The following is a 1,153,433-nucleotide window of genomic DNA, read 5'->3' on the forward strand; positions in this document are numbered from 1 at the left end:
TTTGATGACAACCATAAAATAAGCCAATAGTATGATGTGGCTGTTAGGAAAATAGACTAGCACAATCTTAGGTTGCATTAGTGAAATATTGTGTCTAGCACAATGGAAGCAGTAGAAAAGAACATTTCACCAAATTCTATTCTAGTAAGCTGAGTTATGGAATAAAGTGTCAAATTCCTTGCATTATATTTTAGGACTTCTCTAACTGAAATGTGTTTGGAGGAAGGCACACAGAATTCTGAAAAAAAATTATCTTTTCAGGCAAATCTGTATACAAACCATTATTTTCCTACAGGAGAAAAGATCAAACAGATATTTTCAGGGTGCCTTTGTTGGTGTTTAAGAAATCAGAGAGGGTTCATCTAGACTATAAGTTTGAAGTTAGAATGAGATACTTACCCTAACATGAAGAAAAAAGTAGTGTTTGCCAACACATGGCTAACATGTGAGAGGGGATCCCTTGTACTAAAATCTTTTAGTCCAAAAGATTCATCCAGAGTGAAAATTCAGATCAATTAGCTTATAATTTTTCTATCCTACATTAAAAAATTGCTCTGAAATTTCTAGGGTTAAAACATTTTTATTTTGCTCATGCTTTTATGGCTCAGGACCTCAGATTATTTTTTCATTTTGGCAGTAATATACCTAATGGAGCTAGACCCACATGAAGAATTTACTGGGTTGGATGCCTTATGTGGCTCTCTTACCTGACTTAAAGGTTTTTCTGGCAGTTGGCTGAGAGCTTAGTTAGTGTTGCCAACTAAGGCATGTACCTGTAGCCTCTTTCTTTGCCCTCAAATACTTTATAGCATGTTTGCTTCAGAGTAGCTGGGATTCTTGTATGGCAGCTCAGAGATTTAAAATCATGTGTCTCAGTGCACCTGGCAGAAGCTGTGTTATCCTAATGGTATAGTCTTAGAACCCATGCTACTCATTTCCTCTATATTATTGCTTTTCCAAGTGAATCAGTGTCCATATAGATGCTTAGGGGAGGCATATCCATTTTGATAGAAGGAATGTCCAAAATTTCTGGACATTTATAAAAACTACCACAGATGACTTCTTAAGTAACTTCCAACTTGAAGTCTCTGATTTTATGAAATTTACTTATTTTTAATTTTTTTAGTTATACATGGGCACAATATCTTTATTTTGTTTATTTATTTTTATGTGGTGCTGAGGATCGAACTCAGGGTCTCACACGTGTGAGGCGGGCTCTCTACCGCTGAGCCACAACCCCAGCCCTGATTTTATGAAATTTATTGGCTAGGAATTTGCTGCATTCTAAACATTTGATATTTATAACTGGAGTTTCTTGAAATTATTTATTGACACTATCATAAAGGATTTTTAGTTTGACTTACACACAAACACATATTTGATATTGTGAGAAATACACAATTAAAATTGAGTTCTGTCAAGTAATTTAATGAAAATTATGACTATAAATGCATAAATAAGACTCTAAAGCATTTTGACAAATCAGAAGAATTCATCTGGTGTAGGCCAGGAGAGAGGCCATGATTCGATTTGCATACAGTTGACAGGTGTAGACAATCTTGGATGTCTACACTTGTCTTGTTGGATAGAAATATCTTCTGAATATTAAATTTGACTACTGTGTTAGGTAACAGATTAAACTTGGAGTGTTGTGCCTTATAGGCATATGAAGTTATGCTCATCTCGACAGAGACTTAACCCTCAGAAGAATCTCTATTCTAGAAACTACTAAAACAGAGTATATGAGCTGGCTCTTGTTACTCATCTTTTTCTTAATTTCTAAAGGACTTGATCTAGGTTTAACTATTGCTTTCATTAGTCCACTAGAATTTATCTTGCCCTTTGGGTCCTCCTGATATCTGACCCTGGGCATGACTTCTGCTTCTATAACTAGTTTTTAGCATTTTTTCCTATTTTCTAATGGTATCCGACCCTTGACCCAACCTGGATTTGTTTTTGCTTTCCAAGAAGGTGCTGACAGGTCTACCCACCCTCATCATATTGCTTAGATCCACCTATCATAAATTATCCTTCCAAAATTTTAGTGTGGGGCTTTGCTTCTCATAGCTTTTTTCCCCCCTGGAGAAAAGCATGTATGTTTTCATTGAACAATCCTTAAGGAACCAAATTCTGATGGAATTAGACCTGAATCTTTTCTTGATGTTTCCCATTTCTTTTACTCCTTTCCTATGAATAATAGAAACTAACAACTTGTCTTTTCCAGTATTTATTTTCCCCACTTGATTCTAAAAATTCGTTATCTTCTTTCTCATCTATTAGTGCTTTTAAAAGATATTTGCAGAATATTATGCAGAATTCCTGATTGTTGTTCCCAAAGGGAACTCAGACATAACTTTCAAAGAAAATTTCCTTTAAAACATGTAATCTGCTGCCTGTTCAGTAAACAGTCTTCATGTTTTCACATTTTGACCTCACTTTCATTTCAGATTCTACTTCTATTCACTGAACCAAAATAGGAGACCTTCATGAAGCACTGACTGCAGCAACATTAAAAAACAAAATTCAGAACAAATCATTTCCCATAAAATATTAGCTCAATCAAGACTGCCCATTGGTATCTCAAGGGCTGTGAAGAGTCATGAGAGTACAAAGTGGAAACTATCAATAAATGGTAACATGGATAAACAAAATAATGGTTTTCTGATTTTGTAATGAGACTCATATCTCATTCCTCATTCTTTTCTCCTCTTTAAACAACATCAAAAAAATTCACTCACAAAATGCTACACAACAATGCCTGCAAGAAGTACAAATCCACTTCTTCACCCATGTTCTTCCCTGTGGAGGATTTCCACCCCAGACTGATTTTTAACTTTTCCAGGCCTTTCACATAAGGCCCAGTTTGCAGTAACCCAATTGTGTCAGATGTATCAATCCATCCAGGTATTAGCCCAGAGTTAAAAGGCCAACATTTGGCCAATTTGCAAAGTCCAAACAGATTATTTATTTTGTTGGAAGCTGAAGCAGGGCTGAAATAAGGTTTGAGTTTTTGTGCCATTTTTTTTTTAAATCGGAGACTTTTCTGTTGTCAAATGTTCAGTGATGAAGGAAGAAAGCAAAATAAGGTCGTCTTATTTTACAGCCAAAAGTATACTCTTAGGATAGCATCAATGATACATTATTGCATGATTCTTGACTTATTACTACTAGTTATGACCATTCTGCCACCATAGCCAAGGGGATGTCAAAAGAAGATGCAGAGCAGAGTCTCATGGATCATTCTAGCTCCATAAGTTTGGGGTGCTTAACTAGACTATAGAATTTCCACCTGAAAAATATTTGCTCACTTTGGTCTTGACCAAAGCTTGTCATTTCATTGCCTCAGGGAAGCCAGTTATGGATTTAGATCTGAGTCATGGGGTTGCTCATGACAAGAAGTAACTTTAAAAGATGAAAACAGTGTGTCAATAACTTTTGTGCACTTTACAGAAGATTGCAAAAAAACGTAGCCATGTTTATTACGAAAAAATAAAGAAAAATGTTAATTTTCAAGTGGTGGCAAAGTCTTGGTCAATTAAAAAATGTTTTGCTAATAGGGTGTACTTATTTTTTTCCAGAAAATAAAACACACGAATAAAGCACACAATAAATAACATAGCAACAATAGTAAAAGTTAAAAAAAAAAAAAGAAGAAAAACATGGTCCTGGATTAAATTCTGATAAAATATATCTGTATCTATTTCTAAGAGTTTTAATGTAAGTATAATAAATATATACTACTTAAAAAAGTTAAATGGATCTCATTTTATACTGTATCTAATATGCATTTTTCTACCTATCTATTTTTCATGTTACAATTTTCTAAGCACATTATTTCTATTAGTTATATGATATTTCATTTTAAATATTCAGTGACTACATTTTAAGCTAGAATGTATTATTAAATACTTAGATTTTTTCTACCATTTTAAAAAATTAATGGATAGTTCCTTGTTAAACAAGGTCATACATTGAGCTTTAAGTAACTACAGGATTTCCCATTGCCTATAGGGTTGTTTTCACTATAGCTCATAATTCCCCCAATGTCTCAGCTGAGTAGTCAATCTGTTATTTCAGCTTTCTTCCATCTGGACACCTTGTAGGAGTATAGTTCCTGGGCCTCCTTTTTGAGGTCATGTGACTGGTTTTGACCTTTTACCCTGTTTTGCTTACCATGATAATTGTTAACCTTCAGATAGTTGACTGCTTTACCTAAACTGTCTTTCAGAGTAAGAAGAATAGCAGTAGAACGATCTGGAGCAAAATCAACTCAAATGTCTATGAAGTGTGAGGCAGCAATAACTCAGTGGTTTAAACCTTTGAGATATTAGAATTACTTGTTACTGTAGCATAGCATAGCCTGTCCTGACTGATGCACTGTCCTTTATTTTCTACATTCCTTTTCTTTATTATGTTATCTGTACACATCATTACACTTCTCGGTCTTTTTTGCTTTTTTTTTATTTCCCCCTTGTAAATGTTTACTTACTCAATTGCTTAGGGCTCAGTGCAACCTAAGAAGTTTTGCCAAAATTTTGTTACAATTCAGCTTACTCCTACAGGCATTTAAACTCTATATAAATAACTTCTGGTGCTTACTAAAATTATAGTTTTACATTTGTTTTAGTCAGCTTTTTTGACACAGTGACCAAAAGACCTGACAAGAAAGATTTTAAAGGAAGAAAAGTTTATTTGGTGCTTACTATTTCAGAGATCTCAGTCCTTAGATAGCCAACTTCATTGTTCTGGGCTCAAGATTAGGCAAAACATTATGGTGGAAGGGTGTGGAGGAAGAAAGTGCTCAGGACACGGCAATCAGGAAGCAGAGAGATTTCTATTCATCAGGGACAAAATATAAACCCCAAAGGCACATACCCAGTGACCTACCTCCTCCATTCACACTCTATATTCCTATAGTTATAAATCAGTTAATCCATATCAGAGGATTAATCCACTGATTAGGTTATAACTCTCTTAACTGAATCATTTCACTTTTGAGAATTAATGTATTGACTCACACATGAGATTTGGGGGGATAACTCATACCTAAAATTATAACAACATTGTTTATTAGTCTGCCTATTTTTTGGTCTTCTAGGTAAAAAATACTTGTATCTTGTCTTATAGATCGTAACTACTGTGAGAGGGACATCTGTAAAGTGCTTCATACATAACAGGCACTCAATAAATTGTTTAGTGAATGAAAAAATGTAGAGGCATATTTTCTATTTTTTTTTTTTTTGCTACACTGATCTCTGAAAAAGCCTGCTACCATATTGCATCAAAGTGGCTGTTATGGTTTGGATATGAGGTGAACCCAAAAGGTCCTGTTATTCTAGGAGTTTTCAGAGGTAAATAATCAAATTATAAATTTCTGTAATTAATCAGAGGATTAAGCCATTTAATAGATTAATAAGTAGAATGGACTATCTGGCTTGTAACTATAGGCAGTTGGGTTGTGGCTGGAGGAAGTATGCCACTGGGGTGTGCCCTTGGATTTGTATTTTCTCAGTGGTTCCATGTTCTCCCTGCCCCACCCCCCTCTCTTTCTCAGTTTTCTAGATACTATGCTCTGAGCAGCTTTCCTCCATTACTCTTTTCCGCCATGATATTCTGCCTCCATTCAGGCCAAAAGCAATGGATTCCACCAACCATGGACTAAACTTCTGAACCACGAGTCAAAAGAAACTTTTCCTCCTTTAAGTTGCTCTTGTTGGATGTTTTGGTCACAGTGATGACACAGTGGCCATTCTTCTTTATCAATAGCTTGCACATTTTAGAGACAAAAATATCCCATTGCTCATTGTTTTGCTTTTAACTTCTTCTAAAAGGATAAAATATTTATATTGTCTTATTTAACATTTGTATCTCTAGTGGCTTATTCATATTCTTTGCTCAATTTGCATTGTGTTTCTACTACGTATAATCAAAAAGTACTGAGTGATTTAAGACAGTGGGTAAATGAAGGTTTGTCCTTCCCTGTAGACATTGTGTTTTCCCTCTGGATTTCTGTCTTTTTCTGATAATCTCTAGAACATTCTCAGAATGGCAACATCACTGAACTTCAGAATATTAAAGTTATTTAATGTAGTAATAAGGTAACTACAGAATATTAAAGTTATTTAATGTAGTAATAAGGTTGACTCCTACTCTGCTAATTTTTCTTCTGTATCATGTCTTCAGAAATCCCTGAAAAGATCCATGTGACTGACAGGACAATATTTGGACATTGCATGGTTTATGGTTGAGCAAAATAATTAAGTCACTAATTTCTTAGAACCCTGATACAAGCATCTTGTCTAGCTGTGGTTTAACCAAACTAACTAAACTCAGTCATGTAAGCACAAACCAAAGCAATGGAAAGAATGGCCCCATCTTGTGCTATGATATCTATGATATGACATTCCAAGAACTGGTCTTATTTGTTTTCTACATTCTGGACTCAAACAATTCACAATGTGAAAAAACTCATTTATCCATGCTCCATGGTTCCCATATCTCATCAATTTATATTCTGGCTTTCTATCGGGCGTCTTCTGAAATATTCACAAAAGATAATCTTCAGCCTTATAAAATATATTCTGTTCTCTTTGGATAGATAATGAATGTTAATTTCAGGTATATTTGATTTCTTAATGAAAAAAGCTGTTTTTTTTTCTTTTATGATCACAAAATGTGTATGCACATACCTTTCTAATTTGATTATGACATCTACCTAACAGTCCCAGTGGAACAATCTTGGCAGTATTGAACCTCATTGCAGTCTTGCTCTCCATACAAAAGGAAATATTATTCTTTTCTCTGATACTTGTGATGTTTTCCCTCCAAAATTTGGTTTTGTTCAATTCATTACTCTATGTCAGTTAACTGCATTTTCAGATTTAGACCATTCTTTCTGTTATAGAGGTATGTTGAAGGAATTATTAATAAATGTCTCTCATATATATTATATATTGTGTCAGAAAGCAGATACCTGGGGAGAGGACCAAGACCAGTGTTCAGCAGATTCATTTCACTGTCTTGGTGTATGCCTGAGTTCACCTGCCTTGTCACAATTACAGTATCGTTTGCTTCATGTCGGGCTGGTCCACAATATATTACTGTTCCATGTACCACACATATGTGCCACAGATGGCCATTTTTAATTTCAGAACTCAACTGTAATAAATTCAGCACATTAATATTTGGCTAAGATGAAGTGCTGGGAGACTATCATGGGAAACCCATCACTCAAGTTCATCTCTAACCAGGCAGTGGGGATTCCATTGCGACAAAATCAACCTTTGTGTTGCCTTCTCCTCAGCCCCACAGCCCTTTCTCTTTCTTTGTGGGTAAGATGTAAATCTAGTCCACATGCTAACATTTGCTTACAAGCTGTGCAAAAGAAGTCAGGGTTTTGGTATTTGGTTAAAATAGATCCTTTGGGGAGTCATGCTAATAGCTGTATAAGTCAGAGTGGAATTTGGCTTTCTTTTTGCTTTTTATTAGGACTCAGTATTTATTTGACTTATTTTATTTTTTTATTGGTCAGTGGAAAGCAGTCCAATCAGCAGTATCATTTCTAGTGAAATCACTTCTTGAAGACATAATACCATGTTTGGTGGGAAATATGACAAGAGAGAAGACAATGTCCTCAGATGGGGTCATGGTAGGAAGATGTCAAATAAAATTGGGCAAAGCGATTATGAAATACATGCATTAAGATTGATATATGATTGGTGGATATGTGACTGAGTGAGAGAAGGTAACTAAGGACTAAGGTAGATAGGAAAAAGAACAGGAAGACGGGCTCTTAGGAACAGTGAGAAGAACATTACTTTGTTAGGGAAGGACAATCTCCATAAAGTTTCTTTCACTTTTTTAAAAAACTTGCCTTGGATGTAACCCAGAATCCTCAGAGAGCATCTCTTTTCCTGGAATCTTCCAATGCCAGGAAAGTCTCTTCTCAGGCCCTGTGTATCTCAGAGTTGGGAGTTGGTAGTGGTGTCCATCTTGCTACTTCCAAAAGAATTTGGCAACTGGCCTGACACATCGTCTTCATCACAATTCCTGCTCTGATTTTATGCCTCAGCATCATCCACATCTTTTCTTCCAAATTGCCTTAGCTGCCCCTCCCTGCAGTCACCCTTTGGATGTTGCCAAACCTAGAACAACTATGATTTCTTTTCCTCTCAGTTATGCAGTAAAGCATAATGTTGTCCAGTTTCAGATTTTTTTTTGTTCAACCTGAAGCATGACTCACTGTCATTATTCTCTATCTTCCTAGACTTCTGTCTATTCTTTTTTTTATAATCCCACCGATTTTTTCTTTATCTCTTCCCATTTACAGTTTATATTTTCATGTTTATTATTACAATTTTTTCTTGCATATAGCCAATCTACTTGTTCTTCTGTTATTCAGACTTACCTGGTAATATCTCAGTTCTTGCTAAGCCCTCTTCCTTACCTTTTTTGTGCTTACATCAAGATAGCATTGCAGATACGTCATCTCTTAAGTTTTACATTTCTGATCACCAGTCTCAATAGTTTCTGTTTCAGTTTATAATCTGCTCAGAGTTATATTATTCATGATCATCATTTAAATACATGTCCACTATTCTCCAGTGTCTAAGCTCTCCTCATCCTTAGTATCAAATGGTCTACCTTCCAAGTAGTCCCATACTTCCACCTGTCTTTTGTATCTTAATCCTTCTTTTCATCTCACTAACATTTAATTTTTGGTCCTTTCTCCCTTGAATATTTATTGTGGCTCTTCCCCATTGTCCTTAAGTAGACTTGAATTTTCTGTGTTAAATATTAATTAAGTAATCCACTATCCTCTAGCTGTAACCCTATCACTTTCTTTCCCTTTCCTGTTTCCAAGAGTTGATTTTATGGGTTAACGTGGCTAGGGTACACTAATTAGTTGTTTGATTAAACATTAGCATAGATGTTGCTATAAAAGCATTTTGTAGATGTGATTAAGATTGACAATCAACTGACTTTATGTGTGGCACATTACCCTCCATAAAGTAGATTCCAGTTCATGGTCAGCTAGTGGTCCCATGGTCTTACTTTTTATGATGACCATTTAAAATCATCTCCACTCTTCTCAAGGACTAACCTCTCTTCCTCCTTAGTATCAGACAATGTCACTTCTAATGAGTGATCATTAAGGAGGAGGATGGAGGTTTCCCCAGGAAGAAGGAAAGTTGTTTATAGCCTGAAGTAGCAATTCTGCCTGAGTTTCCAGCCGACTCAGTTGCTTAATGGATTTACCAACCATCAGACTTATCAACATCTTAATCATGTCATCATGTCAGCCAATTTCTTAAAAGAAATTTCCAAGAGATTGGGAGGGATGGAGAGAGAGAGAGAGAGAGAGAGAGAGAGAGAGAGAGAGAGAGAGAGCACACTGATAGGTTCTATTGATTCTGTTTCTCTAGAAAACCCTAGTAGAGTATCAAACTTTCAGAAATATCCCATGACCGATATCAGACAAAATAGGAGAATACACAAAGAGACATAGAGGAAAGCTATATGAAGACAAAAGGACAGACTGCAATGAACATCAAAGATTGCTATGACTACCAGAAACTCAGAAATTTGAGAATGGATGCTACCTCAGAAATTCTAGAAGGAGCCAAACCCTGTTGACATCTTACTTTTAGACTTCTGGCTTCCAGAACTGTGAGAGAAGTTTCTGTTGCTTTAACCCACCAAGTTTTGGTAATCTGTTATAGCAGTCCTGAGATTGCAAAAATAATCTTCATATAAATGTGTAGTCACATTTACATATTCAAAAAGCACTGTGATATATTGGCATCAATATTAGGTTATTATGTATTTCTCTATCTCCCTGTCCCTCTCTCTCGATTTTTAAATTTTCAGTGCTGGGGATTGAACTCAGAGCCTATAGCATGCTAGGTTAACACTCTACCACTGAACAACATCTCCAGCACTGATGATGTATTTCTTTTAAGTAGTAACTTGTACTACTAATCAAATTTTATAAAATTACTTAAAATTTAAATCTTTAGTAATCCTCATATGCAATGTATAATAGGCTACCATTTAAACTAGAAACATTTTATTTATAAAAGGTGAATTAAAGAATTGTAAAATAAAAAATATTGTTATAAAATTATGAGAGGAGAAAACATAATTTGTTGATAGATGGGAAGTGGCATGGGATGGGAAGTCATGGTTTATTAGAAAATAAATGTTCATTAGAACAGATTCTGAAATTTATGTTGCTTATTATAAAACTACTTTTGTGATCTGATGATTAGAATATTACCATTTTGGATTAGAAATCAGGTGGTCTGTTTTTCTAAAAGTTGTATTTATTTCTAAAAGGTATACAGAATGACAGTTGGATTGGCATTCCATTTTCAAACCAAGAACACTTCTATAATTTCTTCATTCATGTTACATTAAAAGATACATTATATATAGACACTGTTGTATTACCTCTTTACAATAACTTATTTCTCAAGAGCTAACGTTATTACATTATTCTGCTTTAGTCTTCAAGTATTTTAGTTAGAAGATTTCAATATCCCAATTTGGTGATGATCATGTTGAGAAAGGTTTATATAATTAATAAAATTTGTGTGATCTTCTTATTATAAATGATATATATATATATATATATATATATTTTTTTTTTTTCTCTCTCTCTTGACTTCAACCAACCATCGTTTTGGTGAATTAGTTAAAAATATACTCAGAGTGAGGTAAGTTATTTTTTAGAAATTATTTATTCTGCCATCCCCATCCTCTACCTGAGATAGTTTCCTATCATCTTTGGCTTAGTTTCATCATGTTCTGGCGTGGTGGTAAGTGGATTGATTTGCACTGGCCTTTGGGTTGTTAGGAGACAGGACAGCACAAAGACTTGGGTTTTTGCACTCCTGCTTTTCTCCTTCAGAAAGAAAAATAAATGCCACAGGATGAGTCTTTTCCATGGAGATGAAGCAAGAAATAAATACTTCCTGGATAAGAATTAGGTTGGGTCAGGACTATTAAATTGGGGCTGCTGATGAAGCATCTGAGGAAAGTCCACAGTGTACCCTAGATTTTATTGGTTTATATCTCACACTGCATTGTAGAAAACTTGAAGAAAGGGACTATATAATTCCTCACATATGATGGCTGCTTAGAGAAAGCAAACGAGATGAATGAATAAATGAATGAACTGTATCAGGCTAGGTTGTCTGTCCTGATAATAAAATGATAACAATAAAATGATAACAATAAAATGATAACAATACATATCTCTATTATGAGCAAAAGTATATTTCTGTGTGCTATAGGAAACTTACTTGTTTACTTCCTAGTCTTTCTATAATAGGGGCTATACATATTCACTTATCTATCTCCTGACCATCCATAAAAGATCCTAAACCTATGTGATAATCTAGAATCTTGCTATTCAATATGTGGTTTAGCAAAGAGCTACTAAATTATCACCTGGAAGCTTATTAAAATTGAAAAATCTTGGGTCCACACCAAGAATTTGCATTTGAACAAGATCCTGAATATAATTAGTTGGATAGTGTTAAAGAAAATTTCAGTCATTTAGAATAATAATTATAATATTTAACCTTGTTTGACAAAGTTGAGATTATATTCTATTGAACTAGAACCCTTGGATTATTAGGACATTGCTTTGTTAGAAATTGCAAAAACAAAACAAAACAAAACAAACAAACAAAAAACAAACCCCAAAACTTACAATCAGTAACATTCCTAATTGTAATGTAAAAGAGAACTCAAGAGTTGAAATATCACACAAGTGATCAGACCATACTTTACAATTATTTGGGAATGATGGGCAGGCCTAGATAAAGTTGGGGAATGATAGCTGTCGTATTATATAATTATATTGTGTGCCTTCGTGAATATACAAACATGAATCCCACCATTATGTTCACCTACAATATGCAAATTAAAATATGGGAAAAATAAAAATAAAAAAAATATGGGAAGAAAAATAACATGACATATGGTATAGTCAATAAGTGTTTATTATGAATGAATGAAATAAAGAATTAAAGAGATATTACAGAATAAATAGAATCACTTTGAGTTTCATAAATGAAGAACTTGAACTGATATATTGAGTTTACTGAATGTGACTTTGTGAAAAATAAAAGAAAAGGTTTGGGGATATAGCTCAGTTGGGAGAGTGCTTGCCTCACAATCACAAGGCCCTGGGTTTGGTCCCTAGCACCACACACACACACAGGAGAAGGAGAAGGAGAAGGAAAAAGAAAAATATAGTTGTAAGTAGAAAAGCCCCCAAATTAGTGGGTAATTTGTGAATGTGTAATCTTTTTTATTCATTTTCAAATAATTGTCGAGGACCTAGTATATTCCCGACCACTTGCTAATTGAATAGATTGGCAAGTTAATAAGTTCTAAGTTTCATTTTCCTCATTTCCGTAAATAGCGATAATTGACTTCCTAGGACTCTTCATCTTGTCTCCTAAAGTTTTCACCTGATCATTTTGTTTCCTGGCTCTCCTCATCTTCTTATTTTTTGAGGGGTGGTGGTGGGTGCTGGGGATTAAACTCAGAGGCACTCGACCACTGAGCCACATCCCAGCCCTATTTTGTCTTTTATTTACAGGGTCTCACTGAGTTGCTTAGAGCCTCACCAAACTGCTGAGGCTGGCTTTGAACTTTTGATACTTCTGTCTCAGCCTCCAGAGAGAGCCACTGGAATTATAGGTATGTGCCACCACACCTGGCTCTCATCTGTTTATTAAATCACTGTAACAAAAGATTTACCTTTGAGATTCATATCTCTAATAAATGCATTTGTAGGAGCTTTCCCTCTATTGATTATTTACTGTCATTCTAATGTGCTGTGTTAGTGTTTTGCAGGATAACACTTTGAAAAAATTGAAGTTGGACCCACTCTCATGGAAGTTGTAGTTTAGTGGAGAGGGAGGATTATGTAAAATAATTCTGAACAATTTAATGTTGAATGTGAAGAACAAGTTAGGTAATATGATATGCACATAACTTGTTTAGAATTGAGTGGAAGAGACTATTTCCATTAATGTAATTTGAGCATACCTTTGCATTTTAACTACTTTATCACTGTTGTGTGTATGGCCATTTAAGTCCCAAATTTTTATCAAATAAGTGGATCTTAGGGCAGTAATTCACTTTTTAATTAATTTTTAAATACCACCAAGTTTTTATGTTATTGCTTATAATATTTCAATTCTAGTGCATTTGTTTTTGCATAACATTTATTACTAAATACTGCTTATGAGTACATATCAAGGTTAATTACATATTTTTGTTCAGTATAAAAAACATACAAAGAGAAAAGTAATAAAATGATTCAAGTATGCCAATATGAAGAAAATATCAACTGTATTAACAGTGACTATTTTGATTTTTTTGAATTAAGTGTGATCCTTTTTTTTTTTTTTTTTGGCAGTACTGGGGATTGAACTCAGGGTAGCTTTATCATCATGTTACATCCCCAGCCCTTTTTATTTTATGAGAGGGTCTCACTAAGTTCCCTAGGCTCACCTTGAACTTGTGATCCTCCTGCCTCAGCCTCTCCAGTTACTGGGATTAGATGTGTCGGCTCCTGTTCCTGATCATCAGGTGTCATCTTAATGGCAGTAATGCCAGCAGGTGAATTGAAGGAACCCTGAGATATCAATTATCTTCATGTGATGTGAGGATATTTTGATGTCAAAATAAGTCCTACTGCAATACTGAATATAGACTGTGAATGTGAATATGTATTCCTTCATACAATTAAAAGAAGGGAATTAAAGACTCACTTGCAAAGTTTTTACATAGCTTAGTGTTTGTATAGTAAAGTGTTTCCAAGGAGTGTGGACCATACATCATACTTTGAGAATTCCCACAGATGATTTGTGAGCATGTCCAGTGCTCACATGGAGCACTGGAAAAATTAACAGCTATGGGTTTGTATCCAGTCTGGACAATGCTAGGCACTTGTCACAATCTTGGCCCCAAATGCAGTTTCTGGGAGGTACAGATTCAGGAAACATTACTGAGTTTTTCCAGTGTCCATGGACCGCTGTCTGCTTTACTGAGTCAGAGTTCTGGAGGAGCTGGGCATCAGCTAGTGAATCCTGGTTTTCCACTGCAGAGTGGGGCCACATCTCTCTGGTCAGCTGAAAGAAGAAGAGAACCATGCCTGTTTTGAGACCTCTCTGGGGAATATTTCACAAACTCATCATTCATTCTTGTGTCAAGAGTCTTGCCCTCATTAAGGAATTCTTTCTTGTGTCTATTCCCTGAGGTTTTAGGCTAAGCCTGCTTTCACTGTTACCTTCCAGTAAAGATGAGCAAAAACTAATTATCAAATAATCATGGCCATTTAGCCCCTTTAACTTTTTCCCCCTCTGGTTTACAAAATAGCCTCAGGTGCTTTCATATTCTTGAGATTATCAATCTATCTCAGAGATATATTGTATATGTGTATTATATACATATACACATGTGTGTATATATGTGTGCATATATAGTCATGTGTATATATGTGTGTGTATATATAAGATATATATACATGTATATATGTGTGTGTATATATATAAATGTGTGTATGTATATATCAGAAATCTTGAACATATTACAGTTTTGTAAGACAAAGCTTTAGTATTGAAAAAGGAGTTTAATTGGAGGCCAAATACCCATGAGAATTTAGATGTCTTTATGCACAAGCTGATGTTCTTTCTTTCTCACCTCTATAAACTCCCCCTTGGACCTCTAGCACAACTCCTAGCATTTCTAAAATGCAAACTTTAGAAAGGTCAGGGTTTAGAGAAGTGTGGTTATTTGGAGAAAGAGGGCAGTTAGGAGAAAAGCAAATTATTTTATTATTTTTAAGCCTTCAGAGTGAGAATGAAAACTAGGCAGTGTTTCCCATGCCACTCAGGAGGGCATGCGCTACACCGCCTGTCCTTCCGTAAGCAGGAGTATAAACATAGTTGAGTTTGTGGTCACTCCTGGTCTTGTCTCAGGGGTTTTGGTCATGCAAACACTAATCATTATGGTGATCCACTGTTAGTACCAGCACAAAATATTAACAGTGATAAAATCTGCTGGCTCTGATGTGTGAACCCTTCAAATGTGGTCAAAGACAACACTCCTCACCTCCTTAAACACCCTCTCTGTGCCTTTATTTATAAAACTAGCAGAGTCGGCTCCGCTGGGAGATTCTAATGTGAAGTGAATTTTGCAAAGGGCCTTATATAAATCACATAATTTAAATCTCTCAACAATGTTAACAGGTGGGTCTTGTTCTCCCATACATTTTAATGATGAGAACATTGAGACATAGAAAATAAGGTAACTTTCCCATTGTCAATACCTAAATATTCACAAGGCTGTGGGTTTTTAAAAAATTATTTATTTATTTATTCTAATTAGGTATATATGACAGCAGAATACATTTTGATTCCTTGTACAAAATTGCAGCACAACTTTTCATTTCTCTGGTTGTGTGCAATGTAGCGTCATACCATATGTGTAGTCATACATGTACCTAGGGTAATGATGTCCATCTCTTTACACCATGTTTCTTGACAAAGCTGTGTTTTTAATCCATATAATAAGTGCATTGCCTTCTCTTTTTTTCTGTTTGTTGAAATCTTTCCTGTTTGTGGTAGATTCATTGTAAAAAAAAAAAATGTTGTATCTCTAGCAATTAGAGAAATGCAAATCAAAACTACGCTAAGATTTCATTTCACTCCAGTCAGAATGGCAATTACCAAGAATACAAACAACAATAAGTGTTGGCGAGGATGTGGAGGGAAAGGCACACTCATACATAGCTGGTGGCACTGCAAATTGGTGCAACTAATCTGGAAAGCAGTATGGAGATTCTTTAGAAAGCTTGGAATGAAACCACCATTCAACACAGCTATCCCAAGCCTTGGTCTATCAGAATACCATGACACAGCCACATCAATATTTATAGCAGCTTAATTCCCAGTACATAAACTGTGAAACCAACCTAGATGTCCTTCAATAGATGAATGGATAAAGAAACTGTGGTATATATATATACACAATGAAATATTACTCAGCATTAAAAGAGAATAAAATTATGGCATTTGAAAGCAAATGGATGGAGTTGGAGAATATTGTGCTAAGCGAAGTAAGCCAATCCCAAGACACCAAATGCTGAATGTTCTCCCTGATAAGTAGATGCTGATCCATAATGGGGGGAGGGAGCATGGGAAGAATGGATGAATTTTGGATTGGGCAAAGTGGGGGGAGAGGAGGGGCCATGAGGGTAAGTAAGATGGTAGGATGAGATGGACTTCATTATCCTAGGTACATGTATGATTGCAAAAATGATGTGATTCTACATGGTGTTCAACCAGAGAAATGAAAAGTTGTGCTCCATTTGTGTACAATGAAACAAAATGCATTCTACTGTCATGTATGACAAATTAGAAAAAATTTAAAAAATGTTAATATAAAAAATTGTTGCAATTTTTACTCTTATCTATATTCAGATCATTTGAAATGTTATACTATAGATTTTTCTCTTCAACAGATGGGATTCGATCCTCTATTCCTCCAGCCTTGTTATTGCTTTTTTGTCCAATAGAATGGAGCAGAATCCACATGTGGCAGTTTCAAGCCCAGGGTTTCAGAGGTATTGGGCTTTTCTGCTATTTCCCTCAGAATTGTGTTGCTGTGTGAACAAGCCCCAGTTAGCCAGCTGGAGACTGTGATAACTGGTGGGAGGAATCCCAGCTGTCTCATCCAAGGGTTTCCTAGCTCAGCCTACAGCTCTCCATGGGAGAACCCAGCCTAGATCAGTAGAGCCTTACTAATCTGCAGGTGACAACAGGTGCATGAGTGAGCCTGCAAGAGACCACAAGAATTGTCTCCAAACAACTTGAGGACATTAATGAGTCATTATTGTTTTAAACCATTGAGTTTTGGAGAATTTTCTTGTATAACCCAGTGAATGGTACATCATTTTTGAAATCAAGTCAGATGCTTAACCTCCCATGTAATTTTTCTCTATCCCTCCACATAGAAGTGATCCTGCCCGCCATGTCTTTTTTCCTTTAATTTTTATTACTAACTTGTTTTTCTGCAATTTGTCATTTCATAAATTATTATTGATGTTCAAGGATTTAAAACTTCAGTTATTTGAAGTAGTGTAAGCTCAAGGCAATGCCGTTATTTTTATTCCTATAAAACTTCTTGCAGGACTGCAGCTCAGTGGTATAGTATTTGTCTAGCATGCCTGAGGCCCTGGGTTTGATCCTAAGTACTACAAAATTACAGTTGGGCATTACATAAAATTATTTATATTAAGTATACTAATACTACACTGAATCAAAACTGTAGGGCTGGGTTTAAATCCAGCAGATCTCTGTAATCCAAATCTCAAGGAAGACCTTCATGAAATTACTGATCTTTCAAATGCCTTGAATTGTATACATTTGAATGTCATATTTATTATTTATATCTCTTATCTTTGTTAGAATGAAAGTTTTTGGAGGCTAAATTCTTTATCTTCATCCTCTGTGCATTGCTGATGTACTAAATATTTAAATTGTTTATTTCATTATACTGAAGTAGTGAACAAGACTCTTCATAAAAATTATGTCTTTATGACTGATTTAGATAAAGTTGATGGATTATTTGCTTCTAGCTTTATAATAATATCAAATGTGTTACTCTTACATGATCTATTTGGTCCTTATGTTATAACAGAAATAGAAACTAAAAATTTGGAGAAGTGAATTTTTCAGGAGTTGCAATGTGTGCTTCTCCATTCCTACCAAAATAGGAAAACAGTGGTTACATTGGGCTCCTTAAAAGCAGAGCCTGAGATAGAAATTACTTTTGAAAATAACATATTGAGGAAGAACATTTGGGGGATATAAATAAGGAAAGCACAACAAGACATAGGAAGAAGCTAAGCAAATATGTTATCTGGTTCAACATGAATTTCTGCCTGATCTTATGGGAAGCTCCAGATCATGAATTGTACCACACTGTTGGTTCCACTTTGAGGCAAATGACTTGTCTACCCTATGCAGGTGTCCATGGGAGTGAGTGGGGTGTGTGTGTCTGTGTGTTAGTGTGTGTGTGTGTGTGTGTGTGTGTGTGTGTGTGTGTGGCTTTTAACCTTTAGCAGAAGAAGGAGCTTTAAGTCCTTAACTCTTAGATTAAGGGATTGATACATTGGCCCACTGAAGGGCATCTGGCATGGCACCTTGAGCTTTTTCTAAAGTTTATTTGGGAAAAAAATTAAATCACACATTTTCCTTGTCCAGGAACTCACAAACTTAAGAAAGTTAGCCACATCCACATAGTCTATGGAACAAGAAAGAATAATCAATAACAAAGAGAATATGTTTGTATTTATCCATAAATATATATATATATATATATATATATATATATATATATGAGAAATAAGAGGATGTATAATATAAAACATATATCTGTACACAAATGCATGCATGTATATAATACATACATACACATATAGATCCACATACATAAATATTGATAAACAATATCTATACACACACACATATATTCCATATTATATACACATAATAAAATCTGTAAGATGTACCAAAATATATATTGTGATTATCAAAGATTTATGGTATTAAAGATATTTTTGTTTCCTTCATACTTTTTCAATTTTCAAAACTTCCTTAGTTGAGCATGTGTAGATGCAATAATTACAAAGAATAAGACAACTGTGGGAGAGAATAATGTTGATTATTTTTTATTTTTGTTCCATTACATGTACCATGAGTAGGTTGGACAAGTATTTCAGAATTTCTCCAGATCGTAGTTTTTGTGGATTTTGAGTCAATATGAATTCCATGATATAACGTGTCTAAAAATACCTAGAGGGATAAGAGTTATAGGTGAAGAATAAATAAGAAGCTTCTCTTTAACCATCAAGAGGCAGATCAGGAACAAAGAGTCCCAAGGGTTGCTCCATTTACAGTAAGAGGAAAACTTTTCAGTTTTTACTGAAAACTGCACTTAGTGGTTTTTATTATTGTTTGCAATGGGGTTTTTCCACTCTAGTTAAAAACACCTAAAATGAGAAGAGCCTGCATGACTACTTCCTGGTCAACTTGAAAGGACAAGTGGAAATTTTCAGAAGACACTGCTCTGTAGAGGAGAGGAAACCAGGAGGTAAATGGGTGGAGCTCAACCAGGTTTGAGGTGTTCATGATCCAAAATCTTAGAATCAAATGGAAAACCCTAGGCACAGAGATGGCTTCAGAAAGACATATCTACCTTGTCTCCCAGAATTTAATCCTATCTAGAGGCTTCAGACCATATATTTCTTATAAATCTGAGATGCAAACACTGAATTATTTATTTAGCCACCCCACTTGGATGTCTTATGAGACAGCTAAAGCTTAATGTGGTCAAAACAGAACCCTTAGTTTCTCCCTTTATGCCTGGCTCTCCTCAGCCTTTTCCATCTCTGCAAATGGCACTACCATCGACCTAGTTACCACATCCAGAAGCCTGAGAGTCATTCTTGACTTCTTCTTTTCCCTCATATTCCACATCCAATTCATCAGCAGATCCTGTCAATTCTCTCTCCAACATGTACCTCATGCCCATTTATTTTTTCTTTATTTTGAGAACCCCTGTTCTATCTAAATCATGACCGTGTTTACCTGGACTTCTGGAAAACTCTCCAGATTGTTTCTTTCATTTCCTACAATAGCTCCTACTGTTTTTTCCAGAGTGCTGCCACAGGGAGTTTTAAAAAATTCAAATGAAGTTTATGTTGCTTCTCCATTTACACTCACTGTTGGTATAATGTTATAGCTTGGACAAATGTTCTCCAAAGGCTCATGTAGTAAAGGCTTGTCCCCGGTGCATGGTGCTACTGGGAGCTGGTAGAACCTTTAGGAAGTGGGACATAGGGGGGAGGTCTTTTGATTGGTAGGTCAATGCTCTTAGAGGAGATATCACGACCTGGACCTTTTTTTCTTCCTTTTTATGTTTCCTGGTCACATGGGGTGAGGGGCTTGCTTTCCCAAATTACTATCATGATGCACTGCCTCCTACAGTCTCAAAAATGAGAGAGCCAATTGAACATGGCTCGAAACTGTGAGCCCCCCAAGCTCCTTTGTCCTCATAAATTGTTGATCTCAGGTGTTTGTTATAGTAATGGGAAGCTAACTAGCACATAGATTTCAAACCATGCTTCTACCTGTGGATCACATTTGCTTACATACTCTGACTTATTCTCCTCTTCATCTCCAGCTACCATTTTGTTTTAATTCCTAGGATGTCCAATTTCTTTGTAAGTCTCAAAACATACTCACTTAGGCCACAAGGATTTTCTCTACTCTTTCTTTACCTCGAATGTTTTTCCATGGATCCACTCTCTTCTATCAGTCTACTGATTTAAGTTTCACTCCATCAGTATGACCTGTCTATCATCTGCCTACTGGAAACTGGACCTTACTGTCATTCTGTATCATAATACCCTGTGTTTCTTGAGCTCTGTGTCATGTTATTATATATTAGTTTATCACGAAGAGCCTGTTTCCTCCACTTGAGAAAAAGCTATCAGAAGACAAGAATTTTGTCTTCTTTGTGGGATATACAGTCTCTCTACAAATACCTGGCTCATGGTAATTATTTGATAAGTCTTTGTTCAAGACACAAATAAATATGTGTGGGCTTGGGCCTCAACATATCAGACATCTAAATATATTATTGACCATGACAAGAGGAGAATATATTCAGAAATGACTACTTTGAACATCATTCTCAATTGTATATGTTCTCTAAATTTTTGGAGAGTTTAGCTGACAAAAAAACATTTAAAGAGACTATTATCAGTTCTCTACCATATAGCATCTGCTGATTGAAATAGATTATAGATCAATTGTGACAGGCAAATCCTGCTGATATTACAGCAATAAGATGTGGGCCTTTAAGAGGTGGATAGACCATGAGAGGCTGACCTCAGGGGTGGGAGTAGTGATTTTATAAAATGATGAGTTGATCTCCTTTCTCTCTCTCTCAAACTCTCACATTCTCCATGTGATCATATGGCATGAAGTCTTCTCCAGTTGCTGGTGCATTGATTGGACTTTCTAGCCTCTAGGACTGTAAGCCAATAAATTTCTGTGCATTGTTAGTTACCCAGTCTCAGGTATTCTGTTACAACAGCACAAAATGAATAAGATCATACCTAGAATTTAAAGTTTAAAAAATATAATTAAATATAGTATTTATTTGTGTATCTCTAGTAGTAATTTTTCTTTTAACCCATAGTATAATAGAAAAATATGTTTTAAAAGTCAAATACTTGGGTTCAAATCCCAGCTCTTTCAAATCCAAGTTGGGGGGATTGGAATAAATTTTACTTCTTTCTTATATTCTTAGGGTTTTTCCTTGCCTGGCATTGAGCAACTCATTGCCTGCCACCCTTCTTTTCTTAATCCCACCACACCTACTGGGAAAAAATAAAATATTCAAAAAGAACAAGAGGATTCATCAAAACCTTAATGTGAAAAGCAACAATTGTAATCGTAAAATTCTAGATAGTCATTCTGGCTATTTACAAGAGGATCTTATTCAAGTGATTAACATGTAGTGGGGTTGCACTTGTCATATTTAATGACAAGGGGGATAGTTTTCACAAATAAATGCAGAATAGACATGAGAATTACTCTGTGGCTCATTTTTGATTGACTATTTCTCTCTGCTGGATATTTATGATGCAAACAAGCCTAACACCTAATACATTCACATGTCACTGAAATACAGGAATGTGTACTGAGAAATGCGTTATTAACAAATATCATATAGCGTACTCAAAGATGGCTTTGAGATCCTTAGGTGATATATGATCCTATATATCCCACTGTTGACTGAAATGTAAAGATGTAGTTCACGACTACTTAGCCAATTGGTTAGCATCCTTAAAGCTCCAATGTGTTTTCTGAAGGTCTTGTCTTCATTTGAGCCTGGTGAATGATCTTAACCTCATTTTGCAGATTCTATACAAAGCATCAGCTGGGTTTCTAAGTACTCATTGCTAAACTCCCTTCGAATTTGATGTTTGCATTCTTTAAAAAGAATTCAACTTTTATTTTGTTCATTTGTTTTTACGTGGTGCTGAGGATTGAACCTAGCACCTTCACCTGTGCTAGGCAAGTGCTCTACCACTGAGCTACAGCCTCAGCCCCTGATGTTTGAATTTTATCTGGGATAATCCATTACTGAATCTATGCTGAGTGCTCTTTATCAATGATGTGGTCTGTAAGGATGGAAGAAACTTTCTCATTCTATCTAGCTTCAGCCCCCACCCCCGCCCTAAACAGAATTATATTACAGCAGTATTTCCCTGGACCCACAAGGTGTAGGTGATTTCCCCCTGAGATTTATTGTTCCCATGCTTGTAAATAAGTACTCCTTCTAACGCATAGTCAAACAAGGCTGCTTTTTTGTTATTACTCATCCTTTTCTCAATTCTCACAGCAAACTGGTGTCTGAATCTCAACCTAATTGCCAAAATCTTGGCCCCATTAGGATTTTCTGTCTGGTAAGTCCCATTCATCAGAGTCAACTGAATTTCAAAGTCCTTCTAAATGATCTCTGGAAGGAAACAGCTCCTGGCAATTAAAAAAAAAAAACAAAACAATAATTTATAATCATCATATATTGACTAAGGTTGGTCATAATATTTATAAATAACCATAGAAACACATGACTAACAGGATCTACACAGTTGCTTCCAAACCTCCTTCCAGCACCAACAGAATCACATAACACTAACAATCTGAAATGCCAGGTGATGGAAATATTGCTTACATAAAGATAAACCTGCTGCACTGATTTCTTCATGGGTTACTTCACAGGCAGTACAGCCTGTTTTGAATTTCAGGGTTCTGTATCCTTACAGCCTCCAGATGACTGCTGATTGATGAAACCATAGTTCAACCATGCCTGCTTAGTTCAGAAAAGAGATTCAGAAATGAGAAATATTTAACATATAATTATTTTGTGTTCCGTCCTAGAAGATAATAGAGGCAAACTTTACAACTAAAATAGTAGTCTTTCATTCAGGAGCAAAAGGAATGCAGTCAATTCTCACATAAAGAATTAAACAAAGCCTGAATGCTACCAGAGTGCTGTGGAGGCAAGTGTCGAGGGTGGGGGGCAGGTGCTATTTCTGCCTAATTAAACTTGACCTATGAAATCATGTTGGGAAGTGCTTTGTTCCTACATCATTTACCCAAGGATGACTTCAGGAGGCAGGAAATAAGAATTGACTGGCTCTGGACTGTAATAAGTGCAAACTGACTTTCTATGATCAGAAACATTAATCCTCTTGCCTGTTTAGATGCCCTAACGAGATGTCCCTTGTTCCAATCTTCACATATATACTCAATGTGTTTATCTCAAGGTTTTTATATTCTGCCTTCTAAGTTAAGTATTGAGGATATGACAACCAACACAAAAGATGGGCATGACTTGAAAATGAAGATGGTGTCTATAAGTTAAATAATTGGCCTAGTGACAAAAACACTGTAAGCTTTAGTTAGTAAAATGTTAAGAATCATTGAAAAATAATATACTTATGAGTAAAATGGCCATATTAGAATTCTTTGTTATTTTATCATTTTGGTCTTTTACTATAAGGTAGTTAATCCTACTCGAGTTTTATAGCATCATATAGCTTTGGACACAACCTGTGTGTTTCATAGTCATAGTCAATCAAGATTAAGACAATATAGATATATAGATGTCTAGAGACAGAGATATTTGTCAAGGCTAGAAGTTTTGAATTTCAGGGTTCTGTATCCTTTTAGACTTCTAATATGATACTGGAAGGTGCTGAATAAATAGTAAATAAAGTGGATCTTTAAAGATGACTTCTCTGACTCTGTTTTTTAATTTTTCACTTTTAACATGTAAGTTGAAGGCTAAGTGTTACTCTTCCTATTTTAGGATTCTTAAAAGACAAAGGAGATAGATACCATGACCCCCTTCCCCCACCATGAGTGTGCGCGTAGTGTGTGTGAGAGTTAATGTACATGTTTATTTTCTGAAATGTTTGTAAGTTGTAGACATGATTTTGTCTCACTTCTAAACATTTCACTGTGTTTCCTAAAACAAGAACATTCTGTTATAGGGTTACAATATAATGAGCCAAATCTGGGAAATCAATATTTCCACAAGATTATGTAATCCACAGACTTCTCCAGTTCTTGCCAATTGCCCCTGGTGTTATTTTTCTAGCCTAGGATCCAGTTCAGGATCCTATACTAGCATATTGCTGTGCTGACAGCTTTTTTCTGGGATTATTTCAAGTTCTTCCTAGTCTTCCGTGACTCTGATGTCTCAGAAGAGCACAGAGTGGTCACCTTGCAAAGTGCCTGCAGCTCAGGTATGCGGTCTCATCATGAGATCCAGTCTGTGTGTTCATGCCAGGAATACAAAGAAGTGATGCTGAGTTCCTCTCATGGCATCATTGCAGGAGAATGGGTTTTGAAATAAGAAATGTAAATATCAGGCAGTGTGATCCAGACAAAATTGTAAAGCACTGAATTTCAGTTTTCTTATCTATAAAGTATGAACATTAACATGAACCTTATACTGTTCCATTTGTATGATAATGGAAAACTGTATATTAAGGTAAATTGCTTAGTCCAAAATGTGGCCCATATGAATTACTCCACAAATGTGAGTTGGTACTGCCTTAGTCTTAGAAGTTGTACATAAGTAGTAGGCCTTTAGAAATTTTAGTAACTGATACTGTGGTTCACAAAGGAAGCAGCTATTTAGGGCAAAATACTTGGGAGGAGGAAGAGGTGGGTCCAATGACTGTTTTATGTGAGGTTTAGGATGAACTGAATCATTTAGTTCTGCAGACTAATTCTGTCCATGATAACTCATGGAAACCTGGGCTTTAAGTCATAATCCAGCCATACAGTCAGTCAATGTGAGATTCCTCTTGCACCCAGCACCAGCAAGCTCAATTTGGATGAAGGAAAAATGGCAGAACTGGGGGAATTGACTGACTATCTGAGAGAAAAGCTGAAAGACCTGACCTCCAACCATACTTGTCTTACCCAGTGGCACTTTGTTTTCTAAGGGCTGAATTCTCTCTTAAAATGAAGGTCATCTTGGTTTGTCTTTTTGAAAGATGCATTTTATTTTTCAGAGCAGTTTTAGATTCACAGCAAAATTGAGCAGATGGTACAAAGAGTTTCTACACATTTGCTGCCCTGACGTAGGCAAAGCCTCTCTCACACTGGAGTGGTACATTTGTTATAACACATGAACCTACGTGGACACATTATTATCACCCAAAGTCTGTATTTACATTAGGTTTCACTCATGATGTTTCACATTCTATCGACAAATGCGTAGTGGTTTGTGTTCAATATTACAGTCTCCTGCAGAATAATTTCACTGTCTTAAAACTACTCTAAGCTCTGCCCACTAATCACTTCTTCTCCCCAAATCAACTACTCCTAATTTTGCTGTCCATAGACATGCCTATTCCAGAATGTCAAATGATTGGAACCACAGAGCATGTGGCCTTTCAGATTGGCTTCTTTCGCTTATCCATATACATTTCAGTTTAATAGCTTGGTTATTTTTAAGGCTGAATACTCTCTCATTGTCTGAATATACCACAGTTAATTTATTCATCCATCTACAATAGTGCATCTTGGTTGCTTCCAAGTTTGGGCAATTATGTCAAAAACTGATATACATGCATGTGAAAGTTTTGTGTGAGAGCATGTTTTTAACTCATTTGGGAGATACTAAGGAGTGAAATTGCTGCATCATATGGCAAAAGTTCATTGAGTTTTGTAAGAAACTGTCAAATTATTTCCTAAAGTGTTTATACCATTTTTGCATTACCCAAAGTGAATAAGAAATCCTATTTTCCACATCCTCACCAGCATTCAGTGTTATCAGCATTTTGGACCTTGGCCATTCTAACTGGTGTACAGTGGTAGCCCACTGACACATTGTTTCACAGTTTCCTGATCATGTGTTATTGAATGTCTTTTTATATGCTATTGTTTGTGCATTTCCTTGGTTAAGATGTCTGTTCAGTTCATTTACCTATTTTCTAATTGCTGAGTTTCAAGATTTTCTTATGTTAAACAGCTGTCCTATATCTGATATGCCTTTTGCAAATATTTTACCCCAGTCTGTTTTGTTTTTCTTCTCATTTTCTTGACAGTGACTTTGTAGAGCAGAAGTTTTCAGTTTCAATGAAGTCCAGCTTATCAATTTTTTCTTTCATGAATTGTCCCCTTGGTGTCCTCCAGGAAGTCATTATCTTGCCTGACTTCATGTAGGTGTTCTTCTATGTTATCATCTGGGAGAGTTATGATTTCCCATTTAGGTCAATGATCTATTTTGAGTTAATTCTTGTGAAGGGTATAAATCTATGTCATCCTCCCCTCCTCTTCGTCCTCCTCCTCTGGCTTGTTCAATTCAGTCACTTCAGCACCATTTGTTGAAAATGTTGTTCCTGCTCTACTCTGTCATCTTTGCTCCTTTGGAAAAAAATCAGCTGACAGTGTTCACAAGAGTTTTTGTCTGAGCTTTCTATTCTGTTCCATTGATCTATTTATCTATCTTTTTTCCAATACAGTGCTATTTTGATTACTGTAGCTTTGAGTAGGTCTCAAAATCCACCTTCCAGTTTGTTCTTCTCCTTTAATAAATGTTGGCTATTCAGTGTCATTCATGTCTATACATAACTTTAGAATCAGTTTGTCAATATCCACAAAATAGCATGCTAAGACTTTGTGATTGAAGTGAATCTGTACATTAGAATGGGAATAAATGATATCAGGATAATATTGTGTATCCCAAAACATGCAATACTTCTCCATTTATTTAGTCCTTCTTCAATTTATTTCATCAGTTTTGTGGCTTTCCTCACACTGACATTGTGAATATATTGAGATTTATACTGAAGTATTTCATTTTTAATGTGTTAATATAATTTATATTGTGTCATTAATTATATAATTTTCTATTAACTTGCATCCTGAAACTTTACTTATAATTCCTTATTAACTTCAGAAATCATTTGCTAATTCTTTCAGCTTTTCTACATAACTCATCATGTCACAGGTGAGCAAAATGTTTTATTTCTTCCTAATTAATACTCCTTTAATTTTTTTTTGCATTGTTTTCTATAGGACTTTTAGTTCTACATTGAAAAGGAGAGGCAAGAGAGGTCATCTTTGCTTTTAGTTATCTTGGTGGGAAAGTTTCTAGTTTGTCACTGTTAAGAATAATGTCAGTTGAAAATTTTTTTATAGATGTTATTTATCAAGTTGAGGAATATTTTTTCTTTTACCATGAATAGACCTTGGATTTTGTCAAAGATTTTCTGTATCTGTTGATATAATCATATTACTTTTTCTTTGGCCTGTTGATGTGATGGATTACATTGACTAACTTTTGAATACCATACTTGTACATATCTGGATTAAATCACAGTTGGTTGTCATGTGTAATTCTTTTCATGTATTTCTGGATTTCTTTTGACATATTTTTTAAAGGATTTTAAAAATCTATGTCATGAGAGATATTATTCTGTAGTTTTCTTTTCTTATAATGTATTTTTTTTCTGATTTTTGATTTACCAGAGTAAACCTAACCTTACAGAATGATTTAGAATGTATTTCCTCTGCTTCTAACTTCTGGAGAGATATAGAAAAGTAGTTTAGTTTCTTCCTTAAATGTTTGGTAGAATTCACCAGTATACCCATCTGGGGTTGGTACTTTCTATTTAAGAAAGCTATTAATTATTGATTCAGTTTCTTTAATAAATATAGATATAATATTTTAATTATTTCTACCTATTTGGGCAGATTGTGTGTTTTAAGAAATTAGTCCCTTGAATCTAGATTAGCCAACTGATGGTCATAGAATTGTTTATAATATTCCTTTATTGTCATTTTTATGGCCATGGTGTCTGTTACAAGGTCTTCACTTTTATTTCTGATGTTAATAAGATGTTTTCTTTCTTTTGTTTTAGGCAACTTGGCTAGATGCTGCCTGAATTTACTGATCTTTTCCAAGAATGAGATTTTTTAAAAAAATTCTCTACCAATTTCCTGTTTTCAATTTCATTGAATTCTGCTCATTTTTTTTCTTTCCTTTACTTTTTTTTTTAAGCTTGGAATTAATTTACTCCCCTCCTCCAGTTTCCTAAAATAAAAGCTTGCATCATTGATTTCAGATCTTTCTTTTTTAATGTATGCATTAACTTTACGTTATAAATTTCCTATTAAGCACTGACTTAGCTACATTTTATAAATTTTGCTATTGTATTATTTTTTAATTTAGTTCAAAATATTTAAAATTTTCTCTTGATATTTTTTCTTTGACCTCAGGTGTACTTTAAGTGTGTATTGTTTAATTTCCAAGTATTTGGGAGGTTTTCCAGGTATCCTCCTTGTATGATTTGTAGCTTAATTCCATTGCATTCTGAGAACAGATATTGAGTGATTTTCCTTTCTTTTCAGTTTGGTAGTATTTTATGGTACAGAACGTGTTCTATCTTGGCAAATGTTCCACTTGAGCTTCAGAAGAATGTGCACTCTTCTCCTGTTGGATGGAACTGTCTACAGATTCATTATGTTCAGTTGATTGTTCATTTTGTTGAATTCAACCATGCCCTTACTGATTTTCTGCTTGCTGGTTATTTCTTTTATGAAAGAAGGAAGTGGAAGCCTCCAACTATAATAGAGAATTGAATTATTTCTCTTTGTATTTCTACAAATTTTTACATCAGGTATTTTGATGTTCCCTGGTTAGGCATGTGTTCCTTAAGGTTGTTGTGTACTTTTGGAGAAATTATCTTTCATTATTATTTAATTCCCTGCTCAATCCCTAATAACATTTCTTGCAAGTTGGCTTTGCATGTAATATAGCTACTATGGATTTCTGTTGATTAAAGTTACTATGGTATAACTTTGTCCATTTGTTTTCTTTTAATCTTTATGCATTTTTATATTTGAAGTGGATTTTCCATAAAACTACATAAGTGAATCTTGTTTTTTGACCCATTTTATAATCTCTTTTAAACACTTTGATTTAATTGTTGTATTTGGACCATTGACTTTTAGAGTGATTATGGATAGAGGTGAATAAACGTCTGTTTTTTATTCATTGCTTTTGTTCTAATTTTTGTTTCCACTCCTGTTATGCCTTTTATATTTTTAATAGAATATTTTATATTATTCTATTGCCTCTCTTCTTTCTTAGTATAACAGCAATATTAAATTTTCTGCTGATTTTTACTTTGTTAAGTAGTTACCCTGTTATTTGTCAGATACATTTACAACAAATCAAAATCCACTTTCAAAAACAAGTACACCACCTCACAGGGAGTACAAATACTTTATAGTGAGAAAATAATTACAGTTCCTCTCCTTGTCCCTTGTATCATTTCTGCCATTCATTTCCCTTCACACACACACACACAAAAAAAAACACCAGGGAATATATAATTAAATACATTTTTATTGTTATTATTTTGAAAATAGTATTATTAATTAGTTTCATTAAGAATGAGAAAAAGGTTTTCTTTTTTCATTAGCACTATCCTTCTTTGTTTCCCTTTCTTTATGTAGATCTAAATTTCTAACCTCAATCATACTCCTTTTCTCCAAATAACTCATTTCTTGCAAAGCAAGTTTATTGTTAAGAAATCACCTCAACTTTTGTAATGACTCTATTTCTTTATTTTGCCTTTGGTTTTAAGGATGATTTCCAATAGAATTCTATGTTTATGATTATTGCCCCTCTCTCAGCACTTTAAGAGCTTTCTCCATTCTCTTTTTGTTTGCCTTGATTTTTGGGATATATCTGATGTAATTCTGACTCCTCTGTAGGTAAGTAATTTTCCCTCTATAGCTTTTTTCCAAGATCTTTTTTCTTATCTTTAATTTTCTACAGTTTGAATATACTATTCCTCCATGTACAGTTTTTTTGTTTTTAAAATGTATCCTGACTGATGTCTTTTGAATATCTTGTATTTGTAGTTCAGTGCCTGAATTAAATATAGAAGAAATTCTCACTCATTATTATTTCAACAATGTCTTCTGTTCCTTTATCTTTCTCTTTTCCTTCTAATATTCCTGTCATACATATGTTATACCTTATGTGGTTATCCCACTATTCTACGATATTCTAGTTTTTTTACCTTTTCTCCTTCTAATTTTCAGCTTTAGACTAGACACTATTATAGTATTTTTGTTATCTACCATTTCTTTTTGACTTTTAGAATGTCCATTTCTGTGTTTATATGGCCCATCTCTTCTTACATGCTGTTTACTTTCTCCACTAGAGTCCTTAGAATATTAATTGTAGCTTCCTTTGTGTGCTTTCAAACCTTCCCAGTTTGATTTAAATATTCCTGCCTTATCTGAGTCTAGTTCTGAAGCTTGCTCTGCTGCTTGAATCTGGATTTTCTCCTCTCTTTATTGTGCCTTGTAATTCTTATTGGACATGAGATACTGTGTAGAAGCAACTGTGGCCAACAGGGATTTAATAATATGGTGGTAGATTTGGAATGACACAAGAATGCATGATGAGTTTGTGAAATATTCCCCAGAGAGGTCTCAAAACAGGCATGGTTCTCTTCCTCTTACAGTTATCTGTATTTCTATGATTATATCTTAGTCTTTTAGTAAAACTGTGTCTCTTGACTATAAACTATTCTTAGTGCTTCTTACCTCTCTCTGGTCCCACATCTTAGGGAGACAGGATGACTAGAGTGGTCTGAAGGTGTGGTTTTCCTTCCTCCCATGTGAAAGTCGGCAGGGACCACAATCGTCTCTTTCCCTTCTCCAGGTTGGTGAGCTCTAAATAAATAAATAAATACACACTAATCATTTAAGATCTAGTAAAAATATTTTCTCTTGAAGATTGGCCTTGATTAAATCAGGATGGTCTGGAATATTTCAAAATGGTTACTTTTCCTTTCCCCTCTCTGGAAACACAGCAAGGTATATCTCCAGTGTTCATGGTGATAATGTGGTCAAGTCCCTGGAGCAAAAACTCACAAATTTGGGAGGAATCCCTATGTTGGGTCACCATGGAACTCTTTACTCCCAGAATTGTTCACATTGAGTCTACAAAAGTTCATCTATTACATTTTAAGTTCTCTATTCTGGTTCTCACTGGTTACTGCAAATTATTTCTGCTTGTGGGCTACTGCCCTAGTAACTTATGGTCTTCTGTGTTTGTCTGTCTCTTCAATTTTGGGGGCTACTATTTGCCTTTTACCTCACTTTTCTGATGAATCTAAGAAGATGGTCATTAAGATGGAGTGATAGTTAGGATGATGACTCTCAAATGCTTACATGCTGGGCTGTAAAACTTCCTGAAATGATTTTTTAAGCTTTTAAAACTTTGATTTTGAAAAGCCCTGTGAGAATTATTTTTATTAAGTTGGTAGAATCAGACAGATTATTCACAAAATAAAATGCACTTGGCAAATTTACTATTCATTGTTCATTTGATAGGACATTTGTAGTTTTGTTTTTCATAGTAGAGAGGGAAACCAACTCTTAGGGAATGCTAATTTGCCAGTAAAAATGAAAATAACCTTGCATTTTTATCTACAAATTTGTACTTTTGTAAATAACTTGCAATTAATAAAATACTTTTCATATTAGAAATTATCTTTACAAATTTCATTCTTGATTCTACACTATTTCTCTTCTTCCTCTTTGAGAAACATTTCTCAAAATCATTGCTAGCAGCTATCATCTCTTCTTTCCTACTCATTCTATTCTTCCCATTCCCTTGAAACAATCCTTATCTAGGTCACCAGTAACTTCACCTATCAAATGCCATGGTTATGTTTATTTGATCTTATTCAGTTCTTAGCTGTCTTTGACCTAATGAATGTATTTCTCTTAACCAATTTTCTCTTTTAACATTTTGTGTTTGTGAATAAAGAGCAGCTCTTACAGTTCTGGGACTCCAAGCCCAGTGAGAGTAAAATTTTGAACAGTCTTTATTTCCAAAATGGAGAATAGTACCTAGCATACCCATGCTTAATAAATATCAAATGCATTGATTTTACAGAATACTGTGGCAGAAATTATTATATTATTTGCTGATGTGGCTTTATTTCACATAGTAAATCTTTGCTTTTGATAATGATGCTAAATCATTTTCTTTTGCTGAGAAAGTCTGAGATCACACACAACTTACCTAGGGGATGAAATGAAAGCTAACGTAATTTGGGTTACTGGTTTTGTTCTGAGTGTGTCACATGTAAAATAATTTTCTCTATATTCATGGAAGATTGTTAAAAGTTTAGTTATTTTTAAGGTTAAATTATTTATTTTATTCATATAACCCACTCTGTAAGCAGGTGATACCATATTTAAATATGTATCTGAATAACTGTCCCTGAACACTTTTTAATTAGAGAATGAACAGGAACATTGTGTTATCTTTTAGGGTAAATGTCAAGAAACTTTCTCTGGAAAGAGCATGTTGTCAGTATTTTGGTCTTGATGGTATACATGATCTATAGAGCAACTACTAAGTAATTCTGCCACAGAATTTCAGTAGCTTTGACATGAAAGTACTCCAATTAAACTTTATTTATTAAAATCAGATATAACTTTCCTATGTTCCTATATGAAGACACCACCACCAAAACTCCAAATCATGTACAACCAAAAGAATGGAGTCCTGCTGGGTGTGGTGGCTCTTGCCTATAATCCCAGAGGCTTGAGAGGCTGAGGCAGGAGGATCATAAGATCAAAGCCAGACTTAGCAACCTTGGGAGGCCCTAAGAAACTCAGTGAGACCATGACTCTAATTAAAACACAAAAAAGAGCTGGGGATGTGGCTTATTGGTTAAGTCCCCCTGATTTCAATCCCTGGTACAAAAAAAAAAAAAAACCCACAAAGAAATGGAATTCTAATTAGAATAAGTTATACTTGATTATAATACACTCCTCTGTCATGAATATCTAAGAAAAACAAATAAAAAATGGTAAATGGTTGCACAGCTTAAAAAAAGATAACAAAGTATAGTTTGAAGGACTGTGCTTTAAAATGAAATTCTTCATTTTTATCAAAACATCACCACTTGGAGTGGACTACCAAGTAAGCACATGCCATAGGCTGTTCAGGAAATGAGGCTGCAAAAACCTAGATGATGTGTTGAAGTTGTGTGTTTTGAAGAACTGAGTTCTCTAAACATTATGCTTTGTGCTTTTGCCTATGAATTGAATCTATTTTTGGCTTTTGTTCTTGTGTTTTTTAATTTAACATTTTTTTCTTGTGATTTTTAAAAATTCTACTGAATATTGAAGTTTAGTGACTAACTTATGGACAAATGTAAATAAATTAATAAAGGAATAACTTAGAAACATAATTTAAAACAACTGAAATACTGATACTGCAAAATTGTGATAGGGGAAAATCGTGATGGGGAGATACAAGAAGACTATACCCCCCTCAGGATATAGTCTTGACATGTTATGGAGATGTTTTGAAAAATTTTCAGGGGGAACAACTTCACCAAATGAGTAAGATCTGAGAAACAGGTTGTATTCTTGCTTTGCATTAAGTGTTAGGAACATAAGAGAAGTCAGGTCTACTACCAGATGGAACACATGAATGCTTTGCAATGAGGCTCGTTAGAAACATGAAGAGCCTCTGCAAAAGCCTCATTGGAAACAAAAAAATGGGGTTAAAAATGCAAAGTCAAGCATCTGCAGACTGTCAGTGAGTGATACTAAAAAAAAAAGTGAAAAAACATCTTACTGCCTGGAAACCCAGGAGCAACATTCGTGATGTTTCCCAGCTCTACTGCTTTCTTTACTGTATAACTTATTCTATTATTTCGTTAAGTTTTGAAATACTGAAAAGCATCCATTCAGTTCCTTTTTGACTGCTCCCATGCCTCTAGAAAAAAATTAAGATCTATTCCACAGTGACAACAACAAATTTGCTTTTTGATATTCTATTCTACCTGGGGGTAAGTTAAAGGGGAAAGTTTTCCTTGGCAATATGTTTCAACTTTGCCTTACCTTTTTGACTTGAGAGCTATTTGATAACAAACAAACAATATTAATAAGAAAAAAATCTTCACTTTTTTCAGGGGAGTTTAATTGTCTTTTTAATCATCCATAATATTCAATTAACTTTTTCTATAGATATTTCAAGATCCATGCCCAGAACATTAAAAAAAAATGGCTTCATTGTTTTTCAAGTTAACCATAACAACTCTGATTGGACTGTTTGAACATGATCAAGTTTGCATATTATAGTAATGCACCTTCCGTAAAACTTATTTTCTTGGTCAAATATATTAGGAAATATACTCAGTCCTTTTAGGCAAGGGATAGGTAGATTTTAATGTTTCCATAATTATTAATGTAATTTCTACTTGATGGAAAATGCTTTAAAAAAAACATTATTTTGTGTTGCTTTCAGGAAGATGGAGTAGGCATGATATTCCCTATTTCTTTTGCTGAGTGCAACTAAAAACTGTGGACATAATACACAAAAAAACCCAAAATAGTACTCTGAAAGATGGAGAGAAGGCAGTGTGGTTTGGCATGTCAGAATCTGAGGAAGGACATGGTGCTGAGTCTCTTGGGTTTCATTTTTTTTCCTCATATTTCTAAGACTTAGTGCTGAAAAACCTGGCAACCTCAATTTATAACAAGGACCAACAGAGGAAACCCTCAGAAAATTCTTCTCTATATTCAAAGGATCAGGCAGAAGTTCAACTATCCAGACAGAAGATTTCAGGCAATTACCATCCTATTTGGGCCAAACACTCTAGAAATAAAGTGGCTCTCCCCATGGCTACCTAACAAAGGTTGCCTAGGTTGCCTAAAATTCAAACCTCATGAGGTTGAAAAAAGGTGCTCCCTAACCAGAGTGATGGTAGAGAAAGATGAGAGTGAAGCTGGGATTTCCATCACCAGCAGCTGATAATGAGGCACCCTCCCTTCTCCTTGGATATAAATAGAGACCATGTGCAGAGCTTAAATTTCCACCCTCGTCTGGCAGTAGTAAGAGGCTTGTTTCCCTCTCCACTAGTGGGGGTGCCATTGGAGACCGAATACAGGTTCAGGTCTTTTCCCTTGGTTTGGTGGTTATGAGGCCATTCCTAGAGTAGTGTCAATGGACACCTGGTGGTGAGCCAGAACTACCACTTCAGTGTAACACTTTTTCCTCCTGCGCATCATGATAAAGACTGATGCTTTCTTCCCAACTCCAATAATGAGACTAGGATGTCCACTGATCACCAGTAGTAATAATAAACATCACTCATCCCTCATTTATCAATGTAGACTGACTAGGAAACTTGTATTTCTTCTTTCACCCAATGGCAAGAAATGGTACCTTCTCTGTTGGAATAACGTCAGTGGAAGCCAATTAAAACAGAAGGTTTCAATAAAAATCAAGCTTCACCTAAAATATTAATTTTCAGTTTTCAGTTAAAAAAGAAATAATTTGTTATGTCAAAACCATAGGGGGCTGGGATTGTGGCTCAGTTGTAGAGTGATTGCCTAGCTTGTGTGAGGCACTGGGTTCAATCCTCAGAACCACATAAAAATAAATAAAATAAAGGTATTGTGTTCATCTACAACAACAACAAATATATATATATATATATATATATATATATATATATATATATATATATATATTAAAGTGGGATCTCAAACTGATGGAAACAAAAAAATCTAGAGATACCAACAATGAGTTGACAAGACATACCGGGATTAATGATCAAACATTTAAAAGCATACATCAAAAGTGGTTAAGCAATCAATTATGAACATGATTGAAACAAAAGAAAAAAAGGGAACGTTTAAGAGAATAAATGAAAAGTCTCAGCAAAGAAATATAAGGAATAAAGAAAGAACAAATGAGCAAATAAGAACTGGAAAACACAATAGTCCAAACAAAAACTCAATGCTTGGTTCAATAGCATGAAGAAGGGATCAAAGAATCAGAAAAATGGAAGAAAGAACAATAGTCATCACCCAATCTGAATAATAGGGGAAAAAATAACATGGGAAATAAACGGAAAGAACTCATAGACCTATGGGGCTATGGCCAAAATCTAAAATTTGTGTCATGCAATTCCCAAAAGGAGAAATGGGAGAGGGTAGGAAAGATCTATAGATTCAAGAAATGTAATGCATTCCAAATAGATAATTATAAATAAATTTGTGCCAAGGCATAGCTTAATTAAACTTCTGGAAACTAAAGATGAAGGAAAGGAAAACAAAACAAAACAGAAACCCCAAAATTAAAAGCAACCAGAGATAAAATTTTTCTGGTAAGGGAAAAAGAATCTTGATGACGGCAGAAATCTCAACAGCAAGTACATAGAGTTTGAAATTCAAAACATTCTCAGATAAAGAAAAACTAAGATTTGTCACTGGAAGATCTTTCTCAAAAGAAGGTATTTCTTTAAATAGGAGATGGTCAAGGAAGCAATCCTGCAGCTGTAGGAGTGAAGGAAGAACACTGTGAGCAAAACAGTGAGCAAGTATACTAGGTTTTCATTCTTCTCTGAGGTTTTCTAAATTATGACTTAGAGTTGAACACTTACATCATTGTTTATACAGTTCTGAATACATGTATAGGATATATTTTCAAGTATGCTATTAATGGTAAAGGATAAGTGATGTAAAGAAAGATAAGTTGTCTATGCTAATGTAAACTGTCAAAATGAGAATAACAATAGAATATGACACAAAAATGGCTATATCGAAAGAGAAATATACTCAAAAGCACAATAGATGAATCAAGTTAGAATTTCAGTAAATGATCTAGCATCTCATAGGGTAAATCAGAAAAATGGAAAAGAGAAAATAAACAAAAAAAAGTGACAAACTTTAACTCTATTATATCAACACTTACACTAACTGCAATATATTTAAATATAAATTAAAGGACAAAGATTGACACATTAGATAAAAGAAAGACTAATTAAATGCTCTCTAAATTAAACTCATTTCCAATAAAACTGTATAGACTGACTGAAGGTAAAAGAACAAAAATGATAAATGATGCAAACATTATTCCCAAAGGAAAGAAAGAATAGCTGTATCAATATCAGATTAAGTCTACCTTAGGGCAAATAGTAATAGAGACAGAAAGGAGCATCTAATATGATAAAAAGTCAGTGAACCAAAATAGCATAGCAATTCTAAATATACATACACTAAACAAGAAAACTGCAAAATATGTGAAGTTAAAAAAAAGAAAAGGAATGAAAAGGAGAAATCATCAAACCTACAATTATAGTAGAAGTTTTCAACATCTACCCCTCCAGAATTCAGAGAACTATGGGGCTGGGGTTGTGGCTCAGTGCTAGAGCACTTGCCTAGCATGTACGAGGCCCTGGGTTTGCTCCTCAGCACCACATAAAAGTAAATAAAATAAAGGTATTGTGTCCAACTACAACTAAAGATAAATATCTAAAAAAAAAAGAATTTAGAGAACTAATTACAGAGAACTAAGAAAGGATAAAGAAGAACTAAATATCACTAAGTGGTATATAATTGACATTCATAGGACATTTTATTCAAAATATATGTTTTTTTAAAGAGATCATAGGATATAAACCCAGATAGACTATATCTAGGAGCAAAAACAACAACAAAGAAAACATACCTGAACAAATTTGAAATCATAGTCACCAATTACAGTGAATAAAGTTACAGATCAATAACAGTAATTTTTCTTGAAAGTAAACTTGCATGCCTTTCAAAATAACCTAGGTCAAAGAAGAAGTTCCAAGGGACAAAAAAATTTCAATGTAATAAAAAGTAAAGTAGACCTATCAAAATGTGAGGGTGATAGCTAAAGCAGTTTGAGAAGGAAATTTATAGCACTAAATGCATACTTTAGAAAAGGGTAAAATCTTCAAATCCGTCACCTAAGCTCCCATCTCAATAACCTATGAAAATAACTAAAAAAAAAAAAACCCCAAACAAGAGACAAAAGGAAATTAAGAATGGAAATCAATGAATTATAAACCATAAATAATGGAAAAGCACACACTGAGAAAAGACAAGATGGTTTTTAACAAGAATAATAAAATAGACACATTTTAAACAACACAGCAATAAAAAATAGAAATTAGTCATGAGTTACAATAAGAGGCCAGGAAATGGTTATCATTGCAGTCATTGAAGAAATCAAAGGCATAATTAGGGAACAAATGTTATTATGGTTTGAATATGCGGTGACCCCAAAGTTCATGTATGAGACAATGAAGAATGCTCAGAGGTGAAATGATTAGATTGTGAAGACTGTAACCCAGTCCGTAGATTAATCCATTTCATTAATTAATCCATTTGATGGATTAATGATTCAAATAGATTAATAAGCAGTAACTGTAGGTGGGGAGGGCATGGCTGAAGGAAGTGATCACTGTGGGTATACCCTTAGGGATTTATAATTTCCCTAGATCCTTGCACTCAAGCTGTCTGTTATTTCCTGACTCTCATGTCATGTGCTGCTTTCCTCTGCCATGACCTTCCTCATCTTGGACCCAGAGCAACACAGTTTGCTAACTGTGGACTGAACCTCTGAAATCATGAGTCAAAATAAACTTTTCCTTCTCTAAGTTGTTCTTGTCAGGTTTTTTTGGTCACAGTGATGAAATTCTGACTAACACAGAAATTAGTACCGAGAAGTGGAGTTGTTTCTGTGACTAACCTGATCGTGTGGTTCAAAAGAAGCATTTGGAACTGGTTTGTGAGAAGAGTTTGAAGTTTGGAGATGCAGGCTGGAGTGGCCTTAGAATTCTGTAAGCAGAGCTTAATAATTAATTCTTTTGGGAGCCCCAAAGATCAGATTGCAGGTAGAAATGTGGACAGTAGACTGTGCTCATGAGATTTCAGGTGGAAAGAGGACTCTGTTGGGAATCAGACTAGAGGATATTTGCATTACACTGTGGAAACACACTTGTCTAAATTTTGGCCATGTCATGAGACTGTGTGAAGCTGAATGTAGAGGTGATGGACTAATCTGGGGGAGGAAATGTCAAGGTGCATGGCATTTACATGGTGGCATGGATATTGTTGGTGGCTTTTAGCCAAATTTGCTATGATAATCAAGAACAGAAAGTAGAGTGGAAAGATTTTTAAAACTTTCAATTTGGCCAATAAAAGGATGTTAAGTACATTACAAAGGGACAATTGGAAATATGGCTTGTGGGCGTCTCAGAAATAGGCAGGACCACACCCATCAGAGGATCAAGGGTGTAAAAGTAAAAATTCTTTTGAGATGAGGCTATTGGGGCACCTATCTTACACAGGGAGGTTAGGAAGTATTTTTTTTTTGTTGTTGTTGTTGTTGTTTTAATACTACAGTGGTCCTGGGAGGGCTGGATAGTGCTCAAGTTGGTGGCAGAATTTGGTATCATTCTTGGGGTGCTGACTCTACAGGAATATTGGATGCTGCAGTGAGGAGGTCATGAAGGCTTCCAACAACATGTCAAAAAAAGACCCGGGAGGCCAGGCAGAGTGTAGTAGGGATAGAATCCCTCTAGGCATCCCCGGAGAAGGCAATGTGTGAAGATGTGAGAATGAAGCTGAAGCAGCAGTAGAAACCCAAGCAATTAAAAGTTGCCAGTAATGTGGAACATCTGCAGAGGAAAGTCATAGGAATCAAGCAGAAACAAGCCAAGAGAGAGAGAGGCCATGTGAGCTGTAATCAGTGAGTTCCCAGGGGCAGAGCTACACAAGCCCTTTGGAGAGAACATCACAATGCCATGTTCCCCAGGTGCTGGAGCTATAGGACTTATTTACCCAGCTGGATTTCAGTCTTGTTTGGGTCCTATGACTTCCTTCTATGACCCAATTTTTTCCTTTTGGAATAGAAATATTTACTCTGTGCCATTCTATATTGTATATATGTCCTTTGCTTTTAATCTTTATGGCTCACAGCCATGAGTTTTCCTTGAATCTCAGAAGAGATTTTGAACTTGGACTTTTGGGCGATACTAGAACTGTTAAGACTAGGGAACTCTTGGAAATGGACTAAATGCATTTTGCATTGTGAGATGCGCATGAGCTTTTGGGGGCCAGGGGTCTAATGTTACAGTTTGAATATGAAGTGTTTCCCAAAAGCTTATCTGTGAGAACAGGAAGCAATGCTCAGAGGTCAAATGATTAGATTATGAGAGTTATACTTAATTAGTGGATTAATCGATTTGATGTTTTAATAATTTAAATGGATTATGGGTAGTAACTATAGGCAGATAGGGCATGTCTGGAGGAATTAGGACATTGGGGGGCATGGCCTTGGGAATTATATTATCCCTGGCTCCTTGCACTCAAGTTCTCTGCTGCTTCCTGACTGTCATTTAGTGATGGCTTTCCTCGGCCATGCCCTTCCACCATGGTGTTCTGCCTCACCTTGGTCCAGAGCAATGGAGTCTGCCAGGCATGAATTGAACCTCTGAAATCATAAGCCAAAATAAACTCTTCTTCCTTAAAGTTGTTCTTGTCACAATGACAAAACACTAACCAATACAACCGTGCACATACATATTTGATAATTAGATAATTATTACTCAGGATATAGAAACTACCCTAAATATCTCATTATAAAACTCATAATTTAAAGAGCCCTATAACTTTTAAGGAAATTACATTTGTAATTTAAACTTCCCCCAAGAGAAATGTTTCAGGTGTGGATATCTTCAATGGAAGATTTTACCAAAATGAGTATCAATTCTATGTAATATTTTTCAAGAAAATAAAAAGAGTAAGAATACTTTATAGTTCTCTTTATGAAACTAATCTTATCCTAATTAAAAAAGACAGACTAGGAAAGATTTAAATCAGAAAAAGTAAATCAATAATAATCATCAATATAGGTGCAAAAGTCGTTAACAAAGCATTACCTAGCAGAATCCAGCAACAAATGAAAAAATATATATACTCCATGACTAAGTGGGATTTATGTCAGGGATGCAGAACTGTTTCAAAATTTAGAAATCAGTGTATCAACTGTATTAACAGACTAAGTTACTCACTTATGATTTTTTTAAAAAAGAACCCTCTCAAAAAGATAAAAAGAGGTGGGAAATTTCTCAGTTTGATAAAGAATGTCTATGAAAAATCTACAGTAACATTATACTTAAAGGTAAAAAGACTGAATTCTTTAACACAACATTAGGATCAAGGTAAGCTGTTCCACTTTTATCCACTCCAATTAAATATAGTGATAGAAGTGTTTCCCAGTGGAGCAGAGCAAGAAGAGATAATAAAATATATCCAGATTGGAAAGGAATGGGCTCCCTTTTGAAGATGGCTCAATTATATTTTGTGGAGAACCCCAAGAAATCTCCAAAAAATTTCTAGAGTTAATATGTACAGAAATTTAACAGAATATAAGAAAAACAAAAATCAATTACATGTTTGTATATTAGTTCTGAAAACACAGACAGTAAAATTAAAAATATTGCACTTTTAATCTCTCTAAAAAGAAATATATTTATAATCCAACCAAATCATAGGCAAAATATAACATATGATGTTTCATCAAAGAAAATAAACAGATGACAAATAGTCACATGAAAAGGTGTTTACCATCATTAGGCACCAGAGAAATGCAAACTATAGGCAGGTAGCCTCAATAAGATTTCATTAAACACCTATTAGATTGGCTAAAATTGAAAATAGGGATAATATAGAGTCCTGGATTCACTCCCAGACTGCTAGCAGGGATACAAAATAGTACTGCCACTCTGGGAAACAGTTTGGCAGTTCCTTAAAGCATCAAACTTGTAGCTACAATGTGGCCTCACAATTGTACTCTTAGGCCTTAATCCCAAAGAAATAAAAACTTACATTTACACAGAAACTTGTATTCAGATGAGAAGTTTTATCCACAATTACCTCAAACTTTAAACAACCCAGATGTGTGAATGGTTAACTGTGGTACATCTTTACCACGGAATAGCACTCAGAAAAAAAAAAAAAAAAAAAGGTACAAAACATTGATATATGCAACTAAATGAATCTCCAGAGAATTAAGCTGAGTGGAAAAATACAGATGCCAAACCCAAAGGTTATGTATTATATTATTCAAATTTATATAAGTTACTTGAAATGACAAAATGTTAGTAATGAAGAATGGGCCACTGGTTGTGTAGGTTATGGAGACAGAGGGGTAGGAGTGTTTGTCTGAATTCAAATAAAAGGACAGGACAAGGCACACTCCCTTTCCAGGCAGAGGAGCTAGCCAAATTCTGAGTCAAAGGTCATGGATAGAGAAAGGGGTGAAGAACTGAGATAATCTGCAAATCTCAAGATTCTCCTTCTCTAGACTTCCTGTTTATGTTTATGAAAGACTTTGATATGATCACAATGTCTTTTTTTTTTTGGGGGGGGGGTTGTTTACAATTCTGTCCATGCAGCCTGTCTCCTGGCAATGTTGAGTTATTTTTGCACTTCTAAACATGCACTATGATTGTCCATACTGTTCCACTTAGGGTGCTCTTTTCGCCTATCCCCACTAATCCTTTAATGTCTGGCTGAAATATTAACAAGTACATGGAACTTTCACTGTGTAGGATATTTTTGTAATTGGTTGCAATAACCCACACTAAACAATAAATCAAAAGCAGAATCAGTGTCTTTTTCATATTGTTAGAACCCACTTGTGCTTTGGACAAATAGAATCTTGAACATAGCATGGATCGTTTTATGAATAGACAGCTCCGCCAAGAAGTTTTATGAGTTAAAAGAAAAAAAAAATCTGGAAAAAGAAAAAAATTTGTGTGCTTAGGGTCTGGATCACAATCCATATAACATGGGGTGCAAGGGTGAGAGTATCATACTTTGGAAGTCATCACAACTTTTCTTTAAATGCCGATAATTTCACTTTAATTTTTGTGTAAACCTAGGCAAGTTATTGACATCCTAAGGACTTCATTTTCCTCCTTTTTTCATGCATTGATTGTGAGAGTCAAATGAGACATTTAATTATATACATAAATGATATAAATTTTATGTTAAATATATGCCAATATATAAATTTGTAGAGGAACTGACATGATAGGTATTCAGAAATATCAATTTATGATTTATTTTCTCCCAACAAGAGAAGAAAAAAAGTATAAAACAACTTGTAATAATTCAGTCTTCTCTTTAGAAATTTCACATAGACTGTTTTACACTTTCAAGTTAGTTTTCTGTTTTCCTTCCTCTGATAGCAGATCAATGATGTGTCCTTTGCCACACACATAAGGAAGAATAAGGCACATCAAACTCTGACCACCAGTGATTTGTGATCACACTGATCAGCTTGTATAACATCTTCTGTCTTCGAGCTCAAATGGTTGGCAAAACATAATCTGAAAACCCTCTGCAAAGCTTTCTGTGACATCTGGAGATGTGCTGATGTTTGATGTCCCAATCCAATCCATCAAAGACCTGTGGAGTGACCGTACATCTGTGCTATCATCTGCATAGAATTTAAATGCATAGCTCTTGGGCCAAAAACAATTTGGCAGTTTCAGGAGCAAGAAAGAAGAAAAATGATGGTGATTCCAAAGTGACCCTGAATCCTCGCTGTACCTTGTTCTGACATTGCTCAGCTACTCAGAGGCTTATTGCTAGTTTTTTAGGGACTCAAAACAACCCTTACTTGTTTTACAAAAGTGATTTATGTGCAGTGCAGGAATATCACAATACCAGTTCTGTGGCCCCAAAGAAGTGAATTGCTAACCTTGGTGTGTTGGGCTTTGGTTTGTCAATTATGTAAAGAAGCTCTGAACACTGTGCTTGTCCCTCAAATATTAAACACCTGGCACTCTGCCATATCCTGTGGAGCCGAGTTCTTGCTTTTGATTTGAAAAGCAGCATCATGGTTGGGTTTCCACTTAAGTGACTTTCAGCTGCTTTTGAATTGTCTGAAATTGAATGAAAGCATGTTTTACCAGGTGTTTTTCAAGCAAGGTTGCTTAGAAATCTGCCAGAGGAATTGGAAACTGATTTGTTCTTATGGATAATCGTGATTGGACTCTCTCTAATCTCTAAAGACACATAATAAAAATAGAAAGACATAGAAAATTGATAGTTTTTAATATTTTTATGAGGACAGGTTACGTTTTTATTGAGTCTTGAGAGAAGCAAAGAAATGTTCATTCAATTAGGCCATACAAAATAATGAAAGACGAGGAAGCAGACACTTATAGAAAACTAGGTCAACTCTTTCTGCTGGAATAAAAAAGATAAGAAGCAACTTCTTGTGTGGGCTCATGCATGAGGCAGTTTGATAAAGTGGAAGAAATAGATAAGGAGACATGGTTCTTAATTTTCTGAGATACAGATTAGCATGTAGGACCCATTATTTAGGGATGTTTTCATTATATTAGTCAGCTTTTCATCACTGTGACCCAAAGACCTGACAAGAACAATTTAGAGCAGGAAAAGTTTATTTTGGGGCTCATGATTTCACAGGTTCAGCCCATGATTGGCTGACTCCATCACTCTGGGCCCAAAGTGAAGTAGAACATTTTGGCAGAAGGACGTGGGTGGAGGAGAGCTTCTTACCTCATGGGAGCAAAGAAACAGAGAGACAGAAAGAAGAAGGAGACAGGGCACACCTCCAGTGGCCCACCTCCTCCAAGCATACCCCTCCTGCGGACAGTTACCACCCGCTAATCCATTTTAATTATTAATATGTCAAGTGGGTAATCCACTGGTTAGGTTAAATTTCTCATGATAAAATAATTTCACCTCCTGTGTTAACATATACACTTTATTGGGGGGCACCTCATATCTAAATCATAACACTTATGATGAAGATTTGGAAATGAGAGGAAAAGAACAGGATATTGTTCAGAGCCCTCCATGAGTTGTGTGTGGACTGTTGCCCATTGAAGCCTAATGAATGGGGAAATCTGGTGTCTGAGAACTTCCAGTGGACATTTCCTCTGTGTAAGACTGCTCAGACACATTGTGAGCCCTATTTAAGCTCTTCCAAAGGTCCCACACAGCACCAGAGGCCTACAGCCCCTCTGAGATGGGTGTGACCTGCCAAGATGCCAATCAACCTGCTGACTGTAAGACATCAGGAAGCAAGACTCCATCCTTGAAACCTTACCCCTGCCTTTGATGTACCCCCTTAAATAAACCACAGGAACTGTGTTCTGATTGTCTAGCTCCCACTCCTATGACAACGAGATCTATCAGGGGCTCCATCTTTAAAACTATCCTTTCTGACTCTTTGTCTTTTGTTCTTCGAGACTTTAAATTTCTCCGGAGTCTCATTCCTCAGAGCAGGCAAGAATTCTCTGGCGAGGTAGTGGCCAATGCATGATAGGATATGGTAGAGGGAGAATATACTTCCAATAAAGCAGTAAACACTGGGGCTAGGATGGCCCTTTAGAGTTGGCCCAGGAGGATGAGGAGGAAGAGTCTTTATAATCTCCTTTGGATCAGTCATTGGCTGCAGGGTGGTTTGGAAGGGGGCAGGATCTTGAACCAGGCCGTTTCTTTAGCAAAGGAATTCCCAAGGAGGTTTGCTGGTCGAAATCATATTCTAGAATCACTGCCAGCAAATGGAGGAATGTCCAATCCATTATTTGGATATCCACTAGCTCATCTCTTCATTTATTTATTTTTTCTTATAACTTGAATCTTCAACCCATAAGGATTGCATCTGTCACTGCATGCTTTAAAGCATTAAGCAATAATCAAAAGTGATTATTCACAGATGTTTGCTCTTTTTATTTTTACAAAATAAAACTTTTTGCTTTCTATTAATTGTTTATGTATTTATCCAAGTCAGCAAATATGAGAAGCACTAGGAACACTTTGGTGAACAGAATGAAGTCCCTGTCCACAAGGAGCTTACAAAAGCATTTGGGATTAATGCAGTCAAATACAAGAGACAGACATCACATTTTAAAGGAAGTTTATGTATCTGCTGCTGTATACCTTCTATGTGAAAACCTCAACCCCTACCAAGTTAATCTCATGGATTTGTCTTTGCCTCTGAGTAATAACTAGCATCATCTTCCCAATTGAATCGGATGGTTTGTGTTTAAATTCCCCATCAGTTCCTCTCCACTGCCTCCACAAACCTTCAAAAGCTCTGGTCTAATACATGGCATTACTTGGGATAATATTTTAAAATGTGAATGTTACCAAGAAACTACATAGTAATAATGAAGACCTATTTTAACCTATTAATGCTTTTCTGCAAGAAGTTAAATAGTAAATAACGGTGATATTTTGTTTTGCTTTTTTTCTAATTACTGATTCAGATTTTATTTTAGTAATTTGTTTCGTTAGATCATTGTACATCAAACATTTCCCAGATAAGATGCACAAGAGACCACTTTCTATACATTTTTAGAAACTCAGCCACTTTCCCCCAATTAAAACTGAATTGGAGAATCTCAGTGGATTATAACTTACACAAGGGTAAAATATTGAAAATACATAAGGCAGTACTTCCCATTCTTAGATCCAACCTATGAAATATAATCTTTGTAGAATGGCTTGTGATTTGGGACTGCAACAGAATAAAAAAAAGAAACTTTGAAAAGCAATGCATTTTTCTAGTTTTCAACATCAGATTACTCTGATTAGGTCAATTATGTATCATGAACATATTTGTACTTTATAATAAAAACACAAATCCAATGGTATATTTTATATTAAATTTGTGATATATTAGACACAGCTTCATTTTGAACATTATATATCTATAAACTTGTTCACCCACCATCAAATACTTTGTATCCTACTACATTTCCCCATTTCCTCTGCCTTCTTTCTTGCTCCTGACAATCATTATTTTTTTTTCTATCTCTCTATATTTGATGTTTTTGTCTTTTTTTTTTTTTAGATACGTTATACAAGTGAGATCATGTAATATATTTCTTTCTGTGTTTGGCTTCAAAGAATAAGACCTTGTCATTTGGCACAATAAGGATGAGTCTGAAGGTCTTTTTTAAACAGATATACATACATATGTATATAGATATATATTCTAATTAGTTATATATGACAATAGAATGCATTTTGATGTATCATATGTACATGGAGTATAAATTCTTATTCGTCTAATTGTATATGATGTAGAGTTACACCGATCGATCATATAATCATATATACATAGAAGGTAATAATGTCCAATTTATTATATTACCATTCCTACCCCCACACCTTCTCCCCTTACTTCACTCCCCTCTATCTAGTCCAAAATATTCTATTTTTCCCCTCCTCCATTGTGAATTATCTTTTGCATAACAGAGAAAACATTTGGCCTTTGACTCTTTGGGATTGGCTTATTTTGCTTAGCATAATATTCTCAACTCCATCCTTTTACCTGCAAATGTCATAATTTTATTCTCTTTTAATGCTGAGTGATATTCCATTGTGTGTATATACCACAATTTCTTTATCCATTCATCTGTTGAAGAGTACCTATGCTGGTTATATAGTTTAGCTCTTATAAATTATGCTGCTATAAACATTGATGTGGCTACATCATTGTAGTGTGCTGATTTTAAGTCCTTTTGGTATAAAACTAGCAGTGGGATGACTGGGTCAAATGGTGGTTCCATTCCAAGTTTTCTTAGGAATCTCCATAGTGCTTTCCATAGTGGTTGTACAAATTTGCAGTCCCACCAGCAATGTATGAGTGTATCTTTTCCCCCACATATTCACCAACAGTTATTGTTGCTTGTATTCTTGATGATTGCCATTTTGACTGGAGTGACATGGAATCTGAGTATTGTTTTAATTTGCATTTCTCTAATTGCTAGAGATGTTGAATATGTTTGCATGTATTTGTTGATCAATTGTATTTATTCTTTTGTGGAATGTCTGTTTAGTTGGGTTATTTGTTTTTTGGTGGTAAGTTTTTTGAGTTCTTTATATATCCTGAAGATTAGTGCTCTATCTGAGGGGCGGGTGATAAAGATTCTCTCCCATTCTGTAGGCTCTCTCTTTGTTATTGATTGCTTCTTTTGCTGCAAAGAAGCATTTTTGTATGATTCCATCCCATTTATTGGTTCTTAATTTCACTTATTGTGCTTTAGGAGTCTTGTAGAGGAAGTCAGTTCCTAAGCTGACATGGTGAAGATTTGGGCCAAGGACCTCAACAGACAAGATCTCTGTTCTGGTGCCTAAGTCTTTGATCCACTTTGAGTCAAGTTTTCTGCAGGCTGAGAGATAGGGGTTTAATTTTATTTTGTTACATGTGGATTTCCAATTTTCCCAGCATCATTTGTTGAATCTTTTCTCCAATGAATGTTTTTTGGCACCTTTGTCTAGTATGAGATAACTGTATTTATGTAGGTTTGTATTTGTGTCCTCTATTCTGTGCCATTGGTCTACATGTTTGTTTTGATGCCCACACCATGATGATTTTGTTACTATGGCTGTGAGGTATAAGTTAAGGTCTGGTAATGTGGTGGAGTCTGGAGTTCTTTATGAAACCAAACAATTACATACTTTTAAATTAGTTTGAAAGTCTCCATGTAGTGACTAATTAGTTGTTTATTTTTAATTTTAATTTTTTTTATTATAGGTGGACATAATGCTTTTATTTTATTTATTTATTTTTATGTGGTACAGAGGATTGAACCTAATGCCTTCTATGTGCAAGGCAAGGGTTCTGCCATTGAGGCACAATCCCAGCTCCAGTTTTGTTTTTATGATTTTATTCACTTTTTTTTGGTAGTATATTGAGAAATTTCTGTGATGGGAAAAGTTTTATTTTTTTTTTTTAATGAAGAGAAAGGGTACTAAAGAAGTTAAGTCAAATGGGAGGGTTTTGAAAAATAGATAATTATTAATGGGGAGGTAGCCAGTGCCCTTTTAGGGGGTTCATCTTGCCAAGGGTTCATGTTAGCCACCTAAAAAAATTAAAGTCTAGAATAATTAGTAGAGAACAAAAGACAAAGTTGGAATGATAGTTTCAAAAAGTTGGAGCCCCTGTTAGGTCCAGTCCACACAGGATCTGGAGCTGGACAATTAGAAAATGGCTCCTGTAGTTTATTTAAGGGGGTACATAAAAGGCAGGGATAAGGTTTCGGGGTGAAGTCTTGCTTCATAATGTCTTGCAGTCATCAGGTTGATTGGCCTCTTGGAATGTCACACCCATCTCAGAGGGGCAGTGTGGCTGTGGGGTTGTAGCAGATCACCCCATCTCTGGTGCTATGTGGGACCAGGCAGAGCGGAATAGTGCTCACAATGTTTCTAGGCAGTCTTACACAGAGGAAATGTCCCCTGAAATTCCCAGGCAGCAGATTATCCTATTCTCTAGGCTGTGATGCACAATATAGTCCAAACTTGCCAAGGATGGCTCTTGATAATTGTGCCATTCTTATATTGTTTAACTTAAATATTCAATTATCCTAGTTTACTTAATTGCTTAATTCAATTGTAACTTTGATAGGGATAGATGAGGAAAAGGTTTGCAATTATGGGTCAGACATCCTTTCTTCTAAGAAGCATGACAGAGTGGCTGCTCTGTCATTGTGAGTCCATGCTGGGGGATTATTGTTCTGAGGACTAGTGCTATAAAACAAGCTGCTCCAATACTTTGTGACTTAGAACAAGTACTTATATAATGTTCATAATTTTCTTGGTTGAAAATTCAGACCGGATTTAGCAGGGGAGGCTTATTTCTATTGTCTAGGGATGATTTGACAACTGGAAATTAATATTTCACAAGCAAAATTATTCTCATGTCTGGTGCATGGCTGGGATGACTCGAGGACTGTTGATTGTATTCCTTATCAGTACCTTCTTCACTGCCATGCCTAGGGGTAATTAATTCTCTAATGACGTTGTTCAGGACTCCTAGCATGTGTATTCCAGGGATATCTGTTAGGTCTTGGCTTATAGTGTTGTTCAATTATTCTATTTTCTTTTCTGAATTTTTGCCAAGTTCTTCTATTTGAAAATGGGACATTTAAGTCTCAAATTATCATTGCTGAATTATTTATTTCTCAGGTTTTTCTGTTTCGTCAGTTTTTACTTTGTGTTTTTTGAGACTCTGTTATTAAGATTATATATGTTTAAAAATGTTATATTTGCCTGATTTATGATTATAAAATGTCCTTCTTTGTGCCTGATAACAGTATTAACCTTAGTTTTATTTTTTTTTTCAATTATTAGAATAGGCCACATAGCTCTCTTACATGTTATACTATTTTTCATACTTTCAACTTCTTTATGTCATGTAATTTAATGTGTGGGACTTATAGACATTATGTAGTTACCACATATTAATCATGTATGGAAAAAATCTTTTCTTGACAGGTAAAGTGGTGCATTCCTGTAATCCCAGAAACTCAGGAAGCTGAGACAGTAGAATTACAAATTTAAGTTAAGCTTCAGTATCTTAACAAGTAATAAAGTAACTTAGACTCTGTCTCAAAATAAAAATTAAAAGGACTGATGATATATGTCAATTGTAAAAGCTTTCGTGGGTTAAATCCCTAGTATCAAAATAAATAGATAAATAAATGTAAGAAAAAAACTTTCCTCCTAATCTCTGTATTTGATTGGAGTATTTAATCTATTTACTTTGACTGTAATTATGGATACATAGGATTTGCATTTGCAGTTTGCTATTGTTATGTGTTATATATTTTTACTTTTTGTATTGGTACATTATTATCTTTTTGTTTGTTGACTATATGTGTTATAGTATATCAGTTTAATTCCTATACTGCTATTTTATTAATAATATTTGTATGTCCTTAATGATGCTCCTGGGATTAAAATTAGCATTTTAAGATGATTTAGTTCTTTATACAAACAATTTTAATATCATATAAAATTTTGTTCTAATACAGTCACATTCCTTCTGATCTCTGTTGACCTATTATCATATAAATAACATTTTCCCATAATTTCATTAACACAATTTTATATTATTGCTTCATATGTTTTTTTAAGTTAGATAAGGGAAGAAAAGATTTATGAACAAATATATTATCTTCTATATTAATGTAGTTAACTTCTCTGGTGTTCTTCATCTCTTCAGGTAGGTGGATTTCAGGTATCAACAATGAGGTCTAGAAAATAATACCTCCAAAGTATGCCACTTAGATATGCTGAGTACTTAAACTGAAGGGTATTGGAAGGATTGCAGAAGCCAAACCTTTCTTTGACATTTCCTGTCCTTTCCCCTGCTCCTCTTTCTCCCCAAAAGTTAGCCATAGAAACTAGAATTGCTCTTCCAAAGCCACAATAATTAGAATAATACCCTAAACTTCCTCTGCCTATCTGTGTAGCCATAAGTCAAGTCACTGACTTACCTTGTCAAATAGAATAGCACATCATAAGATGTCCATCCCACACCAGACCCTTCCCTAAACTGAGGAGGAAATGATGCTACACCAGGAAAACAAACAAACAAACAAACAAACAAAACAAAACAAACAAAAAGCCCAGACAGACATGCCTTGCTGGATCTTCTTTGGCAGTCATACCTTTTGTCCAATCACTTTTCTGCATGACTTTTCACTATTTATCTAGTCTAAGATGAAAATAGATCATTTCCCCTGGGTCATTGGGTTTTCATTTTTGAAGTCTCCCATAGCATGTAAAACTTTAATTAAGAAAACCTTTTACGCTTTTCTCTTGTTAATATGTTTCTTTTTTATAGAGATGTTAGCCACGACCATTAGGATATTAGAGGGAAGGTATCTTTCACAACTTTCTGCCCTTACTGTGATTTATTACAATTTGAAGATCTCTTTGTAGCATTTAATTTAAGGTGCATCTGCTAGCAAGTTTACTCAGCTTTAATTTATCTTGGAATATCCAAAATTTTCATTCATTGCTGAATGAGAATTTTGCTGGGTGTATAAAATTATTGTTGACGATATTTTCTCTTTAGCACTTGGAAGATGTCATTTCAGGAGTTTCTGTTCTCCACAGTTTAAATTAATTGTTAATTGTATTGAGTATTTTTTTGTATGTGATAAGTCACATTTTTCTTATGGCTTCCTTTCTCTTAGATTTTGCCTTTTGTCTAGGAGTTTATTGAGCTTCTTGGATATTGAGATTAATGTTTTCATTAAATTTGGCAAAATTCCTACATTATTTCTTCTTTTTATTTTTTGATTAATTATTTATTTTTCCTATTTTTAATTGGTACATTATAGTTGTGAATAAAAGTGGAATTCATTGTGATATTTTCTTACAAGCACATGATATGTAGTTCAGTTAATTTCATACTGTTGTTCCTCCTTTTCCCATTGCTCCTCCCTCCCACTCATCCCCCTTCTCTACTGCGCTGTTCTTCTGTTTTCATGAGATATCCTCTGCTTTTAAAATTTCCTATTTCTCGTTAGCTTCTGTATATAAGAGAAAACACTTGACCTTATACTTTCTCAGTCTGACTTATTTCACTCAGTATGATGATCTATTCCATCCATTTACTAGCAAATGTCATGATTTTATTTTTCTTTATGGCTGAGTTGTGTGTGTTGTGTGTGTGTGTGTACTTATATGTGATATATATATATATATATATATATATATATACACATACATATATATGTATAACATATATACATAATTATAAAACATATATACTTATATATAAAACATATAAATACACACATATATATATATATATATCACTTTCTTTATCTAATTGTGTACTATATGTATATTGTGAGTTGTGCTGCTGTAACTACATGTGTGTGTGTACTACCACAGTATGCTGATTTTAGTTCTTTGGGATAAGTACCAATGAGTGGGAAAGCTAGGTCATATTTTGGGTCCATTTCTAGTCTTTTGAGGAATCTCCATTCTGCATTCCAAAGTGGTTGTACTAATTTAAATTCCACCAACAATGTGTAAGTGCACCTTTCCCCCTACATATGTGCCAGCACTTATTGTTATTTGTATTTTTAATGATTGGAATTCTGATTGGAATAAGATAAAAATCTCAGTGTTATTTGATTTGTATTTCCATGATTATTAAGTAAATTGAATATTTTTTCATGTTTGTTGACCATTTGTACTTCTTTTTTTGAAAAATATTTAACTCATTTGCCCATTGATTAATTGGGTTATTTGTGTGTGTGTGTGTGTGTGTGTGTGTGTGTATTAAATTTTTTGAGTTCTATACATACTTTATATATTAATCTCCTCTTGGAAGAGTAACTGGCAAATATTTTCTCCCATTGTAATCTTTCTCTTCTGAATATGCACACATAGAAGAATAGAATACCTATTGCCCACACTGCACACAAATCCACTCAATGTGGATCAAAGACTTATGAATTAGACCAGAAGCATAGCAACTGCTGTTAGAAAACTCAGTGTCAAGTGTCCAACATATTAGCACAGGCACCAAATTCCTTAATAAGATTCCTGAAGCCCAGGGGGGGAAAAACAAATCGGAATGTTTCTATAGAGCAAAAAAAAAAAAAAAAAAAAAAAAAAAAATCAGGAGTGTGAAGAGAATTTTTCTGGGAATCCATTATATGAATATTAGTATACTTCATTATTCCCCAGGGAATTTCTATCCCTTTTTCTGTATTCTTTTTTATTCTCCAGACTAGATAATTTATGTTGCTTTATATCCAAACTTACTGATATTTTTCTGATCCTCAATGAGTTCTTGAGACTTAATTAAATTTTTCCATTTCATTGATTTTTTTTTATTACATAATTTCTATTTGGCCTCATTACGTTTTCTCTGACAAGATACTGTTGTTGTATTTCCTTTCAATTCTTTATATATTTTTTCTTTGTATTTCACATTTATTTCTATTTCTTTGTATACATCATTATTTGTTGAAAAGTGAACATTTTAAATGATATATTTGTATAAATGGAATCATACACCTTAACCACCCCCCTTCCCCCCGCCATTAGGCTTATAGATATTATTGCTATTCTGTTTTGCTACTATTGCTGTGTTGAGAATGCCTTATGTATTCTGTATTATTTACAGTATAAGAACATTGACTCTTTCACTAGCTTTATTGTTTTAAGGGTCTTTGTTTTAATTTTTACTTCTTAAGTTTGGGATTATCATTTGTTCTGTGTAAATTAGAAGAATCCCAAGTTTGGTCAAAATATTTTCTTAAGTACCTCTCATTTATTTTTCTTAATCCTTTGCTAAGGGGATTGATGTGTGAAATTCCATATTGAAGTTTCAGGAAGTTTATAAGGACTGCTTTAGGTTGTACTTCCTACTTGTGCAAGTCTCAAGTTCAGCCAGAGGTGAAGACTGAACTTTTATATTTTCCCAGGTTTTTCCTATTGGCAACACCATGCATGCAAAACCTTTTTAGATCCCCAGCAATGTGTTGGAGCTTTTCAAAGTTTCCTTTGGTTCTATAGTTCTCCAGGACTTCCTTTTAAATTTTTGTCCAGGATCTAGCTTCCCCTAACTTAAACCACAGCCTTGGGCATCTGCAATGCTCCTAGCAGATTGCTATTGTTTTCACTAATCCCTAAGGATAGTTTTTTTTTTTTTTTCTATTCTTTCCCAGAGCTAAACCCTGAGTCAGATAAATAGAAATTAAAAGTCACTCAGTTCTAGAAATGGAAATTTTCTAGAAAGCTACTAATCTGGACAGAATATTGACTGTGCTTTGAGGATGGGGCTCTAATGGTGGTCAGTAGATGCTGGCTATCTCTATTGTGAGGCTGCTGGAATTTTATGCCACTGAGCTGTGAAGGAGAGCATGGTGGGAACAGCCTCAAATGTCACACAATCTCCTGTCTCACTGTTTCCCTCATTTGCCTCCAACAAATACTTTGGTGTGTTTCATGGTTTTGTTTTATGTCAAGAGTTCTGAAGGGATTGTTTTCAATTGCGTTACCAGTATTTTCATGAGGGAGTAGATTCACAGACGACCTCACTCACTCCAACATTCCATAAACCTATCTAATCCTGGGTTCTTCTACTTAGTGATACTGTGCATTGTTGTGGTCCTTTTGTTTTATATTTTTATTCTTTATTGTCTTGGGATTTTTCAAGTAAGAAACAAATGTCTGTTACTTTAGTAACATATCTCATATGATTTTATTTTCTTTAATTTTTTAGTTTTGGTACTGGAGATTGAGCCCAGAGTTCTTTACCTCTTAGCTACACCCCCAGCCCTTTTTATTTTGAAACAGGGTCTTCCTAAATTGCTGTGCTGGGCCTGGAACTTGTGGTCTTTCTGTCTCAGCCTCTCATATCACTGGGAACACAGGTATCTGCCACAACCCCCAGATTTCACATGATTTTTTTTAAAATTGTTTTAGTTGTCAATGAAACTTTATTTTATTTATTTATATGTGGTTCTAAGAATCAAAATCTTTCCTCACACATGCTAGGCAAGCCCTCTACCACTGAGCAACAACCCCTGCCCACATATGCTTTTAAAAAATACTTTCCTCTTGTGTCTTCTCCCTTTTCTCTCTATCTGCAATGTCCACTTATATTAATTTCCCAAGCATATCATTATTTGTCTCATAATTACCTACTTTCTGGGTGTTTCTGAATATTATCTTCTGAAACATCATTCACATTTCTTAATATCTAAAAATTAAAAATTATATTTAATTGCACACTATTATTTTTAAATATTCTAATAAAACATGATATTCTTGTTTTATAAATACAATCATTTATTATTTTTATAGTGTAACTCAATTCACATTTTTTAATAAAATTTTGTTTGATGCTTTCTAAGTCTAAGCTTTCCAAAATGTTTTCTCCTCCAATTTATTTGGTTCTCCTTCCTATAAATTGGGAGCATATTACCCTAATATCTGGTGGTCCTTGGTTTTCTATTTCATATTAAGAGCAAAGCACTAACACTTATTGAAAATGGTTTTATTCAGCTTTTGAATTGCTCTGACCAAAATGTATGCAACAAGAACCATTTAGTTAAGGAAAGTTTATTTTGGCTCTCAGTTTCAGAGGCTCTGTCCATGGTTGGCCAGCTCCACAGCTCTGGGCCAAAGGTGAGGCAGAACATCATGGTGGAAAGGTGTGGCAGAGGAAAGCAGATCAGGACATGGCAGCCAGGAATCATAGACAGAGTTTTGCTCACTGAGGAAAAAATATAAACCCCACAGCTACATCTTCCTCCAGCCACATCCTACCTGCCCACAGTTACCACTCAGTTAATTCTTATCAGTGGATTAATTCACTGCTTAGGCTACAATCCTCATAATATAATCATTTCACCTCAGAACATTCTTGTATTGGCTCATACCTGAGCTTTGGAGGGGACTCCTATAACTAGGTCATAACAGGAATTTTATATGCTATGGTGGGACTTTTAAATGGGTGAATTTTCCCACAAACAAGAACATCATGAATCTTAAGAAACCAGGATTTAGAGGTTAATTAAATGGAGTGAGGATATCTGTGAATCTACTCCCTCACAGAAATAATGAAAATACTGAAAAGACTGAATAGAACCATTTACCCCGAGGAATAATGTGCTAGTGCACACAAAAAAATATTATTTCCTAGAGTCACTCTATTTCTTCAGAAAGGAAACGTTTTACAATTTACCAGGGATTTGATCGCTATCATTCTGCATACAGACTTTTGTTGATAACCACCTTCTATTTTTCAACTTCACATCTTGCCTATTCTGTCCACTTTAACCTCCATATTGCTTATCTCTGTGTATCATATCTTTCTAGAGCTCTCTTGGAAAAATGATCTCTCTCATTTTCCCTCTTTTATGATGATTTATGCTGTATTTCAATGCATCTGTGAACTCAGTTACCATCTTTCATCTGATTTCTGCCCTTCAAAACTTGTTGAAATCTTATGACTGTAGGTGAAGCTTCTGTTCTTTCCTATTCTCTTTGTTCTTAATTTGCAACATTTTATACTGTACACTTAATTTAGTGGGACCTTAAAAGAAGAGGAAATAGATACTTTGAGGGGGAAGTCTTTTGTTTTTTTTTATATATAATTTATTTTATTTTTTACACAAATGGTGGAAATATTTATTAGTGAATTATAGTTATACACAGTAGTTGGGTTAATTTTGACATAATTATATATGCATAGAATGTAATTCACTCAATTTCAATCCCTAATACTGCCATTTTTCCTCCTCTTCTTCCTTTCCCTATTTCCCTCCCTTTATTCTCCTAGTCTAGATGAAACATTTTTCCATTGAATTTTATTAGTAAAACTTTTGGGCTATTTTCTGTATTAGCTTGTGATTAAAAATTACTAAATTTAAGTGTAGGCAGGTTTGAATTTGGATATGAGGAACATTTGGCAAAAAGTAATTCATCATACTAATGAAATTTTGAGAGTAAAATTATTGATTGGATTATACTATGGAAAGTGTACAAACCATAAGCTTTATTAGTATTTATATAAACAGAATCTACTTTACCACTCAGAATGAGATGTAGCCTTGTCTAGCGCTACAGATGACCCTGCTGTGTTTCCCTTGCAGTCAATATATCTCTCAAAGACAACCCCTCCTCTCAAGTTTATGTTGTACTTGTTCTTTGGCTTCATATAAAAGGAGCCACATAAAATGGAATCTTTTCTCTATGACTTCTTTGAGTTGGTATTTCATCATGCTTTTTGTGTGTTGCACTTTGTATTGCTGTGTGGTGCTTAAGTGTTTGTGTGTGTGTATGCACACACACACATACATATATATCCACATAATGATATATGCTCTTATTTATTATTCTATTGATGATAAAAATTGTTTTCTACTGGATATCCACATATAGAAGAATGAAACTAGATCCCTCTCTCTGACCCTGCATGGAAGTAACAAAGTGGATAAAAGACCTAGAAATTAGACCAAAATATTCACAACTGCCAGAATAAAACATAGGGTCAACACTCCATCATATTGGGGCAGGCACTTTCTTCCTCAGCCAGACTTTTAAAGCTCAAGAAATCAAATGAAGAATCAATAATTGGAATGCCATTAAATTAAAAATCTTCTGCACAGCAAAGGAAATGATTAAGAATGTGAAGAGACAGCCTACAGAATAGGGGCAGATCTTTGCCAGCTATTTCTCTGACAGAGGATTGATATATAGAATACATAAAGAACTCAAAAAACTTAACAAAAACAAACAACAAGTAGACTAATCAGTGAATGTGCAAAAGATCTAAACAGATGTTTCTCAAAACAATAAATACAAAGGGCCAACAATTATCTGAAAAATGTTCAAAATCTTTAGCTATCGTGGAAATACAAATCAAAACTACATTGAGATTTCATCTCACTCTCGTCAGAAGATCAATTATCAAAAACACAAATGATAATACCCATTGGCAAGAATGTAGAAAAATGTTTCATTTATACATTATTGGTGTGACTGGAATTAGTACAACTTCTCTGGAAAGTAATATAGAGATTCCTAAAACAAACAAACAAACAAACAAACAAAACAACAACAACCAAGGAATGGAACCACCACCTGACCTAGCTCTAGCTCTCTCTCTTTGGAATATATATAAAAGAACTAATATCAGCACACCATAGCAATACAGTTACAACGTTGTTTATAACAGTGCAACTCACAATAGCTAAACCATGGAACAATTCCAGGTGCCCATCAATAGATGAATGGATTAGAAAAATGTCATAATCCCCCCCACACACACACAATGAAGTTTTACACAGTCATAAATAAGAATGAAATTATGCCAATTGCTGGAATATTGATGGAACTGGAGGATATCGTGTTAAGTAAAATAAGCCAAACTCAGAAAGTCAAGGTTGAATGTTTTCTCATACGCATAAACTAGAACAAAGTAAGAGGGGAAAAAAGGGTGTCATGTATCGTAAAGATAGAGGGGAGAACAGTGAAGTAGAAGAAAGAGAGAGACTGAGGAGGGCAGAGAAAGGGGGGGAAATGTGGAATGAATTTGACAAAATCACATCATCTGCATGTCTAAATATACCAACACAAATTCCAGTTTTATGTATATTCATAAAGTGCCAATTAAAAATAAATTAATAAAAGGAAGCCCAGAAGACTGAAAGAAGGAAAATGGAAGGAAAAGAGGATAGAAAGAGGAGGCAGTAGAGCCTGAAATGGAGAAAATTACATTTCATGCATATAGTAATAAAAACATAAATTTTTTTCTCTTCCACGTAAAATTGATATGATCATCTTCCTACAACTTTGAAAAAATATATTTTAAGGGCATTAATATATACATAACTAGTTAGAAAAAATTAAAACTCCAAAAAGGGAGAAACGGATTTGATTAAGTGATACCAAGACCTATGTTCATCACATGAGGATATGAATATGATGTACCCCAACTGGAATGGAGATTTTCAGAGCTTTGGAAGGAAGCTGTTTCCTAGGGATGGAAGAAAAAAAAACCTAGTTAAATATTTTGAATTGCTGCCTTCTAGCTAATCAAGGTGTGATTATGCAATTCTGTTCCTCTGATGCTGCAGCTGCTCAAATTTTCAAGCAAACTTGCTGAAATGAAACAGAGACTTCATGAAATTGATTTTAATCTGTGCCACTTTACAAGGGTTACGGTTTTACCTAAGTACCACATAAGTGGTTTGTTTAAACATCTCAGTTATATTTTATGAGTTGGATTTCTTGTATAACTGAAAGGGCAGTGAAACCATTAAGACGTGCTCTTTGGCACTGTCACTGGTATTTCCATTAGTTTGTCAAATTAAAGATTATATAATGCTGTTAAAAATGGATACTTGTATTAAACCAATTTCTCTAAAATGTAAACATGTATAATGTTATTATTTCTTTTGCTTAAAATGTCAGATCACATATTTATGTAAGAGATTTGTTCTCGAAGTATCGTCTTTGTACTGCAAGTGCTAGCTCCAGCTTCACTTGAGAGCTTGTTAGAAAGTCAAATTTGGGGCTTGACCCAAGATCTACAGAATCAGAAACACTGTGGGGGGCCTCAGCAAACTATTTTAGCATGTCCTGCAGGTGATTCTGAGACACGTTGATGTTTGAGAATGACTGGTTTAAGGTGTTTTTTTCAATCCTGGCTGTGCATTGGAGTCACAAGTAGGAGTCAGAAAATAAGGAGTCATCAAATACAGAGGCTGAGTTCCACCCCAGGATTCCTGTTGAAATGGTCTGAAGAGGGATTTGGGGGATTTTTGAAATCTCCCAAAGTGATTCATATGTGGGTTCAAGGTTAAGAGACATTCTTTCAGCAGCATCGAAGGAAAGAGCATCCCAAGTTTGCTAATAGTTGGACACTGGATAAGAGCTAGAAACCACAGTTTCGCATTTTGAGATAGGTCTTTGATACCATTTCTTTCTTTATCTGAGTCTAGGTACCAAAACATAGTCCCTCCCGAAAGCAAGAGACCATTGATTATGAAAAGTGGCTCTTTTATTCCAGCTCAGTAGAAAACCTTTCAGTCAAGAAAATAGAAACAGTTCAGTGAAATGTGTGAGGAGCTGTTTGACTTGATAAGGAGCATCAGTTGGAATGGAGAATCAATTCTGGGTCCTGCTAGGTGTGGGAAGTTTGCAGGGGGTGCTACTTAGCTGAGGGCTGAGAGTGACCATAAACTAACTCTTAAGGTTGTGATGTAGGCTAATCAGAGGAATAGTATTTGTAGTTTCACATCTCACTCTTCAAAGTGAAACCATGCTGAAGAACTTATTTCCTCAAATTCCTGATTTATTCCAAGACTCAAGCCATAACAACTTGTGTTTCCTTTGCTTTAGAAAGTTTTGTTTCTCATAACCCTTTTGCTTTATAGATACTATTTATTTGTGGCGCCTCAAGAGATAGGAAACACACCTACTCCGAAAACATGCAGGAATACTTTGGGATGCGGAGGAAGGCCCATTTTATGTTCATGGATTGATACTCAAGTCACAAAACACTAAGAGTTCACAATATGGTAAAAACTTCGATCTAAGACCTACTGATTTAAGGCAAATTTGCAAAACCCTGTTTATCCTTACCCTGACAACATCTCTTGTTATGATGGGGAAGAGAAAAGATTGTGAACAAAAGTGATTGGAAGACACTGTTTCACAATTTACATGAGGTGTATTCAGAGATGTCTGCTGAGATAATTTTGGGGCATCATTATCATCCACAGAAAGCAAGGAGCAATTAATTCTACTAATATTTTTCAAGAAAAGCAGTTTGGCAACTGGGTCATAACTGCAATTCAGTTTCCTAAGACTCTCAATGCCTAACTTTTAGCTTCTCCACGCCCAATGGTCATAAGCTGATTCTTAGCTTAATGATATGGGAGAAAAAGAATGCCATTACCCTGCCCTTTGCAGGATGCCTCAGTCTTGAATCTCAGGGAGCTAGTTGAATCTGGATCAAAATGATCACTTTGCAAACATCTTGAGGACTTGTGTCTTCTGAGTGTGGAATGAATTTTGTTAATGGTGAAAATCTAATGTGACAGGAGAGGTGTCATCATCAATTTTCAGCTGTAATTTATCTGGGCAAAGTTGTTTTTGCAGACCACATATTCTTACAGGCATTCAGTGAATGTTTTAAACATTTACAATCATAAAAGTGGTGGTGATGGGGTTATTTATGTAAGCAGATATTGTTTGGCTGTGATTGTTCCAGATTTCAGAGATGTACATCCTTATTCCTGAGTTATAAAGAGAAATTAGTGTACAGATTCAGAAATTTTACAATGTATTAGCAGTTATTCAAATATGAAATGACAATTAGCCAGAAAAAAATTTACCATAATCTCAGTTTACTACAACTAAATTCATATAGATCTCCAACTGGACTCACCCAGGAATTGGGCTTTAATTCCACTTTGTGCTCAAGTTTTCCAATGATTCTGAGTTTTATAATAAGCTCTCACAGTGAAGGCATAGAAGTTGACATGGTTCACATCAAGTCAGATGTATTTTTTATAAGTATCTAAAATTGTAAATATTTGTAGGATTTCCTGGAAGTAATCAAATTTGGAAGGAGATGTTTTAGGTGGCACAGCTGAAATGCTGAATTTGGAGCAGTTTTTGTGATAAATGGGGCTCTGAGGAAGAGATCTGAATTCTCCTTGAAGTTCTAACTGGAAGGTAGTTGACTCAGGCTTTATTTTACTTGGGACTGAGTAATATATTTAGCAATTAGGGTAGCTGCTGATTCAAAGTATCTCATAGAGAAAACCTAACCAATTGTCTGCACGCCTTCTTCAGATATACTAACATTCATTTTGTAAGAGTCAGGGTACAATTTATTTTAAATGTGAATGTTCTAACATACAATTCTTTCTTCACATCACCAGCACAGCAAAATATGGATCCTGAAAAGGGTTGTTTCTTTCTTCTTACCAGCAGCTGGGTGATCCATCTTAGACCATTTGGTAAATATTATTGAAGGCTATTAAGTGAAGATAAACACATCTTGGAAGGAGCATGGATCAGGAAGTTGAAGCAGTTATACCCTATGAGTGAAAATAGATGGAAATATCTTCATTTAAAATAGCTTGTTATGAATCAGACATAACTTTCATATGTTCATATATGAATACACCACCAGTGAAATTCCACACCATGTACAACCACAAGAATGGGATCCTAGTTATATCTCATGTAATTACATCAAAATGCAGTCTACTGTCATGTATATCTAGGAAAAATAAATTTTAAAGATTACAAAAATAGCTTGTTTTTGATGATCCTATGAAGCATAAAAGATGTGTCTATCAGAGGATGCCATCATTTCTGAAAAATAACATCTTTCCTCTGGTTTTGTTTATTATTATTATTTGCCCCAAATTCTTGTCCCTCCAGGTGCTCTCAGATTGCTCATGTAGGGAGGTACATGGCTTTAGGTGGTACACATGTTTTACTAATTGTAACACAGCAGAACCTGGAGTCCTAGGTCTCTCGGGACAGAAATTATGCTTTTCATCCTCTTCTTTGAGATGAACCCCTGAATGTCTCTCCATCTTGTGTTCCTCTAATGAAATGAGAGAGCCAATGAGTCTAAAATGTCTCAGAGATGAAATAAATGAAGGTAATATGTGAAGAAGAGAGAGTTTTTATAATTTTCCTTTTGTTTTTGTACTGGGGATTGAACTCAGTGTCACTTAACCACTGAGCCACACCTCCAGCCCTTTTTATTTTTTATTTTGAGATAGAATCTTGCTAAGTTGCTGAGACTGGCCTTGAACTTACAATCCTTCTGCCTCAGCCTCCTGAGTCCCTGGGATCATAGGCATGTGCCAAGACAGCTTTTTAAAGAAAGGCTCTTTGTAAACATCAGATAACAGTAAGAAATTTAAAAATATCAAGGCTCTTCAGTCTGGGGGAAAAATAATTGATAAAACTACATCTAATAGAAATTTATCAAATGCTGTTTCCTGCACTATGTTATTCTTTGATGAATTCAATACAGACTAACATTATACATGTGCTGCATGTCTTTGCAGTGGACTTGGAAGTTAAGGTTAGGGTAGGTGAAAGGATGTGGTTTTTATGCCCCACCTCATGGAAATGAATGGTAGCAAAGGAACCAATTATGGTCTTCTCCCTTTTCTTATAATAACTAACTTAATGGGAGCCTGCCCATATCAGAGACAGTATATATTGTTGTGTCTATTATAGCATTATAATTATTTGTGGTCATGTCATTCTCACTTGTTGACAGTCAGTTCATCATGGTAATTTCAGCATGTAGACAAATGTGTGGCTCAGAGAAGGTACTCAAGATGGGTTTGACAAATGAAAATTAATGTTGGATTCCATTGAGGAGCCTAAGATTGGGGATGTAGATCAATGGTAGAACATTTGCCTTTCATGAGAGAGGTCCTGGGTTTGACCATCAGCATGGAAAAAAAAAAAGACAAATTATTTGTTAATTCCATTTCTAGACACTTTTACATTTGATAGTATATATAAGCCCCATTATAGCCATAGGTACACACCAATCTGCAGGACAGATAAAACAGGAAGATTATGGAGGAACACTTTATTCTCAAATAACCCAGAGAAGTTTTAGGGAACACAGATCTCAGACTCCCATTATCTCATATCTTTCACATGGCCAATAGCTATATAAAAACAACCCCTTTTTCCATATCAATGGTCTCAAAATATATCTCAGATCAACTCAGTATCACTTGAAAACATGCTAGAAATGCAAATTCTTGAGCCACAGTCAGACTGAAATTCTAGGGATAGGACCCACAAATCTGTTTTATCAAGTCTTCTGACTGGTCTAGGCACACCAAAGTGTGAAAAGCAATTATTCTACATAACTGTGGTGGAAATAGGGATTAGGGGAGAATATGCAAGGGACATCTAGGAGATTATGAATCTTAGAAGCTCCCTGCTGTGGGAAATGGCTGTGTGAGTGGTAGATAGGATGACGCCAGAGGTGAGACTAGTCTGCTTGTCCACTGAGATAAGTGAGAGCTGCTGAGCCCGCTTTCTGCTAGGAGATGAATATCTATGCCCATCTTCATCAATCCCTCATCAGCTATGTCCTACTAACCTGGCTCTATAAAAGGGGAAAGTGAAGTGTAGGTAAGATGAGCAACTGGCCCAAAGTGTTCAAGTCCTGAGTGTGGAGCCCCATTTCCAATCTTTGCAATCTCAGTGGTTCTCAGACTTGAGTGTCAGAACCACGTGGAGGACTTGGCAAACAAAATCATCCAGGTCTTATCCTACTTCAAGTTATTTGGGTCTCTATTCCCTATGCTTTCTCCAGATGATTCTGAAACATCCCAAAGTTTGAGAACACTTTTCAATAGCATTAGTTCTTAACTCTGGCAAGAACATGGAAGGAACATAAAGGCTCAGGTTCTATCCCAGACCAATTGCTTTATAAACCCTTTTCCCGGAGCCATGACATAAGAATATATCAAAGCTCCCAGTTGATCTCAGGTGTACCTAGGGCTCAGGACTGCTAATCCAGAATCCATACTCCTACTAAATAAAGGACAGGGGCTGCAGCTGACTCCTAGTGGAGGTCATTATTCCAAATTACCTGAACCTATGCTGGGAGATAGTTACACTTGATTACAGTTTAATCTGGAATTTTCTTATTTTCCTTTATTTCCCAAACTGTTATTATTTTTAAAATGATCTTTGGCAATGTCTTGTAGTTGGGAGGTTTGTTCTTAGCAACTGCTTTTCTTACCTTTCTTTTGGATCTATCCTATGTACTGTAATGGCCATTTTGAATTGTCAGATTGATTGGATTAAGAGGTGCCTAGGATTGAAAGGCTTATGGGTGTGTCGATGAGGGTGTACCTAGGAATGATTGGCATGTGGGTTAGCTAACTGAAATAAAGATGCTTCCTAAGCGTGGGCAGCACCATCCAATAGGATGATGGCTTGGATGGTATAAAAGTTGAAAGAACAAGGAAGCAGCAGTAGATGCAAGCTCAACTCTTTTGAAGGGGATCTTGATTACCGCTGGAATTGTCTGAGGATATTGACTTTCACTTCTTCATTCTTCCAAAGCGGACTCTACCAGTGATTCCCTAGAAACCTTCCTTCTCAGACTAGGGTAGTACTGTTGATCCTTCTTATTCTGGGGCTTCAGCCTCTTGGAATGCACAGCTACTGGTTCTTCTAGTTCTCCAGCCTGTAGACAGCCATTGTGGACTATCCAGCTTCTGGTCATGTAAGCCAACCTAATAAGTCTCCCTTTTTATAATTATACTTCCTGTGGATTCTGTTCCTCTAGAGAAACCTGACTAATATACTTAGAGAATATCTTGCTCTTAAGTCCAACCTCTCATTCCTGTTCTTTGTAGCTTCTTTACTTCAGCCAGAAACCCCTGCCTCAGGTCTTTTGTAAATATAGCCTCCTCTATATTATGATAACTTCAATAGAATCCTTGTATTAATTTTATTTGGCTTCTCTGTGTGTTGTCTTTATACCAACTTGTATAAAAGATGCCTTTGCTGAGGTTGATCAAATTATGGTGTATGCATGTATTAATATGGCATAATAAATCCCACTATCATGTCTGATTACAAGGCACCAGTTAAAAAAGGACTTCAAAAAAATCAGATTCTTGACTCCTCTATGGTTCTTGTTAATTAGAATATTTAGACTTGTATCTCAAAGATTTTATAATAAAGTTTTGTTTTATTTTAAGAGGATTTTAATAAGAGTTTAAAGTGATCCTTTTTGGTTTTTTTTTTCACACTTAGGTTTGAGATTGATTCCTCTTAACCAAGCACAATGTTACAGAGACCATAGGTTTGCATGGACATATGCTGAACAGACCAGAAAGAGCAGCTTATTCTGTATCTGAAGTAATGACTCCTAAAGTGTTAATGGCTAGTTAGGGCAGGTGTGTGACTTTTACAAGAGTCCTTTCCACTTAACCAAAACTAATTAGGGCTATCAGCCCTGATTGTTTACCACTGGAGACCACTGTGCATGTATTTAAGGAAAGGTCTCCCAATATCGCTCTGTAATCACATTTTTAAATCACTATCAACTCCCCATATTTGTACTACAGCAGGCCCTGTTGTCCTCCTTTCCCACCCATTAAAGGGTATTCAAGGACACAGCAGGTGTCTAACTTTTCCTGGCAATTGTGTGCCTCCACCTGTAGCCCAGACAACCTGGATCTGGCATTTGTAAATGTTTATGGAGTATTCTTCTTAGTTTCTGGGATGGCATAATACAGATGGCTTGCCTTGTATTTGGAATTGATGGTTTTCAAAGACTCTACTTCCAAATCAAATACCTAAATTGGCACCCAATTCCCAATTTCCCATTGATTCTCTAAATATCCCATGAACTCCACCAAATGGAAACGGGAAATGAACTAAAACACACCAACTGCCGACTGCACAGATGCTATTTGAAGGAGTGGTTTTAAAATTTCACTTTGGTTTTAAAGATATGCTACCTGGAAGAAACTGTATTTGGGACTATTTTATTTTGATGGGAAAATAATTGTAGAGTATTAGTGTTTTTCAAGAGAGTTTATTGTACTGAATCTTTATGCTTGTATTTTTTCCCCCTCAAATCTGGACAATCATTTCTGTGCTTGACGAGTATAATTTGAGGATCACTATTCCATTTTAAGCATTTCCCATAATTTATGGGATCCATAGGTCTTAAGCCCTCAATTCTTATTACATATTAGAATCAGCTGGGAACATTTAAAATTATTTTATCCCAAGTTCCATTCCAAGAACTTAAGGTCAAATTGGTCTTTGGTGAAAGCTAGTCACATGTACTTAAAATAAAAAGAATCTTCCCAGGTGAATCCAAACAACAGGCTAGGCAGAAAACGCTAGATCAGAGATGAAATATTTGAAATGAATTACTCAGGATAATAGTCAAAATGATGAACTTTTCTCTGTGTTTTATATTGCTCACTTTGGGGAAAATAGCAGGGGATTCTTTACATTTTCTTCTACTGCCTTAATTTTCTATGTTAACCTTAAGAAATTTTAAGTTATTTTTTGGAACAAGATGGGCATAACTAATATTTAGGGTAGAAACAAATACATTTGAAAGCATTCTGCTTTCTAATGAAATTAAGACAGTGAAAGTAAACTATACAAGGCCAATGAGGGTTAGAAATTTATTTTAATTTAACAAAAATTTACTGAGGGTGCTAAATACTAGAGATTGTGTTTTGGTTATTGGGGATTAAAAGATGTGATAATCCTGTGTTTGGCTTCTTTGGTTGCACACAATTCAATTCTGCTAACTCTGGCAGAAAGGAAATTTATTAGAAGAGATTTGAGAGTAAATGTGGAAAGTATGGCACTTTGAGGAAAGTTAGAAGAAAAGTCGTAAAGGAGAAAACCAAATAATCCTGGGATTTCAGTGAGAGCAACTATACAACTCTTGTTGGTTTCAATGTTAGAATGAACATGCTCAATATTTTTTTCTGAAACTTTTCATTACAAGGTACAAAGTCCCAAGACAGAAAGCTCAATTTTTCCAACTTAAATAAAATGCCTACAAGTTTGACGAGGGAGGTCAGACACTTTGATTTGTAGTCTCACAAAGACTGGACCTCATGAGAGGAAATAATTTCCCATAAAACTGTTACCAAAAGAAGGATGCAGAGCAACCCAAATCATCCTCGTGGGTGCTCTTGTTAAATAACTAACGAAAAGACAGAATCAGATGTACAAGATGTAATAATTTCATGGAAATGATACTTTTATTTTTTTCAATAATGCTGGGATCAAACAATTGAATTCAGGGTCTTGTGAATGCTAGGCAAGCATTCTACAACTGAGCTACACCTCAGTCCCCAGAAATCATTTTTTATATGATCTAATTTTAGTAATTCATAACTCAAATAGCTTGGAAAGAAACTTTTTAACTTTTAAAAAGTATTGTGGGAACTAAAATCGAGTCACTTGGTTGGCAAAGATCACAGTGGTAACAAATGGTAATGCTGGGGTAAACCCACAAACCATCAGAATGTCACCATATAAATTCTTTTGTTTTTTTAAAATTTGTTTTAATTAGTTATACATGACAGTAGAATGCACTTATAGGTAGATGGAAGTGAAAGGAGGGGAAGTCAGGGTATGCGGGGATAAGAAAAATAGAATGAAACAGACCATAAACATTCTTGTCTACTAATTCCTAAGAATGTTGAGAATGTTAATATGAAAGAGAAAACTGGGAGAGGTGATAGGTGTCTAAGGTGGAAAAATTCTCTTTTGTTGGGACGGGGAAGACCTTCACCATGGTTGGGAGCTATGCAAACAGTACTTCAAAAGGACTATAATAAATTGTGTTTCAGGGGAAGAAAAAAGAGCCAATGAGGACTTAAAAAGAGCTGGAATGAAGCAGAGATGGAAGTGTTGGTATGTGAGTTAGATGAGGTCTTGGGTTGGATGTTATTTGCCTGGTAATAGAAAACAGCACTTTCTGATTAGGGGTAGGGAGGGGAGACATAAGGAAATCTGTGTTTAAGAAAACTAGTCTGAAGTAGAGCGGAACCGGTAAAGACCTCAGGCATTTATATTGGTGAATTGTCTTATTTTACAAATATAAAGATGGTGTTCCGTGGTTCAATGACTGGAAGAGGGAGTTGTAGGTGGTGGCATTAGGAATCTACATCAGGACACAGAAATCTTATGGGAAACATGTGGATCTGTCTGATAAATAAAGGGGTGGGGCCTCATAGGTCACAGTTGCCTGTCTCGCTCCCTAGGTCTTTGTGCTAGTTGTCATTGGTATTGAATATAAATGTTGGTGTGTCTGCCTCAAATCAAATTGTCAATGTTCAGTGTTCAGAAAGATAAAAATATGGTCCTCATATCAATATAGAATATTTTAGCATACATGTATATAATACAAAGGTGGAATACTTACATATTCAATATAAAGATAGAATTAAAAATAGTTCACTTTTATAATTCACTCACCTAGAAAAATGGCAAACCTGGTTCAAAGAGCCTTTGAGGATTAAGTGTATATAATCCATCAGGAAGGGAATAAGGAAAAACATTTTACTTTGTAAATTAAAGCCCCAACAGATTAAAGACCTACTGTGCAATAATATGATAACCTTTGGGGTTGTCTATTCTATATGAAAAAAATAATTTTCAACTCTATAGATTCAGTATCTTAACTATATTAACTGGCAAACTCACTGAGGGTGGGCCCACAACAAGTGCAAATAGATAATCAAATAAGGTTCATTTATTCTAGAGAAGAGTGAAGGTTGCTAAATTACAGTGGACCAAAATCCACTGACTATTTGCTTTTTGTAAGCAAAGTTTCTTGTAAGCAAAGCAGTATCCACTTGCTTTTGTGTTGCCTGTGGCTGCTTTTGTGCTACAAAAAGCTGAATCATTATGACAGCAGTATGTGGTCCCCAAGGCCTAAAATATGTACCATCTGACCGATTGAAAACGTTTTTTGTCTCTGGTCTAAAGAATGAAATAATCATTGGGTGAATTATTAAATACAGAACGTGAAACCCTCTTTTTGTCCATTTGCATATTTTGGTGAATTTCTCTGAACAACAGAATAATCTTTCTTAGTGTGCAGTTAAGTTTTAACTTATGATAAATCCAAATATTTAACCAATTTCCTCAATTATCTTGAAAAATATTTCATAGTGTATTTTTTTAAATATCAGTGTCTTATTTTTAGGTCTATTCATAAGTTAATAGGGTATTGATTTATTTTATATTGTAACATGTGATGGATTGAGCACCATTAATTCTCTTCTTTTTTTTCTTAGAAAGTTTATCTTTTCATTTACCTGTATCCCTAAATAAATACAGAATTGTCTCAATTTCATTAAAATATTGCTTGATAGTTATTACACTTGCATTTAGGCTGGGAAGGTGGTATTCATAATCAGGAAGGTGAGATTTTTTTGCTTTATATAATCTTGATAAAAATGACATATTTTCATCTAGTACATTAGTAACTTACTTTCTCATATATTAATTACGTCGCTACATATTTTATTTATTCTATATTGATGTTTTTTTTCTTATTTAAGTAACATTCTATGTGAATATGCATTTTGGACTTAATACCTCATTGGTCATATGCATTGTAATTACTTCTCTGAATCTTTGGTGTGACTATTCTTAGTGTTTTTATCACATGAAAGTTTTAAATTGTAAGGTATCAAGTTTATCTTAGCACTGGAAATAATTCTTTTTTGTTTTATATGTCTTGTTTAATAAATCCTTCCTTTAAGATTGTATATACATAGCCTCATATGTATTGTTTAGAATGCTTTGAATTTTATTATGTAAGTATGATACTAGTTTGTGAGGTACAAACCTGATTTTATTTTTCTCCAACTGTATGATCAATTGTGTGTGCATGATTTATTTAATAAGTTGTATATCACTTACTATTTTACCTTCTTCTTGAATAGCATGCTACCAAAGTGTCTGCTTCAAGATTCTCCTATGGTCTGTTGGTCAATTTGTCTCCGTGGCTATATCCCATCATTTTGATGTCCATGTTTTGTTATATCTCAGGAGTCATCCTTTTGAAGATGATCAATTATTTTGAATATCAGAAAGAAAGAAAAATGCTGTGAATTAAACAAAGCCTAAAAATTATAATAGAAAATATTGATTTTAGAGATATTAAAATATGACTAAATTGCTAAGAGATGTCTTGTTGATTGAAGACTACAAAGGTATAAATCTTGCTCCAAAACTTATGTTGTCTTACAACTAATAGAAGAAAGAATAAAAGTTAAGAGGTATCCTGAATATATTATATATAGAGAAAAACCTTGTTTCCAAAAGAGGAAAATATTGGTATTTATTCTATCAACATCCCCTCAGAAATTATTATTCTTGTCATCTATTGTGTAAGATACTGCAGAAATTTAATATGTCTAAAATTAAGTTTTTTTGAGGCAGATCAATTTTTTTACTTGAATTAGTCATAAATGAAAGTAGAATTCTTTATATTTTGACATTATACACATAAAATGGAGTACAATTTCTCATTCTTCTGGTTGTACATGATTTAGAATTACACCAGTCATATAATCATATATGCACATAGGGTATTAATATCTGATTCATTTCATTGTCTTTCCCATCCCCATAACCTCTCCCCTATCTTCACTCCCTTCTGTCTCATCAAAAGTACCTCTATTCTTCCATTGACCCCCACCCATTATTGTAAATTAGCATTTGCATATCAGAGAAAACATTCAATCTTTGGTTCTTAGGGGATTGGCTTATTTTGCTTGGCATGCTATTCTTCAGCTCCATACATTTATGGAAAATGCCATAATTTCATCTTCTTTAAGGCCGAGTAATATTTCATTATATATATATATATATAATAGGATGGCAATTTTGTAGGATGGCAATTTTGACAATGTTCATTAATGCTGCCTATATATATATATATATATATATATATATCACAGCTTCTTTATCCATTCATCTGTTGAAGGGCACCTTGGTTGGTTCCATTTAGCTATTGTGAATTGAGTTGCTATAAACATTGATATGGCTGCATCCCTGTAGTATGTAGTATTTAATCCCTGTAGTATTTAAGTCCTTTGAGTATAAACCGAGAGTATGATAACATGGTCAAACAGTGGTTCCATTCCAAGATTCTGAGGAATCTCCGTATTGCTTTCTAGAGTGGTTGCACCAATTTGTACTCACCAGCAATGTCTGAGTGTACCTTTCCTCCCACATCCTCACCAACACTTATTGTTGCTTGTATTCTTGATGATTGCCATTCCGACTGGGTTGACATGGAATCTCAGTGTAGCTTTGATTTGCATTTCTCTAATTGCTAGAGATGTTGACAGTGTTTCATATATTTGTACATAAATTGTATTACTTCTATGAAGTGTCTGATTAGTTCCTTAGCCCATTTATTGATTGGGCAATTTGGTTTTTTTTTGGTTTTAAGTTTTTTGATTTCTTTATATATCCTGGATATGAAAGCTCTATCAGAGGTGCATATGGTAAAGATTTTTTTCCATTCTGTAGGCTCTCTCCTTATGTTATTGTTTCTTTTGCTGAGAAGAAGCATTTTAGTTTGATTTAATTACATTTATTGATTATTGATTTTACTTCTTGTACTTTAGGCATCTTGTTAACTCAACATGGTGAAGATTTGGGCCTGCTTTTTCTTCTATTAGCTGCAGGCTCTCTGTTCTGGTGCTTAAGTCTTTGATCCACTTTGAGTTGGGTTTCATGTAGGGTGAGAGATAGGGCTTTAAATTCATTTTGCTACATATGGATTTTCAATTTTTCCAACACCATTTGTTGAAGAGACTATCTTTTCTCCAATGTATGTTTTGGGCACCTTTGTCTAGTATGAGATAACTGTATTTATATAGGTTTGCCTCTGTGTCCTCTATTCTGTACCATTGGTCTACACATCTGTTTTGGTGCCAATACCATGATTTTTTTTTTTACTATGGCTTTGTAGCATAAATTAAAGTCTGGTAGTATTGTAATGCTTCCTGCTTCACTTTTCTTGCTAAGAATTGCTTTGGCTATTCTGGGTCTCTTATTTATCCCAATGAAATTCATGATTGCTTTTTCTAACTCTATGAAGAATGCCATTGGTATTTTAATAGGAATTTCATTAAATCTGTATAAAGCTTTTTGTAGGATGGCAGTTTTGACAATGTTCATTAACGCTGCCTATTCAAGAGCTTGGGAGATCTTTCCATCTTCTAATGACATCTTCAATTTCTTTGAGTTCTGTAATTGTCCTTGTAGAGGTTTTTCAGCTCTTTTGTTAGATTGATTTCCAAATATTTTTTGAGGCTATTTTGAAATTTTTCTAATTTCCCTTTCACTTGGTTCATCACTGATGTATAGGAACACATTTGATTCATGGGTATTGATTTTATATCCTGCTACTTTGCTGAATTCATTTATTAGTTCTAGAAGTTTTCTGGTGGAATTTTTGGATCTTCTAAATATAGAATCATGTTATCTCTAAATAGTGATAGTTTGAGTTCTTCTTTTCCTATTCATATCCTTTTAATTTCTTTCTCTTCTCTAATTGCTCTAGCTAGAGTTTCAAGGACAATGTTGAATAAAAGTTGTGAAAGAGGACATACTTGTCTTTTTCCAGTTCTCAGAGGGACTGCTTTCATTTTTTTTCTCTATTTAGAATGATTTTTGGCCTTGGGTTTACATATATAGCTATTTTACTCGGCTTTTTCTCTGTTGTGAGCCAACCAGCAGAATTGTAGAGGAGGAGAAGTTTATTCAGGGCTCTTGGTTTCGAGGTCTTAATCTATAGACAGTAGGATCTATTCCTTAAGGCTCAAGGTGAGGCAGGAAATTATGGTGGAAGAGTTTGGCAGAGGGAAGCAGCTCTCATGATGAAAAGTAAGCAGAGAGAGACTCCAAGATATAAAATATATACCCCAAAGCCATGCCTCAGTGTCCTACCACCTCCAGCCATACCCTACCAGCCTTCAGTTACCACTCAGATAATCCCTTGCAGGGGGTTGAATCACTTATTGGGTTAAGGCTCTCAAAACCCAATCATTTCTTCTCTGAACCTTCTTGCAATGTCTCACACATGGGCTTTTGGGGAACCTTACATCTAAATAGTAACAATATCTTTTATAGTGTTTATGTTTCTACTAACCCTAATTTTTCTAGAGTTCTAAAAAAATTGAGCATGAAAAGATGCTATATTTTGTCAAATGCTTTTTCTGCATCTATTGAGATGATCATATCATTTTTGCCTTTAAGTTTATTGATGTGATGAATTATGTTTATACATTTCTGTATATGGTAAACCATCCTTGTATTTCTTTCATTGATGTATTTTCTTTCATTGATGTATCTTTGTCTGGTTTTGTTTTCAAGGTGATACTAGCTTCATATAATGAGTTCAGAAGGGTCCCCTCCTTTTCTATTTCATGGAGTAATTTGAAGAGTATTGGTGTTAATTCTTATATGAAGGTCAGCTGAGAATCCATCTGGTCCTGGGCTTTTCTTAATTGGTAGGCTTTTGATGGAGTCTTCTATTTCATTATTTGAAATTGATTTGTTTAAATCATATATGGCTTCCCTGATTCAGTTTGGGTAAGTAATGTATCTCTAAAAATTTGTCAATGTCTTCAGAATTTTCTATTTTGTTAGAATATAAATTTTCAAAATGTTTTCTGATCCTCTTATGTATTTCAGTAGTGTCTGTCATGATATTTCCTTTTATATCATGAAGTTAAATAATTTGAATTTTCTTTCTCTTCATTAGTGTAGCTAAGGTTTTATGAATTTTATTTATATTTTTCAAATGAACAACTTTTGTCAATTTTTTCAATTGTTTCTTTTGTTTCAATTTTATTGATTCATCTCTGATTTTAATGATTTCCTGTCTTCTACTGGTATTGGTGTTGATTTGTTCTTCTTTTTCTAGGGTTTTGAGATATAATATTAGGTAATTTATTCATTGACATTCTGTTCTTTTAATGAGTGAGATCAATGTAATGAAGTTTCCTCTTAGCACTACTCTCATAGTGTCCAAGAGATTTTGATGTGATTTATAGCCATTTTCATTTATCTCTATTTATTTCATCCCCAATTTCTTCTATTTGTTGTTCAGCAGTGTTTTATTTAGTCAACAAATGACAGAGAAGCTTCTATTTCTTTGTCTATAATTTCTTATTGCATTTCATTATCATCTGATAGAATGCAGGGTACTATATCTAATTTTTTTGTATTTGCTAAGAGTTGCTTTGTGGAATAAGATATGATCTATTTTAGAGAAGAATCCATGTGCTGCTTAGAAGAAAGAGTATTTGCTTGTTGATAGATGAAATATTCTATATAGGTCTAAATCATTGATTGTATTATTTAATTCTATATCTTCTTAATTTCTATATCTGCTTAATTTTTTTTGAAAATCTACCCAATAGTGAGAGAGGTGTGTTAGTAATCCACTATTATTGTACTTTGGTCTATTTGATTCTTGAAATTGAGAAGGATTTGTTTGATGTACATAGATGCTCCATTTTGGGGTGCATAAATATTTCTGATTGTTATGTCTTGTTGATGAATAATTCCCTTAAGCAGTAGGAAATGTCCTTTGTCCTCTTTGATTAACTTTGGCTTGAAGTCCACTTTACCAGGTATGAGGATAGAAAGCCCTGCTTGTTTAGGTGATCCATATGAGTGATTTGTTTTTTTCCCATCCTTTCACCTTCAGTCTGTGGATGTCTTTGCCAATGAGGTAAGTCTCTTGGAGACAGCATATTATTGGGTCCTTTTTTTAAAAAAAAATCCAATCTACTAGTCTATGTCTTCTCATTGATGAGTTTAGGCCATGAACATTCAAGGTTATATTGAGATATGATTAGTCTTCCCAGTCATTTTGGTTTATTTTGGTTTTTAATTTTACTTAGTTTCTCCTTTGATTATTCCTTTAGTGTAGTTCCTCCCTTTGCTTGTTTTCACTCTTTGGTTTTCATTTAATCTTCATGGAATATTTTGTAGAAAATGTTCTGTAGTGCAGGTCTTCTTTTTGTGAATTCTTTTGATAGTCATAGAATATTTTTATTTCATCTTCAAATCTGAAGCTTAATTTTACTGGATATAAGACTTGTGGTTGGCATTCATTTGCTTTCAGAGCTTGGTATATATTATTCTAGCACCTCCTAGGTTTGAGGGTCTGGGCTGAAAAATCAGCTGAGATTTAAATTGATTTCCCTCTATACATAGTCTGATATTTTTCTCTTGGAGGCTTTAAAATTCTATCCTTATTCTTTATGTTAGGCATTTTCATTATAATGTTCCTTGATGTGAGTCTTATAATTTTGAACATTTGGATTCCTGTAAGCCTTTTGTACTTGATTTTTCATTTCATTCTTTTTGTTGGAAAATTTTCTGATATTATTTCATTGAAAAGTTTGTGCATTCCTTTGGTTTGTATCTCCACACCTTCATCTATCCAGATAAATCTTAAATTTGGTTTTTTTTATGTTATTCCATACTTCTTAAAAGTTCTGTTCATGGTTTCTTAACATCTCTTTTAACTTTATTTTCAGATTATATATATTGTCTCATTGCCTGAGGGTCTGTCTTCCAAGTTGTCTAGTCCGTTGGTGGTGCTTTCTTTTGAATTTTTAATTTGGTATATTGGTTCCTTCATTTTGAGAATTGCTGCTTAATTTCTTTTCAGAACCTCTATCTCTTTATTAAAATTCAGGAGGTAAAATATCACTTTATCTCTGATTTCACTCCTTACATTATCATTTACCTCACAGATCAGTTTAACTACATACATTCTGAACTCCTTCTCTGGCATTTTTTTCCACCATGGTGACATTGGATTTTATTATTGGCACATCTTGGTTTGTTTGGAGTGTTTGTTCTCTTGTATTTTCATACTGTTTGTGTTTCTACCAGGTGGATCTGAGGCAATACATTTTCTACCATGTAGACTTATAGTGTCCTTGAAAGTTTCCAGTATTTTGCCTTTAAGGGAAAGATAAATAATAATAGCAACAAATGCAAACAATATATAGCCTTAAATCAAACAGCCTCTACTATGACCTCTACAGTTTTGTCTCAGTAAACAGAAATGATGTGTTCAGATATTGCCTACAATAAAAACAGTATTTTGAAAAAGGGTTTATAATTTTAGGTGGTAGACAAAGAACATAAGTGTTGTAGGATATAATGTTTATGAAGAAGGAGGAGAGTAGATAGAAGTAAAAAATTATAGAAAGAGTGAAAGAGGGAATTATCAAGATTGGTTATTAGGAGAAAAGAAAGAGAATCAATTTAACATAAATGCTCATATATATATTATATATGTTATAATGTGTATATATTATGATAAAATTTTAAAAATTAAAAATAGGAAGAAAAGGTATAAATAAAAGAATGTAAAACATGGCTAAATATACTATTTGGATATCCAAGTCCTCAATAAACTGATGCATGAAAAACAGTTGGTTTCAAAAATGGTAAAAATGTGAGGTTAAAAAAAAAAGTTCTCGATGAAAAATTGAAAATATTTTCTTCTGTTGGAGTTCAAAAGTTCCTTAGTTTCCCTTCTCATTAATTAGGTGGGATTATCTGGAGTTTTATGTTTGTTCTACCCTCAGGGTGAGTGAGGTTGTTAGGGTGAGAGTCTTAATCCTGGAAGTAGAATTGCTGGAGATGGATTGTAGACTTGGGCATGTTCCAGTCCTTTGATGAATGCCAATTGTTCTGTAGATTTTGTCAGTAAACCTTCAAGGCCCAGGAATTCCTGGTCTATGTTGGAAGATTGAACCCCAGGAATTACCTTTAGGTTCCACTGATGTGGTGTAGGAGCCTGTTCTTAGTCCACTATATCACTTGTGAACCTCACGATTTCTGGTCTCTGATTCAGTTTTCTAACTCAAATCTCTCCAGCCTCTGCCCTTTCCAATTTGTGGGTAGGCAATTCTCTCCCAGCTGGTACTGAGGGCTGGGGGCTGGGACCTGTTAGTTGGTCCCAAGTCTGTGTAATGAACTGGGCAGGTCCAGTGGATGAGCTGCTTGTGGTGTCAGTTGGGGCCTGGCTACATCTGGGGTCCAGCTGTTCTGCCTGGGGAGAATGAAAGCTGGGCACCAGAACATGCAGGTGGGCACCTGGACCTGCAGTCAGCAACAAAACTGTGCACTTGACTGGTGGGTCCAGCAGCTATTTGGAGTGTGGAGCAATTTAGATCACCATACAATGGGGACCCTGTTGTTTCATGCTGAGTGGATCAAGGCTGGGCACCGTGTAGTGCATGCTGGATGCGAAGCTATGAGCAGTGGGCAGGGACAAGGCTAGGGAGGTGTTGGGAGACTGGGAAGTAAGAGTACTCCACTGGATGTCAGACTGATGATGGACTTAGTGGGACTTGAGAACTGATAGATGCCAAACTGAGGGGGAGAAGGTCAGAGACCAGGCTGGTGCCAGGACAGGAACCCAGTGGGTGCTGGAAAGGTGGCTGGGAAAGCAAAATGCCCTCAATACTCTTCCAACCTTCTGAATCCTACCCATGGTCACCAGTCCCATCAGATCCTGCAAAGCCTCTGGGCTCATGGAGCTGGGGAGAGCACAGCTCTCTCCAGCCTTTCTAACCTGTGTAATCCTGGGTGAAAACTCATGGATATGAGTGTCCAGTTTCCTTAGGCTCTGCCAAGCTCAGTCCCCAAATGGCTCCTGAATCATGGATGATTGATAAACGCCATGGAGAGGTTTTTGTTTTTTTCTTATCTGATTAATGAGTTAAACAATCTCTGTTTTAGCTAGGCTCAGGAGTTTTACTCTCAACCTGGGGAAGACATGGTATTTCCACTGTTTGAGTTCCTGGTAGCTAAGCTAAGAGAAATGCTGTCTCAAGCTAATCCGCAACCATTCCTGTATTTGTAAATCAATTTTTTTAAAAAAATTTTTCCTTCTATAGCTAGACTTTTTTCTTCCATATGAGTACAAGGGTCCACCTAAAAATCCCACCCACCAAAAATTCAGTTAGAATTTGAATATGAATTGTATTAATTTTGAGTGGAATTGCCTTATTTGTGATATCAAGTCTCTCAGTCCAGGAAATTGCAGTATTTTTATGTTAATAAAGCACTTAAAAAAGTTGTTTGATAGAACTTTATAAATATTTCAGGTTTTTACACATTTGTTATAATGGTTCATATACATTTTATATTTTGTTGGTATTGGGATAATATGTTTTTAAGTTATATTTTCTAAATGTTGGCAAGGCATTGATTTCTGTCAATCTTTTTCACTAGTTATAGTTTGATAATAAATTATCTGAAGTTTTCATATAGGCCATACTTGATGAGTTTTATTTTATCAGTTCTAACTCTCTTACCTTCTATTTCTTTTTATTTTCTTCCTGAAGTGCCTGAGGTCTTCAAAACAATGTCTGGTAGGATTGATGGTAGCCTGAATCTTTGTCTTGTTTTTATTTTCTGAGGAATGGTTTTAATGTTTTATTATTACCTGTGATCAGTTTTATTGTTTATCTCATTAAGGAAAGTGACTGTTGAAACTTAATACCATTGTATTGGTATTGGGGGGAACATTTTTGAAGCAATGAAATCATGTGGGCTCATCCTCATGAATGGATTAGTGCCTTGTAAAAGACTGGGTTAGGCTCTTCCCTTCACCCCAATATGTGAGGACTCAATGTTCAAGCACCATCATGGACTAGAGACTCACCAGACACTAAACTTGCTGGTGTTTGGTCTTGAACTTTCTAGTCTCCAGAAGTATGAGACATAAATGTTGGCTCTTTATAAATTATGTAATTTAAGGTATTTTGTTGTAGTAACATAAACATATGAAGATAACTGGGTATTAATATAATTATATGCATAATATGAGTATATGGAGAATATTTCAATATTTCATCATTAATTATTTTGTGAATGAGGTAAACAATATTTTTAAAGTTAATGTTAAAGTAGTAAAATTGATTTAAAAAGTAATTTAGTGATCATGTATTGGATTTTTTTTTTAATATTTATTTTTTAGTTCTCGGCGGACACAACATCTTTGTATATGGTGCTGAGGATTGAACCCGGGCCGCACGCATGCCAGGCAAGCGTGCTACTGCTTGAGCCACATCCCCAGCCCCATCTATTGGATTTGAATAACAAATTAGTTAATTAATTAATTGGATCAATTTTTATTTTTTTTAGATATACATGATAGTTGAGTGTATTTTGACAAATTTTTTGGATAATATTTTATTATGATTTTGCATTTGGACTCATAAGTAATAATTGACCTGTATTTTTCCTTCCTCATAATTTATTTTATGCTTTGAACATCAGTGTTATAATAAAAAAAAAGTGGTGTATAGTCTCTCATTTTCTGTTTTTTAAGGCAAGGTAGGTTAAATTTGTTGTAAACTCTCTGAGAAGGTGTTTATTTTTGTGGTTTCTTTTAAACAACTGTTTCATTTACTTTAATGGTTATAGATCTATTTAGATTTACTTTTGAGTCAGTTTTGGTAAGTTCTAATTTTGCTATGTTTTATGTGTTTGTACTTTAAAAATCATCAGCATAAAAATTGATAAATAAAGGAACTTGGAAAAATATAAAAGTAACACAAGGGACACATTTTGATGACAAATAGTAAGATGCAAATTTAAAGTACATTAGATATTACAATATTAATATCCTAAATGCTCCCACTTAAATATAAATATGGCTCTTAGAAAAGGACAAATATTAAATATAAAATGCATAAAAGATAAAACCTCTGGAAAAATGTATATCATACATTTAAATAAAATGTAGTTAGTATAGATATAGTAGGATTAGATAAGGCAAGAAGCTTTAATACAAATAAAGGGAGATATTTAATAGTGACTAGTGAGGTCACTTGTAATAAACCACATACTAATTTAAAGTTTATAACTACAAAGTATCATATTATTGGTATAGTTTGCATTTGAAATATCCTCCAGAGGTCACGTGTTGAAGGCTTGGTCTCTAGAGAACAGTCATGTTTAGAGCTAGAATTTTTGGGAAATGATTAGATCATGAGGTCTCTGACCTCATCAATGGATTAATTCTTTGATAGCGGAATGGACAACTGGGAGGTGGTGAAGACTGTAGAAACCAGTTGAAGGTTGTAGGTCCTTCAGGGTGTTCCCTTGGGTACTACATTTTGTTCCTGGTTCCTTCCTCTCTCTGTCTTTGCTTCCCAGTTGCCATGAAGTGAGCAGTTCATCTGTATTACACACTGCAGTCATTATTTTCTGCCCAACCTCAAGCCCAAAGGAATGACCATGTACTAAAAGCTCTTAAACCATAACCAAAATAAATCTTTCTTCCTTTAAGTTGTTTATATCAGGTATTTTGGTCACAGCAGTGAAAAATAACACATGTATCAAACTATCTAATGCAAAAATGGATAGAACTGGTAGAAATAATAGAAACATACATAAATATAATTGCAGATTTTACCACTTGTCTCTCAGAGTAACAAAGGAAAACAATTGAGTAAAGATATATCCACACAATTAATTAACCCTAATGTCAACTAAATCAATATAGAATACCATATTACCAATTGATAGATGGACATGTTTCTCACTCATGTTGAAAATTCACCAATTAAGTCAAACACTGATCATTAAACAAGTCTCAAAACATTTCAAATAATGCAATCATAGAGTATATTCTCTCACCACAGCATGATTTAACCAAAAACTAATCAAATATTAGAAAACATTCCTTAACTAACCCATGTGTTAAAAATAATTCCAATGAAATTTGGAAAATATTTTTAACTCAATGATATTGAAAACATCACAAACATGTGAGATCCAGCTAAAACAAACAGAAATTTATATTCATTTGTTAGATGTGATGAAACACTTGAGCAGAATCTAAGAACATGATAGGGGAAAAAAAAGAACAATTAAACCCAATATAAAAAAAACTATTAAAATACAACAATGAAAGGAATACTTGAGCTAAAATAAATGGAATAAAATTTTAATGTAAGATATCAGTAAAGCAAAATGTCATTTTCAGTGAAGACAAATAAAACGATGCCCAAATGGCAAGACCAGTAAAGACCAGTGCAAAAGCAAACACCACAGCATCAGGGTTGAATGGAAGCATTATCATGGGTCTCGCAGACATTGGGAAGAGAAAATTGGTATTATGAACAACACTATGCAAAAGTATGTAAAATGAAAAAATTATGAAAAAATGTGCAAAATTGATACAGAAGGAATAGAAAATTTGAAAGTTCCCCTACCTATAAAGGAATTGAATATGCAACTCAATACCATTGGAGAGATAGGGGACAACTCCAAAACACAGATGTTTTCCCTAGTGAATTTTAAAAAATATATTGTTATTATAGACATACAGGAAATTGCAAAAACATCATAGAATCCTGTGTATCATTTACCAAGCTTTCTCAAGTAGTGAAATATCATTAGTGAGTTTTTACCTAATAGTTAATGATAAAAATAACAGTAACCTTAGATAAACTTCCAGAGAATATAAAACATGTCTTACTTCTCAGCTTTCTTCCTGAGGCCAGCATCCTCTCGTTACCAAGAGTTGATAAGGAAAATGCACATAAGGATACCACTGGCCAATCTCTCTGATTCAAAAATCCTAAATTAAATATTAAAAATAATCATTCAGTGTTTTAGAACAATGAAAAGACATCATGTCCAAATTGGGTTAATTGCAATAATACACAAGTGATTTAAGATTTTAAAAAAATCAATCAATGCAATTCACCACATTAACAGAATAAAAAAGAAAAACCATATGAGACTTTGATAAAACATGTGAATAAGTTCAAAATCTTACATAAAACTCTTAGCCAATTAGGAATAAAAGGGAATTCCTTTAATCTGATAAAAGTGTATCTCTCAAAATCCAGTAGCAAACATGCTGTAACAAAATGTTGAAAGCTTTCCCTCTAAGGTCAGAAACAGTGGAAAATCTTGTGTTTTATATTCTAATAATGCTACCTCAAAAAGAAAGGACTATTTTAGGGTAGTTGGGCACTTTTCCCTTTAGGGAAGATCCAAAAACCAGTGGGCAGTATTCAAAAGTAGGCCTGCCAACAGGAGTTTCCTATGAAGAAATCCATTGTCTTCAAAGGAAAGGGTTTGACCAAAAAATGCAGTGACCTAATCCAACTATTTTAAATGGCTTGCTGGTGTGTTTTGCTCTGTTTGGATTGGAAGGTAACTATGAAATTAAAGATTATGCATTTGTTCATGTCGAAATCTGGCTAGGCTATGATTAATGAGAAGCCTCATTCTAGTCACATTGATTGCCTTGATCATTGTCCATCCCTTTTTTCATACACTAATTACAACATAAATTCATTTATTTTTCAGTAGGCTGATATTTTCTTATTTTATTGGTGCATTATAATTGTACATAATAGCTTTATCCATTATGCTATGTTTGTACATACACATACATAATTTGATCAATCTCATTCCCCTTTCCCTTTCTTTTCCTGCCCCTCCTCGATCCATCTAGCCTGATTGCCCATTCTGCTGATCTCTTTTATTATTGTTGTTGTTATTATTATTGTAACTGGTACATTATTATTATAACATGTGAGATGAGATCCACAGTGGTATATTTTTACATGGACCTAGCATAGTTTGTTAGATTGTATTCACTGCTATTTTCCCATGCCCTCACCCTTTTCCTCTCTCTGGGGCCCCTTCCTTTAATCTATTGGTTTCCCTTTTAGACTAACATTTCCTGCCCAAGGGAATACATATAAGTTATATTAGTTGTTAAGAAATTTGACTTTTGGGAACCCTCTAATATTTCTTATCTATCTTCATAAAATGATACCAGTGAATAAAAATAATTGAAAAGGTCAATTTTCTATTTGGCATTAAGGTAAAATGTAGAAATGTTTTTGTATGAGCAATAGATAATTTCCCCACATTTTATATGACTACAGTAGTTCTCTTTTGTCTATTTAGCTTTATTGCAATAATGTAATTTTGATGTGACAGATTTTAGAGTTAAATCATCAATTCGTCTGTCTTTTGTAAAATAACATTGCTTGAAAGAAATCCATTATTTTACTGGATCTGCTTTCGATTGTGTAATAGCTAACAGTTGGGAAATTCTTCATTTTTTTTCCTCAAAAGATTCAGGTGAATTTATGGATTATTTATGCTTTCCTTTCTTCCCTCTCACCTTGTCACACTGTTCTACTTTCAATCTTCAGCACTACATTTTGATTCCAAATGTTCTATTTTATTTTCCTGTTCACTTATTTTATTTGTTATAGTATTCTTCATCTTTTCTAATAATCCAAAGCTCTCAGTGCTGCCTCTCCCCCACTGTCAACTCTGATGGGTAAGAATAATCAACTCTCCCAGGCAGTTATATATCTGAAACACACATTAAAGAATACTGTTGCAGAGAATCTTTTGAAATATTTCTTTTTTAGATGATGACAATAGACCCACACTTTTGTATTTCTCTTCTACTGATTTTAATACATAAAATAATATAAAAAATTATCCTTCCACTTATGGCTTTTTATATAATAACAATCAATACAAGAAAATGTTATCATCAAGAATTTTACCTCTAGGATCTAAAATTATACTACAGAATTAGAGTACAAAAACAGCATGGTATTGGCACAAAAAAGTCACTAAGACCAAAGGAATATAATAGTTAGAGACATAGCCACATAAATACAGCTACCTTATACTAAACAAAGGTGCTGAAATCACATTGGAAAATACCTTTTTAACAAATGGTCCTGAGAAAACTGGAAATACATATGTCATAGAATGAAATTTAACCCCTAACTGTTACCCTGCACAAAACTCAAGTCAAAGTGGATCAAAAATCTAGGAATTTGACCAGAAGCCCTGCAACTGCTAGAAGAAAATACAGGCCCAAGATTCCAATATGTCAGTTCAGGAACAAGACTCTCAACAAACCCCTAAAGTGCAATAAGTAAAATAAATATTAATAGGTGGGTGGAATCAAATTAAAAATCTTCTTTACAGCAAAGAAAATAACTAAGAATTGAAGAGAGAATAAAGTAGGAGAAAATCCTATTCCTCAGATAGGGCATTAGGATATACAAATAATTTTCTAAAAAACACCAAATAAACAACAACAAAAAAAAACCCAATAAATAAATCGGCAAAAGAACTGAACAGACACTTGTCAAATGAAAAAATACAGATGGTCAACAATATATGAAAATATGTTCATCATCTCTAGCAATTACTCTAATTTCAATCTCCATTTTTTTTTAAGATTCCATCTCACTCCAGTCAAAATGGCAATTACCAAGAATACAAGAAACAATGTTGGTGAGGATATGGGGGAAAAGGTACATTCATATGTAGTTGGTGGGACTACAAGTTAGTGCAACCACTCTGGAAAGCAGTATGGAGATTCTTCAAAAATCTAGGAATGGAAAAGCAATATTACCCATCTATTCTACTCCTTGATATATATTCAAAAGATTTAAAATCAGCATACTACAGACACAGCCACATCAATGTTTATAGCGGCACAATTCACTATAGCCATGCTATGGGGCCAACTGAGGTGTCTTTCAACAGATGAGTGGATAAAGAAAATGTGGGGTGTGTGTGTGTGTGTGTGTGTGTACACACCCACACACAATGGGGTTTTACTCATCCATAAATAATGACTTTATGACATTTGCCTGTAAATGAATGAAACTGGAGACTATCATGCTAAGTGACATAAGCCAGTCCCAAAAGATCAAAGTTTGAATGTTTTCTGATATGTGGAAGCTAATCCAAAATAAGGGAGTAGGGGATAAACAAAAAATAATAGAAGTAAAATCAGTGTACTAGACCAAGGAGGAAAGAAGGGAAAGCAAGAAGGATGGGATAGGAAAGATAGTGGAATGAATCTGACCCAAATTTACTGTGTACATATATGAATATAGCACAGTGAATCTCACCATTGTGTACATACACAAGACACTGAAAAAACAAAACAGAAGTAAATAGCAGAAAGATCAGGAGAGTAGAGAGAAGGAAACAGGGGGAGGGAGAAAGGGAGGGAAAGGGTTCCCGTACTGGAGACTGAATTAGAACAAATTATATTCCATGCTTTTATAATTATGTCAAAATGAATCCTATTGTTATTGTGTACCTAAAAAGAACCAATTAAAAGGTAAAAATTGAATTTTGCTTCCCCTACAAAAAAAAGAATGTCACCTCCAAGAAAGCAGGGACCAACAAAATAATAATAATAATAATAATAATAATATAAGTGTGTGTGTGTGTGTGTGTGTGAGAGAGAGAGAGAGAGAGAGAGAGAGAGAGAGAGAGAGAGAGATTGATTCATTTAATGAGAGCTCAAGGCATTTGCATGCAATGGGATCATGAAGGCATCCTCTAGAACATAATCATGCCAGCACCCACAAGTGTCATTCACCAGTCATAGATCAGCCAGGATAGTGGTAGTCAAGTAAGCCCATTCTCTGTCAATTTCCCTCTTCTTAGCCATCCTCCCTTAAGCCTTTATAAGGCTTCTTGGCTGAAGTGGTTGGAGAACAGCCATCACTCACTGCTATGCCACCTCCTACCTCTGGCTCTAAGTCAACTCTTGGTCTTTCGGGTTGCTGCTCCATGCAGAGGGTTGACTGGCACAGGTTCAAGGCAGTGAAAAGTGATATTTGCTTCTTAATATTATGACCCAGTTTTTGTCATTCTGCTTTTGGAAAACATGCAATAGATCAGTTCTCAAATGATCTGTTTGAATTATTGATTAATTTCATCTTAAGAATAGAAATTTTATTGATCATTGATCAGAATGGAAAGAAAGCCAAGAATTATGTGCGCAAATATGTAAAGTGTCTTCCATCAACCACATGGAAAGGTAAAAAGAAATGGAAAGACTTTAAATTTTTTAGACATTTATTCAAGAAGTAACTAAGAGATCAGGCCGAGCAGTCTGCTGAGGGGCGGAACCGGCCCCTCCCCCAGTGCCTGCAAGCTAGGCGAACCTGCAACCCACGGGCGGGTCAGGTCCAGCAACCAGCGGAGTCACAGAACAGCTACAGGCGCCTGCAGGGAACGCGGGCAGGACCCACCAGTAGGACAGGGCTGGCGGCCCGCTGAGGGGCAGGCCCGTCCCCTCCCCCAGTGTCTGCAAGGTAGGAGGGACTGTGACCACCCGCAGATCGGGCCGAGCGGCCTGCTGAGGGGCGGAACCGGCCCCTCCCCCAGTGCCTGCAAGCTAGGCGAACCTGCGACCCATTGGGAGTTTAGGCCCAGCAACCTGCGGAGTGACAGAGGTGCCCCTAGTGCCTGCTGGGTAGGCGGACCTTTGACCGACCGGCAGAGCAGACCTAGGGCCTGCCAGCGTGGTAGACGGATCACACCAATTGGAGGAGGATCACAGCCACTACCTGCCCTGCAAGGGTGATTTTTCAACTATACAAGAGCAATATAAATAAATAGAGGGAAAGTTTCAAAAACACAACAGATTCACCAAGCAGAAAGAAACGCCAGCAGTATGAAAAGACAAGGAAAAAAAGGACCACAGGCAATGCAGGTCAACTCAACTTTAGAAGAGGTAATAGGTGCAACAGATGGAATGTCAGATAGAGAGGTCAGGATATACATGCTTCAGATGATCTGGAGTCTCAAGGAAGACATGAGACAGCAAAATCAGACAATGAAAGATCACATTGACAAACAAATCCAGGAAGTAAAAGATCAATTTCACAGGGAGATAGAGGTAATAAAAAACAAACAAATAGAAATCCTAGAAATGCAGGAAACAATAAACCAACTTAAAAACTCAATTGAGAATACTACCAGAAGAGTAGATCACCTAGAAGAGAGAACATCAGACAATGAAGACAAAGTATTTCAACTGGAAAAGAACATAGACAGCTCAGCAAGTCTGCTAAGAAACCATGAGCAGAACATCCAAGAATTATGGGACAACATCAAAAGACCAAATTTAAGAGTCATTGGGATACAGGAAGGCACAGAGCTCCATACCAAAGGAATAAACAGTCTATTCAGTGAAATAATATGAGAAAACTTCCCAGACTTGAAGAAGGAGACAGAATCCCAAATCCTAGAAGCCTAAAGGACGCCGAATGTGCAAAATCATAAGAGATCCCCACCTAGGCACATTATAATGAAGATGTCCAACATACAGAATAAGGAGAGAATTTTAAAAGCTGCAAGAGAAAGAAAGCAGATTACATTTAGGGGTAAACCAATCAGGATAACAGCTGATCTCTCAACACAGACTCTGAATGCTAGAAGATCCTGGAATAACATATTTCAAACACTGAAAGAAAATGGGTTCCAACCAAGAATCGTGTATCCGGCGAAATTAAGCTTCAGGATAGAAGATGAAATTAAAACCTTCCACGATAAACAAAAGTTAAAAGTATTTGCAGCTAGAAAACCATCTCTTCAAAAAATCCTTGGCAAAACACTACAGGAAGAGGAAATGGAAAATAACATTGAAAATCAACAATGGGAGGTAGGACAGTAAAGGGGGGAAAGTAGTCAAAGAGGATAACAAAGCAGGTTTAGTAACATCAATAAACAAATATGGCTAGAAGAACAAACCATATCTCAATAATAACACTAAATGTTAATGGCTTAAACTCACCAATTAAGAGACACAGGCTAGTAGAATGGATCAAAAAACAAGACCCAACAATATGCTGCCTACAGGAGACACATCTGATAGGAAAAGATATTCATAGACTGAAGGTGAAAGGTTGGGAAAAATCATACCACTCATATGGACTGCGGAAACAAGCAGGAGTGTCCATACTCATATCTAATAAAATAGATTTCAAGCCAAAGCTAATCAAAAGGGATAAAGAAGGACACTTCATACTGCTCAAGGGAACCATACACCAACAAGACATAACAATCATAAATATATATGCCCCAAATAATGGTGCAGCTGTGTTCATCAAGCAAACTCTTCTCAAGTTCAAGAGTCTAATAGACCACCATACAATAATCATGGGAGACTTCAACACACCTCTCTCACCACTGGACAGATCTACCAAACAAAAGTTAAATAAGGAAACTATAGAACTCAATAACACAATTAACAACCTAGACTTAATTGACATATATAGACTATACCACCCAACATCAAGTAGTTACACTTTTTTCTCAGCAGCACATGGAACCTTCTCAAAAATAGACCATATATTATGTCACAGGGCAACTCTTAAACAATATAAAGGGGTAGAGATAATGCCATGCATCTTATCTGATCATAATGGAATGAAACTGAAAATCAATGATAAAAGAAGGAAGGAAAAATCAAGCATCACTTGGAGAATGAACAATAGGTTGCTGAATGATCAATGGGTTTTAGAAGACATCAAGGAGGAAATTAAAACTTCCTAGAGTTAAATGAAAACACAGACACAACATATCAGAATCCATGGGACACATTGAAAGCAGTTCTAAGAGGAAAATTCATTGCTTGGAGTTCATTCCTCAAAAAAAGAAAAAACCAACAAATAAATGATCTCATACTTCATCTCAAAATCCTAGAAAAAGAAGAGCAAAACAACAGCAAAAGAAGTAGAAGGCAAGAAATAATTAAAATCAGAGCTGAAATTAATGAAATTGAAACAAAAGAAACAATTGAAAAAATTGACAAAACTAAAAGTTGGTTCTTTGAAAAAATTAATAAAATTGACAGACCCTTAGCCATGCTAACAAAGAGAAGAAGAGAGAGAACCCAAATTACTAGCATACAAGATGAAAAAGGCAATATCACAACAGACACTTCAGAAATACAGAAGATAATCAGAAATTATTTTGAATCCTTATACTCCAATAAAATAGAAGATAGTGAAGGCATAGATAAATTCCTTAAGTCTTATGATCTGCCCAGATTGAGTCAGGAGGATATAGACAACCTAAACACACCAATAACAATAGAGGAAATAGAAGAAACCATCAAAAAATTACCAACTAAGAAAAGCCCAGGACCGGATGGGTATACAGCAGAGTTTTACAAAACCTTTAAAGAGGAACTAAGACCAATACTTTTCAAGCTATTTCAGGAAATAGAAAAAGAGGGAGAACTTCCAAATTCATTCTACGAGGCCAACATCACCCTGATACTGAAACGAGACAAAGACACTTCAAAGAAAGAAAACTACAGACCAATATCTCTAATGAACCTTGAGGCAAAAATCCTCAATAAAATTCTGGTGAATTGGATTCAAATACATATCAAAAAAATTATACACCATGATCAAGTAGGATTCATCCATGGGATGCAAGGCTGGTTCAATATACGGAAATCAATAAATGTTATTCACTACATCAATAGACTTAAAAATAAGAACCATATGATCATCTTGATAGATGCAGAAAAAGCATTCGACAAAGTACAGCATCCCTTTATGTTCAAAACTCTAGAAAAATTAGGGATAACTGGATCATACCTCAACATTGTAAAAGCAATCTATGATAAGCCACAGGCCAGCATCATTCTGAATGGAGAAAAATTGAAGGCATTCCCTCTAAGATCTGGTACAAGACAGGGATGCCCTCTCTCATCACTTCTGTTCAACATAGTCCTCGAAACACTGGCCAGAGCAATTAGACGAAAGAAATTAAAGGCATAAAAATTGGAAAAGAAGAACTTAAATTATCACTATTTGCAGATGATATGATTCTATACCTAGCAGACCCAAAAGGGTCTACAGAGAAGCTATTAGAGCTAATAAATGAATTCAGCAAAGTGGCAGGATATAAGATCAACACGCATAAATCAAAGGCATTCCTGTATATCAGCGACAAACCCTCTGAAACGGAAATGAGGACAACTACTCCATTCACAATATCCCCCCAAAAAATAAAATACTTGGGAATCAACCTAACAAAAGAGGTGAAAGATTTATACAATGAAAATTACAGAACCCTAAAGAAAGATATAGAAGAAGACCTTAGAAGATGGAAAAATATACCCTGCTCATGGATAGGCAGAACTAACATCATCAAAATGGCGATATTACCAAAAGTTCTCTATAAGTTCAATGCAATGCCAATCAAAATCCCAACAGCATTTCTTGTAGAAATAGGTAAAAGAATCATGAAATTCATATGGAATAATAAAAGACCCAGAATAGCAAAAACAATACTAAGCAGGAAGTGTGAATCAGGCGGTATAGCAGATACCAGACTTCAAACTATACTACAGAGCAATAGTAACAAAAGCAGCATGGTACTGGTACCAAAACAGGCGGGTGGACCAATGGTACAGAATAGAGGACACAGTAACCAATCCACAAAACTACAACTATCTTATATTTGATAAAGGGGCTAAAAGCATGCAATGGAGGAAGGATGGCATCTTTAACAAATGGTGCTGGGAAAACTGGAAATCCATCTGCATCAAAATGAATCTGAATCCCTATCTCTAGCCATGCACAAAAGTTAACTCAAAATGGATCAAGGAGCTTGATATTAAATCAGAGACACGGCATCTGATAGAAGAAAAAGTTGGTTATGATCTACATACTGTGGGATCAGGCTCCAAATTCCTCAATAGGACACCCATAGCGCAAGAGTTAACAACTAGAATCAACAAATGGGACTTAGTCAAACTAAAAAGCTTTTTCTCAACAAAAGAAACAATAAGAGAGATAAACAGGGAGCCTACATCCTGGGAACAAATCTTTACTCCACACACTTCAGATAGAGCCCTAATAACCAGAATATATAAAGAACTCAAAAAATTAGACAATAAGATAACAAATAACCCAATCAATAAATGGGCCAAGGACCTGAACAGACACTTCTCAGAGGAGGACATACAATCAATCAATAAGTACATGAAAAAATGCTCACCATCTCTAGCAGTCAGAGAAATGCAAATCAAAACTACCCTAAGATACCATCTCACTCCAGTAAGATTGGCAGCCATTAGGAAGTCAAACAACAATACGTGCTGGAGAGGATGCGGGGAAAAGGGCACTCTTGTACATTGTTGGTGGGACTGCAAACTGGTGCAGCCAATTTGGAAAGCAGTATGGAGATTTCTTGGAAAGCTGGGAATGGAACCACCATTTGACCCAGCTATTCCCCTTCTCGGTCTATTCCCTAAAGACCTAATAAGAGCATGCTACAGGGACACTGCTACATCGATGTTCATAGCAGCACAATTCACGATAGCAAGATTGTGGAATCAGCCTAGATGCCCTTCAATAGATAAATGGATAAAAAAATGTGGCATTTATACACAATGGAGTATTACTCTGCACTAAAAAATGACAAAATCATAGAATTTGGAGGGAAATGGATGGCATTAGAGCAGATTATGCTAAGTGAAGCTAGTCAGTCTTTAAAAAACAAATACCAAATGAATCCTTTGATATAAGGGGAGGAAACAAGGACAGGGTAGGGACGAAGAGCTTGAGAAGAAGATTTACATTAACAGGGTTGAGAGGTGGGAGGGAAAGGAAGTGAGAAGGGAAATCGCATGGAAATGGAAGGCGATCCTCAGGGTTATACAAAATGACATATAAGAGGAAAGGAGGGGTAAGACAAGAGAATACAAATGGAAGACATGATTTACAGTAGAAGGGGTAGAGAGAGAAAAGGGGAGGGGAGGGGAGGGGAGGGGAAGGGAGGGGGGATAGTGGAGAATTGGACAGACAGCAGAATACATCAGACACTAGAAAGGCAATATGTCAATTAATGGAAGGGAAACTGATGTGATACAGCAATCTGTATACGGGGTAAAATTGGGAGTTCATGACCCACTTGAATCAAACTGTGAAATATGATGTATGAGGAACTATGTAATGTTTTGAACGACCAACAATAAAAAAAAATAAATAAAAAGAAAGCTGACAGAAAAAAAAAGAAGTAACTCAGTCAAGAGATTAATATTTCTATAAAATAGAGTGAGAATAGGTATGATAATCTCTGTTACTCAAACCAAAGAAATACTATGTATGATTTAATTAACAACCAAATCAAGACTCATTCTTAACACTGGTCTTTTTTGAATGTCTCTGTTTTGAAGTTCGTACCAATGACAGGTTTGCCATCACATTTAAAAGTTTAAGAATATCAACTTGTAGAAATGTTTCTTTCCAGCTTTCAAAAATGCCTATATGGATGTCTGAAGGCATGCTACTAATGCATTAAACTATATATAAGAATTACATATAAGATCAAAATGAAGCAAAATAAAATACATAATAACCGAGTATAGGTAGATGATAATGCACAGTTAAATGGTGGATATATAGACAGGGAAAGTTTCAACAAATACAATTTATTCCAGTGCATATTCTCTAATGGCAAGTTTTCAAGAGAGAATACAGTTATCCCTTGATATCAAGAGGGATTGATTCCCAGGTAATTCCTTGTTCCCATTCTGCAAATACCTTATTTGCTCAAGTACCTTATTTACAAATGATGTAGTATATGCATATAACCTATGAATATCCCTTTGTATATTTAAATTATTTCTAGATTACTCATAGAACCTTTTACAGTATATATGGAAATAGTTGTTGGGCTGTATTGTTGGGCTGTATTGAAAATGGCAAGGACAATGTCTATACTTGTTTAATATAGGAGTAATTTGTCATCTTTCTATTCTTCTCCTTTTTTTCTCTAATATTTTGATCATCAGTTGGTTGAATTTGAGGATCTCTGAATTCTTAACCCATGGAATTGAAGGGCTGAAAGGACTGCATTGATAAGGAAAGAATGCATCTTTTTTTAAAGCAGTGGAAATACTCTTTATGATACCATAATGATGAATATATGTTATATATTTGACCAAGCCTGCAGAACCTACAATGCTGAGAATAAATTCTAAGGTAAATTATGGAGGTTGCATGATAAAGATGTGTCAATGAACTGAATGTACCAATGTGGATCCATCAATTGTAACAATTGTGCCTTTCTTAGTAGAGGTGAGAAGTTATTCAGGGATACATGGGAAATTTCTGTAGCTGCCAAAATATATGCAGAAAAGTCTTAAAAAGGGTTACTCAATCAACAAATAAAATTATTCTCCACTCAATTTCTATTCTTCTCACTACATGCCACCACTCCTTTGCGTTTGATGACCAAACACAAGCTGTTGGAACCTGAGATATCACTTAGTAACACTTTTATCCATTTTAATGCTGACAAATATATTAATAACTCAGGGAAAATGTATATATTTCTTTTATTTCCATTTATCTTATATTAACCATTACTGACCTGTTTTTGTACATTATTATTACCATTAAAAAAAAATCTCAATTCCCCCCCTTTACCAGATAAATTCCATGGTCAACCAGTGTATGTTATCATTCACCTTTGACTTCCTTGACCTCTTTCTTTGTTATTCAAAACCCCAATTTGTGTTAAATCCACCTTGTCCCACATCACACACCTGTGTGCCTATGCACATGAATGCTGAAAAAAAAATACTCAACCTATGCCTATGGGTTTTGTTCATGTTCATGGCCACTGGCTTCAAATGGGTCTTAATTTTGCTCAACAGTTACTTTGCATTTTCATTTACTCTCTCACTCTCTTGGCTCTCTTCTTGCAATTTTTCCTTTATTTTCAGACTCTATACACATTCAACTGACAATCTTTGCTTTCTATTTCCTTGTAGGAACAGAACTGATTACATGGGAAATTTCAGAATTTCCCGCTTTCATAAATACCCACCTATCAACATCAGTGCCTTTTTATTCTCCCATTTCTAATAATTTTCCTTCTGTGCATCCAAAGCAAACCTTTAATATATTGTATTCTCTTTCAACCTCTAAAAGAAGAATTCCAGTTTTCCTTCGATCTCCAACATTAATTTTCCCTCTAAAATACATACGTGCTCTAATTTCTCTCATTTAAAAAAATCCCCTAGGGATTCCAAACACCCTCCAGCTAGTGTAACATCACTTGCTCTTCATTACAGCAAAATCTGTAGCAATGGTTGTCAACCTATTGTTTGTTCTTCCTTCTGTCTTGCATTTTCTCTAATCAAGGCTTTGATTTCACTACTGACATTCTCTTGTTGAAGTCACTGTGACTTCTATCTAATCTTATAAAATTCAGCCGTTGGTACTAAGCGCTCAGCTCACTTGACCTAACACCAGCCTAGACATTCTTTTCTTGAATCACTTCTTAACTTGGCTCCCACATCTCTGATTTCTCCTGAGAGTTCGTCTAATTCACTGGCCTCTCTTTCTCCATGGCCTCTGCTTGTTTTTTTTTACTTATTTCCTTGAACTTTTAGTATTGAATTGCTGCAGGGATCCATCCTCAAAATACCTTTACTAACACCTGCTCCCCTGGAATTCTCATCCAAAGTTAAGTGCACCCTCATTTGACTGATTTCTACAAGTGCATTTCCAGTCTGGACCTCTGCATTGAAATCTGGTCTCTTATACCTAGTTTCTGACACAGTATTTCTATTTGAATACTTAATAAAAATTTTGACATCTTAAATAAACATCTCAAACATCTTGTCCAAAACTGAACTCCTCATATTTTCTCTCAAATCCATTCCTCTCATCTTCTTTACCATAAAAGTAAACTCCCATCTTTTCAAATAATCAAGCCAAACTCTGTGGAGTCATCCCCAATTCCTCTTGTTCATTCTCATACTCTATATGCAATCTGTTGGTAAATTCTGTTGACTCTACCGTAATATCTTGCATTGAAATATTCTCACTGTCACCACTGTCGATATCGCAAACTCTTACCTGAATTATTAAACTCTCACTTGGCCTGAGTGCTTGACCCTAATAGTCTGCATTCCATAGAGCGGACAGGGTGATCCTGTTAAATAAAAGTCAGATCATGCAAATCTGCTGCAAACTTTCTGATTGCTTCCCATTTTACTCAAAGTCAAAAGTTTTACAATATCCTACAGGAGCATTATTTCTTCTTGGACTCCATCTTTCATTACTTGAACCTCTTGTCTACTAGCAGTTCCTGAGCATATGAGGTTTATCTGTCTTGTTTCTACTTGTTAGTTGTTATGCTCCATGTGTTCTTTTCCCAGTGATCTGAATGCCTCCTCTCCTCACTGCCTTAGGTCTTTGCTCAAATGTTATTTCTCAATGATGCCTACCTGACCAACCTTTTTAAAACTACAATTCCTTTCCAAATGTTTGATTGTCTTACTTTTCTCCATAATATGAACTTATTGATTAGTGTTTTTTTTTAAATTGATTCAAGTTTTCAGTAAGTATGTGCCACAGATTTGTTGTTGTGCTTGTGATATTGTTTTGTTTGGTGGTACTGGGGATTGAACCCAGAGGTGCTTTACAACTGAGCTACATCCCCAGCTCTTTTAATTTTTTTTTTATTTTGAGATAGCATCTCACTAAGTTGCTGATGCTCTTGCTAAATTAATAAGGCTGGCCTTAAACTGGTGCTTCTCCTGCCTCAGCCTCCAGAGATGCTGGGATTACGGGTGTTCGCCAGTACATTTCTGTAGGATGAGCAAATGAATGAGTGACTGAATCAGACAAAGCAACTATTTGTAATACATAAGCTTTCAAAAATTACAAAGAAGTTAGCTAACAATAAAAAAAATTTTTCAAGCAATCTGAATAGAAGTTAAAGTGAAAAGAAATTCGCCTAGTTAGGGTTTTATATTTTAAGTTCATTGTTTTCTCATCAGATTTTCAAAATCAAAACTATAATACTTAGGGCTAGTAAAAAGTGTTATGATAGTTTGGAGAAGCAATTTGACATAGTATATAATTTAGACTGCAGTCTACTAGAGAACTGTTAGGGTAGGGTACTATTGTTATTGTCATTTCATAAATGAGGATTGAAGTATAGAGAAATTATTTGTCTTAGACCCCACAAAATATAAATAAGAAAGAATAGCATTAAAATTTGCCATTTTTGCATCAGAGTGCCTATATTTAATCACTGTTTATTGACTTTTGTTTTATAGATAAAGACACAGAATTTCTGGTGTCAAGAAATGTATTCAAAGTTACACAGGAGGGGATCTGAACCCAGGCAGCTAGATTCCAGTTTTCTGACCTGTTGTGCTGTATTGTGATCTAGTAGTGGAAAGATTCTAACATACTTTGAAGTCATAAATAACACTAATGCAACAAAGGTGCATAATCATTGGGTTGAACTCAAAATTATGTATTAAATCCCAAGTATGAGAAGCATAGTCAGTGCAATATATGTCATTCAGATGTAAAAGTAGATCCCAGTCACGAACTGACTGCTTGATTTTGAATCAACTCAGGGAGAGGCAAATGGAACATGTCCTAACTAGAAATCAACGGAATATATGGCTTTCTCTGGGACAAGACTAGGAGGCATCTCCCTCCTTTCAGCCTATTCCTTAGAGTATACCCCCCTACCTTTCTGCTCTTAGTTAACCCTGATTCATTTCTAGTAGTACAGTATTTCTCAAGGGATTCTATTGGTATTCCAGGAGAAAAAAAAAAAACTTATTTTTTTAACCATTGCAAAGGAAACACAATTGAGGAATTAAATCAGAAAGTATAAGTCAATAAATAATGTTTAAAAATGCAATTTTTCCAGGTACAGTGGCACATGCCTGTAATCCCAGTGGCTCTGGAGACTGAGGCAGGAGGATCATGAGTTCAAAGCCAGCCTTAGCAAAAGTGAGTTAATCAGCAACTCGGTGAGACCCTGTTGCTAAATAAAATACAAAATAGAGCTGGGGATGTGGCTCAGTGGTGGAGTGCTCCTGAGTTCAATCCCCAGTACCAAAACAACAACAACAACAACAACAACAACAAAAATGCAATTTAGCTTGTCTTGAACTGAGTTTAGACCTTGAGTGAATCTATGATTAGCACTATCACATAGTAGAATCACATGTCCAATTTAGTTTTTTGGGAGGATTAATAAAAAAGTCTTGTGTGTGACATAATCCCACATTTTGGTGCCTTTGATTCAATTTCCAGGTTTCACTAAAATCCCATGAAGGCTTCTATTTTGACTTCATGCTTAATAGAAGACAGATTCTGCTGTCATTCAGAAAGTAGCTTGTTGATCACTTTCGAAAACCATCAAGCTTTTAAAAGTGTAGCTCTACAAAACCCTTTAAGAAATTCCAGGACAGTGGGAGTGACCAGTATCCCTTCCTCTGGCAGTGTTCTTGGGTTAGGCATGGACATGAGTGGCACAGCAAAGGACAGGAGTGAGTCAGCCTGGTATTCAGTACATCCCGCATTGAACCAGGACTGACCACCCTTTTATTAAAAATACATTAAAGTATTCCACCCATCTATTATTATCTGTGAGGAGTAATAATGATAATATCACTTTTAGGAAATGTGACACAATCGTTTTTGTTTCATAAAATCAATTCTGTGGACTCGGGGTCTATTGTTTGTGTTCTCCAAGAATATCTTGGAAAGTTATCTAGGAATAGCTGCAGTATTATCTTCTGTCCTTTAGTTTCCACTCCACAGATCTGTTTGGAATACTATGTCTTGCAGTATTTCAATTGTGCTCTCCAATTTTAGAGACAGGGAATAAAAAATATTTAATGAAGAAGGCAAAAGTCCTAAGCAAACATATATCTTGCTGTGCCCTATGAAAATGTTGATTTTCTTTTCCTGGGGCTGTGGGTCTGGATTTATTTGGGGCCAGTATTTAGGGTGCCTGGAGGTCACAAGCAGGCAAGGTGCAATCTCATAGCAAAACAAATCTAATCCAGAGTGAATCCTGAAATAAAGGATTTGACTCAAAATGATAACTGACATTTCTAAGTGTTTATGTGTTTAGAACGTCACCTACTTCTATTGCTTGGGAAGGGTTTTTTAAAAAAGTTTTTTAGTTGTTGATAGACCTTTATTTTTTAATTTATGTATTTATATGTGGTGCTGAAAATCGAACCCAGACCCTCACACATGCTGGGCAAGTGCACTACTGCTGAGCCGAAGCCCCTGCTTGAGAAGTTTTGAATGTACAATCTGAGGTTCAAGTATGAAGTTCAAGGAAGTTCATCAAAATGAGTCAAATTCCCAAAGTGCCTTCACTTACCCTTAAAAATATATTTTCCTCTGCTGTCTGCAGTAGTTCTATGAGCTTGAGCAGGAACTTGTGGCAAAGGGAATGGAGGGAGAAGAGAGAAAACAGGGAAAAGTTATGTTCCATTCTGCCATAAATTCAAGAGGAAGAAGAAATGGGGGCCAGAACACATCCAAACTTCTGCCTGAGGACTCACATGACCAACAGGTTATGCTGCAAATCACAGCTCTTACCCCTTTTCTATTTGGATCAATGCATGCTTAATGAGGGATTTTTACTTTTTTATTTTTATTTTTACTTGCTTTCCCATCATGGAGTGGAGGGCGGTGTACTTGGGGTAGAGAAGGAAAAAACATAATTTGCCAGCATTTATTTACAGAAAATTAAAATATCTCAGTATAACTATCTCTGTCCTGAACTAAGGAAAGTACTCTTTAAGGGAGCACTCTGGATAGGGAAAGTAATAACTGGTCTCATCACAAAAGTGCCATTTACTGAACTTTCAGTCTATGGCAGGTGCTCCTGTGCACCTGTTCCTTCCTATTTTATTCCATTGAATAGGCCTTTTCCTAACCCAGGAATGTGCTTCACTCCCATCCTGGACTTTCTTAAAATTCTATTAACTGGGAATCTCTCTGAAAATCTTTGTAAATCCCTCCATGGCATGGTGAACTGCATCTTGCAGGATTTATGTGATTAATATACTATTCATGAACTATTGCACCTAGGACATGACCTCCACCAATATTTAAGCACTTCCTATTTTTTCTTCAATAATTTACAATGTGCCATTTATTCCCCCACTCTGTAATAAGTATAAACATACATTTTATGTATTTTGTATCAAGTAAATATCATTTTTAATGCTTAATTATGTTATTAATATAGACCATTACTATATTAATGTATTTGTATGAAATAAATATGGAGAGATTATATAATCTATCCATATGTATAAATAATTGAATTGCTCTTTCAGTAATTTTTAATGCCCTCCCACTGGGAACATTCTGAAGTCTTGTTACTCCCCATGATATTTATTTTTGTTCTTGTTTTCACTTGTTTTTGTTTTTTATTCTGTCACTTTATTTCACTGGTAGTATCAATTTTCATTTAAGTATACATGGAAACATGGAAGATTTATCCATCAAATGAATTTTGCATTCCTCTTTTGCAGAACATGAAGATGATATTCCATATATTAGCAACATGTTCATTTAGCAGCAAGTTTCTTTGGCCTGATTAAGTGGAAGTAAGCATGCATAAGATGATAATGAAATAATGATCTATTTATCATATATTCTTATAAATATTTTATGAATCAGCAATGGTTCACCTAATAAGGATTCCACACCTTTTCCCTGAAAGTCATAACCTGTAATCAGATACCTGAATGCTTTACTCCTCTTTTCTGAGAGGTGAAGGTCACCAACACTCACTGTGAGTGTGAATCCCTTTGTTATCCTTAAACAACTCTTTACTTGTCCTTTGCTTACTGACACATCTTGCAATTCTTTCTGTAACCAATTTAAAGTACCCAAATGATTCTATGTGAAGGTATGCCTCTCTTATGGGATCCTTGGATCCTTGGACAAGGTCACACAAGCATACAAACTTTGTTCAGAAAATCAGAGTATAGCAAATTGTAGCTTCTGACCAAGAAGCAGAGTACTGAAGAGTACTGTTAAGAAAAACTTCCTAATACATTTCAAATTCATATCTAGTCTTCACCAAGTTCTTATTCTGTTTATCTTTGATCTAATATTTTTGGTTCCCATTAGTTATTTTTAGAGATTTTCAACAAGAGATTATATCTCTCATAAATGACACTGAGAGACGAATATTTCCCTACCATCATGTTTCTTCCTACTCATTTTAAAAAATAAAGCTAAAGAATTTTTAAAAACAAATCATACAAGATAATTAATTTGGTATACCTACCAAGCAGCAATTTTCTTTGTTCCATCCATCCACCCATCCATTCATCCATCCATTCATCTATAATGAGGCAGTTGTATATTTCATTACTAGCACATAGAATGGTGGAATTGTGTGCTTGGAGCCAGCTTGAATCATATAACAAGAGCTGATTGTGTGCATCTTTTATTCTATATTCAGTGGCCCCAAGGTGGTAGCCTAAAATTGGATTTGGTGAGTCTGTTTACATCACAGAAAGTAGCAAATGCTAAAAGTCAGCATCTCCACCTCTGCCTTCCATCTCAGTTAGTGCTGGGCAAGTAAGTATTAAACATACAGCTATCATACCACAGATTCCATTTAGGGCTAGTTTAAGCATTAAATATGGTGCAAAATAAAATGGTGAGTCGAAGAATAATAGGTAGTCAACTAAAGTAAGTTGCAAATTAAGAGCAAAAAGTGAAAGAGGAATTTGATTTAAAAGTCATAAATCTACAGATTTGAAGGAAAGAAATAAAAATATTTCCTTGCAACTGAACTGAAAAAGAACCACATTATTTGTTTTTAGTATTTGAAAGCCACTGTTGAAATGCCTGCTTCCTCTTTGACTGATTACCTATAAAGGCTTAGGTTTTAAAACATTGTAACTTATCACTATATATTCTGTAGTTTATTATTTTTTCAAGATTATATAAGTACTGCATTTTGTGGTATCAAATTTTCATTTTCTAGTTTCTCAAATACTTTCTTACTTTAATACTAGCTATCATTAAAATATTGTTTCCTACTGAATTTAGATTTAGAAAATTTACACTAAGTTTTAGATGTACTTCATAATATTCTTCCTTCTTCACTTGAGTTATACCTTTATCATGATCACTATTTTCTAAATATTCTCAAGTTTTGACTCTGATTTTTATTTTTCCAGATAGTACTTAGAAAAACTTTATTCATGTTGCAATTAGTTTTTTAAGTGTCATTTATTTGTTATTATGTTCTAGTTTCATTTCAATATGATCAGAGCATGTGGCTTAAGTTCTGCATTTCCAACTATAACAATAAATGATTTTAACTAAAGTAGAATTGGTGTTTATATATGTTCCATGAACATGTGTATGGTATGTGCATATATAGCATATAATCAATTCATTTTTTAAAGTATTCAATTTGTATGACTTTCCTGTGTAATTTTGGCCTTCTATAGCTACCAACTGTGCCAAATCTCTTAATTGTATTCATTTCAATGCAATTTTAGTATTACTTAAACATATAACCTTTTAGTCTTAACATGTTTTGAATGTTATACAATGCTTAATAGTTTGTCTACTAACTTCTTCACTTGAATTATATCTTTTTCAATATAAAATGTTTCTCTTTATCCAATTTTAATAATTTGAACTAGAATTCTACTTATGCTTATATTCCTAATCACAGCCTTCCCTTTTGTCTATAGTTTCTTGACAGTTTGTTTATCCACGTGTCTTTTTGAATTTGTGTCATTGCATTTCATCTGTATATATATTATATAGACACAAATATAAAAAATATACAGATATGTTATATATATAACACTCTATATTCCTTTCTTTAAATGAATGCTAAATCTATAAAAGTTTACCAAGGTTACTAATTTTATTTCTATGATTTTTGTATACATTAGTTCCTTGTGGTTTCATATCTTTATTTCTACTATAGCACCAGCCTTATTTTTAAAATAGTGCCTAAATTTTTTAACCTTTTTCTCCCTCTGGTAATTTTAACTTACGTATGCAGTCATGAGTCACTTTAGGTGGGTCATATTCTGAGAAACTTGACAATAGATGATTTTGTCATTGTGTGAACATCACAGGATGTATTTGCACAAACCTAGATGATCTAGGTCAATCCCTGGAGGTGGCCTCCTGACGTAATCCAGAGATGTTGCAAAAGTGAGATGCAAGAGACTATTGCCAGAGAAACGCAGGACAGTGACTTACACTGACCATTTTACAAGTTGAAGATACTCTAAAATAGTAAGTTGAAGCTTATCTTAGTAGGTATATAAACCAGTAACATAGTCGTTTATAATCATTATCAACTATTATGTACTGTTCATAATTACATACAGTACAGTATTGACATCATCATCACCACAAACTTGTAACACATGTGCTATGATGCATGATGGCTACAGGGACAGAACTTTTTTAGCCCTCTTTATGATCTTGTGGGATCACCTTTACATGTGTGGTCTGTTATTGATCATAATGTCACTATGTCGTGCATGAGGGTATTAGATTTACTCCCTTTATTTCCACATTTTAAAAAATCGTAGCTGTCCATCAATGCATGAATGGATAAAGAAAATGTGATATATACCCACAATGGAGTTTTATTCAGCTATAAAGAAGAATAAAATTGTGTTATTTGCAAGAAAGTGCATGGGGCTTGAGAACATTTTGTTAAGTGAAATAAGACATACTCAGAAAATTAAGGGTCTTGTGCTTTCTCTACTGTGTAGGAGCTAAAGAGATAAAAGGGGAAAAATGGTGTGTTTGTCACTGAGAGGATCTCATGAAAATCAAAGAAAGATCAGTAAAGGGACTGGGGGGTTGGGGAAAGAAAATGGGAAATACTGGGGAATAATATTGGTCAAATTAAACTGTTATATTGTTTGCATGTATAAATATGTAACAACAAATCTCACCATTATGCATAACTACAATGCACTGATAAAAATATTTAAAAAAGTCTATGCTACTAATGAGATTGTCCACACAGTGATGTAAGGACTCAGTCCTGTCCTTTTACTCTGCCATACCAGCATTGAGCTAGATTTTTGCACTGTGAAGATGCCAAACAACTATTTTCTAAATTTCTAAATGGGAAAATTAATCAATAAACATTATTTATGAAAGAAAATTGATTTACTATATCTGAAAAAACTAGAGAAGCTTAGAATACCTTCATTTCTTTCCCTTTCCTCAGTTCTGATAAAGGAACTAGGCTGCTTTCATTAATATAAAACTGGATAGTACCATTAGTTAATTTTTAAGCAGTATGTTTTCTTCCATCCAAGCATGACTTTGGGGCATTGGTCAAGTTTATAATTGTGCTTATAACAATTATTACTCAGACTCCAGTTCTACATAGTTTATTACTCACTTTTCTTTTAAACCACACATACCCTCTAATTGAGTTAGTTTCTTGGTTTTGATTCATTTATTGGTTGAGTGAAGCACCTTCTTGAGTAATTCTTTCAAGACAGATAAGTGGGTCACATACTTCCTGAGTCATTTTGTGTCTGAGAAGGTCCTGCTGCCCTCACTAGCCAATGTTGACTTGGCAGAGGTTAGAATTCTTGGGTCACACACTTTCCCCTGGAAGGTCTGAAAGTGTTTCTTCAATGTTCCATTCCATGCAGTGCTGAGGAAAGAAAGCTCTTAGCATCTTATAGCTCTCACTTCACTGTCCCATATAGAAGCATTTACAATGTTATCTTTATAGTTAGAGTAATAGAAAATAAGTCATCATTGTTTTCTAATCATTGACTGATTTTTATTACTATAAGCCACTGAAGTAAATATTCAAATTTTTCTCACCTTGAAAATGCTTAAAATTAATTTGATTATTGCATCTCATTGTTGCTATAGTCCTGTTCATATTTATTCAATCTCTTGCTTCTTTATGCCTTGCTTTTCCTATTTTTGATGATTCTTTCTCCCCAAAGCCCTTTATCTCAGAGTTTTGGATAACTTTTAAAATCCATGCTCTAAATCTCTCTTTCAGCTTTCTTTGGGACATGAGTACTACTTAAATTATTGATTTAAAAATCGGGTGGTAATGGTTTTTACCTGTAAAAATCATTGCTAAAAGCAGGCTTCCTTTTTCATATTTTTTTTAGATTGTATTAAGAATGGGGATAAGAGACGTTTAGAGAGAAAAAATATTTCATAGATAATTTATGTACTAATTCATGCCTTTGATGAATATTTTGGGTTGAATTGGGGTTTTTTGTTTTTACATATCATTGCATTTTCTGTAGACACGTGATCAGAGTGGAATCTGTGGTAATGAACTGCAAGTGGGAATGCAGATCCTACTTGAGTCATTAAAAACCCAAAAATAATCTCAAAGAGAAAAAAAAAGTTTGTTTTCTATATATTGCTTCCAAAACAGTCTTAGGATTTGACAGGTGACATGAAATAGCAAAAAGTTTCTTGAAATCTCATGTGTTAACCTGGGTACCAGTGGAAGGAGTTCCCAAAGCTGTTCATGAAGGTTTTGTGCCTATGTTGAGCAAAGGTTGTCTGTATTTAAATCCATCTGCTAGGCATAATTTTAAAATTACATCATCTGTGACAGAAATATGATTAAGTGACAAAAATTTCAAGAAACCCCCAGTAACTTCAATGAATACATTTCTATTCTTCCTTTCACTGTTGAATGAACACATGGTCCATGAGGACATAATAGTGTATTTTGAGAAAGGGTAAGATCAGGCACCCAATTATGAGAGTGAATGAAGGAAAACCAGAGGTCTCCATAAAGAAATTGAAGGCTAGACAGCTTCAAGGACCAATTTGACAGTAACACTTGACTAATTGCTGAGCAGCTCTCTCCTAGATGAAACTATTTTATCATCATCATGCACACATGTAGAAGCCATATTGGATATTGTAGTGATCCAGAATGCAGGTCCTGAGGTTTTGATAGATTGGGGTCTGCATCCTTTTTTTAAAAATTTATATATGACAGTGAATGCATTACAATTCTTATTATACATATAGAGCACAATTTTACATATCTCTGGTTGTACACAAGTTATATTCACACCAATTCGTGTCTTCATGCATGTACTTTGGATAATAATGATCATCACTTTCCACCATTATTTCTAACCCCATGACCTCTCTCCTTTCCCCTTCAACCCTCTGCCCTATCTAGAGTTTGTCTATTCCTCCCATGCTCCCCCTCCCTATCCCACTATGCATCAGCCTCCTTATATCAAAGACAATATTTGGCATTTGATTAATTGGGATTGACTAACTTCACTTACATTATCTTCTGTAACTCTATCCATTTACCTGCAAATGCCATGATTTTATTCTCTTTTATTGCTGAGTAATGTTCCATTGTGTTTATATGCCCCATCTTGTCTTTGTCACTTATGGAGCCTCAGCAAGCATTGTCACCTCTCTGTTTCATCTCTCTCTCCTCTTAAGGGCTACATGGAGTCTTATAGAATTATGAACACATGCAAAAAGATATGTAAAGCCAAACCTGCCACAGAGGAGGTGAGAAGGTGTTCAATGAATTTAGACACTGTGTTCATTATATGTAATGGCAATACTTTTAGGGATTAAGGTGATCCCTCAAACAGAAGAAAAAATATGTATGTCCTTCTTATGAAAGCATGGCATTGAGAAAAGTAGTCAATTTTTATATTGTTATGATTAATAACGTTGATATTCAGAATTCCAACAATTTCTAAGATCTTCCATATAAAAGAATGCATAGTTCTTGCTTGTCACCAAGGGGGTCTTCAAATTTGTGTTCACATTTAAATCACTTAAAGATTGCTTAATAATTCCAAAGCCCAAATTATATTGTAGACCAAATAAAGTACTATTATGTGGTTAGCACTGAGGCATAAGTATTTTAAAAGCACTCCAAATAATTCCAATGAGTTGGTGAGTTTGGAAACCACTGTTCTTATGTATGTATTTCTCTAACATCGTTTCCTTATTTACATGGATGTAATAACACACCTACAAAAAGGTGAAATTTCAGATGGAATGAGAAAAGTGAAAACAAATTTCTTAATATCACACAACTATGGATTCAACAAAAAATAGTTTAAATCTAAAAACTTAATGTCTTCTAAGGGATACTTTAATGATTTGAAATCATTTAGACAGGTCTGTGTTCTGTAGCTACTCAGGACACAATATTTTATATCCTTCTTTTAAATTCATCAATGAATGAGAAATGTTAAATCCCATAATCATATTGAAAATCCTGATTTTTAAAATTGTCTTCACATTTCCTTTGTTACAAAAACAGCAAAAATGTTGATCGATTCTGACTGTGGAGTGAGCAATACGTGGGATGCTCCTCACAAGAGAAATATCTCATCACCAGCGTACCGTACTTTATTGACGTCAATGTTCTGAAACAGTTTGTTAAATGTCTCGCCAAATCAGTGACAGTAAAAGTCTCAAGAATTTTTGAAAAAAATGTGGTTTGTGGCTAGTAACAAAACCACATAAAATCCCCAAATGTCTAGAATTGTAGTTGTATTTTAAAAATGATCTGCCCACAGATAGGTAAAAGGATATTTACAAAATGTCAGGCACCATAATTTTCAAGATGGGGGCATCCATCACCTTTGTTTTCTTAGCACTATAAATTACAATGTGTTGTATCTACTTTTATGACACATAATCCATTCAAGAGTGTCAAGAGAGGGATATAGAACACCTGGGTCCACTGACACTGGATTGCAGATAATATCAACCATTGACAATATAACATGTTTAAAAATGCTTTTAGGCTTTTGAAAGATAACAGCCTATGATCAAATAACATCTCTGGAAGTAATTTGTTAAATTATTGACCTAACTCCATGTATCATTTATTTTTATATTTTCATTTAACTATATGGAACTGATTTGTGTTCAACTAGAATCAACTGAGACTACCCTCAAATATTATGTCTACTAAAACTTTGAAGAAAAAAAGTACAGAGTTATACTATTTTGTTGATATGGGACAAGTTAAAATAAACATCCTTTCACTAAATATCGTCAAATGTGTTAAAGGCAAGGAGGAATTGGAAACACTGGAAATAACTATTTTATATTTGACAAGATAAATAAGCTACAAATTTGGGCTAAAGTAAGACTAAAAATTCCAAGATGACAAAAAAAAAGTTAAGTATGCGGCAAATTCCAAGAAGACATACTTTTATCAGTTTCTCATAGATGTAATATGCACAAGTTATAAAATTCTCAACCTGTATATAAAATATGCAAATTTGATAGAGAAATTTAGATTCCATTAACGGTGGGTATTTATTTTATAGACTTGACCTTTTCCTTCGTCAGAATAAAATTATTTAAAATGCAATTAGATCTGGGCGTGGGGGTACACACCTGTAATACCTGTGGATTAGGAGGGTAAGGCGGGAGGATTGCAAGTTCAAAGCCAGCCTAGATAATTTAGAGAGGCTCTAAGCAACTTAGCAAGACCCTGCCTTTAAATAAAACATAGAGTCCTGGGGATGTGCATCAGTGGTTAAGCACCCCTAAGTTCAATCCCCATTACCATAAATAAGTAAAGCAAGAAAGCAGGAATTAGGCTTTCTCTCATGGTTGGAGGCTGCTTTTAAGGCAGTGATCCAGGACTTAGAAAGTTATTCCTGGTACAAGATTTTTCCCTGCTCGTTAATATTAACTTCAACTCCCAGCAAGATAGGATATTACAAATATGTCATGCTTCAAAATCCAGAAAGAAAACAAAAAGATGGTAAAAAATATTCTCTTGTCTCTAAACACTTCTCTTGTAAAGACCTACAATAATTTTTATTATTGCAAAGTCTCCTTTGAAAGTAATATTTTGTCATCCTAAGGGGGGGAAAATAAAAATATGCCCCATCCTTCTGGGACAACAATTATCTAAGAATGGTGCACTGCAGGAAATGGAGTCAGGTGTGTTGGGAATAAAGGAGCTGGAATGTAAGATCGGCAGAAATTCCCCTAGAATAGAGGCATGCAGAAAAATCTGCTTTCTCACTTAAATGTTTTCTCCTCTTTTATTTAATAGTGGACGTTCTCAGACCAGGTTATTCTTTACATTCTCATCTCATTGCACAGTGTAAAGCCATGGTGGGGCTCAGTTTTCAGACAATGTGGAATGATGTTCAAGACTCAACACATAATCAACAGGAAGACCAATGCTCTGGCCAACCCAGTGGAAATACTCACTTTGAAAAGACATATTATAAATCAGAGCATGAGAATCGCATTAAAGCACGTGTCAATAAAACACAACCTCTATCCAAAAAGCTGACACTTGACCTGTGATTCTTCCATATGAAAAAATATTTTCTGCTGCCCAAATGTGCGTTTCAGAAAGAAAGCTTTTCATAGATGATGGGTAGAATTTCAGAACATCATCCTCTCTCAGTTCAGTCTTATTTACTCTCATCTGTAAAGCTGAAGAACTAGAATTCTGGGGCTAACAGGAATAGAATAACACCTGCCCTGTGACATTTATTTTCATGTGAGAGAGTTGGCTTCTGTAATTTTCCTTGCCTTCAGATGTGCTGTCATATCAAACCCCTTTCATCTTCCACTATTTTCCTTAATTGATCTTTATTACTCATCACCTAAAATCTATTAAATGTTAATACACTGGTGAAGAAACATGCCTTTTATTTTAGCCTATTTCTTCTTTTTAAATCATCATTCAGAATTCTGTTAGTGTTTAGAATTAGATGGACTGCAATAAACAATGGGGAACTCTTTTTTTTTCCCCCCATCTGAATTCTGAAGCCAATTGTATTAAGTTTTAATCAAGTTTGTAGACGCTCTTGTTATTTCACCATGTCTGTGTCACCATGGTATTGTTCTGACGAAACTGTGGAAACAGATGCCTTGGATTTGAATTGTAGGTGATTGCTCTTTAGACATACCATCCTGAAAATTTTCTACACCTCAGTAATTCCCAATATTCTAGTGTGCAAAATGTAACTAATAACAATTGCTTATTGGAAAGCATTGCTGAAACAATCATATGTCATTGAAACTTCAGTACTCATTACAAATGAGGAGAGGTACTCTTTTATAAATGTGAAAGAATGGGAAGAATCCTTCAAGAATGGGGGAATAAATTCTGATTTCTGATGTTCCTCATGCTGCTCTGTATGCAGAAAGGAGTGTACAAGGATACATCTGTGGAATGCAGTGGATAATGGGAGCCACCTGCCAGTGGGGACAGCTGGATGGTCAGAACTTTGTCTAGGATAGAGTTGACAGGGAGGTTCTGTGCTGTGGAGACACAGGCTGCTAAGCAACTATGATGGGCAGCTGCCTGGCAGGTGAGAAGGAAGTGATCCTGATACCAGGTGAAGTCTTTAGGCTTTCGGCCAGTTTGTGGACTGGCTTGGAGCTGCACTTGAGCGTTTGCTGATGGCTTCAAGTGTTTTCAATAAAATGAACACACAAATTCTGCAGCTTTCTGATGTCACTAATGGAAACTTCAGAGTCCTGAATTAAAATAATTCATTCTAAAATGTGAATCAGAATATATCATAAGGGAAAAACTGTACAAATTATATAAAAATTCCCAATATCACTAATCATTGTAGAAACACAAAACTGCAATGAAATATCTCATACCTGATAGAATGGCTATCATCCAAAAGGTAAAGGATAATAAATGTTGGCAAGGATGTGGAGAAAATTGGACATTTGCATTCTGTGGATGGAAATGTAGATGATTGCAGCCATTTTGGTAAACAGTGAGCAGGGTTTCTCAAAATATTAAAAATAAAGCCACCATATGATCCAGCAATGCCACCTCTGGGTATATATGGTCAAGGGAAATGAAATCAGTAAGCTGAAGACACTTTTGCACTTCCATGTTCACTGCAGCATTATTTACAATAACCAAACAAGAAATCAAGTTAAGGGTACATCAAGGGTGAAGAAGCAAAGAAAAGGTGGTTTGTATACAAAATAGAATAGTATTTAGCCTTCACAAAAGGAACTCCTCTCATTTGTGACCGCTTGGAAGGACCTGGAGGGCATGCTAAGACCTGGAGGGCATAATAAGATAAGTACCAAAAGACAAATAATAATCTAAAAAAGTTGATCTCACAGAAGTAGAAAAATAGAATGGTGACCACAGAGGCTGGGGCTGTAGTTGGGGAGGGGATCAGGGAGAAGCTGGTCAAAAGATAAATGTTCAGGCAAATAGGAGGAATAAACTGAAGAGATCTGTTGTACAACACTTTGACTAATGTCAATAACACTGTATTTTCTTGAAAATGCTGAGAATAGATTGAGTTCTCTCACTGCAAAAATTTCAACTGTACTAGATATTAATTACCTATTAATTAGCTTCATTTAGCCATTACACAATTTATATATATTCCAAAAGTTCAGTACATGATAAATGTATTTAATTTTATCTGTCAATTTAAAAGAAAAGAAAGGAAAATCTGTTTAAAAGATTTCTACCAAGTTCTCACGCAAGATAGTATGTAGAGACGTTTGGAACAGATAAAGTGTAAATTCTAGCAGTTCATCCTCTGGGAGCCTGAGTAAGACAGTTTCTTGTTAACTATGCAAATGAGAGCCAATGTCTCTCTTCTTCACGGTGTTTCTACATGTTGAATTTGTATGGGAAAACGATCTGCTCAACTTTGAGGATAATGCAATCCACTCTCCCAGCCCTTGCCCCAGAAATCTCCAGATACCTGAAACAAAATAACAAAATTGCTTCCTATTTTTCTATTTTGTGTGAACAATGACCTCATTCTCAACTTTGTTTTGCATGTGTTGACAAAGTCCTTGTGCTCTGAGTCCTTGTCCATGATCAGCTGCACCAATTAAGAGACTCCCTCCCCCAGCTTAGTAGTCAGAGATGCTGGGGAGATTCGAAATGAGCCCTTGGGGAAGGACTCACATGTTCAAATGAAATTATAGTAGTATCAATAGAGAGGATACCTGTTGGGTTTTTTCTTTTCTTTTTTTTTTTTCCTAGAGCAAAAGAGACCTTAGGGGAACTGAACACCTGGTGAAATGTTTTGCTCAAATTCATTTAGCAATTTTTTTTATTCCTGTAGGGGAATTAGCAGAGTGCTAAAGGTTTTAAAGAATTCAGATGAAAAGCCATCTGTTCCCTGGGCTTTGTTCAGTTGCAATTTAAGGATGGCTTTGGAGATTTCCTATTCCCTAATTAATTCTTCTAGATGAGCTTGTGGGGTTGGCTCAATTTATTTTTTGAAAGATGGAAAAAAAATGCTCCCATCAATTAGTCCTTTGTTATGTTGTGACTGAGATGGAAATAGCTTTTTGCCAAATGGAGCGAGGACCTGAGAGATGCTTGTGTTTGCCACGGCCAGGTGTCCTTTATCATTAGCCCAGGCTTTGATGTAAGTACCATTCTCTGGGCCTTTCAGTTAATTGGTGAGAAAGCAACCAACCTCAAAGAAATATGAGTAATATTTAACCTGAAGCAAAAAGACAGGGAAACCAAGCATGGGTTAGAAATCATATTTTAGAGAGGATAATTCTAATGATTTTTTTGCATTATCAGATGTAATTTATTTTAGCTGAAGACTTCTAGAACCAGGTGTTTGGTGTGGACAGGTATTAGGTGGCCAGCTAGAGGGTGAAGTAAGATAGGAGGGAAGAAAAGGGAACAGAATGAGAGAGAAAGAGGAAAAAAAAAGAAGAGATAAAGAGGGAGAACTTCTTTTATAAATGGGCTGCTGACCCCTGCCAGAGAGGAGCTCTTAAAGATTCTTTCCCTTGGGGCACTGAGGACTCACTTAGCTTCTAGTCATGTCTATTAACCCTTGGAAAAATAGTCTTTAAATACATAAAGTAAGCAAAGAGAATCAAATATTTATATGCACATATATGAATACATAACATACATGTGTGTGAATATATATATGTGTGTGTGAAAATACTAGAAGTAATAATGTTTAGTCTATGCACTTCTTTTTTAAATATTTTAAATACCAAAATGGTATGTTAAATAACTTCTGTAATTTTGAAATGATGATAAGCATAAAGGGTATTTAGATCTATCTTTAATAATTGTGAGGTGATATGAAAGTATCTATGATTTATGTTTTGCAATCATAGATACTTTTAAAGCTTCTGTGGTTTGTTGTCCACACTCATTGTGTAAGGAAATGCCAAGTTTCAGTTAGTTATTGAAAATAAAAATATTTTTTTCCCATTCCAAGTTCACTGATGCTAGGTGAAGAATGCCTGATGCTTCTTCTACCTGTTTCTTTCCAACTGTGGAAATCTGTACAAAACTCTTTTTCTCTTTCTCCTTGACATATGAAACCAGCTTTTTGTTTTTATATTTTCAGCCTCCAGAGTACCTAGGATTACAGGTATGTACCACCATAACCTTACTATATTGCACTTCTGGCAATATTTTAGGAATAAATTATGTTCTTCAAGTATTGAGATTCTTTAGATTGTATCCATATTCTCTTTTCTATGGCATAGCCAGATTAGAGCCCAGAATGTCACTCTTATCTCACTGGCCCCCTGTCCAGGAAATGTCCATATTTCTGAGCATGCCATTTCCATGCCACTGCATGCAGTCTACCCATTTAGACATGGAACTCATAGCATCCATTCTTCTGTCTTCATTCTTCCTGCTGGTCTGCAAACCAGCTCCTCCTGCAAAAATTAGCCTAGGGAACCAAATCATCTATCTGATAATTTAATGTACATGATTGTTCCTGTCCTTGTTTCTCCCATATTCTAAATCAAGATTCCTGAAGAAATCTAGGTCTAAAATTCTGATTCTACCACTTAGTAACTTGATGATCATCAGCAAATTTGTAATTTACTTAATTGTCTGTAATTCCCATCCCTAAGCTTTGGATACACACCTACCCCTCGTCTCGTATCTGTATATGAAATGAAAAAAAAAATGCATAAATGTCTCCTAGCCTGAGGATATATAAACATTTATACTTACATGTTTTTCTGTAATACCTGAGCCCTCTCCTTGAAAATTTCTATATCTCATCTAGTACACAGTATACCACAATGATTGAAAAGAAAATATCAGCCAGGCGTGGCAGTGCACGCCTATAATCCCAGTGGCTCAGGAAGCTGAGGCAGGAGAATCATAAGTGCAAAGTCAACCTCAGCAAAAGAGAGGCACTAAGGAACTCAGTGAGACCCTGTCTCTAAATAAAATACAAAATAGGGCTGGGGATGTGGCTCAGTGGTCGAGTGCCCCTGAGTTCAATCCCTGGTACCGCCCCCCACCTCAAAAAAAAACAGCTCTTCATTTACATATTTAATCATCCTCAAGACATGGCTATATTACTATAATCAATATGGTTTGTATAAAATAACTGTATTAACAAAATAATAATTCAACAATGATTAAAATATTGTATCATCCTGGCTGCATTAATATACTCAATACAGTTTGTGTGAACGTGTTAAATGTTTTCAGGACTTTCTTTTTCTTTGCACAACTTCTATTTCTCAGGGATAGAGAAAGGTTTATCAAACAAAATGAAAACTGGAAAAAGAAGTAAGGCATGAAGAGAGGCAGACAGGGAGAGAAGAAGTAAGAGAGAGCAATATAGGCAACATAATAAGCAGGAAGAATGTGTGTATTTGCTGTTGGAAGGTATGGATGTAGCCCAGAGTAAACAGTAATCAGAGGGAAGGTATATTTCCTGATGTGTCTGGGATAGAGGAGTGTCCTGGATGTGGGACATTCTGTGCTATGCATGACACCTTGATCACCTTAGTTGGCATGGAAATGCATGTAGGCCAGATTCAATAACAAGAAACTGAATCAGAAGGCAATGGGCTAGTTATTTTGGAGCTTGGATTCAGAAACTCAAACCTCTAGTTATTAAATATTTCTTAATACCAAAAGGAAAAATGAGGATGAATTCTTTAAGAAGTGAAACTAAAATCATTTTCTATGAAAGGAGACCTGAAGGTGAAAAGGGGTACTCTCCCCAACTTCTGGTCAAAGGGAAGCTCTTACCTGAGTATAAGGGTTGGGACCTGAGCCACTGAGCCACCTGCAAGTCAACCCCAGGGACCAGGTACAAACCAGGAAGACATGTTGGTGAGGTCTTGGGTGATATGCATCCTCATGGCTATGGGTGTCATCAAATTAGTAAGTGTTGACCTTCCCTGTAACTGTCAATCAGACTTCTTGATTTACACAGAGCATTATCATTATATCAGACTGTGCCCCATATGTTAATTTCTTAATACAAAATTGGTATGGATATAATGGGAAAAGTCTCTGGAGAAGCATGTTGATAGTGGCATCTTATGAACCTGAAGTCAGAGTTTAAAAAATCCTCAAATCCATTGAAAAAAGATAATTTTCAGCTCTGTTTATTTTTTTTCCATGAATGTTATGGTAATTTTTAAAAGGATTTTCAAAGTATGCAGTGATATCATCAAGTGAACAATCTGGAAAGCCTGACATTAAAAGCCCACTGAATGGTCTTGAATTATCATTAGTGCTAGAGGCAGGCCTCCAATCTGCTTGAACCGCTCTCATTCTTTACCAGTTCCAATACACATTTTAGTTTATTTTTTCAATATCAAGGAGCTGATAGACCCTACCTGGGAAAATCCAGATTCCTTTCTCTAAGTCACTGGCCTCCTGACAAGCTATATTAGACATGCCCTTGTGGTGAGGGGATTAAAATATTACTAGCTTTGTTTTGAAACTGACACAGAGTGTGTTTTTGGAATCTTTCTGAGGTGGTTTGGGCCCTCAGCTTGCCTGGTAACCACAGCTTCTGGACTAATTCTACTCACAGCTTGGGATTTTCCAAAGTGACTATTAACAGCGGGGCCTTGATTTAGGTAACACTGTCTATGGCAGTTCATGTCTTGCCTTGTAACAGGTGAGCAGGGCTTCTTTCTTTCTTTCTTTCTTTCTTTCTTTCTTTCTTTCTTTCTTTCTTTCTTTCTTTCTTTCTTCTTTCTTTCTTTCCTTCCTTCCTTCCTTCCTTCCTTCCTTCCTTCTCCTTTCCTTTCCTTTCCTTTCCTTTCCTTTCCTTTCCTTTCCTTTCCTTTCCTTTCCTTTCCTTTCCTTTCCTTTCCTTTCCTTTCCTTTCCTTTCCTTTCCTTTCCTTTCCTTTCCTTTCCTTTCCTTTCCTTTCCTTTCCTTTCCTTTCCTTTCCTTTCCTTTCCTTCCTTTCTTTCTTCACATGTGGGAGAAATCATTATACCCACCCCCAGTAGACTTGGAGGGAATCTCATGTGTCGGAGTTTCTTCAACATTAATGGGCATAAAGATCACAGAGTCTTCTGGAAAGTTTACTGACTAGTTAAATCTAGAGTGAAGTGTTTCCAACCAAGTGACACTGCTGCTACTGGTCTATAAACCACGCACTGCGTGGTAGGACTTCCGAGAAAAATAGTGTGCTTGTGGCATTATGGTACCCTGTTCCTTCAGGACACTCAGGACGCATGAGTCTAATTTGTTCTTGGGGACCACTGTAGCAATGTCAAATAGAGCAAATGTCCTCAGCTGTAATAAATTTGCCAGGATTGATGTATTATGCAAACCCTGCTGTAGGTAATTGTCTTCGTGACATTTAGGGTTCCCTGTTAGAGCCTGGGTGTATCTCTTCTCTGTTGCTTAATAGGATTGGGAAGTTTTGCATATTTAATTTCTTTAGCTACTCATTGTCCTTACTTATTGCTACTAAAAGGTGTTGGGAATTCATACCAAAACTCAATACCGGGGCTGAGATGACACCTGGGAAGGAGGGGGAGACCCAAAGCTCAATGCATGTCTGGGTGAAATGAAACAGATGTCTCTTGTTCAAAGAGACTCTTATTCAAAAGAAATGAAAACTTAAGTGTAGTTATCACTGTGAAGAGAAAACAAAATGAAAAAGAGTGAAAAACATAGATTTCATGATGAAACTGAGGACATGAACGGGTGGCATTATTTCCCCTTTACTTTAGGGGGCCTCTTAGAGTGCAGGGTCACAGGGAGCTGCCTCCCTGACACCAGCCACAGAGTAGGAAAGCAGAGGAATTGGGTGGAAATACTTTTGGATCCAAATCAGGGGACTTTAGTTGCTAAGAATTAAAATTTATACACTTTATCCTGTGTGGGCAGGGTTTGTTTCTGAGAGCTGAATGTGGACTGAACTGGGTCCAGTTTCTTTAAAACACATGACCATTTGGAAATCATTTCTCCTTTTTCAAGAATCTAATTCACAGTTAGTCCCAACAATTGGGACCTGACAAATGTTCCTGAATTTAAAAGAATCTTTTCCTTCCAGCCTTCTCCCTTTTCTAATTCACTGGGTGGTCAGTAGCAGGTTTTCAGATCTGCACTTTTTCCCTCAGTGTGTAATTGGATGGAAAGCAGCTTCCTCACAGAACTTATTGCTACATTTCTGTGAAGTTGTTAATCAGAGGACAAATGGACACTCACCAAGGGCCTTCTGTTTGCACATAAAATAAAAGGCTTGTGGTCGCTTGTGCTTTGGAGCTTGCCGAAATTGGAATCCAGTGGAACAGAGAGCACAGGAATTGTTGGATGGTACATGGTTACATGATAAACCTAGGTGAATGCCTGTTGACCTCACATCCATTGTTATATCTTCACACAAAGTTGATCAATTTCAGCTTTTTAAAGTTTTGGTCATCCACTCCTCAGCCATTTCTCCCTTTTCCATGACTCCAACTTCTAGCTGAACAACAGAAGAGTTGAATCATAAAAGAAGAGTCCAAAAAACCTTTTATTTGTTTGAAGGAAATTCTTTCCATGTGTCCCTGCTCCTTCCTTTGCTAATTTGGGTCATGTGCTTTGCTTTAGTCATCTGTCCCAGGCAGAGAATGGCCAGGGTCCTCCTCCCCTCACCACAGAGAGGTCTGGAGGTCTACAAGTGGTAACTGAAGACAGCCGGACTAACCACATCCTACAAAAACTGTAATAGCTGCTTTAGGCTGAGAGGTTCCACTGGAATTTGAGGCTAAGAGCACAAAACAAGCCAAATACTAAAAGGTCTGCAAGGCAGGGTGTGAGTGGATTGAAGAAAGAAAGTAAGAGAGGAGGGGGGAAAAAGAAAGAACTGATATGCAAAGAAGAGAGAATGGGTGAGGAGGAAGCAAGAAAGTTCTACATTTGAATAATAGTCTATGTACTGCACACCTGGTGAAAAAGAAATAACTTCATATGAAGGATAGACGTCAAGTTATCCATTCGTATTGCTGCTCTTGAAGATAAAATGGTGTCTGTGTTAGATAAAAAGAAACAATGCTCTCTAAGAGTTCAGTATTTACCTAGGTTTGTACCTAACTGGCATATCATCTATGCATTTAATGTTTGGAGGAAATTCTGGGTTCTTCTACTTCTCCTTTAGAGAAATTGAAGCCATTCTTATTTCTCCTCAATAATTTCTCCATGTAGACTAACTCAGTTTTTTTGGTCTCTGTTACCAAAATACTGGCAAAAACAACTTAGAGGAAGAACATTTTGAGGCTCAGAGTTTCAGGGGTTCAGTCATGGTTGGACAGCACCATAGTTTTAGACACAAGGTGGGGCAGAACATCATGGCAGAAGGGCATGGTGGAGGAAAGCTGCTCAGGACTTGGCTATCAGGAAGCAGGGACAAAGAGTTATGCTCACTAGAGACAAAAAAAAAAAAAAAAAAGAATCCCAAATAAATGACCTCAGTGACCTACTTCCTCCAGCCACACCCCACTTGCCTACAGTTACCACCCAGTTAATCCATTTAAGTGTATTAATCCACTTAGGTTACACATCTCATAATTGAGTCTCTTTACTTCTAAGCATTTTTGCATTGACACAGGAGCTTTGTTTGGGGAGAGACCATACATTCAAACCTTAAAGCAGACCTTGGAAACATTCATTGACTGTGCTACTTGTTTGGTAATGATTCAAAGTGCTTCATGATGTACTTTGCTGTATTGTTGGTTTCTGGTTTTGCTTTGGTCCTTGCATTCTTGAATTCTGTTGTAGTTTATTTATTTTAGTTTTCTGTGCACCTAGGAGAGTTTGCTTTTGAGACGTGGCTATGCATTCTTTCCTCATTTGGAGCTGGCCTACAGGCTCCCTTCCATTAAGCCTGGGTGGCCTTGTGACTACTTCCATCTACAGAGTACATACAGCAAAACATGATGCAAAACCATGGTGCTGTAAAACCAAACTCACTTCTACATATATGTCATGAAACCTCTTGTAGACTCATTCTTGCTTACTGTTTCTATTCACTCTTGGATCCCTGAGATAGCATGTCTGAAATATGACAAACTTGAAACCACAGTGGTGTAATGTCACATGGAGGTATTTCAGTGGAAAGTCACTGCCGCGTTTATCCTTGTCTATCCCAAGACAGGCACAGACATATGCAGGAAGATGTTATATTGGAAGCATATCCTCTACTCCCAACCTATGAAGTTATCTTAGTAGAAGTTCCATGCACCAGAGACTAGAGACAAGCCATAGCTACTACACCTCTCTGTGAGTATAATGCAGTGACTGGGGCTTAACAGCACTGTGTATGTGGGTAGTTCATTATGCAGAAATAGATAACTAGAATGCAAGAGAAAAACTCCTAAAAATTATATTTTACATTGATGAAAAGCTAATTTCAGCTAATAAGAATCATTCCTGGTAGATTCCAGGGTGAGAGTGGGAGGAAAATAAATAAATAAATAAATAAATGAAAATTATAATAAATATATAATACATATAATAAATATATAATGCATATGATACATTCATATAAATAAATATATGTATTTATATATGTGTGTGTGTAATATATATATAATCTTTGTGCTTTATCCTGTGTCTTTCTGTCTCATTTATGGTTCCACTTCTTGCCAGGTCGTCATTGAAATGGTGTGAGTAACTATCTGGAGGTGCCAGCTCCTGTCTTAGAAAATAGTCTCATTTCTTTGACCTTCTGATTCCAAGTGTGATGGTAGTTTTCTGTTATTGTTAATTTGGGAGTTGCTCTCTGTCCCCTGGTTTACCTTTCAACTTTTCTTTTTGAACTGCTTCCAATATTACATTCCTTCTGTCAAAATGCTTATTTGCTTGACTGGGCTCTGGTTGATACAGGCTGCAATTTATTTTTTTATGTGCTCAATTGGATACAGGAAATATGAAATAGATATTAGTTGCTTATTAAATACAATCTGTAGAAAATTCACCTTAATGAGGTAGGATTATTCTTTGTAGCATCAAGTTGACTCTTCATAATCATTCTGAAAGTCTACTATCACATACACCATTAGATGGAACTTGCACTTGGTATAATTTTTAAGGAACTCTTAAGCATTTGGTCAGTTCCTTTGTACATTATAATAGTAGATTGTGGGCTGGGGCTGTGACTCAGTGGTACAGTGCCTGCCTTGTAAGTGTAAGGCACTGGGTTCGATTCTCAGCACCACATAAAAATAAATAAAGGTATTACATCCATCTACAACCAAAAAAATATTTTAAAAAAGAAGAATAGATTGTCAAAAGTTTTAATAAGGCACTTTCTCATTTGGAAAAAGTTTATATAGTCACTACTCTCAGATGAGTATTTCCAGTTTAACACATTTTAAGAACATTTGCTTTCAATGGAAAATTTATTAGATAGCAATGCAAAGCATTGTTAATCTGCTTGAGCCAATAGTTCTAATTCATTTTACTAGTATCTTTGTTTTTTAAAAAAATTTCAGACCTTGTATAAAGAAAATTTATCCCAATATCTCTATCACATAAAATTGGGGTAAGGCTCACTCATCAGATCATTTCAGCTTGAATATTCTGTATCATTCACTTTAAATGCCAGTATCCAAGTTTTTCCATGGCTTTTTCTTTTTTTCTTGTCACTGTTTTTTAACCATTGTGAAATCATTGCTTCCTAATACACACGAAGGGCTGAGACTCAATGAGGAAAAAAAATGTTGAATTATAAGTCTCTTTGTAATGGCCATATCCCCCCACATCAATTGTACCTAAAATTGGCACGAGAGTAAATGATGGAGTGAGTAGAGCACCCCGAAAGATGGTACCCTTCCTTACCTGCAGCATTTCAGGTTAGAATTGGAGCCTCATATAAGGTGAAGATCATAGCCAGTCTTTCTCATAAATATATACTGATTATTAAGAACATTATTTGTTCAGGAACTTTCCACCCAAATTCACTGTAGTAGTGGTAAATATATCAGGTGATAAAATTTTAGCCCCAGGTGAACTTGGAGTTCAGAGGCAAAGCCTTCAAAAGACTCTACTGGGAGACTCCTGTTTGGAAATAGCTTTGAAGTAACTCTCTTATGTACACAGACCAATGTATTGTATAGCATGTAAGACATTCAGGAGACCATGTTGTAAAACCATAACATTTTATAGTTAAGCACTTAAAAGGCCTATTACGTATTAGTGACATAGTTTATTCATGGTAGCAGACTTGGGTTCCAATCCAGCTTTTGTCAGGTACACAACCTTGAACTTTTCTGAACCAAGATTTTTCACAGAACAAGGATATTATCCCAAATCAGGCAATGTAGTTATTATCTCTATTTTACATTGCATGTGATGAAGATTTTATGTTTTTCCTACCTGAATACCCCCTACTACATGACACATAAACTGATCCAGATGCATTCCTGTGTAATGAATACTGGCATGGTCATGATAGCACTTGTTCACAACAACTCCTTACCTCCCACCCTATGTGTGGTATCTACATAATAGATAGTAGATACCATCATATCTGCCTGAGAATTCAAGTGAGTAAGGATGATTAAATAAGGGTATTTTGATCAGATAAGGATCAAGGTTGGTATAACTTCAAGTCTGGTGCTAATATGCACAGATGTAATACTTTCTGAAAGTCTAAGGCACTATTGCATCTTTTTGGCAGTAAGGAAATTACTTTGAGGTGAAGATTCCATGCAGTGACTACAGGAAAAGCCCTTATTCTAAAGTTCAGTAATATTTTGGTAAAATAATAGAGTCAATGACCAAGCTTTCCCCAAGTATGAGCTGCTAGTTCTGTGATTGACTAGATTTCTGTTCTTTACATCAAAGCTGCGTCTAACTAGTGACAATTCTGAATACTTACATTTATGCCGAGAAAACCCCCAAAGAGTAAAAGAGGATTCTTTATACATTTAATGCAAAACATTTAGACTATGTGGAGAGCCATGACAAATAGTGGAGAAAAAGTCAGGTTTTAACAAATGTGAATAATTAATCCCTTTGTTTTTTTGAATAAAATAATTAGTGTATTAAAGTTTCTCTTTCTCTCTCCCAACTCCTTTTCTCAGGAGTAACCACTATATTGAATTCCACATAAATTTTTCCTGTTTTTGAATTCATATTTTTCCTATTTTAGAAATTTTCATAGTTTAGAAGTAATATATGGTACTAATATTCATTTTAAAATATGCATTCTTGTTATCATCCTCCATAATCATTTTGAGACTACATTTTTTCAGTACTGTCTCTGAGTTCTCTTTAAGTTAATGAATATGTATCATATATATGTCTATAATAAATAAACACAGACATCCCTCACTATCTATGGATTCCATATTAATAGATTCAACTGCCTTGGATGAAAAATATTTTAAAATTTGTATCTTTACAGTAGATATACATACCATTTTTTTCAAATCATTATTTCTTAAACAATACAGGATAGCAACCACATACATAGTGTTTATATTCTATTATGTATCATAAGTAATCTAGACATGACTTAAAGATTATATGAGGATCTGCCTAGGTTATATGATTATCACACTATTTTATAAGGAACTTGAGCATCCATGAGTGTCTTTGAGAAGTCCTGGAACAAATCTCCTGAGATTACTAAAGTTTAGCTGTACCTAATATTTCATTTATTTTAAGTATTGTGTAATAATGTGTTATGTAACACTATATTTTTAGCCATTCCATTTTGATGGACATTTGCTTTCAATTTTATTTGTTACACACAATCACAATGTCACACTGTCTAACACTAACATGTCTTTCTCAATTTTGAACTTATAGAAAATCCAATTTACTTTTCGTCCTTTTAGTCATTCTATAAAGAATCCTAACATGTTTTAAGAAACAAAACATAAAGTAGGAAAATTTTGTCTCTAAATGAACTAACTGGGAAGATAATGGAAGAATGTTAACATTTGAAGGAAAAATAAAAAGACTAGGTGAGAACTCCATGTTTTCCTGAGTGAGATGCAAAATGCTAATTGTCTGTGGACAAGAAATGATCATAGTAAAAGATGTTCTCAAGTAATCATTTAAATTATTTTACGTGAATCAATGTAACTACAACAGTGTGTTTTTTCTTAATTCTCTTTCAAAAAGCCAGTGTTTCAGTAAGAAGAGAAAAAATACTCTCCAAATTTTCTCAATTCATGGACAGTTCTAAAATGATATTTCAAAACTGTTCCTCTTCTTGTTATAAAACTACCAATTTACATGTCTTGACATGAACACCAATGTAAATTCCCATGCAGAAATGTAGCTTTCTAGCAAAAGAAAATATATCTCACATAATGGCCTGCACTTATAATCCCAGTGACTTGGGAGGCTGAGACAGGAGGATTGAAAGTTTAAGGAGGCAATCTGGGTGATTTAGGGAGAACTTGTCTCAAAATAAAAACTAAACCAACAACAACAAAACAAAAATAAAAACAAAAAACAGGACTGGGGATGAAGCACAGTATTAGACTGTTCCCAATTTTAATCCTTAGCACCACAAGAAAAAAATTTAAAAAAAAAAGAAAAAGAAAAAGAAAACTGTTTCTTTTATGCTCTTTTATTTGGGCATATAGCCTTAAATATTTGGTTTCACATTATGCTATTACAAGTTTATTAACTAAAAAAATTAACCGATCTAGTACCTGGATATATCTTTTCATTAATGTGAAGTATAAACATTATACAAGATGATACAGAATACTTACATTCAAACCCCATATCTGAAACTTGGATAGGAAATGCTATAAATTGACAGTTATGTAATCGTAAGAGTCCATACCACATAAGCCTTTTGGTTAAATTTGCAATAGCTGCTTCATGGTTAAGACGGGAGAAAAATCTCTTCACATTTTAGAGGGAAATGGCATGCATATTTACACTTCTCAGAAACTATTCTGCCATGATTCCTATATGAATACACCTCTCTTAACATTATTGTAGTTTTTCTGTTTTAAGGTTCATTTCACATATATTCACCCAACCCCCCAGGAGAGAAGGAGACAGGAAAAAAACATAAAAATATAATCATTCTGGAAATTTTTAATTTTTAAAGTGAAAATTTACCTGAATGAGATTTCTTTAAAAGGTTTTCTTCCCCCCAAATAAATTCTTCTCAAGTTCAAGAGTCAAATTGACCACAACACAATAATCTTGGGTGACTTTAATACACCTCTCTCACCGCTAGAGAGATCTTCCAAACAAAAAGTGAATAAAGAAACTATAGAACTGAATAATACAATCAATAACTTAGACTTAACTGACATATATAGAATATTTCATCTTGCATCAAGCAGACACACTTTCTTCTCAGCAGTACATAGATCCTTCTCTAAAATAGATCATATAATATGCCACAAAGCAACTCTTAGCAAATACAAAAAAGTAGAGATACTACCATGCATTTTATCAGATCATTATGGAATGAAATTGGAAATCAATGACAAAATAAAAACTAAAAATTACTCCTACACCTGGAGATTAAACAATATGCTACTGAATGAACATTGGGTTGCAGAAGATGACAAAGAGGAATTTAAAAAATTCTTAGAGGTAAATGAGAACATAGACACAACATATCGAAATCTCTGGGACACCATGAAAGCAGTTCTAAGAGGAAAGTTCATTGCATGGAGTTCATTACTTAAAAGAAGAAAAAGTCAACAAATAAATGATCTCACATTACATCTCAAAACCTAGAAAAAGAAGAACAAATCAACAAAAGCAATAGAAGGCAAGAAATAATTAAAATTAGAGCTGAAATCAATGAAATTGAAACAAAAGAATTGACCAAAAAAAGTTGGTTCTTTGAAAAAATAAATAAAATTGACGACACTTAGCTACACTAAAGAGAAGGAGAGAGAACTCAAATTACCAGCATACATGATGAAAAAGGTAATATCACAACAGACACTACAGAAATAGAGGATAATTAGAAATTATTTTGAAAACTTATACTCCAATAAAATAGAAGATATTGAAGGCATTGAAAAATTTCTTAAGTCATACGATTTGCCCAGATTGAATCAGGAAGAAATACACAATTTAAGCAGACCAGTATCAAGTGATGAAATAGAAGATGCCATCAGAAGCCTACCAACCAAGGAAAGCCCAGGACCGGATGGATACACTGCCAAGTTCTACAAGACCTTTAAAGAAGAACTAATACCAATACTCTTCAATTTATTTCAGGAAATAGAAAAAGAAGGAGTTCTTCCAAACTAATTCTATGATGCCACTATCACCCTGATTCCAAAACCAGGCAAAGACACATCAAAGAAAGAAAACTTTAGACCAATATCTCTAATGAACATAGATGCAAAAATTCTCAATAAAATTCTGGCAAATCAAATACGATAACAAATCAAACAATTGTGCACCATGATCAAGTGAGTCATCCCAGGGATGCAAGGTTGGTTCAACATATGGAAATCAATAAATGTAATTCATCACATCAATAGACTCAAAGATAAGAATCATATGATGATTTCAATAGATACAAAAAAAAAGCATTTGACAAAATACAGCACCTTTCATGTTCAAAACACTAGAAAAACTAGGGATAACAGGAACATATCTCAACATTGGAAAGGCTATCTATGCTAAGCCCCAGGCCAACATCATTCTAAATGGAGAAAAATTGAAGGCATTCCCTCTAAAAACTGGAACAAGACATGGATGCCCTCTTTCACCACTTCTATTTAACATAGTGTTTTTGTTTTGTTTTGTTTTTCTGATAACAAGGGTCATATAGAACTCATTACATGTCAGGCACTGTTTTAAGCACTATATATCACTATATACACATAATGCAATTTACTCCTTATAGTATCTCTATGGCATCCTCATTTAAACTGTATACAGCTAAGGCACACAGAGAGAAAATAACTTTCCAAGGATCATATGAGTTTGAAAATGGGAGAGCTGAGACTTTAACATAGACAGCTTCCAGTCTCCATCCCATATCATGCTGGTTAATAACACACCTGAACACAGCTGAGGGAAATTACAATTCACACAAGAGTTGAGCAATCCAGATGGTGCATTGGAGAAGGTGTGCTGGATTTGGATAGTTAGGCAACTACTCTCTTGCAATTTCTGCAAATAAGAAAATATGAAATGAGAGAAAATGTTCAAAATTCCCTTAAGAGCGATTTTGTTAAGTTGAATATAGCATTTCCTAGAAATTACAGTCATTATCAGAGATGGCAAAACTTCTTTCCATTAGATTTGACTGGTCTTGAATGTAGGAGATGGATCAGATGCTTCACTGATACTAATTTCAACTTTAGGGATTTTAAGTTGACTTTCTCTTGGTGTGTTCCAATTTGGGCCTGGGTTTCTACTATTTTTTCCTAAATATTTGCATCTACTTTGACTTTTGAATTACAAATATTACTCTAAATATTTCCCAGAGATATTTTTATTTTAATGAAATATACACACATACACACACACACACACACATGTATAATTTTATTTTTAAAAGGACTGAGCTTAGTTTGAATGTCTTTTCCTAATTTTGTGTTTCTGAACTAAACTCCCTCAGATTCTTTTTGACTCCCCTGTACTAAAGTTATTTTCTATTTCCTCCAAATATCTTTATTTTCATTAAATAACATCTATATAATTATATATGTGGGTACTCAAACACACACACACACAGAAAACACATGTGAATAATTTGTTGATGGGCTCCATTTCTCAACATGACATAGTTCCTGACAAAATAATATGGTTCTCAGGATCGAACTTCATTTGTGGCCATGTCTGTTCATTGTAAAATAATTGAACTGCAATTGGTAGCAGTAGTTTTGTCAGCCTTTGTAATAATAAATTTGGGCTATATCACATCTGGCTAAAATGCAAGCTGCTGGTTGGTGACTGCGTGGCTTTTGCTATTTTGGGAGGCAATTTGTCATAGACACATGCTTACCAGTTGATTAAAAGGAAAACTTATGCAATTCAAAACTTAAAAATTGATAAAATGCTTCCAAATGATATTATAGACATATATTAATTAAATGAATGGAAATCATTGTTTAAAATTAATTTCATCCAATCAAGTATTTATTTTATGAGATTTATTTTAATGGTTGCTTATTTTATTAGATTTGTTTAAAAATTGCCTCTTTACTAGATAGCAGAAAAATATATTCTGTTTTATTGTAATTTTTTTCCAATGTTTTGAAACATTATGGTCTTTTTTCATGAATGTTCTATACACTTTTTTAAAAAATACCTTTATTTTATTTATTTTTATGTGGTGCCTGAGGATCAAACCTAGGGCCTTGCACGTTCTAGGCGAGCGCTCTACTGCTGAGCCACAACTTCAGCCCCAATGTGCTATATTCTTGAGAAGAACATGCATTTTCTCATCATTAAAAGAATTGTTTTTGTAATAGTGAGCTGGCCACACCACATTGCAAACATTCCTATCAGTAGTCTTCTGACTGATTTACTGTATCTTGTTTCTGATAATCACCAATATTTGTTGACTGGTTTTGTTTTCTTTTCTTTTTTTTTTTTTTGGTCCTTCAATTCACTTTATGCATTTTGGAACTTGGTAATTGGATGCATGAACTTTAGAATATTGTATATTATTGATAAATTAATCATTTAATCATTATGAAATGTTCCTTTTATCAATGATAACATTCCCTGTTCTGAAGTATATTTAATCTTATGTTAAAACAGTACCCTACCTTTTATCCATGAGGGGATATAGTCCAAGACCCCCAACATGATTTACATGTATACTCTCTCTACATACTTGTATATACATTCTATACTTTCTGTAACTCTGTTTGCTTATGGTTAATGCTTGCATTATACGCACACACACAATCCTTTTAACCTATGTATGTCTTTTTAATTTGAGTAACCTAATTGTAGTTAGCTGCTGTGTCACTTTTCCAGTCTGAAACTTCTGCCTTTTAAACTAATAGGACATCTCTATTCATTATAATTATAGATATGGATGTGATTTAAATCTGTCATCTTGCTTTATGACTTTCAACTGTCCACCTATTCTTTGTTTCTCTTTTCATCTTGCCTTATTTTCATTAATGAAAAAGTTCTATATTTTGTTTCAAGTCTGTTTTTAACTTATTTGCTATCTGTCTTTGTTCTATTTTTTTAACATTTAAAAAAAATTTACATACATGACAATAATGGAATTGTTCTATTTTTGAGTGATGGGTTTCTAGGGTGTATAATATAAATCTTTATTTGCAGTGTACCTCCAAATGATATTATACAATGCCAAGTGTAATGTATGAACTTTGCAAATAAAATATGTCCATTTCTCTCTGCCGTTGGTGTGAACTGTCTTACTCTTTATTTCTATATTTGTTGTAAACTCTAAAATTGATTACTATTACTTTTCTTTAAATAAAAATTCTGTAATTCTTTTCTATCAAAAATAAATGATTTAGGCAGCACTATCTTTTTCCAAACCACTGAACTCTGCCATTGTAGTGGGAAAGTCATCATAGATGATATTTAAACAAATGGGTGTAGATATGTTCTTATAAAACTTTATTTACAAAAAGAGGAAGTCTATCAGCCATAGTTTACTGACTCCTGCTTTAAACAAACAATTCTTTTTGGTTGACATTAGAGCAAAAAGTAAAAGAAAAAGAAAACATATTTACCACGTTTGGCTTTTTTCACATCCTTAATGGAGTTAACTTCGTATCTGACATAACTATCCTTCTGCCTGAATGATTTTCTGTAACATTTTTGTCATGCAATTTCTCTGCAAAAATACCTATGACACATCCTCAAATACAAGTAAAATCCTGTATTTGTATACCAAAAATTATTTTTTATTTTTAAGCAATATTTATAAGAGGCAAAGATTTTCAATAGTAGCAAGTATTTTTTCTTTCAATATTTCAAAGAAAAAGTATTTGTAATAGCTCTTTTAAAGTCCTTGTCTATTAATAACATCATATTTATTTCTACTATTTCTATTTGCAGATTTTTTTTCTTTTGAGATAGTTTCTTGCTTTTTTATATCTCACTAGTTTTGATTAGGTAACCAGTTATTTTAGTCAGGTTTGTGTCAATGTAACGAATATGCTGACAAAAACAACCTAGAGGAAGAGAAGTTTATTTGGCTCAAGGTTTCAGAGTTCAGTTCATGGTCGAAAGACTCCACAGCTTTGTGCCCACAGGGAGGCAGAACATCATGGTAGAAAGGCTGGTGGAGGAAAGTTGCTCAGCTCATCTCAGCACACCCCTAGTGACCTACTTCCTCTAGCTTCATCCTTCCTGTCTACAGTTACCACTCACTTAATCCATTCAAATTGATCAATCCACTGATTAGGTTAAGGTATCATGATCTAATCATTTAATCTCTGAACATTTTTGCATTGTCTCACATATAAGCTTTTGGTGGATACTTCATATCCAAACAAAACACCAATATTACATCTTTTTGAAACTCTAAATTTTGCTATTTACTTTTAAAACATGATAACTTTGTTTCTGCAGAAAGTTAAGACACTTGAAAACCAGTTCAGGTCTTCCCATGACTGTTTGTTAGATTTCTTTAGGCATGTCTATTCTATCCTCTGTCATACGGTTGTTTAGCCTTACTACTGAGGTCAACTCTTACAAGTTCTCTACTGAATAATCCATGAATTCATTGAGACCACAGGACACCTGCTAGATAGAACACAAATATCCCCCAGCCTTGTCTACACTCTTGGAATTGTTCAAGTTAAATCTTTCTGTGAAATCCGTACAAAGCCTCAGGAAATTTCATTCTATTTTTGTGAGTCTTGGATTTTAAAAGCAAGCTTGTAGTCACTCCTCTGCTGAGTTTTAGAATTCTTTGTCTATGAAGTTTCTTTGTCTATGGTTCTGTCCTACAAATTAAGCTATATCCATCTCTATAAATATTACCTCTACCTTATCTTTGATAGCCCCTTCCAGCTCTACTTGGTCTTTCTCTTATTGTGTCAAAGCCTATGAGATGACTCCAAGGTAAACAGCTGGTATATTAAAAAAAAAATCATTTCATATGTTTCATCTTCTGTGGTGTGTCACAATCCTACATCATTCCAATGTCTGAAAACCACTCATTCGCCTGTGTTGTCCAAACTTCTAGTTGTTTCCATTGGGAAGGCAAGTTCATATCTATTTACTATAACATGGAAAGTGAGGGAAATCATTGTATTCTAACTAGAGACTTTTTTTCCCAGAAGAATTTGGATTACCTAAGATTAATTACTAATTGTATCATAATGAGTAAATTTCTTAATGTTTCTATTTTCCAAAATCAATGTGAGTTTTATAAGAATGTCTGTATCTTTTCTTTTTATATTAGCAAAGATGTTCAATTTTGTCTCAATATTTGCCATTAAATTCATTTATAAATTTACAGCTCAAACATTTGAAGATAGAAAATTGCCAATAATATCATGTTTTATGCTTTGTTTTAGTTATGGGTTTATCTTTGGTAAGAGGGAGATTTTTTTTTTTTGTGAAGGTGAGGAAGAATAAATCTTTTCTGGTGTTATGCAAATTCATGGTCATTTAATGAAAAAAATTTTCCCCAAAGACAGGTTCATTTCCCCTAATTCACTTCTTCCTTCTTATAAAAAATATTTTAAGCCTGGTATTTCTATTCCACTCTTCTTATGTAAATAAGTCTCTTTTGAGGTCCACATTGGCTCTGTCTGAGCATAGCATACTTATTTTTCTAGTCACTGAGTGCTTTGTTGGTTGATCTTGGTCCCAATTTTCTTCATGACCTGTAAAATTGTCTTTTCCAAATTTTTGGCAGCAGCTGCTTGCAGCCTTGATGATGTTTCATGTGGCCTGCCCCTTGCCTTTGCTAAGCTCAGATCATATGTCTATCATCGGAAGTATATGAAATGTGGTCTGACCACGGAAGAGACTTCCAAGACAAAATCATAAATAGAGATGCCTTAGTTGAGAATGCCAAAATATCTGTACCATCTGTGAATACAGAATTTGCCAAAGGAAAATAAGTGGGAAATAGATGGTTTTCCTTTTGAACTTCCCTATTAAAATGAGCTCAATGTTGAGATTATTTAGCCACAGAATACATTTTAAAAAGCTTTAATTATAGTTATACTGGTTTTCCATATACTATTTCCTCCATGAGTATAACATAAACATTTCTGTGTATTTATTTTGTATACAGTAATAAAAAAAGATTCTTAAAGGATCTTCTAGCAAAAAAAAATAGTAAAAATAGGCATTAGAATGATGATCATTTACTCTGCCCATCCTTTTTATGTATTCTCTTTATTTAATGGTCAGAATATTGGGGGACTGATAATATAACCAGCACATCACATTAGTGCCAGTAAGAATTATCAGAACTTAATCAGCCTTTAAAAAAAATTATGGCATGAAGGATAACATACTGGTTGGATTAAGTTAAGAAGTGATTGACATGAACTTAGGTAGGAAGAAGGAGAACCTGAAATTACCAGAAATCCCACCATATACTATTCAAATCTGACCAATGGGACATAGTTATTATGGAAAATATTGATCTCTTTAGCTATCAGTTTTTATGTACATTTTACAATTTGAAACATATCTTAAAAATAAATTGATGTAATGACTGATTAGTCATTTGGGATTGAGTAAAGCAATGTACTTTATTAAGTATATTATATCGCATTTCCAATTTCTTACAATAGAGAAAAATGTAAATGAATCAGTGCTTAGGAAAGAAAACCTTTCCTGGCAGTTTTGACTCCCAAGTTAAAACAGTTTGGCCAATGGTACACTGGATCTCATTCATATTTCAGTTTAATTCATTAGGAAAAGAATGGACATGATACAAAGCCATATAAAATGAAAATGTAATTCTGTCTCTAGTAATTAATACTAGTTGCTAAAACAAACATAGTCAATGTTATAACTTTCTTACACCCTAGTCTAATGTAGGGCATGTAGTTTTTCTGGGTGGTCTTTCTCCAAGTGCTAATTCACCCATCCAGGCTTATGTCTCTCCTAGGCTTCCTTAGAATTCAGGTCAGACTTGTTGCATTCAGCTGGATCAATGAGCAGAGAGGAGATGGAGAAGGCTTGCAGGGCTCTTAACCACTTTGATCTGAAACTGATACAGGATATGCTTGTACATCCTAGCTAGAACTTGTCACATGTCCTAAGTCTAAGTGAAGAAAGAGAGAGAAGTGCCTTTCTCTATGTAAAAGAAGTTGAACAGTTTTGATGAGCATCTAAACAATTTCTGGCATGTTCTTTCTTCTCAGTTCCCAGTTTACCAGGCCCATTGTCCCTCTCCTTTACATAAAATGTGTTTACCTTTGTGTATGCATGTATATGTTTATATTGATCTTTACTTTTAAAAAAAGGAATACCCTCATATACTCTTTGTTCCACATTTCCTTTGATCATTTATTTGATAATTATTTGACATATCAATCATTGTCTCTTTTTATACATACATACACACATATATGAAAATATGTGAAAATATAACACGAATGAAAACATAACACACATGTTCATTTCTTATTTTTTCACTGTGTTGCATTGAAGAAATATTCTCTGCCATATTTAGCTATTGAACCACTTGTAGACATTTGGATCATTTTAACATTAACTAATAATTTTAAATAAAATATTTTTCAAGTGCCAGATACTGAACCAAGTGCTTCTCATTATTTATCTTGTTTATTTTTAATACTGTGATGGATTTATACTATCCCCATTTTCATGGTGGGTAATACTGAAATTTAGAGATTCTTTGTAAGTAGTCCAACAAAATCAGAGCAAATAGATGGTATAATTGCTATAGATATCCCCCAAAATTTTATTTAGAGTTAGCAATCATAACTGCTGTACCACAGTGTCCCTCAAACTATATATAAACTGAAGTTTTATAACAATTGCTGGAGGATGAATTGCAATTTTATTTTATATCCATATTTTAAGGTAAAAGTCTCCATTAGAATACTTATGGAAAATAATTTCACACTAAAGTGTCATCTAATACCTTCATCCCCATTCACTCAACCAGCTATTTCAGAGCATTGTTCGGTATATGTGTCTCCTCACATGGACTACAAAGCTAACCCTCAGCTTCTATCCTCCAGGATGTCCCATGCTGTCCAGTAGGCCTATATGTCTCATAAAATTATGATAAGTCAACACATAGTGGCACAGCAGACTGTAAAAATAAATATCGTATTTTATTATATGAAGTTCTAGCTGCAAGGTAGCCTAAAAATAGACTATTAAACATTGCCTTATGGCTAAGTGGTCAAGCAAAATTCTGGATATATATATATATATATATATATATATATATATATATATATACACACACACATATATATACACACATACACACACACACACACACACACACACACACACATACCCCAAATTGCTAGTTGCGATTCATGTATATACCAAATTGCTAACAGCAAATTTGGGGCTTTGAGAACTACTAATGTGCTCTAAGTTTTCAAAAAGAAATGCTTCTCTTTAAATGTCCTATAGAAAAACTAAGAGCCTAGAAGGCAACCAAGTGAAAGAAGTTTTCAGGGATTTTTCTTGAAGTATATAGACTCAAAGTACTGAGAAATTTATTCTCCCATGACGTAAATTTTAGATTAATCAAAAAATCAGACTATATTTTTCTTATTTGACTATTAACTGTCTGGAAAAATCATAATGAAATTTAAAATAAAATCTGAAATCATGTTGTTGGGACATTCAGCATCTAGCAGTAGCAGGAGCTATTATCACTGAGAGAGTTAGAGTCAAGTGGGACAGGGAAGTGTGGAGTGAGGTGTCAGAGGCAGGAGTAGAGGAGGTAGCTAGTGCTGAAGATGTGTTACTGATGGTGGGATGAAGAAAGGAAGGAGTAACAGACAAGTGCCGACGTTGGCCAAACCCAATCATAGGCCTAAATATAAAGGATCTCAGATAGAAAACTCTGCAGCTGAGGTGGCCCCAGGAGGGCAAAGAATAGATATTGAGATAGGGAGAAAACAGCAGAGTGTTACCATTACACAGGGCTAAGATTTTAAGGTAAAGGACATTTCTGAGTATCAAAATATAGAAAAAGTCCTACCTCATCTAAATAGGATGAAAGGGCTGTGATAGTTTTGTAAGCAGACTTTGTTCAAGACACCAGTGTCGCTGTATTTTTCAGGGTTGCATCTAAATGTGTTGTGACAGGCAGGATATGGGATTTGGCAAAAAAGTTATTGTAGGAATGAGATGTAAAACTTGGTGGTCTAGTTCTTGCCTATCCTGCCTGAGACCCTGGGTTTGATCTACAGCACCACTAAAAGGATAGAAGGAAAGTTGTTTTAACTACTAAAATTCTGTAGTAGATTGAAGATGGTAATAAGAAAGTATTTGCTGTTCCTTCTGTTGAGAGGTGGAATCCGTTTTCACTCTTGAATCTCTGATGGACTTAGCAGACTGCTAGACCACTTGCAGAAGTGATGTATAGGGCTTGGAGGCCTAGGTATCAGAGGCCTTTCATCTGAGTCTCTGGGAATATTTGCTCTCAGGACTTTCCATATATAACAGTCATGCTTTGAGAAAACCATGCCATGGGTACAGCCCCTATCTAGCTCCCTAGTCAGGCTCCTCAGCAGTCCTGAGCCCAACTCAACCCTCAGCCTTGTGATTTCACCAACTTGGGCATCTAATCATTGGGCATCTAATCAAATGACACTGCTGTCATTTGACTGTCACAGACATGGAGATCTCAGATAACAATTTCCAAGTTGAACCCCATGAACCCACAGAATCACAAAAGACAATAATAAATTGCATTTCTAAGCTGCTAAGTTTTAAGGTGGCTTTGAACCAGGAATGGATAGGTTGCAAAACCTCAAGAAAATAGTTTCATAATTTTCTGAAAAGCCTGAGGAAATCAACCAGTGATCATTTATCCTATCACTGATACATACTAACAACTTTAGGATTTGTTTTTTAAATAGAGAATTTTTTTACCCCAAACTCAGAAAATTCTTTTTAATTGTAAGTTTATGGACTTTCCAAACCAAGGCACTTATTTTCAAATGATTCTGTGGCCATTTTTCTTATGAAATTCTTATCAGATCTTTATGCGAATTATAGTTGGCCCTTCATATCTATGGGTTATATATTCAGGGATTCAATCAACCATGGATTGAAAATAAAATTGTAAATGTACTAGACATGTACAGACTACCTTTTTTCTCCAGGTCATTATTCCCTAAATACTATAGTATAGCACCTAATTTCATAGCATTTAAAATATATTAGGCTTTATAAGTAATCTAGAAATAATTTAAAGTATACAGGAAGATGTGCATAGGTTATATGTAAGTATTGTTCCATTTTACAGAAGGAAAATGAGCATCTACATACTTGATATTAAAGGGATCCTGGAAGCAATCTGTAGATATGGAGGAATGACTACACTGTGTTTTCCTGTTCCTTGCCCTCTGAAGATGGACTTTGATGGCTACTGAGCACAATGTTTCATACATAGCAAGAAATACTCTGAGACTGTGCAGTTTGACCATATTTGCACCTATTCTCAACAGCAGCTCTAATGTTTTGTGCTTCTCAAGCTTCAATATGCATATTCATCACCTGGAGATCTTGTGTAAATGCAGATTCTGAATTGTACATCTGAAGTAGTTACTGAAAATCAACACTTCCAGGTGACATGGATGCTGATAGCATGGGTCCACTTTGAGGAAGATTGGCCTAGAGGCACCGAGCTTGAAGAAAAGCAGAAATTTAATTTGAAGAGATGAATCTTACTCTTGGAGGAAAAGCAACTCACTAACAAATAAATGATCATTATGAGTCAGATTTGATTATATGAAATTGTCCATTCCCAGTCATCATTATAGCATTGCAGGTTTCTGTGCTTCCCAAACTTGGTATGTTCCTTAAATATCATGGCTTATTATCATATCATACTAAAAAGGATATTTTGACCCTCTGAGTCAGCCTCTGGTTGAGCTTGAAGATTATGTTAAATTTGTGTATTACATTTTGGCTCTTTCCTCTCTAGTGTGCTCATATTCTTGAGTACCCTCTGTTCTTCAACAGAGAGGTTATAAAAACAAGGAACATGAGATTTGCTTAATGTTTATAAGTTGCCTGGATGATTTGTAGAAAAGTAGAGTACTGCTTTTCATGTTAATCTCTCCATATGCACAAACCACTGAAAGTAGAACTAACATGGTTAATGATTATGAATTAGGCAGGAATAGTTGGTAACATTGATGGTCTATTTATGATATAAAGTAACCAAATGAAAAATGCAAACTGAGTATACCCTGGTAGAATTTCATCCCAAATTGTATTATTGGTTTCCTTGAGTATCCATCTCTGTACCACTCTGCCTAAACAAATTTCCATTTTATTTTTCATCTATCAAAATGGAAAATGTTTCTTTTAAGTGATGGTTAAGAAATCTTGAAGAAATTAGCATTTTTAAACATTACTAATGGAAATTTGAATATGCTCAGTAATTATTTGGAGGAAACACAGAAATCTTTATCAAGATTTTTGATGTTTAAGTTTCTAAGTCTTTATGAAAATTTTGGGTATATGCAAAGATTTATTCAAAAGCACCATCATAACCTCATTTAGAAAAGTCATACATTTGAAAATCAGCATATTGTAATGATACATGAATACCAATGTTTGTAGCAGTACAATTCACAATAGTCAACTTGTGGAATCAGCCTAGGTGTTCCTCAACAGATGATTGAATAAAATACACACACACACACATACACACTCAGCCATAAAGAAGAATGACATTACGTCATTTGCTGGTAAATAGATGGAACTGGAGAACATTGTGCTGTTATTGAGAAATAAGCCAGACTCAGAATGTTAAGGGTTGAAGTTTTCTCTCATATGTAGGAGCAGTGGAAAAATTTTAAAATACAGAAAGTGAAGGGATCTCATGAAAATAGAAGACCAACCAAGTAGTAAGAGGAAGGGAGGATAAGAAAGCATAGGGAAGTACTGGGGAATGAAATCTCGCAAATTATGCTGTCTGTGTACAAATATAACACAGTTAGCCATGTATGTATATGCATATATTAAATACTAATCAATAATTAAAATAATAGCAATAATAGAAAGGAGATATGTAGAGTAATACTATGTGGGGGAGAGGGGAGGGAAAAGAAGGTACTGGGATATAAGATTGATCAAATTATATTATCTGCACATGTTAATGTGGCAGAATGAATCCCACTATTATGTATAAATAAAACATCAATAAAAATTAATTAAAAATTCAAACATTTGCAATAATTTAAAAATTTGTCTAGAGGAAATTGCTTAAAAATTATGGTGTAATCATGTACAATGGTACAACAAGAAGTCAATTGGCAGGATTCACAGAAGACTATTCAATGACCACAAAATATTGCATTGTAAGGAGATAATATCAGTAAGCATATAAACTATTTGCTGCCTGTTTACAAACATTTCTATGTAAGGTCATAGAAAAATACCAAAGTATATTCAATATGCCCAAGTATTTACAGAATTAGAATTTAATAGAGGCAACTATGGATGACTTTATTTTCTTCATTGTTCTTTGTGTAGAATCTCAAACATTTTTAATGAGTGGACTTTTTTCCCAGTAATTATATTTACACTTGGACTTAACCACAAGGCTGAGAGCAATATCCAATTATACTTAAATTTTTTAAGCATCTCTAAAAGACTATTTTTAAAAATATTTTTTTCAGTTATAAGTGGACACAATATGTTTATTTTATTTGTTTATTTATTTATTTGTTTGTGGTGCTGAGGCTGAAACCCAGTGCCTCACACATGCTAAGCAAGTGCTCTACCACTGAGATACAAACCCAGCCCTGAAAGACTATTTTAACATTAAAACCTTTTGTTCACTTGAATTTCTATTTTCCTTCTTTTTTCTTTAACAAATGTGCTCTGAAAAGAAAACTCTGTATTCTAATTGCATCTTAATCACTTTTAATATCTTATCTTCAAATAATGGTAATGTACTTATCTCTGCTCTTTTACCTTTACTTTAATTGTTGTGTTTTTATTTTCTAAATGTTTGTGATCCTCTTATCCATTAATCATTCATTAAATGCACATTTATTTGAAAACCACCTTTGTGTCAGCAGCAGATCTGTCATCACTGTTCTGTTTTATTTTCCGCCTTCACCAAGTGAGTCATCTCTTCTTATCAATTCACTTATCCCACAAGTGTTCATTCCAAATCTACTGGGCACCATGAAATATTCTAAGTTCTAGGGACAAACTAGTCCTGGCTGAACTGGTGGAAAAGCCTGTAATCATAGAGTCATATTCTCACAGGTGGAGGGAAAAAATAAATCAAAGAATAGATAAGTACTTAGTATATTGGAATAAAATAAGATGAAGCATTTGAATTGATAGAGACTGGGATGGGATGAAATGATAACATAAAAACAGGAGACACCAAAGAAAGCCTCTCTTAGAATGCGTGATTTGAAAACAGCCCTGAGGGAGCCTAATGGAGCAAAGGACAAAGGGAATGAAAGAAGCCATCAGATGCTTATGTTGTTAAGGGATTTACAATAATTCCAGAATTTCAAAATAATTAGATATCCATTTTAATTTTTTAATTAATTCATAGAAAAATATTATTTTGAGAAAAAACATCGTCAAATTTTCATTATCTTTCACAAGAAAGATAACACTTCTGCACACTAAAAGAATCCAGAGGCCTAAAGAAAGAAAGAAAGCACATGTCCAAGGCAGATATCCTTTCTCAAAGGACTGCCATCTTGACAGTACTTCAAACTCTTTGAGAGGCATAATAAAACAGGACACTAAGCCAAATAATGAACTAAGTCACTAAAATTGGTGAAAAAAAAGTTGAAAAAAAATAAGAGGTTCTTTATAAAACCTCTCCTTCCCAAAATTTATTACCAAGAGATGGGAGATCATTTTTATGGCATCTCTCTTTAATAGATTATTAAGGAGAAAGTGTCTTCCATGGCTCAAAGTCCAGATGGGCTTCTGCTAAAATCCCCTACTGTGCCTTCATTACTGTAGATGGCTTCCTGTCAGAAAACTGTAAATTAGTGTCTTGATGTTCGAAGACTGGGTTAAGTGGTGTGTTTCAGACAGGGAAGAATTTATGGCACAAGAATGTAAATGCTTAAGTAAGCATAACAGTATTCCATTTTCTGAAGCTAATTCTGCATTAACACTTGGCTTATCGTATAGCTTATCATGTCTTCCCTTGCAATCAGAAAAGCATGTGTTCTTTATCACAGCAAAGCACGGGCAGTTTGTAATCTTTTTTTCATGAAAAGAATCTTGTAATAAGATGGGGAAGGAGGTTAAGAAAACAATAGAAGTGTAAATGTCATTGGAGGGTATACATCTGTAAACCATTGCCTTCTGAAATGTTGGAAAGATCGCAATATAAATACTACTCCATCACATGTTTTCCTTTTGTCTAGCTCTTCTGTTGTCTGGAGTCTCGTGAGATGAAATGCACACCCCGAAACAGCATCTCTTATGAACCACAGTGGGAGGATATTACGCTATTTTGTGGCCCTGCTTGCTCTATTTTAGACCCTGGTATTTTCTTCTGCAGGTGCCAGGTCTGGTTCGGGGATGAAGCTCAAAGTTAAAACCAAATCAATTGCATACACAGGTGGTTAGACTAGTATGTGAATCTGAAAACCGGAGAAATGCTTTACATTAGAATGCTTCCAGAAGTAGTAGGAAAAAATCTGCAGGGTGACATGATGCCAGCATAAACAATTGTGGGCTGCTTCAAACACCATTGACCCTTTCACAGTTCTTCATTTCGGCACATCTACTTTGTTGTTTTTCATTTTGGGTACAAAGTAGAAAAAAAGGGGGGGGGGGTTATTTTGAGTACAAATGAAGGTCAGTTATACTGTCTAGGCATAACAATAAAAAAGGCAGTGCTTAATTCTATGTAGAAATTGATATATGCATATATACACACACATGTACATATATATATGCATATATATGTGTCTCACACACACATGTGTAACATACCTTGGCATCTGCAGAGGATTTGTGCCAAGACTTCTCAGAGATACCGCAATCTGACAATGCTCAAGTCCCTCATATAAAGTGGCATAGTACTTGCACAATCTAAGCACATCCTTCTGTATACTTTGAATTGTCTCTAGTTATTTAGAATACCAAATATAATGCAAGTGCTTTGTAAATAGTTGCTCTTCTTACTGGTTACGGAATAAGAACAAGGAAAAAGCTCTCTGTGTTGAGTACAGATACTTTTTTTAAAAAAAATAATTATTCACGGTTGGTTGAATCAATGGAGGTTGGACCTGTGGACACAAACTAGTGTGTTCACCACAATCAGGAGTGGTATAGTCAGTCACTGGCATTATTCAAAAGTTCACACCTTACCAAAATAGGTCAGCTACAAATTTGGTAGTTTTATGAGTCTATGAGCTCAGTCTAGGCAGATCTTTTTAGAATAAAAATCTGATTTTGTGGGTGTGTGTACTTACGTGTGTGTGTCTCTATGTACAACTAAATGTGATTTTCTAGTTTAATTTGACTCTCAGGCAGCCAGACTGATGTCATATACCTATGAGTGTATTAAAAGCCATTTGTGTCTCTTAAAAGTCTCTGTGTCTCACCCACAAGCTCCTTACTGAGATGAATGGGCAAGCATGAACTGAGTTGCATCACCTGGATTTATAGTTTCTTAGTTTTTTTCTATAAAGACATAAATAGTTATTTTAATAGAAATAGTATTTTATTAGCAATGTTTATATATAATTAATTATATATTTCCCAAACATAGAGGCTTTATAAAAAATACTTTTTTTCCTGTAACCTTGCTATCCGAGATTCAGAAATTTTCTCCTGAAGGTGCACTAAAATCTATTAATATACCCTAAAATGAAAACTCAGAGTACAGTTTGGCAGCAATTTTCAATCATTTGTGTTAATCTTTAAGATGATAGCAAATATTCTTTATTTCAAAAGAATGTAATCAAACAAGCTACCAATGATTTAGTGGGTGAGTGAAATCTAAGAATTACAAACCAAAGAGGCTTGCTAATTCAGAATAGGATACTAATAAGCTCATGAACAGAACTGAAAACTGAAGGACCCACCAATGCAGTTCCAGAAAGTAGACTGATGGGCCATTAGGATTGTGTTCAGGAGGCTGAGATATAGTGACAGAACCAAATGGTAGAGCAGTTCATTCTGGGGATCTGACTCATTTCTAATACTGCTACTTATTCAATGGCTTAGTTTTTTTGCTCTTAATTTTAACTGATAGAAAGTCTGCATCACACTTCTTTAGATCTTGAGAGCTTTGTGACACTTAGATCATTATTGAATTATGTTTTAAAAGGCTGCTATTTTAATTGAAGAATAACTCAAAGATGATTCATAAGAGGAGTTGGATGAGGTTTCTTTACTATCATGTTTAGAATCAGTGCAAAAATTTTTATTCTTATTTGACCCAGGGACTAGTTGCTACTTAGGTAGTATTTTATTCTCTGTATGCAGCCTCTGAAGGAAGTGCCTATGCTAATTTCTCTGCCTAAACACAATGCATTTTACTCCTGCAGAACTTGAAGCTATTTTGGCAATCCTTTATTTGGTAGAATGTTTCCTGACATTCATTCAGAGGTCACCAAGAATATGTACATGAATGGAATAAATAATTGGCACATATGGAGAAGGGAAAAGATAACTAGCAGAAATTCAAGACTATTTTCCATTTGGAAAGAACAACTTCTGCCATCAAATAGATTTGGTCACATACTTCTGGTTGGTTCCTGCTGACTTTTCTTTGTTTATGTTTAAGGAAATATGGGAAGAGTTACTAAATTAGCTAGAAGACCACTGGGCATGGGCCTCAGATTTCTACTATCTATAAATATTTATCAAGCACATGCTATATTTTAAGAATGAGTAGAGAATGTAGCTATGATGTGAAATACTGACATTGCACTCTGAAAGTTGCTCTAAATTTATAGTAGGGGAGGTGGAGGCAGCTTGTACCAAGTTCACCCAGGATAAAATGGCTACAGATCTTTAGCAATTGTAAAGTTAGAAATTTCAAAAAGTACTGGACAGACTTCATGATGGAGGTAAATGTCTTTGGAGTTGACTGGGAAGAAAAATGGAGTGAACCACTGGGGAAGCACTAGCATACCGAGCAATACGTCTCAGACTGTAGAACAGCTTGATGGTGCCTCTCTTGGTTGAAAGTCTATAGAACCCCCTGTAGATATTCCTTCTCCTTTCCTCAGGGTCACATCCACACATGATAACAGTCACAGTGTACCATTCTTTCATAACATAAGGCCAATTCTCTTTTCATAAGTGGATGTGTCATTGCAGAATCTTGCTGAGATAAACATCAAAGGCATTCTTGATGTGGAGTAGGAATGGGGATCACAGATGTATGTCACATGAAGCCTGGAGTATGTGTGTGGGGTGGGGAGAATGTTTTCGTAGTTTGGTAGCCAATGCTTGCTGCCATTTTTCTCCCTGGGAACTCTACGTTCTGATTATAAGTGCAATGACTTCCAACATTTGGGGGAATTAGCTACTTTAAATGATAATCCCAGGGTTTAGATAAATGTTCCCCTGTGTTATTGGGTGTGTAACTTGTGAAAAACGCTTAACCTCTTCAGGACTCATGTCAAAGAATGACTCAAAAAATTTTATTATCTACTGGCAAATACACTCATAAGAGAGAACAGTTAGCAGAGATGGTTATCAGTGGAAAATGGGGGTGGGGGGAAGAGGGATCAAAAGAGAAAGAGGAGTAAGGAGAAAAGTTTTGGACAATCTGGTTAACAATAAATCTTGCTTTAACAAGTTTATTGTCATTATAGTGTTTGCCAGCTAGCAAAGAGTCCACCTGGTCATGACCAGCATGTCTTTGAACAGACTGACTAGGGCCATCAATAACCAGAATTTCAATTGTTGTTTTCTGAATCTCCCTTCCTCTCTCAATAACTTGAACCTAGAGTAAACATTTAAAGAGAATTCTTTGAGAACACCAATCTTTGCAATGAATAGTTATGACAGATGCTTTTCCTTCTTTGGGCACCATTCAAGGTTTAATTTACCCTGCTGATTGTAGTGGACTCTGCTGCTTATTTCATTTAGAGAAAAGTCAAACAAAAGGAATTTTGTCTGATCTTCAGTTCTGCTTATCTGACAGTACTCTGACAGTGCATAGGACATGTGGGGGATACATAGAAATCTGTTTCCCTTCTTCCCTGGTTGTATCATTGGATGAATAGGATTCATTCAGTTCCAGAAACACACAGAAAAATGCTGAAATGCACATAAGAATGCATAGTTAACATGCATTAAACACTGATCATCCCCCTGGCAACATGTAATAATTTTATGTGCATTAACCAGTTTAAAACTAATACCAGCCTCATTTTACATATTAGAAATTGTACACCTAGAAGATTTCAATATATTTTTGGGTAACAAATCTATAAGTCTGTACTCCTCAGCTGTTTGTATATGACTTGTGTTCTTTTAAAGGTGACAATATGGTTATCACTTGAACATTAGAAGTATGATTTATTTGGAGAAAAACTTGATTCAAATGTATATTTTAAAAATTTATTCTAATTAGTTTTAAATGACAATATAGATTTGGGGTGTTTGGATCTCAAGCTCTTTATTAGAAATTTTACAGTTACTGAATAAAGTTGGAAAGATCATTGAGGCTTTAGGCATCCCCTGTAGGACTGGATAAATCTTGTCATATCTTTTGGATTTCTTTGTCTTTAATGAGTAAAGCCTTATTCACTAATTTGCACCAGCCAAGATACCTCTATTTCTTCACGAGAATTTAATTGTTTTGATCTCATTCTGCATTTCTTGATTTCCATTTTATTCACTTTCTCATTGCATCTTATTGGCCTAAAATTTTAGACCATAGGGAAAACACCAATCTATCATAAAGAAATCCCATGTAACCCCTGTTTTGTTGTATCTAATATTCTGAACTGTGGGCAAATCACAGGGACTCAGCTTACACCTGTTAATTGGACATGGTATCTCCTATTCCACTGGCTTCACAGGATGATGGTGAGAATTTGACGTTCCAAACCATATGCTTGGGCAGATGTACAGAGGACTTCACAGCACCATGATTTTACTTCATTTGGGAGTCTTTTGGGAGGTCTTCAATGGTTTTCATTTACTCAGGCTATCCATTGCTTTCCAGATAGACCCAAGAGAGACAGCACTATTTAATACCACTTAAAAACATATTTTCTCCATTCAAAGTTGCCCAAAGAAACACTATCTCAAATCCACAACAGAAACTAAAGGATAAGATGTATAAAGAGGTTTATTACCTGTTTTGTGAAAACTAACAGGAGAATACTTGGCATAGGGCTATAGTAGCTATTGAAAAAACTGGGAGTGGCAAAAAGAAAAAAAATAAATCTTATTTGTCAAAACAGTCAATAATGTTTAGATTTTAGAACATAGTATAAATAAATATGGGCATTAAAAAACCTAGAGGAAGTTGACATTGTTTGCAGCTGTATCTTATATTATTCTCTGTGTATGCTGAATGCAAGCTCTAGAACTTCAAGTTTTAGAGTTCTTAATGCCAGACTGAAGGTTTTAACATGATGCACTATGAAGTATAGAGCAGTTGAATATTAAAATAATTAGAGTCAAGGAAGAGAAATGTAGCAATAAATAGTACAGTAGACTCGAGGAGAGAGAACTTAAGATGTATTTGGCAATCTATATGAGCTTGGCAAATGACTGATGTCTTATATGATTTTTTTTGCCCTTTGATGATTGAAGACAGACATATTAATGTATGATGTTGCATAAGCCATGTACAGAAATGGCCCAATAAATCCCAAGCAATAAAATGTATTACAAAAGAGAGAGCTCATGAGTTGTAAATATAATATATTTTTTCATTATTTGCAATATATCTGTGGCCCTAATGTTTTAGATGTAACAAGCAACATGTTAAATAATATAGCAAATGGTTCTTTTCTTTATACATGTGAACATACTTTGCCTTTGTGTGTGTGAATACCCATACATATATATGTGTATATATACACACATATATATTATTTTAATATATATTATGTCCTATGACATAACATAACATAATATAATAATAATATAATTATATTATTCCAAATATAAAGAGACCAGAACCCAGCAATCTTAACCCAGACATACTGTGTCCCAAGAAATAAACTTTGTCCTGAGCTGATGAGGATGAATAAATTAAACTTGCAGCTCTGTGGGTTGAATGTGGAAGCTTATTCCCCAAAGGTAGCATTACCAGTTCCACTGCTGTGGATGTCGCCTAACCTCTCGAATTCCTGATGAAGGGTTTTTTTCTATATTGGGTTTTCTTCCAACACCTTAAACTTAAGCATGCAAAAAACAGTATTGTTCTTTCTTTTTCCATGTCTTTGTTGCCAAATATAAATAAAGATGGAAATCCAGCAATGTGTCAGGTGCTGTGTTCTGATGATAGAGCTATGAGTTATTGCAGTTCCTGCTGAGAGTAATATAAGAAAATGTGTCAGGGTCAGGTGAACTAGGTTTGAATTTCCCTAACACTTCCTAGTATGACCATGCCCTTCTCTCTCCCTCTCTCAGAACACTCTGCCTTCAACTCCTTAGTTAAAAGTGGAAGCTATTATCTATATTATCAGGAGGCTTATAATCTAGATTATAAAAAAATACAAATAACTATAACATGAGGTTTTAATGATGCTATAAGAGATTACAAAGAAGTAAGGAAATCAGGAAAGCAACATAGATTTCTCTGTTGGCAAGGGATTGGATTAAGAGGAGTTTTATTAAAGGGGATTATTTTAGCACTGATGAACAAGAATGTGGAAAAGATGAGACAGTTTCTGACAGGTCAATATAATATAGCAGGAAATTCTAAGTTAACTGATAAGTTCAGTAAAGTTTGAAAGGAATAAAAAAAATAGATGTCATTTTAGTAAATAAAGTCCTATATTATGGAAATAAGAAATTGCTACTCCAAGTATGGTCCATGGACCAGAAACATCAAGGTAACCTGAGAGTGTGTTAGAAAAACAGAATTTCCAGCTTCACTCCAGTTCCACTAAATCAGCATCTGCATTTTAACTAGATTCCTAGATGATATATAGAGTGAATATTGAGAAATACTGATTTAGGGTACATGAAGAGTATCTTCAGAGACAAAGTCAAGGAAAATGCAAAATTCTTAGTTAGAATGGTGTTTAGGAATTTATGTCTAGTTTGAGGCCTAGCTGAGAAAACTAGTTAGTAAGTGGCTATGTTTTATGGTCTTAAACTTTTTCTTTCTAACATCAGAGCAGATCTTTATTTTACAGCATCATATGAGTATCCTACAATGTAGGGAACAGTTGAATGTTTCTGATTGTATGAGTAAGAGGAAAATAATTGGAATTTAGGAAGATAAATCTGTGGTAAAATACAGAATAAACTGAAGGAGAACCCACATAAGATAAGAAGATATTTAAGTAGCCTTTTAGAATTTCAAAAGAAGAAAGAGAGGTAGAGAGAGAAATAAGCACGTGGAAGGCAACAAATCTCTAGTTACTATTTTATGTTAAAGCTTATGCATATATTTGGCTGTCCTTTGACTCCCCTTACTGCAACCTATTATGCAGAAGGCACCATGTTATTTTCCAAACAGAAATTCCACAAAATCTCTTTTCCCTCAAAATATTTAATGGCTTCCTATAGCCTCTAACAGTCAACCCACCTGCTGTGCTTTAATTTCAATTTACTGATAGCTACCTATATGACATTATCTCCCTCAGGAACCTCCCTGTTTTTGTCTACTATTTAGATAATTCAAACCATTCATTCTTTCACTGTTTTAATAATATATTTTATCACATATATTTAATCTATTTCATTGTCTGCATGGTCCTCTTTTATGACAGGCAATATCACAGATGAACTTGTCCTCGTAGAACAATCAGCTTAGCAGTTATTAAGATTCTGCTATTTGTTGAACATACAGCTAGATGTGCAAGGCAAATGAGATATAGTACCTATCTTTAAGCAGGCTCATGGTCTTGTAAAGATAGTGTATGCAGTAATCCAAGATCCAGTCTTTACTGACACTGCAAATTATTTTTTTGTGTGTGTATGCATGTGCATTTTGTTAACTTGCTACTGTTTACATATAAAAGTTTAATAAATTGATGATGGATATTGTTCTCCTTATTCATAGAAACAAGCCCTGTTCAAAGAGAAACTGTGATCATGTAGATTTAAAACCAATGTCAAGGTTCATCAACTTTGAAGGGTAGATTGGGTAACAGAAGTGCAAGATAAATTCTGCAATTATGTTAAAAATCATATATTCCATTGGAAGACAAATAAGACTGTAAGACTTCTAATTTAGCATTACTATTATTATTTATTATAATTTGAAGTTAATATCATTTTTCTTTTCATAAGAACACTCATCAAAGTAGACCTTGATTCATTCTTACCCTTTATTTGAAGTGGGAGTACTTGCTGTGGATATTGAAGAACTGTAATTATTAATGTGCATGGGAATAGAGCTCAAACTATTATTTACCAATAGCAGGAAGATAATATAAAAATGGAAAAGTGTTTTCATATTGACTTATTACTACAGTTCTCCTAACTTGTCCCAAGTTGTTCTGTGTGCCCTTGTTTTATCTCATTCTCTTAGGAATTGAGGAATTTCTTGTTTGCAGGTGATAAAACATGGTGAAACCTGGAGATGTAAATTCATGACCATCTTCTAAGGAACAAACTTAGTTCTCTAACTTGCTATTCTGCTAAGTGGTAGGAAACCCTCTGAAGATTTACACTTGAGTAGAAGGATTTATTTAATTGTAGAAAATGAATTAGTAGAGGGAAGCATTCATTTCTCTCTTTGTTCCAAAGGAATTTTGTTGAAACTTGGCAAACATTGAGTGACTAAGTTAGATCAATTTCAAAGTCTCATTAAAGGACATCCTATTCCCCTGGGCTTAATGTTAGTCCTTGCTATTGGAATAATAAATGATATTTTTGGATGTTTTAATTTGGGCAGAACTGGATATCTCTTTCAAGTTCAAGAATTTCCATATTATGCTTTGACCTTTTTGGGATGAAGAATAATGAAGAACTGCATACACTAGACTACACCCAAATCTGCAAATTACTTTAGAAACAGAGAAGAATGGCTATGGGGCATGACCTCCAGGACTGGATGTATGTGATAAGAAATGTCTCAGTGTGAAATCCTCTGGGCGTGTCCAGAGGGACAGAAGAATGCTGTTATGCGGAATGGGGGAGTGATGCACATTATTAGAACTATTCTCTCATTTCAATACCTTATACTTACTGAAGAACATTGTCAGTCTGATGACTGATTTCTGTAGTACTTGATTTCTTCTTTAAACTCTTTCCCTAGAAAAGGCTGAATTCTCCTCCAAGTTGATTTACTCCTTTTATTCTTTTTGAACTTCCACTATTTAAATAGTACTGCTAGATGATAATCTGTTTTTTCTTAAGAATATTGTACATCATGGTTCTCAGAGAATGTGATCCTGAAATATGAGAAAATATTAGGGGAAGAGACAAAATAGTGAGTGATAATTATGTGTTTTGAAAGAATTTTATCTTTCCAAATGAAAGAAATAAAAGTAAGACATATTCTTTTAAAAATGTTTCTGTTTCCATGAATTGTCTCTTCTTTAGAGGAAGCAAAATTTTCTCTACCAGTTTTATTAAATAAAATGAAAGACATCACCAAGCAAACACAAAAACAAATCCTACAAAGCATGCTTCCTTCCTCTGTTTTGGACAGCAGAAGCTGACCAACTGCTTATACAGGCCATAGCAACCTGATGCGGGCTGGCAAAGTTTTCTCTGAAAAGAAACAGTAATACCAGAGTAAACATAGACTATTTTATTTGTTTTGTTTTGTTTTTTGTTTGTTTGTTTGTTTTGTTTTTGGTACTGGGGATTGAACCCAGGGGCACTTTAACACTGAGCTACATTCTCAGTCCTTGTTTTATTTTGAACTGGGGATTGAACTCTGGGGAACTTAACCACTGATCCACATCCCCAGCCCTATTTTGTATTTTATTTAGAGACAGGGTCTCTCTGAATTGCTTAGCAACTCATCATTGCTGAGGCTGACTTTGAACTCCAGATCCTCCTGCCTCCAGAGCCACTGAGATTATAGTCATGTACCATCTTGTCTTGCTGTCCCCAATCTTTCTTATTGTTTGAGACAGATCTTACCAAATTGCTGACGCTGACCTCAAACTTAGGATCCTCATGCCTCAGCCTCCCTAATGGCTAAGATTACAGAACACAGAACATTTTAAAGCAGAAGAAAAACTCAAAGAAGGCAGTTTACAAAAGGACTCTAGCTTCTGGTAGGAAGTGGTCAAAACCCTCATATGGGAGGGGACAATGAATGGTTTTATGTTGACAAATTCATTGATTGCTAAAAGCTCATCTATGACCCACTATGGCGGTTTCTCCAATCTACTTGGAGGCATTTTTAACAAATGATTATATGGCCTTTCTTTTTTTTTCACATTTGAGATATTTATTTTATTTTATTGTATTGTTTTATTTATTTATTTATTATTAGTTGTTCAAAACATTACAAAGTGGATGCGTAACCGATGTGAATCTGCAATATGTATACAGGGCAAAAATGGGAGTTCATAATCTGCTTGAATCAAATGTATAAAATATGATATGTCAAGAGCTTTATATGGCCTTTCATAGTAGAAAAGTTACTAAAATTCAAGAACTTTCTTTATTGTGATAATATCTTACGAGTTAAGTTTTCTTTCCTTCAGAAAATGACTCTAATAATTAATGTCTGGCAGGAAGTTTATATGTATCTGTGTATTTGTGTTTGCCAACCAGGATATTATACATACACAGATACTCGTACACTGCATTGCACAAAACACAGTAGTCCTTGTAATAAAAAAAATGAGGAAACTCTATTATATTTTTCTCAATGATAAGGTCTATTAAAATAATTCTTAACAATATATTTCTATAAATTTTATGTCCTGGAATCAGAAAAGAAAACTGGTACTTAGGAAATTAATTAACATGTAAATAATTTGAATAATTTCTCTTTTCATGTCTATTTCTTTTTCAGGGCAGTTACCAGGGATTGAACCTAGGGACACTCAGCCACTGAGCCACATCCTCAGCTCTATTTTATATTTTATTTAGAGACAGGGTCTCCCAGAGCTGCTTAGTGACTTGCTTTTGCTGAGGCTGATTTTGAACTCACAATCTTCCCTCCTCAGCCTCCCGAGCCACTGGAATTTTATAGGCTATGCCACCATGCCAAACTTTTTACTTCTATTTTGGAAATAGTTGAACTGACTCAGAAAAACTGGAGAAAAGTTCAGATTTTGTAATTATGGAATTTTAAAAATCTACAATTTGGAGAAAGTTTATTGATTTTGAGATTTTAAAGTCAGAAAATAAAAATCTTTCATTAATATGAAAAAGGTACAAAATTCTGTCAATTCTAAGTTTGCTACAAACAATAATACCAGCAGTAATGATTGTAGGCTCCCCTTCACTTAGGAAGATGGGAGGCTTTCTTAGAGTCATTATATTCAAGTTCCAAGCAGATTTAGGGATGGATAAATCAAGGAACAAATCAAGGTTGAGATGATTGAAAAGACTCACCCTGGTCTCAGAGTAGAGTTGGGTCATCTGAGGTAGAGTTCAATTCCTATCTCTTTTGCTAACATCATGAGGTAATTCTACCCACTCAATAAGAACCAACAGAGGAGAGCTATGAATATTATTTCTTTTTTATTTATATTTACTCTAATTTGTTATACATGACAGCAGAATGCATTTAAATCCATAGTGCACATATAGAGCACAATTTTTCATGTCTCTGATTGTTCACAAAGTAGAGTCACACCATTGGTGTCTTCATACATGTACTTAAGGTAATGATGTCTATCTCTTTCCACCATCATTTCTATCCCCATAACCCCTCTCTTTCCCTCCCTCCGCTTTGTCCTATCTAAAGTTCCTCCATTCTTCCCACGCTCCCCCTACCCCCATCCCCATTATGGATCAGCATCCACATATCAGAGAAAACATTCAGCCTTTGTTTTTTTGGGATGGGCTTACTTCACTTAACATAATATTCTACAAATCCATCCATTTACCTGCAAATGCCATAATTTTATTCTCTTTTAATGCTGAGTAATATTCCATTATATGTACATACCAGCTTCCTTATCCATCCATCTACTGAAGGGCATCTAGGTTGGTTCCACAGTTTAGCTATTGTGAATTGTGCTGCTATAAACATTGATGTGGCTGTGTCCCTGTAGTATGCTGTTTTTAAGTCTTTTGGGTTTAAACCAAAGAGTGGGATAGCTGGGTTAAATGGTGGTTCCATTCCAAGTTTTCCAAGGAATCTCCATACTGCTTTCCATATTGGTTTCACGATGGATATTATTTCAATCTTTGCTTTCCTGATATTCTTAAGATTTTGTCAAACTCATTCATTCATCCTGTCATGGAAATTTATGTATTTCCATTCATTGTGTCATGGCAATTAATACAATAACACATTTTCAGCTCTTTGGCTCTTTCACTTTAAACATTCTCCTTTAACTATGTGTTTAACCTCAAGACAAGGGGTTTTGGAATGAAATCAGCTGTGGATTGTTTGGAATGAAAACATAGCTGTGGAAGTTATTATATATGACCTTGGATAGATTACCCTCTGACCCTCAGCTCTCTCTTTTATGAATTTTAAAGTAATTACATGAAAAAACACCTTCGATAGCAACCTGCCCATAATAGGTGTTCAATAAATGTGGTGCCCATTATTATCATCATTGATAGTATAATATAAGGCAACCTCAGAAATGCAGGTCAGAGTGGGTAGAAGAGGAAGAGAGACAAATCAAATGTTTTCTTCTTTAATTAGAAAAAAATGAGCTGATGGAGAAAACAAGCCCTTATTTGGAGAAACTGAACATGGGAAATAAAATAAATCAGGAAAGTTAAGAATTTCAACTCCAGAGCCAATATTTATCTATAAACCCAGGATTTTAACCACTATAGTCCATAGCACAAAATTCAGAGGCAGGAATTTTGGCTAAATTGAAAGAGTACTAGAAAAATTCTTTTCTATATCCCAATTTCACTTTAAATTTCCTCTGTGACCACGGACCCCTTCATATCTGGCCCCAGGTACCCTTCTTCATTTACCCTTCTTCAAATACCATCTTCTTCCTCTTCAAAAAATTTCCTCTGATTTTTCTTGCTGTAATAAAAATGAGCATCAATGGTGTCATCCACCAGATGACAAGATTTCAAAATAAACTCTTCAGATGTAAGATTTCATTATCTAAAATAAGTACTTTTTTGAAAAACTTAAAATCTACAGAAAGGTTTCACAAGAGGCAAAGTGCATCCTCATACTTCATGCTGACATTCACCAATAAGATTTTACCTGATTTATGTCTGACAGTCCATTTTTTCGTGTTAAAAATAGTTACTGGATGCTGATCATAAATAAATCATGATTATCTGTTCATTCATTTATTCAATTTATACATCCTGCAGAAGATTTGAAAATTAAGAACATTCCTCACCTCCCCTACCCCATGCCAATTCCCTGGACTTGCTGGCATTTAAAAAGTTAAGAATGAAATGACTGAAAATATCACTGAAGCACTTCATACTAAAATGTTTTAGAGTCTAACTACCTGAGGGAATATTTGCACTTAACAAAATGGGGTTGTTAAAACACTTAGATCTGTAATTGAGGATAAAGTGTGGGTATGCTAGATGATATATTTGATTAACAAAGTTATCTTTGCCTCCTCCTGTCCAAAATTACTTCTTCTGGGTCTTCCTTGCATGGAATATGCATTTTTAACTACATATGAATGTTCCCTGTATCACTAAAAAGTGGTTCTATGGTCCACATGTAGCAAATCAAAAATGGGGCAAAGACTTAAAAGTAAGAAATGTCCCAGGAAATTCATTTTGTGTGTGGTTCTTGCATCTGAATGTCTAAGTCACATAGTCATTTCTTTGGGATAAATTATGGTTTGGAAAGATAGGCAAATATTTGCAACCACAAATCGCTAATCTAGGTATGAGGAGAGCCCTGTGTATTTTACAAAGCAAGCATGCCCATGTTCCCGTTCCCACAAGCATATTGACTGAGCAGACCCGCATGTGGATTAGGTCTCAGTCTTCCTCACAGACATGCTGACCTGGGCCTTCCAGCACAGCTGCAGGCTTCTAAGGAGGCTGCACTACAGAGTGAGCCTACATATCTGATGAACCACAGGATGTCAACAAGACACACCCATTGTCCCACATTTGGCAGACTCTAAAAAAAGAATGTAGCAACCCACTTGTAGCAAGCCAAACCAACCCTGACCAGGGCAATCGACTCTTCCAAATGGGTGCGGCCAAGTGGATCATCACAGTGAAAAAGAACAGGCCTTAGGATAAATCTGTATGAAAAAAAAGCAAAACAGGGCTTAACTGTCACAAAGAATGAAAAAGGAGCTATGGACACTTTCATCCTTAAGGGTTGAGAGGGTGTTGACTGAATGATAATGTTTCAGCCTTGAGCTTTTTCCTTGAATTGAAAACCTTAAGACTGAGAAGAAGGTGGTTTAGACTCTTGGTGGCCATACCACACAACAAAGCGCAGGAGAGGGCGAGGTTCTTCAGTTGGAGCTTGATGAGAAAAGCACAACTTTCCATTTAAGTGTAGAATAAAGAAAACGTCATTTTCCATAACTGCTATTCATTTTAATAGACAAAGCAAAGAGGAGTATACTTTGCTCCTCTTTGAAAAGTATATCATCTGTTTATCCCTTTGACACACACGTAGCCCACATATTCTTCCAACATGCAGGATGGTGTGATGCTATGTAAGGAGCTATGTAAGGTGATACAAGAGTTATAGAGACAAGTGAATACACAGATAAAGATGTTACCATTTCATGTCACACATGCAGGGCCAAGAAGGAGTACGTACTACATGGCAACTGACAAAATAATTTGTTCTTAAACAAACTCTATAATCTGAATGTGGTTCACAAGTAGGAAGATGTTGTGCATATACCCATGGTCTTGTAGAGTTTTCTGAACCAGCAGAAAACATTTGGATTTTTCTTGTACAGTTTGAATTCTAGGTTCAATTTCTTCTGTCTGAAAGCTTAAAATTGATTAGTCCAAATGAGTATGTCTGAAAAATCCCGCAAAATTCCCCATCCCTCTCTATAATCTCACCATGCTACTTCTCATGCCCAACCTACACCATAGTCTTGGGTTCTTTCCTAGGTCATATTTTCCATGCAGTTAGTTAGGGAGTGTTTTGTTTTATTGGTGCTACAATTATTTATTTTTATTTTCTACTTCATACTTCTGTTTTCTATAAATTTTCAATTATGAACATGCATTATTTTATAACCAGAAAAAAATACAGTAGGAACACATGGATGATAATATGTAAATAATTTTCTCCCTACCAATATACCACATTGGAAATATTGTGAAGTTCAAATGAAATAATGCATAAAATAACTGATTCTATTTCTATATTTCTTCCAAAATACATAGTACAAAAAATAACACTGCTGCTGAGCCAAAAAGAAAGAACTAAAAAGGGACTTTTAATCCTTCCACTCATTCATTATTTACCTCTTTCCAAGGGGTGGTGGTGGTGCTGATGGTTAGTGATAATCTGATTAGTGAATAAAGGGAAGCCATTGACAGTCATTTGCATAGTTTATCTATTTGTTGAGGGTCTAGTTTTCTTCTGTCTCCTGACTAAATGTGGACATTTCCAGTTCCTTCTGTATATTAAAATCACATGTGAAATTCTTTAAAAAAAAATACTTTTGCCCCAGTTCCAGTGATTCAAACTCAATTTTTCTTGGGTGAGTTCTGGGCAATATTATTTGTAAATATATTTTGTAAATATATTTTTATTTTTAATTGACACAGAATCATACATATTTGTGGGGCACAGTGTGACATTCAATGCATGTATACAATGTGTAATGATCAGATCAGAGTAATTTGCATTCCTTAGTTCTTGTATTAGGAACATTCAAAATTCTCTCTACTAGATATTTTGAAATATCATAAAAATATTATAAAATAAAAATATTATAATATTATATTTATATTTATATTATTATATATTGAAATGTTTTAACTATAATAAAAGTATAATTATTGCCAACTGGTGTTATTCTACTGTGCTATAGACCATTGGAAATTATTCTCTTTATTGAACTGTACTGATGTACTTATTATCAACATTCTCTTCATCCCTTCTTTCAGTTAGTGAGCTTGATACATTTACTTTCAAATTTTCTTGTAGTCATTCTTCTTTCCATTTTCATCCCCATTGGCCAGCTCACACACTTATAAGGTCAATCTTTGACAGAGCATTTTCTTGTGTCCATTTCTCAGAGTCTGAATTTTAAATCCTTTACTCATTTTTCACACTATAATACTGATGTTTATTCCACTGGATTTGAACATGTTAATCCTCTATTAAGAGCTTATTTTTATTAGCTATTTTATATGACACCTAGTTCAACATCCTTGGCCTGAGTGTCAAAGCCCCAACACAGACCTCCACCTAAGATGCAGTTCTCCCCCTCCCCCCATTTTCTAATAAGTACAATCCACCCTGGTGTTATTTGTGTTTATTCAACCACTCATAGACATGAAATACTCATTTCTGGTCAACATGATCAACAACCTACCTATGCTGTCTTTTTTTTTTTTTTTTTTTTGCAACAAAATGCAATCTCCCTGCTTTTCTGAATCCATGTTATCCTTGTTAGGTGTTTTTTTGTTGTTGTTGTTTGTATGAACCCAGGTGTGCTTGACCATTGATCCATGCCCCAGGCCTTTTTTATTTTTATATTTTATTGTGAGACAGGGTCTCATTGAGTTGCTTAGGGCCTCCTTAAATTGTTGAGGCTGGCTTTAAACTTAAGATCCTCCAGAGCCACTGGGATTACAGGAGGATGCCACTGCACCAGGCTGTCCTTGTTAGTTTTTAAACCCAGCTAAACACTCATAGCTCTGTAAAGCCTGTTAGGACTCTAGTTGCAGTCATTCATGTGCTATTCTTCTGGACTTTTCGTCAATGATAGTCTCAAACACATTACACTGTATACACATTGCCTTCAATGTTCATTGTAGTTTCAGATAGATTGAGTAACTAGAGATGGCAAATTCTTTTAGGGAAGAGACCATAAAATATAAATATATCTCCCCATAAATATTCTAAAATAACTGGCATAATACCATATATAGCACATGGTATTTAGCTAAAGCTCATTTTTAAATCAATTGAAATTGACTCTTAATATTTATTAAAAAATCACATTAACCAAATCATCTCAAACTCAGATTTACTCGGGGAAAATAGAGTGTTGATCTGTATATACAATAATACTTAAAAATCATATAATTTTCACTTAAATTGGAGTTTACTAACAGTTTTCCAACACGTACAAGGTAAATTTTATCATCATGTTACAGAAGGGGGAACATTGTAAAAATTCAATTGGCTAAAGATCACACTATAACTGTAACATAACTCTTATCCTACCCTTAACATTGTTTGCAGTAAAACCCAAGTTCAATTCATAGAACCAAGCTTAAATCTCACCTTCACCTAATTCTGGGTCTAGCTCTAGATTTAACTTAGATTCTAGCTTTAACCCTAAACCCACTCCTAGTTCTAGCCTTACCCTTTAGTTCTACTCTTAGTCCTAATCCTAATCATAGTCCTAAATAGAGTTCTAACCCCTAATTGTAGTGCTAATAATCCAAATCCTAGCTAGCCCTAACACTAGTCATATATCTAACACTTAAATTCATATAACTGACATAATTGAAAACCAGAAAGTCTGAAAAAAGGGGAAGAGACAGGTAGAATAAATAAAAACATATATGTGTGTATATGCATATATACACACACATATGTATATATGAATATGTATATATTCATAGTTACAGAGATATCTGAAAAATAATCATCATTCTTTTCTTTGTCAATAAATACTTTTCAATAAGAGAGAAACTCAAGTGGAAGATTTTTTTTTCATGAATAAATATGTTTACAGGTTTTCTCATTAGGTTTCTTGAATCCTTGACAAACAAAATAAAACCATTTTTTTCTCATATTCTAGGGGTCTGAGGGTGGGCTGCAGCTACATTGGGTGAGATGTGTTTGGTCTCAATAACTCCTACTTGCTATTGAAAAAGTTAATGAAAAATTGATAATACAATTATAAAAATTGATAATGGGTTGAATGATTACCCCTCCACATATGTGTCCATATCAAAATCTGCAACCATGAATGTTGACTTATTTTGAAAAAGAGTCTTTATAGATGTAACTAAAGATCTCAAGGTGCTATCATCCTAAATCCAATGACATTTGTCCTATAAGAGGAAGAAAAGACAGAAGAAAGGGGAGGAGGTTGTTTAACCATGGAAACAGAGATTGAAGTCCCTGGACTGTAAGAGGCACAATGCAGAATCTTCCCTTAGAGCCTCCACAGTAAGTGCAGTGACACCTTGATTTTGAACTTTTGGCCTCCAAAATTTTAAGAAAATAAATTTCAGTTGATTATTAAGCCATGGAATTTGTGGTGATGTGTAATTGCCTCCCTAGAAAACTGAGACATGCCCTGATGTGATCAACTCTTTAAAAACTGACCTGGTAATGATAGTGAAATCTTCTGGGATACAGTTCCTGCCACAAACCACCAGACAAATAAAGCTTAATCACGTAGAATCAAAAAGAGCCTTGTTGGTGATGAAACTTAGGGTTGACCCTCTTAAGGATTTCACAGACCAGAACTGACATGGGCTAATGAATGTACAAATTGATGAATTCTCAGTTAATAGTATAGGCAAATAAGTAGCTAACTCCGGCAACTTCATCTACTAGACCAGAGGACAGGGAAGGGAGGGAATTGAGAAAGCAGAATGTCACCAGCCAGTTAATTCCTCAAAAGATGGCATTGATTGGAAATGTATAAAATTTTAATTTGGCATCTTATTTTTTTTAATTTATGAAATTGAGTTGATTAATCTTGAAGGCATATTTGTCTTTTATTACCCCCCATTTGATGTCAGTATTTTATATTGTTAATCATTCCATTTAAAGAAAAAAAAAATTTTTTTTTTCTAAGGGTGATTGTTCTTTCACATTGAGTCTTACGGGGTTAGGTAAAGTAAGTTACAACTCTGGCTCCATTTTAGAATTTCAGAACAGATCTCACACTGTAGCTTGAGTGGTTTTCCAAAATTTCACATCTGATCAGGAAATGCTACTGGCACAATAATTTGCCTATGATGTGGCTTCAATCATACTATGTACCTATGACTGTCACATGTTCCCATGTACTATGCAACAACAGACTAGTGGACTAGTGTTCAAGGGTCTCTTCCATCTGAAGTCTTTTAAGTTTTTTCATAGTTCTTAACAGGCTTCTGCTTGGATCAGCTTATGTATTTTTCATCATTTTGTTGTTTTTCCTGTTTGCATAGATTCCTTAAATTTTTTATAGAATTTTACCTGACCCTTAGGAAATAATTTGTGAATTTAATCTCAAAATCACCCTCCCTCTATCTCTCCCATTCTTTCTTTCTTTCTTTAACATTTTTTTTAATACTTTGCCATTGGCCAGATACTGAGCTAAAAGCCAGGATATGGGATGCCTCAATCCAACGCCCCACCACCATCAGATGAGCTATATGTCTTTATATCTAATGGACATTTTTTATCTTTGTAAGCAATCTTTATTTCTCCCACTAGAAAACTAGCAAATAAATTTCCTTAATGACAGGATGAATTTTTCTTTTGTTCATAATGGTTTCTCCTTTTCATGTGCTGGGCATACTATAAGTATTCAGTAAATTTGAATAAATGATTAAGCATGGAGATTGATATTTACATTAACAATAAAGAACATTATGTTCTCTTTTCTTGAGAAAAGAGCCATTTATTAGAATTTTCAGACTTGTGTAAAGACTTGGAAATAACTGAGCAAAAGATAAACTATATTTAGGGGATGGTTTTCTCTTCTTCTTTCCAAGGAACTGATGTTCTTCTAAGCAGACTACATTTGGGAAAGATAACTTGAATCATTCAAAGAGAAATGGAGTTGTTAAGATTTAAAACTCAAGAGCAATTTATCTTATTCTTTCCTGGATGTAAGGACTAGAAATCAGAAAGTTATTGCTCATGTTAGACAATAGGAAAACAGTATCTTTAATTTATTTTTAGAGTGATGCAGCATTGTTCTTGTGTGTGTGTGTGTGTGTGTGTGTGTGTGTCTGTGTGTATGTATTTGGATAGAAAATGGCAGCTATGGATTAACTAAATTGAAGACTTTAAATCTTATTTTAGTCATACAACTTTTCTTAATTGGAATCTTTCATATATAGATATACAAAACAAATCAATGCTATATGTGAAGTCAACTTGGAGCAGCCTAGTGGTCTTGGGTGATCCTTAGTCCTTTTGTTGGCATTCTCTTGTCTCAATCAAAACCACAATCTTCATCACATTCAGCTTAAAGACCCCTTGGTAGCTTATAAGAAAGAGAGATGAGAAAATATTAATGCTTTAAATCAAGGAACACTTTAAATATATGTGACAGAACAAAAAGTATTTGTGGTTTGCTGTGTTCTCAGAAATGTTATGAAAATAAAGAGAAGTGGAAAATGGAAGATCATGAACCCTCCAAACTATCACAAAGTAAACATTCATTGTGGGAAACAAAGAAACACACAACTCATAAAGTTCAAAACACAAATGAAGAATTAAAAACAGAAATGAGAACATAAAATATGATGGTCAAACTAAGAAAATGCATTAATCTTAATGAACACGTATAGAATAGACACAATTGTTAAAAAAAAAGTTTCTCACACTAGAATCAACCCCTCTTTCAATGTTATGCATTTAAAATAATGACATAGGTTAAAAGTAATGTGATAGTGGAAAACACAGTATAAAAAGGCAAAGAAAAGCAAAGGCAGGCGGATGGTATTCAAGAGGTAGAATTCAGCTGATTAGGATGACCATTACAAAATAAAAATGGTAGAAATCACAATGAAGGTTTCATAATTTTTTTAAGTCAAATAATATAGCCTCAAAAACTTGAAGGCTAACCAAAATTAAACATAGGAGAAAAAAAATTTGTTTAAATAATGGCAGGAATTTTTACCTATCTCATTCAAAACAAAACATATCAAATATGCAAAACAAAAAATATAGAATATACAAGTATAAAAATACCATGTTTAATAAAGAATATGTCATATAATCATGAAATCAAACAATCACCTTCTTTTCACAGGATCATGAATTATTTACAAAATTCTACCTTATATTAGGTTGTAAAATATATTAGAATTACACTCAGTGCTTATAAATAATAAATGCAGAAGTGCATAACAAAAGAGAAAACAACTTTAACACAAAGATGTTAAAGCAATTTTGTCAATAATTTCTCAGTCAAAAGTAGTATCAAAAATTAAGAATTAAGTATCCTTTCTTCTAAGAAACTGATTTAGAAACATGTACAGCAGAAATCTTTGCATCAAAAAAAGGGAATATAGTTAAAGCAGTCCTCCAAGGAAAAAAATCCCTATTTTTAATAAGTACTATTTAGTGTTTACTTAGCTCACTAAGCCAGAAAGAGTGAAAAAGAAGTCAACAACTCAGCAACCTACCCAAGAAATTTTTTAAAATAAAGACAGATTTTCCAACATGAATAAACCTAACATTTATAAGTATTTCAAAATTTTTGACAGAACTAGTAAGCTAGATAAACAGCTAAAAGAATCAGAGAAAATTATAAACATATAAAACTTGGAAGAAATGGAGAAATGTCTATGGATGTAGAAAAAAATCACAAGTGTTCCTGATAATTCTTCTCTCAACTTTATGCAAATATGTTTGAGAACCTAGAAGAAAAACACGATTCCTTAAAACAAATAGACAAAATAACCTACAGGAAAAAATAGTCCTATTTTATGGAATAAACTGATTTAATTAACAAAATCCTATTATTCACCCTCTCTTGAGTTCCTCTCAAAAGTACTTGAAAAATATGATTTTACTTAAAAACAAATGAATCATATGAATTCTCTTATGCCTTGCAGAAACAGAGAACTTCAAGTTTAATGAAATGCTTTGACCTTAGAAAGAAAGATTCCAAACTACTATTATGACACCAATATAACATAGTAAAAGCTAACAGCATCGCATTAAAGAAACTGGAAACTGTGGACAATTTATGACTAGATATCAATGCTTACATACTAATACACTATTAGCAAGAAAAATCTAGCAGCTCTTTCAAAGAATAATAAAATATATTTTCTAGTAACAGCTAAGATGTCCACTAGAAACCAAATTATTCTGAATCCTAGATTTTCTACTTCTCCCCTATTTCACTACACTTCCCCTACCATTTCTAATATAATCTTTATTGTTTGGTAAACTTTGCCCTATATTTGTCTCCGTGGTCTGCCTTTAACCTGGAGGGAAGGGAGACAGGGAGGAAATGAAGTCTTTTCTTAAAAAATATTCCTTACTAAACACAGGAACTGCCCCAAATTGCCTAGGAAGCCAGACTCTGCATGAATTCAGGCTCTATTTTTGAAAGTCAAAAGGATTCCAGGCAGGCAGGTTTGGTTAAGATAAGCATCCGGATTTGAGGATGGTTATCTGTAGCCCTGCCTGTCATTACCTTTCACAGCAATGAAAGAATATCTACCATTAGGTTCTAAATCAATGAAGAAGTTTCAATGAATGTCTCCCCTTGTTTTCTCGCCCAAGTCATTGTAATATTTCCCAGATTTGCACTTTCTCTGGTGGAGAGTGTGGATATCAGTGGCCTTCAGTACTTCCCATCCTGTTTGCAGATATATTACTTCCGACCCAGGCAAGTGCCTCTTAACTGATCCTTAAAATAGAGGTCAGGATGAAGAGTGTCCTTGCTGCTTTTCATAAAGGGCATTTTAACAGTAAGAGTTCCAGATACTGGGGACACTAAAATAACAAAGGGGGTTTATTTGGAAAAGAAGGTGAGAACCTTTTTATCAAGAATTATCATTGCAAGACTGGCATATCACTTAAACTGAAGGCTAATTATCAGGAAAGGCATACAAAGATAATAGGGCAGTTAGAATAAAAATAGAAAAAATCAGCAACCCATAGAAATGCTTTCTAAAATTAATTCCAGTTTTAGCTGTGCCCTGTTTCAAAACAGGTCTAACTATTATCATAAAATTAGGCTTAGAGAAAATACAGGTGAAAGTTCAACGTCTTAATCTGGGAAAGGTTATGCAGGTATGCACAGAGATAATTCATTGAGTTTAATGTTTGACTATTATATGTTAATAAAAAATAAATTAAAACCCATTACCTATTTATCTGGGACAAGTATAGGAAGTTATCACTAGCCTTCTCAAAATAATGGCCCATTACACATCCCACTCAATGCCTGCTTCCCTTTTGGGTCCCTTAACATTCTCCCCCTAAATTGGTTTTAGGAGTATTCTCTGTGTAGTGAGTATTCATAGAATTATTACAAGATATTTTGGGGGAAAATGAGTAAAGGAAGAAAATTGAGTCATGGGGCATTGTTAGACTCCATTGCTGCATACTGAGGATCCAGAAGATGATTCCAAATGGAATAAGTATGAAAATAATTATAGATTGTGTTTGTCTTTAGTGGCTGCTTGCTGTGCTGGTAAGGACTGATATAATCTCTTGTGTTGGAAGGGTGGTGATGTTACCATTCTTGGTGGACAGGATGTGGACAGCTGTAGAAAAATACACAGCAGGAGATAAAATCTAGAAAAATCTTTTCATTTCTTCTCAAGTCCATTTACCCACCCCATGTGTCCCTTGAGATAATAAGTCCATTGGACTTCTCATCATGAGTTGTGACTCACTTCTTTCCACTGTTGTCTGTACTGTATTGGTAACACAGATCTATGTCTTACTTCGTCACTGGCTTTGTTTTCTTTCTTTCTTTTTTTTCCCCCAGGCTCTGATCTCCATTCCCCTGCTAATGTTCATGTGTCAAATGAAATGAAAATTACTCCTCACTGGCCTAGATTCCTCCAGAGGCAGGTGTATCAACCCGTAGCATTCATGGGCAGCTGAGGAGACAGCTTTCAAATTAAGGTTTCCCTCTTGTTCAGATAATTACCCTCTATCCAACTATGATGTTTTGGTAACAAGGATGGAATAGCCAGCCCAAGGCTGATGACCACTGACATGGATTACTACAAGGCTGGCTGCTCCAATACTTAACGGAGGCACCAAGTCTATGGTGCATGTCATACTACAGAGCTTCCCTGGGGATCATGCTGAAATCTCAACCCCAGTTGAGACCACTTCTCCTATCTCACCAGTTTCCCTCATTCTTCTTTTCCTGAGAGCACTTGAATTCCTGTATCAAGCACTATTTTTATAGAACCCAATCCAAATGCATGACCCACATTCTTAAATCCCTAAGCTAATTAACTCTGTTATCTGTCTCATAGAGTTGATGGTCTAATTGGAATCATTTTGGGGGATCATTAACTTCAAATCAGTTCTATGATTAGAATGAAAAATTTAATTATAATACTCTTAAATATTTTCTTGGCCTATTTATTTAGAAATAGAAATAACATTTTGGACTTATGTAAGACTATTTTTTTTTATAAAATATGGGTGACAATTTATATGATGACAAACTCTTATGAAAGTAACTTATTTGACTTTTCAAGTTAACCAGAAGTGAAATTATGATCTATCTACCCTGTGTCTGTCATATTTACTACTTGACCTTCTTTCTCTCTTCCATTTTCCATTTATACAAATATTTCAAGACATGTTTGTGTATGAGAGTTCAACTTTCAAATCTGTAGAGCTAGCTTGTTTCTGGGAAAGCACTCAAATTTTGAAGACAGGAAAATTATCTTGGCATCCTCACAACATGGCTCATTCTTTAAGTGTGATATAACTTCATAGATGAATAGCCTATGTTAATAAAAATAAACAAAGCCTGCTACTTATTTACTGGGGACAATTCATACATTCCCAACAAGCAATGTATTTCTAATTATTTGTTTATGTGGCAATGGCACTTGACTATAATAAAATAGCTAACATTTTATGAGTTTTTAAAATATGACAGGTGCCATGCAAGCATTATTTTATTGAAGGATGAAAACATTCCTATGAAGTGAGTAAGAGCATCTCTCTGTCTACAAATGAGAAACTTCGATAAACTAATGAACTTGTTTATGTTCATGTGACAAATGAAACAAAATTTATAACATCATCTGACATTCTAGACAATTATATTTTAAAGTAAGGAAGGGCAACGCCCCTCAGTTGAAAGAAGTTTTCATATTTCACAGAACATAGTAAAGGATCGATACCAGTAGTCACTGATAAGTAATGTAACACAGAGAGAAATCATTGAAAAATCACACAAAATAAAATCCACTATAATTAAATTGTGAAATCTTAAAAAAAGGTTCAAATAAAAGGAAGGCAAGAAAAGATAAACAGAGAACCATAACCAGAGGTAACCAGAAAACAAAACTATAGATTTAAGTTTGACATTAAATATGTGGTATTAATTCAATGATCAAAATGTAGAAATTAGCAAATTAGATAAAATGTGACCTCACTAAATGGTACTATAATAATATTGATTAGTGAGTACTGGCTATGTTAATATGAGGTAGATTTTTAAGCAAAAAAAAAAAGTTGCAAACCCATAACCTAATCCTACCTCTGAAACTAGAAAGAGTAAAGTAAATGCAAAGAAGGATTAAGCAAAGAAATAGGAAGCAGAGCTCAAAGAAAGTGAAAGCAAAACAAAAACACATAGAAAACAATGAGACAAAAGGTAGATTCTTTGGAAAATAAAATCAAGAAAATTGGTAAACTTCAATAATACTGACAAAAATAAAGAGAGATGACATAAATCATCCAAATCAGGAATAAAACAGGAGATAATCTGTGTGTTATTATGAACCTCACACTCCAACTCAACAACTTAGAAAAAAATGGACAAAGCCTTCAAAAACCACAAATTACAAAAACCTCACCTAAGAAGAATTAATTGGAATGGCCATATAACCATTCAAAATGTGAATTCCTAATTAAAAATCTCTTGAATAAAATCTCCCTACCTACATAGTTTCACTGGAGAATTCTAGTCATTTTGGGGGATCATTAACTTCAAATTAGGTTAGGGTTAGGGTTAGGGTTAGTACAAGAATTAGAACAAGTCACACATAACCTTTTCCAGAAAACTGAACATTCCCCATCTCATTTTACAAAGCCGGTATTACTTTGACATGAGAACTGGAAAGTGATAGTACCTAAGGTTTACTGGAGGAAAGAAAGAAAGTGACAGCTTATTGTCTCATGAAATTAGATTTTTTAAAAAACCAACCATATATTGGCAAATTAAATGTAACAATACATAAAAGAATATTATATACTATGACCAAGTAGAATTTATTCAAGGTATATAAGATTGATTTAATATTTGATATTTAACCACTGTAATCCATCATATCCACAGGTTAATTTTTTTAAACAATCACATGATCATAATAATTGAGGTAGAAGAAATATTTGATTACATCCTAAAACTCCTTCATATTAAAAACTCTCAGAACATTAGGAAAAGAGACCTACTTCAACTTGATTAAAAATAAATAAATAAATGAAAATAACTGATGACAGTAAGTATGCTACCATAGAAAGACTGAGTACTTTCCCTCTCAGATAAGAACAAATCATCCACTTATGTGAAATTGTACTGGAAGTTGTAGTTCCTGCAATTAGGCAAAAAGAAAACAGATGCAGAAATGAAATAAATAATGAAGACAAATGGCATAGGTATCTACTAAGAAAAATCCCAAAGACAATAAATAAGTAAATAACAAAATGTAAAAGGAGTAAATGAGTTTTGCAAGGTTACAGGATTTAAGATCAACAAACAAAAAGTCAAGTGCACTTATATGTACTAATAAAGAACTTGAACATGTGGAAACAAAAACTAAAAATACAATAGCATTTACAGTGGTTCCAGAGAATATGAAAGGTTTAAGTATAAACAGCACAAGACATGTGTTATGAATATTTGTATAACATTTGTTATAAACATAACAAAATATTTGTTAGGATTTGTATGCTGAAAAATACAAAATATTGATGATGGAAATGAAAGAAGACCTCATAAATGGTGAGTCATTCTACAGTCACATATTTAAAGACTCAACAAAGTAAATATGTCATGGATTTCCAAATTATTTATAGTTTTTCCCTCCCTTCTGTTGCTGTGTCTCATACACACTGCCTAGAATATGCTGAGCATGTGCTATACCACTGAGTTACATATTTAGTCAAATATGTAATAGGTTTAATGTGATCCCTAAAATACTACCAGGGATTGTGTTTGTTTTGGTAGAAATATATGACCTATTCTAAAATTTATATGGAAAGATATCAGGTCAAATAATAGCTAAGTCATCTTTAAAACAGAATAATGTGGAAGGAATCACTCTACCAATGTTAACGTCTACCAGATAAGCATAGTACTCAACATGATATTCTATCAGTGAAGAGACACTTTAACAAGTTGAAAGAGACCCAGAAATACACTCACATAAATATGCCAAACTGGAAAAAAACAAAAATTTTTTTCCCAACAAATTGTACTGTAGCAATTGAACATACATAGTCAAAAAAAAAAAAAAAAGAAAGAAAGAAAAAGAAAAAAAAACAAATAAAAATAAAACAGAAAGTCCTTAATTTATTTGAACCTTATGCTTTCTAAAACTATCAAAAATAAATGTAGAACAAATTTATCAAAGAATTAAATGTAAAACCAAAACTATAAAACTTTGGGTGGAGGGAACAAAACAGAGAAACTCTTCGAGATTAAGAGCTTAGATACAGAGCTCTTCTGACAACCAAAGGATGATGCTTAAAAGAAAAAATTGATGGATTGGATTCCATTATAATTAAAACATCATATCTGTGAATGACCATCTTCAGATAATTGAAAGATAAATTAGAGACTAGGAGAAAATATTTATACATAGTCAGTGAAGGGCTACTATCCAGAATATATAACAAACTTTCAAAATTCTGCTTTAAAAACAATAATTCTAAATAGGTGTTTCACAAAGAAATATGCAGAATGCAAATAAACACAAGAAAATATTTAACATCATTAACCACTAAAGAAATGATGAGTAGTTATTATTACACACTTAACAGAATGGATAAAATAAAATACAGTTGTTATGGTTTGGCTATGAAGTGTCCCCCCAAAAGCTCATGTGTGAGACAATGCAAGGTTTGGAGGAGAAAGTATTGGGTTATAGCCTTAACATAATCAGTGAATTAATCCATTATGGGTCTAACTGAGTGGAGACAGGTGGGGAGTGGCTGGAGGAAGGGGTTCATTGGAGTAGAGTGTGGCTATGGACATACTGGTGAGTGGAGTCTATCTCTGCTTCTTGAGCACCAGGTGAGTTGCTTCCCTCTGCCATATACTTTCATTATATTGTTCCTGTCTCACTAGGAGCCCTGAGGAATGGAGCCAGCTGTCTAAGGATTGAGACCTCTGAAACTGTGAGCCCCTAAATTAACCTTTCCTCCTTTACAACTATGCTGGTTGGGCCCTTTAGTCACAGCAGTGAAAAAGCTGACTAAAACAATAATGATAATACCAAAAGCTGGAGAGGAGTCAGAGAAACTAGATCACTCATATTATTACTGGCAGGAATGTAAAGCATTATGAATTTTCTTCAAAACAGTAGAACAGTAGCTTAACAACTGTACATTCACTTATCAATAAATCTAGCAATTGTACACTTGAGCATTTTGCTCAGAGAAATTAATACTTACGTTGATACAAAGACATGTATGTAAATATTCATTGCTGCTTAATTCATAGTAGCTCAAAGTGGAAAATATACATGTTTTTTTTTTTACCTAGTGAATGGTTGAATAAACTGTGGTGCCTACACAGCATGCAATATTACTCAACAACTGATACACATAACAGCTTGGATAGATTACCAGTGAATCAGGCTGCAAGAAAAAGTCACTCTCAAAAGGCTATGGTACTATATGATTTCATTCATATAACATTCTTAAATGACAAAATTGCAGAGAGAAGAACACATTAGTGACTGCCTGGGCCTATGGATACGGCAACTGATGAGAGGATATCACTCTCAAAGGGCAATAAGAGGAATTCTTGTAGTGTTGGACTTTCTTTCCCTCTGTGCTGCATCAATGCTAATATCTTGGTTGTAAAATTATATCAATAGCTTTTCAAGAAAAGGGAAAGTGAGAAAAAAGTACATAAGATCTTTGTATCATTTCTTGCAACTATGTGTTAATCTAAACTAAAATAATAAACTTAAAAAAGGTTAAAAAGTTAAATGCATAAATTTATATAAATATATAATTAATTTTGTCAAGTATTTTATTTAACTAATTATAATTAATTAAGGAGTCAGAAGATACTAGATTGGTTTAAAGAAGAATCTAAAGAATGTTCGCAAATGTGCACGCGCACACACACACACACACATTCATGAATGATGAAATAAATTTTCTAAGAGATGCAAAACTGGCTATAAAGAAATTATAAAAAATCAATCATAAAATTCATTTGGAAAAATAAGAGACCCAGAATAACCAAAGCAATCCTTAGCAAGAAAAATGAAGCATGAAGCATCACAAAACCAGACTTTAAATTATACTACAGAGCCATACTAACAAAAAAAGAATGGAACTGGCACCAAAACTGATACATAGACCAATGGTACAGAATAAAAGACACACAGAGTAACCCAAGTAAATACAATTATTTCATACTAGACATAGGTGCCAAAAACATATATTGGAGAAAAGATAGCTTCTTCAACAAATGGTGCTGAGAAAACTGATAATCCATATGCAGAAAATTGAAAATAAACCCTTGTCTCTCCCCCTGCACAAAAATCCACTCAAAGTGGATCAAAGACTTAGGTACTAGAACAGAGACCCTGTGCCTAATAGAAGAAAAATTAGGGCCAAACCTTACCATGTCAGCTTAGAAACTTGACTTCTTTATAAGACTCCTCAAGTGCAAGAAATAAAATCAAGAATCAATAAATGGGATGTAACTAAACTAAAAATCTTCCTCACAGCAAAGGAAATAATTAATAACTGGAGGAGAGAGCCTATAGAATGGAAAAAAAAAAAACCTTTACAACTCATGTCTCAGATAGAACATTAATCTCCAGAATGAATAAAGAACTCAAAGAAATTAACACCAAATTAAAAAAAAAAACAAAGCAAACAAATAACCCAATAATAAATGGACAAAGGAACTGAACAGACACTTCACAAAGAAATACACTCAATCAACAAACATATGAAAAAATATTCAACATGTCTAGTAATTAGAGAAATGCAAATTAAAACTACACTGAGATTCCATCTCACTCCAGTCAGAATAGCTATTATGAAGCATACAAGGAACAATAAATGTTGGCAAAGATGTGAGGGAAAAGGTACACTCATACATTGCTGGTGGTACTGCAAATTGGTGCAATTACTTTGGAAAACAGTATGGAGATTCCTAAGAAAACTTGGAATGGAATCACCATTTGACCTTGTCATCCCATTCCTAAGTTTATACCCAAAGGACTTAAATCAGTATAATGCAGTGACACAGCCACCTCAATGTTTATAGCACCTCAATTTATAATAGCTAAATTATGGAAACAAACTAGATGCCCTTCAATAGATGAATGGATAAAGAATCTGTGGTACATATACACAATGGAATATTACTCAGCTTTAAAGAAGAATAAAATTATGGCATTTTCCAGTAAATGAATAAAACTGGAGAATATTATGCTAAGTGAAATAAGCCAATCCCTAAGAACCAAAGGCCAAATATTTTCTCTGATATTCAGATGCTAATTCACAATAAGTGGAGTGGTGGGTGAATAGTGGTATTTTGGACTAAACAAAAGGGAGTGAAGGGGCGGGTAAGGGGGTAGGAATGATAGTAGAATGAACCAGACATTATTATCCTATGTGCATATATGATTACATGACCTGTGTAACTCTACATTATGTACAACCAGACAAATGAGAAGTTATGCTCCATTTATATATGATGTGTCAAAATGCATTCTAGTTTCATGTATAACTAATTAGAACAAATTAAAAACAAAAAACTGGCTATAAAATGAACAGGACAATAAAATGTATAGTATAGTCCTTACCATGGGACAGAAGCCCAGAAATTAATTGCATCTCAATTCTCAAAGAGAAAAATTCATTTGCATTGGTATGCTTGAGAATAATGTATTTTCTAATTATTTTTCTACCAATTCATCTACTCCTTCATTGATGTAAAATATTTGGATCCATACTTAAAGAATCAGAGTACATCCAGAGAGTTTGCTAGGCCACACCTAGCATTGTACTAAAAGAATATCCAATAATTTATTTAGCCTTTTTTCAAATTTTGGAAAAACTTTTCTTACACATTTATTGAGCATTTGTGGTGTGTTTTTGAAGGAAGAGTCATAAATATGAAATGGCTTTTGGGAACCAGAAGAGATGCTTTCAGTCTTAAGGTTTCTTTGGTAATTATTTCATTTCTTTCTTTCAAAAAATATTTTTTAGTTGTCAATGGGTCTTTTATTTGATTTATTTACTTATATGTGGTGCTGGGGATTGAACCCAGGGCCTCACACATACCAGGCAAGTGCTCTACCGCTGAGCCACAATCCCAGCCCTTCATTTCTTTTGATTTTAGATATTATAGAAGATATTATAGAAGAGGAATGCAGCTTCTAATGGAGTTACTCAAAAGACAGCAGGTCTTTGCCTCTAAGCTAGGTAAGAGAATAAAGAAATGACAAAAGAATGCTAAGATACTCTATCTCAAAGTGTTTTTAATTTTTTTTAAGTTGTAGGCAGACACAATAACATTATTTTTATTTATTTCTTTTTATATTGTGCTGAGATCGAACCCAGTGCCTTACCCATGCTAGGTGAACGAACGCTCTAGCTGAGCCACAACCCCAGCCCTTCAAAGTGGTTTTGATGATTTTTATTAGAAGGGAAATGTCATAAAACCAGTTTAGGTGGTTCATCAGGACCCTGCAAGGGATCTAAGAAAGTAATAGGAAAAGAACATTTACTATTTACTTTTATAAGAACTCTTCTGAATGTTTCGAATTTATTAAGCCTCATGCCAGTTGAATTAGAGGCTTTGATCAACCTCTTTCAAATTAGGGCACTAAGACCTCCAGATACTATGTACTGGTCTAAGGTCACATAGTTAGTGTGTGGTGAAGTGGGAATTTGAATCTGGGTAGTTTGAATCTGTTCATAAACACTAAGCTACGGTTCCTGTCCTTAAAAAAATCATGCCTCATTTTTCTCTTCTAATTCAAGCAAAATTTTTTTAAAACAGAGAAATCACAAGTGTGCTCTGGTCATAACCCTCAAAATACATTTATTCAGTTAATTGTCCATGAATATATTAAACTGGTATTTAAGTATCTTGATATGAAAGGACAACTTAAAAGTGTTAACGTGAGACAGAGTACATAAAAACCTTTAGTTTGTCATTTTCCTTTTCTTCTAAACAATGTATATTGCATTTAAGAACACTAACGATTTTTAAGAAATTTCAGATTTCTCAAAGTAAGGAGTGAATGAAATGTAAACCAGAAAACATTACCTACCTGAAAATTAAAATCAAATGCTTTTTTGGCACTTAATGAGCATTAATTAGCAGTGGTAGTAATTTCCGTACATTATTTCAAATCACAGAACATGTTCATGGAATATTGGCTTCCTGCCCTCATTGTCTTTGGAATGTGGAAATGGTTAGAAATTATTGCTTGTGCAAGGAAAGCCTACCATGAATTTCAGGAGGCAGTGAATAATGCAGATTGTGTAAGGAAATGAATAACCAGTGGTCCCCCTTTCTATTTTTTTTTTCTTAGTGTGAAGTCGTACACTTGACATTTTATCATCCTCATGGCATTTTTTTTTAAATTAAAAACGATTTACTTAGTATTCGCAGGCAAATAGGAGAATACTCATAATTGTTATTTCTTGCTGAAAGAATATATACAGCTGCTATAACTTAGAGATATCTTAATGAAAGGCTAATTCTCAAAAGACTCATCTGATGAATTCATCTTTTGAAGTCCAATGTAACTCATAGCGGATGCTAAAGGATGCAAGGGGTGTCACACATGTTCCCAAGAGTAATCTCTGAGGATTCTCAGCAGAACCTAAGAGTAGATAAGAACAAGGACATTTTCTTTCTTTTTTGTTACCAGGGATTGAACCCAGGGGGTTCAATCTACTACTGAGCCACATTACCATCCCTTTTAAAAAAATTTATTTTGGACAGGGTCTCGCTAAGTTGCTGAATTGCTGAGGCTAGCTTTGAACTCATGGTCCTTTTGACTCAGCCTCCTGAGATGCTGGGATTACAGATGTGCACCAGTGCACCAGGCTACAAGGTCAATTTTGACCAACTTTGTCTTAAACACCTGGCAGGAGAGTATGACCAAGCACAATCACACACAGACATTTAAAAGGAAAGACAATGTATTTTTTTTTTCCTTTACTAAATGACAACTTTATTTCTCAAAAACTCTGAAGATTTTGGTTTTTTTCTCCATAATACTAAAAGGTTTTAATGACAGGCAAAATATAACAGTGACTTTTAAAATGCTCAAAATAAAATACTGCCTAATTTAAGATGTACACTTGCCTAACAAAAGTAAGTGAAGATGGAGGCTATAAAAGAAGGGTTCTTATGTTCTTAGATGTGCCTAATAATAATGATCACAAAGAACTCTAGAGTCACAAGTTTATCCTGAGTCAATTTGAGCCTGAACTCAAAGACCTACAAATCTTCCTAATCTCCTATACAGGTAAATTCCATCTGTTTCTCACTGGTATGATTATGAGTTACTGTCTTTATGGTTTTCAGAAACTGGATGAAATACTAATTGCTTTTGATTACAAAAGTGAAATACTATCTTTATTGTTGTCCGAGCTTGATCCTTGCCCTGTGTATTCCTTGTCTAGTCACCCACCAACTGCCTCCATGGACCTCTGGACTGTCCTGATGCTGAGTATCCTTAACTGTCCATGTTCCACCTGATGGAGAACAAGGACTTCAGATAGCCTCCCCCCAACTTTGCCCTCTCTCAGCAGGAAGCAGCTTAGAGATGTTGTCACCCAGTAGACCACAGAAACAGAATGTAGACATTGACAGTGGAGAAATGTAACAGTGTAACATTATGCTTTGAATAGCCTTTGCTGCTCTGTCGCTAAAACTTATTTTTAAAATGGACATGTTTCTTTTCTCTTCCTCTCTCCCTGCTCCTTCCTAATCTCCCCATTTCCTATTCTCGGGGGAAACAGGATTACCTATCTTTCTCATGCTAGGCAGAGTTATTGGTCCTGGAGCACACACCCACCACAGGAAAGAAGTAATTTACACGTGGGGATGGCACAAAAAAATATATCAGAAATGACAGTCTCCCAAATTAACAAGTGAATTACAACTCCAACTCTGGACAGAGAACACATGGAATGTAGCCTTTGAATCACCTCTTTAAAAGCCCCGGTCCCCCCACACCCAGGAACAGAATCACAGCCTCTGGGATTGGAATCCCCTATGTTTCTCCTTTGCTAACAAAGAGATAAAACTTCTTTTTCCTTTTTCTCAAAAAAAAAAAAAAAAAAAGGGTGGGGTGGGATGGAATGGGGCTGGGAGAGCATAGACTATCATTCAAAATGCTTTCATGTGGCTCAACCAAATAGTAACTTCTGATTATATCAAGTCATGAAACTGAGATGAACTGGAAATGAATTTATAACTGCCATGTTTTGATTTGAATTCGTCCCCCAGAGTACAGGTATACAGAATGTGAAAATTAATCCCCAGTGCAATGATGCTTGGAGGCATGACCTTTGATAGGTGATTACATCACTAATCCAGTATCATTTGAATTGATGTCACTATCACGAGAGTGGGTTTGTTACAAAAGCAAACTAAGCCCCAGCTTGCCTGTGTGTGCTTTCTTGACATTTTAGCTTCTACCATGAGAAGAAAAATCCCTCCCTGGAAGCAGGGTTTCTTAACATTAGAGTTTCCCAGCCTCTAGAACTGTAAGACATTATCTCTCTCTTTATAATTTTCCCACTCTCTGTCTTTATGAATTTCCCAGCCTGTTATGGTAGCACAAATGGATATAGCCCAACAAATAGGGCTCAGACTTCTCTATTCTTCAAAAGAGTTCAGTCTTTGCGTGTCCTAAGCTGAGGTTGGGCATTGAAGTATAGCCTACCTTGCCTTAGTAGGTGGCCACATCATAGCTGATTCTATAGTTGCTACATAAATCCTTTCTACCTTTATAAGCATAATCCCAGTTATTTCTGGTAAACATCAAATACAGGAAAGCCAAAAAGATGGAGATTCAGGAGTGAGTATATTTTAAAAAATGTATCTAAGTATTGGTAATTCTGAACATGGAGCAAAACCCAAAGAAAAGAACCAAACACTTGGCTCCATTAATTCTGGATTTTTCTTGCCTTGCAGTGACACAAAGATGAACTGTACTTCAGTAGATGTTCTTGGTGACCTCTTAAGATTCCACTTACCTTCCAGGACACCCAGATCCCAGCTGCTCTGAGAGTTGCTTCTCATGGCTCACAGCTGCCTTCTCTTCTCCAAATTTCCTCTTGGCCAGTGGGAGCCATCCTGCCCAGTGATGCACAGAGTGACAATCCCACTGGAGATAATGGCCAATGACTGATGAGAGGGCACAGAAGCTCTGCCCCTTGTAATAACCAACCCTGTGGTGCCATTCACATTCCTAAGCTCCCATGGGATCAGACAGAGGCTAGACTTTATCCATAACACCAGTCTGCAAAGTTGCTTCTTCTTTCTTGTATTTTCCTCATTTCCTTATAGGTTACTCCTGAGAGCACTCCGTTAGTAAATCACTTTCCTTTATGCAAGGGCTCACACGCACATGGACATAGACAAACATGACTGCATTGGACTCTGATATATTCTTCTAGGGAACCTAACCAAAATAAACACTCACTGAGAGTCACTAGGGAATTGTAGTAGAGGAGGATAAATCTCCAAATAGAAAGAAATAGTTAAGGAAAAGCAAAGAACTTATATTTAACATACAAAGGGATAAAAGAAAGCTACTTTTTATACAGTGCACTGAAGCCAGAATGCTTGGATATTTTAAACTAATTTGTTTAATTTCCTGAAATGGGAAATTAAATGCCTATGTTAATATATTGTTTCTGGAAATAGAAAGAGCATTTTAAAATTTGTGAGCAACAACATAGTTTAGAAAAATAGAAACCTTTTAAAAGTAAACACCATGGTTGTGCATGGAAAGGAAGAAGACAAAAGATTCTTTACTGGTATCTTTAAGACACACCTAAGGACTAAATATCATTCCCTTTGTACAGATTCTGAGAGGATAGCATTTATAATGGATTCAACTATTCAGTTCAGTGATAAATCTCAGTCTGAAAATTCTTCATTTTGACCTAATGCAATTGCTTTTCATCCAGTTTAAATTACCTTCATTTCTTATGTTCTGAGTAAACTTGGGAAATTGCTAAATTACAACAATGACTTTATTTTCACAGAATTGTTCTTTTCTTTTTTGAGCAGGAATTAAATATGAGTCCCTATTGGTATTCTCTAATATAATGCCAGTGCTCTATTAGACCTCCTTCTGTTTACAAGGAGATAGTCTCTATAGACTGTTCTAATATCTGAGCTTGAATGGTAGAAAAAATTAAAGCTCTAGAAATACAAAAGAAATTAAAGTTAGGATGTTCAAAAAAGAAATAAAAAAGGAAGTGGATAATTGGGGAGCCCAGGCAGTTCCACATTTTTGGATTTAGAAGTAGGGATGTAAAGCTGTCAGGAACTCCACTGAATTGGGAGAACTGAGCTGCCAGGTCTCAGGGTAGAACGTTAAAACAACAAACCAACAATGAGAGTTTAAGCTCCAATTACTTTGCAAGATGGTATAAGTAACAGACTAAAAAGCCAATGCTCAATCCCCTATTCAGTTTTCTCCCATGGAAAGGAATTTCTCACCATGGATGGTGTCTGAACAAAACGCTGCACACCTGTTATGAGCCTGAGGTTTGGGGGAGGGAAAAGGAATGTCTAGAAGTGGGAAAGTCCCAGGTACAGAGTCAGAGAGGGGAGAGTGTGTTCAGAGATTTTCCTACTTCCCCTATAAAGAGTCCTCAGTAGGGCTCCCGAAGACCTCAGTCCAGATCTCAGATAAAGACAGGAATGAAAGTGTGGGGCTAAGAATGCAAGTAAGTGAGGAGTGTGGCTATCCAGGGTACCCAGACTTCAATTCCTGCAGAGATTGCCATGGACTGGTCCTGCCACAAGTCTGCTGGGCCCCTGAGACCACCAGGAAAAGCTTTTGCAAAGGCCGCCTACAAAACCAACCAAGAGGCAGACTTTTCAAAGGCTACAAGGACAGATAATCTGTTCTTGTGCTTTTTTTTAGAAGGCATTCCAATAGAACTAATCTTTTTGCATTAAGCTAATACCCTAGAAGGGCTTTCTCTTTTAAAGAAGAATAAACTTTTCCCACCAGTCCACAGAAGGGGAAAAAAAAAAAACAAAACAAAAAAAAAAAAACTTCTTTTTTTGTCCAGACCTCTATATGAAACAAAACTTCACATGAAAAGTGCAGAACCCAGGGCTATCCATTCCCCTCTGTAGGTTCAGAGGCCAGTCTCTATTAAATACATGATGAGAGAATCCCCCAAATCACTTAGGGTATGACTAGTGAAAGAGTTAATTAATATACATTTTCTTCCAATTCTCACCTCTTTTTGAGAGTTATCAGACTTGCATTTTTTTATCCTATCTTAATTTTTCTAAGATAGATGACTATGCAAATCTTGATATAGTGCCAGGTCTTAATTAAGAAGCTCATAGGGGCTTTGTAGCTACCTTTCCAGAGCAAAGAAGACACAGCAAAGAAGACATTTAATGTTTTAGATAAAACATTAAATGACCATTTTGAAATGAGAATCAAATATGATAATTAGAAATGACTGAAAGAAACAGCCCACTATGAGAGTTAGTTATGTGAATAGATACATATATCACGAGTATGACACACAAGAGCGAAACCGCAAAACATAGCAGACAAACAAAAAAAATCTTATAATATTTCAAAGGAATAAGCAGCTTTTCTAGGAAGAAATTATAATTGAACAGCAATTTTTTATCGAGTATAATAGGATCCAAGAAACAGAAAAAATTATGTAGAATAAATGTTTAAAGATAACTGATGGAAAAGAAGAAAGCAACCTATAAGTTTTTAAGGCAGTAACCAAGTTAGCTGAAAACTAAAATATTAAGATGTTTTCTTTCAGAAAATAAGATAAATATCATTTTTATACATCAATCCAAGGCAAAGAGAAAAAGTAACATATTTTATAACAATTCCTTCATCATTGGAATAAAAACTGGAAGTTGAAAGAGTAAAACAATTTTTGAAGAAAATTACTAAATTTTATTATGTCATTACAAATTTTTTATACACTGAGGAAGATACAATGTTCCTGGATGAAATTAATTCATCAATTTCTACCAAATAATCCATACATATTATACATTTCCAAGGAAACCCCCAAAATATGTTATTTATTTTTCCTCACATAAATAATGAACAGATCTAAAATCTTATAAAATAAAATAGTTTTATGACTCTTAAAAATTTTTTGAAAAAAGGAGCAGTAGAAGGTATTTATCTTGGCAGGTATGAACCATAGTTATGTTCAGGCCAGGGGGATATTGATATAAACAATAGATAAATGTGGTGCAGATGTGCATGTTGGACTAAAGAAAGAATGAGGAGCTTGGAAACGAACAAGCCTACATGTTTATGGCTATGTTCTCTATAACAGAGGTGGTATCACAAAATCATTGTGAACAGGATGAACTGAAAAATAAAATTATATTGTTACACAGGTTATACAAGACTAAATTTCAGACTGTAAAATTCTAAATGTGAAGAACAAAAACTTTAAGAACTATTAGAACGTCCTACCAGATAATCCCTTGATGGCCACAAAGCAAAGTGGAATTTCATAAACATGACAAAACACACTATCCATAAAGGAAATGAATGATAAATTGACTGTACCAAGATGAATAAAATCTGTGGAAAAAGATTACACCCTGACCAAAGTTAAAATCCACAGCACAGACTGGCATAAAAGATATTAACAACAGCATAGCTATTCTCAAAAGCCAAATACATAAGGCCCTCCTCCAAAATAATGAGAAAAAAATAATCTGATGAGAAATTGGGCAAGAGATGAATGGGCGAGTGTTAAGAAGGAGAAAACCAAATGCCAATAAACATGGAAAATGCTTCTTCATCTCATAGTACAGAGAGATACAAATTGGCATGCTATCAAGATTTGCATAGTCATCTATCTTAGAAAATTAAAATAGAATAAAAAATGCAAGTCTGATAACTTCAAAAAAGATGGGGATGTAAGAATATACATATTAATTAAGATAACAGGGAACAAATTCAATTGAAACAGAAACTCATAATTGCTGTGTCTTACTGCAATAAAGGTTTATTTATTGTTCATATTCCTATCCAGGGGGCACATTCTTGGCTATCAAATCTCTAAGGAGGTCATTGAGGAAGCCCAGTTCCTCACATCTTAAAGTTTAGTTCTTTCAAGGTCCTCAGAGCACTCTGCATTGATCTGGTAAGTGGGGGAAGAGACCCTGAGGAAGATACAGCCCTGGCTCACAGTGACTGAAGGACCACACTTTTCTTCTGCTCACATGTCACCAGGACTGTCCTTGGCAACACACAACTGCAGGGAAGAAAAAATGGAGTCAAGCCTTACGCTTGGGGGTGGGGGTGGGGATGAAATGGGACTTAGCAAACATTTCATAATATCTTCCCACATAATAAAACCTGTATATATCATGTGAGACTACACATTAATATAACCACTCTGGGGGGCAATTTTGTGTAAAGTGTAGTTAAAATGCATTTTAAAAATTAAATGTATCAGTGTGGATGTATTGAAGTCAAAATTAATATAAATTACTAAGATTACAAAATCATGCTTGTAATATTCAACAAAATAGTTCCCATTGCTCATGAATATGTGCCTATACAATAGTATAAAAATGTGCTGGAATGATATGTAAAACCTCAAATATATTCTAGAGATGAAATTATGAGAAAGTGCCAGTAGATGATTTGATTTCATAGAAGAGGGAAAAAACAGGATAAAATATCACCATGTGTTAAATCTCAATTTTGTGTAGTTATCTGTTTTATATATATGTATATATATATATATATATGATGTATAAATTAATAAAATTATTCTAAAAATAAAATTTAAAAACATGTAAACTGTGATTTATCACTGACCAGTCAGATACCAACCCTGAATTATGTTAAAACTTAACATGTTTTTATTCCTGTAACAGTGGGTAAATTAAACCAAAACAAATTGAAATGGAAAAGCACATGATTTAAGATCTTGAAATTCTATTAATTATACTATTTTGATAAAGACAGACACTTTCCTTGATTAATTGCTCTTTCACTCTCCCTAAAACATAAAATTTAGAAGCATAAACTATGAATGAAGAAAAGTTTATGTGTTTATAAAGTTGCAATGAAATAGTCAATCTCTTTAATGCTTGAATTTTATGCTGTCATTTATAAGTTTTGGTGTCTAATATGACAGCTTCTGGTTATTTACAGACTATGTAAATAGTGAAGGTCTGGTTATTCTCAAAAGCCCAGTAACTCTGACATGGTGGGTAGATGCTCCTTAGAGACATAATTCCTTAATTTTAGTTTGTTTCAGCTTCTTCTATTTCTTGAAAATATTCAGATCCTTTTACATTTCCTCAATGTTGTGAGTTCTAATAATGTGTTCTCTACTATATGAATTAATACTTCTTTAACTTAACTTTCTGTGGTTTAAATTTTGTGGTACTCAAAGTAATTAAGCACCTGTAATGGTTAACCTGAATTGTCAATTTGAATTGAGGCTTATGGGCATGTCAATGAGAGTGTGTCTTAGAATGATTGGCATGTGGGATGGACGAAATGGAGACCCTCCCTAAGCATGGCAGCACCATCTGATGGCTCAGATGGAATTTAAAAGTTGGAAGAACAAGAAAGCAGCAGCAGATGGAAGCTCAATTCTTGAACAGGTTATTGATTGCTGGTGTGATCCTCTAAGGATATCAAACTCTTTCTTTTTCACTCTTCCAAAGCAGATTTTGTCAATGATTCTCCAGAAACCTTCAGTCTCATACTAGTGTAGCACCATTGATCTCTCTTGTTCTGGGGCTTCAGCCTCTTGGACTGTGCAGCTACTGGTTCTTCCAGCTCTCCAGCCTTCAGACAGCCATTATGGACTATCCAGCTTCTGACTGTGTAATCCAACATAATAAATCCCCTTTTTAAAATTATAATTTTTGTTGATTCTGTTCCTCTAGAGAATCATAACATAATAAATCCCTTTTTAAAATTATAATTTTTGTTGATTCTGTCCCTCTAGAGAATCCTGACTAATACAACACCAGAAAAATTTTACTAAGATAGCAGAGTAGAATGGTTAAGAGCTTCCAAAAGAGTCATCTCCCATTGAGGAATATCATAGTGTCATGGTAAGAAGAAAGGACTACGGAAGGATTCTGCCTTGAGTTAGATAAGTTCAATGAATGTCTAGTGTGTCTGTTAATTTTAATGAAGAGATAATATATAGATATGGATAGAATGAACATATTGTTAATACTAACATGAAGTTGATGCTAATACTACTCAAGAAACTTATCAGGACTTATAATGACATAGTATATGTAAAGTGTTCAGAAGAATTCCTGACACATTGTAAGTCTTTTTTAAGGGTTTATTAAGTACATTCAGTCTCAAATTTTGCAAAGCCTAATTTCTCTTGGGCTGGAACCATAGTCATGGTTGTGGAGTTTGGAACCTTCCAATCTTGATACAATGTCAAGTTGTCTTAAAATGTTTTGTGAAGATCAACCCAGTGGGCATATTTGTTGTTGTACTTATTATCAAACACAAGCAAATCCAACCTCTCACTTGAAGATGACTTGAACAACCAGAAATTATGGATTGGAAAAGAAGCTTATGTCATTGCCATATGTAGGATTATTATCAGTTTGGTAATAATAACAGACCTTTTCTTCATGTCCCAAAGCCTATAGTGGTGGTCTGATGTCAAAATTTAGAACTACAAGAATGGATTTTTAACTTTAATTATTTTTTATTTTGTTATTTTATCACTTTTAAATTTAATTAAATTTAAAATTTTAGGATATTAGTAGATAGATGGAAAAGTTTTAAGTATATTACAAAGCTCCTGAACACAATGTATTCAGTTTCCCCCTATATTAACATTATTATATCTGTGAGAATTATTGACAGTATTACTATATCATTTTTATCTAAAGTACATACTTTATTGGAAGTTTCCCTAGTTTTGTCTAGTGTCCTATCTTTGTTCCAGGATCCTATCCAGAAAATCATCGTGCATTTAACCATCATGACTCCTTAGGCTCCTCTACCCTGTCGTGGATTCTCAGACTTTCCTTGTTTGGGGTGATGCTTACAATATTGTGAGTACTGGCTGGGAATTTTTGCGCAATGTCCTTCAATTTGGGTTTGTCTGATATTATCTCATTTCTGGATTTGGGATGTGGGATTTTGCAGGAGCGGGGGTGGGGGGAGCCACAGGGTAATGTGCCATCCTCCTTATATATCCAGTGTATATACCATCAACATGGTTTGCCATTGAAGATATTAAGTTTGATCCCAGTAATGAGGCAGTGTTTGTTAGTTTTCTCCACTGCAAAGTTATTCTTTATTTTCCATTTTTCATATCATATTCACTGGAACAAGCTGCTGTGCATGAGCTACACTTAAGGAAGGAGGAGATATAAATTACTTATAAATGATCTATATGAGAGAGTTGTCTGTTTTCCCATTTATTCTATCATCTATTAATATCACTAGGGACTCATAGATAATTATTCTATGCTTTGGGTTCTAGTTCAATACTGTATTGCTTATTCTGTTGCTAAAGTTGCTTTAGCTTTGGTTATTAGGTGCCCTTTCAGTGAGTTGCTTTGTAATTTTGATCTATCACATTATTGTGGGTTTTGAGCAATTCCTTAATTTCTACCATTATAAGACACTCCAGGATCATTTGGTGAATTTTGACTTGGAATCAATAATTTTCAAAGAAGTCCTCTTTCCTGTTACTGGGAATTATATTGTAAACCAATATAATTGATTTGTGGTCCTGATTATGCTCATTGCCCCTGAGTCTCATTACTTTTAGACCATTAATTGGAAAGAGCTAAAAAGTACATGTGTGTATACTCATCTGTATATATGTGGTCATAATTGTATGTATGTTCATGTGTACCTATTTTAAGATAAATCAAAATTGATTGTGATACTTTTATCTCCCATCCAGGACCAAATGATCTATTCTAGTCTTCTCCCCTTGCTTATCTGTAACTTTTCTCTCCAAGAATGAGAAGCTCATTACTTACCAACAAATTATTTACTTGTGCAATTCTAGTAATATGTACAGTGTTTTCAGAATGTTTAATCTGTTCCCTGGTAAGAAACAACATTACCTATTTTACTACCATGATTATGTAGTTTCTTTTGCTTTAGTCTTGCAGTCCCCCCTCATTTTCAAAGTTACTTATGTCAGCCCTTTCCCTTAAGTCCTTTGTGAGGTTTTACTATACATTTTTAATATTCTTTGATTTTTTACCACCTTCATTTTATCCTGTTTCCCAGGTGTTGTAATTGATTGTATAAATCTGTATATAATAAGATTCACTTCTTGTGTTGTATATCTATGGGTTTTGACAAATGCATAGTATTATGTACCCACCACTACAGTATGACAAAAAAAGTTTCATTAACATAAAAAATTGACTTGTTGTCTATGTAATTTCGTTTTCCAAATTTTTATTAGTGCATTATAGTTATACATATTATTGAGGTTTATTCTGAAATAATATTGCAAAGATGGAATATAATTTTCTACAATTAAATCCCTATACTTCCTCTGTCTCTTCCATCCTTCTTTCCCCTGTTCCCATTCCTCTACTGGTCTTTCTTCTATTAATTAATCTCTGATTTGTTTTATCTCTATAGTTTTACCTCTAACAAAACTTATATAAATACAATAGCAAAATATAGTCTTCTCAGATTGTCCTCTTTTTACATACCAATACACTTTTAAGATCTGAATTATAATTTATAATTTATATTGCTGAACAGTATTTCATAGTATGGATGAACCACTATTTGTTTCTCCATTCACCTATTTGATGATATCTTAGTCACACCCAGATTTTGGTTATCATGAATACAGCTGATATCAATGTGTATGTTCAGTTTTTTGCATGAAGGTAAGTTTACAAATCAATTAAATGAATTATTAGGTGTATAATTGTTAGACTGCTTGGTAACTTTATATCTATTTTTATATGAAACTGTCAAACTCTCTTTCAAAGGACTTGTTTCATTTTGCATTCTGCCTATACATGAATGTGAATCCTTGCCATTTGACTTCCTTATCTGTGTTGGGCATTGTTAATTTCCCCCCTTCATTAATTTTAATAATTCTCATAAGTGTGAAATGATATCTCATTGTTTAAATTTGCAATTCCCTTGTAGCATAATAATATTGAGCATATTTTCATAAGTTATTCACCACCTGCATATTTTGTAATAAAGTATCTGTTCAAGAACTTTTGGCCATTTTAAAAATGAAGTTGTTTATATTTTATTGCTGAGAATGAATGTCATTTATGTTTCTTCATAAACTGTGGTTTGACCTTTCAATGATTAAACATGGACATTCACAGTGCAAGAGTTTTCATTTTAATGATGTCTAACATAATTGTTTTTTGTTTATGGATAGTGTTTTGTTGTATATAGAACTCATCACCAAAAAATTACATAAATTTTCTCCTCTTTTTCTTCTTGCAGTTTTATCATTTTTTATTTTATATGTATATTGTTCTGGCTCCTCCTCCATAAAGTCAGAGAATATGATACCTCTTTCCTTCAAAAAGTATTCACCATGGGGCTTTGGATGTGGCTCATGCGGTAGCGAGCTCGCCTGGCATGCGTGCGGCCCGGGTTCAATCCTCAGCACCACATACAAACAAAGATGTTGTGTCCGCCAAAACTGAAAAAATAAATATTAAAAAAAAATTATCTCTCTCTCTCTTTAAATGAGAAGTCACTCATTATTTCTTAAAAAAAAAAAAAAGTATTCACCATGATTTTAAATCCACAATTAGCCAAGGCTCTTCTAATCAGTCCAGGACTGCCCAAGCTGTTGCCATCCAGCATTCAGCACCATGGCCAGAGCATAAAGGTAAAAAGCAAAAAAAAAAAAAAAAAAAAGAAAAAGAAAAAGTCTAAGACTATTCACTGGGGCCATATGCAAAATTTTTACTTTCTTCTACTTAAGGCCAACTTTCTAAAATGCAAATATGACCCAGATTATTTAAATGTAGCTGACTGATTGTGATATCAGATTCTCCATGCTTAAACACAAGTGGTTTAGCAAGTTTCCATCTTCTCTCTTTTGGCACATGCAATTGTTCTTACTATTTACTTGTAAATATATATATATATATATATATATATATATATATATATATATATATATATATATATATATATATATATATATATATATATATATATGTTGTTTCCTTTTCCCATAGTAAGCCTGTCTTGTATGTTTAATGGATTATCCTGCTCTTTGTTCTGATTCCTATGGATAGCCCACATTTCACAAAGTAGAATTTCTGACTAGTTAGGGAAATGCATCTTGTCTGATTTATGTAGGTCAAATTGATAAAGATTCATATAAGTTAGGTGATATGAAACTAGTGCTGGTTTACTAATTCAAATGTTATGTGTGTTCACCAAAAAACTATTCATTTCTTTACTGTATAACTCCAGATCTCATTCAGATATTACAAAAGTCTTCACATGAGATGAATTACATCATAGTATAAATACTGCTTATTTTTCACTGCCAATATCTTTTCTAAAAGAAAGGAAGAGAAAGGCCATCTGTTACTTTAGGAGAATCAATCATCTTTCACTTTCTAATTCTCTGGTCCATCAAGGACTCCCCTTTTCACTCATTTCTGGGGAACATAGGCCTAGCCAACCAATCATGATCATGGGCATGAGATCCAAGAAGGATATATACTTCAACTTCATGATTTTTAAGTATATCTTGACTAAGGGAATATTTTCTTCAGTGATCATGAGTACCATAATAATATTATATTGTAATTCTAAGACCCATTTTTATATAACACAGAGGACTTACTTGTGGTTGAAGATACAAAAGCAAGTTAAAAGAATATATATGCGAATTGAAATTATGATCTAACTGCTACCAATTTATTCATATTCTTTTAATTAATTAAGCCAATAAATTTCCTGTTGGAGTGGTATGCAGGCAAGGATTTCTTCCCTTGCAAGAGAAATATTCTCAGTCAACAGAAACAGAAAAGTAAAGAGATTTTTCCAAGTTCCCTGATTATTTGTAACTGATTATTTGTAGTAAAAATATAAAGACTGACACTTGCACTTTGAATTAGCATTTGTTACAATACAATTCATTTCCTTCCAATATTCAATGTATTTTTATGCTATCAAAGGGACTCAAACAGATAAACTTTTCTGAACATTAATGCATTGTGTTATGATTCTGGAAGCAAATCAGGCCACCAACTATAATAGTTGATCTTCTGTATCAATCATTATGATGGCAATGATTCTGAAGTAGTTTTGTTATTGGGAAGTCATGTGTTATTTACTATTCTCATACTTCTGGACAGGCATTATAGTTATTACCTTCATTGTAATTCAGCAATACTTATGATATTGTTATAATAATTTTATCACTACGTCAACTATAATCATGGTTGGTTGAATCCATAAATACAGAACCCATGGACATGGAGGAATAACTGTAATTTTTTGTGCCAGTAAGACTAGGGATAAAGGGTCTAAGACCTTATGTGACATATAGTACAGTCTTTTAAAATAACATGTAGTAATACCTGAATAATAATAAGTATATAATTTCTAATGGAATATATAAAATTAAAGATTTATCTCAACTTATCATTTTTATCAAACAAGTAAAAAGTAATTTGATGATATTCACATTGACTTCTTTGAATGATATGAGTTGTTCAGCCATATGGATTCTGACAGGTACAGGGAAAACACACTGCAGCTCTCTCTTAATTTGGAACAATCTTAATTTCTTTGCTACCATTTTCTACCTGATCACTAATACAAATTCCTTCCTCTTCCATCTAAAATGCATGGAGACAATGGAAAGAAATTAGATCCATAACATTTCAAGAAATAAGAATCATTTTCTAGTTTAGGATTGAAAAATTCGTGTTCATACTAAATTTGCCAAGGGCTTTTATGGTATTCCATACCTAATTTCACCCTGTTATATCTTTAGAAAATAATTAATTATCAGATACTAAAATAAGAAAAAAGGTTAGAAAGGTCCTAGAAAACACCTAGATTTTTCCATTTTGACATAAACTGGCAAGCATTCATGTTTTTTCACCTTCTATATGTCTCACCTAAATTCATGTAGCATTTAATGTCCCTACCTTCCTTCCCTCCTTTCTTTCTGGTAAGGGAGAATATACCCAGGGTGCTTAACTACTGATCCATATCTCTAGCCCCTTTTTGTACTTTATTTAGAGACAAGATCTCACTGAGTTGCTTAGGACCTCACTAAGTTGATGAGGCTGGCTTTGAACTTGTGATCCTCCTGCCTCAGCCTCGGTAGCCACTGGAATTATAGGCATGTGCCACCACTGTTTAATACCCATTTAAATACTGTATACATTTTGTTACGAATCCATGTGACAAAGCAGTTGATTAAACTGAAACCCACATATTTCATTTTGCTTATCTTCTCAGGACTCCCTGAGGTGTGCATTTTACATCTTATCTTTCTACAATTCCTCATGGATACTTTGTCTCACCCAATATTTTTAATTATTTGAGTCTTCATATCTTTCTTATTATATGTATTTAATTCTTTACTTGAATATTCTGTTTTAAATTATAAACATTTCATTTAGTTTTAAAGTTCAAATTCTTGACAGTTTAATCTCATTTTGATATCATCCAAAATAGTAAGCATAGTAAACACAGCTTGGAAAAAAAATCTGTGCCTCACAATAGCTAAATTGTGGAACCATCCCAGATGCCCTTCAGTAGATGAATGGATAGGAAAACTTTGATGTGTGTATACACACACACACACACACACACACACACACACACAAATACAATGGAATATTATTTAGCATTAAAAGAGAATAAAATCATGGCATGTGCCGGTAAATGGATGGAGTTGGAGAATATAATGCTAAGTGAAGTAAGCCAATCCCCAAACTCCAAAGGCCAAATGTTTTATTTGATATGAGGATGCTGACTCATAATGGCAATGGGTCGGGGGAGCATGGGAGGAATGAAGAAACTTTAGATAGGGCAAAGGGGAGGGGGAAGGAATGAGAAGGTCAGGGGATAAGAAGGGTGGTGGAATGAGTTAGACATCATTACCCTAAGTACATGTATGAAGACATGAATGGTGTGAAAATACTGTGTGTACATTCAGTGACTTGAAAAAATAAGCTCTATCTATGTAATATGAAATGAATTGCATTCTGCCGTCATGTATAACAAATTACAATAAATAAATAATAAAAAATCTGTGCCTAATAATTGTAAAATCTGGAGCCTAGGTGGTTCTTTTCATTTTTGTCTGTTAGTCTTCTTCTTCCATATTATCTTATTTCTTTCTATGATTAGCTTTTTGTTGTGAGGAGAATATTTATTTTCAAATTTGTTTGAAAATAATTTGAGAACTTATATGATAGATGATATTTATTTCCTTTAGACAGCATTTGAGTTGTTCATTGTTCTTGTTTTTGATTTCCTGCTAGGTTCCTAAAGGCATTAGTCTCAAGGATTACCTTAACCAAGTTTCAGAGGCTAAGATTATCTTAAATGAACTATAGTCATTATGAGGACTTATCAGCCCTAGATATTTAGATTGCAAGGTTTGGGGATTTGTATCAACCAGCATGCAATCAGGAAAGCAAAACTACTATGGGTAACGGGATAAGAGTGTTATGAAAAGAATTGTACCTTATGCACTTGAGGAGCTAAAGATTTGAAAGGTTGAAGGGAAGAATTTTAGTATTACTGAATCAACAGCATTCCATCTGGTAAACCAAGCTCCTCTAGCCCTTGTGTGCTATCTTGGAAAAGAAGCTTGTTGAGAAGTCTACCAATAACTGTTGCTTTTGGGGGTCTGAGAGTAAGAATTTTTTGATGGGCCCAGAAAGCTGTTAATTAGTAGGAAATATAGCAGTGAAGGAAGGAGGGGCATGGAGCAAGCAGATTGAGGATGAGCTGGAATTATCAGGTATTTCTTTATCACTCATCCAAACTAATCATAACCATCTCACAGATGAATGATAAATGCTTCAGTTTCATCTCTCAAATCAGCCTGCTCCTCCTTTGGCAAACTTCAGGAAGGATGTTCTGGCAAATATGTTTTTTATCATAACCAATTTAACAATAGAATTTTTCTACACAAGATCTTTAAGCAAATCAGGAATTTTCAGGATTATCCTCTTATCTTGAAAATGTTACCAGTGTGTAAATTAATTACTTATTGATCTGTTGGTGGTCTTTCTTGGCTAAAGCTTTAATGTTTAGGGAAATTCCTTTCTATCGTTATCTTTACTTATTTCAGGTCTATTGGAAAATAATTTCCCATGCATTTGTCACTTTTATGAACATCTTGTAAGAAGAGGCATTGACTGCTAATTTGTCAAAAGTTAGTTCTAGACTAGCTTTCAAAATAATGACTGTACAACAAGCTGCCTAGGAATACAAAGACAGTGTCTCTACCCAGAGCAAAAAGCAAATTTGCCTGTAGCCTGGAGAAGTGGAGATGGTCTCTCCCTCCAGCAGAAAAGGCCTGCATATTTATTGCCCTTATAAAGGATTTAGGTTCTAACCTCAACAGTCTCTTCTGTAATTCAGCCTATTTTATGAACAAGCATTCATTCAAGCCCATCAGGTCACCCTACAAGACTTGGGGAAAGGGAAGCTGATAGCAACAGAAAGGTGTTCATGCTGTTTTCTGTATACAACTATGTCAGGCTGACTTTTTAGTTTGAAGAAAATCCAAGATACATACATTTTGACATCGCTTTCTACTATTTTTACTGTTTTCTTCTATTTTGTTTCCTTCTCAAATGCCTAATATATGGATCTATTTTCTACTTTTTTTTCTTGCAATGCTGGAAATTGAACCCAGGGTTTCATGCATGCTAGTCAAGCACTTTGCCACTGAGTTACATCCCCAGCCCAACTGAACTATACCCACAGCCCCTATATATGGATACGATATCTAGGTGTGCATATTTTCAAGTTGTATTAAGCTTTCTCTCCTATGTGCTAACTAGCTACCTTACTGACTTTCATTCTAACAATGGTCACTTAAGTGACCTATCTTCTAAATCATGAATTATCTTTTTATATGACCAATTATATTATTTAGCTTTTTTTATTAAATTTACTAACAACATTTTAAAATAAATTCTCATTTATTCTTTGATTGAGACTCTAACTATCTTCATTATCAAGGCTCATGTGAGCCATTTCCAGGTAGACTTTACATTTTTAAAGGATATATCACTTGGGACTTTGATCAGGAGTAAGAGATCAATTGCAGCCATTCTGAATATGTAGGGAATAAAAGGAATTTAGACCTTGCTGAGAATTATTGTTAGTGAGAATTTTATCCAGAGAAGCAAACAAAAGTGTTCATTCAATCATTCTTGACACCAAATTACTAGAAAACTTTTGCACTTATCTCTCCAGTAACAAATGTGGTTTACAGAAAAAAAAAATTGAAGAAGAAAAAACATATTCAAAATATACTGTGAATTCCAGGCTGGTGGTTTTCAATCTTTTCCCTTCTCCTTCTCATTTATTTGTTTAACACATAAACAGCATAGTTTGGGAGAGAAATTGGTCCATGTAAACAGGCTGGACTCTATATCAATAAATCATACCATCCTATTTCCTCAGAGTAGTGTAATAAGGTTTATTTTTCAAATAAAGAAAGAGAATAGGAAGAAAAAGGAGGAAAGAATTACAAACTAACTAAACTGAAAGCTATGGCTGAGGCTTCAGTCTGTCTCTTCTTCAATCGCTTCAGCAGACAGAGGTGCAAGCTCTTTCAAGCTAGAGAACTCTCTGTGCACTTAGCAGGGGTGTACTTCAGTTTATGATCCAGACGGAACTGCAGTGGCAAGCCGTAATTGTCCAAGTGGTTTCATAACTTGTCTACTGTTTTGGAATCAGTTGTACCTCACATCTCTGCTTTGGGTCCAGCCCCAAAACTTCCCTTGGTAGGAATCCTGCAAATGGATCATTTTATTTTAATTTTTTGCCTTTCTCTAATAATTCAGTCAGGTTTTACTAGACCAGACAAGCAGGAGATGAGTTTTCCATAACCCTTTATTCTTGCCAGGAAATCTCTGGGCTTGGTTACATTTCTGTCTTTTGGTGCTAATTCTGTAGCTTCTGTTTTTTATTTCAACTGGATGGATTCCTTCAATGTCAGGTCTATGACCTCAGTGAGCTCATGGATCTCTCCCAAATATGACCAGGACACAGGTTTGTAACTTGCTCTTTGCATTATTTCCAAAATACCCATGTCCAAGCTTCCATGTTCCCTTAGGTATAAGCCACTGTGAGGAAACCTACCATCCAAATTCTCAGATTGTTTACGAATCCATTATTCTCCAAATGTACTTACCATTCAGTGGACCTGCTAGGAAATCCAATATTACAGGGTAAAATAACAGGCGTTAATGCCAGACTTTCTGAGTTTGAAACTTGACTGTACCATCTATTAATAAAGTGATGCTGGGGAAAATATTTAATATTTTCTACAACACTTAATGAATCAAAACTCTGTAAGTGTTCCTAACTCCTATCAATAAGAGTATAAATGCTTCAGTCTCAATTTCAAAACAATTTGAAATATGACACCTTCAGTTAATTCCTCAGCGACAGCTGGCTTCCTCCCCGTATTTCAAATTCCACACAATTACACCACCTGTGACTTCTAAAAAGTCATTCCTTCTCCTTTCTATACATCTACATCTCATCCTAAGTTCCATACAAACTATACTTCCTTAATACAGTCCTTCAGGGTTATTGAATTTCATATTTACATATTTTTTCTATAACTTTGAGGATCTAAATTTAATACTTCATTATATTATCTAGCATAAAATTTCCAAAAATCACTGTTTTCATTTTAATCTAATGTTCTAGAAGTGAAAAATACTGATGCATAATTAAATTGGGTAATACTGGACTAAATATAGTTTAAAATGATGCTTTTAATTGCAGGAGTTTTTGCAAAATATTCTTATTTTATTTGTTGTTTTTAGATAACATGACAGTAGGGTGTATTTTGATACACTTCACCTACATGGAGTGAGTAACCCATTCCAATTTTGATCCCATACTTGTGGTTGGTCTTAATGTGGAGTTACACAATTGTGTGTTCATATATGAGCATAGGAAAGTTTTGTCCAATTCATTTTATTGTCTTTACTATTCCCACCTGCCTCCCTTAAATATTCTTAATGTATAAATTATTTTCAAAATGGAACTATAGTATACAATTCCCCAAATTATTATTAGATAGTATGCTTTTAAAGTATCATTATTGGTCAGTGGAGTGCTTTTTAGAATTGGCTATTCAAGCTTACTTGGATATTTCCAGCATTGTTTTCTCAGTTTCTTATAAGAATTGTAAATTTTTTGAGAGTCTAATATATCTACATAATGCTTTGAAAGCCAAATGACTATTGCTACCTAGGTATTATAGGCAAACAGAAATCATTTGCTTATTTCTTATCTTTTCATTTCTTTGTTTTGTAATTTTCCTCTTTCATCTTCTTTATAGTCTCCACCAGGATTTAATCTCCATTTCCTCACTTTAGTCATTAGCATCGATACGTCAAGTATGTATCAGAAGAGTCAGATAAGGAGAGAAGAACCTTATGAGCAATATGGAGTGAAGCATTTATTAAGCATTCAATCTCACACAATTATACAATCTGGTGAAAAAAACTCTAAGACAGGCTGTTGCTCTTGCATCTGATAGTGGCTCTTTAGTTGTTATAAATCGGGGGCGGGGGGGGGGGAGATACCTGGACAGGTAGTAGGAAAGAGTGAAGGTAAATTGGAACCAGAGGAGAAGAGTCCAAAGCTAGGGCTGTGCAAACTAGAGAACAAATTAGAACCCTCAAGGATAAACTGGAAGCATACAGCTGTCTACTAGTATCTCAATCCTTGACAGTGAAAAAGCCAGAACCATTTGCCACTGCTCTGGTTCAAATATGGGTAGTAGTCCCCAAAAATCCATATTCAGAGGCTTAGTTCCCAGGGTGGCAATATTAACAGGTACCATGGGCCTTTAAGAGGTGTGACCTACTGGGAGGTTCTTAAGTCCTTGGAGGCATGACCTTCAAGAGGATTGTAGGACCTAGGTCTCTGTTTGCTTTGTTTAGCTATATGTGCATTCTTCTCAGACACAGGTTCCCTTCCACTGTTATCTTTGTCATGAAGTGACATACTCAAAGAATGGCCCTTGCCAAACCTGTGCAATGCCATGCCATTTGGACTTTGAAATTCCAAATCTATGCATTAAGTAAACCTTTCTTTTCTTTATCAAGTTAGCATCTTAGGTAGTAGTAATGAAAGCTAACTAATACAGCCACAGGGTTGCACAGTTTCTGACTCAGAACTCTCAAGAGACCTGAAATAGGGGATCCAGTGGGTGTGGGGAAGCTGCTGACTCCCACCAGCAAATCAAATGCAATTTTTTAAATGTCCAAACCTAACTTGTAAATATCTAGGGCAAGGAATTTTAGAAAATGAAGTTCCTACTTAGCTGTTTATTGTTGAAAAAATACCACACCATGAAGTCACAAGAATTGAAAATGATATTAAAGCAATTATCTTAATCTTTCCAACATACAGAGACTGAAATAGAAACTCAGGAGGTTGTATCTTATTTAAGATTCATAGTTAGCTACAGGCAGAATGGAATAATGAATTTGTAGTTCTGATTCTCAACTCATCTCCTGTTTTTATTCTCCCTTAGGAAATGCAAACACGGTGGTTTAGAATGGATTTCATGCCTTATTAGGTGCCTAACCTTTCTGGAAAATTTACCTATGGGGACACATTTTTATATGCTAGAGCCACCCAAGTTCTTTTTTCTGGCCATCACCTTCATCATCTTCATCATCTTCATCAGCAAACACATATGAATTACACATGACTAGTCTGGGGGATCTTAGTTTTATTTCTTAGGTGATGATTCCTACTGATGCTAAACTCTAGTCCAGGGCTTCTCACACTGGGCATTCTTGTTTTGGAGCTGACTAAAGCTCTGCCATGTTTGTGGTGGGGCCCCAGGAATGTCCTGTACAATGTGAGATGTTCAGCAACACCCCTGGCTCTCCCCACCAAATACCAGTAGTACTTTCTAGCTGCAATAATCAAAAATATCTGCAGATGTTGCCAGATAGCTCCTTGTAGCAGTGGCAGGAACAATTTGTCCCTGGGTAAGAATCACTGGTGTAGCAAGCAGTTATTTTATTTAGATAAACACAAACAAATTTCTTTTCAAGGTCTGTCCATATAGTAGGAATATTAACATATTATTCCTCAAGTTACAACAAGAATAAAATTCTATTTTGTTCCATGTAATTGATCACAAAATAAAAGCCTAATTATTAAAAAACAGAGTGGTTAAAATGAGGTCGAAAGTCATTAACCTCAACTACCAAGGGCATTTGTGTTCAAGGGAGAAATCTAGTTTCAAGATTATCTTAAATAAACCAAGCTACTAAACCAAGGTAAGGATGCTAAGAAGAGCATGAAGAACAGTGTTAATCCTGACTGTTATGCCTAATGGTTGAAACTTTACTTGCAATTGAAGTTCTTAAGCTGTTTTGTACAAGAGGCAAGCCCTTTTTTTCTATCCTGCTGTATTTAAGCTCACCTATGTTAAATCTTCCCGTACTAGACACACCAATGGCAGAATCCACTCTCACTTCAATCCATCCTCCACTTCAAAACCAAAAGAAGGACAGCATTACCTGAGATCTGCCATTTCTTTCTTTATGACTGACACAGGTAGTAAAAGAGGGGTAATTTAAACTTAGGAAAAAATCAGAAATTTGTAAATGCACAAAACATAAGGGATCATTTTAATCCTTTCCAGTGCTTATTCTGTGATGATACAGGGTACAGGTATTAACAAGTCATTTACTGATCCCCAGATTCCCAGATCCCCAGACTAAAACCCTAACAAAGATGTCCTAGTTCCAGGGCAAGATCAGAGGGGATCTCTGCAGGTAGGTGTTGGCCCCTTAAAGGGTTCCTCTCTGTGGGATACAGTCCACCCTGGTAAAGCCATCCTTACCATCATCTCAATTGTTTACACTTTTTACACTCTTTTCCCTGTTCATATTCTGGAACTAAAGTCTATAGATGTATATTTCAAACTTTCATTTCTACTTTTTCATTGTGAGACAGTAAGCCTCTTACTTAACTGAGACAATTCTCATTTTCCTGAATTTTAAATTGAAATTTGTTTTAAGAATTATATTAAAGAAACATAAATGATGAGTTTTGTGTATAGTTGACTTCTTTTTACCCATCTATATTATTATATAAGTATTCCTCTTATTATACAATTCCCTAAATCAGCTGCTCATTTATTCTTTCTTTTTAAACACTTATGTGGTTATATATGCAAGTGAGAGTGAAAAAGTACTCTGTAAAGCCAAACATATCTTGTTTCTTATAAATTTACATCTCTCTCTCTCTCTCTCTCTCTCTCTCTCTCTCTCTCTCTCTCTCGTGCACACAGCCTCATTTTCACTTATGTGTGTATGTGTGTGTGTGTGTGTGTGTGTGTGTGTGTGTGTCTACTTTAAAAATAAATTCAAGAGATTCTTGTAGCTAGCACTCATTTTGTTACACTTACTGTCCTACCTGATCCAATGACACTTCTAGAAGTGGATTTAATCTGGCAAAACAGTGGCAAATTCAAATGTAACTTTTTAGTTCTCAAAGACTCCTGCTAAGTAAATTTCTCAATTGGTAAATTAAGATTGTCAATGTTGTGAAAGAAGTTTGATATTTATTGTTGCCCATTTTGGAAAATAAGAAATTATTATTTTTTTACTGCCACTTTCATCAAAATCATGGACACTTTTGGAGTTTGAGATGGATACTGTTCTTATCCTTTGAAGGAAATACAGAGTGTACTTTACATAAAGTCTGTTGCTTCAATCCTCATCCTCTGCTTTTGGCCAAGAAATGAAGTAGTTTGCCATTGAGGGACTTGGGGACTATATAAATGTAACATATGAACTGGGTTCCATAATAAAATATTTAAATTTGTAAGAGAAGTTTAGAACAAATATACAAAAATAACCCTACAAATGGTAAAAATTTAAAGGTATTTGCAGTCAATTCTAAGATATTATTTTTCTGTTAATTACAATTCTCTACTAGTATCATGAATAATTTGTATACTACATATACCAAGAACTATATGGATGTATGAAACACCCTCTGGCCAATATTTGATGCTAAATGATGATGTAATATACATTATAATTTCAATTTTATGGTCTCACAGAAAGAATACCTGTTTAGTGGGCCATTGAATCTTTTGTTTGATTTTTTTCTGAAACAGCTTAGGGACTGAGCAGAGCAAACAAATGAAGAAATTACAGAGTTTCTTAAAGACCGTCCGCTTAAATCATATATGGAAAGAATAATTCTTGATTAGTCTTCACTTAAATCATATATGGAAAGAATAATTCTTGATTAGTCTTTAAGGAATAGTAAAGGATTACAGGAAAAAACTAAGAGGGCCACTGGACCAGTATCTCCACATGCCAACGTTGCAAATTGTTGTTTGCTGATACTCCATGATGCATACAATCCTTGTTTAATGACTCTTGCCTACTGGATTTCTGGCTCCAGAGATTTCAGAAGGGATCACTTCCAGTTATAAACAGTTCAATAAATTACAGATTTCTCTATTTCTCCAGTTGAAAACAAAAGACATTTGCTCATACTTTCTTCATTCAGTGAGAGAATTAGAGTGTGATATGAATGTTTTACAAATGAAACAGCTGTTACTACTTATGACAAATTATTAGTGATTCTCTTGCTCATGAACTTTAGTCTTTTACTCAACTGGTACCCTCCCTGGAGGTGCACGTGGGTGACTCCACCTTGCTCAGTGTTTTACTTGGCTGTTCAATCCTCTAGCACTTTGGTTGTGAGAAGATTCTTCCCTGTGATGGAAACAGAGTGTTCCAGATCAGTGCAAGTGCCCTTTCTGGTATACTGTGGCCACAGCCCCTCCGTTATGTTAAGGATCAATGGAACCTGACACACTGTTTCTCAATCTCAGGAGAGTCATATTGCCAAAGAGTTGAAGGGTATAAGGAATGGCTGTGTAGAAGAAAAGAATGGAGTGGCTGTTTAGTCAAACAGTGATTCTTAGGTGTCTGTTCCTCTTGGGCTCCTAAAAGCTGTTTCTCTGTGGTCTTGTTATTTAATGTGAATTTGGGTCATGGAAGCAATGCCATCTTCCATTCACACAGCTTGAAGTTAAAGTCCAGTTTCTTGTTTGTCTTCCATACAAGCAGGACGAATTGCTTTCTCTGCGTGGTCTAATTTCAATGAAACATTATATTCCGTTAAGTAAAGTACTCCTATTTTTCCTTCCTATTCATTCAGCAAGCACTTCCCATTACTTTTGGAACCATCTGGTAATAGGTAGTATAGGGGAAATGAATTAAGTAATAAAAATGACTTACATTTATTCAGAGCTTATTATGGTCCAGGAATTTCTAAGTTCTTGACATGTATTAATTCATTTAATATCCCTAAGAGGTAGGTATACCATTATCCCTATTTTATAGATGAGAATGGTTGGACAGAAAGGACTTAGCTATTGGTAAAGCCAAGAATTGAATGTTTACTCTTACCCTACATCTTTCATCAATAACCACTGAGTGGATATTTGCTTTAATTCTAGGAGTTAATAGTCTATCTTCTTCAAGCATCAGGAAAATGACAATTAAAATTATAGCAACATTTCTTAATCCGACTGCTGGCTAGAGCACTATGGGATTTGTAGAGATTCAAAGAGTAGTGTGCTATGACAAGTGCACTTTTAAGTACAGATTCCATGCACAGTTTTAAACAGAATCATCACAGATGCAAGGCTGTGACAATGTAGAACAAACTGTGTGCATGAATGATGTGAGCAAATCTTTAAAATGAAGAGATTTAACCAAAGATGTTTGCATGCATGTTCCCAACCAGTGCTATATCACTTTTGAAACCAGATATGCTTGGAAATATTTCCAGTTAAAATATATTAGTGATGATTACTGATTACCATGATGTCATTTTTGGTAGAAAGAAGTAAAAGAAGGTTTACATTAACTATACAGATGCCCCTCTATTTATGATGGGGTTCCTCCCTGGTAGGTGCATAATAAGTTGAAAATAACGCAAATTAAAACTGTATTTAATACATTGACACACTGAACAACATAGCTTAGTAACACACTATACCGTAAAGAATTTGTCCTTTACCATTGTGATCATGTTACTGACTGGAGACTGTGGCTTGCAAGAGAGTATCATACTGCAAGCATATTGCTATGTCAAAATTCAAAGTATTATTCCTACCGAATGCATATTGCTCCCATGGCATTATAAATTTGAAAAGTTGTTAAATGAATCATCTGTACTAATAAACTAAATCAGATGATGTGCTGTAGGTTTAAAAATTGATGTAATTCTTACTTCGATACAGATATCTCTCTCCAATATTAACCATGCTCTATTGAAATGTCTTTGTTTAAAAGTAGTGAGGATGATACAATATGGCTTAAACTAACCCTAAAAATTAGTAGATAAAAGGAATCATTGACAAGTATAAGACCTTACTCCTAAGGAGAATCTAGTATGAGCATAGCCTTTTAAAAATAATTCTTTTTCTTATTTCCCAAAATCTGATTAAATACTGGTCAATCTCTAGGCTCCATGTTGTAATTCCTGGACCAAAACTTAATACATTTTCAACCTTGTAATTAATAGTAATAACTAATGCTGACAATGACTAAGTCTGTTATACCATATTTTATGCGAGGGCTTAATTCAGTATTTGCAGCCATCTACTAATTTAATCTTCATATAAACTCTATGGGTGAATATTTGTCATGTTTAATTCTATGTGCTAACCTGACTAAGCAATGGGTTGCTTAGATATTTGGCCAAACATCATTTTGGGTGTCTATAAAGGTGTTTTTGTATGAGGTTAATCATCAAATCAGTAGACTGAACAATGTACACTGATCTTTTAATATGGATGCCCCTCATATGATATCATCAAAAGTTTTTGGCAAACTAATGAATATAATAAAGTTGGCTGGTTGCTCCCAACATCACTGGACATAGTGTGTGTGTGGCGGGGGGGTTGTTAGCTCAGGGAACTGAATTACCAGCTCAAGTGCTACATAAATGATATCATAGCTCCTTTGTGTACTCTGATAGAAAATATTATCTCCTTCTTGTAGCTGGATGGTTCTGACTGCTGAAATAAATGCCAGAATCTCATCTTGAATTGCAGTGCAAATTGAACTTTTAGACTCATAGCATGTCCACTAATGAAATGAAGATGTTAATTGGGAAAGAATGACATTCATTGGGAAGAATGGGGATATATGGGAGGAATCTGATGAAGCTTGGGGCCCTGAACTTCTAAATTCTAATGATTCTCTTTTGCCAGTGAAAAAGAAATGCACAACCCCTTTGGAAGTGGCCTCTCCACTCTTATCCCAATAGTGCCTGAAGAAACGACAATGTTTCTATATAGCAAATGCTAATTCTCCACAGAAGTCACCCTCACCACCTCCTGCACCTATACTAGACTTAAGTTTGAGCAAGACCCTAGCAGTAAGGCAAAGTGTGACCCATGAGAAGGTACGCTGCATTTAAAAGAACTAGATTTTCTAAAACTACAGACAGACATCCAGGTAACATGCAAGGGAACAAATACCAAGGGTATAGAATGTTGACAGAAAGAACATAAAGTTGAAACTGATCAAATCACTTCAAAAGGGTGCATTAAATACAGGTTCGGCATTTAAAATTGAAAATCAGGGAGGTAAAGAGAGGGGTCTCACAGTGTGTTTGATTGGTTGGCTGAAACACAAAAGGTGCCTGTAAATTATGAAAGATCTGACTTGGTTTACTGTAAGAAAAGGTTTCAAAATCTAGGGAGATTATAAATTTAGAGTGATTTTGCCATTTAAAACCAACTTACCTACTGGGAGGATGAAATTTATGTGAAACACAAGTTTTCAAGGGCAAACCTGACATCCTTAGAGAGATCTGTGATTGGTCTTCCAAGAAGGCAAGACTTTGCTGTGAGCACTGCTTCTACTGAATTGGTAAACTCAAATGGAAGGGACGTAAATGGATAATGGAGTTGCATGGACCAAGTAGTAGCACTACGCTTCCAAAGATTAAGTTGGGCGTGATTACCAAAATGGACAAAATAATTCACAAAGTAATCCAAATAGTCTGATTTGTGCAGACTTATAGAGTTGGTTTGTTGATTATGGTGTTGCTATAATTCAATTCAATTCCCTGGTAATTCAGTTCCCTGAGCTAACAACCCCTACCCCCCCACACCCACTTTGTCCAGTTATGTTGGGAGAAACCAGCCAACTTTATTATATTAATTAGTTTGCCAATATATAGGATTCTTATTAAATTCCTACTTGATCTGCATAAGGTGGAATGTTCTAGATTAAATGGATAGAAGTCTAACTTGAGTCATAATTACAGAAAATCACACTATATTATGGTTTAGATATTAGGTGTCCTCTAAAACCTCATGTATGAACCAATGCAAGAAAGTTCAGAGATGAAATGATTGGGTTATGAGAGCCTTAACCTAATTAGTGCATTAATTCACTTGCATGGATTCTCTAATTGATAACCTCAGGCAAGTAGTGTAAGGCTGGAGGAGGTGGGTCACTGGGTGTGTGCCTTTGGGGCTTGTATTTTGTCTGTGTTGAGCTTCCTGATTCCCATTTCCTGAGTTGCTTTTCTCCACCTTACCCTTCCACCATGATGTTCCGCCTTAGTCTGGACACAGAGCAATGAAGTAAAATATATATGGACTGAGATCTCTAAAACCATGAGCCAAATAATCTTTTACTCCTCTATAATTGTTCTTGTCAGGTCTTTTGTCATAGCAGTGAACATGCTAACTAAAATACAACCCTTTGATCAATTTGCAGACTTGAGTCAGTTTACAGACCCAGAACCTCTTGAATAAAGGGGGTACCATGTCAACTTGAGGAAATATCTTGTTACACTGCCAAAGTTTATATTGCTACAATTTCTCATAGTCTTTGCCAAAGTTGTCTAAGACTGTTTGGTAGGGCTACTGTATATTGAAGAAAAGAAAATAATTGGATTTCTCAGGAATTATAGACACTGGTTCCGAACTAACACTAATTCAATAGACCTCAAAATTCATTGTGGTTCTCCAGTCAGAATAAAGGCTTAGAGAGGTCAGTAGAGCTTCACTTTGGTTCTATCTCATAGTGGGTTCACTGGGTCCCTAAATCTATTATGTGGCAATTTCTTAAGTTACAGAATATATAATTGATAGATATAGTTGTCAGAATCCACACAATATTTCCCTTAACTGTGGAGCGAGGGCTATTATGATATGAAAGTCCAATTAAAAGCCATTAGAACTACCTGTAATTAGAAAAATAACAAACTGATAGCAATATTGCATTCCTGGAAGATTGCAAAGAGTAGTGCTATCATCAGAAACTTGAGCATAAAATCACATTTGATACAGCAGCTGCAATTTCAGTTACCACCTAGTCAAGCTGCTGGAGGAAATGTGACTTTGTGGCTTGAGAATATTTTTATGTTCTCTGGTCCCTGGCATAGATCTATTGATCTGACAAATTCTTTTTCTCAAGCTCTGTCAATAAGAACCACTAGAAATAATTTACTTTCAGAAGGCAAGGTCAGCAACATAACTTCACTCTTCTGTTCAACAATCTAGTTCTATGTTATAATTTTGTTTCCAGGGATCTTGATTGCCTTACCTTTTCACAAGTTATCACACTGATCCATTGCAATGATGAAATCACAGTATTGAACTTAACAAGAAATAGGAAATATTCTAGTATTTTTTGGAAATAAATTTGCATGTCAGTAGATGAGGGTGGAGGGGAGGGTACCAGAGGCAGTGGCAACCACCTGTGCATGGCTGCATCTGAAGAATTACAAGATGCTTGACTACACAGGAGGCCATCCTGGAGAACCCACTGTGGGGTCACAAGCTGTGCTCGGCCTCCTTCTGGCTCTGCTGCAAGAGGCCTACTTGCCTTACCTCCCTTGTCTTCATCTGTTTGGCTCAATTCCTGGACTCCACTAGAGGCATTATTCAGATGTGAACCAAGATTTGGCCTTTTCACAAAGAGAAAAGGGAAGGCTCATGGGCACAAAGTGCTGAGATAGCGGGCACACATACTGTGGTTGGACCCAGGGGCCTCATGCATGCCTGGCAAGCACTCTACCACTGAGCTACTTCTTCATCTCAGTAAATTAGTTTTAAACAGATGGAAAAAAATAAATTAGTTAATTAATTAATTTACATGGCATAGGGAGGGGAATCAATGTAATAAAAGTTCAGGGGAAAACTCAGAGAAATTTCTAAGGGTCTACTAATGTGTGCCATGTGAAGAAATCTCATCTAAGTTGAAGGACAAATTGTTGAATTAGGCTCCTTCTATAATTCCCAAAGAGGCACAATGCCTATGAGGTTTCTTTGTAATGAAGAGGCAAGTCTTCATTTATTTGGATTTGTTATTCTAGATCATTTGCTGTATGGCCCAAAATGTTAGTTTTGAGTAAAGCCCAGAAAAAGAAAAGGATTTGCTACAGGATCCAGACACCATGCAAAGAGTTCTGTGACCTGGACTTTAAAAACCAGCAAATGCAATTATTCTTGAGATGTCAGTAGCAGATAGGGAGGGATACTGGAGATTTTTGCAGGATCCTATAATGAATCATAGCACAGGTCCTTATGTTTTAAAAAAAGCACTATTGTTCTCCACAAATAAGTCCTTTCCTTTTGAGAAACATTTCTTCAGTTTCATAGAGCATGAATGCTTGTTCAGAGGCCACTAGGTTACAATGCAACTTGAGATGCTCATCACAAACTGGGTGGTATTTGACCCTACCAGTCAATAAAGTTGGGTATGCATAGCAGCTCTCCTTCACCAAATGTAACTGTCATGTATGAGGTGAGATTTGAGGAGGTCCTGAAAGCTAAAGGGAGTTGCCTAAAGAAGTGGCTCAGATGCTCATGGTTTGCACTTTTGCTACATTACTTTACCAGCCTATACCTGTGAGATTATGTGGAATTTCCATTCATCAGTCCACAGTAGAAGAGAGGACTCAGAACCAATGTACATAAGATTTTCCACTATATGAAGGAGCTATCCTGCAACATTTTAGCCACTTTCAGTTATATCTCTGAGGGACACTGGTAAAGATAAATCCTCTCAAGGTGCATAAATACAGAATTGCATTTGGTTGTTCACTTTTCTGGAAGGAGAAATGGTCTGATATGTAATTACATACTAATTCATGGTCTGTGGCCCATGGTGCTTAGGTGATCAATGAACTTGGAAAAAAAATATATTGGAAAATTGATGACAGGTAAATTTGGCTAAGAGGTACGCCGACAGACTTTTGGAATACAAGGAACAAGCAAACAAGGAAGCAAAAAATCCAACAAACCAACCATGGAGGATTTGTGCCCTATGTGAATCCTCCAAAGTGTGACATCAGAAGATGAGTGTTTAAATGAATATAATGACCCATTCTGTGCATGCAGCCAGCTTCTTTTCCCAGGCCCCTGACATCACCCAATGAGCTCACAAAAACAGTGCTCATGGTGAGAGAGATAAAGGCAATTTCTGGTCTCAGCAAACTTGACTTGAACTTAGTCAAAGCCAAACTGTTTACAGACCCCAGGGAGTACTAACTCATTACAGACCAACATTGAGACCTCAATATGGCACTGTTCCCCAGGGTGATCAGCCAACTACCTCATGACAAGGTGGTTATCTTAGAATGCTCCCATCATGGAGGGTCAAGGTTTTATTCTTGTTGGGACAAACAATTTATATACAGATTTGTTTTCCCTACAAGCAATATTTCTGCCCAAACTGCCATCCAAGGATCTATAGAATACCTTATACGCTGGAATGGTATTCCACACAGCACTGCTTCTGATTAAGGAACTCATAGCAAATTAAGTGCACCAATAAGCCCATCCTCAAGGAATTCACTGTTTTCACCATGGTTCTTAACACCTTGAAGCAACCACTGAATAGAACTTTGAAGCTACCTTTCAAAGATGCAGTTAGTGTCAGCTAGGTAGCAATACCTTGTTGTTCTTGGAGAAGTTTCTCCAGAGCTTGTATGCAGTCTTGTATAAGTATCCAGCATATAGTACTAGTTCTCTCATAGCAATTCATGGGTCCCTGGATAAATGGAAATGGGGAATCATTCATTATTACAAATGAGTGACCCACTTTAAAAATGTTTGCTTCCAGTCCCCCTGACTTTATGCTCTGCCATTCTAGACATCTTTGTGTCAAAAGGAGGGATTGTTTCTACCAGAAGACTCATTGATTCCATTGAACTGGAACTTAATTCTACCTGTGGGCTCCTTTTGCTTCTGAATCAATAGACAAAAGAAGGGAGTGAGTCTACTGACTGAGGTGATTGATCTTGACCAAGGGGACACTGGGCTACTTCTTCACAGTGTAGTTAAGGAAGAACATGGATTGGGTATAGCAGATTCTTTTGGGTGTCTATTTGTATTATTATATCTTAGGATTTAGGTCAATGGACTACTACAACTTCACTAACCAGTGGGACTATCTATTTCCCAGACCTTCAGAAATAAAGATTTGAATCATCTCTCCTGATAAAGAAGGGAATACAGAATGACAAATAATATCTATGATCATGTGAACAGGTACAGAAGAAACTACAATCCTTACATGTATATTTTCCTTATTTTATTATGAATACATGCTATATATTCTGCCCTTATTTCATTACCATATAACATAAGATATATTGAGTTTACACATAGAATTAAAATGTTAGATACATAGTATTTTAAAATATTTTACATCTCAGTATTACATAAGATATTAAAGAGAAGATTAAGTATCACTCAATACTCTGTATCCACTTCTGGGTAGGGGTGAGTGTGTTTGGCTTTATGAAGGATAGTTGTATTGGGTGGAATCATAACATTTATTGTCTTTATTCAGAGATTAAGTATAGTCTAAGAAGATGAAAAGAGGTGTCCAGTTAAAATGGATGGATGTGAGATGGTTAGTTTTTCTTCTACTTTTATTAAAATATAAATTTCAAATAAAATTTTCCCATATTTAAATTATATGGTGTATTATTTTGGTACATGCATATATTATGAAACTAATACTACAATCTAATTAATATATCTACAACTTTACATAGTCAAATTTGGGGAGATGAGAAAATTTAAGATCTACTCTTTTAGAAAATTTCAAATAGTGTAAAAGTTTTCCTTTTCCTCCACATCCTCTCCAACATCTATTACTGTTTGTATTGATGGTTGCCTTTCAGACTAGTGTAAGATGAAACCTCAGAAGTAGTGTTGATTTGTTTTTCCCTAATTACTAGTGACACTGAATTTTTTTATTTGTTGGTTATTTGTATTTCTCCTTTTGAGAAGTATCTGTTTAGTCATTTGCCCATTTATTGATTAATTTTGGTGTTAAGTTTTTTTTATTTCTTCATGCATTCTGGGTATTAATTCTCTGTCAGAATGTAGCTAAAAAAAGATTTTCTTACATTCTGTAGGTTCTGTACTCACATTCTTAATTATTTCCTTTTCTGTACAGAAGATTTTTAATTTGATGACATGCATACCCATGTTTATAGCAGCACAATAGCCACACAAAGGAACCAGCCTAGGTGCCCATCCATGGATGAATGGATAATGAATATGTGGTATATACACACAGTGGCCTTTTATTCGACCATGAAGAGAAATTAAATTATATTATTTTCAGAATAAAATGGATGGAATTTGAGAACATTATGTAAAATGAAATGAGTCAAACTGTGAAAGTCAAGAGTCAATGTTTTTTCTTATATGTGGAAGATAGAGAGATAAAAAGAAAATAAAGGTGGGGAAATCTTAGGAAAATAGAAGGGAAAGCAGTGGAGTCAAGGAAGGAGAGCACAGTCTGGGAGGAGGAAAAGGAAAGGAGAAATAATGGAAAATGATAGTAGCCAAATTATATTGTTAGGTCGTGTGCATGAATGAATATGTAACAGCAAGTCCCAACATTATGTATAGCTATAATGCACCAATAAAAGCCTGGGTAAAACAGTAGAAAAAAAGGAGAGAAAATTCTAAATATTAAGCACAGTATTATTACCTATAGTTAACTCTATTAGATCTCCAGAATTGAATCATCCTACACAACTGAAAGTTTTTATCCCATGACCAACATATGTCCATTTTCCCACTCCAGATGCTAGTCACCACTCTTATACTTCTGCATCTATGACTGACTTATTCCACATATAAGTGAAATTATTCCATAATTGTCTTTCTGTGCTGGTTTATTTCACTTAGAACAATGTCCTATGTCCTCCAGGCTCATACATATTATCACAAATTACAGGATTCTCCTCTTTAAAATAAAATACACACACACAAACATATACACACACATACATATACATATATATAATCTTTAATCCTTTTGGGGTTGATAGCTGTATATGATGTGAGATAAGGATCCAATTTTATTCTTATGAATGTGAGTATTCAGTTTTCCTAATCTTGCTTATTTAAGAGACTATTCTTTCCTTTTGTGTGTTCTTGATACCACTCTAAAAGAATACTTTAAATTCATGAGTGTGTTTCTAGGCTATTTATTCTATTCTATTGGTTCATATGTATGTTTTTCTACCGGTCCCATATTGTTCTGATTATTATATATTTGCAGTATATTTTACATCAGGCAATATGATGTCTCTAGTTTTGCTCTTCTTTTTCAAAAATGCTTTGACAATTCTAGGATTTTTTCTTGTTCCATATTATAAGCTTTTTTAAAAAAAATTCTGTGAGAAAAAAATGACATTGCAATGTTTGATACAGATTGCACTGGCTCTGTTGTTACTTTCAGTGGGATATACATTTTATCAACATTAATTCTCCCAGTTCCAGAACATGGGTTATTGTTTCATTTATTTGTATCATTTTCAGTAAAGTGGTGGTTGTCAGTGTACAATTCAACTGGGTTGAACTTCCAAGGTGGTTCAATAGCATGACTGTTGGTTGATGTTGGATATCAATGCAGAGGTTGACTAGACTGTCAATAAGTGTACCTACATATAGATGGTCTGACATGGTGCTCTCAGAGCAGGCAGATGTTTTTCAAGGTGGCTACTCCTTTCAGAATGAGCAGACCATATAAACCAGGCAGAAACCAGATGTCATTTTCTGCCTAATCACAAAACCCACATAATATCACTTCAGCCTTTGCCTATTGATTAAAACTGCATTGCTGAGTTAGGAGCAGATTCAAGGGGAGAAAAGGAAGGAGAGTCAAAGACTCTGTGGTTATTTGTGTGTGTATACACACACACACACACACACACACACACACATACACATACATGCATGCATTTATATATACATAATTTTTTATTTTATTATTTTTTTTAAACAGCATGCATTATGATCCCAGGACCCGGGTATCTTAAGGTGCTATAAGTTTAAAACAAACACTTTGAAATGAGATCATGATTTGAACCTTCTGTCATACCTGATTATTTTATAACCTAGAAAAAAAATAATTAAAATGTTAGGATGTTTTTTTGGGGAAAGAGAGAGAAGTTGACATCTATTACACAGTTGAAAAAAGTACATATACAAGTTTCCAATTATAGTACCTACTACTCAATGATATAATGAGAGTTTCACATCTCCTTGTCCAAGTCACCAATTTCTATTATTTACTTAGGTATAATTCAAAGTCACATTAGAATCTAATGTATAGTTTGAGTTTTTTCATTATGCCATAGTAGATGCACTTCAAATTTAATAATTATATATTAATTCAAAAAGAAAATTAACTCTCGTCCTCAAAATGGGCATTGCTTCATAATAATTATCATACATTTCTGTTTTGTCTCTCTTTCCTGTGTCTGCTACCCGTTAAGCACATATTTAAAGACAAGTGCAGTCACAGAAACTCTCAGGTCAAATCAGAATTTGTGAATGTTCTCTTCTGATGAAATTTTTTCTTTCCTCTCTGGTTGAGATCTGGTTGAGAGCTATTTAATCAAAAGCTTTATTGTGTTGAGATCCAAAGGAATCTATCATTTGAAATCCACACACACACACACAAAGAGTTTAACCAAATGAACAAATCTAATTTAGGGAGCAATTGCATGTAAAAGACGAAAGCCAGGGATTCGCATGGAATAACACAAAAATCCTCCATGTGGAAGTCATTTAGGCTTGGATTTTTCACATGGTGGGGATGAAAACACTCTTCTGCTGTGGAGCTTCGTAAGGGATGTCAGGCATCTTCTTGCTCTAGCCTTTACACATCTGTCAGTTGGAGAAGTTAACCTCTCTGCTGTTTTGATGAGACAAAGATAAAAATCAAAGTCCTCACCAGGACTTTATAAGAGTGCTGGCTGCTTGTTTCTTTGGCTATATCTTCCACCTTGGTGTGAAGAGTATTCTTGATTCAAAGCAGATGCTGTCCCCTTGACACACCCCACTAAATACCACATTGCTTATAGAACCATGGTTCATAAGGTACCCTCTCGGAGCTACAACACTACCCAGGGGCAGTTTTTTTCCTGCCCAGCATTAATCTGGACAGACACCTGATGATTTCTCAAGACTTTGACATCCAGGAGTCTAACTGAACAGACAAAAGAATCACAATTTACCCTGAGAGGTTGTGCATCCCTCACTGTACCTTCCACCTTCACTGTCCTTTTAAATTATAAATCACAATTACTACAGCATTGACATTTGTTCCTAACCTTCCCTTAGAAGTTTAAGAGGTGGTCACCTTTGCAAAATATAAATTTCCATCTTTTAGTTACCTATGTGTCAGTTGAAAGACCAATAATCATTTTTTAAAAAAACTCTGAATGTGCCTTGGGTTATTTTCAGAGCAGATGGAATTCTGCCTTGAGAACTGGGAAGAAGTGTTCTTATTTGCATGTGGGGAAGAATGGGGGGAGTTGTTGGAGCAGTGCATTTAAGCAAGTAAGTTTTTTAGAGTAACCAAGGACTTATTCAGTTTCCATTAAGAATATCTAATTATAAATAATTACCCTAAACTAATTTAATTCCATCCTCTTGAGCTTTATTATAGCAACAAAATTAACCACATGCATTTTGTTAAATAGACCATTGCACTGTCAAGGGGGGAAAACACTTAACGAGATTGATATGACTTGTATGGGAAAGGAGGGGATTAACAATAATTGAGAATTTTCTGCAGTATCCTTTCCCATTCCATTAGTGGTGAAATGTAAGTAGGTGTTTTTTAAAAATGAGTTCACAGTAAAGAATTTAAGGAGATTAGTTCAATTTTAATGGATGGTCCTTGCCCTATTTAAGAGTTAATGCCTGCAATGGGCAAATAATTTGTTTTAGTATTAGGCTAAATTTTTAAATATGTAAGAAATTAAAATACGAAGGCCAAATGCTGACAACTGATTAAAGTAATAAGAATTGATATGAATTTTCTTTTCCAGTATCCTAGAGTGTTTGAAGATTTAAAGTAGGCCTTTTTCTGAAGATGAAAAATGGACTACATAATCTTGGAGAGTGATTATTCTTGAAACGATATTAAGTAGATTTTGAAAAAGCAAAAAACTACTTTGTTGTTCTGCCTATGAAAGCAATATACTTACAATGCAATAATGCCTAGGGAACAAAATGTAGGTAGAAAATATAGAAATCACTTATCAAACTCACCACAGAAATAGCATAACTATTGACATATTGTTACATTTTTCTTCAGACATTTTTGATGCATGAGGATATTTATGTAAATATTAAAGCTTAGCACACATGTAGAAAGTGAACAAGTTAAGTATTCTAGAGGCAGAGCATGTTAAAACTTTAGCCAGAATTGCTCTCAACACTACTCCTCTCCATCAACATTAGTTTTCTTATTTCTGATTTCATATAAGTAGAATCACATATTATGTACTCTTTAATGTTGACTTATTTTGCATAATCATAAGATTGTAAGACACACTCATATTGTTATATGGCGTAATTTGCTCATTTTCATGAATGTGTATAATTACATTATATAAATGTTCCACACTTTTTTTTTACAATTGTGTCTTTCAGTTGCTTTAGACTTAGGGCTACTAGAAATATTGTTACTATGAAATTCTCATGCATACCTTATGGTGGGATTAATAGATGTGTTTATTTAGTGTATACATAGAAATAGAATTGGTGATCTCCATGGGTATGCATGCAGTAACATTTTAATATCCTCTGTCAAAGAAACTTCCAAAATGACTAATAATTCATGCTTTCCCTGGCAATAAGAGTTCTAGTTGCTTTACCTCTTGCCAACACTTGGTATCAAATAATTTTTAATTTAAAATAAAGTAAATAATATTCTATTTCTTTTTGTTAGCCTACCTAACCATCCATTCTGAGCATTTTTATATGTTAATAATTAAAAAGAACATCGTCATTATAAATTGATGTGTAGTTATCTTTTGGACTCTGTATCTAAGTGCCTATAATCAATTCTTTGTTGATGAATATTTCTACAGATTAAAAAAACTTCTTTTTATAAACAAGGATTATATAATCAGGTAAATAATAATCAAATATAATTCTTGTCAACTAATTAAATCAGTTTTATCTTCTGTATTGTTCATCATCCTCAAGTCTGAGAAATCCAATACTACCTAACCCCACTATCTTATTTTTCATCCTTTTTAGTTGTAGATGAAATATAATAGTGAAAAAAAAATCACATGACTATATTAGTCAGGGTTCTCTACAGGGACAGAATCAACAAGAAGTGTAATTATAAAGGGGGGACTTATTAGTTTGGCTTGTGTGACTACAGCTGGAGAGCTGGAAGAACCAGTAGCTGCACAGTCCAAGAGACTGAAGCCCCAGAAGAGGGCTCATTGGTGCTACCCTAGTCTGAGACCAAAAGTTTCTGGTAAATCCCCTTTGGAAGAGTGAAGAAGGGAGAGTCAATATCCTCAGATTATAGCAGCAATAATTAAGAACCCATTCAAGAATAATCCAGCTTGCATCCGTGGCTGTTTCCTTGTTCTTCCAACTTTTATTCCATCCAATCCGTCATCCTATTGGTTGCTGCTGCCCACACTTAGGGAGGGTCTGCATTTCAGTTGGCTCTCCCACATGCCATTCATCCCTAGACACACCCTCACACCCTCAGAGCCGCAGCCACAACCCTCTCAATTTTAGTCATCCCTTAATCCAATCAAGTTGAAGATTCAGATTGACCATTACACATGATTAAGAAATTAAGTTCATTAAAATTTCATGATCAATTAACTTATGTGGACTCTTAAAGTTTTCTGTTTGGTCATATTTTCCCCTCTACAAATGGACTATTTTAAACTCATTGAACTTTAATCCTCATTGAACTTTCAAGTTTTTCCCAACTTCTCTCAATACTCTCAGCAAAGACTGTTGCTTAAACTTGGTAGAAAATACTATAGCCATCAGAAGATAATTCCCCAGAGCGATTTCCACTGCCAAGCAGAAGCTTTACCCATGCCTGTGCCTTGACTATCTCCTGTGAATATAGAGGCTGATCTCCAATATTTTTCTGCTTTCCTTCCTTTCAAAGATCAGCGAAGTGAAGAAATGCTAAATGATGAGACTGAGTAAGATCTGCCACGGATAAAGAAATAAAATTAAGAGTGAGCGGATTTCTAGAATCCAAGTTCAAAAAGTGACTCAAATGATCAACTGATCTGATATTGATAAGTAGAATGAGGAGAGATAAGAGACCATTAGACACAGGTTTTTGAAGGTAAGAAATGACACAGCTCTGAGAGTGTTGTTTAAGTGAAAAGCTGGAGGAGACAATTGAGTAGACTGATAAGGGAGGAAATCAGAACTAGGGGGTAGAAGAAACGGAAGGTAAAAATCGGAATGGGTGTTTGTTGGCCTTTTAAATTGACAGCAGTGGCAACACTTTGTTCTGAGAGAAAAAAAATTCAGTAAAGAGGAAAAATCTGATTTAACTTAAAGACGGGAGAAATAGTTATTAGAGGAAACAAAAGAGATGGAATCTGCAGTACAGGTAGAAGGCTAGACCTTTGTTAAAATGTGGGTAGTGTGGGTAGGGGCAGGTCCTATGAAAGTCCTTTCAGTGACAAGTAAAATTATTATTGAGGCATAAAGATCAGTATTAAAATTAAAGAGAAAAAAAGGTATGAAATAGTTACCTAGGAAATTTTGAGAGCCATTGAACACTTCTGGTACTGGTGTGTTTACTTAATGGTGCTAGAATTATGCTTTAAAATCTCCAATCTGATTATTCTACTTTTATGCTAAGGAAATATTATATTGGTTTCTCCTTAACCACAGTTAAGTACAGGACACAACACAAACTTCTTAGCATGTTAAACAATGTCCTATAATCTCCCCCAAATCCACCTCCACAGACTCATCTCTTAACCTATTTCCATGACTCCACACAATACATATTCTGGGGGAATCTAGCTTCTAGCACATCTTCTGACACAGTATATACACTCTCAAATCCTAGCTTTTCCCTTTCCTGGGATGCTTTTCCTGCCTCCCTGTTCATAAAATGCTACTCATGCTCCATCTGTGGTACTATTCCTCTTAAAGATAAGAGTTGATTATTTTCTTCTCTGTTACCACTAACCTTTGCTTAGCACTTGGCTTTGTCATGTTGTATTATTGTATGACATGTGTGTTCTGCTTTAGACCAGATGTTTGTGAAGCTTAGGAATAGCATCTTATTGTGTACATGTCTTATTTACATTGTAGAAACCATCATTTATTTCATTTCCTTAGCTTTACAATTAGTTCTGGATATTTAGGCTTACATTTTGAGATCACCTCTTTTCCCCAGAACAACTATATATGTTGTTCATCTAACAACAGCCACAAAATCCCAACACTAGCATTGAGTCCTGACAATAATGTTAGATACTAAATTATAATTAGATGAAGAACATGTAATCCATATTGGATATAGTTCAGCATTTCTCTCACATTGGAATGTTAAATGGAAAATAAATAAAGAAATTGGACTGAACTTGTGGAATATTAAGCTTCAAAGATTTGTTTTTATTGTAATTTAGCTTATTTCTAGTAAGATTTTCTGTACTTATGTTTGTGTCTCTAGTTTAGCTGACCCTTGTCTCATAAGGAGCATTACAAGTCAATTAAGATAATCAAGTGCCTTATTCTGAGAGCTAAAAATGAACAGCAGGAACACATAATTAACAAGCTTACTCCTTTCAGTATTGTTTCCTCAGAAGTAAATTTTCTTTCCTAGTCTCTAGTGAATAGAGGGGTCGGGGGAAAGCTTGTTTGGGAGATCCCCAGACTGGTGTTTTGCTGTGAAACTTTAAGGAGAGGAAATATTTGACTGAATGAAGTCAGTTGTGGTTTATCATCTTCAGAGGGATAGGTGTACACTGAGGAGGTATGGAGAGGACATTTGGGTGGAATGAGTAGGAATTGATTATAAATTTGCTGGAGATATTTTTAGTTGTTCATCTATGGAAAAATAGTACCACAAGTCTTAAGACTTGGCTTAAAATAAAAATCAATTATTATCTATCAGATTTTTCTGGGTTAACTGGATTCTGTTAAACAGTTGGTTCATAGGATCTTATGCAGTATATACAGTCAGATGTCAACAAGGCCTCAACTGGACTAAATAATTGACATGACTATTTCAGAGAGCTGGCAGTTATTGCTAACTATCAGGATTTTTAGCTGAGATTATCACTAGGAGTGCTCTTGTGAACTCTTCTGTTTGACCTGGAATTTTGACATGGATGGAGATTGAGGTTCTGAGAGGTACTGTTTCCTGAGCAACCACTTCAGGAAAACCCAGGCAAAGTCCAGAAGGCTTTTGATGATGCAAACTTGGAAGTTGAAGAAATCACTTCCACTATATTCTTTCTTTTTAAAATTTTTTTAATTAACTTTATTTTATTTACTTACATGTGGTGCTGAGGATCGAACCTAGGGCTTTGCACGTGTGAGGCGAACACTCTACCGCTGAGCCATGACCCCAGCCCACTTCCACTATATTCTATTGGTCAAGTAGGTCATTGACACCAACCTGGATGAAACTGAAGGGAAAATAGACTGCTTCATTATGAGAAAAGGGTGAGTCCATATTGAAAGAACATGAGTCATTGGACCTGTGGTTTCAGCCTTCCATGGAAAATATATACTGCCACTAGGGCCATGAGAAATATTTCTAACCAGTATGATGTCTAAAATGACGACTTTCACAGAGACCACTTCCTTCTTAAGACCACCTCCATGGTGGCCTAGTCAAGCAATCCTTCCAGTTCATCTTCACCCCAATCTACTTTTGCTTCCATGGTTAGGTTCTATCTCCTTGAAATTAAAGCATGCCACTTCCACACTTAAAGCCCATAACTATCTTCCCATTGCATTTATAATGACTCAGTTTGAGATCTTTCCTGTACCTTTGTTTCTGTCCAAGGCCTTCTCCACATCAATTGCAAAGGACTTCTTTTACTTTTAAACTTTGTTATACTTGATCTTTCTTCAGATGCTCAGAAACTCCAAGTTTTTGGAGAAACTCCAAGTATTGTCTATTTACATTCTAGATCATAGTTTGAATGTCACAAGGCATGGAAAGTAGATCTTCCTGGTGTTTTTGTAATACCTCTGGCAAACTCCCCTCCGTGCAGATGTCTAATGGTTTGATTTCTTAATAATTCCTTCAAGCATATTATAAGATCCACACATCTTCCATCTTACCTAAGTTTCTTTCAATGATATGTCCTTCACTCTCTGTTACTATATATTAAAACATTCCATAAATATGCTAGTTATTGATGTATCATGTCTTCTGCTGCCTTTTACAATGTGTGTAGACTTACAGATATATTTACATGTAGTTACATATGCATTATATTTATAGAATACTTTATTCAGAAACAGTATTATATACACTCCTATCAAGCTCACATGTGTCATTCGTGAACATAGACCATGTAATTCTGGGTTATAAGTAAACCACAACAAATTTTTAAAAAGATAAAAATCATATAATGTCCTTTTGGCCTATAATTGAATTAAATTAGTAATCAGTAACAGAAAGATAGCTGGAAAATCCTAAAATACTTCACGATTAAACATCACACTTCTGTGGGCATGGTGATGCCCACCTCTAATCCTAACAGCTCCAGAGGCTGAGGCAGGAGGATCACAAGTTCAAAGCCAGCCTCAACAACTTAGTGAGGCCTTAAGCAACTTAGTAAGACGTTGTCTCTAAATAAAATATAAAAAGGGCTGGAGATGTGACTCAGTGGTTAAGCACCTCTGAGTTTAGTCCCTGGTACCAAAATAATAATAATAATAATAATAATAATAATAATAACAACAATAAATACATAGATCAAAGCAGTTTCAAGAAAACTAAAAACTTTCAACTACATAAAAAAGAATGCATACTATCAGAATTTATGGGATATAGTGAAAGCAGAGTTATGAAGGAAATTATAGAATAAATGTACTTTATTAGAAGAGAAAAAATATCTAAAACCAATAATCTATGTTTCCAATATAAAAATAAAGGAGAAAAAATACTGAAAATCACTGCAGCAATCAATGAAAGTAAAACAAAGGTAACAACAGAGAAAATGAGCAAGACTAAAACCTTTTTTTTTTTTTTAAAGACAAAATTGTCAGGCTTCTATACAATCTCAGAAAAAAAGTCTACAAATTGTTAATATGAAAAAATAAAAGAGCCATCATAATTGATTCCACAGATATAAAGAAGGGTGAAAATGGAATATTATAGGTATCCATATGCCCACAAATTTGATAATCTGAATGAAATGGTCTAATTCTTTGAAAAGCACAATTTACCCAAATTCATAAAAGTAGAAATAACAGTTCAAATAGACCCCTGCTTATTAAAATTTGAATCAGTAATAATAACCTTCTAAAACAGAAATTGCCAGGTCTAGATGGATTCACTGGTGAATTTCATCCCAAATTTTAAGGAATAAATTATATTAATTCCCGGAAAGCAGAAACAGAGGAAACTCTTCTTAACATACTTATGAGGCCAGTATTAACTTGAGATCAAAACCAAAGAAAGGCATTGTAAGTATCAGTGTTTATTGTTAGTACAGATTCTCAACAAAATACTGGAAAATTGAACCTAACAGTGTGTAAATATAATTATATGCTATGAGCAACAAGACTTATCCAGTTGCACAATATTAGAAAATCAGTGAGTGAACTCCTTCACATCAATAGGCTAAGGAAGGAAATAGATGATCATCAATAGATGATACAATCTCAATCGATGCAGAAAAGGTATTTGACAAAACCCAACATCCATTCATGATAAAAACTCTCAGCCATCAATGAATAGGGAGATACTCCTATGCTGGATAGAAACATTTGCAAAAACCTGACAACTAACATACTTGCTGATGGAAAATCAATTGTTTTACTTCGACTATAAGCTAGGCAGTGATGTTCCCTCTTACCTCCCCTAACAATATTCAAAAAAATTCTAGCTAATGTACTAAACAAGGAAATGGAATTAATTTATATGCAGATCTGGATGAAAGAAATAAGATAATTTTTGTTTGAAAATGACATGACTGTTTATATAGACCCCCAATCAATAAAATTACTGATATTAATAAATTATTATAGCCAAGTAAGAAGGTACAAGGTAAACACACAAAAGTCAATTGCCTTTAAAAAGATGAATGTATAACAAACTGTGGTATATGAACAGGTTGGAATGTTGTTCAATGAGAAAAATAAGTTCTCAAGCCACAGAGAGGAGTGGAAAAACTGAAATTCATACTGTTAAATTAAAAAAGCCATGCTGAAAGGCTATATACTAGATGATTCTACCAATATGACATTTTGTAAAAGGCAGAGCGAGTTAGGATTGTAGCCCGGATGGTAGAGCACTTCCTTAGTAGTGCTGAGGCCTGACTTTGATTCTCAGTACCTGGAAAAATAAAATCTATGAGACCTTAGCCCAGGGTAATGGTACATACCTATAATCCCAACAACTCAGGAGGCTGAGGCAGGAGGATTACAAGTTCAAGGACAGAAAAATAGCAAGGCCCTAAGCAACTTAGTGAGACCCTGTCTCAAAATAAAACATAAAAAGGGCTGGGCATGTGGCTCAGTGGTAAATCTCTCCTGGGTTCAATCCTCAGTACCAAACAAACAAACAAACAAACAAACAGAAAAACCCAGTAAAAAGGAAAAAAAAAATAAAGAAACTAGAGAGAGAATAAGACCAGAAGATCAGCAGTTACCAGGGGACAGGAGGAGACGGGGGCGGGGGGGGGGGGAAACAGTCATAGAACAGAGGGTATTAAAGGGACTGACACTTTTCTAGAAGAACATCTCAAATTTAATTCACCAATGTGAACTGGATAGGATAGTTCTCTACTAGCTAATCTTTCATTTGTGGTTCTCACATCCATCCATTGCCTGACAAAGCTCACCAGACAAGCCCTGCTCCCCCACCTCCAGAGAGAGGCACCCCACAGAAGAATTGATTTCATTGTCCCTGGTTTGGGGCCCAGGCCAAATAATATTATTTTTAGAAATTCTCAGGTGATTTTAAAATGTATCTAGAGTTAAGAATAAATTTTTAAAAAATTACTCATAAACTCTGCCAAGTCAGATCTATGAGAGGGTCTCTGTAGAGGGTTAGCACTTGTTATGGTTTAGATACCAAGTGTCCCCCAAAAGCTCATATGTAAAACAACGTAATAATTTTCAGAGAGGAAGTTATTAAATTATGAGAGGTATAACCTGATTAATCATGTTTCTTCCCTCCCTTCTTTCTTCCTGTCTCTCTCTCTCTCTCTCTCTCTCTCTCTCTCTCTCTCTCTCTCTCCCTTCATTCTCTTGTGTGGCCTCCATCAAAACACGTAAGGGGTAACTCTGTCAAGATTGCATTATGATGGCGTAATGGTACACCTGAATAGGTCCTGCCTCTGTGAAAGGGCGACTCAAGTCTTCATTTTCCTTAGGACTTTTATCTTCTTATTTTTCATTTTTTGTTATGCAGATTAGTGGGATTTACTATGATATCGCAATATATGCATACATGATGAATTGATCATACCCACCTATCTTTCTACCTGGCCCCAATCCCCTACCCATCCAACTCCCTATAAATTACTCTTCTATTTTCAGGTTACCTTTATTTTCCTTTTAGTTTCCACATGAGAAAGAACAAGCAATATTTGTCTTGTCCGTGTCTGACATTTTACTTAACATGATGTCCTCCTTGTTCCATTCATTTGGCTGCAAATGACAGTTAATTTTTTTTTTTTTTGTAACAGAGTAATACTCCATTGTGTGTGTGTGTGTATGTGTGTGTGTGTGTGTGTGTGTGTGTTTCTTTATCTATTCATCTGTTGATAGGCAACTAGGCTGATTCTCATCTTAGCTATCCAGAATAGCACTGCTGTGAAGATGGGCATGTGGATATCTCCTTCGTATGCTGACTTCATTTTTTTTTTTAAATAGACTCTGGAGGGGGGAAGCTGGATCATCTGGCAGTTCTATTTTCAATTATTTGAGGACATTCCATACTGTTTTTCAAAGTGGGTGTACTAGTTTACATTGATGGGAACACACAGGGCCTCTGATGTCTTGAGCAGTCAGATAATAGGTCCTTTCTCAAGATGACTCCTGGCCATAGGAAAGTTCACTGCTAGTCCATTATGCAGATGTGCAGAACCCAAGCCTCATATCTGTTTAGGCTACAGGCCTGAAAGGGGCAAGCATCTGCACTGACAGAGCTTGCCAGCACTCTCTCTATACCATTTACTCCCATGGAGGGGAGATCTACTCCTTTGGCCATGGAGCTATTAACAGATGCTGGGTATATTATTTCTCTTGCTATGATGGTATAAAGGCCTTGGGATTTCACCAGGGTTTCACCTTCCACTTTTGTATTGCATTGAACTCCCCCAGTCATTTACTTTCGTATGCAGTACACAACTATTGCTTTGTTTCTTCATCATGGAGGAGCAGGAGAGTGCTGGGAACCGCCATTCTGCCATCTTGCCCCTCTCCACCTGTAATCATCTGTGTTGATGAGCTTTCTGTTAATGTAAAAAAAAAAAATACCCCAGAAAAGCAACTTACAGGATAAATAGCTTATTTTGGTTCATATTTTCAGAGATTTCATTCCATGGTCATCTCCCTCCATTGCTTTGAGCCCAAAGCTCAAATGGTGGGGGGTGGGTGGAACAAAACTGCTCAACTCATGGTGGCCAGGAAGCCGATGGAGTGGTGTAAGGGACAGTACAACCCCTTCAAGGATATACCCCTAGTGACCCACTTTTTCTAATTAACCTCCCCTCATAAAAATCTGCCACCCTGTAGGGCATCACCAGATGGGGACACAATCTTCAACATCTGAGCCTTTGAGTGACACCCCATACCAAAACTATCACATCTTCTTAACTACAACCCATTCATATATTACTACTAATAGAGGTTCTGATCCTTGATCCATGAGCCTCTTCTCGAACCTTTTGCCATTCATCTCCATGACAAGATTATACATGGAGAAAAACCCCTAAAGAGTAAACAATTAATTACAATGTCACAAATATGTAGACAACCATTATAATAACAAAAATTATCTTAGTTTTAGGAGATAGCAATTGTCTTAATGACAGTAATAACACTGGAATAAATAAAATTAAAAGATTGTGCAACTTTGTGCAGGCTAGGATTGTGGGATCGTGAGATTTAGGGATAGGGAAAAAGAAATAGAAAGTAGTAAAAAAATAACCCTGGCATTCTCAGTCTGGGTAATTGAAAGGGTGTAGACATCTTAAATAAGCACATAGATATAGAGATAAATCATTTTATTTATCTTTATGAACAATAAATAATATATTCATGATGAGGATGGTTAATTCTACTTTGGAATTGAGTTTTTTTTGTTTGTTTTGTTTTTTTATTGGTTGTTCAAAACCTTACAAGGCTCTTGACATATCATATTTCAGACATTAGTTTCAAGTGAGTTATGAACTCCCATTTTTAGTGGCACATTCAGGTAAAATGTTGTACATGACTTTAAAATTCTATTTAATATCCCATTATTATTGAAATTGTTAAATATAAAATATAATATACTACTACAAATAGGATGTTATTATGTTTTTCTCACCTAGGTATTATAGGAACTTTGGCTGTCATTTTATGTCATGCATATTTATAATACTCTGAGTAAAACACTCTTCAATTTTTCACATTTTTAAAAATTTCTCTTAAATTTGTTCTAATTAGTAACACTTTATATGTTTAAGGCAAGAATCCTGCAGAGAGGAATCCATGAAATCTATTCTTCTGACCCCAGCCTTCCTTTTAGTTCTATACCTTAAAAGTATTGCTTCACATCAGTCTTAATCCTTCAAACCCCAAATATGAACAGAATATCAGTAACTTTCAGAAATGTGTTTCAAATTATAACAGAAGAAAGATTCAAGTCAGGTTGAAATGAGCGACTAATGGACTTCATTTTCAATTCAGAAAGAAGTTTTGCTTCACCTATCATCAATGCAAGTTACAGAGTTAAATGGCACTATGTACTTTTATCTAATGAAAGCAAGTCCTTTGATGACTAAACAAGGCCTCTGGGGTCTAATCCATATCAGCAGGCATTATTTTTCAAATCCCAAGGGAGAAGAATCCCTGAGAAATTGCAAGGCAGCCTCTGCCTTCTGAAGAGATTACTTAGAGATCTCAACATGGCCCAGAGCTGCCAAGCACAGATCAGTTACAAACAAGGGCAATTTATTTGTTCTGTGTAAAGTGAGGACTCTTCCTCCCTCCCTCCCTCCTTCCTTCCTTCCTCTCTTTTTTTTTTCTCTTTTCTTTTCCTTTCTTTTTTTGGGTACCAGTGATAGAACCCAAGGGCACTTACCCACTGAGCCACATCCCCAGCCCTTTATTATTATTATTATTATTATTATTATTATTATTATTATTTAAGTTTAAGACACAGTATTGCTAGGTTGCTTACAGTCTTGCTAAGTTGCTGAGGCTGTCTTTGAACCCGTGATCCTCCTACCTCAGCCTCCTGAGCGACTGGGATTTCAGCTGTGTATCATCATGCCCAACTGAAATCTTTTTTTTTTTTTTTTTTTTTTTGCAAAGGGGGTATTTTGTAAAAACTTTCATAACTAATGTGTTTCTAGGGATCTAGAATCAGAGTGACTATTGTGGCAAAGTAAGAGTATTTTCAACCAATACATATATTTGAACACACATAGAATATGTATACATTGTGTTATATTTCAAATTTTCATGGTAAAAATATCTATGTTCTCAAACAATTATCATTTATTATGGTAAAAACATTCAAAATTATTTCTTCAGGTTGAAATGAGTGACTAATGGACTTCATTTTCAAATTTTCATGGTAAAATTTTGCAAAATATGCAGTACATTATCTACTGTGCAATATACAACACCAGAACTTTTTTCTGTTATCTACCTATAAGCTAGTGCCTATCAATCAACCTATATTCTATCATCTGCCTATTGCTCTCCAAGTCTCTGATAACTACCATCTACACTCACTTTCCATGTGATCAATGTTTTTAGACTTTAATTTTAGATTTCATTATAGAGATCCTTGACCACTTTAAAAATTTATATTTATTTACTTATTGGTACTGGGGATTAAACACAGGGGTTTTAACCAATGAGCCACATCCCTAGTCCTTTTTATTTTTTGTTTTGAGACAGGGTCTCACCAAGTTATTGAGGGCCTTGCTAAGTTGCTGAAGCTGGCCTGGAACTTTCAATCCTCCTGTGTCAGTCTGTCAAGTCTCATGAACCACTACATCTGTTTGCATACATACTTAGAAGTAGGATTGCTGAATCATCCTACTCTTTTTCACAATTTATTTATGTGAATTAATAATAGTTTATATTAATTAATTATGCTATACTCCCCAGTACAATGTATCAGCATTCTTTATGCCGCACATCCTCACTAGCAGTTCTTATCATTTTATAATGATTATTATTATAGTCATTCTAATTGGAGTGAGGTGATACCTCAATGTTATTTCTACTTGCACTTCCCTGATGATTAGTGATGCTAAGTTGTTTTTGTTTTTTTTTTCCATGAATCAGTAGGGCATTTGTACATCTTCCTTTGAAAAATTGTATGTTTAGATCTACTGCTCACTTTTTAGTTTGATGATGATGATGATTTTTCTCTTGAGTTCTTTGAGGTTCCTTAACAATCTTTGTTGGATGTATAATTTGTAAATATTTTCTCCCACTCTGCAATTTGTCTCATCACTGTGTTGCTTGTTTTCTTTGCTATGCAGAAGTCTTTTGAGAAAATTTTATTTGTCTACTTTCAATTTTGTTTCCTGCATTCTTTTTTTTTTTAATGTGTGTTCTTACCAAAAACTCCTTGCTTATTCTTATGTCTTAAAGTATATATCCTAGGTATTTTCTTAATGGTGTAATCATTTAGTATGTTACATTTAGATCATTCATTTGTTTTGAGTTGGTTTTTGTGTATGGCAAGAGACAGGGGTCTAGTTTCATTCTTCTGCATGTGAATGTCCAATTTTCCCACACCATATATTGAAAAGACTCCTTTGTTCAATGTATCTTCTTGATGACTCTGTGTCTATTTTTATGGTAGTACCATGCTTTTTGGTTACTAGAGCTTCACAGTATGTAGCATAGACATTGTGAGGTCTCCAGCTTTGTTTTTGCTAAGAATGTGTTGGCTTCTTGGGTGTTTTTTGTTTGTTTTGTTTCACACAAATTTTGAAAGTGTTTTTTTCTATTTCCATGAAGAATGTTATAGGTATTTTGGTAAGAATTGTCTTGAATCTGTAGATTGCTTGGGCAGTATGGCCATTTTAAAAATATTGAAATTTCTAATCCATGAACGTGGGAAGTCTTTCAATTACTTTATGTTCTTTTCAATTTATTTCATTAATATTTCATAATTTTCATTATAGAGATAGTTGTCCACTTTTAAAAAATATATTTATTTACTTATTGGTACTGGGGATTAAGCACAGGGGTTCTTAACCAATGAGCCACATGCCCAGTCCTTTTTATTTTTTGTTTTGAGATAGGGTCTCACCAAGTTGCTGAGGGCCTTGCTAAGTTGCTGAAGCTGGCCTGGAACTTGCAATCTTCCTGTATGTGTGTATGTGTGTGTACACACACACACACACACACACACACAATTTATATATATATATATATATATATATATATATATATATATACACACACACATACATATAATTGTGGTAAGGACAACTAGCAATATTTACCTAGTTAGTAGATTTTTAAGGGCACAATGTAGTATTTTTATCTATTGGCACAATATTACATAGAAGAACTCTAGAACTTATTCATCATATATAATTGGAAATTTATACTCACTGATTATCAACTCCTATCATATCCCTGGCAACCACTATGCTATTCTTTGCTTCTGTGATTTCACTATTTTATATAAATTCATGTAAGCAGTAGATTGCAATGTCTGTTCTCTGACTAGATTAACATAATGTCCTAATCAGTTATGTCTATAATGTTCATAATCCATGATTTCCCAATGGTTAACATAAAAATTCTTACATGTTGTCATAATGGCAGAATATCCTTTTTAAGGCTCAATAATATTCCATTACATGTATGTGACACATTTAAAATTCAATCTTCTGTTTATTGACATTTATGTTCTTCTTACATCTCAGATGCTTTGAATACCAAACAGGTGTGCTAGTATCTCCTTGAGGTCTTGATATCAATTTTTTAGATAATTATTTAGAATTGGGTCTCTTGGATCATCTGGTGATTCTGTTTTTAATTTACTGAGGAATTTTCATGCTGCTTTTCACTAACAGTGTAAAGCACTAACAGTGCAAGGGTTCTAATTTCTTCTTGTGTTTTCCAATATAGGTTGTGTTGTGTTTGGTTTTGTTTAATAGCCATCCTAACAAGTGTGAGGCCCTCTATAATTGTGGTTTTGATTTTTTTCCCATGATGACTTGTGGCTTTTATAAAAATAAGTAGAGAAAAAGCTTCATGCATTTGTCTTGACCATGATTTTATAGACATCAAAAATGGTAGGCAACAAAAGCAAAATCATAAAAATAAGACATTAAGAAAAACCCTTCTTGACTGCAAAGGAAGTAATTGGCAGAGTAAAAAGAAAACCTATGTCATTAGAGAAAGTATTTGCATAGTGTATGCTATGGTTTGAACTGTGAATGTCTCACAAAACCCATGAGGTAAAGACTGTCCCTAGGTTGACAATAATAAAAGTGTGAAGTCTTCAGATGGTGAGGCCTAGTGGTAGGTCCACAGGACATGGAAACATGCCCCAGAGTGGTGTTGGGGGACCTCAGTTTGCTTCCTGGCCTTGAGATAGTGGTTTTTGCTCCACCATGCGCTCCTACCATGATGTGCTGACTTGCCACAGGCCCAAAACAATGGGGTGACATCATCGTGAACTGGAAACTCTAAACCCATGAACCAAAATAAACATTGTTTTTTCTTTATAAGTTAATTACTGCAGATGACTAGGAAATGACTAGGAGGAGAGGCTCTTGTGAATGTAATGAATTCTGTTTTAGTGGAATACATACAGGAAATGGCAGGAGATACATCATAAAGAAAATTTGAAATCATGTTACCAAAGATTTGGGGAGTCAGACTCATAAATTCAGACATTTTATATACTTTGAAAGTTCATTTAAGCTTTTGTATAGAATTTCTGCAAGATGAACATGAGAGTGTGTTAGCCAGCTTTTTCACTGTGGTGACCAAAACACCTGAAAAGAACAATTTTAGAGGAGGGAAAGCTTATTTGTCACAGTTTCAGAGGTCTGGGTCCTTCAATAGCTGACTCTATTGCTTTGGGCTTGAGGTGGCAGAAAGGTGTGGAAGAGGAAAGCAGCTCAGGATATTGAACAATGACCTTCATCTCAGATAACCTATGGAATTAAAATTTTGAGAAATTATATAGAATCTATTTTAACTATCATGAGGAAATATCTACACTGTTGAACTGTTGCAATTTTAAACATTTTGTGTTTCTATTGGTACAAGTGGTAATGAACATGGGGGGAAGGATGATGAGTGTCAATCTGAAATAAAATGGAAACAGAAACTATCAAGAAAATAGCCTGATGTGGTTAGGTATGACTTCTAGACATCAAACTTCCTACTCCAAATAGTTAACATACATATTTACTTCTTAATACATTTTTTGTAATGGCAAAAAAAAAATTTAACTCAGGGTCTAGAGATTAGAGTCTTTGAGAATAATGACTTAGGATCACAATTTTTAAATTCTATATTATAAAATCTTAAAGCACTAACGTGGCTCAAGTTACTGCGGAAATCTTACCAAAATCTCCAAATCCCATTTCAATGACAAATTAGAAGTGATCAAAATGGAACAAATCCACAATATCACAAGCACTCAAGCAAAGGAATAAATGAATGGAACCCCAAAGAGACACAAAGAGGAGGAGAGGCTCATAGTGAATATAATGAATTCTGTTTTGATGGAATACATATATGACCAGATGGATGTGATGTAGGTATGCTAAAAACAAAGGCTGTTAAATCCAAGCAAGTTAACTATTCTTTAATTCCTTCTAGAAGAACCGAGAAAAAAGATGCATAAACTTGCCTCTAATTCCAGGAGCTTGGGAGGCTGAGAAAAGAGGATTAAGAGTTCAAAGCCAGCCTCAGCAAAAGCGAGGCAGTAAGCAACTCAGTGAGACTCCACTATCTCTAAATAAAATACAAAAAATAAGGCCAGGAATGTGGCTCAGTGATCAAGTGCCCCTGAGTTCAATCCCTGATAACCGTCCCCACCGCCACCCCCCCCCCCAAATGCACAAACTTGAAAGTGCAGGGAAAGTTCTACTTTGAGGAACAGTGTTTCATGTCTGATTTTAAGAAGATAGTTTTATGATGTTACTTTAGGCCAGCATTTCTTATTGTGTAAAAAATAATTTTTTTTTGTATTTGTGAGTGATTGAGACACAGGAAAATTAGTGAATTAAGGCACAGCTTCTAGAGTCAGACACTATGTATGTGAATAACACCAGGTACTAGCAGTGTAGGTTAAGTAGCCTCTGTACCTCTGTCATGATGTAGTAAATGAGGATAATAAAAATAATATGGTAACATAGGATTATGGTACAGAATAAATGAGTTCAGATACATAAAGCACATAGACTAGTGTTTGACAAGTGCTTTTTAGCACTAAATTATATTACATTTCATTCTTGTTGTTAGATTTATCTGAGCTTCAAATTCCTAAACATAGCTGACCTCTGGACATCTTTACTTTTATAATCTGAAAGCATCTCAAACTGAATATGTCCCTAAGGAAATTAATGATTGTCTTCTCAAAGGTAGTATTTCAATGTTTTCTCTCTCAGTGAATTAAATCCCCAGACTCCTGTTTCTACTAGTCAGAAATCTGGGACTTATCTTTGGCACCTCCATCAACCTCACCCCTACATACAATGTATCAGTAAATCCTGCCAATGTTACCTCCCTGGTGAATTGCTAACCCCTTCATTTTTATTTCTACCATATCCTCATTTTTTGTATATTGCTCTTTAACATTTGCTCAGAGAAGTTCTTTATGATATCCCTCTGTGAAGCCTCTCTTATGTAAACACATAGCAACATGAGGTTTACTCTACTATTATTTATTATAGTTTCTTGTTCATTCAACTTATTACTTTTAAATTCCCGTTTCTATCTCACTATATTCTATCATCTATCACTACCTATCATCAGTCATCCATCGATATCTTATTTCATTGGTTAATCCCCTTAATAGAGAATGAAAATAATAGTAATAGTAGTAACTTTAGTTTCAAATTAGACAAAATTATCTCACTCATGTTTAATGAGCCCTATCTGTGAGTAACTTTTATCAAATTAAGAAAATCTCTTTTATTCCTTAATTTTAAGGGATTATTTCAATTTATAAATTAGTGGTTGTATTTTACAAATGTTTCCTTTGCATCTGCAGAAATAAAATGATTTCCCTTTTAGAAATAAATTGGCAATAAAATCATTTGATTTTTGAATGTAAACTACATATTACTTCTAAATGTTAATGCTCATGTGATCACGATTACTATAGTATGTATCATATACAGAACACATGCACAAGTGTGCGCATGCACACACACACACACACACACACACACACACACACACCTAGATTTAGTATCCCAATATTTATATCTATATCTTGCATATCTTGTCTAGCAATGCTTATGAGATACAATCATTTGTAATTTTTCATTCTTATAATGTCTTTGCCAGGCTTGAGCATCAAGATTATTCTAGTCTCTTAGAGTAATTTGGGATGGATTTCCTTTTCTTTTCTTTATTCTGAAAACACTTAAAAAGACTTATATTATTTCTTCCTTAAATGTTTGGCAGAATTCACCAGTCAGTATATCTGGACCTGAAATCGCTCTGTATAAGATTTTGGATAAAATATTCTATTTTAAAATAGTTATAGGCACATTCCAGATTGTTTTACCTTTCAATGTTTTTTTTTTCTTTTTTGTATCTCTCCTTCATCTCTTTGCCATAAATAAATAACACTCTCTTCTTACTCTTTGGAGTACGCACTTCCTTGATGGGCTGTAGGTGAAAGCAATTGCCTTCTGGAAGTAGATTACAGTCATCCTAGCAATCTCTTGCTGCATTTGAAGTATGGATATTTAAACTAACCACCTTCATCTTTGTAGGAAAGAAAATTGCTTCAATTGCTTTTTCTCCCTTGCTCAATTGTTCCAACATCTTAAAATACCCCTAATTTCTTTAGTCCCCTGAAACTCTTTGTATTGCAGTCCTGTGTGAGGAACACATAATTCAAAGGTAGAGAGTCTATGTTTCAGTATCCACTCCTATGCTTTCAGACAACTTATTAAATCTTTCTGAATCTCAATTTACTTATTCATAAAATTTAGGTTAACAAGGAGTTGATGTGAAAATTGAATGCACTAGAGGTAATATTTTATATAAAGTAAACTATATTTTTGTGTATACTTCCTCCCCAACCCTACCTCCAGCTCCAGCTCTCATTTCTCTGAAGTGGGTAATAATGTCCAAATTTCAAAATGTAACATTTTAATTCTATTATCATTTACTATGGGCTTTTCTTTGCTATCTTGTGCTGTTTGATGTAATAGAAACTTAATTTTCACTTTCCTAATCTTTACTGAGTTTTTTCATCATTCCTTCATTTCCTTTTCTCTTAAAATCCACTAGAGATAGTCCTGAATAATTATTAACCATCATAAGTATGTGCCTGAATCACAGGGCATAAGAATTCCGATCTTATTTGGTCCTCCCAATGGTCAGCCCCCTACCACTGTGTCTGTTGATATGTACACATTTAATCTACTTCTTTTGTTATAGTTGAAGGGATATTCTTTAGGAAAGCATACAGTGGGGTCATGTTTCTTCTTTTTTAATCCACTCTATCAATCCACATCTTTTAATTGGTGTTTTCAGACCATTGATATGTATTTATAATTATCAATATAATCCAAGTCTGCTAGTTCATTTTTTTTTTGTCTGTGAGAGCTCTCTGGTTTTTTTGTTAGTTTGTTTGTTTGTTGTTGTTATTGTTGTTTTCCTTCCAGTAGATTTTTAAAAAAATAAAACCTATGGCTTTTCCGGGGAAACACTTTAGAATTTCCTTCTGATTAATCTGTAATGCTTTTGAATATATCATTTTGGGTACTTTTTATGATAGTTTCTGTAGCTACTACATTATATGTTGCTAATCACTACAGTTTATTACTGTAGTTTGAATGATGAGTGAAGGACTTATTTCCATTTACTTCTCTTTGCTTTCTCCCATGTATGATATAATTAACTAACTTTTTTTTCAAAGTTCAGAACATTAGACAGTATTATAATTTTATCTTAAACTTTTTAATGTAATTTTGGAAAACAAGAGAAAAGTGTAATTTATGTACCCTTATTTTTATATATCATTGTTATTTTCTCCTAATATTTCCATATATCTTTATTTTTTATCATTTTCTTCTTCTTTAGAAGATGTCCCTAGACACATCTTAGGGTAGGTTTCCTAATCACAAATTCTCTTTGTTTTCTACATCTGTGTATATCTTGATTGGTTCTCCTTGCTGAAGGACACTTCAATGGATTAAGATTATGGGTAGAAAACTCTTTTTCTTTCAGTAATTGATAAAAAGGTGTGTCACTTACTTTTGGATTCCATATTTTTTGTTGAGAAATTTCTGTCATTTGAAATGATTTAAATTGTAGGTAAGAAGTCATTTCTCTCTCAATAGTTTCAAAAACATTTTTTTGTGTTTAATTTTCAGAAGTTTGACCATAGTTATTTTATTGTGGATCTCTAGATATCTAATCTATTTGTTTTGTACTCAATTTCTTAATCTGTGTATCTTATGTCTTTTGCCAAATTTGGGAAATTTTTAGCCACTATTTTTTAGAGTATGTTTTTTTCATCATCAATGCTGTCTTCTGGGATCCCAATGAAATAAATATTACATCTTTAGCTATAGTCACACAGGTTTCTGGGGATCTATTATTTTCTTCTTTTTTATCTGTTGCTTAGATATTTGTTAATTTTGTTTTCTGTCTTTCTATTTTGTTTTCCCTGAACCCTACAGTTGCGTCAAATCACAGATCTCATTTCAACTTTTGTTTCAGTAAGTGTGCAAATTCCCACTAAGATCTTTTTCATTCTCCTTGTCTTTGCTGACACTTTTTGAAAAAAGTTGTTTCAAGTGTGTTTCTATTTTTTTCTTGAAAGTGTTTTTATCATGGCTGCTTTAAATATTTGATAGATAGTTATAACATCTCAGCCATCTTGATGTTGGTTGAGGTTTTAGCTTTTCATTTATTTGGGGGGGGTATTCTTGGTTCTTTGTATGATAAGTACTTTTGCACTGATATTTGAGAGTATAAGACTTGAATGTCATTTAAACATTTTACTTTAAGACAATGGGGCACCACTTCATTATCACCAGGTGGAAGCAGAAGTTCAGAATTCTTCTTAAGTTTCCACTGATAGCTGAAGGAGGAACCACCCATTATTGCTGGGTCAATATGGAAGTTTTGGCTCCCAAAGAGTAATCCACTGATTCTTTCTTGGCTTGAGGCAGGAGGAGAGCATCATTACTGCTTTTCATGTGGATTCATTCACTACTGATTGGTGCTGGTGAAATTTTCTCCACTGCAATTCTTTCAACAACAACTCAGCAAAAGGAGAGAGGGTGCACCTGTTATTATCAGGGAAGAATGGAATTTTTGGTTCCCCATTTGGTCTTCATTAACACTGTGGCAAAAGACTATTTGTAATCACTACACTGGGATGAATGATTTGGCTTCCTACTTGATATTCTCTAAGTAGAGTTTTTGGGTTCCTTGTTAAAACCTAAGGGGATTGGATATTTGAATTGCTTTTATTGGCATAAGTTTGTGTGGTGCCACATTATTTCTTCTGTGGTGCATAGCTGTGAAGACCAGTTATTGTCAGAAATTTTATTTTATTATCATTATTATTTTGCCTCAGTAGGCATCACTTTCCTTTGCCTATCAAGAGCAGGGAATATTGTGGTTCCTTTTGCCTACATAGATTGGAGTTTCTAAGCTGCTAGAAGCTTCATCAGCTCGAAATTTGAGATATACGAGGCAAACAGAAAACCCACGGAATTCACTATCATTTAATTTATTATACCCTGAGTTTTATAGTTTACTTTCTTCTTTCCAGTTTTCAGCATCTTGATGCATGTACATCTATCATTTATCCTACCATTTATCTATGTATCTATCCATCCATTTATCCATCTATGTATCTATTATCTATCTATACTATTCAGCCTTCAAAACTGTACTTAGGAATAGGAAGCAATATGTAACTCCATATTCTCAGAATCTGCATTTCAAACTACACTTTTAGAAGAAGTGCAGAACTTAAAGTCAGGTATGTTGTTTTAGTCTGCACTTGTCTCTCCTGAAAAATTATATGTGCTAATCTCTGTCCAAGAAATTTATTCTCTCCAAATCACAACAACTGTGCATATATGCCTATGGTCTCTCACTGGGTTCAGTCATGGAATGCATCTGCAAAAGACCAGAATTTCATAGGAGATAGACATTAGGGAAATTATTATTTCTATTTTTGTTCCCTCTGAGCCATACCATATTCCAAGTGTCCTAAAACTACAATACCTAGGTTCTGGTTACTCCCCCTTCCCCTTTGCTGCTCTTGTTGTGGAAGTAACAAGCCTTTGGCCTATAAGGCTGTCTCATAGTTACTTCCAATGATTTAACACCTTTGTTGGATTTTTCTTTTAATCATACCACGAATTAGTTCCATCATAAAACTCTCTTCAAATATATATATATTTGAAGAGAGTTTGATATTTGATATATTTGAAGACACACATACAAACACAAACACAAACACACACACACACACACACACACACACACACATATACATTTTTCCTTCTGGGAACCTGACTGACTTACCAAGAGATGTTTTGTTGTTGTTATTTTCGTTTGTTTGATTGGTTTTTTGGCTTTTTTTTTCTGTCTTACTTTTGGGCAATTGAATATTATGTCCAGAAACTAAAGTTTGTATTCGTCATATGCAAACAGGAAGTGAGGAAAAGCAAGTAATTAATAACCCCCAATAAATCTGTCAGTGTATAACATGCTTAAGTCTCTTTTTTTCAAGGTTCAGCCAGTTCCCATGTGATCGTTGACTTAGTTAATCATGAGAAGATCATCCAGATCGTGGGAGAAATATAGTAAACCATTCCCGGTTAAACCATAGGGAAACATTGCTCAAATTAGCTTTATTGAAATGACCCTAATTTTTTGAAACTGTAAAGATTAACATAATTATCAATACAGATGTAGAAGTAGATATTGAAGATGTAGATATATTTATTATCCATCAAAACCAGAATTGTTTGTCTTTGTTTAAGCTCTCTAGATATTCTAATGAATCTCCTTCTCCATTCTTCTATTTTCCCCAAGAAAGAAGTTTCCAGTGTTCCTTCCTTTGATAGAATGCTTTAAAAAACATAATTTTATAGACTTGTCACTTCTCTAGTCCTCTTTTCTGTAGACTACATCGGGTCACTAACGTTTCCTATTCTTCTGCAAAATCTATTTTCTTTTTATCCCGGAGATCAAGCTACTTTGCTGAATAAGGTAATGGGCGACTTGTAAGGGGATTTTAATGTGTACATTGGCTCTAGTTCATCTAAATGGTCTGCTGAAAATACAGCTGATTTTCAACTTAAGTAATGATGAGATTTTCATATTCAGTTACTATGGGAACTGAACCATACTGCAATATTAAAGAGAAAGACTGATAATAACCACTTTGGCCAAATCAGTAAAACTGAAGAAACCTCTATCCATTTGTAATCTGTCTATACACGTAGGCTCTGTTCAAACAGGAAACACTGGTGTAGCATCAATAGAATGCATAAAGGAAAATATACCCATTGGGATTCAAAACTGTCTTTGTAACTCTGTGAAAAAAGGACTTATGAAAGTAAGTTTAGGAAGTTGGGAAGAGCAGAACAGAAAAACACAAGTCTTGGATGCCTATTTCCCTTAAAACTTGGTGGCTCAGTCTCTAAAACTTTCAATCTCAGATCCTTTCTCTGAAAAGTACTCCTTACTCATATCTATCTCAACTTTTATAAAGAAAATATTCAGTAGCTAATGTTTGATCATCTTAACATTATCCCAAAAGAGTGAGTGATTATATTTATATTTAAACTCTTCATTTTATAGAATGTTTAGACTTCTTATATGTATTCTACCCACAGAAGCCATTCATAACACTAACCAATTCATTTGTATCCTTTGTCAAACTAATGATTTTCTTAATATTGTGATGAAGTGATTAGAGGATGTACAGATATAAAAGGAAAAAAAATATTATGTATGGAGACTTAGTTTTAATTTAAATATAGATAAAAGAAAAAAATGAAACAAATGATTATAACAAATACTAACTCTTCCTAGGACTGGAGTGGTTCAATAAGAATTCCTAGGAAATGCATACATTTGAATAGAGAAAGAGAATGAGGGAGGATACATCAGGCCCATGTGGTATTTGAATAATTGCAGGGAGAACCATTTAGAGGAACTAACACTGGCAAATGAAGCTGTAAAGGAATACAGAGGCATATTGTAGGGCTCTGCATAGCCCACATGAACCAGATCCATAAAGAGCACCCAAATCAAAGATAGGAAACAATTCTGGGCCTGTGTCCTTCACCAAACATGCACATTGCTTGAAATGATTGACTTAGCCTCTTTGGGCATCAGTGTCATTATTTTGTTAAAACCACAGGAGGTAAAATTAGATATATACTAAGATATTTTATAAGACTGAAAATATATTATTTACAGTCATTCACCAGGACTACACAGAGAGATATTTAAGAGTTTTGAGTTAAGATGTAATGAGATGCAAATGACATTTCAAGGAAAGAAGTGTTGCTTCCTTTACTGGGTGTAGGAGCAATGCAGCCTGATGCAAAGGAGTAATGAATGACTCAGAACCCAACCATATTTATTGCCTTAGCCATTGTGAAGAGAAATTAAGACATTTTCTCTGAAGTCACTCCTATCACATTTCGAAATAGAGGATACCAAAGCAGTCCTGTATCTTGCACATTTTTCTTTTGTTTGCCATTAATTCTTTAAATAATGGCCTATAATGCTTGGAAGAATGAAGTCCCATTAACACAAAGAGACTTTTTAAGACACATTTGTTTCAGTGGAGGCTAGATGAACTATCTACGCATTTCATCAGATTGCCTCAGCAAGTAAAGGTCTGTGAGCATTGCATTGTGAGTACTTGGTGAAAATCTGAAGTTCACAAGAGAACTTCAAAAAGGGGTCCAATCCAAGTAAATGCCAGGAATGGAACAAGAAGGTCTGATCCAAAGATATTAGTGTGGTCAATTCTTGTCCTGAAAGTCTTTCTATATTATCAGTTGTTTTTTGTATTTCTAATACTTTTTATTGTTTCCCAGAACAGTTTCTGCTTTGGTTGGAACACAGAGGGGATTGAAAGAACACATCGTAAGCATATAGACTCATCTTCTTTGTCACGTTGTGGGATTTCTTGACCCTCTGTTGCTTCTAACAGGGTAACAGGAGGAAATGAGCACGTAGATGACCACAAGAACACAGATAGAACTTGAAATTGTCCTTTCTAAGGTACTGTCTCCTGAAGTAAATTGCCATTAAATTGTTTGGCCATCCTGCTGGTGTATATATGCTTACTATGTGATTTTTGACTCTAGCTCTAGGAAGATACTATTTGTAAATGTAATGTCAGGCTGAACTTCATAAATTAAAGCTTTTACCTGATTGTCCTTTCCATGGAGAGGTGGGTTAAAGAGTTACTATGAAGGCAAAGAATCTTCTTTATGGTCTTATTTCCTCTGCTTCTGATGAGCATGCTGCTAAACGGATGTCTCTGTATGTGCAGGTTCATGGGCCCCTGACTTTGAACTATTGTAAAGAAGGCCTGATCCTCACCACCATCGATGGTCTGCCGAGTGTTGCTGTTCAAAGTCTGAGAGCTCACATATTGAAATTATCACTGATGACCATTTTTCCATCTGTGTTTTGGTTCCTTCCTCAGTTTCTTGATTTTATTCTTCAATTCCACACTGGAAATGCCAATATGGTATGGATGATTTCACTGAAAAGTGATCTTTCTCTTCATCTATCTCTATCTCAGGTAAGTTCAGATTTCTCCTTTTGTTTTCTCATTCAATAATATAATCCCCTCCTAAACTGGTTGGTTGTTAGGAACTTGGTGGCTTATCTGCTCAATTCAGCTATATTTCCTTGCTGAGCAGACGAAGGTAGGCTATTCTTGTAAACCAAGAATTGGGGCTGCTAGACAACTGATAAATATTTTCCTATCAGACATTCTCCCTAGAATTTACACTTTTGCCTCTTGCTCTGCTGCTGAGGTCACAGCCAATGACTTCCTAATAGTGGCAATATCCCCCTAGAGTCAATAACATGGTTTCTCTCTTTTATATAGATGATTTTTCCATTTTCTAACTTCCCAATAATCAAGAGTTTGTTATTATGGAAACACTTTGTTGCTGTGATTCTATAACTTCAAAGATCTTCAATTCTTTTTAGGTGGTAAAATTAATAAAGCTGTGTGTTTAGATAGTATTGTTATTGAATTAACTTCAATAGTTATTATATTAAATACAGGTCTATCAATATAGTTTAATTGATGAATGAAAAAAAATCTACAAAGAGATATATTGATTTTAATCCCTATCCTATATCCTGCTTTGAGATCTGAGTTAGAACACAAAAAATGATACTGAGAAAATTGGATAATACCACAAAAGGAGTAATTATGGACTCTTATGCAACTATCTACATAAAAAGTAACTCAAGCTGGATGTGGTGGCACATACCTGTACTTTCAGTGAATTGGAAGGCTGAAATAGGAGGATCACAAGTTCAAAGCAATTCTGAGCAAATCACTAAGGCTCTAAGCAACTTATTGAGACCCTGTTTCAAAATAAAAAAATAAATATGACGCAGTGGTTAAGTATCCTTGGCTTCAGTTTCTAGGATCAAAACAATAAAACAAAAAACACACCAACACCAACAACAAAACCTCAAAAAAGATCAACCTGTATATAAGAGCTAAAGTCACAAAACTCTCAGAACAATGTAGGAAGACATTTTTTATGACTTTGGGTTTGGTGATGAATTCTTATAATGACCCCAAAAGAATGAACAACAGAAAGAAAAAAAACAGATGCATTGAACTTTAACAAAAATTAAATTTTTTTGTCCATCAAAGTACACTATCAAGAGAGTAATACAACAACCTAAAGCAAAGGATAAAACATTTGCAAATCACATTATCTGAAAGTTTCACTATCCAGTATATATTCATGAGTCATATAACTTAATAACAAAAATTAAACAGCCCAATTTAATAAAGATAGACAAAGTGCTTAAATAGATTTTAAAATCAAAGTGCTTAAATATAATTTCCAAGAAATTATATGCAATAAACATATGAAAGATGCTCAACCTTATTAGTGATTTGGGCAATGAAAATTAAATCCACAGTAAAATACTACTTAGTGTCTACTAGGATGGTGATAATAATAAAGGAAAATCACAAGTACCTGTGAGGATGTGTACAAATGAGAGATCTTGTACATTTATGATGGGAGCCCAAAATGGTACAGTTGATGTGGAAAGCAGTTTGGAAGTTTCTCAAAAATTTAAACATATAATTACCAGTAGTTGATTCCAGTAAAAGAATGGAAATCAGGGACTAAAACAGATACTTGTATGCCAAGATTATATCAGAGTTATTCATAGTATCCAAAGATAGAAACCACCCAAGTATCCACCAAAAGATAGATGGATAAACAAAATGTAGTGTATACATAAAATGGAAACTTATTCATTTATAAGAAGGAATGAGATTCTGATACATGCTACATCAAAGCTTGAAGATATGATGCTAAGTGAAATAAGCCAGAGATAAAGTATGGATACTGTATGATTCCACTTATATAAAATATAAACAGTAAGAAATTTCATACAGAAAGAAAGTATATTAGAAGTTACCTAGATACTGAGGAAGTGGAAAATGGGAACTCATGGTTTAATAGGTATATATTTTCTGTTTGGAATGATGGAAAAGTCTTAAAAATAATGGTGTTGGCTGCAAAACACTGTGAATACAATTACCACTGAATTGTACACTTAAAATGATTAAAATGGCACATTTTATAATACACATATTTTACTGCAATAAATTTTAAGAATTAAAAAAATGTACTTTCAGCACAAACTCAGAGATTTCCATCAGCATTTCACTTAAAAAGAAATGACCCAAGCACTATTGTGTATAATCATTCTCCCATTTGAGGTTTCTGGATAGTTTGCTATCTTAATGACCTGCACTAACAGAAGCAGCTAACGTCAATGCTGAGAAGCAGTGCCAGATTAAAGGTGGGAACGTGCATCTGGAGATAAACCCATCAGGGTAGGGTTTTCGTATTTACCACAACTGGTTCTCCCATTTGTTCTTTATGTGATCTTAGGCAAACAATTTAATTTTTTTTCTAGGCTTCAGTGCCCTCATTTGTAAAGTCTATAATAATATTTTTCCTGTGTTTTTGATGTTTTGAAGAGTAAACATGCTAAGAATATAAAATCAATCACCACGTTGCCAATTGAGTGATCTGTATTCATTATTTTTTACGTGTAATGTGTTTGATTTGGTTTCTCTATTAGCTCTCTCCCGTCTAGCTACTCTTTAGGCAAGGTAGTAAACTTATTTGGGGATGGATCAGTCATTTATTTATTATTTATTTTGCAGATTTTATCTTTATAATAATTAATGAAAAAAAAACACTAAGATAAAAAAAATGTTCTGAGTTTTCTTGAATGACTAAGGAAGAATCATAATGCCTACCTTTTGCCCTGGTGCCTCAGCATTATGCCATCCTATACAGAAATACCTTTTTCATGTCTTCCTTACTGGATTCTCACAGAGCGTAAAGGTGCTCAGCTGTGAGCAGGGCACCTGAGGAACTCACAGGAGGAAGGGTGCAAAAACCATGGCATTGAAATTACCTTCTTCAGTAATTATCCTGCTCCAGTTTCCTGGAGTCCAGCTGCTACTTTGAGTTCTAGTCCTCATTCAATCCCCCAAAATGAACTATAAACTCTTGGCAGGGAAGTTGGAATAAGGCCCTCCTAGGTCTAAACCCATTTATATACTCTTTGCTCTAGCATTTTAAGAGTTGAAAGGAGAGAGTTAGAAACTGTGGCTATTTTGCTGAAATCTTAGCCAGGACACTTGATGGAAATTTAGTTTCCTTTACATTTATTATAGCCTCCTAACGCAAAATCATCTTAGCACTTGGCACGTTTCTACAAGTTGAGACTGAGATGCAGCACAAATACAGAATTAATTAATTATAATCAGTGATATGACAATGGATTCCATATGGGGTGGAGGTTTTTAGCAGAAATGGGGTGAGTTGCAGTTCTTCATGGCACTTATAGATTAGTTGTCAAACAATATAACCTGTGTTGGTACTCTAAGTTCCCTCTCTTGCGGTTTCTAGCAATTCCAAAGGGGAAAATTATAGAGTAATAGTGTAGCTAAAAGGAACTTGAACCAACCGAGGCTAGATATGTTGTGTCTTATTTTCCTGCACCCTGTCTTTATCTAGAAATTTCAGCTCAAGGAATATAGAAGGTACACGAGATGCTTTCCACCAGTTTGTCCAAATTCTGAAGATAAAAAATTTCCCCTTTGGAACTGAGGCTCTCAGAAGGAGTCGCTCCTTTGTTGCTTCTCTGCACACTTGTTGAATTACTTCTTATCTTCTGATCCCCAGCATGCATTATCTAGGAGATCAAATGGGCATGCCAAAGATGCTAGACAAATGCCAAGTGCACATGTTTGCATAATCTTCATTACCTTTACCATAGTTCAATGTAATTTCCCCAAATGTTTCACTGATTTTATTTCAGAGATTGTGACAGTTAGGATTTTGAAGTACAAGCCTGCATCTGCAATCCATTTATGAACTCTCTCCAGTGCAATTGTGGAGGGGAGGGAGAGAGAGAGGAGAGAGAGAAAAAGAGAGAGGAGAGAGGTTGCAGGGAGGAATTATTTGGAGTTTTTTAAAAAAATTGAAAAACAAGCAGAGGGAGTAAGAGCACATCTGTTTTCGTAAGAAATCATGGAACCTGGCCCCTTTTCAGTGGTGTATTTTACTACCACATGGCTTTAATCCTACATCTGGGCCTGTTGTTTTATGAAATATTTCCCACAGATGATGTCAATTATAATTTTTGTCCCGGTCGTCAATTTACGGACTCTTGGAATAAGACAAAATGAAACAACCAGAAAAAGAACAACTTATGTGGTCTACTCTCTGACAAAATTATAGCTGTGTGATACACATCTAAAATCAATAACTCTGCTAATGATTAGCAGAACACATTGCTTGGTTTATGAGCAGAGATGGGGCCCACTCTGTGCACATGTTTGGCTCTGGATTGCATTTTTTGTTTGCTGTGTATTTACCAGCAGATGTCCAGCGTTTATTTAATGCTTCTTCTATGAGCCAGTAGTAGGCCCGTGTCAGCGTCTGTGTGACATTTATAAGTCATCTGCCAGCAATACAGGTGGAATGCTTTCATGAAGTCTTTTTTTTCGTTCTTTCTTTAGTGATGATCTATCAGAGAAATCAGGGATAATTCTTTATAGAGTTATATGGCTATTAAGATGTGGAGCTCTGATCTTGTGTGTAAAGTTTAAGAAATTTAGATTCCAACATATGGTTTTTTCAGAATTACTTTGAAAGAAAGGTTTGTGGTGTTCAACTTTAGCAGCTGGTCTGAGGGCGAAAGGTTTTTCCCAAGAAACAAAGAAACACCATGAGGCCCAAAGTAGACTCAAAGTTTTGACAGGAAACACAGTTTCTCTCTTTAAGTATAAGGATTCTTTTAATACAGGGAGATAAACTGGCTCATTTTAAAATTACTTCTTCACTACAATATTTTGTAAGTACTAAGAAGATAATTTAGGAATTTAACATTTTTGGAGGGTGGACTTGTGCTAAAGGGATTTTTTCCTCTTTTGGTCATCCAAGAGAGGGGCTAGCCTTTTAGAAGTAGTTAGCATTCTTGCCATTGAAGATTTTAAAAATAAGAAAGGGAAAGAAGAAAGAGTTCTAGAATATTCTAAGACTCTTGATTTGTCTGCATTTGTGTGCGTGTGTGTGTGTGTGTGTGTGTTTGCTATAGTTATTTAAATTTAATTTTGGAAATTCAGTGTTTAGTTTAAAGGCCCAAAGATTAATGAGCACTTAATAGCATTTAACATTGATGAATGACTGCAAACACAAATTATTTCATTTCTTAACACAATACTTCTATTTTTCTCATGAGTTTCACCATGGCCTATGTGTTGATGATTCCTGCTCTTCTGGGTTTTCTCATGGAATTCCTAATTTTATCCACAATTGTCTTAGGTTGAAAGTTCTAGAAGTACAGCAGCCTGGGATAGGGTTCCAGGTGCATGTGATTTATTTAAGGAGTGCACTCAGGGAAGGAGGGAGGCAGGCCAGGCCTGGGAGGGGAGCTGTCCTCCTGTGAATACTGGCCTTAGCGTGATCCCCAAGGCAGCTTTGGAGAGTCAACTGCTTCATGGACCTGGTTCAACTTGGGGCAAGAGACCTGGCCAGACATGCATAAGATCTTCCTCACAAAGAGGTTCCTTTTCAGCCAGGAATGACCCTCTAGAGAAAAGGCACCTTTAGCAGCTAATGCAGACAGCAGCTGGAGAGAGGGTGTAGGATTTCTAAAGAGGATTCAGACAGGGCACCACAATGTCCTCTTTAGTGACTCTACATATTTTTTACAAAAGAAAAAACTAGTGCAACCATAGAAACTTTGCCTTTGGTGCCCAAGTCTGGAAGCATTTAATTAGTATTGTACAGATATGTTACCACTGAATAAGTAATAAATGTTAACTTATCAGCTTCCACCCTTTCCAACATGCCCCTAGTACTGACAACTGTGAAATGGTCTAATCCTATGTCATCCCCGGGAGTCATAGATGGAGTCACCCTAAGACTTAAGAAGACAAATCTAATGTCCACACACCAATAAATCGCACTCTGATTGAATATTAAATTGTTCTGGTTTACAGCATGAGTTCTCCTAAATTGGCAGCACCCCTTCACTTGAAGCCAGGTTGGGGTTTCTGATGTACTTGAGAAAAAGAGTATGAGATAATGGCCTCAAGTAATTTTTCATAAAGACAGCTTGAGAATAGCCTATTGAGAGTTTTCTGGTTGACAGGACTTCAAGAGAAGCCTGAGATGTGGACCCCTTTGAGTAAATTGTTGTGAGCCAACATTTATAGAATGGCAGACACAGCTTTTAAGGTGATAATCATTACAACTGGATACAACATGCAGAAGGCAGAAGTTAAATTCAGAAGTTTCTTCTATGGGCTTTCTTCCACAGGAATTTGGTGTAGCAAAGCCATGTAAGTCGATTTGTTTTGGAGTTGACGACTCTGATCTTCCCTCCTTTCTTCCATCTTTTCTTTTTTTTGCAGTACTGGGAATAGAACCCAAAGCCTTACACACGCTAGGCAAACACACTGCCACTGAACTAAATCCTCATCCCTTTCTGACATCTTCTTTGTAGAGTTGAGTGGGAGTTCAGCAAACTTCAAAAGTTTCATTGGACACAAGTACACCCATTCATTTAAAGACTGCTGTTAGTGATCTCTCACTACAGGGACAGAGTTGAATACAAGCAGCGGAGACCTTCGGCTGTCAAAGCTGAAATCCTTCCTTCCTTCCTTCCTTCCTTCCTTCCTTCCTTCCTTCCTTCCTTCCTTCCTTCCTTCCTTCCTCCCTTTCTTTCTCTTTCTTTCTTTCTTTTTTTTTCTTTCTTTTCTTTCCTTTCCTTTTCTTTCTCTCTTTATTTTTTTTTTTTTGCCATTTTACCAAAAAGTTTGTGGAGCCCTGCACAAGAGATAGGAGATTTTGTGTTTCTCGGGTACCTGTCAGAAGGCTTCCACCCAAGCTGAGGATATGGGGTAGGGGGAAGGCTGAGCCAAGATCAAGGTAAGTTGCCAGATCAGGGAGATGCTGCCATGGTGGAATTTAACTTTTCTGCTGACTGACTGGATATGATGGTGAGTGAATAAGAAGACATAGATTTGGATCTCTTTGGGTTTCCTGTGTTATGTTAGTACTCTCTGGCTGAGCAATGCTATACATTTATCTTCTATAATATTTCATACTTTATTTAATTGTAGCCTGGCTAAATTAAATTGCATTTTTCAGCTAGGAAGCTGGTTCTCACATTTTACTATCAACTGTTAACACATCATTGAATACACTGCCTGTCAAATGTCTACAGAAAGAATGTTCACCCAGGAATGATCTCACCCATTCTCAAAGCTGCTATCCTCAGCTTTAATTATAATAACAATGTCAATGCTTTACAAGTGTCTCTCTCCAGCCAGACTCCATCTCTGTGTGACACCTGTCGTTTTTTCATGGCCTCAAACTTTGGAACACCCCTCTCCTTTCCATTGTAACTCTTCTTTGTTTTTGCAACTCTGCCTTCTCCAGGTGGAATTCCAAACCAATGTTTCCCATGCTCCTATGCTGCTGGGATACAGATGTGCGGCTGGCTTCCTGCAAGTAGCCCTTTTCTTCTAGTGTTTGGGTATGTTTTTTAGGTTGTGTAATTCTTCTAGTAAATAAGGTGGAGATGTGCTTGCTTTGGGGTATCATTGCAATAGAGGTTTTGGTTTTTATCGTCAGTGGTAGAAACCATGGTGTTTTCTCTGAAATACCATGGCTGAGTTTTAATTAAACGTGTAGCATTCCAGACACATAATTCTGCATCTCCCCAAATGCTTGTACCCAATTAAAGACCATGTAATACGTCTCTTCTTTTTCTGCCAATTAGAATTTGTAATGAGTCTTCACTGATCTAAAACCCAAATTTCATCTTCAGCCATTTTTAGCTAGTTACTAATGAAAATGCCAAAATTTTTCTTGATGGGGTGTGCTTCAGCAACATTTAATTTCTTAAGTTCTCTCAACCTTCTTAGTTTAGCCCAGGATCTTTGTCCATGCTAGCTCCTACATCATGAATGCTATTCTCAATTCTCACCATCCATTCCCAAGCTTTGCCTATAGTAACATACCTCATCTCAGCCATTACTTGTACTAAGATGGATCTGATCTCCTTGACTCCATCAAATGTTTCTATGAAGGTCTTTCAAGTACTGATGTTACTTACATTCATTGCAATCTGCATTTATTTATATGGTGATTGGGTTAAGTTTTTCCATTGTCCATGCTGTAAGTTCTATGGGAATAATAATTGCAAATTTATCTTCAAAATTTGAAATTATCCTGGTGTGTGAACATTAGTTGTTTTGAAAATTGGTAAAGATTTTTAAGGAATTCAAACAATTGTTTTTTGTTTGTTTGTTTGTTTGTTTGAGCATTGGGAATCGAAGCCTGGGCACTTTACTCCTGCAATATTTAATTTTTTTTTAAGACAGCATCGTGCTAAATTGCTGAGGCTAGCCTCAACCTTGCCATCCTACCAAGTTGCTGGTATCACATGCATGTGCCAATGTGCCTGGTGAACAATTTTTATTGGTACAAGTTTCTGAAACTTTAATCTTAGGAGAGCATTTAAAAACTCTTTATTTCTGTTTTCAAATAAATTAGTGTATGTGCATGTATGTGTATGCACCCTCATGCATGCATATATAAAAATATACATCTTTTATTTCCAGTCAAGATACAAAGCTAAAGAATTTGAAATTATAGAGAGTTAAAAATTTTATTAGTACATATGTTCTTACTACAAAATTATGCTTCAGAAAATTATAATCACACCTTTATATATTTTGATAAATATAAATTGTATGTACTTATGGCACAAACATGAGATTTTTGTTATATGAACACATTAAGAAATTAATAAATCAAGCTAGTTACTAGTTAAAATATCTATCAACTTGCATAGTTATTATTGTGAGTGTCTGTGTGTGTGTGTGTGTGTGTGTGTGTGTGTGATGTGAAAGATTTATCTATACCAATTGAGAAGAGTTAATAGTGGTAACTTATATAGCCTAGTGGAGAGAGGATGTAAATTAAAAAGAGAAAAGACAGTGATTGAAGTTTAGGCCACTAGATAATAGATTATTAGTACCAAAACGAGGGAAAAACATAAGAATCAGAACATTTTTATTTTACTTTGTAGGTGAAGATATCGCTTTTTTTTTAGTAGAAAATGAGAATCACAAAAATCATAATTTTTCCAAGGATGTACAGATAGAACTAACAGAATCTGGATATGAATTCAAGATCTCTGATCCTAAATTTACATCCTTCCTATTGTTGCATGTGCCTTAAAAGAATAAGATAGTTTAAGAGAAAGAAGTAGTGCTAATGTGGGGGTAAATGCAAGGGGTTTTGTTTTATATATGAGTTTGAATTGAGAAAACATAGCATATACAGATGAGAAGTTTTTCTTGAACATTTAGGAAAAATATCATTTATGAAGATATATTTTGGAGGAAGCCTCATGTGAGTTAATTCAATTTTTAAGGAACTATGTACTACAAATAATCACCCTCACCTTTCTCTGCCTGGAAATCTCCATAGTTTAACCTGTGCAACTGCATCTACATTGTTAAAGCAGATGTTTTGCTGCAACTCTTTTACCTCTTAAAATTATATTTAATAATTGGTGTCCTCTCTAGTTGGTAGCTGGATGGATGGATAAGATGTAGATTTGGATCTCTTTGGGTTTCCTGTGTTGTGTTAGTGCTCTCTGGCTGAGCAGTCTGTACAGAATCCCACGTCTTACCCTACATTACTTGGGAAGAACATCCTGAATACATCCAGCGGTGTTTGGGCTCTACTACACTCTTGGCCTAGGAGAGTCTCTGCAGGAAGAGGAGACAGTGACTCCTTGGGATTTAGCACTAGGAGATCCAGTTCCTCCTTCCACTTTGCTCCTTGGGTGTAATGAAACTCCCCAGAAGAGTGACCTAGGTTTGAAGCTGGACAGATGCTCAAATCACTCTATAAATTTAGAAAAAAGTGGGAGAAAATGACTTTTCAACCACTTCGAACTGTCTCAAGAGGTCAGGAGATATGAAGTGCGTTTCAATGTAATCAGTCAACCATTAGCCAGGGATGTTTAATTATTCCTGAATAATTAAACAGAAGAAGTGACCCTGAATATTGTTTTTTAAAGAAAAATATTACATTTTATTCTAAGTTATATTTACTAAATCATTCTTGTGATTAATAATGTCATTAAGGTAGGCTTAATGTAACCAAAAGGTCCAAAGTTAGAGAAGTAGGGATTTTTGTGTCTATTACAAGAAAATAGTACAAAGTAAAGCTTATAAAAGGGCTGTACACATCCTCTTTATTAAGGAAGGGCCAATTTGGTCATAATTGGGATTTGTCATTTGTCTTGAACTATTTACCAAATGCCTTGGAGTTGGCAAACACAAAACCTAGTTTGGTTGAGTGTTTTTCCCTTAATTTTTAAGCCCAAGTGATTCCTAGGGAAATTTAATCCATATGTTTCAAAATCGTTTACACTTAGCTCATCAAAATGTTTTGTAAGAGCTATTTGATGTCCAAGATGTCTTTTTAAGCCACTTCTCTTAGAAACAGGAAATTGTTCTTTGTTTTTCTATTTTTTGTTTGTTTGTTTGTGTTTCTTTCTTAAGAGTAAACAGCTTAGGAACCCGGAAAGAATGGGGGAAACTTAAAAAATTCTAACAATTAAAATTCTAACAATGCTAAACAGATCCTGCATACACAGAAGAGCACATCCTTACAGCTATAATTTTAGCACAACTTACTGATTTAGAATTCTGGGGCCCAGGATTCTTGTTTGTTGAGATTAACAACAAAGGTGTTGGGTAATCCTTCCAGGAAATACAAAGGGTAGAATAGTTGTTAGGTTATTACTGATGTACTATAAAAGCAATGAAAATATAGAGTCAATCAAGATTTCCTGATAATGGTACCATGACTTATTGGTTTGTTAGAATTTCAATGAGCCCTAAATAAAGATGGGCAAAATATTTTCAAACAATTCACAGAAGAGTAAATAGTCATGACTAATAAGTATATAGAAGGGTCTTCAAGTATGTTTACATTCTGTAGTAGCTTTTTGCATACTACTGGTAACTATCTGGAGCTATAGGAAGTGCTGTGCATTGGTGGAATGACTGTAAATTGGTAAAGACTTTATTAAAATAAGTTTGGTGTTAGTAAATTTAAAAGCAATATGCAGGTCCTTTGTTTTATCAGTTTCACCTCTGGCTGTACAACCTAAAGGAATTTCTGTAAGCATAAAAATTTTCCAAAAGTAATCCTGGCAACATTTGCAATAGTGCAATAAAGGATTTTTGTTTTACACTTATCATAAAGGCAGTGGAAACAAAATTGTTGAGGAGATGAAACCAATAGTGGTTGGGAAAACCAGGAAGGCAAAGATTTCTCTAAGGAAGTTGTGGGAAGAAGTCTATCAGCAGAGATTTTTTTATCATGATGTGTTTAGAAAAGAGATTTCTGATCATACAAAAGCTTACTCTAAGTTGGCAACTTCTGAGAGGGACTCCAGCTCCCTACAGAAACCTGGCTAAGGCCATATTGCACATAGTGATTCCAAGGAGAGGCCTATTTACAAACAGGGCTCCTAAATGACTAGCTCTTGTCATCTCCTAGAGAGTGGCTCACATATCAAAAACACATTTCTATTTTCTTCTCAGAGTCTATGCAAACTTTTCTCAGAAGAACAAATAATAAAAATCATTTGCTCTCTCTGTTGGATCTTCTAGGAGAGGGACCACCTCTTAAGTAGCATCAGACACCTGCAAATGTAATAGCAGTGCTTTGAAGCAAGGACCACTGAAGCTTTACCAATATCTTTCAACTACCTAGATTTAATATTTGATCAAGAATTAATCCATTTACAGATATTTTTTCCTGGGGTCATAAACCTTGTCAATGACTACCAAAAAGCATCTTACTCCCCAATATAAACTGTGGTGGTCTAAACCTGATAAATTAGCACGTATCCTGAGGAAGCTGAAGAAAGGTAATTTGGTTTACAAGAAATAGGTCTTTTAATCTCTTTCAAACGGGCTACCTGTCTGTCAGCATGGAATCAATACAAATCTATTGCAGGAGAGGAAAAGACAAGGTAGAGGTAAATATTTGGGGAGATTTTTATAAATTAAAATAATTATCCCTCTTAGAGGAGTTGCTCTTGCTAATTGTGGTCTAGCAACAGTGACCTTGACCAAACCCAAAACAGTGGACTTCTCTTAGGTCTGGAGGTAGTATAGGGTATCATTGCAGAATATTGAAGCTTGAACCAGCCTGTGGAGGTTCAGTGTTAGCTCCAACACTCACATACTGTGCTGAGCAAGTCACCTAGTGAGCTTAGTTCACCTCCTTTGTAACAGAGTGGATGTTCTCACCTCAGAACCATAGTAAAAATAATAGGAGACAATAAACAGCCTTTAGAGAGTATGTGGTGTGTGGTAGGGAGCAGCCAAGGACTGTTTCTACCATTTACAGTGCTCGGCCCTGAGATGGTAGCATCTTACTCTCCATGACATCATCCATGTCCTGCTCAAGGTCATCTCTACACAAAGATACCCCTGAACCCTCTATTCCAAATAACTCCACAATCTGGCAGCATTGGTTGTATAATGGTGAGCATAGCTGCCTTCCAAATAACTTCTCAAATTCTGTAGATCCCTATTCTCTGGCCCAGCTCTAATAACTTCAAGGCAATGATCATTATTAGAAATTATATTATGTGATTGTTTATTATCTGTTTCCTACTTCCTCCAAAATAAACCCTTAAGGGTAGACTTTTGTTTTTGTATTTTCATCATCTAGAACAGTGCCTGGTGTTTACTACATGTGCAATAAATTATTTCATAGCGATTGAACAAAGGAAAGAACAGTAGATTTTTGCTACAAAATGCTGGTTAAAAGTTCAAAGGAACAAGGTACATTTGTAATTCCTGATGTGAAAATGTCTCTAAGACATACTTTAAATATAAAATGGAAAATTTAAGGAGATATTAAACTCGTGATATGTAGAGCATCTCACAAAACAAAATAATATGATCATAGATAAGAAGGTTAAAAGTCTTAGAAAAAGTCTGAAAGGAAGCAGGAGAATAACACATTTTTTTCCCAGATTTTCATTGGTACATTAGAGCTGTACATAACAATGTGATGATTTTGTTACATATTCACACATACCCAAAACATAATGATGTAATTTGGTCAATATTACTCTCTAACACTTCCTCCCTCCCTTCCTCCACCCAGATCTCTTTCCTCTATTGATCTTTCTTTGATTTTCAGGAGCTCCCTACCCTCCCACACACATACACACACAATTTTCTTTTCCTTTTTCCTCTCTTTCTTCCACACCTGAAGGGGGGGGAAACATACAATTGTTGATCTTCTGAGTTTAGTTTATTTTGCTTAAAATAATGGTCTCAAGTTCCATCCATTTTCCTGCAAATGACATAATTTCATTTTTCTTTATGGCCTAATAAAATTTCATTTTGTATATATACCACACTTTCTTTATGCATTCATCCATTGATAGACATCTAAGCTGGTTTCACAGTTTGGATATTGTAAATTGTGTTGCTATAAACAAGGTATGCATGCATCACTGTAGTATGATAACTTTAATGCTTTAGGATAAACAATGAGGAGTCGTATGGCTGGGTCATATGGTGGTTCCATGCTTAGTCCTTTGTGGATCATTCATGCTGATTTCCATAGTGGTTGTACAATCCCACCAACAGTGTTCCTTTTTTTCCTCCACATCCTCTCCAGAAGATGTTTTTATTTTTGATGACTGGCATTCTCACTGTGGTCAATGAAATTTCAGGGCAGTTTTGCTTTGCATTTCCCTAATTACTAATGAACACCTTTTCATATATCTGTTGGCCATTTGTATTTCTTCTTTTGATAAGCGTCTATTTAAATGACTTGCCCATTTGTTAATTAGGGTATTTGGGTTTTATGGTGTTAAGTTTGAGTTCCTTATATATCCTAACTATTAATCCTCTGTCAGAAGAGTAGCTAGAAATTTTTTTCTCCCATTCTTTGGGTTCTCTCTTCACATTCCTAATTGTCTCCTTTGTTTCTGTGCAGAAGCTTTTTAATTTGATATCATCCCATTTATTAGCTCTTGATATTATTTCCTGAGCTTTAGGGGTCCTATTGAGAATGTTGCTGTGTGTGCCTATATGTTGCAGGGTTGACTCTTATGTTTCCCTTTCGGAGTTGCATAGTTCTAGTCTAATTCCAAGATCTTTTATTTTGAGTTGATTTTTATGCAGGATGAGAGATAAGGGTCTAGTCTCATTCTTCCACAGATGATAGCCAGTTGTCCCAGCACCAGTTGTAAAAAAGGCTATCTTTTCTCCAGTGTATGTTTTTAGTACCTTTATCAAGTATCAGATGCCTATAAATGTGTGGGTTTGTCTTTGTGTCTTCTATTCTGTACCATTGGTCTATGCGTCTATACTTCTGCCAGTACCTGAGATTTTTGTTACTATAGCACTGTAGTTTAGTTTGAAATCAGATATTGTACTGCCTCCAGCATTGCTTATTTGACATAGAATTGTTTTAGCTATTCTGGGTCTAACACTGGCTATTTTTGAGTAGGAGGTGTAATGCATAGGGGTAAAATACATAAGATATTACAATTGCAAATAACATAGTATCATTTGGTATCAAATACAAGTGGAAGTGAATACAGTAGTTTTTTCTTGTCTGTGGCAGAAATGTTCTAAGATCCTCAGTGCATGCCTGTAGCTGCAGATAGTACCAAGTTCTGTATACACTATGCTTTTTTTCCTATCCATACACACTCATGATAAAGTTTCATTTATGAATTTTGGCACACTAAGAGAATAACAACAATAATAAAACAATTAGTATAAATATATTGTAATAAAAGTTATGTGATTGTGAACTCTTGTTTTCTTAAAATGTTGTATTGCAGTCACCCATCTTGTGATGCTGTGAAGATGATACAATGCCTCAGTGATGAGCTGAAGTGAGATGAATGATGTAGGCACAATGACACAGCATGAGGGTATCATGTCAGGGTTATGTAAACACGGCCCTGAAATACTGCAACAGTCAATCTGATAACTGAGATAACTACTAACAGGCAGAGGGTATATACAGTTGAGATACTCTGGACAAAGGAATGATTCATGTCCTTGGCAGAAGGAATTCAGAGACCTCATCATGCTCCTTGGAACAGCATTTAAAACTTTTGATCTACTCAGATGATAACTGATCACTGGTAACTGAAATCATGGAGAGTGAAACTGAATTAAGAGGGGACTACTCTAGGAGCTGGGGATGTGGCTCAAGCGGTAGTGTGCTCGCCAGGCATGCGAGCGGCCTGGGTTCGATCCTCAGCACCACATACAAAGATGTTGTGTCCGCTGAGAACTAAAAAATAAATTCTCTCTATCCCTCTCTCTCTCACTCTGTCTAAAAAAAAAAAAAAAAAAAAAAAAAAGAGGGGACTACTCTACTCTAATTGAGTGTATATCCCAGACAACTTAACTATGTTGTTAAAATTGTAACTGATCTTGTAAATTTCAATCTGTTATTTAAATTGCAGCAATATAAGATTGTAATTTGCCTTCCACCTGATCCTTACTTTTGATATTTCTCCCCATCAGAAATGATTTCTCTCAAAAAAGTAAAGTTCATAACTCTGCTCTTCCTTCTGCATTCATCCATGTTTCTGTACAATAAAATGATCTTCCAAATGATCTGGCTGCCTATTTTCTCATTTTATTTTTATGGGGTAAAACTCTAATTGTCAGGATGTCAATAATGCCTACTCTTAACTCTAAACTGCTAGCAATTATTGATCTGGAAACCTTAGCTAGTAGTCATTCATTTACTCATTTTCTGAGCATATGCAAATATACCAAGCAATAAATTTCTTGCTCTTAAATATTCCAATTCTATACTTTTCCAATTGACTTTTTACCCAAACTTTTGAGCTGCTCAGAATTTACCATGATAATAAAAATTTTGAATGATGCTTTTATATTCAATCAGAGTAAATAAAGAAGGCAATATGATTTCACAGAGGATCACATTAAAACTCAGGGAGGTTGTGATTTGCTAATAACTGAACAGCTGCTTGACAAAGAGCTTAAACATGAACTCAGATCTCATCAGGAGAATTGGCCTAATTGCCTGAGTCTGTGTAAGATAATGGGGTTGATCAAAGTTATTTTAAAGATCTTGTTCTATTACAACACCTGAGTAATGATGGATGAGTGACAATATAAAACCTTAGTGGCATATTCTGTTCACATCTATAATGAGAGCTGAGCATAGCATGGTGATGCTGACCTTGGCCAGGCTCACTCATGTCTGGGCATCAGCTGTCTATCAACTGGTCTAGGCTACTTTTCCAAGAGGGCATTAAGGGGACCCAGCTCTGTCCTTTATTTTTGTCTCTCATTGTTAAGCAGATTAGTCTCCACATTTTATTAGGGTGAAGAGAGAGATAAAAGAGAAAGAGCAAGCCATGTTTCTCAAGTGCTTTTCCACCATGTTCTTGGGCAGTGATTGTTAACATCCATCAAATAAAGTCACATGGCTGTCCCTAGATGTGAAGTACAAGGGCCTGATAAGGTTGCTTAACAAAAGTGTGATTACAAAGGGGGTTGGACAGGGGCCATTTATCAACCTTCCTTAGATATCTTCAAGTGTTGGGAGACTATGATTAGACTAATATTTAATTGAATAACACATTTTTCTACTTTCTCTTTTTCCTGTTACCTACCACAAGCAATGGGCGAAGAAACGTCCTACAATTTTAGACTATTCTCAAATTCTATGTTTTTATCATTTAGTTGTATAGCATTTTTATCAAATTATGCACATGAAAGCAATATTTTCCTTGGAAATCCACTGTTTTTAATGTTGTTGTCCAATATTAGTGCAATTGTCGATGATTTATGTAATGATTGTATCATTCGGTAGCTGGAATTCCAATTGTTTTTAAATGTTCTCTCTTAATTATGTCATTGCTTGTTTTATTAACATACTTAGAAGAGAAGGAATGAAAAGGAAATGAGACTTAGGGAACATAAAAATGGACTTAATTGAGGATAAAAATCAACGGGGAACTGAATGATATAAAATGGACTTTTATCTCTCTGTATTGTAATTCCTACAGATATTACCAGTAAAAGCTACTGAAGCATACATAGGCACATGCACGTAGCATGTAACAGCAAGCTTCCCTTTGCATCAGCTTGACCAACTAGGTAACCTGTTACATAATAGACTTGATTGCATTAGTTATGCAAAGAGATACAAATACAGTGTTCTCTACTTGGAATGATCTCCTCCTTTAGTCGTCCTTTATGATCCATATCAATTGTCTCATCTGGCATTTCACAAAGCTCATTCTATTAAGCAATAACTCTACCTCTTTTTAAATATATTTGGAATAAGCTGCAAATTATATCTACCACTTGGAATTTCACAACAACCTTTACCAAAATAAAAATTCTAAAACTCCTTATAATAAAGAATCCAAGTTAGTTTTGTTTAACCCAGCTTCATAATTTTAAAAGTGTCTCTGATATGCATGCATTTTGCAAAGAATAACTATTGCCATGTCATAAGAGAGTATTTTTCCATGGAATGCAGTGTGGAAAATGTTACCCTCTAAAAATCAGAGTTTTTATTCACTTAATCAAAAATGTTCAGGGAAGTAAAATGATTAAAATCCAGCTTTAACTTAGGGTTTTTTCATGCTATAGATCTTTTTCTGATGTAAATTAGTGGGAAAAGCAAAATTTCTATAGGTCAGGCAAGATTCTATCAGTGAGTAAGATGCCCTTTGTCTGAATTTGTATTTGATCTCAGAATATTCAATAACAGAAGAGCTTCCTACCAGGCTAAGACTATATGCTGTTGAATTCCTTTGATTGCTTTGGATTGCTAGGAAAAAAAATCTAAAATTACATTGTAAGAATTCTTTACATAGGTGCAACTGTAGAGAACAATTGATAACATCTAATTTATTGTGGATAAGGTAGTCAAAAAATATGCTTTATGTAATCTGACATGACTCATGTTCATGTCCTCTTTCATTTGGGACAAGCATCTGTCAAATTTTAGACCCATTTGGTTTTCTATTTATTTGTTTTTAAATTAACAAATAATAATTGTACATATTTATGGGGTTCAACATATATTCAGATATCTATGTATATTTTTTTCTATGTATATTTTTAATGATAAAATTAGGGTGGTCAGCATAAACATCACTTCAAACATTTATCATTTCTTTGCGGTGAGAACATTTGAAATCTCCTTTCCTAGTTATTTGGGAGTGTATCCTACCTCATTATTAACTGCGTCCTTCACCCTACCTTGCAATAGAACACTAAGCTTATTAACTGGGCTGCTTTCTTTGGAGCCTTGAGCTGCCACTTAGGAAGGCTGACTGTCCTACACCCAGCATGCTGGGAGGAAGCCCACCCCACATGGAGAGGTTATGTGAGTTCTTCCAGCTGACGACCCCAGTAGACCTCCAGATGACAGGCAGTATCTACTTCCAGATGTGTGAGAGACGTTGCCTCCAGGGAATTGTAGCCCCAGCTTTTGAGTCATCCCAAGCAACCTAGTGTCCTTAGATAAAGCTTCTGAAACTATGGGACAGAAAGAAACCACCCACCCGTGTTGTATTGCCTCAATTCCCGACCTTCAGGAGTTGTAAGCATAATAAAATGATTAGCTCATATGACTAGGTAATGGTACTTTATTAGCCAGCAACAGTAACCAGAAAAGTGACCACATAAGCTTCAGTTTTTGACACTTTTAGTGATATTACTAGTCAATATTTTACTGAGCACCTGTCAGAGGCCATATAATTGATGTGTACTTTACTCATCTAATTCCGACACAAATCCTAGGAATTGAATGCAATAGCATTCTTTCCTTCTAACAATGAAGACATAAAGGTTAAGAGAAATAAAGTAGCTTTGTTCAGTGTCCCTAGTTGCAGTACAAGCTCTACATGTCCAGGTGATGTCAACTAGAGTGTTATGAAGAGGAATGGGGATGGAAATAGAGAAATTATGTCAGGTGATTTTTTTTTGTGTGTGAGAGGATTACCAGAGATTCAAGCTAGGGGCACTTAACCACTGAGGTACATCCTCACATCCTCACCCCCTCTCTTTTTTTTACTTTATTTTGAGACAGGGTCTCACTAAGTTGCTTATAGCCTTGCTAAATTGCTGATGCTGTCCTTGAACTTTTGATACTCCTGCTTCAGCCTCCTGAATTGCTGAGATTATAGGTGTGCACCACCGTGCCTAGCCAGAGTTGGCCTTATGAACTTCACATGCCTTTCAGTTGTTCAAATGATTCAAGGTCCACCCAAAATATTGAAGTCAGAAACATCATCACTGGAATTATGATCTCCCTGTTTTGCTAAGATCATTTTGATTCCTCTTTCTGGTAGATTTATTCTTTTTCTAGTATTCAGAGCCATTGCTTTTAATTTAATTCCAAGAAACACCCTGGCATGTCAATCTATAATACATTACAGATCTGCATCATTTCTGAATTCTTTGACTGCATCATGGCTGAGCCGTCCATATTTTCCAATGATTCCAACATGGATTTCTGCATTTTTGTTTCTTGGCGAAACTATGCACATACCATTTTTTCTGTTATTAGTACTGAAATAGTAACAATAATTAAATCATATAGCAGATACTTCATGTCCTGCTCAGATCTCCTTGGATTCCTTTAGCCAGATGTATAAGCCTACCTCCCAGCTTCTATTTCTCAATCTTCAGTTGTTTTTCCCTTAGGCAATAGAATTGCCTCATCTTCTTGGAGAACTTTAAGTACCTGTGGTGTTGTTTACACTCCAAAATTTCCAAAAGTCTCAAGCTATGTCTGAAATATCAGGCACTTTTTCTCCAGTTCCTCGCTGAGTCCCTCAGTCCTCAACTGCTTTTTCCAGGGAGGTTTTCTTGTTTTTGTTTTGGTACCAGGGATTGAACCCAGGGGCCCTTAACCACTGAGCCACATCCCCAGCCCCTTTTATATTTTATTTTTAGATAAGGTCTCCTAAGTTACTTAGGGTCTCACTAAGTTGCTGAGGTTAGCTGTGAACTTATGATTCTTCTGCCTCAGCCTCCTGAGGCACTAAAATTACAGGTATGTGCCAAGGCACCTGGCTTTCCTAATAAATTGCACCTAAAACCTCAGCTTCGACTCTGTCTTGGAAAATACAAATGAGGATGAAATATCATCATGGAAATTTAAAATGTTGAATAATATGTCAAGAGGCTCCCATAAGAGGATTTTTCACTGACAACCAATGAGTACATTTGTTCATATTGCACAATAGTTTATCTCCAATGTTTTGGTGCAATTACTGAGGAGTGAATAACAAGCATCACTGACAAGAAACATGGCTGATAGAAGTCCTAGGAAATGTATAGCTGAGGTGGGGCTTAAGGTATTTCTTATTGAACATATAATCTAATGGAATAATAATAATAATATAGTAAGCTATTGCTTACTATAGATTCTAGATGGGTCATCTTAGAATTGTGGTGTTGAAGTTTACATTTTCTCCATTCTCCTTCAACCTGTGTGGCTCATCCTGAAATGATTTAATGCCAAAATTAATTATAAAATATGGAAAAGATTGGGGGATTGGGGTTGTTGCTCAGTGGTAATGTGCTTGCCTGCTTGCCTAGCAAGTTCAAGACCCTGGGTTCAATTTCCAGCTCCCCAAATTGCTATGTATAAAATATCTCATAGGTATATACTCATATGTATATACCCATACGTATATACACATGGGAGGCAGCCAGTGCCTCATTAGGGGTGTCTTCTTCCAGCTCAGGAGGACGGACGTAAGCCACCCCAAAATATTAAAGTCTAGAATAATTAGTGAAGAACAAAAGACAAAGTCAGAAAGATATCTTCAACAGTTGGAGCCCCTGATAGGTCCAGTCCTCACAGAAGTTGGAGCTATACAATTAGAAAATGGCTCCTGTGGTTTCTTTAAGGGGGTACATCAAAGGAAGGTAAAAGGTTTCAGGGGCCGAGTCTTGAGTTGTCTTACAGTCAGCAGCTTGATTGGCATCTTGACAGGTCACACCCATTTCAATATGGCTACACAGCTGTAGCAGTTCACCCCATCTCCAGTTGCTGTGTGGGACCTGGCAGAACTGAATAGGGCTCACAATATGTCTGGGTGGTCAACTAGAGGAAATGTCCACTGTGCACACACAGCCAATATTGTGCACACACAGCACATATATGAAAATGGGATTCTAACTTCCAATGTACCTTTAATCTGCAAATAAGAACAATGATGAGAAGAAGTGAGCACATGACCAATGGGACCTCCTAGCCTTTCTTCACAGGGACACCTAGGGATGTTCACCTAGATAATTAGTGCCTCAAGCTTTGATGTTATCACTAAATACACCACATTTAATGGAAGAGGGTATATCCGAGGAAATTCCTTTACCCAATGGTAAATTCAGGATTTAAATAACAGGTGGTTCCTGGATCATCTGTTTCCAGGGAATGAACTTGAGGAGCCGAGGCCATACGGAGCAGCACATACAAAATGCTCTGGAACCCAGGAGCAGGACCCTGTCTTCTGAGAAGAGTCATCCAAAACCACTTGAAAGTTAATCTGAACACGAATCTTACCATGGATCAACACTCAAGTAAAAGTCTAAAATGATTTAGGCCCAGATATTTCCTTCACATTTACTTATTTCCTGAAGTCTGTTCTATTTTGTTTCCCCAGTCAATCATGGATTTTTTGTTATTGTTCTTGTTCACACAGATTTAATTAAATAGATGCCTAAAAATTAAAATAAATTTTGCACATGTCAGAGGGGGACTGTATTGAACACTTGGGAACAGCTATCTGACTCATTAATGGAAGGAAGATTAACAATATCAAAAAGCTAAAAATAAGGATTTAAAAGACACTCACTCAGGTGCTTTCCTCCAGAAGATTTACCTACCTCAAACTGAATAAAAGGAAATCTGTTTTGTTTTGTTTTTTGTTTTTTTAAGAAAATAAAGAATGCATTATAACTATATCCAATATTTTGGGCAAATCTCACAAATACAATATTGAGCAAAAGAGAATATAAAATTATATTTTTAAGGACTCCATTGTACAAAGTTCAGAAAAGGGTTAAAGGATGTGGTTCAGTGGCCAAGTGCCTCTGAGTTCAATCCCCAGTAGCTCCCCCCACAAAAAAAAGCTCATGTGCTGAATGATGGGGTCCCCAATGCAGCAATAGCCATATGTGGAGCTTTTGGGATGTGACTGGATCATGAGGACTCTGACCTCAGTGGATTGATCCACTGACTGCTGACTGAACTACTAGGAGATGGTAGGAACTAAAAAAAGATGAGGCATGGCTGGAGGAAGTAGATCACTGGGGTTATGTCCTTGGGAACTGTATCTTGTTACCAGCTCTTTCTTCTCTCTCTACTACTTGGCTGCTGTGAGCTGAGCAGCTTTCCCCCTCTGGTGCCTTTCTTTCCCACCTCCTCCTGTGCCTTTCTGCCACAATTCCCTGCCTCAGCTCACCCAGAAAAATGGAGTCAGATGACCATGGAGTAAAACCTCTGAAACCATGAACCAAAATAAATCTTTCCTCCCACAAGCCATTTGTGTCAGGTATTTTGGTCACAGCAATTAAAAGCTAACTAACACACAGGTCACTTTTCAAAACAAACAAACAGAAAATGAGGCGATTCCTGTCAACCTGAGTTAGTGCAATTCAGAAGCCCCCTCTGTTTTGACCTTATAAGAAAAGTAATTTTGAAATAACCAATCTAATCGTTCTGCATCTCAGCTTTCTTCCGCCCTTTGATGTCTATAGAGCCAAACCTTCTTCATCAGATCATCAGAATATGCATTCTATTTTATGTATTAAGGTACTGCCTGCCTGTAGAATCATGAATTAAAGCAACTTTGATAATTTCAGGTAAATTTGTTGTGATTTTGTCTTCTGACATGTTTGCTCTGAATTGTTCAAATCCTTATTGTAGGGAGTAGTGTTCATTTGCTCCATTTGCAACAGGGTCACGTTGGCTGCTTATTAGCACAGATTCTTAGTTCCACAACAAATTAGTTGAACCAGATTCTCTAAGATGAGCTCTACAAACACAAATCATTAACCACCTCCTAGGGAAATTCCAGACACTCAAGTATGAGAACCAGTGGTACTGATTCAGTTGACCTGCCCCATGGCTTGTCTTTGGTCATCTTCAGCAACTGTTTAACACTTGACCTGTTTAAGGCTACATAGTCCCCCTCCTGGACTGTGTCCCTCTCTCTATACCTCTCAGAACTGCTATCTGGGTGTTAGCAGAGTCAGGTACCACACTCTCCTCTCTTCCACCAGGTCCTTCCCCCAGTGGAGTGGGATATTTACAAATCTTCATTTAATCATGTTTATAGTATCATTTATAAGGTAACTGCTTCCCTGAATGAGAAAAGTAGTCAATTAAATAAAAATCTAATCCCTATAATATCCTGCCTGGCATTTTAAGTAGGTGCTCAAAGGGTAAGGAGGGTAAGCCACTGGCTTTAATAAGACAGCTGAGCAAAAAAGAAAAAAAGAAAAAAAAGGAGGAAAGGATACCCAGGGCCTCTGGTATTTTGAAGTGAGGAGCAAAGGGTAGAGTTGATAAGAAGAGGCCCTGTCTTTGTTCTGCCACCTTCCAAGCATTGCATCACTGTCTCCAGAAGTTTCTGCCATGTCTGTGCCAGATGATAATTTGGGCATGGGCACAAATCAATACCAGGAATGGGTGTGCTGGGAGCGTGCACTGTAAGTACTGTGAGTATAAATAGAGTTGGAAGAATAACCTTTTTGTGAACTACTGTGTGGTAATCCTCGGGAAGCCAGGAAACTGGTATGACTTCAATGGCCCTTTTATAACATTACATGCTACCCCCTCCGCTGCCTTTCTCCACACACAGGGACTCCTTGCTTAAGTTACCGTTTTTAATGCAAATCATCATAATGGCTTGATAATTATTTCAACTGGCATTTATGAAGCCATTCAGTAAAAGAACAGCAAGGGCAAAAAACCCTCGCTAATCTTCCCATCTTTCATATCCTCTGGTTTGAGGTGGAATAACACAAGAAAGCCCCCAAACCAGAGGGTTTTTGAAGTTGATTCTTAATGGACCCAAGTCTCCCTCCCCGTTACTCTATAAAGTGAATTCAGCCCAAGTTAAACAAAATAGCAAGAGCATAATATTTGTGGTGACTTGAAAGAAGAGGAGGCAATGACAAGCATCCCCTTCCTCCTCGGCTTAGCTTTCAGATTGGTTGGACAGGATTTTAACAAGTTGTTGTTATTATGGAGGAAAAAAATAATAAACATTTATTGAGTGCTATGATATGGTGAGTAACTGTTCTAAAAATGTTTTGTCTGAGAGGATCTTTTTCACAAACATCTATTTAGGTTTTTTTCTTTTCCATACAGAGTGAGTCTTATTTTTTTTTTCTTTTAACTCTTTTATGGGTCCTTAAGTAAGTGTATGATCTATTTGTATGGTGCAGAGGCAAAATATAAAGTGCTGATCTGCCAGGTCTCTCCATTTTTTTTTTTTTTTTAATCTTTTCCCCACTCTGTCATGATTAGAGTCAGACAGAAACTCAGAAAGGAAAAAGCAAAGACGTGGCTGATACCAGAGGGGAAGCAAAACTGAACAGAATGACAAGCTGCAATTCCTGTTTGGAATGGGGTTTCTCCCAAATCAGACAGAGTCCGAGTGCACATTGACATGACTTTACTGTGTGTCTATAAAGCACAACGCTGGCTGAAGGTTGTCAGGTCTTGCACAGCCCAGCCTGCCTGCTGGACTGATGTGTCAGTTCTGAGTTCTACACTTATTTGGTGAACCCATCAGAGTGAGAGGATCTGTCAGCTTCTTTGCTGCTGTGACCAAGAGACCTGAAAAGAACAATTTTAGAGGAGGAAAGTTTACTTGGGGCTTCACAGTTCATTCATGGCTGACTCCATTCCTCAGGACCTGAACTGAGGCAGGACATCATGGTGGAAGAGTACATGGTGCAAGAGCATCTGGGAACATGGCACCAGGAAGCAGACAGAAAAATCCACTCATAAAGGACAAAATCAATACCCCAAAGGCATACCCCCAATGACCCACCTCCTCCAACCTGCATCCTACCTGCCTTCAATTACCCTTAAGTCAGCCCTATCAGGGGATTAGTGCACCAATTAGATTAAGATTCTTGTAGCCCAGACATGTCACATATAAACTTATTTGCATTATTTCACATCTAAGATTTTTGAAGCACCCCTAATATCTTCCATACAGTGAGCCCCATTTCCAAAGCTGTTTTCTGACTGTTAATTTGAGAACAACACAATAGCTAGTTCAATGGGAGGAAGACCAACAAGCAAACTCGGAAAATAGCAAGTTGAAGTAGTTTCTTATCTTTGTCTAAGTAGATAATGGAATTGATAATGTTATCATTTCAAACTGTCTTACTATATTCACTTATTCCTTTGCATGGCTCAATGAATGGAGCTGTTTTTACAAACATACCCACACTAGTCTTGTCACCAACACAATCTGTTTGCTTTTTATAAAATTAATCTAAGCCTTAATATTCTTAATCCAAGGTCCACATACTTCCAAAGGGTCTATTAATAGAATTCAAGAGCTTATGGATATGAATAGAAAAATATTTAATCATACTCTAAGTAAAATTTAGCATTTCCTCTCATTTTTAATATAGGCAGCAAATCACATGCCAACAGGACCCCTATTCAGTCATTCTTTTACATATTGTTGCAAATAACTCAGAATATAATTAAGCACATCCATACTTGAAAATTATTATAGTTATTATGTAATATATTTAAAATGATACATACAATTATCATGCATCACAAATTTAAAATGATTACAGCCACTGTATTAATAAATAGGCATATATATGACATTAATATATCACATTTTGATATTTTGATGTCTGTATTTCAGTATGATTTCTAGCTTTATACATCTTTGTATTTTATCTTATGTATTTAGAAATGTTATTCTGAGATATGTCCATAGACTATACCCAATGACATGGGTCCCTGGCACACACAAAAAATGTAAGAGCTCTTAGTAAGTTCTATTGTGGATACTAATGAGGAAATTCAATTTATTTTGCATGACCTATGGTAATGTCAAAGCAAAAAATGGCCCCAAGCCATGGAAAATTCTAACAATTAAGAAAAACAGATCAGGATAAATTCAAATAAACCAATTTAAGTAGCAGTTCTTTTGCTTCCTCAACTTGCATTGTGCAATTTCAAGACTGGCCCGGATGTCAGGGTGACAGGAACACCCAGATACAATGAACAGACATAGAGCCAGATGGTTTTTGGAAAACAAATGACAGCCAAATTGCTATTGTTGCTTTTATGCTTAATTGGGGAGCCATTATTCAGGAACAGAAAGCAATATTTGGTAATATGGTTTACACAGTAAAATCTGGCCCATTTTTTTGATATAAATTTGTCTGTCTTTGGATCATCCACTGATTTCAAATGGAACTCCCAGCTCTGATTACTTCAGAGCTGAACTAAATGTAAGTGTTAGTAAAACAAACAAGAAACAAAGGTCAATAATTGATACAAATATGTCTTTCTTTTTGTTCGTGGGCTATGTAGATTGGTGAGCAGTACTGGAATAGTCTATGTAGGTCTTCATGGGACTATGCTGGTATCTTCTGTGGATTCCTTAGAAGTGCAGTTCTGTCCACAATGTAAACTTGAAATTATCATGCATCACAAATCATTGTGGCCTGAATTGTTTTTTTTGACAAAATAAATACTACTAGGGGTCTGGCAGGAAATAGAACTGAATTTGAGCAGAGTAAAACCATTGGTGGGGGTGGGGGGGTCCTGAGGCTACAGCCTCATCTGTAACACAGCATGACTCCAATATTTCTTGGGTTGCTCCATCAGGAATGTAGGCTTGCTGAGGTCAATTCTGCTACCATACAAAGAAGGGTTGGAAATGAGAGTGTTGTATGAAGCCACCTAACATACAGAGTAATTGGTTAAGTTGAAATTCTTTTAAAACATGATTTGAAATAAGCAATGTTTGTAATGGTGAAACTTTACTTTGCTCCTGAACTCTACTTTGAAGAATCTGTTAGAACATACAACGGGGCCATCAATCAAAAGGATAGATTTTTTTTTTTGTACTTTCTATTCAACATTTTCATCTGTGTATTCCTTGAGTATATTAGGGTCAAAATTGCTGAAGATATTGATACTAGGAAGAAAGGTTTTTGGGTAAAAAATTCTTGAAAGTAAAAGGAGAATGATAGGGTGGGGGAGACATTGGGATCCCTTATTGTGAGAGTAGTCAGCAGTGTTTCCAAGAAGGTACAGTGAGTGTGGCGGTTAATTCGAAGAATTATATATGGGTGATGAAATTCAAATCATTTTAACATGATTTGGCTACAAATTAATTTTGGAGGATTATTTGAACCTACCTTTGCTGTGAACTTACAAGTGTGGTAATTAGAAGAATTAAAGAGATAAGATTATGGTAGATAGGCATTAAAGAGATAAGATGAGGATGTTTCTGGATGTGAGAACTTGTCTGGTTTTTATAGGCAAAGGTCTGGCAACCCTGAACTGGACTTAGCCTAGTTAAAATATTGAATTTGTTCAAATCAATTCTCTTCTTGGGGAGCTTGAGTGCTTGATCAATGAGTTGCTGTCACCTTTTCAGCTTGTATCATGCAACTGAATCGAAGCCTCTATTCATTATTAACATCCTTGGATTTTTAGCTAGAGATTCTCTTGCTTTCTTCCTTTTCAACAGGTCTGTTGGTCTCATTATATCCTCATCAAAATGCAATTGAGCTGTACTAAAGAGGGCTAGAGGACAGAAAGAATGCATGTAACAGAATTTCTCGCTTAAATTCATGTGAACCTTGTTCCATGAACACACTCAGAACTCATTATTTTTCTTTAAAAGCCAGAGTGCCCTGCTCTGGTTAATAGAAACAGGCTTATTTTTCCACAAAACTGTGAATAATAATGAAAGCAAAATTAGCCCATGCACTTATTAATGACATGTCTTACCTGCATTTCGTCAACAGCTTTATGATTATCTTTTCTGACTCATACAATCAAAGTACCTCAATCAATCCCTTGCCTTCCTCCTTTGTCAGTTTTCATATTTTTTTCTTGTCTATTCTCCTCAGAATTATACACCTGCTAGCCTTAAGAGACTCTTTCCTTCCATACCCAGCTTTGTAACATGTGAAAAACCCTTCCCCAGGAAAATGGTTGATCCCAAACTTAATTAAATTTTCTATTACACTTCCAGCCTGACTTTCAAAATGATAAAGTTTATTACAATTCAAGTGTTCTAAGTGGTTTCTCTGTGAAAGTGGTTGTCACAAAGACTTGATCATGGCTGTTGTTGCTCTTTCAGACTTATTCTTCCCTTCTCTGGGATGCTGACCCAAGTTGACAGTATATACCAGGCTCCTTTGCCCTTGGTTCTCAGTTGGAGGTGGACTATGGATAACACAGAGTGAGTAAATAAATCCCCAATTGGAAGGAGAGATTACACCTTGGTGGTGATGTCATTTCTTTATCAAGGATACAGTGTTTCAGGGGGATGCTCCTTATATCTGGCGGCTCTTGCTGGGTATTAAAACTGCGTTCCAATCTCGCTCCTTCAGATCTAAGGGTTTTTAAGTATTCTCTGCTATTTCAGACTCCTGGATGCCTCATTGTCCAGTGGTTTCCTTTGGCCACATTTTATACTTTCCAAGAGTCCACTTACTACATTCCATTTACTTACCTGTGCTTGAGCACACCATGAGTTTTTGCCATGACCCAGAAAACAGGGCAGGGAGATATTGTTAGTGTGTGGTAGATAAATACTATAAATAAGTGATCCTGATCTAGATATGAGTTCTAATTCCATCTTTTCTTACTATGAAAGCTTTATTTTAGCTGTTGTAAAGTGAGGATAAAGAGTGCCACCTCTGGTAATTAGAAGAATTGAAGAGATAAGAGTATGGTAGTGAAGCGAGCTTTGTTTACCCTATAAATCCTTATGTATGTTAATTTTGTTCACCCAGAATCTAAGTGTTGCACAATTCCTGAATATTATTTATTTCAGAAAACCGAAGTTCCAAAAGCGTAAATCTTTTTTTCTACTATAGCAAATGAACAACAAAAAAGTTCCCTTGATTATGTAGTATGTTCTGTGTAAATGTTTGTTTTGTAAAATTACAAGACTCCCAACTAATGTTTGTATATCCACAAATGCAAATGATTCTTTGCCTAAATAGGTTTATACAACATGTAAATGGGGAAAATATTGAGAAAGTACAAATATCATTATGATTTCCTTAATATCAAGTAACATAGGACTCTATTTATATGTATGTGTGGGTGAGCATTCATATAAACCCACTTCATATAATTATTTAAAGATATAATGTGATGCTCATGGTTTTTACTTATTTATTCCATTATTTTATGTTGTTGTTGTTATTATTACTATTATTTGTAGTAGTGGGGATTGAACCCTGTGGTACTCTCTCACTAAGCTACATCCCCCACCCTTTTTAGTTTTTATTTCGATCCAGGGTCTTACTGAGTTAGTTAGGATGCCCTGGCACTTGTGATCCTGCTACCTCAGCCTCTGGAGTGTCTGGAATTATAGGCTGCTGCCACCATGTCAGGCTTGTATTCACAGTTAAAAGTAAAATCTCTGTGATAAACGTAATTAGTGTGTAGGACTGCAACTGGTAGATGATTTCAAATTCCTATGAGTCAATAAGTAAAATAGTACCTTCTTTCCATTAACTACAACATAATGATTCAGTCTGTTTTCAAGAATGGCTCTCATCAGGAGACTTGAGAGTTCAGTAGAAATGTTATCTCAACTATTATCTCAAGTATTATTAGAACTAAGAGTCAAGGTAGGTCGACAATCTAACTCTTTCAGTTCTACTCATTGCTCATGCTGAGCACTGCACAGTTCTGGAAATTCAGTTATCCAGTCAGCTTGTGTGTTACAGATTCTTTCTTTTTTTCCCATTTTTTAAATTTGTTCTAATTAGTTATACATGACAGTAGAGTACATTTTGACACATCATACATAGAGTATAACTTCTCATTCTTCTGATTGTACTTGATGTAGAGTTACACCATTTGCTTAACAATGTATGCACATAGGGTAATAATGTCTGATTCATCCTACTATCATTCCTACCCTCATAACCCCTCCCTTCACTCCACTCTGTCTAATCCAAAGTATTTCTATTCTTCCTTAGCCCACCCCCATTGTGAATTAGCATCCACATAGTATAGAAAACATTCGGCCTTTGGTTTTTTGGGATTGGATTATTTCACTTAGTATGATATTTTCTAGTTCCATTCATTTACCAGAAAATGCCTTAATTTCATTCTTCTTTAAGGCTGAGTAATATTCCATTGTGTGTGTATATATCACAATTTATTTATCCATTCATATGTTGAAATGCACCTAGCTTGGTTCCATAGTTTGGTTATTGTGAGTCGAGCTGCTAATAAACATTGATGTGGCTGCATCTCTGTAGTATGGAGGTTTTACAGAGGCTTTCTTAACTCATGGTTCCTAAGTAAACCACAGCTCTGTAGAAGTGACATGTGAAGAAGTTATAACCCTAGACCACCATGTTATATTTTGAACTGGAAGTGAGAAATATCACTTCTGCTCATAGATTATTGGCAAGAACTAGTCACATGGTCGCATAGGAGAGCAAGTAGGTTGTGAAATGTAAAGAAGCTCATGGATATTTGAGGAACAATAGTAAACATTACTGCCATAGCTCAGGTCATTGCAAGGTATCTTAACCATGATGATTATCATGAGACAGGCTCAAGTGCCTACATGGATAACTATAATTTTTATTTTGAAACCAAATTTATGCAGCAAATTTAGTGAATTTGAAGGTAGATCTGAGAAATGATCATAAGGTAAACTATACCTTTTGGGAGATGCAAGATTTTCTAGCCATTACTACCTGAACTCTTCATTTCAGATAGTGGATTTCTCAATCTGATACCTTTTAAAATATGGCAGTTTCTATAAGCAGGATTTCTTTTCTTCCCTTTAATTCACTTCTCTAACAGAAACAAGTTAAAGGAAACTTCCAGAAGTTGAATTGCAATTTGCAGGTAATTAGAAAAACGTATTAACAATTGTTAAGTTTTCAGGTGAGCAGTTACCCCAAAATCCTAGAGGAGTCAAAGACAGATTACAAAGGAAAAAATCAAATTTATTAATTTCCCGCTAAGGATTCATCTACTTTGTTCATTTTAATTTATTTAGCCCTCCCAACAACAGTATAAGATGGGTGATATTTTTTGTATTTCACAGAGAAGGAAAGAGTACCAGGGGTATTTTGACCTATTCAGAACTCCGCAGATGATAGGCAAAATTTCTTTGTGATGAATTTGTTCTTGTCATGGAAGAAAGCACAGCATATTGGGATTCGTTAAAGTAAGGACCTCTCTTAAAATCAATATAAAACACATTTAAATGATGTCAGGGAGAAAATGATGTTTCAATAAAGATTTTTATAGAAGAGATTACACACTTCCCCGTAATAATTCACCCTGAAATTGAACAAGTTGAAGATCAGTCAATTTCTCACAGCAGTTTACAATGTTTTCCTTTGGTTTTGGTCTCAGGGTAAATGAACCACGGTTGCTCTCTCTTCTTGCTTGAATTTTTTTTCTCCATCTTTGTTTTATTTCTTTTATTCTTGTGTATCACATTACTTAGTTACCCTTGTTTTTTTTTTTTTTTTTTTTTTCTCATCCATGATGAACAATCCTGGTCCTTTAAATATTTCCTCCTAGATTTAAATTCTCAGGCTTCACTTATCCCTGTGGCTCTTTTTTTCTAACCCCATCCAACTCTCTCATTTTTCTATTTCATGGTAGAATCTAGATTTTGCACAACACAGCAGGAATGAGCAAGATATTATTTTCCAGTATAAATACATTAAATAACCACACCTATAAGCATCCTTCACATATGTATCAGGACACAATTATTTACAGGCCTGCAGAATTCACTTGGGAAGTTAATTCTACACAACTAGATTAAGTTTATTGTTATTTAATTTTAGGCTTGCTTTTGTTTTGTTTTCCAGAATCTTTTGGACCTGTCAGATGAATGACCTTGACAGAGTAAGTGAAATATTTTTGGCAAAGAGTAGAAAGAGCAATCTCATGGGAAAGTAAATTCTCACATGAGTGTCAGCTGAATTTTGGATGATGATGAAATTCAGATCCTTTGGATAAGCTCTGGATGAACAGATAACATTCTGGAGGATCATCTGAACTAACTCTGAACTCCAAAGCAGGCATGGTTCATCTGTCATTGGGTATCCATGAGGCTAATGCAACTATCTATCCTAATTTCATAGAATATCTTGTTGCATTTGATTCAAACAATTGTAGTTTTCAATGTGGACTTCAAAGTCCCCACAAATCTTATAGTATGGTAAGAGTGAACTACACTGAAAACTGTTCAGTGGATTCTATCCTATTTCAAAGCTGTATTTTTAACTGTTGTATTGCCCATCTCAGAGTATGCTATTCGCCTGATCCTTAGCTCAGAGTTGAGGTCATGCTAAGGGAAGTATCAAAGCAACTAATTGAGTGCAAATCTAGTATAACTAAGGAGGAATAGAAATTTGACCTAGCCTGGTTCTCCAAGAATTCATTTAGAGCGCTGTCCCCAAGTGTTTGAGAAGTATAGATCAGTATAGTTCAGAACCTAGATTGGGTTTAAAAGATTTTTAACTAGGGAGAAATTGTACCAATCTGGCAGCTCAAGATGTCAGAGGTGCTCAAGTGAACATCTGAGAAAACATAAAAAGTACACAAGGCCCTGGGCTTCTATATCTAGCTCCATTTATGTGACTTTAAACAAGGTCACAAAAATCTTTCCTCTCTTGCATTACTTGTAATGAGTTAGAGGGATACCTGTCTTGTTTATATCACACCAGAGTGTGAGGCACATATGATATCATTAATTTTCTTGCAATAAAGTCTTCAGGCAGTCTGTTGGAAATGTTACTCAGAAAATAATTTTAAAAACTACATACACACACAAACATGCACAATATGTGAATTTAAAAAATACAGTTTTGAAAGTTATATAAATATAAAAATATACATCTGTGATAAAGTAATATGTATAATATTAAAAGACATCTGCAATACATGTAACATAATAGGAAAATACTTTTGTTTTCTATAGGTGGCTAGCAATTTCTGTCAATACTACTATGACATTATTATCTACATTCCTAATCAGAGAAAATGTTACATTTTAATTATATTTTAATATAAAATATACATATTTCATATGTGTCTCCAGATGAAAGTTTCCCTAGACTCTCAGCCATAAAATACTGGTCATTCGACTATTGGAAACTATGTCTCTTTCATTTTTTTTTTTTAAATGATGAAAGACTCATAGTACATTTGCAATGTCAGACAGGTAGGTAGAGACTGAAGCCCTCCTTCAGTGCATTTCTCAGGTAGCTTATCACCACACAGACCTTGAGTAACTTCCTGTCCCTCCAGGGGCTCTTTTTTTATTTACTTCATTTACTCTTCTTTCTGCTTTTGAACATCGGGCCCAGTTCCATTTACACTATTTTTTTTTTTTTTTTGCCTTGCAAAAATTCCATTGAAAAACTCTTCCCAATAGAAACATTGTTGGGATATTAAAAAGTCTACCAATTAATGTAGGTGGCAATTCTCAAATTTTATCATGCATCAAATTTACCTGCTGGGCATATTGAAATACAGGATATTCGGTCTTCATGTCTCTTCTGTTTCTTAATGCTGCTATAACCATGAATTTAGTAATTGAAAAAAAAAAACAGGAAAACAAAACTTATCTCACCATTATAGAGGTAGAAAGTCTAAAGCTTGTCTGCAAGTCTACATTTCTTCTGGATGAGCCAGGGTCCAATCCAGTTTCTTCCAGAAACTACATGTATTATTTGCATAATTCCATAGTGTTTTTCTGTCATCACAGCTCTTCTAACTATGGTCATCTGTCTACCTCTTATAGGACTATGGTAATTACATTCAGTCAAACCAGGTAACCCAGGATGGTCTTCCCATCTAAAGACCCTTAACTCAATCACACTTTCAAAGTCCCTTTCCCATGGAAGGTAACAAATTCACGAGTTCAAGGGATTAATATGGAGGCATTTTTATGGGTCTCTTAGTATGTCCATCATAGTACAGGATCAAGCAAACTCCAAGGTGCTACTGCTGCTGCTGGGAGGGGGCCACACATTGAGAACTAGTTGAAGGGAGTGAGTGCTAAAATAGGTATAGAGTTATATGTTTAAATCAGATCCACTGCTAAGTGATGGAATGAACTTGAAGATACCAGGTGATCTCTCTGATGTTTAGTTACCATATCTGTAAAGACAGCAGCCAAATAATTGTTTTACCGGTACAATGGTTTATTAGAAGAAAAATGTTCGGTTTATGATGCTACCTAAAAGCAAACATCTACCACCACTAATAATAGGAAGAGTGCCCTTTGATACCCTGTGAGGGATGATGAAGACAATTGGCAGAGAACAGAATGGATCAGGCCTGGAATGGAAGGGAGGCACGTGCTTCCTTTCCTATTATCACACACTTAAGGCTCAAAGCCAAACAGATGAGTTTAGGCATGATAAAAATAAACCTTAGACAAAACAGTTAAGTGACAGAGAATTTGTGCATCACCCTCTTCCTTCCAGGTGTAAAGAAAAAAATAATAAGGTGGGGCTGAGTCACTGGATATCTTCAGGCCTTATTACTTAGTAACTCTTGGGTGTGGATCACAAAGGCCACAAAAGGAAAACCCTGTGTGTGTGTGTCTATCAAGCATTTTGTGATTAGACATCAAGATAATCATAAAAATCTGTGATTGTCCACACATCATGATTGCACTGCTTTCCTCTCCTTTCCTTTGCCATGTTTTCCTTTTTTAAAATTTTTTAAACATAATTCACCCCAACTTATTTTTAGAAAACACACTGCAAGAATTAATCTCAATTAATGTCATTCTTGTGAAACAAAAGAATACTGATTAGTTGCAGAGCACCATGTTTATTTTATCCTGGGGGTGGGAGGGGGGGCAACACATCTGTCAATGACATTTAAATAAACTTGTTTACACTTTGGAGAGAATGGGAAGCTATAAACTATATTCTTCTATGTTCAAAACCATTTTAAATTGAAAATGATCCAATCCTGTGCTTACTAAATTTAATGAAATAATGGCTACCATTTCTTCTTTAAAATTCTACAAGTTACCTTTGATCTATAAAGTCGAATAGTTTTGACCCATCATAAGTCTTAATGTAATACACTGAATAATGTTGTGAAGAGTGTAGGGAGATCAAGCTCCATTATTGCAGACTTACAGAAGAGAAAGTGAAGTTATATAGGAGAAAGGGCACTATAAGTGATAGAACTGGGAATATGTAGATTCTGTTTTGATTTAACTTTGGCATGGGGCATATCTAAATTTCTGATTGGTTTTAATTTTTGTTATTTTTCTTAAAGTAGAAAATTATTTTCTAAAGATGCTTGGTAAGAGCTCTTGATGATGGATATTTTTCAAAATGATTGCCATTATGCACTTTGAGTTCTAGTTTTCCTTCTGAAAAATGAGGATTTTTTTTTACAATTGATCAAATTTTATTATTTGCATGTATGAATATTCCACAAAGAAACCCACTATCCTGTATAACTAATATGAACTAGTAAAGATTTTTTTTTTAATTCTACAGTAATTACATGGGGTTCTGAGCATCAGTGTTTTATTTTATTTTATTTTTTAATTAATTAATTAATTAATTTTTGCATTACAATTCTTAATACACCTTTATACCACGATTCATCATATCTCTGATTGTATATAAGGTATGTTGACATCAAATTCACATCTTCATACATGTATTTTGTATAATGAGGGTCTCCTTTCACCATCCATGCTATTAAAATGAGAATGTTAAAGAACATAACATCTATGTAGGTGCACATTTTTTTTTTAATCCAGGAGGCATCCTGTCTGTTCAATCTTAGATCACAAGCACCTAGGCTTTTCTGGCCTATAGGTGGTGCACATTAATTATTTGCTTAATTGAACTGAAGCAAGTTCTTCTTTCCAACTCCAATTCCTTTATCCCTGGTGATTTTAAAACAGAGGAGTCTTTTGACTGATGGTACATGTTTACTAAGCCCCTGAGGCAACAGAAAGGAAAATCACTCCAAAGATGAAGCAATGCTTCTCTTTGACATGAAGTGGGGTAGCCAAAGTATTAGAGAAATTTGTGAATTGGAGTCCCATGATGTTATCTGAGATTTACTGACTTCTCCAAGAAAACAAAACCAGGGCATTCTAGTAAACAACCTAAAGTAAAATGGGGCCAAAATCTCCAGCAGGGATTAATCCTGTCTCTGGAAGACTGACAATGTCTCAGGAGGTTTACAGGAATCACATTCAAGGTGGGGCCACTGGGCTTTTGTCTGGGAGTCTCTAGGGAAATACTCTTGTGCTTTTCTTTATTTGGCTTGATGGGGTGAGGGGGGAAATTTTGATGGTGCCCTAGAACATTTGGCTTCCCAAAGGAGGCAAATTTCAGTGTCTTCCCAATCATGCAAATGGTTTGTTCATAGTTAATTTCTTCTCCTAACTTCTATTTTTAAGTTTAGATAGTGCAAATTACCTTGGAAATGTCTTCTTTAGGTTTTGGTTGTGTTATGGTTTGGATATGAAGTGTCACCCAGAAGCTCATATGTGAGACAATGCAAGAATTTTCAGAGTCGAGATGATCAGATTAAGAGAGTTGTAACCTCATCAGTTATTAGTCCTCTTGAATGGATTAACTGAGTGGAAACTGTAGGAAGACAGTTTGTGGCTGGAAGAAAGAGGCCTCTTTGGGTATGTATGCCTTTGGGGTTTATATTTGTCCATGGTGAGTGGAACTCTCTCTCTAATTCCTGTTGCCATATTTCTGAGATGCTTTCTTCCACCGCACTCTTCTACCTCACCTCAGTCCCAGAGTTATGGAGTTGGCAATTTATGGACTGAGGCCTCTTTAACCATGAGATCCAAATAAGCTTTTTCTCCTCTAAAAATGTTCTCATCAGGTCTTTTGGTCACAGTGGCTTTCAGTAGCTTCCTATCATTTCTCAAAATCCTCCCCATAACATTGGCTAAATCATGACACAGTTTATGCTATAAATATTAATAAAGTTAAAATTATTTTCTCTGAGTCCTTTAGGAAATAGCACATAGAAATTTTATAGAAATCTTACTTCTTTAATCTAGCTGGTAAAACTCGAATAGTCTAAACATTATTTTTGTTTACTTTAGAATCAGGAATGTCAGTAGTTACTACCACCATCAAAAAGATGATTACTGTTATAATTTGAGAGACCTATTAGATTTTACCATTACCGCTGTAGTTTAACCACAGCTGTTGGTCATTTGTAAATAGTACCAATGACATAACAGCGGTATCAAATGTAATTTCAATTTTTAAATTTTTTCTCTCTTAGCTAAGGATCTTAATGTCACATATATATATATATATATATATATATATACATATATATATATATATATATGTATATATACATATATATAAATATTCTTGTATTTATGTATATATACATCTATATGTGTATACATTATATACATAATGTATATCATTTTATTTTTTTGGTCTATTTTCTTGTAATTACTTTCTGTGGCCTAAATTCCAGCATGTATGGTGACTCTTTTAGTTGATATATAGTCAAAGCCTCACCTGTGAAGATGTGACTAATGCCCCTTTTACCAAAAACACTGCCTAATTGTGTTAGTTGGTCTTCTTTGTATTTCCCCCTAATTCCAAAATATAATTTCCATAAGAATTGACAATTTTTATAAAATACCTGATGCCAAGAATAGCATTTTCTTGATATATATCAGATGAATTTTTTTTCAAATGTTCTACTTTTCTCTACAAATTACCTTAATAATAAGATAAAACCAAAGGAAGGCTAACATTTAAGTCATTTGGAAGAGGAAAAAGCAAATATACTAGCTTTCAAATTTCATATCTCACTTATTGAAAAGAAGACCTCTTATATATTCCCCCACAAGAAGGAAAAATAGGCCGGGTGAGGTGGCACATGCCTGTAATCCCAGAGACTCGGGAGGCTGAGATAGGAGGATTGCCAATTTAAAGTCAGCTTCAGCAACAGTGAGGTGCTAAGCAACTCAGTGAGACCCTGTCTCTAAATGAAATACAAAATAAAACTGGGGATGTGTCCCAGTGGTCTAGTGCCCCTGGTTTCAATCCTTGGTAACCCTCACACCCCACAAAAAAAGAAAAAGAAAAGAAAAAGGAAAACTAGAACATGTTCTTTGGACTTGATTTCGCTCTTTCTATCTATGATCTTGAACAGTCTTGGAGCAGATGCCCCCATTACATTGTTTTCAAGTTTACATTGTGGCATTTTTTGGACCAGTCTTCATACTCATGAAAGACTGTCGCAATTTGCAAATTTGTTTTTGCAAATCACTTGTTCAGTTCATGATCCTTTTCAAACTAGACCAGCTGTCTTGTAAACTTTTCCTTAATGAAACAGAAATGAAATAACTTATAAAATTTGATATCAGCGATGGTCATCAAATCAAAGAGAAAAACATTTATTTATCTATTCTCCAGATGAATGAACTGCTACTTTGAATGAATCACGAAGCCAGTATTAGAGAAAATCTTCTCATGTCCTCATAGATAGCTTCACTACCATAACAAATTTTACTGAAGGGTACATGATACAAAAGAATGAAGTATGTTACACTATAACCTCATTTAGATATTTTAACAATAATTTGCTGCAATAATATGTCCCTAAGCTATCTTGTCCATTTAGTGTTATTGCACAACACCTCATGTTCTTGTTCACATCTTCCTGTTAGTAATTCACACATCTATTCTCACAGTAGCTGTCTCTTATCTGATGGGACAAGGTATAATAACCTGTCACTGAAACATGAAGAGAATATTTGTGTGACAGCTAATATTAAGCCCAAGGTGTTTTATATTCTTTGGGAGGATATAGTCCAGACACCATAAAATTATAAGCAGAAGCTGGAAATCTGCTTTGATAGATATATTCCTGGTATTTCCACGGAAACAAGAAGAATGTCAGTGGAAAGCCTTCAGGCTCCAATAAGCTTAATAAGTCACGGATTCTACATGAATGTTTCAAATGTGGGTAATGGTATGTTTCATAGTTTAACATCCTTAAACAAAGAGGGACAGTAAAACACCATGTCCCTTTTCTGTTCCCCAAAACCTGGCTGAGTTAAGGAAACAATGAGAGCAAGCCTGGGCCAGAATGTCCAGATACATATCATCTTGAAGAACACTAGCTTTCTCTTATGCACACTGGGAACTAGGGTAAATCAGTATTGTCAGTAGAGAGCGACTTTGTTTGTATGTCTAGAAACATTGCTCCTTGGGATGCTGGTGACCCAAGCAAATTAGCCAAGTTCATGCTGATGATATTGCTGCTTCTGCAGCCTACCATATAAGTCCCAGTAGTGGGCACTGTAGAAAGGATATGTGACACTCATCCAGTGGGCCTCTCCTGGATGCAATGTCATGAGGGAGAGGAGGCACTGCTTAGAGAAGCACCTTGAGGGAGGTAGGTTCTGTCTCTTCAGCTGTCACCACTGAACCCTTCTTGCAGCACTCACTGATCTCTTTTAAGGGTTCCCCAATACATTATATGTCTCACACGCCATTACTGGCACTTTCTTTGGCCTTTCTGCAACCTATCCTACTCTTCTGGCACAACTGGATTGTGGATGTTACACATAGTTAAAAGGACACCTCCAGAAGTGTATGTCCCATGCCAAGGATGGTGCATAAGCACTCACTCTTTTATCTGTCTTTCTAAAACTCTCCTCATGACCTTTCCTTCTGGAGGTGGAAGTAACTTCTGCTTGCCAGGCTTTTTAGTCTCAATGTCTTTTTCTTCTCTCACTGTGAGATTGAAAACTCCAGCTGGTCTGTTCCACATATGACAACCTGTGGAGTCTTGTATTTTATACTTCACAGTAATTGCAATCACATACACACATCTCTTACTACTTAAAAGTTATTTTAAGTATGTAATAAATACCAATTTTTCTATTTTTCACAACATCCCCAGGCAGTTAAGTACCATTATTTGTATTCCTATTTAAGAAATCTTTGCATTCCTGATTTAAGAAACTAACAGCCATAAGTTGACACATTAGTACTTTTTGCCGAATCACCTACATGCATTTTTACAGATTTAAATCATAAATGGTTACGTATTTTTTAAATCAGACTTTGGAATACTAGGTTATGACAAATAACTTTGATGAACCTGAGAAACACCCACAATTTTATCCAGAAAACAAACTAAAGTGAATAACACACATAAATCTACATGTTGGACATGGATCAGAAGAAAGAACTAAAATACGAGTCCCTGTCAAAGAGAATCTCAGCAAGAAGGGATGGGAATAGTTGGAAGACAGAGGGAATAAATACTACAAAGGAATTGGACAGGTGGGTTAGTTGCAAGAGCAGCTTTGGGAGAAAGGTTTGGGCAGAAATCCCAAAGGCTCTAAGCAACACTATTTGCCTCTCCCACTTGTCTGAACAAGTCCCTTGAAAATATAAAAAAAAAAATGCATTTTAGCTCCTCTCTCCAATACCTCATATGGACTCCAAGGACTGTGTACTTATGAAATCTCTCTCTCTCTCTCTCTCTCTCTCTCTCTCTCTCTCTCTCTCTCTCTCTCACACACACACACACACACACACACACACAGAGTACATTTGTAATGCCATTCTAAATGCTTAATGTGATCACAGCCACTAGTTTGCAGCAATTTCTGTTGGTTTTAAATGTGTAATATGCTGAAGACCATGACCAGCAGAGAATAAGTGGCAATGGTATTATCTTGATTTTGTAGTGAATTTCCTCCAAATTGATAGAATTTTCATTCATAGTGGGTCCTTTGCTCTACGCAAAGCATATGGATCCAAAGATAAGAAGGATCCTAGTAAAAGGAAAGTGATGTGGTGTTGACAGAATGGGCATGGTATGGTTCACTGCATGATGGTTGCCACCACGTTCATGTATACTCACAAATACTCTGTACATCCTAGTCTGGGAATAAAAACAGTTAAGTAAGAAAACATTTTACAATAGTACCAGCACAATTTTTTAGATGAAAATTTCATATGATGGTTGTATGCTACGTTTTAACAAAAACAAATGGCATTAAATTGGCAACAATTATAAGGTGAGACATGGTGTTTCATGTTCCTTCCCCTGTGTATCAATGTGGTTTTGCTCTTCACTCTTTAAAATGTTTGTTTATAAATACTTAGAATGCACATCTCTGGCATACTCAAGACCTCGTCGACCAAAATTTGTTTTTTAACAAGGTTCTCAAATGACTCCTATGGACATAAAAGTTAAGAAAAATTAATAAGGAGAAACCAAATTTGGAGAACCATTCGGTTAAAATTCTCTTGGAAAGAGAAGACACCAGCTAAGTGATTATACACTTGTAAGTAGCAACAGTAGGAAATGGCTACAGACTAGTATTCTAGAACAGTGATTTTGCTTCTCAATCTCAAGTGGGCATGCAGATCATCAAGGGGTCTTGTGCACATATCAGATCATGATTTTCCATGCCCGGTTGGAGCCTAAGATTTTGTGTTTTCTCTAAGTTCCAGTTAACCCCCATGCTGCTGATCCTTTGACCATCCTTTGCATAGAAAGGCTATGGTAGAGCAATGGATCTCCAAGTGGGATCCCTAGAAGCAATGTGGTGATTTAGATGCACCCTTCAGGTTTGAGAACCTCTGTTCTAAATGGTACATGTATTTATATCATCAATACACTGATCTCAATGTTCAGCTTTCACTAGAAATGATGTTCGCATTTAATGACTAGATATTCATCTTTCATGAAAACAAACATCAGGTCTATATGCTTCAGTAGTAGTTATTTTAGGGGGATAAGGAAGAAGTCAGTTTTTCTTACTGAAGGGCCTCTTCTTGAAGTAACTTTAATTCCATTATGGAGAAGGGTTGCTATTCTCACTTCTTGGTATATGTGTGCATGTGTAGGCACGTTCATGTGTGTGTGTATGTGTGTAAATTGAGACTGCCTTATTGTAGCACGATATGTTCTGCTGTAAATACAGGACCCTTCCTTCTGAAGGATATGTTGTTTTGAAGCATATACACATGATTCCCAAGATGCACATTAAATATTATAGAGTGCCACTTAATGGAAGAAAAGCCAATGTATACTGTGTATTTATAAATACTATATTTACATATAATATATTACAAGTACTATATATAAATATAAAATAATATAGTATAATATAATATATAAAGTGCCTGGTGCATTAGTTATGCTTTTTTATGAACAATCCACTGAGGGTTTCTTTTTCCTCAAAAGCCTTGGTGGAAAATTGCAAAATTGGCAAAAGTTTCTTAAAAAATATTCTTGAGGCAGTTTACTTAGACTGCAATCCAAAAACAACAGAGAGATAGGTTTGTGCAGGGCCGGAATGCAGGTAGCTCCTTCAATTAACCCATTGTCTCATCTCCAAGGTTGCTGAAAGAGGAGAGGGCAACTCAGGAAAGGGGCCCAACTCACTACTGCACCTTGATTTTAGTAAAGTTCACAGGAAGGTGAGGAACTTAAAAATCATTAGCAATGTTGAGAAACAGACAGAGATGCAAATGCGCTCAAAGCCAGTCTCCAGGAGTCCGAGGTTTAAAGTTTTCAGTATTTGGGGGTGTTCAAGAGTTCTTTTTCTTCTCCTTTCTTTTTTTCTATAAGGAAGAGACAGGTATCAAAACTGTTACCTTCTGTTGGATAATGTGTCCAGTTTCTATGAAATACCCAGCTTATCAGATAAGGGTATAGATGGGACTTGTTTCTAGTTTCATAACCAGTTGGATCATAAAATATTTTTCCTTCAACTGTTATCAGCAGTTAGTCAAAACAATTTTCAATATGACTTCTTCATGTTAAATATGTTTTTCTGCTAGCCAAGACCCATGGTGAAGTAGATGTGTCAGAAGTGCAGAAATTATGAAGGGTTTCCATTTTTTAACCATGGAAGTAAGTAAACTTCCTCTTTTCTCTACTCAAAACAATGTTTTCTTTTCTTGCATCAATATTCTTTCTCCAGGGACTGGGTTTGTGGCTCAGAGGTAGAGCACTCACCTAGCATGCTTGAGGCACTAGGTTTGATTCTCAGCACCACATAAAAAAATAAAATTAAGATATTGTGTCCACCTATAACTAAAAAAAAAACTATTTTAAAAAAAGTTTCTTTCTCCAACTAGGTGCAGTGGTACATGCCTGTAATCCCAGTGACTTGGCAGACTAAGGCAGAAAAATCTGAAGTTCAAGGTCATCCTGGGAAAATCTGAGAGACACTATCTCAAAGTAAAAAAAAAAAAAAAAAAGAAAAAAGGTCTGGGGATGGGGCTGTTGGGGTTCCATCCTTCAATCCTTCAATCCTGCATCTAGTGCATATCTTGTAAAATCTTAACTATGCTCTTCAAAGCAAATTAAATCTTCGAAGTAAGGATGTCATCTTCAGAGTGAAACCTGCTGTACAAGAATAAGGAAGTTCTAGCCTTCTATGAAGAGAGATAAACCACCCAGTTGGCAGAAGCCCATCTGACTCAGAGAAGTCAGAAGGTTCATTGACAGATTGTATTTTTGCAAAAATAACTGCAAGATGTTTCCCATCTCACATATTCCTGCAGCATAAATTGAACATTCCTGTTATTGGTAGGTGGAATTCTATGTTCTCTGCCCTTGAATGTGTATGGCTTGTGACTTTGACCAAAATAAAGCCACGTGATTTCCAGTACTAGTTCATAGATGGTGATATAGCTTCTGATTTGTTCTTTTGGGGACACATATTTTGGGAACACAGTGTCCATCCTGTGGGAAGGCCCAAGCAGGCCATGAAGATTGCCTGCATGGGTACTCCAACAAAAACCACAGATGAGAGCCCACCAATGGTATTAGACAGCAGAATGGTAAGTAAATAAGGGTACAGATAATTCAAGCTTTCAACCATCAATTCACCCTCCAACTTTGAAGATTTCCAGCCAAGCAGATATCAAAGAGCTGAAACAAAACATCCCTGAAATGCTTTCTCCACATTCCCAAATCACAAATTCCATGAACATAATAATATTTGTTTTTATTTTATTATATGATGTGTTATGCAGGAAACCTAGCTGGAAGAGTTATTTTTTGAGACATATATACACACACACACACACACATAAACATGTTTACAGGAAGATGGTTAGTAATTTTTGTAAAGATTCCCTTTCTCCTTACAATTTACATTTGTGGGAAACAAAGCTATTTCAAAGATTATACATTACCCCATTTCTTTGATTTCTTGTTAATTTTATGATTTGATCAGATAATATGGTGTCTGCAATGTCAGTGTATCCAAAGAAAATGTAAAGATTACAAATGCTAAGGTTTATTTTATCTTCAATATGTGTTAGACCCCAATCATACTAATAATATGATATAATAATATGATCTCTCCTCTATGCAGAGGTCAAAAATACATTTACAAATCACTATATGCTTTCTCTCTTTAGCTCAGATTCATTGCAAGGCCAGACTCACTCTTGAATGCAAGTTGAATGGCTTGGGTCCAGGTTAAGGGGTGGGCTATGCTCTGACATAGCACAGAATACTCATGGTCTGTTTTCCCTCCTACTCGTTATCCAGGACAATGACTGCCAGATAGGCCATCAGGATTCGTTCACTGCCTGATGTCCACATGTTAAATCCAGATCCAACTTGTCATGTGATTGGAAGGAGATGTTATAAAGCATAAATTTTGTATTTACTTTTAGTTCCATATGGACCAGCATGGAGATTTCCCTGGCATAACTTGCTTTTTTACATCTGTAGAGCATCAGTGAGTTGATTGTGTCTTCTCTGGAGATCAAGACTGGTGAAGATGTTTGGATAAAAATCAAAAGACCATGTTAGACACCAAAGACTTGAAAAACATTTAGGAGTATCCTCTCTGCACTAATACAAACTTTGAAGAAAATGCAGTAGGATACAGAAAGGTTTTGAAATGTCTTCTTGGGAAACAACGATGATAGTTATTGGAATTAATCACTGATAAATTCTCTCCACACAAAGGCCCCTTGGATGGTTCTGGCTAATGTCAGGCAGAAGTGGGTTTCATAAAAAGTACCAGGAAGGACTATAAGTAAAAATGTGCAAGGAGAATAGAAAGACTGGTGCATTGTATATGACATAAAACCATGCTATCTAAAACACGAAAGGAATCTTGGTGTGTAATGGGAGAGGATTTGCCGCATCTGGTTACATCTAAGTATGATGATGAGACTTTCCTTTCACATTAGTATCAATACTTCCATGCTTCAAGACCCTATTCTCTCCTTTCAGGTATCTAGAGCTAATTTATATCCTTAAAAACAGTGGGTTTCCAAGGGACTGGTTACATGGGTTTAGCAAAATTTTAAAACAGGGCCACGTACTTTTACTGAAAGACATTTATACCCGCAGTTGACAATTTTTTTTTTTTAAACAGAGACAGAGAGAGAGAGAGTTTTTAATATTTATTTATTTATTTATTTATTTTTAGTTTTCGGCAGACACAACATCTTTGTATGTGGTGCTGAGGATAGAACCCGGGCCACACGCATGCCAGGCGAGCGCGCTACTGCTTGAGCCACATCCCCAGCCCCAAGCAGTTGGCAATTTTGATGGGCCCCTGCTGGAAGGGACCAAGAGGACACCTTCTCTGGCCAGATGATATAATTCATATTTGATTGGTTGTGAGATAATCTGCATGCATAGGTTGCATTTCCATGTAGCTTCCAGAGCTAACCATAAGAAAATCTTCAAGTAGAAGTTTGGTTTATCAAATCCTCTTGTACCATTCCCCCATCTTCTAATTCACTGGTTCTCAGGGAGTGTTCTGCAGGTTAGTAGCATCAGCAGCAAATGGGAACAAATTAGAAATACCAAGTCCTAAATCCCCCCAACACCAAGACTTCAATGAATCTGGAGGGTGCTCTGAACTCTCTGTTTTACCAAGTCATCCAGGAAATTCTAAAACAGGCCTCCGTTGGAATACCACCTTTCTAAATTTATGTGCTACTTCCATTGGCCCAGGAAATCCCTTTGTATTAGTTTTGAGAGGAGGGGAGGGAAAGTTTACCGGACTCTCTTTTTCCTCTACTAGTTCTATACTGAATTCCTCCAGAGCCTTCTCTCTGTAAGCTTAGGAGCTCAGACTCGAAGTTAAAACCTCTTTTATCTTTGTTCTTTCATCTCAGCTATCCTAATTCTCCTTTAGATATAGTATCATCTGACAGCTATGGGGGTGGAGATTCAGTCAAATGGAAGTTCAAAAAAGAAAAATATATATATATAAAACTATGATATCATTGAATATTGAAATATTGGGTTATGTAGTCTAATTTCACAACTTTTTATTTTTAGCACATCTCTTTTTATAGTTTTTTTTTATTATTAAAAGTTGTACTCTTTCTGGGTACAGTGATAACATACTTATAGTTTCAGCAACTTGAGACCCTGAGGCAGGAGGACTGATTGAGACCAGGAGTTACAGACTGATCTAAGCAGCTTAGCATGACTCCATCTCAAAAAAAAAAAAAAAGCCACATATATATATATTTACTTGTTCTCAACAAATCAAATGTTGAATCATTTGTTCTAATGTTTCTATAACTTTATAATATATAAAAATATAAGAAGTGACTCTCATAACGATGAACTCAAAATAATACAACATTTCAGATCATCAAAACTATTTTGGTATCTGTGATTCAACCTCTAAGTTAAGCTCCAACCACAAAAATAAAATTATCATAATTTCTGCTTATAGTTTGACTTAAGTTGCCACCTCCTTTTAGAGATCTGTCAATGCTTCCTCAGAATTTATATGTAAATACAGTGAATTTTGATTCAAATGCTTATTTTATATTTTTGTCTTATAAGGAAGAAAAAGGGGACTGTATGCTTGTGTTCCTTTGTGTATGTGTGCCTTCAATTTATTTTTCTCTGTCATCTTAATCCTTCCCTTCTTTAACAGGTTTATGTCACCTCCAACCTATTAAAATAAGATACCTCTCTCTTGAAATACTGTCCTAAGATGTCTAATCTATCTATATTTTTACCTAAAAAAGATGAGTATGAGCTACTTTGTCTGACTAAAGCCTTCTTAAAAATCTCTTTGATTCTAAATAATACTCTATTAACTAAGGTTGCAAATTTTGTGTTCATTCTTAAAATATCAGTTTCAACTGTCAAAGCCTATTTTTATTAATGAAGATATTTTGTGAAAAATTCAATCATTTGGACTTGTTAATAGATATAGCTATCCAATTAACGCAGGTTCTCTACATTAAATATTCTCAATAATTCACCTTATTAAATTAATGTCTTTAATCACTTTAGATAGCAATCAGTCCTCAAATATATTTAATTTTATTAAGAACTTCTAATGTATATTGGGAAATATATGCTTGCTGACATAAAGGAAAATCATTCTAAGTTCTGAAGCAACTTTTTATAATCAACATAAATATGGAGAATTCAATTTCCTTAAACGGTCTGCTATTATTTACAACTTAATTCTATTATACCTTTACATTTAGAATAATTCTTGTAGCAATTATTTATTTCAAGTTGCAAACATAAGTGAATTTGTCAAGTACTCCAATATTCCAGATTCTCTTAAAATTACAAAGCCCTTTATAATACATATAGGACATATCAAAATATATCAAGAAACATCTTAAGGGTCTGATTTATTTCTTCATCTTGTAATTTAATTTAAAAACATCTGAATGATTATAAAATAATGTAATCAAAGAGTTAAGGAGCATAATTTTATTCTCTCTGAGCTTGCTGAATTGAATACTAGGACTGTGATACAGTGATAAGTTGGTGAGAGATTCCAGAGCAGGAGAGAGAATCCAGGGATTATACATCTTCAGGATGAATCAGCAGGAATCATAAGCAAACATATGGTTCCACAGGCATTCTTCTGCTCAAGTTTCTTTGCTCCTGTTGGAGCTTAGAAAATGATACCCCAATGTATGGGTATTTGCCATACTGAGTGCCACAGGAGAAACAAAGTCTCTCTGATGTTCTTCTATCTTCTTCTTCTCATCATCTTTTTTTTTCCCCTGAAGTGTGGAGAAGGACTTTTTCTGAAGTTTCATTTCTGACTACAGATGGATCCTCCAAAAAGGAAGCCAAATGCCATGAAACCCCTCTCAGGATTCTCATCAACTGGGTTAAGTTTTCTCACAGAGAGGAGATACCATACCTAGCCAGAGTTTCGCAGATTGCCACCTGTTCTGATGGCCTCCTCCAAGAAAGCTTTTATTACCTAAGAAATCTTACTTTCATCTCAAGACAGCATTTATTCACCCAAACATCTCCTCCCTTCAGCTCCCCATAACTTGTCACCCCCTCCCCCCAAATCCCCAATCTCCTATTCTTTCTGTCGCTCAGGATGCTCTAAAAGCTCCAATCATATGGTCCTTCCTTGAGTCTCTTATTTCATGGGACTCCAGTGTGTATGCTCATCATTAAAATGGTTTTTTTATCCTGTTAATCTGTCTACTGGCAGTTTATTTCAAAGAGTTGGTTTTGGAAACTTTAGAAGCTATGGAGAGAAAGTTTTCCTATCCTTACAGTTTGTGTAAGCTAACCAGGAGACCAAATCACTCCGCCAGCTCTGGGAGCTGCAGCTGAGAGATCACAGGACCTGACAAAGAGGAAAAGTTCTTTTCTCATGTCTTTCTCCTGGAGCTCTGCCCGTGGAGTCTGGTCAAGCAAGGGTAGTAAAAATTTCTATTTTTCCCTTGCTGAATATGAAATAATAGGAAGATGCATCTGTGTGAACGAGTTTGGGGGTCTAATGAGCCTACTGTTATCTTTGATACTCTTGTTTTCTGATACCGTTTCATCCCAGAAATGCCTTTTATTTTCCTGTATCTCTGTATGTTGTGTGTTGTAAAGAGGGGAATCAGGGCAGAATACTCACGTAGGCCTTTCTATGTCTGTTGTTTGAGTTGGCCTCAAGGACTGTGAGTTCACGGTTCTTCCTTGATTGGCATCTGTTCAAACTATCTTTGTTGTGGGTCCCCAAGTAAAAATGAGGACAACCAAACACTGGATGAGCTTTTTATTTCATTTTCTTTTATATCCTAAGAGTTTTCCTTGAACTCTGTCTGGTCTCTACCATCTGGAGCAGGATGGAGGGCACAGATGTTGTCCTGTGTCAAGCAGCCAGTACTAGGCTGGGAACCTGAGACACAAAGTGGCAAGCAGCATTCTCCTTGACAGATCATGCCAGCATTCAGGGGAGGTTGTTCTTCTAAGAAAGTCCCCACAAGGGACTTTTGATGTTTACAGGATTGCTGACTGCTTAGTGCAATACCATCTCAGTATTGCCTGGGTCTGTGGCTGAAGACACCCCACATTTCCATACACCATATATCATGTTGTACATGAGCTGTACAACACTATCCTTTTCCACCTGCAACAACAAGAGTTCCCTGATTTTTAGTCTATTTCTGGGGGTAAATATTTGGGAGATTTTATTTTAGCACCCACTTCTGAGATGCCTTTTGTATGAAGATATATTCCAAGCCTAGAATGTTCCCTCCTGAACTTTCCTTTAAAAGGCTTATAAGGCTGGGTAAAATGGTGCACCTGTAATCCCAGCTACTTGGAAGGTTGATTCAGGAGGATCACAAGTTTGAGGTCAGCCTAGATAATTTAGCAAGACCATTTCTCAAAGTAATATAAAGATTAAAAGGGCTGGTGACATATCTCAGTGCTAAAATGCCCTTTAGTTCAATCTCCACACTGAAAAGAGAGAGAGAGAGAGAGAGAGAGAGAGAGAGAGAGAGAGAGAGAAGGGGAGGAGGGAGGAGAAGGAGGAGGGAGGAGAAGGAGGAGGAGGAGAAGGAGGAGGAGGAGGAGAAGGAGGGGGAGGGGGAGGAAAAAAAAGGCTTATAAGTTGCCTTTGGAATAAATATCTAACAAAGATCATAATATTCAATGACTAGGTGATAGATCCTTTAAATTGAACTGACTTCTATATTTGAAAAAAAATTTAAGAGAGTTCTAATCTTAAACAAATGTCCTTTGGTACCTATGGAAAGATCAAATTGAAAAGGGAACATTGATAATTTTGATGTCTAGTTATAGGGATTATTTTAGAAAGATTAAAAAGCATAAATCAGACTTAGAACAAAGTTAAAGCCCTTGACAAACCCTTTATAAATTGCCACTACATCTCCTCCAGATCTAATTCCTTTTCCTCGGGAAATTCCTTTAGCTCAAGAAACATTTGTAAATTAGTTTGAATTATGACTTTTGACTTTGGGGTATACAATTGCTAATGATGCTTTCCCTCCAACAGGAAAAGCTTCTGTTTCCCTGTTTGTCTTTTTATTCATTTTTTTTCTTTTTACTTACCATCTTTTGGGGACATGTGAATTCTTAGATCTGAGACAAAAATGAGGGTTGTAATTCATTTGCAGCAAGCATTCAAATAACTGCCAGCTCTCCAGGCACTGTCTAAACCTTTTTTTCCTTTGGCTGTCTTTGGAAGGGTCTGTGGACCTTGGAAGGCTGCATCTTCTTCTTCTCTTCAGGAGCCTTGCTTTAAGCCGATTACTTTTGGTCTTGAGTCATTTTTTAGATATACCTTTGGCTTGGAACTTTGGTTTTATATTTAGAGCACGACAGGAAATTTTTGGTTGTTCTTGACCTTCTTTCCTAAGCTTAATGGAAGAATATGGGAAAGAAGGGAGGGAGGAAGAGAGGGAGGAAGGAAGGAAGGAAGGATGGATGGATGGACAAGCAAGACTGGGGATTTCTCTTTATAGGACACAGCTCATGCCCATGTCTTTTCTTTCATTTGCCCATGGCACCCTGTACTCCTCTGAAGTCAAACTGTTCTCTTCTTTCCAGGAGAAAATTCCCTCTCTTGCCTTACTCTCATTATCACTCTGTCTATTCTTCTTGCAACAGTTTCCTCTCCAACTCTCTGCCTAGTAAATTTTACTCTTGTTCAAATATTCAGCATGATTTTTCCACTTCTATGGTGCCATCTAACTCTTCCTTTCCTCAAACATCACCCACTTATTCCACAGAAAATTAAGGATTTCCTTCTCTCTGCCTTTTTAGAACCATAAAAATACTTCTATTTTGGCATGAACCCTTCTTGATAACTTGGTTTTACTTGATATTTTCTCAACTAGACTCTAAGATGGTAGAGCCCAGAGGTTGGGTGTTACACAATTATTATATCCTCATCTCCTGAAGCAGAGGTTTATATCCATTCTGGTATGGTTGCTTTAATGCTTGACTGGTTTTGGAAAAATATTGCCAAGATTATGTGACCATGTTAAACATTTCAGATTTCCTTTAATGCTTGCATTTCACTTGACAAAGATTTATATTATTCCACATGGGATTTTAGATATTTTTGTATATCTGCTGACTCAGAATTGCCCAGAAATATTTGACAAACCTAATAAAGCCGTAGCATATTCTAGTTGAGAAAAACTAAATATTGAAGCTTCTTTAATCATCAGGAAATAAAATTTAAACCATGACAACCACTAAAATAAAAACAGGAAATAAAAACACAAAAATTTAGGCTAGGATAGAGAATAATTAGAACTATTACACATAGTTGCTGAGAATGCAATTGGTACAGCTTAGATAGGACTGAAAATCTTTTGGCTTTTACTAAAACTGAACAGGAGCATACCTTCGAGCAACTATATTCCTAAGTATGCATGGAATATAAATAAATATATATATATATATATATTCATGTAGTGAGTGAATGTATGTATTAAAATGATCATGATAGCTATTCATATTACTTAAAAATAGAATACTACCTGCTATGATTTAAAAAAGTGTCCCCCAAAAGCACATGTGTTTAAGGCTTGGTGGTCAGCCTTTGGCATTATTGGGAAGTGATGGAATCTTTGAGAGGTTAAACCTAGTTGGAAAAAGTTAGATCACTGGAAGTCTGATGTTCAAGTCACCAAGAGGTGAATAGTTTTCTCTGACATTTAATACCTGTCATGATACCCTATTTTATCATAGGCCCAAAGCAATAAGGCCAACTGATCACGGACTACAACTTTCTGGAACTGTGAGGGAAAATCAACCTTTCTTCTTTTCAAGTATCTCAGGCATCTTGTTATAGTAATGGAAACTGACTAACACACTACCCCAAACTCAATAATACCAAATTATCTTCCATAAATATATACAATTATTATATGTTGACAAAAATACTGAAGTGTGATTCCTAATCTCAGGGGGCATAGAAGTCTTATAACAACATAGAAATTCCACTTGAAGTTTTGTCACTAACTTTACAACTTTTCTTTGCATGTTTTAGCACCAATGAAGAAACAATTGCACAATCTAGTAAACTTGATGGATTCTTTGTGGCTTAACTATAATCACTACTAAAGAGAAATTAAAAGTTGATAGAATCCATAAAGATATCTTCTCTAGTTTCTCTAGTGTGGTTTAAATAGCCCAGGGAATTTAATATCAGAGAAATATTATTATCAAATAAACATTAAATGGGCAAAAATTCTCAGAGACTCTTAGAGAATTCTTGTACACACAATTTCACTTTGATTTCTCACTTGTCACTGTTGTTAATTGCAATTGTTCATGTATCACCATCAAATGATGTATACAGGAAAGTCTTGAAAGTATGAGCAAGTGTTATTGAAAAATAACCACCAATCTGTAAATATTATTATAATGAATAGTTCAAATCTTAAACAAGAATTATGGTATTTCAAACAATGGAATGTTACATGAGAGTGACAGTGAGCTCTCTACAATTACATACAATGGTATGGTTGAATCTCACAAACTGGATGTTGTCTGAATAAAATAAGCCACAGTGCTTATCACTATATGTTTACATTTATTTAAAGTAAAAAAGAATGAGAAGAACCAACCCATGAGTTAATTTTTGTCAAGCACAGTGACTAGAAAGAGAAACAAGGTAACTTCTGGGCTCTGGTGAAGTTTTGTTTCTCAATACAGGCACTGGTTCAGTTTGTAAAAACTCATCAAATTCAAACATCTTCTTTGTTGGATGTATGCTGTTTCCCAATTAAAAACAAATTATATCTGTGGAGTAATGCACACGTATAAGACCAGATCCTGGTCTCTTATCATATACATCTGTGATTCCAGTGGAAGCACATTTTATACATTGAATGACTTATTTGGTTTTCTAAGCTCATTAATTTAGCACCCTCAGCAAGAACTTAATATTTTTGAAAATTTTTTTGCAATGATAAGTACAAGGTATTGAAGAGTCTTCTGTATAAGGACAATTAGGGAGTCCATAGAAAATATAGACAAGTGCAGTATTTCCCTTATGCCTTTGATAACAACTTTAAATTTTCTCTCCTCCATTATCTGCACATAATTCTAAGTATCCAGTAGTCTGGGTGGAGCATCAGTGTACAGTATGCTGCAAACAATCTAAGGACATCAGTGTTACAGAGGAACCACATTTAATTCTCAGTCAGGGGCCAAAGGAACTGTGTGTCTATTTCATTTCTTCTTGTTCTGAGCCTGGATAGAATGATTAGCTTCTTTCTAGGACATTGCTATGCGTGTGGCCAAGCAAATGATGAGAAATAATGGAATCACACAATGGCTCTTCACCCTCCTGCTTAGAAGTGCTGCGTTTGAACAACATGTCATGGGCCAAAGCAAGTCATGTTGCCACACCTAACTCCAGTGGGGTGAGGGGGTTTAACCTCCCCAGTGGAAAGGATACTGCAAAATTACATGGCTACAGCAGCTGTCAGGAATGGAAAAGGGACAAGAGATGGAATGCTCTCATAGAGAGGCATGGCAAATACTTGAGGGTAATAACAGGTTACTGCTAGTATTTTCAGTGTAATTTAACTTTTCCTGTGTGAAGAAAATAATTCATTTCACTATGAATCAATGGAATAAAATCTGTGTCATTTTGCACTTTACTATTAAAATCAGCACTTACAAACAATTCCTTATAGGTATTTGAAAGAGTTGCTCTGAGACACCTAGAAATGCAATCACTTAGTATAGTTTCATATGTATCTCCCAGTCCAGTGTATCTTGCCAACATTTCTCTTAAAATGTTATACAAATGTACTTTCTTACCAGCAATGCATAGGAGTTCCAGACTCTCTGCATACTGTTATTCTATATAGTAATGAGATTCTATACATGCCTTTATCAAGTTTCTTCAGGGGAAAAAAAATGTCATGGAAAGTTAAGTCCAGATGACAGTGACATGCATATTCCTTATACCTGTCCTTTCATTTGTTGAGATATTTCTATTACTGATAAATTAATTTAACTAGTATGTAATGAGGGCATTTTTCAAACTAAAAGAAAATGAAAGGAGTTCGATAGAAGCAATGTGAGGAATTGGAGTTTCTCCTCATTACTTTCTGAAACCATAGAAAGTTTTTTTCCACATGTTGACACATGTTCTTCTATTATTTCCTACTGTATTTGCTAAGCATTTCTTCAACTGCAAATTACTATAGTAACATCAACAATATTTTTTTCTGCTGATTTTTCTCTGTTTACACTAATACTAAATAAAGAAGAAATCATTGTATGTTCCCTCACCCAGTGAGCTCCTTGAGGTTGTAAAAATTCCACCATGTGCTCATTTTTGTTTTCCTTTAATATGTCCATTTGTGCCTGAAAGCTGTCTCTGGATTCAGGACCATGCTTGGCCCTCAGTGGCAGAGTAGAATCTCCAGGACATTAACGTCGTCAAGGGCTATCCTCAATCAACAAGGATCATATCTCTGAGGCTTTTCAGGGACTGTGTTCTACAGTCTCTCAGTGGTTCTCAGAGGGGCTGAACCCCCCCCCCCAGTTTGCCTAAGATATTTACCTGCCCATTGATGATCCTATTTATCTTTCTCCCTGGCCATCTTACTGTGGCCCTCTATTCACTGTGGCTTCTGGGATCACCCTGAAATAATCAACTTGCACATGAATGCCTCAAGTGCTTGGGGTTGACTAATAATGCACAGAAATGTAGGTTTTACTGGAACTGATGAGCCAGGGCCCAGCATCAGGCCGTTAGGTCCTCCAGCATTTCAGAATCATTCTTTCTTCTAATATTCGAATAGACGTCTCTGAGGATTTCCAAGGGAGAGGGAAGGAAGCAGCAGTCTGGTGGGTCAAGACTCCAGCAGCCCACCTCCCTGTCACTTGCACCCATAGCACATTTGCATGCTCTGTCCTTGGGTCCCTTCTCACCAGCCTACCTTACCCCAAAGCTCAACACCCCAGGAGTTTAGCTCCCCCAAAGTCATAAGACCATTTACATTTATCAGTTTTTTTCCTGCAATTTCGAGTTCATGCAGTGAACGAGAGAAAAGTACAAGAAATTCCTTAAAATTGAACATTGGATCTCCTTTCACTAAAATGCTATTCATATTTTACCAATCACAAGAGGCTTCTTGTGAGTGATATTTATCTTAATTTTCTAAATCCTCACTCTAGACTCTTTTTCTCTGCTTGATTCCAACACCAAATTCCCTCTAATTATTTTGGTAGTTTGTTCAACTTCACCTCAACTGAACTCTTGAGTTATCCTTGGGTAGCAAAAACTGTAAAGTCTTCTTCCGAATGAAAAGATCTAATCATGGTATTTGCACTTGAACCCCACAGACGATAGCTAGAACTTTCAAATACTTTTTTTTTCTTTTTTTTCCTTAAATATTTTCTTTAGCTACACATGACAGTAGAGTATATTTTGACACACTTATACAAACATGGACTATATCTTATTCTAATTAGGATCCCAGTCTTGTGATTGTACGTGATGAGGAGATTCACTGTGGTGTATTCTTATTTGTGCACAGGAAAGTTGTGTCAGAATCATTCCACTGTCTTTTCTATTCCTATCATCTCTCCCTTCCCTTCATTCCCATTTGTCTTGTTTTCCTTAACGAGGTTAAAATCCTTCTTCCCATGCGACCTTTGACTAGGGAATACCAAATATTTATGCGTAGTCTAAATACCAATTCTTATTTTAACCCATAGCTTGAGGGTTGGCCTTTGTATTTTATTTTTATTTTAGTTACACTTAATTGCACCAACATGGAGAACTCTTTTAAATAAAATGTTTCAGTATTTCATATCTATACAATCTTGATGACTTGGGTAATTTTCAATGTAACTGGTAGACATCAAACCCAAAGTGCCTTAAAGGAGGAAAACTGTACACTATAAGCTTGTATAACGGCAAAGCCCCAGCATGGACATCAGCTATTCTAGATCCAAAGGATTGTGTAACTTTCAGACACAGTGGCTCTCAGCCTCTGCCTCTCATTCTCTTGCACTGATGGTGTGTTGGCTTTATTTCCATGGAGGTACGTCCAGTGTTTTGGCAGGATAACAATGAGCTTACCTCCTGCCAGCTTGGCAGTCCCAGAAGAAAGACAGTCCCTTTCTGAATGCTTCCATAAATTGTTCTAGCATTTTCTCCAATTATTCAAAAGGAATCATGCATTCATTTAAGAATCAATCACTGTGAAGAGAGAGTCAACCAATTCCCACTTGTGGAAGTATTTAGAAGAAAGAGGATGTGTTGTTTCCTTTTGGTGTTATTGTCCCCATAGCTGAGGGACGAATATTTCACAAGAAGATGCAACTCACACAGAAGCTAAGTCTGTTTTTTTTTTGTTTGTTGGTTTGTTTTTATACTTTGACAAAAAGACCTAACAAGAAGAATTTTAGAGTAGAAAAAGTTTATTTGGAGGCCCACAGTTTCAGAGGTCTCAGTCCATGGACAGCCAATTCCACTGCTCTGGGCCCAAGCTGAGGCAGGATACCACGGCAGAAGGGCAGGGAGAAGGAAAACAGCTCAGAACATGGCCACTATGAAGCAAAGATGTCCCCCAAAGGCACACTTTTAGTGGCCTGTCCTCTGCAGTCATCGCATGCCTGCTCATAGTTACCGCCCAATTGATCCATGCCAGTGAACTAATGCACTGATAAGGTAAAGCTCTCTCTCATAACCAAATAATCTCACCTCTAAATTTTCTTGAATTGTCTTACACATGAGCTTTGGGGGAACACCTCATTTCTAAGCCACAGCAATAAGGTTTTCAAGGCTTATCTGAAAATACAGTTAAATTTTCTTGTTATTTCTTCAGTGGAAGAAAAAAAAACAGGTTGTTACTTTTAAAATAGTAAGAAAAAATGAATTTGTTTGTGAATATTTAGAACTGTAGTTGCTTTTAGTTGGAGATTAATTATCAAAACTTAAATGTTGATTTAAAGGGCCATGGGGGATATGCATGTAGTTCTTTGAATATAGGGATCAACATCCTATTGCTCAGAGATCTTTGGCATTATTATTATTTCTTATTTTTTAATTTTAGAATATCTTTTTTAATTAATTAATTTATTCTAATTATGTATATATGACAGCAGAATGCATTTCGATTCATCGATCATATTTATTTCTAACAGAATATTCTATTTGGATTATGTCAAAAATTAAGAAGAAATATTCTTTTCACTTTTTTTTGTCTAGTCCTGTGTGAAAAAGAAGTATCCCTGAGGCCTTCATCTAGAGGGGAATTACTTGAAAATAATGAGAAAGATTGTATTTGAAAAACATTTTGCAGAGTAAAATGTGAAGAACTCAGAAAAATTACTGTGGATAAGAGAAGTTAGAAAGGATTTACTGGAAAAAGACAAGATTATGAATTCTGTTGATAAGAGTAAGTAAGTTGTGCTGGGCTGGGTGGTGCACACCTATAATCTCAGCAGCTCTGAAGGCTGAGGTATGAGGATTACAAATTCAAACCCAGCCTCAGCAATTTAGTGAGGCCCTAAGCTATCAAGACTCTGTCTCTAATTTTTTTTTACAAATAAGGGATGGGGATATGGTTTATTGGTTAAGTGCCTCTGGGTTCAATCCTCAGTACCAAAAAACAAACAAAACAGTAAGTAAGATGCCTGATGTAGTGGTACACACCTGTAATCCCAGCAATTTTGGAGGCTGAGGCAGGAGGATCACAAGTTTGAAGATAGCTTCAGCACCTTAGGGAGACTCTGTCTCAAAATGAAAAGGAATGGGAATGTAATTCAGTTCATTCAATCTCCAGTACAAAAAAAAAAAAAAAAAAAAGAATGAATAGGATTTTAAAAGTGGAGAGAAACAATATGGATTGGAGGTTAAACTAGATGATTTTCAAGCAACTAACTTAAGATCTGAATGCAACTTTAGAAGAAGAATTTTATTTTTTGGGGGGATATTGTGAATGGAGTAGTTGTCCTCATTTCCGTTTCAGAGGATTTGTCGCTGATATACAGGAATGCCTTTGATTTATGCGTGTTGATCTTATATCCTGCCAATTTGCTGAATTCATTTATTAGCTCTAATAGCTTCTTTGTAGACCCTTTTGGGTCTGCTAGGTATAGAATCATATCATCTGCAAATAGTGATAATTTAAGTTCTTCTTTTACTATTTTTATGCCTTTAATTTCTTTTGACTGTCTAATTGCTCTGGCCAGTGTTTCGAGGACTATGTTGAACAGAAGTGGTGAGAGAGGGCATCCCTGTCTTGTACCAGATCTTAGAGGGAATGCCTTCAATTTTTCTCCATTCAGAATGATGCTGGCCTGTGGCTTATCATAGATTGCTTTTACAATGTTGAGGTATAATCCTGTTATCCCTAATTTTTCTAGCGTTTTGAACATAAAGGGATGCTGTACTTTGTCGAATGCTTTTTCTGCATCTATTGAGACTTGGGAATCAACCTAACAAAAGAGGTGAAAGATTTATACAATGAAAATTACAGAACCCTAAAGAAAGACATAGAAGAAGACCTTAGAAGATGGAAAAACATACCCTGCTCATGGATAGGCAGAACTAACATCATCAAAATGGCGATATTACCAAAAGTTCTCTATAAGTTCAATGCAATGCCAATCAAAATCCCAACAGCATATCTTATAGAAATAGATAAAAGAATCATGAAATTCATATGGAATAATAAAAGACCCAGAATAGCAAAAACAATACTAAGCAGGAAGTGTGAATCAGGCGGTATAGCGATACCAGACTTCAAACTATACTACAGAGCAATAGTAACAAAAACAGCATGGTACTGGTACCAAAACAGGCGGGTGGACCAATGGTACAGAATAGAGGACACAGTAACCAATCCACAAAACTACAACTATCTTATTTTTGATAAAGGGGCTAAAAGCATGCAATGGAGGAAGGATAGCATCTTCAACAAATGGTGCTGGGAAAACTGGAAATCCATTTGCACCAAAATGAATCTGAATCCCTATCTCTCGCTGTGCACAAAAGTTAACTCAAAATGGATCAAGGAGCTTGATATTAAATCAGAGACACGGCATCTGATAGAAGAAAAAGTTGGTTATGATCTACACGCTGTGGGATCGGGCTCCAAATTCCTCAATAGGACACCCATAGCACTAGAGTTAACAAATAGAATCAACAAATGGGACTTACTCAAACTAAAAAGTTTTTTCTCAGCAAAAGAAACAATAAGAGAGATAAATAGGGAGCCTACATCCTGGGAACAAATCTTTACTCCACACACTTCAGATAGAGCCCTAATAACCAGAATATACAAAGAACTCAAAAAATTAGACAATAAGATAACAAATAACCCAATCAATAAATGGGCCAAGGACCTTAACAGACACTTCTCAGAGGAGGACATACAATCAATCAACAAGTACATGAAAAAATGCTCACCATCGCTAGCAGTCAGAGAAATGCAAATCAAAACTACCCTAAGATACCATCTCACTCCAGTAAGACTGGCAGCCATTAGGAAGTCAAACAACAATAAGTGCTGGAGAGGATGCGGGGAAAAGGGCACTCTTGTTCATTGCTGGTGGGACTGCAAATTGGTGCAGCCAATTTGGAAAGCAGTATGGAGATTTCTCGGAAAGCTGGGAATGGAACCACCATTTGACCCAGCTATTCCCCTTCTCGGTCTATTCCCTAAAGCCCTAACAAGAGCATGCTACAGGGACACTGCTACATCGATGTTCATAGCAGCTCAATTCACGATAGCAAGACTGTGGAACCAGCCTAGATGCCCTTCAATAGATGAATGGATAAAAAAAATGTGGCATTTATACACTATGGAGTATTACTCTGCATTAAAAAATGACAAAATCATAGAATTTGGAGGGAAATGGATGGCATTAGAGCAGATTATGCTAAGTGAAGCTAGTCAATCTTTAAAAAACAAATACCAAATGACTCCTTTGATATAAGGGGTGTAAACAAGGACAGGGTAGGGACGAAGAGCTTGAGAAGAATATTTACAGTAAACAGGGATGAGAGGTGGGAGGGAAAGGGAGTGAGAAGGGAAATTGCATGGAAATGGAAGGCGATCCTCAGGGTTATACAAAATGTCATATAAGAGGTAAGGAAGGGTAAGTCAAGAGAATACAAATGGAAGACATGATTTACAGTAGAAGGGGTAGAGAGAGAAAAGGGGAGGGGAGGGGAGGGGAGGGGAGGGGAGGGGAGGGGAGGGGAGGGGGGATAGTAGACAATAAGACAGACAGCAGAATACATCAGACACTAGAAAGGCAATATGTCAATCAATGGAAGGGTAACTGATGTGATACAGCAATTTGTATACGGGGTAAAAGCGGGAGTTCATAATCCACTTGAATCAAACCGTGTAATATGATGTATTAAGAACTATGTAATGTTATGAACGACCAATAAAAAAAAAATAGAAGAAGAATTTTAAAGCAATCATAGCAAACTTTTTAATATGAGTATGAGTGGTATGATATTTCTTTATTATTTTACACAACTATTTAACAGAACAAAATTCATTAAAAAGAAAAGTTTATGCAAATTGTTAGGCTGCATTATTTTGTTGGTGACTAAAGAGTAAAAGTTGTTTTCCAACTATTTAGTATTTGGAGAGCTTATCGAGTGACTCAGTGGATTCACATCTGTAGAATTTGGTACTCAAAATGTCTTTATCCTAGATCTTTTTTTTTAACATTTTGTCCTTGAAAATGGCCATTATTCCTTGTCTGGTTTCTTGGTTCTTAGCAAATTTTAGAACACAAAGTGAAAAGTAATGAAGTGACTGAATAAAACCCATCACTAAATTAGTTGTAGGGCTGAATAATATGCCATAAGTCATGAAAGGAGATAGACATATTAGCCACTGGATTAAACTATCCATGAAAGGAGATAGACATATTAGCCACTGGATTAAACTATCTACTATCCAGTATCAGGCTTACAAATGGCCAAATTCTAGCAAAATCGAAATGATCATGTTGATAAATCAAAAGATGTGACCTCTTTCTCAAATATTTCTAATTTCCCTTAAAACCCTTTGATGGGACCCTCATCCTTGATTTTGTCTAAATATTTATTTCCAGAATCCTGATTTCAGAAATGCTACCAAAAACAACTTACTCCATAGAAATCCCATAGGGAAATTGGGTAGGATGCATGCCATCCTAGGAGATGAATGGATCTAAGAAGGTGACCCATGAAGATAGATTAACATCACAAGATTTGAGTACTTCTCTGAATAGTATCCAAACCTCTCTGGCCTGGAAGTCACATAAGATCACTCTTCTGCAGGGACTCTCATACTTCCTAATCACTTCTAGCCATAAACAACAAGGTCACAGGCTCTTTTCACTTTCTATGGATAGCCCTGCTTCTGTCCCTGGTTGAAACTACTGCATGCCAAGGCATACAATTAACAAGCTCAAACTGAACTTATTTGAACCTTAAAAAATGTGTAGATGCAGATTTCAAATAATTTTCAGGCTGGTTATAATATTTAGTAGAGCTTTCTTGGGGCCAAAGTCCATGAACTAAAAACCTTAATGCTGAGAAAATAGTAAAAACTGAAAAATATAAAAATATAAAAAGATAATAAAAACAAAAACGAAACTAAAATTAAAATAAAAATTAGTACAATTCAGGAATTATCTTGTAAATCACAAGCTATTGATTATTTGTTCTTCTAAAACTTGCAAATGAAGCTGTGGATCAATAATATCCTTGGCCTCTAATCTTTGGTTCATGGCAGTGTGGGCCTATGACTAAACAGGAGAAATGTTGAGGAGATTGACTTTGCTTTTCCTAACTTTTGGGCCAGATAGAATATGGGATTAAGCAAAAAAGGGCATTTGTAGTTAAAATGAACCCCGTTGATCCTTCGTTTTTCCTATCATTGAATCCAAATATCTTCTTTCTTTTTATTCTTCTATTTCATTATAATGAAAAATATTCTGGAAAATCCAGGATGAATTTTACACTTCTGGCCCTGTAACATATATTTTACCTTATTACTCAAAAACTTTTGCTCAAACAGTTATATTTGCCCATGTAGTATATTTGCTTCTTTCTTTCTTTCTTTCTTTCTTTCTTTCTTTCTTTCTTTCTTTCTTTCTTTCTTTCTTTCTTTCTTTCTTTCTTTCTTTCTTTCTTTTTCTTTCTTCCTTCCTTCCTTCCTTCCTTCCTTCCTTCCTTCCTTCCTTCCTTCCTTCCTTCCTTCCTTCCTTCTTTCCTTTCTTCCTTTCTTTCTTTCACTGGGTATTGAACTCAGGGGCACTCAACCAGTGAGCCACATCCCCAGCCCTATTTTGTATTTTATTGAGAGATATGGTCTCACTAAATTGCTTAGTGCCTCCCTTTTGCTGAGGCTGACTTTGAACTCAAGATCCTCCCGCCTCAGCTTCCTGTGCTGATGGGATTACAGGTATGAGCTACCATACACAGCTGAAATTTATTTTTAAGTGCAGTTCAAAGAACAGATATTATTTACCCCATGGGTAAAAGCAATCGTCCAATAAGTACTAAGGACTTTATTTGGATACCACCTTTGTTCCAACATTCTGTTTGTGTAAATGTGTACCAATAATTGTTATTTCAATTATTATTTTTAAATGCATACATTATTAGTCAGGTCTCCTATTGTGTATGTGAGTCAAATAAAATTTCCCTCCTCTAAGTTGTTCTTGGGTATTTTGGTCACAGCTATAAAAAGCTAACACAGGGACTTAAACTCTTCACTTTTACCTAATCTCTGACTCCATTTTGCATTTTCCTCCTTTACACTGAATTACCTCTGATTCCAGAAACAATAGGTCTGATTGATAAACACCTTGTGATGAGTCAAAACTACCCACAGGCAACAGCAATTTAACAATTTCTTATCACCAACAAGTCACACCTGAGAGTCCTAAGATAATAATGCCTGATGATGATCACCTGCTTTGGTAACTGTGCAAACCCTTCAGCTGTGCTATCCCCCACCCTTGAAGTCATTCCTTTACCTATAAAACTTCAAATTCATTGGTCCCTTGGAAGACAGGGCTAAGAATGGGCTGCCTCTTGTCTTCCCAGTGTAGCTACACTGATTCAAGCTCCTTTCCTGCTTTTCATCATTACCTTTTCCATTTGTTCTTTGTGGTAAGTGGCCAGAACTACTTTGTTGAATCCCCAGAATCAGGTCTCTGGCCTGGCGTTTTGGTAACATTCATAAGCTTATTTGAGTGAAAATTGCAAATGCATAATATGCATTTTTTTGTATCTTGAAACAAAAGTTTTTACATTAACTTGTGTGTTTTTTTCATATCAGTTACAAATTTCTGTTTGAATAACTACTAGTAATTCAAGTATCCATTACCATTGTAATTTCTTATTGCACTTTTTCTGATCATTTTTGCCTACTAGGAAAGCTATTTGTATGTCGTGTTTATGTCTGGTCACTTTACTGAAGTACTTATTAGTTCTGGTAATTTACAAGTGGTTCCCTTTGGATACATACCATTTATTTTGATTTTTTATTAAATCATTTATTTATTCTCATTTACTATACACAATGGCAGAAGCAATTCATTTCATATTACACACATAGAACACAATTTTTTGAGTCACTGATTGTACACAAAGTATTTTTACACCATTCGTGTCTTCATACATGTACTTGGGTAATGATGTCTAACTCATTCCACCATCATTCCTACCCCCTTGTCCCCTCCTTTCACCTCCCTCCCCTTTGCCCTATTTAAAGTTCCCCCATTCCTCCCATGCTCTCCCTCCATGTCATTATGAGTCAGCATCCTCATATTAAAGAAAACATTTGGCCTTTGGTTTTCAGGGATTGGCTTACTTCACTTAGCATTATATTCTTCAATTTCATCCATTTACCTGCAAATGCATGATTTTATTCTCTTTTAATGCTGAGTAATGTTCTATTGTGTATATATATACCAAAGTTTCCCTATGCATTCATCTACTGAGGAGCATCTGGTTTGGTTCCACAATTTAGCTACTGTAAATTGTGCTGCTATAAACATTGATATAGCTGTGTCTTGTAGTATACTGTTTTTCAATCCTTTGGGTATAAACCAAGCAGTGGGATAAGCTGGGTCAAATGGTGGTTCCATTTCAAGTTTACCAAGGAACGTACATACTGCTTTCTAGATTGGCTGCACTGATGTGCAGTTCCCACCAGCAATGTATGAGTATGCCTTTTTCCCCACATTCTCGCCAACACTTAGTATTTATATTCATGACAGATAAAATTTTAAACATTAAAATTAATGAAAAGTTATACTAAAATTTTCTATTAATCAGCCTCATAAAAATCTTAATGATTTATCCTCCTCCTCCTCCTTCTTCTTCTTCTTCTTCTTTTTAGAAAATATATTGAAGCCCCATGCATTTCAAAATTAAATTCTATCATTTTGTCAGTAGAATCCACTATCAAGGAATTTGGGTTTATGTTTTTATGCATTTTTCCTCAATTATAAAATTGTAAATGTAAAATTGTCTTATATATTGTGACATTCTATATAAATGATATCATGTTGTATACATTACACAATTTTAATGGAATGAATTTTATGACTCATGTCACTGTTTGTACATTTATCTAGTGTCTAATCATGTTGGTGTTCTTTAAATGTACCAAAATGCATTCATCTAGTCTCCTCTTGAGGGACCAGTATTTTGGTACCACACCTGCAGCAGCAATGGACATCCTTATGCAAGTCTCTGTATCTCTTTGGTAACTTTTGAAATTCCTTCTGGGTTTTATTCATATTTCCTATTCCTTATAAGTACATTTGAATAACATATTTATCCCAAAGTCATTATCAATATTTTCAAAGTTTTAGCTTAGGATTCTATGTATTAATTTGTGGCAAAAAAAGAGTCAGTTTCCTTTTTATCTGATATCATCCTTAACTAGTTTAATAAATTTACTTTGAATTATCTTCTTACCATTATTAATTTTTGTGTTTCTAGATTGGCAAGATAAAAAAGCTTACTTTATTATATATCTCATATACATATAGGAGATCCCCAAGAATGAGCGACTCTCAAAGGATGTTCAAAAAAAGAATATATTTTTAAGGAAGTAACAGGACAAAAAAAAATGGATCTTGAGTCTTTAGGGCAGTAAAGTATGGGAAGAAAAAAAAAATGAAACTCATGGTCAACAGAGCTGGTTAGTAAGGTTGTTATGTATCTCTGTTGAAGTCTCCAGGATGTTGAAAGTCTAATCAGTCTTCTTTGGTCAACCTTTGTTCTTCTGGTAGGAAGGAAAGAGAGATTTTTGCAAATTTATGTCCTGCTCCCAGAAAAGGGAAGGGGGAAAGAGGGGGTTTGTTATTGTTTTTTCTTTCTTTCTTTCTTTCTTTCTTTCTTTCTTTCTTTCTTTCTTTCTTTCTTTCTTTCTTTCTTTCTTTCCTTCCTTCTTTCGGTATTTGCTTCTGCTCAATTGCCTTCAGCTCAAAGTATGCCTATGTGTCACATTTTGGGGTGGCATATTCTACTACCCTTCCTATGTTTGTAGTGGTGTTTAACTTTCACATAGTCAGAGTTCTGTCCTTGTCAGGTTAAACCCATATGTTTATCGCCATTACTGACATGTCTTGTGTTTTGTATTGATTCAAAATTATATGGGGCTGCTAAGAATAAATGGCTTATACAAATTAGGTGTCTATTTTTTTTTTCATCTAAGTTACTGAAGTAGGATGGTTTGAGGTCAGGGTCTTACCCTGATCATTCTGTTTTGTTTTGATAGACCCTCATAATTATAAGATTTAATATGTGGATATGTTTCTTTAGCTCTTGGCAATTTTTTCCCATTAAAAATAACAACTTTACTCTGGGCTATTCTTTCTTTCATTTTGAAACTTCTGGGGAACAGATGTTGGATGATGTTATCCTTCACATCTATTAGTTTTACCTTATACATTCCACATTTTAAATTCCATCCTTCATCTCTTAAAAATATCTCTCCTGACCAGTTCACTATCATTTCTACAACTCATTCCATATTTTTTGGGGGGGTTATGTATACATAAATCACTTGTGTGTTTATAATTTGTAACAATGCAAAATAGCTTATTTCTTTATTGTGAATCATGTGTTCTTAGGTGCAATGATCTTTTCCATAATTTTGGAAGCTCATTCGCAGAGAATTTATTTGAAAATGAAGACTGACAATAATCATTTCACTCTAATTGTTCAGTGATTTTTGCATAATAGATTAAGTATCTGTTTGAAGATCAAAATTAAACCATGCTATAGTTTGGATCTGGGATGGCCCCCAAAGGCCCATTTATTAAAGAGTTAGTCTCCAGTCCTAAGCACTATTGGGTAAAGGATGAAACATTTAGGAAGTAGGCCCTAGTGGAAGGGGTTATTGGTATCATATATAGCCCTTGTGTGTTTCTCTCTTTCACTCTACAGCTGACAGAACTTGAGAGCTTCCTCTGCCACAGGCTCTCTCCTGATGTGCTGATTCACCACAGACCCAAAAGCAGCAGGCCACCTAATCATGGATTGAATCCTCCCAAACCATAGACACAATAAAACTTTTTTGTTAATAAATTGAACTATCTCAAGTATTTGTTATGGTGAAAAAAAGTTGACTAACATAAAGAGGTAGCTGGGTTCTTGATTCTTAATACAATGAATGTTCCTCAGGTTCTCTCTACATTTTAATACATTATTAAAATGTATTGGTTCTTTTTAGTTATACAAGACAGTAGAATCCATTTTGGCATAATAATAAAAGCATGGAATATATCTTGCTCTAATTCAGTACCCAGTACTTCTCCTTCCCCTCCCCAACCCCTACTCCCATCCTTCTACTGATCTTTTTGCCATTTACTGAGTTATTTCTTAAAATTAATTTCTTGTGGATATAACACTATGGTGAGATTCACTGTGGTTTATTTATGTATGTACATAGATAGGAAGGTTACCTCAGATTCATTTTACTGTCTTTTTTTCCCACCCCCACCCCCACCCCCTTTCCTGCATTCATCTTTGTCTACTCCACTAAGCTGAGAAAAAAAATATAAAGTACTTGTTTTAATAGGGCTCCCATGGCAGAAAGAAGGGTACAGTACAGGAAGCTTTATTTCTAGGTGTGAGAGGTCTAGATCTGTGGCTATATGTGAACTGCTCTTTAGCTTAATACTCATTCTGTAGGTCTTCTGGGTCAGATCAATAGAGTGGTACTAAGCATTTTATTTTGAAAGACAAGCAATCTGAAGGTGATTTAGACTCTTCTCAGTATCTCAGTCCCAAAACTCTTGAGAAAGGTGTATCGTAGGCTGATTCTTATCCTTGTTTAGAAGGGACTTTGTGCAGAGGGGATTTGGGCTGCTCCTGAACACTCACTGAGTGTCATTATATGAGAGACATCTCTTTCAAAGTCAGACTTTGAAGAACTCTCCTGATTGCTTATCCCTGAGCTAATATGGATCCTGTTGAAATTTAAGGGGGATCTTCTAAGGCTTTGTTAGAAAGTACTCACCACTTCTATAATCTGCTGGTCTCCATATTCTGTGCTAGCCTTCCTGTTTGGTTAATTCCTGGATTTTTTTTTTCAAGTCGTTTTCCACGTACTGAAAATTTTTCAAAAATTTCAAACTTAACGAAGAAAACTTTTGAGAACTGTTTAGTTCCTTTGTCCATTTATTGATTGGGTAATTTTTTGTAGGGGGGGGTCTTAAGCTTTTTGAGTTCTTTGTATAGAGGAATATGAATTCCCTGAGGAGCAATAGATATGGGTAAGTGGCAGAAAGAGAAGGGAGCAGGGGGTGCAGAGAGGTACTGGGGACTGAATTAGAACAAGACATATTCCATGCTTTTCTAATTATATCAAAATGGATTCTAATGACATGTATAAATAAAAAGAACTCATAAAAATAAGAAAACTTTTTTTCTCCCATGCCAATTATTGATTTATTTTCTCTCTTACATTTTTTCCTGTCGTTTCAATTGCATGAGGAGAGTGTGAGGGGACACAATTTATCATCTAGATCCAAATAAATCCCCTGTTTTTAGAAACTCTTAAGTTCCTTTGAAATTGAAAACTTTGACATATCCAAAATTCTTTTTCTCTAGGCACCTGCTACGTGGGCTTTGCCAAAATGCATTTCATAGTTGTGAATACCCTACTCTGTTTAGTGAGTTCCTGCAGTCTATTGGCTATTCTATGTGCAGTAGATTATTAACTAAAGTGACATAATATATGTAGATCTAATTAATGGTAATAATTTTAACATGTGTCAGATACTTAATAGATGTCAAGGATTTTGCTAGTTATTTTATATGCTTAGTTTTATATAATGCACATGAAATATGAACCTTCAAAATCTTTATTTTACAAATGCAGAAAACAAAGCTGCCGAAGGATAAGCCTAGGATATCTAGGTTTATGAGTGCTAGAAATAGGATTGCATACAGGACCAAGATTCCGGAAGGGCACATATAAAAACTCTGCTATATTGCTGTTTGTTTGCATGTATAATTATTTACCCCAGAAGTAGTTAGAAACTCATATTCTCTCAGGTATTAAAAAATGTATAAAAACATAAAGACTCTTGGAGAATTCTCCACTGCATAGCTGTATGTCAAGTGGCAAAATGAATTGCCTGTGGGAAAAATTCCAGACCCGTAGGATTAAGAATAAATTGCAAATTGCCACATGAATATTTACCATAGTGTTTAATGAGAGGGATGATTTTCAAATGATTTTTATAGGAAAAAAAAAACCCTGTATCCTCCCTTTCTATTATTTTTTGAGTCAACCTTTGATATTATGTCTGGATCCAAGCAAATGCTTTTCCTCTTTTAACATCAGGAATATGCCTGAAGGTGTGCATATCTCTTTGAACTCCAGTCTCAAGGGCCCCTTATAAGTTATTTTGTCAGCCTGAATCTCTGAGGCAGTCTTTCTAGGCCACTAACTTAAAAAGTTAATAACAGTCTATTCATTTCTATTTCAAATTTAATCTAAACTCACCTTTAACCATTGTTTTCTGTGACAAAGTCTTGACAAAATGATTGGTTTTTTAATTCAGTCAAAGCAAACCAAAACCAACAAATAAGCTAAATGCTTAGAAAAATTGGCCTACCAGCAGAATCTTGTCTAAATCTTACATTTATCACTCATAGTTCCCTGAGTCGGTTACTTCTTATCGCTGAGCTGTTTCCTTAATTTTTCAAAATAAGGATTAATATATTTAGAATTCTACAAAACTAGGTAAAAAAATATTTATAAATTTTACACTAGAAACATGTTTCAAATCTAAGAAGAATGATTCCCCGTTGAGATAAATATTATTTATAAATGTTTTTTTGTAAATTTAAGTATGATACACATGTACTCGGTTAGAAGAAAACATAGACTTTGAAAACAGCCTCTCACCCAAATAGGTTAATAAATGTTGTCACATACTGGATAAGTCTCTTAATTTTCTTAAAATTTTATTTAATTAGCCATAATTTGGTGTAATGGAATTATTTAAAAATATAGATGGTGAATAAAATGTGATTGAATGTGAAGATGCTAATTCATATTGAATATTCCTTGAATCCTTGTATCTGCCTTTGCTTAAATATTTTATATTACATTCATCCAACTGGAAAAAAAGTGTACATATATACATAAATCACATTATTTTTGTATTGGTACTACATATACTGAGAAAAATAATTAAAAATGAAGTGAAGATGTGGAGAATTTGTAAATTTTACATTTGCCATTTTTGTATATTTTCCCTATAGGCACTTAAAAATAATAACTATTTGTAGGGCTGGGGATGTGGCTCAAGCGGTAGCACGCTCGCCTGGCATGCTCGTGGCCCGGGTTCAATCTTTAGCACCACATACAAACAAAGATGTTGTGTCTGCCGAAAACTAAAAAATAAATATTAAAAAAAATTCTCTCTCTCTACCTCTCTCTCTCTCTCTCTCTCACGCTCTCAAATAATAATAACTATTTGAAAAGCAGTGTGGCAATTTCTAATACATATAAAGATATTTCCAGCCACTGACATAGTACTTTCATTTTGAGTTATGTGTTGTAGAAAATTTTTGAACACTTACTCAGTAAGACCTGTCTAAAGAGATGCATTGTATCATTTAAAAGTTGAACAAATTTTCAACAACTTCAATGCCCATCAGTAAGTCAATGGATAAAAAATCGTGCAGTTAATAGAATGGAATATCATGAGGCAATCATACTTTGAGTTAATAAATTGACTTTTTTTAAAAAGAGAGAGAGGGGGGAGAGAGAATTTTTAAATTTTTTTTTTCAGTTTTTGGTGGACACAACATTTTATTTTATTTTTATGTGGTGCTGTGGATCGAACCTAGTGCCCCGCACATGCCAGGCGAATGCGTTACCGCTTGAGCCACATCCCCAGCCCCAATAAATTGACTTTATATACACACATACTATATATGCACATACATAAGTGTGTATATATACATGTATACATACATATATATGTATATACATATATAGTGTGTGTATATATGTATGTATATATATATATGTTTGAATAAAAAACAAATGGAAAAATCATGTCAGCAATAATTAACAAAGTTGGAAAAAATTATTTTCTATTCATTATAATGGCCTCAACAGGACTGTGGCTCAGGCACAGAATTGTCTCAAGTGGGTTCTCATTACTACCTGCAGTTGAAAGTAAACATATGGCACCTCTTTTAATGTTTTCTTTGTTTCCAGATTCCCACCAACCCTCCTTGCATTTTTGAATTGGTGAAACTATGTTCTATTTGCTTCTTGAGCTTTTTATTACTTTTTTTTCATTATGGAAAATAAGGTGACTGCACATATCCTGGGAATAAAAATTCAAGGAAATAATCTCATCTAAGTTATTTCTGATGTCAAATCACACAATCCAAAAGTCAAGCCAGAGTAAAACATAAAAAGAATAAGCTTTATTAAAAGCCACTCTAAGTTACAGGAAATTGCAATTAGGTGGGTGTATTACTAGACATTTCATAAGACATTTCCATGAGATATAAAGGTAGATTTCCGGCCTTTTTATGACTCAATTACACTCTGAATACACTATATCTTAGTTAACAGATTCAAAGTTAAAACATGTTAATAACAAATATTATTAAAGTGTGTCCAGCCTGGTTTCATGGAAAATGGTGAAGCAAAGCAGAGAAGAATAAAATCATGGGTCTGACTTAGCCAATAATTGGAGAAAAATGAATCGTGATACAAAAGGAAAGTTGAGGCAAACATCTGTCAATAAAATCTGTTGAATGAATTATACATCTATACAATGTCAAGGATAAGTTTCAGAATATCTCAATTAATGGAGCATTGCCTTTTGTAAACATTCAAAGTGATTCTCAAGAAAATTGTTTTGAGGAGATTGATGGCAGGGACACAATTTTTGTACATATGATCTGAATGTGGGAATGTTACTTAAATATAGATGAAGATGTAGAGTGTGTGCACATCTTTGTCCATACATTTATCACATCCTTTCTACAATCACAATAGATGTATAGTAAATACAAACATGTTCCCCCCATCTATATATCCACTGTACAGAAAGCACTTAAGCCAACTAAAGGTTTATTCATGGTCTAATTTTAAATGGTTTATATGTATGTTTCATGACCATGCCAATAAATAGAGAAATGCAGAGACCTATATTGTTAGCATCCTGTAGTTATCACTCAGATTCAATAAATGATGTTCATATTCGGATATATTTGTTTTCATATCATTTTCTTTTTAAATAAATACAATGTGTCAGACACAGTAGATACCACTTTTTTTTCCTCTCCATTTCGTTCCAGAAATTATTTCAATACTGAAATTCGTGGATATCTAGAATTTTTATTGCCCATTTATCATCATGAAGAAATAAATAAATGAGAATAAATAAGTAATGTTTCTATTAATATTTTATATCTGAGAAGCTGTGGGCTGATATTTAACTTAGACAATGTCAACAAAATAACAATAGCTAAGAGTTAATATTCATTGTATTCACATAAAATGGATTTTTAAAAAAATCGACTAACATAATTTTAAGCAGTATAAGATTTCCAAATATTTCCTTTTTAAATGAAATATTTTTTGACCACATCAGCCTCTGTTCATGTCTTTCTTTTTGAAGATATTTTGTCATTATACCTGTGGATATTTATCAACATTTCTATTTTTATTTTTTGGAGAAAATTGTGTCTTCTAACACTTTTCATATGTAAAAATGAAGAAAGCTGGACTTGATTCCCACTTTTGCAGTGCCACACTGGTCAGATTTAGTTAATCTACAGTGTCTGTGGTCGGTGACCTATTACCTGGATCAGTTATTTTTTTTTTTTTTCTCTCGGTAGTGCTGTGTAGCAAATCACCTTCTAAAAGTAGTGACTTAAACCAGGAATCATTTATGTCTAACAAGTTCTTGGATCAGCTGGATGGTTTGTGGATCTAAGCCAGATTTGGCTGAGCTTGTCTGGGGTCCCTTTGCTTCTGTAATCAAATGGAAGTTTGACTACGACTATGTTTCTTAATCTTAAACAACCAGAATTGTGCTCACTCATATGACATTGGCCCAGAGGTCCAGAGGGGAAGGGAACTGCAAGATATAGAGAATGGGATAGAGAAAAGCCAGCAATTAAAATCTACTTAAATCTATTATACTATAGAGAATTAAACTCAATATTGGAAATGTTTAGACTGGGGGAAAATGACCTGGGAGAAAGTTGATATTCATCTTTAAATGATGAAATATAATAAAGGATTAAATTAAACTACCAGACAGGAGAAAAAGAGAACAGCAAATATTTTTGAGTTCTAAACATGTGGTAGGTATTTAATATACATCCTCATATCACACCTTTATAATAATCTTTTTTTTATTGGTTGTTCAAAACCTTACAAAGCTCTTGACATATCACATTTCAAACATTAGTTTCAAGTGAGTTACGAACTCCCATTTTTTCCTCAAATACAGATTGCAGAATCACATTGGTTACACATTCACCTTTTTACATAATGCCATACTAGTAACTGTTGTATTCTGCTACCTTTCCTATCCTCTACTATTCCCCTCCCCTGCCCCATCTTCTCTTTCTATCCCATCTACTGTAATTCATTTCTCTCCTTGTTTTTCCTTCCAATTCCCCTCACAACCTATTTTATGTAGTTTTTTATAACAATGAAGGTCTCTTTCCATTTCCATGCAATTCCCCTTTTCTCTCTCTTTCCCTCCCATCTCGTGTCTCTGTTTAATATCAATCTTTTCTTCCTGCTCTTCCTCCCTGCTCTATTCTTAGTTGCTCTCATTATATCAAAGAAGACATTTGGTATTTGTTTTTTAGGGATTGGCTGGCTTCACTAAGCATAATCTGCTCTAGTGCCATCCATTTCCCTGCAAATTCCATGATTTTGTCATTTTTTAGTGCTGCGTAATACTCCATGGTGTATAACTGCCACATTTTTTAATCCATTCATCCATTGAAGGGCATCTGGGTTGGTTCCACAATCTAGCTATTGTGAATTGTGCTGCTGTGAACATCGACGTGGCAGTATCCCTGTAGTACGCTCTCTTAAGGTCTTCAGGGATTAGACCAAGAAGGGCAATAACTGGGTCAAATGGTGGTTCCATTCCCAGCTTTCCCAGGAATCTCCATACTGCTTTCCAAATTGGCTGAACCAACACCTTTATAATAATCTTATGAGATAATTGTTTTCTTATTTTATAGATGAGTCTCTTGTGGGTCAAAGATGCTACAAAATTTTTGCAAGTTCCCATGAATAAAGGTCATAGATCTAGGGTTCCAAATCAGAGCACCAACAAAGTTTTTTCTACAAAACAGCAGAAATTAAGGGAATTAGAACTTATTAAGGCTAATCTCCTGGGAAATTGAGAATTTTATTACATGTATTTATTAAGACCTTATTAATTATGTTATTTATTTAAATTTTATGTCTTCATCTGTAGAACAAAAACACTACAAAGATTATCAAACTAAGCAAAGAGAGAGTTGTATAATGAATAATTCATAGATAACAGATGATTTGGGACATCTTTAGAGCAGTATTATATGAGTCTTATTTCAGCTTTCTTTTTAAGTTACTTGTGATCCTCGTCAAGTCTTCTTACCTACCTTGAACTGAAATATTCTACTGATGAACAACTTGCAACTTGACACTTTTTAAGGAGTTTTCAATTGCATGGTTCCATGCTGATTTTACATATTTCTATTATCTGAGTCAGCTCCATAGTCACTATAGTTTCCTCAAAAACATTAAAACTTATTTTAAAGATGATAGAAATCTCAATAGAAAAATATAATAACATTTAATATCATTAAAACTCTAGAAAAACAATTATGAACTCCATAATCAATGGAATGTCATATAAGTAACAGGAAACCAACTACAGTGATTGAAACAAAGAGAGTTTATTTTTCATCAAAAAAAAGAAATGCAGAAAGGTGGGATGTTGGGCATGACAGCAGGATGTTTTCAGGATGGAATTCCATGCAGTTCTCTTGACCTTTGTCTTTTGATCTTAAGTTGGGTGCTCCAGATTACCTAGCTGTCCATAGAGGAAAGAAGCAGGAAGCGGATCCCTTTTAACAGAAAATCAAAAGATTTCCCAAACATTTGCAAACTTCATGGTAAGTCTGTTAAATGTTAATCCTAAAAGAAAATTAGACTAGTAGATGAGAAAAATGAAAAATAATTGGCTGAGGCTAAACATGGTCCATTGGCAGGGAAGCACAGTCTTGATCCATTAAAAAAAAAAAAAAAGTGTTCTGGGTCTTGGGTAAGAAATTCAAAAGACCACCAGAACCTTTCTCCCTATTAAGAATTAGAGTTGCTTTGGAGACTCCAGCCAACATAATACACAAGAAATGACTAGAACATAGACCTTTGATGTGAAGAAAAGGTTAGATTTTTACTGCTTCCAGGTCACTTAATTAATCCACTCAGATATTGTGAGAGAAACAACTAGAAAGTGAGAGAACAATTAGGATAGGTTAGAAAGTTGAGTTGAATGTCCTGAAAAAAAAATAAGAATATAAATATAAATGTCAAAATACTCCATGTCTAGGAAAGATGGTGGAATGAGATGAACATCATTACCCTATGTACAGGTATGAAAACTCAAATGGTATGACTCTACTTTGTGTACAACCAGAGATATGAAAAATTGTGCTTTATCTGTGTAATATGAATTGTAATGCATTCTGCTATCATATATAGCAAATTAAAATTTAAAAATAAAAAAGATTAAAGAAACTCCACATCTAATCATAAGACCCTAAATATCTCAAAATAAATGAAACAAAAGTTGTAGCAGATCATTTTTAATAAGAAAATGAAGTTACATGATCATTTATGCTTTCGTTTGTATTTTATTTAAATCTCAATAATGAAGAAACCATGTTGAAGGTAACAGCTTTACTTTCCAAACTTAAAATATAAAATTCATATAGAATTATCCCTGGTATTGAATAATAGAAATGAGGAAGGAAAATCAAGAGGAAAAATAACAGCATAACTAATTCAAAAGTGTGAATAAAGCATCCATTTCTCAATCTTTATCTATGCTAAACTTGTGTCAAGAAAAAAACATAATAAATTGTATTATTATATTTTTATTTGCCTATAAAACCAAAAGAGGAGCAAGAAGTTGTTTTTTTTTCTTTTTTTTTTCTTTTTTAGATATTGGGAGTTTATGCAACCATCACACATCAGTATTCATACAATTACAGGGTGATAAAAAACAACTCTATGCTGTCAATGACCAAAAAGAAAAACAAAGTAAAACAAAATGTAAAGTAAAAAAATAAGATGTTCCTGTGGTTTCTTTAAAGTAAGCTAATGCAAAACAATAGCTCAGCATCTAAGTAGCATATATATTCATTTCCAATGCCAATACTGTTACACAGAAATGAGTCTAGCTTTTAATTAGAAAAAAAAACTTAGTTGTAAGCTTATTTGGGATTTGTTCTAGTCTTCAGTTTGCCCTGTCCTGTTTACTTTGTTGGTTGCACATAATTACTATGGATGCAGGAATACATTAAAGGAGAAAGAATTAACAGGTTTTTCAATAATCCATGATATAAACTTCCCACCCATGGCACTGGTAAAAGTAACATCCTGTCTAAGGCAGCCACTGAACAGCATTGTCCAGAGCCCTTCAAGGATTCAGAAAGCAGTACTTCATCTTTAAACTGAGTAAAAAGGGACCACATTTCCCTTCATCTTCAAACAAACTGGAGAGAAGATTACATACCTGCAGTTAGGTTAATTTTGATTTATTATTTCTGCCCCCTCCCAAAAAATATGGACAGAAAATAAGAAGAATGCTGGTGTGTTCATTTGAAAATGAAGATGTTTCATTTTTAGATGAATTATATCTCCAAAAGAAGGAGAACAGGAAGAGAATCATCCTGTTGAGCACAGGGAGATACTTTCCAAGATCTTTTAAAGAATTTTACACAATGGCTTTCCCCCTCTCCTCCTGAACCAACTTTAAGCACATACTTACATATTTTTAGATTATGAGTACCAACATGCTTCTCAATAGATAACCTCTTTTAAGATAACCTGGAGGCAAAGATGAGCAGTCAAATGATCAGTGCATTATTTGAAATTTCTGAAGAGCCTATGAAATGAACATAATTATAATTCTTGATAATTTAATTAAAATGCATAATAATTTGGTGAATGAATGTTTGTGTGTGTGTGTTCCAAATGTGAGAACATGATTGAGGACTCACTGGATTTAAATTGAATCTACAGAGGTTCCTGTTATGCTTTAGACGTGAGGCATCCCCAAAAAGCTCATATGTGAGACAATGCAAGAAATTTCAGAGATGAAATGATTAGATCGTGAAAGGTATGACCTAATCAGTGGATTAATACACTGATATTGATTAAACAGCAGTAACTGTAAACAGGTAGGTTGTGAGCGGAGGTAGTACGTCACTGGCAGTTTGCTCTTGGAGTTTGATTTTTGTCCTTGATGAGCTGAACTCTTTGCTTCCTGGTTAACATGTCTTGAGCTGCTTTTCTTTATCATGCCTTTATACCATGATGTCCTGCCTTACCTTATGCCAAAGCTATGGAGTCAGCCCATCAAGGATTCTGAAATTATGACCCAAAATATATATTTTCTCCCTGAGTTGTTCTCATCACGTCTTTTGTTTACAGTGATACAAAACTGGCTAAGGTCAGTTCCTTACTTTTTTTTTTCTTCTAGATTTTGTCCTTTATCCCTTCAAACTTCAGTGTCTGATGCAGATCACCTGAGCCAAAGAAAAATGTTTTTTTTCTCTGGGAAGACCATTTATCCTGAACTTTGAACCAAAATTATCTTTGTTAGATGTAAGTAGCTGGTAGTTAAGTTTCAGCTCTAAGACATATAAAAAGACAAGATTTAAATGTCTAACTATTTTACTTAAGCAAGTTCAGTTATTTTATGTAGAGCCTATTTAAGAAAATAAATTGTTTTGCCAGCATCAACTAAAAAAAAATAAACTATTATAGAGATATTCCTTTGAAGGTGCGAAGATTGTCCAGGGACTTACTGGGGCAAAAGTTTTTCTATTTTATAAGTCAAACAAACTTTCAAAAGAATGTAATAATTCTAAGTTATTATTACTAGAGAAAAGATCATCAAATATCATCTTTGTAATTCCTCAAACCAGAACCATAACAATAATGGTCCTACAGAACATTATTTAGCCCCTGATGGTTTATGCAAGCAGGCAATATTTATTTACTCATTTCAACAATGACTTAGTAAACACATGCCCTATTTTATTCTATGTGCATGTGTATAATGAGTGCTTACTTCTGCAAGCATGGGAACAGCTATGAAGTTCATTCATTACTCCACCCATTCATCCTTTCAGTTTTCAGCATAATTACCGAGTGTCTACTACATGAAAGTTTGATACATTTTTCTCAGAGGATTTAAAATAAGAAATTATCTAAAAATAGGTGTATTAAACTTTATAAAATGTGGGTTGAGTTATCAAGTATAAGCTGTCTCATAAAACATAAAATCATTTATTTTTAAAAGGGTATGTTTTCTGATCTGAGTAAAACAATAGCAAGCTTAATATTGGTATCAAGCTAAAAGTCGGTGGGAAAGTAAAACATGCAAGATATTCTAGGACACTTTTATACTACAAAGCTATAGTAACAAAAACGGCATGGTATTGATACCAAAATTTTAGACATGTAGACCAATGGTACAGAATAGAAGACACAGAGACAAATTCACATAAATACAGTTATCTGGGGCAAAAATTTGTCTATTTTTTTAAGTCAAACAAACTTTTAAAGGAATGTAATAATTCTAAGTTATTATTACTAGATTAATGACCATCAAATATCATCTATGTAATTCCTCAAACCAGAACCATAACAATAATTGTCCTACAGAATGTTATTTAGCCCCTGATGGTTTATGCAAGCAGGAGATATAGACAAAGGTGCCTAAAACACACATTGGAGAAAAGATAGCCTCTTCAACAAATGGGAAAACTGGAAATTCATATATAGCAAAATGAAACTAAAACATGCACAAAACTCAACTCAAACTGGATCAAGGACCTAGGAATTAGACCAGAAAACCTGTGCCTAAAGGAAAAAGTAGGCCCAAATCTTCATCACATCAGATTAGGCCACGACTTCCTTAACAAGACTCCTAAGGTGCAAGAAATAAAATCAAGAATCTATAAATGGGGTGAATTTAAACTGAAAAAACTTCTTCTCAGCAAAAGAAACAATCAGTGAGGTGAAGAGAGAGTCTACATTTTAGAAACAAATATTTGCCACACACATATCAGATAGAGCACAAATCTCCAGGATATATAAAGAACTCAAAAAAACTTAACACCAAACAAACAAACAATCCAATCAATAAATGGGCTAGGGGGCTGGACAGGCCCTTCTTAGAAGAAGATATTCAATTGATCAAAAAATATATGAAAAAGTGTTCAATGTTCAATGTCTCTAGTAATTAGAGAAATGCAATCAAAACTACTCTAGGAGCCAGGGGATATGGCTCAAGCGGTAGCGTGCTCACCTGGCATGCGTGCAGCTCGGGTTTGATCCTCAGCACCACATACAAAGATGTTGTAAAAGGCACTGGGACTGCAAATTGGTGCAGCCAATCTGGAAAGCAGTATGAAGATTCCTTGGAAAACTTGGAATGGAATCCCCATTTGACCCGGCTATCCCACTCTTCAATTTATGCCCCAAAGGACTTAAAATCAGCATACTACAGCCATTTTAATGTTTATGGCCACACAATTCACAATAGCTGAACTATGGAACCAACCTAGATGTCCTTCAATAGACCAATGGATTAAAAAAAACTGTGGTATATATACACAATGGAATATTGTTCAGTATTATTAAAAGAGAATAAAATTATTGTATTTGCAAGTAAATGGATGGAGTTGGAGAATATCATGTTAAACAAGTAAGCCAATCCCCCAAAACAAAAGACCAAATGTTCTCTCTGATATGTGGATGCTCATCCATAATGGTGTGTGTGTGTGTGTGTGTGTGTGTGTGTGTGGAGGGAACAGAGGAACTTTGATTTTTTTTTTTATTGGGCTAAAGGGAGGGCAGGAACGATGGTGGAATAAGATGAACATCATTACCCTAGGCATATGTACAACTGCACATGCAATGTGACTCTGCATTGTATATAACCAGAGAAATGAAAAGTTGTGTTCCATTTGCATACAATGAATCTAAAACTTTTGGCTGTCATGTATAACTGATTAGAACTAATAAAAAATAAATTTAAAAAATATTTTATGGGCTAGTTTAAATAATTTACATTCAGAACTATTGGACACTGAACAATGATGGAACATAATAAAATTGCTATTTGAATTTTAGAGAGCTTTATTATACCAGCAGTATAATGTGAACAGAGGGAGAAAGTTTGGAAATCAAGGCAGGTTAAGTATTTTGGAGACAACATGAATAGATAAGGTAAATGGGAGTAGGGATGAGGGCTAATTGATAAAAAGGAAAAGAAAAATATCACTGTTATAAGGAAGGAAACAGGATATCTCTATGTATTGGGCAGCCATTAAAAACAATCAAGGGCTGGGGATGTGGCTCAAGCGGTAGTGCGCTTGCCTGGCACCACATAACCTCGAACCTCAGCACCACATAAAAATAAAAAATAAAGATTTGTGTCCACCGAAAACTAAAAAATAAATATTAAAAATTTCTCTCTTTTTCTCTCTCTCTGTCTTTAAAAAACAATCAATTAAAATGGATAAAATAAAAATATAATTATAAAGCTATATGTTGGCAAAAATGCTCAGAAATGGTAATTTGTGGTGGGAATACAAAATAACTTAGCTTGTCTTAAAAAGAGTATGGCTTTTTATAATAGAATTAAATAAGCATTTACTATTTAAGCCAGCAATCATATTCTTGGGCTTTTATCTCAGGGAAAAAAAAAATTTATATTCACATAAATACTGTGCATGAATGTTCCTAGCAAATTTATTCTTGATAGTCCCAAGCTAGAAATAACCCAAATGCTGTTCAACAGATAAATGATAAAATAAACTGTCACAGTCATACTATGATATACTACTAAAAAGTAATAAAAAGGAACAAGTTGGTATTCCATGACACAACTCAGATGAATCATCAGGGAATTTTGCTGTGTGAAAAGAGCAGATCTCAGGTTACTGTATACTGTCTGACTCCATTTATATAGCATTCTTGAAATAACAAAATTATAATGGTGAAGAACATACTAATGATTCTCAGGGGTTACAAAGAAGGGGAGGGAGGGAATTGATCATTGATATAAAAGTATATCATGAGGGATCTTTAGTTAGAACTGTGATATTGTTACACCAATCTCGCATGTAATCAAGATGTGTGCATGTGAGTACATCTAAATTAGTGAAATTGAATAAAGTTAATGATTTATGTCAATATTATATTCTTGGTTGCAACATTTTTCTAGAGCAGTGCTTTGGGGAAAATTGGGCGAAAGTTATACAGAATGAGTCTGTATTATTTCTGAAAACAGCATGTGTATCTCCAATCATTGTACAAAATATACATACAATAGAATATTATTCATCCTTAAAAAGGAACAAAATTCTGATACAAACCATAACATAGATGAGTCTTGAAAACATTATGCCAAGTGAAATGAGCCAGACATATATGGACAAATATTAGTCCAAGTCCCCTTATATGAGTTATATAGAATACTCAAAAGTAATACAAACAGAGAATACAATAGTGGTTACCAGGAGTTAGGAAGAGCAGATAATAAACAGTCATTAGTTAATGGGTATAGAGTTTTAGTTGGAATGGTAAAAATCTTCTGAGATAGACTGCAGTGATGATTGCATAACACTGTGAATATACTAAATGCCATTGAATGTTGTGCTTTAGAATAGTTGAAAAATTAAATTTGCACATATCTGTAATCCAAAAGCAACTCAGGAGGCTGAGGAAAAAGGATCATGACTTTGAGGTCAGCCTCAGCAGTTTAGTAAGATCCTGTATCAAAATAAAAAAAAATTAATAATGAAATAAAATAAGAACTGTGTATGTAGATCAGTGGTAAAGCACCCTAGCATTCAATACCCAGTTTCAACAACAACAACAAATTTGTTAGTATATTTTGCCTCAATAAAAAGATACAATTTCGTCACAATAAAAAGATTTAAAAAGGTATGTGAATCAGGATGAAGCAAGGTGAAGACATTTAAAAAATGGCAGAGACAATTAGCTTAAAGCATTGAAAATTTGTTTATATATAGGTTTGTATGAAGAAGTATAAGACCTGTGAAGACTGTCTCCTAGGCCCAAGGCAAGTATGGAATTGATAAAAGCAAAAGCTACTCAAAATCACCAGAAAAAGATGGCCAGTTTATTTATTGATTGATTTATAATATTTGTATCATGATCACTTAGTTGTGGCAAAGCTTAATACTTAACATTGAGTCCTAAGTCTGTTGTGTTGTAGGAACCACGTTGACAATAGTTTGAGCCTAAAATGATCTACTGGAGTCCTGGACTTCAGATACTTCTCCACTGGTATGTTTTTATACCTATGATGATCCAATCTTTTTAAAGAAGTGGTTGCTCTTGTTAAGTTTTTCCGCAAGCTTGGAAGTTAGTTTACATGGTCCCCAAACTCAAGGTGAAGTGCCTTAACTCAGGATCGAGGCTTAGTAGAAATATCCTTTATTATGGCCTTTAGGCATTAAAGTTGGTTTGGGGAAGATTCTCTGTAAGTAGTTTCCCTTAGCTAAACAGTAAGGTTTAGGATAGCTAAGGGGAGCATTAAAAACACTGGAGATTGGCTCACCTCCCAAGTTTCTTATTTTATTGGTTTGGGGTATGGCCTAGATCTTGGGAAGGATGTATGTGTGGATAAATTGATTTTGTGGTTCTGGGAATTGAACCCAGGAATGCTCTACCACTGGGCTATAGCATCAACCCTTTTTAGTTTTTATTTTGAGACAGGTCCCATCAAATTGCTGAATCTGACCATGAACTTTTGATCCCCTTGCCTAATTGCTGAGATGACAGGTGTGTATCATTGCACCCATCTAGGATGTTGGGATTTCTAAGAGCCCCCTAAAGGATTCTATTTTGTCCCTATGCATTCTTTGAGAATTAGGAATGTAGAAAGAAAGAATTAAATCTGAAGTTGGTTGTGTAGGGGAAGGAATATAACTTTTTGTCCAATACTTCAGCAAAAAATGGCATTTTTCTCGCCTGGTAATAGCTTCCCATATCCCTCACCAATCCATTTCAAATACTATGAAGCCTCCTTGAAAGGCAAATCTTTGCTGTTAGGAAATGAATGACCTCATACTGGAGGTAACGTTTTTTACCTTACTGGACATTCTGAGTACTTGGCAACCATCCTTCTTCCCTCAACCATTAGACAAAAATAAGAGCATAATTCTATGTATGTGTATGAGGCTGAGTAAAAATATACAGAGGAAGCTGGCAGAATTTCTTTCCTAATCAACAAATTTATTAATTTGTTTAAACTCCCAGAAGTCTGATCCCTTCACAGGAGCAGAGTTAATTGCATTTTCATGTTCAAACGGCATCCATTGTGGGGCACAGCCCAGGGTAGAGACTTTTTAATATCCTGTGGTGTGGTTGTGGAAGGAGGTGGTTAAATGGAGGGAATTCTTACTAAAACAATCAAATGCAGGGTTTTTTAAGTGATGTCTTGGAACCATGGCAACTTCTCTATAGGTAAACTGCCCAGATTACTGAGTTGCTTAGTCCCATGGACTTCAAGGTAAACCCATGTATCCATGCATCTGAGAGCTGGAGTTGTATAGTCCCAGCTATACAACTGGTACTGTTTTTCTCAGGCACATTGATGAGCTCAGGGTTTTTTTATTCAGCTTAATTACATCTGCCTGCAAAGTAAGGCGTTATTTCTTCATTTAGTTCAGGAAGAAAATTAACCATAACTGTATATTTATCTTTCAGGAAATGAATATTTACCGAGTTTCTCTAAACTGTTAGGCACCATGCAAGATCCTGGAATTAAAACAAGACTGGCAAAGGATTAATGTAGTGTGTAGAGAATCTACAGTTCAGAGCCTGAGGTCTAGAGCTAGCCTCCCTGGTTCCACAGCCATGGTCTTCTACAAGCTAAGTGTAATTTCTCTGGGACCCACATATTTTTAGTATAAAACTGGGAAAATAATAGGGGGCTTCTTGCATTTCCAGAGTTTATTTATAAGGAGGAATAATACATGTGAAGTGTTTGGCAATGCGCTTAGTACTTTGTTGCCTATTATTTCTATTGTTGCTATTATTACTATTTATCACACCACAAACAAAAGAACTTTGATTTTTTCATTGTTAATGTGTTTTTTTTTAATTTTTAAGAGAAAAGGGGACATTTCTCATTTCTTGCATGTTACCATCAAAATGAAGGAAACAGGAAAAAAAATATTTGTGAGTGTTTCATGGAGTTTTGCACAAAGTGGACATTTGTCAAATAACTCGGATTTGGATTCTCTGAGAAGAGATATGTTTAACTGAATGGGGCTTAATCCCACATAGGGAAGGTAGATTTATGCTGTTTCTTGCCTTTGTTTAATTTTATGTTATCTTTCATAACTGCAGCTATGTGTGTGGAAAATGATACATTTTCAAAGAAAGCAGACATGAATAGACATCTCTCCACAGATGCACTGAGAGTTCAGTGCCCATGAAGATTTTTTTCTTATGTTGAGATGTCGGAAGACATGAGGTAGCTCACTTTTTGTCATCCATTCACTGAGACACAGGAAGGATAGGAGTTTGGTAGGTGGAAAGAGAAAGAAGTGGAATTGTGCTTATAGACAAGAGAACAATGGGAGAACAATGGGTACTAGTCCCAGCTATACAACTGATTATGTCAAGTAAGGCAGGTAATTTGGTATATTTAGACCTCACTGTTTTAATCTATTAAAATAAGAGAGTAGACTTCTCTTTATCTAATAGAAGCATAAATCTTCTATTTAGCAGTCTGTGATTCATTTAGAAATTGTAATATAATTTGATGAGACATTAAACAATCACTTGAATAAGAGAAGAATTGTATACCAGGCATAAAACCAAACCCTGGGCAAGGATTAAAATAAAACTACATTGCAGCAAAGGCAAGTCTTCCAAGCCACATCACTTAAGGTTTTTAGTAAGGAGGATTTTAGGAAAAGCCAAATCAGGTAAAAAAAAAGTTTAATAATTGTCCCATACACAAATATATACTTTGTGACATTGCTTATCATTTCCATAGAACAAATAAAACTTTAAGCAAATCTGTGCTAATTATTAGTAAAAGTTTTGAAGTAAATGTTCAGCTTCAAGTTCATCAAAGATCTATATTATCTATCCATAATTATCACATGCACTGAGTAAAGGAATCGTGTCTTCTCATTGCAGTTTTCCAAACTGCATTCTTCATGAAGTAATTTCATTGAGTAGTTTATAGTTATTTTATTTTGTCACATTGAACTTCTGCAATAATAAAAATTTTCATGACATGGGTGCATGCCTTTCTATCACTGTTTTTTTTTTTACAGATAAATAATGGTCTTAAAAAAAGAATGGTCTTCTATCAAAAATCTGCCTCACATACTGAGACTTTTCACACCACACATGCACAAAATGATATGAAAATATTTATTACTTACTTGTGAGACTCTGTAGAGATTGCAGAGTTCCCAAGCAAGTTCAAAATAATTTGAGAAAGCAAGGGAGGAAGACAGATGTTTAATGAATGGGTATTTCTAAAAGCAAACTGTACATATATTTTCTGCTCTTAAAATCACTTTCAGATATTAATCCCAATTAATGATACCCGACCACCTCATTACTAATTATATGTACTTTGCATGCTGCTATTTTCTTCATTTTGCCAAATCCTATCTTCCTAATACATTACAATCTCCTTGAAAATATTTGCCACAAATACAATAGTGTCAGGAATACCTTATGTTTTCCTCATTCCTTTGAAATTTCATTAGTCACATCCATTACCTCACTTCATTACCAATTTTTGTTGTCGTTTTATGCTGATAACACTTAATATTTAAGTTCTATTCTGTTAGAAAATTTCCAGTACACAATGCAGTATTCCTAACTGTGGTTCTCCTAGTATTCTTCTGACCTGGGTAGACACTGCTTCACATTGCCCATGCTGATCTTCACCAATCTGGATGCTGGAGTTCTCCAGGACTCACTTTTCTTCAACGCACTATGAAGATCACGTCCAAATAGACTGGAATCATGGACCTGAAATCCTCTGATGTCCATTAGTATTCAAAACTGAATAGTTGAGCACATTATTAAAGGGCAGGAGTGAAATGCTCATATACCAGGGTTGTCTCTCCAACATTATCTCTGGCTGCTTGCAACTCTTGGCTGTTCTACTCCAGTAACATTGACCCTCTCACTGTTCCTCTTTCAAGTAAAATGCCTTTCTGCCTCACCTTTGTTACTCCCTCCATGTTTTGTAGCAACCTGCTATTTTCCTGCCCCTACATATCACCATTTTTATTAATATTCTATTTAGTCTTCCAATGAGTGAGTAGATTAATAATTAATATATAGGTGGGCTACTAATTTCTCACATAAATTACCCGAAATTTATTAATTTATTCATTATTTGTATCCCTAACTAAAGTATAGGTTTCAGGAAATTTTTTCTTTTTCAAGTTTTGTATCCCCAGGAACAACAGATTTCCTGGTATTCAGTAATATCTCAAGAAAATATTTTCTGAACAAGCTGATTGTGCTAGGAAAAAACTATGGCAGGCATTGTTAAAATTGGATAATACTGTATGGATAGGGAGACAAGCAATAAAGAGACAAAGCATATGCATTGTATGTGCCTTCATCATTAGTTTAGATTTCTGAATTTTTTTTTAATGTGTTGATAGCTAACAACAATTCTGGTTTCCCACTATTAAATGTGTAGCAGCACATGCCAATGTTGTCCTACAAGATGTATCCAAATTGTCTTTCTTCTATACTTACAAAACCCATATGATATCCATATTTCTATTTCCTTTGTTGATAAAAATTGAAACCTTAAATAGATTAAGGCTGTGATTATCACTCACAATTACATCACATAGTGATAAAACCTGGCTTTGAACTCAGGTCTCCTAGCTATTGTACTCTTGTTCTTTAAACTCTATAATCTAAAATTTCACGAAGAGATTTTATTATTTGAGGAATGCCATGTAAAGTTCAATAAGGCAGTGCCTAGTATAAATACAATGTGAGATATATATATATATATATATATATATATATATATATATATATATATATATAATACTATGGAATATTAAATTTTCAACCTTCAGACTGCGGAAACTGAGAGGAGTCACTGTTACACATGGAAAAATCTAAGGAGTCATGAAATATAAATATAATGTGGGATTCTGAACTGTATACCAAATGAATACAGGGAAATGACATTAGTATAAAATGAATATAATTCTAAAAAGTTGTTATTTTTATTAGTACTGCAACAATGTTATTTCTTAATTTCTTTGCTGTACTATCTTAAAATTATTTTTTCAAAGGTGAAGATTTGAACAATTAATTTCTCAGTTCTCCTCCCATCAGTCATCTTATATTTTGTCAATGCCTCTCCATCACTGTAAAAAGCTATTCAATGGAATTAATTAATCAGCTAAGTATGTGATAATTATGTGCAGGTAAAATAACCTATTAACTGAATCTTTTGCTTTTCAACTAGTTCTTTAAAACTGCTTAGTCTAAACTGAAAGAGTATTCTTTTTTTTTTCTTAAATTTTTTTTATTTTTTATTTTATATGACAACAGAATTATTATACTTCTTATTACACATATAGAGCCCAATTTTTCATATCTCTAGTTGTATACAAAGTATATTCACACCAATTCATGTCTTCATACAAGTACTTTACATAATAATGCTGAAAGAGTATTCTTAGGAAGTTGGTAATTCTATTTCCAAATATTTGTCAACAAATGCAACTGTCATCCAACTGCAATCCTCCTGGTCTGATCTCACTTGTTACAATGATGTATAATATCATGAGCTATCTCACCTTATTATTCATTATATTTACTTGAGCTTCCCATGGAAGAATGACTTTTCTATATATAAAATAAAATGTTAACAAAGTAGTTTTGAGGAAAGAGTGAGCCTTATTTAAAAAGGGCTAGTGTTGCTCAATGTTAGAAGAATGGAATTGAAAAATCTGTCACCACCATTGGTAGGGTGGAGGAAGCAAATCTATTCCACTTTATTTCCTTTATATATATGCACAGGTAAAAAGGCTTCCAATTTTTTTTTAAAGCACGATGCTTTTACACAATGACATTCCATTTCTAGGAGCATGTAAGTGTCATAAAGAAGGCTGATCTATGGAACTCTTTTTTATTATTAATATTTTTAGTTGTAGATGGACACAATACCTTTATTTTGTTTATTTTATTTATTTATGTTTTTATGCAGTGTAGGGGATCAAATCCAGTGCCTCACACATGCTGGGCAACCACTCCACCCCTGAGCCACAACCCCAGCCCATCCAGTGAATTCTTAACAATATTAATGTCACTTAGTTGATAAAGCACTGAAGCCCACTCAGAAGATTAGGGCAACCTGTGCTTCCTCTCTACATCAGAATCTTTTCAGGATGAAATTATGTTGTCAATTCTACAAAATGATTACCTCTCTGTGGCATCAGACATGTTTGCATTAGGCTGTATGGTGTGAGTAATGGGGATTGAAAATGCATTTCAGCATGGGGCCTGCATCCAAGGGACTCCCAGTCCATCCTGGAAAGCCTATATATGCAGACTGTAAAATTAGCTGGCCTGCCTTAATTTATAATCTAGCCACAAAGTACCTGATTTGAAAAGGAGTATCAGGCTGGAACTTTAAGATTGAACATGAGCAAAGACCAAGTTTAAATGATCTTTTGTTCTATTTTTTTTTCACATAAGTGTAAATGAGCTCTTTATAGAAGTCATAGTAAATGCACCATTTTAGAGTTTAGAGAGAATGTTTATTTAAAATATTTAAACAACTCAGTCTACAGGGTTGGACTTTCCTTGCAAAATAAACACCTGCCCGTTTGATAGCCATTAGTGCATAGAGAGTCTTAGAGAGTGAGGACTCACATGAAGCAAGGTAAAGCACATCTTTTAAGTATGCAACAGAATGATGCAGTGGTTGTTCCTCAGTTCTGAATTATTTGGACTGACTTGATCCCTTTCTTTTTGTTGTTTGAAATACTTAAAGATGATGATTCTAATTTGTTAATTGTTTTTTTTTCTTTTGACAAAGTTAATGCTAAGGAGAGAAGAGATGCAGTTTATCTGACTTCATATATAGTGCTGAACGCTATCAATGTTGTTCATTGGTTGAAATCCATAGCTAAGTAAACAGAATACAATGAAATGTTGAGAAATGTGGTGATTCTCTGAATACAGAAGACCAATAAGGATTATTTGAGTTCAATCATCCTCGTCTCAAGCATAACATTTTAAAAATATTATTTCTCACTCAATTATCTTCCCTGAATAATTGTATTAGCCTTTGTTTTTTTCTGTGGAGCACGTAGAGAAGGTGCTAAAATACTGTGGAGAGATTGCATGACATTGGGAGTTTGGTGAGCTCTTTGTGTGACATATTAAGAAACAAAGCAAACACTGCTTTGAATCTTTTTTTTTCTTCTGTCAAAAGAATGGAAAATAATGTTGACCACATGTTTTAAGGATTAAATAATAAACCATGTATAAAGTGATTTAGTCAATACTAGACATGGACCAAGGTATTAAAAAATGGTTGCCATTACTATTACATAATTATTGAATTATGAAACAGCTGAATTAACATAAACTTACTCTTTATGTATGTAAGCATGTGTTGATATTAGTATATGTAATCATATTATGTGTTAAAAGCAGTGGGTCATAGACTATGAATTCACAATAGCCTCAAATATATTTGGGATTCAATATAACAAAAGAAGTGAAAGATCTCTACAAAAAAACTACAGAACTCTAATGGAAGAAATTAGAGAAGACCTGAGAAAATGGAAAGATCTCCCATGTTCTTGGATAGGCACAATTAATATTGTCAAAGTGGTCATACTACCAAAAGTACTATGTCAATTTAATGCAATGCCTATTAAAGGTCTGATGACATTCTTCATAGAAATAGAAAAAGCAGTCATGAAATTCACTTAGAAAATTAAGAGGCCCAGAATAGCCAAAGCAATCCTCAGCAAGAAAAGTGAAGCATGAGGCAGACCATAAATTATACTATAGAGCTGTAATAACAAAAATGGTCTGGTATTAGCTCCAAATAGACATGAAGATCAATAGTACAGAATAGTAGATACACAGACAATAATTAATATTCACACAGCAGGCAAGGAGTTAACATTTGTCATACAAAAAATGTACAATCATAAATATAAACAGGGATACATAAGAAAAAATATGTGAAATATGTAAAATGTTAATTCATAAAATAAGATAATGAAAAGGGCTAATCAATATATTTTAAGAGTATAATCTAACAGATAATTGAGAAAATGAAAATTATAGACAACATTGAAATATCAAAAATTGGCTGGGGCTGGGGATGTGGCTCAATTGGTAGCACGCTCACCTGGCATGTGCGGTGAGCTAGGTTCGATCCTCAGCACCACATAAAAATAACATAAAGACGTGTGTCCACCAAAAACTAAAAAATAAATATTAAAAAAATTCTCTCTCTTTTTCTCTCTCTCTCTCTCTCTCTTTAAAAAAATGGCAATAAATAATGGAGATAAAAAAAATGAAGAAAAATGGGCTTTTACTCTACTTGTAGAGAAATGTACTTCTACATAGGATTAGACTGATAACACTACATACTTTAAAAGCGTTAGTTGTCTTTGATCAGCAGTATCTGAAGAATTTAAGGGAATATTTTGTAATTATAAAATTACCAGAATTTGTACCAACTCTTTTTTTTAAATATATTTAAAAATTGCTAATTACCTTTAGCAATTAGAAATAGCTGGGTATATATAGTATATAACTTTAGTTATTAAGTTTAATGGAGTAGACTTACATCAAATGACAAGAAAGTTTGAATAAGATTTTCTCAAGATAAAGTAGGTAATGCAAAGTTTTATAGAAAGTATTTCCTTACATAAAATTTTATGATATGAAGTAAGAAAAAAAGAAGATTAAGACTAATATTTATTGAATATTAACATACAATGGGTATTGTGCTAAGTACTTCTGATGCTGTATGCCATTTAATTACAAAGACAATCCTGTATGGTAAACACTATACATAGTCTTCTTTTACAGGAAAGAAATTTAAGGGTTAAGAGAGTTTTATTTATTTTGGAGTTTTTATACTTCAAACCTTTGTTCTATGTATGTGTTTGGGGGTCTATGGTAAGTCTGTTCAACTGATTACTTAGGAATAGTGCTTAGAGAAACTTATTTTTTGTTTGTTTGTTTTTGGTAGCACAGATTTAACCCAGAGGTACTTAAATGCTGACACACATGTCTAGTTTTTTTATATTTTTATTTTTATTTTGAGGAATGGTCTCACTAAGTGGCTGAGGGCCTCACTAAATTCCTGAGGCTGGCCTTGAATTTGTGATCTTCCTTTCTCAGTCTCCTAAGCTCCTGGGATTATAGGCATGTCTCATCATACCTGGCAAATGGACCTATTTTTTGTTTGTTTGTTTCAGAAATATATGGGATTAATCTAATTATATGGAGATTAAAAAGTTAAATAACCAAATGTAATTTTGATTTACTTTGTTTCTTGTATTTTGATCTCCTGTTACCTTAGAAAGTTCTAGAGATAGGCAGGCATAATTTCAGATGCCATTTTATTGTTATACTCAATAGACAACTCATATCCTATACCATTACTAAAGTAAAATCTTAATGTTTTAGTTTAACATAAATGGCATCTAATTTTAAAATGAGTTATTATTCTAATCATTTGGCCACCATGGTATTAACTAACTTGCCATTTTGGGGGGACTGCTTGGCTATAGCCCATTGATCATTATAACAAACAATTTTTGGAATTAATTTTCTTCATTTTTTTATGTATCGGCAAGAATCCTCATATATGACCAATGGCAAATTTATTCTGGTTAATAGTTCTCCCTGAAAATACTTGTTGGAATTTCCAATATCTCCACCAAGATAGAGAATATGGCTCCCAAAATATTTCAGCTCATCAATTTTTCTGAAGTGTCCATCATCTTATCAATCAGAATAGAAGTAAAGGAAACAAGTTATTATTTTTTCTTCCACTACAGAACAGCAAAAGCCAAGGACAACAGGTTCTCTCTAAGGACAGACTTGTCTCACTGAATATGGATCACTCAGATCATGACTTCATTATAATGGCTCTTACGTGGTTTCAGGTCAAATCACACTCACTTTCTTGGCACAACAGTCAGAAGGCATCACATGGAATGAATTAGAACTCTATGCCATGTTCAGATCAACATGGAAACTTTTGCTATGCATGCTTATACTAAGAGGAAGTAATGAAAAGGTATCATCTTCTAAAACTCTTCAGGCTACTGTATGAATGTCTTATTTTTTTTACATACTATGCATCTTTTTATTTTTTTCCAAATCTATTGATGGAGATAAAACTTCTGACCATTCTTTAAAATCCATCTTAAACAGTTTTATCTTCTTGTCTTTTTTTAAACTGTATGTACATGTATTTTGTATTACAATGAGGGTCTCCTTCCAGAATGTCTTATTGTCATGCATTTTTGAACTCTTTAATATTTTGCACTTATTATGGCTAAAGATGTTCTTCTGTGCTTTAATTTTATTTTAAAATTAAATTTGAATGTAAAAGAATCATGAGCCTCAGGAAGGTTTCAATATCAGTGAAAAAAAATGCTCCAACAAGCATGGACCTTCCAAAGAGACACCACCTTCAAACCTACCTGTCAATAACCACTACTCACTATCAAACCTTCTGTGAATACTTTGGTGAGAACAATAAACCATATTTCATTCAATGTTATGTGCTTTGAAATTCAATTCTGTGCTTTGAAATTGCTATTTATTTCTTATGTAAACTTATTTTCCCTGTTCATTCACTATGCTTTTATCCACATTGAATTTACACATTTGGGGTTAGAAGAGAACACATAACAATTTTTTCTTTAAAATCAATTAGCTTTAATTTAATGTGTTAGCACTCACAGTAATGATCCTCAGGGAGAAGTGAAAGTCATTAAGTGAGAAATAGGTAAACCAAATAGAAAGAAAGAGAGTGTAGGGGAAAGATATCAAGGTAGCCCATTTTCTTCAAGTATATCCATCCAGGTGCTGAAGGGGGTGCAGCACATTTCTCTCTCTCTCTCTCTCTCTCTCTCTCTCTCTCTCTCTCTCTCTCTCTCTCTCTCTCTCTCTCCCACACACACAAACACTTCCTGGCTATAAAAAAATGTTTGAACTATAGCATAGCAAACCCAGTTTTTAATGCTTATGAAGTGCCTGCCTTCTGGAAGAACATTTTTGGAGTCCTTGGCAAGCATAACCATCTGATGTTAAACATAGCATAGAGGTGATGAAGAATAAATTTGTACAGAAGCTGACAATTTTGTTGATAGGCTCCCAGCTCTTGCACCCGTGCTATAGGTCTGAAATTAAAGTTGTAGTGGGTGATATTATTACTGAGTTGTTCTGAAAGGCATCACTTACTCTTTATAATTGAAACAGAGTGTCTCCCTGCAAACATTAGCATGTCATAAATCATATGGGTTTTGGAAAACTACTGGCTTTCAACAGGGTTTTATTTAATGAAAATTAGCACAATAAAATGTCTTCATTGCAGTAATCATGCTGCAAAGGGAACCCACTCGAAACACATGGCTTTCATTTTTTTTCTTGAAAGACTAAAACATCTTGCCAAAGAAAGATAGGCAAAAAGGCAAAAAAAAATAGTTTGATTATTTAATATTCCGTGATGTGTAATGGATGGAGCATTAGAGAATAACAGTGATGAATACCAGAATTGATTTCATGTCACCAAGTCAGGACTTTATTTTTGGTAGCATATTACAGTGACATGTGGTAAAAGTTGCCAAAGTGTTATAGCAAAATGAGGGGCAAGGGAAAAATTCAATTTTATTCCATAAGAATGGTGAATTGGGAACAGTCTTAAAAAATGTTAGTTCAGCTGAGACTTTCTGAGGAGTAGGAAGGTGTGAGCAATTTGCTTAGGAAAGGACTCATTTGAAATTTGCTAGCTATTTGTTTGGAAGCTAACCAGAGCAGGTAAAATGCAACATACCTTTAGAGAGAATAAATTAAAGCAGTTTCTTCCAAAATGACATCTTTGCTCAACCAAATTCCCGGTGGACAATGAGCACTTGTGTACATTTATATTCTGCAGGTTTAGGTGGAAAATATGCTAAATGAGACATTAGCAAGATCTTCAGAAAATTAATTTATACTGAACTTGGCAATGACAACAAGAGAGGGAATGTTCTCATAGATTTTTGGCATGCTCACACATTAGACATGACGTTTGTGGAAATGTAATTAAATGCATAAAATGTACTTTATAATAGTAGAGTTGGCAGGAAAGGGAAAAAGTCTTTGTAAAACAGAGAGAAAGTATCTAAGGTAATATGAGCTGTTCCATGTGAGCACCTTGAACTTTGCCATTCATTCTTATTGAGAGGATATTACTTTTATAGCCTGAGCAACTAAGAGATCTTTTTCATCCAAAAACATGCTTATATTGTTTAGCCTGTAATTATTCCTATGATCATTTGTATGATTTTTAAAATTAGCTGACGCAAACCAGGCCGATATTCATAGGTTATGCACAATATTTGACAACGAAACACTAGATCAGTTACTAATTACTCACTCAGCTAACATTTTGACTTATCACCATTGTCTTCTGGAATAGCAGGTGGATGATGGCAACATGTCCAGGTGCTGCAGAGGAGACAACACTTCCTCCCACCCGTACCTTGAAGTCATATTCTCAGGTGCATTAAGAGAGAAATCCTGGTGGGGAAGCCATCAGTCTAATTAAATGCATAAGAAATGCCCTGAGAAGGAAGAAGACTGTGCCTCCTTTGAACAAAAAAAGGGTTTGGTATGTCTGGGGAGCTCAGTTTGATTGTTCTTAGGTGAAAGGTAGAATATTTGTGCTTGATTTTTTACTATACCTGCAAACTATTAAATACACCTATAACTATACCTGTTGCAAACTTATTTGGGTTATTTTTGAATTCCAATAGCTGTGTGCACCAAATGCATATAGAGTAGAGTGTTTGCCTGATAGTTTTGATCCCAGGTTCCAAGATACATGCATGTCTTCTTAATTAGGGCACTTTAGCATTACACCTGGCAATGAGGAGGAATTAACTTGAATCTTCAAGGTCTCAAGTCTCTGGGAGAGCATTGCATGGGCTGCTGCCTACTTGTGCACATCCACAGATTTCAGGCACAATTCCAGGAGCAAAATTGGCTGCAAGATCTATAATCTAATATTGGTAATCAGACTCAATGTCACTTTATAGTCAAATGATGGCTTCATTCTCTATTTTGAATTATTGGATTATATCCTTGTTTCTGATATTCACACTGTATTCCACATTTATCACTTTGATATTATATAATAAAATTCCACAATTGAGTAGTTTAGACATTAGGCATTTTGTTAGTTCAAGATTCAGAGGGCAGACTTTTTTTCTGGTCTCCAGTGCACTGTGTGAGGACAACGCAGTACTGGTAACTCTGGGCTGTCCACAGAGGGACTGGCTCCTTTGTATTTCATGTTGTCCCTCACCCTTCAAAAGGTGGCTATGGGCTTATTCCCAGGGTGAGTTGGCAGTGTTCTGAGACAGAACTGGAAACATGCAAGGCTTCCTGAGGCTTGCATCCAGAACTGCCACATTGTCATCTCTACTACATGTTTTTGCTCAAATCAAGCCACAGACCAGTACAGGTTCAGGAGGTGGGGAAGGAGACTCTAATGCTTGATGGAAATGACATCATAGTTGTGTTATAAAGAGGAGAGATGCTGGGCAAAGAAGGTAGTCTTGTGTGCAAATAATTTGGTCCAGCAACTGAATCTCAATTATATTTACTATTAACTGGGTTTTACCACAGGTTGAAAAAAACTAAGAGAGACTATCATAAAATTTTGTAACCTGGAAGAAAAAACATTTTAGATGGACAGAGGAAGAGAAACTGGAAGGGTGGGGAAGGGATGGGAGAGAAATGATTATATTAAAGGATCTAAAATGATACCTATTGTCTCAGCAATAACAGTGGAGATTACAAAACAATGGGTACCAGCACTAAACTTTAGGAGAGAATTACTTTCAACTGAGAGATCTATTTTCAAAATTTCCATCATGTATGGAAGTATAATAGACACATATTCAAAATTACAGTTTCTTACATATTTTCCTTCCATGCATCAATTTTTTTCCCACATAAATGCTGCAGAATGTGGCCCTATAGAACAAGAAAATTAATTTAAAGAAGATAATAGGATACCCAGGAAGAAGGATGTACCACCAGGACAGTTGAGATTTGATACCTGCTTTGATAGTAAAGGAAAATCTTTGTAAATAATAACATAACATAATAACAATAGCTTTGTAAATAATAACATATAAAACATGTTTATAATATTGCATAAGCCAACATTTAAACAAATTGCTTACAATACTCTACAACTGTGTCATGTGATTTAAATTATCAGAAAGTTCCTGTAATACTGAGAAGAGAAAAATGTTATGATTTTTAAATTTAATCACAAAGAAATTCACATTAAAAATTAAGATTAGTTGATACTCAGCAGGCACAAAGTTTCAATTATGAAAATGATTAAGACCTAGAGATCTACTGTGTAACACATGTACAGATAGCAATGTTGTGCTGTGGATATAAACATCTGTTAAGAGGCTAGATGTCACATTAAATGTTTCTACTACATGTAACTAAAAGAAGAAATAAGGTGAGCTACAAGCAAGTGATGTCAATAAAAAAGGGAGTAAAAGGACCACTCAAAATTCATCACTTCATAAAACCAATAAAACAACTGGTAAAAAACCTGTCAAATCCATTTTTCAGAATTCTAGAATCCAGGAGGCATTTAAACAAAACAGCTGAATATTGGAAAGACAGGAGAGCTTTGTGGTGTCTTAACTTACCCTTGTTCCCTCTATCACTGTACTTCTTAGCACTAGGTTTGAAAAAAAAAAAAAAATTCCTAATACTGATGAGAGAAGAACAGAGCTTTAGATCTTCCAAATTCTAGCGGGGTGCAGTGGCACACACCTATAATCCCAGAGGTTTGGGAGGCTGAGGCAGGAGGACCATGAGTTCAAAGCTAACCTCAGCAAAATCGAGGCACTAAGCAACTCAGTGAGACACTGTCTCTAAATAAAATGCAAAATAGGTCTGGAGAGGTGATTCAGTAGTTGAGTGCCCCTGAGTTCAATGCCCACTACCAAAAAAGAAGAACTTCCAAATTCTTATTCCCCAATAATTAATGGCCATTGTTTGACCTGTCTGAGAGCTCCCTGAAAGACCCCACTTCAGAGTATTGTCTTCATTTGACCTGGTGCAATGTTCTTCTATTAATTAAAGCCCCTCTTTGGGTGAGTAGTGGTCCAGAACATTTACAAGCAAATGTTTTAATGTCCTGGCTGCATGAGAAAACAGATAGCATTTGAGGCAAAACCATATACTAATGAATAAGATGTTCGTGGGGCTTTGAGAAACATTACAGAATCCTGGGCATGTAGAAGGCCACATACCTAAGTTTGTGTTGATGCTCAGAAAAGAAATGAAAGTAGACATAAATAAATGGAAAGATTTCTTTCCCATGTTGATGGATTGGAAGACTTAAAATTGTTAAGATAATAAAAGCCTTCAAATTGAGCTACAGATTTAAGGCCATTCCTGTCAACATTTTTAAAGCCTTTAAACAAAAACAGATATTGATACTAAATTTTATATGGAAATACAAATGACACAAAATAGCCAAAAGTTATGTTGAAAGAAAAACAGACATTTCCCCCAAAGAAGAGGTACAAAGGCCAACAAACATATGAAAATGTATTCAGCATCATTAGTCATTAGGGACATGCAAATCAAAACCACAATGTGAGACCACAATACAACCTCTAGGATGATTATAATAATAATAAAAAAGTAGATAACAACAAGTATTGCTGAAGATGTGGAGAAATTGGGACTTTTGTACATTACTGATGGGAACATAATATGGTGCAGCTGTGGGAAAAAAAATTGGCAGTTCCTCAAAAAGTTAAACATAGAGCTACCATATAAACCATCAATTTCACTCCTAGGTATACCCAAGATAATTGAAAACATATGTTTACTGAAAATTTTGAACTCCAATCTTCATAGTACATTATTTACAAGCAGCCAAAATATAGAAACCACCTCAAAACCCAGCTGCTAATGAATGGATAATTACTATACTACACAATGGAATATCATTCAGACATAAAAGGGAATAAATACTGTTACATGCTACAACATGGATAAACCTTTAAGACATTGTTGTCTTAATCAGCTTTTTCATCATTGTGACCAAAAGACCTGACAAGAACTATCAGAGGAAAAAAAAAAGTTTATTTGGCTCACAGTTTCAGAGGTGTCAGTTCATAAAACGACCAGCTCCTTAGATCTGGGCACAAGGTGAGTCACTGTCATAGCAGAAAGACACAGTGGAGGGAAGCAGCTCAGGTATGACCACCAAGAAGGAGAGAGAGAGAGAGAGAGAGAGAGAGAGAGAGAGCAGTTCAGCAGAGACAAAATATAAACCCCAAAGGCATACTCCCAATAACCTACTTCTTCCATATACTTCTACCTGCCTAGATTTAATTCATACCAATGGAATAATGTACGTATTAGATCAAGACTCTCATAACCTAATCAGTTCACCTCCAAACTCTCTTGCACTATCTCAAACATTAGATTTTGGGGGAGACTACATATCTAAATTATAATAATTGTAAAGAGCCAGATACAGAGAACTCCATATCATCAAATTCCATTTTTTTGAAGCATCCAGGATAGCCACATCCATAGAGACAATTAGGAGATTACTGGTTACCAGGGGCTCCAAGGAGAATATGGAGAGTGCCTATTGGTGGATAAAAGGATTTTTTTTAATATGGTAAAAAAATATAGATTAGATAATTGCAATGATTGTATAGTCTTGAGGATAAACTAAGAAACACTGAAATTTATACTTTAAAAGAATGAATTATATTTCAATTAAAAATAGTTTAAGGCAAAAACAAAACAAAAAAAACACTAGAAATACAATATATAATTTGAAACTAGTGGAAGGCTGCATGTAGTAGCATGATCCACCTGAAGTCAGTAAAGACGAAAAAATGAGATTTTCTAAATAGAAGAAAAAAAGAAGAAAATTTGCCACCCTAAACTAAATGCATTAGCAATAACATTATATGCAAATTAGAGGTTGGCAAAGTGTGGCCCGGGTCAGAGCCTTGTAGTTTGTTCTTTACAGCCTGGGAACTAAGAATGGGATTTCCAGGGGTTTTTGTGTGTGTTTTTAAAAATTTAATTAGATATATATGACAGCAGAATGCATTTTGATTCATTGTACACAATTGCAGCACAACTTTACATTCCTATAATTGTACACAATGTAGCGTCACACCATATGTATAGTCACACATGTACTGATGTGCATCTCATTCCACCATTCTTTCCTGCCCTCATGAACCACCCCCTACCCTGCCTCCTCTTTGCCCAAAGTTCCTCCATTTTTCCCATGTAGCCCCCCCCCTTCCTGTTAAGGATCAGCATTCACTTATCAGCCTTTGGATTTGGGGGATTGGTTTACTTTGCATAGCATGATATTCTCTAACTCCATCCATTTATCTGAAAATGCCATAATTTTATTCTCTTTTAATGCTGAGTAATATTTCATTGTGTATATATACCACAGTTTCTTTATCCATTCATCTATTGAAGGGCATCTAGGTTGCTTCCACAGTTTATCTAATGTGAATTGAGCTACTATGAATATTGATGTGGCTGCATCCCTGTAGTATGCTGATTTTAAGTTCTTTGGGTATAGACTGAGGAGAGGGATAGCTGAGTCAAATGGTGGTTCCATTCCAAGTTTTCTAAGGAATCTCCATACTGCTTTCCAGATTGGCTGCACCAATTTGCAGTCCCACCAACAATGTATGAGTGTGCATTTTCCCCCACAACCTCACCAACATTTATTATTGTTTGTATTCTTGATAGCTGCCATTCTGACTGGTGTGAGATGAAATCTTAGGGTAGTTTTAATTTGCATTTCTCTAATTACTAGAGATGTTGAATATTTATTCATATATTTATTTATCGAAGTTGAGTATATATCTTCTCCTGAGAAGTATCTGTTCACTCCTTAGTCTATTTATTGATTGGGTATTTTCATTGTTGTTGTTGTTGTTTTGGTGTTAAGTTTTTTTTGAGTTCTTTATATATCCTGGAGATTAGTGCTCTATTTGATGTGTGTGTGTGGCAAATAATTTGCTCCCAAAATATAGCCTCTCTATTCACCTCATTGATTGTTTCTTTTGCTGAGAAGAAGCTTTTTAGTTTGAGTCCATCCCATTTATTAAGTCTTGATTTTATTTCTTGTGCTTTAGGAGTCTTGTTAAGAAAGTTGGGGCCTAATTCGACATGATGAAGATTTGGGCCTACTTTTTCCTTTATTAGGTGCAGTGTCTCTGTTCTAATTCCTAGGTCCTCAATCCAGTTTGAGTTGAGTTTTGTACATGGTGAGAGATAGGGTTTTATTTTCATTTTGCTACATATAGATTTTCAGTTCTCCAAGCACCATTTGTTGAAGAGGTTTCCAGAGCAATTAGACAGACAAGAGAAATTACAGGAATACAGATATGAAGAGAAGAACTCAAACTATCATAATTTGCTGACAGTATGATTCTATACTTAGAGGATCAAAAAAAAAAACTCCATCAGAAAACTTCTAGAATTAATTAGTGAATTCAGCAAAGAAGCAGGATATAAAATCAATAACCATAAATCAAATGCACTTCTATACATCAGTGATGAATCTTCTGAAAGAGAAATTAGTAAAACTACCCCATTCACAATAGCCTCAAAAAAATAAAATAAAATACTTGGGAACAAACTTAACAAAAGAGATGAAAGATCTCTACAATGGAAACTACAGAACACTAAAGAAAGAAATTGAAGAAAACCTTAGAAGATGGAAAGACCCCCCATGCTCTTGGATAGGAAAACTTAATATTGTCTAATGGCTATACTACCCAACGTGCTAAAGAGATTCAGTGCGATTCCAATTAAAGTCCCAACATCAATTGTTATAGAAAAAGAAAAGAGCTTTCTAATCTTTTTTTTCTTTTTTTTTTTTAATTTTAATTTGTTATATATGACAGCAGAATACATTACAATTCATATTACACATATTGAGCACAATTTTTCATATCTCTGGTGTACACAAAGTAGGGTTATACCATTTGTGTCTTCATGTATATACCTTGGGGAATGATGTCCATCTCATTCCACTGTCTTTCCTACCCCAACCCCCTCCCTTCACCTCCTTCCCCTTTTCCCTATCTAGAGTTCATCTAATTATCCCATACCCCTCTCCAACCACATAATGAATAATTATCCTTAAGTCAGAGAAAACATTTTTGGGGGAATTGGTTAACTTCACTTAGCATTACATTATCCAAATTCATCCATTTACCTGCAAATGTCATGATTTTATTCTCTTTTAATGCTGAATAATATTTCTTTTTTTTTTTTTTTTTTTTTTTATTTTATTAAATATTTATTTTTTAGTTTTAGGTGGACACAGTATCTTCATTTTATTTTTACGTGGTGCTGAGGATCGAACCCAGTGCCTCATGCGTGCTAGGTGAGTACTCAACCACTGAGCCACAACCCCAGCCCTCATTTTACATTTTTCCCCTTATTTTACTTTTTATTAGAGTTTTATAGTTACACATAGTAGTTGGGTTCACCCTAACAAACTCATCCATGTATGGAATTCAATTTCAATTCATCATCTCCTGCTTTTCCCTCCCATCCTCCCTTCCCTCCCATATTCTCCTTCCTCTACTATACTAAGTATCCTTCTGCTCACCATTTTTTTTTAAATATTTGGTTGTTTTTACTTAAACATAAAGATGAAATTCCCTGTGGTATATTTATATATACACATAACATGATTTTAAAGAGTTCATTTTGTATTGCCTCCCCTTACCCATCCTTCCACTCTGCCTCTTGGTCTCCTTCTTTATTACTGATATTCCCTTTGTCATTATAATATCATAACCTTCTCTCCTTTCCTTTTTTTTTCTACTCTAGCTTCCACATATGAGAGAAAACATTTGATCTTTGAGTTTCTAAATTTAACTTACTTCGCTTGGCATGATATTCTCCATTTCCATCCACTTACCAGCAAATGCCATAATTTTATTTTTTTAAAGGCTGAATAGAATTCCAATTTCTTAATCCACTCATCTATTGACAGGTTCCTTGTTTGATTCCATAGCTATTGTGAATTGTGCTCCTAAAACATTGAAGTGGTTACATTGCTATAGTATACCAAGTTCAGATCTTCTGCAAAAATCTCAAGTAGTGGAAGAGCCGGGCCATATAGTGTTTCCATTCATAGTTTTTGAGGAATCTCCATATTGCTTTCCAGAGAATAAGAGACCCAGAATAGCTAAAGCAATACTAAGTGAGAGAAGCAAAATACGAAGCATCACAATATCTGACCTGAAATTATACAATAGAGCTGTAGTAACAGAAACAGCATGATATTGGCTTCAAAATAGATATGAAGACCAATGGAACAGAATAGAAGACATAGAGACAAAACCATATACCTACAGCCATCTGATACTTGACAAAGGTGCCAAAAATATATTTTGGAGAAAAGGCAACCTTTCTAACAAATGGTGCTGGAAACTGGATAGCTCTATGTAGAAAAATGAAACTAGACCCATATCTCACCTTGAACAAAATTCAAATAAAAATGGATCAAAGACTTTTGAACTAGACTAGAACTCTTGGAACTGCTAGAGGAAAATATAGGGTCAAAACTCCAAAATATAGGTGCTGGCACTCACTGCCTTAACAATACCCTCAAAGCACAAGAAATAAAACCAAGAATCAATAAGTGGGGTACCATAAAACTAAAATGTTTCTAAACACAAAGGAAATGACTAAGAGCATGAAGAGAAAGCTCACACAATGGGAGAAAATCTTTGTCAGTCACTCCTTTGGTAGGGAATTAATATTCTGAATGCATAAAGAATTCAAAAAACATAAAAAATCTAATAATCCAATCAATAAGCAGACAAAAGAACTAAATAGAAACTTCTCAAAAAAGGAAACAAAAATGGCCAACAGATATATGAAAAAATTTTCAATATCTCTAAGCAATCATGGAAATACAAATCAAGATTTCATCTTACTCCAGTCAGAATGGCAACAATCAAGAATACCAACAATAATAAATGTGTTGAGGTTGTGGGGATAAAGGTACACTTGTACATTGTGGAAGTGAATAATATTTCATTGTGTATATATACCACAGTTTCTTTATTCATTCATCTATTGAAAAGCATCTAGGTTGGTTCCACAGTTTAGCTATTGTGAATTGTGCTACTATAAACATTAATGTGGTCTTGTCGCTGTAGTATGCTATTTTTTAGTCCTTTGGGTATAAACCATGGAGTGGGATACTTAGGTCAAATGGTGGTTCCATTTCTAGTTTTCAAAGGAATCTCCATACTGCTTTCAGTATTGGCTGTATTAATTTTCAGTCCCACCAACAATGTATAAGTGAGGCTTTTTCCCTACATCCTTGCCAGCACTTATTGTTATTTGTATTCTTAAGAGCTGCCATTCTGACTGGCATGAAATGAAATCTTAGAGTACTTTTGATTTGCATTTCTCTAATTCCTAGAGATGTTGAACATTTTTTTTTCATATATTTGTAGATTGACCCTATATCTTCTTCTGAGAAGTATCTGTCCAGTTCCTTAGCCCATTTATTAATTGGGTTATTTTTTATTTTTCGGTGATAAGTTTTTTGAGTTTTTTATATTTCCTAGACATTAGTGCTCTATCTGATGTACAAGTGGTAAAAATTTGTTCCCAAATTGTAGGCTCTCTATTCACCTCATTGAATGTTTCTTTTGCTGAGAAGAAGCTTTTTAGTTTGAGTCCATCCTATTATTGATTCTTGATATTAATTCTTGTGCTATAGGAGTCTTATTAAAGAAATTGAAGCCTAATCCGACATGATGGAGATTTGGGCCTACTTTTTCTTCTAACAGATGCATTGTTCTGGTTTAATTTCTAGGTCCTTCATCCACTTTGAGTTGAGTTTTGTGCATGGTGAGAGACAAGGGTTGAATTTCATTTTGTTGCATATGGATTTCCAGTTTTCCCAGCACCATTTGTTGAAGAGGCTATCTGTTCTCCAATATACATTTTTGGTGCCTTTGTCTAATATAAAATAACTGTAATTATGTGGGTTAGTCTCTGTGTCCTCTATTCTGTACCATTGGCTGCAAGTCTATTTTGACATCAATACCATGCTGTTTTTATTACTATTGTTCTGTAGTATAGTTTAAGGTCTGGCGTAGTGATGCCACCTGCTTTATTCTTCTTGCTAAGGATTGTTTTAGCTATTCTAGGTCTCTTATTTTTCCAAATAAACTTCATGAATGCTTTTTCCATTTCTATGAGAAATGTCATTAGGATTTTGATTGGAATTGCATTAAATCTGTATAGTGCTTTTGGTAGTATGGTTGTTCTGGCAATATTAATTCTGTCTACCCAAGGACAAGGTAGATCTTTCTATCTTCTAAGGTCTTCTTTAATTTCTTTCTTGAGGATTCTGTAGTTTCATTGCAGAGGTCTTTCACCTCTTTTGTTGATTCATAAGCATTTTATATTATTTTATTGAGGCTATTGTAAATGGGGTGGTTTTCTTCATTTTCCTTTCAGAGGATTTGTCACTGATATACAGAAATGTCTTTTATATATGGATGTTGATTTTACATCTTTCTACTTTACTGAATTCATTTACTAATTCTAGAAGTTTTCTGGTGGATTGTTTGTGTCTTCTAGGTATAGAATCATATCATTGGCAAAGAGTGCTAATCTTTTCCAATCTGGATATTTTCAATTTCTTTCATATGTCTAATTGCTCTGGCCAGTGTTTCAAGGGCTATGTTAAATAGAAGTGGTGAAAGAGGGCATCCCTGTCTTGTTCCAGATTTTAGAGAAAATTCTTTCAATTTTTCTCTATTTAGAATGATGTTGGCCTGGGGCTTAGCATAGATAGCCTTTATGATGTTGAGATATGTTCCTGTTATCCCTAGTTTTTCTAGTGTTTTGAACATAAAGGGGTGCTGTATTTTCTCAAATGCTTTTTTTAAAAAACTTTATTTATTTATTTATTTTTTAGTTGTTGATGGACCTTTATTTTATTTTTTTTATTTACTTGTAACTGGTGCTGAGAATCTAATCCAGTGCCTCACACATGCTAGGCCAACACATTACCACTGAGCCACAATTCCAATCCCTCAAATGCTTTTTCTTAGTCTATTGAGATGATCATATGTTTTTTATCTTTAACTCAATTGATGTGATGAATTACATTATTGATTTCCATATGTTGAACCAACCTTGCATCCCTGAGATGAACCCCACTGATTGTGGTGTCCTATCATTTTGATATGTTTTTTGTTTGATTTGACAGAACTTTATTGAGAATTTTGGCATCTATGTTCAATAGAGATATTGGTTTGAATCTTTTAAGTGTCTTTGCCTGATTTTGGAATCAGGGTGATATTGGCCTCACAGAATGAGTTTGGAAATGTTCCCTCTTTTTCTGTTTCCTGAAATAAATTGAAGAGTGTTGGTATTAGTTCTTCTTTAAGGGTCTTATAGAACTTGGCTGTGTATCCATCTGGTCCTGGGATTTTCTTGACTGGTAGGCTTCTAATGGCATTTTCTATTTCATCACTTGAAATTGATCTGTTTAAATCGTGTATATCATCCTGATTCAATTTGGGCAAATCATATGACTAGAAATTTGTCAATGGCTTTGATATTTTCTATTTTAATGGAGTACAGGTTTTCAAAATAATTTCTAATTATCTTCTGTATTTCTGTAGTGTCTGTTATAATATTTCCTTTTCCATCATGTATGTTAGTAATTTGAGTTTTCTTTCTCCTTCTCTTCATTAGCATGGCTAAGGGTTTGTCAATTTTATATATTTTTTCAAAAATCAACTTTTTGTTTTGTCATTTTTTTTCAGTTGTTTCTTTTGTTTTAATTTCATTTATTTTAGCTCTGATTTTAATTATTTTCTGTCTTCTACTGCAGTTGGTGTTGATTTGTTCTTCTTTTTCTAGGGCTTCACGATGTAATGTTAACTAATTTACTTGTTGATTTTTTTCTTCTTTTAAGGAATGAACTCCATGCAAAGAACTTTCCTCAAACTACTGACTTCATAGTGTCCCAGAGATTTTGATATATTGTATCTATATTCTCATTCACCTCTAAGAATTTTTTAATCTCCCCCTTGATGTCTTTTGCAACCCATTGTTCATTCAGTAGCATATTATTTAGTCTCCAGATGTTGGAGTAGCTTTTATTTTTTATTTTATCATTGATCTATAATTTCATTTCATTATGATCTGATAGAATGCAGGGTAATATCTCTGCTTTTTTATATTTGCTAAGAGTTGCTTTGTGCCATAATCATAATATATGGTCTATTTTAGAGAAGGATCCATGTGCTGCTGAGAAGAAAGTGTATTTTCTCATTGAAGGGTCAAATATTCTATATATGTCAGTTAAGTCTAAGTTATTGATGGTATTATTGAGTTCTATAGTTTGTTTGGAAGATCTATCCAGCGGTGACAGAGGTGTGTTAAAGTCACCCAGTATTATGTGTTGTGGTCTATTTGACTCTTGAACTTAAGAAGAGTTTGTTTGATGAATGTAGATGCTACATTGTTTGGGGCATATATATTTATAATTGTTAGGTCTTGTTGGTGTATGGTTCCCTTGAGCAGTATGTAGTGTCCTTCTTTATCCCTTTTGATTAATCTTAGCTTGAAATCTACTTTATTTTATATGAAGATGGAAACCCCTGCTTGCTGCTGCAGTCCATGTGAGTAGTATAATTTTTCCCAACCTTTTACCTTCAGTCTGTGGATGTCTTTTCCTATGAGATGAATGTGTTGGAGGCAGCATATTGTTGTTGTTTTTTTTTTATCCAATCTTCTCGTCTATGTATTTTTATTGGTGAGTTTAGGTCATTAACATTCAGGGTAATTATTGAGACATGATTTGTATTCCCAGCCATTTTTGTTTATTTTTAGTATTCAACTTGACTTGGTTTCTTCTTTGATTAGTTTTTTTTTTCTTTAGTCTAATATCTCCCTCTACTGAATTCCATTGTTGTTTTTCTTTTACTCTTCATGGAATATTTTGCCAAGGATGTCTCATAATGCAGGCTTTCGAGTTGTAAATTCTTTTAACTTTTGTTTATCACAGAAGGTTTTTATTTCATAAAAAAATCTAAAGCTTAATTTTGCTGGATATAAGATTCTTGGTTGGCTTCCATTTTCTTTCAGAGCTTGGTATACATTGTTCCATGAACTCCTGGATTTGAGAGTCCGGGTTAAAAAAAATCTCTGAGATATTAGTTGGTCTCCCCCTATATGTGATCTGATTTCTCTCTCTTGTGAACTTTAAAATTCTATCCTTATTCAGTATGCTAGGCATTTTCATTATAATGTGCCTTGGTATAGATATGTTGTAATTTTGTATACTTGGTGTCCTGTAAGCCTCTTGTATTTGGTTTTACAATTCATTCTTCATGTTTGGGAAATTTTCTGATATTATCTCATTTAAGAGATTGTGCATTCATTTGGTTTGAAACTGTCTGCCTTCCTCTATCCCAGTAACTCTTAGATTTGGCCTTTTGATGCTATTCCATAATTCTTAGATGTTCTGCTCATGTTTTTTTTTTTTACCATCTTCACTGTATGGTCAACTTTATTTTCCATACTTTGCCTTCATTATCTGATGTTCTGTCTTCCAAATAATTTTGCCTTCATTATATGATGTTCTATCTTCCAAATAATTTTGTCTGTTGGTGATGCTTTCTATTCAGTTTTTTTACTTGGTTTATTGTTTACATCATTTCAAGGATTTATGATTTTTTTCAGAATCCCTATCTCTTTCTTGAAGTAATCTTTTGCTACCTGTACTTGCTCCCTTATTTCTTTGTTGGTGTGATCAATGGTTGCCTATATTTGCTGTCTTATCTCTTTGTTGGAGTGATCAATTTTTGCCTATATTTGCTCATTTATGTTATTCTTTAATTCACAGATCATTTTAATTATGAACATTTTGAACTTCTTCTTTGACATTTAATCAATTGTGCTGTCCATGGGTTCTGTTATTGAAGTATCCTGGTTTGTTTGGGGCACTTTCCTCCCTTGTTTTTTTCATGTTATCTATGTAGATCTGAGGTATTCCAGTTTCTACCCTATAATCATGTAGTATTTGTGCAGATTATCTGTATCTCACCTTAGTGTTGGTCTTCCAGACCTGCAGGTGTACCAGGATGGATGCTACTGTAACTATAGGTGGTGGTGGAAATAACAGGAGTTAACTTGAGATAGCAGTGGAGGTGCCCCAAGATGAATGCAATGTCTTTCAGAGATGGGGCTGAAAGGGTGGGCCTTACACTGGCTTTGGGATACTTGCTCCAAGATGCAGCTGCTTCTAGGCCCTGCCTATTGTCCCAAGGTAGAGGCTACTACATGGGGAAGGCTACAGGGATGGCTGCAATGCCTCAAGATGGAAGTGGGTTAGACCTGGGCTCCCAGGTGGTGATAGGGAGGCATGGACCCAGGGCCCTGGGCCCTGGCTCCTGCTCAGGTCACTGAGGTGGATCTGGGCTAGGCCTGAGCTCTGGCAGTGTTCTGCCAGAGGCAGGATGGACTCAGGCGTACCCTGGGCCTGAGCTCCTGAGCAGGTCAGTGAGGCAGGTCTGGGCAGGGCCTGAGCTCCAGCCAAGCTTTCCAGTTTTTAATGTTGCTCAAAAGAAAGAGGAAGGATTACCCCTACTCTTAGAGTAGTCACTAAAACCATGGCCCTCAAAGCTTAAAATTTCTATATTGAACCCTCACTGTTGGGTTCAAAATGGAAAAAGTTTGCTAAGCTCTGATAGTCTAAACTCTCACTTTCAGATGTTTTTATATGCTGAATGTAAAGTCTAATGAAACAAACAACAACAACAACAACAAAAACCCTAAAATTTCCCTAGTCAAATATCATTTGCCATTTTCAGAAGAGCTGCTGAGATCTATCTTTCTGAGAATGTTCCTCGGTGTCTGACCTGGTGTGAAAGGTAGAATGAGTGAAATTGGCAGAAGGGAGTTCAGTTTTCTCATCAGCATAAGCCTTCTCAGGAACCTCTGTCTTCCATGGAGAATAGGTGGGAGCTTTACCAGAGACTCTCAAGAACTGTAGTCATTCACAGTGGACTTTGGGGGACAGCCCTCCTTGTGCTATGGCTGAGGTTCCCAGTGGTTCCCTTTTGTCTAATAGTCCTGCTGCATCTCAACCTTCACTCTTCCATGCCATTGCAGATATACAAAAACTCTTCAAGTTTAGGCCAGAAGTTACTGTCATCTCTGAGACATCTTGTTTATCTAGTGAATCAAGGGGGTGGAACATTCGTTTTGTGAATGTCTAACAGGAGCAATGAGTTTTCATGAAAAAGATACAACCCGATGATGCCAACCACACCAAAAATGTGCAGTTGAAATAGAACAAATGTTCCAACTTCCTTCTTTTCTCTTTTCACTTCTTGACACGCTTTCTTGCTTAGTAGTAAACCTCATTCTTATAGATCAGCCATAATAAGATGAGCTTTTCTAGTAGAGAACAAGGTGGAGAAAGGTAGAGAATAGACCCAGAAAAGAAATAGAAAACAACTGGTTCAACTATTAATTGAGGAAGGAATTTTATTAATGTAAGTAAAAATGAAAACATAAACATATGGAAGTATAAATAAATATGTTACTAACCAGAAGACATAAATATAGTAAACACATCAATGAGAAACATATATATGAGAGAAAAATGAACAAAGGTCATGACCAAACATTTCATTGGAAAAGAGTCTTTAGTTGAAAATCCATATATTGAAAGAAGCACATTACTGGTAATTAAAGAAATCTATGTCAAAACAATAATTTATCAGTACAGATTCTTCTAAAATTAGCAACAATAATAAAGTTAATTATAATAAATTTGATCATTTGAAATGTTTACAAAGGTGAAGTAAAATAGGAATGCAATTTAACAGTTGGTTTGAGTTCTATTTAGTAAATTAGCAATATTCACCCACATATTCAGATGTGGTCATACACACCTGTAATCCCAGCAGCTCATGAAGCTGAGGCAAGAGGATCAAGGGTTCAAAGCAAGCCTCAGCAACTTAGCAAGGCCCTAAGCAACTCAGCAAGACCCTATCTCTAAAACTAAAAATAATAATAATAAATTATCCATATATATTGTGACTCAGCAATTCTCATCTTGGGCATCAAATATAAAGACAGATTTCAATGCATTTGCAATGGACCTATATAGGATTGCTCAATGCTTACAATACCAAAAAAAAAAAAAAAAAGAAAGAAAGAAAATCAGCATTTATCAGTCCCTTCGAAGAGGAGTGGATTATAAACTCTTTTTAAATTGAACAATTAGTAATAACTAGAAGAAATAAACCAACATTTCAAATACCAACAATGACAAGTCTCTCAAAAATATAAAAAAAAAACATTTAAGTGAAGGAAGCAAGGTGCTAAATCATGTACAATAGGTATCATACAATTGATAAAATATACGTAAATTTAAAAACCACATCCTCTATAAGCAGAAACTAAGACAGGGATGTTGGTGTACATGATTTGTCAGAGGGCAGCTCTTAGGAGAAGGGGAGTAAAGGAAGCAGAATAAATAGGGAGGATAAGGAGAGAGGTGTGGTCTAGGCTGCAATCTTCTCTTGAGGAGAGGTGAACCACCACACTGGTCTCATCTTGAAGCAAAGGGGCCATCATTTTAGCTGCCCCCTGACATACTTCTCAATCCCTGGCTTCAGGCTGATCTGTGGGAAGCATCCTCCCAGGGAAAAGCTCCCATTTAAGCCATGGCAATCGTTCAGAGAACATGGCAGTTAAAACCATTGGTAGCTAAATTCCACTAGCAGCGGGCGTCCAGATGCAACAACAGTGAAAGAGCACAATACTGACACACTGGCACTAAGAAGAAGTGGAAAAGCTCAGTTTCACACTATGCACAGGAAACAACTCTTCATATAACAGATGTTCACAACTCATTATTTAGCACTACCTTAACCATTGAAGATACAAAAAAAAAAAACAGATTTAAAAAATTATCTGCATGATATCTTTGACATTACTGTGGATTGTGACTGCACAACTATAGAAAAATCATGAACATTTGTAAGGAACTAGAAAACAACACTTATGTCTATTTTTGTAGTTTTCTCTACAATGGGAGAAAAGAAGAAAAGGCAAGTTATTCCAATGTTGGACTTAAGCTATACTTGTAACATTGTATGTCTTTAAAAAGGATTTGAGTAACAAAGCACAATTTTAATATCTAAATCTCGGTGGAGTTACATGGGTATTTTAAAAGCTTAAAACTTAAAATAATATGTAGAGAGCCAGGCATGGTGGAACACACCAGTAATCCCAGTGGCTCAGGAGGATCACAAGTTCAAAGCGAGCCTCAGCAACTTACCAAGGCCCTGAGCAATTTACCCAAATTCTGTCTCAAAACTAAAACTAAAATGAGCTAAGAATGTGACTCAGTGGTTAAGCACCTCTGGGTTCAATCCCTGGCACCAAGAATATATATATAAATAAATAACTACTCAAAGAAAAAATGAATACTATGATGTGAAAATTTAAAAAGTAATCAAGGTTCTCATAATATTTTAACTTAATGTTAGAGGGATCAGTTAGGAACCAATACCATCAATGGTGAAAAACACATCATTTCTAAATTACATATAAAACTGGAAATTTTTGTTTCACTTGATTTCTATTCTTTTAATTCGATTTATCAAAACCATGATTTTAATTATAAGATGATTTAAGTTGCATAATATTTTTCTTCCTAGTTTATCCACCCAAAATTAATATTTTGCTTGAAGATATGTGTGAAGAAGAGAAGGAGAGAGGGGGAAGAACAAACAGGGACAGAGAGTGAGAGAAACAGAGAAAAGAGAAAGTGGAATTGGTTTAGAAATTTATTCTTTATAAGTTTATGAATTGCTTCCATTTTTTATAATGACCATAGTCTAATTTTTACAGAAACGAAGTCATTTCTCATAAATAACGAAAAATGTACATCTCTCCCATAATAAAACCATTACAAATTTAACAACTCCCGGGTATTATTTTACGCTTGATATATTTGCCAAAAATAAATAAAATAAATATTTAAAATTGGCAAGGTTTTCAAAACCTAGTACAATGATATATTGCTAATGGCCATATAAATCATTATAATTTTATTAGAAAAAATAAAATCTGGCAAAATGTCTTGAGTAGCAAATAGATGTTTATATCCTTGTCTCCATATACTCACTTCCTACAATTTATTCCATGGGAACATTACAGTAAAATAAATATTGTCTGCATGAGTGGTAATCATTAGCTTTGAAATAACCTACCTTGGCTAAGAAAATCATGAAATACTACTTTAGTGGAGCACTACATTTGATTAAAATATGAAAAATGTGAATAAGGAAAGATATTAATAGTTCCTGGGCAACTAGTTTGTACTTAGCTCAGATGACTGAGCACTCATATCTCTCAAAATTCGTGTGTTTAATATGATTAAAATACCATTACAAGGGGAAGGGTTCAAATTCGCCCACAGTCTCCTGGCATGCGAATAAACAGCAGTATTAACATTCTAGTCAAATTATAAGTCCAAATCATAAATTCTTTTCACTAATGCACTTTCTTTAACTGTAGAATCAATTTCGAATTTTGTTTTTAAGCAGAACTCTCTTAATTTCAAATAAAAGGAGTGGCAATTACTAAGCTATCTAGATTGATGTGCCAGAATTTAGGTAATCCTGAACTTAATCCAAATCACTGGTTTCAACAGAATTCTAGACTACCACAAAAACTAGTTTTAAAATTACTACACTATATCATTTTGCATCTGAAAAGTCTATATATATCGTTTGATTTAATGTTAAATTTGAGAAGATAGTAATCTAAAAATATTGTCAATTACAATACTTTCAGTTGAATAGAAAGACTTCAAAAGATACATTAGGAATGCAGATCTAGCCAAAATATGTAAAAATAAGAACTGAAGCTATTTTATTAAGAAGGTGGCTTATACAGTCAAGCTATGTATCCCTAGCCTGATACCGTGGTTTTGTCACCCACTGCAATTTGGATTCATTTATTTTTGCATTAATTCAAACCTAGTTATTAATGAAATATTCTGAAAAGTGTACGTTGTTTGTGAATATGGGTACAAGTTCAGGTGGGAGAGATGATAAAACTCGCATAGAGATGTTGAGGACCAAAACATATATTTTGGTGATTTTATGGTGTAACTGGCAATTTCCCCTCCTCTTTCCTTCTTGCCAGTTAGGAAGCTTCTGTTCTTATCATCTTCTTCACTTCCACCTAGTTCTACCCTAGTAAAATCTGAAGATAGGTGCAACTAACTTTACCAACCTCCTTTGCAGCTATCATGAGGACGTGTGAGCCACTCTTGGCCAAATAGGTTTCAGAGAGGAAATCTGATGGCTCAAGGAAAGATTGTTCTCTGTATCAAGAAAAGGGAGATAGGTTGAGAGTAGGTCTATCACCCTTCACAGTTTCTGAAGTTCTCCTGTGTGGATATGACACTGTAGTTACAACAGCCATCCTGAAAATTAGGGTTAGAATCAAGAGTTCCAGTAAAGCTGACAATAACTTCCCACATGATTTTTGGTACATGATAAAGTAACTTTTAATTATTAAGTCCCAAATTGTATTGAGTTGTCTATAATTTGCAGCAGAGAGTAACCTAGTCTAAATTGTAAAAATCAGCCAGACATCTAAAATTCTCCACTAGTCATGTCAATTAGAAAGCATCAAGGGAAACATTCTGGTTTTTTTTGCATATATAAATAAAATGTAGCTACTTTAAATATGAGCTTTTTTGATAGTCATGAAGAATTCCTAGTATTTTCCATCTTTTTGTTTTTGCAAGTGCCTATGTCATAATTTGTGAATTTTATCTGAAGCCTGATTGTTTCTGATTACTGTCACTTCCTCCCAATTTTTGTAAGTGAAGTTGCTGAATTCAGACTGCCAGAAAAAAAGTTCTGGCAGTGTTCCAAGGAACATGGCTACTAAGCTCCCCCTCACCCCCAAAATGAAGAATTAATTCTCTCCTTTCCTTTCCTTTCCCTCCAGTTCTTTCTGTGCTAAGGCCAAACTTTTGAAATAGCTTCAAATCTGCTGGTGTTATAAATTTCCTCATACCCCACCGCAAAGATCAAGTAATGTACATGGAAAAATGCTACACAGGGAAAAGAACATTTAGTGAAAGTCTGGAGCTGACATTATTATTGCCACATCTTAAAGAATAGGATAATGATGGTAGAGTCTGACCAGATTATTTTCACAAATGAAACTGAATTTTCTCCTAAAATTGAGATGATGTCTTGAGTGTCTTCTCAACCTTGATTTAGAGTAAACACTGATCTTTCCTTGTTTTTGTTTAGTGAGTACATTTACAATAGTGGCTTAACTGGAGGTTCATATCAGGCATTATTCAACATACTTTAAAAATAGTAACTCTTTAATCCTAATTATAACTTTTGAGGGAGATACTTTTATTATTCTCGTTTTACAAATGAGGAAACTGAGACATGAGTGTGAGTGACTTTGCCAGAGTCACTCAGCTAGTCACACATTGGAAGAGTAATGATTTAATTTCATGAATGCAAAATGAATGTGTGACCTTACTAAACATAACAAAATGTGAATAGGAGCACTTCATGCTTATTTTTCTTCATAGGAAAGTTTGAAAGGAAGTAAAGAGGGAAGAGAGAGAAAAATCTAGTTGGGATTAATTCATTTTCCATTGATTTATCTTCTATTATGTATTTTTTTCCTTTTCTTTTTCTTCTTTTTTTGGGGTAGGATAGTGAGCCTCTGTCTGTAAATAACTTCATTAACCTGCACATAAGATGAATGAAATTTTAAACAAAGAAACTAAAACAATCACATTGTAAAGACTAAAAAATCTTGACATAAGCTGAAAGGATTCATTATTGAAATTGTTTAATAATAACAACCATGTACCACAATAAATATGGCATCCAGATCTCCCACTGGCATTTCTGTTGTATCTGAATGCATTTGTAGCAGGAATATATTTATCTTTCTTTTCAGTTTTTGCTTTAAATGGTTGATTACTAAAATAGACTACTAATTTTTTTCTTGAATTTACATTTTTTTCATTCCTTTGGTTGTGTTTTCTTTTTTTGTTGTTATTGTTTCAACTTGCTGCTCCTTCCATCAAGAGCTGAGTTTTTATTTCTCTATTTTTTATCTAGATTTAGTCATGTGACAAATATTATTTAACAGAACATTAGAAAAACTGATATCAAACAGAGACTTGAAAAGTGCTATAGTGCTAGGATTTTTCTTCTCCCGCTACTTGTAATTACAAGGTGAATGCGCTTTGGCAGGCCTGCTAGGATATGAGAGATAGATGCTCTGATTACTTCCCTTGACCTTGCAATCATCTGTGGAACTGCCAAGTATGTGAATGAAACCCCATCCACCTGCTGACCACAAACAATTGGTGAACTCCGTTAATCCCAGATGGAGCAGAAACAAGCAGTCCTACTTAAGCCCAGCCCAAAGTGCCAAATTACAGTATATCTAAGTCAATCCTGGTTCCTATAATAGAAATACTGAAGACCATGTGGATTAATCAACAAGTTCTTATTTCTATGGTTGTAAAAGCTGAGACATTTGAGATCAGCTGTCAGTAAGTTCTATGTCTGGTGAGGGCTTACTTCCTGATCCCAGATAATCGCTTTCTCACTGCATCCTCACATGGTAAAAGCGGCAAGGAACTTTGTCTGCCCTCTTTAATAAAAGCACCAATCCTTATCATGGGGACTGCACTCTTGTGACCTCACAACCTTCCAAAGCTTCACCTCCTACTACCATGGCATTGGAAATAAAGCTTCCGCGTAAGTATTCTGGAGCTACACATTTAGTCCATCATACAGTAACATCAATACCAACAGAAAATTAAAGGTAGCTAGTTTAAGCCTTTCATTTTAGTATGACTTATTACACAGCGAAAGCTAACTGTTCTTGAGCTGGGAATGTAGCTTAATGGTTTCATCCTCAGTACACCCCCCCCCTCCCACACACGTATACTAACACATACAAAAACCAAAAACAACCTCAAATCCCCTGCTCTATCTTGAAAGAGAATAGCATCTGATTCACTTTAAAAGGAATAGAAATGTCATGTAAGATATATGAATAGGGAATAGAAGTCTTACCAACATGTGGAAAAAATGCAGAAGTAATGGCCCTAGGAGAAATCAAAATTCTGATAAAAATACTGAAAACTGAAGCACGTTGAATCAAACCTGTCTGTAAATCTCTATAGGATTCCCATTAACCACAGGGAAATATCCATCAACCAAAGAACTGTGTGAAGTTGCCTCAAGGGACAAGATGTACTGTAAGCAAATGACCCCATGCAGCCTCTATTTACTCTTCCCTATGCTTAACCACCTTTAGAAGCAGAGCATGTAATGGCTGTGTGCTTTACCATCTCACATGCATTTTAGTACTTGGGAGCAGTCTTGATTCTTTTAGAATGTGTATAATTTCATTGCAAAAGCAATGCATTGGGCAAATAAGATTTAGTCTCCTTGGCTGTGTTTCCTTTCCTTCCCACCCTGGAGCCCTTGCCACTACACAGCACCTTTCATTTCCAAAAGATGCCTAAGCACTTCATAAACTTAGCCGGTGGACTTATAAACTTTATGGGCAAGGAATCAGTCCACCTCTGAAAGGTAACCTGCTTCTGGTGTGAAAAGTAGCAATTGTTTACATATGGTTAACCTGAAGGCATAAGGAGGCCAAGCAATAGGTTTTAAACCCTCCAGTTCCTTGGGGCAGGTCCTGGTAGGATTTCCTTTCTTTTATTAAGTTCTCTTCTGCACTAGATTTAGTTGACTGAGTCCAAAGGAAGTATATCCAATGAATGAACTGAACCCATGACCCTAACCACCTGGTTAGAATTGGCTTTTGTGTAATGACCTGAGACAACCTCCCAACTTCACATGTAGAGAGGTCAATGGGAAAATGAACCCTTAGGTATAAAATTCTTCAAATTCAAATAACTTTAAAAGGTCACCAATTCATGTATTATTATTTATCCATTTCTGTATCTGATACATAGATTTTCTCACATTTTATATTGTGTATTATTTATAAACCAGTTCCTCCCATTATAGGTTAGATCTTTTAATAAGCTATGCCAGGAATACATAGGAAAGGAAGTATTTCCTGTCTACCTCTTGGTTCACCACTACCAAAAGTATGAGAAAGACCTACTAATCATAGTGCTGAGTTCAGAACATTCACTAGACCAGAGTGATGAACACCAGGGTGATAGTGGGTTAAATAGAAACTCTCTTAAGAAATAACTCCTGAAGTCCAGGGAGCTTGCTGTCTACACACTCCATATATTCACACTATGTTGGTTGCATCAAGTAGCCAACTGGTAGTTCTTGAAATCTGAGATTAGAGGTGCATGTCGGGAGACTCAGTGTTTTCCAAAACTGTTTGCTCGTAGTTTCAGGAACTGAGTTAAGCAGAATGTGTTTCTATTTTTCCATTGGTTATTGACCAATGTGTGTTTACTTCTCTTGATGACCTCAAAAATTAAGGAAAATAAGTGATAGACAAGGATAGGTTGGATATACCTGGGCCTGATATTTCAAATACAATGAGATCCTTTCTCCAAGAAGACTAGTTTGAAGTTAGAGGTGCTATAATAATTAATTTATTAATTAACTGCTTCTTTATTCTCCCCAAATTCTTTTATATAAAAAGCATTCTCTTCCAGCTCAAGCCATACTTTACTAGCTATTCCTATAATATTTTGGGACCATTGATTCAAACCAATTAAAGCAACTTTATTCTATATTAAAGTGATTCCACAAATATTAGAATCTATTCATTGCTTCTAGATGGCCAATATCAGAAATGTCCATGTCAATAGATCTATTTACAAAAACTGCCTTACGTTTAAGCTGGGCTCAGTGATGCACACCTGTAATCTCAGTGGCTCAGGAGGCTGAGACAGGAGGATTGTGAGTTCAAAGTCAACCTCAGCAATGGTGAGGCACTTAGCAATTCAGTAAGACCCTGTCTGGAAATAAAGTACAAACAGATAGGGCTGGCAATGTGACTCAGTGGTTGAGTGCCACTGAATTCAATCCTGGGTACTAAAACAAACTGTCATATATTCAAATCAAGAAACTCATGTCATGAATTTTGTTTTTTTCTTCTCCTTTGTACTTTTCTTTGTTATGATGGAGAAAGGTTAAATAATATCCTCTTGTTTTCTCTAAGTGGAATATTATTTTTTGTGTTTCAATAATTACTTCACAACTGACTGCTCAACTTTAAAAGTAGGAAGTGGTCTAAGCATGTTGAAAGAACAGAACAGCCTGAAATGATTCAGAAGAAAAAAAAATATTTGTACCAAACTTGTAAAAATAAAGAGATAAGTAGGGCTTCCTGTAAGCTATGCCCATGATCCAGTTAAGTAGCTAAGTCAGAAATGCGAATATAACAACATGAATAGTCAAGGATGACATATCTACATCAACAGCACTCCAAGGTCTCAGTTCCTAACTTAAAGTCCATAACTGTTCAGGCTGAAGAATCTGAAAGTGCCATAATGGAGCAGCCACTGCTGGTGCCCTGCCATCCTACTGCCCCACAGCAGCCCTTCCACAGCTGTGTCTCCATCAGTTCACCTGAAGACCAGTGACCAGACTCTCCTGTGTCTTGGCAAACTGGTTTAATTATCTAGGGAGCAGTCCTCAACTACTGGCTGATGTTAATGCATAAAAACAACCATTTCCTTGCTCCACAGATGGGATGACTCCTGCGTTCCAGGATCCAGAGGGCCTCTGGCAGTTCCCCATTAGAGCTGAGCTCCAGCTGTTCACAGTGGTAACTTGCTTGAAAATACACCTCATAGAGCTTCCCTTCATTTCCTTGAATCACCCCCAACACTCTCCCAAATAGACTATGTGTATTCACACTCCAGCCTCAACGTATATTTTCAGAGAACTCAAACTCAGGCCACTGACTTTACCTTAATTATTTTTTTTATAGAAACCAATCCTATAAATCCTTATAAAGTTTAAGTTGTTTTAGGTACCAATTTCTCATCTCAGATTAAATCAGAAGACATTTGTCCACCTGTGTTCAATTTAAAATATAAAATTCATATAAAGTATTGGCTCCTTTAAATAGGGTTGGAACCACAGATACTTTTGTCTCTTCCAGATCATTAATTTTTTTTTATTTTTTAAAATTTTAATTTTAATTTGTTATATATGACAGCAGAATGCATTACAATTCATATTACACATATAGAGCACATTTTTTCACATCTCTGGTTGTACACAAAATAGAGTCATACCATTCGAGTCTTCATACAGGTACTTAGGGTAATGATGTCCATCTCATTCCACCATCTTTTTTACCCCCTTGTCCCCTCCCTTCCCTTTCCTTCCCTTTGCCCTATCTAGAGTTTGTCTAATCTTCCCATGCTCCCCCTCCCAACCTCACTATGAATCAGCCTCCTTATATCAGAGAAAACACTCAGCATTTGTTTTTTGGGATTGGTTAACTTTATTTAGCATTATATTCTCCAACTCCATCCATTTACCTGCAAATGCCATGATTTTATTCTCTTTTATTGCTGAATAATATTCCATTGTGTATATATACCACATTTTATTTATTAATTCATCTACTGAAGAGCATCTAGTTGTTTCCACAGCTTAACTATTGTGAATTGTGCTGCAATAAACATTGATGTGCTGTGTCCCTGTAGTATACACTCAAATGTTACAATGGGTGGATGAATCTATTCACTGTGGATAAAGGAAAGGTTTGGAGAAAAATTTGAAGACACAGCAAAAAAAAAAAAAAAAAATTCAAAGCCAAATTCAACTTCATCCACTCACTTAGAGGTATAAGGATATCTTCATAGATTATTGTGAAGCCATATTTTCTGTAAGAAAATATAGAGACACACATAGGCACGCACACACACACACACACACACACACACACACACTCCATTGCTCTATGGAAATTAGTGACTGTCTTTGGGTTTCATGCATTTTCAATTTGACTGGCTCCGTCACTGGGATATGAACAAATGAGAAACATCAGAGGAGAAAAGAATACAGAGCTGCAGCAATGGGCAAGCAGAAACTGTTCCATTATATGCTGTCAGGCTCAAGTGTGAATAGGGCTGCACCTGGAGGAAGGGAAAAAGAGGAAGCATTCATCCATTGCTCCTCACATGGGGAGCCAGATAGGGCAAGGGGGCTGTCCTGTCAAAAGAATGATTCAGGAGTCCTTTCTCACTAAAGATTAATCATATGAAAGGGCAGGAGTAAAGAATACCCTGCTCTATTTGCTTCCAATCTCTCCCCTCTGCCTGGGTCCCAAATGACTCTATTTTCATATGCCGAGATATTGGTAGGGCAGAGCTGCTGAAAGGTTTGAGACATCTGGGAGATGAATCACTCCATGCAGAAATGGAACAATTAGCTGCCTTTAGTTCAGCACAAAGGCTTTGAGAGGTGTCTAATTGAGTGGCCCGCAACGGAGCCAGGAAACAATGTGGATTTGAAAAGAATCCCACAATTAATTTCTGCATTGACCTAATGGGACATAATTTGTTAATGTGTACAGAGCCCAGAGCAGGCCTTTTCCATGATGCTCACGGATTTAGGGCGTATGGCATTCCCCTGTGTTTGTGCACGCTTGGATGAGTGCTTGAAAAGCAAAGGATGTAGTTAAACGCAAGCTCTTTTTTTTTTTTTGCAGCCCATTATTAAATCTGTGACTATTTAAACATAAAACGAGACATTCCGGCTTGGTTAGGGCCACACATTTCCCCAGAACATCAGATTTAGAATGAAGCATTGGCAGTCAAATGATTCTGGACCACTAGGCCTTTAACAAATATTGCATTGCCTTTGGACAATTTTAGTAATAACAAAAAAGGTAAAAGTGTTAAAAATCCAACCAATTTTTTTTCAAAACGTGGAAGCAGATTATGTTATACAGACTCTTTTGTTTAAGAAAAAAATAAACTCACTTCCTTATAGATGCTAAAAAATAAATGAACTACACATGCAAATTGCCAATTATGTTCTACTCTCCTTTTCCCATGGTTCCCAAAGAATTAGTAGTACTTTTGTTAATTTTAATATTTCAAAGAAGAAATTACAGTTATTTTCCCAAGTAAATAATTGAAGGGGATCTAGGAAGGCATGACTTTTTAGAATAATAATAATTTATCATTGTAATTTAAACTTCCATTTCATAATAACAAATTAGATTCCAGATGAGTTATACTTAGATTTTTATCACTAATTTTTAAAAATTTTTAATTTGTTTTAGTTAGTTAAATATGACCAAATGGTTTCCAAGTAAGCCCTGTGTGAACAAAAGACACTTAAACACTTGGTAACTGAATATTTTTAAACATAAAAATTATAGGAGTAAAAGGAAATGATGCCCAGGAACCTTTCTATGCTAACTTTTTTTTTTTTTTAAAGAGAGAGTGAGAGAGAGAGAGAATATTTTAATATTTATTTTTTAGTTCTCGGCGGACACAACATCTTTGTTGGTATGTGGTGCTGAGGATTGAACCCGGGCCGCATGCATGGCAGGCGAGCGCACTACTGCTTGAGCCACATCTCCAGCCCATCTATGCTAACTTTTGTTGATACCAGAATTCCCAAATGCAGTATTGGTATGAAGACATGAAACTCATTAAACTACATAAAAGTCTCCCTTCCTTCTAATGCCTGTCAAGGAAGTAATCTCCTTTAGAACTGTGTACCCACGGTTCTCCATTGTCAGGCTCACAGATCTTACACGTAACAAAGCAGAAAGTGGTACCTGGGATTTTTGTATTGTAGGTTACATCTCTTTAGTGGGGGCTGGTTCTATAGGAGAATAGATTATGAATGAAAAGCAACAGACATGTATATTTAAAAGAGAAGAACATTTCTTCTATCATGATATGGAAGATGACAAAATGACAAAAAAAATGGGCAGGAGAGAAAATGACTAGGCATATGGTCTGCATGTCTCTTTTGGCACCTGACCATACCTCATGGATCCAACAGTATGCTTAAGATATGGTAGCATTCAATAAATGTGAGGTAAACAAATGTGGGCTTCTGTGCCCACATTTACTTCTATCTAAAGTAGAAGTAAAATTTAAATAGTCCAGAAAAAGGCAATAAAATGAGTGTCATTTGGCTGAGGAGAATTGTATGTGAGTTGAGAACTGCTAACAGAGTTTACATTTACAAGCGGTCATCCAACTTCTACATTAGTTTTCCAGTGATGTCAAACAAATAAGCAATCAATTCAAGAAAACAGTACAAGACAAATAGATTGATTCATTGTGTTGACTGGAAGTTCTGACTTTCGTCACTGGTTTTGGGCATACATGGAATATTTAGTAAAATAGTTTTTCAAAAGTAATGAATAGAGAATATTAGGGATCCAATGTTTCATTACATTCTTGATCAAGAATTATTTTGTGAAGCTAATGGAAGCAAAACTTAAAACTACTAGCAGTCAGAATAATTTCTTTATAGATACATAACCTGATAGTGTGAGGAGATATTCATTCACTTTTTCATAAATCGATGAGATATGAAAACTCTATTAGTATTCATTCATATTTGTTGCTCAACAACCAAATCATAGTCCCAAGCACAAATCTCTGAAAGAGATCTTTGGAGCTGAAAATTCTGGAAAGAAATACATATTTTAAAATATTTTTTATCCGGCTGAGGTTGTGGCTCAGTGGTAGAGCTCTTGTCTAGCACATGCAAGGCCTTGGGTTCAATCCTCAGCACCACATAAAAATAAATAAATAAAATAAAGGTATTGTGTCCAACTACCACTAAAAATTAAATATTTTAAAAATATATATTTTATCTTTAATTGTACATATTTACAGGGTACATGTAATATTTTAATATATGTATATAATATGTAGTGATCATATCAGAGTAATTGGCATACCAATTACCTCAAACATTTATCATTTTTTGGTGTTAGGAGCATTCAAAATTCTACTAACTATTTTAAAATACACAACTAAATGCTGTCAACCATAGTGTTTTTACTGTGCTACATAGGACATTAGAAGTTATTCTTCCCATCCAACTGTACCCTGATGCTTGCTAACCATCCTTTCTTTATCCATCTTCCCCCTCATCCTTCTCAGTCTCTGGTAAGCACTATTCTACTTTCTACTACTATGAGATCAACTCTTTTAGCCTCCACATGTGAGTGCAAACATGTGGTATTTATCTTTCTATGTCTGGTTTATTTCAATTAACATAATGTCCTCCAGTTTCATCTGCAAATAGCAGGATTTCATTCTCTTTGTGGTTGAATAGCATTCCGTTGTGTGTGTATATACCACAGTTTCTTTATTCATTAATCCATTGATGGATGCCTAGCTTGATTTCATGTTTTGATTGTAAATAATGCTGCAACAAACATAGTAGTGTAGCTATCTTTTCCACATAATAATTTTCTTTACATAAATAATTAGTAGTGGAATTGCTGAAGTATATGGTACTTATAGTTCCAGTTTTTAAAGAACCTTCATTCTCCATAATGACTGTACTAATTTACATGTTCACTGACAGTATTTGAGTTCCCCTTTCTCCAAATCCATATCAGCCTTTGCTATGTTTTGCCTATTTGATAATAACCATTCTAACTAGAGTGAGATGATTTATCATCATGGTTTTGAACTTCATTTCCTTCATGATCAGTGATAATGAGTATTTTTCTTGTACTTGTTGGTCATTTGTATGGCCTTTGGAGAAAGGTATACTCCTATTATTTGCCCATCTTTTAATCAGATTAGTTTTACCATGTTAAATCATTTGTGTTCCTTATGTCGTCTGGGTATTAATCCCTTAACAAATGAATAGTCTGCAAATATTTTCTTATTCTGAAGATCATCTCTTAACTCTGCTGATTATGTCCTTTTCTGTGAAGGATTTTTTTTTTAAATTTTTATGTAATTCCATTAGAAATCAAAAAGGAAATCAAGAAAACAATCCAATTTACAATAGCCACAAAAATAAAATTCCCTCAAATAAATAAGGAGGTGGAAGAAATCTACCATGAAAATTATAAAGCACAAGTGAAAGGACACCAAAAAATGCAACAATGTCCCATATTCATGGATTGGAAGAATTAATAACTTTAAACTCTCCTTCCTACCTGTGTCACTCAGCTTTTTGTCACTGTAACCAAAACGCCTGACAAGAACAACTTACGGGAGGAAAGATTTATTTTGGCTTCCACAGTTGGCCAGCTCCATTTTTCCAGTCTGAGGTAAGGCAGAACGCCATGGCAGAAGGGCATAGGGGAAGAAAGTTGCGCACCTCATAGCAAACAGAAAGCAGAGATAGTGGAAGGTGGAAGGGACCAGGGAAAGGTCCAACCTTTCCAGAGCCCATCCCTAGTGACTTTAGTTCCTTCAACTTGATCCCACTCCAAGTCACCTATTGATGGGTAAATCCATTGGTTCAATGGATTACTCCAACAGATGAATAATCCACTGATAAGCTCAGAGCCCTCATGATACAATCATTACCTAAAAACCCCACCATTGAAACTTATTTAATGGGGGGAACCATGTTTTCAACATGAGTTTTGTAGGTGGGGGTTAGAGGTGTCATTCCAGATCCAAACCATATAACACCATCCAAGATGATCTACAGATTCAGTGCAATCTCCAACAAAGTACTAATGACATCTATACACAGAAGTAGGAAATGAAGTACTAAAATTTGTCTGGAATGACAAAGTCCCCCCCCCAATTATTGAAATGAATGCTAAGCAGGGAGAAAATAAAAACTAGTTGCATCATAATACCTGACTTTAAAACATACCAGTTATAGAAGCATAGCAACAATGTACTGGCATAAAAACAGACACTTAGACCAACGGAACAGAATAGAGAACCCAGAAATAAATCCACATGTTTACAGTCAACTGTTTTCCTACAAAGTCACCAAGAACATACTTTGGAGAAAGGATAGTCTCTTTGATGAATATTCATTTTGGGAATGCTAAATATCCATATGTGGAGGAATAAAAGTAGACTCATATCTCTGATATTATAAGAAATCTATGTGGAATAAATAAAAACTTAAATGTAAGATTCCAAACTATTGAACTACTTAAAAAAAAAAAACAGTAGGGAAAATATTTGAGGAAATTGGACTGTGCAGACTTTTGGATATGATGCCAAAAACACAGTCAACAAAAGCAAAAAAATGAGAAATGTGTATTTTTTTAAAGTTGTTTTCCTTATAATAGAGGAAGAATGCCATCCTTGGTAGACCACTGTTGGATGTGATAAACCAGTTGACTAATTGATGCCATATGGAAAACCTTATGTTAAGAGACTTCAAAATGATTTCAAATAAACAGGCATATCCTTAGCGTTTTCTTGATCCTTATGTGATAGCATAATGTAGCTTCCAACATTTGCTCCTGATATTACAAATGCATCCTTAGTCCTTGACCCTTAGTTAGCAAAGTTCCTCCCTGGAATTCTGAAGAATTGTGCGTAGGCTTTGAAATCCAAGCCAAATGACCATCCCTCATGGCTGCAGGGGAAATAGGGAATGGTTCTCCTTACTATAAAAGCATCTTTATGACATCTTCTCACAGTTATTAGTGAACTGAAGACTCCCACATCCTTTTCATCAGAGGCACCTCCTGCCTTGATTCCTCATTCCCATATGTCCCTCCAGTGGAGGAGCCCTTTCCTGTAGAGTTTGGCTTCTGGGGACTCACATGGCTCTTGATTAGGCTTAGTTTATTGTTCTTTTTCACAGTGTGCCCCCATTGGTTTCCAGATGTCTTTTCATGTTAGAATCTATGATCTAGGTAGTTCTATAACACCAGCATTTTTCATTGGCTATAAACAACCATACAAATAAATGTATTACTATTTATGTTTGTCTCTGAAAATCATGTTTGGTTTAGTAGATTCATATGCCAGCAAGGCCTGAACCTGGGAGGTAATTTCTTTACTTGAAATATGAGTGCATCCAAATTGGAGAGCGGGAATTAACAAAATCCTAAAATCGATGAACAAAGATTATAATTCTGTAAAGTTCAAGAACATAATATAATTGTTGTGCCGTTTCCTCCTCATTTGGCTTGGTGGGGCTGTGTTGTTGAAGGAAGCTCCTTCCATGACATAAGACATAAAACTCAACAGGCTTCCTCATGAGGGTTACAAAATAAATGGTAGACATGAAAATATATACAGTTCATCAATCATATGAAGGGCTTCTAAGTTAGCCTAATATTGTCTTTTGAATTGAGAAGTTATCTTATGGGCTAACCTCCTTTTAATTACAAAAATATGAACTATTGATTTACCCATGATGATTTTGCATGTGACTTATGAGTCATCAGGTCTTTGACAACATGATCCACGTATAATATTAATGGAAAGTGAAGGAAAAAGGAAGGTAGACATTTAACAAATTGGTCCCAATATAATATGGAAGGATCCTGAAGGGCAGGTGGCAATTCTTTCTTTAGTTTAACTCCTTCCAAAACACTTATTATTACATTTTGAAGATGTCCTAAAACAGCACATCTTTTTTTGCAATATATTATTTTATTAGTCTTCTAAATAATACTGTGTATTTTCTAAATGGAATAAACTGAGGTGGGGCATGAGAAAAGCAGACCCATGTGCTTTGTGATTCACATCATATACTCTCTTTTCAAAATCAGGTTCAAACAAATGTGCTATGATTACTTCCATCCTGATATCAAGACATCCCATTCCCATCTCTTGCTTTCCATTTATTTGTGGTGACACAAAATCTCTTTAGGATCACTTGGGGTAAATCCATACAGATCATGTCTGCCCTGATATCGGATATTTCTTCCTGTGCTTTTCAGCAAGCAAACATTTATCACATACTCCATATAGGAGGTGTGAGTGTGCAAAGACCCAAGTATTTGGGAAAAGGGAGAACTAATTTTCAGGTAAAGGGAAGAGCATAATACAATGTCACCATGACATGAATGGATAAACAGTGAAGAAAATAAAGGGAAATTTGGTATGGTTGAAATGGAGTTGATATGGGAGGTTGGTTGGTGTGACTGGTGTGGCATGAGAAAAAAAGGATGGACTCCTATTATGAACATCTTGAAATTATGCCAGGCAAGATTTGAAATTTAACACTTAGGCTTCAGTGAAGTTCAGGGTTAAACTTGTTAAGACGATGACTAACAATGACTAGGTACAGACATTTCTAATGACAATTGTGAACCAAACTAATTATCTAGGTAAGCTTAAAATTTTAGTGTTCAAATAATGTTAGTACTAAATCAAATTGATAAAATATTCACAAGACAGGAAACAAACAATTAGGAACTAAATGAATGGCCATATGGGAAGGGTGTAGTAAAGGAAGTATCAAGTTGACTCTGAGGTACTTGTTTTGTTTGCTTCTTTGGCACCCATGGAAAACGAATTCATCTCTAACCTCCTTGCTATCCCACATTCCAAGAGCCTTTCGTAGCATCCACTGTCTATTTAGTAAAGTCCAAATTCTCTGATTTATTCCAGAAAATGGTGTTGGTGTTTTATTCATTCTCCCTGAAGTCTGACATATCAGAGTATGCAAACCTGAGTAGTGAATGCTAGTCAGTGTGTCTTCTATCCGAGAGCCACCTGTGCCTTCTCTCCTTGTCCACATTGGAAAGCATAAATGCTGAGGAATTAGCATTTACTGTAGAAGAAGCTCTCAATGAATAACTGTGGGTTGGTTCATAAAATTTACTAGTTCCTTTACCTCTCAGGAGCATGTTCAACTCTCATTCTGGCTCCTCAGAGAGAGCAAGCCTCAGTTGCTTAGACTGGAAATGTACCCTTTAGTAACTACCTCTTTCTCACTGACTCATTTCTCCGATCTGCCATTGCAGTGTATAGATATTTTCTAAATAAGTCAGTTGAATTATTATAATATTCTGTGAAGAGCTACACCAACTGTCTTGTAAAGATTATATTAGGCGGAAAACTTTGTGATTTTCACAGTATTTAACTATGTATCTTCTCCAAAGATGGTGGCCTCATTGACCATGGGAGCTATATCATAGCACATCAAGCTTCATAAATTCAATACAGTGCCTGGTATATAGAAGACAATGTGATAATTTTATGTTTCAAATTGAGAAAGCCATTATGTTCTCAGATAATTGGCAAACTATTACTCTGGATGTGTCTATGATAGTGCTTCTGGGTATGTATAACACTTGGATCAGTAGACCCAGTGAAGTAGACTCCCCTCCCTAATGTAGGTGGACCTCATCCAGTAGGTTAAAAGTTGCAAAAGAATAAAGAGGCTGACCCTCCTTCTAGTGAGTGGGAAATCCTCCTGACTCACTGCTGTGTAGCTGGGACATTCAGTTAATTTCTGACCTCAGAATTGCCTAAGAGCATTTGAACTAGAACCACACCATTAGCTCTTCTGTATCTCCAGATTTCCACTATAGATCCTAGGATATCAAGAAAATTGCTCACAATTATAGAACTACTGATTTTTCTTGATTCTGTTTTTTTAATAACTCTTAAGAACCTTAATTCAGATCTTGGAACAGAAAATGGTTTTTGAGGAACAGAATTTTAAAAATGAGTTTTATGAATTGGTTCTATAATCTGGTTAAATGCAAATAGTCTAGTGGACACAGTACTGATAGAAAGTAGGTATAACTTGACAATAGAAATACACAAAAATCACCATTTGATACTCCTAATCAATTACTTATGAGAAGGAAGTATCTGGGCCACTGTGTATGTGATACTTTTGGAAATATTAGTCAAATTAATGAATATAATGATATTGGGTGATTGCTCCTACTGTTTCTGGATAAAATGAAAAAACTATGAGCACAGAATTAAAATTATTAGCTCAAGAATGGCATGATCTAAAAGTTTCTATATGTGTCCTGAAGGAGAACTTTATCACTTGTACCTATAGGATAGATTGCTTAAAACCAGACCCAGAATCTCATTCTGTAACTGGATGAATTGCAAGGTAAGTTGAACTACTCTGTAAAGTGCCTAATGTTTAAGTATGAAAATTGATTGGCAAAGAATGTGATCCTAAAGATGAATGAGATTATGGGGGACAACCTGAAGAAACTGAGGATATCAAAACACCTTAAGTTATAATGACTTTCTCTCCCAGTGGATGTTACCTCCTCTCCACCCCCACTTACCTGCTTTCCTAAGAAACCATACAGGTTTCCTTAGAGGTAGTTTTCTATATGAGAGACAATAATGGTTCTCTTCAGGTACCACTGCCATTACCCTGTAACTAGACTCAAGTCTCATCAGTCACAGTTTGAGATACCAATTGGGACTTATGAAGAGATGAACTATATGATGAAAGAAGTACTTGGAATTTCTCATTTATACAGACAAAACTTTAAAAAAATCTAACTGAGAAATGATATTAAGGAAAGAAAATAATGAATGATTTTATTGATAGGGACTCACTAAGCAGAGAATCTGTTGTAGCTTGGGGTAAATTAGAAAAGATTGTCTTTGTTTAGCAAATTGAAATATGAAACAAAAGGTGGCCCATAGTCAGCAAGTTGAAAATGCCAGGCTTGCCTTGGTTTAATTTAGAGAGAGGAAATCAAAGGCTAAGAGATATTTAAATGTTAAGAGTGTATTTGTTATTTAGGCCTACTCATTCACTCTGAGAGGGTTCAGAAGACATACCTTTAAACACAGCTGTGAGAAATAAACTTATAAGAGGAATCCTGGCATCCTTGAAGAGCTCTGTGTTGGTCTTTTCTGTAAGCCAGATCTTACAGTGGAAACCGCAGTCACTGAAATGAGAAATGTAGTTCAAGGGGATTAACTGGATCTCAGAGTAATCAAAGCCAAATGGTGCCACTCAATCACCCAAGGCAAGGTGGGAGAGGTAACCATAATGGAGAATAGAGTCAAAGCAAACGTTATGAGGTGTCCCCCAAAAGTTCATGTGTGAGACAATGCAAGGGGATTTAGAGGTGAAATGATTGGGCTATGAGAGCCTAAACCCTAATCTGTATGTTAATTCCCTAATAGGGATTAACTAGATGATAACTGTAGACAGGCAGGGCAGGGCGTGGCTAGAGGAGATGGATCATTGGAGGAATGTCTTTGGGATATATATTTTGTCTGTGGTGAGGACAGGATCTCTCTCTCTCTCTCTCTCTCTCTCTCTCTCTCTCTCTCTCTCTCTCTCTCTCTCTCTCTCCTTTCTATTACCATATCCTCAGCAACTTTCCTCTGTGACACACTTTCTCATTTCAAACCCCAAGGAATGGATTAAGCCATCAATGGACTGAGACCTCTGAAACTGTGAGATTGCAAATGAACCTTTTTGGTTTATTTTTGTCAGGTTATTTCATGACAGTATCCCCCCCCAAAAAAAATAAAAAAAATAAAAGAACAAAAATATCAACAATTAGAATTGTCTAACTTGCTCAGACTTATGGTGTCAGCTTATTGTTCATTGTGACCCTAGAAGTGAAATAGGAAACCTAACAAAATCTTATTTGATCTCTATAAGCAGAAAAGTTATAGTTCATTGAAAGAAAATATAATTAGAGATGCTGACCCTCAAGCAATTTCCAGACAGGACAAGTTTATAGTACAGAACCCACTGAATGAAGAGGAGACCAGTTATTCTAGAAAAAAAGACCCTGATACACATCCCAAAACTTACATTGTTGATCTTTCTCCCAAAATTTCCCAGGATAACTGTGTCCTTTCACTAGGGTCACCGTATGTTGTGAAAAAGGATACACAGTCATACTCTTTTGGAACCACTGGACACTAGCTCTGGACTCAGGTAATTCCTGGAGATTAAATCATCACTGTGGTTTACTAGTCAGAGTAGCAATTTATGGAAGTAGGATGAACAATGGAGTTTCAGTTAAGATCATTTTTTATAATTTGAGCAATATGTTCCCAAACCCATCCTGTGATCATTTTTTTTAAGATCCAGTATATGTAATTGGAATAGATATATTTGGCAATTAAAACAATCTCAATATTTATTCTCCAACCTGTGATACCAGGGTAATTATTTGTGGGAGTGGCCAACTAGAAACATAGGACTATCACTTCCTAGGAAAATAATAAGCAAAAAGTGATGCCACATTTCTGGAGGGATTGTAGGACTAATGTCAGGACCTGGTACGTAATAGATGCACCCTCATTCAACTTATCTGTGTAGAAGACAAATGGATCTGGGCCAATGACAGGCTTACTGTAAAATTAAGGTGGTGACTCCATTCGCATCTGCTATGTCATGTGTAGTTTTACTGCTTGAGAAAATTAACAATCTCTTTAAAACTTATATGAATCTATTGTTCTGGAATTTTTTGGGGGGAAGGTTATCCTTGTCAATAAGCACCACTGGAATTAGTTTGCTTCTAGCTTGCAAGGCCAGCAACAAAATTTCATTGCTTCATCTCTGTAGTATATAAACTCCCCATCCCTATCATTTAGTTTGCAGGGATTGCCATTCCCTTGCACAGGACATTGATCCATGGTATTCATGACACAATGCTGATTGGATCTAGTGATCAATGATAAACAACTACTTTAGACATATAAGTAAGATATTTATGTGTCAGAGAGTAGAAAGTAAATTCAACAAGAGTTCAGAGGAATTCTACCTGTTTTATTACCTATGATCCTAGTGGGATGAGGCACATTAAGGAAGTCATTTTCAAGGTAAAGAATAATTTGTTGTATCTGGTCCCTCTCGAAACCAATAAAGAGATGCAGCTCAGAGTGGGCTTTTTGGATTTGAGTAATAGCAAATTCTTCATTTAGGTATTTACTCCTGTCCATGGGTTAAATGATACAAAATCTAATAGTTTTTCTTGGGGCTCAGAACAAGAAATAACTGCAATCCATTCTGATGCTATGCAACATGGTCTGTCATTTGACCCTCATGTTCCAACACATCCAATGGTATGTGAAGTGGCCATGGCAGATAGAGATATTAATGGCAGCCTTTGGCAGACCCCTACAGTTTAATCACAGCAGAGGTCCTTAGGACATTGAAATAAAACCCTAGGCCTTCTCATGCCATCCTCAGTGGATAACTACTCATTTTATGTGTGTGTGTGTAGGAGAGGGGAAACAGTTCTTGGCCTTCTGTTGTGCCTTTTTTGAAGGTTGAATGATGGGTCATCAAGTTACGATGTGACTTGAGCAGAGCAGCCCTTTAGGACTGGTTCGTATTTGACCCACCAGTCCATAAAGTTGGGTGTGCAAAGCAAATTTCCATTATCAAATGAAAGTAGCAAATATACAATTGGCCCAGTAGACTCTGAAGACAGAAGACTCATCTAAGTTACATGAGAATGTGGCCAAAATTCCCATGTTCCCAACTGATGCTGCTTCCCTGTCTCTCTCCCCGCTTCATCCAATGGCTTCATGAGAAATTTCCTGAGATAAGTGGACAAAAGAGAAGAATTGTTGTCTGAGTCCATCTGTACTGCTACAACTAATACTCAAGATGGGTAATTTATAAAGAATTGAAATGTGCTTCTTGGTGAGTGCATTCATATCATTCTGGAGACTGGACGTCTAAGATCAGGGTGTTGGCAGATCTAGTGTCTGAGGAGGGCACAGTTTCTGCTTTCAAGGTGGTGACTTGTTGGTGCATCCTCCAGAGGAACAAATGGTGTTAAGTTTTTGAGTTCTTTATATATCCTGGAAATTAATGCTCTAAGATGTAGTTGACAAACATTTTCTCCCATTCTGTAGACTCTCTCATCATATTCTTGATTGTTTCATTTGCTGTGAAGAAGTTTTTTAGTTTGATATGATTCCATTTATTGATTTGATTTTACTTCTTGTGCTTTAGAAGTCTTGTTGAGGAAGTTATTTCCTAAACTAATATGATGAAAAATTGAACCTACATTTCCTTCTAGTAGGCACAGGGTCTCTGGTATAGGGCATAGGTCCTTGATCTACTTTGAGTTGAGTTTTGTGCACAGTGAGAGATAGGGGTTAAATTTCATTTTTCTATTACCTATTGATTTTCAGTTTTCCCAGATCTATTTGTTAATGAGGCTCTCTTTTATCCAATATATGTTTATGGTGCCTTTGTCTAGTAGGAGATGATTCTGTTTATGTGGATTTATCTCTGTGTCTTCTATTCTGTTGCCCTGGTCTTCATGCCTGTTTGGATGCCAATACCATGCTAGGTTTTCTTTTCTTTTGTTGTTTACTCTAGCTCTGTTGTATATAATTAAAGGTCTGGTATTGTGATGCCTCCTGCTTCACTTTTCTCATTAAGGGTTACATTATTACTCTTATTTTTCCAAATGAGTTTCATAATTCCTTTTTCTATTTCTATGAATGACATCATTGGAATTTTAATAGGAATCACATTAAATTTTATATAACTTTTTATTAGTATGGCCATTTTGATAATATTTATTCTGTTTATCCAAGAACATGGGAGATGTTTCTATCCTCTAAGGTCTTCTTTAATTTCTTTCTTTAGTGTTCTGTATTTTTGTTGTAGAGGTCTTTCATCTTTTTTGTTAGATTGATTCCCAAGCATTTTATTTTTATGAGGCTATTGCGAATGGGGTAGTTTTCCTAATTTCTTTTTCAGCTGATTCATTATCGGTATATAGGATAAGCAATTGATTCATGGGTGTTAATTTTATTAACTGCTACTTTACTGAGTTCCTTTATGAGTTCTAGAAGTTTTCTGGCCTGGATCTTTGAGTCTTCTTAATATAGAATCATGCTGCCATTAAATAAGGATAGTTTGATAATTTGAGCTCTTTTTTAAAAAACTGGTATCCCTTTAATTTCTTTCTTTTGCTTAACTGCTTTATGTTGAACAAGAGGGCATCCCTGTCTTGTTCCAGTTTTTAGAGGGAATGCTGTCATTTTTTCTTCTTTTAGAATAATGTTGGCCTTGAGTTTAATGTATTTAGCTTTTAAAATGTTGAGGTATGTTCCTACTATCCCTAGTTTTTCTAGTGTTTTGAATATGAATGGATGCTCTATTTTGTCCAATGCCTTTTCTGTATCTATTGAGATCTTGTCTTTAAATCTGCTGATGTGATGAATTATGCTTATTGATTTCCATATGTTAAACCAACCTTTCATCCTTGGGATGAACCCCACTTTAACATGATACACTGTCTTTTTAATATGTTTTTGTATGCAATTTGCCAGTATTGTATTAAAAATTTTTGCATCATATTCATCAGGGATATTGGTCTGAAATTTTCTTTCCTTGATGTGTCTTTGTCTGGTTTTGGTGTCAGGCTGATACTAACTTCATAGAATGAGTTTGAAAGGGTTCTATCCTTATCTATTTCATGAAATAATTTGTGTAGGATGGGTGTTAGTTCTTCAATGAAGGTCTGGTAAAACTGTTCTAAACATCTTTCTGGTTCTGGGCTTTTCTTTGTTGGTAGGCATTTGATGGAGTCTTCAATATAATTACTTGAAAGTGATGTTTAAATTTTCTATGTTCTGCTTCAAATTAGGTAGGTCATGTGTCTCTAGAAATTTATCAATGTCTTCACAATTTTCTGTTTTATTGTAGGATAAATTTTCAAAATAATTTCTGATTATCATCTGTAGTTCAGTCTTGGTGATACTTCCTTTTTTCACTACAAATTTAGTAATTTAGTAAGCATTGCTAAGGGTTTATCAATTTTAAATTCTTTTTCAAAAAACCAACTTTTTGTTTGGTAGATATGTTGAATTGAATTTTGTTTCGATTTTATTGATTTTGGCTCTAATTTTAAGTAGTTCCTGTCTTCTATTGATTTTTGGTGTTGATTTGTCTTTTTTTTCCTAGGAATTTGAGATGTAATATTTGGCAACTCTCTTTTCTTTTTATGAATAAACTCAATACTATGAACTTTCCTCAAAGAACTGCCTTTCCAGTGTCTCAGAGATTTTGATATGTTTTATTGCTATTCTCATTGACTTCTAAGTATTTTTTATTTAAGCCCTGATTTTTTCAACTATCCATTGGTCATTCAATAGTGTATTATTTAGTTTCCAGGTGTTAGAGTAACTTCTGTTTTTATTTTATCATTTATTTCTAATTTCATTCCACTATGGTCGATAGAATGCAAGGTATTATATCTATCTATTTATTTATTTATTATTTATTTATTTGTATTTGTTAACAATAGCTTTGTGACCCAAGATATGGTCTATTTTATAGAATGATCCAGTGCTGCTGAGAAGAAAGTTTATTTAGTCATTGATGAATGAAATAGTCTATCTATGTTTGTTAAGTCTATATTTTTAGTTGTATTTTTTTTTTAGTTCTATAGTTTCTTTATATAGTTTTTCTTTGGAAGATCTATCCGTGATGAGACAGGTGGGTTAAAGCCATGTAGTATTGTAGTGTTGTGGTCTATTTGATTCTTAATTTTGAGAAGGGTTTGTTTGATGTAGGTAAATGCTCCACTGTTTGGAGCATAAATATTTATAATTATTATGGCTTATTGATATATAAGTTCCTTAAGCACTATGAAATGACCTTCTTTTTCCCTTTTGATAAACTTTGGCTTGAAGTCCACTTCATCTAGTATGAGGATAGAAACCCCTGCTTGTTTATGAGATCTATCAATTTACCTTCAGTCTGTGGATAACTTAACCTATGTGGTGAGTCTCCTGGAAACAGCATATTGTTGGCTCTTCTTTTTTAATCCAATCTGCCAGTCTATGTCTCTTGATTGATGAGTTTTTATTATTATATTCAATGTTATTATAGAAAAATGATTTTTATTACCTTTCATTAAGAGTTATTTGTGGGTTTTAATTTGAATTAGTTACTCCTTTGATTGACTATTTTTCTAATGCAGTTTCTCCATTTCTCAGCTTTTAAATTTATTTTTTATTTCTTCTTTATGAAATATTTTACACAGTATGTTTTGCAGTACTGGATTTCTAGTTGTGGATTCTTTTAACTTTTGTTTATCATGGAAAGTTTTTATTTGTCATTAATTATTGATTTCCATATGTTAAACCAACTTTTCATCCATATGTTAAACAGAGTGATGTAGAAGCTTAATTTTGCTTCCATTTTCTTTCAGACCTTGGTATATATTATTCCAAGAGCTCCTAGTATTTAAAGTTTGGGTTAAGAAATCAGCTGAGATACAAATTGGTTTCTTTCTAAATGTGACCTGATTTTCTCTGGTAGCCTTAAAAAGTCTATCCTTACTCTGTATGTTAGGCATTTTCATAATAATGTGACTTGGTGTGAGTCTGCTGTAATTTTGTATATTCTGTAAACCTCCTATATTTGATTCTCTATTTCATTCTTAAGGTTTGGGTAATTTTCTGATATTATGTCATTGAAAATATTGTGCATTCCTTTGCTTTGTATGTACAAGCCTTCATCTATCCTTATAAATCTTAAGTTCCATCTTTTCAGTTATCCCATATTTCTTGGAAATTCTGTTCATGGTATCTTATTATCTTTTCTCCACAGTCAACTGTATTTTTAAGATTGCATATTTTGTTTTTATTGTCTGAAATTATCTTCTGTCTTTGGTGATGCTTTTTTTTATAATAGGGATTGAACTTGGGGTACCTGACCACTGAGCCACATTCCCAGAATTATTTTGTATTTTATTTGAAGACAAGAGTCTCACTGAGTTGCTTAGTGCACTTTTGCTGAGGCTGGCTTTGAACTCCTGATCCTCCTGCCTCAATCTCCCCAGCTGCTGGGATTATAGGCATGCACCACTATGCCTTGTTTGGTGATGCTTTTCACTGAACTTTTTATTTAACTTATTGATTCTTTCATTTCAAGAATTTTTACTTGATTTTTTCAGTATCTCTATCTCTTGAAGTGATCTTTTACTTCCTGTATTTTATCTCCAATTTCATTTCTTATTCTGCTCTTTACTTCACAGATCAGTTTATGAACATGTTAAACTCCTTCTTTGACATTTTTTCCACTGTGGTGTCAATAGATTCTCTTATTAAAATATCTACATTTGTTTGGGACAATTTGTTCCCTTACCTTTTCATATTGTTTGTGTATCTACTGGTATAACAGTATGGATATGAGGCAGTAGAACTTCTACCCTATGGACTTATAATGACTCTTAATATTTCCAGTAATTCACCTTTTAGAGGGAGACAGATCATAACAATAACCAGTGCAAACAGTATACAGCATTAAACCACATAGCTCCTGCTATGACATCTACAATATTAATTATCACAATAAACATAAATGATATGATCAATTATTGCCCACAGTAAAACAGTAAGTTTGCATAAGGGTTTTCAATTTTGAATGGTGAACAGGGAGAGAACAGAGTGATGTAGGATGTGATGATTATAAAGGAGGAAGAGAGAAAATAGAAGTAAAGGAAGAGTGAAAGAAAAATAGAGTCTGGCTGTTAGCAGAAGAAAAGAGAGAAAGAGAATCAAGGAAAACAGATAAGTGAGAGAAAAATATTAAGATAAAATTTAAAAAATAAAAACAATAAAATTCAAAACAAAACTGAAATATACTAATCAAATATCCTAGTCCTCAAAGTAGTGACCTATGAAAAATGACTGCCTTCAAAAAATTCTAGAAATGAGAAAGAAATAACAAATATGTATGAATGAGATTTTTTCTTATTATATTATATCCAACCTCCTGAATCCTCAATCTGCTTTGAATGCCCAGTATTAATTCCTAGTAATCCCTCTCCCTTTTTCATCAACCTTGCTGAGAAGGTACCTATCTGCCTTGTCGGTTTGATTCCAAACCACAGCCAGTAAACCAGCCTCCTCTATTCTATCATATTAGAAAAAAAAAAAACAGAATTCATTCATGATTGAGAAATTGTTGATGAAGCAAATTTAAGAGATCAACCTCATGTCATGTGAATACATCTCTCATTCACAGATAAATCTTAAGAATTTGAATATATTTTTGTCCTATATGAAAGCTTAAAAAAATCTCAGCAGAGCAGGATTTAAATGATCAAGTGGATATGATGATCTGTTTTGTAGAGATCTGGGCCATAATCTCAAAAGACACTAAATTCCATAGTCTTGAATGTGATCCTCCTGCCTCCCAAGTGGCTGAGATTATAGATATCTACCAATGTGCCTGACATTTAAAATCTTACAAAATATGATAAACAGCTTCATTTTTCTTTTAGGGCATAATTCTCCTAGGAAAACATGTTCACATTTATTTTCTATGTGGCACAGCTCCTTTTGAAATTCTGCCATAATTGGATATGCACCAACATGAGCTTTCCCTGTTATATGTTTTCATTTTATATATGAGCCATTATTCTAGGTTGTTTGGGGCATATGAGAAACCAATGCACATGCCTTTATATATTTACTATAAATTTGGAGGTAACATGACTGGCCAAAAAGCAATACTGTCACATAAGTATCTTCATCTCCTAATGTGTTAATAATCATTATTTTTTAAAATTTTCAGTACCATAACAGTAAATGCAGCTTTAATTCAATTAAAGCCCCCAGATTACATCATATGCTAATACTGACAAATGACACTAGTTTAAATTGTAGTTTTCATTGTTGCTATTTCACACGGCGAAAACCTTTCCTAGGACATGAGTTTTACTTCTTATAGAACCCTTTCAAAAAATATATCAATAGTGTTTCCTTAGGATTTTGGCTTCAGGATTTCAACATCTGGGATTGTAGAATTTTAATTATTTTGTGATTGTGATTCTCAGGCTTTTACACTTTGGGGATTTTAGATTTTAAGTATTTGGACTTCAGGATTATGGCATTGAAGATTGTTATCTTTTGGAATTAAGATCAACACCTGCTCTGTGAATTCTTGTCAGACTCTTTGCCCAGCCACCCCTTTAATTCTTCAATGGGCTCATGAAAAAAGTGGCTGTGGTAGCAGGCATGCAGGTTATATAAGGGCAACATGGACCTCTGGTTAACAGGCATGGCCTGGCTATGACCACTGCTGATTACCAATCTGTCAACAGCAGAGACTAATATTGAGCACTTAATATTGGACCATTACTGTGATGATCAGCCAGCTACATGGTGACATTCTGGTCATACTGGACCCTTTCCATCGGGGAAGGGGCAATATTTTGTTCTTTTGGGGATAGACACTTACTTTGGATATATTTTTTTTTCTGCATGCAATGACTTTGTACATAATGCCTTATCCACCATCATGATATTTCATATAGAATTGCTTTGGATCACTGGGTATGATCGTGCATGCCTGTAATCCCAGTGACAAGGGAAGCTAAACCAGGAGGATTGTGATTTCATAGCCAGCCTCAGCAACAATGAGGCACTAAGCAATTCAGTGAGACCCTATCTCTAAACAAAATACAAAATAGGGCTGGGGATGTGGCTCAGTGGTTGAGTCCCCTGAGTTCAATCCCCAGTACCCAACGGAAGAAAAAAATGAAAAATCGCTTCAGATCAAGGAACTAGCATCACAAAACATGACATAAGGCAATTGTCCACACTCATAGACTTCACTGGTCTTACCATGTTGCCTTGCATTTTTGATCTACTGGCTTTTTGGAACAGTAGAATATCCTTTAAAAGGCTTAGTTTTATTATGAGCCATGTGGTCAAACTTTGCAGGGCTTGGAAAGGTTCACCAAAAAACCTGTGTCCTTGGAATTGACATCCAATATCCCATTGTTGTGATTCATGAGTCCAGTAGTAAAGGGAAGGATATGGGAGTGGTACTGCTACCTATTTCCCACTAGGAACAGTTTTGGATTTTTCCCCATACCCTCTCTTGGCCTACAAGTCTGAGATCAAGAGGGTGGGAACATCTATTAAGAGAGGTAAAAAATATTCCATTGAACTGAAAGTTAAGACTGACTGCTACATGGAAAGTTGGGCTTTTTCCTGCCTCTGATTCAACTGGCAAAGAAGGAAGTTTCTATGCTGATGAAGGAGACTGACTACTGAGGGGTAATTGGTAGTCATTCCTACCTTACAATAGTGGTGAGGAATTGAACATTTGGAATACAGAATATCCCCAAGGGTTCCTCAGGATTATCAGGCCCCGTTTGTGGAAATCTACAATCTGTGGAAAACTACAACTCAATCCAGACTCCTCAGGAATGAAGATTTGAGTCATCCCATCAGGTTAACCAAAAACAGACAGCTGAGGTGCTTGCTGACAGCAGAGGGATTACATGATGGGTAGTGAAGCCAAGGTAGTTACAAAAACTACAACTGGAGACAGTAATTGTCAGGAGTATATCCTATTTATAATGTTAGAAATATGTTAGTGTGTGTATAAGAAAACAAAGCCTTATAGACGTTATCCATCTCTTATTCTATCATGTGATACAGATACATGGATTTCATATCAGAGCATTTCAGTATTGTTTATTTTAGGTCATAGCATTTGAGTTTTGGAGCATCCAGGAGAGTAAACATCATTCAAGGGCTTTACCTCCTCTTCTAGGGAAGGTGTTCGTGCATTGCTGCTGTGCGGAGAAGAGTTGTATTATGTTTGAGGAGTTATTACCTTGTCATCTTTACTTGGAGATTAAGTATGATTGAAGGAGATAGGTGTATTGTAAAGGTAACAATAACCAGAGCTATGAAGGTTAATACTATGTAGCAACTTCACTAGACCACACAGTGTCCAGATTTCAGGAGTCACCTGATTATGCATATGCCTCTGAGGGTGATTCTGGATGACATTAACACTTAAATCTAGAAACTAAGTAGAAGTTTGCCCTCCCTAATGTGGGCTGGCCTCTTCCAATCATCTGAAGACCCAGATAGATCAAAAAGTTTGACCGCCCTGCAAGTCAGAGGGAATTGCTCCTGCCTGACTGCCTTCAAGCTGGGATTTTAAATTTTTTTATGTGTTTTTCCCCCCTGCTTTTAGATTCACATTGAAACAACCGCTCTTGCTGTGCCTTGAGCCTACAGGCCTTTGGACTGAAATTATGATACCCAGGCTCTTCGGTCTTTGGTTTGTCAAAGTGCCAATGTTAGCAACTGTGAGCCTCCATAATTGCATGAATCAATTTCTTATAAATCTCTTTATGCATATATGTCTGTCTATCCAGCTAGCTATCATCCATCTATATCTATACACACAAATTTTTATGTACCATTGACTCTGTTATTTTGGAGACCCATTAGTAATACAGATTTTAAAATTATCTTTGAATTTAAATTGGATGGATTTGAGTTCTTTAGTTAGGATTTTTGTAGAGAAGACTCTAGAAGAATTGAGAAGCATCTTTAGCTTTTTCTTCTGGAATTTAAAAAAAAATGGATTTCAATGATTTTGTACCCTCAGATGTACTGGAGCTTGATATGGGATCTCATGCCTGCATTTGGTTTGTGAAGCCTGGATCCTAATTATGTTTCAAGAATGAGGATGAAAATATAGTTAGAAAAGCATCATTTAATAAACATATACTAAGTGCCAACTTTGTGTTGGGTTCTTAAAGGTTCATATTAAGTAAAACTGATCTCATAGAGCATGACACCTAGTGGGAAAGGTAGTCTGCACATCTATTCACAAGCAAGTTCATAATCACATGTCCTGATCCTATTTTAAGGGATAGAGTCAATTTTCCAAGAGTATATGTACAGAAACCTTTAGCCTAGATCTAGTCTAAGGGATCAGAGGAAGCTTATTGAGGAGGTGAGAAGTATAGTTTGAAAGATGAGGAAAGAAACCAAATGAAGAGGATAAGTAAGGTTATTGCTAAATAACAGAAACCCTGAGGAACAACCCTGAGGCAAACGTGGAGGACACAAAGGTCATCTAGCCAATTCAAAGATGGATCCTGTTGTGGTGATTCTTTGTAAACCACCTCTCTCAGATTGCTTGGCAAGCTGTTTTTGGCTATTGTAACCAGTGGGATACAGACCAGGTGAAGGGAGGAAAGCAGAAAAGAGCCTAACAAGGTGTTTGTGCCATTTCCTTCATCTATCTGGATCTCTGTCACAGTTGTGCACCCTGAATGGCTCCAGGCCACATCTGACCAATCCTTTGAACACGATTCTGATAGGTCTGATGGTCTTTTCTCCCTCCAACTGTTTCTGACTTGGGTTCCAGCATCATCTTCTCTGCCTATTGAACTTTCAGGCTTAAGTGTGATAGTTTTCCTGTTTTTCTCATTTTTTTGAGAACTCAGGTCCTCCTTTTGGCTTAAATTTATATTCCCCAGGACAAGTAAAGCCCTGTATTAAAATCTCTCTAAGGAAAAATACCTGGAATGTTATCCATTGCCTGATACATTCTCTTGATCAATGTAGACAACAATTAAGAGGTAGCATATGGATTTGATCCCAGTGTTCCACAGGCTGTGCCTCTATAATATTATATTATCTAATATCTAATAGCCAAATCAATAATTATCCAACTGGAAACTGGTAACTTTTGTGTTGTTCTTGATATCCACCCATTCAAAGTTTACCGAGAAATATCATGCTAAGGATATCAATTTGATCATCTAAATCACAAATTAAGCTCAGCAGCTTAATTTAAAAATAAGAAAGTACATTTCTTTTTTGTCTACAATTTAGTCTTATTTTATTATTTTAAATGATTATAAGAAATGTTAACATTTTACATTGACAAAAGTAATAATGAAGGATTCTGTAAAACAAGATTACAACATATATTTCTGACTGTTCGAACCTTATTTTACAAAGGATTCAGAATTATAATACATATGCACAACACAATAAATACAGGAGTATATGTTGCCTAAATCTTTATTTTACCTGGTCATTGAAACATCAAATTCAGTGAATGTAATGTAATGTAAACTTGCCTATTAAATGTTTACTACATGCCAGAGATTATTCTAGTTATTGGGGATGCATTAGGAAGAGAAAAAATTCAAAGAGCTTACTTTCTAATAGAAAAATATGCATAATTGACACATAAATTAATATATTGAGACTACATGGGAATCACTTTACATAAAGAATAGGAGTCTAGTTAATAATATAGAGACTGGTAATAATATAACATGTAAATTACATTTAAGATTATTACTGTTATTGCTATAAAGAAGAAAATACCTTTATCACTAGATAATAAATGACATTTAAACCTCCAGAGAACTCTCTCAGAGAGTCTATTAGTTGTATCTTCAGTTTATGTAATTTGGAATACATAAGTACACACACACACACACACACATACACATAAAGTAACATGTAAGTTATACAAGTGGTTAATTACAATTACTCTAAAAGGTGACACAATTGTTCAACTGTGTGTATATATAATAGTTGTAATTATTTATATAAGTACTTGTAAATCCCAAGAATAATTATGCTTCCTATTTTTTTCATTGAAACAACAAGTTTATTTAATTAATTTTTAGGAAATGTCTGCTAAAACTCCAAGTTTGAATAACTATAATATATGCAATAACAAAAGCATCTTCATTCAGCTCATAGATCAAACAATTGCACACTTTCTTATCTCCAAGAATGCCTAGCTATTTGTGTAAACAGAAAATTGTACACAGTTCTTTTTTGGGGGGGTATTTTTATTAACATGTATTAATTATACACAGTAATGAGTTTCAGTGGATATACTGTAACATTTTTGCCTCTAATAATCAATTATCCTTTAATGAAATTTAAATTAGAAATAAGATTTCTATTTCTAAGCTCTTATTTTCCATTTCTGGCACTCCTTATTCCTTTTATGTACACACATAAAAAATTTCTTCTGGTATTATTTTCCTTGCTTATTATCAAGAATACATTACTGAGATTAAAAAAGAAGAAGAAATGTGCTATCCAAACTGCTCTTGATCTCACCTAATATGCTTCCTATTTTAAATATCTTTACTGGCAATACCTGAATGTACCACCAGATGGTGATGTTTCTCCTGAAAGCATGATACTTCCTGTTTTTTAAAAAATGGTAATTCATTCAAAATTTAATGATGACTTTGTCTGCTAATTCTACGAAATTGCACATTTCAGGTAGATTTGGAATTACTATTTTATTTCCTTATAATGGGTTGTATCTTCCTTTTTATGTGCCTGTAATTGTTGATTAGATATCAGACATTGAGAATTGTGACTTCTTGTGTGCTAAATATATATATATATATATATATATATATATATATATATATATATATAAATTTTTGTTTAGGAATATAAATAAATTACTTGGAAAACTTTTAAATCCTCTCAATTATTGGGCTTAATACTTGTGAAATGGGCCTAGAGCACATTTAGCCTGGAACTAGGTATTTGCTGCTACTAAGGAAAGATCTTCCCCTGTACTCTACACAATATCCCCTGAGTATTGAGGATTTGTAGTCTGTCTTAGAGGAACAGGTACTATTTGCAGTGCCTTGTGAATCCAGGTAGAAATGACAGTGTCTAATTGTTTCAGGTAGTTCTTTTCTAAACACAGGGATCCTCCAGAGATCCCCAGAGTTCTGTTTGAATCTATTTATTACAAGGTACTCTGTCCTTCAAATTTAGATACATTCTCAGCAGACTCTCAGCTCTGTCTGCTCTCAGTGAAGAATTTGATGGCCTTTTTTTGGATACCCATATTAGGCTGTGGTCTAGAAACTATTGCAAGACAGTCATCTAGGGCTATGAAAAACCTCAACTCATTTGTTTACCATATCTCAGGGACCACTCTCCTTGGTTGCCCAGGTTCAATGTCTTACAAACTGTTTTTCATTTATTTTGTGATTTTCAGTTGTTCCATCCATGCTAGAAGTAAAAGACACCTCTTTTTTTGTTGTTTTTTTTTTTAACAAAGGTTTCTAACTTTCTTTGGTCATGTTGTTCTTGATACTCACCCATTCAAATTTTATCATACCATTGCTATGAACTACAATAATGCTATGAATAACAACTTGCTCCTCTAATGCAACAAATTAAGTCCAACAATGTTTAGAAATAAAAAGATAGATTTTTTTGCAGATAATTTTGTTTTATTTTATTAGCTTATTTTAAGTAATTATAGAAATATGAGTACATTGACAAAAGTGATGATGCCATGAAATGAAAGGTTGATCTAGAATAAGGATTGCGTTGTGTATTTCTTCAGTTCAGAAGGGTGAGGTGAAACTATTGAGTATTATAGACTAGTATTTCTCAAATTTCAAGAGGCATATGAATCATGATCTTGTATAAGTGTAAATTCTGGTTCAAGAGGTCTGGGGGGCTGGGGCTGTAGCTTAGTGGTAGAGTGGGAGGCACTGGCTTTTATCCTTGGCACCATATAAAAATAAATTAATAAAATTAAGATATTGTGTTCATCTGTAACCAAAAATATTTTTTAAAGAAAGAAATATGAGGACCAGGGTGAGGCTACAGATGCTGCATTGGTAATAGGCTCCCAGGGGATATTCCGAAGTGATATGTTCAATTTGCTGAATAAGAGTCATCTGTGGACTATAATGGTTTAGCTACACTTTGTACCCCCATGGTTCATGTGCTGAGGCTTGGAACCCAGTATGGTGATGTTAGCAGGTGGTGGAACTACTCAGAAGTAAAAGTTATTGGGAGATTGTTAGATCATTGGGTTGGTACCCTCAGAAGGGATTAATGCAGTTTATAGTGTCCTCATTAGTTCCCATAAGCATGGTTATAATAAAAGAGCAAGCTTCACTTCCTATTTTCCATGTGATCTTCTACATGTGGCTGTTTCCCTCTGCTATGCTGTGCCTCATCAGAAGCTGAATGAATGGGGCTACTCAATATTTTCAGCCTCTAAAACTGTGAGTTAAACAAACCTTTTTTTCTGCATAGAGCACCCAGATATTTTGCTATAGCAACAAAAATTAACTAGTTTATATGAAAATTTTAGTAAAATTAGGCATGGGAATCTGATTATGATGAGCCGTTATGTCCGGTGCTGTAGTTGGGAGTCATAAAGCTATGGAACAGTAACCTTCAAGACAAAGTGTGTATTATCCACCAGTGCATTTCAAGAGCCTTGGGGCTTGCTGACTTATAGAAAGTTTTTAATACATTTTTATTGAAATAAACTAGATGGAACATTAAGACAGTAAGATTTTCTCAGAGAAATTAAGTTTCATGATTCCTATTTTTAAAAATTTCATCTTGTAGAAATCAGCAAAAAAAAAAACATCCCACATTCTGATTAGCATCAAATTTTTAGCCAAATTAAGGCCTCTGTGCACCTCCTAAAGTCCTTTCATGAGTCATCTAGTTATCTTAAATCTCTGGTTTGTTCTACATATTGATTCTGTTAATGAACAGAAAACTTAAGTTCTTGCCCCTGGTCCTAGAGCTGATAAGTGGGAATTTGTTTTTTTTCATCTCCTGACTCTGGTTAACTTTTGATAACTTTCTCCCTTTCTATTATACTTCCCCCACCCTCTATCTTTCCTCCTCTCTCTCTCTCTCTCTCTCTCTCTCTCTCTCTCTCTCTCTCTCTCTCTCTCTCTCTCTCTCTCTTTCCAACAGAGAGACTAAATGAGCTGACCACCAGAAGCTATAGTTTTGTCTGGGTTTACCAACCTGGGAATCTCCATGCTGCTCCCTAGGGGAATGGCTTCAGTGCAACTAGGTTCACCTGTTGCTAAATGTTCCTTGAGCAGCTCTCAGCACCAAAGGGGATATGATTGTTGTCAAAGTGAAGTTATCGCCTGCCAAAGTGAGGTGGGGAGTTTAGACTTTGTCCAGATGACATTAGCATTTAAGAGTTTTGCGCTCTAAGATATCAAAAGAATTGATGACCTTCCCTGTGTGCGCACCCATGCCTATGCGTGAGTGTGAGCCTGCTCAAGCACACGAATGCAGGGGTTACACATCTGTAGCAATTGCCTCTAGGCCATAAAAAATAAATATTCTGGATCTTGGGCTTTTAAACTGTTGTGGTCTTTAATGTCTTTTGACAGGTGAGATCTGGCTCTGTACCACCAAGGCATACAAGTCCTCAACAATCTGTTGCTTCTTTATTAAGAACTTGATTTGATTCTCCATTTATTTAAGAAGTCCCCAAGTTAATCCATTGTTTCACCTAAACTTTTCCTGCTAGCCTTGAACTGGGTCATCTGAATAACTCCTAATGTTTAAGTAGAGTATTTAAAAGTAAATAGACATGTGAGAATGGCATAATTGGTTGTGAAGGCATTTCCACAGTGGATAGGCGAAAGGTGGCCAAACAAGTCCTACTGTGCATGTTGTCTGTGAGACCTGACTCACTCAACAGTTCTTGAAGACAACTAAAGACTTCCTATAGCTTCAGGCATTAATTTGTCCAAAGACTGTTGTAAGACTTTGGCCACAGAAAACCAGAAAGCCTATGAAAACATGGCTCACTAATAACACATCCCAGCTGTTTGCTCCCTGTTAAAAAGTAGAGAATGGCATGTTCTGGAACAGCTTAAGTGCTCTGCTGGGTATGTTTTTAGGACTGTACATAGTCTTAACAGCATGAGCCCTGTTCATTTTAATCAGAGTTGTATCGTTTAAACTTGTCCCAGAACCCAGCTTTTTGCTGGTGATATGTCATACATGGTATATCAGTCTCTGGAATTAGGTTATTGCTAAATTCCTATTGTGTTTCTCGTCATCATGATCCCTTGGATTTTCTTACTCATGTAACTCAAGTAGGAAGATATCTTTATATCTCATGTAAGACTCTAGCCTCTTTGAAGACAGTATATTACTCATCTTTGTCCTACCCAGAGCAATAATCCTCAAATCATTGCATGCAAAAAAGCAATATAATAATGTCCTGGAAGGCTTTTGAAATCATAAATCACTGGAATGCACCTAAGAGATTGAGATTCTGTTGGTCTAGCATGAAGTCTGAAAATCTACATTTCTACCAAACTCTTTGTTGCTAGTTCTGACATTACTCTGGGTAGCATTGCCTGGAAGCCCTTGTCCATAGCCCAATCAGTCCCAAAGGCATCTAATTATATCTGAGATTTTCATAACACAGTCATTTTTTATAGTAAAACGAAATTCATAAATAATATAAACCACCTGGGCACTTCTTTTAAAGTCAATATATTGTTCAAATGGTACTATAAAAGTAAACTGGCAAAGAAATTAACAGAAAAATAATTTATGTTAAAGCAGTATTTCTACATGTAGCTTTTTGACCATAACTATATTAGTAGATATAATTAAATTGTCAGCATTCATATCCATGCATAGGATCACCTTGAAAGTCAGTTGCAAATGCATCTGTGGTGTGTTGCCACCCAACCACAATGAGTGATGTGTTTTGTGATGTGCTTCTCCGAAATACCGAACAATTCTTGATAAAGTGCCAAGTGTTTTCTGAATGTTTCCAGTAGTTGCTATTAACACAGTATGAAAAGAATACTTTGTATGTATATGTGAAGTGGGGTTAAGTTTTAGATTTAGGCATCTATAAGCTTATTTTCACCTAAGTAAGTGTTAGATGAGACATGAGGCATTTCCTTATCATGTGAGACAGATCAGAACACTGTAGGACACCTGCGATTCGATCCCCATTCAAGAAAATGTACCCCATCATGGTGACAACCAAAATGCCCTCCAAATTCCTCTAATGCCTAAGAATACATCTAAATTAGAATATTTAAATAATACCTTGAAGAAAGAGGCAATTGATTTTTTTTTTTTAATGAGGGAGAAACTTTCTCCAATGCAGAGTGGAGAGGCTGGATATTAATACATTTTTACTTAGATGTACTGAATCGAGTAACTGTTCCTTTAAAAATGAAACTCAACAGTAATAATCATAATTTTTCTTTACCCTAGTTATTTTAACTTAAAATGGGCATTAGACATCTTCATCATTGTGCACTTACATCATTATTTCAATCAGCTTGTAAATCAGCTGACAGCAGAGAGCAACCTTTAGGTCATATTCAGCAGCTGGGGTGGGAAAATGGCATGCATCCAATTGCATCCAGCTGTGGTCTATACCTTGGGTGACAGTGTGCCCTGGTTTGCCTTGGACAGTTCTGGTTTACACCTGTGGTTCTGGTGTAATTATAAATAATTACATTCATTCTCAAATGTGTCTCTATTTAGACGATAAATCATATTGTCACCCTAGTTATACCTCACTAATAAAACCAGGTGCTGAAGACCCTGTATTTTTCTTCTTTGTGTAACATAAGAAAAAGTTTCCAGATACAAACACTATGGCAAGATTTTCTACACTCAAACAAGGCTGGGCAATCCTTGGCATTCTGAGATTTCAATAAATTACTTTATATAAAGAGTAATGTACTATAAACGGGATCGGACAAGGTAATTTTAGTAGCATCTTGAATAACATTGCTCAAAACTGCTTTGTGTCCTTTCTGCAGTCCCGTGACTTTCTTCTTCTGATTGTACCATCCTATTTCAGAACACCGAATCGGTGTCATTGTCTTCCTCTGGGACTTCATGGCTAAGTTCAGATTCACTAAAAGAAATACAGTGGTTGCAGATTTTTCTTTTGCCCAATGCTTTGAGAATATCAGTCCACAACAAAACAAAACAACAACAAAAAAAAATTGTAGGCTCCAGAATCCCTGCATCTGTATGCTGGATCTAATCTGGTTTTGGAAGGAAACTAGAACCCTAATCTGATCATTTGCTGATTTCAACATCCTCTTGCTGCCCTAATGCTTATTTCTGGGGTGAGCCTGGAAACCCACAAATCTCTTAAGTGCAGCCTTTGTACTTTCCTGGATCTGGTCATTGAAGTTCTGCTCTTTCCCCGCAACCCCTCTGAGTCTGCACCAACTGTTCCTATTAAATCTCAGCCTCTTTGGTGAGACTTCAGTTACTCTTCACTTTCTCTTCTTTTCTAGGAGACATGGTCATTATTCTTTTCCCTATATTCCCTAGCCTCTGGTATAGTCTATTGGTTAATTCTGTGTGTGTAGTCATCTCATTAACAGTGGATTCCAGTCAAAAACCCAAACCAAAGACAAACACAAACACCCATAAAAACAAAAGGAAGCATTGCCTTAGATTCAAATATATTCACTGAATAATGATCTTAGATTAATTATTATTCACTCTAAACTACATTTTTCTCAAATTAATTAATCTGCAGATAGTTCTTATCATCTAAAGTTAGAATCAAACAAAATAATATGTGTAAAGTGCTTAGCATAGAGTGGGGCAAAATGTTAACATTCATCAGGACAAATATCTGTAGTAACAGTTTATTCTTTCATAGTAAGTGAATTTTCTAGGTCCAAATTTTAGGACAATCCTAAAGTAGAGAAGAGTTTCACAGCATTATTTTTTAAAACATCATGTTTTCTATGTACAAGTACTATGTCCACTAAGTCCAACATCTCTTCAATACCAAAATAACCTGGATTATTGCTGTCCAATAGAAATCATGGCAATGATGAAAATATTCCAGATCCGTGCCCTGTAATACAGTAGCCACTAGCCACATGTGGTTTTGCACACTTGAAATGTGGCTAATGTGGCTAAGAACCTGAATTTCTAACTTTAACTCCATTAAATTTAAATTTAAATAGTTGCATATGGCTAGTGGCTATGATATTGAACAGCATAGCTCTAGAGGGATCGTCTTGAATAGCAGATGGCTGCACACAATAATCTGTCCCCTATTTCCTGCATACTTATTTGGTTGCATATTGAAATTTTATTATCCCCCAATCCTTGTTGTCCCTTCATAAAGCTGATACACTTGTCCATTTTTAACCAGCTGTCTGCTGCAGACAATTCTTGGAGTAATTAACCATATAAAATGGAACTTACTTTTGACCCTTAATTGCAGTTCTAAAATTGGTACTCTTGGGAGAAATTATCCCCAAAATATGAACAGAGATATTCCATCAGTTTCCATGAGAACTGTGGATGCTTGATACAGTGGCACACCAAAGGAAGCAAACACTAGGTCTTGTAGCCTCCTGCCAGGGTTATGTGCTGGTTACACTGACCCAGCCAGAAAGCTACAAAGACCATGGCAAATAACCTTATTGAAGTCGTAGCATTAAGAAATTGGCCCACCTTTTGATAATAAAGAATTCTTCTATGGCTCAGTAATAAGTGTTTATGTGTTTCTAGAGCCTTCAAAATGGCAAATGATTTCCTTAACATCCATAAACACAACCTCTGCTATACTGGTTAAGGTCAAATATTCTGCTGGAAAAGATCTAGTCTTGAACAATGGATACAATGTTCTGGAAATACGGATCCTCTTGATAGTCACAACTATGATAACAAATACCTTTTTAGCCCAATATGTGGATGGGCCTTTTGCCAAAAATCAGGAAAAATTCACATGTTTAAGGAATAAGATGGTACTACTGTATTTATTTGCTTAAAGACCATATGTTTATATTATGGAATCAAAGGATTCCTTGTATAATTTATATATTGATTGTTATTTGAGCTTTCTCAGTAAGTCTTTTTTATTTTATGTTCTCATCACATAAATAGTAGTGAGGTTTATACTGGTAAAATCCAATTAATCATCAAGTTTAATTAACTGAAGGGAAGCTAATTGTAAACTTTTGAAGACAGAATAAATTCAAGAAGCAGATTTTTTTAATAAAATTAAAAAATAGTATCTTGAGTCCCAAACAAATTTTATAATATAAACATTGAATTTTCTAAGTCCTATTTGATTTCCTTCAGAGCAATCAAGTAAATTCAATATCAAAGAATTTTTTTAAAAAATAAGTTAAATAGGATGAAATCACATTATATTATTTAATAAATACTTCAACTCCCTGGTAGCCATTCCTACCTAAATGGTAATAGAACCTGAAAATTGGTTATAGATTATGAGACACATTGCGATTATCTTTCAGTCGCTATACTGGGTATTCTCAAACTCTGAGATCATACTAGTAGATTAGACTATCAACCAGGAAATAGTCAGTTCCTCCTTACCCTCATTCATTGAAAGAGCATACTGTCCCATCTTATGATTTGGGACTTTTTTGGTTATAGCCAATGGAAACATTTGATTTGCTACTTGCAGTTTTATCACACTGCAAGTAGAAAGGTAGTAGCCTACAATAGTAGGATTTCTATAGTTTGGAGAAGGCACAGTTCCCTTAAACACCTGCTACTAAAAATGTAAGTTGATACTTTGTGCCTCTGACTATGACCAGAAATTTCCATTGCTAAATTGCACATCCCCACAGAAGAAAATATGGGGAGCCTTTCCAAATGAATTGTATTGCTTCATGATAAAGGACAGTATTTTCAGATGGAGGGGAGCAAAGATTTGTAAATTCCTGATTAATATTATATGTCTAGAATATAAATAAAGTGAGACCTGAGAGCCAGGCTTTGCACTGGGCATTGGAATGGGAGTAGAGATGCTGGAGTTAGACAAGGGTCAAGCAAAAAGAGAATATAAAATGCATATTGCTGAGATGAAATGGCTTTACAACTCCAGGTCTTACTTTTCTTTTTCCCTTCTTCGGAAAGAGAATGCGGCCCCTTTTAATCCCCCATTTCCTTTGGCAGCTTCAGCATTAGCTTCTCCTGTTCTATCACACATCAGGTGTGTGATTTCCTACATATGTTAATCTGGGGAGCCTTGTGATTTCTGAGTTTTCATCCTGTCAACTTATCTTAGCCTCAGTTGGATCTCATCAGACTGTGGGGCTTATAGCAACCCCACCAAACTCTGGGTAAAATCCATCTAAGGTTCACCCAGTGCCCTGAAGTTCTGCACATGTGCAAGACCCACAGGAAGCACCAGGATCAAAGGGAGCTGAGAGAGCCTCAACAGGACTGCAGGAACATCGTGTAATTTACCCAAACCATCTGTGAGTGACATAAATACCAGCCGCTCAGAACACCTGCACCAGATGACTCAGCATCACGTTGGGAAGCCAGCATGGGGTTGGAATAAAAGAAAACAAAAACTTCAGTGACTGGAGCAAAACAAATCTTCACATTTTGGCACCAGCTGCACTGGAAAAAAAAAGAAGGGGGGGACGAAAAAAATGAAAATGAGTTGGCAATTTTTAGTGAACTTCCAGTCAAGGGGTTCTGCCAGCTGGAAGTGTCAAAGTTAGGGGTAGGAGCAAAGAAAAGGGTTAAAAAAGAAGAAGAAGAAGAAATATTAAAGCCCAGAAATTTCCAATAAACATTTCAGGATTCTGGATTACTTGATAAAGAGCAGCTGCTGCTGAACTTAAGACACACTGTGTTGATCTTGACCTTGAAGGGATGGAGAAAGAGGGGCCTTTTGATAGAATGAAGAGAGGGAGAGCAGGTGTGGAGTCTGCTGTGGAGTGCCACCACCAGTCAGCCCAGGAGATCTGGTTGGGCCAACTCCTATCAACTGTGAACACAGTTGTTTATTTAGATACAATCCTTCAAAAGCTATCACAAAGTCTTCCTGCATCCCCGGCTAAGTTGAATAAGATCAATCAATTTCAAGACTTGAATATACCTTCAATAAGAAAAGAAAACCCTGATTGCTTGTAAGCTATTCTAATGAGGCAGCTTCTGGAATTTCAATTACTCTGGGATGCCTACTGTTTATAACATTGACCTTGTAATTTTTTTTTAAATTTTATTTTATTTTTGGTAGAGAGGAGGGATGTGATGAATGGCAGGCATACCACTTGCTGCCTGATCCACCAGATGAATGGCCACAGATATTCTTGGCATCTGCAGTGGCCCAGGTGGTCCCTCTGGCCTGATTTTCTTGGCCAGTTTTTGTTTCTCATCTGGGAATTTTGACCCTCTGGTTTCCAACTAATTGTATCATATTATCTCCTTTTTGTTTAAGATGGTTCTCTCAGCAAAAGGTTGCAAAACCTCAGCCTGTTGGGATGGAAATTCTCAATTAACCTCTAACCTTGTTCCAGTGCCTGTGGCTTGGGTTATTCCTTACACCTAATCATGGGTCCATTAATAAGTTGTCTAAAAACAAAACAAAATTAAAAAGAAAAAAAAGACAACTGTTTTGACCAGGCTGTAATTGCTGCTAAGTGACACTTAACAATGGCTCCCTTGTAGCACTGCTGAATGGACAGTGTGGGCCACTTGCTGAATCCCAGGCAGTGAGATTGATTTGCGATAAGGGCCTTCCTGTATCTCTTTAAGTGCTTTGTCCAGCAACTCCCCTGATTGAAGGGTGGTCATTTTTTGGATTGCCAAAACTGACAACGTGGCACAAAGCATGAAGGACAACTCCCACGGAGGACTATGAAAGCCTTCCTCCCCTCCTGCTGCAAATATAATTAGTTTATGTTAGCTGGAAAAGGTCAGAGGTTGTGGAAGGGTAGCACAGTCTTTGTTTTTAGGCAAGATAGTGGAATAATTGCTTGATGCTCAGATCGGCAGGTGTTGCAAAGAGCTCATTTGGGTTTGGCAGCCTGCAGGGAAAGCTGATTTCCTCTGGAAAACCACGGAATTCCTCCTGACAGAGTCTATTTGCTGTGACAGGAGTGATTATCCATTCATGGCCTCAGTATGGTACCTGCCACACTCTGCCCTCACCTTACCCCAGTTTCACACACTCAGGGCATTGAGCCCCCCTCCTCCCTTTCCTTATGAGAACAGGGACAGGGGAAGCATGAGCAGACAGACTGACCTGGCTGGTTTTATGTAGGAGACTATCCAGAGTATGTTGGAAGTGGAGGGAGACAAGGGGGGAAATGCAGGGGGGGTGGCGCGGCAAGGTCATGGACCAGTTCATTCAAGATAAAGGAGAAATTGAATACAGGCATTTTGTCATGAGAAACAGTTCTATGTCCCCCACATAGGCTTTAGGTGGAAGGCAAAGAGTAAAAAAGGAAGAGGTTTACTTGAAAACCAACTCCCTTTTATCCTATGCTTCATTTTTTCTTCTTTCAGGTTTTATGTAATTACTTAATGCACAAAATTTTACAGGAGTTCTTGGAACTTTACAAGAAAGAACAGGACTCGCTAGATTTAAAAGGTCTTGTGAATGAAACCAACAATTTAAAAAAACCAAAATGAAAAAGAAGAAAACTACTCTAAAACCTCTTTAACCAAAACTTACTGGAGTCAGAGAGGAGCTTAATTAGGTGAAGTTCTAATTAAACTTAAAGAAAAATGCTTAAATTCTCCTTGAAATGCAAATGTGTTTCCTTCAAGGATAAAAAGTATTTTGAATTCATCAAAAAAAAAAGTGTGACCTCTTAGAGATCCTAGGAATGTATGTGATATAACTGAAAAGATTGATAACTTATGTCAACTGATAAATGGGTGCTTTCTAAAGTGAACTTTAAAACTGTTTTAAGTATTTCAAATGCGCTTCCTTCCATACTATTAATTTGTTTCAGCAAACCCTTCAGCTTAATCCATGATCTTCAACTCCAGATGTCACCACTTCATTCTGTGCTTCTTACCTGGCTCATGAAATAGTCACAGGTTGCAATTAGGTACCTAATTAAAATGGATGGCAGTATCTTTAAAAGCAAAGGTAAGTTCTCTGTGGACTTGCTTTGGCTGATGAGATCTTTTTTTAGCTAATCTATGCATGTTTGACATAAATGACAAAGTTATGCTTTGAGCCTTCGGTTGAAGAAGCAAAGGAAAGTGATTCTAGAGCCAGGGTCTGGATTCTCTTGGGCTATTTGTGTGAACTTGAGCCAGACACTTAACATCTTTGCTTTTTATACTGTTGAATTTCTTCCACTGTACAATAAAGATAATAATTCCTTATTGTATTTCTTGATCCACTGATAGTGTATTTTACAGTTACCCTTCCCTTTCTACCACTCAACTTACTTTTGATAAATCTAATGAGAATTTTGCTTTTAGCATGTTTTTCAAATCCTTGTTGCTGGTGCTGTCTAGGTCCCATCATCTCCATGGTAAAAATCTAGACCCTGGGGATTCCCACTAAACCCTGTGCTGGGAAATTGAAGGGTAACACTTGGTAGCCAGGGTGCATTACTCTTGGACAGTCCACCTAATAACACTCACACCATTTCCTTTCTACTTTCCAGTTTTCTGCTTTAACCTGGAATCTCTGTCATCTTTATCATCCTGGCCTTTCCTTGGCCTCTGCATAAATTATTCAGACAGTGAGATCTGAATTAATGCAATATTTAACAAATATATAAATGAGATCAATACTAAGAGTAGTACCCCCCAATTACCCATATTTTGACCAGTAATGCAGCTAATGTGACTAATTTATATAGGCTTATAGCTTCGTGGTGGCACTTTTGAACAAAAAGAACACCATCGTCTTTGATGTTTCAGCAGGCCGTGCCTTTAATGTGTTTTGACATCTGTTTTGAGGGGTGTGCACAAGTAATGCCTAAAGTATTGCTGGCTGCGGGCTGTGGAGAGTAAATCTGAAATCTAATTAATTGTGATGAAAAGGGGTTTTAGCCCCTTTCTTCCCAACAAGTCATATTCTTTATATCTAAAGAAATTTTTAAAAAGAAAAGGAAAAAAAAAAAAAAAAAAAAAAAGAAAGAAAGATGGGAGTGTAGCTCAACAGTAGACTACATGCTTGGCATGAGTGAATCCTTGGGTTCAGTTCCCAGCAGGAAAAACGAGAGAAAGAGAGAGAGTGAGGGAAGGAGAAAGGGAGAGAGAGAGAAGAAAAAAAGGAGGGAAAGAGGAAAACAGGGAAGAGAAGGAGGTAGAGAAGGAGAAAGGAAACAAAGAAGAGGGGAGAAGTAGAAGGAAAGCACTGGTAGGTGATACCCAGCCAGCAACAAGAATAAATTTCAGTATATCAGGACTCTGGGAAATCAGCCATGTGGATTCATAACTGGGTAGATCTACGATAATGAATCAGTGAACCAAGAATCAAAACTATTGATGCGGGTCTAATTTCTGCACAGCTTTGAATCAGTCTCTTTCCAATTACAGAACAAATATCCTTTCCTTAAAATTTCCTCCTCTGGTATTATTCTGCATTAAAAAATGACAAAATCATAGAGGTTGGAGGGAAATGGATGGCATTAGAGCAGATTATGCTAAGTGAAGCTAGTCAATCTTTAAAAAACAAATACCAAATGACTCCTTTGATATAAGGGGAGTAAACAAGGACAGGGTAGGGACGAAGAGCTTGAGAAGAAGATTTACATTAAACAGGGATAAGAGGTGGGAGGGAAAGGGAGTGAGAAGGGAAATTGCATGGAAATGGAAGGCGATCCTCAGGGTTATACAAAATGTCATATAAGAGGAAAGGAGGGGTAAGACAAGATAATACAAATGGAAGAAAGGATGTACAGTAGAAGGGGTAGAGAGAGAAAAGGGGAGGGGAGGGGAGGGGAGGGGAGGGGAGGGGGGACAGTAGAGAATAGGACAGACAGCAGAATACATCAGGCACTAGAAAGGCAATATGTCAATTAATGGAAGGGAAACTGGTGTGATACAGCAATCTGTATATGGGGTAAAAGCGGGAGTTCATAATCCACTTGAATCAAACCGTGTAATATGATGTATTAAGAACCATGTAGTGTTATGAACGACCAATAAAAAAAAAAAAATAAAAAAAAAAAAAAAAAAAAAAAAATTTCCTCCTCTGACTAGACAATCAGGAGGTAATGCTCAAACATGGAGATCTGAAATGGGAAATGATGAAAGTTAGAAGGTTCAGTTGGGAAAGAATGCTAGAATGATGTTTTTCCAAAGTCTGGAACACCACCTGGTCGGGGTGACTAAGGAAGGCTAGTATGTAGTCTCTGAATAGACAGGAAGTCGGGGTAGGGGGGGAGAATGGGGAAGGGGATGGGGAGGTAGATGAATCACTGTTCTTCCCTCTCTTCTATGTGTGTCCTTCATCTTATTATGTGCAGTGCCTTCTTGCCCTGGGCAGTGATCTGTCCTATCCTTTTATTCTTACTTTGGCCATTTGTTATCAAATATACTGTCAACAGAGGCAGAAAAAAATTCAGCAGAATTCCAAAAAGGTCCTCAACTGTTTCTTCTTCTTAAGGTACTGTTCTAAATTTGCCCTGAGAAAATGCTCAAAGGATAAGACATGTAGGGCAGAGAGCTGTCCCAAGTTTCCAGTGGAGGTCCTCCTCGACAAGCTGATCCTCATTGTATCCCAGGTACAGGAAAGATACCAGCAGAGTCCCTAGCTCCTCCAGAGCACACTGCAGATACAGGAATGAACCTACTCAAGAGTCTCTCAAGTCAACCTGCAAACTCATGACATGGAAATACTTAATCTTTTAAGCTATAAATTTTGGAGTGATTTGTTTTGCAGTATTCCCATGTGAATGAGCAACGAATACATTGGTCCTGTATATAAATAAATATAGTCTCCAACTGGAAGACAAATTCTTCCATTCTTGATGCCGTATCTGTTGGAAATCATCTTAATGTAGATAAGCAAGCACTGGTGTAAAGAGGAAGAAAACTCCCAAAGTTGTGTTCCTCATATAATGGTAAACCAAACTGAGAAAACAATATCATCAATTTATTCACAGTTAAAACAGTGTTCCTGAAATCACTTGAAACTGAGGCAAAACATTGTACTGATTTGAATTCTCCTAATTAAGTGCCTTGAGTCATCACGTTATATGAGATTGCAGCACACTTTTGAAATATTAACATTTCACTTTGTGCACTACAAAGATTTTTTTTAAGAAAGGCAGAGTATTTTTATTGTTTTAAGAACCATTTTATTATGAAACATGTATCATTCACATACAATTTGTATAGATAAATATGACTTTTGAACATAATAGAAAAACATACCACCAGATTATTCAAAATTATAGTATAGATTAAAGTAACTTTGAAGATGATCCTTCAGTGACCACACATAACCCCATCTGTCTTCGCCTCTCAGAAGAAAGGACTGCAAACCTATATTTATTTATTTATATGTTTTAATTTTTCTTTTTTTTTTCTTTTTTTGTATCAGGGATTGAACCCAAGGGCCCACTACCCCAGCTCTTTTTATTTTTTAGTTTGAGAAAGGGTGTCATTAAGTTGCTCAGGGCCTCACAAATTTGCTCAGGCTGATCTTGAACCTGCAATCCTCTTGCCTCACCTCCCTCCGGAGTTGCTGGGATTATAGGCATGAGCCACTGTGCCTGGTTATATTTTTGTTTTTAATAAAAATTTTATACTTTTTAATATTAAAATTTTAAATTTAAATTTATATTGATTTTTTAAAGACTGTGCTTATGACTCTCAAATATGTAGGACCAACTATGAGGTCTCTCTTAGCTGCACTATCCTATTTCTAATTACAGACAACTCTACATATGTAGACTTTAAGCTCAGTACTTTGCTGTCACTTCACAAATAAAAACTACTAATTTACCACTGCCCTAGAAAATCTAGCTTCCTTTCCAAAACGTTCCAGGTCTGCCAATGCCCACACCCTGTCTCAGAAGCCCAGTGGTCATAAGATTTAACACAGGAGGAATCATAGACCAGTGGGCACCAATCCTTCATCACTGCAGAGAATGTCCTATGGATCAATGACAGCCTCTTGGCATCATGGAATTCACATGTAAATACAAACATATAGGGAATCCCTACATTTTTTAATTCATCTAATTGAATAAAGACTTAAAATTTGCCTGTCTACCTCTATATTATGATTTCTGTGACTATTCACCTTCATTATTTTTATGGATATTATATGATTTCTATAAGTTACCAATACAAAAAGTTTGCAAATTAATATTTTGGCTTATCACAGGTAGCTCAAAGTCTTCAAGACATATGTAATATGAAAATGTATGCATTTGGACAATATAGAAGGTTTAAATTCTCACAAGGAAAATTCACTGTTAAATATGCAACCAGCTCTCCATTTTCTCTATGAATACCTGTATGTTCACACTGTGTAAGGCACTCTGATACAGTGTGCATACAAATAAAGAATTATGATTATTGACATAGAAAGGTCAAAGAAGGGAGAAAATGATGGACACACACACAAAAAATACAGTACCAAGTAGGACATGATTGTTTTATATCATCAAGGTTTATTTGTAGCCTCTGAAGCTGGTGAAATCCCTTTGAATGATAGTGGTTGAGGGGGATTTACAGCTATCATGAAATTTGACCCAGAACCATCTAAAGGCACAGATACAGATAGAGGGAGAAGAATTTAAATTTGAAAAGATTAATTAAAAAAGTAAAAGTGTGCAAGCAGTTCATTTATTCCTCTTCTTGTCTATAAATATCAGTTGGATAACAGAACATTAATGTTAAAGAGAGAGCACTGCTACTTCACATAGTTTATATTCTATTGTAAGGGATGAATACTGGGAAAACTAAATAATCAGTATATAATTAAGTTTTCAGAAAGTGATGAAATATGACAACCTGTTGGAGCTCAACTTGAGTAGATGGCACATGAAATAGGACAGTCCAGGAAAACTAATTGCAGATATCACTTTTGTCCTAAAACTGAATGATGAGAAGCTCTCACATGTGATTTTATTAATGCATTTTAATAAAATGGAATAATAGGCTTCACTGTGGCACAATCATACAAGGCATATGACTATGCTATTAAGCTATGTGATTTCCCCTCCCCCATCTCCTTCTTTTTAGTAGCTTCCCCTTACTTTTATGCCATCCCTTTTCACCCTAGAATTCACATATGAGGGGAAACATGCTATAATTATCTTTCAGAGTCCAGCATATTTCATTTAACATGAAGATCTCCAGTTCCAACCATTTTCCTTGAAAGAGCATGATTTTGTTCTTTAGGACTAATACTCCATTATGTGTATATATACCATATTTTCTCTATCATTCATCCATTTACAGGCACCTAGGCTGATTCTATAGCTTGCTTATTATTAATTGTACTACAATAAACATAGATATTCAAGTATCTCTATAATATGATGACTTTAATTTAGTTTTTTGAGGAAATTCATACTGATTTTCATAGTGCTGCCACATAAAATGTAATAGAAAACATGCATCCACTTGTGAAGTACATGATATTGTCACATACAGGGAAAGGGGGTAGTATCATAAATTTTATTTATTAAAGTCATACAATAGGTAATTCCTAGGTAACAGTGCTGCTGTCAAGGTACCTTGGAAGTGCTGTTATTTAGCACACTTTCAATTCCCTTGTGTTCATTTAACTAACTGCATCATCCTCCTATTTGCTTTTGGTTTTCTGTCTTAAAATCTTGTAAACTTAATACAAAGGTCATTTATTTCATAAATGTTCAGAGCAATAATGAGCCACTTAAACTCTCCTATGTGGCCCTCTGTGATAAAACAGGGTACATACATCTAAACATTTTTTAAATGGTATTATCTACAATAGATTTTTATTCACCTTCATCTTTTTGGTTTGTAAGTTTCTGAGAATCTACTTAATTCATGACATGTAAAGATGTGAGATGTAACGGGAAAACATAAAAGTACAACAGATTTAGCCATGGTTGACTCTAGTGGCTCCAACAATGGTATCAGACTGCAATCTGTTGCTGCCTTTCAGGTCTTCTATACCAAGATAACTCTTGGGGAGGTTTTCCCTATATATTGCCTCATAGCTTCTTAGAGACTTTTACTTCCCCTTAGTGTCATGAGTGTCTCTGATTTGAATTTCAATTGCCTGCCTAAAGTCATATGCCCAGCATTGAACTGCTGATTGTGACTAAGGTAATAATGTACATTGACTGGATTAAGAGTGCAGAAAGGAACTTTCACACAAGAAAATCAAGGTTTAATTCAAAATTATGGTGAAATGTATTCTAGGAAGTTACAAAAAACAGACCCACACTATAGCAATGACTGTCAAAGTGTTGTTCCCAGACAAGGAGCAACAACATCACTGTTAGAAATACAAATTCTTAGTCCCACCCTGGAAGTACTGGATCATGGCCTCTATATGGGTGGTGGGCATGCAATACGTGCTTTAGTGAATCATCCAGGGATTCTGATGCACACAGGGATTTGAGATTCATTGCTGTAAACTATGGTACTTAGAACAACACACATGCTCCTTTATAAGATCTACAGGCATAGAGGACATGGTCTTCTTCTACCTCTCCAATCTCATCTTACATCTTCTCCACTTTCCTCATTTCCTCTTCTTTCTATTTCTCCACATTCTAAATAATGTCATCTCCTGGCACTTGTACACACTGTTCCCACTGCCTAAAATGCTCTTCAGGTGTCCAACCATTCTCATAACTACAGGTTCTTTTCAAACACCGTCTCTCAGGTGGTAAACCACCCTAAAACCCTCTGCTCTCAAACTAAACACCTCTATTGCATTTCTTTTTCTCTATTTTTATTATATCATCTAAATTAACCTACATATTCATTGATTTATGTATTCATTTAGACAAATATTAAGACAGATAATTGACTTTCTGTTTCTCTGTCCAGTATCCCTAGCATGTAAGCATTGCGTGGGCAGGAGTAAATATTTGGCTAGTGACTACAATATCCTTAGGGCATAAAACACTTCCTGCATACAGAAGGTGCTCACTAAATATTTATAGAATGATTTAGTAAATAAGTCTTTGAATATCCTGTGGTGGTTTCTGCTGCTTTATTGTCTAAGTCAGACATCAAATAAAGGACAGCAGAGCTAAGTTGTTCATGGAAGGGAGCAGAAAATGTCTCGGAGGGAAGGAATTAGGAAAACCACAGCATAGTGTCTAATGACTCAAACTGATGGGGCCCCGGTTCCTCAAATAAAACCATTCTGCCCTTCCAGTCATGGAGACCACATCCTTTCTGATGCTTGGATTAAAGGAAAAGAGGGAGCAATTATGCTGTCAGGTAATAAGGCAGAATATTTAAATACAAGGCTTTCCCTCATTTACAATGCCTTTTCATAGTTTATGAAACAACACTAGCCCGGAGAGAGAAGGAGGGGAGGCGAAATTATTTTAAATACATTAAAATTAAGGAATTTGATTCCAAGGTTAGGGGGGAAGAATGTGATACAAGGAAGTAGTTTTAAAAAATGAAATTGGGAATATGAGAAATATCCTCATGTGGGTGAAAAGAAATGAATTTCCAAATAAATGTCAGGGAATAAACATAATAAGTTGCCTTAAAATAGCAAAATTAATTTATGCCAAGAGTTCCACAAATATTGTGATGACCCTTTTAACTGTGGGCTATGCTTGGGTATGGTTCCCTATAAATAGATTCAGCAATTCCTGAAGAGTGGCAGAAAGAGTCTGTTGACTGTCAAAATTTATTTCCCCATCTATTTATCATTGTTAATGATCTCACATTTCTGACATTACCGAGACCTAGGTAGATAGTCATCGCTCTCATCTCTAGTGCATGTCACAGCTTAATCTTGACTAATTCTAGATGTAGAGCAAAAAGATGAAGGAAATCTCATGGATAACTTTTAAACACCTTTTCCCCAATAAGGCCAACATCCTCTACAACAATAACTTATATGATTAATATTGAAGAGGCAGAATGGAATGGTACGAACCTAAGTTTGGTGCATTTCTCTTCTCTTGGGAGAGAACATTTAAAAATCTATCACCACTGTGGATGTGAAGAAAAAAATACAGCATGAAGTAGACTGAGATGCTATGGATGTAGGTGCAAAATTAGCTCAACAAGAGGACTAAGTCCTGCTTTTTCTAGTGCCCAGTAAGGAGACAGTAGTTAACATCACATTTTCAAATAAGTAGAAGATTTTAAATGTTCCCAACATGAGGACATACAAGTATTGGAGGTAATAGATCTACCAAATAACCTGCTTTGATCATTATACATTGCACCCATCTATGGGTGATATCTCACATCTTATCCCATAAATATGGACAATCCATATGTGTCAATTTAAAACAAAATAAAGCTAAACATATTTTCAGTGTTGCCAAATCAACAAATTAAAATGTAAAAAGTTAAAAGAATGAGGACATCAAAACCTGCTGTAAATAAGCCACAAGCATACATTCGCATAATGAAGTACTTCCCATACCTTCCTTCTTTGTGATGTGCTTTGCCCTTTCTTTCTGTTACAACTTTAAGACCACAGTCACCATTTCCAAAGATTTTGTGTATTACTGGTTATTTTGAAAGGAATACCAGGTACACATGTGGGAGACCTTTCTTATAATAAAAATTGGATTGGAAAAAGCAAAACTATGAATGTTTAGCAAAAACAAACTTTGAAAGGAAACTCAACTTTTTTTTTTTTTTTTTAATGTTTCCTTGGGCATTTTTCTAAAATCGGCCTTGTTTCTGCATAATATTTTTCTTGGTTGGGCAAAGGCTGGTTAAAATATTCATTATTTTTTTAATGTACTATGCTGCTATTTGCAGCTTCAGGTAGTTAATATTTGTGTTTAAACTTTGCAGTTCAAATGGGAAAATCCACCCTAAACAGCATTGCTGAACAGCATGAAGGAATCCTTCGAAACAGGAGGTCCCTTTCCTGAATACCAATCAGTGTGGCTTTCCTCTGTGGCTGGGAGAGGAAGCGCTGACCAATGTTTGCACTCCACCATGTCCTGCATGTCACAAGCTTAATTTCTAACACTGGCCGCCTTGTCGGCAGAGTTTCCGGATGGCAGAATGAATTGAACCTCTGAAGACTGAGGGCGCGCTACTGTGTCTCCAGATGACGTCAATGTCTTCTGGGACAACAGCCTGAAAAAGTGAAATGTAATCAGAAAGGTCCGGGCACAGGATTACCTCAGAGAGCGTATGTGTGTGTGAATGTGATAGGGCAACTGTAGAAGAAAAATCATGGATGTTTATTTATGTATAAAAGCTTGGATTAAAATCCAAGTGTGAGTGGAAGACAGCAAAAGACCCATGAATAGTGACTGGACGGGACATAATCACCCCTTAACTTCACATAAGAAAATTGAGATTCTAATGAACATTTGCTAACAACGACTGTATGCCAACTCCATAGATCCCATCTCATTTAACCCTGATAACAGCTTGAATAGAAATTGTTAATCAGGAAAAGAGAAAAGTGAAAACTGAGATTCAGAACAGTTTTAAGTATACGTTCCCCAAAGGACCAATGATTTATTCATGTTTTTTCAAATACATTAATTAAGCATTTAGTGTGCACCAGAATCTATACCTTAAGAATGAGGACACAAGGATGGTTTCTGTCAAGGATGGTTTCTGTCCTTCCTGAAGTAGAAAAGAGGTTATTTTCAGAGAGCATTGATTTCTTTCCTATTAACTCCTGAGATGATGTGGAGGGACGATAATGTTGCTCTGTGACTTTCTCCTGCCTTTTTCCTGAGCTCATTCTCTTCCCAACTTTATAATTCTCTGCATATTCTGGAACAGTCATACCCAGGTCAAACTGGGTTTAGGTAATTTAGTCAACTGCTTCGATGGAATCTTTATCCAATATGGCAACACTACTAACTCCCAAACAGAATGTACTCTCTACAGAGAAAGTCTGTAGTCTGTCTGGTCCTGCCTACAACCCATGTTGCTACTTTTTTAGGTGTTGTTAGTTGATTTGGTTTTCATTGGGATCCGTATGTTTCAAAGTGGAGAGAAAACCTGGACAGCATCTTTGCCTCCAAGTGTGGCATCTGGTCCATTTCACCCTTCTTGCCAGTATCAATAGCAACAATGTCATGTGGACCACAAAATACAACCATTGCCTCCTCGGGTGCCATTTGGTTATAGTTTCTCCCTTTCCTCAAGCTTTCATTTTCTAACTTATTATCATCTCTTCTGCTGTGTCCAGCATAAGTCACTGGGTTATATTTTCATATTTTTTTCCTACAAGAAATGTCCAAACATTTCTATCCTGCACCTATTTCATTTTCTCCTCTTTCTCCTAGTCTTTTCCTCAGTTCCTTACTCACACCACCACTCTGTGGAAACTGTCACCTTAAGTAACTGGTCTGTCTACCTCAAAAACTTAAGCATCCTCTTTCTGATTTCAACCTCCTTGTTGTCACTATTTTGATTTAAAATATTTTCATGATGGCTCACTTATTTTCACAATGTTTTCTGTCGCCATTCTCCCACCCCTTCATATCCCTTGTCATCCAGATAATATCTTAAGATATTTAATATTTATATCAAAAATTACCTTATACTTTAAAAATGTTCTCACTTCTCTGTCCTTTTGCATTTTCACCTCTAGAATTTCACACATGTAGTTAAATTTTTCTTTTGGTACACTACATAACAAGGAAATAATTATTAATGAGAAATTCACGCAATGGTTTTGTTGGATCATATTACTAAGTGATGATAATGATTAAGAATGGACTCTCAATACTACTGGAGATTTGCATATTGATTGCATTAGGGATCCCAATTCTTTTCACCTTCTCCATATCCCCTTGCTATGTGACTTTATAGATTCTTCCATTAAAGAAGAATCCTTTCCGCCTACTCTTTGATCCTGACTAATGAGGCACTCACAGATGGCATGTATTATTGTCTGCATCCAAATTGTCCCCCAAAGACTCATGTGTTAAGAGCTTGGTTTCTAATAAAGTAACATTCAGAGATGGGACTTTGGAGGAGCAAGGAGGTCATGAGAGCTCTTTCCTCATCAATGGATTTATCTGTTGATGAGTTAATAATTTGATAACGTTAGTGGGAGGTAGTGGAAACTCTAGGAGGTGAGACCTAGTTGGAGAAAACAGGTCACTGGGAGTTTGTCCTAGAAGGGTATGTCTTGTCCTGAGCCCCGTTCTCTCTTTCTTGCTGCTTCCTGGCTACCATGAGGAGGGCAGCTTCTTCCACCATGTCCCCCGCTACAGTGTTCTGCCTTGACTCTGGCCCAAAATAATGGAGGTAGTGGAATATGAACTAAAATCTTTCAAAATGTGATTCAAAATAAATCTTTTCTCCTCTAAGTTGTTTTTCTCAGGTATTTGTCACAGCAATGAAAAAAAAAAAAAACAACTTACACAGAACTATAGAGGCTTGAGAACAGGCATGGGTATTTCCACTCCTTCTACTGTACATTTGCCTTCACCATGAGAACTTCCTGTTCTGACTTGTTGTAAATTAGGGATGCATGGAGAAGGACATCCATCCAAGTGACCCTATTGAGGACATCTTAGATCAGTGACAGTGAGTGGCCCACAAAATATATGCTCATGATCAGATACTCCAGAAAAATAGGAGTTAATCCACAGACTCTAAGCTCAATGAAAGTCCATAGTTTTAAGTCACTGTCTTTGGATCACTTTGCTACACAGCACTGCTGTGGCAATAGGAATCTAACACAAAGCTCCTGTTACAAGTTTTACCACTCGAGCTGGGGAAATTCTTCAGTTGGTAGAGTGCTTTCCTTGCATACACAAATCTCTGGATTCCATCCCCAGCACCACCAAAAACTATATATATATATTTTTTTTTTCTTTTTTTCACTGTTCTACTTGTGGTCTGATTCAAAGCAGTTTATTTTTTTTACTTACTCTCAAGAAATAACCAAATATTTTAAGACATAATGGAGAATATCTAATGCCAATTCCCTCAACTTACTACTATGAAATCTCAAGCTTTCTAGCATCCACCTCACCTTAGCCTTTGTGTTCCAAATCTTAAACAGGGGGTTGACCCTTTTGCTGCTTTGAGAACCTATACTTTGAACTCTGTCCCTTCCCATCATTATCTCTTCCATCTCAAATATGTCCTCATGTGTGTTCAGGTGTGTTTTCTTTTCAACATGATACATTCACACCTCAACTCTTTAGTCCCTTTCATCCATGTGAAAAATCAACATCTTGGGTCACCAGTAACCTCTGAATCAATATTTATCAATTTTCTCCTTGGTTTACCTGTCAGATGTCTGGACAGTATAGAACACTCCTTAAAATGTTCTCTTCTTAGTTCTATGACACAGGGCTGTTTTGTTTTGCCATGACATCTTGGTTTACTTCTCTTTCATCACCACTTCAGACTTAAGCTCATTTAACTGGCCAAGGAACATTATTTTCCAAGGCTTGTTTCTAGGCCATCTTCTTATAATCCACAAACAAAGAGATCCCTTCAGACCCAATGGGTTCAATCATTGCCTCACTACAGATGACTACAAATTACTGTCTCTATCACCGTCCTCACCTCTGAGCCTCAAACTCACCTCTCCACCTGACTCCCTGACATCTCATTACATATCACTAAGGCACCTCAAATTCCATATTTTCAAAATAATGTTTATTGTCCTCCTCCTTGAACACAGAACCTTTCAGTGAATGACATGGTCTTCCATGTGTCAATATAAATCAGAAACCTAGACGATGCCCTTCAAACCTGCTATCCAATGCAGCCAATGACATATCCTTTGGATTTGATCTTCTCCGTGTCATGCAAAGCTGGCAATTATCACTGGCTTTTCATTATTACCTTTTACTTTGTTGCCTAACCTAGACTCACTGCTGCAGAAGTACACTTGCAACCTTCAAAAACTACTCTTTTTATCTTCCTTTATTTTTTTACCTGCCCCCCACACACATATGCACTGGGTTGTTCAAAACACATCTAAGTTTTTATATAACAGGGGATAAACAAGACAGTTCTTACAATGATATGCAAGGCAATGTGTACCACCATCTAGTTGTAGAACATCATTTCCTACATGTGCCCTGCTCTCTGCCTTCTAGCCACTCTGATCTTTCCATATATATATATATATATATATATATATATATATATATATGGAAAATGGAAGATATATATATATTCATGATGTATCCTCTAACCATAAGCAGACCTACCTCCTGATGAATTGCAGCTGTAGATTCTCCAAGAATGTGCTCTATCTCTGAACAGGACATCATCTCTAATGTACCATAACACCTTCCAGAAGTCAAAAAGCCCACCCCGTTTGGACCATTCAGTTCCTGCTATTGAAATTTCTTCCAAATGCACATCTTAACCCCATTTTATCTTCTTAGTTTTTATAAATCAGCTAGTCCCAATTTATTATTACTGTGCCCTTATTTTGACACACATTTATGATTATGGAATACTTTAACTTCTCTATATTCTTGTCTAAAATCTGCAGGACTATCCTATACATCTAAGCATGGAGGAGTGCCAAAAGCATCCTTCTTGCAATCCTTCCTCTCCCTCTAGGTAAGTTCTACGATTACAATGTTGGGGATGCATCTGCCTCATCATTGATGCCTTCCTGTCCATACAGCAGGGCATGGCACAGATTAAGCATCAGTAAACATTTGTTGGATGAAGGAAAAGGGAAGAGAATGAGGTAAGATAAGAGGAAGAGATGAGCAGAAAAGAAAAAAGAAAGGAAGGAAAGAAGGGAGGAAATCACATGGAATAAATGACATTGCCATTTCAGGATCAGAATTCACTTGTCAATAAATATAAACTAATCCTGCTCCCTTTCTTTATAATTACCAAAGCAGTCTTTTTTTTTTTAAGTGAAATCTGCTGAACTTTTGCCCAATCCTTAATATGCAGTGTCTATTTTTTCATTTAAGAAAAGTACAGATGTATACTTTTGATGTAGCCCTGGCAATGCAAAGTCTGAAATGGCCTCATAAATCTCCAGAAAACGAGGGTGAGTGCAAACCTTCAAAGGCTCTCTCCCAGGCTGTGCAACATGCCTCCACAAGCTCCCCATCCAGCCGGCAACCACTGTGGAATGTAGCTGATCTCATGGAAACAACTCGGTACTTACAGGCTGAGCGTTTCTTCTTTGACCTCTCACTTGCCCTCTCTTTGGATCACCTATGTCACCCTGACATGTATAATAGATACATTTCTGTTTCCTGGCCTGATTCAACAAACACCTAAGCTGTTGCCATGGTGGTGTTTTGGTTGTAGTTCACAGTCAACTCTCTGAGAAGTGAGGTCTGGAACCCCAGGCAAGTTCTATGTTCTTTGTCATGACAATTTTATGTGTGTGTTTGGTTCTCTACAGAGTTCAGATTTTCAACGAATGCTTCCAGCACATTCAATTCAACCCTTTAACTAATAAATACTGTGGTGGGAAGGAAACTGAGGAATGAAGGAAGTTTTTCAACTACATCTGAAGTTAAGGCGTGCTCAATTAAGAATCAGTGGGGTGATGGACAAGCAGAGATATTAACAAGAAAGGGCAAAGAGATTGCTATCTCTCTATTACCCCAGGTCAGAGGTAATCCATTCCAGGTTTGGCTCAGCCAGACAAAAGAGGGCAGGTTCATCTTTTATACCTTCCCAAATTTTATTTCCTAGTTTATAATATGAATATATTTTGAAGCTCTTTCTTTTTTTTCACTTTCTAGTTATTTATCTATGATATGGTTACATACACACACATATTCTTATCTGTTTGCATATTTAATAAACTTGATTCTCTTGTCATCTGGCCAAAAGCCCTCCCATATCTCTTTAACCACAGGATCCAGGTCTAAATATAGGATCTGATTCTAAGATTCTGACGCAAAAGGCATTGAAAGAAGAGGCAATGGCATGTCATCCATCCCAACCCATTGCCTGGGATGGGTCTTGGTGTCGGTCCAGTTGGCTTGGATTCTGACTTCCAACTCTACTACTGTATGGCTCTGGGCAGGGCAGGTTATATAACACTTCTAAGTCTTTGTCTTCTCATCACTCAAAATGAGCTAATGATAAATACCAGCTTTCATGAGAATTAATGCCCCAGTAGTCCAGACAACAGCAGGTTCTTACAGATGCTGGATTCTTGCCCACTGTTCTTGAAGAACATAAGTCCTATGGCACCATAAAAAGTAGTAAGATTTTTATCCTGATTCATGAAGACCTATTTAAACAGAACTTTTACTTTCTGAGCTGTCCAGTGAAAAATTCTGACCCCCAAATTACCTTTTCTAATTATCTTTAAAATATTATTTTTTGTACTCTAGTACTTCTAGTGGTTGGAAGGTTAAGGTAACTTAAAATTAATTATGCGTATTAAAATGAACAAAAACCTATCTGCATTGGAAGACTTATACACACATCTTAGTGTGTGTATATATACAATACTAACGAAAGTACTGAGGAAGGTTGACAGAAAATTACTACTTTTCAGGTACTTCATTCATTCATTAACACTATGCTTTTCAAGAAATATTAAATTTTGATGGGTGAAGAAAGATGTTCTAGGCAAAGAGAATGGAAAAAGAAGACAGAGGAATATTAAAAATCTAGTATATTGAAGATCTCACCAGTCTGGTGAGAGGTTGGGTAAAAGGTAAGAACAAGTGAGGAAGAAGTTTTACAAAGTAGGCTGAAATCAGGCAAGTGACAGTCTGGCAATTCACATTCAATAGATTTATTATCAATTAATTAATTGATAGAAAATGTAGGCATATCAAGTATTTCTGAAAGGAGTACATTGTTTCTGTCTCTGGATATATTCCCACAACAGAACATAAATGACAAGGGAGAGTGTTTTAGTTGTTTAGGATGCTATTTAAAAAAATCCTATAGACTAGGTAGTTTAAATTCCAAAGGTTGATTTTTTTTTCATACTTCTAGATACCAGACAGAAGTCCAACATCAAGGAACTGGCATATTTGGCACCTATGAAGGAACAAGTTTTTGCTTTCTAGACAGCATCCTCCCTCATAGACAAAAAGTAGCAGCAGAGCTCCATGGGTCTCTTTGATCATGTCACTAATACTATCCCTAGGAGTCATAAGGACTCTTCCCTTATGAACTAAACACCTCTCAAAGGTCCCACCTCATGATACCATCACATGGTGATTTAAAGTGAATTTTGTGGGAACACAACGAAGTTCAGTTCATAAATTTAGGAAGAAACTGATGTCAAGGAGAAAAGGAATGGGGGATTTTACATTAGTCCAGCAAGATGCAAGAAGACCTTGAATAATGTGTCAGTAGCAGGCAGGAGGGAGGACACCATCACATTTAGAGTCAGTGAAACAGTAAATTTACACTTGATCTATTTTTCTATACTTGTTATAGATCAGTAGGGTATTGAAGAATGTTTGAAGCAATGCATTCTTTCCTCATGATACTGTAATCTTCATGAACTATATAATAGTACTTTAGGTTGTTTCCTGTAATAGGCACTGAATAACAAATGCTAGCTTTTTTCTTTAACTTTCTGTGGGAAAACCATGTTTTAAAAATCACCATTTATTATACATATGTCATGAATATTTTTCATCATATTTACACTACTGTAACAAAATATCTGAGGTAAAGTAGTTTAAAAAGAAAAAAAAATCACATTGGCTCACAGTTTTGGAGATTTCCGTCCATGGTCAGTTGGCCCCATTACTTTGGGGCCTGTGACAAGGCAGCACATCATGGGTGGGAACACATGGCAGACAGGCAGCTCACCTCATGTCAGCTGAAGAAAAGAGAGAGGGTAGTGAAGAGAGGGAGAAGAGACTGGGTACATACACCCTAGTGACCTAAAGCATCTCACAAAGCTCCATCTCTTAAAGGTCCTACCAGTTTCCAATAGTGCCAAGCTGAGGACCAAGCCATAAACACATTGGACTTTGGGAGACATTTTAACAATATTTAATGGAAAATGGATCAGGCATTTTCCTTGTCTTTGTGAAAATTATAGTTACTCTACTAAGGGACTATTTGATTTTCCAAACAGAAATAAAATTCTCCAGTTCTCCCAAACCAACTTGATATCCAAAATTCAAATCCGTTCTGATGTTAACTGCCCAGAGTTAAACACACATCTCACAAGTTAGGGGCTCAGATCCATAAGCCTTCCCCTTTCAGATACCAGCTAGAAATGAGAACCTCAAACTACCTGTAAGAAAGCTGACAACAAATTAAAGGTTTCCGTGACCTCTCAGGTTTGAAAATTCCCTCAAACAATTCAGCAAAATGCTAACTTTACCATAAGAGCTTCCTTTTAAAGAATACAACTCAGGAAGAGCCAAAGGGGAAAGATGCAAAGGGGAAAGTGTGGGATTCGGGAGAGAGAGCAGGACCTCAGTACTCTCTCCAAGTGCTGCTACCTGGTCAGCCCATCCATGTGTTCACCAATCTGGACACAGCCCTTTTTCCTGTTCAACAAAAGTTTTTATCTACATTTCATGACATAAATCTAAACCTTTAGCCATTGGTGATTACACTTCATCTCGACCCCTCTTCCCTCTCCTAGAGATTGGAGCATCATCTTTCAGTTGAAGAGCTTCCATTCTGAAGATATCTTGGGCTCCTTTCCCCACCTTGTCATGAATCACCTCTTCAGCATAAATTGAGTTATGATGGAAAGGGGGGACTTTATGAATAACAAAAGACACTCCTATCAGGAAATTCCAAGAGTTTTAGGACCTCTGTGCCAGCAAATGGAGGCAAATATCATTTTTCATTATACAGAGGGACACCTTTAAGCAACCAGGAAATTAATTATAAAGATCTGTTTACTCTGAAATTGCCTCTAATTAACCCGACTCACAACACCTCTACTATCATCTGTGAACACTCCACATCTCTCCCATCAGAGCTTTTCTCAACTTTGTGTGGCATCCAGTGTCAGGATCTCATATATTCATCAGGCATTTGTCATGTGTATTAGGGAATGAAACACCAGATAGAATTCTAGAAAGCACATGAATCACAGAAAATGAGGATGAGACACTCAGCAACCAACAACACTGGAGATCCATTGCTTCCTCAGGTTTTGAGAACAGTAAGGTGGGATGTGACATTGCAAACTGGTGAGAGCTGGGGATGAGCACACGTAAGAACTTCTCTTCTTGAGGGACACCACCACTATCAGGAACCCTAGCAGAAAAACAGGAGTCGATGAAGAAGGAAATAACCCAATATCTCTCTTCTCCACCCTTTAGACTCCTGTCAGTTCTTCACATAGATCAAATGAGCCTGAGAAGTATAGTCATCCACCCAACGACATCATGACACAGAGCAGGGAAGAGAACAGAGGAAAATTCATTAGGGCAAGGCCATCATATTTTATGCTCAAGTTGATGTCTTTTCAATGATCTGTGACCACAGCACATTGGCCCAGTCTGAAATATTTTCAAAATTCATTTTAATGGGAAGTGTAGATTCAGATGTAATCAGTTGCAATTTTGTGTATAAGCATGGTTGTCAATTACTTTTTATATTTACTGTCCTTCGAGTAGCTTTGGTTAAAAATATTATTTGATAATCAAAATAGCTGCTGCATATTTAGCCTTCTAATTTGGGATATCTCATCATTTCAGCTCTATTAGTATTTTGGGCTGGGTAATTATTTCTCATGAAGGGTATCTTGTGCAATGTAGGATACTTAACATACCTAGCCTCAACCCAAGAGACACCTATAGTTCTCCCATATAAACACCTTTCTGTGACAATAGAAAATGGCTCCAGATATTGCTAAATATTTCCTGGAGGAGGCAGATAACTAGTAGTTAGTTGAAAATTACTAATCTTTAAGATTCTGTGGACATTAAATAATAGAAAATGAAATTAGATTGCTGAGTTCTTTTGTCAATTCAGTTATCATGGATGTTGGACCACCAAAAGCTGAAACCCACTCATTCTTGCTCTTTGGTATCCACTCCCTGTGAAGTTTCATGGCATATTTAGTGAGGATCGGATATAGGAAAAGTTTTGGTATGACACTTCTAGATTAAACTATCAAAAAGACTCACCTTGTACAACTTGCTCTGCAAGACGCCAACTTCTATGTGACAAGGACACTCAGACAACACGCAAAGGAAAGAACTGAATTCTACAGTCCAACCAGGAGAGAACTGAAATCTTCCACCACTATGTTAGTGAATACAGAAGTCAAATGACTTCAGTCCTGGCCAATGGCTTGTGGGACCTTATGACAGACCCTAAGCCAGAAGAACATACACAAGCTCTTCTCATATTACTAACACTCAGAAAAAAAAATATGAGATGACAATATTTTTAAATTATGTGGACAAAAGATATCATGAATATAAAAATAAGTGATACACTGGAAGATATCTGTGAAATATTAAATTGATTGGCAACTGACAACTAAAAAACAAAATGGTACTTAAAACCAGTAATTTAAAACATGGATACAGGTTGTAAACAGCAAAAGAAATTTACTGACCAATATGAATAGATGCTGTAACTCATAAGTAATCAGAGAAATAACAAAGCTATAGTAAGAAACTACTTCTACCCATTAAATGGGCCAAACTTAACAAAGTCCAACAAAAATAACCTGACAGAAAAAAAAAATGATCTCATTTTAGAGATTGGTTTAGAAGTATCATGCTTTAAAAAAAATCTAACCTGACAGAAAAAAAAAATTGATCTCATTTTAGAGATTGGTTTAGAAGTATCATGCTTTAAAAAAATCTTAATTTTAAGTACGTACCATAGAAGATTTTAACTTACACTTGTGCGTAAGTAAAAATTTACAAAGAAATGAATCCATTAACTAATTTAATAAGTACTAATTAGCTAATTTAATAAGTACTGAGTGCCTATTATAAGTTATATACCATTCTAAATTCTGGGAATTTATCAATATCAGCTAGACAAAATACTTTCTCTGTGGATCTTATATTTTAACTTTGGGAAGACATACTAAGAAAATATAGATTAAACAAGAGCTAGTATAGAAAACGTGGCAAGGAATGACCCATTTGATATGGAAACTGTTAAGCATAGATTTAAAAATGTGAGGAGGCAGATATTTGTGCGAGTGGGGTGAGGGCGAATGATCTAAGCTAAGTGTCATTCTACACATGTAGAGGAGGACAGTAACACTGGGGCGGAATGGTTCATAGAAATGCCACAAGGTCAGAATGGTTGTTGAAGAAGCTTGTAAACTGTGATAATGACTTCACATTTCATTCTGAATGGTGTGGAATATTAGAAGAAAACATTTAGTAGGAAAGTAGCATGTTTAATCTTTATGTCATATTCACTGCTGTGAGTCAAAAAGATTTTGGGAGGCATGAGCAGAAGCAGGGAGATGACTTAACCAGAGGCTCAGGAAATCAGTTCAGGTGAGAGAGATGATGGTAGCTTTGATTACTGTAAATGCATTCTGAAGATAGAGACAGAAGAATTTACCAAGGGTTGATCATTGGAGTAAATGAAAAGAGAATAGTTGAAGATAGAAAGACAGGAGTCAACGATGGCTTCTACATTCTTGTCCTAGTTTTAATATTTATAAAACATTGAAAATTGCCAAGAGCCCATGTGGCTATCAATAGGGGGGAATGAATAAGAAAGTCGTACATATTGTACATTACATTATTGCATTAATGTTGAATGATGGGATTTGATCTTTATATATCAATTTGAATGATCTGGAAATCACACATTGAAGTCGGAAAATGATGTATACAGTATCATTTATTCTCTTATAAGTGACAAATACAAGGATACTATAAATAAATAACTTATTTATAAATAATAAATAAGTTACTATAACTTATTTATAGTATTCTTTATATATTCCATAAAGAATACTTATTTATAGTTAAATAGTAAGTATAATATTATTCATAGAAGTTTTTAGATTTTAAATATATAAAGCAACAATATATTTGTTATGTTTGTGTGTGTGTGTGTGTGTGTGTGTGTGTGTGTATATAATCATGTGTAGAAGGGTGTGGTAGTTTCACTGGAGCCAACGTAGGTGGCCAGGAGTGGAAAAGAGAAGTGACAAGCCATCTTCTATTGGCAAATGCAGTCCCTTTAAACAAAATTTTAAAAGGTAAACCAAGTCCTTGAAGTAGGTAGATTCAATGCACTTGCTTCCTTGTCTACATTGCTAAGAAGTGAAAGAAGAGAACAGCAAAGTCTAAAGAATATTGATCTATATCTATATTACTTTATTTTCTTAAAATAGAAGACAACAAGTTTTCAGGACAATATTTCAAATGTTAGTGTATGGCCACTCTTGGTGGCCAAGGGATGAGCAAGTGCTACATTGATCACCACACATTTTTGTACATTAGAAATATTTTATTTTTGAAAGCATCAAGTCTGTAAAAGCTACCATGTGTTGAAGATCATTGTATCAGTTCTTTCTGTTTATTTTTTCATCTGAAGAATTAAGGGTTTTTTTCCCTAAGTATTTTATTGGTGCATTAAAATTATATCTCACGGAGGAACTTATTATTACATATGCAGAGATGCACATGGTAAAACAATATAATTTGACTGCATTAATTCTTTCACACAGCCTATGGATCTTCTTGGAATTAGATCAGTTTTTAGTTTCTAAGACTCCATTTCTTTAACTGCAAAATGGGGTAATAAAAATATCTGCCCCACACGGGTACCAAAGACTACCTAAACAAAACATGTGAGGAAGGTGTGATTGATTCTATTTCCAATAAGAATAAGCATAAAGAAGTTAAATAAATCAGATACTTTAGCTCTTACAATAAGATAGAAGGTTAGAATTCTAATTTATATCTGTTTGATGAAAAAATATGTGATTTTATACTCACACATACACCTATACGGCATTAATTGAATGTTTTGTGCATTCAATTAACATAAACATCACTAGGAAGAGTAGTAGTCCTATAATATTGTAAGCCCTGAGTAGAATGGCTAAATGCAAGAAGACAAATTCACAGTATTTTGTCTTCCAATAGAAAAGAAAGCACCCAATTAATCATACAGGTGTCTCCAGGCCAGGGCCAGGAAATCAACTTCTCTAGGGGGTAAATGTCTAATTCCTATAACAGTGTCCAGTGTGTTTTCTGAGTTCTTTATCACAAAGTGTGGAAAAATGTGATGGACAGAAATAATGTCACTACATTCAGAGTAGGTATTCCAAAATGAAAAACCAATGCACAATTTAGCTTAAATCTGTAGTTTTAAACATCAAGGCCTTTGACAATTAAAATTTCTTTCAGGACCTTTAGTCTAAATAAGAAAAGAACCTCTCTAAGTCTTACACTTCTACATCTTGCACCCACAGTATTTCACACAGTAAAAATTTACTGAAATTATGAACATATTTCATGAAGCTTTACATGTTCAGCCCAGGTGAGTTAAATGCACAGTTTCTGTTTTATAATGAATGGTTTGCAGACGAAGAGCATGTGTTCTAAACATTAGCACCTGTAGATTCCTTGCTGGCAGGTTCTTTTATTCCCATAACCTAAAGTCATATTCAGATTGTACTATATTTTGTTAAATGAATTACCAGAAAGCTTATTGAAGAGAATTTTTTTTAAAAAAGCAATTCCTCACTGACACCAAATAATATGGCTGATGAACTTCCTGTGAGCCTTAAAAGTTCAAAAGGGGCTTTTTCTGTTAAAATGATTCAATTGGCTGTCTCTTCATACACAGTTTTAAAGTGTCTGATACTGTCTACTGCAGTAACTATTAGCCACATTCAGTCATTTAAAATAATTAGAGTGAAGTAAAATTAATGAGTTTGTGAATCACAGTAGTCAAATTTCAAGAGCTCAAAATCTACATTGGGAATATTGGTCACAATTGGAAAGTGAATATTATAAAACTTCCTATATTTCTATGATTGCAGATAGTTTTATTGTATAACACTACTACAAGGAGAGATACAGCAAAATATCAAAACTCATCATCTCTCTTTTTAAGATGTAAAGTGTAATCCCTTAAAAATAAGGATATACATGTAATCAACATTCTGTGCTGCATTAGGTAAGTGGAAAAATATCAATTTTAAAATTCTATAACCTTTATGTTTTACATATAAGAAAATACTTCAAAAAAGGGATAAAAATAAACCAAATATAAAAAATATTTATCAGGTATATATTAATGGATAAAGAAACTTCAGACTAAAACATTAAAATACAAACCATAAAAAGGTGCTACTATTGTTTTTAATTAAAAGGTGTATATTTCTTCTAGGATTACCTGGTTGTCCTGGAATGTCAAGTGCCTACAAATCGTTACATTAATCAGTGCAAAATAACTATAAAACATAACAACAGGCTCACATGAAACTTCTCAATCTATAGAACCCAAGATGTGGAAGTCAAATCTCTTTTCCTTACTAGTTCCTTTCATTCAGATGTTTAAAAAATTATAATTCAAAAAAAAGAGAATTAAACCCTAAGCAATTTCATAGTAGATTTTTTTAGTTACTTAAACTAGAAGAATTTCTACCTGTGAAAGGAAATCCATCCATTGGAAATTTCTAACAAAGTTCAAGTAAACACCTGCTTTTGATATTCAGAAGGAAAATGTTTCATCCATCTAAATAGAACAGGAAAGTTCGTGTATATGAGCCATAACTAGAGTAGGATGGGAGAGAGAATCCCCACATAAGATAATTTTCAGATCTATGCCTCTGACTGGTAAGCCTGTGGGCTAGAAAAACTACCATTAGACTCATACAATAAAGGTGTCAATAACTTTCTTGACCTTCCCAGTCACCTTAAGGAGTTTGCCTACAAGTGTCAAGTTTGAGTAAAAACCCCTGATCTATTACTGGAGAGCCAGCTCATTGACAAGATGCAAAACGGAGAGGGAACTAGAAAAGGGAACCCTTTTGGATTATCAAGCAGAGAAGAACTTAGTCTCTTTTCCTGGACAAATGGCACATTACATCCATCTTTCTAATTGGGCAACTACCCCCTCTGATGCACTAAATTAGGCCTAAGAAGCATTTATTTTTATTCCAAAGAACATAGATGTTTAGGTTTTCCAAAGTCTGCCACAAGATCGATTGGGTTTGGAAAGCTTTTCTTTATCTTTGTAGTGCATGCAGATTTGCGGGAACTTTGTCTCTGTTCTCTCACTTAGGAGAAGGTCTCAGGGATGTGAGCATGTACATGTGTCCTGCAGTATGTGTCCATATCGTGGTTATACATCTTAGTTTCCATATTATTTCTTTCATCCAAAAAAAGGTTTAGTGAGTCATTGAATCCCTAAATACTCTCTTCAAATGCAATTTTATTGGCTTGAAGTACATATATCCTTTAAAAGTATATACTTCAGAAATGCTACCTCCTACTTGAGCTGTGGCTATGACTCTTAGTGAAGTCAAGTATTCAGGTTATAAACTCAGCAAGAAAAAGGAACTGCTGTTAGAAACCCCAAATCACACTGCTGGGAAGCTGCAGAATTATGTTAGAATCCAGGTAATCTGACTACAGTTCCTGTGTTCTGTAGCGCTTTAATTTACTACGTCTAAATACTGGAGGAAAAGCATTTGAAAGAGAGAGAGAGTGTGTGTGTGTGTGTGTGTGTGTGTGTGTGTGCGTGTTTGTGTGTTATGTGTGTGTAGTTGTTAATGATACGTACAACACATTCTGTTATGAACTATGAAGTCTCAGTCCCAGGGGTGTATTACAGCATGGTCTCTAATGTTTCCCAGACTCTCGACTATGGATATGGAAAGTGTTGATGGCAGAACTGTTCCTAGATCAGCTCTCTAGGTACATACAGTATTCAATATACTAAGATTTTAAGGTGCCAAATGGGGTAAATGCCAGAATATTTCTTTCATCCATCATTCCATTTGAATACGTTCTAAGATCCCTCTCTGTCAAACCACATCAAACTGGACTTACTATGTTTCAAATCAAACCTGCTCTGATGTCTCTTCTTGGTAAATGCATCGTCCCTTTGTCAGTTCCCCAAGCCAGAAACCTGGGAGTCATTCTTGGATATTCCTTTCCTCTAATCCTCTGTGTAAACACTAACTCCTGGCTCTTGTGTGCCCATGTTCCAAATATAGCCTTGCTGCTACTTCCTGGGTCCTACTGCCATTCACCCAGTTCAGGCCACACTATATCTTTCTGCCTGAACAACTGGGACAGTGTCTTGTGCAGTCAGGCTCTTCTCTAGAGTTTTATTCTGTACATCACTTTTAGAGTGAACCTTCCAATTACATGTCAGATTATTTCTTTACTCTGTTCAATCCTTCATCCCCCCAACCTTCTGCACGTTGCTTTTCAGATGAACTACAAATTCTACTGTGTTGGAATCCTTACTAAGCTGTACCTTCTAACAATCCATATGAATGTCATTTTGAACTACATGAATATTCCAACATGTGTTCCTTGTACTTGTTCCAAACAACTTCTATTCAGTCTTAGGAATCAGTTTAAATGTCTCTTCTGTCCCAACAGGATATCACAGGGGCGGATTTTACCAGCCCTCCTCAGATTCCTGTATGGTACCTATTATACTATGCTAGGAACTTATGGGTATGGCAGAGGAGATGTGTGCACAAGCTTCCTTTGATACTGTACTTATTGATGCATTAGACAAGAGAGATAAACTAAAAGGTGATGTTCAATTTTCTAGAATTTAGGAGAAATACAGAAGGGCCAGGAATTGGTGGAAAATAAAATAATATCCTCATCTTCAGTGGTTCCAGCAGACAAAAGATGACCAAATCAAGAGATGTTTTCAGGATAAATATAAAACTGAAGGTACAGATGTTTGTAAGACCATTCGTTATGATCCATGAAACATTTAAGTTGGTACCTAGTAAAAACTCTCAGTGACACACACAAAAAAATCTTTTGGGAACTTAAGAGAATACACATAAACTGTATTCCAAAGTGTCTCTGAAAAGGTCTAAGATGCCACATAGGGCCCAGGGTATAACTCAGTGTTAGGGTGCTAGCTTAGCATGGTCATAGCCCTGGATTCAATCCCCAGAAATGAGAAAAGAAAAAAAAATAAAAGAAAGAAAGAAGACAAATAATTGTTTTTTAATGGAGTAGACTATAATCTTATATGTAGGAAAGTCAAAGCAATTTTCACTTTTTAATTAAAGTAAAACTATTAGTTTCTGATCTATAAGTGATATAGTACAAAATAAGAATATATCTCAGGGTCCTCAATTTTCAGCAAGTCAGGAACAAAATATAGGGCTGGAAAGAGAGAGAGAGAGAGAGAGAGAGAGAAAGAGAGAGAGAGAGAGAGAGAGAGAGAGAGAGAGAGAGAGAGAGAGAGAGAGAGAGAGAGAGAGAGGAGAGAGAGAGAGAGAGAGAAACAGGATGAGAAACCTTCTTGGATAGAAATACAGGACTTTTCTTTGTGAGAAAGACAGAGCTTTATGAGTAAACTTAGGAGAGGTCAGCCCTGTCCAATCTGCCAACCAAAAGTATCATGAGCAAATAAAATGACTATAGTCATGGCATTTTAAACAATTTGTTATACAGCAATAGATTTTTAATAAAGAGATGATTTACTATGTAGCCCTATTTAAGTGCCTTAAATCTCATCAGTGAGCTATGTATTTGATGTGATATCACAAACTTCTGCTCATATTGCACCAAGTCAATAAAAGAGGAACAAGGAATGATTCCTGTAAGTCACTTTGAGAAACTGCCTTCCAGACTGATATCTGCTCATTAATAAGCAGATTTTGGATGTGATCAACATCCCCTTCTCACCCATGAAGGAATTTAGCACATATTTTTGTAGAGCTCTAAAGAGTTTTATATTGATTTAATCTGCTTCTACTTTTTATTTAAGTAGCACTATAAAGTAGGACCATATAACAGTAGTTTTTATTAATCCTTTGCAACTTGTTTGTATCTGAGAAGTTTAAATGGATAATTTTGGAACTTTCTAACTGGAGGAAGTATTAGAAGGCTGTGCTATAACATTACCATGATTATTTCATTAACTTATATGCACAGTTTCTATATGTATCTGAGAAAAAACTACCACAGACCCAGACATACCTCAGAACTTAACTTGGCTGTCTTTCCTGAGCTTGACAGAATAATGTTAAGAGACTCATTTGTCTATTACTGCTAAATATTTAAATTTCTCTCTCCAGGCAAAATTAAACCTTATACTTCTGTTCATCAGAAGAAAGCACCAAGGAACCAATGTGAATTCTGAGCTTTTGATACTAATCTTTGGCATTTTGGAACATTGATTTAAATAATTGGGCCCCAATTTTTAAACTCACACCCAAAATGGGAAGCAAGATGTGTAAACGTTTTCCAGAATCATTTGCAAGGTGCCATGATTGTCTATTTATAGGAGCATGATTGTCTATTTATAGGAGCAATTGCCATGATTGTCTATTTATTGGAGCAATTGATTCAGATTCAGAAATGTTAATGAATGCTCCATTGTTATTTGTTGTATTTTTCATGTCTTTTGTGTTTCAATTTAAATTTATGTTTTATTGTAGACTTAAAGGAAGGGAAAACATTCTCAGTCTATGTTTTCTTCTTTCATTTTCTCTACTCTGGCAATCTATTAGAAACAGTTGCCAGGTAGAAAAGAATTCAGATTAAATTTTAATTTCACAACTATTATTGGGCAGTTACTACTTTTGCATTTTCACAATAGCACTTCTCCTACGGAAGTCCTGCAACATTTTTTGTGTACCAGCATTCAGTGTAATTTATATACATTAAAATTCTCAAATCTTAGCCGGGCTCGGTGGCGCTCGCCTGTAATTCCAGCAGTTCTGGAGGCTGAGGCAGGAGCATGTGTTCAAAGCCAGCCTCAGCAACAGCGAGGCAATAGCAACTCAGTGAGACCCTGTCTCTAAATAACATACAAAATAGGACAGAGAATGTGGCTTAGTGGTTGAGTGTCCCTGATATGCCTCCCCACCCCCTCCCAAAATGCTCAAATCTTGCCAGGTATAGTGACACACACATGTAATCCCAATGACTCAGAAAGCTGAGGCAGAAGGACAGAGAGTTCAAAGTCAGCCTCAGCAACTTAGTTAGTGAGGCCCTAAGCAACTAAGCGAGACCCTATCTCTAAATAAATTATTTAAAATGGCTGGGGACAAGGCTTATGTTTAAGCACCCCTGGGTTCAATCCCTGGTACCCCCCCACCAAAACCAAACAAACAAATGCTCAAATATTAAATATCAGATCTAGAACCTTTGGTAAATATATACAACCATATAGCCATCTTTCAGATGAAAATATAGAATATTATTTTTGCTTTAGAAAATTGGCTTGCATTTCTTTCCAATCAATATTCTCCACAATAATCACTATGCTGACTTCTACCATCATATGCTAATTTTGCTATTTCTTGGATTTTGTACAAATTGAATCATATTATATTCCTTTATGTCTGTTTTGGTTTTTCAATGTAAAGTTTTGAGATTCAATTATGTTTGTGCATACCAATAGTCTTAATTGCTGTGTAGCATCTCATTATAGTAGTTCCATATATCTATAGAAGACATGCCAAGACCTGCATTGGATACCTGAAACTGTGGATAGTATAAAACCCCATAGATGCTATGGTTTCTAACTATTCAAACATAACTGATAAAAATTAGTGCAGTAAGAAGTTAATGACTAACAATTAAAATTAATTACAATATGCTATAATAAAAGTTATGTGAGTGTGCTATCACTCTCTCAAAACATCTTATTGTACTGTTCTTATCCTTCTTTTTGTTATGATATAAAATGATACTGTACTTTCAGGAAGCACATTATAGCTTTATCTTTGGCATTCTGACCTGCCAGCATCACTACTCTTACACACTGAGACAAATATTAATAAAAAGAGGAGGTTAGTTGAACACAAGCACTGTGATACTACAACAACTAATGTGATAACCAAGATAGCTACTAAGTGACTAACAGGAAAGTGTGTACAATGTGGATACTTTGGAAAAAGGGATAATTCATATCTGAAATGGGATAGCCTGAGATTTCTCCATGCAACTTACAATGATGTATAATTATGATTTATTAATTGTTTATTCTTGGAATTTTTCATTTAGTATTTTCAAACGCTGGTTGGCCACCAATAATTAAAAACACAGAAACGAAACTGTAGACAAGGGAGCCAATTGGATTAAAGTATACCAAGGTGAGTTTGGCCATTCCTCTCTTGATGGACATTTAGATTATTTTCAGTTTCTAGCTATTGTACATAAGGCTGATATAGGCATGTCTTTCTATGGATATAAAAATTCATTTCTCTTGTACAGAAATGAAGTGAAATTGCTTAGTCATAAGAGATATATGCTTTTAACCTAATAGAAATTTCCAAACATTTTTTCATACCTGTTTTATTTAAAATGTTTTGATGTTTCTATTTTGTCTTAATTGCCTCTCAGTACACATCTAGACATGACTAATATATTTTGTTATTTTGTATGTTTGCAAAATTTATATAGACATTGTCATAATGTATAAAAATTTGATTTGATAACATGTTTTTTATTCAATAGAAACATTAAAACGTTTTCATGCATTCCCCTATCGCAAACAGATGTTTCCACATTTTTCTTTCCATCATCAGCTTCCACTGCATGTGTCCTGATGTAGATGGATGAGGGTTTCTCTCTGTAGTCTGTGGCGTGCTTTCATTACCAAAGAGCATGAACCCTTCCAATTTATGAGATACTGATAATTTTTCCTAATTTAGGGAACTGTTATACTAAATTTGATTCCTAAATATAGGATAGAAGAGTTTCTAATTAACCTTCAAAAAATGTGTGTGTGGGGGGGATGTTCTAGAACAAATCATTATTTTTTATTTTTTTGGTTCTTCTTTGTTATACATAACAGTAGAGTCCATTTTCATAAATTTTTACAAGCATAGGTTATATCTTATTCTCATGAAAGACAAATCATTCTTATAAAACATTTGTATTTTTTGAATTTGTCATCTTAAATAGAACCTGGTTGTATCTTTATGAAGAGAACTTGAGAAAGACTTTTACTAAGACTAACAAACTGCTTATCATACTTATTCCTGGGCTGGGGTTGTGGCTCAGTGGTAGATCATTTGCCCAGCACATGTGAAGCACTGGGTTCAATCCTCGGCACCACATAATAAATAAAATAAAGATTATATATATAAAGCTTATTTCCTTTTCTTCCTGAGGACACAGTGAGATACCATCCTCTGGCCTCCTCTGGCCTCCTTAGTAATTAAATATGGTCATTTGACTGAGTTCTAGTTGATTACGTTATTTGCTATTCCCAGGTCTGGATAACAAACACCCACACCAAAGGAGACCATGGCACAAGATGGAAGGATTGCCTGTGTGATTTCTCCATCAGAAACAACAACAACAAGAAAGCCTTTGAAAAAACTCAGTATAAACAATCCACCAAATTGTCAAATTACGTGTGGGAGACACATCTGCAAGCAAATAAAACCATCAGAATCTGGAAGAACTTGACACTGTGATAGCCTCCCAGGTGCTGTTAGTATCTTAGACTCTTGGACTTCACTAAATCCCCAAAACTAGAAATCATAGCCAAAGCAGCATGAGTTATCCTCTTATACGAATGATCTAGGATAATGCTGATCATTTAACAATATAAAGAAAAGTCCTTGACCATACGGCAAAACATCAGTGAAGGAAAGTACATATGTATTTTTTAAGTTAAAATACAGTGTTGATTTGAATACACGGTTTTATTAATCCCACTCTTTGTCTTTTTTGATTGTGATTACATTTATCCAGTCAACTACTAGTTCCAATTGTAGGAAATGATATAGCTTCCCCTGAAATTACCCTATCTGGGACATGCAATGTAGTATTAGAATAAAAAAAAAAAAACATAATGATGGGGGAAAGACCAGTTGCTTATGAATATTAATAGGTTAATTAGAGAAGCTCTTTCTGAAGAATTAGCATAAAAACAAAGATCTGGAATTTGAGAAGGTGATTGATAAAATCAGAGGAAGATGTCCAGATAGAACAGCCAGAGCAGAGTGGGGAAAGCGCTCTTCGAAGGAACGAAGGTAGGCCAAGCTGAGGCCTGAACATGCTGGTGTTTCCCTGTGGAGATATTTGCATGTTATTGTAAGTGCACACAGAAGCCATTGCAGACTTAGACTATAGGGCTGGGTATGTTATTTTTAGGCTTTAAATTTTTTACTTTGATTGTTCTCTTTAAATAATATGTTGAAAAAGACGACAACAGGGTAATCTACAAACAAAATTCTGTTTTACAACAATCTAGAGAATTGGGAAAAGCTTCTTATTCTGGGGTCATAGAAGTGGTGACATAAATCAGTGTGCACATCCAAGACAAATCTGAAGATGAAACTGTTTGGAAGTGGACTGAAGGTGAGAACAAAGTAAGAGGGGATGGTCCAGGAAACTGAACACTCTGCTCCTCTCCTCTCTCTCTCTCTCTCAATCTCTCTTTCTCTCTTACTTTTTTCTTAAAGGAAACTCCTTAACTAATAAAGCCATTTACACAGAGGTTCATAACTAAGGAAAGAACTAAAAAATCATATTTTAACTTTACCTTTAATACTTACTACACATTCAAATGGAAATAGTGACCACTTAGTTCAATATATGAGGATCTATGAATGTGCTAATGATACTTAAAACCTCAAGACTTTTTTATCATAAAAAAAATTATCCAGAGGTAAACTTGAAGGAGTTAATGTAGAGAAGGCAGTAAGTAGTGTGCTTTGTAAATAAGTCTTTGCATGGCTTCAACATAAGGAACCTAAATCATGAATTTGAGGTAGTTCATTTCGTGCTTGTGAATTCAACATACCCCACTCAAGAAGATTCATGCAGAACATACATAATTTTATAATAAAATTCAATTTGTCTCCCAGGGCAACTGTTGATAATTCTTGTTATGATGAAATGAAAACAAAATTTGTTTCAATTTTTTTCTAAAGAGACTTCTGTTACAATGAGTTTTGATGCTTGTTTTGCTAGTTTTTGTTCTATTTTAACAGGCTTTATTTTTCTTAAGCTGTATAAAAAAAATAAAAGGAAGGAATATATTTAACTAAGCCAATTTTTATTGAGTGACCAATAGATGCTAGTTCTTGTTAATAATAGGATTAAAACTCTTTCTTCTCACAATATAAATATTTTCCTTTTGCACCATTAAAAATGGTTCAAAGACAACTGAAGACTTGAAATTTGAATGAATAGTAATTAAGTTCAAGACACTGACAAAAATATTTTGAACCACTTCTGGGCAAAGCACCAGGGTCAGATAACAAGGGTGCACATGTGCATGCTTCCAGCCGTCCACCAGCATATTTCAAGAAAAATTCTGATGTAAGACATGAAATGTAGAATAAAAGAATAATCCATCCCCAATTATCTTGTCTCCTGCAGAGATGTGAAGTATGTTTCTTCATGTCCACCTAATATTAAATTAATTGCAAAAATCCTGTTGGCAGTCTGAGTAGAAAAGAGTAGAAAATTCCATCATGAAGAAAACTCACATGTTACCCACCTGTCTAATTTCCAAATATTTTTTTTTCCAGAAGGATTGGAGAGTGAGATGGGAAGAGACATTATTTTTTGACCTTACAGGGTCAAGCTGTTTAAATAACATCTAAATTCTTAACCCCCTAAGGATTCTCATATAGATCAGATGGTTGGTGTTCAGCACATGTAATGTGCACTGACAGTGGTTTCTGGAGAGTGTCCATGAATCTGCAGGAAAGAGGGATCACAATTCAGGCACCACCAGGCAGGTGCTGTAGAAGATGAGGCCTCACACCCATGACCTTAGAATCCATCATTCGTTCCACTAGAAGGAAATTTAGATATGATTTTATTCAATGCACATTTTGAAAATATGAAGTACTCTGTCACAAACACTATAATACACTGTCTAAATAAAAAGTAAAAGTAAGAATTACTAGAGGTGTGTGGGGGGAGTGAGAGAGAGGAAGGAATGAGACATAGCTATATTGAATCAATCTTTGGGGAAAAAATATCAATTTTCTGACACACCTGATGCTAAGATTAGAAGTGAGGGATTGTTCCTTAATCATAATTAAGTGGGTGAGGGCATCATGAATGCCATTCATTTGCTGGAATCTTCTGGGAAGTTTGGAGATCCTCTTGTTGAGGATGGATCAGCTGCTTAAAGAGTAAGCATTTGCCACTTGGCAGTGGCATAGTGAGGCACTTGCAGCATGGGGTAGATACAGGATATGAAGAACCACAGATGATACAGCACTGTGGAAATGTGGCAGAAACTTGCAGACAAGTCTTTAAGCCTGATTGGGAAAGGCCTTGAGTGTCAGTGTAAAAAGTTGTAGAGAATGCCTGGAAAAAGGTTGAAATGACCAAATTTGTATTGTAGAAACGGGACATTGATGTTTATGTCACTCCACAGATGAACTGGAAGATGGAGGTCTGGAATCAGAGCTAATGGTTCCATAAATTCTGGTACAGAGGATGAGATTTGAATAAAGTACAGAAGTTTTGATGAAGAAAAAGTGATATATAGGATAGTTGATCAATTTCATTCCACTAGTTCTACTTCTTTTACCTCCCTCCTCCCTCCACCTCAATCCCCTTGCTCTACTCCAATGACTATGTATATATGAATATACCACAGTGAGGATCACCTTTATGTATAGTTATATTTACTTTTATATTTATGTGTAAAAATGTATGTATTTATATTTATGCATATTTGTAAATTTATGTATATTTTTTAAAACTATAAAAAATAAAAGAAAAACTATTAGAGTAAAGGGACAGAGAGAGTAAGAGAGGGAAAATGGAAGTACTGGAAACTGAATTGAAGCAAATTATATTCCATGCAGGTAGGATGATGTCAAAATACACTCCAATATTATGCGTAACTATAATACACTAATACAAGAAAAAGTTATATATATACATATATAAATGTACATATATATGTATTTTGGGAGGTATTTAGTTGTAAGACTCAATTAATTTAATGATCATTTGTAAAGAAAAAATATTTAGCTGTTCTTTTATCTCTGAGATCCCAGCTAAGTTACATGTCCCGGCCTTTTTGTATTACACTGAGGACATGTGCCTGAGTTCTCACCAGTGGAATAGGACAAACAGGGAGTGTATTATTTCTGAAGGAAAGGGCATCCTTTCTGTCTTCTTTCTCCTTTTGCTGGCTAATCCATTGATAATGAGACCCTATGATATGGATGAACCATTAAATGCAAAGAACCTTGGTCCTTGAACGGTTGTATAAATATAGGCACTGATGATTCCAGTATAAAACCCACACTTTTACACCATTAAATAGTCAAAAGAATAGCCTTGTATTTTAACCCAAGTTTGGGAGTCATGATATATTTTATACCAAACTAAGATAACATAGTAGGGTTATCACAAATCAGGGCCTTGATCTTGGTCTTTCCAGCCTGCAGAACTGTGAGAAGTAAATTTCTGTTGTTTATAAGTTACTCATTCTATGGTATTTTTCCTAAAGCAATCTGAATACACTAGGGCAGTAGCTAGAATTATTTAAATTTTGAAGAGCTTGAGAGTGAAGAAACACAGCAGCATAATAATTTCAGAACCCTGTTTTGTTCAGAACTCTTCAGTGACCTCCACTGCATTCAGAGTTAAGGACAAAGTCATCACAACAGTTTCTGTGGGCCTGCAGGACATAACCTGTACTGCCTCTCTGATTTCTACTCATTTTCTCACTCACAAGGTCCAGGATCACACCTGCCTCACAACCTCTGCTTTGCATTCCCTCTGCCTTTAATGTCCCACTCAGATATGCAAGGCTGAACTCCTATATGTCCACCAAATCTTTGCTGAAATAAACCTTCAAGTCAAAGCCAACCCTAGGAACTCTACAAGGTGCAAGTTGCAGGATCTTTCCAAAAATGTCTGATTACTTCAGCCTAAGGTGAATTTTTTGGCATAACATTGATGTAAAATAACAGAGTAAACACATAACACTTACAGTAAAATGTTTAATTTCTTACTTATTGTGCAAGTAATTTGAAGTAATTTATTGTGTGTCTGTCACCCCCCCACACACACACCACCACACATACACACACACAAGATGCAACCTTCATAAGAGTAAGAAGCTCTATTTGTTAATTGAAATATGTCAAGCAAAGTTGTGACTTATTCATTTTTTCAAATGAATAAGGGAATGAGTGGGTTTGAGTCATATATCTTGGGGAATACAGAAGGAATTATCTCAAGGTATCTAAAAGGCATTTGAAAATGTGGATCTAAAACCCAGAATATTAATCTAATGAGTTTGAAGTCATCTCTTGCACTCAGCCAATGAGAATGGATGGAGGCTGAAACTAAGATAAAGACAGGAAGAGAGCATCTAATATCACAATACTTGAAGCTACATGAAGGAGAAAGAAACAGAAATAGAAATGGCAAAGGAGTATGAGTGGAAGAAGAAAAACTGGAAGAGATATGGTGAAGTTTTAATTGTTTTGAATATAAGAAGCTGAGGACTTAGTACTACCTTGTGATTGTGTTGGTCTCAGGTGCAAAGTCCTAACACAGAGACATACTATTCAGACTGCTCAGGAGTTTTAAATTGGAACTTCTGGATCTTAATCACATGGAAATGAAAGAAGAGAGAGGAGGAAGGAGAGAGAAAGGGAAAATACAGTCAAAGTCTAAATCTAGCTTTATGAATGAGTATAGTATTGATTCTTTTTATTTAAAAATGTCTTTCTTTGTTCCTTTCTTCAAATAATGCATTCATAAGAATCTATAACTTTTTTGAAAAAATCTATTTCATGTTTAACATGTGTTATTAATTTCAGTGAAAAGTTATACTACAGTGATGCCTCAAGGTCAAAATTTATATGGATATAAACCAAGCATAAGATTAAAATTTCCTAAGCACTCATAGTTCTGAATTTATTGAGTTTGTTGTACAAACTCAATAAATTACACATTCAAATTACATATTGATAAACAAGAATTATTTATTCATAAGCAAGAATATATTCATCATATAATTCTAAGTATCATGTTCTCTATATTTATATTTATGTTCTCTATATTTATTACTATACTATCTATATTTCTTAGGAAAACAGGATACAAGTGTGATTTCATTTTGCTTGTACTGGTGAATACTGGCTAGCTATTCTCCTCAAGGATGCTATTTTAAACACAAAACTTTTTTTTGTAAATAGTGATTTAGACTGAATATTGTTGTGAAACTTGCCACTAGATTGTATAAATTTAGTAGCAAAGCTGCAAGAACATATGTAGTGGCTATCAATTTTGATTAGTATTTAGTTTGTACAACTACAGATTAATACCCACACAATATTTCCTTTATTCACTTAATTTTGTGAATTATTATCATAAAGAAAAATTACAAGCTAGAGGAAGAGGGAAATAATTGCATTTGCAAATCTGAAGTAGATTTAGAATTTCAAAAATTGCTCTGGAAATGATTCTTGTTTTTAACAAAGATATCATAAGTTAATAAGCTTGCTTTATTACCTCAATATGCTTTATCAAATAAATTCATCTCAAGTTAAAAATTGTGTATCTAGCAATGTGAAGAGAAGATTATAAACTCAAGTTAGGTTAAAAATACCAACAAGAAGAATTTAATTTTAAATTATTAAATTTAAATTACTTAAATTTAAATTCTTTGAAAACAGAAATAGATTTCAGTTTGGAGTCCTAACAGATCTTGAAGATATCATTTTAGCAATTCTGTTAATTGCTCAGAAATATTAGATAATAATAAAGCCGACAATAGTCTAGAGCATAATAAATAATTACTACTTTTAGGTTAACTTTTTAAATTCATTTATATATAAGGAGAATATACAGATTTGCCTTTTTGTGTCTGGCCTATTTCATTTAACAGAATGTCCTCCAGTTCCAATCACTGTGCTGCAAATGGCAGGGTTTCATTCTTCTTTATCACTGAATAATACTCCACTGTGTACGTATGTAACAATTTCTTTATCCATTCATCATGTTGATGGACACTTAGGCTGATTCCATATCAGCTATGGTGAATAATGCTACAATAATTATTGGTATTCAGGGTTTTTTTGGTATATTGATTTATTTCCTTTAGATGCATACCTATGAGTGGGGTAGCTGAATCATATGACAGATCCAGATTTGGACTTTAAAAAACATCCATATTGTTCTCCATAATGTGTGTACTAATGTGAATTTCCACATATAGTGTTCCTTTTTCGCCACATCCTTGCCATCATTTTTTCTTTTTTGTCTTTTTGATAACCATTCTAACTGGGGTAGATCATATCTCACTGTAGCTTTGATTTGCATTTCCCTGATGATTAATCACATTGAACATTTATTTGTTCAGATATTTGTTGGTTGTTTCTATTTTTTACTTGAGAAACATCTGTTCAAATTATTGGTCCACATTTTAAATGGAATCTGAATTTTAAATGATACTACTACAAAGGCACCCCAAATTAAACTGCTTATTAATAAATTCCACACAGAGATGGATCACATAATGATGCTTTGGTCAACAATGGGCCCCACCATGCACAACAATGGTCCCATAAGATCACATCATCTAGGATATTGTATTGTGTAAGTATTGCGTAAGTATTCACACAATGGCTAAGGACAAGAATTGATTCACAAATCTTCTGAGGTTAAATTTCATAGAAAGTATTTTCATTGCTAAGCAATGCATGACTACTTACACAGATCCATGTTCAGAAATCTATAAAACACTGATGAAGGAAATCAAAGAAAAGTTAAATAAATGATTATGTTCATGGGTTGGAAGACTCATTTCAATTAATCTCAGGTAAAATATTACTAATCAATTTTGAGATATTATTTCCCTTGTTTGTACTATAGATTCAACATAATCTTAATCAAAGTTCTAGTAAAAAAATTGTAAATAACAATAAAAAATCCATATTAAAAAATCACAGAAAGTGAATAGGCAGATCAATTTTGAAAAAAAAAAAGAGTGAAGGTAGGTACTAACACATAAGTGAGGACTAAATAACCCAAGATCATCTCAAATCTGAAACACACAGCAGAAGAAAGGTTCACCACCACCACCTTCCAAGAAATAGAAGAAATGCAGTCAGTTCCCTGTGATGGTGGGAAGAAGTAACATCAGTTCATCAACAGCAAGTCAGCACTATGGGGAATATTAAAGTAGTAGGCAGAAAAACATAAGGCTAGATAAAAATATGAATCTACCCAAGAAGAGCACCATAAATAGTAACTACATGGGAAAACACCTAATATAAGATATTTTTCTTATTCTTTAAATCTTTTTGAAGATATTGTCTGTCTAAACAAAAATAATATGCATTGTGGCATTTATAACATTTATAACTTATTGTGGTATAAGGAATATATGTGCCGATAATAGCACAAAACATGGTGGGGGGGGAAGTAGAAGTAAATCATCATAATATTATTATACAAATGTGAATTAGTATAAAATTATATGAAATATTAGTGTAAACCCTAAAGAAACCACTATAATAACAAAAAAGAGTTATAGGCAAAAGACAAAAAAGAGGTTAAAATAATGAAAGTCTATCAAAATAAAATTCTAGGAAATGCCAGGTAAGGTATAGATATAGGAAAATAAAAAGATCACTGGTTGTTTTGCATGAGTGTGCAGAGTTTGGAGAGAATTGGAAGGAGGGATTATCAAGTAGACACATTTTTACAGGTGAAGAATATGTTCAATGTGTTGCTTGTTGTGTGGTTTCATGGATGTATCAAATAACACTTTGGAAGTCAAACAATGGTAGAGTTTAGCTTATCCAATTATGATTTTTTTTAATTTTTTCACTTTATTTTATATTAACTATTTATTTTGTGGTACCAGTGATTGTAACCCGGGTGCTTAACTAATAAGCCAAATCCCTGATCCTTTTAGTTTTTTTGTTTTTTTTTTTTTTGAGACAAGTCCTCGTCAAGTTGCTTAGGGCCTCACTAAGTAGTTGAGGCTGGCTTTGAACGTGTGATCCTCCTGCCTCAGTCTCCTGAGCTGCTGGGATTATAGGCATGCACCACCAAAACTGCCAATGATGTGTTTTTGACCACAAAATACAAACATGTGCAGTACACTTTCATTTTTGGTATAGATTACTTCCTTTGCAACTCTTCGAAGTAGCACCTATACTTCTTAATGAATAATAGTCCATTTTGATGGACATCAGAAAAACAGGAATTCTTTTGCAGAATAAGTAGGACAAAGCTAGATTCCCAGAAAGTATTCTATAAAGGCTTTTATGATTTCATATAGACTGTTTTTCTGTAATTCAAATCACACCAATGAAATGCAATGTTGCCACAGCCATCTGAAATTTCCTTCGGACTAAAGCTCTTCCAGGTTGTGTTTGGAAGAAACTCTTGAGCTTTGCTAAATTTAAATAATAAGATAGTATTGACTTCATTATCACGAAAGTGTAAAACAGTGCCCTAACAGTATAGATGAAAACAAATATGCATCCTTCACAGAGCTTGAAATGGGAAAAATACTAACCAATTCATCTCAGTAAAAAAGATGGCTAGTTTTCCCAAAGACTAGAATAAATGCCATTGGGAAGAATTGTGTTTTGCTCAATAGAAGCATAGTCTTAACCTTTAGCTTTTGGGAGATGTAGATGTGCTGATATGGTTTGCATGCAGGTATATTTTGTAAGAGAAAAGATAATAGTGCTCAATTCCCTGACATTTAGGAATGAATGACACAGGAGGAATCAAAGACTCCCAAGTTTATGATTTTAAGAGAACAATACACTCCTTCCTCAAAGAATGGTACCTAGGTGTGCCCAAGATGCTATGCCCCATATGTTCATAAGCAACATTTTGATTTGCAGAAAACTGAACTTCTCCAAGTCACTGTTTCTTTATCTATAACATGAACTATTGACCTAGATCAAGTTCTCAGTGATAGGATAGGGCAAGACACAGGTGTGCGTGTAGCAAGAGTAAAACTCTCCCCATGATTGTGGAAACCACTGGATGTGTGCTAGAGTTTGGATAAGCATCTCTCAAAGACCTATTTGACAACTGCCCAAAAGACAAATGATATGAAAAATGTTGGTAAATTGGTATGAATTGAGGCTCGGGATGAGCCTCAAAATTCATCTATGGGTTGACTCCAACATTTCCTCTTAATAGTTTTAGAGGATAACTGTCTAAACAGAGAGAGAGAGAGAGTGTGTGTGTGTGTGTGTGTGTGTGTATCACATAGCATCTTGTGCATTTATATAATATATTCATGCATTCTATTTGTCTACCCATCTATCATATCCACATAATGGATCTCACTTCTCTTTTCTGCCATTTGCAACTAGAGATCTTGATTTTCCAAATGATGACATCATGATACTGTTAAAGTTGCTAGAGAAAGATGAACTTTCAGAAAGGCCTAGACAATGTTCACCTAGAATTCATCAAGCCTGAATAATGGATAGCTGTGCAATTGTTATCAGCTCAGATACATTTCTATCTATGTCACCTCATCAACACTCAGGAAAGTGGAAATTTTCTGTAGATTTCTCAAACCTGTCCTGGCCTCACCCTTCTTTTTGACCTGTTGTCTGTATCACAAGGTCTTGAGGAGGCAACACCAGATCCCAGTGACAGCACAACCAAGAAAGGAGCCTGGGTAGCTCTGGGTTTGCCCTTTGTGCTACATTCTACCACACGGCCTGCGCAATGGTTTCATTAATGAGGTTCTAGGCATAAAGTTAGTTAGAAGAGATCGAAATAAAACACACAGACTCAGTTACCTTATTTCTATTGCTAGGTCCGAGACGGCTCCCCTCTCTGGTTCGCTCCTCTAACCGGCCAGCAGGGCAGCAAGGATACTCAGGGCTAGCAGGAGAGAGAGAGAGTGAACACGCCTGGAGTAGCCTTTTATTGGGGAACAAGAGATTCAGAGGAGAATTCCATCCAATGAAGGTTGAGGGGGGGCTGCACTCCAAGGTCAGGGTCAGTGATTGGGTCCCCGGGGTCAGTGGTCAGGCACACCCCCACACGGATGGGCTCTCTCATCAGGAAAGGGCCGGGAAAGCTTCGACACAGCCAAAGCGCCCCAGACCCTTAACGGGAGTCACCCAATCACGTGTTAGAATGGCTTCCCACACTACATCATGTGGGTTTCCTTCCTTCTCCCTGTGACAGGGCTAATGTAGAAGATGACTGAAACAGACCAGTTTCACAAAACAAACACTTAGATATCTCCCAACGTGGCCATTTGATGGAAGAGTAAACTGAGGCCCAGAAGGTCTAAATCACATTAAGAGAGAAAATAAAGCAAGGCTTGAGAGAGGTATTTCTCATTTGACCTTCCAGATGTGACCTAGTGCTATGGATATTACTGAAAAATATGAAAATGCAATGACATTCCAGTGAATAAAGAAATGTGCCCAGCTGAAAGAGTGGTGAGGCGTGACTCGTCTCCATCCCTCGAGATTGCTCCACGACCCTTTTACATGACAACCTTTAGCACTGAAGGAAGACAAATAGTGAACAGTTGTAAGTATACTTAGAGCAACTCTGAGCAGATGTTTGAATCAAGGACTCTCAAGTTCATCCAGCGCATATTTTCTCCTATATTGACAACTATTATGAAAAAAAAATCTTTATTCATATTTCCAGACCTATCATTGGTGAAATTTATATACCATGAAATTCAACACAGATAGGTTAATAAATGGCTAGCCATGAATTTTAACTTTTATTCATATGTTTTCATTTTTCTTTTAGTGTTCCAGCCCTGCTTATAAACTTAAATTTTAATTAAAAAAATTACTGTGTAACAGATTGCTGAGACACCCAGGAAAGAGATATTTTGTTTATGGACTCTTTTCCTTCTTAATTTCTTTTTAAATCAACAAGCAATGAGGCAGGCTATCGCTAGAATAAAAGAAGAGGCTTCTGGGAGTTCCCTGGAGCACACTCAGTCCTTTAGACTGAGGACAGTAGCTGGGAATGCAGACCACCACAGGGAGGCATGGCTATTCACACGCTATAGATGGTGACATGTGGTCTCTCTGCAGGATTGTGGTCAAGGGCCATGATACCAGACAGTGAAGATATCATTTTGATTGCTGTAAAAATTCAATAACACCATTCCTGACATTGCTGTCATTTTAGATAGAAGATGCCAATTCCCAGGAGAACAAATTTACATAGTTAAGTAGGGAAAAAGGAAAGATGATAAAAGACCATTGGAATATGGAACGCAAATACTCCTATCATCTAGTGGCATGGTATTCATAGTGACTTGCAGTGCAACAAGTTACTTATGTTTTTGTGATGCCCCTGTGAACAAACCCACTATGTTTTAGGAATGTATAGCACATATAATTATGTATACAACATAATACTTGATAATGATAACAAAAGACTGTGTTAATGGTTTATGGATTTTGTATATTATATTTTTATCTCTTTTTTGGAGTACATTAACAAAATAATAGTTTACCATAAAATAGTTATGTGGGCCAACTATGGTAGCAGATGCCTCTAATCCCAGTGACTCCAGAAGCTGAGGCAGGTGGATAGAAATTTGAGGCTAGCTTTGGCAACTTAGCAAAACTCTGTCTCAAAATTTCAAAAATGAAAAGGGACTGGAGATGTAGTTCAGTGGTAGAGTACCCCTGGGTTCAATTACTAGTATCCACCTTCCACAAAAAACACAAACAAACAAACAAACAAACAACAAAAAAAAATGTTATGTGGCATTATGCCACCAACAGCCTCATTTATCTTGTGGGTAGGTATCCTCTATGAAGTTTGCACAGAGATGAAAGTGCCTAAGGAGGCATGTCTCAGAACATATCCCCATTGTTAAGTGACACATGACCATATGTACAGTAATAGACACAGAGAGGGACAGTTAGGAAATAAATGGTGGTCTATTTCATGACCTTGAAATTTAACCTAGATGCAGGCCAGGTGATACACAAATGTAATCTGAGCTACTCAGGAGGCTGAGGCAGGAAGATTACAAATTCAAGGCCAGCCTTGGCAACTTAGCAATGTCTCTTTTAAAATAAATTTTAAAAGAGCTAGAGATGTAATTCAGTGATAAAGCACCCCTGAGGTCAATCTCTAGCAACAGAAAAACAAGCATTAACCTACGGATTTTCCTGCTGCTTCATGTAACCTGTATGAGACAGATCGCCCATCCGGACAGAAAAATTCTTATTTGCCTTTGGCAGTGGTACATTCTGTAGGTCTGAGACTCTCACACAGCTTTGCCTTTTCTTATTTACCTGTCATTCAAGATAAATCTGGCAACTGATACCTACCTTCAGGCTTTAAAACTGTAGAAAACTTTACAGGTTTTCTCTTTCTGTTTCTTTTTTCACTTTTCTTCCTAAAACCACGCCTGGAAATCATGGGTTTTGCCATCATTAGAAGAGGCACCAGGAGACGATGTTTAATTCATGACTGTGGAGGTACAGGTCCCCTGGACAGACAGTATGTGTTTGTTAAATAACACTGTGAAACCCAGACATTTTCCTGTTTCGTCCTGTTTTGAATTTTTCAAAAATGATTTTTCCAGGTTTTGCCCATCCATTACTTTTAATAATGACTTTATTGGGATACCAATTATTTTCTTTGGGCCAGGGGAGAAGTGTTAAGCTGTATTTCTCCTGTAATTTAAGAATTCTTTTTATGGATCTTAAGTATGTCATTCTGTGTAAAGGATAAAATCCAAAAACTCGCAGTGGAGAGGTGAGAATGCTAAATTTTGTGACAAGTGGGAGGTTCTTCCCTGTTTAATTTCTACAGAGAAGAAGCCAGTGTTGATTGCAGTGTTGAGAGATTTCCATTTTATAATGCTTACATTAAGATGGCAAGAAATGCGTTGGAGAACACAAACGTACCTGAGGTATGTGTGCTGACAAGCTGTGTTTTAAACATTAAATTCTGGCTTGATCTTGTACCAGTACGTTCAAGAATCTCATTTCTGTCATGTTGGCCAGCCAATTCTTATGGCCTCTTCCTTCCTAACCTGCTGACTTACACTATTTTAAACATATCTGAAACACTCCAAGAATTTCAAAGAATTTTCAGTTTAACTGGCTGCAGGAAGACTTTTGAATAGATGGAGTTGATGTCTGCCTGGTGGTACAAATTTGAGGATGGAAAGCGTTGTGCCAACCCACAAGTACCTCCCGGTCTCTCCTCTGATGTCTGCCTTTCCAGAAGGGGTTTGCTAAGCCATTTAGTTCACTTAAATGTCCACTGGGTTCAGAGAAAGCAACACACAGGTTATTAGGGAAAGTTTGCACTCGGATAAAAAAAGAGAAAAAAAAATTTTTAATTGTTTTGAGAAGTGAAAGGAAAAGTGGAGAGACAAGGGAGACAGAAGAGGGGAGAAGCACAGGTGAAGAGAGGAAGAGGACAGAAAACTCAAGAGTAGAGAAGATAAACAAAAGATGAGGTGGGAGACAGAAGAAAGAGAAGGACGAGGAAGGCAGGTGGGAACCTGTTGGTAAAGAAAAAATGTGTTCACCAGGTGCAGGGTTGCACACCTGTAATCCCAGCTATTCAGGAAGTTGGGGCAGGAGGATTTCAAATTTGAGGCTAGCAAGGACAATTTAGCAAGATCCTGTTTTAAAATTAAAAGGACCAGGAACTTCACTTCTAAGTTCAATCTGCAGTAGAGGAAGGAAGGAAGGAAGGAAGGAAGGAAGGAAGGAGGGAAGGAAGGAAGGAAGGAAGGAAGGAAGGAAGGAAGGAAGGAAGGAAGGAAGGAAGGAAGGAAGGAAGGAAGGAAGGAAGAGACCAAACCTGTTCAGTACATGGCACCTACAGATCTATAGATGGTTAAAGAAAAGCTTCAACTCAAACATGACAGGTCACCATGATTTTCTCCATTTTAGATAAGCAGTAGAGCATCCTCACAGGAACCAGAAGGTTCACCTTCCAGGAGTTAAAATATTAATTCTGGCTTTGCTCTGCAGAGATTTTCCCCAATTCTTCCCTTTCATTACTTCTTCCAGGTGGATGGTTCAGAGACTAGTGTAGGGGGTGAGGTTATAGCTGCTTGCTTGGTCTGCTGTAATAAAATGCCACAGACTTAAATAACAGAAATTTGTTTTCCCACAGTTCTGAATGTTGGAAATCCAAGATCCAGGTATTGGCAGGGTTGTTTTCCTATAGGGCTATAAGGAGAGGATCTGTGTTCACATCTTTCTTCTCGGCTTTTTATGCAAATGGCCACCTTTTTTGCTGCCAGTTCATCGTGGTTCTCCTTCTGTGCATGGACACCTGGTTTTTTACTTTTATTATAATGACACCAGTAATATTGGATTAGGACTTCATTTTAATGCACCCGGTTAATTCACTCATCCCTATTAGGATCTTATTTTTAAATACCGTTGCATTCTGAGATAGTGTAGGTTGAGAATTTAAACTCTGAATTTGGAGGGAGTGGTTCACAATTCAGTCCATAACACAGGTAGAGGGGGAATCAGACTCATCTAGAGAGAAGATCATCTATCTGTCTGCACTCAGTTCCAATTTTTTCCCAAGTCAGAATAACAAAGTGTCTCTGCAGATCTCAGGCAGCACATACTTTTTTATCCCATACCTCAAACATCTTCCAAGAGAGTATAGTGTGACAGAAAACACACCGAGTGCAAAGGGGAAATTTTAGCCCTGGATCTATAGCTTATTAGCCATGCTCCCTTATATTACCTAATTCACTTCTTGAATCTAATGTTTCTTCCTGGGTAAACTAATTGATTATCAATTGTTTGCTACAAAAGCAATGAATGGGTTGGTCTGGTTGAGTCTTAAATGAGAGAATATCCTTAACATAATTTGAAAATACCCTGGAAGGCCTTTGTGCACCATCAGGGTTTGAACAAGTAGAAGGGATTATTATAATCATCACTGTGTATTTTATTTTAAGTGGCTGCCCACTTAAAATGCCTGGAGATTTAAGTAGGCCAAGTTTAAACAGGTCACCATTAATGACATTCTCTCTGCATATGAGTTTCTCCAGGGGACATGGTAATTAACCACTAGTTCAATATTGATTAGTACTTGCATTTAGAGTACTTTCTATCAGTCACAAATCTTGCTAGAACCTTTAATTTGGCAAAATATTAAAGGAAAGTCAAACTTGTACAGATCTCAGTGCTGATTTTTTTTTTCTTTGTGGAAACTATAAGAATCCTGAACCAGGAACAATCTCCCCCATTTTCCTATTAGCATATTTTAAGTGTTTCTAAATTACAAATAGCACAAGTTCTTCACAGATTATCATAAAATGACCCTGTTGGGGCACTCACAAATAGGTGGCCCTCTTAAAAAAATGAAAGCAATTTAATAAAGTTTCCTTTTTAGGAGAAGGCAATCCTAGTGATTATATCTGCAATGCTGGAATGGTAGGATTCCAAGTTCCATGGTGGAAGACAGGGGAGACAGAACAGCAAGACCTTCTAGGAACCTGGGAATGACTTCATCAGACTAGTACTGCTCTCCTGAGGAGGAGGCTTAAAAGTATCATCAATAATTTTCTACTTTAATTTATTTCAATTGACAAAAAATATCTGTACATCTTTAACTTAAAACCCCAATGAGATATCACTTTGCACCCATTAGAATGACTTTACCAAAAAAAGCAAACCATAATACCTGCTGGGAAGGATGTTCCAGACAGGAAAACCTTGTACATTGATGGTGGGAATGTAAATTAATACCACCATTATGGAAAACAGAATGCAAAGTCATACTTAAAAATTATAATAGAAAAATTAAGAATGAAACTGTCATATGCTCCAGCAATCCCATGACTGTGTGTATATCAAGAGGAAATGAAATGAGTATATTTCCCATGTCCATTGCAATAGCCAAGATGTGGAATCAACCTTATTATCTCACAGTGGACAAATGGATAGAGAAAATGTAGTTACAACAGTCGAAAGAAAGAAAGAAAGAAAGATCCTGTTATTTATGACAACATGAGTAAAATGGAAAGACAATGTTAAGTGAAATAATTATCAATTTTTAGTACCTTTGTAGTTAACATACCACATTAAAAGTAAAAGTTAATGTTAATTATCACCCCCATTAAAAAAATGCATTTAAAGAAAAGAATTGCTTCTATATCTGAGATTCATTCCCAAGTCTATAGTTTCTACTTTTTAACATGTTGAAGAAATTCAATAAACTTTCCATTATCCAGTGACATCTGTTTTTTCAATGAGTCATTACAGTAATATTATTGATAATATTACTAGTGATAATCTGGTAGGATAGAGACATGAGTAATGAAACAAAGTAAACTATCTATCTATCTATCTATCTATATATATATATATATTATATATTTTATATATATATATATATATATATTATATATATATATATATATGTTGAGGGCTGCAACCAAGTCAAGATGGCGCCTGGCAGTTTGCCAGGAGGAGTGGTTTGTAAGGCAACACCACCAAGCCATTAAGTTGATGGGGATTCCTTATTGGCTGATTGCTGTAACTGGATGATGCTAATTGAGTCAAGCTGTGTGTAATCAGCCCCGCAGTAAAGCAGTTCCCGCTTGAACCTTCAAGTTGCTTGTCACCTCCTGGTTATTTGCCCAGCTAGACTGCATCATATATGTATGTATTATAATACATAATAAAGTATGTATTATAATATTGCACATACAAAATATTACATATTTATATAAATACATCTGCATAGAGATATTTTACATTTCAACAATTTGCTAATGATAATGTAATTGATACATATTTAAAAGTTTCATGTATACCTTAAATATAAGTACTTTAGATTTTAAATAACTTCATATATAAATATAAATACTTAATATATTATTTATATTTTAAGCATTGTGTGTCATGCATATTTAATATAACATTTAATTTAAAAGCATGACATATTTATACTTAATATAATATTAATACAACATATCTTCATTTACTAGTAAATATGAATTATACTAATATTTGTATTACAGATTTGTTTAAATTTTCAAGAAATGAAAATATTGTATATGCCTTATATTCAGCGATTGTAATTTTCTACTCTAAAAATTATGTGACTATTAATCATGTAATTTAAATTCAGGCACTATAATATAGTACAATAACTATCTTTCTTTTTACTTCTGTGAATGATGCTGCATACATTGTATCCCCAGGTGTTTCTGACTGGAGTAGCTATTTTTATTAAGCAGTTTTGTGGATGCCAGTACTCTCTATTGCTCTTCACAGTAAGCACAGAAAGGTTAAGTACTTGCCGATATCCACATACAAAATAATGGACACTCTTAGCATTTGATCTGTAGCATCTGTCCCCAGAAACACTGACCTAGAACCCTAAGTGTACATTTCCCATGGGAAAATGCCTACTCTGTTGTACTAGCTTGGGCAGGTTCGACCCACTCAGCTTCTTCTTGAGAACCTCTTGAATATAACTGATTTTTTTTTTTTTAATTTGAAGGCAATGTTGGAGCTGAGGTTGGGGCTAGGGTGGAGAAGTGAAGAATCACTGGTTCTAATACAAAGTGAAGATGAAAATCTCTGGCACAAGGTAATCCTGATGGTGGAGTGGTCCTAGAAAAATAAACATGGGTGAATATTGTTTCAGTTAATTAGAGCAATGGTTCTCAAATGCAATCCCCAGACCCAGCATCAACATTCCCTGGGAAATTGTACAAATAGATTTTTACACACCACACGAGACACATGGAGGCAGAAACTCAGCATCAGGTTCATAGATCTATTTTGACAAGGATTCCAGGTAATGATTCACCACTGAGAACCACTGAATTAAAGAAAGACAGGAGACACAAGGTGGTGCATTCTTTCATTGTTTTGGTCAGTGGGGAAATATTTTGATTCCATGTGTCACCCATTGAGTCAGAGAGAGGACTAACCCGCCAGGTGCTTTAATGTCTCCCAATTGATGGGTGACCCTATGCCATTGCTGTGTTCTATAAAATCTGTTTCCAAGCACAAGTCCCTCTCTTCTTCCCCATCTTCTGCTTAATAAACTGCTGCCTTATAAAGTACTGTGAAAAACAAAAGGGAATATGTAATATTTTCAGGAATTAAGTCCAAGGACCACTTCTTTCCATAAAGTCTTTGTGCACTTGCCTCATTTCCTGCTGACTTGACTTTCTCTTGAGAATAGGAACCAGGAAATCTCTGAGGCAGGTGCAGTTACAACAGATGTTCTAAAGTCCAAGACAGCTCACTATTTCCTCTGTTTGTCCTGAACTGAACAGTTTGTCCATGCAGAAATCACCTTAGTTGCTCACAGAGAAATGCCTCTTTTCCAGTAAGATGGTGTATTTCCCCAAGGCACTATGCATTCTCTGTTGCCTATGAACTGTCAGGAACATTAATGTCGGTTTAGATTTTGCTTCCACCTCTTATAATCTGACCTTGCCAGGTACTTCTTTAGCCTCCCAGACATAAAATTTTGATTACCCAGAAACAGAGCATATCTTGTAGGAACCGTTTACTAACCAGATGTTTTTCCTTTCAGTTGAATATAAACTAAAGAGACAAAAGAAGAGGAAAACTTTTCTGGAATTTATATTTTTAGAAGGCACAATAAGAGTTGATAATGCAGAAGGAAAGAAGGTAGAATAGAATCATTGTAAGGCACAGGCTTCAGAGCCAGCCAGTCTCAGCTACCTAATGGCTTAGTGAACTTCGGAAAGTTCCTTAACTTCTTTTGATCCATGAGGAGTGGGTAATAGCTGCTAGCTCATGGACTCTGTCGAAAGGATTAAATTGTTAACTTATAGAAAGTTCTTATGATACTGTGTGGAAAGTATTACGTACTTTATAAGTGGCTATTGTCATATTATTATTATTAATATTATTGACCTAATACATCATATGAAACTATATCAAAAGAATGGTCCAACTACATTCACCATTTTATATTTAGTAGAGTGAGCAAACAAGCTTCTATGGAATATGGTAAGCAAACCTTTGACAGCTGCCCTTAAGAGGCAAGCATTCACCTTTTTATGCTGCCTCATCAACTCTCCTGTTAATTTAATCTTCAGTCACATTTGCCTTTACTATACACCTGAATTTGCTGATCCTTGAGAGCAGGTGCTCTGCCTTGATTCTCTTTGTACAAACCAGAATACTAAGGAAAGCCTCTTTCATATTATAGTAGATTTAATTTTCAGAAAAACAATTTGCAGTGAACCAGAAAGAATAATTACCATTAAATCCGCTAAATCATTAAGGTTTTACTTTGTATTTGGCTATTTCTCAGGGTACACCCATGGTGCCATGAAAGCTACTTGTTTTCCACAAGGCTTACTTCTGTGCGGTGATCTTCAAAGTTATTTCCAACTTGAACAACTAGGGAATAAAAGTCGTAAGGCCACATCTAGATGAGGGAGGCATTGTGGGGAATTCTAAAGTATCCCTGGAATATTCTTTGCTGCCCGACTATTACTACTGAACTACCAGATTTAAACATTCGGAAGAGACTTCTGTAATAATAAAGTACCTCATCCAGTGTGAAGGTGTTATGATGTTTAGAAAAGGAGAGCTTAAAGCAGGTGGCCACTGCTCGAAAAGACTCCATGAGAGACTTGGAAACGGACAATCAACACTCAGGAAGCTGGAGTTCCCCCACCTGTCAAAGGAGCTGAGTCACATCACATAGCACAACTAGTCCAAGTTGCACTGGTTACAATGAGCACTCTAAAAGGAAAAAAGAATTCAGAAAAGGCTTCCTGTGACAATGGCCTTGTCATGTAGTATTAAATGCTTTAAATGGTCCTTAATTAAATAAATCCAGTAAGTACATGGAGCTTTAATGCCATGTTCCTCTCACCAGACCATGCCATTTCAACAGAGCATAAGAGGGATTTCTTCTTTATGAAGCCTTAAATTAAGGCTTCTGCGTTAATTTTTTTAAACTGTTATAATTTATGGTAAGCCAGGTATTCTATTATACTGGTTGGTATATTGCCTATAAAGCTGTGTGTTAATCAACTTATGAGATACCTAAGTCTGCTATAAACTGTTTTGATTCTAAACCATTAATTTAACTGCTTCAAGACCTGGTTCTCTATCTCATTTATTATCACTCCAGCCAGGCATCATACGAAGAGCTTTATAAATGTGTAGTAAATGAATTATGTTCTGTTTGGATTTATTTTGTGTGTTCTATTATATTCTGTTTTTAAAAGCTATTCAAACTTCATATAATATTTTTGATTTTCCCTATAACCCATGATACCTGAGTATAAATCATAAAAGGTAACAAGAACATCTTCATTTAAAATTATTTGTTACATAAAAATTATAGTTTTATGGGTTATAATGTAATACTTTAATACATATACACACTGTATAATGTTCAAATCAGGGTAAGTATAACCTCCTCATACATCATTTCTTTGTGGAGACAAGAGCATCTTGATAAGAAATGTCCCATCTCTCCAGACAATAATGATCATGATGACGACGATGTTGGTGATTCCACCAGTCTGGAGGTCAGCCTGCCATTTGAAAACGTCTGAGTATTTTACCACCTGTCTCAGGATCCCCAATGACAAGATCAGATGTACTTTGGTTTCTGTTAACTTCAGATATTTCCCCCCATTTATAGTATTAATCTACCAGAAACACAAACTTTGGAATAACCATCATGGTTTTCTTATAGTGTGTGTGTGTTCTGTCTTAAAATAATAACTCAGAGTTTTTCATGCAAAGGATAGCTTTAAAAATCATAACCACTTTGGACCCCTACCCACACATGACTAAAATAAAATCTCTAATAATTGAGCTGGCAGGTAAAACATATCATCCATTAAATTTGAATTTCAGATAAATAGTAAATAAAGTACTAGTATAAGTATTTCTCATGACATTTGGTGATTCTTCTTACACTAAACATTTTTTCATTGTTTTTATGAAATTCAAATTTATCTGGGCATCTCGGGTTTTTAGTTATTTTATTTTCCTTTTCCTCTTTAATATATCTAAGAACCGCCAGGTGTGATGGTGCACGCCTATAATCCCAATGGCTCTGGAGGCTAGCCAGCCTCAGCAGAAGTGAGGTGCTAAGCAACTCAGTGATACACTGTCTCTAAATAAAATACAAAATAGGGCTGGGGATGTGGCATAATGGTTTAGTGCCCCTGGGCTCAATCCCCAGTGTGTGTGTGTGTGTGTGTGTGTGTGTGTGTGTGTATGTGTGTGTGTGTGTGTGTGTGTGTGTGTGTGTGTGTGTATACATATGGTGGCTCATATATATGGCAGATGGTTCATGCAAAGGACAGCTTTAAAAATTTTAACCATTTTGGACCCCCTACCCACACATGACTAAAATGAAATCTCCAATAATTAATCTGGCAGGTAAAACATATCATTCAATTAAATTTGAATTTCAGATAAATAGTAAGTAAAGTATTAGTACAAATATATATATTTGTATATATATATATATATATATATATATATATATATATATATATATATTCTGCAATGGAAGGAAAAAAATATATATATATATGAACCATCTACCATATATAAAAAAAGGAACCTGAATTTTTAGTGGTTCCCAAGTTATTTCTCTTAAAACTAGTTTTTATTTTACTCTCCAAGTTTTCTTATTTTAAAGTTTTTTTTTTCAAATCAACATTTCAGACTTAGAGCATAGAACTATCATGTAACATATTTTTCTAAGTAGAGAAATTAAAAATTTCTTTTTTATTAGTGCACTATAGTTATATATAATATTGGGGTTCATTTTGACATAATCATATGGGTATGGAGTATAATTTGTTTCAGTTCAATCCCCAGTACTTTCCCTTTGCCTATTTTCCTCCTTCCTCTGTTCCTTTTCCTCTAATCTACAGATATTCCTTTGACTTATTTATAAAAAATCAGTGCTTTATAGATGTACATAAAGGTGAAATTTACTGTGGGATTTGCATCTATGCACATACTTAACTTCAGGAGGTCATTTCCATCATTTCATTTTTATTAAAAACATTTCCACATTATATTTATTATTACATGAAAGCCATGGTCATCCAGTTTGGGTTCTTTACATGGTAATAAACTCCTAGCCAAAAAAAAATAAGATAAAGACATGGGATGTGGGAAGGGGGTGGCTTCCACCAAGATAATGAAGTTCTGCACGTTCTCTAATGGAAGAAGCACAGATCAGAAAACTTTCTTACAAGGATTTAAAATGTAAAAGTGACAACTAGTAGTTCTTTTAAGATTACTCTAAAGGGAGAAAAATAGCAGAGAAAAACAAATAGCCTATTAAAGCAAATGCAGTCAGATATCGGGGAGAAATTCCTGAATCTGCAACCTATAATGAGGTTTGGATCCAGAGTGTGAAAATGTCAGAGTAGCATCCAGAAATCCTAGAAAGACTCAGTGGAAACAGAAGTTGGGCCGTGTTGGAGTTGTTTCTGGGAAGCTGGGATCTGGGAAACGCCATACATTCCAGCATAAATCCCTGGGCCCAGGTACCATGGGAACAGCTGATCCTCCACAAACATGCACTGAAGTAGGGAGATGAGATGGGCCCTGACTTGCCCTCTAGATATTGTGAGCAAGGTGAAGGGTAACCAAGGGGACCAGGCCAACAGCATGGAGCTGCATAAATCCCAGCTGTGAACTCAAAAGAGATGCCTGGGCTTGAAGATTCCTCCTGCCCTCCCAGCTAATATGTGTACTGACCTTTGCTTAAAAAGCTTGGGAGTGTTTCTGAGTAATTTTGTTCCCATAAATGGCATGTCCTCTTCAGGTGTTGTGTGAGGAAGAACAAAAATAATTAGTGTAAATTGTCCTCAGGCCTCCCACCATCTGGTAGGTAAGGAAAAATAAAAGAAATAAAGGGAAGGAAGAAAAAAATAAATAAAAAGAAGTGGTGGGGAAGGGTAAGCTCTGATCATTGGTGCATTAAAAAAAAGGAAAAAAAAAGAAATGTTAATAAAAGTTATTTACTGGGAAAATCTGGTAGAAAGTTTACCCGGAAAAGTTTCTATAAATTGAACTGTTCAGATACATCCCTTATTTTTAATTAAGACATGTAGCACATAACTAGTAAGTTCCTTTTATAAGATCTCTAAGTATTTGCTGAGGACATGTTGTAATCTTTTTTGACCTACCTGGCTTTCAACATGGCAAAAAAAAAAAAAAAAAAAACATTAAAAAAAAGATAAATTCGGTAGCATTTACAACATGCTTCTAAGTCCTTTTTGGCTTCTGAATTCTGAAATCCTATGAGGGGTAAATTTCATTTTTATTTGGCAAAGACAGCCTTGGTTAAGGTAAAACGGGGCAAAAAGAATGAACAAACAAAACCAGACTTTTTTTTTGAGTGTTGACTTGGGAAACTCTGGATTTTGAAAAATACTTGGGATTTATTAGGATTTATTAATTTCTTTGATATCTTCTTAGTATTTTATGAAGTATATACATAAGGCAGAAATAGGAATGTATGAAGAAAATCAAGAAGCCAGGTGCAGTGGCACACACCTGTAATCCCAGCAGCTCTGAAGTCTGAGACAAGAGGATGGTAAGTTTAAAGCCAGTCTCAGCAACTTAGTGAATACCTAGGCAACTTTTTGAGACCCAGTCTCAAAATAAAAAGGGTTGGGGGTGTGGTTCAGTGATTAAGTGCCCCCCCCTCAATTCAATCCCTAGTACCAAAGAAGAAGAAGAACAAGTAATACACAGTCAGGGGTCCACATGGGTTATCTTAGTCATAGAACTTGGATCCAAAATACTTCAGGAAATAGCACTGAAGGAAAAAAAATCATGTCCGTATTTCAGGGACAGAAGTTGACCACAATAACACAAAGATTAACAAAGAATACTGACTTTTGATATATCTAGAAATCTGTTTTGGGATGTGGAATCGGACACACATCTAGATGTCCATCACAAATGTTGCCCGAGCTCAGTAAGAAATTCAGGGCCAAATGTTTCCTGTTCTTCCTTTCCTTTTTCTTTTTGGGTCCAATATCCTACCTGACCAAATACTTTAAAAAGGTGTTATATTTTCCTCTCAAGTAAAAGCAGACATGAATGTGGCAATATTACTACGAAATCTATCCAAACAAAAGAAATTACAGGAGTGTGGCATGAACAACCGTGTCCCCACAAATTAGGCAACATCCATAAAGTATACAAATTCTAGAAACATACCAAGACTAAATCACATAAAAGCAGAAAATCAGAATAGATCAAAGCTACTATGAAAATTGAATCAGTAAGCAAAAAACTTTTCAAGAAAGAAAATGCATGGACCTGATGGTTTCTCTGGTAAATTCTACAAAACATGCATAGAAAAACTAACACTAATTATTTTTAAGCTCTTCCTAAATATCAAATAAGAGAGAACATTTCTTAACTCATTCTTGAGGCTAACATTGTCCTAATATTAACGTCAAACAAAGATGCCCAAAGAAAATAAAACCACAGATGAAAATAGCTTAAAACATTCATTTAAAAATATTTAACACAATTCTAGAAAACTGAATTCAGCAGCATTTCAAAGTGATCCTACAACACAAGTGAGATTTATTCCTGGGATGCAATAATGGCTCACCATTCATAGGAAAATGAATCAATGTAATGTGTCATGTTAACAGAATGAAATACAAAAATGATCATCTGAATGTATACCGAAAAATCATTTTACAGACTCCACCATCCTCTGATGACAAAAACACTCAACAAACTAGAAACTAAAGAAAACAACTGTAACATAATAAAGATTGCCTCAGAAAACCCCACAGATGGTATCATTCTCAATGTTAAAAGGCTGAAAGCTTTACCTCTAGTATTGAGAACAAGACAAGGATGCCTGCTTTTACATTTGTAGTCAACATAGCATTTGGAGTTCTAGCCAGAGCAATTAGTCAAGAAAAAAAAAAAAAAGAAAGACATTTAAATGAAAAAGAAGAAAATAATCTTTGTTCACAGTTTCATGATAGTCTTTGTAGAAGATCCTAAAGAGTCCACAAATGAACTGTTAAAAGTAGTAAATTCAAAAGGGTAGCAAGCAAACCAACAAAACAAAAATCTGTTGCATTTTTATAAATTAATAATAAATAATCAGGAAAAATTAAGAACACAATCCAATTTACAATAGCATTAAAAATGATAATAATATCTAAGAGTTTAGCTCAATCAATGAAGTGAAAATCTTTTACACAGGAAGTATAATACATTTCTGAAAAAAATGAAAGAAAATAGTAAGTGAAAAGACATCCTGTTTTTATGGGCTGAAAGACTTAATATTCTTAAGATGTCAATAGTACTCAAGGTAATCTGCAGACTCAATGAAATCCCATAAAAATACTCAAGGCATTTTAGCATAGTAGGGAAACCAAACCTAAAATTCACATGGCATATTATTAGCCAAAATAATCTTGAAAATTTAGAACAAAGATAAAGACTTATATCCTCTATTTTCAAAATTGACTACAAAGCCATAGTAATCTAAACAATATGGATACTTGCATAAAGACAGCATATAGATGCACAGAACTGAATAGAGAGTCTAGAAATAGGTTCTTGCAGTTATAGTCAAATGTTTTTTGACAGTGTGCCAAGACCATTTAATGAAGTAAGGCCATATTTTTTTTTCAAAAACAGTGCCGGGAAAACCAGGTGTTCATATGCCAAAAATGAAGTTGGACCCTTTCCTTATACCACACAAAACAATTAACTAAGTATGATCAAAGACCTACAACATAACAGCTTAAATGTTGAAGAACTTAGATAAAAACATAAGGAAAACCTTCACGACATTGGACTTGGTGATGATTTCTTGACATGACACCAAACAAGGGACAGGAAATATAGGAAAAAAAAATGAATTAGGCTTTATCAAAATTAAAAAGTGTTACACTAGAAGACACCCAAAACAGATTTAAACAAAACCTTGTGGAATAAAAGAAAATATTTGCAAACCACATATTTGATTAAAAGATTAATATCTAGAATATCTAAAGAACTTCTAATATTCAATGATAATAAAAACTAACTCAATCAAAAAATTTGGGTAGTTTGGATAGACATTTCTCAGGGGTTCAGAGGTTACAGCCGATAATTCATGGCCCTGTCATTTGGGGCCTATGGTGAGACAGAACATCATGGCAGGGAACATGTTTTAAAGCAAAGTTGCTCACCTCATCGTGGCCAGGATGCAGAAAAAAACAAGAAAGTGAACAGGTTCCTAATATCCCCTTCAAGGACACATCCCCAATGATCTAACTTCCTTCTATGAGACCCCAACTCCTAAAGGGTTCACTACTACCCATTAGTGCCACAGATTGCTGAGCAACCCTTCAATGCATGGGCCTTTGGGGGATATTTAAGATCCAAATCATAATACATATTGGTGACATTATGCATAATGGCCCCAAAATGCAAACTACCCATATACACATCAACAGATGTATATATAAACAAATTGTGTTATGTGTTCACAGTGGAGAATGATTCAATCTTAAAAAGAAATGAAATTATGATACATGCTACAACATGAATGAAATGTGAGGACATTGTGTTAAATGGAATATCAACTGTGATATGATTCTATATACAGGCATACTCAAATTCATAGAGAGAGGGTATCAGGACCTATGGGAGGGGGGGAAATGGGAGATGATGAAAATGATTTGGAAATGATGGTGGGAATGGTTAATAACAATGTGAATGTCCTTAATATCAGTGAAGGCTACACTTAAGAATGCTTAAAATGGTAAATTTTATGTGATGAATATTTTCTCACAATTAAAATAATCCTTAAAAAAAGTGAAAGGGTAGATAATGTACAGAAAAAGAATGAGTGGGGAGGTTACAGAAGATCTTTTGACATAGAAGCCAGAGGTGGATAGGCACACTCTCCTTACTGGAACAGAAAATAATTGTATTTTAAAAATCCTTTACAAGCAGGGAAACAGCAAAGATTGCAAAAACTGTAAGAACCAGGAAAGAACTAGAAGGAAACTAGAAAAGAATGCTGTAGGGAGTGAAATTAGAAAAACAGTTTGGAGCCAGCTTCTGAAAAGCATTGAATGCCAATGCTAAGAATTTGGGTATTTATCCTTTAGGTGGGGAAGAGCTGAAGGTTTGTGAGTGTAAGAATAGCCTGATGAGACCAATGTCAGGGATAAAAGTCTTATGAAGATGTCTAGTATCTGTAGGAAAGCAATTATACAGCAAGAGAAGGGAAATATAAATTTATAAATGTGCAGTAAAATGTACTTATAGAAATTGATTTTCTCAAAAAAAAAACTCTAGTGAGTTATTTTTTTTTCTTAAACACAGAGAAAAATATACCTACAAATATGAGGTTTATGCCTTAAGCATGATCTCTGTTTGTTATCATTGCTCACAGAGGTATGGTCATTCCATAATAAAGCCATGATTTTGCTCCATAGAAACCATTCTGATCTTAGCAAAGATCAAAAAGAAAGCAAAGATGCCTGATCTTACCCCAAGTAAAATATAGAGTCTTAAACTGATTTTACACAAATTATAAGAAGAAAAACAATAAATATCCACAACATATAAAATATATCCCTTAAATTTTTTGCAAAATGTATTATGAGATCTGTGATAATTATTTTAAGTGGCAAACAAGATGCTCAAGGAAAGATATGGCTTAAGTCCCTTGAAATATTCTGATGGTTCCTTTGATTTTTCACTTCTTGCATTTCCAGATTACTGCCTACCCCAAACATTCTCTTATTCAACCTGGAAAGATTTACTTTTCCTGAGATGATGGATGGACACAACCTCTCGGGTGACTTTGGGGTTCCTAACATCATGACAACATTGGTAGGTTCCTAACATCATGACAACATTGGTAGGTCTATAGAAGTAGTTCCTTGTCATTGAAGAGAGTTCTTGAATTACACAGTGCTGGGTGGATAGTCATTTACTCCCATAGCCTTTCTGAAACTACTGTGCAAGTCCAGTTCAGGCTACTGTAACAAAATGTATTCCTTATAGTTCTGAAAGCTGGCAAGATTTCCCCAACACCTGCCATCACTTAGCAAAGAGAAGTTGGTCCTTTCTGATTTCTATAACACTGCCACAGAGGCCTGGCAGCTTCTGTAATCTTGACCAATTCTGTCCAGAGTCAAGTGACAACTTGCCAGGTTTTGAGAGGCTGCTGCTCTGCCCTTATGCTTCCAAACTCAGTGAGATATCAGCTGGTCTCAGTTTTGTCACATATATCTTTTCTCCATTTATGAGAAATAAAGTCACTCAAGAAGGAAAACCTAGTAAAACTTACTAAATTCTGTAGAAAAGAAATTTGTTCTTTCTGATATATGTGCATTCTGATACTACTGTGCAAGTCCTGTAGGAATTCACAGTAAAAGCAACCATGGCATTTAGAACTTTAAAACAAAATTTATTAGGAAAAAAAAAAGGCAGACTCAGATTAAGCAGAAAATAGAGAAAGCAACAGGGAGAGTTGAGAGGACTTATAAGCAGAATCCAGAGCAGGAGTAAAATCCCACGACAACTTTGGAGCACCTTTGACCATGATATTGTCTGAATTTCAAAAATCTTATGTTGAGAGAAAGAAACTTCATTTACCTGCAGTTATATGGTCAGAAAAAATCATAAAAGTGATTACTATTAGAGAACTCCCTGGGATGGATGATGGTCAATTTCTCAGTTTTGTTGAAATTTGGGTTACATGGAAATATACATTTATCAAATTCAGCAAAACATAATTATCGTTTTGTTCCATTTCATTTAATGCAGGTTTTGTCTTTAAAAGAAATATTAAAATGTAGTAAATGGTATACTTGTTAAAGTATTTAGTACAAAGCCCTCTGATGTCTGCAATTTACTTTGGAAAGGCACAACATTGACATGGATGAACTGAAGAATGGATAGGTAAGTGGATACATTTGTGAGAAAGCAATACAACAAAATGGCAATGGAAGAATATAGCTGATGGATACACAGGTGTTTACTATGAGATTCATTTAATTTGACTACCTGTCTGAAATTTCCTTAAATAAAATGTTGGGAGAAAAGTCTAAAATCAAATCTTTGATTTTTTTTTTTTGAGAGAGATAGAGAAAGAGAGAATTTTTTAATATTTATTTTTTTAGTTTTCGGTGGACACAACATCTTCATTTTTTTTTATTTTTATGTGGTGCTGAGGATTGAACCCAGTGCCCTGTGCATTCCAGGTGAGCATGCTACCACTTGAGCCATATCCCCAGCCCAAACCTTTGATTTTTTAACAAATATAAATCCATTTGTTTTAAGGACCCTTTCCTTCTTATAATGTTGATCATTTTAGAAAATAATTGGCATCAAATTCATCAGCAGATGTCCTAGACAATTCAGGCTGCTGTAACAAAATGTATTCCTTATAGTTCTGAAAGCTGGCAAGTCCATGATCAAGGCCCCAGGAGAGCTGTTACCTGCTAAGGAGAGTCCACTTCCTAGTCCATCAACAGCAACTTCTGGCTGTATCCTCACGTGGTAGAAAAGGCAAGGCGGCTTTCGGGGGTCTCTTGTCCATTAATTCCACTCATAGGGCTCCACTTGATAATCTAATCACCTCCCTAAACTCCCTACCTCCATCACTACAGTGATAGCTTTCAACATTTTGATTTTGAGGGTAGACGCATATTTAGACCATGGCAACAAACTTACATTGAATTCCTCTCTATTTTGTCTCATAATATCTACTCAAGATGAGACGACTAGAACCAGACAAGGAGAATTGAATTGCTTTTGATGAAGGTGGTAATGGGGAAGGTGGTGGTGGCAGTGTGGATGGAAATGAACCACATAGTTAAATAACTTGGACATTAGGGAAAGGTTTTAAAAAAAAACTATATATCAACTCTATAAAATATAAAAGGGAGAGCAGAAGGCATGATGGAAAGATATCATAAATCCATTTCACCCATTAAAAATATGCCTTTGTTTGGTTCTAATGAGGGAAGAGATAGAGATGGCAATAGAGAGAGATATAGATATATAGAGAGAGAAGCAAAAGAGAATGGGAAGGAGGAAAGGAAAGGGAAGAGATGGAAGGAAAGTACAGGGAAAGGAGCTTAGTAAAGGTTTGAAAATTAAAGGAGGAAAATTACTGCATTTTTCATTCCTTTCAAGTAGAAATTCACTAAATATTGCAGATTGTTGAAGGGTGAGTGGATGAATGGTGAGTAGACCCAATAATTAGTGAAAACAAGAGCTATCCACTAAAATGATGGTTTTACTATGGAAATCAGTATGGATATTCCTCACAAGACTAGGCATGAGACTGCTGTATCACCCAGCTGTACCAACTCGCTATTTATCATGAAGAATTAGTCATCTTGCTACAGTGATACAGTCATACTCATGTTTATACATTACAATTCACCATAGTCCAACTATGGAACCAGAAAAAATAACATTTTTAGCTATATTCTGATTTTGTATGTTCATTCTCTCTCCCCCTCCCAACAACATACATGATATATGTATCAATTTTTATCTATATCTGGTTATATCAATAGGCATATTGCTAAAAAAAATAAGTAGACAGGTAATAAGAGGAACAGATAGACCAATACAGCATCACAAGGCCAGGAGTAAGATGAGGTGAAGTGAGTCCCCCAAGGAACTGAGTTTATGAAGTGTCCTCAGAGTATATGAAGGGATTAAGTCCTATCCTCATCTCTCTCTCTCTCTCTCTCTCTCTCTCTCTCTCTCTCTCTCTCTATATATATATATATATATATATATATATATATATATTTTTTTTTTTTTTTTTTCTGCCTGTGTCCATCAGATCCACCATTTTCTAGGTACATTTTTTCACTACTAGGCAAGGCACATAGCCACTCTGTATGCTCAAGGGCAATAGTACTTAGCTCACAGTATTATGATGAGCATTAAATGAACAATGACACATACCCAAAACATTGTCTAATACAGTTCTAAAAAAGTCATTATTGTTTTTAATAATTATTATTACAATAACATCATGTTTGATTTACTTAAATGTGCAAAGTTTTAAGTTAAATCACCCCCAGAATTCTGTGGTCCAAAGTTAGGAAGTTTAGAAATTAAGATTTTTTTTTTCATGTAAGTGTGTTTATGACACTTCTGTCCTTGAATTACACACATTTTGCATACAGAGAAAATAAACTGGGTTCAAAAATAAAATGCTTTACTTTTACAATGTAAAATCAAACTGGAAAATCCTAAATAGTCCCATCTGCACTTATTTCCACAATTATTTGTAATATATGCTATAGATTTTTTTCCACAGCAATCAAGTATTTCAAGACCTCACAAGAGCTTAAGTGCTGAACTTTAATTTAAAATCTGGTACTTTTTTCATGAATATGGGAAGAACTGGGCAGAGAAATGAACCTCCAGCTCTAAGGAGGGCAGTGGGGTCCACTCACTTTATTTTCACTATTAAAACCTATATAAAAATAACATTATTATGACACAGTGAAATCCCCCACAATATGTTGAAATGACTAAGAAAAGAAAATAAAAGTAGGAAAACTTTAAGTGGGTTTGATTTTGAAAGCCAAATATTTTTAGGAAAATGTAATGAAACCTGCTTATAACTTTCTTACTTTCAACATTTCCCTACATCAAATGTTTATCTTTCAAAGGCCTGGCTTAGAGCACACACACACACACACACACACACACACACGTGCACGATATCTCTCTCTCTCTCTCTCTCTCTCTCTCTCTCTCTCTCTCTCTCTCTCTTTCTCTCTCAGCACTTCTTCACGAAAACACATAAATGCATTACCAATGGGGGAAAAATAGTATATGTCTTTAAGAATTTGATCTAACCAAAATTGGACCTTTGTTCTGGGAGACCCATTTCAGCAGGAAATGGCTCATGCTAGAATTTAAGAATATCACGCACAAACTGGGGTGTGTGTGTGTGGGGGGGGGGGGGGTTGGTGGCTCCTGTTATTGAGCCTAAAGGAAAATCACTAATGAATGAATTTCCCCATAGTCCCCCTGTCACCAGACTTCTAGAATATTCTCCATAAACCATTAAGGGGCAAAAGTGCAGTGGTTTGTTCAATAGTTCTGTTCTTGGTACTCCAAGTGCTAAGCTTTCATGGATCTTGAATGAGCTTCTGTAGGTAAAGTTGTCTACCCAAAGATTCAGCCACTTCACTCAAAGAAGTTCATTTTTAACTAACAAAGACTCCCACCAGTTCATGCTGGCTCATCTCATCCAATGAGCTAAAGGAACCTTTGTTGGTTGGGGTAGGGTTTTATGGGGAAAGAAAGTTAATTAACCTTACTCAAGATTCCTGCATTCCCAGACTCAATGCAATGAGCTCCAGTAAGCTATGTCCTGGGTAATCAGCAGATGGCGCTGTTCTCTGAGGCTATGAGTTTCCAGACTAGTTGGGTGTTTCAATACTGGACTGCACATCAGAGGGCGTAAAGGTAGAGAGCATAGGAGGCTAGACATCGTTTCCAAAACACCAGAAAACCCAGATATATTTGCCACGAAGAACACACCACGCCGTTTTGTTAACAGAAGACAAAGAATCGTCCTGATAAATCTATGCTACGGAAAACAGGTCTGTGTTAAAAACAGGTTTTCTATCTCAACCTATATTTTGCATATTGTCCCAAATATAAATTTTACTTTACAGCCAGTCTGTGCTTCCATGCAGTCTGGAGCTACTCCCAGAGGAAAGGCAAACCAAACTAAATTCACCAAGGGACTGTGAGGACCAGACTTCTGTTGTAACACACATATGGGAGAAGACTTTTGACTCGGTGCTGACACTTCTCGCTAATGGAAGAACAGAGCTTTCAGAATTTTTTTTTTTTTAAACCACCTATTCCAGAATGTGAGGCAGGATGTGATCCAATTTCCGAACAGAAACACTTAGGATACTATTTTTAAATGAAAGATTTCCAAGCCTTAGCTCAAACCTGCTGCATTCAAATCTCTGGGGGTGTGACTCTGGAACCCATAAGGTACACGTGTATGTGTGTGTGTTAATCTCCTCACGTCCACTGTGATGCAGCTGGGCCATTATCCGACAAATGATAACTTCCAAACAATGTCACTAATTCCTAGTTCCAGTGATGTATTTAAGAATACTATGTTCAAAAAAAAAATCGCAAGAACCATGAGTCACTTGGCTTTTAGAAACTCAAAGTACAGTATCATCCCTGGGACCATCTCTTGAGAACTTATTTTTATAAGCATGATGTTCATGCCAAAAAGCCATTTATCTAAATAAAGTCTAGGAAATCTTTCACTTTCATAAAAGAAAGTTGTAAATAAAAAATTATGGTGTTGGTCTGTTCTTTTCTACACCATTTTTTTTTCAGTTTTCCATTCAATATTTATTGATCACTTACTGCATGTCAGGTATTCCAGATAATGAACACAAGTTCCCATCCTTAAAGAGCATCTCCGGGGAAGATTGGACAAGAAAAGAATTCTGTCAACAAGAAAGTGAAACATGGGCCATACATAACTGAACGAGATGGAGAAACACAATAATGGAACTGTGAGAGGTAAAAACAATGATGAATTCTGATGGAGGGCAATTTTGAGTTTCCTTCTAGCATAGGTGAGATTTTCTTCCATATTTTTATTTTTATAATTTTTATAATTATACAAAATAGTGGGATTTAGTTGTTACATATTTATACATGCACGTGATATGACAATATAATTTGACCAATATCATGAAGTGAGATATTAAATAAGAATTGTGAATGAAATATGATGTGCTTTTAAAAAAAGTTTTTTTCTTTTTTATGAACTTCATTTTCCTTGAAAGATACATGAAAAATAGTGAACCATTAGGAAATTTAAATGAGCCCCTTTCTACATGGTGCTCCTCTTTGGAATTAGGAAGAAGTACACCATATCAGTTTATAGTCATCGCTTTCCATATATTAGAGCTTATTTATTTATTTATGTTCAAGTTTGATAGGCCATTTCAAATCTACAGATGATTCAACAAATTGGAACTTGCATATGTATCCACAGTTGCTGGTAATGCACTTAGGAAATACCAGTTTTTGCAGGGTCTGATGAAGTTTCTGTCCTTTACCCTTTTGTTGATTGGATCTTTTTGTTTTCTCATTTAATAAATAAGCCTGGGTATTATATGTTAGAGTCTCTTGGAGGATTTATTCTTTTTGATTCTGAAATGCTCAAGATTAAGCTTTGGTTTGAATTGTCATTCCAGTGTGGTCAGTAGAGAAGAGCTACATGAAAATGTCAAACACTAGTTGGTAGAACTGTATCCCAGGGTGTATGGATGAAAATCTTTGAAACAACATTATGTGTATACTGGAATTAAACAATTAACTGTATGGGAGGTGGTAGGAATTGGATTTCTCACTGTAAGAATGGGAGGTTACACTGAAGCCAGATCAAGAGAAGTCTAAAATGATCCATGTAATACTAGATAAGAATTGGAGACATTAGCTCATATTTAGCTTAATATAGATACCGATGGATATACATATAAATAAGTATAGATATGTTTATTATATGGGTTTACACACACACACATTTCCTTGCTATGTCAACAAAGAGAACCTAAAAACAACGACATTCAAAAAACTAATAAGCACACACAATGCCCAGATATTAATGTCTAATGAAATTTTCCAATAAACAGAAACAGGGCTCCTTGGTGAAATGAATGACTGTGTAGCATGAAGAGAGAATACATAAGATGACCCTGGAGCACCTTGTAGTGCCAGAAGTAAGGAAGCACCAAAAAAGATACATACATATACAAAACAAGAATAACAATGAAACAAAGATGGGGAAATACCAAAGGGGCAAGGTCACCAACCCGAAAAGCCCAATCTGGCATGATTTCAGCAAAGACAATAACATGATATTGATAACATAGGTATTTTATAAGTAAGGTATAAAATAAGTATGCTAAAGTCCATAATGATCTAAATATATCAATAAATGGTAGAACAGACTTATTTTCGTGCAAAGGAATTTCAGATAACTGATATAAATAACTAGCCCTCCAGGGGTTGGAGCATAATGCCCAATGTGATCTTCGCATAATGACTTTTCCCTAAAACACACCATACAGCCAGAGTGGGCACGAAAGTGAATTTAAGCAGAGAATCCTGACAAGTACAAGTTCATCTGGGTGATCAAGGATGACATCAACAAAAGAAGTCTGTTGGATATGAGGAAAATCTCACTTTTCCTTATGTTCTCCTTCCCACCAAATCAAAAACTCCAGTCTAATCATTAGAAGAACATGAGGCAAATCCCAATTGAGAAACATTCTACAAAATGCCAGGTGGTACTCCTCAAAACTTTCAGCTTCATCAAAAACAAGAAATTCTGGGAAACTGTCACAATCTAATGAAGCCAAAGGAGACATGACAACTAGATGTAATGAGGTTCTCTGGATAGGATTCAAGAACAAAAAAAAAAAAAAAAAAGACATGGGGTAAAAGCTATGATAAATGAATAAAGTATGAAATCTCCTTAATAATAAGGCGTCTATATGGAGTTGTTGATTGTGACATGTACAGTACTCATTTAAGATGTTACAAACACAGGTGTGTATGGGATATAATGTGAACTCTTTTTTATCTATCTTGCTAACATTTGACAAAATTTAAAAACTCTTCTCAAATAAAACATTTATTAAAAAAATACCAGATGTAACAGGGTTTCCTGGAAGATTTGTTCATCTAGATTATGAAATGTTCTGTATTAAATTTTGTTTTATTTGGGCTTTCTACTATTACACAATAAATAGAACAGAGCTAAATGAGAATATCAAACTGCATTCAAGTCCCATATTTCATCATAAGATTCTTCAATAAAACATAGTTGTTCTCAAAACTCAAAATGCATCAGAGTCACCAGTCTGGATTGTTAAAGCAGATGGCTGCCATCCCTTCTCTATGCCCAGTTTCTAATTAAGTAGATTTGGAGGTAGCATTTGAGATTTTGTTTCCCTCAGACCCCCAGGTGAAGCTGATGAGGTTTGTTCAGGGATCACATTTTAAGAGTTACTGGGGGATAGTTCAGTAATAGATCACTTGCTTAGCATGTGTGAGGCCCTACGTTCAATTTCCAGTGTTATGGTCTAGATATGGTGTCCCCAGAAGCTTTGTTCTGAGGAAGTGCAAGAAGATTTAGATGTGAAGTGATTGGGTTATGAGAGTATTAATCTAATCAGTGTTAATCCCCATCAGGGGGATTAACTGAATGGTCACTGTATCTGAAGAAGGGGGTGTATCTTTGGAGTGTATATTTTGTGAGCTGAATTCTCTCTCTCTCTCTCTCTCTCTCTCTCTCTCTCTCTCTCTCTCTCTCTCTCCTGGTGCCATGTCCCCAGCTGCTTATCTCTGCCACATTCTTCCACCATGATATTCTGCCTCATCTCAGACCTGGAGGAATGGAGTTGGTCATCTATGACTAAGACCTCTGAAACTTTTCCTGCTCTAACTGTCCATATCAGGGGTTTGGGTCACAGCAGCAAAAAAGCTGACTATAACACCCAAAATTGCAAAACAAACAAACAAACAAAAAACCTTAACAGATTCCTGATGAGGTATTGTAAGTTACTGAAATAAATATCTGCTTTCACTTACATTTTCCTAAATTCTTGACAAAGTTTAGATAGCAGATGGAGGAAATAAATGTTAAGAGATAATATGAATAGAAGGGTTTCAATGAGATTATCTAATATTTTATAGCCATATTGCTTAGTTTTCATCCATTCAATCACCTGTTTATCCAAGATTGACTGTGTTGCATTTAGTGGGTTATAGACTTATAATGAAGGATGCAAGTAACAGAGCCAAAGATGAGAAGGGGAGACTTATAAGAAGACATTTTGATTTGAAGTATGTTTTAATTGGTAGATAAGAAGCAACCAGAAAAATGGATGGCACTGGAGAAGGTAATGCTTTGTGAAGTTAGCCAATCCCCAAAATAAACAATTGCCGAATGTTTTCTCTGATATAAGGAGATTGACTCATAGTGGGGTATGGAGGGAGAGCATGGGGAAGAATAGATAAATTCTAGATAGGGAAGAGGAGTGGGAGGGAAAGGGAGGGGTAGGGAATTAGCAAGGAGGGTGGAATGTGATAGACATCATTATCCAAAGTTCATGTATGAAGACTTGAATTGGGTGTCAACATACTTTATATACAACCAGAGATACAAAAATTGTGGTATATATATGTATTAAGAATTGTAATGAAAAAACAACAACAAAGTACATGTATAAAGGCACAAATTGGCATGAACATACTTTATATAAAGTGATATGAAAATTGTGCCCTAAAAAATAATAAAACATGTATTGCTGTTTTTAAGGTAAATAAAATTCAGTATTTTTAAAAAAAAAAGAAATGAGCTATCAAGTCATGGAAAAACATGGAAGAAACCTAAATGCATATTACTAAGTAGAGGAAGCCAATCTGAAAAGGCTACATAAAACTATATGATATTCTGGAAAACAGAAAACTATGGAGACAGTAAGAAAAATCAGTTGTTGTGGGGCAGGTGGGGGGTTGAGAAAAAGGAAGGTGAATGAGTAGAGCACACAGGATTGTTAGGTCAGTGAAAGGATTCTATTTTACAGTGGTAGATATATGTCTATGCATTTATCAAAACCCATACAATATGTCACACCAGTAGAGAGCCCTTATTTAAATGATGGACTCTGGGTGATAATGATGTGTTAATCTATGTTCATAACTATAACACATGTACCACTTCTGGTGAGGATATTAATAGAGGGGAGGAGGTCTGTATATGAGGGGAGGACAGGAGGTATATAGGAACTCTCTGTACTTTCCACTCCATTTTGCTGTGAACCTAAAGCTGCTTTAAAAAATAAAGGTTTTTTTTTTTTTTTTAAATGCAATGTGGGATCCTTGACTGGATCCTCTGAATCAGGAAAAGAACAAAGGGGGAAAGCCTGGAGTTAATTTCCCCAATTCAATAATTAAAACTAACATATAAATTGTTACCATTCCAGAAAGCTAAAAGAATATATGTGAACTCCGTACTTTCTTATAACCAACCAAACATTGTGTAAGTCTAAAGTCATTTCAAATAAAAAAGCTTTAAAATTAAAAGGAGAAGAAGAAGAAGCAACCAAAAAGGGAGAGCAGAAGAATGACCAAGCAACACAAGCCATTTATGAAGATTCACAAAGCAAAAGAGAATAATAGTAGAGTTCAATAATGGCATGGAATTAACTAGACTAACGAAACAGGCACAGAGGTTCACAAAAACTGGGATCAGACTTAAGATTTCTCTTGTCAACAAATATGGTTTTGAGGGAGACCCACCTATAAAACCTTCTGTCTTGTCTTTACCTGAATTCTGCTTCTTGGTTTTTTTTGTATTTTTTAAAAATTTATTTATTTTTTATTTTAATTAGGTGTATATGACAGCAGAATGCATTTTGATTCATTGTACACAACTGCAGCACAACTTTACACTTCTATGATTGTACACAATGTAGCATCCCATTCTATATGCAATCATACATATATCTAGAGTAATAATGTCCATCTCATTCCACCATTTTTCTGCCCCACTACACCCTCCCTCCCTCCCCTTTGCCCAATCAAAGTTCTTCATTTTTCCCATGCCTCCCTCATTCCCTTTATGGATCAGCATCCACTTATCAGAGAGAACATTTGGCCTTTGGTTTTTTGGAATTGGCTTACTTCACTTAAATTCTGCTGGTTCATTATGAACCAAATTTAATTTTATCTAATCCAAATCCCTTTAGTAGCATCTCATTCCAAAGTAGCCTGTTGTTTCTACTGCTGTGTTCAGCTCACATTTTCTTTCATCACAAGTTAGATCATCACAACTTGTGTTTATGCATCATTTTCCATAATTCTTTGTACCTTCAAGTCTCACCTAGGTCAATATCTTCAAGGGCTGAGGGTGTAGATAAGTGGTAGACTGTTTGTCTAGCATGCACAAGGCCCTCAGTTCAATTCCTGGAGGGGGGGACAACAAGAGAGCCCAATGTCTTTAATTTTGTAGAATTGCCAAAGATATTTGTTCATTTACACTCATTTATCACTTTTACATTAGAAAAATTATGCTATTTATACCAATAATAAAGTTTTTCCATGTATAAATAAAAGGTACCCTATCAATTCCAGAAGCAAAATGATCATGTGTAATGTTGAAGGACTATGACATCACAGATGTCATAAATTTTAAGTGTTCATTTTTGCACTTATATTACTATAGTTCCTATAATCCTAAATTTTACAATGCTAAGAAAAAGTCAACATAATATATTATCAGTAAAGAAAACTGATTATCTAGGCAAAACTAAATGAATGACTGAATAAATCAATCAATAAAAATTCAGTTCTAGCAATAGAAGATTGAAAGAAAACCAAAAACAGCTTTAAGGTCTACTTGAAAATAGGGAAATTTCTAACAACAAGTTCTCCAACTTAGTTTGTAAGGGTAAAATGACACAAAGGAATTTCAGATGGTGAAAATGAAAAGTATAAAATTGGAGGTAAAGTAGGATGCAAAAAGAGACTAGCAGCAAATGTATGGATAAATAAAACATGGTGTATGGATGTCAGGGAATGTTATTTTATGATAGAAAGGAATTAAATACTTATACATGTTATATTATGGATGATTCTTAAAAACCTCATCCCACGTAAGACAAGGATCACCTATTGGATAATTCCATTTGTCTGAAGTGCCCATGAGAGGAAAATCTATAAAAAGAGACAAAAAATCAACTAATGAATTTATATGCCTGGGGTAAAATAGGGGAAACTGACCCATGGGACTAAATGTACTGGGCCCTATGTACTAAAGGATGTGGAGCTTCTTTTGGAAATGATGAGAATGTTCTAAATTGATTCTGAAGATGGTTGCACAACTCTCTCTTTATATTAAAGCCTCTGAATTGTATACTCTACAAGGGTGAATTACATGGAATGTGAATAATATATTATTAAGTTTCTACAAACTAAAAATAAAGGAGATGTGAATTGCACTGAATCTCTTGGTCACTTTCGGTAATATGGTTATTTAGACCATTTTAATTCTGCCTATCCAAGAACATGGTAGATCTTTCCTTCTTCTAAGCATTACTTCATTTTTTTCCCTCAGTAGTCTATATATTTTTCATTATACAGGTCTTCACCTCCTTGGTTTGATTTATTCCTGGATGGGGTTTTATTTATTTATTTTTTTGAGGATTTTAAGAATGGAAATTTTACTGATTTCATTTTCATAGGGTTCATTGTTATGTATAGAAAAGCTATTGATCTTGTTGAATTTGCATATCAGATCTAGGAGTCTTCTAGTACACTTTTTGGGGGGTGGCACCTTAAGTATAGAGTCACCTCATCTGCAAACAGCAACAATTTGACTTCTTTATTTATCAAACTACCAATGACATTTTTCACAGTATTAGAAAATAACTGTCTTAAAATTCATATGGAATGATTAAAGACCCAGAATAGCCAAAGCAATTCTGAACAAGTTTGGAGGCATTATATTACCCAATCTCAAATTATACTATAGAACTATAGTAAAAAAAACAGCATTGTGCTAGCAGAAATATAGATATAAAGAACAATGGAATAGAACAGAAGACAGAGAGATACAGTCATTTTTTACAAAATTGCCAAAAACATAGGTGGAGAAGAGACTGCCTTTAAAATAATTGGTGCTAGGAAACCAGATAGCCATTGGTAGAAGAATAAAACTTGACTCCTATCTATTACCCTGCACTTAAGTCAACACAAAGTGGATCAAAGACCTATGAATTAGACCAGAAATTATAAAACAAATAGAAGAAAACATAGAGTCAACACTCCAACATATAAGTGTGGGTATTGACTTCCTTAATAAGACCCCCAAAGTGCAAGAAATTAAACAAAGTTCAATAAGTAGGATAGCATTAAATTAAAAAGTTTCTTATAGCAAAGAAAGCTATTAAGAACATGGAAATAGAGCATTCCAAAATTCACAATATACAAGTTATGGAACCAACATTGGTGCCCATGAAGAGATAAATATAGAAATGTTTTATGTGTACCCAACGGAGTTCTTCTACTTAGCCACAAAGAACAAAACTATGTCATTTGCTGGAAAATAAATGAAACTGGGGAACATCATGCTAAGTGATAAAGGGTAAAAAAATGGATTTTAAAAGGGGGGAAAATGAAAGGAAAATGGAAAGGAAATTGGAGAAGAGAGGTAGGAGATTAAGGGGAAAAAAGGAAAGAAGGAAAAGGGGGAAAACAGGGATATATATAAACAGGGATATATATATATTTTCAACCAAATTATAAAATTATGCTATATTCATGTATGAATAAATCACAATGAATTTCACTTTTATTTAAAATTATAATTCACTAATGGAATAGTGTGTGTGTGTGTGTGTGTGTGTGTGTGTGTGTGTGAGTGCATGTGAGAGAGAGAAAGAGAGAGGAGGCTGAAGAGGGAAGAGGGAAGGGAAAAGGAAAGTACTGGGGAATGTATTGGAGCAAATTATGTTACATGCCTATATGTCACAATGAACCACACTACTATGTGTAATTATAATTCACTAATAAAAGCTTTAATAAATGAAGATGATATGTGCAAGAGAGTATTGGCTAAAGACTTTACTCTTTAGAGACCGAGTTGAGAAAGCAATGACAAATGCAGATGAACATTTTAGAAAGATAACTTTGGTAGCATTGTACCATGTGTTGTAGGAGCAGGGTCATGGGACACTAAAACTATAATCAAGCCAGTACTATGACTGGGACAGAAACATGAGAGTTGCATAATGATCATTATAGGAAGTAAAACCACAGAATATTTGTAATGGTTAATTTGAATTGTCAACTTAATGGGGTTAATAAATGCCTGAGATTAAGAGGCTCCTGGATGGGGTGTGTCAATGTCTAAGAATGATTAGCATGTGTGATAGTGAACTGAAGTGGTGACCCTCCCTAAATTTGAGTAGCTCCATCCAATATGTTGGAGGCTTGGATGGAATAAAAGTTGGAAGAACAAGGAAGCAGCAGAAGGTGCAGGCTCACTTCTTCTTGAGAAGACTCTTGATTGCTACTGTGATCACCTGGGGACATCATGCTCCAGCTCCTTCACTCTTTCAAGGTGAACTCTGCCAATGATTCTCTAGGGAGTTTCCAGAAACCTCTGTCCTGGAATGGGTTAACATCATTGATCCTTACTGTTTTAAATCTTCAGCATCTTGGACTGCACAGCTACTGGTTCCTCCAGCTCTCTAGCCTAGACATCCTTTGTGGGATTGTGGGATTATTCAACATCTGCTTATGTAAGCCAATCTAATAAATCCACTTTTTATAATCATATATATATACAGTATATATATATACTGGTTCTGTTCCTGTAGTGAACCCAGACTAATACACTATTATTGAGTGTGTATGTGTGTGTGTGTGTGTGTGTGTGTGTGTGTGTGTATTTGTTTGCATGAGGTGGGAGGGAGAGAAAGCTCAAATTATTTTAGTGGTACATGGTCATTGTAATGACAAAAATAGGTCATATAGGGGAGGAGTGACAAAAAGGTAAAAGAATTGATACTCCAAGTGGCTGTTTAAACTGGCTCCAGGAAAAAAGGAGGGTAAAACTCTTTAAAGATGATGCAGAAAAACTAAAAGAGATTGCAGACTTCCAGAAAGTCCCCATATTTAAGATTGTTTGAGATAGGGACAAAAAAGTAGATTGAAAAATAAAGTGTTTTTTAAAAGGAGGAAAATAAAGAGGAAGTGTTTATATAAATGCCACAGGATGTGAGGTTCATGAAAGGGGTATTGTTGGGCACCAGCAAGAGCAATGTTCTATAAAGCTGCTGATGAAGTTTTGAGGAAATTTTGAGGAAGTTTTGAGGAAATTCTACAGAAACCTCAAGGAAAAATGAAACAGAGATGAAGTCCAGGTACCAGTGGTTCTTCAAAGATCATGCACTTTACATAGAAGCACACAAGGAATAATGCAAAGGGAAAAGAACGCTAAAACACAGAGATGTTTATTTGGTAGCTAATCAAAGTCAGTATCGGCTTGGTGTAGCTATAGAACAGGAAAAAACAGGGCCAGGAAATCTCTAGAGTTTCCTCATTTATCTTTCCTTATTCATTTTGCTGCCATAGATATTTCATCTCTAAGATGTGCCAAATCACTCCAGCAGATTTGCACCATCATTTGTAATTAATTTTACTAGAAAAAAAAGTTTTGAATTTAAAATGGTTGCTTTTGTTACACCTAATTGACTAAGCATCAAAATATTCATTTCATTCAAAACTCTTTGCTTAGCACCTGCTATTACTAAGTAAATCAGTACTTACTCAAGCTATGATGAACAAAACCAGACATGGACTTTTTGTTATGTAATTAACAATCTGATAGTGGGTTATTGACATTAATCAAATAATCACAAAAATAAGCCTAAAATTACTATGGTAAGTATTACTTCTGATGTTCCAGATTATAGTGAATACTTTGTCTATATTCTACTATTATCCAATGTCACAATGCTTTCTATTCCTTAGCTATTTATGGCATACAAAGAATTGTAGTACACCTTATGGAATTCTCATACCACAAGGTGTAATTCTAAAATCTGGTACAATATATCAAAGGTCATTCAAGCACAATGTTTTAAAATGAAATCCTAAGACCAGTCATAAGCCTTGCAGAATTTTGGTATCTTATTTATTCATATGTCTTTGAATATAAAAATAGTTTCCACATAATCCATGTGAAGTCTGATGAAGATTATTAAACAAGAGAAATTGTGATATATACAGGGAAAGAATTTCCTATGTTTTCTTGGCACTGATATTTTCCTGGAATGTTCTTTGGAAATACATTATTAAAATTTACATCATTTGGGGAAAGTATTAAAATGATATGTCCAGAACCTTGAGATACATGACATATTTGAAGAGTTAAGTTAGAAATTTAGAAGAGCAAACAATAGCCTGGTACTTATCATTTTGATTTGGCAAAAATGTTTAGACAACATCTGATAACATTTGATAATTAGTAACTTTTATTAATATTGGAGTTGCAGGTTGAAGACATTATAAACTTGGGTCATAATAAAAATCACAAGTTGAGACTAGGCAGTGAGCAGCAGAGGTTAAATCAGACATAAAGAACTCACGTAGGTGTATATAGTCCATCAGCTCAGTAGAAGTGGGTCTACTTTGTCCAGGGACAAAGTCTAGTTTCCAATAGCCATGCTCACACGAGAAGATTTATCAATATAACTCAGAAAAAAATGTTGGCATCTGATCTAGGAAAAAAAAAATGGATAATGTCATTTATCAAGTTCTTGCATGTGATATTGGTATAAATGTCTCTCCATCTTGGTTTCCAGTCATTTCCTAGCTCTTCATTCACACTCCCACATTCACTGGATGTCTTTCTCACTCCAGACCCAACTGGACTCACCATTTACTCTCTCCAGCCAGATGCTATCTCAAGTTCCTCAAGCAAATTGCACTACTTCCCAAGTAATTTCATACTGAAGCCTAAGGATTCTCTCTGACTCTTCTGCCTCCTGCGTTGGCCACTCATTTGCCAAATCCTCATGCTCCTACTTGAATCTTAACCCTGAGATGCACCACATCCTTTCCATAAGCATGATGTTTGGCTTGATCAAACTTTCACTAAAAATTAATGAGATGATCCCAGCAACTTGGGAGCCTGAGGCAGGAGAATTGTGAGTTCAAAGCCAGCCTCATCAAAGGTGAGGCGCTAAGAAACTCAATGAGACCCTGTCTCTAAATAAAATACAAAAAATAGGGCTGGTGATGTGGCTCAGTGGCTGAGGGTCCCTGAGTTCAATCTCTAGTACTGAAAAAAAAAAAACAATAAATTAATTTAAAAAATAAAAACTGAAAAATAAATAAATAAATATTTTTAAAAAGAAAAATAATAATAATAATAATAATGATATGAGTTTTTAACGGGTTAGTTTCTCACTTTAACTTTTCCTTCGAATGTATTTCATCATCTATTATGAATTTAATCTTGAGAAAAGGTTACAATTATTCACACTTCTGAGCAAAACTCCATATATACCCATTTGCATAAAATAAGACCCAAGCTATCAGTTTAAAAATCAAAAACACCTAACTGTTGGCCTTGATAATTTGTCCAAAATTATCTCCTAGTCCTTCTTCAGTTCAAATACTCAATGTTACCTACTCAGGACTGCTATGAACCTTGCTCTTCTTGCCATGACACCTTCTCAAGGTGTTACCTCTTCTTATAATGCCTTCCATCCAGTGGATTTCTGTACATCACAATGGAATATATTGTTAATTCCACTTTCATGAAGCCTTCCAAAGCATGCAGGTAATCCATATTACCCCCTATTTCTTACTAACTCTCATGGCCCTTGATATTATTTTTAAAATTGACTTTAGTATGTGTCTTAAGTTCCCTCCTGAATTTTGCTATTCTCAAGGGTGTATTTGGTCCATACCAAACTTAGAAAGAAGTTATTTGCCTATGTACATGTGTTGTACAAGACAAGGCATTGGTATTCTGAACGAGTGAGCACTTTACAGATGTAAATACCAAATTCTGTGGGAGCCACACAGCATGCCCAAGGTCACACAGCTGTGAGGGAAGCATCTGAGTTCCAAATCTTCTGACTTGTCCCTCTCAGCCTTTGCCTTACACCAGCTGCCTCAAGTTAACCTCCAGGTCTCAACACATCCCATGAGTCTCTTATTACTTTTCAACCAATGAATAAATGTGTTTTCTCCCAGACTTTAGTAGAAAACACAAATGCCTGCTCTTTTTTTATTTTTTATTTTTTTTTTTTCTGTTTCACATAATGATGTTTTCTGCCCTCTAGGATCTCAGTTCTACTGAAAACAACACTATGGGTGTTTTCCTTGGACGCCAACCTGAAACTGAGCTGAACTTCTCCTAACCCCTGGGATCTTGGACCTTGGGCTACGAGGCACTTGTGCTTCCCAGTTGCCTCACAAGGACTTTCTGGTTTCAACCCGGTTGGAAATATTGAGACAAGAGTCTCTCTCAGAGAGAGTGTAGTGTTTGATCACTTTTACTTTTTTGAGTTGGAGAGAAGTAAAGTTTTTCAAAACAAATAAACAACAGTTAATCAAGCTTTTGATCCTCCTCAAAAGTTTGAACTCCGTTCCAGTTTGAGGCAAAAAATTTAGGTCAGCTCTCGTTTTATTTATTTGTTTCAAAATTTTCAAGGGAGTCCTTCACCTAGAACGCCCCAGGGCACAAACACAGTCACATACAGACACAGGCACACAGACTCACATACAATTGCCATGTTATTTTCAAATCCATCCACATCTCCATAAAAGCACAGCAATTCCCAAATAGCTAAAAATAGCGATAACAATAACAAAGCAACTCCAAAACCAACAATATTTTATCAGCTCATCTTTCAGTGGGACTCGCCCCAATTGCCTTTGCAGTATGGTTTGAATGATGATGCTGAAAGTTTTCTCTATACCTCAAATAGCCCTAAAATCATCCTGTTATCCTATTTGAAGGCTTTATCATTGGAGATTCCATTCTTTGGATGGGAACATCCTTCTCAAAAACTCCTTTCATGTCCTAGGAGAGGAGTCATGGTGCCATTGACACCTCATTGTGAATTAGTTTATAGGAGATTAGTGAGTCACTGTTAAAACATGGAGTACCTCGCCACAAATTTAGAAACTTGAACACTAGCCCCCAAACTTTTCTCTGCCTATTCCAAGTTTATTCATTGCTGTTTACTCATGGAGAATGCCAACCTTTGCAACTACATGGAAATTGTTGAATAATTTAAGGCTTCTCTCAAATTTCTCTTCCTCCTTAAGTACCAGGATGGAATGTCTATGATGTGCCCAACAGTGCATTATTCTGCATGGCTTATTTACCTTTTTGGTGACTGTGTATTGGGACAAATGTAGGAGAAATATATATCATGTATCTTTTGTGTCCAACTAATAGAGAGTTCTGTGTGTTCCTCAGGGGTAAGGTTGTACTGTATGCATATTTACAAAACTTAGTTTACAATGTTAATGACCAATAAGAGTTGCCAAATGGAGGGCCTTTCCCTCTCATGACTACTCCAGTTTGGTCCACAATCAAAGCAGAGTCAGGAGCAGCCTTTCGAAACTATGTTTTGATTTGCCAACGAGATATTCAAGTGGACATATCCAAAAAGAGACTAAAGGTCAAAACCTAGAATCATCCTGAGCTACAGTTCAATATAAATTAGGAATGCAATCAAAAATCCTTAGGAAGTAAATACATATAGTATCAAGGATATAAAGGAATAATAAGCATTGTGCAATACAGAAAATAAATGTATACAGAAACAGGTAATGTAGGGGTGGGAAAGGTCAGAAAACTGGTGAAAAACCCTAACATGTTCCCATAAAAAGGCTACAAATTGATGTTCTTTGAATACAGTATAAGTAAGGTATAATTGGGGGGGGGAGGGCAGGAAAAATAGTTTTGGAATCACTTCCAAAGGCGTGGAAAAGGAAGTTGTCCATGGAGAAGCAAATTATTGGCATGCAATATCAACGGCTCAGCTTGGCATGACACACACATTTGCAGCGGTGCCACAGAGCTGCATTAAAGGGCAGCAAGGCAGCATTTACCATGATAATTAATTTTCCCTGGTTCAACTCTATTTTGTGTATATAAGACATGAGGGAAGACTAAAGGCACTGGCTTCTTTTCATCAAACAGAATTGCGAGTCTTCGAAGTAGTGATCTTTCTTTATAAACCGAGGATTTAGGAACTGTAAGAGATGTCCTACTGTAGATTTCCTCCCTACTGCCTCCGTAATAGCAAAGTAGGAGAAAATATAACGCAGAATGAGACAAGAAATTTACAGCTGAGGAGCTCTACAAAGGCTCCTGAGAATGAGGGTCCAATGAGCAAGTAGTTGGAATCTATGTTCCTGAAATGGAATAAAATGGAGATTGTACCACTGAATTGTGGGGCCAAAGAATTTAAGGACTAAAAAAGAACTTATAGGTCCTTTAGCCAGTAAGACTCAACCAAGGCTACATACTAGAATCTCATAAAACTTTAGATAAAAATACCATGTAAAAGCCTTGACCCAGAGTTTCTGATTTGAGTAATCTGTGTTAAGTGGGAAATAATACTTTTTTTTTTCAAAAATATCCCTGGTGATTCTAATGTGTAATCAGGATGCAGAAAGTTCCAATTTCTTCATTATATAGGTAAGGAAATTGAAATCCAAAGATGCCAGTGATTTGGCCCTTAGCTAGTGGCAACAGAAGAAAGGAAACCCTTCTCATCTGCAAAGATTCAGAAGGAAATCAAAACAAGGCATTTATCTCCTGTAACACAAATGCTACCTACCTTGCAAGTTTGCTTTCAAAACATATGGAAATATAACAAAGAAATGCCACTCTGTACCTATTAAAATGGCCCAAATCCAAACACTGATAGCACCAAGTGCTGGCAAAGATGTGTACCTACAGGAACTTTCACTCATTGCTGGGGAGAATACAAAGTGGCACAAACAATTTGGAAGACAGTTCCTTACAAGGCCAAGTGTATTATCCACACATTATCATCCATCAATCATATCAGATGTCCATAGCAACTTTATTTATAACTGCCCAAATTTGCAAACAGCCAAGATCTCCTTCAATAAGTGAATGAATAAATAAATCCTGGTATATGCTGACCATGGAATATTATTCAGCAACAAAAATCATTTATCCATCAAGCCACAAAAGCACTGAGGAAACTTTAATGTATATCATGAAGTGGGGGAAAAAAGCAATCTGAAAATGCTACATATTATATAATTCCCACTCTATGAAATTCTGCAAAAAAAAAAAAACTAGGAGACAGTAGAAGAATCAGTAGTTGAAGAAGTTAGTGGAGAGGAAGAGGTAAATAGATGAAGAACAGGATTTTGGGGGGGCAGTGAAACTACTATATATGACATTATAATGATAGATACAAGTCATCATATATTTGTCAAAACCCATAGAAGGTACAACACCACAAATATATCCTAACATAAACTATGGACTTTTGATGGTATATCAATGTAGATTCATTGCTTGGAACAAATGTACTAGTTTGGTAAGGGATGTTGATAATGCAGGGACCTGTGCATGCAGGGGACAGAATCTATATGAAAATTCTCTGTTCTGACCTCTTGATCTTCTTGAGAACCTTAAACTGCTCTAAGTGATCCAGTCCATTTCAAACATACTATAATGAAAACTCCTGATTCCAGAGGGAACACTTATTGGGGTTCTCTTAGATGCCCAAGGCCTGGTTTAGTTACCTTCTCACCATGTGTTGCCTTACTTCCCAGAGCCTCTCATTTCTGCCCCTGTGGTTGGGACTCTGTCATTCATAGACAAATTTGAGAAGGTATGCAAATGGTTAAGAAGCGAGCCAGGGTGAACTTTCCTTCAACCATCAAGGGAAGACAAGGGTTTTCAGTGATTGAAAATAAATTCATGAAATAGACAGTGATTTTTTAAACACTAAAAGATGTCAAAATATAAGTTAATGATATTGATAATCACTGCTGTTGATCCTGTCTGGGCAGGATCGGGTAGAGCTTATTTTTTATTGCATAAGACAAGAAGAGATTGAAGGAGAGTGAACAGATAGAAGATATAGATACAGAACAGAAAGTGAACGGAGGACACTAACTGTATACTAAACTTTTAATGCTTTCCATGCCAAATCATTGCCTCAAGACACCCTGGTCATTAATGCCCACCTTGCAGCATACCTCCAGGCCACCATTTGCATAGATGATCTAGTTGCTGTCACATGTGGGTCATACCTTCCCTCTACAACCATGTCAAATCCAAACTTTAGAAACAGAGCAACAGTAAACTACCTGAACCTTCCACTGGGTTTTGGTCCTTCTCCAATGGCACAATAAGTGGTTACCAAAAACAAACACAAACACACACAAAGTCACATCGCTCCGTGGTCTTGACCTTTAAGAATATCACTAATGCAATTCAGCAAATTGAAAAAGATTAGTAACTGCGACTTCTAAGAAATAATGATGAACAAATAATGATGAACACTATGGTGTTTTAGAGGCAACCAGAAATGGATTTGTGAGCAAGCTAAGGAGGTTTACTCTCCAAGGCTCTCAACTTGTGTAATTCTTTCAAGGTTCTGAGAAGGGACCCAACAATGAACTTACAAGGTTATGTGTTTTCTTTTTTTTATTTAAAAAAATAAAATATTTAATCAAAATTGATTTAATAAGCTTCTTCCTTTGAAATTTGATTTTTTCCTATTTTGTACAAGTTGTTTTTAACTTGATTTTTGTTGTATATTAAAGACGTTAAAATATGTAAAATGTATATTGTGAAGCATAATAAAAATTAGTATTTTGTCATTTATTTGTTTTGAATAATGTATATGGTATAAATATTTCTAATAGGATCAAAGCCCTTGACTTTTTAGTCTTGTCTCTGCCTCTTTAATTTTTTCTCCATTAGAAAATTCAATTTAATGAAAGTTTCAATTTTTCCTACAATAACATCCTCAGCCTTCTCTACTTCAAGAGAGATGTTTATGTGGTCAAGTGAGGTACAATATACAAGGACAATGCAAGTTCTTTTGGGCAGAATGAGATTTTCTTTTAGCCTATGTCTTTTTTCTTTTCTTTTTTTTTTTTTTTTTAACCTTACTGGGAAGAGGTCTTTCTGCAAAATGGATGCTCTATCTGGAAAGGAAGTCACATTAGCAAGAGAAAATGTATCTGCCTAAAAGGTAACTCAGTCTTCAGATCCTGAAAGACCTACTTCTGATTCCTTGGAGGATGGTACAAACTAAGGTTGGCCCCATAACGTAGATTTAGGAATAATGATGCTTTAGTCATGACCTTACAACATTCCACCAGATGGAGCCAGAGATTTTGCAGACACTAAACAAGACAGAAAAAAAGACCACTACCCCTCAGTATCCAGTAGACTTCTATCTGGGCTCAAAAACAACTTGGTGTTTAGAGTGAATTTATGCTTGCTTGCCAAATAGAATGCTTGCTGATTATAGATAATGTTTGCACATCCTTCCGGATACTGCAGAGCAGACATAAAAGTGATATGATATAAAGATAACAAACTGGGAAGATCTTCTATAAACTTTAAGGTAGTTGACAAATGGAAGTTACTATAAACAATTGTAATATTTTGAGGAATTTTACTCATAGCCCTGTATCTGAAAAGCAATAAGCTTAGAAATCTTCCCACCATCATCTACTGCACATAAAACAACAAGACATGAAGATTTATAGAGGAAAGATATAACTCTTATTTTTATAGAAAGGTATAGCTCTTATTTTTAAAACTATATTTTATATAGGTTTAAAAGACATGTCTTGTAACCCATATAATTCAGGCATGCCAATGGCTCACCCTTACCTTAGGTTCTCATTTATAAAATGCAATATACTGTTCAAACTTGATTTAAAAGCAGTTGTTTCCTTAAAGGATGACTGATTGATTTTGACAAGAGTAAGTTCGAGAAAACAATCCAACTGATCCTTTTCTACAATTTTCTTATCTCTCAGAAGCTATCCCTCATCTTTTTTTTTTTTCTTTTTCCAGTGCTAGAGATCCCATTGCTTAGATGATTTCTAAGTTTTCAGTGCTAAGGGTCTTGTGCAAGCTAGGCAAGTACTCTAACACTAAGCTATATCTCAAGCCCTCCTCACATGTTCTAGTAGTTCTTTTTCTCAACTATCTTTTTAAAATCCCTCTCTTGATATTTTTGGTCCAACACAGATAACTATGTTACTCATACTGAGCCACTCTAGCCATAGATTTAGCAGGAACATAAATCCAGTCTTTAATAGACTTATAAATAAGTCTATAGGCTCTTTGAAGAAGTCTTTCTCTGACAATTTCCTTCACCCCAACCCCAAAAGACATCAGTAGAGAATTTCTAAAGAATAAAATCAACACATTATTGAATTTCTAGAATAAAAGGTTGATCTCATATAAGGAGGAACCCTCATAAAAATTGCTGTAGTTTTTCATCTGCTTTCACACCTTTTTTATTTTGTTATTCTTATTTTAGTGGCAGAACCAAAATGTTATCAACAATTTTTGTGCATGGATATTTTTTTGTAAATAGAAACCAGGTGAAAATTCTCATATGGAAAATAGATTTTTAAAAACATTGTTGATGCAGAGGGCTACCAATGAATAGTCCATACCTAAACACACTCCCAGTACATAAACTTTTGTTACTGACTTTACCGGCTTCTAGAGTAGTTTGGTATGTTATCTTCTCAAGATCAAAGAACAAAGCCTCTAGAAGACATTTTATTGGTCTCAAATGTGATACAAATGATTTCTAAGTTTCTCATCAAAGTTTCCCTTCTAATGTCCTAGAAATACAAAGATCTTTCAAGTGGCTTAAAAGTTGTCCCAGTATCTGAATGTAGCTTACATTATTTACATTTCGAATATGAGATTTAAAAGGAAGTTGAATCCAATTATGGAGAAAACCAAACATGACCACTTTTAAACTTATTTTCTCCATCATGGTCAACGATTTGATTTTAACTTTATCATTTTTCTCAGTATCTTCTCCCATTCTGAACAAGAAAATAAATTCAGCATCCTAAAAAGAATGATTATCAAATAGCAATTATTCTTAGTTTCATGTTACCTAGGAATATGATCAACAGCTATGAAATAGGGAAGAATCAAAATGGGTAATTATAAAATTTAGAATGAACCTGAATGGCAGAATATCAATATTGATCTGTCTTGGAACAATGTGAGTTAGTTTTCTGGAACAACGTGAGTTAGTTCAGCAAAATGACAAAACTCTTTTTCTAAGTAACCAAAATCTTTAGCCCTCCCATCTGCGTCTTGGTATTTAAGATTCATGCATGATTCAAGTTATCTGTGATGGAAAAGTTCACCTGATTTCTTTCTTCATCTTCTCTTCTCTCACCTGACTTCTCTCATCAGGATTTCTCTGTTCCCAGTTCTTTTGCCTAAATTTCTGAAGTCTGAAATTGGGAAGGGAAGAAGAAAGGAAGGAAGGAAGGGACAAGAAAAAAAAAAGAAAAAATGAGCTAGAGGGGGGAGGAAATAAGGGAGAAAAAAGGGTTAGATAAAACAGGAAGCAAAGAAATAAATAAGTAAAATAAGGCAGCCTATGATCTAGGTTAGGTGAAATGAAAAGTACACTTTTTAAAGAGAGGGAACAAGTCACTTATTCTTCTAGAGAGATTCTACCTTCCTTTTCTTCACCACTCTACACTGTGAGAAGAAATTCTCTCTTTTTTTTTTTCCCCCAGAAACCAGAAAAGGTAAACTCTCTCCTCCTTTTACAATGTTTCTGCAATGAGAGATGCCAACTGGTCAGTGCTTTTAAGGATTTCTCTAGTTTTGTAACAGGTCAGTTTAGCAAAAAAGATGATTACAAATGCAAAAGCTGAAACTGGAATAATTATAAACCACCATCACATTCCACCATAATCAATGATGAGATCTATTTTTTTAGGGTTGCCGAAGTCTTAAATCCCATGGGTGATCATTCAGCAAAAAGTAAAACAGGCTAGAAACCAGGCTTGTCATTTAAATTTACTTTTGTCTTAAAATATCTATATATGTAAATCTCTGTACATATGTATATGTCTATACCCATGTCTATATCTGTGGACTTATACACACATGCATTCATATATATATATATAATTTTGAAATTTTCATAAAATTGTTTTCTCCTTCCCTCAAGAAGGTTTCCTTGGGTTTGCTCATGATTTTCCAGAATTATGTAAATAAATTATATCACACCAGGCAATATGTTCAAGGAGTTACTACTAAGTAAGCAAATGTCATATAAAACGCGCATAAACAAAGTCCCTCATTGAGGTTCCTTTGAAACGTGTTTATTCTTGGGAACTCAATTCACTCTTCAAACCTTCTTACCTTTAAACTGCTTCCAAGCTCAAAGGGCCCCCGGAAGGAATTCATTAGCCTGAAGCTAAACCACCCTGAAAAGATCCCCTCCTTAAATTTTACAATTGTCAGGTGGAGATAGGGGAGTAGGGGGAAGGGGGGAGCTGTGAGCCACAAGGGGATGTGTGCCACACCTGCTCCTCAGAGCAGTTACAGCGCTCTGCGCTCATCCCAGGCCTGCATCAGGCAGGCATTCAGACTCAGAATCTGAAGACTGTTGCTCATTTAAATATATAGTAAAACAAAACCCCCAAATCTTTCAGCATAGCATAATTGAGAGAAGGGATGTTGATCTTACCTGGGCTGAACTGATTCTTGGAATGTTATAATCTGCTTATGTTTATTTCATCTTCAGGTGGATCTGAACAAAGACTTGTCTTCACATTTGGTCTCAAGTTGTGGTTCCTCCCAGACCCATTGGATGGCTGATCAGCTTGATTGCAGAAGCAAGTGGCTCTCTTAAAGACCCTCAGCTGAGCATAATGGTGTGCTCAGTAGGCCACATTCATGAGCATCTTGTATCAGATTGTTTTCCCTATTTCAGAAGGCAGAGGTGGAAAGGATAAGCCACTTCTGAAAGATCTTAACAGTATTTGTCTTTCCATGAATAATTAGTTAGTCTGATTTTAATACATTTGCTGAATACTATATGACATAATTTACTTTTCAAAGCAAGGCCCACCATTTAATTGAGGAGAAATATTACAAAGTGCAATTTCCATCAAGACCAATAAGGTCCTGGTGATATGAAGCTTCATCTATTTCAGAAATGTGACACTCTATTTAGACCATGACAAATAACCTCATGTCACTGTGGAGGAAAAATAAGAGCAAAACCTAAGGAAAATCCTCATCTCCTTATAAGAAAGTGACAGACACCCTACTTAAGATCTCCTGGAAAACACGTCAGTGCCAAGTTGATGTGCAAGAAATGTTCAATTTCTTTATTTTTTCTTTAAAAATAAATTAAGTCTTTCTCTGAGTTGCCATCTGGTCCAGCTGGTGGAAACCATGTATTAGTCATTATAGGAGGGTCTTCCTCCTGTTCAGTATTGCTCAAAGGCCAGAAGACATTTTTGCTATTTGGATCATGGAAGCCAGGGTACATCTCTATCAGTCCATTATAATAAATAGTCAAATCTATCTTGTGAGGGTTGCCAGATAAAACACAGGGCACCTGGTTCTTTGATTTGAAAGATGGTCTCCATCTCAAAATTCCCATTGAAATTTAATCCCCAATGCATTTGTATTGAGAGGTGGAGCCCTTGGGAAGTGATAGACCCATGAGCACTTATTCCTCCTAAGTGGAATTAGCATCCTTATAAAAAGACTTAAGGTTGAACAGAGAGTTCTCTTGATCTTCTATCCCTTTTTCCATGTGAGGACACAGAATTCCTCCCCTCTAGAGGATGTTTTAATTGGCAACATCTTGGAAGCAGAGAGCAGTCCTCATGGGACAAAATTCTTAAAGTGTCTTGGTTTTGGACTTTCAAACTCCTGAAGTCATGAGAAATAAAATTTTATATACATATATAAAATTTCATATATATATATATATATATATATATATATATATCCCAGTCTGTAGTATTTTGTTATTTTAGCACAGACTAAGTAAGACACCTGCTAATTTGGGGTTTCATATAATCAATGATTTTTTAGTATGAATATATCACAAATATTGCATGGAGCCTACCTATGTTAATAGTAGTTCAATATGTACCTGAAATTCAAATTTATTAGGATGTCCGCTAAATCTTTAAGCTATTCCTTATCCAAACTTGCAAATCCCTGTTGATTCTAAACTCTGAGTATTATTCTACCCCAAACACAACTTTGGTAAATTCTGGGAGAAACGATGCCGGTTGGGTTCTAGCCTTCTGGGCACAACATAGAAAAAAATTCCTTTGGTTTTATCTTTTTCACTGGTCACCTCATACCCAGGACACCTGTCTGGGAGTGTCTATATCTTAACCTTCATTGACTCCAAGACTTTTGGAAAATACAAGCTTCAAAGTCAGTAGTTTAAAAATAACTTTCACTTTACCCTCGTCATATAAACTTCCCTGAGGCAACGAAGTGTTTGAAGATTAGAAAAGAGGAATCAAAACATAAATTAATATCTCAAAAAAGCTTTCTGATGAAAAAGAAATCTTCTATTAAATGAAGATGGACACCTTTCCTTTTCACTTTTCTCTGTAGATATACATCATCATACTTCAATTTGGTGACAATTACAACAATCATGCATAAACTACCGTGGAATCACTATACATCTTTATAAGGTGATTCTAAAGACTTGCAGATGGGTTGAACTTGAGGGGTGATGGTCTTGCCTTGTACTGAGTCAATAAATCTTTCCATCTGTCTAGGCTAGTCTTCATTGATTTGGAAGGGAATGAATCAAAGTTTATCCGATTTAAATAATAAAACCCGATCCATACAACAAAATCATCTTGGAGTAGGTCTGCCTTACTTGTGAAGAACATTTGGATTGCAAGTTGGGAAATATGGGTTGGACAATTTGATGACCCTTCAGTCATGCAACCTAGTTATCTAAAGCTAAATAAATTCACCTAAATTGGAGAGATATAATGAGGGTGGTTTAATATCTCATAACCAGGCAAATTAATAAGTACTCTAGTTACTTACTACTCCCTGATAAGTGGAAAGACTCTGTTTACCTACAGAAAAATCCTTAATGACTTTCACAAGTGTGATAAATCATGCTTTGCCATGTTGAGAATTCAGAGGATCCCTTCTGTCTATGTGAAATAGTATTGATTCATTCATGGGTTTTTCAGGGTACCTTTCAAATTCTTGAAGGAGAAAACAGAAAAAAAGCAGAAGGTCTGACTGTTTATTGTTCTAGCTCCTGCCAAAATACTTTGCCTGAGAAATCTCTCTTCCTCACGAAAGGCCTGATGTGCAGCTGTTTCTGAAGTAGGAACCTGCTCTCCTTTCTTCTGATGAGTGGGGAAAAGAGCAAGATCACAGGAAAGGAAGAGGGTGAGAGGGGTTTTCCTAGCACCTTGAAACTACTAGTCAGAGCTCAGATGAACCAAGCCGGCTTCCCCACCCCCCACCAAGGACCTCTCTCTCTCTTTTATTATTACTCTGTAAAAGCACTATGTACCCTTCATTTTGCCAGAGAAACAGGATATCCTAGGACCAGTGGAAATACATACAAGTCTCATATAGGTATTTTAAGATGTTGGAATTTAAGGAAACTATGTGTTTTTTAATTAGAACTGATTCAAATGCTTTGACAAGTCTTGAAAGAATAACATATGAGGCATTCCAGGTTTACCCTGCTGTCAAGCTCAGTGTTTCCAGTCTTTGAAGTTGCTAATTTACACACATCTGTGATGGGTTCAGCTGGACCCACCGCTTACAGAAAGAGTAAGCTTTAGAGTCTCAGGCCCCAGCTCCTCTGCATTTGAAGAGGCTGATAAAACAGTACTATTCATCCATGCCTGCGTTTTCAAATCACTCAGGAAATTTTCAAAAGAAACAAAAAAAACAACAACAACAAAATTTCTGATGCCCAAGCTGCACCCCAGACCAATTAAATCAACATCTCTAAGGGTGTCATGCAAACACCAGTGTTTTTTAAAGCACCCAGGCGTCGGGGTTAAGAACAAGGAAAAATAAATTTTAAAGTATTCATGAATTAAGATTCATAAAGGGCAAATTTCAAAATGTATTTTGAGTACTTAGTCAGAGTAAGGACTGTAGGGTAAAAGGGAATGAAGTATATTGGGAGAGATGACCCTTAACCTCTGGCATCTAGCAAAAAATGGAGTTTTGGAAGCAGGCCACCCTTTACATTTCTAGGAAAAGAGTGTGTTTTATACTGTTTTACCACTTGAAATAGAGACAGTATAGGGCAAAGGGTGACTGAAAACCCTAAATTTTAATCCCTGTTTTACCACTAGCCATTCCATATGATCCCATGGGTTTCAGTTTCCTTGTCTGTTTAATTAAGGGTAAGGTTTGACCAGTAGCCCTTGGCCATGTCTGCACATTAGAATTACCTTGAGAATTTTCTAAGAGCCCTATGCCCAAGATATACCCCAGACCAATTAAATTAAAATATCAGGACTAAGAACTCAGACTTTGGCATTTTAAAAGGTTTCTCACAGAGGGCTGCCAGGTCTGATGGAGGATGCCAACATTTTTGAATTTTTGATCAACCAGAAGTATCCTTCTCAAAGTACGCATAGGACCCAAATATTTGCACAAAGCATACTTATATTTTTTAAAATATTATTTGTTGCTTACCTAAAATTAAATTTGACTGTGTGTCCTGCATTTTTATAAGTTAAATCTGGAAACCCTACCCACATAATTAAAATGTACAGTTAGAATTACTGGTCTCCTTGCTTCTCATAATGTGATCTCCAGATCAGGAGGTTTAGCTTCACCTAGTAGAAACACACAACTTTGGGACAAACTCCACAATTACTGAATCAGAAACTTCAACAAAATCCTCAAATATTCGTGTATACATTGACATTTGAAAAGCACTAGCCTAGATGATCCACCACAAAGTTTCCACGAATCTTCCACCATCCCAGCCAAAATCAGCAAATTCAGAGGTTGCTACACTAATTAAAATGAGCCCCAAGTCCTTAGAAGCTTCAGAAATTATTTTGGTTCCATTTATGGCAATGAAATTGGTTGGTTCTATTTTTTACCCCAACTCGAAGCTAAAGTGCTCTCACTCCTGTTGAACCACATGAGTTTGAGTTCAAGGTATGCTTCTGCTCACAACTTGCTCTCTCCATGCCAGTTCCTCCCTCCACATAGACTAGGCCTGCATTTTGACCCTTACTTTGCTCAACTCAGGAGAACACTAATCTGGGCTGACTTCATGGGCTTGCCAGCAACCCAAAAATGGTGACTCAGACCTAACCTGCCTTTGCAAATATACTCTCACCTGCAGGGGAGGAGCTCCTTACTTTAGTTCTTTACATGGGCCTTTGCTCACTTGCAATGCTTCATATATGTGTGTGTGTATTCTATATTACACACATTGTTTCTATTGAAATAAATTCATTTTCACTCTTTTGAATTAAAATTTTCAGCATTTCAGAAGCTCTATAAGATGCTTAAGCCTGCCTTTATATTATTAATCCTAAGCCATAACTTCTCAAACACCATTAGCTACCCACTCTCTAACCTCAAGGAAAATCCAGCAGTCGAAATAAACATGCAGCATTTTGAAATATCCACGCTATACATCACAAATATATTTGTCTGAAAACACATGACTCCCACATCAATTTTAGTTTTCTTAATTAAATACACCGCTTAATACAATTTTGAGGGTTTTGATAAAAGCCTAAGTATACATCAACCTCCTCCTCCTTCCACCATCCATGAGAATATTTTATATTGAAGGGCAAATTCAATCACTGTGTTAACAATTTATTTATATTGAACATCAAGTAACATCAAGAGATGTTTTCCATACAAAAAAAAAAAAAAACTGCCTTCTTCCAGCCTATAAATTTGTTAGGTTAAGGGTAACTAAAACTAATCTAAAAAGCAGCTGTATAGTTTAAAAGTTAGTTCACTGTAAGTTCAAAAGCATTCCAAATAAATGAAGATGTTCTTCAATTCTCAGAATCTTATATCTGGAAATGTCCTTAAAGATCTTTCATTTTACAGATGGGAAAAAAAAAACTGGAAAGTGTAAGATGACTGAAGGTCTGAGTTGGACTCTGGATCCTCTGACTCTGGTGAGTTATCCTAGGAAACCTCCATCAAATAATTTAGTGGCAAACACAATTCTTAAGTTGACTGAATTGTATTGTTATATTGTGTGTCTGTACAAATACATAACATCAAACCCCACTGGTATGTATAATTATAATGCATGAATGAAAATTTTAAATATGTAACTGTTATTCCACTAATTATTCTAAATCAGAACAATATCCATAACCAAACTTACCTTAGTATTAACTAAGGTTAATACAGATATTCTAAAGTGGCTTCACAATTAAAAGAAAAATTACTAGTGCTATTTTACAGCCAGAAATTTTCTCCTCTTGATTGGGACCAAGTTGATGACCTGACTTACATTATTTTTCCCTTTCAATTTAGCATAGTTGAGGGTGAACTCAGCTCTTCCCTGCAGATCATGCCTTTGGCCATGGAATTCCTGACGGATGTCAGCTGGCCCTCCAACTTGCCCTCCCAGCTTGCTGAGGTGACAGGACCTTTTTGCCCCATGGGGACTAGAGCCATTCAAGTCAACACCCACACAGGGCGGGACTGAGTCTCCTTAGACATAAATCTGCCAGATTGTCATCAGCAAGATCATCCCCCTACAAGGGCAGAGCAAGCTGAATCATAGCTTACTTCACAGCTTATAGGTAATAAAATAACAGACTCAAAGGTTAATGTGACTATTTTCCTATGCTCAAGACCATATAATGAGACAATTGGTTGAAAAGTAAATTTAAAAAAATATTTATAGGAAGAGTGATATTGAAGATTCTCAGTGATTTTCCAAAACTTAGGTTAACGTGTGAATAATATTCTAAATAAAATATTTCAAGGAAATAAATTGTACCTTTAGAAAACCCTTAATATACTTACTAAAAATGAAGATATTTATTCTAAAATATACTAGATCATACAAAATGGACAACGTTATTTTTTTTGTAGCTATTTCAAATGAACACTGAGATTTCTCAGTGGTCATTCACAGTATTCACGTAGACTTCTGACACTTCCACCTCCTTCCTTCTCTTATTTTACTCCAAAGATCAACATGAACATTTTAGAAAGAAGGGTGTCTTGAATTGGGGTCAAAAGGTAATGATTAGCCTGGATATGAAATATTTTGTAGATTAAAAAATACAATGTTTCTCCCATGAAAGAATCAGAGATGCTTAATTGAAAATAGAAAATACTGCCATCATGCCTATGTGTCTTTTTGATGTTGAAGAAGATACTTTGAAAAAAAAATGTAGAAGGCTGCCAGTTTTTCTCCCATTAAAATACCATTGTGTGCTTTATCTGTATGAACTGTAGTTAGAATCATCATTTGAAATGCTGAGGAGAATTGGACATCATCTTGATTCAGGGATGGCAAGACTCTAGAACAATATATAGCACAGGAGATACTATGGCCTTCTTTCAAAAATCTGCCACAGATACTCATGGAATTAATTAAATTAGATAGCTAAATGGATAGAGTCCTTTTAAATACATCACAGCAATTGAAGATTTTATGAAGTTATTTCTTTGTATTAAGCCTACACTAGGGTGGATACCACCCTGTCCTCAATTCAACAGGAAAAATTGGCATAAGGGAGTAGATGGAGTTTAATTACAGTGCCAAAAATATTTATTGGTAGACCAGAAAAAGCTTAGGAAATGAACCCTACATGCATAACTAGAGCAGCTTAGGGCCACAGCAACTTAATTAAGCAGAAAATCATGTCTCTCTCGATCCTTCCCTCTTTTTAGAGTTGACAATATTTTAAAATTGTTCTTTTATGTTATACATGACAGTAGAATCAGTTTTGACATATTTATGCAAATATAGAGCATATCTTACTCTAATTAGGATCCCAGGCTTGTGAATGTACATGATGTGGAGATTCACTGTGATGTACTCATATATGTACATATGAAAGTTATGTCATATTTCCTATTCACATCACCCTCCTTTCTCCTCCTTCCCCTTAGCCTAATCCACTGAGTGTCTATTTTTCCCCTCACCCTCCATTGTTGTGTGTTAGCATCTACAAATCAGAGGGAATATTTGACCTTTAATTTTTTGGGATTAGTTTATTTCACTTAGCATGATAGTTTCCACATCGATTCATTTACCAGTAAATGTCAAGAAATAATTCTTCCTTATTGGTGAGTAATATTCCATTATGCATATATACCACATTTTCTTCATCTATTCATTTATTGTATGGTATCTAGTTGGGTCCACAACTTAGCTATTGTAAATTGAACTGCAACAAACATTGATGTGGCTGCATCACTGTAGTATGCTAATTTTAACTCCGTTGGATATATACTGATCCAGTTATACCACTTCTTGGTATATATCCAAAGGAATTAAAATAAACATGTTCATGTCTCTTTTTATATGACCTATAACATGCTATTTGTATATACATCCATGTATATTCAAACGTCACATCTCTGCTATTTGTTCTTTCATTCCATTGAGTTTGCTTTCTTTTCCCTATTCACCCAGGTTTACCTCAAAAAATTCAACTCCAAATGAAGAACTACAAATTCAAAGAGAAATAAATATTTTCATTTCCATCCTGTGTCTCCAATGCCCTAATTTTTATCTTCTTCAACTTTAAAGATTATGACACCTCACTATTTGCTATGGTTTGGATACAAGTTCATGTAATAGACAATGCAGGAATAGTTACAGGTGAAAATGATTAGGTTATGAGACCTGTGACCTAATCAGTGAATTAATCCATTTGGTGGATTAATAATTTGAATGACTTACTAGGTGATAACAGTAGGCAGGTGGGGTGTGGGTGGCTAGAGGAAATGTGTCACCAGGGGAGTATTTTAAGGATTATGTATATTTTGTTCTTTGCGTGCATGCTTGTGCATTCTCTCTCTCTCTCTCTCTCTCTCCCCCCCCCTCTCTCTCTCTCTCTCTCTCTCTCTCTCTCTCTTTCTCTCTCTCTCTCTCTCCCCCCACTCCCTCTCTCCCTCTCCCTCTTTCCTGGCTGCCATGAGCTAAACAATGTTCCTTCACCATGACCTTCCACCTCACCTTGAGACCAAAGTGATGGGGTCAGATGACCATTAACTAAATTTCGGAAACCAAATAAACTTTTCCTCCTTTAAGTTATTTGTATTGGGTATTTTGGTGACAAAAATGAAGAGCTGACTAATACAATGTTATTCTGGTTTTCTTTAAAAAAAAAAAGAAAAAGAAAAGAAAAAAATACTTTAGAATTCAACTTATTTCTCTAAGTTTTGAATGAATTGAATAGCAGAGTTATTTCTCCCTTAGAAGTTTGAAAGTATATACTTAATAGTAACATTCTCCTGGCCTGAACTTTTTAAGAGGATGTTTTTGCTACATTTCCTATTTTCTAAATTGTCCATTTATTCAAACAAAACAAATAGCCAACTATTTCTATAAAAGTTTGACATTCTGCTAAGTACATATGATGCGATTACAGATAATTAGTGGCTTTTTAATGCCAAGATTCTTCTTCTTTTGGATTTCTAATATTCTTCACAGAAACATTTTAAGATACACATATTTCTCTGGTGTGAATTTTTTTTAAGTGGGAAGGAAACTGTAAAGTTTATTTTGAACTAGTTGGTTCGGAGTAAAAATAGATTTTTGCCTTTGGATTGTCCCTGTTGGTCATCTGAGTATCAGGGAAATGAGGCAGGCCAGGCTGTTGAACATGGCTTTGGTAGCATGGAACCCAGAACACAGAGTTCCCCTTGATAGGACTGTTGGGGGGACCAATATTGTTTCAAATATTTAGATAGAAAAGGATTTAGAGAAGCCACATCTGAACACCCACAAGCTTGAGTATTATACAGGGTACGGATTCTGTTTTTGCCTTTGATAAAGGCCTCGGAGAGAGAAATTCAATTGACTCCTGTCATGTTAATGTTAATTAATTGCCTGTGGGGTCTGTTCCTCAGTTGTGAATGTAGAAACCTGCTAGTTCACTTACCACCAAGGCTGGACTTAGCAGATGGGGAAAATATTATTTTGGCATGTTTTTAATGGCCACACAGTTTATTTTTATCTTGTTCTCTTTGGTGCATATGAAAAGAGACTGCCACCTGTGCTTTGTGGATGAGTGTCAACGATTTGGACAGATTAATTTATGGCTTAGTAGACAGCCACTGAAGATTGCTGTGGTAGAACTCACCTCTTGGCCAGCACTGACATGAACTCAAATTTTACCCCATTTTCCAAGGCCTGGATGATGGTATTTAGGTAATGTTATGCCAAGTAGAATATAAGCTGTACTTTCTCTTAATCATGGAAAGTACAAATAAATATATGGATGTGTTTCCATCTGTGTGTGTATGTGCTATATAAATCTGACTCACCTAAGTTATGACACTTGTAACTACCTTTTCAAAGACTAGAAACACAAGACATCTCGAATGATGCTGAAGCACATTCACATCTTCAGGAATAATTTTTTAACCATAGAACATCATTAAAAAAAATTGAAAAGCAGATGATTATTAGCATTGTGTTTTATGTGCTACTTGCTCCTGGAGACTTGACCTAGAATACCAATCGTGAAAATGGCATAGTGCTAATTTTTTTTCCCTGAATTATTCCACACAAATTATACTTTGCAGGGAGCAGGTTGAAATTAAATATAAATCACTAGGACTTTTTGTTTGCTCTTTCAAAGGGCTGTTTGTTGCATTACCCATTGCTCTTTTGTTGCCTCATACTTGAAATAATTAAGATCATTTGCAGGACCTGGTTTGCTCATTTTGTCTAGTTACATTGCTGCTATGGTCCATTATGACTACAGGGGAGCACCATTATTTAATCTGAACATCTGGAATCCATCACATGAAGTGAAAGACAAGACGTATTCTCCATTGTAAGCCAACTTCATGATAAAACTAAGGGAGAGAACCAATATGTATGGGAGAAGAAGATTAATATTTGAGAGTTGTACTTTGCTAATAGAACATCACAAGAGGATTTTGTTCCATCTCGTTTTCTACTTCATTTTATTTTTGCTATATTTTCTTTGGTTTATGGCATAACAACTGGAATCTGATTGAGGGCAAACTCATCCTATGTGGGCCAGAGTGTGGGCTTTGAAATGAAGTAGGAACTGACATTTCTCAATTATCTCCTGTTGGAGATCTCTCTTTGCTGTCACTCTGGAGAGGCCCTGATAGTCCTGGTACTAGCTGAAAAGGAAGTGCACTAAGTATTATGGTCCACATCACTCTTATACCCCCGCCTTCCCTCTGATTTCTGCAAGAAAGTGAACTTTTGTTGAAGTCAAAGGTTCAAGTTGGTTTATTTTTTTTTAAAGTATATGAAACCTGGAGCACAGAAACTTCATTTTTACAAACACAAATCACCCCCCTGTTTATATGCTTTCTTTGGTCCTTAATCATTTTTTTTTTCTTTCTAATTTTAAGAACATCTGTTTCTACTGTAGCATCTCTCTCATCAGGAAATCCAATTACAAAGATAGAGAAGAGTATAGCAGGTGAAGCAAGACCCACCAGCTCCACCTCTTAACACTGGATCCTCAAATGACTCCCAGATGAACAGCTGGATCTCTCTATGCCTAAAAACTAGCTCACCTGGTGCTGTGGAGAAAGAGGCAGTTTGATGGATCAAAGAAGTAGTAGAGGTTACAGGATTTGTGATGTGGGTATGAAATACATTAAGGAGCCTAAACCTGAAATTTGGCCAGGACTTATTTCTAGCTTATGAATTAATGAACAGACATAGGGGAAAAAAAGTTATCCAAAAAACAAAACTCCTTTTGGCAAGTTTAATTTTTGCTTCTGTCCTTTTTCTTCTAATCTGCTACCCAGATATGTACTTAAAATAGGAATGCGGGCCTACTGGGGCATGAAATATTTGAGATCTATTCAACAATGAGGAGAATGAGAGAAATCTCTTTAGAAGGACTTTTTGGAATGTAAGTCAGTTGAACCTGAATAGCCAGAGATCATTGAACCTGACCCCTAAAACCATTAGGAGAATTTTTATTACAAGCACACAGCTCTACATTCACGATGTCATCCTTCTTAGAAACTGGTAACTATAGAAGTTATCCTATGTGGTTTAAGAAGGACTGTTGTTCCATGTTTAGAAGAGATTAGGGTGGATCAGAACCAGGTGAGGAATAGGAAGCCTGAACTATTTCTTTCTCCGTCTTCTCAGACCCAGGCTGTGTATGGAAGCCACATTTCTCCTGCTTCCCCATCTTTCTCAGATGGTAACTAAGGAACAAATGAAAAGCCATATGAAATACTGAGGCAGTTATATGTATTTTTTTCTATTATCTCATTCCTGAAATTCAAAGAGCCAAGAATGGTGTCCAACTTATACTTTTAGTCCTGTCTCACTGATTTCCAAAATTCATCTAGATCTTTCCAGAGGAACATCTCTATTAACACATGATTGTGAATAATCACTTGCCTCTTTTGCTTTTTCCTAACATATGCTATTAAGCATCAACTTGTACAAAAGCAATTTCTGGATCAACTTTGTATGTCCTGAGCAGCTCACTGTCTGTAACTTTAATTAGTAGTTGCAATAACTTTGTTAGCCATTATTTTAAAGAGTTATAGCCATGAGCTCTAACTCATTTTATGAATCTGGGATTAATAGCATCTTGAACACATTTCTCAATTTAAAATTTTAAACTTCCATGTTTAATCTGACATTGAATCACTGCCAGATGCAGTGGTATATGCCCATAATCCCAGAGCTTGGGGAAACTGAGACAGGAGGATCTCAAGTTTAAAGGCATCCTTGGCAACTTATTGTCTCAAAAAATAAAAAAAGTTCTGAGGAGGTAGCTCAATGGCAAAGCATCTCTGGGTTCAATCCTCAGAACCATGCAAATAAATAAATAAATAAATAAATAAATAAATAAATAAATAAATAAAACAGATTGCCAAACAATATTCTCTTTGATTCACTTTATAAATTGCTTACTATCTTCATTTGAAAAACACATTTTGACACAGGGGGAAAAAAGTGGAAGCTTTGGACATGACAATATCAGGTCCAGGAATCACAGAAAACAAGGAAGAAACATCAGCACCAAATGTCCAGGGCTCCAGAAATTTCCAAGTATATTGCAGAGCTTTGGGAATACCCGCAAATGATCAGTGTGTGTGTGTTTCCTTAATCTGAGCATGTTTTGTACATACTGCCTTTTCTGGTAACTGCATTAAGTCTGCATAATTATAGTTTGCTTCAACCTTAGACTGCATCAGTCTTCATTATTATCTATTTGGTACATTGTAGCAGCATAAATATAACTAAATTACTAGGGTCAAACCATAATGGGCGCTGTTGTGATGGTAATTAGAGGAGAAATGTAGTCTTTTTTGGTGAAACTTGCAGAAATGTAACATAGGGTGTGTGCTTATAGGGTGCACTTAAAGTCAGGTTGTGGATTCAAGGTGGTAAAATGATAGATAATGAAGACACACCATTAATCACAGTATAATGTCTTCTGTACCAATTCTCTTCTTGCTTAAAGGCAGCTCTGAGTTGATGGTAAGACAGAAGCCACAGAGGACTTGAAGGCAATGTGCAAATTTACATGCCATCACTAATACTCAACAGTTCTCAATTGAAACTATTTAAAAGAAATAAAGGAGCTAGTAGAAATCATAACCCCCTGCCCAGCATCTCATTGTGGTTACTGAAAGCATCAAATTCTAACTCAGTGGAACAGTTCTTGGAATCTGTATGTCTTTACTCAGATAAGGCAAATCTCTCACACATCTATAGAATGTGCTTTATTTCCGAGAGTAATTACTCTTACAATCTTTGCACACAGTTATGGACTTGAAAAGCATAACAGAAGTCCATTCTGAGCACTTTTACTTACCAGACTTTCTAAGTGTAGTGAGTCTAGACTGAAATTGAAGTGCGTGGAAACACTTCAAAAGAGTGCAAAGCCTTGCCTGGCTTGGAGGTGTTGTAATTATAATCCCAACTACTCTGGAGGCTGAAGCAGGAGGATCACAAGTTTGAGACCAGCCTCAGAAACTTAGCATGACCTTAGCACTGAGCAAGACCCTGTCTCCAAATAAAAAATAAAATTAAAGGAGGGGCTGAGGATGTAGCTTAGTGGTAGAGCACCCAATGTTCAATCCCTAATACCACCTACCACTCCCAAAACACACACACAAAGAGGCCTCAATGTCACCAAGTACCTGTTGACTGTCTTCACTAGAAGGAAGAAATGGAAGGAATCCCACACTAGTGAAATAGTGCATTAAAAACACAAGGAAAATTTACTATTGTACCCACCCTGTAAGAAACACCTGTTCTTTAAGCAATGCAATTAAAGTCTATCTGGGACCACTCGTTTTGCTCTCATTCAGTATTCTCCTAGGTATTTGTTGATGTCTTCATGGAATGTACTCAGGGTTGTACGTAACCTTTTCCTGAAATTTTTGCCTTTCATGACTTTGAAGAATTTAAGAGATCAGTTATTTTATATGCTCAAATAATGGAGGTTTCCAATTTGGATAGCTGTTTTATAGCCATGGTTTCTTCAATAACCAGCAAGAAGCCTGGCATGCAGTAGTAACTGATAATTTTTTTTCTTTGAAAGAATGAGTTAATTGCTGGACTGTGCAAGAACCCAATCAAATATATGATTATTAAACTAAAAAATGAAAAAAAAAAAACAATTGCACTCAAACTTTGATAACTACATAGATAACTAGTCCATTTCTTCCATTTCTTTTGATTTTGCAGAACATACAATTAAAAAAAATCTCATTTACCATGGAATGTAAAGGTTCAGAATGGTGAATAGTTGATTCAATATATTATTCATGATCATGGTTTGTCTATTTTTTCACAGTATAACTCACCTTTGAATGATTTCCCAATTAATCACTGATAAGATTATTTGAGCTTTCCCTTTTTTAATTTTTTCATGAGCAACATTCAATTTAGTCAATTGTATACTTTTTGTATAATTATTCAAGTTGAAGATTACTAAAGATGACAGATTATATTTATGTGTTCATTTTTTTAAAAAAATTAAAACAATAAGCCAAAATAACAACTGTGGTAGATTGAATCAATTTTGGAAAATATTTGCTTTTTTCCCTCCATTCCCATGTCTTGACTTTTGACTTGGTCTTCGTTCAATGGGCTTTTAGTGGATGTGACTAAAGCAGAGGCTTGAAATGTGCCTAAACCTTCAGGCTTTCTCTCCTGATGCACTGTCTTTTGCTATGGGAAGAATGTGTTAGTTGCCACTGGCTGGGACAAGGCAGATGAGAAAAAGCTCCAGCAAACCTGCACACAGCCTGTAGCTCTTCGAGAACAGGTGTTTTGTCCTCCTTTCTTAGAGAAGTAAAATGCTCAGTACACAGTAGGCATTCCCAAAATGTAGATTGAATGAATAAGCACAGTTAAATCTTGAGAACTTAGCTTTTTGGAAGAGAGAAGAACAGAAATGTGGGCTGGGTCTATAGCTCAGCAGTAGAGTGCTTGCCTAGCACATGTGAGGCCCTGGGTTGGATCCTCAGCACCACATACAAATGAACAAATAGAATAAATGTATTTTAAAAAAATAACAAAAAAAGAACAGAAATGTAATCATTTACAAAAAGGGTTGAAAGAATTAATTCTTGGTCCCAAGAGAGCATGTCTTGGTTATATATGAGTTAGGGCAAGCAAACTAGAAAAAAGAAAAAGAGATGTTCCATAGAAAAGACAAAAAGAATAGAGATAGAATATCTCCTTTTATTTAGTTGTAATACATTTCCTCATTCCTTGAATCCTCACACCATTCTATCAGCAGGAATTAAGTATCTATCACACGTTTTTCCTTATCTGAATAAATACACTACTGAAATGGTGGTGTCACAGTATTAGGTTAATGAAATTAAATGCATTCACTTACAAAAATCAATGCAGAATGTTTCCACCATCACATTCACTTCAAAGCTGGTTTTCTTCCCCTTTGCCCATTGCCTACCTACTTGGAGAGAGAGTCTGTGGATAAGACCATTATTTCCAGCCAGGACTCTCCCAAGACAACTATTCTAACAGCAATTTCATCTTTACAAGGGGATTTCATGCCCTCTTCATACACCACCATACATGAAGACTAAAGTAAGTTTCTGCGTCTCATAATCACTGACTTTTTATATTATACAAGATACTGATTCCATATGCACAGCTTACATTTGAAAGAAGAGTCCCACAAAGGCATCATTTGCCCCCAAAGGCTTAGTTAATTTGCTGCAGTCCTACATCCAGGTTGGAATGAAGTGAGGAACAGAAATCATTCTCTTTGGAGATATGTTTCAGTGACTTCATGTTAAAATAAGTAGAGCTAATATTGTCCATTTAAAATAGTGCTACTAAATTTTTAAAATTGGACATTAAATGAGAAAATAAATGTATTAAAATAAAGAAGCCTTCAAGGAATCAAGGAAATACTAGTGTCCCCTTTCTATCTTCTTTATGTCAATCTTCCATGCATTTTATCTAACCTGAGGTTGGATATTGGTAACCAACATTAATTCACTTGACAAAGCTTTGGCATTCAATACCTTCCATAGAGAAATTACAGTAATTTGAGTGAGATATTTTGGGTTTGGATATGAGTTCTGAGATGCTCAGAAAATGTATTTACTCTCCCTGGCCTTACTTTCCTTTGAGATAAGAGTAATGATAGGGGCTGGGGTTGTGGTAAAGTACTTGCCTAGTACATGTGAGGCACTAAGGTCAATTCTTAGCACCACATAAAAATAAATAAATAAATAAATAAATAAATAAATGTGCTGTGTCCATCTATAATTAAAAATATAAAGAAAGTATAATGATAGTTTTTACCTGATGAAATTATCAAAATTCAAATGATCTTAGACCTGTTTCAGTAATGGAAACAATAGCTACACATAGAATGGTCAATTTATATTTGTTATTTCCACATGTCTATAAAAATTCAGTTTTGAGTTTCATTTCATCTCATTTTCAGATAAAAATGGAAAAAGGAAACTCGTGTGTGTGTGTGTGTGTGTGTGTGATGTTTATGTGTGTAAACAGCACTAAATTAAAAAGAAATATAAGGTGCCTAAACCATGGAAAGTTTCTATTCCATCCTGAAGTGTAAAACATGCCTGGTTCTTAATTTAGTGGAGTCCTTTCAGTCCTTAAGTATTCAGGTAAGGTCACCAAAGTATTGGCCATGGTAGACAGTGCTTTGTGGAGGCATTACCTGTCTATTAAGAAAAAAGCGAAGAGCATAGCTTTGTTATACATTATTTTCACAATGTATTACTTGTCGATGCCCTGATCTGTATTTGAACTGGCATTCTTGAAAAGAAAGACTCTTTTACAAATCCCTTAAGCTCTAATGCAGTCATTTTAATTCACAACAGACTAGAACCTTATATAATTGTTCTCAGCTCAATACAATTCTTAACAGCTTTGGATTTACATATTGGACAGCTGTTTTGAATAAGAAGTTGTCTATCATGGATCCTTTTGTCATCTGTCCAAGGAATGTGTTTATAAATGGTTCCAATTAGAGTAATGAAGGATTCATGTGAGAACACTGATCAATAGCCAACCTTAGGAACAATATAAGTCAAAGACAGATGTAAAATGTGACCGGGCTTAACAGTGTCAAGTTATCTATGGGGAATGTGCACAATTGTTTTTGGAAAACAAATGGAAAATTTCAAGTCTTTGACCATTGGACAGAGTTTGATTCCATGACACAGAAGCACTTAGATTCTGTGTTAAATAAATCATTGACCCATATGACTGAAACTATGCAGATTAATGTGAACAACAGCAGCCAGGGAAAAGACAGTTCAAGGAAGCCAAGGAGACCAGGTCTTTACTGTGAGTATGGAGGCACCCCCTGTTAGCCTTAGGAACAGATGTCCATTACTATAAGAACGGGCCATATTGATAGCAAAGTTTCTGTGCAAACACGTTTTATACTATGTCAGACACATCTGGTCAAGGGCTTTGTAATAGCTTTATTTATTTCTTGCCTGAACTGGAACGTCAGAAGCATGCACTCCACATTAAGCCAAGAGTTCCCTTTGTTCCACAGGGCTGCCACAGCTGGAACCCTTTGTTGGTTGACACAGCCAGATCTTCTGTAGAGACCATTATATTCTTTGGCGTATTCAGTGAGTTTGCATCTTTTAATCCACCTCAGCAAGCAGTGGGGAATTTGTAAGGGCCATACACAGGACCTTCTATTAAAATTATACAGGGACACCAGCTGGGAATGCAAAATTGATAGCATCGAGGTGGCCTGCTACCAAGTTGGCCTTGGTGAGATGTGCTGTTTGCCATATCCCTGTTTGCTTAGATCATTTAGGAAAAAAAAAAAAGCATCAAAACAGAAGGAGCTTTTCATTCTTATGTGCTGAGGTTGCTCATAGGTTACTATCTCCAGCCAAAAAAAAAAGAAAAAAAAAAAGAAATTTTGTCATGGACTACAAAAATTGTGTATGATGCAGTTTCGGGAGGGTTAATAGAGAAACATCTGGCCTGCAAAAGTTGAAGAAGGGACCAGTTAAAACAAAGTTCTGCCTAGATTTCTAATATAATTAAGGCTGTTTTTTTTTTTCTTTCTTTCTCTTTAACCACATCAATTGAAAGCCCAATTTCAATGTACTATAGCCTTGAGGAGTCATAAGTTAAAGGGCGGTGGAGACTGAAAAACATAAGTAGATATTCACAAATGTGCACCTAGTATAGTCTTTAAACACATGCGGAATTGATTGTATCTGTCCTGGTTCAGAGAAGTTCAGCGTCTGGTTCTAGTTTTCAGGAACACACTGTCTCAAACATGAGAGTCACTAAACTCCAGCCCTGGAGCAAGCATCCTCTGCACTCACTCACTCCCTCTGCTATGTCCTCCCCAGGATGGATCCCCAATTGAAACAGAAGCAGCTCAAGCCTTCCCAGTCCCATGGGTTTGTCTTGATGGTGACCCACTTGACCAGTGCTTCAGCTACAATTTCTTGGCTTAGTGCTCCCTGGACATTGCCACTTTTGATTAATACTGACCTTTGGAATCCTCCCCCGAAAGCTTCTCTACCCAGAGTGTCTATTGGAAAGAAATTTTGCTCTAGGTTCCACTCCATCCCCCATGGGATTTCTTGGATGATCTAGAAAGCCCTCAAGTATAATGCTCCATTGAATTTGCCAGAGTCTCCTGCCGTGAGTAGATGGGGAAAGAGCTCAATGCAATCTTGGGCCTGCATGTGCTCTTATAGCTGCTTAGTGCTGGATTGTCTGTGGTCTGTCCTCTCACACAGTACCCAATTTCAGCTAATATTACATTTTATTTATTCAGATCACAGTTTCACTTTTAGTTGTAATAAGTATTGACTGTTTTCTCTTCAAAGGGGGAGAAGAGCTCATGCCTGAAAAAGAAGCAACATCAAGAACAAACCAAGGTTAATTTCCCCATTTTTCATATAGACTACGTTTTTGTAAGTTTATTTTATCAACTATGAATGTATGATAATCCTAACAAGTTAAACAAACAAACAAAACTCTGATGAGCACAGAAGAAGAAAAGTTAAAGACACTATACTGCTTCCATTCAGATAAATTACTGTGAACCTCATCTCATATTCTCATCTTGTTATTATATACATTCTTAGTACAAATAGCATCACACTGTATATACTATTTGTTACATGCTCTTAAACTTAAAAATAAATCATGAAGTAAATTAAGTATATATGTGTAAATAAAAATTTAAAAGTGAAAATGTCATGTTAATAAGATAAAATGTATCATATATAAGTAAATTCATCATATTATATACAACTTATCTATCAGAGCAATTGTGCTATATATAACTTTTTTTTTAAGTACACCATTAACAAATGGTGTTATAGCTGCACAGCAGTCTACTATATGCATTTATCAGGGATAATTTCACAATTTTCCTGGTTTCAACTTATGACCATTTTCAAATTTTCACTATTAAAAACAAAATGTACAACTTTAGATCAAATGCTTTAAAGCTATGCATAATTCATTCCTTGAGATGAAGTGCTAGCATTTTAAATTTTGATATTAACTTTTATGACACTTTTAAAGCTTTTGACATGTTTTGTCCAAAATTGGTCAGTGCTCTAGTAGATTATAATATCAAGGAGGTATCAGAAACTTAAAAGACATATTTTGTTTTTCATAAGCAATATTACAGGAGAATGTCAAGGGAGGTACTTCTGAGTGTTAAAACTATCAAAAAACCCCAGGGAGTGATTAATATAAAAGTAAGAAGAAGAGCAGTTACGATTGGACGGAGGGGACAGACTGCCCCTAACAGTCACAGACAAGGATTTGGAGGTGAAAGTTAAAGGCTTTGGAAGTCAATGGCAAAGTTCTTTTTTTTTTCACCTGGTGAAAATAGAAAGTATGTTACCTCTTTTTATTAATTTATTTGTTCAGTGATTTTTTCGTTTGTATTTTATTCAAAGTGAAGATTCTAAAATGTTAATGTTATATGGTTGGATGGGTTAATTATTTCTTCTGCTATAATTCTACTGAATGATATTATTCTCATTACACTTTTTTTAAAAATGCAGGTTGAGCATCCCTAATCTAAAAAGCTAAAATCCAAAATGTTCCAGAATCCAAAACTTTGAGCACTGACATGATATCATAGGTTGAAAATTCCACACATGACATCAGGGAACAGGTCACAATCAAATGTGTAAAATTCCCTTCAGATTATGTGTAAAAATGTATATGACTAAGCGCAATAAGCCAATCCTAAAAAACCAAAGGGCAAGCATTTTTCTCTGATATGCAGATACTAATTCACAATAAGGGTGGGGTACTAGGAAAAAATAGAGGTATTTTGGATTAGGTAGAGAGGAGTAAAGGAAGAGGAAGGGTTACTGGGATAGGAAAAAGAGTAGAAAGAATCAGACATTATTACCCTATGTACATACACCACCGGTATGGTTCTACATTATGTACAACCAGAAGAATGAGAATTTACACTCCATTTATATACGATGTGACAAGATGCATTCTATTGTCATGTATAACAAACTGGAACAACAAAAAAAGGTGTATATGAAATATAAACACAGTGTATGTTTAGATTTGGACCTCATCTCTAAGATATTTCATGTAAATATCCCAATTAAAAAAAAATCCCAAACCTAAAACATTTCTGGTCCCAAGCATTTATTGCAGATAAGGAATTCTCAATCTGTAATGAGTTCATGTGTCTGTTTCTTTTTCCGTATTCTAAGCCTCTTAAGGCAAGGTTTATTTGTTGTTTATTTCCACATAGCCATGTCCATGTAGTGTGGAAACTGCCTGCCACTCAAATGTTGACTGCAGTAATCACTTCTATCTGCCTACCACTTAAGGTAATTCAATGGCACCAATGTACTCATATGAACCTATTATTTAAATAAATGGTGCATTCTATGGTTGGAAGTCCAAAAAATAAAAAAATATAGCCATTGCCCCCAATGGACTTAAATCACATGTTTGATTCATAAAAAGATGAATAGTGATTGAAGTACAACATTATGAGTGAAAGGGTTGGAGCAGATCAGTAACAAATGCCCCACAATAATTCTGAAAATGGGAGAAGTCTGTTGTTGGGATATTGAGTTTTAATGTGAGCTCAGAGGGAATAACAGAGGTTAGCAACTCAGAAGACATCATGTAAAACACTTGATATTTTAAAAATTAGTATTAAGAATGAAGAAGTTAATTGTAATGCCAACCTATTATTCCACTTGAGAATAACCCAATACTTAGATTTTTCACCCATGACAAAAAAAAAACTCATCATTTATTTTTTCACAATCAATATTCAATCCAACTGAAAATGCACAAGAGAGCAATATCCAAGGGGTTGGGAAAGACAATGGAAATGATATGAGAATTCCTGTTAAATGAGGAAAAATTGACCACCAAATATTGTCTCCATCAAGCTTTAGAAATAGATCCTGGGCCCCATCTTTTGCCATAATGAACTGCTTAGAGATGTACACGATAAAAATCAATACACTCTGAAAGGGAAACTTTTCCATTTGCCTTACTACCAAGTCCCCTTCACAGCATTTCAAAATTATGAAACTTCATACATACTGAATATAATAGCACCTTCATCAGAGAAGCACAGATGAACCTAGGCATTGTTTCCCTCTAACCCAATCAGAGTTGGTGACAGAAATGTAGGCACAACAATTAAAAATGCACTGATAAAACTATAACACTCCATTCTAGGAAGAGTCAGGCACAACAAAGAATGAGAGTGACCACTCATCCATACCAAAAAGCCCTGCAGAAGAAACCTAGATGGGAGAGACTGATGTGTTACGTACAGACCGAAGACTGTGTAGGACATCTGCCATAAATGAGTAACTATAAAATTTTAAAATGAAAACGTAAAAGTGATCTCATAATAGAGTTGGTACATGTGGAGAACACACATCCTGAAAATACAAAGATCAGTTTGGATTCCATTATCAATTCAGCTACTGAATTGAACAAATTGCAAGACTAAATTTCAGAAATCATCTAATTCTTGTGATGCTCAACTTTCTTCATGCATCAAATTGTACTAAGCATCTTCCTATACCTACTTCCAGGGTTACTGTGTCACGGTATCTGCTATTTAAAAGCGATTTACCCAAGGGAGAAGGATTCCACAATGTGTGACTATCCGAAGGCCAACAGAAAAGCTGCCTATCACAATGATCTAGCGTAAATGTCACAGGTTTTAGAGTCCAATATTTCTGCTATTTTACTTTCAAGTCCACTATTTCTTACCTATTTGACTTTAATCAAATAATTCCATTGTGTCTCAACTTCCTCAACTGTATAATTAAGATAATGATTACCTCTTTGGAACAAATCATACCAAATTAATCTCATTTCTTTTTCAGAGTGTAAGTAGTAGCCTATATCTAGACGTGATGTGATGTGTTTTTATTTCAACAAGATATGTGACCATGAATTCCTTGATATTCTTGAAAATAGATGAAAATTTGAAGATCTGAAATGCTCCAAAAGAATAGGGCCAACTGAAGGAAGGTTTTAAATGCTACAATAAAAGTATCTATTTCCATCTCTTTTCATCCAGCAATATATAAATTTCTTCAACAATGCCATGAATTGGTGAGATTATTGATTTTGCAGGACATGAAACTAGAAATATAGTGAATAATTTAGGTGATATAATCAATATTCAAAATTATAACATATATGAGCGATGTGCTCAACTAAATAAGATATCTAATAAAGACTAATTTAAATTCCTTGGTTTAAGATTGGTAAGGACTTTAAAGAAATACAGAATGGCAAGGCACTCTGTCATGGCTCATCTTGCAAGATGGTTTTGCATTCCCATTTGTTATGGTATAAGTATGATGTGTCTCCCGAAAGCTCCCGAAAGTGAGATAATGCAAAATATTTAGAGGTGAAATGATTAGAGTATGAGAGGTAAAACTATTATGATTTGAATGTGAGGAGTCCCTCAAAAGTTCACCTGAGAGACAATGCAAGAAGGTTTGGAGGAGAAATGATTGGGTGATAGCCTTAATGTAATCAAAGAATTAATCCCTGATGGGATTAACTGGTTGGTAAATGGAGGCAGGTGAGGTGTGTTTGGAGGAAGTGGTTCATTGTGGGTGTGGCTATGGGGTATATATATTTTGTATCTGGAGAGTGGAGTCAGTCTCTCTCTCTCTCTCTCTCTGCTTTCTGATCATCATGTGAATTACTTCCCTCTGCCAAACTCTCCTGCCATGATATTCAGCCTCACCTGGAACCCCTGGGGAATGGAGCTGGCTGTCTATGGACTGAGACTTCTGAAACCATGAGCCATTAAATAAACTTTTCCTCCTCTACAATTGTGCTGGGTGGGACCTTTAGTCACAATGGCGAAAAAGTCCATTAAAACAGCAACCTAATCAGCGGATTATACCACTGATACAGAGTAGCAGGGGGGGAACCGTAGGCAGGTAGGGTGTGGTGGGAGGCAGTAAGGACCTGTGGGCTTGCTGTTGAGGTATACACTTTGCAACTGGTGAGATCTCTTTGTGCTTCTTGGTTGCCATACCCTGACCTTCTACCAAGAGGTTCCTCCTTACCTCATCTCCAGAGCTATGGAGTCAGCCAACCATAGGTTGAACTCTGAAATGATGAACCAAAATAAACTTCTCTTTCTCTAAGCTGTTCTTGTCAGGTCTTCTGGTCACAGCAATGCAAAGCTGATTAAAATACCACTATATAATGTGAATTTATTAGCTCAGAATTGGCTTTGCTAATGTCATGTCATCTCCAAATTTATGCTTTCAATTACAGAAGTTACTAATCACATATGTATTGAAACAAATTCAAATTAATTTAAACTTTAGTGCCTCAGATATACTTTAGAGCCTCAGATATACTTTAGTGCCTCAGATATACCTCCTTCATTTGTAGATAGTTACATCAAACAACACTAAAGCAGCATGTCTCCTAAAGCAGCATGTCTCCATGGGATCAGGAATACTTTAAAGCAGCCATTTTTGACATCTATTAGGGCAGTTTTAGTTTTCTCAATGATTTCAGGAGAGAATCTTATACAATAGAGAAATGCTCTACTGTCTCTTATTTTTAACTCTCATGTATATTATTATTTTTATTTATTATATTTTCATTTATATATGACAGCAGAATGCATTACAATTCTTATTACACATATAGAGCACAATTTTTTATATCTCTGGTTGTATACAAAGTATTTTCACACAAAATTATGTCTTCAAAACAGACAAAATTCCTAGTTTTTATAATTATCTAGGCCTTGAAATAAATGCTGTTAAAATAGACTAGTTATTTATTAGTATAAACTCTTGTCCATGGAATGTTCATGCCTTGTGAATTTGGGTACTTGGTTTCTGACTAGTCAATAAAAGTCCATTCCAGATCTCTGAGTACAACCAAAAACCCTGAGAAGGATACATGAACCTGACATTTGAGAACTTTGAAATAATAGGCAGATTAGAAAAGAAAAACAGAATTCAATGTATCATCAAACTGCAAATATATTTGCAACTTTTCTCTTTCCAATCTTCCTATGGCTTAGTCACATAAAAACAAATTCAAAGAAAGAAAACAAGAAAAACCATAGAGAAGGACAAAATTAGTGAATATGAAAACAAAATACTAAAAAACAAAAAAATAAAATACATAAACTTCTATCAAGAATAAAAGAGAATGAGAGAGAATGGGAAGAAATAAATTACCAATATGGAGAGTGAAATAGAAAATAACAGTATAAATCCCCACAAACTTTAAAATGATAAACAAAGGAATAACCTAAATTTTGTATATGTAAATTTAAAAACTTCATTGAACTTCACTAAAAAACCATAAATGTTCAAAATTCATTCAAGGTAATATAAATATTTATAATTTATAATATTTATCATTATAAATAATCTTACAACTCTTAAAGAAATTTAACTCATAGTTTAAAACTCTAGTAATGTAGTTTCCAGGCTTAAATGGTATTATTAGTGAATTCTACAAAACATTTTGAAGAAATAACACAATTCTATACAATTTCTTCTAGAAATACAAGAAGAAACAACTCCTAGCCTTAGCCAGATTTATGCTAAAAAAACAAAAACATGTAAAAAAAAATCCCAAGCAAAGAAGATTAGATACCAATGCCCCTCATGAAGATAGAAACAACAAAAAGAAACTTTCAACAAAATATTTGGAGATTAAATCCATAATATGTTAGCTAGCTTTCCAACACTACAACAAATTACCTGAGGTAATCAATCTATAAGGAAGAAAGGTTTATTTTGGCTCAATGTTTCAAAGTTTAAGTCCCTTTTCACTTTTCCCCATTGCCTTTGTGTCTTTGGTGAGGCAATGTGTTACTTACTGTTAGGAGCAAGTGGCAGAGAAAACTCATTAAAATGGCACCCAGGATGCAAAGAGAGAAATTGGAAAGAGGTATGGTCCCAATATTGCCTTTTAAGGGCAAACCTGCAGTGACCTAACTTCCTTCCACTAAGCCCAACCTTTTAAAGGTCCCACCACCTCCCAGTAGCACTACAGGCTGACTACCATGCCCTTAATACAGAGGCCTGGAGGTAAATATTCAAAATTCAAACTATAGTCTACACCATATGAGAGAATAATGACTTAAAAAGGAATAATGCATTGCAATTCAGACCAACGTGATATTTATTCTAGAAATGCAATGTGGTTCTACATTCAAAAATCTATCATTGTAGTCCACCATACTCTTAGTCAAAAGGAAGATATCTCTGACCTTTATAGCTTTGCACAGGCTGATTTCTCTTTCAGTCATTTTCACCTCTACTTACTTGTATTATTCTTTTAAAAAAAAAAACACAATTCAAAAGTAAATCATTTCCACTGCACTATTATTGCTCCCTCCCCAACATTATGCAGAGATAGATAGATTCTTCAACCTTTCACAATAACTGTTCTAATCCTAGATGAACCTCTATTACAGCATATTGCTGATTGAGCTGTATCTGCCCTTTTATGTTTCCCAATTGTTGCTGAGAGATTGAAGAAAGAAGGAAATAGAGCAAAGGCGCTCTGCTCTGGGAAATGAGGAAAAGTATGTTGGTAAAATTAACTGGAAGCAATTATTCCAAAGAAAGTTGTATCCCCAGCAATAATAGCATCGACCTTTATTTTTCTTTATAATTAGAATTGTAGAATTCATCATGAAGTTCACAGTCATGTTTAAGTGACCTGGAATTTGAAAAGTCAATGTTTCACTCTTAATTAGTGAAAGATGATTCTTACTTACAGAGAACATTGTATCAGTTAAGACCAGGAGCACCAGCCCACGCATAAAAACAACAAAAGAGGAGCCAGGAAACAGAGTGGACCCTAAGTTTTATAAACTACCTGGTAATGAGACTGCTTGCGGTTCATTTTATTCTGGGTTATGTAAACAACATTATACCAGGTAAATATGGAAGTAATCTTTCAACTTCTTGTGACAACGATCACATTCTTATTAGTATATGGAGATTCATTTTCCTTCTTATATCTAAAAAGGATTTGCAGGGGTGGGAATTGGTGTATTAGGCAAGCCGACAAAAATGATCCAGGTTTCACAGACAGGTATGTCTGGAAACAGATTGGATTAAAAAATGATGTAGCTAGTTAAGAAAGGAAATGGTTGTTGAAGTCAATGAAGGATTATAGACTTGCTTTTTTTTTTCCAGTATAGCTAAGAAAAGAATGTACTTTTAGGAGCCAAATAATGACCGTTTCATGTTAGGGAAAAACTGACAATGAGCACTCTCAAACCCTAGACTCTAAGGGAAGCAGAGGATATGAATTTTCTCCTAATGGATATTTAATTAGGAGTGAACTAAATGGTTTTGAGGACTTCCCGTATAGATCTAGATTTCTAATGGGAGATGGAAATTAAAAATGTTTTGATCTCTGCATCTGAGAATGTTCACTGTTCTTTATTACTGTTTATTCCTTAATTAAGTCCCTATGGACTACAATTTCTGTCAGGACTTTCAGGTTCTCCCACCCCCACCCTTTCCTTTTGTCTCTTGTGGCAGATTAGATGCTATGAGAGTTTCGAATTTCCATCAGGGCCTGCTACCTGCCCATGTGTCATCTGAGTTCAGTTTTTCTTTTTTTTAAATTTTTTTTTAATATTTATTTTTTAGTTTTTTCAGCGGGCACAACATCTTTGTATGTGGTGCTGAGGATCGAACCCGGGCCGTACAAATGCCAGGCGAGCACGCTACCGCTTGAGCCACATCCCCAGCCCAAGGACAACAGTTCTTCACCAGAGATCTTACTTTAGTGCAAGGGATAAAATAGCTTGTAAAATACACTACTCCTCTGAAACTCTTATGATACCCAAGCCAAGGTCCTCAGACATATTTGCCCAGCAACTGTAGGAGGTAAGGGACTCCTTTACAGTTGCTGTCTAGGCTTTCTCAATGTCCATGTTCAGTAGTACATTATAGATTTCAATTTCCTCTTCTGATTATGCTATCAAGCATCATGAAAATATGCATGGTGACTTACGCAATCTTTACTATCAACTGTTGCTGACAAAGGGCATAAGTGCTCCAGCCAATTGAACTTGGTCAATGCCTATCCTCATTTGCATTATTCCATCTGACCATCAGTAATAATTTCAGCAACTGTCCATCCACTGAATTAAATGGGTTTCCAGAATCTTGCTTCGTTCTCTCTATATTATCAGTGCATTCTTTCTATGTAGGGTTTCCTTCTTGAGGTTTTCATGGGTTTAATTATTATATCCAGCATAAAATGGTGGCACACTCAAATTGGGCAGTATGCAAGGAATTTAGCAAAGGGATTGTGTATGGAGATGTAGATAGGATCTAAAACCACCATATGATAAAGTACAACACACCAGAACTGGTAATACTGGAACTGCTACCATTATGAGGTCTGAAGGGACAAATGGAATAGTACTTTGCAAAACTTCAGAAAGGGATGCCTGATAGGTACTGTGGTTTAAGGATAAAGAAATAAGCTGGGCTACAGCACCTGTACAAGGAGACAGGCAGGGGAATAAATATACTGACCTCTTCCTGAATGTTTCTGAGGACTCCTCATTGTCCATAGGGAGTTATTGATGTCATCCATGAGAGTTAGACTCTCAAAGCACTGAGCTTGGGGGAAATGATTAAAGAGTAAATCTGTCCAAGCAAAGAGAATATGTAGAACTAATGAGCAGGATTAGCAAATGGCATAGAAGTTATGCAAATAGGATGGATATTTTTTAAAAAGGAGAAAGAGAAGTAAGAAGGTAGAAGAAGAAGGAAAGAAGGGAGGGAGGGAGACCCAGCTAGAAGGGAGGAAGGGGAGGGACCAAAGACTTGACTCTGGGAGGCACTGTACCCCTGGGAACAGGAGACACTTCTCAAACAAATTTCTCCTCTGAAAGAAATCAAAGTGAAACATGAAAACAGGTGAAGCTGATAACACAACTAAAGGAATCAATGGGGTTAGTTTAGGAAAGGAAAAAAAATACTGAAATCAAAAATTTAAGAAAGTGATAGGGAAACCTGTGACACGAATTTTTTCAATGATTTTATGAATGAATTATAGTTATACATAATAGTGGGGTTCAATTTGACAGAATCATACATCATGGAATATAATTTTCTTCATTTTAGTCTTCCTCTTCAGAATTCCTCTTTCCCTCCTTTTTTCCCTCCCCTGTTCCCCTTCCTTGACTCTACTGACTTTCCTTCTATTTATTTATTTATTGTTTAACTGGTGCTCTATAGATATACATAAAGGCGAAACTCACTGTGGCATACTCATATATGTACATAGCATAATTCAGTCAATTACCTTCTGCAATTTAAAATACAATGCAGAAAATAAAGAGGGAGAAGAAAAGAGATGAAACTCATTTTTTGAAGATTTCAAAAATGGAGATCAAGAAACAAAGATATAACGTGGATATTTGATCACCTGAGATAAATTGACAAAATTATTTTGTAAACTAATACAGAAAATTTAGCATTTTATACCACAATGAAAGTTTTGTTTGGAAATCTAATTTTTATTCTATAGTAATCATTTTATTATTTATTTATTTATTAGTTTTTTTTCATTTTTTTATTGGTTGTTCACAACATTACAAAGCTCTTGACATCATATTTCATACATTAGATTCAAGTAATCATTTTTTTAAATCCAAATAATCTTGCCTCTTATAATGCCAAATGTTGTTATTAGCACAGGACTTTAAAAATTGCACTTATTGCATGAGATTGTTTTTAAAGCATGAGATTGTTCTATTTGGAATTGTATCATGATCAATCTAAATAGAAAGCAAAATTTTTTGGAAAATCTAAACATTGCTATGTTGGTCATTATCAAATATGTTATTTTCTGATAATCATGTAGAGGTCGGAGCAGAAGAAGTCAAATGATCTTGGACATAAAGTCAGTGGAGCAGGCACCATTCTGGCACCAAGATTTCAAACACCTCAGTTTTTTAAAAAAACTGCATGACTTGAAAGTTATCCTTCATTTATGGAACATACTTTACCCTAGATATTTTTGCCATTTTGAACATTCAAAATATAACAACTTAAGATATTTAAACTGACAGATTTGAAGTCTGTTCCTTCACAGTTGTGGTCATTTTGGTGCCACACTTGACCAACTATTTCACTGGGCAGCACTGTTGCTTCTTTACTAGGTAAACCACTTTGTGACTTACTCTAGGTGCCATTCATGATGATTACAGATGGTTTTCTTCCATCATTCCTAGCAAGAAGAAGCTTTCATTATGGGAATTTTAAGTCTTCCTTGAGTTTAAATGAATTTAAGACGTTGGAATCAAAACTTCAGTGCAGTGAAGTTTCAGAATCCACAAAACTGATTCAGAGAAATTCTTATCACTTTTCCCAAGGTCAGTGTTTTTAGATATCTTTAGATAGCAAATAATTTCTGCATTTATTAGCTATGTTATCTATGATGCAAGTAATTCTCTTTCCAGTTGAGGGTTATAGTTCAGGGAGGTGGGTGAACTATCTCCCATCTTTCTGGTGACTTCTTGGAGTATAGAATTCACCATTTATCCTTACGTCCTCAAAGGGTTATGGTGGAGTAGAACTTAATGCAAATAGGCTTCTATTTTTAATAGGAATTTAGAAAATACTTAACTTAGAATTATATAGAATTGTTTTCTTTAGAAACCAGAACGATTTATTTGTATTTAAAGCACTGTTTATTATTTGTACCGATTCTTACCCTTGCGTGTGAATAAATGCTAGACAGTGAAAAAAAATACAGAAGAGAATATACAATTTAAATGTGAACATGGCCTTCTGAAAATGATGCAAAATGAGCTACTCTAAAAGGTATCCTGATGATATTTCTCATCTCAACACTGTAGAAATAGTCCCCCACAATTAAATAAAAATTTTTAAAAAAGAAAAAGACCTATATAAGTGGAATGATTGTGCTTCTCTGCAGCAGCATTAAAATTCAGAGATGGGTAAAGTACTAGTAGGAGCCCGAGGCAAAAATTGATGTTGTTTGTGAACTTTAGATTTCACAAAGGTATTCTCAAACATGTGAGAACAGAGAATCTGTACAAGGTGTGTGTGTGTGTGTGTGTGTGTGTGTGTGTGTGTGTATGAAATGGATTAACCTGATGAAGGAATCCAGCTAACCAGATTGTGAGCAAATAAAATTGATAAACAAAATATCAAGGGGTTAAATAGACATAACCAGTGGTGGGCAAAGATTTCTTTAGATAAATATTTCTGAGCAGAGGCCATGAGAAGTTTCATTTCAGAAAGGAATGTAGACCTCCTAACCCCAAAGGAAATTTTTCTAGTGATAATTATGACTTAGGGCAAAAAAAAATTATTTTTAAATATTAGGAGTCTGTTTTTTTTAAATCCTTGTTCTTCATAAATATTATTTTGAAGCTGATAAATCAAGAAATAATAGTTTATGTAGGCTATTTACAGTTATAGAATTAAATGTATAAGAAATAAATGCAAAATAAATATATTCCACGTTGCTAACACATGTATGTATATCTGGGGTGGACGTAGAGGAAGAACAGCCCACATAGGAAAGTGAAAAAACAGAAGAAATAGTGAAAGACATCATACAAAATAAAACAGCAAAAATTTTTTAAAGCTTCTATTGTGGCTATAAATTCACCACTTTTAAAAAGACTCAAATTAATTAAAACATTACACTTGACTATATCTTGAATATGAAACTGCCAAAAAGAAAAAGCACAAGTATGAAACAAATGGCAAATATAAAATAGATACATGTTTAAAAAAAAAAGACAAAACAAAACAACCAAAAAGCAAAGCTAGATTATTAGTACTGTATGAGTGAAATTCAAGCCAAAATCTACTGAATAAGAACAAAAGGAGAGATATTGTAATGTAAAGGATAAAAAACAACCATAGTGAGGAAATATCCTTTATGCTGTTGTTTTATGTCAAAATATATACATAAGGAAAAATATTTTATAAATGAAAGGAGCAATAGTAAGAAACAAAAATTACATAAGAGACACTTGATCTGTCTGCTAAAGGGGAAATGAGAAAACAGCAAATCATAGATAAGGTTTGAAAAATGCTCAAAGTTGATCCATTAAATATATGTCAAATTTTATACTCTGAAAATGCACAGTAAACTTTATTTTTAAAAGGCCTATAGATTATTGATTATTATACCCTATGTTATGACACAAAGAAACTCCCAATAAATTTTTAAAGTAGATGTACAATAATCCATATTCTTTGATTGCTCACAATGTAACATAAATCAGAAAGTGCAGATGATTAAAAGTTAAATGGCTTGAATTCTAACTAATCAGAAGCCTAAGGAAATAAGAACAAACTTCAAGTTCAAGGCCAGTCTGGGCAATATGGTGAAACCTTGTTTCAAAAATAAAAATACCCAAAACAAAACAAATAAAAAAAAACTCCCAGAAAACTGGGGATATGGCTCACTCCCCTGTACCAGAAAAACAGAAAATATTATTAATATGAATTACATGTAGTAGAATATTATAATCCAATTCATGACAAAAATATGACAAAAATAACAGTTAAAGTTTTGCATTCATATGTTTCATAAAATATTAGAGAAGATAATAAATAGCTGACAATTGTAATATACAATTGCCATATGTTATATACACTCAAGTTCAGTGTCTTATACAAGATCAAATACTAGAAACATCCCAAGATTCATCTGGGTTCTCTAGGTAAACAGAACCAATAGGATGTATGGAAGGATGGATGAAAAGAGAGAGAGAGAGAGAGGAAGAGAGAGAGAGAGAAATATATGATGAGAGATATTTACTATGAAAGTTTAACTTCCGTAATTCTAGAGGCTGAGAAGTCCTATTATCTGTTTACAAACTGAAGTCCCAGGAAAGCCACTAGTGTCATTCCAATCCAAGCCTAAAGAGAATCAATGATGTAAGTCCCAGTACAAGTCCATTGTGTGGAGAACATGAGATATGAAGGCCTAAGTCCCAGTCTGATAATGCTCTATGACTGGGATGTTGAAGAAACTCCCTATCTACCCTGCCTCCTCCAGGGCCTGCCAAGATACTGGTTTTCATAATGACTACAGGTTTGTGGATTTGTTGGATTTTTGTTGTTGTTGTTTGCTTTAAATACTTTACATAGAACTGGGATTGGGATCTTGCTTCAGTGATACAAAATTCTTACTAACATTCAGTCATTTTTTTCTTGAACGAATATTCCAGAAATTTTCAGTCTTGAAAATTTTAAGTTTGAATATTTTACCAATGTTCTCATTGCTTTTACAGAGAAAAGGATTTTTAGAGGCCTTTTTGCCAAGGCCACCTCATCTACAATCTGGATTTATGGGTTAATCAAAATGTTTCTAACGTGGCCACCCCTGGAATTAAGCATATGATATTAAACTTTCCCAACAGTTGGTCAAACAGCCTGAGCTACTCAATTACAAACATCAAAGGGAAGTTTATATTAAAGTTTCCTGATTATTATATGTGATCTTTTAATGAGAACAAACAGTCTTGAAGATGAAATAGTTAACTGATCAATTGGGTCAATTAACTATTGCTATGTGACAAATCAACCCAAATCTCAGTGTCTTTAAACAACAAATATATTATCTCTCATAAACTTTGCAGGTAAGGAATTTAGAAAGGATCTTTCTTTGAACTGTGGTTGCTGCCAGATAGCAGCTATGCTGGAACATTCTAATCTGGGGGACTGGAGCAGCTGACAATTGCCTGGTTATCTCATGCCCCAATCACCCGCTTTTTGTGAGTTAGTTTGGGCTTCCTCACAACATGGTATCCTTAGGGCCATAGGAGGGTTCATATGGCCTAAGAGTCTTCAGGAATAAGAATTCCAGCAAGTAAGATAGAAATGGCATCTGATTTTATGATCTATAAGTCAAAAATCAAATAGCATCCTACTTATTGCATTTTATCAATTACAAATGAGTCATAAATCCACACAATTTCCTATAGAGAGAATCGGGTTCTATTTCAGTAGGGAAATGGCCAGGTTCTAGAAGAGAATATATAAATGGAGACAATGTTGCAGCCATTTCTGGAAAATAAAGTCTGGCACTCAGAAACCTCATTTGCAATTATGGAAAATCTTGATAATTGATAAATACCATATATCACTCAATGAGGGCTAATAAGTGTCTTTGATCCTCTATAAAAATCAATAGTCCATGAAATCTTTCAACTCTTTGCAGTTAGTTGATACTTTAAAGAATTGACCTCCAGCTTCACCTTAGCCTGAGTGTAATTGGTTTCAATGTTTATTATGAGTTAATTATTTACCACTCAGATGAGGTAGCTTTGCCAAACCAGTTTCACTTTTTGACTCATCGCTAAGTATATTTTACCCCATTACTCTCTGGCTTTTGTTAATATAAGCCCACAAGTTGAAACATTGCTCCCAAGTCAATTGCTCAAATTAAAAGGCAGAAAATTACTTTGGTCAGACATGATGAGGATGATGAAGTGCTCCATGTATCATTCTTTATAGACACCATGATCTTGACAAACTTCATTCCTCATTTGGTATTGAAATATTGCCATCTTCATTAAGCTTGTTGTTAGGCATATCTGCTGAGGAACAATTTGCTATATATTTCCTGTCTACAAATTGCCTGTGGAGTCAGGCACTTGTAGCTAAGATGGAAATTGGATATGCAGGTTGAATCAGGCTTCATATTCCACAATTAGTAGTACTTCTAGAAAGGCAGTCTAAAGTTTCTGGGAATGGTAGCAATTGTGCAAATTCTTGTCTCTTGAGCTGCTGTTCTCACTGTTGTTTACTTTAATAAAAGTGCAGCACAATACTACCAAGAGAATAAACCTAAGCATGTAGTATATTATATGATTATAAAGCACGTACACATTCAAGCACAGCCAAATATAAAAGATTAAAAATTGCAATCCATCCTGAAAAACCCTGCTCCACATTTATACATTGTCTATGATACATTCTATTCCTCATCCCCTCAGGTAATCCTTGTGCAGACTCTTATGATAATCACTCTCATATCTTTAAGAAAATTATACACACACACACACACACACATATGCCAATTTGGTATGCGATCCTAAAAAATATTAACATTGCCCCTTTTTAACCTTAATTGGAGTAGTACTATATGTAATAATTTTGCAACTTGATTTTCTTCATTCATTATTATGCTTATAAAATGTACTTAAGTAACTTATTGGCTTCAATTTTAAAGCACTTAAAATAGTATGTAATACACAGTAGAAGTGTAATAGATGCTGATTTTCATATTTTCATGGTTTGCAAGTTCTTAAACAAAACTCAATCTATTTATGTTTAGCCCCCAGGGAATTCAAATTGACATTATTTTTAACAATCTCCAAATTTAGATTTAGATTCATTTGATTACTATAAGCCAAATTCACTTTTCCTTAAAATCACTTTTATAAAAGCATGTTTAGAAGCTGAACTATCTTTTCAAACCCTGGGCTTATGAAATTTTAATGTCAAATAGAACATGTTTCTTAGATAAAAATCTGTAGTTACTTGTTTTTACTTATTTATGTATTTCTTTACTTACTTATTCATTTATTCATTACTCTTTCAAGGGTTTCCTGAGTCCATAGTGGAAAAAATTCCATAGGAATCATTACGTACTACTTACTACTTACTAGATACCTGGAAGTATACTATCTCATTGAGGACTCATCACTGCCTTATTATTACTTAATGCTGTTGTATAAATGAGTTTAAAGAAAGAAAGCTAGGTTAAACCACTTGCCCAAAGATATACCACCAGGAGCCCAGCTAATACTGGATCCATGTTACTGTGTCCTGTGCTTTTAACTAGTAGGCTAAAACAAACCTGTTACATATATATCCACTTCTACCCACTTTTCAGAGAGAGTTTGCAGTAAATCATGTTGTGTCAGAGTTCTTTTGTTCCTAATCAATCACCTCCATGGTTTCATGTAGGTCAGTTAGATTGGAGGGCGCAAAGAAAAGGTTTGCCATTAGATGCAATAATGTGGCTGGTTAAACAAGGTTATATTGCTAATCTACCAAAGGAGAGCTGGCATATTGCTTAGTGCTCTGATAGTTTCTTAGAGCCATCAAAATCATCCTCATGCAACTAACCCATGACCTTCAGAAGGAGCCAAATTCCACTAACAGAGAAACTTCATAATTCCTTGTGGGCAGTGTTTCTTTAGCCCATTCATGCATTTCCTTCTTATTTACTTGCAGTTCCTGGGGTCAGAATTCTGTGAGACCCCACTGGTTCTTCTTCTTCCTCTTCTTTTTTTTATTAGGAGATAGACACAATATCTTTATTTTATTTATTTATTTTTATATGGGGCTGAGGATCCAACGGGTGCCTCCACAGGTTCTAGGCAATAGCTCTACCACTGAACCGCAACCCCAGCACCCACCCCCATTGATTCTTTCTGCCACCTGTGCTTGGTTTTGCCACCTCTGTGGCTAACATGCAGGTTTTTATCCTTAGCCAGGCATTATTCTTGATCTTTCATGGTCATATATAGTGTCCTTGGGCAGGTCAGCAAGCCTTTTGGCTCCTAGTTTTATTATCTCTAAAATGAGATATTTGAACAAAATGATCTCAAAGATATTTTCTGGTTCCAAAAAAAAAAAATGCTTCTTTTCCAAGTACTGTCAGTGTGGCCTTTCGGATGTCAATAAATGAGTATTACCAGGGGCACTAGGGAAGAATAGCGTTACCTAAAATTAGGTAGAGGGAAGTGTTGGGAGGGAAGAGAAGGGGATGTGGGGATAGGAAAGATAGTAGAAAGAAACAGACATTATTACTGTATGTATATATGTGACTGCATGACCAATATAATTCTGCAATATGTACATTCAGAAAAAGGAGAAATTATATCCCATCTATGTATATCAAAGTACATAAATGCATTCTACTGTCATGTATAACTAATTAAAACAAATAAAAAATTAACAAAAAATTATTACCAGGCTGGGTTGTGACTCAGGGGAAGAGAGCTTGCCCCACACATGAGAGGCACTGGGTTCTATCCTTAGCTCCACATGAAAATAAATAAACAAAATATTGTGCCCATGTATAACTAAAAAAATTGTTAAAAAGTATTACCATGGTTAGATAATACCAAGATAGATTTATTTTCAGATTTAACAGAATAAAATAAGATACATTTTGTGTCACTTTATATTGGATGGAGCCATACATATTTGAATATTAAGGAACGGACCCACTAGTGATGGATCAAGTGTCTGATTTAGTTATTTGTGTAACTTCTCTTAGCTGTTGTTGGCAAAGAAGCCACAGGCTACTCTGTACTGGCTATAATTTTCTTTTATAGCCCTTGTTTTAAAAGATTAAGTGGTTACTGTGGGCTTGGTATAGACAGCAGTTTTAATGACATAGAACAAAACAAATTTTGTTTATGATCTGGGTCTTTGGTTTATCACCTGAAGAATATATTATTCCGTTAGACTTGCTATTCCCAAGATTATGCTAAGTACTACCCAGAAGAATACATTAGAGATATAATTTCCTTACACATGGCATCACCCTGCTTAGTTTTAATTTAATATTTAGCAACATGATGAAGTACTAAGACAATATATTTCTGAAAATTAAAGATTCAAAGAAATGGACAATTTTAACTTGTTAGGCAACTGATTTTTTTTCAATTTTAAACAATTTACTAAATAAAAAAGATAGCATGAAATAATGTAAAATTTATTGATGCAAAGACAATTAGCTGGGCACCACAGCACATGCGTGTAATCCCAATGACTCCAGAGGCTGAGAAGGGAGTATCATGAATTCAAAGCCAGCCTCAGTAATTTAGTAAGGACCTAGGTAACTTAGTGAGACCCTGTCTGGAAAAAAAAATCTCTGGAGAGGTGGCTCAGTGGTTAAATGTTCCTGAGGTTCAATCCCTGGTACCATTAAAACCAAACAAACAGGGCTGGGGATGTGGCTCAAGGAGTAACGTGCTCACCTGGCATGCGCAGGGCGCTGAGTTCAATTCTCAGCACCACATAAAAATAAAATAAAGATGTTGTGTCCATAGAAGACTGAAAAATGAATATTAAAAATTCTCTCACTCTCTTTTCTCTCTCTCAAAAAAAAACCAAACAAACAAAAAAAAAGAAGAAGAAAAGAAAAGACAACTAAATAATAATAGAAAGAGACTATGGACATCTTGTAAGAAGGAACATAAAAGTATGAAACAAATGTATCTGTTAAATGCAGTATAGACATTAGTGAATTAAAGCTTTTTACCAACTTCTTTAAGTCTGTAAGTCGGACAATTAATATTCTATTACAACATCTCATTTTTTTAAACCCTAAAAATGCTAGTTTATGTCCACAAATATTTTGTTGTCATTCTGATTTCCAAAGATATTAACCAAAACTTAGGATTTATAGCTGGAAGTACAAATTCGGTTCCTCAATTTCTGGTTGTCTTCTCAATCCAGAACCCCAGAGTGGGACCAGATGCCTTTTTTCAGTTCCATCTGTGCCTCAAAGGTCTCTAACAGTTGTGGCCATTTTATTATAAGTTAAAGGACATTTTTATGCTCAGTATTAATTGATGCAAAAATGCAAGCTCAGTTAAGAGGTTCTTATGCTTTGAGAACCCAGGACACAGAAAAACGGTGCATCCTTTTCATGAACTGCTAACAGTAGACAGGCTTTTAGGGAGAGTAATTTAAAATTAATGGGAGCAAGTCTTTGATGGAGTGAAAACTTCAAAGACATGCCAGGTTTTTATTTATAATAATAAAAAAAGAAGTTACAATAAAAGAGAGCACACATTAAAGCTTACAAAATTGCCCCAAAGGGATGGTTTTGACACAGGAGGATGGTCAGGGGGTTCCCCTCCCTTGTCTCTTTTCCTCTTTCTCTTTCTCTTTCCTCATCTCTCCTCCCTCCTTTATCCACGGTCTTTTCTTTTCTCAACCTCCCTTTCTTCCTTCTTTCCTTTCTTCTCCCCTTCCTCCCTTTCTTCTTTCCTTTCTTAGTGCTGTATTTAATTAATTATGGCTGACAAACCAATGGTACCAACTCTCTAGTCTGACAAGCTTAAAAAATTGAAAATGCCCTTCACTTGGGAAAGATGAATGTTTTTTTTGGAATATTTTGAAATATTTTTAATTTTATGGAGGAGAAATTATTCATTAACTTGAACAATTATATTTTTGGTTGTCAAGATTGGAGTGCTATACAATAAAATAGTTCCAAATGGAAGAACGGAAGAGGAAAATAATACCAACTGGGTAAACAACTTCAGTGTGTGAGGAGGATTTATCTGCCCTTTCATTTAAAGAAAGCATTCTCTTTAAATGTAAGTTTTAAATTAAGGTCACCTTACCATAGTGATACATGCATATCTGTGTTTATAACAGCACAATTCACAATAGCCAAATCATGGAACCAGCTTAGTTGTCCCTCAAAGAATAAATGGATAAAGAAAATGTGGTGTATATACTTAGTAGAATTTTATTCAGCCATAAAGAAGAATGAAATCATGTCATTTGCAGGAAAATAGATGGAAATTGACAGCAATATGTTAAGTAAAATAAGGCAAATTGAAAAAGTCAAGGGTCTTCTGTTTTCTCTTCTATGTGGAAACCAGAGAGAAAAAAAGGACAAAAGGTGGAGAATCTCACGAAAATAGAAGGGAGTAGAGCAGAGGAAGGCAAATGGGGAGCCAAGAGGGGAAGAAAAGAGGAGGTACAAAGGAATGAGATTGACCAAAGTATTTGTTCTGTTATGCACATCTAGCAATATGTAACAAGGAATCCCACCATTATGCACGATTATAACACACCAACAAAATAAATAAATAAATAAATAAATATTTGCCAAAGTCAGACTTGTTCTCATTACTTTTAAATTATGTTCCTAAAGGCCTAAGAACCATTAACATAACATTGCCAGAAAATTATTATCCTTATCATTATTTATTAATATTAAAAATAACATTATGTATATTTTATTTTTAAAATACATACATATACATTTGTGTGTGTGTGTGTATATATATATATATATAATATATATATATATATATATAAATGAGAACCATTGTTATTGTTTGAGAACCCTTTTTTAAATATATTTTGGAAGAGTAATTGGAGAGCTAGTGCTCTTTTTTACTTCTCTCTCAGAATAATTTTTGCTATAAGGCATTTCAAATTTAAGAACTGTGTTAATTTATATCATCTTACATAATATGCTTTATTATCTGTAACTTATTTTAATTGTCATGAAAATTGTTTAATTTTTTTTAATAAAAGTTACAAATGGAATTTTCAGCACATCAGTTTCCTAGCTTTACTTCAGGCCTTTCATGGAAATTAGAATGTCCAGCACCATGAGTGTGGGTGTTCTTTTCTGTTTTATTTACTGCTCCATCCCCCACCCTAAAAAAAGACTGTGTCTGGCACATAATAAGTGGCCCATGTAAATGTGTCAAATCAAAATAACCAGGAATAAGTATTTTTTCACAGGGGCATAAGTTAAAAACTAGGCACCACAAAATATTAACAAACTTGATTTTTGCCTGTCATTGCCTGAGGGCGCATTAGGAAAGAAAAGTAAGTTCACTCTTAGCTCTCGTGGAGTTTATGGTTTCCCAAGAAACATGAAATCAAATGCCCTGTGTAGGAAAGGATGATTTCAAACTGCAATAACTGCTCTGCAAGACATGGAGGGAAGAAAGCATAAAAGGCAGGAAAAAAGGAAGAAAACTTCAATTTTGAGCTTTAAAAATGCTGTATTCAGGACGGAAACTTCTGCTGATATGAAGATCAAGTCATTGTTTATGAGGAAAAAATAGGGAGAGAAAGCATTTTAGGCAGAACAAACAATTTCATCTGAACCAAGTCCAAGGGTGTTTCTTCAAAGACAGGAAAGAAAGTTAATGAGCCTGGAATCTAGAAAGTGGCAGAAGGTGGCCACCTCCTGAATCCTGGATGACAATGTGTGCTGTTGTTTGGGCTGGAAGGAAAATCATTTTATTTTCTCTTGGTGGGATTCTGGCAATCATGAATTAGCTCATTGTTAACCAGTGTAGCACTAGGCTATTTCTGTGGCCCCAAGTGGATATTTGACTCACAGGAAGTCCACTCAGGGCCTTCTGGCCAAAAAGCATGCATAAGGAGCTCTACCCAGTGGAAGCAGAGTTGTTTAAAACAGTGGTTCTCAAGTCATACCCAGTGGAGTTTTCGTTAAAGCATATTGCTTAGCTTCCCCTGCTGGAGTTTCTGCCTTAGGGTGTCTATGTTTAACACATTCTCAAAAGAAGCTGATGCTGCTGGTCTCCACACCACTCTGAGGATGACAGGTCTAGAACAACTAAACTAGATCCCCAGGTGTTTTGCACAAGAAAAGCACAAGTCACTAGGAAGCAGCAAGATAATTTAGCCAACTGTAAGAAGGGAAATCCTATGAAAAAGAAACCTAGAAGGCAAGAGTCTTTTATTTCAGTCCCAATATCAATATGAGGCATTTCCTTTCCCTCTTGCAATCTGTAAGCATGATGCAAGTGTTCTTATTTCTTCTTTCTTTCTTCATCAATGTGTTGTCACCAAGGTTAAGTCCTGATGTGCAGTGCTCTTGACATTTTAAGAAGACCTTCCTTTAGCTTCTGAGACTTTCATCAGGGAGTGATCTATTTAAAGACTTAGCAATTAGAATAAGACAGATTACAAGGATATTCACATACAAAAAACTGAACCAAAACAAACAAACAAACAACAAAAAAAAAACAAATAGCAGAATACTGTCTAATAGGTAAGGTAATCAATAGTTATTTAGCCATAATTGTGAGGCACTTTTGACATAGGATCTTATTTAACTGGCCTAACAGGATAAGATAGTTATTCTTGTTATTTTACAGAGAAGATATGGAAGGTAAAGTTGGTAAGCACTTGCTTTATTGGGAATGCCTGATTTATGACTTTTTTCCTAAAGAAGTGTTATCATGTGCTAATTATTCCCTTTTAAACACCATGCATATGTAATGTAGTGCAGTGATTGGTTGCTGAGCCTTTAAAGCCAGATGTCCTGTGTTCAGACAGTCTCTGCTTCCCTCATTGGGTGCATGAAGGTTAACCAAGATCATATTTCTCAAACACCTTGAACAATGCCCAGGATTTAAGAACATGTATCAAAATGGAGGTTTAAAAAAATAAACACAAAAAGGGAAAATTACCATAGCACATTAGAAGTTTGTATTTCTATTAGTCATGATGGGAAAAGAGCACCAACATCCTATATGATTTTGCATTTTGAAAATATACAGCCTTGTTTTATTTACTCTCTGCTGGTGAAAGTTAAACAAAAGGAATTTAATTTTGTTTTTTCAAAATATAATTACAGTGGAAGACTTCTGAAATGACAGAATAAGGAGCTCCATGATGTTACTGGTGCAAATTATGGTGGGGGGCCGGGTGGGAAACGTCTCTAGAAATGGTACAAAGTGCATATAGCAAATAAAGAAAATAATCATTCAAGAAAATGGGGCCAGGCTTGGGGCTCAGTGGTAGAGCACTTGCCTAGCATGCGTGAAGCACTGGTTTCATCCCCAGAACCACATAAAAATAAAAAATTAAAAAATAAAGGTATTTTGTCCAACTACAGTTAAAATAAAATATTTAAAAAGAAAAAGAAAATGTACTAAAACTTGACAAGAGCAAGGACAGCCTGTGGTATTTGAATCGAAACTCACTCTTTTCCTTATATCCTCGTAGTTCAGATGGAAACAGCTGTCCAGTCTGGTACAGTCAATAAAGCAAGGTTTCCCCTTCCCTCTCCTGGCTCCTGGATGTTAGCATTTCTCATCCTGCCCTCAGCTACCTGTTGCTGACACTAAGTTCAGAGCAAGAGCAGATAGGGGCTAGCATCTTCACTCTGCCCACTCAGGGGATGGAGTCTGCACCTTGGATTAGTAGTGCCAACAAGAATACTTTCACCCTTATCATCCCTAAAATTTTCTGGTTTTTAAGGCAGAGGTCCGCTGCTAGAAAACACAAACAAGAAGATCTGAGTATACTGCTCACGCTTCACTAAGTGCTCACCTCATAAAATAGGTATATCATATAAAGAGATTGGCCATTGCCCCTTTCTCAGTTCCAGAAACATAGCTCAGAGATTTTGTCACCAGGTGAGACATTGGCCATAAAAGTGAGCTCTGAATCTCTTCCCGAAGGAACTAACTTTAATTGCAATATAATGTGGAAAAGTTGAAGCCTATTGATGTTCTCAGACATAGTGAGGATTAGGATGAACAGCAACTGGGAGAAGACTGATAGATATAATGTAGATATATTTAAGTTAAAGTGCAGGCTGATTTGTTTACCAGAAAGAAATGAGGAAAGACACAGCTGGAAGAAGATTTCCTAGGGAGTTAGTGGAGTTTAACAGGTCATGGTAGTTAAGGGGGATCTTAATCAATGTCACTGTCACTTCAAGGCAATGCTGGGCACACCCACAACTGCATCCCCTGAGAAGCAGCATCTCAGGCTTCACTGAAGGGAACTGGGGAAGACGGAGTAAACTTCACTAAAATAAGTCCAGCTACTCACTAATCACATAAGCAAGCAAATAGCAATAATAAGCCCTGAAGTGGGGAATTAGTGTCTGGAGTTGCTACAGTATATTACTTAAAATTCCCAGGTTCCACTAAAAAATTATGAAACATGCAAAGAAACATGAAAGCATAACCCATACACTAGAAATGTTTAAAAATATGGGGGAAAAAATCAGGCAACAAAAACTGCCCATGAGAGCAAATAGATGTCAAATGTAATAAATACTTCAAAGTGATCATTATAAATATGTTTAAAGAATTAAAGAAAGCCATAATTATACAAGTAAGCAAGGTATGATTACAATGTTACATTAAATAGAGAATAATAAAGAAAAATAAATTATTTTAAACCAAACGAAATTCTGGAGTTGAAAAATATAACTAAAATTTTAAACAATCAGTAAAGAGTATCAATATAGACATACATACACACACACTTAAGGTAATAATGTCTGCTTCATAGTCTTTTATACCCAGAAGAGTTATTGTTTGAAAACTGAGGTGACATCATGATAGCTCAAGATTTAAAACAAAACAATAAACAAACAACAGCAAAAGAGAGAGAGAGAGAGAGAGAGAGAGAGAGAGAGAGAGAGAGAGAGAGAGATTATTTTTAACAGACTCAATGTAGAAAAAGTACTCATGAAAGATGATGCTAATAATGGCTCTCAGGATAATTACATAAATCAAGATAAAGCATGTGAAAGCATTTTGGGAGCTACATAATTCATGATATTAACATAAGCTACAATTATATTTTATAATTACTATTAAAGCTAGATAATGCTATGTTATCATACCATGTTTTATTTAATGTTGTGGTAAAGGAGAAGATTTTTTCCAAAGTCTTAGTTCCTTCTTAAAGGTAGTCTTCCGTGAATATACCAGGGGCACTTGTTTATGGCAGTTAGAATAAAAACTCCACTCTGAGCCCGAGTCATTCCATTGCATATGGCCATTCCATGCTCACTGTTGTCTACACAGGATTTGTGAAGACAAGGGAAAGAGGCAGGAAATGGGACTATGTTCTCTAATAGCTCTTTATAAATAATGAAAATGAAGAGTTCGTATAAAGAGGAAACGTCACCATCTCAATTCTATCCCTCAAATAATTAAAGTTCAGGGATCCTATGTGAGTATAGCATAGAAAGGTTAAGTAAAAAGTACCCAGCAGGCTCCAATACAGAAAAAATAAGCAAAAAAAAAAAAAAAAGTAGACTCGGAAACATGCATGCATGCATTTATCAAATATTGATTAATTGGTATTGCTCTGATTGTTATCCAGAACACAACAGTGACCAATACTGACCACCATATTTGTTCTTGCAGCACTCAATGTACTAGCCAAAGAAAGCAGAACATAAGGAAACATATTGGGTCAGAATGTGCATTTGAAGAAATAAATGAGTCAAGAATAAAGGAAAAGGAAAATTGAGGGGTAATTCACTGGGAAAGTAAGATTTGAACGAAGACTTGAAGGAAGCAGGGAATTAAGCCATTCTGCTGTCTGGAGAATTTTATAAGAACCAAGGCAAAGCCCTGAGGCTGAAGGGAAGGGTGCTTGTCATGTTCCAACAAGTGTAAGGAGATGAGTTCAGAAACATAATCAGGTCCAGATGTCGAAGGAGCTTCACAGACATTGGGAGGAACTAGGTTTATTCCCCCCCTTTCAGAGAGATAGGAAACTATTGTAGGATTTTGAGCAATCTGGGGCAAACCAGTGACTTAATATGATTTACATAGAAAGTAACTCTGTTGGTGTGCTGAGAATAGACTTGCAGTTCCAATGGCAAATGCTTGAAACTTAGTTTGAGGTCTGGTCAAGTATCCAAATGTTCAGATGTCAAGTTAGAGGTCAGGGTATAAAATTTGAAGAAAAATAAATTGCTAAAGGACAGATAATTTGGAATAAGGGCTTAGAGCATGAATTACCTCTGAGAGATAATTACTATGTTATTATTGAAACAGTGTGATGTATTTCAAATTAGCCCAACAAGGACTATGAAAAGAAAATTATTCAAATACTGGTGAACTTATTACAATGATATTTAGCTTCTGAAAACACTGTTAGAACCCTCTAAAAAAAATATCAGGGAAGGCATGAGAATGAAATTGGCAAGGCCCATGAGGTGAGAAGAATCATGAAAGTATGAAATTGAATCCATTTAAATTTCAATTTGATTTTCTTTTGGATTTCTCCAGCTGGTCATAATAAGAAATTGTTGCCCACATCTTATCTTCAACTATGACATAAATCATGTGAAGAAAATAGTCTTGGAAGTGAATTGATCTTTGAGCCTAGATAGATGGAATGAATCATCCAGTTGAAGAAGAATTATGGTTGGAAAACCACCTCTGTGGACTAAAAGAAGAAAGAAATCAGTTAGAAAAAAAAAAGGAAGAAAGTCTTTAGTGACAACCTGGGACTAGAGAGAAATCCCTGGATTAACAAGGCTGGGTCATTTAAAGGGACTCAAACTCAGTGAAAGGATGTACTGAAGAAAATCCATTAGACAACAAGGGGAAAAAAGAAGAGAAGACGAAAAGAAAGAAGGGAAAGGAAAAGAAAAAGATGCAAACAAAAGAAAGCCTTTTCTCTTTAGGCCTGGACTTTGGGGGAGAGGGGAAATAAAACACACCAAAAAGAAAACCTCCCCTGAGAATTGTAAAGTTCAATTTTGCTCCTGCAGGGATTTAGAGTTGGAAGTAATCTATCGTGAAGACACAGAATTGACCTAAAAATACTTACCTCCCCATAAACTAATTTATCTACCTCAAGCCAAGGAATGAATATTAAAGTATTTCCATGGTAGTGACACCTAGGGTACCTGATGAAAGAAAATGCTAACCCTCCCTGGAGGGACACATCTTCTAAACAGACTACATAGAAGGACACACATTAATCCCTGCTGAAAATTAACTTGAAATGAAAATATAATTATAAAAATGCATATAGAAACAATCTGCATGAGACCCCCCATGAAAGAATTCTAGAGAGAAGTTTAAAAATAAGTAATGTGAAATGATTAAAGCTACAAAATGATCAATGGACCATTGGTAAAAGAATATGATGCTTCATAAAAAAATTAAGTAGACAGATGTGAAAAGACATCAAATAGATCTTCCAGAAATACACCATTGTAATAAAAAAGACTTCAAACCATTACACAGCTCTCTAAACAGAGCAATTAAAAAAAACTAAAAGTAAGATACAAAGAAATTAAACAAAGTCACACAGAAAAGTTATAGAAAAATAAGAAAACTTATGAGATATGAAGAGGGGAATGATTAATAGAGAGTAAATGTAAATTTCTGAAAGAAAAACAGAGAAAAGGGATGAAAGGAAATATTCAAAGATATAAATAAAGCCTAGTCATATACCTGAATTGTTAAAGGAACAAAGCAAGTTTTTTTAAGTGCCGTGACCATTGGAGAGAGCCTTCTCAACAACTGAAATAGAAGGAAGTAAACAAAAAGGATTATATTTAAAAAACTGAGAGAAAGATGTGTCAAACTGGAAAAATATATCTAATTAAGTTATCATTCAAAGGCAAAAGGGAAGACAAATGAAGGCCAACAAAGTGTAAAACTACAATTCAGACACATGTAAATTGCACACAGAAGGGAAGACTGAGATGCACACAAAGAATACTGAGCGGTTAAGAATTGGCAAAAACAATCTTAAAAAAGAATAATAAAGTAGGGAGACTCACAGTTTTCAATTATGAAACTTTCTGCAAAGCTATAGTAAGCAAGATGGTGTGGCAGTGGCCCAAGGATAGAGATCAGTGCACAAAATAAAGTGTCCAGAAATAAACCCTTACATTTAAGGTCAATTGATTCTCAACTAGGTTTCCAAGACAATTTAATGGGGGCAAAAAGGAGTCTTTTCTTTTTCTTTTTTTTTTTTTTAGAATTTTTTAATATTCATTTTTTAGTTCTCGGCGGACACAACATCTTTGTTTGTATGCGGTGCTGAGGATCCAACCCGGGCCACACGCATGCCAGGCAAGGGCACTACTGCTTGAGCCACATCCCCAGCCCAAAAAAGGAGTCTTTTCAACAAAAAGTGCTGGGACAATTGGAGAGCCATGTGCAAAACACTGAAGTTAGATCCTGATCTCACACCACATATAAAAATTAACTCAAAGGCTCAGATGTAAAAGTAAAAATATAAAACCCCTCGTAGAAAACAGGTAAATGATCATGAGCTCATGTTTGATGATAGATTCCAAGATATGACAGCAAAAGTATGAGCAAAGAAATAATAAGTAAATTTGACTTCATCAAAAGTAAAGATCTTTAAGCCAGGCTCAGTGGTGCATACCTATCATTCCAGCTTCACAAGAGGCTGAGGCAAGTGCATCACTTGAACGTAGGAGTTCAAAGCCAGCCAAGGAAACCTTGATACCCTGTCTCAAAGACCAAATAAATAAATAAGTGTTAAAATGAAAAATAAATAAATAAAGACCTTTTTCTTCAAAGGACACCCTGAAAAATGTAAAATTGACCCAACTATCCTAGTATGAATAGGCCACAATGAATTGTGCTTTTATGTATAATTATGATATATTAATGAAAAGATATACATGTAAATAAATAAAAGGAAGACCAGAAAAATAGAGGTCAGGGAACAAGGGGAGAGAAAGTGGAAGCACTGGAAAATGAATTGGAGCAATTTATTTTATGTGCTTATAAGAATAGGTCACATGAACCCCACTATATGTAAAATTACAATGCACTAAAAGAAACATTATTTTACAAAATGCTGTAAGACAACCCAAATAAAATTGGAAAAAATAATTTCAAACCAATATATTTTTAAAGAATACGAAAGACTAAAGCTAAAAGTTAAAAAGAGTAAAATGGAAGCACATATTAAGAAAGCAGAAACAAATATCCATATTTTACAATAGTAGGTGTTTTCCTTATAAACACCACCAAAATAATCACAGTCTATCAGATTTTATTTATGAAATAAATACAAAGAATGAAACTCAATAGATTAAAAAAATGTGTTTTTTTGTGTGTGTGCATGTGTGATTTTGTGTGTTTGTGTTTAAAAATATTTGTAATAATTCTACTTCTTAGATCTGCTCCTTTGGATAGTGTTCAGTTACCTTTATCCTGGCTTGGATATGTGGCTTGTCTTTGCAGATAGAATATTACCTAATGTGATCTTGGACTTCTTAAAAGTATCTGTGCTTTTGGGCTTACTCTCTTGCTTCTCTTTGAAACCTGAAGATGTCCCTGTATAAGGCATGGGGATGATGTTCAAGAGAATAATAATTAACATATAGCTTAAGCAAACTTTCTTAACAAAGGACTCTACACCCAAACCAACTACTCAACCAACTGTAAAAGAAGCTCTCCTAGACCATTAAGCTACCAGCTAGCTCATCAGGGGACCAGAGGTGCAAAAATGCCCAACCACAGACTCAGATCCATGCCCACTCAGAACTGCTCAGAATCATGAGCTATTTTAAATAACATTTAAAGTTTGGTGGTGGCATTTGCAAAAATTACACAGGCCTGTGCAGAGTACTTACTATGCCCATTCATTTTTTTTCCTTAACTTGACACATTTTTTGGTATATATATATATATATATATATTTATTCTGGGTGCCACTGAGTTTTTTAAAACAAGACATTGGAATGAAAGAGATTTAAAAAACCCTATGATGTGTAGAGGAGTATGTGTATATGCCTACGTGTAATTAGAAGACAGAATGATAATTGCTACAAGGGATTTACAAACTGAGCAATATCCCCTGGGAATGTATGAGGTGAAATACCTGCAATACTCCTGGAGAGAATCAGAAAAGTTTTCCTAGAGTAAACCACCTTTCTGATGAAAGTTGAAAGATGGATATTTTTACCAGGGAAAACTAGTGTTGGAAGAGGCACCAGCAGGCAGTTGGGTGTCATTGAAGGCACAGGGAGCAGGATAGCCCAGGCCAAAATTCTAAAGGAAGCATTTTAAAATTGCTTAGTGCCATTGTGATATTTTTACACAATAAATAGAATGGAAAGGCTTAAGTTTGGGAACAATTAAGTTATACAAAACCCTTGTTTATCCTTCAAAGGAAATAGGTTTGTCATTGGAGACAAGACCATTATAGAATGTCAAGAGTTATGGGCAGTTTCACATATGAGCGAAGGAGCTCCAACAGTAATAGGGGTTGGTGGAAGAAAAAGGGTAGAACGGGTGAAGGTAAGTTGTTGCATTAGCTCAGTATGCTCCATTACTTTGTATTTGAAGAAGAGAAAGCAGACATTTGAATGGCCTTATCATTATAGGACTTACACTGGGAAGTCACCTAAACTTTTCCAGTTTGGGCTTCTTTGCGAACTAAAAATGGCAATGAAAGAGTGTGACAAAACCAATCATAAAGTGCATGGCTAAAATTCATGCTTCCATGGAGATAGTGTAGAATGGAAGATGGCTGTGTTAGTCTATTTTTCATTAATATAATGAAATACCTGAGGCTGGGTAACTGTATAAAGAAAAGAGGTTTATGTAGCTTATAGTTCTGGAGGTTTAAGGGCATGATTCCTGCATCTGCTAGGCTCTAGTGATAGTGGATACAGGAGCACTACAAAAGAAGATAAGACCACATTACCAGACAGTAAGGCAGGGAGAGTGAAGGGGCCAGGTTTGCTCTTTTTATAATAACCTGAAAACAAACTCAGAGTCACCGAGAACTACCTAAATCCCTTCAACAAGTAGTATCACCAGTAACCTAAGGACCTCCCACCAGGACCCAAGTTAGGTACCATTATCACAACACCACCACATTGAGAACCAAACCCCAGCATAAACTTTAAGCCAAAGCATAAATTTTAGGGTAAACACTTAAACCATGTCCAAACCATAGCAAAAAATACAGGAACCTTAACATGTGTATAATATTTGCATGATCAAGCTGGATGATGGGCATGTATTCATTACATTGTGATCTACCATTCATGCACGTGTAAAATATTTCAGGGAATCAAGATCGATTAACTTAGTGAATACAGATGCCCCTTAGGTCAAGGTCTACATGCATATTAACTGCCACGTCACCTCATCTTGGTCTTAAATGTCCAAGGAACCCCAACCTCCATGTAGGAAGTGGGAAGGACGACAGTGTCAGTGAAATCTTCTGAATTATGTACTTGGGTTATCGAGGTGTTGAGAGGACAAGCTTTATTTTTAACATGACCTTAAAATGAGCCACTTGCTCCTTTAGAAAACTCTTACGCCCATGTTGAGTTCCTACGCCCTAGGCTTCCTCTGCTTTCATATTGGGCCACTGCTGTGCCCCATTTCTGGTGACCACCCACACTCTTTTCCAACAAACCTCTTTTTCCCAGGGTAAATTTAACTTCTTATGGAATGGGTAAAATCCCAGAGCAAGGCATTACTTCTGAATAACCAGGGATTTCTCAGAAACAAAATCCCTAATTTGAAGGATGCTTGGTCAAACAAGGTTCCGGGGCCATTCCCTTCATATGTATAACCTAGCATTCTCACTTTTCTTCCAGCAGAATCCCATAATTTTACAAACAGGAAACAAAGTTTTGCCATTCTCTCTCTATGGCAGTACATCAATGAAGAAAGAAAAAAAAAAAAGAAAAACTTGCTTTTTGAAAAGCAGCTTTTATTCATTCACATAATCTTCAGTGCCCCTGGCCATGATCACTATCATCCTGGATGTGGCTTCCACACATTGTCTGTGCAGCACACTGTCCTCGGAAAGAATGGGGATTCCTAAATGAAAACAGTGTGGGAAGGCTTGAAAGAAATGCCTCCCTATTGAACACAACGTCTTAAAACAGAAGCTCTCTGGATTTCCCCCTGTTGATACAAAACCATACATCTCAGGACCTCACAGAAACATCTTCTCATATTCATTGCTCAGGTCCCCAAAGGGAAGCACTTCCTTGCTGTTCCTGCTGTCATATCTTGGCAGAGTTCCAGATAACATCTCAAGGAAATTCGACTCAAGCCATGGTTTAATAAATGCATTCAAGGTCAGAGAAAATATTTTCCAGCATTACTGTTGATGTCTGGGCTTACTGCTGAGAGAAGAGGAATCATTAACTTCATTTGATGGTTAAAAGTCCTTTGTAAGCGGCTCAGGAAGTAATTCCTCTGTGCTCCTGCTATCCTTGTATTCCTAGGGTTCCAACTTAAATGAAAGAAGGGAAAGGCAAACTCCTCTCTCCCTCCATCCTCCCCTTTTCTCTATCTTTATTTCTAAAATGCATAGACATGTAACACATACACAATTTTAGGAAGCAGTAATTTTTTTTTAAAGACCTCAACTTTCTTGCAAAAATACGAGAGAAGTCAAAAAGTGAGCTTTTTTTTTTTTTATTAGAATCTAAAACATGTGTGGTTTTCTCCTCCGCATCTATCAGAGCACACAGACAGGACTTTGGTTTTTAATGCAACATGAATTTATTGAGATAGCTCCCGTTTTCAAATTTATTAACCTTATCCTTTCTTCTTCTCCCCTCTTTATTCTCAAGACTGTGAAGTCTCCACCTCTGCCACCTTCTCTTTTTCAATGGTATCCATTAAATAATTCTTCTGACTACCATGTAAAATAGTTCCCGGCCTCTCTTCCTGCTTCCTGACCCTCCACTTCACTGTAATACAGAGGCTTAATGACTCAAATTCCTTTACTCTGATAGATGTCAAGGATCTTATCTAATGTCTCTGAAAGTGAAATTACTTTCAATCTGAACACAACTTTGGAGTGTGTGTGTGTGTGTGTGTGTGTGTGTGTGTGTGGTCAATTACATGTCAAGAGAAAAAAACAGTTTTATCTATGAGGACCTAAAACACAAAGCTGCTTCCTTGATTCTGTAAAGATCATCTGTACTTGTGAAGGATGAAGTTTTCTATGGTTTCAAGTCATTTGTCTCTTCTGAAACTCATTTTCAAATTTGATTAGCATTGTGGTTGTACTGGGAGACAAAGGCTGTGTTCATTAGGTTTTCTGGGCTGTGACTAAAATACCTGGTAAGAACCACTTAGAGAAAGAAAAGTTATTTGGGCTCATGGTTTTTAAGATTTAGTCCATGGTAGGCCGACTCCTTGGTCTGGGCCCAAGGTAAGGCAGAACATTATGGTAGAAGACAGCTGCTCTGTTCATGGAGGCCAGGAAGCAGAAAGAGAAAGGGGAAGGGGATACTGGGAAGATGAATCCTTCCAGGGTCTGACCCCAGTGATACACCTCCTCCAGCCATGCTGTCTATTTGGCTACAGTCACCACCCAGTTAATCCATTCAAACTACGATGCATTGATTAGGTTACAGCTCTCATAGTCCAATCTTTCATCTCTGAATATTCCTGTATTAACAGAAGGTTTGGAGGACACCTCATCTCTAAACCGTAACAAGGCCTTTAAGGGGAAATTACATTGTTAAGATAAGATTCTTGCTTTTTTTCTTGGGAATGAATTAGCTACCACAACAGCCATTGTTTTAAAGGGAGTCTGCCCCTCACATTTTCCCTCTTCTGCATAAGTTTAGTTGCCTTTCTGCTTTTTCGCCATGATTTTGACACATCACAGGGGCCCTTGCTAGAGATGCTACTTGATCTTAGATTTCCAGCCTCCAGAACTATGAACTAAATAAATAAATGGCCTATTTTAAAATAAATGAACTAGTCTTAGATATTCTGTTGTAATAATGAAAACCAGTCTAAGACAAAGATATGAACTTTTAATGATAAACTCGAATGGATATTGTCATGTAGCCCTCCCCACACCTTGAAGTTCATTCCTTTTGTCAAGGTAATGCCAACTACTGTAATAACAATGATTTTTTAATGAATAATGGTTAATGCCCAATGGCAATTTATTTCTACTTCCAAAACAGGTCATCAAGATTGGTAGATAGCTTTTCTTCAGGATATTTCAAGGAGTCAAGTACTATCAACTTATTCTTCCAATATGTTCAGCTCAAACCAGTGAATAAAGAAAGAACCCTAGAGAATCACATGTGGAAAATCTTTAAAGAATAGTTTCTCAAAATAGTGAAGATTGTATTCTATGGTCTTGAACATGGTCAAAGGCTACTTGAAGAATGATAAATGCTGGAAATGTGTTCTAGCGGTGGGCTTAAGAGGTCAAGACAGGTTTAAAGATGGGCTAGCCAGTCTCTGCCAAATGTACTTTCTATTCAGAAAAATCCCTTTAGCAATGCTTAAGGGTTGATAGGCTAGGAACAAATCTTAACCTTCATCTCAAAATGTCTTCATCTCCCCTTCATCCTTAAGGGTATTTTCACTATATGTGGAATTTATAATTGTCAGATCCTTTCTTTCCAAATCCGGAAAAAAAAATATGCCACTTCCTTATCTAGCCTCCATGATATCAAATGAGAAACACCATGTCATCTGAATGGGTTTCCCTACAAATGAGGCGCTGTCACTCTGGCTGCATTCAGATTTTTTGTCTCCAGTTTTCACAGATTTTGATTATGATACCCCTTGGCATGTTTTTTTTTTCTTTGGAGTTATCCTATTTGGGGCACACTTAACCTCTTGAATTAGTATGTTTTTATCCTTTGGAAAACTTGAGAAGTTTCCAGGTTTTATTACTTTAAATCCTTTCTTTGGAAGTCCCTGACTCTGATAATGTGGATATCAGTGCTTTTGTTTTGGCCCCAACTTCCCTGAATCTCTCTATCCATTGTTGTCCAGACTCTTCACTCTGTTGTTCATTTTGAGTAGGATCTGCTATCTTCAAGTTCACAGATTGCATCCTCTGTCCTTCCCCATCCAAGAAGTTTTTATTTCAATGATTTTAATCATTCTACTTTTCAATTCTAAAATTTCATTTGATTCTTTTTTCTTTCCTTTTTTTTTTTTTTTTTGACTCTTTAGAGTCCTCATCCGAGAATCCCAACTTCTGTAGTATCTCTATGGGGACCACCGATGGTACCATTCTGGTTGTGGTTTCCTTGGCTCTTGGTAGGATGAGTGATTTTCTGTTGTAGCCTGAACTTTTAGAGCATTGTGTTTTGTGACTCTGGATCCTATTTAATTGTTGTTGTTGTTTGTTTGTTTGTTTGTTGTGAGCATGTAGGCCACCTTCTATAATGTAGCCTGAAGACCAAGTGAGTAGAGTGGAATGGGTTAAGGACTTAAATGTTGACTTTGTAATAGGTTCCCGGGTAATGCTAATGCTATAGTTTGAGAACCAGTGAGGAAAGAGTTCTGAATTAAATTGATGGAAACTTGAATTTCTAACTCGGGACTTTTATTCTTCCCTGGGCCCTACTAGAATCATAAGTATCCCATTGTTAATAGCTGCTATTATGCCTGGAGTGAGATGAAATCTTAAAGAGTATTTTGATTTGCATTTCTCTAATTGCTAAAGATGTTGAACATTTTTTCATATATTTGTTGATCGATTGTATATTCTTTTCTGAGAAGTGTCTGTTCAGTTCCTTGGTCCATTTATTGATTGAGTTATTTGTTTTTTTGGTGTTAAGATTTTTAAGTTCTTTACATATTCTACAGATTAGTTCATGTGGTAAGAATTTTTTTCCCAATTAGCAGAATCTCTATTCACCTCACTGATTGTTTCTTTGGCCGAGAAGAAGCTTTTTAGTTTGATTCATCCCATTTAATTGATTCTTGGTATAAATTCTTGCACTGTAGGAGTCTTATTGAGGAAGTTGAGGCCTAATCCCACATGATGGAGATTTGGGCCTACTTTTTCTTCTAATAGACACAATGTCTCTGGTTTAATTCCTAGGTACTTAATCCACTTTGAGTTGAGTTTTGTGCATGGTGAGAGATAGGGGTTTAATTTCATTTTGTTGCATATGGATTTTCCCCGCACCATTTGAGGAAGAAGCTATCTTTTCTCTGTACATTTTTGGTATCTTTGTCAAACAAAATAACTGTAATTATGTGGATTAGTCTCTGTGTAATCTATTTTGTACCATTGGTCTACAAGTCTATTTTGGTGCTAATACCATGGTGTTTTTGTTACTATGGCTGTGTAGTTATAGTTTAAGATCTGGTATAGTGATACCATTTGCTTCATTCTTCTTGCTAAGGATTGCTTTAGCTATTCTAAAGTGTTGGCAAGGATATGGGGAAAAAGGCACACTCATACATGGCAGGTGGGACTGCAAATTGGTGCAGCAAATATGGAAAGAAGTATGGAGATTCTTTGGAAAACTAGTAATGGAACCACTATTTGACCCAGCTATCCCACTCCTCAGTCTATACCCAAATGACTTAAAAATAGCATACCACAGGGACACAGCCATATCAATGTTTATAGCAGCACAATTCATAAAAAAACTAAACTGTGGAACCAATCTAGATGCCCTTCAGTAGATGAATGGATAAAGAAAATGTGATATATATACACAATAGAATATTATTCATCATTAAAAGAGAATAAAATCATGGCATTTGCAGGTAAATGAATGAAGCTGGAGAATACAATGCTATGTGCAATTAGCCAATCCAGAAAAACAAACGCTGAATGATTTCTCTGATTTAAGGATGCTAATCCATAATATTATGTTGGGGGGAGGATTAAATGAACTCTAGATAGGGCAAAGGGGAAAGGGGGAAGCAAGAAGGAATAAAGGTAGAAAAGACGGTAGAAAGTGATGGTCATCATTACCCTAAGTACATGTAAGAAGACACGAAGGAGTGACTCTACTTTTCTGTACAACCAGAGATATGAAAAATTGTGCTCTATATGTGTAATATGAATTGTATTCTATTGTCATATATAACAAATCAAAAAATTTTAAAAAATATCCAATTGTTTTGGTTTATCTGGAGAACCCTGACAAGTTACACCCAGAGAGGAACAAAATAACAAAATTTCATTGAGTGTCTATAATAAAAGCTTTAGATGCCCTATTGAAATTTCAAAAGTATTCAATAAGATAAAATTAGTATTTCTACTTGAAAAATGAGAAAACTGAACTACAAAGAAGTTTAGTAAGTTATTGGTAAGGCAATCACACTTGATTTGCATTCTAAACTGCTGACTTCAACATCTTTTGATAACCACTATAGATGAGCTTAATTGGAATTCATAATTCTTTGGTAGTGATAACCACACTAGAGTTGTATCATCTTTTTATATCAGCTCTTAGTGTCAATGTCATGAACATGTGTCCCCAGGTTCTAATCCATGTAGTGTCATTCCCTAGAGGAACCATACACGGTCTATGCCTTAGAAAATAACTTGATATGAAAATATATGTCTTCACTATTTTTTTTTGCATTTTTTACCGGAAACTTGATGATAAAGTGATACTTGGGACTTCATTACTATTGATGAAACAGAACAAAAGAAAAATGCTCACTATTATCTGCTTCTTTCATTTGTGAAGCCCACAGTGGACACTACTTGGCATAGGCAAATGACCAATAAGTATGCTAAAGTTTATTCCCTATCCTTTACTTTTTTTTTTTCTTCTGCAGCCAGGAAAATAACATTCTATGAGATACATTAATTCCTGGTAGCATTTATAGACGTTTAGTGAGGCATAATTAATATATATAAATCAATTAGAGAGAAATTTAATACAGACCATGTTTCTGAGACAAATTGTTCAGAAAGGTGAGTTTACAGATAGACTGGAGTAGCAGGGAAGATCTCATGCCAGCACTGGAACCAACAGGATCAAAAACTTAAAAGGATGCACGAGGTCCATTTTGTGCATTATTTTAGACTAACGTATCTCAAACATTAGTAGGCATCAGGAGCACCTAGAGGCCTTTTCCAACATAAATTGCTGAACCCCACTTGCAGAGTTTCTGATTTAGTAGGTCTGGGATGTAGCCTGAGAATCTATCTGCATTTCCAAGGGGTTACTGAAGCTACTGGTCTGAGGAACACATTTTAAGAGCCATCGATCCATCTAGGCCTTTCACACCACCTGAATCTGTTAGCACCTTACACATTTCAGAGATCAACTTATAACACCTGCTGTTAGCTTTGAGGCCTTCTGATTCTTCTTTCACCTTCTTGAATTTCATTGGTGTACGTGCAATAAATAGATTCTAAAAACAAACTCTAGGCTATGCCACTTCAAAGAAAAATATGGTGGGGCAGAAAAGTGACTGCCTGGTTGAAACCAACATTGGATGTTCCGCTTGAAAATAGTTCAATCTTTGATACTTTCTTATACAAATCCAACATCAAAGTAAATTCCCAGGTTCTGCCAGATTTCTTCTTTCTAGTAAGAGATGAAACGTTTGTCTGCTGTCATTCTCTTAACGTGATAATTAGCGTGATAATACATTTTTCCTGGTGTTTATAATCCTTGATCATATATTGTAATCATAAATATAGACCACAGACTCGATGACTTAATTACAACTTTGATGGTAGACTGATAGAGGAAACTTCACACTATCCTCAGGGTAGAAAAGGAGATTTTTGTGCATACTTTAGAATCAGTCTATGGCAAATATTTAGAAATGTACGAAGGTGCTAATACTCAATCTATCTTCATGTATTTGAACATAACACTGCATTAGTGGGTCTCTCCCATTCATCTTCATCACATCAAATTCTTCAACTTTTTTTTAAAGCTTAGAGCATGTTTGCTCAACCCATTGACAAATCACTCCTCTTATTGACACCCATTTATTAAGTATATTCTTATAATAGCAGACTCATCTATATCTAGATGGTGAAGATAAACAGGTAAGTAAAACAGAAAAATAAGGTCCTGGTGGTGAGGGAGATAGACTTATAAAAACAGGGCTATCATCGAGTTGTACTGTTCACACTTTGGCTTAGTGAAGACCAGTTAACACTATCTGATTTTATATTACCCTAAAATGTCACATGAGATCATCTTCTTCTACTAATACAAAAGTCTCCATATGGTCAAAATACATTTCTCAATAAATGTCAAAAGTATAATTGATTTATAACTTTAACATTAAATTAATCCTGTATAAAGCCTACTCACTTAGAAAATTCCATGCATTGTAGTGTAAGCATAGAAATAATGGGCATCATGTGGAAAGTAACCCCAAATTCCAAAAGTTGAAATTTTCAAGGTTTTGACACTTTAAACAATCTAAACAAATAATATATAGTAACAATATAGGTGGCAGAGGAAGTTTGACGATGGCCAAGTATTTTCTTAGGATCCTGCTTTCCCTCCTTCCATATAAATAAATAAATATTAAGAATAAAGAAAGGAAGGAAGGAAAAAAACAGCTTAAGAAATTTACCAGTGTACCAGCTGATGGATATTAATTTATTTAGTACTTAAAATATACATAGCTCAATTATGTCTGGCTACATTTCTGATGATTGTATATATGTGGATGGTATAAGGGATTATATATGTATAACTTTAAGCCATGCAATTATGTCTTTCTGTGTTAATTTTTTGCAGTGTGAAAAAATATTTCAGATATTGTGAAGTACTATAATGATGTTCGTAGGCTCTTACCTGGCCTCTGGGATATGTCATCAAGACAGCCCATGTCTATCTCATGGAGAACTATGACTGGAGCAGTTCTACTGCTCTAAGGTTGGGTCACCCTCCATCTATTGATGGATCCACATCTCAATAGGAATGAATCAGAGAGATATGTAATTTTTAATCTCAATCCAGCTTTCTCTTCTGCAAAGTCTGCCTTTCAATTGCATGCACTCAGGGATCCCACTAAAATTCTATGGACTTTCACTTTCAGAGTTTGAAATTGAAACTGAAATTCAGTAGACACTCATGAATGAATGAATGGCTATTTGAGCTGATAATTCCATTTGTTAAGAGGTAACTTTGGAACTCTTATTTGCACTTACATTTCTCTTATACTTTTAAAAACTACATATAATAATTCCCAGCTCATTTTGAAACAGGATATCAATTCTCTAGAGAAAATACCAAGCTCAAAGGAAAGAAATCCTCAGAGATTCACTGGACACATAGCATCTCAGTAGAAATAAATTGAAAATAAATTATTTTATAACAGCTATTGGGTTTATGGCTTAATGTTAGTAACTTTATTTTATTTAAATATTTTAGTCTCAACAGCGATGCACATGTGTAATCCTAGCATCTCAGGAGGCTTGAGGCAGGAGGATCCCAAATTCTAGGCCAGCCTGGGCAACATAGCAAGAACCTGTCAAAATAAAGTGAAAAGGACTGAGGATATGGCTCAGTGGTATAGTGTCCCTCAGTTCAACCTACAATGACTCCGTCTGTCTCTCTATGTCTCTGTCTGTCTGTCTCTCTCTCACACACCACACACACACACACACACACACACACACACACGTTAGTTGCATGTTAGGGTATACAATGATACCAGCCTACATAAAGAGCAATGTCATTGAAAACCAAATGATATCTTATTTCATGTCAACTGAAAGTCAATATGAAGATGGGAGGAACCAAGGAATATAGCAATTAAAAAAAGTTGACTTAATGATTAAAAGTGTTTAGGCAAATAAGACCACTAGTATGGCAGCAAGAAATCTCACACATCTCCAAAGCTCCTCAGTTCACAAGTTTGTCCTTGTCCATTTTGCTCTGTGCTGCATCCTCTGAGCCAAGACCAATAGCTAGGAGGTCCACTCTCTTAATCAATACTCAAATCATTGCTCCATTTCACTCTTCCTAAAATTCAAATGACTGAACTTTCCAGGCACATGAAAAAAGCAAAACTGAATCTCAGCTTGCTATTCATAATATTTCAGGTTACAGTCTTTGTGATAGCATGTGGTACAGTTTAGTGACCCCGAATATATGTAAGAATACATGTGTGCATGCATAAATACTAATACAAGGAATCAAACAGTTCTATTTTTTAATTAATTTTTTATTTGTTTAATTAGTTACACATGACAGTAGAATGCATGTATGCATTTTGATATATATAGATGAGATATAATTTCTCATTTTTCTGAGTGTATATGTTGCAGAATCACATTGGTCATGTAGTCACATATATACATACAGTAATAATGTCTGTTTCATTCTACTATCTTTCCTATCTCCATATCACCTCCCTCTTGCTCCCCTCCCAACACTTCCCTCTACCTAATCTATTCTTCTCTACTCCCCTCCACCTTATTGTGAATTAGCATCTGTATATTAAAGAAACCATTCAGTCTTTGGTTTTGTGGGATTGGCTTATTTCACTTAACATGATATTCTCCAACTCCATCCATTTGCTGGTGAATGCCAAAATTCCACTTTTCTTTAAAGCTGAGTAATATTCCATTGAGTATATATGCCACATTTTCTTTATCCATTCATCTATTGAGGGACACCTAGGTTAATTCCATAGTTTAGCTCCTATGAATTGAGCTGCCATAAACATTGATGTGGCTGCATCACTGTAGTATGCTGATTTGAAGTCCTTTAGGTATACACCGAGGAGTGTGGTAGCTGGGTCAAATGGTGGCTCCATTTCCAGTTTTCTGAAAAACCTCCATACTGCTTTCCATAGTGGTTGCACCAATTTGCAGTCTCACCAGTAATGTATGAGTGTACATTTTTCCCCATATCCTTGCCAACATTTATTGTTGCCTGTATTCTTGATGATTGCCATTCTGACAGGAGTGAGATGAAATCTTAGTAAAGTTTTGATTTTTATTTTTCTAATTGCTAGAGATGTTGAAAACTTTTTAAATATATTTCTTGATTGATTGTATTTCTTCTTCTGTGAAGTTTCTTTTTAGCCCATTTATTGATTGGGTTATTTGCTTTTTTGGTATTAAGTTTTTTGAGTTCTTTATATATCCTAGAGATTAATGTTTTATCATAGGTGCATGTGGTAAAAACTTTTTCTAATCTGTAGGCTCTCTCCTACAGATTGTTTCTTTCGCTGATAAGCTTTTTAATTTGAATCCATCCATTTATTGATTCTTGATTTTACTTCTTGCGCTTTAGGAGTCTTGTTAAGGAACTCAGATCCTAGGCCAACATGGTAAAGATTTGGGCCTATTTTTCGTTCAGAGTCTCTGATCTAGTGCCTAAGTCTTTGATCCACTTTGAATTGATTTTTGTGCAGGGTGAGAGATTGAGGTTTAGTTTCATTTTGCTACATATGGATTTCCAGTTTTGCCAGCACCATTTGATGAATAGGCTATCTTTTCTCCAGTGAATGTTTTTGGCACCCTTGTCTAGTATCAGATAACCATATTTATGTGGGTTTGTCTCTGTGTCTTCTATTCTGTACCATTGGTCTATAAGTCTATGTTGGTAACAATACCATGCTGTTTTTGTTACTATAGCTCTGTAGTATAGTTTAATGTCTGGTATTTGATGTCTCCTGCTTCACTTTTCTTGTTAAGGATTGCTTTAGCAATTCTGGGCCTCTTATTTTTCCAATAAATTTAATAATGGCTTTTTCCATTTCTGTGAAGAATGTCATTTGGATTTTAATAGAAATTGCATTAAATTTGTATAACACTTTTGGTAGTATGGCCATTTTGACAATATTAATTCTGCATATCTAGGAGCATGGGAGATCTTTCCAACTTCTGAGGTTTTCTTCAATTTCTTTCTTTAGTGTTCTGTAGTTTTCATTGTAATTTCACCTGTTTTGTGAGTCCCAGGTTTTGTTTTTGTTTTATGTTTGTTTTTTTGTGGCTATTGTGAATGAGGTAGTTTTCCTAATTTCTCTTTCAGTGAATTCATCTCTGATGTATAGAAAAGCATTTGATTTATGAGTGTTGATTTTATATCCTGTTACTTTGCTGAATTCATTTATTAATTCTAGAAGTTTTCTGGTGGAATGTTTTTGGATCTTCTAGATAAAGAATCATGTCACCAGCAAATAGTGATAGTTTGAGTTCTTCCAATAGTTCTATTAAAAGGACTATAATCTTTATCTTGAACATGGCCTACAATCAGTAAATGGCTGAATTAGATTAGAAATGATGTCATTTGATTTCAAATCCTTGTTCTACTTCTGCTATGACCCTTCCCTACCCATAACCACAAACTCTCTAAGAAATGGTCTTCATCACAGTTTTATCAGTGATCAATAACAACAGCCCAAAACGAATTATTTATGGAAATCTCGCTTTGATTTAAATCTTTATGTTTTAAGAACCTATGGGCTGGGATTGTGGCTCAGCAGTAGAGCACTCGCCTAGCACGGACAGGACCGGGGTTCAATTCTCAGCACCACTTAAAAAAATAAAGGCATTGTGTTGTGTTCATCTACAAAAAAGATTCTCCCTTTCTCTTTCTCTCTCTCTCTCTCTCTCTCTCTCTCTCTCTCTCTCTCTCTCTCTTAAAAAGAAGTAATTTTAAAAAAAGAATCTATGATTCATAGAAGCAAAGCTCCTAGATGATTCTGTTCTTCAGAGTAAAAATGCCAGAGGAATTAAAGCCAAAACACTATTTTTGTTTAAGGAATAATGAAAGAAATGGGATGATTTTACTAATCACTCTTCAAGGGTATGATATGGGTATCTAATAAGTGATAAAATCCATAGTACTTCTCCACTTAGTCCACATTTATTTTTTCTTTTTTAAAACTTCAGGAGATGTATGAGTCAAAGTAAATTGAAACTGGCAATACATGATTAAAAAATAGATGAGGGCTTGGAGCAGTGGTGCATGCCTGTAATCCCAGTGGTTCAGAGGCTGAGGCAGGAGGATTGCGAGTTCAAAGTCAGCCTTACCAATTTAGCAAGACCCTGTCCCAAAATTTAAAATAAAGAAAGGTCTGGGGATGTGGCTCAGTGGTTAAGTGTCCTTGGGTTCAATCCCCAGTAGTAAAAAAAAAAAAAAATGAGGAAAGAAAATTCCCTAGAGTATACCAGATTTTATTCTATTCTAGTTTCTTGGTAGTAACTATTTATAGGCTGCACAGATTGGCAAACTTGAGATGAAATGACAAGTCTTGATGACATGGACACAACTTTAATTCTTATTGTGAAAACGTTGACATGAGTATTTAGCTTATTTCAACTCTCTAAGTGTAAAGTGAGTCAAAACAACAACCGTCCCTTTTCTTCTTCAAGGGTTTACAACATACTAATATCTACATTATAACATTTATTTAAAGTTTTCTGAAATAAAAAATAGTCATCATTGTTTCATGTATGATTTGATTGAAGAACTGAGGGGAAAAAGAAAACCCGAGAGAATTGCAGTATCAGAGATCTGTGTGCATTTGGACTTGACTTGTCTTTGGTCTTTGTTCTCTACTACATTTTTATTAATGATGCTAAGGACAAAAAAAATCTATTAAATGTATGAAATGAACTCAATGGCAGAAGACATGCATGGAACTTTACCTGAAACACTTACATACTTTCTTATCATGAAAGAAGCTGGTGTCTTCTTATCTATTTCCTCTTTGTGATGTTCCTTGCCAAGAACTCTCTGAAGAACTTACGATGTTATAAAAGAAGAATTCACCCAGCCTTTCTAGTCTCATTTTATGCTTTACCTACGTCTTTCACTCCAAGCAAATTGGACCACTGGAGTTTCAAACAATGAGCTATGTTCTCAATTATCCTATCATTTTGCACCATGATTTATTATCTCTGCTCATGACTTTTATTCAGTCTTTGCCATTCACCATGTTTTGAATTTGCCATCTGACCCAATGTCACTAGCCCTTTGAGTGAGTCTATTACTTCATTATTCTTCTCCCAATAAGAAGAGGAGCCCATGGGGTATTATTAGTCAGCCAGTAAAAGCCAGAGTGACTTCCAGCAGGACACCAGAAATAACACTTGTTAAATTCTTACCATAGGACTCAGAATTTTCTTTATGGGTATTTAACCAAAAAATTGAAATCAGGTTTCCAATGAAATATCAACACTCCTGTATTCATTGTAGTACTATTCATAATATGCATTTTGGTGACACCAACCTAAATGCCCAAAAGCACATGAAAAGATAAAGTGATATACATGCAATGGAACACTAGTCAACCTTAAAAGAGCACTGAACATTATGTACAATATGGATGAACCTTGAGGATATCATGCTAAGTGAAACAAGTCAATAAACTGAGGAATACTGCTTGATTCCATTATATGAGGTATATAAAATCGTCAAATTCCTAGAAGCATAGAAGGGAGTTTTCCAAGAGTTGGAGGATGGGAAAATGGAAAGTTACTAATGAAGAGGTATCACATTTCAGTAAAACAAGATGAATAAGACTCGGAGATCTGCTGTACAAAATTATACCTACAGTCAACAGTGACTTATATAGATTTATAAGTCATTAAGAGGATAGATTTTATGTTATGTGTTCTCACCAACACAATAGAGCAAAACAAAACCACATACAATGACTTTGTCTCCCTCACAAGGCAGCAAACTCTTTGGAAGCCAAGATGATTACATGTCTGTTTCTGACCCTCCACTCTTACAATGCACTCAGCACATCATAAATCCTCAAAGGTATATGCAGTATAAGTGAAATGCCTGCAAGCAGTTTAAGCTGATACACGATTATGCTCTGCTTTATTAATAACATGGTCCTTTTGTCCTACCTTGAATAAAATTTGGGTATTGTTTTGTTTTGCCAATTCACTTGTTGATCTTAAGGGCACTTTATTTAAAACAAATATCTTTTTTTTTTTTATTTTTTTTTACCTAAAACAAATATCTTTATGCTTATAGAAAAGAAACAAAGCTCCCTCTCTATTTAAAAAGAAAATAACTATGTTAACAAATACAATCAGAAATTACCTTAATTTTTTTTTTTAAATTTTTCTAATTATCTTAGGAGATAAAGAAATGAAGCATAAAGATGTTTTGTCCTGGGTTAGGGAATGAGGTTAGTACACAAAGTTCTACCTTGTTAACTCTATGCCACAATCAAGACCCATTCTTCCTGTGGCCCCATTTCCACATGTGTCTCAGGAAGAGTTGCTCTGTCTCCATATCCATCCCTCCACTGTAGCTTAGAGGAGCCCCATGGGGTATTATTAGTCAGCCAGTAAAAGCCAGAGTGACTTTCTAAGCCTGAATCATGCTGAGACTTTGCTCAGATTGCCAAGTTCAAGCATGGCTCCTCTTGCTAGAAGAAGAGTTTTACTATTGCATGGCCACTGAGTCATTTCCTCCCCCTTGCTATGGGCACTACTTCAAACAGGACCTCACCTCACCCTCTCCCAATGGAGAGGAGCCACAGGATCTTCTAAATGAAAGGCTACTGAGCCTTGAATGGCATTGCTAACGTTCCTCAAAGTTGGCCTCGTCCCCTCAGAATCACAAAGGGTTTGGTGCTGTTCATTTAATGGGTTGTTTGCTCCCTCTGGATCATTACCATATAAGAAAATTAAAACTCAGGCTAAGGCCTACATCTTTCGGCAGAGAGGAGTGGAAAGTTTGTAATATTTGAAGGGATAGGGAGTTGGTTGTTAAAGGTGAGTCTATTTCCAGCTACTTAACTTTGAAAATTCTTCTTCTTGTCTTTCTCAGAGTAAGGATATGGGCAAGAGATAGAGCCTGACTTTTTGGAATGCCATAGTTCTGCCATTTTAAACCTTGTCACCCCAGAAGAATTCTATCACAAAAAAACTAACTAAATCATTTTTAAATATAACAACAGAAAATTTGTGTATATAATAAAAAAAGCTACCCTTGCCTGAAAACCTGGTTTTAATTTTTTTAACAATCAGCAGAATCCTGCTCAGTGTTCATAAACAACTATAAATTGATATGTATATGCATTTGTTATTGAATATATATGGGAATAAAGATTAAAGTCATTTCTCATTTAGTTTAAGTATAGATTAATCCAAATTCAGAATGGACAAAGAAAGTGCTAGAAAGAGGTTTATTTTTGTTTTAGTTAATTAGTTTTAAATCATCTTTATGAAATTTGGGGACTGGAAGTCTGAAAATTTTGAACTATATGGTTAACCTTCCCACTATATCCCCTACAATTTTAATCCATCAATGGCAGTAAGATAAAGTTAAAGTTCAAATCCAGTCTGATGAATTGGATGAGGAGCACAACAATATAGTGTGATGTGTGCCAGGCACAAGCTCAGAACACCGATGGGCTTGTTTGGTAGTTTCCTAAAGCTGTTAGAACTGTGCCTTAGAGGAAACTACTTCAGGGAAGTACACTTAGAATGTACAACACAATTATTTAAAATTTCAACTTTTGGGACAAAATCATTTCAATTATAGTACATACCCTTGTCATTGTCTTTGAACACTTTAATATCTAGAGGCTATTAATTTGAGCCCCAGGTCATGCTCTGTGAAAATTCAAAGCTCCCCCAAAGATTACTGTGATTTTTCTAAGAAGTGCTTTGTGAATTTGGCATTTTTTTTCTGCTCCCTTTAGTTCCACATATTCTAAAAAAAAAAAAAAAAAAGTATCATGCTCCATGAGAATCAATTGGAAATCAACAAGAATAAACTAAGGGGAGCTCAGTAGAGCAGTTTAAACCAATGGTTATACTTGACAAGAATCACATAAAGGTAGCTACCATTCCACTCCCCACCCCAATGTTCAATTCAAATCTCAGTTTTCGTTCTGATAGCAGCTGGGCTTGACTCTCCTGCCATTTCTGTTTCCCAACTTCATTGGTTCCTTATTAATTCCTGTATACAAAGGATATGAGTCCTTGATTAAAGCCAAGACAGGAGAACCTTGGCCATGGGTTCTGTATACTGACTGTAATTGCCCTCCATTACAACCCTTGTAATATAACTTGGCTTGGACAACCCCATCATGAGCTTAGGTAATAGTGATCTGTAAATGATCATTCATATCTGTTAACCAGCACGAAACAAAGTACCTTTGGAACAGATGATTATCATCCAACTTGAAGATAATGGAAGATGAGATCCAGCAGGGGGTGAAACACTACAAAGGAATGTTACAAAGCAAGACAGCATTACAAAGGCAAAGGCAAGGATGTGCTGCATTGGACATGGCAGTGCTACTTTCTATTCATCTTCTTTCTCAGGTCCTGGAACAATCTGACATCTTCTGACTATTGCAGCAATTAGGAGACCTGAATAGCTGTAGATCCAAAGAAGAAAGATGAGTGTCTGCTAAATGGTGTTGCACAGCAAGCTTTACGGATGACTTCCTAGAAGTTCAGGGCTTTGGCTTTGAGACTCAATTTGTACTTTCAAAGGGTTCCAGGTCTAACATGAGATCACCATCAGAATCTTAGTGTAATTAGATACAGTTCTTCTGCTGGTTGCTCTGTAAGTCCCACAACAGATTGTGTACTTAAGTGACACACGGACCCCTTAAGGGGTAAGCTAGATTGCTTCCTAGGCAGATAATTATCAGTTTTTGGTAGTGTTGGCCAAAGTAGAACCTTCTGCTTGAAGTCAAATTCTCCTACTCCTGAACTAAAACCCAGGCATGTTAAACATCATCACTTTCTGCATGGTATTCTACTTGGACCCACTTTTTCAGGGTCATGAACATGGGGACAATGACTATGCACAGATTCAGTTGCAGATAGACAGCTAGGTTCACCTGACAGCTCTAACTGTACCTGTTTTGCTAGAGGCTGTCACTAGCAGGACAGAGAGGCAGAGTCGAAATACCAAAACTTTGGGAAGTCAAAATATTAACAAGGTAAGAGAAGGGATCAGGCTCAGACTGAACTTATTCTTATCTGACTAAGGATAGAGGAATGCCTCCCCATAAAAGTGTGGGTTAATTTTCTAATTTAGGAAAGACCTTGAACCAACTGTATATGTAATGAGCAGCACTCTACCCAGTATTATCAGGACACTACCCAAAAAGACTGTCTGGTTTAGATACTGCTTGCCTCATGACAAAAGGATAACTAAACCTTGTGAAATTGCTTTCCAAATTATACCCTTTGTAACACAGTCCAATAGTCTACAGTTCAAGCTACATTTCTCAAGAATGCCCTCTTCTGCCTTCTGAAGCAGAAGACAGACAAACAGGCATACTTGACTCTTCTCACTGTGCTCTTGAAAGGATGACCTTTCTTCACAACTGTCTGGTTTATATGCATACAACTATTTTTCTCTCTACTATTTCAAGCAAAAAACCAAAACAATGTACTTTATGGCTCTAAAGAGCCATAAGGTGGCCTCAAAAGCATATGCTGTCAGTGTGTGGTGTGTGTGTGTGTGTGTGTGTGTGTGTGTGTATGTGTTTGACTGATGTCACTTGAGAGCCACTTGAAGCAAAAGTCCTAATGAAGGAGATGAAAGTGAAGTCCAGAATAACAGATGGAGGTGGGTCGACCCATTTCTGTTTGCTATAACAAAATATCTGAAGCCAGGTACTCTCAAAGAAAAGACAATTTACTTAGTTAATTTATTTAATTTGAAGGCAGAAGCTTATGTTGTGTGTTTATATTGTTTGGAACCTAAAAGTCCAAGATTGGGCAACTTCATTGGATCAGCTTCTGGTGAGGGCCCTCTTAGCTGTATCTGAATATGGCAGAGAAGTGGAGAGGGAAACAGTTCAGACTGAAAAATCCAAGCATTTCTATTGACCTCACATTGTGACAACCTCCTCTTTTGAGAATTAATTCAATGTTTTCTGAGGGTAGTGCCTCCAATGACCTAATTACCTCTTACTCATCTCCACCACTTAAAGGTCCACCACCTCTCAATACCACCACATTGGGGACAAAGCTTCCAGCATAGGAAACTTTGTAGATGAGCCACATCCAATCTACATCTGAGCCATAGCTACACAGAAAACAAGCAATTGGTTTAATTTAATTCAAAAGTTGCAAAGACAAGTTTAGGACATAGTCTAGAAATGGAACATGTGTATGAAAAAAAAACCACTTTGTTATATATGGCTTATTTTAAGGAACTCCATTGCTGACTAGATATTTGATATATTTTGGCCTAAACTGTATGATATTGCCCCCAATTTTTCTGTGTCAGTGAATCTATTTTGGATAATTTCATAGGGTACAACTCTAAAACTTGAGCCAAGGTGTTTATTTGATGTTTAATAAACTGTTTTTGAGGGAGATGTCACAGAAGGCATATATACATACACGAAGCGACATCTACCTCCCTTCTGATCCTTTTTTGTTCTTTTTGTTTTAGTGAGCCTTTTTCTCTGCTGTAACCAAAAGACCTGACAAGAAGGATTTTAGAGGAGGAAAAGTTTATTCAGTGCTCACAATTTCAAATGTCTCAGTCCATACACATCCAACTCCATTGCTCTTGCCCAAGGTACGGCAGAATATCATAGTGAAAGGGTGTGATAGAAAACAGTTGGGACATGGTGGCACCAGGAAGCAGAGAGTGAGCTCTCTCCCTTCACCATAGACAAAATATATACCCCTAAGGCACGCTCCAGGGACCCATTTTCTCAAGCCACACACCCTCTGTACATCCCCCATCTCTGAAGTGATCATTTATGCCTGGGGATACATTTACACAGAAAATAAGGACATAAGCCAAATGCTCAGGGCCACAGAGTCAGTCTAAGAACAGAACAAAAACTGAGTTCAGATTCCTGAATCTCTCATCAGGGTCCTTCAGTTCCATGGACATCCTTAGGTATTATTGAGTAGATATTCTTCTGATACCACAAGCTCTCCTCAGATCAAATGCAGAGTGAATGAGCAATCAAACCCAGAGATTTATTTGTCCATTTCATATTTTAATTATGACTTTGGGCCCAAACTGAACAATTTCAGTTTTACTTTCTCTCTGCTGCGCTGTTCTTTCTTGCTTGCTTGCATTTCCCCTTTTTTGGTGCATGTGGTTCTGCACACACATTTTGAGAACACTCAAACTATTCCTATTCAGGTAGCAGAAGGTTCCATCAGTGATTCTGTTCCATCTTCCATACCTGGGTTCAACTCTCATCTGTTTAAATGTTTTAGAAACTAGAGATTTTGATTTTTTTTTATTTCCTGGTAATTCTTTAATTTTTTTTTTTTCTTCTTTCATTCTTCCAGATAGGTATTGTGCTACAGCAGACTCATACTGGTTCACAAAAGTCAATTCTGCACGTAACTTCCCAAACTGAATGGAAACTTGACACAAACCATATGAGGAGTGTTTGTAGAATGGAAACCAACAAATGCTATAAATCAGGGGGTTGGGGAATTTTGAGAGTAAGTTGTTATCCACTTCCTTTACCAACACATTCCTCTTTCTGACCCATAAGAAAAAGAAAAAAAAAAAGCTTCCTTCCTCCAGCCAACTCGTTGTAAAGAAACCCACTTGTTTGTTGAAGGCTTAGGATGAGGACACTGTATAACAATTCCTTCAGCAATTTAACTATTTTACAATAGACTGGAGCTCTCAATCTGAGCGAGAAAGACATGCTTGGTCTACCTCTAACAGGCTCACATCTTGTTAATATCCCAAGGAAAATAGCTGCCAGGGACTTTTCCTGACTTTTTTTTTTAAATCTTCATTTCTTTTTTTATAATAAAAAAGGTAAGGCCATAGTAGCAAACCTACCAAATACAATATTTGAACAAAGCCCACTGAAACCAATATCCATACAAATCATATAAACTTTTTTTTACATTTCTAATTTATGGGTGTACTATATTCATATATAATATTGGGGTTCACTTCCATATAACCTTAATAAGTTACAAATGTTTGTTTTAATGCATCAGGTTTGGGGACTGTTCATTACAGTGGAAAACTGATAGCGCACCTCTCTGAGCTGTGGATTTACAACTGAATTACAAACAACTTCAGGACTGCTTACTTTCATTTTGGGGAATCTCAACATTTTTAAGGAGCTCATCTTTGGTAAGGTTCAGTTACAGGCAAAGGGGAGAAATTAAAAACCTAGAATAGGCCCACAACATGTAATTGAGAGAAATCCAATGCAGGAAAGCCAATTGAGTAAATAAGGAAGCTTTAAAAAATAAGTACACACCACTTCAGCTGGTCACCAATTTTTTGAACACAATTCTTAAGCAATTCTGAAGGACAGGGGCAGGATCTAGAGATCAAACTAGAGGGAATCCATTCCCTGGTCCCTTTTTGCTCTTGAATCACTGTAGTTAGTGGGAGATTTCTCTCTGCCCCTCCTGAGTGTATTGGAATAACTCAGGTATATCTTTTAAGTAAATAGTTTGATAATATTCTACAAAGCTAGGACAAAAGGAAGTAGATCCAGAATAAGAGATCCAATCTGTAGAAGAAGTTGATTACTTCCTGAGACTACTGAGAAAGCCTAATTAACTGTGACAGGTTTCTACTGAATACCCATTTGCTTATATCTTGCTTCATGCACAGAAGAGCAAGACTGTGCACACTTGACAGACCGTTCCAGAAGAAACCATCTTACAATAAGGATTCCCTTGTCTAATTACATCAGCCTTTCTATCTCCACTGGGTTAGGGACACCTCAGCTTTAGTGGTTCTCAACCATACATTTGCAGAGTACTACTTATGCTGACAGCATGCCCTGACAGAAGGCATTGGAGTTGAATTAAAAATATAAAGCACCGACAATTCCCTTTGGGCACTTAGCAAATCCTAAATGGTAGAAAAGCAACCAACCCAGAATTTATAATTCTCTTCGTATGTTACTTTCTGGGGGATTATATGTTATTAAAACTTATTGAAAAGGCAGAATTGTGTTTTTCCTTCTTCACTTAGTCTGTTTTCGCTTTGCACTTCCCTCAGTAGAGCCCATAAAATGGGCCTGAGCAGGTTCCCATTAGCTGTGGTCAGTTTTAATTCCTGGTTCTCATGCACAAAGCTGGTGTGTGTAGGTTCCCAATCCTGGGAGGAAAATGCCACAAAACCATTTTTGGCATTGCTTAATTAAAACAAAAAAAAATGCAGCCTGCAATTTACACAGCAAAATTGAGGCAATAATTTACATCATGTGGACAAATTTCTTCACTACATAATGCTTTGTCCTCAAAGACTATTTGCCCATATCCTCCAAAATCTTTCACGTACGAAAGGTGATGAAATATTTTAGACATTTTTTTACCTCTTTTCCAACCAAATTTGGAGTGTGGTCTTTCTCAATATTTGTGGTAAAGACAGAGAAAAGACAAGCTCTTCAGTATTCAGAAATCAACGTGGATGTCTTCCATTTACAGCTACCAACTGGGACTGCCACATACATCATGAATTCAGCGAAAATGGTACTAAACTATTTCTGTGTTGAGACAAACAGGAATGGAACCTTCTAGTTCATATCTGAATTAATCATAACTCTTTTAGGTTCAACAAACAGAAAGTTAACTCGGCTCTCAAAATGGTGAGGAAGGAAATGGACTCAATTGAACAAGCTCACATTAAATCAAAGTTTTAGGTATGGTTGAGTTTGTCCAAAAAAAAAAAAAATCTCTTCTTCAACCCTCTTAAAACAATATTCTCAAGTTCTAGCTTTGCTCTTAAAAAAAAAAAAAAGTCTCTTTGGTAGTGAAAAAGATAAGGATAACTATCAGTTCATGGTTTCAGGAAAAGGGCTGAGTCAGTCATTGGTTTGGCATGGATTAAGATTTAACCATAATCAGTCACTGTAGCCATAGGATGGAATATTCAGATGTGTCAGGCTTTGTTTTTTGTTTTGGTTCATATTCTCCCAGAGGCTGAACTTGAACTACAGATCCCAGTGAAAATACTTCATAATAGTTCATTGGAAATTGCAAAGAACATAGATGAGTGACAGAGAAGTCAACCAATTCAGGCAGAATTGTTAAATCAGATAACAATGTGATATTGAAGCTTAATCTTGCAGAAATATACTCTGGCAATAAAAAAATCTAAAAATTATCTCTATCAAAAAGAGAGACTTGGGGGTATTTATACTATCACACTCAATAGTTATTAGGTAAGTGTTACCTCTCAGGGATCTTTCCCTCCAGGTACTTTCCACCTGCTTTGCTTGTAGATAGAGATTTCATCATCCAATAGTCATGCTTTCTCTGGCTATAGGAAGAGAGAATGGTATGCATAGAAATGGAAAAGGAATTTGAAGATATAGGTGCAGAAAACCAATAAAGTATTGTTAGGTCCTTTCTTAATCCTTTGTTGAAGGAAGGAAGAAATTGGTGTAAGAGCCACATCCAAACCACATCTAATGAGAATGAAACAGGGGATAATGCTCGAAAAGGAAAGCTAAAGTTCTGTCCCCAAGAAAAAAGGGGGAAAATTTCTTTGATAGGGAAAATCAGGAGAGATGTCCACTTGGTTAACTGCAATTTGAAGTTTGCTATCTCAATATAAATATGGCAATACAGAGGTTGGTGCCATACAATGAATAGGAGATTAAGAAATGAAAACTGAACTTGATCTTTTGTTTGTTTTTGGAAGGTGTACTGGGGATTGAACTCAGGGACACTCGACCACAGAGCCACATCCCCAGCCTTATTTTGTATTTTATTTAGAGACAGGGTCTCACTGACTTGCTTAGTGCCTCGCTTTTGCTGAGGCTGGCTTTGAACTCACAAACCTCCTGCCTCAGCCTCCCAAGACACTGGGATTACAGGCATGCACCACTGTGCCTGGCTGAGCTTGATCTCGATAAAGATATGTATCATTATTCTTACTTGAGCTGCGATCTTTGAAGTGTATTCAATGCTTTCAAGGACAAGAAAATGGTGACTGATGTATTCATTAGCCTCTTTGCTACTGATAACCCAAGATCAGGCAAGGGCACTTCTGAAACCATTGGGGATGATACTACGATTCATTACTCAAACCAGAGCAGTTGTAGTTGGTGCTTTGGGTGATAAAACAAATAAAAGAGAGTTATGGCAAAGCATACAGTTTCCATCTATAAATGTCTATGGAAAGAACTCTGTTGGCCGAAACAGAAAGTAGCTATCAGATGATTTTAATCCCTTTGTTTTGCTCTTTCTGCCATCATCATTACTAGGTGATGAGTGTATTTGATGTTTGGCAGTTTATTCTTTTAAAAAAATTGTGTGCTGCCAGTAGCTCCTGCAAAATAAGGGTCATTGCCCAAGAAGTACCGTATAAGCAACATTGAGACATTTACAACCAAGCAGGCATGGACGAAGTCTGGGGTAATTTCTACTGTGGTGAGCAGAATAATGCCAACCCTGCTAGATGTCTGGATTTCTGGCTGCTTAATAAACCTTTCCTTTGTGCAGCCTGTGAACATTGGCTCATGATCTTCTTAAGTCAGCCTGGTTCTAAAGGGGCTCACTAAAACTGACCCCGACATCTCCATGTTCTAACCTCAAATAAATCGTACTAGAATATTTCATCCTTATCATTAGAATTATTTAGCAATGCTCATGTCATGTATATGTATTTTAGTGCTGTGCTTATGTATATGCTTAATTAGCTCTGCATTTTTTTTTAAGTTAGGAGTAGTTTTCATGTTTCTAGATTCCTGGAATCTGTTGTAAACACAAAGAGTTTGTACTCATAGTACTAAAGCCCGACTAAAAATTTACTTCTCAGTCTCTGCCAACTCACTTTCAAACTCAAAGCCTCAGTTAAGTTTTCCATAAACATCTCCACCTTATGATACTTATCCCTGACTAGCTAATCCGTTTTTAATAAATACAAATTACTTTCTTCTTCTTTGTTTACTGATAAGGAAAACGGGAAAACTATATTCTACACACTTTCATTCTAAAGTCCTGAGTGATATGATAGAGAGATATGATGGAGAGAAGTTCATGGCCCATGTGCTATTCATTAGGAAAAATGTCACCTCAAACTCACAGCTCCTTTGTGATAACAGCCTGGAGTGACTGGGTTGGGACAAGATGCATCACACAGGCTCCTGTGCTTATGATTGAGGATGTCCTCAATGATGAAAGAAAAGAGAAATGAGCTCCAGAGAAATGGTTCAGTGATAATCCTGATATTGGATATGCAAACTCTTTCTAGTAGCTCTCTTCAATGAAATCCTCAAGACCTTTAGCAGAAGCATTAGGTTTATTGCTCATAACCATCTGCAAAGACCAAACACTTACCTTCCACTTGTGGTGGATTCACCTTACCCAGTGACAGACCACTATGCCCACATTTAATATTTTTAATTTTTGTGGCTTTAGAGATGGTCAGAAGGGATTAAAGATCCAAGAGAGCCAGACACCCAAGGTATGTGTCTGTTCAACAGAGAGAACCCTTAAAATGCAGGGCCTATTCTTACACCCAAGGTTTGTTTCTCTCTTAAGCAGTAGTTTCTTGCATTAATGAAACAGACTAGAACTCAAGGGTAGATGCCCCAGGAGAAACCAACAGGAAAATATCTGAATCCAAAGAGGTTGCCTCATGGTGGCCAGTTCTAGGCAAAGAAAAAAAGGGAAGGAAAAAAAAAATCCTTCCCTTAAGCCATTCCAAACTTGGCTAGCAGAGAATATGGAAAAGGGGAATGAAAATGTTTGGGTGTTTTTCTTCTTTTTTATGTGTTCTGTCTTGTTGGCATCTTTTTGCCAGAAGATATTGAAGGCCAACAATGTGCAATGTGGAACTTTAAAAATAAATCCTGTCTTAGCGTGGTCCAAGCCGCTTGCCATGAAAATGAGATTTTCCCAATGTGCCAGCACTGAACAAATCTGAAAATCAAGCCCCCGTAATGTCCACTTTAAATACTAGAGTGATGAGAAAAAAAGCAGATTGAGGAGCGACTACAAATATGGCAGACAAGTGAAGAGTCAAGAGGGGCCAGAAAGGAATATACTAGAATCTGAAGACTGGACTCTCAGTTTTAGCATGGTAAAGGGTGGACTGTGTGGAGAAAGAAGCACATCATTGAGATCTATAAACAAACCCACTTGTTTTTGTGGAAAAAGCAATAGTGCAAGGTCCAGGGAATCTGGGTTTTAGTGGGTAATTTTCCTTATGGTACTTCTTGCTCTATAATCATGAGTTTCCAAGCTTTTACTCAATTCATGATGAACCTTCTCTCTTTTGCAATATTTATCTTCCTTTTCGGTTGAGACATTTGAGGGTTTGAACAATGAGATGATTTACGGGGTGAGACCACTGCGTACATTGTTCTTTCTTAACTAGTCTAGTGAAACAGAACTTACTCAATATGCTATTTCCCACATACTGTCAAAGCAAACAAGAAAAGAAAAAAAAGTGAGCATTAAAAGCCAGAAAGAAATGAATGTAAATGATAATATATACCAAGAATAACTTCTTAAAATCCATGGTTTGATCTAGCATCATCATGAATGGAAGTAACTGAGAAAGAGAGTAACTGATTGTCCATTTGGGCTGCAAAGAACTGAGTGGTTTAGAAACCAAATAAATTTAGTTTATGCAGTTCTAGATCTGAGAAGTTCAAGATCAGGATGGTAGCATACTCAGATTCTGGTGAGGTCTGTCTTTACCATTTTTGATTGACAGCTTCTTGTGCTCTCACATGGTAAAAGGGAAAAGCTAGCTCTCTGGAGCTTTTTAGAAATAAGGGCATGAATCCCATTCATGAGGCCACAACTCTCATGATCTAGTCACCTTTCCAAAGCCCCACATCCTAATATCATCACAGTGGTTATTAGGTTGCAGTAGAAAATTTTTTATGAGGAGTATAAACATTTAGATCATAGCATTGGAGATTGATGATGAGAACAAGGAAGAAAGTATAAATATAGATAGATATCTTTAGGTAGGATGGATCCAAGAGTATTCTTGTAAATTCCATTCTTTGAAAACAACTACCGAGAGTACAGATTTGTTAGGAAAGTAAAAATATTGGAAAGTTCATTCAAGAGTCAAATCAAAGTTCAGTCCCATTCAGTAAAGGCTGTCTAAAACTCAGTGAGAGAGCATCGGGACATTTTGCCTACCTCAGTATCTTACATGTTCTCTAGTGTAGCAGAACCCTGAACAGCAGTGGCCTTGACACCTACAGAAACAATGGCCTGTGCTCCTTGAGAACTTGCTTTTGCTAGGATGTTAGTATGGAATTTATTCTTAAAATACCATGGTTGTGCATTTCAGTTATCTCCTCGGAGAATGGCAATCAAGTTGGCAATCCCCCCCCCCAACCAACACACACACACACACACACACACACACACACACACACACCAATGTGAGCAAGAGTAACTTTCCAGCTTTAGGAGTAGCTGGGAAAAGATTTTAAAATAAGCAACCTTATATCTACATAGGACAAAGGACTTCAGGTGGTACAAGCAACAGACCAAACCTCTAAGTCAGGAATGGAGGAGGCTAAGGAGAAATATTATTGAGGGAATAAAAGATCAAAAGAACCATCACTTGTACTGGGAAGACAGAGTGAAACACAAACACCCAATACCCAGCACATTTCAGGAAAGAGTGAGAGATTGCTAAGCTTCCATTTTCACTGGATCTGTGAGCATTGGGCAAATACTAGGTAAAGGAAAAGCAGAGTCATAGGCAACCTTTAAGGAAATTTCTATCAGGTCACTGGCTGACTAAGGAGATAACAGCAGATCCTTTAGTGACCACACGTGGCAAGGATTATAGTCTTTCTACAAATAATTTAGAAAACTCATTAAACAAATAGATAAATTACATCCATCAAATATCAATGACAGACTCTGAGGAGGGGCAGAATCTGATGCTGTGAATTACTAAATTGTAATAAAGTACAGTTCATACTCTTTAGTATGATGATACTATATAAAATTAAAAATAAAATGTCTTTGTGGGCATATAGAGAAATTGAAAAACTTAGACACAGCTGATGGGATTACAAAACGGTGCAGCCACATTGGAAAATATTTTGACAATTCCTCAAAAAGCTAAATATAGAAATCACCATATGTCTAGCAATTCTACATCAAGTCATATACCTGAAACAATCGAAAGAGAAATCAGTGGAGAATGAAAACAGGGAAAGAAAGGAGAAATACTAGGAAATTATAGTGTCCAAATTATATAGTTATATTGTGTTATTATATGAATAAGTAACAATGAATATCGCCACTTTATACAACTATTATACACCAATAAAAATATGGAAAAGAAAAGAATTGAAAATCAATGCTAAGCTGGTACAGTGCTGCATGCCTATAATCCCAGTAACTTGGGAGGCTGAACCAGGAGGATCACAAGTTCGAACCTAGTCCCAGCAAATTAGTAAGGCCCTAAGCAACTTAGCAAAACTCTGTCTCAAAATTTAAAAAATAAATAAATAAAAATCAAAAGGCCTGGGGACATTGCTCGGTGATTACGCACCCCTGAATTCAATCCCCAGTACCAAAAAGAAAAAGAAAAATCAGTGTTAATACAAATATATGTACACACATGTTCATAGGAACATTATTCACAGTAGCAAAATGTGTAACTATCTCAGACAGACATCAATGGATGAAAAAAAAAACAAATAATAGTTTATCCATAATAAGGTAACATTATTTAGCTATAGAAAGGAATAAAGAACTTGTATATACTACAATATGGACCTACCTTGGATATATGCTAAGTAAAAAAAAAAAAACAGACACAAAATGTCACACATTACATAATTTGATATATAGGAAATATATAGAATAGGTAAAACCATATAGAAAAAAAAAACATATTGGTGGTTCTCAGTGGCTTAGACAAACTGCTACTTGGATAGTGGTTTTCTCTTCAGACAGTAACAGTGTTGAGAACTTGGTAAAGTGTTGATGATTCCCGGACATTATTAATACACCAATATCCATTGAGTAAGCATATGTTCTTCAAAATAGTGACTCTCACTACGTGAATTTCACTTCAGTGAAGAGATGGCTAAAAAGGCAAACAGTCTAAGTGCAAAGGGGAATAGGGAGACGGTGGTGGTGTAATTGATGCTTGAGTGGGTTGTTTGTTTTTGAATTGCTAGACTAGGAGGGATTCGAATGGGATGAAACGCCGTGTGACATGAATGGGAAGCAAGAGAGGGGTGGGGAAACACAGCAGAGGAGACAGGAAGCAATGGCAGCTACAGATACAAGTGTGGATGCAGAATGGCAGCTTGAAGTAGACCCTATTCCCACCTGATGGACTCATTCAGAAACAGTTTTTGTGAAGTAATGGGTGCCAAATGCAGAGAATAGAAATGTTTATGAAAGTCTGAAATGACTCCAGTAGTGAAGATGAGAGATTGCTGCATAAGGAATCATTCAAGGGCTACAAGCACCAAAGAGTTCTAGGATAGTATGTTTGAAGTTCATGTGCACCTCTGTCCCTGTATGTTTTTGAGTCTGTGTGGTTTATTTCCCAGAAACAATCAGTTGAAGATATAAATAAAGAAGATGTCTAGAATAATCTAGCCTTATGATTTTGTTTTTTGAGAGGGGAAATTCCAAGGATTGAACTCAGAGGTATTTGACCATTGAGCCACATCCCCATCCTTGGCTTGTATTTTATTTAGAGAAAGGGTCTCACTGAGTTGCTTAATGCCTCATTTATTTTATATAATTTTGTCACATAGTGTTATGGATATCGGTGAAGCAAGAGGTTGAAAATAGGACGGTAAAGTGTTGTCACTCAGAGTGGAATATTTTAATTTAACAGTTCAGGAATAGAGCAGGACTTGCTGATGGTGGGTTCAGCCATGAGAGATTGTCTGAGGTAAGGTGGGAGTGAGTTCATAAAAAATGAGGTCCTGGATGGAAATCAGGTGTTGGATGAAGCATGCATGTGGAGGCCAATGTACCCAAGGATGATGGCAGACTTGGATTGGGCAAGACAATGAAAAAGGAAGAGGGACAATGGGAATAACAAAGAGACAGTAAGTATAAAGCTGGTTGCCTTTGGAATAGTCCTGGTCTGGATATGGCATTGCTAATTGGGAGGAGGATCAACCCACCTGTATCCCTTGGTGGGAAGTGTATTAACTGGAGCGAGTGAGGCATAGCAGAAACAATATCACTGATGAGGTTTCTAAAGGAAAGCTGCATCAATCTGAGAAAAGATGGTCCACCTGAAAAAAAGAAAAGAGAAAGGTAAGAAGAGTGTGTCTCTAGTGCTACCTGAGCAGTCACAAGTGTTGGGATGGGAGGAATCCGCAAATGAGAAAGGTATCCTCTGGTAGGAGTGAAGAGGTTTCCTAAGGTTTCCTTACATCTGCACTAAAATTTCTGTGTGGCATGTGTTTCTACATAATCAAATACCCTATGCAAACAAAATGACATTCAGGACATCACTGAATTTTTTTATACATATAATGTTATAAAGTACAGCATTAAACATCTGGATGTTTAAAATCAAGGCCAATTGCGTCAAATTTTGGATTCATGCCCAATTTTTTCTTACCACATACCCAGAAGCCTTTGTATTTTTATTTCCTCTGAAGGCTGAAAGCTTAGACTGAAAATGCCATGTGAATATTGACTCTACTCATCTGCAGCATGTCTGCTTTGAAGTAGTCATGCACCAAGTTAATAATAAGCACTTTGAATGGTCTGTAATTATGTAGTTTCATAGAACACAGTAAGGAAGCTGATTTAACTGTCTACTGTGCAAATATTCATGAACACAATTGTAACAGCCTAATTCTTACTTAGTATACAATAGTTCCTTAAGAGGTCATAGGTGAAGGCCAATAGGAGAAATGGGAGATGATTTTACCAATAAGTAATTTAGGTAAATGGAGAAACTAATGTTTTTGAATTATTTATTAGTGAATTGGAGAAATTTAGAAAAACTCTAGGTCATTATTCCGTTGGATTGTGAGGATTAACCTAAGTTCCAATTCTGTACATATCATAATTTGACTGTTTGATTTCAATATGCCTATATCAACTATTCAAATACCAATCATCCTGATTCCAAACTGATTAGTGATTATCCATTCTATTCATGAATCTTGACTTGAAAAATATTTCTGAATAACCCAGAAGCCAAGTGAAGTGGAGTTGACAAGTTTGAACCAAAAGCATTTTTAAGAAGACACATTTGGCTGCCTGTGCATAAAAATTAAACAAGTGGGATAGAGACTCTCTTGACATTTGGAACAGGAAGTAATGACAAATTACAGAACCAAGCCAAGGTCGTATACCCAGAATGTTCCTGAGCAATGTTGTTAGTTATTTTTATTAGCTATTGAGGCTCCTTAATATATCACATTTTGTTATATCTGACACAAATTTGCAGTTCCCTTGATACAGAACTCTAAAAAATACCTTACTGATAGTGACATTTGGAAATATAATACAGCTCAGTGTGTATTTTTATTTCAATGTTATTGTAAAATAAAATCCAGCAGTCATCTAAAAATCCCACAATTTTATTTTTATTGCTATATAAAGTATGTAGAAGTACTATTGTGTTCTATCAATATCACCATCTAAAAGAAACCGTATTGATGATTTGACATGCAATCTTCCAGAAAATTCCCAGTATCTTCATGCACACCACCCCACACACATATAATTTATTTTTAATGAATTGTATACTTGTTTGTTTCTCCCTAACAACATATCATAAGCCTATTCTCAGGATGTTGCATATAGTGATACTTCATATTAATTCTGCGTAAAATTTCACAAGATGACCAATAGTATGCTGATGAATTGATTATGTCCCTAAAACCACCATCAAAATCAATAACTTGCTAAAGAGCTATGATTTACTATGGCATAATTACACAAGGTGAAAATCAGCAAAGAGAAAGGAGCATGGAGCAAAGTCTCAAGATCCCAGGGACCAACTTCCAGGAGTCCTCTCCTAGAAAAGGCAAACATAACACATTTAATTTTCCCAACACTGAATTCTGCCAACACATGATACGGTAGAACATTCAAAATCCATTCTTTCAATTTTTTGAAATATACAGTGCACAAATGTTATCCACAGTCACCGCTCTGTGCGATAGCTCTAGAACTTCTACTCTTGTCTGTCACTTGGTGCTCATTGATTCACCTTCCCTTTCTTTTTTTTTTTTAAAGAGAGAGTGAGAGAGAGAGAGAATTTTTTTAATATTTATTTTTTAGTTCTCAGCGGACACAACATCTTTGTTGGTATGTGGTGCTGAGGATCGAACCTAGGCCACACGCATGCCAGGTGAGCGCGCTACCGCTTGAGCCACATCCCCAGCCCAACCTTCCCTTTCTTTCCTGCTAGCTTTTCTAAGGTTAGAAGGCATCTGCTTACTTAGTCTCTGGGTAAAAAAAAAAAAATAAAATGATTTGTATGGTTTGTTAATTTCCATGGCGTAAATTATTCCTGCCATGGTCAATTCCAATCTATCAATGTTAGAGCTGAAAAAGATTCAACACCTGGCTTTACACGAGTCAATACAAGCTGTCTCTAGTTTATCACTGAATATACTATTACCTATAACATACTTTCTAGGAATTGATGACAATTATTGCAAGATGTGTGTGTGTGTGTTCATACATATATTTCACATATTTGTATATATACATATATGTGTACATATATACACACACAACACATATAACCACATGCATACACACATATATACGTATGAATGCCTATGTATGTGTGAAGTTAATGTAAAAAGAAAAAAGGAATTAAAAATCTTGGGTGTTACATATAATTCTTTATTCTCCATGACTGTCTTCCAAATGAACAAGCTGAATTAAGAGCTGTTCTCTTCCCAACATCCCACAAATTGTAAAATTTTAGAGCCACAAGAGACCTTTAATTCACAGGTAGCATTTCATAAGTAAACAACCTGAGAGCCAGAGAATATAAATGACTCTCCAAGATCCCCTATTAATGATGGGCAAAGTAGCAGATGTAAGACTCCAGCTTCCATGAGAGTTCAACCATCTTTCTCAATTCTCAGAAAATAAAATCCCAAAATAAAATATAAAAATCATTCATAAATTTCAAGTTCCAAGAATTTAATCTAGTTTGTCAACTCCACTAATAGAACTAAAAGTGTATGCAAAAATTGGAAGCTGAAAATAAAAGAGGAAATGAGTGTGATAAAAAACAAACCAATTTCTCAGCCTTTATAGTAAGGAATTAAAACTTACTATTCAAAAGAAAGCAAATCAAGAAGTATGTAATTTCACATGTGTAAAGGCAACTGGAAAAAAACGAATAACAAGAAATAGGATGTGAACTGAGGTCAGAGGAAAGAGTTTTAATATTTTATTTTATTACTTCCGCATGGTTTCGTTTTAAATACATATTTCTATTTTTGTCTTTTAAAGATTGAATTTAATTTTGTAAACCAGTAAAAAGAGTTGAAATTCATATGTTAATAATAGTTGTGCCTAAATTGGTGATTAAGGTGCTTTTTTCTCTTTTATTCATTTCCCAATTTTTCTATATAAATTCATAGTATTTTTATATAATTTGATTTTTTTCATTACTATTGTCAATTGATTCTTTAAATGTGTAGGAAAAAGAGACATAAATCATCAAGTAGGAGCTAAAATTGCTAATCAAAATCCAGACATCCATTAGCATTATACTCCAAGTTGCTGTGTGAACAGGATATAATCATAATTAGGTCTAGGCAAAGCATCACACAACAATTTACACATATGGAGCAGATATCTGAACTGTTACACATATGTGGCAAATATATATAATATTAGAAAAGTAACAGAAATCCACAATGTCAAAAATATGTGGCAGATATCTGATTAATAGAGCTATTTAAACTTTAGAGTTACAATGTCTATCGCCTCACATTCCCAGTTATAGTATTTCTAATGCTCTTTCATTTAGAAACACAAAGAAAGTTTTTGGGAATAATGGCTTTTTGGTTCATGAAGAGCAATATTTTAAAGAAGGTTGATACATATATTGCATAAATATATATGTATATATACACACCTATATATTGCATATGTATTAAATGCATATATATATATATATATATGTGTGTGTGTGTGTATATATATATATTGCATACATATTTATCATACACAAGAGAGGAAGAATATTTTCAAAGATGAAATATTGCATGTCCTAGTCAGGATAGGTAATAAAACAACTGCTTTTTGATCTAAACTATTTATGCAAGCATTTCAATAGATTAAAATATTGGGAGTAATAACAACCAGCTTTCATCTTTTACAAAAAGGATTTCAATTTATGTTCTACTGTGTTGCTTTTTTCATAAATTAATGTTTCTTTATTATTGGAAATAGTCTCAGAAAACTGATCTTATGTATCTTTTTACAAAATGGCTTAATTAACTTAGCAATTTCCTAAGTAACTCCAAGATAGTATTCAAAGAACATTAAAGGCAAAATATTATCTTAAAAAAAGAGGGAGGGAGAGAAATGAGGGAGCGAAAACTGAAATAAGAGAAGTGCCCCCACTTATCTTTGGATAAATTTATATTAAACATGATTTGAGTTAGAAAATTTTTTCCCAGAGATAGATAATTGAGCTTTGTGATTTTTTTCCCCCTTACAACCCTGTCTTTTGTGATTCTGCACGTGATTAGATTTAGACAAATCCTAGCATTACCTTATCACTAGTAAGTCGTGTTTTTGTTTTTGTTTTTGTTTTCGTGGATGGCATTGACTTTGACATTTTGGCAAGTCAAACCCATCTCAGGTGCTGTGTGGGGTCACAAGCAGAGTGATAGGAAGGCACACTTGCATCACACAGCCCAATCAGCACACAACACCAGACCAGTCCCCTCATAAGCTCAAATGCGCATTAGCTCAGACACACAGCCCATGGATGGCTGACAACAGTAGTGTCTGATTCACACGTTGTATCCTGTATGGGAAAGGGAACAGGGAATGAGGAGGCATACAAATGCACTGAGAGACAGAAAAGACATATACCAAAAGGGTACTTTTAAAAATTATATCTCAAAAAAATTCATTTTTCCCATCATTCAATTATTTGTTTATTTATGGCTTCAACAAATACAGTTGTTCTTCCACATTGTGGATTCCACATCCACTGATTCAACTAACCAAGCGTAGAAAATATTTTGGGGAAAAGTATGTACATCCTGAACATGTAGGTCCTTTTTTCTTTATCATTCTTTAAATCATATACTATGACAAACACTTATAGAGTATTTACATTATATTAGCTATTAGGAGAAATTAGACTCTATAGGAGGATGTATATAGGTGATATGTAAATATTATGCCATTTTATATAAGGATTTAAGGATCCCCAGAGTTTGCTATCCACAAGATGTCCTGATTCAAATAGCCAAAATCTTTTTGGGAAAAATGGTCCTGTACTGCCCCCACAGATGCCAAGGGATGCATATATTGAAAACTTGTATAGTGTCAAGCACTCCTCTGGGTTCTAGTAAAATTGCAGCGTATGAAACAAAATTACTCAAGGAGTTTACATTCTCACATATACTTTAAAAGGCAAAAATAGAAGCTGAAGTCACTAGAAGAAATCGGGCAATATCCTTGAAAGGATCTGAGGTTCTCCTTAACTCTTGTCAGGGCTGGATCTGAGGCAGCAAACTTTTTTACTCTGAATGAATGAACTCTGTGAAACCGAAAAACCTAAATCACCTGAATTTCCCTGACTTCCATGACTTATGAGCTGGGCTAAATGTCCCTGCCACATTGGGATTAGATTTGCTCTTGGATTCCATGAACAGGAAGAGTTGGGTTTCAACAGAGACAAAACTCTTAAGAATGTAACCTTTTCCCCAATTTTCCTTCCACTTCCTTCCTTTTTCCTTCTCTTCGCTTTATGCTAAAAATCCCTGAATGCCTTGGGCCGAGGGACAGTTCTTTGTAATCTGGAATCTTCCAGAAATGCTTGATTAAAATGCCAAAAGGCATATCGGCACAGAATTTAGAAAAGAGAAGTCCTGATGAAGAGAGCCTGTTATTTATTCCCATATTTGTAGGTTATGCTGAGGAAGAAGAAACTGTGGTCCACAACCTTCTGAGACCAGGACTATGGCTCATGGGTGGAGTTTACAAAGAGATGGATTCTGGCTCAGTATAGGATTTTCTGAACATTGAAGTTCCCTAAATGAAGAAATGGTCTGCCTGATAAAATAAGGAGTTTACTTAGATGGGTGCAAGATGTCAGCCTGATAATGTGATTGGATGTTATAAAATCAATTCCTACATTAAGTTACTCAGATCATGCAAAGAATTCAGAGGCCTGAGCTAACCTCAAGAGTGAGTGCTTTTACATCTTGTCTTCTGGGAGCACAACTGCCGTATTCTAAATTAGGCCTCAGTGCAGCTTCTCTGAATCCTGACATGGGAAGATTCAGGATTAGGGTTGGTATACTCACACCATATGTATTTTGAATATAGACTCTTTCATTGGTGTTCTGATTCAGTTATTCACCTTCACATGAAGCTCATGTGTGAGATAATGCAGGAATGACAGAGGTGATATGATGAGATTATGAGAGCTGTAACCTAATTGGTGGATTATTCCCCTGATATAAATTAGCTGGGTGGTATCGGTAGGCAGGTAGGGTATGATGGAGGAAGTAGATCACTGGGAGTGTGCCTCTGGTGTTTGTATTTTGTCCCTGGTTAGCAAAACTATCTCTTTCTGCTTCTTATTTGCCATGTCCAAAGCTGCTTTCCTCCACCACACCCTTTCACCTATGATGTCTTGTCTCACCTGTACACAGAGCTGGCTAACCATCAACTAAAATTCTGAAACCATGGCCAAAATAAGCTTTTCCTCTTCTAAGTTGTTCTTAGGTATTTTGGGCACAGCAATGAAAAAGCTGACAAAACAATCAGCTATTTGATTTTGGACAATATATCCAAATCTTCCAGGCTGCATTCATCATCCATGCAGGGGAACAGTGGAGAAGAATCACAGTTTCTTCCCTGAATCCCTCAGGCCACATGGTTTGAAATTCAGAATTTTCTAGATATCATAATAACAAAAAGTGTACCTGTGTACATCATATGGCACTGCCAAGGGAACCAGGGCAGTACAGGCTAATCAAACCCAGGGTAATTCTTTGTTAAAATGTTTGAATATTCCCATGCCTTTAAGGAAATTAACTTTATAAATGGGGATTTATTTATGCAGGTAAGGGCTTATATTTATATAGGTCTGTTTTTTGAGATTATTTTTCTAATGGTTCTTTTGTTGTTGTTGTTTTCTTTTCTTTTCTCTTTTCTTCTTCTCCTTCTCCTTCTCCTCCTTCTTCTTCTTTTGGTATGGGGATTAAACTGAGGGATGCTCTACCACTGAGGTGCATCCCAGTCTTTTGAGACAGGGTTTCACTAAGCTGCCTATGCTGGCCTTGAATTTGTGATTCTCTTGCCTCAGCCTCCAGAGTGGGTGGGATTATAAATTTGTATCACCACACTTGGATTCCCAATGGTTCTTACACAAAAAGTGTGCCAGAATCATACCTCTCTAGAAGGTTTTTGTGAGACTTTAGTACTCTGGAGAGTACCATAATAGGTTAATAGTCCTTCAACAACCTATTTGTCATCAATATATCCTATAGGTAAATTATAAGATTTATATTTGTTACATGAAGACTTGACTTGAAACTACAGTTTGGTTAGTAACTTTATGCAATAGAGAATATGTTATATAGTAACATATTCTATAATGTTATATAGTAACACAGTATCTGTGTTCCTAATGTGAATTCAGAGGATGATAGATGTGGTAATAGTGGTAACTCTAAATAACCCCAAGTCTCAGGTGCCCACTCTGCAGCTCTTGACCCTTGGCCAAACAGGAGCAACTCTAAATAGGAGGTCAGCCTCCACACTTGTGCCAGTGGATGGGTGGCCTGGCACCCAACATTTCAGTGATTCAAATTCTGACCTCTTTGACTCAAACTAAGACTATCTTTTGTAATGTCATTTAAGCATCAGGGCTACTCATAGGATCAAAATGAAGAAAGATCTACACTCAAATTCTTTGCCTAACGCCTATTTCTGCTTTCTATTTTACTTACTGCCATATAGCATTCCCAAGTGAGACCCTTGTCTCAGTTTTGCTTCAGGGAATAAAATCTAAGACAAAAGTCAATATGATTTATTTTTGTTCTGTTTCTGTACACTTAAACATTCACCTGTTGTGCTAGTATAGAATCTTGCAAAGCATAGATCACGGTTCTGCAAACTGTCAGTCCAAATCTATTAGTTTAGTGATTCAATCTTCATGATTTTCAATAGCCCTGTTAAGGATAACAGTATGTATACTATATAGATTTTATAAATGGATATAAATGACCTTATAATAACTGACAGATTACATATAAAATAAATGGAAATTCCATGCCCCATGGAACTGCTTGTTATTCTTGTTAAATAATTTGTTATTCTTCAGCTCTACTAATTTCCCATCATCAAATTCTTTTCTGCCTACTGATAGAACATGGACCTAAATCTCAGTGAGGTAAGAACCATAAGATCATGGCTTGTAGATGTTACCTTGTCATTTCATGGCCTTTCTTTGAGACAGAAGGATCTTCTCTATTTGTGATTGGAACCCGTGCCCTTGAGTTTCACCTTCCAGTCTATAAATGTTCTACGGAATACATGAGTACTCCGGTGACTTTCTGACCTCATTTTAAAGCTGAAACTTTTCCATGAACCTAAAGAGCTCTGTTCTAATAAAGAGAGGCTGACGCAGTCATCCACACCACCTCAGAAGGGACATAGAAGCAGCTGTGTTTATTTGAGCTTTGCTCTGCCAGGTCTCAGAATCTCAGCTGGAAGAGCCTTGAGACAAAACTAACAACACTCACATGGCCTTATGTCAACCCTACTCCAGGGGACCCTCTTTCCCGTTGGTCCTTCTTGATGAGAAAATGAGAAAAAAATTAGAGACAAATTTCTGTATGAAAATCACAGGGAGAAAATTAGAAAACATTTGCAGCTACTCCTATTTATTGATAAACTTTTTCTCAAAACAGTCTGCAAAGACTGTATCATTGATCCCATGTATTGAGGAGTCAACAGGCACAGAGTTTTAATACCAAGTCATATAGTACTGAGTAGAGGGATTATTGTTTGAACTCTAACTCAAGCATCACACTGATTCTGCAGATATTTAAGACATTGACAAAATCCCCCAAACAAGGCATTTAAGATATTTCTTCTCTGTGAGTTATCTTGAAGCAGAAGGTCAGAAAGATAGGACCTCTATAGCATGTGAGAAAGACAAGGAAACATTCAAATTGTGCTCATAATTCGTTTTAGATCTCATGAAGTATGAATTATGTTTAAATTACAATAAGTTTCATTAACTAGGCTTGATTCTACTTGAGTCTAATGTTCCATTGGAGAAAAATGATTGATGGATCACTCGTTAGATAGAATGAAGAAACAAAATAGATATCACAGATTTTGCTAACCCCACAACCCTAGCACTGACTTCTATGAACCAACATCTTTGCATAAAACAAAGTCTGAGATTTTTACCTCAGACTGAAGAATCTGCATTTTTGAATACCATATACACAGAATTCACGTTTGTGAAGTTCAAGAGGTCAAGTCATCTCCAAGAAATTTGACAGTGAAACAACACTACTTGTGGCTTTGCTGAACTGACTAATTTGCTGAAATGTAAAAAGGTGCCTACCTACACTGGGACACGCTGGGACATTTGATTCCTAACTGTTGTGTCATCTGCCTCCTCTAATTTTCATTTTGGGTGAGAAGAAAAAATATAAACTTTCAAAATCCAAATCCCACAGCTCTAACATCAAATAATATCCATGAAGTCACCTTTTAACATGCCAGTATGGGGAAACTAGGGTGGGGGGATATGTCTTCTGCCATTATGTGTATTTCATTAGAATTTTATGGAATTTACCTACCTACATGGACCTTTGAAAGGATGGGAAGCTCTCATACCTTAAAGAAGAAAAGTTGGATTTCTAATTAACTTTTGAAGAAAAAATAGTTTGAAAATGTAAGAAGACAATTAAAGGAAGTAAATCTATTTCTCTGTATTATGTATGTTGTATGCCTTTATTTTGATTTAAAACAAATATACAAGCATTTTACTTTTAGCATATATAAAAATATTTTAAATTTACATTTTAAATATTTATATATACATGTATATATATATATATATATATATATATATATATATATATATATATAAATTTTCCTTCCATGTTTCAATACTTGACTTTTTCCTCTCCTCTCCCTCTGAGGATTTTGTAGGTTTACACCATAGTCTTTGTTACATAGGAAGCACTAGAGGTACATCTTTGATTGACTGATTGATTGTTGATGGGTTTCAACCAATCCCCTGTCACCATTCTTCTATCCTTTCAGCATTTTCTCTGGGGAGGAAAAGTCACATAGTTGAATCAAAGCCAGAAGTCAAGATAAGGAGAAATATGTACATGAGGAACTAGAGCATGTATATATTATGACACCATTAGGCAGAAGGGACCAAGAACAAATGACTCAACTGGACAATGTTCACCTAAAAGGGTTAAGATAGAGAGAGAACATATTCTTTTAAAAATGAATCAATGCCTCCTGTAAAGTTAAACTTAATACTTATTAGAGACTGTGACAAATACTTCATGACTGAATGAAATAAATATTCGTATTAGTAAGATTGAGAAATGTTACCTCTTCCCAAATCTTTGGGACCTATAATTGCCAATGGGCCAAAACCAAACCTAACTTGGATTCTCTCTCTTCTTCTTCTATCTGTGATGCAGCAGGAAAGTTGCAAACAGATATGATATCAAGTAATTAATGCTTGATAGTTAAGTATCAAGTAGTATAAACTACTAAAGAAATGGAATTTCCTTCATAATGGCAGGAATTCTGCCTTCTATATGTTTAGGTATAGTTGATTTCAGCATGAAATTCTATAAATCAAATACTACAAAGATACATCAAAGTTTGGCATTATGATAAAAATTTTAATTTTACAACAAAGAAATTAAGAAGTAATATGCTTATTTTATATAATCTATCTATCCCTGAAATAGTGTAATTACATTAATAGATAATTTAGGAAAAATATTTATTGGAACTCATATTTCAGGGCTTTCTCATACACTACTTCATTCAGTCCTAACAATCTATATTACACAGCAGAAAACTAAGACTCACCTAACCCCCATTCCTTTCATTGAAGGAATGAAAATTGCCTAGGGCATTCCTGCTGTGCTGGGCTGTGAACATTTGAACTTTGGTCCCCCCACCAGTATGTGGTTAGTTAACCACAAAGAGACACATCCAAAAAAAAAAAAAATCATGATGCTTATTGCATATTATTCAGAAGAAAAAAAAAAGAAAGAAAGAAAACTAAGAGTCAGAAAAGTTAAGTGCTATAACCAAGGTCCATGAATTCTATAGAGGACCTAGCTCTCAGAGAGCCCAGTGTGCACATTGCTCACCTCCCAGAGGTCAGCAACTTCCAACCTGTAGCTTAAAATTAGTCACGGTGGATTTGGAAACACTACATAGAAATGGGCAAACTCTACAAATCAGGGCCTGTTTTGCTTAAGAACTGGTTGTTAACATTTACCAGCACACCACTGCACATAGGTCATTATCGACAGAGCTGAAGATATGAAGCTAATGTTTCTGGATTTCACCTGAGTTTTTATATAACTTCTCATCTATTCAAAAGTATTTTTTTCATAGTAGGTGTTTTACTTTTGTTTGTTTTAATGAAACAAAACCATCATCATTAAATGGCATTAACATCAACTGTCCAGATCAAGATAAAAAAGTTTGTAAAGATGCCCATGAAAAACAGAACAAGACTATAAATGTATAACATCTACAGTTATGTCTACCTGGAAAATAATAATCTTAATATAATTTAGCTGGAGGAACTCAGAACATAAATACACTTTTTAGATAAAGCTATTTAGAAGTGAAGGGTAGAGTAAAATAATGAACTTAGAAGCAGGAGAGATTAAAAAGAATGTGTTTTCTTTTTTTTTTTTTTTTTTTTTTTAGTAGAAAAGCAGACGGCAGCAGAAAAACATGTTGAATTCAGAATGAAAATGTGAGAGTACTTATTGTACAAAATGATCCAAAAAGCAAAGAAAAAATGTGATAAAGATATTAAGAAACTTTCAGGAATTTGCCATATCAAACTAAGATATAAACATTACCTTAGTATCTTTAAATCTACAATCCACGCAGGTCCAGTTTTCTGGAACCAGTTGACTTTGTTAGTATCATTTCTAAATATCAAGAAAAAAAGATATTTGAAATGAAGTCTTGTACAACTAGCAGCCACCCCTTTTATTCATCTTTTTTTAAAGTAGGAAAGGTTGGGAAAGATTTGATGTTGTGTTAGAAAAAGTTTGGAAATAATTTCATTTTTTCTTTCTCCATTTGATTACCTATATGTGAATAAAGATGAACTCAATTTCCAAAATTTGAGAAAAAGAATAAAATAATTTGTGTTTTTCAGGAACTGATACTATAAGATCTGCCTAGGTATTAAAATGTTTCAGTTTATAATAGATTCAGAATTTATAACATCTAGGTACTAAAGGATAAATATGAAATACTAGAAGTCAAAAGATCATGTCAGTAACCAAGCATGACATCTTCAGTCCTTTACATTTGGGTTCTCTTTGTTTTGTGAATTTATAATGCTAGACATTGTAATTAAAAACACAGGACAACTTTGGGCAGAAGGCATGTGGAAAAAAAAGACCCATAATGAATTGCTGATAGATATGATTTAATATCATTTGTGATCTTAAAATCTGTAGTAAAGCAAGAGTTGAACTGTGTGTGTGTCTGTGTGTGTGTGTGTGTGTGTGTGTGTGTGTGTGTGTATAAAATGTCTTTGTGAAAGGGCACTGAGTAAATGTACCATATGCCAAATAAAAATGTCCAGAGCAAATTTTTGAGGCCAAGTCTCTAGGAAAATAACCAGGAAGGAAGCTTTGGATTCACTACAGCAGACTTCCCCCACCCTCTTCAAGTAAAGAGCAAGAACATGAAGAGTAAGATCAAAGAGTAAACATTGGGAAACACAGCCTCTCTCCCAATTTCTTGGCACTTTCCCCACACTATCTCACCAGGCACAAGCAAATACAGCCAAGAGTATCAAGCTCAAAGCCAACTTCTGCCTCTACAGTGCATGAAGCAAAGTGATGCTAAAAATGAATGAATGAGGGATTATTATCAATGGACTTTAGGAGAAACAGCAGCCAGTGTGCCAATTATCAATGCTCCCTTGAAAAAACTCACTTACTATGCCTTTCTTTTTCTTTTTACTGATCCCCAAAGGATTTGCCAATAAGGATTTTAATGTTGATTCAGATTTTTAAGGAGTGGGTACAGAGGATAGGCTTATAAGGTCTCCTGGGAGATGCCTGGATGAAAACTTATCAAAAATATGGTCAGAACTTCTCAGTTGACCTCAAGAAAGAACAAGAAGCTTCCAGAAATTAGCCAGCTGGCCTCTAGTTAAAGCAGGTGTAGGACTCATACCTGTTTGTCAAGCATCTTTAAAGATCCAAAAAATTAGAAATCTGAGTCACTGTCTGTTGAATTCCCAAGTAAAATATTATGTTCTCCAAACAGTGAAATTCTTCTAAGTTTATCCTTAGAAAAGCTTAAGAGGGTGGTAATTGGTAGCTCACCCCTCCAAAACCTAACCTCAGCATACTCAGAGGTATATTTTCTAGGATTGTTCATCCATTTACCTGAAAGGAATTAAATGTGAGTCAAATTAAACAGAGTTTAAGACCAAAAGAAAATATTCTAAAATACCTAACCCCAGTTCTTCTCGTGCCAGGAAATAAGTGATGCAGAAATTTGAAAAGGAGGTCATGTTTTGAGGAAAACTCCTACATTATCTGGAGCAAAGCTGCAGATCCCAAAGAATCAGCAGGTGCTGATTCTCCACCAGCAGGTGGAGCTGGTTAGGAAAGTACTGAGAGTTTACATACTCAAAAGATCTAGAATGTTAATAAATTACAAGGGGTAAAGGGAAAGAAGGCTCACTAGCAGAGCATCTTTAGGTTTTTATGAAGAATAATTTTTTCCCCTTTTAATCCTAGGGGAGAAGTCCTCTTGTCTCAGAGGTAAACCCTCAGCGGTCAATGAGAAGGTGGGGACTTGGAGTGAAATGTGAACCCAGTATTTGACCAAGGAGAGGCAGGAGTTGATAGAAAATCTCTAACTGTTGAAACTAGACAAGGAAGAAGAGGACAGATTAGCCTAGGATCCTGGAACCACTAAGCCTGATGTTGCCACCCCAGGGCCCTTTCTCTTCTTTGGATGTGTTTGTGAAGAAAACCTTTTAAAGGAATGTGAATAAAATACCACATACAGGTAAAATTAGAGGCCAGTGAGGGTAAGTCCCCAGGCAGAAAGTACAAAGGAGAAAATACACTATTCTCAAATAAAACTCTCTTACGTAGAGTTTTCTTTTTTGTGATGAGGTCTCCCCATGTTGTACCGGCCGGCCTTGAACTCCTGGGCTCAAGGGATCCTCCCAGCTCAGCCGCCCATGTAGCTGGGACTGCAGTTGCCATCTCTTCAGAACTCACCTATATTCCCTCTTTAATCACAATAGTGACATATATACACTTGGCCAAGTTTGGAAGTTGAAGTAAATGGAATTAACATCCCCACCACCTCCCTCCCTCTCTCTCTCTCTCTCTCTCTCTCTCTCTCTCTCTCTCTCTCTCCCATTACTCAAAGATAACCACATTTCCACCAACATTTCAGTATTTTTCTATTCACTCTACATCCTGTTTTCTTGTGCTTTAAATACAGTTTATTACCTACCTTCTCTTGTTCTAAGAAAATTCAGCATAAAATCAACATTTTCACATCTTTAGATAATGCTGAATGTGATTTTCATTTTCATTTTATTTTTATTGATTCTTTTTAGTTATATATGTTAGAGTACATTTTGACATAATCACAAAAGTACAGAATATAATTTGTTCTAATTTAGTCCTCAGCAATTTTCCCCTCCCTCCTCCCTCTCCAGGTTCCCCTCTCTCTACTCTACTGATTTTTCTGCAATTTTTTATAGTATTTTTAAAAATTGATGTCCTGTATATATACTTGATATTGAGATTCACTGTGGCATACTCATGTATATTCGTATGATAATTCCTGTCAGATTCATTACACTGTTTTTCTCTTATCACATCCCTCATTCCTCCCCCATCATCCCCTTCTCAACTCTACTGATTTTTCCTCTATTTTGATGGAATTTATTCTCCTTTTTTCCCACACCCCTGCTTCTTTAATGCTGTATATTATTTAGTCAAATGGCTATAAATGATTTACTGAAAGTCACCTCATATAAAACTTAATTTTGAGTTGATCTTATAAAAATACTTACCTCTTTCAACATATTTTATTGGGACAAACTTGTAAGAGTCGAAAAACTTTTTAAATATTGAATGTCAACTGACAAATTGAAGTCCCCAATGTCCACATCAATGTTTCTATTTCAGTACCTTCATCAGCACTGGACATTATTATTATTTTTTTTAAAATATTAGCCAGTTGTTGAGTAAGAAGTTTAAAAATTAATTATTAAAATTATTTCAATTAATGTGTCAATGACTTCTGCCAGGAAGCTTCCTAATTTTGATATATGTCAAAGTAGTCTTTAAAATATGTGATCAAAGTCACTTTTAAAAAAAAAAAAAAGACTATTAACTATCCATCCTCAGCCAGAAATCTTTATTTAAGAGATTTTTTTCTATGGGGAAGAAACTGTTTTTTCCCTTTCTAAAACTTTGTACTGATTACTCAAGCCAGGCTTAGCCATTACCATGCTGAACAGAATAAGAGATTCCAAAACTGTTGAGAATCCAGACTGTAGTTTCTTCTCAATTACCACCACATCTCATCAAACCCTCTAGGCTTACTATAAATACCTACACAGGGGTTTGACTGTGTCAACTCAAAGCTAAATACCAGTCAGCCTGACCTTTCTACTAAATTGACTAAAATATTTGGATCAACAAGTTATTTCTTTCTTGCTGCACACACTCCCTAATTTTAATTAAACTCTCCATCCATGTGGCTAACATTGATTCCTGACAAAAGTCCTGTCAGAAGTGTAGACTAGAATCCTGACAGAGTGCATATTCATGACTCTCTCTAGCAGTCTCTCTCTCTCTCTTTCTCCCTCTCTTATTCTCTCCTTCTGTTCCTTTCACTGCCCCTATAAAGCATATATCTCCCTGTTCCAGAAACTCTAGATCTCCTCAGAAACTTATCTCCTCATGTGATAACTAGGCATTATCAGCCAATTAGGTTTTTTTCCTGATTCCAAACATACAGATTTTCTTATGAAAACAAAGTAAAATCTGGCTTTCTTAGATGGGTGTAAGAGAACAAGGGAACATGTCAATTCTTCTTATATGAGAAATTTTTTTTCTCAGAAAATAATAATAGTGTACATTCAGAGTGTTTTTCCATTTTCCAAGTACATTCACATACAATTTGTCATCTCATCCTTAACAATAGACCTTAGGAAAATGTGTGCAAGGGAAATCAGAGGTGGTAGGTATTACCATACCCAATTCTGTAATTTCCTGAGGATGCTCCGACTTCACCCCAGTCCTCTCTGCCTTAACAATTTACAAACTCCTGCCTGAGTCGGGGAATTGCTCTCATGGGACTGTCCTGTCCTTTTCAAATCAGCCCACTGAAGCTCCACTTTGTATTTATTCTCCCTAATAGTCCCTGCTCTCCCCATTTTATTGAAAAGGAAATGAAGTTGTGAATGTGAGGGACTCTCTAGTTTTGCATTCCTAAAATAATGAGAATATAAGAACTGAAGGTTGGAACTTCTGAGTCTAGTGCTCTCCTGTTATAATACACCTAAATAAACTCTAGCTATCAGGTTCCATTTGTACTGCTTAAGTGTTTCAGAATGGCATTTATTGTTTTATTTAAATATCTTTTTGATTGACAATATTTGAACATATTTATGAGGTACAATGAGATGTTTTGATGCTTGTGTATATTGGGTAAATATCAACTCAGAGTAATAGGCATAACTATCACCTTAAACTTCTATTATTTCTTTATGGTGATAAATATGTCTATCACTCTGAGTAATTTCAAATTTCAAATCCTCTCTTCTAACTATTTTGAGATATAAAATGCATTGTTGTTAATCACATTCACCCTACTATGCCATAGAATATCAGAACTCATTCCTCCTCTCTAACTGGATAGCCAAGTACCCATCAACCAGCCCTCCTACCCATTCTCTCCACTGTCTGGTAAACAGTATTCACCTATTTTAATTTTATATATAAATCCTCTATGGGAATAGTAAATGTTTAAGAATGTGCCAAGACCATGATGCAATAAATAATACAGACAATCCAATTAAAATTCACTTGTGTTTAAATATACTGTGTTATTTCTAATAAATCACTGCTGACTTACAACTTCCACATTTTAATTATGCCATAATTATTTCAACCTATAGTGTTAGCAGCTTGATAGTGCAATATTTAACATTAAATAAATATTTGGTATTATTAGCATAAAACATATGCATTACTGTCCTCACATTCCCATCATTCAGACTCATGTACAATACATGGAGAAAGTGTTCATTAGGAAAAATGAGTGTTGGGTTAGAATATTTGAATTAGAATACTTAGGAGCAAATTTTCTAAGTAATTGAAGGTTTCTGTCAAATGTCTTGATCATAAATTTTGCAAGGAAGCAGTCTACTTATATGTGGCTTATTTAACTGAAATCATCAGAAAAATGAGAAAGTAAAAAAAATTAAATTACCTAGTACAATCTTCATGCGTTTGAGTGAATACAAAAATATAAAGGAATATAGATAAAAACAATATAAATGTTAGATCTACCCATGCTCTGTGCATACATTCTTAAATGCATTATACAAAATATTATAATGCATCTAAAAATCATTTTTTTACTTAATAATGGATCAGTAAAGTAGTACTTCGCCTTTTACATATTGGAATCTTTTATTAGTGATATTGCTTGCTATATAGGATAATACAATATCTTGAACAATATACATTATCTAATAGTATATCACTTGCTTTTGCTAGAATCAGCCTATGAATGGTTACTATAATCCTGTGAATAATTTTGCGACATGGAAAATAAGACATACAAATAATTCTTAACAGTTTGCTCCTCATTTCTCCATGCACCCACATAAATTTTCCTTCCTTCAGTATTCATTACCTTAATGTTTTACAAGTTAGAAATGAGATTTTGCAGTGGTTTACTCAAAATCTATTTTCCACTCTCTTGGACACAAGATCTCAAATTTTCCCTAGAGAATCCCGCACACGTTGCACTCATTTGTCGGGTTCAATCAGAGAACTATAGAACTGATATCCATAGCCGAAATCATCAATGAAGACCTGGGCCAGTGGCCTAACTGAAATTTGGGAGGAAGGTCTCATGGAGGAAAATAAACTCAAGAGGTGAAAAGAGGTCAGCAAATGATGGCATGTTTTTTATGCCTAGATCCCAGCCACATCTACCCCTAGAATTTTTACTTATGACCCAATACATTCTTGTTTGCCACAATACATCGTGTTTCTCCGTCTAAGTGATATTTCCTGTATTTGCCCATCAACACAGTCTTCATATAACTTTTAAAAGGACCCTGCTGGAAACAACAACTCTACCTTAATTTCCCCACCTTGTCTTTGTCTCTTTCCCATGGTATCCACCAGATAATCACTTTCTATCTGTTCTTCCAGACTGTCTCTCAAATGAGCCTCCTTCCATCAATCATCCCTTGTCACTATATACATTTAGGCTTTCATGGTTTTTCATTTAGGCTTTCATGGTTTCTTAACTGGACTATTATGATTGCTTTCCAAACAAAATTGCAATTCATCCTTCACAATGCTGATAGTGGCATCTATCTAACCTGCAAACCAAAGCAACTCATTGCCCTTTTCAAATTTATCTGTGGCTTCCTTTTGCAAAAACAGACAAAATAACACCACCACCCACAAAAGACAAAACTACACCTGATATTTAAAGGCTTATTTTTCTCCTGTATTTTCCAATCTTTCCAGACTTTTCTCTTCTACAGACCCTGCTCAGGTCATATGTCCCGGTTCACTGACTCAGGGACATAGGATTCAATTCCATACCTCTAGGGTGCAGTGGAATACAGTTACCTGTAGAGGAAACAGTTTCACACCTATCTATACCTTTCAACCTCTACTTTAATATTCAGTTCAAAATTTATTTCTATTTTCTGTGAATGTTTATCTTTGTAACAGCTAAAATGATTAATCATCTTGTTGCTACTTACCACTAGGATAACAAGTTTTGTGTTATTTTAAATTCCTTGAGAACCAAAATTAGACCTTACAAATCTTTTCCACTTTGCAATAAAGATAACCATGCCTTATGAGAGATATTAGCACAATCTCTGCTTCCTAGTAACTTGTGTAGATGAGTTTATCTGTATAATAACATCAGAAACCAAAAATAAGACTGGCCCATGAAAGGACAGATGCATTCCAATGTGCTATGAAAAGACTGATGGGTTTCCCTGGGATTGGATAAGGTAGTTGAAAAATTTCTTTGCTTTAATAATGCAGGGTGCAAACAATTGTGCTCAGATGGCTCTCTCCCCACTCCAGTGGAAGTGGAGATGTGCCTATCACCCCACTATTTGATATAGACAAGTAGATCAAAGAACCCAACAGCTGCCATAAGAACAGGAGCAGTGGGTCTGCTCATCCACAGACAGGGCTTCTGGAACCATGATTAGGATATTAATATTTTAAAAGAGGAATTGATCGTTTTCTCTGCAATGGATTTCCTTCAACTGACTCTTCCTATCACTAGCACCTACATCTTCATCTGGCTATTTTTCATGAAACTCATAAGAAGCTCATACTTCACCTGGGATGAAGGACATAATTACTGTGTGACTCCATGCCTAGAGAGAATAAAATTTTTTAATTTTATCTGTGGCTTCCTTTTGCAAAAACAGACAAAATAACACCACCACCCACAAAAGACAAAACTACACCTGATATTTAAAGGCTCTAGAAGAAACCAGAACCATCTTTTCTCATAAAATGGATTGGAACCAGAAGAAAAACAGCCTCAGAATTAGCTTATGCCTTGTGATCTTTGACTCAGAGGAGCTATCTGAATTTAACCTTGATGGCTTTGAAGGTCAATACAGCTCCTGAAAACCATAGGTGGATCTGGGCTTTAGCAACTGGCCAGTACCAAGCTACTTGCAACCAACCAATCAAGAACTAACTCATCTAAATCATAAGTATATTTGAACCAACTAATCTCTTCCTTTCCCTTATGAAATCACTAAGCTTTGTTCAGTCTCACCCTCAGTCACCTCTCAGGGTCTGTTTCCATGTGCACACACACACACCTATTTATAAGTTAATTTGCAATTCTCTCTTGGTTATTCTCTGACATTTAATCTGCAAGTCCATCTATCAAAGTTGCATTCCTATATGTTGGATAAGTTTTTCTCAGTCTCTTTTTCTGCTTTTTTTTTTCTTAAATCACCTGGTTCTGAGTTTTTCAAAACTGTTTCCATTCAGGCTAATATTGAAAGCCAGCCACCAAATTATGCAGATAACTCAGAGCTTTGGTACAGATGTTCAGTTCAGCAAATTTAGAACACATAACATAGCCAGGCAACCTGAACTGAGGTAGTACATTCCCTGGGTAGCAGGATAAAGCATTTCAAGTGGCTGAAATTATTTGTAGCAGTCACAATTCAAATATAACTAAAATTTGCAACAAATTCCCCCAGGTCAGGTCTTCATTCATTCTGTTATAATTCCTCTTACTTATTTCAGCAAGTCAAAACTAGACAACTGGAATAATAATACAGAAACTTCTTTCTTTCATTCTTTCTCTCTCTCTCTCTCTCTCTCTCTCTCTCTCTCTCTCTCTCTCTCTTTCTTTCACTGCAGGTTTAAAGGAAAAACACCTTTGGAAAAAGTGGAGGTGTCTTCTTTCTTCTCAAATTAAACTGCTCTAATTTTTATCTATCAAGATGTGTTGCACTATTTACAAATCTTTTTTCAAGAATACTTTGGTGAAAATTTACAAACACAAAAGATCATTATTTTACAGGGGAATTATTATTTTAATATACTTTTTGTCTAGGTATGTATAATACATAAAGGACGACAAAAGTATAATATTGTAGGCTTCTGAATCATATGCTTAATGTCTTCATTCAAAGAGTGGCAAGTTTAAGAAACAAAATTATAGTTGTAATAGTCTTTCATCGGTTTTATAGACCTGAATTACTAGCATTTCTAATGCAGTAGTTATAGGACTATGAGATCATGAGATATTAGGCATTCACAGTGGATCTATGGAAACATGCTAATTAATATCATGTAATAAAATTAGTATTATTATTTCTAACAACATTAATAACAAATGAGATTAAAAATACAGTTCTAGCAACTGACTTAGTTCCATAGCAAGTTGAAACTGTGAAAATTTGATTTTATTTACTTTTTTATATGGCAGATTTAGATTGGCTAAAAAAAGAAAGAAAGAAAGAAAAAAAGAAAGAAAGAAAGAAAGAAAGAAAGATTCCCTGCTCATTTAAATTATGTATATATTGTATTTATCACTCCAACAATTCCTTGTTTATCTTTATCAACCAATTTTGAATTTTGTTTTTAAAAGTTTGAAAACATTTTTGAAGTAGTCTTTCCACCCTTTTTTATTTAACCAAGGAAAATATTTGATGTCAGATTTTAGGTGCAGAAGTAAAATTACTCTTTCCAACATCATAATGTAGATTGTGCAACTTCTCCTTGGTTATAGATAAAACTTTTAAAACACAATTTCTTAGAGGAAAAAGTAAAATATTGAGTAAGATATATTTTGTGAAAATATAAAAAAGGTAACAAGAAGTAAATAAAATTAATTTAAAAATATAAAAAAGATAATGGTATAAAAATTATAAATTTTATTCCAGTTATAAATATGTTATAAATGTACTTAAAGATGTTATAAATGCAGTTTATAGAACATGTAGGAACACAATCTAAAAGTAAAAGCAAACAGATTGTTTATTCCACAACCTTAAAATGTTTAAGGAAACAGAGTAAATGGTAAGTTGGAAAATGGATACGGCTAGGTGATGGGTCTCTTGAGAGAAATCCTTATTGAACACAAAATCTCTAATCATAGTAGTTTAAGTTAAATGTACTTTGAAACCAACAGCATTAAAAAGATGCAAACCTTGAGAAAATACCATGATCTGTTGATTGGTTTTTAAGCACATTTGGTTTTTAAAACTTTACAAAGTCATAACTAAAGAAGGTTTAAAAGAAAAAAAAAAGTTGTTTGCTGATTTTGTTTTGCTTACCACTTTTCTACATTCTGAGAAAAGAAAACAGTTTTTCCAAATATTTTTTCAGGATTTCTATAATTCTGTGGCTTTTTATAGATCACATATAAAATATTTTATGAAAAGCTGATGGGCAGGCAGTGGGCCAAGAGAAAGAGGAAAATGACATTGGTTCAAAAGATTTCTCTGCTGCTTGGAAGGCCACTTAACGTAAAAGATAAATTCTCTCTCCCAAGCAAAAGTATTTGAAACAGTTCCTATCTGTGAGAATAGGAAGGTTTAGGATCAGCACTACCTAACAGAAAAGATAATGTGAGTCATGTGTATCATTTCAAATATTTTAATCATTTTAAACATTCACCCTCAATATAGGTAACAAGAAGTAAATGAAATTAATTTAAGAGTATATTTTATTTAAACCAATATAATAAACATATTATTATTTCATTATATAATCATATAAAATATTAAAGAGATAGTCCACATTCTGTTTTATATTATGTCTTTGAAATTCAAAATGGATTTTACTCTATAGCACATTTCAACTCACATTACTTTTCAAGTGATCAATAAGCATGTGTAGCTAGTGGTATCTGTAGCTCTAGATGAGCTTTTCTGGTAAGTCATGACCTTGCAAAGACTCTAGAACCACTTTAGACCTTCTCAGGCCCCCTGTGCTACCACAGCAGATCTCTGAGAGCATACTGACCAAACTCTCATCACTGGAGTCCTTCCAGACAGACATTGGGTATTTGAGAATGTCTAGGACTAGTTGTAGAAGAGTATGACCCTGTTTATGCTTCTCCTGCTGGATTATTCCATCATCTTCATCATTTTGTATTCTCAGCCGCCACCACATAACCACCTCTTGATAATGCCATAGTGTTTGTTACTCTGATCTGAGCTAATTGGAGCTTCTAAATATGAGGAGAAAGAATTGACATCCTTCAATTAAGACAAAATTCAATCTGTAAATGTATTGTTCTTGTACTGTATACAATTAATTAGCAGAGACATTGGGTGTTTGAGAATGTCTAGGACTAGTGCTGCAGTTCAGTGGTAGAGCACTTGCCTAACATGCATAAGACCATGGATTCACTCCCCAGCATTGCAAACAAGTCTTCCATATAAATTCTCCATTTCATGCTGAAAGCTTTTTTAAGCCTCTTGTTGTAACTTATTCAGTGAAAAATAAAGCTACTTCCTAAAGATTTCAAATTTACCTTCCATCAAAGCATTCTTCAACTCTCACTATTGCGCTCAAAATGATATCTCGTGGTGCTGGGAAAATATTGCTAATTATTATTAATCAATATATCAATGTTGTATGATTGGATGAAAAAACCAAAGGCATGGGTATGATTATTCATTGAAAAGACAACATGTGGTTTCATGTATTTGTTTGATGGGCATGTATAGTAGATGAAAGAAAATCTTTTTAAGTAAGTGTCTATTTGTCATTGATGGGCTGGTCTTAGAGTCATCAATGAAGAATTTTCAGAGTGCAATGGTAACTCAAATGAGTACTGATGAATAAAAGTCAGTCAGTGTGAGTTTGGGCAAGTTACTTAAGCTCATTAAGCTCCTGTTTCCTCACCTGTACATTTAAGAAAAGAATAATGTCCAACACAAGGGTATTGTGAAAGTCACATTAAATAAGGCATAGATGGGTTTGGAAAGAGGACGGACATCTGGTAAAAGCTCAAGAAATGGTTAACTATTCATGTGAAAACATTTGATTTGTAACAAAAAAAAGGGTTGAGGGAGATAATGGTAGATAATTTATTTGTCCTTTCCTAAAGCTGGAAAAAATGTGAATCATACTAATGACTGTTTATTTTACCAGAGTAAACACAACTTCAGACATATTGTGACTCTAAAAAGTGGTGATGATTCTACTTCCTGCCAAGTCATTGGGTATACATGACTTAGTGGCTCATATTCTTTGAAACGCCATCATTTGATGGCCAAGGTAACCCTGGTCCTGTTGTGTCCAGACACATCTGTATTGACAGAAGGAGACAGCAACAGCCCATGGTTAGAGAACAGACACAGAGTCAAACTCATGTCTGTGGTTCTGTTCTTGCCACATATACTCAGAATCACCTTCAAAACATCACTGGGATTCAGAGATTTTTAAACTTTTCAGATCTTTCATGCTGTTTAGAACCCTCACAGTACTCAAAGGATTGGGTACCAAATGGGAACATCATTCAAAGAATGGTATAATGTATACACGCTCTTATCAGATGATACTCTGCCCATTGTAGTAATAACTTCACCATCCATCACAGGAAGAAAGGTTAAATGAATTATGGGAAACTTGAAGAGTAATGTGTTTCTTCTCAGTGAACCAGGGACGCAAACTAGTGACTCACAGAGCTGGAACTAGTCTCTAATCACTTTTATCTGTTTTATTGAGTGGACAAAGTACAGTCGCAGCCCTTTGATTTGTTTGTTCTCTTAAGCAGGTTTTAAGAGCCTCCACCTTCTTCAGCACAAGTTTTCTTAGAAAGGCCTTTTCTTACATATAATGCAATAGTAATCTTCAAATTAATTCAAGACAAATTATTACACTGACCAAATTTTAAGAAGTAGGTAAATTGCTGAATGCATTTAGTAACTGAGTTATGCATGAATGTCTGTAACTACTATTGGCAAGGCAATATGCTCTCTCTGATAGAACTGTCCAAGTTATTAAAAGGGATAATTGAGGTCAGACATCCTGGTGCTAAATTCTCAATTTGCCTCTTAAGCATTCATGTAGCTGATACAAGTTTTAAATTCAGTGAGCTTCAGTTTCATGTGATGGAACTGTGGCTAATATTTCCTTTTCCATGTGCTTCACAGAATTTTTAAGAGAATCAAATGAGAAATTACTATGCATCCTAGAGATAAATAAAAACAATGCTATTTTATATTTTCACAGTTTTATATTTGGCTGGTTTTCAGCCACAATAAGATGTATAGTCTCTGAGTAGATAAACTAAATATTCATATTAAAATGTTGACTTATACATATTCCAAAATAGAGGTTAACAAGTCCACTTAAAAATAATATCACCCTTTTTAATCTTCTGTCATTTTTCTAAATCACTTGTATGCATTTTCTCCATTTCCCTCACATGACCCATTGTAAGTGGGTAAATATTATTTTCCTTCTTTACATGTCAAAACGGAGGCAAGGAAGGCAACTTAATCAGCCTACTTTACATTTCCACTAAACAACAATGACAATAACAAAATCAGCCTTGCAAGAAATTTCCACTCCAACACTCATTTTCTGCTATCATAATTTTTCCAGGGTCAGATTCTTAAAGCAATTTTCGAAGTTCATAATTACCTTAGTTGCATGCACAATTTGGGTAGTTAAGTAATTACATGATTTGCACATGCAAATACTGCCATCATTGGCATATAAAAATAATGTTCTTTCAACATTTGGGCTTGATGGAGGACAAATGGTCAGGAAAATCAAAATTCCTGTGGTTCCCAGAAGGGATAACTAAGAACAAAAAACATTATAAGCCTTTCTCAGACGTTGAGACAATGAGCTCACTTTAACCTAGAGAAAAGAAATAATGTGGAGGCATTCTAACCTCTTCAACTCTTCCTCTCTACAGAATTCTAGATATTGAATGCACTATTTGAAACCATAGAAAAATCTCAGATCAGAACACTTGAGCAAAAACTAGTTCCACCACTGGACCGGTCATGCAGATTTGGGCTAACCACTTAATGCCTAAACTTCCTAATACTCATCTCTAAGATGAAAACAATCATAACATTAACATAATAGGGTTAAAAAGAGGAATAAATGAGATAAGTTATATGAAAAGACTTCAACTCTGGGTTTTATTGGGTTTCAAATGGACATGTTGCTATCAAATATCCCAATATACTAGACATCCATTGTTTTTTGTTTGGTTGGTTTGGTTGAAAAACAAGTTATCTCTAAGGGTGAAAAGTAATTTTAGCATATTTCTGTCTTACACAGAAAAGGAGTATAGCATAGAAGGGGAGTAAACGTCCTTTTATACTCAGAGTTAATGTGTTATTTACCTTTATCCTGTTGCCTGTTTTTGAGTCCTTAAATGAGGGTGTGAGTCAGAGAAGCTGGCTAGAATTTTAAGGAGAGTAAAAATTCATGTCTCTAGTGTTAGAGATTTTAAAAAGGGTGGGGGACAAGACATTTTTTACTACCCCCAATAAATTTATTAGAATTGTGAGCTTGCTACGGCTTTTAGGAGTATAGAAAATCATATCATTTATGAGGCCAAAGACAGAACACTGGCTGAGCATATAGCGAGAGTTACGTATGTAAAATTGTGCAGAATTACCTACAGGAAAAGTTGCAAGACACCAGAACATGTTTCATTGGAGAGTTTGCATTATTTTCTTGGGGATAATTAACAGAAATATTTCCAACTTTTTATATGTTCCATCTAAAAGCAGGATAAAAAATGAGTTGAGAGACAACATTGAAAGATTTTACAAGAATTGTAATTTTAAATTGTCAGTCTCCATTCTTTATGAAAATATGTGGCTTCCCCTTTTGTAAGTCCTCCTTTCTGTCTTGGAAATAAATGTGATTCCATGGAAAAGGAACAGCTTTGGAAGCATGGAGACATTGTTATATTGCAGTCTCATTGCTGGCTGGGTATTATGGATCTAGGCAAGATATTTATACTTAAATCTCTTAGGCTTTTTAGTTTGAAAACACATAAACCATTTTTGAATTCTTGAAATGAAGTACAGAGGGAGATCATGCAAAGCTTGATCAGGATTCCAACACTATCACCAGAACCCGATTTCTTTCTGATTCTCAGATATATCCAGATGGCAGCAGGAATTCTAGATTTTGTAATTCCTGCCTTGAGGCAGGAGAAAATGGGCAACCATGTCTGCTAACAACAAACCACATGCTTTATTTCTACAATAACATATTTTATTTCATTGATTCTGATTGGCTCAAAAGTATTCACAGTGGCAAGACATCTGAAGGACTCTTGGCTGCCAAAACTCATGAGCAGGATTTCGGAGGAGGGATGGTATCCCTGAGGAATTCCAGATATCGTTTTCTGGAACTCTAGGAAACAGATGCTGTTGGCAGAAAAGACAGATAGCCAGAAAAACAGAAGCTTAGGGACAACCAATGTACAGGCTTGATATTAAAGGAGAGGGCTTCTTTGATAATTTCTTTCAAGGTCCATGTTTCCAAAGTTCTTATCTTCACTTTTATTTACTTTTTCTCAAAAAAAAAAAAAAGTATAGCCATCAAATTGGCCTCTGCTGGGAACTTCCAGAAGCTTCCACATCCTCAGAGAAGTTACGTAGTTGCCCGGAATGGGTAAGCCTTAAGGTTAAGAGAATTTGGGTTCTTCATCCAGAACTTTCACTTCATGGTTGCAAGCACTTAATGCAAGTGGCTGATCTCTTTAGGCTTTAGGAATCTTAGAAGTGAAGAGGGATAATGATTCCTACCCCAAGTGTCATGGTGAGGACCAGAGATAAATGTGAAGAGATGTTTCCACAGTGTCTTCTAGACAGTAGATACTCACTAAATGGTCATGATTTATGTGGCTTGGTCCAGGTCTTGATACCAATTTCTTGGAGCTTCCTCTCCTTCCCCCACTCCCATACCCCACCCAAATGTCAATATTCAAAGTGGTCTTTATCTCATTTCTAAGATTTGGAAGAAATCAACATTTCAAGTAGAGCTATAGGTACAGCACATCAGTTTCTGAATCATTTGAAGTGATAAAACCATAAAACGGGGTCACTGTCATTGGAGAAATACCTGTCACTCTGGAATGCAAAAACTTTCCCGAAGTACTGAAACTCAAATGGGAAATTCTGAGAAAGGACACAATTCAAGTGTTTTATAAAAGGAAAGCTCTCCAGGGAAATTGACTCACTAAAAACTAACTGTGCCTCATTTATCAACCAGCTGCAGCAGGTTAGACTAAAACCCCTTGCTATTTGACCTCATCAGCAACCACCCGACATAGGTCACCATTACTTAATTAGACAAGGGAGTTTTCAAATGTAATCTCTGCACTCAGCAGGCCCTGGGTCAAATAGAATCTGACTAACCTGCAGCTTGTGTTTACACAGCTTCCAACAGTTCAAAAAGCCAAGAGAAGATCAGAAGCTTATCTTTTAGCCAACAGGGGAGGGGGCAGGTAGAATTTGACAGAAGGTTGTAATCAGCCGCATTGGATGATGAGGGTTAAGGCCTGCTCATCTGTTTTTAACCGTGTTACGTGTCATGACAAGATACTACATTTCTGGAAGCCTGGGTACAGAAAAAGGTGGGCAGGCACCATTCTTGTGGTTTAATTAAGAAGGAAAGTAAAGATCTAACATGAGCCCAGCTCTGTTGGCTGGGCCTACTGTCGGGAAGTGGGACCAGAGGCGTGGGAGGCTGGTAGAGGAATAAGCAGAGCGGGATATGCAAGCCAGCGTGTGGCAGCTGTTCACGGTGAATCCTATTCTAGCTCATGGCCATGTGTTTCCAGCCCTTTTGGAAAATTACCTCCAAATAACAGATCACGAAAGAGCAACTTCAACAAGCCCTATAATTTAGTCCCAAAAGGAAATTCTTCATTCATCAAGTATACCGGAGGCTAAATTAGTTCTATACCCAAGTGGGCCCTGGTTGGCAATTTTATGTGAGGGTAAGCCCTACCTTGGAGGGGAGGCCAGCCAGAAAGGCTGGTGGTCAAGGGCAGCCTGGTGCCCATCTGGGTCAGACCACATATTGTACCACAGATAGGACAGAGTCCCTGGGGAATAGCTCTGGGACTCAGTCTTTGTCACTACTTTCTCTCTTCTCTCTCCCTCTCTCTCTCCCCAGATCCACCTTTTTTTAAAAAAAAAATTATTTTATTTTATTTTTTTGAGTTTATGAGTTTTGAGGACTGTGAAAATCTGCTTCTTTTCTGCCTGAGGCTGCTAGAATATTCTTCAGGGGAAAGAATGGATTTTCCAGGACTATGAGATTAGTAGACATCAGATGCAAACTTTAAAATAATTATTCAGCTTCATTCTCAGTATTAAGCCAATGTACAAAATAGTTTCAAATATACTTATATTCTGCACAGATTTTTGTTAATGATTTTTTTTTAAACAAATCCATTCACAATCTGGAGGCAAGTTCTACTGTAGGTGCCCATTATTAACAAAACAATAAAATCACTTTAAAAGATTATTAGAGGACAAGTACGTGCAAGAGTGCACCTCTTTTCTTTCAGTCAAATCTTTCTTTTTGTGAACTTTGCTTTTTCTTTTAATTGAGAGGTAACTGAATTCTTCAGGAATACCAACCATGGTCTATAAATAAGCCAGAAGTTTTCTTCATACCTAATCAACATGTTCCCTAGAACGAGATACTTTTTTTACACTCCCCATATTTTAAGAAAGATGCTGCTAAAATTGGGCTAAGTTCTCAAGCTAAAACTCTTGTTACTCTTCTTAGAATTCTGATTCACTGTCTCCGTCTAGGAATCTGAATAAAACTACATGTTTCTCATGTCTGTTATCTTTTCAGTAATCAAAAAAAAAAAGTCAACTTCATTTAGATTGTAAGACTTCTTTATCTTGTGATTTTTTAGCAGCTCCTCTCTCTGTAAATCAAATTAGCTTTGTTAATTCACTGAATTCGAAAGGCAGGATACATTTGAAAAGAAGCTTTACTAAATTGGGAGAAAATGATTCCGCAGAAATAGAATATAGATGCTTCACACGTAGCAAAACAACTGTTCAAAAGTAAAATTAGAATTTATATATATATATATATATATACACACACACACACACACACACACAGAGTCTCATTTAGACTTAGGCATATATGCATATATATATATATATATATATATATATATATATATGCATACATCACTGTGATATATATGCATATATTACTAAGTTCAAATAAGACTGTGCAAACAAATAGTTAATCGAATTGTGCAGCTTTATCAACCTATTTCCTGTTTCCTGTTCCCAGATGCCCATAAAGACTGACAATGACATTACATCTCCAAATTTAACTTATTGAATATATATATAAAGGATTTGGCTATTCAAAGTACAGAATTCCTTGCTCTGCAAAAATTCCCACTGATGAAATTCTTGAAAATAACCTGAAGAAGTCTTTAAAATGATGAAATGAGTTTAATATTAATTGGGCAAAGTATAATAGTAGTTTAATATGTATACTTTCATTCAGAGTGTTCATGTCAATTGTTTTCTAATCTCCCCCAACACTGCCTGGGGTGGAGTGGGCAAGAAGAGGATTCATAACTTACGAGAAAATTGTGCATGGTTAGAAGAGAGAGGGAGGAAAGCTGAATTAATTTCTTACTCATCAGATGCCATGATTGTGGCATATACGTGACAATTTACCATTGAAATGACAATCAGAAATATGGCTGCTGGTTAGGTCTCTGGGATAATCCAAGGATCACCAGTCTTGCACTTCTTATAATTAAAGCATAACTGAATGGTCTTCATTCATATTTGTGGAGCCTGTGAGTCCTAGGCAGAGAGCAACACTGTAGAGAAATAGATCCTGAGTGTTCCTAATGGGCAAGAGTCCAGAGAGAAGAGTCAGGTTTCCATCCTCATCTAGCCTATACACCACTCAGTCTTAAGTTAGACATTTTTCAATGAACAACATCTCTACACATTGCTGTTTTCTGACTTGAGGTCTCCAATGAGGAAAAGCTTATCAGTCTGTGATAAATAGGTAAAAGATAGCTGAGTATAACATCTTCAAACTGGTAAGAGAAATGTGGATAGCAAATCAAATCAAGGGTCTGTCTCAATATAATTTGTGCATATGTTTTCATTCATTTCACCAATAATAACTAGGGGTAAATTAGATACTCAAGCTCTTCTTTTATATAGCATTTGGGATTTTCCTTTAAGGAGGCTAGACTGTGTGTGTGTGTGTTTGTGTGTGTGTGTGTGTGTGGTTGTTGGGGAATAGACTGTAAACAAGTAAACAAAATAGCAAGATCAAGTCATATAGTGATAAGAACCATTCAGAACAGTGTTATGGGTAGGAAAGTGAATTGACAATTGTCACAGATGGGTGATCATGAAAGGCCTCTCTTGAGAGGCAAAATCTGAGCTGAGACTTAAATGACAAGAAGGTATGAACCATATGAAAAGCCTAGAAGAAAGAAAGCAGGCTCAACAAACAATAAGTTCAAAGGCCCAAAGCAGGAATGAGGTTAGTATATTTTAGAAATAAATATCATACTAACATGGCTCAAACCTAGGGAGGAAGGAGAAATGACCAGATGAGGTCAGAGAGACAAGCAATGAAGCAAGGGACAGAGTTTGCACTTCTTGTCTGCCTAGGCAAGGGCTAGGCTTTTGCTTTAAGTTCATTCTCAAGTACTAGAGAGTTTTAATGTGAGAAATGACATGCCATGCTTTAGGATTTCACAAAATCCCTCAGGTTTCTGTGACAAAGTGCGTAGTAAGATAAGAGGGGACATTACTGTCATGAAAAAGACAAACAAAGAAAGTGGCATATATGGGAAACTTGGAAGGAAAAAATAAGTCAATGTAAGCAGGATATACTTTATTTTAGGAACTAAGGTAACTTTTCATTGATAAATAGGATGTTACAGAGGAGAGGAAGGGCATCCAAAGGTTTCTTATTTGAGGAGGGCTATTTTGGTTCTTTCCTTCCTAATGCATTCTACCTATTCCACCAACTGTCACAAAATTGCATGTATGGAGACTTTCTCTTTGCTCTTCCAAGTTATCATTTGAACAAAATTTCATATCATACAATATATTTCAAAAAAGAGTGATATATTCTTCTTAGGAGAATAAAGGACTATGATTTATGTGTTTTTTAAATTTTCAAGTAAAATTTAAATTGGCAAGCAATTTAATTTCTTTAAAAGGCATCCTGTAGAACAGGAAGTAACCAAAATGATACTCTAGACAAGATTGTGGAAATCAGCAAACAGACTTCTCAGAGAGCTTATCAGCACTGAACACAGGGGGGTTGCCAAAAATCACTTTGTGAGATACATTCGCATAAAGGCTAGATCCATGGGTCCCCAAGCCATTTTGAACCTCAGGGAATTTGTGGCTGGGAAGGACCCCTGCCACCCGTTCATCTAGACATTTCCAAATGCTTGAATTTTTGCCTGGCCATGTGGCAAGCTCTTTAGAATATCATTGTCCAGTAGACACACAAGGCAAGTCACAATGTAAATTTGCATTTTCTTATAGTCATTAGGAGTAAAAGGTGAAATTAATTTTAGTAAAATATTGCATTTTACATAATGCATCTAAAATACAATAATTTCAGCATATAACCAATATAAAATTGTTAATGACAGATGTAGTATTGGTTTTTCAAACTAAAACTTTGAAATTTGATATGTAAAATATACTCTTAGCACATCTCAATTATATTAGTCATATTTCAAGTACTTAATAACATGTGGCTAGTGACTGTTGCATCAGACATTACAGCCCTCTAGGGCAATAATTTAATATATATATTTACAACAATTGATAGATAACTATTTCACATTTGCAATATTTTATTCTCAAATATCTAAAAACTAAATGGCTGATTTCAGATCACACACATGACCTATCTGTTGTTCATAAATAGGCAGGTAATAATTTCTGAAAAGATTTGCAATAATGCAGTGTAAATGACAACCTTGACCTCTGATAAACTACATCCATATTTTAATGACCACAGCTTCAGTTGGACTGTTTTCTTTTGCATTATTAACTCTGTTATATACACCTGGAAAGAAAGGAAGGATTCAGACAAAAGAAAAAAGCCATGATTTTCAATTTTAGGGTGCTTTTTGTTTTTGCTTTACTAAAGAGTGAAGCTGGAAAGGAACAATAAAATTATCCCTTAAACATTTTTTAGAGCCATCCAATGTCCATGTCTGGACTTTCGCTTTTAAATGATAACATATTTTTTTTTTCTTCAATGAAGTGAACGTTTTATATTGTTCATCTATACATTTGAAACCCACAACCAGGGGTGTTAAAATGACATATTTGGCCCTGGGGTAGGGCCAGATAAGACATACATCTAAAGAGTACATGCTACTCAGTACAGGAGCTTGGAATCCACATCATTAGCATCATTATCATCCTGTTTCCTGGGGACAGCATGATGACTATAGTCTTCGCAGGCTGAGGGGCATCGTGAACCTCTTATGCATAAGTTGGTGACACCAATTAGTTTTCAAAGTCCATATAAACATGCTTACAGATATGATTTATTAAAACTGAAGTAACTCCTGCCAACTATGGATTGAGTTAAATGACAAGAGTCACATGGAACTCACCTTGAAAAGAAAGGATGTCATAGGAGTATAAAACACCTGAGTGGTTATCATCTTTTCAATGACAAATAGAATTTTTAAATTGGACAGGTGTCTTTTCTCTGTATAGCATGACCAGAATAATGCATTTTCTAGAAGCACAAATAAAGACTTCACTCATTTCTAAACCCTAAAAAATTCTTAAAGAATAATAGTGGCAACTAATAATAAGTCAGAAATATATAATTTTTGGCATCCTCAGACTGGCAGGTAAATACTTGAATGGTAAGGGCATAAAAGTTGGGGACATTGGTTATTCTCCACCAAAGAAACATTTTATGGTAAATGAGTGAATGAATATATAACATAGGTAGTCTCTGTTATATCTCTTTAGTTGTTCGTGTCTCTGTGCATGATGGGCTGGGCTGAACATTTCCTTCTGTTTCAATTCATTCCCATGAAGGAAGTCTGTAGGGTAGATAAATGCCTGAGCCAGTATTTAAAGCATGTAGACAGGCCAGGCTGAAGCCACCTTCTGCCTTGATACAGAGATAAACACTGGAACCTCTGCTGATCTTCAATTCATTCTGTGGAATTCTAAGGGAACATGCAGACGCAAACCCAGTTGATACTAGAGTGTCTTTTTTTCTAAATGCTAGAATTAGGAATTCTCCTCATAAGCTTGATAGGTCAAAGAATATTTTCAATGAAGGAAAGAACAGATTGAAGTAAAATAAGATGGAGTCTAGTAGTGAGTTTTGTTTGGTTTTACAATCTGGAGCAACAATCTATGTTCTTTAAAGTAATAAGCATAAAATAAAAGGTTCTCTATTCATAATTAGTCATTGCAACGCCTAACTAATAAGCCATTCCTAAGACCATGACCTTGTATCAGAGCATGGCTTTTGGGAGGAAAAACAATTTTACATTTTTATCAAGAAGTAAGATGAAACTGATTTCACACTTCCTCCTTTAGGCTTTCCTCTTCCTCTGAAATATCCATGATAATAACAATATTGACTCATAGTCCCCAATGTTAGCAGAGACTATCAATTGCCAATTACAGTTCAGATTTCCTCAAGCTTTTCCAAAAAATCATTTACCTTCTACTTGTGTTCTTCACTCACCGTCTCTCAACATGTCCCCCATCATGGAAAAAATAGATTCATTAGAAAGTTTTAACTTATGTTGAATCAAATTGTTTCTAATCATAACTTAAAATTGTTGCCCTTAGTTCTTAGTGCATAATGGACAAAGAGAATCCTCCTCTCCAGAAAATAATTACACGAGGCAAAGAATGAGTATTGGATATGAAGCCAGCATTTAAGAAAGAACTATTGAAGGAGAATGGTGGAACTAACAGTTAGTAGACAATCCGTGGATTAGACAAAGGGGAATGAATGGAAGGGAGGGGAGGTAAGAATAGGAAAGACAGTGGAAAGAATCTGACATGAGTTTCCTATGTACATGTATGAATATACCTCAGTGAATCCTACCATTGTACATCCACAAGACTGGGATCCTAAATAGCATAAGATATATTCCACGTTCATATAAATATGTCAAAATAGATTCTTCTATCATGTATAACTGAAAATAACAAAAATGCTTTTTAAAAGAGAGAATTAGTTACTGAAGGGTGCCTATGTCTCTGTGTGCAATAGAAATGAGAGTTCACAAAAGGAGGGAGAGGTAGGGAAAGCTGCATGGAGAAGCCTAGATAAGCAGAGGTAAGTAGGAGGCTCTCCCCAGACACAGCAGGAGGAAGGGCAGGAAGGCAGGACAATTGCAGATAAACAATTTAGATAAACCACAAGTTAAACACAAAAGAACACAAGAAGACACCTGTGATACAGGTAAATTGTTTTTACCAGTGAGAGCTATGCACTGGGTTTTAAATAACTGGCAAGTCTAAATCATTTTAGGAAGGATAGTTCTCAAAAAGATACCAATTTAATGCAAGTGTTATACATTTAATTCTTTTTTATCTTTTATTTAACTTTATGCTGGCCCGGACAGCCGTATAGCACTTACATCAATGTGTGTCCAATTTCAGATTTCTACGTGTATCAGCAAAATTTCAGTTTTTTCTTCTTATTCCACACATTTTTAAGCTTTGTTTTCTTAATACTGGTTAGTAGTGGGATATCTAAATTAATGCATTTGCCTAGTATTTCTAAAAAAGTGTCAAACATCTCACGTAATTTGAATCTTGAGCTTATCTCCATCTCTCTATTCAAAGTCAGATGGCCAATAACATGTCAAGAAAGTTGGCAATGCACAGACACTTACATTAAGAAACTAATACAAATTTCAAATAAATTGTATCACAAAATTTGTGGTATGATGGAGTAGGCCCAGGAGTAAACAGGTTTAGCATTAAATCCCATTTTGTCTTTAATTAGGTTCTATAAACTTGGATAAGTCATTTCAGGAGTAATTTCCTCATCTGTATACTGCATACAAAGAGAGAAAGAATTAACAGAAATGATGGTGGAATATGATGGACATCATTATCCAAAGTACATGTATGAAGACACAAATTGGTGTGAATATATTTTGTATATAATCAGAGATATGAAAAATTATCCTCAATATGTGTAATATGAATTGTAATGCATTTTGCTGTCATATATAAATAAAAAATAATAATAAAAGAAAATTCATACAGAAAAGGAACTGAGAGAGTACCTAACATGTTGTGGTCATTCCCCAAAATCTTTAGTTTTTTGTTCAATTTTTTCACTCTCACATCTTCACCAACATAAATAAAATATTTGTTTCAAAATTCCTGTTGATCAAAATAAAACAGAAGTAGAAATTAGGGTTTATGTGGAAACTGGTGTGAAAAAAAATGAAATATATGCTGGTTATACAGTTTGCTTCTGACTCCTAACAAAAAACAAGTCCATTTGTTTTCATTGACTTTAGGTCGTTAAGCAGGGTCACTGTATATTCTGTTTTAATATTGATTTTTGGAGCTGTAGGTGAAATTTGGAATATCTTTTTAGGAGAATCCTGGACAACCTACTGATGGGGCTCTAAAGTTTCTCATGTGAACCAGGTTGATCGTCTTTCCAAGGGAATGTGGCAAGCTATGGTTACCCAGAGGTAAAGATTTTAATTCCTGTACCATCTGATTTACTATGTGAATGTCAGATTTGCCTCATAACTGATAACAAAATAATAATTTCCCCTAATCTATGATTCGTCATTCCACTTACTAGACATTTTAAAATGCAGTTTTAACTTCTTTGGTTTGTTTCTCTGAAACATTTTAGAGAATTGTTTACGATTTTGAATCTGATCTAGACTCTGATATCTGAGCCTTAAACTACATTAGGTATTCTTCAGAAACAATTCCAGTGTCTTTATCTGTACTCATTTCTTTTTTAAAAAATTTATTTTAATTAGGTATATATGACAGAAGAATGCATTATGATTCATTGTGTACTATTGCAGCACACCTTTACATTTCTATGGTTGTACATGTTGTAACATCACACCATATGTGCAGTCATACATGTACCTAGGGTAATGATATCCATCTCATTCCACCATCTTTCCCACTCCCATGTCCACTCCCTACCTCTTCTTCTCCTTTGCCCAAAGTTCCTCCATTTTTCCCATACCTCCTACCCTCCTTTGTGGATCAGCATCCACTTATTAGAGAGAATATTTTGCCTTTGGTTTTGGGGGATTGGTTTACTTCACTTAGCATGATATTCTCCAGCTCCATCCATTTACCTGCAAATGTTCTGATCCACTGAAAGGCCCTGTTCTAAATCCTTCTCAAGCACCTTACATCCAATGAAGTTTGCAAAAAACATACATAAATAACCTTTAAAAATTTACAACTCAAAATGCAATATTCTGGAAATCAAATTTACTAAAATATACTTGCTCCTAATCTGTAAATAGGCATATATGCATAAAAATTCACACATAACCTTATAGAAGGGTTTTTCTACCACTCATTCAAAAATTTAGTAATTTTAAAGAGTCAGTGGAAAGTTACACAGGTCATCTATAAAAACTCTGAAACCCTGAACTAATTGGTATAGACTTCTAAATCATTAAACAAGAGCTCTCAAATCTTAAATTTATTTATAAAGTTAAGCAAGAAAGAAAAAGAACTGTTTGTCATTTCCTTCTAGTTTTCATGGGTTGTAGAACTAGGCAGTGGAGTGACCAGGGCATGTTAAGGACTCAGGAATCCTTGCAATGAAAGAACCCTTGTGCATTCAATCCAAAAGTTCAAAAAAGTTAGAAGTAAACTTTATCTCAGCCAGGTTAACAATGATAAGATTTCAAAATCAAGGGAACCCTGACCACCTACAGTCCTGCTGTCTCAAAAGCAGAGCAAGCCTGACTTGCAAATATCATTATCACAGTGCAAGTGGCATCTCCAACCTGAGGGTCCTATCGAGTGGCAGGCCTTCAGGAAGTGTTATCTAACTGCCCTAAGAACAGGAAGCTAGAGGTAGGCACACACTCATTTTCAGTTAAATGTAGGCAACGTGAGCCTAGTGTGGGTGGTGAGGAATACAGTTTGACTCATGATGTCTTTTCTTAATGCTCCAAGTGGCATATCTCCTACAATTTGATTTTTTTTAAAACACTGCTTGAGAGATACTAAACCAAGAACCTCCCCCTTGGAAAACCACCTTGGAGGTGATCAGACATGTTTACAAGTGTATGAATACTGCCAAAGGTGGCAGCATGACAGATGACGGCCCAGGAAGTGAATCATTATGCGTGTTGGTTTCTCTTCATCAGAGAGAAAACATCTAAAAATAACTTCACAAATATCACTAAAGAAACCTACTATCCATGTGTGGGACCTTGGTTTCTAGTTGTCTCCAACTCTCCCATCCTTATTTTTAAATGCATTCAATGGTTAAAACCTTCAAATATCTCCAATCAAGTTAAGTCAGATGTTAACTCATCTTAGTGTTGTTGCATTCTACAATAAATTACTGAAAAGAGCATGCTGGCGCTGAGGGAAAAAAGTATGCACCACGCTTTACCAATAATCCTACAAATTGGACATAGGTTATAAACCAGCAAACACACATTTTAAAGAAATTGAGTGTTGAAATATTTAAGACCCTCCCCCTTTGCCACACCCATCAGTTTTCCAGGAGGACACATATTTTATGATTAGTAAGTGGCTTGTACTAATTTTATAAATGCATAATCATTTGCAGGTAGAACATGATGAAACCTTTGTCATTAACCCTCCAAAAGTATCTAAAATATCCCAACATTTAATAAATCATAATACTCATATATCCTACAAAAGTAATCCAGAAAATTACACTGGCACCATTTTAGAAAGAAGATTATTTAAGGGATTTATTCTTGGATAGCCATGATGAGTACTGTGTTTAAATGTTTCAGATTCACCATTTAGAGACTATATTTACCTTCACAAGTTTCTTGGATAACTGAAGTCCTCACTGTCTCTGGTTAGTCATATCCTACACTATGCTACTAATTCTCAGACATTGGAGTAATGACAGTAGTTGAGATCATGATAAATTTCTGAGGCGGAAGTCTTGTCTTTATCAATGAGGACATAGTTACTCTTTCATGAGTCATCCCCAGCTACTTCTTGCATTTGATGCAGAGTCCAGAAGGGAAACGTTAGAGTAGCTGGTTTTGAATTACTGACATAGGAAGTGGGAAAGTGGGGAGTTGTCTTGACCATGTCACTTACTTAGAACTCACTTCCCACATAATTACAAACTCATTTTACCTCCTAAACTAGTTGGTTTTAAAATTGAGAAATGGATAATTTCCTAATTAACTTCCCACCTGAGGGAGTCATCATTTGCAAGATCTTGGAAAGTCCCATGTTAAACTTCACTGAAAGCCATAGCACTCCTATGAAGCTCAAGGGTAATATGGGAGCCATCTAATCAATTTATCAGTCACCCAGAGGTGATGAGATTGAGTATAATTATTTTCATCCAGATTTACTAGGCATATCTGCAAATAGCAACATCTACCTTTTTATGTCCTCCCTAAGATACATCTCTCTCTGACTGAGTCTCTGTCTCTGTCTCTGTAAGTGATTCTGGTAGAACATGAACTTCATTAAGTTTTAATCTCAGTTTCCTTTTACTGTTTGGAGATTATCCAGCAGATTACTTGGTGAGCCCCACTTTAAATCACAGCACACGGATTCAGAAATACCCAGGGGTCAAAACATGTCTCCCGAATGACAAGAACATTCATGGTATTGTGCATGGGGCCAATATTGCTTAACTCCCACAACTCTAAATTTCCTCAAACACTGAGATAAAAATGCTTTTGATCTTAAAGACAAAAGGATGGAGAATTGCTGAGAAAAAGAATTTAAGATTACAGAAGAAGCTCCATGCTATTGTCAAATAAAGTATAAAAAGATCAGTGTGGTTCTAAGAAAAATAGGGCAAGGTATTTCTGATTTAGAGCTAAGTGCAACTAAAGGAAAGAGAATGACAATCCTCCACCCTAGGGCCATGTGCCACTGCTAACTACTGGCTCCATGGAGTGAATTGAATCACATGCGTCCTGTATTTTTGTGGTATTCGGTGTTCTTATCATGTTTTGAGCTATAATATTATGTTCCAGGAAAGAATATAACAATGCATAGTGCTACTGAATCATAGCTGTTGACTGGAACTTACTGTGTAGAACCACTCAGGGCAGAGGGCTCCCTTTCCATAATTTAGATTCTAAGTAAGGAAGAAAAAAATATATGTATAGGTGCATTCTACTACAAATTGAGGCTCGAAACGTTAAAATTAGCTGGCAATTCCATTTCACTCATTTGATAATATGGAGATTGTTTAATGTTGAGTTGTCATATCATACTATATTTCTACAATATTCTATATTATTGTATATGTACAATTTATGTTACTATGTATTGTAGTATATTGCAACATACTATATTACTAAATCTATATTATCATATTTTAAAGAGTATATCAGGGGCTGTATTCTGCTTCTTCATCTTTGTGTGATTTTTAAAAGAGGAACTTCAGAAGTTTGAGAGACTTGTCTGACACCTCATTTACCACATAATTTAATTTTGCTGGAAAAAAGAAGATATCGAAGCCAGTATTAATCCCATGGCATACCTGAGGAGAACTCAGAATTTTTCTACAGCACTGTCAAAGCTGAAGTACTGTAATCCTTCTATCTCAGCTCACTGGAGTCTCTATGATGTTAACATCTGTTTAACGGGTGACTTTTCTGTACCAGATGTTCAATAATTTCCACTGGGTACATAGTAGGCCTATGGTACCCACTCCAAATCCAACTCTTGACAATACATAGAAAAACTGAGTAACAAGTAACTTTAAAATACACATGTCTTGAGTGGGTCATATGAATCCTGACATCATTTAAAAGCTAGGAGTTGGGGTGAGACATAATAACGGGTGGATGTGGACCATTGCATCAGAAGGAGCTAGCATTTGATGCCAACTCCAGAATCCCAAGTGTTATTAAAGTACAGACCACAGCAGGGAAATCTTATTGTGTCAGATATTATTTTGAGAAAAGGAACATTCATATACCAAGGTCAGTCAGCATTTCCACATTTAAGGCAGTTATTAAATGCATGCATTTCACTTTCCTCCCTCCCAAAATTCCCTAAAAAAGAAAGGGGGAATAAAAAACAAAATAAATAAATGTAAGGCAGCAATGGAAAACCGAAAAGGTTACATCAGACAGCTGGAACAATGAGGAATGTCCAGAAAGTTCAAAGCAGATGTGGAACCGGAAATGTGGCAGAACCCACAGCGCAACACAGTAAAAGTTCTCATTAGAGCATCACATTAACTTGATATTAAAGCATCGGAAGCAGGCCCGGTAATGAGCAGAGGGCACACTGGTACACTGCAGAGCAGTCCAGCCCCCAAGGTAGCTGTTGACCAAGGCAACTATTGACCTAGGCTTTTGCCCTCGGGCAATATCCGCAAAACAGTCTTTCAGAATATAGTTGGCAGTCTGCACCCCAGTGATTCCAGAGTTGTTCCAGACTTGAGAGAAGGGAAACAGAACCCCAGGCAAGTCTCTGTCACTGAAAAGAACTTGTCCCCCTGATACCCCATAAGGCAACTTCTCCATCTGCCCTAAAGGAAAGCCCAGATTGCTACATACCAACTGCCCACCTAAGTTTCTTCCATCCCTCTTGCTCTCTTCAGAGCCAAAGAGCCTCTAATTACCCCCAAATTTCTTTCCCTTTTGTGTCACCTAGACCTATCTCAGTTACTGATATTGTTAAATAAGACCATAGTTTGCAGGTGTGAATCATTATGTCAGAATAATCTGATGAAAAAACCAATATTCGAGGGAAACACAGAATGAGCAAATAAATTAGCCCAAGAGAAAAGAGCATAGAAATAACCACAAAATACTGCAACTGGTCCAATCAGATCAGTGACAGAAAATGGTACAGAAATAGGTTTAGGTATAAGGGTGATGGAGTGTGTGTGAGTGGTGTGCATGTGTGTGTGTGTGTGGGGGGGGGGTGTGTTGCTGGGAGTTGAACCCTGGGACTCCCACATGCTAAGCTAAGTAGACAGTCTATCCCTAAGTGACAATCCTAGTCTGATGCAACTGCATTTAAGTTCAGTGCTTGAAGGCTAGACTAGGATACAGCATTCGGCAGAGTACTTGTGAGGACTACATAAGAGCGTATCACTCATAATGCTTTATTGCAACACTCGATTTGTCAGGCTAACGTGTCCTTTAAACATCTTACCTCTATAGCCCGAAGAGCCTATGGTTAAGTTCAACAATTGTTAGAACAGTCAATGTAGAGAACTTGTGAGAAAAATCAGCTTCCAAATGGGGATTTTCATCTGTGTATTGTAGTCACTTTAATCCTCTAAGTATTTTCAGTTTCCTATGAAAGACTTGAAATTTCCTGAACTACAATGCTGCCAAGAGTTATTATCCCTCTCACTTATCTTCAAAGAGTATTTGTCTATTAAAATGGCTTATATCAAATCTGAGCATTATTAAGATTATAAGCTGCTCATCAGGCATCCACTTAATAGGAAAGGACAGTCCAGAAAGAATTTATACAGACTTCCAAATTCACATAGCATGCAGGTTAACCCTGGGAAGTAAGTTAATGGAAAATCATTTTTAAAAAAAAGACTTTGAAACTTTTATTTTTATGAACATGATTTTTACATTAAAAAATGGTTTACTAGAAAAGTTGACTCTGTGTTTTATTTTATTATTTGAACTGCATCACTTCCAAACAATTCATATTTTTGTTAGATTGTGTATATAGCATTTGTTTGCCAGTCCCTTAGAACCAGATTCGATACTTTCAATGAGCATTTAGTCATTTATGGAGTATCCTCTCTTTGTCAGGCAGTTGTTCTTGGGGTTTAAAATACAATGCAACCCTCAAAGAACTTAAACTCTAACAGGAGACTGGACACAGGGCTTCCTAACATGTTTGGAGATGCATAGAAGTCATTCCTGCATTGAATCTGAGTTTTATCATTCTGTTCTGTTTTTCAGAAATATCTATCTATAAGAAAGAAAGAAATATAGCACTTCTTCCACAGGTTTTAAAGTTGGATTTAATATCCCTTCCATCACACTTAGCAAGAGTTACAAATCTAATTTATCTGATTACTGAAGGTCACCTTCTTGCATCCTCTCTTCCTGATGGGTTTGTATATTAACAATGAGACCAGGTGTTCGGGTATTCATAGTTTTCTTATCTTTAAGATGAGAAGCTATCTTTTTAATTGACTTCTACATAGAGAAAATACAAAATAAAACAAAAAAGAAAAGAAGAAAGAGGACTTACTTGCCTTTCCCCTTTAACCTAATAGGTTAGAAATTCTGCTTGTGACATTGGCCCAAAGACAGGCATCAGAGGTTCTGGGGAAGGAGGGGAGGTGGCTGAAGTTTGTGTACCCTTAGGAAAGGGATAAGAATAGTCCATGTGCAGCTGGGCCCTCTAACCATCCTTCTTCAAGTATGGCATGACCCTACACTCCCAAACCCTGGTCTTCTCCTTCATTTTTTCACGATAGAATTAGAATTTTATTCTGTCCCTGGATCTTTATTTAAAATTATTTATTGAATATGATACCTGAGAAGGTGCACCATGAGTCATTTCCAACATTGGGAGGGGCTGGATGTCCAGCATGAGATGCACAGCCTGAAAGTTACTTAGTTAGTTAGTTAGTTAGTTAGTTTTATAATCAGATAAATTCTTCCCCAGGAAAGACTCACACCTTCTAGTGTGTGACTAGATTATCAAACACAACACATTTTATTGCTTCCCATGTACTATACCATGAAAAGTTATCTCCACTAGGTATAGTCATATCTGACATCATGAGGCCCATCCACTTATCACAAGGCACATCCACCTATCACCGCTCAGTCATGAGACTCCTAGGACCAAGAGAATACTGATTGTTTTAACTGCCCCCTCCCAATTTCATGGATTTTGCTCTGCAATATTAGGATCACCTTAACAGTAGAAATATTTATACAGTTCTTTAAAAGTTGCTGCTGTATCAACCACAGGAAAAAAAATCTTTATGTTATTTTATATTTGAAGAGAAATGCAAATGAAATGCACAGTTTAAAACTAGAATTGCACTCTATGCCAGAAGTAGAAGAAATCATTGCAACAACCACCACCAATCACCATGATTACAGAGGGGAAAAATGAAGCCTAGAGCAGGGGAGGGGCTTGTTCAGAATACAAAGCCAGTCACACCCCAAAATTTTCATATCCTCAATGCCAAGCATGCCATGGGAAAGGGGATTTAATTATTGGGCTTGGGGATGCCACCTTGTTAACTGTACTTTTGTATTACCTAAAGTGTTCTATTGTGAAGAGTTCTTTTTTTATATGTTAAAAAAAAACAGTATGTGACATATATAGTGCTTCAGGTGAGCCCATCTTAATTTAAAGGAGGGAATTCTCAGGGTTGATTTAAAATTGAGAACATAAAATGACCAGTACAATCACTAATTTGATAATGGGAGTGGACCCAGCATCATACCGCCGTACTTCCTTACCTCCTCGCTGTGGGTACTAGGAAAGTCCACAAGAAGATAGAAGCCCCCAAAGGCAGTTTTTTTTGTGAGAGAAGAGACAACTAAACCGTTGGGATTAAAAGTTGCATACAAGACTAACTTCAGAAAGAAAAAAAAATGCATATCCTTAGCAACTAGGGGAACTGGGAGAGCGAGAAGGATCCTCTGTATTGCTGTACCAGCAGGTGTCCTGCTGTCTAGAGCAGGAGGCCCCTAACCCTGAGTCCACTGAAGGGAATGAGAGTGACTCAGGCCACCACAGGAACTTTTCTAACTACTGCTGCTGAAGAGAGGCCCTGGGGCCTTTATTATAAATGGAACATCTTAGTTCTCTGAGACACCTAGCTGAGATTTCTTGTTCCAAAATCCAGTTGCTTGAAACCATTCCTCATTTGTGAAGGGCAGGCTTGGGTGAAACCTATTGAATGGAGGTAAATCAATTCAAGGTCTTAAATTTGTTTTGTGGTGCACTGAAGATCTGTCAAAGCCTCCAGATTGGAGTTAAGAATCAATTTTGCTCAAAATGATTCATTTCTAGAAGTGTCAAAACTTGAGCTTTACCTGATATTTTCTTTAAAATCTGCAGAAACCTCAAAATAATTCATTCTTCTGGATATAAACCACCTCCTATGATTTTGGAAAGTCCTGGGAGATAAGCTGCTGGATCTTCTATAACTCTTCCAGGTCCCAAGGCATTCCTTAGATTGGTGGTTATTTGAGTAAAAAGGATAATATCTTCTATCTTTTGAGACAGATATTTCTCTCCAGGATACCTCTCATTATCAGAAAATCTTCTACTAAAATCAAAGGCATTTTTGGATGAAATAGCACAGGAATATCTATTTGTTCACTATTAGTTAAAAGGCGAGATCAACATACCAGTCCTATTCCTGTGGAAGAGCTATCATTAGGAATATAATTGCCAATAAAAACCAGTTATATGTGCATTGATATGGAAAAATCATTTTACATCTGCAAACAGCAAGAGTTGGTAATAACTTCCTGGGTATTCACTTGAGATCAATTTAAATAGTTAAATAACATTTGCAAGCTTATGCTGTTTATAAATTGCTGGGTCTATTTGTTCAGATTTGCTGATTTTCCCATTTTGTTTTGGGAGGGGGGTAATGGGGATTGAGATTAGAGTCACTTGACCACTTAGCCACATCCCCAGCCCTCAGGGTCTCACTGAATTGCTTAGCTCCTTGATTTTGCTGAGGCTAGCTTTAAACTAGCTATCCTCCTGCCTCAGCCTCCAGATCCTCTGGGATTACAGGTGTGCACCACTGCAACCAGCTGTTCTTCTCATTTTTAATTTTTTTTTTAGAGGAGGGTACTGGGATATTAACCCAGGAGCACTTCATCACTGAGGTACATCCCCTCACCTTTTTAATTTTTTTTTTAATTTTGAGACAGTGTCTCATTGAAGTTGCTTAGGGACTCACTATGTTTCTGAAGCTTGCCTGAAATTTATAATCCTTCTGTCTCAGCCTCCTGATTTGCTGGGATTACAGGTGTGAGTCATGATGCCCAGCCTACATTTTAAATCTTTTTTTTAACTCTAGAGAAATATCTCTTTCAATATAATATCTAGGTATTGCTGTACACACTCTGAATTCAAGCATAGTTTTTATGAGATAAAATAATAATATAATATGATAAAATAACAGTAATGAATGTGGCAATATTCAAAATGTTAACAATGAAGACAGGCCTCATAAAAGATTGCATTTTAAAAACTTTTTGCTTATACTGCAGCTATTTTACATTGTATTTTAGGGACAAGTTCACAGAAAGTGGAAATAAATCATTATCATTACTCAAGAGCATGTTTATGACTATATGGGGAATGTACATATGGGCCTCTCTCTATTTCTTCCTGTCCTCTTTCTCTCCCAATTTTAAACCTACCTATCAATGTGCATTGAAGTGGTCAGCCAACCCCATGTGTCAGTGAGCTGAATGTCCATGTTTATGAAATCATAAATATCATTGACTGATGTATCCTGCCATACCATATTTCCAGGAAAAATGATAATTAAAAGCTCAGATTCTTGGATAATAATATGTTCAGAGATTTAGAGGGTTGGCAATAAGAAGCAAATAATTACAAAATAATCTTTTGCTCTGCTATTTTTGTTATTTATTCATTTATTTATTTTTGCCAGGTTCACAAAAAGAAATGACTTCTGAATAGGGTACAGAAAATTAGAAAAATCGTCACTTCTTCCAGGTTAATATAGACACCTTGCCAGGAAGTGGGTAAGGCTGAGGGGGAGATACGTGGGCTGGGTTTCAAACTTCACTCCAGCTATTGGTTGAAGTGCAGGGACACAACTGTATGTGCTTGTTCTGTTTAAGAGGTGAACTTTAGGGACCATAGTCATAGCTCAGTGGCAGAGCGATTGCCTAGCATGTGTGAGGCACAGGGTTCTATCCTTAGCATCATGTAAATAAATAAATTAATTAAATAAAGGCATAAAAATAAGATAACATTATAAAAGAAAAATTTTTTAAAAAAGAAAGTGAACATTACTCAGGGTGCCCATTAAACCTCCATGGATTTTTTTTTTTTTTTTTTAGAGATTTCTTATTCAAGGAGGAGTACAGTGTTTACTTCATAGAACACAAGGATGAATTAAAAAGAAGATGACTAGGAAGAAGTTTTATTATCTTAGAACATACTCTAAGCAACACAATCTTTACCAATCATTCAATTTTTGGACACTTTCCTAATAAAAAGGTTTTTCCTTTTCTCTATCACCCAAAAGGTGATAAAAAATTTTATGAAATCAGGGAATTATTTAGGAGCTGAGTTGACAGTATTTTCAAATAGCCATTCACCTATTCTTTTTAAAAAAAAATTGTGGGCAATACATTTAGAATACATGGCTTTTTTTTTTTTTTTTTTTTTTTTGTCTCCTTGATACCAAAGTGGACAGTTTGGCCAAGATAAAGGAATACAAGCTTTCTTTGAGAAACTTGGAATTTAATACAGGCCGCAAGAAACATGTCATTAGGTGTTTTATACTGTTTTGACTCCTTAAAGAAAGAAAGCACAAAGGGGCTCAAGCTATGGGTTTCACATCTCACCGTAGGCGTCATTTCCTCGAACTGTCTCAATATAGATTCCATTTTTCAAGAAGGCAAGCTGAGACTTTTTTCCATTACTCTTGGCCAGGATCTGGATTTAGTCAAACTGGCCACTGTCACTACTTATGTCTAATTAGAACCACCTGTGAGAATTTTGTGTCAAATAGGAGAAAAAGAAAGCTAATTTCATCATGATCACAATGAGATTGTATCTCAAAACTCATTTTATATGTCTTAGGCCTGATACTAAGACTTTCCAAGTACCTCTCACATTTTGAAAGCTGATTTTCTTTGGATTTTTGGCTGAAAATGTCCATCCATGGTGTCTCTATGTGTAATTGATGTGTGACAGTGTGTCATTTAAAACAGAAGTTTCATACTCTGGTTGTACTCCTAGAGCAAAAGCTGTACAATGCTGAAATCTGAGTTGGGGCGACAGAGTCTGACTGGATTGGCTTCTCATGGAGAGTGGTACAAAGCTGACACCTTGTCAAGGCTAAGTGTGGGAAGTGTGTTTCCTCTCCCCTGGTCCATTTTCCTTCCAGTCACACCTTCACATTTTCCTAAGGAGAATTCCTTCCACTCCTCTACTCACGAACTTAAGTCTTATCACAACAATAAAAACAGTTTGGGAAATTTCAAGAGGAGATTAAAAAAAAAAACATCGTTGTCAAGCCAGAATGGAATTATTAAAGGAAGGAAAGAGAGAAAAGAGGGAGGAAGGGAGAGGGACAGATGCTTGTGTTTTTTTTCCATTTTCCATCATCATCAACTATAAAATGTCAAATCCTTCTAATGCTTGGTTCCGAATATGAAAAAAAATCAACTTTGAGGAAACCAGTGAAGCCATCGGTGAAGGAACAAATATCGCTTGTTATAAATAACATAAACTTGTATTTTGGGATTTTTTGATTCATTATTATGGTATGAAAGATAATTTTATACTAGAAAATCATGCATTGATTTTTAAAATTCATGAACTTAAATTCAAGACTAAGCACCATAAAATAGATATTTAAACCTCTTTTTTTTATACCGTGCTTTTTCTTCTCTTAGTTTTATCAACTGCACCTTGATCTCTGAAATAAGAATATGCAATGTTCAAAAAAGAAGATACAATCCCAAGCCCCATGCCTCCCCCCAGAAAAAGTACATTTGTTATAATATGAACCTGTTCGACTAGTATGCAGAGATTTGCACTAGGAGTTTGTGTATTTTTCCTGACAAACAATGACAAATATTTACTAGTCATGAAGAAAGTGAGCAGACACTACCCAATATATTTATTTAACTTTAAAACTCTCAAAGTACTTGTCGGACCTAAATGCCATGGTTTCTAATTCATGATCAAATAGAAAAAAAAAAGAAATATTTTTGCCTTTTGATGTTCCTCAAGAAATGGAAGTTGATGCCACTAGCATTATGATTTTTGCAAACTGATTATAAAAACGCAGATGAAATTTTGGTCATGGATTATAGCTAGTTCATTTAAGAACCCTATTGAAAATTGTAACTATTCATGATATCTAGTTTTCTTTCAAGACAGTCGAAGGTCTTTTCAGGCCAGGGAGTGATGGAAGTCAATGAACATTAAACTGGGAGACACATCTAAGTTTGAATCTTGGATCTGCTTTTAACTTAGCTGAGAACTTGGTCAATCCAGCTATTTGACTATTTGGTTTACTCACCTGTGAAATGAATTTGAGCATTTTTATTTCAAAGAGCTGTGCAGATAGACTGTGAAAATTGATGCAAAACTATTTAGATAAACTGTGGAAAGTTACCTGGATATAAGGCATTGCTTGAATTGTTTTCCTGCATGTTCGCTTGCTTCTAGCTCATGCCATACAATGCAGACCTGGTACTGGAACAGGAAAGAGAAGATATCTCCTTCTATGGAGCATCCAGGTCCTTTCCTCTTATCTGTAGGGTATTTGTTCTTTTCACTCTTAGGACTCTAAGTTAGATCAGTGGCTCTTCCCCATTCACTTCATCTCCCAGAATCCACAAAATACAATAAGAACCATTCTTAAATGTTACTTATTTATAGATACTATATTTTCCAAGACAACATGGCAACTACAGTGCTTGACACCCTGAAGTTCACCATAATGGATCACATCCCAACCTACCAACATACTGTCATTACTTTTCTCTAAACTTCTTTTTCTTTTAATCCTTTTTCTAATGATGGATACACAAAATTGATATCTATTTTTTCTTTAAAAATTTTATATCTTTCTTCCACCCGTTCCTTTTATTTGAACCTATATTCACAGAACAATACTGACAGATATAAAGGGATCCCCAAAGGCATCCATGACATTGAAAAAGAAAATCACTGTCAAGAGTTGACAAGAAAACTAGTTGGCATATGAAAAAATGTCTAGGCTGTATCTTCAGAAAGTCTTTCTGTCCTCTCCTAAGTGCATCCTCTTAACGACTCACTTGTAAATAACACACAGTTGGTTCATATTTAATGAAAACCTATGAAAGATACAATGGAAGGTTTCACCTTCAAGAACCTTATAACCAAGCTGAAGAATGAAAGGGGACGGACAATCTAGTAATCGTGATTTTGGCACTGAGATTTCCTAGTTTGGTACTTTGCTGCCAGCTCTTTTCTCATAAGCAGCATGCTTTCCTGCAAACATGTAAGACTCTGTGTCCTTGAAAAACTAACAAACAAAAAACCCTGATGGCACAGATTACAGATAATTCCTAGAAAGGATGATACACTCACTGTGTACTAAATAATGGAATTCTGAAGATAAAGTTAGTATTAGAGAAAGCTGGCTCCTTAACAGGATGTGAGGTACCATATTAGAAAACTAGCTTCCACTATATACCATCAACTTACAGACACACAGCCTTCCAAGGGTAAAAAGGGGGCAGGATGGGGGTAAAATTGGGAGTGGGCACTTAGTTAACAATTCCATTGCAAGAGGCCATACCTAGGTAGGGTTTAGCTATAGAACTCACTCTCTCTCTTTCTCTCTCTCTCTCTCTCTCTCTCTCTCTCTCTCTCTCTCTCTCCCTCTCTTTTTTTCTCTCTCCCTGTATCTAGTTCTTTCTTTAGTTTGAAATTCATGAAATTTTCCTGCATATGAGGCTTGTTCAGATTTTTGTACCTGCCTACCTATTTTATTACCTTTATATTGCCTGTGAGGCTGGATCAGTTTTCAGCAGAACAAAGCTAATTACCACTTTCATGGCCTAAATATAGCATAATGACAGAGTGTCATTCAAGAGTAGCACTGAGCTGAGAAACTTTTGGCAGGCTGAGACAAAGGTTATTCAGCTCCATGGAGATAGCTCCAGGGGCTGACTGAGTACAACTTACTCAACAGCTGTGAGTGGGTCACTCAACAACCAGTTTGACTTTGAGAGGAAAGTCAGTCTCATGTCTGCTTTGCTTCTGTTATGATGACCTTTATTTTTAGAGAATAAACTGTACATGTGCAATAAACTGGCATTTGACAGAGAAAGACCAAATGACTTTCAAGGCTTAAGAAGCTCTGGGCTACGGAGGAGGGACTGACAGAACCAAAGAGTCTAGAAGGGAATGATCCTGGGAATGTCCTATGGAGTTATATTGCAGCTGTGGAATTTGTCATTGGATTTCATTATTATGGCTTTTAGCTTTAGATCTATGCACATGTTCACATCACTTATTCCTAACAAACACATATCTTTCTAGTATGGGATTTTTTATGGTCTAGATGAAAGTGTAGTTGGTGATTCTGATGATTGACAGCTTTAGGTCAAACTCAGAGGCCATCTTCCTACCTCCAAGACAGGTACCCCATGAGTGCTTTTAATTAGTTAAGGATGTCTGATTTCAGTATTTTGGTTATCTCATGTTCCCCTTGATATTCCTTCTGCTGTTGGATTCCCCTTGGAACTTAGTAGTCATGCTTTGTATTAGCACCTCTTAAAAGCATTTAATGAGAACTTTTCAAGGGCTCAGTGAACAGAGGAAACAAAGGACATATCCAGTGCCATCACCAGAATTCCACCTTCTACCCCAGGGACCAAACCAGTACTTAGCCTTTGAACCCTAGGCAAACCAGGTGGGGTCCTATTACTAACTTACACTCTCTTTTCCTCTGTGAAAAGCACTTGGAGAGGCCTACCTCTTGGAATATGAAAAAGGCAATTTTGTTTGAGTGGACCAGTGAGAACCCTTCATGCCAAGCTGTCAGAATCTTTAGAGAAACAAACATGACTTAGATTCAGAAGCAAAGAAGAACATTGATGATGCTTTCCCATCTGACCTGTCCTTCAACATGCATCAACTTTGATTTCTGTGTATGGGTCAAATTAATGGATACTACTTATACATAAAGCCTTATGTTCTTAGATGTAAGCATGATTTTTAAAATACCATGGGCATTTAAGTATTACTATCAGAAATGTTCTAATTGTTTTCATTCCAATGATATGTGCTTCTGTTTGAACTATAAATCATAATCCATTTTCTATATTATCCTACACATTTTCATTCCTTGAAAAATGCTGTCATAGTTAACTAAATTTTCACAGTCAGCCTTTTCTAAACCATTTTATGGGTTGCTTATCTTATTGAGGGTTTAACCAAGGTTTAACTTTCTATTACCCCTCCACCTGCTCCTTATCCTTGGATCTTACTTTTGGTCTCTACTTTTTGGTACTTCCATAAGAGACATAGAAGAAGCAATGAAAAGGCATAGAACCCACACGAGTCAAACTATTGTGGGGTGAAGGACAGAATGGAATGAAAACTTCAAATTCTTGGCTCAAAAGAGGTTTTGGCACTGGGTTCAGTGCCCATACCTGAATCCCAGTGGCTAAGGAAGCTGAGTCAGGAGGCTCGCAAGTTCAAAGCTAGCCTCAGCAAAAGCAAAGCACTAAGCAATTCGGTGAGACCCTGTCTCTAAATAAAATACAATATAGGGTTGGGGATTCATCTCAGTGATTGAGTACCCTTGAGTTCATCCTCTGGTACTCCCTCAAAAAGAGGTTTTGGCATAATATGGCTATCCAAACCCCCAACTCGTATGTTTATCAAACATGGTTATAAACAAAAGTTCATCTCATATCTTTTTTTTAATGGGATTTAAGTCTCTTCATCTCTGCTTTGTGTGGTCTATTTATGTTGAAAACTACAACACAATCATTAGTGTATCAACTCTCTAGCTACTGAAGAAAGAACCAAAGAAAAACCTATAAACCCTAGCCCTCATGCAGAACTGTGAATGTGGGAAGTGTGAAATACAACTTTTTTGACAGCTGTAAAATTGTCCCACAATGAAAATGGGGGACCTATAATTTAGTTTTATAATTTTCACATTAACAGTTGCATGGGTAGCTAAAAATATAGTTGAAGTCATCCAAATGGTACCTCTCCATATTATGTCTGGGTTAAAAAAAAATCAGGTTTGTGTTTGGCTATGTTAATGTAAACAACCATATAATAAGTTCTTTTCATGCCCCATCCATATTTATACCAACAATTCAGACAGGATTTATGAAATCAGGCTTCCCTAGAAAACTATAAGAATAATACCAGAACAATTCAACAAAAATACACAAAAATGTATTATCTCTGGGACTCTCTACTTTTCCCAGAACAATAGTTAGCTTTAAAACATGGTTTTCACTTTCCTATAACCTATCTGTGTGTATGGTATGTTTGAAATTTTACAGAAATAAAAATAATGTACCTAAACCATAAGTGAATAACTAAATGGATTTTTATAAACTGACACTTCCATGTAACCAGATTCAAGATGACCAAAAAAAAAAAAAAAAAAGAAAGAAAGAAAGAAAAAAAGGAAAATGAGCAGTCACAGAAGCCTCCTTGGGATCCCTTCAATTTACCTCCCCACCCACCCAAATCCCCCAAAATAGCTTTCTACATATTGGTTAGTTTTGCCAATTTTTGGACATCTCATGAGTTGGTATAAGAGTAGCTGATTTTAACAACCAATCTGCATGTTTCAGTATATTCTTAATGCCTGGAAAGAAATTTCATGCTAGAACTTAAATGTTACACAAATTAGATATGTTAAACATAAGCTAAAATTCTGCCCTGAGTAAAATTCATAAATACAGATTCTGCATTTGTTCAAGGGATCCTTGACATCCTGTGTTCTTGGACAAGGTCCTGAGGTATAGTTAAGAACTAAAGGGATAATAACAATAAAAATGTATTGCTCATCTCTGTGTTGGATGTGATTCTAAGTGGTATTAATGGAACATGTAATTTAATTCTCACAGCAAAATTACCAGGTAGAACTGTGTTTTTCAGGGGAAAGAGTAGAAGGAACTTATCCAAGAATGTACAAAGGTGGGTTCAAGGGCTGCATGTTTAACCACTACACTAAAAATCAACCCCATGATATAGTGCAATTGAAGACTAAGACTCATAAGCCTGTGAGCACACCTGTTAAAAAATAATTAAGCAGATGCTAAAGGTTCTCTCTTACTTTTGTAAACTATGAAACTTGAACAAAGTTTGGAGAAAGCAAACTGACATCGATTGTGAAAGGTTTAAAGCCTTGGTTACCTGGAACTTCTAATTTGGCCCAAAGAAGGCAGTCTCATAAGGAAGCATTAGATGATAGAGAAAATCATATTAAACTTAGGAATAATAAAAGTACATGCATATATCTAAGTCAGGGGTTCTCACTGAGCACCATTTTGCTCCAAAGGGAATATTTCACAATGTCTAGACACATTTTTTTTTTTTTTTGGTTATCATTTGATGGGGGACAGACAGGGGCAGGACAGAATGGTTTTAAAGGCGATGGTTTTGTGCGGCTGGTAGTGAGTGGGGAACAGACAGTCACAACAAAGAATTATTCAGTCTCAAAAGAAACAGTGTTAAGGCTGAGAAGCCCTGCACTGGACAATGGTTTGAAAATAAAGTTGTCTCATTTTTCTGAATTGTCTCCTGTGAATGATTGTAGAAAGAAAAGAAGAAAGAGTATCATTTGGGAAAAAGGCCTGGATGTGAGCCCACAGAGTGTCGTGTAGGGGGATTGTGAAGGGGGTGCGGGGGGATCACTTCCAGAGCCTCATGTGCCTCCCATTTTCACATGGAAAATAGGATGAGCAAGACTCACGTCCCGAAGTTTCCAGGCTAAATGCAAATCTCCTGTCCATCTCCAAGTTGCTGATACTTTTCTTAAAAGTCTGGACTATAAAACCCTCCTTTCTTAAAGATTTATGACTAGTATATAAAATATTTTTGATATATTTTAACTACTTAACATAAAAATATAAGTTTCCCAAATGAATATTAATTTATCAGTGAAAAAAATACATAAGAATCATCTGTGCACTTTGTGGACATACAGATTTTAATTCAGGAGGTTTGGTATGCAGCCTGAGATTCAGCATTTCTATCAAGCTTCAAGAGATACCTTTGCTGTCACTGGCTTTGGAGAGCCTTTGAGGTGGTGGCAATCTCTGGGTATATCATATCCTTAAAGCACAGAAAAATAAGTGAGAGATATTCTTTGAAATACACGCAGAATCTGTAACTTTAGTCTCTTCATGTGTTGGCTGAATATAAATAAAAGCCGGGCTCTATCTGGATAATGAAATTCAGCTTTCCAGATGTATATCCAGGATCAATTAAGAAAAGATGTTCAGAATCTTCAAGGGGGCGGGGCTGGGTATTAACAAGGAGAAGAACAGATATTGAATCCAAATTATTTTTAGATACAGCCTGATTATAAACTCAGGACACTGTACTCCCTTGTAGCAAGCTGCTCCTGGAATTGCAATGCAGTCTTTGTTAGGTGGTCAGACTTAAGGGATCTCATCAATACTTAAGGCTCTAGACAGAGGAAGCCCAGAGCTCTATAATGAAAACATGCTGTGGCTTCTCAGGGCCCTAAGCTCTGCAAGGAATGGATTACTGTCAAGGGATGTGTCAAAGGGTTTATGTTTAAGGCAATGGAATTACCGTACTTAATAAAGTCCCAAAGGGCTAAGGGTTGACTTCTTAAAATGACTGGGAAGATCTTAATGCTTTATTAGGAAGAAAGGAGTCAGGGTAGAAAGGCCAGAGGCTTCGGTCAACCCTGTTAGCGCACAACCAGCTCCCAAGCACATGGTCTCAAGGATCTGCGAGTCCCTCAACAGGCACATGTACAGACACATATTTCGGACAACAGAATCCAAAACATTCATAAGGGTGTCAGCGTGGGTCTCGACGTCTCACTTTTCTTCCTGCTTTGTATGTTTTCTGGTTTTATTTCATGACAACTAACTGATGAATGTCATTCCTACTCATGCCACCCCATCTCTCCAGGGGCATACAGAGCCACAAGTCTTCTCACTGCAGTTGTCAATCTCCAGGATTCTTTTCTATGGCTCATAAATTCTCCAAATATTAAGCACTTCAGAGCACTTTGAGACACCACTCAACATGCCCTTCCTGAACCTCGGACCTTGTAATGTCACTTGCTGAGCTGGGTCAGATTAAAGTGAAAAGACAAAGCCGAGATGGATTATCAAGTTTCACCAGAATGACAGTGTGACAGCGACATGCCCCTTGCCTTCCAATGCTTAAGCTCTAGTTCCCCTGCTTTATGGAATCTGATATTATTTTTAATTTTAAAAGGAATTCATATAAGAAGGGAAAGTGTTTTATTGGGAACTTTAGTTAAAAATTATATTTGACTATAAAAATATTTACCAATTATCATCTCTTTCTATACATGCAAATAATGGTTACTTTAAAATACTGAACCATGGAGAAGAGTCATGTATTCACATTGTAGAAAAAAAAAGTTTAAGCTCAAGAAAAATCTGTCATAATATGAAATATATCACACATGCAATGCATTTCCCATTGAAGACAATATTTCTTTCTTACATAAATGTTTCATTTGCCATTGAAATAAAAGGAAGTTCATGAAGGTTGGCTAAACAAAGGGGCCCATTTTTAACTGTACAGAACAAAGTGTGTTCTACTGCCAATTACATTTAGCTGCAAAGGCTGAAACATCTCAGGGACACAGGCAAGGGTCACAAGTGGTATACATTTTCCCCGAAGCAACAAAATGCATGAAGCGACAGTCACATATCAAATAAACTTTCACTCATAGCTGAGAAAAAAGAGCAGGTGCCCTCAAGGGTTACAAACACAGAAAAAAAGGAGGGGGGGATAGAGTTATTATAATAAAAGGTAAGGTAAATTGATTTAATTTACCTAATATTTAGCCACAAAATAGTAATTCCCTGATCATAAGTCAACATCAATCAGAAATGTGTGGTTGAGTCTGCAAAAGACAAGTACTAGGTTTACGCTGTTAGACTCAATCCAAGTCAACAATATACATTGACCAAATAGGCTACGTGAGTCCCAGTGGCATTTCAGAAATTGAAAAGTTCAATCGAAGTGTCATTATGTCCCCTTAGGTAAGTGGCAACCACTTTTAAAAATTGAGCTTCAGCCACATTTATTAGGGTCATATACACTTAGCATTGAAGAAATTATTTTAACATTGTTAATGAGTCCTTACTCCAGTTTCAAAGATTTCACTGCTCTCATTAATAGTCTATTCCAAGACTATGTAGTTAAAAACATTGTATGAATATATCAGATTGTAACTGTCCAGCTTGTCTTGACCTTTCCCAATCAATTCTCAGATTTATTAATAGCTATACCCACAGCATTTAAATAAACTAGCTCTCAATTATATTCTTTTTTTTGTCTTTCTCATGTGGGATATTCTTCTATTATTCTCTCTTTTTTTTCAGGTTTGAATCCATTATTTTATTTTTTAAACTTTTTTTGTTATATATGACAACAGAATGCATCACAATTCATATTACATATGTAGAGTAAAATTTTTCACATCTCTGGTTGTACACAAAGTAGAGTCACATCCTTTGTGTCTTCTTACATGTACTTAGGGTAATGATGACCATCACATTCCACAATCTTTCCTTCCCCTATTCCTACTCCTTTTCACTCCCTCCCCTTTTCCCCTTTGCCCTATCTAGAGTTCATTTAATTGTCCCATTCCCCCCCCACACAAAAAAAACCCACAAATAACCCAATCAATAATTAGGCCAAGGAATGAACAGACACTTTTCAAAAGAGGATATACAATCAATCAACGATATATGAAAAAAATGTTCAACATCTCTAGCAACAAGAGAAATACAAATCAAAACTAAGATTTCATTTCAATTATATTCTTTAAAAACTCTTTTTATTAAGAAAACAAATTTACAAAACTGCAAGAAGTATACAGTGAGTTGCAATATGTTTCACTTTGAATTGCAAATTGTTGCTATTCTATAGCATTCGTTTTTAGCATTCTTTCTTTTCCTCTCTATACATGGATATATATATGTATGTGGGTATCAATATCAATGTGGGTATACATACTACACACCTATTTAGTTTTGTGTGTTGAACCACTTAAGAGTGAGTTGCATCCATAATGATTCTTCACTTTTGAATACATTAGTATTTTCTAAGAGCAAGGGTAGATTTTTACACAATCTGTGGCACAATGTTAGAACTTGGAAAATTTGACATTGTTACCATACTGTTATTTGAATATTTGTTATTTCCACAAATATTTGTTTCTTTGAAACTAATATAAAGTCCTAATTTGACTTTTGCCAACACTGTCTTTTTTTCCCCAATGATGAAGAATCCAACCTAACATCATATGTTTGATGTAATTGATATTTTTTTTATTTTTCCTCAATCTACATTAATCCCTGAATTTTTCTCTCTTTCATCCAATGGTTATTATTATATGGTGCAGATAATTTTTCTATAGAAAAGCCCTCAATTTAGGTTTCTCTGCTAGTTTTTCCTGTAGTTATATACAATATCATTTTCAAAGCCATATCTAACATTGTTTTCCAAAATGTCAAGTTTCTCAAGAAAAGTATTAGCATTATTAAAAATTATTAATACATATAACATTACATATGCAAAGTTGTATAATATTTATTTATTATTCTACTATATTATCACATATTACAATAAATCATACATACAACATATTATATTGTCTTACTCTTAGTTCCAGTTATGACATCCTCCTCCATTTTAATAGACCTTCCATGTATTCCCAAATGCCACTGTGGGTGGTGGAGTGGCAATATCTATTAAAAACTGGACAGAGAGGTATGGATGCAGTCTGATTTCATAATTGTTTCTTTCAATTTATACTATAAAAATAATTTCACAAATATTTGCTTTTTGAAACTACCTTACATGAACCTTCCTCTCTACTTTGGCTTCCATTTCGTGATAATAAACATTTTCTTATTTCAACATAGCTCACAATTCACCCTATATTTTTAGTAACTTGCTGGTACAAATACTTCTATATAATTATCATTTCCATTATATTTTTTGACAGGAAATTTAATCCAGAACTCCTCCAGAATGATCTGTGGCTGGATTTTTAAGTCTGGATTTTGTCATCTGCTATGGAAATAAAACACTGGATAAAATTCTATTAATATCAAAATGAGGAAAGAAATAAAGAGAAGCAAGGGTGTTAGAGGTGCAAAGACTTGGTTTTGGTTTTGATCTCTATTCAAACAATTACAACACTGGAGGGAAAATAACCTGACAAACTTCACAGAAACCTGTATGAGCCTAAAATTTGGTCCAACACCCTTTTTGGCCTGCTGCCACTGGTTATGGAAATTTTTTTCTCTATTTAACAGATTTCTTAGACCTGTCTCTAGCCACCTCCAGTCATAACCACACAATCCCAAGGTTGCTGCCTAATAATCTCAAAAAGTCCTGTGCGTCCAAAGAAAATTATGTCTGATACAGGTACACACTGTTCTCTGGATGCAAAGTCTATCTTACGTAAGATAACTCTTTGTGCATTTTATGAAAATATGTATACATACACACACACACACACACACACACACACACACACACACACATACACACTCACATACGCATACCAGCAGATTGCTTCAACCTTCTTGATTTTCACAAGGGGTAGGTTATGTTTACTAAATACATTGATTTAGCAGAGCAATAATTATTTACTATATTAGGCTTATACTAGATTCTAGGTCAAGTGCAAAATAAATGGCAACAACCATAGATACAGTGAGGTTTTTTGCTCTCGAGAAGCTTACATTTTATAATAATAAGCTTTTGATTTCCTCTGGGATAAAAATAATCATATCTACTATAGTAGTAATAAATTTTAGAAATGCTGAACAGTAACCAGAGTGATGATCCATAAGTAGTAATCAAAAATACAATGAATTAACATAAAAGTGATTTTTATAAATCTTTTTAGGTCAAATAATATTAAGAAGTACTTAGGCCAGAATATAAAATTACATTGCCAAAAACTAAATTAAAACTATGTTTTCTACAGAGTCTGCCAAAAGTGAGCAAGGATTAATTAGCAAGAACAGATGAAAATAAAAATAATAAATAACATTACAGACTACCTTGTAAATGTTTTCATCTTCATAAAAACTATTGCAGGTACAATTATTATATGTGTTAAGAATGAAGGGTTGGGGAATTTAAATGACTTGCTAAAATTCACAGAGCCAGCAAGGAACTAGATTCAACAACAGTAGACTACCAAAAATCATATAAAACACAACAGACTATTATCTTCTTTTCATTCAAGCCATGTCCCCCAGTTACATCAAGGACGTAGATATTTGGCATCTAGTATGGTAAAATACAATTAGCAGTAAAATTAAAAATAATAATTAGCAGTAGTAATAGAAAACAATTATCAAGTATTTTTATATTGAAGCTACATTTGCATTAATTTATCCATCCATCCACCAACCCATTTATTTAGATAATTATCTTTAAATATAGCAAGTTAACAAATCTGCCTGTAGGTTTTGTAATTGAGACAAACTTATACCCATATAGCTGTCATCCTGGTCAAGACACAGAGTATATCCAGAGTCCCCCAAATACTTATCTTGACCCTTCCTAATCAATTTTCAGGTTGTTTCCATCCTCACACATCCACTCTTCTGTCTCCTGTCCCTTTTTCGATTGGTTTGGGCTGCTCTTGAACATCATACAGGTGGAATCCTTTGGTATGTCAGATTTTATGACCAAATCACTTGTCACTCACTATTAATTTTCTTGAGATTTACTCATCCATGTTGTTTCATATTGTTTTAGTCTAATCAGGCTTCTACAACAAAATACCATAAGCAGAGTGGATTATAAACAACAAAAGTTTATTTCTAAGATATTTGGCTGTTGGGAAGTCGAAGATCAAGGTGGTGGCAGATTCAGTGTGTGGTGACGGTCTTCTTACTGGTTCACAGATGGTGCCCTGGCTGTGTCTTCATACGAGGGAGAGATGAAAGATCTGAGATTCTTTTATGTGAGCACTGATTTCATACCTGCGGATGGTGTACTCAGCATCTAATCATCTGTCAAAGGTCCTGCCTCCTAATAACATCACCTTGAGTGTTTTAGTTTTGACATATGAATTTCTGCAGGGGGTAGGGACATAAATATTCTATTCCTGTGCACACATCACTCTTGTTTGTTCTCTTTATTGCTCTGTTGTATTCCATTGTAGGAATTATGCTGTGGCTTTCCATTCTATGGATGTATATTTATTTTATTTTTCTTTCCCTACTGCTGGACTTTTAGAATAAGCATCCATGAATACTTTGATACAAGTTATTTTGTGGAAGCATGTACTCATTTCTCTTTGGCATATGAATAAGAATGGAATTGCTAGGTCATAGGGTAGGCAAATTTACTATATTAGTTTTTCAGAGAGATTGTCCCTTTTTATACTCTGGTTGATAGTATGTAAGCATTTCAAATTCTTCATATTCTGAACCACTTCAGCCATTCTGGGTGGTGAAAAGTCGTGTCCTGTCGTGTTATAATTCATAGGATTGTTAAGCATGCTTTGAAGTTGCATTTGCTTATGGAGGTGAATCATGACTTCCTTGCCTTATTTAACGCCAAGTCTCATTCCACCTTCAAACTACTTTGAAAAAGATGCATTATTGACCCATTGTGCAGATGAGAAGCGTATAAGCTATAATGCCAGTTTCAATGGACAGCATCCTTTTTCATCAACAAATGCCTGTTAAGAGATGTTATTAATTATGGTGAAAAGGATTTAGTTTGTCTCTAAAAAAAAATAAATATGTTGCAATCAATGGGTCAAGATTAAGAAGCCATTATGTGTTAAGTTTATTTTTTTGTATTTATTTGATTTTTTTACCTTTTTAAAAAAAATTCTGCATCTTCCATTGAAAATGCTTCCATACTCACTCTCTGTCTCCATATCTCCTGCCTATCTGATCACCACCTCTCTCAGTTTGTCTCAAAGCCAGTGTCTGGAATGAAGATTTCCAGGATTGCCTTGTTTCTTCCGCTGTAGATCTTGATAACTTCAAATGATTCCAAACTTTTGAAGTTAATTTTTGTATTCACTCTGTTTTGGCAAATACTCAAAGTATTTTTTTAATTTGCATTCCTAGTAACTAAGATCTACTCAAATTTGAGTTTGAACCTTTCTTATACTAGAACCTGTCCACATCCATCCAGCAAACTGCTTGCTTGCTCCTTTAGTAATACTTCCTAGATTCCAACGCCCTGTGTGTAGTACAGAGCTCTCTGAATCACTTCAGACAGTAACAAACAACATAAGTCCACCCTTCATTTCTTCTTCATTTTCTTTTTAAGAAAGCTTAGAAGAAATTTTTAAAAACAATCAATTACCAAACTGTCTCTGCAATATCAACATTCAAAGAAGAATCCTTTCAATTACAAGGCAAATCTTAATGAGCTCTTCAGCAGGTGATGTACCTCTTTTTTCATGTATGTATTTAATTCAGCATTATCACATTCGATTAAACAACACTACACTATGAACAAGGATAATACAACAGATTGAGAGGAGTGGTAATAGGAAAGACAGTAGAATGAATCAGACATATCTTTCCTATCCTCATACACAAGTACGTGACAAACGTAACTCTACATCATGTACAACCACAATAATGGGATCCTAACTGGAACAAATTATACTTATCCTACGTATGTATAATATTTCAAAATATACTCTACTGTCATGTTAAAAAAAAAAGAACTAGTAGTGGGGGCATGCAGGCAGAGATTCCTTAGAAAAGGAGGTACAGGTGAAGCAGAGACCTGCAGAACACCTAAGTGGGTGAGTCTGTATGCATGTTAAGAAGTCAGGCACCGCACTTCTTCCCTAGACATTACAAACTTATACTTTCAATGTAACCATTTAGCCAAACCAATAGCAAGTGCCCAAAAATCAGTATAGATCTGCACTCTGGCCCCATCTCCCTCCAGATGCAGTGGATAATGTGATACTATATGAAGTCCTGCCCTCTGTATGGATCTGCCTTTTCATTGTCAGAATCACCTCTGAATAGTGCTGTATACCAACATCATTGATTTCACCCAACCTAATATTATATTCTTTCCTTTATGAGCTAATGCCTTTAGAAAATTTCCTACACATGTTTCTCAAGTTTCTGGCAAATCATATTATCAAAATCTTGCTATTCCATCCTGGTTTGTAGTGTCTATCATCCTGGAGCATATTGAGACCGGATCCTAGTTCGGGGTCTAGTGACTATAGAGATGGTTGTGATGGATCCTGAGGAGAATAGCCATTATTTTGCAAAGAATGTAACTCAACTGAGTGTATAACAGTGTTTTCAGGTTGAGGAAAGCTGTGGTGGGCGCCATGGTGCATGCCTGTGACCCCAGCGACTCAGGGGGCTGAAGCAGGAGGATTACAAGTTTGAGGCCAGCCTCAGCAATTTAGTGAAGCCCTAAGCAACTTAGTGAGACCCTGTCCCAAATTTTTAACAAAGGGGACAGGGGTGGGGGTATGACTCAGTTGTTAAAGCCCCTGGGTTCAATCCCAGGTACCAAAAAAATAACAATTATAATAGACATTTTTTTTCCTCTTACTAAAAATATTGAGAATGCAGGGAGGGGATACTACTGGAGAGCAGAATTCAATTTCAAACATTCCTTAAAACGACCTACCATAGATGACCCCATTGCTCCACAGAGAATGTTTTACCTCTTGCCACATGGGAGAAATCAGGAAGGACGTGTTTTTTGTTCATTGTGCTATAAAATCATCACTTGGCATTCTAAACATGGGAAACGTGTACTCCCTTAAACTTTACACTATAGAATGGCATTGCCTTGAATTTCCAACTTATATACTAGGAATTTGAAAAGAAAGAAAACAGGGAGAGAGGGAAGGGAACAGAAAAGAAAGAAAAGGGGAGGAAAGGAGGGAAAACACAGGACAGACAGCGGAAAGGGAAGGAGAGAGGGACCAGGAAAGAAATGAAGGGAAAAAGAGGGGACAGAAAGAAAAAACAGAGGGAGGGGGAAGAATTAGGATTCCATTTGTTCTCAAGATGAACTGTGTCTGATATGAACGTAACAGGATGTTGCTACCAGAGGTAAGGTGGGACTGAAGTCCTAGTTCACTCTGAGAGCCAATAAACGTCGAGACTGGAATGAAGGGTCACTTTCTCCTGGAAGCAGGAGCACAAGGAAATAGAGGTGGAAAGGTCAGCGATAGTGTGGTGAGCACTTGATCTGAGACATAAACACGACTGAAGTGCATTTTGGACCAGATGACCTCCCTTGGATCTGAGATGCTAGCCTTCCTGTCCTGTTCAGGATTGCCAAGTTTACTGTGGCTTTGATGAGATATTGGAGAATAGCACCTTACCTCAAAGACTAATCCGACTCAAGCAAGTAAAAGATATCCCATTGGGGAATCCCTCATAAGACCCCAAATCCCTGGATCAGAACACCACCCCATACAAATCACAGGTGAATGAAATGCGAATCTCTCCATTCCAGAAGATAAGGCCGTCACCTTTCACCTACAGACATTCAGATAGTAGATGGGTGAACCATGCCCAATTAAGACTGGGCTTTGCCTTATGGGGAAAACCATGGAAAACTCTGTGTTCCCACTGCAGACTATAGAATGATAGATATAAGAGTTGTGCTATCTAAAATCAGAAGCTTCACCTACATAGAACTCTCTTATTTGGTCTCTTTTAATATTTTTTTAATGATGATAAATAAAGAAATCATAAGATAGTCACCCAAGAGACTGGCTATTCTGCATGATGCAAAGATTTCCAGGAATATTTCATGGACACACACACACACACACACACACACACACACACACAAATACATCTGGCTTTATTCCATTGTTGTCTGGAACTCCCAACCTCAGTGGAATTTGCTGTCCCGTAATCCACCATGAAACCCTATGATGTGCCTCTTTCCTTTCAAGGTAAAATTGATTAGCATTATTCACAAAAACCAAGACATGGGCCCATAAACAGAAGAATAAATGAACAAAACATGGCATATACACACAATAGAATATTAATTATTCTTAATAAAAGAAGGCAATTCTGACCCATGCCACAATATGAATGAACCTTAAAGACTATGCTGAGTGAAATAAACCAGGCACCAAAGGACCAACGTTGTATGAGCCCACTTACATTAATTACCTACAATGGTCAAATTCACAGGGACAGAGAGTGGAAAGGGGCTGCCAAGGGCTGGAGGAAGGGGACAATAGGGAGGTGTCATTTAATGGGTGCAGAGTTTTAGTTGGGGACAATGGAAAGTGTCCTGGAGATGGTGGTGATGCTCACACAATAATTTGAGTGTATTTAATGCACCAGAAATGGTTACTTAACAGAGTTTAACATAGTAATCTGACATGTGTTTATATTTCACAATAGCATGGTATATTATTTATATTTTACAATTAAATAATTAAAATTTTAAAATGAAGTTGATGATGAAATTGATTCTTTCCAATTTATGTTGGGATAACTCAATTCACCTCTTCTAAAAAAAAATCTGTCATTACTTATGACTTGAGAAATAGCCTTTCACAACTGTTTCAGCCTCTATAATCTTTTACAATACCCTTGATTGAGCAGGCAGTAAGTAGCTATTATACTGGGGAGAAGCAATTTAAAATATTAACAACTGCATATTTTATGTTGCATTGTTGGAAGTTCTTGGTACCTGATCTCATCTCTGGGACTGACACACGTAAACGCTGAAGAATCACGCAGTTGTCAACCTCACGGCTTTGGGAATGGATGAGGAGATGGGGACTGCTCTAAATTTTAAACCTTGCACAGCTGTGAAATGGTCATGCATTGCTTCCAGCAGTAATGAACAACAACAACAAAATTGCTCGGCCAGTCTGAGGTTTTGCTCATTTTTTCTCTTTCTAGCTCATGCTAGAGATGCTTTTTTGCAGGAATGCTTCCTCTTGGATCAGTAGCTTTGGTTAACCAGGCATTTTGCTTACTCTAAAAGTAAGTAAATTCATATATACAAACATTCTAGAAAAGAGGAGAATAAGCAACTATGTGAGGATTTGGCTGAGCAAAAATAAAATTTCCCAAGAATAAAAACACAGTTTAATATTTAAACATGCTTCAATTTTAGTAAAGAAATGTAGTTTAAGTTTTCAACTAGTGTAGCTTCCATTGGCTCTGAATTTTCTTTAAGAACTTTTTCCATTTTCAGTCTACTTACTTCTCTGCCTCCTGCTTTCTACAGACACTTATGAGATGAGTCATATTTATCCTACCTTAACAATGAGAAATTTGAGAGAGAAAGCTATGCAGCTCCCCCTCATTGTGATATACAGACCAAGCTTCATGTTGAATGCTTACAAAGGTCTGGCAGCAATACTACTATGTTCAGACTAGAGTAAGAATCTAGACCTTTGCTCTCAAACTGACTTCAGTTCTTTCCTACTGTTCTATTAATTTAAAACCTTTCGTACTCAAAACAACTGCATGGTATCTTTTCTGAGGTCCCATCCCCAACTTTAGAATTAACTCAGTGTGTGATTGCCTACTGCCCTCCTAAAAAAGAGCATCCGAGATAGAGATTTGAATATAGGGATGCTAGGAGGATGTCACAATAAGAAAATAATTCTGGAACCCATCCCTCAGTTAAAAATAGCAAAAAAAAAAAAAAAAAAAAAAAAAAGTACACTCTGCCTGCCAATCATCACAACACAGAAACAGCCCCCTGCTCAAAGAAGTGCCAGTTCACTCTACCATGGGGAGAAGAAAGACAAGAATTCCTCCAAATAGAAAGAACAAGTTTCAATCAATGTATTGACAAATATGCATGTAATTGGCAAAGGAGAAAAGTGAGGAGGAAAAACCTACACTCATCATGGTTTGGTCAGAATTCCTGCCTTTTCTGTGTCTCTTAGTTCATTTATCTATGTGCTACACTATTAGACAGTAAAAGTTTCCCTTCAAAGTTTCCCTTCATATAGAGAATGAGAAAGAGGAAAGCAAAGATAGTTACCATAACAGGTTCATTATACAAAACACATAAAGATCTCTTTTTCGATAAATTCGTTTATACAATTATTTGAAAATCCAAACAACTTGAATCAATTTTTTAAAGATTAAGTTTTGATTTTTACAATAAAAAGAGAAGCAACTCAATGCCTCTGACTAAAGTTCAGATTAAAGCAGTTGCTTTTTAAAAATATTCTAATTTCTAAAAAGATTTTTTTTCTATGACTTTCAAGTAAATTTTCAAAAGCAGTATATGACTTCTCCTGACTAGTTGACTTCTATTCTTATGTTCTCAGTTGTTTAACTTTCTCTTAAACAAATAACTTTTTTCCATTCTGTTTACTGGCTTACATGACACCTTTTCTCTAAAGTTGTTCTAGAACTAAGCCACTGCATCTGTGTATCTCCAGACAGGTGATGGAGGTGATAAAAACAGCCAGGGAAACTAAAAGGAAGAAAGTGGTAAGGACCAACATAAAGCATTTAATTATTTTGCATGAATGTCAATTACTTTGCATAAAGACTAGAGTTATATGGGTCAGCCCATAAATCGCACCATTGTCCATAATTATCCATGACAAGGCAGCATAACCAGACAACTTCAAGTCCCTAGTCATGCACATCAGCTTTTAAGGCATCAATTCTTTCAACATGAAACCTAATAGAGGTGGGACCTTGTGAAAAACCCAAAGATTTATAAAAACTCAATAAACTGAGTAAGAGGATAATTCCCAATGAAGCTACATGCAGGCATTTATAGAAACATACATACATACTCAACACACAAACACATACACACCTTACACATACAGAAGATAGCTACATATAGGAGCCAGATACTTGCAACAAGACCTTGAAAATATTGAAGAATAATTTAAAACCATTATTTTTTCCTAAAGACAAATTTCCTTTTTTTTCTTTTGTGACAAATAATAACCCAAGATAAAGTTGGACAATTTATGAGGCCCTATGGAAATATTCAAAATTTCCTAGTCACAAAATTATGATGATAATAACTATGCTCTTAACACTACCTTCCATTTAAAGAAATTCTGCACTTCCATATGTAGCAATGATAATAAATACACAAATAAAGTTCACTCAGTGCAAGTTGCTGGGATATTTCATGGACATATTAAAATAATAGAGAAGTTTCAGGTAATTTTTCAACCTGTTCATCAGGAAATATTTGAAAATATGCCACATGACAGAAGACCCAATACTGAATAATTTACAAAGGATGAAAATTAGTCTTCTCACAGTTCTGGGGTTTGGGAAGTGCAAGGTCAAGGTGCCAGCTGGTTTGTTGTCTGGCAAGCTCTGCTCTCTGCCTCTAGAATGGGGCTCTGAAGCTGCATCTCTCCAAGGGGAGGAACAGCATCCACACATGGTGGAAGGCTGAAGGGCAAGTATGAAACCTATAACACAAGGGTTTGAATCCTTTTCACAAAGGAGCAGCCCTCACAACCCATTCACCCTTTAGCGGCCTTGCCTCTTAGTAGTGTCACGTCTTCCATATCTGGATTCTAGAGGGAAACATTCAAACCATGGAACTACTGCTTATCTTTTCTTCAGTATTGCTGAATATCTTAAGTTGTCCAACAGGTAGGAAACATGAGAAGACAAATGGGAACCACATTAAAAAAAAAAAAAAAACTGGAATTTAGCAAATATCCCCATCCCTAACACATTGAGCAGAAACTACACTCTTTGTGAGAAACCTCTTCATGTTTCCAACTCAGGCACTGCTACTATTTCTTCTAACTCAAGTTGTAAGAATAAGAATTCCTAGAGATAATTTTTTAAAATTACCTCGAAGTCACATCTAGAAGTGCTTTGCGCCTCTCCATTATACCAGGACTTCAAATTGACATAATGAGTTCATAGTTTGCTTGTCGCCTCTGTCTGGTCTGGAATTAGAAATACCAGGATGGCAGCTATAGCCAGACCCTTTGAAATTACACCACATATCAGCAAAAATTTTTGAAAATGGAAACATTTCATAAAAATATACAATTTTCTTGTGGGCAGGAGTTAAAGAGAATATTTTAATTGACAACAAAAGTCACTTTTCAGAACATGTGGGTCTGCATTAAAGAGTTAGTGTTAACTTCACAAAAGAGGGTGGAAGACAGATGTAAAGTACATACAAAATGCTTATGGATAGAAGTGTTTATAAAAACATCAGTCTCTTCCTTCTAGAAGAAAGCATGTAAAACATATTGAAGCCAGGCTTGAAAAATAAAACCAAGTCACTAAGCGCCATGCAATAGAAAAAAATTATTTCATAATGAAATTCATTATAAACTTGGACCATATTAGTTGTTGTTAATAAATTATCAAAAGTATGTTATGTGTCTTATCAAAATTCCTGTAGTGTAGAACACCCAACATCCATGTTGATATCAAGTCATCTTTTATTAGATATGTCATAAAACTGTACTAAATAAAAATAACACAGTGCGTTCTTAGGTTTATACTGGAGATTTCCTTGGCAGATTCTGCAATTGGATCACCACACTTTGTTCCACAAAACTTAAGCCCTTTTCTTGTAAGTCTATTTATTGAAGATTTTTTTTCTACTAGGAGGTAAGATGTCATGTAACCCTTAGGACTCTCTACCCCTCCACAACTATTCAGCTTCATTCTCCAAAGCCTATCAGTTATGGTATTTATGTGTCAGTACTTTTCAAACCATAAAGTGCACATAGATCACCTGAATATTTTACTAAAGTGCAAATCATGATTCAGGAGGTTTGCAGTGACTGTGAGAATCTGCATCTCTTATGAGCTCATGGTAAGACTGATTCTGGTCGTCCATTATCAATACCTTGAGCAGGAAGTATTTAAGCTACATATTTTCACATGACACTGTTTCTTGACTGTTCCTTGCACCCTTTCCTAACTAAGCTCAGAGTATCTTGAATATAGAAATGATCTCTTTTCCATTTTTTATTGACCTCCATCTCCTACTTCATCGATCATTAATGTCGTCAATGAAAATAGTTCATTAGCTGGCTCAGCTAGAGACAGAGTAATATTTAATCATTACTCAAAACAATCTTGGTGATTTACAAGTAAATTTGCAGCAACTAGGAAATCACTTTCACTTATCGTGTCAGTGATATTATCATAATTCTTCCTAATATGCTAATTGATGCCAGTTAAACTCTCTGAAGTAATATATTGAGAGGCAAATAACACCAAATCAAGCAAAAATGCAGACTAACCAAGGCAAGACACTGGTGTTCTTCTATTAGTGTTTAGAAAGAAAGAAGAAACAATTTATTGTGCCTAGAATTAAGACAGAACCAGGGATATAAACAAGAATAGATTGGCACATTAGAGTAGATTTAGGTCCTGGTGAGTGTGAACAAGGTTTTTTGCACAAACCCAATGATGGAAGTGACCACTACCAGATACAAAGATGCACTACCAAAGCAGCCCCTCCAATAGCTTATTTCCCAGCTATAAAGAGGGTCACCAGGTGATAGTCGTCTACTGACTTGACCAGTTACTTTCCCCTCAGCTTTATAGCTTATGGGTTTATAGCCAGCCAATGACTGAGTCAGCCTTTGGGATAAGGGCCTAGCCATTTCTATTCAATGTAGACATTCTCTTATGGGCCATCTTTATCCTAGAGCTCCCTGTTGGTTTAGCAGAGATTTTATTAGATCTGTACCGAAATTTCATGGCTCTCTCTCCCAATTAGTTTCTTCCTTTTCTATTTACAAGTCTCCCAATAAATCTACTTTATTCTAGCTCCAACTTATCATCTGTTTCCTGAAGGATCCAAATGACATTTACCTACTGGTGTCTGGTAAGTGGAGAACTAGCACCAATTCCTTGGAAGAGACCCCTCCTGTTGGTCTAGGTGTGGCCACCATTGATTGAATTGCTGTTTTACACTCTCACTATAATTGGAAATGATGAAAGCAAATCAAAACAGAAAAACTGGAAACAATAACAACAAAAAAACAACTACATTTTCCAGACTTCTATGCATCTAGGGATCTGAAAGAGAATCTTTCAAATGTTATACTCACAAGAGGTTGAATGGTAGAAGAGAATGAGGGTCAGTTATCAATCATTTCTATAAGCAAGACTGAGAGACTGTGAGTGGTCCAGTCCCTGTCCAGTAGTTTACTGGGAACAGATGAATAAGTGACAGTGGCAGAGGAGGCAGAGATATCTTCTCAATTCCTCAGTAGCACTGATGGTGTCTCCAGGGTGGTAAGACTTAGTTAATCTGAGGCCATTTTCAGAATCTACTTCTTCAATTCTTCTGTCCTAATTCACTATCTTAAACTCTTTCCTGGACTATAAAATAAACCCTGACTGACATACCTGAAAAATAGTATGAAAACATGCAAACAACCTAGAATAGCATGTTACCCTGTGAGAATCATATGTAAATATGTAAATCATAAGTAAATCAGTGCATTTAAGAACAACAAGCCAGAGCTTAAGCATTGAAAATTGTTCATAACCAGAAAAAGTAACCAGGCCCTCCCTACCAAATACATACAAAAAATTATCCTATAGAGATCTTTCTAGTCCATGGTATATAGAAACTCCACAGTAAAAACAAACTGTGCACAATGAAGCAATAATACATGAGAAGCTCCAAACCATACAAGGAACCATATTCCCTAGAGGAAAGGCAGGAGATATATCAAACTGGAAACACAGCACTGCAAATATTATAAAAAATAAGTCCATAGGAATAAAAACGATTAAAATTAAATAGAAAACAAAGAGCATAGTTGTATTCGTTAGCACTTCATGCCTATGACAAAATACCTGAGGAAATCAAATTAGAGGAGAAAAGATTTATTTTGGTTGCAGAGTTTTCAATCCATGGTCACCTGGCTCCATTGCTTCTGGACCTATGAGGAGGCCAAGGTCATTGTGGGGAGTATGTGTGGAGTAAAATGCTCCCCAATGGCAGAGTAGAAGCAGAGAGAGGGAGAGGAAAAGCGGGAGAGGCCAGGGACAAAATATATCCTGCATAGGCATGGCCCTAGTAACCCAGTTCTTCCAACTAAGTCCCACCTCCTAAAATATCCACCACCTCTCAATAGCGCCACCTGCTGGAAACCAAGGTTTCAACACATAAGCCCTTTGACATTTCACATCTCAACTATAATATTAATGAACAAGGAAACCCAGAATAATATAGGGAGGAAACGTAATTGATTTTAAACACAATTTGATTAAACACAATTTCTTACAATAAAAACTGTTGAGTTATAATGTTCCAAAATATGGTAATCATGACTCTGATACAGATAAATGTATGCCAAAGAGTTTATTGAATTAGAGAAACAGATGCTATAGAAACTTTTTAAATGAATACAAAAAACATATTTATAGGTAGGATGTATTTAAATAAGTATATAAAAAGGGGAGAAAAGTTAATTGAATAACAAACAAGACATAATTTACATGTCAATAAATAGAGTTATTTGGGGTGTGCTACCAATCATCTACCATTCATGGAGCTGAAAAATAACTTCCATAGAATCTGAGTCAGAGGTTTTGGAGGTGATATATGTAGAGTCTAGACAATGTATAATTTTCCATTAAAGTAACTTTTTTCCCCTGAAAACTTTAAGTTATTGAAAATAAAAATCAAGCTAATGTGGAAAAAAGCAGCTAATAAAAGATTCAACAAAATTAAAAATATATCTCATAAAATAATCCTACATATATCATTGCTAGGGAAAGTGGGGGAAAATAAGTAAATATGTGAGTGGTATAAAGAATTAAAAGGAAGTTCTGACAGACTGGATCAATTACTTATGAACCAAAGTGCTAAACTGATAAAATGTTAACAGACTACATTAGACAATATTTGAAGTATTGGTAAATAATTATCACAAAAAGATTAATGGGAATGCAAATATAGTTTAGCAGTAGGAAAAAATGTATTGATGTAATTCTCCTTTGGCTGAATAAAGATGGAAATTCATATGTTTAATTTAATGAAAACCAAAAATGATTTGATAGATTTTAATTCCCATGTGTGACAAAACTATTAGCAAATAGAAATACAAGTTAAATAGCTTATATTTAAACCATATAGCAAATGTCAAACTTTGTATAATTTTAGAATTGTTTTCTTTAAAATAAAAAACAGGAGAGACTTGGCCATTATCATTACTTGCATTCAACATTGTACTGTAAACCTTAGCAATTGTCACAACAGAAATGTGAAGGAAGGAAACATGGCAAGAAGAAATATAAAAGGAAGACTGAGAATTAGAGAAGAATATAAATTTTTACTATATTTTATTACATTGAGTGTTTATCTAAATAAAAAAACTCATAGAAAATTTAGTACAATTTTCAAGTTCAACAAACATAAATATTAATTATAAAATGCAATCATTAAAAATTCATTGATAATAGAAAAAATAAAGTGTGTAAGAATACATATAATAAAATATGGAAACTTTTACATTTTTCGAACATGGGAAAAATATAGAACTTGATCAAAATATTTTAAAAGATCTAATTACATTCAGTGCTATACCATATTTATTTCTCCACATTAATCAATATATTTATTTCTTTTCCTATCAATCCAGAGAGATGTTCTATACCACCTGCTCAAATACACAAACTAATTCTTACCGAGAAGACTTAAGTGGGTGCCTGCAGATGTTTTTTTCTTTTTTCTAATCATTTTCTTCACAAAATAGATGGTTGCATTCCATTATTTCTCATTTCATTCTTTTTATCTTGAATGCAGACATTATGCCTGAATAGGCATCAGCCATCTTGCATCCATATAGCAATATTTGTGAGGATTAGAAAAATAGCTAAAGGATAAGGGGGGGAAAAACATGATGAATGTTTGATAATATCTTTGACTCACTGCCAATCACAGGCTGGCTAGCTCAGAAAGTTAAATCTATTTTAATTTAAACCATGATATGTAAGCATTTCAATTAGTCATGCACTGCTTAATGACAAGAATACATTCTGAGAAATGCATTGTTAAATGATTTCGTTATGTGAACATCAGAGAATGTATGTATGTGAATTTAAATGGTTATGAGGCCACTAGGTAAAATCATCTCATGGGATAACTATCATATATGAGATCTCTTATTGACCAAATGTTATTACACAGCAAATGACTGTATTTATATTCAAATGGGTTCCATGCTGATGCATGACACGAACAGAAAACTCATGGTGCATATGGAAAAAAGACATTTGACAAATACACAAGAGTCTATTCAGTAAGGTTTTAAATATATTTTTTAAAATGACAAAAACTGATAAGGCTTGAGGTGCACAGAAGATTTGGCTAGGAAGAGGCACAAGGGAAATGTTCTATATCATGATTATCTTTGTCATCATGCAAGTGTGTGCATTTTTCAAAATTCATCAAACTGTATATTCAAAAGGATAATATTTATTATATGCAAATTTTATCTCAAACATACATGAAACATAAAAAAGCATTAATATCTACCTACTAGATGAAATAAGACTTAAAAACCTTACAATCAAAGGAATTAGGGAGTATGAGGTCACAATGAATCCCATAATCTGATAGTGGGATGATAACCAATCTAGAGAACAATTTGAAGTGGTGGAATATATATTACCTGTGACTCAAAACATTCTGCCAAAGTACACATTGGGAAACTTAGATATTTACAACAATCATTCATTGCAATGTTTGTTTTTAATAGTTAAATTAATAGTTTTTAATAGTTAAAAACACAAATATCCATCAAATGGGTGAAGATTGATTGAGATCCAGTTTAATGGAATACTAGGCTGAGTTCATTGGTATCAAGTTGGATAAATTTTGAAACATATTATTCTTGAATTAAAAACCAGTTGAAGCTGGCTGCAGTGGCACACACCTGTAATCCCAGCATCTCAGAATGTTCATAGAGCAGGATCGTGATTCAAGACCAGCCTCATCAACTTAGTGAGACCCTGTCTCAAAATTTTAAAAAGGGCTTGGGAAGTGGATCTGTGATTAAATTCCCCTGAGTTTAATCCCTGGTACAAAAACAAAAATAAATTTTAAAAAATCAAGTTGAAGATGATGCTATATTGTGCCGTATATTTTATGTATAATTAAAATTCCCAAGACTTCACACCACATTCAAAACTTGATTGGGGATTGTATATATTTTGAAGACAGTGGTTGACTAATGGAGAAAAACAAGCAGAGTTACAAAGAGGCCTCTTTTCAGCTTCATCTATATGTAATATCTTATTTCTATTAAAAATACAACTAGAAAAATCCACCTGAACATTATCTCTTATGACAACCATGTCATGCTATATGCACAAGAAGTTGTACATTGTCCTCTTGTGTTTTCCTCTGTTTGAACTATTTCATGAAGAGGGTAAGAAGAAAAAATAAAGGTCTTTTTAAAAAGAGAAATGGAAAAAGATAAAAGTCACCATCATATTTTAGAAATAATCTGAAATCTATGATCCCATCCAAAATACTCATTTGTGGCTTAGTCCATCCCTTTCTCTGGGAAACATATCTCAAGAAAAATAATTAGTAGGTTAAAAAATGGGTAGTGAAATGGAAACTGGGTTACTGAGAAATTAACCTATCAAGGCAGAAAACAGTATAATATTATATTTCAATCCTTTAGTTTTCAAAGGCCTTTAGAAATCATTCAGCAATTAATCACTTCAAGGACTTTAGAAGAAACAAAATCCGATCTTTCCCATTTTAAAAACTGGGGAAATGAAGCTAAGGACAACAGCATTTGTTCAAGGTTGCAAAGGAAGTCTGTCTGGTCAGCCTCAGGGTTAAAGCTCCCTTTTTATGTTTTTGAAACCTTCCTGAAAATGATTTTGCAATGGTTTACTGTCTGCTGATTCTTTTCTTCCCCACAAAAGAAAAAGTGATAGACATTATTTAAGTCTTTATTTTATCTTTTCCCAAGGAATTCTTTTTAGAAGTTGTCAGGCACTTTCATAAGAGTGTTATTATAGCCACCTAACTAGGTCACATATTCATTTTGATGCACCACATTAGATGGAACATATCACTGTTTCCCCCCAAACCAAGATACAGTTAGATATTTACTTCCACCATAAAAATTGTAATAAAGCAAAACTTCAGTTTCTACTTTTATTTATTTATTTATTATTTATTTTTTGTATTGGGGATTGAACCCAGGGGTGCTTAACCACTGAGCCACATCCCCAGTCCTTTTTTATATTTAATTTAGAAACAAGGTCTCTGAGTTGCCAAGTGCCTTGCTAATCTGCTGAGGCTAGCTTTGAACTCCAGATCCTCCTACCTTACCCTCCAGAGTTGCTGGGATTATAGTCATGAGCCACTGTGCCAACTCCCAGTTTCTCCTTCTATTAAAGTTTTATCAGTAAACCACTGAGATTCAATCATCAGGAAGTTAATCCTGTTTGTATTTTACATCTCTCCATCAGAATAATAATATTGAAATGTACTAAATCTTGAAAGAGAAATAGGCTAATGGAATGATGTCACTTTTTGTTATTTAAAAATAAAAGAAAAATTAATACATAGAATGCACATGATGAATTTGAACTACCACGTGTGTGTTTCCTTAATGAAAGCTGGTTTCTCTCGTGCCATTTAATCCACCATGAAAGCATGACCAAAAGACGTTGAGTCACAAGGCAGTATGAGATCATGGTGGAGAAGAAAATAATACCAAAAGAAGATAACAGATTATGATAAAGATTAAAACATTTACAAAATAAAATATATACTGCTTTTTCTTGTATATCTAAGAGGCACTTTCCAAATATACAAACTTACACATTTTCTGAACAGATAAATAGTATGGCACATATAAGAACAGAACAATTTTTAAATCCATAATATTACCAGATCAATATGGTTTTATTTACAATACTGTGATTTTCATTATTTTTATAAAATGATATGGAATTCAGGCAAAAAAATAAAATTATTAGAAAGATAAAAGTATATCTGCACAGAGAAATTTCCATCACTCAGAATTAAAGATCATAAATATTAAAGTTGGCATTATTTCAAGTACTTTCTACTATGAATTAATATATTAAAATGTTATGAAATAGGATATCACAAATATCATTTCGATAAATTATTGTAATGGTTAATTTGAATTGTCAACTCCATTGGGTTAAGAGATGCTGAAGATTAAGAGGTTTATGGGTGTGACAGTGAGGGTATGTTTAAGAATGATTGGCATGTGAGATAGCCAACTGAAGTGGAGACCCTCCCTAAGTGTGGGCAGCACTGTCCAATAGGATGATGGCTTGGATGGAATAAAAAGAAGCAACAGCGGATGCAAGCTCAGTTCTTCTTGAAACAGTTCTTGATTGCTGCTGTGATCCTTTGAGAATATTGGATTCTCACTTCTTCACTCTTCCAAAGCAGACTCTGACAGTGATTCTCCAGAAGCCTGTGGTCTTGGACTAGGGTAGCACCATTGATCACTTCTTGTTCTGTGGCTTCAGCATTTTAGACTGTACAGCTACCGGTTCTTCCAGCCTGTAGACATCCATTGTGGACAATCCAGCTTCTGGTCACGTAAGCCAACCTAATAAGTCCCCTTTTTATAATGATTCTTCCTGTTGATTCAGTTCCTTTAGAGAACCCTGACAAATACAATTACTTTTTTAGTTTTTTCAATAAAACTTTGCATAAATTGACAAGAATCCCTTTCCTTCCACTTTCCCTCCATTTCTTCCTCTCTTTTCTTTTTATTTCTTCCTGTTGGTCTGAGTGTTAATCAGCTTTCTGTTACTATAACAAATATCAGAAATAAATCAAATTATAAAGAGGAGAGGATTCCTTTGGTTCACAGCTTCAGAGGTTCTGGTGCATGACAACTTGGTCTTGTTTCTTTGGGCCTGTCGTAGCACATCATAGCAAGAGCCCATGGTAGAAGGGCTCTTCCAGCTCATGGAAACTAGGAAGCAAAGAGAAAGTGGAACTGGGCAAACAACCTGAATTTTCTTAAGTGGCAACTCCTAATGACCTCACCTCCTTTCAGTGGGCTCTACATGAAAGGTGTCATTACTCCCATTAGTGTCACAGACTGGCCACTAGGTCTTTAAAACCTGGGTTTTGGTGACACTGATCATAACATTAACAGTCTGTCTGTATATGGGCCTTTATGTCTTTTACTTTTCTCCCTTTCTTTAAAGTTTAGAGCATTAGGTTGTGCCACATTTCATTTTAATTTTTGGTAGTGATATTTTGCTAATTTTCATTGCTTTTTATTCCATGTATAAAGTTTTGGAAAAGAGACATTTTGTGACCTTTTTATTCTTTGATATCAACATAAAAATATTTTCAACCTGCTTTCTTTTCATGTGTCCAGTACATTTTTTAATTATTTTTTTATATTTGGTTTATGTTTTTTAATCAATTTTAAAAAATTCTTCCAAGAGTTTTCATTGTAAATAAAGAACTGTTGATGTTTTGAAGGGGGAAGAATGGATAAGGGAGACCCCAGATATATTACAGAAGAAAAGAAAACTCTTGTCTTTAGTGATACATTTTAAAAATGCCATCTGAAAAGCACTTGAGCCTTGACTTTTATTTGGGATTTGATGTTTCACCACATAATAGGGAGGAACTGTAGGAGTCAGAGGAAAACAATTACCTGGCAGTGTTTGCTGAACATGATGTGCTCTTGAGGCAGGTGCTGATGAAATCTCAGTGCCAATGCTTCCTGGGACTTCACACATTGTCCACCTCGGCCACTATAAGCCAGTGTAGATACAGAATAGTGAAAAACTGATGCCAATGTGTAACTTGCTGCCTCCTTCATTGGAAGATAAGCTCAGACCTAGTCAAAAAAGAATCAGTTAGAGGCTGGGGATGTGGCTCAAGTGGTAGTGCGCTCGCCTGGCATGCGTGCGGCCCGGGTTCGATCCTCAGCACCACATACAAACAAAGATGTTCTGTCCGCCGAAAACTAAAAAATAAATATTAAAATTCTCTTCTCTCTCTCTCTCTCTCTCTCTCTCTCTCTAAAAAAAAGAATCAGTTAAATTTTATTTTTCCAAATCAAAAAATTAAAAAAATAACAGATACTTCTGACCTAACAAGCATCCAGACATTTTATCATAAGCCCCTGATGCTTTGTATCTATTATGCCAATATCCATCTTTGATATTATTGCATGTTTAAAAAGAGGTTATGAAGATACTGGGTGCAACAACAGTAGGTGCAACTTAGCTTTCTATTATATCTGTTAAATTAATCTTTTAATGTATCCCAGATTTATTTTGTCTGTTCATCAATTCAAGTTATAATAAAAGGTAGATTTGGGCACAAAAGAAGACTCAATTCTCAATACTTTTAACAATAAAAAGTGTGTGTGTGTGTGTGTATACACACATATATATGAGCATATATATATATATATATTTTTTTTAACATAAATATAAACTTGTATATACAGACCCATAAGATATAATAAATACATACTGGAGTTAAAATACATTAGAAATATGTTGTTATCTCATTGACCCAGTGCTCATACTCTATCCTATAAAGTCTTCTCAGGATGGGAAAGTCATCTTTTTTCAATTAAACTTGACCCAGCAGGATGTTTGAAAGCCACATGTTAGAACAAACAGTTAGGCAATTAAAGATGTAGACCTTGATGGCTTGGTCTGGGAATTCAACTGGCTGTTAAATAATCATATAATTGAGACTGTGGAGGGGATACTGGGAAGCCAAGCAGGAATAACTCTCCTGCATCTGGAATTGAGGTGAATTATGTGCCCATAAAATATGAGGGGGGTATCAAGTTACTCATTATGCTGCACAAAGTATAAAGGAAACAGGGTAACCAGTGGAGCTAGTTAAGAGAATCCATAAAATTAAAGCTTATCTGTTTGAAAATCAACTCTGACCAGACAGAGAATACCTATCATTAAAAGCATAGTAGGTAAATTGTGATTTGAGTGGAATGTATTTGTGTATAGAATCTTAGCTGATATAATGTCTTTGCGTAAATTTTCACAAATTAGGCTCTCTAAACAAGGCTGATTAGGCTTATTCTCTATCATTATCTTAGTGGCACACAACATGAAGTACAATTTTTTAAAAAAATGTGGCAGGGTGTGTGGGGTGGCTGAAGACCACTGTTGAAAAGCAATATGGCTGGACAAGAAAAATGACTCACAGTCTTCTCTTATACAAGGTTGTCTTCAATGGTAAATTTGGTATATATGTTATAGATGGTGGAAAATAACTCTCTGTCTTGCCTTTCTATTAAAAATGAGGCCTAATAGGCTCACAACCTTATTTCTTTGGAAACTTCCAAAATTTAAGAGGAAACAGTCAATCAACTTCCTCTTAGGTGGATCTTGTGTCTCCTCTTATTGTTCTGATGAGCTCTTCATACAGAGGACTGATTAGTTCTGACTGACCCAGTTGTTCTAGATAACTCACAGAAATCAATGTTAGCATTTGTTTCAGGACTGGAATTTCCCACCAACTTTAAGAAACCAGCAAAGGAAACACAAAGTTGGGGAACCATGTTCTCACTCAAGAGTAAATTTTGAATAGAAGCTTATGCTGCCTATATCCATACCCATCCTTCCTAAACCAACAGGGATGTAATCCAAAGAAACACAAGAATGTGTGTGTAATACATACCCACACCGACATATATAAGTGCACACCTTGGATAACAGGAACATAGCATTTTAGTTAAGAATCCCTGGGGACATTTTATGGCAATAATAAACTTGCTTTGTTTTAAAATAATAATGAAGGGGATGGGGATATAGCTCAGTGTTAAAGCATATGTTTGGCATACCTGAGGGCCCTGGGGTCAATCTGTAGCAATGAATAAATAAACTAATTAATTAATCTAATATAATGATAGTGACAACCAAAATAACATAACAATAAAAATAAATTTGATGTTTCTCTTGAGATACAAATAAATTTCTGCACAAAAGCATCATAATTGTTCATAGCTTTCACAGTTTTCATTCCCACATAATCTACTCTTTACTACCCTATCTATAATGCATACACATAATGTAATATATAATGTAGATAATGTATGTAGTTTGAGTAAACAATGTGTGTATTTTCAGTGTTCAGATTCAGAAAACTTCTACCAGGAGCGAAATGAGAGAGACGGTGTGGGGATTGTCTCTGAAATTCTCCATCAAAACCTATTGTTTGGGGCTGGGGCTGTAGCTCAGTGGTAAAGCACTCGCCTCGCATATGTGAGGCATTGGGTTTGATCCTCAGCACCACACAAAAATAAATAAAGATACTGTGTGTTCATCTAAAAAACTAAAAAAAAAAATTTAAAAAATACCTATTGTTTTAGTTAGCTCTTTTGTCACATGACCAAAAGACCTGAAAAGAACAACTTAGAGGAGGAAAATCTTATTTTGGCTCCTGCTTCCTGGGTTCATTCGATGGTTGGAGGATCCCATACCTCTTAGCCTGAAGTGAGGAAGAACATCATGGCAGAAGGGTATGGTAGAGGAAAGCAGACAAGAATATAGCAACTAAGAAGCAGAGAGAGAGAGAGAGAGAGAGAGAGAGAGAGAGAGAGAGAGCTGCTCATCAAGGACAAAATTAAAATCCCAGAGGCACCCCCCAGTGACTTACTTCCTCCAGCCACACCAGACTGTAGTTACCGCCCAGATAATGCAGATCAGTGAATTTATCCATTGATCAGGCCACAGTTCTCATAACTTAATCATTTCACCTCGAACACTATGGCATGATCTCACACATGAACTTTTGAAGACCCCTCACACCTAAACCATAACAACCCTCTTACCTAAAAAATAATTCACTGTGTTCTATGATGAAAGAATAATGAAGTATCATGCCTTTTCTGAGAATGACAGTGCTTGTCACACAGTCCCAAGAACCTTTTATTCCTGATGTGTAAAATAAGTGAAAGCCACTTGACCAATGTGGAAATATTAGAATTTTGTAGGAAGCAAATGAGGTGCATCGTGTGACCCTTGAACATCCAAGATGCTTACAATTTCCTGGTACAATTCCAAAATATTTTCAGAAGAAACAATAGGGGAGTAAGATGCCAGTCAAGAAAGGGAAAGAAACAATGGAACAATCCAAAGAATATCTTCATTTCTTAAGAAGTTAGAAAAGAGAGAGAGAGAGAGTGAGTGAGAGAGAAATCTTAGTTCCATCTACAGCTTTACATTGCTGTGTTGAAAGGAGGTGTGGTTGATAACGCTTTCTCTCAGTCTGTGTCACCCTGTCCCCTTTAATAATTTAGTTTGGGGTGACAATGTGCCCTGTTAGAATGCCACAAATAGTAGCAGAGATATCCAGAGAAAGGGACAAATAGAATGTCTGAATGAAATAAATATTTATTAAAAGGAATTAGCTCAGGCAATTATGGATGGGACATATGGTAAGACCTGTGTCAAGCTGGAGACACAGGAGAGCCAACATTTAGTTGTGGTCCAAATCTAAATACCTGACAACCAGGAGAGGTTACAGTTTAGACGGAGTCTAAGGGCTAATGGGCCTTAATTCCAGTTTGAGTTCAAATGCAAGGAAAAAATAAATTTATGCCCCAGCCCAAAGGTACTCAGGAAGAAGGTGTTCTCTATGACTCAGCCTTTTTTGTTCTATTCTGGCCTTAATCAATTCATGAAGCTCTTCCACATAGGAAGAGTAATCTGCTGTACCCAGTCTACCAGCTCACATGTTAATCTCTCACAGAATCACCCTCACATCTAGAATAAAGTTTGACCAAAATCTGGCCACCACATGAGCCAGTCAAATTGACACCTTTAAATTTAACCACACAACAATCTAACAAGCACAGCATAGAAGGAAAGAACAGGAAGGAAACTTTGGCTTGGGTCCTTGATAGCACTAGGGAATGACTAGAAAATTTCTATGGTCCCTAGCTCCACACTTTCCTTTATGCGAAAAAATAAATAAACCCATATTTGGTCACTGATAGTAGAATTGTGTTACTTACAGCTTAATGCATTCCCTGCTTCCAAATGGTCTTCTATCCTAATCCTCTCCAGGCTGTATCCTTTACCTTTTAAAATACAGCATTATTGTTCTATGACTATCAAACCTAGTCCCAATCCCAAACAAAGTCTTTGCGGTTATTGTACTTGTGACTCTGTTTCAACATTGGTAGCAGCTGCTGTCAATGATTTACCTAAATTCCTCTGTCTTCAGTCAGTTCACATGATATGACTTCTATTTGCCAGAATGTGCATCTCTACTTGAAAGTTTCCTCAAAACCAAGAAATCCACTCTAATCCTCTGGTTTTGACAGTGAACACCCCAGGGTCAATCTTCAACCAGTAACAACTATCTCCCTGGTGGTACCATCTGGAGGCCTGTGTTCTACACAATTTCCATGTTTCTCCCACAGGGTTCAGTCCCAGTTAAACATAGTGGTAGATCCTTGATATCACAGTCTGAATTGGTTACTAGCCCTCCTGTCCTATTCCTTGGTTCTATCTTAGTATTTCCAGGCATCATCTGCCCCCTACCCCCAAACAACAACAACAACAAAAAAATATCTTTGAATACTTGTCTCAGGATATGCTTATGGGAGTACCAAAATTTAGATATTCTTTACTGCTTTCTAAAATATCCATATGCTCCAGGGCTCATCTTAGATATCATATTAATGAGGTCATCTCTAAACTTCCACCCTGGTTAGGAAAACCTGTTATAAAGTTTCACAAACCCCTGTTACTTTTCTTTCCCCTAGCATTTAACACATTAATAATAATTTTTTAAATTATTATTTATTTCATTATTATTTATTATTACTCTTTAGAGAGAGTGTGAGAGAGAGAGAAAGAGGGAGAGAGAGAGAATTTTTTAATATTTATTTTTTAGTTTTTGGCGGACACAACATCTTTGTTTGTATGTGGTGCTGAGGATCGAACCTGGGCCGCACGCATGTCAGGCGAGCGCACTACCGCTTGAGCCACGTCCCCAGCCCCAACGTTAATAATAAAATTGACTGAAATTATTTGTTAAGATCTGTTGTCATATCTTCATTCAAGACTTAGCATATAGTGAACTTTTAATAAGCTTATATCTGTGTAATGAGTAAATTAATGAATAATCTTGGAAGTTTCTGTTGCAATTTCTTTTAATCCACCTTCAAAATATGCTTCCTTCCAATTGTTTTCTACTCCAACATGCTCCAGATCATCATAATTTCTGGAAAAAAATTACCAGTACTCGGTAGAGTGGTCTGCCAGTTCATCAGTGTCATTTTTGACTAACCCAGATGTCACCTAAAGTGACCTTCCATTGCACTTAAAAATAAATACAAACCCTTTATCTTAACCTACCAGGCTCTGCATGGTTTTCCTTCTGCCAGTTCCTTTAAGCAATCTCACACTTTATTCCCCTTGGCTCTACTGCTCAACATCACTGGGTTTACACTCCTTCTTATGATACGTCGATCCCTTTCAACCCTCAAATGCTTTTCCCTTTCATCTTCTTACTTCCTGGAATCCTCTTGTGCCACCTTCACCTGACATTTTGAAGAGTCCTCAAAGAAAGGAATGTGGATTAGAATTTGACCAACACATAGGAAGTGAACAAAGAAATACATGGACATGATTATTTTTCCTAAATATGAAGGGGAAAATGGAAGAATTGAGGATAATATACTCCACATGGATTTTAAGCTATATTGAAAGAAAAACACAACATATTCAGAGAATAGCCATGATAAGAAATACTTTGACATCTTGATTTTCCTTGTATCTCCTTCCAGAGTCCCATTGGTTGAACTGGTGGGGAGACAGGAACACCAAATAATGAAGACTGTAGGAGTCAGTTTGACAGGACACAAAACAGGAAAAAGTAAGGTTGGGAAGAGATGTAGGAAGGCAAATGGAAAATAATTAGCATGAAAGACACTTTGGAACAAGTTAACTCTGTATACTCAGAAAACTTACTCTCTAGGTGTACAGGTCAGCAAACCTTTATTGATAGGCCAAAATTTTACCTCATACTTTTCTCAAGTGCTTTAAACTTTAATTTTAATTAAATTAAACCATAGAGGTAGTTAAATGTAATGGCAATGTCATTCTGTTCCATCTCAGAAAATTAAAGTCTTTAAAAAGACACTGAAATCAAAATGTCACACACCAGATTGCTTATTCACATAGAAACAGCATCATCATCCAGTGCATCTTTAAGATCAAGACTTTGTTGAGAAGTTTGTAACAGAAATGGTAACAAGCAAGATTTGTTGATTTTTTTTGGATATGTCTATTTTTTATTATCATGATGGTATCACAGGTGCTTGTATGTGTTCAAACTCATTTAGTAGTACAGAAAGATACAAAACATGGAGAGAAAGATACACATTCATACACATAATTCTTGTTTTCTAAAATATAGTGGTTCAGTGAGAGGGCTGCATCATTAGGAGGTAGTCTTGTATAGGTCAGAGGAAAGGCAATATATGTAAATAATAAGCATAAAACTGTTTATTATATATAACAGAATATACCTGATTCCATCAATTACAGCATACTAACACATGCTATGACTTTCTAAATATGGCCAGATTTAATACTTATGAATAAGGGGCAGGATAATTTTTTTGAGATATATACTAGAAATTGTTGGTTAGGACTGTATTTGCCTTTTTGCAAAAATTCTCAACTCAAGGAAGATATGTTTCATAGGATGGATGACTTTGAAAGTAATAAATGGTGAATTTAAAAGAGAAAATTTTCCTTGAGTTTAGACTGATGTCATCTAGAAAACAAGATTATATCATCTAGGATCTTCTTGTTCACCTGGGTACTAAAACCACAAGCAAGGCAAGAAGACAGGGACAGAGAATACAAAAAAGAAAATAATGGCTAAGTGGCTAAGGAGCTAATTAATGCTCCAAGCATTGTCCCAGGAGTAGATAAGAAGAATTCAAAACTCAGAGCCTGCTATGGAGGAAAAAAGCCCAGGTCATCTCAGACTTTCAGGTGAGACCCCTTAGGTGCAAAGACTAGTTTTTAATCTTGGACATACACACACGCACACACACAAAAGCAAAACAAAACAAAAAAAACTTATCAGAATTAAGCCCAGGTTGACTCCCCCAACCCCAGAATAGATTAAGTTTAACACATCTCTCCAAATTCCTTGATAAAGGCAAACATAAATCCCATCTGGAGGAAATTAATATCACCTCAATTGATATTATGAATGAATGAATGACTATCCATTGCACAAATAAAAGTGATAATATCCTTTGGGCTTTAAATACATACATAATTAAAATATTTGAAAAGAATATAAAAAATGTGGGAATGAAGTAACTGATGCTCAAGTATCCGAAAGTCACAGAATATCTATTAAATGACAAAGCAACGAATTCCAATGGACTTACATGAAACAAGAATGCATATTGTTATTTCAGCAGTACAAAAATAACCTGGTAAAAATGTAAAAATAAATTAATAGAAAACATTTTTTAATCAAAAAAGGCAACAAGGCAGAGAAAATCATTTTATACATTATAAAATACATGAAATTAACTAAAAATAAATAATAAGATGTAGCTATAAACCTAATATACATTCAATGTAGTTTAATTAAATTGGGCATGGGGGCACATGCCTGTAATTCCAAAGACTCTGGACGGTGAGGCAGAAGGATCAAAAGTTCCAGGACAGCTTCAGGCTTCAGCAACTTAGTGAAACCCTAAACAACTACATGAGACTCTATCTCAAAGTTTAAAAAAAAATATATTTCAATAATCCAAATAAAATGATCACAATGGATTAAAAAACAATAGTAACAAAACATGCTATATATTGCTCAAAAAGCATATTAGCACATTTGAAATCTAAGAATAAGAAGGCTTATCAGTAAATGTGAGGAAACTACAGAACTCAGCCATATCAACATTTATAGCAGCTCAATTCACAATAGCTAAACTACAGAATCAGTTTACATTTCACATAAATTTCAAACTGATCTGTAGGCACAGGATGAGACCAGGCCTATTGTTTCAGGTTTTATCCAGAGCAAATTAAAATATATAGTATACCATTTCCCACAGTCATATACAATAAGAAATGCAAAGTATACTAAACAGAAAATTTGAACTGCCTTAAAGGAGCTAGAAGCATGAGTCTATATGGACTGTTCAGAAAAGACAGGAAGAATGCTTCAATTTTACAACTTCTACATCTCCACAGTGAGCACTGTGATCAGTAGCCTCAACTATTTGCAATTGTAATATTGTCTACTTTAGTACCTCTGTGGTTCCATCCATTCCATCCTTCCACTTTTCACCAGGTGAATTTCCGTATGCTTGAAGAATCATCTTTATTGAAATCTCCTAAGGATATTTTTATTTTCCCTGACTGTATGTTCTCATTGTGATTTTCCTGTCAGTAGTATAGAACATTTTATTTTTTGTAAGTTTCTACTGACAAGTTTAACAGTCATCTTGATGCCCTTGAACTTTGAACTTCTCAGGGACTCAATAGCCACAAATTTCTTATTTAAAAAATTTAAATATGAAGTTATAGGGCAATAAATAATAGAAGGATGAAAAACTACAGAAAAGAGACATGCAAGCCATTGGGAAGTGTCAACATTATCTGAACACACATAAAGTTGTTTTGTGTGGATAAATTCTCATGATGTCAGATCCACAAAAATGGCTAAATGGTCAATAACTGGGAAAAAAGGAAATAATAAATTGCCTTCATTTAATTTTTATTTTTATTGTGATTTGAGATGTACAGAAATCTTTAAAACAGCATTTGTGAGTTAAAACTTGTGAACAAACACATTCCCATAAGTTACAAAGAAAATTTGAACTTTCTCTGCTTTTAATATCTACTTCATACTTCAATAAACCATTGAAAATAATGTCACTTAATTTTTTAAAAAATACACTTGTGCTCGATTTTAAATAACACACACACAAACCCATTATCAATGGATGATTAACAATTTGCCATATGATTTCATAATCTGATGTCAGTGGAGACTCTAAAACATGGTTTTATTTATAAAAATACAATCTAACCACCACTTTTCCAGAATATGGTAATAACAAATTTACAGATACCTACCCAATCAACCAATCTCACCTAGAAATGAAAATACTGGCTTGTGCCTCCATGTATCATTAAGCTTTTAAACCTGTTCCAACCTATTTAATAATATTTACCACAAGTTTCAATGATGCTTTTCAGTGTGGGGAACATGCTACTTTTTAAAAAGACTGATTGCTATATTAAAGTATTTTGAGAAAAATATCAGCATGTTATGTTCAGCTTGGCAAAGCAGGTCTTTGGAGATTTTTTACGTAATATGCAAGTCAAAACCATTTTAAGTGATTCCCCTAAGGAAGCAGCAAAAACAAATTGCAAAATAAAATAAAATAAAATAAGATTAGAAATCCAGCTTTCAAAATTTCAAAGATTTCTTGCCACTAATTCATGTTTACTGAAGTTCTGCTACTATATTCCTATCTTCCTGGTTTGTATGGGAAGACTTTAAGTTACTAAACTCCATAAGTAGAATATATTATATGGAGAGAGAAAAAATAAAAACCAAGACATAGTAGAAACAAACTGAAACTATCAAACAAAAAAAGAGAGAGATGCAGAGAATGAGAGATAAAGAGAAAGAATGAAAAAATGTATAAGAAACTGTGTATAGGTAGATGACAGCTCAAATACATATGCATAATCTATGCACTAGCTTTCTATTGCCATGAAAAGAAATCACCACAGACTTATTAACTTATTGGCTCAAAGTAAGACAAACTGATTCCTTTTTTTTTTTTTTTTTTTGTACCAGGGAGCTGCTCAGGGCCTAGCTAAGTTGGTTTTGAACTCAAAATCCTCCTGGCTCAGCTTTCTGAGCCTCTGGGATTATGGGCATGTACCAAGGCACCCAGATCTTTCTTTTACAATTTTGTAGGTCAAGCATCTGACCTGTTCTCACTGAGTTAAAATTGAGTGGGTGGTAAGCCTGTGGTCCTTTCTGGTGGCTTTGGAGGAGACTCTGTTGCCTTGCCTTTCAGAGTGTTGGAAGAAATCCATTTCGGTCCCAACGTCCCCATTTCCTTGCTGACTATCAATGGAAGGCTATTCGGGGCTTCTTAGGGTCACCCACATTCTTTGGCTTGTGGTCATCTTCATTGTCGAAGCTGACAAGGCAAATCAATTCCTTCTCAGGCCTCCTTCTCTGAATCTTCAGCCTTCACCTTTTCTGCTATGAAGGGCCCACATGATTGCATTGTTCCATTACAATTATCTCTTTTATATACATTTAGCTAATTAGTAAACAATTCTATCTGGCAAGTTCCTATTGCCATGTAATTTGAAGATTCCCAGATTCAGGATATTAAGGCATGATCTGCCTAATAGAGTCTATTTAAATAGAGAAATTAAATAGTCTATTTAAATAGAAAACATATAAATATAATTTATTTATATATATATAATTTATTTGTAAATAAATTATATATATGCATATATTATATATAATTTATTTAAATAGAACTTAAATTTTATGTATATATAAAATCTAAGTTCTATTTATACATATTGCATATTGATCTCAATCATGATGAATTAGCCTTGCTACACAGAGTCTAATGATTACAGCTTAATACAAAGTATATAATTTCATAATGGTTTCAAAAATTAAATTATTTAAGGATGTAGGAAAATTTGACCATTGAAAAAAGTAATGATAATAAAAAATGATAATCCATAGCATCCATAGCATAAAATGAGAATCCATCAGCCCATATAAAATGAATGAGTAAACAAATATATGGTAGGAAAGAAAGATCCTTTTCTTAGAACAGAATCACAGGTAACAAAATAGAAGACACAATAGAGGTAGAGACTCAATATTTGGCAATCAACTTGCTAACAATTGTTTCAGGAATATATCACCAATGGGTGTTGTTGATGTGAACAAAGGGATATTTGTACTGTCTCAAGACACATAGTAAACTACAAGGAGGAGAACAGTAACGTTGGTGCAGAGAAATCTTATCTTCACTACATTAAACCAGTGATCAAAGTTATCATCAGCAATATTTGGACAAATAAACATTTTTTTTTGTCTCTAATATAATGTTCTGAGAAGGATGCAGCAGTCTATCCAGGGAACTGCTTCCACAAACCAATATGTAAATTTAATTATGAGGAAGCATCAGACAAACCTAAGTGGAGAGGCATCCCACAAAATGAATGACCCAAACTCCTCAAAGTGGCAAGGTGATGAGTGAAACACAGAACAAGGCAGCATTAGAGGAAAAGAAAGAGATGGGAACGATAATCACAAGTCACTATGGATCGTTTCCTGGATAAGGAAAATTCATTTGTTTATTTTATAATAAAGAAAGGCAATTATTGATTTAATTAGAAATATTGGAATAAGGTCAGTATGTTACAGAATACTCTTATAATAATGATTTATTTTGACCTTTGTACTGTGGTTGGTTAAAAGAACATCTAGTTTTAGGAAACACAAGTACTTATGAATAAAGAAATACTATGTTTTACTTTCAAATGTCAAAAAAGCGACATTACTTTAAAATGTCAGAAAAAGGATGTGGGCAGTCAAAAAAACAGTAAGGCGTAACTGATAAAATATCAAAATGTAGAGAATCTAACTAAAGAAAGTATAATTTATTTCTATTTTTTAATGTTTTATGAAAGTCCAAAGTTATTTTAAAATCAAAAATTAAGAATCATTAAAGAAGATAGATATTATTTTCAATCTACAAAATAACAATTTTAAAATAAGTACCATTGGTGTGATATATTCAGAACTAAAAGTACACCCTTTGAATTAGTAACCAGAACCTTGCTATCAATAAATATCAACTGGAGAGTATTTTAATCAGGAAACTTACTATGGTAACATTAGTCCCTTACAATTTTTTTTTTTTGAGAGAGAGAGAGAAAGAATTTTTTAATATTTATTTTTTAGTTTTCGGCGGACACAACATCTTTATTTGTATGTGGTGCTGAGGATCAAACCCAGGTCGAATGCATGCCAGGTGAGCGCGCTACCACTTGAGCCACATCCCCAGCCCAGTCCCTTACAATTTATAAGACAGATTTAATTGTGGGTGTTTGGGGGATGCTTTTAAAGGACATTGAAAAATATGGATCCATTTAGGAATAAAGTATGTTAATGGTTTGTGAGCAGAAATAGTTATTTAAAGCCTTTCCCTAGAATTAGATCAAAAAGCATTGTTTGTCAAACAGCTGCTTTTGAGTTTGTAGATAAGGAGGAAAATGTTGATTAAAACAAAGTCTAGCAAGTTGAATGAGAAAAATGGGAACATCTTCTCAACCAGAAAGTTTTAAATGCTCCTTTAGCATTCCTTTCCATTTTGCCCATGGGTACTACTACCTAAAATGAAATTGGCACTAAAGATTTATTAAATCATGTCCATCAAAGGGAAATTGACAATACCAAGTATTGGCAAAATTCAGAACAACTAGAACTCATGCATTGTTGATTTGAGAATGTAAAAGAATGCCACCACTTTAAAAGGTATTTGGTAGTTTCTAATAAAGCTGACTACACTTTTACCCTATGACTTTGTCGTTGCACCCTGGAGAAATAAATGCAGGTGTACCACAAACTGAGTGACAAATGAATATTCATAAAAGCCTGGTTTAAAACAATCCCAAACTGAGGAAAAAAGAAAACGTGGGAGGAAGAAAGTCCTGGAGGAAGGAAGAATAGGGATACTATGTTTTATTTTCAAATGTCAAAAAAAGCAACATTACTTTCAAATGTCAGAAAGTAACGTTGCATGTGTAATTATATCAAATGAACTCCAATATTATGTATGACTATAATGCACTCATAAAAATGAAAACATTTAAAAACCTTAAACGTCAGAATGACTAAATTAATAGTATTAAATTCATACAATAAGGTTGTATGAATAAAATCAGAAATAAAAGAGGACAAAACAACTAATATGCAACGGTATAGTACAATTTCACAAATATTATGATGAACTGAAAAAAATTCTAAAGAAATAATACATAGTAAATGATTCTTTTTTTTAAGTTTGTTCTAATTAGTTATACATGACACTAGGATATATTTTGACACATCAAACATAAATGGAGTATAACTTCTCATTCTTCTGGTTGTACATGATGTAAATTTACACAGGTCATGTAATCCTATATGCACATAGGGTAAAAATGTCCAGATTCATTCTACCATCATTCCTACCCCCATACGTGTGATTCTTCTTGCATGAAAATCAAACAAAAAAACATGGCACTAAAAGTTGAGAACAGTGGTTGACCTTGGAGGGAAGGTCGAAGCTTGATCAGAGCAGGTGCCGAGGAATTTTCTGAAGTTATGGAATAATTCATTTGTAATCTGGATGGCAGGGATTCACACATATAAACATCCACCAACTGTATACCTTGGTGTTATAGTTTAGATATGAGGTGTCCCTCCAAAGCTTATGTGTGAGAGACAATGCAAGAAGGTTCCGAGGTGAAATGATTAGATCATGAAAGCTATCACAATGAGTGGATTATCCACTGACATGGATTTACTGAGTCGTTACTCTAGGAAGGGAGGTGGTGGCAGGAGGAAGCAGGTCACTGGGGATGTACCTTTGAGGTTTATATTTTGTTCATGGTGAAGAAGCTCTGTCTCTGCTTCCCAGTTGCCATATTATGAGCAGCTTCCCTCTGCCAGGCCCTTCCACCATGATGTTCTGCCTCAACTTGGACCCAGAGTTACAGAATTGGCCGACCAGGGACTGAACCTCTGAAATATTGAGCCAAAGTAAAGTTTTCCTCCTCAATGCAGTTCTTATCAGGTCTTTTGGTCCCAGCAGCACAACGTTGACTACAAAACTAGGATTTGTGCATTTTATGGAATGTAAATTAAATTTCAATAAAGTAATCAGCATGAATAAAGCCTATGGATCTTGAGCCATGTAACATGCTCTTTGCTCTTTGGACTCACTCACTCTCATGGCACCTAACAAACAAGGGCCTTTGCCACCTCTGGTGCTTGATTGGTAAATTGAGGAAGTGCTCCATTCATAAGAACTTTCTGATTGGGAAACAGTTACTATTATTTGTTAAAGGAAGACAACTCAGTTAGGGAGTAACTGAAGAACTGACTGTAACCAACCACCTCAATTCTTTATTGGAAGAAAGAATTGGAAGGGCTCTGACTTCTTTCACAACTGGGAACATCAATTCCCTGAGGTGCTTTTAAACCTTATCTGCTTTTAAACCTGCCCTGGCTCTGGGCCAAATGGGTCTCCAGAACAAGAGTCAAGGAAAATAGGTTTCCAGAGAAAGTAGCAAACACAGGAGCTCCTCTTACTGAAATTATTTGCCTAGAGATATTTCTGTGCCTGAGAATGAAATGCAAATTTATTTTCAGTAGCCTGAGGTGGGATAGTGGTTTTTATGGTTTTGCTTCAGAACCTGATGAAAATTGGGAGTGAGTTCATCTCTTTTTATAAGGTTATTTGGTGAGGTTTTCCAACATGATCTAATCTTGCCCTGGAAAATGAACTAAAAGGAATCGACTGGTTATTAGGAATGAGTTCACTGGCCCCACTTAACAGCCATCCAAGTGGATGTCTTCATGGAAGTGCAGGGGCTGCTCCTGTCCCAGCTGGGCTCAGGGACCTCCCCGTGACTTCAGAGGGACTTCCCAGGGCAGAACAGGAAAGAATCACATCCAAGGTCTTTCATTTTTTAAGTGTGCTTGTCTTTCCATTACCTATTCCTACTCTTAGAGCTGTATAATTTAACTTCCCAAATTAAGACCAGGTTACAAACCAGTAACTTCTGTTCCCTCTCAGACACAATCTATTGTTCCTGAATTAAAAACAACACCAACACATATATTTTTCTCTATTGAAATGACATAGATGAACTGCATTAATGTTTGACCTTTCCAAAGCACACTTTTGAGTAGAGTAAAAAGCAATCATACTGATCTAATGGAATTAACCAGCTTCCATAGTTAAAGAGAAAGTCATGGAAGGAATCTAGCTAGAAAATATGCCGTCTTATAAGTTTTCATTCAATAAGCAAAAATCTTCTGTTGGCACCTGTATATGAGGTGTTTACTAGGTAGATAAAGATGTGCTTCAGTACCTACCTTCCTCATAAAATTAGATAAAATGCATTTTGAATAATTCCTGATCTCCAAAACATTAAAAGTTTACTGGGATAACTAACGTATATGTATTGAAAGAATAACCAACAACAACACCTATAAAGTATTCACATAATTGCAAAATAAGAATAAATAAAAATACTAAGTAGATAGAGAATAATGAGTTTAGACTTTTTCAGAAAAGTCTTAAGGGAAAATATCCAGTTTTTAGATGATCCCAGAGTAAAAGAACCTGTGATTCTCTGGTCAGTGTTTCTGAGAATATCCTTTAGGACCATAGTTCTCAATGCTACCCCCACTCCCAGCTCTCCATGCTGGGGACATTAACATTGTCTGAAAACAAATTTAGTTGTCAAAATTGGGATAGTCCTCCTATTGTCAAATCAGTAGAGGTCAGGAATGATGCTATAAACATCTTTCTTTGCCTAGGACACCTCCCCCCACCAACACACAACAAAGAATTATCAGGTTCAAAATGTCAATATTTGAAAAACACTGTTTAGGATTCCTTGGAACTGCCATACCCATAATCTAAGCTATATTGGCTTTTACAGCTAAGTTGCCCATGAACCTCAGGAGGAAGAGAAGGCCAAAATAGTACTTAAGAATTTTCCAGAGCAGATTTAAACAAATTTTTGAAAAGAAGCATTAATCTCAAAAACTGCACTTAACTCAAACCACCGTTTCTCTAATTGCATGCTGAAATATGCTCCAAAGACAGCTAATGTGAGTAAGAGCTCTTGTGAAGGCAGAAGTCACATTTTCAAAGGTTGATGGTGGTAGCAGATAATATACTTTTTATTGATATAACAATCTAAATTAATTACTCAGAATTAATATTTAAACAATCTTAGAACATTCATTGAAATACATTAACTCACCTCACCCCCCAAAAGTAAAATATTTTAAAGAAAAATTCTATACCTACTCTTTAAGAGATATAGTAAAAAATCAAGAAGGAATTTGATGTTCTATCTACACAAAAAGCTCCTAATTGACAGGAATTATGCCTCCTAAACAGTAATATCCTACAATTAGTATAGATTCCCAAAGGTTTTCTATGCTAAGTTTTTTCTACTAAAAGTGCAGAGTTTCCTGTTAATTTTCAAATTATCTGCCATTAACTTGAATAAAACAATGTGATGTTATTTTATTTCCCTTTATTGTAAAGGAGAAGCTTATTAAGCATTTACTATATGCCTGGATGATTCTTTACATTAATGATTCACACACACACACACACACACACACACACACACACATGACACAACAATGAAATATATACAACTTTTATGAACTCCACTTTACTGCCATATTTATTGAGAAGAAAACTGGAGTTTAGAGAATTTAAATAATTATTCCATTTCCAAAAAGTGGGAAAACTTGAGCTCAATTCCATAGAAGTTTAGCAGTAGTGCCTGTAATTTTAGCAACATTCATTCATGTTAAATGTCTCATGGTAAGCAGATGTGTCATGGTAAGCAGAGTTGTGGCGATCAAATTTACTCCTAACTGTATAGAGTTTTGGTGTAGTGGGAGAATTTCCCTCTCTAATAAGTTGCTCACCTACAAATGTAGATGAACCCTGATATGCCTGGCAATAGATGTTACATTTATGGGAAGAAATACTAGTATTGAGATTACATATGAAAATGATATTAAATTAGAAAGAGATTAAGGTATTTAGTCTTTGTTCATTGTTATTTGGTTTTTATACTGGTCAAATGTTTCATATACTTGAAGTGAAACTAGAATTATTTTCAGTCACCAGAATTCACATCGTTATGTGCATGGGCAAAACAAAATGAAGCAGTTGTTTGGCTCCATGGAGGGAAGCCACCAGAAACATCCAATATCAAATATGAAAGTCTGCAATATCATTTTTGGAACACATTATGGTCCTCTGATAGTTATATCTCACACTGACAAAGGTCATCCCTGATATCCGCTGATCAGCAAGGCCTTGATATGTTACTAGTCATCATTCATTACTTTGTCACAAGTCAAAACAAACATGCACTCAATAGTTCATACTAAGAATTTACCATTTCTCGGTCATTGCATTAAGTGGTAGGAATAAAACAGAGACACAAAGTACTTGACCTCAAAGAGACTATGTATGGTAGATGAGAGAAATTAAGCTGATACACAAATACATTTATACAATATTACAGATTAACAGTAAAGGAATTCCTGGATACAAAGAAAAGTGGAGAAATTGTTGAGCCATCAAGATAAAAGAAGGTATTGACATGAAGTAACAGTTATGTGAACAAATAGAAGCCAAAAAGCCAGCAAAGAAAAATATAAGGAGAAGCATTAACATAACTGATAGGTAGCAAATGGGATTGGAGTTAGTAATCAGGAAGAATAGTGTGCCATGAGGAGGGAATGTTGGTAGGGATCATGTTGCTTCATTTGTATTTTCTGTTAAGGATGGTTGAGAAACATTTCAGTAAAGAAAAGTTATAATAGGATTTACTTCTTTAAAAGAACACTGTGAGTTCTGTGTGGAAAATGTTATTGGAGTGGACGAAAATGAAATCAGACAGACTGATAGGAAATGATTGGAATAGTCCAAGAAAAGACAGTGATGATTATAACCAGGACACAGGAAATGTAAGTAAAGAAAGGCGGTGGAATTTTAGGTATATATTGATAGAATTTGCTAATATATAAGGAAACAAAAGAAGTCAAAGATAATGTACAGACTCTCTCGAATATACTAATAAAATGTCGAGAAAAGGGAAGGTAAAAGGAAATACCAGACTGTTGGAAGTGTAACTCAAGAACCTAAGTGAGCCAATGAGAATGGTTAAGAGCAATTTCAGTAAAGAAGCCTGTATCTCACAGGAGTCCTGAGGTGGATATATAGTTTGGCAGTCAATATGTAGATGAACTCTGTTCAAAAGAATTTCCTGTGATAATGGAATTATTCTGCATCTCTGTTGTCCAACACTGTGATCACTAGCCACATGTGGCTACTGAGCATGTGAAATGCTGCTAGATAACCAAGGAACTGGCTTTTGAATTTTAATTTAACAGTAATTAATTTACACTAAAACAATCAAACATTATACTTTGATAAATGTGTCTGGATTGTTTTCATCCCTTTAAGATCCTTTGTGGAAACTCTAACCCCCAAAGTGATAGTATTTAGAAACTGGGTTTTGGGGAGGTAATTAGGGTTAGATGAAGTCCTGAAGGTTAAGAACATCATTGGAATGGTAAAAGAAGTTGCATGAAATCTGTATAGTGCTTTTGGCAGTATGGCCTTTGTGAAAATATTAATTCTTCCTACCTAAGAACATGGGAGATTTTTCCACCTTGTAAGGTCTTCTTCAATTTCTTTCTTTGGTGTTCTGTAGTTTTCATTGCAAAACAGCAGCACATCCCTGATCCTTATCTAGCAAGTGAATGAACTTTTAAATGAGGAATCTGGTGAAAAGTTCATCAGGGAGGGGATGGCAGTGTTCGTCAAATAGGTAGAACTCAGCTCTCAAGTTTCTTCATGTGCACATTCTTATAGATCCATTTCATTATGCAATGAAAGAAAGATAATTTTCTTTATATTTCTTATTTACCTTTGGCATTTAACTAGACATCTGGGTACTGAATCATAGCTCTTCTGGGATTTGATGCTAAACACCAAAGGGCCAAGAAATGTTAGGCTAATTACAATTGTGCTCCTTTATCCTGGCATTAACTCTGCAGATAAAGAAGATGGCAGGAAAAATGAGATCTAACTAGGTAATTGCTTAATGAATTCTTTTTGAACAAATGACATATTATTCTGTATGTGCAAACCACTTGAGTAATTTTTTTAAACTTCAGTTCTTTTCCAACTTTATTTCAACCAGAAGAAAACTTCTTGAGATGACCACAATATTCCCTAAATGAATGCCTTCATTCTTCTCTTAATTAGATTTCAGAATAATTTGTTAATCATAACCACCATTCTTAGAAAATTAATCTCTTTAATTATTGACATTGATCTGTAAGTTATGAAATATGAGGGAATTAAACTTTGAGAGAGGTAGAAACAAAATTCTGTAGGGAAGAGACTTGTTATTAAACACAGATATCATTTAACATAGCATTTCAGTTGTTCTTATTTTAAAATAACCCACTTTTTTCTCTTCTGTCTCTTTCAACTTTTTTAGTGGACTTCCTATTTATGTTTGGCTTAAGTTTGGCTAAAATGATCCTAATGATGATTTTGCTGAAACTGCCCAGTTTGGGAGGTTTGGGTTATATTTTTCTGGAGGAAAAAAAAAGAAGCAGGGGCTACTTTTTAAAACAAATCCCCTTTACATGCTCACTCTTAACAATCAAGTCCCAGTCTCCATAACTCAAAATGTTTAGAAAGCCTTCTTCAGAGCAAGACCTTCAAAATCTAAGTCAAAAGCCTTTCTCTCTAGATCAAGTTGACAGGAAGATCAAGAATATATTATTACATTTATTTACAGGGCAAAATCACCAACTTAGACCAGTTTGCTCTGAGAACCCAAGTGTCTAACTGCAGGCTGAGGTACAGCCAATATATTTCTTTTTTAAAAATATTTTTTATTTGTCAATGTATCTCATTTTATTTATTTATATGTGGTGCTGAGGATTGAATCCAGTGCCGCACACCTGCTAAGCAAGTGCTCTACCACTGAGCCACCACCCCAGCCCAGCAGCCAATATATTTTTAATGGAAATAATATATTAAAACAAAACAATGAAACAGAAAGGATAGATTATTCACTGGAATTTAACAATCTCTACAAAGTAACTCTTCCATCTAGAAATCAATCATCAAGTTTGGGACAAGGATGACTAAATAAGAGCAATTTGTTTTAAAAATAAATCTGAATTACATCAATGCTTCATCATAAAAGGCCATCACTGTTTCATGAGATTCTTTTCAATTTGTTCTTCTGAATTATAAAATTCTATTCCCTTAATATTAAACATATTTATATAAACCCAGGCATGGATGTATTGAGTTCCAAATGCCTTAGAGTTCTTTTGATAACTCCAAGAAGATTTATTGAACTCTTACTTGATGAGAAACACCATACCAGGTGTTGTAAGGCACATAAAAATATACTATCTTTTAGTGTATTTCCAGAAGTTAATAAGTAAACTGCAACCACTTTTAGCCTATGATGAAAGTGAAAGAATTGAGTTTCCCTTAGGTTATACAATTAGGAGCAGTGTCCCCTACAGGCAGGTATAGGAACTACAACTTTCCAAATTAAAAAAAAAAAAATGGCAGAGCCAAAGTTTTAAAAAGGTTGAAAATTTACTGAGTGGATGGAACAAAAGATTTATAAGGAGGATTGCAGGCACTGAGGATGAAAAAGTGGTAAAAATATAATAGAGGTTTTTGGGGTTTGTTGGGTTTTTTTGTTTGTTTGTTTGTTTTTTGGTATCAGGGATTGAATTCACGGACACTCAACCACAGAACCACATCCCCAGTCCTATTTTGTATTTTATTTAGAGACAGGTCTCAATGAGTTGCTTAGTGCCTCACTTTTGCTGAGGCTGGTTTTAAATTCACCATCCTCCTGTGTCAGCCTCCCAAGTTGCTGGGATTACAGGCGTGAGTCACCACACCAGGCCTTAGTGGAGGTTTTGAATGCTCCATTGGGGAATTAAAAATCTGTTAGTGTTATTTTTTTTGTTGTTGTTTTTAAAATTTTAAACTGAAAATCTTTTCAGAGCCTCTAACATGTTAATATGCACTGCAATTCTCCTAGGGAAAAAAATGCAGCAATGTAGCAAACCATAATTTATTTTTTCTTTTTTTGTTTATTTGTTTCTCATGAATTTTTTTATGCGAATTTGCCTACCATAAAATCTATTTGAAAAAAACTCATTTTATGAATTTTAAAGTATTTCATAATGTAATAGCATTATTACTAATTAATAGAATCTTGCCAGCCTAAAAGATATCTGGGGTTTATAGTCTATTCTGGATGATCTAAAAATCACAAGATCCTACCCAGGAAAATAATTTTGGATATTTTTGGTGCAACTGATGGTTGAACAGCCTAGAGAAAACCCAAGGCAACATCTAGGTTGGTTCCGTAGTTTACCTATTGTGAATTGAGCTGCTATTAACATTGATGTAGCCATGTCACTATAGTATGCTGATTTTGTTTTTGGGGTATATGCCAATTAGTGAGATAGCTGGGTCAAATGGTGGTTCCATTTCAAGTTTTCTGAGGAATCTCCTTACTGCTTTCTAGAGTGGTTGCACCAGTTTGCAGTCCCACCAGCAATGTATAACCTAGATGAATGAGTGAATAAAGAAAATGTGGTATATAAACACAATAGAATATTACACCGCCTTAAAGAAGAATGAAATTATGCCATTTGCAGGTAAATGGATACAGCTGCAGAATATCATGCTAAGCAAAATAAGCCAAACCCCCCAAAGCAATGGCTGAATGTTTTCTCTGTCAAGCAGATGCTGATCCATAATGTGGGAGTGGGTAGGGAAGAATGGAGGAACTTTGGATTGGGCAGAGGGGAGTGAGGAGAGTGGAGGGAGTATAGGGAGTGGGAAGGATGATGAAATGAGATGGACATTATTACCCTATATACATGGATGATTACACAAGTGGCGTGACTGCACTATGTACAGCCAGAGAAATGTGAAGTTGTTCCATTTGTGTACAATGTGTCAAAATGCTTTCTCCTGTCAAGGTTAACTAATTAGAATGAATTAAAAAAGAAAGAAAGAAAGAAAACTGAAGGCTATTTAATTGTTTAGCCTCAGGTGACAAAGGATTTCAACTTAAGGACCAATTCCATTTTCAAACAGTTTATTATTTGGAGTTCAAATTTGCTTTCTGAATCTCTATTGGTTCTTTTTTTTATGCAGTCAGTAAAACTCCTAACTCCCTCCACAATAGCCCTTCATAGAGTTTGAAATAATTATCTTATTTCCCCTTCTCTATTTTCCTACTATTTCCCATTGTTTATCAAATGGCACAGTTTCCAGCCCCTTACCTGCCTAGTCATTTTTACTTGGATACTCCAGTTTGCCAGTGATTCTGCTGATGTGAGGTCATAAATATGTATCCCTCCTTCTGCTGTCTGGGCTAATTTCATATCAAATTCTGAACATTCAGCATTCATCAACAAAGCCAAGTTTACGAACACTATTTCTGACATTTGACCTCCATGTTTTCTTCCTACTATTATGGATCTTTCCTCTCCTGGAGAAACCATACCATTATTCCTAATCTGAATGACAACTCTTTCTCCATGTTGGATGTTACTTGAGCATCATCTTTTAAGCTACTACTACTTGTTCCAAAGCAAAAGAAATGTTCAGTCCTCAGTTTGTCCTATTCTGAAACAGGATTTCTCAGCCTCAGCACTAATGACATGTTGGATCAGCTCATCCTTTGTCATGGGGGCTTCCCCTGTTGTGAACAATATTTGGAATTATTCCTTTCCTCCACATACAGGATACCAGTAGGCACCACCACCAGGTAGTGACAATTAAAAATGTCTTCAGTTCTGCCAAATGTCCACGAGGGGAGCAGAGAGGAATGGATATTGCCTTGGTTGAGAACTACTACTCTTCACAGAAATTTTAAAATTACAAAGAGTAACCTTTTGGTATCTGATTTTTTCCCCTGAATATGCACTGTTTTTATTTAATTCCATAAAAATCAATTCAGTCAATGAACCACATATAATTAAAGTTGGAAAATATCTCTAGAATTCTTACTTAAAATCAAAAGATAAAATCTGTTTATGGCATTAGAGCAGAAATATAAAAGGCAAACTACAAATAGAAAAAATAGGGCCATGAAGTATCAATAGTAGGAAAGGGCTGGGACTCACATGTGACTTTCAAAGATCCTTAGACTCTCTGTCTCACTGGGACAACTAACCTCCCTTTTAGTCCCAGAGACTCTTTTGATGATATTTATTTCTATTTCCAATATTATTCCATGAAGAAGGGAGATTCTTTTCTGTGATTACAAAATGGCCCAAGCATACCAACAGGGAAGAGAATACGAGAAAAATGACTGAATAGTCCACCTTTGGGAGTTGAGGTGGGGGCGATAGATGCTCCAACACAAAATTTGTGTTGGAGCATCTATCGCCCCCTGGTGGCAATAGGACTCCCCGCCCCCTGCTTTTATTTTAAGCTTATACTGAGGGGCTAGGACTGATTTTCAAGGTTGTTACATATGAATCCTGTCAAGGAACCAGCAGGATGATGTCATTTTTTTTTCCCCCAAGAGAAAGGTTGGGCCAGAGTAAAATGAGGCATTGCTTATTTTGGCAAATGGTTGCATCGATTTTCTTCAGTGAAAAAAGTGACATGTTTTACATGTTTGTGTCTTTTGAGGCAAGAATAAGATTAAGGTCAGGTTTTGATCCAGTGTCTCTGTTTTCATTTTTTAATTACAATGTTAAAATTAAAATACACTAATGAGAACAGACAAGACAGGGCTCTTGGTTTCATGGGTTTCATTAAGTCAACTTTATTCTCTTACTTTGGGTTGAAAAAATAATAACCAAAGCCCACTGTTCAAATTGTGGCGAAGATGGGCCTATCAAATATCAGATTTAGTGACTTTTTCAGACCTGACAACAACCCAACTTTCTGATACAGTCCTATCATAGACTCCTGAAATGGTAGTTAACATCTGTATATTGGTAAATTAATGTGGGAGGAAAATTCTAATTTTGTAAGATTTAATTTTTATGGCTTCTAGTCATTTTAATATAAACATGGCAAAAGAAAGAATACCAAAAAAATCAGAGAAAACAACCTGGCTGAGTTAAATATGTTAGTCGGGGTTAGTGAGAGTTTCAATGCCTGCCAAAATCGATTTTTAGCAACATGTAGCATTTTCAGGGAAGAAAGAATGGTATCACTGAGTGGAGTTAGCACCTTTATAAAGTTTATTCAGAGTATGAGATTTATGATCATAATTTTCTACCTTTGTGCTTTACTACATTGATACTATAAAGGAAGTACCTCAACCAGGTACTCACCAAGAGATAACCTCAAGTTCCCACTTCCTTCAGAGATAAAGCAAAGACTCTATAACAAATGACAAGAGCATCTCTTTAGAGAATAAGTTCTTCTTCCCAACAAGTCCATTCTACTGAAAGGTGTTCAAGAGGAGAAGTCTGCATTGACCTAGAAGAGTTCATTCCATGTAATGCTAGGTTGGCCAAACAAGCATTTTAGCCACATAGAAGAAAGACAGTGGATGAATCTGAATGATGAATATGATTATGAACCACATCAGAACTATGCAAACAAGTCCCTTTTGCAAAGGCAGAATTTTGTCTATCAATCCCCATCTCCATCTTTGCCAGAGGACAATTCAATGAATAATGACACCAGAAACCTCTGATGCATGTATAGGAGGGTCACTCTCTTGCACATACATTGGGTGGCTTATGGCACCAGGGTCTATTTGGTTTCAAGGTGGAATGGAAATCTGTGCCCAGTAAGGTGCACTAAAACTCCCATGAGCGACTTCCTTCATCCTGGTTCAGGGTCTTAGAGGAAAGTCAGCCAGCTTCAAAGTAGATGCAACTCTATCTTCTGATGTCTGTGGTCTGGGATGGGGTAACAGTGCTCTGCAGAATTCTTTTGTACAATTTTTATGGGTCCAGGCGTCCCCTTACAAGCATCTTTCCCACCTCCAGGCAGAGACAAGCTCACACACTTAGCAATCATCCTCTTCCATCTTCCACTCTACCTCTTCTGGGTGTATTTAAATTGTAGGAGAAACAGGACCAAGTGTTACATAGATCAGAAAGGATGAGATCCAGGGGTGGGGTCTTAAAATAAATGCTAAAGAAATGAATATCTGAAGACCCTAAAAGACCATTTGCCTTTAAACAACAGACTACTCAGGGAAGTGGGATGTTGGGTTTAGGGAACTAGTTTGACATTTGTAAGGTTATCATGCAAGAATTGAGTCCAGTTTTTGGTACCACTTTTTGCAGAAACCAGTCCAAAATAAATAAGCAGCACAGCTGTGGTGTAGAAAGCCTCCTGTGTAAATTATTTTCATGTGTGTGGCTTTTTAAAATGAATTTCCTCAATCTTTCCATGGGTTTTTTGGTCCACTTTAGTCTGACTATAACTGTATTTTTCCGAAAAGTTAAGGGAGGTGACTATCTATCAGGGACCATCTCTATTATGGCCTCTTTTTTTTTTCAGGTTGGGTTTGAGGCTGGCCACATATTTACTCCATACTCTTAATATGCTACAGAAGTTGGTTGGGTTTGAGGCAATGCAAATGATTACATTTGGGTAGCTTCCCACTTCCCTCAGCCTACTATCTCCCCTGACCTCTCCTCCTCAAACATTCAGAATTCTTGGCATAGTTATTTATAGTTCACAGGGCAGTTCTTGCTTCTCCCACCCACCATTGCTCCAATTTGAAACACATGCAGAGGAAAAAAGAGGAAGGGGAGTTTGTGGGAGGAGAAGGTGGGAGAGAACCACACCCATTGCAAAGCCACCACCCCATCCTGTTTGCATGTGGTTAAACATCCAGAAAGAAAGTTTGCTGGGACTCAGTTCAGTATGTCCATGCTCACTGGTCCAAATGTGCTTTGGTTTCTTATTATCTGACTCACTCTGACTTTGGCATAATTCCGTTTCTTGATCCTGATGGAGGGAAAACGAATCAAGGGAAAGGCTCTCGTCAGGACCTCTAGTGCTCACAAATAAAGGAGAATGGAGGGGGAAGAATAAAACCTTCTTATAATTTTCTCAGGAATTATCACATTCTCAAAGTCCTGCACCTGGCCCTATTAAAACCTCATCCCTGCAAAGTGTACTTCATAGTAAACACCAAGCGCGCCCACGCGCGCACACACACACATCCACACACACTCACATGGGAAAAGGGAAGAAGAGCTGGAATTGGATCTTGGCAAATTCCCCGTGCTATAAACCTTGTCCGTAGGCAGCTGTTGCCAGGTACCAACTTTGTTTAACTAAAAATGACTGGGATGAAATGTTAGGTGTGGACGTTCTGTTTTGTCTGTTACAGAGTCCTGCAGAGGTCTCTCCTGTTGCCTCTTTATGCACATTTGACAGTTGCTCTGGTTTCCTTCATATCTTGTGTTTCACTGGCAACTGTAGAATTCAGACCTATATCTGTAACTGACTTCTCTTTCATATAAGTAAGTGGTGGGATTGCACCCATATGTAGAAGTGAGACAGAGCTGATGAGAAACAATAAATTAATAATTAATTGGTAACCATTCCTAGCATTGATGGCAGGTAAAAACTGGGGATACTGGCTTTGCTTCACTTGAATGTGGAGGGTCTAGGGTAGCTCGTGCTTCTCCCACCCACCATTGCTCCAATTTGAAGCAGAAATCCAGGGTCAAGTAGATCTGGGTTTCAGTTCTGATTCACTTAATTTTTAGCTCTGAGATCTTGGGCAAGTATTTAAATAATCTTCCTAAGTCTCGGTTTCCTCACCTATGAATTCATGTGGATAAGAGTGTGTACATCACAGGAGCAATGTAAGAATTAAATCTTATATTGCAAGCAAAACATTGAGCGCAGTACCAGGCACATAAATGATGGCTGTTAAAGATTTTTGTTAAGACTTCTCAAATAATTGGCATTTAGTTTTAAACTTACATGGAAATTCAATCATAAGACTCCAAACTGGTTGAGAACCATGTCTTTAATCTTGTTTTAAAACAAGAAGATGGTTCTAGAATTCTATGTAAGGATTTAATGATGGTCAAAATTTCTACATTATGCTCCACTGACTCAAATTCTGCTGTGTAAAATGAAGTCCAATAAATATTAAGACTACTGCTGTCATTACATTGCAGCCTATTCTCTAGGAGAGGGCACAGTTGATAGAAACATATAGCCAATCAATTAACCTCATCCAGGAACAGGAATTGTAAACAATGCCTTGTGCATTTCTATTCATTAGGATCTGTTCACTCAGGATCGCCTACTGAGAGCCATCCACTGGGGATTGGATGATTTCCAACAGAACACCAGACCAGTCTTAGAAAATGTCAGACCACAAGGGAGTTTCCAAAGTTGATTGATAACAGCTGATCACACATCCTACCCACCCATACCCTCTTCCCCTGCCCACACACACAACAGAAAAACACACACACACACACACAAAAAAACCCCACAAATTAGACATGCCTCTGTCAAGTCCCCTGCCCTCTCTTCTGTTCTCCAAGACTCATGTGGTATGTCAGGTTCCTTCATTTTCCAGGTACTTTGTTGCAAAGCATGTCACACAGAAGAGGTACAAGAATCTAACTAAGTGAAAATGTAATTCAATTTTCCTCTGAAAAGTTTGTATTGCTTATGGGTTCTTAAATTATAACCAAAGAGAAATATTGGTATATGATATTGATCAAATTATATCATTGTCTTGTGTGCATGTAGGAATATGTAACAACAAATCCCATCATTATGTTTAATTACAACGCATCAATGAAAAATATAAAAAAAAATTAAAAATTAAAGCAAAAATGTAAATAAAAGTATGGCCAATAATATGTCATGGCATGTTTTTATCTGATGAACAAGGAAAATCTCTTGGGATAGGGCTAAATTTGTAGGGACCTGGTTACATTCTCATTGTACAGAATTCTTTAGGAAAAGAAGTGTTATTTTACATTCGTTTATGAAAGTCAGAATATTTTGGTTCTGAAAATACAGATTCAGTCTATGAATGATGTATGATAATATTTTCATGCTTCTTTCCACATTCAGCTGCTTCCCTAATATTAAACCAAGTTCAAGAGGCATGTTATTTAAAGTGATGGACTGATTAGAAAGAAGGTATGGGCTTTGTTTAGGGTTAGATTTCCTGTAGTAATCAATGGGTCTTCCTTGCTCCACAAGTCATAAGTGATTGTCAGGATCTATACCAATCCACATCATGGCTCCTCAAAAGAATTCTGTAAGTATCATTTAAAAATATTTTCTCAAATAAAATTATGACATGTTTCAGGTAAATGGATGGAATTGGGGAACTGACACTAAGTGAAATAAGCCAGACTCAGAATGTCAAAGGTCAAGTGCTTTCTCCTGTGTGTGGAAACTAAAGTGAAATATGAAAAGAAAATAACAGGGGGGAGTCTATGAAAATAGGGGGTATCGGTGGAGTAGAGAAAGGGGATTGAGAGGAAAGGAAGATTATGGGAAAAAGGAGAAACTGAAATAAAATTAACCAAATCATGCTCTGTATATATATGAATATATCACAGTGAATTCCACATTTTATGTATACCTGTAAAGCACCACCACCACCAACAACAACAAAAATAAATAAATAAATAGAAGGTAGATTAATAGGGTAGAGGAACAAGGGGAGGAAGGAGGAGAGAAAAACTACTAAGGATTGAAATGGAGCAAATTGTATTCCATGCATGTTATGAATATGGCAAAATGAGCCACACTACTATGTCCAACTATGATGCACTAACCAAAACATTTTTTAAAAACTTAAATGAAAATGAATTAAACCCTCTTTCTCTCATAAAATGAATTTCCAATGGAACACTTTGCCCTAGTGAATTTACCATCTGCACATGCAGAAATTGACCCAACCTTGCATTATTTCAGCAAACCCACAGGGTCATGGCCTTTTCGTATGTAGACGAAAAGTTTGTTTTGGTGTGGTGTCCTACAAACCATTTGATTAAGCAATGCTTCCCAATCACTTTTTAAGATAAACTACCAAGAAACGTTGGTGGACCTGTCTAACCTAAAGCTATTATGAAATGTTTCCTCTTACTATTTGTAAGCTTTATAGTTATACCCATCAACTGCCTTTTAACATTTTTTACTAGGCTAAACTTTATACTTCTGTTCTATACACTTCTGCATTTCCTAAGGATTTTAAAATAAGTATGCAACCATAATTAATACATAATTTATATAAAGGACATGAAATTTACATATGATATATATATGTATTATATAAAATTTTATAAAGTATCAAGGGGGATATATATGTGTATATGCTGAGGCCAATTTTGGAGGTAGGCATATGCAGATGTCTTACTCCTAGCTAGTTTACTTTCTGTTTACTTGATCTCTTGCAAATTATTTAAACTGAGTGTATTTTTTTCTTTGGGATTGTAAAATGAGGCCAGTAACAGGTAGCCTTGTTCTCAGGATTAACAAAAGTCAAAAGGATGCAATTCTGGTTTTTGTTGTGCAATCACTAGTAAACCTTAATATCACAGTTTTGAAGCTCCATCACCTCTAGTAGTCCCTTATTTCCTAATAACCACCTGTTTGGTGATCAGTTTTTTAAATTAAATATAGAGCTTTGAAGTCCATCATTTGCAACATTATGATATGAACTCTCATGAATCAGTTGCCATCTTTCTTTTGCTCTGCAATACTCCAGAGATTGCTTAGAGTTATTTTGTGATCTAGACCACAGATCTGGTTAGGACCCTCGTATGTAATTTTTCTTGGACAAGAAAGCATTCGTTGTTTTTGTTGTTGTTTGTTTTTTAGTAGTGGAGATTACTTACCCAGAAGCACTTACCCACTGAGCCACATTCCAAGCCCTTTTAATTTTTTATTTTGAGACAGTTGCTTAGGCTGGTCTTGAACTTTCAATGCTTCTATCTCAGCCTCCCAAGTCACTAGGATTACAGGCATGTGCCTGTAAGCAACTAATTGCCCAGCTCTTAGTTGTTGTTTACTTTTATTTTATTTATTTTTTCCCAATCTGGAACATGAATAGTATAAAAGTTGTTTAACCTTGGGGAATTGTTTAACTACATTCTTGTTCTTCTAAACTAAATACAAAACAAAAATAAAATAATGGACAAAATACATTTGATTGTGTTCTAATGGCTATATTCTAATAATGTGATTTATGAAAAATAAGATTCTTCCGATTTGTTTTTGTTTTTGTTTTTAATATCAAAGAGCTTTGTCAATAATAATCTTTCATCAGTACTTCCCCAATATGGCCACACTGTAAGGGTTATTTTCATGACTGGTGATAGCTATTAGCGTATAGCTCCAATAAGTTAAAGTAGTCTCTAAAATATATCATTAGGTAAAAGATTTTGAGGAAATGATTAATTAAATTGAATAACTTGGCAGGTGGCTGCAGTTCTCTGATGAAGGACATGCAGTAGCTTGTCCAGATGAATGAATAAGCTTCTCCCAATAAGCAGGAGTCCGTGCACAATTTAATGTGTAATTTAAAAAGCAACAATTCAGTTATGAATGTGTCTGGAGATTTGATCTTCATTAACTGGGAGGAAAAGAGAAAAGTCCCCAAAAATTTCTAGATAAAAGGAAAAAAAATCAAATAACATAATAATAGAACAACAAAACAACAGAGACACCTTCAAGAAAAAATAAATAGTGGTTCTTAATAGAAACCCTCGAAGGAAGAACCCCAGATATAAATGATTGTAATAATTGCATAATTATATCAGTAGGCTTTTTTAAAAGACTGAAACTCTTGAAGGTGCCAGATTATTTGTGTTAGTTTTGTTTTTTTATTTGCAGCAAAATTGTCATCTAAGCACTGCTATGTCTCTGCAGGACAAATGAGTATTGTACTTTTTAAAACCTTCTTTAAGTTTGAGAAGAAAACATAAACTATGAATCAAAATCGATACTCAGACTTTTGGGAGGAGGCACTCATTCATTGAAGTCAGATTTCATGGCCAGTATTTTTAGAGGAGGGTGGTTAGGGAAGGGTGCTGGGGATTGATTCCCAGGGAGTTTGACCCAATCCTCTTTTTTTTTTTTTAATTTTTTGAGACAGGGTCCTGCTAAATTACTGAGAGTCTCACTAATTTGCTGAAGGCTGAAGCTGGCCTTGAGTTGGGGAGCTTCCTGCCTCAGCTTCTTGAGTCACTGAGATTACAAGACTGTGCCACAGAGCCTGGCCCATTGCCAGTATTAAAAGGAGAATCTGATTCACAAGATTGTATTCATTGGCTAAATCCGACATTGATGCATATTTAAGATTTGGTAGTTTTATAGCAGTTACACATCTTTGCTTATAATTTGTGCCTTCCAAATTCTTTCTCATATATATATATATATATATATATATATATATATACACATGTGTATGTAAACACATACATATCAATAGTTCTTTATAATAAACTAATGAGTATGTGTCAGTGTTTAAAAATCTTTAAATAATATACACTAATAATATTTATGTATAAGCCCTCAATTTCTCCATGCATTACCTCAGACATACCAATTATTCACTTTTGGAAGATGACAAATATTAATAAAGATGATAGTTATTCCAATGTTGTCTATTACTTATGTAACACAAAATCCAGCATATTCCATGGCTCATCTGGGTTTTCTGAACAATCAAGTAGCATTTTCCAAAATTGACTCTAACTTCCTGGGTGCATTGAATGTTACCCACACAGGGTTACAAGGTAGTGGTGTTCTTAATAGAGCAGCATTTAGGAAATGTCAAGAACCAAGTGGACAGCTCATGTTTCTTTCAATTTTAAAGAATAATAACAGAAAGTAAAACAGAAGTTATGAATTTTCACTTCTGAGCATAGGTAGTAGTCCTTCTTCATCTTTCCCCTGGGAAAATCAGGATGATTTGATTCTCACATTTTCATTGAGGTTGGTTCAGTCCCCTTACAAGTGATGTGCAAGACCTTTCAGCAAGTGAACTTTATGCTCAATGAAAATGGCTCTCCTCCAAAATGCACTCATTACACAGCCATGATTGTCTAAGATTTGAAAAGATTGCAGACAAACAATTCCAGGTCGAATATATATAAGCAAAGTACAGTTGGCTTAAATAAGCTCTTTTTTTCTCATCCTCCCCACATAGATTTTCAAGGATCAGTGCATGTTCTCTGGGTGAGTGTTTATCCAAAGGGGTTAAGCACCGAAAGGCTGAAAATAGGTAAGGGAGGTCTGAGTACAAGTGGTCCCAAAAAAAGTGTTCAGGGTGGAGAACCAGAAATCTCCTGACCTTACAGAGCAGCAGCAACGCTTTTGTTTTTATCAAACCTGAGACCAAGCACAGCAGTGTAAAGTATGGTTAACAGTTATTAACACATTGCTACACCTGGGGGTCAAAAGCCTAAGGATTTTATCACATGTACTATGTGCTATGTTCTGTATTTATCCTATCACTAATTCATATTTTCTTTTTTATTAATTTTTTAAATTTTTTATTCTGGTTATACATGACAATAGAATGTATTTATGCATTTTGATATATCATACATAGATGGGATATAATTTCTCATTTCTCTGAGTGTACATGTTGCAGAATTATATTGGTCATGCAGCCACATATAAACATACAGAAATAATGTCTGTTTCATTCTACTATCCTATCCCCATATCCCCTCCTCTTCCCTCCCATCACTTCCCTCTACCTAATCTAAGGTAACGCTATTCCTCTCTAGTGCCCACTGCCTTATTATGAATTAGCACCTGCATATTAGAGAAAACATTTGGCCTTTGGTTTTTTGGGATTGGCTTATTTCACTTAGCATGATATTATCCAACTTCATCCATTTCTGAAGTGATGGAAAAAAGCTAACTCATGGAAATTTTCATAATGCATTTTTGTTATTTTTGAAGTACTGTCAATAATCTAACTTAAATAACCTCACAAATATTGCCTAGAATTCACCTTTAAGTAATAGTAATTATTAATTATTTTAGCATGTAATGGGTACCTTAAAGTACATGAATGTTCTTAAAAATTGTATACCCCCTTTTGTTGATTTATTAACCTTTAGATTCTGTTTCACTGACTCATTCATTCACTTTTTTAAAAATGCAATAGAAAATCAGTAATAGAAAATCAATCTTCCACTAAATTTTAGAGACAGAGAGACAAACTATGACCTCCCTAACCTTCTCTTTTTTACTCTTAGTTGGTTCATGGTACTTTAAAATCTTTCAAAGCCCAATTGTCTCATATCTAAAATGAGACTCATCTGAATGTCTGAAAATAAAACAGTACAATCTGAGGCCTGGATTATTGCCAAGTGAACACCTAGGAAGGGTTTGCTTCTTGGTCTGTGGTTTCTGATTCTCTTTTTCTTCTGTGCATCTGAAAGAGTCTGAAAATCAACAAACCAGTCTAAAAGTATCTGAGACATCCCTACAATGTGATGCATTCAGGCACTCAAATATTTGTAAAGTGCCCACTGTGATCCTCGTTTTAGTTAGAAAATGGGGTTTAAAAGAGGGTAAGTATTTAAAAGCAAAAGCCTATATGTGTACGTATGTTTGTGTGAGCATGCTTGTGTAGGGGTAGAGCAGAAGGTGTGCAAACAAGTAAGCCCTCACTCTAGTGTGACAAGTACATGTACTGAATCAATTCAGGGACTCAAAAAAGATGGCTCTAATTCTCTGAATTTACTATGGCAAATTAAAAAGAAAAATTGAAGCCCCTTTCTAGGGCTACATATTTCCAGTGACGTTGACTCCTACATCTCTAGTTTACCATTCACCCAAGTGGACCTGTTTATGGGGATAAGTGAAATAGAAACCATTTTTTTATTATTTATTTTGACTCATAAATGAGACAGGAGAACAAGGGCAAGACCAGGAGTGCCCAACCCTTCTAAGAAACATATTGGGAGTTGGCTTTCCACTTGGCCTAACCTACGTGAATGGATGAATTCTGAGACCTGATCCCTCCTAAACTTTAATCTCTGAAAAGCAATCAGTCCTGTTCCTACATGAGGCATCGTACTAGAGAATTAAGGGTGAGCACAGCCCTAGCAGGGAATTAAGAACTAGGAGAAACCCTTAAGAGTCCAAGGTCATTCCATCAGGTCAACTGACCTGGTGGGAACCACTGACAGGGGATGATATGGCTATAGGTGGAAATATTCTTTGAGAAGGACTGAATTATTTGCAATCATTAGGAAAATCTTTATCCACCAAGCATGCTTATGCTCCAAGGGCAAAACACTGATAAACTAAAATACAACTTCTACTCCATAACACTATTAATAGTTTCTACCACAAGACCCTGGTTTTCAGTATCTCTTTGACATGGAGTAGATGAGATTTAAGAGAAACATTTCCAAAGCCAAAATCAATTATGATAGACATTTTGTTGGCCAGCAAGAACAGAAATTCTGTTACAAATAAATGGCTTAGGGAATATTTTTTCATGACAATCACTTACATAAGTTAAATAAAGTTTAATTTTATTTTCTAAATGTAAATAATAAAATCATGTGCCACATGGATAGTATTAGGAGGAAATAAGTTGTTTTGAAATCTACTGAGAAACATGTAATTTTGTATTTTTTCAAGAAATATTCCTTTTTTTTTGACTTAAAAAAATATGTCCCATTCAACTTATTCTAAAAAAAAAGTTTCCACCTGCTAAAGAGTTGGACAAATGAGGGACCTCTTTTTGTAGTAGGAAAGCACACAGACTTTCAGAGATGGTTAGAAAATAAACCAAGGCCAGTTTGTGATTCCTATGATGACGGAGGATAGATAAAGAATAGGGAACAAATAAGGAATTTAGAGGGAAAAGAAAATACACTTTCGACTAGCTTGCAAGCATACATTTCACTTGACTTTCCAACAAAGTGGGTGAGTGAGGACCCAAAGCACAATGCCTGGAAAGTGAGGAATAGAGAAAGGAGATTCAGATATGAAGCAATGGTGTGTGAGAGGTCTCGCCTCATACTGTTGACCTCTGGATAGCTAGGAGTGGGGGTAATGAGTACCCTTGACTCCATGGTGTTAGTATAAACAATGCCCTGGGCTCAAGTATCAGCCATTTAAATAAATTCAAGAGACAGAGGAAGCAATGTTTATGGGCTACGCATCTGGGCTTCCTTTTTAAACAACCATGGGTACACAGATCACAAAATGGAAACTTGATATAATGGGAAGAAACAAGAGGAAATGACACAGGGTAAACTTGAGGAGATGGGTAAGAAATCTTTCCATCTAGTTTTGAGAAAGGAAAAATAAATCAATCATTGGAGAACACATTCACAAGTCTTACCTTAAAAAGTGTCTATATTGTTGTTTACCTGAGAAAGTAAAAATGTCTTACAAAGAAATGTATTTCTTTGTAAGACATTTTTACTTTTCAAAATTACAATCCATTTTTATTTGCCTGCATGAATAATAGGAAGTTGTTTTGAAAATTTATCTCATTAAGGAGAATTTTTAAAACAATTTATCTTTTAAATATTAAAATAATTAATAAATATTAAAATATAAGTTTTATACCAAATTTAATAAGGTATAATTACACCAAAAATAGTACATTTTGCCAAGTCTGGTATGAAATTTACTGATAGTGTAAGACAAGAGTGTATGAATATCCCTAGTATCAAAAGTGACCTGGAAGCCAGGCACAGTGGCGAACACCTGGAATCCCAGCGGCTCAGAGGCTGAGGCAGGAGGATCACAAGTTCAAAGCCAGCCTCAACAAAAGCGAGGTGCTAAGCAACTCAGTGAGACTCTGTGTCTATAAATAAAATACAAAATAGGGCTGAGGATATGGCTCAGTAGTCATGTGCCCCTGATTTCAATCCCCGGTCCACCCCACCAAATAAAAGAGTGACCTGGACAAGAATTCAAGCACATTGCTAGTTTCCTAAGTGAATAAACAGGAGATGGGTAGGAAGTAAGGAAGTAGATTTGAGTAAGATAATTAAGTGCTTTGTTTCTATCCATAAACAAGCATCCTAGGCTTTTAGGAAAGAATAAAAATGCATCCACTCATGCATGCTCACAATGAGGACATAAGCTTTGGGGCCTCATGGATGACCTCACACAGTGTTTGTAATTTGGGGCTTCATTCTTGTCACTGGTATAATGCAAACTGTAATTATTAATCTGTAAATGCTATCTGGACTGTAAATGTTCTTTTCATAGGCAGGGTCTGAAATATACTCTGAGCCCTAATTGAAAGGTATACTTGATCTGAGTAAGTCACCTACAGAAATGGAGGTCTGAGAGCTAAATAAAGCTCAATTTCCAAACCTGGTTTCCTCAACTCTTGTTCTAGATATCTAGTTTCTCAATATCCCTACTTCTCAGAAGTTTAAATCAACATAATTAGAATCTAAGTCATTGTCCTCCCTCCCACCACAAACAGTTCATCCCAGGCTCTCCCCTGTACCTGTAAAGAATGCTATCATTTAGCCAGCCATGGTGACTCAGGTCGGTAATCTCAGTGACTCTGGAGGCTGAGACAGGAAGTTCTCAAGTTTGAGACTGGCCTCAGCAACTCTGGAAGGCACTGTCTCAAAGATGAAAAGGACTGGGGATGTAGCTCAGTAGTAAAGCACCCCTGGGTTCAATCCTCAGTACCCCCTCCCTCCTAAAATGCTGTAATTTTTTTCCTTTCCAAGCCTAGCCTTTCCTAACTGGCACTAACACACACACACACACACACACACACACACAAACAAGCACACACACACACACACACACACAGGAGCCAATACTCTACCAAGTTCTGTTTACGTCTCCTTTGTTTTGTCATTTAAGTTTACTCTTTATATCCTGTTCTTATTGCTATCACTCTCTTGTTAATAGCCACAGATGTGGTATTCTTGTCTCATATCTCTCCCACCCCTGTTCTTGCTGAGATTCTCTTAAAAAAATCAGTCTTCCTGAAGCATTCCAGACATGCTATTCTTGTGATCTGATGCTTCAGTAGTTCTCAATTGCCTAAAAACAAAACTTCAAAGCCTTTAGATAGACTTTTCCAGCCAATTTCCCATTGTTGCTCTATTTTACCCAACTGTGTGGTTGAAACTGCTGCCACTTTTCATCTCAAACACGAGTTGGGTGTCCCTCACCCATGCCATGGGTTCAGCTCCAGCCATCTCTGCCTGGAATACATCTGTCACCATTTCTGCTTCATGAAATCCTGGCCATCCTTTAAAGCCCATTTCTACCTGCCCAGCTCCATGGATTTTTCCTCTGATCCCCTCGGATGATCATCCTTCTCAACATTGTTAGAATTTTATCTGGATCTTTCCTAGGAGACATATCAAATACCTCCCTATGTTATGTTTGTTTGTGAACATAGTTTATCAACACTTCTCTTTAACCAGATGGTAAGATTAGATCTTGTCTGATTCACTCACCTTTGAATCTCCCCCCAGCCCCCCACAGTGTTTTACACATAGTAGAAACACAGTAAATATTTGTTGGGCAAAGAGCAAGCAGTTCCATGGAAAGTCTAGATTCTGAAAGACAGCCACCAAAAATTTGACCCCTCCTCGTGAAATATAGTATCTCATGATAAAATTGCCTACTCCTCTGAGCTTATGTTATTGTTTTTTGAAATATACATAAAACAAGAATGTACAGAGGCACTAGAACCTCCATGGACAAAAAAAAATTTAAATTGAAAGGATGAATCTGATAGCTATTATGAAAAACAACTCCAAGGTGTGATCCATAATCAACATACACAGTGTGATTTAAATCCACCAAAATCAAAACTTAGCTCACTTTCTTGTGATGTTAAATTAAATCTCAAATGGGAAGGAGGAATTTTATGTTTAGATTGGTGGATACTAAATACCTAAAAACTCCTTAGCAAGTGGGTCATATCTAACTGAGAAACTATGAATTAAGATAGATTAAACTGCATATTTTTGCAACTACACAAGTACTGTTCTTATAAAACAAAAAACTTGTGGACTGAATTTCATAACTTATGATTACAGCAATGTTAACTTTAAAGATGTTCTGTTTCAGATTCAAATAAAATATGAAATGCTTTGGTGAGTTATTAACTATACTACCTGTGGAACATCAGAACCACGTTTTCAATTATGAGCTTGAAGTGTCTGTGCTCTTCTTTTGGGAAATTAGAATAGAAGGATTTGAAAATGTACATTAGGGTAGTGCTATAATTTAGATAATTTTTCCTTTGATTTTCCAATCTCCCTTCTAAATAGGAATTCAATGTGACCCATTTATAAGGAAAAATCTACCCTAAAATTAAAAGTGCTGTTCAACGTTTTCTAAAACTTAGTCTAGGTTCAGAGACCAGTTATCTTAAGCGTTATACGTGCATATAGTTGTCAGCCTAAAATATTGGTTTCCATGTGGGGAGTACAGTTTGCCAATTCCATCTCTGATTGTCTCACACAGTAACTGCTGTTTCCATGGTCTTAATTTTGGATCAATGGCTCAGAAGATAACACTGTTCCAATTTTTAGGAATGTATTTCTGAATGAAAGTTTGGGTCCACATGCATCACAGTTGTGGCAAAAGTTAGATAATTTACTAATGTCTAATAATGACTGATTTAGAGCTCTTGTTTTGTTTTGCCTTGATTCAAGCCATACAGAAATAGAATGCCTAAATTTCAAGCACAGTTGTACCCTTGTTGAGTTCGGCGATATCCAGAAAGTCACCTGATATTTCTGCAGCACACAAAACAGGGATAGGAATAGCTCTGCTCTGAAAGGTGAAAAGAAGGAGGAAGACTAACTAGGAACTCATTACTGAAGGAGGACCACAGTGGCAGAGCTTCAGAGGCTCACACCCCACCCAGAAGGAGGAACCAAAGCCCAATATTTTCTGACTCAAATGCTAGCAACAAAAGGCAGTCCAGGTAGCCTTATCTCTTCACCATATTGAACAGACATCCCTCCAACAAAACAATTGAGCCCAGTAGCCCTGGTAAGAGGAGATAGGGATCTCTGCTACTGACAAGTGCCCTGGCCCAGGAGATAGGCTCCTTTCCCAGTGGGCCTGAGACTGCATTACCATATAGATAGACACCAGATGACTAGTGGCACCAGCAAGAGGGTGCCACCACAATTAAGCCCTTTCTGGAAAGCCACTTAACTTGAGACTTTCTTCTGCCCAGACACTTCGGGAGGCCTGGTACACTAGAAGAAGGAATCCAACACAGCTTGGCTTCTAGCTGGACAGTATCTTTGTCCTATGGGTCTGAGACTAAGGAGACAATGAGGAAACCAGACCATAGCAGTAAGGAGGATCTCACAAGTAACTGACCAGGAAACCTCATAAAAGCTCTTCAAATTCAGTTACTATTGCAACTAGAGTCACAACAGTAGACCAGGACCTCTATGGTAAACCTAAACAGGGTGACTGCATAAAAAAGTAAAATGTATAAAGAGGACTCAGAATGTCTAAATATAATAAATAATAGGCCAGTGTCCACAGCACAACAAAAATTTCATCTTTCAGATAAAAACAACAACCACAGATTCACAGTTTAAACAAGAAAAGAAAACAGACTAATGCCAACACTCAAATAATCTCATATTAAACTTAAGTGACAAGGATTTTAAAGCAATCATCATAAAAATATTTCAGCAAGAAACTCCAAATTCTTTTGAAATAAGTGAAAAAAATTAGACAATGTCAGCAAAGAAAAAGTTATTGAAATGAAAATGGAACTTATAGAATTGAAAAAAATACAATAACTAAAATTAAAAATATATTGCTGGATTGGTTCAGTGGGAAAATTTCCAAAAAGAAAAACCAAAAACAGAGAGTCAGGGACGATGACAGAAGAGCCAACGTTCCCTATTCACAGAGATCCAGGATTAAAAGAGAAAAAAAGTGAGGCTAAAAGAGTATTTGAAGAAATAGTGGCTGAAAAATTCCAAATTAAAGACACAAGCTTACAGATTTAAGGACAGTGAGCTCCCTCGAAAGACAAACCTTAAGAAATCCACATTAGGATACATAATAATTTAACTTCTGAAAATAAAGAAAAAGAATGAAATCTTGAAAATAGCCAGACAGAAGCAATATTACCTATAGGAAATATCCATTTGGATAACAGCTTATTTCTTGTATCCTAGAGCCCCAAAAGGAAGTGTTACAACATTTTTCACATGCTGAAAGAAATGAACTATGAACCACAAATTCCATACCTACTGAAATTATTCAGAGATGAAAGGAAAATTAAAGCCTTCTATGATGAATGAAAATGAAAAGAATTGTTCACTTAAGACATCTTTAAAGAATGAATTAAGGAAGTTTGGGGAGAAGGAAGAGCAACAACGAGTAGAAACAAGGGCACATATAATACTTTATGCTTGGATGTTTTATAAATTATATTTGATAATTGAATCGAATTTTGTAATACCATTTAATATTCAAAATAACAATATTTGGAGTAGGGACAATAAAGGGAACTAGATATAAGAGTGTTTCCCACACTTCACTAAAAATGGTAAAATGAAACCAGTAGCCTGTGATAAGTCACATATGTACACTGTAATTACCAGAGGAGCCACTAAGATACACAGAGAGATAAACTCAAACTGAAAAGCTTGGTAAATAAGTCAAGGTGGCCATTTAATCATCACAAGACACACAGAATATTTTGTTTTACAAAAGAATTAACTGAGTACAACCAGAAGATGAAAGAACATGCCTGAAGTCCCACAGTATAAGGCATAAATGGTATTTGAACCCAGATCCATGTAATGTCAAGCTCCATGCCTATAACTACTAAGGCACACTGTCTCCTAAATTAAATTAAAAGAAAAAATCAGACTTAAGGTTTTAAGGTCCATGGTAGCACCAACATTCTGATTTTACATCCAGTAAAAAAGAACCATAATCTGTAAGAACCATATCTGATGTTATACAGGCATAGTTTAGACATTGGATTTTGCTTCTTTTCCTCTCCAAACATGTAAACTATCTTCTTTTTCCTTTTTATTTGTCTTTGCTGAGAAGATAAGGAATTGCAACAGTTCAGTTGCTTTTTCTGATACATTTTAAGATGAACAATCAAATCTCCTCTTTAGTGATACTGATTTGGAGGGATCCAGAATACACACACACACACACACACACACACACACACACACGGACCTTTTATAACACAACAAGAAAAAGACAAACAGTCCCACTAAAAAATGAGAAAGAACTTAAGTAGACATTTCTCAAGAAAAAGGAAAGCAAATGGTCAACAAACACATGAAAAGATGCTCAAAATCTTTAGCCACTAGGAAAATGCAAATTAAAATTACAATAATGCATTACCTCTTACCTACAAGAGTGATGATAAGACAAACAATAACAATAACAATTGGTGGCGAGAATGTGGAGAAATTGGTATCCTCTTATATCACTGTTGGGAATGCAAAATGTTTGGGTCACCAGGGATATATTTGGCAGTTCCTCAAAAAGTTAAACATAGAATTACCATATAACTCCACAATTCTACTACTAGGTATATACAGAAAAAAAATTGAAACCAGCTGCTCAAACAAGTACATGTACATACATATTCATAGCAGGATGATTCACAATAGTGAAAAAGGTGGAAATAGCCCAGTGTCCCTCAATTGATAAATGGATTAACAAAAAACATGCAAAGGAATATCAAGAAGAATGAATACAGGTGATGTGGACAAACCTCCAAACCTTTGTGCTAAGTAAACATTATCAAACACACAAAAAAGATCACATAATATATTATTGCATTTATATAAAATACCCAAAACAGGTAAATCCATGGGGACAGAACACAGATTGACCTGCCAGGGATGGAACTCCTACAGTTATCTTACTCCTTAAGGGTCTTAGAAATTGGATATGTGAACTGAGTTAAGATTTATGAGGGCAGAGTAACAGACATGCTGGCCACCACATGGACATGTTTGTCTACTTAATCTTTGATGAACCCGTTGTTGTGAACTGGAAGGAAAGAACAATACAAAGTACTTCATGTATTAAGAGTCTACTTTGAGTATATGAAACATTCTGGAACAAGATATAGGTGGTAATGCCAATGATATTGTGCACGTGATAAATATCATGGGGTTGTTCACTTTCTAAGAGGTAATGGAATAGACAAGTGGTTAGCCCATTCACAGTGCAAGGCAAAACAAAGCTAACTAACAGATATGAGATGAGCAGATGAGAGAGGGATGATCTCTGGCTGAAGGGATCAGGAGGAACTTCATCAAAGAAATGGAATTAAATTGGACTCTTTCATATTAGGCAGGATTTCATCAAGCAAAGAAGGTACAGGGAAAGCACGTAGAACCAGCCCTAGGAAAGGGCAAGGTCTGAGAAGTCTTCTATGGAACAGGGAGATGTGAGGGGCCCACACAACAGGCACCAAGGGAAGAAAGATTGAAAAGTGTGTTTGAGACATGGCATTAAGCATGCCTATCTGAAACTTCAAGGGATTTGGACTCTTTTAGAGTATGATGAGAGAATCATGAGATGTATGATTTAGAAAACTTAACCTCCCAGCAACCTTGAGAGGTTTACAGCTAAAAATGATGTAAGTGTTTTGAGTATGAATGATGAATACATTGGATATTTTAATGAAATAAAGAGCAAGTTTGGAGCAAATGTGATTTTTTTTCATAAACTCCCTGGATTATCCTTAAAAACAAATCAATTCTTTGAATATTACTCTTCTCCATCTTTGGTTAGTTATGAAGAATGTATGAACTCTTCCAATATCTGTGGTCATCTTGGAAGAGAAAAAATAGTCATCGATAGGACTTTCCAGGTGGGAGAGTGAAAAACCTATCTGGTCACTCCCATGGATAGCTCTATGGAACTCCTTCTCTTGCCAGTTATCCTCAGGGTCTCCAGCAAACATGGACATGTGAACTGTATTAAGTTTATGGGGCAGAAGTCATAGGTTAGCTAGCTAACACATTAGCATGTATCAGTTTATATAATTAATCTATATAATTGATTAACCTAGGAAGATCAGGATGCTTGAAAATGATTAATGTGGAGAAAGAGAAGTTGGAAGGTCTTCTGAGATTCAAAGTAGATTTGAATGGGTGCCTGTGTAGCACATGGAATACAATTGGTTTCTCTGGGGTCTTGGGTTGATGTTTTATCTAAAAGTTCTCAAAATGAAGGCTGGATATTCCAAGCACAAACAAGTCAGGCCATCGAAAGAATTCTGCCTATGCATGGTTTTGACCTAATGCTAACCAATGTTAGTAAAGGTACTAAATGAAGAGGGTGCTATAAAAATATCTTTGCCTTGTGTCAATTTCATATTTACTTTAAAAAAGAAAAGCCATGATAGCCTGGAACGGTGGAGCACACCTATAATCCCAGTGACTCAGGGGCTGAAGCAGGAGGATTGAAAGTTCAAAGCCAGACTCAGAAACTTAGCAAGACCCTGTCTCAAAATAAAAAATTAAAAAGGGCTGGAGATGTGGCTCAGTGCTTAAGGGCTTCCGAGTTCCACTGGTTAAAAAAAAAATGAACATGACAATTAATAAGAAAGAATAAAGAAAGGAAAATGGAAAGAAAGATTAGTTTTCCATTTTCCATTAAAGATTGTGAGAAGTCCCTTGGCAAGTTCTGCCAGAAAAGCAACTTCTCTCTGGGCTACCTTTTTTTACATTGTGGCTTCCTGGGTGTCACCTGTAGCAGAAGAGATCCCTTCATACCTTGAGTTTAGAACCAAATAAACAAATAGCACACTAACTTTGGAGAGAAACACGTCAGAACCAAACATATAATTAGGAAAATTATATGTGGCTAATTGCCCAGAAAAAGCCTTTTAGATTGTCACAAAGATTCATAGGGAAGATGTTGGAAGCCTCCTCAGAGAGGCTTGGAACATTCATTTTCCCAGGACAAGAGCGAGGAGGGAAAAAAAAAAAAAAATCTGAGGAACACAGGAGAGAGGGGGCATGCAAGTGCTTCTGTTTTCCCAAGGGAACACACCAAAGCATAAACAAGAAATGTTGCCATAAACCCTCCATCTCCATCGCAGGAACAGCTTACAGGTAATGTCCTTGTTCTAATCTTCAACCGCCTTTAGACACAGACACATACACACACACCCTTGCTTATCCAACTTCAGATCACTCAGGGATTTATACTTCTGTGTGGTAATATAGCACTATTCTGGCTGAACAACCTTATTTCTGTAAATATTAAATGGATTCTTATTATAAATCAGAACATCAGAGCTACAGACTCAAGCCTCAAGGTCTGACCTCCATTGCATCATGAGACATGAAAGTTTCCTGCGGCCTTCCTCTTGATTCAGGGGTTATCAACTTAAGTTTGACCCCCTTAAGATAGTGACAGATCAACCTTCAAATCAATAATTTATTGCCTGCCTTTTTCCTCCCTTCCTCCCTTTCTCTCTTTTCCTTACTTTCTTAGTTTAGTGAAAAGTCACCTAGCAAGCCTTCCAGTTTTAGGTAGCAAAACTGGAAGAATAATATCCTTCTCTTTCTAGCCTTCATTTATGAAAGTCAAGTTAAAAATAACCGGAATTTTGCAAGTACCTCAAGTCAAGCCTGAAAGAGTCAGCTTCATCTAGGCAGGGGACTTTATTAGCTACATACCCGAGTCATTGTTTATAATGCATTTGCCTTGCTTGGTCAATAATAATAATAATAATAATAATAATAATAATAATAATAATCAACAACAACTAAGCCACTTTTTGATGATAAATCTTGGCAAAAACAAAAGAATGTTGTGAAAATAAATAACTCTCTGTTATGCAGAGAGTGCTGAGATGTTAGCCAAACTAACTTGTCCTTCCTGGGTGATTTTACTGCCCCCGCCCCTTCTGCCATGGCAAAAATTAAGAAGAAAATGAGTGCAATATTGCCATATCCTGATTCCCTTGGAAGAGCTCCACATTTAGTGAAAATAAAAGCTACAAAATGTTTGTATATGCAGAGCAGGTGGAGACTGCTATAGTTTAGTTCCCCTGCCCACCCATTTTCACATGTCATATGTTCTTAGCACCGCTGAAAAGCATCTCATTGGTGAGCATGATTTTGACAAAGCCTGTATCAAGACTCTTAAATCAAAAGCTCAAGCCCCATCTGACAGAACTTTCTGTGATGATGGAAATGTCCTGTAAACTCTGATGGCTAATATGGCAGCCACTTGTCATGGGTGACTACATAACACATGGAATACTATTGGTTTCTCTGAGGAATTAATTTGCATTAATTGAAACTTAAATAGCCACACGTGCAGAGTGTCTACTACATGGGACAATGTGTGGGCACAAAGGGCATATGCTGTCTCTCCTAGATATCAATGACCATCAGGCTCACTTTAGCCACCAGTGGATCAGTGTGGAAGAACTCTCTACTAACCAGTAGTCGAGGAAAGATAAGTTAGAATTGCAAAAGGTTTTCTCAAACAATACAATCATAGGACTTCCAGATATACGTGATAACTGACACAAAGGTAACCAGTTTGCTAAAGGTCCAGTCCTGCTTTGATAACGAGAGCAGTATTATCTGCAATTAGCTTTTAAACACTCCAAACCGAACCTGGCTTGCTTACTTTGTGGTTTCATTGTCTACTTGTAAATGGTGTTTTATTGCACATTTACTCCCATGGCCCCATTTCTCTTAAACTATGTACTCCTGGAGTAAGGATTTTGTCTACTGATTGCCAAAAATGTATCCAGACAATGGCTATTTGTGTCTACAATGCCAAACATGGTATTCTACCTTGGTTAATTTGATAATATATTGCTGTTGTCTTTTACCTTTGAATTTTTTACTTTCTGAACTTGTAACAATGTCCTGACTCCAACCTTTCAATCCATCTTTTTTCATCTGTGCATGAGCTATGTAAGCATACTGTACCAGCATTACCTAGAACATGATTCTCATACTGAAGGACATATGGGAATCATCTATAGGGCTTGTTAAGCATTCATTCCTGGGCCCTATTCCTAGAGCTTCTTCTGACTCAGTAAGTCCAGGTAAGGACAAAGAATTTATATTATTAACAAGTTCCCAGATGTTGAGGTTATAATTTATATGGAGATTATAGTTTGAGAATCAACAACCTGTTAATTTTGACATGTCTGTATCTTCTTATAGCTTTCAACCATCATCCATAATTTTCCCCTGTCTTGCAGCAGCCATATTCCACTTTATTATCATTACATCCTTTACCTTCTAAGATGATGCACACACACTCTACTGGGTGGTTTAACATCTTCTTTCACATTTCTTTATCCTTTGTCTGAACTAAGCTGATGTCTCTGATGTAGAAAACATGGAAGTCTGATGCCACTCTGACACCAAAATGCTTTTCTCATTTCTGTCTTTGCTTTGACTTTCACTTCCTCAAAAAAAGTCTATATTCATGGCTTCTGTGTTCAAAGAAGTCACTTACTCCTTAGCCTCTGGAAACTGGTTTTCCTCCACTGCTCTACTAAAGATGCCTCATAGGTGCTTACTCAGGAAATTCAATGACTTTTTCTCAATCCTCAGTGCAGTAATCTCTATTGACTAGACGCTTTGAAACAAAGATTTGATTTTCCACTAGCTCCAGGCACACTCCTTGTTTATAGTCCTGACTTCACTTATTCCAGCAATAAACATCTGGAAACCAAAAAGGAGTGTTCGGTCTCAAGTGTGCTACAAATTACTCAATATCTCTTTCTCTCTCTCTCTTTCTCTCTCTCCCCCTCCCGACCCCTGTCTTTCTCAGAAATCTCCCCAATTTTCACAATTTCAGCAAACATCTTTCTGTGGGTGATGATACCCAAATCTATTTCTGGTGTATCATCCCTGGCTTCCCAAAAGTCAACTGGGAATCTCCACATGGATTTCACAACACATTGAAAACTGATCTCATCTTTTCTTCACCTAAGTCAGTTGCCTCTTTGGGTTTCCTTATTTTGTTCTTCAAGTTGCCCAAGCTCAAAATCCCAGAATCCGCCTGGACCTGCCCACACATTACTCTCTATACCCAATGAGTTCTCTGGTCCTATAAATACTTCCTTCAGAATATTTCTGTCTTTCAAATGATTCTTCAAAACATTCCATTCCTTTTTATCACTGATAATTCCAACCTAGTACAGGTCTGTCATTACTTAATCTTCTAAACATACAGTGATTTTTAATTTTTCCTTCATGTTAGTTAATCCAAGAGGCTACAGTAATGGAATTTCCCAAAACCCTTCCTTCTTATGTCACAGTTGTCTTCCCAAAGCCTTCATCACACAAACACAAACACACACACACATATACACTCACACTCACACACATTTCCTACAGCAAAACACATCTATAATCCTGAACCTCCATAATTAGTCCATTCAATCTTTCCAAACTTACCTCCTATGCATGCCTCAGATCTCTAGATGAAATCTCCATTTCAGCCATATCAGTTCACTTTTTCTCAAACTGCTTTCTGAAAGGAAAGTGAGGAACCAGGAGACCAGCGAGTGAGAAATGAAAGACAGAGACCTGGCAGAGATACACATGAGAATTTATTGTCAGAGCTGACAAATAAAGGCACTTCTCTCCATAGACAGGGAGGCCCCAAGATGTTCCAGTGTTCAGCATTTATGGGTGGGGGTTTAGAGTTGTAGCTGTGGTGCTAAGGGATAGGCTGGGGGTGCTTGCGTCAGAGCTAGGTGGGTGGGAAATAGCTTGGGATTGGTTTAGGGTTATGGTACCCTAGGGTAGGTCACTAATGGGGGTGGGGGAAGTTCTGGTAAGAAAAAGTACAAGAGAGTGAAACTTGTAAGATGGCTGCTCGAATGTTAAATCAATACCCTATACTTTTTATACCCCAAGGCTTGTTTGAACGACTCAATTAGCACCTACCTTTTCTTTGCTTAATATGACTTTTACCTATTAATCTGGAATTCCTGCATAGATTTGAAGCTCCCTATATACAAAGGTCTATTTTACATCTGTTATAATGGCAACCAAGAGATCAACAGTACCCCCAAACAGCTGTGTTTAATTCATTTTAATTTTGTCGATCAACATTAGAATTTTGGTGCAGTTTGAACTTAGGGTGATAATTTTATGCAATGCCATGCAAAAAAAAATTTACCCACCTGAGCAAGTAGCATTTCCTGCAATAACCAGACCTCCATATAGTCCAAAACTGTAGTTGAACTTCAACAAAATCTTGTTTTAAATTCAAGTTAATAAATGTTCCTAAATATTTTCAAGCTTCCCCACCGTCGCTAAGGCATAGAGAAGCTATTTGTCATACATGTGAAGGCCTAAAGTGAGGCATGATTTCCAGAGAAAGCAGCTGTGCAAAATTGGCCCACAAACAGAAAGACGGCATGCCTGTGGGACACCTAGCCTGCTGTCAACAACCAAAACCTTCACTGGCATTGGTAAATGTTTTATTGGCTTAATATTAAATTAACTGCCCTTGCATACGGAGTGCATTATGTTTAATGGCATTCTAATATTTGGAACTACAGCTTTCTCTTATGCACCTGTAAAATTAGTATTTCATAATATTCCACTAAGTCTACAAAACTCAATTTGTTTTATGTGCAGTTTTCAAAAGGTTGACATAGGCAGTGGCACTTGGATTTGAAGAAGATCTGATGGGCAAACTGTAATTCACCACCAACGAAGGACTTTTCTTTATCTACAACATACACCATTTGAAAGAAAGATTATAAGCTATAAGGGTTTTGTTTATTTTGAGTCATCAGTGAGCAATTAATGCACTTTGGTTACCCTTTGCTTTGCTCAGGGAAAGTCTAGCTTGAAAGATGAGTAATTGTAGGGTTACTAAGATCAAACCCAAGCACGATTCTTCAGGCTGCTCCTGTTAAATACCTAAACTGTTACTAAATCTTGGGCAGCAAGTCATTTTTGGTTTTGCCCAGACATTTTAAGCCTTCAATTAGAGAGGATTATTTACAAATAGTATTCACTTAAGGGCAAAATTTCCCTGATTATAAAATAGTTTTTTAAAAACACACCCTGAAAACAATGAAGTTTAGATTATGAGCTTCTCTTATGAAAAGTTTTCTTATGGTTAACCCAGAACTCACCTTCTGCATTCATTAAGCTAATTCATAGAACCTGCTGTCATCCTTGCACTCTGCTTTTGGGACTGAGAGCAGTTTGAACTGAGCCACAAAATAAAAGCTGGACTTAATAAATTCATTTCCCTGCCTTCGTCTTTATTTTCTAAGGTTAACTGGCCAGACCTAACCTCCCTCAAAGGTGCCCATTTGAAACTAGAATTGTATTCATGCACAAGCATTTGTTTGGATACTGTTCTCTACACTTTAGGATCTAGATATATTCATAGGGAATGAAAGCAAATGAGAGGTTTCCAGGATCCAGGGACAGGAAAGAATGAGAGTGACTACTTAAGAAGTACAGAATGTCTTTTGAGGGTTGATGAAACATTTCTAAACTAGAGATATGATGGTTGCCTGACATGGCAAATGTTCCAAATAAAGAACATTGAATTATATATTTTAAAGTGACTATTTTATGTCATGTGAATTTCACCTCAATAAACTATGAAAAAACTGCATCTTAAAGCTGGGCTAGTCACTCAACATTCAGAAGAAACCTACAGAGGTACTGAATGGCCCCCAAAAATGAACCCCAGAGCCTAACTTCTTAAACACACAGCTTCCAATAATGTTGTACCATCAAAATTTCTTGCTTCTCTTTAGATCTACTGCACCTGTCATTATTGATAGAAACAGGTGAAGCCAATGACCATCCCTCTCCCTTCTTGAAGATCTCTTCTTTTCCCCCAGCCTCTGATTATTTATCCATATTGTACTGTTTTTCTTCATTTCTTCATTTGCTTTTTACACTTAAGCAGCTAGCGATTCCTAGAGGCTCTGAATTCACTCTTTTCTCGGTGCTGCAGGATTTCTCATGACTGCCTTGCCTTCTCTTGGTTGCTGAAAATGAAATCTGGATCTGCAGCCCTGACTCTCCTGATCTCAGACCTGTGTGGCACTAACCATTTGCCAACCAGAAGGTGATCATCTCCCTTACAGTGGCCAATATAAATGATCTCACCTGTATGTGGTTAAAAAAAAAAAAAAAACTTTAGAAAATGCTTTTATAGGCATTATATATTTAAATCTTCATGATACTTTTGTGAGATAAATGACATTGTCCTTCCTCTTCTCTCTTCTATGCAGAAAGAAGGCAAAGGCTGAGAGGACTGCAGTAATCAAGGCCACTGAGCTGATGATGTGCAGATACTCACCACTGAGCATCACAGTGTCACACTATCCCAGCATATAAGAGAGATGCGGCTACAGTCCTTCAAGAATGGTTCCCTCTCCTAAGTTTACATTTGCATTCTCTTTCCTCAGTGTCACTCTCTTTCCAACTAGGTCCAGGCATTCTTCTCCCTCACTGTCCCTATCTAACCAAAGTCTCTTGCCTGAATCTTCTTCTACAGCCATGGCTCATCCCTTCTTCTCTCTTGAAAGACTATTGCAAAATTATCCTCCCTGGCCTCTTAGTTTCCAGTTCTGTCCCTACAGGGTTCCATGTAATTATCTCATCATTCCCCACTAGCCCAGAGAAACTTGTTTAGTTGTCATTGCCAACCAGACCACCATCACAGGAAGGCTTTAGCATGACCCTCAAGGCCTCTTTACGGGCTCTCACTGTCCATCCCCACCTCTCAGAATTCCTCCCCTGTCTCCCACCCAGAGCCACTGAACTACCCTCTCCTCCCTGAAGCCAATGCATTTCACTCTACTTTGCTATTTTTTTCTTCCTGAACATCTTTTAAATCTACCTTCCAACTGATAAAAAAAAAAAAAAGTTCAAAACTAAATGTAAACCTCGTTACCCCTGGGAAATATTTCCTGAATCCATGTAGAATTTCATTTCCATTCAAAAATATGGTGCATTCCTTGTTTATTAGTTTCCTACCACAGCTCTTAAAATTATCACAACCTTTAAGTGCTTAAAACAACGTAAATACATTCTCTCACAGTTCTGGTGGACTGGAATTCAAAATTGAGGTGTCAGCAGGGCTGTACACCTGCCAGAGGCTACAGAGGATAATCAGGTCCTTTTTTTTCTGGCTTCGGGTGTCCATCATCAGCTTGTAGCTGCATCTCTTTTTGCTCTGTCTTTACATCATCTTCTCTGTGAGTCTGACTTGAAACTCCATGTGTCCTCTCTTATAAAAACATACATGACTGATATTCTCCAACTCCATCCATTTACCTGCAAATGCCATGGTTTTATTCTCTTTTAACGCTGAGTAATATTCCGTTTTTGTATATATACCACATTTTCTTTGTCCATTCATCTATGGAAGGGCATCTAGGTTGGTATATATACACAATGGAATATTACTCAGCATTAAAAGAGAATGAAATCATGGCATTTGCAGGTAAATGGATGGAGTTGGAGAATATCATGCTAAGGGAAGTTAGCCAATCCCCAAAAAACCCAAAGGCCAAATGTTTTCTTTGATATGTGGATACTGATCCATAATGGGGGTTGAGGGAAAGCATGGGAGGAATGGAGAAACTTTAGATAGGGCAAAGGGGAGTAAGGGGAAAGTAGGGAACATGAGGGTAAAAAAGATGGTGGAGTGAGATGGACATCATTACCCTAAGGGCGTATATAAAGACACGAATGCTGTGGATCTACTTTGTGTACCACCAGAGAAATGAAAAATTGTGCTTTATATGTATAATATGAATTGAAATGCATTCTGCTATCATGTATAACAAAATAGAATCAATAAATAAATTTAAAAAACAACATATATGACTGCATTTAGGGCCCATCAAGAAAATCCATGATAAGTGTCTCTTCTCAAAATCTGTAATTTAATCATGTTTTTGGCCATTATTTTGGCATATATGGTAACATTCTCAGGTTCCAAGAATTAGGATGTGGGCATATGCTTTTGGAAATCATCCTTTGGCCCACTGTGCTGTGAGTAGGGCACTAAGTTACAGCTACCTAGTACTTTTCTCTCACTGTTAGTTAGCTCCTGGTGAATAATAATAACTGTTCGTTCTACATACTCAGGAACAAGTTTTATTGCACCAACACCTTCATTTCCACCCTCTCTCCAGAAAAAAAAAAAATAGATCAGATAAAAATATTTGAAAGCTATTTGCTAAATCTGGCACTTTAACCACTAAGACCTCATGTAAATACATTTTTTTTTAAGAGAAACCTATTGCAATGTTTAAGAAACGACTCTACAGGCAGATGGCATGGGCTCAGTCCACTGAGCAACCTAGAGGAAATTAGTTAAAATGTGCCTGCTTCATCTTACTTGTCCACTGTAAAATGAAGAACATGATAATAGTACCTGCTTTATTTGGTGACTATGATGAATTTTTATGTGTATTATAATTGAGAAAATTTAACATCTGAATATTACAATTCTAACCACCAGAATGAATTTGTGACAGATGATAGATATGTTCATCTGGCTCCTCCAATAAGCAGAAATCAAGATAGAATTAAATGAGAATATTACTTTAAGGAAAATGGTTGTGTGGGGAAAAAAATGGGAAAGTGGGAAGAAGTCAGTTGAGCCACGAGACTCTGATGCAAGTCTGACCTTGAAAAGGGAATAGAGGTCAACTGGAATGTCCTAGGTCACTGCATCATCTTAGTTAAGGTTTGATAAGGCTATCAAAGAAGCTTTGAGCCCAACAGTCCATGTATTTGTTTTCTAGAGGAAATTTTTACATTTGCTTTAATCTAAGACTTTTCATTTTGTCTATTGGCTCTGATGATACACTCTGAAAAAAACTATTCAACTTGGGCAATCCTTTCTGATCACTAGCAGCTGTGGCTTTTGTCTTAGAGACATTTTTCCTGGAGCCCTTCCTATAGCCTGTTCCACTCTGTGTGGTTGGCTCCGTAGGCTAAAACACCTGTCATCTGGAAATTTCCCTTTTCCTCATCTTATAAATTCTATTTGCATCCCTTACGTGTTGATTCCCTGGATCTGAATCTTCCTCTGTTTCATTTGTTTATTCAACTGAAACATATTTTCCAGTAGTTTCTTGAGATTGAGGGTTGAGTTCAGGGAGAAGGAAAGAGGAAGATTTTGAAGCAGGGTTCTTTCCTTCCACTTGAATGATAGTTTTGCTAGATACAGAATTTTGGTTTAGAAACCATTTTCACTCACAATTGTGAAGGCCTTATTATATTCTACTTTTCAGTTTCAGAGTCTGATACCATGCCACTATCTCTATGCCTAACTCTTTTTAATGAACTTGTTTCTCCTTTTTCGGAAGTTGTACATCTTATTTGTCTTAAAAATAGAAGAAATAGTATCTGTCTTAATAGTATTTGTCTTAAGAATAGAAGAATAACGTTTTCTTGATGTTAATATTTTTCACTCATTATATTGAATACTTGGTGAGCTATTTCTATGTCTTTAGTACCGACCAACTTTCTTATATCATTTAGTTTTAATATCCTCCTCACCATTTCTGCTCTCATTTTCTCAAACATGTATTTGCTGCATATCAAGTCACCTGGAATAAAATGATAGCCCTTTTTAACTTCTATCCCATCCCTTCTTTTCTTTTCTTTTTCTCTATAATCTGAGCATTTCTTTGAAGTTTATTCTTCAATATTGTATTGAGTTTTTCATTTTTGTTAATCCCAATCACAATTTATAAGATTTTTTTTATTTTTTCCTTATTGCATTTTTTATAACAAAAATTTTAAGGTGCATATAGTTTTAGCATTTTCATACATCCTTTTGAAATAATTAACAATAATTTTCTTAAACTTGTCTTTTTTCCCTCTATTATAGTTTTTCCTCTGACTTCTTTTTCCTGTTTACTTTGGTCTATATCTTTCCTGTAATAGGATTTCCTTCTATGGATGATTTTGCATGGTTATCCATTTACATTTAACAGTAATACACTCAATAGTGGTCTAGAAGTTTTATTTATATTTGAGAAGTTTACACATTGGAGATTATATGAAAATATGGGCAGCTCAATCTTATTAGTCTGTTGATCTTTTTTTCTAGGATCTGAAGAAAGTAAAAAAAGAAAAAAGAAAAAAGAACCTCCAAAGGTATGTCTAAGGGCACTTCTGTACATGAGAATAAGTATTTATTTTTCACCTTCTGGTTTTTAGACTTTTACTGAATCCTATTATAATAAATTCAATATTTCCAGCTCATTCCCCTCTGAGCTCTTCATCCTTAATCTCTTAGATTTTGGGAGGTTCACTATTTCTAGAGAATAAACTTCTAAGCTCTTGCCAGTATGAAGAATAAGAAGAAATTTTTCTTCATTGCAAATAGAAGTTGTTTGGGGGTAAAGAGTATTTCCTTAATTGATTTTCCAACAGCCCTATTCTTTATGCCTTTACTCCTGCTAATTCCTCAGCCATATTCTGGTTTGCAAGCAAATTGGGTTGGGTGGTATGGATTTCCATGTCACCATCTCCCAGTCAGGTCTCTCAAGTTGTTTTGGATTAACTCACTTCCTAAGTCATTTCCATCCACTCCATTCACTTGAATTCCACTAAAAACAAACATTTGCCATTTTTTCTGTCTACTAAATGTTTGGTGTTCCAGATGTCTAGAAGTTTATTTAAAACTAGTTTCTCACACTCTGTCATTGTTTCTTTTTGAGAACTTCCACAGATGTCAGAAAACACTTTATTAACTGCATCATTTGGACATTAAAGCTCTCTATTAGAAGAATTTTTCTCTGTTCTTTCAAGTTATACTCTATTTTGTCTTCTAACAAGGTAGTTTTGCCCACCACCATCGCAAAACCTTCAAAAGCCCCCACACATACACTTTTTTTTATTTTTCCCTTGAAATCCTAACTTTGACCTGAACTTCATCATATTGAATGACCACTTGGTTCATTATTTCCTCAAAAAGGATTACATTGCATTTTTCTCCATCTACTCCAAATTTCCTCTTATCTTCCCCACACACACATTGTAAATTATATAAATTGCTTTACTTTGAGGATAAATGTTTTTCAACATAAGATTCAAAATATGAAGATCAGCAAAACAGTACTAAGAACAAACAACTGAGGGGAAGTGGGAGAAAAGAGATACTACTGGATATCAGTGTGCCCATCAGTAATTTAAATATTTGACTGATTCTCATGTATTTTTGCCTTGATTTGTTAAACCTCTAGAAATACCTAGAAGAATATCATAATATGGGTGCTCAGTGAATTCTAGCAAATCAAGGCCTCATTTGGCCTGAGAACAAGTTTCTGGTATAAATTAAACAAAACAGTCCTCATTTCCATTTATCACAATTATGGAATCTATCCATTGCTTTGGAAATCTTTGCAGGCAAATTAAAAATTCCACAGTGTTAGCAATAAAATAAAAGCAATTAAACTATATTTCATGTTATTAAGTAGTTCTGATGGTTGCTTTAATGACTTCATAGATATGTAATTAGCCCTCTGAATGCCACGGTGCTGTCATTTTATTTTTTGAATGAGCAAACTGTGACCAGAGATAATATGGTATGTTTTCTAAAAACTTGTTTGCAGAAAGAAGAGGGAGAATTAAGAGACTATTAACTGGGCATGGCTTAACCTATTATTTATCAGCTGCATAATCTTCTGTGTACTAATAGTATATTCTTCATGCCACTGTGGAACTTAAACCTCCAAGACAGTTTCCCATAAGTCAGATATGTTAATATAAATTTGTTTGAATTCCTTATGTCTGCAACATTAAGTTTTAATTAATTTTAAGTAATTTTGTAATTTTAATTGATTTTACAATTAAAACAATTTTAATTGTAAAAATGCCTAGTAGTTTAAGTGTCATGTGTTTAAACTCATTGAAATTATAACATTTGGGGAAAAATATAATTAAATTGGTTGCATATCAATACGGAGATCAGATCATATCTTTTCATTTAAATTTGTGATTATTTTAAACAACACTTACGATTCTGCTTATTCAAATCCAAAGAATAATTTGTTGAATGTAATACTGTATCATGAAGTTCAGAGCTGGATAAAAATCACTGGATTCAGTACCATTCAGTTGCCTGCAAAAGCCAGAGTTTATATCACAGTTTTGGAAAATGTGGTCTACCATTAAAGCTCTGAGTTGTATCTCAGTGAAGGAAATATAAAAGACTTAAAAATCAATGTAAAGAATAGAAATAACATTTTCCAATTTTACAAGAGAAGTTTTACAACAAATGATATTCATTAATAATCATTGGTATGGGTAGCTCTTGATCACAGCACAAAACATCTCTAAACCCAACCCAACATGCTGTCAGAAGGACAGACCAATCCCACTGACTCAGATTCTTACCAAGGAATGAGGAAGAGCAAATCACATTGCTCTTCTGCTTGTCTTCCCAGCCTGAGACTTTGAAGACTGCAACTCTTCTCCCATCTCAAGTCAAGAAGAACCAATGGAATTCATCTCCAGTGAAGCTGTTGTGAACCCTGGGACATCTCAAGCAACTTATCCAAACCCAGGCCTTTCCCATGATCACATTGAGCAGTATTCCTCTTCCTGGTTCCAGACTCCTCTGTGACCCTGACAGAGGACAATGATCATCCCAATCTAGATCCCTCTGGCTGTTTCATTTTGCGGGGGATGGGACCCGGCTTCATGCAGTAGCTGATGTCCTGGTCACAAGACATCCTCATTCTTGAAAGGTTTCTTAGGCCATCAGTGGAGGTCCCATTTAAGCCTGAATGGATTCCTTTGGACAGCTTCCTTCATCAGAGCACCTGCTACACAATGGATTACTAAAGCTTGCACAGACTTCTTCCCTGAGGGCTGGCTTTTGCAGTCTGTTCTTCATGCCATTGCCAGCATGCTCTTGACCATTTGTCCCCCTGACCCTGGGCCCCCTCCCCCTGTCCCTTGTAACCTCCAGATAAATTTCAATTCCTTAACCTGACCTCTTTCTTTTCTTTTCTTTTTCTTTCTTTCTTTTGTCTTTTTCTTTTCTTTCTTTCTTTTTTTTTTTTTTGTATGAAGGATTGAACTCAGGATCACTTGACCACTGAGCCACAACCCAGCCCCATTTTTTATTTTATTTAGAGAAAAGGTCTCACTGAGTTACTTAGAGTCTCATTTTTGCTGAGGCTGGTTTTGAACTCAGGATCCTCCTGCCTCAGCCTCCTAAACCACTGGATTACAAGCACGTGCCATTGCGCCCAGCCTTAACCTGACTCTTTAACCTCACTTCCTGTGCTGCTCCAACCCAATCTCTTTCAATTCCTTTCAGAACATCTCCCAGTCCCCTACCACAGGTCTCTCTCATGCTCTATGGTGAATTGCCCACAAGCTATAAAATCCTGAAACCCAGAGCACTGTCATACTGGTCCTACAATGGTTTTCCTCAATATCACCTTCCTGAACGCCAATTTATCTAAAGATCAACAGCTTTTAATTTTTGTGTATATTCTATTCTTTTTAAGCCATGTTTTTGTAGCTTTTTCTACCCCAGTTGGTCTTAGAATACATGAATTACTTTCACATTTCTAATCATTTTTAAATTGCATAATTTTATGAAAGATGAGATTTTAAATTTTTTGGCAGACATCTCTTATGACATTTAAGTTTGAACACCTTAAGAACATACAACCTATAAAAGGACTTCTGAACACGGCAATGAACACTTCTCAGCTGTATAAAGGCAAGAATCACAATAGCTTATTGTTTACTCTTTAGGCTTGTTTACCAAAGGCAGATAAGTTATGGACAACCAATACTTGACCAATATTTTAGGAGATGAATATTCTAGGATGAAACCAAACAAAGGTCTTTAGATGTGAGTCATGGGAATTATTTTTAAAAGGAAAAGTGATAATTTAATGCATGCAAATGTGTATCTGTATTAAATATGCATTGCTCAATACTAAATTTTACAGAAAGCATATTTAGATAAATAGACTAGTATCCAAGAATGTTTTTTGTATGTCATATATTTTGAGTTTCACTATAGTCCCCACGAGAGAGGACTCTTGTTATCTTTGCTTGAAAAAAGAAAAAGGGGGAAAACTTAAATTCAGACTTATGAAGTGAACTGTTAAGCATTACAGAACTAACCAACCGCAATGGGCAAAGGCACACCTGAACCAGGATCTTTCCAAAATCTGTTTTTTTCTACTGGGCAATTCATGTGTCCTTGACCTCCAGATGATGTCATGAGCCCTGGAGTCCAAAAGAGAGAAGAAAAGGTGACCACTGAAGTTTGCTCATTTCTTTATAGTTGGGTAACTTGGAAGTAAAACAAATTTGAGACCAGTCTATAGTCATAGGAGTGATTCATCAGGAAAACAACAATAATACTGTATAACAAACCACTGCAACACTCAGGAGCTTAAGCAACAATAATCTATGAGAGCTCACACATGATTGCAGATCATCTGGGGCTTGGGTAATCTAGGATGGGCTTAGTTGGGGTATAAATGTTCTTTGCTTGTAGTATACAGGAAGATTCTGCTTCATGGGAGAATCAGCTGAGATGATTTATCTGGAAGCTGCACACACAGCTTGCTCAAATATTTTCCTGTGTCATTTTAATTAAGTCAGCATCTCAGGCTAAGAGGCAGCTGTGACTCTTTTTTTTTTTTTTTTTTTTGGGGTACTGGGGATTGAACTCAGGGATGCTTAACAACTGAGCCACATCCTCAGCCCCCTCCCTCCCGCCCTCCGCCTTTTTAAAATACATATTTTATTTAGAAACAGGGTCTCACTGAGTTGCATAGGGTCTCACTAAGTTGTTGAGGCTGGCTTTGAACTCTTGATCCTCCTGCCTTATCTTCCAGAGCTTCTGGGATTACAGGCATGCACCACCACTCCCAGCTGCCTGTGACTCTTCTTGATGATGGCAAAGACATAAGAAGGTAAGTGAATACACCTCAGCACAGGCTATAAATAGCAAATTGTCACTTTCATCTCTAGGACGTTGAACAAAGCCAGACCTGAGTCCCAAATTGAAGGAAGAATATTAAAAGGATGTGAGGAAATGGAGATAGCAATTCAATGTACTTTCTAGGTAATACCTGGTTTGAAAAGTTGAGATCAGTTACATTGCTTAGTCAGTGAAAATAAATGCACCTTTTCTTCTATACCATTTTCCATTCATCCATTTTTTTTTTCCTGCTAAGCAGTGAGAACCTACTGTGCTAGACAGTGCTACAGGAATTGAAAGTGAAAAGGGAATAAAAAGTGTTTTCTGTCCTTCAAGTAATACGGAAACATAAACTATATCTTCATAGCATATGGGAACTTTCATACAAGTAATTGGAACAAGTTTTTTCTGGATGTCAATTTGGAATATAAATCAGAATGGTAATTAAAAAATCATTCAGGAGGCTGAGGCATGCCTGTATTCCCAGCGGCTCAAGAGGCTGAGGCAGGAAGATCACGAGTTCAAAGCCAGTCTCAGCAAAAGAGAGGCGCTAAGCAACTTGGTGAGACCCTGCCTCTAAATAAAATACAAAATATGGCTGGGAATGTGGCTCAGGGCCTGAGTACCCCTGACTTCAATCCCTTGTACGCACCCCCCAAAAAATCATAGTATTTGCTTCAACAATTTTTCACCTCAATATTTAGCTGAAAAAAAATTAAGTAGGCTCAAGTGTACATATAAGACTAGCAATCAGATATTGTTGAGAAGAGGAAATATCTGAAAACAGTTTAAACTCAATAGAACAGGATGGATTTCAAGAAGGAAATACTTCAAGCATTACTTGTACAGTTGTCTCACAGTATCCATTGGGCATGGGTTCCGGCCTCTTCTCCTGCTGGAGATTCCAAAATCTGCAGGTGCTCAGGATTTTTATATGAAAAGGTACTGTATTCACATATAACTTGTATGTATCTTCTCATATACATCAAATCACATCTAGTTTACTTAGAGTACTTAGTACAATGTAAATGTCATGTAAAGCATTGCTGTGCTGTTTTGTTTAGGAAATAATTGTAGGAGAAAGTACACACATTCAATACAGAAGCAATTTTTCTTTCTGGTGCTAAGAATGGAACTCAGAGCTTCCCATATAGTAGGTAAGTATTCTACTACTAAGTTACATCCCCAAACCCTAGTTGCAATTTTTTTCTCAAATATTTTAGATCCACAGTTGGTAAAATCTGCAAATGGGAAACTCATAGATTCAGAGAGTCAAATGTAGTTTACTCTGAATGGTAGGATTATGGATGATATTTTTCTTATTAGTTGATATTTTTATGTTTAGCTTCTATTTTGTCCGTAATCATCAGAGGCTACATAAAACAAATTAAAATTTTAAAAATGTGCTAATAAAAACTTTAAATCGTGGTTTGATTATAAATAATACAGGGAAATTAAGGTTTCCAGTTGACACATAACTAATAATTAAAATAAATATAATTGGTTTTATAGTAGTTTGCAGTATACCAAGTATGAAGAAGCTAATTCTGTTAAGAGTGGGTGAAAGGGAAACTTTACAGAGCAGATTCTATTAAATCTAAATCCTTAAGGATGTGCAGGAATTTGCCAAGAAGAGAAAGGACAATCAGAATGGTGTGTGTTTCTGGTAGCGAATTTTATAGAGATAATGAACATTTAAAGATATTCTGTAGAAAGGAGGACCGCCCACATTTTCATCATTATTCAAAAACTTTCCATGGGAATAAGGGAGCAGGTGAGAATTTAATACATTTATGAAATTATCACTATCAAAGTCAATGATCAATATATTTTCTTAATTGAGAAGGCACCAGTGAAAGAAAGGTATATTTTGTTAAGTGAAAGAAAAAAGATCTTAGATTTAAACTATTGAGGAAACACTTGCAAAGTGCCCACATTTGTACAGTACTAATTAAATCTTTGAGCTCTAAAATGTTTAGGTTGAAACTAAAAAGAATATTGATTTGAGTAAAGTTGTATAGTTGGAAATGAGAGGTCACTTATAATCAAGACATTTCTTCCAGAAAAAGGCAGGATAGAAATTTTCAAGACCATAGGGAAGGATGTGGTCCATTTACTGATTTCCATTTCTGGACTTGATTTACAACCATGTGATTTCATCAAATTCAGGCTGGAGAGGAGAATTTCTGCCTGGCAATTATTTTAGACAAAACCAGATTGCCCCGCATCATCGAATTTCAGAATTGTTACATTTTTCCAGCAGCAACTATTTCGCTCATCCATGCTTGTGTGTGCTATAAATTCTAAATACTAGAGCTATTATATGGTGGTTATTTTCTCCTGTGAATAATAGATAATAAATTGAAGCTTTCCAAACTTCCAGTTTTTCATAGACTCAACATTTGAATTATGCTTTTCAATCAATAACATGATTGGAAAAAACACCAGCTGAAGGGTAAACTTGAGGTCACTTATACTGTCAATTTGAGCTCAGGTTCAATTTTATTCTATGATATTTTATTTTTTATTTATCCTATTATTTCATGCATGTGTATTATCTCTTCCTTGCATTTCCTTCAATGTAGCCACTGGGAAAAAAAAAAGTACTTCTTTTGTCCAATTCTTCCTCCCCATTAACAGATATACACTTTGGTAAAACTGGTAAATTTAGAGAAACATAGATATGCTCTATGCTGTTTGTCATTCTGAAATATGCATATCATCATATCTTGCATTTGAAGCCTCTCAGTAAAAATTTCAAATTAAATTTTTGCAGAAAGAATACTTGTCCTGGCATAAATGTACCCAGACCTTATGCTATTTATTGATACATGATTTTTGATTCAGGATGTACCAAAGTGGCTAAAATAAAATAAATAACTGTATTGACAAACATACACTCACAAAAAAAGATAGTTCTTCCTTTAAATAGTCTTTTCATTATGCCTCAATTTTAGTTGTTTTGGACTCCTTTTTTAGGAGTAGTTTTCAATCTTTGCTTAACATTAAGATCATCAGAAAAGCTAACAAAAGACACACACCTCCTTTCAAAATAATTGTACTTGAATTTCTGGGAGTGGGATCCTGGAATGAGTATTTCACACATATTAAAAAAAAATTCTTTAACAAAGTGAATTGAGAAGAGTTTATTTGAGCAAAGAACGATTCATGGCAGGCAACACTCTTTTAATCAGTATACGTTCAGTGAGCTCCTCTCAGCAATGTGGGGGGCAGTATTTAGATAGAAAACGGAAATAAACAGCATGATTGGTTACAGCTTGGCATTTGCATTTGATGAAGCATTTGTACTATGTGGGTATTATCTGGTCAGATGGCAGCTCATGATTGGTTCCAGTTCAGATGCTATAATTGGCGAAGATTCTGCTATTTCTTACAAGAATGTGCCCTTAAGTTAGGTTGTAACTTGTTTGCATGCTAAGTTAGGTTGTATGACAGATTCAGTTAGGTTGTATGAAGGTAGATTCAGGTCAAATGTAATTTAATTTAAAATACATCTTCTCAGGAAATTCTAAAGCACAGACCAGGTATAAGACCACTATTTTAGAGTTAAAGTGTCATAGTTTGAATTGGACTTTTCGAAGAGTATAAAATGTTTGGGCTGATTCAATGAAACTGAATTGATAATCAAATTAATTTTAAAATCAACTCAATTTGACAAATATGTTATGACTGTCAATTAGATACAAGGCATACAGTGAGTCAATGAGGATTTTAAGATGCAAGAGATGATAGTAACCATTCCAGAGTCTATCCCATCAGCATATGGGTCTTCTTGTTCTTTTGACAAAATGTCATGATGCCCAGAGGGCCCTAATTGTTATATAATATAGGACTTTTTTATCCAGAATAAAATGGTGGAATTCATCAGCTGTTCTGTTCTTAGATTAACCAGGCGATCTGGCATTAGACTCCACCTTCATTTCAAGACAGACCCTGGAAACTTACCCCAGCATCACCTCCATCCAGTGTTCTTTTCTAATGGTCATCTCATAGCAAAGTTGACTTTGAGAACAAAGACTGGACATAAAACCCAAGCAGGAAACTGGATCCCTGACTTCAGATCTTGACCTCTATACCACTGTGTTTCATGTGAACACTGGTATTTTCCTTTTGTAAACGCTCTCTGTTTTCAAACGATATCCCCTCTGGCTTCAGATGCAAAGAACTGTTGTTGTTGTTGTTGTTGTTTTAACCTGCTGCTTTCCATAACTGTTTCATCTATTCTTTGCAATATCTTCAATGTTATGGTCATGGTCATTTCAACTAGTAATTGTGTTTACATCATCACTGAGAATGGCACATAATTAAGAGCAAAACAGCCAAAGCAGGTCAGCATTTTTTGGCTTATTGTCTGACTATCCACAAACATTGCAGCTGGAAAGAATTCCATTAATTTGTGGCTAGCACCGATACATCAGCCTCAAGACTTCCAAGTAAACAGAGGGAAATTGGCATCGCGATCTTGTGGCAAGAAGCAAAGAACAGAGTGGTACAGAGTTCTCTAAGCAGAAACATTAACCCAGATGTGAACAAGACAATGAATGAATTGTTCATCAGGACTTTTCAACCTTTTAGTAGTGAGCAGCAATTACAATCACCAATGCATCCAACGCTCAAAGGAGAATTAAACCTGAAAATTACCTATCGTAGCCCAGGCACAATTATGTCTCCAGAGCTCCACAAAGTACAGGCATCCCAGTTTAACTTAGACACTTAACAAATTAAACTGCTCTTTAGGGGAAACCCAGAAAATTCTGGTCCCTTGTAAAACACACACACACACACACACACAAACACACACCATATTAAGAAACAACTGGCATTCATCTTCAAGAGTCACCTCTTCATACTTATTGCATAACACTCCTTTCACTTCTAATCAGAAAGGCAATCTTTCTTCTAATATGGTAAATATAATTTATTTGCAAATCAACCCCAGAAAGCATTACAGCTTGCTATTTTAGGCCTATGACTTCACAGAGTTGTGTACTACATAACTGTTCTTGACTTGCCAAGGAACAGAAGTGTTTGTATGGTCTTTGCCTAAATACTAACATTTTGAATCATGCTTTTTTATTAAGTGGCTTAACTCATTTTAAACAGTGGCCAGATAATCAGAAGATCTACTCTACTTTGGAGCGTGCTACTATACTTTAGCTGTCTTAGGAGTTTCCCTATGGTGCAAAGCCCAATCAGATTGTTTCAATGTTCTACCTCTAAACTAGTTATATTTTTGTGTTGTTCACAGTTCAGCCAGAGTGTTCAGGCCATATAAAATAAGGAAAACTTCTGGTAGCTTTTAGTTTAACCAGCCAATCTGAATGAAACCATTTTAATGCTATTCATATGCATCTTTATAGAAATTTCACTTTTAGTTTGATACATAGAATACAAAAATATCTTTACTATATGTTATCTACCTATCTTCTCAAAATAGTTCCTATGTTGTTAACTATCAAAAAAAATCAAGCATGGAATCATCTTTACTGATTTTTATCTTTATGAACAGATCATTTTATAAATCATTTTAGGAATAATGTATAGAGACATATGTAAAACACACACACACACACAAAAAAAAAATATATATATATATATATATATATATAAAAAGTTTACCAAAAAGAAAGCATTGAACTTCTAGAAAAGGAAAGAAATCTGACTCTTCCAATACTAAAGCTTCTGGTCTTTCTTTAAGCTACAACAAACAGAATGATTCTGATATATTATAACCTTATTTTGACAAGTGACTTTTTATGCACAAGCTCTGAGTTACACACATGACACCCTACTGATTCTCAGCCCATAAACACTTGTGTTAAATTGTTCTTCTAAAGAGAACAGATTTGGTGGCTCATGCCTGTAATCTCAGTAGCTCTGGAGGCTGAGGCAGGAAAATCACAAGTTCAAGGCCAGCCTCAGCAAGTTGGTGAGGCCCTAAGCAACTTAGTGAGATTCTGTCTCAAAATGAAAAATAATAAAAATGACCAGGGATGTGGCTAAGTGGTTATACACCCCTGAGTCTAATCCCTGGTACAAAAATAAATAAATAGATACATACATACATACATAGAGAACAAAGTGAAAATCTAAATAAATTGAATGTGTCAGGACGTTTGATACATTAATTTAAAGTTGTAGATATAAATGATTTCCTTTTATTGTAATGAGACTGAATTTCATTGTGGAAAAGGGGAAATCTCTGTACTGTTCTAGACAAATTTCTACTTGAAAAAAATCTAAATACCTCTTGCATTATATTACCTTGTGTGGACTTGGTTGTAAAGCATGTTTCCAGTGTTTTTACACTGAATTAATAAAACATTGATTTGTTAGAGATTTCATATTCAATGAGTTCTATAAAGTGAAATTTAAGTTTGTCTTTCTCCTTAAAAATCAGACATGATACTTTTGTCAAAAGACTGTCCAAATAATGATGTCTTTTGCAATTCAGGAATCACATTTACAAAATTCCATTTCATACTCCAAACTTTATATTTCCAAAAATGACAATAGGCACCCATGTATCTAAGGAAACATTGTGCTAATAGTGGATTTCCTTTTGTGATCCTTGTATAAACTGTGAATATTAGTGATAGTGTAAAAAAAATCATAACACAAAATGTTATAGATTTTAATTTCAAAATTTAAAAATAAAACAGAGTCCATGACTATTGGAGAATAAGACTTTTTTCCATTGAGTGAAACTCCCTTCTGTGTGTCTCTGTAAGAGTGTATTTACCCAGAAGATAGCGAGTCTGAGGCAGGAGGATTGCAAGTTCAAAGCCACCTTCAATAACTTAGCAAGTCTCCAACAACTCAGTGAGACCCTGTCTCAAAATTTAAAAAGTGGGAAAGAGGATCTGGGAATGTGGTTTAGTGGTTAGGTGCTCCTAGGTTGAATCCCTGGTACCAAAAAAAAAAAAAAAAAAAAAGGATATTCAAAAGTATATTCTACCACAGTGATTTTTAAGCTTTTTACTGGTAGCCAATACAAAAAAAAATATTGCCTTTTACTTTGAGCCTCAGTATACAACGTATATACATGTATAATTGGAATATTATGTTTAATAAAACAACACCACTTTCCCTTGAGATGAGTGCTGCTCTTGTGTTTTTTATTCCACTCCATTTCTTTCAGTTCTTGGCTATTCCAATTTATTTTTCCATGCTGGTTTTGACCCTCTATATTAATTTTATGAACCATCCATGGTTTTCCACCCAGAATTTGAAAAACACTTTTCTAAGAAGAATCTTGGCCCTGTGTACCTCTGTGCTAGTGACTGGCAGGTCTTCTGCACACACTCAAGTCACTGTCCAGCTTCTCACTGTGTACAGGACCCAAAAAATATAAGCACAGTACAGGCTTTTAGACTGGAATACCATCATTTTTTAGTAGATCAGCTCTTACTTGAGAAACTACATTTGTGGAAACTGAAGAACGTGTAGATTATTTACATAAATAAATAATCTCTGACATCTATCTCTGGATTAGTCACACTAACAAAATTCAGAAAGAAAGTGGATTTTGTCAAGGATCCATTAGCATATTCCTTCCAGAAGTGTGTCTGATTTAAGGACGCTCTGGTCAAGGATATCTCAAACTTTAATGTGTATGAATTCCTGAGGGATCTTGTTAAAGTGCTGATTTTGGCTTAGTAGGGATGAGATGAGGTCTGAGGTTCTAAATTTCTGACAAGTTGATATAAGAACCGTAACTTGGAATTATGAGAATCTATATGAGAGGATATCATTGCTGGAATAGAACATTTTATTTTTTTTTCTTGAGGGCTCAGGAGACAATTCCTTTTGAATATCTATCAGGAAGGACTGTTCTTGGGTATTTTGTTTTTTGCCAGTTGTGAAAACATAATTACATTTTATTCAATTAGATTCATTCCTAGATATGTGTTATATACATGTGTATTTAGAAATGTTGCATACACCCTAAAATAAGACATCAATGAGAAAATATTGTTCAAAAGTTCAGAATCTCTGGGAGAGCTGAGGTGGCGTCCATAGACCTATTACCTCTGCTCCAGCAAATCCCTGAGTGATGCCTGTTGCCTGCACCCGAACCTGCACCTAATGGACCTTTCATGGATGTCAGTGAAGAATCTCTCTCTCATTGACAGCATCCAGCACAACACTGGGCTTGTACCAGTATTAGATCCTTGAGTCCTGAGAAAGAGAGAGGAGCAATGGAAGGAAAAACCACCCTCTGCCTCTACTTGAGAAGACTGAGCACTCAATGAGACTAGCTTGAGATCCCCATTGTCAATCACCTCTTACTCCATTAGGTTTTCTAATGAAAATATGAGTACAGTCTGGGAAAAGTTATGCATACTTTGAGTCCTCCACATGGAAAAAAAATCAAAAGATTCGTTATTGTTAGAGTGGTAATTTCTTTGTTTACAGTTCTTGGCCGTGTTAAAATTGCTTTCTGCACAAAATATTAAATTTAAGATGTCTTTTAAATTAAGTCTGGATTGGTGGTCCTCAAAAGCTCATAAATTTTAAACACAAGCTTCAATAACATCCTAAATTCCATCAACCCACATTTTCATGGAGCTATCTTTTAAGTACAGAACTAAAAAAAAAAAATCTGTAAGTAGAATATGTCAGCTATGTTTCTGCTCTTTAAAAAGAAATGTTCAACATGCTATAATGCATGTATGAGTGTTCTGAGACAGTGATCTGAATGTACTTGATGTTGTTCAGTTTTATATCTAATACTTGCTGATGCTCACTAGGATCAACATTACAGAAATGTTACTTATAATTTGATGGTAGAGAAGAAAGAAAAACATTAAGATTTTTTCTCTTTTAGGTTGAAGAATAGAATAGATTTACTAGCAATGGATCCTGTTCCTTTGGAAGAGAAATTGGGAAACAGAATTAGAATGCAACATATTTTATCTCAATGACAATACATGGAAATTGGAACTGCTACAACCTAGTATCTTCTGTGAACGAGCAACACACAGGCTAAATCTTTCTCAGTAGTATCATGATATTAACAACTTGGGTCTCGTTGGTCATAACCAAGGCAATTGTTGGTTATGTCCATTTGTGTGATTGCCAAAGTAAGAGGTTGGGCCCAATAGTCAACACTTGGCATTCTAGATAAGATATGACCTGATATGACCAAATTTAGAATGGACTAAGCAATTCTCAGAAGACTTGGATTTTTTTTATTTAATTGATTTTATTTTTTTAAATACATGACAGCAGAGTGCATTACAATTCTTATTACACATATAGAGCACAATTTATCATATCTTTTTATATAAAGTATGTTCATACTAATTTATGTCTTTATACATGTACTTTGCTTTTTTGCATTACAATTCTTATTATATATATGCCACAATTTTTCATATCTCTGTTTGTATATAAAGTAGGTTGACAACCAATTTGTGTCTTCAAACATGATTTTGTTTTATATCTTTAAAATCTATCAGTACCTCTTACTTCATATCACTCACATGCACACATACACAAGTATACCAACAGACCTAAAATAAAACAACTTCCTCATGAACATAAGAACCCCTTATAAATATTCTCCATCAATTCCCTCATCTTAAAGAAGAGGGTGTTTGGTTAAATTAGATCATCTTACTATATTTTCCAATTCTGATGCTACTTCAATGTACTGACCTGAGGACAGGAAGGGCCTGTGTGGGAAAAAGTGCCCGTGGCTCTTAAAGACAGGAGTCCAAAGTCCCAGGAAAATATCACCATGGCCCCATCATCAAATCTTAAGACTCTCCCTCCCCATTAGCCCCAGTGACTACTACACTGTGAAATTTCATTTTGCAAATGTTTTCCATACATGCAAAAATACCCTCAAAGCTTAGCATTCCTGAAAGTCAACCACATTTCTCAACCTGACATTCTGGCAGACAAATCATCAGAGGCACAGCAAGGATGGCTAAGGGGTCTTAGAAAACATCATATTGGACCAAGAATATTCTGGTCCTGTTGCTCCCTATGAAAATCTGGTTCAAGCTATGGAATTTTCCCTAAAATAATGTGGGTCCAAACACCACACACACACACACACACACACACACACACACACACTATTCTATGCATAATCCACTATCACAGTATCAGAAAATTCTTGTTTTAAGAATTCTTGGAGAAGAAGGAGAATAACCAGGCAGAAATAGGTATCTAGTCCTTCCTGGATTCATTCATTCAACAAGTATTTACTGAAAACTTACTAAGTTTCAGGCTCTGCTTTAAGCCTTCAAAAGATATAGCAGTGGACAAAACAAAATTCCTGTGTGTGTGTGTGTGTGTGTGTGTGTATACCTTACGTAACTTTGTGTGTGCATGGATATGTTTGTGAAACATACAGAAAATGATGGGATAGGAATGAAACTTCCTTCTAATAAGGTCATATTTGAGAAGAAGATTCTCTGTGGGATGCAACCAGGACGTTATTTGAGGAAAATATTCCTTTAAAATTTGAATTATCCATCCCCACATCATCCCTGTGTTTGTTTCCTAAGGCTGCCATTAAAAAAATAGCAAAAATTGGGTGGCTTAAAACATCAAAAGCATGTTGTCTCAAAATTCTAGTGGCCGGAAGTCCAGCTTGAGGTGAGATCTTTCTTTGTACGTTTAAGGTCACTGTGGCTGACTTCCTCTGTCTGGGAGGAAGAGAATATGTGTTGATATCAATGCATTGCCCCTTGGACAAGAAATATCCAGCCACCTCTGAAAACTGCAAACACCATGTAAGCTTTGCTCTTCACTATCATAGTTATAAATTTACTGCCTTTCCCAGATCTATGAAGACTGACTTAGTCTCATGCTGAAATCTCACACTTCCATTTTACTACATGTTATATTTTATGTCATTTCTCACCCAGCCAAATGGTCTTTGGTCTAGCAGTTCCTTAGTTTTTTTCTCAAATCTATACCTTACTTAAGAACAAACAAACAAAACCCTATGGTAGTTCAAATGAAATCAGATGATTTAAAAATATATGTTATATATAAGCACTGACAATCGTTCGAGATCAGGTCTGTGCATTTATATTAATTAATCTGATAAGAGTTATGCATAAAAAATTATCTACTTGGTGATAATCAGATAATTTATCTTGCAAATTGAAATCAATTATGTTAATCACATAACCCCAAAGTTCCTGGACATTAGAAATTCCTTTAAAATTTTAATTATCCATCCCCACATCACCCCTGTATTTGTTTCCTAGGGCTGTCATTAAAAAAAAAAAATACCAAAAATTGGGTGGCTTAAAATAACAGAAGCATGTTGTATTAAAATTCTGATGGCCGGAAATCCAAAATCGAGATGCTGGCAAAACTGTTCTCTTGGTGGTGGCTAACTTCTGGCATTTGCTTTGAATCTTGATCATTTTTAGGCTTGTGGCCATATCACTCGGGTCACCTGTTTATATTCTCCCTGTGTGCATTCACATAGCCTTTGTTCAATGAGTATGTATCTCTGTTTCCAAATTTCCCTTACTCTGAGGACACCAGTCATATTTATCAGGCTCTGTCTTAATGTCTTCACTTTAACTTGCTTACCTCTGTAAACTTTCAGATACTTATATTTATTTTCAAATAGGTCACATTCAGAATTTCAACATACCAGCAGTTCAACTCATAACACTCCCTTAGTTCACCAAATGTGCTCACAAAAAGGTAGTAATCAGCATAAAGTAGGAAACTCATTTAGCTCAGTGCCTTCCACCTAATGTTCAATAAACAGAGACTATGATGTTAATCATTCTTCGTATCTAGAATACAGAAATAAGTTCTAATGTTAGTTCCTGAATACACAATTCAGCTGTTTCAGTATACTAAACTATGAGTATTTATTCTTGACGACAGGTCCATAAGCCACCTGGATAGATCTTGTCTTGACTGATTTTACTTATTTGTCTTTGGCCACCTGCTTGGTTAGCTGGGAACTGACTGGTCAAGGAAGGCCTCAGCTTGGAAAATTCACCTCTGTTCAGTGTGGTCTCTCTGGATTCTTCCAATCTCCTAGATTGGGCTTATTTAATAACAACTGGGCAGGGTCACACCAAAAGGTGTGAAAATGAACAAGGTCTCTTGAGAACTAGGTTTGAATTTGGCATGCTGTCACTTATACTGAATTATTTTGGTCTATACATGTCACAAGGCCAAACTGAGACTCAAGGAAGGAAAGAGACTTCTGTCTTGATGAGATTTTGAGCTACATGTTCACATTGCAAAGATCTTGGACACAGAGACGAATGGATAAATGCCTTCATCTTTGTTAATTGGGTTTAATGGCTCATTTTTAAGTCTGTGAGGACTTGCGTTCCATTCCAAATTCTGTTGTATATATATACCTATGGTCAAACTTATGGACTCACTTCCTTTTATCATACATTTGTAGTCTAGCCATAATATTTCTTACTCCTGAGTGCTCTTGATTGTTAGAGACAATTAAGTAAAATCACCAAGTCTTACTGTTCCATCTATCTTTCTGTAATCTCAGAAGAAATGTCTGTATCTTAACCATTTCAAGATCTCATTCTCCTGGAAAGTTAATGGTCAGACAAGGGATATGAAAAGGAGTGGAAAGGGAATTTTTCTAAGCCCTGCTTTGATTTCTGTAAGAACTCTTGTATTTTCTTTAACCTCATATATTCATTGGCATCTATATGACAAATCTTCCACTTTTTTTGGAATCAAAAATTAAGATTCCCAGAGGAAATTATGCAATGGGAAATTGACACTTCAATAAACTTGGCTCACACATTTTATTGATTATGATAAATCTAATTATTGCAATAAAGCCTGGGCAAACAAAAAATTATCCTTTCTATGCTCCAATTATATATATATATTTTCCCTTGTAGGGTAATGCCTGCCTGATTTTAATGTATTTCCTCAAAAGTAATAAATCAGAAAACCATTCCAAACTGTTTGCTTCAATTGTCTCACAAAAATCTTGATAGTTTTTAAACTATTTTCAAAAACTGAAGGACACTAAATATGATAGCAACACTTTAATATACTCAATCAAACATTAAACTGAAAATATAATACAAGAATATGTCAAATTACAAACTGGATTCTGCACCCCCACATGCACACACCTTTTACTTTTACTGCATTTTCTTTCTTTCTTTCTTTCTTTTTAATTAAAAATACTTAAGTTGTGCCTGATGGGAATCTTATTTTCTTTGTGGCAATTGCCCTGGGCCCAGTGACCTGTAAAAAGGCAGACCCTTAGACTTAGAAGGTTTAATTTCACTTCTTGTCTTGGGACTGGCTGGAGTGTGATCTCTCTGCCCTCTGGCCCGTTTCCCTCCCATCATCCCTCAACTTCTGCAGGTCACCTCAAGAGGCCGTGCCCTGAGGCTGGGAAACAGGGCTGACAAGCAAGGCCCACCAGAGTTAAGGGACCTCTTTCCTGAACCAGTGTTGGAAGTTTATTCCACTCCAAGATCCAAGTTCTCATTCCTCTTCTTTTGTCCTTTAATCTTTTTGCCCCACCACAACATAGAATAAGAAACAAATGAGAGCAAGCTAAGGTGCAATACGAGGCAGAATATAATGTTTGTATTATATACATGCAGTGAGGTAGAATAGAAACTCCAGCCAGAAATTGACTCCTTTCCTGGGCCCACTATTTTTTCACTTGTGAATCCTAAAGGAAGTAATTTAGCTTCTCTGAAACCCAGTTTATTCACTCATAGGAAAAGGATAATAACACACATTGATATAAAATAAGATGATTTAAAAATCTGTTTATACTTGGTAAAGCAGCATAAAGATGTTTTTTTTTTTTTTCTGGATTTGTAAAGTTTTATGAGCAAAACAGAAAGACTCTGACAATGGAGGGCAAATGAAAATGGCTCAATAGCAACGACCCACATGGAAACACACCTCACTCTTCAAAGTCAGGACAAGACATAAAAATACTAATTTATGGGCTGGGATTGTGGCTCAGTGGTAGAGTGCTCATCTAGCACGTGTGAGGCACTGGGTTCGATCCTCAGCACCACATAAAAATGAAATAAAGGTATTGTATCCACCTATAATTAAAAAATAAATATTAAAATATTTAGATAAATAAACAAAGGTATTGTGTCCATCTACAACTAAAAACATATTTAAAATTAAATACAAACTTATGAATTGGATTCTCCAAGGAAATTACAAGGTCATTCAATATTTAGTGTAGCTTTGGAGAGATCTTAGAGATAATGAAATAGATCTTGCTCTGTATCATTCTTATTAAAAGACAAATAAATTACAATGTAAACTTCTATTACTAAAGATGGCTTCTGTGAGGCACAGTAGCATGTGCCTATAATCCCAATCCCCTCAGGAGGCTGAGGCAGGAGGATCGTGAGTTCAAAGCCAGTCTCAGCAACATAGCGAAGCCCAAGCAACTCAGTGAGACCCTATCTCTATCTCTAAATAAACAAATAAATTTATATACATTTGTTTATATATATTTAAACAAATATATATATATATATATATATATATATATATATATATATATATATAGAGAGAGAGAGAGAGAGAGAGAGAGAGATGGCTTCTTGATTGTTTTTACTACTTGGTACCCATCACTTAGTATGTGAAAAGATTCTTAATAAATATTTTGGGCTCATTAAAATCCAATCCTAAATATTGCTGAGTGTTAATAGCAATTTTCATGTATTTTTTTATCTTCCACTTTTTATTTTGATATTCACAAGGCAGGATCATACTTGAAATTCTTGTAATCCCTACAAGTTAAAAGATTTTCGACTTTTATTCCTTGTCAGAGCACTACAAGGATAACTGGGAGGAAAATGCTTTCTTTATAACTCAGAATTTAAGAACACCTTTTTGGATATGACATACTGCTAATTAAGCATTCTGCAATTATTAAACATCCAATTCATGTCAGAATTAGATGATGGCTTTGATGAGGAAGTTAGAAATGTCTTCTTGAAGCTTAAGATGAAGTAACCATCAAAAGTCAATGTCAAGTAGATTTTCTTTGAAATTCTTGTACTCCGTGTAAATAAAACAAAGAGAAAATTTCATTAATTTCCTTTGAGATTCAAATGAATAATACCACACAAATTTAAAATAACATAGAAAATTTGGAAGAAACCTCCCTCCCTTTGCTAGAAATTATTTTCTAGAATATGGCTTTGTCAATATACTTATCAATCTTTTCCCTGAGATAACTGTTAATGCTATTTTAATTTTATAGTTCTTTTCTCCATTTCAGCAAATTTCACTGTTCTTTATTTGTTGTCAACAAAAAGAAACAACAACAACAACAACAACAACAAAAATCCTCTGTTCTCTAATAGTTAAACAATGAATGTTCCTGTTCTTGACACGTGGAGTAAAAGAAATGCCAAAGTCTGGGTACCAGCATGCCCTCCATTCTTACCTAAGACCTTGTCTCACTTGCCATAAGATGTCATTAACTTGTTAGTCTAAGAATCTATTAATTTCCCTTGGATGTGAACTCTTTTTTCAACTGCATCTTCATATTCTAACAAGAGTTTAGTAGATGATATTTCTATATCTTATTTCTCATTATCTACTCATTATTATTTCTCATTATCACTCATTTCTTAAGAAGTATGTAACCCAAAAGTGAATAGCATGCTAACCCAGGAAAAAAAATATATTATGGCAATTGAATCACAGAGGGACCAGTGGTCACTCTGCGGTCCCCCTGTGTGAATCTTGTTCACTTCTTGGAACTGTCCAATCTTAAATGACAATAAATCCTTCATGGCAGAATTAAATAAAATAATGGCCGGCATATTTCAACTAAATTGCCCTATTGTATCACTGTCCACAACATTGTTAATTTTCAAATTAAATTTGTTGGTTCAAATCCAGTTGTTCCTCTTAATGTAGAATTCTTTGGGAAGTCCTTTGGTGGTCTGGGAACAGAGGAATAGGATAACTACTCTCTAAAAAAAATCAATTACGTCTCCAAAATTGTTGAAATAAGTTCTTTTGTGTCAAAGACATGAAAAACCATATGTCAGTTGATGAGGCTAATAAATATTTCTGTTTGGTGAAACCATACTAGAGGACATACACACTGATAGCTCTGGACCCTGTCGCCATTTTGGTGGCAGATCTTCTGCAGTCTATTCTTTTGTTCCAAGGTTCACTGTTGTGGTCTTTGAGCAAGTTGAGCAAAACAAAAGCCATTAAACTCCATGTAGTAGTATCTGCCTCTGCAGAACTCCCTTAAGTGCCTCCAATTAGCATGTTTGTTTGGCCAAAGTCCACTTGATATCTTCACCATGTCTGAGGAAAGATGATTCTTCTCAAAGAAGAGCTTTGGAGGAAGAAAGAAAGCCCATGACTACTTTCCCATTAATTCATTCCAGGGTCTTGAAGTGATCATTTAACTCTTCATTTTTACCTTTTATTTTATAACTTTGAAAAATGAAAGCAAACCTGTTTCCTCTAGCTCACGTGCAGGACCATTCTGAAGTTTGATTGTGTTATGTGAAAAGGTTTTTGGAAATCATAAGATGTATGTAAAGACAACAGATTCACTTTCTTTCCAGGTTATATTATTTAGTCTTATTACAAAGGATTAGGCATATTCTATGTGGTGTGAAAATCCTGTAGTATATATATTCCCATCTGAAAGACTCAAGCCCCATTCAACATGATGAAATGTCAACTAATTGCATGCAGTTTACCTACTTTCATATCAGCCTCTACAGCCAATTTCTTTGAATATTTACAAGTTAGATATGTCAGCTCTGCTTTGTCTTTCTGTTCAATGCACTCAGACTGCAACTTCTGTTAGTCTAAGAGTCTATTCATTTCCCTTGGATGTGAACTCTTTTCAACTGCATCTTCATATTCTGTTTAGTAGATGATATTTCTATATCTTATTTCCCATTATCTACTCATTATCCTATCATTTCCCCCTCATATTCTTATACATCTGCAGAATATTCCAGTATTTTCTTACTTCTATCTTGGAGCTCACTTCCTAGCAAAAGTTTCTGTTTTCTTTCAGGTCTTGAACCTCAGCTTCTGAGCCACTTATTCACTCCTGGTCTCCAATTGTCTAATCCATCTTCAGAGCCCTGGATAACATAGAATGTCTGTGACTTTATCAGAAAAGTGATTTATGTCCCATATTTTAATATTTGGTGGCCTTCTCTCAGTGATATTCCTCCTGAATTAGTGAAATAAGACAAGAAATAAATTCTAGATAATTAAAAGGTGGAAGTGGAAGATGAGGTATACATATTGACCTGGATGTCAGAGGGCAGGTATGCATACTTCTACAAAAGAGAATATATATTCAGATGGTTATTTCAGGTGTAAAGCTCCCGCTGAAGTTCTCAACTCATAAGGATATTGAAACACATGCTTCATATTAGTTACCCTAGTCACCTCCTATAAGAAGAAATTCTTGGACTCTACTAACTAAACACCCAGGATCTTTTATATGCTTTGGATAGGAAACAGTATTGAGTCATCCAAGCTGCTTGCTTTTGTAGTTTAGAGGCGTCAGTTACTAAAATGCTGTGATATCAAGCATATGCACTCGGAGTACACATTGTTGAGTATTTTTTTTATAAGGAATTAGTCAATGTAATTACAGGCTGTAAAGAGATTGTTACACAACCTCATTACATGTTGTAAACACTTCATCACATGACATCTTTCCATGTCATAAATACATCATCAGAGACCATTATGTTCTCTAATGATGACTGCTTGCATCCATTCGCATACGAAAATGAATAAATGCCATAAGGGCTGCATAATCTGGGTAGTTTTTCACTGCGGTGATAACTCCATCTTATGGTGCGCTCTGCATATTGACATACACTGTTAAACAGCATGAAGATAAGGGTGCTTGCTCTTTGCTCTTTGTTCTCACAGCCACCTTTGGCTAAAGGCAATAAAATCTGACCTGACCTGTATGTTTGGTAAAATAATACTTAAAGAAGGAGGAGGAAGAGGAAAACTTAAGAAAAGAGAGCAAAAGAGGGGGAAGCAGAGGAGAATGTAAGGAAAGGGAAAAGGGCAAACAGATTTAAACTATTTAAAATAATTACTTGCTATAGTCTTATTCGTGTTTAAAAGTCTTTTAGATATGTTCAATTTTGCATTTTATTTAAAAGTCTTTTAGATATGTTCAATTTTGCATTTTATTTAAAAGTCTTTTAGATATGTTCAATTTTGCATTTTATTTAAAAGTCTTTTAGATATGTTCAATTTTAATCATGCTTTGCAATTAATTTATATAAGACACTGGACCTGGTCACTCCCCATGCTCAGGGTTTCTTGTTAAATTTAAAGTTAATTTTAGTCCACTCCTCTGAGGGCCACATGTTATCTTCATTAAGGAACAGTTTCCACCTTTTGTACCACTTATTCTCAATATCTATCACTTAGATCGTAGAATGTAGGAAGACAGGTATAAAAAACGATCAGATTAAAACAACAGTTTCTAAACTTGTTATGAAGCCCTGGGTTATTTTGGTCTCCAAAGCTTCCTAGAAATAGGAGGTACAGAGAAGAAGGAGCTCCCACAAGTGTCTTTGTACCCAGGTTTCCCATTTGAGAAAATTTGTAAATCTAGATTTTTTTATGTTATCATCAAATTATGTGTGGGTATTGTGTTCCAGGGCTGCCACATAGATGTACACTTGGTCAATTTGTTAAACAGAAGTATTTAAAGTATCTCATAATTTTTGTGACACTGAGTTGGCATTTCTTTATTTGAAATCACTTAACCATTTCTTGGTCTCCGAGGATTTCTGATGAATACCCTGGCAAACTCAAGCTATTTCCACTTGGGAGTACAAAAAAGCAGGTTGTCTTCAAAAATCAAGAGCTTAATTACTGAGTGTTTGTTTGCATCATTGTTAATACAAATTACTGTCTTTAACATATAAAAAATGACCAAGAATTAATAACCAAAAAGGGAGTAATTCTCTTTTTTTCTGTTCATGTACTTTTATTTCACTCTTTCTAATTGAAGATGGCAAAATGCAACAAAAAATTAAACTTCATCTTCTACAATTCATGAATACAAGAAATAGACATGTGAACATATATATAAAGTAAACTAATAACATAGTAAAATAACATTTTCCATTTTAGGAAATTCACGTAGATTTAGCATGGAAACTTCTGAATGAAAAGAAGCAATATACAAATAATTCCCACATCAACAATAATAAGGATGGACAGAACCTAACACAAAAATGGACAAAGGGCTGGGGTTATAGCTCAGTGGTAGAGTGCTTGCATAGCACTCTATAGAGTGAAATTACAACGCATGCTACTTCTGTGTTAAATGATGATGTTTTTGTTTATGATTAAAATGAGGATAAACTTCTGCAAATGGATAGTAGTAAGAGCTATATAGCATTCTGAAGGTACTTTAATATTACTCAATTATTCATTTAAAACAGATAAAATAATTGTTTGTATTTTACCACAATAAAAATTACTGAGAGAATCAATGCAATGATGAATATTCTTTCTAAAATTCCTTTTGAAATGGTAAAGATAATATCTTTCACTTCGTAATCTTGTTATTTCCTTAAATTCTGGCCACATAGCTGGCTGGGATGCTTCCAGTTGAGAAACTCCACTCTTTACTGCATAAAGGAATTTTCATCTACCTCACACAGTCTACTTGCTTGTTCTCTGTACATTTAAATTATAATGTTAGCATGAAAAGGGAAAATTATACCCTAAGAATAGATTCATTCAGTGTGCGCTGTCTAGAATACATTTATAGCTGCATTCCTCCTTCATTGTACATTGAAAAGAAAGAGAGGGAGAGAAATTTAAAAATGAATCACATTGAAAGTTAGTAGCTTCTCTCTTTTTTTTTTTTTTTCCATGCCTCCTTAAATTTGAAGAGCTAAACCCAAAGGACTGTGTCATACATAGTTCTGTATTTCCCAGTGGTGACAGACCAAAATAAAGTTTGACTCAGCCTAACAGGAAAGGCCTGACTCATTAAATTCAAAGCCCCGACTCTCTGCAGAAGGTGTTTGGGGCAAACCCTTGATCTGTTGAGTCCTAGAAGAGAAGAATAGCTAGGGAATGACCTAACTCACCCACCAGGCAATGAAAGGAAAAGATGAACGAGTCTATCTCTACATCGACATTTTGAGGAGCCTGTTAATACTTAAGATATATGTTCTTAAATAATCTCCAATTTAAATTTATAAATTCCAATAGCGATTCCATTCATATGTAGGTTTCTTCGATTGTTTTGTCCAAAGGCCTCAAATATCTCTTATCTCGACTACGTGGAACTATCTAATGACAAGAAAATAACAACGATGAGAGAATGTAATTCACCAAAAAATGGCCTAAGAAGTTTCATCTCCCAGGACCTTCTTGTGTTCACAGTAAGCAGAACAGTAACTATCCATTCTGAGGCTTCTCTCACAAAATGGGAAAGAAATGAAAAAAATCAATAAAATTTTTTTTCTATGCATACAGGATTTGCTTCAGAGAAAGCTTCTATTTTAACTGCTGTGTGCTTTGCACTGCAGAAATTGTGCCGAAGCAATAAACCAGCAAGAGACAGTATCCAAAGGTTCCACTCACACACCCATAGACTCTTTCCAGTTTCTGCCTGCCCTGTGGCTTCCCCTGTACTAATCCACTGATCCCCAGCCTCAGTGTGTAAGGAAAATACACCCTCTTAGAACCCCATCTTATTCTTTTCAAGAAGAATCCTCTTCAAAGAACTAGAAATTTTTACTCAAGTATTTGAAGGCATATAAAAATGAAAACTATGGCGGACACTATAGTTAAGAAAGAATTGACAATTCGTTCAGTTGGAGGCAAAAGAAGGCTTGCAGGCCCCCAGGCTAACTTGCCAACTCTGCTTTCCTTTCCACCTACACTCACAAATTAAAGGGTGGCTACAGGAGCCTCCCTCTCTGAGAAGGGGGATGGGGGTACTAAGGGCAGGCAATGTAAGAATGTTTCAGAAAGAGGACTTGGGAGCCCTTTTGAGTGGGGGAGGGAGGGTGTAAAGGGAACTGTGTGTGTTTAATGAGTTCAAACTTCTTCCACAAATTAAGTGAAATATTTTAAAAGGAAACAATATTACTTAAGTTTTATTTGTTTCAGCTACTTGGTTACAACTCCGCACGGACACAATTAATGGAGGAAATAGAGTATTTTATAAGCCCAGGACTCTCCTTCAATCTGTGACCAAGAGAAATTCTTTGCCTTAATCACGGTACATTCCTTTTGGATAGCTCATATACTGCCAAAATAATTACCCTAGACTTCAGAAAAGATTTTGTCTAGTCATTCCCCAAAAGTTACAAAGGTTGCCCCTGCGAGTAAATTGATAATGAACTTTGTCCTCTTTTGCAGTATTTTTTTTTTTGTGTGTGTGTGTTTAAGCAATCCTTAGTAATGCACTATTTTATGTGAGTATGTACACACCCAAGCGCACACACGCTCACAAGCCATTGGAAGCAGTTTCCTGTAAATCTAAGAATTGATAGGCAGCCTGGATGCCCTGAAAGTTCTGTTTCCTGGAAATGAAATTCCTCTGGCTAGCCCAGATGTCTTGCTCACCAATAAAAAAGTGAACAGCTCTTAACTGATTGTGCAAATAGTGAAGTCCTAAAAGATGTTAAAAAGAGGCAAATGAAATTACCCATTTGTCCAAATTTTAAGGATGAGAAAATTAACCACAGAAATTACTGAGGGGAGAAAAAATATCCAAGGTTTATAGAAGCAGAATGCTGGAGATTTCAAATCATAAAGACTTCCTTCTGTGCTCTTCCAATCAAATGAAATCACAAAACACATTTCAGGAAATTACAAAATAATTTTCTAAAAGATTTTGCAATTTCAGTCTTTGAAAAATCAACTGTTTGATTGTTTTTCCTCTTCTTAAATCTATGTCCTTTCTTTTATATCCAAAGAAAACTAGAAGATTTTAGGTTAGGACATGATGAAGCTGAGAGCATCAGCAATCCTGAAGTGATTAAAATGAGCAAAGGTGTCACAAGATGGGAGGTGGGGAGTTATGGTGGTACACTCTTGTAATCCCAGCAATTTGGGAGGCTGAGGCAAGAGGTTCACAAGTTCAAGTCCAGCCTCAGCAACTTAGTGGGGCCCCAAGCAACTTACCAAGACCCTGATTCAAAGTAAAACTTTGAAATGGCTGGTGATGCAGCTCAGTTATTAAGCATCCCTAGGTTCAATCCCTAGTGCCAAAAAAAAAGAAAAAAGAAAAATAAAAGAAATGGGGAAAAAAAAAGAAAGAGATGAGCATAGGTGTCCTAGTATTAACCTCAAATGTAATTCCATCTTAAGTTTCTATTCAGACAAAGAAAAAGGCAGTCAGTCTAAGTTCATCAGCTGAAGTGCAGACTGTGCGAACATTCCTAATCTCTGAACAGCATGGCAAAACAAATAATCACTCAACCCACTTTGTTTCTGCTCTTCCCTTCCCTCTGCACCTATAAATATCATTTATTGTATACATAGCTTTGAGGGTCAAGTATTAATGGTGAGAACCATTAAAAGGGCAAAGGTCAGTGGCTCCTGACTTCAGTGACCCTTAAATCTAATCTAGCGTGGTAGAAATAAAATGAAATGTGATGAACTTGCCAAGTGTGATAAAACCTGCTTTACCCATACAATTGGGAAGCAAGAGAAGAATGAAAAAAAAATTAAACAATAAAAACTAACTTTGTGATCTAATTACAGCCCTGGAGTTAAAGGTGAACTTTCATAGCCGACTGCCATGCATGCAGGCTAAACTCTGACATCTTTACTAGATCACGTGATTTCTGGGTTCCAGAAGCCTTTTGGAATTTTATCCAACAAATAACTCGTCTTTATTTTTATTTAGTTTTATGCTCACTTCAATAAGAAAGATGACAAGACAGCATTTGGAAAATATAGAAACCAATTTCTTCAACACAGCTGAACTTGATCTTTCAAAATAAATCTTTCAAATCAGTCACACTTGCACCTATTTTTTTTAATCCCTTTTCAACTCGAAAGCTTAGTATTCTTTTCTCTTGTTCTCCCTTCCTCCACCTGTTTTCATTTAAAAATATTGGTTATTTTCCCTTATGATTACAAAGAGCATTTCAATTTATCCATTTTTTAAAATACCATCTAGATATTCTTCCTGGCCTTGTGTTATCATTTCCCTTCAATAATTCCTTTCCTGAATCTTAAAAACTAATTGTAAACCAACTTCTGAGAGTCTAATTTAGGAGTGATTTTCTACTTTTATTTTGCAATAATTTTAAATATTACAAAAGTTGCAAAACTAGTGTCGATAATTCTTACATGTCCTTCATACAGCTCCCTCCAATCTTAACAACTCATGGTATTATGGTATAATTATCAAGATAAGGACATTAATATTGTCAATACTATTCATAAATTCACTTGAATTTCACCAGTCTTTCTCCGAGGATTACTGGAGCCAGATGTTATCCAGAATCCCATGTTGCATTTAGTGTCCTTGTCTCCTTAGTCTTTCAGGTCTGTAACAATTTCATCCTTATCTTTCATGACTTTGGTGTTTTCAAAGTGAGTTATCTCAGTTTGGGCTTATCTAATTTTTTTCTGATGATTAGGCTGATGTTCTGCATTCTTGGTAAGAACGGCACGGAAATGATGTTGTGCCTTTCTCAATGCATCCTGTGAGGAGGAACAGGATCTTGACATATCTTATAACCAGTGATGTAAACCTGGATCATTCATTTACTGCACAGTCTGCCAATTTTTCAAATTGTAAAGTTACCACCTTTACTTTTGTTATTGATCAATATCTTGTGAGAATCAGATACTCTGAGACTATACAAATATTTCCTTTCTCACCATAATTTTGCCTATTCCTTTTAGCATCTATCAATGGTTCTTAGCAGTTGTGATTATTATAGTGATTACTTAATGGTAATTTCATATTTCTCTAATTCCCTTAATGATTGTTACTTGGAGTTCTATTAAAGGAAACTCCCCTTTCCTCCTCTTTTATTTATTATTCATTTATTTATTTATTTATTTATTTATTAGGTATTAGGTGCATGAATAATTTTGTATAGACTATAATGTCATACTACGTTTTGGGCTTGAAATAGTCCCAATGATAGACTAAAAGCACCTAAAAAAGTAGGTCTTGCATCTTTTTGGCATGCTACCATCATTTATTTATTTCCCTAGTACTTCCCCACTTAGTCTCTTCATTCATCTTATATTTTTTTTCTGCCCTAGTCCAAGGAGCTCTTCTTCCTTTACTGAAGAACAATATTTAGAAACTAAAAACTTGATGGAAGTAAAGAAAGATGTATTTGTTGCTGCCTGGGGGTCACTACCTCTAAGCCCTTTCACCAGACAGAGGTAGAAATGCAAACACACACACACACACACACACACACACACACACACAACATTACCTCACACATACGTAAATATGTTTATTCATTTTTGTATTTTTCCATCTACACAAGGTTTATTTTAGCCTCCCCCCTCCCCTCACTTGTAACTTCTTTCTCTGACTGTAAAAACCTGCTTCTCCATATCTACAATATACTTACTTTTATATACATATATCAATTGTAGTATATGCATAAATTCCAGAGCTGCTAACCTGTAGGTCAGAAATAAATTCATTAGAAAATCATATTTGTGCATAGCTCTTTTCTCTTTTACCTTAATCTAAGTATTATAGACAAAATACTCTCTTTTTAAATTACTTACCTCATTTTTCCCTCCACTCCTTCTGCATGATTCCGTTATCCTTTTGTATGACAGGTTCATTTCGTACACCTCTCCAGTACCATACACACACATACACATACATACACACACACACACCCACACACACACACACATACACACACACATGATATGGTTTTTATTATTAAATTGTTTTCATCATGCAAACATTATCACAATTCAGTGAGAGATATAAAAAACTCAGAAAAGTGTCATTTACACATTGTCACTACTACTCTACACCTCTCTGTCTCTCTGTCTCTCTGTCTCTCTCTCTGTCTCTCTTTCTCTCTCTCTCTCTCTCTCTCTCTCTCTCTCTCTCTCTCTCTCTCTCACACACACACACACACACACACACACACACACAATCCACATAGGTAACCAGCCTTTCCATTTTCTCATTTATCCCTTCAGCATCTCTTTTTGGTACATATGTGCAGATAAACATGTGTTTTCTAATATCCCCTCCATTTTCCCATGAAGGGCAACATTCTGCATGCCTTACTTAGATGCTTTGCCTCCTTCATGTAACAGTGTTCTGGAAACCACCCACGTAAGTTTGGAGAGACTGCCCTATTCTCTGTAGCTGCATAGCGCTCCATGGTGTGATGGTCCCATCGTTCGTTCACTCAGCAGGTGTAACCAGGTTGTTTCTAATATTTTTAAAGTAAGGGCAATGCAGCCAGGAGTACCCTTGTTGGTAATTATTTTTGTATTACTGCATGTGTATCTTCAGGGTAGATTTCTTAGGGCTGGATTGCTGGGTCAAGAGTTGAGGGCACATGTAATTTTATTAGATATTGCCAAGTTCCCTTCCAGAATACTATAGTTTGCACACTTACCAACATGTAAGGGAATGCCTTTTCCCTCACAGTCTCACCAACAGAGTGTGTTGTCCTATTTTAAATTTTCATCAATCAAATAGATGAAAAATTGTATAGTTTAACTTGTCTTTTTTAATTATCAGTATAGACATTTTTTTATATGTGTAAGGAATATTTTTAAATATATATATATATATATATATATATATATATATATATATATATATATTTGTAGGCAGACACAATACCTTTATTCCCATTTATCTACATCAGGTTCTAAGCCATCTGCCCCACAGTTTATAAAAAATTTTTTCATATATTAGTGATATTACCTCTATTTGTAATATATACTGCCAATATTGTCCACCAGATTTTTCACTTGTATTTTGACATGTTTATTCTTATGTACATTTTATGTAGTAAATTTTATCAATCCTTTATTTTTTCTCCTGGATTTTGATTCATTAGAAAATCTTTCCCTAAACTGAGGGTAAGGACAAATCCATCTGTGCTTTTTGGTACAAGTGTGTGTTTTCTTTTTAATTTTGCATTTAGGGATATAACCTGTCTGAAGTTTATTCTTATGTATGCTGTGAAGTCTAACTATAACTCTTTCTCAGGGAGTCAACCAGTTGCCCATGCATCATATAATTAAAAGTGTTCTAAGTTAACCATTAAGATTTATACTCAGAATCAGCAAATGTTATCAGTACCAATACTCTGAGACCTAGAATGGTAAAATGACTTCCTCAAGGCCACCCAGCTGACTGATGGTATGAAGGGAGTGTGAGAATAACTTTTTCAAATTCTATAGTTAGTACTTTTTTGTTTTTGTTATACTCAGCCTATTTAATGTAGCCTATCATTTCTTTAAATGCCCAAATTTGACAACAAGGGTCTGTGGACTAACAAATGTTAAATATTGTGACCACGAGCCAATAATGACTCAAGAACAAAACCACAATGTGCATATAGATCATGTGGGGAGCATGTAAAAGACAGATTCTGATTCTGGAGGCCCTGAGACTCTGCATTTGTAAGAAATTTTCAGGAAAAGATGTTGATGCTATTTGTCTGCTAACACACATTGATTAGCCAGGAGATACTTCATAGATGCCTTACAGACCAAAGAGTTGTATGCTGCAATTTTTTTTCCAGAAAGTAATGTGTAGGATGAGTAGAGAAAGTGCAACAAAAAGTCTGAAAAACAGAAATAAATGGAGCAAGGCATTCAGGAAAAACAGAAGTGAATACTGAAATTTCACACCAGTTTTTTGCTTAGAGGAATATATAAACAGTGGGAAAGAGCTTGATTTGCTACCATCATCCAAAACCAATGTACTAATTATGGCACCTGAAATATATCAGGGGTATTGGTTTTAAGTGTGGTTCCCAAAAAGCATCATGATGCCTGTATTTTCACATAGAGAGAATGTCCTGCAAGCCTTCTGCTTCTCTCCAAAGCCATTCCTCTGCCTCCCCACATACCCAGGAGACATGCACACAATGAAAAGATTATTGGGGGCACACTTCTAGCTACCTTCGACCTTGTTGCTGAAATGCCTCAGGTGTGAGAGGAAGATAGAAATCACTCAACATCTGAGACAGATGGTTCATCACCAAAAGCTGCAAAGATAAAACCTGGAAGAATCAGAGCTGGCTTAAGACTGACTAATTATCTGTCCCCTTACCTAACCAGCTTATCTTGGTCCATTGAGGAATTTATCTTCATTTTGTCTCTTGCATTTAACTTGTTTGAATAGGAAATGAACTGCTGGAATTTCATGGGGCTGAGTGTTTAACCTGAATGAACCACAAGGACTAACTGCAAATACTCAAATGCGGATTGACAGTGGCTCAAAGAACTTGTAGCTAAAGACAGAAATACTATAAATACCATGTCAGCTGGTTTAAAGATATGTAAGCTATCCACATGAATTACACAGGGTTTATAAATAAAGTAAGGGGGAAAAAACAGTCAGTATTGCCCCTTAAGGAAATCAGGCAATGTGCTTAAAAGAAACTTTAATGACCCTTGCCTTCACTTATTAATGTGTTGCTTTCCTGGGAATTTGACTTTGGGAGGGAAGTTCTTTCTGTGATGACTGTGGACATACCACGTCTCTACAGACTCAGAGCAAGAGGGCAAGGGCATTTGAGGCAGAGGACAAGGATATCTACTCTGCTTTTGCTTCAAGATAAAAAAGTATAGACATTAAAAATAAAAACTGTTTTGCCAAGGAGCTTGTCTCCATTCATTCTAACAGTGCACAATTTTGATGGTCAGGGTCTTCCTGAAGAGGGCTGCCCTAGTGCAAAGCAAGAGTGTTTGTATTCTTTGCCAGCAAAACTACAGATAATGGGACAGAAAACTTCTAAATTGGGGTTTCCCATGGGAAGGGTCAAGGACACTTTCTCCAACTTATGGGAGAAAAGAACAATTGCTCTGTGGATGGAAAACAGAGTAGTCAATGTCTAATGGGCCATTCAAATGTATCCCAGAGCATAACCAACTCCATTGACTGATTATGGTCAAACATCTAGAAACCAAAATAGTCTTTACAAAAACAAGAGGCATATGTTATTTATATTACAAAACCCAGGCAACCGAGACTTCTGGAAAGAAAGAGTCATCCAGTCCCTGATTCATTACCCAGTATTTCCAAAGTATAATCTCCTTTTTTGTAGAAAAAGAGCAAAATGGATAACGTTGCTTCCTTATCAGAGAAGGATATAGTCTTGCATCTGATAACTCTAGATGTCTAGCCTAAACAATCCATTTCTAGGTAAACATAAAAACTAGCCACTTTTTCTTTCCATGACCCCCAGACAAGGAGGATCTAATGGCCTTCCAAGCAGTTTGTATAAGGCAGAGAGACTCCTTCTGACTCTATGAAGGTACCTCTTCTTCTTCAGTAATTCTTCCTGTTAATTCTTGTTCTAAACATTTAACACCTGCTATCAATAAAACCTGGTTTCCAAAGTCTGGCGATGGGTCTCGGAGATAGGATCCACATTTAAATCTGAGAATAGATTCTCTTTAAATTAGATCAGGATTCTAACTCATAGAATCACAGAATGACAGACTTAGGCAAATCTTATTTACTTGTTTGATAAGAAAACTGGAATCTAGCACGGGCTGGTAATTTGTTTAAAATCCTAGATTATCAACTAAAATAGCAATGGTGAATATTCAGTATGTGTTGATGTGTCTCTGGCACTGCTCTAACCATAGTTATGAAAATCATTTCATTCTTTATGACATTCACTGATTGAGGTAGTATCATCATATTCATTTTGAAGATAAAGGAAACACAGCACAGAGAGCTTCAAGTAACACAGCCCAGGTCATTGATTTAGTGCAGAATGGGGAGGAACTCAGGTATTCTGAAATCAGATCAGAGCCCAAATTTTATCTTGGAATGCAGCAGCCAAGGTGGGACTGTCACTGAACTTCCTTTGCCTGTGTTTGGCATGCCTTGCCGCTACCATGTCACCCCCCCAGATCCCTTAGCTCAGCTCAAATAAGAACATTCAGTTAGGAGCCTGAGAGACCTGAGATCTCATTAACCTCTCTAGTACTTCTCTCAAATGGCCACATGGGTACCCATAAGTATTATTTTATTTCTGGCTCATAAACTTTCCACCAGGACAGGACACCACATCAGTGAAGTCGTTAAATCTTTATAATAACAATATTATGCTAATGGAAATTGTTAGTCCATTCCTCATCCCCCCAAAACCATCTGGTAGGTTTACCTGGCAATTACTTTGAGATGTCATAGTGGATCTTAAAGCATAAAGAATATAGGGATTCATAACTTTCTCTGGGCAATGGAGTTTTCCATGTGGTAACAAGCTGGCATGGCTGGACTATTGGAATTAGACATAAACAGGATACTGGAAAAGACTGGGGACAGAACATGGCAACCCTCAGATTAGCATTTAGGTGGTAAGGTAGAGAATATAGGTATTTTCAAGCCCAGGCTTTCTGCTGAGTGCACTGGTTGCCAATATTTTGATTGCATTACGAATTTCTTTTTTAAATGGTTTGTCCTTTAATATCAAATAATAAAACATAGGTATTAGAGCCAATTTAAGTAATTTAGAATAATTAGAGCCTTAAGTAGACAGCACATGTTCAGAGCAGAACAATCCCTCTCCACACAACAGTGATGTCAGAGGGTTTGGGTTTGGGTCTGTTTTCTCTCTCCTCCCTGTGGCTCAGACGCATGGCGCAGTCTCTTTTCCTGGAGCCCAGTTACCCAGTAACTTCTGAAATGGCTGGATAAACGTTGGCTGCCATGCATATTCAACCTTGAAAGCACAACAATCTGGGATTTAAATTCAAACAAATGTGAAAATGGATTATAAATAGGATCCAGCTGCATTTCTAATAGTGAAGAGAAAAAAAAAAAAAAGCAGCTGAGACCCAAATGCAAGAGGAAGGAAAAATGAAAGCACCTTTGCCTGGCTTTCCGTGGCCTTCTCATGCTGCCATCGTCACCCTGTTGAAAGAGGCCTCAAGAAGTTCTTAAATATTTAATTATGTTTAATTAAGCTGTCATTTGTTACTTGGCTTCCTTAAAGTTCTGCCTAATTAAATCAGGCTCCATTTTCAGATTTACCCAGTTACCTCCAACCTAGTATTGAATAAAGGGGAAAAAATGTTTTTTAAAGAAAGAAATGGTTAATCAAGTTTGTTGTTTTTTTTTTTTCCTAGAGACTTCCCATCTTGTGCCAACAATTGCAGTTTATATGTTATCAGCAATTTAATATATGAAAATGAGGCTTCTACAGAGGAGTTGATCATGAAGATCCAACCCTCAATAATCCTTGTCTCCTGCCCACAGCAACTTTCATGTGTCAGTTGTTTGAATATGGAAAAAATCGTGAGCAATTCCTTTCAACTCGTCAACACCGTACAAAATGGAATAATGTTACCTACAGTCTGGATCACTTGGGAAATCCAACCTCCTCGGTTCAAAATTAATGTTGTTCAAATACAGCCTTTGTGGTTACTACTTCTTACATGTCAGCCTCTAGCAGATGGTTTAATTAAGCCTGATAACATCCCCTGGGGGGGGGGGCCACTGTGTGTGATCATAACAGTTACCCCATGCACAACCGTAGAGGGCGCCTTCCATGGCATGATCATCATTGATTTGTATTTTTATTGTGATGATTTTTCGGCAGATGGCAGTAAGTGTCTTGAAAAGGCTGTGATTTCTAATCATGCCTTCAGTCTGGCACAAGGCTGACCCACATGACTTCTCACTGGGCTAAAGTTTGAGCAAAGAACAGATCATAATGTACTTTAAGATTTTTCATTCCTGTCTAAGGGTCAAGTTTATTTGTTGCCAAATGGAATCACCATCAATAAACTCCACTATATAACCATTGGAAACATCAGAAGTTTTCACACTGACATACAAATCCTGCATTTATTAGCAAAAAAAAAAAAAAAGCAACTCAAACTCACCCAGAAACCTAGAATTAAGTAATAACTCATTCATTCATATTGGAAGAATCCATAACATAGGGGCAGTGCCCGTAGGAAATATATCTCTTCCTTTTAAATCTTTGATTCATATACAACCCCTCTTTGCTCAAAAGAATCAATAATACAGGTCAGATGTTAAATTTGCATACAATAGCAAATGCTTCCCAAACATTTCAGCAAATAGTCTCTATTTGTCTGCCCCTTCCAAGAATTGTTTGCTTCACCTGCAAACATTTCCAATGTGAAAATATTTATCCCACTCATTTGTGGGGATGCAATTATTTGTTTGAGGGGAAGCTTAGGGAGATAGCAGGTGATTTTGTAAACATGCCCACTGGTCAATTGTGATTCAAAATCTCTTACTCTCTACTCTTGTCTCCTTAAAATGTTTCTGTCTGGGGTTTTAGCAAATGTTTTTCTGGTGTCTCTAAGATGCATTTGTATATATCTTGTGCACAGGCAGGATTATCCAGTGATTTTCCAAAAATGTATGTTTGGCTTAGAGAACCACTAACTTCTAGGGATAGTTCCAGTTCAGGGGTGCAGCATGGAGAATTTAGGTCCCCCAGATACTGGTATTCAAGGACACCCACACTTCTTTGTTAACAGGAAATAAATCAGAAAAAAAAAATGAAGACAAATATAAAGTAAAGTGGGAAAAAGGGCCAAGGACATCAATAGATACATTTCATATATGTTAAATATATCCTGGTATTTTAAAGAGGAAAAGCTAACAGATGCCAATATTGTCATATCAGCAAACCAAAGCCATTTGCTCTAATTAAATTTAATCTCCCTATTATTTTTTTTGTAATGAAGAAGATGAAATGAAGATGAAGCAATGCATAATAATAAGAAGAAGAGTGGAGAAAGAAGGAAGGGAGAGAGGAAGGAAGGAAAGAAGGCAAGCAGGCAAGATTAGCTGGCTGCAAAATTAAGTTTGGATAAAAGGTCTGGAGGTTCCACTGTATCAAACCTTAAAAAGGACAAATTCACTGGGCCTGGTGGTACATGCCTAGAATCCCTGTGGCCCAGGAGACTGAGGCAGGAGGCTTGCAAGTTCGAGGCCAGCCTCAGCAACTTACTGAGGCCCTAAGCAACCTAGACTCTGACTCAAAAAAAAAGGGGGGGGGGTGGTGGTGGGTTGGGGATGTACCTCGGTGGTAAAATATCCTTGGGTTCAATCCCTAGTACAAAAAAGTGGGTGCAGGGGGCAAACTCTGGCCTATCACTTTCACTTCACTTAATTTATTCTAAAGAAAAAAGATGTTTATGAAAAATATGCATAATATACATGTAATAGTGTTCACAGCAGCACTGTTTATAATATTGGTTAATAAAAAAAAAACACTCTAGATGTCCAACTAAGGGGGTATTTGTCAACAGAATTATGCTATAAGACCCTACTGACTTCTCCCTTATCCTAGTTACTCTTTACACACTTACTTCTATCTACTTAACAGACCTGTCTTAGAGCTTTTGCAAATCCAGGGACCTCTTCCTCAAATGCTCAGCCCCCACCCCTTCATGCAGTTACACCTTCTCATCCTTCAAGTCTCAGCTTTGTATCATGGCACCCTTCCCATTTCTTATCCAATCCAACATGCCCTGCACTAACTCCATAATCTTTTTGTCCACTGCAACTGCATATTGGTGGTTTGGTTTCAGTCTTCATTGCTTGAGTCCTCCCAATAGCTAAAATCTGCATGATGATCAAACCCTTTGTGTACTTTCCTGATTTTTCATGCATCTCTTCTGGGCCAAGCATGTGTCATTTTTTTTTTAAATCAAACAGAGAAAGTTTCAAAATGCTTCTTATTTGATTCTATAGTCTATGTTCCCTATTTCTCCAGGTTCTAAATAATAGGAAGGTCTAATAGAGTCACTTCTCAGCTTTGTATTGAAACATTTGATCTCTGTATTAGTCAAACACTGCCATGGAACAAACTATCCCAAACTACTACTAGCAGAAAACAACAAAAATCATTCTCATATTCTCTCACAGATGTGGGTTTCTCAGTAAATGGGTCTTATTCTCTGAGTTGCAGTCAAATGGTGACTGGGGATGACATTACCCACCAGATGCCTCATTTACATGTGGCAGTTGATGCTACCTGTCAGCTAGGAGATGTTGGCCAGGAATCTAAACATGGCCTCTCCATGTGACCTGGACTTCTCAATGTATAGCACCAGGGAACAAGAGCAAGCATCTCAATAGAAACAGAAGGCACTTCAACTCCCTTTTATGAACTAGTTAAGAAGCTACAGATCATCATTTCCACCATAGTTTAGTGCACACAGAGGAAAGAACATCGACCTCATAACTCAGTAAGAAGATTATTAAAATCATACATTATAAGAATGGCAAGCAAGACAGAAAATATTGCGGTGACTATATCTGCAAATAAAATTGACCACAATCCCTTTAAACGTTGATTAGTAATTTCCCATTACTATCCTAAATCCTTACAATATCTAAGAAAAATTCACTGGAGCATTTTCTCAAAGGCTAATTTTTTTTTACTGTGTACTTAATAAATATTGATGAGTCTTAGATGACAGAAGTAGCTCTGAGCTAGCTGCCATCTGGATATTAATTTGAAGATTATAATTTTCCAATGTTGTGTCTCTCACTTTCATTTTTACAATTTGTGTACTGAATATCAGCTTGCCCTTTCAATATCACCAGATAGTTTTAAGAATGGAAAGAATTGGGAAAACGCATTTCCAAAACTGAGCTCTTCAGAGGGTTAGTTTTATATTTGTTACACATAAAACTTAGGAAATTTTAGGTTAATACTTTAATATGGTTTGGATCTTAGATGTCTCCCAAAGTCCCACCTGCTAAATGTTTGGTCACGAGATGATGCTGCTATTGATGGAAACGTGAGGAGGTGGGGCCTAGTGAGAGGAAGTTAGGTCACTGGGAAGGTACTCTTGAAGGGGATATTGAGACCCCAGTCAAGTTGTTCTTATGACAGAGTATTAATTAACATAATAAATAAAGGACCCAAAAAGTTAACACCAAATAAACAAATAATCCAATCAGCAAAAGAACTAAACACATGCTTCTCAAAAGAAAGGCAAACGGCCAACAAATGTACAAAACAAGGTTCAATATTTCCAGCAATCAGGAGAATGCAAATCAAAATTACATTCAGATTTCATCTGACTCTAGCCAGAATGGCAATCATGAAGAATACAAACAATAATGAATACTAGAAAAAATGTGAGGGGAAAAGATACAGTCATTATAGTCATACATGGTTCCTGGGACTGAAAATTAGTACAACCACTTTAAAAAGCAGTACAGAGACTGCCAAAAAAAAAAAAAAAAAAACCCTAGGAATGGAACTACATGACCTAGCTATCCCACTCCTTTGTATTTAGCCAAAAGAACTAAAATTAATGTTCTATAGTGATATAGCCACATGAAAGTTTATAGCAATTTAACCACCACAATCAACAAACCAAGCTGTGAAACCAACCCAGAAGCCCAACAACAGATGAATGGATAAAGAAAATGTGACATATATGTGTGTGTGTGTGTGTGTGTGTGTGAACACATATATATGTATATATATATATATATATATATATATATATATATATATATATATACTTCATACACAATGAAGTTTTACTCAGCCATAAAGAAGAAGAAAATCATGTCATTTGCTGGTAAATAGATGGAACTGGAGAAACTTATGCTAAGTAAAATAAGCCAGACTCAGAAAGTCAAGGGTGGAATACTTTCTCTCATATGCAAAAGCTAGACCAAAATAAGGGGAAAGGAGGTTGGGGGAGACCCCACGTAAATGGGAAGGAGATTAGTAGAGCAAAGGAAGGGAACTGAGAATGGAGAGGAGAGATGGCAAAAGAGAAAAGGTCAAATAAAACTGCCAACTATGTTTTTTACATGTTTACATGTATCACAGTGAATTTTTTATTTATGTGTCTCTGTGAAGCACTACTTTAAGAAAAATCTCTAAATAAATAGAAAAGAAGACACATAGGATAAAGGAAGGAGAACGGGAAGAAGGAGGAGAAGAGGCAAAGGGGAAGAAGTGGGGACAGAAGTGGAGAAATTATATTCCATGCTTGTATGATTGTTAAAATGAACCCCACTATTATGCATAATTATAATACACTAGAAAAATAGAAGAGAAAGCACAGATGAGCGTGAATTGATCAGCTTTCTTGTATTGACTTGGGGAAGGATTGAGATATTGATCCACTCTGCATTTCGTTGCATGAATAAAACATGCTTAAATACGCATTAAGGATAGCAAATTTAAAAAAAAATAATAGAAAGGAATGAAAGAAAAAAAAACTGAAGAATTCTGTTATCCTGATAGAAACAGCATCCTTTTCCCTGCCAGAGCTCAGTTTTCTCACCTAGTGCACCAGTTTCTTCGGGGCCTTAGTTCTTCTGTATTAAATTCTTCACTGGTGATTTGTGTGTTCCTTACTCCCAGAAAGGACACTAAGTTTTCTTACAAACAACATTTTCTTACAAACAACATTTTTTAAAAAAAAACTCTGAACCTTCCAGTTCAGTTGATTCCTGACCTTTGTCTCTATCAAAGATATTTAGATAGCAAGAAACAGATACACCTCACCATATCTCCAGAAAAGGAAGGTGTTTAGAGTCTCAGAGAGCTCAAATGCTAGATGGATATCAGAGAGTCTCTGGCCGACTGGCTGGCTCTGTCCTTTTTATTGTATGGTGGCTCTTCTTTGACGACTGCTTATCCCTCTGTTATCCTCTTTGCAAACTATTTGAGATTTTTTTTTTAATTTAGTCCCCCACCCAGAACTTTGACTTGAACATATATGGCTTTGCATTGCTATGACCCAACACTGACCTCAAGACGAACTCACTATTACTCCTGCCTTCATTTAGGCTTCCTTAAGTATGGATTCTGAAGTAGAAGGGAGATGGTTAGAGTAGAGGAAGGGAACTAGGGCAGGGAAAAGGGAAGATCAAGGAGATTTAATAGGGAGTGAAAATATTGAATGATATTACAGGCGGTTACCAACATACCACAATAAAACCCACCATTTTGCATGGTATGCACTGATTTTAAAATGAAAAAAAAAATGGGGTAGCTTCCGAGGAAGTGATCATAATGCAAGTATTTTATTTGAGAGGTGATCCAAGGACATACTAATAAGGATTTGGAAAAATGAGAGGGCTAAAAAAAAATAATCAACAAAATGTGTATTATCAAGCCAGTTTCCATGTGGGTAACTGGAGATTAATCTTACTGGGAACTCTGGAAATCAGTGAAGAACATTTGTCTCAGATTATCCCAGATAAGGGGCACAAAAGCTGGGATGTTTATATATACCAACTTCTTTCTTCTCCTTCTTCTTCTTCTTCTTTTTTTTTTTTTTTTTTTTGTACCTGGGATTGAACACAGGGATACTTAACCATTGAGTCACATCCCCAGCCCTTTTGAGATAGGGTCTTGCTAAATCGCTAAGGCTGGCTTTGAATTTTCAATCTCCCTGCCTCAACCTCCAAGTCTCTGGGATTATAGGTGTTTGTCACCATGCCTGGGGAATATACCAACTTCTGTAAGTCACTAGCCAAAATCTCTTTCAGGGGACATCAACTGCCCAGTGTTTCTAGACTTCCATGATCATGAGCAAAGATGTTCGTGGCTACCAGAGAAAACACTCAAACACTCAAGCTTTGGAACTCCCACCATAGTGTTGTACAATGCTGAGGTCACATGGAGTCAGAGAACATGGGACACTAGCAAATGTTCCTGCTGTTAGTTCTGTATATTTTAGTTCAAATTTGAGAGTGAGGATCACATTGGTTCAGGTTTGACCATGGGTCCTTGTTGGGCCTAGTCACTGTTAGCTATTGGAACAGGGTCATCTGGTATAAACATGTCTGCCTAAGCTTACCCCTTTGGTAGTGGCTTTGGGGCACCTACTAAGAAGCTGACAAAGCCTGGGAGAACCTTCAAATTTCTCTAAGAATAGAACTTATGCCCATATGTTATCCATTCTGTTGCCAATTACAGAGTGAACATCCATCCCTACCTTCACAAACAAGGTAATATTCTCATGTGATGATATACCTGTACTTTACACAGCTTGTTTAATTACCTGCATGCATGGGTACATGTTCTCTTGTGAAGCTTTCATAGACTAGGTTTCCTTGGGCAGGATTTCTATTCTCTCCTACTTGCTGCAAAGATCATTTTAAAGGAAAACAGCTCCTTTGTATAAGAAAAAAATATGAAAGACAGCATAATAACTATTTTTACCTCTGGCTTCAAGCAAACCATGGGACCATTCCTATCCAATGCCAACATGGACTTAATACATACCCTTGGATATCTCTTGGTGCCCAAGTATAATTTTGCCTACTCAACAGTGTATTACACATTTGATGGGGAAAAAGATTGGAGTTCCCACTTGTGCAGAAAATCAGATAAGTGAAGTGGAAATAGTTTCCTTTTTCTCTTTATGAGTACAAACACAGCCAGGTCTGGCTATCAACAGAGTGCCACCATACTGCCGGGTGGTTGACAAACCAGCAGATGACATGAGGAAGACACACCCCAAAGACATTCAAAGTTTGGGGACAAAAGAAATTTACTTAGGGATGATTGTAATGATGAAAAGTAGAACAACCTTTTTCTTGACCTAAGTTTCCATGCTACGATTTCCTACTAAGAGAATTATTTTCATAATATTGGGCTTTCCTGGACAATGATGCAAATGATTTAATCAATTCCAAAAGATTTAAATCATTTCAAATTTTCCTAATACAGGTGGAAGTGGGTGGTACCTAAGTATAAGCCCCCAAATGGAGAACAAATCATCTCACTCTGAAAAGACCTGCAGCTCTAAACTTTGGTATGTTCAAGGCTATCAACCCAAGACACCTGCCTAAGAGAGGAAGGTCATCTTTAAGATATTCAATGAACTCTTATTATTGAGAAATAAAGTAGAGCTTTCCTTTGGAAATCATTTGAATTGCCTTAGATGGCTTAATGAAGTTAAATGCAACAGACTGCAAAGAGTCTTTGTACTTTTAGAAAGACCAGCAATTCAATGCCATTTGAATGAAAAGCTTTATTTCAAAATAATTTTGTATTTCTTTGTTATATGGACTATTTAATTCTTTAGAAAGTTCTCCTTTGTTTACAGGTTATTTTAAAAATTATTTATTTATACCAAATATTTTGCCCAACTGAAATTCTCAGCTCTTTTATTTTGGGGATTCATATATAAAAGCATTTTCCATGTGGTATATGTACACAATGGACTATTACTCAGTCAAATGGAAGAATGAAATTATGGCATTTGCCAGTAAATGAATGGAACTGGAGAATATCATGCTAAGTAAATAAGCCAATCCCCCCAAACCAGAAGCTGAACATTCTCTCTGATATGTGGATCTAACCCACAACAAGGAGAGGGGGATGGATAGAAGTCCATTGGATTAGAAAACGGGAAATGAAGGGAAGGGAGGGGTGAGGGGAATAGGAAGGACAGTAGAATTAATCAGACATAACTTCCTAGCCTTATATTTGAATACAAGACCAGGGTAACTCCATATCATGTACAGTTACAAGAATAGGATCCTAATTAGAATAAGTTATACTCCATGTATGTATAATATACCAAAATACATTCTGCAGTCATGAATAAATAAAAAGGACAAATAAAAAATTGACAACATGATGAATATAAAAAAATTAAAGCATTTTCCAAGAAATATGTTAGAGGTAAGTGATACCATCATGAATAAAACAAATAAGACCCAATTTTAATTCTTAGACTTTAAAGAAAAATTATATAAGACCCTGGTAGCTTTATAGTTCTAAGGGGTTTTGTTTGTTTGTTCGTTTTGTTTTGGTTTGGTTTGGTTTTTTGCTATACTATTCCACTTAAGGTAGTAAATTTTAATAAAGCTCACTTTTAAAACAAACAGTAAAAAAGAAAATTGTTGTTCACTATAATACAGGAAATTTATAATGCAAATTCAACCCAAAATGTACAGCTACTTTTTTTTTAACCAATAAAGACTCAATAAGGTCTAAAGGCAAATACTATATTCATTTAAAATTGTTACATTTTAGTGTTTGAGACTTAGAAAATTGCGATTGAGAAAAGCTATATAAATAATTTATGCACATTGTGTTTATTTTCCTAAATTTCTTTTTTGAGAGTGGGGGGTCATTGACTCAAACATTCTTTTTTTTAAAACAGGTTTTTTTTTTTTTTGAGAGAGAGAGATAATTTTTTTAATATTTTTTTTTAGTTTTCTGTGGACACAACATCTTTGTTTTATTTTTATGTGGTGCTGAGGATCCAATCCAGCGCCTCGCGCATGCCAGGTGAGCACACTACCACTTGAGACACATCCCCAGCCCAACTCAAACATTCTTATGCCTAATTTTTCATGTTTCCTTTATCTGGAGGTTAGCCACACTGTCCCGTGTGCCATAGAAATACTTTGTGTTCTCTACTTGTCCAACAAGGCCTACTTTGAGTAAGAGATTTGTCTGGTGTGGAACAACATGTAAGAGATCTGATCTCATAAGGTTTATATTTTCATGGAAAGAGAGAGAGAGAGAGAGAGAGAGAGAGAGAGATCACAAATAAATGTACTAACAGCACAATTTCAGATAAATGCAGTTTTAAAAGAAGTAAATGTAAATAGAAAGTAATTTGTAGCAAAAAGGGAATAGGGTCAGATGTCTACTTTAGGACAGGTAATTAGAAAGGATCATCAATTAGATAGATCCATTTATACTATCAAAATGACCACTAAAATTTCAAAGGTGAAGGCCACCAACATTTGTTTCTCATTTAGGCAGAGTTTCTTATGGAGATTCTGCAGTGACCTGATCACGATGTGGTAATTCAACTCTTTTCCTCTGCATCATCACATCTCTCCACTGTGCCCGTGACAGAAGAAGAAAGCCTCATGGACTACAGAAAGTACATACAACAGCCCTGAGGTCACACGTGGAATTTCCATCACATTCCACTGGACAAAAAAAGTCACATGGTGTTCCCTAATCTCAAGGAGCCAGCACCTTTCAATCCCTCCCTTCTATCCAGAAGGAGGTAAACCAGAAATATGGACAGGTGGGGACTGAGTGGTAAGCAAGAGGCATTAATGACAACTCTGGGGAAAAAGCATTTCAGTTAGAGGAACGCACAGAGGCAAACTTCACAAGGTGGGAAGGCACATGGAGAGCTGAGGAACGAAGAGGGAAGACTCATCAGCCCGGAAAAGATTGGAAAGAGTGAGCAGATGTCTGAGAAAAGCAGAGGCCACATTGCAGCAGCCCCCTGATAACAACCCTAGGAGGCTGATAAAGTGGGAAAGCCCTTTGGAGAATCTCAAGCAGAGGAATGATACCATAAATTCTATTTTGGGTTGTGCACACCCGCCTAAACATCACCCCTTTAACCATCCATTCCCTGCACAAGGGCCTCCTTCTCTTTGAAGCCTCCTCTCACTCTCTCAGCTGGACTAGAGCAATCCACCCTCTCTACACCTCTCTTCTTGGCATAGGCCTCCAATTAATCAATCACCTTGTTGTAACATAGGTTTGCCGGTCTTTTCTTCATTCAACCGTAAAATCCTCGAGGGCAGGGATCATATCTTTTATTTTCCTTATGTCCCCAGGGCCTAATGAAATGTGTATAATGCCGGACTTTGTTTCTTCTCAGGATGGATCAACCCTGAACCCGGTTCTGGCACTCAGAATCCCTAAGGATGGTAGAGCTGAAAGGACGCTTCAGGATCATCTAGTAAGTACACTGGTTTCCAGAAAGAACAGGTCTAGAGTTATACACCCAAACCTAGAAAGAAAAAAAAATACATAAATGAAAGGGAATGCAGGGAGCTGAATTCTTGCTGCTGTGCCTTCTTTGCATGCTAATGAGCCTGTGGAGGGAATGACTTTGTAAAGAACCCAGAGCTCCAGGGCTCATGACATTAAAACCACGGATTTGGCCCATCACCCACATCTCTTCAAGTGGAAAAATGAAAGCATTGTTAAAGGAGTTTGTAGAAGTCACTAAAACAGTAACATGGCGGGGTGATGTCACTCTGCCTTCCTCTAAGTCATTGAGGTGCCGGACCTCATTTCCCTTTCTTAAGAAGATCTCTCAGGAGTAACACAGTATTCTCCTTCTGGGTCCCTCAGATTCAAACCTTCAGAAATGGGGAGGAGGCAGGATATTCTCTGGGCAAGTCCCTAACTTTAGAATTCCTCCCATTTCATGTTCTGACAGATCACCTGCTTGCTGCCACTCAAGACACCCACCTATTCACTTAGGATTTTGCCAGAGGCAGGTGCATGACTCAGTTTTCTGGTTTTTTTATTATTCCAAACGCTGGTGTTTGCTCAGTGTCTTCACCCAGTGGTGAAGCAACCCTCTCATCCTAAAAATAGAAGAGGAGAAGGAGATTTACAAAAATATATCAAGTTTTCCTTCCCTTCATGGAGCAGGAAAAGTGGGCACATGCTTTGAAGCTAATTGCCTCCATGCCCAAATTAGAGTCAAAAATCATGCCTCCACGTGTCTGGAATAATCTCTCTCCTGCAATTATATTCAAGTTGTGCTTACCTTGTTTGAAAAGTGCCTTGTAAACAGAATCATATTCTTATATTAACAGTACTATAGATATGATCATAGCCATCATCCACACTATCAGTCATAAATTGTCAGAGACGAGATAAGTTCTGAAAAGGTGTTTTTCCCTTGTTTTGTTTTCTTGACTGAGGGTGGACTACATTACTGCTGCCAATTGCTCTCTTACTTGTCCCTCAATCCATTGTAACCTTGAGTCAAAATAAAGGTTAAAATAATTCATGTTTTCTATCCAAAGATCTTAATTTGAATGCATATATAAACCTGTGAAACCAGATATATGGATTCATGTGGAATCTGCCACTTAATGCTTCTGTTTTCTCAGGAAATTTACTGCTCACTTGTGATCATTTATGCAGCATGATCACAACAGTTGGAACCTGCACAAAAACACAAGACAATATTGCAATTTAAAATACATATATTTTCACATAGTTAGAGAAGTCCCCAAATCAGAACAAACCAGATGCTACTGTTGACAAGTGATTTTTTTTAAAGATAGATAGAGAATTTTTTTAATATATATATATATATTAATATATATATTTAGTTTTCGGCGGACACAACATCTTTGTTTGTATGTGGTGCTGAGGATCAAACCCCGGGCCGCATGCATGCCAGGCGAGCGAGCTACTGCTTGAGCCACATCCCCAGCCCCGTGACAAGTGATTTTAAGTGATTACCAAAGTCAGTCTCTTTTTTTTTTATTAAAGCATTATAATTATACATAGTAATTGGGTTCATTTTGACAAAACCATACATGAAGAAATTTTACTTCAATCCCCATCCCCCTGTTTTCTTCTCTCCCTCCCTCCCCTCTTCTCCCTCCTCTACTCATAATAACTGCATTCATAATATTCATGAACATGCTTTCACTCTTTTATTTATTCTTGATTGATACTTTATACATATACCTAAAGGTGAAATTCCCTTTGGTACATGTAAAATATGCATTTAACATAATTTTGCTAAATTCATTCCATATTTCTTCCCCTCTCTTCCTCTCTCCTTCTTCTATCCATTTATCTTTCCTATTTATTTATGGTATCCAAACACACATGTTATTATCTTCTTTCCTTTATTTCCTTCTAGTTTCCACATATGAGAGAGAACACTTGACCCTTGATTTTCTGAGTCTGTCTTATTTCACTTAGCATGATGATCTCCATTTTCATCCATTTGCCAGCAAATGACATTTTTTTATTCTTCTATATGGCTGAGTAAAACTCTACCGATCCATTCATCTATTAACAAGCAGCTGTCAATCTCTCTCTCTCTCTCTCTCTTTCTCTCTCTCTTGCACCAGGGATTGAACTCAGGGGTATTCGACCACTGAGCCACAGCCCCAGCCCTATTTTGTATTTTATTTAGAGACAGGGTCTCACTGAGTTGCTTAGTGCCTTGAAGTTGTTGAGGCTGGCTATGAACTCACAATTCTCCTGCCTCAGGCTCCCAAGTTGCTAGGATTAGAGGCATGTACCTCCATGCCCAGTTGTCAGTCTGTCTTTTAGATTGGAAATAGAATCACTAGGGTAGAATCACTAGGGTAGAGAATTATCTTGTTGTTATTTGCTTGTTTGTAATTGAACTTCATAATAACTGCATTCATAATATTCATGAACATGCTATTTAAAGATCTTTTTATGGGTAATACATTATCTGCCCAACATGATTTGTCAGGGCAATGTTTTATCTATTGTGCATGATAGAAAAATGTGAGTCTCAGAAAATTCTATACATTGCATCACTGTACCAAATGGCCTCCTCAAGTGTCTACTCTAACTAAAGTCTCTGTGCACCTAGTCCAACTTTCTGCTTTAAACTGGGACAGTACTGTAACATGTTCTAGAATTGGTATTACATGGCTGCCTTTAATAAGGTGTCAATTAATCCTTGCCATCTCATCTAAAGTCTTTATAACACAATGCCATCAGAGCTCAAGCTTTGAGACAAGATAGACCCATGTTGATGTCTTTTCTCTAGCCTTTCCTAGATGTGCAAATTTGGTCATGTGACTTAATATCATTGAAGCTCATTTAGGATAGTACCAGAAATACAGGAGGCACTCAAAGGAGCAATATCCATTATTATGATGATGTGTTCTTCTGGTGCATTCAGACACTCTCCTTTACCTTTCTACTCCCTATGGAGTTCACAAGATTTGCACATTTGCATGCTGAGGGGTAAGAATTTCAAAATCAAATTAAGGAGCTGTCATTGAATGCCAGTGTCTTTGATGGCTCTATCAATGATGTATCACGGAAATATTCCCTTAAAATAAAATATCCATACAACGTTCTTATTTTAAAACTAATGTATCATTATTGTTAGAAACAAACCCAGAAACTTGAATCTTTCAGAAATATAGATCTCAGGGCAAAAATCATCAATTGTCACTTGTTAAATTAACTTGTTTAAAACATTTAACATGGTTTGTTACTGTATTTGTATCCATGCAGATTTAGAATTACATGATTTTATAATAAGTAGTTCTTATTTCTTTGGTTTAAGTTTAGCCTGTGGGAGATTAGATTATTGGTCATAAATATTCACTTTTACTTCTCCATCTCCATGGAAGGAGCACTTTTCCATCCCTTGATATTGGATTTAACCAAATTACTTGCTTGGGCCAATGGGATGTTAGTGGACGTGGCAAAAGTAAAGGCTTGAATTGTCTCCTGTGGTTAGGATTGCTATCTGGCATTCCTGCAAGTTACTGTGAGAAGAATAGCATGTCCCAAACAGCCACTTGTCCAAAGAAAATAAGAGATACATGGAGTAGAAATGACCCAACCCAAAGCCTGGAGCCAAGCCCAGCTGAACCCAGCTCAAACTAACCCAATCTCTGCTAACTTACAAATACGTAAGAAAGAAACATATGGCTAATTTTGGATACCCTTAAGTTTATTTTTAGTATTTTACCATGCAGCATTACTGTGACAAGAGCTTATTTATACTCAGTCCTTGTGAGAGATGGCATATTATTCAAAGCACCTCCCATTGCTGATAACAGAAACCCAACTCACACTAGCCTATGTGAAGAACAAATCAATTAACTGGGCCTATGGCTTTAGAAAAAACTGGACTTACATCCAAATTTAATAGTAATCAATTGGTGTGATCAGAAGTATACCCCTTATCATCTCTCCACTCTTGTTTTCCTCTGAGTTGGCATCAATCACAGAAAAGCTTTCTCCATATGGTGTCAAAGATCCTCTCCAGGAATACAGTGGTAAATTTGCATTTCCACTAGCATGTCTAATCTAAAAGAATAAGAGCATCTCCTTCCTAAAATCTCTAGCAAAAATTCCTGGGACTAAGTCTTGCTGATTGGATGGCAGATCCAGAACAAATCCCAAACTCATTACACTTCTGCAGATACTCTGCTCTGATTGGTGAGGCCTGGGTCATGTGACCATCACTGAAGTTGGTGTTGGTGGGAAGAGAATGAGTCAGTTAAAGTGAGAATGGAATGGGTCCCCAGGGGAAAATTAAGACACTGTTATCAAAATAGAACATGCAGGCAAAAATAACAGAAGGAGGAACATAGCAGACAGAGGTATGTAGTATTGGTACATTTTTTTCTGACTTGATAGAAGCAGCTTCCATTTTGGAGCTTCATATAAGTAATGCCATGAAGAAACCTTTCAGGCAAACTGTAGCACTGGTTTCAAACTCCTGCCTCAGCTTGGCTGCCCTAAATGGCTCTCTGCCTTCCACTTGTCCTGGTATTTTCCTAGTCTCTTGGCCTATTTAGGTTGTGGTTGTTTGGTCAGAACAGAGGGCTTTAGTTCTCTCCACACTAACCAGAGGGAAATGATCAAACCCAGACACTAAAAAAAGCCAGAAACCAACTTCTGCCAGTTTTGCATAAACTGACCTAAATGTATAGCCAGATCTTGGACTTAAAAGCAGTAATTTATATTTTGGCATTTTTGAACCGTTCTAGCCAAGCCCAAGAAATGAGGTTCTGACAAAGCATGGTTTTCAAGCCCAGTCTACCTACTGGCTATCAGTTTTGGAAAGAGCAGCACCTTTGTGATTTCTCCAGGGTGACTCTGCCAACAAGTGATCACTCTGAACTATTTTGATAGCAGGTACAACAGCACTTGGAATTGAGAATGATCAATGCAAACTAGCTTATTACTACTTGTAATAACCATCATGAGACTAACCCTGCTCAGAGAATCTCCCTCCAAGCAGGCACCTCTTCCACTCTGCATGCCAGTGGAGATCAGAGACAAATGAAAACCACTGATTCTGCAGCCAGTCAGTTCCTTTTTACTGACTTGATAAGGTACTGACAATCACTTAGACGATGATTCATTATATATCCCAAAGGCCAGAACTATATCTCACCCCTCTTTGCGTCCTCCCAGTAGCTTGCGAAGACCATTTTGTACACAACAAATAAATGGCAAATTGAAACTCCATACAATATTTCTACTGCCACCATCAAACCAGATGTCCACCTTGTTCAAAAGTAGATGAACTATGTTTTTTTGTTGTTGTTGTTGCTGAATGCTTTTAACAAATAAGAAACAATTTATCGGCATGGTGGCACACACCTGTAATCCCAGGATCTCGGGAGGCTGAGACAGGAGTATTACGAGTTTGAGAGTCCAGCCTCCAAAAAGACCCTTTTTCAGAATAAAAAAGTAAAACAGCTGGGGATATAGTTCAGTGGTAGAGCGCTTTTGAATTCAATCACAGTACAAAAGAGTGTTGGGGTGGGGGGAGAGGGAGAGGGAGAGAGAGAGAAAGAGAGAGAGGGAGAGAGAGAGAAAGAGAGAGAAGAAACAGTTTTTTTTAGCCATAAAAAATAATTTGTGCAAAATACATTTATAATTAATTAGTTCAAATAAGCATACAGGTAATTAGAGACCAGCTTGGAAATCATTATGAGGGTTTCCAACTGCTTTCTGAACTTAAAAAGAAAAAAAAAATTACTAAGAAATTAAGAGATTGAAGAATGGCATTAAATCATTAATAAGATTTATATTGTGTACTACTAGAATAAGTAAGGAATATTTATCTGCCATTCACCCATTCAACCATGTTTTTGCATCATTCTCCAAGGATAATTTTTTAAAAGGCAAGACCAGGGATCAAACCCAGGACAGTCTTATGCTCTTATTCTACAGAAGAATTTAATATTCTAAGTAAGTAACTTCCCTGGTTCCTTAGTGACTGATTAAGGTTAAGGAAACCTCATACTCTCTAAAGGACTTCACTTCTTGCTGGTGGGCTAAAGGATTCCAGACAGACAACTGTCAGATCATTTTTATTCTGAACAACAACAGCAATAAGAAGAAAGCTTGACTTTTAAAAATGCTTTGCTGTTTACAAAGACTTTCACATAAATTATCTTATTTATCAGTTAAATGATTCTCCCATTTAAAACATGCAAAAAGAAAAGCCCAGATATAGATATACATCTCTGTATACATTTATCTCAATGCTTGTGGTCTCATTATGGGAGTAGAAGAGTCATTATCTTGATTTTGGGAAATACCATGATTTCACATACACGCTGGTTAATCTGACATGTGAGGTAGGTGGTTAGTAATTATTATTAAAACTTATATTTTTTTTAGTTAGAAAACTCAATGCAAACCAGTTGTTCAGTAAAGGAACCAGGATTGCTAAAATCGACGGAAGGAAACCACGCTGCTGGTGAACCAATGTAAGGATACCCTTTCCCAGCTGAGCAGGATGAGCTGTTGATCACATAGACATACCCATCATATGGGTCAAAACAGCAGCTGCTTATATACAAGTACCTCTCTCCTGCTGCCATTCTCACCTGGGATTTGGCACCATCCCTCCAGCAGCTGTTGCTCTATTAACTTCTTATTATGTGGTACCATGCAGGGTGCCAAATATCTTACACGTTATATGTCATTGAATTCATGTAACTGCATAAGTGGGGACCATTCCTGCATTCATTTTACAGATGGATTTAAATTTAAATTTAAATTTAAATTTAAATCCAGACCCAGGATTTAAAATCTAGCTCTTTTTAACTTCAATGACTATCTCCCCAGTCCATCACTGCTCTCACAATTGCTCCCCACTTTCCTCCTCCCTCCCTTTCTCCTTACCACCTTCTAGAATCAGAAGATTTCATAGAAGGAAAAAAAAAATCAGCTTTTCTCTGACATATCTTTTTCCTCTCAATATTACTCCCATGAGATTATTTGAACAGAAACTCTGGAGAAACATGATGTCCCATTGGTCTCCCTTTATTTCAACCCCCCAGAGCTCGTAGAATTTAGCACATACAATGGATATCAATTTACATCCCTAGGCCTACTGACCTAGGTCTGGCAAATAAACTAACTTCTTTTATTACAGCTACGAATATTAGTAAAGACATACACAGGACAACTTGTTAGTTTTAAAACACAGCTCAAGCAAGAGCACAATAGCTTTGCAAACTTGGATGTATGCAAAGCCACATTAGAAAAGATGAGAATCTTCTAAAATGTATCCAAAATTATGTAACTAAAACTGCTAACAAAAATAAATAAATAAAGCCTTTCAGGATTAGCATCAGGAAAAAAAAATCTGTACAAAAAGAGGGAAGAATTAATTATAAGAAACATTTCCTGTGATAAGATGGTTTGTTTTGCTTTGTTACTTCCCTCGGTGTCCCCCCATCTAACATGAGCTTTCTTTCTTTTTTTCTCCCACATATTATGAGTTCAAGTCCGTTATAAGGACTCTGGACACAGCATCAGCAGAAGCAAGCAGGGGGTCTGTTAGGCTCAAAATGAACCTCAAGATCCCTTCTCTCCTCCCCTTCTGTACTCCTCCCCTTCTCCAAAATCAAGGACCACTAGTACCTAGTTGGAAAAATCCTTTAGTCTCTGAGCAAAAATTATTAACTTGTATTGTTCTGTGGCTGCTTTTCACCATTCAGTGAAGCCGACTAACTGCTTCCCAGAACAATGGTTTTCAATGTGTCAAGTAAAATACATAGAATTATTAAGGAAACCAGTTACATTGAAATTGTTATAAGAATATTTTAAATTTTGTGATAGTAATGTATGTGCTCCCTTATTGATGCCTAAATAGAAAGATCTAGTGGTGGGTCTCATATTTACATAATTTCCCAACAGTAATGGGCATAAAGGATTTTTTGAGACTAGATCTCTCAAACAACAATTGGTCTATGATATGTGACAAAATGCTGCTATGACCATGGTTTTTGTCCATCTATAGGAATGATGAAAAAGTTCCATTTCAACTAAAGGTTAGGAAATAGAAAGAGGTAATATTTTCCTGTGTAAGTTCAAGGACTCCTGACACCTATCCATGCCCCTTTGGTGGACCTCCAAATAAGAACCCTTTTCCTAGAGTCATACATGCTGGTTTTAAATTTTCAATAATGTTTTTCATCCCATAAGTCGGCACTCTCTGTATCTTGCCTCCTACTCTGTAGGGTATCCCTCACTAAATAAGGAGCTGATGCTTCACACCTAAACTCCCAGCACCTGTCACTAACTGTTCTAAAAGATACTATAAATATGATAGAAACATCAGGAAGCCTGAAATGATGGCGATTTTTGTTAGACTTTTCCAGCTACAAAATTTAGAGCTTTGGAAATAGAAGTCAGTCTCCAAAGGATTTTATGGTGAAAAATGTCCATCTGCAGGCAGCTGGGTTAGAATTAACCAAACTAATGCCTTCCTGTAAAAAGTAAGGTTTTAGTGCAAATTTAAACTTTGAAAGGAGACACCAAAAAAGATTTTCGAAAAGGAAGAAGGGGTGGGAGGCCATGGATATGGCAGAGAGAGAAGAGAGAGGGGGAGAGAGAGAGAGAGAGAGAGAGAGAGAGAGAGAGAGAGAGAGAGAGAGAGAGAGAGAGAGAGTTAGTTTTAACAGGAAGATAAAAGAAGGAAACCAACAGAAAACAAGATTTTGATGATTTTTCAAAATTGGAACCATGCACTGATTATTAGAAATAAATCACATCTTTGTTACTTTAGCTTTGGTCAGAAGAAGAGCTCTGAATATCAGCATTCAGTTTTCCCAAATGACAGGGTTTGACATCTATCTCCTTAATACCAAGACTACGGTGTGGAAAAGCAACCATCACTCCTCTGCAAATTACACGCCTTATCTCAGAGGAGTCCATAAAATTCGGGCAACGTCAAGTAAAGGGTCAGCTCTCAAACACACTATTTTCCAAAACGACTATCTTAAACATATATATAGCTATGCAAATTCCACGTTTCCTTTCATGCTATTTTCAGGTTGTTTTTCAAATTAAACATTAGGCTCTGCAGCGCACAGAGGACAGTAAGATTAAAGGGCCGGTTGAGTTCCCCGAGGTTTGGGTTTTCCGCATTTGCCTAGAAATAGATTTTCTCTGGGTGGGCCAGGTGAAATGCAACAAAGTTATTGTTACCTCACTTCCCTTGGCTTTTTGGGTGGAGAAGCCAGATGAAAGGGGGGCCGGGGAGAGGAAAAATAAAGGAGTGGCCAGAGAGGAAGAACAAGGAGAAGGAGGTGCTGTTTGGACTCAATAAGGTCAGAGGGATTTACCACCAGATTTTCTGTTGTTTAAAGAACAAATAGAGAAGAGGTAAGGAGAAAGAGAGAGAGAGAGAGAGAGAGAGAGAGAGAGAGAGAGAGAGAGAGAGACTGTGGCTTACAACAAGGAGGAAGCAGAAATGTTCACTTCCCACGTTGGACATCAGCGATGGTTTTCTGAGATCCAAGAAAGCAAAGAGCAAATAAACCTCACGTACTTTGGACTTTGGTCAGAGTGGACTCTGCCCTGTCCTGCAAATGGCCCTTTTAGAAGTCTGCATTGAATTCATTGACTCAATAGCAAACCTTGGCTGGGAGTTTAAAAGAGAAATGTTCGGCTTGAGTGCTTAATAGTATACCCAAAAAATGAATGTACCATCACACTTTTTAAAGGGCTCCTTCTACAGATTCTTCATTAAATTATATAACCTGGCACGACTAGTCGGTTTTCTTTCATTTAGAGTGTACCAGCAGATTTCTTCCCAGCCAGAGGAGTATGCTTCTAATTACGTGACCGGTTCAGTAACTGAAACACACCATGCTATTAGCCAGGCGATTGAAGAACAGTTTTGACAAGCTCCGAGCCTGTCAGGGACATGAACTTAACGCCTTAGGCCAACATCTGACTCTCTTGACTCTAGTATCTGAATAATCCGGTTTTTTCTTTGGGGCAGGGGCGATGTTTACATATACCACAGGCCTTACCTTTAGCAAATTTAACAATAGTTGGAGAAGGGACAAGAGCTTTGCACTTCTGCAGAGAAGCAGTGCTTCCAAAAAGCCATTCCCTCCATCTCCTGTTAGAATTTATGTTATGACGAAGCTATAAATCAGTCATCATGCCAGTTAATTTTTTTTTTCAGCAGCTATTACATCTGCTAGTTTTGCTTCAGGCCACGCAGGAACAAACATAATTGTTATCAAGGAATGAATTTAGCGGAATCGCAGCTTTGCCACACTGCTTCCTATCAGAAGATGGTCGAAGCAGGGAATTCTCTGTGGCTCACACCCTCTACTGCCACTCCTTCCTCAACAACAACCCTGAGAAAGTCAGCACTGACCTCTCCAACCGTGTGAGCTCCTGAATCTTTCCATGGCCAGATACAGATGCTCAAAGTTAAATCCATGGCCAGATTCAGATGCTCAAAGACCCCAAATAATGACATGTCCCTGGACCCTCTGGACATTCCTCACATTGCTCAGGTGGGTGTCGGTTGCTTCTGTAAGCTATTTCATAAACCCCAGGAGCCAGAGGTACATCTGCTACCATCCCCTCCGGACCTCCTGGTGCCAGAGCTGGCTTCTTTTCTATCTTAACCAACATCAAGGGTCAAAGAGGGGTTTAAAGCGCCTCTGAATCCATGAGTCTCTAACTTGACTGGACTTTAGAATCAGCCAGGAATCTACAAACAATACTCAGGTCTGGTGCCTCTGCCCCAGATCGTGAAGTCATTAATCTGAACACTTCCTGGAGCTAAGAAGGTTATAGGATGAATAATTTCAAGATGTATTATGGAAGATTCCTATTAATGAGATTTCTTGGAAATTGGAATGGACGAATGGTATGTGTGTGTGTGTGTGTGTGTGTTTGTGTGTGTGTGTGTGTGTGTGTTGTGGTTGGGAGAGAGAATGAAGTTTTGTTTTTCTGTTTATTTTTTTGTTTTTGTACTAGGTTGGACCCAAGGGCACTTTACCACTGAGCTACACACCTCCAGCCCTTTTTGTCTGTTATTTCGAGACAGGGTCTCCCTAAGTGGCTGAGGCTAACGTCAAACTTCTGATCCTCCTGCCTCGGCCCACCAAGTAGCTGAGATTACCCTGTGCCCAGCTAGAGAAGGAAGGTTTTGACTTCCTGCAACATAAGTGCTCTCGCTATGTTTCTACAATAGTGAATCTTTCTTTCGGGTCCTATAATTATAATTTTGTTCCTGTTCTCTGTACCGAAGAAGCTCTCTGTCCATTTATACCCCACTCAGGATTTGTATTTCACTTCTTCCAGAAAGCATCCTTTGTCTTCAAGTCAGAGTCCTGATCTTCCACCTCCTGTCTCTTGGGGCTTCTCCTTTAAAATACATGCCACATGTTCCTTCATATCTATTTCCCCTCCAGCCTTTGGTCAAGATTATAGAACTTCGGATAAGCATTGTGTCTGGCATATAGTAAACACTCAATAAATATCGAATAATTGATTGAAAGTTGATAATTCATTGTTCCTCCCAATGGATTTAGAATATCTCTGCATTCAATGGAGATGAGATACCAGTGTATGATAATATCCTATATTCAAGTAGTGGCAACACAATTGTTGTTTGTTTTAAGGACACATCTTCCTGGCCTTTACTTTCAGTAGGTGCTTGTGGAGAGCATAGCTGGGAATTTTGGCCTCACCTTGGGCTGAAAAGAGCCCTGATTGGCACTGATTTAAATCTAGAAAGAAGATTCCATACTTTCTTCTTCTAATAACCTTGGGGTGGAGGTATTCTGTGAGAGGTAAAGGGTAAAACACAGGAAAGTTCTACTAAAACAGTCAGATGCTGAGTCACTTTTGCTAGCCCTCAAGTTTAGTACCAGAGACCTGCTCTCAGGCAAGTACCTAAAGAACAATTACCCTCCAACCCCAGTTACTGGGTGTCTCCCAACCTGTGGTCTAGGAGCATGTACTGAGGGCTGACTGTGTGTTGCAGAAATTCTGAGTGTAGCATCACTATTTGAAAGGTTTAGTTAACTGTTCCATAAGTCTAAAAGCAGCAAATGCCATGTCTCTCTTGAGGTTACATCTCCTTGGTTTACTCAATATCTTATTCCAGATCACAAATGCATATTGTACTGGCCAAGTAAGTCACCTTCCTTCTGAATCAGTTATATGCATTGTTCACTCCTTTCTGTCTTAAGCACATTTCTTAATTTCTTTCATCTACCTGTAATATGGGTCTGCACAGCATGGGTGAGTCACTTAGCAAAATCAAAAATACATGATATCCCTTAGGGGGTCCAGGATAAGAAATCACAAATTTTGACCCTTCCCCTGACCTCCCAGAAAGGTTTGCAATGACCAGCTCAGCTCATCTCTTTTTCCTTCCCTGTCAAAGTCCCTTACAGTAAAGAGCGCCATCAGCTTTCCTTATCCCTACCCTGAGTGTGAGTTTGGCAGGAGTTCAAGCAGGACCACAGGACTCCCATTAGAAAATGATCATCTATTATCCAAAGTACAGGTATGAAGACACGAGTTGGTGTGAATACACTGTGTATACAACCAGAGAGATGAAAAATTGTGCTCTTTATGTGTAATAAGAATTGTAATCGGGGCTGGGGATGTGGCTCAAGCGGTAGCGCGCTCGCCTGGCATGCGTGCGGCCCGGGTTCGATCCCCAGCACCACATATAAACAAAGATGTTGTGTCCGCGGAAAACTAAAAAGTAAATAAATATTTTTTTAAAAAAGAATTGTAATCCATTCTGCTGTCATATATAAATAAAAAAACTAAAAATTAAAAAAAAACACACCTCCTTCATCACCTTCCCAAGCAGCAACTGAATAGATAGTCCATTTCTTCAAGCTGGTTTCCTATATGCAAATCAGGACATTGAACTTCTTACACAATCCAGTAATTATTCTATACTAGGACCTACAGCATGGATTGAACAATTTTTATTTTTCCTTTCTCATTTTTCTTTTTCTTTTTTTAAGAATAAGGGGATTTTTTGGTTTAACATAAATCCAAACTTACAGATAAGAATACCACAAAAAACTTTCATGTACCCTTTATCCAGATATACCAGTTATTTATCTTTTGCTCCATTTGCCTAATGATTTCCTGTCTTTCAAACACACACACACACACACACACACACACACACACAAACACACACACACACGTTTTTATGTCTTAAAACTTTTGAGAATACATTGCATACATTACATTACATGAATAATTTAGTACTGATTTGCTAAAATCAAGAACTTTGTGCCAAGGTACCAATCATACAAAGATCAAAGCACAATACAATGATGAAAACCAGGAAACTTAAGATGTAATTAATTTGTAATCCATATTCTAATTTCTTCAATTGTCTCAATTTTTCAAATAGCATCTTTGAAGTTTTAGATGTCTCAATTACACATAACCTTTGTTTCTCATCAGTCTTCTTCGAAATAAATTCTCTTCAGGTCTCTTTATTTATAGGGAGGCGGCCGGCCAGCATCTTGTTAGGGGTTTCTTCTTCCTGCCAAAGAGGGTGTAAACCACCTAAGAAATTAAAGTCTAGAATAATTAGTGAAGAACAAAAGACAAAGTTGGAAAGATAGTTTCAAAAACTTGGAGCCCCTGATAGGTCCATTCCACACAGGAGCTGGACTAGACAATTAGAAAATGTCTCCCATAATTTATTTAAGGGGGTACATCAAAGTCAGGGATAAGATTTTAGGAGTGGTGTCTTACTTCATTGTGTCTTGCAGTCAGCATATTGACTGGCGTCTTGGTAGGTCACACCCATCTCAGAGGGATAGTGTGGCTAGGTGGTTATAGCAGGTGGCCCAATCTCCAGTGCTGTGTGGGACAGAGCAGAATAGGGTTCACAGTGTGTCTGGGCAGTCAAACAGAAGAAATGTCCACTGGAAGTTCCCAGACACCAGATTCTCCCATTCATTAACCTGTGTTGTACTAACATAGTCCACATATAGCCCACAGAGGGCTCTCGACATTTAATGTTGAAGTGTATCTGTTCTTCTTGGAATTCCACGACTTGGATAATTTTGAAGAGTATAAACACTTTTTGTTATAAATGTTTTCTTAATTTATTAGTATCTGATTGCTTAGCATCAGATTTTGTGCATGACATGTGAGGTAATATTTTGTGCTTCCTGATATCTCCTGTGAAGAGATATGTGATGGAGTTTTTCTTTTTTGATAGTACTTAAAGGGATGCCTACTAAAATTAGATATTAAGCTGGGCATGGTGGTGCACACCTGTAATCCCAGCATATGGAGAGGCTGATGTAGGAGGATTGCAATTTCAAAGCCAGTCTTAGCAACATAGCAAGGCCCTAAGCAACCTGGCAAGACCTTGTCTCAAAATAAAAAAAAAAAATTTTTAAAAATTCTGTGGATGTGGCTCAGTAGTTAAGCACCTCTGGGCTCAATCCCTAGTACCACAAAAATAAAATAAAATAAACTTATTAACTTGAAATGATAAGATTTTTCTTATTTTCCTGCTGTGAAAGGTTACACACACACACACACACACACACAAATGCACACAGAAATTTGCATATATAATCATGTAACAATGAAGATTCACTCTGAGAAATACTTTGTCAGGTAGTTATTGTCATTGAGAAAACATTGTGGAGTGTACCTATATAACCTAAAAAACATGACCTGCTATGCACATAGGTTATATGGTAAAATCTATTAGTAAACTACAAGCCTGTACACCATGCTATTGTGTTGACTATATAGGCAATTGTAGCACAAAGGTAAAAACTTGTGCATCTAAAAATATCTAAACACTAAAAAAGGCAGGGAAAAATTACTAGCCAATAGGCATTTTTTAGCTCCGGTATAATTCCCCCCTCCATAGTATTGAGGATTGAGCTAAGTGGTGATCTGTTACTGAGCTACTTTCCCAGGCTTTTTTACTTTTTATTTTGAGATAGGGTCTTGCTAAGTTTCCCAAGGCTGGCCTTGAACTTGTAATCCTCAGCCTCCTGAGAAACTGGGATTACAGGCATGCACCACTGAACCCAGATTATCAGCTTCAATATAATCTTAGGGAAGCACTATCATATATTTGGTTTGTTGTTGACCCAAATGTCATGTGGCACATGACTAGATATGAAATGTATTTGCATATGCATGTATGCAAAAATATTTAGTGATTTATTGTATTTGCAGTAAGTACTAGTTTGCCAGATACTATGCAGGAGTATCACTGCATCACTAGTACACATTCTTAACCAGCCATCAAACAGCTCTATCTTATCATCCAAATCAAACAGATCAAACAAAGCAGCCCTGGTGGGGTCTGTTTAGAAATCACTGGTCTTAGATTCAGGAGACATGAACTCAAATTGAAACGTGTGTTTTCTCTTTTAGAACTGACTCTCATCCAAATAAATAAATTCGGGGCTTAATTATTGAAGTGGATCCCCCTCTGGTTCTTTCCAGCTCTTAAATTATACCACCTGCAAAAGATGATTGCAAAAGACACTCAACACCATTGGCCATTAAGAAAATGCAAATGAAGGCCACAATGAGATATCACTACTCACTACTCGTCTATCAGAATAGCTAAAATGAAAAATAGTGATGACACTAAATACTAGTGAGGGTGCAGTAGACTACATTCCGATAGCGTGCTGGTAAAATATACGTGGTACAGTCACTTTAGAAAATAGTTGGGCAGTTTCTCTAAACACTAAACATGCAATTCCAATACAACCTAGCAATTGCACTCTGGGCATTTATTGCAGCAAAATAAAAACTCAGGATCACACAATTTTGTACGTAACCATTTACAGCAAATCTATTCATATTATCTGAAAAATATGGAAACAGCACAGATGAGTGAACAGTTAAAAAAAAAAAAAAACAATGGTATACCCATATTGTGAATTACTACTTAAACAGTAAAAAAGAATGAAATCTTGATGCACATGATATTTTGCATGAATCTCTGGAGCATGATGTTGAATGAGAAAAAGACAACATCGGTACATGCTATACAATTCCATTTAAATTACATTCTTAAAATGACAGAATTATAGAAATGAAAAACAGATTAGTACTTTCCTGGAATCAGAGTCAAGGAAGAGAATTAAATTAAAAGAGGATTTGTTATCAAAGGTCAAAAAGAGGAATCCTTCGGTGATGGAATTATTTTGAATCTTGACTGTATCAATGTCAACATTTTGGATACTATTCTTGAGATTTAGAAGAGGTCACTGTTGGAAGAAAAAGGGTAAGTAGTACATGGAATTTCTTTGTGTCATTTCTAACAATTGTCTGAGAATCCATAATTACCCCTAATAAAAAGTTTCATTAGGGCTGGGGCTGTAGGTCAGTGGCAGAGTGCTTGCCTTGCATGCGTGAGGCATTGGGTTCAGTCCTCAGTACCACATAAAAAATAAACAAATAAAATAAAGGCATTCTGTCTATCTACAACTACAAAAAAAAAAGTTTAATTAGAAAGACTACTGCATATTCTGGTTGTGTTTTGCTTCTTGGCCTGCAGTTTGAGGACTAATGAAACTTTGGGGGAAGCCTGAGAAGAAACAGGCAAGAAATTGAGAAAATGACAGCAAAGATCTACCCTGGACTTTGAGCTCCCTTTGTGATACCAAATGCAAGGAATGTGGGTCTGCCTGCAGCAGCTGTGTAGACACTTCAGGACTCAGCAGAGAGACCCTCTCAGGTTATGAGGTGCAGGTGGCCACTCCAGGGAGAAAGTATCCCTTAGAGATAATGCAAAATAGCCCCAAGCTGAATAGGATTTTTACTGCCCTGCCTGCTTGAAAACCTATTTGCAAACTTGTGCTAATGAAGTTAAAGTGGTTTGTTTCTATTGGCAGAAGCTGCAAATCTGGTCCCAGTTATTTTACTTCTGAGAAACCCAAGTGCTATGTGACCAGGACCCTGACACTAGCAAACGAAGACTTCCTAAAGCTAATATTATACCGCTTTCTGTCTATAATGTTGCATCAAGAGATATAATGGCTGAGGGCCGACCAAGAGAGCTTATTCAAAGTCTATGGAGTGAATAATAAGACTATCAAAAGTTAACATTGATTAAAGATTTATAACAAGGTATACTTTCTTGCATTATTTTATGTAATCTACACAGGTATCTGAAGAATTAGGTGTAGTTATTCTTATTAGTAGGAGAGGAGGAAGCTAAACTTCATGAAGGTGAAGTGCCAAAATCAAAGCCATTAAATGCGAAGGCCAGGATTGCATTTAAAGCACAGATCTGAGTTCTCAATTCATCCATTGAACAGCAGGCCTTCCAGACAGGTGAAGAGTGGAACGTGTGCCCCCAGCAGACACAAGCTGTGTCAAGAGACACTGACCAGGGTCCATTTTGATACAGAAAATAAGTAGAAGGTGATTTTTTTTTTCCCAGCCATTTAAAAATGTATAATAACTGAAGTTATAATGACATTGAATCCGAATGCCTTCTTTAACAGTTTCCAGAATTTAATAACTGTTCTTTTGTACCATGCTTTAGTTTAAGGGTGTCTCCCTAAATTTCATATGTTGGAACTTTAATTCCTCTATGGTGGTGAGGCCGTTAACAGGTATTTAGATCATGAGGGCTGACCATCATGGGGGAATTATTAATGCCTACTCACAGCATTGAGTGAGTTCTGGGGCAGGATTTTTTTTTTTTAAAGAGAGAGAGAATTTTTCTTTTACTTTTCAGTTTTTGGTGGACACAACATCTTTATTTTTTTATTTTATGTGGTGCTAAGGATCGAACCCAGCGCCCTGCACATGCCAGGCTAGCTTGCTACCACTTGAGCCACATCCCCAGCCCCTGGGACACTTACTTTTTTAAATTCAGTTTTCTAAATCTTTAAAAACCTGGTGTTTCTTTAAGTATATTAAAACAGTTTTACTTTGTAAAAATATTCATTATGAAGTTGAAATGTCGGGTTTTACAGCATATACACAGCAATTCCTTTCTGCAGAAAAAAAAATATGTTAACTCATTAACCAGGCAATCCAAAGAACATCTCAAATTATTGCATATCCTGATGAATCTTCTCATCCTCAACCAAAATGTTGCTCCTGTTAGAAAAAGTTTTCAAATTCAGCCATGTGACCAAGCAAACTATGTCAGTAACTACCGCAAAGCATTTCGTTTACCCAAGGGGGGAAATATTGGAACATTGTAAAACATCTGCAAGCGTGAAATAAGAAAGCATCAGATCAAAGAGAGGAAGCTAGTTACAAGGTCAGTTGAGCAATTAATAGACAAGGACAAAACATGTCAGACAAGTCCAGAGTTTCATTTTGCTTTCCAGTGTGGGAATTGTTCAATCCACATTTGGAAATTACGGCAAAGGACATAGAAGAGGTGCCACTTTTGAATAATATAGTTAGTAAATGGTGTCCTTTATTTAGATAAATATAGATAATTGATTCTGAATATTTTCCTGAAGGATCACTTTTTGGAAATGAGTAACCATGATCATTAATGGCACTCATGAGAGTCTAACAAGAACTCTTGGAGGAACATAGTTCCGCAAAATAATGATTAGTGTAATAACAACGATTTAACTAAAATATTTTTAAAACAACAATGGTGTTCAGAAAGTTACTTAAAATAGTAAATGAATAATTTCAAGCATATTTAAAATATTATAGAACAGCTGGGAAGGTCACACCTGTAACAACAAAAGTGTAAAGGTTGACAACAAGAGTTTGTTTTGAAAACTCCATATTTCCAGTAACTTATTGTTTTATTAGAGAAACCTACAGTTTTAAGGATTAAGATCCCATGCAAATAACAAGTTATCAAACTCATTTCCCCACCAATTTCCTGATCCAGATACAAGTGACAGTCCAGCTTTCTAACCCCAGGCAATAAGAATGTACAACTAACTTCCCACTAAGTAACAAAGGAATCAACATGTATTTGTTGATATTGATTGAGCACTAACTATGGGAATGTTCTTAGCAAAGCATCAGAAACAGAGGGATGAATACAACATAGAGGTCCTGCCCTTATAGAGATTATCTTTATAACAGCAGAGACAATGTTGAAGCCAATTAATTGTAATTGTGATAATACTCAAGGAAGTACCAGGTGATATGAAAATGTATAATGGGGTCCTCATATGATCTGTGGGATCAAGAAAGTTAAGAAAGCAACATTTGAGTTAGGGTCTGCATAAAATCTCAGGAGATCAACCCAGTGTTGAGCAGGACAGGATGACTGAGGGTGAGGCTGGGAATCATTTCAGTCAGTCTTAATTGTAGAGATGTTATAATGAATCCATAACTGAGGGAATATGGCACAGCTATCAAATTCTGTTCATACAAGTCTAAGTACTTGTTGAAACTTCTAAAAGAAGGTCCGGGAAGAATTCCTGGAATCTTTCATCATCAGTGGGGATCAAGTAAGGTAAATTAATCTGAAAGATATTTTACAAGCTTAATCTGTTATATCTGAAGATAACTTACTTAGACAAGGGAACAAATGGAGAGAGGTAGAGGTGTCAAAAATGTTTCTTGTATTTCTGGTTTTCCCAACTGGACTGGTGCTACTCAGTGACGGGAAGAATACTGGAGAGAACCAAGATGGTGAAAGGAGTCACATATTCAGTTTTGAGCATGTTACATTTGAGAAAGTCTCAAAAACAGGTGTGCATTGGAGGTAGAAACTTGAAAGTGTCTGATGTAGAAAAGTTACTGAAGACATAGGCACAAAGAAGGTAAATTAGAAACAGAATATGGAGCTAAAAAGAGATGGTCTTAGACTCTTTTCTGAAATTTTCTAGCATTAAAAGACTTAGCAATATGTTTCTAAGTAGAAATGAGAGAAATAAAAGGAAAAGCAAAAGATGGATCTCAGCACCAGAGTTGAGGAAAAATAGACTTAAGTGAAAGTCTAAGCATGTCTCACAATATCAGTGATATTTTTCTTTATAATTATCTACACTTGTGCTTTGAATAATGGATGTGACTTTAAGTCAGAAAGCTTTTTTATTTATCTTTTCTTCCTAGGAACTATGATTGAGATGAAATCTTTGAGTGAAAAAGTAGGCTTAGTTCATTGTCCAAGATGGTAGCCACTGGATATCTGTGACTATTTAAATTAATTAAACTGCAATAAAATTCAGCTATTCAGTTGAACTAAACATTTTTAATGCTCAGTAGGCACAGGCACCCAGAGTCTACCATCTTGGACCGTATAGACATAGAAACATGTCCAACCTATAGAATAGTTCTATTGGACAGGATCTTCTGAGAGGATCCTCTGTCAATGAGAAGCCAGATTTAAGTGAACTTAAAATAAAGCAACATCCCAAATTTCCCAACACTTCATATTTGCCAGGTGTGGAAGTCTCGAGGGAGAAAGGAAGGTGACAAGGATTCTAAAGAAGCTGGAGTGTGGCATTTGCTTCCACTACAGACAACAGAGACGAGGCATGCATGTGCTTCGCAACTGGCTCAAAGGGGGAAAAGCATTAATTCCACTGAGGAACTTTTAACTAGGGACCAAAGAATGCAAAGTCTTTAAGTCATGCCATGAAGAGATGAGGATTGCTGACACCCGTGAGAGGTGCCTTTTTTTTTTTTTTTATTGTTGGTCGTTCAAAACATTACATAGTTCTTAATACATCATATTTCGCAGTTTGATTCAAGTGGGTTATGAACTCCCAATTTTACCCCATATACAGATTGCTGTGCCCTTTTGATATGCTTGCTTAAGATCAGCTAAGCTTTATAATTCTGTATACTTAAGGAATTCATCTCATATTACCTATTGAAGGTAACATTTTAATTTTGACCTTTATATTATAAAATCCATAAACATCATTTAATAACAGTTGTTAAAGAAATTTATCTTATGCAAAAGAAAAATCCATGAAAGATCTGTTTGAATGAGGTTTTTAAATTTAAATTCTAGGCATTTTTTGCAAATCAAAACTACACTGAGATTCCATCTCACTCCAGTCAGAATGGCAATTATCAAGAATGCAAGCAACAATAAATGTTGGAAAGGATGTGAGGGAAAAGGTACACTCATGCATTGCTGGTGGAACTGCAAATTGGTGCAACCACTATGGAAAGAAAGCAGTATGGAGATTCCTCAGAAAACTTGGAATGGAACCTCCATTTGACCATGTTATCCCACTCCTTGGTTTATACCCAAAGGATTTAAAATCAGCATATTACAGTGACACAACCACATCAATGTTCATAGCAGCTCAATTCACAATTGCTAAACTTTGGAATCAAACTAGGTGTCCTTCAACAGATGAATGGATAAATAAGTCTTGGTATGTATACACAATGGAATATTGCTCAGCCTTGAAGAAGAATGAAATTACAGCATTGGCTGGTAAATGGGTGGAACTAGAGAATATCATGCTAAGTGAAATAAGCCAATCCCAAAGAACCAAAGGCTAAATGTTCTCTCTGATATGTGGATGCTAATTCACAATAAGGGTGGGGTCTAGGGAAGAAGAGGGGTACTTTGAACTAGACAGAGGGCAGTGAAGGGACAGGAGGGGTTATGGGGGTAGAAAGGATAGTAGAATGAATCAGACATTATTACCCTATGTGCATCTATGATTACATGACTAGTGTAACTGTATACCATGTAAAACCAGAAGAACGAGAAGAGAAGTTATACTCCATTTATGTATGTACATCAAAATGCTTTCTACTATCATGTAAAACTAGAATAAAAATAAAAATTAAAAATTAAAAAAATAAATAAATTCTAGGCATCTTTTTCCATACACTACAACACAATAGGCAATATACTCTCATATAAAGGACAAAAAATATACATATATGTATACAACAAAAACAAAAACCTGAATGGCCAGAAGGATAGCTTCAAATATTGCAACTATAGTGTTTTGGAAAACAAATAATTATGAAATTTGGTATCACTGCTCATTAAAGCCATTAAATATGTCCATTTTATCAAAGCCATTTAATAAGAAAGTCCCTATTTTTCATCTGAATCATATGTGCCATGCTTTCATCATTTCTCTGAAAGAGATCATAAAGACAACAACTAACACCAAATGGGCCGTGCTCTTTGTATTTATTAGCTTATTTAATCATCATGATAATCTTATAAAGTGTATAAAATATAATTATCCCCATTTTCAGAAGAAAATAGAAAAATATCTCACTAGTTATTTCATTGTGTGATTAAAACTAGAGATGACGTAGAAAATCAATGGAGGAAAAGTTTCAGGTGAGCCAGAGTAGTTGAGAAATAAAATTTTTTAAGTGTATTTTAAAAGAGAAACTTGCCACTTACCAAAAGAAGAATCTTAGGCATGTTATTTAGCCTGACAAACCTTGTTTTCCTCAATTGCTAAGGATGGTGATTGTCAGAATTAAATGTGGTATGGTCTGAAAAGTGCCAAGAGCCATGCCTAGCCCACGTAGATGTCTTAGGTCAGGTTTCTAGGGAAATTGAGAAATTACTAGAGTGTTATCAGGATGAGCACATGTTGAGGAGTAAAGGACTTAGACCAAGTGAGGCATGAATCCTAACAAAAGCCAAAGCCAACCCCAAGGGCAGCTCTGAAGCTGTCTTGCTTTGAGGCAAGGAGCTGTTGTCCTTCATACCCAGATATCTACCAGTCGTGGATGTGGGCAGTCCCCAGAAAGGCGAAACAACCCTGGACATAGAACTCTCTAGACCTGAGGACAGTGATCAGAGAGGTACAAAGTTGGGAGGCATCAGCAGCCAGCAGCTCATTCCCAGCAACTAGGGGACTAAGTGCCTCAGATCTGCAGAGGGGACTCTGTGTGGCACACCACAGTATCCACTACACTGCAAATTTGTTAATAACTGCTGGTGGCCATACGTAGAATATAGTCAAGCTGGGCCCAGAGCTTGGACTTCTTCCATCGGGCTTCTTCAGGTAGGGAAGAACAACAGGAGAGGGAAGACGAGAGGACCTTGTTAAAGGTGGAAGAAGTCCAAGCTCCGGTGCCAAGCTTGACTATATTCTGTGTATGATTTTTCTAAAGGTTTGTCTTCATAAGAACACCCACAGAGTGCACCTATGTTCCGCAGGAGGGGAGAGAAGCCCCTTGTCATTCATCAGGCTGTGACTATTGAGGGGGATGCTAACCTGCCTGGACAACCTGGCCCTGGGAGTTAATCAGTACCTCATGGTGCCATCAAGGCAGCGGCCTGCCCCAATGGTGGGGGCTGGGAAAACTGGACATGATACATGCCAGAAGCTTGAGTGGAAGAGCTTACCATATGAATTGCTCACAGGGTCCTTAAAGCCTCACTGCTCATGGAGGACCACAGAAGTCAGAGACCCAGAACCCTCCCTGGGGCTTTGCATCTAAGCACTAACTATTCTTGAGAGCATGCAAGGCAGAATTGAGCCCTCAAGGAATTTTTTTTTTCATAATTTCTGGCATCCTGGAGTTCTGTGGACAATCTTTCCGTTCAGGATGGAAGCAGATCCATGGGAAGCAGCACCTGCCCAGAGAAGGGAAATGCTGGAGGAAGTCCCTAGCAGAGCACACAGGTTGACAGCTGGTTTATTATATGCACATGCTCTGTTCTCTTTCCAAACAAACAGCAGGGCTGGAAAGGACAAGTCACTTCAAGGATTTTAACAGAACAGTGAATGGAAATAAAGAATGGTGAGTTCACCTAAAACTCCTAACACACTCCATGATTTAAGCACATGATTTTGCCTTTGGGCATTTTGCTTATATTTTTTCCCCATCCAGGAACACTTTCCCCCTTCTTTTCATGAAAGTTCTGTTCATCTTCTAAGGCCTGGTGAAGAGCTTCACTTTTCCAACTCCCTTTGCCTACATCTGCCTTTCTCTTCTGAAAAAATCTCTTATTCGTGGCCAGAGTCATTGTTACAAACACAGCTGCCATTTATTAAGTGCTAATCATGGGCCTACACTGTGCTAAATGCTTTGCATGGATTATCTCATTTAATCCTCATGTCTACTGACTTGAGGCCGCCATTTTATTAACCCCCTGCTATGATTTGGATGTGGTTTGTCCCCCAAGGGTTCATGGGCTGGAAGCTTGATCCACATTGTGGCAATGTTAACAGGTGATGGGACCTTTAAGAGGTGGGGCCTAAAGTCGTAGAGAACATAGGACTCAGAAGGGATTAACATAGTTCTTATGGGACCCTTGGTTAGTTCTCTTGAGAGTTGCCTTATAAAAGGACAAGCACGACTACTCTCCAACCCCTTTGGCTGCCTGTCACATGATGTGCTGTCTTTCATATAACTCCCACCTTTGTGATGCCATCTGTCATGAGGAGCTCACCCGAGCCGAGTTCATGCCACTATCATGTCTCAGAAACTCCAGAACTATGATCTAAATAAACTTCTCTTCCTTATAAAATTGTCCAGTCTCAAGTACTTCATTTTATAAAAGAAAGAAAAAGACAATCCCATATTACATGTAAGGAATCAATTATTGGCCCTAGTTCTATTTCTTCTATGTATCCACACGTTGGCCATACAATCTCCTCCTATTAGAGTGTGCTTCCTGCAGCTGTCTGTTGTCTGTAGCCTCAGTCATGTGACTTGCTTTGACCAAGAGAATGTTCACAGCCTTATGTCAGCAGAATTTGAAATGGATTTGCACCAAGAGTCTTTCTCTTATGCTTCCACCATTGCCATGAAAAGTATGCTCTAGCCAGACCACAAATCTAAAAGGAGTATTGAAATGGTAACTGTCTAGCTGACAGTCAGTGGTCAGGCCAGCTAGATCTGAAACTGGAAGCATAATCACTCAACCTAAACTGACTGACTCTTGCATAATCACATGAGCAAGAATAAATCAATTCTTTGAAGTGACGGAGTTTTGGAGTAGTTTGTTACTCACAACTGACTGATACCAAAAGTGAGAGGTTAAGTTATTGGTCAAGGGTTCTCACATGTAGTACAGCACAGATTGGTCTCAACTCACCCCCACCTTTTTGACAACTATGACTTCCATCATCAGCCTCTCCTCTTCTTCCTCCTCTTTCTTCCTCTTCCATATCCAGTTGCATTTTCTGAATGCATAGTATTTTACAAGCATCCTGAGAAGGGACATTCATGTACCATCTTATTTATTCCATCAGCAATCCTCTGATGCAAGTACTGTTACTGAGCACATCAGTAAATGGTTACTCATGATCACATAGCTTTTAATGCCTGAGCCTCTATTCATTTTAGATTTGCCTTATCTCAGAGTTTCCCAAATTGCCATTACCTATTTCTACACTGCTATATTTTGAGAGAAACCATAACCATTATTAGAGAGAAATGTTAATGATTGGTTATTATAAGAACTTCTTCATTCCCAAAATTTTCCAGGAGGTCACCTCAAAACCCATGATGATCACTTCTGAAAGCTTTTTCTTGTTTTTGAACAGTTTTAGGAATATTAAATTCAATTTGTAGGTATCTTGGATTTCATTATTTTATAAATAAGAAATCTGGAGATTAGAGAAATAAGTTTATGCCCAGAAATCAGGAGTATATTCAAAGCCATAATCCTGAATGATAAACAACTTCATCTTCCTTAAAGAAAGAGGGGGGGAAAAAGCCCACTGTATAGAGCAGAAATGACAATTTGGTGTCTAACTTCTCCCTAGACAGACTTTAACCAGAATTCCTATTTTCAGCCTTACTCTTTCTCTCATATCCAGGGGTACCTGAGGTCAGGGCTAGCTTCATGGGTGTGTTACCTGTATAGTCATATTATATCTTACATTTATAAAGACCCCATGTTTGGCTTAATACTGTGCTCACTATCTTTAAGTGCTTACTAATTTCAAACCAGAGGACTGCTATTGCATTTTGTACTGAATACCATAAACTAAGTAGGCAGTACTGTGGATGCATCTTGAGCCACCGATTGCATAGATTTGTGGGGGTGGAGGATGTCTTTAATAACATTGAGTTGGGACTCAGCTCTGCTGGCTAACATCTATAAAGGGCCTCAAATCTAAGGAGAAGGATGCAAAGCCCAATATTGAGGAATGTGAAGCATGGTCATGAGTCAAACAGATGCAGTGGTACCATTCATGCAAATCCAGCCTCACTAAGGTGAGGCTAAAAGCAGAATTGGTGGAAAATCTAAGAAGCAAAGTGCCTGCTTAGAGAACACATTTCCCCTCTTTTGCATGATACCATGCCTTTAAAGAATGGAAGGAGTTAGATGTCAAAATGTTGACAGTGGGTGTTAGCCAGTTGCTGAAAGTGATCCTTCTTCATTTGGATAGTCCCCTCTCTCATGCTGCTGTGATGCTCCATACCAGTCCTTCTTCTCATGAAGACAGTCAAATCCTTAAAACATCTGACCTACACAAGAAGTCACTTTGAGTAAATGACCCTATCTTGACCCTGAGGATAACACAGATTAATACTGCAGCTATTTTAATAAAAACAAATCATAATTATAAAATAGCTCCTTCTACTTTTTCTACCTTCATAAATAGTAGTGTTAGCACACAGCCTTATAATTTAAAAAAAAAGGGCAGGTAAGACCCATATATAATGCCAATCTTAAGATCACAGTGGTATGAGCAAGCTAAATTCTTATATTTAAACTACTAAGAAAACAGAGAGAAAATCAATAGGAATACATGGTGGTTGTGAAAAAAAAGTGACTTTTTTACCTCATGAGATAGAAAAGTCTAAAACCTCTATAAAGGCAAACTAATAGGAAGCTATAAATGAATTGTGTTGCCACATAGAGTCATCTGAAAAAAGTTTTATTAAAAATGCCTCCAAAGTATATTACATTTTATATTATACCAGGTGGAGCTAAGATGAGGGAGGGAGTTTATAGAGGAACTGTTGAACACGATTTTATTAGAATGGTTGTTCCCTTGATCATAATAAGGAGAGAAATAGAACTTATTGGTTTGGTTATTTGAAACACGCACATGCACGCTTTCTCACACAACTCCGCCTCTGAGCAGGGTGAAAGTTCCTTTCTTCAGCTGGGAGGGAGCTTGAAAAGGTTTTATTACTATTGCAGGAAACCCTGTTGAAGGATCATCTTTTATGAAATGCTCTCATTGTGAAGAAGCATTCTCATGTTCTGCTGAGATGGTGGCAAATTCTGCTTAAACCTAGAAAACTGTTCCTAACACAGAGAAAGACCAACCTGCAGCCCTCAAGCTATCTAAAATCAGACAGAGGTAGATAAGACATTTTTGAATGTCAAGGTTATTTGCCAAGTACAACATGGGAAGAGGGAGAAGAAAAAAAGGCATATTCTTTTATGCTTTATTCCTTAAGGGGGACATCTAAAACATGTATCGATTTAAGGCTCGGAAATTAAAGTTATGATATCAATAACATAGTTAACCACATGTGAGAAAGAAAGAGGATTGTGTCTTGGAATACAGGAGTCTTCCTGTGTAAATCCCATTAGGACCAATAGGGAGTTATTCATGCATCCAAATCCCTCCCATCTTCCCCTCCCCACCCCCAGACATAGACACCCTTGTTCTGAATGATCCGTGTGTTTATCTATTTCACATAAATCAGGAATTTAATAAAAAAAATCCACCAACATGGCCATTTGAAACATGAATCATGAGTGCTGTATGTATAAATCACATAGTCCTTAAAAGCATTTATGATATAGCCGCTTTCATGCAAACTCCCGGAATGGTTTTGGAGAGCTAAATCAGAGAGAAAAAGGAAAATGTAGTAAATGAAATAGAAAACCAATGGTTAGCCACACTAATGAGCAGAATGTCTAAGATGTCACTCACCTCTGAATGGATTCCTTGGAAATGTTAACTGAGACAGAATTTTCAAGGGTTTATTAAACTCAGTAGGGCAACTGAATGTTTGCAATCAAACCTATATTTGAGAAATTTTTGTGAAAAAAAATCCTCTAACAAGACAGACAGCAGAATGGGTTCGAAAAATAAATTAAAATAAAAAGAGTCAGTAAAGGAGGACTAAATATATTTACCTGATAGTACTGATGTGTTGTACAGAATGCTTATTATTTATGATCTAGCTAATTTCATATCTTCCTTTCTAAAATTATGTTCTTTTCTCTGAGAAATTATTTTTTAAGTATTTCACTCCCTTTTCCGGAAAGAAAGTTGATTATATTCTGAAAATAACATTTTAGTTGCTTTCTCTAAATTTCAAATATGTTTCTTAACCTTTTATCCTCCTACATTGATAATTGTGTATTTTGCTGGATTATTAGGAAAATTTCTTATCTTATTGTATGAGAATAAAGTACTTCCCATCTTTGATTCCTCTCAAAAAAAAAAATGGGTGTGTGTTTATTTACTTTCCATCTCCTCTCTCTCTACCTGATTCATTTATTGCCTCAAGCGTTTACCCATTTTTTTAACTCATTTTGTGTTCTATGCTTTTCTATTTATTTTGTATCTTCCTCATTTGACTAAGAGTTTCCTGAGCAAAGAGATTTTTTTCTATCTCACATTATTATAGTACCTAAGAAAATTTCCTGCATTGTAGCAGCAAAATATATATATTTATTGAATAACTAATGGATCAAGTAAGATGAATCAATAGTTAAGCAGCAGATCCCACTGATCAAGGTCCATCTGTCTGAATGCATCTAATTTAGGAATGGAAGATGTTCTTCATAATGGATACTATGTGCAGCCTTCAGCCTCAGCTTCTTCAGGGATGAATTCCGTAGGCCCTTCCCTGTCCGGTGACCCAGTGATGGATCTGGGGAAGTAACCAATGGAGAATAGCAGGGAAGGACCATTTTACTTTCAGAGTGCCCCATGGACTTGGCCAAAATTGCTGAGGGACCTGTATCACAGTTCAACTCCCCATGTGCCCACACATGCTATGTAATAAACATCCTTGCATGCTAAACCAAAGAATCCAAGCTGAAAAAATAATTTTAAAAATATTAAAAAGGCAAAAATCAGGGACAAAAAATGACCCAAGTTACTTCTTTCAGTCATTAAGTCACATGTTCTCACCTTCTGTCTCTCCTACCACCAGCCAGTTATGAGGACAAAGCAAACACGAGAAGAGATCCAATAGAGAATAAATATTTCAGGAAGCAGATGGTAGATCCGAATTAAGAATATGCAGGGCGTGTTCTGAGGCTTCAGGTTGCCAGGTTCAAGGTTAGAGAAATTGGCCTTTGGAGTAAATTACCCGTCTCCCTCATTCTGCCTGGTCCATAGAACTTGATAGAAGACCTCTTCTTGGAAACAAGCACGTATGTCTGGCCTCATCAGAGAAACAGGGGCCTCATATGAGGGTCCTTTCAAATGCTCCACCTGCCCTCATATATCCTCGGGCTCTCCTTCCAGTTCCTGGGGCCTCAGTTTACCCACCTGTACATATTTCCTACATTACTTCAAAGAGAAGCTGGGAGACTTAATTAGTGTTTGTCAATTACATTTTATATGAAAGGAATCATGTGCAGTAAGTTCAAAGTAGTCTTGGCCCTGTTGTTTCTTTCATGTGTGCTTAGAAGATTTTTCAACCTTGATAAGAACTTTGAAAAAAAAAAGAAAAAACGCCACTTGTTCACGTGTTTCGATCAAGATCCTCACCTTAGGAGGCTGTCAGCATTTTCTTTTTCTTTGGATGTCACAGGAACATGGATTAAATGAATCAAGCAGCTATTTCCATGAATCACACCACCATTTGCTAGGTGGTCAAGGTTTCAAGTGTAAGAATCATTCCAATGTCCTCCCACTTTATCACGGCTGCTCCTGTCACACACAAGCACAACGATGGATCACCAATTCCTTCTCCTGCTGCAGTTTTTATTTTTGTCCCCTCTATAGATCTTCTGGCTATGACTTCACACAGGTCCTTGGCACTTAGTCTGCTTTGGAAAAATTCAGGTGATTGCACCCACAACCGTGAAGGCACATTTTTTTCAAACATATGTTGAGGTTGTTATTGTTTGTATCTATCTCATGCTCAAGTCCTAGATGGAATTTCCATTCTTTAATCCAAAATCCAAAATTTTAGGAAGACATTCAGTTTTCTTCATAATACAATCCTTGCCTACACCCCTAGTCTCATCACCTACCCCTCTCTCCGTGGAACACACACATAGTTTTGCTTTTAGTTCTCTAAAGTTCTTCAGATGTCATCACTATGGCTATCGACATGGTTTATGAGCCCTTCCTCATCAACCAAGTTTTGCGTTACACTTGTTTTATCAACTTATCCTCCCCCTGATCCAATAAACACCCCAACTTTCCTAAGTTATACTCATTTGTACCATATCTAACTGAAAAAAAAATCATTTTTTATCTAACTTACCACCGGTCTGTGAATTCCTTAAGGAAAAGATAACATCTTTCATCTCTATCTCCAGAGTTCCCAGTAAGCTGGAGATGCTAAGTACAAACTTGTTGCATAAGTGTAAATGACTAAACAAGAAAAGGAAAATGCATTCTAGCAATTAAAAAAAATTCATAAGCCAGACAAGGAGATGCATTTCTGTAATCCTAACAGCTCAGGAGGCTGAGGCAGGAGGTTCACAAGTTTTAGAGTAGTCTTAGCAACTCAGGAAGACCCTAAGCAACTTAGCAAGACCCTGTCTCAAAATAGAAAACATAAAAAGGGCTGGCTGGGGATGTGGCTTAATGGTTAAATGCCCCTGAGTTCAATCCCTGGTACAAGAAAAATAAATAAATATATTTCAGAAGCATCCACTTTTCTAACCAAAAATGAACAATCAAGCCAAGCAAGGGGCCTGTTGGTTTGTTTGTGATTCAGCAATTCCACAGCAGTTGAGACAGAACAGGAGGAGGGGCCTTCTGATTATTTTAATTGAAAGAGTATAAGATAAAAATTCTTACAAAATGTTCCTACAAAAAGATGGCAGAAAGGCCAATTGGTTAGTCTTATCAATGAGGGAATTAATATCAATCTACAAAATAAAGGGAAAGCAGGGCCCAATCTCCAAGGAAAGAGAAGAGACACAGCCTAGATGATAGTTGTACTATAGGTCTGGGGTCTCCAAACCTGGCTGATGAGGGGAATCACTCAGGAAACAACTTGAAACTGTAGATTTTGGGACTCCATTTGTGATCTAAAGAATCAAAAACTCCAGGGTGGTCATTAAGGAATCTGTATTATACAAAGTATTTCCAGATGATTGTATAAATGAGCTGGATTTAGGAAACACTGACTTATGATTCATTCATTCATTTGTTCATTCAAAAATGTTCTCGTTCCCTGGTTGTTTACCTGCATAGTTACATGTTGAATGAACAGTGATGATAAGAGAAGGGAAAAAGAAAAACAGGTCCTGCATCTTCTTTTCTTTCCCAGTGCTTCATTTCTTCTAGGTCTGTTACTCAAGTAACTGCTGACTTTCTTTCCTTTTTCTTTTTTCTTTTTTTTTTTTTTTTACCCTTCTTCTATTTCTTAAGGCAGAGGTGCTCCCAAACCACCGACCTCCCCTTTCTATTTTCCCTGAAGAGTGGCATGAAGATCAATGCACCTTTTCCAGGTGTCAGAATCTTGCACAGGAAACTGTTTACAAACCTATGAGCAATTATATTCCCCCAGTCTTTTTTTCCCTTCCTTCCCTCGCCCCAGGCTGACATTGAAGATCTGCATTCAGAGTGTTCTGAGGGAGGAGAAGGATTCTGACTGCTGGCAAAGGAAGCCTTAAATTATGGAGAATAAATAACCACTTAGCAAGCTGGTCCTGAGAGGGTGCCAGCCTTTGCTTTAGTCATTTAGATAGAAAATGAATGGGATCATACAATGTATGGGAAGGTCAACCTAAAGGTAGCGAATCTGAAGGAAAGAGGAAGCAGGCTTTTCAAATCACTGAGAAACTTCATAGAATAGTGTCCACTCAGCAAGACTTACACTTGGTATGGTTTTCACTTGTGGCCCTTTGCTAGAGTTTACTTCTTCCTAACTTCTGAGTGGTATCCCAGTATGAGGTTTTACATAACTGATCACCTACATTCTTGTTTTTCACTATAAAACCTGCCAAAGAAAATAGAGGGATGCACCAGAAGCATAACTATGGCATTATGAACTTGAACCCCAGAGACATATTAGGGAACAACCAGCCCCACCTTCCAAAACATCACTATCAATTTTCTGGTTCCCTTTTTAAATGATAGGTGCACAATAAAGCTTGCCAGCTTTCGGTTTTATTTTTTGTTGTTGTTGTTGTTTTTTGTTACAGGGATTGAAATCAAGATTACTCCAAAATTGAGCCACATCCCCAGCCCTTTTTTTTTATTTTGAGACAAGATCTCACTAATTTGCTAAGGCCTAGAATTTGCAATCTTCCTGCCTCAGCCTCTGGAGTCTCTGGGATTACAGGTGTGCACACTGCCACACCCGGCTATAGCATAGTGTTTTTAAATAGCTAATAGTAACAATATTTCTATTTGAATAAGAATAATTAAACATTATTTTAGGATTTTCCCAGGGAAGAAGGTTGGTGTTGAATTGACAGAATCCACTCCATTTCCAGAGAGCTAAGAGGATCACAGATGTTAAATAACTTGCCCCAGTTCACATGGTCTGTTAGAAGTGGTATCCATACAAAAATGCCCAAAAGATGCCCAATTCAGTAGAGGGTATTCAGCTTCTATGTGAGCCAGCATGTAAGAAAATATCAGTAGCCAAAATTCATTCCTAATCCCTTAGATTTGCAGATTCCTATGAATATTCTCACTGTTCTGATTTTGTAATAATCCGGACAGGCTAAATTTTCCTGATATCAAGATCATGCATGGGTCCCCATACTTAGTACTCTCACTAGGTCTGGTTTATATAAATTCTGGTGATAAACCAGAAGGAAAAAAAAAGATTTTCAAATTCCACTGAAGTTAAACCTTTTCGTGTTAAGAGTTATCTTGGCAACATGTGGCTTATAAGCAAACAGTGTCTACTGCAGAAAGCAGGCCTAGGCAACCCATGGAAGAGAGCTCTAAAGAGTCCAGGGACACCAACTAGCTCACATAAAATATTTTGTAAGAAAAGGAGTCATAACTATGTAGATTTTTGCTTTCCAGGTATAGTGCCACCTCCCACATCTCTGTCATCTAAGTTCTTGGAGGAAAACCTGATGGAAGAGAGAAAGATTAAAGAAAATTTTCTGGAGATGGTGTGTTTGAGTTTCCTTTGAGTCCTAGGTGTTTAGGAAAATGAGGCAACATCAAAACATGCTCAAAATGACTGCTTTAGACAAAAACATACATTTCTAAATTTAGCCATATGCATCTCAAAAGCAACCTTGATAACCCCAATTTTATGGTCACTAATCCCAGTTAATGAAATAAGCAGCTAAATGATGAATTTACCTTGATATTCTTAGCACCCAGATGTTCAGTCTTCACCTTCATAAGTTAATAGATTTACCATCAGCTTTCAAAACGAATGAATCCACGGAAGAAGTAGATCTGGTATATATGACGGTCCAGCTCTGTAATTGGGGCTTTCCCAGGAAATAAGATTCAGTTGTGTAACCATGTCTTTAAGTTGTCTAACTCCACTGCCATGCAATGGGATGTGAATGTCTCTATTGATTTGCTTTTAGATTCTCAACTCACAGTTACCTGATCTAGTTTAAGGGTTCTGTGCCTCAGTTTCCTTAATATAAAGTGTGAATAATAATAAGACCCACTTTTTGGATTATACTGAGGATTAAATGTGTTAGTACAAGTGAAAATGCTTAGGCTATCTTGCATAAAGTGAATTCTTAATACTTATAAGATCTTTATGGTCTTCTTAATGTTAAGGAAACTGAAATTCAGAGTTGAGAACTTGTTCAAGACTTCAGTAAGTGACAAATATCTTCGTGGGGGTGGAGATTGGGAGGATCTCTCTTTTTCAATTCCCAGAGTTATTTATTTATACTTAGGTCTATAAAAATGACATCACTAATAATATTATATAAAATATGAAAATACATAAAAAAATTATCCTACTGTAACCTTACTCTAATTTGCAATGTTTCCTTGTGGTCTTCCTCCCTTATACATCATTTTGCAAAGATGTCAACTTAGTACCCAATCTTGTATTTGCCATTTTATTTAGCACTAGATCAAGATCCTTTCTGGATGATAGCCTTAGCCATCATTTTTCAAGGCTGCAATTCATTGTGTCTGGTGACCATCACTTGTGGGGTTAGTAAACATTTACCTTGCCCACCCTCCCCGTACTCCTAATTTAAAATGATTTCCTAGAAAAGGAAATGAGATTTGATTTGAAGGGTGCAAGCTAGTGCCAGAAGCAGCATTGAAGTCTGCCTTGACTCTCAGTTCTTCTAACTTCCCTCTTAGAATATTTTGAAAACACCCCATGTTCACCAAACTAGATCAAGGCAAATACCACACAAGAAGATCATGTGTGCACCTAAATGCTTGAAAAGTGTCTAGTATACCTACTTTTTCCCCTTGGTGTTTTTTTGTTTTGTTTTCTATTTGATATTCTCAAGAGGCAAATACAGACTTAAATAGTGCTTAATGCTAACATATTGTGTAGCAGACAATGTGGAAGGTGGTGTTACCTATTAAGATTCCAGAATAATCCCTCACCTGCTACTTGGTTTGTCTGAGAACATGAGTTGAAGCTTTGAGGAGCCACAGGGGCCACAAAATAAATAAATAAATAAATAACCACTAGTGGATGTCACTTCAAATTTCTCTGAATGTCTTAGGCCTGCAAATAAACCACATTTTAGTAAAGTTTTAGAGTAGGCTTTGGAAGGCATCCGTGAGAAAGAGGGAAAAACACATGAGTCAGGGAAGTTGGATTTTACCAAAAAAAAAAAAAAAATAGTTCTTTGTCTCTATTTGTCACCTGACTCCGTGGTTATCCATTTTTTTTCTCATTTTTCCCACAAAATGATCACAGCCATACCTGTGTTGTGCCTTGCTGCCCCTGGCTGGGGCCTATCCTGCAGGAATCAATATGGGTTTTAAACCCCTTTTGCCTCCTCATGAAGGAGCACCCTGACTATATAGCTCAGCCTCATCTGGCACAAGCACTCACTTCCAGTCTAGACGCAGCCTAAGAGAGGGGCTAATGCTAGGTTTCACCAGACTGAGCCTTGCATTTGTCATGGCTCTGCCCACGGTGATTCCTTTGATCTTGATCCTAGCAAACCACAGTCATCGACAAAGGTAGAATGGATTTCTGCTTCTGAAAAGCTTTGATGGAAATTCCCTTCCCTTCTGGTTCCCTCCCCAGCCCCTTTCTGCTCCTTTCGATTTACCTCCAACATTTAGCCCTAAATCCAGCTGTAAATCCTGCTCGAGAGAGGCTGCTGAGCCAGTGTGAGTCACGTGCCATCTTGTTTTGGATACCCAGGGCCATAGCTGACCCATTTGAGAAAGTACGCGGTCATCTTTACTTAGTCAGGCATCTTAATCATAGATTCCAGGCTCAGCATTCTTCATTTAATTTTGTCTGAGAATGGGCTGGACTGTGATCTGATCCTCAGAGAGGGGCAATCATTTCTAAAGGGCAGATTGTTAGAAAAGTTTGCAATTAACAACAACAACAACAAATATATGCAGGCTCTTTGTGGTTATGGCGAAGGAATGTGCCGGCCATGCATGCTACTGTCATCTCAGGGCTGTCTTCTAAAAACAAGACCTATTCCCTGCCCTCTTCATAACATCATGTTCTTTTTGTCTCCTGTGGGAAGATAGAAAGTAACTCAAAACAGGTTTCCTTGGTTCATAGGTTTTAGGTGAGGGACGATGACCCTGGTAAATATGGACAAATCCATTGAAATCATAGCATTTTGGAGGTGAGGTCTAGCCCTCTCATTTGCATCAAAACCCTACAAAGGGAAAAAGCTTGCAGAAGGTCCAAGTGTGTTCAGAACAGAATCTACCTGAACTTAGTACTTAAGATTCCCCAGCTGGCACAGATGTGCTAAGCCAAAGGACCAAGCCTGTGGCAAAGATTCCCCAGGCAGGGAAAGCCTTAACCTCTTCATCCCAGTCCTGTAATTTCAGTTCATAAAGGTAGATTTAAGGTTAGTTTTTTTTTTTGTTTTTTTTTTATTGTTGGTCATTCAAAACATTACATCTAACTTGATATATCATATTTCACAGTTTGATTCAAAAGGGTTATGAACTCCCATTTTTACCCCGGATACAGATTGCTGAATCACATCAGTTACATCAATTATATTTCCATTGATTTACATATTGCCATTCTAGTGTCTGATGAATTCTGCTCTCTATCCTATCCTCTACTATCCCCCCTCCTCTCCCCTCCCCTCCCCTCTTCTCTTTCAACCCCCTTTACTGTGAAACACTTCTTCCACTTGTATTATTCTTCCCTTACCCCTCACTTCCTCTTGTATGTAATTTTGTATAACCCTGAGGATCACCTTCCCTTTCCATGCAATTTCCCTTCTCTCTCCCTTTCCCTCCCCCCTCTCATCCCTATTAATGTTAATCTTCTTCTCCTGCTCTTTGTCCCTACTCTGTCCTTGGTTACTCCCCTTATATCAAAGAAGTCATTTGGCATTTGTTTTTTAAGGATTGGCTAGCTTCACTTAGCATAATCTGCTCTAATGCCATCCATTTCCCTCCAAATTCTATGATTTTGTCATTTCTTAATGCAGAGTAATACTCCATAAGGTTAGTTTTTCAATGTCCTTTCCTGTGGAGCATTGTGTTAGCTAAATCTTTAATTCAAATATAGAGTTCAAGTTTCTCAAGATTCACCAAACAAGATGCATATTCACCTCTCTTCCCTCACATACACAGTTGAAAACCACCTGCCTCCCCTCTTTCCCAAAGCAAGAATGGGTATGTTGTGTTCAATATCCTCATTTCAGGAAAAAATAAAGATATCACAGTCTTGCCTTTGGGGCATTTTTTCACCCTTCTGCAAAGAGAGAAATAAACTTGCTTCGAGATCAAAATGTTTGCCAGAGAAGAAATTTAAGGGATTGATGGCAGATGGCTTTCTTTGGAGGGATAAAGTCTGCGGCATGGACTGCTTTTCTCAGAGCAGGCAATCAACAGAGCAGGGCAGAGAGAAGCTAGGCAAGGCAGGGTTTGACAGGTGCCTGGCTTTGGCTCCCACCAGCCAGCGCCATCATCAGCTCTACTCTCTTGGCTCTCTGAAACAACAAGTTGAGAGCCAACCGCTTTTGTGAACTTGGCTCTGAAATTAGCAGGCCTCTCTATTATACCAAGGCATCCCCAGCAGAGAGCAAGTCAGCTCCTGGCTGAAACCTTCCACAGCTCAGCCTAAAAGTTTGTTGAGGAAGGAATGATGCAGCAGCAACTAGGGAGAGTTCAGGTAAAAGAGAAAGAAAAGATCATCTTGTCACTGGGTACACACACCTCTAATCTCAGCAGCTCAGGAGACTGAAGCAGGAGGATCACATGTTCAAAGCCAGCTTCAGAAGATTAGTGAGATATAAGTAACCTAGTGAGACCCTGTCTCAAAATTAACAAAAAGAAAAAAAAAAAGGAAAATTAAAAAGGAGCTGGAGATATTGCTCAGTGGTTAAGCACCCCCAGGTTCAATCCCTAGTACCTAAATAAATAAATAAAGATCATCTTGTCACTTAATGCAGGGTAAAAAAAAAAAAAGACATTATCCTCATACCTGTCAAAGAGAGGCATCTCAGAACTATCAATGTCAAAGGCCCAGGGATCCACTCTCTCCTGTACCCACTATGCAGCTAGTAAATCAACAGGGGAAAGGCAATTCATCAGCCCAGTGTCAACATCATCTCCTACTTGGCCACTGTTTTGCATTGATCAGCATCCATGATTCCATATCATGCCTCTTGCTTGTTAATTGCTTCTGTTTTCCTGAATATTCTTCCAAGAATTGTTCCTAGTGTTTATATTTTTGAACTACTGATTATTGTTGCTTTTCCCCAGCTCCTCCACTATAATCAGATTCCTGGGGTGGGGGTGGGTGTCAATGTTCCTGTGGAACAGAATAAAAAGTGACTGGATCTTGGACCTTGACGCCCCCCACCCCACTCCCCATTACCAAAAACCTTGGTGAAGAGACCATAATCCTAACTTGAGCATAGATATCATCATTGCCTATGAAAGAGCTGGTTCCTCTTCCTTCAGAGAGCACAGTGCTGAGATTTTGGGTGTCAAAGTTACCCATCAATCAGAATGGCCACAATGCAAATTCTATTTGTATTTTACACAGGATATCCACTTCAGAACTATACTTGCACAAGGCCTTGTAGTTGTAGTATGACTCTCTTACAAGAGTCCTACTAAATTAATTTATTAAAGCATTGCTAGTTTTCTTGATTTCTTACAAATTCATCCATCAGCACTGTTTTCCCCTCAGAAAACTCTTTAAACAATAGCTTATTTGCAAGAGAAAATCTGATCACTGATAGAGGAAGTTTATGTCCTATGAAGAAGAGTTAAGCAAACGAATTTGTTTAGTTTCTCCCTCTTTTGAGACCTTTCTTTCATGCTTATCTCTTTAGGGTTTTTTTGTTTATTTCACAAAACATACAGATATTATGGTTTCTTTTGAAACTGCATCAAAAGGCATTAGGCATTACTTCTTCCCCAAACTGGTTTTTTTGTTTTTTTTTTAATCATTATCAGCTGCTACTCTACACAAAATAAACACTTCTCATTTGTTTCCTCTGTTTCCACTCAAGGTTCTCTTCTCTGTTTATCACCCCTACTTGCTTAGGTTCCATTCTTTCTTCTCCCAATTCAGCCCTGCTTTCATCCAGCTAGGTCTTGCTTGCTTCCAAATTACCCTTTTCTTAGCACTTTACTCCTACAGAAATATTTAATTTGGCATTTTGTGGTTGAAATGATACAAAGAGGGCACAGAAGTAAAGTGACTTGGCCAAGGGCATACCACTAATAGGACTTAAACCTTTGAAAGGCTGCTAGATGCAACTTCTTCCTCTCTAGCCTCCTCTGCCTGTGCCTCTTTAGTTCTCCCACAGCTCCACATCGGGCTTGGCCCTGTCACATGGCTTATTTGGATATCCTGAATTCCTCTGTAAAATAAGTGGGCTGCTTTAATGATTTCTAATGTTGCCTTCCAGTTCCTTCTTTCTGTGATGGACAGGACTGGTTTAGATCATTGACTCTGGCCAAGCCACTCAGGTTTTGTTCTATTGGAGGTAAACCTCCTTTGACAGTCCTCAAGCATCCAGGTTAACTCCATTACACTGCTTCTCCTTGCACATACTTCTGTCTCTAGCCCTGGCTAAAACCCAGGCAACTCAGAAGTGGCAAACTGCTTAGAGGAAGGCCTTCCAAAAATCTTGGAAGTTTCAAGAAAGACTTTTGTGGTATTTCTGGCCCGGCCAGAATCAGGAAGTACAGGATCACTCACAAGAAAACTAGTTCTTGCATAATTTCCAACATCCCCCCTTCTTCCACTCCACCCTGAAGCCTTCCTCCAACCACACATTCCCACCCCTTCCCCAAACATGGGTTTCTGCAGAGTCAAAACTTTTGATAGTTCAGATAAGGTTCAAATGAGCTGCTGAACTCTTGAGGGCTGGAAGTGAACCTAGCATTTTGTTCTTTGCTCATCTCCAGTAATGAGTATACCAGGCTGTCTGTGTCAAGGTGGTTTGGGTCACACAGTGAAAATCGACATAATTGAAAGCATTAATCAACAAACAATTACATATAATGGCACACAGAATGACTACTTATGAAACCTTACATGATTCTGACCAAGTCTGTTCACGGTAATCACAGGAGGCACACAGTTGTATCACAGTTTTGTTTTGTTTTGTTTTAAAGAAATAAATGCTGGGGTTTCTTGTTTTGTTTCGTTGATTTGTTAAAAGCAAAAAAGAAAGATGCTTTCAAAGGTGGGGATAAGAACAAGATGAATGCTTTGGAAGCCAATGAACTTCAAATTATCCCTCAAATGTAAAGAACATTCTAGTCATTTTTCTAGGTAGACTGGGACAGAGGGAGAGCTTTGATACATTTCAACTGGATGTTGCTGCTTAGGTCATTCTTCAAAATGCTTCTCTTAGAAGATAGACTGACTTCATTACCCTTTAGTTGCTTTCAATCATCAGAACTTTGGGATTGATTTGGAAATACTTATTTTTCTCATGAACTTGGGAAGTTAGGGGAAGCAATTAGATCTTGTGATTTTTAAGGCTGCATTGAGGATAAGGTAAGAAAATATCATAAATTTTATTTCATGCTTTCTTGCCAATTGACAGAAATGTGCAGTCCATATGAATTCATATAACAAGGGTGGAATGTTGGAAAAACCAATAAAGATTTTGTGGTCTGACCTATAATAAATGTAGTTTGATTTAGAGTCTGTTTTTCACAACATGGCAAAATGAATCATAAAATAATGGGCCCTGAAACTCCTGCATTTTTTAACAATAGCCTGGGGACAGTTTACGGTGTAATGAATTGTAATTAACCCACCTTCAAAATCTTTTATGAGTATTTTGCCAATTAGCTCCGCATGCTTGCTAATGACTCATGGCTAGTGCATGTCTTCACAGAACCGGATTTTACAGCGCACATCACCCTGTTAACTCAGCAAGGGTGTGCAGCGCGGGAAGGATGACACAGGTAGATTGGAACACCCTCAACAGCATCCCCATTTGCTCACCCACTGGACTCAGCCCTCATCCTCCAAGCCCAAGATAACCACAATGGCTTGTGGTATCAGAGGGCTTGGGTTTCTGATGGATCGCAAGGAATGCTTCACTCCCCACAGACACATCTGCTGTTACTTAGCACTCACGTATATAATGCTACTAATTGTGGAGCCATTTTGCTTTCTTTACTTTCGCACTCTAGTTAGCATTATTTTATCTTCGTGGTTCATGGATTTCTGCCACTGAAAACATAAGTCCACTCGAGAAAAAAATAAAACAACTACCACAGTGTCTCCTTACATTGCTTTGCTTTGGAAGTATAGCAAAACATGCTTCGTAGGATCCTAGTTCAAACCTTGCTAAGAGTTGACTTTTTCTTGTAAAAACCGAGCTTTCACTGGCCTGTGAGATAGCTGAAGGTACTATAGCAAGGCACTCGGGTCTGGCTTTAAACTCCATGCACTAAGTTAATTGCAGGCAAGGGCAAACTCTCGATTCTTCAGCCGGACAAGCCCACACATTCTAAAGACAGCCTCAGATACCTAAGCAGAGGTTGGCAAAGGAGTTGTATTGTCATTTCAACTATCTATAAAGAATGTTAAGGATCTATAATATGAGTGTTTTTCGGCCAGCATGACAATATGCCATATGAAGACGTAGAGACTAATTTTCTGAAGTATAACAAAATAATGTTGTCCTTAAAGAAAACGAAACTACATAAGAATTACTTTACCAGACTGCATGCAAAAGTAAATGGTAGCTTTTAGGTTCTCACTTTTGCTGGGTGGTTCTAAAAGGTCAGAGAACTCTTGACAAGTGGAAAAACCTTTTCTAAAGGACAGAGGGCAAGGAAGAAGGGTGAGTGCCCCTGAGCACTCTGTCCAGCTCCTAGTAGGTACTGCCTCAGCAGGAATGTTAATCGACACCCCACCTTCAATCAGGAACAGAGCATAGAAGAAGAGAGGATCCCACTGCAATACTTGGATCCTTTGGGATCCCTAGGTATGATCCTAGTGAGAAATTTCTCCTGTCACTGAGAGGTTTAGGAATATTCTTTTTACCTTCAAGGCCAGTTCTTGCATCCAAATGTGAAGAGCCAGATAATGGAAACATACTGCTCTCTTGTCAAAACTAACTAAATACAAGTCGCTATAGGTCCAGGTGGAATAACATTTAATAAGCCCCTATCATACACAAAGAAGTGAACTAGGAGATTAGGTATTTCCTTCCTTGGATAAGGTCCTCATCTCTTTTATAAGGGTGACCCCCAAGCTACCCATAAGCAAGGCACCCAGCAGTCCTATGACCAATGGCCTGAGGAGGGGTTGCACTATGTCTGCTGTTATCTCTAACGTTAGCCTGGTCCACGGCTGCTCTAATGTAGTCTGTGTGTCTCTTACCCTCTCCAATTTATGGATCAAGATTGACATCTTAATCAGACAAGTGATCATCTACCCTAGAAACTGATGAATGTCAGGGTGACTCAATTGGAGTGATGTCTCTTGATTATTTTAATTAATTAAGAAACACACAGACTGTTATAAACTAATGACAATATAGATATCTGAAGGCAGAGGAAATCAATTGAAGGAAGCCAGATAGAATAAAAGCTTCAGAAAGATACCAGTTAGGAAGAAAGATTGGGGCTCCTAATGTTTCTTCAGTTTCCTATTTTAGTTTCTGATGAACCCCAGCCAGACTTTCTGCCTTTGTGTAAGTTGGTGCATATTCCTTGGTTTAGAAATGATAGTGACGTTTTACTAGAACAGACTCTGTGGCTCATCAGAGGAAAAGGATCTGGAATCAGACACCATGGGTCTGAAGCCCATCTCTGCCATGTACCAGCTCGGTAACCTTGGATAATCTATAACTCATTTTCCTTTTCAGCAAACTGGTGATGCTAACATTCCTCTGCCACAAGCTGTGAGGAATAATTCATGTAAAACACAGTGTTTAGAACAAGTAAATGCTGGATAAATACTAGTCCTTGTTGCTATCGTTTGACTGGCAACAGACTTCTCTTTCTCTCTCAAAACTCTGCTTCGTTTTCTTCTGATACAACTCAAATTGAAAAAAAAAAAAAATCAACCACCCCATTTGATACTGAGCATTCTTTAGATAAAAATACCCTGTGGTTTCCACATGCACATCTCCTACTACCACTCAAATGAATCAGCCGACTGATAATCACATGAAGATATCACTCAAACCATTAACTCTATGTGAACCCTATTTATCTATATCATAGGCTTTGAGACAAAACAAAACCAGAACAGAGTCGGATCTGCATACCCCATTGTTTCACATCAACATTTGCAAAGCAGCTGGTCTGGTTTAGGGATTAATTGCCTGCTTTTGGAATAAAATAAAATTAATTACTAAATTGCACCTGAACTATTCCCTAGATTTTGTAGGATTAAGATTATTGCGGAGGAAATAAGATTAAGTTTAATCCAGTATTCTTCTTTACTTGAGTCACAGAAAAGCACATAAGCAAGATCATGCCTTTTGCTATCACTTGAATTTAAGCATGTACTTGCCACGTTCATTCAGAGTGTTAACCACTCTCCTTGCCACTGGGCATTTTATCAATTTTATTTGAGTCTGAGCTATCTGTTCCACTAGGTTACCAATCCAGTTTTGTTCTCAGTGGAGTTTTTATAAAAATTGGTTTATTAAAAAAAAACATTGGTAGAATTCTACAGTAAGATTACATCATCAATATTTTCCCATCCAATACCCAGAGCTAATACTGGAATTTGAGTTTGTATTTAAAAGGTTCCCTCTGGTTTGGATTAACACATACTTATTAGTACTTTGATCATCGCTCTTAGATTCAGAATGCTAACATCTTCTTTGAACTACTTCAATGATGGGAGTTTCTCATCTATCCTGATATTCAGATATTTCGTTTTCATTTGGTCCTAGTTTAACTTCTTTATTGTGATGGAGTTTCATTTTTATTTCCCTGCATTGTGCCTTTAGGGGAAATGGCAGAAGACACAGTTGACCTGCCTTTCTAAAACCACTGGGAAGAATGCAGGAGGGGCTTGTGGGGTGAAGAGAGGGAAGGAATGGGAAGGGCTGCTCAGTGGTGCTGTTGTTATGGGAGAAGAAAGAGATGACATCAAGCTCAACAATCGCCACTTATTATTCTGAAGTACGTAAAAACCTTAATAAAAACACACAGATCTTTCCAGTTTAGAAATGCAAGACTAGTCTCAGGAATGAGGCTTAAGAGCCAGCTAACTTTTTCTAAGTATGAAAAAATATTCCAGACTGAATATAATCCTTTACTTTTGGTCAGTGATGATATAGATATGTACATATCCAGGGTATATGAAAAGGGAAATTTATTTTTACCTCCAAAATATTAAAATATATTTGATTTCTCCTATTTTAGTGCCCCTCTGTATTCTATTCTTTTACATGAGGTTTGCATTAATGCAGTCTTTTAAAGGTACATTCCTTTATATTATGTACTTCCACTTTATGTGACTTTGTTCAGAACACACTATATAATCACACTGTATAAATAATAAATAACCATATAACCATAAACCAATTCTTATGAACGAAATTGGGCTTAATATAATGCTATGTGCACTATAACTCAAAGGATATAGACCTTGACCCAGCCCTCCAGCAGCTTTCAGCCAAAAACCACTCGGTGCATTAGATTTGCAAACAGGAGAGAAACTTAAAACCAGTTCAGCAAAGGTCAGTGAGGTCTTCCCATCATTTACAGGTCAAGAGGGGGTGTAATTAGAGGGAAGAGATAAGACTGAGTATGTAATTTGGATGGAGATGAGAGAGTAGATATGAGAGTCCTATGTAGGTAGTGATTGTATTGGAGCCCATTTTACCATTCCAGTGGAATATTTTTATTTCTTTTATTTGATGGAGTTTATTTAGCGGATGCCACATGCACAGGGGTGTTCAGGGATTAAAGCAAGTATCTATCAGACTCACACCCTATGTACTATGCACTTTCATAGGAAAGATGAGGATAACTCACATAAAACAGTCCTGTAAAGCTTTAGAACTGAAAACATTGTATGGGGTCATGCCCTGTTGATTTAATAATGGTATAAAGACAAATGCAGTAAGTAGCTTAAATGCAAAAGTAAAAAATACAGAAATAAGGGTAATATGACTTGTATCTTTACATGATTTGGTGAGATCAAGATGTGACCCTTAAAAGAGGGGTGCCTTCCCAAATAAGGAAGAATTGAATCTTGACTTGTCAAAGTTAGGGACAAAGAGTTTTCCAGATCAAAGAATGATGTATTGTCATTTAAGCAACATTTTAATAAAGGTTTTCAAGTGCAACCCACCTAAAAGCTCCAGAACAAGGAGGAATGGCCTTGACCATTGTTGTATACTTCATACTTTTTGAGGAAATGTGGCTAATCTATAACTCTGAACATGATGTTTGTCTCTCTGGAGCCCTTCACCTGCCCCTGCCCTGCCAAGGTAGCAGTTATGAGGAATGAGAAGCACTGAATGTAGATAAAGTCCCAGAGGTAAATTTGAGTGATTCTGTTCCTAGAAACTAAGACAAATTTAGGGGTTGTAAAAGTAGAATGCGGCTTACGGCATTTTTTCAAGGGCTTGACATAACAGTCTTTTTTCATGTATGGCTTAATGTTCAAAGTTCAATATGCAAACATCCCAATATTAGGGAAGCAAAACCAAAAAAATATCTAAATACAGGTAAGGGAACTGCCAAGAGAATTATGAATAAATGGAGCTGTGGTTAAACCTGACCTGAAACCCATCCTAACTTTAACCCTTTTGATACCATGACCCAAAAAACATTTCTATCATTTAGGAATTATATCTTCAACTACTTGCAATTTTAAAATGTCATTTCTATCTGTAAAAAGCTTCTATGATTCCAATTTGGAAATTGCAAAAACTGTCAAACATTTACAAACACTTTAGAAGAATTTTTAAAATTTCTTATCCAAATGTTTAAATAGGCAGTTAAAAATGTGACAACTCTCAAAAACATTGATAATGAAAAATGATGAGCAATATGGTGCCAGAATACAGAAGGAACTGTTACTAGGGAGAACGTTATCATGGAAAACCAAATTAGCATTTACACAAAACTAAGGGCATCTGTACTAGATGGAAGAAAAGATTGTTAGTTAAAAGTTAAGTGCAAACAGAAGATAGAGAGAAAAATTAAACAGAATGAAGCCAAAAACTATAGGGCAGAATGAAAAAGGAGAGTATCAAGAAAAAAACAAAACTGAAAGAATAAAGGAATATGACGGTTTGGGGTTTTGTTTTAAATGAGATGAATAAAGCCTATACTGGAAAGATGGAATGATTAAAATATAAACGTGATGGTCTGAAAAACTGAATTGGTGACAAGCAGTTAAAGTAACCACATCACCTCTGATTGCCCAGGACTTTCCCACTTTGGGCACTAACAATTCCATGCATCTGACAACCAGTCAATATGGAACAAACTGGGACAAATTACTTCAATGTCAAGGGCAAGAAAAAAAGAAATGAAAAGTGACTAAGGAAAAACAATCCAACCAGTAGCATAAAACGTATCTCTCAATGGAAAAGTTCATTAAAAAATGAAACCTAAGAAATCACAAGCATTCAAAGTGTGTTTGGGCTGTATGTGATACAGGGGGCCAACTAAACAAATTTTTAAAAGTTCACAATATGTAGTAAAAAGAAACTGAGGTATTTGGCACATCCTGGCAAATTTCTGATTTAAAAATAAATAATAGTGTCAAATAAATTCCTAGGCAAAAGGAAAAGCTCAGTGCATTAATTTTGTAGTGATCCAGAAAGCAGAAATAAATAGTAAAATGGATTCTTTTTAATTGTAGATTCTCTTAATAAAGATCAAACCTTGAAGATTCCAATGGAGGACAAAAAAGAAAATACACTAAAATGAGAAATGAGAGCACAGAATAACTGAGAGAGAAGATTGAAAATGTAAGAGAGAATGCACACTGCCATGAGGAAAACTTGAAAATATTTGTATAATAAAAGTTTTTGAGGAGGTAAAATATTTTGGCAATGGAAGAGAAACAATGAGAATAAATATGAGAGGTTATTCAAGACTTGTTTTCAAAATATGGTTCTAATGAGATAATTCACTGGTATGTTCGGTTATATAATTATACAGACAGATAATCCCTATCCTACATCAACTGTTCAAAAATATTCAAAGCTATTCACTTCATGTCACGTTGCTAACAGAACAATGATATGTATTTGGGTTAAAGCCCCAAATACACCAACCTCACTTAAGAATACAGACCCAGAATTAATTAATTAATTAATTAATTAATAGAGCTACAGACTATTCCAGCTAACTAAAATCCAGCAGAGACAGGCAAAGTGCAGAGTGGATGCCTATGGCCCTTCAGGACATGCCTACCTCTTCCTCTGAAATGAAACTCCAAGTGGTTAAATGCCAGCCCACCATATTTTTATGAGCTGATCCCTATTTTTTTTTACCTTGGTTGATTATATCAGGATGGAGAGTAGATGCAAATTAGATTTCTCCCTTCAATATCAAACTGATGAGGCACATGGACTTAGAATTTGGGGCTGAAACGTTTTAGTAACAGCATTCTAGAAAGTAGGTCTCTCTCTCTAAGGTCCTTGCACTTTGACTATTGATCTTCCTTTGTGTTCTGCTCCTGGGGTTGTCCACAAGTCTGTTTACTGATCTTTGCTCTGAATCATGGTGGTCTGACCCCTGTGGACTGTCTCCCAAGCTTCCAAAATACTCTTTTGTATTTTGGGGGTTTAACCAATGGCACGCACAAAGTTAAGAATAGAGGGGATGGTAATGGGCAGACCAAGATATTTAGCCCTATCCTAACTTAATCTTCCTCCCTTCGATGACATTCTGAATAGTGGCTCTATCTCCTCCATGATTTCAGTTCCTATCAGGAAATTCCACCATGCTTCTGGCTTCCACTGGTGAACCTGGTTCCTGAGTTCTGAAAATATCTTTATTCTCTTTATTCCTCAAACAAACAGGGTAGTAATAGCGTCCTGTGGTTGCTAATATTGTGGTTACCACAATATCCAAAGTTCAATTCCTCAGATCTTCCATCACTGGTGTAACTAATTCTTTATCATTGATGTGTGAATTTGAATTTTGTAAGCAACAGGTAGTAATAGATGTAAGATCTTTGAAACTTCTAGTATAATGATGTATTCCAAAGGCCATGAGTTGTTTTATTATGGACTCCTAAAGAATACACACACACACACACACACACTCTAACTTAAATAAATTTAAGGAAATATATATATTTTATTCTGTGTTCTACTTAAATTTCAAATGGTTTGAATTTAGCATTCTCTGTCAATGTCAGAAGGCAAAGAGTCCCTAACTGCAGGTAAGCTCCAAAAACCATCAGGTAACTCTGAATTCACTGTGATAACATTAATGACACACTTGTAAAACAAGGGTGTTTGATTAAGAAGCTTATAAAATCTCATTAATAGTTGGAGTAGATTGAATGGGAAGCAGACAGGATAAAAGGTGGGGGAAAGAGAGATTTCTAATTTCCTGAGCAATTTTCCTTAAATATTTGGACCCAACATTATCAAACATATTTTTCATATTTCCTGATTGTTGTCATAGGGTCTACTGTGACTTACTTTATAGATTTCTATATTTGTTATGAACTCTGAACATTCACTATTACTATGTTGGAAGTAATAGATTTTTCAATTTAAATTAATTTAAGGAAATATATTTGACACTTGCTAAACTTGCTATGGAATCAAAGTGATTCAGTTGGAAAAAAGAAATCCCTTTATTTATTATGGGTATAATTTCTGCAATGCCATTCTTTTGGTGGTGATTTGCTTTCATAATTTCTTCATATTTTTCATGACTAAGCTCAAAAATCAGCTACTCTTAGTAGCTACTCTTTACCCTCCCATTGTTTATAAAAGTAATGTTTTCCTCTCAAAATGACCAGAGTATTTTAATATTACCTCTGCCAACAGAATGACTACCAACTCTGCTGTGATTGTTGCTCCTGATCATTTCTCATCGAGGATTTTTTTTTAACTTGATCTTGACACATACCCTCTTTCAATCCTCAACTCCTCTCTATGAAGCTTTAATGTTCTCATTTTAGACATTAGGAAACTGAGTCATGAGACGATATGTCTGTCTCACTAAAGTCATAATATTTTCATTGCACCTTTCTGCTTCCCACAGGTATTCATTCAAATACTTCATTATGCATTTATTTATTCATTCATTTATCACAATATGTTTATCTATAACTACTCTGCTTTGCCTCCTGTCACTCTTCCTGTGTTTTCCTCTGAGTACACTGTTCTATTGGCTTACCCTAGAATAGTCCATCACATTCCCATTTCTGGGTCTTTGCACATGCTCTTTCCACCTCTAAGATCCTCCACGACTTTGACCTTCTTATATTAACCTTTACCTTTCTCTGCTTTTTTTATGGGTTCTCTTTACTCACCTGATGCTATTATAAACAGTCATTCCTCTAGGAAATACTAGACGCCTGCTACATACCAGGAACTCATGATAGACTAACTAGAGATAGAACATAAAGGTGGGCATGGCCCTGCCCACATGGAGCTTACATTCATCATGGAATACCATGTAGTATGAGAAGTGTTATAATAAAAGGAAGGTCATAAGGCTGTGTGGGAAGGCAGAATGGAGGCTAAATCCATAAATGTGGAGAAGTTTCAGTGATGGATCAAATAATTCACCTGGAAGAGGAGGAGGTCATGAAATACTAATACAGAAGCAGGAAAGTAGGGGACAGAGAAGGAAGCCAGGAAATGGTCATCATTGAGAAAGTCATGACTACAAGCAAATAGAGAGCTTTATCCTCTGAAAAAGTCCTAAGAGATGATAGATGCACATCAGAGTCATTTCACTGGTGGGAAGAAAGATATGGAGTTATTATACATCATTATAATTAGGAATTTGTTGAGGGCAACTTCCAGGGGCAGGTGGAGAGAAGGTTAATTTCTGAGCATTTCGAGTGTGTTCCACTTGTGAGCTAAGTAGGGGCTGAGGGCAAAAGAAAGCCCTCAGGCAAAGAGTCACAGGTGCTTGCAGTTAGGAGCCCCTTGATTTGGTCATGCATGAAAATGGTGAGTGCCAGAGTATATGGGAGGGGTATTAACTACCTCTGCTGCTGAGTCTTACAATCAAAAACATTCACCACTGTGCATGTAAAATGTATGTGACAATAAAATGGTACGACTAGTTTGGGTAACCACTGGGCATTATCCAGTAAAATTGAAGACATGCATATACATGACCTGCATTCAACTCTCCTTTATTTAACCAAAACAAGTTAGTTTGTATGAAACAGAAAAAAAAATGTTTGAATATCCCCATAAGTGCAATATCCCCAAACCAGAAAAAGTGCAAAAGTTCACCAAGAGTAGAATGAAGACATAAACTGTGTTCACAAAACACACTAAAACACATAAATACATCAGACCTAGAAGCAAGAGGACCCACCTGAGAAAGTAGAATCGGTATCACTACAAAAAGCAGAGAAAGAAAGGGAGAAAATCCCAAACATCTTCAATTTGTCACCTGATTATATCTCTAAGAGTAATACATCCACAAAATAAAAGCCAGCAGTCATGAAAAGGCAGCACTTTGATACAGTAGGGAGTTCTTGAAGATGAGAAATCAAACTGTCTAATCAAAAGTCACTGGAAACAATGAAGATCAGGTTAGATATTGCAGAAAACCAAATAAATTGGAAGAAATCTTGGGATATTTTCCTATAACATAAAGGGAAGGATTAAGAAACAGAAATCAGAAAAGAAAAAAATAATTCTGAATAGCATAAATAATGAACAAGAATTATTTCTCAGACATTCAGATCATTCCATTTCTCAAATCAAATAGTCACAACAGGTGGATTATTTTTGTCTCTTCAAAAAAAAAATTTATGTAAAATTTCATACATCTTCAATGTGAAGGAAAGGAAATGCAAATACATTCCAAAACATTTGAAATGAAAGAATTTATGTTTGCAAAGCCCACTCTTTGCCTGTGATGAATTATTTTATCAGTCTACTCAGATGTTCACATACCCATTAAATCTCAAATGTAAATGCATACCTTGTTCAGAGACAGACTTCTTAAGTAGGACATGAAAATGTTCTTGCCCCTGAGGAAAAAAATCCCCCAAAGAAATTACAACAGCATAGACAGTAGTTATAACTACTATTATAAAATTTTGTAGAATTTTATATGAATGGAATCATAAATGTGTTTTCTCTTTCATCTGTTTTCATTCAGCAAAATGGCATTGGGATTCATAGAGGTGGTTTTATATATCTTGAGTTTAATCCTTTATTGCTGAATAGTATGCCATTCTAGATTAAATACTTAAATAATTCTAACTTTTTTAAAAAAGTATCATGAAACAGCAGGTAAACAAAAGCCAATAGTGAAGAATTGTATATTCTGATAAAATTAAAAATATAGTATCACAGCAAATACCAGGCTTATAATAGGAATTTAATAAATACTTACTAAATGAATTTTAAAAATTTCCCTCTAAGAAACATGCACATTAGAGTCATGAACATGGAATCCCCTGAGCCCTTTCAGAAATCTGAATAGCCTCAAGGAATTTATGTCCAAACCATTTCTCTCTTTCATTAGTAAAGACCTGGCTACACTAAGCAAACTGATTTAATCAGTGGCCACCTAAGTTGATGAATCTAATCACAATGAAATAAGAGCTATAGCATCCTCTGCTAGAGTTTTGCTCTCAGTTCCATTAATAAACATTCTTTCCCTGCTATTTGCCTATCAAGAGTGTGTTTGTTCAATTAAGTTGCATTTGCCTCTTCCGTATAATAATATGTATGAATATACCACAATGAAACCCACTGTTCTATATAACTAATATTCACCAATACAAAAAAAAACTTGCAAACAAATTAACTAGAATCCATTAAGGCCCACTGTGTGCAGGCAATTTACATATATCATGTCATTCAAGAAAGTATATTTACTTCATCTCATCTATTTGGAGTGAATAAATAATTGAGTTAATTTATAAAAATCCCATTTCTAAGAAATTACTCAGGAATGTATACATTAGAAAGTAGATGGTGACTATTATTATTATTATTTTCATTTTTACTATTACTCAGAATATTCATTATCTATTTCTGCATAACCATATTATCACAAACTGAGCAGCTTAAGACAATGATTACCTAGAATCTAAGTTTCTGATGGTTAGAAATCCATGGCTTAACTTGGTCCTCTGCAAGTTTACAATCAGCTTGGCAGCTGGGGCTGTGTTCTCATCTCAGGTGTGACTGGGGAAGGATGTGCTTTTAGGCTCACCTGTTGTTGGATTTCAGTTGCCTGTGGGCTATGTGAAGGCATCATTTTCTTGCTGGCTATTGGCCAACGGCTGGCCTCAGTTCTTTGACGTGTGCAGCTTTCTCCAATAACTGCCAATTTCATCAAGCCCAGAAAGGAAGTGAGTTAACAAGAGTCAGCTAACAAGAAAGAACACAATACAATCTAATGTAACAAAATCATAGAAGTGACAAACCATCATCTTTGCCATATTTTTTAAGTAGTTAAACATAATACCTTTATTTTTATTTATTTTTATGTGGTGCTGAGGATCCAACCCAGGGCCTCACACCTGCTAGATGAGTACTCTACTGCTGAGCCACAACCCCAGCCCATCTATATTCTATTGGTCTGTAGCAAATCACAATTTCTGCCTACACTTAAGGAAAGAGAATCACAGATGAGCAAGGATGGCAAGGGATAGGGCTAATTGGACCCATCTTTAGAGTCTGTTTGCCACACTCAGTATGTGATGGATACTCACCAACCACCATATTTACCCTTCTAAAGATAGTACCTAATGGAACACAGAGAGAAGAAATCCACTCAACACAGCTGGCTATTATGAACATTTCCAAAGACAGAGTGTATCCCTGAATGACCTCACTTTGAAAGCTCCTCACAAGTCCTGACGACTCTACATGAAGGTATAATTCACCCAGGGCTGTAGGACTGACAACAGCATCTCTGATATTTAAGGTTTATATCTTGAGATACTTTTGAGATACAGTGTCATTTCATTGATTTTCACAATAGCTATGCACAGTACATAAGGTGATAAGTATTAATCCAAAAGATTAATAAACAGGATAAAGTAACTGGCTTAACATCACACAGCTACCTGAGTCTCTGGGTGGGGATTGCCCTTTTCTGAGAAAATTCTCCAACCAAAGGACTCAACTCCTCCCCAGGGCAGCCAGCATCCAACAACTGGTCTATACAAGGGGTACAAAGGCTTCAAATAATATATATTATTAGACAAGAAATTGCCAGATAAAAGTATAAGAACTCTTTTCAACTATGTAAGTATATGACTGGAAAAGTATATACATTTTTCCATTTAGAGAAATTGCCCACGGTAATGGTCTTGAGATTTTTCTTACCTGCTGGGACTTGCTATCATCTTTATGGTGTTGTAAAAGTAAAATAGGTACAGGAAATGTAAACTAGCTATGAACATTTTTTAATTGGCAGATTTCTGCAAAACCAGATGGTCATTTGCACAGGACTCTCCTCATCTCACAAGTAAAATGTTCTGATCTGTTTTTATTATTTTGTTTATTTATTCATTCATTCACTCCCACACTCATTCATTAATTTATTTACTTTTGGTCAGTTTTTTTAATAATTTCTAACTGCTCTAAAATCAATACTTTCCCCTACATACCATATATTGCATCCATGAGTAAATGCATCTGCTTCCTAGAGCCTTGGTTTTCTTGTCTATAAAATGAGAGTCACACTATCTAATAGAGGCACTGCAAAGAGTTAATAGATAGAAAGCACCCAGTATAAATATTATAGCAACAAAATAATGCCTATTTTTATTTCTCCTTTTCAAAACCTCAACCATAGAATAAAATTTTAATGACTGCAGTTACTTCTTAATAATTCAGTCTCATTTGTATAGAATAATAAGTTTATGCTGTCCTGGACAATTATCAGTGGCTTTTTCTGTTTTATTCCAAAATTCCCTGATTTCAATGATAAAATATAGAGAAACTCCACCAATGATCTAGGTAGAGAACTTTCCACAGGTATGTTTCACACTTAAATTATTATGACTATTTAGGTGGGGCAGTTTGTAGAAAATCAAGATATAAGTAGAGGAAAAGCATATTGTCCAATAACTTTCCTTGCTCCAGGTGACAAGTCAGTGGCCACTGGGGATTTTTCTATTATTTCTGAGAAAGGATAACACATAGAGTAAGAGGAGATGAGAAAGATCAAGAAATTTTGGAGAAGACATCTATTAGGGGAAGACATGATAAACCCTTTTAAAAATATTTTTTTCTTACACTCTATTTTTATCTTATGCATGCTAACAGTCTCTCCCAAGTGCTTATTAGTAATGAGTGGAACTCTCATACTCAGTAATATTTTGACACCTTTGCAATGAGTTTTGAGCTTTATGGTGTGAAAGGAAAAGCAAATTAGGATAAACAAGACCTTATTCCGAATTATTTTGGTATATACTTCAAGTATTCTTGAACTTATTATCTAATAAATTGATGAAATTTCCAAAGGGATTGAAATAAAAACAAAAACAATTATATTTGAATTATGGAGAACAGACTCCAAAATGAAGACACAGAATCAAGCCATGAACCATAGAAGGAAAAAAAAAATGCTTTAGGTCAAAATGTAAAAGTTCACACCTCAAAAGAAAAAAAGGGGGAACTAAGAAATCATTTCTCCTCCTTATGAGAAAGAATAACAATCACACCACACAGAAAACTGGGAATTTATCTGATCTATAGATGGACAGATGCATCTTCATTAAAGTTCATCTGTCTTGGGGAGTAGAGCCTGGAGGAGTAGAAGGGATTCCCTGTCCTTCTCTTTCCTTTCTTTTTCTTTTCTGATCTAATTTTTTCTTTCTGTCCCTCCCCTTCACTCTCCATTACTTTTATTCCCTTCCCTCTCCTTTTAATTTTCTTTAAACATCAAGTTAAGGAATCAGTCAGTCTGTATGAGAATCATAAATAGAGCCAAAGAAAACTGTACCTGTACTGATTTATAATACAGCCTGAAACAAATCCCCAAACCAAGAAACCTTACTCTTGAGGACCATGGGATTTCAGATGAGCTTTCAAGAGAATCTATAAAATCTATCCCTAATAAGAAAGAGTCCAGATGTGTTAGTCAACTCTTCATCACTGTATTAAAAAGAGAGAGAGAGAGAGAGAGAGAGAGAGAGAGAGAGAGAGAGAGAGAGAGAGAGAGAACATTTTCAAGGAGAAGAGCTTCTTGTGGCTCGTGGTTTCAGAGGTTTCAGTCCATGGTCGCTTGGCCCAGTTTCTTTAGGCCCTTGGCAAGGTAATGCATAATAGCAGAAGGAGGCGGAGATAGAGGAAAGCTGTACACCTCATGGCAGCAGAGGAGCAAAGAGGGAAAGGGTTCAAGGACAAGACATACAGTCAAGGACAGGCCCCCAGTGACCTACTTCTGCAACTAAGCCCCTCCTCCCAAAGAACCACCAGCTGGAGACAAACCTTTAACACATGAACCTTTGTGGGACATACCATATCCAAACTCTAATACTAGATAAGTAGCACTTGGCTCTTTTAAGGGGTGTGTGAAGGGTGAGCAGATGTTGAAGAAGAGTCAGCTAAAATTATTTGATTTCTACTTATTCCCTAACTAAACCTGTTCCATCCTTTCCCTTTGTGATGATAATAAAAAAGTATTTATTATCTCTCAGCAAAAGCAAAAACAAAACAATAAACAAAAAAAAAAAAGTATGAGGTGGAGGCTTCCTGATATGTTCCTTACAAGTAGAAGACGTCTGAAACTACAAGTAACCGGTTCTTGATTTCAAGGGGAGGGTGGCATGTGACTGCTAGACAACTTCACCTTGGAGCATTTTAATTAGATGAATCCTGCATAAATGATAGACGACTTCCTGACAGACCACTTGACTCACAAATATGGGATTCTTAGGACATCAATGGAATTATGGGAAAGCACATGTCTGTTGTATAGAAGGGTAATATTACCATGGTACTACTGTTAACATTTTATATACATTGATTTGTTTTACCCACTTCCCTTGGGATGGGTGAAATTATTATCCCACTTTATAGATGAGCCAACTGAGCTCCAACAGTTGAAATAACTTGCCTGAGGTTATATAAGCTCATAAGTGGGAGAGCAGGAATTTGAGCTCAGGCAGTCTATTTTCAAGGTACATTTCCCCCATCTTATATTCTGCCTGTACATCTGTCCCACGTACAATTAATTGCACAAAACTTGGCACTATGTATACTCCCAGGGCTATTTGAAGAAATGCTGCCATTTTCTTTCTGCTTTTGATGATAGAAGATGGCCACCTTGAAACTAAACATCTAGGGTACTTGGTACATAGAAGAATAAAGTGAGTCTTTGTGTATAAGGTAAGAAAGATGATTGAGTTTGAAATTTTAAATAACATTTGGATAAGGGTGTGATAGCCTGACATTTAATTTCGCTTCTGATGGAAGATTATAGTGCTCACTACAGACATATAAAAACGGAGGGCAGAATACAAGTTTGAGTGTAGGCAATTCCTATTTCGAGATGGATTGAGATCTGCAGTCAGTATCATATCCAATTTATGAAAACAATCTTTCAGTTATATTTTGAACATCCTAGTGAAAAGAATCAAAAAGAGAATGCTCAGTTCAGGCATTTGATTTTTACTAGATCAGAATAAATGTCACTGCAGTTTGTATCCATTTTATTGATAACAGCTATGCCTACTTGTTTAGTTCTTCAATTCTTCATTCACTTGAGTTTTGACACAAAGCTTGAGATGGAACAAGTGTTTAATTAGCTTTGATATAAAATTCACACAAGATGAGACTTTCTAGAATGTCATTTTTTTTCAGTGTCTATCCACAATTTAAGCACAATTAGTACACTTGACAAGACTCACAAACTTGATTTTTAATCACTTTGGGCCAAGTTTCAAGGTCTTGGTGAAGCCTAATGCCAAGTTCCTCTTACCCAGTGTCTTAGGTCATATTACAAAGCTACCCAAAGTTTTGGTATCTAGGCTCCTCCCATCCCACCCCCAAAGCAAATAGCTGTGAAAAAGCATCAGCTCTTGAGAGGTGGGACTGACATTCCCTCCCAGGTGTCAGGGAACCAGCACCTCTGAGCCACTTATGATTTATAAGGGTAATGGAAGAGGAATTCTGTAACAATGATGAGTGGATTTTCACAACCCCCTTTGAAAGGGTGATCATATTGATTCTGTTCTTGTGAGATCAGATACAAAAACATCCAGCTTCTCCACAATTTGCAACTCAACAAAATTTCATTTTAGGAAGACAATATCAAATTCAATTAGAAACTCAGAGCTCTGATGGATCAATGAGATCATGAACAATTAGCCCTAATTGGTACTTCTCCGGAGGTACATTCTTCACCTGCAGTCAAGGGCTCCTCAGAGAGGTGTAAAATTCTTTCTTGACTTTGAAAACATCAAAGCAATTTCTTCTAACCTGAGTTTTATAGCCAGTCCCAACCTGGTGGCCAAAACTTCAACACCAATAAAAATTAAGAATTATTTTTAGAAATAAAGAAAAGAAAGAAATCCCATCTAAAAGAGCACATGGTGATGCTGAACATGATATCTAACCACATTTAACCTGGAAAGTGTAAGTCTCACTGCTAAATGTCCACCAAGAAATATCGAGCTTGCAACTCAGTTTGCAATGATGATTTTGTAGGCAATTCAAGCAACCATGGGGAATAACTAAATACAGCATTTTAATCATCAAAAACATCAGATTCCCCTAGTAACCCCCCCCAAAAAAAAAATTCACACTTCAGGGACATAATTTGCAAAGATAATTTTAGAAAGAAAATTGTTGGTAATGCCTTGCCCCTTACAGCTGGAGCAGAAATATAGCTTTATGTATGGCCCTTTTAGACAATCAGACATCTAAGACTCTTTAAGAAATAATTGGAAGAGACAGAAACATTTTTAAAGAGCCACACATAATTGAGAAAGATCAAAGTGATAAACTGAAGTCCATTTAGTAAGCAAAATGACAAGTAAAGAAGTTGTCGTATGACCCAGGATTCAGATTCAGGTTTTAGACTCAGATAAATATCTAGGCAGGACCTAAACACTCTTTAATTCAACCACACTGAGACTTGGTGTTTGCATCTGTCAATGAAGAAGTTGTTAGAGGGATCTTGAATGGCCCCTCCAAATCAAAGAGACTGATGTTAGGGCATTAGAAAGCACTATAGGAGGTTTACCTAAGGCCAAGTTTTCTAAAAGGCCTCTTCCTTGTACTGCCAGAAACAAAATATGAAATTGAATGTTTCTATTTTTATGCTAAAATGGAAACAGAGGTGGGAAGGATACAAGGAATCCATCACGCAAAAGAAACAGTTTTTGTTTTAAATTTCAAACCCAATAGAAATTCTAGCCCTCCAAGGATATTATGAGGCTGTAACCTTAGCCCTCTACTTACCTGACCTTTAGCAGCAGGGAATAAGCAGCAGCAAATAGGCCTTGGAAGTCTACTTCCTAAATCAGTCTCATTCCCTCCAACTTCTGCCCTTTCTGTGAATTATTACACCACCTGGCACCAGGAATATTATTGACTCTGGAGCAGAGAGCTTAATTTTGCAATAAATTTTACAGATTGCTAACTGAAAAACAAGAACAAAAACGAACTACTAGGTAGTTGAAACCGCTGACTCTCGCTGCTCCTTCCTGCCCCTGGGTAATTTATGGCAGCAGAGCTGGGCTCCCACACTGCGGCTGCCACTTTGGCGAGGCTGCTCTGCTCACCACGCGTGGGGCAGCAGGCCAAGAAGGAAGCCACGCTGCCTTGTCACTGGATTTCAGACCACACTGCGCATGCTGGAATTCCCACAAACACCCCTGCAGTCTCGGCTCCTGGAACAGCAGGGGTTAAGAGTCCATGGGAAACTTGGGCATATTCATGATGTTTGGTGGAGAAGAGAGAGAGAAATGCTTTGCAATATTCATTCTATCTTGTCTTTTTCATTTAAGATACATTTGTGGAACTTTTATTGTATGATAAGCACTGGCTTAATGTGCAGGAGCTAAAAGGAAAAAAAAAATGTTGAAGACATGATATGTAATTGCATCAGTTGTTGGTGTAACAAACCAGACCCAAACTTAATGCATGTGAATTCAGCTATTGAGTAAGCTAGGGGCTGACGAGTCTGGGATGGCTTTATTAGGATGATCTGGTTCTGTGCCAGGTAACCTCTCTTCCTCCAGCAGATTAGCCCAGACACGTCTGCTGATGGTGGCAGGAGTCTTTAAAAAGTTGAAATGTACCAGCACTTTGAAGCTTCTGCTGAAATCAAGTTTGCTACCATTTCATTGGCCAAACTTCACACATAGTCAAGCCCAAGTCCAAAAGGACATTGCTGAAAGGAATGGATAGAGAGAGACATGGAAAAAAAAATTAAATCCTTAGTGCAAATCAGTCTACCAAAATGATTGAAGAAATTGCAGGACAGAGAGGCATATAGGTACAACCTGTGCAAGTGACAGAGGTTGAATGTAGAGCAATAGGATCAAACGGAGAAGCACCTACATGGCTTGACTGGGGGACATTGAGGCATTGATTGCCTGTGGGGTGCAATGCCTATTAAATTGGGTTTTGAAGGATGAGAAGGAGAATATGCAAGGGTACAGAACATGCATGGGTGTAGGATATGCAGAAGAATTGAGGAGAAAGAGAAGTAGTCACAGAAGGCAAGGTGTCCATCATCTTCCGCATAATGCCTGCAGGAGAGTTTCAGTCCTTACCGTCTTCTGTGTTTACCATGTGACCTTCTGGAAACTACCTCTTTCCTTTCCATTCTCTCTACTCTCTTCTCCTTCCTTCTCTGCATCCTTTTTCTTTGATTTTTTCCCCATGCGGATGATCCTAGGGCATCACTGCCCACCCTAGGGTGACTTGCCACAGACCTGATATATTTAAATTTCTCTTTCCCTGCCAGATGTCACCTCTAATTCTAATGCCTTCTGGCTACTTTTCTGAGGTCCCAGGATATGTCAAGTTCATTTTCTTCCCCTCTGTCGTGGTGTTTATCCCCCAGAGTTCACAGCTGCAGTTATCACCATCAATATTTGCCCAGTCACTGAATTGAGGACAGTGAATCCTATTTTGTATCCTTCCCCTTTACTCCCTTTATTTCCCACAAGTCCAAGTCCTGCTGACTGATCCACAAATAGTTTCCAGCCATTCCCTGCTTTCTGTCACCAGAACCCAGTTTCATTAACCCAGCTTTGTCACTGTTAACAAGGTCTTCAACATCTCTCATGGTCACTGAACACAGAAGCCCCTTGACTGATCTCCCTTTCACAAATTCATCATCCACTTAAATTCTAGTATAATTTGTCTGAACTTCAAATCAGACTTGAAAACCTTCTACCTAAAGCCCTCTGAGGCTCCCCATTAGTTATGACATCATGGCAAGGCCCATGACACCATCTTGAAATTATCCCTATGGATTTCAAATTTCTGTTTCCCACTTCCCACTCCACATTCTATAGAAAGAAAGTCAGTACCTAAGAATTCAAACTGTATTTATTGGGTGTACCCTTGTTCTCAGATGTTTGATGCTTCTTAATTGCTATGTGTTAATGTCCCCTTTTACTATATTATGTTTATGAAGACCTTACACCTTGGTGGCTTTTAGTTTATGTGCGTTACAAAACCACTCATTCAGAAATAGAAAACTTACTTTGGGTGATACACTGTTTGAGATACTATCAATCATCTTGGTTCACACAGAACTTAAAACTTTCCTCATCCCAGAGCAGCAAAGCAAAAGCAATTGCAGAATATTTTTTGAGAATACATTCATGCATCCAGCCTTCCTACTCCTGCATGACTTGAAAGAAGACAATTACCAAGCACTAAATCATACAAAGAAACATGCTTCCCTGGAAAGCATTGTCACGTAAGATTTGTAAATGAGATAGTTTGAGATAAATATGAGAGATTTCCCTATTTACATCCAACCTGACTTAAGGCCACACCAGATGAACATAAATACATTTTAGAGAAAAAGAAATTCCTCAAGTATCTAAGTGATAGACTTGTTTATTAATTGGGCTCTTTTGTTTGAGTACTTTAGAAAGTGGTTTTGGAGACCAGATACAGTGGCCCACATCTAAAATCCCAGAGACTCAACAGACTGAGGTAAGATGATCCCAAGTTCCAAGCCAACCTCAGCAACTCAGTGGGGCCATAAGCAACTTAGTAAGACCCTGTCTCAAAGTAAATAAAAAATAAATAAATAAAAATACAAAGGATTAGGGATGTAGGTCAGTTGTAAAATGCCCCTGGGTTCAATCCCCAGTAAGAGAGAGAGAAAGAGAGAGAGAGAGAGAGAGAGAGAGAGAGAGAGAGAGAGAGAGAAATTGAAACTTTTTTTTATATAATCAATGACTTTTCTCTAAATTCACTAGGAGGAAGTACAGTCCTAGGAAATCTTGCCCAAGTTATTTCTGGAAAATCTAAACATCTATTCAATAAAATTTTAAATGCAGTTATTTAGCCCCATTAGCCATATTTTAAGTATTCAAATAGCAACATGTGATCTGTGGTTTCCATTTAATGTGATATAGAACATTTCCATCCGTGAGGAAGGTTGTATTGGACAACACTTCCCTAGGAGGTGTCCAAATATACAAAGAGGTAAAGGAAGGTAATGCATTATCTTCTTTATCTATGCTCCAATTTTACAAGTACTTGCTCCTTTTTTCCCCCTCTTACTAAATATAATTCTGTGCAATAAAGGTTATAAATCTTTCTGGAGCCATAGAACTGTTCAAGAAAGACTGTTAGTAAGAGGTTTTGACCTTTACAAGAAATGGGAGTCACTGCCTGCCAAATCCTGAAAACAAATTGGTCTCTGATACATGTAAAAATCAGAGATTTTTACAATGACTCATGATTCAATGTAAAAATCTCTATAATTGCTCTGCATTTTATAAACACCTTATTACAGAAATAATGTCCAAGACACATTACCAACATCTTCTATGATTTTCTTTCATCTGTATTTGATATTATCAGTATTATCAAAGATTCTGGTATAACCTACTTCATCCATCATTTGCAGAACAAGCAACAATCTTCAGAAATAAAATATTCAAGTGTGCCCCATCACTGATAGAATCTGCACACAGGTTATCTTTGACTTTTCAAGATTTAACAACATTTGGAATTGCTTCGATTCATAACATTGATTCAAGTTGATTGATTTCTAAGTATATAATTTTTAATTTCTAACATTGATTTCTAAGTATATAATTTTTTTCTTAACATCACTTAGTAGTAAATCTATGATCACAGTTAGGCAGCAGAGAGATTGGATTTGGTCAAAATTAAAAACAAAGTGCCAAATTGTAACCATGATTTTAATTGATTGAAAGCAATATAAAGAGAAGGCACAATATCTAAAACAATAATATGCACATAAAGTGTTTAAATTATGTCTATAATAAAATGTATATAGAGAACTGAGAAATTTGTCCCTATATTTCAGTCTGCACAAAAGTTCATTTCAGTTCAAATACTCTCTTTTACTCCTTGAACTTCCTCCTTTTAAAGGACAGGAGATTTTTCCTCTTTTTTTGTCTTGATTTCCAACTCAAAGTTAAATATGTTTGAATTTCTGAACCCACCAGGGAGGATGATGCTCTTAACGGGAAGGGCAGGAGTGCTCTAGCTGTGGGTATCTGGAGGTGGTCACTTGGGCTATTTGTGACACTGTGCTGGAGGATGGCTTTTGCGTTCCTCTTCTAGCCAGTACACTGCAAGCCCTCATAGGACGTCGGAACCCAGCCATTTACACAGGAGAGAACAAACCAGGGAACCTGTAGTTCTCACTGGGATTCTGATGATTGTCCACTGCCAGGCACTATTCGCCAAGGTGCCCAGCAAAGCTGTCAAGCTCCCAAGCTTGTGCTGTGGCCATCAGTGACAGAAAGGGCTCCAACTGTAGAAGCCGGCTCACATCCAGCTATACTCAACCCAGACTTCCTAACGGTATCACATCATAAAACCATCGTGCATCTGGCACACATTTAAGGCCAAGTTGGCAGTATTTGATATGAAAAAGAAACCAAAGACTGAATTAGTATCCCACAAGGTTGTTTTTGCAAGTCATAGACATAGTGCAGAGGCAAGTGGAGCAGAGGCCGCAAGACGCCCACGAACCTTTCCTTAAATGAAAGCTGGGCTGCCTAGGGCCAATGAACTCCTGGAAAAACACAAACCAGCAAACAAACAGAACTCACAAAAACAACAAACCAAACCCCGACTTTATTTCCTTAACTTTTGCTTTTCCCAAGAAAGATCCTGTCACCTGGAGACTTTTTTTTTGGATAATGTGGAACAAGTACCTGGACCATCCTTCAGATGGAAACTTAAATTAGGAAAGGGATCTACCCCTACCCTAGCCTGCAATTCCAAGTCACTTTTATGTCCAGCTTCAAAAATAAATTTGGTCTCCTATCTACAAATCCAGAATGTCTAGGGAAAACTCAGCTTTCAGGAAACATTGCTTTATATCAGAATATAAATTGACGATTGATAGAGGAGATTCTAGGTTTATTTCTACTCTAGAGAAACACCTTCTAGAAACATGATGATTGGAAAGTTGTTTTGGGAGCAGAAAACAGGAAAGAATTAGAGAAAAAAAAGTACAAATAATTTTGAGTGATGCTTAAGTAACATAGACCGAGGTCATAACTATACTGTAATACCCAGAATTATTGGAGTTAGTTATGCTAATAAAATTCAAAAATAGTCTGAAAATAAGAATGCTCATAATTGGAACTAGATGGAGAAGTATTTACTTCTTTAAAAACAAAGAAAACCCAAAATTATTTTTAAAATTCAGGATGAATTTTTAGTAATTTTGGAGTAGGAAAGGTTGTTATAAGTTAGAGAGTGCAGAAGGTATAACAAAAAAAAATGCTAAGTCTGATAGCAAGAGAAAAATTTGCAAAATTGAATTGCAAAAAAAAAAAGAATCCTATATGTAGAATGTGGCATAGTCTAAGAATTATTTTTCTCACTGTCTATACTCTCATTCAGTACTTTCAAACATCCAACCAAAAACTAATTATTGAACTCAGTCTTTTCACAAATAATTGGGAATAAATCAGTAATCTTTGACAAAGGCAACATTTTGCAGAAAAATAAATATAAAAACCAAATACACCTATAAACTTCTTAAAATCACCTATTTAAAAATGTGCTCCAAAATAAATAAAAATAAACAATCTCAGATAAAAGATTGGCAAATATTCAAATTCCTGAGTAGCAACTCTGTCCAGATAACATCCTGCATCCCTGGGATCTTTGTAAATGGTGCAACATTTTTGGAGAGCAAATTGACAAACTGAGATTAAAAATGTATCTTCTCTTCAACCTAGAAATTTTCCTAAGAATTCATTATACAACAGTATCTCAAGATACATGCATGAGAATGTTTATTTTGTCATTACATATAACAAAAAAATTGTAAGTAAACCAAATGTCCTGTACAATGGAACTGACTAGATGGATTTCTGTATATTGCTATAACAGACCTGAAATACCATCTTCAAACACCAAAACAGTAGGAAGATGTCCCAGGTATATTAGTAAATGGTGAATACGATACATCATTATAGGAAAAATGTAATTTACTGTATAAGTAAGGAATCATTTGCATGTTTTATAGGTATATGTATATATGAATATACATATATATATATACACACATACAAATATATATACACACACACATATATAAGAATGCTCTCTTCCCCAGAAATATATAAGAAATAGTTCATAGTGACTAACGGGGTTTGGAATTCAGAGAGTGGACAGAATTGTTATTTCTCTATCTCTTTGATTTCTTTTCAAATATTTATACATAATACTTTTACTGAAAAAATAACAAAAATAAAATTCCACCAGCCACCTTGCTCAAATGCTGTTCAGTGAGAAGGAATTAAATCAGCCTTCAGCTTAAAAGAGCTGTCTTCTGGTGAATGGCAGGGCCACAAAAGACACTCATTACCATCACCTTCAAATCCAATGGAAGGGGTAAATTTGGTCCTTGAGCATAAACAGTAATTATCCATTCATTTCCCTTGCAACTTCTTTATAAAGATTTCAAGAGAATGAATTACAGTGGATCGAGTTTCATGTAACAGTGTTTGCCCAATGCAGGTGGGATTCTAAACCATCTTTGATCTAGGTGGCATAGGTATATGAAAACCACACTGCCACATATCTCCTGAATTCCTAAGCCTGACAGAATAAGGAATTTACCAAGGAAGGTAAAAATTCGAAGTGGCAAAATTCTTTTTGTATTCCTTGTGTGAGTCAGGAAAACAATATCTTCTATCTTGAAAAATGGACATCATAAAATAAAATGCATATGCAAATCTGATTTTAAAACTTATATCCCACAGTATCCCACAGTTGGACATTACTCTCTTTTTTTTTTTGGACATTTTAAACTTTCACTTAAAACTAAGTTAAAGCTTATAGAAAAGTTGCAAGAAGAGTAAAAAAAAAAATAATCGTCATATGATATTTGCCCAGGTTACGTAAGTTGCATATATCAGCCCTTTTCTCCTAAACATTTACATTTCGGTGTGTATTTTCTGAAATCAAAAACATCTCTGACATAACCATAATCTATTATCAACTTCAGTAAATTGAACATTAATTCAATACTTCTTCCTCTTCTGCTATCTCTATTCCAATTTGGTCAATTGATGCCATAGAGCATATTTTTGTCTCCCATCCAAGATCCAGTCTAGGATCACACATGGTGCTTAGTTGTCAGGTCCTCGGTAGTACACTGGTAAATGTTTAACAATCAGTCCTCTGGGGGATAAATACCCCTGCTTTGTAACCTTTGTCATTTCTGTGATTGTAAACATTCCCATTAGGATGTCACCGAACATGCAGTTGAAAAACTGGCTTTCACAAACCCGTGTCAGCTTACCACAAATCTTTTTAGCCTGCTTTAATATGGATTAGTTCCAAGTCTTTCTCTTCAAGAACACTGGCATCTTGAATATTGTCCCTTCTTTTAATTGAATGCTCCTTATTTTGAATTTGACTGATATTGCCTCATATTTAGATTCAGGTTATACATTCCAGCTGGACTATATGAGGGCATATAGTCTGTCTACTCCACATTTATGATGCTATTTTTGATCACTGAGTCAAGGCATTAACTGACTTCCCCTACGTGCTCATTATTTTTCCCTTTATATAAAAGGTATACGTTCAAAATCATGCTAGTATTCTTCCTCATTTTTTCCTATAGCTTGTATGCTCATTGACACAGAAAGATCTTAGTATTCCAAAGATTTTAAAGGAGAATCAGATTAGTTAAAGAGTAACAGCTGTTAAAGTGCTAATTGAAAATACCCATGAACATAGATCAACACCCTTATGCAGATAAGTATTGGAAAAGGGCAAAATCTGAAACAATGAATTTTCAGGATGTTTATGTTTAAATCCAAGCTACAACAATATTTTTAATTGTGTTAGTAGTAATAACTATATTGCAGGGTTATTATGAAGATTTTGAAGCTATCTTCCCAGGAGAACATTTGCCATAATATATGAGTCAATAAATGGGAGCTAAGGAAAATATGCATTTAAGATAGTTTACTTTCTACTAGAATTTAAGTTAAAATTATGATTTTATAATTTCTATAATTATAAGTTTATGATTATAAAATAATGTAACATATAATTATAAAATTAATATCAATATGTAATTATAAGGGAAGAAAATCTTTAGGGGAAAATGGACCAAACAAATTTAATGAAATAAGAATTAATGATTTTATGTATAGGGAGGCATCTGCCCATAAATGTAGGTGGGATATTTAGGATCCCAGGTTAATCAACGATTTGATGCATTTTGATTATTCTTGGACAATTTGGAGAGCTGCTTGACAAATCTTACCTACTTTGAAAAAAAATTCCCCACATCTTGGAAGAGGTGACCTCATGAAAGAGTTAGTACTAGTGATGGAAGAAAGAAAATGATAATTTGAACTTGACATGAATTTAAAGCTGCTTGCCACTCATCAAAAGCTATCATTTAGAAAATAAAAAATTGAGCCAAAGACTAGGAGAAAATATTCATGTTGTATTTATTTGACAAATTTACAGTTTTCTACTATAACCAATTAGTACAAAACTTGTTGACTTAAAGCAACACAAATTTATTATCACACAGCTTAATAGATTATACGTCCAGGTGGACTGGACTGTTTCCTCTGTCTCTCTCAAGGCTAAAATTAAGGTGTCAGTCACCCTGGATTCTTGGCTGGAAGGCTCTAGGGAAGAATCCACTTTCAAGATCCTTTAGGTTGTGGGAAGCATTGTCACTTGGAGCTGTAAGGCTGAAGTCCTCATCCCTTGCTCATGTCATCCAGGAGTCTCTATTAGCTCTTATATTCTTTGTCACTCTGTCCCCTTTAAATCAGCAATGGCATACTAAGTCCTTCTTCAAAAAGGACTTAAAAGAAAAGTCAAATCTCTCAGACCTTTCCTTCTGCAGCATCTCTTCTGCCTTGAGTCAGATGAGTTCTTTGCTTTGAAGGGCTCATTTGATTTTATTGGGTAAACTTAGATAACCCCAGATAATCTCCCTAACCTTGATCACATCTGTAAAATGCTTTTGGCCATGTAATGTAGCATAGATACAGAATCCAGGGATTAGGGCATGAAGATCATGAAGTCTGCCCTCCCACAGATACATCCAGCATATATAAAAATATCATGGTTCTTTTAAAAATTTTATTGGTGTATTGTAATTATGCATGATAAAGGCATTCATTATGTCGTTTCAAATACACACAAGATAATTTGATCAAATTTCTTAATACCCAAAACCCAGTTTTTAAAAAAAAAATGGATAAAGACTTGAGTCTTTGTAACAACATTTGATTGGGCAAGCATATGTAAACATCATCAAAATCACACACCATCAGAGAAATAAAAATTAAAATTATAATGAGATACCATTTCACACCAATTAAAATGATGAAAATGGGTGCTGGCAAGAATTAGAATAACTGGAACTCTTGGATATCCCTGGACAGAATTTAAAATAATACAATCACTTGTTTAGAAAAGCTTGGCAGTTTCTTATGATGTCAAACTTACACTTACATGACATAGCAATCCCGTCCTAGGTATTTAACGCAGAAAAAAATGAAAGCCTATGTCTAAAAATTCTTATATTTCACATTCATACAGAACCATCCATAATAATCAAACCCTAGTCATGAAACAAATATCTATAAACAAGTGAATGAATAAACAAATTGTGGTAAATCCATACATCTCTACATGGTCATAAAAAGGAATGAACTTCTGAAACAAGCAGCATCAGTGAATCTCAAAGACTTTGCATTTCAAGGATCCAGCCTGAATAAAGGATATAGTATATCATTTCATTTATAAAAGCTCAAGAATAGGCAAAACACAGTTTAGTAATAGAAGTTAGGTCAATGTTGTATCTGGAGGAAAGGGCTTGGGAATTGAAATTCGGGGAGTCTCTTGAGAACTCTCTGGTAATGGAAATGCTCTGATCTTCATTGAGGAGATTGCTACACTTGTGTATGGTTTGTCAAAACACATTAGACAGTACACTCAAGACTGGTGCATCTTAATCTAAGGATACTTCAAAAAAGTCGATGTAAAGAAAAAGAACAGCAGAGCAGCAACAGTTAAATTGAAGAGTAAGGTTCAGATCAGACTTCTTAATTGTTTAACACTTTATATCTATAATAATCTTTGGTTTGTTTGATTTTTACTTGTAATTACATTCTTACAATATACACCTACATATTTGTGTGTATATCCATCTGTATATTTTTAATTAAAAATAAGTTCATTGTTAGAGTCTGTAAACAAGTCAGGATGGCGCCTGGCAATGACTATTGTATCTTCAGATTAATTACATTATAGACTATTACTATTTTCACTATTGATGTTTTTGACCTGAAATTACTTTTTCTGATAATATAACTATGCTTGGCTTTTTTTGTTTTAGAATTTTCTGGTGGATGCTTTTTCAGCTCTTGTTTTATCAAACTGTTGTGTCATTTTGTTTTGTGTCTCATGAGGTATATCATTAACTTGTTGTTTTTCATTTTGTCATAGGTTTGCTTTAAATATTCAATCTAATAAATTTTATAGGAGAACTTAATCTTCTTGCATTTATGGCAGATATATATAGTTTCTTCATTAGTCAAAAAGGAGATCATAATTTAAACTACCTCAAATTTTTAGGAGAATATTAGATAATCTTTAACACAGTGTCTTCCTGGAGCACTGCAAATAACAAACTTTATTTCATTGACTTACTCAATGAATATTAATTATGCACATTTATAACTGTCAGACTCTTAACGTAAGCCTTAGACCCTGGACAGCTGGTATTCTGTCCTCTTAGAAATTCTTCTTTAATGGGAAATGGGAAATACACACAAATAAGTGAACACATAAACAATGCAAAAATTATAATTACTCAAGGACAGTACAGAGAAAATAATTCATGGAAAAAATCCTCAGAAACATCCTGGAAAGAATAAAAGTCAAGAATGTGAGTCGGGGGAGGGGGTGTGTGTGCATCCACCCCCGCACGTGCACATGTGTGTATATCACCTATGACTAACTTCTACTTTGCCAATTCATCATCTGTGATTAAAATTCAAAATAGAAAGTCATTATAAGGTAATCTACTTCAATTACCTTATCTTACAAAAGAAAAAACTGATTCTGAGAGGTGAAGAAATTTGACCACGTTACATAGGAAATTTAGGACTCTCCAGTGTGTTTTTGCTCACTCACTGACAAACCAAAGAAATAACATATTACTTTTACAAAACTAAACAGTAAATGTTAATCCCATAGACACAAAATTTCTTAGTATTAACAAATTGGTCATCTGATAGCAGGGGACGCAAATGAATAAGTACTGTCCTCCTACCCAAGGCACATTAAATTCTCTGAAATGCACTCCATAGGGTAGGCTTGCAAAACATAGCTCCTTTTCCATAAATCAATAGTGTAATAAGGGGCTCAATGCTAAATGGCAAGTGTTGGCAAAAAAAACTGTAAACATGATATTTATGTTCTCCAAGTCCAACATATGAATAGATGCATCTAAATTGTTTCAGTGAGGCAAATCTGGATTCAAGCCTATGAAACTACACATCACGTAATGTGTAATTATGATGTACTCCATAAAGATAATTTTATTTTAATCTCGTTTTAATTATTTAATTATTTTTAATTTTATTTACTCTTTACTTATTATGTTGCTCTTTTTTTCTTCTTTACTGAAATAAATTACAGGATGAAAGACATTCCTCATCAGATGCTTCATATTTAAAGTGGAGTCTGTGGGGAGATTTTCACAGATTTTTGGGGGGGAATGTTACCAGTGATTGAACTCAGGGGTACTTGACCACTGAGCCATGTCCCCAGTCCTATTTTGTATTTTATTTAGAGATAGGGTCTCACTGAGCTGCTTAGAACCTCGCTTTGCTGAGGCTGGCTTTGAACTCCTCAGTCTCTAGAACCACTGGGATTACAGGTGTGTGCCACTGCGCCCGGCTATAGATTTTTTTTTTAAGGGAAAAAAAAAAAACCAGTCCCACTGATGAGTTTGGAGGCTCTGATCCAGCAGTGTCTTTTCTGATAGACCCCCTTATTTTTCCCCTATGGAATTAACTTGTGGTTGGTTGAGAGAAAGCCCTTATGCATTCTGGAGCCACCTTTCCATCAGCATAAGGCTCTGTTTTACTTTGTCTTTTCCTCCTTTTAACAGTTTTGTCTTAGAATAAAACTCTACTGTTTTGTAAGGCATAGCTCACACTAAAATACACCCTTTGCAAAGAACTTTTCATCTTTTAATAATGTATTTTATTACTGGCCAGTGCCAAAAAGCCCCCAAATTTCATTTCATTGGTGATCAAATTCCAAGAAACACCAGTTCATTTGATCACACATCCTAACTGAAACTCATTCTTCATCTCATCAACACCTATAAGGGGAATATTTGTGTACATGTGTGTCTTCAAGATCCAGTGGCAGTGGTTTTCTCACAAAAATGCCTACAGATGAATGTCCAAGCATATACCAATTGCTGTTTTTTTTTAAAGAGAGAGAGAGAGAATTTTAATATTTATTTTTTAGTTTTTGGCAGACACAACATCTTTGTTTGTATGTGGTGCTGAGGATCGAACCCCAGGCCGCACACATGCCAGGCAAGCGCGCTACCGCTTGAGCCACCTCCCCAGCCCCCAATTGCTGCTTAAAACAAATCAATCAATAAATATTGATGCATAAAAGTGAGAGGTAGAAGGTTTTTGTTTGTTTGTTTGTTTTGTTTTTACAAAGAACTGCATGCATTTCTGAGCAATTTATTGACTTGATATTTAAAAGTTAGAGCGTGGTGCAGTGGCACATGCCTGTAATCTGAGCGAGTCAGGAAGCTGAGGCAGGAGGATTAAAGTTCAAAACCAGCCTCAGCAACTTCGCAAAGCCGTAAGCAACTTAGCAAGACCCTATCTCAAAATAAAAAGTGGCTGGGAATGTGACTCAGTGATGAAGTGCTCCTGGGTTCAATCCCTAGTAATCACCCCCCAAGAAAAGTAGTAATTTAGAATTTATAGTACTATCTAATAACAAATTCATGCCTCCTGTCTGAAATTTAATATGGCACACAAAATATTTTCAAGAATCCCAAGTTTCTAATCATTTATTTACTTGATCAAATAATTGTATGTGTTTTTGAAACTTACGCAAAGATTTTAATGTTTTGGGATGTATTATGATGATTGGAAGTTGGACAAGAAGCCAGAGAAGTCATGGAAAAAAGGCCTAAGAAATATTAGAGCAAAACCCACACAGATTAGAGTACATGAATGATTATGATAAAGGCTTCCAAAGAAAGAGAAAGATTTGAAACTAAAAACATGATTGCCATAGAAATTGAGCAAAAATACTGGAAAGGAAGAATCAATAAGTGTGAATATGAATATGGAATTATATGTGCAAATAAGAAAAATTAATTACAGTTTTGAGTAGGGCCAGACAAAAGATAGTTTGAGACATAAATACATTAATTACTGCCATGTTGCATGGCTTTTATCTGACCCATTGTCTGAAACCCTGTGCTTATCAAAGCAGCTTATATGAATAAGATTGCCAAAGACAAGTCATAGTACAGAATAAAAAACAGACCAAGCACAGCATTGCTATGAATGCAGCCACTCACTGATGTCAATCACAGCCACACGGACATCACTTTCAAAAGTTAGATCATTGCACACATTAGGAATGGAATACCAGAGTGGGAAATAACATGGCACTGCACACAAAAGAATGTATACGAAACAACAAACTCTGATTAATAACTATTAACAAATAATGACAGTGAATCATAACCATCAAAAAACACTATTTATTGGTCTTTGGCAATGATTGTACTATAAAGCTATATACTAAGAAGACAAATCTTATAAGCTGAAATTATTAAAATTAAATATTTAAACTACTTTGTATTTAATTTAAATTATTAAAATTAAATACAAAGTAGCACCTTGTAATTATATAAAACAGAAAATTAACAATGTTATGGATATGCACAAATTATACTACCTAGTATTAAATAAAATGTGTTGTTATTAATTCTAATATTAATTCTTTACACACTAATGAAAATCCTTTCGAAACACCATCTTTTATAATTAACAAGTGAAAATACAGTAATTACTACCTTGGAAATACATTAATATGCTGAAAATGGTAGCAATAAATTATCACTGTGACTACTAATGCTACCATCTATTTTGTTCTTATTTTATGCCAAATTCAGCAATAGGGACTTTAGTTTCACTATCTTTATTAATCATCAGTAAAACCTTGTACATGTTAATTATTATTGCATATATTACAGTTAAAAAAATACTAAGACTCAGAAAAATAAACCAGCACATCCAAGAACACACACAGTTTATAGGCAATGGCACTAAGTATTATTGTCTTGTTTGGTATAGCCACTTTGACTTATTTTGGCAATACTGTCTCTGATTGAGCGTTGGTATTGCCTGAAGTCATTACAGGATGAAATCAGCCTCATCATCACCACCTTCTCCTTTCAGGCCTCTATTTCTCTGCAACTCACTTTTGGATGCCACAGTGATCTCTATGCCATTCACACCATGCCTTTCTTCCTATAACAGTGCCTGGAAGCACACACTCCGGAGGTGGAAAACATATATTCCCTCTATTGCTCTAACAGCATAATTTATTTGGCAATATGTGTGTGGCTCAAGTCAACATAATCAGTGACTTCTTGAAATTACCGAAGGATTCTGGAAAGGGGATGTTTATTCTCTGAAAGAGGAAGGTTGTGGATTTGGTGCAATGGTAGCTCTTCCTACATCATGAGGACAAAAATGATGCGCATAAGAGGGTGGAACTGAGACTCACTGAACTATGTACAAACCAAACATGAAGTTCATGAACTTTCCATGAACTTGAATAACCTCAGGTTAGTAAAGCCTGTTTGGGTTGTTGTTTTCTTAGTTGTAAACAAAAAGCATCCTGATAAACTCTCTTGCTCTTCTGTTTAGCATATCATACCCTCTCTCTTTTTTCTTTGTAGACTTAAGCTACATTCTGTGTGACTCATCCCAGATAAAAGGTCATAATGAAGTTATGGCCCCAGATCTGTGGAAAGAGAGGCTGCATGACAAGCTGGCATACATCATTCAAGCTGCAAGATACCGTAAATCCTTTAAACAGCACTCACCAAAACCCAGACGGAAATCTCAGCCTCCAGAAATCCAGTGACTCCAATCAGAATCACCAGCACTAGTTCTTTTAATGGACATCTTTCCAAAAATTATATTTCAAACAGCCTTTCTGCCACCTGACCCTATCCCAAATTCCGCAAATGGAAAGTAATGCCAAGGTCAAAATCTAAGTCTCAGACTTTGTAGTTTGTCTGAAACCTGTTGACCAAAGATTGAAAAGGAAAATGAGGTCAAAATCTAGGTCACATCAAATGCAGATCCTAGGCCCATATTCTTAACCTGGAGCTTTCCACAGGGACAGGTCACTAGTCAAGAACATAAAAATAAAATCAAAGAGATTTTCTGCAAACATTTTAGTACGTTGGAAAGAAAGCATTGCTAGAAACCCCATTGTTCCATTCCAAGAGTTTCTATGGCAACCATTCAGAGCCGCTAACTTTACAGATAGTTATTTGTGTCACCAGCTGACGGTGTTGTCCAGCCACTCCTTAATATTGTCTAGACACCTTTCCCTTGGATTTCCTTCAGAATGTTCCCTGGCATACTTGCCTCCTAACTTTCCACTTTTCGCAAGACGAACCGGCTTATTCCAACTTCAATTGTGGTACTTTCATTAGTTAAAGCCCAGCTTTCCCAGCAGGCTGATCCGCATTACTGTGGATTCCACTTCCTGATCCTTCCCAAGAGCCCCAGTGTGGTTATGATTTCACGGTGCAACCTACCTTGGTAGTAACCTAATTCTTTATGGCCTCAATTAGTCCACTCCGTGAACACATCTTCACGTGCCAACACAGGGAGTCCTCTGAGGTTCACGTGAGCATGCAGGTTCTGCCAGAACCAGTCAGAAACTTCTAAAGGGCAGTGTGGGTTTTGCCAAAAGGGTTGCCCAAGGAGGAGATTGGAAGGAAGAGGGGAAGTGCTGCCTGGGTAATTCTTTCCTGCAAACTGTGTGAGAGTCACTGTGGGCTCTGTAGGCTAGATTTTTGGCAAAGTTTCTTTTGCAAACTGTGGGCTGTGTCTTTTACACACTTTAAACTCCTACCAGGCAGCCCTTTCCACATAGCCCTTTCTGTCCTCAGGGCTGATAACTATGCCTTCCTCTTATCCCGTCAGGTTTCACAGAGGCCCAGGGGAACTTCAAAAATTGTACATTTCCCCCTACTATATAGATAGTTCCCTGCCCTGGGGAAGGCTGTAACCTAGTCATGTCCACAGATCTCTCTGGTGAATTAACTTCTGTTTTTCTTTATTTAAGGGTGGGAGGAGAGGGCAGCATGCCACACTTTTGGACAAAGTGAACACTAAGGATCCCAAGTTAATAATAAGAGGTTATAATCTGTATACTTTAAGCAGGACATAAAAGGAACTTTATGGGAGGGCCAAGAGACCTACTATATAGATAGGGGGAAATGTACAATTTTTGAAGTTCCCACTTCTGTGTAAATAGCCCTTTCACTAACCTCTTTTTAAATTATCCCAATGTGAATGTGTCACCTTTGATCCTCTGGTGAGACAGAAAGTACTTTAATATGTGTTTTATTAATAAGTTTTTTCATCACTGTGACTTAAAGACCCAACCAGCACAATATAGAGGAGGAAAAATTTATTTGGGGGCTCACAGTTTCAGAGGTCCCAGTCCATAGGCAGCTGGTTCCATTCCTCAGGGCTCAAGATGAGGCAGGACATCCTGGTGGAAGAGTGTGGCAAAGGGAAGCAGCTCATAGGATGATGAGAAAGCAGAGAGAGAGGCTCCACTCACCAGATACAAATATATACCTCAAAGCTGCCCCCCATGCCCCACCTCCTCCAGCTACACCCCACCTGCTTTCAGTTACCACTCAATTAATCCCACCAGGTGATACTTTCACTGATTGGGTGGAGGCTCTCATAAACCAATCATTTCTTCTCTGAACCTTCTCGCATTGTTTCACATGTGCGCTTTGGTTGGACACCTCACATCCAAACCATAACAGTGCAACATGATTTGACTTCATCAGTCTTCAACCTCGGTGACTTATATTCTGAATAGATTTAATTTCATAAAATACTCATTCTTTAAATGCTTCAAATAAATAAAGCAGCAGGAAGCACAATGGATTAGAGCACCCGGAAGAAAGCTGCACCCTAATAGTTTTCACATCCTTAATTGATATTCCTTGATGGTAGGTTACTACAGTCGTATGGACCCTGCTCTGGCAGTGTTGGGCTGGAGTCGGTTTTTCTGGAAGGCAGATGGGGTGCACGTAGTCCCATGCTGAGTACGGTGATGTCCCCTTGGGAGCCAAAAGTAGCCACGGTGTGAGTATTCACGCCACAGAAATGGGCCAACACTACAAATCCAGGAGTTTTCTTTGGATGACATGGGCAGCCAGCACACTAGTGGCTCTGTCAGAGATGGGAAAGTTTTTGTCCATGTCCTTGTATATGTTTTCTTAGTTTGGCTCTCCCAAAAGCAAAGCCTGAGTGAAGGACTTGGATGTGGGTCACTTAAGAGGTGATCCTACAAAGTTGGCATGATCTCAGCCAGGAGAATGAGATAGGGAATGAGGGAAAATCAGTTAAGAACTGAGTCCACCTTTTTACACCATGGGCAATAGGAGTCCATCTTGGGGAGAGCCTTTGAGGACCCATGAGGAAATCCAGGGTCCTTGTAGGGAGTATGGCATATGTCACAAAAACAACTCCTGCACATTTAAATCTCCATGGGAAAAGAATGAGCTTAGTAAATGACACTCCTATCCCTAGGATTTAGAGCCATAAGGCCAGAACCAATTCCCCTAGGAAGATGGTTTATGGTATTTATAAGTCTGTGTGATGAGCAGACAACCCTGAGCTTGGGACACCCTGCTTCATTTTTACACCTTGCTTATTGGCCTGAAAAATCATATCAGCTTGAATTTTTGTGGTCTATCCCCCAGAGAGAAAACTTAGCTCCCAGAGCCTCAAAGAAAGTAAAAGGGGTAAGCGGATGTCACCAAGGTCAACCATCTACTTATTAAAGAGAGAATCAGGTTTCCCTGCCCTGGGGAAGGCTGTAACCTGGTCATGTCCACAGATCTCTCTGGTGAATTAACTTCTGTTTTTCTTTATTTAAGGGTGGGAGGAGAGGGCAGCATGCCACACTTTTGGACAAAGTGAACACTAAGGATCCCAAGTTAATAATAAGAGGTTATAATCTGTATACTTTAAGCAGGACATAAAAGGAACTTTATGGGAGGGCCAAGAGACCAGAAAAATTTTGTTTGATTTTTTTTGCTCCTTAAAATTATGGTCTTTATTCCACTGCATTTGGAGAATCCAATTAATTAACTAGAGTAGGGTCAAAATAATGGATTCTTTTTCAGTATTAATAAGGATTTCTAAAGAAGTTTCTCCAGTATTTTACACTAATTATTTTAAAGTTGCAAGAGACACTTTGGAAAAATAGTTGCAAAGACTGAATACTCAGAATAAATCAGCCTGAATCTATCTGAAAGAGGCATGGGGCGAGCTGTAGAATTGGGTGTGTTCATTTCTTCCATAAATATTTTGAGTATTTCCTACATGCTAGGCCTTGCCCCAATTTCTGGACATACAACACGGAACAAAATAAGCACACAAATAATAATAATAATTACTATTTTCACTTTTCATTTTCTTTTACATGAGAAATAAACTGCACCATGTTGCTATCAAGATGCTTCAGCATTTTCCTCCTGTTTGCAGGATTCTCCCCTGAACTGCTTCCTGTGGTAGGATCCCCAGGGAATCCTCTTTGCAGCTCACCTGCCTCCTGCCTGTTTCCTCACCTCCACTACTCTGCAGCCTGGCAGAAGGACCCATTTACCCACAAGATGAACTCTCTCTACAGTTCTTGAGGCTCTGTAATTAAGATGGGTCTTTGAAATTTGCAAGGGACATATAAGTTAGCAACTGAAAGTTTGTGTTGAAATCTATACAACATTAAGAAAATAGCTGCATTCAAGGCAAACATCAAGGAAAATAACTCACAGTGTTAGGAATGTACGTATTTTTTTTCCTTTTTGCTTTTTTTGGATTATTTTATTTGTTCTAAATTATTTTATTTGTTCTAATTAGTTTTAATTATACATGACAGTAGGATGTATTTTGACATATCATATAGGTGGAGTATAACTTTCCATTTTTGTGATTTTTCCATGATGTGGAATTATACTGGTCATATAGTCATATATGAACATAGGAAAGTAATGTCTGACTCATTCTATTGTCTTTCCCATTCCCATTCCCCTTCCCTTCCCCCAACTCCTCCCTGTCCAATCCAGTGAACCTCCCCCTCACCTCCTCCCCCTGACCCCTGCCCATTGTGAGTCAGCATCCCTATATTACAGAGAACATTTAGCCTTTACTTTTTTGGAATAGGCTTATTCCACTCAGTATGATAGTCTACAGCTCCATCCATTTATCAGTAAAAGCCATAATTTCATTCTTCTTTATGGCTGAGTAATGTTCCAATGTGTATATGTACCACATTTTCTTTATCCATTCATCTGTTGAAGGGCACCTACTGTGATTCCATAGCTTAACTATTGTGAATTGAGTTGCTACAAACATTGATGTGGCTTCATCACTATAGCATGTTGATTTTAAATCTTGTGGGTATATGCTGAGGAGTGGGATAACTGGGTCAAATGGTGGTTCCATTCCAGGTTTTCTACGGAATCTCCATACTGCTTTCCAGAGTGGTTGCACCAATTTGCAGTCTCACCATCCATTTTCGTTTTTGATGGCCAAGAGAAACACTATTATTCAAAAAATAGGCCAAAAATAATAACCACAAATTTTATCCTCTTTATCCCTTAGGGGAAGCCTGCTGTGTAACTTCTTCAATGGCTGTTGCCCAGTTCTTAGGGTTGGGTGCACTATTCTGAACCACAGCTCAGACAAGCTGCTGACTCTGGCTGACCTCTCTCACAGAGAGCCTGAATGGCAGATGCTGGGTAAGGCCATCCGTACCCAGGTGAGCAGTCGCCTAACCTTGAGCACTGTATCTGCCCCAAGGTTCCTAAAACTAGGTTCACTATCATGATGAACCTCCAAGCTGCTGAAATCAGTCAAGATGACTTTTAATATAGTATACTTCTTCTGACTTAGCTGCTCCCAGGTTCTTTGGGGGTCCATCCTATAAAACAGTCCAGTCCTGCTAGCCACAATCTTATTCTTCACTGGAGATTCATTGCCTTTTCTGTTATCTTATTGAAGCCATCACCTGACCCTTGACAAAGCTAAAGCTATCTGGATGATGACTATGCCTGTGCTTCACATTAGCTGCTTTAATGTCCCCCCAGTGCCATCTATGCATCAGTGCTTCTAAGATTTTAAATAGAGCTGAGACCCAAAGTGCATCATTTACTCATGTGAGAAGAGGTGAGAGAATTAAGGGTGGAGTCCCAGAGACTTTGCATTCCAAGGATGGTCCCAGGGCAAAGAAAAGGTTTCACAAAGGTGAGATGGTGGTTCTTTATTGCGAGTGATCCCCACTTTAGCGTGAGTGGCATTCTTTGCTCATTTTTCAACTTCATTGGCTAAATGCAAAAATAAATTCCTAACTTACATTCCAGTTATCTATTCTTGCAGACAAGACATCCTAAAATGAGTACCTTAAAACAATTATTTATTTTGCTGGTGATCGATGCAATTTGTGAGTGTTTGGTGGAAACTGCTCATTTCTGCTCCATGTGACTCCACTGGGTACTCAAGGAGCTGTTTTGGACATGATGGTCTTGCATGGCCACCTTGTACTTCTGCTGGAAATATCCAGCCAATAGGCTAAGAGCTTAGCTGGGCTGTGGGCCAGGAGCTACAATTCCCCTCAATGTGGCTTCACTATGCACTGCTTGAGCTTCTGCATGACATGAACATTCCAACGATTCTGAAATGTACAGCATTTTAATGACTTAGCATCAGAAGTCATGGATCTACTTTTATTTTACTTTATTCATTAATACAATTTAGTGGTCCATCAAATTTCAAGGGAAAGGGCATAGGCTTCCCTTTTTGATGACAATGATGGAATGTCATGACCATACAATATACAAGACAATCTGCACAAAATCCAGGTGATTTGGGGAAGACTTGGTTGCTGAATCAAGGCAAAAACTTTTGCTCATTGAAGAATATTGGTCACAGATATGTATTCCCACTCATGGTTAACTAAGTAATGTGGTTGAATATCCAGGGGGAAAAAATTGGAGTTTTTCTCTTTTGTGATCCATTTATCTGCTAAAGAAAAATACTTGATTTTTCAGGACATGGGGGTATGTTTTAAACATATTAATAATAATATGTCAAACTATCTTTAAAACCAGAAAGAACTAAAAAGGAGAATATAAGGACTTATTTGACTATAGTCAAAAGTTCCCAGTATGCTGTAGTTTTTAAGATGCATGAGGAGGGAATGAAGAAAAAGGACAATATATTGAAAATGTGAGGAAAAATCATTATCTAGCCAGCAGGAAGGAGACAAAGGTAGCTAAAGGGTAGGGCAAGAAGAGTAATTTATCACTGTAGTTGTGTTGCTCAAAGCAAGCAAAACTAGCAAAAGTGAATATAATGTGTTTTTCTAACACACCAGAAAGTCCTAATATAACCACTTGTTTTCAAGATCTTGGAAACACAAGATTTCCAACAGCCTGCTACCTTTCCTTCCCACAAACCATACTTCCTAGGATTTCAGAATTCTAGGATCGGTGAGCAGTCAGTAGCAATCCTTCCCCTTGTGTAGGGAAGCAGGCGCAGGGACAACAACACTTGTAGTTCCAGAAGATTCCAGAAAAAGATAAATAACTCTATTAAAATATGATTAATGAAACAGACACCTGGTGGATACCCAATATCCACCCACTCCAGGGATAATTCGAATGATTCTAAGGGTATTCATTGACTCTGTATGCTTGGATAGACTGTGTCTACATAGAACAATCCATTTCTGCTGTACTTTGAGTAACCTGGGGAGCCAGTGAAAGGTTTTAAGCAGAGAGGGATGGACATAACAAGGTTCCAAGGATAGATAGATAGATATCTATTGGCCTGTAGAATCTTGAGCCTCTGGAGTAGATACTAAAATCTCATCTTCACTGTGACTTCAGGCACAATTCCTGGGGATAAATCATGGAGCATTCAGTTGCTGATTTTACATCTCGACAAGTAGATTGATGTAGAGATGGATGACTAGGGGTTTCTGCTTTGTTCCTTTTAATATAAAAACTGATTTTTCAAATTGAGATGTTTATCGACACAGTTGCTTCTTCCACAAATTAGAAGCAATAAGTCGCACCAGTCAAGCATGCGTAGAATTGTACAAGATGGCAAATTCAAAATTATACACACATATTTAACTCTTACTTACAGATCACAACAACAACGACAAAAAAAAATGTGAAGTCAGAGCTCATTAAATTAGAGACTGATTTAACCAAATGATTGTGCAGCCATTACACAGGTGTTCCATTTCAGAAAGTATTAGAGCATAGTGCCGGGGGCCTCAGAGCTAATTTCTAACCTAGACTAATCATGCCAGGAATAATGACCCGCCGTTACTGCCTTGTGAATCAGACCCTATGATATTTAAAATAATTAAGATCAAAGCCTAAGTAGAAGGTCACTGAATTCTCCAGTCATAAAACGTTAGTACAAAACCCGAAGACTGTATTTGTTTGCTCAACAGTCTTTAACGCTCAAGTTATAAAAAACGGTGTTAAGAGGGACAAAAAACGTCATCTTCCAAAATGCTGCTCCCCCTACACACAAAGGAACTGCCAAAGAGCAAGGGAAGTGTCTGGATGAAATGGCTTCCCCCAGCAAATATGTCACTGAAAAGCCATGGTAAGAATGAAGAGACCAGTTAACTGAAGAGATGGGCTGATGGGATCTATTAGCTTCCTGGCTGCAATCCCAAGAGGTGAACTGGGATGAAGATTTGCTTCCCATTTGTAGGCGGGTTGGAAAGAAGTGTGAAATGAATTGGTTTGTCCGGGCTGAGTTCCCAGGAAAAGGGTGTCTTTCATACTGAAAGCTCCCACCCAAACTGGCAGGGTGCTTCAAGCTGAAGATTTAGATGATCAAATAAGTGCTAATTGAGTTAGAGGTTTGGTTAGGAAGTGGGCTGACAATTAAGTTCAGCCAAGGCCCTCTAATGGCCTTGAGAGGCTCAGCGTGGCACACAAGGCAGAAAGCAGGTTCCTTCCCAATCCACTACCAAGGCTTTGATTGACATACCTAATCTTTGGCTGGGACAAAGTGTGAGACAGCATAGAGATCAGTGGCCTGGGGTAAAAGTAGCAGAGGAAGTTATGAAGTTGATTCGGAGGATGTGTCTGTTCACAAGATTCCACTAGAGATATACAAATCTGCAGGACCACGTAGGGGAGCTCAGAGAATAAGAATTCCATTTTAAAAAAAGGACAATTGTCAGTTGCTTGACATTGCTGTTTTCTGTGTCCTAGTTCCCAGGAAGCTCCTATTACCACAATATTAACGAAGCAGTACTTTTTTATTTAACAAACACTTTCACAGGGTTTCATAATTACCAGACATCACTCTTGTTCTGCAAACATAGCCTCACTTATACCTAACAGCAATCGTCTGTGGTAAACAATATAATCATCATTTACAAGCAAGGAAACTGAGGCACAGAGATGCTCTGAAGTTAATAAGTGGCACACCTGATATTCAAAAATGGTAGAGAGGGCCGTTTGGGCTGAAATACTGGAAGAGAATGTTCCAGGAGAAGAAAGGAAGCAAATTTTTATGATTCTACTTGGAAGGAAGGAAGATTCATAAAAACCCAAGAGAAAATTTAATGGGCCTCTTCACTGCCCCTTTCCCACCAGTGCCAAAATGAAAGCCCATTAATAAAGCTTAAAACTAAAATTTAGTACAGATAAAAGCAAGTCCTCATTACCCAACATATAATTAACTGGGGAATTCACAGCTGTGGGACATTATGGGGGAAGGATGAGGCTTGCCGATTCAGGCTGCTGACTTTCAAACAAGGTGTTAAAACCAAGCAACCAATCTTGTCATTTTTCAGGCTGCAGTGTTGGCTATACTGCTGCAGAAGATGGCGAGAAGTCTAAATTGGAAAACAGATCCTAAGTGGCTTATGGATTAAGGAAACTGGAGGTCAAATGTGTGCCTCCTGACACACACCCCCCCCCTGCTAAATAAATCTGCCTTTGCCAAGTTCACGCTTTCCCCTTTCCTAAGGGAAGACTATTCAATTTCCCCACCACTCATGGACCTGTTCAACCTCCTGCAGAAATAGCTCTCCACAAAGCCTCAGAACTCTTAAATCTACCAATCCCTGTTCCTTCACAGTAGTTTGGTACCTACTGATTCTTAGAATACTACTCCCATCCACGAGAGATTTGGGGTCCGAGATCACATTCTGCCAACTGGTAACATCCAAGTACATGACATTATCGGGTATACACAATACTCTGTCTGCCTAAACCCAATGACATACATTTCTACTGTATTTTGCTAATCTACATCCATGGACATATCTGGATTTCAGGCTTATTTCACTTCTGAATTTTTAATTCCAAATGCCTTCCTCTCTGAGCACAGTCTTCCTTCCATCTTGCTCAGTCTGTCACTTCCCGCATTGGTTTGACCTTTCAACTTCTAACTCACCTATTAACTCCTTTTTACCTTGTTCTTTTGCTGCACTTCCAGTCCTGAAATCAGTCCAACCACGTGTTTCCTTTCCTTTTCCACCAGGCGCTCAAATACTGGGGGCAATAAACCATGCAACTTTGCAGATTGGTGACACTATTGAGAAGTACAAAACTTTGAAAACAGATTGATAGAATTATACTGTTTCCAGGAAATATGGTTTAATCCCCAGCCTCTGGCAAGAAGTAACTAATTAGCTCAAGACCCCCTACCTCTGTCAGGCTCAGCCCAGGTGGATAACAGTCTTAGGCTGCAGATAACTTGGGCACAGTCCAAATTCTCCAATACTAAACTCTCCTGTTTAACAAAGCTACATTACAGCTCTAAAATCTTACTGTATGTAAGGCTACAGGAAGTTAGTGATGTCCACGAAATTTTTTTTTTTGGCATTTTAGTGGCATGTGTTTGAAAAAAATTTACCTATACTGCTAAGTATTATGCTTAATGATGGGTTTCCAAAGATGGTAATGAGATAGAGGTAGAAGACATGCATGGTATAGGTGCAAGCCTAAATCACAACTTCAAAGGGTTGGGGAATATAGCCTGGAGGCTTACAGTTTAGAAATCCTTTTACTTAAAAATATCATTTACAGTAACAAACAATAACAACAACAAAATCCCACCCTCCTGGACCAGTATTAATTGCTCTTTCCAAATCATCTTCAATATCAAATTTAACTTGTTTTTTGCTCTACGGGACAGATCATAGTAATAGCTCATGTTTCTGATATTATTCCATATTAATAATGTTTCCACATAAATAAGGTTTCTCAACTTTCAGTATGATTAAAAAGCATATCTGCAAGCCATCTTTCTAAAATGATTAAATTCTTCCCACCATCGTAAGGATACCATTTAAATAGCATTTTGCATACCTTGAATTTGCAGAATTCTCCTGTTAAAACACAGTTATAGAACTTATAACATCCAACTGGCTGCTCAATTACTTTTTATGATTCCTTCTGGGTTCTTGTCTTTGTTGCCGAAGTCAAGGTGTCTAGAAAAATGTCCTACAGATAAGTTTGCTGCTAAGTCACAATAAATAGGTGCTACAACCTCAGAGGGATAAGGAAGTTTAACAACAGCCTCTAAATATTTCCCCGAGAGCTATTCCTATTCAACAGATGCCATAAATGCTCTCAGAGGTCTATGGAGAGTAACATACTCCACTCAACATTATGAAAAAGAATCACTTGCAATTTTTAAACCTTCCCATATCATTTTTTATTTCAACCTAAAGACAAGGTGCTTAGTCCCAAAATGGCTTTGGTGACTTTTCATCTATTTGTTTGTAGCTTCTAGTGAATAGACTGGGACAAAGGTCAAACGACTTTACTACTCTGGGTTTTGGTTAACTCAGTTTTCAATTGAGGGCGAGACTGCTAGTTTCTCTACTCCTCCAGACTCCAGAATCAAATGATTTACAGGCCACAGGATGTGGACCCACACTCTCAATAGCATGATCCAGTTTTATCAATGGAAGGTCCAACTAAGATCCAGAGCATTTTTAGTGACTGACAAGTATGTGATTCACATGCTATAACTTCTAGCTTAAGGCATGCTAGGCACTCATTAAACATTGAGTGAACAAAGGAAAGAATAAATGGATGAAGGAGCCCACTTCGGTATTGCTGGAAGTAAAGTAATACTGTAAAATCATTTTGCTCCAAAAGCTAGAAACTCCATTTAAAAAAAAAATATATATATATATATATATTTAATATCTCATTTGGTCATCAGAAATCTCTCTGGAAAGCAGAGAGGTAAACTCTTAAAATAAGATCTAAGGACTTTTTCTTAGGAAACTGGTCAAATTCTTGAAATGATCAGTTCTACAAGTCAACAAGCTAGCCTTCAAAGTTTTAAAAAACTTATTTTAGGGGCCGGGATTTTGGCTCAGTGGCAGAGCGCTTGCCTAGCATGCATGAGGCACTGGGTTCGATCTCCAGTACCATATAAAAACAGATAAAATAAAGGTATTGGGTCTATCTACAACTAAAAAGAAATTTTTAAAAAAAAATTATTTTAAAATTTAACTTCACATTCATCCATGTTAAAGCCTTGTCTACCCATCAAATAATATTTCATACATAATAGTACACTGCTGATTACTGATAGAAAAATCTTCAATTATTAAGCAAAGGGAAAAAAACACAGTGTTGATCATGGCATATGAGAAGCTGGTAAAAGGACTAGGTAGGTTTAACTTAGGAAGGAAGGAAGGAAGGAGAGAAGGAAGGAAGGAAGGAAGACAGGGAGGGAGGAAGGGAGGGAGGGGGAGGGAGAGAGGAGTGGAGAAAGAAATAAGGAAAACGATTAACTATGAAAATGGCATATCCTCTGTGTTAGCTGAGAAAATCAACTTTGAGGCAGAAAGGTTAATTTTGGCTCACAGTTTCAGAGGTTTGAGTCTATAGTCACTTGGCTCTGCTGTTTTGGGGACTGTGGTGAGGCAGAACATCATGGCGGGAAGCCTATGGCTGGGCAAACCTGCTCCCATTGTGGCAGCCAGAAAACAGAGAGACAGGGTGGTGGAGGGAAGAAGGGGCCAGGGACAAGATACACCCTTCCAGGACATGCCCCTTTGACTTACTTCCTCCAACTAACCCCAATCTCCTATAGCTTCCTCCACCTCCCAATAGTCCATTTAATTACAAACCTATCAATGGATTACTCCATCGATGAGATCAAAGCCCTCATAATCCAGTCACTTCCTAAAAGTCCTACCTCTGAGCATTGTTTGCATTGGGGACCAAGCCAACAGGGACACATTAGCTTTTGGGAACATTTCAGATCCACATTATAACATCCTCCCAATTAATTTTTCTAAATACCAAAGCAGAATATAGTTATTCTAATTAGCTCAAGGAGCAACAAGTGAAAATTCAGGTGGATGAGTATTTTGCACAGGAGCATATTAGCAGCTAGAATTGCCCAGGAATGGAACTGGTCTCTTTGGAGAAGTCATTTTTTTCACGGTATCAAATCACAAGGGAATAGAAGTGGAGTTGTTTCATGATGCATCTCACCTGTGACTTTCCTTCCAAGCACTTGTAAAAATCTCCCCAGTTACAATGCAGAATAAAAAAAAAAAAAAAGAGGACCAATGTCAGGGTCTAGACGAAAAATGATCAGACTTCTCCAGAATCTACATCACAGGCTCTTTATATTATTTAAAACTTGCCAGGGAAGAATCAGGTGTTCGACCTGGCAGGAACTAAACTCCCCAGAAGGCCTAGCTTTGCAGCTCATAGCACACAAAACCAGAGCCCTCGTTTCTCCTAACCACAATAAATACTTATTGAATTAAAGCATAGGCAGAAATCGAAGGCAGGCAGAGTGAAGTGGTGAGAAATGCCCTCCCAGACATTTCTAAATATGCCAGAGAAACTTTCAACCACATGTTAGAACTTTATAAATTATGTGTAAACATGACCTCTGAAAAAATTCCAGGGTCAGTGTGGCCAAGGCGATTTCTTTTGTGAATCATAGCTAGGACAGTCATTTTCAAACTCTGCATGCAATTTTCCACATATTTTCCAAAATAAGTGGTGGAGTGAATACACCCAGGGTCCAGGCATCCTCCTGCCAACTCCCTGTCCCTCCCTGTCATACACCAATTTCCTTGTAATAATTCTCTGCCTGGTTCTCTGCCTGTCATTCCCATCCTTTATCTGTTTTTTCTCCACCCTTCACTACTCAAACTTCCATAAACCATCCAAGGTACCCCCCAGGGAAAATGCAAATGGGAATAGAGGGTGAAGTCCTGCCCACTGCTTCCTGCTAATTTTAATTTCTGCTTCTGACCTATTGAAGCCCACAAATGGAAGAGATACGGACAATTTAGTGACAATGTCTAGGCTTTCTTGACTTGAATAGTGTCCTGGTAATATACATCATTTAAAGAAAAGCAGTTCTACAGTAGGGGAATGATTCGTATCTCTATTTTAAACATGAAGAAATTTTCCCAGAGTTACACCGTTAGGAAATGAGGGACATAGGATTCAAGTTATACCCTTTATAGCTCAAGCATTTAATAATTAGATTAACTTTCAACCTATAACCCAAGGTCCTCTCTAGCTCTTCCCATTTTATTGTCTCTTCATGTAAATGATTGACAAGTCCTGTTTTTCCTCTGAGGTTCTAAGGCACACTCCCTCTCCTCTTTGGCAATCCCACTCCCATGCTTTCTCAAAACATCTTAATAACTCTCTGTGGATTCCACACTGGAAGCACTTTCTAAAAAACTATTGATAGGGAAACTCAACATATAGTTCCCCTTCATTTCAAGAGTTACTCTCCAAAATTTTTCTTGGATTCGAGTAAACAACATATTTCATGAGCCCAAAGTAAAGATAAGGTCGTGTTTTTTTTTTTAATCATCATTATCATCATCATCATTTTGATTATTGATTCACAGATTCATTTGGATGAGAAGACAACAAAAGAGAATATTTCAGAATAAAACTGGACTCATATTTAGAATACAAATCCATTTATTCATTCTTTCTAGGACATTCTTGAAACTCTCAGCCTGCATATCACTACTTCTTTCTTCTCAGTGAAACTGATGGAGTCCATAGCTGCATTCAAAGCCTGAACCCCTTTTATCACCCAAGTGGCACTGTGGCTGAACTTCTATGCAAAAATTATTCTTTCTTCTCATACTTGCTTAGGGTCAAGCTTGTTTGGTCAGAGATTCACACATATTGAAGTCCTTGGCAAGTACTTTCCCATTCTGTTTGGTAAGCTTTGAGGGAATTTAGATCAGGTCTTTCCACTTTCAGTGCCTATGGGCCTTGGGTGGGTATTACTAAATAAACAGTTTAAAACATCTAGGGCATAAATGGATGTTTGGATATGGCATCATCAATTGATTAAAATGTGCCTTTTAAAAACATAACTCGGGGCTGGAGATGTGGCTCAGCGGTAGCGTGCTCGCCTGGCATGCGTGCGGCCCGGGTTCGATCCTCAGCACCACATACAAACAAAGATGTTGCGTCCGCTGAGAACTAAAAAATAAATATTAAAAAAAAAAAAAACATAACTCATTTCAATTTTTGTATTGAATCAGAAGTTGCCCTTGTGATATTTTATGTCAATACCAATTTTGAATACTTGTTTTCACGTTTACTCACAGCTACTGAAAATTCCTTTGTCAGACAACATCTCCCCACTTTGGTTCAGAAACAAGGCAGAGGGAGTAGGGCCAGCTTACTGGAAGGACCCACTCTTTATACTCTTCATTTTCTGGTTCATTGTAGCCCCCAAATTTCTCAGATGTACAGAAGCAAAACCTCACAATTTTTCCAGGCATTTCTTCAATGTAACCAGCTTTCTGTCATGACTAGATGTCGCCCAGCATTAAAACAGGAGCCATTCTGTCAGAGTGTTCACCATTTCTCATCTACCACAAGATTCCCCACCTGAAAGCTGGGACAGTTCACCTGTGGCTAGCAGCACCACCCACGTGGAGTTTTCTGGAAGTTGATGCTTCCAATTTCAAAAATAGATTAAATATCCAGACTTCACTAAAGTGTCACTCTTTTTTATTTTTTATTTTTTTTTCTCTCTCTCCCTCACAAGGATGCTTTTAGTTTCTGTTAAGGGATGTAAGGAATAATTTTGCTCTAGCCTCAGAGGTTTTGTATGAGGGTTACAAATAGCCTGGGATGGATGACAGTCAGAGAAACAGTCTTGGTCCAAAGAATCGAAGGACATGTTAGGTAGATTCTACAGGGACACCCACACAAAAGATTTTTTAGAAAGATATAAAGAAAAATCATCCACTTAATAGTTTAATAGTAACCACTTCAACTTTATATTTAAATATGGGAGGGAAGGGAAGACATAACACTCGAATAGATTTAATATTCTGTGATGGTAACTTCTGTACTGATAAAATACTTACCAGAGTAAAGTCTATAACAGCCTGGATTTCGTTTAATCTTTTTGCACATTTACAGACAGATGATAATCAGGGGTAGCCTTCTGACTTGGGACACTGTAGTCTATGGGATGGCATTAATAGGTACCTGCCTTGATCTCACCTATTTACCACCACATCTAGTGGAATTCTACAATTTACCAAGAATATCATAATGAGGCAACATTCCTAGGTGTTGTTTGTAAAGTATCTAAAGATCCATCTGTAATATCCTAGTAATAAAAACTGTAAATAACCAGGCCAGGCATAAGCTAAGCCTGCTGTGTTCTTTATCCTGCCCCTATGATGCATTAGAATCATTATCTTCAATATGCTACTTATGGGGGAAACTGAGGCACTAGGAAATGAGATGAATTTCCCAAGGTTGCTGAGCAAAAATTGGGACCTCTAAACCCAATCAGAATTCAGAGCCAACATATGTAACTAGAGTGTTGTGTATCTTCCTCAAATGAAAATGATCAAGCATATAAAAATATGAAGTTACAATACTCCTAGTGAGAACTAAAGCAGAAAGAACTCTCATATTATCAATGGAAATACCACCAACTGCAGCTAACTTTAAAGGTAATGTAGCAATGCTTATTGGAATTAATAGTGTACATAACCTTTGATCCTACAGCCCTGCTCCCAGAAGTCAATCCTTTCAGAGTTGAAGCATAATATGCACAAGGGTTTAATATGAATTCTAATTTACAAGAGGAAATGTTGAATAAAATATGACATGGTTGTATTGTGGAATATTACACTGCACTTACAAGGAATGGGGTGGATACATTCTGTCAACTGACTGAAAGAAATTGAGAGAAAGTCAAAATGTTTTTGAAAAAAAAAGAGATCAGAATTTTTAGGGCAGTTAGGTCATTTTGTATGACCATGTAATATTAGAATTATGTTATTATATATTTATCAAACCCCAATTGGCTCATCAAGTGTAACAATGTATCACACAAAGGCAAGATATTAAAACTAGAGGAAATTTGGAGGGGAGTACATGGGAGCTCTGTACTTTCTGCCCATTTTTTTTTTCTGTGAACCTAATGCTGCTCCAAAACATAAAGCCTAGTAGTTTAAAATTTTATTAGAGATTACTATATATTTGTTTAAGTATGAATTAAAATTCAATAATAAGCATTGAGAAAATTGCAAGTTAAACCTAATTGCAGAGTGAAGGAGGCAGAGAAATAAATGAGGGAGTAAATTAAAAGAAAATTAAGGAATTAATTAAATAAATTAAAAGGAAATTAAATAAATTAAAAGGAAATTAAAAGGAAAAAAGTCTTTTCTTTTAATTTTTAAACTTTCATGACAAAAACAGCCAATATAGGCATTCTGTCATCTAATTCATGCAAAATAATGTGTATGTATGTGTGTGTGAGAGAAAAATATGTGGTTGGACAAATTCAACTGGATTTTTTTCCAAGGAGTTTCACCATCTTCAATTCTATTACTTTATAAATGTGCCATTCAGTAGGCAAATGTTTTCCTTAGCTCAGCTTTAAACCATGACACAGGACAGATCATTGGTAAGAGACTATTACTAAACAAAGAGCTAAATCTTCAGACTGAATTCTCACCAACTAAAATCAGTCAATTTGACATTAAGAAGTAATAACTTCAATCACATTTTGTGCCTTTGTCTTCATTCCAGAAGGTTCTATAAGACAGCTTAAGAGCTTGTTCTGGTGTCAGCATAAACTAGATGGTACTTTGCAAAAGAAACTCTTCAAACAAGATTTTGAGATCTTAGACTACATCATACACACACATGCACGTACACACGCACATACCACCACCACCACCATCATCACCTAGGCACCAAAAAAAAAAAAAATCCCCTCCAAAAGAAGTACAAAGAAGTACGAACATCCTATAATTCCCTTATTCAGAGACTGGAATCCTAAAGTGGTCTGGCTGAATCTACCTGATAAATAAAATAGCAGTCCCAAGGCTCCTACATGTAGCTTTCTCACACAAAGTTGTTGCAGCAGGTTTCCCAGACCCCAAGGGACAATTTCCAACTGTATCCTTCAAGGTGTGTTTTCCTCTAATTAAGCCTAATCCCTATTACCTCCTGGTGGCTTCTGAGGGCTTGGTTTTCAAGAGTTACCATGTCATTTGGTTTCCTTCTGAGATAGCTACAAAGGCAGCCAGTCCCACCCATGTGTGACTTGCTGAACCCCAACAACAACAAAAAAATTGAGCTCAGGAAGCAGCTAGGGGCTCCTCTGCAGAGTTCACCTGGTGGAATGCAACTCACAATTAGTTGCCCCTGCAATTTTCACACCTGGGGCTCTTGGGCTTTGAGGGTGCAGGTGGCCTAATACAGGAGTAATTAGTTCCATGTCATTAATTATTTATATGGAGCTTATCACCCCAGGTTGGCAATTTTTGTTGACTCAAAACTGCAGGTGCACAAAGGAAAAGTAGCCCAGAGGAAAAAAAAAAAAAAAAAAACAGTGCTCCCAGGACTGTCTTGGAGGTCAACTCCAGGAAAAGAGATGTCATTCTTAGCAACCGCAGCATTTTGAGAGTTGAAAAGTTATTTAAAATGGTGACTCACCATTGCTATCGTTGCAATAATTGACTCACAAGAAGTTCTATTTTTAATATGTATTGACCAGAAAACAATATTCCCATTTCATTGTTGTTAAAAAAAAAAAGCAGGGAATGAGTATTAATTCCAGGTTATTGCCTTATCAATGAGATCCTGTTCTTGGAAAACTTGAAGTATTTGAAATAACCCTATTGGAAATTCTCCTCCTGAACTCCTCCTGCCTTCGGGCATTTCTGGTGGAGCTGATTTCCATACTGCTTATCAATTCATGACTTCTTTGTCATGATCTAGAACCCCTAACCCTCAGTTAAGCAACTGTAGTAACAACCTTTTTTCCCCTGATATGACATCATGCTTTTGATTCTAATCCCATCTTCCTCTTCCATGCTAACTAGTTTTCCTTATAGTCTCGGTTACTTATTTCTCCAGATGTAAGAAAGCCCTGTGGGAAAAAGAGAATCTCGACTCCCTGGCACAGGAGATTTCTGGTCCAGGATTTAATTGAGTGTTTAGAACACAGAACTAGTTCACAGCCATGTATGGCAAACTTTACTCTTGTTTCTACAGTGGATTGAAAGCAGAGATTCTCTGGACTTATCTGTCAGTGGGAAAGCAGGTTCAAAATTAAGACTCTCTGGAGGCCTTCTCCATATCAAGGTAACCATGAAATCTCCCCCTCCAATTCTGTAATCACTTCCTGTAGCAAATGAGCCTGAGTTCATGTGGGGAGCTCCTGTAGCAGTCTCCCAGCTCTGCCCTTGTAGCCATCTCAGCATGATGCTGATGGTCCTATGACTATAAAACTTATCATTTAAACCAGAGACTCTTGGGAATAACTGGAGATACTGTTATAATTATACAGGGTCTAGAGACAAATTGGGACTGCCCCCAGCAAACTGTAACATATGGACACTTTTACTCTTTTGGAAAAGAAAGATTGACCTGGATAAGACAGAAACAGCTCAAGTGCTCACAATATCTGTGTGTGTGTGTGTGTGTGTGTGTGTGTGTATATATATATCAGGGATTGAACCCAGAAGCACTTAACAAATGGACCACATCCCCAGACTCCTTTGTATTTTATTATGAGACAGGTCTCCCTGAGTTGCTTAGGGCAAGTTGGTGAGGCTGGCTTTGAACTTGAGATCCTTCTGCCTCGGCCTCCCAAGCCACTGGGATTACAGATGTGCACCACAAGATCTTAATTTTGTTAACAACAGAAAGCCTAAGATTTTCATGCAGAAATTCATGACTAGTGTCCCTTTTCATTACTCCAAATCTAAAGAGAAATTTATGAAACTCTCAATTGCAACCTTACACTTCTAATTGTCTTACTTAACTTTCAAGTGTATTTGGAACTCTGGGAATATCAAATAGGGTACAGAATGATCAGGGTAAAATTTAAAAATTCACAAGTTGCAAAGCCCAGGGCACAAAAAGAATGCCACCTCAGCAGTAGAAATATCCCACTAACCATGTGTTAGGGTTACTTATTCAGAAATAGCAAAAAGAACAATCTGGTTTACAAGTACTATATTAGTGTTTGGCTAGAGGGGTTTTTTGGTTTTGTTTTGTTTTATTTTCTTCTAAATAAGCTGGAGTTATGTGATATTTTGAAAGGTGAAGGTATTGTTATGCTCAAAGGTTTTCAGCACACTTCAAAAGTTTCAACAGATGGGAACACTGTACTTTTACCAACTCTCTCTTTCCATGCTTCCCAGAATTAAATCAGAAGAAACCTATAAATGACTGTAATTTCATGTCTTTGTACTTTGGACCTCAAGAAAGCAAAAAAAAAAAAAAAAAAAAAAAAAAAAAAAATATATATATATATATATATATATATATAATATCATCTTTCCTTCTTAGCCATAAATTATAATAAATGTGTGGATTACAGATATTGAGAACATTTTCTATTTCATTTAATATGGTATAAAAGATATTCCTTAAAAGTATGCCGTTATCACCTTTCTTTCAAGTCTAACATTAATTTAGGAAAACTTAATATACAAAATTTTACTCCAAAAAGTTCATGGATTTCAAAGTGTTTTTCTTAGGGGTTTTATCTTCCAATAAGCCTTGAAGATTAAACTCCAGCTTTCAGAAACTCTCAATGGAAAGTTATATTCCATGGATGTATAATATGACAAAATATACTCTACTATCATGTACATCTAAAAATAACAAATAAAAATTAAAAATTTTAAAAATTAAGAAACTCATTCTCAATATTTTTATAGCTTTAGATCATTGTCATAGGAGTGCCAGGAAAAAAGCAGGCAAGAGCCATTAATCAGCATTTAATATTTTCACAATAGTGATCAATAACACATGCAACTTTGCTGTTTAGGTTCCATGTTTATTATCATCTCAAGTATGTTTTCCCTTATCTCCTGATAGATATAAGTCAGGAAAGAAAAATATTAAAATATTAACATTGCTAATTTTTAAGATGGTGGGTTTTTTTCTTTTATACTTTTTTTTTACTTGTTTTCTCTAACAAGGCATATATTTTTTTGAGATTGGAGGGCAAGATTCACACATGTTGTTTTAAAGTTGTATAGAATAGGGAGGTTGGGAGACTGCTCAGCAAAATGTTATATGAACCTCCTCTTCCATTTAACAAGGGACTTCCGTCAATTCATCAAAGACCATTAAGCAATGGAAAAGATTTTTTTGAAAAGGTCGATCTTTGTAATAATGTGGCACATTTTATAAATTCAATGTGCACCAATGTCTTCATCCTCAGCTAGGCAAATATGGAAAAACTTGGTAAATATGCAAAGCATTTGCATAATATCATAGGCTACTATGTAATTAATATATAAAAAACAAACACAAATTCAATGACAGCTTCTAAATAACCATCCATTTAGCTAATCTTATTAAAATTTGATCCCAGGCACAATATTTATTTACGTTAATTACTTATTTCTAATGATATCACTCTGTAACTATTTTATGTCACACTGATTTTCTCCTTAAAAGTTAACAAACATTTTATAAACTTTGAAATTAACATCTTTTATTCTCCAAACTTTGGAAGTATGTTGGTTGGTGACAAGAAGCATTAATATGCGCTCATCAAAGCCACCGAAGTGTTGGTTAGGATCCTAGAAATTCAAGTAACAGCTGTGTATAATCATTAATTTATAGTCCTGTCCCCTCCAGCCCCCCTGAATAGCTCTAATAAAGTAGGTTGAATATTCCCAAAAGCTCAGGGGCCCTGTCCTCATTTTCCAGTAAACAAAATCCACCATAGAGGTAGAGCAGAAAAGGGGGATTTTAAAATAATCATTGTAGTGATGGAAGACACCCACTGCAAGAATCCCCTTTGATAGATGTCCCTATTTTTAAGCTGAAGGTAATTTTCCTTCATTACTCTTTTCACCTTACTCTATTCCAATATTTAATCTCCTCCTGATAATTCTGTTACTTGAATTTAAGAAAAGAATGCATAGTTTTTGCTAATTATGATTTTTATACTGATCATACCTTAAACTGATTCTCAAACTGACAGTTGCTGTGTGTCTAGCTATTTCTCAAAGCAGTGTATTTAGAGACCAAATAAGGACCTAAGATGTTACCTCCTTTTGTTTCAGATCAAATAGAAAAAGCTAGGGTGCCACAGTGAAGACTTCAAATCATGATTATATATGGCATTATATAATGCAGTTTTCATTTTTGATAGGTTTACTCCATATAACTTCTCTCACAGTTGTTCATAGAGGTCCAAAGAATTAGATTTGATTCTTGGTGAAATTTGCTTACTATCTGGACAGGTTCTCAGTCAATCTGCACATCAGTGTTATCCTCTCTAGAATAACAGAAGCAACTGTCAAACTCAGATGTTTATAGGACCAATGATGTCAGTAATGGCATCAGAGTAAGAACTGAAAGAAACAAGCACCAATAACAGGTGTCTGTCCCTCAGGACTTCTCCATGAAGTAATCATGTGTCTCATACTACATATGCTTGGTACCCATGAGAAGCTGCCTATGCATAAACCTCTGCAGAGCAAATTCTTTTTTTTTTTCCCTTTGACTTCCTTACTAATTAAAGATTTCCTCCTGTAGTAAAAAATGACACAATCACGACTGGGTGTGGTGGCACATGCTCCTAATCCAGCAAGATAGAAGGCTGAAGCAGGAGGATTGCAAGTCCAAAGCCAGCCTCAGCAACTTAGCCAGGCCCTAGGCAACTCAGCGAGACCCTGTCTCTAATAAAATATTTTTAAAAGGCTGGGGATGTTGCTTAGTGGGTAATCACCCTTGGGTTCAAACCCTGGTAACCCTCTCCCCAATAGGAGAGAATCAAAGTCCTCCCACACCCTCTAAGGCCCTGTAAAATATGTCTTCCTTACCTCCAACCTCATTTCTTCCTGCTCTCCTTCCACCTGGTGCCAGTCTGCCTGCTAGGTTTTCAGTACTTAGGGTCTTCCTCTTGCATATTTCTTTTGCCTGAACCTCTCTGCCTCTGAACTTAGTGAAATCTCTCATCATCTTCCAATCTTTATTCCAAACTTAATTAAGTCTACAAGGACCACACTTAAAAATCACAAAGTGCCCCCCACCCAGACCCTTAATATTACTGATGACCTATTTCTGGGTCTCATTTTTCCATATTTTATAGCACTTACCTATTAACTATGAGTGCTATTTAATGTCTGTCTCCCCTAATTAGAATATAAGTTCTTTAAACACAGGAATTTTTACCTGTGTATTTGTTTTTGATGGAGTATCCCAAATACCTTCAATTCAATAGAATAAAGGCACTTGAAGGTATTCAATAGAATAAAGATCAATGGAGTAGATGAAAGGAATTGTAGGAGAGAGAAGGAACGGAATAAGGAAACAACATTAGAATAAATCTCTCCTAACTTTCCTATGTACATATGTGAATATACCACAGTGAGTCTTGGTCCCAATGGACATCCACAAGATATTAATTAAAAAAAAACTGTAAATAAATAGAAGAAAGATTTACTGTAAATCTTTAAAGGGAAGGAGACCAGGAGGGAGGAGACGAGGGCAAGGGAAAATACTCGAGACTGAATTAGAACAAATTATATTCCATGCTTTTGTAAGTTTTGTCAAAATGAATCCTAATGTTCTGTATAACTGAAAATAACCAATACAAAAGAAAATGGCAAACCTCTAAAGAAAAAGATGGACTGTTTTTGTGGGTATGTGAATATTCACTTTCTTGAGAAAAACTACTAAGAAATAATCTTATATGGTTTGGAGAAGAAAAAGCTAAAACCCAATGTTATTGGTGGCTTTCTTGAGAAAGGATCTTGAAAGTAGGGGAAGAAAGAGGTCAATAGACCTTATTCTATCATTAGGCAGATTTTACAGACAATGGGGGCCACTCGTAAAGTTTTTGCTGTACATGAGGAAGCACTTTCTAACATCTAGAACTATGCAATCATGCAATGTCCTGTTTGGGGAAATAGTGCACTTAGCACTCCGCATGAGCACTGGGCCAAAACTAGATGACAATCCTGAGGCTATTGCAGAAGAAACTAGAATCTCTCACTCCAAACAAGGGAAGATGCAAAGTACCTAGCAAAAGTAGGCAGGTTTCCTTGACCCAGTAACAGCCCAAACGGAGAAAACTAAGCCAACCACCCATTGAACTAAATTGAACTAAAGTGACCCTCACCTCTCTTCACCAATATTCATTTGTTAGTAGGATAAAACTCACATTTTGTGGCTCAAACATTTTCTGGATGCCATAGGAGTGTTTTTGCCATAGTCCAAAAACAGCCCTGGAAACCTCAACTAGTATTTACATTATGGAGCCTCACTTTTTCAAGAAAGAATCTCATTAATGAAGATACTTTGTGATTTATAATTCGTGGCAATTAGAAGATGGCTTTGCTATGGTCGATACAGTTTACTTTCCCATTATCTATAGAAAACAGACTGATTAAGCAAATTAATAAGGTAAACAAGGGTGGAGGTGGGCATGTTTAAATTTACTTAAGAGAACAAATTGTTTTCAAACACATTTACAAGTACCCAACTGCATACAAACAGTGTTAATTGTAAATGATTCTTATCTATTCATTCAGCTAGGTCTAGCAGGTATTCATTTGTAACATCTTAGTTGCTTACTTACCATTACTTCATATACTGAAAGCATTAAAAGTGGGGATGTGGCTCAAGCGGTAGCGCGCTCGCCTGGCATGCGTGCGGCCCGGGTTCGACCCTCAGCACCACATACAAACAAAGATGTTGTGTCCGCCGAAAACTAAGAAATAATAAATAAATATTAAAAATTTTAAAAAAGTGCATTTTTCTTAAAACATTCCTAGATTCGAATTTTTCATTTATATCATCTCACTGTTATCTCACATTAGAAAGACTATACTTTCTAACAAATGTCTATAAAATGAGGTATACTATTTCTGAAATTAGAGGTATTTTCTTTTATGAAAATGATCCAGTAACAGCCCAAACTAAGAAAATCAAGTTAGAAAAAAAAGTTAACATATCCACCTAAAAGCAAATTAAGCATTTCGTACTAGAAATGCATATTAAACATTTCTAATACGAATGCAGCATAGGTTATCATCAAACCTAATCAAGATCTGAAATAAATTTAAATCCTTTATGTAAGTATAGGGATGAGTGTGCATTTGTGGATGTAGGTGTGTGTGTGTGTGTGTGTGTGTGTACATAACAGTACTGTTGTGTTATGATTCATTGATCAAATATTAACTGAATGCTTTCCCATGTCAGGCACTTGAAAGTATTTGGGACACTCCATCAAAAACAAACATACAGGCAAAAATTCCTGTGTTTAAAGAACTTATATTCTAATTAGGGGAGACAGACATTAAATAGCACTCATAGTTAATAGGTAAGTGCTATGAAATATGGAAAAATGAGACCCAGAAATAGGTCATCAGTAATATTAAGGGTCTGGGTGGGGGGCAGGTTGTGATTTTTAAGTGTGGTCCTTGTAGACTTAATTAAGTTTGGAGTAAAGATTGGAAGATGATGAGATATTTCACTAAGTTCAAATCCAGAGGCAGAGAGGTTCAGGCAAAAGAAATACGCAAGAGGAAGACCCTAAGTACTGAAAACCTAGCAGGCAGACTGGCACCAGGTGGAAGGAGAGCAGGAAGAATGAGGTTGAAGGTAGGGAAGACATATTTTACAGGGCTTTAGAAGGTGTTGGGAGGACTTCGACTCTCCTCAGAGATAGATCTGTAAAGAGCTAAGCCAGAGGGCCTGGTAATTAGCAAATGCATAAGCAATAATTATAATTAATTACCACTATTATATATTCTGTAAGGTCTGTGAGAAAGAATCATTACCCTGTGTGACAGATGAGTAAATGGAAATGCCAAAATTTTGTGACTTGCCAGCATTCAGATGTCAGTTATAGGCAAAGTCAGAGTCCAATGTCTTATACTGTGTTCTTTTAAAGATAGTAACACAGACAGGGTCTGCACCTAGTGATAGGACAATTTGTTGGTCTCAAAAGGGAGTGAAGTGAGACCAGGCCCCACAAATGACTGCAGTTGTGCCTCAGGAAGGTGCAAACACTACAGATTCCAAGTGGGATGGGAGGGAATTGATTTCCATAAAATGTTCATACACTTGCTTCCTTTCCTTGGAAGGACCAGATAAGAGCTGCCCCACTAAGGCTATGCCTGCAAGAATGACCTCACATTTTTGCATTTATTGCCCTTGGAGCATCCTGACTACTGGGGCCCTAAAATTCTGCACTCAGCAGATCCAAATGCAAGGCAAGTCCTTATTATTTTTTTTTCTCATCCACTGCCTGCAAAAGGTGCTCCTCCAAGGGTTTGTACCTCATGAAGCAAATGTTATCCCAAGAACACTCAACTTCACATGACCTCCCCTCAAATAGCCTTGCTCCTTGGACCTGAAAGAGCGTTTAAGCCCTCATTGATGGTACACATACAACCCAAGCATGTCTACTGTACCATCTTGTATCTGTCCTGACATTAGTTCTGAAACCATACGAAAGCCACTGCAGGTGGAAAATCCCCTTTCTGCGAGGTAGTATCTGCAAAGAAATGGGACTCCCTGTCAATAGGATTGCATTCAAGCCAGTGAATCCCTGCTGCCTGCTTTAAAATCCAGGGAGATCTGTCATTCTTGCAAATAGCCCTCCTGGCTTTCTGACATTCCACTTCACAGGTTCAAATGAGCTGTTTCCTGCTAAGTGTTCTAAGTAATAAATTATTTCTTGCCACTTGCTTTTCAGAGTTGTTTTAGGAGGTCCATAGGGGCAGGCGAGTCAGAAAATGAGAATGCCTTAACAAATGAAGGCAAATCACCTTCCCCTTGATGTAAAGGCAAAGTCCTACAGGCTATTAAAAGGACCTCCCTCTGCGTAATAGAGTATAGACCTGTGGTCCAAATCAATCTTGGAAGAAGAGAAAAATATGGGTTTTTGAAGATGTGAGACAGAGTGGTAAGACACATTTCTTTTTCAACAAATAGCAGTTCCTTTCTGCATTCTGCATACACTACACGGCATCCACAAGTATGCCACCCTTCCTAGTTTACTGCAGTTTCTGAGTTGGGGTTTTCCACGCTATTGTACTCACTGTTGCCACCTGCTGGTAGCATGTCATGATTGACGTACAGGGCCTGGAGGGGGGTATTCTTAGAGGAAGCACAAATTGCAAAATCACATCAAAAGTCTTCATTCCCCGGGGGCTTGGTCTTCCTTATTTAAGAAAAGAAAAGTCCATGGAGTGGAAATTCTTCATAGTCAACCTTCAAGAAGTTCCCATATGTTTCAGTCCTGTTATTCTGCCAATACAAAAGATTGAGAAGAAATTCAATCACTCTCTAGCATCTTTCCACAGAGTATGTTAAGCATGTGTCCTCATGATCACCAACAATATGCTATACTAAGTTAATATATTGAAGACTATGTCTTCAGTGCAAAGGAACTTGACCTCAAATAGAAGACTTCTTTTAGGTTTCCTTAAGCAAACTCTTTATAGCCGTAGAGAAACCCTCCTGCCTGTTTCAAGGAGCCTGGGGCTGACAAGGTTCTGAAATACCACATCATTTATAAAAGAGGCCTCAGAAGTATAACAGGCCAACACTCCTGGAAAAACTCAGGGTAAGCGAGTTGTTTGAAGTAAAGCAAATATATTTTTTAAAGGCCCATACCGAGCTATAATTTGCTATGGAATATGAAATAGAAATGCATTTCCTCAGACTTCTCCACACTCATAAAGAGCTAATATCATGGTACATGTTTCCCTGGACGTTTAGACCCCTTGGAAGCTGCTGTGTATAGCCATATATGTTCAACTCGTAACTTTATGGTCAGACAATAGGAAGGTTTCAGATGAAAATATACTAAATGTCAGGAAGTTCAGGAGGTAAAGTCCCCATAGTGATCTTAACACATAGTCACAGTGCACAAATGCCACTTCATAAACAGGTCTGAAAGGTTTCTTCCGCAGTAATGTCCATATTGAATAGGCCCAGAATGGGCAACTTAACACTTACATGTGTTCCCCTTTTGAGTTTTAATCTGTAGAGGGAGCTGTGTTTTAATATGGATATTCATATTTCACTCCCTCATCAATGTTTACAATGAGAACAACAGTATGGAGTAGGCCCAAGGTCATGTTCTGGGTTCCCTCTTTTCCTCTCTTCTCCCTCTGGGCTATTTCATCCAGTGTCACAGACTTTAAATGCCACTTATATTTTAGAAATTATTAAGTCTATTTTACCACTTCTGATTTTTTTCCCCCAGAACTCCAGACTCATAGCCAGTTGCCCAACTTAACAAATAATCAACATTTCAAACTTCACATGGCCTAAAATGAAACTCTGATCTATCCCGACCCTGTAGGAATACTGAAAACGTTTTCTTTTCTGTAAATTTTCTTATCTCAGTAAATTGTACTAATATCCCTCAGTAGCTCAAGTGAACGATATGGGAAGACTCTTTCTCCTTCGTTCATTTTACAGTGTTCAAATTCTCTAAAATCCAAATTCTTTCCACTTCCAAGGCTACTACCTATAATAGTAATCTACAGTGGCATAATAAATTATTCCAAAAGAGAGTGTCTAACACAGTAAACTCTTATTATCTCACACATTCTTGTGAGAGTCAGGAATGTGAAAGGAGCTTTTCTGGATGGTTCTGGGTCACTCATGAGGTTGTGGTTCACTGTCAGTCAGGACTGCAGTTGTCAAAACTGGGGAAGGGTCAGTTCCCTGCTGGTTTTCGGCTGGAGGCTTCAGTTCCTTGCCACTTGAGCCTGAAATAACCTTCGAATCCATCTCTGCTTCTTTGGCTATGAATTGTCTACTCCATAGTCAGAGTGACGTTTTTGAAAATGTAAATGGGATCTAGTCATTCTTGCACTTAAAATCCTCCCATGGTATGTAAATGCAATTCAGACTCTTAAAACTCATTCTTATCTATCTGTCAAACTCATATTTTATCATTTCCAGTCACTGTGCATATATACTCATTTCTCTAGCCAACCAGGTTGAATGCCTTTTCCTTGAGGAGATTCAAATCACAGCTGAAATATCAAGTCTAGAAAAGCCAGCCCAAACTATCCTACCTAAAGTATTCATCGTGACACTCCCTTGCTCCACTCTTATCCCTCCTCTCAGATTAAAAGACTCCTGAGTTTGTGTTCAAGAGCAGGCAAAGAGACCTTAATCTTGGGGAATGCATCTCCTCCATATACATACAAGAGATGAGTCACGAATGCTCTAGACCAGACAAAGTAATCTAGTCTCTTTCAACAGTGAAACAAGAGTCTCAGAATATTGTGTGCTCCTGTATTGACCAATGAGAGGTAAGAAAACATCTGCTGGGGGTTTCCCTTTTAAGAAAATGGAGCAATCCAGGGGGCTGAGGCTGTAGCTCAGCGGTAGTGCACTTTTCTGGCATGTGTCCGGCATGTGTGAGGCACTGGGTTCGATTCTCAGCACCCCATATATATAAATAAAATAAAGGTCTATCAACAACTAAAAAAAAAAATAATTAAAAAAGAAGAAGAAAGAAAATGGAACAATCCTGATGAGGAAAACATTGTCTGTCCCCACCACTACCTTCCTGAATTTAATTCTACTGTGGCTGTTCTGTGACTATAAAATGCATGATGACACAAAACCAACACACACTGGAGGAAGTTTAGATTCAGTTGCTGCTATTCACCTGAAGGGAATATTTTTAAATCTTCTAAAGCTCACTAAATACCTGGAATAAGAACGAGAAGCTCTTGTGCCTTGAAGTTGGAATTCAATGCTGTGGCAATTCAGTTCCTGACAGCTTTTCTTACTCCCCGCCAGTGGCTCAGATTGATTTTCAATGTTACTATAATCCCTTGACCATTAACTAGTTGTCTTACTGACACAATTTCCCCATGTGCTCCTGACTCTTCTTTACATAACAACTAGAGGGATCATTCTGTAATGTGAAGTCAGATTACATCACTCCTCTCCCTAAATCTTCTCATGGCTTCACATGTCAGTCAGGGGATAAGTCCACGTCCTCACAACTGGCTGATAAAGTGCTTTAAAATATCGCTTCCTTTTGCATTCTGATCTCACCACCTAAGACTCACCTCTTTGCTCACTTATCCTGGATAAATTGTCCTACTCACTATCCATTCCTCAAGTGAGCCGAGTACTCTCCTACCTGGGGCTTTTGCAGCTGTTCTGTCTTGGCTTGGAAAGCTGTTCCTCTTGCTACCTGCAGGGCTTATTCCCTCCCCTCCTACTTCTACTTAAATATTCTATCATCAATGAGTTAGTGACATCAAATCAACCAGCAACACCTCTCTTCCTGTGCACATTTGGCACTTTCTCTCCCCTTTTGTTTTCTATAATAATAATAATAATAATAATAAAAACATGTATCACAATCTGATACAGTAGAAAACCCATTTGTCTACTTGTTTGACTGTCTCCCTCCCACAGTTACCCAAGGTCCTCAAGAATAGGGACTTTTTCTCTTCCGTTCATTGTGTTTCTATAATCTCAGCATGTCTGCCATGCAACAGGTATTCAGTGAATATTTCTTGAATGAATGAATGCACAAGCAAATTGGGTGATGGAATCACATCAGAGTCCCGTGACTCAGTTTCCTCATTTATGAAGCAAGAGAGTAAAGATTAGAGGGTTTCCCATGTTTTCTCTTTGTTCTCAGATTTCACCTAAATTAGAAGAACAGGGGCCTGCTTCCACTTTGAGAATCTAGGGGATGAGCATCAGCCCAGACCAAGAATGGGTAGTTTTCCTGGGTTTTCTTCTTCTCCTGGCTTCCTGGGTGGCCCTGGGCAAGTCACTTAACTCTGTTCTTGAAGTTCTCCATTCATAAAACAGGGCTAGCACTTACCTACCGCATTGAGGAGATGGGAGCGTTAATTAATGCTTGTAAAGCGCCCTGCTATTTCTCGATTAAAAGATTCAATTATAGTAAATTGTTACTATTAAGTAAATGAAAACAAAATAATGAGACTGTTCTAGGCACTATAATTCATACATGAACTACAGGCTTAAAAACTAAGAAATCATCGCCTACATTCTCAAACAATTTATGAATCATTCTACTCCAAAAAGACAGCTTTTTTTCCAAAGTTTCAATACTCTTTGAAGAAATTCAGCTTTGAGGAAGTAACATGCCAATTTTTGCTAATGTAGAATGATTCATAATCTAGTTCAATATTTGTGGCTAATTAAAAAAAATTTACAGTTAAAGAAAAAATGAATATATTTTATCAGATTGTGTGCTTTGTGTATTTAGTTCTTAATGGCCAAGAAGAAAACACTTTAAAGCATAAAATATTTCAAAGAAAACCATAGTACAATTGCTCATATTCATGAAGACAACCAAAATTATTCAAGGAAAAAGGAACACAAAAGAGTTACAATTTGAAATACCAGCCGTGTGAAATACAGCTGATATTCTGAGTAAACTTAGCCTTATTAAATTAATCTTCAAACCATCTTTAATTAATCCTATCCAAAGGAAAAAAATGTGTCCACAACACAGCTGCTTTTTTTTTTTTTTTTAAGAGAGAGAGAGAATCTTTTTTGTACATGGACACAACACAGTGCCTTTATTTTTATGTGGTGCTAAGAATCGAACCAGGGTCCCGCATGTGCTAGGCGAGTGCTCTACCGCTGAGCCACAATGCCAGCCCAACACAGCTGCTTTTTAAGCAAAATTACTTTTTAAAATCCAACTGTACTCTCTTTGAAAGAGAATTTCATTGTATTGTACATCCTTCATCTCTTGATTTTTTTCTTCCTGGTCAGGAAGGATCTCGCAGTGAAAACCCAGGATACTGCACCTTGCTTAAGAACTCCTCTCCTGCTCTAAATGTTGGAGTTGATTGTCATTGTTAAGGGAGGGTTAAGATTTGGGAGTCAGAACCTCTACAGAAATACTTGTGAATATGGTAGATGTGAGATCTGAGGAAGAAAGATCCCTCAAGGGCACAGCTGCTCCATAGTTAAGGAAAAGTGATCTAAGTTCAACTAAGCTCTCCTATTCTTGAGACCCAGCTCTGAATCTCCAATGACCCACTCTCTTAGGCCACTGAGAATAATGCATGTGGACACTTTTCTCAGGAGGAAAAACTTATATAAACCTTCAAAATTATTATTATCTACCAGACCTGCGTTTTGGAGAATGGGTTTCTTTGTTAACCAGATTACAATGATGATTTCTTCTCCCAGAAATATGCACATAAACATAGAATTTTATGATTGCAGGGTGGTAGATACCTCTGAGAGTTGGTAGCCCCTGACATTGCAACTGATGAACACCAGGTCAGGGAAACATACCTGGGGAGTTCGACAGAGGGTTCAGCAGGACTCTGGATTCCCTGAAATTATAAACATTTTTCCTGGGGAAGTTTCCTTTGCTTCCATCATGCTACCAGGAAGTTCTGTGACCCACTTGAAGTTGAATATCTGTGAAGTTAAAATATCTGAGCTGTGGATTCTTGAAATACTCATTTTGCTTGCTCCCTGACTAGATTCTGAATTTCTCAAAGAGAGAGGCAACCATCAAAATCTTTTGGTTATTCCTGAATTTAGTACAGATCTGTGGAATGAATAAGTCAGCCAAGAAAAAAGCCAAGGTGGTTCAATACAATAGTTGTTGGCATCATATAGGGGCAAAAAAAAAAAAAAAGAAATGTTAAATAAAGACATAGAAAGCTATATTTTAAATATTTTATTCAGTAGGCAAGTAAGTCATAGGAAGAATATTTCAGACTCTTTTAGCTTCATAATCAGCAATTACAGGTGTTGTATAAACCACAGGCAGCTTCTCAAATTTTAGTGTGCACATAATTGACACAGGATATTTCTAAAATTCGATGGAGTGAAGACCTAAGAGCTGCACTTCAAATGAGCTCCTCAGTGAGGACCTGTGACAATCTTTAGGTCACACTTAGAGAGGAGCAAAGACATTGCTGAGTAGAGGAAGTGGCTTTAAGGGTCACATTCCCTTCTCACCTACTCACTATCTTTGGGACAAAGCTGTAACTGCTTCTTACAGATGGACTTAAGGTGAGAAAAGACCCCTAACAAAAATGGTGATTGAATAAGCAGAAACGGCATGAAATTCCTCTACAATCCAATTAAAAGAAATATCAGATAAGATAGAAAGTAAGACAAGGCCAGATTGGATTTTCCTACTTTCCATCTAACTTATATGGACATAGAACTAGCAAAGATATCTCACATTTATTTAGATTTTTACTGACTAAACCTACAGAGGTTGTCTATTTTTTTTTAACTATTCAATAGGATCAGATTTTCAGGAAAAGTTAAAAAATAAATAAAATAAAGTTCTTACCCAAAATAAGAATCACAGTGCAGACTGTTAGATATGCTGTTTAAAAGTGTATTTTGCTTTTTTTCTCTCTCTCTCACTTTTCTTTGGTAATAACCCTGGGTCACTTAGCTTTTTCTTTTCCCCAGAAAATTACCAGGTGAAGTTCAACGACTCTAACCATTCTCTTTATAGTTTCTCAATGCTCCTAAAATACATTGACTGAGGGAAGGTGTTCATTTTCATCTAACGTACTTATAACTCTCCTACATAACATTTTAAAGATTTGAAAGGGCAGAATTTTAAGAGCTTCATACTCTTGCTTCAAGTACACATAATGGGCCTCAATAAAACCAGAGTGTTTCGGGACTTTTCTTCCACTTGCAGGATCTTCTATTGAAAATAAGTCCCCAGACTTCTCATTCCTCTTCCCCCAGTTTGAATTACTCTCTACTATAGACAGAAGGCTTATTTTAAAGTGGAAGAAACATTTTCCTTTTGTTATTGGCAATTGCATTCCAACGGCATTGACCTGTTTTTTTTTTCTAAAGGAGGTTTGGAATGGGCCGAGTGTCGGTGATGGAGAAGACAGCGCCCGACCCAGCCCTGCCACGGAGGAGTCACCATCTAAGCAGCCTCTCTGCAAACCCTGGTGACACTTTGGCATTAACATGAGCTCTGGAAGAGTCCTAGTTTCTACTCTGGCCTAGGAGACTGTGAGGGGTTGTTTCTCCTCTGTATCTTCAGAGTCTTCCTGTGTAAAGGGGCAAGTTTGTCTGCAAGGATGATAACTTGACATATTGCTGGGGACACTAGGAGAAGCCAGAAGAGCAGGGCCAAGGCAGTGCTCAGTGGGTGCCCACCGATCACAGGGGTGTGGGAAGCTCTATTTTTGCCATTTTATGTGTATCTACTGTTGAATGACCGTGCTTTTTGGTACTTTTACAACTCAGGCTCCAAGGCTTTTCAGACAGCTATGCAAATTAACAACAACAACAACAACAACAACAACAAAAAGACAGGCGCAGTTGCACACACCTGTAGCCCCAGGAGGATCAAAGATCAAAGCCAGCCTCAGCCATGAGGGCTGAGCAACTCAGTGAGACCCTGTCTCTAAATAAAATACAAAATACAGCTGGGGATGTGGCTCCGTGGTCAAGGGCCCCTAAGTTCAATCCCCAATACCAATAAAATAAAATAAAACAGGACTCTTGCATCTAGCTTAAATTGAGTTCACATATAGGTTGAAGTCGTTTGGCAGCTTAAAGATCAATCAACTAATACAAATTAAAATAAGACCAAGCATAAATATAAGAAAAGAAATAATTTCCAATTTAAATATAAAGTAAAACCCATTCTTTTGATAAGAGAACAGTAAGATACACATAGGCCCCAATATTGCTACTTTATGTTCTAATATGATAAAGATATATATTATTTAATTGTATTTTTTTTTTTCTAGTAGCTAAAACTACATATGTTTACACCTTAGTTATAATGGAGGGAGCTTTTTCAAGAAGTTTCTTTCTTGAATTCGTAATTGCATTATCCTGTTGCCGTACGTTGGGCACAAGGGGGCACTGAAGGAGTGACCAATTCCATCTACCATTGAGGAACTACCGAATCTGAGTGATCACCCTCCACCCCACCCAAACTGTAGCAGTTGCTTTATTCTACCAGTTGCCTAGACAATATTCATACGAACTGAATCCCCCTACTGTTGGGGGCAGCTACAGTCTACCTGTCCTTAACCATCTGGAAGATCAGAGTGGGTAATAAGATAGAACAGAAAGTCGTTTTGTGGGATATCCAGGATAGTTCTCCAAATGGAGCTTGCTGAAAGGAATAGGAATAGAAATGTTTTCTCCTTTCCTCCTTCCTCCTGTTTACAGAATAGATGCTATGGCTGGTGCCGTGGCAGCCATCTTTCAGTTCTGAGGCAATCTTTGGGAAGTTGTGTGTTAATAATACTGTAACAGAAAGAAAAATCCTAAGACCTTGTTGGGGCTATAGAACTTTCATTTCATCCTTGCACTAATTCCTTCCAAGATTCCCATTAAGTGAAAAAAAAAATCATATCTGATTTAATTCACTATGATTTGGGACTATTTAACTTTAAAATAAAAGTTTTAAAAATGAAATCTTCAAATGATTCCTCCTAAAGATAGCAATGGAGATTCTGTAATTATATAGTACAAAAGAATTGAACCAAAGGATATATTTCAGTATATATCTCTATATCTATATCTATATCTATATCTATATCTATATCTATATCTATATCTATCTATCTATCTATATATATATATATTCTACTATATATCTCTATATATCAGCTATCTAATCTCATGAAAAATAATGCAGTATTGTGGAAAGGCTAGAGGAGCTAAAATCTATTTTTTAAAGCATCTTTTCAATTTAATTGGGCAAATAGAAAGCATCAACAAGTATTTTCTACAAGAAATTCTTCCAATGCATTAAAATACATTGCATTCCTCTAAAATGTTGTTGTTTCCTTTATGAAAATAAATGTTCTTCCTTGACCACCCACTGGACTCCATATCAGCCACCCTAACGGAGGAACACCAGGGTTCTTTGTGCCTCTCCACTGTTCACTGGAAAGGGCAGGCAGCTGCACCTTTAAGAATTCTCCCTCTCAGCACCCTGGTCAGCAGCCTCACCCTGAACCTCACCACTCCAACACCCTTAGAGCGCACTCCACCCTCTCACCAGGGACTTTATCTTCAGTCCTTCTGATAAAAAATAAGAAAAGCTAAATATCCCAACGTAGCTTCTTCTAGGGAAATTTGATGACTGTATGAGCCTACTTTGCCTTCAAAAGAAAAAAGTAATTTATTTTCATCCCATTGGTTAATTTTAATTTTTTAAGTTTCTCTAAAATCTGTTCCATTAGTTTCTATGTGATCTTAGAGGATAGAAAATTTAAAGAAGAATAAAAAGAGAATGAGTTAAGTACTAGAGGAATGTGAATCTTTATTATCAAAGTCCGGAATGTGATGTTAGGGAGTCTGATAAATGGACTTAACTGTTGCAAAACTATCAGTCATTTGGTTTACAGGATAAAGAAGGAGAGTGAAGCTCCCATTATTAGATGAAGACCAGTGGAAGACCCTGTTCTACAGGCAGATGACAGTGCCTGGCATTTCAAGTTATAATATTTTTGACACAGAATTTGCATTGTTTTAAAAAAAAATCCAACTTGAACCACAAAATGGCTTGATATATGGAGAGGAAATCGCATGACATCAGGGACGTAAATCCTACCGTAATTTCTTCAAATACGTGGTAGATTTATATTCTCTCACTTGACTGAGTTCTTGTCCGAGGACAAACATCCTTTCAGTAGCAGAATTTAAATTAGACACAAAGAATGGGTTTCCAACTTAAAAGATCGTTAAATTCCAAACAGACTCTATTAGATAAGGTTAGAAAACTTGAAGCTGGGGGAGTACTTTTAAAGGAAAAGAGAAACATCAATCACAGAAGACAGACAACCAGAAGCTGGTGTCCTTAGTAGAGATATCTTCACTGATGGGTGTTTAGTCTTCTAAGTCTGCAATTCAAATTGCACATCTTTCTCCTAATTAAGCTTTTATGGGTGCATGATAATTGTACACACTAGTGGAATTCACTGTGACATATTTGTACCTGCATATGACAGAATTTGGTCATTCATTCCCTAGTACCTCCTTTTCCCCCTCCCCTCTTTCCTCTTCCTCTCCTTTATACGACTAGTCTCCCTTCAAGTTTCATGAGATCCCACCGACCCCTGCTTTGTTTCCTTTTTACTCTCTGGATTCCACAGATGACAAAAAAACATACCCTTGACTTCCTGAGACTGACTCTTCTTGCTTAACATAATGCTCTCAGGTTCCATCCATTTTCCTGCAAAGGGTAAAAATTTGTTTTTCTTTATGGCTATATAAAACTCCACAGTAATGTCTGTGTGTGTGTGTGTGTGTGTGTGTGTGTGTGTGTGTGTACAAACAGTGCTGACTTTAATTCCTTTGGATAAATACCCAGAAGTAGGATAGCTGGGTCATATGGCTGTTCCATTCATAGTCTTTTGGAGGACTTCCATACTGATTTCCAGAATGTACTAATTTACAATCCCAACAATAATGTGTAAGTCTTTCTTTTCTTCCTACATCTGCAGCATTTATTATTTTTATTCTTGATGAAATTTAAGTGTGGTTTTGAGCTGCATTTTCCTGATGGCTAAAGTGTTAAACATTTTCACACATATACCCACACATACTGGGAATTGAACCCAGGGGTACTTTACCATTGAGCTATCATCCTGACCCTTTTTGTATTTTACTTTGAGACAGGGTTATCCTCTAGAAGATAAATGATATGCAGTTAGAAGGTCTTGGCTCTCTGAATACGAATGTTACAAAAATGCAAGTTAATGCCATATGTATAATTTTGCACCACAGTTAACTAAATTGCTATGGCTGGACTCAGATTTGTGATGTTCTGCCTTAGCCTCATGAGTTGCTAGGATTACAGATGTGGGCCATCACCCGCCACTTTTTCATGTATTTGTTGGCCATCAAATCTCACATTTTGATAGTAGCTATGAACATTTTCAGCATTTGGTTTTTCTAATATTAAAATAAAAACAAGCATACATAAATAACAAATATGTTCACATTCATAGTATTTTGTACATTCATTCCAACTAGGATTAAACATCTATTTGATGAAAAAAATATTAACATAATACCCACCCTTACATACTCTGTTCTCAGGCAAATAAATTGGAAAAAAAAAGACATTTTGCACAGAATACAGAAGTCTTCATTCTATAGGCCATGACCATTCTCTTCTAGTTTCCACTACTGTTCCATTAGACTCTGACTACCCCACAAGTAGTCTGTAGTCTGTAGACCAAAAACAGCATCATGACTTAGAACCATGTTGGGGACACAATCTCAAAGCTACTGTTTAAGTCAGCTTTTTTGTCTATGGCCAAAATAACTAACAAGAACAACTCAGAGGAAGAAAAGTATATTTAGGTGCTAATGCTTTCAGATTTCTTAGTCCATAGATGGCTGACTCCATTGCTCTGGGCCCAAGGTGAGCAGCTCATCAAGGTAGAAGGACCAAGCAGAGAAAGCTGCTCACCTCATAGTGGAGTCAGGAAATGGAGAGGTGGGGGAATAGGCCACAGCCTTCCAGAGAACATGCCCAAGTGACCCACCTCTTCCAGCTATGCCTCACCTCAGTTCAAAATAAGAGGGACTGGTTTGGTTACAGGTATCCCAATCCCATCCTTTCAACTCTGAACATTCCTGCATTCCTGCATTATTCTCTAGAAGATGAATGATAATGCAATTAGAAGGTCTTGGCTCTCTGAATATCAATTAATGCTACAAAAATGCAAGTTAATGCCATATGTATAATTTTGCACCACATTCAGCTCAAGCTCTAATTTTAACACCCCCTCCGTCTGTCTGATGAGACTCCACTATTTCTCTTAATTTTCATGACTAAGCTGTCAATTAAGAGAAATTAAGATGTGAAATGCTTGATATTAAACCTAAAATAAGTAAGCTCCTAGAAGAGAGGAAGAAACCAATCAGAATTCCCCATCTACCCTTTCTTCATCTCTGGGGTGCCCAGTTGGCTACATAAAGATTCTTCTTTGATTTCTTCTTTAAATCTGACTTAGTTGTTCTTCAGTTATATCTTTCTGCAAAATCATAGGTATATTCTAAAGGAATAATGTAAGAGGTTTTCAATGGTCTTTTTTTTTTTTAACATTTTGTGTTTTTACTCATGTAAGCTGCTTACGTTTTTGGAAAATGGCATAGCATTCTCTAACTATACACCTTGTCCTAGATCTGTGTCCGTGAGCCCAGCAAGGAGGAGAAACATTTATGCAATAATCAGGCCCCATAGTGAAGGCATTAATGCACTGTAAACTAATCATGTAGCTCAGTGTGGTAGGAAATTGAATATGAATGTTTAAACAGTTATAACCTGGGCTGGAGAGGAGGTAGGGATGTTGAATAGGAAATCCAGACTGAAAAAGAATGGTTGTGAGAAAGGGAGCTATTACTGGAATGTGGAAATTGCAAATGAAACCCACAGAAGTCAGGAAATGCAGGAGTTAAGGCTCCCATTGCTCCCTTAATTCTGCCCCTGGTCTTGGGCATAGGCGCTGTGTACGGATCTTTCATTACCAGATCCCATAACGCTTAGCAATAGAGCCCACTTAGGATGGCAAATGAAGAAGCATATGGCTCCTTATGAAATGTGCTTTAAATACATTGAAAGGTTAACAACTGGTCTAACAAGGAAACTTTTCCTATAAAAATTTAACGTTAATTATAAAATCGGATAACATCGTTATGGTGTGAAATATGTAATACACACAGCAACACCCCCCTGGGGCATAGTTGATGTGCAATGTGTTCACAATGGAATTTTCTCAGCTTCAGTGGGAAAAAGTGGATATAATTCTTTCTCTCTAGGAAAGGTATGAAAATCAGCTAATGTAGCAATATTTCAGAATCTTGACTTTGCTTTACATAAGCAGAATACAATTTCAGAGGATATAAACTATAGTGAACAATATATTAACAATCTGACATGGGGTAGGAGAAACAGAATAATAATGATTCCTTCCCTCCCTCTCCTCTTCCCCTTGAAATAAAGGGGGAAAAAGAAAGAAATGGAGAAAGAGAGGGGGGGTAGGGGGGAGGGAGGAAGAAAGGAAAGAGAAAGAAGGGAGGGAGGGGGAGAGAGAGAGGAAAAGAAAAAGAAATTCCTGCTGACTTTGGAAAGTTGTATATTATACTATCTGTGTGTCTATCTTCCTGTTGATATTTTTTTCTGCACACAATCTTCCTATTGATATTCATTCTGTACACATGAATGCATCTCTGAGCATATTCAAGGTAGAATAATCAGCATAAGAGCGTGTCAATATGCGATTAACACAAAAGCCAGATAGGAAAAAGAAGTGCAGATTTCACCTCTAATATGATCACTGCCACTCCTCACCATGAAGATACAAGAAATAGTAAATGAATGAACAAGGAAGAGTGAACAGTGGAGATACCCAGTTTAGGAGTAAAGGCACTGCTGAAGTTTTTGGCTGGCTGAAGTTTGAAGAGCAAAGTAATCCCTCCAGGAGTGGCTACATAACTCCTGGGGCTCAGTACATAATGGACATAGGAGATTCCTGTTAAACAACTAGTAAGGATTTCAAGATGGCAATGAGAGCAACTGAGAGCAACACTAAGCATAGGGCCCCTATGATACAAAGTTGCACCCTCTTACCCATCTGGCCAAGCCAGCTCCCTACCTTCTTCCTTCCTTGCCTTTCTTATGGCAATTACCACGACCATTAGTCTAATTCATATGCATCTCATTCTTAATTCTTCTACTAGCCTATAAATTGCTGGTGGGCGGAGACTATGGAAAGCACATTGACTCTGGAATCAGAGGAATCTGCGTTGGATCTTCCCAACACCCACCGCTTATTATTAGTTGGTTGACCTTAAACACATCCTCTTTGGGGGCGGGGAGGCTATAGGGGGTACCAGGGATTGAACTCAGAGGCATTTAATCACTGAGCCACAACTCCAGCTCTATTTTGTATTTTATTTAGAGGGTCTCACTGAGTTGCTTAACGCCTTGCTTTTGCTGAGGCTGGCTTTGAACTCGCAATCCTCCTGCCTCTGCCTCCTGAGCCTCTAGGATTACAGGCATGTGCCACCATGCCCAACCTTAATCACATCCTTTAATTTCTCTGTGACTTAATTTTCTTACCTGTAAAATGGAGATAATGGTGATGCCTTTAGCACAGTGTTGCTGTGAGGATAAAACAATATAACTCACAGTGCTTGGCCTAGAGTAAATACTCAAAATGATGGCTGTTATTATTCCATTCAGCTGTTGTGAGGGTTACGACGAGATAATCGAGAAAACTTCAAAATGTCCAACAATGTGGGATTAGTTAAAAATAGTGTGGGCTGGACTAGCATATATGAAGCCCTGTATTTCATTCCCAGCACCAAATAAATAAATAACATTTATATGATAGCACATTACCACTGCTGGGCAGCTCTCTATATTTCTCGGAATGTAATGTAGCACTGTTTGAAAGGTGGTGGTTACAACAGCAAGCAGCAAGGGAGAGCTGGTTAGCAATGCAAATTCTTAGAAGCCACCTTAAACCTTCTAAATCAGGAACTCCTTGGAAAGTGCCTGATCACTCAAGGGGCATCAACCCCTTAGGGTCATCCTGATGGTCTCTCAAGTGCAAGTGCCACTGATCTGCCACCTGACCCAGTAAGAGCTGGGTCTATGAGCTGAAGAACAAAGTCATCTAAACTACAATTTTATGAAATTACAAAAGCAAAGTACAGAAGAGTTCCCAGATGGATTTCAACCTCAGAGATTTTTCCAAAAGTGAGGCCCATTTCTCCACCCACCTTGGCAGACATTAATGAGGGTATTCCTCAGGCCAACACTGTTCCAGGGAAAGGAACTTATGTGGGTTTTCTTTACCCCCTTTTTTTACTTTCTGCACTGTTAGAATTTTTTAAAGTATACACACACACACACACACACACACACATATATATATACTGCATACGTATGTATATATTATTCTTGTGAGGTTTAAAAATGTTTTAAATGGATTATTTTTTGAATATCTGAATTTCTTATTAATATTTTAAAGTAAACAAACACAATCTAAGTGTGAAAAATATTCCTCTCATGTGGTTTGAAATTAAATATTTTAAATGCATTAACCTTCAACTATTTGAATAATCTTATTAAGCAATATCTTATTTTTAAATGAATATTTTAAAGGAAGTAAACACAATCTAAATGGTGCCGATTAATTAAAATGAGGCCAGAATAAAAGGTGTTTGGAAGTCAAACAGAATAGAGAGAGCTGTTCTTCAAGAAGCAGAAAACAACCCCAGCCTCTGGATTTCCAGCCAATGGAGCTGAGCAAACCCTTTTTGCCTGGGGAAATCCTGACAGCAGGGCCTCTAATTTCATGAAATAAGCCAGGTTGACCTCGAAAACTGTTGGCAAGGAAATTACACAGGAGTGAGGGCACTCCACACAATTCTCTCTTTGGGTTTTCATTCTTTAGGGGTTGGTTTCCATGGAAATCTACACCTGCCAGTTCCCTGGGGTCTTTAAGCCCGAGGTCTTTGAGGAGTCTGGGAGGAGAAAAGTGGGAACAATGCAGAGTTTCTAGGCTTCTTTCACTTAGTGATTTTTGCTTATGGTGTTTTTAGAAGGCTCCTTGTGAGGCTGCAGAGAAATTCCATCTGTAATACCCCCTTTATTTACCGCGTTCCTGCTTTTTGGAACCTTGAAAACATTAGATAGGAAGGCATCAGTGCACGGTTATCTTGTGCACAGATATGGAATTGGGTCAAATGCCAGGAACAGCATTGTTTGCAGAATGTTTTGGTAATGATAAGAGTCCTTTATATTTACAGTGAGAAATTCTTACCCGAAGAACCCAGGGACCTTTAAATCTTTAAAACTTGCCTTGAGCCAAAGTAAGAGTACGCATTTTTACTATTCAGATTCAGAGTGTTAAAGTCACTAAGACAGGTGGTCACCAGCTGGGAAGCTTGAGCTCAGCCAGGTGACCCCTGAAAGTCCCCTTTGGAGTAAGAATGTGTGACAATTGTAGTTATGGACCGGAATGGTCTCCCCTGGCCCCTGCATGAGACTCAGTCCTGATCAGATACATGGCTCTGTGCCTTCCTTCTCCTCCCACAAGAATTTAGGTTGGGAAAGGATTACATGCAGTTCTCCCCCCACTGGGAGGGAATAACAGACTCTTTCAGGGGTGTCAGTCAACATTGGCTGATCTCTGACTGTTTGTGGATTCCTAGGGGTGGGGATATGAAGGTGATAAAAAATAAATAAAAGAAACCAGTACCTGAAGAGCCTTACAATTGCTTAGGAAAACATAGTACATGACCTAGCCTAACATTTTCAAAGGACAGGGCACTTGGGTTGATTTTTACTCAACAACTGCGACACTATTTCAACATTGACCAAGAAGTTCAAGACAAGGCTGACATGTGCATATATACACATATACATACACACACTAATATTATACATGCCAATATGGTATTTTAAAAGTATTTTTACTTTTATAACACATGTATTTTTAAATGTGGTTTGCCTGCTTGTTTGTTGCGCGGTTTAGCCTTAGAAAATATTTTTCTTACCTTTTACACAACTTTAATGAGATCTAACTTGCATACATAATTGGCCCTTTTGAAGTAGTTCAAGGAGTTCTAGTACATTTATAGAATTATCAAACAGTTACCATGATTTTGATCACTCTCCCCAAATTTCTTATGCCCAGTTGTAGTCAGTCTCTACCCGAGACTGACCTGCTTTTGTGACATTACAGATATTGATTTATTGGGCATTTCATATAAAACAAATTATATCATGTATATGTATATATTTATATAATATGCATACATACATATATATAATATTTATACACATATATATGATCAAAATGTGGCGGCACTCCAAGTGTTTATATGTATGTGTATGTATGTACACATATATAACTCTATAAAGTATATTAGTATGAATACTATGTATAGTATATATTATATAGAATATTATAATTATATCAACATAATTATAGGTATTGAAACATATAATATATAATATAAAATATATATTTATAAGGTCATTAATATAAGTAATATTTGTGTATATATTATGTGTTGTAATACATTATGAATAACATATTATATGATATCATAATATATGCATACATACACATACTTTTTTTGCCTCTGATTTCCTACATTTAGCCTGCTTTTTTAAGTTCATCCATGTATAACATGTATCAGTAGTTCATTTTATTGTTACATAATATTCCCTTGTGAAAGTACCCCATCATTTAAAAATCTATTCTACAGTTGATGTCCCTTGGATGGTTTCTCCTCAGGGTCTGTTTTGCATAATGATGCTATAAACATCCAAAGTCTTTGGGAGTAGAAAGGCCTAAAACTATATAACTCTCAGAAGAAAACACAGGGCAGAATTTCATGGCATTGAATTTGGCAGTGATTTCCTGGATATGGCACCAAATGCACAGACAACCAAAGAAAAAAATCAGACAAACTGGACATCATGAAAAATTTTAAGAATTGTTATCCAGATATACTCATCAACAACAACAAAAAAAGGAAACCACAGAGTAGGAGAAAAATATTTGCATGTCATGTATCAGATAATATCCAAAATATATAGAGAAGTCCTAAAACTCAATAACAAAAGACAACCCAGTTAAAAAAAAAAAAATAGCCAAAGGGCTGGGTGCAGGGGTACATGCCTGTAATCCCAGTTTTGGGGAAGGCTGAGACAGGAGGATGGAAAGTTGAAAGCCAGTCTCAGCAATGGCGAGGCGCTGAGAAATTCAATGAGACCCTCTCTCTAAATAAAATACAAAAATAGGACTGGGGATGTGGCTCAGTGATTGAGTGACCCTGAGTTCAATCCCAGGTATTAAAAAAAAAAAAAAAAAGTGGCCAAAGGACTTAAATAGATATTTCCCCAAAGGGGAAATGCAAATGGCCAAAAAGCACAAGAAAACATGCTCAACATTACTAATCACTGGGGAAATGTAAATATAAATAAAATAATGCACCACCTATACCCATTAGGATGACTACTATCAACAAATAAGTAAACAGGAAATAACAAGTGCTGTAGAGAATATAGAGAAATAAAAAAACTGTGCACTCCTGGTGATGATGTAAAATGCTACAACTGCCATGGAAAGTAGAATGGAGTTCCTTATTTAGAATAAAATTACTATATGATATAGAAATTCTGCTCCTGGACACACACAAAACAACAAGCAAACAAACAGAAATCAAAAAGCAGGACCACAAAGATATTTTTATACCCAACTTCATAGCAACATATTTCTTTTTTTCTTTTGGTCCTGGGGGATCAAACCCAGGGCCTTGTGCATGCAAGGTAAGTACTCTACCAACTGAGCTATATCCCCAGTCCCATAGCAACATATTTCACAATAACTAAAGTGTATCAGCATGGAGGAATAGGTAAGTGCATTTCCATATTCAAATTACCTTGTCTTTTTTTTCATAAGAAACAATTTTATGTTTCTAAACCATTAAATGTAATTACTCTTTAAAATTTTATTTATCATTATTATTATTGGTACATTATAATTATGTGTAATAACAAGGTTTGTTATGTATTTCTACATGCACACAATATAACAATATAATTGGGTCAGTTTTTCCCCCCCCCTAGTACCTCCTCTCACCCTGGCCTCCTTCCCTGGGGTTCTCTTCTTCTACTCTACTAGAATCTCTTCTATTTTTTATTCTTTTTCTTCATTTTTTTTTTCTCTTTAGCTTTCACCTATGAGATTTTGATAGGGATTGTGTTAAATCTATAGATTAATTTGGAGAGACCCGCTTTTAAAATGAATCTTCTAATACATGACGCTTCTTACAATTCTTTCATCAATATTTTAATAATCTTAGTGTATGAGTCGTGAACGTCTTAATTTTTTTTCCTAAGACAATTCTTTCCTAAGAGGAGACTCTTTTACTCTTTGTAACTATTTTCCTAACTCATGTTCTGTTTGTTCACTAATAATTTACAGATACATGACTTACTTTGGTATAGTGACCTGGTATCCTACCACATTATTGGTCTTGCTTCTTGGTCCTTGTTTGTTTGTTTGGGGATGCTGCACAACAGATCATTTACCTTTGAAGAAATACAGTTTTACTTCTTCCTTTTCAATCCAGTGTCTTTAATTTTATTTATTCATTTGTTCCTTCACTTGTCCATCTCACCTTACTGCCCTCACTATACCCTCTAGCACACTGGGGCATAGAAGGAAAGGCAGAACTTGCTTTGCTCCTAATATTAGGGAACAGCCTAATGTTTCCCAATTAAGTATGACTTTAACTACAGGCTTTGATTTTCTGTATGTATTCCTAGACACCCCAACTCATTTCACATTTGTATGGTCAGAGTTCTGGATTTTGCCAATATATATATATACTGGGGATCGAACCCAGGGCCTTGTGCATGCAAGGCAAGCCCTCTACCAACTGAGCTATATCCTCAAATATATATTGCCAAATATTTTTTTCTGTCTATTGATACGATCATTTTTTATCCTTTATTCTATTTAGATGGTATATTATTATATTAATTCCAGGTATTATATCAACCTTGTTTCCTAGGAGAAATACCACTTGCTCATAACTTAAATTTTTTTGTGAGCTGGATATGGTTTGCCAATGTTTCAGAACATTCAATCTGTGTTTTCAAGGAATATTGGTTTTTGTTTTGTTTTGTTTTTGTTTTTTGTTTTTTATAGATCTCTTTTCTTGTAATATGTTTATCGGCTTTAGTATCAGACCAATATTGGCCTTACAGAATGAGATGAAAAGTGTTCCCACCTCTATTTTCTGGAAGAATTTGTGAAGAATTAGACTTAATTTTTCCTTACATGTTTTGTAAACTTCACCAACGAAGGAGTCTGGGCCTGGGATTTTCTATGTAGAAAGAGTTTTAGTTACTAAATCAATCTCTACCTATAAAAGTCTAATACTAATTGCTTTGTAAATTAGTTTTGGTAATTTCTGTCTTTCTAAGATTCGCTCATTTCATTTAATTTGTCCTATTTGTTGAGCTATTTTTTTTTTTCAACCAAGGATTAAACACAGGGCACTCAACTACTGAGCCACATCCCCAGCCCTTTTCACATTTTACTTTGAGACAGGGTCTCACTGGACCTCACTAAGTTGCTGAAGCCAGCTTTGAACTTGAGAAATGTCTGCTTTAGCCTCTGGATCTGCTGGGGTTACAGGTATTGACCAACATGCCTGCTACTAATGTTCTTGATAATATTTTCTTGTAAACCTTTTAATTTCTTCAAGGTAAGCTCTGGTATTCTCCCTTTCATTCCTGATTTAGGTAAGTTGTGTCTTTCCTTTTTTTTTTTTTTGGTCAGTCTAGTTAAATATTCATCAATTTTGTTAATTTTTCATTCACTTTATTTTCTAAGTTTCGTACAATATTTTTTGACCCAAGAATTATTTTTAAATATGCTAATTCCAAAATTATTTCCCAAATTTGCTTCTGTGTTGATTTCTAATTTATGTTGTGTAAGAAAAGATCATAATCATAATCGGTATGATTTAGTCCTCTTAAAGATACTAAGTCTTGTTTTATGGCCTAATAGATGTTCAACCCTAGAGGATGTTTCATGTGTTTTAGTCTCAGGTGAAGTATTCTGCAGATAGCTGTTAGTTCCAGTTGATTGATAGAATTATTTAAATTTGCTATAGTTTTGTTGATTTTCTGTCATAATAGAACAAACACCACATTACAAATGATTGAGGGTGGAGTGTCAACATTTCCAGTTATTATTGTTGAGCAGTTATTTTCTTCTTTAAAGTTCTTCCAGTTTTTTGTTCACTCATTTATAGATCTGTTGTTAGATGTGGGGGTACATTCATCAGTGTAATATCTTCCTGATGAATTGGCTCTTTTATATTACAAAATACCCTTCCCTGTTTCTAACAGCCTGGTTTTTTGGAAATCATCGTATTTTTTTTTTCTGAGAAATATGAGACCTATCCAAATTCTCCTAAGTTCTTGTTTGTGTGGTATATCATTTCAATTATTTTGTCTTTTCAACTTCAAACTATTTTATATTTGAATCAAAAGTGTGTCTCCTATTTGTAGCATATAGTTGAAACTTGAATTTTTATCCAGTCTGATAAGCTGTGCCTTTTATTGGAATGTTTAATCTACTCATACTGAATGAAATTATTGATATGATTTGATGTACATCTGCCATTTTTTGATTTCTGCCTCTTTTATTCCTTTCTCCTTCCTTTATTACTTTGTTCTGTAGTAAATGTTTAATTTCTTTCTTGCTTTTATATATATGTTGGTGTTTCCTAAGTGGTTTGTTCAGGATTTGCAAAACAGATCTTAACTCACTATAATCTACCTCAAATTAGTACTAAATTAGTTCTTACAGAATACAGAGACTTATTACAAGATAGTCCTGTTTCTTCCTCCCTCCTTTATGTTCATATTTTCATATATATTACATATTTATATGCTATAAGCATAATAGTGCAGTTCTATAAGTATTGCTTTATGCAATCTTATGTTTTAAATAGTTACGAGGAGAAAAGAGAAAAAAATATACAAGTCTGTATTTACCTGCATGTTTATCTTTTATAATGCTTCTTTACTCTTCATGTGGATTCTAGTTACTATTTAGTAGAGTTTCTTTTCAGCCTGAAGGATTTCCTTCAGTATTTATTGTAAGACAGGTTGGATAGCAACAAATGTACTTATTTTCTGTTTATCTGGGAATGTCTTTATTTCACCTCCAATTTGAAGGATCATTTTTAATGGATTAAGAATTCTTAGTTGACAGCCATATAGTCTTTCAGGATTTTGAATATGTCATACCTGTGCTTTCTGGTCCCCTTGGTTTTGAATGAGAAGTCAACTGTTAATCATGTTGTTGTTGCCATGAATATGATGAGTCACTTTTCTCTTGTTTCGTTTTTTTTCAAGATTTTTCTTTGTCTTTTGATGGTAGCAGTTTGACAATGATGTGTCTAGGTGTGGCTTTATTTGTATCTATGCCACTTGGAGTCACTGAGTTTATTGGATCTATAGTTTTTTCATCAAATTTGGAAATTATTTAGCCATTATTTCTTCATATTTTTACCTGAGATAGTTTCTCTCTCTTCTCCTGAGACTTCCAACATGCATTTATCAGTAGGATTGATAGTATCCAATTGATAAGATTAATAGTAATCAATAGGATTGATTGACTCTCCCAGAGAGGATCTCTGAGGCTCTTCTCACTTTTGTTTTTCTTTTTTATATTCTTCAGCTTGTGTATTTCTGTTGATGTCTTCAAGAATACTGATTCTTCTGTGATTTCTGCTGTTAAGTGACTATAGAGATTCCTAACCCTAGCTATTTAACTTTTCTTTTTTTTATTAGTTGTTCAAAACATTACAAAGCTCTTGACATAACATATTTCATACATTTGATTCAAGTGGGTTATGAACTCCCATTTTTACCCGGTATACAGATTGCAGAATCACATTGGATCAGTTACACATTCACATTTATACATACTGCCATACTAGTGTCTGTTGTATTTTGCTGTCTTTCCTATCCCCTACTATCCCCCCTCCCCTCCCCTCCCCTCCCATCTTCTCTCTCTATCCCATCTACTGTAATTCATTTTTCTCTCTTGTTGAAGTATTGCCACTTAGTTATTTTAATGTTTACCTCCTTATTAACACTCTGCTTGATAAGTTGTTGCTTTTGTATTGTTCTCTAATTCCTTAAAAGTTTTATTTAATTGTTTGAACACTGTATTAGTAGCTATTTTGAAGGGTTTGCTGATTCCAACAACTGAATCCTTCAGTAGATATTCAGTTGGTATTGACATAACTTTTTTCCTGAACATAGGTCTGTCGTACTTTCTTTTTTCTTCATATGTCTCACTTTTTGTTGTTGTTGAAAACTGGATATTTTGGATAATATATTGGGGTATCTCAGGATTTCTATTTTTTTGTGGAGACTATTGTTATTTCTGTTTTATTATTTGTTGAATAATTTCTCTGAACTAATTCTGTGAAGTCTTTCTTCCCCACAGTATATACATTCCCAAGTCTTTGGTCAGATTTTTATTGTTGTTGCTGCATTCATTTGTTGAGCCTGGCTTCATAGAGATTGCCCTAGAATAGTTTAGTGACCAATTTATGATTGGTCAGAGGTTGTATTCTAAAACCTTGAGCAAGTAATGCTTTTAATATTTGATAATGCATCTGTGTAGGGACTGAGAAATGCATTTAAAGTTCAGGTAGTTTACAAAACTGACTTGGCTTTTACTTTTTAGTGTGTAAAACCTCTCAACCAGAGATCAGACAGGAGCACGTACGTAGGTTCTTTTCCTGAGGCATACGTAGCCTTGCATGTACACACAGCCTTTCTGATGACCAGAGATATCCTGGATCTTATCGTGGCCCATGATGAGTGCCTCCTTCCTTGGCTCTCTCCCAGTTAACTTTCTTCCCTTAACAGGATCACAGCTGTAGGCTGGTTGTCATATTGGTCTTTCTTGTTTGTTTTCCACAGATCATGTTGTTTTCAGTAACACTTAGGGATGAGATATTTCATCTCTGTTCCAAACCAAGTCATCTCCCTCCAGCAGGAAAGTTGCTGGTTGTCTCAACTTGTTATTTATTAGAACATCTTCACCAACACAATGGGTCATATGGATGGGGTGAACAGAAGCATCCTCGGGCTAAAACACACTAGATTTCCACAATTCTTACCCAAGGTTCAGTAGGTTGCTTTTTTTTTTTTTTAAAGCTTTGGTGGGTTTAAGAGTTGACATTTCTTTTGGTGTAGAGGATTTACTATGCCCCTCACCTCTTCTATCTAGAAGTCCTGACTCCAAAATAAAATTGCATACCTTTGAAATTTCAGCATAGGCACTTTTAGGAAAATATATCTAGATAATAACAACTTAGTCCAAAATAAAATAAAAATCAACAATGAATTTCAATTCAATGGTATGCACAGGATATAATCAAATACGCACCCACACCCCATATACATACACATGATTTCTCTATGCATATGTGTGCATATATATATGTATATATATGTATATATATCCAGATTTACATATATACCATGTATATTGTATACATATATGTATATACATATATACATATAAATGTGTGTATATATATATGTGTGTGTGTATGTACATGATATATAAATATGGTAATCAGATAACTGGGTTCTGATTCTGATACTGCTGCACTTGAAGTGCACACCACAGTGCACTAGGTGAACCTCACATCCCTCAGCTGTCAGAATAGCTACAATTAAATCCCCAATAGGATTTTTATACGACTAATATCTGCACTTCAGATTAAAATTGCAACATAGCTGAAAGATGCTTAAAGGATCACAGTCGCATTAAAAGTGTAAACAAGTCTGCTACAGGAAGACACCTAGTTCCACCACCTTGGCAAAACCTTCTGATGAAGGTGAACTTGGTTCAGCACACTCAGTGAGAATAGGAAAGTGTGCCTGGACCCAAGTACTCATAGCCCTTTTGATATTCTCTCACCACCAAAACTCTCAAACACTGGCTTGCTTGAGAATGCAATTAACAACCAGATAATCAAGGTCTAAACACCACTGATGAATATTGTTTTTCTATGTAAGGGCAAAGTTTCAAATCTCTCCTTGCCACTTCATAACTGTGAGCAAGAATCCTTAATGGCTCCACAAGATCCTCATCTGAAAAATACAACAAAATAATTTCTTCTTTGGACAGCAAAGAGAATTAGACAGATTAAACATGTCAAGCACACAGCACAGAAGTGCTCCATTAGAAAATCTTTGCCACCTGTACCTTGGATAGAACATTAATCTCCAGGTTATACAAAGAACTCAAAAAACTTAACACCAAAAAAAACCAAATAACTCAATCAATAAATGGGCAAAGGAACTGAACAGGCTCTTCATAAAAGAAGAAATACAAATGGTCAAAATTATATGAAAACATGTTCAAAATCTCTACCAATTAGAGAAATGTAAATTAAACTACACTGAAATTTCATCTTACTCTAGTCAGAATGGCAATTATCAAGAATACAAGTAGCAGTAGATGTTGGTGAGGATGTGGGAAAATGGTACTCTCATACATTGCTGGTGGGACTGCAAATTGGTTGCAACCACTATGGAAAGCAGTATGGGGATACCTTAGAAAAATTGGAATGAAATCACCATTTGACCCAGTTATCCCACTCCTTGGCTTATACCCAAAGGACTGAAAATCAGCTTAGTACAGTGTGACACAGCCATATCAATGTTTATAGAAGTTCAACTAAGAATAGCCAACGTATGGAAACTATCTAGGTGTCCTTCAGTGGCTGAATGCATAAAGAAACTGTAGTATATATACACAATGGAAAATTACTCAGCCATAACAAACAATGAAATTATGGAATTTGCAGATAAATGCATGGAACTGGAGAATATCATGCTGAGTGAAATAAGTCAATCCCCAAAAAACAAAGGCAAAATGTTCTGATATGTGGATGCTAACTCACAACAAGGGAGGGTGGGGAGGGAAAATATAGAAGTCCATTGGATTAGACAAAAGGGAACAAAGGGAAGGGTAGGTGGAGGGGAATGAGAAAGACACTAGAATTAATCGGACATTACTAGCCTCATATTTGAATACATGTCCAGGGTAACTCCACATCATGTACAACCCCAAGAATAGGGTTCTAATTAGAATAAGTTATTTTCTATGTATGTATAATTTGTCAAAATACATCCTACTGTCATGTATAACTAAAAAGAACAAATTTTAAAAAGTGCTTCATCGAAGGCAGTATAATGGCAGTTATGATCATTATATGTCTCCAGTGGGGGGTCCTCCGTGATGGCACTGGAAAGAGACTGCTGAATGAAGTTGGGACTCCAAGTGAGATTTCTCTCTCCTCTTTATTAAGTTGATGCTAGGAGAAGTCATACAAGATATCCAGTCTTTGAGTAGGGATGTCGCTCAGTGGTACAGTTGCCTAGCATACTCAGGCCCTGGGGTTCCATACTCAGCACTGAAAAAATAAAAGAAAAGGGATTTTAGTATCCATGTGACCTCACTTGGAATTGGGGAAACCCAATAGGATGAGGTGGGAGGGCAATCAAACACAAGAACGGAGGGGCCACTGAGCATAAGGCCACAGAGGACCATTGTTTGGCTTGAGGTGGTGGAAGAAGCAAAGTGAGAATACGTGAGGGTGAGGGTGACAAGATACTAGTTGGGAGCAGAGATTGATTCTTCCTGAGTTGCCGCGCCTAGATCCAATTTAAATGATCTGAGGGTGTCTCCCGTCTCTTTCACAACAACCCAAAGCATCTGTAGAGTGTTTCAATGACTCACCCCTTCCTCTTCTCTATCAGCCAAACACACAGTAATATTCCTCTTGTCTTGCCTTCCAACTGGGTCCCAAACTGAGAGATTTTCCAAAACTGTGTCTCATTTATCCTGCGTGTCAGGCAGCACCGGGCTGACATGTTGTCTTAGCTGCCACTTTCACCTGCCCTGGTATATTTGTTTTTTTGCCATATGGGTCTTCCTACCCAGGATCCTACCCAACATCCTGTCTGTTAGGACTCTGTCGCTCCTGTAACTGACAGAGTCCAGGAACAGCATGAAATCAGATGCGGTTCAACCCGCATTCTGCCCTTGCCTGGCCCATGCTCTCTGTAATCATCAGACTGCAGGGGTTTTAGGAATCCCCTAGGCAGCCCAGTAGACTAAGGGAGAAGGGATTACTCCTTCCTCTGACATTTTCTCTAGGAAAAAGAACTTCCTTTACCAGAATCTCCTTGAGAACATACCTATTCCTGAGCCAACTCCTTTAACCAGAGGGATGCCATAAACTGGCAAGCTGTAGCCTGGGTTCTTAAAATGACCTCTGGCACACTTCTTAGAATTTTATGTTACTGTGGATCTTCTGGGATTTTTGGTAAAACACAGATCCTAATAAAGGAGATGTGGGTTATAGTGTGTGTGTGTGTGTGTGTGTGTCTGTGTGTGTGTGTGTGTGTGTATTGATTTTTTAAAGAATTTTGGAAAGTTGCTGCATATTCAGCTAGCATATAATCCATTACCTCTTTCTAGGTGCAACTATCAAACATTTAGCCTTTTCAATATTATTTAAAATACCCACTTTATTCTGAAAGCTAAAAATCAATGTGAAGTGACATCTACACTTTGAAACTAGAAAAGTTATGGAATCTCCTTCCCTTGAGACTATTAGTATGAGGTCAGCATAATAGTGCTTCTGAGTCATCAGTATTTAGATGTGAACCAGGTGCACACAGTTTTGCAATTAGAAGTATCATATACAAAGATCATTGAATATTTGAGCATAGAATTAGAAAGCATTACCCTTTGCAAACCTTTTTTGCAGGCTTTCTCATAAGGAGCAAGATTGAGAAGTATCTGCAAAGAAAATGAAAATGACATAAATACCATCCAAGGTGAAATGGAGATACAGAAGTGAATATTGGAGTAAGATGCTCTTGCTGATAGAATATCCTCCAATTCATCAGAAAATACAAAGCAAGGGATTTAGAATTAAAGGACTTCCAAAATTCTAAGTTCTTTCCTGAAATATTTGTATATCTTTCTAAGTGCTTCTTACTGGTTTTGCTGCCATCTGCTATAGTTCTGAGTTCTGAGAAGGGAGGGAATAAATTTGGATAGGGACTTTGAGAACAAAGAAATGGTAGTATAGGGAGTAGATGTAGAAGCTTCCATATGTTGATGTAGAATGACAGATCTAGAGAGAAACAGTTAAAAAAAAATACTCAAGGAATTAGGGGTATAGCTTAGTGGTAGAGTGTCTGACCAACATGTGCAAGGCTTAGGGTTTGATGCCCACCATTACAAAAAGCAAACAAAAACCAAGAACAACAACAAAAAGACTTTTGAACCTTGGAGCTTACCAACCTTCAAACCTTAATGAAGCAGGTTTTCTGGAATTAAAAGTTACAGTCATCCTCCTCCCCAGTCAGTAGTCAATGCTAATGTGAATCTGCAAGGACCCATAATCTCACTTACAGAATGAGGAGTAGGACTCCTCACCTGTAGGAGAACCAGTCAGTTCCAATGAAAGGGCTAATCTCCTAACCCCATTTCCTCATGGAATACATTTCCTTATATAGAGGAAATGTATTTATTCCTGCTGGCCTGACTTCTGGAGGTGACAGTTAGCCTCGTGGAAATGACAGCAAACCAGCAGCTGAGATTTCTTAGTTGTCCCTAAATGCCCTCCCACTAATATCATAGGACTGAAGATTCCTCTATGGACAGGTAATTTAGGTGTGACACACTTTTTTTGTGGCAGAAATATTTAAGACAAAGAAAAAGAAAGCAAGAGATAGATTTGTCCCTTCTCCAAGCAGAAGATAGTCTATGTCTCAGACAAAGGCAATGCAAGCAAACAAGGCTCTTGCTGTCCTTGGCAATGCAAGTCAGAAAAGAGCTGCTCTCACCACCTGGATCAACTTTGAAAGCATCAGCTGAGCCTATTCTGCAACTGAGAGATGTAGCATCCCCCCCAAAATATCACTGCAGTGAGAATGGTTAGAAGGGCCTAGAGTTTGCTGCTTTCAAAGAGAAATTGTTCCTGTGTTGAGAGCTCTATGGGAAGAACAGTAAGCAAGAGGAAAGACAGAAGGTCTTCAGTAGATGCCTAAGCAGTAGGTACCTAGGGTGGAACTGGAAATGTGTGGGTAAATCCAGTTTGGTTGGAACTCTAGATTCTTCCATGAAGCAAAAAGAACTTACCTTTGGAATGTGGACACCCATACCTCATTCTGCTCCACCCTCTACCTTCTGCTGTCCTCCATATATTTTAAAGAGCTCATTCAGCTTTGCCCCTCCCCCCTGCCTATAACACTTGCCACACAATACCTAGATGAATCAAGATGGCCAAACAGGAGGAGCAAACTGATAAACCAGTTCACTTGTCACTACTGGGTCTTTCCCATCTTGCACCTGTTAAACTTGGCAAGTTTGAAAGAGTAGCATAAATACTAACATAGGGAAAGAGAGTCTGTGGATACACTATTAGGAAATACACAGGAGTTAGGAAAATTTGCCTGGGGAAGTCAATATTACCAAGGCTGATCGTTGCCTTGGTAATATTAGGAACTGTTAAAGAACTCTAGAAAATGGGTTTTAAAGGATTGGCCTAACATCTTAACATTTAAAAAAAATACTCAACAAATTATATAGTTCACAGGACTAAATATGTCCTGATGAAAGATGTATACCCTGAAAAATGATGAAACATTTTTCTCATCCTTCCCATTTCGTGTAAATCTATGAACGCGATTACTAAATCTGAACCCTGACACTCAGTTTCAGGAAACAGTGTAAATAATTAAAGTCATTCATGTAACAAATAAGGTATAATTAACAAGATCATATAATCAATTTGTGGAAATTAACATTTCCAAATTAATAATAAAATCCCCTGAAAATCCTAGTTTAGTGATTTTAGCTGATTTTTCTTTCTAAGTCTAAATGTTGTTCTTTCAGTCTTCTTTTTGGTAACTATTCCTCCTTCTCCTTGACTTCTCAGTTTAAAAAAAAATAAACATAGAAGAAGGAAAAGAAAAATAATAATCATTTAAAATTCCAAAGTTTTACGTAAAGCCAAGGCTGCATTTCTAGGTAACTTTGATCAGGTAAATTGCTCCTAAGTGTCTCAATTATTCCTTCCAGAAAACTTAAGTTATGTATTACTTTTTGATCTGAAGAGTTTAAGTTCATTTAAAGACTGAATAAACCCATCAGCTGGGATTTCTTTTTTCCAGGAAGATGCTAGTAGCCACATTTACCCCTCCTAGTCCTATTGAGCAGAACTAGAAACCTGGGGTAATAGAGATGGGTAGATCATACATACATAGATAGATAGATAGATAGATAGGGTGAATATGTGAAAGGTTAAGAGAGGAAGGCAGTTTAGGTAGGGACCTGGGTACCTAAAGAACACAGATGGCAAACTCTCAGGTTTGCTTTATATATTCCAGACTAGATAATGAAGAATTGGTCACCAGGAAAAACCAATGATCACAGACAAAAAAGCAAGAACAAAAGCAAAACAACAAAAACAAAACAGAAAAGAACAAAGAAAATGTACTCTCTTCAGTCAAAGAACCAGGAAAAGGATAGTCTAGCATGACACAAAGATTTTACATAACAGCCATTATACTTAACCAAACATCATAGAAAAAAATCACAGCCCCTAAATTACTTCTTCCAGCAAAGACAACGTAGGGAGTCCAGGCACCCACCCTTGGCATGTTGGAATAAGGTGCTCCAGCCCTCACTGTGCAATAAGGATACTCCCACTCATGATGCCAGAGGAAGATGGCATATGGAGATCCTGAAACTCCACCCCCCTGTGGCAGGGACAAGGAGTCCCTCTGCTCCTGAGCATCAGTGGAGGCAGAGTGGAGGAGCTGGATTTCCAGCCCCACCGGACAGTAAGAAGGTGCACCACCCTCTTCATCTGCCAGAGTGTTGTCAGAAAAGGACTGCTAAAGCCGAATTTAAATAAGACCTAGTCTTAAAATACGCAAACTTTCCAGCTTTCAATAGAAACTCACTTGTTACACCAGGGACCAGGAAGAACTCCAAATAAGAAAAGCAATCATACAGTGCTGCCTTGAAAAAATTCAGATGTTAAAATTACTCAACAAAGCAGTCACCGTAAACGTAAAGAGACAGGAAGGCCCCAACACAATAATAGTGGGCGACTTCAATACCCCACTCTTTTAATAGATAGGCCATCCAGATCCGGCTCCCCCCAAAAAAGTCAACAACAACAACAACACTAGAGTAAAACTACACTACAGATCAAATGGCCTTAAAGGATATCTTCGGAATATTCCATCCAACAGTAGCAGAATACAAATTCTTTTCAGCAACTCATGGAACTTTCTCCAAAACAAATCATATTTTAGGTCATAAAGCAAGTCTTTTATTTTGCTTTTAAAATAGAAATAATTTTCTTTCATCTTATCAGATTATAATGGAGTGAAATTAGAACTCAACATCAAGAAAATCTACAGGAAATATACAAATGTGGAGGTTGCATGATATACTTTTGAATTATCATTGAAAAAATTGGTCACTGAAGAAATCAGGGGGAAGCTTTTAAAAATTCCTAGAATCAAGGGAGAATGAAAGCACAACATACCACAATCTGTGGGATACAGCAAAAGCAGTTCTAAGAGAAAAACTTACAGCTATGAGTGTCACATTAGAAAGTCAAAAGTAACCTAATGCCACATCTCAAGATCTCAGAAAAATAATGAAAGCCAAACCCAAATCAAGTAGAAAGAAAGATATAATAAGGATCAGGGCTAAAATTAATGAAATAGAGAACAAAAAATGGATGAACATAACAAAGAGTTGGTTCTATGAAAAGATAAACAAGATTGCTAAACTCCTAGCCAAGCTAACCAAAAGAGAGAGCAAAAAGACCCAAGGTAATAAAATCAGAGGTTAAAGAAGAGGAATATTACAATGTATATCACAGAAATCCAGACAATAATTAGGGGCTATGTTGAAATCTTATATTTCAATAGGTTGGAAATTTTAGAATAAATAGATACATGTCTAGGTGAATGTTATATATCAAATTTGAACCAAGGGTATATTCTTTAAAAATAAGCAGTTCAACAACAAGAAATGAGATTAAAGCATCAGTAGAAATTTCCCGATCAAAGAAAATCCCAGGACCTCACAGAAATCTGCTGAAATTTTACCAGATCTCTAAAGAAGAACTAATATCAATACTTCTCACATTAGTCCATGAAATAGACAGAGAAGGATCACTTTCAAACTCAATCTACAAAGTCAGTAACACACTGATACCCAAATCAGATAAGGACACATAAAGAAAACTACAGACCAATGACTGACATAGATGGAAAAGTACTCAATAAGACACAAACCAAATTCTACAACACATTAAAGAGATTAGTCACCATGATCAAGTCAGTTTTACTCCAGGGATACAAGAATTATTGAACATATACCAATCACTAAACATAACATACCAAACAAGTAGAATTAAGGATGATAAAAATCACACAATCATCTCAATAGATGCAGGAAAACATATCTTCTGACAAAATTCAGCATCCCTTTATAATAAAAGCTCTAATAAAGAAGGTATAGAATGATCTTACCTCAACAGGCTATGTACAAAAAAAAAAAAAATGTACTACCAACATCATATTGAATGGGGAAGAACTGAAAGCATTTTCTCCAAAATTTAGAATGAGACAAGGATGTCCATTCTCACCACTCCTATTCATTATGGTACTTAAAATTTTAATCAGAACAATTAGGCAATATTAAGAAATTAAAGGGATATAAATAGGAAAGAAATAAGTCAAATTTTTCCTATTTGTTGATAAAAAGATCCTATACTTAGAAGACCCTAAAGACTCCACCAGAAGACTTCTGGATTTGATAAACCAATGCAAAAAAAGTCACATGATAAAAACTCAGAATATAAAAAATCAATAACTACTCTATAACCACTATAACCAATAACAAACCAACTGAGAAAGAAATCAGGAAAATAATTTCATTCATGATAAATTTAAAAAAAAAAAAGAAAAAGATAAAATCCCCAGTGGCACAGCCACTGTGGTGGCCAGGTGGGAAGCACCAGCCACAGTGGTCTCTCCATGAGCAAAGTGGAGGGATAAGGGAAATAAAGAAACCCACACTTTTAAGAGGCCTGAGGTGTGGCTGGGTACACTGTGTTTGGAGATCAAGGACATTGCCTGACTAAACTGAAAGGTGCACTGCACAATATCCTTGTGCAGAAAAGAAGCCACCATCTCTCTAGGCAGCATGTGGAGGACAAAGGAAAGAAACATTTTCCAGCTGCAGCATGGGGCTAGCAGATAAGGGAGCCGATTTCTAGCAAACCGGAGTTTGGCCTGAAATACAGACCTGGCAAATGCACACTACATGACCTCGAGTGTGCTCAAGTGACCAGGAGAAAGTCAAACGTGGAGAGAGGTACAGGGCACAACTGCTCATGGAAAGCCACCTGGCTTTACCCCATCCCCTCCAATCTGGCTGTTTGCTCTACCTGCTGAGAGAGACATGTCTAGCTGGGATCTCAGAATCTCACAGGGGTGGGAGCAATTGAATTTGGAGACGGAACTCAAGACTAAGAAATGTGGGGGCTACAGGTGATGTAGGGGGCTAAGAATTGGTTCCTCCACCACATGAATGGAACCCAGGAGAGATCCCTGAGGTACACATATCCAGCATGGATTGGCAATTACTGGGTGCTGGAGGTGGGCTAACTAAAAACCTCCAGACCAATTGGCATTCAGCAAAGAGCCTGGAGCCCACCTAAGTCTAAACCCTGCCTCCAGGAATTCTGCCTATAGGATTACTTCTCTTAATCCAGAAATCTGGAGATTGGACATCATGTTCCAGATGACTCTACCTAAAATTGCTGAGAAGCTGAGAATCTTTTGAACTCCAATGGGGGGGGAGGATTAACTTTGCATCAAGATTCTCTCTCTTACTTTCTCTCTCTCTCTCTCTCTCTCTCTCTCTCTCTCTCTCTCTCTCACACACACACACACTCACACACACACACACCACACTATCTTTTTCTCTGTTTAATTGTGACCTTAATGGTACATAGACATTTATACTTATTCATATTTTATTCTCATTTCTAGCATTTTTGAAGCCGATTATTTTTCATGGATCAGTTTTTTGAGGACTAGGAAGTTTCATTTGTATATATTAGTTTTCTTTTATAGTCTTTTTAAAAAAAATTTACTTTACACACATATATATATATATATATATATATATATATATTTTCCTCTTAACTGTTTTCCTTGACTATTTCTCTCTTTTCTTCTTCTAATAGGCAATCTCTATTGTTCTCTTTTACTCTTCCTTTAATTTTTTACTTCTATCTTCTCTCCTCTTCCCTCATAATCCTCACATCCTATGTCACTTCTGTTCTCTCCTTGTCCACCATTTGAAATTATAAACCCTTTTGCAAATTTACTCTTTTATTGTAGGCAATAACTGATCCTATCATTTCTGTTTATTGTGATAATTAACACTGTAGATGTTATAGTAGAAACTATTTGATTTAGTGCTGTATATGGTTTGCATTGGTTGTTGTTATTATTTGTCTCCCCCTAAACAGTGAGGTACTGGGAAGCTTCAGGAACACTATAAGTCCACAGGGTAGAAACTCTACTGCCTCGGATCCATACTGTTAGATGGGTAGATACACATACAACATGAAAAAAGTAAGGGATAGGGAGAGAAGATGGGAAAGGAGGGGATGGGAGGGGAGGGAAGGGGAGGGGAGGGGGTATAGTAGAGGCTAGGAAAAACATACACTAGTATGGCAGTAGGTAAAAAAGTGGATTGTAACTGATGTGAATCTGTATTATGCATATAGGGTAAAAATGGGAGCTCATAATCTGCTTGAATCAAATGTATGAAATATTATATGTCAAGAACTTTGTAATGTTTTGAACAACTAATAAAAAAAAAAGAAAGAGAAAAAAAAGAAAAAAGTAAGGGAACAAATCACCCTGAATAAACCAAGATACTTCTGTTGGGAGTCGCCCGGCTCCAAAGACTAACTTCCCCATCCCCCAAGAAAAGCAGTTCAATGGTGAGCCCTGCTGGCTCACATGATCCTTACCCATCAATCAGAAAGCACCCCATGCCATCTGTCAAACTGTTCAACCATTAAACTGTCAAAATTGTCAAACCACCCCCAGCTCTATAAATATGCAGAGCTGTTCCTCAATAAACGGGCATTTTCTCCGAAGATGAGCCTTGATCCTTCTTTCAACTTCAATAACAGAATCCATTAACAACACAGTGGAAGACATATCAGAGAAGAAGTTTAGAATGGACATAATTAAACTGATCTGTGAAGTAAAGTCAGTATAAGGAGTGAAATCAGAAAGAAAATATAGGATGTGAAAAATTACTTCAATAAAGAGATATAGATTCTGAAAAAAAGGAGAAATCCTCAAAATAAAAAATTAATAAACCAAATTAAAAATTAAATTGAAAGCATCACCAACAGACTTGATGACTTAGAATATAAGAGTTTAAGGCAATGAAGACAAAATACATAATTTTGGAAACAAAGTTGACCATGGAGAAAAGATGTGAAGAGACCATTAACAGAACTTCCAATAAATATGGGATAAACTGAAAAGACCAAATTTAACATTTGTTGAGATAGTTGAAGGCTCTGAGATACAAAGAAATGGAATGAACAATCTGTTCAATGAAATAATATCAGAAATTATTCCAAACCTAAAAAATAAAATGGATAATTAAATATAGGAGGCTTAAAGGATGCCAAATATACAAAAATACAATAGACCCACACCAAGGCACATTATGATGAAAATGCCTAACATACATAATAAGGATAGAATTTTAAAGGCTGCCAGAGAAAAATGACAGATAACATTTAGAGAGACACTAATCTGATCTCAGCTAATCTTTCAACCCACACCTTCAAACTAGGAATTCTTGGAATAATGTATACTAAGCTCTGAAAGAAAGTGGATGCCAGCCAAGAATAATATACCCAGCAAAATTAAGCTTCAGAATTGATGATGAAATAAAAAAAAACCTTTAATGATAAACAAAAGTGAAAAGAATTCAGATCTAAAAAGCCTGCACTATAGAACATTCTCAACAAAAAATTCCATGAGGATGAAATAAAAAAAAAAAAGTGAAAACAAGAAAAGGAAGGAACCACACTAAAGGAATAGCCAATCAAAGGAGAAACTAATTCAAATTAAAAACTATAAATAAACCAAAATGACCAGGAATACAAACCATTTTTTCAATAATAAACTTAAAGATTAATGGCTTAAGCTCATCAATCAAAAGACATAGACTGGCAGATTGAATTAAAAAACAAGGGCTGGGGATGTGGCTCAAGCGGTAACGTGCTCGCCTGGCATGCGCAGGGCACTGGGTTCAATCCTCAGCACCAAATAAAAATAAAATTAAGATGTTGTGTCCACCGAAAACTAAAAAATAAATATTAAAAAATTCTCTCTCTAAAAAAAAAACAAAAACAAAAACAAGACCCAACAATATGCTGTCTCTAAAGACTCACCTCATAGGCAAAGACATCCACAGACTGAAGGTGAAAGGATGGGAAAAAACATATCACTCACATAAATTGAGTAAACCAGCAAGTACTTCTATCCTTCTATCAGAAAAGCAGACTTCAAGCCAAAGTTAATCAGGAGGGACAAAAAAAGACATCTCATACTACTTAAGGGAGTAATACGTCAACATGATATAACAATCATAAATATTTATGCCACAAACAATGGAGCATCTACATACATCAAATAAAGCCTTCCCAATTTCAAGAAGCAAATGTATCACAACACAGTAATACGGCTGACTTTAGCACACCTCTCTCACAACTGGATAGATCCTCCAAAAAAAGTAAATAAAGAAGCTATAGAACTAAAAAATACAATTAATAATTTAGACTTTACAGACATATATAGAATATTTCAACCATAAGTGACTACACTTTCTTCTCAGCAGCAAGTGGACCCTTCTCTAAAATAAACCAAATCTTAGGCTACAAAGCCACTCTTAGCAAATACAAAAAATAGAGATAATACATTGCATCCTATCAGATAATAATGGAATGAAATTAGAAATCAACAATAAAATAAAAAATACAAGCTACTCTAATACCTGGAGACTTAATAATATGCTATAGAATTATGAATGGATAAGCAGAAGAAATGAAGGATGAAATAAAAAAATTAAAGGTAAATGAAAATAGTTATAAAACATCAAAATCTCTGTGATGGTATGAAGGCAGTGCTAAGAGGAAAATTCATTGCATTGAGCTCATTCATTAAAAGAATAGAAAGTCAACAAATAAATAACCTAACATTACATCTCAAAGTCTTGGAAAAAGAAGAACAAATCAATACCAAAAGCAGTAGAAGACAGAAAATAATTAGAATCAGAGCTGAAATCAACGATTGAAACAGAAGAAACTATTTTAAAAAATCAACAGAACAAAAAGTTGTTTCTTTGAAAAGAATCAATAAAATTGATAAAGCCTTAGCCAAGCTAACAAGGAGAAAGAGAGAGAAAAGTCAAATTACTAAAATTCATGATGAAAAAGGAAATAACAAAAAGGACACTACAGAAATACAGATAATAATCAGAACCGACTTTGAAAATTTATACTCTAAAAAAATAGAAAATTTTGAGAATATCCACAAATTTCTACAGACATATGACCTACCTCAATTCAATCAGAAGGACATAGAAAATTTAAACAGATAAATTTCAAGTAATGATATTGAAGACACTATCAAAAGCCTACCAAGAAAGAAAAGCCCAGGACCAAACAAATTCTCAGCTGAGTTTTACCAGGCCTTCAAAGATGAACTAATACTGATCCTCCTCAAATTACTCCATGAAATAAAAAAGGAAGAAACCCTTTCAAACTCATTCTATGAAGCTAATATCACCCTGATACTAAAACCAAAGATACATCAAGGAAAAAAATGTCAACCCATATCTCTGAAAAACATAGATGCAAAAATAAAATACCAACATTCAAATACAAAAACATTTTAAAAAATAGTGCACCACGATCAAGTGGGGTTTATTTCAGGGTTACAAGTTTGGTTCAGCATATGGAAATCAATGAATGTAATTCATCACATAATAGACTTAAAGACAAGAATCACATGATTACCTCTATAGATGTAGAAAAAAATTGAAAATATACAGCATTCATTCATGGTCAAAACATTAAAATCCTAGAACTAGTAGAAATATACCTCAACATTGTAAAAGGTACATATGCTAAACCCAAGACCAATATCATTCTAAACGGAGAAAAATTGAAAGCATTCCTTCTAAAAACTGGAACAAGACAGGGATATCCTCTTTTACCACTTCTAGTCAACAGAGTCCTAGAAATTTTAGCCATATCAATTAGGAAAAAGAAAGGGATACAAATAGGAAAAGAAGAACTCAAACTATTTCTATCTGCTGATGACATGATTCTATATTTAGGAGACCCAAAAAACTCTACCAGGAATCTTCTAGAACTCATAAATGAATTCAGCAAAGTAGCAGGAGATAAAATTAATACCCATAGTCATTTCATTCAATCAACTGAAAGAGAAATCAGGAAACGTATCCCATTCACAATAGCCTCAAAGAAAATAAAATATTTGGGGATCAATCTTCAAAAAGAGGTGAAAGACCTCTACATTGAAAACTGCAGAACACTAAAGAAAGATATTAAAGAAGAGCTTAGAAGATGAAAAGACCTCCTATGTTCTTGGATAGGCAGAAATAATATTGTCAAAAAGACCATACTACCAAAAGTGCTATACGGATTTAATGCAATTCCTATTAAGATTCCCAAAACATTCTTCATAGAAATAGAAAAAAAAAACAGTCATGAAATTTATTTGGAAAAATAAGAGGCCTGGAATAGCCAAAGCAATCCTTAGCAATAAAAGTGAAGCAAGAAGCATCACCATACCAGACCTTAAACTATACTATAGAGCCATAGTAACAAAAATATCATGGTATTAGCATCAAAACATACATGAAGATCCATGGTACAGAATAGAAGACACTTAGACAAACCCACATAAATACCAGATAAAGGTACCATATACATACATTGGAGAAAAGATGGCATCTTCAACAAGTGGTGCTCAGAAAACTGGAAATCCATATGTAATACAATGAAATTAGACACCTATCTTGTATCCTGCACAAAACTCAACTCAAAGTGGATCAAGGACCAAGGCATTAGACCAGAGACCCTGCTGGTCTTCTAGACAGAAAAGTAGGCCCAAATATCCATCATGTCAATTCAGGAAACAAATTCCTCAACAAGACTCCTAAAGCACAAGAAGTAAAATCAAGAATCAATAAATGAGATGGAATCAAACTAAAAAGCTTCTTCACAGCAAAGAAAACAATCAGGAACATGGAGAGCCTATAGAGAGGGAGAAAATCATTGCCACTTGTCCCTCAGATTGTGCATTAATATCCAGGATATATAAAGATCTCATAAAACTTAACAACAAAAAGTCAAAAAGTGGGCAAAGGAGCTGAACAGGCATTGCACAGAAGAAGAAATACAAATGGTCAACACATATATGAAAAAAGGTTCATCATCTCTAGCAATTAGAGAATTGCAAATTAAAACTACATTGAGATTCTATCTCACTCCAGTCAATTATCAAGAATCAAGTAACAATAAATGTGGGTGAGGATATAGGGGAAAAGGTACATTGGCTGGTGGGACTGCAAATTGGGGCAACCATCTGGAAAGCAGTAACGAGTTCCTCATAAAACTTAGAATGGAACTAGCATTTGAATCAATTATCCCACTCTGTGGCATATACCCAAAGGACTTAAAATCAGCATACTATAATGATACGACTACATCGATGTTAACAGCAGCTCAATTCACAATAGCCAAGCTATGAAAGCAACCTGATGCCTTTCAATTGAAGAATGTATAAAGAAATGGGACACATACACAATGGAATATTATTCAGCCATAAAGAAGAATGAAATCATGGCATTGGATGGAACTGGAGTGTTTTAGTCAGCTTTCTCATTGTGACTAAAAGCTCTGACCAGAACAATTTTAGGGAACAAAAGTTTATTTGAGGGCTCATGGTTTCAGGGCTGGCTCCATTCCTCTGGGCCTGAAGTGAGGCAGAATATCATTAAGGAAGTTTGTGGCAGAAAGAAGGAACTCACATCATGATCAGAAAGCAGAGACAGTACCACTCTTTAGATACAAAATATATATACCCCAAAGCCATACCCCTAATTCTCACCTCTAGCTACACCCTGCCACTTCTGTTACCACTCAGTTAATTCTTATTAGGGGATTAATTTATTGATTGGGTTAAGATTCTCACAACCCAGTCATTTCTTCTCTGAACCTTCTTGCCTTGTCTCACATGAGAGCTTTTGGGGAACACCTCACATCCAAACCATAACGTGGAGTCTATCATGCTAAGTGAAATACGCCAATCCCAAAAAACCAAAGGCCAAATGTTCTCTTTGATATGTGGATGCTGACTCACAATAGGCGGGGTGTTCACCAGATTGGACAGGAGGGAATGGGGGTAAAGGAGGAGGGATGGAGGATGGGAATGGGAAAGACAGTAGAATTAATTGGACATAACCTTTCTATGTTTATATATGAATACGTAACCAGTATAACTCCACATCATGTAGAACTGCAAGAATAGGAAGTTATACTCCATGTATGTATGATATGTAAAAAGACATTCTACTGTCATGAATAACTAAAAAAAATACAAAAGTATTGAAAAAAAAAATATATATATATATATAAATTTTAGAAATAAAAAATAAAATAATGATTCAAAAAACTCAATAATGTACTCAACAGTACAAAAAAGAGGACAAAGGGGAAAAACCAATGGCCTTGAATAGAAAAATATAAATTATCTATTTCAAACAGCAGAGAGAAAATAGACTGAAAAAAAAAAACGAACAGTCTCAAGAATATTTCAAGAATATGTGAAAACATAACAAAGTCTCTTGTTATTAGAGTCCTAAAAAGAAAGGGAAAGAATGTGATTTAAATCAACAACAAAAAAGGCAAAATAATGTGAAAACATTTTAAGGACTTATAAACTAAAGAAACTAAACAAAAACAAATGAAAACAAATTCCATTTCAAGACCCATAATGGTCAAACTTGTAAAAACTAAAGACAAAATCATGAAAGTAGTCACATAAAGTTTTCTCTTATCCTTGGATTTGGTAATTTCTATTCAGGTCATTGATTTTTCCCCACTTTGTCCTTTTCCTTCTATCAAATTTCCATTTGCTTTTTTCTTACATAAAGGGGGAAAAACCAATTCAACTGACAGTGTTTAGAATGACAGTGTCATGGAATCCAGAAGGAAGTGGCACAATACTTTTCAAGTGTTCAAAGAAAAAATAATAATCAACTCAGAATTCTATACCTAATTTTTAATAAAGAATATCTTGAACATCTTTCAAAATGTATCTGAAGCTAAGGTCATATGTAGTGGTGAAAGATTGCTTTCCACACTTGAACTTTGGAACAAGGCAAGGATGTACATTTTCATCACTGATATTCAAACTACTGGAATTTGTAGCCAATGCAATCAGGCAAGAAAAGGAAATAAAAGGCATATACATTGGAAATGAAGAAAGTGCTGTGCTGTCCATAACCCAGCTGTGGTAGGACAGTGAGATAGACTGCTGAACAAAGAAAGTATCCAGGGATAGCACATGAGACATAGATTTATTGAAAAATAGGGAAGGTCCAATGGCAGCAGGCTGGGGAGATGGTACCACTGTCCTTCATTGTGCTTCTCCAAAAGAAGATATTATTCATGAAAATAGAATCAAGCTTCATAATGCCTTATCCTGTGGCGTGCCACTGAATGAGTGGCACTTATCCTCTCCATAGTGTCCTCAATTCTGTACCAATTACCACATGGAGAGATGTTTTATAGGTTAAACTACAGAAGGAGTGACATCACTAGCTTGGCTTGCTTTTTTTCATTGTATGACCAGCATCCCAAGGAACTTGGCATGCATGCAAGAAAGCAGCTTTCTACGGATAATGCTAACTTGCCCTAATTCCCAGCATACATGAGAGACAGCCAATGTCCTTTACGATAATACTTATCTGAACATTCCAGCCAAGACTTGCTTTCCTTGTTCCTTTAACTTGGCTAAGTTCTTGGGAGTGGAGAAGGGGTACTTCAGGGATATAGTGTTTTACTGTCCTCCTTTTCTCCAAGGATGACACAATTGCTGTATTCACAGATGACATTCTTATTGATGTGGAAAACCCAAAAGAATCTACAAAATCCCTCCTTAAACTAAAAATCTAAAGTCAGCAAGATCTTGGGATACAAGATCAATATGGGAAAATAACTATATTTTTATATTAGCAATTAACACACTGAAACAACTTTAAAACACAAGAATATAAAAATTGTACCCCACTCAAAAGAGAGAAATAGTTGAGAGCAACTCTAAGAAAATGGATGTAGGACTTTTATGCTGAATGCTACAAAATGCTGATGAAAGGAATCAAAGACAATAGAATGAGGGGCTGGAGATATGGCTCAGCGGTAGCGCGCTCGCGTGGCATGCGTGCGACCCGGGTTCGATCCTCAGCACCACATACCAACAAAGATGTTGTGTCCGCCGAGAACTAAAAAAAAAATAAATATTAAAAAAAAAAGACAATAGAATGAAATAAAGAGCAAAGTGTTCATGGATTAGAAGAGAGTAAAGATGTCAATTCTCCTTCAATTGACCTACAGGTATAACAGAATTGCTATTAAGCAATTATAATTGCTTTTAAATACAGCAAAGATATTATTCTAAATTTTATATAGAAAGGCAAAGATCCAGAATAGCTAAAACTATCCACCCAAAGGAGAAAGTAAAAGGAATTACTCTACCCACATTTAAGACTTAGTAGCTACAGTAATCAAACTTTGTTGTAAACCCAGGCAGACAGATAGACTAATAAGGCAAAACAGAGAACCCAGAAACAGCCTCACTTAAGTATAGGAAACTGATTTTCCACAATGGCAGAAAACAATTCAATGAACAACGGACATCTTTTCACACTGTGCTGAGTAATTAAATATTCCAGGGGTGGGGAATCAAAGAGAAAAATTAAAGAACAAAAAAAAAACCCTCATCCAAACTTCACAGCCTACAGAATTTAACTCAAAATGGACCGTAGATTTCAATGTAAATTGATAAAACCTTTAGAAGAAAACATAGGAGAAAATCTTTAAGACTAAGAACTTGATGAAGTGTTTTTAAACATGATACCCAGTAATTAAAGAAAAATGATGAATTTCATGTCATTCAAAACAAAAATTTTGTTCTGTAAAAGATCCTACTGACACAATGAAAAGACAAGCTACACAATGTGAGAATACATTTGCAGGCCACCAACATGAGAAAGGACTCCTCTCCAAAATATATAAAGAATTCAAAACTCAATATTAAAAAGTGAACAATCTAGTTAGAAAATGGGCAAACAACACGAAGAGACATTTCGCCGAAGAAAACATAAGGACTGGCAGAGAAGCACATATGTTTGACGTGCCTAATAGCAAAACAGAAAACAAGAATTGTAAGAGATGTCACTATACAATGTTCCTCTGAGCTAAAATATAAAACAAAAATAGTTGCAACCCCAAAGGCTGGAAAGGGTGCAGAGAAGCTAGATCCCTGGTACATCACTGGTCAGAGTGCAAAAATACTACGGTTACTCTAGAAAACTGTATGGCATTTTCTTTAACAAAACAGGAAAAAAAAATAATGATCTTACCACGTGACCAGGCAACTGCACTGTGGGGAATTTTTTCCAGAGAAATGAAAACTGACATTCACACCCAAACCTGAGAGTCCCTAGAAGCTTTATGACTCTGTTTATCCATATCAGTTTTATTCACAATAGCCAACAACTTTAATGGACTCAGATGTTACTTGGTGGGTAAAGGGCTAAACTAAAAGTGATACATCCTACCATGAAATACTGCTCAACAATAAAAAGCAGTGAACTCCTGCTATGCACATCAACATGGATTGATCTGATTCCAGTGTGTGTTTGGGGTGGGGGAAGAGAGGGGGGCAATATGAAAAGGTCGCACAGTGTATGATTCCATTTATATAACATTTTCTAAATGATAAAATTATAGATCTGGGAAAGAGATTAGTGGTTGCAGAAGGTTAAGGCTGTTGGAGGGAACGTGGTGGGTGTGACTATAAAGAGGTAGCACAAAATAGACCTTGATTGCAGTGACGCTTCTGCAAGCCTGAGAATGTGATCCAGTGCCACAGGAAGACGAGACTTGAACCCATCAGATTCCATGGTTTGATAAAAATGTCTTATAATGATATCAGATATAACCATTGGTGGAAACCATATGGAATAAGTGCATGAATCTTAATTATTAAGAGGAACAACCACCTACTTCAACATCCGTGTTCTTTTCACTAGTTTCGCTGGAGGAAAAGTTAGTCCTCCCCGGAAGACTTCTGGATCCATCTCCTCCAAAATTCTATGAGACCTGCCTGTTTGAACTATCTCATTCTTCCCTGTGATCATCAGTTTTTTCTCTCCTTCAGCAAACAATCATGAGTTAATATCTTGTCTTCAACAAACATGCACACACACTCACACACACACACAAACTGCTCTTGGCCCCAGAAAACCCTCACTTTGCTGCCTCAATGGAATCAATACAGAGTTGTCCACAGTCACTGTCTCCATTTTCTCAACCCTGTTTTACTCTTCACCTGCACCCACCTGGCTCCTGCTCAAGGCCATAATGGCTCACTTGAATCAAGATCACAAATCCAGTGGACCCTTATCTCTCCTGTCCTTGCTACAGATGTCAGCAGTATTTGATGGTGTGCCTCTGTTCAGCTGTATAAGAAATATCCCCTCCCTTTCATCCTAGCGGATTCTCCAGGTGTCCTCCCTTCTTTCTTGCCTCTTCATTCTCCTTTAAGGCCCCTTTTAACTTCTGTTTCCTTTGCGTGGCCTCTACATGTCAAAGTGCCTTGAAGTTTGGGCTGATCATTTTCCTCCCCTCTACCTTATTACATGAAGTGATACTGACATGCCAATGAGTCTTGAACTTAGATTTGCAACCTCGGATTCTCCTCTGAGTTCATATACCCATTGCTTCCTTGACAATCACTCTGTTTGGATATCTCCCAAATAAATTCAACCTGTCCAAACAGAACTCTTGATGTTTCTCTAGAAATGTTTTCCTTTGCCATACCTCTCCTTGTCAATAATCTGGGCCACTAATCACTAAGTAGCTCAAATCAAAACATCTTAAAAATCATATTTAGTTCTTCCTCCTCTTCCATGACATGTCTAACACATCAGCTAGTAATGCCAAACATACTTCCAAAGCAGATCTCGATCCCATTCACTTTTTTTCATCTTCCTTACCACAAATCTAGTACAAGCCACCATCTTTTATAAGTTGGAATACTGCTGGTAGCTTATGCGTTTATTATCTACAAAGTAACAACATTTTACAAACTTAGTGATTTAAAATAATGCAATTTCATTATCTCATGGTTTCGGTGGGATGAAAGTCCAGGTATAAGAGCTAGTACTTCTGCTTATTCAGGGTCATAAGTGTGTTAAGGAAGGCTATGAGTTTCACCTGAGGATCAAGGTCCTCTTCCAAACTTACTAATTGTTGGCAAAATTTACCTCCTTGTTTCCCTAAGATTGAAGTCCCTGTTCTCTTGCCAGCTATTGGTCAGGGATCACTCTCAGCTTCCAGGGGCTGCCTGCATTACCTTACCACATGGCCCTCAGGCAGCTCACAACCTGTTTCTTTGATTACTCTTCTAGGCCAGAAGGAGTACAGTCTCTGATTGTTCACCCTTTTTAAATATCTCACCTGTTTAGGTCATACTACTTAGAACAATTCCTCTTGGTTAGCAAAGTCGACTGATTATTTCCACCATATTTACAAGTCTACTGTACTCAAAGGGGAGGGATTATAGAAGGTGTTTACAGGATCAGGAATCTTGAGAGTCATTGTAGAATTATTCCTGGTATAGCCTCCAAATTATTCTTCTCTGCCCTCTCTAATCCAATTTCACAGAGCAGTCATGGTGGTAAAATATATGTATATGAAAATCTCATTTCCCCTTATTTCAGAGCCTTAAATAACTTTCAATCAGATTTAGAATAGCAGAGTGATATGATATGATATGATATAGTCCCTCTTACCTTGCAAACTTATTTCATTCAATCACCAATGAAATTTTTATGAATTAATTAATTTAGTATTTATAACACATCAATATAAAACTAAGCTTACTTAGTGGCTTAGATGGGTACCCATTCCCTAACATAGTAAACTTCAATGCTAAATACTTCTTCAACTATATAAAACCAACCTAAGATTCTTTTTATTTGTTCTCTGGAATTATAGCATAGATAAAAATAGTTTAGTGAGTTACATTTCTCTTGCCTTTGTGTAAAAAAAAAAAAAAGATGCATAAAAGCAAGTTTCCTTCAAGTTGTTGGTGTTATTCATTTAAGTGACCCTGAGGCACATGTTTGTCCTATATGGCATTTTCCCACAATAGGGAGGACTGGGTGGTAATCATTAGAGCATGGGTTTCTTTTCCTCTGAGGAGTGTCAAAGCTCAAAAAACGCAAAAACAATCACGAGGGTAGAGATAGTCATTCAACTGGTCAGCCTTCCACAAAGGGACTTGCAAGGTGTTTCATCTACCTGCAAAATATATCCTATAGCTTGAGTTTGAATATCAGAAGGACCCCCAAATCAAGGTTTTGTTTTGTTTTGTTTTGTTTTAGTTTGTTTGTGGAGTTTGTTTGCTTTGCCAGAGTTAATCTTCAGACCAAAGGGGATAGGAAAAGTCAAGGCCTTCACATTATCTAGACACCTGTAGAAGTCCCTGTGTGCTATGCAGAAGTGGCAGAGCAAGCAAACAGCAGATAAAACCTAGGAGAACATCTCCTCCTTAAAAAGTCCCAGGAAGTAAAAAAGAGCAAGTTTAGAATATGAAGAAGGGGCTGTGACAGGGGAATGGCCCAAGAACATGGTCATTCAGGACCTGCTCCAAAGGCCCGACTACTGTAACAGCAATATTGCTTCTTTCTCTTACTTGTTCCTGTGTCCTTGGTTTCTGCCAGTCCTTTTGCATGAGAGGAGAGAGAGAAGCATTATAGATCACCAGGGACAAAGTACTGACAAGCGAATGATCATGAAACTTAGCTGGAGATGTCATTATCCAGACTCCAACAGAACCAGAAATTTGTTTCTACTCTAAGCTCGCTTGAGTTTTCAACTCAGTCCTTTACAGAATCAGTATTGCAGGGTTTTACCATTTCTACAAATGTGATAAAGCTGGCAGTGTTGTGATATATGTAACAAATGTTTAGATGGAATCTTTGAAAGGTGGTGCTTAATACCACAACCCCGGTTCCCTTGAAGCTTGGCTGGATTTAGTGAATTGCTCCTAATAAATAAATAAAATAAGGTGGAAGTAACAACGTACCACCCCTGAGACTAAGTCACTGTGGCTCCCTCCTTGTCCTCTTATTCCTTCATTCTGGAGGGAGGACACATGAACAGCCCTATGAAGTGGTCCATGGGGAACAGAAGAGTGTTCCTCCTGGCAACAGCCCTGCCAGTGAGCCATCTTAAAAGTGGGTTCTCCAGTCCCAGCCAAACCTCAAAGTGACACTAACATGGTTGGCATTTGATAGCAGTGTCCTGAAAGACTGAGGGGACACCACAGAGCTCAGCCACTCCTGAATTCCCAATTCACAGAAAATATGTGTCATGGTAAATACTTGTTGTTTCAAACCACAGAGTTCAGAGTAACGTATTTCTCAGCAATAGATGTCTAAAACAGGGCCCAACCATTCATTCAATTTTCCCTTTATATTCCCATGAATCTACATTTGCTTCGAAAAATGACACATTCACACCCATTAATCTCATTTATTATAAAAATCCTATGAATTAGGAAGAGCTCAAAAGACATCTGTCTTAAAGCAAAGAGATTGATGCTCGGAGCAGTTAAACCACCTTCCAAACCACATGCATTTAGCCACCTGCAAAGGCAGAATGACCACATAAACCTCCAAAAATTGAAGCCAATTTTCTGTACACTATGCTGACAGCTCCCTAACTTTTCTCGGTGAGACACCATACATGAACACCCTTGATATTTATGAGGATGCTATGGCTATTTATGACTCTCTACCCAAGTGTGGTTCTAGTACCTATCTTTTTCTCTGCTTCCTGGGAAGTCCATCTGTCTGAAAGTGAATTTGAGGGATGTGAATCCACTCTCACTTATTGCTCTAAACCAGCATTATCCAAGAGAATCGTAATGCTAGCCAAATAGGTTATGTAAAATTTTCTAGAAGCACATTAAAAAAAAGAGGCAGTAAAATAAATTTTGAAGATAGTTTTATTTAACCTAATATATTCAAAAATTATTGCTTCATCATGTAATCAATGTAATAATTATTAATGTGATAGCTTTCTTTCTTTCTTTTTCTTATTTACCTTAATATCAGGTGTGTACCAACATTACAACATATTTAAATTTAGAATAACCACATTTCATTCATTTAATTGCCTCACGTGTCTAGTGGTTATTGTGTTGGCCAGTGCTGTTATAGTCATATCATGCACAAAATCTTATATTTTGTTTTAGCATGAAATAGAGCCATGTTGCACAATAGCTTTTGGTATGTTGGTAAATATGAGAACTGGGGGAATGTTACCTTTAATTTGCTTTCCCCTCCTCAATATATTCTCCTTTGGGGGCACAAAACTGGAAAGAAGAAAGATGGTGAGAGCGGGTCCTCTGCACAGAAATCTAGGATGATCCCATCTCCTCCTTAGTGTGGTCATAAAAATAATGAGTACATATATGTTCAAGGAAAATGCTTATACTACTTCTGAGCACTCTTTAAGCCACTTTATACTGTCACAAAAATACACTTGCTATGCTGATTCAGAAAAATTATGACTTTTTCATTAAAGTAAATTTCCAAGCATCAGTTCATTGGTCTGCAGCTGTGCAAAAATTATGAACTTGGAGCTGTTGGGTGAATCCCATACTTCACTACGTCTTTGTTGTCTTCCCATAAATAATCTATCATAAAAATAATAGAAACTCATAATTATATAGCAAATGCACTATTTACAACTTCATCTGAATTGGGAAGTTAGTGAGAATGTGCATGTGTGTGCGTGCACGTGGGTGTATTTTTAAGTTATCACTCATCCTCATGCCAGCCCAGTTCTTGCCTCACCCACTGATCAAAATTTTTGCAAGAGGGCTGGGAATGTGGCTCAGGCGGGCGCACTAGTCTGGCATACGTGCAGCCCGGGTTCGATCCTCAGCACCACATACCAACAAAGATGTTGTGTCCGCCGAGAACTAAAAAATAAATGTTAAAAAAATCTCTCTCTCTCTCTCTCTCTCTCTCTCTCTCTCTCTCTCTCTCTCTTTCTCCTCTCTTACTCTCTCTTTAAAAAAAAATTTTTTTTGCAAGACCCTTAACAAAGCTGGACACCAAGATCTTGAACAGCATCTTAGCTCATGAGATTCATAACACAAATATGAGAAGGATGACCCTGATTTACTGAAGTTACAACAAAACCCAGAGGAGGTGAATGATAGCAGGGAAGTATTTATTGCTGTTCAGAGTAATTCAAGATAAGGGAAACATCTAAGATGAGGCTGGGTAGCTGATAGTAGGCCAACATTCTGGAGAAGATCAGCTTGTGCAGGGGTGCAGGTGGAAACTAGCAGGGGAAGGTGAGACAAATGCCTGTCTCGCATTTTTTTCTTTAATGAAATATGAATGCATCTTCCATTTCAATAGAAAGATATGTATCCTACCTGGTGAATGTTTTAAGTTCCTAAAAAGTAAATAACTGTTTCAGCCTTTTCAATTCCATGTGAAATTATCAGTGAGTCATGAGAAAAAATGCTAACGTCAAAATTAAAATCAAGTGAATCACTGTCTCTGGCTGCAGAGCAGAAGCACTGGGCTCTGTGCACACATTTGCTCCACTGAAAGCCAACGGGCTGCCAGCTCCTTCCCCACCTCACCCCACCCACTGGAAGAGGCTTTCTTCCCAGCATCCCAGAGGTTGTGTTACAGGGATGGCAGGAAAGTAATTTCTCCCTTACCATGAGCATTTTCCACGAGGGAAGTCTGTGGAATTATTCCTTCCCCCAAACTCACTCTCATCACCATGGAAAAGGAAAAAAGCACAATAGAATCTTGTTCCTTGTCCAAACTGGCATCCTGGAGGAGTCCTTCTGCACAGCTTCAGTTACATTTAAAACACTGTTGGCTCTGTGATGATATAGGACCAAATCGCACTCCCTGGTATCCAAGAAGGTTGACTTTTCCAGCACCTCTTTCCCTAACACATTTCTTTATCTCCACATAATATTCTGACACCCACAGGAAGGGAGAAAGAAATAGAAAGAAACAGAACAGAATGTCAAATGGAAATATAAGGAAATTCTAACCATGTTTTTTTTTTTTTTTTGAGGAGTAGGTAAGTGAAGAGGATGAGATTAAAGAGATCAATTTCTACACCTGAAGACTTACATGAAGACTTACAACACTTTAACATCAGATAGGGACAGCCTTGGGGGTGTCAAGCTCTTGGGGACCAGAGGTCAAAACCTCACAGATGCTCTAGGCAGAAGATTTCCAGAGCATTTGTTTGGGCAACAGCTGGCTTGCAGACAGGTTCTTTTTTACACCACTGGGACTAAAGCATTAATCCCCTCTGAACTTTCTAGAAATGGTACATAATAAATAGATTTTTCCCCATCCTCTGCCTTAATTCATGCAAAGTTTCTTAATTAATTCTCCCAGGATTAATAGCACTGTTACAGTTTCAATATCCAATTTTTAATGGTCCTGGGGATGGAAACACTTGGCAATTACTCTGCCATGCTAAAAGAATGCACCTAGTTGCATTTTAGAAATGTCTAGCAACACTCTCTCTGCTCTTTCCTGCCAAGTTCTTAAAAAAGAAGCTTTTGAACTCCCAAGTATACTGAAGGGTCAAGTTGAGCAAAACACCAAGACAGCACCCTTCCAACATCATGGCTGCATCCTTATTAAAGGTATGCTCAGATAACGGTGGGTGCTCCCAGTTGAGAGAGAGGATTTAGAGCCCACTAATGGATCTTCTAGTATGACAACAATTTTGTATAACACTGATGCAAAATGTGATACTTTTATATCAATCAGGGATATATTTTTATTTAGGAAACTTTGCTGGTAAAAGGATTCTAGACTTCTTAGCCTTCAGTTCTCTTTCTTGTGAATTGTCCTTCTAGGACAATTCAAAAAGAAAGTTTTGAACCCTACACAGGTAAAATGATATTCAGCATTACTAAAGAAGGCGTTCTTATACTATAGTGGTGTTTAAAATTACCATTCTACTATTGAAAGCTGCATTAATCTCACTCCAATATGTATATGTGTGTGTGTGTATTTTTAGCCAGAAAAATATCCACCAACTTCCCTAATTTTCCTCATTTTCTATTATTCAGCCAAGCTAAATAAGCAAACACAATTGAGTCCAATCTGATGATACTAGGAAATATTGACATTTTTCTCAATAATGGGCCTGCTATTCCTATTTCTATTCACTTATTGATTGTCATTGTTTACAGCCTGCTTAATTTCAGGGCCTTGGCATTTAAGCACAGTTGTTTTCCTGCCTTGTATTATTGATAAATCATATGTGCTTTGGAGAACTATGAACTTACTGGTTTAGCTAAGTGACTGGGCAATTTCCAAGTCAGTAAGATGTATTCATAAGATAATATTTTGTCAAATTTCTGTGTACAAGCCAGATGGGCTTCAGAAGATTCTAATTTCCAGTCTGTGATGAACTAACTTCACAATTCTCTCTTGATCCCCATGCCAGGAAATCCTGCCTGTAAATGAATCAGGAAAGTGGTTCAAGTTTTCCATGGATTTGACTAAATTCCAGACAAGGGAACCCCACAACGAGGGGAGCCAGAGAAGTGGCTAGTCAGAGGTGAGCCAGGCAGAAGGGAAGACCTCAGTGAAGACCTATAAATGGTGCGCGCATGTGAGATGAACTTGTGAACACACGTCCAACTTGGCTGATCTATAAAGATCCTGTTTTTATAACACGCCTCCTGAAGCATCTTACTGAAATGAGCCAATGACTTTGATTTAAAATTAGGCTTTTAAGAATTCTTAAAAACATTTTTAACACTATCTACCAGAATAAGCAGCGTAGCTTCCTGGGGACAGTGGACTCCATACCCCAAATCTTGTATTTCTGAATGCTCTCTCCCAAAGCAATTTTCCCTTTACCTCTTTGCCTTGAAACAATCAAAGCAGCTGAGAGCTACAGCTCAACTTTATTAGTGATTTAAAACACACCCTTGGAAACCAAGCTTTTTTCTTTTTCTTTCTTTTTTTTTTTTTTCATCCAGGTGGGAAGCTGTGTTCCAGCAAATGGGAACAACACTCAGGGAAAGTTCTCAAACAGATAATACTGTCAGAGCCAGACTTCAAAAAATTCTACCAGGCAGCCTTCTACCCAATAGAAGACAAGGGGAACCTAGTCAGAAAACTAAGCCTTCCATATAAAGTCAGAGATAAAATAGCACAGCCCGCCAAGATTTGGCATCTTTAAAAATGCCTTTTCAATCTTTAACTTTTGTCTGCTTGGTCGTCTAGCAACCAAGTGCTGAAAAGAAACTCCACCCAAAACAAAGTGAAACAATACAGACACTTTACTTCATGAGTGCGCGCGCGCGCGTGTGTGTGTGTGTGTGTGTGTGCGCGAGCGTGCGTGTGTGGGGGTGTGGGTGTGTAAGATTCTCTGGGTTTAAAGATAGAAACTCCGCTTTCGCACAATTAAAGCACACCAAAAAAGTCCTGATTGTCGATGGTAGGAAAGGAAGTCAGGAGTGAGTAAAAAAGCATTGAGAAAATGTGTAATGCGGGGATGAGGGTATAGTTTCCACACAACCAGCTAAAGCAAGGTTTACACTCTTAAGCAATAAAAACAAACCATTAAGCTAGGCCCAGCACTGTCAGGAAGTATAAAACAGTTCTTGAAACTTTGCAGTTACTATACAAAAGCTTTTCATAAACTCTGTTTCCTGATCTTCATTAAATGTTAACATCAAGTTGCCATGGGGCAATTAGCTTGCCTCCTGAAATCAATAAAAAATCAACAATTTGGAAATAGTTGTACAGTAAAATAGTTCAATAATTATTCTCTCATAGTGTTGCGGCCAAGCAGTTCCAGGGTAAATGCAGTCCAGATGAGATCCTGCTCCTTATGAGGGAAGCTTTAAGCAAATCGGTGGTTTGCTCAGAGACCTCCTCATCTGAATGGACTGCAACAATAATGCACTCCTGGCAATGCCTTGGAGTGGGGCCCAGGGCACAGGGCGGCACAAACTTTTAAGTGGTGTTAAAGTCAGTGTCTGGTATAGCACTGCTTAAGCGCCTCACAAGGACTCAATCAAAATTTAGAGACCTAAAGAAACTGATGAACCCAGTGGGAGAAAAAAAATTCAGATGCCCTACATCTAAAATATGTAGGCATTTAGACTCCAGACAGAAGCAAATCATTTGTTCCCTTGGACATGATTGATGTCTGTGTGTGTAAAAGTGCATGTATGTGTATGCACGTTGTGCACACACAATGAAGAGTGTACTTGAGATTATTCCAAAAATTTTTCAACAAATATCTAAATCCAAGTTGATTTTAAGAAATGTTCAGAGAGAATCCTACAAAGTCAATGGACGCCGCTACACAAATGGCCTTCATAGCAAATTTTGCTAGAAAATAGGTGAAAACACTGAGCAAAGACAGGAATTTATTTCTCTGCTGACCCCCATTTCAGAGGGAATCAATTCCTTTTGCTTTTCCAAGCCTGAACCCATTCACTTAAGCACCTTATTCAAAGCCAACTGTGGCATAGGAAATTCCAATATCCATTAAATCAAACCTCAAGTACCAACTTTGGTAGCTTTATACCACCCTCTAGGCTCCATGGAGTTGTACAGTAAACTGTGTTATAACAACAACCAAAAAAAGTCAAGTATCATTTTTAGTATAAACAAATGCTTCAAATGCATGACATCTATTTGCTGCCTTCAAAGGGAAGACATTTAACTCAGAGGCTTGGCACTAAGATCACACACTAGGATCAACTCCGTGGACTGACTTAAGTGTTAAACTTTTTTTTAAAGTACGTTTTTAAGGGCTTGCACCTGCTCCCCCATCCACATAGATGTACTGACACGTATTTGACTAAACTGACTGCATACATGCCCAAGCAAGCAAGCGGAGCAGATTTTACAAGATAAGCAACCAAGTGTTTTCATGTCTGAGGGTGGCTAGAACACAAAATTGCCAGTCATCTTGTGGGGGAAAAGAATGCCTTTGAAAAAAAATATGTAGGCCATCATTTCAGATATGGTGAAATGTATTCAGATGCAGTTCTGTATACAGGTTTGTTTTTCTGTTTCTTTTCCTTTAAGCTCTGCTTCTTAGGGAAGGGCCTAAACTTGGTTCAACTATTGCATGTAAGACTGAGAAGACATTCATCAGAGTCTTGCTACTCAAATTTTGGTCCTTCAATCTGCAGTAAGGGCTTCACCTGTGAGCTCCTGAGGATTTACCCCAGACCCTCTGAAACAGAATCCATAATATAACATGATTCCAGGGAGTCTGTATATGCATTGAAGTTTCATTCTCCTGGAGGCATTACTAGTGATTTGAGTGCACATTAAAATCTAAGAAGTTTTATTTAGAACATTGCCACCCCCCTCCCAAGTTAGGAAGACGTTCACTTTGAAGTTTGTAGGGCAGGAAAAGAATCAGAAAATTCTGCCCTGGAGAATACCATAAGGCTGTAATTTATGTCAGCAGGGTTGAGGAAAGAGGAAAAGCAATTTACCTGAGTGGAGTAGACTGGCAAGTTATCCCCATCTCACCCTACCCATCCCCGAAAAAAATAAAACAGGAAGGGCATAGTGCCAGAACATTCTTACTTCCTTGGATTGCCTATCCGTGTTTCAATTACTCTAGACTTTAATTATTCTTTGCTGCAAGGCTGTGTTTCTTTTGCTTTATAATAGATAAGGGAACTGTGGCATATAAACATTCCATGAATCAACATCTTAACGTTAATATCAGAGTGCAACAGAAATATGCTTTCCAAAGTGCTTTGATTCACTTTTGATTGGACAGATGATTTTTTCCCCCTTCAATAAACAATGGAGGGGAAAAACATGAGCCACTCAGGATATCTAATAATTACATAGCTTGCTACATAGACCAGATTTACAGAACTTCTCTCCACTCTTTGTTTCTTGAGGGACAATTTAGTGATTGGAGTAAAAATTATGAAAAAAAAAATAGAAGCACAGATATATCTTTAAACCAGTCACCCTCCCCCTTCCTCATTTTGGAAGTAAAAAAAAAAAAAAATGAACACAGCAACCTGGACGTGCCATATAGGTTAAAACCATGCCAGTGAGGCACACGCAGCCCAGACAAGCACAAAAACAGATGACACGATTTAATCAATTTTGAAAGACGATCCCTCAAAATTCAGAAACTACTACAGTTTTTTACTTTAAGCCAGTTCTACAGTGATTCAAGGGATCTTCCAGAATTGTGACTGAAATTCAAGAAATTCAGTGGCATGGTATTAGTTCTGACTCCTTCTCTGAAATGTCTGGAAGAGTGTAAAATGTAAGAATATGGAAATGTAAGAGTGTAAGAATATGGTTTCTCAAGTGAGCTGCCAAGAGGGTCAGAGCCCTCAATTATTATAAAATCTCTGAAACTAAAGGAAAACTGAAAATTCCATCATCAACATGTGTGATGTCCATTACATATACCTTCATACATTTATACGTGTCTATTACAGTTTATACGGATAGTAAGTACGTACATATTGTAAGAGAACAGATTTGAGCTGCTGCCACTGAAAGCAATTTTAACCCAGAAAATTAGAACAAAGCAGAGAAATTCAAAGGATGGATGGAATTGCCAAAGGATGAGATTCTTGTGTAGTACTCTCACATTCTCATCTAGAGAATCTGGAGTTGGAAAAACCCAGGTTATTGTTTTTTAAGATGTTAAGACTGCAGTCTGTCTCTCATATTTATGGCAAGAAAGGTAAAGAATAACTGGAGGACAAAGAGGACCCTGTTTTCCATGGTGGAGTCAAATCTAATGATTGCCCACCTATGCAAGAGCAATCAATGCAGATAAAAAGAAGCAAAAAGATGATAAAAGATAGTTGAAGCGTTCAGTTAAACATACCATCTACAGAACCTTATAGTCCCTAAAAAGGTAGCTATGTTTGTGGTCATCCAAAATTAATTCTTGGGAAGAATTTTAACAGTCTGTTGTACTACAAACACACTAGTTTTAAAGCCATTTGTAAAGTGGAGTAAGTAAAGGAGATTAGAACTAGTTTTCACTTATTGTGGCAGGATTAGAGGGGACATAACAGCCTGAAAATTGACTTAAAATATTGCCAGTAACATAGCGAGGATTCCTAGGTTCCCTGGTCTTAAAATCAGCAAGGGAGCCCTGCCTTGGGTCTGATTCCAAGCTGGGGCACAGAAGCTCTGCCCCTGGTAAGTGTTCATTCTGAGCAGCCTAATTTGACTTCATTCTGTTTGGGCTTCAGGCCAATTGGCAGATGTTCTTATAGAAGCTGATCTCAGACACTTTCCCTTTCTAATTTTTTTGGCACGGTTGCCCCTGTTGCATAGGATATCATCTTTGAAACTTTACCTTGGGTTCCCCAGGTTTTGATTGTTTTGTAGGCTTTGGTTTTTTCTTAAATCCTTCTGCCCCACAGAAGTTCACATAAAAAGTAAAATATGAAATCATTGGCAATTCCTTGGGTGTAACTATGACTTATCCAATGACCTGCCTGCAACTTTCCAACCACTCCTTACCTTTCCCCATCCCCCCTCTGAAATAAAGTAACTTCAGAACAAAAGTGCAAACACAAGGTAATCTTCGTGAATACTGTACAGATGAGCCATTTTCTCTCACAGGTTGGACTTTATAGAACAAAATGCCAGAGGTTTGATATTTATTATCTGAAATAGGTTTAACACTTGGAGAAATGTGTTCAAACACATTACCTTGGTAAGAATAGCAAGCTGATCAGTCAGAGTACAGGGTGTGGGCAGAAAACATGATGTGCACAATTTTGCTGTGTGTTGGGCAAAGTTAGAAAATTAGGTACTTTGGGGCATAGAGAGCTCCCCGACAAGGTAGAGGGGAAATACAAATCTAATTCCAGATCTTAATGAGGGCCACAGGACATCAATTTTAAATATACATGACCACAATATCAATAATGAAGAAATCTTAACGTTTTATTTAATACTTTGGCCAGATCAGCCCCTAGAAGGGATCACTGTTTCAGGAAAGAAGAACAATGAACCATCATTCACTTTCCTGCATGTTCATCCTTTTGCTAATTACTTCTATTGGTCCTGCTTTACTTTTTCTGCAAATTAGGGGGTGGGGGGATGGTTTCTGTATCAGATCAGCAATGTCTGATTCTTATCCAAATATTCCACCTAATAAGGACGAAAGTTCTCATGAACTGGACAACCACTCTGCAACATTCCTGAGAATTGAATAATATAATAATCTTGAAAGTCAGCAGAGTGGATTATCCACTTTTTTTTTTTTCTGGACTTGAACTTGTGAACTTAACAGTAGCGCTGCAAAAAAAAAAAAAAAAAAAAAAAAAAAAAAAGCAAATGTGCTAAGCACTTTGCCAGAGTAACCTTCCATGTAGACTTTTCATCTTAAATACACACAACCAAAAACAACTACAATTTTTGGAAAATTATGTACAAACCCGATACTTCTTTTGATTACATATAAATACAAATTAACTATTTTTCCTAAAAAGTGGTTATAATAGTAAATAAATACAAAATAAATCTGACCATTATACTTCATGTGCTGGGGTTGAACCCATATAAAATGTACAACTAAATACATTTTAAATCTTTAAGGAATAATTCTCTGATTAAAATATTTGTTTTCCCAACTTCTTTTCGTAGATATAAATATATTTTCAAAATAGCTGTGTTTTTTTTTTTTTCATTCCATTCCATAAATAAAGTCTTCATTGGGAAATATTAAAGTGTCAGCTGGTTTTGTTTTGGGGGGCTTTTGGGCTTTTTTTTTTTTGCTTTTTTTTCTAATATATATATATATATGTGTGTGTGTGTGTATATATATATATTTAATTAATTAATTAATTTTGCTGTGCTAACGACACCCACAACCCTCCACAACCATGTCCTGATAGTTCTTTAATACAACCTTTTCATTTTCGTCAAGGTACAGCATGGAGATAGCACTGAGTTCTGTTGGGACACAGCACGCCTTAGGGATCTTGGAGTTCACAGAGTTGACCAACGTCTGCACGATGGCGTGATTGGTGGAGTTCAGGTGATCGGCCAGGGGAAAAGGGCATTCCCCGTGGCAGTAAAAGGCATGATACCCTGGAGGGGCCACAATCCAGTCATTCCACCCCACGTCACTAAAGTCCACGTACAAAGGGTGTCTCTTACAGCTGGACTTGAGGCGCTTCCGCTGTTTGTGTTTTGCTTGACGCTTTTCTCTTCTATGGAGAGGGCGCCCTTTCCCATCATGGCCAAAAGTGACCAGTAAGGGCCTTATTTGGCTCCAGCTGTGTTCATCCTGGTGCAAAGACCTGCTAATCCTCACGTGTCTCTTGGAGACTCCTTGCTTCTCCTCCAAGTGGGTCACCTCCACCACAAATCCATGGTTGGCGTGTCCCTGCGCAGTCCAACGCATCACAGCGGGAGTGACATCGAAACTCTCCCACCTGCTGGCGTTCTGATTCACCAGTCTGGTGTCCAAAAGTCTGGTTACGGGGAATTTTGAGTTGACAGTTGCAGGTTTTATAATTTCATAAATATTAATTCGGTGATGGAAACTGCTATTGCTTCTCAAAGCTTCCTGTATCTGTTCCCGAAAAACCTGAAGTTCTGCTGATGTGATAAACTCCTCAGTGGGAATAGAGCTTATATTAAAGAAGAATCGCCGGATTGTTTTCCCGTTCATTTCTGGCAGTTCTTCCAAAGATTCTAATTTGATAAAGGTGGGAGGGGGGAAGAAGACAAAATATTCAATAAGAGGAGTAATGATCGTTTAGCTATCAGAAGTTTTAAACCTTGCAGGGTTTTATTTAGCCCATGTAAAAGTTTGCAACCAGAAAGTAAAACTTTCATGACTAGGGATGAAGCTCAGTGGCAGAGGGCTTGCCTAGCATATGTGAAGTCCTGGGTTCAATCCCCAGACTGCTAAAACAAAAAAAAAAAAAAAAGAAAAAAGTCACCTTTAAAATAAAAAAAAAAGAATTATTCCTTTCTCTTCCCCTTTCTATAGGGTCACATCAACACTTATTCCATGAAATAAAATTTCATAATTAATTGTTATTTTTTGATTCAATACATGAACATGACTTCCAGGTGGCTAAAATAATAGGGAAATGGTGATGCATTTCTTTGAAATTCCAGACTTTAGGGGCAGAAAAAAAAATCAGCACTGTAGTTAGTAGGGGTCTAATGAGTGAGGAGTTGAGGAAATTATTGCAGTTCCTTAAAAAAAAAAAAAAAGGCTTTAATGTCAATCCCTTAAGCGGTATCCTAAAACATTACTCTGCAATTTAGATGATTTACAAATCTCAATATACAGATTTCAGCTTCCTAATTAAAGACTCTGAAACTCAACATCAACGATGACATTTTGCAAAGCACACCCTACCATTTTACTCAAAAGTCCAGAGACAAAGGCATTTACAGGGATCTACTTCTTTGGAAACATATGGGTGGTACTAGGACACTGTAGTAATTAAGGCCAAACAATTTTAAGAGAAATAGCTTCCTGACTGTTTTTTCTCTCACCTCCTTATGAACTCAAGAAGCAAAATCTCATTTCACATGCTTTTGGGGGTAAAAGAAAAAAAAAACTTTTTCTCTTGTTTATATTTCCTTTTTGTTTAAATATATATGTGTGTGTGTATAAATATAGACATATATATGTATATAATCTAATAAACAGGTTGAAGGACAGAAGCAAAACCAAATTAATTTATAAAAATTTATGAAAAATACCATTTTGAGGTTCACTGTATAAGAAAGGATCTCATCCTATTACAGAATCAACTTTCTATATCTATCATCATTATTCCACAAGAACCATCTAAATAGGCCACACATAAAGATCTGTCTGGTTTTGATTCCTGAATGTCAAATATAAGAAATACTGTCTTCCAAGCAAAATGTAAAATATAATATAGCACCTTGAATGCTTATAGTTTATAGATCATCAAAAGCACAATATTACTATTAAGTTGATAGCTAAAGCATTAGAATAAGTGATATTTGAGCTTATCTTCTACTTTTAACACACTCTTTCACTGTCAAAAAAATTACCTGCTTCATTTAGGATTTAAAGAGCTAACAGAATCTATTTTCCCATAGATCCATGTCATTGTTGTAAAAGAAAGTAAAACTTCTATCAATTCTATAATTGTATTTGCTTAAAAATCAAAGAGTTGCAAGTTGCAAACACAATCAAGATACCTTAACATAGAAGAAGCATGTCAGATCTCTCAAAGATTCTACCCCACTAACCTTCACCATGTAAGTTTTGCAAGCTGAGCAGAAGCTGAGTTCAACAGGGATAATTTACACCAAGTTCTAGAGTAATGCTTTAATATGGTGCTACTGAAACTTTTACCCTCTCAGGTAACCAGTAAGATCCCTCAAATTTCCAAATTCAGTAGATTTGAAAAATGGACTGAGATCCTGCATTTCCAACAAGCTACTAGTTGAGAAGATCCTGTAAACTTATGAATCACACTTTGAGTGTCAAGGTTTTAAAGGATGTTTTTGACATTCAAGTGTAGATCACCAGAGGGATGTGTTTGAAAAGTAGCTTTTGATTAGTATGAGTATGCAGAACAACCATTAGCAAGAGCCAAGAAATAAGAGTTGAAGTTAAGGGTAGGCCAGCCAGGGACTCAAACAGAAAGGTCTTCTAAAGTTCTTCTACAAGGACCTGGAAACCACCAGGCCAAGAAGTGAGTACTTGTTAGTCCAAAGCTCTTGGGAACACATTTCAGGATCCATCCCACTTTCTGAGCCCCACTGTAAGCTAACGGTACTTCAGGTCGGCCATAAAAATTAACAAAACCTTCCTACCAACAGAACTAGGGCTCTTTCAGTGGTCCCTAGCAAGTATAAAGAATTGTATTTAGCTTCTATTTTTAAAAGAGAAGCTCCATTTCATTCCAGAAGCCATCCTGTGTTCTTGCTCAAGGCAGTTTTTCATCAGGGAAGGTAAAAATTAGCAGCATCCTCCAGACCCCAAGGTACATTCTTTGTTCTTCAAGGAAAGGGAAGGAAAGGCAAAATATCCAGGGAATTCCATGAATAACTATTAATTTAAGTGCCCAGAGAAATCACAAGAGAAACAAAAACCCTGAATCCCAATCCTTAAATAAAAAGGAAAGAACTGACAATCTCTCTCTCTCTCTCACACATACACACACACACACACACACACACACACACACACAACATGTGTATGCACATACACTCATGGCCAGAGGATGAAGAAACAATCTCCAAGGTAAGTATGAAATAGGTTAATGATATAAGGAAGATAGGTTTTTATAAGAGGCATATGCTACAACAATAACCCTCAAAAACTAAAGATTGAATTATAGTAATATTGATTCAACAATTTCTCACCATTTAAAATCATTGGAGGCAAGAAGTCTTAACAAAGCAGAAATGTCTCCTGGCTTTGGCAAAGGGAAAAAAAAAACTGCACTATAAGTAATAACAGGTAATATAAAGATCTTTCTCCAACTTTCCAACTGTACCTCATCTATCTAATCCTTGAATGCCCTCTATCTCCCATTAATGCAGAGGTCTCTGTTCAAACTGAAGATTCAGGTCACAGACATAAATCAGAGAGGAGCTCCCCAGCCCTGGGAAGTCATTCCTCAAGGTTAGTGCACATACCACCTTTTCCTCCTCTAAGGGAGAAGGTTCAATCTTTTCTTGAGGATGGGAAATTCAAAACCTATTTGAAATAAAGTAAAAGAAAAAGAAACTTTCCATAAATTATCACAGGAAGCCTGGAGATTCAGAAAATAAAGAGTGGGTAATGTATACTTTTTTGGAGGCTTAAACAGTTGTTAATTCCCTTTAAATATCCCTTCTTGAATCAGCTGAACTTGCTTAAAGATTTGAGGCTCTGACCTAACTTCGACCTGAGTTTATGAGTCTCTAAGTTCTTTGTTTCCTTGTGTGTGTGTGTGTGTGTGGGGGGGTGCTGGAGATGGAACTCAGGGCCTTGTACATGCAAGGCAAGTGCTCCACCACTGAGCTATACCACAGTCCACCTCTAAGTGGAGTTAAGACTAAAAATGTGGGGGAATTTTTAAAAAGCACCATAATGATGATATTCAACCTCTCCTCCAAAAGTCCTAATTTAATCATCTACATGCTGTCAATCATTCACAATTATTCCTCTATTTCCAAATAATCCAAAAGATTGGGGTAGGTCCACTCTGGCCTTTTCTTCCTTAGATAAAAGGATAATGAGACATTTTAAAAAGTCATCACAGGCCTGGGGCTGTAGCTCAGTGGTAGAGTGCTTGCCTTGCAGGTGTGAGGTCCTGGGTTTGATCCCCAACACCACATAAAAATAAATAAACAAAGATTTTTTTTTTTTTAAATTCATCATGATCATGTTAGCTAATGTGCTGAATGCTTTTTTGGTGCCAGGTCTGATACTCACAGCTTTATCTAAAAACATTATCCCCCAACAAACTGACTAGAAGAACCATCCATTTTTCATATGAAATAGATGGGAGTTCAGAGAGGTTATGTAACTTTCCTAATATCACTGAGCTATGAACTTGAGTCTCCTGCAGTGCCTAAGTTTCCAGCCACTAGATGACAGTACCTGACATGGGAAGGAACCTAAACCTCAAGAAAGAGTCAAAACCATTCAGAGGCACATCTTTAGTTAAAACAACAAAAACTGTAAAGGCCCTGGGAGGTCTCTCAGTGGTGGAGCACTTGCTTAGCATGAGGGAGGCCCTGGGTTCCATCCCCAGCACCATAAAAAGAAAGAAAACAACAATGATAACTGTAGTGTGAGCTTTGTCCTAACTAAAGGATAGGAATATACTACCCAGGTATAATGGAGAAAGCAGATGAAACTGAGGAGGAAAGTAAAGTTAGGCACTTTTTCATCAGGGAAGGTAAAAGTTAGCAGCATCCTCCAGACCCCTGGCCTGGGATATGTAGAACTTATTTGGAACCACTGCTATTTTGTGGCTGTTTTTTTGCCCTAAAGTATGGTGAGTTTTTTTTTTTTTTTTATCATTATGTTTTGAGAATTTTGCAACACTCTTTGAATATAAAAATACAAAAGACAACAAAAAGATATTCATTAAAACAACAAAATCTAGAGGTAGTCTGGAAAACTGGTAAGCTTGGAAATCACTCTATAACATCATGGAAGAGGCTGTGTATAATACACAATATTTTCTAGAAGATAAAATAATCAATATATAGGTTAAGAGGAAAAACATGGTAACATATGAAAGGTTATAAAGAATAAGGTTTTTGTTCATTGTTTTTCATTGAATCCAGGGCACTTTATCACTGAGACACATCCCTAGCCCTTTCTATTTTTTTTTTTTTTTTTGAGACAGGCTGGCCTCGAACTTAGGACCCTCCTACCTCAGCCTCCCTAGTTGCTGAGATTACAAGTGTGTGCCATTGCACCTGGCAAGAATAAGTGTTTTGTGTGTGGGTGTTTGTGTTTAAGACAATAAGAAAATGGGAACTAAAGGAAGAAAAGCCTCACCTTGTTTTGGCTTCTGCCTTTAGAATGATGCAGAGCCCTGTTACTAACTTCTTAGAGAAATACCCGAATAACAAGTCTAAAAAGGACAAAGCAATTCAATGAAAAAGAATCAAGAGGGAATATAGGGACAGAAAATTTGAGTGCCAAGGAGCCATCATGGGTGACCAAAGCCTCGGTCTCAATAACGGTTCTATTAACGGGGCCTTTTGTAATCACACTGTAATACCTGGGGGCACTCGGGAAGAACACCAGCTAAGTGTTGGTTTGGGGGAGGTACCTATAAGTTCAAATTCACACAGGGAATTTGTGGCATTCATTCTCCTTCACAGGGCAATGATTCTTTCTTGACCTTTCACATTTTATGGATATTTTCATGGTAATTATTTTTGAGGGAAAAGGATTCATCTCTACTTGAAAGCATTAGTCATAGATGGAAAATAGGAAGATGGTACCCTTCAGAGTCTAGGAGAGCAAGCAAGTGGTTCTCCTACATTTTGATACGTCAAGAAAGCATGAAGACTTTTTGCAGGGCCAATGAAATCAATCCAGTTTAATGTGTTTCCAACAGTAGCAACATGTGAAAAACTCTATTTGAAGATGTGATCTTTCTGTATTCAATGGCAATCCTGCAAAGCCCACATGGCTGATGGACTTTTCAATGACTTTGAAAAGAGAATTTTAGCAAAGTTTGTACTCTCCTAAATAAAAGTCATTGTAGAAACGAGTTAGACAATGTTCAACAAGAGAAATGACAACTGATGATTTTATCTCAGATCACTATTCTGGTGATCATTTACACACTGATTGAATGATTATATCTTGGCATCTGTTATCTCATAATTTCACTTAACTATCTGATACCTTATTTAATAGGGTTATTTTGCTTCTTTACCAAATATATGTCTAATAATGCTGTACAAACTATATTCTACTCTTGAGCTAGCCTTATTCACATGGTTTATTCAAAGTTTTTCAGAGGCAATGTGTGGCACAAGGATGCTTATAAAAATAAAATCTCACATTATACAACAGTGAATAGTCTTCAAAAAGTTTTATATCCAGCTTAATGATGATATACTAGTCACAATGAGAAAAGAATTGAATTTTTTGAAATTTAAGGAAAAAAATCACACACTTTTCTCTGTCATTTAATTGCATTAAGATGTGAAAATATTGCAAATTGATTTAAACAAGTTGGTAACTTGGGTACTGTTTTATCTATAACATCACGCTTTGACCAATACAAATTTGACTCAAGCATGCTATTTAAGTTACAATGACACTCAAATAATGTATAGCCTGTTTTAAGTTTTGATCAAGCCACTTCCAGATGAAGAATGAGAAATATGGAGACCTTACTGATGAAATTTTCATTCAGTTGAATGTGTTAGACAGTAACTGACTTAAGTGATCTTCCTTTTAAGTTACAAGAGAGACAGTACCTTCCTGTCATCATAAATAAAGTAAGGAATGGTTTCCATGCTAAATTCCAGAAGAGGTGGCTAACACAGCTGAGTTTGTTACTTTTCTATCCAGAAAAAAAAAAAAAACCTATTTCAATCAAGATCAGCTGGGAACAATGAGCTGACTTTAAAATCATCTCAGGGTTATGATGCTGGAATGTACACAATTTGAAAATGTCTCTCCCTATGAGTACAGACAATTGATGCTTTCAGTGGGCTGGTTCTGATGGAATAGAATGAGGCCTATTGCTTTTCAAATCTCTAATTTCTACTAGCAGGAGCTCACCTTAGGAATGCATTTGAAAATTAATGATCAATTCAGCACATACTTCATTGTTGATCACAATAAGGATCAATTTAGCATCCGCTGCCTTGAGGAAGTTATCTTTTGTCACATGACCCACCTGTGGTACTTCTTCCCATTATCAACCAGTGTTCTCCCAAGTCATCCTTCACACTTGGTCAGAACCTTGGGCTGTGCCATTTCTAATTTGCTTATGTCAGAGCTCAGGTTGTCATTTGAAATCTACCACCTCAGTGGTGAAAAGCAAGAAAAAGAGAGATTTATTCCCCCAGTTTCCCTAATATTCTACAAACAGTGCTCTGACATACAACTTGGCACTTCCTGCTGTATTTAGAATGCATTAAGCCAAAGGGACATTTAAAACTGTAGGAAACAACTGACATGTAACATGCTTGTGACTAATTGCTTTAAAAACTTAGGTACAACAGATCTAAGTAGCTGCTCTAAGACACTTCAAATTCACTAAATGCCTTTCTGATGAAACAAACAGAAATATCCTACCTTAGAAAACCACGTTCAGTACCATAAAATTTTTTTTAAAAAATCACATTTCAATGCACATGAAGGAATCAGGCAGCTGTTGCAAAAGCTTTTATCTGAAGGCTTGCCTTGTCTCTACCCTGAGCCTATCTAAGATTTAAGCACAAGACAAGAAACTCATTGTGGAAATAATAAGATTGATTGTGGAACTGATCTCCCACGGGGATTAGATAAGGATTCGAAATCTTCCAAACCAGGCCCAGATCAACAGTAAATTAGAAAGACTTTGGAGCTCTGGGCTTTAATTTTTCAATACTATCTCTGAAAATTTTGCCCTTGGCTCTATTTTAGTCTGAAACCCCAGCTTAAGCAGAAGACACAGATTTATAGAGGAAGGGCTTCCAAACAGATTTAAAGAAATCCCAAACCTTCTCATTCTCCCCCTGTGGAATTCCTGCACGCTTCTCTGACTAGGGGCATGCCTTTCCCCCTCATCTTCCCCATCATTTGGTCTCCCTCCAGTTCCTGGGGGAGGAGTTACTCTTCTGGCTGCAGGCCAGGAAAAGGGTGCGGATGCGCCAGAGGGGAATCCCTGGTTCCCTTTGCCGCCACACAAGCAGCCTGTTAAGATGAGATTCTGAAAGGACCATCCAGAGGTAAAAGTGGAACGGTCTGAGCAGCTGCCTTTCGCAGGGATGCACGCACCTACCCAGGTGGGGGCTCCGCAAGGAGATTCCCCGCCCCTGTCCCGCCCCCACCTCCCTCAAAGCTTGATCCCCGCCTCACCTTCGTGGTGGAAGCTGCGCACGGTATTGGCGCGACTGGCAGCCCTCTCCAGCCTGTGGTCCGGGGCAGGAGCTCCTGGCTGGCCCGAGTGCCGGCGGTACAGGTCCAGCATGTAGGGTGGGACCACGGCGTCCCTGCTCGGGGTGGGTCTCTGCTTCAGGCCGAACATGCTGAGCAGTCGCAACTCAAATTCACTCAGGACGTCGTCCGAGGGCTGGGACGAGGGGCGGCCGGATGATGCCGCGAACTTCTTGCGGCCCAGCTCGGGAATGAGGCCGGCCGCGCCGCCCAGGAGGACCTGGGGAAGCAGCAACGCTAGAAGACAGCGGGTCCCGGCCACCATGGTCGACCTGCGGACAGGGCCGACGTGAGTCACCGGAGTTCCCCGCCCAGTCCTCCCTCCTTCCCGCCCCCGCGGCCCAGGCTCCCGTTGGGCTATCCGACCTCCTCCTCCAGGTTGCCCGCCTGTAGTGCACCACTCGCACGACTACATAAGAGATGCCGGAAGACGCCCGTATCTTTAGGAGAATGGAGGGCCCCAAGTTCCTAATGCTTTCCTCTTCCCACTCCATTCTCAATCCGTCTGATCTCTGGGGATTTTGCGTTCTTCCCCAGACAGCATCAATGACTGTCAACCCATTTTTTAACCCCCTGGATACCATCTCTGACAGCCAATGCCGCCTGGAGTCCATGAAAACACCATTTGACTTGACATCCTGCATCCTCTACAGACTCAAACACACAGTGTCCAGCGCTCGAAAAGTGCATGTGACTTCCTTAGAAGTGCTGCATAGAACTTCCTGCAACTTACCTACACACGCGCGCGCGCGTACACACACACACACACACACACACACAGAGAAAAAGAGAGAGAGAGAGAGAGAGAGAGAGAGAGAGAGAGAGAGAGAGACTGTAACTTCTAGATCCTGTAAACTCAAGCCCACAACTTTTGAAGTTGTGGCACCAGACGCTAACCTCAGGGGTGAAGGACAAGCCATTCCATCCCCGCATCCCTCCAGTGTAGTAGAGAAACACAATTATCTTCCTGGAATCACGTCAATGGCTAGTATCTATTAATGCACGTGCCAGCTGTTAAAATACAAAGTGGCACTAAAGTAAGGTCCCTTCGCATTTCTGGAAACAAACACGGAGAATCCCAACTTTCCGAAATGGAACATAACTTAGCTCTGAGTAGAGAGCCGATCTCCCTAAGCAACTTGAGGAAGGTGAAGGGGTTAGATCGCCGTGGTAGGGGGTACAGGTTGGCAACGAATGGGTGAAATTTAGGGTCCACCCTCTTGAAGGGATTTAACTATTTTTTTTAATCATGTAAGCGCTAACCGCCTTAATAATATACCTAAAAGAGGGGAGGGAGGAGGGGCGGAAGACTGTGGGCCAGGAAGGCGAGTCGGTAGGTCGCCTGGGGCTGCTGGTTGGGGCGCCCCCTCAGGGGCTCCGCAGCACGCGGACTCGGAGGGGGTTCCGTTGACTTGGAGCGGGTCGCAGCCCCAGGGGGAGCTTCAGCAGCGACCGGTGCCGGAGCACGGGATCCCCCCACCCCCACCTTACTCCCGGCCCAGGGCCCGCGACCTCTACCTTTAGGAGACCGCAGTCCGTCTAAGAAGCACGCGGGGACACGTCCATTGAAAGAGTCTCCACATGGAAAAAGCTCTGTTAGAAGAACTTGGCGCTGGGACCGGGTGTCCGTTCCCTTTGCCTCCTCCTCCTCCTCCCGGGTGCCGGCGGCGCAGTCCCTCTTCTCAAGCTCGGAACAGCTTCTAGGGGGGTTGGGCCCGGCAGAGGGGTGGAGGGGCGGCGGGGCTCAGAGGCGACCAGGCTGGCTGTGCTGGCAAAGGCACCGGTGCGAAGTGGGGAGTACAAGTTATTCTCCCTGCAAGTTCAAGAAGTCTCCAGCCAAGTGCTGACACACAACAGCGAGCAGGGGGAGGAGTGCGGGGAAGGGAAGGGAAGGAAAGGGAGAAAGGAAAAGCTGGTGCTGTTGTCGTCCTTAGGAACCAGCGCCCACGGGACGCGTGGCCCCGCGCGGGGCCGGCTCCGGGACTCTGGGGGCGATGGTTGGGCGCTCCGCGCTAGCTCTGCCGCGGCCCATGGCTCGGGGCAGCCATCCTGGGCGACGCCGGGTCCGGGTAAGGGCACAGCGACGATCTCGGTGCCAGGCGAGTCGCCCCCCCGCATCACTCTGCCTTACTCCAGCGCACCCCCATGAGCGCTCGCCGGTGGAAACTGCCGCGACTCCGGCGCCCCGTCGTCCTTAGGCGCATTCTCCAGCGAGTACAACCGAGTCCCGGGCCGCTGAGGCGGGTGGCCTCCCTCTCCTAGCCTTCGGGCCAAGTGCCTTTTGTGGCTAGCCTGGGGTCCGATCACACCTCGACCATCACGTCCCAGGCGCCCGATCCCCGACAGGAGGTGCTGGGCATCGCGCCGCTGAGTCTCAGCTCCGGACACCCCAGCGCTCAGCGCGCCGGTCCGCGGCTCTGAGGGGCCCGAGCAGCAGAGGCCACAGCGCTGCGGCGCGCACGGCCGGGTGCTCCGACCCGCGCGGGGTCTGAGGAGTGCGGGTGTCTGCCTGCCTGCAGTGATCCCTGTGGCGCTCGCCCCGAGGGCTTTGGAGTCGCCTGCGGCGGATGTCCCGCGGCGGCTGCCAGTCCCTGGCCGGGTGTGGGAAGCGGAGCGGCGGGCGCAGCGCGAGCCGGGAGCAGCGCAGCGCAGCGCAGCGCGGCAGGGCGAGGACTCAGGCGGCGGCGGCGCCGTGGCGCGGCGCTCGCGGCTTTTAAAGGGGACGCCTCCCGGCCGCGGCCGAACACCTCCCCCTCGGCTGCGAAGCTCGCCGGGGATCCCCAGGCGGGCGGGAGTGGCGCGCAGGGGTGTGGACGGCGCGCTCGGGCAGCCACGGCGGGGTGGGGCTGGGGGCGGGGGCGCACGGCCGCCGAGAGGGGCGCTGCGCCTCCACAGGGCCCTGGCGAGGGAGGTCTGCTAAAGTGCTGGACCCTCGGGAAGACTCGGAGGCGGGATCCAGGACGAATGCAGGGTCAGGCCTCTATTTACCCACCGGGTCCGTTATTCAACTTTCAGTTTGAAGTTTTTCGGTGATAGATGATCTTTAAAAAAGAAGAACTCAAGTTACAAGGCTTCTTGGCATAAACGTGGGGTGGACAATTTGTGTTTTAGGGAGTGGGATAAGAGTTAAAGAAAAACAGGATGGAAACTGTTATTGAAACAACACAGAGATATACGGATATGCGAACTTAGTTACGTATGTAAATACATGTGTGTGCATTTACATGCATATAAATATCGTTTATGTATAACATGTATATTCATACACAAAGCATGTGTTTATATTCGAATAAATATATCTAGTATACAAAAATATATGCGTATGTTTCTGTGAATATATGTATGCAAATATAGGCGAACCAAGACCGCGTTTCCGTAAATAGTCTATGTATGTGGTATGGGTGTCTTCTGCTATGACACGTGTAACGTGCAGTGTGTGGATGGCAGCGTTAAGGCAGGATGGGAGAGATTTTATTCCTTTTTATGGTAGCAATCATTTCATGCCTTGTGATATTTATCTCGCCTCAGCTCAGAGAAAGGTAAAATAACGCACAGTGAGCCAAGCATACAAGATAATTCCAGTTTGGGACCTTAGAACCTTCTGCCCCACCCCATTCCACCAGGTCCCCAGGAGCTGTGACTTTTGGCCAAATCAGTTTTCTCCTTCAGCTGAAATACTTCCTAAAGTTGCCCATCTTGAGTCTCTGTGGAATTCTTTTGGTCCCTCCCAGGGTTTCAGGAACCTCAGTGCATAACAACACCAGGTTGCCCCGATGAACACCCCCCACCACCTTGCCCCAAGATAGGGTGAGGTGGGGGGGGAGGATTTTTGAAAAAGGCAGGATTGGTAAAATCAGTTTCTGCATCAGACTTTCAAGCCTGAAAAGTGGAGGGGAAAAAAGTCTGAAATGGGAGCTTAATAACAATAATAATAACCTATTATCCATGTCTTTATTTTTTCCATCGTGGAGCTAAAATAATTCTAGGTTCTGTTCACATAAATCGGATTAGCAACCCACAGAGAGGAATTAGGCACTCCTGTTTCTAAAGGTATAAAGGTCAAATAAGGTATTTTAGCGGAAGGCTGTCTATTAGGAAAATAAAGGAAAGGGGAAATATTCAGGAATATGCTACTCTACCCCTTTTTAAAAAAACAGTGCTATGGAAGTTGTTGCTCTGAATCACTGAATACCAGGCAAGTCAGCAATAAAACTTATTCTTCTCATAGACACTTAAGTCAAAGCAGTTTTTATTGTGCTTCTGAAACTATTTCCTTCTCTATCAAGTTTAATTGAGAACTTAACAATTGTTTCTGTCATCAGTAAGATTTTACAAACAAAACAAAGGGAAACCTAGATGAGACTTAAATCAGTATGTTGCTTTTAAGGAGGAAGAGAAAGCTGATAGCTGTTGGACACACCCCAAGAAAAGATGAAAAATAAATCTCTGGTGATGACATGGAGGATGTCTTAACAGCTTTAGGCCTTCATAACTGAGAAATGGGAACCTTGTGGGTTTTAGGATATCATCTTCTATAGTCAAGAGTCTGGGGGAAATTTTAAATTTCTAAATATTCTGTTCCATTTGCCAACCACAGTATCTTTTCTATGTAGAGTATGCAGTTTCCCTGGTATTGCTGAATGCTTTTCCCAAGCAGAACTTTCCTGAAGTTTGGCCCTATTTCTCTCTGAAGAGCAAAGACTCTCCGGTTGTTTATTAGAGATGGCTGCCCTCTTGTGGTGGAAATGAGTTTAAACGCTTGGGAGAAAAGTACATTCTTTCATGAATTTGTCTCCAAAGACTGACTTGGGGTACAAAGTACAGGATAATGTACAGTACATTTTCTGGGCAACAGCAATAGTTAGAAATGAGAAACCTAAACAGAATTAATTAATTAATTATATTTTTTTATTCTCTCTGCTAATGGCAAACTGCAACTGAGAATGCAGCGTTATTTGATACTTGGAAGTGGCAATGTTTGTTTGCTTTAATAACATCAGTTACTGCTAGCTATAGTTGACTTTACCCTTTTCAAAGATTCATTTACAGATTTTCAGTCCATAGGGTAAAATTAATACTTTCTGGGATTATGAAATTGGATATATCTGCCAGCAAATGTGGTGAGGGGTAAGGGTGGGGTAAGGAGTGTTTGGGCAAGGATCAAGGAAGTTGTAAATACAAATACCTCATCAGGGACAAACAAATTATGTAAAAATTCAAAGACTTTCAAATAAGGCCTCTAGATTAAGGAAGTTAATACTGTTCCATTTCAGTCATTTCTTGCCAATTTTTCAAGAGATACTGGAAATCCATATTTGATTGTGTGTGGACATGACCTGGGATGAGATTAAGTGCTTGAAGAGTCATAGTTTGGCAACTTTTCCTTTAGCTGTTCAGCCCAGATAATGTTTAATTTTATTGCATCCTGCAGCTATTAGCATTCAGCATTGTTCCTGCTAAGCCACTATTATGCAAATTAACATTAAAATAATGATCCTCATGTATTGTAAAGGTCACAGCAGGCATGACATGATCCATCTACCTTGTAATTGTCATTCCATTGAAACCTGTGGCAACTCCCCTGAGAAACCTCTTGGCTTTTAGCCTGTGTACTGTGTGACACCCAAGCCCAGTACTACTTATTTTGTCTGAATGAGATTCTTTTGCAGGAACCACAACCCACAGCAAAGAGTAGCATTTAGTCAATTAAACTTTTACTTATTTAATATTTGATTACACATGAAAAGAAGGATGAATGTAGTGGAGTGATTTATATGCAAAATTAGGCCCACTTGGCCAATTCACATTGCTTTAGATATCTACTAAGTATTATTTAATGTCCAAATAGCAATATAGCTATATTGACATATATTTGCACGATGATATCAAAAGGTCTTGATCTTGTATTAATTAATTTGTGAAGAGTCAACCACAGTGTCTTTTACAAAACCAGTCTACAGATTTTTTATTGAGAAGCCATGAAGCCTATGGCTCTATGTCACTGAGGTCCCAGTGAATGCAAAGATACACAAATTCTACACCTTACTTATTTAGAATTCAGTGGAAGAAATGTGACATGTTCACAAGTAAATATTTGTAAAATATAAAGCATATAAGCAAAGAATTTTAAGAAATAGGAGGAACAATTGTAGAAGGCTTAATGGAAAACAATTGCATTTCTAATGTATGGACTCAGTAAATTTATAGTAGGAAGAGCATTCTAGAGGAATATTAAAGTGAACAGAATTTTAGTAAGGTCAGAAGTTATCTTTATGAACAACATCAGTATTAACACCAACACATTTAATTACTCAATTATAGATACTAGGTGCTTTCCACATGTAATTTCCTTTACTCCTCATGAAAATTTCACAGTGGATGTTATTACCAATATTATTTTGCCAATACAAAACTGCTTAGAGAAGAGAGGTTAGGCCATAGCTAGCAAATAGCATATGCAGTAGTCTATTCTAGAATCATGTTTTTTACTACCCACCTGCCACCACCACAATGCTAATAGTCTCTAGTGTATACAGTGGTAGCAACCTAAAGCTGAGACATCAGGTTAAAAAAATGTAGAATGGTTATTTGAGGAGTCTAAAGAGGTAGTTCAGATTTAGAGGGGAGTTTGGGAAGCAAAAAAGTAGCATCAGAAGGTAAGTCTATGTTCCTACTATTCCTAGTTTTTCTAGTACTTTGAACATGAAGAGGTGTTGCATTTTGTCAAATGTTTTTTCTGCATCAATTGAAATAATCATATGATTCTTGTCTTTACGTCTATTGATGTGATAAATTACATTTATTGATTTCTATATGTAGAAAATCCCAATGACATTCTTCATAGAACTAGAAAAAACAATCATGAAATTCATTTGGAAAAATAAGAGACCCAGAATAGCCAAAGCAATCATTAGCAAGAAGAATGAAGCAGGAGGCATCACAATACCAGAATTTAAACTATACTACAGAGCAATAATAACAAAAATGGCATGGTATTGGCACCAAAATAGAAATGTAGACCAATGAAACAAAATAGAAGACACAGAGACAAACCCACATAAGTACAGTTATCTCATACTAGACAAAGGCTCCAAAAACATATGTTGGAGAAAAGATAGCTTATTGAACAAATGGTGCTGGCAAAACTGGAAATCCATGTGTATAGCAAAATAAAATTGAACCTGTATCTCTCACCCTGCACAAAAATCAGCTCAAAGTGGATCAAAGACTTAGGCACTAGTACAGAGACCTTGTGCCTAATAGAAGAAAAAGTAGGCCCAAATCTTCATCATGTCAGCTTAGGACCTGACTTCCTTAACAAGACTCCTAAAGGCAAGAAGTAAAGTTAAAGTTAAGAATCAATAAATGGGATGGAAACAAACTAAAAATTTTTTCTCAGCAGAGGAAACAATAACATGAAGAGAGAGCCTACAGAATTGGAGAAAATCTTTACCACACGAACTTCAGATAGAGCACTAATTTCCAGGATATATAAAGAACTCAGAAAATTTAACACACACACACAAAAACAAATAACCCAATCAATAAATGGGCTAAGGAACTGAATAGACACTTCACAGAAGAAGAAATACAGTCAATCAACAACATATGAAAAATATTCATGATCTCTAGCAATTAGAGAAATGCAAATCACAACTACTCTAAGATTTCATTTCACTCCAGTCACAATGGCAGCTATCAAGAATACAAGCAATAATAAGTGTTGGTGATGATGTAGGGGAAAAGCCATTCTCCTACATTGCTGGTGGGACTGCAAGTTGGTGCAACCACAATGGAAAGCAGTATGGGGATTCCTCAGAAAACTTGGAATGGAACCACCATTTGACCCAGCTATCCCACTCCTCGGGACATACCCAAAGGACTTAAAATCATCATACTACTGTGACATAGCCACATCAATGCTCATAGCAGCTCAGTTGACAACAGCTAAGCTATGGAATCAACCTAGATGCCCTTCAACAGATGAATGGATAAAGAAAATATGGTACATATACACAATGGACTATTACTGAGAAGAATGAAATCATGGCATTGGTAGGTAAACAGATGGAACTAGAGAATATCATGATAAGTGAAATAAGCCAATCCCCAAAACCAAAAGTGAATGTTTTCTCTTAGAAAGGGCTGCTGATCCATAATGAGGGGTGGAGGGTAAGGAAGAATGAAGGAACTTTGGATTGTACAGAGGGAGGGGGCAGAGAGGAGGGTTGGGGTTGTGGGGATGGGAAGGACAGTGGAAGGAGACAGACATTATTACCCTATATACGTGTAGGATTACACTTACTGGTGTGGACTCTGCACTATGTACAGCCAGAGGAATGAGAAGTTATGCTCCACTGGTGTACCATGTGTCAAAATGCATCCTACTGTCATGTAAAACTAAGTAGAACAAAGTAAAAAATAAAATAAAAACAAACAAAAATAGAAGAAGATTAAGTCTACTCTTCAGGAAGAGGCCCAGCAGGAAAGCAATGGCACATTCTAAAGGAGCAATTGAAAGGAGTTTAACAAAGGAACATTGTGAAACGGGTGTGGGCAGAAGAGCAATGCATACCTGAACTCAAATTAGACTACAGAGACATCGTGACCAAAACAGCATGGTATATCATAAACACAGACATGTAGGCCAATGGAACAGAACAGAGGACACAGAGACAAACCTGCACCTCGACAGTCATCTGATTCTCAATAAACATGCCCAAAACGAATTTTGGAGAAGAGACAGCCTCTTTAACAAATGCCGCTGGGAAAACTGAACATTCATATGTAGAAAGATAAAACTAGATCCCTACTTCTCTCCCTTTACAAAAGTCAACTAAAATGGGTAAAAGACCTAGATGTAAGACCAGAAACTTCAACTGTTAGAAGAAAGAATAGGGAAAAACTTTGACATATAGGCACACCCAGAGATTTCCTGAATTGGGCCCCTGTAGCTCAAGAAATAAGAGCATGAATTAGTAGGGGATGGCATCAAATTACTTCTGCACAGCAAAGGAAACAATTAGCAGAGTGAAGAGACAGCCCACAGAATGGGAGAATATATCTTCCAGCTGTTCTTTCAATAGAAGATTAATATCCAGAATATATAAAGAACAGAAAAAAACTCAACACTAAAAAAGCAAATAGTCCAATCAATGAATGGGCAAATGAAGTGGACATTTTCCAAAAGAAGTACAAATGCCCACCAATTATATTAAAAAAAGGAAGAGTTCAACATTCTCAGCCATCAGGGAAATGGAAATCTAAAGTACATTGAGATTCCATCTCACTCCAGTTAGAATGGCAGTCATCAAAAACAACAACAAATGTATGCAAACATAGGAAAAAAGGTAACTATTATATACTCTTGGTAGGAATGTAAATTAGTATAGCTGCTATGCAAACCGGAATGGGGGTTCCTCAAAAAGCTAAACATGTGTGAACCATATCATCCAGCTACACCACTCCTGAGATGTAGACACAAGAGAGTTAAAGTCAGCATACTCTAGAAATACTTGCTGCCCACGGTTATTGAGGCAAAATTCTTATTAGCCAAGTTATGGAATCAGCCTGGGTGCCTATCAACAGAGTAATAGAGAAAGATAATGGGAGATAGGTAGATAGATAGATAGACAGAAACACAATAGAGTTTTAGTCAACTATAAAGAAGAACAGAATTATGTCATTTGTAGGGAAATGAATGAAACCAAAGACCATAATTTTGAGCTAAATTTATCAGATTTAGAAATATATTATATGTTTTCTCTCATAGGAGAAAAAGGTTGCCATGAAGGTAAAAGAGAACCTTTGAGGGTAGAGAAAGAGGATGGGGGTGGAGAGAAGTAAAATGTGGTCAGGGGCAGGCACTGGGGAGTTGAGTTGACCAAAGTACTGTTTATGTATACAGGAATATTCCACAATGAAACCTACCATCTCATATAATTAATATGCACCAAAAATAAGGAAGGAAGGAAGGAAGGAAGGAAGGAAGGAAGGAAGGAAGGAAGGAAGGAAAGGTAGGTGGGTGGTCAGAGTTGAGGGAAAATGGTAAGGGATAGTGAAGTAGCCTGGTCCAACATTAAGAAGGCCCTCAGGCTTTGCCACCCATAGGGCTACAAGTGCACAGGAGGGCATGGTTACTAGCGCCCCCCAAATGCTGCAGCAGTAGAAGAGTGATTGACGGAAGTGGGAAGCTGACTGGGAGAATAAATACGTCAATTTTTCTTTTCTCCTACTCCTAAGCATCTGTGGTATCTCCTATTTGCCTAATTTGAGCAGAAGTGGACAAGGACTTTGGTTATTTATTGCTGGTTAACAAGTTATCACAAACATAGTGGTAAAATGTCCATTTATTATTTCATAGTTTCTGTAGGCCAGGAATCCAGGTATGGCTTACATGGTTCTTGCCGGGTCTCTTAAGGCTGCCATCAGTACTGGCTAGGGCTACAGTCTCATTTCAGGCTCTCCCAAGCTCATGTTGTCAGCAGAATTCACTTTCTTGCAGCTGTAGAACTCACTGTTGATCACTTCATCAGAGTCAGCAGGAGACCATCATACTACATATTCTTTTAACATATTCATCTGATTATATTAGGCCCACTCAAGACAATCATTTTGACTCACTAAAATTCAGTTGGTTAGGACCTTAATTACATCTGCAAAAATCTTCCATCATATAGTATAATCCAATAATGGAAGTAATATCACATGATATTAACAAAATGTACCTCTTACTCAAGGGCAGGGGATGATTCAAAGTCTGTACATCGAAGGCTGGGAATCCCGTATGTGCTTCCCATTGCATTCAACCTCTTAGGCACAAAGCAAAGAGAATATCCTACACAGTAAGATTTGAAAGGTAAGCAAGAGCTAGGTTCTTGAGACTCCTGGGTACTAATCTAAGGAGTCCAGACTCTGTCCTATATAAATGGATCACTGTGAAATGATTTTTACCAGAGGAATGACATGGTTGGAGATGCATGTTAGGAAAACAAATCCCATGGTTGGTAGCAGTGGTGAAGAGGAAGCCTAGAGAGAAAGTAAGCAAAGGGATCAATCAGTAGCTGTGAATTGTAGGCACAAGTGGTCATGGGGGACTAACGTCCACATGAAAATGAGCTGATGTGAGGGCTGTAGCAGAGGTCAGTCAACTGGGGAGAGTTGCCGATGAGTTACCGCTTTACAGCTTTGGGGAAGGAAAGTTGACAGGGCTTCTAGGATTTAGAAGCTGGGTGAGGAAAAAAAAAATGTGTGGTGTCCTTATCAGACAGCAGTCTGAAAAGAAACCAAACGGGAGACTTGGGCTGGGAAGGATCTATGAGCTTTTGGTTAAGTGTCGTAGAAATCTAAACTACGTTATTAGACAGTTGGCTGGAGTTCAGGAGAAGATTTAGGAAGTTGAGTTGCACATTTCTGAGATTTAACCATTTGGAGGAGTAAAGATGTGCTGAGGAAGGGCATAGAAGATGTCACCAAAGACTGTTTAGAGAAGCAAACAAGAGACAATGGTGATTTGTCTTCAAATGCATAAGAAGGGAGTTTTTAGAAGAAGTTTTCAGACTGATATGATGCCTTAAATGTTGGTGAGGATAGGAAAATTTCACAGATTGAGTTAATGGCTTCTAGATCACAGATACAAAAGAAGAAAAGATTGTATGAGATAGAGGTGGGAGTCAGAGGTAAGGAGGCTGAGAAAATGAACAGGGGAGTAACTTGGAACATGGTTAATTTTGCTGTTAAAGACAGAGAGAGAGAGACAACTAAAAATGCTGAGGAAAGCTTAGGTCAAACATGATTGATACTTATGAGAACCAGTTGATTTAAGAGAAAACAAAAATTTAGCCAAATTTGGGATTATATTGTACACCTATAATCCCAGCAACTTGGGAGTCTGAGGAAGGAGAATCTCAAGTTTCAGGCCAGCTGGGCAACTTACTGAACCCCTGTCTCAAAATAAAATAAATAAATACACAAATAAAAAGGGCTGGGGATGTAGCTCAGTGGCAGAGCACCCCACCCCTGGGTTCAATCCCCAGTACCAAAAATAAAATAAAAGTGCAACTTTTCAATTGAACATTAAATTTGATCCAGCCCAACTTTGAATAACCCTTGTGATCATCTGGTATATATCCTCCATTTCTTCAATGTTATTGTCACAAATCTTTATCTCTTTTTTTTTTAGTTTTATTGATTTTATTTTTTTAAATACATGACAGCGGAATATATTAAAATTCTTATTACATAAACAGAGTACCATTTTTCATATCTTTGTATGTAGAGTATGTTAAATATTTATCCTTAAATGTCTCTTTGAATGCAGCCCTTATGGTAGAAGCCCAGTTAGCGGCTAGATATGTGTTCCATAAACTTTTCTTATATAAATTAACCACTTCTGTCACAGTAATTAAGTCTCAGTAAAATGTCATGAATGCTGTTTAGTTTGGTTTGATTTACCAGGTACATTTAAATATTCCATCTTTTTCATTTTTATAAACATTTATTTGAAAAATTAAGGACTACCAGGGGATTGAGTACATGTAAAATATGTTCTTTCCTTGATTGTAAGATGCTTGAAGTTAACAGACATTACTTAAAGGAAAAAAAAAATAATTGTCTACTGAATTTACAAAATATCTCTAAGTTCTTAAAAGATTTTAAGTACAGAGTTTAGAAAATATCTAATCATATTATAGAAAAATCACCAGTTTATAAATGGAAATTCAGTAATTGATAGCACTATTGTAATTTTTCTTTCTTTGAGAGTGATGTTTCCTTATTTACATTTATCTCCCATAAATGATAAGGAATTTGAAAGTAGAGGAGATGATATAAATCATGAAAGAAAATAAAAACAAGAAGTTATCAGTAGGTGAAACATATCTCCAAAAAGTTCATGAAATAGTTGATGTTATCTGTAACAAGGGTCATTGTTGGTTGTGATCTTCTATTCCTTAAAAGTAAAAACATCTCTCAGGAGAAGAATATATTTGTAAGTTCTAACTAATTCCTAGGAATCCTTCCTCTAACTAAAACCTCATTTACTTGTTTCTGCAATTTTCACAACTTATTGGACTATGAAGCCTACTAGTAGACTTGCATAGTCACCTCTAAATAGTCAATCATGTACATTTATCCAAAGATCCTCGGAGACTGACTGCAAATTCATTTTATCTTAGTTACATGTTAATCCATTCAGAGAATTTTGCAAAAGATTAGAAAAGGTTTGTGACTTTAGAATTGTGACTTAAAAAAAAATACTCAGATCAAACAATAGCAATCCAAGAGAATCACTTTGACCAAAAATTCTTCATGGAAATACGCCCTGGATGTATTTCACAAATTGCCTTAGTGAGACACAGAAGGTTCTTTTTCCTGCCCTGATTAACATAGAACTTTCTTGTTGAGCAAATAGTATGAAGTGTATGTGACCTGAGAGACCATGAGAAAGATCACATTCATCCTGTCATGTTAACTCTACAATGACCATGCAACTCAGTGTCAATGTCTGCCCCAACCTTCTCAACCCTGACCACCCCAGGACATACCTGATTGCCCAGGAAGGGTTTCTCCCATTTAGTGCTGTTTTCTCTACCCACAAACATTGCTGGCCATGTGTATGTACTACAGAATTAACACCTCGAAGAAGCATCCCTTGGCCAATAACCAATGTGGGTTTGGGGACCAATACTCTACCAGCCCACTGCCTCTAGGTGGTATAACTTTGAGGTGGTGTCCTCAACCGACCCCCAAAACTTCCATCAGGTATAGTGATAACCGTGTTAATAATGCATCCTTCATAAGCTGCACTCCCTTTCTTTTCTCTTTTCTCCACTCCCCTCTTTACTTCACTTCTCTATGATGGACTTATGCTTAAGTCCTTGTCATTCTTCCTTTGGAGAAACCCCAAGTAACCACTGAATATTCTATTGACCTGAGATAGCACCTCCAGAAAATGCTTTGAATTTAAAGTTGAATTGCTGTTTGCCAAGAATGAAATAAAAGTGTTGGCTTGGGAGACCTATTTCCTGCCCTTGGTTCATTTATTCATTCAATGACTTTTACTTTTCCAGGCTCTGCTAAGTTTCTGGAGTGACAAAGATGAATATGGCAATTTATACAAATCAATGAAATAGAAGTTTATACAAGGTACAGAAATTGAACCAAGAATAGAGTTACCACCTTCACTTGAAGGTCAGAGAAGGTTTCCTGGGAGGACGTAACACTTGCGTTGGATCATGAAAACTGAGCAGGTGTTGGGCAGATAGACAAGGGAGGGAGGGAATTCCAGGCAGGAGGAACAGCAGGGGGAAAGGCAGAAAAGCGTGAAACATCAAGATGCATTAAAGAAATGATTGGCAATTAAGTGTGACTGGACGGAAGAGGAGAGAGGGGTGCCAGCATTTTGCTGGGCAAAGGAATTTGGTCTTTTCCCCATAGGATCTACTTTGCTTTTGAGAAAAAAAAAATCTCCTTAGTAGAAGTGGGCATGATGGCTTGGAGTAGAGCCAAATTATAGGCAGAAGGACAAATTAAAAGGTTGTTGTAATTAGTTAAGCAAGAGATGGGGAGTCCTTGTGCTCAGTAGAAGCATGGGGTGAAGAAGGCTATAAGAAATTGAAAAGGTAAGAATTTATAGGACTTAATGGCCCACAAGGAATGGAAAAGGAGTTGGAATGACATAGTGCAGAAAATGTAGGAGGAGGAATTTTCTCTTTGTGTGAATGCTTAGTGATAGAGAGAGAAAAAAAAATCACAAAGAAAAGCCGATCTGGGTTTCAAAATTCAAGATTTCAATTCCCACAATAGTCAATGAATAGGTCCTTAAGGTTATTCCTTTCAAGTCATTCATGCCAGCAAGTATATATCAAATAGGTAATTAAGTCCTCTTACCAAGGAAAACTAATATTTTAGATGATTAGGTAGCCATTTTGTGCTTAAACAATTCATTAACAAAAGGCCAATTTGCATGTAAAAAGTGCTAGCAGACTGGCAATAATTGGTCTAACCCAGAGTAGAAATAATTATAAAGCCACTAAGGAAAACAGTTTTAATTTAATTAAATAATCTGAAAATCAGTGTTAGCAATAGATCTGCTGTTCTAACCATTGATTCTTGCTAACTTGGTACTGATTCAGCAAATTATTGGTTCAGCATATTTTTTGAAAAACTGCTATATAGGAAAAAAAACATAGAAATTCACAGTGAACTGTGAATTTTATTGTTGCTAAGTGATTTTATATTTATAAGACCCCAAAAAACTCTACCAAAAAAGCTTTTTGAACTCATAAACAAATTCAGCAAAGTAGCAGAATATAAAATATCACACCCATAAATCAATTGCCTTCCTAGACAGCAATGACAAATCAGCTGAAAGAGAAATCAGGAAAACTATCCCATTCACAATAGACTCAAAAGAAAAAAAAAGAATAAAAACAATACTGGGGGATCAATCTAAGAAAAGAAATGAAATAAAATAAAACTACAGAATACTACAGAAAGAAACTGAAGAAGACCTTAGAAAATGGAAAGACCTGCCATGTTCTTGGATAAGCAGAATTAATATTGTCAAAATGGCCATACTACCAAAAGTACTATGCAGATTTAACACAATTCCCATTAATTTTCCAATAATGTTCTTCACAAAAATAGAAAAAGCTGTCATTAAATTCATTTGGAAAAATAAGAGGCTCAGAATAGCCAAAACAATCTTTAGTGAGAAAAGTAATACAGGAGACACCACAACACCAGACCTTAAATTATACTACAGAGCGATAGTAACAAAAACAGCATGGTACTGGCACAAAGATAGAATTGAAAATCAATGGAACAGAATAGAAGACAGGGAGACATACCTTCATAAATACAATTATCTCATACTTGACAAAGGCACCATAATCCACATTGAAGAAAAGATAGCCTCTCAACAACTGGTGTTGGGAAAACTGGAAATCCATATGTAGTAAATTGAAATTGAACCCCTATCTCTCACCCTGAACAAAACTCAATTCAAAATGGATCAAAGACCTTGACATTAGAACAGAGACTCTGCACCTACTAGAATAATAAGTAGGCCTAACTCTCCATCATATCAAGCTCAGGAACAGACTTACTCAATAAGACTTCTAAAGCATAAGAAGTAAAATCAAGAATCAATAAATGGGATAGAATCAAACTAAAAATATCTTTCACAGCAAAGGAAAAAAACAAGAACATGAACACAGAGCCTACAGAATGGGAGAAAATATTTACCCCCTGCAACTCAGCTAGAGCATTAATCTCCAGGATATGCAAAGAACACAAAAAAACTCAACACCAAAAATCAAAATAATCCAATCAATAAATGTGCAAAGGAATTGAACAGGCACTTCACAGTGCCTGTGAATAACTATATGAAAAAAATGTTCAACATCTCAAGAAATTGGAGAAATGCAAATTAAAACTACACTGAGATTCCATCTCACTTCAGTCAGAATGGCAATTATCAAGAATACAAGTAACAATCATTTAGTGTGATATTCTACAGTTCCATCCATTTACCAGCCAATGCCATAATTGTTGGTGGGACTGCAAAATGGTGCAATCAATATGGAAAGCAGTATGAAAATTCTTCAGAAAACTTGGAATGGAACCACCATTTGACCCATTCCACTCCTTAGCATTTACCCAAAGTACTTAAAATCAGCATATTAGAGTGACACAGCTACATCGATGTTTATAGCCACTCAACTAACAATAGCTAAACTATGGAAACAACCTAGAAGATGAATGGATAAAGAAACAACCTAGAAGATGAATGTATAAATAATATTCCATGTATACATAATGGAATATTATTCAGCTATAAAGAAAAATGAAATTATGGCATTGGCTCGTAAGTGGGTGGAACTGTAGAATATCACACTAAGTGAAATAAGTTTTCTATTTTCTTTTTTCTCATAAGAATGTTTTAATTAACAAACCTATCTATAATTTTGCAAGTATATGCAGAAGATATATTTGGAACAATAGATTTTCTGGTTTATGTATATATAAAAATTTATATATATAGTGCATATATATATATAGTGCATATTTGTTAGAGTCTGTAAACAAGTCTGGATGGTGCCTGGCATTTTGCCAGAGGGAGTGGTTTGTGAAGTAATGCCAGGGAGCCATTAAGTGTGGAGATTCCTTATTGGTTGACTGCTGTATCTATTTTATGTTAATTAAGATAAGCTGTGTGGAATGTATAAATACCCCTCCTGTCCTACAATAAACGGCTCCCACTCCTGCTGTATCAATGTACACAAGTTGCTCATCACCCCCTGTTATTTTGCTGCAGCTGGACTGTGGCACATATTTATAGTGCATATATATATATATATATATATATATATATATATATTATGTGTGTGTGTGTATATATATATATATATATATATATATATATATATATATATCATATATCATATATTTTTAAGTGCTGGGGGTCAAACCTAGGTCCTCATGCATGCTGGGAAAGTGCTCTGTCAATGAGCTTCTTCCCCAGCCATGTATGTGTATTTTTAAGCAATTGTGAAGGACTATAACTTTATAGCTAAAGTGCACTTCAAAAAAAAAATCTTGTATTGATTTCCTCTATCATCAACAGAATCCTCATCAACTCTGGGTAGCATCCAATGTGGATAAAATGGTAAGGTAAATGGTGTCTTATTTTAATTTGCATTTCTTTTTATTGTGAGTGATGTTAAAAAAAAACTCATCTCATATTTACGATTCATTATATTTCAGTTTTTTATCAGGTCCTCTGCCCATCTTTCAGGGTTTCTTGATTTCCTTATTAACTTAAAAAGCAAATAAACAAAACAAAACAAACAAACATCATAATGCTATTTTATCACATCTATAGTTTTAATCAATTTTACAGACTTTTTACATGTTAAAGAAAGATGCTCTTTCTCAGATTACTTCACAAATATTTCCCATTTATTGGATTTCTTATGTCTTTATGATATATTATACATTTTTCTGTACAGAAATTTTAAGCTTCCATGTAATTAGATGTATTACTCTTTAATTTTGTGATTTCTGTGCTTTGTCTTCATAAAATATTTTCATCCTCCAAGATTATAAGTTATCCAATAATTTTTTATAATATTTTAATGAATTCATTATTTGTCTTTAAATTTTTGACTTCTCTGAAATTATTTTTTCCAGTTTTCTATAAATTTTATTGATATCTATCACTATTGGTTTAAAATTACCTCTTTAACATATAATTCCTACATACCCAAAGGACTAATACCCAAAGGACTTAAAATCAGCATATTTGGGAGTCTTTCATTATTATTTTCTTGTCTAATTGCATTAGCTAGTTTCCTCCTACTAGAATCTTAAGTATAAGAGAGTGGGAATATCATATGCCTGGTTTATAGTCATATCCACATCACTCAAAAAAGTGTCTGATGCAATAGTAGTGATTTCTACTATTTATGCTATCACAAAAATACTATATGATAGCACAAACAGTAGGAATCACTATTTCATGACTTATCTATTTTAGATATAGTCTATTGATTCTCTGTGCAAAAATGGGAAAAATCAATACTGGACAAATCTTATAACCTTATAATCCCTCAAAGTTCCAGGTCTGCCCCTCACCTCCTGAAATCCTGTTGCTCTATTATTATTTTTATACTTTAAGCATTAGAATATGAACCTTCTGCAGTCCCATTTTCTAATTAATTTTAGTTCTACCTGTACATGGGTTCTGTGCATACCCAGGGCTTCCTTTGATGGAGGAGATGTTATTAAGAAGAACTCATGGAAGACACATTAAGAAGAGCTCATGGTGTGACTCTACTTTGTGTACAACCACAGACATGGAAAATTGTTCTCTATATGTGTACTATGAATTGAAAATAATTCTGCTGCCATATATAACAAATCAAAATAAATAAATAAATAAAAGCTCCTGGGTTTCACAAGATTCATTTTTTTTTCTTATAAATTAACATTTACAAAATGATTTCACTATGTTAGGCAGTATGCTAAGTGCTATATAAAATATTAAGTAATTTAATCATAAAAGGTTATAGCGCTTGATTTTTGCAGGTAATTCATTTCATATAAATGTTTATGCTCTCTTGGTTTGATTTGAGATCTCTACATCAACCTTGCCTTTACCCACTCACCACCAACCCAAATACCTTGAAGATAATGCTCTAGTGCCTCTGGCAAAACAAACTGCTCTAGAAAAGCCTAAAATCCACTTGTTTTTTTCTGTCTGTATTCCTAAGAAAATGATCTTGATCTTTGAAGTTATAATTTAAGTAGACTATATCTGTGTTTGAGATCAATTACTGATCTGTCCTAGAACATATTGCATATTTCATAGATTTTATGAAAATCCAAAGGTAGATGTTTATTCACAGTCTTTCCTATTGGGGAGGTGGTGGGGAGACATCAGAGCCTCTAACTTTTCTGATTTCCTGATTCATTTCTCTGAGTAACATGTCCCTTCCTTTATTTGATCCCTAGTGGTATATTTATTTTCTGCTCATTTTTTTCTTATTCATTTACTATATTTTAAGCTTGTTAGTGTATCTTGCTCTTCCATTTTCCTTCAGACTCTGCATATCCACCACTTATTTATCAGGTAATATTTCACATGCTTTTAACTGTATTCTTTTTTTTTAGAGAATTTTAATATTTATTTTCTAGTTTTTTCGGCAGACACAACATCTTTGTTTGTATGTGGTGCTGAGGATCGAACCTGGGGCGCACGCATGCTAGGCAAGCATGCTACCGCTAGAACCACCTCCCCAGCCCTTAACTGTATTCTTTAAAAGCAGATGACACAGTGCAAGAAGAGCCTTATAATTTCCTAGAACTCATCAACAACAGAAGCCTTCCTCAGAGCAACCAGGTGAGTGTGTTTGAAGTAGGACTTATCTTTCCCCAGTTATGGAGGCAAGAAAAATTATGTTAATGAGTTGTTAAGAATCACAGAGGTAAACAATAGCATAAATGATAGCCACATTTATTGAACACTTAGTGTGCCAATTATTTTGAGCATAAATTAATTAATTTGATTCTTTTAACAATTCTACAGATAACTTCTATTATCCCCATGTCATAGAGGGAAGACAAAAGACACAAGGTAATTAAGTAACATAAAGCAACTCAGTTCCAAATAGTGGAAGTGGAATCAAATCCTGGTGGTCTAATTCAGGAAAAGGTTGTCCTAAAACTTTACGCTGTTTGAGCTATGGTTCAAGTCACATTAAGCTTTCTTATATTGCACATATGGACTTTAAAGTTTGAATACCTTGGGAGTAATGGAAAAACTTTCTAATTAAGTCAACTTCATCAACTCCATCCATTCATTCAGACATTCCATGTGCAACCTTTCTGATGATCAGGCTTAATCAAGTTCCTGATGAACTTGATTATTTTATTTTATAGCAACCTGCTCTTAACCAATCAAAATAACTTCACTGACAGCCCCTTTAACACTGTCTGCACATTTAAAGGTTTTAACAGAAAGGTAACAGTGAACTGTTAGTTTTCAGAGGCTGTCTTTTGTCTGCTTAAGTATTGGTTTGAGAGGAAAACACAACTTTGGTGGCCAGCCACATAATTAAAATTAACTTTGGCCATGAAGGTGCAATAGATGAATCAGCCAATCATTCCAATATTTGTTTGTCTGCACCTGGGATATTTGTCTTAGACTGTGACACAGAAGGAAATGTCCCCCTCCCCTTGAAATTTCTATGTACCAAATTATTGCTTGGGAATGAATTATAAAGAAATGTCATTAAATACTTTGATTGTGATATGCACCAGAGCTATTTATAAAAAAAAATCAATATAGGCCACAAAATCAGATTTTAAACAAAAACAGAAATCTGGTGATTGAAATGACTTTTGCAATATTTTTCAGTTTAAATTTTCTGATAGTTGCTAGCTCTGTGAATTGAATCTGTATTCAAAAGATTTGAGCAAATTTAGCTCAGTATTTTACAGTTAAACAAAAAATTTTATTTTTTTTTCTGAGTACAACACACACACACACACACACACACACACAACATCACCTTACCAAAATCCTTTTTTTTTTTTTTCCCCTCTTTCTTCACTGAGTATTACTCAAAAGTATCTGAGAGTTTAAGTTTCAAACTTGGCAGTTGTGCAAACCTCCCAAGGGAGGAAATTCAGGGGAATTTAAAGAAAATTGGCTTAGCAATGTGTTTTGAATATAGGCAACAGAACGTTTTCTATATGGGTACAACTACATCAATGAAACTTGAGTCAGTGGAAGTCTTGTCTGATGCCATTTAGAAGGTTGTCAGAGTTAAAGGAGGCGTTAGAAGAATACCAGTTGGAACAGAGAACTGCCTTCAGGAAAGACTCTATTTCCTTCCATTTCCTGCCATAGATAAATGGGGACCAAATATAGGAAACCATAAGGTCATTTCAGCAAATAAAAACCAACCCACCATTCTGGATATCATATATTGTGGTTATTGCTGCTGGTATTCTGCCCACTGCGATGCATGCAAAGTATGACTGCAAATTCTTTGACACTTTGCCACACCCCCCCCGCCCCCTACTTCTGGATCTGAGTGGGCCTGTCACTGCTGTAACCAAGGGACTACAGTGGAAGTTACACCAGGTGACTTGTGAGGCCACGTCATAAAAAGTGAGAGGAGTTCCACCTTGTTTGCTGGAATGTTTGCTTATGGAGCGCTCAGCTGCCAGGCAGTAACTCTGAAGGCCTTGAGACTTTGAGATTGAGAACAGCACGGTTCAGTTAACTGGTCAAGGATACAGACTCCGGCACTGCCTGGTTTGAATACTGGTTCTACCAATTGCTAACTGTACAACTTCAGGACTTTTCCTTCATTCCCTCGTGCTTTAGATTCTTCAACTATAAACTTGTGAAAGAAAATTAGTCACAGGCACATCACCCATCCTCACAACCATAACTTACACAGTTATTTAAAGAGTCAAATGTGATAATATCTGCTAAGTGCTTACAGCAATAAAGTGTCAACTGCCAACATCTAATAGATACTGCAGGAGCATGTGTTAAATAATCCTTACACTTCTTTTCACCTCTTCTCTTCTTATAAACCCTCATGGGTTTATAGAAAGATCACACTGAATGCAGTTCAGAATTAAATCATTTGCATTTGGGATTGCAGAAAACAGATTCCCATGGCAGCAAGTGAAAATGATGTTAAAACTCGGATGAACTGGAGCAATTCAGAGCAAAGAAAATTCTAGACTCTAAAAAAGTGGGAATGTTTCTAAAATGCCTCTTTTTGCTTTTACTTCCCTTCTTACATTCCTGATGTTTTCTGGGTTTACATCATTGAACCAGGCATTTCCCTACTCAGGTCCTAGCATTGAGTAAGATATTTGAACTTATAAAATTTACAAGTCTAAAATAGTTACCAGCATGTACTCCCCCACCCCCAGCTTGCCTCACCCTCTGAGGGATTAGGTTATAAAAATGAATGAAATCATCATTCCTGTTTACTGGGTAATCCTAATGCTAAAATAAAAAAAAAAAGATGGGAAGGAGGACAACAAGGAACATTTTAGGAAAAATGAAGATGTATGGGTACAGAGAGACCCAACTAGGTTTCCCACACAATTACTGGCAAACATATCACACAGCCTGATCATGTGTAATTTTCCATCATTTCATTTTAAAATGAAAACAAGTAAAAAGGGAATTTGAAATTTGATAGCCAAAGTCTACTTAGGATATGGTTCAATTAATTAATGCAAATAAACCAATATTTGTGTCTTCCGAGACACCAAATGTGCTAATCATTTTCTAGTTTGTAGTACTTCCCATGTTCTGCTCTGGAACCAGCTTTTCCAGCCTCTTTCTCCTTGGCTTCCTGGTAGATTCAGCCCCAGGGATGTTCTTATACAAGCCTGGAGGGTGGGAGATGGGAGGCCAAGGTATTTCCCCCCATGTACCCCTTGGGTGCATCTTCCCACTGGATGCCAAATTACAGAAATTGTAACTTCCAGTTTATGCACCCAAATTCTGGTCCTGTTAATAGCATTTCTTCCTTTTAACCATAGGGATTGTATCTCCTAATTTCTGAGTTACCTCACTGTCTCATTTTTGGCTTTTTTTAACCTTCTTCTCATTTCTGTCAATTCCCTCTATTAAATTCCTTGTTTGATGTACTTAGAAGAATAAGTTTGCCTGGCTTGACCCTGGCAGTGCTTATTCTATAAGCACTTCTTTATGGTTTCTGATCTAAACTCTAAAGGAGTCATTTTGTTTAAATGACCTAACATTTTTTAGGCAAGCTGTACCGTTTGCCCATATTAAGTATGTTATTACATTCATATTAATTTTGATTTTACCATGAGAAAACAGGGCCATGGTTTTGCTATACATAGAAATAATTCCAGCTGCTCATCAGAACTCAGTTGCTCAAGAAACTACTCAAATGAAGACAAATTCTCTTATATTCAGTTTTTCACGTGATCCTTGCTGTGTGTTCTTTATTATTGTCATAAAAAAGTGTACAGTATGTCAAACTCATACATGGCATGTAATGCATAGAAACTCATCACCCAATTGAAACTACCTTGATTTAACAGATAATCTTTATGCTGATGGTTATTTTCTTCAAGTAACATTTTTATTGACCCTCAGGACTATGAAGACCTAATAGCAATCATCCCCGTAAATTACTTAATTTGCTTGCATGACATTGAGTTGGGAGCGTGGATGTAGAATTGGGTGCCTGGCTCTCACAGGTAATGTTGTTGCACCCACAAGGATCCACACCTACACCTCAGCAGAGAAGCTGGGATCCCCCAGTCAGAGCTGACTGTTTGCACGGCGGCTTTATTGCAGCTGCAGACTTAGCACATATGAAAAGCTTTTCTGTACTCAGTTTCTGGATAAAGCCGATTGCATCACCAGGAATTCCTGTCCTCTAACACATAGTGACCAACACGCCTTAATAAGCATTTGCCTTTTTATTTTCAGGTCAATAACGTAATGCTTTCTATTCATTATGAAAACAGGCTTTTTTTAAAAAAAAAACTTTTTTAAGCTACAAGGAAAAATGCAAAATAATAATTCCAATGCTCTGACTCTAGTATATCTCTTGCACCAGTAGTCACTTTAAGCATTGGGGCGATGTTCGCCTTTAAATAAGGTAGTTTCCAAGGCACAGCATCTGGCAATAGAGGTTGTTGTCAGGGGAAGTAATTTGTGTATCCTTCCATGAGGTAGATGCTTTTGGAGGGGGCAGGAAATCAGCCCCATGCAAAGTCAAGGACAGCATCCTCTTAGCAAGGGAGAGGTCAGGAGCCAAAAGTTCAAAGTTAACACACTTTGGTTGAAAACACTGACATCAGGAGTTGAGAGAAACAGATGTAGCAAACAGGATGCAGACCAGCTCAGAAAGCCAGAGGATCTGGGTCCAGCCAGCAGGCCACAGCAGAACCACACAGCTCCCATCAAAGAGTGTAGAGGAGGAGGAAGGGAGAGGGAACAGAAATGGCCTAGGTGACAAGACACAGGTAGACTGAGGCAAGAGGGGGTTGACCTCAGGACTGCCTCAAAAGGAGGATCCTTCTTCCCTTGATTCTATTCTAACTTCAGAGTCATCTTGTTTCTTTAAAGTGTCCAGATTCTATCAGGTTATGAAAAGTCCCTTGTAGGAGCAGGAGCCATGGGGCTGTTTCTTAATGCCTTAGAGTACTGACAAATGTCTTCTGGCATCCTCTCTTCTCTATGCTGATCCCATATTTGAAGAGTCTTTATCTACTCCATGATGGGCATTCTCAACAGGTCAATGAATTGCACAACCCTAAGATTCTCTACAGTACTTATCAAACATTTTGTTGCTCTCAATGAAACCCAAGTGAGTACTTGCAAAGCAACTTGTGTAGTTAGCAAAGGGGCACCTGAGACATGCTTACAGATGATCTGAGCCAGAAGTTTTCCATGTCTGTGCCAAGAAAAAATTAGGGTTTAGTGAAAGAGGAATGTCATTATGGAGATATTTTCATACTTTAATAGTAACACACATAAGCAGGGAGCTGAACTGTCTAAGTGCAGACTGAATGTCCACAAAGGGCATTCCTAGCAAATGTGTGTGTGTGTGTGTGTGTGTGTGTGTGTGTGTGTGTATAAGAGTAAAAGTGTCCATGCTTGGGAAAGAGGTGACCCTGAGGGAAAAGAAAGAAGATGATCTGGAGCTAGGCCTATCCTAGAACACAGCTGATTAGCTTCGTGATGGCTTCCAAATCATTTCAAAATTCCTGTATGTTATCACTGTAGAAGGATATTGAAGCAATCATCCATCTTCTCACTTGATGTAAAACTCTGTCCAGGAACCTTGTATTCAGGTGCTCATCAAGTTCAAGAGCTGCTTGATATCTACAAGTGGGTGATATCTACTTTAAGACGAGTCAGATTTGGCTAAACATATTTTTATTAGCTTTTAAAAATCTGTTGCCAGTGTTGAAAATTTGAATAGAGAACTCTTGCTTATTTTTGGAAGAGGGATAAATTTTTTAAAAAATTTAAATTTATTCTAATTTGTTATACATGACTGTAGAATGCATTTGGGTGGGGATGGTACTAGGGATTGAACTCAGAGGCACTCAGTCACTGAGCCACATCCCCAGCCCTCTTCTATATTTTATTTATTTAGAGACAGAGACAGAGACTCAGTGTGTTGCATAGTGCCTCACTTTTGCTGAAGCTGGCCTTGAACTCATGATCCTCCTGCCTCAGCCTCCAGAGCTGCTGGTACATTATAGGCATGTGCTACTACACCCCCATTGGAATGCATTTTGACACGTTGTACAAAAATGGAGCACCACTGTACATGGTGCAGAGTCACACCCATAGTGTAATCATATGTATATAGAGGGTAATAATATCTGTCTCATTCTACCATCCTTCCCATCTCCACAGCCCCATCCCTCCCCTCACTCCAAGAGGGAGAAATTATGACAAGACTGTGTCTTCATCAGTGTGCTAAACCAAAGCAATAGATATTCCTCTGGATGAAATGTGTACTTTCCAATTTTCCATGGGGCCCCCACCACACCATATTGTAGCCCTGGCCTTAGTTGCCATTATCGTCACACTCAAAATATATTTTTAATATAGAATAAGATAAAAGTAAAATATGTTTTGCATGAACATCACTATCAAATGCAGACCTAGAGTATCCACACATGCCCAAAATGCTTTCTTACACCTGTTTATTTCACTCATATACATTGCCTGTGTGGTTACTATAAGCATTTGAGTTTCAGAGTCTGATTTAAACTTACTTATAACAGGAAGATGTGAATGACAGTGAGTTGGACAGTGGTGGATCTGCAATATAAACATGATTACTATCAGGGAGTGTCATTACTTCCATCTCTGTTCTGCAGACAGCTATGGCGGTATGGACATAAAAAAAATGTAGCAGTTGACCCTAGTCAAGAATCTGCTTGCCGAGATCATTGGGATTTATTTGACCTATCAAATTTTCTCTTTTATGTTTGTAAGAAATGATCCTGGAAATAACTTTTAAAGGTTAAATGACACTATTAACTATGTGAAAGACCACAGAATTTTTTAATAGTGAATCAATGACCTCTTAGAATCTGATAAGTTTACAGAGAGGCAGATTAGTGGATAAGCAGCGGCCATCAGTCAAGACTTCTGAACAAACAGAGGTATGTGCTTCTTCAGTAGAAGGGGATTTTTTATAAGTGGTTCTTCATGAACTAAAAAATACTTCTTAAAACACACACACACACACACACACACACACACACACACACGGAAGTACTATACTGGGGAACTCTGAAGATTAATGTGTTTCAGGTCCTGTCGATTTTTTTTTTTAATAGACTACAGAGGTAGTTTAAAAAGGAGAGGAATGCTATTAGAGCTCAACAATTAAGACCTTTAAAATATGAAACACACACACATGGACCACAGCAATGATGTCGACCAAGAGACACAGTTTCAAAGAGAAAGAAAATAAAAATAAAGGCAAGCACCGGATAAGCCATTGAATGGGATAATAGGAACTGCTCATGTAACTTGGGACCATCCTCCTTGTGGGGCTCTAAAAGCACAGGATCATGGGCACACTGCCCAATGTTTTCAATGCCTCATATAAAGTCTGAAGCATAATTAACTCCAAGAACTAAACCTATTTCCTCATACTGAGATCTTTCCCTCAATCTTGACTATTCTATTTTTGCATAGTTTCTTAGCAAAAAAAAAAAAAAAAAAAAAAAAGCTGGAGGTAAAGTCAAAGGATTGAACAAAAGATTAAAGTGTCAAATGTTGGTTGATCATTCTCTGTATCCAGTTCATCCAAAGCCACTCTCCTCTTTGATCTGCTTTGCTTTGTGTTTCTTAAGATGATAGCTAAGGATGGAGTCATCTCATCCAGGTTCCTTATGTCCTCTGGTTTCTGGCTTCTAGGTGGGTACTGGCAGAAGTTTGGAGGGCAGAAGTGATGGAGAGGTCATAGTACATGTATCCCATTCCCTTCTTTATCCTCAATGACCTCTGAAATTCTGAGCCCCAAATAAACTTTTCCTCCTCTAAATTGTTCTTGTCTGTGTTACCCCTTATCAACTCCCCTAATTATGCATCCATTCTCACTTTCCTGTACCAGGTCTGGGCATTCAACTCTGTGTAAACAAGTCCTCAATTTGGGCTACTGGCTCATCCAGAACCGTGACAGGAATAACTTGTTTGCTGGACGTCCTGGGTAACTCTAGGCATTTTTGGCATTATGATCAATAATGACGATTATCCTCATCATAGTTAAAATTAATTGAGGGCTTTCCACAGGCTAGGCAGTGTATTTTATATCCACTGTCTCAATTAAGCCTCACATTAACCTCTGATATAAGATGTTCTTATCATCCCTACTTTACATTTAGGGAAATTAAAGCTTAGAGAGATTAAATAATTAGTTCATGGTTCCACAGTAACTAAGGGACCTACCTGATACTTACACTCAGATTTCTTGGAAACTGTCATAGAGGAAATAAAGGGAGAGAAAAGAGTAAACAGAACAGCTATTCTGAAATCTCTGCAGGGCTACTTGAGTTTTCTTCTATGTTTGGCCAAAGATCAGAGTCACCTCTAAAGGATGCAAGTGGTGCTGTGCTACTACATGTTTACTACATGTTTAACAACTGGTTTTCAGTTTAGTGGGTGCAGGTTGGCTGTGGAGGAAGCCTGATCTTTAGCCTTTGGAAATCCCTGTGATGTAAGCACACCCATCATAGTTGCAGCCATAGCTACCAAATTGCTGTCACTATTTTTGGAGATGAGAAGAGAGGTGCAATCAATTTCACTCCTGGATGGACGTCCCAAGGAAATGTTTTTTTGTCTAAATAAAAAGAAGAGCCATCCAAGCTGCCCAGGAGCTTCCCTGTGGAAGAATGAGTCCATCGTCATAACCAGAGATTCCACAAATGGTCATGGACTCATAGAGAGAATTCCTGATCTTGATAGGACCTGGGTTGACTTCTGAGGTTGTATCTAACTCTCATATCAAAGGGTTTGTTGCTAGATGTATTCTAAGTGGGAAGGAAAGGAAGAAATGTGACAGGAATTCTGGATGGGAAGGAAGTGAGAAAAAAAGAAGTGAAGAAAACCAGACAAAACCAAGATTTCTGATTCCCAAGGTCAGAGAGCTGTGTGACCTTGAACAGGGTAGTCAATCCTTCTGAGACTGTTTTCCCGTCTCTGTAAAATGGAGGTAGTAATTCCTCCTCTTCTTGGCACAGGATTAAATGACAAAGGCTTGGAAAAGTCAGCAGATGCATTTTCTGTGCCTCTGATTCTAACATTTCCATTCGTTCCTACCTGGGGTCAAGGAGCAACCATCTACATGGGAGTCATTTTATAAACAAATCTGCTTGTAGGATTAATAGCCAAGATTTCTATTTCATGGTTTGACCTGTGGCATTAAAAAATCCATATAATGCATTGAGATGTATTGTAATGTGGTTCCACTGAAATTGGATGGAAATTAAAAGGAAAGAGAAGGGGAAGTCTACTGAAATCTTGACCACTAAATCTAACTAAAGGCCATGGAACCATTTTGAAATATATCAGAAGTCTAGCCAGCTGGAATATGTTTTGCAACCCTGTCTCCAGTATAGCACTATCAGAGGAAACAAACTAATGATCTGCCAAATTGGTTTTGGATCCACCAGCCTACACTGGCACAGCACAACCATGTTCAAGAAGAAGAAAAATAGAGGCCACTTTTCCAAACCCTGAGTTTCTAAGGGGTAAAGTCATCATGTGATTCTTGAGCTTGCCTGGCCATTGAAAACGGTGGCCAAAACCTCCAGGGAAGAACAAGAAAGCTCTAATACAGATCCCTTCTCTGGTTTACTTTTCCAAGAGCCCTTCTCAAAGCAGTGATGCTTGAATTTTAATCACATACTTAATAGCAGAAGTGGATGCCACTTGCATCAGGGGCAATTCAGGTCCTACTCCTTGTCATTCTCCATATAAAATGTTGGAGATGGCACAAAACACCGTTGGCTAGTCCTGCCTCAAAGAAGGTTTGGTGACCAACAGCCCTAATTAGACTTCCAAAAAGATATACTCCTTAATTTTATTTCAACAATGTTTGCTTTTTTCTAACTTATTAAATTTAATTCAAATGTCACCATCTAGTTCAGGGGACTCATTGATTTTGGAGGTTGACAAGAAAGGACTGGCCATTGCCAGACCAAACTAAAGACCCACAGTGCATTTTTATGTTTTATCCTCTTATAAGCCTGAGAGACTGAGATCTTTCCAATAAAGAACATAAGAGAATGGAATTGACATTTTTTTTTTGGCTTATATAGTATGCCAGGCACTTTGCTATGTTATCTTATTTGATCCTTACTACAACTCTTAATTCTCCTCCTCTTATATATGTAAATATAGTCTCAGAGTCAGAAAATAACTTCGTAAGATTACAAAGAATCAAACCAGTAGGTGTGAAACTCAAACCTAGCTCTAACTTTAAGAACTTTTTTTTAATGTCACTACTCAACTTTCTACCCTATTTAAATCACTTTTCAACTGATTCTACTCAATATCAAACATCTAGACTAAATACGTTGTACATCAGAATAATAGGGGAAAAGAATGAAGTCCAGTCCAATAGAGGCAAACCCATGCCCATTTGAAGGGAGTCGAGGGTCTGTGTGCTCTAGCTGTCACAGTGGTCTCTGTCTCTAGGTGGAAAAGAAAAAATAACACAGGAGAAACATGGAGTATTCCAATGCTAGTGGTTAACTGAGATAAATGGGTGGGTCCATGTATAAGTTCAAGAATTCTACAGAAGGGAAGTCCAGGTAGACATTGTGGAAACAACAGAAGAGAAAAGACGGAATCTTTGTAGAGAGAGGACCGGATGGTCACGATGGCTCTTGTTAGGTCAAGGAATGATTGGAAATCAACTGCAGCACAGAAATGAAAACTAATGGGTATAGGACATGCACAAATGAATTTACAATGCAACTTCACTACATGTTATCCAGAAGAGCAAACACAAACACTGAAAACATCAAGCACTGACAAAGATGTGGAGAAATTTGAGCTGTCATACATTTGCTTGAAGGGAGTACAGGCTGGGCATAGCTACTTTAGAAAACTCTTTGGCAGTTTTTACTAAAATCACACACACAAACACACACACACACACACACACACACACACACACATATACACACACCCTATATCCAGCAATTCCTCTTCTAGGAATAAGCCCAGCAAAGATATGTACACATGTGTGCATGTACAAATACTTAACCATGAATCCCACTATTATGTATAATTATAATTCACCAATACAAATATGTAAAAAAAAAAGAGAGAAAAAAAGATTCAGTCAAAAAACTGTGTACATATGTTCACCAAAAGATAAGTACTAGAATGTTTATAACAGCACATTGCGTAAGTGGCAATTTCCCTATTGCTCACCAATAGTGGAATGGATATATCACTATCGGTGTGCAGTGGGATATTGATAGCAAAAAGAATAAACAGTATTTAACTATACACTAAAACAAGGAAAAATCTCCCAAACACAATATTGAGTGAAGGAAGCCAGACATTAAAAAATGTGTTCCATGATTCCATTCCTAGAGTCAAAAGCAGATGATAAGTTTAAAAAACATATTAACTACAGTATTAGAATTTAGGACAATGGTTACCCTGGGAAAGATAGTGATTAGAAGATGTTAGTAAGGGGTTTTTTAGTGCACGACTAATACTGTTTCATCATTTGGATGCTTATGACACACGAATGTGTGACTTGTGAATATCCACCAACCTGAACACTTAGGATAAATGCACTTCCCTATCTATAGATTATATATCAATAAAAGGTTAAAAAGTTCATATATATGTAAGTGACAATCTAGACAAGGATCGATTTCTCTCTAATCCTCATCAGCATTCAGTTTTTTTGTTTGGTGGAAAGGAACACTGGCTTTGCAGAAAGACGCTCTCTGTCTTTCCAATTCCCACCTGTATGATGATCCTTTTGGTGGGTTACTGAACACCCAGCAACGCAACCAGGAAAATGGGTACATGCACATACAAGAAGAAGAAAAGTAATTTTTTTCTTCTATGCTCCTTGTCTTCTTCCTTCTGCATCTCCTGGTCCCCATCAACTTCCTAATTACTGGTTAGCCTCCTGAATCAAGTATCTTGAATCTTAAACCTAATAGGAAGGAATGTTTGCTTTTGTATCTGGGTTCAAAGTACAGACTACAGTAGTTAGCTTTTAAGTTTTATGTTATAGGCTTAATTTTCTTGCTCAAAATGAAATGAGGAATACATTAAGACACGGGGAAAAAAACATGATTGATGAACTGGCTTATATGACTACAGTTCCTTTAGCAACAAAAATATTTAGTATGTTCCCCTATAATTGAGATCAAGCAATGTGCCTGGATCTAAATGACACAAAATGGTTTGAATTAGAGTCAAATAATTGCCATTCTGAGTGAACATAAACTTTTTTTTTTTTTAGGGGAGTGGTGAATGGGAATAAAAAAATAACTAATAAACTCTGAAGCGAAGTTCACATCTGAGACTTAAGCTTCAAAGCTCTTTAAAAAGGAGCTTTTTTTTTTTTTTTTCCCTTCAGAGAGAGAGAGTGAGATGCATACAAGAAGGAGGAGTGGTTTTCCCAAGCTGATTTTTCTTACGGGGTGACCCAGCCTGGGTCGGAATGTTACCATGTGATCAGTCCCAACCGTGGCAGCAACACAGTCTCAGCAAAGAAGTTAGGGCCTTCTGCAGCATCATTAAAATAATTGGGAGAGTAAAAAAAAAAAAATGTTAAGCTGCACAAGCTTGAATCACAAGCCTCTTGGAAAGGTTAATAAGCTTTCTGCTCGGGACTCTCCTCCCCTCTCTCCAATGCTCTGCCACCCCCACCCTTCCTGCTTGCAATGACAGACTGGTTATCAGTCACTGGGAAGGGAAGATGCAAAATAAAGCCTTTGTTTCTCGTAGCTGAACAGCCCCCATTCCACCCTGGACATTGCAGAGGTCCCTGTTTGTAGCAATGGCTATGGGACTCTGAAAGGGACTCTCTGCTTTGCTCTCATGGCTGGGAGCTTAAAGTTAGCAGACCCTTAGAGTCCAAAAGGAAGTCAGACAGGTAGTGTGTGGGGGGGTGTGGCTGGGGGACGGAGAGGTACTGGGTGGCAGGGGGTTCATGGCACACATGGGCTGAGGTGGACTCCACTAATGAGAGGCAAGAAGCAGAGATTCAAGAAGGGGAGACAGGATCCTTCTTGAACCAGGGAAGCAGAAACAGTTGTGGTGTGGCTCCCAGATAAAGTGGTGGAGCATGGAGTCAGTTCAACTGCCTTGGGTACTGTGCCAGCTGGAGGGCCATGGCTGTTGGATAACTGGATTTGTGTCAGGAAAAAGAGAGAGGGGAGGAAGAGAGAGAGTCCGAGAGAAGGAGGGGAAAAGACAGAGAGATTAAACAGATTGAGCTTTCTTCTCCTTCCCTCCTGTTTGGCCTGGGAGTATCCTGCTGTGCAGGGAGGACTTTCTTTAGTAAAGGCCTCTGGTAGGTCACCATCACCAGTCCCACCTTCTGAAGTCCCTAGCTTGAAACTGGGATCAAGATACGTATGGCGAGCAGACAGGAGGTGACTCCCTGCTCCAACTCATCCTCAGGAGCTTAGGTAGGTATTGCTGGTGAAGATGCTGGTGACCAATGGAGACCAAGAAAGCCAAAGGTGTTTCAAGTTAAAAATAGGTGATTTGAATTCTAAGCCTTTCTGACATTTGATGTTATTATCTTGATGCATAAAAAAAAAAAATGGTTGATTTGAATGAATGAAGCCCCAAATGGAAAAAAGAGTTTAGTCCCTTGTTAAAGGTATTTTGGAGACCCCGTCCAGTGGAGCAATAGGCCCATAAGGGAACTCTTCACATTCCTGTGGGGAATGAAAATTATCCTTGAAGGACAGGAGTAGAAATGTGGAGAAGTTTTAGATATGGAGCTCACATTTGACAAAAGGACACAGTGCCTGATAGTTACAGCCAACTTCTCACTGAATCCAAGCTCTCAGGTGTGGGTGGCCTTCCCAGGGAGTCCTATTCAGCCCACTCCACAGGAAGTCTTTGCTCAGTTGATGAGCTCTTTATGCTTTGCTTCATTGCATATCCTAATCCCAATGACCACCATGCCCTGAGAATCTTTTACAGAGACTGGTTCTCTTCCAACTCTGTGGAATGGACAAGAGTTAACTTTTAAATGTTTATATCTCACTTAGAGGAAGCCTTCCACATGATCAATGGATCTCCGAGCTCTTCCCATCTTGTGGCTCTGCCCTCTTCTAGGGTCTTGGAGTTCTCACCATTGAAGTCTGAATGGGAAGGCAGATGGTAGGAAAGACATGAGTTTCTTAACCCCTCTGTTTGGAAGTGAGGCACATTATCTCTGCCTATTCTTCCCTGGGAAAACTTAGTCACATGGCCCACGCCAGATTCAGGAGGACTTAGGGAATGTAGCCTACAGCTTGGCTTTAAAGGTATAAATCAGCCCTGCCTGTCAGAAGAAATCATGCTATGTATGACTCCCTGCCAGCCATGGGGTTCATACCTGCCTTGGTACCAGACTAGTCAGTGGCACCAACTGTGGCCCATTGAAAAAATGCATGCTCTAACGGGTACTGTGACTACTAGCTGAGTCAATTAGATGACATCTTTGAGGAAGTTAAACTGCCAAATATGGAGAGCAGACATTCAAGAGGAGAAATATACAAGCAAAAAGAAACTGATTCCCATTCATGGCAGAGTACAGGGACAGAAATCTACAAAGTTTTCCAATTTTAGCTTTTACAAGGCCTGCATGTTGTTGCAGTTATATAGTTAGAAAAGGACAGTGACAAGATTCCAATTCAGACCATGCTGGCTCTAAATCCTGATTATTATAATAATAATAATTATCATCATCATCATAATAACTATTAATAATAATAGTTAATATTAATAATTAATAATAGTTATTATTATTATTTTTACCTCATTATTCTTTCCTACTCAACGTTTTCAACAGAACTTTTTAAAGATATTTTTAGTAAATGAATCATTCTCTCAGTTGTAGGCTCATACCAGCCTCCTAGAAGTAGAGTTGATTTTTCTTTATCTATTGATGGTAGTGACTAGCTTCAGTGTGACTAATTTTAATAAGTGTAATATAGGTAGAAATGCCAGCTTCTAGAAAAGTCTCCTTCTCTCACCCACTTCTACTTCTGTGATCACAATGAGAAAAGCACAGTGCTGGTAGTGACAACCTCATCAGTTTGAGCCAGAAAATGTGACATGTGGAGCAGAGTTGAGCTCAATCCAAGGCCTAGAGCCAAGTAATCAATTCTCAGCTAAAAGCAGAGTAGCCACAGCCGATTTGCAGATCCAGGAGTAAAAATAATAAATTTCTGTTCTAAGCCCCTAAGATTTGGGGTGGTTTGTTATGCAGCTTTATTTTGGCAAGGGCTGACTACTACAATATTATAAAGCATGTTTTCTATTTAGCACAGTTGTACACATCTATACTTTTTGAGCATCTGGTATGCACATTTATACACCCATATTATTATTTTTGATCACTTATAAGCAAATAATCTCTGCTTTAGACTAAAAGGTAATCTAGGACCTTTGTGGCTAGCAAAATTGAGGTTCTTACTTTATATGAAGGAAAAAAATTACTGATTCACACTATAAAAATGCAGATTTTTTTTTTTTTGGCAAACAACCACGTTTACTAAAGTTTCAAGATTTAAGATTATCTAAGGACTTTTTACACTAGTCATACTTTCATGCAGTTATGCACAGCAAAAGAGGGGGTACCATTTCTCTCTGACTCACTAACTAGATTTGCTTTGGGGCCTGGCTTAGACCAAAAATTTCCTTGCTCAATTCTCAACCTAGTTTTTAGATAAACAAGAGAAATAAATCCACATTAAAGAAGAAATTGAGACCTTTGGTTCTTCATTTAAATGCCTCTCTCTGAGCATAGGTCACCTTTGTCCAAACTGTACAAAGAGCATAAAACTAGAAAAGTTGCTTGGAGAGAGCAGGAGGTAGGTAGCCTCTCAATGTGTGCACTGAAAAGGGGCTTAGCAATTCCTGAAATAAATTATAAACGTGTCTTTTTCTATTTTGAACTAGGTAGCAGTCTTCAGTCTTCTTATTTCTCTGTCAGGTTGAAAATGACATTCCATCAATGGGAACTCTGGATTAGGCCTGGCCTGAGCTGTGTTTTGGTGTAGCCACAAGCTCAAAATGAAATGCTCACATCTCTCTTCAGTTTAACCAGTTACTATAGAACTTCACTTGACACTAGCTGCTTGCATGAACGTTTTGCTAAAACCAGAAATAGAAAACACATAATGTCTGTGTTAACATCTCACTACCCATCCCCTTCCTGCTTACCACAAAGGCATGACATGGCAGACAAGAAGTCAACCCTGACTTCTTTCCTGGTGACAGTCACTACCAATTAATAAAAGTTGACAACTGAGTTGAAATCAGCTGACCAACATGTTTTTTGCATTTCTGATCTTTTCCTTTACTCTAGAACATTGCATCTTCTGTCAATTTTCAGCTGGGGAAACCACTTTTAAAATAAAAATCGATGCAATTATAAAATGACCATACTCATAAATTCCAATCCTCAAATACACATTCCAATTTTTTCTGCACCTGAACACTGATCAACATGATAAAGACACAGGAGAGAATCAAAACTATTGATTAAAGAGAGCAAGAAAATGAACAGGACTCAGGTGTCCTTGTTCTGTTAGACAAACTCCTTAAGAACCAGGTATGTTAAATGCAGTCTCACAGGAAGCACCAGCAAGGCCTTAACTGTGGTAGAACTTACCTCCCTGATTTAACTACGCATTGGGGAATCAGGTCTGAAAACAAGTGCCTTCTCTTTGGGCAGAAAAACGATTTTTGTGTTGTAACTGTGGTCGGATTATTCACGGAAGACCCAGTACCGTTTCAGACAAACTGGGAAAAAATGTGTTAAAGAGAAAATACATATTAGCATAAGTGACTCACTGGTGTTTTCAGACTGAGTGAAACACACCAATCTGAATTTATCAGCTCAGGGTTTCCTTTGCTTTCCACCCCCTCTCCCCCCTGCCAGGCACCCCCTCCAATGTTCCCTTTTCTCCTATTCTGAATGCATTAGTGTCCCGGAAATTCTGGCAGCCCTCCTAGGCCAGCTGCTGCCTCTGACCTGGACATTCCCAGCCTTCTACAAGGTCACAGGACATTCCTCTAATGGAAGATGGGAAGGGCTTGAAACTGCATGTCCCCACTGTCCCCATGACACTATCAGTCAGTCCCTGGCTGATGTTTCCAGTTTACAAACACAGGCTTTGACTTCCAGTCTTGTGGTCAAGGATCACTGGACTTAAATTAAATGTAATCCCTAATTTATAAGTTCAGTCCTTCGCTCAGCTCCATAACCAACAAAATAGCTCATGGCATAAATATCAGTACTGCCACTTACTAGAGGAGAAAAATACAGACAGGAGTCTTCAACAGGGGTGCTTGGGTTTTGGAATGATGACTTCAATTCCTATTTTCACATTCCAGCAAGGGGAATTGTTGCCTCAAAGGAAGAACACACACATTTGCTTCACAACTGCTTAAAGACCCTCTTCAGCCTTCCTAAAACGTCGACTGCTTAGGCCTGAAGGTATTCTTGGTGGGGTGATGTGTGTACACCTTCGTCAATTACATCTCTTGGCCTGTTTGACCCAGAATCCTGTCTGGAACAGGAGCCCTTCTATCTTTATCTCTTATTCACCTGCAAGTGCACTAGACCCGTGTCTAGTCACTCTTTCCTGGCAGTGCCAATAATTGGAGCCTGATTACAATTCTGTTTGGCACCGGCCACGTCAACAGAGACACCAGCAGGGAACTCAGTTCCCTCTCCCTCCCTCCCTTTCCTTCTTTCCTTGGAGAAAGGGCTGGAGAGCATGCCTAGGTAGAGGAAAAGGAAACAAGCAAAGAAAACAACAAGAAATAAATAAAAAGGGGAAAAAAAAGAACGAGGGAGACTTAGAGCTGTCAAAAAAGGAGGAACTCTGAACTTCTGGCACAGACTCAAACCTGGAAACCCAGTGAGGTTTGCCCATCACTAATGATCACATAATATGTTCCCAGGGGAGGGGCCGAGGGAGGCTATTAAAATACCACAGCTCTGGTGCTGTAGGGGAGAGGAGCCTTCTGAAACGTGGTCCCCGTCAGGTTTCCCTTGAGAGTCAAAAGAAAAAAAAAAATGACTGGAGTTTGGCTCTTGCAAGGTAAAAGACTGGGGAAAGTAGCTGGGGAGGTTTCTCTCCCCGGTCCAGGGTTTGGAAATGCCTGCGTTTGCGTCGTATATTTTAAACGTGGTGATGGGCCAGCTTGTTAAGTGTGCTGGCTGGCTTGCTGGGTGACTGGCAGGCAGCCTTCAGGGAGCGGAAACCAAGCCATTTGTGGGGTAAGAGGTGGCCAAAGTAGCCAGCACCAGGCTTTTGTGATGTCTTCAATCCAAACTGTTCTTTCAAAAGGTGTTGGCCACTTTGCATTTTCTTCTAGGGAGATATTGACTCGCTAGTGGAGTACACACGATTCACAGGGCATCTTGACTGATCCCTATGGCAGATGGAAAGCCCTAATTTGACCATATACTATGGGTTACATGTGGGAAGGCTCAGTAAAAAAGTTTTGTTTTTTTTTTTAAATCAGTTTTATTGAAGCATAATTTAATACAATGAAATTACCTATTTTTAAGTGTGCCTTTCAGTGACTTTTGATAAGTGTATAAGTTCATGTAACCACTACTGAAATCAAGATAGTATTTTCCCTCCTGCTCTTTTGTAAGACAGTACAATCCTCCAAACTCAGGAAGTCACTGATCTCTGGGCTGCTGTCTTCACTGGTTTTGCCTGTTCTAGAAGCCACACAAATTAAATTATACAGTATGTATTCTTTTGTATTTGGCCTCTTTTGTTTAGCGTGGTGTGTTTGAATTTCATTTATGCCCTGAGTATAAAGATATCAGTTTTTTTTTTAAATTGGGTAATATTCCAGTGAATTAATATGCCAGAATATACTTATTTACATATTGTGCTATTGGATATTTGGATTTTTAAAGGAGGGAAGATATAGTCTTATAAGGGAAGAAATGATTGAAGGAGAGGGTATATTAAGAAAGCTATATATATATGTAGTAAAAGGACTAAAACTGGCACTTTAGCGGGGATAATGTCCAAATATCCCTATCTGCAAATTAAAACTAAAACAATGTATCACCATACCTTCATAAGAATGGCTGAAATGAAAAACTCCTGTTGGCAAGCATGTCCAGCAAACAAAATTTTATGCGGTGCTTAAGTAATGTAAATTGAGACCATCATTTTTGAAAACTGCAGGGCAGTATGCACTAAACAGCAGCATCTGCGAGCCCGTGACCTGGCCCTTCCATGCGGAAGTTTCTGTGCAATCGGAACACACATACATGTGAGTATCGTGGGATGTGCACTAGAATGCCCAGAGCTGCACTATCCATAATAACCCCAAATGGGACATTATCTCAGTGCCCATCGGCAGTAGAATGGGTAGAGAAACTGTGGTAAATTTACATCATAGATTATACAGCAATGAGAGGGAATGTCATACAACCATACGTTACTCGTAACATGGATATTTCATAAGTGGTATGTTGAGCAAAAGAAACCACACACAAAAGAGCTACATATTGAATGAACCATTTATATTCATTTATAATATTCAGCTATGTTAGAAGTCAGGATCGTGGTTGCTCATGGTGGGGTAGTTTCAGGAAGCAGGTACGGTGGGAACTTCCACGGAGCTTGTAAGGTTCTGTTCATTGATCTGGTTATCCAGGTGTGCTGGGTTTGTGAAAATTCATTAACATCTGTGCTTAATAATTTGTGTACTTTTTCTGTAAGCATGCATTCAATAAAGAGCATCAAAAATGTTTTAAAATCTCCTTTTACATTTTCAATTCCTCATCCTCATTTACACACAAATGCACACGTGCATGGGGCACACACACACACACACACACACACACACACCTCACAGAAATCTGTGAAATTGTTAACCAGACATGCTGCTAAACTTAGTTTCTAAGTAAATTCATACTTATTCCTGAGTAAAGTTCCATAGCATAACCAGACATGCTGCTAAACTTAGTTCCTAAGTCATACTTAGTTCCTAAGTAAAGTCATAGGTACCTAGAAGTCCACATTCCTGTCAAGAAACTCAGATAGTTGTGATAATAGGTTGAGGTATGGTAGGTATAGTGGGCATCAAGACCTACTTGGAAATTACATACTCAATGATAAATAAATAACCGTGCATCATTAAAATTGGTGTGAATCTTTGGTGTGACTCCATGGGGATTCTAGTCCTCACTTTGGCAGCATGAAAAAGAAGACATGACAAACTCAACCCCTCAGCTTCTGATTTCCGTTAGTCTCTCACACTGGTTGGTCTTTTGTCTTGATTTTTTAGCAAGCTAATTAAGGACACAGAAAAAATAAGAAAATAATTTGCCATCATGGTTCCAAGCCAAATGAGGCAACATGAAGGGTGATATAAATGTTCCCATTTCTCAAAATCTCCCCCTCCCCATATTATGTGAAACAGTGTTATTATAGAGGAATTTGTTTTGGTTAAGAATTTTCACCTCTAAAGAAAAAGCTTATATTAAAAATATATTGCCAGCCATAGCCACCAACTCCTTGGTCCGAGGACAACAGGTTTTACCTAGTGTCCAGTGAAGTGGATGGCTCTTCCCACAGTCATGACTATTCCTTGAGGCACTTACCTCTTCCCATCTCAGCTGGTCTAAGGGGATGTGAAACACATGGACATTCAACCTTTCCCTCTCCCTTAACTCTTCTCCCTATATGCAAGAGATTTTGGAATATTTTCAAAAGGAATTACCAAATTAGTTAAAGATAATGCAATTCTTTTAATGATAAGGATACAAAACAACCATCTTTTCTCCTTAAATTCCTAAAAATTGTTTCTTTTGCTTCTACTTCAGAAAATAGCTACAGTTCAATGAAAAGAATCTATGAGTTGGCATCAAAAGACTTGGATTTGAGGCCTCCAACTTTTTCTTAGTGTTGTATGAGTTTGCCTAAGACTCTCAGTCCTTTTCTGCCTTGGTTCCCTCATCAGCCAGTGATGCATGATGTGAGTTTTAAAGGAGATAAGCCACATTTGAGCATCTTCTGAATTGTAAAATATTCTAAGGCCTCTGAACCAACAGCATCATTGTCTCCCAGAATTTTTTGGAAATGAAGGCCGCACCCCAAACCTACTGAATTAGAAACTCTGGGGAGAAACCAAAGATCTTTTTCAATGAGCCCTCCGGGTGATTCTGATGCTCAGGTTTGAGTGTCACAGACACATCCGGAAGTCTTGTCTCAGACCCTAAGTAGGATACCTGGCTCTCTCAGAAAGTGTGGGGAGAAAGCATCTACCTTTTGTCTTGGATCCTCCCTAATTTTGCAACTGCATGGTAAGGAATTACTTCATTGATGGTGAGATGGGGGCAGAATGAGTTCTCGGTGTGGATGGGTCTCTTTGGTCTTAGCTCTGCCTCTGAAAGTTATCAGCAATTCATTCTCTTTCTGCTTCCCTATGGCAAACACACCTGGTGCAGGTCAGATATGGTTGCCTCTCAGAGATTGGCATTTTTGAGGTCCCTCCTTGGGATGACCACTCAGAAAGAGACTTCAAAATTAGGCAATGACCACCCTCAGCCGTCTGCCCAGATGGTGTCTACCTGCCCTGATAAACCCAGTTTTCCTGTAGGCACTTCTTGAATGAGGAAGTAAAACAGACAACAGTTCCTCCTTTGTTCGGAGATTCAAGCCATGTCTTTCTCAGACATGATGTACCAGAAAAACTGCATTTTCAAGTCAAAACATTCAGAGGAAACTTGAATTCTTGTTGCTTGGGTCTGTTCTCAGATGACTTAAACCAAAAAAGAAAGAATGGCTTGGTTAATTGGCACCTCAGACACCAAACTTCATCTACTTCAGTAGAACAACTATGGGGCCTAACTTAGATACTGGTCTTCCCCGTAGGTACCATCTTCCCTGACAATCCACATCAGGGATCTGTCTGCCATATTGTTTCCGTCTTAGATGTTCCCACTTTGTTTCATTTCCTACTTTGCTGGACAAAACAGTTTTTCCTTTCTTTTGTGTAATGGAACACATTTCAAGTCCGTTAGATATTCAAATACATTTGAGCCCATTTCCTGCTCCAGCTCTCTAATCAACCACATTTTTTTATGATCCTATTTTCACTTCTGATTCTCCCTTTTGGAAAATTCTACCATTATAACATTATCTATACCTGTTTAATACATTATTCTGGAGCTTAATGACTGAAAAGAGCAATAATATTGTTTTGCTTACTAATTTGCAATCACTGTAGACTTGATGGGACAGGGTATTTGGGGTCCATGTGTGCCTTCAGCGGAATGGCTTAAAAAGGGCCTGAAAGATGTTCTCTCAAGGTGCTTCATGAACATGATTGGCCAGGTGCTCTGGATATCAGCTGGGAGCTCATCTGGAAGTATGGTCAAGAGTCCTTGTTTTGCTCCATATGGACCTGTTCATGAGCTACTTGAATTTTATCCCAACATGGTGGATGGTCCCAACAGTGAACATCCCAAGAGAACAGGTTAAATTACCTGGCAACTTTCAGACACTCATACAGCATAACTTTCACCATACTGTATTGACCAGGGCACTTAAGAAAGCCTGTCCAGATACAAGAAGAGGATGCACGGATGCTCTTGATATGGGAATGAAAAAAAGTTATAGAAAAGTCTAGTGGATGAAGATATTTTTGAGATTGCCTTTAGAAAATGCATCCTGCCATCACAGCATCTTTAAGATAATTTCATTAAAATGCAAATATTCCTAGAAAAGTAATACAAAAAAAAACAGTTATTGGTTGTTAATACCCTCTTAAGAATGTGTTTACCAGGCATCCATCTCAGAGGAGAAAAAAAGTAGACCTAACTAAGCAATAGCTAACCTAACAATAGCTTCCTGTTTGATGACTTAACATATGCCAAGCACTAGGCTATACCATTTATATGTCATCTTTGTCCATGCTTTTAATAAACCATGGTGGTAGTTATTGCTATTTCCATTTGACAATTCAGAAACTCTAGCTTAGGTAGGCTTAGGGAATTTGTCTGAGGGTGCACGGGCTAGAAGTAGTAAATCGGTAGCTAATCTGATTTTGATTTCTCAGTCTGATTTTGAGCCCTTTATCTACCAAGTAGGACTTTAAACAAAGAAACAACAACAGCAAAAGAAAAAACCCACTTTCATTGTGAAAATTTTTTCATTTACAGAAAATTTGCAAAAATAGTCTGAAGAGTTCCTGTAAGCCCCTCACCCACCTTCCCCTAACAACTTTCTATATGATCATATGCTATGATCAAAACAGGGACAGGGACATTGGCATCATTAAAAGAAAAAGTCCTCCAGGTAAATTAAATTTAATTAAGTTAGCTGAACAAAGAACAATTCATAAATTGAATAGCGCACTCAAAACCAGGAGAGGTTCAGAGAACTCACCCCAAAACTTGGGCAGGGTGCATTGATGGACAGAAAATGTAGGTACAGAATCTGATTGATAACAGCCCACCTTTGCCTTATTCCAACATGGCCCTATCCAGTTGGCTGTCTATGATGGGCTGAAGCTCAGCCAGAGACTGGGCTGTTCACTATAAAATCTACTGCTAAAGTAGGTTTGTGGTTGGTTGTGTACCAGTTAGGTTCCAGTGTATTACATAAGGACTCAAAGGCATCCTCAGGCCAAATTTAGTTCAATAGTACAATAGTAACTAAACTACAGATATTTAAAAAAAATGTTTCTCTATCTTTCCAAATAAAGTCCTCTTTATGTTGTTATATCTCCTTAATTTCCCCTATTCAGTGCCAGTTTTTAGTGCTTTATACTTTCCCTTTTGAAAATTATTGGTCAGTTATTTGATAGAATATCTGTCTGTTTGGGCCTATCTTTTTCTCTCCCTCATGATTGAAGTTATTAACTCTGTAGGAAAACAAAGTGAAGTGGAGCCCTCCTCAGTGCAGCATGTGAGAAAAAAACCTATGACAATAAATCTCATTGACAGCTTTAAAGCAGGGGGGCGGGAAGAAACATGGATTCAGTATGGCGGAGGCAATTCTGTGCAGAGATGCTGTGGTGAACAGGATAATGAATAATTATAATGGACCTTCGTATGCCAAGCATAACACGTATTACATTATTATAATTAACTAATTGGATATCCAAGATATAATGATTTCTCAGGGCCTTAGTCTCCACGGCCTTCTAGGGAATTTGTCTAGTGTCAGGACCAGCTTGTGGGTATTAACATCCACATTGCTATTGACTCAAGGGATGTCAGAGTGGAAGGAGGAAACGTCTATGTGGAACCTGGAGGTTGTATAGGGCAGATTATTGTTTTAGGACACTAAATGTACCCTAGCTATTGAAATTTCTGTTCTGAATGCCTTGGGCACTCCTTTCATCATTCTATTAAGAGGAAACCTGGCTGGAAGGGTTTGTGGTTCAGAGACCTGGCTGCGCATGTTACCACCCTCATTTATCATCCTTTACTTCAATCTCATCTCCTTTGGCAAAATAGTGATGGCTTCCTGTAAGCAAGATGACTACAAGGACAGTAGAGAGCAATTTCTATTATGTTGTTAATCAGTAAGTCGAAGCTAATATTCACAGAGCAGCAACATGCTATAGAAAGAAGCACAGAATCTTCAGCTCGGGTCTCCTATCTTTCAGTCTCAGATCTGCCACTCAAATAATTGGGTGAATTTGGATCAGTCAAAAAACTCACAGAATCAATTTCTAGAAAATGTGGAGAAGCATCCATATTTGCTAAGTATGCTAACTACAATGTATAGAATGTGCCTGTCAATGGCCAGGTGTCCGAAATCATCATTTTATTTTTAATGTTGTTGATCACATCTTTAGCTAGTTAGTTCCAAGGTTTTCTATCTAGTCTTGGCCTCTTTTCAGGCAAAATCCCCCCTTTGGAGTGTCCCCTTGAATCAAGCATCAAGAGTTTCTGAGTAGAACTGAATGATTCAAGGCAAACCCTTGCATCTCCATGGTATCAAGGATACAGCAGCAATAAGATTTTCTTTTAAATGGCACCAGAGCAAGGAAAGGAACTTTCTTATGACTCAGCAGTGATTAGCCATCAACTCTCAAGTTGTTTGCAAAGTTCTCACACAGGTCTTGGCTTGTTTCTAAAGGAAGTATCAATGCAGACTATAGGCAATTTGGAAATGGCGACTCACCAAGGTGATTAAGATTTTATGACAACAGTTGAACTGAGATGGATTTCCCGTCTGGTCAAGTAATTAGTGGTGGCCTTTCAAAGTAGAAGGAAAGTCCTGGTTTCAAATGAAACAAAGCTTTTAATGAGAATATCTTCCACACACTGGAGTTTGAGTGAAAAATTTCTCCTCTGAAGGTAAAGGGGTACAAATTGTGCAAATTGATGTGGGTTTCACTTAAAAAATCATGTGAAAATGAACTGTGGTGTTCCTGATTTTTTGGCAATAGTAATGTCAGTCTCTGAGACAAGGCTTAGACCCCTGGTCCCCTCCTGCAATTGACTTGTTATATAACACTAGAAAGATAGCAGTGCCCATCTTGGAAATGGTTGTCTCATACATATGCAAATCTGTGACAGCAATACCTGTATACCTATAGGCTCTGAATATGTCATGTGTAAACTTCAGTTGATGGTGGCCAACAAATACACATAGTGGTTGCTTAATAAGTACTTGATGAGTTTTAGTAGAATGCAGGTAGTCCATGCTTGGTGTGAGTGCCTTGGGCACATCTCTGGGAATTTTATGCAAAATAAGTGTTAGGTATTAATGGTGACAAGGGTTATTCCACTTCTGGACATCTTTGTAGCTTGGTGTGCATGTCTATGTGCTGGTATGAACCTGTACAACCGTTCTCCTGGAGCTTCCAAGTATGTGTTCTGAAGCACTGAGGACATTCCCAGATCTAAAACTTCACATCCTTGGCCCTCCAGTTCTAGTTCAAAGTTCTCTGCCCCAAGAGCTTTCCAGGAAAATACAAATAATGGGTCATAAAGTTTCCTTTATAGCTGCATATCAACCAAAAAATAAGCAAAAGTATATCATTTAATCAAACGATAAAGTTTATTTTCCTTTCTCTCCTTTAAGCAATTACAACTCCTAAATATCACAAGGGAGTCTCCAAAAAAATATTTACCTCAAACTAAACCTCAAACCTTTAATACAAATGAGATTTACAACATCAACAAGATTCACAAAGACAATCCTTAAAAACAGATTTTACAAATAGCAGTCTTTTTTTTTTTTTTTTTTTTTTTTTTTTAGTTTAAGGAAGAGATGATTTTATTAATTTGGTTGAACATGTGCTAATTTCTGATAATCTTTATACTGCATAGTAATAAACTTTTTTTTTTTTATTGGTCGTTCATAACATTACATAGTTCTTAATACATCATATTACACGGTTTGATTCAAGTGGATTATGAGCTCCCGCTTTTACCCCGTATACAAATTGCTGTATCACATCAGTTACCCTTCCATTGATTGACATATTGCCTTTCTAGTGTCTGATGTATTCAGCAGTCTTAAAAGAATATTTCCTAATTCATGACAGATTACTGATAGGTAAACATTACCATACTAAGACACATTTTGTTGCATCTTCATAGGTAATCACTGAGTCACACCTCTAGTTCTTTGTATTATTTGCTTTTTTTTTCTTTTGAGAGAGGGTCTTGATAAGTTTCTTAGGGCCTGCTAAATTGCTACGGCTTTGAACCTGTGATCCTCCTACCTCAGCCTCCCAAGCCTCTGGAATTACAAGCATGCACCATTGTATCTGGTGGTCATAGAATTCTATCCATCTCTTAGACAAATAGATATTTTTAACTTCAATAAAAAGAATCTTACTCTAAAATTGCTTTTGATAGCCACCAGCAGACATTTCAAAAGTTACTTTGCTGCTTTTCAAAATGTACTTCAGTGTACTAATTTCCTATAGCTGCCAAAACAAGAAACCATACACCACGGGTTAAAGTGCCAGAAATTTACTTTCTCATAATTCTGCAGATAGAAGTCCAAGGTGCTACCAAGGCCACACTCCCTCTGAAACCCACAGAGGAGTCTCCGTTTTTGCCTTCTCCTGGCTGGTGGTAGTTTGTCAGCAATTCTTGGCATTTCTCAGCTTACAGCTACAGCACTTCCATCTTTGTCTCTTTTGGCAGATAGCATGTCCCCCCTCTGTTCACCTCTTCTTTTTCTGATGAGGACACCTTTCAGATTGGATTAAGGGCCATCACCACTTCAGAATGACCTCATCTTAACTAATTAAATATGCCACAGCCCTATTTCCAAACAAGGGAGCCTTCTGTTGGGACTTCAACATATATTTTGGGAGACACAATTCAAACCATAACATTCAGGTACTTGCAAACACCTGTTTAATAGGAGAAAATGAAGCTAAGTATTTTCTGTACATAAAGAGTTGGGGAAACAAAAGAGTAAATGAAGGATATATGCTAGCCAGCATATTTTATCCGCTGATCATAAAATTATGCAGTTTATTATTTGAAGGGACAGTGAGGGTCTGTTGGCCTAATTTTTTGCCCATTACACGCACTTTTCCATGTGTACTTGTTGTGTGGTTGTTTAGATTCTGTTTGGCATTGAGAGTTGGTTGTTTGGTGAAGCTACAATGCCATTGTTAGACTTTCTAAGATGTACGAGATTCTTCTTTGGAGAGACACCATCAGTAATCTTGCTTCCTATGCCAACCCTGGGGTCTGGAGAGGTCTCCCCACATTTTGTGACAATACTCCTGATATTTGATTAGATTTAGAAGCGCTATACCACATGTTCTTAGTTTCTTATCTTCTGGTTCACACAATTCAACTTCTAAGGGACTTGATGTCCAAACTCACTCTAGACAATCACCTATGAAATCACCCAAATGACAGATTAGTCAAGCGTAACTTGACCAGAAATGTGTACAAAGATGGATTCGGCATAGCTAATGAATCGTTTCTCTTAAATGTTCACAATGTTTACCTCATGGTCACATGCACATCTTATTTTCATTGGATGTCTGCTATTGGTCAGTACTCCCACCCCTCCTTGGATTTTGGACTTCTTTTACTTATTATAATGCATTAGTTTAGTTCTCCTTGTCTGCCTTTGAGGTATTTTGTCATCCTTCTTGGGTTTCTTTTCTCCCTTTGATGAGAAATTTAGTTATGATCTAATCTACATACATAATTCCAACTAACCCCACTGTGCTAAAGAGTGTACAGCACCCTCACTCCCCTTATCTATGGTTTCCCTTCCTGTGGTTTCAATTACCCACAGTCAACTGTAAGCCAGAAATATTAAATGGAAAATTCTAAAAGTAAACATAAATTTTAAGATACATGCTGCATTGAAAGTGTGATGAAATCTCACACCTTCCGGCTCCCTGAGATGGGAGTCAGCTTTTTGTTCAGTGTATCCACCCTGCACTAGCTACCTTCCCGTTAATCACTTAGTAGATGTCTCAGCTATCAGATTGACTATCATTGTATTGGTATCACAGTACTTATGTTCAAATAACCCCTATTTCACTTAATAATGGTCCCAAAGCACCAGAGTGATGATGATGGTAATTCAGATGTGGCAAAGAAAAGCTGTAAAGTGCTTCTTTTAATTGAAAAGGTACAAGTTCCTGATTTAGTAAGGAAATAAACAATAGTATCCGGAGATTTACTATACCATGAACCATCTGAGAAATTGTAAAGAAGAAAAATAAAATTTCATTGACTTTGCTATTTTCCCTCAAACTGCAAAGTGCCCACTGGGTGTTCATATAGGCAACATGTTATGATGTAAATAGAATTTGGTACTATCCTGTTTCAGGTATCCACTTGAGGGTGGTAGAATTATTCCCTGTGGATAAAGAGTAAGGGGACTATTGTATTTTTTATGTAAAATTTTAGTTCCTCCCCTATCTTCACCATGCTTCTCCACTCCATGATTTCAGGCTTGACCTTGTAACTTACTTTGGTTAATGAGAGTGGCCACTCTGTAGATCATTTCTGATCCAACGCTCTAAATGTGCTTATGTAGTTGTCTTTCTGTTTCATCTTATTCTGCTTTCTCACCTGAGAACAGTCTATGCCAATTGTACGTGTAAGCTGGAACAGTGCAGCAGAACCACAGAGCTGTGCCCACTTTCTTCACAAGAGACCAACTATGTAGGCTGAAGTCATTAGACGCCACTGAGATTTGTGGGCTATTTGTTACTCAGCATAACCTAGTGGATATGACAAACACAATCACTCTCAAGTCCCCTGAAGTCTTTCTGTGGCATCACAAAGCCAGTGTTTCCAACTGTAAGTCTTGTTGGCATCTCCTAATCAGTTTGTTTAAAAATTAACTCATCAGGGTTTTGCTACTTTTTTCCATCAAAGAAGTTCCTCCTTTTGACTTCCCTGTTTCTATAAATATGACCTTGATCCGAGAGGCAATTTGGACTTCAGACTTTGGAATCAGCTTCTAAGTTCCCTCTTTCTATCTCCTTACACATTTAGTTAACTTCCAAGTCTACTCAAAAATATTTCCCTTTGCTTTAATAAAAGTTTATGAAGATCTACTAAGATAACTAGCATGATCCTGGAATTTGTGGGGTTTCAGGATGAATAGAATACAACCTCTACCCTCAAGAAATTTTTAGTCTAGTCTGGCAATAGGATCATAAAGATGATTTCAGGAGTATACAATTCACATAGTGATAAAACTATCTCATCAGTGGAAAGGAGAGGCACTTACACAACCTGGACATCCACAGAGGTTGTCTGGGGGAAAATGATGTCTGAGTTGGCATTTCAGGAATGAATAAGCAGTATTGAAGAGAGGAGAATGGAGACATGGCCATCAGATAAACTATTCTGAGAAGAATCAGGATATATGAGTATGGAAAATGTGGATGGCCACTATGTATTTAATTTCTGATCGACACCTTTAAATGTGCTTATGTGGTTCAATATTGCCTGAACATATTCTGTCAGGCTGAGGGAGCTGGGAGATAAGATGGGAGAAATAAGCAAGGTGTAGCACACATTTTCTCTCACAGCTTAGAGCCCAGCCTACAAAGTTTGGGAAGAGAGGCATGGTCACATCTTGCAGGAGTAGGCGGAGTAGATTTTTTTTTTATATTATTTAAAACAGAAATCATTATATAACACCTATAATGCCAGATACCATTCTAAATGTTCTATGAACATTACCTCCTTTAGCCCTCCTAACAGCCTTCAGAGATATGCATGACTATGATTTACCATTTTACACATGAAGAAATGGAAACAGAAAGAAATGAAGAAATTTTCCCATGGCTCTCAAGCTCAGAAGTGTGAGAACCTCAATTTCTATACAGGCACTTTGGCATCCAAATTCAAATGTTTAACCACTACACTGCTTTGCAATGATTGGATGTAAAGAGGCCAGTTAGAATGTGATTGCAAAATGTTGGCGTAGGGATACTATGGTTATCATAAGGGGTTAGATTTAGGAAATTGTAATGTGGTCAAATAAGGAGGACTTGGGGTTGATTGGATATAGGAGGACTCAACAGGGGGAAAGTGTCAGGTTTGATTTGGAATTCCTTGGTTTGGCTGGCATTGGAAGTGATGTCATAAAGCAAGATTTTGCACTATGTAAAAGGAGCACATTGGGGAGGGAGATAAATTTTGTTTGTAATTGCTGAGCACAGGAAGTCCAAAAACCATACCTTGAGAATTGACTTAGGGGCAAGAAGGTGAAGATGGCAAGATCCCATTATCATCTTACTAATTAGGTACTCTTATTTTGTACCTGAAGTATGTGTCAATAACCTCCTAATAGACTCCCTTACTCCAATAAATTCTGCACTCCACATTAACATGATGATGTTATTCTCCATTTCATACCTGCCCAAGGCTCCCACTAATCACCCTTTACCTCTTAAATCTGGCTTCACGGTCTCAGAATATCAAGCTTCATCTGCATTTGCAATCCTATTGCCCTATATAAACCCATCACCTGGCTTCTTATTCTTCTCTGACGTTGCTTGTCTTTACATGATTTTGTATCTTTGTGCACATTACCTCCCTCTCCCAGTGCCTAATAGAACCCTGCCCTTTTTTTCAAGACTCATATGAAATACCTTTTTCTTCCACAGGCTTTCCCTAATTACTCCAGGCATGTGTGGTCCTTCCTGTCTCTCAACTCCTACCATTGTATATAATTGTATAGAGTTGGCACCTCCCCTTTCAGTGGCTTGTGTACTATGACTATTTGTCAAAGGGATTCATTTCCTATTTCAAGACAAAAATGCTGTGTGCACACATTATACTCTATTTATAAGTGTGTATTCAAAGGAAACATCCATTAGTGTGGATGTAAAAAAATCATATCTTTGGGTGCATCAAATATAAAAATTGTATACATCTGGGCTTCACAAACAAATAGCCATCTTTTTCCTACACAGACTTATTGGAAAGTATAGCAATTGATCTAGTTTATACCTGTATTGCTTCAAACATGATATGAGAGGGATTGGTATAGAGGGAAGGAGTCATATGCCTCTTGGATATTATTCCCAAAAGCTTCACAAAATTTTAAAACCAATGTGAACATGATGGTTGGTCAGCCTGTGAAAGAAAAAAGTTAGAAGAAGCAATATGATAGCAAGGCATGAGGGAGGACATTAACCTCCACTCAAGTTTCCAAGCTCATATTTATAGTCATATCAGCCCCCAGTTCCCCTCCTACAAAACATGGAACACATCTTCTCAGGACCACTACCTGCAAACCAAGATGCACATCAGTTGACGTGTTGCAGGCATAGACATTTTGCATGGTGACTTTAAACAGCAAATGAGAATGAATAGTCCTTAAGAACTAGATCACATATGACATGGGAACAGAGATCTATCTCTAGTCTGTGGGTTCCTTGTAGAACCCAGGTAAGGAAGACTTAGAGGAACTCTTTTGTAAGCATTTACTGTATGAATATCCACAATCACCCTTAAAGTCCCAATCATGTCCCTCAGGATCAGACTCTTGTAAGAACACAATAATAATCCAAGTGAAATAACCATCCTTTTAAAGAAATTATTAGGAACTAGAAGCATAAGTGGATTCCATATTTCTTTTTAAAAATGAATGTATTACTTATTTTTATCCTGGACTGTTCTGGGAAAGTTGTGTGTGTGTGTGTGTGTGTGTGTGTGTGTTTGTGTGTGTGTGTGTGTGTGTGTGTGTGAGAGAGAGAGAGAGAGAGAGAGAGAGAGAGAGAGAGAGAGAGAGAGAGAGAGAGTAAGAGAGAGATTCAGTTTTCTACACAGCCCTGCATGCCTTATGGGAGCAGTGCTGAATAAATTTCCTTTTCCACATCTGTATTTAAATGAGGCACCAAAGCAAATCAAGTTTCATTATCCTAAGCCTCAGCTCACACTTAATGAAAGAGCCAGCATAAATTATTTACGCAATGTCATACTTCAGGTTTTAAATTCAATATATTGTGATCCATACGTTACATAATTTAAGAGGTGGACAAATTACAATATGGCACCTGCCCATGCTTCTCCATTCGGTCATTTCTGCTGCCTGGGTTAAAATCTCCCACACATCAATATTTTAGCAGAGACCCTCCAATTCTCTCCTTTGAAATAAGCAATCTCCAAAATCCTACAAGGGGAAGTAACCCATTTAAGTTAGGATAAATCTCATATGCTGAATGATTTAACAGGCCCTTTCTGAGCTTCAGTAAGTCTCTGAAACATGTTGTGAGAAGAGGGATCCGATGTGAGAGCAGAAAGTCTCCCCAACCGGCTTTCCTCTTTTTCCTTTGCTGTCTTTGGGTCAGTGCTCCTGGTGTGTTAAATTTTTTCATTTGTACTTAACCCCAGGTCTGTTCCCCTCTCGTAGGCCAGAATCCACTCTGTCTCTCTTGCCTGCTCTTTTCCTCTTACTCTTTCCTCTGTTTTCTTTCCCATTAGTAATTATTTATTAGTCTCTGAGGTGCAGCCCAGGATTTTTCACGGTATTTCTCCCACTTCCTCCAGCCCATTTGGTCACTGCTGAATGTTCAGAGGGGAAGTAGCTTTGACATGCCCAGTTGTGTGGATCTGGAGCAGCATGTTGGAAAAGCTGTACAATTACCGATTCCCTGGCATCGTCTCCTCTTAGCATCTTGGCCAAGAGGGTCTGGAAGAAGAGGAAGTGTGGTTCGATGCTTAGAACACACAGTGGTAGAGAAGGCTGGGCCCTGGCTCTGTCTCCTGGCTTCCCCAACTCCATGACTGAAAGCAATCTCTCTTACTCTCTCTCTCTCCCCTTTCTCTGAAATCAAGCTAATCTTTTGGCGGCTGAAATTCTAACACCTGGCATAAATGAATGTCAGACAAAACACCATCCATTGAGCCTTCAAGGAATTAAACCTGATGCTCTTAAGGTGTACTGACATCCTGAGTTGCGAGTACCATTTTTTCCTTCCTCGGAGAAAGTGAAGTTCTCATGTGAGCATGGTCAGAGAGAGCTGGGATCATTGGAAACAATTTATAGCCACTCTTTCTTTTTCCATCTGTAATCATCCTGCCTATTTTTAGAGTAGCGATTCCAGAATTTTAATTGGCACACATATTTCCTGGTGATCTTTTTAAAATGCTGATTTCCATTCAAGAGTTCTGGACTTAGGCCTTAGCCGGAGAGCCTGCAATTTCTAACAAGTTCCCAGGCAGGCTTCTTGTCTTCAGACCCACACTTACCATGGCCAGGTGTTCCAGAACTTTCTAGCCCCACAGCCTCTTTCTTCCCCCACATCTGGACTGTCTCTCTGGTCATTCTCTCCTCTCTCCATGGAAACCAGTCAATCCTATGAGCCATGGTCTCAAATCCTCTGTGATACATCATCACGAATGGTAGCAGTTTTATGGCTCCAAAAGTACTTATTCATTCTTATGTGACAGAGCTCATCTTCCTGGCAGTTCAAGCCTATGTCTCCACCTCCCTTCCTTTGTCATTGTTTGTGATCTGGCCCTTCTCCATCATTTGGTGAAGACTGGCATTTGAATCAGACTATTGTCACCAATCCACCTTGTGCAATCAATCTAAAGGTCCGTATGATCAGCCGTCCTCATAAGTTCTTCACCTATTTTTAAAAAGTAGAAATGAGGGGCTGGGGCTGGGGCTTGTTGGTAGAGTGCTTGCCTCATACGCGTGAAGCACTGGGATCAATATTCAGCACCACATAAAAACAAACAAACAAACAAACAAATAAATAAATAAAGATATGTGTCTATATACAACTAATTTTTTTTTTAAGTAGAAATGAAATTTATTTCCACTCCTCTGCAGCTACCACTCCAAGAGTCAACCCTAGACTTGGCCCCTACCCAGAACTGCTCTGTATCAGAGAACTTAAACCCTGATATCCTACTCCATGACCTCCTGTCCTTTCAAGTCCCTCTGCTCCCCCTGTTGTGATCCTGGTTCTTTCAATGCCTCTCTCCTTGATGTCTTCACTGTCTATTGACCTCTTTCCTGGGCATATGTAGCCTGGATCTTTTATACGACTCTCAATTCCTTTCTCACAAGCACATTCAACTTCCATGTGTTCCTATTCTTTTCTCATTGCATCTGAAGCATCATCTCCCCTGCACCTGGAAAATGGAACGTAGCTAGAGAAAAATCACCCAGATTTGCCAACAATGTCACCACAAATGCATTGTCTTAATCTCCACTGGGCCCTTGTGCCACGGGAACATTTTTTCATAATAATTGACAGTTGCTCAGCATCGGACTTTGACCCCTTCTTCCAATCTGTGGGTTCAGTCCATGCCCACACCCCTCATCTCAGTGAATAATTTTGCTTCTAGGAGAGTAAAATTAGAAGCCCATCTAGGTGATAATAATATTAACAATAATAATGCCTTTAGTGTGCTCACATAAGGATTCAATGGTATAACTAATACAGATCATTTAGCCCAGTGCCTAGTGCCTAATGCACATTCAATAAGCAATTGAGTTTCTGTCTAAATTTTAATATTAATTATTATTATTAAAGTGAGCTTTAAAATCAGGTCCTATGATAAAATGCATATATGCCCCCAAATATGTCTATGAAATAAAGTTTGGAATACAGGTGGCATGTGTGATATCTTCACTATCTATAAGCTTATCTTCCTCCACACCCATCTTTACTTGCTTCTTTCTCGACATTCTCAGATGATGAGGTGTCCTTCCTCCTGTTATGGCCACACCAAATCACCTGTGCCCTGATTGCTAATCGTCTCATCCCATTTCTTCCAGGCTCACATCAATTATTCGCACCAACTTCTTTAGCTTCACGCTCTGCCTTCCTCCATCCTCCTTTTCCACACTGGAGATGTGTTCTGTGTAATTCTAGTAAGTTTCCAGCCTCAGCTCCCATAGTCTACCTGCCTCCTATGCTCTGGTAGTTTCCTTTCCATTCTCCCTACAGGCTATGCTATTTCATGCCTTGATGATTTTGCGGAACTGTCTCCAACTGAAATGTTCTTTCTTGGCTTTACAGTCTGGAAAAGTTTTACTCATCTTATGAGACTCTAATTGGGTGCTTTCACACCCCCACCATCCCTGGTAGCCTGGGTTCCAGGTTGTCATCCACACCTGAAGCTGGCCATAGCAACTTCATTTTATTTCCTATACTTTACTGTATTAGATATTTATGTGGCCATCTCCCTTGTAGATTAGGTGCTCCTTGAGGGCAAGGACTCTTGCCTTATTTGTTTTTGTGTCCTGAATGACTGGAACCAGTCCTGAGAATAACGTGATTAAGAAATAAATATTGGTTGAATGAGGGAATTAATGAAGAGGACTGACTCATAAAACAAATATAATCACACATGCTCCCTTGGTTCCAAATGGCTTCATTTCATGCTCCTTTCTTGGGGGTATAGATGCATTTTATCAAGGGCTAGCTTTGAAATCTCACTTGGATGATAGAATTTGACATGACACCAACTATCTACTGAGTGTGTCTCAGGCACTGTGCTAAATGATTCACACACCTTATGCCACTGAATCCTGATGACAACACTCTGCAGGCAACATTATTATCATACTTTTAGAGGTGAGGAGCTGGGGATCAGAGAGGTTAAGTACATACTTCGTGTCACATAACCAGGAGGTTACATAGCTGGTTTTTTGAAACTTAGCCAGGCTGGCTGGAAGACACAAGCCCTGAGCACCACATTTAACTTCCCTTCTAGCTCTTGTCAACTCATTCCTGGACCTTGACCTCTCTTCTTCCCTTGTCCCATGCAAAGCTTTTCCTCTGCCTGTGCAACTGGAGCACCTCCCCCCTCCACCCATGTCAGAGCACTGTTGAAAAGGTGACATTCCAATCTATATGTGTCCTTTTAATCTTCAACCCATAATGATGATTTCCAAGAAGCCCAAGAATTGGGAGAATTAATTTCTTAAGAATCATTAAGTAATGAAGTGCTACTTAGTACTGTTTACCTTACATAATTGGGACTCCAACAGAAGTCAGCCATTCTGAGTTTGAGGTACTTGGATTCTGGTTGATTGTTTCTTTTTTTTTTCCTTTGTCCCTAGTGACCCTACAACATAGAATTGGTTCTGCATGTTTACTTTAAACAAGGAATGAATGTAAAGCCAGGCCCAAGGCTGACTGGAGAGCCAAGGGGATTGAGACCTGGCAATGTGACCCTATTAGAAAGTACCCTGAATGCATGCGTCCAGGAGAAGAAAACAAGGAGAAAAGGAGATAGCAGACCATATCCATACAGCTTCAGAGGCTGCCCTATACATAGATTCTGAATTTAGGAGAAAATCAGGTTAAAAAGATTGAATCAAGTGATTATCTGGTCATTCTCATTTTTTTCTCACTGTTATGCTGGACAATATTTGCTTTTGAATGTTATTACAATACAAATTTTACTGAAGTCTTTTTTTTCAGACTTGATGCTAAATGATTATCAGGATCTTTCTCAGGATCAACACTGTTTCCAAACTCTGTCTTTCTCTGGTCTACAACATTAAGGTCTTGTCATGCTTGTGGTTTTTGATGTGATGCTGTAGGTGGTAAGTCTTGAATATGAATTTTACTTCCCATTCAACCCACATTTGAAGTCTGTGTTTGCAAAAAATTGAAAAAAAATTTTTTACCCTAATAAATAAGGAAGTATGCATGTACGTGTGTTCCTTAAAGATAATAAAACCCAAGTAGAGAATAAATTTGGATCATTTTGAATTGTCTGAACATGTCTTGGAGGTATAAATTATTCTTGAATATATACCTTCTTTACATACTTCTATAAATGTTATATTTATGTTGTACTGTTAGTAGTGGTGTTTTTTTTTTCTTAAATTTCTAATATGAGAGAGAATCATACTATAGAATTTTATGCATCCCCCCCCCCACACACACACAGGGCTATTTATAATGGAAAAACAACCATTTGTTTGGTAAATACTTATTACCTCCAGGGTGCCACCAAGACCTTGTAAATTTACAATTCACTTTTAAATCTTTTGACTTATATCCTTCTTGTTCCTTGAAATAAATGCATACAAAGCAACAATTCCTTCATTGGCTCTTCTCAGAGTTAGCACCTTCTCAGGAATACATATAAAACAGAATTTCCCAGACCAAAAGGTGCAGAGATTTTGAAATTCCTATAGGCAAAAGGAAAGATGGTGCTTTTGGAAACTATTTCTAGTTCTGAGGTTGTGGGCTTTATGCCAGAGATAGCTGTAAGGAACAAGGAAATGAGGGAAAAGCAACTCTTTAGATCACAGGATCCCTGGAAGTTTGTCTTTCTGATAGCACTCTGATAACAGTTGGTGTTTGAATTAAAACTAGACTGTTCTACTCCTTACCCCTAGTGCTAAACCCCATATGTCAGTGCAAATAGGGCCTATCTAGGCCTATCTACAGGTATTCTTTTTCCATCTGAGGTCAAAATATTTCAGTTGTGACATCACCGTCTGTTATTGAGGAAAGGATTCTGTTATCAGAATAAAAGCTCTTATCCTGGAACAAAATATGGTGCATATGAAAACTTGTTTTCACGAATTCCTAGCTGTGCTTGTGGAGTGCAATAAAGATGACCTATGGAGAAGGAGGCTTCAGTTCAAGTTCTCTGGGAGAGGTTAGAAAAGTAGCAAATAACCTATCTGATACCTTATCAGTCTAGTTTTTTTTTTTTTTTTTTGAGTAATCAACTAAGCTAACATTCTTGCCTTCTACAAATCATTAAGTCATGCACAGTGGACCCGGAAATCTCCTAGTTCCTCTGTCATAAAGCACAGCTGGAATGTGAGGAAACGCCAGATTAGGAGGACTTTTCCCAACAAAAGAGCGTTAGCAATTCCCTTGGGACTTTAACCTTCTTTAATCTGAGTAAAGTCTTTCCATGTTAGATTAGACAGATAAATTGTGCCAGATCTATGGCACAGTCTGATGGGTTAAACCAGGCCCTAGTGGAGCTACCTGAAGTTCTAAAAGCAACAATGGTATGCACAGGGCTCATGTCTTTATAATACCAGAATGTCACATGCACAAACATAATACAGGATATGAATATGTATCAACTTGGGACCATTCTTTTTGGTTTGAATTTTCACTGTGCCTAGACAAACATGTGAGGAAATCTTCTCTTTCCTCCAAAATTGGCTCATCTTGGGGGTCCTATAAAATAGAGACTCTAATAAAATATTGCTGATTATTAAGCATTTTCCCATCCACCAAGATACTAAGGATAAATATGCAGCTCATTGAAAAGTGTGTGGATATCAGAATTACATATGAACCCTGAAGATTTTCATCCTTCTATGCCAGAAAGCAGAGATATAGACACTCAAGATTGTCCCAGAGGCCAGTGAAGCCTGAAACAGCTCTCTTTCCTAAGATTTTAGTCTCCCTGCCAATGCATTGGATAGATGATATCTGATAAAAATTGGCACAAGAGCAACTTTGAAAGAAAAAAGTAAAAAATATACTCCAAGATGGTAAACTCTTTGCAAATAGGAACTGTATCATATATATATATATATATATATATATATATATATATATATATATATATATATTTTTTATTTCTGTAAGGTAACTGCTAAATATCTGGCATAATGCCTCCCTCAGTATGTGATTGGTGGGAGCACACACTGCTCCTCTGTTTTCCTCTGGCCATTAGGCACATAAGCTGGTGGTATGTATGGGCAGTACCAACTGGCTGAGAAAACCCTCACCCATGACTACAGCATCTAATCTACCAAGACACCTGCACTCATTCTGGGCAAGACAAGTAGAGCTGGACACAGTGGTTCACTTCTACAATCCCAGTAACTCAGAAGGCTGGGGCAGAGAATTACAAGTTAGAGGCCAGCCTCAGCAATATAGGAAGATCCTGTCTCAAAATAAAAAAAAATGAAAAGGGGTGAGGATGTAGCTCAGTGGTGGAGCATTTCTAGGTTAAATCCCCAGTACAAAACAAATTTCTTAAATAAAACAAAATAAAAGAAAGAAAGAAGACAGAAGACAGGAAGACAACCTGTGAGGGATCTCATTACCAACAAAGGTAAAAGATTATCCATCCTTAGCACTTACTTTTAGTTACTTCATATTGTCAGTTGCCTTCCCAAAGACCTATACTTTGGGAACTCTGTAGATCTCTTTTAAACCAGAAAGATCACAATGCTAGCACTTTCCTGTCAACATTTCCTACTTTCAAACATCCCTTAGCATATCTAAGAGGTTGTAGTCTTGAATTCTGCCTGAGTTCCCCAGGGCCATTCAGACACTGTTTCAGTTATCTATGGCCGTGCATTCTGTACCACCTCAGAACACAGTGGCTTGAAACAACAATCATTTCATTACTCATGATTCTGTGGGTCAGGAATTTGGGCAGGGCCAAATGGGACAGCTTGTGTCTGCTTCACCTGCAGCTAGCTGGACTAATTCATGCAGCTACACTCAGTTGTCAGCTGGGTTGGGCTGAGCTAGGCTGAAGGTCCAAAATGGCCCCAGTGCTGGTTATCCTTGGTTCTTTTTTTTATAGCCCCTCTTTGAAAAACTTCCCTGTGGTCTCTCATCTTTAAGGTCTCCATCTCTCTTTAGCAGGAGAGCTTGAGCTTTTCCATGTGGTATCTCAGAATCAGTAGCCAGAATGAAAACAGAAGTTACAGGAGCTCTCTATGAGCGCTGAGGTTGGAAATCCCAGAACATTCCTTCCTCAGCATTCAACTGATCAGAGCAAGGCTCCATGTCAGGTCATATTCCAGAGATGAGGAAATAGACTCAGTTTATTGATGTAAGAAGCAGCACATATATGAAGACTGGGGAGTAGTTGTGGGTGATCATCTCTTTGGGCAATCTACCATAGACTTCTGTAGATTGAGCCACTGGTCACAGCTGCTTTCAATAACCACGTGAATGCCCAAGGTGGTCTGTAAATTCCTGCAGTGACCAACCTCAATTTCTCTCTTCACCAAACTAGGGATTGAATATACCTTAGCTATCCTTTGCCCACTCAAGGCTTTCCTGGGGCATACCCTGGCATGTATGCCCATGACCCCGTTATTGTTCATGTGATGGACGGTGCTCTCAAAGCTTATGCCTTCCAAAGACATTTTGATCCAATTCCTAAGAGAACCATATCAAGAAGTGATTCCTACTATCTATCCATGTATACACCCTTGATCTTCATCCTGAGTCACCCTGCAGACATTTAGAATGGACATGGGCCATTGGGTCTGCCCCAAACTTTCTCAACTCAGAGTTTAAGTGCTCTGTTCTATATGTCTCTGCCCCATTTTAGAATCTATGGTGTCAGCCTGTACCACCTTTCCTTTCTTTAGTCAGTCTCTTGGTTAAAATGACTGCACTGCATATTTCATGGGGTGGAGAACGGGAATGGAAACTGATTAAAATGTGGGTTCAGCCCCACCTTGGCACTGACAATTTATCCCTGCCCACCCCCAATCTTAGGCCAAATTCCAAGAGATGATCTTTGTTCTCTATTAAGAAGGGCTGTGAGCGACACACCCTTAGGATGCTTTTTTATACATACAAGTGGGTACAAGGTCACATACTTTGCATGCACCTTCAGACTTTGGTTGGATAGTTGTAATTGAATGAGGATTACAGAATAATAAAAAAATCAGGACAGCATCAAGGAAAACACAGTTAAATATTATATGAAAATAATTTGCCTAATCTGCACACACACACACACACACACACACACACACACATCTGTACTGCATACAAATTTTACTGATAGTTTTGCTCAAAAGCCCATGATTCACCTATTCACTTATTGTATGATTCCATCATATAATAGTTCTTAAGGGTCACAGACCATGTAGGAAATATAATAAAAGGGGAATAAACTATTTCCTCCAAAAATATCGCACAGGGGGATAACAATCTATATTTATTTTAAGATATATGTCCATCCCCTGAGCTCCACCCATGAGCTTCTTGTAAAGAATTCTAAGTGAAGTGAGATGTAGCCTTTTGGAAAATCTCAAGGAAGACGAAGATCAATGTAGAGTAATTTTATTGGGAATTATGCAGGCAGGACATACGTATCCTTCTTAAGCATTCATTTTAATTAATGTCTCACATGGATCTTATTACGTAGGTGACCTTCTGACCTTTGGTCATCTCCACCTTTCTTTCGAAAGAACTGATGGAAGTATTCTGTAATAACCATGCAAGTTTTCAGGCCAGTGCCTCTTCCTTAGGGGGGGAGAAACTTCTTAATCAACGCCTCACATGCATCATAGTTCTGAGTTTTGTAAGAGGAGGATCCTGTCCTGGAGGGTTTTGGTGACAATCCAATTTTCACATGAGCATAATAAGCTGAAATTACAGGTTGCTATATATCCTGCCTATTGTCCAGAGAGATATGGTGTCCTAAAGAAACAGACTAGTCTGAAAAGGATCATGTGTAGTTTGGTCATTTCTGAAGCCAGGTACTAAGTCCATTTTGATGGGCAATGTGAGCAGATGCTAACTTAACCATTTGTAAAGAGGTCTAAGTAGAGTCATAAAGCATAAGTTGGTAAGTTGAATCTGAAGGCAATTGTGATTTCCCAAGATGTAGCTCAGTGCCAATTCTTGCGCACATAATTCAAGAGCAATGTTTAATTCAACAGAAATGCAATCGTTAAGGTGTCCTTCACATTAGATATTTTGCTAATTTATCTCATTTTCAAATTATCACAGACTTAATCCTGATCATGAACAGGAAAAGAAAATAATGTAATAATACCCTGGGAAGGTAGAGTGTCTTTTATCAGTGATCTTGAAACACCTCATAAGCATTAATTACTTCTCCAAACACGCTGGGAGGGAGATGTAGTTATGCCCATCTTGCTGATGAGGAAGCAGATGCCAGGTCAGGAATCGGTGACTTAGAATAAACCACCTGAACTTGACCAGGTCTGTATTAGAAAGGAAGAAAAATGACCGACTCCACCACAGTGCCCAGCATGGTTCATCATCTGCAGTCAACTCTGCTCTGTCCCCAACCATTATCACCATTTCCTATTTCTTCTCATCTGATGAACTTGAGTCTCATCACCAGGTAAGAGAGCTCCTCTTTTTCAAGCCGATATTATCCAAGATGAACTTTGTAAGTTAGACTCCCTGGATACCAAATAAAAAAGAATCAAGCAAAGCTAAGTATTCCAAATTTCTCAGACCAAGAGAGGATTCTTTTAAAGGACAGTCTATGTTATAAATTTCAGACTGTAGCAAACAGTGCCTTGGCCCTTGAGCACTCAATTTTGAACAAGTTATTCTTCTTGTGGGCACTAATGATAAGATGCTATCTGGCCTTGTGGCATTCTAATACATGAGTGATGTGCAACTCATTCTGTCTTTCTTGTGGTACAATCCATCCTGTAAATCAGGTAAAGTACTACGGTAGGTAAGAAAGTAACTTCTCTTCGTAGAGTATACTCACTATTGTCTACCTCTTTTGCTCTTTTTCTTCATCAATTTTCTTATGGAAACCTCAATGTAGGGTTGACATCAGAGCCAGAGGAGAGCCACATAACTGTTAATGTATCACTAACCATCATGGAACATTCTAGAAGCTTCCTAACTTGTAGGAGCCCCTCAGTGGACAGGATGACCTCTTTGAAGTCAATCTATCAATATTTAATAAAACAAAAAAAATCTGATATATTCTAGATATTTCTGCTTCCCTCCCCTCTCTCCTTTGCCTTCTCCAAAATAGGCAACAAGCAAGAGATTAGGTCGTAAATAATGATAGCTACTGTGGAATAAAGTGTGGACTACAAAATAAAATCATGATAAGTTAGTTCCATGTCACGTCACTAGAGAGAAAGGTTACTCACAACTGGGGAAAAAAATATTTTTTCCATTGACCCACTCAAAACAAACCATGACTTCATCGGGGCTGGATATCTGGTGAGTTCCACTAGAATATCATGCTCTGGAATTTAGGAATTAGAGGAAGGGGCCAGAGGAAATTTTAAAATAGCCCTAGAGGGTGGTCAAGCCTGGTTCACGGATCTGCTGCACTGTATAACCCGCAGCCCTCTGGGAACTGTAGCAGCAATGTGTTTTACTTTTCTATTTTGAGCCTGTGACTCACATTACAAATATTGACTTCTATTTCTCTATTAGCATCAGATTTTTTTTCTTGAATCCTCCGAATTGACTTTGACTATAACTTTGGTTAATATTAAACCTCTTGGGTCAACACATTTTTATAGCTGTGAGCTGCTGCAACCACATAGAGTGGGGATTGGCAAAGAAGCAGAATAACCAGGAGCAGGACACGGAGCAGGCTCTTCCAAGCCCCTCTCTCCACCCCCAATCCACTGACTACCTTACGTATTCCTGCCAGATCCATCTTTCCAAAGCATCAGTGGATCATGTTGAAAACCTTCCTTGGCACCCCACTGCCAAGGGAGGAAGGTTTGAATTCCACACCCAAGCTCTCCAGGATATGAAAAACTTCATGCTTTCTGACCCTACAGGCTTCATCAAATGAATCATCTCTACACACGCACATCATCTCTGGGTTTTTCTTATGACAAATAAGTAAACTCACACATAAGTCAATTCATACCCAGCTTCTCTCTTCTCCTGCATCAAACGTTCATACTCATCTTTGTAGCCTCTACACATCTAGCACCAGAATCAGGCACATGGGAGATAGATAATGAACAAACATTTGCTGAGCTGAATTCTGCCTCGAGGTTTATCTGTTTCCTTTAGGCACATGAGTAATTGTCACATGAAGTAGTTAAAATAGCCACACTGCAAGGTGGCTGAAGCAAGATGTCTCAGGGAAAATGGAAAAGTTGTTATTTTTTTTTTTTTTTTTTGCTAGTATCCAGCAGAATTAGGGCATGAAATGTATTTCCCCCTTACTTTTGAATTATTTCTGCTGGGTGATTGTTAAAAAGGAAGCAATGGGGAAGTGGAAAGAAAGGGAAAACAGGAAGAACTAAATAAATTTTTTTAAAGAAGGGAAAGGAATGGAAAAACCAGGTATCTCACAAAAAAAGAAAAAGAATCCCTTACGATGTCAAGTGAACTTGACCTCTCTCCTTCTCGGAACTGGAAGTAGCCAGATAAAGCTCTCTCCCTTTGTCTGTAGAGGAGGAAGCCAGGGCCTGGGAGGGTAAATTATTTTCCTTCCTCTGGGTACAAAGATTTAACTGAAAGCAGGCATTTGGGGGCATTGTGGTTGGGCATCCTAATCAGGTTAGCTGGAAAAGTAATGGGGTGCGTGTGCAGCTGTTGGAATCCTTACAAGTCAAGGTGCATTTATTATTCCCTTGCTCAACATAAGGCCTGCTTAGGGTCCTAAAGATACATGAGGAAAGTTTTATTTTTTTTTTTAGCCAAAATCAACCTAGGCATTTAGATTGCCCTTTTATGCTAAGGGAGAAGGAAGAAAAGGCTGAATGGTTCTCGAAGTTGGCTCATTTGTGGCATTGTCAGCAACGTTAAGCAGGTCCCCTAATTATCTGAAGGTTTTGAGAAATGTCTTTTGTGCACATCACATTGCCTATGTGCAATCACTAGCTTGAATCTGCACCAATGTGCCCATGATCTGCTTCCCTGGTGTGTAATTCAACCTCCTGGGATTTCTAGTCGATTACTGGCATATGGGCCTCTTTAGCAATGTAGGCCAAGAAGCGTGTGCAGGTGCAGACTGAGTTCTGTGCCCACTGATTCATCTCTCATCCACTCTCTAGTGTTTCTACAATAAAACAGTTGAACTCTATGCAATATGGGTCCTCCATCAGCTGCTTTTTATCAGCCTTGTTTGTTGAAACGCTAACACCCGTTCGGTTTTAGAAAAAATCAAGGGAACAAGGAGTCCACTTGACAATCAACCTTTCTAGAAAGTCCATGATTGATTTGTGAGTTTTCTTATGGTTTGTAGTAATGGACAAACAAGGGACATGTGTTTCCATTTGATCATATCCCTGTGGATGCTGAAAGTCCATATTTTCCTGTTGCTAAAACTTAGTGAAAACAAAACTAAATTTAAAAAAAAATCCCTCAAAAGGAAAGCATCAACACTTCTCTTATGATTCATGTTCAATGTCAATAGAAAGATTTGTTTTCTCCAAAGGAGTACTTCAAAAAGGAAAAACAACTGAAACATTCTAAAACAAAACAAAAATCCTGCCATACATTTTATCATTATAAGACCAACAGAAAAATGTGTATGACAGAGTAAGCTCATAAATTTGTGTATTTTCACTCTTTCCTTCTTTCTCTCAAAGCAAGCACTGGGTCATCTTTACCTTTCCATAAAGATATGTATATTGTAATAAAAATGCAAAAAATTTTTTATGCTGTGGCAGGAGCCCAGGGCCTTAGGTAGGATCAGCACATCCCTTGCCCTTTTATGGCAAAACTGATAACTGAGTATTTACTTAAGTCTGATAAGTATCTAGTCTGAGGGTGAGCAGCCCATCTATCAAGAGGAAGCAAGGCTTCTGGCCAGGGGTTCAGCTTCCTTTAGCTCTTCAGTGATAAGCATACCCACTTAGTCCCTGGCTGCTAATAAAGCTCATGAGCCAATTTCCAGTGCAGCTTTAGACAATTTTAAATATTATCAACAGCAACAATAACAAATATCATTAACTGAGAGCCTGTTAAATACTAAGTACCATCAAACCCCTTTCTATGCATGGTCCCATTGATTTCTCAAATGATCTCTCTGGGCATCAAACATTGGCTTTTATCATTTTACAGATATGAAAAGAATATTTCCTAGGTGCGATTCAGAATGGAGAGGGTGACAAACCAAACTTAGAGGCAAAAAGAAAATTTGAATTTTTAGAAGGAAGCTCTTCCACACAGCACTTTGGGTCTGAATGTACTTTACTTTCCAGAGCTCACCAGGAAACGATGGGAGGAGATGCATCTGGGGAGTCATGTTGACCAGCACTGATATCTACTGAAAAAGCTCAAGTAAAGAAGTCACATAGAAGGGGACCCCTCCAGATCTCACCTCTCACCCTTGTCCCCCCAGCGCAAAACCTGGCATGTAGTGTATTCAGTATATATTTGTAGGAAAGAGGAAAGACAGATTCTCTACTGCAGGTTAAAGTGATTTTGGGGACATTCTAAACATCTGTTCCTGATGGTAGTTAACCTTCAGGACAGAGAGAGCCTCGCTCTGTACTTGGGACATTTGTCTACCACTGCCTACCGTTTCAAGGTTATCACAAAAAGCCTTGACAACTTTTCACTGACCAGCACTAAGTAAGGGACGATTAGCCCATGATCTATGTAGGATCAAGTGCTCAGCTTCCCTTTCCTGAGTTCTCTCTGCTCACAAGACTCACAGGCCAAAAATACACTCTCCCCCACTGCCCACAAGGCCACAAAGCCCCATCATGGCTCCTACCCTCCCAGTGCCCTTCTCACTCTTGACCTCTTTTGCTATCAGAAGTTTCTTTCCTGTTGAATTTTGTAGCTCAGGCTAAATGTCCGGAGAGAAGCCATTTCATGTGCTTCCTGCATGCCCCCCACCATAGCCCTTGAGCTCCCATCTCACCATCAGACTTTCCGCCTCAGTTTGCCCCTCCATATACCCCATACCCTGTACCCCATAGAAGATGCAGTCTTCAGTTTGCTAAGACTCCGACGATAGCTGTTTACTGAACCAAAATGTCCCTTTCATCAAGAGTCTTTTCAGTTTTCATCATCTAAAGAGAGTATGAAGATTCAGTGCACTATTTCAAGGTCTAGATAAGAGACCTTGTGGGAATTGATCAGAAAGGAGCATTTGTACTGGTGATCCTTGTCTTTGAAATGACTTTTGCTTTAACTGGCTGGGAAAGCACACATTTCCAAAGGTTCTTCAAGTCTTAATGAGATAGTGGGAATTGGGGCACAGTGAAAAGTAGGGGGAAAGGGCTCTTCGGAGCGTCTCTTAATCATGCAGGTAAGAATGCGTGCTGCAAACCCTGTTGCAGTTGCCTGCGGCTGTCTTGTTGCACTTAGAAGCCTGTCCTCTCTGTGGCCCTCAGTGAGGATTTGATAAACCATTGACCTCAATTATTAAGTGTGGAGCAGCAATAATATTAAACCTGACTCTTGGTTCCCTGTTGAGCTATCATGTGTCTCTCTGTAACTTGGCAGGAACCTTTTTCTCACCCCATGTCCTTCCTATTACCCTGCAGCACGTCCTGAGCCCTCCTGAGCAACCCCAGAAACCCAACTCCAGATTCTCAGGGATGAAATTGTTGGATACCTGCGCTGGAAGTTTCTGAAGGTCAGCACTTTATTAACACCCTCCTTCTTTCTCAAGCATTGTGACACTCCAGGTTAAAAAATTTTCCAATATGTGACCTTGGGCAGCTTCTGTAGGAGTAAATCACTCCATTTAGAAGATTATGGAGGGGTGCTGGGTATTAAACTCAGGGGCACTCAACCACAGAGCCTCATCCCCAGGCTATATTGTATTTTATTTAGAGACAGGATCTCACTGAGTTGCTTAGCACGTTGCTTTTGCTCAGGCTGGCTTTGAACTTGTGATCCTCCTGCCTCAGCTTCCTGAGTCACTGGGATTTCAGGCATGTGCCATTGTGCCCAGCTCCATCTACAAGGTTTTAAACTACCAACACAGAGTCAGTGAACACAGAGTTAGGAAGAGATGAAACCAGCATTCTCAAATCTGCTTCAGCACACTACAGAACAGAGAGATTATTACCTCCTCAATGTCACAGAGCTGAATTTTGAATGCAGGGTAGACCAGCTCCAAAATCCATACTCTGAACCACCAACAAAGCATAGCCACAGTCAACTCAAAGGGTTCCTCTGATTAGTGGATTTTTTGGTGTGTTTGTCTTATTAATCAGTCATTTCTCAGCTCATCACAATGGCATTTGTTGGCACAGATGACATAACAACATATCTTTATGGTTTTGGTCTTCCCTGCAGGCTGTTGGATTGGCACTAAAGGAACAAAGGAGGTTTTTCAGTGAAGTCTTGGAAGATCCAGGATCAGTATTCTAGGAAGAAGGCAGTGGAAATAGGGACAGGGAATAGGCACCTGTCAAAGTGTGCGGATCGATATGGTGAGGTGGGGACCAGGCACTTAGAGAAGACTTTTACCACTTACCTTTTCTCTTAGTCTGGTCCAGTTGCCCAGAACTCTTAAGGACACCTTACCTGTCCAGAACTTGTTCCCTTTCTTTCCTGCATTTGGTGGCCTGTGAATCACTCTTGGTTTGGCTTTCAAGTAACAGGTGGAAAGAGGAGAGGCAGGGCACCCCTTGCAGGTCAATGCTGATACTGCCTGAGGTATGAATCCGGAATGCCTAAGGCCTCATCATCCAAATTTTTTTAGCATCCTGGGATTCATATTTGTCCCAAAGGATAAGTTTGCAATTTCACTGACTTTAAAATTAAAGCTGCAAGATTCTGTCTGCTCCACATTACCAAATTGGCTGACCTGGGAGGTAGAGAAACATGTTCAGCGTGCTTCTATGACACATTAACACAAAAACTAGTTAAGTCATTAGCTATGGTCAGGTCGCATGCCTCAGCATGATCATTAGTTAAAATAAACCTTTATCTACCCCACACGTGGCATATTTGCATATATTTTCTTATCTGACCCTGACCAAAATCCTGAGAAGACAGTCTTTAATTCCCATTTTCAAAGGAAAAGACCCTAAAGACATCCTCTGACCTGGCAGGGAGACTCCAGTCCACTCAGATGGTTTAGTTGAAAAGACATTTTAAAAAGGATTGCATATGGAGGTTTGCACAGGTGAGAGGAACCAAAGAAGAGGCTGAGCCACTTGGGAGGGGTTATTGGAATAACTGGGATCCTTTTCTACCTTCAAGCTTAGAGCAGAAGGGAGGGAGCAATATGACCATGTGGCTGAGACCCAAAGGAACTGCAGCCCTGGGAGGGAGGCCACTGATGGAACTGTGGCCATTCCTGAAGAGCCTGATTACTGCTAAACCTGAACTTGAACTGAAGAAATACGGGGAATAAATACTCAAGTTTTCTCTAGCATCAACTGGGAGCCAGAGGGCAAGGGCAGTGGCCATCAAAAGTAGCCAAGCACCAAGCAGTGCAAAGAAGGGTGGACACATCAGAGGGGACACATGGAGATTAACCAGCACCTAACTTTTTCAAGCTCACAGAGGGGGTTTTTGTTGGGCCTGAAAGAAAACACAAGCATCCTGGTACAGAAGAAAGACCCAGGACACAGAGAGTCTGTGTGGCCTGGAATGAACCACTTTTATTCCCTTGGTCTGAATTTTCTCACTTCTAAAATGGGATGGACGCTGGACTTAATTAATCATGAGACACTGCCACTTTAATACTTAAAATTCTTGGTCTTCCCCAAATGATACTATTCACAACATACCTTCCTAAAGTAGAATTGATCTCTCTCTTCTCTCTTTGAATATAGAATGCTGAAGGCAGATTGCCTGTGAAACAACAAAACTGTATCCCAGTGTGACAGCTTCTAAGTCACCTCGTGGCTGCCTAAGGAACAAGACTGGTGAGAGGTGGAAAATTCCTGATTAGTCAGAGTGGCAGAAGGTGTATACCTGCATGCCTGAGGGAAGGAAGGGTCTTACCTGGGCAGCAGACACCTAGTCTTGGTGTCTCCTGCAGGGCATGAGGCTTTCAGAGGGGTGGATGGGGCTAACAACACATGCACTGTTGGTGGGTGAATGGTGGAAGATTTGGATGTATAAGCACGCGTGCGCACACACACACACACACACACACACTATGCATACGTATATGTATGTATGTACACATGCATATACAAACACATGTACACATAGATGCACAAACACACTCCCAGGGCCACATACCAAATCTGTCAACATTTCTGGAGAGGCTTTTAGGATAACCAGTGTGTACTATCCTGTGATTCACAAATGCTGTTAAACAAACAGAGCAATATGGAAGCTTTCACTTGAGTGCCAAAGCTCACAAAGTCTTGCCTTTGTTTATCAACTAGCAACATATTTCACATTGAACAAATTAAGAGATATGGAGATTGATAGTAAAATTCATATAATATATGCAGGGGAGAAGTTCAGCCTATTTACATTCTAACTGGAATTTTTCAATACTGAGAATCCACGTAAGTGACATTAAATGATGAGCCTTTTCCTGGAATGGGTTGTGCCATCTAGCCATCTGGAGTGAATTTCCTGCCATACACTCTTCTTCCAAAGGCGGGATGACTGACATTTTCACAGTCATTTTACTGTGAGAGGAACAGTTGCAAGATAGGAATCAATGAACTAAAATATATCTGTTAACAGATAATCCCCTGCTCTGATTATTCTGGCTAGTAGGCTCACATTTTGGTTTGGATTTGGAATGTAAAGTCTCCTGTTCAGAGGTAGAGATTTTGTGATTGGATCATGAGAACTCTAACGTCATCAGTGGGTTAATCCATTGGTGACTGAGGGCAGTACAGGGAGGTATGTCTTAGAGAAAATAGGTCACTGGGGTCATACCCTGGAAGGGCTTATCTTCTTACTTCCCTCCCACACTACTCCCCCCAACACGCACTGCTTTCCAGCTACCATGAACTGAGCAGCCTTCCTCCGCCATGTCCTTCTGCCATGATGTTTCTTGGAACCGGATAACCACAGAATGAAATCTCTGAAACGGTGAGCCAAAATACACTTTTTCTCTTAAGTTGTTTATGCCAGGAATTCTGATCACAGTGATGAAAAGTTCACTCACACATTCACCATAGCCCTTCAATCCCTGCCTGCCCTCAAGGTCACCCTTGGATAGTTCCCAACACACAGATGGGTTCTTCTGTCTCTCTGCCTGCAGTTCATCTCCGGCCACAGGACTGTACTTGACCCATGTACCAAGGCGCTAAGGCTCTAGAAAAAATCCTTACCTCATGAGTTACGGAAGATGAAGTGGGACACTTACCACCCCGAGCTTGGTGACCACCTGTCAGGACAATCTGGGATGTGTTCTTCCTAGTCTATTAGAAGGTCTCTTCAGTAGTTCATAATCACTCATCAAATCACTTAACCTTCATTCCTTCCTTCCCTTTCTCACCTCACCTACCCATTGTTCTTCCTGGAAGTACCTCCCAATAAATCGCCCACATCCAAATCCTTCCTTAAGATCTGCGTTTGAGGAAACTGACCTAACATAACGTGTTTGTGCAAATTAGAAAAAGATGCCTCCTCCTCCAGGTCATTGCCAAAGTTTCTGTGGCCTCATCTCTCCCCTGGTGCAGTAAACAACCTCCATACTGCACAGACAGACGTCCTTTATTTAATGTAAGATTAAATAAGTTAATGCATGCTGTTTCCCTTCCTCCACTTTAGAAATTATCATGCTGATTTTCTCAGACTCCTTTATGGCTTGCTAGCATTCACCCACCTTTCGGAAGATGTGGTTTAAACTGATCATATAGACTTCAGAACGGGTTAAGAGGGTAGATACCGGTTTTTATCACAACAAAGAAAAGGAGATCACATGTAACATAGGCATCGAGGAACAATAGAAAGCTTTCTCTTTCCAGCATGCAAATCTGATAAGCTGAATGTGGCTTGTGGCTGGTTTTACATGTCTGTGAAGTGGTCAGGTGGCCACTGGAAAGGTTTGCAGAACAAGCTTCTGAAAAAAATGTAGCCTTGAGTCCAAAGCTGTTCCTTTAGGAGCTCCCTGAGAGGAGTCCTTCCAGCATCAGGGCAAGAAAGATCATTCCAGGACACGCAGCTTTGCCTACCCTGGGCTACCAGCTCTCAAACTGTACCTGAACTGATTCATTAATTCAGTGAAACAAATGGTTTAACTAATATTTTCGTCCTGAATCAACCACTTATTCGGGTACCTTGCAAACACAGGCTTTCTGTGAAATCAGATCAGGTAACGTCAGCTCTGCGCCGGCAGACTTGGGCAAAGCCGTGGTGGTGGTGCAAGCCGTGTTTTGAGAGTGATGGCAAAGAGGTAATTTAAAATTGGTTGCTGTTTGTTTGGGGGGAGGGGGGAGTTAAGCTTTTATTATTTGAGTCTGGGAAGGGAATTAACCACTCGCCCTGGGAGTAGGTGTCATCCACCTGAAACGCAGGACTATGTGTATGCCTATTTAAAATCTAGAAAGATCTGAGGACTTGGTAACAGAATGAGGGAGCCAATGTTCACTTTCTGACCAGCGGTTTCAAAATTTGGGTGGTGAAGAGACAACACCTGCTTGGGTTCTGTTCCTATCAGGATTGCTTGACATGATTTCTAAAAACCAAAGGATTTTTAGCTAGAGATGATCAGGAGCTGAGTTCATTCTCCATGGAGAGGGAAAACCCTACAGTGGCCTCCAGTTGCATTTCAGTGAAGCCTCCCAGGTGTGGCCTTGCTGAGCTCCAGCTGCTCAGAGCTTGCGAGGCCGGATGCAGAGAGTTCTTCTGAGGATGGGTGATTGATGAGAGCAAGTTGAGAAGCCCAGGAGTAAATGAGTCAGCCCCAGTGCTCAGGGGCAATGAAATGCGGGTATTCTCTTGGATTCTTGCTTATTTTGGGACAGTATGATGCTCTTCTTACAGGGAGCAAATAAAATGTTAGTGGAAGGAGACGGGCTTATGTAACCCATTTCTAAAACAAGTGGATGACGTCACTAAGGGACTCAACACCTTAATTAAAGAAATTAAATAGAATTGATGTAAATACAGCTTTCAATGTGGACTGATACTATCCTTAGCTCTACCACTAATTAGCTGTGTGAATTTGAGCAAGCTTGCTAGGCCTCAGTTTCCTCCAATATGAAATGAGGGAGTTGTCCAAGGCAATGTCCCAGGTACCATCTAGATCTTACATCTTTCCATTCTGTTGGATACCCAGGACAAAAATTTCAATCATGGTTGTAATGACAATAGTTGCCAGTATTTATTAAGTTCCTTCTAGGAGTCAGGCACCATGCTAGATGCTTTAAAAATGTTACACCAAAACACGTGATCTGCTTTCTTCAAACAACCTCAGGAGGTAGAGAACATCATTATCCTGATTTTGCATATGGGGAATCTGAGGCTCCAAGGTTAAGGCCCCTGGATAAAGTCGGGTGCAAGTAGGAAGTAGCTGATCTGGTCAGGATCTCAGCAGGAAAGAATGACAAGTTCTAAGGGGTTAAACTGAGAATAATTTAATAGAGGGGCTCTTTATGGAGGTTTGGGCCCAGCTAAAGCAACCAAGAGGGAATGGCAAGGTACCTGGACAGGCACCTAGGGGTGAAGGGGCCCTGGGAGGGAATGAGCATCACTGGAGCCTGGTGATAGCAGAAGCAGGAGGGTTGGGACACCTGGCAGGAGCTATGGCCATGGAGGAGCACAGTCACCTTTAGAATCAGAGAGAATCTGGGAGGAAGTGAGAAGCAAGAACAGTCCAGGCTCTCTCTCTTCCTGCCCAGCTACAAGCTGTTAGACCCTCCCACTGCCTGAATGCAGCCTCCTGGGGCAAGATCAAGGCAAAATAGAAGAGAGAAGGAGCCCAGGGACCAAATGGAGAATCAGCACCAGAGGAGAGCCGGGGCTGCAGCACAGCTCTGAGTCCAATCACTATGCCCCTTGTTACCAGGCCCAGCTGGTAACAACTGCATACGATCCTGACTCCCAGGCCGATGCCTCGGAGTCCATACTGTCAATGTTAATAGCATCACGACAACCTGTATCAGAACACTCTGGCTACATTTAAGAGTTTTCCCCATGAGTTTATTGATATCACAGGGATGACGCTGGGTGAAAGGAGATTACTTTTACGTCTTATATATAATCCAGTAATGTTTAACTTTGGACTAATCAGAGTTTGGTCTATTGTTCTTTGCATGGAAGCCTAGGAGTCCCCAGCTCACCCCTCACCACATCCCTTTCATCTCCAGTCATTGCACATGGGGTCCTACAAGTGTGTGTCCTCAGCCCATTTCTGTGCAGCCAGCTGTGGCACACACTACTCCCTCTGCCTGTGCAACTTCTCTTTTCTGCACTTGGGGAAATTAGTTTTCTTCTCCAGGAGATGGATCAAAGCTCGCCTCTCCTCCATGAAGCCTTCCTCACTTCCCTGTTCGTTCTCTTATCTACATTTCTTTGCACTATCTTCAATGGTAGCACTTAGACATTGTAAAGTGTTCTGTTTGCTTCTCAACTGGACTGTGGACCCATGAGCAAATACATTAGTAATTTTTTTTAAAAAAAAGTAACACAAGTTAAAATTTATTTAGCACTTATTAAACAGCAAGCACATAAGTGAAACAAAATGTATGGAAAATATAGAAAAGTGGGCATAAGGGTCAATCCTGTCTGTGCAAGAGCCAGACAAAATATATCAACAAGTTTCATTGAGCAAATTTTATGCGACCGGGCATTGATACTAGGAACGAAGTGAGATAAAGTAGTACAAATCTTGAAAGGTTCTCTTGAAAAACCCAAATTATTTCCTCCAAAAACATAAGAATTAAAAGATTAAACTCTACTCCCAATATTATTTCTTTTATTCACACGGTATTTCTCTTGAGAAAACATGATGCAATGTTAGCATTTGTTAATTCTGAAGTCCAACTATAATAGTGTTTGCTATCAGTCTTTGTGATTTATGAATTAAAAAGTTTTCTGAATTGAATATATAGCAGAATACTTACATGACATTTTATCTGTGGAAGATAATAAATAAATATTTAGCAGTAATGACGAAGATGAGGAGGTAAGCTAGTAACACTCACACGCACAAAAAGTAACACCAAGCAAATGAAAGTTCAGAAAATAGAGACTGATTGAATTTCCAAAAAGAATTGTCATGAAATACAAAACACTATCTGGTATCTGAAGTAAGTCTTGAGTCCAAGTCTAAAGGTGAAGAAAAATTAATGCTTCTGGCTCTTAAAAATATTCCCCAACTAAATCATAATTCCATTTAAAAAGCCAAGGGTGTTCAATGGCCGAATCATTAAACACAATACGACAGTACCTTGGAGACAAAAAGGATCACTTGCAAATCACTGACACAACAGGTTACTGAGAGTTTCAGATTCTTAAATCATTGGGTGTTCCAAAATGTGTGTGTGTGTGTGTGTGTGTGTCTTAGTAAACAAACATAGGGTTAAAAAAAACAGTAGAAATTCAAAATATCAAAACTGAGCAGAGAGGTTTGGCTCCAAACAAACAGGAGATTCCAACATCAGTGCCAAATGCATAGGAAGTAGGAAGGCTGGCGTGAATGTGCCCACACCATCTTGTGCACAGAGTAGAAAGACTCCCAGCCTCACCTGAATATTTTGTATCTGTCGTGCAATAATTCCGGAATTAACCACAAAAGGAACAAAAAGGAGATTAGCTTCTAGTTTTAAATTGGCAAAGTTGTATACAGGTTGTGAAGTGTGACATGGCCATTTACCATTCTTGTACACCATCTGGGATGTAGGGTGGGGTGAAATTTAGCCTGATTGAAATGTGAACAGAGAAAGAAGGAGCGAGGTAATATTTTAATAGCTTCCTAACAACTTCTGTCTCAGCATTCTTCTCAATCTATCTCTTCATTTCGTCTCCCTACCCTTTCCCAACGCTGCGCCCCTAAGAGCTAAGGGTTATTATACATTATTTTTAAAAGGCTTAAACAAGTAGGTTTCATCTCCTACCAATTCCCTGGACTGCCACTGGGAGATGCCACTGAAGCTCATTCCCCACAAGGCCACCAGAGTTACCTTTACGTGTCTCTCAACCAGAATGAAATATCTCACCAAATTTTCCCTGCCCAACTTTTCAGAATGTCCCCAAGTCCAGCCTTTCAGAGTTTGGCATCTGCCTACCTATTAATCTTCACTTCCCCAAATCACTATTTATTCTATCCTTTAAGCTGACTCTGAGGTCCTTGACCCCTCAGGGAGATTCAAAGTGGTCAGGTACTATCTTAAGAAGAAATTTGATGCTTAGCACTTCAAAACAAAAAGGCCAGATCAGAACTGTGTCTCCCCACTCCCTGTGTGATTTAACAAGTATTACTAATATAATACATTTGGGCTTTTTACCATGATCCCCTGGTTCTTTAGGTCCCCTAAGAATCTTAATGTGGTCTTAACCTGAACATATCAGGATCTTTCTATGAACAGCCCCACTCTTATCCTTGTTTACTCGTTTGCAGCTTCACCAGCCCACAGGCAGGTACTCTGTGTGCACCTGGCCTATGCTTCCTAAACATCTACCATATTTTGATCTGGAGTGTCTCCAAAAGGTCCATTTGTTGAATGTTTGGTCACCACCCTGTGGGTGTTACTGGGAGGTCGTGGATCCTTTAAGAGGTGGGGCCTAGTAGAAGGAAGTTATGTCATGGGTGGGGGGGTATGTGCCCTTGAAGGCAATATCAGGATTTCATTCCCTTCCTGTATCCCTCTTTGCTTCCTGGCTGCCATGAGATAAGCAACATGGTCTACCAAATGCTTCTGCCATAATGTTCTGCCTTATCACAGTCCCCAAAACAATGGTCAACTGATCATGGACTGAAACCTCTGAAGCTATAAGCCAGAATAAACCTTTTCTCTTTATAAACTGATTATCTCACATATTTGTCATAGTGATAGAAAGTTGACTACCTCAACATCCCTGCTGCTTTGAAGCCTTCCTCAGTCTACTCTCCTCCCCTCAGAAACATTTTTGAATGGGTTATTGTTTTCTTCATTTAGATTAAAGACTTAAGTCTCAGAGAATCTAAGTAGCTTGTCAATGTCACACAGCTAGCAAGTAATAGATCCAAAGACAAACAGGGGCCATCTCCATGATAGGCTGCTTCTCAGTTTCTCTGTCCCTCTAGGACAGCTCTTATCTGCCTTTGTTGTGGTCACGGATTTAGTAATCTAATAATGTGTCTGTACCAATAGAGTGAAAGCTTCTTGGATATGGGACCCTTGGACAATTCACAGTTAGCCTCATGGCTCTGGGATCTTGTTAGGTACTTGGAGGAAAGAAGGGACAGGAGAAAGCTCCTCCAATAACCCTGGAATCATTGTCAGACCTTGGGATGACGTATTCCAGGGCTCTTCATATTTTCCATGGTAGCCTAACCCAGTTTCCCACTTTTCCTCATTAATGTTCCATTCCACTGCAAGGAAGCAGGCTGACCCCATGCCTGACAAGGCTGTGTGCGTTATGGTACATAAAAAAAGAAGCCTTACAAATAGCAAGTGTTTGGAAACCCTTTACTATATTCCCATTTCCCCTACCTACCTCCACCCAAAAAAGCTGGAGTTATGAAACGCATGCTAAATATTGAGCCCTTAAACTTAGGAATATTGAGAGGACTGTTTTCTTAAAAGCTTATTTTTTTCAGCTCTCCTTGTTTTGCCCTGAGTGTTTTTAGCAGTTCAAACAGGTTGGGTTACCCACAAGGAGCAGGGCACAGGTTTTTTCCACCCCGTAGGTTGAGGTATTCATTCCCACTTTAAACCTCTCTAAATTTATGTGCCAGTATTTTCCAAGTAGATGTATTTGTAGGTATGTTCGGGATAGAACTGGACCTTCACAGTATTAACTGAGACTGGGAGATGACAGCTGGACAAATTCGAGGTTTCGAGCTTCATCCTTAGCCTGACCTTTGGCAGCAATGGAAATGTTTGCACTTTGCAAAGCTTGTTATTCTACGTGTGTGTGAGCGGGTGAGTGTGTGTGTGTGTGTGTGTGTGTGTGTGTGTGTGTGTGTTTGAGAGACAGAGAGATTTGACTTTTGAAAGTAATATTACAATGGCCAGAATGAGTCAGGCACAGGACTTCTGGGCCTCAGCCTCCTGTTGCCCACAGTTTGGGCTCTGAAAGAGACATTATGATTATTAATAGATTATTATAAGAATGGTTTCTTTATGGCTTTTATGACACTTATCTCTTTTTATTCCCCTCCCCCATGTCACAAATGTCTCAGTGACCTAACATGGACCTACAATTTTATTTTATTTTTTTGGGGGGGGGGCGGGGAGGGAGTCTCTGTTACTGAGATGGGATTTATTTACCCTTTTTTGACAGACACATGTAACTGTAAACAAGAGTTCCCTCACCCTAAAACATCCCTTGAGCTGTTTGTTTCCTTGTACACAACTCTTCCCTAATTCCCAAGCCCTAGGAACCACTAATCTGTGCTCTATCCTCATAGCTTTGCTTTCTCCAGAATACTCTACTATTGGAATTGTACAGTATTCTGTGTGTGCCTTCTCTTGTGTATCATGATGCATTGGAGATTTATCCATGCTGTTGCATTTGTCAGTAGTTGGTTACATTTTTTTATTCTTACAGTAGCATCTCATTGACTGGATACCCCATAGTATGTCATGGGTACTCCAGTTATTCATTCATCTGTTGTTTCTATGTTTTATCAGTTATGAGTAAGGTTGCTATGAACAGCTTCATAGAGAGTTTTTTGTGAACTCAATTTCCATTTCTCTTGGGTTGGTCCTCATCAGTGGGGCTGCTCCTTCGTATGGCAAGTGTACACTAAAAATTAAAAGAAATAACCAACTGAGCATGGAGGTGCACACCTGTAATCCCAGCAGCTCAGGAGGTAGAGGCAGGAAGATTGCAAGTTCAAGGCCAGCCTCAGCAACTTAATGAGGCCATAAGCAACAGACCTTCTCAAGACCCTATCTCAAAATTTAAAACAATAAAATAAAAGGGCTGGGGATGTGGCTCAGTGGTTAAGCACTCCTGAGTTCAATCCCCAGTACCAAAAATTAAAAAAAAAATAAAAATAAAAATCACTAAATGTTTCAAAGGCCATTTCATCATTCATCTAAAATTTTTGAAGACACCGAAGAGTCCCTGATCCTGTCCCTTGGTACCAAAAAAACATGATGGGAAACAACATGAGACACTATGAGTATTATCTGGATCAGACAGCTTATGATCCCACTTCAGTGAACATGGGAGCAGTGGCTGAATGACAGATGGCCCTTGACTCTGAGACTTCACGATGTACATCCACACAGCCATTGTTGTCTATCATTTTCAGTTCAGTACATGACATATCCAACATGGTGTGATAAAATGAGCTTTGTGTTTGATGAATTTGCCCAACCACACAGCAATACTAGTGTTTGGGGCATACTTCAAGTAGGCTAAGCTAAGCCGCAGAATTTGGTAGGTTGGTGAAGTACATTTTCAACTTATGATATTTCCAATTTACAATGGATTTATTGGACTATAACCCCAGTGTAAGAGGAGGAGGCTATGGGGTATTGCTATTTCCCAGTACTTTTAGGTTGTCCTTTGCCACAAAATTATGGCCTTAAAGAGTGAACTCATCTTCCCTGGATGATTCTGTCCCCAGGTCGTAAATAAGTCTTTCTGGCTCATAGTAGTTCCAGGCCTACCATTAAACCTTCTCCCCTTTCCAGGAGAAGAGGGTAAGGCCTAGAGAGTTGACAAATGACCTGGAATTTAGATGCTCTGCTCCCTAATTCTTATGATGACAGTGACTCATGGGTTAATCCTGGTACGTCCACCTGATGCTCTGGGACTCAGTTTCCTAAAGTCAGAGATAGGATTGCCCTGTTGACTCAACTCATTGCTTGGGGTAAAGCAGATTACAAATAGGAAGAGTGTCATACAGGGGCGTTGAAGCTGGGAGTCTCATGGCATCATGGGCCTGGGCACCTTTCTTCCCAAGAATGACAAAGGCCATTATTATACCATTCCCTCGATAGAGACTCTCATAAAAAGAGGTCACATGACTGGCCCTATGAGACACAGTGAGTCAGAAGAGTTTAAAGAGTCCCCGGGACTCCTGACCATCTTCCCGAAGGTGCCCACTGACTCAGTGAAAATCCCTTCCTTCTTGAATAATTATTTGGCCAATTGAAATCATTATTGAGCATGTCAGCTGGTCCTTCTCAAAGATGTTAATGGGTGAATTCATCTGTACATTGGCCAGCTTTCCTTTAGGTATCCTTTTCCCCACAAACAGGATTCTTTAAGAAATGGGTCCAGGACGCCTTTTTAGGGCATCCTATGAATAGGAGATCTTGAGGTATATCTATAGCAGACTCAGTCTTCCCACACCCGCCTGATTTTCCCTATCATTGCTGTCCACACAGTCTGATTTCCTATGGCTTTTCACACCTGCATCATGCCATGGGACTGCTCTTGGGCTCAGATCCCACATTATGCTGCATGCTGACAATCTCTGGGCCTGTGAATTCACATCCTACCAGGGGCATCCCTAACCAATGACTGATTTGGGGGTCTTTGGACTGGGATAGAACTGAGGTGTGTTTGCATCATTTTTCTAGTTTTCCCCTGAGCTTAAGGTTTAGTCACCTTTGTATCATGTGCCTTAAGAGTAAGTCCTTTATTGTCTGTCTTTCCTCAGTCCCTTACCTCACCTACCCATGTTCCTTGTAGTGTCCAAATAAACTATTTGCCCTCCAATCCTTGCCTTGGATCTGGTTCCAGGGGAATCCAACTAAGACTGGCATCAACATTTATTTTTACATATATGTGTGTATTTTTTTTTTCTGAAGTCATCCACAGTCTTTCCCAGCTTCTAAAAGGAGCCTTTGACTCACCTAAAATTACTAACACTGGGGGCCTCCTCTCCTGCAGCTTCCGGCCTGAATGATGGGGTGGAGCCAGAGGCAGGAGCACAGAGGCCACCCACTCCCTATCCTCCATCCATGGAGGACCCTGGAGTTTGGCAGGGCCACAGATAATTATACAGGAGGTCTAACCTCTGGGCAATGTCTCTGACACTTTTCTGGAAACAGACCTTGAAGAAATCTTACACCAATGTGTGCTTCGGCAGATAGGCCTTTGGCGAGTTGCTGGGTTTATGGAAGTTCTGCTCAGGCCTCAGATCGCTGTCTTCTTCTATTTGTGCCACACCTACTCAAGCTGTTTTTTTTTTTTATCCCTTTTCAGTTTCATGATATACAACAACGACAACAATAATAGTTAAGAATCCTGCTAACATATTCTTTTACTCCTTTGAAAAATCTTATTTTCCCTCCTTTCTCATAATTCCCTTTCTTTGCAAGCCTCTTGGGATCACCCCTTGGTATTAAAACCAATCTACAGGAAAGAATCTTCAATTTATGCACATTCATATTTAACTGACCATAACTGCTAATAAGATATAATAACTAAGAGCCATTATTTCACAGGGTTATTTTGACTTGAAGCCATACTGAAACACAAAGTAGAAGAGAGAAGTTTTTGTTTCTACAAGGAATCCAACTGATTCTGGATACCTTACGGGGAAATTCAGTCAAAGCAGTGGGGGGAAAGAGTCTCAAGTTCATTGTTGGGCAATTCTTCTAATAAAACATCGCTTCATGTTTCATCACATTGATGAGTCCCTGGCGATTGAATTTATACATGAACACAGAATCATACACGTAGACCAAAGACAATTATAAATCTTATAAGCATATAGGACAGACACAATTGCTTTTAACTGTCTATAAAAGTCAAGGTGTGTACCTTTCCAGAAAAGGTTAGCAGCTAGGGAATGTCATTCAAAAAGTTTTACTTGCTAATTTATGACCTGTGAGTCTCTAGGTGGTACTTTGTCCTCAAGTTATTTCTAATGTACTGACCACACACACACACACACACACACACACACACACACACACAGCTTTCAAAACAAATGCACAATATTTTTTCATATCCAGTATCAACATCAAGGAATATTAAACATAACGGCTGACAGTCTGAGGCTTGTTTTCTGCTTTTAAGGGGCTGCCAATGTGTACATAAAGAAACACTCTGGTTTACAACAGGACTTTTTGTCAATTTACCTGATCTGAAATTCCACACTATCGTAACTCCTAACATTCTCACTTACTTGCCTTAGGAAAAGAGAGTGGGGAGACACATTTTCCTCAGCAGACGACTACTGTCTGTTTGACAAAGCTTGTGTTTGATCTTCCAGTGTCTGCCCGAGCCAAGAAACACAGATCAAATCTCACTTGTATGACAGGGGGAAGAAATATAACCTTGCAACTTACTACAGAAATAGTATGAACGTGGCCATTGCAATGGACGCGTTGTCCTAAGGAACCACTGTCTTTCGAAAGGCATCCAATCTCTGCAAATTAGCAGAAGGTGGGGGTACCCATCAGCTCCACTGTCCTGAAAAGAAAAATGTCTTGAAAAGAAAAGTTAATCATGCCCATTTCCTTCAAGCACAATTGACAATCAGGCATCCTTTGGCAAGCTCACTAAACTATGTCTTAAGCAGAATGAGCTAGAATTGCTCACTCACTGCCTGGTAGCCATGTGGGTATTTGCAGAGAAGGACACATTCATTATCAGAAGTATCATCTGGTGCTTCACAGTGAGATTACAGTTGCATAGAATGAAGCTGGGTATAATGTTGGATCTAAAACAAGGCTCGTTAAAGCATCCATGTTCCCAGGAGGATTTTGAGCTGACTCAGATTGCACTGTTGGTGGTTCCGAAGAGCTGAAGTAAATGGAAATGGGGTTTCAAAAAGTTACAGCACTTTTTCTTTTAATTAACTTTATTTATTCAAAAAATTCTCTTCCTCCTCCACCCTCCCTTTTTCTTTTTATTCTCCCCCCTCTTCCCTTCATCTTTTATTTTCTCTACTTTTTATTAGAAGCACAACACATTTCTCAGCCCTTTGGCCAACTAAGAACAAGGAAAGTTCAGAATGGACGCAAAAAAGGAGCACAACTTGAGTTTTGCAAAGTGAACAGATCCCAGGTTAAAAACAAAAGTCATCCAAAACCCAAGAAGCCACCTTGTGATCCCTTCCTGCTATTACTCCCTTCACCCAGGATAATGACTCCCTCTTCTGATTCTATCTCTAAAGATTCATTTTGCCAGTTTACAAACTACATAAATAGAGCCATACAGATGGACTCTTTTGTATCTAGGTTTTTGTTGTTCAATGAGATGTTCGTAAGATTCATCATATCATTGAATATAACTCCAGATTTTTAAAATTTTCATTGTTGCATAGTATCTCTTTAAATTCATATATACCATATACCACAATTTATCTATGCATTATAATGCTTGTGGACATTTAGGTGATTTCCAGTCTTTATATATTACAAAGAGTGCTACTATGAACCTCCTTGAACCAGTCTTTTGAGGATCATAAACCCTCACTTCTTTAGGGAACAGGCTCAGGAGTTGAATGGTAGGTACAGATAAACAATCTGAGAAAGAACATGCACATTTGATATTTTTCTTTCTTTTTTACATTTTAACCATTCTGGTGTGTGTGTGTGTGTGTGTGTGTTTATATTGTTAGTAAGTTTTTTTTTCTTCTTTGTAGTTTTTTTTATATATTCCTGTCACGTTCCAAAGCATATCCCAGACACAAAGGACCAGAATCTGCTTTTAGAAATTTGTCCTATAAGAGAGACAGAGAAATAAAACAGCACACATAATTTACAGGGGTGAGAGACACAGGAAATGCAATTGAGAACTACAGTAGGTAGGTCAGAGAGGACTGGGTCAATTCCACTACAGAGGTGATAAAGGATCTACAGGCTGAATCTTGAGGGATGAGTAGACTGAAGAGACCCACTGAAGGCCATGAGAAGCTGGGAACAGTGCTCATGTTGAGCAATGGTGAGAGAAGGAAGCTAAAGAATGACACAGAGGCCAAAGGGAACTGGTCTTGATGGCTAGAGCAGGAAGCCGAGCATGTTTTCCTCAGGACTCTGTGAGGTCACAGAGGTGTTCTAAAAGGAGAGTGACCTGATCCGATGTTGAAGGTGTATTACTTCCAATCACGTGGAGTCCGTAAGGGCAGAAGTTACTGGTGACATCTATATGAAGTTGTGGTAGAGCTCCCTGGTTGAGATGACATCCTTGACTGCCTGGGTTCGAGCCCTGCCCCCAGCACTTACTGGCTCTGTGATGCTGGGCAGCGAAGCTTGGATTTTGTCAGCTCGGTGGCGGGAGGTCCAACACTCCCTACCTCCCGGAGCAGTTGGAGATTTAGCCAAGCAAGGGCCTCAGCTGCAGCCTGGCAAAACATAAGAACTCTAAAGGTGTTAATTACTAGGTTAAACAAGGAGATAAAAAAAGCACCAGGCTGATGACTTAAGCCTTTCCTGTGGAACACCATGGGCGTTTCATGCAACAGCAGAGAAAGGTAATAAAGTTGACATGTTTGAAAACATTCTAAGATTCTAATTATCGTTCCTGCATTCAACACTTTGGTATCATGGGCATTCTATGCACAAGGTGGGAAGGTAATAAAGTCCACCTGTTTGGAAGTATTCTGATGTTACATTCATGTATTCAGCAAATAGCCATTAAGGCTCTCAAGGAAACAGAGCTTGTGCTGGGCACCACAGACACTGAGGGAAATAGACCTGCTGCTGCTTGGTGGAGACATGATTACTCAGAGTGACTACAGCACTTGACTTCTAACCCAAAGAAGTGTAGAGAAAACACTCAGTCCTGTCTGGGACAGCCGAGAGGGATTTCCTGGAGATGCCATAGTTTGAAGGGTAAACGGAACAAAGGTCATGTGTATGTGGGCATAGCTGGGGATTGGGGATAACATGACATGCAAAGGAAACAAAATTGATTATAGAGAGACTCTCTGAAGCCACTTGTTCTAGCTTCAGTGTGTTAATAAGAAGACAGCAGTATGCATCTTCTACTTCCTTCAACAAATCTTAATTGAGTTGTAACTTTGTGCTAGGAAGTGTTTTAAGTACTGGGCATATAGCCATCCATATAAGATGTTTTTGCCATCTTGGATTTTACATTCTGCTTGTCAGAAGAGGTAAGCAATAAATAAGTAAACAAGTAAATAAGACCATGATATTAGTGATAGATGCTGGAAAGGAAATACAATAAAATGATGTGAGGATGTGGACAATTTAAGCTAAAAAGGATAGGGATGAGAAAGTGTCACCCAAGAGGTGACATTTGGAGCTATTGGTTTAAAAAAAAAAAACAGGGAAAGAATACTCCAAGGAGAGGGAATGACAAGACCAAGAACTTGAGGTGGGGATGTTGGAGGTGAAGGTGAACTGCAAGAACTGAAGATAAGTTTGGAGATGTAAACGAGGTCAGGTCACATAGAATCTTGGAGGTCAACATCAGCTGTGGATTTTATTCAAACCACATTGGGAAGCCAATAGGAAAGGTAGCCAGAGAGAGTCTACTGTGGGGCAACTGTTGCAGGGCAACGGGAGAAAGAAGAAGTCTGTCCAGCAGCCTGAAGTATCCCTCGAGGTGAAATCCAGTGTCTCTGTCTTACATAAATAGAGTTTAGTCATGAAGAATAGCTAGAGAGTTTACAATTCACTTAGCCACAGGAGACGGAGGCCCATTTTATCTTAGAAGATACCAGACCACCCTGGAAATCTCCTAAGAGGGCACTGATTTCCAATCCCTGAATGAAGATGCGTCTAACCAAAAATATCCATTGCTATTTCCCTGTCAGATTCTGTATGTGTGTGTGTATGTGTGTGTGTGTGTGTGTGTGTATGTGTGCTTTAAACCAACCCAGAATAAATAACAGAATGTAAAATGCTAATCAAAAGCAAATAAAGTGATAGAATAAAAGGAGCCAGGCACCGCTAGTGACTTTTATTGCTTTTTCTAGGTGGCCAGCAAGGGAATTTTAGATCAAATTCCCCCTTCAGCCTCCAGGAAATGGTGACTTTGTTCAAGTAAAGCCGCTTCCCTTCCCTGGGGTCTTGTTTGTCCACTGTGACTGGGGCCTGGCTTGTTTTCATCTTGCTCAAAGAGTGTCTGAATTCATGACCCATCTCCCCTCTCTATCTCCCTGATTTCTTAGTACAAAAGAGATAAGCTAATATCCTTATCAGAGGGCCCCGGATACGGGTGTAAGAGGTACAACTATGGTTTAAGGGTTAGTTTGGAAAACAGGTCTGTCGTTCTGGCTGTCTCTAGCATTTACCCCTTAGCTGGCTCACATGATGTATGCTAGCAAAAATCTTCAACTGCCCCAAAGTGTGAACTTCAGAGGAATTAAAAGGAGACAGGAAACATTGTAGAATAAGGGGATTGATCTCATTTCCCGGGATTTTTTTTTTTTAATCATGGATCTCTGGCCCTTCAACAAAGGAAATAGTTCCTGATTTGAACATCTCTGAGAATGTTGGTATCACTGAAGATAAAATAAGAACCCACTGGGATTTTGTTCTTCAAATACATACCTTGGGTTTTCTCCAACACGCAGTAGTGGCAATCTGGCACCTTTAGTTACCGCCTAGGAACACATTACCTGGCAATGTTGAGCTGTCTGTCCTCTGAGTCTCAGCATTATTCTGGAAACTCATTATTCACTACTCATCAAGGTTTGCAAACAAGTTTAATTATTAGCTTAAACAAAAGACGATTTCACACACAAAAAAAAATACATTATGCTCCAAAGCCAATGATAAGTGTAGATTATCTTCACCGCTCACCACTCATCTCCTCATTGACATGGCTGAGTAGTTGTTTTAATTTGTTCCTGAGGATCAACACTATGGAAACATCTATTGATGTTTTCAACATTCATGCCAATCTAGTTAAGATTGTGTATCTTTTCTGTTTAGAAAGATGATTCTAATCTATTCAAACTTCAGGTCAGGGCTTCTACCTAAAGATATTAGAGAATCTTTTTTGTCTTAATTATTTTACCAACTTTTTGTCCCACGGAAGGGATGAATTTAAAGTTCTGAAATGTTTATCAACATCATACTCCTTGGCATTCTTATCTTAATGATTAAAATTAGTCAAATCCTAGAGGATAAATTTCATACTCACTAATAGAAGCACAATTCTTTATTTAGAAATTTCAATTATGATGGCAGTAATTTTAAGTTTGGTTTTGTGCTAAGAATACGATTGCTAAGGTCATTCGTGAGTAACATCAGGGTGGGGTTAGATGTCAAAGCAGTACCTCTATTTTCTTCCCTGTCTCCAATTTTTAAAATGTAAGCCTCCCAATTATTTTTAACAAATCTGTGTTTTTTTGCTCCAAGATTCTTTTGGATTTTTTTTTTTTTTTTAGTTTTTTATTTGGAGATCATCAGTTTAAATGTAACTAAAATTAAATTAATAAGGACTAGAAATGTACTTCATTCTGAATATTTAGTGAGGTTCTTATAAGAAGCATACTAGTTTTGCAGCCACCAGTGATTGCTTAATAAATTGTTGTTGTGGGAAGACAACAACGTAATTGTCTTTCCCATAGTCCTCACCTTCCATTTTTCCCCTTTTCCTCAGTCTGGCTCCCAGTAAAAATCACCATCAAGAAAATCAAACCTACCCTTTAGTGAAGGTTCCCTTGTTGGTTAAGAAATGTCAGTGGATAATGACACAAGATTACCACACCCCTTAGGGGTTTGCTTGTTTTCTTTCAGGTAAGGAATAAATACACATTCTTTATTTTTTTCCTCTAAGAATATACATTTGATATGGTCAATAAACCCTTAAAATTGCTGTGTATTTTTAAAAGTTTCTGCAATTGAAATGTGTCATTGATACCGTTGATGTCCCACAAGACCTGATGTGTGTCACCGTATACATGACACACAAAGACATTTATGTTCGTATTTATTTATATACCCTAACCACCCTAAGAACAAAATTAACGTCTTGTTTTGAGAGGGAAAGTTTACAATTAAAATCCTTTAATATATCAACTTTTCCCAATGATTTTAAATCAAGTTATTTATGTTATTACATAGGAAGTCTCCATGTCTACGACCTGTAAGTATTGACTGAATTAAGCTATTTTTCATTCATGGACAATCTTTCCTTCATTCATGTAATCTTAAAGCTTTAGAGCAAGGACAAAATAAACTTGGTTTAACTCAATTCAAGCTTTTCATTGTATAATTGAGGAAAACTGAGAGGTGGGGAAGAGAAATGACTTTCTTATATTCTTCATTAGTCAGTTAACACTTCCTAAAAAAAAGGATTTAAAGTAATTGGCAGATGTAAGACAAAAGGATAGGAAATAGAATAAGATCTAAGCCGTAACTGAATTTGGATACACATGTAGTTCAGCATATCCCAACTGGCAGAAGCTGAATTCTTCACAAAGTCCAAGGCGCCTCTAAGATCAATTGTATCAGTTACTTAAGTAAAAGCATCGAGTTCCTACAGAGGGCTGAGGTGGAGGCTTCAACCCACTACACTCTTAATTGGAAAGCAAGATATTTACCAGCTTGATTCTGCACTTGACAAATCAGTTTTTAATTGCCTATGAGGATTATTTAAAATGAAACCTCCCTCCCATTTCTTACAATTTTCTCTTTCTTTATAAATGATTGCTCTTACTCACAGTCACTTATGACATTCTTTCCCATCTTGATGCCACTCTTTACACACCTGTGTCTCATTTCCTCAACCTGAATCTGAAACTGAGGATAGGAACAACTTTACACCTACTAGTCTTCTGTGGCCACGACGGGGCATCACGTGAATAGTGATTGGTCAAAAACTGCTAAAAGTGGAGAAGACTAAAGAGAGAGAATAGAAAGATTCTTGCGTGCTCTTACTGTCTGTGGGCCATTTGACTAAGTTGGCTGTTATGCAATTGTGTTTGATCTATGATGTTTCATGTCCTTAAAGTCCTGAGCATAGGACAAAGGCTTAGTTCAAATGTCAAAACACAAGGAGAAAATACTTATTTCCAAGGGTAACTTCTAGAGGTATTTATTTCGTTTTTTTCCAAAATTGTGAAACAAAACATTTCAACATCTGAACATTTATTTCCTGTCAGGCACTATCCTAAATGATAAAGTAGAAACTCGTTTAATGGCTAAATTTAAGGCTTCACCCAATGCCTTCATTTGATCTACTGCAAAACTGTCCAAAGTTTAACAAAACACCTTCTTTGCCATCTTAAATCTGTCTCTGACTCTCTCTCTCTCTCTCTCTCTCTCTCTCTCTTCAACTATTCTCCACATTTTTTCATTTCCTTACCAGTACCTGCACCATTTGCTTACAAGACATTGCCAATATTTAAATACCTTTGAATGAATTCTGGCAAGAAAATTTGGCAACTCTATGACTATGGAGGCCCATTCACAATAATGTTTTAATACCTAGACTCCTTTCAATAACTGGCAATCAAGTTGGCATCCCATTGAAATGAACGGCAGTATTTCTGTTCCACCAGAATTTGGTAAGAAACTAAAGGTTCATAACATGAAATATGTTCCAAAGATAAATTTCCTTTGCGTGGATTGACCCATACTATTATATTTCTTTAATACAACATAATGATTCAGATCCAGTGAAAGACTGTGTACATAATATTCCAGTTTCCAATGGCAAATAAATACCCTTTCAAATATCATGAAGATATATGTGTTTATTACTTACCATCATTCCTCCCCCTCCTGCCCACCAACCTCTACACTGTTTCCACAAATTAAAAATATACAAATATTAATACCATCAATACCTGAAAAAGAAAATTAAATATTATGATTAAAGTTTCTCTGGGTTATACACATATACAGATAAACATATATATTATATATATTCATACACATACGTATGTATTATATTAGCTGTCATTTGTCACAATAATGCTACAGAACAAATCACAAGCTTGTTGATTAAACATGTCTGCAGGCTGACAGACTTGGTTGATCAAGACTGCACTTGGCTGGGGATTTCTTCTGATCTCCACTGTGCTAGAGGGGTGTCTCTGTTCCAGATGACTTTGATCCTCCTCCTGGGACCTGTGGGCTGGCCTGGGCATGTTCTTTTCATGAGGATGGCAGAAGGGAAAATTCAAGCAAATCCAATCATGCAAGTACTTTGCAAGACTATACTTCTGTCATAATTGCCACCAGTCCCATTGGCCATCTCAAGGGTGAAAACGGCATATTACCCACAATAAGAGAGCGCCACATACAGGGGGAGAGCATACATTTACTTCTACAGTCCTTATCTGTACACTGAAGATGATTTGAGAGCCCTGTCTTTTTTCCCAATAACAAATGTACTGGCTTCCAGCAGGAGAATCCCATCATGTGTCAGAGATTTTTTAATCAAATACTGGACACTGTACAAAAGATTTTCTGCTCACCACCTAATTTACGAAATTAGAAATCATAGTTTTCACAACATTGACATGTAAGTAATATAAGCCTCATTTTAAAGATCAGAGACTAAAGCTCAACCAAGTAACTCAGCCAGTGTGTGGAAAAGCCTGACTTCATACTCTTTTGCATATGATTCTGCAACATGTGCTTTCAACTGAAGCCTTCTACCACTGGCCTTGTCCCACTTCCCAACTCCATCCATCATTCCTCCCCCTCCTGCCCACCAATCTCTAAACTGTTTCCACATTATAATGCATCCTTTGTCTAAAATGCCACGTTCTCTTTTCCTTCTACCTTCTGGACATCCAAATTCTCTCTTTGCTAAAAGGCTTGCTTCAAATCCTATCCCCTGATTTCTCAGTGGATAAAAGCTTTCTGACTTCCAATCTCCCAGAGCCGCAATCTGTACCTGTCCACAGTGTCTGTTATCATACTCTCACTTAGACTTTGTGAAATCTGCCAGTTGACAAGCTGAGGAAAAGGGGCCAATCTATATATTCCTTCCGAGTACCTATCTTATGATCGGTGATTTTTTTTTAAATAAATGAATTCATCCACATCAATTCCCTTCTTCCAAATTTGGGAAGAACGCCAATCAAGTCACAGAGAAGTCATCTGTATTCAAAAGGTCAGTTCGTCTTGTGCACAAAGTTCTTTGGGAATTAGAAGTCAGTTGCTAAAAAGTTCCCTTGAAGAAGACACTTCCTTACATATAATGGATGGTTTATAACCAAGGGGATGAGAAAAAGGGAAATGAGTTGAGGTGAAAGAGGGGGTAAATAAAGGGAAGGTCAGAGTCTACAGTGGGAGAAGGAAGTGAAAAGAGGAGAGGGACAAATTGTCATAAACTGAATGTTTATGTGCCCTCCAGAGTCATATGTGGAAATTCTAAGCCTATTGTGATGGTTTCAGGAGGTGGTCCTTTGGGAGGAACTTAAGTCTGCTCTTACAAAAGAGAGGTCCTTCACTTTTTTTTTTCCACATGAGAACAAGTGGAGAAGATACAGCCTGCACCTGGAAGACAGCCCTCACCTGAACCTGACCATGCTAGCATCTGATATTGGACTTCCAGTTCTAGAACTATGAGAAAGAAGAAATTTCTGTTCTTTATAAGCCACCCAACCCGTGGTATTCCAATAGCTGCCTAACCGACTAGCACATAATTCTAGGCAGAAAAAGAGTGGGGAGTGGGAGATATGAAGAAGGAAAACAAAAAGCAAGCAGTATAAAAACCTGAAGACAGATAAACAAAGCATTATGGAACTAGAATGTTGAAACTAAGTCATTTTGGATCCTCTCCAAAGAAGGTAAAATTGAACAATTTTATTATTTCAGGGTGTGGATAGGTTTCCTCATAATACTAGAAATCATACAGATGTGATTTTTATCATGATGGCAGTGAAAATGGGCCCCCATCTGAAACAGTACTTTTGCCTAAATGTCAATGGCTTTTGTTTAATACATTCTATTCTTCAAACACATATTTTTTTTCTTACCCAACAGAAAGAAGGAAGAACAACACTTAACAATCATTTAGCTATTAAACTTCACAAGGCATCTCATCTTTTCCAAGCCTCCTTGCCAGCATCAGAGAGATACCCTGTTTGAAAGGTCATCACTCTGCAGAAGCTCATCTGAAGTGTGCAGAGGCAGGATGAGTCCAAGCAGTCTCATATAAAACTTGCAGCATTTTGAGGATGGAGTGTCTTCTCTGGTTTCAGGTTGAAATTCCACACTCTCCAAGAGCAATAATCTCCTTCCTTCCTTGGCTATTTCAACCTTCATATACTTGTGGGCAAGAACATTTCCCTTGGAATCTTCCCGGATTTTCAGTCTTCCTGAATGTGTCCTAAAGTGATCATTGGGAGTTGTTAAGATACCCAGGAGGCCAAAATGATAGGATTTATTTAATCAGCAAACCCAAACCCAAAAGCGTTCCGCTGATTCTTGTAATTCTAGCCATGCCATGCCTTCCCCTATTTTAACAAGGTGCCAAATATGGAAATGGTATTCCAGGTGAGCCCTCACCAGGATCCCAAGCCGTGAAAATGTTCCTTTTTTCATGTGCAAAATGAAGATTTTCCTCCTGCTGTCGAAATCAAACCAAACTCATTAAATATCATGTTACAAACTCCTATGAAATTTGCCTTCTGTCATATTCCTCTAGGTCTTTTATTGGCCTTGCTAATCTCCAGGTTCTGAAGTCCCATGGAATCTCTGTGTTTCTCATTAATTTCCAGAGATGTATTTTTCTTCTCTCTAAGTGGAATCTTGGCATCCCAAGCTCGGTCTAGATTTCTAACCTACAGACCTTATGTACATTACTGCGGTCTTGGAGGACCTTCTCCTTTGCCTGGTTTCATCACTCTCAATAATGAACTTGGTCAAACGAAGCAGGGTGAAGTCCAGCTCAGTCAGCAGCACACATCCGTCCTTACTCACTGGTTTGGCTTCCCACTGCCCATCACACCTTGAGTCATTGATAGGTGGACCAGCTCTCCCTGGATAGCTTACCTCAGTGGCAATCCCTTGAAGCACTGGTGCTACTGGGCTCTGGTTTGTGAATTGAGGCATACCAGAAGCAACACATCCATTGGAGGGATTCAGCTCAGATATTTCATTCAGTTACCACAGGATACAAAATTCAGCCAATCAGAGCTGAAAAGCCCCTGTTAACATTCCACTCCCACAGAAACCCATGAAACATTCTACTCTGTGGATTTACAAATTTCCACAAATTGGCAAGATGGAATTTTCTAAGTGGTTCCATGAGCTGTTGAAAGAAGGGATACATGCAAAAAAAAAAAAAAAATTCCATGATCAATCAAACAAGATGAAGGACATTTCATACCATTCATCTCCCACTTGGAGAACATGCATGCATGTACATATTAATGTTTTCAAGAAGGTAGAATATGTAGAAAACCATTTTACTTAAACCAAAGTTTTCTAAACTTACTTACAATGACTCATTTTAATTTCAAATTCACAGGACAAAGCTTACTAATGAATGAGTCTCTTGGTTTTTCTTGTCTGCCTGCTCACTGATGAGGATTTGGGGTTTTTTATTCCCAGGTTATTTCACTGCTCCACCCTTTACAGTTGCCCAACATGCTCTTCTGGACTTCAGTTATGGAAAGCGGAAGAGCAGAAGTATCTTATCAGAAATCTAAAGGACATCATTTTATGGACGACTGTATTTTCTAAAAGTGATAGCACCAACATATTTCATCCCACACACTCTTCTTACACGGTGACTTCCAATGAAACATGGGATCTCTATCCCCATCCCTTAAATCTGGGCAGCCTCTGGCACTGCTATAACTGATCAAATATTGCTGAAACGGTGCTATGTGTCTTTCGAGCTAAGTCACAAAAAATAACACAGCACTCATTTGCCAAGTGCCCCCACGTGCCCCACCTGACTCTCAGCACACTATTTTCCATGTTGTAAGGAAGCTCAGGCCACATAGAAAGACTATGCATAGTTTTTCTGGCCTATAGCATTAGCTTGGCCAATAGCAACAGCTAAAAGCTAATACCTACTGTCAGACATGTATGTATTCCTTTGGATGATTCCAGGGATCTTCTCTTAAGCGAGCTAATAATGAGTATAGCAGAGATGAGCTATTCCCATGGAGCTCTGCCCCAATTATAGAATCATGAACAAAATAACTGCTGTCCTTGTTTTAAGCCACTTAGATTTGGGGTAACTTGTTGTAACAGTCATAGTCACCGGGAGAGCTTGGAGTGAGGGAGATAAGTCAACATGATCTAGGTTACTTTTCGGGATGCATTTTAATCGGAGCAATTACAATAAAAGTGAAGGACTCCTAACAAGAGAACAATCCTTTTCCAGTGCTTGAAGTGCCCACAAAAATCACCTGGAATTCTGGTTTCCTTTTTGCTTATCAAGAAAAACCATTCAAACATTTATCACATTTCCTCTTGGCACAGTGTTTACTCAGGAGTTCCACTAATTCCAGAAGGGATTGTGGGCTAGACCTCTAGCATTTCCCAGGGCTGGATGCTTGTCCTCTTCAGAATTAACTGAACTAGCATCTCCAGAGGGGTTTTCTATCTCTCCCCTTCAGAGAATTCATCATTCTATATTATTTCACTGATTTGATATCTTGTTCTTTGCTTGTCTCTTCCCAATAGAACGCAATGGTCTTTCTTATTCATGGTGGTATTTTCCATTCAATGCCCAGCTAATATTTGTTGAGTGAATGGATAATAATGAAGGGTAATTAGAAGGTCCCCATGCTCACAGGTGGAAAACTGGCTTCTGGCAATGGCTTATAGACACATATGGATAGAATCAGGGCCTCTGAACTTCAGAACTTACCTGCAGTCCAGGTGGTTGATAGATAACTTCTAAGAGTCCCCATCACAACACTCTTATAGTTCAATTTCTTAAGGATACACTGTGGCCCAAAGTTCAACTTTAGCATATCCTTACACTATGCAAACTGATTTTTTTTCTCACCAGAGAAGTTGCATTCAATCATTTTAAAATCTAGGTTATGGTTTTATCTGATAAAACCATTTGTTTTGGGAACATTTGGTCCTGGCAGACACACCTTTGTCCTTAGTCTAGTCTATGTGTTCCAGACATTGCCCAAACAGACAGACGGGGGTAAAGAGGACTGGACTCTTCATTCTGCTTTGTAACTCCTCTCTCAAGTAAAGGCAATGAAACACAACTTCGAAATAACTTATTATTCAAATGAGGATAGTTTCAAGAGGAAAACAGGGTGCCTTTATTAATTATATCCAGAAAACAGGCCTAAATCTAAAATTTCCCAGGCAAACCAGGATGTTTGTTCATTTTTTATTTTTCTAAAGCTCAGAGATTGTCACACACCTTAATTAATTTTTTAACATTGGTAAAATGAAAAGCCACTGATATTTTGATGCCTGACATGCACTTCATGGGCAGCAAGGTTTTGATCATGTTTTCTTACCTGTTTGTTTTTCTTAATGTCTTTTTGGATACAACTGAAAATATTCTTGAATTGGGCATGAAAAAAAAATTCCCGACAAAGAGTTTAACTAAGGAGAAATCAGTGATGGGGCTATACATACAGAAGTGGGTAGGTTTTTCCTATTAATATATTTAACAATAAACTTTATTTTTAGAGTAGTTTTAAGTCTCCATAAAAACTAAACCAAAAGGACAGAGTCTCCATATACCTCCTCTACCTCCCAATGTTGCCCCTATTATTAATATCTTCCATTCAATGTAGTATGTTAGTTATAATAGATAAAACAATATTAATAGATTATTATTAATTAAAGTCCATAGGTAGTATTAGATTTTACTCTGGGATGTACATTTTATACAAAATTTTTAACCAGTACATAGTGACTTTTATCCAAGACTGCAGTTATCACTGCCTTAAAATTCCTCTGTGTTCCACCTAGTTATCCCTCTCTCCTTCTCCCTACCTCTAGTAACCACTGATCTTTTCTCTTCCAACTAAGTTTTGCCTTTTGGCTGAATCACATACTTGTAATCATAGAGCATGTAGCCTTTTGGACTGGCTTCTTTCACTTAAGAATATGCATTTAAGTTTTATCAATGTCTTATCCTGGCTTAATAGCTCATTTTTTTTAAATCTCTGAGTAATATTCCATTGAATGGGTGACCACAGTTTTATTTATCCAGTCACCTATTCAATGACATTATGATCACCTGATTTTTGGCAAGTAGATATAAAGCTGCTATCAGTATGCACCTGTAGGTTTTGTATGGATATAAGATTTTAACTAATTGAAGTGAACACTAAGGATCACATCTGCTAGATCCTGGGTTATAACTGGGTTTAACTTTGTAAGAAACTGCCAAACTGCTTTCCAATGTGGCTATACCGTTTTGCAATCACACTAGCAAAGAATGATGATCTCTGTTGCTCTACAAGCTTTTGATGGTTTTAGAAGAACCAATAAAAGATATTGAAAAACTCTGAGACTGGCAACAGCTGGCAGCCTTTAATACTCTTGGACCTGGAGGGCAAAAGAGGGAAGGCAAGGCTGACAGAGCCCTGGATGAATGGGACCCCCCACAGCAGGTGCCAACCAGCAGGAGCTACAATCCTGGATGTCAGTAGCCAATGTCAGGAAACACGTGCCAAGGACAGGTGGGACCAGGGGAATATGTACCCTAATCTTGCTCTCCTCCTGCTCTCTGTTCCCCTGTCTGTGCCCCCATTAACTGAGCCAGTTAGAAGTTAAAGAACAAGACAATCCATGTGATTTGGTCAGGGGACACAGATTAGGGAAGTGAAGGCCTATCAATGGATCTGCAGGATGGGGGAGAAGGTGGAGACAGGAGAGTATACATAAGCATTGGAAAATGATGGTCAAGATATTGAAAAGTTATAATGTGGATGCAATTCTAAGAGATCTTTTGTTTGTTGTGTTAAAATGTTACATCACTATTTTTCAGTAGAGTGTTATCGAGTCACTCAGAAGAACTTTGAGGATGAGAACCTAATCCTGATCTATCACTTAAAGTACATAATAATACTGATTTTATATAATCATATCCAGCTGAAACTCCATTGGAAACCAAAGTTCATTTTCTGAATCTACACCTCACTTTTATGATCGGCAGGTCTGTTGTTTATTTCTTATCAGCTTCTCTTGTCTTAAAACTCCCTTTGGTACATTCGAGTAAATAGTTGTCTTATGAAAGTGAAAACCAACATAAGATTTATTGTCTCTGGCTGTTTGTAAGGGTCCTTCATGGAACAAGGCAGGGTGTGGGTAGGGGATACTTCTTGTCCTTCTTTTCAACCTTAGCACATTTGTATTTTGAGTTTGTTAATTATATGCTGTTTGGAATTGTCTCGGGCACTGAAGGATGCTTAGCAACATCCCTAGCCATTACCCACTACATACCAGTGTCCTCTTTCATGGTTATGACAAATCAAAAATGTCTCTGGACATCACAAGTGTCCCCTGGATGCAACATCTCCACCAAAACCACCCCTCTGCATGAGGATTACTGTCCTGGTGCAAGGGAGGTGGTAGCTTCTACTTGTGTTGTTGCCATGATGATCCAGTTGTAACCTGCATGATTTGACACAGACCGTGTTGCATATTTTTGGAACCAAAAGATTTACAACATGGATCCCAACCTATTGTTACAAAATGCCACCCTCCAGAAAATTCTGTAGGAAGATGACCTTTCTGATCCAAACCATCTTCCCTGCTTTCCCCTTTAACCCTCTCTCGTGATTCTAGGCTTAAAACTAACACTTCTTGGCAGATCTTAGCATCCCTTGAGGCCACATGAGTTGGGTCACTAATAATGGCAATTGTAGAATTTCAAATGGCAGTTAGAATAAAAATATTAGGGTGTTCTAAGATTTCTGTGATGCACAAAATTAGCCAAACACAAAAGAAGCACTATTTCATGCCTTCATCACATCACAAGTGATGAAAATGCTAGCCTTTTATAATTTGTCGTATTCCCCTGATGATCCTTGTTTGCTGTGTTTCTGTTTGCATCTAGAGTAGAGGAACTTTCCTCTTTTTCGGTTAATATTTTCCTTCAAGTGTTTGGGGAGGGAAGAGTCTTCAAATTGCCCAGCCTTCTTCTGCATTGGAGACAGTTTTATTATTTTTTTTTTTATTTATTTTACATCCTGCCTCCTTCCAAAAAAGGTTTTGAGGAGAGTGAAGAAACTGGATGGCATGGGTCAGTGAGAAAGAAACTGGAAACGACATTCCCCAATTCAACACTATTTTCTGAAACAATGTCAAGCCCTTACAAGGATGGGAAAATAACAAAGTCACATACCGTGAAAGTCAAGGATTCTCTCTTAGGGAATAAGTGTCCTCGAGCTACTGTCCTCCCAGTACATGTGTGAGCTTAGCAGTTTGGAATGTCAACAAAAAAGGGTGATTAGGGGCAGAGGCCTGTAAGAGGCTTCATGGCCCACTCATTGATCAACACAGGGAAAGGAGACAATGTTGGAAGCTGTTTGGAAAGAATGTGCAGACTAACCACTTTAAATTACCATGCTGGAGAGATTTTTCTTCCCCAGACATGAGATGAATTACAACCAAGAATTCTGAGTAAGCACATCTTCTGAATACGATAGCCGACAGCGATGGCGATGGAAATCTGTTCAATAAATGATGAGATCTGTGTTGTTTGTCTTTCAACATCTCTCACTAATCAGCCTCCCAAATATCCAGTCCAGTCAGGGCGATGCAATGGATCACTTTATTTATAATAGATTCAAGACCAGATCTGGGCTTGAGGTTTCTTCTGTGTTGACTTATATTAGGAAGGAAGGAATGAAGGAATGAAGGAGAAAGAACAAATGAACAAAGAGGAGGAAGGAAGGTGTGAGGAGGGAAAGAAGAAAGGAAAGGAAAAGAAAGAAAGGTGTGACATAACTGTACATAACGTGTCTAGTTCGTGGTTCTTGGTCTGACATTATTTTTCCAAAGAGGAAGTAGAATTTTGAAACTCAGTTTTTGGAAATTCAGCTCTCAGGGAAGATTTCAAGCTCACCAGAGGACAGATATCATCAGAAACCCTTGAGACAAATTTACCGAGATATCGTCAGTGATTAGCATCCTTCAAGAACAGATGGGAAATCACAGGTGCTCATTCTGCCAAGTCAGTAGTCACTTGGGCTGGGAGAACCGAGGCCTCTGAACATCTTGTATTGCTCTGATTTAAGTACCCTGGCTAGGAGTAAAAGCAAGACCCGGGTAGACCACAGATGTAGAGAATGAGGACGGCAATTTGGCTAGTCTAGAGAAGCAAGAGAAATACCATGTATGATTCAAGCCATACCTTTAAGTTTTCTGGAAGCCACACTAAAAAAATAAAAAGAAGTAGGAAAAATGAATTTTAATAACATGCTTAATTCATCCTACTATATTCAAAATATTATCCCTTCCATATGAAATCAATGTAAAAGTAATTAATGAGATAATTTTCATTTTTTTTTCATAGTTTTAGAAAGCTGATGTAACCTAGTGCAGTGGTGCATACCTGTAACCCCAATGACTCAGGAGGATGAGGCAGAAGGATCACAAGTTTGAGGCCAGTTTCAGCAACATAAATGAGACCGTGTCTCAAAATAAAAAAAAATAAAAAGCGTTGGGAATGTAGGTCTGTGGCAAAGTGCCCAGGGGTTCAATCCCCAGTACCAAAAGAGAAAAGAAAGAAAGAAAAGAACTCCAGTGAGTATTTGATATCACATATGCTTACAATACATGTGGCTGTAGATTACCACATCAGACAGTATCTCAAGAAACCATAGATTTAATTCTCAGTAGCCAAAGGCATTAGAATACACAACAGCATGCCAATGGAGAGGCCCAGACAAGAAGGCATAGCTATACCTACAAGGAGAAGAGTTGGATTTAGTCCCTGTATCCAGCTCTCTGTACGATCTTGAACAAGTCACTACAATTTTCTTTCCTTGTCTTTCATTTCAGGCTACTGTTTGTGCCAGTTGATCTCCAAAGTGCACGGAAACTGGAAAAATTCCCCAAATCTTTAGATTGTGAAAGACACTTGTGGGGATTGTAAAGATGTGCTCACAATTGTTTTGATATTTGTTCTCACAATAAGTAGAGCCTAATAGTTACCTCTTCAATAGGGACTGGACATCATGACATACTTCCAGTGAACAGAATATGGCAGAAGTTATATGATGTCACTTCTGAGATTAGGTTATAAAAAAGACTGCACCTTTCATCTTCTCTCTTTCTCTCTCTCTCTCTCTCTCTCTCTCTCTCTCTCTCTCTCTCTCTCTGTCTCCCCACAATCCAGATGTCATACCATGAGAAGGCCTAAGCAGTCTGTGGAGAGGCCCACATAGTGAAAAACTGAAGCCTTCCAACATTTTTGTGAGTGAATTTGGAAGCAGATTCTTCTGCTGAGCCTTTCGGCGACTGTGGCCAAACTGATAATTTGACTAAAACTTCATGAAAGACTCTGAACCAGAACCACCCAACTAAACTACTCCTGAACTTTCGACCTACAAAGACTGTGAGATAGTAAATGTTTGTGGTTATAAGCAGGCAAATTGGGGGGAATATGTTACACAGCAACAGATAGTAAATACACTGCTTCTCTAGAGTTAAAGATAAGCTGAATGTGCTAAAAGGCAGTTTGACTACACATGGAACAGCAGAAAGCCATCCTTTCCATCATGCTTGGGCACTTCCAGAAAGCGGCAGTGACAAGCAGGCTCGTAAACTGTGACATTAACTGAGCATTTCTGTATGCTGGGCACTTTTCCAAGCATTTCACCTGTCTTAACTCATTGAAACCTTACAATGACTTATGAGGTAGGCAGAACTAACACCTCCACTTCACAGATAAGAAAACACAAGCTTGAAGAAGCTAATTATTATCCCTACGAATGTACAAGCTGTAAAAGACAATGATTAAATATTCATTGTCTTTACCTTCATGTTTTTTTTATGGGAAGTGGCTTTTTTAGCTGATTGGATGGATGTTATCCATAAGACCTTGTTCACAAAAAAGATACATGAACACAGTAAAAAGCCCAGAGAAAATAACTGCCCCTGGGGACAGAAAGTACGTGGGTCCCAGGACCTCACCGCGTACTCATTTCCATGCAGGGACCCTGGAGTGCTCTGAGATGGAAAGACTATTCAGGACAGTAGCTCAATTTCTCTTAAAAATGAGATTTTCCAATATTATAAATGATGATGTAGTCCTTAATTAAAAAGGGATAAAGTCATCTGAATATAAAGGACTCATTATTATTTTGAGAAATCCGTGTCTCAGCAACCAGAGGGAGTTAAAAATGTTTTAAGTTCATGACTTACGATGGACAGAAAGCAGAGTTTCTCTTTTAACTGGAAATGAAAAAGTGGTGTTAAACCACAGAAGATAACCCTGAAGTTCAAGGTTAGTGAGGATTTCCTGGCAGGGAAAGCCATGAAACTTGAGTCTATGGAGTTTCCTTCCCCGGAATTTCCCCTCGAAGAATTTTAGACCACAACACTAACAGAGGAAGAGGTGAACTCCGTGGCTTTCTGAATGAGAGCTGATTTGGAGCCCCCTAACAGTGTCATGAGCAAGTCACAAAATCTCAGATGACCCCAGGTCTCCAAGTTTTTCAGCTGTGAAACCAAGAGTCAAGAGAGCTCCCCCACCCCAATTTCCCCATCAGCTAATATGTAACAATAAAAGCAATTCTCAGAAAATTTCCCCAAGTACAAGTATTTATTTTCAAGCAGTTACTAGGTATTAGGAATTCCTGACTTAACGTTTTGTCCTATTAGAGGATTTATAGAGACAGATGAAAACATATTCCAGGGGCAAAATTTACCCCAAGTCAGGTAACACAATCCTTCCATAAACAGCTAGAGATAAGACTATTTCATCTTCCTAAACTGAAACACTATTCAGAAATTTGAAGCCTCGTGGGATCGCCTACTCTGTTCATGCAAAAGGAGGAGCCCCATGGACAACCTCAGTGTCACCAACACAAAACCACTTCTATTACCCACGATGCTAATTCACTAGTTTCTGATGTTCACCAAAAATAAAGTGAGAACAAGGGATTATGGTAGAGCTTTTGAATTTAACGTGCTGGTAAACTATAGCTCAAAGTTGTATTGTGTTCTGATTGCCATTGTATAAATACTCTCATCCTACTGATCTCATGCTATGAACATGTCATCTATGAATGCAGAGTTAAGAAGAGATATGTATAACTGACTTTCACCAGGTGGTTCAACATGGCTCTACATCAGCAGTGAGTATAATCTGATCTCAAAAGTGACATTGCATCACTTTTGCTGTATTCTTTTTGTTAAAAATGAGTCACTAGGTTCAGTGCACAAAGGGAGGAGACTATACAAGGGTGTGAATTCAGGAGATGGAGATCACCAGGACCTATTTTAGAAGCAACATACCATGAACTCCTCGAACACAGTCAGTCCTCTATATCCATGGAGTCCTCCACATCTTCAGCTTCAACCAACTTTGGATAGAAGATACTTGGGGGAAAAATTGTACCTTTAATAAACACATATAGATTTTTCTTGTCATTAGCCCTTTAAAAATCCAGACTAGCAACTATTTAAATAGCATTTAATTGTACCAGGTATTATAAGTCATCTAGAAATGACTTAGAGTATGAGAGAATGCACAAAGGTTATATGCAAATACTTTGTCATTCTCTCTGAGAGACTCGAGCATCTTTGGATTTTGGTATTTGCAATGAATGCTGGAACCAATCCCCTATGGATACCAAGGGATGACTCTATAGACACAAATGAACTCCAGAGTACATGTCACACTGTTCATGATGAAAATATTCCAGATTAGATTACAAGCAATCTTAATTTAGGCAAAATGAAAATGTTTAATAACTCCTCTGAGGTATTTTTTTGTCTTTAAGATATGGGAGAAATGAAAAGGCACAGTTAGGGATTGCTGACTGGTAGAGCTTCATTTTGCCAAACAAAATGTTGAAAATGTTTGAGGTGTTTTATGCAGGCTTGTCCTCTGCTCTGGTACACTTCACTGTACCCTTTTGCTTCACACAGAACAGTTCTACACTGCTAGACTAACTGCCTGGTCCCTCAATGACTTGCATCTGGGACTCCTTGGCATTGATGATGGTAATTTGAAGATAAATCTCATTTGAACATCATACTCAATCTCCTCCTTTACACTAGCCTATTTTTCATTCAATAAATATTTCTCAAATGTTTCTTATATTTAAGAAACAGTATTTAGGCAAGTCACAGGATAGAGAGCAGGGTAAGATATAGCCTGATTACCTGACTACATGAGCTATGTCTTATTTTATTTTCTCATTTCAAACCGGTGGGAGACGCAACAGCAAAGAACCTGGATAATTCTAAAACCAAAACCCTACTCCTTAATCAAAGATACCCTCTTCATACCCTGCTGAAGATTCCCAGAGCATACCCAGGGATTAGAGATTAGAAAAGTAGTTCTCCAACTGTGGCCCCCCAACTAGAAGTTCGGTAACACTTGTGAATATATTAGAAACACAAATTCTTGGGCCCTACTCCATACCTTCTGGGTCAGTAACTCCGTGAACATGACTCCTTCACAGTTTGTACTACATCAAGCTTTCCAAGTGGTTCTGATGATTCCCAAATTTGAGAATTATTGCAATAGAACCTGTCAGGTATCTAAGGGATAACATGCTCAAATCCTTCACTACACACTAAAGAGGAAATACAGGTGTTAAAAAGTGACATGACTGATTAACTGGTTAATTTCACCTAGAGCAGCTGCTTCCCTAAAGCACAGGCATTTTGAGGCTGAGATTTCAAGCAGACCAGGGGCTGGGCTTCCTATGTCAGCCCTGAGCTCCTGCCTAAACCCATTCCTTGGCTTCAGGTATATCAAACACCTCTGTCCAGTCATGCACAGCACGTCCTGCCAGGTTGTTGGGTGTGGTCCATGTACTCAGAGGTGTGTGCTGGAAGAGTTAAACAATTACCAACCTTTGATGGCCTTCCTGCTCTTTAATGCCACATACCTGCCCCATTACCTGCAAAGGTGAGCTCAGACAGAGGTTGTGATCACATACCTCCTTGGATATCTGCCAATGTTGAGGGGGCTGGGGCAGGACTGCTGGGGCTGCCATTTTATTTATACAATTAACATTTGGATGATAAACCCAGACCTCCCCTGGGTGCACACTGCACCCTGAAACACATGTTCATGATGAAGGACGCAGAATTCCTAATTCAAGCATAACCTTGCAAAGACACATCCTGTGAGTTAATAACCAGATTGGAAATGATATGATAGTGAGAAGCAGTGTTTATTGATTTTTAAAAAAGGGACAGAAACTTTTAGCCTTTTCCTTTCAGATCATGAGGACTGGTAACAGGGAGAAGAGAGAGATGTCTTCCATATTTTTTTTTTTCCAAAGTCACTGTTTGTACTAGAGAGACCAAAGAGCAGTACTCTAACTGCAAAGCATATTATGGACTATTAGACAACCTGCTGTTTTTATAATCCACATGTCAATTTCCAAACATATTTAGAAATACCTGATTCATCAGGGATAGAGAGAGGTGAGCAATGTGTTATTCTAAGTCTGGAATTTCATGTTATATTCTACACAAATGAAGTATTGAGGTGACATTATACTACAGTGATTTCTGAATGCATGAGTAACAATTCCAACATGGAGGTCTATTTTGAATAGTACTTCTCAATGGGGATCAGTAGAGAGTTCATACTTCAAAATCTTTTCAAAAGTATTTGTTAAATACAGTGTCTTCAAGTCTCAGCAGAGACACCCCCCCAAAAAAAAAGCAATTGTCCCCTCTCTGTATACAATTATTTACATATTTTGTATTTAACTCTTATTTATTTATTTATTAGAGGGATTAAACCCAGGAGTGCTTTGCCACTGAGCTATATAATCCCAGTCCTTTCTTTTAAATTATTATTATTATTTTTTATTTTGAGACTGGGTCTTGCTAAGTTCTTTGGGCCCTACCTACTAAGCTGCTGAGGCTGGCCTTGAACTTGCAATCCTTCTGCCTCAGCCTCCCCCAGGTGGTGGGATCACAGATGTGTGCCACCACACCTGGCTTACCTCATTTTTAAAATACAGTTTTTAATTAGATACTATGACAGATTATATTTTTCAAAGATGGTCGCGACAATATCTCCAGCCTGACACCCTCTTCTAAAATATAAACCTGTCACTACCCAACCAAGAGATAAAGCCTAATTCCCCTCCCCTTGAATATGGGTGGATTCATGACTGCTTTGACCAAGATAGTAAGGCTGAGTGACACTGTATGACTTCTTCGACAACAGGGTCATCAAAGACCATGAAGTTTCCTTCCTGTTTGTGAAAACACTCATAACTGAAGCTCCGAGCCACCATTGTTGAAGAAGTCCCTCTATCCTGAGGGTACCAAGATGGCAGGAAGCCACACTTGTTGACTCCAATTGGTAATCCTGGTGGTTGAGTCTCCCTGACCCAAATACCAGAGAAGTCAGTCAACAGGACTTTAACTGCTTCCAGGCCCCAATTACTCATTGTCCACTTCACTTTCCCGTCTTTGAATATTCCTAGCTGGAGACTTCAAATATGGCAGAACAGAAACAGTCAGCCCCATTATGTTTGTGAATCCAACCCAAAGAATCCATAAGAATAGTAGAAAGGTTGGTTTTCAGTGACTGAGTTTTGAGTTAATCCATCACACTTAAACAGTAATCGGAAGTTTCCAATATTTTTTTTTCATAAAGGAAGACATCATATTATCTTGAGAAACTCAAGAGTATGGCGGATCGAGCCCATATGTCTACCAAACAAGGAGCTAGAGAGCGATCCCCAACACCATGAATCAAGGTTTGTTACCAATGCTTATAAGCAGCCTGATGTTTTCTTATGCAGTAGAACTTGTTTCCTTCGAAGTAGGTAAATAAAAGGCAGTGAGAGCCCTGGATCTTTTCTATCAGCACCTTCTTGGCTTGTTCTTATGTGTTTGTTTGTAACCCCTGCCCTAGAACACAGTAAGCACATAACAAATATTTGTTGAATTTTGAAATCAGTCCATCCTTTGTGCTGATTTTCTATTTCTCTCTGGGTTCTGCTAATTAAAATTTTCTTTTCCCATAAGTTTAACAGCACTTAAATTGTATTTTCTTTCTTCCCTCCCTCCCTCTCTTCCTTCCTTCCTTCCTCTCCCATTCCTCCCTCCCTTCTTTTTTTCTTTTTATATCTTCTGCCTTAGTTCATTTTCTGCTGCTATTACAGAATACCCAAGACTGGGTAATTTATAATGAACGAAATTTGTTTGGCTCATGGTTCTGGACTGGGAAGTCCAAGGTCAAGGGGTTGCATCTTGTGAGGGCCTTCTTGCTACAGCATAACATAGCAGAAACATCACATGGTGAGAGAGCACATAGAGAGAGAGGAAAAGGAAACTGACTCTCCCCACTTTTATAAGTAACCAATTCCAGGGTATGATGGCCATTCACAAGGGTGATGCCTTCCATGAACTAATCACCTGTTAATGTTCTCACCTCTCAACACAATTACAGGCAGCAATTAAATTTCAACATGAATTTTAGAAGGGACATTGAAACCATAACTTACCCTTCTCCTCCCTCCCTTTCTCCCTCCTTTTCTTCCATTCTTCCTACTTCCCTCCTTCCTTTCACATTCTTATAGTTTATCCCTGTCTCTGTATCACACTGCTGAGTATTCGCTATTCATTCATCTCTCGCTCTGAATATAAAATAGTAAAATAATGGGGCTGGGGCTGGGGCTCAGTGGTAGATCGCCTGCCTTGCACATGTGAGGTATTGGGTTTGATCCTCGGCACCACCTAAAAATAAATAAATAAAGATATTGTGTCCATCTACAACTAAAAAAAAATTTTAAAAACAAAATAGTAAAATAAGAATTTTCAAGATATGCCAGGCATATTTCTTAGCAGAAGTACTATTTTGTTCAAGGACACCTGCTTCAGAAGAAATCTAGGGAGTTCTTTAAAATATTGAAACCAGAGTTCCTCCCTCAGTCAGTCAACTCAAATTGAGAGTGCTCATACAAAATTTTCATTAAGTTCTTCCAGTTATTTTGTTGCACAGTATAGTTTTTGAAATCAGCCAAGCCTTTCTTTAGATAGCTAAGTGCAGAAGGTTTGCTATCCAACCCTGGGATTGCAAAGATAGAGCTGATATAACCAGGGCCACAGCTCCAGGGGTTTTACATGGAGGTCAGAAAATGAGATTAGAAGACCGTGAGGTTGGGGCTACACAGTACACAGACTAGGAGATCAGCTGAGCCAGGGAGCTTTGCCTTATCACAGGATCCATGAACCTGGACTGGAGAGTAAATTCCACCTTATTTGAACTAACCATGGATTGAAATGTTTCACTGCCTCTAATTATGAATATAGGCAATAAACCACAGGAGCATTAGCAGGACACATGCCTTTCTCTCTAGAAGAAATCATAGATAATTTTGCATGAGAGATATAATACCATTTTCACTCACCACTGAAAAATTAAATATAAAAAATATTTTTATATATTCAGATATAGAACCATTCTCACTCATCACTGAAAATGGAATATAAAAAAGTATTTTGATATTTTCTCCAAAGCCAAATGGAGCTGAGGCCACAGATAGAGAAGGCCCCTCAGGGTAGCTACAAGGTGTCTGTAGACGCAATCAGCTGCTTGTAGACTATATCTACTAGCCTGCCAGGCCTCGATGAGGACATACAAGGCTGAGGTACCATCTTCTCTGGGAGATGAGGCCAGCTGCCCAGCCTTGTGCCTGTGTGTCATCAGGCCGATGACCTGAAGTCATTTAGCAGTCATCCATTTCAGACAGTTATGGCAATGATAGGATGAGAGGGCCACACTTGCCTTGAACAAAACGATGTGTTTCTTTGTGGGAGGGTCTGAGAAAGACAACTAAGTGCATATTAAACATGGCAACCCTGGGTTACAAGCTGATTGGCCAGGTGTCATGCAAAGCCATTTATTCATCTTCACAAAAGAATCCCTACAAAGTCGTTTGGTTTTTTTTTCCCAATGTCCATGTTAATATCTTAAATTTCCAGATGAAGAAAAACAGGATGTGCAAGATCATATATCTATCACTTATAATATTAATTGTCAATCACTGCTGATAATATTATCAATGATTAATTATAGATTATAAGTATTAGTATAATTTTAGCAATAATCCTATTCATTTAGTTATAGCTAATCCTTAACTTTTAATAATACTCACAATACCTAATATTATTAATAGTGGTGCCTCCTGTCATGTACCAGTTTCAGATTTGTGCATGATAGTTCCATTGTTTCATATAATTTCAACACAACCCTCTAAATGTATATATTATTATTATTGGTATCTTCTAGGTGAAGAAATCTAGGACCAAGAACTTACCCAAGGTTCCCAGCAAGATCTGAGTTCTTTCCTTGGGGACCTGGTATTTGAATCTCCGCTCTGTGAGGCTCCCTTACACTGGGGGTTCTGGTCCCCACTTATGGCAATGCCCCTCTGGTTCCACGTATCCCTGGCTAGTTAAATTTGAGAACCAGTCATGGAAACTTTCAGTCAAAGGGAGAGAGGAGGGACAGGCAGCCTCAACACCTCACAAGTGTGGAGTCCTTGGTGCTTTATTTCATGCCAGAGTTATAGACATTTCCCTCCATTATCCCCCTATGTCTTCTACAGCTTGAGTCAGCAGCTGAGCAAAAGCCACAAAGACAGTTCCAGGAGGTGTGGTATGACCAGGGGTAAATTCAGGCAGGAACATTTGAACCAAAACGCACAGAGACTTGACAGCCGGGACTTGCCAGGACATGCCTATTCATGGCTTATAAAGGTTGTAGCTTTTATTGTGAACACTCAGTCACCTGGTTAAAATAGTAATAATAATAACAACAACAACCAGGGCAGGCATTACTGGGGGTTCTGTCTGATTTGAAGGTACTGTACTATATAAGCTGTCCTGTAGGGGAAAGGGCTGTGAAACCAAAGCAAAATAGATATTTTCTTGGCTTTGAAGAGAGGAGAACAGGGTAGGGTTAAGGGGCGGAATTTCCCTGGTTCATTCCATGACGCCAAGACCAAGGTTAGGAATGAACTGAACCACCTTGTAAAAAGCATTATATATAAAGTCATCTGTTTACCTCGGCTGCTGCTGTCACAAGCCCCGTGTTCCTATCAAGGGTTTAAAGCAAACAGTGTCAGCGGCTAAAAGAACAACATCGTTTCTGATTCTCTGCTAAGACCTGATTCACTTACAAAATGGGCTTATGAACTTAAAATTATGGGAGGGGAGGAGAGAGTGGGGAAAACAAGAACCCTTTTATTTAGCATCTTATTCACAATGAAAATTGGCACAGAAGCCAACCACATACATTAACATAGCTTGGGCAAGTTTAAAGCTTATGAATACATTTCTGTGGAAAAATGTGAATATGGAAAATCCCCTCTCTTATTTTGCCTTTTCCAAAAAAGCAGTGAGTTCTGGGCTCAATGTGTGTCCATAACCTCACTTAGAAATGCCAAGTGGGACTGAGCTGGGGAGTCCAGGTCTGAAAGGAGACGAGGGTCTGCTGCCTTGGAAACCAGAGGAGAGGAAGGAAGGAGGTCGGCCAGCTCACTCCAAAGCAAGATTTCATCATAAATTACAGAGAAGAAAGCCCATCCAGAATGTGCTGAGGTTCTCTGCATCCCCTGGTGATGTTGGTGCCCACTGGAGAAGACTCATTCAAATAAGAAGACAGGAACTGAGCTGTGTCTCCAACCTCACTCAAAACAAATTAAAAGGGGACTTTAAGATAAAGAATTGCACACAGCAATGATCATGAGTCTGCTACCATAACCTTTCACTGTATTTTATTTGTAGAATTTTTTTTTCTTTCACAGACATTTGAAGTGAACCTAGAAACCACCTCAAGGATAGAGGCTTCTGCTGTTATTTCTTCTTGCTTCCATTATTTTGCAGGCGCTAGTACATGCTTTGCTTGACAGGGTCTCTAGAGAATAAGGGATTTGTCCATGCATTTACAGAGAGGGGAAAACACTTTAGATATAAATAGGCTAAAAAATATTCTTCATATTGTCCACATCTGCAGAACAACACACATCAATATATTCGTCTACCATCCATACATTCATAAAGCCACCCATGCATATTTCTTTTTAAAAAAATATTTATTTTTTAGATGTAGTTGGACACAATACCTTTATTTCACTTATTTATTATGTGGTACTGAGGATGGAACCCAGGGTCTCGAAAGTATGAGGCGAGCGCTCTACCGTTGAGCCACAACCCCAGCCCCCCCATGCATATTTCCTTCCATCCATCCATCCATCCATACATACATACATTTATCAATCCATCCATCCACCTCCTCAACAAATATTTGTTGAGGGCCCAACACCAGAAGACCGATGGCAACATCAGTTGTAGATGAGGGTATAGCACATACAAAGACCATGAAATAGGCAAAAGGTAACTTATGAGCCAAGTGGAACTCTAAGTAAATCTATAAGCAACCATTAAACAAGGAAATAGATCACACACCAACAATTAACACATTTTAGCTAGTATGTGGCAAGTAGTTATTGATTTTGGTGCACACTACAATGGCAGGGTCTGAACTGGCTCTGGAAATACAAACAAGTTCTTTTGATGCACTCACAGAGCTCCTCCAGCTCAGCTGGGAAGGCAGACACAAAAAAAACATGTTTGTATTATGGTAAATGCCACAGGTTCTGTGAGAACTGGTACCTGAGCGCATGATTGTTCTACAAGCTCAGGAGGAAGCAGCATGTCCGAAAGCCCTATGATGAGAACCAGCTTGGCACTCCAAGGAAATGTCTGAAGGCCTCTTTGGCTGGTGGTGCCAAATATCTAAGGTCTTGTAGGCTATGCTGAAGATAATGTAAAGGTACTGATGGCTTCCCGCCTGGAAGGGATACTATGATGTTAGCCTTTTGAAACTATCTTTCTGGCTTCTGGGAGCAGAACAGCTCAATCAGACAAGAATGGTGGTGATACTTGAATCTTTCAGGTGGAGATGAAGAAAATAAAGGGTGGATAAAAGCTGTATGCAGGAAAAAGCCCACAGAAGAGAATGAAATCAGAGCCTGTATTTGGGATGCAAGTGAATGGGAAAAAAAGAAAGGGCTTTGCTGTTGAATGGTTGACGGAGGCACAGCAGAGTCAGGATGAGACCTGGGACAGACAGCAGGTTCTAAGCTCCAGCAGGCTCCTCAGAGTACTGTGGGTGAGCTGCTCTTGAAGCCAGCTGCCCTCCCAACTTAGAAGATTTAAATCAAACCAACCAACCATCCATCCATCCATCCATTCAACAAATATTCTCATTTTCCCCATAAACTAGCTTTTTTTTCTTATTCTTTCTGTATTGTGAAGTTTCTAGGCCTGAAGTTCAAAAATAGGAGATGCAAATGACAAACTTTTCATATTTAGAATTACAGCTTCTCATCCATTATCACTTAATTCAGCAGTCATAGGAATTGATGTTCTAATATTAAAATGCTAAATTTTTTGTTCAACTTAATTTTTGAAAATCATGAAATAAAATTTCTGGTAGCCAGACACAGTGGTACATGCCTGTAATCTCAGTGGCTCGGAAAGCTGAGGCAGGAGGATCGAGAGCTCAAAGCCAGCTTCAGCAGTGGTGAGACACTAAGAAACTCAGTGAGACCCTGTCTCTAAATAAAATGCAAAATAGGGCTGGGGATGTGGCTCAATGGTCAAGTGCCCCTGAGTTCAATCCCAGTGACACCTCCCCCCAAAAAGTTCTAGTGACTTGAAACTATGGTGTTGTTCTCTTTGACCTAAACCATATATGATTTACCATTCCAAAGATTATAAGATTTCCCTTGCAATGGGAATATGATGTGACAATCACCACCATCCACACAGCGTCGCGCCTAATGCATGTTACCTATCACTACATTGACAGTGGTAAGTTTTCAGTTACCTTGGACCTTCAGCTAATAAACTTTGTAAATGATAAATCAGAGTCCTTCAAATGATTAGAAAGCTGGAACCAGATCATATGCATTTACCACTTCACTCAGTTTCTTGTGTAAATTTGAAAAGTGATTTCTTTTTAAAGTAAAACAAGTGTCATTTTGTCTATTGGTTATTCAAAGGATAACTCTGAACACTTCCTCTAAGAGCAAATTGGACCCAGAGCTCTGAAAGTACATAATGATAATAAGTTTATATGTCTTATAAATATTTTTGAATCTCCTGGGCTTTTTGTTTGTTTGTTTATGGAATAAAGGTAGGTAGGCAGAGAATAGAAGGTGGTTCTTGTTATTTTACTTTAAAACCAGTTCATCTTTTCTAATGAGTCACATCCCTATGCCTAAGCCAAATTCTTCCAGGTCCCCAATGGCCTCAGCTTTAGGAACCCTGGGTATGACTCATGGGTCATGATCTTAAAGACAGAGCCCTATATTTCTCCAAAAACAATTTAGGCCCCTCCACCTGTGATGCAATGATACAACTCCATATAAATCAGCGGGAGCTTTTATGGGTTGACTAATATGTTAACACCCTGTGATCCAGAAATGGAGTTGCCTAAGCCTTTTCTTAGGCTGGGTCATATAAATTGTGTCTCAGGTAGTAAGTTCTAAAGATTTCAATGTCTTCTAAGATACCGTGGCAGAATGAGACATCCCCGCCCCCCGCCGAAAAAAAAAAGTGGATAATTGCTATGAATAAACTTGTGTGAATCTTACCCATTGGGGGTTGTAAAAGGATCAATTTCTTTGTATTCATGTCGGCTCTCAATTTTATGTTATCATTCTTGGAATAGCAAGAGTTATACATCACTCCCAGGATAGGAATGAGAAACAACAAAATTTGAACCTTACAACGGTGGACATGATGCTCTTCAGTCCCATTTGCAGGAGTGAATGCAATCAATGCAATCATTATTTACACTTTTCCCCCAACACTTGTTATCCTGGAGACTGCAGCTGCAAGGACCACATTTAGGGGCTGGGACTGTGGCTCAGAGGAAAAGTACTCGCCTAGCATGCGTGAGGCACTGAGTTTGATCCCCAGCACCACATAAAAATTAAATAAAGGTTCTGTGTCCACCTATAACTAAAAAATAAATGTTTTTTTTTTAAAGGACCACATTTAGCCATTTCAACAAGTTTCCCACAGGGCTAGCTAATCTCATTCAACATGTTGTAGAGAAAGAAGAATACAGAATTTATAAGAATAACAGAAGGAAACTCTGTGAAAAAAAAATCAAGCTCTTTTTCAGTTCAAAGTATCTGTTATTAAGTAGATAAGGTTTGAAAACCAAAGCCAGATGGCAAATGCGTGTGAACTGCAATCAATTAGTTGCTACCTGGAGCACCAGATTGAAACCTGTAACTGGTTCTGAAGGGGAAATAATCAGATTGATTAGTGATTCCTCCATAGACAGAACTGGAGACTAGTAGCTTTATTGCTATTGATTTGCCACTATTTCCTAAGCCAGAGTACTAAGAATTACTTTTTTTTTACTGTAAGTATTGGGGATGTAGCTTAGTGGTAGACCACTTGCTTGACATGAGAGAGGTGCTAGGTTGAAGCCCCCAAAACAAACACATACACAATTATACTGTGTATAATAAAATGGAACACAATCTTACTATATTATCTAATATACAAGTGCTATTTTCACAAGCACCCTATAGCTCTCCTCAGTCAAGAAAATTCTACTACTAAAAAATCAGAGGAGCTGATCAGTAAAGAACATCTATATACCCGATACTGTCCCGTGACTTCAACATGAAACATGCCAATGACTTTCAAATGTTTATTCTTCAGACTCAGAATCTTCCCTCAGCTTTGTATATTTTCAATTCCTTATTAGATATCTTCATCTCAAAGGAAACAAAACACAAAACAAAACAAAATTCCTCTTACTCTAAAAAAATATTCCTTTTTGCATATTTTCTTTATGATGAATGGCACTCTTCTAAACTCATGCTAGAAACTTATTTCTCTTTTTCTTTGAATGAGTTTTTAAAAATGATTCACACAATAAATTACTAAAATCTAGCAAATTTCTCTCTCTCTCTCTGGTACCAGGGATTGAACTCAGGGGCACTCAACCACTGAGCCACATCCCCAGCCCTGTTTTGTATTTTATTTAGAGACAGGGTCTCACTGAGTTTCTTAGCATCTTGATGTTACTGAGGCTGGCTTTGAACTCTTAATCCTTTTGCCTCAGCCTCCTGAGCCACTGGGATTACAGACACGCACCTCTGCGCCCAGCCAAATTCTAGTAATTTTAATGCTTGACTTCTATCTGTATCTTAAATCTAACACCTTGTCTTCTGGTACCAGATTTCCATGATTGCATTAACAAATTCCCCCAAAACTTAGCATTTTAAAGAACATACTTATTATCTTACCATTTCTTTGGGTAAGAAGTCTGGGCATGGGTTAGCTGGTTCTCTGATCAGGATGGTTCATATGTGAAGGCTCCCAGGAATATTCTGCTTCCATAATCTTTCTGACTCTATATTAAATAGGGCTCTCCCAAGAACAGAACTTGAGACATCATGTTACAAGTTTGAGAAAAGTATTTGCAAGGTAAGCCCAGCAGGCACTTGTGCAGAAGTAAGGAAGCAAAGCAAAAAAAAAAGATAAAACAAAGAAACCAATACAGGGCATGTTAGTAAATAGGTTGCCACCATGAGCAAGTGGGGTTCATTCCTGCTGAGGAGGGTGAGGAAGCTGTGGTATTTACCTTCTAACACCCACCTTTACTGCTTGAGGGCTGCCCTCTTCTACAATGTTAAAGACTCTGAATTTTTCCTCCCCTTGTCTGACTAAATAAAATACAGATCTCATCCTGTCACTTCTCTTTCCAAAAACACCTATCTGCTCACACGAGTAACAAACATTTATGAAGCTCCTGTGACACTCAGTGCCCTGTAATGGACATTGTGGATTCAACCAGGAAAAACTGCCCCTAATGGAGCTTAGCATTGGAAGCGTCTAAAGAATAAACTCTGAACTTCTGAGCATACCCCACAGTCCTTCAAAATTTGGTGTGAATCTATTTTGGCAGCCTCCTCTTTCACCATTTTCCATTAAAATAATCCTCCATCCGGTCAACCAGAGTCCTCAGTATTCCTGGAAAACGTGGTGCTCTTTCATGTGTTCACCATCTTTGCTTAATCTAAGAATGGTTTCCTCTCCTCCATTCCAATTGGAGAATCATTGATTCTATAAAAAGGACATAAGTTTAAAGGTGTAGATGGACATCTTTGGGTTCATTACTGATCTCTGTAACAGTATGCATATGTGTACAACCTCACCTGGAGAACATGCCAAAGCCTTTATTTATTAACTCATTTGGACCTGCAAATGAGTTAATTTAAAATATAAAATATAATATTATGTTAACTTAAATATAAAATATTATATTTATAAAATGTAAAATACCTGACTCAACAACTACTTCCTCTGAATACTATCCTGGCACCTCCATTTCAATTGCATTTATCACTCTTATTGATCCCACCCCAGGGCCTCTGCATAGGAGATCCTTCTGGAATAAATGCACGAAAATAACCATGAAAAAAAAAATGAAGCAGTATTAGCTTGGATTCTTCTAATAAGAAGAATTATTTTAAGATTTCTTTTTATTTTATATTTCCATATATGGCATTTTTCTTGGTTTCAGGTAATACATCTATTGAGAGAGGAATAGACATACATCTAAGAATAGAGAGAAAAATAGATCTATAGATAACACAAGAATACTAATTTTAATAAATATGTAAATTGGCTCTTGGAATTCTAAGATTCAGCATAAGAGGCAACCCATTGTGTCCTTGGTGTTGAATTTTATAACAGAAGGTCTTATAGACATCAGAATTTAGGTAATGCAAAATCCTCAAAATTTTGTAAGCAAATTCATCCTCTTTTCTTTTGAGAATGGATCTTTTTATTCTTTTCTTTTTGACTAAATATTTGGAAGCATATAGATGATCTATATGAGTTACTTATAGGCTACAATTTTTAAACATCAGCTTTTTTTCCCCCCTGTGAAGTCCAGTGTACATTCTAAAGTTGATATAAGCAATTCCTATGAAGCAATATAATTTAAAATCACAGTGGGCCTATACAGTAAAATATGTACTTTAACCAAAATGTCCCACATTTATTCTGCCACTAAAAAATGAACTCCCGGACTCAGAAATTTGAGGTACATAGTTGAGATTCCTTTTGTTTCCCCTGAGTCCTTCTTGGTTCAAAAAAAAAAAAAAAAAAAACCTGCCAGTTCCAGAATATATTTCCCTTACTTGAGACTTTGTTGCTACTGAGCTACTGTTATTTTCTATGCACTGTACTATGTATTAAGGTTTAAAAAATAATAAGATTAAAAGAAATGCACCCAGGAAGAAATACTGATTACTTTGTCTCAATACATTTTAGAATCAATAGTCAATTTTTTTCAAAGTCAAATAGAAAAGACCTGACTTCATGAGATTTTATACTTTCTTGCTAACAGCAATTATTAAATTTCACATAATTAGGAAGACTATGGTCAGAATACCCACAGAATACTTTTCTGAGTGAAACAGGCAAATCAAGTTCTCCCAGAGGTCAAGTATAATGTGTAACATTTTGAAAATTTCCTGTATTATTAAAAAATGAAAGATTCTCATTTGATTTTTAAAATTATAAAATATTTTAAATATTTACTATGAACATTGTAACACTTATTTTAAAATTCAAGGCAATGTAGTTGTGATATTTATGTTCATATGTGTATTTTTTTTTTTTAAGAGAGAGTGAGAGAGAGAGGGGGACAGAGAGAGAGAGAGAATTTTAACATTTATTTATTTTTTCTTAGTTCTCTGCGGACACAACATCTTCCTTTGTATGTGGTGCTGAGGATCGAACCCGGGCCGCACGCACGCCAGGCGAGCGTGCTACCGCTTGAGCCACATCCCCAGCCCTATATGTGTATTTATGCATAATATTATTTCATGAAACCATGAGAGAATTGGAGAATTACTGAATCTGTTAAAAGGACATAAGTTTAAAGTTGTAGAATGGACATCTTTGGGTTCATTACTGACCTCTGTAACAGGGCGCACATGGGTACAATCTCACCTGGAGAAAATGCCAAATCCTTTATTTATTAACTCATTTGGACCTGCAAAGTCTAAATCTGAGGTCACATTGAAAGGGCCACATGACATACAAGCTGATATTTTGGCCCTATCATGGCCACTGACACACATGAGGAGTGGATATTTTACTTCGAAACTATTTTACTTCAAAACCATGCCTTCTCCTCACCCACAAACCAAAATCCTTCCTGCCATGAATCATGGCAACCCTTTTTGATGTAAATAGAAAGTATTCTCTGACTACCTGATAAAGGATACCCTTGGCCTAGGACATCCAAGGGCAATTCCCAATCAGAAGGGGAAAAGGTGATTAGAAGAGCAAAGACTTTCCTACTTTCATATAACGAAGGCAGGAGCAGTGTAACTCCACCTGTCATGTACAACCACAAAAACGGGAAGTTATACTCCATGTATGTATGATACGTCAAAATATATTCTATTGCCATGTACAACTCAGAAGAGCAGATTATTAAAAAAAAAAAAAAAGGCTAGGAATTTACTTAGTGGTAATGCACCCCTGGATTCAATCCACAGTAACACCACACACACACACACACACACACACACACACAGAAAAAAAGAAAGAGAAAAAAGGAAATTAGGCAGATATCTGGAAATGAGATAAGGACAAAAAAGAGGAAGGAGGGAGGGAGAAGAGAGAGAGAACAGGAGAGAAGGGCAGAGATAGAAAAAAAAAAAACAAAACAAAACAAATTTTCAAGGAAGAGAGAACAGGGACCTTGAGGAACAGGGCCGAAGTGGGAAGGTCCAAAATCTCCAGGGCCTTCCCAACACTGACATTGAATGGAGGCTCTAGCCCTTCCCAACAATGAGACGAGAGGGGAATTCAGGGCCCGGCGCAGCTCCAGCATAACTGTGGACAGATTTTCCCCCATATGTTTACAGAATTCCGAAAGTACAGAAATAGCTGTTGAACTCTAAGCAGTTTTTGTAAAATTACCCTAGCTTGGAGATGTTTTCATTCTACCCTGGGGACTCTTTGGTGAAATCTAAATAAGTGGAAAGCTTCAGCTATTTTGGAGATTTCCTTGCGCTAAATAATATTCTGTAGATTGGGGGGAGAAATGTAGATATTTTCACATTCACATAAATCAAAATGGCTGAATGTTTAAAAACAAACAAAAACGGGCCCGGAGGCTGAAACCAATTATGGAAATTCTTAGCCGAAAGGGATAATTTATTAGATCATTTATCACAAGGAACACAACAAGCAAATGAAAACTAGTGTCTGTGACCTCAGCTACCACAGGCATGGTGATGTTTTCTATTTATACGAGTGATCACAATAAGGTTTGTGGGGGGCCCACAGTAGGACTATCAGGTTGGGGATCCCTAGGAAGCTTCTTCATCCACACCATAGATCACTCTGATTTAGGAGTCAGCTGTCCACACAATTGACAACGGGGAGGTGACTTTTCTTTCTAATGTGATTATATTCATGGACTTATTTAGTTCTTAGAGGATTCATTTTTTAATTGACTAGTTCATTCACAGAAGCATAAAAAGAACAGCCTTCTTCACCTGGTTAATTCCCATTCATTCTTCAGATAGCAGCTCCATCATCATTTTCACAGAGAAACTGTCTCCAATCACAGGCAAAATCAAGCCAAGTATTATTACTAATTAGTTTCTGTTCTTCCCTTGGACTAGAATCCACAGAAGTGTAGACACGATGTCTACTATGCTCAGAGCATAGTACCTAGCATAGTACCGAGTCTTCAGTGAATACTCAGTAAACATTTTTTTAAAAAATGAGTAAATCACTGTTAGGAAATCTTTGCAAAGAATGAAATACCTGACTGCATTTAATAAGATGTCCAGAAGCAGATGTTTCCAGAGTTGCTTATTAGAGCAACTCAACTATGTCAAGGCACTAAGTTGACTTCACTATTAGTCTCTTGCATTTCCCTCATAGTCACAAACATGGCTGCCACTATCATAAGCATATACTCTGGTGCAACTGAGCTAAAAGCCAGGAAGGAGAAAGGGAAAGGATCACTTCCAAACACAGTCTCAGCTAGGTGCAGTGACATGTCACCATAACCCCAGAGACTCTCGAGGCTGAGGCAGGAAGACTGCAAGTTCAAAGCCAGCCTCAGTAACTTGGGGAGGCCCTAAGCAAATTAGCGAGACCCTGTCTCAAAATAATAAAAAAAATTAAAAAGGGCTGGAGATGTGGTTCAGTGGTTAACACCCCTGGGTTCAGATCTACCCCTCCCTCCATAAAAGATAATTTTGTGCAAATACCAATCTTTTACTAGGGAAGAAAACTTTCTCTCAGGGGGTCTTCTATGTTGGCTTCCCCTTCAACAACCACTGGCCAAGATATGGTCTTATGCCCTTCACCTATATGCAAGGAAGGCTGGGAAAACAAGGGTCTGGAATTTTTCATGTCTATCACAAGGAGTCTGCAGGCAAGAGAAAAAGGTGGGCAAGTGACAACTGAGTAGTAATCAAGTGTCTGTCAGAAAGGCCTAAGATTATGTTCTTTACTTACCATTATTCTTAAAATCCTGCCATTAAAATATGAGCTCTGTTTTTCCCCAAAACACAGGAAAATATATACCTCATACAGCTTTCTCTGGTTCAAAGAGGTAGGATATACAGGTGAAACAAAAATGTGAATTTCATGAAGAGTTACATCCTGTGTCTCATGAGAAAAGAACTCTGTCAACATGATAATCTTGAAGATGGCTTTGAACCTCTATTTGATCAGAGAATCATGCCAGAAACGTACTCCATTGGCTGATGTTATTTAACTAATGGCTATTGTCCATTAGTGACCGTTATTACAATAAAATGGTTTTCTTGAATCCAGAGAAGTAGCATTTTATGTTCTTGTTCATTTTTCTGCTCCATATAAATTAAAAAGCTGCTTTCAATCACCTACTTAATCAAAACACCCAATGAACATATAAAATAGATGAAATGTATTTGGGAACCAAAAAGGTCAAGAGAATACTCAATGTGTTGACATAGTATCTGGCAAGTCTTTGCAATTATCCTGAGGTCTGATGTCACTGAGAAGTCAAAGATGCATTCATTTCATGATTGGAATATCTGTTTTTAGCCGTAGGTGCTGGAGACAAATTTTGTATTTTTGCCTCCCTGTTCTGATTAACTCCACTTCTACTCAAATTCCTTGATAAGGGACAAGTTGGTGAAATGTTCTATCTCAGCTTTCTTGGCAGGAATTTGACATACCCGGGCATAGACTTCAGTCTGGGCCATTGACTTGGAGATGAAGGATGGATTCCTTCTTCAACTTAGAAAGATAGGAACATGAAGGCCCCACTTAAGGTTTTCCCAGATCTGGAAAATTAATGACTCCATGGTTCCCTGGAACCATTAATCAGATCTGGCAAATGCATTCATTGGTTGAATTGCATTGGTGGTATTGCAAGAGTTCTGAAATCCTGGGCCTTCTCAGAGTGGGACATCTTGACACACTGTGTCTCTAGAGATCTCCTGAAATTTTAAGCAGGTTTCAGAAGTGACTCCCTGGAAAACCTGCTGGAGGTTTGGTATTTCAGGAAAGACCTAGCTTATGTTGTAGCTATTTCACAAGAAAAACTGTGGACTGTAATATTTAGGCTTTCTCACCTACTAGACTTTATCTTCTCTTAAACTCATTTGGTATTTACAAATGTTATTATTTCCAACAGCTTAACACTGTACCTCTCAAAGAATACTGATCCTCACAGGCTCCATAAAGCCAGGCACTCCCTTCCTCTTGTGCAGAGATTCATGTATCATCTCTTACCATGATATGATGAGCCTCTGCGAACACTTAGACAAATGCCAATAAAGGTTGGCTGGTTCACGTGTACAAATATTAGAAATGTCAGCATCCCTTCTGGGAAATTTGGAAGAGGTTTTCTTTTTGAGGACTTGACAGCTTTTAAAGTAACTAAAAACATTTGATAAAATTAAATATATTTAGGGCACTATTTTTTTTTTTAATCCCAGAGAAAGGTAACCATAACTTGTGTTGGCCAAAGGTCAACTGGCACTAAAATTTTCCTAAGGTGTTTGTTTTTAAAAGTACAAATTCTTGAATTCTTGTTTTCTCTCTTAAAGGTATCCAACCAGACTTTTTTTTTTTTTTAAGTATGGGTTTTGAAATCAGTCCTTTTGTCCCCCCTCTCTAGATGATTCTTATACATCTTTGAGAATCACTGGCAGAATACATTTCTGGTCTATTGTTTTCCTTGATTCATCCATTTCAGTCAATCTGAAACAGAGAAGGTGAATGGGGAGGCAGGAGAAAGGCATCCATTTCGAAATACAGAGTTGGTCATATTTATAATTTAAAGCTTATCGATGAAGTGCTCTTGGACATCTGCAAATACCAGATTAAGAATCCCTGAACCAAGGGACAAAGTAACCCAACTCTCAGGAGCCTGCTAAGTGGGCATGACAGACCAGATTTGACCAGAAGCTGTCTGATGCTGGCGGTCTGATTGAGAATTCACTTCAGCAGGGGAATCTAACAACAGTCCAGGGAGGGGAGTTAATGAAGATGGTAACAAAAATGGTTAAAGGAGCCTTCCATTGCAAAAGGGTGGATGGAACATTCTCCATCTCCTGTCTTCCACCTTTACCTTTGCCTTGAATACCTCATCTCCAACTATAACTAAAGGAAAATTTCTTCCATTTTAAAGACCTACCTTGGTCCTATATCTCCCTCTAGCTACCATCCTACCTTGTTCCTTTCTTACTTTCCTTTTTTTTTTTTTCAAGGTAAACATCTAGAAAAAGTCATCTGCCATTCTTTGCTCCTCTCTCATTTGAGATCTGCCTCCTGTCAACATTTCACCACTGCTTTGTTTCTGCCAAAGTCAACAGCATTTGACACTACTGACCGCTCCCTCTGTTCACAGCCTACCCTTTCAATTTCCTAATTCCTCTTTGCCTGCTCTTCTCACATTTAAAGATAGTACTTTAGATACTACTACTTTAGGAGACAGTACTTCAGATAGTGCTACTAGAGTAGTACTCACTAGAACTAGATATTCCTCTTCATTTTCTCCTCTATTTCTCCACCATTCCCAAAATATGTCTCACCACCAGTCTCTGTCCTCAATTCCTTCACTTCCACCACATTTTATTAGCCCCTTTACCATTCCCACAGTCTCCTCCATTGCAAGCCTCCATCCCACCACCTCACTGATTTCATTGCTCACCTTGCTGTACTCACCCCTCTGATCTGCTTCACCTGCTCCCAAGGTAGAAGCATTATCCTCCTTTGTGCTAACCCTTCCCTTGGTTTTCATAGCATTGCTTACCCTAGTTTTCTTCTCAAATATCCTCTTGGAAACCACTCATGTCTGGGTAAGGTGTCTTTCTCTGTGTCCACAGGGTACCCTGAGACCTGGGATCAGTACTCTCAAAATTTTCCCATTAGTTATCTGTCCTTCCAGACACCTGGAGGCTTCATAAGACATGCATGAAGCATTTATGTCATTCTTTCCATCAAAATTAGGCAAATTTCCTTAAAGAAGAAAAGTCAAAAGACTGATATAATAAATGAAAGCTTAAATAAATAACTAGAATAATTATAAATTACTACCACTGATTCTCTACCTCTTTGTGTAAATATGGTGAGAATTTTCATGCAGTCATATAAAACAAGTACATAATTAAATATACTTAAAACTTTAAAAAATAATAAGGGACATAGTAAAGAGAAGGTGATGGCTAGCATATCACTTAAACATGCTCCAACTTTAAAAAAAAATCTCCAAAATCACCAGGCACAGTGGTGCACACCTGTAATCCCAGCAGCTCCAGAGGCTGAGGCAGGAGGATTACAAATTCAAAGCCAGCCTCAACAACTTAGTAAGGCAAGGCCCTAAGCAACTTAAAAAAAAAGTCCTGTCTCAAAATAAAAAATAAAAAGGGCTGGGAATGTGGTTCAGTGGTTAAGTACCCTTGCATTCAATTCCTGGTACCAAAAATTAAAAAAATGATAATAATTCCTAAAATCTCTACCAGCTTCTTACTACTATACTAGATTCATTTCACTCATTTGTTTATTCATTGAAAAAATATTTTGGAGTGTTTACTATATGCCAATATAGAAGGCATTAGGGCTTCCGTGGTGAACACATATTCACAGATCAATCCTCATGGAAACAAGAAAGTAATGAGAGAAGTAGAGAATGAATATTGATAATCTGTAACTGGTGTGTAAAAAAAAAATCTTGAAGCATCTATGGGATAAAGGATAAATGCATACTCTATTTAAAAGAAGCTCTTTGAATCCCTGAGAATTAAACTTGCCCTCGTGTGCATCCGAAATATTTCTTTTGTCTCCTTCACTGAAGTCTTAAACTAGAAGCAGTACCCATGCTGTCACTGCTAAACACATTCTGTGAGCTTGGGAGATTATCAGCATTCATGCCCATGTGCATCATTATTGTTCTAGACAGGTGGTTCTCAACCTCAGCAACATACTAAAGTCACGAGGGCCAGATTTAAAAAAAAAAATAGTAATGCCTATGCCCCACCCACAGAAATTCTAATTTATTGATTTGGGGTAGAATCAAGATATCAGTAACATTTTTCAAGGTGATTTTTAAAGTGCATCCAGGGCTGAGAACTTAGGCAACAGGTCAGACCATTTTACAGCCTCTGTCTTTCAAAGTTCAAGAAAGGACCTTCCACCCTAGAAACTCAGTTCCTATTTTGTACAACACTCTCACTTACAGATTTTTGAAGAATCGCTCTGTCTCTCAGTTTCTCTCTCCTGCATACCGATGTCCACCTCCAGCATCTCCACACATGTAGGCCTTCCTGTGGATGCACAGCCTGAACTGTACGCTCTGTTTAATAACGGGGTTTTCCTATTGGCTACATTCCCAACCAGTATTCCTGCCCTTCTCCAAGCCCCTCCCCTTACAAATAATGTATATCTAGGACAGGTTGAAATTTCAGTTTCTACATAATTGTAGCTGTATAATGGTAATCTATATAATTACATTACTCAACTACCAAACTTACTGCTGTAAGATGACTTCAGAGATTTTTTTTTTCTTTCCCCTGAGCCAGAAAGGTGGAACCTTGACACTCCCTTATGGCCTGATTTGGGAAAGAACCTTTATCTGCATGACAAGGCTTCCAAAAAGAATATCCCCACCTCCTATCTCAGCCTTCCTCTTTGGCTGAGCAGGTGCTCATCAGGAAACAAAAGCTCATCCTTGATGATGGAACTGGTAGCGCCTTCAAAGTAGGCCAAAGAATTTGGAGCTTGTCTAACCAGAAATTCTTACCCACTCCCAAAAAATGCATATCCTGTTCATCCAAAGAATGATAATTAGCACCTGCTTCTACCACTGAACTCCTGTGGGATCAGGCAAGTTCCCGTCACAGTTCCTCCAGTCTGTCTTGGCCACTGCTCTCTAATGAACCACATCAGTCACATGACACGCCACCTAATCTACAGGGGAGGGTGTTGTAGGACTCAGACTTAGGTGTGACTGCCCCAACAAAACCATTAGAGAGTGCATAAGGAAGGGATTGAGCCAGGGAGGTAATCCAATTAATTTGACAGCCATAGATTCCTCCCCAGAAAGATTATAGCATCATAGAATACTGAAGCTCAGACATACCCTAGGATTACCTAATCTGAATGTTGTGAACGCTTTGGGAATCACTGACTCTCCATAGAATTTATCAAAAGCAACAGACTTTCTCATCAGAAAAAAAGTATATACACAGCAAGTTTCCCATGCAACTTCAGAAGATTGGATCACAGACTCCATAACACTCAACTAAAAATCTCTGGTAGTCTTACCACCCCACCCCACCCCCACACGCAAACACTCATGCTTTTAGATTAAGACACTGTGATCCAGCAAAACAAGCTTTTCCAAAGATCTTACAAGTTGGTAGCAGAGATACAGGCTCTAAACTCTTTTTTCTAGTCCCCTGGGACTTATCCAAGACCACTGGCACTGTTCTCACACTTCCTTGGAAAATGTTTTGGGACTGACATTTTCCAGGGCCATTGTCCTTCATCTGAGCATTCTTGCTCAAGAGCCTCCTCTGTCTGCTCACTGTGTCTTTTTTGGGAAGATGGGCCACCATATCCCCTTCAACTGGTAGCCTCTTTCTTAGGGATAATGACTTCATCTACTCAAAATACTTCCATAAAGTTAAGGGGTTGGAGAGCCTTTGACAGCATGTCTTCACCAGAGCACCACCTGGTGGAGCATTGCAATAAATCCTACCTAAGCAGGGGAAAGGCCTAGGTCCTGGGAAGTGTTTACCATTTCTTCCATCTTTGATGCCAGGAAAGCAATTTTATCCAGATTTTTTTTCCCCCTCAAAAACGTTCTTTTAAATATCACCAAATAAAACTAGGTTCAAAGATTAAGTGATTACCTGAAAAACTCAACACTTTTATTTCCTAGTTCTTCATACAAAGTTAATGTTCCCGTCCTCCTAACTGGAGATAAATCAAAAAGCAAGAGGAAAAAATATTTCTCTTGGAAAAAAAAATCATTGCCAACTGCATTTGGCAAATAGAGAGGACCTCAAGTTAGTGGGGTTTTCTTAGGCCATCATCTCATTATTTATAGGCAGTGGAATTCTGTTTCTAGCTCTGTCATCTAGAAGTGATATACTCCAGGGTAAATTGGTTAATTGCTCTCATCTGGGACATAGAGATAATCGGAGGCGGTGGCTATAACACTTTATTGCTGCTTAGAGTTATCATACTAAACTTTCTGCATCTCGATTTTCACTTCTTTAAAATAAAGAAGAGACTAATATTACTTATCTCCTAAACTTATTTTGAGGATTTAATTATGTAATTTATTCAATTTTATGACATTTTTATAACGAACATGACTTGGGCTTTGTCAGAAAAAAAACTCATGATAGTACCTGAAACCTCTGAAGGCACCAATACTTTTTTTCTCAAATATGTTGGTTGTTTGGGAATTGCCTGAAATATACAGGTCAAGTGTCCCATCTAGGACTAGGGTCATACTATATACTTAATAGCTTTTATGTATTAAGATGCATTTTATGGAAATGATTTAGTGGTAACAACATAACCTCACAGATAATAATATCATATAGAATTTTCATAATATTAAGACCTGGAGAAATCAGATGTTAGGAAAGGGAACTGAGAGAATATCAAATTCACCTGCTATCTTTTTAGATGGTAAAAGTGAGGCTCAGTGGCTTAGAGAATAACTCAAGGACACACAGTATGTATGGCAGATCACCTCAGGAAAAAACCTCAGGATTCTAGTTTTTAATTCTCTCTCTTTTTAAAACAACCAAATGAGGGGAAAACAAAGAAAACACTGTGTGTTAAATGCACAGGTAAAGTCTTTGTTTTACATAAGTTACATGGATTTTGTAAGTTTTAAACACTGGGGGTAACATCTCAGGATTTATCCATGGGTGGAAAGGACCAAATTTCCAAAGCTCCAACTATAGTGGCCATCAGTCACGTCTTTCTTATTTGGAAAGCCAAGGCCCAAACCTGTCTTTTTATGTGGCCAAACACCTATCTATCCTAGCAGCATCTGTAGTCAAGGACATGTGGCACCATCCTGCCTGAGGAGTGAGACATTTTCATAAATGACAGATTCTTGTTACTGGGATGGAGAAGCAGCAGACAAGATACCAAGCCCAGCACTGACAATATTAATAAACAAGTTACCAGAAGATTCAAAAGATGTGATCCCAGCTTCTGCAGACCTTCCCCTACCCTGAGACAGACCTCAAAAAAATTGATTTATAACATCTTTCAGTTTGCAAATTTTTCAAAAGCACCATATGTTCATCATCATCAGTTAAGTCAACTGTCTCTTTCCAGTCTGACTTCTACTCTGTCACTCTTTCCTTTGTGTTAGGTGCTATTGAGTGGTAATGGGTACTCTGGAGATCTACATAAGGAGGAGTTGAATAGGGGATGGTTTTCATTTAGTGGAAGATAGCTTAGTGGTTCACAGTCATTTGTATATTGTAAAATATGTTGCTGTTATTACAACATAGTAACAACCTGCAGAAATACCACCCTCCTGCAGGAATGACCTGCCATTGCCTGCTATGTAAACACATTCAATGTCATGACAAGAAGGACCAGGGTCCAGATCTGTCAGAGCACTAAGGAGTTCTATAGTGGCTGACATGATAGATAACTGAGGGGGAGAGGAGAGGAAAGGCATGAGTGTAAGGACTCAAGCATGAGCCTGGACTTGGGAAGCTGTAGGTGGAAAAACACTTGCCAAAACACAAGTTCTTGCCTGTAAGAATTTACTGAGTTCCTTAACACATATAATTGTAAATGCACCATATAACTTTCTTCTTTTCTTTCTTTTGGTGGAAAACAAGTGAAATAGAATATATATAAATTCCTTAGTTTGCAGGGCAAAAATCCATTGCAGTATTAAAGAGGCTGTGTTCCTCCTTTCTATGAGGGGCCATATTTTATGTTTCATCAATAATTAAAAATAGATTTTGGTCAGCCATCTGAACCTAAAGCTAACTTATCTTTCTATTAAAAATAATAAAATCTATTGCCATGTGAAAAGACAATCAAAGAAAATATAGACTTGTGCAAGGGAAAAAGAGGATAAAGCACTTTAACTTTAAAAAAAAGTGAGATTATTTTGGGGAGTTGTATGATGTTTGAAGCACTTTCAACTTTTTTAAATTTATAATTCCTGGCGAGATGTTTATTTTATAGATATTTTTATAATCATTTATTTCTCTTTCCCCTAGTCCTTGAAGAAAATATTACATATGAAGTCCAGCCTTACAAGGCCTATGTCTCCACCCTGGGCAGGGCAAAGAGAGAGAGGGACAGGAGGGGACACAAATAACAAGACAGATAGAGAAGTAAAGAAGAAAACTCACAAACACAAATGTCAGTTTCAAGGAGATCAACCAGTTCGAATGTACCTTGACCTCTCAGTAGGTTTTTTATCCCCTGGCAAACAAATGATCATTTTTTAATTTTTTTGACTTCTCTTTGCATCTGATTTTCTTTAAAGAAAGACAGTGAAGTCTGACTATGAGAACATTTTTCTCTTCCTACCTGAACATCAAATAACACCTATTTTGTTGGGTTCATGGGGCTGGATTGTCCAACTACTGCAGATATTTTCTTTGATTGGCATTGTCAGAAGTAAATACCTTCACTTACCCCATTACCAGGCAAGAAGTCAACAGGATTACAAGTCATCCCATGAAAAGAGTGGCAGTAAGGTATAGAATATTCAGCTAGCAAAATCAAAAATCAGGCTTTTAAAATGATAGCTCTAGATAAAAAAATAAATAAGCAAATATTTTAAGAAAATTGTAAATGATGGTTCTATATTATATTAAGGAAAACATGTAGTGGCATCATAATGTTTCAATTTCTGCTGACTTTGATAATGACAACCCTTCACATTGTAGAAGAATTTCCTTAGCATCATATTTTTTTTTAAATTACAAAATGTTCTCTCCTGATTCTCCTTGTGTTCTTTAAGATGTTATTACGGATGGGAAAAACAGGATGTAGTTACATAATAAAGTGTGTACCATCCACACAATGTTATTCTGACCAAGCAGAACTGTATGTCTGAAAGCACATGCCAAAAGAGAGGAGGCTTTCCAGGATCATAGTAGCTTCAGTGGGGCCCAATTTAAATTTCCCAACAAATTATGAAACAACAACAACAACAACAAAAGATAACACCAACCTTGATTTTACAAAGAAGCTACCATGCCTAGAACCATAGGCAAGGAAGCAATGGTTCGATGATATATGAACCTGCTTAATAAACTAATATTGTCTGTTCAAGCTATTCTGGCCACTTTGGAGTCCTCTATGAAAATGGTAAATTTGCAGCTCAACACTGAAGCACACAAAGGGTTAACACCACATGGCCTTGGACTGATGGAAGATTGTAGAGTGTGAGTAAGATTTTCAGATATGAGCAATCACAATGTAAAGAAATATTCCCTGAGGTTGGGCAAAAGAACATGAAAGGAGATAAGAGCTGTCATCCTTTGGCCCCGTGCCAGGAGTTGAGACACTTGCCATATGGAGCTCTGAACCCACTCAGCGAAACTTAGTGTTGCTCAGAAGTTCCCTGAGTATGAAAGGAATGTCCCAGCTTGATGGAAGGACAGAAAAGGTTTCCTCAGGGACCTTAATCCATGCACATGGTTTCTCTGGGAAGAACAGTTTCATGCTTCATTATCTCCCTGAGTCATGGCTTGTTAGTTGCAAGAAATGAGAAATCTATTCAAACAAGCAAAAGCCATGAAAGGATATTCAGCAAAGAGGATGAATGAACTGATGCTGTTTGTAACTATAGGGTGACTTCCACAAGCAAAACGTTAAGCAAAAGACTCCAGAGTCAAAATTGTTCAGAGTGGAAAGTGTAGGGTTCCATTTATACAAAAATGCAAAACTAACCTATAGTATGAAAACCAAGAGGAGCCATTGCAATTGTCTGGGTGGCATGAACAATATTGAGAGCAATAGGAACAGAAAGAAGTAGCTCTAAAAAAAAAGACAGTACTCTAAAAAAGAGGTCATGCACCAGGAGTTGTTCTCTGCTCCTTTAACTTTCCAAAAGCAGAAAGTGGGGGTGGCAATGTCAGGTAGCTGCTGCTAACTCAACATGGAGAACATTTTAAATCAGCACGAACTCCTGCCACCCTTAGCCCTGTCTCTCTTTTGTCCATTAAGTTGTGGACTCTAAAGGAACCTTTTTGTCTTATGGCCCACCAAATGTAATTAATGTTCTGCACTGAGGGAGTAGGGACCCTCAGAGAATCTCACAAACCAGTTAGAAGAAACAGAACAAGAAAAAGATTGCAAACAAAAGTAAAATAATAAGTAACCTCTCCTGAGTATAAAACAGAATCAATTTGGAGAAATTACAGTGTATTGAGGGAAAGAAAGCTCACATTCACAGTGGGAGATATGGGTAAGTAAGAATCATGAATCTAGCAAGCACATTAATAATTCAAGAACATTTTCATACATATTCATAGTCAAAATAAATCACTGATGTGGTCGTATGTGCTTTTCACATGTGGTTTAGAACTGGCAAACAAGCATGAAAGAATTCATTAAGGTAAGTAAAGGAAAAGAAAAGGTAACATGAAGGAGAAAGATGAGAAGTGAGAGGGGTCTGTCAGCTATACAAGTATCTTAGTGGGCCAGTGACTGATGGAGAATGAATAAGGATATCGATAATTTACACATTCTTTGCTATTAATTGCATGCATGTTGTATTAGCTATCAGCATTTCCATTGATGTGTTTGTCCACATATTTTAGCTATAAATGCATAATTTAATTGGATGGAGAGTGGAATACCATGGATAGGGGTTAACGGATAGAGTTTGCAACAGATTATTGAATCAGGCAGAGGGCTTCAAAGTCTGATTTAAAATCCTCCATTACAGGGGCAGAGAGTCCAAAATCTAGGTCCAGCAATCCCAACTTCAATCACAAGACTGGCTTGTGATGATTGCATATTGACTGAACTAGTTGAAGGCCTGTTTCTCATAGATCTATTCTTTGCTCTTTTCTTGATCTGCTCTTTATCTTGGAAGAAAATAAATTGATGTCATCTGGCTGAAATTTTCAACGACACATATAAGCTGATTTCTGGTTGACTTTGGTCACTGGAAGACACTATGGGAGACCCGAAGGTAGGAAGAAGAGAAAAACCAGGGTATCCATCCCCCACTCTCACTCCTTCACTATCTTGGGCAGCACCCCTGATGACCGCTGCATCTTCTTGGTGGATTCTGCTTTTTCTATGTGGCCCTTCTGCCTTCTACCATGTGACTCTTATCTTTAGACTCCAGTAAAACCACCTCTTTCCTCTGCCCTTCAGCCTACAGGTGGCAAAGGATTTCATTTTTTGCCAGCTACTGGGTTGCCTTTTATACCTTGCTAGCTCCCCAGAGCTTCCATCATTTGTATAACTGATCCTATATTTTATGTTCTCATTTTTAAATAACTCCAGTGGTCTCCAGTTCAACCCTGACTAATTTATCAATTCCATTTGGACACAACAAAGGCCAGAGACAATTAAAGCAAGTAGTAACTAGCAACTAAAATTCTTCATCCCAGATCCAAAAGCCAGGTTCATAAACTTTCCCTGAGGTCAAACACAAGGCTATTGATTCTCCTTCCAAGCCAGAGAGCATCAAGAGAAAGCTGTCAGAAATTTTCACTATAGTAGTGCTTTCTCTTCCTATATCTGAGAACCACAAACTGAAATCAACCTTCACTGATTCTCCTCTTGTATTGTATGAGTAAGTGGTTGGTGGAAGTTCAAGGTTTAGTACACTTAAACCCCTGTGACTCCATATGGCCTAGAAGGTCAGGCTTTAAGATTTTTAAATCATAGTGCACTTAACTCAAAAAGAGAAACACTAGCTTTTGTGACTACTTTATCAGGACCACCTCAGACCTCTGCTTGACTGACTTCCAATGGGAGAATCAATCCCAAGCCAAAAACAAAACAAAACAAACAAACAAACAACAACAAACAAAACAACTTTATGCAAGCTAATACTAGGTCTTGACCACCTTGCAGGAGAAAGGTGAAGATAGCTCCAGTTATCCCACAATAATATTAACCCTTTTTAAAGTAAATCTGTGGGAATAGAGAGACAAGGAAAGGAATAGAAAGGGAACCTTTCAGATACGGGGCTGAAAACAGCTATGCTACATGACCAAATGCAGAAATAACAAAATATTAGACTTCCTGTGGTATTTGTCCATTCAAAAAATGATAGGGGGCTGGGGATGTAGATCAATGGTAAAGTGCTAGTCTAGCATGTGTGAGGCCCTGGGTTTGATCCTCAGAACCACAAAAAAGAAAAAGAAAAAAGTAGGTATCATAAACCTATCAACTTCATCTGCAAGAAAGCCAGGGGAAGTTGCTGCATATACTCAGAATCTCCCCATGGTGAGAACACCCCACCTCTTTTCACTATTGTGATGACTAAGTATTAATTACATTGGACAACTTCACCCATGCAAAAAGCCTTTCTCTAGTTTTAGCAAAGATGTATTGGGAGATTTGGAGGGAAAGATTTGGAGCCCCAGACTGGGTACAATCCAGTTAATAGGAAGACAATAGGAATAAAGATAGGAGCATAAACCAGGTAATTCCGTGCCCCGAGAATTGACTTTGAAGAATGAGAGTTGCCTAAAGAATGGGATGAGAGGCTGAAAATTAATCTAGAAGCTAAGAGAAAGTTATTTCTTTTCCATAACTAGATTGTGGCCTACGCAAAAAGAATTTTTGGATCTTTTAGAATATGTTCTAAGACTCTTGCTTGGTTAGAAGCAATTTAAAAGATCCCTTAGCACCATTCGTAGTCTGAATATGGTGGGATCAAGGATTTGACTATGAGAATATGGACTTTACTACGAGAGTGAAAATGGTGGGTCACTACACTAGTTTCAGGTTCAAAATGCCCAAGAGTGCAAGATAGAATAGACGCAAGTTTCCAACATTAGCTGAAACAACTGGATATTACGGGCAACCTTTGCAGAACAAGGATGAAGCCTCCATTCACCAGCAGGTCTTTTCAGTGTGGACTTCAACAGGAAAGGACAACACTGCCCTGGAGGAGTGTCAGGTTGGCTTCATCCCAGTGAAGAATGTGGGACACGGAATGTAGCCAGCCAGGTCTAGGACAAATCTCTGCTCCCACCTCTGGAGACCTCATACTGTTCATTAAGATATTAAAAGTGTCTTATCAAAGTTTACACTTTTTGCTAAACTTCTTATCAGTTTGTGCTTCAGAATTAAAAATTCTGAGCCTTTAAAAAAAAACAGGAAGACCACTAAAAAAAAAAAAAAAAAAAAAAAAAAAAACTCAGCCCCAGAAATATCAGGATCCTTAGACCTTTTGAAGAGGAATGGAAGAAACCAGAATCTATGAGGTTAGTGAATCCTCCCTCAGGAATTTCTTGTCTTAAAGGGAGCAATTGTGATTAAGTATATGGAACTCACCTTGCAAACTATGAACAAATAATCTTTTCTGTGTATTTTCACTAGTATTAAGATAAACACTATGAAGCAGCTGAATGATTATAACTTCTGACTCCATTACTAATCAGGATTAAGCAATAGACATGTAGACCTTCCATCCTGTATATGCCATGACATGGCCACTGATGTCACAAGAACAAATCTAGGATCCATGACCAGGAGGGGCTGCTTCCTCTGGAGACTATATGACCTACCACACCCTCTGAAGGATTGTAGTCTTCTTTTGCTACCTCATTTGGGTGAGAGGGATTATGTAAGATATGTATTATAGGATACATAAAGTGAGACAATTTGGAGTTATAGCCAATAATAGTAGAGGTGAAAAGATGGTGGTTGGTAAAATCCATTAAAGAGGTTGTAAGAATAGAATTGCAAATATCAAGAATTTCACATTAATGAGTGATAATGTTATAGGATCCTAAGGAGATTGGTAAATGCCTGTGAAAGTGGTTGGTTCCGAACCAGAACACAATATAGCACATTTGGGAAGGTCATGTACAATGGAACTAATTAAGTTGTAATTTTTTTTTTTTTTTGCTCAAGTTGGTAGAAGATGTTCAAGAAAAATGGTACTTAGCATTGGTAGATTATTTAAAAAAAAACAGATATTTCCACCTGTCACAGAATTGGCCACAATGTCTTTAATTTTTAATCAAGTTTTATTAATTTTAACATGTTAAATTATTTTTTCTAAATTAATGTACAGTAAAGTTGACTCTTTTGATATATGATTCTATGAAATTTTACACACATATAGATTAATGTAACCACCACCACCATCAAGATTCAGAACAGTTCCACTATCTGAAAAAAAACCCTCACGCTACCCCTCTATATTCATATTTTCCAACTACCCCAAATCTTAGAAAGCCTTTAATCTCTTTCCCATCCACATAGTTTTCCTTTTCTGAGAATTTCATATAAGTACAATTACATCATATATAACCTTTGAGGCTGATTTTTTTCACTCAGAGAATGCCTTTGAAATACATCCAAGTTGTTTTAGATACATTCTTTTCTATTAATGAACAGTATTTTATTGTATGGATGTACCACAGTTTACGACCTGCTGAAGAATATTTGTGTTACTCATAGTCCTTGGCAATTATGAATAAAGCTGCTATAAATATTCAGGTCAAGATTATTCTATTTATTTAGTTATTTGATGTGTGTGTGTGTGTGTGTGTGTGTGTGTGTGTGTGTGTGTGTGTGTTTTACTGGGGATGCAACTTAGGACCTTGTGCATGTTAGGCAAGTGCTCTACCAATGAATACACCCTCAGTCCTCACATAAGAGATTTTTGCTTGAATGTATGTTTTCATTTCTCTAGGTTAAATACCTGGAAGTGAGATTGCTGGGTTATGCACTAAGGGTATTCCTAACTGTACAAGGAAGTAGAAGCCTATCTTCTAAAGTTGTTGTGCCATACTGCATCACCTCAGCAATGTGTGGGAATTCCAGTGGCTCTGCCTCCTTATTGCACTTGATATTGTCAGTGTGTGCAGAAGTATTTTGTTGAATAGATTTTCATTTGCTTATATTTCATCCCTATATCCTCTTTAGTGATATATAATCAATATTTTTGTCTATTTTTAATGAAGTGTTGTTTTCTTAGTGTTGAGCTTCTTAAATATATTTTTTTATATATTCTGGTTACAAGTCCTTTATCCAATGTATGATTTGTACATATTTTTCCCAATCCATGTCTTATCTTTTAGTTTCTTAATGTGTGTTTCTTGAAGAGAAATGATTTTAATTTTTAGTAAAGTCCAATTTATTTCTTCCTTTATGAATCTCTACCACTGGGAGATCCCAACTGACCCATAAATATTTCTGATCCAGTCAAGAACTCTTTTTTTGCTTTGGTCTCACATCTAAGAATTCTTTTGTGTAAATGCTCATTTTGCCCAGGTTACAAAGATTATCTCCTATGTTTGCTCTAAAATTTTATAGTTGACAATAATGTAAGAGTTTGGCAAAAATTATCAAAAGTATTATATGATTTTTAATTGGTTATATGGAATTTATAATAAAGAATACAGGAATGCTATGTGTTTTAATTACTTTAAATTTGTTACATACTTTTAACATCAGTAAAATGTATAATAGATGAATAAATGTGTGTGGGGGTCTGTGTGGGTGTGTGTGTATACAAGTAAATATATGCTTTCTGGAAAACCAGTTGTCAAACATTTACTAGCCTAGTAGTACTCTAAATACCACCATAAGGTACACACTGGTGGTTTTGAGCATAGATTTTGCATTTTGGTATATGTGGAATCCAGTTCCCTAGGCATCTCTTACTGGTTGTTTAACTTCATGTGAGCTACCTAAGTTTTCCTGACTCCAGTTTAATTTTATACATAAAATGGGTAAACGGACATAGAATTGACTTTGGGGGGTTGTTTCACAAATCAAATCATCTAAATGTTAAATAAGACTTAGAATATTTCCTGGCACACAGTAAACTTTCAAAAAGTGTCAATTATTACCTATCAAACCATATTGCAAGACCCAATGTTCATAATAGTTAATTTGGATTGTGTCAGAAAGAATCTGTTTTGATCAAGACATTCTATTTAAAGACTGAAAAGCAATATATTTCAGATTGATTTCATTCAAAATTGTTTTAAATAATAGATTTTTTAAAGAGTGTGATTTATCGAAGTTGTCTAGAAAATTCCCTTGGCTAAAAATAATAAATCATTTCTCTGTTTCCCCATGTGCATTCTAACACACACACCTTATTCCCTCTTCACAACCAGCAGATACCAGTTCACCACAGCATATCTGATCAAGCCAGGAACTCTTTTTGTTTACGGTAAGCCAGAAGTCACTTTTCCTTGTCTTCAAAAATCAAATTAAACCTGCCCTATGACTTCTTGACCTCAAGGGACGCTGACAAGCCCAGGGGAAGTCTAAGGAACTCCTCTGCCTGCTGTCCTTATTAACCTGTAACCAGCAGGCTAGTTGCTCTTCCTGTTTGCCTGTTGCCTTTGTACCAAAATGTTCCCTCCCCTCAAATACCCTCTGAGCCTCACTATAAAACGGGAGCAAGATAACAGGAAGTAAGGAAACTGGTTTGTGCTGTGGTCAAAAGCACAGAAGTTAATGTGTCACTACAGGAAGGTTCAAAAAGACAACATTTAAGATAACACAGCCCTTCCTTGGGGTTTAGAATAGATCCAGTGCTTTGTACTAATGGCTCTTAGGCAGAGACACTTTCCTAATAGTAGTTCTAAGCAAATCCATCCGTGGTCACATCTGTTCGTATTTGTGTTAATATTCATGAATATTGTGTACGTGTCCGGAGCTATGCTCAGCAACATATTCATGATATGTGTGTCTGTATAAAAAAAGACAAATTAATGACAATCTTCATTTTACTCAGCCCAAAGTGTTCTTTATTTGATGTGTGTGCTTAACAGAGTATATACACAAAGCATTTCTTTGTCCTTGGGCAATAAAGGTTTAAACACAGTGTACTTTGCTTTTCCTTATACCAAGCCTAAGGAAAACTAGATAGGTCTTTGGATAATATATTTACTTTCTGGATATTATATAGTCAACCTACAAGGATCTGTAATAAACTGAATGTGAATCCTATCAACATTAACTATTTCATCCATCATTAAATTGGATAAGCATGTTTTAAAAGAAGTTAATTATTTTTGTCAATTTATTTCTTCCTGTATAAATCCTCCTCCTTTTTTTTTTTTTGTAACAAAATCTCCATTTTCTTTTTGAGAATCATTCTTCCTCTGTTACCTGTAACTCCGTAGGTGGGTATGTGATTTTGGCCTGGCTAATCAGAATATTATGTCACCCTGGACACTGTTAATTGATTAAGAATTGGACACATGACTAATCCAGACCATGAAAATTACCTCAGAACTTCTGTTTGGAGTTACACTTCTTGCCTGAAGTTATTAACCTGATTAAAAAAAAAATAAAAATGGGCCACGGAGCCATCTTTAGCCACACACGGAGAAACTTTCAGAGCATAAAGGCAACCGAGAAAGCAAAGCCAAGAGATATTGAGAAAATGACTTTTTATTTTTTATCCCATTGGTCAAGTTTCAAAATTTAAACTCTGCTTGTCACTTCACGTCTGAAGTTTTCTAGTTGAGTTTCTGTCACTTGCAACTAAAAGAATGTTAACCTCACCCATATACATACTCAAATGTTGAACTGAAACAGAATACAGAGCTCTCTGACCAGAGACCAGTCCTTGTTGAGGTTTGGTGATGGTTTGGATATCCTACCAGCTATTTTGGCAAGGATATCATGAGAAACTCTTCTAAGAACCTTGATGAATGAATCACTGCATATGTATTTATCCAAAAAAATAAGAGGCAAGTGTGTCATGATTCCAATATATTTTTTACTTGTTGAGGAAGATTGCCAACATTTTGTAGTCTAGAATCCTGTTTTCCTTCCCAAATGCACACTGAGTTTGTTTTAGAGAAGGAACAATAACTCTCTGTGCCTTGGCAAACTTAGCTTCCTGCCTCAAACCATGATGGCCCACAATCCAGGTTTTCTTTTTTATCGTCCCTGATAGGCCAAGGGGGTAAACTGGGGACTAAGTGTGGGCCAGTTAGAGCTTTTCTCCTCAGGTGGTGAATTTTGAGTGGCTGGCCAGGTTGAAAAAATATAGTTGTCTGCTCTTTTAAATTATGGAGCACACAACAGCATTCTCTTTGGAGAAGATGGCTCTTCCAACTTTCTATTACCTACAAACTAACTGGTACATAGAAGATCAGTATTTGTTCTTCTTAGAGTTAAAAATACTTCTGTTTAATAATCAAGTCTATGCATTCTTCCAAGAATATCTTTAATTTACTGGTTGCTCTAACTCATCTTTTTCTCTGCTCCACAAAAGGAAAAATAACGAGAAAGGACAATAGAAATATTAGCTATTGTTTCAATGTGGAATAAAAGGTGTTGCCTCATATTGAGTTACCTTTCACCTGTTGTTCAACACAGAGCACATTTGCCTAATTATCATTCTCAAGTTGTTAATCCATGAATTGGAAACAGTGAGTTCTATTTTACAAGGTTTGCTAAAGGAACTACATAGAGAAAACATTTCTATGCTCCATCTTCAAAACCTTTGGTTTCTGCCTTCTCGCCCTTATGACACACATAATTATAAAGTCTTTTATATTCTTATATTTGGTGTCTCTTTCAAAACATTACAGGATTCTTCTTTCCCTTGTTTAAAACCTGGGCCAGAAACAGGTATTCTCTCTTTGACATTTTCTCTCAGTTATAAATCCTGATTTCAATGAGAAGTTTCCTCAGGATTTGGACATCTGTGCCCCATTGACATTTTACACCATAGAAATGAAGGATCAAAGCAAAGATAGGAAAATGACCTTATACTACTGTCATGGCCTTGGGCCTGTGGTTCCCATACTCTGAAATCTCATAAACAAGGAAGTTGAAAATGAGATAAAATCCAGAGTTTCCAGATTATATATTTATCAAGTAAGACTATTAGAATGATAAATAATAAATTATCAGGATGAAAACCTTCCCCCTCCATGGGCCAAGGAGTGAAATGGTCCCCATGCTAAGCAATTTGATCCAATCCGTACCAGCTTTGATGCCAGATCTCTGTTGGTCTTTGTGGTTTGGGAACAGCAATAATAGGATATAGCTGAGCATGACAAGTTTCTTATTTAAGGAAAATCCAAGCAGTCACAATTTGAAGATGGGTGTGGGCAAGAGGCTGGGATGCTGTTATGTAAAGGAAGTGACCTTATTTCACATAATAAAGGGAAGATCCAGTGACCAAGCTTGTTTGAAAAGAGGCAGCCTTGCTCATTATGGGGTGGTGGAGGATGGTTTTCCTTGTCCTTATGAACTTAGTTCAAACGTTGTAAACTGGTTGACTATGAGTCTAATTTGGTGTGCAATTTTTTTTTCTTTTTGACCCACAGACTTTTAACAATTGAATGCTTTCAGATAGGTATATGTGTACTTTTCATCTCAAGAAAAATTATATTACTTTTTATATTATAGCTGTTTCATTTTTCTCGTCATCATTACCTTTCTGGTTCATTAGTGATATGACTAATCTGCTCATAGTTTAGAACAACCATGGATAAAACCACATCTGTATAGGGCCAGCTATGTAATACACTAGACTTTATGAACAACATGATCTCTTTCACAAATACTCAACTTTGGCACTATAGCACAAAAGCAACAATAGAAATAGGGAACTAAATGAGTATTTGTGTTCTAACCAAACTTTATTTGCAAAAATAGGCAATGAGCTAGGTTTGACTCTTAAGGCCATAGTTTAACTAAAGTGTTATGCAGCCTTAGAAAATTATATAAATGTGTGTGCTACCAGTCCTATTGGTGAGTCAGAAGAATAAGTGGAGGTATCTTAAGTCATTTGTTTGGATTTTTGCCTGGACATAAGAATGCACGTGGTCACCTTGAATACCTTACCATAACCACAACCTTTACCCCAGAGTGCTATTCTGTGTTGAATAAATCAGATTTACAAAAATGCAACGCAGTTGGTAAAGGTCAAAATGGAGAAAAATGCACTAAAAATAGAATTTATTTAAAAACTGTATTTTTAGGAAAGTTCTCAATTTGAAATCAGTAGAGTAAGGTTATACTACAGATACCCTTAAAGAAGGAATAATTTGGCTTTCCAATAGTTTTTCTCTTGAGCCTTGTAGACAATCATCTTTAGTACACCATCAATTTTGGTTTTCTTCCCATTATCATTTTTAGAACTCTTGAATCCTCAGGAAAACTCAGTTGGGTCAGACTATTAGAATTCACCTATTTTTCTCCTTTTCTTGACACAAGGCAAAATTACAGTCTCTGGATGGTCAGTGTGGGCCATATGATTGAGTTCACATCCAAGGAATGCAGGGGAAGTGAGGTACGTCCTTTTCAGAACAGGCTAATCATACAGCTGCCATTTATGAGGCTTCCTTCCTTTTTTCCTTCTGTAGTAACTCCAGAATCCATGAGATAAAGATGACAGAGCTAGAAGATGGGGAAGTTGTGTGACTCCAATCTACAACATGAAAAAGATCCAACCAACAGACCTCACGGGGACTTTACATGAGTAAGAAGAACACATTTATAAAACTAAGTTATCGAGATTTGAGATATAGAGTTTGGCAGGTAATCTTCCCTAATAAATGGAAATACAGCTACAGCCTACTGTGCTGGTGAAATGGAGATTAAGGAGATAGACCAAGGAAGAATAGTAGTCTGTACAAAAGGAGAGACAGCCCATTGAGGGACTCTATTCATCATCTACCTACATCATGGTCCATGATGGATGCAGGAGTTAAAGAGTAATTGACAGGTAAATTTTCTCAGAACAGCACTCAAGACAGGTGTCTCTTTTTGATTTTCTTACATAAATAATCAACCTGGAATACATGTGTCAGGGTTTATGAATTTTTGCCCTTATTTCTCTCATTTTGTCTCAGATCATTAAAAAAAAAAAAACCTTCATCATGGATCAATTTCAGTTCAGAAAGCCATTTGGAAACTATATCCCCATACTGACTCTGTTTTTCAGTAGGGCATGGTCACTAAAGGAAAAACAGAGACCATCAAGGGTGATGTCTGTTTCAGCACCATCCAGGGAAAGGAGGTCCTGATCAGCCATCATTTGGCATATCCTATTCTCCTAGCAAGGACATGAAAGTGGATACAAAGAATAGCTAGCCATTTCTATCCTGCTGATAAAACCAATCTCACTTTAAAGTAGATGAACCAGGCTACTTTAGTTGCCATTAAATATTTAATTCACCCAGTTCCTCTTGTTTTGATTTTCAGACCATGCAGGACATGAGGAACTCAAAGTTTCTCACCCCATTAATATTTATTATAAATTGTCATTGACAGTTCAATTTTATGCCATCTTGTGAATTTAAATGACTCATAAGATGGCATCAAAATTGTGTGAGTTTAGATTATCATGAGTTCAGTTCTCAAAGATGGAATTGTTCTTGATCAATTGGCAAGTTTGTTTCTCAGTTCACAAAGCTGAGACCTAGACTCCAGATGCTAATACTTGCACCAAAAAAAAAAAAAAAAATCAATTGCCACCCAGTGAGGTTGTTCAGTGGATAGCTTTTCCTCTTATTTTGTAGAGCATACATCATGTTTATCTGATACGACCATTTTTCTTATCTGCTTTCTCTATTTCTAACTGTCCACATGATTTTCATCAATAAGGATGCTTCAGTTGTGTGTATCAGAAAATCCAGCTTTAAAATCTAAGATAGCTAGAGATAGGAGGTTATCAAATATAGACAATCCATGTAGTTCTTTGGCTCTATCTGTGATCATCACTTTCTCATCAAGAAACAAGTTTACTTCTTCTCCTTTTGAATCTGAGCTGGCCTTGTATTGTACACGGATCAATTGAATGTGCTGAACTAACAGTTTGAGACTTAGGAATTCTGAAAGTTTTTTTTTTTTCCTCCTCTTTTGGCTGCTTTGCAATACAGCTTCCATGTAAATAAAAAGTTTAGAAAAACTACGTGGAAAGAGAAAGGTCCAGCCAGAACCCCAACCCAGCTGAGATTAGCCATCTTGATATATGGGAGCAAAGCCATCTCAGAGGCTGTCATCCAAGTCAACGCAGACTTAAACTGACTGGCATGAGTGAGCCCAGGTAATGCCTATGGAGCAGAAGAACCGCAGAAGATGAGCACAGCCAAGGCTCCAAATGTGAGAAATAATGAATGTTGGTTTTTAAGTCACTAGATTTGGAGTGGTTTTATACATAGTATGAGGCAAATTTGTAAATTCCTTTCATGTTTCCCTGTTCACAGGGGACTTACTTGTGCTATCGCTTTTAATACACTTCTGGGGATTCTGCACTTAAGAATTCAGCTGTGCTCTTTGGAAAGGACTCTGTGAGTGGGCCTAGTCCTGGATAGAAGTCACCAACAACAGGCAGGAGGTACTGACCGAAAATGCCAGTTGAATTGAAATTGCCATTATACACGGTGACCTCCTTTCAGTGCCTGTATGTCACCTCTGGGTTGACATGAAGGGACAGATATCCATGGGTTACTCTGGAGGAGTCTTCTGGAATACATAAGCTTTCCAAAACTATTTTGACATTTGGAATAGATTCCTGATGATAAAAACAATGGCCTGTAAATTTATCAAGAAGCCTTGTTATACAAATTTGAAAGCTGTCCAGATTTCTGCCTCACTTTACAGAAACCTGCTAATCAAAAGATGGTCAGATAGACTTGGCTTGCAATTCAATTTCCACTTTTGTTATGTCTACAACTCATTTTTATATCTCTTTATAGAATTAAATCAGAAGATGAAGTTGTAAAACTCTATCAGGAGGTGTCAAGAATAGATAGAGACTATAAATTATAATATGATAAATATATTATTTATTATTTAATACTATAAATGTAATACCATAAATTATTACAAAGATTATTAAAAATAATTTAGAGATGATTTAAAGCATTTGAAAGGACATATGTTGATTGTATGCAAATAATAATTTAGATCAAAATTTAAACCAGTTAGACAAATCTCAATCTTCCCTTTAAAAACTTCCTTATAAGACTCCATCATTTCCCCATATAACACAAAACAGTGTTAAAGGAGATACTATTCCGCGCCCCCCCCCCCATTTATTGAGTCCCCATTCTTTAGAAGTTATGTCTACAAACATTATCTCACTTTTATATAGATGTGAGGTTGAAATAGGTCATTTTACTTCTCATTTTACTGAAAAGAAACTGAGGCTCAGAGATGTTAACAACAAACTATCCAAGGTCAGGGTTATAAACGGATCCAGAAGGAATCATATATTGAGTTAAGGGGGCTATAACGAGTAAAAAAAATAGCAGGCATTCTTTAAGCACTTACTAAGTACAAGCATGACATTGAATCTCTGAATATACAGTCATCCTTCAGTATCTGTGAGAAATTATTTCCAGGATCCTCAAGTAACAAAATTTGTAGAGGCTCAAGTCCTTGTATAAAAATGTTGTAGTATTTGCACATAATCTCCATACATCTTCCTATACACTTTAAATCTTTTCCAGATTGTTTTACAATAATCTTCATAATAAAATAGTTTATATATTTATAGCATGTAAATAATATATTTGTAACATATTATATATATTATAACATATGTAATATAACATGTTATATTATATATATAATTATGTACACATTATATGCATATATATTATACATATTATCCATGTATTCATTCATATGATATACATATATATTATAATATAATAATTTATAATCTTTATCCACTCCTAACACCTCTTGATAGAGTTCTCCAACTTCATCTTCAGGTTTCTGTTCATGAAGAGATCTATAAAAAGGAGTTGTATACATAATAAAACTGCAAATAATGTCCAGCTTTTAGAGAATCAGCATTAGCAAATGTGAAACAGGAGGAGTCTTGAAAAGTGCCCAAATTCAAGTTCTTTGGGATTCTTGGGCGATCAATTGAAGGAACCCAAATCTGCTGGAGATTGAGCAGAGAAAAACTGCCCCAATAAAGACTCACAAGGACTAACCAGCCTGCCAACCACAGGAGATCTGAATGAAGTCATCGTGGATCAAACCACAACTTGCCAACTTACTACGAGCCATGAGAGAGCGCAGCAGAGATCAGCAAACCTGGCCCAGAGCAGAAAATCAGAGACAACCCACAAGGTGTGAGCTAAATAAAATGGTTGCCACTTTAAGCCAGTAACTTTTAAGTTGGCTTGTTATTCAGTAAAATCCAAAAGAAAGAAAGAAAAAAAGAAGGAAAAAGAAAAGTCAACTGTAAAAGCTAAACATTCATCTGAGGACATAATCACTCATTATTTTATATTGCTATCCAACTCTTTGATGTCTAGTCTTACCCAACGACATTTAAAGGTACTTAATGGAAAGACTGTATTATATGCATTTTAAAAAGTATTCTCTAATTACAGCATGAACAGTGTTGACTGTACTGCAGGAATTTAACATTTTTTCAACTGAATTAAATAATGTTTTCCATAATTCCCGGGCCAAGTGTGAAATATACATTTAGGAGAAAAATTACATTGATATTAAAAGACCGACAGCATCGAAAAGTATTAGCCCCATCATAATTTTTATCCCAATGGCATTTGTTCTCATTAATTACAACACCCTTCTGGGTAATGGAAATACCATCCCAACTTCTAAAGAAATTCCAGCATAGCTGAATTAACTGACTCCTTTAAAGCATGCCAGTGTTTGTGTTGATCAAATAATGAATGGCCCACACGGACACCACAAAGGAAAACGAAAATTCTGTTGAGAAACACAGATTGGTTCCCAAATATTATGAACACACACACAGACACAGACACACACACGCATATTCACCCACACAATTTGATTTGCCTATCAATTTTTCTTCAAACTCCCCCGTGAAGTGTTCAGTGTAGAATGGAAAATCTATGTATTCTTCCCCTCATGTCTCAAGGGGACTTTAGGTAGAATGGCCTAGAAGTAGATGGCAGCTGATTTCTGAAATATTTTGGAATATCAGACTGAAAAAATGTTGAATAAATTGGTATCATTATATATGAGCATTGTCTCACTGAGAAAAAAGAAAAATTTACTACTTTTAAAAGAATGGTAATACTAGAACCAGAAGATAACACTTTTATCTTTCACACAAAAAGCAAAATTGTTATATGAATAATCACGAAATAGCAATCAGAAAACTTCTATTTGTATAAAAATAAATATACAGATATTAATATATTAAAATTAATATATTAATATATATTTATATTAAATAAAATAGTATTTATAAACATATTAATATCTTAAATATACAAATATACTCATAAAGCAACTTAACTCTTCCAGATTAAGAATTATCCAACAGTATCCTCTTAATTTCCATAACTAGTATTCTCTTTATTCAAACCATTAAATACTTACTTTTTAATATTGTACCAATGTGAACAGTTATTGAACACATGGATTCCAACCTTTACTGTAAGCATTCTATAATGTATTTAAAATGAACATGTATATAAACATCCATACATTGTAAGGTGGATCCTGTAATTTTTCTCATTTTATATATGAGCAAGGTGAGGCACTGAGGAGTTGAATAATTAGTCCAAAGTCACTTCACTGGTAGATGATGAGGCCTTGGGAATATGATAGTTGAGAATCTGATTCACGCATTGATCCAATGCACAATGCAATTCAGAAACTGAGGTATGAATCCAGTTGAAAGCACTAAATATAGCAATGTATACATTAGGACAATTCCACAAACTCACTGAAAGTCAATCACCCCCATGTCTACAAATTGAGAGTGAGGTTAATAAGAGATAAACTTCTATGTGCACCAGTGTGCAAGTCCATATGGGCAATGGCCATGGTCATAGCTTAGCCTTTGTATTCCCAAGAATATAGACCAGCATTTTCCAAGATGGTAGCCACTAGCCAAATGTGCTAGTGAGCTCTTTGAGACAAGACTAGTCTGATTGAGAATTTCTGTGAATGTGCATACCAGATTTCAAAGACACATTTCCAATAAATAAATAAATTGCACATCACTAATATTTGAAATATTGGGTTAAATTAAACATTACTAAGATTGATTTCTCCTGTCTCTTTTTATTTTATTTTTTTATTTAGCTATCAGAAAAATTAAAATTACATATTTGTCCTACATTAAATTACTATTGAATAGCTTTGGCTTAGATGGTAAGTGGTAAACCACAGGGGTTTGAACATATAATCATTACCATCAAGTCTGTATTTTACTTTGTGTACAAGGCAAAATGAAGGGACTTAAGAAATTCTGAGTATATTTTTTTTTCCTAAAAGAGCTCTTACTTATAATGCTTACTGCAAAAAGATTTGAGATAATATCAGGAAGGCAGGTATCAAAGTCACTAGAATGATTTTCTTTTATTCTTTCCTCTCTCTCTCTCTCTCTCTCTCTCTCTCTCTCCTCTGACTCTGGGAAAACCCTGATTTATAGAGTCCTTCAATTCCATCCCATGGTGTAAATATCACCCCAGACAGGTTTCAAACTAGCAACGCAATTCCACAATTCCATCGCACAAAGACTATTATGATGTTTGAGTGTCCTGTGAAACTCATGTGTCAGAAACTTAATCCTCAATGCACCAGTGATGGGAAGTAGGGACTAACAAAAGCTGTTGAGGATTAATGCTGCCACAAAAATGTCTTGCAGAAATGGATTCTCACCCTTCTGCGTTTGTTCCATATGAGAGCACAGAGTCTGCCCCTTTTTCTGGCTCTTTGGTTCTGCCATATGAGAATATAGAGTTCCTCTTTTCCCACTCTCCCGTTTATCACATGAGGGCACAGCAAGAAAGCTGAAACCAGGTGCTGGAACTTGACCTTGGACTCCCTCATTCTCCAGAACTATGAGAAAACCCATTTATTTTCTTCATAAATTATCTAGTCTCAGGAATTCTGTGATAGCAACACAAAATGGACCAAAACCAATACAATAGATGTAAATACCCTCAGGCGCATACATAAAACTAAAATGAACTCAAATTATTAGGAAGTAGTGAGTTCTTTATATTTAGTTTCAATATAATTGATTTAAGTGGAGGTTCATATAATCTAATTTTTTTTTTATCAGCAGCTGTGTATAATAATTAACTTGCAAGAAATCATTCCACATTCAACAATTGACACGCCATCCCATCACCACAGCCATTTATTTGGAAATCAGATGGCCATGGAAGATAGTCTCAGCCTCCCTGGGCAACTTTGGGAAGTTCCTTCTCACAACTAGCCTAAGTCCCTTGTGCTTCAGTACAAGCTTATTCCCCTTTTCTCTGTCTTTAGCGAGGGTAGAAACAGCTGGTTACCATCCCCTGCATTATAACTCTTCATGTAAGGAAATGAAACACCCCAAACCAGCTTCCAATTCTGTTCAGCTGTAAAAACAGGCTCTTCTTGAGCAAAAACAAACAATAAATTAAATGGAATTGGGAGTTGAGAAGTGCTGCATATTTCACTCCAGGGAAACACCTCGGGCCAGGTTATACCCTCGTCAGCGCTTAGTGATCAAAGGCGCGTTTTCCCTGGAAACAAATTCAAGGAGTGAAACAGATGGGATTATTAATCAAATTGCTGTTAGTATTTTGGGCCATCTTACAGAACATCTTTAAGCAGGAGGCGTCCTGGGCTTTATCTTGTAATATGATTGTAAGATCTTGGCCAAAACGCATGTCGCTGTGTAGGCTGATGCTTTGTTTGTTATATCCAAGGTACTTTTTTCATGAAAAAAGAGCGCAATAAATCAGAGTAGTTGCAGAAGCCACATCTTAGGTGGTACAAGTAGGCCAGTAGAAGCTAAAATGCCGACAAATATTCAGGAGTATGCCACCCACAATTTAATGCTAGGATTTTTATCTCTCTCTGCCAAATACCAGACGAGTTTCTTTGGCTTGGCTCACAAACTAGACATTGTTGGGGGTTATTGCCTACAACTGAAGCTCACTCTTGCTTTCATTCAAGGAGCCTGAGAAATTCCATGATCCTGACCCACAGTGGACACCAAGTATCACCTCCTTGTGGACACTCTCTAGTTGGCCTTCCATCTCTTAAGAAAAGCTTTCCAAAGGGTTAGTGGGAGCTGAAGGGTAAAAACACCCTTCTCTAGGGCCCGCACAGTTTAAAGCCTGCCTTGCCATCCTTCATACCGGTGGTGATGAGTGCCCTGTAACAATTACCACTGAAGCTCAAAGGCACACCCTTTGTGAGCTGTAACAGATGTTGAAAAATGGCAGCCAATAGTCCCATTCCAGCCCGCACAGATGTGTTGAGTGGTCACCCATGGTACCCTTTTAAAATTATTATTTGAATGAGTCAAACAGCATGTTAAAATTCGGAAAGGTAAATTACAAATCTACATTTCAAAATTTTCCCAGAATTTTTTACCTTTGTCACATGGTGCCCTATCCCAACATGAAAACACTTGTCACCATTTAGTAAGACCCACTCCCTCTAGACAGTATGTGTCTTCTGTTCATGCAGTCCCCACGGCTCCCGAGTTGCAGGAAGTTTCCATTGCTATTTATCATTGCATTTGCTCTATTAGGCCTGTTTCCAAGTCCCCTTCCGTCTTAGTCTTTTCTATGTGCTTCTGACCTAGAATCATTTAAGAAATGAGAGGCGAACCCATTCACATAAATGAGAACTTGATTTTGAGACTAAAGAGCTTGTGTAAGGCAGATAGAAAAAGAGGATGCCCTGGAAACAGGACCATGGCTTGGATGCTGGCTTCCCTATGATGCACTGGAGGAGGAATTGTCAGAATCCATTGACAATAAAGGTTTTAGGACTCTTTAAGAAAACAAACCCAAAGACATGTCAGTGGTCTTCCTCTTACAGCCTAAAGACGGTCTTTAGCATTTCTCCTTTTTCTCCTAGCATTTTCCAACATCATTACAAAGTGTAATAGAAATGTGTTAGAAAATTAAAAAAAAAAAAAAGAAGGATATCTCCCACTTCACATTTTCCCATTCCCGCGTCTTCAGTAACCACTATTATCTGATTGTTGGAAACCATTCCAGAGAATGTCTAGGTATATGTGTTCACATCTATTGTCAAACACTGATGAGGCTGCATGGTGCCCATTTTCACTTAACAATATCAGCAGATTTTCATCATTCTCTTGAATGTGACATCTTTGTGATTTGTATTTAAATGATGTGCACTCATAGTAAGTCATTCAAGTCATGAAAAAATGAAGAGTAAAATTTGAAATTACCTAGATCATTTCCACCCAGAAACAATGGCTAGTCACCTTTGAAGATCTTCACCAAAGACTTCTTTCTATGAATAAACCCAGAGGATGGGATGAAAAGATGGATGAATGGGAGAAAAGAGGAAAGAAGGACGATAGATTAATCAATCAATCAATATTTATATGCATAAGAATCATTATCGTGAGGTTTTTTTTTTTGAGGGGGCTACCAGAGATTGAATCCAGGGTCCCTTAACCACCTAGTGATCATCGCTTTTCATTTTTTATTTTGAGACAGGATCTAGCTAAGTTGCTTAGGGTCTCACTAAGTAGCTGGAGTTGGCTTTGAACTTGCAATCCTCCTACCTCAGCCTCCCAAGTCACTGTGATTACAGGCATGTGCCACTGCTATTATGACATTTTGAAATAAAAGCTTTTAATGTAATTTTTCTCAAATTTAAAAGTAAAGAAAGAAAGCTTAAAAAACTATTCAACTTCAGAAAAAGAATGCTTCTTCACAAAATGAATCAGTTTGTAAAGTATGTCTCTAAAGAACAATGTGAAAACCGTTAGCCATTAGATGGTATCTATTGACTCTTCTTAATGAAAAATGTGGACTCTAGCATTCCTTATTTATTAAGTATATTATTTTTATATTTTAGTTTTATGACACTTACATTCTGTTCTGTAACCTAACTTCAATGGTAGTTTAGTTTTTATTGCTAGAGTTAAATAACACCAATGTTCTCCATAAATGGCCCTTTTATCATGGCTGCTCCATTTTTAAGTTCTTAATATTGATTCTTTGGTTCATTGAATGGAGTAACTATTCCAACATTTAGTCTGCTTTGTTTGTTTTCAAGGAAGGCTCTTGAATATTCTGTTATTTAAATTTATGCTTGAAGGGTGATTGGTTGAACCTAAAATTCTCAGCTAACATTTTTCCTCAGGATCCTGTGAACACTATTCTACTTTCTTTGGCATTATTTTCTGTGCTTATTTTTGAGAAAACTCTGACTGCTTCCCAATGGATGAATGTTTGTCTAAAAGCTCATTAAAAGTCTTTCTTCATATTTGTGTTTTAATGACTTCACTAGGATTTATATTAGTGATTTATATTTATGTATGATGATGATTACACTATTTCTGCCTTGGACGATATGTACCCATTGGATCTGAAGAGTCAAGTCTTCTGGGAAACTTTCAGGAAACTCGAAGCACAGCAAGGTCAAGTAATTTGCTCAAGGTCACACAGCTAGTAAATGGCAGGATCTGGATCTAAATGCAGCTGTTATGATTCCAGAACCCATCTCCTTGTCATGCAGTACAGTCTATCCTGGTGAAGAAGTGCATTAGTTACCTCCATTCTAAACTGATTGGTCAGATGGCTAAATATCATTTACTCCAAGGACATTTGCATTTGTCAGGTACAGAGCAATTCCCTCATCATTTGGGTGTCCCTATCTAGTGACAAAGAGGTGGGTTTAGTGCGTTACTGCATTATTTTTGGATCAAGAGAAAGGAAGTGGAGGGAGAAGATGGAAAGACAAAGGTAACAGATCAAAAGAAAGCAGAAAAATGAGGATTAATACACACGGATGGAAGCAGGGGCTGCTATTGTTCCTGCACATGCAGAGGACAGCAGGACAGAATAGGCCTTCATCCCCTGACTTTGTCCTCAGACAATGTCTTCCCTGACTGCCACTTGCCCTGATGGTGTCAGGTTTCCTTAATTTCTAAGCTCAGCATAGCACCACCCAGAAGAGGTGATATAGTGCACAGAAGTCGGATGAATTCAGCTCTGTGGAAAACCAGTGTAGGTGGCAATTCTCAAAGTGTGGCTGAGCAGCACTGGCCAGGTGCTTTCTCCAGACCTAAGGGATCAGAGAGCCTGAAACCTTCGGGAACCCTCATTGGGCAATATTCTTTCTACAGAAGCCCCTTGATTTCCAAGAAAGGATAACTCCCCAGCCTTTTTCCTATTAGGAGAACATGGAAGGGGGCTTTAGAGGACTGTGAGTCTGCCCCCTCGTTGTAGAAGTGAGGCAGCCGGTACTTGGTTTTTAGATGAGGGAACTGTGAGGTTAGAAAGCAAGGAACATGGAGGAACAGGACAAGGAAACCTGGAAAAACAGGAGCATAAGTAGAGGAAGAGCTGTGCAGGATGGTGGGTCCTCTAAGGCCCTGCCCACATCCTTCCACTAGGCAGGGGGATGCTCCTCCCCCAACTGCTGAGAGCATGGGTTCAGGGCTCATTCCACATTCTCCAGAGAACTGCTAAGAGCCACCAGAAGCTGCCTTGCCTAGAAGATGGTGTCCCCTGCCCAGACCACAGATAGTGACTGAGATGGATATAAAACAACAGCTTCCTGATATGAAGGCGGGAGTGTTTCTGTAGCATAATTCAAGATCCTGTGCTCCCCATGAGACCAGGCTGAAGAAGGGAAAAACTAAGTTTTTGGCTAACTTAACACAGCCTGAAGGAGACTTCTCCCAGAAGAACTAAGGATTTCCCCTTTCATTTTTTCTCTCCAAAGTTTCACCCGGAAAAAGATCTGTCAAATCTGAAACTCCCCCTTTAATATACAGTCATGCTGGGTCTCCGTTTAGGGATTACACATGGTCCCACTCCATCTGGTGACACAGTGAGCACTGAGTCTCCCAAGACAATAGGAGGCAGTACCTCCAGTGTGAAGCATCCCAGGGGCAATCGGGGCTAAACACATCTCACTGGGCCACACTGCCTTATTCTAGTTTTATAGTAAAATGATTTGTTCTTCTTCTGCTTTATTCATCAGTGCTTCAGATGGAAACTCTTCTACAAATTGAGATGAGCTCCAGAGATTGAAATACATAGAGACAATGAGTATTTTATTTAGAAGTAAAACATAACAAGGCCTGAATTAAGCACTGTAGATCAGAGTTAAGTCAGACTCGTCAACTCAGAGCTCAGGACTTGGCTTGGACTACCAACTGATTAGATTAGTGCTTTTTTACTTTTTTTCCTTGTGACACCTCACTGTGACTAACCCTATTCTCCTCTACTTCTCTCTTCCTTAGCAATAGTCTAGTCATGCTTCTTAACCTTGAACACCCCCCACGCCATGGTCCTACATCCGTGTTACATCAACTCAGTGGAGTAAGGCAGGAAGCATAATTAGTCCTCAAAACCAGTGGCTTAAAAGGATTCAAATGATCCAACATGCATCAATTGGTCCCATTCGAGGAGATCTGCAACAGGCCCTTTTAAGTATGTTGACTTCTTTATAGTTACTTCCTTTTTGATCAAAGGGGAAGTTTCCTGGAGTAATTTGATTGATACTTAAAACTTATTACTATTGTTAAAAATTCTATTAAGGTTTTTTGTTGTTGTTGTTGTTGTTTTGTTTTTTGTTTTTTTTGTTTTTTTGGTGGGGAGGTGTCCTGGGGATTGAACTCAGGGGCACTTGACCACTAAACCACATCCCCAGCCCTATTTTGTATTCCATTTAGAGACAGGGTCTCACTGAGTTGCTTAGTGCCTCGATTTTGCTGAGGCTGGCTATGAACTCATGATTCTCCTGCCTCAACCTCCCAAGCCCCTGGGATTACAGTCATGCACCACCACGCCCCAGCATGACTGAAACTCTTATTCCAACATTGTAAGCAAAGATCAGCATTGGTTCAAGAGATGAGTGTAACACCACCCTCTATTTTTGATTAGTTAGAATAAATATTATTAAAATACAAGGTTTTCAAAGCTAGAGTCACATATAGCCTACAGCCAACCTATAGTCAAATAACCATGTTCTATTAGTTGTACCCCATGAACAAGCATTGACTAAACCTATACTGTGTGCCCAGCACTGCACCTATACTGTGTGCCCAGCACTGCGCAAAGACACAAAATAAGTCTAAATTGTTTTATTTATATTCTAGAAGATTCCAATGGAACTAGAAGATCATTGGAAGAACAATACAAATATATAATAATATAAGGCAGGGCAAAATTGTATGCCAAATCTTTGATTCCCAAATGAAATAGATCACATTGTTCCTTTTCCTGTATCTACACACAGAAAATCAAAATGTTCTGCTGCATCAACACTGTCCAATAGAAATAAAAAGCCAGCCATGTTTGTAATCTCAAATTTCCTTACAGCCACTTTATAAAAAGCAGAAGGTCTGATGAAATCAAGCCTAATAATATCTTTATCTGACCCGATATACCCAAAATATCATTTTGACACACAATCCACATGAAAATTAATAATAAGATATTTTACATGCTTTTCTTTATAACTCTGTCTTCAAAATCCAATGTGTATTTTACACTTACAGCCCGTCTCAGTTCAGACTACGCCCCAAGAGCTTACATAGCTAGTAGCTACTGAATTGGACAGAGCAATTCTACACAGTAACAGAACACCAAAATTCACATGCATATTGCTAAACTTCTTGGCAAAAAAGAAAAAAAAATTAACTGCCAGTGCATACCTACAGATTTTTATGGATGCTAAAAATGATGCTATTTCTGAGAGCTCAAGCTATATGCAGTTTACTAATGCTCTGCAAAAATGGTACCATTCCATGAATATCAAGTGGTTAGGAGTGCATAGACTACCCTGCAAGAAAACACCAATCCACCCCAAATTAGGGAGTTCCAACACACCAAAATCATGCCCTACTGGGGCTGCAGGTGGGGGAAGGGGTTAAAAAGAGGGGTGGGAGTGTTGAGGATGTGCCTAATGAAAGGCTGCTTGTTGAGCCTTGTGGGAGTGGAGCCCTTTTCTTAAAAGGTTAAACAAAAAGCAGAGCCACTGTATTTCAGCAGGCTAATTACCAGGAGTGACTTTGACCTTTTCCATTTCTGGAGATTTATGATAGAACATTTTCCTCTGACATGGCACAGGGCTCTTTGAATCCAGGTTGAGTGTAATCAGGTGTGCTTCCAGGGGAACCCTTTCTTTGCATAAAGGCCCATCTGTGTTCCCAAGCTCATCTAGGAAGCACCACAAGGGAGAGGACTGAACACCAGGCTCTTGTCTGTCCTGTTTGCAAGCAGTTCACCTTTCTGAAAACGACATTCATAGACAGGTGCCTTGCCTTTCTGAGAACCACATGTATCTGTGGAGTTGAAGAAATACAAAAATAAACCATGTTCACAAGGGAAACTTTTGCTGAGGAAGAGTGCTATGATGGCTGAGCCTTGAAAATTCTACCAGAAGGCAGTTAATCTAATAAAGCTCTTAATGTTAATGGGCTTAGCTAAGTGGGAAAAATTGAAATTGCTTGTTGAGCCAACAGAGTTCCTTGGTGAGCTTAAGTCTTTCAGGTGGTTTTTCTTTGGGTTCCAATGCGCTAGTTTCACACTAGATTCCCCATCTGCTCAGGACAGCCATTTACATTTCAGTTTTGATTAATTCTGATGGGACGGTCCTTCCAAGCCCAGGTGTACTCAATGACCTTGGCTGTTGGTTGGCTCAGTTTCTTGGTGCTAATGAAGTACAACGTATCTTTACAAACCCCAGGTGGGTTTTCTAACTAACTGACTCCAGTTATTTTGTAATGCTTGCCAACCCTAACAAAAGAGGGGCATGTTGTAGAGAGCAGGTCAATTGACCCAACTCCCAGAAATTGACCCACTCCAAGAAATATAAGTCAAAATGCTGGGTACTATTCTTAATGGGTCCTGGATGCATATAATAACCAAAGGTAGCCATAATGAACTTAAAGCTCATCCTGCACCTGCCACTACAACTTTATTTCAAAATTGTCTCTTTCTGACAGCCTATGGGCCTTATTTTACACTCATCTACCTACAGATCATTGGTTAGTTTTGCCCCTGACAACCACATTTTGAACCTGGACTGAGGTCGATTGGTTTATATTTAGACTCTCACTTAACCATAGTGAGAAAGATGCAAGATGTTTTTTTGGGAAATCAGCTATTAGAGGTTCCAAGTGTTAATAAAGTATAAACCCCAGGTGGAGGTTGATGGAGAGACCTCAGTGAGTTGGGATTCTTCTGACTGTCCTTACTTTTTATTATCCGGAAATTCTGGGGCAAACACAATAGTAACTAGAGGTGAACTCCTTGTTAGTTATTCATTGATAAAGAACATTCACTGATGATGGGAAAGAAGAGAGAATTTCCTTTTCCTAGTTTGACTTCCAACATATCCAAGCTTCCTGAAAGATAAATGATGCAATGTGACTTTGCTACTAGTTCCATTTTTCAGACCCATTTTTTTTTAAAGCTATTGAAAAGAAACTCTTAATCTAAACAAGAACTGAACAATGATGCCTACCTTCCCCCGGGGAGAGGCAAAGCCTAAGTCTATTTATAATAATGACGACTGACAGCAAAACCTTTAAAACATGCTTTCCCTCCCCATCCTCAGTTTTGGAATGGAGTTGGAGTCAAATGAAGCCCTGATAACATTGGTGTATTGTTCCAGTAGGTCCTAACCTCAGCAGGCTACATCAGTATCTTCTGTCTGAAGAAGTTGCTTTCTTTTCATCAAACACATTCCAGAAGTCAGTGGTAAAAGCGCTGTCGGGGGAGAGCAGATTGATCCATTAACTCTCACCCAGTTCCTTGGCTGAACCCACGATTCACATTCCAGTTTTTAAAGATTTGGTGAGTTATCAAACAGGAAACAAACTCTGAAAGGCATTGTGTCTGTGGAGGTTCTCGCCAAGGCTCTTTCTCGTAACCAGTGCATCCTGGAAAGAATGGAAGACCTGCTTCCCTCACAACAGTTCTCTAGGCATTTTAAACCCAAAGTGTCTCAAGGATAGGGAGGGCGGACTCTTGTTAAAATGCATATTCTGGTCAAGTAGTGTGGAGCCTGAGATTTTGCATTCCTGGGTATCTAATAAACTCCCAGGCAATACCAAAGCCACATCCGTGAATCACACTTAGAGTAGTAAAGAACTAAAAAAAAAAAACAAAAAAAAAAAACAACAACTTGGGGAATCTAACAGAAGTTAAGGTAGTCGCATTCCCACCCATTTGTGTTTTGGCTTCAAAAGCTATCCAACAATGCATCATGCATTCTTGCTGAGTGACATCGGGTTGGGTGCAGTGGGAATAAATACATTAGGAACTGCCAAATGTGTGGTTATTCAAACACCTACCACTCAGTGTTGTGATTAGCAACATTTTTGCTTTAACCCCCAGAGGTCCAATGAGAATGAAGAAACCAGGCAGAAAGAGGTGTGTCTCTAAAGTGAGAAGATTGACAAGGGGTGATAACTTTCATCCTAGTTGCCCTCAAAATCCCAAGTTTAAAGAGAAATAATGATTATTTCCTCTGTGTTGAGCTTTGCTCCAGGGTGATTTTTAAGGCCACTTTGAGGGGACACCTAACCAGGGTATAGCCTTTTAAGGCACCATTCCGTGTGACTAACATTAAGATCAAGGGTGAGATCCAAAGCACAAGAACATTGTGCCTTAACAGGTCTGAACTTGCGGCAAGTTGTATCTTCTCACCATAATCCAAGTTTTGCTTCTCTCTCAACTAAAGAGCCTGGGGCCATTTTTCAATTTAGTTTTAGTTTTCTCCAAGTAGAGTCATCTTTTTGAGTTAAACTCTTTAAACTCACTGATAAGCTTTTGCGTCACACGGACCCAGTGTTGGTGCCCCAGCATGCCAGCCATGTTGTCTTGAACTCCATATTTAAACTTCTTCTGCAAGATTAGAATGATGAAACCTACCCCACACTATTGCTGTGAATCCCAAATAATCTAATGTAGAGACCAAGTATGTACAATATAAATAAATAAACAAATGTACCTGTCTTTCCAATTGTTAAAAACACTAGAACAACTTGGTCTGCAAAGCAGCTTGAAATTCTACTAGGAGTAGCAGAATGAGCATTAGAAATGCTGAAGGATTTCCTTTGGTGGCTAATTTGATGGCCAGGAAATATTTTAGGAGAGAGAAGACCATAATTTAAAATATCCTGACATCAATAAATATTTCCTTAGCATTTAGCTGTAAGAGCTCTGAATTCTCCATCTGTTCAGAAATTTCTAATTTAAAAATAATATGGTGCTTTGGGAGTTTGTGAATCCACACAAACGTCAGAAAGACCAGGTGCCCTTGTAGTTTTCCACACTCAAGGACACATGTACACTGCTCAGTCTTTGTGAGATGAGAAAGGAAGATGAGTGGATCATCATTACCCCTCCAGGCCTACATCTCTATTATGATTGGCAGAGTCTCAGAAAGAACAATAGTCCTGATCAAGGGTGGCAGTGGCTTTAGGATGGGTAAGGACCCAACTGTCCAGGTAGCACTGAAAATTCTCATAGTTGCATTGCTTAATTACTACAGTCCAGCTTGATCAATTGTTTTCAAGGTCAGGTAACCTTCTTAAGATGATAGAATTAAACTAAGAGTGCTAACTATTTGTTGAAGTGGCTAATAATTCCCCCAAATAAGTTTCAGATAAGTCCTGAATTGAAAAGTTTCTTTTTTTTTTTTTTGCTCACTTCTGATTCCAATTCAATATGTCTCTCATGGAGATATTCCACCCCACCACACCTCTCTCATCCTTAAAGTCCCCTTCTCTACTGTCTTATGTCTGCTCCAGACTTTACACACTGAAATGCAAAGGTATATCTGGTTGTCTAAGGAGAAAGGCCACTAGGGAATTTGCAAGTCAACATCTTAAAATGACAATATCTTTGCCTTTCTTCCACGAAACCAGTCTCCCTACCTCCACTCCATTCCATTCTCCATCCTGTAGCCAGAATACTTTGAAGAAGTAATACTGATTGTGTCACTCTCCTACTTGAAATGCTTCATTGGCACCCTCCTGTCTTCAGGATAACGTCTGAATGGCACACAGAGTTTTTTTTGTAAGCTGGCTTCTGCTTATCTCTCCAGCCTTGTCTCTTGAACACTCTCCACTCTTCCTCCTTCCCTTCCTGGCACCTCAATCTCCACTGGTGAGCTCTGATGCTCTTGGGATTGCCCTCAACACAAAAATGCCCTTCTGCCTGACACAGTCTGTTTAGCCTGCCCCTTTTGTCAGTGTTGAATTACATTGTGGTTAATTCTGAGTTATCATTAAGATTTCCACTTGGACATAACCTCCTGGGATCAGTGCCTCTCCTGTGTTTCCAAATGTGTCCGATGCTTCCTGCTCACTGGCTGAAGTTCCCTCTTCCTAAGCTGCTAAGAACCATCACTATATTTCCCATCTAGAATGCTGTATGCCACACAATAAGAACTCTGCATACCACACAGTACCTCTGCAAACATTGGCTGGATGGATGGATGAATGGATGGATGGATGAATGGACGGATGGATGGATGGATGGATGACCTGCTAGATGCTAGGGCAGTGGTTCTCCAAGTGTGGTCTTCAGACTACTCCCATCATTTCACCTGGAGGTTTGTTAGAAATCCAACTTCTCAGACCTCCATACAGACCTACTAAATCTGATACGTTGGGAGCGAGATCCAGCAAGCTTTAAAACAAGCTCTTCAAGTGATGTTGAGACATACTAACATTGGAAAACCACTATCTTAGAACAGTAATGCTTATCTTTGGATGCACATTAAGATCACCTGTGGTGTTTTTTTAAAAATTCTTGAACCATATTATATTGTTATATTGTATTATGTGCATGTATAAATATGTATCAACAAATTCTATCAGTATGCATAGTTTTAATGCACCAATAAAAATGGGGAAAAAATACTTGAACCATATCTCCCAACATCAAGCTTTTATATTCCATTAGAGTAGTGTGGACTCTGGAGTACTTTTCTAAAGCTCACCAAGTGATTCTATATGTAGTCACAGTTGAAAAATATTGTCCTACCTATTACATTTTCTACATGCACCACACCTAAAATTACCTATAAAATGGATTCTGCACCAGTGCCTTTGGCCTCTCCCAGAACAATGGAATCAAAACTCAGGCAGGAGGATTGCAAGTTCAAAGCCAGCCTCAGCAAAAAAAACTAGGTGCTAAGCAACTCAGTGAGACCCTGTCTCTAAATAAAATACAAAATAGGGCTGGCGATTTAGCTTAGTGGTTGAATGTCCCTATCTATTCAAGTGTGGTCCAATAGAACGATAGAGTTTGCATCCCCTGGTAGCAATCTCAAGCTCTACCCAAACTTGGTGCAGGAAAATTTGTATTTGAACAAGACCTAAGGTGATTCATGTGTGCATCAAAGTTTTCAATACACCAGTCTAGAAGAAAGAGAGGCAAAGAACATGCACTGAGCATGGTTTTACAGAAAACAGAAGCAAAATATATTTTTCAGTTCTTTCGTTCAGGTATACAGCAGCATATGATCAATGACATTTTGTAATCAGCCCTCAATAAATCTTCTGACCTGGGCCAGACATGTAACAACCCTCAAGGTCCTATGGCTTCATGGGTTCCCAGCATCAAATTTAGACTTCATGAATATTGGTTTCTGTTGACTGCCAGGTAGGAAAGGTCATTTCTACATAAGAGGGTTTAAAATTCCAAGGCATCCGGGAAAATGCACACATATGACTCGATGTTTAATGAGTGTTTCTAATCCAGTTGCATTTCTTGAGAGCTTACTATCTAATAGGCATCATGTTCAGTGTTGAACATGTATTAACTAGCTTAATCTTCCCACTTATTCCATGAAGCAGGTGCTGTTATTAGCCACATTATGGAAACAGAAAGGAAGAGGAGAATGGAGAAGTCAGGCACAGTTCACAAGTATAACCCAGAATCCAAATTTAACCCATCCTCTACCCCACCCCTAACCTACAGATGAACCACAGCATCGAGTTCCAACTCTGAAGAAGAAGGAAAAAAAAGGCCCCACACAACTGTATTTTAAACATTAGTTTAAAAGTCCCTGACTGCTCCTCCAACAATTAGAAGAGCCAGAGTTAAATCGAATGGCTGCTGTGCCAACCCACAGAAGTCAAATATAACCAGGCAGCAAATTAGAGTAAACATTTAGGAATCCCTTGCATGTGGCACACGACTCCACCCACCCTTCTTGGCAAAAGCCAAGACGTTGATTATACGAATCCCGCTGGCATTTCATGTCCTCATGCGAGTCATGCAGAGTATCCTCCTCACTGCCGAACGTGAACATGACCAGACTTATTTGAGCAATTTGGCATGAGGTGATGACTCAATAGTGCAGACAAGGGCAAGAGCTCCAGCCAGTGCGTTCCCCCACCCTGGCCTTTTTTATTCAGTCACCTGATGTAAATGGAGGGAGAAAAGATGTTCAGCATGACGGACAGGCCTGAAGGTCATTTTCTGAGGACTGGGATTTCCTGAAGCTCTAAACAACCATGATGACCTAGAACCATCAACAGCAGCTAATACACGAGCCCTGAGAAACATATCTCATCTAAACCGTTTTTGCCATGTGAGATAAAGCAGGGGAGGCAGGAAACACCCAGGTGCCTATATATGGATCAGAATTTATGCTCCACATTTGCCAAACAATCAGTTCGGTTCATCTCTCCCAGCATTCCTTTCTACTGACTGTTCCTCCATTAATACAATGAGGTTTTCACACGTTAACCCAATTTGTAGGTTTGGGAGTTTCCCGTGAAAATTCCCTCAGCAATGGTCAGGGGTGGGAGCATTTATGTAGTCTTGCTTTTCACTGGGTCAGAAACACCCTCGTTGCCAGGCAGTTTCTGATGAAAGAACTACTGGGTTGTGGTCACAGAGACTCAGCTGATTGAAGATGGATGGAGAAACTCAGAGGCACATCACGCACGTCAGAGTTGGTGGCCCTGCGAGTGCGTTCTTAGTTAAGAATACATTATTATCCATGTCTCTAATTCATATCCCCACTTTCTTTAGAATAACCCAAAGGACCACTCAATAAACTCATAAGCATTATTATTGAAACATAGAGATAATCTTGTCTAAGTTCTTTATTTTATAGATGAAGAAATCGGGTTCCAAATAACTTGACAATCTGCCAATCTTATGCAATCAATGGCAGAGCCAAGCATAAAATTTAGGTTTTTGATCACCATGCCAAGCACCAGTTGTACCACGGGGTTAGACCAGTGGGTTCTGGCTGTGGAGAATTATTTTAAAGATACAAATCTATTGGCCACACTGTCAGATGTGTTGATTTAGTAGAAATCTAGAATAGGGCCCAGGAATCTGTATTCCAAATAACTTTCTGGATATCTTGATGCACACTCAGGAAGGGATTACATGAAACCAAATAAATTCCAGAATCAATTTTTTTCTAAATATGTGAACAAATAAAATATTAAGGCAGATAAACTTTTGGCTTTTCAGGTCTTTTAGTTGGGTCTCAGAGTAAATCTTCAAAAATGTTAAACTTTCCTGAAAAAAAAAATTTTTTTTTACCCTTTTATCAGAACATCCATGTAATTAAAATAGAGCCATCTCCTAGCAGAGAAGCTCAGAAAGTAGAAAGGCTGAGTGTAAAATCCCACAGTTAGCCAGCAATACACCTAGATTTGAGTAGAAATCTTATGTGGCTACTTCTTTCCTCCCCCAAGCTAATGGAGAGGAGTGATCCTAGAGATTATGATGCAAACACAAAACTGATGATAGAAGAAATCTCTCAAAGCCTGGGTGAATGAATATTCTCCAGCAGGGGACTTTCCTGTTACACCCCTTTTCTCCCTCCCCTCCCCTTGCCTCCCAGACTGAAGGGAACCCTCTTAATAATTTTATTTATTTATTGAGAGAACATAGCTCTACTTTTAAGCTGGACCCACTGATGGACAGGTGGGTGGGCTAAGAAAAGGAAACTACTGTTGCTTGTGGCTAAAGAGATCATGATTTCCATCACTTTTCAAAGTCTGAGTATAATACTCCTGATGGTTTTTAATAAATGTAAAATTTGGGGCCATTTATTTTTACATTCATCTTAAATTATTTAAATGGAGTTGAATTTTTCACAATGGAGGCACACTTAAAAACAAAAGACTTTACAACTAATTTGGATTAGTATTATAGGAGAAACATTATCAGGAAAGATTGTGAGTTATCTAACAGAGCCTGGTTTTAGGGGTTTCTAGATCCTTTCTGTACAGGGACCTTTTGTACTCTATCTTCTTGGCTTTTAAGAACTTTACTTTTTTTTTTTTCTTTCCAGAAAGTCTAGAAACTCATTAACACCAAGGTGTTAATGGCTGGCATCAGATTGGAAAGTGATAGCACTTAGAGTAGCTTTGATTTAAGGAGTACTTAAGAAGCAAGAGAAGTTCAACTACAACATGATTAATAACTAGTCATTTAAGAAAATGAAGTTATTTGGGATTTCATTTCTAAATTTCCTTTTTGTTCACTTTGGGAACCTACCACTGTCTATTAATATCTTAAGCTCCAGTTAAAACCTAATCTAACTTTCCCCTGCCCTCCTTTATGTCTGGTTTGAGCATCAAGTGAGTTCCAAGAATTCCAACTCTACATGCTGAACTCCAAGATTAGAGTTCAGGATCTAAGCTAATTAGATCAAACCATTCCCTTTCCCGGACACAGTGAGCAGTAATTGGTTCAGAGTTAACCCTGTTAAAAGGCCAGGCCAATCAGCTTGTAGCACAGGACTTTTTTTTGGAAGGGGAAGAGTTTATGGAATATTGGAACAAAATGCCTTCTTTTTTTGGCTGGATAAGAATGATAGAGCTAGTCCCTTTGAGCAATGATAGAAACCCTATTGGGACTCTTGGCAGTGCACAATAAATTGGAATATGTATTGGTAGAAATTTTAACATTTAAAAAATGCTTTATCCAACCTACTTGTGTTATATTAGATTATATTTAAAATCTCCTCCCCTTCCCCACCACTGCCCTGTCTTTCTCTCTTTCTCCTATTTCTTCCTTACACTCTCCTTTCTTTTTTCCTCACTTTCTTCTATACTATACTATTTGGAAGTAGACATCATGCCCCCATACCTAAAATACTTCATCATGGATCTCCTACAGAAAAAGATATCATCTTATTCCCTTACATAACTATGATGCAATTAATAAAACCAAGAAGTTTAGTATTAATACAGAATTGTTTTCTAAATTCATAGTTAATAATCAAATTTTGTCAATTTTTCCAAAAATGTCTCTTGTAGATATTTCATTTTTGCTTGTTCCATGTCCCAAATCATAGTCACTGCATTTTACTGTCATCTCCTTTTATACTCCTTTAATCTGAAATACGATTTGTGTTTGTTTTGTTTTTGTCTGTTGTGATTTTATCATTATTTGAATCCAGGTTAGTTTTTATTACAATGTCAATAGGGATTGAGGTCTAGATTGTTTTAAGTTCACTGAGCTCAGGATTCGAGCTAATCAGATCAGTTCATTCCCTTTCCTGGGCATACACATGTTTAAAATAATCTAGACCTCAAGTGCATTTATGGATATCATATGGAAATCTAAATGCACTTATGGATATTGCATGGAAATTATAGATGTAGGTATATTCTTCAGGCATACATTATTAGCAGGTTATACAGCTTGAAAAGCAGGCATTCATAAAATATTATGTAAAGAGGAAGGAGATTAACAAATTTTGCAATTTTGGAAAAAATATAGTTTGACAGCATTTTTTTTCACCTTCTCCCTAAGTTTCAACAAACCAAGGGAGACCAGAAATTATTTAATTCCCCAATTAAGGTGAATGTGGCAAACACCTTTGCATGCCAATAATCAAGAAGCAACAATTTTCACTGTTACTCTCCAACGAAAGGGAAAGGATCAAAATATTAGAAATGTGATTTTACAACAAGACATTGGCAAAAACTATGAAATCTGGGCAGCAACATAATATCTGAGCTGTGAAGTGGGAAGAGCTCTAGAGGAGGCGCCAAGAAGCCAGGATCCTACTCATTCTGAGTGATCTTTGGCGAGATGCCCCCACTCTCCGCAGTACAGCTTCTTTATCTTTAAAATTAGGGGGTTGGAATAGACATTCTGTAGTGCCCCCTTCCAGCTCAGTGGGTCTATGAAAGGCTCATATCTACAGCATTCAGAATCTGATCTAATGCCAGACTGGGCAGCAGTTCAGAGAAAGTGACTCTCCACGTGTGCTACAATAATGGGAGGTTCAGGGTCAGAGCTGGGGATGGAAGGAGATTCATGAGGGATAGGAAGGAATTTGCTAATCAAAGGGAGAAAGAGGGCTGCTGAAATGGAGATCAGTCCAGCACAATGCACACTCAGAAATGAGCACACCTAGAGGTGTGGATTGGGGACCTAAGCCGATCAATAGTTTATATACAACACAGTCTGCCTCTCTGCTGTGGGTACTTGTAGCTACCGTGGAAACCTTTGCTAATGCACTCTGTGAATGGATGCTATACAACTCCTAACTTGCAGTGGCTTCATAGGAAATATTTTTACACCATTTTTGCACCTATGTCCATGTGGAAATTTTATCTATAGATAGAAATCTCTCCCCACTCCCCATTAAATTTGCTATAAGGACTGTAAAACTGCCCCCGAAAATTCCGGCTTCCATATTGTCATCACTATTACTGACTGACTGTCTTGCCCATGGAAATGATGCCCTTTGTTGAAAACCGATCCTGGGGACATGAGTTCTTTTCAGCTTCACTAGTTCTTTAGCAGGAGCTACCATTTCTCCAATTGTACAATTGGCCAAATTGGGTCAGAAAAGAGTTTGTTAACCTGCATATAGCAGATATATGAATATGAAGGTATGCTTTTAATTTCTGTTTTGATTTATACATAACATTTTTTGCTAATCATTGTAAATAATGCTTTACTTTGCAAAGATAATGGATGGGGCTTGAGAATTAGAAGATTTCCGGGACTCTACCCCAAGCAAATTTGTCCAGCACCAGTCTTATTGTTGGTGTCAACTACAGCCAAGTTTTTTATAGGAAAAAAAATGTGATAATTAGAAATCATTACTAATGATTTATCACAATTTATTTATCACAATTATCACAATGTGATTATTGAAATCATTACTGAAAACTACTCAGTGGTAATTTACATGTCTTTAGGACTTTAAATATATCGGGGACCAGAAAGGTTATTTTTATGTATTTTAAATAAAAGGTTAATTGTGTTTTCCACATACTTATTATTCTGTATAATTATAATTCTGTTTTACCTGAATGTAAAGTGTATGTACCTGTACATACACTTGGTTCATGATCCATGATCCAGGAACCAAGTTTATGAACAGATAACAGAAAGTATAAAAAAAAAACAGGAATTACTTAAAGAGGAATGGGTGATAAATTCCATATGCCCCCTGGGGTAACTTTTGAAATAAGAATTATTTCGTGGTAACATTGATTATGGGCATGTGTATACTTGGAGGATGTGTATTATGCATATACTTTGAGGGTGTTGGGGTATTTTTAAAAATGCTTCTACCCTTTGTAGTGATTTAAATCTCCACAGACTTAGTGAAAGAAGATTATAAATCTGCATGTATTTTGGGGTAGAGTTGTAAATTGCTGGTGGTGACTGTCAAGTGTATTCTTACATATAAACAGGATTTTCTTTGTTTCTTTTCTCTCTTCCTCTCTCTCTCTCCCTCCCTCCCTTCCTTCCTGCTTCATTATCTAAGATGACAAAATATAATCAGTGGAAAATAGAAGTGACCAGAAATTATTCCTCATGTAGGCACAAAAGTAAGCAGCCATTCAATCTGAGAAGAAGCATCAGATCAAATCATATGAAGATTAATAGGATTCCAAAACTTTATTTTTAATTAAACTAGGAAGACTTAAGCAGGTTCCCTATGAAATATTCTATTCTAATCAGAACATATGGAACTCCTATACCTGTGACTTCAATACAAAGTCAATTTCAAAATATGCATTAATTTTGAGGAATCTCCATACTGTTTCCCAACTGATTTCTGTCCAACTAATACTGCATAAGTGTACTTCCCCACCCCCAACTGCACATCACCAACAATTATTGTTATCTGTATTCTTGACGATTGCTATTCTAACTGGAGTGAGATGAAATCTCAATATAGTTTTGATTTGCATTTCTCTTATTGCTAAGGAGGTTGAACATTTTTTTCATGTATTTGTTGGCCATTTGTATTATGGATCCACCATATGACCCAGCTATCCCATTCCTTGTTGTTTCTACAAAAGAACTAGAATCCACATACCACAGTGATACATGCATGCCCATGTTTTTTTAAAAAAAAATGCAGCACAATTCACAATAGCCAAGTTATGGAGTCAGCAGAGGGATCCATCAACCGATGAATGGATTAAAAAAACTGGTATATATACACAATGGAATTTTACTCAGCCATAAAGAAGAATGAAATTATGTCATTTGTTGGCAGATGGATGGAACCTGAGAACATCACAGTAAGCAAAATAAGCCAGACTCAGGAAGTCAAGGGCATTGACTCTTCTCATATGCAGAAGATAGAGAGAAATAAGGAATTTTCTAAAGGGTATCTCTTTGAAAATAGTAGAGGAAGGAACTGGAGGCTGGAGGGAGAAAGATGGGAAATGAAACTGACCAAATTATACTATGTACGTGGATGTATGTATCACAATGATTTCTACTTTTATATATAACTATAATGCATCAATTTAAAAATAATAAATAAATGTAAGAAAAAATTCAATAGAGGAAGGAGATCAAGGAGAGGGAGGAAGGGAGGAAAAGGGGCAAAGTACCAGCGATTTAAATGGAACAAATGATGTTCTATGCATCTATGAATATGTCAAAATGAACCCCTCTATTATGTATAATTATATGTAATTTAATGCACTCATAAAATACACATTACTGAAGTTTTTACAAAGTTTCTATTTGCTAGAAACTAATGGGATTTATTAAAAATATAATTCAAATTAGATTTATGCAAATGGAATTTGATTTTTCCATTGATTTTCGTGTAATAGTGAGATCTGTTACCAAAATCTGTACCAGATTCCCGTAATAGCAGTAACATATTACCACAAACATAATGACTTAAAACAGCACAAATTTATTATGGTCCGAATCACCTTCACTGGGTTAAAGGCAGTGAATTGTCAGGATTGGTCCCTTTTCCAGGCTCTAGGAGAGAATCTGTTTCCTCAGTTTTCTAGCTAAGAACATTATATAACTGTTTAATGCTCACAACAGCCCTGGGAGATTGTTATGTTTATTTCTGCCATTTGCAGATGAGGAAAATGATGCACCGAATGGGAAAGTTACTTGTGCTGAGTCACACAGCTCCTAAGGAGCAGAGCTTTAAAACTCCAAATGCAAAAAACAAAACAACGACAACAACAACAACAACAAAAACTCTAAAGAATATAAAATACAGCACTTGCTATATTCTCTAATACTTGGTTAGCATCAGCCAGTAAATCATTTTCTTTATATCATCCTTGATCACTAACTGTACAATTTTATTTACAGCAATAGGAGAAATAATGAAAAGTTCTAGTATAAAATATTGTATTCCTTTTAAAAAGACAAATGAGTATTTAAATGTAGATACATAGATGTTCGTAGATACATAGCTCATTTATTATCATTTACATACAAACTAATATCATTAGTACACAATAATATAGCTCATTTTTTTAATAGGTCAGAGTTTTTGCTACAACCCTGCTTTGACAGTTATTTCTGGTTTGACTTTTTTCCACCCAAATGATGATAGCATCAACCATTATTGGTTGAATTTTGTGTATTCTGAATACCTAGGTTCCAGTTTTCTTCATTATACTGAAGTTCTGTCTTCCTGCTGAATTGTAAGGCAACTCTGTCAAGATCATTTACAAACAATAATAACAAATTATGTAATCTCTTTATTACTAAACAGATCTTCACTTGACATTTTGGTTAAAAACACACAAAGACAGACAGACAGACAGACACACACACACACACACACACACACACACAGAACCACACTTCGCTTAACCACACATTCTGGAAACTGCATTGCTGGGTGATTCCATTATTGTTGGAACAACCCAGACTGTGTGTCCACAAACTTGGATGGTGTAGCCCTCTGAGCACCTAGGCTATATGGTACAACCCATTGCTCCTAAGCTACAAACCTGTATAGCATGTTACTATACTGAATACTGTAGGCAACTGGAATATCATGATAAATATTTGCTTACCTAAACATATCCAAGAGAAAAAATACAGTGAAAACATTAGACAATATGAATTTTGCAGTCCCACTATAATCTATACAACCACAGCTGTACTATAATCTTATACAACGTTGCATGGGATGTATATGTAATTTGATGTTGACCAAAATGTTGTTATATGACAACAGAAATTTGACTAAATCCTCTGTAATAAATTTCTAAGTTATCTCTTAAACTTCTTTTTTTTTTTTTGTCATTCTCTCACCTTCTAACAATGTAAATAAACTCCAAATACCTCCGGCTATTCATTGATACCCCAGAGCAAGCCCTTCTCTGACTTATGCTAGATGCTTATGATAGAATAATATATGGTCATTGTTCTCAAGCAAGTGACAAACAAGAGACAACGCTGGTAGGGGAACAAGCACTGTGGTATGGACTATAACAGGACTGGGTACAAAATGCTATGAATGTTTGCTGGGGTGGTAAGGCAGATTTTGGAGCGCTGTTTTCCAGAATAAGTGGGAGTCTCAAGGAGCATCTTCAAGGACATCCCAGAAGGTCAATGTGCTCTCAAGATCAACAGAGGTTAGAAAATTATTTATCTATGTTAACAAGCCTAAACTTGATTCTATATTAGGAACCACAAAAGGTTTTAATGTAGGAATGTGACAGCATTCACCCCAATATAATCCACACCCAGGAAGCATCTGATACCCAGAAAAATTCTTCCATAACCTCACTGTATTCTACTCCCTGCAAAATCTTCTCAACACAGTTACAGAAAAACTATTATCAAGGATCCCAGGATCCCTTGATTAAAATATAATAGAGCATAGCCCCAGAGGGACTCTACTACTGAGCTACTGAGTTACATCCCAGCCTTCTTTATTGTTTATTATGAGACAGTGTCTTGCTAAGGTGCTCAGGCTGACCTCGAACTTTCAATCTTCCTGCCTCAGCCTCCCCATGTGCCACTGTGCCTGGCTTATGCTGGCATTTTTCTATTCTGTTACTTGTACTCTATGGGAAGGTGGGGGCCTTGAGGGCCCAGGACTCTATTCTCTTTCTACCAGAGCAGATTGCTTTGATTTGTTACAGAAAATTTCCAAAGAAAATTCTTTTGAAAAGCAAAGCACCTCCACTATAGAAATAGACATTTTTTTTTTCACATTATCTTTGGTCACTTGTTAGGTCAAGCACCCAATAAGGATCTGGCTTCTTGTTCTCCTATCACTATTAATCTATAGTCTGTCCCTTGCCAAAGGGCTGAAAGCTACATGTAGATCAATTTTCTTTCATGATTCCATAGAATCTTCGAGCAGGGAGTAACTTCAGATACCCAAAGAAAACAAGAGTCTTGCCTGATATCAGTGAACAGCAGCACCAGAGGGACTCTATTTCTCCAGAGGTCTTTCTACTACCGTCCAGCTCTGCTGCTATCTGCCTGCAGCCACCAACCGAGTCCCCATCTCTCATGAGGACCACTGCAACAGCCTCCCAACTGGCCCTTCTGATTCACCTTCTGACCTTAACTCTTAACAACAGCATCCTGTTACAATTTCTTGGCCCAAGACCCACAGTAAATCAGATCTGTATTAACTACATCTTAGGGTCTAAAGATCAGGAGAGCTGGGATAACTCTTTGAATGGAGAAGGAAAGCTGTTGATTTTATATCTAACCCCAAATTTAAATAAAAATTAAAAATTAAAAAAAAAAACCTGCTTAAGAAACAAGATGAGGACACTTGGCATTGCCAAGTATTTCATAGAGGCCTCTCATCGCTCATCAGTTCTTCCCTCATTTCCTCTCCCGTCGTGATCACCTGTAATGCAAAAGAGAACACAGCTTCACAAAAAAAAAAAAAAAAAAAAAAAAAAGGCAACTGGCCCAGGCCCTCCAACAGGGAAATGTACCACTGGGAAACAAGACTGAATACTGCCATCTACTGGAAGAAAAGGGCACACTGTGGAAAAGAGACAAGCAAGAAAGAGAAGACTTGGAAGAGCTGAGCTACCAGGAGGAAACACTGGAGAGATGGCAGGACATAAGGGCTCAGGTGCCATGGTGGAAGAGCAGAAAGTGTGATGCATAAACCTCAATGGTCCTTAGAGGAAGTTCTGCCATCACTTCTTTTTTCAAGAGAGAAGGTAGAAGCCAAAGAGATTGGAGAAATTTGCTTGCCGTTACTGAGCTACTGAGTTAAGAGCACTAATACTAGACCTTTTGCTGAATTCCAGGTGCACTGTTTTATATTACAATCCCATCTAAGCAAACACATGGCCTAACATAGAGATCATTGTGTCTCTTTTTTGGCTACTTGGGAATCTATGCATCTACTGATTCATTCATCTATCTAGGAATATATATGGTCACTCACATGCCAATTTGTTTCAGAGCTATGGAGAGGGGCAACCTGAGAAGGTATCAACTGGCACCCAAGTCATTTATGGATACGATGAATGGAGGGAAACTGGGCAAATAGAAAGCATGAGTCGCCAGAGGTAAGGGACAAGGGGAAGCAAGGGATGTAGAAGTGGGTCTCCCACTAATCTAACCAAAGAACTTCACTGGAAAAAGCTATTTCCACTGTTTTTTGATCAGTAATAGTGACTCAGATTAACCCTAGAGTGGGGTTCACCAAATGAAGAAAATCAGAAAATTCCATTGAATTTCAATGTATACACAGATATACACAACATATACACAGATTCGGACCATTTCTTCCCTCCTACACTGTAACCACGCTGGCTTGAGCCCCCTCATCTCTTGCCTGGTCTTCCTGCTTCTAATCTTGGCTATTCTCAGTCAAGACAGACAGAGTTATCATGTTTCAATTTCAGACCTTCCAAGATTCCCTCTCTCAACTCACTCATCAGTGAGTGAAGGTCCTTGAACTTAAGATAATCTTAACCCATGTGATCTTGGTACCATCTGTTGCCCCTCCTTTCCCTATTGTTTACTTAGTTCCAGGAACATTTACTGCAAAGCTCCTAGATTTCCAACCAGATGTGCACTCACCATGGGACCTTTGCATTGACTGTTCCCTCTGTCTGGAAAGTTCTTCCCTTAGATAGGCACATGGACAACTATCTCCTAGTCTTTGTCTAAATGTCATTTTCTCCCTAAGCCTACCCACATTAGCAAATAAAAAACCTATAAGCTCTGTTATTGTATTTATAAATTTTTGTAGTATTTATCGCTTGAAATGTATTCTATGTCAACTGATTTATTCTCACACAGTGAAACAAAATCAGGAAAGTAGAGCCAAGGACCTTGAAGAAGATAGCAGGTGAACCCTCATTCTCAGAAGATGCAACCGCTACATGATTCATGGTCCTTTGCACCCAGGGTCCTCTTTTTTTAAGATTCTATTTGCTGGTCACAGAATGTTCAAGTAGGGGAAAAAAAAGGATTTGGGAAGCCAGGCTGGATTCCCATTGCATAACACCCAGCAAAGAAGCTGTATTTATTTAAGAGGATGATGGGAGCCCTCAACAGCTTTATCTCTTTAATTTTTTCTTTTAAATTGACACTTAAGAATTGTACACATTCATGGGCTGAAGTATATTTTGACATATGTAATGATTAAATTGGAGTAATTAGCCTATCTCTCACCTCAAATGTTTATCATTTCTTTGTATTGGAAACATTCCAAATCTCTACATTTTGAAAGATACGATAAAGCATTGTTAATTGTAGACACCCTACTGTGTGATAAAATTTAATTTTATGCAATATATATATTTTCAGTGGAAGAAGGAACATGTTTGAAGCCAGGAGGTAACCTTGCCGTCCATTGGGGCTAGATGGTAGCAAACCTCTAGAGTGGGCAGTGGGTGCCTCTACCTTGGATCTCCTTTTGAAGAGCTCAATTCTGGCCTTTCTTGGCAAAGAATCTTTAGGACTCATGACTTCATCTAGCCCACAGCCTGAACATCTGGGACCTCAGAATTCCTAGCTCCCGTGGTCCCAGGCCTGGTCTCAGGAGCTGTGGGAGTGTCTTTCCCAGTTCTGTCCCCCAAGGGGCGACTGATATGCTTGTGCTTGTACCTAGGCCCCAGGGGTGGCAGGTGGTTGCTGCTTGGGGGTGGGGGTGGAAGAGTGGGACAGGGCATTATATGTACGGGTGGGCCTTCCCAGATGGGCAAAGCCAGGAAGAGAAGGAGACAGACTTTGAGATAAGGGACTCCACTGTCCTTGTGTTCTGGCCCCCAAAATGTGAAGGGCAGACCTGACTGGCGCAGCCACCTGATGGAAGTAACAAGAGGCTGACGCAGGATGACCACAGTGAAGGGATATTGTAGAAAGAAAATCTTCCCACTTGGCTTGGCCACTTACTGGGGGCTGCCCTGCCCCCGTGTGGTATCTGGGGCTGCTTTTCAGGTCAGATAATTACAGGTCTGGCCAAAGGGAGGGATGGGGTGGAGCTGAGGTAAAGTGGGTGAGGTCCTTTTGGAAAAGGTGGTTAGGTGTCCGAGGCTACAAAACCCAGGCACAAGGTGAGTACAAGGAACAATGTTTGGCAGAAAACTAGGGGCGAGGCCCTTCCTGGCTGCCAGGCCTGGCCAGGTGCTGGGTCTGCTGTGGACATGTGGGCATAAGTCCTCGCACTTTCCCCACGATGAGACATTCTCTGGCTCTCTTCAAGTGAGGGCTGAGGTAAGAGCACATCTGGGGATGCGGCTGATCCTTCGGGAGATGACCTAATCTCTGCCTCCTATTTCATGTATTCAAAGTGGCTTTGGGAATTGCAGCCTTTTGCTCAGTAGCTATTTTAATAACGTAATACTCAGAAGCAAACTTGGAGGACGGTAACCCACATTGCCGTGCACAGGCAAAGATGCCTCTGCCTTTGAGAAAAGCACAAAATGTTTCACTCTTAGAAAATGCAGCCTGGGACTACATGTATCTGAGGTCCCTTCCAAGGCTGGGCCACCAAGATATTTGCTCTCCTGGCTTTCCCTATGCTGCAGTTGACCATCGTCTTGGGTGTTTCTGTGCCAGATCAGTATGTTTAGAGAGGGGAAGTGGAGAGGATTCCAGTGGCCATTGTCTTGCTCCCCATGGGGCACACTGACAAACCCTGTGATCAGAGGTGGACATTGATACAAAGTGATTCAGTGCATGGCTGTGGATTCCAGGTAGGGTAATAGATAGAAGGAGGTCATTCTTTTTATTCTTGAATGCAGTTAATGGTAAGCCATCTTCATTCTAGTTTGTGTTAAGATGCCACACAAAAAAGAAAAGAAGTTCTGAAAAATTCAGAGCACAGAAGACTCTTTCTTTGTGGGTGATCATTGTAGATTTGATATAAAACCATGTATTGAAATATCTTATTGCCTTTATGGGAGAATTCCTTCAGAACTATTTATTTCCACGTGTAGCCTTGGGTCCAGAGTGGAAGGGCTAATTCTGTAGACCAAGACAGTTTCTGGTAAAGAGGATCTACTAAAAATATGAGTGGGAAATTCTAACTTTAGGAGAGAGAACTTTTTTATTTTTATTTTTAAGTTGTTGATTGGACCTTTATTTAATTTATTTATTTATATTTGGTGCTGAGAATCAAACCCCGTGCCTCATGGGTTTGATGCCAGGTAAGCACTCTACCACCGAGCCACATCCCCAGGCCAGGAGAGAGAATCTTGACTACTAACACCATAGATTATCTCTGCATGATGCCAAATTTTATGCAAATGGACACATCATGTTATATTTGTGAGATTCACCCATGTTGTTGCATGTAGCAATAATAAATTCATTCTTGATGTCTCATATGTGAATATACCTCAATTTACTCATCCACTCTGTTGTTCATGGATGTTTTGGTAGTTTTTCAGGTCAAAGTTATTACAAATAATAAACATGAAATTTCTGTGCATATCTTTTGGGGAATTTACGTATGCAGTTGAGTGTGGTATATATGGACTTGCTGGTCAAATAATATGTTCAAGGGAGACTTGGATGCAAGAGTTAGGCCTCTCTCCGTCAGTTCCCCTTCCTTCCAAGATGTGATTGCCTAGATAGAATTATGAGGCCTTCAAGCACATGATTTATGTATTCTATGCACCTTTTCTAGTTATTCTCAGCAGAAGGCTTGCTGTAAGTTATTCTTTCACAAAGGAAGCAAATGTGTAATGCTCATACATGTTCATAACTAACTTCTATGCACTTATTTAATTTTATGCTCTATTTATTAATGTTAAGATAACTGTGTAGTCTTCAAAGAAAAAAATAACTAAGTACACGTGGTATTGCTGTTCCTGTCGTGCCAAGACCAGTGTCTTTCCTGACTCTGGCTTGTTTTTGTTCAATATGTATTTTCCACCGTCCTTAGAAGGTATTTTTAGTCCCTCTACGGATTTCAGATTCAGAAACAGATGCTGGTTGAAGCCCAGATGTTAAGACAACCTGATCCGTTCCTTCCTAGTGTCCCATTTGAACCATTAAATGCTCTCAAATAATTTCTCTCCTGGCTGTTGGTCTGATCTTCAAGGTTCCTTTCCTCCTGCTACTCTTTCCTGTCATCTAGGTTGCATTTTTTAGCCCCTTTTTGTGCATCAGAATTTTGGGGACAGGGGTTCTGTCAAAATACAGATGTCCAGTTGTACCCTCACAATTCCTAATCCACTAAGGCTGGGTCAGGCCCAAGATCTCGCATTTGCACAAGTTCCCAGGTGATGCTGATTTTGCTGACCCAGAAACTTGCATTTTGAGATACTCGATTTAGTGCAATCTCTATTTTCCTCCAGGACCGTTGAACTATCTTTTAAAAAGAAGGTATTGTGTCTACCCCAGCTGTTTCTAATTTCCTTGGCCTGGATTGTGCCCATCAGCCAGAGAGTGATAAAACATAGGATTTTAAAAGGCCTGGATCCGTGTTCTTTCTGCATCAATTTTAAGAAAACAAAGCAAGGGTATAAATAGTTAAACAGGTCTTTCCCTAATAACCAAGAATCAAAAGCCCTTTTTCAACAGAGAGTTATATTTAAAGGAGCTTTCTTTACATTTTGGACATATTTGGGAGGAGGGGAATTAAACGGAAGGTTCTTGTACAACTCAACTCTCCCCCCTTCCATCATTTTAGAAAAATGTCATTTATGACTGCAGGCCTGTGAAGCCAAATTTATTTATAATTCTCAGTAGCCCTCAGGTTCTGGGGCAATCTAAAGACACAAACCTTTCTTTGTTTTTTAAGTGAAATATCTGTTGAATACATATTTTACGAATATTTGTCCAGAATTAGTCAAAACAACACAAACTCAGCTATCAGAAAGCGCACTGTGATGTACAGCAGGTAAAACAAACCAGAGTTTGACTTCGCACAATGGTGTTCCTGGCATTCTGTCAACTTTTAAGCCTCTACAGTACGTGGCGTCCGACAGCAGACTCAAGTTGCAATGTGCTGCCCTGTAATCAAAGCGCCATCTGTCCACAGTGGCAGGGAAGGGTGAAGGGACTTTTGCCTTGTGTCTGAGATGAAGCAGGAAGGCTGTTTCATTTTCACTGTACATACTCCCAGGAAGACTGTTTCCATGTAAGGGAAAACCACTGCTTTTAACAGGAGATAAACTAAGCCCCCAGGGTTAGAGGGAAATCTGTAAGGTCAGAATCCAGATGATAAAAGAAAATGGAGTTTTGCACTGGAGGCCCAAGAAGAGGTGACATTTATCGGCTTTTCGGCCACGGGTGCTAATGAGTGATAAGGAGCTCTAATTTGAAGACACCCCAGAACTGTTAAAGTGTGTGTGAAACGCAGACAAGGCATGAGCAGCACAAATAGAAAAGCCATTTTTTTGTGTGTGTTGGGATTTCTGATCAAAGCCTGAAAGAAAACGGAAAAAGACACTAAATGTTAGTATCTCTGGCGTATGCCAGGAATATTCTAATCCTTCACCAAGGGTCAGTCACTTGATAGCATCCTTGTTATAATTCTGCCAGCAGGGTGCCATGTGTGCAGATGAGGACACCAAGGCAGGCAGTAGTTAAATGGTACAAAGCCTGTTTTCTCCTCCGAAAACAAAATGAAAGAATCAATGTTCAAGTCCACATCTGCCTGACTCCAAACCCATTCTTCCCCTATGAGCATTGTTCATACTTCACTGTATATAGTGTATATGACATTCGGTGATCTTTTTTAGGGAATCAGTTTCCAAGTTTCTAAGCTGAGGATAAGTGCTTTGAAGGTCCACCTTCCTAATCCACGAAATACCCTATTTCTTTCTTCTCCCCTGACCAATAAAAAAATCATTGCATAAATTACAATGAGGCTGTAATCTAGTGGAAAACCATTATGATAAGAGCATAGAAATTTGAGTCAGACCTCCCACTGATTACTGTGTCACTTAAGGCAAATGACTGAATCTATGTCATCCGTTTCCTCAGTGGTCATTTACTGAATAGACTTAGTAAAAAACACTTTAATGCTGCAGGCACTGTGCAGATAGCTTGTCTAAGCCATGCCCTACGCTTGAAAGTTGCCCATAGTCAAGTGAGGAATCCAGATGTGTAAACACGTTTGACATTAATAGTGAAGCCTAAAGGCACAGATTCCTGTGAGGTATAAGAATATGGTTTCAAAAGCTCTTGCTTCTTCCTGAATGAGCAGAGGAAAAAGCCTCAGTGAGAAAAAAAGATTGAGTGGATTTTCAGGCAGATAAGGTAAAGCAGAAAGAGGAGACTCCGGGGTTCGGGAACAGCACATAAAAAACCAGGGCTATGTACATGAACCTGAACATCATCTGATGGAGCAAAATCATAAAGCAGGATAAGGTGCTTAAGCTTTATCTTGTAAGTGGTGGGGAGACCTAGATTTTTAAAAATGCAATCAGGTGGTTCAATTTGTGTCTTAGGAAAAGTACTTAGTGGTATGACAAATGGATTAGGGTGAGATGAGCACAGAGGCAAGGAAACCAATCAGGAAACTGCTATAAAGATTTGGATAAGACATAACATTGGCTTGAGCTAGACAAGGCACACATGTGTATGTGTGTGATCGAGAGAGAGAAAGAAAGACAGACAAAGAGATCAAGTGACTTTCTTAAGTATAATGAACAGTCAAGTCTCAGCAGACAACAGTTTATAGGACGAAACTCACAAGGACATGGATGGTGCCTGTTTTCTCACCATTACTTTTACTATGCTTCACATGGTATGACCCACATAACAGTTGCTCTTATAAGCAAATAAAGTGCAAAATAATGAATGGTCTTGTGCCTGCGAGCGACTTGGTAAATGCTTGGGCCATTATTCAAAAATATGTTGGCAATTTAAGCCAGGAGCTTAGATAGGGCACACGCGTAATCCCAGCTACTTGGGAGGCTGAGGCAGAAAGATTGCAAATTCAAGGCCAGTTTCAGAAAGTTAGTGAGATCATGTCTCAGAAAAGGGCTGAGGATATTGTTCAGTGATAAAAGACAGGGGTTCAATTCCCTGTGCTTAAAAAAATAATTTAGAGGGTAAAAGAATTGAATTTAGTTTTGGATATTTTAAGTCTACATGACAAATAGATTTGGAAATATGAATTTTGAGTTTCAGTGATGAAAATTCAAAACTAGAGATTATGGTTTGGGAGTCCGAAATATAGAGACAGTATTTTGGTCCACTAAAAAAAAGTATAATTACCCAGACAAAATAACCAATCACTCAAGCATTCATTTACTCATCTCATCACTATTCCGTGTATATTCATTGAGAGCCCACTTTGCATCAGGCTTTGGGTAAGGTTTAGGAAATGAGTAGTTGACTTGGTCTCTGTTTTTAGGAAGCATATTGTAATTTAGGAGGCCAATTAAAAATAAGGAAAAAAAATACTGGGTTTGGTGGTGCATACTTATAGTCCTAGTGACTGGGAAGGCTAAGGCAAGAGGATTACAAGTTCAAGGCCAACCTCAGCAACTTAGCAAGCCCCTTTCTCAAAATGAAAAATAAAAAGAGCTGGGGTGTAGTTCAACAGTAGAGCACCCCTGGGTTCAATCCCCCATAACAAAAAAAAAAAAGAGGGAAAAAATGAAACAATTTGAACCTTTATGTACTGTGATGGAAACAAGTGTTTTGAGACAGATATCAAGAATTGGAAGACTTTTCAACAGACATTTAAATTGAGCTCTGTGTTAGTCTGGGTTCTCCAGAGTGGGGAAAAAATAGGTTATTGGAAAGAGTAAGAGTGAGAGGTGAGAAAAAAAAATGTTTATAAAGAATTGGGTCACATGGTCACGGGGGCTGAAAAATTCTAAAATCCATAGCTGGCAAGTTGGGAGTTAATGATATGTTGCAGTCCGCTTCTGAAGTCAGGAGAAAACCAGTGCCTCAGCTCAGACAGTCAAGCAGCAGGAGAAACATCTTCTTTCCTGAGCCATTTTGTTCTATTGAGGCCTCCAGTGGTTTGGATGAGGCTCACCCACATTGGGGAAGGCAATCTGCTTTGCTCTCTCAACTGCCTCAAATGTTAATCTCCTCAGAAATAAAGGCCCAGCAAAAATATTCAACCAAACTTCTGGGCACCCCATGACTCAGTCAAGTTGACCAAAAACTTAACCATCACAATCTAAAGAAAGAGACCAGCTCAAACATATAAACTGTGATGGGAATATGAAGCAATGTGTGCAAAGGGCTTGGTGGAAAAGCATGTCCTGTGCCCAACACATTGAAAGGCAACGCACACAGCCAGATATTATTGATCGAGGTGGGAAAACAGCATGCAAAGCAGTCCATCCTATAAACAGGATCCAGTAAGAATTTAAGTCATTATTTTAAGTCATTATTTTAAAAGTGTTAGAAAATCACTGAAGGGATTTGCACAGGAATTAACTGACTTTTTCTATAACTTTACATTTTTCTTCCATGGTAAAAAAAAAAAAAAAACAACGAATATTATGAGTCAGGATGGAGACCAGATAGGCTGCAGATGATTTCTTTTTTTTTAAATTTTTTTTTAGTTTTCGGCGGACACAACATCTTTGTTTGTATGTGGTGCTAAGGATCGAACCCCGGCCGCACGCATGTCAGGCGAGCGCACTACCGCTTGAGCCACATCCTCAGCCCTGCAGATGATTTCTATCTCTTACTTTAAATGGGAAGGTTTGGAGAATGGGGTGGCATGAAGTATATTCTAGTGAACATATTCTGAAAAACAAAACAGAAATCATCAATATTTGTGTTTGTGTCTATGTTGTACATCAAATGTAAAACACATAGAGAATATTATTTTTAGAAGATTCAATTGAACAAATAATTCAGCACAAGCAAAGTCAGGAAGAAAGAAAATAATTCTACTCATTTTAGTATTTAATGACTTTAGTATCTAGTCGACTTTTCCCAAGTTTTCTTATTTGTTGTGTTTTGAATGTATCTCCTAAGATATTTGGATTTTTTTCAGTTCAGTCTGTAAATCCAGGGCCTTTTCAGGGGCGAATTGAATCAGTTTATATTTATTTCACCTACTGATATATGTGGACTTATTTCAACTATCTTCAACTCTTTTATACTTAATAAGATTTTTCTGTCTACTTGTTCTTTTTTTATTCCTAAGGTTAACAAATTCTTTACTTTTCCCTGAACTACTTGAGAAGTTGCAATTACATAACTGGTCTGTTCATTAATACACAGTTACCTTTATATTTTTCAAAAATTCTATAGTTAATCAATATCTCTGTATTCCTTCTCATAAGATAAAAAGATGTATTTGTATATGGATATGTCATAACTCCTATTAATACTGACCATGAAGTATTGCAAAATAAACTCTCATGTGACTTGTAATATCTGTTTTTTGTCATCCATATGTGTCTTGTATAATATTTTATTTCTCTTGGTTTTAAGCACAAATTAATGTTATTGATATTATTATTATTATTAATTTACTAAAATATTTCACCAATTTCTGTACTTGTATCTTGTATCCTACTAAATCCCTGTGGAACCTTTTCTTTTTTACCATAATTTCAGCCTTTCTCTTACATCCAGTTTGTTCAGCAAGGGTGTCGGACTTGATGAATGTTAGTCTCCATTCCATCTTTACCTTAGTGAGAATGGCAGTCCAAATAAAATCCAAGGTTAAGAGTTCATTTTCTTTATCACTTTGAGTATACTATCATATTCTCTTCTAATATCATTTGTTGCTCATGAGAAATCCCTCTTATTTCATCTTAATAAAAAATGCATTTGAAGGTTACCACCATGGACACCCGTATTTTCTCTGTTATATAAGAAATCAATGATAATGAGTATTAAGGTTGATAGGCTGCTGCTTTCTTCAATCTTCCTGTTAAGATAGAGCTTGGGATTGTCAAAGATGCTTCTCTCCATCACTCAAGTCTCATAAGGCAAGATAGACTTGGAGGTTTCCTCCCTTTATCACCGCGCTGACATCTTGACAATTGGTAGCAAAGAATATCTTGTTATGCGTGTTCTTTATAGCTTTCCAAATTTGGGTACAGCTAGAGAAAGATAATAAATGACAGGTGAAATTGGAAGAAATTTTGTAGTTATTTTATTCTGTAAAACCCAAATGTCTGTCAAAAATCTATAGTGACATAAATATATATTTATCACCTTAGTATTAGGCCAGTTCATAATATGTGTGTAAATTTACTTTATAGTCACTTCTTCAGGAAATAACCCCAGGAAAAAAAGATTTAATATGGGGCTGGGGATGTGGCTCAAGCGGTAGCGCGCTCACCTGGCATGCATGCGGCCCAGGTTGGATCCTCAGCACCACATACCAACAAAGAAGTTGTGTCCGCCGAGAACTAAAAAATAAATATTAAAATTCTCTCTCTCACACTCTCTCCCATCTGAACACATTAATAAAACATTTAATATGTAACATTTAATATGTCACAATACACAACTCTGTGTGTATCTATTCTTCCATACTGTTATATTATCTGTGCTTTGATTGGCACTTAAGGGGGTCTTGCTCCTTGTTGAGGGGTGGATTCCACAGACCTTTCCTGAGACAGGCATGACCCTTTCTTCTGACCTGCTTATAGACATTCTCTTGCCAGTGATGTCTAAAACTATCTCTGGGCAGTACGTGTTAGGAGAGGGGGGCAAGGGAGTGAATTCCTTTCCACACTTGATTGTACAACACCCTTGGGTCACACTGGGTCAAGGAAGTGAGATGAAGAAGCATATGACATTCCTGACCCCCTTTCATCTCAGAGACCCAGTAATGATGGTGCCATGGAATATGAGATGTGCATACGTTCACATGTTCAAACATATCCTGAGCACCTACTGTATGCTCAGCTGTGTGTTAGGCACAGTCAGGGGTAAACTCATACATGAGTCATAATCTATGCTTTCAGGCAGTACACTACTAGAGAAAGGATATGACTGACAAACTTGTCAACTCATGAAAAAGAAATTAAGTGATAATTTGAACATAATCCAGGAATGAACTGTACAAACATGACACACTTTAGGTAGTCAGAAAATGATCAGATAATTGTAGCTTGGAGTTTTTTTTTTTAAGTTTTCATAGTGAAGGTTGAGCTTGAAAGACAGAAAATTATGTGGATTTGCAAAATGGAGGAGTCAAGTTATTTCAAGTAGAAGAAATAGCTTAGGCAAAGAAAGGTAAAAATTAGTATAATTTGATTAGGAGAGAGAAATCCACTTACCTGCTAATAGAGAGATTAGGTGCACATCTGAAAGTCTGTGAGAGAAGCTGAGCATCTGTCTCATTAATCTAGAAAATTATGAGACTATAGTCCCCAATAAATCTAAAAAGACTCAGTATTCTTTACCATCAGTTCTAAAATGCATTTTTAAATGCATCATCTCAAGGAATACTTCCATATAGATGATATCCACAGGAATTAATGGGAATACACCACTGATGTCAAGTCTGGTTCTTATTAAATATATTAATGAGGCTTTAATTCTTTACAGAACCTAAAATGTTCTGTCTGTCATAAGCCAAGTATGAACATTATAAAACCAAGTGGGAGTTACCTCATTGACTGCATCCTGGGGACTCCAGTAACAAACTTTGGGGACATTCAAACCAAATCAATGGCATGGCATTCCAAATTGCTGCTATAGTAGTGATGATCTAAAGTTGAGATTGATATTTTAAATCTTACTTCCAAAATGAGGCTGTCCCTTCCTATCTCATCTGAGGCTACAAAGAGACAAGAAAATCTTAGTGGGAATATTTCATTATGAGAGTAAAGGGGAACAAGAACAAAGATTTATGAATGTTTTGCAATATCCCAGCACACAGCATTGCATCAATTCATATTTTATTTTATCCTCAGTTCATCTGTGTTGGTCAACTTTCTATTGCTGGAACAAAATACTTGAGAAAATTAACTTAAAAGTAGAAAAAGGGAGCTGGGGCTGTGGCTCAGCGGTAGTGTACTTGCCTGGCATGTGTGAGGCACTGGGTTCGATTCTCAGCACCACATATAAATAAATAAATAAAAAACAAGTTTAAAATTTTTTAAAAATTTAACAACAAAAAAAAGTAGAAAAAGGTTACTTTGGTTCACAGTTTCAGAGGTATCAGTCCATGGTTGGTTGGCTCTGATCTTTGGAGATTGGCAAGGTGGCATATCATGGCAGGAGGCATGTAGCAGAGCAAAACTGCTCATCTCATGGTGGTTGGGAAACAGAAAGAAGAAAAGACGGGATCCCAATATCCTCTTCAAGGACATGCTTCCGATGACCTAAGTTCCCTCCACAGGCTCCACCTCCTAAAAGTCTCACTACCTCCCAATAGCATCACAGGTTGGTTCCCAAACCTTTAGCATATGGGCCTTTGGGGCACATTTAAGATCCCAAACATAATGGCAAAATCTTATAGGATGAGCTATCGTGATTCATTTGTATTTTGGGTTCAGTGAGGTTTCCCTTATGGGAAAAGAGAAACATGTGTGTCCATTTTCCTGCTTAGTGTATACAGAGCCCCCCAAAACCCTCCCACAATGGAGGATCACAAATAGCATTATAGTGTATGCCATGGTCATTATCTAGACTCAATTCTTAGTGTAAGGTCCTGAACATGCATGCTTTGGGAAACTGAGGGGAACATTCACTGATGGGAACGAAACCCTAGAATTTGATTTTCTAATAAAATTATAGTTATGATACTTGTTTCTTAAGGTTTGACTCACCTCTGAAAAATGAAATGCAGGTAGAAGGGAATACAAGAAGATTACATAGTCTCATAATTTTAGAAGCTAAGATGGCTTGTGGTCCTAGCTCCCTGAAAACCGAAGCTAAACAGGGATTTGAGTGCATGTGGTTTATTGCTGGGACAGGGAGAGTTGGGGAGGAGGATGCTCTCAAAAACAGGGGGATGGGGGGATCAGGAAGAGCTAGGGAAGGAGGTGAGCTACAGTTTAGCCTCAGCCTGATCCCAGGGGGGTTTGAAGTGTGAACAGCACCAGAATGGGTCCTACTTTGGGACTTGGGTCATTCTTTCAAGTGTCAGTCAGTCACTAACTATGGGTTGCCCCCACCTTGGGTGTGGGGGAAGATGGTTAATTTCCAAGGCAACGTGTCTTATATTCAGCAGTTTTCCAGTGACGGAAGCAACTCTGAGCCATTAGTAGCTGTTCATGAGATAGTCATAGCAGCTGGGGGATAAGTCTGCCGGCCTGGTAAAAGCCAACCAAAATGGGAATCAGCAGCACCCAAGTCCTCCATTAGCATCTGCGTCATTCATGATCCTCCAACAGGCAATGTGAAATCTACTTGATGAGCTTCCCTGAAGAACATATTACTGAAAACAGCCTTGAAAGATGGATGGAACTTGAATGGGCAAAGATCTATTTGGCAAGTTTCTGCCTTGTTCTTTTGATATCAGACGGTAAACACTGCAGATACTTTACATGAAATTCTCATATTTTCAACTCCTTCTACAGCAATGGATACCTGCTGCCCACTACCATCTTTTCCCCTTTTGGAGAGAATGAGCTTGTAACTGGGAAGGTGCTGTCCAGCCACAGACCATGTTTCTCACAGTTCTTGCATCTAAACCTGCCTATGTGATGAATTCTCACCATGGGAAGTAAGTAGCAGCAACAAGTGACATTCCCAAGCCAGGGCTGTTAGAAGCAGGTATACCCCTGTCATGATTTCTTTGCCATTTCCATCAACTGTCCTATAGGATGGCAGAGGCATAGATGGAAAGAGACTAGGTGCACCATTGTTCTTATGTAGAGAAGAACCATCTGCTAATTAGAACCTTAGACATAAGCCATTGTTCTTCCTATTGAATTAAAATTTCTCGTCACAGAAATGTCTTCATTATTAAGAAACTAAAAACATCTTTTCCCAGAGGAGGTTATAAAGCAGTGTTTCCTCCGATGCAATACAGTATTTCTCTTCTGGTGTTGTCTTGGATTTTGCTTACTTTCCTATAACTTTGCCTGGTCTGGTCATGTCCTTGCAATAGAACTTTAAAGCTATACACAATTCTATTTCCCACTTACAGTTGTTCAATTTTGCAATAAAGACAATGATCTCATCTATAGTGTGTTAAGAAGGCCTTGCCTTCTCAGATACCCTACAAATTCCTCTTGCTAGCATTGGGTTTAGCCAGATATGTGTGTATTTACAAGGTATTTCAGGACTTTCTTCCAACAGGACAATGGTTTCTGCATTCTTACCCCAAGTTTTCTGGAATGAGATGATATTAAGGGATTGGCATGGGGAAAGAGGGTGTCATGCTCTGTCATGCTCTTTTGGCAAGAAGTAAAAGCTATTTTTTTGATTCTACTGAAAATACATGTTCATTTAAAGATATGCATTGGGTCTGTGATACTTCCAGAGAAAGGCAGAGCTCAGGGATTTGACTAGTTACCGATTTCACACTCAATTTTGCACTGAGAGTTAGTGTACACTGAACATAATAATTTAGTCATATTTGATAAAGACTTTCAAATTTCCTTTCAAATAGGCAGATTTCGTCATTATTATCCAAGAAAGGAATGTGACAATTGCGATTTGAACATGAGTACAAGGTAAGTAAAATACAGGTGTGAAATAATTAAAAATAGCTCAGCATGATCATGACACATCCTTTATATTTATAAAGCTTGTGAGTGATGAAACAATAATGTCAGCATGCTCATAAATTTTAGCTTTCAACAATACACAATACCTAGAACAATAATTATAGACATTCAGATAAATGCTAACTCTAATGAAGTAACACTTAACGTGGAGGTTGTATCTACTTTGCAGGTTTAGTTGAGATAGAATTCAAAGCCAGGACATATCATATAACACATAGATTCCTGAGAGATATGACATCTTGTTTTACATTCAATCCTCATTTGAATTTCACAGTCCATTCAGAAAGAAATATGCAGACAGACAGGCAATAAATCAAAAATCAGGCCAATCTATATAGCAGAAGTATGAAATGTATACATGGACCTCTCAGCTCAACAGATCCCTAATACCTCACATTATTTAAAATATTTCTATTGGATTTTTAAGTTTACTGATAAAATATGTTATTATTACTAAATATGAGTTATTGGGGGGGGAAAGCTGCTACTCTTTGAGGTTAGAAATTCTCAGGCACACATATTAGAGTGAACTCTAGAAATTCGGGAAAAGAATTCTGTAACTGAAAGCAGACACTGTATTTTCTCTGTCTCATAAAGGATGGTTTTATTATAACAATTTGCTTTCCACAAGGCACTAGAGTTTTGTCACAGCTTAATATAGCCATGAATCATTAAAACCAGGTAATATTCCCCTATCCTCCACCCCCAGCTACTCACATCACTGTTCCTTCAGACCTGCTTAACTTTGAAAAACATGTTCCCCAACACACAGCTTGTCTCCATAAAAGTCTATTTGGGTAATCTGTGGTGTCTGAGAAATGTGCCGTGACCGCTTTTTGACCCACTGACACAGCTGTAGGTTTTTACCATTTTCCTTACGACAATGCCCTAGATAGCATTTCAGATACACAGAGTCACCACCTTTATTGTTTGCCAGATGGGCTGTGAAATGTATGCTAATGTTAATAATAGGATTACACAAGGTTGTTTATTGTCTGAAAAATAATATGAGCATTATCCTCTATGTTTTTTCTTCCCTCAATGGGTTTTCCCTGTAGCAGGTATTAGGAAGTCTAATTTTGATTAAGTAAATATCGGCTTTCAGCCTTACAAATGGCTAGTTCACTTAGGCGCATACTTTAGTGGTATTAGGGATAGAAAACAAGAAGAATTAGCCAGGTAAGCTAAAGTATAAAGAACATATTCTAATACAGAACTGTGTGTGCATTGCAACTTGCAGCAAGTACATAATTCATGCTAGAATTGAATATAGTGATTCAACCGAAGTCAAATATGGGTCCATGGACCATATGTATGTTATGAAGGTGAAACACAAGCATACAGAATGAAGAGTGAAACAGCAGTGACACTGTCCTTAAAATCCTTTGTTGTTACTTTGCTTTGTATATAGCTATTCAGATGTGATCTTATCCCTTTTCTAAGTTTGATTATGCTGAATTTAAGATTTGGGTTCAAGTAGTTTGTGAAGAGATGGCAGATCAGATAGTGAACGAATGGGAGGCAAGGTGGGTAAGGAAGAATGCCCGTAAAGGGCAGGTTGCAAAATGGTACCCCAATGGGGACAGTCCCCCTGGGGATCCCATGGAAGGCTCTGTGTAACAGGCTTCAGATTGCCCCAGTTAGAGGCAACAATATCTCCACAGTTGAGAGCCACCCTTGGAACATTACACCGCCATGTGCAAGAGAAACATGACCAATCTATCAAAGAGAGCTGTCAATCACAAAGATGCAGCCACGCCCAGGAACCTCACAGAGAGCTCCAATTCAGGTCAAAACCCCACAGTCTCTGCAACCAGTGTCATGGCTCTGTGTATGTGACTACATCTTTGTCATGGTATGCTGGAACCAAGGCTTGAGATCTGAGAGAACACAGTGGGAATGTGGTTCTGTCATGCATTTGTGATGAATACTTCTTTTATGCTTACAGTTTTAGGCCATACTGTCTGTATCAATCTGACCTCTTAGAGGCTAGAGACTGAACTTCCATTTCCTTATGTAAAACAGATAACAAAATTTATTGCAAGGATGAAATATGATAATGGATGCATAAAAATCATCTAATATAGTTATTGGTTTATAATGAGCATATCACAGATTTTTAGGGTTGAATCCCATCCCATACTCCAGTCTCTTTTCTCCCCTTCCTTTACCAAAAACACTGATAGATAATGGACAGTGAACTCACATGGAATTCATATGTGTCAGGGTTCCCCAAGACCACCCTTAAGTCTGTCAATTTGCTAGAAGAATTCACAGAACTCAAAAAAGCTTTTATGCTCATGTTAGGGTTTATTCTGGTGAAATAATCCATATTAAAATCAACAGAGGAAGACACAAAGACAAACACACATAAACACAGTTATCTCGTACTAGGCAAAAGCCCAAAAACATGCATTGGAGAAAAGATAGCCTCTTCAACAAATGGTGCTAGAAAAACTGGAAACCCATACATAACAAATGAAATTAAACCCCTATCTCTCATCCTGCACAAAACTCTACTCAAACTGGGCACTAGAACAAAGATCCTGCACCTAATAGAAAAAAAAAAGTAGACCCAAGTGTACTACTAGACCATGTTGGCTTTGGAACTCCTAAAGTGCAAGAAGTAGAATCAAGAATCAATGAATGTGATGGATTCAAACTAAAAAGCTTCTTTTCAGCAAAGGAAATAATCAATACCATGAAGAGAAAGCTTACAAAATGAGATAGAATCTTTATCACTTGCACCGCAGATAGTACATTAATGTCCAGGATACATAAAGAACTCAAAGCCGGGTGCTGTGGTGCACGCCTGTAATCTCAGCAGCTGGGGAGTCTGAGGTGGGAAGGATTGTGAGTTCAAAGCCAGCCTCAGCAACAGTGAAGTGCTAAGCAACTCATTGAGACCTTGTATCTAAATAAAAATACAAAATAGGGCTGGGGACATGGCTGGGTAGTTAAATGCCCCTGAGTTCAATCCCTGTTACCAACTGATAAATGGGCTAAGGAAAGGAACAGATACTTCCCAATTGGCAAAAAATATATGAAAAAGTGTTCAACATCTCTAGCAATTAGAGAAATACAAATCAAAACTACTCTAAGATTTCATCTCATTCCAGTCAGAATGGCAATTATCAAGAATAAAAGCAACAATAAATGTTAGCTAGGATGTGAAGAAAAAGGTACACACTCACACAATGCTAGTGGGACTGCAATTTGGTGCAACCATTATGGAAAGCAGTATGAAGATTCCTCAGAAAATGTGGGATGGAATCATCATCTGACCCAGCTATCCCATTCCTTGGTTTATACCCAAAGGACTTAAAATCAGCATATACAGTAAGACAGTCACATCAATGTTTATAGCAGCTCAACTCACAATAGCTAAACTATAGAATCAACAGAACAGTATGATTAACAGAACAGTATGATTCTATCTCATGTATAAACAGAAGAATGAGAAGTTATACTCCATTTATGTATGATGTGTCTAAGTACATTCTACTGTCACATGTAACTAATCAAAACCAAAAAATTAATAATTCTTAAAAAAATCAACTGAGGAAAAACACACATAGAGCAGAGCTTGGGGAAAACCAGGCAGGAGCAGTGGTCTTGTTCCAATGGATTCATGTGAACAGCACTTCATACTTCCAGCAATGATATATAGCAACATATCATATATTGCCAACCAAAGAGGTTTACCCAAGCCCTGGTGTCCAGGGATTTTATTAAAGATCATTCACATAGGCATGGAGCATCCATGTGACTAACCTTAATTAATCCAATAACCAGCCCTCAAGAGGTCAGACTAACACAGTATAGCTCACAGCTCTCAACATGACAGGGGATATCTCAAGTGACCCAAAGAGCAATTGAGGGCTTTTACAAAATATTTCAGTAAAAAGAGAAGGAAAAAAAAAAACCTTGGAAAATAAAACAATCTTCCTTGTGAAAAATCAGAAATGACATTGTTTACAATAATGTGGAGTTTTGCTTTTGGAAAAAGTCATAATTGTGTTTACTCAAGGATGCTCAATTTCTAAGGCCCTACACAAACACAGACATGAGATGGAAGGACTTTAAGAATGAGATCTACCTAAAGAAGCAAAGGCCAAATATTTTCTCTGATATGTGGATGCTAATTCACAATAATGGGTGGGGGAGACTAGAGATACTTTGGATTAGACAAAGGAGAGTAGGGGATATGTGGGTAGGAATGACAGTAGAATGAATCAGACATTATTACTCTATGTACATATATGACTACATGACCTATGTAACTCTGCATCATGTACAACTAGAATAATGAGAAGTTATACTCCATTTATGTACGATATGTATGATGTGTCAAAATGCATTCTACTGTCATGTATAACTAATTAGAACAAATTTTTAAAAATTTTAAAAGAATGGAATCTAACAACATTTCAGTAGGGCCTACTGTCATGTGTAACTTATTAGAACAAACAAAATTTTTTTTAAAAAGAGAGGACTCTAACAATATGTCAGTAGGGCAAATGTATGAAAATGCGAAGATACAGTAGTTTCCAGAAAAGGCAGCTAACATAAGGTTGGTGTTTCTTCTCATCCAATTTTATCAGTCTGAGTGGAAACACCAGAGCTATGCTCTTCAATGCAAGTACAATGCAATTCACAAACTGAGCCCCAAATACAATTTAAAACTTTCTACTAGCCATGTTTTTAAAAGCAAAAAGAACCAGGTAAACTTGACTTTAACAATACGTTTAATTTACCCTAATAAGTCCCAAATATGATTATATAATCAGCATAGAATTATTAGTGAGATACTTCACATTCTTATTTTAACTTGAGGTCTATGAAATTCCATGTATATTTATCTGAAGTGCACCATAATTTCAGACAAGTCACACTTCCAGTGGGCAGTGACTTCTGTATTTCACAGAGCTCTGGAAAATAATCATTCTCTTCTCTAATAGCCAATGAGTCTGGTTAGGGCCTTCTCTCTGTATATATTTCACTCAACACTGTTAAAATTTAGGTAGAGCACAGAAAACCTCTAGTTGTCCTATTTGGTGCTATCATCCTCTTCCCCTAAACAATGTTTGCTAAACATTTTATCTAATTCTCTCACTTATAATTTCTTGCATATGTAGCATCATATTAAATAGTTTAATGATAGATTATTAGCCCTACATAAAACATCAGAAAATGGGTTCAGAGAAGTTTGGCAGCCTGCTCAGAGTCTCAGGGGTAAGAACAGGCCAAAAGGTCAAAACTTCAATCTGTTTCTCAGCTGAACTTCTCAGCTGCATCACCCCAAATAAATTGGGGTGAAAAGAGTAATGGCCTGTAGCCAAAGTGGACCGTGGGACCTAAAATGACTCAGAAAGTCTTGGCAATAAAGGAGCAGAGCTATAAGCCTTTCAGAGCTCTCTTTTTGAACAGGAAAAGAATGAAAGCTCTTGGAAAGATTTGCAATTCCGTTAGAGCCTTAGATCTTATGATAAGATATAAGGCCACCACCTTACACTGGTAAAGAATGAAACTATTATTTACAAACACATTTCAATTCATGAAATCACATTTCATATTAATTCCTGGGAACTTCAACCAAGTCCACAATCATTTGGTGAATTGCAGTGTTAGAACCCAAAGCATCTCCTCAACTGGCCCCATGTTTCCAGATATTTCATTGCATCAATCTATTTTATGAAACTTTTGTTCACTGGTCATCAACCTGCAGTTCTGAGGCAAACTCCTGAAGCAAGTTACTTAGTCACAGGCTTTGAACCCTGAAAAGTAAAAGCACTTGTGTTATTTCTTTGTCAACCAAGAGATAATAACTCAATTCCCCACTAATTTACCCCATAGCATATTGCTTTTGGTCACTCCTGAGCCTACTTTGATAACTTTATTATGTAAGCAATTTCTCATTAGACTAACCCAGATAGCTGTAGGTATATTATATGGTTGCAACCCAGCAAAGTTCCATTGAGAAATAATGATATACAAAAGGGACAGATTAATGGAAACAGGGATTCTTCAATCCTTTCTATCACTGGTTCTTCAGCTTTCCTGAACATTGGAATCATCTGAGAAACATGAAAATCACCTGGGCTCCCAGCAGAGATCTTGGTATAATTGATCCAGGATGTGGTATGGGCATCAGAATCTGCAGTTTTCTCAGTGATTTTAATGAACAGTCAGAGTTGAGAATCATTGCTCTATAGTCTCTAAATATTATCCACTAGTTAAGTTAGCAGTGTAAACCCAAGCAAAATAAATGGACCACATTTCCTAAGGTTCATATAAAAATACCTTTAGAGAATAAAGGCAATGCAATGCCATCAGTTTTCCTAGAAAGTAAATGGAAATATACAAACAATATTTCTGCTATGAATCTTTAGTAATACATTGAATATATAACATTTCTGATGTATTCTTCCATAGATTGAGTCCCAGGGAAACATGGTTTTGTTCCAAACAGTAGATTTTGTTAATCATATGAGATGAGTTTTTCATTCCAGGTACCTAATATGTCTGTCTATACTTGTTGATCCTACTAATTTTTTCCTTTAGAAAATATTATCTTTGCTCTATGTTATATTCCATTTCATAAGCCACTTATTTTTTGGAAGGGGATGGAGTGTAATAAAGAATGGCACCTCACTTATCATAAATATCATCTGTTTACTTTACTATTCTATCACCTGTTCTGAATTTTCTGTGATCAAGCTTTTTTTACATTTTCTCCATTGCTCAAAGGTTGCAAGGAAATGTCTGGAATCTTTTGGAAGATGGAATCCAGTCGTACTCCTCAATCATGAGCTTGCCATTCTTTGAATCATTCTCTCCTTACCTCTCACCCAACAACCCATTAGTATGGAACAATTTCAGATTTTATTTTTCTCCATCATAAATAACCTACACACCTAAATTTCACCTCCAAGTTGGTTGATTCACCTCACAGTTGGAGTGAATCTGGGATACACCTCATATTGGTGTAAATATTCTCATATTGGTGTAAATATTCTATCAACGTTACAGATTAGTAAATTGGATGATTAAGTTACCTACCTAAGGTCCTATAGTGCATATATGAGAGAACCAGGATTTGAACCCAGAAAGTTTGACTTTGGAGCCTACAGACACAAAGTATTATTACCAAACTCAAGCTACCAGATGGAGGATTGTCAGATAATTTTAAAGCAAGGATCAGTAAACCTTTGGATAGTGTTGGGGATCCACACCTGCAGAAGGGTGGAGAAAAACCAGGATTGAACAGAAAGAGAAACTGAGCTACAATGAAGTTCCAACAGAGGTCTCAGCCCTTGGGGATCTCAGGTTCTAAAGTGGTCATTTAGCTAGAGTGATGGGCCTGGATTTTATACTCCTCTGGTGATGAGTCACTGGATAGAGGCTTCTCTTGGAGAAGATATGACTTTGGAGGAGACACCTGAAAGCTGTCTTCTGCAGCTTCCTTGCAACTGAAAAAGAAGTTCTGCATTCCAAAAGGGAGAGATTAAGGAGCATGAGGGCATTAATGCTAGGGTTATTGCAAGTTGACCTCAACTCAATGATTAACTAGAATTGCTTGCTCCCAAAGAGCACTGGGCAGGCTCAATGAAGCCAATCCAGGTAAAATCCACTCATAACAAGAAACTGCATTGCGCCTTTGGTTTTTGAGTTTGGCAACAGTGATTAGGAGTGCCTGGGCACACCTGGGGCTCGAGTAATACTTTCCAGCTTGAGTATACCCACAGGCTGATGGGCCCTCCTGAAACACCTGCTACTAAAGCATAGTCCAACTGTTTATTAGTGATCTATCCTGCCCCTAGATAATATCTAAGTATTCAAATAAATAAATTACTCAAATGGACATTAACATTTAAAATATCTACATTCCACCAAACATTTAAAGAAGAAAGTACACAAATACTCTGTAATCTCTTTCAAAAGATACAAACATAGAGAATACCCTAACTTATTCTGTGAGGATAACATTACCCTAATACTAAAATCAGAAAGAGACATGAGAAAACTATAGAGCAATATCTCTTATGAACCTACATGTGAAAATATTAACAAGTCAAGTCCAATAATGTATAAAGAGAAAACTTTTATGCAACATGACCAAGTGGAATTTATCTCTTTAAGCAAGTTGTTTCAACATTCAAAGGTCAATTAATGTAATCTATAACGTCAACAAGCTAAAAAATAAAAATCACCTAATCTTAGCAATACATGCAAGAAAGAAATACATGACAAAATCTAATACCCATTCAATTCATGACAAAAACTCTCAGTACATTAGGAAGAAAGAAAATTCCCTCAGCTTGATGAAGAATATCTACAAAATAAATTGTAAGTAACATTGTACTTGATGAGAAACGAGAAGCATTACCAATAAGATAAAAAACAAAGCAAAGCTGTCCTCTCACTACTCCTTTCCAACATAGTACCAGAACTCCTTGCTAATGTGATAAGACAGGGAAACAAAAGGGAGACCATTTGCAAGGAATAAGTAAAGCTATCCTTGTTCACAGATGACATGATTATATGTAGAAAATGGAAAAGAATCAAGAAAAATCTCCTTAAACTACTGAGTAATGCAAAATTGCCAGATACAAGGTTAATATACAAGTCAATTACTTTCCTTTATAATGGCAATTAATGAGAGGAGTTTGAAATGGAAATCATAATATCGTTTATATTATCAACCCCCAAATGAAATGTATAGGTATGTATTTAGCAAAATATCTACAATGTTTATAAGACTAAAACTACAAAATTCTGATGAATGAATATCAAAGTAATAAATAAACAGAGACACATTCCATAGTCAAGCAACTCAATTTTAAAAGTGAGAATCAGGGATGTAGTTCAGCGGTAAGGCACTTACCTAGTATATGTAAGGTACCAGGTTCAATTGTGAGCATTGAAAAAAAATACCTAATGGTCTTAACAGATGCTTCAAAGAAAGATACAAAAATACAAATACAAAATAAAATATGAAAAGATGCTCCTCATCAAATACAGATTAAAACAGTAAAATGTGACAACATATGTACTAGAATGGCCAAAATCTAGACAACTGGCAGCACACAATGCTGGTGGGGATGTAGAGCAATAGGAATTCTCATCTGTTACTGGTGAGAATATAAAATGGGACAGTATGGCAACTTTGAAAGACAGTGTGACAATTTCTTGAAAAACTAACTATACTTTTACCATATGATCCAGCAGTCATGCTCACTGTTGTCTACCCAAGGGAACTGAAACCTATTTCCATGCCAAACCCTGCACTTGGATGTTTATAGCAGCTTATTCATAATCATCAAAACTTGGAGCCAACCAAGATGTGCTTCAGTAGGTGAACAGATAAATAAACTGTGATACGCCAGACAATGGGATGTTATTCAGCACTGAAATAAATGAGCTCTCAAGCCATGAAAAGTCATAGAGGGACCTTAAATGCTTATTACTAGTGAAGGAAGCTAATCTAAAAAGGCTACATACTATACAATTCCGATTCTATAACATTCTGAAAAAGGCAAAACTAAGCAGAGAATAAAAAGATCAGTAATTGTCAGGGAGTGAAGATGGTGGGAGCATGAATGAGCAGAGCATAGAACTTCCAGAGCGTTGAAAATATTCTAGGGGATGCTGTAATAGTGGATGTGTGTCATTGTACTTTAATCCAAATCCAGAGAGTGTATAATACCAAGAATTGATCCTAATGAAAGCTACGGAGTTTGGGTGATTATAATGTGTCAGTGCAGGTTCACCAATTTTAACAAATATGCCACTATGGTAGATGCTGATAATAGAGGATTCTTCACATGTTTGAGGAAAGGGAGAAAATGGGAAATCTCTGTACCTTTCCCTGGAGTTTGCTATGAATCCAAAAGTGCTTTTAAAAAATAGTTTTTTAGAAAATTCTACAGCTAATAGCAACATACACACACACACACACAACTCTAAATTAGTCATACCAACGAGTCATAAGTAGATCCAGTGTATGTATTGCAGGTTCAGCTTCAAGATTCAATGTCCCAATGTTCCCCCCCAACCAACTCCCTTTTGTAAAGAAGGAAGTAGCAAGTTATCCTTCTACCTGAAAACTGTGGCTTAAATGCAAAATGTAATTTTATTGAATATTTATTTTTCTTGTTATCTAGGAATCTTTTAAACATCTGACTCTTTTTTCCTATTCGGAATGAAAGTTCCATCTAATATTTTGTAAATGGCATTTCATTTTTGGAAACAGTGATTCTGGGAGTTGTGGAAGAACATATCCCAGCAGACATGGTCTTTTGTGGTTTTTTAATGAAATTGGATTATGTGCTGCTCATTGCTTCTGGACACACGAGCACACAGAAACCCAGTTTCTTACACAAAAACTCCATTACAGGTAGGCTTGTGCAATGGTGGGGTGGGGCATGCATAAGGTCATGGGGCAGCTTGGTAGTCCACTGAGCAGAGTGTTTCTGACCACAAGGGAAGTTATCCAATGGAGATGGCTTCTAGATTCATTGCTACTGTCCTTAGAATTGTGGTAAAGTGGACATCTGGGGAGGTTATGATTAAGCCAGATACATTAAGGAAATAAAGACTATAAGTAAAAAGGTTTATTTGAAAATTCACCATAATATTTAAAATCTTCTATAGTAGACGCTGATTCTCTTTCAAGGAATGACTAGATGCATGTCCCTGGGAAAGTGGTCAGCAAATGGCCTTCAGCTCTCAGCACCTTCATAGGTTATCTCAGTTGCAGAGTTGCCCTGTCCCAGGTCACAGGCCATCCTGTGGCAGGATGCATGCAAAGATTAATCACTGTGGAGTTATCAAGGCCTGGCCATCTTAGCCTAATTTGATACAACACTAAAGGGCCATTCTGGCTCCAGAGCTCCCCACTGAGTTGGCCAAGGCTGATATTAAGACTACACAATGCTCAGTTTCTCCTTCCCACCCTGCTTCCTTCTCTCCCCAATCACAGTGTTTGCTTCTTGGACCGAAGATAAGATGATCCAGCACTTTCCTACTGAATACTTTCTACTAATGCCAGAATCCCTTATTAGCATTGCAGTATCCCCCACACACACCTTTACCCATGGGAAATGCATACCAAGACCACCAGCAAATGCCTGAAGCTATAGATAGTACCAAACCAAATATATACTATTTTTTCCTACACATATGTACCATGATAAATTTTAATTTATATATTAGACACAGTAATATATTAATAATAACTAATAATAAAATACAATAATTAAAATACCCCGCTGTAAAAATTACATAAATGTGGTCCCATTCTCAAATGTCTTATTCTCACTTTTCTTGTGATAATATGAGATGATATGAATCCTATGAGAAGAGATGAAGTAATATGAATGAAGTAGGCATTGTGGTGTAGCATTAGGCTGCTATTGACTTTCTGATGATATTTCAGAAGGAGGATCACTTTCTAGATCATCAAGTAATGACTGCTGATGGGTAGTATATACAGCATAGATACTCTGGGTTGAATCACAACCCAGGTGGATGGAATACAAAGGCAAGAAATTTCATCATGCTCCTCAAAATTATGGCAATTAAATTTTATTGTTTCTGGAATTTTCCACTTAATATTTTCAGACTGTGGTTTATCATAGGTAACTGGAACCATGGGATATAAAACCTAAGATAAGGGGCAGACTACTCTACATATAGGTGGAATGATCTCCATTTATTATTCCATATTTGGACCACAGTGACAGGGAATGTTCTATAACGTTAATAAGCAATAGATACTCCTGTCACTTTCAACCTTTGTGACATGTTCCTCCTACTGCAATGATAAGGAACAAGTTGACTTCTGCATCCAAAGCAACACTTGTCTCACCTGTCATGCGGGATCATTCTAAATGCCCCCACATCCTGTAACTCTTCCTCAGAAGCTGAGATTTGGAAACACTTCAGCATCCTAGAAGCTCTTTTCTGATTCTCCAAATGTTCCAAACCTTTCATACTGTATGATGTGCATTAAAAAAATTATCTCTTTAAGGTATGAATACTACAGAGATTAGTAAGAATGACATTTGTTTTATAATACCACTTTTAGCATGGATGCCTTGGAGAGCATTAGCTATTTTAGCAGTCACATCAAAATATCTACTCAAATGGAGCTCATGATATTGTAAACATAAAGAAAAATATTAGTAAGTGGGACTACATGAAATTTGAAACTTGTTTATCAATTCTCTATCAAAAAGTAAAAAAGAAAGCATCAGAATGGGACCAGACATATCACATATTTTAAAACCCAGCAAATCAGTAAGAAAACAGAAATGTGTCTAAATAGCTTCATCAGGCATTTCACAAGATTAAATCAGAAAGTCAATAATATGTGAAAAGTAGTTCACCTTCATTAATGATTATAGAAATGAAAATTAAAATCTCACATTGAGATACTACTACATAACTACTTAGAACAGTTAAAATGAAAAAAAATATTACATACTGATAATGTTGAGCAGCTAGAATGCTCATGTGCTGCTAGCATGGTCCAGTCATTAAGGAAGCTTAACATCATATATCCTGTGATTAAGCAGTTCCACTACTACATATCCAATAGAAGTATGCACATATGCTGACCAAAAGACATATAGAAGAATGTTTATAGAAACACCATTGATATAATAGACAAAATATGAAAATAATCCAATATCTACCCAGGGGCAGTGGAAGACATATGTAAATTGTACAGTCATAGAGTGGCAACTAAAATGAAAATTGCCACCTCCATAATAGCATGAATGAATCTAACCAGAATAATGTTTGAGTGAAATTAGCTTTTTGAAAGCACATGTTGTATAATCCCAAGGATGTAAAGTTCAAAAACAGACACAACTAATTTATAGTTTTAGAAATGAGGGTGCCCTTTGGGATGGGCTAGTTTTGGAAAAAAAAAAGTACACAAGGGTTTTCTGGAATGTTAATAATATCTCTTAATCTGGGTACTAGTTACACAGGTGTGCTTACTCTGGGAGAATTCAGTGATCTGTAATCTTATGACTGGTGCACTTGTCTGTAATACTTTAATAGAAAGGATTATTCTACAATGAACTTGTAGGGTAAATATTTGATATTTAATTGCAGTGAATATAGGTTCATTGTAGAGACTAATTGCTATTTTATAGTTATAGCTATGCTACGTTATTGCTTCTTGGTGTTTTACATAAATATGGATATGATTAGCAGCCAGATGATATGGTAATAAACATCAGCAAGTGTAGAAGGCAACTAGTCTGCATAACACCAGAGACTTTTTATTTTCAAACAGTATTGTTGATGCATAGTTGACATATAATAACCATGTTTAACTATGTTTAAAATGATCAGTTTGAAAAGTTCTGGTACAGATATACAGTTGTAAAACTTTCAGAAAAGTCCAGAAACACATGTCACTCTCAGATGTCCTCTTGCACCTCTTTGTGATCTCTCCATCCTCTCCTCCACTTCCAAATGGTATGTACCATTTGGCTTCTTTTACTTAAATTCATCTCTATCACTCTAACAATAGCTCATTCCCTTTGATTTCCAAGTAGTATCTCATTGTTTGGATACACCACAATTTGTGGATCTATTCACCCCTTGACACACACTTGGATTATTTCCAATTTTTTTTACAATCATAAATAACCCTGCCTTGAATATTCACTGAGTTTTTGTGTAGATATATGATTTCCTTTCTCTGAGCTAAATACATAGTTGTAAGATGGCTAGATTTTATGGTAGGCATACCTCACATACCATACCACTATGGTTGGCAATGCTTGTTTGTCACTTGAAAGTAGTTTACAGAACCACCATCACAAAAGTCTACTCAAAATCAAGTGCATACAATTCACATCTTTATCTATAGAACAATTAATCCTTTCCATTTTGCTTTCTGAAAGGGAACACTTCTGCCAACTAAATATCCAATTATCTTTTGTGGGGAAAAGTGTCAAGTAAGGAATATTTCCTGCTCACTAATTACATTAAAATAGATCAGTTTCCCTGAAGATAACTGAGCACATCTTCTTGGGAATGAGTTCTAAATGTGGTGGTATCTCTAGGAGGCAAGTGTTTGACATCAGACTCTTTTTAGTTCCATATCCTTCATCTTATTAATTTTTAATTTGATTTATTTAAATTTTAGTAAAAAAAATCACCTTTCTGCTTCCACAGTTTCATCCCCAAATATGCAAATGAGAAAGAAAGTAGTTATTAACAAAAGAAGAGTGAGCACTATTTTAAATGCCTTCCTTCAACCAACAAGGATTATGCAATGAATGACTTAACTTCCCAGGTTTTCATACTTGCTCACTGACTAGAAAGGAACCGCCCAAGAGGCTTTTGATGTGGCAGCTGTATCTAGATCATTTTAACCTCCAACCGCTGGATGATAGCAGCAATGTGTGTGTGAGGCTCCAAGGACAGGACACAACACCATCTGTGGCTCTGGGCAGCTGGACACTCTATTCTGTGGGCAGCACTGACTCAAAATTATTTCCAGCAGAAAGGGAGGATGGAAAGGAGAATGAAGTAGATGCTGGGGTCTGTGGACTCGAAAAGCCTGTGGTCATCCAGGAGATGAGGCGCAGAACTTCATGTCCCAAGTACAGATGACCAGCAACAGAAGTTATCACTCAGGGCTTAAGGAAAAATTGCATGGTGTGGGACTCACAGAATATTTTTGTTCAAATGAAATCAAGCTAGAATCATCAGTGATGATAGTCATTATAGGAAAAGGAGGCATGCTAAATTAGCCTAAGAGATGCCTTTTATTCTGAATAGAGTGAAAGCAATATGTTTGCTCCTGACCATGAATAAATTCACTGCCTGCTCTCTGGATCTCATCCTTGCTCTCTACCATCTATATTTTTTCCTCTGTAACAGCTTTGGGAAATAATTTACAAATTATGAAAATATTCATTGATTTAAACTACATAATTCAACATTTTCAGTATATTCACAGTATTGTATCAGCATCATTTTGTGCAAACAAGGCAGCCTTTCATTTAGGAAGAATAAAAAATGACAAAGTAGCAAAGTCTTCTGTGGTTTGGATGAGCATCCCCAAAGGTCCATGGCTTGGTCCCCAGGGTGGCCCTATCAGGAGGTGCCAGAACCTTTAGGAGGTGGGACCTAATGGGAGGTCCTTAATTGTCATTGGGGGCATGCCCTAGAAAGGGCCTGGTGAGCAGTTTGCTCAGCCATGAACTCCCTTTCATCCAGCACATCCACCAAAGGCCCCATGTAGTGGATTTACTTGATCTTAGATTGGCATCTCTAAAATTGTGAGCCAAAGTAAACCTTTTCTCTCTTTATGTTATTTATCTCAGGTATTTCAATATAGTGACAGCCTAACACAACTTCATTTTAAGGATGGGTACTTCAGGACATACCTTTTATTCCTTTTCTCTGTAGGAAAATTCCGGATTTATATATTAACACTTCTTTCCTCTTGGTCCCAGTATCCTTAGGATATCTCTTCCATCTGTTACAGAGCTTTACCCTAGAAAACAAATATCATATCATCTCTGGGTGGGAGGCAGGTGATAGGCCTGGGTGTTCTATAGAAGATCTTTAACTAGTTGCTCTGATTATTGACTTGAGAGCCAGCCCCATTTTTCCTGTGCCCATGGGCTTCTGGCTTGGCATTCCTGGAGCTTGGCTAAAAACAAGACCATTTACCTAGCTGCTCACTCATCAGTCCAGTCCCATCTGCTTTAGAATTTCCAGAAATTGCTCCATATGTGGGGTCCACGACGGAGACTCATTCCTTTGATTTTTCAAAGTCCTGTTTTAGAAGTCCGTTATTTCATTAGGCTTTTTGGATTGAAGATGGATGATACAAGCCATTTGTGGATTAGGAACTCAATATTTTCCAGAGAACCTCTAAAATTTGTAGTTTTCCTTGGATAATAAAAGGTCACAGCTAATGAAAAACCAATCAGATGCTCCTCCGGTCATTTATAACTTGGAAGCTATAGAACTGGAATCGGTTCTGATGAGGAGAGGCCCTGGAAACACAAAGATAATTTATGTTTCAGCAGGGAATGGGGACCCTGAGGTGAGATTCCATTATGAATCATCTGGATTCCGAGCAAGCAGATGTTATGACCAAGCAGAATCTGTTAGATGAAAAAGAGAGGTAAAAGGAAGGGGGCAGAAGTAGGGACAGGGTCCCTAGGTGGCAGAAAACTAAAGGATATCTAATGCTAATGGAATACTGAGAAAACCCAGAACTTACCTCTTCCAGATCCTTGTCTTATTGTCTGGGATTTTCCTAAAATCATCAGGCATTTCCCTCTGAATCTCTTTCTGTGTAAAGTACAGAAAACATCTAGTCACTACTATAGAGAAACACTGGAAAAGAGACCTCTGAGTACAAAATCCAGCCAAGTTACATTTACTACTATGAGCTTAAAGGGTCTGGATGTGGGAGAAGTGGAGCAGAAGAGATAGTGCTGGAAGATGTTTTGAGTTTGGTATCTCGTGTGTCTGTTTCTCCAGTGGGAGTGGTGCTTGGGTTGTAGCAATGGGTGACTGTCCAGGTATGGGGCCTCTGTCAAGGAGCTTTGCAAGCCCCCAACCACATTAAACAGGGTCTTCAACATAATCACACATCACAGAACTTGGGATGAAGTAGATGCCCAATATATAGTGACAAAGAAATGTATTCAACCTCTTTAATACATATTAGGCCTTAAGTGAATGTTACTTCTGCATTGATTGAGGTGAAGGGTAAACAAGAATAGGAATGGTCCCTGTAATATTTTGATTCTAGAAACATAATGCATTCATCAGAAAAAAAAATAATAGTGTTAGAAAACAGTTGTAACACACCAAGGAATAGATTCCTGAGAAACAAGATTTCCTCCCCAATTCAAAAGAAAAAGATGGGCACTGTAAAGGCCGCTGATATCTTATCTGCCTTCTGCTCAGGTTTGGTCCACAGTGTCCCATGATTTCCTGGCCTCACAATCTACAAGAGCCAAAGGAGGCCCTGAGCTGGAGAAAAGAGGGAGAGGTACTGGTACACATTTGAAAAGAGGAAAGTAATGGTACACATTTGCAATTCCACTGTGGGTGTGCTCACCATCAAAGGAAAGACACAGCCAGTTGTGTCAACTATTTGATAAAAGGAGTGTCAATGGGGAAAATGGAAATATTCAACAAAGCAAAAATATGTGCCACAAGGCAAAGAGAAGGACAGACAAATTGTTAGAGTACAAATGTACACTATTTCAAATTATATTCAAATGAAGTGTAACATCCAATTTCTTTAGAAAACAGTTGACTAAATATTCCTACGTACGTTTGAAATCCATTTGATCTGTCATGCTTTAAAAAGAAAGGATATTAAATCATAAAAACACTCTCAGTTCACTATGTGTGGGCTTGTTTCCAAAGAAACTCAAATTGATTTAGATTTGTTTTGGTTACAAGTAACACAAAACACAAGCAACAGTAGCTTAAGCAGGATGTAAGCTTATTTTTCTGTCAAATTAAAGAAATCCAGGGATAGTGAAGTGATTTTCAGAAACTCAAGGTATTTGTTTGATCTCTCGGCTTTACCATACTTTATGCTTTCTTCCCTTACAACGGTGTCACATGATCATAAGATGGCTGTCGTAGTTCTAGCCATCAAAGTTGTATTCCAGGCAACAACAGGAGAAAGGGAGTCAGGGGAAACAGGGACACATCCTAGTTTTATCATCTCTTTGAAAGAATATTTCCCAGAAGCCCTACCAATAACTGTTTTATATTCTATTTGTCACCCCTATGTGCAAAGGAGGTTATGAAATGCAGAATTTTAGTTAGGCACATTGTCACCCTCAATAACAAAAGGATTCTATTAGAGAAAAAATAGAAAGGGAAAAATGATTATCATTTAGGCAGCTGGCATTCTACCCATCTGTATACCACAAAATCAGCTATAAATATAGAAATAGTCCTTATTATGTTACTTTGCAACGTTTGAAAATTACATGTGCCAATCAATATGTATGTCTTGGTCTTTTCTAACAGGTTTGGGGTCAATTACCATTCAGTGACTAGCCTCTAATTCAGTGCTTTCACAAATATTTTCTCACATACTCCTTAAAATAACTCTGTGAACTAGATATCATTATCATCAATTTGCAAATTAGAACATAGAGGCTGAGGAAGACAAATAACTGGTCCAAGGTTATGAGACACCAGAATGAGGACCACACTGCAAGCAGGATATCCATGGTATTCCTTTTCAGGGTCTTACAAGATGGCAAACTGTATACATTTATGCCCATCTCATTCACCTGCCATAGTTAGATCAAGCACAAAAAAAGCAAGTGTTTATCTCCTCTACCTAGTATTAGGAAAAACAACTATTATGTCCATGTGCCAAAATAGTGAACAATATCAAGACATAATAAATGAGGCCAAATGCTATGCTCCATGGAAGAAAATAGTGTAAGAAGGGAGCTCTTGATTCGGATTGTCTTAAGCATCCTCTGCAATTAATTCATCATTTTTATTCACTGAGATGTACTGCAATAAGGCAAATTTCTACAAAGAAGACAAATGGAATGCAGTGTGTCTCAACAGATTCTATAGATACAGCCTAAATGAACAGGATTTATCTCCTTGCTCTGAAGTGCTCAGAAGCATCTCAGTACTCAAATTTCATGAACACAACTTTCTGTGAAGTATTATCAAGCTACATCTCTCTCTCTCTCTCTCTCTCTCTCTCTCTCACACACACACACACACACACACACACACACACACAGACACACACACACACAGGCATCATGAGTGTTTAGCCTGGTTCAATTGGTGGGAATAGTTACTAAAAGAAGCATATTAGAGCCCAGTGCGGTGCTGCATGCCTGTAATCCAGCTATTCAGAAGGCTGAGGCAGGAGGATCACAAGTTTGAAGCCAGCCTCACCAACCAAGCATGACCTTGTTTCCAATTTTTCAAAAATTATAATAAGGGCTGGGAATGTAGCTTAGTGGTAGAACAGCCCTAGGTTCAATTCCCAGCACCAAAACCGAAAAAAGTAAGAAAAAAAGTCTATTAGATGCAGGGGAATCAAATCTCAGGCCATCTGTTGGTGAGATTTGCTCCCAGGTACATCTAGATTCTAGGTACAACATGATTTCAACAACATTGGGAAGGCAGGGTAAGAGCTTAAGGCAATAAAGAATAATGGAAGATTTCTGGAAGCCTTGACTCTTCAGAGAGTTAATTAAAACAGATTAAGGTCAATAGAAAAAGTGTTCAGCAATTTAGAGGTGCTGCCTGAAAGAAGAGAAACCTATAAATAAATCCCAAGCATTCAAAGAAATACTGCATTGGTCAATGGTCATATTAAAGATAACATATACAAAGAAAAAAAGGAACATCAAAAAAAAGAAAGAAAAATAAAAAGCAGATCTCAAAACTGCAAACGAGATGTTAGAAAAATGTTTGAAGCTATCAGTTATTAAAATAGATGTGCAGAAAATTGATACCTGGCTTAATATGCAGGATGAAATGCATTTTTATTGATTGATATGTGCTGACAATAAGGAATAAAGGATTTTCTTAAAATCCAATTTCATCTTCAACGAAATAAGAAAAGAACTGCTAGATATAGAAATTCAGGAGCTTGTGTAGCTCCAACAGTGATACTCAGATCCAAAGGCAGAATGATGTGGCAGCTGACACAGAACCCCTCAGACACAGAGCAGGAAACAGATGTCCTGCTTCATATGGCACAATGTTGAAGGCCCCACTAGTGGTTCATTGTTCACAAAGAAACCAAACTGCATGGACTGGGCATGGGAAAAGGCAGATGATGGTCCTCAAGAGACCCAACCTGAAACCAAAGCTCAGCAGCAGAGTCAAAGTTGATGGAGAAGGAGGCTCGCTATTTCTAATAGTCTGTGACCTGTCCTGGGAGCCCAGAGAGATGCTGGAGGTAAAGCACAACCACAAAGGACAGAAAGTCCCCCCTAATATTTAGCACAGGGGGTATGACTCAGTGGGCACCCCTGTGAGCCATACAGGAATTAAGAGGGGGCTGTATTCCTCATCTAAATTTTTAAATTAATTATTTAATTAATCCATTTTTTTGGTGAGACGTTCAAAGAAAAAAAAAATCCAAGCAGAAATTTCAAACTGCTCTACCTTTCTACCTACCCCTGGAATCTACTAAAAAAAATAGCCTGAGTCTTTTAAAGGTCAGTAATAAAGAGAAAGGAATCAGCTACAGACTTATGGATAAAAACCACAAAGCACAAAAAGGAAAGAAATATAAGAAAAGACACAAGAAGTACAGACGAGTTCTTTTTAAGAGAAACTGTTTAAGGACTAAGTCCCTATACTCAAATTAAAAACAATCTCAAAAAATGCAGCATGACACCAATTACAGATACAGACATATGAGTAAAAGGAGGAAGGGTAAAGTCTTCCAAAGACAAGATTTTAACAATGAACAATAAAAGAGAGAGAGAAAGAGAGAGAGAGAGAGAGAGAGAGAGAGAGAGAGGAAGAAGAAAATAGAGGCATTAAAGGACCCAGGCATTTATTCCTTAAACAGTGTAACTAGTGAAAATTTTATATTTTTAAGTGTAGGTGTCTTTGGAAATTGTGTCAAGGGCATATAGAAAATGAAGAAACTTTTTTTCCCCCAGTGCTAGGAATTGAACCCAGGGCCTGATCATGCTATGCAAGCCCTGTATCACTGAGGCACAACCGCCCTCCTACCCACCCCTAGGAAAAGGCTGGGAATTTGTGGCAATTGAACCTTTGAACCCTGACTTGCTCCCTCCTTCCCCAACTCCAGTTCAACACGACAGAATCTTCACTGTGGACCCCAGTAAAGGGTGACAGTAGGGACAGACTCCTTCCAATTTCATGTTCTCAGAGGCTGTGTTTCAGGGTAGAACAGCCAAGAGGTCAGGAGCTCCTCTCTTCCACATAGGTCCCACCCAAGGCAGGTTCCACCCAGATGCAGCAGTCTGAGCCTACTAGAGCCCTGATCCTCCTCATCCCAGCTCACTCCCAGGGAACAGAGAATTTCACACAAGGAGAAACAAGCTCAGAGGTTTCAAGAGCCATTGTACCCACTACCTGTGCCAGGGCAGTGGCCCAGAGGTTTTGCCTGGGGGAAGAGTAAGGCTGTCCCCAAAGGATTTGAATTTATTTGAAACAGAGTATGGGGGAGGTTCATGCCTATGAGTACCCTGTAAATAATGCCACCTTGGGTAGTAAACAGTTAAGAGGAGTCTGCTTCAGGAGAGCAACAAATTTTATAGCCCCAAATCTGGTAATATTTTCTAAGATATGATACCAAAAGGACAAGCAATAGAAGAAAAATGAGTTGTATTTCATCAAATTAAAGACTTTAGTGTATTAAAAAAATTGTCAAGAAATTGAAAAAATAACTCTCTGTGTCATGGGAGAAAACGTTTGTAAATCTTGTGTCTGAAAAGGATTTGGTGTCCAAAATGTGTAAGAGTCTTACAACTCAACAATGAAAGTCAGCAACCCAATTTAAAGATGGGCAAAGGACTTGAATGACATTTCTCCAAAGAATACACACAAATGGCAAATACATGAAAAGAAACTCAATATTACTAGTCATTAGGGACATGCGATCCAAAACTACAGTGAGTTTTCTCTCTCCTTGCCACCTAGGGTGGCTATGATAAAGAATAATGGGTGTGAATGTGGAGAAACTGGAACCCTCATCCACTCCTGGTGGGCATGTAAAATGTTTCACCCCCTGCAAAATCAATTTGGTAGTTGTTCAGTAAGTTAATCAAGGAATTATCGTATGACTCAGCAATTCTACTGCAAAAGAACTAAAAACAGGTGTTCAAACAAAAACTTGTGTTTGAATACTCAAAGCCCCACCATTCACAATAGCCAAAAGGTAGAAACAACTCAAAGTACAACAGCTGACAAACAGATGAACCAAAGGTAATACTCATCATACAATGGGATATCATTTAGTCATAAAAAGGAATGAAATATAGATATGTACTCCAATGTGGGTGACCTTGAAAGCATTCTGATAAGGGAAATAAACCAGAAATGAAGGGTCACATAGGGCAAGATTCCATTTGTATGAAATATCCAATATAGGGGCTGTCCATGAAGTGAGAAGGAAAGTGAAAGAATACTGGACAAGTTTCTTTATCTCAGTTTCTTTGGGCAGAAAGTCAGTTTATGCAAAGGATCTCTTCCAAGGCTAGCTTTTGCTATCTTTCTGTAAATTAGTACCATTGTCATTTATAGCACTTGCTGCTTCTTTCTTTGACAAAGTAAGATCGCCTCACAGGAGTTCCATTTTATGCTCTCAGCTTCAAGAAGGCGTTGGAGGTGTGGGCAGATTGGAAATACACATCTCATCCATTTCTGGCAGAGAAGTTGGTCATTTTTTCTCCCATGGTCTCTCCCTCATTTAAGTGCTTCAGCATCAGGCAGGTAGACTTGTCAATTGATCAATCAATAATAGATAAGGATATACAGGAAGGAGAGATTAGGTAGAGAGAATAAATAGGTAGGTAAAATGGACTGATGGGATGGATAGAGACAGAAAGGAGGAAAGAGGGGGGAGGGAAAACAGAAGGAACTTACTTGAAAGAGAAATCTAAATTTCAAGATTTAGAATAAATCTAGGCTCTAGGCAGAATTAACATCATCAAAATGGTGATATTACCAAAAGTTCTCTATAGGTTCAATGCAATGCCAATCAAAATCCCAACGGCATTTCTTGTAGAAATAGATAAAGCAATCATGAAATTCATATGGAAAAATAAAAGACCCAGAATAGCAAAAACAACTCTAAGCAGGAAGTGTGAATCAGGCGGTATAGCGATACCAGATTTCAAACTATATTACAGAGCAATAGTAACAAAAACAGCATGGTACTGGTACCAAAACAGGCGGGTGGACCAATGGTACAGAATAGAGGACACAGAGACTAATCCATAAAGTTACAACTATCTTATATTTGATAAAGGGGCTAAAAGCATGCAATGGAGGAAGGATAGCATCTTCAACAAATGGTGTTGGGAAAACTGGAAATCCATATGCAACAAAATGAAATTGAATCCCCTCCTCTCGCCATGCACAAAAGTTAACTCAAAATGGATCAAGGAGCTTGATATCAAATCAGAGACTCTGTGTCTGATAGAAGAAAAAGTTGGCTCCAATCTACATATTGTGGGGTCGGGCTCCAAATTCCTTAATAGGACACCCATAGCACAAGAATTAATAACAAGAATCAACAAATGGGACTTACTTAAACTAAAAAGTTTTTTCTCAGCAAGAGAAACAATAAGAGAGGTAAATAGGGAGCCTACATCATGGGAACAAATTTTTATTCCTCATACTTCAGATAGAGCCCTAATATCCAGAGTATACAAAGAACTCAAAAAATTAGACAATAAGTTAACAAATAACCCAATCAACAAATGGGCCAAGGACCTGAACAGACACTTCTCAGAGGAGGACATACAATCAATCAACAAGTACATGAAAAAATGCTCACCATCTCTAGCAGTCAGATAAATGAAAATCAAAACCACCCTAAGATACCATCTCATTCCAGTAAGATTGGCAGCCATTCTGAAGTCAAACAACAACAAGTGCTGGCGAGGATGTGGGGAAAAGGGTACTCTTGTACATTGCTGGTGGGACTGCAAATTGGTGCAGCCAATTTGGAAAGCAGTTTGGAGATTCCTGGGAAAGCTGGGAATGGAACCATCATTTGACCCAGCTATTCCCCTTCTCGGACTATTCCCTGAAGACCTTAAAAGAGCATACTACAGGGATACTGCCACATCAATGTTCATAGCAGCACAATTCACAATAGCTAGACTGTGGAACCAACCCAGATGCCCTTCAATAGATGAATGGATTTAAAAAATGTGGCATTTATACACCATGGAGTATTATGCAGCACTAAAAAATGACAAAATCATGGAATTTGCAGGGAAATGGATGGCACTAGAGCAGATTATGCTTAGTGAAGCCAGCCAATCCCTAAAAAACAAATACCAAATGTCTTCTTTGATATAATGAGAGCAACTAAGAACAGAGCAGGGAGGAAGAGCAGGAAGAAAAGATTAACATTAAACAGAGACATGAGGTGGGAGGGAAAGGGAGAGAAAAGGGAAATTGCATGGAAATGGAGGGAGACCCTCATTGCTATACAAAATTACATATAAGAGGTTGTGAGGGCAATGGGAAAATAAACAAGGAGAGAAATGAATTACAGTAGATGGGGTAGAGAGAGAAGATGTGAGGGGAGGGGAGGGGGGATAGTAGAGGATAGGAAAGGTAGCAGAATACAACAGTTAGTAGTAATATGGCATTATGTAAAAATGTGGATGTGTAACCGATATGATTCTGCAATCTGTATTTGGTGTAAAAATGGGAGTCCATAACCCTCTTGAATCTAATGTATGAAATATGATATGTCAAGAGCTTTGTGATGTTTTGAACAACCAATAAAAAAAAGAATAAATCTAGGATCTAAGCACTACACTCACATTCACTACAACTCAGAGAATTTCAAGTATTATCTAAGAAACCTGTCTTCTCTTCTTAGTACTTGTTCTTAATTTCTAATTGTTTGAACAGAAAAGGAATGCATGTGTTCTAACCTGGTGAACCATCCCTGTGGCCTGGTTTATGCACCAATAAGAGAAATACAAAATGGGTGCTGTCGTCAGCTTCTTTGCTGCTATGACTAAAAAAACCTGAAACGAACAACTGTGGAGGAGAAAAAGTTTATTTGGGGGCTCACGGTTTCAGAGGTTTCAATCCACAGACAGCAGGCTCCATTCTCAGGGCTCTAGGTGAGAGGCAGGACATCATGGTGGAGGAGTGTGGTGAAGGGAAGCGGATCACATGATGATCAGAAAGAAGAGAGAGAGAGGCTCCATTCACTAGATACAAAATATATACCCAAAGGCACATCCCCAATGCCCACCTCCTCCAGCCACAGCCTACCTGCCTTCTGTTACCTCTCAATTAATCCCATCAGGGGACTAATTCACTGATTGGGTTAAAATTCTCATAACCCAATCATTTCACCTCTAAACCATCTTGCCTTGTCTCACACATGAGCTTTTGGGAGACACCCAATACGTAAACCCTAACAAGGGGAGATGGATAAGGAAACTCAGATGTTATCAGAAAGTCCATTTTGGGCAGTTTCAGTTTCCGGACATTGCTCCCCAAGTTTTGAAGATCTATTTACACCCACAAATACCTAGCCCAGTCCAAAAATAGGTCTGGATTTAGACAAAAGAGACCATTGGCCTTGATTTCATCCCCAGGTTATCAAAACCTCTACTGAAAGGTTGTCTTTGGTCAGACACAGAATGTTCCCTTTTTGCTTCTTCCCAGGAAAAGGACCCAGTTTGTATCTGTGACGCAGCTGTAGCCTTGTTCCTTTCCCGAGGCTGGCCGCCTGACACCCACCAAGCTCCACAATAGCTCTCAGTTCCAACCCATGGGTTCTGAGACAACTTCACAAAGCCACAGACCTAAGACAGAAAAGAACCACCCAGGCTCCCCCTTGGCTCGCTCTGTGGACAAAATAAGAGTCGAGTCATCTCAGAGGGTGGAAAAACCACATGAACTCAGACTGCTCCAATGAGCCAGGGCACTGCGGACCACCTGAAACCCATAAGGATAATGAAGCACTTGCTATTTATGAAACACTGTCAGAGGGAGAAAAAGAGAATTTTTTTTTTTTTAAAAGGAACTTGAGTTCCTGGAGGAGAAAGAGCACAGCCCCTCTGGTCCCAACCCAGGAGGGGTTCTAGCACTTTCTCCCCCATTGTTCTGTGCTGAATGCTCCCAGCTCGTGGGACTTTTCATCGGCTCTTAAATCGACTGCTGCTCAAGCATGAAAAATCTTTGGATTCCATTTAAAAAAAAAAAAATGTGCTAACAAGCTGTTAAACCACATTTTACAACAAACGCATCAAACTGATGATTTAGCTTCGAAAATATGAACTCACTGAAATAAGAAAGGCTTTGTGGAGCTTGGATAAATGGGCTGATTACCTCACGGTGTGGGAAATCTGTGAGGCACATCACTAGGTGATCAGAAAATAAGTTCCCAGTCCTCAGAGGACGGTTCAAAAATGCTCTGCCTTTGCCTCCCGACAATCCTGAGCCCAAAGGCTTTGGACATGAGGAAAAACACACAGGTACCAAAAAAGAAGCGGGCGGGGGTAGGAGAAAGAAAGAAGTTCAGTCAGGTCTTTGATTCACAAGACTTCTTGCTGGACTTAAGTACAAACAGCTGCCCAGATTCCAACAGCCAAGCCTAAATCTAAACACTCTACTGTTTACATAACCCAAACTTAATCAAGCAACCATATAATCCACCAATTTAAAGTATCCCTAAGAGTTTCAGGGTAATGTTGGTTTTCTCACAAGCCGGACCATCAACAAGCTGTTTGAAAATGCCAGTGATTACAGTTCTGTTTCCAGTCTTGCAGCATCTCCAACGAGGTGGTGCTGCAGTTGTTGAGCAGAGAAGAGTTAAATGATTTGGGGGGTCATAAACTATTTCCTGTTATTCTTCTGTTGGCAGAGTGCACCGTATTTGCTTATGAAATCCAGAATCCAGTTTGTATTCATAAGAAAGTGGGGTTGATAAGGTCTACTATCATAGCAATATTGTTACTAATAAGGAAATATATTTCTTTGTCAGGAACTTGACAGCTACATGTTAAACAAAAAAAAAAATTGTCAAAGATGTGGTCTGAGGTGAGAGATAAAGGTAATTTTCATGAGCAAGAGGGTGGGAAAAGGAAACTTGTCATATAAAGATGTCAGAAAAAGGAAGATGCTCATGAAAATTAACTGGGGCAAAGAAGTCAAATGCCAACAGAGGCTGGAAGGAGAAAAGCTGGGCCTTAGCGGGGTGGTATTGAGGTAGAATGATGAATGGCGACTGGGGTTCATGAACCCATTGAAGAAGATGTATGGCACCTAACTCCAACCTTCGTCTGTGAAAAATAACACCTGTATCAGGATATAATTCACAGACCAGGTAATTCACACATGAAATTAGGCAATTCAAATTATTCTTCGTACATTCATAAATTTATCTATTATAATCACTTCTAGAACATTTTGTGCACCCCTGTAGAACATTTGTACCCATTAGCAGTCACTCTTCATTTCTTTCTAATCCCACTCTCCCTAGGACACCACCAATCCACTTTGTCTCTATAGATTTTGCCTGCTCTGGACATTTCCTATAAAGGGGATCATAAAAAATGTGGTGTTTTATGGTTTCTTTCACTTGTATCACGTTTTCAATCCATTTTTTTGATTCCAAGCCATTTTTTGCCACCAATGTGGGCCCCATGTGGCCAGATCGTCCAAATATAAAGAGAAGTTACAAATGAGGGTTGTCACATGAATTTTTCCAATGCTTAAATATCGGCCATTCATTCAAACCGAATGCTGAACAAGATCCCCCATCTTCAGGACCAAACAGTTATGTCTGCATGCTGGGTTCCTATGTGGGCCACCATTTTGATTTCTCTGAGTTTCCTGGGACGTAGGGAGCAACAACTAAAGAGTGAAGAATAAAGAAAGCAGGAAAGAATCAAAGACACTCAGGCAAGGAATGAAAGTAGGAAGGTCTGGAGGAAAGAGGTGAGAACCCTCTCTGACCCTTCCTTGGAACAGACATCTGGGAGCATCATAGAGGGAGATCACTTTGGTTCACAGAGACCCTGAAAGAGCTAACTCAGCTTATCTCACACAGAATGAGAGTCTCATGACTTTAGGGAACAACCCATTGACCTAATGATTTGTGTTTCCCACCCTCTTCACACCAGCCTTCCCTTTCTCCTCTCTCTCTCTCATCACATGTATAATGTTCATGCGTCATGTGTGCGTATACACAAACACACACACACACACACACCTCAAGCTGGCCAGGCCCTCTCTTGCCTCTCTTGCCTTCACGGTTGTTTAGGTTTATGTGACAGCTGAAAAGGAAATTCTCCCAGATCACCTTTCTAATTATCCTTGTAAAATCTAAATCTCTGCAGGGATAATGCTACATGTGAAGAACCCAGGAAAGAAGAGAGAGGCGAGTTCCTCAAGTAAGGGAAAGGCCACAGGAGTGGAAAAGGAAAGATTCCCAGACTGGGAGAAGTGGGAATAGTTGATGGGTCCCAGGGGTCAGCTGATGCCACCCACACACTGGGAGCATCAAGGGGAAATGGCTGCTTATCTAGGAAGGCCAAAGCTGGATATCAGGGTTACAAATACAGATAAAGAATCCTGTGCTAAAATTTCTCACAGAAAAAGCAAAAGTGTGTCTTCCAAGTCCCATGAAGACTTAACCAGGTAAGGACACTGGCAGATCTTGATGGCCTACAGTGGAGGGGACGCTTGGGCATACTATTGCATTAAGGTACCATTCCCTAGGAAGAATATTGGTTCAATGAGCACTTGTGTTTCTAGGAATAAGAACCATATGCCAGCCCACCTAATTCAATCCATTGTTAAGCTTGAGTTCTTCACAGGACAACCGCATAGGAAATAGACAATTTCTTGTGCAGTTTTCTACTCCATGACCAGAAGTCGATTATTGAGTGCATAATCATTTTCTTTCCTATTTCTGGGATTTACTTTCTTCAGGAATTTCCTTTTGCAGATTTGAATAAGTTTAATTTGAGAAAAAATTCGCATGCATTTAGAGAGTACTTATTGTTTACAAATTATGTCCCAGGATAGGGTCAAGGAATGCATGAGCTTTACCACCACATAGTTCATGATGACGTAAGAATTACACAAATGATTCACTATGACTTCGTAGATGAACCAGGAACACGACCTAAGTGCTAAAAAGGTATATCAGACTACAGAGAACCTGGAATAGCTTCTCCAGATAAAAGTCTCACAAATGATTTTTTAAAGTTTGTTAAACTTAGCCATTTTAAAAATAAGGAATGATTAGAATAAATACCACAAGTGAATTAAACAGTAATAAATAGAAGTGAATAGCTATAAATTTTATACTGTGTAATATATATATATATATATATATATCTTCATTGTAATAATATATTGAACATTGACTAAACTTAAGATTATATTTAATTCTAATGAAAGACTCAGAAAGTGACAAAATACAGAAATAGCAAAACCACAATCTCTGAATTCAAGTTTTATTATTATTATTATTAAAAAGGTTGACAATTCAAAATCATCTCCTAGATGATTCTTCGTCAAAAAGGGGAATCAAAACTCTAATCTACCATGTGACAAAAGTGGCAATATAAGTCAATGGGAGAAATTAATATAAGAAAGTGGTTTGGGGACATTAAGTATGTGGAAATGAAAGTTTGGGTCACTACCTTATAACATATATTAAAATTTATTTCAGGATTATTGAAGGTTTAAATATAATGTAGATACTATAAAAGAAATAGAGAAGGGTGTTGTGAATATCTCATGGTAAATGAAGGGAGATTTCTCCAAACAGGAAAGAAATATAAATTAGAGAAGAAGTTATTTAAATACAAATATTTTTATTGTATAAGAAGTTAAAATTTCTGTATACCATAAATTAAATTCTGAAAAACCTTTTTTGGAAACTATAGTCACAACTTAATGACAAAGTTAACATTCTTCAAAGACCATATAAACTTGATAGGAGAAGACGAATGCCCAGCGGGCACAGAATTGCTTTTAGTTCTTCTCTTGGATAAGAGAAGAGATTCTAACATGGACAACTGGTAGTTGCATAATGTATACAATTTTTCTATAGGACAAGTAAGCAGTACTGTAAAAATCTAAAGAATGTTTAGCCTATTTTGCCCCACAATTTGGTTCTGGAAGTTTATTTTAACCAAATATTCTTAGATTCACTGAGATTTACATGTAAGGACATATATAATCATGTAATTTCTAACAGCAAAAATGAATAAAACCTTAATTACAAAGAGCAGATTGTCAGATAACATAAAAATACTTACACACGATAGACTGACACAGAGCCAATAGTTCCATTTTGTAGAAGAATGTATGACGATAGGAAAATATTCATGATCCAATTTAGGATACAAAGCCTTACATGTAATGGGATCTCCAGGGTTTTTTTTAGAACAAAAAATTTGTGGATTGTGGAAAAAAACTATCAGAATGCCCATGCTGGTTGGTATACTAGAGAGAGGGTTGGAATAACAGTTTCATTTTTATTTTCATGCTTATCTATATTTTTATATTTAAACATATAAATTATGTATCATGATATAAGGTTCTTACTTTTCATATTTATCTATGTATGTGTCAGTTTTCAGATGGAAATTATATAATAGTCTTACAATGAATAATTTTATCAATTAAAATATATAATTAAATACTTGTTTGGAATAGACGACAATCATCTTTCTCTCAGCACTTCTGAGAAACAACTGAAATGTGATTTAGAGAAAAATGTATAACATCGAATTGTGTCATTGATAAATCGATGATGAAAGTCAGTGAAATATGATTTTCAAATAAGAATTTATTTTAAAAACACTGCTAAAATAGCAAGAGAAAAAATGACAAAGAAATCAAAAAATTAAAGAAGAGCAATAGAATTCATAACTACAAAAGCTCTTTTTAAAAAGAAAAGCAAATAATTTCTATTCTATAAAAACAGGCACCTTCATTTTTGTTTTAGCAGAGGAATGTCTAGTGAGTTGATCCTTTTCCCAAAAAATAATTATATTTTTTCCATTTTTGTATTTGAAAATTACCAAATCAACAAAAAAGGTCGAAAGAACAGTACATGAAAGTATGAACTCAGAGGCATCCTGACGGCTACTCTGAGGCACTATCCAATCATTGGTGGCTCCTTTCTCAGCACTGTAGACTTTGAGATGAGAGGTAAAGCCAGGGGCCCCCCATAAAACTCTAAATGGAGAAGAGGCTCCAAGAGGCATCAAGAATCCCCACAGATAAAACTTCATGTATCATGAGATCATAATAATAAAAATTTGTAAAATACAGAGAAATAAACCACACAAGCAATTAGCAAGGAATACATGTGCTTATACACACACACACACACACACACACACACACACACACACACTCAGACACACAATATAGCCCATAAAGGTGAAGGATATTAAAGGTATTAGATATGTATAAACATATATATAATACATATAATGTATATAATATGTAAAATCATATTGATATAGTGTATTTCAAGAAATATAAGGTTGTGTCCAAATTATAATCTACAACAAGACATTAAAGTTGAAAATGAAACAAAAGATATAAAAAAATCAAAAATTAATTCAGTTAGAAAATCAATGGACATACTGAATGAAGTTATCCTCCATGTATGTATAATATATCAAAATAATTCTACTATCATGTACATCTAACAAGAACAAATTTAAAAGTTTTTTAAAAAAAGAAATTTGAAAGATAGATCTAAAAAATCACCAAAGATTCAATACAGAGAGATAAATAGCCCCAAAATAGAAAGAACCAATAGAACAAGGAAACTCATATAAGAAGTTCTAATATATATTTGATTCAAGTTCCAAAAAGCAAAAATGGATTTAGAAAAATGTAATATTCAATATATATAATATCTGATACATTTCCAAAATAAACAAAAGACACAAATCCTCATTTATGAAATTGAGAGATATAAAATAATTTAAATTAAAAGCCAGAAATAAATCAAAATGAGAATTTGGAGGGAAATGGATGGCATTAGAGCAGATTATGCTAAGTGAAGCTAGTCAATCTTTAAAAAACAAATACCAAATGACTCCTTTGATATAAGGGGAGTCAACAAGGACAGGGTAGGGACGAAGAGCTTGAGAAGAAGATTTACATTAAACAGGGATGAGAGGTGGGAGGGAAAGGGAGTGAGAAGGGGAATCGCATGGAAATGGAAGGCGATCCTCAGGGTTATACAAAATGTCATATAAGAGGAAAGGAGGGGTAAGACAAGATAATACAAATGGAAGAAATGATTTACAGTAGAAGGGGTAGAGAGAGAAAAGGGGAGGGGAGGGGAGGGGAGGGGAGGGGGGATAGTAGAGAATAGGACAGACAGCAGAATACATCAGACACTAGAAAGGCAATATGTCAATCAATGGAAGGGTAACTGATGTGATACAGCAATCTGTATACGGGGTAAAATTGGGAGTTCATAACCCACTTGAACCAAACCGTGTAATATGATGTATTAAGAACTATGTAATATTTTGAAAGACCAATAATAAAAAAATAAAAAATAAAAAAAAAATCATTTCTCAATAATAACGCTGAATGTAAATGGCCTAAACTCATCAATCAAAAGACATAGACTGACAGATTGGATTAGAAAACAAGATTTAACAATATACTGTCTCCAAGAGTCTCACCTCAAAGGCAAAAACATCCACAGACTAAAGAGAAAAGGATGGGGGAAAAAACACATCATTCGAATGGATTCTGGTACTCAAGACGGGTTTATATCCTCCTATCAGATAAAATGGACTTTGAGCCAAAGTTAATCAGAAGGGACAAAGAAGGACATTTCATACTGCTTAAGGGAAGTTTACATTAACAAGACATAACAATCGTAAATATTTATACCCCAAACAATGCAGCATCTACACACATCAAACACACTCATTCATCTTGTTGGGTACCCCCAGAGGCTGATCCAAACACTATTTGGATGGCTTTCTTTCCCTCTGGTTTCTGGTTAGGTTCAAGCAATGGGTGGCAACTCTGGAGATTTAGCACAGCTCTCCCATTAGGCAGTCCTCTGCTCTCCTGTCCCCCAGGCTCTGGTGTGGTAATCTCCCCTCTTCTTACCAGCCCTCCCTGAATCCCCCTATGCCTGACTATACCTTTGGAAACACATTGGCCTTGTTGAACTCTAACCAATTTAAGATCACCATCTGCACCCCATCAGGACCCTAAATGATGCAATATCTTACTGATTTGCCATTGGGACCCCTGGAGATTGTCAATGTCTAGAGACATATTTAACTACTGTAATTCAGAGGATGTCATTGGCATCTAGTGGTAAAACTCATGGTTGCTGCTAAATCTCCTACATGCTCCGATATGCACGCATGAGCATACACACACACACACACACACGCACACAATTATACACGCCTAGCATGTATAAGGTTCTGAGTTCCATCCCCAGCATTGCAAAAATTTTTTAATTAAATTTCAAAATAAAATAATTCAACAAAGTGGCATTATACAAAATCAATATAACAATCAGTAGCATTTCTAAACACTAACAATAAGGTCTCCAAAAAAGGAAAAGAAATGAATAATCATCTTTATAATAGCTACAAAAACTTAAAGCATTTAGTAATAAATTTAACCAATGATGTTAAAGATATTTACATTAAAACTATAAAACACTAATGAAAGATCTTGAAAAAGACACAAATAAATGGAAATATATCCTATGTTCATAAATGGGAAGGATTCATATTGTTAACATGTATATACCACAAAAAGCAATTTGCAGATCAATATAATCCCTAACAAAGTTTTAATGACACTTTTCATAGAAATAGGTAAAATAATTTTAATTCTTATGGATTCACAAAAGGGCTTCTAATAGCTAAAGTAATCTCGAACAAAAAGGAAAAAGCAAGGGGTCTCACACCACTAATTTCAAAATCTACTACAAAGCTAACATCATCAAAACAACATGGTGCTGACATAAAAACAGAAACATCCCAAGGAAACACATGTAGAATCTCTAAATAAATCAACACATTTATAGTGAATTGATCTTCCACTGATGTCAAGAATGCACAATGGACAAAGGAAGTTCTCTTCAACGAATGATTCTCAGAAAACTGATGATAACAGGTAATAGAATGAAAATAGGCATCATTTCATACCACAATCAAAAATCTAGCAGAGCCAGGCACAGTGGCACACGTAACTCAGTGAGACCCTGTCTCAAAATAAAATATAGAAAAGGGCTGGGGATGTGGCTCAGTGGTTAAGTGCCCTTGGATCCAAACCCTGGTACCAAAAACAACAATAACAAAAATAAACCACTAGAAGGGGATTAATGACTTAAATTTCAGACCTGAAACTCTAAGAAAACTACTAAAAGAAAATATAGAAGAAAAACTCCATAACATTGGTTGGAGCAATAATTTTCTGGATATGAACCTACAAAGCAACAAAAGCAAAAATTGACAAATGCAATGATATCAAACCAAAAATCATCTGCATTGCAAAATAATCAATCAACAAAGTGAAGAAACAACCTATGAAATCAGTGAAAATGTTTGCAAATTGTCATCTGATAATATCTAAAATGTATAAGGAACTCACACACCTCAATAGTAAGAAAACAATGTGATTTTTCAAAATCGGGAAAGAGACTGAATAGATACTTCTCAATAGAAGAATTATGAATAGGCCACAGGTATATGAATTTTGCTGAACATCGTCCAGGAAATGCAAATTAAAACTACTATAGATATCCTCTCACTCCTGTAAGAATGACTATTATAAGAAAGACAGAAGATAACAAGTGTTGGCAAGGATATGGAGAAAAGAGACTACTTGCCCACTATTGATGAGAATGTAAATTAGTTGAGCCATTATGGAAAAGTGTAGAGTCTTCAAAATATTAAAAATAGAACCACCATATGATCCAGCAATCATATTACTGGGTAGATACACAAAGAAAATGAAATTAGGTGTGTCAAAGAGATATCTGTGTTTTAATATTCACTGCAGCATTAATCACAATAGCCAAGATACAGAAACAATCTAAGTGCCCATCAGTCGATAAATGAATAAAGAAATCTGGTGCACACATGTGCACACACACACACACACAGAGGAATATCATTTAGACTTTAAAAAATGAAGGGAATCCTTCATCTGTGACATGGATGGACCTGGAGGACATTATGTTAAGTGAAATAAGTCAATTACAGAAAGAAAAATACCACATGATTGTTATTATATATGGAATCTTAAAAATCTGAACACACAGAAGCAGAAACTTTAAGAGTGGTTACCAGAGGCAGGAGAGTGGGAGCATTAGAGAAGTGTTGGTCAAAGGATATAGAATTTCAAGAGAGTTTGAGTGAGGAATAAATTCAAGAGAATTATCCATAACAATATATTATGCACTTGAAAATTGCTAAAAGAATAAATTCTAAGTGTTGTTGCCACAGTAAAAAAAAGTATGTAAGATAATGTATATTTAATTAACTTGATTGAGCCATTCTATAATGTTCACATGTATCAAAATATGTATCAAACATTTTGTTGTATACCATAAATATAAATGATTAATAATATATAAGTAAATGTTTTGAAAATTAAAAGTAGAGTTCCTTTATGATCCAGCAATTCCTCTTCTGGGTATATATCCAAAGGAATAAAGTCACTATCTCAAAGATATGTTTGAACACCCACGTGCATTGATTGCAGCATTATACACAGTAGCCAGGAAATGTACAAGTGTCCATGAGAAATGAATGGAAAAAGAAAATGTAATGCACACACAATGGAATACTATTCTGCCTTAAAAAGAAGGAAAACCTATCATCTGTGAAAAAGTGGGTGAATATGAAGGACATCATGCCAACTGAAATAACCAGACACATAAATATAAATGCTGCACAATCTCACTGATCTGTAGAACTGAAAAAAAAATGAAATCATAGTAACAGGAAGTAGAATTGTGGGTACCAGAGGCTCAGGATAGAAGAGAAGGTGAGATGTTGGTCACAGGATATGAATTGTAGTTACAAAATGAACAAATTCTGAAATTCTGGAGACCTAACATACAATATGATGAAATTATTAATGAGGTCTTGTGCACTTGAAATTGGTGGAGAGAGGAGCTCTCACATCTTCTCAACCCGCCCCCGCCCCCCCAAAAATGATAACTAGGCGAGGTGATATTATGATAGCTAACCTGATTCTGGTAATCATTTTGCAACATATATTTATATCAAACCATGACCCTATACAAAATAACTACACAATTTTTGTCAATCATACCTCAATAAAACCATTGAAGGGGTGGAGTTTCAACATAGTCACCCAAGATCACTGAGTCAATATGTGCTACTGTCATATTCTGAGTCTGAGTCCAGGGAGTCTTTCTCTTAACTAGTAGGTGATACTGCCTTAACTAGTATGTGAACTTGCTTTAACCCATTCCTTTGATACTATCATCAATTAAATATAAATAGTACTTTCTTCTCAAAGATATCCGAATACCCTTTACAGGGATCATGTTCTCAATACTGCAATGTCAGTGAAGAGTCTTTGACTTAGGAATAATGATACTGAGTCTCTGAGATAGAACAAGCTTACCACTGCACTGATCAAACTTCACCTGAACCAGGCACATGTTTTCTGCCTCCTGTTTGTCTGTCTTCATCATTGGAACATTAAACTTACAGTGTTTATATATTTGTGTATTTAATGGAGATATTATACATATACTGTTATGGAGAACAAAATTCTAATGAGGTAAGTGTATGTTTCACATATGAGCTTTGATAAAATTATGATTTCCAGGCCATATATGAAACCTCACTCTTTTAGAAGATAAAATTCTACCTATGGAAAAAAATGATTCAATTAAAATAAGAAAATTGCAAGGGAGAAAATAAATCTTGGAATCAATAGGTTGAGGTTTTCCTGCACTGTTTGAAAGATCCCTAGTAATGACCAAATGTTTCAGGAGCAACAGAAGTTAGATCAACAAAGAATAGAAATGCACTTTATTCTCAAGATACTCTCAACAATTATGACTCAGAAAAGAGTCATACTGCAGACTTGAAGAAATAAGCACAATGTGCTCTTGTGGCTGAAAAGACAGAGAACCTTGAGCAGCCCCAGAAAGAGAACTGAAAACAGAGCAGAAGATGTCACCCATCGTCTCTCTGGAAACATAGCTTACCTACACCTGGTGCTATGTGTATCATTATTGCTCCAGAAAACCAAGAACTGGCATAAGACAGCCAGAGAAAAGCTACTAAGCCACAGAAGGATATTCCTTGTGAGACTAGACTGAGAAATAGAATTCTTTAGTTTATAAATATAAGGACTTTATAGCAAAGAGAATATAGCAAAAGGACTTTAGTCTATAAGGACTTTAGAACATAGCAAGAGTCTAAGCTACAAAAGTGTTACACTAAGAAGAATAAGGAACTTATAATACACATTTTAACAGAATGAATTTCATTGTAACAGAGGAAAGTTCCCTGTGATTAACGAGCATACCAAGTTTATGATCCTGAGATGCTACAGATCAGAAAAATGTGTAATGTCAACACATTACTTTCTTGATAACACTGTGAGTTTAGTCCATCGCCAAAATGAAATTAGTCTGTGGATGACAGCTTTATGATAGGTTAATAAGTAGACCAGAGATTGTTAACTCATGATTTTAGGCTTCTGACATTGACATGAGAAGCAACCAAGATGTGTATTCCACAAGTCATTCTTACTATTGATAAAAAGTAAAAAAAAAAAAAAAAAATTTTAAACTATTCTTAAGTTAGATAACTAAATCAACTAAAATTAAATTAAACAAACCCTAAGGATCTGTCGAATTCCTCTAAGGATCTCAGTCCCTCCGTGATACCAATAAGGTTGAGTTCTAACTAAACTCAGCTTTGGATGTTCCCTTTCTGGCTGTCATTTAGAGTAATGAGAGTGGAGCCCAGTTCTCCACCACTGTCATAAAAAGATTTGTGAGCAGTGATACAGAAAATGTCCCAAAGGCCATCTGACCAGTTGACCAATTTTTGGTAACCCCTTGCAGGGCCACCTCCTCTGTGGTCCCCACATTCCTCTCCTCATTTCTTGGTGGAAGTTATGAGGATTGTCACAAGTATAGTCAGAGCCATTCTGCAGCAATATAAAAGTTATCCCAAAAGAAAACTCATAAAGGAGGCTGAGTAAATCATATTCTTGATGGGCCAGTTATCCAAGTGCCGCTGTCTGGGGTTTATGGGCTACCACTTCTTTTCACAGCCCAGACACAGGCGAGAAGGAGCATCATGGTGGTAAATCAACTATGATCAACTTGTGCTTATCTTCTTCTGTCACCTGAGTTGTTACTGTGCCAACAGACACTTGAAGGATTAAATTAAGAAAGTTCAGAAGTGAAGCCAGCCAGAAGATGTAAGAGAAGCAGAAAGAATCATAAAGCTGCTGCAATAAAGTACCATAAGGAAGACCAGAACAGGCTTATGGAAGGCAATGGAGTTTTCAACTTTGCATACCATTTCATTTTAATTGAGTTCCCTTGTCTTTTGAAGATCACCTGCCCGCAATTTAAAGGAATAACAAAGTAACTCTGGTTCTAAACAATCCTCAGTAAAACAAACTCCAGGTTTCAGGAGTGTGTGTGAGCCAGTGCTATTAAATTAACAAAAACAAGCCTGTTATATGCAAAAATAATATGTTTGGCTAATGTCTCCAGGTTCTCTTTAGTATAGTGTGGCTAAATTGACATATCCAGAGTTGGACTTGTTTGTTTGTTATATTATTGTTTTAATTTGGTCATTATTTGTAGACTTTCCAGGGAAAAAAGCCTGAAGGGTGGTTTCCCCATTACATATAATGTGTTTCATTCTTTTAAACATTTATTACTACTAGTCCTGGAATATAGCTTCTCTATTATTTGGGGGGGATAGTTGGCTTTTTCCCAAGAAAGTGGTTTGGTGATTCCACAACACCAAGTATTCAGAATGGATCTATACAGTAATTCAAAAAGTGCCAGTCATTCCCTCTCAAGACTTTGCATTCTAATGTAAGTGGACAGGAGCTACTTTAGTGGTACTGCTCTAGGCCCTGAAACAGAATGTTCTGTGGGACATTCTCTGGACTTTAAAACTTAAAGGGACAGTGAAAATGATCAAATTCAAATATCACATTTTTATATTGGAATATTAAAATCCCAAGACACTAAGTTTCTACCTTATAGTCACAAAACCAGTAAACCACAGAATGAAGACTAGAACTTGGGTTCTTTCATATTCTAGAATATAACTGATTTTTAAAGTGACAAGAAATTTAAATTCCAATGGAGAGCAAAGCAAGTTGCTCAAAGACTACATGATGGGGTTGGGAGTGTAGCTCAGTGATAGAGCACTTGCCTATGGTGAAAGGGTCCTAGGTCTCATTCCCTGCACCACCACCACCACAACAAAAGTATGTTCTGGCCAATTAAGAGTTATGAATAAGAGGATTGAGGACTTATTAAGTAGGTTGGAAAGATACCGTTGAGGAGAAATAAACTTGGCCATTTGAAAAGCAACAGTTCATTTGAAAGGCATCAGTAGAAGGTAACAGGGGTACGTTTTAATCTATGGCAATTATATATTAATAAGTGAAAATATTGCATCAGGAAGACAAAGATTACAGTGGAGATCAAAGCAGAAATATGAGACTCCTGCCCTTGATCCAAGTGCTTGATCTGATTTATTTGTGTTTCTATAGTCTTTTCCTACAATGAGTTAGATCTAAATCATTACAGCACCTGAAACATAGTAGGTGCTCTAAAATATCTCAGATAAATGAATTAATGAAATCTATGCTTGGAATTATAGATTAAGTAGCATCAAAATAAAAAGTAGTAACCTTAAGATAAAAAGGGGGGGGGTGTTACTCTCTGCTCACATCCGAAGTTATCAACAGTCCCAAAAAAGCATATCTAGAGCCTGCTATCAGCACTACCCTAACAAGAGCCCTCTTATCAGTCCACTGACATCATCTAGGGATGGTAAATTGCTTCCCATTCTGGAAGGCATTTGCAAGTTAAAAGGTCCTTTCCAATTTGAGGTAGGAGAGAGGCGTTGAAGAAAAAAGAAAGAGGAAGGAGATTGAGGATGTGCATTAATGAGGGATTTTTCAAACATCCATACCCACTTTGTGATAAAATGTTTCTAGGCTGGGGTCACTTCCTGAACAGACAATGTAGCTTTTCTTAGACCCATATGGAATTGCTGCCTGGCTGAATATCTAAGCTAATCTAAGACTATGTCCCCTCAGCAGGTGAGGAATAAACTGACCACCAGTTAATCAGGCATAATGGAAGGCTGATTCTATGAAGTAGTGCATGATTAACCACTTGGAGGAGTCCTGCCAAGGTCATGGTGCCAATAGTGTAGCTCTTCATTCATTCTTGATGCAGATGCAATCCATTAGTAAGTGCTTAATGCTGAACAATGCTGAGCTGTGTTGAAAAGTTGATGAAGTATAGGACAGCTTTGTATTAAATGATTAGTTTTATCTTACATGGGGAGTCCAAAATAATCACCTTCCTTTTAACAGAAGACTGAGTTAAGATTCTTCAGCTCAAATGCTGATGGCCTGAGAAATCTTCTTCTTATACCAGTTAAAACAGAGATGGGACCGAGTCCTGTGAGATTTTTGGTTCAATAGACTTGGGAGGAAGCATCCTGTAGCGATTTTTACCTATGTAAGGATGCTTATTCAGGTGCAACCCAGGCAAGGTCTCTAAAATTCAGATACTCCTGACCTATATTTCAGCAGTGACTTGGAGACTTTCCAAAGCATTTCCCAGTGGATGCCATCAGCAACTCAGAGTACAGGGAGGAACTGAGTAAAGGGAGGAACTGTTGACCACAAGTGTTGAACCAGTTAAAGAAATCAAGAAAGCTAAGAGTTGCACTTTTTTTTTAATTGACAAATCCTTAGCTAAACTAAGAGAAAAAGATAGAAAACTAAAATACAATAAAAGAGGAGACATTATATAATTCATGCCTCAGAAATACAAAGAGGACCATAAAAGGGAAGAAGAGTGGAATGAATCTGATCGAACTTTTTTATGTACATACATGAATATAGCCCCAAATCAAGTATATCCATCAGACACTAATTTAAAAAAAAACTATAAATAAATTACAGAAAGATCAGTTGATTGTGGAAGGGAGTAGAGGGGAGAGGGGAGAGGGGAGGAGTGGAAATCTGCTTGGGATTGAATTGGAGCAAATTATATTCCATGCTTTTCTGATTATGTCAAAATGTATCCTAAAGTTATACAAAACTAAAAAGAATTTAAAACAAAAGAAATATAAAAAGAACCATAAGAGACTATAATGAGCAATTATATACCAACAAATTGGAAAAAGTAGAGAAAATACATCAATTTCTAGTGGTGAAGCCAGATTGAAAGTTAGGTAGACAGTGTAGTTAAATCAGGTCTAATACCGAGTGAAATCTAAAATGGAGGCCATGCTGAGAATGATTCTGGAAACGCAGGACAACTCATGGAATGTTAATGAAGTCCAAAAAGGGCCTAGGCCAAAGTCCACCTCAAAGAAGTATTAATGAACAGCCCCCAGCAAACTTAAAGATAGCCCATCACAAAGAAGTGTCCCACCCCTCGGGCCTTCCAACCTACATTCCATCCCCAAAACTATAAAAAGGGGAAACAACCGCCCCTCCACGGATTCCACCTCTTGGGTCCCCTTCTTCCTCCGGGAGAAGTCTTTTCTGCTGTCCTTTAATAAACTTCTGATTTCTACTCTGACCTTGCCTGGCATGCTTCTTTGGTGTTATTCTTCAACACTGGGGAAGCAAGGACTCTCACCGGTCAACAGCGGTAACAGTGGGAAGAGTTCCTCAACCTTTCTTTGCTTACATCATATTGACATCTTAATAAATAAAAAACTTATTTTATGGAGGATCTCTCAGTTTGGGTTGATCTTATGTTTCCCAGGATCAGGTCAGTTTACCAAAGTTAGGCAGAAATACTACAAAAGTAGTGTATTCTCATAATATCTCAATTAAGACATCCATATCAGCTTGTTCTATTTCTAGCAGTGTCAGCTTTGATCACGTTGCTACCATTTCACTGTTTTCCCACTGGTACATTACTATGCTTCCTTTTATAGTCAATATGTAAAATCTAGAGAGATAATTTGAAACTATCCAAATGTCCTCTTTCTCCTCAAATTTTACCCTCTTTGTGTCCCTAAGCATCCATTGATGATTCTTACAAAATTGTGATTCTCCAATTTTTTTTCATTCTGGAGAGATTACAGAAAGATCTTCCTTACCGTAGAATGCTAACAAGCAAATTCACTTTTAAATATTAGAGTTGGCAAACAACCCGACATCTGCTTTAATAGCTAACCTGTTGTACTAGGATTTTCTGGCTAGTATTATCTTTCTAGAATCATAATTAGGCCTCTTGTCCAGGGATTATTGAGGGTACAGCATATTCCTTTTGGAAAGCAGAGTTGTGCTATAATAAGTTTACTGATGCATTCATTTATCTATTTTAATTTAAAACACATGTGAGCACATACTACTTGCCATGAACTTCTTCTGATACTTGAGCTATTTTAAGACCTGTGCTTACAACTCAATGGAAAGAGGTAGATGTCGATATTATTTCCATTTTATAGATGAGAAAATGGAGATAGTGGGATTTGAGTAATTTGTTCACATTCAGGCAACTTATAAGATCAACATCTTGAACCAAAGCAAGTTGGTGCCAGAAATGGTTTTGTTAAAGAATTATAATATGCTGCCTTAACCCAGGGGCACAAATTCTTCTCCAATTCTAAAATGTTTTAATCTTATGTCAATGAAAAGAAACTATCTGCTTTTAACAGCAAAAAAAAAAAAAGTGGCTTGAAATATTTTAACGAGCAATATCAAGTGGCACTGTTGCTAATGCCTCTCCCAAAAGGAAGGATCATAAAGACGGAGTGAACCCAGAAAATCCACTTTGGAGGAAGACTTAAGGATGAATGGAGCCAGGTCAGAAAGGTAGAAGCAAATCTGTCTTGGAGATTTGAGAGAGGATATCCTTCCTATGGCCTCAGGGGACCTGCCTTGGTCCCCCTAGAAATTCAAGAAGATTCTGGGTTTCTGAGGTGGTCAATTGGTATGTTGAGGCCTGGGGAACAGTCACTACCAATTAGCACAGCTCATCCTAACACACAGAGGTATACTAGAACTATGATTCAGGTGGCAATTGATAGGGTAAAGTTCAGACATAAGGGAAAAAATGTCAGTGAGAGCATAGTGCTCCTGAGCCACAAGTGACTGCCAGGGGCAGTTGGGATGCCAGAAATTTTATCAATAGGTTTCAGGGACACCTCTCTTAGTTTGCAAAGGGAGGGATACTCATGTATATCCATTCCAATGCTCTTCTCCAAGCAGATCAGATGTGTTATATTCATTTAGAGCAAGTGGTTTAAAATTGCATTGATAACAGACGTGCAAACAAATTTGTAGTCCCAGTAGGCACTGGATGTTTGGGACATTTAGAAGAGCAAAGTAACCATGCCCACTTCAACCCCTCCAGTTCAACCTTAAATTCTGGGATTCTCTGAAAACATTTGAGGAAAAAGAGGTGGAGTAAGACTTTAAAAAAAATACTCTTGAGCAATGAAAATATCACCATGATGATTTGAATGAGCACCTATTCAATGAAGAGTAAAACAAAGCACAAGGAAGAATTTGAGAACATTCTCTGTTCTAGTTATTAGTAGCCTCTCCCAAGGCGAAAGATGACAGATGAATGGAAAATTCCCTCTGGGCTTCCACCATATGTAGCCAACTCTCCAAGCTGTAAATGTTTGGTGTGGTTGATAAAATAATGTTCACCAAACCATCTGTGTGTTCCCAGATATTCCCCAGCTCCATTGCAGCTGGGAAGAATCTTGTGACTATATCTCACCGCAGTCTGTGGAAGTAAAAGAAGCGAGTCACTTCTGAGCCAACACATGTAAGAGTGGTGGAGAGTTCTCTATGCTTTTTGTTACTATTGTCTCCACAGCCATGGAGGCCTTGGGTTGAGATTGTGGAACCCAAATGGAAGAATCCCGGACCATTCACTAACCACATGGAGGAGAGCAGCCTTGGAACAAGAAATAAACCTTTTCCATTAAGTCATTGATAATGGAGTTTATTACTACAATCTTTGCTACCCTATCTGGACTAATACAATGAAAAAAATATATATCAATTGGTTGCAGAGAAGCATTCCACTAAAATGTCATATACATATGCCTAGTTATGGTCCAGGATGAATGTTCATGGCCCCACCACCCTTTGGGAACATTTGATAATATCTGCAGACATTTTTGGTTGTCACAATGGGGAGGGTATGCTACTGGCATCTAGTGGGGCAGGAATGCCCCCAAAGATCCTACTATGCACAAGACAACATAATCTTGCCCCAGATCTCAATAAAACAAAGATTGAGAAAACACTGCCCAAAGAAGAGGACTAGCATCTTTATGCAGGGAATTATGTACTTGATGCCCAATGTCAACCCAAAAGAGACACATACATGCCTATTATATTTTCAAGGTTAGCCAAAAAATAAAATATTTAAAAGACTTTTAAAATTCATCCTGATAAAACATTCCTATTTGTATTTAAAAAGATCATACTTCCTTTTCTTCCATTTTTATAAACAATAAGACATCAACTAGCCATGTAAATAGATCCACTTTCTATATTTAGCAAATCTTCACTTCTTCCTTTTCATAGATCCAAAAATGTTTGTTCTAGACAGATTTCTTAATTCCGTTTTTAAAAATATTTTTTAGTTGTCAATGGACCTTTATTTTATTTATTTATTTATATGTGGTACTGAGGATCAAAGCCAATGCTTCACACATGCTAGGCAAGTGCTCTACCTCTGAGCCACAACCTCAGATCCTTAATTCCATTTTTAGAGAAATAAGCCAAAGTCTAGAAAGGTTGAGTTACCTCCTGGTACCCCTTGGTTGACAGTGTCCTTACTAGAATTAGAAAGTACATTTCTCAATTCTCACCTCACTGTTCTTTCCACTACATCACACTGTTCTCCTTTATTAGAAAATGCTAGGTAGAGGTCTGAGGAAGGTAAACACTACTCAAGCCATAGATAGGGGTGGGACGGTGGTGGAGTATCACGCATCACGTTTGAGGACCATGCATAGTTTCCAGGTGAGCGTGTTTGGTTTCGACGGGAAGGAAAGGCAGAAAGCCTTCACAGTGAGCTCACCAACACAGCATGTCCCCATTCAGCCACTGTTCCACAGATCCATTTGGCTAGCTCTGTCTACATCATTTTTTCTTCTAGGTAAGCTATATAGACCTGCAAGACAGAACTGAACAGCAGCTTGGCAAGGGCTGTGAGAAATCTCACCAAGTAATTGAATGAGAGCTAGACTCAGTTGGGATGTCTAATTAATTATGTGGTCTCAGTCAAGATGCCAGGAAGACCTTAATTTTATCACCTTGAAATAAAGGGTATGAATTAAATAATAATAGTTACATTATCAATAATAAAACAACAGCTACTATTGTGGAGTGCTTTCTGTATAGAAGAGGCTGTGCCAAATGCACTTCATTACATTTTCAACTGGGACATTATTATCCCCCTTTACAGATAAGGAAACCGGAACTCAAAAGGTTAAAAAACAGGGAACATGATACATAAGAACCAGGATTTGCATCAAGATCCATCTGACTAGAAAGCCAAGTCTTTAACCAATACACTCTGGATCCTCCTACCCTACTCCCCCAACCCTGTATCTCTAAGACCTCATTCCAAATTGTTTCAGTTTCTGAGTGTGATTTGTGGGTCCTCAGTCAATTTGAAACATAAATTTGGGTCCTTCGGTTGAGATTAATCAGCTCGGACATTTTTATTACTAATCCAAAAGCCTCAAAAGCAAAATGGAATGCTCATAAATCTTACTAAATTTGATTCTTAAACTTTCTAACAAACAAAAAAACAAAATGCAAATAAAAATTTAGAAGACATAAGCCCACAAGATTGAGCCACAAAGGAAAGCTCTGCAGAATATGGAGGTGAGCTAGAAACAGACAGGGTGATTAAATCATAAAACACGGTTCTATTAGAGGGTCTTTGTTGGCAGGCATGGCCAATAGATTTATTTACCTTCTATGGTGCTGTCTGTGTGTATAATCTGCTATGTCTTTAAAAATAAAGAAAATGCAATTCAGTGCAAAGCAAGCCTCTTGGAACTCTTCAAGGATATCCCCTAGCTTTGCAGACAGCAGGAGTTCCTCTGTTGTACAACATTTAAAAGGTTGTCTAAATCCATAACACTTCAAGAGGTGTCCCAAACTTAAATCCCTTTACCCCTGCCTTCATATGTTTGAGGATAGAAGGGAGAAGAGAAAATGATTTGGATTACTCGTCTGCTATTCACGTTTTGTTCCAATGTTCTGTTTCTAATGAATTCTCAAATGCTCTCTCCTCACAGCCTCTGTCTGACTCTCACTCATTCTGTGTTAGCCTAAATTGCCTCCTTCAAAATGTCAATCATAAAAAGCAGGGATATATGCCATAGGATTGTGTGAAAAGCTACAGATAATGGTGAGCACAGAAAAACCACTTTGAGTATCATCCAGCAGTGTTCTTAAAAATACATAAGCCACTCTCACACACTGGAATTAACTATCATGTATCTTTGGAGCCCTAGTACACTGTAATTACCTTGCCTTCCTCCTATTTCACAAATCCTTCTCTCTATTCTCTTGGGCTACCCCTAGAAAGAAACTATCAGAAATTCCTATTTTATTACCTGGTACACTTTTTTCCTTTTGGTCTCCATCTTGCCTATTTTGAGCAAGCCTGAACTTTGTTTGGGAGACTCAAGATTATGAAATAGGTCACCAACTTTAGAAATTCCCCTTCCTTGTGAAAAGCTGGGCTTTTTAGCTCAAGGAGGTCTGTGGTTAGAGGGCCAGACGTTATTACAAAGCCTCCCAGAGATAAGTGTGACAGAGGGGTTAGGAGGGAAAGGGGGCAACCTCTTACTTCTCAGGCAGTTTCCTGTTTTCATCTAAAGCTTTCAGCACTTCTGTGGGGTTCAAATACGATAGAGCATCACCCAACATTTGATACTTATAGCGGGGATTCAAGTTCAGACAGTAAACACAATACAAGATATACAAGATACATACGAAACACTTGACGGGCCCCCTTGCTTCACTTAGCAGAGAGTGTACATTTGCATAAACATTGCAATTGGAAGGGAATGGGAGGCAAAGCCACACGAAGAGATAATTTTTTAAATAAGACAAAATAATAACAGGCGTTGTTTTATTTCGAATCAAGATTAATTATGGAGTAGAAATATACTAATTAGAAAATAGACATCTACATATACACAGATGGAATCTGCTCCAGAGAGGAGAACTTAGAATTTTTCAGATAGGAACTGTATGGATGGGCTCAATGATCAGGTGCACCTCGCTCTTTCATCCATGCTACTTTGGAGACTTCTAACCTTTGTCCTTCCTGTGAGCCAACAGAGGGGAAGAAGGGACTAGAATCCTGGTGAGGCCAAACCTTTGGGAAAGTTGGAAAAGAAGAGTTCTAGAGGGGACTGGGTCACCTGTTGCCATCCCCCTCAGGCATGCGCTCACCAACTCTCCTTCTCACTCCTCCTTTTCAGGCAGCTTCTGACATGGAACTCACTGATAAGCAGAGGGGAAGCCAGCCAATTTTCTTTTCATCCAAATCAGTGGCTATGAGCCACTCATCATTTACAGCAGGTCTCTTGAGACCCAAGAGCTGACCTCATGCTTATAATCTGTTGGGAGGTTCCTGGCCTCATCTTGCTCTCCATTCTGGCATGGTTTCTCTCCCTAGTGACAACCAGCAGTGGCTGAGATAAGAGCAGCAGGGCTTTGTTTCCCAATGAATGTGTCTGCACTAGAAATTAAAGCCTGACTCTTTTAGGCTGAAGCAGTGAAGTCGGAGTATAAAGTCACTAATGAATACACGGCTTTACCTTTTCTAATCTCTCTTCTCTCCCCAGTCCCCAAACTTTCTAGTTTCTCACTGTTAGCTAGGTCTATCTACCACACACAAGTGCAAACAGCCCTCAAGACCTGTCTAGAGATTACTTGCAGCAGGTGTTTTGAGAACCAAATGCAAGAATGACCTACCCTCTCTTTCAGTTCTGGTTCCAAGCAAACACACAGTCTAGTGTGTGTGGAGAGTCATTTAATAGTAAAATGGAGGTGGATTTCTGGCCAGATTCTGCCACTTACTTTCTATATTACCTTGTCACTTATCTTCATTAGACTTTAGATTCTTAAAAATTAAAAAAAAATCAGAATAGAATAACTGGAAAGAACAGACCATGGCTATAAGTATACATAAGAGCATCTATATCTTTTACTAAATACCTACCTTTCCAGCAAATTAGTTCCACTCCTTATCATGGACGGTACAAAGAATCTAGATGGTGTTAGAATAAACAACCGTAATTTTCCAGGAAATGCACTAAGTCCTCAAAGCCCTGAGCCATGGGCAACCCAACAGGCTGTTGGACCCCTGATATAAAATGCAATGGTTTAGTCATTCTCTGTGACCCTAGTCACAAAGTGAATCACTGAACCATGATTCGCTTGTACTCAAGAGTTTGGCAAAGAAGGGTAAGACAACAAAGGATATTTTCCCCTGTGCCCAGGATCTGACTCATCAGGTATCTTCACAGTCCCATTTATCTCCTGGAAATGATTGTGCTCTCTGGTGTATGAAGCCCTGTTATTTGGGACATGTTTGGAACAAAAAAAAAAAAAAAAGGTTTTTAAAGACACCAATTATGGGCACCATCTTTAAAGTTCAATATAAGTTAGGTTATGCTGCAGTTACAAAAAAAAAAAAAAGAAAAAAAGAAAAATCAGTGGCCTAAAACATCAAAGTTTTAATTTATTGCTTATGCTATATTTCTATCATGTGTCAGCTGGAGTTGAGTTCAGCACTGTCCTTGAACTGAACACCAGGCTGAGTACTAAAAAAAAAAAAAAAAAGAGACTCTTTTTGGAATATTGATGGTCACCATGGCCAAGGGAAGATAGAAAATGGTAACTTTCACTGTGGCTTTAAAGGTTTCCTCTAGTAGGTGACTTGCAATCTCTTCTCACATTATTGGCTTACACATGTTTCTTGGCTTTTATTCTTCTAGAATCCTGCAGTAGTCTGGACCAAACATGGTTCACAATGCTTCACCCCATCTCATATGCATGTTATACTAATAGCCAGAGAAAAGGAAATGACATACAGAAAATGGAAGTGAGGTACAAATGCAGCTGGGTTGGTCATATTTGTCTTATTTGAATATGATTCAGACATTGGGTAACCTGTGATTGGCTGAAGCTGTAACTAACTGACACTCAGTTATTTGCTAGAAAGTAGATTTTTAAGTTAGGTTTCAATATCTATGCATACTAAGTTAGAGTGTAGTTTGTTACGTGTGGACTTTTGAGTCTTCCTTAGGCCGGATTTCATTTGATTGACATTCTACATCATTCACTTGATATCACTCTTACACTTTGGTCATTCTGGTTTTTACTTTGCTGGTGGTTAAAAATGTCAACAATCTTCTGTTGAATGGACTGAAGAACAGAGTAGAAGATTCCTGAAGCACAAATGGCCAGCAAAGCTTGATGAAATGAGGGATGGCATTGTGAATCTGAGCTGTTCAGAGACGCAGAGAAGTTCTCTCTCATATGTATGCAAAATCATTTCCTGATCCAGAAAGAAGAGGAGAGGAGTGGGAAGTATAATTGTCCCCACTCCATAGATAGACTTCAGCAGCCTGATTGCTGCCACTTATATGAAAAGGTAGAAAGCTCTATAAAGAGTAAGGACAAGTCAGCATCTGAGACAATCCCAGAAAGAACCAGCAATTTCCTCTTCACCCTCTCCTGTGCCAATGGCTACTCTGCCCAGTCACACAGACTCAGGAGAGGTTAATCCAAATAGACGACTAACAGGAATTTATTTAGAAGCCTAGTCAGTGGGAATATGCTGACCCTCAAATGCAGACTCAAAGTTTTAAGGTCAAAAATAACTTTCATTAAACAATAGCAGAGAGTTTTTTCCGTTACCCCAAAGTAGTGAATGTTCCTAGAAATGATGGATTTGGGGAGGATGCTCCCTAACAAAACTGATACTTACTTTCTTTATCAATAATAAGTATGAAATTTTAAAATAAAAATTTGATAGTTTGGATATTCTACCTCCATGCAGATTTTTTCTTTTCTGGGACACAGCAAATCAACAGAGATTTTTTTAAAATACTGTGAATACCATTCTATAGATTACCATTCAAATGATTGTCTATTTAATTTCATTGTAAATGACTGGAAATTTCTGAAAGGAACAACTTAAATAATGGATTTCCTTGCAATTCAAGTTTCAAAGATCTCCAAAGTTCATTCTTTTTTTTTTTTTTTTTTTTAATATTGGGGAATGAACCGCGGGACACTTTACCACATCCCAAGTCCTTTTTTAAATTTTGAGATTGAGTCTCACTAAGTTACTGAGACTAGCCTTGAACTTGAGATCCTTCTGCCTCAGCCTCCCGAGCTGCTGGAATTACAGGCCTGTGCCATCATGTTCGGCCAAAGTTCTTCACTTTTAATTTGGAATGATAAGATTAACATTAAAAAAAAAGAAGACACAGTTCTGCAGGTAAGTTACCTGTCTTCATTTTGAAGCAAATGCAAAGTTGACATTCCTCTGAGTTTAGACTTTGGAAAAACTGTTTTGGTGGTCTTGCTATTCACAATAAGTTGGAACACTGAAGCATTCCCAAATGCCCCAGCTCATCTTGTAGTTTACTGCTAAAGAATTCTCCAAGATAAACCAATCAACTCACCTAAAAAATAAATTACTCAAGAAAGAAGAGATTTTATTATAGTTTTATAGGGCTATTGAGTGAGCAGGTATTTCCAATTTATAATGAAAAGTAATCTAACACAAATAAAGATACAGACACAAAAATAGTTGTGGTTGCTTCTTTAAAGGATAAGAAACAGGAGACAAGAACTGAAAAATCTATGCGTGTACTGGATAATGGTGTAGTACACATATAAAGTTGTTCAAGTGTCTAATAATGATATATATGAAAAGATATTTTCATTAAAATTAATAAACAAAATTTTGAATGTTGCAAAAAGGTAATTTGTAAATAAAATCTAGACTCTAGGTCACATTTACATATCATGTTCTCCATTCTTTCTTCTTTCTGATTAAGTGCTATAATATTTTATTAGTTTTACATTTTCCAGTATTACTATAAAAGTAAAAATGTTTAATGGCCCAAATGTTCCATTACTTCATGATCCCCAAATGTAAGATAATAGAGAAATATTAAGATCAACCAAAACTGAAAGGAGTAATATTCAAGTGAGTGGAAAATAGGGCGTGGAAGAGAACAAAAGACCCTTGGGAAAATCAAGCGCCTCTGTCCACATCCAAGAGCACCTCACAAAGGGCAGAGAGAGGCCAAGTGGTCCTTCAGACACTCTTTAAAGTGCTACTTTCTAGGTTGACCCATTAATCCAAAGGGCAAGACACGGCACAGCACTATCTGCCAAGGTGCCCTCTTCAATGAGCCTTATGTCAGGAAATATCATCAGGCAGCTTCTAAACGGGTCCATAATCACTATTCTCTTGAACTCTGAGACCCAACGGGCCTACATCAATGAACAATGTTAAGCATCACCACGAGATACTGGACAAATAATCACAATGCCTTTGGAGATCTCTCAGCTCATCTTGGTTCAGTGAGTTAGGAGGCTCTGGGCTTGGGAATGTGTAAGCCAGGAGTTGTGGTGGCCATGATGGCTGCCCAAAGGGAGCTTTAACATTTGAGAAAATTAAGAATACGGGGAATCAGTTTGCAGAGAAGATGCACACTGGCAGTAGAGTAGGAGGCAAAGGCAGAAGAACAGAAAAAGCATAAAATGCAGGGTCTAAAGTGATCAGGGTATAGGTCAAGCTATTCACACTTAGCAAAGCCCAAATTTTCCCCATAACTCTTATAAAGGATAGAAAAATGAACAACAGTCTTTTGCTAAGTAGCAAGGGGCTGTCGGTGCAGTAAAACATATACCCTCTTTTTTTTTTTTTTTTTTTGGTACCTGGAATTGAACCCAAGGGTGCATTACCACAAAGCCATATTCCCAGCCCTTTATATTTTAATTTGGAGACAGAGTCTTGCAAAGTTGCTGACAGCCTTGCTAAGTTGTTGAAGCTGGCCTTGAATTTGCAGTCCTCCTGCCTCAGCCAGAATCACTGAGTTCACAGGGGTGTCCCACCATACCACTTGGCAAACATGTACCCTTAACTGACCTAGAAACTCACAAGGCAATGCTCGGTTATAATTTTGCTCTTTTCAGTTCTTTTAAATTTACTACAATGCCAGTGAATTCTTGGGGTTAATTGATGTCCATAATGGAGAAGTAAAGAAGCGGGAGGAAGCCAGGCCTGGCCAAAGTTCTTCCTGAGATGGAAAGCAGATGCCAAAGACAGTTTGTTTTACAAGTAGATAAGTGGATCCAGGCAAGAGAGGTTGTGAACAGCCACCTGGGAAAATGAAAATTTCAGGTAGATGTAGAAGGTCTGGAGGGAACAGCTGAGGCAACATGCATTGTAACACTATTTAGAGCGTCTTCTACTGTCTTAATGGTAATTTGTGCTATTGGGATGATTTTAAGTTTAAAATATTTTTGAAGCTCTATCTTGGTCACTTTCTAAACAAGATTACTTAGAATAAACTTCCTGGCCTAAGTCACTGCTTGATTATCTGTAAATTAGAATAATAATAGGGCCAACTCTACAGGGTTTTTCTGAGGTTGTGTGATAATGGGTTTGAGGTTTAGTAGATGTGGTCCTTTGAGCTATTGTTCCTGGTTTTTCACCCCCCTCCCTCTTTACATCACCCCTTTCCCTATGGAACTAGGCAGTTTTTCTGCACTGAAGGCAGTTTATTTCCCTGTGCTATTGATGTGAGGCATGGTCTTGTGATTTGTTTGACCAATGGGATATGGGTAGAACTATCTAGAGTATGCCTTCAGAGGAATATCTCATGGATGTTTTCAACTTCTGTCATAAGAATATGTTCCTGGTGGCTGCTCTCTGTCCTGGATATCTTTATCCAGGATAATCACACATGGAACACACTTGAGCCAAATGCATACTTGAGTATGCAAATATACTGTTGTATGACATTGAATTGGAGGCTGGTTTGTTATGCAGCCATGACTGACTGATACCATGTATTCTTGAGGAATGACCTAAGGATCTGCATCCCCAAGGTTTTATACAATAAGAGAACCTTCAAATCATGCAACATTTGTGCCATACTACTAAAGCCATACCACTTTAAAAAGAACTGCCTGAAATTTACCTTTCGAAGATACACATCCATCCTCTGAAAGAGAATCTGAATTTCCTCTCCTATACTTTTCCTGAAAGATTTTTCTACCACTTCTTTCTCATATAAGCCTCTTCTAAACAGATGTCCCTTCTATCCTCTCACCTAGACTCCTCCCTATTCTTCAGTAATGGCCTTTAACCTAGATTTCCACAGGTTCACATGACTACACCAGCCTTCATTGATCACATCTTTCTTTGTCTGAGTGCTATTGAATTTGTCATCAGTGTTATATGGGTAGGTCTAAGTCCAAAACAATTTCATGAGTTTCTTTCCTCTGTCAGATTAAACTTCAACTCCTCAAGGCAGGAATTTGTCTTTACTCCTATAATTCCCATAATACCTAATGTAAAGAGCATTATATATGTTGAGTTAATGATATTGCTCTATTGACCTCACAGATCTTTGAGAGACCATTCTGATAAAATTGAATGTTTTTTTTTCCCCCAAGAAAAGACATCCCTGGCAACAATGGACATGAGATTGCATCTCAAAACAGCAAAGCAACACTCTCCCCTTACCCTTTTGTAAGGTGTACCAACAATAAGTTTCGCATTCTTCTTATTTGCACCAGGAGCTGTGACTTTCATAGAAACATGAAAATTGTCTCCAAGTTGGAAAAAGCATTCTGCTTCCAAAGTCCTGCTTATTCCAAATCAATCTGTCCTGCTCTCATCTTCTTTACCCTAAAAGAGGTGGAGTTACGGGATCCTTAACTTTCAGCCTGTAGTTTCAGGAAGTAGCAATAACTCCTACCTCTGCCCACAGCTTATAATCCATGGAGATAATTAAATTGGAAGATGCACAGCCAATTCTGATTCATAAACAACTTTATTTTTCTCCTTTCTATTTATCTTTCTATGAATCAAATGGACAACTATTTATGAAAAATGGCAGTGAGCCATCATCTCATTCTGCTAACCATAATTTTGGGAATTGCTTGAGAATAAATATGACTGGGAAGGGAAAGAAGGGTGGCTTTGGACAACTAGAAATTCCCCACTCTTAATCTGAATGGTGAATGTTAACATAGGTACATGTACACAGGCTACAGACTACAAGTAGATGCTCCCTGGATATTACACCTCAATTTTTAAAAACAATAAAAGAAAATCCCGCCTAGAATTAGAAAGAAAAAAAACGAATATTTAAGATGCCAATGTTCATAGCTTGCCAAGTTTAATTTGTTAAGCTTTTAAATTAGAATATATAATGACCCTACGGCAAACGGATGTGACTGGTCACTGAAGGGTTAAGCTTCCTCATGAGACTTGGGTGACTGGTAAGGGTTTCAGGTACTTAGGGACCTAGTGAAGGAGTGCACAAAGACACATATCAACAGGGACGAGCCACTCTGGTGCACTGACTGGCTAACTATCCATCAGTGGTTATGATCCATGCCAGCCTGTCTACAGATTGACAAGATAGTGTTAATGCCACAGCAAGGGAAGCAGAAACAAAGGCAGGTGCTGATGCTGCCTTAACAATGAGAGTCTATTCTCTCCCTTGCACCTGAGAACACCAGTGAACTTTGTCATTGTTCAGCAGCAGAAACCCTGCGGTTTCTCTCATCCTTACTCCTTGTCACATGACCACATTATTTCCTTATGAGCTGACCCTGCCCTGGGTGCCTTGACAACGGAGTCCTCCAAACCCATAAACCTTCATCAAGACTGACCAACCCCAGAGGTCAGCGTTCCTCATCCCCCTCTCCCTCATCCTGAGCTGTTTGCTCTTATTGTTCATTTAAAAAAAAAATTTTTTTTAAAGAATGAAAGGGAAGGGAAGACAGCAATCGAAATCCAATAACAAGCAATACAAAAGATTCGTTTGTGAAGGGCAAAGATTAACAGGACTAATAGCTCTAGGGGTTTGGAGAAAGCCTGTCTGATTCAGAGAATCAACAGGGAAAAGTTGAGTGCAGACAAATTGCTTGCTCCAAAGGGAATACTAAGTGGGCGGGGTATGGAAATAACTATGTTCTGGGAGCCTGTTTTACTTTCTGTGGGGTTTTGCCAAGAGATGCAAGGACAGCCTTAGTGGCAGAATAATGTGCCTGTGATAAAAGCAGCTGTCTCCTTTGTTCAGACTCTGAACGTTGATTTGGGGTTCAGAGTCATATACAGGGAAGCCTGAATTTATTGAACTCTTCTTTTTAAAATTTTTTTTAAATTACTTAATTTATTTATTCTAATTAGGTAGATATGACAGCAGAATGCATTTTGATTCATTCTGCACAATTGCAGCACAACTTTTCATTTCTCTGGTTGTATATAATGTAGCAAAACACTTATGTGCAGTCATACCTGTACCTAGAGTAATGATGTCCATCTCATTCCACCATCTTTCCTGCCCCCATGCCCCCTCCCTTCCCTCCCTTCCTTATTGAATTCTATAGTTACTTTATCCAATTATTGTTCTGTGATCATTACCAAATCATTTTTCATGGTGGACTTTCATCTAAATGGGAAGAAAAAAAAATTCTCCTCCAGAGGTTACATGGACATATTCTTCAGCAACAATGTGAATCGTAGAGCTAGAATATATTCTCCAAAAGGTTACCTTGAGATGCCATAAGATCCTCACTGGAGCTTTCCAGATTAATGGTTAGAAAAATGCTTAACAGGTAGCATTCAAACAAGGATTTGCTGGTTGATATTCAGGGTATCTCCAATTCACCCAGCCCTAAGGGTGATAAAGAGGAGATGATTACCTGTGCTTTTATTATTTGTCACATTTACAGTCCTAATGAGAAGGACTGAGAGGAAATAAAATATGCATACATTGAGAATATGTCCAATTGGTCTATTTGAACTAAGTTGGAGGAGAAAAGTCCCCCCAAGTAAAACCGTTTCATTATTTTCTTCCACATAAAATACTTTCATAGGTAAGGAATATACGCTTCCTTGTATAAATAAGACATTATTCTAATCAAGGCAGATATTAGAATATAAGAATTTTTGATCCCACTTATAGTTACCATTTGGCCCTCTATAAAAATAATATTGAAAATTTGGTTATATTGGAATAACTGGAAGTATGTATTAAAACACACAGACCTAATATTTTGAATCAGCCTTTCTGGGTGGTCTTGGATATTGCATTTCTGTGAATCATTCCTAGCAATTCTGATGCAGAGACTCATGGATTGCACAATGAGACTCCTATAACCTGTTACCACATTCCACTGGTGCTGAACTGCTGAGTCTCAGTCCCAATGTCATGGAACAGTTCAAAAATTAAGATGGGAGTTTGGAAAACACAAGACCTCTGAGACCTTGTCCCACTGTTTCTAACACTGAGCTTAGGAATGGTGCAGTGCACTACCTGGTGACATGCACACCTGTCATCTAATCAAGGTTGCACACATCCTCCCATCCTGCCTACTGACTGAAGTCAATGCCAACTCTACCCTGCTCTATGCTTTAGAAATTCTCTGAGAAACATGCAAGTAACTTAATTGAAAAAGAGTGCAAGGGTTTGAGATTTATCAAGAAAAGCTAAGGATCTTCTTTTTTTTTTTTTTTCGGTGTCCTTTGCTCCAAAATTAGAAACAGCCACAAATATCCACATGTCTAAGGGAGGCAGCAAATATGAGACAGCACCGCCACCTTATTGAGAAGATTCCGTCTTCCCAGCAAATAACTGCTTCCTACAATTCACCTTTGCTTTATACCAAAGAAAGCAGAAAGTGGGTGCTCTCAAGATCAGAGTGTGAAACTATGGTTCAGGGGAGATCAGCAGGAGCCCACTAGGCTATTAACCAAACTGTCCTGAGCTGAATGCAATGACTTTATTTATTTATTTTTTTCTTCCATCTCTCCTACTTGTCCTGTGAAAGTTATTCCAGCAGCCTTCCCCAGTGAAAGGACTTCAGAAACAGGAGCTGCGTTCAGAGGGAAAGTGAAGTGTTGATACCCTGATCCACAGGGCACAAAAGCCCACTGACAGATGGAATGAAAAAAAAAAAATAGGAAAGTGCCTAGAGGCTTAAACACAAAAGGACTTGATAAGCAGTAAAGGCAATAATGAGTCCTCTGGAAAGAGGCCACAGTGTATTAATAATAGGTGCGATTTGATCTGTTAGAGAGCACAAACAGAGAAAATGAGGGGTGAACAAAATGCCCAGAACACATTCGGGTGAAGAGGGAGATGATCATCTCAAGAACGGCCAAATGCTGGGGCTGCTGACACATCTCCTGGACCTCTAGAGGTTGGAGTCTGAAAAGCTTAAGAGGGCTATGCCGATTTCAACGTATGCTCTTATCCTTGGGATCTGGAAGGCAATTATAAAGTCATCTTTCATGCAGGGCCGATCCCACAAACATCACTCGGCTGCTATTAAGCCTGACAGTTGGGTCAGCTTCTGGTTCAAAAATAGTCCATTTGTCAGTTTCCTCCACTGCCTGCTATTGTGAAAGAGGCAGAATTAGGAGGCAGTTGAATCACTCTGAAATTGTGGCATTGGTTTGTCGGGCGGAGAGGAGACTGCAGGAAAGGAGAGTGGGGAGCTGGAGAGGAAATGCCCACTTTGGGAAAGCTGTCTGTGGGATTCCCTGAAATGAGTTGCACATTGTTGCTACCCAAACAATTCAGACATCTCTTGAATTCATTCTTTCTATTCCAAATTTTTTTTCAGGCCTCACGCTCCCTTCTCTTAGACTCTACTTAAATCCAGTAATGGAAAAAAAAATAAACAAAATGGAAATTTGTACCATGGCAGCTGGGAACAGCACAATAGCCCTTGACAAATGCCCAAGGAGCACTTGGCCTGTTATGAGCACACCTTGTGCCTTTACTGATGACTTACTCAATGGCCTCTGAATCATTCCCATAAAGAAAATACAAACATACTTTTCTTTACACTAGAAGAGCCTAGTTCAAAAATGCATATGGGTATCCAAACAGACAGACAGCTGCCTCTCTAAGAGACAGCAGCTCTATATTAAAGCATCATGGTAGCCCCATGGCAGCAGCAGTTGCAAGGGACTTCACATCCTTAAAGGAACTCCTCATAAGGCCCGGGTTCCCTCTTCTAATCTAGATACTGGAGGAATTTGTAAGGTAATCTCTTGCCTCTGGAACATGGTGCCCTATGGATCCTTGAAGACTCAATGGATCACAGTCAAGGCAGCCGGATGATGAATCCAAGAGGGATCCATGATGGGAAGGCACTCTTCAGAGGTAAATTACACCATGCAAACTCATGTCTGAGTGCTACCTATACACAGGGGGACGTCTGATAGATTTCTATCTCATTCAGAGAAGAATACTAGCTGCCTTTGACTTAATTAGGTGTAGAAATGTCTTCCTCCACCTTAAATGTGTTTGATTATGTATATACATACATTTAGAAGATGTCAAAAGTTGATATGTGAACACATGAAATATATTTTGATTACATACAAAATGATTTCACCTGTATTTTTGGCCCATATAAAATTGTGAATTAAAAATACTTTCATAGAATTAAAATGGGCATCAGACATTTCAAGTGTTTGGTCCATTATGTAAGCACAGTGATTATTAAGTTGTAGTGTTTCACCTCTAAGGTCACCTTTAATGTAGATGCAGGGGCTGGAGCTCTGCAGACCCTTCCAGTGTTGCTACCTGATCTCTGCATGGACAGACCAGTAAAGGATGCTAGAGGAAGATTGAATAATGGGAAGAGGGAGGAAGTTTGGCCTTTTTCTCTTGGTTTACTATTCCAATATGTATTCTCTACCATTGTTTCTTCAGACTTTGGATTTCAGTCTTCAGTAGTATGGTTTTATACATTTCTTCTTGCCCAAAGAACTAGTCTCATCACACTCCCTTAAATCCATATTGGCAGAGTCCCTCCTCCTATCTTCTCTTAAATCCAGGTCTTCCTTTTGTTTTCATAGCCTGAGGTAGTAGCTGCATGCAATATTTGCTAATTCTCTAACAAATTTTAATCTTCCATAAATGTTTGACAAATTTCATGTATTAAATTTTCTCTGTTAAAAAACTGGCATGATTTCAGCTTCTCTGACCATATCTTGACTGATATAGTTTGTATACATATTTAAAATGTATACTTTATATACACATTTATTTCATATATGTGGAGAAAAACAGAGACATAGAAAAATACAATACCTTAAAATGACAACAGTACCATACACATTTTAATCTATTCAGACCAAACTGGCTATTGGAACTATGTATTTCTTCAAGCTGAACCTCCTCCAAGTCCACTGAAAATGTATCCAAGTGGCAGGAAAACCATCTGTTGCTTTCATACTAGTGCAGTCTAAAATCTCTAGGCTCTTAATCTGCCAAATCAGACTATGATGATAAATAGTGAAAAATGATGAATCTATTTTTTTGTCTATGGTTTATTTGAAAAAGTAAAGTTGATGAGTGATTCATTCTGATACTTCACTCATATTTTCACAAACTCTGCCTAGACTTGACACAAATGGCCCTCTGAGATGCTTACCTTGACTAACTTCCAGAAGCATGGTCATTTGACCTTCTCGAGCTCTTGCTGTGCAAGGTCATCTGTCCTTCCCCCAGATTGTGTGGGGAAGAGACTTTGCCTTTAACACAGCTGCCCACACTGGTTCTCACTCTTCATGATCATTCCCAAGAGCATTCCAATACAGGGAAGCTTTGGTGTGGTCAGCTTTTCTGTTCCTAATTTTAATGCACAGACTACTCAGTAAGAAGGGAAAAAAAGACGCACGAAAAACACATGGTTCCCATCCAGCAGCTATTTGACTTCAACTCCATTTCGAGAAAATACTCCATACTATACATATCACATTGAGCAGAAGGGAAATTTTATTTATTTATTTATTATTTTAATTAGTTATATATGACAGCAGAATGCATTTTGATTCATCATACACAATTGCAGCACAACTTTACATTTCCATGCTTGTACACGATGTAGCATCACACCATATGTGCAGTCATACATGTACCTAGGATAATGATGTCTATCTCATTCCACCAACTTTCCTGCCCCTATGCACACTCTCTACACTCCTTCCCCTTTGTGCAATCAAAGTTCCTCCATTTTTCCCATGCCTCCCCGCTCCCCATTATGGATCAGCATCGACTTATTAGAGAGAACATTCAGCTTTTGGTTTGGGGGGATTGGCTTACTTTGCTTAGCATGATATTCTTCAACCCCATCCATTTACCTGCAAATATACAATGGAATATTACTCAGCATTAAAATATAAGGGAAACTTTCTAATCAAGATGTTTGTCATTTCATCTTAAGAAGTTCATGTCCAAGCAGTGAGTATGGTTTTATATCACATACCCATGGACACACACAACCAATTTTCCTTGAATGACTAAGGCTCATGCATATTGTCAAATATACAAGCGTGTGGACGTGCACACACACATACACACACACACACACACACTATATCTTCCTAAGCATGCAAATAAATGTAAAATGATTAAGTAAGTTTAAGATCTTTTGAAAATGAATATATAAAAATCAACCATGCCAAAATAAAAATAATCTATTAATAGTTGGGATTTTCAGAAGTGTACAAATATTTGAACAAGTTGAGTATCCCACCATCCTCAATTCTCTATTGAGTTAAGTATCTAAGTGATCTGTAAGGTATATCAGCGTACATCCAGGACTAGAATCTAAGCCGTGAGGACTTTCTAATCAAAGCAGATGATTCCAACCTAACCTAGGGGACACCTGAAACCCCCAAAGTTCTCAAAGATGCAACAGCAATGTGTGACTCTCTGCCCATAGGCTGCAATCAAAGTTTGGAATTCAATTCCCCAGCTTCTTTGCAACACAGAGGGTGCACTGCAGGAGTGATCCCATTGCCCAGTGTTGTGACCCACTCATAAACGCACCCTTTATTGGCTTTCCTGTTTCACTTCCCGAATCCCTGTACCATCCTTCCTGGCATCAGCTCCCAAATAAATGTTTGGACCCAAGATCTTGTCTCAAGGTCTACTTTTGGGAAAAGCCAATTAGAAACAGTCACTAAACCTCTGGGGATAAACTCTGGTCCAACCACTATAATATTTCATGTTAACAACTGGTTCTTCTCCCCAGAGTAGGACACAGCAAAATCCCACAGCCCTCATCTTCATTCCCCAAAGGATTGTCTCTAGACTCTGTCATAATCACCTCATCTTTTGTGTGGAGGAGATTAGATTTCTAGGTGTTCTTCACCTATAGAATAGGTCATGATAACCTGTGTGAGACTATTTGCTTCCCTGCTGTGCTGAGACTAGGATATAAAAAGGACATCCCAAGGACAGCATCCACATGTGAAGAATGGAAGCTTGAGACTCATAAACAACGTAACCAACAAAAAATTATATAAGGGTTAATTAAGAAATTGCAGGCATTAACCAGGGCTCTGAACTACCTTTTTTATCTCCAAATTATGGAATAAATATATAGTTAGCATTCAAGTAATGTTGATAGCAAATCAACTATACCATGTGATAAGATTCATTAAACTGCTATAGAAGAAATGATAGTAGGTGCTTATAATCTCAATCTGATGGCCTCTAGCTTGTGCTGATATTCAAATACACTTCTGAAAAGCGCTATAGACTTATAAAGTGTCATTTTTTTGTCACCTCCAAATATATCAAAGAGTGTCCAGTTCCTCCTGTTTCCATTGCAAGTGACAGTTAACATCTGCTTCTCAGAGGCTAATTTGAAACTCTGTCTTCCCGGATCACTCTTATCTGTGTGGCCAAGCTGATGCTGTGCTATTAAGAAGGTGAATTTGATGACAGTGTTGCCTGCCTGTGATAAATGAGGCTATGCAGATGGGATATGCTTTGGGAAGAAGGTTCTCAACCCTAAGCATTCAAGAGAAAATCACAGTTGCCCAAATTTCAATCAACACCAGAGAATCCCTGAGTGTGGAGTTGACCCTGTGATTTTTGAGATTTTGAAAACTCTCCATGGAAAAATTTCCCCTCCTATCTCAGAAGTCTTTTGATATATCTTTGTTTGCCTCCATCTCAGATTCTTTTTCTCTAAAATGGAAATTCTATTCACCCTACTTACTTCATAAGAAAAGGGAGAAAAATCTTTCACAGCCCTGTTAAAAAAATAGAAAAAAAATTAAAGGAAAGAAATCTTGGGGTTACAAGGATCTTATGAGGCAGAAACCACAAATAGTCTAAATAAAACTTAATAAGAGTCCCTTTCCAGAAGAATAAACATTTAAGAAAAAAAGAGGAAGAGGGGAAAATAAGAATGAAAATATAAATTCATGGAAAAGGGGAAAAGATTAAATAGAAAGTTTTTAAAAAATTGGGGTGGGGCTGTGGCTCAGTGGCAGAGCACTTGCCTCTCACACTGGCACTGGGTTCGATCCTCAGCACCACATAAAAATAAATAAAGATATTGTGTCCACGTACAACTAAAAAATTTTTTTAAAATTGTTCCATGACTAGAAAATAACTGGATTTTTAAAAATTTAATTAAATAGAAATAGAATAATGGATATACTCCTATAATGTATTAGAAACGTGAACAATGCCACAAACAGTATTGTATCACACTATGAAACTGACACTCTTAGGTATTTGTGGATGTTTCTGTTTAATTGGTCCTGGGAATCCTGACATATTTATGGGATATGGAATCTGGAATAGTCATTGAAAATACTTTCAAACACCATTATTTAATTCTAATTGTGTCTTTACATTGATTTCTAACATTAATGAATTACAAGGGTAACAAGTAAGCACTTGGTTTTGTATAAATGGATGAGCCCTTGCCTACTTCCCTGAAAATGTTTCAGCTATAACCACAGAAACCACATCAAAGTTGAGCCCTTCAACTAACACACAGGCCCAATTCTGGCCATAGGCTTTTTGAGTAGGAAAGGCAGTATGTAGCTTTGATCTATTGTTTGGACTTCACTTGTTCTCCAAGCACCAGCCACTGTTTTAATTGTGATTCTGGGATTGAGATTCCAGCCCCAACTCCATCCAGAGAACTTGAAACCAGCTTGAAACTTAATATATTCACATTTAGTTCCTCGTGCTCTGACACCAGGGTTTTCTGAGGAGAGCAGGCTTTCTTCTAGATATTACTACAGGCTGCAAAAAGAGCATAGATGTTCTGCCCTAACTTTGACCTATGCTTCCCTTTGCCATTGGCTCCAACTGCAAGTCAATTACTTCCCTGGTTTCCTGTGTTACCTTTCTCATCACTGCATGTTTATCTGGAATATTGAAACCAGCCGTGTTCAGAAGAGGCCTCTTAGTCTGACTTTGATAACACACTAGGCACTGAAATCACCAAATTCCTATGAGGGGCATCAGCAACCCTTTGTAGAGTTGCTGGCTCTTATGTTCCTAATCTAGACACCACAAGATTGAGGCCTGACCTGTGTTTTAGTGTCTTCAAGCATTCAAGGACTAAAGTATTTTGTCCAGAGCATAGGAGTCAGGATCCTGGATGGGATTAATAGAAAACTTTGGGTATAGCTACAGACATGAGTTTTCATTTGAATATCTTCAGATATATGTTCTCTGATTTTTAAATAATTGAGACACATTTCACTAACTAATTTTGGTTACCCTTGAAACTTCAAGCCAAGCAACAGAAAAAAAAAAATAATGCATCTTCTCCCTTCAGAGCTTTCCCATTCATACCTTACCTATATCTCTTGAGTAAATACTAGGATCAAAGTCCATTTATGTGATCAAGCCCTGAACCAGCTCTCAATATCCATAAGACTCCAGTGGTACCCTGTTTGAGCTAAAAGTGCCAGTCTACCTCATCACTTGAATTTGGGGACCGGTCCTAGATCACCCATTCAGCCACCACATGTAACAATCCTACTGGTTTCAGTAAAATAATTCCACAGTCATTGACAAGAATATTTTAAATTTTTAAAACTGTTCTGTGGCCAAGTATCTTAGGGAAACTTAGTTTGAATAAAAGTAAAGCAATTTATTTGTTACAATGTTTTGTAATTTTCAGGTGATAACACAAGAATCAAATGGAACATTTTTTTGAGTATTCACAAGATTAGTCCTTCATGAAACATACTCTCCTGGTAAACCAACAGTTTGTCCTTTATCATTGGACTACTCCACTAGCAAAGTTTTAGCCATGAGACAAACTAAATTGGAACAGAATGATTTGGAATGGGTGGAGTAAAATGCAATGGAATGGAATCACGTCAAACTGAATGAAGTGGAGTGGAATACCTGAGAAGACTGGTAGCTTGCCAGAAGAATACAACAGAACCCAGTTGTGGTCTAGTTTCCACTTCCAAACTAAATTGTGCACATCATCATACCTGTTCCTCTCCTCATTATCAAAGAAAGCTACATCTGAGCAGATAAATCTTTCATAAACACATGCATCCATGTGACAAGATGCCCAACATCTGTACTAGTATGTGCTGGGTACTCAATGGTCAGACATTTTTAGAATTAAGGAAGACTTCTGCTTTCAGCTACTTCCCTGACTTGTCCAGGGCTAGGTCCAGATGTCTCTTCCAGACTAGTCCCAGGTCCAATTCTTTCTACCCTATTAAAGGAATTTTGCTTGCTTATTCTTGAAGGTGGAAGGCCAGAGGAAGAAGCAAAGCATTCTAATGCAATAAAGTTCACTGAAATCAAGTCTCTCTGAACCTCCACCCATGACCCTGCAACATCTCAGGAGAGTGGGTCACAGTCAATCTTTTTCCAGTGCCCAGAGAATAGACACATGCCAGAATTCAAGAATCAAAGCAGTTCTGCAAGAGTCCAGTGTTAGATCTATCTGTAGCTAAAAACAAGTTCTTTAAGTACTTAAGTACTCTAAGCCCAAGAGGTCTTTTTCAATCCTTCCTTCTTGCCTATTAAAAACAGTACCTACTGAATACTATATCTGAATATAGTATATATATATATATATATATATATATATATATATATATTATACTCTTGCCTATTAAAAATAGTACCTACTGAATAGTATATCTGAAATTGCATTTACCTGGGATCTAAAGGAGGGAAGAATGCTTTTATTTGTGTCTTTGGGTTCCTATTTTTAAACAGTTCTGGTCAGTGAGCTTTATTCTTTCTGATCAAACCCTTCCAATCTCTGTTCATAATTTTAATAGATGGAAATTTCTCTAAGCCCCCAGCTGAATGCCAGGTTGGTTTGTGTCTCCTGTCTCTTATTATCCCTAGTGTCACCAGGAACTACAGTTCTACCTACAGACTCAGGTCTCTATGTAAAGGAGACCTTAGAACTTTTACCTAAGCCCTATTTTTCCCACATCTGAATCTTATTTGAGTATGTATGAAGCAAAGCAGGTTAATTTTGAAAGGGAAGATAGTAAAAGCCAGATTCTACACAACCCAGCTTATATTCTACATGTGCAGATTCTAAAATGGTCAATCCTTCCAAGCCAAAAGTGCATCCACCAACCAGCCAACAGATTCCAGCTCTGGAAAATTTGGTTTCACAAGAAGAAAGTCTTTTCTGGGGAATGATTTACATTCACATGGCTTGAGTACTCCCTGTTGAGATCTGAATTTCCAGGGTGAAATGTGTCTCTTGGCTGCTTAGAAGTCTCTATGTCTCTAATTGTGCTCCTAACTTGGAAGCTGCTGGGGTGCTTGGAGCAGCAGAGAATTCCTGATGTGTGATGCTTCCACGGGAAGCACTATTTCAATAGCACAGGGCTAACACATCTGATGGGCAGACTGCCCACTGGGCCATCTTGTCTGCCAACACTCCCACATTTATTAAGGTTCTTTTGTGAGATAAAGATGCTGGACACCTGGATCCTTCCAAAAACAAAACAAAATTAAAGCTGCAATTACCTGTCTGCCCTGTGCAAGGCAATCTACCCTGCTGTCCTTTTGGTTTTACTGGTGACAAGCAGATGTCACCCAGAGCAATTTGGAAACCTGAGCAAACAGAATTCAGATAAGGTTCAAAAGAGGAACTTAATCC

At 36.6% G+C, this 1,153,433-nt stretch overlaps 1 protein-coding gene, 1 long non-coding RNA gene and 1 other non-coding gene across 3 annotated transcripts; 1 reads left to right on the forward strand and 2 right to left on the reverse strand.

Moving 5' to 3' along the window:
• The first annotated feature begins 767,855 nt into the window (after positions 1-767,855).
• Positions 767,856-767,988, forward strand: LOC113180712 (small nucleolar RNA SNORA72). Its single transcript, XR_003300501.1, has one exon. It is a non-coding gene; the product is annotated as a small nucleolar RNA SNORA72 (small nucleolar RNA).
• A 17,935-nt stretch (positions 767,989-785,923) lies between these two features.
• LOC113180654 (uncharacterized) lies at positions 785,924-793,577 on the reverse strand. The gene is made up of 3 exons (XR_003300496.1): positions 793,363-793,577; positions 787,154-787,263; positions 785,924-785,957 (listed from the first exon to the last, which is right to left on the reverse strand). It is a non-coding gene; the product is annotated as an uncharacterized LOC113180654 (long non-coding RNA).
• Positions 793,578-893,500: 99,923 nt separating this feature from the next.
• Positions 893,501-904,074, reverse strand: Bmp2 (bone morphogenetic protein 2). The gene is made up of 3 exons (XM_026385831.2): positions 903,785-904,074; positions 902,189-902,538; positions 893,501-894,345 (listed from the first exon to the last, which is right to left on the reverse strand). The coding sequence occupies exons 2-3, from the start codon at positions 902,529-902,531 to the stop codon at positions 893,501-893,503; spliced, it is 1,188 nt and encodes a 395-aa protein (XP_026241616.1). The 5' UTR covers positions 902,532-902,538; positions 903,785-904,074.
• Positions 904,075-1,153,433: the final 249,359 nt, after the last annotated feature.

This window comes from Urocitellus parryii, chromosome 6 (genome assembly GCF_045843805.1).
Source record: "Urocitellus parryii isolate mUroPar1 chromosome 6, mUroPar1.hap1, whole genome shotgun sequence".
Taxonomy (NCBI): domain Eukaryota; kingdom Metazoa; phylum Chordata; class Mammalia; order Rodentia; family Sciuridae; genus Urocitellus; species Urocitellus parryii.

Coding starts and splice junctions, on each gene's coding strand:
- Bmp2 (XM_026385831.2), bottom strand. CDS start 902,531: ATGGTGGCCGGGACCCGCTGTCTTCTAGCGTTGCTGCTTCCCCAGGTC. Junction 894,346..902,188: donor GCGCAGCTTCCACCACGAAG/GTGAGGCGGGGA, acceptor TTATCAAATTAG/AATCTTTGGAAGAACTGCCA.